Genomic DNA, 1,147,500 nt, shown 5'->3' with positions numbered 1-1,147,500 from the left:
AAGGAAGCGGCCGTGGCCGAAATTAAGGTACAGCCCAAGCATTTGATTGGTGTGAAGATAACCACGGGAAACCACCTTCTGGGCTGCCGACGGTGGTATTCGAACCCACAATCTCCCGAATGCAAGCTCACGGCTACGCGACCCAAACCGCATGGCCAACTCGCTCGGTTAATCTACTTATGATCATTTTTTTAAATTGCGGGATCGAATCGTGACTCAATGAGCATACAAGTGTTGACCTGTGAAAGAAGAATTTTAACGGTCAAATACACTTCTTTTTCATTGTCGCTAGGGTGGAGGGATTGCTCTTCGCCCTGGCGGCCATAAGTGCTATATCAAATGGGGGCCATTTCCAAGGATAGGAATAAAATGGGATTTGTAAGAAGGTAGGCAGAGTTTTAATTTCGGTTCAATTTCACCATTTGCTAGGAACTGAAGTGTGAAACCACGGACAATCACTTCGAGGATGGTTGGAGATTATGACTTGAACCCACCTACATTCAATTGCTCCCAACCGGTTCCAGCCTTCTACATTTTTATTTTCAGATAGATCCTGGAATTAAACTTGGAACCTTAAGGACCGAAGTCTCAGCAGGTACTCTGAGACTACGAAAGAGATCAATTTGTACTAAGTTATGAATTAAGAAATCAAATTTGAGACGTAATTTTGTGTTTGACAACGTACTTGTTTAATCATTTATGCCTCCATGTTTTTCCAACAAGAATAGTTTACTCCAGATCAAAAATAGTTGTTATGTTTGGTTGAGATTTTCCGAATTTTATCGTTGTTTTGTTTAGGGGCTTGACACCTACTAGTCATCCGTCAGAGTATTTACTGTGTTCGCAAATTGTCTGAAGCCTGTTTTATAGAGGTGCCTTGTCTGGTGTATTTGTACATTTTTAACACTGGTTAAGACTGAAATAAAAAGCGACACTGGCCGGCGGTTTAAAAACAAATGCCGTTCCCGTCGCCGCGCCCAGCTGTTGTTGAAATTAGAATATCAGCCATTAAAAGGGGGAACCATTTAGCTAAGCCACTGAACCGTCGCGTTGTGCAGTTGTTGGCACAATTTAGCCTTATCTCGCCATGGGACGGGCAGCAGACTTCATATTAGACAATGTATAATGCACTCCGAACTGAGCAGCACAGAAGGTGCAGCTCTGGCCTTCTGAGCTCAAGTAGATGGGTTCGAACCCAACTGAGTTCGGTAGTATTTGAAGGTGCTGAAGTAGGCTAGCCAGACTCGTGTCGGTAGATTTACTGACAGGCAAATTAACTCCTGTGAGACAAAATTCCGGCACCTTGCCGTTTCCGAAAGCCATAAAAGTAAGCTTTCTTTTTTTTTTATATAATTTGTTTTACGTCGCACCGACACAGATACGTCTTACTGCAACGATGGGATAGTAACGGTCTAGGAGTGGGAAGAAAGCGGCCGTGGCCTTAATTTAGGTGCAGCCCCAACATGTGCCTTGTGTGAACATGGGAAACCACGGAAAATCATCTTCAGGGCTGCCGACAGTGGGGTTCGAACCCACTATCTCCCGGATGCAAGCTCACAGCTGCGAGCCCACTAAAAGTATTTAATGGGACGTAAAACTAATTATTATTATTATTCCCACTGTAATATACGAGTTACACGTCAAGTTTCGTACACGTAAGTCTTAGTAATAGTGATCAAGTTACACCGCGCAGCAAAGTAAAGCAACATCACTAACAAGCTGTCGGTTGATCTCCTGCACTAGCTTTTTGCCTAAGTTGGCCAAGCCTCTCAGTGTCTTATATATTTCCTTTGATATCTACTGTTCTCTAAAACCTCCGTGGTTCAGGAGACAACGCGCCGGCCTCTCATATTTGGGTTCTGTGGTTCAAATCCCGGTCAGTCCATGTGAGATTTGTGTTGGACCAAAGCGCAGGTGGGTACTCCGGTTTTCCCTGTCATCTTTCATTCCAGCGACACTCTAAAATATCATTTAATTTCATACGTCATTCATTAATCATTGTTCCGAAGGAGTGCGACAGGTTTCGGCAGCCGCACGATTCCTATCCTCGTTGCTAGATTGGGGCGTCATTCGTTTCATACCTGACCTGGTTGTAACTGGAAAAAGGTTGTGGATTTTCTTCTACTGTTCTTTGGAAAGAAAGGTAGTAGTTGTTGTTTTTCTTCGCTGCTGTATACTTGAGTGTAGAAACCACATTTATAGCCGAGTTATCTGAGCTTAACCGCTGTTCGATTTTGGATAAACGCTCCAAACGTTAAACTAAGTTACTATCCTATCATTTTTTTAGTTAATGCAGTTATAAGAATCTGAAGGAGAGACACCCTCAAGGTACCTATGAAAGTTGCCGTGGAAAGGACTGGCTCAGCTCAAAATTCCCAGTCCTCGCGTGTCTATAAATCACCTGCTGATATGGTGCCTTTTCTGTTATCCGTAGTGACTCCTAATTGCCCATTTAGTATATGTAAGTTACTAATTTTTTGCTTCATCCAGACAATGCAGTCGTCATCCTGTAGCCTTGTTGCAGCCTTGATGTGGGTTGATACTGAATTCTGACGCGCTCTGGTGCATTTCCAGGTAAACATTACATGCTCAATTGCTATTATTTGTTGTAGGAGAAATAACACAAAGTGAATTTCTCGGATTTCAAATAATGTTATCTTTAGTTAGGGTAGAATAAGAATAAGAAGAAGGCATTGGTCTCGCCATTCGATTTCCAACCGAGTGCGCTGGTTTTTAATCCTGGTGACTGACTCTTCGTGATATATTCAGTAGACCTGCGGCCAGCACGGAGTGATGGAAAGAATCCCCCTCAAACCCTCGGTCAGGACCTAAATTGAACCACTGAGGTCAAGTTGGTGGGTTCGGTCCTGGCTCAACCCGGTTGTATTTGAAATTTTTCAAATACGCAAACTGGAACATAAGAGAACTCCTAGGAGACAGAATTTTGACACTTCGACGTCTCTGAAAAACCGCAAAACTAGTCAATGGAATGTAAAATCAGTATAATAATATCTGCGTACAGTTTATGAAAGTATCTAGAAGTGTAAGATCTGATCTCTAAACGAATGTCTACTTCACCAGAAGACGGCAGTTGGTGTAGATGTTAAAGAGAAATTCTGAAGGTGAACAGTCACTATGCTCGCCAATGGTATCCTCGACTGTAGCAGTGATTACGGGGTTGACCCTCCTCGCTGCAGATTAGGATGTGGATGTTTTCGTGACGACTATCTGCACCCATCGCAAAAGACAGTCATTAATGTCATTATGGTTGGTAATAATTTTAGACCTCACTCCAGCTGCTTTAGGTCAGCCCACTAACAATTCGAGACAGGTTCTGGGACTCGTGCCATAAACCGAAAGTTTGTTTTTTGGTAACAAATAAAAGAAAGTTGTTATTATATATGTTTCCATTGTGATCGGGCGTAGTCGCTAGTGTGACTTGTGATTCAACGCTCACTGACCATAAAATATTTAAGGTTCAAGTGTATGGTTTTTACGATCATCGTTTATGCCCAATCATTTTTCTTTAGTTCGTAAAACAAAAACCCACGATTGTAATGAATAATTATTTTGGTTGCAATTAATAATGATTTGAATAATTGTTGATAATTTATCCTCGAACAGGAAACGTGGTTCACAGGTCTCTCCACAAGCACCGTGTATGTTAACTCGAGTAAAAAGGATGATGTTTTCTTTTGCTGAGTCACTGTCGTCCAACTCTGAAAGTTCCCTTTGCTGGGTGGTTGGCTTCTAACAGAAAAGCTTCGGCGGCATTTGCCTGGTGTGAAAATGGGAATCCACGCAAAAACATCTTCAGGGCTGTCAGCCTAAAAAGCTGTACCTTAATTAAGGCCACGGCCACTTCCTTCTCACTGCTGGTCCTTTCCTTTCCCATCATCGCCATAAGACCTATCTGTGTCGGTGCGACGTAAAGCAATATGTAAACATTATTATTATTATTATTATTATTATTATTATTATTATTATTATTATTATTATTATTATTATTATTATTATTATTATTGGCCAGCCTCGTAGTGTTGGAGTAGTTTGCCTGCCGCTTACGTGGAGGACTCGGGGTCGATTCTTGAACAGTCCAAGGATTTTAGTTCTGGACTGAGGACTGTGAGACCAATTGAAGAGGTTTCCGATACGGGAGGCAGCGGACCCAGTAAGGAATTCCAAGCAATAGGTTGAGGATGTCGTCACACTGACTGCAAGGCTCTTTAGTATCTGCCGGAAATCTCGCTGAACAACAGCATTCTTGGCAGACCAATGCCCTAATGGGCTGATGACCTAGATGTTAGACCCATTTAAACAATAAACATCATCTTTCTTTCTTTCTTTCTTTCTTTCTTTCTTTCTTTCTTTCTTTCCTTTTTTATTTCTTTCTTAATCTGCTTACCCTCCGGGTTTGGTTTTCCCTCTAACTCAGCAGCGAAGGATCCCACCTCTACAGCCTCAAGGGCAGTGTCCTGGAGGGTGGCACTTCGAGTCGGAGGGATACAACTGGGTAGGAGGACCAGTACCTCGTCCAGGCTGCCTCATCTGCTGTGCTGAACACGGACCTTGTGGGACGGGGGCGGGATATTGGAAGGGATAGACAAGGAATAGGGAAGGAAGCGGCCGTGGCCTTAAGTTAGATACCATCCCGGCATTTGCCTGGAGGAGAAGTGGCAAACCACGGAAAAACCACTTCGAGAATGGCTGAGGTGGGAATCGAGCCCCTCTCCTCTACTCAGTTGACCTCCCGAGGCTGAGTGGACCACGTCCAGCCTTCGTACCACTTTTCAAATTTCGTGGCAGAGCCGGGAATCGAACCCGGGCCTCCGAGTTTGGCACTAATCACATTAATCACTAGACCACAGAGGCGAACTATTATTATTACTTTCGAAATTCGTCGAAGTTTGCTTGGAACTGAAGTTTCTTGAAAGGCTCATAGGTATCAAAACGAGATAGTGATCAGTTGTAGCTCATTAAGGACTAGTTTCTATGATACTACATAACTATCCGATTGTGCAACTGGAAACACATTTTCCAGCAAGTAAAGACATTAAGTTACGAGGTTGCTCCTCTGCTTGTGTTATTCAGACCACGCTGTTGCGGATGACTCAACCTGCCTCGAAATTACCTCCTTCGAAGGAAGGTAATGATGGATTACCTTGCAATATGGAAGATAAATCGCATTCTTTAGAATGACTGGTGGCTCGTGAGCTGCATGTTCACTACAACTCATATATTCTGCCAGAGAGGGCTAAAAATTTACTTCAACGTGCATGTGAAACCTCAGGGTTAATTCAGGATTTACCTTTAACTTCTTACAAGCACCACCACGTACGTTAATAGCCTATAACCATGTACAAAATGAAGCTGACTCTCATTATGTAATCATTTCCACATTCCTTTCTAGTTGCTTTACGTCGCACCGACACAAATAGGTCTTATGGTGACGATGGAACAGGGAAGGCCTGGGAATGGGAAGGAAGTTTCCGTGGCCTTAATTAAGGTACAGCCCCAGCATTTGCCTGGTGTGAAAATGGGAAACCACGGAAGACAATCTTCAGGGCTGCCGAGAGTTGGGTTCGAACCCATATCTCCCGGATGTGAGCTAACAGCTGCGCGCTCCTAACCGCACGGCCAACTCGCCCGGTCCACACTTCTTATTCTGAAGTTCTGTCAAACACACTACAGAGAATATGTAGGCAGCCCTGAAGATGGTTTTCCGTGGTTTCCCATTTTCACACCACGTAAATGCTGGGGCTGTACATTAATTAAGGCCACGGCCGCTTCCTTCCCATTCCTAGGCCTTTCCTGTCCCACCGTCGCCATAAGACCTATCTGTGTCGGTGCGACATCAAAATAGCAAAAACAAAAAGAAAAGGGGAAATGATTTAATTCCTGCATTGATTGTGGGTCAATAAGATTGTTATAGTGAAAATAAAGGTTAATCAGTATAACAAGAGACGTTACTCACGAAACAATTTACTCCTTATAGGTTTTTGCAACAATGATACTCGTGGCAAAAATGCTGAGAGCACACAGCGGTCATACACCTGCCTCTTCCAACGCACAAATAACTTTGCCTATGTTGATTACCATTATACAAACAACTACTAGTCCCATAAAAGGACTATAAGCATACTGTATGTCAGCTTGGCTTCAAATCAGGTGTTGGAGAGTGCGAGTTCCGGTTATGGTATGGAGTAGCAGCCTGCGTAGCCGAGCGTGCTAATTCGAACCTACGAATTTTATCAGTTTCTGTAGGTTGCACGAATTAATTTCCGAAATAACTATTTTGGGCATTGTGTTATTCTTGGCTCATTTAACGTGTGTGCAAAATTTACGTAAGATTGGCGATTCCCCGGTACGCACCCTTCCCTTGTAAAATTTCGGTGGATGCTACATATTCCCTGGACTGTCAGAAGACAGGTGTATAAATACTGCACCTGTAAAGAAACAGTTACATGCAATCTTATCCACTATTACTTCAATATGTGTCAGGCACTTCGTGATCGTTCCTTGTAAGAGTTAGAGAAAGCTAACATATGAACTTGCCATGAGACCTTGAGATTTCTACACACCTCTTAGCCCACAACGGGAAGGGTTTCATTCCGTGGACGTAATATCGCAATAGTGTAATCACGCCTGGGTGAGATCCTTCAAACTGATCTCTATCCAATATTCTATCAATTATTCCGGCAAAGATAGGATAAACACTGGTGCTACATGCAATAAGAGAGTGGATATATGTGAAGTGGGCCAGTGTATCGTGGCCTTGTGTAGATGATCTCAATTTGTAACTACATCTTACAACTGCAGCAAGTGAACCTGACATCATCCGCATGTTGCGGGGTGAAATCCTATTTCCTTAGAACAATGAGAGCAGAAAACTGTATCGTAATCTTAGTTCCTGGTGGTAGACTTATATACTGTGTTTTTCGTGCAAATTGCATTCTAGCCAATCCACTTGCGTTTTTTAAATGCCTTTAAGTCTCGTGGTTTTCCTTTTTTCCAGTTATCCAGGTTTGGCACTAGAAGCGGATTAAGCCCAGTTTAACGGCCGGATGCCCTTCCTACCGTGAAGGGATGTACCCTTTTCATTATTACGTGCATTAGCTGAACTGTCAGCGTTGAGGCCTTCAGTTCAGAGGATCCCGGGTTCGATTCCCGGCCGGGTTGGGGATTTTAATTGCCTCTGATTAATTCTTCTGGCCCGGGTACTGGGTGTTTGTATTTGTTCCAAAACTTTCCTCTTCATATTCACACAACACACTACACTACCAACCACCGCAGAAACACGCAATAATGATTACATCCCTCCAAATAGGGTTGGCGCCAGGAAGGGCATCCGGCCGTAAAACGTGGCCAAGTACACATGTTCGGCACAGTTCGCACCCGCGACCCCACGGGTGTGCGAAAAGCGGTTGAAGAAAAAGAAGCTGGAGAAGAAGATGATCACACTTCGCTGGTCTGTACTGTGTAGAAACAGAGCAGGGTTACTCCACTAGGAAATTCCTCCCATAACACACAGCTCATTGCGATGTTATAGCCCCCAAATCGTATTAAGTCCCATGTGCTCTTAGAGCCAGAAGTTCCCTCCAGATTTTTTCGGACATTTCCGTTTACTGAAGATAAATTGTCTGCTCTGCCACAAGAAGTACTCAAACTCAGCCTCAGGCAACACAGTTAGAAAGAGGAGTGAATAGAAATACCACTCGCAGACACTTTAGGATATCACTTCTGCGGAAATGACCTTTGACATCAGGTTGCTTATTATGACCTTGGTTCGAACCCCACTGTCGTGGTTTCCTATTTTCACACCAGGTTGTACCTTAATTAAGGCCACGGCCGCTTCCTTTCAACTCCTAGCCGTTTCATATCTCATCGTCGTCATAAGACCTATCTGTGTTGGTGCGAAGTAAAGTAGATAATAATAATAACAATTTGAATTTTTAACACGCTAGCATCTCCCCTCAATGTTAACAGCAAGCGGACTCTCAATTTTACGTGTCCGCCCTCTTGGCTCAATGGTCAGTGTAGGAGGCTTCGGTTCAGAGGACCCTAGGTTCAACTCCCGGCCGGGTTGAGGATTTTAGCCATGTCCGGTTAATTCTTCTGGCTCAGTGACAGGATGTTTCTGTCTTGATACACACCTCTTCGTTTACAGACACCACACTACCAACCACCAGAGAAACACGTAGCCTAATGAGAAGGGTACATCCCTCCACGGTAGGAAAGGCATCCGGCCGTTAAACTGGGCTTCGCCTCTAGTCCCAAACTTGGATAACTGGGAAAAGGAAAAACACGAGACTAGAGCCATTTTAAAAAAGCTCAAGACCGGGCGAGTTGGCCGTGCGGTTAGGAGCGCGCGGCTGTGAGCTTGCATCTGGGAGATAGTGGGTTCGAATCCCACTGTCGGCATCCCTGAAGATGGTTTTCCGTGGTTTTCCATTTTTACACCAGGCAAATGCTGGGGCTGTACCTTAATTAAGGCCACGGCCGCTTCCTTCCAACTCCTAGCCCCTTACCTATCCCATCATCGTCATAATACCTCTCTGTGTCGGTGCGACGTAAAGCTACTACCAAAAAAAAAATCTCAAGTGCATTGGCTAGATTTCGAACCGCGACTGCCTTGGTGAGAATCCAGTAACGATGTCTTTCAGCGATCACGCCGCGTGCTAAAAATTTCTTAGCTCCGCGCCGCGCCATAGTACTGGGTGTGGTGATGTAAGTACACCCCCGCGCCTGTAGTAGTTGCTCCACACAGAGTAAGTCAAGGCCGCCAGACGCCGCACTCTAAATGTGGGGCACTAACAACATAATTGTTTTCTTACGGAGGTATTCACGTTTTCATTACAACAACTGACCTTATTTGGGGAACTTGAAACTTTCAGGGGCATTAGGCAATATGCAGATGAAATTGGGCTCCAGGCTATTTCTTCAGCAGAGCTATCAGCTATGAACCTGGTCCATCACTTCATTACACACGCTCGCACTTTTAACGAGAGTTGCATGTACGAAAAAGAAAGCAGAAATGTTTTATTCTTGAGATCCATCGTCGTAGTCTAGAGGTCAGCATACTAGTTTCACGCCTCGTTGACCCAGGTTCGATTCCTGACTCTGCCACGCATTGAAGGATGGATTTAGGGACTGGATCAGGGTGGACTTCATCTGAAATAACACATATGACAAGGGTGTAGGGCTGAGTGGTTCATATGGTAGAGTGCTGGCTTTCTGAGCTCAATACTCTGGGCTCGATCCCGTCTGAGTAAAATGGTATTTGATGGCGCTCACATACATCAGCTTTTTATGCGTTAATTTACAAAATTCCATCGCTTCGGCGTCTCCGGAAACCGTAAAAGTAGCCAGCGGGACGTAAATCCTTCACTATTAATATTAATAATAATAATAATAATAATAATAATAATAATAATAATAATAATGTTATTTTCATTACGTCCCACTAACTACTGTTGGGAGATCAGAAGAATGCACACGCCCGTTGAGGCACGGGGCGAAGGGTTTTTCACCAGCAGAGCCAGTGACGCAATGGTTACCATAGCAACTCCGCTTCTATCCAGGCGAATTTATATTATCTTCTACTGGCAGCTCTTCTCTCTTGTCAGTTGTAATCCAGCGAACTGCAAAGTGTGAGTCAATGTTTTCGTGTAGCAGATACGAGCAGATAAGGGCCGATCTGTCTGAGCAGAACAGGAAGTTCGTGCTTGCAGGCCACATTCCTCATTCTTGCATTCTTCTCATCTCTACACAGTACTTTTACGGTTTTCGGAGAGGCCGAGAAGCCGGAATTTAGTCCCGCAGGAGTTCTTCTACGTGCCAGTAAATCTACCGCCACGAGGCTGACGTATTTGAGCACCTTCAAATACCACCGGGCTAAGCCAGGACCGAACCTGCCAAGTTGGGATCAGAAGGCCAGCGCCTCAACCGTCTGAGCCACTCAGTCCGGCATTGTTGTTATTATTATTAATTTTAGTAGAACCGAAGGATATCGCCGAAAAGATAGATCGTTCTAAACCTTCAGTCGGAACGTGTAGATGCCTAGCCCATTTTCGCAGCTCGTGTCTTGTTGCCAGGCTGAGTGGCTCAGACGGTTGAGGCACTACCCTTCTGACCCCAACTTGGCAGATTCGATCCTGGCTCAGTCCGGTGGTATTTCAAGCCTCGTGTCGGTAGATTTACTGGCACGTAAAAGGACTCCTGCGGGACTAAATTCCGGCACCTCGGCGTCTCCGAAAACCGTAAAAGTAGTTAGTGGGACGTAAAGCAAATAACATTATTATTTATTACTAATCTTTGTTACTTTCTGTAAACGATCAACTAGCTTGTGAAATATTAGCCGGTATTGATGTAGCATCTCAGCATCTGGCTGATGTGAGTAGGGAGAAGAAGCTATTCAGGATCAAGGTCAATATACACAGGTCAGGACACCAATGGCACTTATGGAGCCGCCATTTTGGGACTATGTCTGGGCGTTCCCCCGTAGCATTTCCATGTTGCATATAGGCGAGTTTCGGATTTAAAAAATGGATTTAAGTACACAAATGCTGTTAAAATTAGTTTTTTTATTTATTTGATTGCATGTAATTAATAGTTTTCCTATAAACCGCGAATTGTGAAATGTTAAGATATATATTGTATTTCTGTAATAAATCGGTTTTCATGTATTGTGAACAGTTGCAGTGGCATTGAGAACAGGCTATATGACAAAATTATCATAATATCTTTTGCAGTCAATTTATGGTATATGAACAAAGTAATATAATGATCAAAGAAGTGTTTACAGTTAAAATCTAATAATTACATACAGCTTAAGGCCTAACACAACATTATTATAACAAATATTAGTGAGAAATTTAGGCTACATTCCTAGTAAAAGGAATACATTCGTGTATTAGAAAACTGCCTTCGTAGTGTAATGGTTAGTGTTATTAGCTGCCGTCCTCGGGGCATTGGTTCGATTCCCGGTACTGGGGGAAATTTAGAAATTGCAGGAAGGTTGATATGTGGTCGAAATGGTGCATGCAGCTCACATCCAATGCGTGTGTGCCTGAAGAAAGAGCCACAACACCTCGGGATAAGGACACGACCTTACTATTATAATAGAGTGATAAACATTTTATTACAAATCGATTTACGTCGCATCGACACAAATACGTCTTATGATGAGGATGAGATAGGAACGGGCTAGGAGTGGGAAGGAAGCGACCGAGGCCTTACTTGTAAAGCCTCAGATTTTGCCTGGTTTGAAAATGGGAAACCACGGAAGACCAGGGCTGCCGACAGCGAGGTTCGAATCCAGTATCTTCAGAATGCTAACTCATAGCTACGTGACCCAAGCCCCGCAGCCACTTGTTCGGTGATGTACAGTACATTTCATGTAATAATAATTGAATGGGCCTAAGTTATGCAAATTTTACATTAATAATCATATTATTATTATTATTATTATTATTATTAACAACGAAAACCGTGTTCAAAGGTTCGAGAATCTGAGAGGCTATAGATTTATATAAATTTACTAAATTATTAAAATTATTACAATAAACTACCATTACATTTTACTTACAAACACAATTTTTATATATAACCAGGCGAGCTGTCCGTGCAGTTAGGGCCGCGCAGCTGTGAGCTTGCATCCGGGAGACAGTGGGTTCGAACCCCACTGTCGGCAGCCCTGAATATGGTTTTACGTGTTATGCCATTTTCACACCAGGCAAATGCTGGGGTTGTACCTTAATTAAGGCCACGGCCTCTTCCTTCCCGCTCCTAGGCCTTTCCTATCCCATCGTCGCCATAAAACCTATCTGTGTCGGCGCGACGTAAAGCAACTTGTAAAAAAAAATAGGAATGTCGAAAAGTATAGGGATGGCATTCCATTTTAGCACGGGCCGATGACCTTAGATGTTAGGCCCCTTTAAACAACAGGCAACTATTTTAGCAGCTCCCTTCCATCTGATCTCTTTACTGTAAACTGTTATTCCTCAAAATGAAGCTCCAGGAATAGATTAAAATCAAGATATGGTCAGTAATTAATTAATGATTGTTTGAAAGACAAGCTTTCTGCAAAATCTAATATAATAAACTTGGTGAATATTTATTTTAATCTATGAAAAGTTATACTAACCACACACAGCTGCGAATGCTCTGGGGGCTGCCACTTATCATATCAGTAATTCTGTACCCATTTTGCCCTCCTATTCTTATATTTCGGGAATCTAAATAACCAAATCCCTTTACATGAGTAGCTTTCTAATTTGGAGTGATATAATAATCCATGACAACTTAATCTCACTGCACTGGATAACACGCAGTGGAGACCTTTGGTCCCCAAATGAGCGCTGCCGCATAGAATTCTGGGAGCGTGACCAGACCTGTGTAGACCTTCTTCAGCATGGCCGTCGAAGACGCCAACATTTTTTCTATGAACCACTACTAAGTAACTTAGCTTGGTTTCCTACTCCACTTATTGTGTTTTCCTTAGTATGCACTGCTATATAGCTAGGTAAGAAGTCGAACTGGACATTTTAGGCGTACAGTAAGAGATTCCAATGCTCGGCCCCATACTGCCTGGTCAGCAGTTGCAGCCATCCAAGACATACATTTTGAGTGTCTTCAACATACACCATGTTCACCAGACCTCGTCCGTAGTGATTGCCACATGCCTGGGCAACTCAAGGAGGTACTGCGAGCCAAAAACGTCCCTTTTGAATGAAAATGAGTTATAGTGGCGGTGCCAAACGATTTTTATCCCAGAGGAATCCATGCACTTCTTAAGCGCTGAAGCACCTTCATTGAAAGTGACTGAGACTACGTAGGAAAATGAAATATATTTGTGTACTATTTTCGTTCAATAAAATCAATTGAAAAAATATTCAAGTTTTTCATATGACACGCCCCTCGTATTATTCAAATGTAGGCCTAAATGACGCAATGGATCTTTCCATTCTCTGTACGTGACATTGTCACTGAACACTGTACCAAGTTCGCCGCAGTTCGAATCCCGGATTAATGCACGTGTCATTCTTGATATGAAAGGTTACGTCCCCGTGGTACAGATTATACGTAAAACTTAATTCGCGTGGCTCTGGTCATGATATCAACAGTCACGTATAACTTCAAGCTTGCTTTTTAATTCATTCTTCAAAAAGTGAGGTAACAAATGTTTTTGGATCTTCTATACAGGTGTCGCTACTTTAACATCGTTTTGTTTTATATTGGTTTAGTCCTTTATGTATGTTCATCAAATTTTGGAAATTAAAAAATAAATAATGTATTTGTGACCCAATGAAACTTCTACAATCGGTGATTAAGAGACAAAAGACAGAGGATACTCCTCGGATCATAGGCCTACAGCCTATGATATTCATCAGAAATTTCAAAAGTTGAAGACTCTAGACAATCAAATAGAATGCTAATTTTTGAAGCGTTCATTTTTTCTGCTTTTCATTTACTCCTTTTAAAAACAATTTTCCTATTGATATAATTCTGCCAATGTTGATAAAAAATTCCGAATTTATATAAAAGGTAATTGCTCAAAATATCTTCAGAAATTAACTCATTACGGTAACCTTTCGTGAATCACTTCGTGTAACGAAGAATTTATAGAATACTGTCTTAAGAGACTTGCTTGATTTTTTTTACCGCGCACACTCAAGATAAACTTCTGGAAAAGGAAGTGGACAGTGAATAATAATAATAATAATAATAATAATAATAATAATAATAATAATAATGTTATTAGCTTTGCGTACCACTAACTACTTTTACGGGCGCCAGTAAGAAAAAAAAGCCGACCCCGTGGTGTAGGGGTAGCGTGCCTGCCTCGTACCCGGAGGCCTCGGGTTCGATTCCCGGCCAGGTCAGGGAATTTTACCTGGACCTGAGGGCTGGTTCGAGGTCCACTCAGCCTACGTGATTAGAATTGAGGAGCTATCTGACGGTGAGATGGCGGCCCCGGTCTAGAAAGCCAAGAATAACGGCCGAGAGGAATCGTCGTGCTGACCACACGACACCTCGTAATCTGCAGCCTTCGGGCTGAGCAGCGGTCGCTTGGTAGGCCGAGGCCCTTCAAGGGCTGTAGTGCCACGAGATTTGGTTTGGTTTGGTAAGAACACAAATAAAGACTTTCCGTGTTTATATGTTCGAGGTTTCCGCGAGGCGCTGTAAGGAATAAAAGAAGTCTGTTCCCCGAAAGAACTGTTCGATGCTTTCCGCTCCAGCACATTCATACTTCGACAATGGTGGATATTATCATGCAGTTCATGAACGAGCAGCCTGCATGGCATTCATTGAATCATGCTATTGTTTACAAAATGGACAGATGAAGCAGATATCATGCCTCAAGCCCATATTTTCTGAAATTTCTTTTTTTGGCATTCTGGTTTGCTATGAAACTGAAAGTTTTGTTTTTAAATGCTTCTTGGCGCATCTGGAGCAAGACTAGCGGACTTGATTTTTTTCATGGCATTGAGAGCAGAAATGGGAAGTTTAGAAAGGTCCATATTTAGATTTCTCATTCAACGTTCCTCAGTATGTACTGTAAATTAATCACTGACTTCAGCAAACAGAATAACATGCGAAGAGAGGAAATGTTTCACCTGACGCTGATCACCCTCGCAAAATGAAACATGAGCTCTTCTTAGATGAGTCTAGTTTTAGCTTAGAGAAGGAATTTTGATGAAGGAAATCTTAACAGGGAACAACTACTACTACTGCTACTAATAAACCGTATGGCCTCGACTACTGAGTTACAGACCTTCTAAAGTGGTGCCATCTAGGCTGCCTGCCTACCAATTTCGACATTCCGATTGTGCTACTGTCTAACGATGAAAGCGAAATTATACTGGACGGTTCGTACGGCTGAATTAGTTTGATTTTGTCAAGAGATAGTACATCACTAGAAATCTTAAAGATCATGACAACAACAATGGCAAAATGTGCCAAAATTTCTGACTGCCCTTCAAAAATCGACAACCCGCGAACTTGGAGGCATGAGTTGGACACAGCTACTGATCCACTGAGACAGTGAATGAAACTGTCTACCCAAATCTTTAATGGCTTGAGTTTGTCTTCGTACCGTAAAGGTTAGCGCTATTAGCTACCGTCCTCAGAGACCCTGGCTCAATTCCCGGTATGCCGAAAATTTAAGAATAACAGGAGTGTTGGTATGTGGTTAAAATGGTACATCTGCATTCTTATTTTCCCTACATGTCCCAACTCTCAAACTCAGGATAAATCCACCCCTTTATATTCCGCATTCCCACCTCTCTCCCGTTCAAAGAACTGTATTTATCCGCATTCCAGCCCTCCTTAATTATTTATCTTCTGACAGGAATTTTGATATATTTTCTTCGTATGCCTCCTTTAATCGGTTCTTCGTTAACTTAACCTAGCTCATGTCCTTCGTACTCCTTTTTTCTCTTTTCATTGTTGTCCTCTCTATTGTACGTAATGTATTTTTTTAATTTTTTATACTACTATACAGTTACTTATGTGTCATATCTGTATTTATCTTACTGCGCCTAGCTGTAAGTTCTTCTCTTCGTTTTACTTTCAATATTTAATTTTCCTCCTTTTCTTTTTCCTTTATGCTTTATTGTTAACTGTTGTGTCTTTACAGTTATTTTGTTAGTTGTAATGGTCTTCTGCCGCCTTTGTCATTAGATAATTTTTCATCATTGCTCTTTCATTTATTTTTTATGTTTGCAATGTGCTACTCCATTGTAAATATATTTTTCATTGCGGAACTCTGTAATTCGGTTTCTTGCTGTTTTGGTTTCATAAATAAATAAATAAATAAATAAATAAATTCATTCATTCATTTCATTCATTCATTCATTCATTCATTCATTCATTCCATTTATGAACATACAGCTCATCTCTATTGAGGGTGAGCTTGAAAATAGCTGCACCACCTCTGGACTAGAACGAGGACACGAATGGCTGGAAACTAGGTATTGCTTTTACTGTAGATTGAATATGTGTCTTAAAATTATTGTGAAATAATATTCTTTTTTATTATTTATTTTATTGGCTTCCTAAAAATTATCAAAGCGGTCATAGGGACAAAGCATAACAAAGACACAATATAATTATGGTTATACAATTCCTGATTAAAGATAAACAATTAGTATAAGAGATTAAGGACAACAACACATTATTATGTAGCGTATAAGTCAGGGCCTTTCAGGGTGCATGCGCCTGTTGCATGCACTGTGCACGGTGCAAAAGACGACTTCGCTTGGTTGACCAGAGTGCAGACCCCCACTCCTCGATTTAGAGCAATAGCGCTGTCTATCTCTTTCCCCACGCCTGTCTTGCTCGCTCCCCCTGTCTCCCTCTTCCTTACTTGCTCCGTAGCGCTCCAAATCCTAGAAGTTGAGTCGAGCTTAGCCGAGCTTAGCCGAGTAGCCCAGAGACGAAGTGTTGGTCCGAGCCGAGCCGAGCACGGTGCACAGTAACTCTGCGCCGCTGTTAGCACGCGTGAGATTTTGGGATTTTGAGAGGCCCTGGTATAAGTGATAGGTAACTGAACCAATTCGTGTGGTGTTATCGTGAGGTTATGGACCTATTTTGATAATCTTATCTTGTTTTGAAGTCGTTTATCAGAGAGACATCTCAACATGTGAAGGAGAACAACTTGTTACAATACCACGGTCATTGTGAAGTGGAATGAGATTGGAATATTCTCCTGGAATAATAAATCAATATAATTCAATTTGTCTTGAATATTGTAACTGTGCCAGCCCTTTAATGTACTGTCTCAATACGAGCATTAGCTCGTAGGATCTTTGAAACAATAGCCTAAATAAACAAATTAAATAAATAGACTAGTGTCACGTTCATTCGTCGCAGAGAACTACGCATCTGGCTTCGTGGTACCATTAAAGCCGAGACACAGAGCCAGGAACATTACTTGGAGCCTCAGGTATGCAGTCGATCTATAATGGACAATAACACATCCACATATATGATTTCCTACAAGGGAAAATATCCATTATATGGGACATTGAATACAAATTCGATGGAACATCCTGGGAACTTATATTACGAACTGGCCATTTTCATAACACTGCTATAGGCTGGTCATATTGGTAAGGAAGCCCTTTTCAGAACGAAATTTCGGCACTGTGGCCTCTCTTGAAATAAGTTGAAATGTTTCTGAAAATTACTTCTTCTTCTATTACTACTACTAATTATTATTCCTCGGCCACGTTGTGAAGAATAGTAAATGTGATGCCATTTGGGCTGCCTGTGACTCAATTTCAACGTTCTCTTTTCCATTAACAAATGATGGAGAAACTGGAACTCGGCTGGACGATGTATGGCTAAATTTTAATTAATTTTTTCTGGTAAACACCAAATGTGTCACCAGTAACCCTTTATATGCAGATATCGGACGACATGAAATGTCGAATGGACTTTCCTTTCTACCCTTCAAAAATCCCGCGATACTGGGATCCGAGGCCGATACACGTGCACAGATACTTAGTGATCTGCCTACAACTGGAGCACTATTTATTTTACAGCAGAATGAAATAGGACACAAAGACCTCCCAAATCCTACTCTGAGTGTGGCTGATGCTGAAGTATAGCACACGTGCTGTGGTTCTCGGCGAGACGTGTTCATCACAAAGCTTCTTCTTTTGAATAAGGTAATCATCTTCGATAAAAATCTAGAGAGCTCCTGACATCATTCCACTACACCACTCATCGCCGATCAATCACTCCTCGTGCGAGATATTTCAAGTATTCTGCTCTCTTCACTTCGAATGTGTAAGGAGGTAAATAAATTGAGTGAATACTGTGTCGAAAACCGCATAATCATCAAGAAAAATAGAACATAGTTTTGAAGATATTCTCGTGTAATCCATTAAGGCTTTTATTCCCAAACTGTGGTCCGCGGACCCCTTGAGGAAGAGAGCACTGAATACATCAATACCTTTTGCAATCTCTGCGGTGTGGGTTTTCAGATGCGGCTCCCATAAAAACCAAGTACAGGTCAAGAATCTGTGTAAAGAAGGTAATGAGAGTACAGTAGCTTATCTCAGTGCCATGTTTTGAAGCTGCGTAACACCAACCAAGCGCAAGTTCCACACTGTTAAGTGTTTGAGGTGTATACTTTATTCATAATATCTTTAAAACAATTTGCCTTTCATTTTTTAATTTTAAAAAATATTAGATAGAACAGAACATTTTCTGTTCTGTTTTTCATAACTTAGTAAAGGTATTTTGACTGCATTTTGTGTGTATTAGATCTTTTCTTGTACGTTGGTTAGTATATTTTCTCACAGATTCTTAAAGTAAATGTCAAAATATCGACCATTTTTACTGGGTATCCCACAGGGGAGACGCTGAAAGAACGTTGTTCGTCAGAGGAGTCATGGGTTCAGAAAGGTTGAAAGCCACTGTAATTAAGGTGATATTTCAAAACTAAACACCGAGCCAACTGGAAATGCTGTACGGGCCGCTTAGCTGTAAGCTTGCATTCAGAAGATAGTGGGTTCGAATCCCACTGTCGGCAGCCCTTAAGATGATTTTCCGTGATTTCCCACTTTCACACCAGGCAAATGCTGGGGCTGTATCATAATCAAGGCCTCGGTCGCTTCCTTCCCAGTCCTAGCCTTTTTCTATACCATCGTTGCCATAAGACCTGTCTGTGCCGGTACGACATAGCACAAATAGCAGAAACAGAAGAAGAGGAAGAAGAAAGAAAGAAAGAAAGAAAGAAAGAAAGAAAGAAAGAAAGAAAGAAAGAAAGAAAGAAAGAAACTATTTTATAACTCCTTGACTGGTTATAAAGTCCTCGATTAACATAGTTGTACTCCAGTTCCCATAAACGCTGACAAATTTTCCATCACATACTATAGTGATTGGCTAGTGTGTATCAACTAAAAATGCTAATTTAATTAGTTGTTGCTTTATTTCCGGGGCAAGTAATATTGTAATTATCACGCTGATGAACTTGGTGTGAGCTAATAATGGGCGAGCATTTGTGTTATCATCGTGCTCATGCCCGTTGTAATAAATAATGTTCGGTGAACGCCCTTTCCTCTACACTTCCAGTCTTAAACGCCAGAGTGCCAGAATTTTGTCCTGAAAAAGGGTTATTTATCGTGCCAGTAAATCTACTTACACAGTTGTCCACTTGTAAAATGCGTTCCGTTTCACTCTGTGAGGAACTGATTCCTGTAAGTTCATGATTGTTGTTACAAACAATAATGAAGTAAAGTGACGATTAGGTACACAGTTCAATGCATTTGGGAAACATATTACATTCTTTAGTGAAATGGACATAATGAGCCCAGTGTTTGGTAGGCAGTAAAATACTTTCTGTTTAGAAATTTAGTGGAGAAAGTCTTCGTAAATTACACTACTTTTATAAATGAGAGTACCTTGATTGGGAAATGGGGCGTATTTCTCCATGGTTATTGTGCATTTTATGACGTATTACTTTGCTTAGTAACGAATTTTCCTTCCTTCACGATATGTAAATGTATCCTTAGAAAACATCTAATATTGTAATAATGATGTAAGAAAATGCTGTAAACATCCAGTTTTTTATACATTGTAGTAATAACTTCCGGGAGATAATTGTATTGTACATTCCAAAGTTCCAGACTGTGAGTGCACTTTCATGAATATCACGAGCGCTCCTGAGTGGTAGGCAACCCCGTGCAACATTCACAGGCTTTCCTGACTGAGCGCGAGTCTCCCTCCATCAGCCGATTTGTTGCCAGCGCCGATAGAGATGTAGCCATTGCGCCAAGTTTCCTGTACATCTTACCAATTAATAAAAAGATTTGGATGGGCATCCACACTTCCTCCTCTACATACAAGTATCGGCGTCTCTTGCTGCGCTCAAGCGTTGGCGCACGTTTCCAATACTTCATTGCCGTTTGCTTTCTGCATGTTTGTAATTTGATTGTTGCGCTTTAATGTTGAGAATATTTCTTAACAGACAAAGTAGGGTCCCCATATATGAAAAACTTAAAATTAAGCAATATCCTAAATTGTGCCGAAAATTGAAGGGCTAAAAGGCCCGGAAAGTTTTCAAATTGCGAGTCTTGGACAGTTCTATCAATCAAAAAAAAAATTCGAAAATCACTTCCGACCTAAATGCAGTTCCGAAAAAACACCCTAAAATTGCTAGTTTTCTTTTTTATTCAAATCCTAGCCAAATTAACTTATTTACATAATTCTTCCTGTAATGTGTTCCGCGGTTCAATACCTTCAGGTGTTTTTTTTAGTTTCGGAAAATTCCCACACTGAATGTATTTATAAGAGCTCAATTGAAACTCTGCACTGTCTCACATTAGCGCTTGTAGTGGTAGAAAAAGCAAACTGCTAATCTAATCGACCGGATAACGACGATGAAGAAAAGGATTGTCAATTTTATTAATAAATATAGAATATATGTTCATATTTTATCATATTTTATTTACCTAAAAATCGTAGTCATATCCCTAGGATGTTTTCAACATTGAGTTGTTTGAATAAAGGACTAGAACTGTTGATTCTTTCCTTTACCTATTTATCGTGCATTGAGGCAAAGAAATGTACTATCCAAATATTGTTATTCGGTTCTCTTCAGCGTCTCATGAAAATAAAAAATAGCTGGTGTGGCTTAGACCTTTGACAAGCTATAAGTGGGAAGGAGAAGTGTGACCTTCCGCGAGTACAGCATTCTTCTTCTCCTCATAAAGTATTTTCCTAGCCAGGCAAATGCTGGGTTTGGGTATGAGGCATGACCGCTACCTTCCCAATTCTAGCTCCCTTCCCATACTTGGTTCGCTGAAATCATGTGTGTTCTTAGTGCGCGATTTGCAACATGTGCAAGCAACTAGTGAGATCACATTCGATCGATATTTGCAGATCTTGTACTTTGCTTATATCTATTTTTATCTCTCCTTGTGCAGAGAGAGACGACCTGGTCAGGCAGTCTGTAAATTACGATTCTAAGACACACGATTCAAAAATTCAAAGTAAAGCAGCTCGATTTGTTCTGGGTGATTTCCGTCGATGTTTAACGTTACGAAAATATTGCAAAGTTTGGGCTGGGAAGACTTGGGAGAAAGGAGACGAGCTGCTCAACTAACAGGTATGTTCTGAGCTGTCAGTGGAGAGATGGCGTGCGAGGACATTAGTAGACGAATACGTCTGAGTGGTGTTTTTAAAAGTAGGAAAGATCACAGTATGAAGACAAAGTTGGAATTTGAGAGCACGAACTGGGGCAAATAGTCGTTTATAGGAAGAGGAGTTAAGGAGTGGATTAATTTACCAATAACTAAAAAATAAAAAATTCCAAATTCTTCGCAATTATTTAAGAAAAGACCAGGTAAACAACAGATAGAGAATCTGCCACCTGGGTGACTGTCTTAAGTGCAGATCAGTAGTGACTGATTCCTGTAAAAACCCTTACAAGAAGTGTTCAGTGGAATAATGTTTCCGTACATGAAAGAAAATTCTGTATTTAAATACCACTGTATTGTGTATTTATAAATTGCATTATAGATACGAAGCTAATGTTATCTGATTCGTGTCAAACATAACTTCTCGTAATGCCAAGCACTCCATACTACCTTGCGTTAAATACTTAACTTGGAAATGCAGAGTAACTGACTGCGCCTGCAACTGTCGTGAATCAACATTCTTGATATATTATATTATATTATATTATATTATATTATATTATATTATATTATATTATATTATATTATATTATATTATATTATATTATATTATATTATATTATATTATATTATATTATATTATATTATATTATATTATATTATATTATATTATATTATATTGTATAGGGTCGCCCACTTAAACGTTTCACCGCAGATATATCTGGAACAACAAGAGATATTGAAAAATGACTTTCACAGGCATGAAGGCAGGGAAGGGGCTAATTAAAGTAAATACTATGAGCCAGTCTAAAACGTAGGAAAATAGTATTTTCAACATCAACATACGTTTTTTTAAATGGATACCCTGTATTATTTCGTGCGCAATCGTTAACATGAAAAATCATATAAATAATGGCGTTTGTTTAATCGCAATAGGTCAATTACATCCCGAGATATTGCAACGTTAAGTTGACGCTTGAGATAAACGAAACGCGCAGCAGTTGCACATCCTGAGATTCCAGCACGAATCTCATGGTCCTCTTATTCGCGATATGATTGCCGTACTACAATACGACAGGCGCTATACTTAATGCTATTTGCACTGCTATCAAGAGGGATGAAAATAAGAGAATTTCGTTACAGTAACTTTGCTGTACGAATTATGTACATTCTGAAGTAGTAGAAACAGAGTACTGCAATGCACTGTGTAGATAAATAAAACACGCAAGAGAGAAACCGTTATTTACATATCCTTTTGCTGTGGCAGGAAACCCTTCTCTTGTTTTCATCCCTCTTGACAACAGTGCAAACAGCATAAGTACAGCGCTTGTCGCATCGTAGTACGGCAATCATATCAGAGTATCGACGTGGTATACCAGCTAGTCCTAAAAAGTGTTGAGGAAAGAATGTTAAGTTTACTCCTACAAATATAGTTGTAAATTGAATTTTTAATCACTTAGGGTTTAGGGTTAAACCTGTAAATAATGGATATCATTGAATAAATCCAGCCATAATTGCAAATACTGCTCCTATAGATAAAACATAGTGGAAGTGAGCAACGACATAGTATGTGTCGTGTAAAATGATGTCAATTGAGGAGTTGGCTAATACAACTCCTGTTAGTCCTCCAATAGTGAAGAGGAAGACAAAACCTAATACTCAAAGTAAGGCTGGGCTATAAGTTAATTGGGTTCCGTGAAGTGTAGCTAATCAACTAAAAATTTTAATTCCTGTAGGAACAGCAATAATTATAGTGGCGGATGTGAAATAAGCCCGTGTGTCTACATCTATTCCTACAGTAAATATATGGTGTGCTCATACGACGAACCCGAGGAGTCCAATTGCTATTATTGCGTAGATTATTCCTAAAGTACCAAATGCTTCCTTTTTCCCTCTTTCTTGACTAATAATATGATAGACCATACCAAATCCTGGAAGAATTAAAATATAGACTTCAGGGTGACCAAAAAATCAAAATAGGTGTTGATAGAGAATGGGATCTCCCCCACCCGCAGGATCGAAGAAAGAGGTATTAAGATTTCGGTCAGTAAGTAATATAGTAATAGCACCTGCTAAAACAGGTAAGGATAGGAGGAGAAGAAGAGCGGTAATTGCTACTGCTCATACAAATAAAGGTGTTTGGTCTAGTGATATCCCAGGGGCTCGTATATTAATAGTTGTGGTAATAAAATTAACGGCTCCGAGAATTGATGATACCCCTGCAAAGTGAAGAGAGAAAATTGCTAAGTCAACAGAAGCACCAGCGTGTGCAATTCCTGAAGAAAGGGGAGGGTAGACTGTTCAACCAGTACCTGCACCGCTTTCCACTAAACTACTTCTAAGTAATAGGACAAGTGAAGGAGGAAGTAATCAGAAACTTATATTGTTTATTCGAGGGAAGGCTATATCAGGGGCCCCAAGTATAAGAGGAACTAATCAATTTCCAAATCCCCCAATTATGATGGGCATTACCATGAAGAAAATTATTACAAATGCGTGAGCAGTGACGATTACATTATAAATTTGATCATCACCAATTAAATAACCTGGTTGTCCTAATTCTGCACGGATTAATAAGCTGAGAGATGTACCTACCATTCCTGCTCAGGCACCAAAAATGAAGTATAATGTTCCAATGTCCTTATGATTAGTTGAAAAAAGTCATTGCTGCGGTAGGGTGGCTGAGGTTATAGGCGGTAAACTGTAAATTTATTTAGGAGAATTATTCTCCCCTTCCAGGCTTTATAGTCAATGATGATATTAGACTGCAATTATAAAGGAGTAGGTAAAACCTATTAAGGCTTAAAGATACTGTCTTTATTTATAGCTTTGAAGGCTATTAGTTTTATTAACTTAAAGCCTTAAAGCATAAAATAGATAACAGAACAGAAAGGTAATCCCAATGTTGAAATTCCGGTAAAGGTTAATAGAAGGGGTAAAAAAGTGCGATTGTAGGAGCTTATTAAAGTTAATTTTAATTCAGTGTAGGAGAATAGGAATGCAAGAAATGTTAGTCGAAGATAATAAAATAGTGTTACTAAAGTTATAATTACTATGATGATACCGATGAATTGATAATTTAGATCAACTAGGGTTTGGATAATCAATCATTTAGGTAGAAATCCTAAGAAAGGAGGTAAACCACCAAGGGAAAGAAGAAGGAGGAATAAACAAGACTTTGTAATTTGGTTGTTAGTTATTGTTAAGAAGTTTTGGTTGATATGGTAAATGCGATGAACATTAAACATTAGAATAATAGATAGGGTAAGAAATGTGTAGATAATAAAATATAGTTCCCATAGGTTTTCTCCTACTACTATGGCGGCAATTATTCAACCAATATGATTAATAGAGGAATAAGCTATTAGCTTTCGTAGAGAACTTTGATTTAATCCTCCTAAAGATCCAATTAGTACTGAGGATAAAATAATTGTTCTAATGAAAATGTTTATTTCAATAATGTATGCTAACAATATTAGAGGGGCGATTTTTTGTCAGGTTATTAAAATAAAACAGTTTTTTCATCTTAATCCTTCTATTGTTGCTGGAAACCAAAAATGGAAGGGGGCGGCTCCCATTTTTAGTAGCAATGCTGAACATATCAGGGTTGAAAAGGTTTCGGTATTTATATAAAAAGGATTATTGGAGAATGCAAATATTAAAATAATAGAGAAAAGTAGTGCAGCAGACGCTAAGGCTTGCACTAAAAAATATTTTAGGGAAGCTTCTGTTGATATTAGGTTTTTGTATCAGTTATTAGAGGGATAAAAGATAGGAGGTTAATTTCTAATCCCATCCAAACTCCTAACCAGGAAGTTGATGTTGTGGCAATGAGTGTACCTAAGATTAAAGTTGTAGTAAATAAAGTTTTAGCAGGAGTAGTGAAGATTAAAAAGGAGGACAATCCTATTTACGGGGTATGAACCCATTAGCTTATATTTAGCTTACCTTTTTGTTAAAGTTTATGAATATATCTAGGTGTATGAAGCACGAAAGTTTTTGATACTTTAGGAAATAGTTTAAATCTATTAGATATAATGAAGGTAAATAATTACATGATTTACTCTATCACAGTAATCCTTTTTATCAGGCACTTCATTACTAAAACTTTAACGTATGGATAATAAGAGTTGGTGCAAAGTGTTTATTAGTGTTAAAATAGCTATTTAAGGAGGGAATAAATTCCTTTTTGAATTTTTTTTTGGAAAGTGCGCAAATTTTGCATTTTTGGTAATCAAGAATTTTTGGAAATTTTGAGGTTAGTGAAAAAGTAATTAAAATAGATTTAGTCGATAAAGATTAGTAACAATTTTGAAATTTTAGAAATTTTCAAAATTTTAAAATAAAGGCCTTATTTGAGATTAATTTTGAGATAGTTAATAGTTTTTAGTAAGAAAAATTGGTCAGTTACAATAGTTATATATATATATACATTTATATAATATTAATTACATATAGAAAAGGTACATTAATTAATAATAACTTATTAATATATAACCCCCCGATAATGTTAATAACAAATATACTTGAGAGAGAAAAAGAGGATATTATAGATATTTCTAGCATTGTAGGGGGTATATATCTACATATATATTATATATATATTTATATATTAATAAATGTTTATATAATATATACTCAAATATTGGTATAAATATATAACAACCTATATTCATTATCTATTTAATTTTTAGTAATAAATTAAAGTATTTATTTTAAATATACATTTATATTAATATATATACCTATTTAAGTATATATTTCAAGAAATATACACAAAAAAAATACTATGATTAATAATCTAATTAAATATTTATTACCCGTTGCTGAAGGCGGTTTCAAAAGTATAAATAAGTTTATAAGGTGAAATGATTAGTGTTGTAGAATAGGTTCCATATGTTATTTTTTAGATAAGTGAATATTTTCATTGTATAGGGGCGAAAAATGCGATGAAAATTCAACGCCAGGAAATACTCAAAATGAGTTCATTATATTATATTTTAATATTTATGTGATATTATTTTATATTTGTAATATTAAATTCTTGACCCGTATTTTAATAATGAATTTAGAAAGTTTTATTCTTGCTTAATTGTTTACCGTGAGTTTCGCGCTTGACTCTCGGGATGTCTGCTGCGCGTTTCGTTTATCTCAAGCGTCAACTTCACGTTGCAATATCTCGGGATGTAATTGACTTATTGCGATTAAACAAACGCCATTACTTATGTGATTTTTCATGTTAACGATTGCGCACGAAATAATACAGGGTATCCATTTTAAAAAACGTAAGTTGATGTTGAAAATACTATTTTCCTACGTTATTGACTGGCTCATAGTATTTACTTTAATTAGCCCCTTCCCTGCCTTCATGCCTGTGAAAGTCATTTTTCAATATATCTTGTTGTTCCAGATATATCTGCGGTGAAACGTTTAAGTGGGCCACCCTATATTATATTATATTATATTATATTATATTATATTATATTATATTATATTATATTATATTATATTATATTATATTATATTATATTATATTATATTGTATTGTATTATATTATATTATATTATATTATATTATATTATATTATATTATATTATATTATATTATATTATATTATATTATATTATATTATATTATATTATATTATATTATATTATATTATATTATATTATATTATATTATATTATATTATATTATCCAGCTCCGTGATGTGAGGGGAATATGTCTCTTACCCGGAGGCCTTGATTCGATTCATGGCTCGTCCAAGGATTTTAATTCTGGACTGAGGGCGAGATCAGTATTCACTCAGCCTCGTGAGTCCAACTGAGGAGATGTCACATATGACAAAGAGTAGGCGTGGTCAAGAAAGCCTACCAATACGCCTGAGGGTGTGTCACAATGACCACGTGGTACTTAAATATCTGAAGACCAGCCGTTGAAAACAAGACCTGTAATAGTTGGTTATCGCCACTAACGGGGAGAAAACCATATACTGTAGTCTACTCCTAGAAGACCACTGCGTTTCTCAACTCCTTCGGAAACCTCATGCCCAGATAGCTGTGTAGTCCAGCTAAATACATTGGATGATTCAAAATACAAGATGTAGCATAGATATTTACTCCGTTTCTTCAGAATCTCTGACGAATCTCATAACAAGTGACTCCAGAACTTATGGGAGAAATAACTACTAAGAAAGAAAGAAAGAAAGAAAGAAAGAAAGAAAGAAATAAGGAAACCACACACTGTAAGAACTCTCTCTTGTAAGCGTCCTTTATCTAATCGTCCCTAGGATCTAGTTGAACCAGTAATGCAAGTGGGCGCCATCAAATATAATAATAGCTTTGAAATAAGGTATTAGGGCGCCAGGTGAGCCTGTAGGCTACACTCTGTTTTGTAGAACAGGTATACCACATTTTTGGAGATCTTGATATGCCATTTTCATAATACTGTTAATAATATCTATGGAATAAATCGTTCTTTATAGTCCACGACTGCTTAACGGCGAAGTTAGTGATCATAGAGCACTACGGTACTACGGTACTGTGGACTGTATGCATTGTTCTATTGCTACATTCTTTCATATCATTATCTCTATTATAAAATGATAGCTTATCGATAAGTACGGCATATTTGAATGAAAGCTTGTACATAGACTACATTCTGTAGAGTATTCTTATAAGATCGTGACTTAACTCTCATAATGTCAACAACTCCTCGATATTAAAATTCAGAACAAATATTTGAGATACAGATGTGTATCGCAGAAGCGAAGAATGGGAGCTAACCACTTCAGATTGAAAAGAAAAGTTGTACAAATTGCTTAATAGGTTTGCCGTGAACACCTACAGACTGTTCGGTTTCACAGTTCCCTCTAAAGCTAGATATGTTCATGGTAACATTCTAGAGTGACTCTCGGAAGTCGGGAATCTACAAACCATCTGTTTTGTTATGAGCTCAATAAAGATGACTATATCGACGACTCCAAGTATTGACATCGTAAGTCTAAGGATAGCCAAAATGAGTTACGATCATCACCAAAACCATTACTTCAGTATTGTTCACCTGTATAAAAATCGTATCTCCTGCGCCCCAAAACTTAGCAGCAATAATAGATCATAACGTCGTCTACTAGAAGAATGAAAGCACAGGAAAAATTGTAACTCTAGTTACGATGTTTGAACAAGGGAACAGTTACGATGTTATAATACTTGGAGCCTTCGATATAGTAATTACTTCAATTTAAGTGGTCCTGTACGAAGTATCCTTGATACATTTCCTGGTGTTCAAGAGTTTTAAATGATATTGTTTACTCCGGAACATGGTCTACTCAAAAAGTTACATGCATAGTATACCTTCAGTCACAGTCGATCTTAAGAGACGCTAGAATTCCTATTCGAAACTGATTCCTTAACATGTCAGTAAATGTACACTTAGCACTTATTAAAGGACAGCCAACTTTGTAGGGATTCGATCCGGTAACATTGAGTATCGGAGAAAAGTGCCTAGCAAATTACGTTATGTGAACGGTCTCCTTTAAGCATCGTATCGAATGCAGCCATATTCTACTACAATGGGGCGTTAGAATTAAGGCTATACGTAAGGATATCTTCTGATATTATTTACCTATGAAATGAAATGTCGTATGGCTTTTAGTGCCGGGATATCCCAGGACGGGTTCGGTTCGCCAGGTGTAGGTCTTTCTATTTGACGCCCGTAGGCGAACTGCGCGTCGTGATGACAAAGAAGACAAGACATACAACCAGCCCTCGTGCCAAGGAAATTAACCATTGATGGTTAAAATTCCCGACCCTGCCGGGAATCGAACCCGGGACTCCTGTGACCAAAGACCAGCACGCAAACCATTTAGCCATGGAGCGGGACATTTACCTATGCTATCACTAAATTTTGAGACATGAAATCTGAGAAGTAAAAGGCTAAGTTCAGTCATATACAGAGTCTAACAATAAGATACGGCCAAATTTTGAGGCCATATTCCGCTCACGAAGAAGGAGAAAATATCTTAAATTGACATGGGTCCGGAAATGCTTTATTTCCGTGTTAGAACTCATATTTTACATCTCTATATAGTACAATAATCCTGGGAAAGAAACTCTTTGTTACATGATATGTTCAAAATGCCCTCCGTTAGCATTGATACATGGATCAACTCACCGTTACATTGAATCCCGGATGATCTGTAGTTAAAACATCGTATTTCTTTCTTTCTTTCTTTCTTTCTTTCTTTCTTTCTTTCTTTCTTTCTTTCTTTCTTTCTTTCTTTCTTAATCTGTTTACCCTCGAGGGTTGGTTTTTCCCTCGGACTCGGCGAGGGATCTCACCTCTACCGCCTCAAGGGTAGTGTCCTGCAGCGGCAGACGTCGGGTCGGGGATACAACTGGGGAAGAGCACCCATACCTCGCACAGACGGCCTCACCTGCTATGCGGAACAGGGACCTTGTGGGAGGATGGGAAGTTTGGAAGGGACAGACAAGGAAGAGGGAATGAAGCGGTCGTGGCCTTAAGTTGGTACCATCCCTGCATTTGCCTGGAGGAGAAACGGAAAACCACTTCAAGGATTTCTGAGGTGGGAATCGAACCCATCTCTACTCGGTTGACCTCCCGAGGCTGAGTGCACCCCGTTACAGCCCTCGTACCACTTTTCAAATTTCGTGGCAGAATCGGAAATCGAACCCGGGCCTCCGGGGGTGGCAGCTAATCACGCTAACCACTACACCACAGAGACGGACATATTTTGTTCTAATTTAATAAAATTAATGTACTAAATCTTAACAGCTTAAATTCCTTAATATTAGATTCGCAATTTGTGATATTTGTGATGTCTGCCGTCTAAATACCAATTCAGACACTTCGTTTTATTTTAAATAACCTCTGATTGCTTATATCTCTAATGCAATAAGTTTACGCCCCACAGCAGTAACTATTTTATGGTTCTTTTATGCACTAGTATATATATATCGACACCTTCAAATACTGTACTGCCGGATTGATTCTGGATCGAAACACCGTCTAGAACCCAGGAAGCCAACCCTCTACCGTCTGACAGCTAATTCCGCCTAAGAATGAACAATGTGCCTCTTAAGCTTTCTCCCCCTTTTGTGTGTTCATTTTTCTATGAACATTTATCATTGTTTATCATCAGGATATCTTCCAACGTATCATCAGAGGAGAGTAACCCAAGTATATATTAGACATTGGCCGACATCTTATTATTTTTCCTGTAACATGTTTCGTGATATTTCATTACGTTTTTTCTACAAGTTCCTTTACGTCGCACCGACACAGATACGTCTTATGGCGAGGATGGGATAGAAAAGGGCTAGGAGTGGGAAGGAACGGACCGTGGCCTCAATTAAGGTACAGCCCCGGCATCTGCCTGGTGTGAAAAAGGGAAACCACGGAAAATCATCTTCAGGGCTGCCGACAGTGGAGTTCGAACCCACTATCTCCCGATTACACGTTCGTTTTTAATTGTGCATATTTTTGACAAGTGAGGTTGGAACTTGATGATATTCGTGAAGACATATTCACAAAACTGAACAACCTCGTATACAGTACATAGCATGAATGTGTAGTCAGTCCTGGTAGTGAGTCTCGTACTTTTGCCAGCTCAAACAACACGACTGTGTGTGTACAACTTAGTCCCGTTTCTTGATGCGGGGTCGGGAATAAGGTGAGATGAAATATTATATGGCGTGTTTTCACGACCGGATGTCCTTCCTGTAGCATGGGAAGCCAACCTCTGTTTAGGAGCTAATGAAGATGAAATGAACGACGGTGAATGAAATTGGGTAAGGAGGTGGAAGGAATATTTGGTTTTTAATTAGTATTTGGTTTACGTCGCACCGACACAGATGGGTCTCATGGTGACGATGGGATAGGAAAAGCCTAGGAGTGGGAAGGAAGCAACCGTGGCATAAATTAAGGTTCAGTCTCAGTATTTGCCTGGTGTGAAAATGGGAAACGACGGAAAACAATATTCAGGGCTGTCGACAGTGGGGTTCGAACCCACTAACTCCCGGATGCAAGCTCACAGCTGCCCGCCCCTAACCGCACAGCCAACTCGCCCGGTGTGGAAGGAATCGTCTGTGGCCTACGAATAGGAACTGTCCCGACATTTGCCTGGAAGTGAAAATGGGAAACAGAAAACCATTCTCAGGACAGCCGACGATGGGGTTCGAGCTCACTCGTCTCCCGAACGAAGAGCTTGGCTCCATAGTCGTAGCACGTTAACACGCGCGGCCACTCCGCTCGTTGACTCAAATAACATGAATGGCACCATGAAATTCTTCGTTACCTTTCTGAAGTTGCACTGACGTCTTATTGTTTTCAAAGATGGATGGAAAGTTCCTTGTTTTGGATAGGAACATTATCATGCTGATGCAGAAAAGATCCGATTCCAGTGTTGCCACAGTGCGGGAAGCGTGCTATTGTCTAAAATGTTCTCATCAACTCCTCCGTTCATTGTACCTCCGACCAGAACCAATGATCTGAGCCCAAACTAGGAAAAACTGCCCCAGAAAATCCACCACCTCCAACGAATTTCACTGTCTCCACACCACACTCGTGTAAATACTGTTCGCCAGGCATCCGTCAAATCCGCACACGCCCATCTTAGTGCCACAACGTAATTCGTAACTCCCCTGCACAAAACCTTCTTCCACTGTTCCACAGACCAATAACGGCGTTATTTGCCACGTGGCGCGTTTCTTCGTGTGATCAGTGGCTTCCAGGCAGCAGCACGACCCTGAAAGCCGAGTCCTATTGGCTTTCCCCGATCGTTCTGTCACTGACCTCTCTGTCCTTGACCCGCAACGTAAGGCCCTTGCAATAGCTGACAAGGATGCCTAGCGATTAGCTCGTACAGTTCGCTTTGGAGTTCGGTGGTCCCTATCAGTTAATTTCTTAGGCCACCAGAGCGACAATTGGGTTCAGTGTTCCCCTGACGTTTCCAATTTACAGTAACATCGCCAACATTGGACTTGTGTGCATTTAACTCCCGTGAAGTCTCTCTGTCAAATAACTGATCGCTGCTCAACACATTGAAGTAGTTTTAGAAGTGTCGGTTAGTCGTTTTCTTCCTGTTCCCAAGATAACGGGTTCGAACCCTTCTGAACCTGGTGGCAATTTTACTAGGTTTAAATGCAACAACTCCTCGCCGATGGCGTCCGGCACGTTATGGAATTCCTGTGGGGAGAAATTCCAGTTAATTTTAAAATCTGTAACAACTACAGAATATCGTGTACAGTGTGTCCCACGTAATGAACTACAGCAGTTCAAAATCTCCAAATCTATGGACTTTGTGTATTCTTCAGACTGCATTAGAGCAGTTAAGACCCAACTCATTTACTGATAGTATCATTGTCCATAACGATCACAGGGTGTAACGATCTTCCGTCCGAAGTGACATATGGCCTCCCTGATATTATGTCTTAATAAAGAAACAACGTAGATGACCTCAAAAATTCAAGATCAAATTCCATTCAGAACTCTCTGAGTAGCCAAGTTGGAAATTTCTGGACGAGAGTGAAATTTTTACAGTTTGTTCAATTATATTGATGGTCCGGCTCTTTGGGTCAATGTCCAGAATTTCATCCCTCGGTTCAGAGGTTCTCTGGTTTGATTCCCTGCCTGGTCTTGTTAATTCCCCCTGACTCCGGGATAGGTGTTCGCCTAAGTACACAGCCCTTCACTCGCACGGCACACAACCAACTCTCACAAGAACAATATATACCCCAATATAATCTCATTACACACCTCTAGATATTCACACGAAACGCATCACACAACAAACCATCACAGACATACGCAATAGTGAATACATCCCTCCACATAGGATTGGCGTCAAGACAAGCATCACCGGGCGAGTTGGCCGTGCGCGTAGAGGCGCGCGGCTGTGAGCTTGCATCCGGGAGATAGTAGGTTCGAATCCCACTATCGGCAGCCCTGAAAATGGTTTTCCGTGCTGGGGCTGTACCTTAATTAAGGCCACAGCCGCTTCCTTCCAACTCCTAGCCCTGCCCTATCCCATCGTCGCCAGAAGACCTATCTGTGTCGGTGTGACGTAAAGCAAATTGTAAAAAAAAGGAATTTCCATTATGCTGAGGAACATTTTCTTAGAGACGATCGACAAGGAATAGTACATTCCGATCGGAATTATACGACATACTTACTGGGAATATATCAACACTTCAAAGAAAGTAATATAGAACGCAGAGAATGTGTTATATTTACATTACTAGAAAATAATTTTCAGGCGTGATGTAATCGTAAAATCCCACTCGTCCAATTCTTTGAAAAGAAAGAAAAAGGGACATGGAGTGAGTTATTTCATTGTAATGCTGGAAAAGGGGCCACAGAACTCCTCCTATAAAGAAATATATTTGATGGTGTATATAACCATGTGTTCTGTTTGTACCTATTTATAGTCTTCTTTCTTTTTCTCAAAGTTTACTATTTAGAATATGGCTTGTTTCTGAAGTGACGGATTTACTTGCTTAAAATTACCCGGCCGTGAAGAGAACTATACAGCTATGTAACTGGAGCGTGAAGGAAAATATTGATGTACTGTAGTTTGTGTTTGGTTGATCTAAACGGCTTTGCGTTCCAAGATGTTGCCTTGAACTGCAACTGAGAGTTCAAATTCAAGGACATTTAAAAAGATATGCCCCTTGGCTCAGTGGGAGTTGACTGGAAATTCAACTCGTTCCCCTCCCACTTCACTGAAGAGCAATTTACTATTTGGAAGAGAGATTTGTGAGGTACATGATCCGATACAGTAATAATACAACAATGTCCATACTTTAGTTTCGAATGTTACCACGTCTTTACTTCAAAACTTTGAAAATATTAATGCCACAGTCTGCTGATGAGCCTAGGGAGGGAGAGGGACAGAAGGACAAGTCACCTCCCCACATGAGAATAATTATCATCATCTTGTATTAGACCAAAACTCCACCTCCGTAGTGTAACGGTTAGCGCTATTAACTGTTGTCCTCGGAGGCCCTGGTGAGATTTCTGGTACTGTCAGAGATTTAAGATATGTATGAAGGCTGGTATGAGGTTAAAAATATATTTGCAACTCATGTCCGTTTGTAATGTTCCTGAAAAGAGCTGCATATCTTCGAGCATAACGAGGACAAGAGATTTTTATTTGACAAAAATTGCTCGGAACATTATTATTATTATTATTATTATTATTATTATTATTATTATTATTATTATTATTATTATTTATTGGTGGCTTTCATATGACAAACATGCCTAAGGGACGATGTCTACAACCTGAAGTGATACGGCAAAAATACGAATAATGTGGATTTTTACAACCACTGTTCAAAGTCGTAATGCATTAGGTAAAGCAGGTTTATTTTCATTTTGAGAACAAAGAGCTGAAACTGAGGATTCGAACTCGAATCCTCTGCTCTTCAGACGGGTACCTTAACCTATTCGTTTAAGTCAGTCAACACACGAGAGACACTCACTTCTTCGATGTTGAATTGACGTCCTCGGAGACATCTACCGGGCAACGTCAGGACTATTCTAAAACCACTTGACGACACACGGAGTGTTCTCTATTAGCAATGCCAGAAGCTATATTGCAAAGCCTTCTTCTTCTTCTTCTTCTTCTTCTTCTCTTTTTACCGGGTGAGTTGGCCGTGCGATTGGGGGCGTGCAGCTATGAGCTTGCATCTGGGAGATAGTGGATTTGAACCCTACAGACGGCAGCCCTCAAGGTGGTTTTCCGTGGTTTCCCATTTTCACACCAGGCAAATGCTGGGGCTGTACCTTAATTAAGGCCACGGCCGCTTCCTTCCCACTCCTATCCCATCGTCGCCATAAGACCTATCTGTGTCGGTGCGACGTAAAGCCAATTGTAAAAAAAATCCTCCTTCCACTCCTTTTCCCACTTCCTGGTGGGGTTACTAGTGTGAACTGTCACTGGCCATGTTTTACAGTCCAATGCCCTTCCTGACGCCTAACCTATGCGATTCTCTTTTCACTGATGGTGTGATGTGTTGCGTGTATATGAAGAGGTGTATACTGTGCCGAAAACAAACACCCAACCACCGAGTCAGATGAATTAACCAGACATGGATAAAATCCGCGACCCGGCTGGGAATCGAACCCAGGATGCTCTGAACTGAAGTTCACGCCAAGGATCTGGACGGAAGCTATCCGATGAAGTAATTTCTATCTTTCAATATATTTCTTAATCATAGGTTAGTCTATTCAGATCCCTATTTTAACCATAGGGGCGTAGGATCTTATTCTACATGACATACTCAATCTAAGTGGGGGATGTGATAGCCGAGTGGTTTAGACAATGGCTTCTTGTCAAGGTTTGACCCCCGCTAAAGCACGTATGATTTTTAAAATCAAAAGTAACTTCTCTGTGTTTCAAATTCCACGTAAAACAGGAGGTCCTGTAATTATGATCAGGATATCAATAGTCACGTCAAACTCCAAGCTTGTTTGCAAACTCAACCTACAAAATATACCACAAGAAGTTGTGCTATGTACATGCTATGATGTCTATTCGGGCCTGATTGAGTCGGATCAAAAGAAATATGGGCCTGGTTCAATATTTGTATGTCAATATAAGAATAGAATTGATTCCTGAAAGTGTAATTTTTCCTCCTTTATAGCCTGTCTTTCTTTTTATCGTGTATATAAGAATAGTCGTATGGCGTAATGAGAAATAAGCAGTCATCCTGCAATACGTTCAGTACATACTTGAAACAGTGTTACGACGTCTTCTTGCTAAGTTGAAGGAGATAATATGCTGTCCAACTATCATTATAAATTCGTTGTCAACTCTGGTTGTCATGAGAATGCGAACTGTTAGTCAGAAGTAAACTAGCTAACGCGCTATTCTTACCTGCTTTCAGCTTATTTATGATCAATGTCATTCCAACAGTAAACAACGTATATCCGACAATGTATATCCTGTATCCTGTGCTTCGGGTGTTACAATACCACCAGCGCAAATTAACCCAGTTTCTTCTGATTGTTTGTGCTTCGTGATTAATATAGCCTAAACTAACAGTTACGAAAGTACTATGGCAAGAGCATTGTAATGCAATACTTCCAATTTATTGTTCTCCTTAGGGTTTCCTCAGTACCGCGGACGGGGGTGGGGGGGCATTTTGCTCTAAGTTGCTCCATATCGTCTACAGACGTCTTAAAACTGATGTTAGGCCAGACCATATTGAGCGTGATGGCAGCATGAAGTTCAGGATGGTTGAAACCCATCAGGCACATTCCTCAGGCTATTTTATTTTATTTGATTGATTGATTGATTGATTGATTGATTGATTGATTGATTGATTGATTGATTGATTGATTGATTGATTGATTGATTGATTGATTGATTGATTGATTGATGGCAAGGTTTAGGCCAGATGACCATCCTTTTACATCGAATGAGAGTAATATAAGAGTAATCTAATGTTAAACTCGGTGCGTTTAATCGTGTACCAAGTATATTAACTATCAGATAAATATTTTAACGATTATATGTAAATCTTCTTTCTTCTTTTTCTACCTCTTTTCCCACACCTTTGAGGTCTCGGGTGCGAACTGTGTCGCACATGTGGATTTCGCCCTGTTTTACGGCCGGTTGCCCTTCTTTACGCCAACCCTATATGGAGGGATGTAATCATTATTGCTTGTTTCTGTGGTGGTTGGTAGTGTAGTGTATTGTGTGAATATGAAGAGGAGAGTGATGGAACGGACACAAACACCCAGTCTCCGAGCCAGAAGAATTAATCAGAAGCGATTAAAATCCCCGACCCAGCCGGGTAACGATTATATGTAAATAACTGTGAATAATTAAGGAACAAGAATTATAATATAACAGAGACATTGTGCCTGTTGCCATTTCTTGATGGATGCAGTATTTTTGTATCCGTCTCTTGCCACAGGCTAGAGCAAAGTGTAGCTTCCACCGAAGTACCAGTCTCGTCCATGGCTATGACAATATTGAAGCTGCTGGGGTATGGGTGGTGCTGATTAATGACATTTGGAGTACAAATAGTGTCCGAGTGTTATGAAAGGTGTTGCTCATAGGATCAGTCGTGCTGCAATAGCACCTTCTGATCCAGTGAGGAAAGCAATGGCAAACTACCTCACTCTTCATCTTGCCTAGTACGCCTCATTTGGGCTCTACAATTGTTTTTTGTGGTTTTCCTATAACTGCATAGCCTTTGGTGGTGCTATCTGAGGATCCAACCAGCCTCTGGGCCGATGACCTAACAGAGAAATAATTAAAATACCGTATACAGTACGACGCAATAAGATATTTACCATACGAATTTTCAGTCTGTTTGTCCATGTCGTCTGTATCAGAGTAATTTAAAATACACCTCTATATTACTTGCCGTTTAAACCTATCAGCGCCGGGCTGAGTGGCTCAGACGGTTAAGGCGCTGGCCTTCTAACCCCAACTTGGCAGGTTCGATCCTGGCTCAGTCCGGTGGTATTTGAAGGTGCTCAAATACGACAGCCGCGTGTCGGTAGATTTACTGGCACGTAAATGAACTCCTGCGGGACTAAATTCCGGCACCTCGGCGTCTCCGAAGACCTTAAAAAAGTAGTTAGTGGGACGTAAAGCAAATAACATTATTAAAAACGTATGAAATGAAAAATGAAATGGCGTATAGCTTTTAGCGCCGGGAGTGTCCGAGGACAAGTTCGGCTCACCAGATGCAGGTCTTTTGATTTGATTTTTAGAAAAACCTGTCAGCTTACATTATGCACAGCGAGTTCGAACCATTCCTTCGGCAGCCCTGAATATGTTTTTCGGCATGTCCCATTTTCACACCAGGCAAATGCCGGGGTAGAATCTTAATTAAGGACTTTTCCCATTCCAGAGTCGCTGAAAACTTGTGCCACATTAAATGACCAGCAAAATACAAAGAACTTACTGATCCTAATAATAATAATGATGTTATTGTTATGTGGTTATAAGGAAACCACACAAATCTTAGGTGTCGCTAAAATGAGGCGTAGGAGGCAATATGAGAACTGAGGTGATTTACAATTGCTCTCCTCACTGGGCCAGAAAGTGCCATAGCAGCACGACCGTCCCTGTGAGAAGAATCTTTCATAACATGGAGACGCACAAGCGGCAGCATCCCTACCTCAGCAGCTTATATGCTGGCACAGTCTGAAATGAGACTGGGAGTGCGGTGGAAGCTACAGTTTGCTCTGACCTGTGCCAAGAAACAGATTTAAGTCCCACTATATACTTGTACAATTTTCGGAGACGCAGAGGTGCTGGAAATTTTTCTCGCATGAGTTTCTTTAATGTGCCATTAAATCTGCCAACACGGGGCTGATGTAAGTGAACCTACAAATACCACCTGATTGAGCCGCGATCGAACCCGCTAACTGAGCTCAGAAGGCCAGTACGCCGTGAGGCCTGTCAGCGCTCTACCATCTGAGATAACCGGCCCTACTAAGAACCTACTGATACAGTACATCTGAAGATGTATTCTTCTATTTGCTTTACGTCGCACCGACACAGATAGGTCTTTTGGAGAGGAAAGGGCTAGGACTGGGAAGGAAACCGCCGTGGCCTTAATTAAGGTGTGAAAATGGGAAACCACGGAAAACCATCTTCAGTGCTGCCGACAGTGGGACTCGAACGCACTATCTCCCAGATGCAAGCTCACAGCTGCGCGCCCCTAACCGCACGGCCAAATCCCCCAGTCACCTGAAAATTTAAACAGAGTTAAGTTTACTTATTTTTCTTTTTAATATCTGTAATATCAGTTTCGCCGCAGTTAATGTATAATTGTTAGTTTCTTCAACCCACCGAAACTATTTTTTAGCAATCATTGTATAAACTACCTGAAAAAGAAAACATATTAGTAATAGTATTATACCTGACAAAGATGGAATCGTGTGCCAGTAATAGAGCAACGTTTTTCTTAACACCTCGCATTTTATACTGGAGTGGAGAGAAAACAGGACTTCGTTAAGGTAAATTTCAGATTTTCTAGTTCATAAGTATTTAAACAGAGTTAAACATAAATGTTTGCTCTTTCTAAACAGAAATAAACAAATGTTTATAACTTACTTTTATGAATAAATGAGTGTGATTTGATAGAATCTGATGATGTTCTTTCAAAAACGAAACATGCCCTGAAAATGGTTTTCCGTGGTTTCCCATTTTCACACCAGGTAAATGCTGGGGCTGTACCTTAATTAATGCCACGGCCGCTTCCTTCCAACTCCTAGCCCTTTCCCGTCCCATCGTCGCCATAAGACCTATCTGTGTCGATGCGACGTAAAGCAACTAGCAAAGAAAAATAACGAAACATGTCATTCTGAAAATGAAAAATGAAAACCTACAACCTGTTTTCCAGTCATTGACCGGGTCAGGGATGGAATGAATGAAACAGATATAGGCTGTTATTACAATGGGGTCGCCACTCCCAAGGTGATTTATTAATGAGTGATAAATGCTATGAAATGATAATGGAGAGTGTTGCTGGAATGAAATATGACAGGGAAAACCGGAGTACCCGGAGAAAAACCTGGCCCGCCTCCGCTTTGTCCAGCACAAATCTCACATGGAGTCACCGGGATTTGAACCACGGTATCCAGCGGTGAGAGGCCGACGCGCTGCCGTCTGAGCCACGGAGGCTCCCCAAACATGTCATTCTATTTTAGTTAATTTGTTTCTTTCTCCGGTGTAATATTGTTACCATATGTTTCGTTACAGGTAGTTTATTAATCTATAACTCAAAATTAGATGCAGAAGACTGAAGAACCTAACAGTTATAAACAGTGTTTTAATACAAGCTTTATTTCTACATATATCTAGATCCCTGCGCGGATATACAAAATAATATCCGCATCCGCTCCGCATCCGCACTTCCTTCATCCGCACCCGCATCCGCGAATGGTTATCCGCATCCGGAAGATGGTTATCCGTGGATAATTTAAATATTCAACTACAATATATTACACCCAAGGTATTGAAACAGATCTGTTAACATAATACAACAGGCCTTGTACCTGGCACCAGAACCCCTACTGTCTCAAGTTTATGAGCCATTTTCTCTTGCAACAAGTACCGACGTATTTACCTTTGTTCCTTCCTTCCATTAATTGTGGGCAGAGGCCACTTAAGATTGGTCTCAAGGCTCTTTATATATCACTATTCTCCCATACCAATGTGAAGGGTCGCCTAACCTCAAGAAAAACAAGAGTATACCTAAGTGAAAGTAACTAAACGTCGTTATTTAGAAATTATGAACAAAATTATCCGCACTGCCATACAGTTTATATCCGCCAAGACACTAACTTCGCGGATATCCGCATCCGTGCAGGGCTCTACCTATATCCTCTGGATAGGCTTTCATGTCCATTTGTATATATGTAGGATTTTAGGAAAGTCAATTACAATTGTCTTTACGTCGCACCGACACAGATAAGTCTTATGGTGACGGTGGGATAGGAAAGCCCTAGGAGTGGGAAGGAAGTGTTCGCGGCCTTGATTAAGGTACAGACCGAGCATTTTCCTGATGTGAAAATGGGAAACCACGGAAAACTAACTTCCGGGCTGCCGACAGTGGGGTTCGAACCCACAATCTCCCGGATGCAAGTTCACAGCTGCGCGCCAATAACCCCTCGGCCAATTCTTTCGGTACGGTCTTAATCAACCAACCCATCCCTTGAATAATATATTCAAAATGTATTGCGGCTACTGTCGATAGTAAGCAGCCGACCACAAGCAGCAAACCACCTGTGCGATATCTTGTATACTGCAACCGAGATTTTTCCACTTGATCTAGATTTACTGTACTTCTTCCACGTCCACTATTACACGAGGTCGTGGACCATGAAAGAGTTGATGATCATGGTTTCCACTATTCGTAATCTTAACACTAAACTGCATAAAGTAGATAGCTTCCTGCCTGATAACTTTTACCCCAGGAATTAACCTTGTACTCATTTCTCTAGTATGGATATCCAGATGTGGATTCGAATTCCCTTCCCTATGGATGAAAGGGTATCTTTCCCACCTATTTAATTATTAAACAGCCGTACAATCATACTTTTATGAGAAAGGTAAACTAATAGTTCAGCTTTAAAATTATGAATGGACAATTATTTCAACACCTGCACTGGCTGTTCAGTGACCCATCATGGTTATAAGTTACATGCTTTGTAGCTGATTCATTTTACGACTACTGGCATATCATGCCCGTAAAATCGTATGATTACCATTATGGTATTCATAGAAGTACGCATAACTGTAATGACAAGGTAAGACCAATTGTTTGCCTCTTCCCCAACCATTGCAGCATCGCGTAAGCTCATGACTTGTCTTCACAAGTTGAGGAGTTCTCTATTAGATTACACGATTTTAAACTGTCTGAACCAGGAAGTGAATCTGAGGTCTTCTGACCACTAGAACTACTGTTTCACAGAGGAGTTTCGTGAAAGTGCTCTATTTCACTTCAGTTCACGCATCTAAAGAAGATTATTCCTTCTTGTTATGCGAATGTGTTACTAAATGATCATTTAAAATGCCTCACTTTCGTCGAGTGAAACATGTTTCATTACAAGGAAATGTAAAGATCATTCCGCTGATAAGAGTGAAAGAATTTAGGGAAAGTACAGCTTACAGAAAGGAGGTTTAGTTTCCCAGTCCTTCTGGAGAAACCAGATAATTAAAAATTAGCGTCGTGGCTCGCATGGGATTCATCCAGATTCAGTTGGACCCTGTGCTCATTGAAATGTACTGTGGGAAGGAATTTTTTTTTACATAATAAAGTGTTTCTTCCAAGTAGTCCTTTCAAGTCGAGTAACTTCAAAATATGCAGTAGGCTCCTACAACGGTGACTAGCTGAATCTGGAGACAGGTAATTCCAGATCTTTGAAATTCATTACCTCCACTGACGGTGACTGTCTTTAGAGGAGAGTTTCCAAAGACTCACTCCACATAGATCTGGAGATTAAATTAATTTACAAAGTGGTCAGGGAGGGCTCGTAACCGGCTTGCCGGCGGACTTGAGGGAAATAAAATACCTCTCACGGACCAAGCACACAATTCCCTGTGGCTGGGGGACGCAGATGAGGAATACACCCACGGTATCCCCTGCCTGTCGTATGAAGCGACTAAAAGGGGCGACCAAGGGATGATCAAATTAGAACCATGATACTACTTGCAATTAGTATCACCACGCAGGGAACACCATGGGTCGCTTTTACTTGCGCGTAGTGCCACTACTGTATGTAAGGTACACAATAGGTTTGTGATTAGTAGCGACAGTGTGTGGCTCAGGATGCATTTTACAGTATCTGTGATTCGTACCACTATATGAGCGACTCCATAGTTCTGCCTTGCCTATATGAGGAACACCACGGGATAGTGCGAGTCCCTGTGGTTAGTCCACTTACGTGAAGAACACAATAGGTTTGCGCTGCCCGTATAGGTTTGCGTTGCCTGTACATAGCGACACAATGTGCGAAACACCATAGGTCTGTGTTACATGTGCGCATTACATTGCCTGCGAGTAGTACCATAATGTTTGGGATACCGCGAGTCTACGCTACATTTGATTAGGACCGCAACATGACAAGTACCATGGTTCTACTTTCCTAGCGATAAGTACCATTATGAGGGGCCGATGACCTGGATTTTGGACCCGTTTAGATACAAGCATCATCGATTCAGTATTGTGCTTTAGAAGCAGTCCCTTGGTCAGTAATACTATTGTTTAACACTAGTTTCTGGAAATGTGGGGCATTGCGGGTCGGACCCACTGATTGTTCTAAATTCATATCCATCCATTCATTCTTCGTATTCACGTTTTGAATTCTGGTTAGTGGAGGATTTTGGACTTTTGTCATTACATTTCGTCTCATTTCATTCCATTAGGGGCCGATGACCTAGATGTTAGGCCCCTTTAAACAACAACCATCATCAGCAGCATCAATTTACAAGGCACCTGGCTTAAGGCCTATCTTAGTAGCTGAATGCGATAAGCGTGAGGGGAATTTACACCACTTGAAGATCCGAGGTGTGATTTCTACCGCGGGCTCAGGCTAAGCACGAATTGTGAAGTGAAGTGAAGTGAAGTGAAGTGAAGTGAAGTGAAGAAATATTTTTCCGTCTGTGTAGCAACGACCGACGAGTGATCAAAGAATATCGTAAGGGTAGAAGTCGATCTGATTTTATGCCTATGGAAGGGGGAGACAAAGCAAGCATTACATTGATTTAAAAGTAAACGATGTTATATAACGAAATAATTAGAATACTACTTGCATTAGCTGTGCGACCCACGTAATTTCTAGTATTAAACCAATCCTCACAATTCAAATGCATACAGCAAGAGAACAAATGATATGCTGAGTTGAATGTTTAGAATTAGGCAATGATTAAATTGTGATCCAATAACTGTAGTAATCGGACTCCATCCAAAAAATTTACCCTCTCTTTACTTCCACAGCCTATTTCGTGGAGTAAGGGTAGCGTGTCTGCTTCTTACCTGGAGGTTCTGGGTCGATTCTCGGCTTTTCTAATGGTTTATAAACTAGACTAAGTGCTGCAACGCGATGCATTCAGCCTCGTGAGAACAACCAAGGAGCTCTGCGATATGAGAGAAAACGGACCCGGTTATGAGGGCCAAGCTCTATGCCAAGAATTTGTCATGTCAACAATATCTGCGGGCTATGTGGCTGGGTAACAGTAGTCTTTAAAGATCAAGGTCCTTATTAGATTGTATACCCCACAGTTTTATTCACCGTTATTAACTGGCAAGAGACACTACGATAAAATGTAAGACATGATTCAAATCTCAGCAGAATCATCATTTCATCTCCACAATTCCAGCCATACACAATAAAGAGTATTGGATTCCTAGTCAACAAATTGTGCACAGTTTCACGTCTGCGTACATTTCACATGATTTACGTCATAGAGGAATATACATGTTAGTGTTCTCTTGGGTGGTAATTGGGCTTCACGCTCCATCCATTCCTAAGTTGGTCTGTGTTTTTCACTTCATTTAACCCAATACTGGGATTGAACTTACTGGTTTATCAAAGGAATACACTAGAGCAGACCATTTGATAGTCCATATTCGATTTCACTGTGTTCGAAATTCAATTTATTTCATTTGCCAAGAATTCTGACAAAGGAATCTTCAGGTAGACAAAGACAAGACAAAGTCACCTCCGTACAGGCCATGAAGGCCCTTGGAGGAGTGCAAGGTAAAGGCTTCCACCATTGTTAACCGCGGCACGTGATGGGGTAGAGTGGTTAGCTCTACGCCCGGCCGCCTTTGCGGTACTAATTTTTGTGTAGGCTGAGTGAACCTCAGGGCCATATGCACCTCCGGAAGTGGAAATCTCTTTTCTTAAATTTTATGACTTCCTGGCGGGGATTCGAACCCACATCCTTCCGGGCGAACCGAGCACGCCTTTACCGCCACGGTCAGGCAGCTCCTCTTCAGGTAGACAGGTCACGGATATTTTTCGTACTTACAGTTAAGTTGACCCCTCGAATATGAAAGTCTCTAAGTTGTTAGACTAGATTTCCAGATAGTGTCAAGAAAATTTACTTTGACGAATTCCCAGTGCCTTATATCAACTAAACATTTAACACAGGAACAAGCGAGCGCGTGACTCAGTGCGTAGCACCTGATTCCGGTATTTTAAAATGATTTTAACAATTGTCTTTACGTCGCACCGACACAGATAGGTCTTATGGCGACGAGGGGATAGGAAAGGGCTAAGACTGGGAAGAAACCGACCGTGGCCTTAATTAAGGTACTGCCCCAGTATTTGCCTGGTGTGAAAATTGGAAACAACGGAAAACCATCTGCAGGGCTGCCGACAGTGTGGTTCGAACCCACTATCTCCCGAATGCAAGCTCACAGCTGCGCGCCCCTAACCGCACGGTCAAATCGCTCGGTGATCCCAGTAATCCAGGGATCGCTGGTTCAAGTCACGCTGCGTGCATTGTTCTCTTTTCTTCCTTTTTAAGTTCTTACTTGTTTTAAGTCCCACCGTTACAGCCGGGTGCTATGGTGACGATGGGATGAGATAGGATAAGACTAGGGTTGAGAAGGAAGCGACCGTGGACTTAATTAAGGTACAGAATTTGCTTGGTGTGGAAATAGGAAACCATGGAAAACAATCTTCAAGATTGTCGACAGGGGGGATCGAACCCACTATCTCCCGAATGCAAGCTGACGGCTACGAGAACCAAATCGCGCAGCTAACTCGCTTCGTTGTCGTAAGTTTCATTCTAAGTATATTCTAGGTAAGAATATTTGTAATGGGTTCAAAATAAGGGTACAAAACTTATAAATGTTGGGAAGGAAACTATAGTTTTGTATTTTTTCATACCGGGCGAGTTGGCCGTGCGGTTAGGGGGGAGGCGCGGCTGTGAGCTTGCATCCGGGAGATAGTGGGTTCGAATCCCACTGTCAGCAGCCCTAAAGATGGTTTTCCGTAGTTTCCCATTTTCACACCAGGCGAATGCTGGGGCTGTACCTTAATTAAGGCCACGGCCGCTTCCTTCCAACTCCTAGGCCTCTCCTCTCCCATCGTCGCCATAAGACTTATCTGTGTCGGTGCGACGTTAAGCCACTAAAAAAAAGTGTTTTTTACATATCAAATCAAGAATTAAATGCCAGCGTGTTAAAACTTTAATGTTGTGAAATTATCATAAGAAGGAAAATAAAGTAAACCATGCACGCAGCAGTATTTGAACAACGGATCCCTCCATCACTAAATTTAGGTGCTACACACAGTGTCATGTGCTCGGTTCGCTCTTCGTTAACATTTTTTTACTCGACATAACGAACTTCGAAAACCCTCCGTTGCTCAGGCGGCAGCACGCCGACTTATCACCGCTGAGCTCTCCGGTTCAAATCCCGGTCACTCCATGTGAGATTTGTGCTGGACAAAGCGGAGGCGAGGCAGGTATTTTTCCGGGTACTCCGGTTTTTCCTATTATCATTAATTCCAGCAACACTCTCCATTATCATCCGTCAGTCATTAATCACGTCCCTAGTGGAGTGTAACAGTCTTCGGCAGGAGGCACAATTCCTATCTTCGCCGCTAGATGCGGGCTTCATTCATTCCTATCCTGACCCAGTCGAATGACTGGAAACTGGCTGTGGATATTCATATTCAACGAACTTGGAATTTGTCAAAGTCGGTTTTCTCGATAATGTCCGGTTACATGGTTAGTGTGCTGGCCTTTTGTCACAGGGGTCGATTCCCGGCAGGGTAGGGAATTTTAACCACTACTGGTTAATTCCACTGGCACGGGGGCTGGGTGTATGTGTCGTCTTCATCATTTCATCCTCATCACGACGAGCAGGTCGCCTACGGACGTCAGATCAAAAGACCAGCACCTGGCGAGCCGAACATTTCCTCGGACACTCCCGGCACTAAAAGCCATACGCCATTTCATTTCATTTCATTTCATTTCATTTCATTTCATTTCATTTCATTTCATTTCATTTCTCGAAAACGCCAGGTTATCTGCTCCAACGGCATTCGAAAATTCATATTCGAGCTGTCACTTTAACGTACCATAAGTATGAAAAAAAATCATTTCCCGTCTATCTGAAGATCACCTTGTGAGTATTCTAAAAATACAACTCACTATTGTTAAATTCTTTTTTAAAAATACAATACATTAAGAATACCGTCGAACTATCACAGGCTATGATAAAGAAAACTAGGACACTTCATGTGCGTATGAACCGGCTTCGGAGGTGGAGACACGTGGTATCAATGGAGGAGGACAGATTACTTAAGAGAATACTAGACTTGACTATAGAAAGTAAGATAATTCAAGGAAGACAAAAATGACGGTGGTTAGATTGGGTTTTTAATTACTTAAACATAAGGGAACCACACGTGGCTTCAGAACAAGTTGAAAATGGAGAATTAAGGAAGCGCTTAGTAAATGTACGTAGGCTTGCAGCTACACGCTGAATGGCATAAAGGTACATAAAGGAGATGTATGTACATATATAATAATAATAATAATAATAATAATAATAATAATAATAATAATAATAATAATAATAATAATCAAACTCCGTGGTGCTAGAGCCCTGATATAACTTGACTTTCCAAGCGACCGCAGCTCGGCTCGACGGACTGCACATTACGTGGTGACGTGTGGTCAGCGCGACGAATCTTTTCGGCCGTTATTCTTGACTTTTTAAACCAAGGCCGCTAGTCAATTGTTCGCATGTACGTGGGCTGAGTGGACCTCAAACCAGGCGTCAAATCAAGGTAAAAAGCCGTATCGGGTTTCAATCCTGGGGTCTCCAGTTAAGAAGCGGGCTCGCTATCTCTATATCACGGGGTTGGAATAATAATAATAATAATAATAATAATAATAATAATAATAATAATAATAATAATAATAATAATAATGGTTTTATGTCCTGCTAATTTCTTGTATGGCTTTCGCAGACGCCGAAGAACCGGAATGTTTTCCTCATTGGTTATTTTACGTGTTTATGAGTTTACTGACACGAGGCTGGTGTATTTGAGCATCTTCAAATTCCACCTGTCTGAGCCAGAATCGAAACTACCACCTTGGACTAAAAACAGAGCAGCACTCTACCATCTGAGCTACTCAGCCTGGCTATGATGATGATGATGATGATTATTATTATTATTATTATTATTATTATTATTATTATTATTATTATTATTATTATTATCATCGACTTGCAACAATGAGACATGTTGCGACCACATTGTACACCGGTAGTAAGTTGCGGTCTCCGCTGATCTTTCATCTGGTAATTTAAATTACTGTTGTTTATTTCAAAACCTTCTTTCAGTGTACTTGTTTATTCAGGAGGATTGTGCGCTTTTTCCTATCAAAATTTATTTCAATACTCGCATTGCTGTTAGAGCTGCAACATTATGAGATTTATTTCTTTTTTGTGGAAATTATCCTCTGCGGTTGAGTAGTTTATTGGTAGCTGTAACCTAAAACGTCGTTATACCTCCAAGTTACCTTTTTTGTGCCGGAGAGTAACATTCTGCGATTATGATACTGATAGTTTCTGGTACTTAATTGTACCCTCAATATAGAAGCGATTACAACACAGCATACTATCAACCACCACAGAAACACACGTATCCTCCCTCCACATTAGACTGGCGTCAGCAAGGGAATCCGGCCGTAAATCTGGTTGACATAGAGGAGATTATAGTGTTAGCATAAACGCCTATAGGTTTAGTTTAAACTTTAATTTTAGGATTTTTTTATTTATTTAAGGTGTATTTTTTGTACATAATGTTTAATTGAATCATCTATAATTGGGTAAGTAACCTGTTGATTATAAATATCTATCTATCTATCTATCTATCTATGAAAATGGAAATCCACAGCCTGTTTCCAGTCTATTGAACGGGTCAGGAATGGAATGGAATGAATGAATGAAGCCCCATCTAGCGGCGAGGATTGGAGTTGTGCCGGCTGCCGAAGCCTGTCGCACTCCTCTGGGGCAATGATTAATGCTTGATAGATGAAATGAAATGACAGTGGAGTGTGTTGCTGGAATGAAAGATGACAGAGAAAACCGGAGTATCCGGAGAAAAACCTGTCCCACCTCCACTTTGTCCAGCACAAATCTCACATGGAGTGACCGGGATTTGAACCACGGAACCCAGAGGTGAGAGGCCGGCGCGCTGCCGCCTGAGCCACGGAGGCTTCTTATCTATCTATCTATCTATCTATCTATCTATCTATCGATCGATCGATCTACATCCTTTATTAAACATTTCTGACAGTTTCTTGTAGCAACCACTTTTCCTCCTATCGATGGGGGTAGGAGAATACATCCTCTGCCTTTCGCAAGAGGCAACTATACGGGGTATCCCACAGGGGCTCTCGACTTGGGAGTGTGAGTTGCTTCCTCTTACTTTGTCCGACTCCTGGCTTTTATCTTCTTTTCTTCTGACCATGATGATGTTATGTTTGAGAGGCCTGAGAACTCTTTAGTTGTTGACGCCCCTCATGCCCCTTCCCTTTCTTTTGCGGTTACCCTTGTTCTTCAAAAGGTCGGACCTCTGCTACTTTTCATTCTGACGGAGCGAGTTGGGTGCGCGGTTGAGGTCGTGTAGCTGGTAGCTTGCATTCGGGCAAATGAAGGTCACGGTCACTTTCTTCTGACTCCTAGCCCTGTCCTATCCCGTCGTCACCATAGGACCTGTCTGAGCTGATACAAATAGCAAACAAAGAAAATGCTTCTATTCACTGTTAAGAGAGGCCGATTCACCAGTTGTATACTTGGTACAAAAAAAAAAAAAAAAAAAAAAAAAAATGAGTGCCTGGTATCGCATGTTCTTCACATTTAATATTTATCAGGCTTACTAGGAACGGAAGCGAAATTTGGTGAGATTTTTTCCCAAACCCATGAAATAAATGAAGGAAATCATCTTTATTGTACAGTTTCAGATTCAATTAGTTAAGTAAAGCATTCTGTATTTATTTTCATAAGAATTTTTATAGCTTTGCGATATTTTAGTTACAAACATAGGGTATTCTACCTTGGTTCATCAGTGTCACGAACATCTCTTTCACGTGTGACTCTTTTAGGCATTTGTGCCAATTTAAGATGGGTATAATACACAGTTTTTTATAATGTCTTCAGGGAAAATAAATGCCACGCTTCCATTGCCGAATTTATATTTTTTGCATGTCCTCTGGCACCTGGTAGATGCCTCACGGGATTCCTATGCCTAATTTTGTGTGTCGTGTTTCTGTAGTGTAGGCTACATCCCACGTGGTAACTCCATCTTGCCCTGTGTATATCGAATTTGCAACAACAGGTTCCGTTTCAATTCCAGAAAACTCACTTTCGCTATTTTGTTCAATTCATTAAACATTAATCACTGCAACTGGCATTTATCTCACCTAAATATTCACCTGCTTCTTCCTTCCTATTCATCTCTTTTCCCACTTTATCTATCCATTGTAACAGTTTCTGTGCATTATTTTCACCCATACTTCAATATATTCAAATATAGCCAATAATGCCAGAAATACTACCGTAACAAGGCGCAAGGTGAGGAAAAATCTCACTGAACTACAAGAATTACAACAGTGCACCGAAAACGAAATTAACGAACCTTCACCAACATGCTACACTTGCAGACTGTTGCGGAAAATAATGAATCTGTAATACCTAGAAGGATAGACACGTGTGCGAAACCATTGCTCAGTGGGACATGACGAAATCAAGGAATGAGGGATTCCCTCACCACGCGCCCTGTGCCGGGTTAATTTAAATTATTATCAATATATAATTCACCTCGAATGTAGACACAAACCCTACGGATACCTACAATTGTTTCTGATAAAAAGGTAACTGTGAAGAACTTACACAATACCATGTGCTCGGTTTTGTTTTGAGCGACTGTACTTCATTACATAGTATACACTTCATGATCCGTATTGACAGTGCTCTATTAACTTTGAAGAAATTTTCTCCTTTTTACTGAGGCTTTTAACCTTCAGAAGAAGTATCAAGAATTGTCTGCACGCACTCAAAAAACAATGTTTGTCAATACAATCAAATATACACGCAAGATAAGAGAATACATTTTCCCAAACTACCGTTTTGAATAAACTGAATCTACTTTCAGAACAGAATAATTTATAATATAAATTTTGGCATAATGCACGAAAAATGATCATATGATTCTAATCTGTTTTAATGAGACTGCAAACTCACTTCTATAAGACTCAATTTAGAATTAGAGTTTGGCAAGATTTGACTATTGTTATCCAAACGCAAGATTTGTACAAACACTTTTAATTCCACCATTTGTGAATTTTAATATGTAGGGTATCATCATTGTGAATTTGTATACTGTGTCCAGATTGTCTTCATTTCAGTACACCACATGCTGTACCTTAAAAATGTTCACTTAAGATTGCCCCAAGAGCCGAAACATGTATGATTTTTCAAGTAAATTTGACATGAACTTGTAACCCCCTCAGGGAGGTTGAATAAGGTACTGAATAGGAGGAAAAAATAAAGGCTTATACTTCGAATAATTCGACTGTAGCCTACGTCTTCTTAAATCAATGACCTCCATCATCACCATAGCAACCACTTAATCTCATCGGTGTGGATGGTAATGTTATCGTAAAGTGGCTCGATTCCCTGCCAGTTTAGATGAGAATGACAAATCATATCCCTTGGTTCGGATTCCACGAAAACGTTTGGTCGCATGGTTATGATCAACGATATCAACAATCACGTATAAAACTATAAACTAGGTTAGTATTTCCACTTCATCTCCAATTACAAGAGTGAGATAGCTCACTGTAGGTCGTACTAACGTAGTAAATTTGTCTCTGGGTTCTCAACGGAATGCCATGGTTTTAATCAAAGGTAATACGTGTGGTATTTCTGAAATGAAAAGTCACGTCACGTCCCTGTGGTTCGTATTCCGCGTAAAACTGGAGATCCCTTGGTAATGATTGCGATATCAACAAATCATGTAAAACGTGAAGCTTGCTTGATAGTTCAGTGACGTGGCCGCTATCTTCTCAACACGGTCGCTGCATTCTAATCCAGACCAATGCATGTAGTATTTTAGAAATGAAAAATCCACTTGTATGGGCTGGGATTCGAAACGAGGCCTGCTCGGCGATAAGACAGAGATGATATCGCTTGTCTATCATGCTCCCTCAAGATTAGAGGCATAACACACTAGATTGTGTAGTACTCACCACGTAAGATCAGTGAATGAGAATTGATGCCAATATGGCTAACTGGTAGGTCCCTTAAAACTACGATGATAATAATAATAATAATAATAATAATAATAATAATAATAATAATAATAATAATAATAATAATGTGGAGTGATTAATACTGCGCCAAATTTTGAGGTGAGTACTTATCATATACAAAGTATTTTACAGTGATATATACTCTTATAATTAAAACCGATGAGTTTTATTATTATTATTATTATTATTATTATTATTATTATTATTATTATTATTATTATTATTATTATTATTATTGAACTAAAATTACGAATGCATTGTAAACCATTTAAAAATAAACAAGACATGGATTCGATGCAGTTAGAAATTTACTACAACTATAGACCACCATTTCTCAGAAAAAGTTCGAAGTCGTCCATGGTCAGTTACCTAACATTAGTGGGGAAGGGAGAGGAAACAAAATATTACGACCTGAGCTGGGCTCCCCGCATTACATTTTAGTTACGGGTCAACACCTTTTATGAACGATATAGTTTCGGTACCTTCGGTACCGTGACATTATAAAGTCGTTAAAATATCCACTTTTTATTCCGCATTGAAAGGCACTCGGGAATGGGTCATTCATTTTACTTTTAGAAGAAACGCGCCTTATTGTCAGTTAATATGGTTCTCTGTTCGGTATATGGAATGTGGAGTAATTAATACTGCACCAAATGTGGAGGTGGGTAAGTACTTAGCCTGCGTAACGTTATCTGACAGAGATACCTGCTAATCTACTTAAAATCGATCAAATTTTACGATACAGTTGAATAAGGTTATAATTAAGTAAATGGGTTCGTTTATTGGTGTCTGCTATTATTATTATTATTATTATTATTATTATTATTATTATTATTATTATTATTATTATTATTATTATTATTATTATTATTATTAGCTGTCACCAGTTGCTTCACTCTCATGGATTTCATGATTTGATAAAAGTACGACTCTTGGCTCGTCCATATTAATCTAGAACTGAGGGTTGGAACAGGGTTCACTCAGAGGTTCATATAATGAGGAACTGGCTGTTAGGAGAGGCGGTGGACCTGGTCATGTAAGTCAGGTTAGTCCTACACGAATGCCACTGATGATGATGATCATCATCATCATCATCGAGGGGTGCCTAGCTAGGGTGGTAAAGGCGTGTTCGGTTAACGTGGAAGGATATGGGTTCGATTCTCCATCAGAAAGTTGAAACATTTAAGAACCGACATTACTGAGCAAGAGCGATTGGGGTAGTGCAGCTGTGAGTTTGTATTTGAGAGACAGTGGGTTTGAATCCCACTGTCGGCAGCCCTGAAGATTGATTTCTGTGGCTTCCATTTTCACACATTAATTAAGGCCACGGCTTTATCCAGTAGTATTTGAAGGTGCTCAAACAAACCAATTCGAGTTGGTTTACCGGTACGTTGAACAACTATTCGGGGCAACATTTCCGGCACCTCAAAGTTTCCGAAAACAGTAAAAGCACTTGATAGGACGTAAAAGCCAACGTTATTAGAACAGCCCAAGTAGAGGAAATGGTAAGATGTTAAGCTATGGACTTAATCATTGGTCAAGCTTACTAGCTTTCCAAATTACTTCAAAAATGTGATTTATGAATGCGATCATGTCTTTAGTTTTTAACATTCTGCAGGCATTCGTTTATGTCGAAAGATAGAATGGTTGATGCAAGGATTTTATACGAGACCAGGGCTTATTAAATTGTTCGGAACATTTATTACGGCGGGAAAGCTCTTGTTGCTGTAGTGGTTATTATATAACGCGACGCGGAGAACATATTGTACATACTTACTGCACTCATTTCACTTTCTTCCAGTCACTCATGTAGTAACTGGAAGCCATTCACCACGCTGGGAATGCGTTCCCAGGTCAAGATACACACGTACCGCCAATTCTAGTCGCTGAATAGACAGAATGCTTATGTTAAAACAACGATGGTTTGGAGATAAAATACTTTGTCGGCCTTGTTCTTTGTTTGCGAGAAGCTTTATGAATGAAGATGGGTTTTGTCTTCAATCGCAGCAGCGCATACGATAATGTAAATCATCTCCTGATTTATATGTTGGGTATTCAGTCCAAAGGCTGATTTGATCCTCCACAGCCCCATCAACAGCTGTCATAATTTTTTTTGCTATTTTTCTTAACGTCGCACCGACACAGATAGGTCTTATGGCGACGATGGGACAGGAAAGGCCTAGGAATGGGAAGGAAGTGGCCGTGGCCATAACTAATATATAGCCCCAGCATTTACCTGGTGTGAAAATGGGAAGCCACGGAAACCCATCTTACGGGCTGCCGACAGTGGGGTTTGAACCCACTGTCTCCCGGATGCAAGCTCACACCTGTGCGCCCCTGACCGCACGGCCAACTCGCCCGGTAGCTGTCATAAATAGCCTAGGCGTCACTGAAGAGGCGTACCAGGGAAACGAGGCGTGATGTAGTTTCCCGGTGCTTTCGTCACCGAGCCAGAAGTTGCTATTGCATGTCAGTCTGCCAAGCCCACTGAAATGCATGTACCAACCGACCCTATGAGAGATATTTTCACACCATTCATAACAGGGACGGGCTGCATAAAGAATGGTATTACTAGCATCACTCATACCTCAGTGACTTTCATGTTGTCAAAGCCAAGGATGAGACTGAGACAGGTCAATGAAAGTAACAATTTTATTCTAGCCCATACCAGAAGACACTACATCTCCCCAGCAAAGACATACTCCTGAGTTATTTCTGTTAATTGAGATTCCTTGGACGTCCCCGCGGTCAAGCATGCCTTCTACCTGGAAGCCCCGAGTTGGATTTCCGGCCTGGTCATAGATTTTTACTTGCTTCTGAGGGCTGGTTTGAGGTCCACTTAGCCTGCAATATATTGAAGAGCTTTCTGACGGTGAGGTAGCGGCCCCGGTTCTCGAAGCGAAGAATAACGGCCGAGAAGAGTCGTGTTGATGACGTGTCACTACGGAATCAGCAGGTCTTCGGGCTAAGCAGTGGTCGCTTCGTAGATGTAGGTCCATCGGGTTTCTCACCGCCTCCGTACGTCCTCAGAGGCCCGGGTTTGATTCCCGGTACTTTCAGATATTTAAGAATGGCAGGAGGGCAGGTATGAGGTTAAAATGGTACATGCTGAGGGTATGTCTGAAAAGAGCTGCACCACCTCGGGACGAGAATGCGAGGTTACTTTACATTTTTTTTATTTTTTTTATTTTTTTTACAATTTGCTTTATGCCACACCGACGCAGATAGGTCTCACGGCGATGAAGGAATAGGAAAGGACTAGGAGTAGGAGGGAAGTTTTTATTTTATTTTTTGCTAGTGGCTTTACGTTGCACCGACACAGATAGGTCTTATGGCGACGATGGGATAGGAAAGGTCCAGGAGTTGAAAGGAAGCGGCCGTGGCCTTAATTAAGGTACAGCCCCAGCATTTGCCTGGTGTGAAAATGGGAAACCACGGAAAACCATCCTCAGGGTTGCCGACAGTGGGATTCGAACCCACTATCTCCCGGATGCAAGATTATAGCCGCGCGCCTCTAACCGCACGGCCAACTCGCCCGGTTAGGAGGGAAGTGGTCGTGACCTTAATTAAGGCGCATTCCTAACATTTGCCTTGCAACCTCCAGGGCTGCCGACATTGGGGTTCGAAACCACTATCTCCCGAATGCAAGCTGACAACTACGTGTTCCTAACAGCACAGCCACTCGCTCGGTACTTTCCTTTATCAGGATACTACCGCCATTATGGGAAAGGGGGTTTTCTCGCCTAGAATTCACGTAATAAGACACATCGGAGGTTTTATTTATTATTCAAACGTCTTCTACCAGAAAGTATAGTTTTTACAAATTGTCACTTCCATTTTAGGGTCCTAGAATATCTTGGTCAATACTTGTATATTTTGTAAAACAACCCCTGTTACTTGTGATCTCTGTTCTCTGTACTTGCAATCGAGTCGGGCAACCCTTGACCCCGAAAAAGGTTCCATCTCAGCCCTAAACTGGAAATGAGATGAAGGAGCCTCAAGATTAGGGATTCAAACCCAGTAGTTCACCTGTACCCGCTACAGTGATCTGTGATACTTTTACTATTGGCTTTACGTCGCACCGACACACATAGGTCTTATGGAGACGATGGGATAGGCAAGGGCTGGGAGTGGGAAGGAAGCGGCCGTGGCCTTGACTAAGGTACAGCCCAAGCATTTGCCTGGTGTGAAAATGGGAAACCACGGAAAAGCGTATTCAGGGCTGCCGACAGTGGGGTTCAAACCTATTATATCCCTAGTGGCAAGTTCACAGCCTAATGATCTGTGAATCAAAGGACTGAACTTACGTGAACAACAATTAGTTATCGTTTTTAAATCTAGTCGGTACGTAAGTCAAACGTCGGTAGATGCAGAATGGGTCTTGGCCCACAAGTGGCCACGGCTAGTCCGTCGCCTCTTGATTTCGGAGGTAGTGGGTTTGATCCCAGTTGAGTTCGGTGGCACTGGAAGGTGTTCAAACGGGTCAACTCCGTTTCGTTTGCTTCCAGCTTGTTAAGGACTTTCTGCAGTTCAAAATTCCGACTCGAGGACGTCTCTCAAAATCTATAGCATAATTAAAGGGACGTTAAATTTCTTCTTCTTGTTGTTCTTCTTCTTTCATGGCCTTTTCCCAGTTGTGTTGGGTCGACACTTAATGTGAATTAAGCCAAGTTTTACGACAGGATACCCTTCCTGACGCGGACGTATTCACTATTGCGTGCCTCTGTTTTGGTTTGCAGTTTGATGTGCTGTATGCAATGTAGATGTGTTTTAAGACGATCACTCCGAGGTGAAGGTCACTACGCTGTCCATTCAGCCAACGAGCCGGACATTGAAGAGACGTTAAATAAATAATATTAATATTATTTTTGCACGTTACTATGAGTATTTCACCATTTCATATCGAAATATGTTCACTCGTGCTGCTTTATGACAGAGCTGCAGATCGAATCCCGGGCAATAAAAGTGAAATTTTCGAAATAAAACTTTGTATCCCTGGCTATGATTACGGTATCAACACTAATATAAAACCATAAACTTTCTAGCTGTATTCTGCAAATGCCGATCTCCGGATTCCTTTGTTGCAAAATCATTATGAAGAAGAATTAAATCGCTGACCCATACTTACACTCTATATTTTCTGGGTGTATTCTCCCAGTATGCTTTTTGAAATTAGTGAGATCAATCGGGTTGTGATAGTTAACCCTCGTAGTGATGGTTACACAATCTAGGGGTAGCGAGCCTGCCTATTTGTCGGAGGCCCCGGGTTCGAATCCATGGCAGAACAGGAATTTTAGCCGGGATCTGTGGGTTGGCTTCAGGTCCACTCAGCCTACGTGATTATAACTGAAGGGGTACCTGACTGTGAGATAGTTGTCCTGGTCTAGACAGTTAAGAATAACGGCAGAGATGATTCGTCGCGGTGACAATGCGTCATTTGGTAAACTTCAGCCTGCAACCAAATTGATTTCCTAACGGCTGAATTGATTCCTGGCTTCTAACGAAGGGCATATCCGAATTGATTCCCAGGTTTTAAGGAAGGCCACGTCCGAATTGATTCCATATTGTGGAGTTAATTTTCGTCAGTCTTAAGACTATACCTACGTTGTTGGAGTAGTTAAAATTGCATGGCTCTCCAGTGATTATCACCATTAAAAATATAAAATTGTAACTGTCAGATGACAGAAACTTCTAGCAGTTTCTATTATTGTGTTCTCCTATAGCGTGTAGTTTAGCAATTTCTCGCAATTCATTGCTATGTGAAGTTATGTTTATCATGCATATTTTTCAGCATTATTTTCTTGTTACCCTTGTTTCCCAGTCGCTTTTTATACACTAATTTCTGAAAATAAATGATATTGATGATTTTGATATTATACGACATCCAGATAGAGATCGGAATGGCGGGAATAAACCCGACCAACGTTTGAACACAATGCGGGGATTCAATTCGGATACCACTAATCCACGAGGGACGCAACTTGGAAACAGCGGAACTTCACGCCTTCGGGCGGAACAGCGATCGCTTGGCTGTTGCGCTGTGGTGTTTGGTTTTAGTTTTAGCGATGAGAAAGAAACACTTGCTTGCTTGCTTGCTTCCTTGTTGTTTAAAGGGGCTCAACATCGAGGTCATCGGCCCGAAAGAAACACTAAAATCCCATAATATATTATTAAAGGCTAGTTATGTAAATTGTTGATAGTGGACTGACAGCTGGATCAAGGAGTCCCTTCATTGACCTCCAGAATATTGCTTACAGAGTGGGACCAAGTAAAAGGTACCGGACACGGCGCATTAACGACCCGACAAGTTTCACGGTTGGTACGTAATTCAATAATCAATGGTCATGAGAGGGTTGAAGAAACGTTTCACTTTCCATTTAGCAATAACTATATGCTGTTTTCTGCATGGTCATATTAGGCCTCCGTGCATTTCGTGTGCAAGACAGTTTTTCGTCAATTAAATAAGGCTAGAGCTCATTCATGCCATGAGAATGTTCCCGCATCACGAGATGTAGCCCTGTTGTAACTTGTAACTAAAGTCCTTAGGTCTCCGGAAAAAAATATTTTCCACCGAGTGAGTTGGCTAAGCGGCACGTATAATGTAGCTGTAAGCTCGCAATCACAAAGTGGCGGTTTGGACCCCATTGCTGGCTGCACAGCAGGCGAATGCCGGGGCTGTACATCAATAATAATAATAATAATAATAATAATAATAATAATAATAATAATAATAATAATAATAATAATAATAATAATAATAATAAAAATAACAATATTTTCACGTTTCACTAACTACTTTTTGACGGTTTCCGGGGATGCCGAGGGTGCCGGAATTTGGTCCCGCAGTAGTTCTTCTACTGCTTTTACAGTGCTCGAAAACGCCGAGATGCCATAATTTTGTCTGTAGTTCTGCTAAATCCTACAACCTTTTTTCCAGTCAGTGACCGGGTCAGGGATGGAATGAATGAAGCCCCCATCTTGCGGCGAGGATAGGAAATGTGCCGGATGCCGAAGCCTGTCGCACCCCTCTGGGGCCATAATTAATGACTGACAGATGAAATGAAATTATAGTGGAGAGTTGCTGGAATGAAAGATGACAGGGAAAACCGGAGAACCCGGAGAAAAACTTGTCCCGCCTTCGCTTTGTCCAGCACAAATTTCACATGGAGTGACTGGGATTTGAACCACAGAACCCAGCGGTGAGAGGCCGACGCGCTGCCGTCGGAGCCACGGAGGCTACTGTCCGTAGTTCTATTACGTGCTGGTAAATCTAGTGACACGAGACTGGCGTATTTGAACATCTTCAGATATGACCGAACTGAGCCGAGTAAACCCGCCAACTTGGGCTCAGAAAACCAGCGCTCTACCGTCTGAGCCACTCAGTCCGATGCACTGTAGTTCAGTCCTTGGTAAAAGTATTACATCATTATTTTCGTGAGTGGAAAGTATTTACCTTATATTTTCCTTTTCAATAACATTTGATTTTCTCCTATTTTGTCTGTATCCAGCGGTTCTCAAATCTCCTTCCTGATAATAAAAATACCGTAAACCCCCTCCTACATCTCAAGCCTAATTTCATTATCAAAATTTAAGTCACAATTTCAATTATTTTTAGATTAAGTTAGTATTTTTCTTCATAATATTTAGCAGCCTAATGTTGACCATTACACTATAAATTCATTACAACGAAACAATATTTAAGGAACATGTAACTGAAAAAGAGAATACTTAAATGTCAAAATTCAATGGTATTCATCAAATGCTCGATTGTTTATGAATTTTTATCTCTTATATATTTCTAATCTAATTTATTTATGGCAGGTTTAATTTTAATAACTGGGAAAGTATGCTCCCCCACCCCCCATTCCAGTAGTTCGCATCCTCCTTTGGTTGTAATGTCCCTTAATTTGAGAACCACTGGGGTGCATTATAATAGCAGTTTGTTTATGTCAATTGGACTCCTTAGCGCTACTATTAGGAAAACCTACAAAATATACCGCATAACTTCTCTTCTCGCCGGGCTGAGTGGCTCAGACGGTTAAGGCACTGGCCTTCTGACCCCAACATGGCAGGTTCGATCCTGGCTCAGTCCGGTGGTATTTGAAGGTGCTCAAATACGTCAGCCTCGTGTCGGTAGATTTACTGGCACGTAAAAGAACTCCGGCGGGACTAAATTCCGGCACCTCGGCGTCTCCGAAAACCGTAAAAGAGTAGTTAGTGGGACGTAAAACAAATAACATTATTATTACTTCTCTTCTCTCTATCAACCTGAGTGGGACAGTCCTTGACCTCATACTCCTGAGATAGCGGGTTCGATTCTGGTAGTCTTTGATGGTGTTCAAACGCGACAACTACGTGCCGTTGGGCTGAGAAATGTTAAGTAACTCTTGTGGAACAAATTACCAAACTCGAGAGTCTCTTAAAACGTATAGTTCACCTTGAGGATCAGCGCCTTAGTGTCAGGTTCCAGGTCCCAAGATCACATGTTGAAATCCCTACTGAAGTCGATGGCATTTGAGGGTTATCAAATGTCGCAACTCCGAGTGGTTGACTTCCGGTACCTTTAAGAGCTCGTGTGGGACAAAATTCTGACAGGCAGATGTCTTCTAAAAATTACAGCAATTGAAAGGATGTTAAACAAACTTCCTCCTCGTCAGTGAGCGTGAACTTCCATTGCAAACAAGTAAACCTATTTGATGTTTTTTGTTATTTGATTTACGTCGCATCGACACAGATAGGTCTTATGGCGACGATGGGAGAGGAAAGGGCTAGGAGTGGGAAGGAAGCGGCCGTGGCTTTAATGAAGGTACAACCCCAGCATTTGCCTGGTGTGAAAATGGGAAACCACGGAAAACCATCTTCAGGGATGTCGACAGTGGGGTTCGAACCCACGATCTCCCGAATACTGGATATTGGCCGCACATAAGCGACTGCAGCTGTCGAGCTCGGTAGTAAACCTATCTGAAACTACGATACAGGCTGATTGGCTCAGACGTTAGAATGCTGTGTATTTGATTCCTGTTCGGTCCGGTGGTATTTCAAGGTGCTCAAATACACCAATCTCGTGTCGATAGATTTATCGGCTAGTAAAAGAAATCCTGCGGGACAAAATTCAGTCACTTCGGCATCTCCGAGAACAGTAAAAGTAGTTAGTGGGACGTAAAACTATTAAAGTGATCAATGGATACCCGAGTTCATTTCGATCATTGTAATATTTGAGTTTAAGCAGGTATTATTTCCTATAGTGACGATGGGACAGGAAGCGTTCGTAGCTTCAATGAAGGTACAGCCCCAGAATATGCCTGGTGTGAAAATGCGAAACCACGGAAAACCATCTTCAGGGATACCGACAGTGGGGTTCGAACCCACTATCTCCCGAATGCACCTCAGAATATAAAGATAATATATTTATTTTCAGATATCCTATATGATGTTTTATTGAATATTTATTTAATTTCAGCTTGTTTTTCAAATTATTGCATATTTTCGTTCAATGTGTACGCCACACAAACTGTCGCATTAGCCTCAATGGCAAACTGTAATTAAGAAATTCAAATTTAAATCTCTCTCTCTTTTTCTCTCTCGCCGGTCTGAGTGGCTCAGACGGTTGAGCAGCTAGCCTTCTGACCCCAACTTGGCAGGTTCAATCCTGGCTCAGTCTGGTGGTGTTTGATGGTGCTCAAATAAGTCAGACTTGTGTCGGTAAATTTAGTGGCACGAAAAAGAACTCCTGCGGGGCTAAATTCCGGCACCTTGCCGTCTCCGAAAACCGTTAAAGTAGTTCGTGGGACGTAAGACAAATAATATTATTATTTCTCTCTCTCTCTCTCTCTCTCTCTCTCTCTCTCTCTCTCTCTCTCTCTCTCGCTCTCTCACACACACACACACACACAGCCATGCGTTCAGTGTGAGAAGGGTGTGTGCGTTGGTCTCGAATGGTTGTGAAAGTATTATGGTAAAAGACTTGACAAGTCATGACTGTGGTTGTACGAAAGCAGCAGGTGGCGTGCTGGACCAGACTGGACCACTGAGGTCCTTGTTAGATATCGTATCAGTGAAGTGTAAAATGTGTTCATTTTTAATGAATGGAAAGGCTCGAGCAGGCACGCACGTTAATGGGTAGGGCAGGGCGGATCTGGAGCAGTAGCTGACCTACAAGTTGGCATACCACAGGCTGTAGTAGCAATAAAACATTCTTAACGAGTAAGCGATAGTGTTAGGGCAGCTCTCACATAGGGCGCCATGTAGGCATGACGTCATCTTAAGCTGTTAATCCATTCGCTTGGCTGATGGATGAGGGTCCCCCGTTTCTTAAATAAACTCGAAATTGGACGACAGATCACAGCCCCCTCCTCCCCCCCCCCCGAGGACGAGGAGTTACCCCTCCCTAGTAGTTTGGTTACCCCTGCAAGTACAGGGTGATAGTGTAAATCTTTACAATTTTAAAGATAGATTTATTTATTTATTTATTTATTTATTTATTTATTTATTTATTTATTTATTTATTTATTTATTTGTTTATTTATTTATTTATATATTTATTTATTTATTTATTTGGGAAACAAAAAAACTGCGAGATGTTGAATTACAGAGTTCCGCAATGGAAAACATTTTTACAACAGAGTAGCACAGTGCAAACATGAAAGTAAATGAAAGAACAACAAAAAATATTATCCAATGACAAAAGTAGCGAATGAAAATTATAAAATAAAAAGATAAATGTAGGGAAACAACAATTAACAATAAACCATAAAGGCAGATGAAAAGAACGAGGAAAATTAAAAATTGAAAGTAAAACAAAGAGAAATTATAGCTAGGCACAGTAAGATAAATACAGATCTGACACATAAGTAACGGTATAGTACAGTAAAAAGAATTCAACAAATATTACATTATGTACAATAGAGGGGACAGCAATGAGAAGAGGAAAAAATGGAATATGTAGGAAAAGAGCTAGGAGGAAACTTGCGCAATCTCTTCTGAACAACAGAGTATGTGGGAGATAACTCAGAACTACTGTTTCCGCGTCTAGTTCTTTCAATTCAATTCCTGCACTGCATGCACTTTGTATGCTTGTAAACCCGATTCATGTTCAGCTCTTTGAGATGTGACGTACGAGTAGCCTGCGTCCTGGCTCAATCGGCACAGTGATTTCTTTGGTGAGTTCATTAAGCGTCCTCGAACATCACCAACCTAGATTCATTCCAAGTCTGTTGTTTTCCACTCTCACTGAGAAGCGGACCAGTTGTCTCCAGCTTTCTTACCATCGACAAAATTGTTGACCTGGTTGGAACATCGCGCACATAAACTTCTCTTCGAAATGCCCGTTGTGTTTCAATCAAGGTATTTGTCTTCCAATACGTTTTCGCAGTAAAATACGCTGACAAAGAGAGTAATTGCGTGTTCGTGTTATGATTGCAAAGAGACAACGAACTGTTGTATAATAATGAATAATAATTATAGGGGTAGCGTGTCTGTCTCTTACCCGGACGACCCGGGTTCGATTCCCAGCAAGGTTAGGGATTTGTGTCTGGATCTGAGGGCTAGTTCGAGGTCTACTCAGCCTACGTGATTACAATTGAGAGGCTATCTGACGGTGAGATAGCGGACCCGGTCTGGGAAGCCAAGAATAACGGCCATAAGGATTCGTCGTGCTGACCACATGACACCTCATAATCTGCAGGCTTTCGGACTGAGCAGCGTTCGCCTTGTAGACCATGACCCTTCGGGGCTGCTGCGCCATGGGTTAAAAAAGAAACAACACTCATAATAGACAGCAACTGATGATAGGGGTACAAATATAGATTCTTTCAGAGCCACCGAGATCTTTAAACTCAATTTCAAGTTTTCGCTAGCTTCCATAGGGAAACTCATCAAAACTGTAAAGGTTTGTATGGATCACCCTGTACCTTCGATGTCTTCTAATATCTAGGACTGTGATTTTTCTTCCTCCATTTTATCCCTTCAATCTTTCTGTTTGTTTTCTTTCCCTTTCCTTTTTTTTTTTCGTTAGGAATCATAGTAATACTTCGCAAGTTCATCTTTGTTTCAATATGAACGGCTTGTAAAAAAAAGTGTTTAGCCAGTGAATAATAAGTAACTGATAGTGATGATCGAGGTAGTGCATGTAATACTGGATATTTAGTTACCAGTGACAGCAGTACAATCGTGCTGGACTTTTAAAAACCACGGAAGAACGTGTAGGAAAATGTAAAAATAACAGAGTATGATAGCAGAGTAAGCAATCCAGTTAATTAATTTGCTTTATAGAAATTACCTCGGTTTAGCATGTTGGATATGCTTAAAATAGGTATTGTGGCAATCCGCCTCAAATATTTCAGTATTTTTAGGCCATATGGGCCATCTGTTTATAGTTGTTGGACGAGAAACAAGACTTGTGCGTCTGGAGACGAAAATCCGATTTCTGAGTAAACACCATTAGTATTGAATCATGAGACGAATTGAAGCTGGCAATACACGCGGCTGTTGGATTGCCCAGCGATGTGATCGACGGACGATCAGATTACCAGTCTAAAGGGGTTTTCTTTTCCCAGCAATCAAGTAGGCAATCTCTGGGTAATCTGTACTCACTCAGTTGTGAACTACCGTTTGCGGTGACACTATGGCTGACTGGGAGGAGGTAGCTGTCACCGTTATATTTTTAATTAACTGTAGTGAAGTTAAAAGAAGAAAGAAGAGATTCAAGAGATTTTGGCGAAAGAAAGATGGTTCGGAAAGAGGAATCAATTCAGTCATGTTGCACTTTCAAGGACGCTAAGATACGAGAACCTCGAGAACTTTATAAATGATCTGAGTGTGTCCCATAGCAATTTTCGCAACCTTCTCAGCTTAGTGGAACCCCTCATAAGGAAACAAGACACCCGTATGTGGCAATCAATATACTGTATGCTGCGTTTTTCTCATTCGCGATAAAATACCATAAATTGAAAAACCAACATTTTTACCGACACTGCAACATACAGTGAACACAAACACAACCCGTACTGAAACACACACGTTTAACAATGGCATCTGTTGCCGAGTACATGTGAATGGGGGAGGGGGGCTGCAGTGCACGTGCGCAGACACTCGGTGGACCCCCGATATAATCGCTTGGCACCACACACGGCATTTATTTTGGCTATCCCACCGTCCGGAGACCCCTAGGTCTCTCGGCAATCCGATGGAGTGACAAATTTGATGACAATCAAACCATCGCCAGGCGATCACGAGATTGCCGGCAATCTGATCGAAACAAGGCGATATTCGTGCAATCTGATCGCCGTCGACAAGATTGCCAGTCGATGGGCAATCAAATCGACGCATGTATGGTTGCCTTTTAGGCCATGGTGTACCGTGTATTTCTAGTGTATGATAGTCGTTGCTGATGTAATTCGTGAAGTTATTTTAGTTATAAGCTAAGCATGGGGAAGGATGCCCGGAAATTTTAAATAACGTAGTGCAGGGAAGTCTACCTCTCTGGTAGGAGCGCTGGTGTCTGGACGGCCAAATGCGGGTCCGTGTACAGCCGCTCGCAAAATTATTCGTCCGCGCTCTTCATGTGAGGACAATAGCCAGTACCACCATTATAATAAAGAAGTTAATTGCAAACAAGTAATCGTATGTTTTATTTGCCATCTGAACATCTGAGGACATAATTTATAGCACCCTAAGGACTGGCATTTGGAACAAATAAAACACAATCACACTGCTTGCAGAAAAGTCACGTTGTAAAAGTATTCGTCCACAATAAGAGGTCAAGGAATGTTCAGTCATTTTCTAAATATCAGTAGTGTGTCGAACGTCCTTTGGAACCAATCACGTCTTGTTGGCGTTTCAGCATGGATGTCACCAGTTTTTCTGTCATTTCCGGGCCTATATCGTGCCATTCTTCCATGAAGTATTGCTTCAGAGCTTTTTTATTTTGGAATACGCTGCTTGCTCAGTGTACATTTTAATTCCGCCCATAAATGATGTATGGGGTTCAAGTCTGGGGAACAGGGTGATGTATTGTAGAGTAGCCATTCCCTAACAACATGAGCAGTGTGCTTAGGGTCATTATCTTGCTGGAAGAAGTACCCACAACTAAGACCTAATTTTGCCACGCTGGGTGTTAAGTGTTACTTTAATATACTCAAATATACCTTCTTATCTATCCGTTCAGATATTATATGGCAGTTGGCTACCCCAGCCGCCAACATACACCCGCATACCATTATGGAACCTCCTCCATATTTTGCGGTTGGTTGCAGATTTTTACTTTGGAGCTCGGCGTTCTTCTTCCTCCATACACGTCGCTTTACAGAGCAAATGAATAAACAGAATTTGCTCTCGTCCGTAAACAACACGCGTTTCCATAATGCTGGTGGCTTCATAACGTACCCTCTTCTTAGGGTTCACCTCACTTATCCAGGGCTTCTTCCGGCTTGCACGCCCCTGAAAACCAGCTCTGTGTAACACACGTCGTACGGTGTCGCTGCTGATGTTCTTCCCAGTGGAGGTTTGTACTTCTGTTCGAAGCACAGGTCCAGACACATGGGGGATTTTTCTGGACGGTGCGTATTATGCTTCGCTCTTCGCGTGTTGTCAGCTTCCTCCACCGCCCAGTTCTTGCTCTATTGATTAAGTTGCACTGGTCTTGTGTCGTTGAATGATACTTGCGATTGTAGTTCGCGGTATTCCTGTTTTTCAGCAATTACTCTTCACGAATTACCAAGTATGTGGAGTTGGATAATTCGTTAGCGTTCAACAACAGTTCGTTTCCTTATCTTTCCCATCGTCCTCGGGGCATACACTAGATGTTGTCTCACCGACACTGCCCGTATCACTGATGGACTGAGCTTGGTGATGTGTCCCCCTTCCTCAATGCTGCGTTCGTTACAAAAGATAATGCACAAGGCGGACGAATACTTTTGCGTTGCCATTTCCTAGCCCAACCACACTCATTCTTTATTATTGAAGAGTACTGACGTGCAAGAGGTATATTCTGCCTGTATTATAGTACATATTTATTGCATAGTCACTGCGTATTTGTTTCTGAACGTATCCGAAGCCTTGTAATACAGTTTTGGTGTTCAGTATATGAAAAGGACACATGGACGAATACTTATGCGAGCGACTGTATTTCTCAAGGTCCCGTAGTCCGGCTACATGGTTGAGTAGTCAGCGTTTAGGCCTTTTAGTCCTCGGGGCTTCGATTCCCGGTCGGTAAACTTTAATTCCCTTTGCTCGGGGTTGGTTGTTTATGCTGCAACTTTCCTGCAACCTGCACACCACACATCACAGTATACTCCACCACACTAACACGCAACTTCTACACATGGCATATGCTACACACACCCGTGTCAGAGTCTCCCTTCCAAGGGCTGCAACCAGGCTAACTATAGCCTCACGTGATGATGATGATGATTATTATTATTATTATTATTATTATTATTATTATTATTATTATTATTATTGTAGAATAATTTATTGGTTCTAAGTAGTTACAGGGGTTACGTAAGGCTGTAATATTTTCACCTTTATTTTCATAGTTCAGATGGATCATTTACTGAAAGGTATAAAGTGGCAGGGATGTATCGAGCTGGGTGGGAATTCTAGTAAACAGCTTGGTCTACACCGACTACTTTGTTCTGATGGTAGGCTGTACTGAAAGCCTGTAGTCTGACATCTTGGAGCTTGAAAAGGAATATACGGAGCTTGGATTTTCAAGATTAAAGTAATTTCAGTTGGGATAAAACCTAGAATGGATTGAATATGAGACAGAAAATATTTGACTGAAATAGGTGGATGATTCATTTCAATCACTTAGGACGTGTGTTCACCCGGGATAATAGTTTTCTAAGTGGAACTGAATCAAGATGCAGCAAAGCTAATGCAGAGAGCTCGCAGTTGCGATGAATGGCATTCTGTACGAAAGAAGTATTCTTGCATGAAATTTTCTTTACATCGGTCTGTTTTCAATCAACTTTACTGTACGGGAGGAAATGCTGGGTGGACTGAGGTATCTTATTTACAAATTTGAAGTAATGCTCTCAGCCAGAATTATTGCTGGGGTAAGCAGGTGGGAATAATGACAGAAAATGACCCGGAATGAAGAGACAAAGGCAAATTTAGGAATGAACTCCATAATGGACTCGACCATGGAGGGTAAGAGGAGCAGATGAAGACAAAGACAATGATGTTTATACCCGGTAATTAATTATTTAATGAACTAAAGGAGGGTGAAAGCTAGTTTCATGTAGGGAATTGTAGAGACGCATAGCTAATTCAGAGGCTGGCAGACTGAATGGTGAAAGGAGTAAGAGACCATAATGACGATATATATACGTATGAATTATTCATAAATAAATTATCAGAAAACACATTTTTGCATCTTTTTAATGATTCTCTTGGCTTCTCCGTCTGACGATTTTAATACTCCTGTCGGTTGAGTTAGATAACTTGAATAATTTTCATTGTGAATTCTCAACTTTACAGAAATTGTTTCGAGCTTCTTCTCGTAAGAAAACTTGAGAGTTACTTCACTTTTATATTATTTTAATCTTTCTGATCTTAAATTGACTCACTGCATTATGGTCGGTTTTGGCGAGATTTAGTTCTATTATAGGGAAATTTATCAATAAATCTCATCATTTGCTTGGCTATCGGAATCTACTTATCTTAGGAAACTTCATACGCAAAAACGCCAAGTTGGCAATGATAAGGGAGTGTGATAGGATCATAAAGCACCAACTAAAATGGAAATCATCTCATAATGCCTATATTTCAGTAAGTTCTTACACCATTCTGCTCAGACGTCGAAAAAACTATAGATACAGTAGCGGTCAAAAGTTTAGGACCACTTCAAGAAATCATGAGATGTCATCTAGAACCTACAATTTTTCCACCAGACACCTGTAATTTTGTTTCTGAGCTCTTACATGTAATAGCATTCACGTCGCCTGATTTAATTGAGTTAGGACAAGTATTGTACAAATTATTCATTTTTAACTGTTGGAAGGTCACACAAAAACATCAGCATTATTGGAAATAAAATTTACTGTATACCCTAATTGGTTGCAAGTATTACGACCAAGATATTTTTGTAGACTTAGCAATAGGTGGAGGTCATTTTTGTGCAAATATAAAAATGCGTAAAAGATGCGACACCATTATTTTTTTTCTTTTGCGTGATTTTGTGTTTCTCAAAGTAATGCCAAGATGGTCGATTCTTTCCTTGTTCTTGTGATATACAACCCAAAGTCTCAGGGCGAGCTGTCGGCGTCAGACTTATCTGCCCTGATATTGTCACTTGCATTCGACAGATTTCATCCAAGAACACATTTCTGACGCTGATAGCTCGCCCCGAGACGGATGACAAGTACAAGGAAAAGTCTACCATCTTGGCGCTGATTTGAAACAAATAAACACTCAAAGAAACGGAGCCGATTTTTTTCAGAATTTTTATATTTGTACAAAGTGACCGTTACCTATTGCTAAGGCTACCAAATAATCTTGGTGGTAATACTTTCAACCAATTAGAGTATACATATTTCCAAAAATGTATATTTTTGTGGCTTTCCAACGATTAAAAATGCATAACTTTCACAATACTTGGCCTAACTCAGTGAAATTAAGCCACGTATATCCTATAAGATGTCAGAGCTCAGAAGAAAATGAGAGAGGTATATTGGCAAAATGTTAGGTTCTAGATGACATCTCATGATTTCTTTATGAGGTCCTAAACTTCTGACCGGTACTATAGTCTATAACAGTAAGAGACTAGGGCGAAATATTCGATACTGTGACACAGTAAATCCACTCCCTTATTTTTAATTTTCCATTGTCAGTTCCGGTAATTTATTTTGCATAGTGCTTAAAGAAGTAACGGCGTTTATTGTTGCCTTCGGGGAGAAATCGCTTCAAGGTCTAGCTGAAAAGAGAAATGGTGATCTGGCTTCCTGATCTAACTCTTGCATCGGAACCTTGAAATTTTAGTGTTTATGAGCAGAGCAGTTTGTATTGTTACCATAACTATTGACCGAGAGAAAACCTTGGTCAAGTGGCCCTTAATGTACGCCGCCTTACTTCCGTCAAAGAAGTGTTGAAATCAATTAAATTATTTCGGGGGGCAGTGAGCTCACAGTTGCGGTCAACAGTATTCCGTGAGAAACAAGCCGGTTCCGAGACGAAACTACTGTATCTTTACACCGGTCTGTTGACAAACCAAATTTGCTATACGGGAGTGAAACCTGGGTGTACTCAGGATATTTTATTTATAAGTTAGAAGTAATAGACATCAAAGTAGCGAGAATGATCTCTGGTACAAACAAGAGGGAACAAGGCTGGAAGGTACTCATATTGGCTAGATAAAGGTTAAGTTAGGTATGAACTCGATTGATGAAGCTGCACGCATAAAACGGCTTTGGTGGTAGTGTCATGTAAGGCTAGAAACCAAAACATGAATAAAATTACTTTTATGTTAAAAGGATTGAAAATAATAATCTTAAAATTTCTAATTGAAACATGAGTTTACATGCTCTCAGAAATACCTGTGTAGAGTTTTCGCTTGCGTATTCCACCGGGAAGAAGTATATTAAGGACTGTTTTAGTAGGTTTCAGTTTGCAGTATTGGTAAAACTATGTCGCTAAAAACAATTTTATAGATGCACGATGGCATGCAAAGAAATTAAATTTACTGGTACGGTGATTGGCAAATATTCGTTGTGAACCAAATTTATTTGTTGTGAACTGAATCCATTCGTTCAAATAAATATATTTTCAAATTAGAACTGGGTCTCATTTTCATAATTCGTGTGTAGTAACGGCTATTAAGAACTTCACGAACGTCGAAGTGTCAGCCATTGAAACTGTACGTACTGTTGTAGAGGTTGTGTGTTCATCATGTCGGATGTTCGCATCCATTTTGTGCCCTCTGTAATTAGATATTTAAAGTTTTGGATAAATCATTATAGTATTATACACAATTGAAACATAATCTACGACCGGATTGGGTAGGAGAGAGAAAGTCACCCTTTTGTTATGATATGACTAAGTTCATATACATAGGAGGATTCCGGGTGAGGTGAAATTGGCAAAAATTACTCATTCGACTTATTTCGGACGTCGCTACTATTTACATAAAAAAGACGGCACCATACACTGTCTTCGCCTGCGTCTAGGAGTGTGCAAAACTCGTGTTGGGATGACACTGCACTGAACATATCTGTCATAAGTATGCATGTAGGAATCAACATCAAAAGTTAGTAATCTGTAGGCTTGCTTTAGTAATTTACACTGTATACACATTTTATTAACTTATTGTCCGACTCGTTGGCTGAACGGTCAGCGTACTGGCCTTCGGTTCAGAGGGTCCCGGGTTCGATTCCCGGCCGGATCGGGGATTTTAACCTTAATTGGTTAATTCCAGTGGCACGGGGGCTGGGTGTATGTGTTGTCTTCATCATCATTTCATTCTCATCATGACACGCAGGTCGCCTACGGGAGTCAAATAGAAAGACCTGCACCTCGCGAGCCGAACCCGTTCTGGGATATCCCGGCACTAAAAGCCATACGACATTCCATTAACTTATTACTAAGACAATGAAGGAGAATACTATTCGTGACAATGAGGTACTCATAGTGTTTTGGGGGCTGTAGATCACTAACATTGATTATTATGGGCAGGCTTATTTATATTGCCGGCCCCTTGGTGTAGGGGTAGAGTGCTGCCTCTTACCCGAAGGCCCCGGATTCGATTCCCGGCCAGGTCAGGGATTTTTACCTGGGCCTCTGAGGGTTGTTTCGAGGTCCACTCAGCCTACGTGATTACAATTGAGGAGCTGTCTGACGGTGAGATGGAGGCTCTGGTATAGAAAGACAAGAATAACGGCCGAGAGGATTCGTCGTGTTGACCACACGACACCTCGTAATCTGCAGGCCTTCAGGCTTGGTAGGCCAGGGTCCTTCGGGGCTGTTGTGCCACGGTGGTGGGGGGTGCTATCTATATTAGGACGATTGTCGTCCATGCAAGAAGTCATAGCTCACATAAGACAGTCGTCTGTTATACGTATACGCGCATTGTTTTGACCTGTTTCAGTTTTGAAAAGTAAAGTTCACAGATATAATACAGGCAAAAATAACCATAATCATTGCTGTGAAATCGCGTAACATAACAAGTATTCATGAAATAATGATTCGTACAGTTTCCTGCCAGTTTTACCTCACATTTTAACAGCGAGTTCCATTCTGTGTATAAATGAGCTGTTATTGCAAATCGGGCTCTAAAATAATAATGGCGTGTGGCCTCCGGAGAAGCCTGGTGCAGGTCTCTCAAAGGAAACCTGCGCATCTGTGAGGATGGGGCGCTACCTGAAGTGAATTCTAATGTTGGAGACAGCACAAAAACACATCCCTCGAGCCAGAGGAATGAACTAATGAAAGTTAAAATACCCGACCCTGTTGGGAGTCGAACCCGGGAGCTCCTTGAACCAAACGACTGTAGGGCGCTGACTGATAGGGAATAAGTAAACAAACTGTATTCAAAATCCACTGTTATTGTATATAGAAAACTACTCTGCGATTCTTTGAGAATATTCTTAATAACACACTGTATGCATATCTTTCATAAGTGTATACCTTCCCGTGTTTTCTTTCTTTCTTTCTTTCTTTCCTTCTTTCTTAATACGTTTACTCTTCAAGGTTGGCTTTTCCCACGGGCTCAGCGACGGATTCCACCTCTACCCTCTCAAGGTCAGTGTCCTGGAGCGTGAAATTTTGGGTCGAGGATATACAACTAGACTGGAGGACCAGTACCTCACCGAGGCTGCCTTATCTGCTATGCTGAACAGGGACCTTGTGGAGGGATGCGAAGATTGGAAGGGTTAGACAAGGAAGAGGAAATGAAGCGGCCATGGCCTTAGGTTAGGTACCATCCCGGAGTAGAAGTGGGAAACCACAGAAAACCACTTCAAGGATGGTTGAGGTGGGATTCGAACCCCGCTCTATTCAGTTGACCTCCCAAGGCTGAGTGGACCCCGTTCCAGCCCTCGTACCACTTTCAAATGTCGTGGCAGAGCCGGGAAACGAACCCGGGCCTCTGGTGTTGAAAGCTAATGACACTAACCTCTACACCACAGAGGGGGCTTCCCGTCCTATAATGAACGAAATGGTGTGTAATTATGTTCTCTAATAGTGTATTCTATAACTCCGATGGTGCAATAAATTATGGATGATCAATGGAAATTGCATCGCTTTTTTTTTTTTTTTTTTTTTTTTTTTTTTTTTTTTTTTTTTTTTACGTTTTCGACTAATTTTTGTACACCTTAAACAATCAGCTACGAGGTCCACTCTTTACTGTACCTGCACAAGTCACAACAGGATACTTGATGTGAGGAAGTAGGGGACATCGCCCTAACAAGGGAACATACAGCCTATGCCTGATGCAGGTCGTCTCAAAGAGGTAATTGACATGGAGTTTTACTTTTGTTCTCAAGACTGGACTCGAACCGACGACAGACACAACAGATAGTCCTAGAAATGTTCCTGTTGTGCCTAACTTGTGCCCTTAGGCCAGGCATGTTTCAGTAAGGTTACTTACTAAGGCACTCCGCAGAAGACCAGTAATGTTTCTGTCCTAGACAACCATTGTACATTCCAGAGATGAGCGTGACACCCATGGCAAGAAGTTTCTTCTAGAAGGATAAGAATGCAGCGTAAGTTCGGTAAGAGTTCACCACCTCAACAATAAGCCAACCTTGACGTGGTATTCGACACGTACCTACTAGGAAGCTCCGTGCGTTGAAACTCTAGTCAGAGAGGCGAATACCCTTGTATTGGGCACACACCTAAAATGGAGGAAAATACCTTTGTCAAGACCACAATGCATATCTTGCCACATAGTAGCATCAATTAATCACATATGTGCACACCAAAATAAGCACTGCGCCAAATAAAACCATACCGACAGAATGCATAAACGCCCTACGCAGTAAAATTGTTGAACTGTTAGCTACGAAAATCCCAGTCCCGCAATGAAACACCACAATCTACAACGATAACGGTATTGGCGGATAAATGATGTTAATTTGAATGTTTGTTTTAGTGATATGGGACGTACAGTAGTAGTCAACATCCCCTTGAACTTCTTTCTCACGACGCTTTATACTGTGGTGTTTGCTTTTTTTAATATTTGCTTGTGATTAATTGGACAAGGATCGAGAAGGAAGGAAGGAAGGAAGGAAGGAAGGAAGGAAGTGAACGGCTGTGGCATTCAATTGCCCTTGAGTTTAAATGGTAAACCATGGAGAACCATTTATAGCATGGCCAAACGGTGAACATTATAACAGATTCAAAATAGGTTTGAGTTGTCTGCGTTCCCAGAAATATTTCTCTACGTGCATTTTCCAAGCACATCCAGAGTTCTTTTGTTTTGGTTTCATTTGATTATTTAACATCTTTTCTTTCTTTCTTTCTTTCTTTCTTTGCCAACGGCCGTAGCCGTGTTGAAACACCGGATCCCGTGAGATCTTCGAAGTTAAGCAACATTGGGCGTGGTCAGAAGTTGGGTGGGTTGCCACGCGCTGTTGGTGCGGGGGGGGGGGGTAAGGGAATGGACGAGCGGAAAGGAACTGGCCACCCTACCGCACGTAAACTCCGGCTCAGGAACACCTCTGCGGAGGTTCGGACCTGCCTTCGGGCAGAATAACCCTTACCTTACCTTTCTTTCTTTCTTTCTTAATCTGTTTACCCTCCAGGGTTGATTTTCCCTCGGACTCAGCAAGGGATCCCACCTCTACCACCTCAAGGGCAGTGTCCCGGAGCGTGAGATTTTGGGTCGGGGAGAGAACCAGTACCTCACAAGGCGGCCTCAACTGCTATGCTGAACAGGGGCCTTGTGGGGGGTGGGAAGATCGGAAGGGAGAAACAAAGAAGAGGGAATGAAGTGGCCGTGGCCTTAAGTTAGATACCACCCCGGCATTTGCCTGGAGGGTAAGTGGGGAAACTACGGAAAATCACTTCCAGGATGGCTCAGGTGGGAAATAGAACACCTCCCCCCCCCCCCACTTCTACTCTTTTGACCTCCCGGGGCTGAGTAGATTCCGTTCAAGCCCTCGTACAACTTTTCAAATTTCGTGGCAGAGCCGGGAATCGAACCCGGGCCTCTGGGGGTGGCAGCTAATCATGCTAACCACTACACCACAGCGGTGGACTTATTTATCATCAACAAAGTTATTAATTCTCCAGTTACAGATGATATCATAAATTCAAATAATAAGAATATTAACAGCACTTACTACTACAGTCCGCTCGAAGTGGTTTTCCGTGGTTTCCCACATCTCCTCCAGGTAAATGCCGGGATGGTACCTAACTTAAGGCCATGGCCACTTCATTCCCTCTTCTTTGTTTTTCCCTTCCGATCTTCCCATCCCCCACAAGGCCCCTTTTCAGCATAGCAGTTGAGGCCGCCTTGCGAGGTACTGGTTCTCTCCCCGAGTTTCATCTCCCCGACCCAAAATCTCACGCTCCGGGACACTGCCCTTGAGGTGGTAGACCCCGAGGGAAAATCAACCCTGGAGGGTAAACAGATTAAGAAAGGAAGGAAGGAAGGAAGGAAGGAAGGAAGTTACTGCTACTACTACTACTACTACTACTACTTACTACTACTACTACTTACTACTACTAATAATAATAATAATAATAATAATAATAATAATAATAATAATAATAATAACTAAACAATATACACTATATACATATTTACAGAACACATACGGAAGAAAAGGACATAAAACAGAAAGGTGTTTATACTGTATATTTGAAGTGACCGGTAGATAAAAGAAGGAAGTATAACTTTCAGTTACCAAATACGCAGAACAGGATACAATGAACTCTCTGAGGCGTCCATAAGATGCCTGTGAATTTCACTAGCTGACGAGTGGAGTATACCGACCATCCCACTCATTTAATTACCGAGCTCGATAGCTGCAGTCGCTCAAGTGCGGCCAGTATCCAGTATTCGGGAGATAGTAGGTTCGAACCCCACTGTCGGCAGCCCTGAAGATGGTTTTCCGTGGTTTCCCATTTCCACACCGGGCAAGTGCTGGGGCTGTGCCTTAATCAAGGCCACGGCCGCTTCGTTCCCACTCCTAGCCCTTCCCTGTCCCATCGTCGCCATAAGACCTATCTTTGTCGGTGCGACGTAAAGCAACTAGCAAAAAAAAAAAAAAAAAAAAAAAAAAAATCATTCAGGGATCTTAGGGCCTGCACAAACGTAGAGTTACTGTATGATTCAGTTCTGCATCTGCGGAAGTTCTTGAAAGAACCGAATGAGTTGACTGCGTAGTACGGACCTCGTAGTCGTAAGCTTCCATTCGGGAGATGGTGGGTTCGAACTGTGAAAATGGCTTTTCGTGGTTTCCCAATTTCACACTTGGTGAATGCTGGGGCTTTATATTAATTAAGGCCACGACTGCATCCTTCCCAATCCTAGTTCTTTCCCATCCCATCGTCAACAACGTATCTGAGTTACGGCGACGTTAAACCGCTAGCAAAAAAGGAAGTTCTTGAAAGAAACGGATGTCGTATTTTCACTCCAGCTAGTAATAGCCTACATTTTAAATGATCAGGCATTGTACTGTAGATTTAGGCACCAGTGAAAAGTTCTTACAATAAAATATTGGTGGTTTTAGGTCCCACTAACTAGTTGTATATAGCCGTTCCCGCGATGTAGGGGTGGTGTGCCTGCCTCTTAAACGGAGGACCCGGGTTCGATTCCCAGCCAGATCAGGGATTTTTATCTGCATCTGAGGGCTGGTTCGAGGTCCACTCAGCCTACGTAATTACAGTTTAGTAGCTATCTGACGGTGAGATGGCGGCCCTGGTTTAGAAAGCCAAGAATAACGGCCGAGAGGACCCGTCGTTCTGACCACACGACACCTCGTAATCTGCAGGCCTTCGGGCTTGGTAGGCTATGACACTTCAGGGCTGTTGTGCCATGGGGTTTGGTTCTGTTTAACTAATTGTATATGCCGGGCTGAGTGGCTCAGACGGTTGAGGCGCTGGCCTTCTGACCCCAACTTGTCAGGTTCGATCCTGACTCAGTTCGGTGGTATTTGAAGGTGCTCAAATACGTCGGACTGGTGTCGGCAGATTTACTAGCACGTAAAAGAACTCCTGCGGGACTAAATTCAGGCACATCGGCGTCAGTGGGACGAAAAGCAAATAGCATTATTATTACTACTTGTATGGTTTTTGGAGAGACCGTGGTGCCGAAAATTCGTCCGGCAGGAGTTCTTTTACATGCCAGAAAATCTACCTACCAACACGAGGCTAACAAATTTGAACACCTTCAAATACCATCGGACTGAGCCAGGATCGAACCCACCAAGTTGGGTTCAGAAGGCCAGCGCTCTAGCGTCTGTGTTATTCATCCCGGGAAAGTTCTTACAAACAGAGAACAGTCAAGTTTTATTATTCTGGCTAACTGTAAAATTGTCTAATGGAAGTCCAGCATGATTTATCACTTGATGTATTATCTTCTGGATCTAACTCACGTGGATTTCCTTTCTTACTTCTGTCTAGCTGGGTTGAGTAGCTCCGACTGTAGAGCGCTGGTCTTGTACTCCAAGTTATATGTTTTTAGTGTACATGTTGGCATTCGGTCCGTAATACCATGCAGCCAGCTCCGCATATTATTAAAGAAGGAAGGAGAAGGAGCAACATCACGCAATGGGTCCTGTCATGTCATTGTGACTATTTGGTGATGGAAGGACACGGTATAGTAACTTGGGCTGGGTGATGATAGATAAAGACTTTTTATATTTTTACTGATATTTTCTTATTTTTCTCATTCTGTCCTTGTTTTCGTTTCATTTTTTTTGCTTAAGGACAACACACACACACACACACACACACACCCAGTTCCCGAGCCAGCGGAAATAACCAATTAAGGTTAAAATCCCCGACCCGGCCGGGAATCGAACCCGGGGCTCCTTGAATAGATTAAACAGAGACTATAGAAATTAAATATATTACATTGTTGAGTTGGCTTCACTGAAAAGTTTGGCTATTGCTTGATATATATGGATGTCATAATTGCTTAACAACGACTAAACAGACATGAGAAGTGGAACTTTCTGTTTTACAAGAGATTGATATAAATGGGTCACTTGTGATTTATATTTAGTGTATTTTGAAATTGTATGGTTGTGGTCTAGTTCTTGATTGTGATTAGTGGGACAATTTGGGGAGGCTACAGCATTGATTCTGAGCAGACGGCTGAGGTAAGATGCATGTCCAAGTCTCACTGTGATAATTGAGGTGGTATGTCGGCGAGTAAGAGATAGTATGACTTCATGTTTGCAATCAATTCGTCTAAGAGGATATTAATGTCGTAGATTTTATGGTATTCTTAAACTATGACTCGTAGAAAGGGTTGAGCTATATCTCACTTCCTGAAATTGTATTTTTATTACTGGTTGTACACCTGTACCTACTAATCAAGTGCTGTAACAGGTAATATATAAACTGATGCTGAATTTAATAGCTACCTGCCAACTTAAAATTGAACAAGAAAATTATACTCTTTAGGTACTTGATAAATGGAAGTGAGCTGCATCTGTGTCTGCACAAAATACTTTAGTACCTGCCGGGCTGAGTGGCTCAGCCGGTTGAGGCACTGACCTTCTGACCCCAACGTGACAGGTTCGATCCTGTCTCAGTCCGGTGGTATTTGAAGGTACTCAAATACGTCAGCCTCGTGTCGGTAGATTTGCAGGCAAGTAAAAGAACTCCTGTGGGGCAAAATTCCGGCACCTCGGCTTCTTCGAAAACCGTAAAAGTTGTTAGTGGAACGTAAAGCCAATAACTTTATTATTATTATTATCATTATTATTATTATTATTATTATTATTATTATTATTATTATTATTATTACTTTAGTACCTCAATTCCCACCTTATTCGAACTTCCCATGTATGAATGTTCTGAAAGATTTTTTCGATACGCACATCCACACACATGCAAATTCCACTAACACGTAGGAGGGATAAAGTGCATTGAGATGTGTAAAGAGAAGTCCAATGCTTTTCCACTCTTACAGCGTTTAGTAAGAATGATATTCTGTCCGCCTCTGTGGTGTAGTGGTTAGTGTGCTTAGCTGCCACCTCCGGAGGCCCGGGTTCGATTCCCGGCTCTGCCACGATATTTGAAAAGTGGTACGAGAGCTGGAACAGGGTCCACTCAGCCTCGGGAGGTCAATTGAGTAGAGGTGGGTTCGATTACCACCTCAGCCATCCTGAGAGTGATTTTCCGTGGTTTTCCACCTCTCCTCCAAGCAAATGCCGGGATGGTACCTAACTTAAGGCCACGGCCGGTTCCTTGTCTACCCCTTCCAATCTTTCCCCCCTCCCACAAGGCTCCTGTTCAGCATAGCAGGTGAGGCCGCCTGTGCGAGGTACTGGTCCTCCTCCCCAGTTGTATCCTCCGACCCATTGCCCCACGTTCCAGGACACTGCCCTTGAGACGGTAGAGGTTGGATCCCTCGCTGAGTCCGAGGGAAAACCCAACCCCGGAGGGTTGGAATGATATTCTTTCACTCATAATGCGACCTTTCTTGTTCGTTTTCATGGATAAAGAATCAGTTTTGTAAGATCATAGACATATCAACTCAAACTTATAAAACACCTATTGATAAAATACTGTATACTATTTAAATAGGTAATACACAAAGGAACCAACCCCATGATGCTAGAGCCCTACCAAACCCCACTGCCGGCAGTCCTACTGATGGTTTTCCTAGATTTCCCTTTTTCACACCAGACAAATCCGACTCGTTGGCTGAATGGTCAGCGTACTGGCCTTCGGTTCAGAGGGTCCCGGGTTCGATTCCCGGCCGGGTCGGGGATTTTAACCTTAATTGGTTAATTCCAATGGCCCGGGGGCTGGGTGTTCGTGCTGTCCCCAACATCCCTGCAACTCACACACCACACATAACACTATCCTCCACCACAATAACACGCAGTTACCTACACATGGCAGATGCCGCCCACCCTCATCGGAGGGTCTGCCTTACAAGGGCTGCACTCGGCTACAAATAGCCACACGAAATTATTATTGCCAGACAAATGCTGGCGCTGTATCTTAACTATGGCCACGGTCAAGTGCACGGAGCTATTTGCCACGATGTCCCTTGCATTAAAGTGGAGCCAACATCAAATGATCTTGTTTCTCTTTTCCTTCCAACTTCAACCCCTTCCCTACCCCCAGTTAATCATAAACATAAAAAAATATTATTATTATTATTATTATTATTATTATTATTATTATTATTATTATTATTATTATTATTATTAAGTTCCAGTAATTCCATTGGTGGATATGAAGGCGATATTGAAACCATAAAAAAACACAACTCACTCCTTTCCACCCACATGCGAAACTATTATTATCAAGTATTATAAAATATTGTCCGACTCGTTGGCTGAACGGTCAGCGTACTGGCCTTCGGTTCAGAGGGTCCCGGGTTCGATTCCCGGCCGGGTCGGGGATTTTAAGCGTAATTGGTTAATTCCAATGGCACGGGGGCTGGGTGTATGTGTTGTCTTCGTCATCATTTCATCCTCATCATGACGCGCAGGTCGCCTACGGGTATCAAATAGAAAGACCTACACCTGGCGAGCCGAACCCGTCCTGGGATATCCCGGCACTAAAAGCCATACGACATTTCATAAAATATTGATGTGGCAAAACCATCCGGATATCAACATTAAGTAAACAGAGCTCGATAGCTGCTCGGCCAGTATCCAGTATTTGGGAAATAGTGGGTTTGAACCCCACTGTCGGCAGTCCTATAGATGGTTTTCCCTCAGTTCCCATTTTCACACCATGCAAATGCTGGGGCTGTAACTTAATTAAGGCCACTGGCGCTTTCTTCCTACTCCTAGCCCTTTCCTATCCCATGGTCTTCATAAGACCTATCTGTGTCGGTGCGACGTAAGGCAACTTATAAAATTATAATAATAATAATTATAATAATAATAATAATAATAATAATTGATTAAAATATCATTTTACCGGGCGAGTTGGCCGTGCGTGTAGAGGCGCGCGGCTGTGAGCTTGCATCCGGGAGATAGTAGGTTCGAATCCCACTATCGGCAGCCTTGAAGATGGTTTTCCGTGGTTTCCCATTTTCACACCAGGCAAATGCTGGGGCTGTACCTTAATTAAGGCCACGGCCGCTTCCTTCCAACTCCTAGGCCTTTCCTATCCCATCGTCGCCATAAGACCTATCTGTGTCGGTGCGACGTAAAGCCGCTAGCAAAAAAAATATATATATATCATTTTAAACTTGCATTTGTACTCGTTCTTTGCACGGGAATTTGCAGTGGATTGCACGTTTCCTTCAGCAATTTGTGTTATGTTAGAATGACATTGGGGCCGATGACGTAGCCGTTATTCCCCTTTAAACAACAAAAATCATCATTATCATCATACAGAATGATATTTTCCTACGACTTCGCGGGGCAGTAACGAAAATATGATGAAGCTAAGCCATTCGAGAGAGAATGAGGACGATTTCTGAATTTATTGTACGGTTTCTGGTCCGAAATTTTGCGAAATTCTCCGCAGTTCTCATGTTGCATATTGTATCTCTAACCATTTGCGTGGCGCTCTGACGTTGGTGATACCTCCCTTAATATCTGCGCTACCTAAAAGAGTAAAATGCCTCTTTAGTTTTTCCTGTTACCCACCTTAAAGTGACTTGCACGACACGCCCCACGGACCTTGGACTAAGAATCCAATTTTTCGTAATCATCTGCGTTATTAACCGTCGTACGATAAATACGTACACAGCATAAAGGAATGGGAAAAAACATATTCTTCAACGTTTGTTATATACAGTCTTATGACAGACCTAATGTCAACGAAAATATTTGAGAAAAATCTTCCTATAAATACCAACTCCATGTGATTACCATGACATCATATGCACCTGATAGCAGAATCCGGAGTGAATAGATTTGGTTGAAATAAGTCCACTAGTTTTCCACTTTTATGAATATATAAACGGATAAACAGACAGACAGACACCAAAAGGAAAAAGTTCTACCTCATGTTTCCTCGGTGTTCAGTTACATTAGGTGGTGTTAATTTTCAAGCCGAGAGAAATATTATGCATCCCCTGATTTTTTCCTGTTATGGATACTTCAAATAACAGTAGTTGTGCGAAAGTGTCTGTCACTGGCTGCAGAGCATGAAGCCCGTTAAAAATAGTATCCTTCTCCGTCATTTTGAAGAGTGGCGAAATTACGTACATAACAAAAATATTTAAAATAAAGGGGCGTTTCGCACATAGTCCACAGATTTTATATATAATCAATAGTGTAAGAGAAATTTTAAAAAAATACTTTTCTAACTCCCAGTCTGTTCAATGATTTTTAAATGATATGCATATCAAAACTTACTCCTGGACGATTAGACTCTAAGTATGAAGTTTGGCTGAGATATATTCAATAGTGTAAAAAAATTGAAAAATTCTTCTTTTATACCTACGAAAACCCCGTCTATTCAGTGATTTTTAAATGAAATGCATATCGAAACCTGCTCCTGGATGATTAGACTCTAAATATCAAGTTCGGTAGGGATATAGTCAATAGTGTGACAGAAAATTGAAAAAATATCCTCTTCTGGTCTTCATATAAACCCCAGGTTTTTAGGTGATTTCTAAACGATATGCATATTAAAACATGCTCCTGAATGAGTAGACTTTAAATACGAAATTTGGTCTAGATGTAATCAATAGTGTAAAAGAAAATTGAAAAATCTCTTCTGGTCTTCGTATAACCCCCCGGTCTATTAGGTGATTTTTTAAATAAATGCGTATTGAAATATGTTCCTGAATGAGTAGACTCTAAATATGAAGTTTGGTCGACATATAATCGATAGTGTAAGAGAAAACTGAAAGAAACTCTTCTAGTCTTCCTATAAACCCCCAGTTTATTCAGTGATTTTTAAATGATATGCATATCGAAAACTGCTCCTGGATGAGTAGATTCTAAATATGAATTTTGGTTGAGATCTACTCAGCCATTAACCTGTGATGATGGAATAAACAGACAAACAAATAAACAGATACTAAAGCTAAACACTAATGATATGATCTTCGGTTGAGCTAAAACTGATAAATATATAAAAATTTGGCGAAATAAATGACACTACAGACAACGGATCCCCTAGAATGTTATTTGTAAGAAGATGATCATTGAAGAGTTGGTTTCGCTTTTTATGTAAAACTTCGTTCAAATTGGGGTCTGTGGTGTCCGGCGAAAAATCGACGTTTCACGTAAATAAATCTGTACCCAGCACAGCCTACCAGATCCTTTAAAATTTTGTTTATAATATGAACATTGTGTTATACTTCATTTCCCTTCCTTTTTTTTTACAATCTGCTTTACGTCGAACGGACACAGATAGGTCTTATGGCGACGGTGGGATAGGAAAGGGCTTGGAGTGTGAAGGAAGCGGCCGTGGCCTTAATGAAGGTACAACCCCGACATTTGCCTGGTGTAAAAATGGGGTGTTATACTTTAACCTGCACTGGTCTAATAACGATTTTTTTAAGTTTCTTTATTTTTAAAGATAAGGTAACTTGGTGGGGGGAGGGACTCAAGAGATATGGGGTCACCGTCACCTTAAAAACAACCCCAGATAGTATATTAAGTTCAAGGAGCTGCTGATCACGATGACCCAGGCTCCTAAATTAGAACCTTATCGTCAATCAGATCCTACTTTGATAGACTATATTCTGTTGAGGATCAGAGCACAAAGCAAGGACAATATTTGTTACCGAGCCACAAATAACTCTTTAGAGTGAGAGTGTTCGGATGACTTTAAGTAATTTGCAGTCTAATCTATGCCTGGCCGTGTCGGACACCAGCCGCCTCGGGCTCACGGAAAGACAGCGGATATGCTCTACGCGCGCTTTCACTGACATTCTGGTTTGTTACAAAGACTGTAATATTTCTTATTACCGTACTGGTTCTTATCAAGTACAGTACAGACAGTTAACTTGGCGTCACATGGAAAAATGTCACACCAAGAAACACAAAGCAGCTAATGCACATGGGGCTTACCCTTTTTTCACTATACAATCCACAAAATTGTATAATATGTGCTAAATAAATAATACATAAATAACAACAACAATAATAATTATTATTATTATAACAATGCCAATAAACGATGAACCTCGCAGGTTTTCACTGTTGTCATATAGTTACATATGCGTTGCATTCGGCAGGGGAAAACAAAGTATACATACAGACATGATGTAGGCTTTGGGCTTATGCCGTATCAAGAAAATAAGGACCGGGCGAGTTGGCCGTGCGGTCAGGGGCACGCGGCTGTAAGCTTGCATCCGGGAGATAGTAGGTTCGAATCCCACTGTCGGCAGCCCTGAAGATGCTTTTCCGTGGTTTCCCATTCTCACACTAGGCAAATGCTGGGGCTGTACCTTAATTAAGGCCACGGCCGCTTCCTTCCAACTCCTAGGCCTTTCCAATCCCGTCCTCGCCATAAGATCTATCTGTGTCGGTGCGACGTAAAGCCAATAGCAAAAAGAAAATGTGACATTCGTTACGATTCGCAGAGCTGTGTTCCGCGTCTTCGGAAGAAAATCTCGACTGTTCACGAGGAAGATTTTTCCTCTTCTCCAATAATGACGATTTGAATTTAAGAATGCTTTTTACCGTTGGTCATAGTAAGTGGTACGCTTATTCGTCACCAGATGGCTCACTGTATGCTGAACATTGTTATACTACAAACTGAACATGTCTGCCTAAAAATGTTAAGCTGCTATGGATTAATAACGACAGGAGACACCCAAAGTAAGTTTGGAAATGCAATGCAAACGAAGGGAATGCATAGAATTTTATGAATCCAGCTGATTATTTGGGAAGATCTGTCTGCCTGGTATTTTTCAGCCTGGAGGATGGTTGGATCCTCAAATAGCACTAGTAAAGATTAAGCAGTTATAGCCGGGTTGAGTGTTCAGATGGTAGGAAGCTGACCTTCCAAACCCAAATTGGTGGGTTCAATCCCATTTCATTTCGATAATATTTCAAAATTATCAAATGCGCCACACACGAGTCGGTAAATATTGGCACGTAAAAGAATTCCTACGGGACAAAATCTGGCACCTCAGCGTCTCCGAAAACCATAAATGTAATTAGAGGGACGTAAAAGCAACGTAATGTATTATATTATTTATTTAGCGTATATTTTAACAAAAGTTTTCTTCCTCTTCTTCTTCCGCTTTTCCCCACATCTCTGGGGTCGCGGGTGCGAGCTGTGTCACACTTGTAGTTTTGTTTTTGTTTTACGCCAGATGCCCATCCTGACGCCAGCCCTATGTGGAGGGATATATCCACTATTGCGTGCTTCTGTGGTGCTTTATAGTGTGGTGTGTTGTCTGAATATGGAGAGGAGAGAGTCCCCAGGCCAGAAGAATTAATCATACGCGATTAGATTCCCCGACCCAGCCGGGAGTCGAACCCGGGATCCTCTGAACCGAAGGTCTCAACGCTGACTATTCCGCCAAATTGTCGGACAAGGAAATATACTTAAATTGTGTAGAATAAAATACACATATAGCACGAAAAATACTCCTTTTAGAGTTCGTTGACTATTCAAAAGGCCACGACCGCTTCCTTCCCATTCCTAGGCCTTTCCCATCCCATCGTCGCCATAAGACATATCTATGTCGGTGCGACGTAAAGCAAATAGAAAAGAAAGACTATTCAAAGATCTTAAGTCGTGTCGAGCTATCGAGTCAGCTGTTCCACTAGAAGTGTTGTGTAGGCCTTCCAATTTGCCCTCGCAAGCTTATGTTTTGTTAGGTTATGTTGTTCATTGTCTGCTACTGTTCATCACATCACAGCAAGGAGCGATCTTTCATCCCCACTCATGTGCTGTTGCTCAGCATCTTCCCTGGTTGGTAATGATCCGGGACATCTCTTGTCACGCACGCCTCCTGGATGGTACTAAATGAGTGACAGTGCTACGATGAAAACGAACTCCGAAACGAGCTCAAGAAAGAAAACAAACTCAGAGGTCTTTTCCAGGAACCTCAAGTTCGCATTATTGGACCATCTATTTAGATGATGATGATGATGATGATGATGATGATGATTATGCGTTTATAGGGAAAGCATAAAAGCCAATGCTACCACCATAATGAGGCGTATTCAGCACGATTAGTGAGATAGATTGCCATTGTTTTCCTCACTGAGCCAGAAAATATTACATCACCCTATATCACGAGGAAACCTCCTGCATTTGAACAGCCCTGCAGAATTTGGTCTGCCTTAAATAGGGGCGCAGATGCTCTCCATAAGTGGGATAAATTACAATTCCCAAAATGTGACCGCGGAACTGACAGCAGACCATCTGCCACATTATACAGGACTGCAAGGCCAGGTCCTATAATGGGGACTTCCTGGTTGCAACTGATGATGTATGATGATGAATTTGTATATGATGATGCTGGATTTAAAATGTTAAACTAGTAGTATTTCTTGCAATATTTTCTTTCCATGGAATTGCTAGCTGTACTCTTATTTAATTGTTTTCGTTGTTGTTGGGTAATTATGCTTTAACTTAGTTTATTATCACACTACTGTAAATTATTATTATTATTATTATTATTATTATTATTATTATTATTATTATTATTATTATTATTATTATTATTATTAACAAATACATCGCAACTGGGAAATATTCCGGTGGCAGTGGGCAGTATTTATAATATAAAGAAAGTATTGTTAATTTTACATGCCTAATTTAATGTGTGCCGGCCCCGTGGTGAACGGGTAACTTGTGTGCCTCTTACCCGGAGTACCCGGGTTCGATTCCCGTCCAGGTCAGGGATTTTTACCTGGATCTGAGGGCTGATCCGAGGTCCACTCAGCCTACGTGATTACAATTGAGGAGCTATCGGACGGTGAGATAGCGACCCCGGTCTAGAAAGCCAAGAATAAGGGCCGAGAGGACTCGTCATGCTTACCACACGACACCTGGTAATCTGCAGGCCTTCGGGCAGAACAGCGGTCGCTTGGTAGGCTACGGCCCTTCAAGGCTGTAGTGCCATGGAATTAGATTAGGTTAATTGTAATGTGTAGTCATACGATAAACAAACAATAATCAGCACCCTATGTGCAACACTTCATGACATCCAGATCCATCAGTCGTGATCCAAATGTCATTACTCAGCACCACTCATACCTCTGCAGCCTTGCCACATCCATAACGGAGACTTCATTGGAAGTTGCATTTTGCTCTTGCCTGTGCCAAGAGACAGATGCATGAAGTTTGGGAAAGATAATCCGTAAAAGACATGGCAAGAAAGCAAAATCACCTTGGTGCAGGCTATCAAGGCCCTTGGAGGAATGAAAGGTAAAAAGCCTTTCACAATTCGCACCTCTGCATCAAGTGGGATGGATGGTTAACTCTATACCCGCCCCCTGGAACCACAAGGAATTAATGTGGTATTCATTTCTGCCGAAGATTGTGGCCTCTCCAGAAGTGCAAGTTACCTCTCTATTTTTTTGGCTTCCTGACTGGGAAATTTTTGTTAGAATGGAAGCCATGCTTTTCAATGTTGACTTAGTAAAAATAACCTTAATTATGTTCAGGCTATGGAACACACGATACAAATTCATAAAACACTAATAAATTCCCAGAAAATACTATTGACCATTATTAAAAACTGCATTTTTACATGTATGAATGGGTGTTACGTCCTGAAACGCAAATAAACTTGCGTCGTTTAAATATCAGTGTCAACTACCGGGAATCTTTCTCTTTTTTTTTTTTTTTTTTTTTTTTTGCTATTGGCTTAACGTCGCACCGACACAGATATGTCTTATGGCGACGATGGGACAGGAAAGGGCTAGGACTGGGAAGGAAGCGGCCGTGGCCTTAATTAAGGTACAGCCCCAGCATTTGCCTGGTGTGAAAATGGGAAACCACGGAAAACCATTTTCAGGGCTGCCGACAGTGGGGTTCGAACCTACTATCTCCCGAATACTGGATACCGGCCGCAGTTAAGCGACTGCAGCTATAGGAATCTTTCTTTGTGAGAGTATTAGGTCATGTTCTAACATCTAACATATACTTCGAAATTTATATGCAGCTTGAGCAGATTAAATGTGGATCAAATGTACAATGGAAAAATGTGGAATAACATGAGTTCATTTTGTAAGAGGGTTCTACAGCTGCTGGTTGATTGTATGTTAACTAGCCCGAGGGTCTCACGACCTCCATGTAGCCCTGGCCCCTCCTTACATCCTTTCTCCTTGGAGCAAAATGTAATCGCAGGAAATGTATTGCTTTCAAAATTTGGACACTCACTTACATAAGAAACACACAAGGGTCCATTTACCTACACTAGAGGATTCTATTCGTGTCTTTGCTCTTCACTTTACGCCGCTAGTCTCAGTTATCGGTTATTTCTCAACCTACCACTGTAGTCTAGGGGTTACTGTATTAGCAAATCACCGTCTTTGTTGTTTTGATTCGATTCCCATCTCTTTCAAGGAATATGCAATTTATGGTAGGTACAGTAGTTTGGGACGGGGTCCTCACAGCCTCGTGAGGATGGAGGTGGAATATAAATCCACCGAATTAGTTGGCTACGCGCTACGGGTTGTGTAATTGTAAGCTTGCATGTGGGAGATGATGGGGGCTTCGTGTCTCAGCGTCAGTAGCCCAAAAGAAGGCTGTCTCTAGCTTACCATTTTCATACCAGATAAACGCTGAGGCAATACTTTCATTTCTCACTCCTATCACATTCCCATCCCATAGTAGCCGAAAACGTATCAGAGTTTGTGCGACGTTGAACTGCTGTGAAGAAAAAAATAACCTAGGGGATGTTTGCAACGCTTTGTCACTTCAGGTACCAAGTGAACGATTAGAAGGTATATAACACACGGGCTATAATGACGATTTCCTTCCACTCCCAACTCTAAAATGTCTTAAAAGTACACCAGTACAGTCGCTACAAAAACGCAGGCCATGAGAAAGGCTTAACATAGTACTGTTAATCACAATACCCCGTGCCTCGAAAATGAAGTAACACTAAGTTATTTTTGTGGAAACCATTCCTGTTCATTCGAGTACTGACGAGGGATTCAGAAACAATGTAGATAGTGTTTCTGTTATTAATTGAATAATCAGGCGAAAATCTCTTATTACAATTCTGACGTCGACCATCAAACAACAACAGCAGAAGCAACAGCAACAAGAAGAAGTTAGAAATGAGTTATCTCATTCTGCTCTTTAATTAGTAAACAAATTAATACTGTAGTTATATAATTGTCCGCCTCTGTGGTGCAGTGTTTAGCGTGATTAGCTACCATTCCCGGAGGCCTCTATTAGATTCCCGGCTCTGTCACAAAATTTGAAAATTGGTACGAGGGCTGGAACTTGGTCCACTCAGCCTCGGGGGTCAACTGAGTAGAGGGGAGTTCGATTCCCTCGTCAGCCATCCTCGAAGTGATTTTCCGTGGTTTCTCACTTTTCCTCCAGGCAAATGCCGGGATGGTACCCTACCTAAGGCCACAACCGCTTCCTTCCCTCTTCTTTGTCTATCCCTTCCGATCTTCCCATCCCCCACAAGGCTCCTGTTGAGCATAGCAGGTGAGGCTGCCTGGGCGAGGTACTGGTCCTCCTCTCCAGTTTCACAAAGTCTGGCGCTCCAGGACACCGCCAATAATAATGATGCCAATGTTGATGACAGCATTCTATTTTCTATGAAAATTAAATTAATATGAAACCACCAGTATTCTTTATCCCGAAGCCAAGTGTTATCATTAAGCAGGTCGAATGAAACTACTAATGAAAATGTCGATTTAAAAAAAAAAGATTTTGTTTATCGCCGGGTACACAAATGCAGTACTGTATTTGTAGAATATATTCTTACTGGAAGAGAATGACGTAAATGTATAGTACACAGCACTCTCATTTAATCCACTATGACGATGAAGAAAGTCTGATAATAATAATAATAATAATAATAATAATAATAATAATAATAATAATAATAATATCATTTTTAAGTCTCACTAACTACATTTCGACGGTTTTCGGAGACTCCGTCCGAGCAACTCAGCCAATAGAAAATGTTTGTAGTAGAGCAGAAAAGAAATCTAATGAACATAACTTTAACTACACAAAATACAAGAACATTCTTGAAAGATGTGCTGGTGCAATGTTTCGCACAGGGAACTAAAATGATTAAAAACTACAGATAATTGTACATTTTTCCGTTTCTTTGTAACATATGTTAATTTGAAATCGAAAATTAGTACAACATCCACTACAAATCAATTTAGGCGGAACTGTTTGTGTACAAGAGGAATCCTTTCCTGGAATGTATATAAATGTTTAGCGATAATCACGTGTTGCATGTTATCCGTGTGAGATTTGATGCACTGATATATTATTGGAAAATCGTATCATATGCCATTTCAAATACTGGGTTGAAATAGGATAATACTATATTAGTTCTCATGTCTAGCACTGGCTGCTATTTCTTCTGGTGTTCATCTTCAATGTTTTAACACAGTGAAAAGAGGTAAAGTCTTGTAAGTACGTAACCGGATATAGGAAGGTTATGGCCGGCTTCCCATTATAAGCGCCTTTAATGTGCTTATCTGCACTGATTATAAAGCCATTTTACACCTAGTTTTCCGTAAATTTATCAAATAAATTTCTATCAGTACCGCAGTTACGTTCCCCGCTTTGTAATTTCCAAAAGATAGATTGCTTTGTTGTCAAATCTTAGGATTAAGAGCAGTAATCTTACTAGGACAGTTGTAAACGGAAGTGTGTCTTTCTCCTGTTCTCCCGTTAAATACGTACAGTAGTGGGAAGACCGAACTGAGTAGTTGCTAGTTTTCATGCCACTGAGTGTCCGCCTCCATAGCGTAACGGTTAGCACTACTGTATTAGCTGCCGTCCTCGAGGGCCAGAAATTTATGAATGGCAGGAGGGCTGGTATGTGGTTGAAATGGTACATGCAGCTCACCTCCAATGGAGGTGTGCCTGGAAAGAGCTACACCACCTCAGGATGAGGTCACAAGTTTACTTTACTTTCATGCCACTGAGTAACTTCTATGCGTGTCATATTCTCTAGGATGATTTAGCTTTTTTCTGCATGTACCCTTTCAACTACATATCAGCCCCTCTGCTAATCTTAAATCGCAACAGGGCCGAAAATTTATCCCGGGCATCTGAGGACGGCAGTTAGTAGTAATAACGTTACACCGTGCAGGTTACTACTACTACTACTACTACTACTACTACTACTACTACTACTACTGGTGGTGGTGATGGTGGTGAAGTCTATCTGATACCCGTGGAGGAGGAGAAGAACAAGCGTGTGGCTATGAATGTAAAGTCGTTTCAACTACCATTGAACTTTAATTGACGCCAGATTACTGGAACATCATTCTCAAAAGGGAATGCTTACCGCCGTGATGAATCTACATACACGAGTGTCTCACATCTAGTCACTCTTAAATGAAACCGACTGTATCAGGATTCGATCCAGAAACTTAATGCGTCTAACCACGTTTCGCATCTGGTCACTAGTGTGTTTTTGTCAGGATCCATAACCTGAACTTGACGTTATTTCTTATCTAGGTGAGAGGCACTGGACTACTTTCACCCTGAGAAATACAACGTAATAAACACGTAAATCTAAACTACTAACCTGTAATTATGGAGAATGATCAAATGACAAGAAGCTGTTTTACTGTGCAAATTGCTTTTTCCTCTCCGTAATCGGTAGTTAAATGATCAAAAGTTTCTGCTTTAAGAAATCATCTTAAGTTTCTTTGTGTGTGAATGGAGCAATCGTTGTAACTTGAAGTGACAGTCTCTCCTTTACTTCACAGGGAGAATATATTTTCTACTTCTCATCTTACCTGTCACTGAAGGTTGAAATGATTAAATCGTGAACATTTGCTTCAATAAATTGTCTATTGGAGACGATCATAGGTAATTTCTCTGAGAAATTCAAGACGAAGTCAGTCATTCGCGGAGAGAAGTTCGTCCACACTGGTCTCAAGAAATAATGTGATTCAGTACAGTTCTGCAATCGAATCATGAAACTTGAAACAGCCTGATTAGAAAAATAGTATTCGGGAGATAGTGGGTTCGAACCCCACTGTCGGCAGCCCTGAAGATGGTTTTCCGTGGTTTCCCATTTTCACACCAGGCAAATGCCGGGGCTGTACCTTAATTAAGGCCACGGCCGCTTCCTTCCCAGTCCTAGCCCTTTCCTGCCCCGTCGTCGCCATAAGACCTATCTGTGTCGGTGCGACGTAAAACAAATAGCAAAAAAAAAAAAAGAAACATAGTAAAGTGACTCCTTGATAGCAGCGCTCTGCATCCGTAACTCTCCTTCACCACATTTCTAGTGACAAGCGAGACCAACGTCTACGCCTAACTCATAAGGATACCTTGCCATCGTATCACCACCGATCCGATCTGTTTTCAATATACATTCAGGCCATGGCGAGAATTTCATCCGTTCAAATTTCAAGACGCAGCTCCCAACAATTTCCGAGAAAATAGAATTTGAATATTTCGAGCGTGCTTCGCAAGACCAGTACGTGGCACATTCCCACAATGAGCAAGCTCTCCACGACACAAATTCGTGACCCACGGATCGATTCTCGCCTTCGTAATGTTTTCGTGGATTTGTTTTAATGTTAAGTTTGTACGTTCTTTTACAAGCACATTAAAGATCCGCTTAATAATAATAATAATAATAATAATAATAATAATAATAATAATAATAATAATAATAATAATAATAATAATATAGGTTTTACGTCCCACTAAACCAAGCGAGCTAGTCGTGCGGTTATGGTCGCACAGCTGTGAGATTGCATTCGGGAGGTAGTGGGTTCAAGCCCCATTGTCGGCAGCCCTGAACGTGGTTTTCCGTAGTTTCCCACTTTCACACCAGGCACATGCTGGTGCTGCACCTTAAATAAGGCCGTAGCTACCCCCTTCCCGGGGCTAACCTTTTCCCATTCTTTCGTGTGTTAGTGCGACGTTAAACCACTAGCAAAAAGGGGAAAATTAAAGAAATCCCGATATTTGTATCTACTATACAGTATACATGTAAATGAATTAATTTCGTGTCCCATATCGATGATGGAAGCTATGGTTGACAAATGTATTAAAATTATTACTAAAAAAAACCCATGGCACTACAGCCCTTGAAGGGCCTTGGCCTACCAAGCGACCGCTGCTCAGCCCGAAGGCCTGCAGATTACGAGGTGTCGTGTGGTCAACACGACGAATCCTCTCGGCCGTTATTCTTGGCTTTCTAGACCGGGGCCGCTATCTCACCGTCAGATAGTTCCTCAATTCTAATCACGCAGGCTGAGTGGACCTCGAACCAGCCCTCAGGTCCAGGTAAAAGTCCCTGACCTGGCCGGGAATCGAACCCGGGGCCTCCGGGTAAGAGGCAGGCACGCTACCCCTACACCACGGGGGCCGGCAAAATTATTACTGTTCACTGTTTATAACTGTGAGGGATGATATAATGAAGGGCTACCTACACAAGAAACTTGCAATAATACGACAATGTACGCAGTACTGTCTACTGATAAAATCGTGATTTGTGCACAGTATGGGAGATGAGGCAATGAACAGCCAGATATATTAAGACAAGTTTTAAGAATGGAGAATGAGAAACAATTTGGAGAAAACCAAGACTTATGTGATGGTAAGAAGACAGGGATAAGTGAAATGAGCAATAGAAATTGAAAATAAGGATACTGAAGTTGTGGAACGTATCAAGTTCTTTGAATCAAAGGAATATTAATATTTGATTTTTGAAGATATCATCATCATCATCATCATCATCATCTGTTTACCCTCCAGGTTCGGTTTTTCCCTCGGACTTTGCGAGGGATCCCACCTCTACCGCCTGAAGGGCAGTGTCCTGGAGCTTCAGACTCTTGGTCGGGGGATACAACTGGGGAGTATGACCAGTACCTCGCCCAGGCGGCCTCACCTGCTATGCTGAACAGGGGCCTTGTGGAGGGATGGGAAGATTGGAAGGGATAGGCAAGGAAGCGGGAAGGAAGCGGCCGTGGCCTTAAGTTAGGTACCATCCCGGCATTCGCCTGGAGGAGAAGTGGGAAACCACGGAAAACCACTTCGAGGATGGCTGAGGTGGGAATCGAAACCACCTCTACTCAGTTGACCTCCCGAGGCTGAGTGGACCCCGTTCCAGCCCTCGTACCACTTTTCAAATTTCGTGGCAGAGCCGGGAATCGAACCCGGGCCTCCGGGGGTGGCAGCTAATCACGCTAACCACTACACCACAGAGGCGGCCTTTTGAAGATATAAGGGATGTATTGTACCACACAGTGTGCAATTACTAAGAAACAATGATAAGAAGGTTAAAACACAACATACACATCTACAATGACATAAAGAACTGTAGCCGTGATCATTTTTTTCACGTTGTTTACGTCGCACTGATACAGAAAGGTCTTATGGCGACGATGGAATAGGAAAGGCTTAGAAGTAGGAAATAGGAAGGAAGCGGTCGTGGCTTTAATTAAGGTACAACCTCAGCATTTACCCTCCGTGGCTCAGACGGCAGCGCGTCGGCCTCTCACCGCTGGATACCGTGGTTCAAATCCCGGTCACTCCATGTGAGATTTGTGCTGGACAAAGCGGAGGGGGAACAGGTTTTTCTCCGGGTACTCCGGTTTTCCCTGTCATCTTTCATTCCAGCAACACTCTCCATTCTCATTTCATAGCATCTATCAGTCATTAATATATCACTTTGGGAGTGGCGACCCCATCGTACTAATAGCCTATAGAGTATATGCTTCATTTATTACATCCCTGACCCGGTCAATGACTGGAAAACAGGTTGTAGGTTTTCATTTTCTCAGCATTTACCTGGTGTGAAAATGGAGAAAGGGATTCGAATCCACTGTCTTCCGGATACAAGCTCACAGCTGAGTGCCCCCTAACCGCATGGCCAACTCGCCCGGTATAACCGTGATGAATGAAGAGATTGAACATTGCGTACAAGCAACATACCAGTAAGTTAACTGAATTTTATTTTTTTTGCTAGAGGCTTTACGTCGCACCGACACAGATAGGTCTTATGGCGACGATAGGATAGGAAAAGCCTAGGAGTTGGAAGGAAGCGGCCGTGGCCTTAATTAAGGTACAGCCCCAGCATTTGCCTGGTGTGAAAATGGGAAACCACGGAAAACCATTTTCAGGGCTGCCGATAGTGGGATTCGAACCTACTATCTCCCGGATGCAAGCTCACAGCCACGCGCTTCTGCGCGCACGGCCAACTCGCCCGGTAACTGAAATTTTAGAATATGTGGAAATACATAGCGAAAATGAAGACATATGATAAAGAAATAGTTGAATAAAGTTGAAAGAGAAAAAAACTATTTGAAATCGTTTAAAATTTTAAGAGGACAAAGAAAGATTGAAGCCATGTACATCGTTGAAAACAATTATTTTGAACGCTGGATCACTGGGAGGAGATTATCTGGACTGCTGCCTCCGAATGAGAGAGAGTCCATGAGGATACAAGATAGTAAGACAGCAAGGCGATAGACGTGGTCTGATAGCTGCAGCAGCATTCTTCTTGCAAACGCACTTCAACATGTTTCGCATACCTAAACATCGATTCGTGGCAGAAGTCCTCTGTGATACGTGTGGCATCTGTTAACAGTGCTAAGCACATGGTTTAGCGTGGTGTTAAGGAACGCGATGTCAACTTTAAAAAAAAAAAAGGCTTTACATCGTCACCAAATTCTATGAAATCATAACCTGCACTGGCTGTTGGACCCGTCGTTGGCGCGACGATCTACATTTTTGTCGACCATTTACCGAGCATTCTACACGGAATGCAATTAAATCTTTTTTTTTTTTTTTTTTGCTATTTGCTTTACGTCGCACCGACGCAGATAGGTCTTATGGCAACGATGGGACAGGAAAGGGCTAGGAGTGGGAAGGAAGCGGCCGTGGCCTTAATTAAGGTACAGCCCCGGCATTTGCCTGGTGTGAAAATGGGAAACCACGGAAAACCATTTTCAGTGCTGCCGACAGTGGGATTCGAACCTACTATCTCCCGAATACTGGATACTGGCCGCACTTAAGCGACTGCAGCTATTGAGGTCGGTGCAATTAAATCAGATTACAGGAAAAATAGTCTATGCGATACATATTTATTTACCTTACTGATCTTATCTGCCTTTGCTGGCGATTCCTAGTATTTGCAATGCAGTGTGTCTTCTGGTATGAGCTGGATCAAATTTTTACACTCATTGGCCTGTCTGTCTCATCCTTGGCTTTGACAATATGAAAGTGACTGAGGTATGAGTGATGCTAGTAACGCCATTCCTTATGCAGCCAGTCCCTGGTATGAATGGTGTGAAAATGTCGGACATAAGATCGATTGGTGCGTGCATTTCAGTGGGCTTGGCAGACTTATATCTAATAAATTCTGGCTTGGTGAGGGAAGCAACGGGAAACAACCTCACTCCTCATTTATCTTGCATGACCCTTCAGCGACGCTCAGGCCATCTGACAGCTGATAGTGGAGCCTAGTAATATGTCCATCTGACTACCACAAAACGTTTCTATACATTACATCCTTTGTACATGTTGAAAGGCTTTCAGAAATTATATTTCTCAGTTTCCGTTCATTCGGCACCAAATATAATGTAGTGATATTATAAACGGTCCGCCTCTGTGGTGTACTGGTTAGTGTGATTAGCCGCCACCCGCGGAGGGCCAGGTTCATTTCCCGGCTCTGCCAAGAAATTTGAAATGTGGTACGAGGGCTGGAACTGGGTCGGCTCAGCCTCGGGAGGTCAACTGAGTAGAAGGGGGAGGGGGGGTTAGATTCCCACCTCAGCCATCCTTGAAGTGGTTTTCCGTGTTTTCCCACTTCTCCTCCAGGTAAATGACGGGATGGTGACTAACTTAAGGCCACGGCCGCTTCATTCCCTCTTTCTTGTCTATCTCTTCTGATCTTCCCATCCCCCCCACAAGGCCCCTGTTCAGCATAGCGGGTGTGGTACTGGTCCTACTCAGCAGTTGTATCTCCTGACACAAAGTCTCACGCCCCAGAACACTGCTCTTGAGGCGGTAGAGGTGTGATCCCTGGCTGAATCCGAGGGAGAAACCAACCTTGGGTGATAAAGAGATTGAGAAAGAAAGATATAATCGGAGATATTACCGTATTTGGTTCTACTTATGTTCGCGCCTTCATCTCTACCCTGTCCGACTCCGTGGCTAAATGGTTAGCGTGCTAGCCTTTGGTCTAAGTGGTCCCGGTTTCATTTCCCGGCCAGGTCGGGAATTTTAACCTCAATTGGTTCATTCTAATGATTCGGGGGCTGTGTGAGTGTGTGCGCGTGTGTGCCGTCTTCAGCATTAGAATTCGTCATAGACGCGCAGGTCGCCTATCAGGCGTCAACTCGAAAGACCTGCACTAGGCTTCTCCGGAGGCCACACGACATTATTTTATCTCTACCCTCCTTCCCTTTTACACGGATCAAAAAATTCCAGTATAAGAACCAAGTGTGTTGTATGTTGAGTATTCAGCCCGAAGGCTGGTTTGATACTCCACAGCTCCGCCAAAAGCTGTCATAAATAGCTTAGGCGTCACTGAAGAGGCGTGCTAGTGAAATTAGGAGTGAGGTAGTTTCCCGTTGCTTTCCTCGCCGAGCCAGAAGTTGCTATTACATATGAGTCTGCCAAGCCCACTGAAATGCATGCACCAACTGACCCTATGAGCGACATTTTCACACCATTCATAAGCGGGACTGGCTGCATAAGGAATGGTATTACTGACATCACTCATACCTCAGTCACTTTCATATTGTCAAAGTATCAGGTCAATATTCAACAGGCAGATGTATAAAGCCTGCAAAACATTGCCAGGATTACCTCCGTGGCAACTCTCCATACAGCTAGTTAACGGTCCTTGGACTGGAATTTTTACTAGGCCGCCACTAATAATTGTCTTATTTCACTGTATGAGAAAAAAGGTATAGAATGAAGTTTGTAAATAAGATTCTAAATATTTCTTTTTTCATGAGCAGTTTTGCTGTAAACCTAGCTATAAGAGAGATTAATAGAGTTTTACGTTTTAGGCCAGCCTTGAAACCGCCTCCTGATATTTCCCATATTGTTCATTGTATCGGAAAATGGTACGCAACAAAAAATGTTGTAAAAAAATTCTGAATTCCTTTTTCATGAGCATTTTTTCCTATGAAAGCAACCGTTAGGGAGATACATCGAATTCTATTCTTTAGGCCCCCTCTGAAGCCGCCTCCTGCTAATTATTTTGAACTTCGTATTGCTAAGATCCTACTCACCCTTTTTATAAATAATTTAGATACCAAATTTCATTAAAATCCACCCATCCGTTTTCTCCTTATACCGAAACAGGCGGACTCAAAAAAATAAGCTGAACGCGGCACAGTTTATCCATTATTTGTCCTGCCCGGTATAAAAACAAATAGCCTATCCGATTAATATACAGTATATCTGACCAAAACGTTCGCTTACAACGTTCATCAGCCTTGCAACGTACGTCGAGGACATTACAGCATAGTCACTGGCTTCTCACCGAGGTGGCCACGGTTCGATTCCCGACAATACGTGTCGTTTTTGAAATAGAAATCCACAGTTCTAGCCCTTCAGGCAAAACATCCTTGGGGCATGAGCTACGAACTTTAAAAAAAAGGCAAAGTCACCTCCGTACAGGCCATGAAGGCCCTTGGAGGAGTGGAAGGTAAAGGTTTCCACCATTGTTAACCTCGGCACGTAATGGGGTAGAGTGGTTAGCTCTACGCCCGGCCGCCTTTGCCCCCAGGAATTAACCTGGTACTCATTTTTGGTGTAGGCTGAGTGAACCTCAGGGCCATATCACCTCCGGAAGTGGAAATCTCGTTTCTTAAATTATACGACTTCCTGGCGGGGATTCGAACCCACGTCCTTCCGGGCGAACCAAGCACGCCTTTACCGCTTCGGCCAGGCAGCCCCTCTACGAACTTTAGGTAAATAAAATATAATAAACTATGAGAATATATCCTTCATGTATTCCTAAAAATTGCAGTCCTTTTCTTAACCATCGTTATCCGGTCGATTAGATTAGCAGTTTGCCTTTTTCTACTACTACGAGCGCTAATGTGAGTCAATACAGAGTTTCACTTAAAATCCTTATAACTACATTCGGTTGGACATTAAAAAAAATTAAAACGCCTGAGTATATTGAACCAAGCAGCACATTACAGAAAGAATGACGTAAATAAGTTAATATGGCTAGGACTTGAATAAAAAATAAAGCGAATAAAAAAGCGATTTTAGGCTGTTTTTCCGGAACTGCATTTAGTCCGGAAGTGATTTTTGAGATTTGTTTTTTAGTTTGATAGAGCAATCTAGTACTCACAATTTGAAACATCTCCGGGACCCTTAGCCCTTCAACTTTCGGCACAATTGGGGAAATTGCTTAATTTTACGTTTTTCGTAGTATGGGGACCATTTCTTTGCCTGCTAAGAAATGTCTTCAAAATTAAAAGTTACGTCCCTGAGGTTCGGTTTTAAAGTAATTCCGGAGCCCTGCGCCTATGATCACATTAACAGTGCGTAAAACTACAGGCCTGCTTGCCCACAACGTAACGTACATAGGTTCACAATGACACATGTATTGTTCTGGTACTAGACTTCCTGCTCCAAACGTTGGGCTGGGAAAACTTGGGAACAAGGAGACGAGCTGCACGACTAAGCGGTATGTTCCTAGTTGTCAGTGAAGAGATGGCTTTTACAAGTAGGGACTATCATAATACGAAGATAAAATCGAAATTCAAGGGGAGAAATTGGGACAAATGTTAGTTTATAGGAGTTAGGAATTGTAATAGGTTTTTTTTTTTTTTTTTGCTAGGGTCTTTACGTCGCACCGACACAGATAGGTCTTATGGCGACGATGGGATAGGAAAGGCCTAGGAGTTGGAAGGAAGCGGCCGTGGCCTTAATTAAGGTACAGCCCCAGCATTTGCCTGGTGTGAAAATGGGAAACCACGGAAAACCATCTTCAGGCCTGCCGATAGTGGGATTCGAACCTACTATCTCCCGGATGCAAGCTCACAGCCGCGCGCCTCTACGCGCACGGCCAACTCGCCCGGTTTGTAATAGTTTACCACGGGAGATGTTGGACAAATTTCCAAATTCTTTGAAAGCATTTTAAAAAACTAGGCTATCTATTTATAGGGAATCTATCACCTGGGTGACAGCCCTAATACAGATCAGCGGTGACTGAGTTTGGTTTCGATTTTATTAATGTCAGTTTGGCTCTACATGTAAGTTAAGCATTTACAGCGATTAAAGAATGTCACAATGTTTTCGCTCGCCAGAAGATGTTGAGATAAGTCTTGAGTATTCATACGTTTTCACGCCCAGTAAAAATAATCACTGCCATAAGTTCAAGTACTAGCTAGTTCAGGAAGATTTCTTTATAGTACAGTTAAGTAAAAACAGTTTGAAAGAAATCACAAGCATGTTCTTCGTATAAAATATGGTCATGAAACCCCCAACTTAGGTTCGAAAGTCCAGCACTATACAGTCTGAGCCTCTCAGCCCGATTCCTTTAAACACAGAGAACTGTCGGTGGAGATGTCCGAAAGAAGAAGGATAAGAACCAACAATTCAGCACCGCTGAATTCGGTCAAGGGTCCATCATCCATGACAGCGCAGACCGTTGTAGTTAGATATTATGTCATCGCTGTAAACAAAATTTGCGTTGTCACTTTCAGTTACGGAAACAAGACGTAGGCTAAGACTACTGATGCTGGAGACTCAAGAAAGCAAAATGGTCCCGTACAAATCCCACGTTAACTGATTCATGTGTTCGTGTCGAAATATTTTGTCCTCGGAAACGCAACGTAAGTGGGATCTGCACGTTAATAGTAACTCGGAACCAAGGAAAGTGAAATAGCATGTGGTGGAGCACACACTTTGAAGATAATTTATTAAGATGGAGCGGTAGATCCGAGTGCGTGAAGGTCGCTATTCAGAAGTTGAGGTAGCTGTAGCAATACTGGCAGACAAGCAGCTTTCTCCGGCTGGCGCGCACCCGCTGAGCTCACTCGCCTCTCGACCATCATGAAGCCAAGACCAGCAACAGCAGCACTCGTGGCTGCAACTGTTACGGTACTCGCCGCCGTCTCAGCAGCCCATCTCTTCCCTGCGTCCGACTCTCCTGGGGGAATACCCGTGTTGGCGTCCGCAGCCATTCCGGGGCCTGGGGCGTCAGTCCCTCCGGTCACCACCAGCAAGCCCGCCGCCGCGCACCCAGGTATGTTAGTGCTTGGGAACGGATGAGTTCTGTTTTAAATGCCGATATTACTGAAAATAACACTTCCAGTTGAATTGGACTAAGGTATGGGAGTACTTTCACTAGAAGGGCCTGCGGCAATAACGTGTTATGTACCAGAGTAATTATTGTTACAGCTCGTTCTGCAAATTAATAAAATTAGGAAAGCTTCTTAATCTTTGTTTGTGTAGGCCTCTATTACAATTATCTTGATTTCGAGATTAGTATATGTATTTTTCAGAGATGGATCCGCCAGTGTCATCGTGGTTTTTTTCTTTTTTATGGTTATGTCACATAGCACGTTATTGTCTTCAACATTCTATTTATAGTACCATCTTCATGAAGAGGACAACTCTTTCTTAATAACTTGGAAACTTACTATTCATTAAACCAGTTATTTATTTGCCATATATTCAGAATTGTTGAGAAAATAATTGCATAGATTAATCTTTCTGTATGCAGCAGTTACCAGCAACTTTTGCTTTAATACCAAGCTGATTACAAGCGAATGTTATTGTTTCATTTGGAGGTTAGGGATGTTCTAATTATCTCCTCTGTTACACTGTGTATTTATGTGAAAACCTGTTTTGTTTTGGCATCTGTAATTGTGTATGTGGAGTTATTTGTGACTTATGAAAGACCCCTGGCTGAATCGACTGGGGATATTTCTTATCAACTCTGGACGAAGTTATTCCCTCAGCTCGACTTAACACTCACTATTTGAGCTGTCAATGGGAGATATTAGACATTCAAGAGAAAAGTTGTCAATCGAAAATGGTATTCGTGTTACACTAACTTTAAATGAGTTAACATTTCTGGTTGTTTTATAACACTGCGCTTTACTTGTCATTGACTCATATGAGGAGCTAGGGATATTGTGGTAAAGAGCACTGGCTACTTAGTGGGTACTAATTTTGTCTAATAACGTCAGTGCCTGCGGTGGCTATATTGGACAAAGGACTGTGAAGGGGTCGGCCTTGGCCTACGGGTTACGCATCCGCCTCGAGTGTTTGTATGGAACCACGGAGTGCCACTTCTTGGATGGCCGAAAGTGGAATTTCAACACACTTCTCTCCTGATTGTGTGTTGCCGAAGCTGAGTGCGACCCGTTTCAGACCCTCAAAGCAATCTTTGTACAGACCATGAAGGTCCCTGGAGGAGTGGATCGCAAAGGCATCAACAAATCGTAACCTCGGGTAGTGTGCATATATTCAGTATTATTCAGTATCCGCCTCCATAGAGTAACGGTTATCGCTGTTAACTGTCGTCCTCGGGGGCCCGGTTTCGATTCCTAGCCTTGTCAAGGGGGGGGGGCAGGTATGTGGATGTAATAATAATATAATAATAATAATAATACCGGGTGAGTTGACCGCGCGGTTAGAGGCACGCAGCTGTGAGTTTGCATCCTGGAGATAGTGGGTTCGTACCCCACTGTCGGCAGCCCTAAAATGGTTTTCCGTGTTTTTCTGTTGTCACACCAGGCAAATGCTGGGGCTGTACCTTAATTAACGCCACGGCCGCTTCCTTCCCACTCCTAGGCCTTTCTTATATCCCATGGTCGCCATAAGACCTATCTGTGTCGGTGCGACGCCAAGCCAATAATAATAATAATATGATTTCGTGTGGCTTACTGCAGCCTTGTGCTTTCCTGTGTGTGGGGAAACTGTGCGTTATCGTGGTGTAGGATAGTGTTGGGTGGTGTATGAGTTGCAGGGATGTTTGGCACAGCCCAATTGCCTAGTCGCCAAGCCACGGGTATGAAACATCTAAGATTTAAACCCCACCCTGCTAGGAATCGAAACCGGGATCCTTTGAACCAAAGGCCACTACGCTGACCATTCAGCCATGAAGCAGTACAGTATGCGGATGGCAAGGAACATGTAGCTCACTTTTCTTGGAAGTGTACCTTAAAAGCGCTGGACAACATCGCAATTTCTCATTTTGACATCAATCAAATATTAGGGCTATACCTTGAATAAAGTCATGAATACTTCTTCAAAATCCGATCCCTTTCTCACAGTGTCGTAGCGAAAACCTATATTTACTTGAATTTACTTTTTACTGATACCACTGAATACGTACGTGGAAACCTGTGACAGGCATATTGTGACTATGGTAAAATATTTTCAAATTATATATTTATATTTGTCTTGGGTGGTGGGCTGGCGCCTCGTCTCTGAGTCCGATGTTCGAATTCCAGTGACCGTTCACCAGGATCTTTTCGTGGTAGCAGGAAGAGCATTCGATCTTAAACCACCTAGCTAGAGGCTACGTGGTTAGGTTCACGTAGCTGTGGAGCTTGCATGCGGGAGATGGTGGGTTCGAACCGTGCTGTTAGCAGCCCTGAAAATGGTTTTCCGTGGATTCCCATTTTCACACCAGGCAAATGCCGAGGCTGTACCTTAATTAAACCACGTTCGCTTCCTCCGCATTCCTGGCTCTTTAATATCTCATCATCGCCGTAAGACATGTGTAGTGGGTGCGACGTACAACAAACAGTAGAAAGGAAACTATCTTAAACCTATGATCAAAACCTAAATTACCGAGCTCGACAGCTGCAGTCGCTTAAGTGCGGCCAGTATCCAGTAATCGGGAGATAGTGGGTTCGAGCCCCATTGTCGGCAGCCCTGAAGCTGGTTTTCCGTGGTTTCCCATTTTCACACCAGGCAAATGCCGGGGCTGTACCGTAATTAAGGCCACGGCCGCTTCCTTCAAATTCCTAGGCCATTCTTATCCCATCGTCGCCGTAAGACATATCTCTGTCGGTGCGACGTAAAGCAAATAGAAAAAAAACAACCTAAATGTAGCCTGAGTTCACTTAAGAAAAGTGTTAATATTTGACTTGACTCAGTCTACTGATACTATCTTATAAAAATCCGTTTTGCTAGCTGCTAAACGTCGCATTAGCAGAACCAGGTTTTCAGAAACTGTGGAATTGGAAAATGCTAATATTGAGAAGGTAGCGGCTGTAATCTTAGTAAGGTACATCATAGACATTTACCTGTTGCGAAACTGAGAAGCAACGGAAGACCATCTTTCGGGCTTTCGACAGTACGATTCCATTTGTTAATCTTCAGAATGCAAGATCACAACAATACCGCTATACTACGTACCGAAGTGTCTCAGTTGTCTTAAAACTCTTAAAAGGTTGTCGAGTTGTAATATCATTGGACTGAATCATCAATATAATGACAATGATGGGCAGTGGCTTAAGTATGGCCAGTATCCAGTATTCGGGAGACAGTAAGTTCGAACCCCACTGTCGGCAGCCCTGAAGATGGTTTTCCGTGGTTTCCCATTTTCACACCAGGCAAATTCTGGGGCTGTACCTTAATTAAGGCCACGGCCGCTTCCCTCCCACTCCTAGCCCTTCCCATCCCATCGTCGCCATAAGACCTATCTGTGTCGGTGCGACGTAAAGCAAATAGCAAAAGAAAAAGAAGACAATGATGGGGTTGAAAAGGGATTGTCTAAGTCGGTTTACCGAACAAGTTGGCTACGTGGAAGGGGTCTTGCTTGTATTTCGGTAGACAAAAGGTTCGAACCCCACCGTCAGCAGTCCTGAAGATTGTTTTTCCGCAATTTCTCGTTTTGACAACAGTCAAATATTAGGGCTGTACCTTGAATAAAGTCACGACCACTTCTTCAAAATCTGACCCCTTTCTCACACTGTGGTAGCGGAAAACCTATATTAACGCGACGTTATGTACAAAAGGAACTGAGTTAGTGACGCTGTATTCAGCTATACGAGGATACCGATTCTCAGTGTACTCCTCTCGAAGTTCTCCGAATTAACTCAGTACCACGTTCGCTATTCCGGAATCACCGTCCAAAAACTAAGTCCTAATAATAAGTTATACACATTATCTCAAGTACACAAAGATAACGATCCAAGATTCTCATAGTCCCTGAGATGAATGGTCAGCAACAAAACTACCACTACCATTTTCAGCCTACGCCTGAGCTTTGCATTATATGTCCTCTGCCTTGACTACAATTGAGGACAACACTGGGAGTCGACGTATGTGGATCTTGCCATTTTAGTCCCACCTTGGTTAAGAGCTATCACGTCAGCCCCCAATCAGGCTGGTACCGATTCGATTCCCCTCTATGACTGATTTGTGTATCTGGAGCAGGGTCTACTCGCCCTATTTAGTAGAGGCGAGAAGATAATTGGGTTAAATCTCACCCCTGGCGTCGTAGAAGTGTTAGTTGAACAGCTGTCCGACTCGTTGGCTGAACGGTCAGCGTACTGGCTTTCGGTTCAGAGGGCCCCGGGTTCGATTCCCGGCCGGGCCGGGGATTTTAACCTTAATTGGTTAGTTCCAATGGCACGGGGGCTGGGTGTATGTGTTGTCTCCATCATCATTTCATCCTCATCACGACGCGCAGGTCGCCTGCAGGAGTCAAATAGAAAGACCTGCACCTGGCGAGCCGAACCCGTCCTGGGATATCCCGGCACTAAAAGCCATACGACATTTCATTTCATTTCAGTTGAACAGCTATCGAAGAAATAATTGCACGCACAACCACAGAGGTAGGTCTGAGATATTGTAATTTCGCCTCAACCTACTTCAATACGACACGACAACTTTCGGCGGTGCTTTGCTCCCTTTCCCTCTAGACTAATGCTACAGTGATACCTTTTTTCAAGCTCCATGGTAACTCTCCCAGCGCGAGTCCAATCTGATAACTGTCGCACACATTAAATTGGCGCTAAACCACAAAAGTAATCAGAGGTTGGCAGTTCGATTTCTTTGGTACCGACCTTTGTAAATTGGGTCCAAGTAAAACTCCTACATCCTGAATATATCCATTAGCAGTTAATGGCAGGGAGCACATCTCAGGATTATTACAAGTATTAACGTAGGATTCAGACACACTCTCAGAGAATGAGTGACTGTTGGCAACTACGTTTTAAGCTCCTAAACGAAGCAGGAAGAAGAGAGATATTCTCCAGAAGTCTTCATAAGCTGGGCGTTTTGAAAACGAAAATAGCGGATGGGCCAAGTAGGTCAGACGGTAGACCTGAAGTTCGGGTTCGAAACCTGCTTGGTTCAGTGGTATTTGAAGGTGCTTAAAGACTCCAGCCTCGTGTCAGTAGAGTTACTAGCACGAAAAGGAACTCCTGTAGAACTAAATTCCAGCACTCTGGAATGCTCGAAAGCCTTTGGTAGCTAGTGGGATGTAAAACCAATAACAACAGCTTTAATTATTAACCCTCGCAATGTACAACCGAGGTTTCACACATCCTACATATATTTTAATTATTTAAGGGCATAGAATATGCAGTATCCATATTATCTCCTGTCTGTAGTAACTCAAAGAGTTCAAACTTCAGGGGCTCTCAATTTGGAGGTTTCTCTTCAGACATATTCCGTTTACGAGGTCTTCAGTATGTTTTATTTCTCACACTTTGTGGCCCTACGCTTTCTCTTGCTGGAACTATCATTCTTTGGAGGATCAGACGTGTATCTTATTCTCTTTCGAATAATGTTAAAAGTGGATGGCTATCTAGATGCACTTCCAAACCATAATCACTCCCACTAGCCAGCAAGAAACAATCGGTGTAAGATACTTTATAAATAAATCAGTAAATAAACAAAAGGCCCCGGTGTGCAGTCCGTATCAGATCAAAATATGAGTGCTTAAGTAGGGGGAGGGGGTAAGAATATTACATAAATTTTCCAGGCTTGTAGTCCGTGGTCTCCTACTATACAGACCACTATTGACGTTCGGAGAGAACAGTTTTCAAAATGCCGGGAGCAGTTTTCGACGAAACGTTGGGGGTTAGGAACCCATTTGAACTGTTATCTTGTGCTGGGTGTTTCGATAACTACGTAAACTGATGTTGCCAACGTCTTCAAATCAAATACCACTATCCAGATTTTTTTTTTTTTTTGCTAGGGGCTTTACGTCGCACCGACACAGATAGGTCTTATGGCGACGATGGGATAGGAAAGGACTAGGAGTTGGAAGGAAGCGGCCGTGGCCTTAATTAAGGTACAGCCCCAGCATTTGCCTGGTGTGAAAATGGGAAACCACGGAAAACCATTTTCAGGGCTGCCGATAGTGGGATTCGAACCTACTATCTCCCGGATGCAAGCTCACAGCCGCGCACCTCTACGCGCACGGCCAACTCGCCCGGTCAAGAATTGTTTAGAAATCGCCGTAGAGATGGTACATGCAAATCTTCCGTTCACTTACTGGAAGACAGGAAATTCCTCTCGGCAACAGGGGTTCATTACTTAACATTGTTAAAGCCTAGTGTTACAGAAGCTTGTTTATTTTGTAAGCAATTACTGTAACCGAAAACAACATGGAACGAAAGTGGAAAGATATTTATCTGGTGTTCTCTGAAGGATGTGTGGAGTAGATCGAGATTCTGATACCTTATCGTGATCGAAAGCGCAACGCTTTCCGCTTTCCACAGCTATCTTCGAAGACTTTCTGTTCCACCACACGCACTCAACATTGTTGAAGTAGGTTTTCATCTCGCTGTCTGCGTGATTGAAATTAGTTAGTAGACAGACAGATCATGATGTTCACCTGATGTTGGTATAAACATATCAGCAGCACGTCCCTATGCAATTAGTGGTGAAATAAATCGAATACTGTATCATAATTGGAATCTGGAACATATGATTAACTTCGTTATTATGAACGAGCTTGCGACTAATTTATTTAGGTTTCTTGATTCTTAACCTACCTTCGCAGCCGAGCATTTAACTCTCACTCCGCAATAGGACTGGGATGCTACGACAGTCGATACACTTAGCACAGATTTTTCCCAAACATTTGTCACACTTTCTCCAATACAGGACACAGTCTGAAGATGAACAGATAGTTTTACCTACGGCATGGGGCATTCCGTGTGAAATCGGACAGCAAAAACTGAGGTTTTTTTTACATTTTGAAGTAATATCGTAGAAAAATGAAATGGTTGGAGATATTCATTTCCGAGCATTATCACCTTCCTCTGTACACAAGTTTTCGTTATTAATTGAATGGTAAATATAGTATTTTTTTCAGACACTCATCTGCGTACAGAAATATTGTGAACAACTATTAACTGTAGGAGGTTGATTTCGTTTTTTCGATTTCGTGAGTTTTTCAGAAAATAGTTTTTCATTTCAGAATTTTTCCCATTCCTGTTGAGAATGGCACCTACGTCCTCCCAGGTATGTTAAGCGCGCTCTTACCGTCTCAAAATCCTTTGTTTTATTTTTATTTTAGGGCAGGTTACAATCATAACAATTTCTCCAAGGAAATATGCCGCTATTGTCCTGCCCCTCTTTAACAGCTGACGTAAAACTACTGTATCTGGTTTGAAGAAAGGAAAGGTGCCGTGTGTTTTGCAGTTAGCACCTATTCATTTTTTAAAAATGGTGCCAACTCAGGCGAGATTATTGCACATTCGTTATTGGTACGTTTCTATTACCTTGGCCTACGTAGTGTAATAGTGGCAGTGAGTGATTGGGGACTTCGCGTTCAACTTGCGATAACCAAAGAATGACCCTACTGTATGTCTTACATATTCGTTACACCTAGTTATACGCCTAAAATAGTCCATGGCTTGAAAGTCTGACTTGTCAGTCAGATACACCTGTAATAACTAGAGTTAAGTTTCTTGAGTGTAATGACACGGATTGATTATCGATAGCAGCGAAGGCATTTTAACATTCCCTATCTTCCAAATGACATTACATCAACGTAACATGCTATAATTTAACGAGCATGATGACCGCTATGCCTGAAGCGCTTAAACTGAATCAGCAACAATCTACTTTCGTAACATTTTGGTGTTTATGACATAACTACGTAGATGAAAGTTTAATGATGGTCACTTTTGAACTAGTACGTCTACAGTAAGAGAAACACGAGAGCCATCCAGAAATTAAAATCCCTATTTTTAAATAAAGACAACATAGTTACATGAAAATATTTATCGGCACCCGATACAGCGATGTTGGAACTATTTTGTGGCATAATCGCCATCAGAATTGAAACACTTGTCATGTCATGGGATCAACTTTTGTATGCTAGTGTCGTACAAGTCAGCCGCCTGGGAATGGAACCAGCGTGTGACATTAGTCTTCAGCTCTTCGTCCGTGTGAAAATGCTGCCAGGAGGATAGGAATTCCTTGAGGTGCAAGAAAAGATGAAATACTGGGAGCAAGATCAGGACTATACGGTGGATGATCAAATACCTCCCAGACGAATTCCTGCAGAACAATTATTACTGAGCGCCAAGCCGTATGTGGGCGAGCATTGTCATGGATCAGCACAACTGCTGCACTGAGCATTCCACGCCTCTTGTTTCGAATGGCCCGTCGCAATTTACGTAGAAACTTTATCACAGGCTGAACCTCGCAGTCGCTGGGAGAAATAATACGTGCCGCCATTTCTAGCTACTGCTGCTGCGCTGCTGACACCAGGCGAGACTTGTTCGGCCGGTATATCATTGCTACTTCCTACATCTGTCGCGCATGTTCGTATTTTCCGGCTAAATGCGTTTATTTTACAAGAAAAGATATAGGGAAACTTAATTTCTGTAGGGCCTACGTATTATGTTATGCTAGGGGGCTCCGCTTTCCAACCCCCGGAAGGAGGCGGCCCATTTTCGCCAATAGTCGATGTAGCACTGTTATCTAAAGCCTCAAATGTTCTCAAACACATAATATAAATCCGTGAAGACGCAATCAGTTCGAATGTCCACTATCTCTTATTCTCCTTCACAAAATTGAAATATTCAGCTTTTAAGGTGGAAGCCCAAAATAAATGGACTGTAAGTTTTCCAGTCAAAGGCAATATGGAATATAATCTCGAGCCAAATTACTGTCAGAAAAGCCTCGTATGCATAAATAGATTGGGTCAAAGTCCTAAATATACAGTTAACTTCTCCAGTTATACTTACCGGGTGAGTTGGCCGTGCCGTTAGGGTCCCCCAGCTGTGAGCTTGCATCCGGGAGATAGTGGGTTTGAATCCCACTGTCGGCAGCCCTGGAGGTGGTTTTCCGTGGTTTTCCATTTTTACGCCGCTTCCTTCCCACTCCTAGGCCTTCCCTATCCCATCGTAGCCATAAGACCTATCTGTGTCGGTGTGACGTAAAGCAAATAAGTTATATTTACTGCAGCAAAGTTCAAATTTGAACAGTGTTCTTATTTTCAGAGAAGTGTTTCAATATGACCTTATCCTGCACACAATACTGGAGGTCGACGACTACAACGCTAAAGTTTCAGCGGATTACTGGTCCATGCAAGCCGGGACTCGGGAGGTTACTGAGTGTGCTAGCGTTGGGATGCGCGCAAAAATCTACAGACGGGCATAGGGTTGTTGTGAACAAAACTCCGGCTAAAATCACTTCCGTGAGTGTCTCAGACGGTTGAGGCGCTGGCCTTCTGACTTCAACTTGGCAGGCTCGATCCTGGCTCAGTCCGGTGGTATTTGAAGGTGCTCAAATACGTCAGCCTCGTGTCGGTAGATTTACTGGCACGTAAAAGAACTCATGCGGTACTAAATTCCGGCACCTCGGCGTCTCCCAAAACCGTAAAAGTAGTTAGTGGGACGTAAAGCAAATAACATTATCATTATTATTAAAATTATTTCCTTATCATTACTGGTTTAAAATGATAAAATATCTAGTTATTTTTAAAAGAAATTGTACGTGTTTGATGTGATATTTAGATATAATCATACCAAGCGGAATAGTCGGGCGTGTTAACTCGCTACGGCCATGAAGCCAACCTCTGAATTTGAGAGGCGAGTTGGTTCGATACCTACCGTCGGTTGTCCTGAGAACAGTTTTCTGTGGTTTCCCATTTTCACTCCCATATAAATGCCGGGACAGTTTCCATTCATGGACCACAGCCGATTCTTTCCACCTCCTTACCTAATTTCATTCATAATTCATTTCACGTTTATGTCACGCAATAATGGTCCAATATTAGCTTCAATTGGTGAAGTTTTCATCTAATATATATATACCTGGTTCTTCCAAATCCATTACAAGTTATTCCACGTTATAACTCTCAAAAACACTCCACAGCAAACAAAGTAGATCTTTACAGGTAAGCGCCAAGAACAGACACTTGCAGTGCATTCAGTAGCGCACTTCAGACTGCTGCTACAATGAGCATAACAATCTGAGGCAAAACAGATGACTGCTGTATGACTTCATACCCATTTGACTTTAAGAAAACTATATTCGATTTGTCGGTAGTAAACATGTTTATTTCGACTCCTGACCAGCAATTTGTACTCAATACCCCTACGTGAGACGTGACGAAGAGCGTGAGAGATGAATGGAGAGGAGGTTCAAGCGAAGTGCTCAAGGCCAGGCTAGTGGAGGTGTGCATGTTTTCTTTTATATGTTCTAATGCGCTACATAGAATCATTTTGACAGCTCCCGTATAAAACCTAAGTAAATAAGTGATTAAAAGTATCACGAGCTCCCATGTAAGTACGGTAACCAAGAAAGAACTCGCACACGCAGGCCCCGATTTCAAGTGGTTAGCGCCCTGGTCAAACAATATTTAGCCGCCGCTCTCCTTCCTCTCCCCCCCCCCCTCCCCCCGACAACTCGTTTTCCTATTCCTCCAAAAGATAATTGTTTACAAATTAAATATTACAGTTTTCAAGATTATGAGTTTTAAAACAGCACATTATGCAAATACAGTCAATTCTCATAATTAAACTTATCAATACAAATAAAGGTAACAGCCAAATGAGATTCAGGCTGTTATTATTTTTATTTAAAAAGCCGTTGGTTCAGTTCGATAGTTTGTATGTTAGTAAATCATTTTAGATATAAGACATTTTTTCTTCATAAAATTCAAATATATATAGATTAAATTCAGGTTTTAAAGTTAGAATAGTTTAAAATGTTTTATATAGGCTAATAAAATATTTGGAATAATTTGTGGAATGTAAAAGTAATTTGAGTGTAATGAATTTAAGACGTAATTCACGCAGGCCATAATTACTCGATCCGCCGGCCGCCGGCCCACAAAAACTGGCGCCCTGGGCAAATGCCCAGTCCGCCTATTTGTAAATCGGGGCCTGCGCACACGAGGGTATATCAGCGCATGGAAGTGCTGGTCAGGGTAGTACATCATAAGAAAGGTAAATTAGAATCTCCTCTCTTTTCCTCTAGTGGCAGTTATTGATACAGCACATTCTTCAAGACGATGAAAGTTTCTTTCCAGTGTTAGCACCGGTTACATACATGTACACTGCACAAAACACAAGTTACAAGACAGTATTTACATATCCATTAACTTCTTAGGGTTCTTGCAACGATGTCCAAAGGTGCTAAAGACTAAAGAAAGAAATTACATAATTTTAGAAACGCACTTCTATTCCCAAGAGCTAACTTTCTACTCAAGATGAAACATGCCACAGCAGTGTGTTTTACACAGACTGCTTGAGTCCTCTTCACATGTAACTCACGTGGCTTGACACACGGATTTTCATTCATTTATTTCTCCTGTATTTTCTTTCTAATGACATCATTCAAATATTATTTTGTATCCCAGTTACAAAAAAAAATGAGTTTACGTTTTTCCAACGTTCGGTTATAATATGAATACAATATTCTACACCACAATGCAATTCGCCTAGTGCTTGTTAATTTAATTCCAGCATTGATTTTGATGATGATGATGATGATGATGATGATGATGATAATACGTGTTTAAGGTCACGTAACTATTGTTATTTAAACGGCTCAGGACTTCTGGAATATTTCACTAAACGGGGTTCCTTTACTCGTATTGAAACGTACCTTTACTTCTCTGCTGTCTTTTTAACACAGGTGGGTTTTCGACGATGCTGGGGATAGGATGGTAGGGTTTCGGCCGTATCAGTAAAGTGGAGCTCCGGTATTTACCCGATACGAAAAACCATCTTCAGATATGCCGATAGTGGAGTTCTAACCCATAACTCTGGAATGTAAGCTGACAGCTACGCGACCCATACCACGCAGACAAATCACTGGATACTGTCTCTTGCATTTAGGCAATCTCACATTCCTAATGAGTAGGGTTCTGAAGTGTATGACCTAAAGGAGTACAAAATATACAAGCAAATACCTAAAACCTAGCTAAATATGACCTTAAAGTTAAAATATGACTTAATTTTTAGGGATGGGTAGCGATAATACAGCGACGCCTCAACTTAAACAAAGATATTCAAAAATTACCAAATATATGACCTTATAAGTTGGTCATTGCAGGCGGTACCTAGTGTTGACAATGCACTGAGTCTTCTGGTATAGGCTAGAGCAATTTTGTTACTTTCATTGATCTGTCTCTGTCTTATCCTTGGCTTTGACAATATGAAAGTGACCGAGGTATAAGGGATACTAGGTATGCCATTCCTTATGCAGCCAGTCCTTGTTATAAATGGTGTCAAAATGTTGCTCATAGGGTCGGTTGGTGCATTCATTTCAGTGGGATCGGCAGACTGATATGTATTAGCAACTTCTGGCTCCTTGAGGAAAGCAACGGGAAACTACCTCATTCCTCATTTCCCTAGTACGCCTCTTCAGTGATGCCTAGGTCATCTATGACAGTTGATGGCGGAGCTGTTGGGGATCCAACCAGCCTTCGGGCTGAGGACTGAACATACACATCACTAAAATAAGCAGAATATGACCAAAACAATAAAAATGGCCGAAATATGCATTTATATGCAGCATAAAATTTCTTTAAACGGGGTCAAGGACCCATCATTCGCCTATTTTTTCATATTTCGTGTAAAATGAGCTTAGGAAAAAAATGACGTTTCCTTAACATCCGAACCTTACTAATGACTGTACTGGGATACAATCTCCAAACCTTCAGCTTCCACAGGCAAGCGCGTCGGTCGTAGCCTCTCTTATATTTCTCTCCTGCGTACTGTATAGTCATAACGAGTAAAATGAGTGACACTCGGTGTCTTGTAACTGAGAACCAGTATTGTACTGGTTCATGTGGATGGTAGTGTGGTAAATTTGTTCAATAGAGCCATAAATGACAGACGATGATGAGTGGAGTGGTGGACATGATGTAGTCACAGTCGAGTATCTCTCTACCGCACGCGCTATAATACCAGAGAATCATCAGATCGTTGTAATTTTCCATAACTTTACACATTGTTCATCATTCTGAGTTCATGACCCACTGGTATGGCTCAGACCATAGAGATGCCACACCTCAGGAAATGTACAAGAGCGGATCTCAGATAACGTTATATTTGTGCACTTTCATAATTTTACTCTAGTGCTCTTGATTGCTTTCAAAACCATGTCACCATGACAATTTTGCGTTGAGTCTGACGCATTATTTATGATTTCTATTTTGTATTTCACATGGCCTGAAAACTGAGAGGATCTGGTGATCCTACATCACGTAATCTCTGGATCAGGATGAGTTGTCGGCTATTCCTTGGGCGAATTTGTAGGCGATAATATGAGTCAAGTCATCATCGTCCTAGGACTAACGAGGCAACACATACATGTGTTACACTCGGATTCGGTTGAAATTTGGTAGGAATATTCGCGGGAGGCAGTAGAATGCTAAGGTGAAAACTGTATGTGCCCAGCGCAAGTTTAAACGCCAAAATTGAATAAATAAGTAGTAAAATTGAAAGTGCCGCGGGAGTATCGGGGTGTGGCGGAGAGGAAGGGAAGAACGAAGCAACGGACGTGAACCAACCGGGCTGCGTCGAGCTGCGCCAGCAGCCAGGTAGCGTATAGTTAGCGCGTTCCCCTAACTTCCCGATCGGATGTGCAAAACGTAAAAATGAAAACAGCACATGAAACAAGTATACAAATGACGATGTATGAACAACGATGCCAATAATATTTGAAAAATTACGAGTAACAAGAACTCGGGCGTGAATTTTTCAAATGTTATTGGCATCGTTGTTCAAATATCGTCCTTTGTATACTTGTTTCATGTGCTGTTTTCATATTTACGTTTTGCACATCTGATCGGGAAGTTAAGGGGAACGCGCTAACCATACGCTGCCTGGCTGCTGGCGCAGCTCGTTACAGCCTGGTTGCTTCACGTCCGCAGCTTCACCTCCCTACCTTTCCGCCACACCCCGATACTCCCGTGGCACTTCTAATTTTACGACTATTTATTTGTTCAACTTTGGCGTTTAAACTTGCGCTAGGCACATGTAGTTTTCACCTTAGCATTCTACTGCCTCCCACGAATATTCCTACCAAATTTCAACCGAATCAGAGTGTAACACCTGTATGTGTTCCCTCGTAAGTATTATATGATACTAAAGAGGAATATTAATTAGTAGTAGTAGTAGTAGTGGTGGTAGTAGTAGTAGTAGTATGATGATTTCTACAACTACCCTTCTCATGTTAAACCACCAGGGGCTATAAAGAATTTGTTATGGCAGTAGATATGTATGGTTCATCCGCACCGATGGTTAAACGAGATAATTTTAAGTTAACACGTTGAAGGTGAATTTCATTCGTTGAACGGCCATATTCGTCCGGGACATCATATTTAGTCCTTGGATGGCAGTATTGTCCTAATAAAAATTTCGTGTGGCTACTTCTAGCCGGGTGCAGCCCTTGTAAGGCAGACCCTCCGATGAGGGTGGGCGGCGTCATTCATGTGTAAGTAAATGCGTGTTATTGTGTTGGAGGATACTGTTATGTGTGGTGTGCGAGTTCAGGGATGTTGGGTACAGTACAAACACCCAGCCCTTAGGCAAGGAAATTAACCATTTAAAGGTAAAATCTCCGACCCGACCGAGAATCGAACCCGGGACCCTCTGGACCAAGGGCCAGCACGCTAACCATTTAGCCATGGAGCCGGGCAGTATATGTCCTACTGTTAGTGTATAAAACATAAACAGTGTGATGTTGTCAAGCTGAAGCTAATGTACTGTATATTAAGTGACATCATATATAGTCCTTCGATGACACTGTTTGTCCGCATTTAGAGTTCGCCCTCGGAGCTTTTCAATTATTGCAACTGAGGTCTGTGCTTTGTTTGGCCTCTTAATGGGATATCGATCTCGCGGATTCAAAGGAACTCATTAGGGGGGCGCAGCAGAGTTCAATAGACGTGGTTGGGGAATATGCTCAGGAACAGACTCCGTGGTTTGATTCCAAACCGACTTCTTAAATTTACTTGCATAATCCATGCTTGTAATACAAAAGTAAGCAAGCTTGTAGTTTTATGTATGTGACTGTCGATATCATGAGTATAGCCATGGGACCTACAGTTTTATATGGGACCGAGCTCGTTAGCTGCAGTCGCTTAAGTGCGGCCAGTATCCAGTATTCGGGAGATAATAGGTTCGAACCCCACTGTCGGCAGCCCTGAAAATGGTTTTCCGTGGTTTCCCATTTTCACACCAGGCAAATGCTGGGGCTGTACCTTAATTAAAGCCACGGCCGCTTCCTTCCCAGTCCTAGCCCTTTCCTGTCCCATCGTCGCCATAAGACCTATCTGTGTCGGTACGACGTAAAGCAACTAGCAAAAAAAAAAAAAAATAGTTGTATGTGGAACTCGAGGCAAATGGGCGTGAATTTTTATTTCCAATATCCATATACATTAACTATGATTCGAACCACTGTCACCTTGGTTGTGCTGAACATTATTTTAATTGCTTATATTTTAAGAGCGATCATGCATATGTCTGCTCACAGTTCCATCTTGGGGACATTTGAATTACCAACCTTAATTTTTACAGTGTTTGCTTGCATTAGGGCAAATTACATTTTTGATTTACTTTGATACTCAGGAAGTTGTCGAAAAAGCAAACTACAGTATTCTTTCTCGACACTTCAATGCATTAAAGTAATAATAATAATAATAATAATAATAATAATAATAATAATAGATCCGATTGTGCTCCTGTCTCGCAACGAAAGCGGAATTCGTTTCTATAGCTGCGTTAATTTAATTTCGTTAAGTGACACGCAGCACACCACCGGAGATCTTAAACATGCTAACAACTTTGTCATGGAGTTACAACATATTTGACTACCCTTCAAAAATGGAACTACCCGCAAATTTCGGATCATGATTCACATGCTGTACACACAGTACTGAACGAGGCAGCGTAAATCCACACAAAGGAAGATACTTGTACATTCTATATGATTTTTTAGTTTAAAGCGAAGGATTTTAACAAGTCTAGTGTCAATTTCATCAACACGTGCAAACATAGTGTTAACCACGAGATGTTCCATTTTGCTATCCCAGATGTACGAAACCTATCGTTTTTGTTTGTAAACAGTGTTTTTTAAATTAAGCATTTAAAAGAACATAATCTTATAGACATTAAAGGAATTGTAAGTATAACAGCATTCTGGGCACTTTCTCTGTTCAAACCCCATTTCTGTGGCAGCCTTTATACTCAAAGTGGATGAAAAGCTTTAAAAACATATATTTAATAACAGAGCATGTACAGTATTTACATATCGACGTTGCGCGAGCGATATTTCCTATTCCACAAAGCTCTTCCTGTCCACGATTCTCCTTAAGACTGATCACGCCTCCCAGCCACACAAGGATATACAGTCCATCAGAACAATGTTCGTTCCGTTCATTTTCCTATGTACCGTACCGTACTGTAAGGAATATATATTTACATGAAGTATTTACGCACTCCGACAGTATAATACACTTAAGGTTCACTTTCGTTTATACTTTAGCACAGGAAAATGAGGACAATGAACATTGTTCTGATGGACTGCATATCTATGTGTGTCGGGGAGGCGTGACCAGTCTTAAGAACAGTGTAGGATACTAGATATTGCTCGCGCACCGTCGATATGATGAAAATCACCACCAATAAAATCTTAGTCACATATTACTTAAAGGATGCCTTTGCTAGTGAGACGTAGTGTTAATAGTGCACTGTCTTCTGGTATGGGCTAGAGAATTGTCGTTACGTTCGTTACCTTGGCTTTGACAATATGAAAGTGACTGAGGTATGAGCAATGCTAGTAATACCATTCCTTATGCAGCCAGTCCCTGTTATGAATGGTGTGAAAATTTTGCTCATAGGATCGGTTGGTGCGTGCATTTCAGTGTGCTTGGGAGGCTGATATGTGATAGCAACTTCTGGTTCAATGGGGAATGCAACGGGAAACTACCTCACTCCTCATTTCCCTAGTACGCCTCTTCAGTTATGCCTAGGCCATCTATAACAGCTAAGGGTGGATCTGTTGAGTATCCAATCAGCGTTCGGGCAGAGGACTGGACATAACATAAAATCCCTTAAAGGACACTGGCCTGAAGTTTCCTTTCCATGAGGTCAACTGAAGAATTTAACATTGCTTAATGGCTTTCTATGCCTTTGCTGGCAGGACCTAGTGTTTACAGTGCACTGTGTCTTCTGGTATAGGCTAGAGGAATTTTGTTACTTTCATAGATCTGTCTCTGCCTTATCCTTGGCTTTGACAATATGAAAGTAACTGAGGTATGAGCGATGCTAGTAATGTCAATCCTTATGCAGCTAGTCCCTGTTATGAATGGTGTGAAAATGTTGATCATAGGGTCGGTTGGTGTATGCATTTCAGTGGGCTTGGTAGACTGATATGTAATAGCAACTCTGGCTCGGTGAGGAAAGCAACGGGAAACTACCTCACTCCTCATTTCCCTAGTACGCCTCTTCAGTGATGCCTAGGCTGTCTGTGACAGCTGATGGCAGAGCTGTTGAGGATCCCACCAGCGGCATCGCTGACGGACTGAACATACATACATAATGGCTTTCTGGAAATTGATAAAATTGTGTAATAAAGTGGCACGTGCTTTTTGTTGAAAAGTGGCTTTATGTCGCACCGACACAGATAGGTCTTTGGCGACGATGGAATAGGAAAGGCCTAGGAGTGGGAAGGAAGCGGCCGTGGCCTTAATTAAGGTATAGCCCCAGCATTTGCCTGGTGTGGAAATGGGGAAGCATGTGTTCTTGTGAGAATTTCGTTCAGATGAAATTCTATGTCGCATACTCTATAGTCTGAAAGTTATGTTTGGCTAAACACAAGTTATTCCTCGTGAAATATTGATAAGATAACATAATGACAGATGTTAATGTAATGAAAAGGAATTCAGATATAGGCTACGATAAAAAGTACACCTTTAAAAGCAATAACTTTTAAACTGCGAAAAATTTGAAGGGTCTAGTGTAGAAAGTGAACATACCAAATGCAGTTCTTCACAATGTGAGTTAAGAGCTGTTTCGTAAACATGGAAATACACCTAGCAAATAATGCAGCTGTGATTTTTATACTGGAACTGTTTTAACTGCATCTATTATTAATGTATAGACATGAGACGTTGTTTCAATGTGCACCACATGCAAAGCAAATCACTGCTGTTACGAGAAATCTAAAATTCTTATATGCACAGCGCAACGTTCACTCCATTCAAGTTATTCCTCTGCGGGAGGGAAGAACACCATAAGTCTCAGTCATTGCAAAATGATGTGAAATTTTAACATAAATGAGAAATACCGAGTAGAAATAAATAATGCCTGGTTTTAAAAATGTTCTTCTCAATAAAAGTACAGTACCGGTACTGTATTATTTTCCAGGTATATACAAGTGTACCTTGTGTTCGAGAGGCTGAAAAAGTTTAACTAAGTCAGCACTGAAAAGTATGGCTTTTATCTTAACAAATGTTCTTTAAACCTTATACTGTTATTCATAGATTTACTTTCATATCTAATATTTTGTTCCAAAAATTAAATTAGTTTTAATTTTAAGTATTTCAATGTTTTGAATCATGACATAAGAAATATAAAATTGAAGTAATTTTTTGGGCACTACCGAAACCATTTTTACAAACACCGAAGTTTCATTCATATTAATAAAATAAAATGATATACAGAAAAGTAAATAGAAAATTTCCAAACGTAGATTAGTAGGATATTGTTGAGTCTTTAAAAAAATCGCCATTTTACATGTGTTACGTTCTGTTTCTAAACACCTGAAAAAAAACCACTTCATTGACTGCATCTTGTGCCACTGGATCTAATATCATGCTGGTCTTTCGATTTTTTACTGTTTTAATGAACAAGACTAGATCTTATGAAAGCTAATCGTATGAATTTCTCTTTTTGTTTCAGGTAAGAGCCATTCAATATTCTCACCGTTGTTGAAGTCATGGTATGTGATTAGCTTAAAACTACTTGCAAACAGATTTATTCTAATTACATTGCTTAGTTAACAGTTACAATCATAATTTCAAACTTGTTACCCAGTAATCATCTAGTTTCTTTTTGTGAAAATAATATTAGATTTAAACTATTAGTTATTGTGTGGGTGTTCTGGATGGACTTACCATTAGCTTAATGATGAAATGAAATTAAATGTCGTATGGCTTTTAGTACCGGGATATCCGAGGACGGGTTCGGCTCGCCAGGTGGAGGTCTTTCTATTTGACTCCCTTAGGCGACCTGCGCGTCGTGATGAGGATGAATGACCTACACTAACACTAAGCTTATATCTGCTGGTCCTTCCTGTATGATATGACTTTGGAATAGCAAGGAATTTCAGCGAGTACGAGCTGGATCCTTCTGTATTTCGTGTTGTTGGAATGGCAAGGAAATCCGGCTGTTTTAAAGTAACTACAACATAATAACAAGTTATTGATAGCATTTAAAGATATAAGCGGAGTGAAGGATAAGAAAAATTGCTTAAATTATTTTGGATGAAGTATCAGTAAACTGTCACATGTGCCTTGAAGACAAAAATGATGGCATCTATAGAACGGCCATGTCTTACTTTTCCCACATCTTTTAAATTTCATAGGTCTAGAGTTTCCATTCCTACTGGAGAATAATACTTCTCTGACTTGTGTGAATAATGAGACTATATTAAGAGCACGGCTACCGGGCGAGTTGGCCGTGTGGTTAAGGGCGCGCAGCTGTGAGCTTGCATCCGGGAGATAGTAGGTTCGTCAGTTCCCATTTTCACACCAGGAAAATGCTAGGAGTGTACCTTATTTAAGGCCATGACCGCTTCCTTTCCACTCCTAGGCCTTTCCTATCCCATCGTCGTCATAAGACCTATCTGTGTTAGTGCGACGCAAAGCCAATTCCAAGATAAAACACGGCTACTGCCTCCAAGTACTTGGAGCATGCTGTCTCAAGGAACTGGATTAGAAATGTGTACAGGCACACCTGGCACCGGATCACTACGCCCAATTTCTGGAACCAAGCACTTTCCTGACCTTCGGCCTTGATTTATGTAGCAGTTTGGTAGAGTCATAGGCATGCCTATGGGGCGCGTTCAGTATCGCAGAGGTCACATAATCGAGGATTTTAACAAGGATAATGATTCTGTTATAATCAGAGTGGAGGCACGCCTGCCATTACTGGCAGTGATTAAGCTAAATTCTAAGGTCGGGGTTGGAAGTAACGCTTTGAAAATGAATAAAGTATGTCGAAGAAGTCACGCACTTTTCAGAAATGTACCTCTGTTTTCAAACCAAAAATTATAGGACCCTGGAAATGATATATTATCTGAGAAACATTTAACTAATGGTATTTTCCGTCACTCACAGCTTGTTGAAGCCCGCATGAACATTAACACGAAGAATTTCCAATGGACCATTGGGTATGTTTCGTGCTATTCTGTAAGTTGTTAGATAATGTAGGACCACACTCTTATGAATACACGAACAGTTTTGGATTAATTCTCTTGTTTAGAATAATAGTCTACTGTTTACAAACTGTCCACAGCTTTTCGACTCCATTTCGGTAAAGTTGAGAGCATTTCTGTCTTTTTGATGAATTCAGTGTTAAATGTTCATTTTGAAAATTTAATTCCTGCCTGGTGTGGCAATGTGTCATTCTGTCAAAATTCTGTCTTCCTACGTGTCATGCGGTGCTCATGGATAGGAACCGAATATAGGTTGTTGTATGTTGAGTTTTCAGTCCCAAGGCTAATTGAATCCCCAATAGTCCCACCCTCAGCTCTCACAGACAGCCTTAACATCATTTAAGAGGTGTCCTCGGAAAATGAGGGAGGCAGTTTCCCGTTGTTTTCTGCACAGAGCCAACTGTTGCTATTGCATTATCAGCAGGGATGTTGGGGACAGCACAAACACCCAGCCCCTGGACCACTGGAATTAACCAATGAAGGTTAAAATCCCCCGAACCCGGGACCCTCTGAACCGAAGGCCAGTACGCTGACCATTCAGCCGACGAGTCGGACAATTGAGGAGCTATCTAACGGTGAGATGGCGGCCCCGGGCTAGAAATCCAAGAATAAGGATTCGTCGTCCTGACTACAGGGCACCTCATAATCTGCAGGCCTTCGGACTGAGCAGCGGTCGCTTGGTAGGCCATGGCCCTGCGGGGATGTTGCGTCATAGTCACCGATTATGAATAGCCTTTCATTTTCAATTTTGTGTGAATTCAATGTCACTTGCTTGTTAGTAGTACGTCGTAAAACAGAACAATATCAATTTTATGGCCTACTGTAGTCAGCAGAGAAGACGTTGAGTGGGCTGTATTAAATGAGTGTGAGACAGCTTAAGAAACATTTGTATTCTATGATCAAGTGAAATGATCCATATAGGTGTGTTGTGTGTGGGTCCTCTTGGAGGAAGTGAAGGGGACTGTCAAGAACAACACTGGACCGGAACTTCATGTTGCTATCACAGTTACTTCACTAAATATCCTAACGGGTTCATTTAGTGATCCGGAATTCATTTGAGGAGCCTTAGCATGAAGACAACAAGCTGTCCATCCATTCACTGAACTTTGGGGTGCGTGTTGGTCCAGGAGAAGCAGATGGAAGTGAAGTAAGTCGATTTTAAAAGCTGATATGCGAAATTATTACACATAAGCTCTTTTGTGAAAGTAACATACATACATACATACATTTAGAGAAGTTACGTCACTAAAACAAACCGAAACAGCTATAAAATTAAAAGTTTCTTAGTTTCCTAGAGCGTTCCTAAAACGTTTTGTACATTTTTTCAGTATTCTTTGTTAATAATATTCTTTCTCCGATAGTTACTTAATTGGTTTACAACAGTTCTCAATAAATATACCTTTTCTCTTACAGTTTCTGAGAGTAGTTGTTGTTTTTGTTGTTTTTTCTGTAGCAGACAGAATGTTTACAGAAGTATTACTTAACTTCCAGGCGAATGTCTTCTGGTAAGCATCATACAAGACATAATCAAAAAAAGCAAGGAAGGTACCACTTTTACGTCATTCTTGATTTATTGACGTCTTTTCTTTTTTGTTGCTACTTGTTTAACGTCGCACTAACACATCGAAATTTTTCGGCGACGGAGGGATGGAAAAGGGCTAGGATTGGCCATGGCCTTAACTGAGGTACAGCCCCAGCATTTGCCTGGTGTGAAAACGGGAAACCACAGAAAACCATCTTCAGGGCTGCCGACGGTTGTATTCGAACCATGCAAGATCACCGCTGCGCAACCCTAACCCCACGGCCAACTCACTCGGTATATTGGTCATATTCACGAGACCTCCAATTTTACACGGAATCCGAATCACAGGAACAAACAAGGCCACTTTCTGAGTTAATGCTCATTGTATTTACCTTATCAGTAGGTCTGTTATCGCTTCATATTCGAATTTCTTTACCCCGTATTTGGCATTTATTTATTTGTTTATTGTTTACTCTTCTAAAGTAACTGGTGATCATAAATAGTGGATTAACGACCGATAAGAGCAAGTTATTTACAACTATAGCCAGAAAAATAAAGGCAGTTTGCCTTCCAAACAACTGTTGTCTCATATTCCACTTTCTCCATCCATCCTCTCTTTTGTACCATAAAACAAGTTCTTCAGAAGTCAAAGAACAATGTTTGACAACTGTATAATTTCGAAACCATAAACTCAGTTTCTAATTACAACAAACCTGCTACTTGTTCCCTTTTCATTATATGACAGGCTTGTGTTTGAGGGAGTAAAGATGACAACGTGCCTTTGCATACAACTTGAGCTCGGTAAGATTCTGGGCCCAAGTCTTTTAGTAACAGGGACGGCATCTTTTTCCTCCAAATGTCTCGACAGGTCACACATCATAATTTCTTGTTGCATAACCTGACATCCATGGGATGGGGAAGGTGCTACTGTGCCCTACTGATGAGGAGGTTTGCTAGTGACCTTTGCGGTGTACTCAAATTCCTTGAGCAAGTTTCCAATTAGCATTGCTCATGATATTGGTTAAAAGTCATGCAGTGCTGATCATCAATTCACGACGGTTAGACGCTTGTTCTGAAGCAATAACCGGAAGGACATCGCTGCGAAGTGTCGACACTTAAATAGGTCGAGGTCTTTAAGATGATTAATGGATCTAAAATTTTACTGATGCAACGATGCAGAGCATGTCTACCTGAGATATATGCTATTCGAAATTGTATTCTGGCATTTCAGGAAAACGTAACTTTCTAACGAATGAGCTTGCCCAGATTCATCTCTAGTGAGGTCAATGTACACTACCGGTCAAAAGTTTCCGATCACTTATCACAACTATGGATTTGTGGTTAAAACAGAGATGTAGTTTTAAAAAATCTATCATAGCCCTGTTCTGATAATAAAACAAGCATAAACATGTAAAGACGGAACGACTCTGTTGTGTATTTGACAGGTTCTCCGCATGGAGGGTCGCTGATGAGTAACCACAACAACACTGACGTGTCTTTACCCAAAACGTGTCCACTCGAATACTTATCCCTTCAGCTGTCTGTGTAGCAAGCAGTTCACATTAGTTTTCAGTACACTGTGTGCAGCTAGCAGTGTGTTTGTGTATCTGATCAGGTGCTTACCATATTACCTCCAAATGGGACGGAATCAGGAGACTGGAACTGAAAAACGTGCTGTAATTCTAGCTCTTCATCACGAAGTGCATTGTAGTAGGACAATAGCAACAAAAGTTGGCGTAGCCCAATCTACAGTGGTGTATACATTGCAGCGGTTCAAGCAAACCGGTGTTTCGCGATCTCGAAGACACCGTGTAACATCATACAGGGAAGATCAGTTCATTATGTGTACAGAGTAAACGTCATAGGACTCGTACGGCACCTGAAATTCGCGAGGAAGTCAATAATATGCGAGCTGCTCCAATCTCTAGTCTCAACAGGGCAACGCCGTCCTCGTGAACGAGGTTTAAAGGGGTGCATAGCGGCCAAAAAACTTTATTACGGACACAAAATAAGGTAAAAAAAAGAATGCAATGGGCACAGCAACATAAAACCTGGAGCATGCAGCAATGGTCCAAGGTGTTATTCACGAATGAATCGAAGTTTGAAGTATTTGGGAGCCATCGTCGAGTGTTTGTTCGTCGACTTCGTGGAGATCGTATGAAGCGTCAGGGTGTGACATCTACGGTGAAGCATGGTGGAGGGTCGGTTATGGTGTGGGGATGTTTTGCGGGTGATAATGTCGGTGATCTAGTGCGAATTAACGGAACATTAAAGAAGGAAGGATATCATAGGATACTGATCAACAATGCAGTACCATCTGGCAAGAGGTTTATTGGTCGTGGGTTTGTTCTGCAGCAGGACAATGACCCCAAACATTCTTCTAAATTGTGTAGAGGGTATGTCAATAGAAAAGAGAAATAAGGGGAACTGAAAAATATGATTTGGCCAAGTCAGTCACCAGACTTAAATCCCATTGAACTGTTATGGGATGAACTTGACAGGGAGGTCCGAAAACTGAGGTCAACTAATGTTGAAGAGCTATGGAATAATTTACAGAGCTGCTGGACTGCAATATCTACACAAACACTACAAAATCTCATTTCCAGAATGCCAAGAGTTTGTGCAGCTGTTCGGAGTGCAAAGGGTGGATGCTTTGAAGAGGCTAAAATATAATCCATATTGTATTCTACTTAATGATAGAGAGAGAAAATATATATTTTGTTGGTCTATTTAGTTTTTACGATGTGTTTGTACATTGAAATAAAGTATCTAGTGTTGTGCATAGGTGATCGAAAACTTTTGACCGGTAGTGTATACACAATGTACTGTGTCTTCTGGTGTGGGCTAGAAAAAGCTTTCTACTTTTCATTTATCTATCACAGTCTCATCCGTGGCTTGACAATATGAGAGTGACTAAAATATGAGCAATGTCAGTAATACCATTCACAACACTACCAATCACTGTCATAGGGTTGGTTGGTGTAGCACTTCAGAACTCTTCACTTCCCTAGTACATCTCCTCATTGACACCTGGTCTACATCGGGTGGTCTACCAGCCCCTTGCGATCTAGGTTTATGGAACCCATCACGTGCGTACTAAACGCGGCGGGATGCATAAAACTAGATCGCTAAAGGTGGGTCCGATATATCGACGGTTCAGGGCAATACTATCGTAAACAGTATTTTCCATATCTTACGTTGAAGCAAATTAAAAATTCCCATGTATGCCAGAAATCACCATGGATACTTATAGCTGTTAGCGTTCTGGACAATACTGACAGCCATAATTCTCCATGGTGATTTTTGGTGTCCACGGGAACTTCGATTTTGCTACTGTAAGATGTGAAAATGCTAGTTACGAGTGCATTGTTCTGAGCCGTCGATATGGTATCTGTGGAGAATACAACCAACCTCCGTACTGGGAATTTATCATGCACAATTATAATTTCTTGTGGCTATTTCTAGCCGAGTGCAGCCCTTGTAAGGCAGACCCTCCGATGAGGGTGGGCGGCATCTGCCATGTGTAGGTAACTGTGTTTTATTGTGGTGGAGGATAGTGTTACGTGTGGTGTGTGAGTTGCAGGGATGTTGGGGACAGCACAAACACCCAGCCCCCGGGCCATTGGAATTAACCAATGAAGGTTAAAATCCCCGACCCGGCCGGGAATCGAACCCAGGACCCTCTGAACCGAAGGCCAGTACGCTGACCATTCAGCCAACAAGTTGGACATCATGCATAATGAATGTCTAAGTATTAGGAGAGTGTATTGAGACGAACATACATGCTCGGTCTCGAAGTCAGAGGAATTAACGAGACGTAGTTTAAATCCCCGACCCAGCCGAGAATCTAACCCTGGACCCTTTGATCCAAAGATCTCGACACTGACCATTCATCCAAGGAGGTACACATATATTTATCTCCTGAAAACTTGACATTTTTGACGTGCACGGTTCGTACACTCACCCCTTCATTTCGTCTTCATTTATGGGCTGCGGATATTGTGGTTGGATATTGTGGTTATCATTTCTGCATGATTAAACACGAGTTTAATAAACTGTAGGAAGGCGTTTATAATATATGTAATGATATATTTCTAACTTATTAGACCTAATGTCGGCAAGGAAACAGCCATGAACCTTTAAAAGGAAACTATTCTAATATTTGTGAGGAAATGAAATGGTTGTGATCCAGTCCACCTGTTCATAAGTTGAGCCTGTCGTAGCCCACGCCTCACTGCATTGAGCGTCCGGCTCCATGGCTAAATGGGGAGCGTGCTGGCCTTTGGTCACAGCGGTCCCGGGTCCGATTCCCGGCAGGGTCAGAAATTTTAACCATAATTGGTTAATTTCGCTGGCATGGGGGCTGGGTGTACGTGTCGTCTTCATCATCATTTCATCCTCATCACGACGCGCATGTCGCCTACGGGTGTCAAGTCAAAAGACCTGCATCTGGCGAACCGAACTTGTCCTTGGACACTCCCGGCACTAAAAGCCATACGCCATTTCATTTCATACTGCATTGAGCAATCCTTCATTGACAGTACAGAATGTTTGTAGTTTGCGACTTGTAGAACAACGACCGGCTGGACACGTAAGGTAAGCTCAGGCATTCACATGATTGAGAGGAATGGAACGTGGTAAAAGTAGTGTAATTGTGCTACCACTTGACGAGAATTGAAACACATACATTCACGTTGGAGTTCAACGTAGAAAGTAATAAGTTAACCTGCTTTAAGAAAGAAGTTATTCCCCGTGCGCAGGGTCGTAATGATAGGGCCTTCAGGGTCTGCAACGCAGGCGGGCCAGGGCCATCAAGGGGCCCCGCTGATTAGTTGCAAACATTAAAAATAATAATAACAGTATATATCTAGCATAATGTCAGACTGCACGGAAATGGTCAGAAAATCAGATCACGACGAAATTGTTTTTACAATTTGTACGTGCAGGAATTGCCATGTGCTTGCATTTAGCAGCTGTTATTGTAATTGTGTTGAGTGCAACACAGCAAGGCTGTAAACAATGCTTGCCCTTTCTGTCTCTCGCAATATCGCGATAAGCTCCTCACAAACGACCTGCACTAAATTATTCAAGACCGGGCGAGTTGGCCGTGCGCGTAGAGGCGCGCGGCTGTGAGCTTGCATCCGGGAGATAGTAGGTTCGAATCCCACTATCGGCAGCCCTGAAGATGGTTTTCCGTGGTTTCCCATTTTCGCACCAGGCAAATGCTGGGGCTGTACCTTAATTAAGGCCACGGCCGCTTCCTTCCAACTCCTAGGCCTTTCCCATCCCATCGTCGCCATAAGACCTATCTGTGTCGGTGCGACGTAAAGCAAGTAGCAAAAAAAAAAAAAAAGATGGTTTTCCGTGGTTTCCCATTTTCACACCAGGTAAATGCTGGGGCTGTACCTTAATTAAGGCCACGGCCGCTTCCTTCCAACTCCTAGGCCTTTCCTATCCCATCGTCGCCATAAGACCTATCTGTGTCGGTGCGACGTAAAGCCGCTAGCACAAAAAAACAAAAAAAATTATTCAAGAATAATTACGGTAATGAAAATTGATATCAAAATATATTTTTGTTAGAAAATGATTCATTCTTGATGTGTAGTGTACCTGAGATCGTATTGTGCACAACGTGTGTTTATCATTAAACATTTTTCACACATTTATTCAATGACAATGTATAATTCCAACAAAAACTTGGTGTAGTGGCAATCAGTCAACTTGGTTTCGAACAAGCTCTCTTTCCACGAGGGTAATAACAGGGTCTACTTACTCTTATCAGTTGTGCGGTTTGATATTTTTCAAACTTTATTTGAACAGTTTTTGATTTAATTTTGTTCGGATACTTTTCCGGGTTGTAATGGAATAAATTATTATAACTGTGACTTCAGGATCGGTTTGCATTACGTCCCACTAAAGACTTTTGCGCTTTTCGCAGACATCGAAGTGCCGGAATTTAGTCCCGCAGGAGTTCTTTTACATGCTAGTAAATCTACCTACACGAGGATGGTGTATTTGAGCACTTTCAAATACCACCAGACTGAGCCAGAATCGAACCTGCCAAGTTGGGGTAGTATCGGTTACAGAGTGTAGTTGTGTAGTTACTGAAAAAAATAAACCACTTTTAAGTACGAATTTCTAAGTGGTGTATGGTTGGCAGTTCAGCAGTTTAGCTGTTAAACCACGGAGGCAGACTAATAAAAAACTTACTAAATCATTTTTAATCATCTTACAATAATGAATAACCCCTTTGTTAATATAATTTGACAATATATTGCATTAGGTCTTCCGGTGTAGAAAGCCAAGAATAACGGCCGAGAGGAACCGTCGTGCTGACCACACGACACCTCGTAATCTGTAAGCCTTCGGGCTGAGCAGCGGTCGCTTGGTAGGAAATGGTCCTTTCGGAGCTGTTGCGCCATGGGATTTTGCATTAGTTCTATATGGTGTAATTACATTTACATTTGTTATTAATAGGTTTTTTTACATTTTATTTGAGCGGGCCCGAATTTTTATTTTGGCTGGCGGGCCCGTATTACATTCGTTACGGAGTTCTCCAGCAAAACAACTGGTTTGATCAGTGGTATACGTCGACGATGGCTGGCGTGCAAGACTGTTGGCCTATCCAAAGCCCCTGCGTGATTGTGTTACAAGTATCAGGCCTGTTGGGTCCAGTAGACAGCCATTGATGTGTGCTGAGAGTACCAGGGTCCTATTGAAGCTTTTTCGTCTCCCACGGAGGCCACTAGGATGTGAGAAAGTTAGCCTCGGGACTGTAAACAAGGTACCATTGCGACGATTTCTCCGCAGTTAGCAAGAACACACTCAAGTCACGAGGAGACCCTGAGTGTATTAGTAGAAGAAACTGTGCATCACTATTTTAAAATTTAAAATGAACCTCTCAAACATTCGTGAGAAAATAGCGATTCAAATTCAAATAATACATGGAACGTTATCTAGCTTGAAATTTATTAGTAATCCCCTCGGAGACTGAGTGCTAGCTTACCTAACGATTAGCATTTATGCCTACGAATCCTGGGGTGGCTGGTTCGAATCGTAGTATCAGGTGCTTTTTACATTTGTACTTGATTAATGTTAAGTTTCTGTAGATGATATCAACAGCTTGCTTCTTTTCTGTGCCTAAAGAATGTAGAATACCTTGACGACCTGCGAGAATGCTATTAATATCCGAATATTTATATGAGGATGGGACGCCTAAGTCCTGTTCAACCGGTATGTTATTCGTACTTACGGTGCATAGAGTGAAAGTCGTATTTGCTGGTGCAGTGTACGGAGTTGCTGAACACTGGACGAGACGTCCGCAGGTGCAAGTGGCATTAAGTGAGGGAGCACAAGTTACCAAGCTACTCGTAATTGTTGAACCTTCACCTATAATTTTGACGTACGACCGGTGAACATGAGCTTCGCTACTCTCCCTCACCTCTAAATGCCCGTTGTAACCTTTGCAAGTTCCTGTACTATCCATGTATCCTCTTGGGAGACGAGTGAGTCTTACTTAACTGGCATTGATTTAATCGTTCGTCTATTAAGCTAAGCATATTTTCAGACTCACCCTCATCGGACGGTCTGCCTCACAAGGGCTGCACCCGGCTAGAAATAGCCACACGAAATTATTATTTTCAGACTTTCTGTTTCACGTCTTTTAAACTTACTCAAAATATTCACCACAGAATGTATACAATCGCTTAGTAAGTCTAGTTAACAATTTCACATAGCTAAGATGAAATTCTAAAAGAATTTAATTATATTAGGACCACCTATTCAATACACTTTTTTTTTGTAATTTGCTTTACGTCGCACCGACACAGAGAGGTCTTATGACGACGATTGGATAGGGAAGGAAGCGGCCGTGGTTTTAATTAACATACAGCCCCAGCATTTTCCTGGCGTGAAAATGGGAAACCACGGAAAACCATCTTCAGGGCTGCCGACAGTGGGGTTCGAACCCACTATCTCGCGGACGCAAGCTCACAGCTGCGCTGCCGTAACCGCACGGCCAACTCGCCCGGTCAATACACTTTTACCATTTAATAAAGGATCTGTTTAAAAAGTTACATAATTGTTTAAAAATACCTAGGACTTGTTTTGACCTAGCTTAGAGATCATCAGCAAATAACATAAAGAAGAAAGACATATAACAAAAACAGTGATACATAAAAAATCCGAGATAAAATGCAGTCAACAAATGCAATGGGAGTTTATGTTAAAATGTACATTCTTTCAATATAAAATATATTCAGCAAGTACGATGGAAATCTGTTAAAAATGTACATGGATTCGAACGTGGACGAAAAAAGTTGTAAGTGTGGGTCCAACCGTATTTAATACATTTTTGGTTGGCTGGAGGAAATGCTTAAAGAATTGTGAGGACAGATGTTGTTCTAATTTGTCATGTTTCTGGAAACGGAGTGAAGCTTTTGAAAGATCCATTATATTGCATCACGGAAAATATAAGTATAGCCAGGATATCCTCTTTCCTCCAGCCCTATGCTTGTGTAGATCAGTACGTCGTAGCGACAAAGATAGGTTTTATCGCGACGATGGGATAGGAAAGGGCTAGAAGTGGGAAGGAAGCGGCCGTGACCGCAATTTTTTTCTACAAATCTACTTGAGTACGTTAATCATGGAAAGTGAACAGGAACAGAACGTACGTGTCACAGGGCATACAACTTCTGTTTCGCAAGGTGTTGGACATTCGTTTTGCAATTCTTGACGCATTCAGCACCCCTGACTATGATGATAGGGCCGTCATTATTTGCTCGTGGTGTGAGATGCAACTTTGTTTGCAGGACTACCTTCTCACACCACATTATCTCAGTCTACAGTATGAGTCCTTGTTATGAATGGCGTGAAAACGTCGCTTTCATAGGGTCGGTTGTTGCACGCATTTCTAATAGCAACTTCTGTTTCAGCGAGGAAAGCAACGGGAAACTACATCACCCTTCATTATACTAGAATGTATTTCAGTGACGCCTAAGCTGACAGATGATGGCGGAACTGGTAAGGATCAAACCAACTTTCGGGCAGAATAACAAACATGCAATGCAATATAAATGACATTTGATAATTCAAGGTGGGGTACGTAATCTCAGCATTTACATGTCATATTTCATGGCTACAGTGTGTTTGACAAGTTTTCACTGCAAGCATTACATTCGTACGCCCTACTAATATAAGCTTTGTTGCAAGGGTTGCAGGCGATTGCGAAATGGCACGCTTCATAACAGTTGCTTTGGTCTCTTGCTTGTTCACCCCAGAAAGTATCGTGATTATTGTCAACGGGAAGTCCGACAGCTTCCCTGAATCAAGGCGCAGCACAGCCAAAATAGGGAGCTCCCAGTTGCGGTCATCGATACTCTGTAAGAAACGTGAGCTCTCGGACGAAATTATCTTTACATCGACTTTGTTGTACGGGAATGAAAGCCTGGTGAGCTCCGGATATTATTATTATTATTATTATTATTATTATTATTATTATTATTATTATTATTATTATTATTATTACTGCTGTTGCTCCAGGATAATTCCACCGTTTCTCACATGACCCTAACCGATTATTCTGCATGCAAACATTGCGATGGTAAAAGTAAGACGGAATGTGCGAACAAAAAATTTCAAGGGTAAGAGAGAAAGTCGTCGTAATTGACGTGTTCCACGAGCCTCCGCAGGGTTTCCGCGTGTTCACATGAGACAGGTCATTGCTACCCTCACACGAGCATAGTCATAGCTCGCTAAACCGAAGTTTCACAAAATTATGTTAGTAATTCTTATTGAGTTGCTCATTCTCTGTATAATGGTTGACCAGTTGCTTCAAAATGAGTTCGTTTGCAAAATATAATAGATGACATCTAGTGAGTAATTTCTCAATTTCTTCTTTGTTGGGAAACACGGTTAACCATATTCGATTTATTATGAAGAATGACGTAGTTTCTCTTATTGGTCGAAAGCAGGATCTTTCTTTCTCTCAATAACGAGTTTTATTATAATTATTATTATTATTTTGCTATTTGCTTTACGTCGCACCGACACAGATAGGTTTTATGGCGACGATGGGACAGGAAAGGCCAAGGAATGGGTAGGATGCGTTCGTGGCCGTAGTTAAGGTACAGACCTAGCATTTGCCGGGTGTGAAAATGGGAAACCACGGAAAACCATCTTCAGGGCTGCTGACAGTGGGGTTCGAACTCACTATCTCTCGGATGCGAGCTCACAGCTGCGCACTCCTAACCGCACGGCCAACCCGCCCGGTGGTGATGTTTCTTAGGAAACCAATGGTGATGATGAGATAGAGGGGCCTGAGTTGTTTAATATATGTATTTTTCAATATTTTCACGTTTATATTCAAGACTTATGGGTCATTCTGTGTGGCTCAGATCGTAGAACGATCGCTTTCTAATCCCAAGTTGGTTGGTTCGATCCTTAATAACTTCGGTGTCTGAAAGGTACTCAAATACGCCAGCTTCGGTAGATTTACCAGCATGTAAAATAACTCTCTTTTTTTTTCTTTTTTTTTTTGCTAGTTGCTTTACGTCGCACCGACACAGATAGGTCTTATGGCGACGATGGGATAGGAAAGGCCTAGGAATGGGAAGAAAGCGGCCGTGGCCTTAATTAAGGTACAGCCCCAGCATTTACCTGGTGTGAAAATGGGAAACCACGGAAAACCATTTTCAGGGCTGCCGACAGTGGGGTTCGAACCCACTATCTCCCGCATGCGAACTCACAGCTGCGCGCTCCTAACCGCACGGCCAACTCGCCCGGTAAATAACTCTATTAGAACAAAATTCCGGTACCTCGGCGTGTCCGAAGATCGTAAAAGTAGTTACTGGGATCGTAACACAAATGAAATTATTATTATTATTATTATTATTATTATTATTATTATTATTATTATTATTATTATTATTACTGCCTATACGAGGTGATGAAGGCGTGTTTGGTTCACCTGGAAGGATGGGTTCGATTCCCCGTCAGGGAGTCGAAAAGTTTTAAAAACGAGACCGTAACTTCCGGAGGTGTACTTGGTCCTACTCCAAAATGAGTACCAGGTTAATTCCTGAAGGCATAGGTGGCCAGGCATAGAGCCGACCGTTCTGTTCCACTTAATGACGAGCTTACGGATAGTGGAAGCCCTTACCTTCCAGTCCTCTGAAAGCTATCCTGGCCTGTATTGAGATGATTTTGCTTTATTATTATTATTATTATTATTATTATTATTATTATTATTATTATTATTATTATTATTATTATTATTATTATTATTATTTCATGTTTTGAATCGGCATCAACATTGCAACTGAAGTTTTGTTGTTCAGCTACCAATAAATAGTTTCTCATTCCCCCCTCACAATGTTTAAAACAATGCTTACGGCTTTCCCACACTTCCGCCCTCGGCATGACTTTTGTTTACCTCGAAGTCTATCCTTCTCCACCCTCAGTGCCCCAACTCTCACAATCACTTGTTAATTTCATTGGTACATTTAGTGGCTGTCTCCGTTACAAGGACCCTGGATGAATGGAAGGAAAAGTTGTCCGTTATTAAACTTCGGCGTTAGAGTAGTTGTCTATGCTCCCAGGAATTAACCAGGTTTTAATTTTAGTTGTAAATTGAGTGAACCTCAGCCTATCTAGAACTTGGAGTCATGTTTTGTACGAGAGTTTAAAATCTTTGAAAACATCATGATAACTTGATGACAACTTTAGTTTCCAGTGCTTGTCATAATTGATACACTGGAATGTTAATTCTTGAGTCCCAACCCAGTACGTGAAAGTTACCATAATAATTGGCACTCTGAATATCGTGCTGTAATCACGTCACGTTTTATTTCTTTGTTTTAAATCTGAAGTTTAATTATAAAGTTATTGAAGGGTTTACTACCACTTAATTCTATTCTTGAACTCAAAAAGTAGGTTAATGATTGCTTGATACATTTCGACGTATAATTAAAATAAGAACACCGATGAAAGAACTACGGGAAGCTAAGGAATAAATTATATACCGCATACTTCGGCACCTATTCCTTACTGAAAAGTAGAACTCGCTTCCGCGACTTGTATTTCGATTAAATTTTACAGCATTTTACTAGGTTATATTTCTGCTAAGGGTTTAACGTCACTCTAGAACATTGAAGGGCTGGGACTGAGAAGAAAGCGGCCGTGGCCTTAATTAAGACACAGCCCGTGTATTTTCCTGGTGTGAAAACTTAAAACCATCTTCAAGGCTGCCGACGGTGGAATTCAAACCCACCATCTTCCAAATTCAAGCTCACAGTTACGCGAACCGAACCCCGCAGCCAACTCGTTTGGTGCATTTTACTTTAGTCTGACGTGTCTTACAGTATGAATGATTGACTTACCAAAACAAATGCTTCACTAAATGTATTTCATTGGTCGGTAGGTCCCCCAGAGAGGTGCGTTAGTGTAATCGGAACAACCACGTATCCTGTGACAACCTAAGACGTTCTGAGTCTAAAATTTGTACAGAATACGATTCCAGACTTAAGAATCGGATTAGGGGTAAAATGATAAATGAACATCAATTCAGTAACAGATTAGGAAAACAAATACGTTATTCTTGCAGATGAAGTACTGTACCATGTTGATCTTCTGAAAATTCGCTAATATGTGTCTCAGCGTAATGGTTTGTAGTAATACGTTCAATTAAATGACTAGACGACTGAACGCTGACTACGTGGGATATCTGCAAACCATATGCTGGGCAGCATTACCTTGGCAGGCCAAGGCTCTTTATGACTTGTATATGCTACAGGGTTTGCATTCTAGACAATTGAATAGGAGTAATTAGGTTTTTCTTTTCGAAAAGACGTATAATATTGATCCTTTGAAGAATGCGAAATTACTTTTACTTTGTGCGTCACCGGGCGAGTTGGCCGTGCGGTTAGGGGCTTGCATCCGGCAGATAGTGCGTTCGAACTCCACTGTCGGCAGCCCTGAAAATGGTTTCCGTGGTTTCCCATTTTCACACCAGGCAACTGCTGGGGCTGTGCCTTAACTAAGGCCATGGCCGTTTCCTTCTAACTCCTAGGCACGATACTGAGCCATTTAATGACCCAATTTACAAATGTATTCGCTGCTGTTATGGATTTCATTCCCTTCATTCCCTTCATTCCGTGAGCTTTTAACTTCCACGTAACTCTTACAGCCAAATATAGCTTAATTAGCTTGTTTGTCTGGGAGTTTTAAATATCTTTCTCTGCTCCATTTTTTTTTCAAATTGTGCTCTGTTCTTGAACTTAAAATACAGTAATGTCTTTTCATTTGTGACCCAGTTAAGCCATATCACCGTCAGTAAGGTTCTGTAAAATCACGGGCGGATTTGAATGAATGTTTTCCAATTTTGTCTGCATCATGTTTCTTCAACACGTTTCCACGCCTCTATCAGAATACTTTCAGAAACAAGTTTCTGTGGCAAAAATGTATTTTTCAAGTAAGCATATCTCCCTTCATGAAAACGTCACTTGCTCGGGTTGGGGTTGGCCTGCTTTTTAAGGTCTGTCTGCTTCTGCCGGCACAGGTGTTGCACACTCAAGGAATAATATTCACCTATTTCCTTTATTATTCAATTTTCTAATCTGTTAGTACCTTCAGTACCTGACTGTCTACGACTATGACCTCGACTATGACTCCATCAAACTACAACTATTTCCACAGTTATGTATTTCATTGCTTTTGATGTCCACTGTTTATGTTCACCTTATACTGCGGTCATGATATTTAACAGGAAGTTATTCGTATTGAGGGGATAAAGGACCCCCTAATGATGGATGAAGCTGTGTTTACGATTCGAAAGAGCCGGGATTAGTGGCTCAGACGGTTGAGGCTCTGGCCTTCTGACCCCTACTTGGCAGGTTCGATCCTGGCTCAATCCGGTGGTACTTGAAGGTGCTCAAATACGTCAGCCTCGTGTCGGTAGATTTACTGTCACGTAAAAGAACTCATGCAGGACTAAATATCGGCACCTCGACGTCTCCGAAAACCGCACAAGTAGTTAGTGGGATGTAAATCAAATAACATTATTATTATTATTATTATTATTATTATTATTATTATTATTATTATTATTATTATTATTATTATTATTATTATTATTATTACGATTCGAAAGACAGTGTGGTCCATGCAATTAGAAGACTTGTTCCTACAAGACATGCGAAGAGGAAGACCAAGGAGAGAGAGGTAACGTTCGGTACTTAATAACTTCAAGGGAAGGAGTATGAAATCAAAAGAAGGTAGGTGCTAATAATGGATGGAGTGTCGTGGAGATGCTTGGGTCCATAGACTAAACTTGTAGGCAGAACATTGGAAAGAAGGCGTAACAGTATTCAACAGTATGTAGGTATTGAAAAAAATATTATTATTATTATTATTATTATTATTATTATTATTATTATTATTATTATTGGTAGCCCGGTGCAGACCATTCGACAAGAGTGAGTGGCGTCTATCGGGTGTGGGATACAGCGGGTTAGTGTTTTGTGTAGTGCGGACCTTGCAGGAATGTTGGGGACAGCATAATCGCCTAATCCCCGAGCCAGGGAATTACATGTTAATATTATAATACCTGGACCTAGCCAGGAATTGAACCTAGGGCCAAAGACTAAAGGCCATGGCGCTAACCATTCAGCTATGGATCAGATATCAAGCTTTTCTACCCTATGATATTGCAGAGATGCCCACGGCCCTAAACAAAGCTCAAAGATTGTTTGTTTGTTTGTTTGTTTGTTTGTTTGTTTGTTTGTTTGTTTGTTTGTTTGTTTAAAGAGACCTAACATCTAGGTCATCGGCCCCAAATATTGTTTTCCTTGCACCTAGCTTTTGAAATGTTGGCCGTAAGTAATTCGGTCGTACTTCCGTGTTTATCTGTGACTCCGCAACATATTGGTTACTCAAGGAGTTGGATGAGAGGGAAAGTACGAGGCATTCTTTTTTCTTTGCCTTGTGGACACTTCGTCAGCTGATCATCAGGTCCGTCACTGGAGAAAGTCGTACAGGTACAGCAGGTGTTCAGTCAACTGGTATCCCAATAAGGGTCACCCCATAACCACCGCAGTGGTGGGTATCACACATTTGACCAAATTCTCTCCGCTGACGCTGGTACAGTTTAGAATACAGCTGAAAAGATATTCAGGTAGGATGGCTGTACACATCCCCTGGTTGTAGTGAGCTATAAAATCCATAAAACTAGGAGTGAGCTCTCCTCTGCACAGGAGGATATGGCGGGGAAGAACACTGTACCAGGGCACCATTGCTACTACTTCTACTACTACACGTTTTCATACTCCCCTGAAGGGGGAAGCGTGTCTCTTAGGCGGCGCCGACTCTCAGGCCAGGAGATTTGTTACGGTGAAGGAGATGCTCGGAGAAGGTGAGAAGGTTGGCAACCGTGGCCTATACTAGGTTCTGTCTCGGCATTCGCCTTAGTGCAGGAGAATGGAAAACCACAGAAAACCATTCTCAGGACACCTGCCCCTCTCTGTTTCCCGAATACAGAGGTGTAGAGCCACGCCTCCTCTTCTCGGTTGGTCGATCGGAATGCAGAACTGTGGCCATTTGTAGACCGAAGCCTACTCTGGAACCACCTACCCCAGGGCAATGACAGTCGCACTGTGGGGATGTCTGTAAGGAAGACGAGCGACGACGCACACTACGCATTACTCGGGTCGCTAATGACGTACTCACATTTAAATTACCAACAGGTACGCTGCCCGTTAAATTTGAAGGACCATTTACTTGTTAAATCTAGCGTAGTTGCAATCTGTAGGTGAGGGAGTTCGAGACCCATGGCTGGCTGTCCTAAGAATGGTTTTCTGTGATCTCCCATTTTCGCGTCGAAGCAAATGCCGGGAGAGTCACTATGCATAAGCCACAGGCGATTCCTTCCACGCACTTACCCAATTTCATTCACCATCGTTAACTCCTCAACTGAGGTTGGCATCCGGAAAGGCACCAGGCCGTAAAAAAGAAACAAGAATTTCATATCACCTTGTCACCGACCCCGTATCAGGAAAAGAGACTACGGGGTAGACATTAGTATATTTTTTCGTTAAATGAGGGCCAATGACACAAACTGTTGGACACACATATGTATATTTCCGACGTAGATCAACCTAAGTTTGCTACGTCATATAAGTTGGTATGACTTCAAGCAATAAGCTGTTTTAATTTTTATTTATTAACTTGTTTTCATCAACTCATTATCTTTGTTAATCAAGTTAATTTGAAGTTTATTGTAACGAAATAGGCTATAAACGCGCATTTTAAATATCCCGTAGTAGGGGGGAGGGGTGGCTCCTGGACTAGTGGGTACTCTACCCATAACGGCTTGCCTTTCTAATGTTCCTTAAATTAGAACAGGCTCTGGCCTCCGCATATGCCTGGCGTGAAAAGGGAAACCACTGGAAACCATCTGCAGGGATGCTGACTGTGCGATTCGAACACACAATCTCCTGGATACGAGCTAACAGCTACACGGCTCGCTCGGTTAGCTCCCTATCAAATTAAACGCTAAGCGCTCGGAGTCGACTCCTCTCATGCATAAAGACTCTCCCTCTAGAGTCGAGCAAGTCCGGAAGATCCCTAGTTACCGCTCTACGTCGGGCCCACCGGTAAGCTGTATCAGAGCGTGCGAGCGTTCAGTTTCGTTACCAAACCCCATGGCACAACAGCCCAAGCGACCGGTGCTCAGCCCGAAGGCCCGTAGATTACGAGGTGTCGTGTGGTCGGCACGACGAATCCTCTCGGCCGTTATTCTTTGCTTTCTAGACCGGGGCCGCCATCTCATCGACATAGCTAGCTACTCAATTGTAACCATGTAGGCTGAGTGGACCTCGAACCAGGCCTCAGATCCAGACAAAAATCCCTTTCCTGGCCGGGAATCGAACCCGGGGCCTCCGGGTAAGAGACAGATATGCTACCCCGGCTCATTTTCTTTCCGGTAGACCTAAATTTTTATTTAATGGTGAACAATTAATGTAGATCTTTTCATCAAAGCAGCTGTTGAGAACGATGCCAATCGTTGCTTCGGCGTACAAAAATTCTTCAACACTCGTTGCATTTCCGCCTCTGAAATGTCACATATCAGTCGTCTTATTTCATACTGCAGGGCTTCAAGAGTACCTGGATATTTCGTGTATACTTTGTTGTGTTATAAAGTTGCCCACAAGTAAAAACCTCACACACTTAAATCGGGGAATCGAAGGTGACAAATTCAGTGACAAATTATTCGTTGTCCAATACTATAGTCACCATACTGACAGCTAACACAAATAACGTTCAATTATAAGCGTAAAAATGCAGCACAAATAACTCCAATAACGTGCACTCAACAAGAACTTCACTCGCGAACTAAATATTCTTTCCGTATGCTTAGCTGTGCTGCCTGACCGTACACTCTATCCCCGCCACTCGGGAACAAAGGAGGCATTTTCCTAGTCCACCTGTGCAGCAAAACGCCGGCTAAAGTGTCGGTAACTTTCTGCTGCCTCTCCCTGTAAAACAGAGCGAGCGGCGAATTGGTGATAATGCAGGCACCTAGTTTATTCACAGAAAATTGTATATATATACTCGTTGGTTAGTGATACACCTCTATCACCGAAAAAGTGACTTTCGGAAATAACCTAGCTATATTAACCCTAACTCAACGGAGTAGCTATGCTGGAGCTACGAATCCCGTTAGATCCTCGAAGTTAAGCAACATTGGGCGTAGTCAGCACTTGGACGAGTAGCTCCTGCTTTTGTGTGGTGCGAAAAGGAAATGGCACCCTAACGTAAGTTAACTCCCCTTCTCGGCACGCTGACGTAGGTGACTAGGCCATCAGTGTCTAAACTTGAATCTTCTTTTTCTTTTTCTTCTTTTTCTACCGCCCTTCCCAAATCTGTGGGGTCGCGGGTGCGAACTGTGTTGCACATTTGGATTTGGCCCTGTTTTACGGCAAGATGCCCTTCCTGACGCCAGCCCTATATGGAGGGATGTAGTCACTATTGCGTGTTTCTGTGGTGGTTGGTAGTGTAGTGTGTTGTCTGAACAAACACAAACACCCAGTCCCCGGGTCAGAAGAATTAATCAGACGCGATTAAAATCCCCGACCTGGCCGGGAATCGAACTTGGGACCCTCTGGACCGAAGGCTTCAACGCTGACCATTCAGCCAATGAGTCGGACAGTGCTAAGTTTGAATAACCTTCTCTTTACTGTACACATACACCTGGGTTAGGTGCAAATCTTACATAGGGTGCTGTCTATTAATCGAGATGTGTGTTAAATTACTGCCTGCACACCCACTTAACACGTAGCTCCTTTCATTCACACACCGTTACCTTCTAGAAGGTCAAACAATCGAATTAATTTGAACAATTCTCCCAGCCATCACACTCATTTAAATTGCCCTCCCATCTCTTCGACTCCTTATCATCTAGACGAATATATAGACCCACCTGTTACTGTAAAAACAGTTGGGCACCAATGATATTGAAGTTTTTAATATACTGTTTTCACTACCCCCTTACGAATTTAATTCATATATACTTCCTTACAACGAAATACCTACCAACAGGTTCCGTCTTCTAGATGTTGGCACTATCCACTCTATAAATCCACCAGTCCGGATACTAGTGACTGCTGCTAATGTTCTCCATTTGTGAACAGTTCCAGCTCTAGGGGTAAAGTTTGACGCTACTCCTGGCCGACTTAACCAAACAAGCTTCTTCATAAATCGGCCAGGACTATTTTATGGTCAGTGTTCAGAAATATGTGGAGTTAATCACAGACGTATACCTATTGCAATTAGAAAGAATCAAAATCAACCCATTTATCAAGTGAATTAATAAGTCTATAAATTATGATCAGATGACTGAAAGTAAGTACTGGTCTCTTAAACCATTTTATAGTGATTAACACCTACTTCTGATCAAGAAATTAGTTGATAAATAACGTTTGTGTGTCATACTAAAATAAATAAAAGCTTAATATTTCTTCGTTCCTCAAATAATACGTATAAAATGATTATCCTTATTCTATATATTTTATCCTGCTCTCATCCTAATTGCAATTATAAATTATTACATTTTCAATTATAATAACCCTACACCAAGTGACAAGCCCTTATTTCCTGGAACACTTCAGCGTATTGTGCTTACTGTATGAATGAAGTATTTATAAGTACAAGAGGCAAATACAGTCTTCTTTTTTAGATGAACTGCATCGTACACGGGAATAAGCCAGGTCGTATCGGGGCCACTTGGTGTAAGAAGTTTAGCTGCTGACACTTGCCTGCAGGCGAACGAGAAAGCGGAGAACAAAACCTAACGTGGTCATTCGTGCCTTCCTCTTCACTTTTCTTTTCCTTGAAATCTCAGAAAAACTAAGAAAGCTTCAGTTCTCCTTTAGTAGCGGTTCTGCTCGACGTTACGAGACTCATCAATAAATAAGCAGTAAATTGTTATTTTTCCGAATTCAATGAAATTATTTGTAGCTTGTCAATTAACTTGATCAGTGAAGGTACTGCTCACGATAATTAACTAAAATCCAAACTACAGCCCAGACGGGCCTTGACCTAAAAAGTGACCGCTTCACAGCCCGAAGGCCTGCAGATTACGAGGTGACGCATGGTCAGTGCGACAAATCGTTTCGGCCGTTTTTCTTGGTTTGCTACAGTGGGGTAACCATCGCATCGTCAGATAGCTCCTTAATTGTAATCACGTACGCTGAGTGGACCTCGAACCAACCCTCACGTCCAGGTGTAAATCCCTGACCTGTCCATGAACTGAAACCGGGGTCTCTGGGTGAAAGGCAGGTACGCTACTCCTGGACCGAGGAACTGGTTATACTTTACTTCTTCCTTCCTTCCTTCCTTCCTTCCTTCCTTCCTTTCTTTCTTTCTTTCTTTCTTTCTTTCTTTCTTTCTTTCTTTCTTTCTTAATCCGTTGACAGTCCAGGGTTGGTTTTCCCTCGGACTCAGCGAGAGATCCCACCTCTACCGCCTCAAGGGCAGTGTCCTGGAGCGTGAGACGTTGGGTCAGGGATACAACTGAGGAGGAGTATCTCACTCAGGCGGCCTAACCTGCTATGTTGAACAGGGACCTTGTGAGGGATGGGAAGATCCGAATGGATGGACAAGAAGGAGAGAAGGAAGCGGCCCTGGCCTTAAGCTAGGTACCATCCCGGCATTTGCCTGGAGGAGAAGTGCGAAACCACGGTAAACCACTTCGAGGATGGCTGAGGTGGGAACTGAACCCTCCTCTACTCAGTTGACCTCCCGAGTCTGAGTGGATCCCGTTTCCAGTCCTCGTAGCACTTTTCAGATTTCGTGGCAGAGGCGGGAATCGAACCCGGGCCTCCGGGGGTGGCAGCTAATCATACTAACCACTACACCACAGAGGCCAACCTTAGACCTACTAGTTTTAAATAAATTAATAGGAAACCGATCTCTAATGTCTACAAGGTTTACAACGTACAAAGCGAATGTGTGGAAGTCATAGGTGAGTGGTTTGAATCCGGGCCACGGAAATACTGACGGCCATTCTTTGTCATTTTTGCTAGTGTCTTAACGTCGCACCACGAAAGACAGGCATTTGGCGAGGATGGGATAAGAAGGCACAGTGCTGGGAAGGAAACGCACGTGGCCTTAATTAAGTTACCGCCACAGCACATGCTTGTTGTAAAATGGGAAACCGCGGGAATCCGTCTTCAGGGCTGACGATGACGGGGTGTGCAAGAATTCCATCTCTAAATCTTGAGCACGAGAGACCCTGTTCTAAATATAACTTAAATGTTTCAGTGAAGAAGCTTTTTAGGGCTCAATTTTGTTGATATCGATGTGACGAACGGCTCAATGTCTAAAGGTCAGCGTCCTGGCCTTTGCTCCAAGGGGTCTTGGCCTCGATTCTCGGTATGGTCGGGAATTTTAACCTTCATTGGTTAATAACTCTAGCTCAGAAAATGGGTGTGTGTGCCGTCTTCAGCATTAGATATCTTGCTATGCTAAGGCCCACGAGAGTTTTAGTTTGACGTTTAGTGCCACCGGCGAGAAAAAGTTGAGTAACCGTGCTCGAAAATGGTCTGTTGCTATGGCAACGATAACAGCGATGCCACATTTAAGGAAGCTATCGCCACATGGGTGCGCTTGCTCTCAGTCGCTTTCGTGATATTTTGAGTGGTACTGTGTTAACTGTGTTAGTTGTTTTATTGAAGGGTTTTTGTTTGTGTAAGGTAATCAGTGGCTAGTCGTACCGTTCTACTTTGTATTCAACATTTGTTGAGGTTATTGTCAGAAAATCCGGGCGAGTTGATCGTGCGGTTAGGAGCGCGCAGCTGTGTGCTTGCATCCGGGAGAGAGTGGGTTCGAACCCCACTGTCGACAGCCCTGAAGACGGTTTTCCGTGGTTTCCCATTTTCACACCAGGAAAATACTGGAACTGTACCTTAATTAAGACCACGGTCGCTTCATTCCCATTCCTAGCCCTTTCCTACCCCATCGCTACCATAAGATCTGTGTGTGTCAGTGCGACGCAAAGCACCGAGCTCGATAGCTGCAGTCGCTTAAGTGCGGCCAGTATCCAGTATTCGGGAGATAGTAGGTTCGAACCCCACTGTCGGCAGCCCTGAAGATGGTTTTCCGTGGTTTCCCATTTTCACACCGGGCAAATGCTGGGGCTGTACCTTAATTAAGGCCACGGCCGCTTCCTTCCCACTCCTAGCCCTTCCCTGTCCCATAGTCGCCATAAGACCTATCTGTGTCGGTGCGACGTAAAGCAACTAGCAAAAAAAAAGTGACGCAAAGCAACTTGTAAAGAGATGAAGTTGCTCGAATCAACTGAAATTCATGAGTAGGCCTATACGGAAGTGGAGAAAGAATTCTCAAGATAGTGGTATCTAGATGGGCGTTTTAAAAGAGGCTTGGAGGAATGAAGAAGAAGAAGAAGAAAACTTTTATGACACATGTAAGAGGTCTTTTTACTGCACTTATTGCACCTCCTATGTTTATGTCATTGATATTCATCCCATTGCAGCCGCTGTTGAAGCCCATATGTTGGTTTCCAACACTGCCGGAGAAAAGATTCCTAATGCTGGGAATAAATACACAAGTGTGTTTCTCTACACGTCAATTGTCGCTCTGTATCCAGTTTATCCAGCCCAGTGGAGAGGAAACGAAAGGCAGTGAAAGCTCAATTAGCTTTACGTAATTAATTAAAGTGGAATTATATTTCTCTGTTAATGACTGATCTGGACTATCCCCCGAATCAAGACTGATCACAGAAAGTAGGGCACAAAATACTTCACTCGTATGCATTACCTCTGGAAGGGTTAAAGTGATGGGGCGAGACAGTACCAAGTGGCATTTTTTTACCAAGGAGACCACAGTTCGAATCCCGACCAATGCATGTGATATTTTTTGAAATGAAAAGTCACATTCGTGCGGTTCGGATTCCACGTAAATATGGAGGTCTCATGACTATGATGACGATATCATTTAAATAAAACTACAGTCTTGCTGTGTTTCTTTCTTTCTTTCTTTCTTTCTTTCTTTCTTTCTTTCTTTCTTTCTTTCTTAGACGATGTGAAGATAAGACAAAAGCTGAAGATGAACGAGCATAGGTCTAGTTATTTTTTACGCTCTCGTGGTTCGTTTCACAAGGCACATCAGAGCCTGAACGCTTCATTAATAATCTAAACATGGGCTTAACTTCCTTCGGCGTTTTCCAATAGGATTCTAATAAAGAGACAAGCTGAGTAATTATAGCGTTCTGACTTCTGAATGAAAATAATTTCTAGTTTATATTTTTAAAAAAGAAAGTTCGCTTCGTACTAAGTCATCGTAAAGTAATTGTATTCACCCTCTTGTGAAAAAAAAAATGTTTTTGCTACTTTTTTAACGTCGCACAAACACATCGAAGGTTTTCAGCGAAGGAAGAACATTTTCAAGCAAAATTATCCCATCTATTCTTGGCGAAAATGTGAAGCAAACGATGAAATACTTTTCATAGGTTTACAGGGCTAAATATCTACAGAGATATCAGAAAGACGCAAACTGCTCTGATATTACAAGATATACCGAGCAAGTGGTCTTGCGGTTAGGGTTGCGCAGCTGTGAACTTGCATTCTGGAGATAGTGGGTTCGAACCCGATTGTCGGCAGCCCTGAAGGTTTTCCGTGGTTTCCCATTTTCACACCAAGCTGTACTTTAATTAAGGCCTCATTCGCTTCCTTCCGCTCCTAACCCTTTATTATCCCATCGTCGCCATAAGACCTGTGTCGGTGCGACGTAAAGCCAATTGTAAAAAAATAAATACAAGATACTGTACATTTGTTTTTGGCTATAAAAGAAGAAATGTCGCCAATAAATGAACAGTTATAGCCGTCAACGCCAATAACAATAATAATAAAAATAACTATAATATTGGTGTTAAGTCCCACTAACTATTTATGCGGTTTTCGCAGACTAAATCTACCGACTCAAAGCTGGAGCATTTGGGCACCTTCAAATATCACAGGGATCGAACCCACCAACTTGAGCTCTAAATACCAGCGCTCTACCGTCTGAGTCAGTCAGCTCGGTTCAGTGACTATAATTGGTCACTTTATTTGCTTCTTAATTCTGTTTGAATTTGAATTGCCTCCTTAGTAATGTAGTTTAACCACATGTCCGAAGAATTTGAATTAATGAACTGGAGTGGTGAGCAGTCTCCTGCTAGTTAGCAACACAGATGCTGTACTGCATCTGGAGCTACCACCCTCTCAGTGAAGAGTGCGAAATCCGTTCAATCCTAGAACCATCTAGGCCTTTAATGCCTCCTTTTCATGTCGCATTTTTCGTTCGTTCCTTTCGCTCGCTAGAGAAAATGTTCTGATTGTACAGTGTCTTATTCCAAATCCAGAGCCTTGCTGAGTAGCTCAATTTGGCGGTGATCGTGGCTCATTTCGGAGGTATTTGAAGGTTCTCAAATACGTCAGCCTGATGTCGGTAGGGGCACGTTAAAAATTCCGGCATCTCTGCGTCTCCGAAAACCATAAAAGTAATTCGTGCGCCGAAAAGCCAGGAGCATCCATATTATTGTTATGATTCCAGTGGTAGGCCATCACCATCATCATCATATTCTAAAGGTTAAACCTTGTCCCCGTAGCCATCGATGTCTATCTTGAGCCAGTCTTTTCAACTCGGCGTAGGTCTTACAGTTCATTCTCTGAAGCAGGTTCTTGAAATAAGACACTCTGGGTCGTCCATTTCATTTTTCTATATGATTCTTCCTTCAGTGATGTTAACAAAGGAACTCTTCATGCCGCAGAATGTGACCAACAAATGTTATTTTCCGTTTTTCAATTTCAGTTACCAGACTCCGTTTTTCTCCTATCTCACCAAGGACTTCGGTATTGCTCTTCATTTCAGTCCAACTTATCCTCTGCATTCACATCTAGATCCACATTTCAATTGCCTGTAGTAATTTCTCTACCTGCTGTCCTGAAGTCCAGCTTTCGCAACCACACAGAAGCCCGCTCTATACAAAAGTTTTTGCAAAGATTTACGAGTTTGAATATCTATATGTTTGTTGGCCAGCAGATGCTTTTTATCTTGGAACGCTCTATTTTGGTAGGTCCTAACGTTCGAAATTCCAGGTACAGAAATAATTATAGGTATGAACATTAAGATACAAATATATTATTATTATTATTATTATTATTATTATTATTATTATTATTATTATTATTATTATTATTATTATTATTATTATTATTATTATTATTATTATACTCTTTGTACGAGCAATACTGTTTACAATATACTTCCAACAACGATTTATGGGATATAAATTCTAGTAAATTATTATTTAATCACACTTTTGATTTCGTTTGGATACCGCCTTAGTTTTGAATTAAAATTAACAAGCTGCCTGTATCAGTAAAGAATACAACCGAGCGTATTGGCTGTGTGGTACGAGCCATATGGCTTGTATTCGGGAGGTAGTGGGTTCGAACTACACCTCCGTCAGATGATTTTCCATGGTCTTGCATTTTCACACCTGACAAATGCTGGCCACGGCCGCTTATTTTCTAGTCCTAGATCTTCCCTGTCCCATCGTCATCCAAAACTTACGTGAGTTAATACGTCGTTAAACCATTGGCAACAAACTACGATTTTTTTTACCTCTACGTCTCCAATCGCGGATCAGTGAGTACCGATCCTAACCTTATCTGAAACGTCTATTTGTATTTGCCTCACCCCTCGCCTCTTGAAACTGATTGATAATATTTTATGCGAGAATACTTATATCCGAACTGGCATGCGCACCTGTAATTTAAATTGAGGGTTGGTGTTAGCGATGCCGTGGCGTAGGAAGAAGACCCGCAGCATTTATGTGGATTTGGAGCGGGGCCCACCGAAACCATTTAAATGACGACCGATAGTTTGGATACGAATCTCTGTAAATAGGAACGTAAGATTGTGCATGGGTGTGTTTGTTTATATTTTAACGACCACTGCGTTGCTACCGGGTCGAATCTAATCTCGCTCATGAGTATGAGGAGGCGTGTTAAACTTTAAGATCATTACAACATCATTCATAATGCATTACATCGGAAAGGTATGCCGTGGTAAATTAAACTGACCTCATTCTGACTGATATTCAGAATAACCAGAGATTAGCTGTACACAAGAAGAGATAGTCACATTTATTTATCGTATTATGCATGTAAAGAAATCTTGAGCGATTGTTAGGGGCAATCATTTGGTTGCTCCTGTGAAATTACGTGACATTAAAACAGTAATGACTTCATATTCCGTGGTCGGCGACCTCAATTAGCGTGCCCTCTAGCGAGGAGGTATCCACCATTAGGAAATGCCATGTGACCTATTGAACACACAGTAGGCCTACTTCGTGTCGACGACAATCTAACACAATTTGATGTTACAGTATAATATTAGGTGGTCCGACTCCTTGGCTGAATGGTCAGCGTTTGGGCCTTCGGTTCAGAGGGTCAAGGGTTCGATTCCCGATAGGTTCGGGGGGTTTTAATGGTGTCTGGTTAATTCTTTTGACCCGGGGACTGGATGTTTGTGTATGTCTTAGTACTCTCCTTTGCATACACTCGCAACACCACCAACGCAATACTACCAATCACCATGGAAACACGTAATAATGAATACATCCTTCCACATAGGGTTTGCGTCAGGAAGGGCATCCGGTCATAAAACAGGGACAAATCTACATGTGATACACAGTTCGCAGCCGTGAACCCACCAGTGCGTGGTAGAAGCGGTAGAAGAAAAAGAAGAAAGAAAGAATATAATATTAGGTCATTGGTGAGGTTATCATAATGTATAACTTTCATTTCCGTGTTGACGTTGACTTATAATAGGAATCAATCGGGGGATGTTCCACTATTTAACGCTTTATATAAAATATAACACTGTTATATTTAAAATGGTCGGAGAACGGGAGGAAAGCTTCCATGTTTATCAGTCCATAAGTGACTGTAGGTTGTAAGAGGAACACTAACAGAACAGTCATACGCAGGGACACCTTGTGTGCCACGTCTGGAAAGGGTCATTTTTGAACGATGAAACTTTTTACCTCGAACAACATCATCAACACTGACATTTTCAACATACAGCAGCTGTTACAAAACAACGAAGGATGTTCCCCCAGCTCCTCGGCAAACTGCCTTATCTGCAAAATTGTCTTAAAATCGGAACTTCCAGAAGATTGTCAATTTTGATACATGTATTTTTAATTGTTGATCGACGATTTGCCTACGAATATATGAATATTTTTAACAAATGCTATAATATCTACAGCAACGACATCACTCTTGTGTCCATGACAGGTCATTGTAAACTATGTTCGCCATATTCTGGACTCATTTGTCTATTACCTGTTGCTTCGGACCTTTGGGCTTGAAGCAAGTCAAGTCAATCATCAATTATCTTTCCACTATCTCAAAAACAGGTTATCCTTTTGCAAACCTCACCAACACAATATGTAATATATAACATTTATTAAGTGAATACCGATTTCAGTTCCCTTGGAATCATAACCAGTTCAAAGCAAATAATTAAATCAAGAGGGTATTAACACACATTCAACATGAAATCTAGGTTTAAACACGCTTAAAATGGTTGACCTGAATTATGTGTCATAAAAACACGTTAAAATGTAAAGAGGGGTAAAGGAACATCCACCTTTTACGACTACTGTGCCATACAACCAAGGCCGTACCGCCATTTAACTTTTTGCCTTCAACAACAACAACATCAACAGTGACATTTTCAACATAAAGCAGGTGTTACAAAACAACGAAGGATGTTGCCCCAACTCCTCGGCAAACCGCCTTAACTGCAAATTGTCTTAACATCGGCACTTTCAGAAGATCGTCAATTTGATTCACGTTATTTTTATATTTGATCGACGATTCGACTACGAATATATGAACATTTTTAACATATATTGATATATCTACAGCAACAACATAAGAACTTCATAACATTCCTCAACTTCGAGTTATTCATATATTATTTTAAAACTCTGCTTTCGTCGCCATAAGACCTATCTGTGTCGGTGCGACGTAAAGCCCCTAGCAAAAAAAAAAAAAAAAAAAAAAAAAAAAAAGAAAACTCTGCTCAACGTTGTACAAGCGCACTCCAATTATTTCTGACCTGGATTTTAGGACGTTCTTTAAATTTCAACGTCTTTTTATAACATACAACTCATGTCAACCATTCCAAGTGTGTTTAAAGGCAGATTTCATGTTGAATGTGTGTTAATACCCTCTTGATTTAATTGTTTGCTTTGAACTGATGATGATTCCAAGGGAATCGAGACCGGCATTCATTTAATAAAATTATGTGTTCCGTATTGACCGCTTGTCACTCAACAACGATGTCTGGATTAAAGCGATTTTCATCTAAAACCATTCTTCATCATTTCAATGTAATCTACCAATGATAGGCAGTTACTGGTAGTCATTTTGAAGGAAAATGAGAATGTAATAGTTCTTCTGTGTGTCTGCACTCAATGGTACGTGAAGATGATTGTTGAGGAAGAAGAGCTGCTGGAGATATTGGAAGGATCCTGAGAGCAGTGGCGGCTGGTAGTATCTCAAGCTCAGTGTCACATTTTATATCTTACAGAGATAACAAGAGACTCTATTATCGTTACGTAATGAACTACATTCCTACTAAAAGTGAAATATATCTGGCAATTTCAAGCCAGGAAATCAGAGGCTAATTAAACACTATCAATCATCAATCAATCACTACTAATATTATTTAGGGCAGTCGTCCAGGTGGTAGATTCCCTATCTGTTGTTCTCCTAGCCTTTTCTTGAATGATTGCAAAGAAATTGGAAATTTATTGAACATCTACCTTGGTAACTTATTCCAATCCCTAACTCCCCTTCCTATAAACGAATATTTGCCCCAATTTGTCCTCTTGAAATCCAACTTTATCTTCATATTGTGATCTTTCCTACTTTTAAAGACACTTTATTCGTCTACTGATGTCATTCCACGCCATCTCTCCACTGACAGCTCGGAACATACCACTTAGTCAAGCATCTCGTCTCCTTACTCCCAAGTCCTCGCAGCCCAAATTTTGAAACATTTTTGTAATGCTACTCTTTTGTCGGAAATCACCCAGAACAAATCGAGCTGCTTTTATTTGGATTTATTCCAGTTCTTGAATCAAGTAATCCTGCTAAGGGTCCCATACACTGGAACCATAATCTAGTTGGGGTCTTACCAGAGACTTATATGCCCTCTCCTTTACATCCTTACTACAACCCCTAAATAACCTCAAAACCATGTGCAGAGATCTGTACCCTTTATTTGCAATCATATTTATGTGATTACCCCAATGAAGATATTTCCTTATATTAACACCTAGGTACTTACAATGATCCCCAAAGGGAACTTTCACCCCATCAACGCAGTAATTAAAACTTAGAGGACTTTTCCTATTTTTGAAACTCACAACCTGACTTTTAACCCCGTTTATCATCATACAATTGCCTACTGTCCATCTCACAACATTATCGAGGTCATTTTGCAGTTACAATATTGTAACTTATTTATTACTCTGTACAGAATATCATCATCTGCCAAAAGCCTTATCTCTGATTCCACTTCTTTACACATATCACTGATATCAAGAAAACATAAACGTCCAATAATACTGCCTTGAGGAATTCCCCTCTTAATTTTTACAGGGACGGATAAAGCTTCGCCTACTCTAATTCTCGGAGTTCTATTTTCTCAAAACTTAGCCACCCATTCAGTCACTCTTTTATCAAGTCCAATTGCATTCATTTTTACCAGTAGTCTCCCATGACCTACCCTATCAAATGCCTTAGATAGGTCAATCGCGATACAGTCAATTTGACCTCCTGAATCCAGGATATCTGCTATATTTTGCTGGAATCCTACAAGTTGAGTTTCAGTGGAATAACATTTCCTAAACCCAAACTGCCTTCTATCAAACCAGTTATTAATTTCGCAAACATGTCTAATATAATCAGAAAGAATGCTTTCCCAAAGCTTACATGCAATGCATGTCGAACTGACTGGCCTGTAATTTCAGCTTTATGTCTGTCACCCTTTCCTTTATACACAGGGGCTACTATAGCAACTCTCATTCATTTGGTATAGCTCCTTCATGCAAACAACAATCAAATAAGTACTTCAGATATGGTACTATATCCCAACCCATTGTCTTTAATATATCCCCGAAATCTTATCAATTCCAGCTGCTTTTCTAGTTTTCAACTTTTGTATCTTACTCTAAATGTCATTGTTGTCATAGGTAAATTTTAATACTTCTTTAGCATTAGTCACCTCCTCTATCTCGACATTATCCTTGTAACCAGCTATACTATAACTACAGTTATTCTCAATATTAATGTTCTTGGCTTTACGTCCCAGTAACGACATTTTTACGGTTTTCGGAGACCCCGAGGTGCCGGAATATAGTCCCGCAGAAGTTCTTTTACATGCTAGTAAATCTACTGACACGAGGCTGACGTACCACCTTCAAAAACCACCGGACTGGGCCAGGATCGAACCTGCCACGTTCGTGTCAGAAGGCCAGCTCCTCAACCATCTGAGCCACTTAGCAGTTACTTTTGCCTAACTTGAATTGAAAATTTGCCCTCCTGTTTTTCATTGAAGCGAAATGTTGGTAATATTGTGGGTGGTCTGGTATGGCGTGGAAAAGTAATTACCCAACAAGTTGGTCGCGCGTTTAGCGTCGCGTAGCTATGAGCTTGCATTCATGGGATAGTAGGTTCGAACACCACCGTCGGAAGCCCTAAAGATGGTTTTCCGCGGTTTCCCATTTTCACACAAGGCAATGCTGTGGCTGTGCCTTAATTAAAGCCACGGTCTCTTCCTTCCAACTCCTAGCCCTTTTCTATCCCATCGTCGCTGTGAGACCTATCTGCGTCGGTGTAACGTAAAGCAGAAATTGTAAGTTGAAAAGCGGAAATGAAATTACCTTTGCGAGAGGAGAGAAAGTAGGAATGAAGTAGGCCTAATCTCCGCAGAGTGGCGCAATCTAACGGGGACATTTGGAACTGTTTCTCGGTAGGGGACTTGCTAGTCTCGTGCAACTCCCTGAGACCGATACTGGCGAGCATGATACCTGATGCTATACAGGCTCAGGGTCGTCCCTGCTGAGGTACATTGCGCCGCGCTGTCCGCTAGGCAGTTGCCGTAGGAAAGCAAACCCCCTGAGTTTGAATCGAAGCCAGCAGCGTTTTTTGGTCCGTTATTATGCCTTTGCTGGCAGGACCTAGTGTTTACAGTGCCCTATGTCTTCTAGTATGGGCTAGAGCAATTTTGTTACTTTCATTGGTCTGTCTCTGTCTATCCTTGGCTTTGACAATATTAAAGTGAGTGAGGTATGAGCGATGCTACTAATGCCATTCTTAGTGCAGCCAGTCCCTGCAATGAATGGTGTGAAAATATTGCCCATAGGGTCGGTTGATGCATGCATTTCATTTGGCTTGGCAAACTGATATATAATAGCAACTTCTGGCACGGTGAGGAAAGCAACGGGAAACTACCTCACTCCTCACTTCCCTAGTACGCCTATTCAGTGATGCCTAGGCCATCTATGACAGCTGATGACAGAGCTGTTGAGGATCCAACCAGTCTTAGGGCTGAAGACTGAACATACAACATACATAGGGCCTACACGAAGCATTAGTACAGCGAGAAACCAAAGATGGTTGATTTCAACATGTTTTCGGTTATATGTTAGGTTTATTAAACTAAAACAATAGAAGAAAAGACGATAAATGAAGTGTAAAATTATTGGGAGTTGTGCAACCCTGCAACAATACCACGCACCGCCCCTGCCTGAGAATAGAGTTTGGAACTGCTCGGGCTTGGCTCCTAATCAAGGGAGATTGATCTATTGGGTCTCTCATATAAACTAAGACCGAACGCATGGTGTTTGTACTCTGCGCTACGGCAGCTGCCTCAGCCGAACTTATGTCGCGCGCGGCCGCCCTGCTTTAAGCGTGTATACAGTCTTATATGGGGATCTTACCTTATAGAAGATGCTGGAAGTGTAGTCTTTCCTGGGTAATAGAGGCACTGTATCTGGCAACCACATTCTGGCTGACGCGAGGGAGTTCTGCCATTGTAATGTTTCTGATATCATTCGTAATGATTTCTTCGAGTTCCTCCAATGTGTGAGGATTTGTTCGATATACGTTTTCTTTCAGTTTACTCCATAAGTAAAAATCACACACTGTTAGATCTGGACAACGAGGGGGAAGTAGACTAGCACTGATCATTCTGTCTCCAAACACGTCCGAGGTTTTAAGAAGGGAATCTTCTGTTGTATGAGCACGGGCTGAATCTTGTTGAAACCCCCACGCAATTTTTCTACTTCCGTTAACTGATGAAAGATCGGCGTGAAAATGCCATCTTGGTACCTCTCAGCATTTACTGTCGTCTCGAAGAAAAAAAAGGCCCAATTATTAGTCTTGCACTCACAGCACAACAAACACCGAACTTCCTATCATAATGAGGGCCTTCATAAACAGAATTGCGATTTTCTGTACACCAGTAGCAAGCGTTATAATTATTCACAATGCCATTAAGATGAAACCAGAACTTTTACATAAGAAAATACGGTGTTGCAATGATAACTGCCTCACCGTATTAACAGCTGAGATTTAGACTGGCGACTGATGCTCGCCAGATCGAACACGTGCAGGTTGCTTGCAAGATCAAGAACTACGCGCGCACCCCCCATATTGCAGCTTACATATCGGAGATTAAAAACGCCGCTTTGACAGTCTGAGTTGATATGAGAGACCCTGTACAATGAACAGAGCGTTTCCACTGTGTATGCGTATGTACTCTCGTGCTTCCATTATCTCCATTATTGTCTCACAAGCAAGTAAAGTTGTAACGATGGTGGCTAGCTTGACGAAATGGGCTCCTAATTCCTTGTGTCCAAATATACTAATCCTTTCAAACCAGCTCATTTATTTACAGTATCTCCGGCGATATAATGAGGCATTCCCAGTAACATCTTCAACGAAACATGTACACTGAACAAAATTTGTAGTAAGAATAACCGGAAATGGTGTATGAAGAATGTCTTTCAGGCCGTGATGAAGTAGATCACGACAATTAAACATAGGACAGGAACCAATCCTCAGGCTCGCAGGTTTCATCCACAGTCAACCAGGGAAAAGGAACATAATGTAACTTTGAAACAATAATTTATCAAGTGGTAGTCTCCTCAGACGTTCTGCTTGGTCTCAGTTTTCAGTTTTAACATTGAAAGACGACAGAAGAGAAGGAAATATTGTATTCGTGCAAAAATTCAACCTCGGAGTTTTGACAGATCTTGACGTTTCGTAAGCCATTGACATAGTGAAGGTGGTATCGTAACATAGATGCGATTTAAGACGTCGTGCTGGCTCCATTTGGGGTATTGAAAAGGATATTTCAGCCGCAGATTTAGTTTAAAATGACATTACTTTACTTAACCTACAGTAGTTAAATATGGATGAAAATTGCCAGTTGAAGAGTTGGTTCCTATCCTCATTTTAATTGTCCTGATCCTATTTACCACGACCTGTGATTATCGGATAGCAGTTTTTGTACATCCATTCTAGATAACATGTTAGCGATTGCAAACTCCTCCGTAAGGATCAATTTGGGTAAATTTGCAGTAAAAATATTACAACTGGCACAATTTAACTGTACACGACATTATGAAAGTGTCCAAAAATTTTATCATAATACAGTTTATTTTGTTTTCTTTCTAAGCTTATCCTTCAACTGGAAGGGAAGATATTTTGTGGTCTAGGGTGCTCTCGGCTACCAAATACCAAATACAATATGTAAACTTTTTGAGATGCTTACAAGAAATCTCATAACGAGAAAAGTAGGCCTACAGTTATTGGAAATTTTAACGAACAATAAGACTGCCTATGTTGAGGGACTCTGTAGTGGGTGGGTGAGAGTTATCTCGACAACCACGTACAATAATAGCAACCATTTTCTTCTGACGCAACATTTCGTCATAAAGGCTCTATGCTCCTAAACAGCCACGCCCTCTATGAAGTGATTGTCACACCTTATGCACATTTGGTAACGTAGCACGGATCACGGTATTACTGTACCTCTCCCACATCCGACTACTGTAAGGCGACTGGGTCAAGGCACGCCATATTTATGGGACAACTAAATTATAAAGGTCACCTCTTTGTGCTCTCCAGAACAATAGTAAAGCTATCGCAGAAAATTTTCTTCTGTATAGGATAGTTTCTCTCGGTTAGGAATAAAAATTTTCGACGGAGGTTTCCTAGAAAGTAAATAGAGTTAATATAAGACAAGATGATAATTATTAAAGTAATGAATGTAGTTATAATTAAAATCAACAGAATAGGTACTGATATTCAAGAAAACTATTTTTGTGAAGTGTAATATAATAGACCCAATCTTAGTTAATTCAGATGCTCGTCCTCTATGCACCGGGCGAGTTGGCCGTGCGCGTAGAGGCGCGTGGCTGTGAGCTTGCATCCGGGAGATAGTAGGTTCGAATCCCACTATCGGCAGCCCTGAAGATGGTTTTCCGTGGTTTCCCATTTTCACACCAGGCAAATGCTGGGGCTGTACCTTAATTAAGGCCACGGCCGCTTCCTTCCAACTCCTAGGCCTTTCCTATCCCATCGTCGCCGTAAGACCTATCTGTGTCGGTGCGACGTAAAGCCCCTAGCGTCCTCTATGCTGAATGCGGCTGATTCGACGCCCGGTTGAATTAGTTGGCATTTCAGAGTATTTAAATGCGACAGATCTGTGTCAGGAGATTTAGGCTGCTGTTACGTTATTGGCATTCTCTTACAATCCCTACGATCTGAAGGGATCCCCGTGGCGTTGGGAGTAACGTACTTGTCTCTTGCCCGGAAGGATCTTAATAATTATTCTAGACTGAGGGCTGGAACTAGGTTGACTCAGTCTCGTGAGAGATCGATTGTGGAGCTGTATGATATGAGAAGCAGCGGACCCAGTCACGAAACCTAAGTAGTATTGCTGAGAATCTCATCACGTTGACCACGTGGAACTCCAGTACCTGCAGATTTTCTGCCTGGACAGCTTGTCGTCTTGGCAAGCCAAGTATCCGAAATGAGCTGTATGCGCCACGGTTTTACACGCATTATTATTATTATTATTATTATTATTATTATTATTATTATTATTATTATTATTATTATTATTATTATTATTATTATTATTATTTATTACGGGAATATCGTGGTCTACAGAGATGTAGGAAGGTGCCAGGGTGAATGGTGGACCAAGAAAAGGTCAAAGCATAATTTAAAACACTAAATTCTGAAATTTTATTTCTTTCCTTTTTTCTGACATCAAACTTTGATAGATGATCTGAATCAACAACATCAAATAACATTTAAAGAGCTAGTCACCTCGGATAACAAGAGTGGACTATAAGTCCAAAAATCGGGAACAGTAGAGAAAATTTTTGACACAATAAGTTACAAGAAACGAGCTTTGTAGCTCTAAATTTACACTACTTCAAGAGCACCTTTACTCCACTCACTTACATTCCGAAATTTTACTAGAGTCCAACCTCTCAGAGGCACAAGTTTTCTGTCAAATTTTACACTAGTTAAACTTCAAAACAGTGTTTACGGACATTTTAAACAGAGGCAATAAGTGCCCATTCTAAATGGCCTTAGCGTACAAAAGAAAAGGTTTAAGAGATCGGCCATAAACAAAATGCTAGGAGGTGAAATACTTGCACTCCTTTTGGAATACACTTAAAATCCTACATGGGCTAATCCTATACTACAGAAGGGTGACTTGATGCGAAACATTAAGTTCCAAAATGGTTTTGAAGAAATTATTGTGCTTAGAAAATCATAATCACCCCTATTTCAAGTTGAATGGGAACGCTCTTTATTCCCTAAGTTACGTATTTCCCAGCAGGGATTTGAATAGAGTCTTTAGACATGCATGAAAATATACATTTAACAGGTGATATTAGACTTGAGAATTTTACATTAAGAAAGAAGTTTGAAACCTTACCCTCAAGTTCACTGTCTGGAGCTATTAAATATTTAACAGATGTCTGCCATTACCTTGAGCTGTTGGGCCTTCCGACGACGGGCAAGGCTGCCCCTGCCCCCTACTATGCCGATGCACACATTTAGACCAGTGCGATGAAGATGACAAAATGGCCCAAAAGCGCCCAGCTAATACAGCGTGATTCAGCCGCCCCATCCAATTTAGTTTTATGCAACCCGCAATATTCATTCCGTCCCGAAAACATCTGCCCTGCAGGTATGCTCCGACAACCTTGGTATTTACCGCATCACCATGATAGGACGCCGCAATGTTATACTCGTATTAAACACTGGAAGACATGCGTAAACCTTCTACATCATATGAACCTGACACGCAGCAGTAAACCTAATACTTGCTATAAGTTGCCCAGTGTGACGCACGGAACCGTAATGTAGTTGGTAAAGACGTGGCAAAGCGGGCTTGCGTGTCAGGTGGGAGGTTCGAGTCCGGTGTGAGGATTACAGATGTTTGAAATGTTTGTTTAATACGTACCGCACGCAATGTAAGTTCAATACCCGCTTTCGTGCAAGTTATGTGTGAATGAATGTGTTTGTGGCCCTAACAAAGGCCGATTGGTTACCAGGTCGGTCACATACAGATCGGAAATAATAGGAACACAACTGCCCTGACAATGTTTTATCGCAGCAAATGCTCGATGTGACCGTTTTGGTTTATGCACATTCAGGCCTGGTGTCCAATAGATCGTCTTGAGCTCTGAAGCATTCCAGGTGTAATTGCTCGGCAGGCGTTCGTGATGAGTTTCCCGAGCTGGTTGGAGTTTGCCGGCGCTTGAGTGTAAACGACGTTCTTCAAGTGTCCCCACAGGAAGAAGTAGTATAACGGCGTTAAATACGGTGATCTGGCGGGCCAAGGAACAGGACCTCCAACCACATCGTCAAACGATCGTACAAGGACACATTCTCCAGCAGCAGTGGGAGTTCCTGATGCAGAAAGTGCAGGTAGCGTGGGCCCGTTCACTGGCCCCCCAAAAGAAATAAGGTCCAATCAGGCGATCCTCCAAGATACCACACCAAACATTCACTCCCCATCGTACCTGATGGGCCGCCTGTCGCACCCAGTGAGGATTGTCCGGACTCCAATAGTGCATGTTGTGGCGATTGGCCTTCCCATTATTCCGGTAGCGCGATTCGTCCGAGAACAATATATGCGATCCGAATGCTGCATCATTGTCCAGCCTGCCTAATAGCCACCGACAGAACTCCATTCGAGCTTTGAAATCCCGCCCATGGAGCTCTTGGTATAGCTCAAGATGGTATGGATGAAATTTATGTTCATGTAGTATTCGCCCGACGGCGAGCTGGCTGGCTGGTGTTCTCCTGTTGTGCAATGCCCTTGTGCTGATGTGTGGATTATTACGAGCTGCCTCCAGAACGGCCTCTTCTGTTTCACCCGACGTAACGGGCCTATCGCGGACTGGTGGATGGTTGGAAATCACGCCTGTTGTCCTTAGGCATCTTTCAACACGGCAAAATGTCGTTGCAGCCGGGTATCGCCTGTTGGGATACCGTTCCTGGTACAGACGTAGTGCCTCGCACGCGTTTTGTCTTGCTTCTCTATAAATGAGGAGCATGCCAGCGTATTCCTCTGTGGAAAACGTGCCGAATGACAGCAGAGATGACAGTACATTCAAGCCCTAACCAGCGGAGTATGCGCAGGGCACAAGATGATTAACAGCGTCATTCAGCTGTTTGAATGTGGCAAATGTGGGCCTGTGTTTACGTATTCAAATATCATACCGATGCAAAAATATTTGAACGACGCAGGATTCAAACCGCCGCTGGCACATTCCGTCGATTGCTACGCGAACGCCTTACCACATTCGCTACGCTACACTGCTGGGAATATGCTGGTAGTACGACGAGAGCAGAGTACATACGCCATCCGGTTCGATGTTTAAGACATTAATTACTGCACTGTTACCTAGTTTTATGCATTGATTCCCCTCTTCGTTACACCCGGTCACGCGGCAGGACACATTAACATAGTTACATGGTAAAAGGACGTTACTACATGATTTCAAGGCCCCATGTTTTGCGAACGGATGATATAACATTTCTCTAGGGTTCAGAATCGTGTGAAAAATGTGCTCACTGAACATTAGTACCAAACAGTACACCTGCACGGGAATAGCACCCCTATAACCATGTGCATGTTAGTTGCGCTGCAACAAACGATATTGGAAGGGGCTGCTGAATCACACTGTATAGCAACTCAGGGGAAAGGTTCCCGAACTCTCTTGACCTAGGCAGAATGCCTGTACACACCCCAACTTTAATTGCCTACAAAAATATATACAAAAATTTCTTATTGGTCCATAACATAAGGAAGAAGGAAACATTAGAAGTGCTGACAACCTCAGCACACAAAAAACCAATTTACAAACGCTTCAGGTTTACAAACATATAGAATATAAATTTCCCTTGAAATTTCCTCCCGCCAGAGGGGGCACATATACCGATAGTAGAGATATCTAAAAATTAAAGTTCCAAACATCTTCATGGACACAGTTTCAGATTCATAACACAGATGGCCTGCTAGAAGGCGCGCAGTTCAAACGGACGGAGAAGGTGTACCTCTGGTACAATTATAATAATTATTATTATTAAAATAAAGATAATACTGCCATTCACGAAAATTATTTTTTGTAAAGTTTAATATGTTAGACCCTACCCTAGACATTAATTACCGATCAAGTAGCAGTGCAGTTTGGGTCACGTAGCTATCAGCTTGCATTCGGAAGATAGTGGATTCGAACCCCACTGTCGGCAGCTCTGAAGATGGTTTTACATGGTTTCCCATTTTACACCAGGTAAATGATAGAGCTGTACCTTAAGTAAGGCCACGGTCGCTCCCTTCTCACCCCAAGCCCTTTCTTACCCCACGTCGCCATAAGACCTAAGACCTACCTGTGTCGGTGCGACGTAAAGCAAATTGTAAAAAAAAAAAAAAAAACTGACGTACGGTTGAGTTGTCTGACCTGGGAGACAGCGGTTCCGACCACGAAAGCCAAGCGGTATGACTTAGGATGTCATCACACAAATCACGTGCCAATCCAATATCTGCAGGTTCTCTGGCCGGGCAGCAGTCGTCTTGGAAGGCCAAGGCCAAACTTGAGCTCTCTGTGTCTCGAAATGGGTTGAGGGCTGAGTGGCTCAGAAGGTAGAGTGCTGGCGCTGTTAGCCAAAGATGATTAGTTCGATCGCAGCTCATTCCGGTGAAAATTGAAGGTGCTCAGGTAAAAATAATATATGTGATGGCTTAGTTAAAAAAGGAAGCAGATTGTATTCAGAAACGACGAACACTGAACATCAGTACGAAGCAAAATACTCCAGTAAACACGGAGGTAAATAAGTGCAATCGGAGTCTGAAACAAGTCAGGAGATGGTTGAAGTGTGATTATACTGTCGTTTCCACAGCCCTAGAAATAACACACTGTAGTCCATTGGATTAATGTTGTGTTACACGAAATAAATTGCCTGTCATTTTTGTAGTTGCTTGAAGATCGAATCCAAAATGTCTGAATCCAGTTCACTGAATAAATTGGCCGATGACCTTAGATGTTAGGCCCCTTTAAACAACAAGCAACAAGAACAACTGAATTAATGGAATTCCCAATCACATTTTTAAAATGACAACTAAAGATGCCAATGCAGGCGACACAGAAATTTATTCTACTGAGCGACACACACACACACACACACACACGCACGCGCACGCACGCACGCACGCACGCACACGCACATATGGGAAATAATCCGGTGGGGATAGTACACCACAAAAAATACAAAAAGTAGGCCCACTTATGAACATATGCCCTATGTTCGCTTGTTCACGAGCTATGCCTGTTTTAGTCTTTAGCAGAAATGGGGTGTTAGTTTGCATTTAGAATTAAGTTTGGAGTCAGGCATGTTATGGACATTGTGGTACTTTGCCAGCGTGTGGAAAAGGTTGCCATCGAAGAGGTGCAATGCGTGGAGTATTCAAGTGTCCGACAATCAAAGATGCAATGCGTGGAGTATTCAAGTGTCCGACAATCAAAGATGCAATGCGTGGAGTATTCAAGTGTCCGACAATCAAAGATGCAATGCGTGGAGTATTCAAGTGTCCGACAATCAAAGATGCAATGCGTTGAGTATTCAAGTGTCCGACAATCAATGTAGTAGCTGGATCAGGCGTGCATTCAGGCTCATGTTAGACTTGTATTAGACTGCAGTATCCCTGCTGATACACCAGCATAGCGACAGCTACTTCCCATGGGATGTGCCAGGTAACGCTATAACTAATACTTTCCGTACAAAGTTGGAAAGCCTGTAAATCGTAAACGATCGACCGGGGGCGTGTTTTCATAGGGACTTCGTGTTGTTTTGAGATGGACTATCCACCCCCAGTTTCTTCCCACATGTTTGGAAACATCGTGTATTTAATTTATTTATTTTGCAATTGGCTTTACCGTCGCACCTGCTATTCTGAACAGGGCCCTTGTGGGGGGGGGGGATGAGGAGATTGGAAGGGATAGAGGAAGAGGGAAGGAAGCGGTCGTGGCCTTAAGTTAAGTACCATCACGGCATTTGCTTGAAGGAAACGAGGGAAACCACGGAAAACCACATCGAGTATAGTTGAGGCAGGAATCGAATCTCCCCCCCCCCCACCTCTGCTTAGTTGACCTCCCGAGACTTACAGCCCCCGTACCACTTTTCAAATTTCATGGTTGAGCCGGGAATCGAATCCGGGCCTCCGGGTAAGGCAGATAATCACACTAATCACTACACAACAGAGGCGGATTATCATTATTATTATTATTATTATTATTATTATTATTATTATTATTATTATTATTATTAAAATCGGTCAATATCGTCTCATCCTGCACGAAGAAAAAGCACTATAGCTCTTTTCCAACCTGTTGTAACAGTTCTCTCTAATTCTCACTCGGTGCCTACCGTTCAATCAGATAACAAACTTTCTTATTACAATGACGATAGAGAGTTGCTGGATTTCTTATTCCCTCGCAGCGCCATCGCATATGAGGCCGTACGGTGAATGTGTGAAATTCTCCAGTCCTCTCCAATGCTGTCTGCTGCCATCTGGACGTAACCTAATGCACTACAAGCTCGCACTGTGAAACACTGCGCTGTTGGAGGCAATATTATTGTTACTGGTTTAAAATACGTTCGAAATGCTAATGGCCCTTAAAGGTGCACGGTCTGTTGGAATTTTATACCACACGAATTGTTTTTTTTTTGTTTTTTTTTTTGCTAGGGGCTTTACGTCGCACCGACACAGATAGGTCTTTTGGCGACGATGGGATAGGAAAGGCCTAGGAGTTGGAAGGAAGCGGCCGTGGCCTTAATTAAGGTACAGCCCCAGCATTTGCCTGGTGTGAAAATGGGAAACCACGGAAAACCATCTTCAGGGCTGCCGATAGTGGGATTCGAACCTACTATCTCCCGGATGCCACGAATTGTTTGACGTAGCGGAAACTAGTGACACGGAGTTTCGGTATTTAAATGTCACTTACTTTATCCGGGGTTTAGCAATGCAATATTAACTGAATCGGTTATTTGAGAAAGCACACATGTCCACTGCTAGTCGGTGGATGCAGAGTGGGTCTCGGCCCATAATTGGCCACGACTGGTGCGTGGTCAAACAGCTCTGTCATCCTACCGACCAACCGAGCAGAGGAAGGGTGGCCACGGCTCTAACTTGGTTCTACGCCTCTCTATTCGGGAGACGGGAAAGGGCTGGACCTCACGGCTGGCCCCAACGATCCGCTGTCCTGAGAATGGTTTCCCCGTGGTTTTCCATTCTCCTGCACAAAGGCGAATGCCGGGACAGCTCCTAGTATAGGCCACGGCCGCCAACCCCATCACCTTCTCCGAGCATCACCTTTACCGTTACGAATCTCCTGGCCTGAGAGACGGCGTCACAGTCTAAGAGACCCGCCTCCCCCTTCAGGGGATGAATGAAAACATTTTAGTAGTAGTAGTAGTAGTAGTAGTAGTAGTAGTAGTAGTAGTAGTAGTAGTAGTAGTAGTAGTACACTGCTACTGGTTTTGAGAAAAGTGGAAACAACTGCCTACAGCTTCTAATGTTGGAATGTGTGTCTGGTTTTTATACCAATTATTTATCAGATATTTTGTAATAATTCTGATTATTTAAATACGTTTTCAAAAAAAGAGTGATATGGGGACTGAAAGTTACTGGGCATGCGTGATTTCTCAAATAAATAATCTCATGATAGTTAAAAACATAAAAAATGAGGTTATTTAATGCTCACCAACATTTAAGCACACTATATTTCACACTTAAACCAAACCCCACGGCAGTTAAACGTCCTTGAAAGGGCTTTGGCCTGCACAGCGACCGCTGCTCAGCCCGAAGGCCTGCAGATTACGAGGGGCCGTGTGGTCAGCACGACGCATCCTCTCGGTCGTTATTCTGGGCTTTCGAGACTGGGGCCGCCATCTCACAGTCAGATAGCTCCTCAATTCTAATCACGTAGGCTGAATGGACCTCGAGCCAGCCCTCCGGTCGAGAGAAAAAGCCCTGACCTGGCCGGGAATGGAACCCGGGGCCTCGGGGGGAGAGGCAGGCACGCTACCCCTACACCACGGGGCCGGCATCACACTTAAATTATGTAATTTTTTTTTTTTTTTACAATTTGCTTTACTTCGCACCGACACAGATAGGTCTTATGACGACGATGGAATAGGAAAGGGCTAGGAGTGGGAAGGAAGCGACCGTGGGAAAGCACGGAGAAACATATTCAGGACTGTCGACAGTGGGGTTCGAACTCACTATTTCCCGAATGCAAGCTCACAGCTGCGCGCCCCCAACCACACGGCCAACTCGCCTGGTAATTAATTAAGTTTCGTCCTTAAATTTCTCTTCATAAAACAACATTAAAGTCAAAATTCAGATCATTTTTCGTGTTAACAATATCACTTATTACAGTTACTCACGGACATCCTCCCTGTTAACCGTAACGCCAAAAGGATTTCTTACCATGCCTGTTACTCAAGTTCCTCAGAGATGTCCTGCTTATTAACAGTAGGCCAGGAGAAAATTTCCAAGGTCCCGTAAAAGCCTTATAATAAGGCGGACATGTATGCTTTCTCTCTGAAAGATGAGAATACATATATTTTTAACAAATATGTATTACATCTATTTTTCCCGAAAAGGGACATGTATGGTTTCTGGAATAACCGATTCAATTGTCTTTTATCCCACTGACTACTTCTACGGTTTTCGGAGACATTGAAGTGCCAGACTATTGTCCCACATGTGTTCTTTTTTTCGTGTCGGTAAATGTACCGACACGAGGCTGACGTATTTGAGCAGGTTCAATCACATTTAGGCTCAGCTGGCATCGAACCCGCCAACTTCTGAGTCATTTAACCCGGTGGTCGGGATTTAACGTGCTATTTTGTGAACATACAGCCAACGACTTACCAAAATCAAAGGCCTCAAATTCATTCGAAACTTTTGTTCATAATTATGTATTAACTGTAATGAAATGGCGTATGGCGTTTGTGCCGGGAGTGTCCTAGGACAATTTTGGCTCGCCAGGTGCAGGTCGTCTGATTCAACACCTGTAGGTGACCTGCGCGTCGTGATGAGGATGAAATTATTATGAAGACGACACATAAACCTAGCCCCCATGCCAGTGAAATGATGGTTAAAATTCCCGATCCTGCCCAGAATTGAACCCGAGTCCCCTGTGACCAAAGGCCAGCACGCTAACCATTTATCCATGGAGCCGGGCATTAACTGTAACGACTCAGCGTTTATGTACTGAATTTATCAAAATGTATAGCTGCTATGGACTATGACAGCAATTGAGCTGTGTGGTTAGGATGGTAGAGCGCTGGCTTTCTGAGCCTAAGGGGTGGCGGGTTCGATTTCCGGTGCTCAAATACGCCAGCCTTGTGACAGTAGATTTAACTGCACAGAGAAGAAGTCCTGTAAGACGGAATTTCCTGCAACTCGGTATCTCCGAAAACCAGTCCGGCTCCATGGCTAAATGGTTAGCGTACTGGCCTTTGGTCACAGGGGTCCCGGGTTCGATTCCCGGCAGGGTCGGAAATTTTAACCATCATTAGTTAATTTCGCTGGCGCGGGGACTGGGTGTATATGTCGTCTTCATCATCATTTCATCCTCATCACGACGCACAGGTCGCCTACGAGAGTCAAATCAATGTTTTCGGACACTCCCGGCACTAAAAGCCATACGCCATTTCATTTTTTCCGAAAACCATAAAAAGGTAGTCAGTGCGACGTAAAACCAATAACATTGATATATCTTTCAAAGTTAAAGTAGAAACTTGAATACAAATAATTATATGAAACCAGGGGATTATTTCGCCAGCCGCGTGGTGTAGGGGTAGCGTGCCTGACTCTCACCCGGAGGCCCCGGCTTCGATTCCCGGCCAGGTCAGGGATTTTTACCTGAACCTGAGGGCTGGTTCAAGGTCCACTCAGCCTACGTGATTAGAATTGAGGAGCTATCTGACGGTCAGATAGCGGCCCCGGTCTAGAAAGCCAAGAATAACGGCCGAGAGGATTCGTCGTGCTGACCGCACGACGCCTCGTAATCTGCAGGCCTTCGGGCTGAGCAGCGGTCTCTTGGTAGGCCAAGGCCCTTCAAGGGCTGTAGTGCCATGGGGTTTGGTTTGGTTTTAGGGGATTATTTCGGAAGGCTAATCCTTAACATCATTATAGCGCTAAATAATTTTAATGCCATGCATATTGGAGTTCAGGATCTTATTATTATTTTCGTAATTACTTGGTGTCATCACTTCGTATGCTTTAAGCCAGTTTTACGGCCAGTGTCTTCCCTGACACCAACTCTGAGTGCGCGTGTTTCTATGAAGGCTGGTGGTGTGGTGTATTGTATGTAAATGAAGAGATGTGTATTATGACCATTACCAACACTCAGTCCCTAATAAGGTAAAAATTTTGTGTGGCTATTGCTAGCCTGGTGCAGCCCTTGTACGACAGACCCTCCGACGAGGGTGGGCGGTAACTACCGTGCATGGGAAACTGCGTGTTATTGCAGTGGAGGTAAGTGTTGGTATGCAAGTTGCAATGATGCTGGGGATAGTACCGGGTGGGCAAAATAAATCTGGCACAGAAAATATTTATCTGACATGGAATTGACCCTTGTTAAGGAACAGAAGAACTGGCCATCACAGGAAATGCTGGAAAGCGTGATTTCGATGCACTAATGGGTTGCTGTCACATGTCTGCATCTCCCGAGCGTGTCATTACGTGTGAGTTAGTGATTGAGAGGAGCAGACGTTTATAGTGACCAGTTGAATGCAATACAAAATGGTGCTCACGATAAAACAGCGTGTGTTCATTGCCGAATGTTATGCGAAGCACTATTCGTGTAAAATCTGTGCTGAACTGATTGCGCAAGAGGTTTTTCTTCAATTTGCTTTACGTCGCACCGACATAGATAGCTCTTATGGCGAGGATGGGATAGGAAAGGCCTAGGAGTGGGAAGGAAGCGGCCGTGGCCTGGCGTGAAAGTAGGGAAACAACCGAAAACCATCTTCAGGGCTGCCGATAGTTCGGTTCGAACCTACTCTCTACCGAATGCAAGTTCACAGCTGCGTGCCCTGAACACCACGGCCAACTCGCCCGGTTTAAGACTAGAAGTATTTTGGCAAAACCTCCAACAAAGTCTCCTATGCAAAACTTACAGTACTGTGCAAATGGCGTGAAACGGGCTCTGTAGCAAATAAAAAACCGTAAGTATCCGAAAAGCGTTAGAACATCAGAGAGCACTGCACGAGTGAAGAGAAGCCTGAAACGAAGTCCGACAAACTCTCAACGCAATTTAACCGTGGAAGTGGGAATTAAAGAGATCGTCGTATCGAAACATCATCAAAAAGGACCTGCATCTGTATCCTTGAACGTTTACTGGTGTGTATGCGTTAAAGCGTCCAGACGAACCTTCGCGTGTTGAGCTCTGCCGGTGGTTGCTGAGTGAGGTGGAGTCAGGACTTTTTCAGTTCTTCAGATGAGGCCTGGTTCAGCCTGTCAGGCTATGTGAACTCACAGAACACGTGTCATTAAGCATAAGAAAATTCCCATCAGTACGTCGAAAAGCCGTTGCATAATCTGAAGATTTGTATGTGGTGCACTGCATCGACGTCAACGGTGGCCATTTCCAGCATCTTCTGTGATGTTCATTAACGAGGCTCAATTCCGCGTTAGTCCTATTGTAAATATTTTCCGGGTCAGTTTTATTTTGCCCAGTCTGTATAAACACCCAGTCCCCGATCCAGGGGAATTGACCATTTAAGGTTAAATACGCCGACCGAGGCAGGGAATCGAACTCGGGGCCCTCTGGTGACTATGATGACCATTTAAGCAAGGAGCCGGAACCTCATTTAACCAGAAGTGGCTAAAATCCTCAGTCCGTCCAAGAATCGAAGCCGGGGCTACCTGGAACATTTTTTCCTAGTGGTTTAACGTCGCACTAACACATCGAAGGTTTTCAGCAACGGAGGATGGGGAAGGTCTAGGAGTGGGAAGATAGCAACCGTGGTCTTAGTTAAGGTACAGCCCCAGGCATTTGCCTGGTGCGAAAATGGGAAAACCACGGGAAACCATCTTCAAGGTTGCCGACGGCGGGATTCGAAGCTACCATCTCTCAAGTACAAGCACACAGCTACGCGACTATAACCGCACAGCCAACTCGCTCCGTCCCTGAACCGTAGGGCTACGCTTAGCGGCCAGCCGAAAAGCTTGACTTGCTGGACTTCATGAATACTTGCAGAAAATATTCAATCCTGCAATCAGTGCATGGTTCTTGCACATACACGTCTCGCAGCGCGCACATATGACAAAAGCAGATTGGTTAGTAATCTTCTCGGTAATACTCTTCGGTTAAACCGCCTTCTAATGAATATCCTGGAAGTGTTCAAATTGCACCACAATTATATCTTCATGGCGTGTTTTTTTTCGATTAGTTGGAGTCGATACTATAATTATATGGACTAAGTGCATTTTTATGGCCGGATTCCTTCTCCAATGCCAGCTCCATGTGGAGGGATGTACGGTGTCTCTCAAATAAACCCAGACCGAACGCACGGTGTTTGTACTCTGCGCTACGGCAGCTGCAGAACGGGAGGCGCACGCATAGTTCTTAACCTTGCAAGCAGCCTGCACGTGTTTGATCTGGCGAGCATCAGTCGCCAGTGTGAATCTCAGCTGTTAACATGGTGAGACAGTTATCATTGCAACAACGTATTTTCGTATGTAAAAGTTCTGCTTTCATCTTAATGGTCGTGTGAACAGTCATAACTCGCGCTAGTGGTGTGCAGAAAATCCTAATTGTGTCCCTCACTATGACAGGAAGATTGGTGTTTGGTGTGCTCTTAGTGCAAGACGAATAATTGGGCCTGTTTTTTCGAGACGACAGTAAATGCAGGGAGATACCAAGATGACATTTTGACACCGTTCTTCCATCGGTTAACCGAGGAAGAAAAATCGCGTTTGGTGGTTTCAGCAAGATTCAGCCCCTGCTCATACAGCAGAAGATACCCTTCTTACAATCTCGGAAGTGTTTGCAGACAGAGTGATCAGTGCTGGTCTATTTCCCCCTCGTTCTCCAGATCTAACAGTGTGTGAATTTTACTTGTGGGGTAAACTGAAAGAAAACGTGTATCCAACGAATCCTCACACATTGGAGGAACAGAAAGAAAACATTACGAATGAAATCAGAAACATTACAGTGGCAGAACTCACTCGCGTCAGCAAGAATATGGTTACCAGATACATTGCCTGTGTAACCCAGGAAGGACGGCCCTTCCACCATCTTTTATAAGGTAAGATTTCATACACTCTTAAAGCAGGGCGGCGACGCGCGACGAAGTTCGGCTGAGGCAGGGTGTCGTAGTGCAGCGTACAAACACCGTGTGTTCGATCTGAGTTTATACGAGATAGCCTGTATATCACTTAGAACGAAAATTTGTTGATAGAGTTCTTGCAGTATTGAACCTTGGATGACAGAATCTTTCTGGTCAGAGTTCTAAGCTGAAATACGCTTTTTCTGGGCGCAACGACGATATGAGACACATAAAGCCTTTCTCCTGATCTTATTTTAATACCTGTGCAGCCGGAACATACTTCAGTAGCTCTGTCGGTTAATCGGTACCCTTCTGTTCCATACGATCGCAAGTTCGATTCTTTTTTTTTTTTGCTAGTTGTTTTACGTCACACCGACACAGATAGGTCTTACGGCGACGATGGGACAGGAAAGGGCTAGGAGTGGGAAGGAAGCGGCCGTGGCCTTAATTAAGGTACAGCCCCAGCATTTGCCTGGTGTGAAAATGGGAAACCACGGAAAACCATTTTCAGGGCTGCCGACAGTGGGGTTCGAACCTACTATCTCCCGAATACTGGATACTGGCCGCACTTAAGCGACTTCAGCTATCGAGCTCGGTAAGTTCGATTCTAGTGGAGGTCAGTGCCATTTAAGTATGTGTAATATATTACCGTGAAAGCGCATCCAATTGTGGATCTTTATTTGAGAGGTAAATTTAGTCGGTGATTGTGATGTTTAACATTACTAAAATGATCTCATTCTACCTTCTAAGCCAACTACTGGGATCCACGGAAGGTTATCTGACGACAACCGCACCCATCTTCTTCTTTGGCAATCTTAGCAGATGGAAATTGGCCAGAAGTTTTAGTTTACATATTGAAACAGAAAATTTCGTCTCATTCATGCAATAACTATTCTTAGGATGTGTTGCATTGGTATCTACTTGTGACAGATGATGGTAGAAATAATGCAGAAAACTATAGTAAGAGAAGAGATTGAACTCCTTTAATGAAAGAAGGCTGGTATAATTACACTTGCTGCAACATTGGTGTATGTTGAGATTTAATGTATTCCCGTATCGGAACGGCTGTTTTCTATTGTTACATGCATAATGTGCACTATTAGAAAAGAGCTTTGAACATTTCTTTCTTTCTTTATTTCTTTCTTTCTTTCTTTCTTTCTGCAAAATTCGGCTTCACTCCTAATCGATGCAAGTTATAAATCCTCTACCGCCTTGAATGTCCTGTTTTGAAACTAGACACTTTCATTTTAGGATGAAACAAGGGAAGATTATATGTCGATTACTTAGGTGAATTCGGTAGCTGTGATAGAATGCAGGTATTGCGGAGAAAAGTATTAGGGTAGAATGCTCTGGATGTTGGTAAGTTAACTTAATTAAGTTGGGTCCTGGAGAATTATGATGGAGGAAGGCTGATAGTTGGTAATCGATCTCGATCAGTCTTCCGATTCCATGGATAGAGATCAGGTCTACTAGGTTATAAACTTTGTGAACTACCTTGATTGCATTTTAGGGGGGAAATTCACTTTCAAATTGAAACTAGAGCAAGATTTTAACAGCACAAATATATGCTGAAGGACGATGAAGGAATTCGGAAGAATTGTTTTAGACACTGGATCAGTTGTGAGAAATTGTACGTACTTACTCTAAACACTGTGCACTATTTCACAGAACGAAAATAAGAAGACCACTTATTTAAAGAATATAACCACATAAGGAAAATCTCAGGAGCGGACATGCGATAGCAGTCAAGTGCGAACCATGACGCCAGGGGCTGGTGCGCGGAGCTGGATCGATTAGCTCAGCTGATTGTCACATGGAACCTGATTTTATATCGGAATATCTAGTGTCCAGCTTCCTTCGCCTATAAATATATCCTTGATGATGATGACGATGATGATACAAACATAGGCATCTAAATATTCCCTTACAAACCAAGCATGTTATTATTGTAGACTTGAAGCAGATTTAATCCAAAATATTCTCTAATATTTCTGGGTTTCTAAGTTATATGTCTGAGGATGAAGGATTTCAGGCTTATCTTTCATACTTCATAGATGATATTTTAACACCAATTTACTTCATATAGGCCTATATCTGGTAGTTTTTAACAGAACCTATTTTAATCTAATACGCTAGTAGATCTAGTAGCGTATTTCCTGCTTGTGATTAACCAAGAGTTGGCTGATAAATTACACATACTTTGCCATAAAGCGAGTTAAAAGCTAAAAGTGATGAAACGCATTTTCTTGTGTACTAATTTGAAAGGAATCTTTATCTTAAGAAAAATGTATGATTCCGCTTAAACTAAGAAGATATATAAAGTTTTATCATTGAAACACGACTTTTCATCTTGAAACTGCCCGTGACTTGGTTTAAAAGATTGGGAACGCAAATGTAAGCGTATAATTGTGCTGATGTTATAACCTCTGCAGCCGTCCTTTTTACTGCTCCTCTTTTTTTTGTTAGTTGTTTTACGTCGCACCGACACAGATAGGTCTTATGGCGACGATGGGACAGGGAAGGGCTAGGAGTGGGAAGGAAGCGGCCGTGGCCTTAATTAAGGTACAGCCCCAGCATTTGCCTGGTGTGAAAATGGGAAACCACGGAAAACCATCTTCAGGGCTGCCGATAGTGGGGTTCGAACCTACTATCTCCCGAATACTGGATACTGGCCGCACTTAAGCGACTGCAGCTACCGAGCTCGGTTACTGCTCCTCAAATCTCCGTTTATTCGACTGTAAGAAACAAATTAACTAATATTAATTATTGGATGTATTCATAGAAATGTTCGAGCATATCCTGTAGATGGGATATAATTGTCTGTGTTAGACTTAGCACTTAAATGTATTACCATTCTTGTAGTTGTCGATGTACTTCTTTCCTGGCCTTTATATCTGGAGTTGGTACAACGGCCTTTCCTGACGACAACCCTACGTGGAGGGATATATTCACTATTGCAAGTTTCTGTGGTGCTTGGTAGTGTGAAGATGATCACAAACACCTAGCACCGAAGATAGAGGAATTAACCAAATGCCGATAACATCCTTGAACCGGTCGGGAACTGAACCCGGGAACCTAAGAATTGAAGGCCACTACGTTGACCATTCAATCAAGGATCCAGACATTCACCCTGTTGTACCATTTACCAATATTTCGGTAACATTTCTTTATCGTTATACATCGCCGTTGCGCCTAGACAAATTGTTATAGGCCTACGAAATATTTCAGCTTAGAACTGTGCCTGTCATGTAAGGTTCGATATTGCGCGAGGTGAACGAAAAAAATGCTTGTTCTTAATTATGTGTGTGCTGCAGGTCGGTATTTGTCCCACAACATCGTCATATACTGTAGAGATATTTTCAGGCACAACGATATACTCCGGAAAATATTCACAATAGAACTGATCCGGGATTGACCCTTGTTAATGAACATCATTGAAGATGCTAGAAATGGCCTGATTTGAAGAAATGAAAAACAAAGGGTTCAAAAGTCCTGATTCTACTTCACTCAAAAACCACCAGCAGAACTCAACACGCAAAGGTTCGTCTGCACGTCTTAACGCATGTACAACAGTAAATGTTTACGGATACAGATGCAGGTTCTTTTAGATCAGGGCCTCTCAAACGCCCAAAATCTCACGCGTGCAAACTGAGGTGCAGAGTTCCTGTGCACAGTGCATCGGTCCCACACGGCTCGCCTCGGACCAACGCTTCGTCTCTGGGCTACTAGGCTAAGCTCGGCTCAACTCGGCTCGGATTTGGAGCGCTACGGAGCAAGTGAGGAAGAGGGAGATAGGCGGAGCGAGCGAGACAGGCGTGAGGAAAGAGATAGATAGCGCTATTGCTCCAAATCGAGGAGTGGGGGCCTGCACTCTGGTCAACCAAGCGAAGTCGTCTTTTGCACCATGTACAGTGCACCCTGAGAGGCCCCGTTTTAGATGATGTTTCTGCACGACAATCTTTTAATTCCCCCTTGCGCAAATAAACGGCGTTGAGATTTCGTCGGATATCGTTCCAGGATTTCCTTCACTCGTGCAATGTTTTCTGGTTTTCGAACTCTTTTCTGTAGTTACGGTTTTTATTCGCTACAGAGTCCGCTTCACGCCATTTGCCACTAAGTTTTGCATTGGAGACTTTGATGGAGGTTTTGCCAAAACACTTCCAGGCTTAAACTCTTGCGCAAACCGTTCTGCACAGGTTTTCCACGAATTGTGCTTCGCATAACAATGGGCAATGAACATGCGCTGTTTAATATGAGCACCATTTTCTGTTACATTCAACTGGTCACCAAACACGTCTGTTCCTCTCACTCACTCGCACGTAATGAAAAACCGTGGTGTTCGGGACAGAGCATGCAGGAGATATGCACGCGCAGGCATGTGGCAGCAACCGATTGGTGCATCGAAATCACGGCTTTCCAGCATTTCCGGTGATGGGCAGTTCTCCTGCTCATTAACAGGGGTCAACTCCGCGTCAGTCTAAATAATTTCCGGTCCAGTTTCATGTTCCCCACCCGGTATTTGGCAATTCCTCATGCATGTTTATTAAAGTGTGATTTACTCACTTGTCTGTTTCCATTTTCGTTAAATGTAAAGCAGGGCCTCTAAAAGTGCATGCACCTGGTGCATGCACTGTGCACGGTGCAAAAAACTACTTCGCTTGGTTGACGAGAGTGCAGACCCCCATTCCTAGATTTGGAGCAATAGCGCTGTCTCTCTCTTTCCCCACGTCTATCTCGCTCGTTCCGCCTGTCTCCCTCTTCCTCACTTGCTATGTAGCGCTCCAAATCCGAGCCGAGTTGAGCCGAGCTTAGCCGAGCTTAGCCAAGTAGCCCTGAGACGAAGAGTTGGTCCGAGCTGAGCCGAGCCGAATAGGACCGATGCACTGTGCACAGGAACACTGCGCCTCAATTTGCACGCGTGAGACTTTGGGCGTTTCGGTCTTGGCCTGCTGTGGACAACGTAAATTAACTTCAAGATTTTCTTCCTCTCCTTGCCTTCCCTGACTATTCAGTATTTCTTCATCCTTTCACTATATTTCTTCGTTCCTTCCCCCGTCTAGACAGATTTTCTTTTGCCATCGACCTTCTTATGTTAATGAGATCAATTGTCATTCTGTCAATCAATCACTTGACTTTTTCATTTTGATTGTACGTACTTCCTTCTTGATATGACAACAAAAATTTAATTTTAAGCACATACCAACCAATGACCTGAAAAATAAACTGAATCCGAAATAACGTGAGCTTTTACTTTATATATGTCTTCCTTTCCTCTTAAGTTGCCATATACCTGGCGAGTTGGCAGTGCGCGTAGAGGCGCGCGGCTGTGAGCTTGCATCCGGGAGATAGTAGGTTCGAATCCCACTATCGGCAGTCCTGAAAATGGTTTTCCGTGGTTTCCCATTTTCACACCAGGCAAATGCTGGGGCTGTACCTTAATTAAGGCCACGGCCGCTTCCTTCCACCTCCTAGGCCTTTCCTTCCCATCGTCGCCATAAGACCTATCTGTGTCGGTGCGACGTAAAGCCCATAGCAAAAAAAAAAAAGTTGCCATATAGTATACCTATGAACCGTCTGCTTTTCATAGAATGGCGAAGATCTCACGTTTAAATCCGTATGAGTTACGTAAATAATATTCATACAGTCTCCTGAAATTCCAGAATTTGCGGTAGTAACCTACGTGAATGAGAGTTGCCATGGAGTATATTAGGATGATGAAAGTAAAATTAACTCCCACACATTGTAACGGCAGATCATGTAGTCAGTGAAGCAATAACTGTGAACACCTCACCAGATTGCACATCAATGTCCATCTTAAGGCCACAAGTCGTCCTTCGATCTCACCCACTCCTCTTTAAACATGTATTTTTCTTGTTAAAAATTCGCAGTCTCAGTATGACGACTACTAACTGTACAAAAATGTGTACCGGGCGAGTTGGCCGTGCGGTTAGAGTCGCGCAGCTGTGAACTTGCATCCGGGGGATAGTGGGCTCGAATCCCATTGTCGACAGCCCTGAAGATGTTTTTCCGTGGTTTCCCATTTTCACACCAGGCAAATGCTAGGGTTGTACCTTAAGACCACGGCCGCTTCCTTCCCACTCCTAGGCCTTCCCTATCCCATAGTCGCCATAAGACCTATCTGTGTCGGTGCGACGTAAAGCACATAGAAAAAAAGAAAAATTGGGTATATTATAATGTTAATATAAGAAAAATCGTAACACTGCGTCAGTACGGTCAAGCATTTAATGTTATTCCAGGATCAAAACACTTGATATTAGTCATAGGCTGAAAATTCTATATTAGTTAAAATCGCAGGAGCCAGTGTTCACGTTGATGGAACACCACTACGTTATTTCAAAAACCTTGTTGGTACGTCAAGATTCGATTAATAATAATAATAATAATAATAATATAATAATAATAATAATAATAATAATAATAATAATTTAATCCTCCATTTTCCGATATTTCCTGAAAGCTTTTCAATTTTGAAATAAAGTCTTTTATTGCTCCATTTTCTCCATTTTCATTTTGACCAAGAACTTTTCTGAGTACTTTCCCTTCCTTCTTTTCTAATTCATTAGTTTCTCTTTTGTTAATACATTTATAAATAATAAAAATTATTATTAGTATTATTATTATTATTATTATTATTGCGGTTGTCGTAGATACCGTGATGCCGACATTTTCTCCCTACACAAGACTGGCGTATGGCGTAGACCTATTTGAGCATTTCAATTATCACCATATTGGGTATAGATCAAACACGCCCCCCTGCGGCCCGTTCAGGACTCGTTTAAGGATATGTGTAGGGAAAAGCAAATAAACAAAAGAGTAAGGAAACTTAGTTCTATCCTATTGTTTAAAATGATGATGGTCTTAAGTTGTGCTACATACAGATTTACATATAATCTGAATCTCAGGGACGTGAACTTCCAGGTCAAAACTATGAGATATAGTCCATACTCCTCTGTTAATATGTTAACACTTTGCTCTCCAGACATTTTTGCATCTTAACCGTTAGCCCACTCCAGTCACGTTTTACAATTTCTTACAGAATATGGTCATTGATCATGGAACTTCTTGTTTCTTTTCTCTTTTTTTCATTCTTGGCCTGCTGTGGACAACGTAAATTAACTTCAAGATTTTCTTCCTCTCCTTGCCTTCCCTGAATATTCAGTATTTCTTCATTCTTTCACTATGTTTCTTCCTTCTTTCCTCCATCCAGACAGATTTTCTTTTTCCTCTAACCTCCCCAAACTCCTGAATCCTTTGTATGAAAATAGCTCTATCTAATATCTCATTTCTTGTGGTACCCAGCTCAGCCATATCCCGTTTCACTTCGATGAACCATCGACTTCGTGTTTTGGGATTTTCATCGACATGATCAAATATTATCTTCGTTAGTCTCTCTGAGTACTTTCCTTTCCTTCTTTTCTAATTAATCAGTTTCTCCTTTGTTAATAATGATGTTATTGGCTTTACGACGCACTAATTACTTTCGCGGTTTTTGGAGACACCGAGGTACCGGAATTTAGTCCCGCAGGAGTTCTTTAACGTACCAGTAAATCTACCGACACGAGGTTGTCTTATTTGAGCTCCTTCAAACACTATTGGACCGAACCAGGATCGAACCTGCCAAGTTGAGGTCAGAAGGCCACTCATCCCGGCTTTCTCCTTTGTTTTGGAGTCCATACATTCAGCTGCAGACAAGTACTCCAGTTTTATGTCCCTGTTGTAATGATAAAGTTGATCTTTTATTGACATTGATTTGTGTTGTAAATATATTTAGTTAATTGATAAGCTACTTCTTGTGATCATTGTTTGCTTTCTTTAATCAAAATCATTAGGTTAAAGGCAAATTATTTCTCTGACGTTCTTAAATTTGTTTGCTTTCTTCAATTTTCCATATTTCATATTAAGATATTTGGGAGCATCTTTAATGTTTGTTATAAATTCCGTCCTGTCAACATCAAAATAAAAAGTAACAATAATTAACATTAAATGAAAAGTTTCCAGGCAGTATCTGAAAAAGGAGTATTACCTTTTATAGCTATTTGGCCCGGGTAGGTAACGAAGAGAATATCTGATCATTTCCATAAAATTTGGAACTTATGCTGCAATTTTAAATGTTTGCAATAAACTTTGAGTCTTGCAAGGGCTCTATAGCTCACATTCCAAATGTCTTCTTGTTTATCACTTGAAAGGAATATCACTGCGATATGCAGAACACATATACGCTTCAGTTCAGGTTCACTTATAAGTATAATTCTCTCGGGTTTTGCAGCCCAATATATAAATAACCCACTTCCACTATTTCATGATCACGGTTATCAGATTGTTATCAGATAACATTTCTGATTGCCATGATATGCCCCTACTAACATCGTACCGTAATGACTGTCGTCCGCTGTTTTCAGTTCTTTAAACTTCTTGTAATTTCGAACTCATCAGCATATGAATCAATATTGTTTTCATTCAGTACTTTTGTATCCATCTCTTGGCACAGGCCAGAGTAAAGTGTAGCTTTCACCGAAGTCCCAGTCTCATCCATGGCTGTGACAATATGGAAGCTGCTGGGGTGTGGGTGGTGCTGAGTAATGACATTCAGAGCACGACCAGTGCATCTGAGTGTTATTAAAGGTGTTGCTCATAGGGTCAGTCGTGCTGCAATAGCACTTTCTGACCCAGTGAGGAAAGCAATGGCAAACTACCTCACTCCTCGTCTTGCCTAGTACGCCTCATTTTGGTGCTGCCATTGGTTTTTGCGGTTTCCTTATAACCGCATAACCTTTGGTGGTGCTATTTGAGGATCCAACCAGCCTCTGGGCTGATGACCTAACAGACAGATATAGAACTTATATCATTAGAATGTAAATGTATATTTCTTCTTTTGTTCATTCTGAAACGTAGAAAATATAAACAAAGCAATAAGACTCGTTAAAAGTTTAAAAAATTATCGAGAGAATTCGGTAGTAGGCCTACGTCCATATTGTGTTACGCGCCAGTGTTTATATTCACTACTTCGTCATTGCTGACGAGTGTTGAATTAGTTTTCATGAAACACATTAAGACAAAAATGCTTCAAAACCGGTGCAGAGAAATTTACTTTGATGGTGGGTGGGGGAGAAGTTATAGCTGATTGGCATCGATACTCACTTCTCCCAAACCCCGCCAGTGCATGTGGGATTTTTGAAATGAAAAGTCATCTTTTCGTTCAAACTTTACGTGAAACTGGAGGTCCTGTGGCTATGATTAGTATTATAAACAGGCACGAAAAACTACAGGCTATCTTTAATGCTTGCTTCGGATTCCACCAAGAACAGCAAGTTCCACAAGTTTGAGATAAAGAGCAAAGTGCTTAACCAGCTGAGCTTCTCAGACAAAGCGACTTTTTTTTTCCTGGGAAAAGTTTTCAGATATATGTGGACTGAAAATTGTTTTTATCAAGGAATGCTATTAACTGTGTCACCAAAAATCTATCTCTGTGGGTGTGTCGCTAAGCAACTACGAAATACTATAAGAAAAAATAGTTTTCTTCATCTTAATATTTCCTGGACTGATCCATCCTTCAGAGGTATTCTTGATGACCCTGAGTACAATCCCGTTATCTGTCACCCGAAGCTGGTCACCTTGCCCTCTTGCCAACTTGCGGTAGTACGTGTTGGGAACTTGAGACGCTATGATGAGCTAAGTGACTAAATTATGTTCCTTCTTGCGCGTTCCTGACGATGTGAGAACACATTAACTAGTCTGTCGATCAGATATGATGACAAATGTTGCTAGATTCACATCAATCGATTGGATCAATCTCGGTGCTGAGAGCGCAGAGAATCTGAAAGAATTGGACGGCGCGGAAACGCCTGACAGTTATACTACTTGACGCGCACTTTTTGAAGCCCGGCTTCAAGATAATCTTGTTACACAGCCTGTTGTAGCTTCAATGTAAAATTTTCTGGAAGAAGGGTACATACGCAAATACGATCAGTTGAGATAGGTTAAATTAATTATATTCATTCTTCACGTGCCGACGTTTTAATAACCATTGATTTGCATTTAGTGCTGTTGCCCAGGTGGCAGATTACCTATCAGTTGTTTACCTAACCTTTCTTTAATGATTTCAAAGCAGTTGAAAATTTTCTAAGTAGTTCGAGTGTTTTTACGATGGCAAGTCCGGTGGTAATTGAAGGTGCTCAAATACGTCAGCCTCGTGTCGGTAGATTTACTGGCACGTAAAAGAACGCATGCGGGACTAAATTCCGGCACCTCGGCGTCTCCGAAAACCGTAAATGTAGTTGGTGGGATGTAAAGTAATTATTATTATTATTATTATTAATATTATTATTATTATTATTATTATTATTATTATTATTATTATTATTATACATCGTTATGCCCTACTCAAGAGCACGGTTAAACTTGCTTAGCTGATGTGTTGGCGTTCTTTTCCTCCCAAAAATCTCTTCATCCTCTCGCTGATCTCCTTCCTTCGTTCTTCTGTCCAAGTTATAGCAGCTCTGGTGTTCGGTTTGTCTTCAAAGTGGTGATTGTCGATTTTGGTTCTGAATTTACATCTGTCCTGTACAATGTCTTCTGAGATGTTGATTTCCTGGAGATCTCTTTCAATTTCACGAAGCCAGCTTTTCTTGGTTTTTAATGAAAGGGTCAGGTTGAGAATTATTTTAGTTAGCCTGATAATGTGTCCATAAAATTTCAATCGTCTTTTCCGATAAGTGTGAGAATTTTTTCAGAATGACAATATATCTCCTGGGATGATTTTTTCCTCCATATTACATCTATACAAACTGGGCCAAAAAATTTTCGTAAAATTTTCCTTTCTTGTTTCTCAATGTCTTTGGTTAAAGATCTGCCACCATTAATTATTATTATTATTATTATTATTATTATTATTAGTAGTAGTAGTAGTTTATGTCGAGAAAGGAGATCTTGGACAACGTAAGTGCTCTATTTATATGAAGCATGTCGACTGTACAGTAGAAACTGTAGAAGCTTGATGGTGATAGAGGTGGTAGGTTTTATACGAGCTACAGATATCGTTGTCAACGATCTTCTGTGCTTACTATACCTATGCTGACTGAACGACTCGGTACCACAACTGGTTTACGTTAGTTTACTGGACTCCGTCAGAAAGTACAGTCTGTTTCCGCTTAATAACTTAATTCTAAAATGCAAGAACCGTGACAGTACATATACTGGTCCATTGAAGAACCACTTCTTCTACCGTTTTTCCCATACATATTGGGTCGCGGGTACGACTGCATCGCACATCTGGATTTGGCTCTATTTTACATCAGGATGACCTTCCCGACACAACCCTATATTGAGGGATTAAAATCACTATTGCGTGTCATGTGGTAGTTTGGTATGTTGTCTTAATACGAAGGGGAGAGTGTTGGGACAAACACAAACACCCAGTTCCTGAGCCAGAAAAATTAATCAGATGCGAATAAACTCCCTGACCCAGAAGGGAATCAAACCCGCGATCCTCTGAACCGAAAGCCTCAGCACTGGCCTTTCAGCCAAGGAGTCGGACATTAAAGAACCAACCACTTGTTAGGCCAAAATACAGTACTCCGAGAATTCTCAAGGATGATGGTAATGAATTGAATGACTTTAAAACCATTCTTCGACAATGTTCTTTGAGAGCGTGTTCTATGTTTTGTTGCTATTGTTTGAGCTTCTTTAATGAATTGAGGGGGGTGTGATGGCCGAATGTTATAGTAGTGGGCTTCCCATCAAAGCGACTGCGGTTCGAATTCTGGCCAATGGCATATGGGGATATTTGAACTGAAAAGTCACAACGCCCTGGTTCGGATTCCACTTAAAACTGGAAGTTTTAAGGCTATGATCACGACATCAACATTCACGTAACGCTACAAACTGTTGTTTCTAATAAATGGAGAATAAGATCGTACATTATCTGGAGACTTAACATAAGGCATCCATTATAACAGAATCTTTAGGAGTGTGTGTGAAAAGTAATAGCTGAAAGCACAACAACGGTTGCTATTGAAATATTATCGTGAGCCAAGAACACAACATTCAAATGCGACATTCTCATCCCTCACAGTATAGTCCTAAGACTACCTGGCTCTGAAAGTAAACACTCATGATCAAAGTGATGGCCACGTTGAGTTCTTCTGATGGTAGTGCTGACTTTCGGAGCCCAAGGTGTATTGGATTCCGGCTTCATATACACCCGTTTCTTGTCGGTACATTTACTGGCATGTAAAAGAACTCATAGAACTCCTGTGGGATAATATTTCCGGCACCTCGGCGTCACTGCAGGCCGTAAAAGAGATTAATGGGATGTTTTTCGATTTGCTTTACGTCGCAACCACACAGATAGGTCTTACGGCGACGATAGGATAGGAAAAGGCTAGGAGTGGGAGGAAGTGGCCGTGGCCTTAGGTACAGCCCCAGCATTTGTCTGGTGTGAAAATAGGAAACTACGGAAAACCAACTTCAGGGCTGCCTACAATGGGGTTCGAACCCACTATCTCCCGAATGCAAGCTCACAGCTGTGCGATCATAACCACACGGCCAAATCACCCGGTTTGATGGGACATTATTATTATTATTATTATTAGACTATTATTATTATTATTATTATTATTATTATTATTATTATTATTATTATTATTATTATTATTATTATTAAAGCGATGGAGATAAAGATGTGAATTATTACTAAGCTCAAACTCACTTTAACATTTGTCTTTGAACTTCCACCAATTCGCATCGATATGCAGATTTCATGACCGGCATTGTAAGCATGAATTTACATACACCGTATTTTTATCAAGTAATTCCATATTTCGTTCCCATACTTTGAAAGATTTGCGCTCTGTCCGAGTTATTCACGTAGTGTGCACGTTCCCTCGACAGGTGGCAGGCACGGTGGTAGTTCGATTGCTGTCCTCGGCTCGCTCTCATTGTACATTGAGCCTTCTGTACACAGTACTTACCGGCCAGACCATGGTGAATGAACATAACTCCAAAATATGTTCTATCAAGATTTCGAATACTGTAATTCACAGAGGTTAGATTATAGGGTTCAGATATGATCTTGAAATGCGTGATCAGTTCCCTTACCTGTCATCTTTTATTTACAATTTTCATACCAGGCAAATGATGGGGCTGTACCGAAATGAAGGCCACGGACGCTATCGTCAAACTCCTAGGTCTTCCCCATCATTGCATCGCCAATCATATTCGATGTGTTAGTGCGACGTTAAACCACTAGCATATGTTATTTTCTTTTAATGTCGTAATGAATTAGGGTCTAAGTTACAGAACTTTTTTTTGATAACGTACTGTATGAATATGGGTAGCAGTTGTGTAAATGTTAAAGAATAATTCTTCCAACAAAATGGACTGTTGTTCGATCCATCGTGGCAAACACGTTAACTTAGTCCTGTGTATAGATATTCAAGGATAAATTCTTCGGAGAGACGCGGTACAAACCAATTAAAATATAATAGTGTTCGAATTGCCCGCTTTGTTACCACCGAAAATCAGAATATAGTGTTGTATAACACTCTTCCTTATGCTTTTCAGCCTCTTCTGTCAGCTACACCGGAAAAGAGTATTTCGTCATTGCGGCAATATTGAGGGGAGGAATACTGACCCGCAGCACATATTTCACAGAACTGACAGAACATTTCTGTCAGAGTTCTAAGCTGAAATATTGTCACATAGCGGTTTTCCTGGGCACAACGACGACAGTAAATCGTCGGCAGGACTGAAGATGGTTTTCCGTGGTTTCCCATTTTCACACCAGGCCACGGACGCTATCGTGTTAAGCTATTTCTGATGCAATATTGAGTTACCCATAAATGGCGAGAATGCAATAAGTAACCAAGTCAAGGGGATGGAGAGGGTAGAAACATACACAAGTTAATTCATATTTAAAGGGACTGGTATTTGAGGCTGACTGTAAAGGGCAGTTGGTCTGGCTCTCGCCTATTGACCTTAAGTTTGCGAATTCGATTTCCAGTATGAGCAACTGGCATTTGAAAGTATCTTATTTAAATGCAAGAAGCCCATATGAGTACGTAGATAGACTGACAAGTATATCTGCAAGGTAAAATTCCAGCAGTCTGGCATATCTTAAGGCTAATACCGTAGTCGTTTTAAGGGACCTTAAACACATACATTATTATTATTATTATTATTATTATTATTATTATTATTATTATTATTATTATTATTATGCAATTTGCTTCACGTGGCACCGGCACAGTTAGGTCTTATAGCGACGATGGGTTAGGAAAGGCCTAGGAGTGAAGAGGAAGCAGCCGTGACCTTAATTAAGGTACAGCCCCAGAATTTACCTGGTGTGAAAATGGGAAACCACGGAAAACCATCTTCAGTCCTGCCGGCAGTGGGGTTCGAACCCACTATCACACGGATACAAGCTCACGGCTGGGCGCCCCTAACCGTACGGCCAACTCGTCCAGTAGATTATTATTATTATTATTATTATTATTATTATTATTATTATTTTGCTAGGGGCTTTACGTCGCACCGACACAGATAGGTCTTATAGTGACGATGGGATAGGAAAGGCCTAGGAGTTGGAAGGAAGCGGCCGTGGCCTTAATTAAGGTACAGCCCCAGCATTTGCCTGGTGTGAAAATGGGAAACCACGGAAAACTATCTTCAGGGCTGCTGACAGTGGGATTCGAACCTACTATCTCCCGGATGCAAGCTCACAGCCGTGCGCCTCTACGCGCATGGCCAAATTATTATTATTATTATTATTATTTATTATTATTATTATTATTATTATTATTATTATTATTATTATTATCTCATAGATGACTATACTCTATAAGTATTTAGTAGCATGCATATGGCAAATATGGTAGTCCGACTCCTTCGATTTCGTTTCAGAGAGCTTCAGGTTCAGTTCCCGGAGGGGATTTTAACCGCGTAGGATTAATCGATCTGATTCAGAGGCTGGATGTTTGTGTTTGTTCCAACACATGTCTCCATGTGCACACAACACACCACTCTACAAATCACCACAAAAATACGCAATAGTGAATACATCTCTCCACATAATGAACATAATAAGTTAACTTTCTAGGTAAAGTAGAAGACGCAATCTGATGCAAGATTACCGTAGTTTTTTTTTTTTTTTTTTTTTTTTTTTTTTTTTTTTTTTTTTTTTTGCTAGCGGGCTTTACGTCGCACCGACACAGATAGTTCTTATGGCGACGATGGGATAGGAAAGGCCTAGGAGTTGGAAGGAAGCGGCCGTGGCGTTAATTAAGGTACAGCCCCAGCATTTGCCTGGTGTGAAAATGGGAAACCACGGAAAACCATTTTCAGGGCTGCCGATAGTGGGATTCGAACCTACTCTCTCCCGGATGCAAGCTCACAGCCGAGCGCCTGTACGCGCACGGCCAACTCGCCCGGTAGATTACCGTAGTTAGAATCGTGAAATAATGACTCTACGGGATGGTAAATGATCTTTGATCTTAAATGATACAACTCCTTTAAAACAGTGGTTTCAAAACTGAAGGGTGCGCAGTTGGGCGAGTGAGATTTACAAGGGGGTACAGACAAATTACTCACAACAAAAACGAAACACGTAACTAGATAAATAGAGAAATTATTGTACATATGGCATTAAACACTTACGGTCTCAGTCCATCTCTTCATTGGATGCTCAATAGATATTTTGTCGGTATCCTTCGTCTGTCCATTCTCCCAACATGTCTATTCTAGTCTTGTCTCTAAATGTCTATCTACTGATGCACAGGTTCAATTCTTAAAGGCAAATTGCTATATTAAAAACATTGCGAGTTGGGTACGCTGTTTGGGTTACGCAGCTGTGAACTTGCATTCGGGAGATAGTGGGTTCGAACGCCACAGTCAGCAGCGCTGAAGATTGTTTTCCATGGTTTCCCCTTTTTAATACCAGGCAAGTAATGGGGTTGTACCTTAATTAAGACCATGGTTGCTTCCTTCCCAGTCCTAGCCCTGTACTATACCATCGTCGCCATAAAACTTATCTATGTCGGTGTGGCGTAAAATAAACAGAAAAAGGCTGTATTTAACAAAAAGCATGTAAATTATTATTGAATGGAAGTAACTGATTTAGTTAGATATTTATTTCAGCTTCTCATTTTAGATTCGAAGCGGCAGCTTCATATTGACACTTTGTTGACGTGTACTTAAATTATAATCTCGTTTCAGTCAGACATCCCAGTTTTTATTAAAATTAGTTAATGTGCTGTTGTGAATATTGAAATCCTCTCATTCAGTCTACATTATTTAATATATAAATATTTATGAGAAAGAGTATTTGTATAAACGCCAGTGGGGGGCGAGGGGCATGGGATTTGCAAAACTTTCTGTGGAGCCCCAGCTGGGAAATTTGGGAACCACAGCTTTAGAAATTATGGCATTGTTTCTCGATTTGAGAGATCGTTTACATGTCTTACATTTGAAGCTTTATAGTACAGAAAAAGGGATTATGAAATGAGAACAATGAAACTACTTGTGATTTGTACCATTACGTGTGGAACACCGTGGTCCGACGTTACTTGCGACTAGTACCACCATGGAAAACCATGGATGTACGTTACATAGGAGCAGAACCATTATGCAAGAAACACTACGGGTCTGGGCGTTGCTTGTGATAATGGTAATCGTGTGTATTACACTGTGTTCAGAATGGGTCTGCTTACCTATGAGTAGTGCCACTAAGTGAGAAACACCACGGGTTTGGCGGTGCCCGTGATAAGTACCACTATGTGAGTAAAACCATGGCCTGCATTGCCTGAGAGTAGTAGTACCATTATGTGAGGAATACGATGGGTTTGTGTTGCCTCTGGGTGGTGCCATAATGTGTGATACACCGTCGTTCTACATTTCCTATGTTTCGTACCACTATGTGAGCAATGCCATGAGTATACGTGGCCTGTGATTAGTTCCACTAATTGAGGAGCACCACAGGAATATAGGCGCTCGTGATTAGTCCCACTATGTGAGGAACAGCACTGATCTGCGTTGCTTGTGAGTAGCACCCTTATGTGCGAAACACCATAGGTTTGTGTTATCTGTGAGTGGTGCCATTGTGTATGTCATATCATTGGTCTATATTACCTGTGTTTAGTACCACCATGCGAGAAACACCATGAGTCTACGTTACCTGTGATTAGTAGCACTACAGGAGAAACACCATGGTTCTGCTTTACCAGCGATTAATACCATTATGAGGGACCGGTGACCTGGATTTTTGGACACCTTTAGATAATAAGCAACACCCCAGTAATGAAGGATCCGGGAGATAGTAGGTTCGAATCCCACTATCGGCAGCCCTGAAAATGGTTTTCCGTGGTTTCCCATTTTCACACCAGGCAAATGCTGGGGCTGTACCTTAATTAAGGCCACGGCCGCTTCCTTCCAACTCCTAGGCCTTTCCTATCCCATCGTCGCCATAAGACCTATCTGTGTCGGTGCGACGTAAAGCCCCTAGCAGTAATGAAGGTATTATGAATTGGATCCACTGATTGTTTTGTTATTTCATCATCATTCGTTTTATATTCGGTGTTAGGCCCCTTTAAACAACAAGTATCATCATCATCATCATCATCATCATCATCATCATTTATACTTCGGAAATGCTCCGCCCAAATGCATATTTATTTAAAGAAATACACAGACTTTACATGTGATTATTTTATTAGCTATTTAGAGTCCGTGATGAAGCAAATAGATTTTAAGGAGCCAAGCAAAAAGTGTGTGACATACTGTATACTTCCAATTAAGGACCTCCATCTTTCAATATGACTGCTACCCAGCCAGATGGCGTACAGATTGGAGTGCCACGTGATGATATCCCCAGCTGTATTTATTGGCTTTCTTGGCTGAGTACAGTGACTCATTTAAAATATATCTCATCTGTTGGCCTTTCGAGTCTCAGTGAAGCACGTTCACCCCTTCGTTCCTAGATTAAAATCTATGGACGAAGTGGGATTCGAACTCGGAGCCCGTCACGACATAAAGAGTAGCGTTACATCTACACAACGAGGTTGGCCCTGAATGAAGTAGGTCTACATCTTAAATAGCTCATCCGGCAGCATTTCGTAGTTCACGTTTTATCAAAATGTCCGTATGATCATTTTTCTGTTATCTATTTAAATCTTTACTGTAAGAGAGAAGTGTAACATTGAGCCAACCGTTTCCGCAATACTGTGGTAGGATTCAAATGTAAGACAAACTTTTACTGCTCAAATCGTGAAATATTCCTATGCATTGTAGAGAGAATAGAATCACCAGTTTCCTTCTAAAAGGTCGAAAAGTCTTTTAAATTCATTCCGCATAAGGCAGAGTTTAGACGGCATAATCAGACATTCGTTTGAGTGCCGAAAAGAAAACAAGACCATCTCCATACAGACCATGAATGCTCTTGCAAGAAGAAGGTTTCCACTACCCGTAACCCCGGCACTAAGTTGCATAGAGTACTTAGATCTATGCCAGTCCAACTTTGCCCCCAGGAATTAACCTGGTACATATGTGAGGAACGCAAGGGCAATTTCCTCTCCAGTCTAATTTCTAAGTGTTTCGACCCCATGCCGTTCCGGGTGAAACCATGACGGCCTTAACGTCTCGGCTAGGTGATATATAGCTTAGTAGTCAAGACAGCTAGACTATATCTCACATCTTCTGATCATTTTGCCATTTAATTTCCTGTCATATGTACACGAGAGAAATTATTATTTTATATTTCACTGGCTCACTGAACATATGCTAGCATTCTTTATGCAGCCCTTGGCCAGCCCACTGACGGATTTAAATCAATCTGGCATGCAGGTGAAAAATATAAATACTGCATGAACTGGGTAAAAGAAGAGTTTTCCTTCCCTTCTCTTCATTTTAATTTGTTAAGCGCATCATTGGCCATGGTTACCATATATTTGACAATATCATGTGTAGGAAATGTCGGGTGACTGGACTCGAACTTCGGATTTCCGGACAGCACGGTTACTAATACTACAATAACACCGACTTAACTACCCGGATAAGAAGATGGGTAAACAAGAATGTTGACGTGATAACTTCCATTCAGTTGAGTGCTAAAAGTTTAACATTTGTTACTATATTGCCTCCTGCTGCTAGCTACTGTATGCTATCTTACGAACTGAGTATGTCTCAGATACAGACTCTTCACCATTAGTACGAATAAATTGTCGTTGACCTGTTACGGGGATCATGATCAATACTTCTTTCTCCGGAAGAGGGTAGAGGTCACAGGCCACCTTCCGCCTACTGACGACTCCGTGAGTCATTATTTCTTTGTTAGCCATCGGGATTATAGTTTATATATTTATTAAATAGGAAGATCTCTCTTACTAGGAACAAGAAATAATACTTCAAATCTCCATGGACTGTCAAAACCGCGAGGGGAAATTCAAACAAATTTATCGGAGCTTTGTGACTTCTATTGATGTACGGTATCACCATAAGAATATCTCTTTTAGCTCCACCTACGTGAGTCAGGAGTGAATAATACAATATGACGATTTATGTCATAATTAAATATGAAAGGCGTTTCGAATTACACGGTGAAACACGCTTGAATGCCCAGTTAGTAGAGAAAACACTGGACTGAGTACAGCGTGATTCAAATAGTCCGGCAGCGACTATTTTTCACACCAAGTCATCCAGGCCAGCAAGTCTACGACTTTCGCCCTCCTTTCCGAATGGTGTAAAGGCACTCGGAGTGATAAGTGAGCAGGAAGGGGAGCGTGGAACAACCCATTTCCATCAAATTACTTATAATGACAATAATAAGAAGAAGAAAAGAATAAATAATGTTTTACTTCCCATTAACTACTACGGATTTCGGAGACGCCGAGGTGCCAGAATTATGTCCCTAAGGAGTTATTTTAGATGCCAGGAAATCTACCGACACGAAACTGACGTATTTGAGCACCTTCAAATACAACCGGACTGAGACAGGATCGAACCTGCCAAGATGAGCTGGAAGGCCAGCGCTCTACCGTCTGAGCTACCCAGCCCGGCCCAAATTTATTGTTAGAAAAGGCGTTAACCCATCGGAAATTTTAATAAGGTTATTGGTTTTACGTCCCACTGACGTTTTTGATGGTTTTAGGATCCTTCGAGGTGCCGAGATTTTGCCCTTCAAGAGTTCTTTTACGTGTCAGTAAATCTGTCGACACGAGGCTGATGTATTTTTGAGCACATTCAAATACCGCCGGACTGGGCAACGAATTCCATGTTCGAATTGTACCGACAACGAAAGAATTATTGTAGAGGGTGGATCTGTGATTTGGTATTTTGAGGGTTACGTTAGCTTCAGCTCTGTTCGGGATGTTATGAATGTTTGTTTGAGAGCAACTGGAAATAATCTGTTAGATAAGAGGGTATCTGCATGCACAGTATATTATTTTGTGCAGGAGTTCTGCTTCTTGTAGTAACCTACCAATAGTGCAAGATTTTGCAGGATTCTTTAGGAAGTTCTCGCGTTCCGTCGAATTCCCGATAGAGATGTGGTGGATACTAAACGATATTGCCTCTTAATGTACCGATCCTCCTCAAGGCCGACGATATCCTATCTGACCATCGAGACTCTCACATACTATACTCGTAATATTGAAAGATGCGTTCTGACAGTTCTTAGAGGGAGGTCCATTTACCCCCTGCCTGGGTGGGGAGAAGGGAGTAGGGGTTATGGTTGCCTTGGAAACGTGGGTGGAGCCAGCGCGGTTGCTATGGAGATAAGACTGCCGGCCGGCCCTTGGTGCTTCGAGTTACCAAACCTCTGTTACGTACAATAGAACACAGCGATCGAACAATTGAGCAGGAAGCGAAGGGAGGGAGAAAGGAATATTATAACACTGTGCAATGCTCCTTCCTCCAGCCCCATCTATCAAAACACTTCTTTTAATATTATTTATTTATTTATTTATTTATTTATTTATTTATTTATTTATTTATTTATTTATTTATTTATTTCCATGGCGTAACTCAGGATATGAAACCTGCTATTCAGCCAGACCATGTCTCATAATGTAGCCTACATACAGTTCACAATATATACATATATTAAACACACAAACACACACACTATAACACTATGTACACATGGTTATATAAACACGTTAAAGGAAAGAAAAAGAAATATATCTTAAATAATACAGAATAAATAAAATTGTGCTAGTGCATCAATAAAAACAAATTTAGTAAAACTTAGTGACACTCGGAATGAAATAATAATTTTGTGTGGATTTTGTGTGGCTATTTCAAGTCGGGTGCAGCCCTTGCAAGGTAGACCCTCCGATGAGGGTGGTCGGCATCTGTCATGTATAGGTAACTGCGGGTTATTGTGGTGGAGGATAGTGTTATGTAAGGTGTGTGAGTTGCAGGGATGTTGGGGACAGAACAAACACCCAGTCCCCGAGCCATTGGAATTATTCAATGAATGTTAAAATCTCCGACCCGGCCGAGAATCAAACTCGGGACCCTGTGAACCGAAGGCCAGTACGCTGACCATTCAGCCAACGAGTCGAACACGTAATGAAATAACAAAACAGGAAAGTTGAATTCATGTATTACACTCAACTTGATCAATCAAAGTACCGCTGCCAACATTTCTTTTGATGATGGTGATGATGATGATGATGATGATGATGTTTGTTGCTTAAAGGGGCCTAACAGCTAGGTCATCGGCTCCCAACATTTCTTTTTAAATACCGGTTCAGATAGGGTGTCCCTTTAGTCACTGGGCAACGAATTCCATGTTCGAGTTGTACTGACAATGCAAGGATTATTGTAGAGGGTGGATCTGTGATTTGGTATTTTGAGGGTTACATTAGCTGCAGCTTCTGGTCGGGATGTTATGAATCCTTGAGAGCAACTGGAAAGAATCTGTTAGATAAGAGGGTATCTGCCTGTACAGTATATTATTTTGTGGAGTAGAAGCAACGGATGATAGCTACTAGGCTGGCTTAGTTTAAGCCAATTTAACTCATGGAATGCAGGAGTTATATGATGAAATTTTGGACTGTTCATTATAAAGCGGACACAAGCATTCTGAGTTCTCTGAAGTCTATTAGAAAGAGCGCCACTTAGATTGCCGTACATGACATCATAGTAGTCAAGCAAAGGTATTATTAGCCGTTGAACCAACAGCTTTTTGACCTTGAAAGGATGTAAATATTTAATCATTTTAAGCGAGCGATGGGAGAAAAGTACTCATTGGCATATAGCGGTTACGTGTTCTGTCCAGTCAAGGTTTTTGTCCAGTGTATGTTGTATGTTGGGTATTCAGACCGAAGGCTGGTTTGATCCTCTGCAGCTCCGCCAACAGCTGTCATAAATAGCTTAGGCGTCACTGAAGAGGCGTACTAGGGAAATGAGGAGTGAGGTAGTTTCCCGTTGCTTTCCTCACCGAGCCAGCCGTTGCTATTACATATCAGTCTGCCAAGCCCACTGAAATGCATGCACCAACCGACCCTATGAGCGATATTTTCACACCATTCATAACAGGGACTGGCTGCATAAGCAATGGTATTACTAGCATCACTCATACCTCAGTCACTTTCATATTGTCAAAGCCAAGGATGAGACTGAGACAGGTCAATGAAAGTAACAAATTTGATATATCCCATACCAGAAGACATAGTGAACTGTAAACACTACATCTCGCTAGCAAAGGCATTTTGTCCAGTATTAATCCTAAATCTTTAACTTTGTTTTCAAAAGGGATAATGATTCAGTTTAATGTTCTTGGGGGGGGGGGGAGGAGTATATATGTTCGTTAAGTGATAATGGGTCTTCGATGTACCTATCATTATAGCTTGAGATATCACGGGGCTCATTCTGATTCCGTTTAGTCTAGTCCACAATTCGACACGCGCCCGGTCTTAATTAATTTTACATATAGCTTACGGGTATAACATCGCACCATGGTCATGTCTGCATGTCTCACATGCTGGTAATCTGCACTAGGTGTTCAGCCACCTTCACACACACACACACACACACACACACACACACACACACACACACACACACACACAACTTCCGTAAGTTTTTGTTTTTTCTTTCTTTCTTAATCTGTTTACCCTCCAGGATTGGCTGTTTACCCTCCAGGATTGGCTTTTCCCTCGCACTCAGCGAGGGATCCCACCTCTACCGCCTCAAGGGCAGTGCCCTGGAGCGTGAAACATTGGGTCGGGGATACAACTGGGGAGGATGACCAGTACCTCGCCCAGGCGGCCTCACCTGCTATGCTGAACAGGGGCCTTAGTGGGGGATGGGAAGATTGGAAGGAATAGATACCATTACACCCCCCGGCCGACTTCGCTCTGGCTCTACTTATCACTCCCCGGATTTCCTCTCTTGTGATTTCTTTATCCAAGTCATAAATTGCCACTCCCCTATTACTCCAAATTACTTCTTCTCCCGAACCTCTCCATCTATCACCCCCCTTTTTTCCTAGTAATTCCTCGAAGTGCCTGACCCATTGCACTTCCTCAATACTCGTTCTCTCCATATTCCTTCCACCCTTAATAATTCTATTAATCTTATCCCAGACTCTCTCAAAATTGTTAGTCTTGCAGTCATTATTTATGGCTTCCATTTGTTCCTCTAACTACGTCTTTTTTGTCTCAGAAATTTTCTTTTTATACTCCTTCCTCAATCTACAGAAAAACTCCCTTTCTTGGCTTCCACCTTTCCTTCTATATTCTCCTAAAGCGTCCATCACCCTCCTCCGCAATCCTTCACACTCCCTATTAAACCATTCTTCTCCCTCTTTCTTATTTCCTTTTCTAGCTTTCACCTTCTGCGCTATCATCTTTATTGGATGTAGCAACAATTCCAAGGCTTTATCAGTATCATTTTCTTCTAACGCCCCTTCCCACCCATATTTCAGAAGATGTAACTCCTCCTTTACTACCCTATTCCAATCCCGGCCTACCTTCTCTGTCCATTTGTACTTATTATAACCCCTCCCTCGTTTATCCTTTGTCTCATTTTCCTTCATTGTACGCTTCTCTACCTCTCTTTTCAGCATAACCCTCACCGGGAAATGGTGTGACTCAATCCAATCTCCTATTTCCATACTTACAACTTCCTCAATCATCCCTTCCGAGCTCAGAACCATATCTATCACACTACCCCCCTTTCTCCGTAACATATGTCAATTTCCCCGTCCTGTCACCCTCTATCCACCCATTCAGAATATACAAGTTTCCCACAGCACACATCTCTAGGAGCTTCTCTCCATAACTATTTGTAATTTTGTCCTCACTCCTTCTGCTTTCTAACAAACACATTCCATCCTCCCTACTATAAATTGGGCTCTGTTCTCCTATTCTCGCGTTCCAATCCCCAAATAACAACATATCCTCCTCCCCTGGATACATTCCCCTTATCCTACCAATATCCACCAATAACTCTTCAAAAAAATATTTATTTGCATATTCTGAATTACTAGGATGACAGTAAACAAAAGCTAGATTTATTTTCTTCCTCCGTCCCTCTCTCTCTCCCAAATTCAATCTCAGCCATATGGTTTCCATCATATCGGTCTCTATATCCTCTACTCTTTCACTAATTTCTTCCCTAATTAGAACTATCATCCCTCCTGGTGCTCGTCCCTTATTCCTCTCTTTTCTTCTATATTTATATTTTATCTCAAACCCCTTCCATGTAATCTCCCTCCCTGTTTCCAACCACGTCTCTAAGAGTGCCACAACATCGAAACTTTCAATTACTTCCCTAACTTTCTTGTTTCCTAATTTGCTCCTTACTCCTTCAATATTCACACATCCTATCTTCCAAAATTGTTATAACTTTCCCTCCCTCCCTTCTAGGTCTCCCACTCTATTCTTACTTCTAGTATTTATCGACCTCTCTCCCTCTGTATCCTCCATCCCTTTACGTACTTTTCCCCATATGTCTTTTAAGCTCTTACTCCTGACTTTACTCATAAGTTTTTTACCTTCTTGTCGATCTGTCTCCTCTTGACCTTTCTTTTTCGCTACACCACTGCACCCTGCACTCACCTCTTCTTGCTGCTCACCCCCACTCTCCCCCTCACTATTTTGGACTTCTGAATCCATCTCCCTTTGTCCTTTCTTACTCACTGCACCACTACACTCTCCTCTCCCAGTTTCTTGCGGTCCACTCTCACCGTCCACTTCACTATCTTGGTCTTCTGTCTCCCGGCTGCACTGCCCATTCTCTTCCGAGATGCCTTGCTCTCCTGCCACGTCCCTCCTCCTCTTCTTTTCTTCTTTCTTCTTCCCATCTTGCCTTGACCTCTCACCACTCTCAACCCTCTCGTTTTCGTCCATTTCCTTTAGCTTAGAAACTGAATGAACTCTGACCCATCGCCCGTTCGTCACCTCCAACCTCAGACCTCTTATTCGGGCCTTTAGCCCCTGGTTCCTCGCTCTCCAAAGGTGCCTATTCAAGATCTTCGCGTTTTCACTTCCTTCTCTTCCCATGTCTCCTTTCACCCCTATTTTCCGCCCTTGTAAATTCTTGCTGTTTCTTAACACAGAATCTGCCATTAGGGTTGAGAACAATGTAACCCTAATTGGCCTCCGACCTTTGATTCTACCAACTCTCTCTACATCATCAATGTCTACCTCACTAAAGTTTACCTTCATAACATCACGTATAGCTTCCACCACCTTAAATATCAGCTCAATCTTGCTCTCTCTCGCCCCTTCCTCAATTCCATATAAAAATATGGCTTTTTTCAATCTCTCCTGCCTGTACCCCTCCGCTTCTTTCTTCATCTTCATCACCTCGTCTTTCAGATGCTTCACTTCCCCTCTCAATAACTCGATTTCTTTCTCGTTATTGACCACTCTCCTGCTCGATTCCTCTGTCTTCGTTTCAAGCCATTTCTTCATGTTCCCTATCTCCCTTCTCTGCTCCTCCATCATGTCCTTTATTTCCTGCACCTTATCCCATTGACACTTTTCCTGCATCACTTCACTTACAACCACCCTGAGTGCGGCCAAATCCTCTGCGCTAAATTTTCCACTGGTATTTGGGCCTGGGTTCACTTCCACCCCCCCAATAACCAGTAACACTGCTATCACTGTCACCACCAGCACCGCTTCACTCATTTTCAATCCGTCCGTCACCAATCCATTCCTGACCTCCTTCTTCTGCCTTGCCTGCCATTTCCCAATAGCGGCCCGGTACTGTTCAATGCCAACCATGTTTACAGCACGCACTTCGCTACGCAACCTCTCTCCTCGACTGCTCGAGCTAGACTGTGGAAGGAATAGATAATAAAGAGGGAAGGAAGCGGCCGTGGCCTTAAGTTAGGTATTATCCCGGCATTTGCCTGGAGGAGAAGTGGGGAAACAACGGAAAACCACTTCTAGGATGGCTGAGGTGGGAATCGAACCCACCTCTACTCAGTTGACCTCCCGAGGCTGAGTGCACCCCGTTCCAGCCCTCGTACCACTTTTCAAATTTCGTGGCAGAACCAGAAATCGAACCCGGGCCTCCGGGGTTGGCAGCTAATCACACTAACCACTACTCCACAGAGGCGGAATTTGTTTTTGTTTTACTGGTGGTTTAACGCCGCACTGAGACATCGAAGGTCTTCACTGACGCAAGGATTGGAGAAGACTAGTTCTAGAAAGGTAGCAGTTGTGGCCTGAATTGGAGTTCATCCCTGAATTTCCCTGGTGCGAAATTGGGGAATCAACGGAAAACAATCTTCACGGCTGCCGACGGTGGGGTTCAAACCCGCGAGCTCACGAATGCAAGCTGATATATATGCGATTGGAACCGCGCAGGCAACTCACTCGGTTCTGTGACTTGCTGGGCAAATTATTCTTGTAGGCGATGTCTGCATCCACAGATCTTCGCTTATTCCAGGCATACAGTGTACTGTGAAAGCCTTGACCTCTACAACTTTGGTAGTGAAACTAAGCAGTGACACTCGGACACTTCGTTCCGAGTGCTTGAATTTTCAGTGTATTTTTTCTTATCAGTAAAGTTAATATCGAATATTGTGTGCCTTTGATTTACTCCTGAGGAAAAAAGACCTGGCCAAACGGCCAGTGTTCCTCCCTGTATACAAACAAACCAGCAATCACGTGATATTGTGACCACAGCCATAGGACCTCGAGTTTTACTTGCAATCCGATCCACCAGGGTGTGATTTTTCATTACAAAAATCCCACACGAATTGATAGGGAATTGAACCACGGCTACCTTGATGAGAAGCAATTTCTAATGTCGTTCGAGTTGTGTGTGGAGCCAACTGAGTAAATTGTTATTGTTGTTTTTGCAGCAGTAAATATAATTATTATAATTTTGCCGTCGAGACTCGGAATAAGGTTCTATCACGACGTTTTCTTGGACTGAGAGTGAAAAATCCTTAGAAAATATCAAATTACTCTACAACTTCTGCCGAAACTCACCCTAGTTTGAAAGTAGTATCTCTTAATTTTAGCTGCCCAGTTCTGTGTGGAGTACGTCTTAGCGTGCTAGGCTTAGGTGGTGTATTTAATGATCTCATTCTTTACAGTGTTTAAGGCATAAACATGACTTGCCTAATTATAGGAAAATGTATTACTGATGATTTTTATCTCGTTATTACACTACTTCTTAGGTTCCCAGATTATTATTATTATTATTATTATTATTATTATTATTATTATTATTATTATTATTATTATTATTATTATTTCCGGCTCCATACCTAAATGGTTAGCGTGCTGGCCTTTGTCCACAGGGGTTCCGGGTTCGATTCCCGGCAGGGTCGAGAATTTTAACCATAATTGGTTAATCCCGCTGGCACGGGGACAAGGTGTATGTGTCGTATTCATCATCATTTCATCCTCATCCTGATGCGCAGGTTGCCTGCAGGAGTCAAATCAAAAGACCTGCATCTGGCGAGCCGAACTTATCCTCGGACACTCCCGGGACTAAAAGCCATACGCCATTTCATTTTTTCATTTTTTCATTATTATTATTATTATTATTATTATTATTATTATTACACTTTATTTTACCTCGCACCGACACTGAGAGGTCTTACGGCGACGATGGAATGAAAAAGGGCTAGGAGTGGGAAGTGAACGTGGCCTTCCTGGTGTGAAAATGGAAAACCACGGTAAACCATCCTCAGGGCTGCCAACAGTTGGGTTTGGAACTACTATGTCCCGAATGCAAGCTTACAGTTACGTGACGCAAACCGCGTAGCCAACTTGCGCGGTTCAAAGATTATTATTATTATTATTATTATTATTATTATTATTATTATTATTATTATTATTATTATTATTATTAATATTATTATTATTATTTTAAGAGATGTGAAGTTAATACTTAAGACACCTGACCTTCTTGAATTAACTGGAAGTAGAACATGACCGCAATGGCACTAACAAGGCTGATGAGATCAATATCACGTCCCAGCCTAGCCCTAACTCAACTAAGTTCAACCTCCAGGTAACCAGAGAGGGCTACTCCATCCATGGTAATCACAGATTAATTGTGCGTGTAATCCTGTGGCATCATCCAACCCGGAATTTGGCTATGTGTGTATATGTACACCATCGTAAGATCTTATAAGTGGAAAATTACCATTCGAATATTTATATTTTATTTTATATTTTACAACCGCCTATGTGGTGTAGTGGTTAGTGTGATTAGCTGCCAACCCCGAAGGCTCGGGTTCGATTCCCGGGTCTGCCACGAATTTTGAAAAGTAGTACGAGGGCTGGAACGGGGTCCACTCATCTTCGGGTAGGTCAACTGTGTAGAGGGGGTTCGATTCCCACCTCAGCCATCCTCGAAGTGGTTTTCCGTGGTTTCCCACTTTTCCTCCAGGCAAATGCCTGGATGGTACCTAACTTAAGGCCACGGCCGCTTCCTTCCCTCTTCCTTGTCTATCCCTTACAATCTTCCCATCTCAACACAAGGCCCTCTTCAGTATAGCAGGTAAGGTTGCTTGGGCGAGGTCCCACTTCCCAGTTTTATCCACCCCCCCCCCCCCATAGGTAGGATCCCTCGCTGAGTCCGAGGGAAAACCAATACTGGAGGGTAAATGGATTAAGAAAGAAGAAATAATTTTACAACTGATCTGCATTTAGGACTCAATCGTTCCAGAATGGAGTAAATTTAGAATAGAAATGAAGAAAGTAAGTTATTACTGTGGAATAATAAAAAATATAGCTGGAAAAGTTAGTGAAACGTAACATTAACGAGGAATCATGGTGTGAGTGGGTGTTCAGAAAGTGACACTGCATTATCGCATTCTATATGTACGGTATTGGATAATGTTCATCTTAAAATAATTTTCACCTACTGTAGTTTCTGTGATTTTAACACACTGGTCGTAAAGGAGTATTTGATTGTTGGGCGTGGCTGTTTTTGTTTATTGTCTTCATTCAAATGTTTTTGGTGAATCTAATAATGTTCTGATAATCAGAATAGTTTTCTTTGCCCTTTTATGAAATAAAAATTGGGAGGTGTGATTAATAATCAAACCAGTTGTTTGGTAGTCTGACGCTGACCTCGCCCTGCTATAGCATGAAAACACAAAAACATTAATAACTCTAATGTTATTAAATTTGGAACCCGTATTAAATTTTTAAGAAACATGTTTTTATACAATCTTGCGATATACAGCATTGAAAAGACGATTTTCCGGCATCAACTTTGACCTCGACTTTTTTCAAAAACTAGGGAGTGTCTAGCAAAACGCCGAAACCCGTGTCTTTTTATTTTCATTATAGAACGTCCCTGCAAAATTTTATCAAGATCGGTGAGGCACATGTCACACACCCTCCCCTTGTTAGTGGGATAGAGAAAGCCTTTACCTTCGATTCCTCAAAGGCATCATGACTAGCACGGAGTTGAATTTGCTTTTGCTTTCAAACTTCGCTCACTTTATCTCACAGAAATGAAATGAAATAACATTTTCTAGATTAATTTTTCGTCATCCTAACATACACCGTGTCTCTCTGATATTCCTTATTTATTAGTCCATGTTGATGTCCAAATGTCGGACTCTTTGACCGAATGGTTAGCGTACTAGATTTCGGTTCAGATGGACCCGGGTTCGATTCCTGGCCGGACTGGGGTTTGCACAGCGTACGGTTAATTCCTCTGGCGTGAGGACTGGGTGTTTATGCTCATCTTAATACACACATCATCATCCACATGTTCCGGCTCCTTGGCTGAAAGGTCAGCGTAGTTGCCTTCCGTTCAGGGAGATCCGGGTTCAATTCCTGGCTGGGTCAGAGATTTTAACCTTAAATGGTTAATTACCTTGGCCCCCCAGACTGTGCGTTTGTGCTGCCGCCAAAATCCTCGCAACACATATTCCGTACACAACACTACCCGCCACTACAATAACACGCAGTTTCCAATACACGGCAGATGCTGCCCACCCTCGTCGGAGGGTCTGCCTTACAAGGCCTGCACCAGGCTAGCAATAACCACAGAAGCACGCAATACTGAATACATCCCTCCACATAGGTTTGGTGTCAGGGAGAGCAATGCTTTGTGAGCTGGTATTCATGGGATGATCGGTTCGAATCCCACTTTCGGTAACCCTGATATGGATTTGCGTGGTTTTCCTTTTTCACACCAGACAAATGCGGGAGCTGTACCATAGTTGAGTCCATGGCCGCTACCTTTCCAGTTCTGCCCTTTCCCATCCTTACGTCGCTGAAAACCTTCGATGTGTTAGTGCAACGTTAAAGCACTAGTAAATGAAAGAAAAGGCATCAGCTGGTAAAACTGTTTCCAATCCACCTCAAGTTCTGAATTTAATAAGTTGGAGAAAAGGCCAGGAAGAAGGAGATTGTTATCCAAACAATATTAATGGAAGTTTCGGATTTTCCGAAATTGTTCCCTGGAAAAAGGAAATGATTGTTAGCTTTCCACTGTTACTAAGAAATGCGTTACAGTAGGGAGATATCCCGGCTGCTATGTCTGCTTACAGTAGTTTAGCAACGAAACTAAATGAAAATGAATTACATATAACCAAAATATTACAAGAAATGTTATCAAAGCAATTAAATGCATGACAACGAAAATATAATAGCAATATATGAAAATAAAAATGAACCAGTTAATTACACGTAATGTAGCATTGGTGTATTTACAAGCCATCACACTCACGGGAAAATAGAGATATAGTAACACTTCCATAACCCTGTAACCGTGTGCATTTCAGTTTAAGACCGAGCACTGCTGCAGAATATCTTCTGAAGAACCTCAAAGCCTAGGCGATTCTTGTAGGTCAGCCAGATAGAAGCTATTCTCCTCCAGACACTATCTAGTATGGATACTGGGTCCCTTACAGTAGAAGACAGCTACAACAGAACTACTAAGGTCATGATTTATTTTTCCCGTGGAAAATTTCGAAACATCTCCTGTAACTCATGGTGAGACGTAAGTCCTCTTCATAACTCCTACCAGCTTAGACAGCTACTCACTTCGCACCGCGACTGTACTTGGAGGGGAATCAAGGCAATACAGCCACTGCCGATGTTGGTATAGAGGGTTCCACCCAATAGATTTTAATCCTCTCGCTGACATATATGAAGTTCTGTTTTCGTGAGATAGCTCTATAAAAGGCGCGATTGATAGCTTGCTGTAACTGGCACTTTTAGTCATAAAAATCCTTTCTCCCCTTCTGCTTCATAAAATGAAATCCCCAACCACATTTTGTGGAGCAGAGAAGTGTTTCTTTCAGAAAATCAATTGCAAACTTCGAAATCAGTTAAGTTATTCAGTGTTCACTGTCCACCAGCCCAAGAATGTTCCTTCATTTTTTTCAAATTCCTTGGCGTTTCATGCTTGGCGTACTGATGCCTCGTACATTACAGGGAGAATGAACCGCACGACATGATTGATCACTAGAGATGCGCTACACTTTATCCAGTCACGTAGTCGTACAATCTTACCAGGATAACGTGTCCAGCTGATCTACAACAAACATGCTCATTTGTTACCGCAAACGGGCACAGACTCCAACTGCTCACTGGAATTGACCACCCCGAATTTGTGCGTCGGAATTGATCGAGTTTTGCACATCGAAAAACCAATGGATAAATGTACAAGTTAGAGGTGTTCAACGAACAGGGCGCCAATTTCTTTCGTCAAGGAAAGGAGACAATCATTTTACGATTCTTTACAAATACTTGAATAACTTCGGTATAATGGAACGATGCCGAAATAAAGCAGTCATGTTTAGCCTGACCTGTCTTTACGTATTCATCACCACACTAGCGTAACGGTTTGCACTACTAGCTGCGGGTTCGATTTCCAGCACTACCAGAGATTTAAGATTGACAGGAGGTTTGGTACGTGGTTACGTCGGTACATGTAGTCACCTTTATTAGAGATTTACCTGAAGAGATGCAGCACCTTGGGGCGAGGACACACATTTATTGTCCGGCTCGATGTCTAAATGGTTAGTATGCTGACCTTTGGTACAAGGGGTCCCAGAGTTCGATTCCTGGTTGGGTCGGGGATTTTAACGCTTTTTAATCAGTTTACCCTCCACGTTTGTTTTTTCCGCGGACTCAGCGAGGGATATCTCCTCTACAGCTTCAAGGGCAGTATCCTGAAGCGTGAGATTTTCGGTCAGGGGAGGAGGACCAGTACCTCATCCAGGTGGCCTCACCTGCTATGCTGAAAAGGGTCCTTGTCGGGAGGATGGGAAGATCGCAAGGGATAGACAAGGAAGAGGGAAGGAAGCAGCCGTGGCCTTAAGTTAGGTACCAGGCATTTGCCTGGAGAGGAAATGGGAAACCACGGAAAACCACTTCGAGGATGGCTGACGTGGGAATCGAATCCCCTCTACCCAGTTGACCTCCCGAGGCTGAGTGGATCCCGTTCCAGACTTCGGACCACTTTCCAAATTTCGTGGCAGATCCGAGAATCGAACCCGGGCCTTCGGGATTGGCAGCTAATCACACTAACTACTACACAGCAGAGGTGGATTATTATTATTATTATTATTATTATTATTATTATTATTATTATTATTATTATTATTATTATTAATATAGCCTTCTTCTCTCAAACTTTCAGGTGAATGTACCAACTGCGTGGACGACAGTGTAGGACTGGCAGGCAACCGCTGGACTATGCCACTTCTCAAGCTTGGCGAGAAACGCTACTATCTTGGAATCTTCTTCAAGGTAAATTCATGAACATCTTGGCCTGTATTAACTTCACTCCATCATTACATCATTAGGGATTCTAATATTGTTGTTCATATCAATAGCCTATTGGGAAAGAATTATGGCTGGGGACGAGTGAACTTACTCGTTAAGGGAGTATTTTGGAGGCAATAGGTACGATTAAAGTAGCAAACATTGAGCGTTATCTTATTGATACAGAGATAAATTGAGTACAAGTGAATTAATCAGTTATTTAATAGTCATGTTGTAAAAATAGGGTATGTAGCAAACAAGATGATAGGTTTACAATAAGATAACGTACGCCATGAATTTGAAATAATCATCGACTTGTTCACAAGTTTATTAAGAGGAAAGTTAAATTACCTATCCGCAATTTGGGGCCCATTATTATGGAAGAAAATGTTAAAAATGGTTTAAATCTTTTCATGTATGTACTGTAACTACAAAATACATAGAAACTAACAAATGTTACATTAAATACATAGGGTAGAAGATGTACGTAGATCCTTAACAAATATTATTGCACGTCCATTAATATAAAATTATTCATTATAACTTATCACTGGAATTCAAAATTATAGAAAGCACCTTCATGTACAGTACAATGTTGAATTATTGTCTGGCCCAAGAACACATTTAATCGGAAACGTATATGTATATGTACAGTAAATTAAACAGTAATGTAAGTATGTTAATATTAGATGAGTCAAGAAGATACCGGTATTAATTAAATCTATGTTTTTAAATTAACCAGTTCTTTAATTTATTCTTGCATAAAATAATTCGCAATTCTACATCATTGTTAACTTTTGAAATATTCCTACCGAGCTCGATAGCTGCAGTCGCTTAAGTGCGGGCAGTATCCAGTATTCGGGAGATAGTAGGTTCGAATCCCACTGTCGGCAGCCCTGAAAATGGTTTTCCGTGGTTTCCCATTTTCACACCAGGCAAATGCTGGGGCTGTACCTTAATTAAGGCCACGGTCGCTTCCTTCCCACTCCTAGCCCTTTCCTGTCCCATCGTCGCCATAAGACCTATCTGTGTCGGTGCGACGTAAAGCAACTAGCAAAAAAAAAAAAAGAAATATTCCTGATGCATCATTAAATGTAAATTAGTATAATAAAATGATTAGCACAAAAGAGGTGTATTATGTCCTTGGGATGAGTGAAGACCGTTTTTTGAGAAGACCTAAGCGAACGATCTCGTGAAGAACCCACCGTAGGCCTACTTGACGTCGGGGAAGCACAATGTTGTTATCAACTGAGAGGACCAAAAAACAAATGTCTAGCTCACATGCTCTGTATTCGTCGCTAATACCCGGCTTCTTGGCGGAATGATCAGCGTAGTGCTCTTCGGTTCAGAGGTCCCCGGGTTCGATACCCGGCCTGGTCGTAGATTTTAACGTTAAATGGTTAATCCCATTGGGCTGGGGACTGGGTGTTTGTGCTTTCCCCAATATCCGTGCAACCCTCACACACCACATACAACACCACTACATTAACATGTCGGAAGGCCTGCCTTACAAGGGTTGCACCAGGCTAGAAATAGCCAAACGGAATTATTATACCTGCTATAAGAAAATCTTGTCCACGGGAGAAATATGGAAAGTTTACCTTTGTGTGGTGCGAAAATTATCAGCCCTGAATAGGAAGATGATCTTTTGGGTATGGGAGTTACAAGCCACAACGTGGGCATCTTCGTAGTTCACAAAATGATCAATGAAGACTGTTAACTTGCACCTAAGCTGTGAATAACGAATAAGTCACTGCATTGATCTCGAAAGCTCACTCCATCTAACGTGATAGCCGAGTTACTTCGACGGTGGATTCTCATTGCGGCGGGCGTGGTTCTAATCCTGGCACCGAGCGAATTGGCAGTGCGGATAGTGTCGCGTAGATGTAACTTTGCATTAGAGAAAGAGTGGGTTCGAATCCCATCGTCGGCAGTCCTGAAGATGGTCTTCCGTTAATTCCCATTTTCACACGAGACAAATGTTGGGGCTGTACCTCAATTACGGCCACAGGTGCTACCTTCCCAATCCTAGCTATCTCGCATCCTTGAGTTGCCGACAACTTTGATGTATTAGTGTGACGTTCACTAGAAAATATATATAATCCTGGCCAATGCGTGTGGGTTTTTTTAAATAAAGTTCACTTTCCAGTGGTTCGGATTCCGCATAAGAACAGAAGTCCCTTGTCCGTGTTCACCATATCAACAGCCACACAAAACTACAAGTTTTCTTGCTCGCATTCCATCTATATGGAAAGCGAAAAAGTTACTACTTTTTTGTTTTGCGATTTCTTTCGTGGCGCACCTACACGCATTGCGAAGGAAACAACTGCGACCTTAATTTACCGGGTATTAAAATTGAAGTCCCGCCTCTGGCTGTACTGATTAGTGTGATTAGTTGCCATCCCCAGAGGCCCAGGTTCCATTCCCGGCTCTGCCACGAAATTTGAAGCGTGGTACGAGGACTGGAACGGGGTCCACTCAGCCTCGGGAGGTCAACTGAGTAGAGGAGTTGTTCGATTCCCACCTCAGCCATCCTCGAAGTGGTTTTCCGTGGTTTCCCACTTCTCCTCCAGGCAAATTCCAGGATGGTACCTAATTTAATGCCACGGCCACTTCCTTCACTCCTCCTTGTATATTCCTTCCAATCTTCCCATCCCCCCACGCGACCCCTGCTCAGCATAGCAGGTGAGGCCGCGTGGGCGAGGTACTGAACCTCCTCCCCAGTTGTAAACCCAATCGAAAGTCTCGCGCTCCAGGACACTGCCCTTGAGGCGGTAGAGGTGGGATCCCTCGTTGAGTCCGAGGGAAAAGCCAACCGTGGACGGTAAAAGGGTTAAAAAAAGAAAGAAACAAAGAGACAAAGAAAGATTAAAATGGAAAAACCACGGGAAACAATCCTCACGGTTTGATAATCAAACTACTCCGATGTGGTAAACCATTCAGGACGACCCTATTACTGTATAGCGTGGCGATTCAATGAGCGTTATTCAAGGGCCGTTACATATCTGATCATCCTGAATTGTTTACTAGAAGGAAGGAGTTCGCTTTTAATTTAGATGGAGTGGGTCTTTGTTACCTGTACAGTAAACTCATTCTTCATTCACTCCTCATGGTGCAAGTTAAAAGTCTACCAATGAACTTTGACGACGATCACTTTGATGGATGTAACTCCTCTCCTAGAGAGCATCTACCTAATAACAGGCAAACACTTTTCACACCACTCAAGGGTAAATTTTCTAACGTTCTCCTATAAAGACGGGCCTCTGTTAGCAGCTAATGTTGCACATACGAACTAGATGTTGCGTGGCACTTTCATCGGTATCAGCAGCATTGTGCTTCCCCGACCTTCAAATTGGATGGGTTCCTCGAGAATACCACCAGTAAAAGTCGATTTAAAATACAGGAGAGGTTAACTAAGAATCATCCCCGTTCCTGAGTAGGAGGATTATCTTATTACACTCATTTAAAAAGGGGTGGATATCTGGCATGATGTTTACTGTTCCTAGTGCAGTTTTTCATGCTGATTTCATGTCCGAAAACCCTCTTACTCTATCACGTCAGATTTTGAAGATGCTGACAAAGTTTTATTTTTCATGGAACAGCGTTCATCGAAAATTGAGGTGCTGAGATCAAAAACGGGACATGTCACTGAATAGTAGTTTCGAGATATATACATTTTTGTATATAATTCTGTATAATAATATTCCTACACTTTATAGTTAAACCTACATGCTCATTAGGAAGATTAAAGTCATATACCAAAATACGTAACCATATAATAAACAGACATAATAGGAAATTGATATAGAATATGACCGACAAACCCGTTTTTTATTTAAACACTCGCTTTACAAAAATAAAGTTTAACTAAAAAAGTCGTACAGTTTTATAGCAAAATGTATTTTTAATCACTTAAGCATATTAATACGCATTCCAAATGCCTGTATAAATATGAGTCATATAACAAAACATGCATATCAAAATCGACGCTCTCATGGAAGTACAAGCCAATAACCTATCAAATATTTTGGCTTGTAACATGGGAGGGATAATATAAAAGGATTTTCTTACGAAACAACCCACATTATTTAGTCAGATAACTACGTTCATATTTGGCTTAAACGCCAGAGTTCACTCCTGATCACATCCCGAACTTCACTTTCGCACGACACAAAATTTCAACACTGGTTTGGACAGGGAAAGAGCTATGAACAAGTCCCCTGTTAGCGTCAACAGATGCCGAATCATATAAAGATAACAACCACAGTAATAACTCATATACCACCAAAATGATGACGGGTCCTGTTTTTTTATTTCAGCGCCTCAATTGTTATCATAGTTTTTCGTTAATTTTCATGCAAAGCCAAATATTTTCATTTGCTTCTTCTTTATTGTCGGTAGCAGTGGACAGTATGAGGCTAGAGGTTGCATAAATTCACCAGATCTGTTTTGCTATGTAACAAACAAATCCAATATGTGCCGTGTGGTGCATTTGCACTAATCTTAGCTGAAGCCGCGTTCATTAGTACTCCATGTAGCAATCAACGCTCTAGTGAAACTTCTGTCTGCGAGTTGTTTTCCTTGATACAATGTTAAACATATGTAAAGGGTTGATGTCACATATCTCAAAAACAGTGGGTGATTGAGAAAAATGGTTTGCATATTTTGAATCAACATATGTATCTGTCTTAGAACGCATGTTTGATACCAAGATATCTGCCGAAAAGTCATTTTTGTTGATCAGTGCTATTATCCGTAACTTATTAAAAATAAATAGTGAAACCAGAAAGGGTGAGGTGAACAGAGACAGTAGCTGATTTAGTATTTAATGTAAATATGCTAATATACACTTCTGTTCCTGTTTTAACTGTTGAATGTAAATCTGTTTCAGGCTAACTGGTACCGCGCGGCGCAGTACTGTCGCTATCACGGCATGCATCTTGCCAGCATAAACAGCCAGGAAGAGAACGACAAGTTGGAGAAACATATCCGAGATTTCGGTGAGTATGGACGTCGCGCTAATACTTAAGAGCAGGTGAAATGGTTAGCCTCACACGAAGTCTCGTAATGATGGTTGTGGTATTACTGGATATCATAACTCAGAATGCAACGACCCATTACAACTTTGATATTTATTGAGAATTTCATTTCCGTTTACCTATTTAACTGATGCTGATGGATTGTCGATGAACAAATCTTATGATATTTTTCTCTCTGTCTACTATGTAGGGTAAATGAAATGGCGTATGGCTTTTAGTGCCGGGAGTGTCGGAGGACATGTTCGGCTCGCCAGACGCAGGTCTTTGATTTGACGCCAGTAGACTATGTAGGGTGAGGAAGTTAGAGTGCACGTATACTACTCAAAACATAAATTGCAACGTCAAAAGTAATAGATCGTTTGTGTTGATTGTGGAGGTATAGAATGGTGCAATATACGTACATAAACAATACGGGTTCCGAACATTTGGTTCGTTTACAAGACAATCTTCACGTGGTTGGTCGTAGACGATCCACCTCCAGTATGCGGAAGACAGTGCAGCTCCGTTGAGTTGCAGTCTATGAAGTAGAATGATCCCTGGCCAGATAGAGGGCTTCGACCCCCAGGAGACCCACCCCACCCCATTAGGGTAGGGAATGAAATATTTTAATATATATGGAGTGATCCCTTATCGATTAATCGATTATTCTCGGTGACAGAGAAGAATACATCATCAAAAATACAGTTTAACGAAGTTAGCATAATTGGTCGTTTTGAGATTTACTGTCCGCGCTCGTACTCTCCACGAAATCACAACTTTGCAATGGCCCACCAGATCACTGGCCTAGGATCTACTGAGTATGTGTGGGACAAGGTATGTAGACAATTCAGAAATTCTCCTGAACTATGGAGCAACACTGGTCCTCGCGATGTTCGGTATTTTGTTGCAGCATGTTGTGATCACACCCTGTACTAGTGGTCCACCAACAGTGAACACACAGGAACCGGAAAGTAACGTAAACGCGTGTCCTCATCCCGAGGTGGTGCAGCTCTTTTCAGGCGCACCCCCAATGAAGCTGAGTGTACAATTTTTAACCACATACCAGCCCTTCTGCCATTCTTAAATTTATGGCAGTACCGGGAATCGAACCCGGGCCCCCCAAGGACGGCAGCTATTAACACTAACCTTTACGATACGGAGGTGGACAACCGGAAAGTGTTATTGCATCGCTTCCCTGTTACATTCCCACCCCTTCATGACTTTGTAATTTACAGTTTCTATAGTGTAGCAGGAAATTATCGAAGTGAAATTATATCTTGGATCATCAAGGATAACGAACAGTTATTTCTCAATTGTGAGTCCAGTTCTGGAATACGAGAGCAGCCGTATTTGGACCAATAAGAAACATGGCTTATAACAGAAAAGGTATATAGTACAGAGAAGAACAGCAAGGTTCGTTTAGCATGTTCAATATACAATCCCACACAGTCCACTTAACAAATAAAACATATCGTCGTCGCGGCTAAAAAAATCCTTCTATGCGATAACATTTCAGCTTAGAATTCTGAACAGAAGGGTTCTGTCATCTAAGGTTCAGTACTGCATGGACTATATCAAAGAATTTTCGTTCTAAGTGATAAACGTGCTGCGGATCAGTATTTCTCCCCTCAACATTGACACATAATGGTATTTTATAATAATAATGTTATTTGTATTACGTCCCACTAACTACTCTTTTACGGTTTTCGGAGACGCCAAGGTGCCGGAATTTAGTCCCGCAGGAGTTCCTTTACGTGCCAGTAAATCTACCGACACGAGGCTGACGTATTTGAGCACCTTCAAATACCACCGGACTGAGCCAGGATCGAACCTGCCAAATGAGCCACTCAGCCCGGCGAATGGTATTTTGAGGCGCATTGACGATATAGGTAATGTCCAGGCGCACACAATCGATTTAGCGAATGTAACATACACGTGAAGTTCAGTCACACACATTCCAACTAACAAATAAAACACGATTCACAATTGTGAGTCCAGTTCTGGAATACGAGAGCAGCCGTATTTGGACCAATAAGAAACATGGCTTATAACAGAAAAGGTATATAGTACAGAGAAGAACAGCACACACAGTACAACATACAGGTGATATTCAGTTGAACACAATTCACCTAAAGAATACAACATACACGTGAAGTTCAGTCACACACAGTCCACCCAACAAATAAAACATACAGGTGATGCTCTGTCGACACGATTCACTTAATAAGTACAACATACAGGTGATATTCAGTTGAACACAATTCACCCAAAGAATACAACATACACGTGAAGTTCAGTCACACACAGTCCACCCAACAAATAAAACATACATGGGATGTTCAGTCGCACACAGTCCACCTGACAATTAAAACATACATGGGATGTTCAGTCGCACACAGTCCACATAACAATTAAAACATACAGGGGATTTTCTGTCCACACGATCCTCTTAATAAGTACAACATACAGGTGATATCCAGTTGAACATAATCCACCTAAAGAGTACAACATATAGGTAATACGGAGTTGAACAGAATCCACTTAATAAATACGACATACAGGTGACGTTCAGTTTAACACAATCCACTTAACACATACAACATACAGTTAGTTGATTTTCAGTTCTGTTAAAAAATAAAATGAATGGGTTATGGTCAGTCGCACACAATACACTTAACAAATACAACATATGTTCAGTTGAACACAATCCACTTAACAAGTACAACATTAGGTGATGTTCAGTTGAACACAGTCCACTTTATAAATGCGACATACAGGTGTTGTTCAGTTGAACACAATCCACTTAACAACATACTTAACAAATACAACATGCAGGTGATGTTCCGTTGAAAATAATCCACTTTACAAGTACAACATATAGGTAATGTTCAGTCACCACAGTCCGCCTAAAGAATACAAATACAAGTGATGAACACAATCTACTTAGCAACTTACAACATTTGGACATAAATAATCTCACATTGGCATCTTAATACGCAAGGCGAATGATTTATAAGATCAATTAATTAACTGCTGATGTTTGAAGATGTTAAAACTAAGTTAGAACCTCAAAACGTGTATCACGCGAACAGAATGACCGGCAACGACTTGAAATATGTATGTTACTTCAAAGAGGTGCGTTTGAGTGTCGACTTAAGAAATATATATTTTACGAGCGAAGAAAGTCTCCCCATATACCTTACTGGCAGCCGTCGCTGCATATTACGGAGCCGTGAGCGACGTAGTCATATTTTATACAAAATGTATGGCGTTTTTATTATCTTCTTTTACTTGACTGCAACATCTTGAAGAAATATTCTACGATACCTCATAATGGATACCCCCTTCGTAGATGAGTTTATCTGTTACGATATAATTGATGATCTGTACCCTTTACCCTAGCTCGAATCCCGGTTCTCCTTAATGATTTTCCCTCGGATTTTCCCGTAATCATTCCAGGGATAATTCTAATAATTACGACTAGTTGTCGCTTTCGTCACTGTTGAGTTAAATTTGTGATGTGGAGGTCATTTTTGTTAATAAACTACTTCACACAGAGATGATCATGTAGAGTACAGTATCCCTCACTAATTGAAAAATATTAATCATTCTCTGAAAATGACAGTGTTTGGCTGATTAATACACGGAGATTTACGCACTCGTTGCCAGTGAAATGGTGTACTTAAATAACGTAATAATCCTGGTCAGACGATTAGCCAAGCCATTTCAGTCTTAAGAACATTGAGCAGTCCTTGACACCCAAATAAAAGTAAAATTGATAACGGTGAGCGTTCAGCATACGTAAAGTATGAGCTCTTGCTCAGCGTCGGGCGCCGAGGAGGTTAATTATGAGGAATGGGAGGTTGGGAGGAAGCAGGCCTGCCGTAACCCGCACTTCGACTCCAACGCGCTCTCGCCGACACATCCCAAAGTCAGTCCGGCGTTCAGGACGTATTATATACGCCTTTCTCAACACTTGAATACGTATCTTTATACTTCTTATTCATTCATAACATCGAGAATCAAAATATTGATAAAAATAACTAAAATTTGTAAAATCGTAAATATCACCTCTTTATCATTCATCGTGAAAATAACAGTGACAAACAAAACCCGTGGTACTAGACTTCATTAAAGATCTTGACCATAAAAACAACTGATGCCCTGCCAATAGGCCAGCAGATTTTGGAGGGTAACGTGGTTAACGTGACATCATCAATCATATTGCTCGGTTTTCGTGACCAGGTCACTGCTTCTCATATCAACAGCTACCTCATTTGGTCTCATGAAGCTGAGTGAACCCCGCTCCAGCCCTCAGTCCAAAATTAAAGTCCTTGGATAGGCTTGGAATCGAATTAGGGTCGTCCAGGTGAGAGGAAGCCACGCTATCCGTATAGCAAGAAACTAGCAAAAAATAATTGTATAAAACATAAAAGATTGTATTTTCTTTTTCTATTGTTTCGTACAGCTTTTCAATAGCACTAATATTAACTGAGATACTCTATAATTCGTGGTGGCTAATGGGGATATATATAAAACAAGAGGATGACAGAGAAACATAATGAAAATCATTGTTTACTATGTAGAGAAATACTGGAAGAGGCTGATCTACTGAGAGTATGTAGGGGAACTGATGCACTTACAATTAAATATTTTGGTGGTGAATATAAATAAAAAACAGAAAAACAGAAAGAATTCCATACAATTGCTAAATTGTTAAACAAATAATGGATTACACCAGGACGAAGAGCAAAGTTTTTTGTATATTTTCTTAGTATTTTGAGAAGTAGTCGCCTCTGTGGTGTAGTGGTTAGCGTGATTAGCTGCCACCCCCGGAGGTTCGGGTTCGATTCCCGGCTCTGCCACGAAATTTGAAAAGTGGTACGAGGGCTGGAACGGGGTCCACTCAGCCTCGGGAGGTCAACTGAGTAGAGGTGGGTTCGATTCCCACCTCAGCCATCCTGGAAGTGGTTTTCCGTGGTTTCCCACTTCTCCTCCAGGCAAATGACGGGATGGTACCTCACTTAAGGCCACGGCCGCTTCCTTCCCTCTTCCTTGCCTGTCCCATCCAATCTCCCCATTCCTCTACAAGGCCCCTGTTCAGCATAGCAGGTGAGGCCGCCTGGGCGAGGTACTGGTCATTCTCCCCAGTTGTATCCCCGACCCAAAGTCTGAAGCTCCAGGACACTGCCCTTGAGGCGGTAGAGGTGGGATCCCTCGCTGAGTCCGAGGGAAAAGCCAAACCTGGAGGGTAAACAGATTAAGATAAGAAGAAGATAAGATTTTGAGAAGTATGTGGCAAAAAGAAATGTAAATAGATTAGCACTTACTAAAAGTATGGAAAAAAACGAAGTCAACGTTTAGAATCATGGCTGTATTGTTGTTGTCACTGTTAATACGTTAAATTGCAAGTGAATCTGCTTAGCTTACAAGAGATGAACAGTTCTTCCTCAGCTGCTGGAATTCCGTAGCTGTAGGTCGAGAACTCACGGTGTCTATTGTAAGCTAAGGAGAAATCTGGTCGGACTCATAACAAACAAATACTCGCGACTATTAATAATAAGGGTGAGATACATATTGTGGTAGACAATAAATCACTCTTAATGCCTAGGACAAAAATAAATATTATTTTTTTAAACTACAATTTAGAGATTGAGTGGAAATAGTTATTAGGTGTATGTGTAATGTTTAAGGTAGTAGTAGATAAATTTAAATGTAATAACAAAGCATTCATATATCAGAATAATATGAATTGCAATAAATGATTACTCTCTCTGCCCAGTTGAACCGGAACTATTCTACTCGAGAATTCGCTTTTTATACCTTTATCTTAATATCCACTCCATCCGACACTAATAAAATAAATTATATGGCGTGATAGCTGAGTTGTATCCAAAGGCAGCCGCGTTTCGAATCCCAGGAAATGCATGTGAGAATTTTTCAAATGTATTGTTTCTGCGGTTTGTAATCCACGTAATACTGGAAGGCCCTAGGCTATAATCACGACATGGAGAGTCACGTAAAACTACAAGTTTCCTTTTGCTTTCAAAAACTGTATGACATAATCAAAACCATCTTATTAACAGTGCTGATGTTAGTACTTATTGTTATAATTAATCATTTAACAGTCGTATTAGCACACTGATTTTTTTTATTTACAGAACCTGTTTTCGGACTCATCATCAGTGTCAAAATTATTTTACTTAAAACTCGATGTGACAACACACTCATATAAAATCATATGTTTTAAAATAAATTTGGCACTTAGTATTGTTATCTGAAATTCCAACCTCTGCAAACTGCTGAACGGGTGATGTGTACTTTACAACGAACTTTAACTGAACTATGTAACAGAGTGAACGAGTGTAAAACAACTCAGAATTATTATTATTATTATTATTATTATTATTATTATTATTATTATTAATATTATTATTATTAAAGACCTCCTCATTGTTCCAGGGTTGGGTCACGAGCACTTCTGGACTTCTGGCACGGACCAAGCTGAGGAAGGCACTTTCTTCTGGATGGCCACTGGCCGTCCTATTACTTTCACCAACTGGAACACGGGAGAACCCAACAACTTCCGTTACGAGAATGGGGAGGAAGAACATTGTCTGGAGCTGTGGAACAGGGACGGCAAGGGACTCAAGTGGAATGACACTCCGTGTTCTTTCGAGACATTTTTTGTATGTGAGGTGCCATGAAGTATTCACGTGAAATCGCTTACAAACTCTCAGCGCCAGAAGGGACACGACACGAGGCCATCGTTGCCCTTTTCTCGCTTCAACTTTCCATCCACTCTTCAATGAACAGTATTGTGTACCAACAACTGAACTACTGTGATAGCACCCTGATTCAGTGAACGCTGAAGTGGGGGTGAAATACTGAGGAAGATGACTTTTTCTACGTCTTCTTGAAAACCTAGTTTCTGAGTGATGAATTTAATTTGAAAAGACTCAAAACAAAAATGCACATAAGAAGTTTTAAAACTAGAAATTTTAATCAAAATATGATAACAATGTGAGAAGTTTCGTAAAATTTCGTAGCTGAACTTGTTTTCGAATTTTTATTAAAATATATTAATAATAACAAATAATGAAATGTTTGAAATAATATGAATCTAGAGGCCTTTGCGGCATTTGCGAGCCAACGGAACAGTAATGGAGGTCCATAAAAAGCGCCTGGCCTCATTTATTGTTTCGAACTGTACCAGCCCTAAGTATCATGTTAGCTTACCATTCTTCACATTAGAGACTCCTCGCCTATTCATTATTACTTCATTACCTTCAGTTCATTTCGCTTTAGACTATATTAAAATTATTAAATATATTTCACACTTATTCATGTACGCATTTTGTTTCATAAATCATAGATGTATCTGTCATTATACCATGACCAAATGCAATAAACTAGATGTGTTTTATATAACTAGGCCTGACGTTTTGGGCCGATATGAAATATGAGATAACAGCTGGCCATCAGTATGATTAAATCTAGTTCATAACGTATAGCTACAAATCGTCACGCATAGATATGTTCCTTCCACACTATTCAAAGAATGTACTGTCCCGCTGTACCGTTGCGACGCCTGAATCGTGCACCTTTAAGCAAACTACTCCTCTCTTGTAATATTCATACGCACACTTCTTTCTTTTTGCACTGTCTCCGTAGAACACACATCATTTGCTGAAAGACATCTATGCTAGCAAACAAGGTATTTCTGTATTTTACTTAACTCTTTTTAATGTACAGAAATAGTAAACGTGTACATTTGTGGTAACTTCTCATAAGAACTTAAAACTCAAATCGAATTAAAAATTAATAATTTATTTTAGAAAATGACAAATTACTGATAACATTGAACTAGATTTTCTGATTTATGAACAATTGTCTTGTAAAGTATTGATAACATGTCGAAAGTAAATTACTATGTATATGAATTACAAGACTAGGCAAGAAGATAGAAGTTCAAGTTACATACCGGTGGAAAAAATGTACGTTTCTCCCTTTTTCTGAAACAGATCTCCATAACGATGCCGCAAAACTACTGGATATTTCCTGTGCAACCATCAGTGTTTTCTAATGAATGTTTGCTGGATACTCGTTTCATTTCCATAACGGCAAGTTTCTATAAGGATGTTTCAAATTAATTTTATTCAAGATTCCCTTTTCACTTCTTACAATACAGTACACCAAATGTGAATCAATGTGGTGACTTCGTATAACCACAATAGCAGATAAAAAATGCTGAAATACAGTGAGCAAAGGAGTGCACTGTGTTTCTTACGGTCTTCTGCACGGACAACCTGCAAGTTATCTGGAAAGACTGTCTATGTCACTACTGTTGTTCGGACACAAGGGATTACTCACTAATTCATTTTCTCGCTTACTCGCATTGAACTAACATCGCTCGTGTTTCTTGTCCAATCATCTGCACATGCCATCACTGCTGATATATAGCTGATCTTTACGGAAATGACTTCCTAGTGCTGCTATAGTCTAGATCAAGCGCGTCCATAACAGTACTCGCTTCTACAACGTGAATAGTGATTACATCCCTGTAATCTACAGGTGTTGTAATCTTATTTTTAGTTATAGGAACAGCTTTTATAGGATATGTTCTCTACCCCTATCGGCCCTCCCCTACGTACGAAACCGTGGAGTGTACCTGTATTTCTTGCCTGTATAAGGCGTAAGTGGTGAACTACAACGAACAACATTACTATCGTACTACCCAAGTTTTTTCTATTACTGTTTTACGCCCCACCCGAACAGACCGGTCTTATGGCGACTATGGGATAAGATACGGCTAGGACCGGCAAGAAAGAGACCGCTGACTTAATTAAGGTAGAGCTGTAACATTTGCCTGGTGTGGAAATGATAAATCACTGAAAATAAACTTTAGTGTTGCCGACAGTAGGTTTCAAACCCACTATCGCCCGAATGTAAGCTCACAGATGCGTAACACAAACTGCATAGCCAACTCTCTCGGTGGTAAAATCCTTCAAGCTCTAAAATGAGGAGTTTCCAAAGTGAAATAGAAGAACTATGTTTTCTGTTACGTATGTAAGGAAAATATGACATGTATTATGTTCCAAGATCATTCATGGCGTATTACGAAGTATTATACAGCAGCACTGTTTTGCATGCCATGGTGAATATGCAGAACTGAAAGATATTTTCATAACACTGCAAACAATATGTGAGGAGGACGAATATTGGAACATGCATTTTTTGTTGTACACTGACAGTGGTACTTTAAAATTGTGAAATAAAGAGTTGTTCTTATCACTTTAGTGTGTATGTCGAAAGTTACGCATAATATGATTGTTTTTATTTATTTATTATTCACAGATGTTTCTTTGCAATTACTTTCAAATCATTCTTATAATTCAGAAACAATATTTCAGTTCTGAAAATGAGTATATTAATTTGTATCAAGTTAGACACGTCCACTCAAAACTCGTTGCACATCTTGCTGTCTGTGCCATGCGTGAATAGTATAGCTGTGTTGGCTGGTTTGAGGATTGTATTTCCCATAGGACTCGGGGCTCAAGGCAGGTTTGCTAGCCCTCGGTCTACATGATATTTGCGTATTGAATCTAGATCGGAATATTGACATTTAGTAGACTGTGGAAAGGAAAACAAAATTACTTTTTACTCGCATAACCCATGATGTGTCTGCGCCGTTTTGTCATGGCCGATTAAGATATTATTGCTGAAACCTTGTGAATTGTCATCGACATGCTTTAGTCTGTCCCAATACACAGCACACAGTGAAGTTACAATTGCGTGAATCTGTGCTCATAAAGGTGACACTTCACCAGAAACTTGCTGAACAAATGCATCGCGTCCCCGTCGAGCCGACTCGTACATAAAATAATTTTTACATGCGAAAATACGGTGTTGCAATGATAACTGTCTCACCATGTTAACAGCTGAGATTGACTGGCTTTTGATGCTAGGTCGGACATGTGCAGGCTCCTTGCAAGATCAAGAACGATGCGCGCGCCTCCCATAAAACTGCTTAGGTCTCGGAGAGTAGAAACGCCGCTGGACGGTCTTGGTTAGTAAGAGAGACCCTTTATTTGCTAGTTTTACGTCACGCCAAATTAGACTGGTCTTATGGCGACGACGATGGGACAGGGCTAGGACGGGGAAGGAGGCGACCGTGGCCTTGATTAAGGTAAAGTCCCAGCATTAGCCTGTGAAGGTAAGGGAAGCCGGGGCAAACCATTTTCATGGCTGCTGACAGTGGGATTCGAATGCACCATCTCCCGAAGGCAAGCTGACATCTACGTGGCCCAAACTGCGAAGCCAGCTCGCTCGGTGGTGGTGGGATGTAAAGCCAATAAAAGTATTGTTATGAAATTCGGGTGTAGGCTTAATGTCTCTCCAGAAGCGGAAGCCACATTTCTAAATTTGTCTACTTTATTACAAGGAAAATGAACCTCAGACCTTCCAGGTGGATGGAGAACACCTGTTCTGCTTCGGCTAGACAGCCTATTACTTCGAATAAACATTGAAATGAAATACTGCAATAATTAATTTCTCAAAATGTAACTTTATCATCGTACGCGAAATTATGCAGTTCCATAGTTGAAAGTTGTTAATTTAGGACCGAAAGAATTTCAATAGAAATTTAGAGCCACGGTCCACTAAAGCAGAGTTTATAATAATGCAGCATAACAATACAGAGCATTTTATGACTCAAGTGATTGAAGACATTGTACTAGGAAAGTGTTGTCGTTCTATACAACCACTGCGAAATTTCAGTTGATTTTTGTACATTGCAGCGGTTTGTCATGAAATGGCGTATGGCTTTTATTGCCGGAAGTGTCCGAGGACAACTTCGGCATGTCAGGTGCAAGGTGACGCCCGTAGGAAACCTGCGCGTAGTGACGAGGATGAAATTATGACTAAGACGACACAAACACCCAGCAACCTTGCCAGCGGAATTAACCAATTATGGTTAAAATTCCCGACCCTGCCGGGAATGGAACACGAGACCCCTGTGACCAAAGGCCAGCACGCTAACCATTTAGCCATGGAGCCAGACAGCGTTTTGTGACACACCAGTATAAATGATATCACAATGTATCTATATTCTTTAGTTAGATTCCATAACAATCATGTGTCTGAATTCCTTTGACAGAAAAACTAGGAGAAATGGAGCAAGACGGGCAAACAAAGGAAATAACTGTCTTTTAGGAGAAAATACACAGCTAAAAGTAAAATATTTTGTATGATTTCCATTTTTGATATATCGATAATAATTCCGAATAGTCAAAATTGCGGAAATAATACAACAATAGCGAAATACATGTTCTTGAAAAATATAGAAAGTGACGAATTTGTCCCACGCATAAAGGCAATATCAGCAGCAAAATAATATTTACTTCAAATCCGGACTAGTCTACTCATGAAAATGGGTATGAAACATGAAAATAAATAACTGAGATATTAAAATATATTACAACGTATATTACTTAAAATACAATTATGTTTTGTATTTTAACTTAGTTCTTGGAGTCCCCCAAATCGTAACCTCTGCACAAATCACCTGTACAATTTTCCATTTGATTTTCAACGCCTCTGCATAATGCGTTCGCTCACCATTTGCTCTCCTTCCATTCATCTGGTGTAAGCCCGTATTTTCCATTACAATATTTGTAATGTAGAAAGCTCGATCATCATTTGTTTTCGTTTTCAAATGTTTTATCCTGATTTTCACATCGGGACTAGTTTTCAGAAGTATGAGGCTTCTTCAAATTGAGTTTACGTGTGGTGGACCTACGAATTTTTTTACTTTACTTCAAGCGCACTTTGTTTTCCCAAACTAATTTTTAGAAAGTGGAAGTGATTTCTTCCGAACCTTGCTGATTTCGATCACTTGTGGAAGCACATTCTGCCGTCGGATTAGGAAGAGATATATCAGTGTCATTCATTTCTTTCTGGCAGCAGACATTTACTTTTGTCTGTTGAAGGGATATTATAAATTATTGGCTTCAGCAAATACGAAAGGTAGTCTTCCGAATGCGATGCCTGATATTCACTGCATGTTCTCTTAGCTTTTTTTCTACGTGTTTGGGATGAAAACTCGCTGAAAGTATCCTTTGATGTGGACAACTGGCTATCCAAATCTTCTGTCCATGCAGTTGTTCTAGGTGCCACATATCGTCGCTGCTCTGCCAAAAACCGCGAATGTGACAATCATCTTCCTATCCATTATTTTCCTTAAACGACAGGTCACGCCTCCCAGCCTCATACTGATATGCAGTCCATCAGAACAATTTTGGTTGAGTTCTATTTCATATGCGCGTATATAAATTAAAATGAACCTTACTGCACCGTACTGCAGGAATGTATATTTACATTAAATATACCTGCTCCTACAGTATGATGTATTTAACGTTCATTTTTATTTACACTATCTATCATTCATTAATATATAACTCTGGGAGTGGCGACCCCATCGTAATAATAGCCTATATATGATTCATTCATTACATCCCTGACCCGGTCAATGACTGGAAAAACAGGTTGTGGGTTTTCATTTTTTCTTTTACACACATGCATAGGGGAATGAACTCCAAAAAAAATTGTTCTGAGGGACTGCATACCAATATGTGGCTGGGAGCTGTGATGAGTCTTCAGGGAAATAATGGATAGGGCCCGGTTGTATAAAGACATCTGACTGGAGATCACTTAAGAACTTAGTTCCGAAAATGAACTGAGATTACGACTTCATCGCGTTGTATAAAACTGAATTCGGTTTACACATGTGTAGTTCAAATGTAATCGGAGTTCAAAAAATTGGACGTGGCAACACCGCAAAACAAATGAAATACGAAATAGCTCGGCCCGTTGGATAATACTTAAATAGTGGGATTGACCTGGCCGTGACTGTCAACAAATGAAATACGAAATTGCCGTGACTGTCGAAGAAGGAGAAGAAGATAATATTGGTGGATTCTGTACTATCAAGGTACAAACATATAATAGAAAATAAAAGAACCTATATGGTGGCATCAAAGTTGAAAGAGAAAGCCGTTGACTTGTCATTGTTAAAGAGCTCTCCAACAACCATTTGAAAACTTACTGTAGCATAAAACCTAAGAGTTGTTAGGAACATACACATGGGTGACAGGGGATAATTTATTTGACTAGGTTTTTGTAGTGTGTCCCTTAAATTTAGTTCCAGTCGTTCCACAAAATCTTTTGATAAACGAAATCTCATTTTGAACATTTCACACAATTCAATAATCGGATTCCGTCTGTGCCGAAAGACGCGAGGAGTTCGTTGTAAAATCAACTCTTCTTCATCAGACGAAAAGTCGGAATAATCTGACATCCCTGCTTTGTTTTGTAAACTTGAAACATAATAGAAAACTAAGTAACAACATATTGGTATAGCAGTAGGCTATTGTTTATATTATATTCACATAACCTCACTTCTGAAAAAATAGAGCGATCTTTAGCAATATTATTTAACTACTAGCATTCAATATATTCATAACACACCTCGATATTATTAAGGTACGGTATTCTTACGCAGATACAATACAAGGAAACACTTCTCAAGTCTTCAGGTCTACTTCAATGTTTAATATGAATGATAATGATCTAAGTTCAAGGAGATTAACCGACGAATATTCGGCAGTCAAATCTGAACTTAGATCAAGACGAGATGATCTTAGATTAGCGTTTATACAACGGAAAATCGAAGTTCAACTTGACTGGCAGCCATTTTTCCTCTTTAAACTCAGATCAAATTTTTATACAACCGGGCCTAGGAGGAACATTGTCACATTCGCGATTTTGCCACAGCAGCAACGATGTAGGCTACCTCAGACTCAGAACGAAGGCATTTCTTTTCTTCCCTATTGCTCAAGCGGCATTCTTCAGTCTATCCTGATTGTACATGTGTCCTCGGATTTCCTTGTGTTCACCCAGAGCGTTTCTATAATTAAAAATGTGTACCATGAGTGACATTTTTATATACTAAGCAGGTGGTACATTTAGATTGTCAAATAGTTAGCTTAAGATGCAACACTTCGCTCGAAAGGTATATTTTTCGAATTGAAACAGTCGTGACTGTGCTGAGGGGAAGTTCGGCACCGAGTGACGACCATGCTCCGAGCAGGATTGAGAATACTAAAAATAAGTGTTGTCCTAGAGGAGAGGAGAAACCACATAATGAAGTACATGGATATGTAGGTTATAAATCCCTCTTTGCGATGACACAAAAAGCAGAAAAAAAATATTTGCTTTCGATAACGTGAATCCTACACAAATTATTATAAGAGATTCAGTGAAAAGTGAAATTCGGTGGTTAATTCCCCTAGCACGGGGACTGGATCTTTATGCTGACCCCCCCCCCCCAACATCCATGTAACTTTTGCACCACACACGCTACTATCCTCCACCATAATAATATGCAGTTTCCGATACGTGGTATAGACTATGCTACCCACTCTCTTAAGAGGGTCTGCCATACAAGGGCTGCACCAGGCTAGCAGTAGCCACACGATATCATACACTGTCATTGAAGTGCATTAAAATTGTTCCATTCAGCGTGAAGACTTCGAGTATTTTTTGAGATTTCGTACAGTTCATCAGAAAGCAACACGCGAGACAGACGACTATGTTGCAATCGATGGGACTCTCTTCTCAATTCACTATGCTGACAGTTGAGTCGAAACTGTTTTCATTAACTTGATATTATTGATAAGGCATGTATCAGATTTGAAAGAAAGTATACATATTAGTGATTACAACCTTAAAAGGTACTTTATATTTCTAGCAGACCCGAGATTCGGCAACATTACTTTCATCCCCTTGAGCAAACAGAGACATTTTCTTTTTCTTTGGCATGACCGCAGTACATATAGCGTATTCAAAAATGTTATATTTACATCTACATGAAGAAAAAGTGTTCTGTCTAAGGAAGCTTTCTGCGTTTTCTTAGTAAGAGTACTTCTAGTTATAACTAAATTATCAACAGTGCGTAATCTTCAACGAGCTTCAAAGAATCATATAGAAGCCGTATAAGCACATAATTAAGTATCAATCCCGATTATTAGGCCCTAACCCTTAAAATATAATTCTCGTTAGATTTACTTCACTCTCAATCCTTATACAGTATATTCACTGCAAGTGAAAATTCCCTTAATACTGATACGCAAGTTCCAATGATTTACTAATCATGTCCTCTGGAAACTTTCGAGAGAAGTTTGTAGTGAAGTAAAATTTTGGAAGAATCCTTTCCTTAATAAAAAACATTTGTGACTGCATTATTTTAGATTCATTTACTATAAAACACTGAAGATAAATCCTACACCCATGAAATTCTTCTTAGCATTGAAGTTTAACGAGTGAGCATAACGATACCTGATGCTGAATTCAGATGCTTCAAAGTACGTATTGAACACACTCCGCAAATTCCCTGTCACATATTGCTGGTTGGCTGTAGTTAACCATTACACCGTACTTTCATTATTATCCTTCTGATATTATCAGGGTGGAAATCAGTCTCATTTATTATAACAGTGTACAGCCTCTGGAGAGGCCTGGTAAAGATCATTCGAGCTGACTCCCATAGGTGACCTGCGCGTCTGTGAGGATGCAGCCCTACCTACGATGAATTCTACTGTTGAAGATGGCACACAAATCCAGCCCCCGAACCAGAGAAATTAAGCAATGAAGGTTAAAATCCCCGATCCGGCCGAAAATCGAACCCGGGACCTCTTGGATTAAAGGCCAGCACGCTAACCATTTAGCCACGGAGCTGGAAGTCTCATTTGTTTATTATGTGATTGACTTTCTGCATTTCTCGAGTGACCAAGAATGAGAATCATATTGAATGTTTCATATCCTCATAGCAGATTTAAGAAACAAAAATTCACCATCTTCACAATTAAGTACTTTCTCTGTGGTAGTTGGTGTAGTTGCTATGGCAGCTGAAATCTCAATGAAAGAGCTCGTAATTGAGCAGGTTATTGAGTGAAGTCTGTTGCATTTGGATTACATCTCAGGTCCAACTATAGTTATTGTTACTTACCGTAATCTACATCAAATTTAGCGGGATGTAGAGAAATACTAACTCAGGCATAAAACTGATGTTAAATGGGGAAAACGGCAGTTTATTGTGTTGAACATGAAACTTCCATCAACCTGAAACTGTCTAGCAAATAATTTTTAAATATATTAGTTTTATTATATACATAATTCACTTTTAATGGAAGAACAAGTTCGGTTATGAAGAGCTTGATGGAAATTCAGCAGTGATTGTCATTCGATCAATTAAGATACGTTTAATAGGATCGTAATGACATAAACATGTCTGTTGATTTATACTATGTCATTACGTTACATAATATATCAAATTGTGTATTACACTTCCTGAGGAAAGAGTGCCTTATGTATTACTGTATTTTCTCCATTAAAACAAAATAATTGTATAAAGATCACAGGTATCTTTCATATATTCCTTAAAAATGTTTGTAACGGTCTTTGTGGTATCCTAAGTACGGCATACAATAAAGAAATGTACTTTTTGCCTCTACAGTACATCAGCATAATATGAAGCAGTGTTTGCGAAACTTCACAAATTTTGAGAAGGAAAACGACCAGAACCTGCACTTTCATAAAGTGTTATAATGAACAGCTTCTCATTTGTTATTACTACTACTGCTGTATATGTCTATTAAAGAAGAAAAGTGTTCACCTGTCAATAAGGCAGCAGTAATTTAACGATCTATCAACCGTAGTTCTACCATGGTTCAAACGTGCATTACGTGCAGAATGTCGACAATAGGTTACCCTAACAGACATTTCACTATACGGTAATGGAATAGCAGTCTGCTAGAATGTAAAAGTGATTATTTCTAAAACTACATCGTAGAATCTATTCTTGGTCATTTTACCTTGCAATTTCGACTTCGGTTTCTAACTACGCAATGGATCAATTCTCAACCGTCCTGTATAGTCCCATCTTGGAGCTATCACAAATACAATTGTTGACATTAATCAGTGTACCGTATCGCTTAAGCAGTTTCTCTCGATATGATGTAACTGATAGTTTCCTTGAATACGAATCAGTATCGGTTACACAAAAATGCGGAAGTAAACACCCGTGACCTATGAGAAATACATTAGATCAGAGTGAAGCAATGGAAACAAACTCTATTCTAGATATGCTGTTGGTGGAACTTGAACCTACCCTTCTCCAACGCTTAAGTTTACTAAGACATTCTGTTCGGTGTTGTCTTTTCCTAATTTAAAAACTTTTTCTCAAATAATATTTGTAATCAACTCTCAGAGGAGTAATGTCTCCAAAAATTCTTGTTATATCACGATACATTTATCAGTAGTTTTAGTAAAAGGAAAAAAATCATAAAACGGCATTGCTTCTCTTCTGGCAGTACAGAACGGTGACATTTTTAAAGATTTACAATATGTTGACGGAGAATAAAGCGTATTACAAATATGCCGATGCATAATACTCCGTTGGATAAATTGAGACGATATGCTAAAAGTTTAAGAGAGTTAGTATAACGACAATTTTACGATAGCAATCAAGAACGCAAGAATGAAGAAAGTATTAAAGTCATAGTGGATTGGGCGCCAGCCTACTCATTGTTTTCGAAAGTGTAAGGCTTTCTTCATTACCTTGATCTCCTTCATACAAAAACTAATCTGGTAAGTACCTATATACTATGCTATTCCAAGGTGAAGACTGGTGTTGACCACAAGATTTACTCGCTGTTGAAAGAAGTCACGAACCTTAGGCTACAATTCGTCGCTATTTCTCCATGTGGTTAAGCCTTCTCTGGAGCTTCGCGGGCAGATGATTGCGTGTACTTTGTTCCTGTAATGACGGCCCTGGAGTATTGAAAAGCATATGGATAATGACCAAACTTGCAAGAATCAGTTAAAAGAATGAAATAGACTTTCGCTCTTCACATTATACAAATTATCATCATAGGATCCCTCGATTTAGAATATCAGTAAAAGCTAATAATAAACGGTAGAGCATAAAATATTCCTCTCGGGTCGTGTTCATAGAGCTGAAAAAGTATCATTCTGCTGATTGGGCCTTACCTAACCCCATGAAAACGAATAAGCGGGTAGAAACTGCACCTAGGTTCTCCATTAACTTCTCCACTAATTGAAAATAAACCATATATATTCAGATCTAACCATTATCTGTGCATAAGCACTTCCTTATTACACAATACATATAAGATAGCAACACACTCAATAAATATTTACAACTGCCGGAAGACTCCCTATATACATTCGACAATCTCAGAATATAAGGAAAACCAGTGGGGAAACGGCAGCGAGGACTACCATTTGAAGTGAGCCCGATGACCAATAGTTACAAAACATGCATTAATATATCTTCTTCAACGTTCTACTCTGGAGGATCACCCGTTATTTAAGAGCTTACACCTTCTGCATAACCAGTATGGAACACATCCACCCCTAATTCTAGAATGTTTCAAAGAACTGAAGTTCTGTATACCCTTGACTTTGAAGCCCCACACAATTCCGGCATTCCAGTTTAATTACGCCTGCTCGATATCTCCATCTTCCACATATTATGCCCCGAGGTACCTACCAGAAAAACCTGCTCCAAATAAACAAGTAATTGATTTTATTGAATCTACCTGGTCAGACTACAACCACATTTATACTGACTGTGCAAACTTTACAGATTCAGTTGGTTTTGCATATTTTTGTGTGCAAACACAGGAATATGTTCATTTTTCTATTCCCGTTTAAGCATCCATCTACACTGCTGAACTTGTCACCATCCGGGAGGCACTGTATTACCCACAATCAAGAACTTCTTTTCAGAGACTTAGAAAACTTTTGACAAGCCGTGACCTTTCCATTTCACTACGGACACGACTACTCCGGTGCTACGTTTTCAGTATTCTGTTATACGGCGTTGAGGCATGGACACTAACTGAGACCATGTGCAAGAGATTGCAAGCATTTGAAATGTGGACGTACCGAAGGATGCTGAAGATACCTTGGACAGCTAAAATGACCAATATAGACGTTTTGCACCGTATGAACAAAGAACCAGAAATTCTCACTACCATCAAGAGAAGGAAGCTAGAATTCTTTGGTCATATGATGCGGAACTCTAAATACCACCTTCTGCAAGTAATACTCCAAGGGAAAATTAATGGAAAACGTGGTCCGGGGAGAAGGAGGCAACTTGAGTCGGTGGTTTGGGGTGACAAAGCTTACTCTGTTCAGAACAGCTATGAACAAACAACAGATCATGCTACTGATCGCCAACGTTCTGCGAGGACATGGCGCATGAAGAAGAAGAAGAAGAAGAAGAAGAAATGTTCATAAGATACTTATCATTTCAGATTCTCAGAGTGCTATTATGAAATTGGGACATCCTCGAAGAAACATACGAACACACTCCTACATTTATGAAGTATTAGAATTATCGTCTGTCATGAAATCGCGCGGAAAATGTGTGTCACTTTTATGGGTGAAAGGGCACTCAGGACTTCCATACAATGATCTGGTTGACAGCCTGCCCAAACAAGGCGCATGAACCGGCTTATTTCTTTCATTACGCCTCCCCTGTACTGATTTTCACGTAACTAACAGAAGGAAAACGTATGTTGAATGGACAGCTATGTGCAACAGGACTACTAAATACAAAGGACGATACTATGCCTATATTCAGCCACCTATCCCACACAAACCATGGTATTGCACCCTTCGCACTTCTTCCTCTGCGATGATTTCTTCTTTCTGGATTCGCCACGGCTGCCCTGTAATAAAGTATACTTACCGCAGACGTCTCTTCTCTCCAGGGGCGGTCACGTTCACTAGACCGTCACTGTGCGATGCGATAAGAGGATATGAGGCTATTAGGCTATTAGGCTATAGGCTAATTTATTTTACTGAAATAAAAGAAATACTGGCCCAGACTGAGGTTTAAATGTGTTTATTTATAAAATAAAATGACTAATAAAATGAATGAACATCAAAAGAATTGAATTAAAATAAAATATAAATCTGATTCAAGCATGTGTGTACCAAGTGTAATCGTCATCAACTCAAAGTAAACATACAAAAGGACAACTGTTCATCCTCCAAATCAACTAACTGACTTAATAATGGAGGTTCAAAATTAGGTGTCATCAGTAATTAATTTACCGAATGTAATTAAACAAATTTTACACTAGTTAAATACATCGTTTCTAGACACTCATGACACTCTACAATATTCTTTGCTTGAGCAAGTAGTGGTCCGCTCTCTTTCCACAAAGTCGCTTAACATTTGTTTACGTTTGAAGGTCGGTCACCCTGCTATTCTCTGAATTTGAACTGGCCTGAGCGAGCTGCTTGGTAATTACACGCATTCTTCGTCTGGCAGCTACCTGTCCCTTGACTAAAAAAACGATGACCAAGCGTCCATTTCGTTAACCACTGCCCGTCTGCTTTCCTCGTACACTAACTGTCTTATATTTACATCAGGCGTAGCCTACTGAAAATAAGTTGCTATAAGCTTATCATCTTATTCACTAACATGAACCTTGAATATGAATTAATTACTGAAACTGGGTAACTAAAAATTAGCATTATTAATTACCAATTGCCAATTAATGGTGTTCACACATACAATTATATAACTCAGAACATTCAATAGTCTTTGGGATTCACTGCTCCCCTTTACTCATTTCATCTAAATTAAATTGCAGTGATTTTTACATAGATTTGGTGGCCTCTCTGTGGTAAATGTCTCCATCTGACACTTCAAAAATGTATTCATAAAGTTAATTGTCAATGATTGATTTTTCTTTATCATAAGTACAGATTTAATGGTGGCATCACTGTTAAAACCATCAAGATAGGAGGTCAATCACCTGAAGTTTGAGTTTCTAGTCAACTGAACAGCTATTGTTTCCATTTATAAGAAAAGCGTTGATCATATTTGGTCTCATAGGGACACAAACTACCTGAACAAATCAAAAATACATAACACACGTTTATCATTTCTAGATCAATCTTGTCTGCATTTACACATGAGAAATTATAATGATGGTGTACGCTTTTCAGTGATGTTTATAATTATGTTTGCTGTTATTATTTAAAAATAAGTTAATATAGGATGCTGTCTAGTTAAACTGACGCGAGCTATCATGGACCTAACATTATACAAAAAACAGCAGAAAATCTCCCATCTTAATAAAATAAAATCTGTGCACATTTTTAACCACAGTCAGTCACCACCTGTGCTAAATAAAATAATCAAAGGGAAAGCACTTTTGAAATAAAAAGACACCTATGCTAATATCATACACTAATTTGTACACACGCAGATTCACGCACATGGTTATTCACAACACAAAAATGCTGAACGGTTAATTTACTGATTTCTACGATGCGTGTTGATTTCAACGTCTACGGATGTTATCATTGAAATCAGCGTCGACCATTACCTTGATGTGGATTATTCATGGCTGTCTCCTGGCATACAACAACTTAATGATCTCTCATAACAGCATGAAGTATAATTATCAATTCAAAACATGGCGCAAGGAAATCTCATGGATAACGTTGACATAAAATCCGAAATATATTTATACCTGCTACATCCTATTCTGTACAAAATTTCCAGATGAAAACCATTCGATATTATTTTCGTTAAAAATTATCTTAGCTCAACTGCAAGGGTCAGCGAGCCTTCTATAACCGTTGCATAAGTAGATGTCCGATAATTGGTTGCACGGTTCACCTTTCTTAACTAGGTCCTTTTTATCACTGTAGCGAGCACTTTCTTACTTCCTTATTTCTCCATTTATCTTATATCATCATAGACCTCAAATTGCCTTCATGTTCCTTATTATACAAATGATTGTCCTTTTCTTTCGTAAGCAGAGCTTCGCGCATTTCTTGTACTTTTTGATATTTATATCATTTACCTCTCAGTTTATCCGCTGGCATATAAATCATCTCCTCCTTTACTCTCAGGATAAATTTACAATAAATGCACGTCATTCTCCATCACGACGGACCAATCAATGTTCAACAACCTTCCACAACTAACTCATCGCTTTCAATATAGCAACAATGGCTCCTTTACTTTAATTCAAAAGAACGAAAATATCTCAACTGGCTTCCAGGACTTACACTATTTTTAACAATCCCGTAAAATATGTACACATCAACATAAAAATCACAACTTGTGGGATAGCTTAACATGAAGACTATCAAAACGTCATAAACATCTCTCTGCACCAAATATTATTATCACTATTATTCCGTGAGAGTGAAAATTCACTGAACTTAACGTAATTGAAGATATTATCTAAAAATATGTTTTCTCCATGATATATACGTTTAATTCTGTACCGTACTGAAATTTGAGTCATCGTTGGCAACTCGTCAATCTCAAATTAAATAACATAACTGATATCATAGTGCTCGAATGGCGAACTATTTACAAAGTGACGACTGCGATATTATCACTCCATGACTAACATTGAGTGCAAATTATGCTACTGACATTTACCTTTGACAAACTCGCATCTTAAACAAAAGTATTATTTACATTATTACAATAAGCAACATCTTACATTTCAGTTCACTTCTCACTTGAATATTTCCGGGCGTGTCATCTGAAGTCCGTCCGGCTGTCCTGTTTCATTTAGCCCATGGCGACTGAGACATGTTACGTCGTTGTAAAACTGCCGTATCCAGACATGATTGGTGTCTTCAAGTACACTTCGTCACACACACACACACACACACACACACACACACGCACACGCACGCACGCACGCACGCACGCACGAAACTTGATCTTGACGAACTTACTAGTTACACAACTTATCTTAACTAACACTTTTGATTATGGATAATTGCATCTGCACAAGGGTATAATATTGCTCCTATGATGAAACTACTGTGGGAACACTCCTTCATTACCTCCTGGTCGGCTGAGCATTGAGATATTAACCCCGAAGTAGTGGTCTGTCATATCTGATTAGTTCCTCTCCTTTCCCACAAAGTCGCTTAACATTTGTTTACGTTTGAAGGTCGGTCACCCTGCTATTCTCTGAATTTGAACTGGCCTGAGCGAGCTGCTCGGTAATTGCACGCATTCTTCTTCTGGCAGCTACCTGTCCCTCGACTAAAAAAACTATGACCAAGCGTCTATTTCGTTAACCACTGCCCGTCTGCTTTCCTCGTAAACTAACTGTCTTATATTTACATCAGGCGTACTGAAAATAAGTTGCTATTGCGTTTCCCAATGACATAGTTTGAGTAAAGGCGTGGAATTACTAATATGTTAAAGTTAGGCTTAGGATGTTTATTTTTCCACTGGAAACTAATATTCTAAATGAATTATTTAACTCATTGAGCACTGAGACTCTGATGGCCTAAAGTTAGTTTTAGGCATATTGATTTAAAGTTAATGTTGCTAATCATTGTTTATAGTTTGACACAGAAAAACTCAAAGTTCTGAAGTAACGTACTCACTCGAGGCGATTACAGGTGACACGTAACACGAACGAACTGACATTGAGAACTGATTACACACTTAGAATAGACTGAGATTATACTGCACACTGAGGATACGCACTGAGAATTTCAATCTACAACTAGTCTTAAATCTTAAAAATGTTCTTATTACTCCAGGAATTGTAACTTACATAAGAACTATTAAAATAGTCTTATGTCAGTGGTCTACTTGTTGTGAGTGGATTTCTTAATGTTTGACAAAACGGACCATTTGTTACTTGAAGGAAATGAACAAATTCCGTATATTATTGTTACGTCCAAATCTGGAAAAAGGAGAAAATGAAGATGAAAGTATGTGAATGTAAAAGGACAGATTATCGTTTGTAGGCGTAAATCACCTAATATCACTTACCTCAGCAGACTCACTTGGTTATATATACAATCTTTGATTCGTTGTCGATCGATATGACCACACTCATGCCCGAAGGTGTCCCAGGAGAACAATCATATTGCATTGCTGATATCTAAACAACACATAGTATTATGGTCTGAGGGTATTAATGAGCCAGCCCCGCGGTAGCGTGACTGCTTCTCACCCGGAGACCCCGTGTGCGATTGAGGAGCTATCTGACAGTGCGATGGTCACCCCGATCTAGAAAACAAAGAATATCGGTCGAGAGGATTCATCGCACTGACCACGTCTCGCTTTGTAATCTCTAGGCTTTCCGGCTGACCAGCGGTCGCTTGGTAGGCAAAGCCCAGCCAGGACTGTATTGCCACTGGTGGCGAGGAGGGCGTAATAATGGCTATTATGTTCAGCTTTTTGTTGTGAGTTCATGGCTGCTCGATGTCAGCAGTCTCTCCCTCTCATATTCAACATTGAAAGGAGGACAACGCTTACTCTCACACGGCACTCGTCTCAGCGTACCCCCTTTTCTTATGTTTCAAGTCGTAAACGGTCAAAAGGTCATCAGATAATAGTTCCATCGAGCACGTGCAGGACATTACGGAAGACGGAATGAAATGTTGTCCTTAACCTGTCCTCAGTGGTCAACTATAGTCTAGGTTTGACAGCACGGTAATTTCGAAGACGAAAAAAGCAAGCTGATAGGGCGATCATAGACACGCAATTTCCAGGTTTACGTGGCAAACCACTTAGATGTGATTTTTCGTTTCGATTCAAAAATATCACATGCTCTGGCTGGGATTGAGACGTCTGCTGCCTGGATAATAATAATAATAATAATAATAATAATAATAATAATAATAATAATAATAGTGATAAAATACTGACTTGTCACTATGTTTATCCTATTATATGTCCCTATTCATGTTTCTCTCTCACTCTATTTATATACAGCTTGATTTGTAATTTGTTTCTTTATTTCCATTAGACTACTTAAATTGGCCCGTAAATTTCCTTTCCTCCTTTTGTGTTCGTCCTGTGTTTCTAGTCCTTCATCATCCGAATTCACCTTTATATTACTGTTTTAAGTTGTTTTTCCAGCTTTCTTTTTATTCCATTCCCGGACTGAAAATCAGTCAAGATGGCCCCTGAAAGAGTGTGGAGTGTCCGCCAAGTAGATGAAGCTGGAAAGCAGAAAAGAGCTCGTCAGAGCCTGAGGAGAATTGGATGTAAGGAATTGGGAATGATGAGGAGAGAGCCCAACTATTTTTTTTTAAGTATGCAGTGTATGAATATGGGGAAATTGTCCTTGTCACCTTTCCTATTGTTCCTTCTTCCGATGCTGACCTGCCGTTGTGCTTAACCTATAATGTATTCCTGTTATCTTCCTATCTTATACAGGAGGTTAAATATTTTGAGGACATATTCTTAAAAACAAAACCTTAAAGAACTTTCATATGAATATGGCCCTGAAAATACTTGGTTTCTGAGTTAACACGAAATTTATCCACGTTTTATCCTTTGATGAGCAATCAAAATATCATATTGCTTTCGTGGCTGGTTTTACACGTGACAGTATCTATAGCTGTCGTAACAATCACTTCTGGGAATATGAAAACCACATGGAATACGACTGGACAAGGATCAACAGAGGTTCAGTATAAATGCATCGTTCATGATCACTATTTTCTTACATCAACGTCTGACGGGACAGATATCGGCAGTTTCTCCGAAAGGAATAACGCTAATGGATGATGTACCTTTGAATGTGGTTCCTGTACGACTGCGCTCTTGCTCACTTTAGTCAGAACCTCATTCAAGATTTGTATTGCCATTATCCACACAGAGAGTTTGGTCGAAAGGTGTCCATTTAATGACCAGTCTTATCCTCATATTTAAATCCAATGGATTTTTATCTGTGGTAACGTTTGATGTCCTTACTATATACAACTCCTGTACCCAATGCTGACGTTATGAGGCAGCGTATTCTGAGCAGATTTCAACAAAATCAGTTGTTATCAACAGAGTACGCCAAAGCGTGGAACACAGGCTCAGCGGATGTATCGACAGAGGAGAGGGCCACGATGAACATGTTTATAACAAACTAGCAAGATACCCGTGCTTCGCCACGGTATTGTACTGAAATTTAAAAATGAATGCTTATTGATTTAGATATATAATCCGCCGAAATTCGCGATCTGACTCGTTTTCTGCGAGAATCCGCCGAAATTCGCGATCTGACTTGTTTTCTAATAGATGACGGCAAGTTTCCTCCAATTTTTCAATCTTTCTTTCCAGCAATCGATTTCGTACTTCCCGGGCTAGGTCCAGGTATTCCACCCGGTCAGCTGGGTCCCTAAATCTTTGCCATCTTTTCCTATAAGCATTTTTAATATGGATCAAATCTTTCAGGAGATCCAGCGTGGTATCGTCTTGGGTACGTTGGCGGTACTGAACCCGCGGCCGGACTCCATTCTTAGTCATTACCCGTCCAGGACCCATTTCCAGCGCAGTCCACACATTTGACGACGGTCCAGAACATTATTATTATTATTATTATTATTATTATTATTATTAGATTTTCTGGACCCCACAGCAAGATGCAAAACCGTTACTTGGCGGTAAATTACATCTGCTGCCATTGTCATTGTTGACAATGTGACCAGCACCATTGTCGCGCGTAGGCAAGTGTGCGGGATTTCTGGAGATACGAATGACATACTTCCGTGCATTATTGACCTTATTATAGAGGCGAACAATTTTACGGTCAATCGCATTCCTGTCGTTTATTTCAAATGTGTTTAAATTTTTATTTATATGCCAGGAGAATCTACTGCAATCTAAGAACGTTCTCCCAAGGAAAAGATGGCTGTTGAAAACGAACCCAGGAAAGATTAAAAATGATCGGTTTATGATCAGAATTAGTACATCGAAAATCTACAGCCTGTTTCCAGGCATTAGACAGGGTCAGGAATGGAATTAATAAAGCCCCATCTAGCGGCGACAATAATAAGTGTGCCGGCTGCCGAAGCACTCCTCTGGGGCAATGATCGATGAATGACAAATGAAATGAAATATTGAACAGTGTTGCTGGAATGAATGATGACAGGGAAAACCGGAGTATCCGGAGAAAAACCTGTCCCACCACCGTTTTGTCCAGCAAGAATATCACCTGGAGTGACCAGGATTTGAATCACAGAATCCAGTTGTGAGAGGCCGGCGCGCTGCCGCCTGAGCAACGGAGGCTCCTTATAAGTACATTATGAACAGTAAAATCAATTGGTCTCACCTCCTTTTACACCCCACCGAAGTTAATTTTATTTAACCCCCTCCCAAAAAAAATTACAAGAAGGAGTGTTTCTTTATGTTTAAAGGAGATTCCAAACACCAATGTTCACGTCTATTACCTTCAGTTTTGAGATATAAGTACCCCCATAAAAATAATTAACTTTTTTTACTTCCTTTCACACTCCTTCCCTCCCCCCCCCCCACCCACCCAATTGAATTTTCCGGCGAAAACCTTGTTTCTTTAATAGTAAAGGATCTTCTAAATACCAATTATCACGACTCTAACTTCTTCAGTTTTTGATTTATGTGTCCTCATGAAAGGAATTCAACTCCTTTTCACTCCCGCCCCCAAGATGGTTTCACCCCCCCAAAACGCTTTTTTCTTTGTTTTTAAAGGAGATCAAAATACCAATTTTCACGTCTGTAACATGTTAAGTTTTTTGAGATATACTGGAGAAATTCTCATTTTAAAATTTTACCCCTCTTTAGTTTCCCTTAAGTGGAGTTTCCAAAAACAAATCAGCTGTGTTTCTTTACATTTACAGGAGATTCCAAATACCCCCTTTTAAGTCTGTAACATTTTACGTTTCTCAGATATTCTGTAGATATAGTCTTTCAAAAAATTCACCCCAATTTGTCACACCTGTTTAACCGCCATTAATTGGATTTTCCGAAAGAAAAAGTACGTGTTTCTTTATTCTTAAGGGAGATCCCATATAAAAATTTTATGTTCTGTAATATCTTCAGTTTCTGAGATATATGTATCCTCATTAAGGGCATTGAACCCGTTATTCACCCTTTTACACCACTCGTATTGGGATTTACAGAAAACAAAAAATAAGTCTTCCTTTATTTTTAAGTGAGATTCTAAATTCCGATTTTTACATCTGTAAACTTTTAAAGTTAAAAATTAACCCCCCTTCTCACCCCCCATTATTTGGTTTTTCCAAAAACGAAAAAATACTTTTTCTTATTTTTAAAGTAGATCACAAATACCAATTTCCAGGTCTGTAATATCTTCTGGTTCTGAAATATAAGTAGCCTCATTAAAGGCATTCAACCTCTATTTCACCCTTTTCCACCCTTCCTATTGGGATTTTCCGAAAACAAAAAATACGTGTGTTTCTTTATTTTTAAAGGAGATTCTAAATACCAATTTTTACATCTATAAACTTTAAAAGTTTTGAGATATAGGTACACTCATTTTAAAAATTCACCCCCTTTTTCACCCCCCCCCCGCATTAATTGGATTTTCCAAAAACAAAAAAATACGTGTTTCTTTATTTTTAAAGGAGATCCCAAACACCAATTTTCAGGTCTGTAATATCTTCAGGTTCTGAAATATAAGTAGCCTCATTAAAGGCATTCAACCCATTTTTCACCCTTTTCCATCCTTCCTATTGGGATTTTCCGAAAACAAAAAAATACGTGTTTCTTTATTTTTACAGGAGATTCTAAATACTAAATTTTACATCTATAAACTTTAAAATCTTTCAGGTATACATACACTCATTTTTAAAACTTCACCCCTTTTTCACCCCCCATTAATTGGATTTTCCAAAAACAAAAAATACGTATTTCTTTATTTTTAAAGGAGATTCCAAACACCAATTTTCAGGTCTGTAATATCTTCAGTTATTGAGATATAAGTATCCTCATTAAAGGCATTCAACCCCCTTTTCATTCCTTTTCACCCCTCCTATTGGGATTTTCCGAAAACAAAAAATACGTGTTTCTTTATTTTTAATGAAGATTCTAAATACCAATTTTTACATCTGTAAACTTTTAAAGTTTTGAGATATAGATACACTCCTTTTAAAATTTCAACCCGCTTTTCACCCCCTTAGCGACGGAATATCCAAAAACCCTCTCTTAGCGAGCACCTACATCTTAATATGAATGTAACCCCAAAATTTCATTTCTTTATGTCCAGTAGTTTTGGCTCGGCGATGATGAATCAGTCAGTCAGTCAGTCAGTCAGTCAGGACAAGCTATTTTATATATATAGATTACTCAATAGTACCCCTCGTACTCGTACTATCATTTTCTTTAATAGTAATAAATTTGTATAGCCAGAAAACTAAGCATCTTCAGGACCATGTTCATAAGAAAGTCCTCCAATGTTTCACTTGTGCATTTTCAAATACTGCCAGACTGAGTTGTAATCGAAATCACGACCTTGGGCTCAGAAAGCCAGGGCTCTACCCTTGACTATGTCAGTAGGCCATCACGCCTCTTCTCCACGGCAATTTTAGAAACCTGTTGAAGTTGATGGTGGCCGTCCAGTACATAATATTGATTTTTTATTCTGAGGAGTAGTGTATGTTACTGGAAGCTTGATCCCTTGAAGAGAAGGGTACCAGGGTGAATATTCATTTGTTCAATCTACAATTGTGAACAATATGCATTTCTTACTCCTTTAACTGTCCGACTCGTTGGCTGAATGGTCAGCGTACTGGCCTTCGGTTCAGAGGGTCCCGGGTTCGATTCCCGGCCGGGTCGGGGATTTTAACCTTCATTGGTTAATTCCAATGGCCCGGAGGCTGGGTGTTTGTGCTGTTCCCAACATCCCTGCAACTCACACACCACACATAACACTATCCTCCACCACAATAACACGCAGTTACCTACACATGTCAGATGCCGCCCACCCTCATCGGAGGGTCTGCCTTACAAGGGCTGCACTCGGCTAGAAATAGCCACACGAAATTATTATTACTCCTTTAACTGCCGACGCTATTTAGGGACTGTGGCTAATATATGGTATATAGTGTGGAACTACTACACTTTTACACCCTACCGAGCTCGATAGCTGCAGTCGCTTAAGTGCGGCCAGTATCCAGTAATCGGGAGATAGTGGGTTCGAGCCCCACTGTCGGCAGCCCTGAAGATGTTTTTCCGTGGTTTCCCATTTTCACACCAGGCAAATGCCGGGGCTGTACCTTAATTAAGGCCACGGCCGCTTCCTTCCACTTCCTGGGCATTTCCTATCCCATCGTCGCCATAAGACATATCTGTATCGGTGCGACGTAAAGCAAATAGCAAAAAAATACTTTTACACCCACTACATGTTTTTACAGTTGGCTTTACGTCGCACCGATACATATAGGTCATATGGCGACGATGGAATAGGAAAGGGCTAGGAGTGGGAAGAAAGCGGCCGTGGCCTTAATTAAGGTATAGTCCCAGCATTTGCCTGGTATGAAAATGGGAAACCATGGAAAACCATCTTCTGGGCTGCCGACAGTAGGGTTCGAACCCACTAACTCCCGAACACTGGATACTGGCCGCACTTAAGCGACAGCAGCTATCGAGCTCGATATACCCACTACAAATGATACCTTGACACTTTTGCCAAAACGTTAATGTGCACTGTTGGCTATTACAATTGCAACACCATGAAGGCGGCATACAACAAACGTCAAATTTTCATGAAAGGTACAACATGCTGGGATAAGCAAATGATCAGCATGTCAGCGCATGTGCACAAAGCAGGTACCGTAAGAGTAATGACATCTACTCTCTGTATGAAGGAGAAGATTTCACAGCGGGTTTCTCTGTTGGAAGTCGCATTCAAACGTTGGTTTTGTTTGTTTGAAAGTCGTGTTATGACTCGTGTAAGGAGGGGGAACGCCTACCAGCAGGTGTCGGAATTTGGCCGTGGAAGGATCGCGGTGTACTGGGTCTGAGGTTTATCGTTCCATAATATTGCTGCTCGCGTCTGTCGGGATCCGATGACTATCATGAGAGAAAGGTATCGATGGGGCTATGAGAACTATACAGAACTTTATGAAGTATCTCAGCGGCCCCCGGCCACTAACGCCCGAGAGGGCAGACATGTTGTCAGCGTGGCCTTGCGGAATCATAGAGCGACGTCACATACTCTGACTCGGGCACTTAGCTCGTTTGCTAGACAAGTGTACGTACTGACAGTGCGACGACGTCTGTGGCTCCATGGACTGTCAGCATGGCGACCATCCTTGTGGCTTCCGTTGATGCTGCAGCAGAGGCAGGCAAGCCTACCGTGGTGCGTTTAACCAAATACAGTAGAGATAATACGCGACACTGAGCGAGATATCGAGGGACAGCTACTGGAGCTCACTCTAGCGGATAGACCTGAACAGTACTGATTCTCTCATAAGAGCACGTGCATTTTTGTGTAAAGTTTTTGGTGTTATTTATGCGTTTTCAGTGAGTTGACATAAATAAATAGTAGTGTGGGTCTTTCCTTGATATCTCCTCTCAACATGAGGGGAAAGGTATGTGCTGTGTTTGGCTGCAGTAATTACGAAGTAGAAAAAAATGCGCGGTCGTTCTTCAGGTTCCCTCGTGACAAGAACATGTAAGTATAAGTAATATTGTGTTTGCATATATATTCTTCCAGTGACAGATTTTTATAGTACTTCATAATCTTCTGACCTGCTCGACCCATATTTTAACTGGCATAAAATGTAATACGCATATTTTATTCTATAGTGCAGCAGTTAACCTTCAATACCGATGTGTTGTTGTAGGTGTGATCTGTGGGTTTTGAAATGTCACAGAAGCAATTTGGATAAGGTGTACAAGAAAGAAGGGACATTACGCTTATATAAGAATTATAAGATCTGTTCAGATCATTTCCAGGCCAGCGACTTTAGAAATCCTCGACAATACAGCCAAGGGTATGTTACATTTTTGCTCTAATTGTACGTAAATATTCCTTACAGCATCACTATCGACAACATTTTGATACTTTTCTTTCTTTATCCCTCTTCTCAGATTAAAGCCGGGATTTTATAGATTATCTTTCTGTTAGTAGGCTTCATGTTAGGAGGAAAATTGTCCAGCTATTAAATGTTAATTCGCCGGGCTGAGTGGCTCAGACGGTTAAGGCGCTGGCCTTCTGACCCCAACTTAGCAGGTTCGATCCTGGCTCAGTCCGGTGGTATTTGAAGGTGCTCGAATACGTCAGCCTCGTGTCGGTAAATTTATTGGCACGTAAAAGAACTACTGCGGGACTAAATTCCGGCACCTCGGCGTCTCCGAAAACCGTAAAAGAGTAGTTAGTGGAACGTAAAACAAAAAACATTATTATTATTATTATTATTATTATTATTATTATTATTATTATTATTATTATTATTATTATTATTATTATTATTATTAAATGTTAATTCATTGCATCATATGTGTAAGGAATATCTTTCTGTTAGTAGGCTTCATGTTAAGAGGAAAATTGTCCAGCTATTAAATGTTAATTCATTGCATTATATGTGTAAGGAATGTGCCAATATTTTTCTTGACAAGTGTCTTAATGTGATGATACAATGTTTTTAAATGAGAAAAAAGACAAATCCAACCGTAAGAGTTCAGGCAGGAATGCTAAAGCTAAAAAAGTAATGCATAAATGAAAGATCAAGATCATTTCACACCAGTCCATTTCACTTCTTGTTTATATGTCTAATTTCAGTCTTTGAATAATAACCTTTTAAATAATTCTTCATTCATTTATCCAGAATTGCTTTAGCAACTTCGAAGTTAATATCTCAATAACACTTTCTTTCTAGACGTAATTTATTTATCCATTTCCGTATATACATTTCCATTTATATTTGAATTTAGCGCGATTTGTTCAGGTCAAGTCACTAGGAGCGCCACCGTCGAATTGTCTCCCATTTCAGCAAGGCGAAATCCGTAAGTGTCGCATATTATCTCTACTGTATTTGATTTAACGACGACCATGGACATAGGAATGGCGTCACATTGTCCTTTCAGACGAATCTCAGTTCCGCGTACAGCGTCACGATGGACGTATCGATGTGTGGAGGTACCGAGGAGGACGAGCATTGCCGGCTTGTATACGTCATCGTCATACGGACCCAACATTGGAGTGATGGTATGGGGTGCCATCGGGTACACATCCCCATAATTTTGACAGCCGCTGTTACAGTTCTGACGTGTTAAGGCCCGTGGCTGTGCCCTATTTTCGAGACCTCCATGACGCTGCCTTTCAACAGGACAATGCACCACCGCATGTTGCCCGTGCTGTCCTGACGTTCCTCGGTACACAGGATGCTCGAATGTTGCCCTGGCCAGCACGTTCCCTAGATCTGCTACCAATTGAGAACATCTGGTCATGGGTTGCCAAGAGACTGGCACGCCACTACTCGCTAATCACTACGGGGGATGAACTCTGGCATAGAGATGAAGCCGCATGGAATGATGTACCGGTACCTGTCACAGCGTCCGACTCGTTGGCTGCATGGTCAGCGTACTGGCCTTCGGTACATAGGGTCCCGGGTTCGATTCCCGGCCGGGTCGGAGATTTTAACCTTCATTGGTTAATTCCAATGGCCCGTGGGCTGGGTGTTTGTGCTGTCCCCAACATTCCTGCAACTCACACACCACACATAACACTATCCTCCACCGCAATAACACGCAGTTACCTACACATGGCAGATGCCGCCCACCCTCATCGGAGGGTCTGCCTTACAAGGGCTGCACTCGGCTAGAAATAGCCACACGAAATTAATCTGTCACAGCTGTCACAACTGATATTGCTTGCAACTATGAAAATAACAGTAGGACAACATTCAAGGTGGATTCGATGCCAGGTTAGTCCGATCGTATTTGAAGATGCTTAAATACGACAGCCTGGTGCCTGTAGTCTTACTGCAAAGGAACTATGGGACGAAATCGTAGATAGTGGTACGTTAAAACCTTATTATTATTATTATTATTATTATTATTATTATTATTATTATTATTATTATTATTATTATTATTATTGACCATCTACGATGTTCCTAGCTCCTAAATTGGAGCAACAATAAACAACTTTGTATTGTAAACGCGGGACAGAAAGAAATGGATACATCCGGCAGTGAGGTTTCGTAGACCTAAGAAACGAATCGCGTCACCGGTGAGCGTCCTAATTTCTTAAAAGCATGCTCTCTTTGCTGATAAGGGGAAAACCGAGCTCGATAGCTGCAGTTGCTTAAGTGCGGCCAGTATCCAGTAATCGGGAGATATTGGGTTCGAACCCCACTGTCGGCAGCCCTGAAGATGGTTTCCCGTGGTTCCCATTTTCACCAGGCAAATGCTGGGACTGTAACTTAATTAAGGCCACGGCCACTTCCTTCCCATTCCTAGGCCTTTTCTCTATCCCATCGTCGCCATAAGACATATCTGTGTCGGTGCGACGTAAAGCAAATATAAATATATATATATGGGGAAAGACTTACAGCAGGACGGAGCAAGAATAACACAATTTTATGTTTTAAAATCAGGTTTCATGAGTGCAATCAGAGAATATATTTCTGATATGTATACTTTCTGGTCAAAAAAATTTCATGGATCGTAAGCCGGTCAATCATACCTGTACTTTTTTTTTTTTTTTTTAAGGAATTTGATGAGACGTTAATTTGAACATTGTGATAAGGAGCATTATCAACCACTGAGACGGATGCAGGGTAAGGTTGGGTATTCATTTAGTTTTTAACCACTTTACGTAATACATGCAGTTCATACTGCACCCTTGCAGATCTCCTTCGGTGTTGGCTGGATTCCACTGTTGCCTCGGCTGCCCTAAAAAAAAATACTTACCGAAGGTGGTGAGATCCTCTTCTCAGGCGCGATCAGTCCCCGTCGTCGAATCAGGATGCATAGGGATATTGCGTTTGGTAAACTATTCACTACAATGATTTATGACTCAGACTGATTTAAATTTAAATATGTATATGAAATTTTATTGATAAAATTCAAAAGAAAGAAAAGTGTAGATAAATATTATAAAATGTAAAATAAGATTTTGTTAATGTTACATTATTACCTTATGAGACTGTACAACAAGAATTCTCATCATGACACACATGACCACCTCGTTTATCCATAAAGAAAATATTTATAAACTTTTTTTTTTTTTTTTTACACTTTTATATCAAATGATACTTCCCATATTTGTTCATCCAATTACATGATACCTGTGTAACTGTACACATTTACTAGAATAATATTGTTTATATACCAGGTGGATCAATTGAATAACAATGATAATCATGAGAATATTTAGTAATAATAATAATAATAATAATAATAATAATAGTAATAATAATAATAATATTGATGTGAATAAATTTTGTATGTGGTCAACTCAAGTTATTTATCGAAATACTACTTGCCATCAGTCAAAATAATTATAATAGATATTTTAAGATATTTAAAAAAATAAATAAAATGTTGATATTAATAAATTAATAAAATTATTTTTGATATCTTTGAATTGCATTGGGAACTATTTAAAAGGAATCGGAAATGTTTCCACAATGTATCCTAAATGCGTATATAAAGTTTGGAAAACCAACCTGAAAATGTAATGCAATAATAATAATAGTAATAATAATAATGATGATAATAATAATAATAATAATAATAATAATAATAATAATAATTGAAATAATACGACGATTTTGCGTAAATCAAAATCTAGAAATATCATTAATAACCTCTCAAATATGTAAATAAGTTTACACATAAACATACCATAAGTTACCATAATAAAATAATTAATTAATTTTTACTAATTTAATTACATAATTAATTGCCTAACTGACTACTGGAAACCATTATCTTGTGACTCAAATCTTCCAATATAGTGATATCAATGAATTTGCAATGCATTGATATGATAATAATAATATTGCAATAATAATAATAATAATAATAATAATAATAATAATAATAATAATAATAATAATAATAATAATAATAATAATGATTGAAATAATAATAATAATATCACCTAATGAATATTATTTCTATATTGGACATCATTAATAAATCCATAAGAATTACTATCCGCCTGCCAAAATCCAATACTGTTGATAACCAAATCGTAGATAAATTGGATATATAAAAAAATATAAATGTTAATATTTAATTAATTAATAAATCCACAATTGACTGACACAAGTGATTAATATTGTATTCGTCAGGACTCCATAATAGCCTGTGAATTGCATTGGTAAAATGTTAAATAATAAGATCCAATAATAATAATAATAATAATAATAATAATAATAATAATAATATTTTAACCTGACCTGTAAGTACGGTACTATTGATCCACCGTCCTGATGAACTATAACGTGTTTGTGTCTATTATCTTAGAACATTCATTTACCATAAATAACACCTTGGGAATAGAATCTTTCTTAACAGTGCTTATTGAGTTTTCTTTATCTATAAAACCATATTTGCCAGGATAAATTATAATTTGATGAAATACCAGACTCACTGTGTAAAGGCGTAACCATAAAATTCTCATAATGGATTTTACCGTTATTAATAATAATAACATTTCTCTGACCAAAACTGTTACTGAGTTCCTATAATTTCAATATCCTCCTTCCAGGTGCAATAAACAATAATTTTTAACCTGAGAATTCAGTAACTTTTAACTCACATAATGGACCTTGGTTGTTGTTATATACGAATCTAAAGCTTTGCTTTCATATATATGCGAGTGACCCTTACTTAGATACTGTAAATCAATCTGGAGAAGACAAACTCTCCTACTTAAAATAAGACTCACTATAACTTATTCTAATATGTACACCAAGCGAGATAACGCAGCCAGAAATCCTAACCTAATGCCTAAATTTTTCACCAATATATACATAGATGAACCTTGTCAAATGCTCATGCCACATTTTTGGCCTATTTCAGCGTCCCAATATATTATAATTCGCTGAAACATAACCATGACCCAGTGCAAATGTTACTGTGGTTTCCTCCCAATAAAATACACAGACAATGCATAGACAATAAAATAATGTACCTAAATGATGGCTAATACGAGGCAAAAAAATATGAATATATATATATTTAATAATAATAATAATAATAGTCATCTGTTAAAACCAACAAAGTAGTTGCTACTGGCAAGCATCCACACCAGCTCAGTTGGGTGACCCATGTTACCAACCTAACTTTATAATGTCACTCAAATGCGTACTATAACTTTTCTCTGAATAAAACGATGTTGTGTCACGGCTAAACCATTATACGTATCATTTGGTCCTTCTAACTCGTGCACCATCTTCGACTGGCCTATATTCTTTCTTACATTATTCATTTTACGACGTCATTATCATTTTTATTCTGCATAATTCTATCACCTCTCAGCCATCACGCTGAATACCAACATTTCCAGTCTTTATTGAGAATATGTTCACCATACTCTTTGTTCTACATACTTTTCTTCAGGTAAATAACATCATATATTACCATATACTCTTAACTACGGACCTTCAAACATCTCAAACAAAATACCGTCACTCAATATCGTTCTTACTTTGACAACACTTTGATTTTACCTGCCAAAAATCCCTTTATTTAGCACTGTTCACCCAACTGTCTGACCACGTTACTTGCCATAGCAGCAAAAATATATGGATGTATCAGTGTTACTGTCGTCCAAACAGAATTCTCGACAGTAACTACTGAATAAATATATATATATATGTTTATTATCGTTAATTGACTTCATCAATCATCCACCACGGTGCCTATGCTTGCGTCAAACAAATAAAATTCTGCCTAAATGAAATACTGACAATGCTACTAATAATAATAATAATAGTGCAGGTATACGCAAACTGTTCATTATAATTGCCTCAAAAAATATAATTTGTTCGATACTGACAGATCAAGTTAGTACACACACGACTAATAATAATAATAATATTTACACTACTCATAAGCAGAATTATCCTAATTTTCTGGCTGTGTACTCGGGTTTTATAATTATACAATCGTCACTCGCATACCTACTTACATCAAGATACCATTATCAAAGGAAAGCTTTAGATTCTAATTTAAACATGAGGTTTTGTACTCACATTGATGGCATTTCGGGATCACCAGGACTAAAGGCAGCCATGTTGTCTTACAGATTCATGACAAACATGTTAATATCATCGATCATTCTTGCTGTATCCGGCATTGGCTTATATTACTAATTTCCACTCTTGCTTGACACTTTACACACGATTATTTCCTACTCATAATATTAAACACGACAACTTGTTTTAACGCTTGACATTATACTATAATATATATATATACAACACACGCAGTACTCAGCTATCTTGGAACTTAGGCCTGATTTCACGTACCATGCTCTAACACACAGCTGCTTCTAATGTAGCGAAGTCTTTCGTGAGCTCAGCCGCTCCCTTTGTATACACCACGCTGCTGGAGAAAGCGTCCACCCTCACTTGACCTAAATATCTTATAGAGAGTAAAAGTATTTTGCTCCGCTCAACGTTTCAAACAGAACTAACAGCTCATCTGTTGCAAGCAAATATTTTCCACTCTTGCGGCTTACCAATATATTAAACTGTCTGCGTTGCTCTGTGGGCTACATATTGAAATTGCGTCACATAAGATGCAACTACTGCATAAGTCAAAGTTTCATTTTTACCCTGCGTGGATTGGACACTTGTAAATCTGTTAATTAGTTAATCCACTCACTAACGTGGTTTCAAACACTTTACCAACTCAATTCCTGTTCATAAAGCTTATTTCCATCTCCAATGCAGCAATAAATACACTCAATTCTGTACATTTATACTTGAATACGGAGCAAAGTTAAGACACGTCTGACCGCCACAAGACTCTGGATGATGACTGACTCGTGAGAAGCTACTGCTCGGGGATGTTGGCGCACTAATCGGCGTAGGTACACTAATTCTTGCCACCAAAAATCCCAGTTAAAGTAGTGCTGGGTAGCTCCAAAACAAAGTTACTAAAAACATGAAATGCCTTGTACACACAGATTGCATAAATTCTTGTTACTGCCATGATGCACCGTGACTCTTGAATTGTTCGTAATTACTCTTACAATACAGTAGGCGTTAGTTGGACTATATCTTCTGCCGCTCTGGTGAACCACTCTCCAAGCTGGCAAGGGGTTCCCACTGCTGTTGATATCAAACACCTGGGTACACAATATTCCAATCCATTACCCACAAACCATTAAGTTAGTCAAGAATTATTACAATAATTACTGACATCTCCTCTTGATACAATCTTCCTTAAATATTGACAGGGACTAATTACAAGCCACATATCATTTGGTCGCGCTAATTTTGAAACTATTTAAATGCAGTGAGCTGATTGGAGCGCATACTCCGATGTTCATCTATATGGACGGGTCCATTTCAAAATAAGGGGATTCGTGTATCCAGGACCACGATTCTCCATCTCAGTCACTCCTGCCAGTACTTTTCCACTCCTATTACGCAGTTTCAAAATATGATGCAATAACAGGTGTCCCAGAGACATTAATTTATTTTTAGCAGAGAAAGAAGCGTGGGTTCCTAGCAAGGCTTCTTTCTCACGCGCTAGCTACCAGCATTTTCTACTGCTGTCCTATGCTTTAACCCGCCGGACTATTACTATTTATTTATCAAATACAATTATTAAAATTTTGCCAATCAGACTCATCTGATGGGTGCAATACCGCTATGGTTATCTCCAGATTGCATGCCCAATTTTAGTATGAGGAGAGCATTTGGGATGAACAAGAATAGCTCGCTGGATCTCAGAACCTGGAGCTAGAAGGCCCATATGTTCTTATTATTACTCGAAGCGAGCTCCTGAATGCGATGCACTAACATATGTCATATCCATATAAATTATCGGCTGCCCTTCGTTTCTGAAAAGTAGCGTTGATTGGGAATTTAAAGTGATGAGGGGGGGGGGCAAAATTATGCACAGACAACAAAAATTAACCGGGTTTGTGAGATGTAGGATGTAGCCGGGGGGGGGGAGGATATACATAAAAACTGAAAGAAAAAGCTACACAATAGTAAGTTTTTTGAAGCTCTCTGAGCAAATTTCGACACGGAGGTAAAGGTTGACATTTTACCAACTTAAGTGCGGTAATAATAGTTTTTTTAAGACTTTGATTCAATAGTATACAATAAATTCATCAAAGGAACAATATTATACATATATTACCATTAAATAGAAGTCCGGCGTGATTATACGGTACAATTAAAAATCTTCTTCTTCTTCTTCTTCTTCTTCTTCTGTTTACCCTCCAGGGTCGGTTTTTTCCTCGGACTCTGCGTGGGATCCCACCTCTACCGCCTCAAGGGCAGTATCCTGGAGCTTCAGACACTGGGTCGGGGATACAACTGGGGAGGATGACCAGTACCTCGCCCAGGCGACCTCACCTGCTATGCTGAACAGGGGCCTTGCGCGGGAGATGGTAAGATTGGAAGGGATAGACAAGGAAGAGGGAAGGAAGCGGCTGTGGCCTTAAGTTAGGTACCATCCCGGCATTTGCCTGGAGGAGAAGTTGGAAACCACGTAAAACCACTTCCAGGATGGCTGAGGTGGGAATTGAACCCACCTCTACTCAGTTGACCTCCCGAGGCTGAGTGGACCCCGTTCCAGCCCTCGTACCACTTTTCCAATTTCGAGGCAGAGCCTGGAATCGAACCCGGGCTTTCGGTGGTGCAGCTAATCACACTAACCACTACACCACAGAGGGGGACTTTCTGGGTTGTAATCGAACAAATTATTACAACCATGACTTCAGTATCTCGAATGTAGAGCCGCAAGGCTAGCGAGAGTTATACTCCCTGGCACGCAAGCCTATACACTAATGGTACACCCTTACTCTTTCTCTCCTCTTAAGGAAGCGATTTATAATTAGGTATTTTGTAACCGTTGGGTTCGATTCAGTGTCGCTAACAATGCAGTTTAGTGACCCCACTTGCCGATTCGACGTCTCACAGTTAGTGTTAATCTGGCACGTTGGCACTATACAGTCACGGTTTATTTCATGACTTGCGAGCATTGCGTATTGCCTTATTATTAAAATCACTAGTGTTACATTTGCGGGTATATGAATGATGAAAACCTACAACCTGTTTTCCAGTCTCTCACACACGCACATCAATTTTATGTCACATCAATTTTTGATCGGCTGGGGTGACGCCACACCTGTAACTTCGCACCTCGCCGAGCTAATAAGCATATCGGCTGGCACCAAGTTGGAGGCTGGCCTTCCCCAGCCATGTTTACTTGTATAATCCATGACGTTGACCCAGAGATCTCGGACGAGGACATTTACAGTGCCCCTCGCACACACGGTGTCTCTGGTGTCACCAGACTTGACGACGGCCCCGATCTCGCACCATAGGTGCTTCTCTCTTGCTACACTTGGATGCCTGCAACCACGTCCAGACTAATGGAGTGTTTCTTCATCGCCGTCTCCACCGAGTGACATCTACACCTTCACACGCCATCGCCCAGATCTTGGATGTTGAAGACCCTGCTACGCCTGCTGCAAGTAGGCCTCCTCCGTATTTCTCACCCCCACCCCCTCCATCATCCTGCCCCCACAACTACCACCATCACCTCCGTATCTGCTTACCCATCCCTCAATATTCTTCTTACCATACCTGTCCCCACTACCACTACTACCACCACCATCACTACTTCAGCTCACTCCTCTCCCATCCTTCCTATTAGTAATACCACTACCTCCCATCCTTTTCCCCTATGGATAACATCTCTCCCCACCCCTCCCACACCTGATCCCCTAAATCGCCAGCCAAAATCTATTCAGCCGTCTGCCGAGGGACCTTCCACCGCTCCTCCTACGAACGTGGTACGTTCACCGCCTCCTGAACATTCTTCCACCTACACCTGTGTTATTCGCGGTGTGGATCCAAGCATAGCCCCTGCAGCCATTGTTCAACACCTTCGCCAGGCAGGCCTTCCTGTACGACGAGCCTCTCGCATCTACAATGCCGACGGTCCAACGTTCCTGGAGCACCTCCAACTTCAGACTCCCGACGACATCCAGCGCCTCTTCGCTCGTCATCATCAGGTCGAACCCTCTTATTCACCTCCACAACGCTTACACCGTCCCCCCCCCCCGCAGTCGTCCGGGCCTGTCCCTCCTCCTCACTCACCACGTCTACGACCTTCTACAGTCCCACCCCCGCCAAACTACTTCCCCCAACCACCATCTTACCTTGCCCTCCTCCACTCCTTCACCTTCTCCTAGATTCCCTAGTTAACTTCTCTTCTTTCTACCACATCCTAGCTTCCCATCTTTTCCCCAGCACCTCCGTCTAATTCCACTCATCTCTGTTTTTGAATGTACTAGACATTGTATCTCTTTCAATAAAGTTTAATCTGTACTGTACTCCTTAGCCCAGAAGCCATTTCTTCACATCTCCTTTTCCTTTATCTCTATTTACCCATCTCCTTCATCCCACACCTCTCCACTTCCCCGTCACCTCTCCTGGCCAGATGGCCCGCCCCACCCCTTCAGGGTGGGGAATGAAAACATTAATAGATATATAGATAGATGTCCAGTCTTTTGGCCGGGTCAGGGATGTAATGAATGAATCATATATAGACTATTTGTACAATGGGGTTGCCACTCCGAAAGTGATTTATTAATGACTGATAGATGCTATGAAATGATAATGGAAGTGTTGCTGGAATGAAAGATGACAGGGAAAACCTGAGTACCCGCAAAAAATCTTGTCCCGCCTCCGCCTTGTCCAGCACAAATCTCACATGGAGTGACCGGGATTTGAACCACGGTATCCAGCCGTGAGAGGCCGACGCGCTGCGTCTGAGCCGCGAAGGCCTATTTTCATTCTCTGTGGCATTCTAAATCTGTTTGGCCAATACCAGGTAAGCAGAATTGTGGCATGTTTGAATAATGCATATTTTAATAATGTAGTTGGTGTGAAATGACGAACGCAGCATTTTATTAATTACGATCTTATTTCGTCCAATACTTACGTATAAAATTCGATTAGGATGTCTATGAAACAAGACAAATCTGCAAGAACTCCTCCGAAAAGAAAGCAGCATTATATCCTTATAAAGACCAGTTCAGTTCAGTTGAAATGGAAGGAAATTTCGCTATTAACCTAACTTAACTTAACCTAACCTTGTCTTTTTTTTTAATTTACTTGGCTTTTGGTCCATCGACCATACAGCCAGCAAAAAACATTACAAATTCACAAGTCACACAGTAATATATATACATATGACAGACACAGGAATGAAATGACATAAATGGCAGACAGAAAAATCGCCTGAAAGTCTCTTTCACTTCACAAACTCCTGGATGTTCTGAAATTTACATTTTTTTAAAAACATGACTAAAATCAATATAAATGTCAGGTAAAATAAGAGCGGTCAAAAAGATACAAATTATATATTTAAAACGCTATATTTGAGAAATTGTGCTGAAGTCACTTACATTCTCTGTTTGATAGGAGAAAGAAAAACTGGCACGCTGGTTAGAGACAGTCTCCTTCACACACATATGCCTTGGATATTCTGACACTCACAATTCATGATTTGCACTTTTTTTTCTGAACATGACGAAAACCATTACAAATTTTTGATTAAGAGAGGTAAAAATAAAAATAAAAAGGACACTAATTAGATATTTAGATCACTATTTTTGAGAAATTCGGCTAAAATCGCATATACTCTCTGGTTGGCAGAAGCAAGAAGAGCTGGCACACTGGTTGGAAATGGAGTTCCAATTTTAATCAATTTTGAGAGCATTACTGATCGTGCAGTACTGTACTTTGAACAAACAAATACAACGTGATTCAAATCTGCGGCACACGGAGGGTCATACTCACACGTGGGAGAGTCCAACACTTTTATACGGTAGAGATGGTCGGCGTAACATCCGTGTCCGAGTCGCATGCGTATGAGGGATGTGATGTGACGCCTGGCCAGTTTGATGCTGTCGAACCATGGTTTGTTAGGGATATTAGCTTGAAGTGCGGCATAATATCGTCCTTTGTGCAGATCCTGTGTATTCCATTCCGTTGACCATTTTCTTTGAGCTTTCATACGGATAATGGGGAGAAAGTCTGTATAAGGGAGTTGGATGGCTCGTAAGTTGGTTGCAGTTGTACTTTGTTTAGCGAGGAGGTCTACTGTTTCATTGTGTTCGATACCAGCATGACCCTTGATCCATAGAAAGTGAACTGTTATTCCTCGGAGTTCTGCGTTTCTCACTAATTGCAGAATGTCAAGGATGTACTTATTAGTCTTTGTGGTCCAGTCAGGTTGTTTTAAACGTTGTAATACGCTGAAGCAGTCTGTTAGGATGAGAATTTTCTGGAATTGTTGTGAGGTACCATAAATTACAGCTGCTTGAACTGCTAGCATTTCCGCTGTGTAGATGGAAGTTGGCTCTGGTAGGGACCGTTGTTCAGTAACTGCTGTTAATGGGCAATAGTAAGCATATCCTACTCCTTCTGAAGTTTTGGAGCCGTCTGTGTAGATGCATGTGAACTCTGACCAAGCTGTTTGTAAGAGTACCTTGACTGAAGTGTTCATATTCGTCCCTGCAATCACTGTATCAGATATAGAGAAAGTGTTCGGTGGTGAGGATATGAGCTCATAGTCGTAGCAAAAGGCAGGTACTGAGGCGCCCTTGAGCACAAGGGGGGAAATATACCGTAGTTCATGGTAGCTCGTCACCAGCAGTGGAGTGCGACAATTTCGTAAGTGCTGATATGAATTTATTAATCTACTGAGGGTAAGTACTTTAGTAGAAAGTGGATGGTTGATCTGGGTAGCTCGGCGTAGGAAGAATATATCTGATAGCATCTGTCGTCTGATTGAAAGTGGCATTTCGATGGCTTCGACTAAGAGAGCGTTCGTGGGTGAAGAGTTCATAGCTCCTAAACAGAGCCTGATCGCCCGATACTGAAGGACATCAAGTTTGCGAACAACGTATTTTGGTGCGTTGCCGAAGAAAATGCTTCCGTAATCCAGGACCGGTCGAAGAAGGGCACGATAGAGTGTTAACATAGTGGACGGGTCTGCTCCCCACCACGTGCTAGTAACAGCTCGAAGAACATTGAGCACACGTCCGAATTTTGTTGTTACGTGGTTCATATGTCTACTCCAAGTCAGACGCCTGTCTAGATACAGACCCAATAATTTTGCTGTTGTCTGAAGAGGAAATGAATATGGACCGAGTCGAATGAAAGGTGATGCAATTGACTGTTGTTTCCTGGTAAATATTACCACTGAAGATTTAGCTTCCGAGAGACTGAATCCATTTTGAAATGTCCATGTGGAGGGAGCCTTTGTTGCATCGTCAAGCCATAATCGTGTGACCCAGAAGCAGGATGAGGACGCGTAGAGGCAGATATCGTCTGTATGCTGGAGGATCTTAATGTTTGGTTGGAATATGGTGTCTAGGTCGGCCGTATACAGAGCGTATAGTAACGGACTAAGGATGGCACCTTGTGGTAAGCCTTTCGTTACTATTCGTGGTCCGTAGAGTGAGTTGTCACGTCGACGGATATATATCGTACGTCGTTGAAATAAGGCATGAATCCCACGAAGATAAACTTCGGGCAGACCCAGTCTGTGCATTTTGCGAACAAGAATTGGTATAATGACGCTATCGTAGGCTCCTGATATGTCTAAGAATAAAGCTGTAAGGAATCCTTGTTTAAGAAAGGTCATCTCGATATCTGTTGTGAGGAGACTTAAATTATCTAGTGTGCTTCTTGATTTACGAAATCCATATTGAGAGGTAGATAAGATGTTGTTGTGTTCTAACCACCACTCTAATCTAAATTTTAATAGCCTTTCAAAGGTCTTACAGACGCAAGATGACAAAGCTATCGCTCGATAGGAAGCAGCTTCCTCTGGATCCTTCTCTGGTTTCAAGATCGGTACAATGATCTGTGTAGTCCAGTCATTAGGGAAAATACTTTGCGACCAGAACTCCATAAAAAGTTGCAATAGAATAATCTTAGCATTTAATGGTAGGTGGGCTATCATGGCGTATTGGATTTGGTCAATTCCTGGAGCAGTATTGGATGTATTTTTAAGGGCTGCTGTAAGTTCTCGAAAGGTGAAAGGCTGCAGGAGAATACGGTGTGGCATTTGTGAAGAGCTTGTAGGTGGGAATTCCGGGTCATCAAATGATGTTGTAGGTGGGGCTATGGAATCGGCGAAGTCATCGATCCAGCAGCGCAATGGTTTTGAGAAGGTTCGTTTCCTCTTAAATATGTTTATCATGGACCATACCTCGGGGAGCGGTGTTTCTTTATTCATCTTTTCACAATATCCCTTCCAACTACTTCTTTTTTGTCGTTTTAAGAAACGCTTCACTTCGGCGTCCATTTTCCTGTATGCAATATAGTTCTCCCACGTTGGGTAGCGTTTATAAGTACTAAATGACCGTCGACGTCTGGCAATCATTTTTGAGCATTCTGCAGTCCACCACGGGGCCGGTACGCGCTTAGAAGGGTCAATTGGCCGTCGTTGTGGGATGGCTAGCGATGCTGCGATGTTGATGATGCGTATAAATGCTTCATATTTTTCTAATGGATTTGGAATGTTATGTACTGTATCTAAATTAGCTTCTACACTATTTCTGTATTTAATCCAATCTGCTCTTTGAACATTCCACTTTGAAGTAGGTTGATGTAAGGCCGGTGTGTGTGGCTGTATAGTGGAAATTTCTATTGGGTAATGGTTGGATCCCATAGTAAATGGTAGAGTTTTCCATTGATAATCTGTAGCTATTGATGAGGAGCAAAATGTAAGATCTATTGCAGATTTTCTTTGGCCTAGGACTGGTACTAGGGTTGGCGATCCGTCGTTGAGGATAAATAAATTGTTATCTTCAATTAGATCTAAAAGAGTGTTCCCATAGACGTCATTTATTTCGCAACCCCAGACAGTATTGTGTGCGTTGCAATCGCCGCAAATTAGGTATGGAGCTTCTAGGTGACTAATTAAGTAGTTTCATTCTCTTACACTAATTATTGTCCTTGGGGGGCAGTAGATTGAAACGACCGTGAGATGTCTCTGAAGCACTTCCACTCGGGCTGCAACTACTTGAAAACTTTTTATGTTTGCATGATCTATTGGGATGTAATTAAATGGTAATGCAGATTGGATAAATATTGCTACGCCTCCTTTTCCATCTTCTCTGTCGTTGCGTAAAATGTGATATCCTCTGTATGTCACTACTACTCCGGGCCGAAACCAGGTCTCACTGATGAGAGCAATCTGGATGTTTCGGGTATATAACTCTCGTTGTAAGGACTCTCGATTTGCATTAGCAGATCTCGCATTCCATTGTAAAAATTTAAAGGCCATCTTCACACTTGAAAACGTTAGTGATCATTTGACGTATTGCATCTGGATGTAAAGTATTTGATGGTGAGGACTGTATGTGGGATAGTATCGTTATGATTATGGTAAATATTTGTTCAATTAGTTGGGAGTGCTTTTGGTTGGGCGGAATATGCTTGAGGTGCGGTGCTGGAGGGTAGGGATTGTGAGAGATAGGCGTTACTGGTAGGTGTTGGGGTATAAAAGTGCGTTCGGATATTGAAGGAAATATTGGATGGCGCACGGGAGTAGGCGGGGCACGAACAGGTCGCCGTGGTTGTTCGATGGGGTTATGCAGGGTAAGTTGACGAGTTGTAGCCTGTGCTGTGGAGGTCACTTGGCCTGGTATATGAACAGTTGGCGCTGATGCTGTATGACCCGTGCTATGTAAATGCTGTTCTTGGGTAGGGGAAACATCATGAAAAATTCCAGTCTGTTGTAATACATTTGAGTTAGATGTAGGTAAAGAAGGGAATTCTTCTTTCTGCTACCCCATTGTGTGAACAACAGCAACAGCCCCAGCAGCAGGAATTCCCACAGCAGCACCTCCAAGGCAACTTGACATACGGACCAGGTGTGAGTATGTCAACTACTCTACCACTACAGTCTCCTAACAACACAGGTATTGAGAACAATCGATCTTATTTTAATACTGAATTAGATCCTCAAACTAAGCGTTTCTGCTCAAATGACCGTCATGAGATCGAAAGTAACTTAATGTTACTTGATTCGAATTCTAGCTCTGAAACTACAGAAACCTCGGAGAGTATAGTAACCTTGTCTTGTCACAACTTTGGAACGGTTTGCTTAGCCTTTGTGTATTCTTATTTACTTACGCATACTCTCCATGGTTGGCTTTTCCCTCGGACTCAGCGAGGAATCCCACCTCTACCGCCTCAAGGCCAGGGGAGGATGACCAGTACCTCGCCCAGGCGGCCTAACCTGCTATGCTAAACAGGGACCTTGTCGGGGTATGGGAAGATTGGAAGGGATAGACAAGGAAGAGGGAAGGAACCCACATCTACTCAGTTGACCTCCCGAGGCTGAGTGGACTCCGTTCCAGCCCTCGTACCACTTTTCAAATTTCGTGGCAGAGCCGGGAATCGAACCCGGGCCTCCGGGGTGGCAGCTAATCACACTAACCACTACACCACAGAGTAGCCCTTGAGGCGCTAAACGGATTTAGAAAGAAAGAGGGTGAGAGAGAGTGTGTATTTCCTTAGTTCCACATTAAGCATGAAAACCAACCTAATTATGAATATCTTGACTGAGCATTTATTTATCATTCACAGTACATTGATACTTACATTAGGTTAGTTTATTGATGTCGGGCTGAGTGGCTCAGACGGTTGAGGCGCTGGCCTTCTGACCCCAGCTTGGCAGGTTCGATCCTGGCTTAGTCCGGTGGTATTTGAAGGTACTCAAATACGTCAGCCTCGTGTCGGTAGATTTATTGGGATGTAAAAGAACTCCTGCGGGACAAAATCCCTATAGCCGCCGTACTACTCGGTCTACCGCGTTAAGGCCACTCCTGTTTTATGTACGGCGAGTGCGTAGTTCGCACTGAGCTGAAATGAAATGGCGTATGGCTTTTAGTGCCGGGAGATCCCAGGACGGGTTCGGCTCGCCAGGTGCAGGTCTTTTGATTTGACTCCCGTAGGCGACCTGCTCGTCGTGATGAGGATGAAATGATGATGAAGACAACACATACACCCAGTCCCCGTGCCAGGGAAATTAACCAATGATGGTTAAAATTTCCGACCCTGCCGGGAATCGAACCCGGGACCCCTGTGATCAAAGGCCAGCACGCTAACTATTTAGTCATGGAGCCGGACCGCATTGAGCTGACATATACAGACGAATAGTTAAATGAACAGACGTTCTCTCTCTCTCTCTCTCTCTCTCTCTCTCTCTCTCTCTCTCATAAATACGGCATTCAGCTTGGTTGAGTTACGGTTGGTCTTACTTCCCTTTTCACTTTAGTTGCTTATTTATATCATTCAGGAACTTTCCTAAAGCTAAAATGAATTTTTCAGGGATTTTATGAGGACGTGTTGCAAGAAACACTCACGACACACATAAACAATCACAGGACAGCACATTACGCAAAAGAACATACGAATTTCCTTAAAGCAAAATATAATGTACGGTATATTAAGTACTATATATTTTACGAGTGCCGTCGCTAATATCAATCCATTTCTTCCATTCCACTGTCACTTTGCTGACAGCGGGAAGTTCGTCCCTAAGAAAGAAGCTATAGACTTTTCTACAAATACCACTTAGAATAAGATCAGATTACTGTGACACACGAACTCTCTTCCGTTTGTACACGGGTAGGCCTTGTACTTGAGACCTGTATTTTCCGCGGAGTTTAAATTTTGTGCCAGCCGTGTAAACACTACGTAGAAACGCCGGTCAGGTGCACGATCTTTTTCACCACTTCTTCCACCGTCCACACGGATTCTCATTCAGTAAACTACTGTACACGTTCAAAACAATTTGCTTCGACTTGTTACTAAATGCATACCTACTTTTTTTTCCTTTAAAGTATTTTACAGGTTACTCAAGCGTTAGAGCAGCCTAACCCACATCCTGCTCACAGCCAGCAGCCACTGTGAATATTCTGAATAGGTTACAGCCAGTGTTTCCAACAGTTCTTTCCGATCCACCTTCAACTTCAAAAAATTATGTGAACTTATCCGTAAATTCTAACTATGGAATTAACTTTTAAAAAACTTACGAAGTACACAATGCAATTATATATCAAGCTTATGTCAAATAACTTTATTTTTTGTTACAAATACCACTGAGAACAATAATCATGCACAGCCATTTACGTACTAAAAATAAGAGTTGGTAACGAACCCGATTAACATGCAACTTGTGCAATATTTTCCACATTATAACAGGGCAAACTGTTTTTAATTGGTCAAGTCAATTCACCAGAATATCTAACCAAACTGAAGGAAGCTCCAACTTAAAATAAAGCAACGAACTTAGGAACTATTTACCGCTGCGGAAGTCTCTTCACTGACCAGCAGCCCGGCTAACAAAACAAAGGGACCGTTTAAAACTTAAACTACCGAGCTCGATAGCTGCAGTCGCTTAAGTGTGACCAGTATCCAGTATTCAGGAGATAGTAGGTTCGAACCCCACTGTCGGCAGCCCTGAAAATGGTTTCCCATTTTCACACCAGGCAAATGCTGAGGCTGTACCTTAATTAAGGCCACGGCCGCTTCCTTCCCACTCCCAGCCCTTCCCTGTCCCATCGTCGCCATAAGACCTATCTGTGTCGGTGCGACGTAAAGCAAATTATAAAAAAACGCCCAAAATCTCACGCGTGCAAACAGCGGCGCAGAGTTCCTGTGCACAGTGCATCGGTCACGCTCGGCTCGGCTCGGACCAACGCTTCGTCTCTGGGCTCCTCGGCTAAGCTTGGCTCAACTCGGCTCAACTCAGCTCGGATTTGGAGCCCTACGGAGCAAGTGAGGAAGAGGGAGACAGGGGGATTGAGCGAGACAGGCGCGGAGAAAGAGAGAGACAGCGCTATTGCTCTAAATCGAGGAGTGGGGGTCTGCACTCTGGTCAGGCAAGTGAAGTCGTCTTTTGCACCGTGCACAGTGCATGCACCAGGCGCATGCACCCCGAGAGGCCCTGGGCCTTTACGAGATAGAACCTCAAATTATCTTCTTCTCTACCGTCGCCGTTCATCGAAAACAATTTCTTTGCCGTTGTTCGGCTCTCTGGTGTTCCCTTGCACAATACATCTCTGCCGATATAAGGTTCTTGTAATAGGCCGTTCACTCGATATTTTGGCAAACGAAGTCATACCCTGTAAAAATTGACAATAATAATGAACTTAATAAAGGAACCAAAAATAACATAACTACTATGAAACATGAATATTTCGAATACACGGAGTTGACGCTGAAAAAAGTCATTTTTCAAATACTGAAACGATAAGACAGGGATTTCAAAACTTCTAACCGCCCTTTACGCTCATCCAGTTATTAACTTAAAACGAGTAATAACCCTGTATAAATTAGTAATTCAGACTATATACAGCGTGCTTCACTAGTCTTAGTTTAGGACTTCAAGGCTTAGTCTATTCATAGTGTACATGTCCTTATAAGTACGCGATATAATTAAAATTTTTACACCGAGCGAGTTGGCCATGCTCTTCGAGTGGCGTAGCTGTGATCTTGCATTTGGGAGATGATGAATTCGAATCGCACAGTACCGAGCGAGTGGCTGTGTGGTTTGGAGCAGGTAGCTGTCAATTTGCATTCGGGAAATAGTGGTTTCAAACCCCACTGCCGGCAGCCCTGAAGATGGTTTTCCATGGTTTCCCAGTTCTACACCAGGCAAATGCTGGCGCTGTACCTTAATTAAGGCCACGGCTGCCACGTTCCTGGCCCTAGTGTGTCCCCATCCTTGCGTCGCCGAAAACCTTCTATGTATTTTACTGTGACGTTAAAAGTCCAACAGAAGAAGTTCAATTTAACAATTTCTTGATGAGTTTTACAAAAGGTTATGTAATAGTCTACTTCATTTTTCTACCAGATCTGCTATTACATTTCATTAGTTGTTGGCGTTCTGCTGTCCGAATCGTTGGCTGAATGGTCAGCGTACTTCCCTTCGGTTCAGAGAGTCCCGGGCTCGATTCCCGGATTTTAATCTTTTCTGAGTAATTCTTCTGGCTCGCAGACTGGGCGTTTGTGTGCGTCCGAACACTCTCCCTCTTCATATTCAGACAACACATCACACTACCAGCCACCACAGAAACACGCAATAGTGATTACATCCCTCCATATAGGGTTGGCATCAGAATGGGCATCAGGCCGTAGAACAAAGCCAAATCCACATGTGCGATGCAATTCGCACTCGCGACTCCACAGATGTGAGTAAAGCGGTAGGAAAAGAAGAAAAAATGTTGTTGGCGTTCTGCTTCCAAAATAATGGATTCAGACCCAACTGAAGACAGTCTCAGGCTTTTAAGAATGTTTCAAGTGTTGTTGGATTCCGGTACTTTAAAGAAGGATAAAATTTTGACACCCTGGCGTCTGCTAAGTCTGTTAGCAATTGGGATCTATGTTTAAAACAAGAACATTATTTACTACTACTATGACATTAACATCTTCGATATGTTTTATATTCCAGATAACATATGCTAAGTTAAATAAGAAGTAATAAATAATATCCTGCTATTGGCCAGCCATGTATTTTTGGCATTAATGTATGAGGTGATCAGTTTCAAAACTGCTCTTGTCCCCCTGAGGTCAAAATTCTCCGTGCTAATGTGTACGTAGAACAGTCGCAATTTTTTCTTCAAACGTTCCTAGAAAGACCATAAATGAACTTCTGGTTAAGACATTAATAATAATAATAATAATAATAATAATAATATTAATAATAATGCTACGAGTAAACACCGTCTGATTTATCGCTTTAATTTATTTCAGGATGACCCAATAAATGCATACACACATATACACACACAAATCTATTCAGCCATGAATGGCCACACTTAACTAATTGCTGTCTATTTACAAGTCTCCGTTCTTTTCACACAGCGGGCGGGCTAGCTCGGTGGTGTTACCTGATCGACAGGCTTTTCACTTGCGTTCACAAATCCAGTCACCCCACACAGCAGCTGCGAGTAGACCGCTAGGTTGGAACACAACTCTACTGGCCACACAACACACGATGACTCTTCCTTGGCTCGACTCCAGAGACAGTCCAGTAATGCACACGGTCGAACACAGTGAACAACTCAACAGTGTTAAACTGCAGGAGAATACTCCTCACAACAACGACCATTAACATTGTTCAAATTACACTCACGATAGCTGATCCAGTCACTGACTCTACGACGATCCTCAGTCCACAGAACACACACACACACACACACAGTATTCCGTTCCGTACCGACGATACGCTGACTCCAGTGGGACAATAATAATGGCGTATGGCCTCCGGAGAGGCCTGGTACGGGTCTTTTTCTCGTAGACTGCCTACTAGGAGACCTGCATGACTGTGAAGATGAGGGCCCTACCGAGAATGATTTCTGATGCTGAATACGCCACACACACCCAGCACCCGACCCATTGGAATTAACCAGTTAAGTTTAAAATACCTGACCGCGAGTTGGCCGTGCGCGTAGAGGCGCGCGGCTGTGAGCTTGCATCCGGGAGATAGTAGGTTCGAATCCCACTATCGGCAGCCCTGAAGATGGTTTTCCGTGGTTTCTCATTTTCACACCAGGCAAATGCTGGGGCTGTACCTTAATTAAGGCCACGGCCGCTTCCTTCCAACTCCTAAGCCTTTCCCATCCCATCGTCGCCATAAGACCCATCTGTGTCGGTGCGACATAAAGCCCCTAGCAAAAAAATCCCTGACCCGGCCGTGAATCGAACCCGGGACCCTCTGAACCGAAGGCCAGTACGCTGACCGTTCTGCCAACTTGTCGTTCAATAGGACAATGATGGCAGCCAACTCACTCGACACTCCGACGCAAAAACAACCACTCCTCGTTCAGACTTCGATGGGACACTTATAGCGACAGCCGACTCCGCTGACACCCTCATCCCAGCCACTGAACCTGTCGTGTACCGACCTCCCACGGACTCGAACCGGCGGACTGCCTGGTGGAAGGCAGCCGGGGTTCGCAGCCGAGTCTAGAGCTCAAGGTGTCAGAGGAGATTAATTAGTGTTAGAATGATGATCAAAGACAGGAGACACCTTGTAGCATTAAGGTAATTGAATAATAATTATAGTCAGATTTAGTTACTGTAAGAAAAGGGAAATATTTCAAGAAGTTACATGTAGTGGAGAGCAGTTTGTGAAACGCGCTCGCTTACACAAGTGTTGACTAAGAGCGGAGACTTGTTGATCACAACAAGATATTTACTGTGTATCGACAAACAGAGCTAGTATGCCAGCGGGCCAGGCGGCCCGCCCGATAACCGACAAAGGAACAAAGCCGAGTGCAAAGCCAGTCAGGGTCAGTACAGATGCACTTTAGGAAACAAGGAAAGATGAGGACAAAGTAAGACAGAAGACAGTAGTGCCTAGGTAGCAGCACTTACTGTGACAACTTTTGAGAATAGCTGTTTGAAGGTGCCACGGACTGGATGAACAGTTTGGTAATGCCTGTAAGACCCAACCCCTTGGTAGGAGGTAGGGATAGAACTTTGAGTTCAGAAGCGGAGATATAATCCCTGGCCAAGATGGCGCGGGGCCTTCTTCCAGCCAGTAGTTCGTACTTGTCAGGACGAGATTCTGTTCGGGCATAGCCCAAGTGCCGTAGGGCAAGATTCAGATAGACGCGTAGTAGAACAGTAGGCGCGTAGAACAAGCTCGCTCTCTCTATAGATCATCACTTTCAAACTTGTAAATATACTGTACATAGTAGTTTTAGTTGTCCTCAGTAATAAAGGACAGGGAAATAACATCATCTTTTATTTCGTGAGTTGCGGGACGAGTCATACCTACAAATTACCTCCCTACAATCCGCTCGGCAGGTCAGGTAATACTTCAACATCCAAGTGCCTGGTGACCAACCTACGAGATCGTCTCACTGGACAGGTAGGTCACGACAGGCACGTATAAAAATTTGGTGTCAGGTAGTGCAGGGTCCCGAGTTCGATCCTCGAACAGTGTCAACTCACCGAAATAACTTGAGAGAACCGCGACTTCGTAGAAGATTGTCCGTAAGAGAACCGCGACTTCGCAGAAGATTTCCGTGTGAGAAAATCGCGACTTCGCAGAAGATTGTCCGTACGGCGCTACCGCGTAGTTTCGTTCGTGTGCCGCGCATCGCAGAAGAGGAGCATCACTACCGCAGCCTACTAAGCCAGCCCAGCAGAGGGGCAGCAGTCCAGTAGCAGACAACGCCATCCGGTGGAGACGCAGCAATACAGCCGACTACTCATCCAGCCCAGCAGTGAAGCAGCATTGCAGATTAAGGTAAGCTGAATATTTATTTCAAATGGCACGACAGAATAGTTCAGTACCAGCAGACCAAGGCACTGAGATGCTTGACGAGGTGGAATCAGTAAGTATGATTGGGCCTTTTGTTACAGTAGTAGAAGGACATCGTCTCATTGGACGAGAGTTTGATGGCAGTCAACCAGATAGATTGCATGAGTTCATAGCTAACGTAGATGCTGCTGTTCGTATGATTAAGGATGAGGATCAAGAGTTGTTTCTCAAGTACATTTTAACTAAGGTTACGGGCAGAGCCCGAGATAAGTTGTTGTACAGACGTGATATACATAATTGGGAGAAAGCCAAGCGGGCGTTGATAGAATATTATGGCCAGCAAGGCACGTTAGATTTGTACATTTGTCAAATGTTCCAAACAGCGCAGGACCCGCGAAAATCAGTCGCACTTTGGGCGCACAAAATAGAAACATTGTCAGCTTCTTTTAGAGAGGCAATACTTGAAGGCGAATTAGAGGAAGATCGCGATGCACAATTGCAAATAACAAGAAAAATATGTGTTGCTAGTTTCATACAAGGGTTAGCCAACCCTCGAAACAAGCTAGGGTACAGTCAGAAAAGGGCATTACTTTTGAGAGGGCAGTTGCACTTGCTCAACAGGAAGAAACCGTAATAATGTCAAAGAAGGCACGAGAGGGCATACAACACAAACATAGTTCAGGGTTTAGCAAGCGCAGACCAGAACAGGAGCGCAGTGCAGTACCAAAGTGGCATACTAAGCCAATACATGCTAGGGAGCGCAGTGCAGCACCACAGTGGCATACTAAGCCAACACATGCTAGTGTTAAGGTGGTCTGCTACAATTGTAGCAAGGAAGGCCACATAGCAAGGAACTGTAAGAACACAGGAACGCAGGGGGCTCACACCACACAGACCGCTAGTTCCAATACAGCTACAGGGGGCACCTTCAGTAAATTAAAATGCCGCTATTGTGGGAAGACAGGGCACATTGAACGTGACTGTAGAAAGAAACAGAGGGACAAGGAAACAGAGGTACGAGAAAAGGTGCGCATAGTACGCACACAACCAAACACAGTGACAGGTGAAAACAGAACTTGTTATCGTTACGGCCGAAAAGGTCACATACAGGTGAATTGTCGACAAGGTGCACGCACACAAAGTGCACACACTCAAGGTGCACACACACAAGGTGCACGCACTCAAAGTGCACACACTCCGGTGATGCGTACGGATAACCGTAGGTGCTATTCGTGTGACCAACAGGGCCACATTCAGAGGAATTGTCGAAAAGCCCAAGGCAAGTCCACGGGCAACAGGGCCATGAAAGGCCAAACTCAGAGTGATCGCATAGGGGGCAAGGCCGTAGGATACCGAGCCCATTGCGAACATTGTGATAGGTGGTCACATCGAACCCAAGACTGTTGGTTCAAAAGAAGGGCGGCAGTACGCAAGCCACGAAAGCCTCCGCGGCTCAGGCGGCAAACTAGAACGGGCCCGTAGCAAGGGGACAGTTACGGAGGCCCGCAGACCAGAAGGTCCCAAGAATTCTGACGTAGAAGGCACGGTGCTAATCCAGGTCACAAACCAAAGAAGACCGTTGAGATTTTTGATAGATACTGGGTCCGATGTCAGCCTAGTAAAGAGGCAATCAGTACCCAAGGAATGCCTGATTGACGGGAGCAAATCAATTGAATCAGCGGGTGTAAGTAAAGGAATAATTTACACCCAGGGTACTGTACGTTTTGCCATAGGAAACACAAGTCACACATTTCATGTGGTAGGGAGTGATTTCCAATTAACACAGGATGGTATAGTTGGGCGAGACATCCTGACAGATAGCGTGATCGACTACAAGGAAGGTCATGTCACCATAAGAGGGCGACAATACCCTATGGGGGCGCGAGATACGAAGGTGATCCGTCTCGAACCAAGGACCCAGAAGGTCGTTGTTATAGAAGTAGATCGGAATCTACCATTAGGAATTATTGAGAAGGAAGAGGTGATACCAGGGGTGTACCTCGCAGGGTGCCTGACTAAATCAGCGCACCACGAAGCAGTGGTTAGCATGATGAATACCACTGAAAAGGCGGTGACTTTACACGGTCCACGAGTGCACATACAAGAGGTAGATAAAACCTGCCTAGCACAAGTGCGAAAGGTAGAGCAGAACAGTAGAGTGGCAAACGGAGAACCGGCCACCCAGAAGCCCCGATCACAGCGGGTGATAGACTCTTTGCGAGTTGATCACCTCACGCAGGTAGATAAGGAAGGGATATACGCCATCTGTGCTGAGTACAATGATATCTTCCATCTTGAGGGAGACAAACTAACTCACACTGATGTACTACAGCATGAGATCCCTACACCCCAAGATCATCCTCCAATTAATGTACGACCATATAGACTTCCCGAAGCACAGAAGGGGAGATACAAGCTCAGATAGATAAGATGCTGAATGATGAAATTATCACACCTAGCACATCAGCCAGGAATGTGCCATTACTTTTAATTCCCAAGAAATTAGACGCCTCAGGGAAACAAAAATGGCGGGTCGTGATCGACTTTAGAAAATTGAACGAGATAACGATAGGAACCAGTTATCCCCTGCCATTAATTTCAGAACTGTTAGACGCCCTTGGCAAGGCGAGATACTTTTCAACTTTAGATCTCGCGAGTGGCTATCACCAGGTGTTGTTGAAGCCTGAAGACAGGCCAAAGACAGCATTCTCTGCGCTAGGACGCAAGTACGAATTCAGGAAAATGTCCATGGGTTTGATGGACGCGCCAGCCACGTTTACGAGGCTGATGAACAATGTGCTCACAGGGCTAACGGGTATAAAATGTCTGTGTTATTTGGATGATGTCATTGTGTACGAGAGTTCAATCCAGGAGCACAACGCGAAGCTAAGGGACGCATTTCAAAGGCTGAGAGAGAACACACTGAAACTCCAGCCAGATAAGTGTGAATTCCTAAGAACCGAAGTAGCATTCCTAGGGCATGTAATCACTGACGAAGGTGTCTTACCAGACCCGCGTAAAGTACAGGCCGTTAAGGACTTTCCGAGGCCGACCACTAGCCGCCAGATCAAGCAGTTCTGCGGACTGAGTGGGTGCTATAGGAAGTTCATACCTAACTACAGCAAAATCGCGAAACCGCTGTATCAGTTAGTGAAGAAGGACGTTCCCTTTGTATGGGGAGACGATCAGGAACAAGCGTTCCAGATACTAAAGCAAAAGCTAATTGAGGAACCTATATTGCAGTATCCGGATTTTGAAAAACCATTCGTTGTTACCACTAATGCGAGCAACGAAGCGGTTGGGGCAGTATTGTCACAAGGACCTATCGGAAAAGACCTTCCAATTGCCTATGCAAGTAGAACGCTTAACAAAGCAGAAATGAATTACAGCGTAACTGAGAAAGAATTGTTGGCAATAGTGTGGGCAGTAAAGTATTGCAGACCATATTTGTTTGGTAGAAAATTCACTGTTGTGACAGACCATAAGCCGTTGAAGTGGGTCTTCAACGTGCAAGATCCGTCTTCACGCCTGCTAAAGTTCAGGCTGAAGCTGGCGGAATACGACTTCGACGTCGTATATAAGCAGAGCAAACAGAACTGCAATGCAGATGCCCTGAGTAGGAATCCCACTGAACCCAAGTGCCAAGCGCGAGTGGTTAACTCGGCTCAGCACAGGTCTCACTCAGAGACAACAGTAGAAACTCAGGCCTCAGACGAGAATAGAGAGGAGGTACTGTCTTCAAAACCCGAGGACGCTACGGCAGAGGGAATTGAAGCGGACGGTAGCGAGGTTTCCGAGGACGCTAACGCAGAGGAGATTTCGCTCGAAGGTAGCTCATCTGAGGAAGAGGACGAATTAGGCGAAGCTGAAAAGCTAGCCATTTTGAAAGAATGTCATGATTCTTTGGTGGGAGGCCACCAAGGAATAGCGCGCACGTACGCCAGGGTACGTGAACGAATTCAGTGGAAGGGCATGAAAGGGGACATTGAGCGCTATGTACGCACATGGCCCTCCTGCCAAAAGAATAAAGGGACCAGACCAGACGTCAGGGCTCCCATGAGAATTACGGATACCCCGAACACAGTCTTTGAGAAAATATCTCTAGACGTAGTTGGACCTCTTCCGTTGACAGAGGCAGGAAACAGGTACATTCTGACATGCCAAGACCAGCTGTCAAAGTACCTAGTAGCGAGTGCCATGCCTAATCAGGAGGCAGAGACTGTGGCACGGACGCTAATCAATAACGTAATAAGTATCTACGGGATACCAGAGCAGATTCTCACTGACCAGGGTAGTAATTTCATGAGTGATGTGTTTAAGACGCTGTGTAAAACGTTGCGCATTCGGAAAACACACACTACGGCCTTCAGGCCACAATCGAACGGTAGCATAGAAAGATCCCATAAGGTGCTCACGGAGTACCTAAGGCATTATGTCTGCTCAGGGGAGCAGAATGACTGGGACAAGTATTTGCCTACAGCTAGTTTTGTGTATAACACCACGAAGAGCACAAGTACAGGGTTCACACCCTACGAATTAATTTTTGGAAGGAAGGCAAATATCCCAGGTGTGCTGCAAAAGCCACCTGAGATGAATTACAACGAACACCAGAACGTGGTGGAGGAACTGACGGCACAGCTTAGGCGAAATCACGAGGCCGCCAGAAAAAATTTAATAGAGCGAAAAGAATTAGAGAAAGAACACTACGACAAAAAGCAAAATGAGGTCACCTTTCAGGTAGGTGATAAGGTTCTCTTACGCAATGACGCATTGCGAAGAGGAAAATCCAGAAAGCTAAGCCCACCATTCGAAGGTCCGTACGAGATACTAGATGTTTCAGGGGTGAACTGCACCCTACAGATGAACAAGAAAGGAAAAAGGGTTAAGGTACATAAGAACCGTTTGAAATTGTACTTGTAGATGAGTGAAATGAGAACTGGGAAGCGAATGTATCCATAGATAGAAGGGTAACACATATCCTGTCTTTACCTTGCAGGTAGACAGCAGATATGGCGCGAATGCTAGGATTGTTGTCCATCGTAGTAGCAGTGATAGTCGTGACGTCAGATCGCTACAGAATAGCCGGAGAAGTACTGGATGTCAAGGTGACACCATATGAGAGTACTCCAGGGGCATACTTCGACAATCAGGGTGAGATACAGTTATACCATACGGAATGGACACTAGTTACCTATGTAAACCTGAATAAATTAAGCGATGTATTTTCAAATGTCAAGAGACACATACACTGGACTCAATTAATATGTACACAGTTAGAAAGAAGTACTAATCTAACATGTCAACATGATGTTAGAATGCTAAGTGCACAATTAGAGAGAATTAAGGAATCGAAGGAATTAATTACGAGGCCAATAGGGGAAACGGATAACACTAGGCAAAAACGAGGCCTAATTAACGCAGTAGGTTCCATCGCAAAGGCGTTATTTGGAACATTAAGTCAAGATGATGCCGATAAATATGAGTCAAAAATTAGTGAGTTAGAGCAGGAACAGCTTTCAATTATGAAAATTGCAAAAGACCAGATGATAGTAGTAAAATCAACATTGCAATCTATGAACAGCACCATTTACGATGTCACAGCCAATGAGCAGAGATTAACTCAAAATATTGCCGAAATTAGATCCTATCTTGCCAATAGCACGCTTCAGATTACAGAAGCAATTAAGCAAGTAGAATTAGAAAACTCAGTGAATAGGCATTTAATTGAGATTGAAGGCCTTCTCATACAACTGTATGAGCATTACAGTGTTGTATTATCAGGTATAATGAATGCTCAGGTAGGAGTCATTCAGGTGCAAATAATTTAACCAGATGATATTATTAAAGGTTATAAGAAAGCTGAGGGAGATTTCCCTAAAGGATTGTCCTTGCCATTTGATTTAAAATCAGCTTACGGCTACTTGATTTACAAAGTAGCCACAGTGGAAGTGTTCGCCAACAAAAATTATCTAGTGTACGTCGTCAAGACACCCCTTACAGATAGGGTAACTTATACATTGTATCACATGATTCCATTCCCCACATATATGAAGAGTAATCCACACCATTTTGTTTATCTTCAAGAGACCAAGGACAATATCCTTATGGACAAGGAGAAACAAACTTATGTTCAATTAGACAAAAATCAGGTAAATCAATGTAAGGTAGTAACACCCAGTTGGAAACTATGTCATGTTAAATTCCCTATTAATACAGTGTACACTCAAAAGACTTGCGCGATCCAGTTAATTATTGGAGTTAGTCAAATCCCAGATAATTGTGATAAAAGAGTGCTTCCCGTTCAACAGCTCATGTGGATACCTATCAGAGCTAACAGATATATATACGTATCCCCAGAAGAAGTTAAAGTAACATGTATGTGTAAGGATACCACCAGTGATATCAGGTTAACAGGCACTGGTATTCTTGTTTTAAGTGCAGGTTGCACAGTATATGGGCCACATAGTAAAATACAAGGTGTAGGTGAAGTGAACACTACACAAAGTAAAGACTTTGTACCTGAAGTCACACTTGATTATGACTGTTGTGAACAGATAGGTAGTGAACTCAAGTTAGAACAGATATCCGAAATGAATACGTTGTCATTAAATAATTTGCTAAATCACATTAATGATTTACAGTGGGCTACCCATAAGACACAAGAAGTGGAAGATATGGTGAGACAAAAAGAAGAAGAACCGCAAAGACAAATGGTCTATCAGCATCTTAATGTGTACAAATATATTGTGTGGATAGTTGTTGGTATCATAAGTTTAATTTTAATATGTTATTGTTGTAATTGTTGCTGTCCGAAACTAGGGTTTCCAGCAAAGAGATGGTTTGACGACGCACGGGCTCACTGCCCTAATATATGTATAAAAAAACGGTAGTTACGAAGGGTGATAAGGTTAAGACTTCAGATGAGGATTTAACTATATTCCAACGTCCCAGGCGGATCCGGGGACGCCCGGAGATGTCTGAGGAGATCATGGAATTACACTCTAGGCCTGCTGGGGGACGCCTTAGTACGCCTGTGAGATCTATGGAAGCAATAGAAATGGATACAAGTGTTAATCAGAGTAGAGAAAAACCTTCCCCTTCACCACAGGGTCGCCGATCCTTACGTACCGGCAACATCAGAGTATAAATAGTGTAGGACATAAATGGACGCAACGTATGGTTGCATCGATTTCTTCCCTAAGGGGGGAGATGTCGTGTACCGACCTCCCACGGACTCGAACCGGCGGACTGCCAGGTGGAAGGCAGCCGGGGTTCGCAGCCGAGTCTAGAGCTCAAGGTGTCAGAGGAGATTAATTAGTGTTAGAATGATGATCAAAGACAGGAGACACCTTGTAGCATTAAGGTAATTGAATAATAATTATAGTCAGATTTAGTTACTGTAAGAAAAGGGAAATATTTCAAGAAGTTACATGTAGTGGAGAGCAGTTTGTGAAACGCGCTCGCTTACACAAGTGTTGACTAAGAGCGGAGACTTGTTGATCACAACAAGATATTTACTGTGTATCGACAAACAGAGCTAGTATGCCAGCGGGCCAGGCGGCCCGCCCGATAACCGACAAAGGAACAAAGCCGAGTGCAAAGCCAGTCAGGGTCAGTACAGATGCACTTTAGGAAACAAGGAAAGATGAGGACAAAGTAAGACAGAAGACAGTAGTGCCTAGGTAGCAGCACTTACTGTGACAACTTTTGAGAATAGCGGCTTGAAGGCGCCACGGACTGGATGAACAGTTTGGTAATGCCTGTAAGACCCAACCCCTTGGTAGGAGGTAGGGATAGAACTTTGAGTTCAGAAGCGGAGATATAATCCCTGGCCAAGATGGCGCGGGGCCTTCTTCCAGCCAGTAGTTCGTACTTGTCAGGACGAGATTCTGTTCGGGCATAGCCCAAGTGCCGTAGGGCAAGATTCAGATAGACGCGTAGTAGAACAGTAGGCGCATGGAACAAGCTCGCTCTCTCTATAGATCATCACTTTCAGACTTGTAAATATACTGTACATAGTTTTAGTTGTCCTCAGTAATAAAGGACAGGGAAATAACATCATCTTTTAATCTTTAATCTTTAATCTTTTAATTCGTGAGTTGCGGGACGAGTCATACCTACAAATTACCTCCCTACAATCCGCTCGGCAGGTCAGGTAATACTTCAACATCCAAATGCCTGGTGACCAACCTACGAGATCGTCTCACTGGACAGGTAGGTCACGACAAACCCCATCACGCCAAGTCCCTCTCCAGCTTCAACACTGAATCCAACACTGACCGACTATTTGCAACTAGCCTCTCTTTTTGTAGCTCGGGTGATGTATACCGGCATATTCGCGATGTGGCTAGAGACAGAACATTCTCGCTGCCCCTCGCAGAAACGCAGGGGAAAACCAGACGAAGAGAACAATACACGGAAAAGCCAGCCATGCCCTCCAGGCCGGCTGGGAGCTCTCCGGTCGACTGAATCTCTAGTCCCTTCCATGAAGTACCGAAAGGGGCCATGGCAGGGTTGGCACGTAATAATAATAATAATAATTGTTACCGTGTTTTTGCGGTAGTTAGAGGTGAAAGAAGGTGCGGGTGTGAACGGGTCTCAAGCTACGAAATTAGAGTTCATGTAAAATTAACAAGGTTATATTTTCTTTTCAAAATAAAGAAATAACAAGCATGGCAGGTACAGAGTAGCAAGGCAACAAAATGTAGTTACAAGATTTACCGGATTCGGGCTTCGCGCCCCGACTTCACAATTCTTGGGCAATCAGCCCAACCTTACTCCAAAATAAGTTTTAACAGAGGGGCAGAAAACCCCATTCATGCTCAGGAGCACTTGCTCCAAATTACACAGAAAAGCCTCCCCGAGGCATACAACACTCAATTTTCGAGAAAGAGCCACTCGCTCTCAACATTAAGCCTATTAAAGGCCATACCAAACTCCACCTTCAAGTTGTCCTCTAAGGACATATATACAGGGGTAAAATACCCAACCTACTGAGGTCTATTAAGTGAGAAAAAGATTAATTACATGACCTCTAAAATAACAATTTGAGAGGAGGCGACCTTGCGCTCCTAATACACTTTGTTTAAAACCTACTTGGCACTAGGCCGTTAATACAAGGGCTAATCCCATACTAAAGAGGTGACTTAAGAAAGAAACAATTTACATTACGTTAAAGAAGAATAGGTTGAGAAAAAAAATAAGTTCACCTCAAAACAATATGAGTGGGAGCTCGAGAGGGTTAAGCACTCTCTATCCCGATATGCAGTTTAAAGATAGAATAGATACCAAGGGTCTTTACATTTTAAGGAAGGTTACATTATGGAAACTTCGGACCCGCCCCGAGAGTTAAACTGCTGAGCTAGCAAAGAAAGAAGTTATTAATCGGCCATTACCTTGTTGTTGACCGCTGCCGAAGAAAGAGGCGCTTCCCGCCCCCTGCTATGTACTTTACACACTAAAAGATGGAACAGAAGTGGCGCAGAGACCCAAAAATCAGCAGTTTATATACTCTCGCGGAAAGTTCGAGGCGTTTTTGGAATGAGAACACCCTCCCACCACAACTTTATTGGTTAGGGATAAGCAGCATATTCAAGTTGGGGGAAGATACATCAGATTGGTCAGAAATTAATTAAAGAAATTCGGGATTGGCTAAATACAAAACAAGGGGAAAGAGAGGGGTATACAGCCAACTTAAACAATAACAGAAAAAAATTTAACAAGAAACAAACTTTTGAAATAAAAATTTCTCCAAAGAACAGTTCTTTCACATCGCACTAGGGTGCACCATTGTAGTTTTTCAGTAGTGTCCTCTAGAAGAGAAAGTTCACACTTCTTACTACCGGTAAAACAAAAATACATCAAAAGTGGCACAGTTCAAAAACTCCAAACTTTCCAAGTAGTGACATCTTCTGAGAAACTTGAAAATTAATACCGTCGATAAAGTTCAGACTTCCTCCAGCAGAGGAGTTTCAACTGGCGCACATTTTAAATTAGCGGCGTGGAGGTGTACCGCCCGGTAGAATAATAATAATAATAATAATAATAATAATAATAATAATAATAATAATAATAATAATAATAATAATAATAATAATAATAATGACTTACCTTATGGTTTTCAGGGACGCCGAGGTAACGCGATTTTGTCCCGCAGGAATTCCATTACGTGTCGGCAAACCTACCAACACGAGGCTGGCGTATTTGAGCACCTTCAAATATCACCGAACTGAGTCGAGAACGAACTAGCCAACATGGGCTCAGAAGACCAATGCTGTACCGTCTGAGCTACTTAGACCGGCGATTAGGAACCGAAATGGCTCATGTTCCCATTCACCAATTCAACCATTCAACATGATGATGATGATGATGATTATGATGTTGACACTTGTTTTTTTTACTATTGGCTTTACGTCGCACCGACACACATAGGTCTTATGGCGACGATGGGACAGGAAAGGGCTAGGACTGGGAAGGAAGCGGCCATGGCCTTAATTAAGGTACAGCCCCTGCATTTGCCTGGTGTGAAAATGGGAAACGACGGAAAACCATCATCAGGGCTGCCAACAGTGGGGTTCGAACCCACTGTCTCCCGAATACTGGACACTGGCCGCACTTAAGCGACTGCAGCTATCGAACTCGGTCACTTGTTGTTTAAAAGGGCCTAATACATAGGTCATCGGCCCCTACTATTCAACAGTATAGGTCACAAAATGTATCTTGTCCGTCTAGTAGGTAACCCAGTAAACATACAATTTAGGCCTCAAACATTATTCGTGATTTCTCACAAATTTAACAAAATGAATAAGAACCATTTTAAAAATAACCCGAGCCAGCCACCTTCGTACAGGTCATGAGAGCTTTAAGAAAAGTGGAAGGTAAGGGCTTCCACTATCCGTAACCTCGATATTATGTGGGATAGATGGTTTAGCGTTGTGCTAGGCCGTCTTTGCCCGCAGGATTGAACCGCGTTCTCATTTTTGTTGTAGGCTGAGTGAACCTCAGTGTCATGTACCTATCTAGAAGTGGAAATCTTGTTTCTAAATTGTGTGACTTCTTGAAGGGGGATTGAACCTACCTGCATTGAGATAAACGGCTATACTGCCTGGGCTAGGCAGAACCTATTTTTAAAATGAGCACCTATTATTTTCTTTTCCGAAGTGAGCCATAGAATGGTGTAAAATGGCCCTTTATATCTAAAACTAGCTGTTACCCACGGCTTTGCTCGCGAGGATTTCGTAAGTTGATAAAAATTAATTTTTCCTCGGTACTGTACTAAGACATAATCTGAAAATCCCTAAAGTAAAAAAATAAAAAATAAACTCGCCGGAAAATTGCATTTCATTTACCCCACAATCTCTTCGTAAACCACGTTTGTGGCATTGCCTTTTGGGGCTAAGATGACCAAGCTACTGGCAGAGCTAAATCTGGAACATGCGACATGGAACTCTACATGTGAAAAACAGTTCTTTTCTAAGTCGAAAAAAAGAGAGGGTTTTTTGTTATTTCTAAAGGAGATTCCAAATACCAATTTTCACGTCTGTAACATCTTAGTTTTTGAGATATAAGTATCATCACAAAGAGAAGTCAACCCCTTCTTCACTTATTTTCGAGCTCCAGCTTAAGTTGATTTTCCGAAAACAGAAAGTATGTGTTTCTTTATTTTTAAAGGAAATTACAAATACCAATTTTCACGTCTGTAACATCTTAAGTTTATGAGATATACTGTAGATATACTCATTTTAAAAACTGCCACACTCCTTGGCTGAGTGGTCAGCGTTGAGGCCATCGGTTTACAGGGTTCCGGGTTCGATTCCGGGCTGAGTTGGGGAATTAAATCGCGTGTGATTAATTCTTCTGGCTTGGGGATAGGTTGTTTGTGTTTGTCCCAACACTCTCTTTTTTTTTTTGCTAGGGGCTTTACGTCGCGCCGACACAGATAGGTCTTATGGCGACGGTGGGATAGGAAAAGCCTAGGAGTTGGAAGGAAGCGGCCGTGGCCTTAATTAAGGTACAGCCCCAGCATTTGCCTGGTGTGAAAATGGGAAACCACGGAAAACCATTTTCAAGGCTGCCGATAGTGGGATTCGAACCTACTATCCCCAACACTCTCCTCTTCATATTCACTCAACACACTACTTTACCAACCACAACAGGAACACGCAATAGTAATTACGTCCCTACATATAGGGTTGGTGTCAGGAAGGGCATCCAGCTGTAAAACAGGGTAAAATCCACATTCGCGACACAGTTCGCACCGGTGACCCCACAGCTGTGCGAAAAGCGGTAGATGAAGAAGATATTTTAAAAATGCACCCCCTTTTTTCTTATTTCACACCCTTAAGTGGATTTTCGAAAAAAAGTGTGTTCATTTATTTTTAAAGGAGATTCCACGTACCAATTTTAACGTCTGTAACATCCTTGGTTTCTGAGATACTGTAGGTTTATATGTATCCTCATATAAAGAATTCAACTACTTCTTCACTTGGGCCAATGACCTTCGATGTTAGGCCCCTTTAAACAACAAGCATCATCATCACTTCCTCACTTCTTTTCACCCCCCCCCCTCCCCCCACAAGCCCTTAAGTGGACGGGGTTGGAACACTTGCACGGAGTGACACTTGCACGGAGCTTTCACTCTACCTAATGATTCAGAAGTAGAATGGTCATACTAACATAAATTTTGGATACCTAATCTAATTTCATAGCTACTTCGACGAAAATGCACATAAATACTGGCCTCTCCTGGAAATCCAATACCACACGCGTAAATGCTTCAACATGTAAGAAAATTTAAAAGTATAAAATAGTCTTCGGGTCGCCAGGTGCAGGTCTTTTTGGTTTGACTCCCGTAGGCGACCTGCGGGTCGTACACCCAGCCCCCGTGCCAGCGGAACGAACCCAGAACCCATTATGGTTAAACTTCCCGATTCTGCCGGGAATCGAACCCGGGACCCCTGTAACCAGAGGCCAGCACGCTAACCATTTAGCCATGGAACCGGACAATAAATTCCATAAAATGACCGCATAATGAATTACAACTTTATAAAATGACATAATACAAAATGGCAAAAATGACCTAATAAATTAGCATCTTTTTGCTATTTGTTTAAGGTCGCACTAAGACATCGAAGGTTTTCGGCGACGGAAGGGTGGGAGATTGGGAAGGTAGCCGCCGTGGCCTTCATTTGCCTAGTGTGAAAATGAGAAACAACGGAAAAACATCTTCAGGGCTGCCGACAGTGGGGTTCGAACCCACTATCTCCCGAATGCAAGCTCACAGCTGCGCGACTAACCGCACGGCCACTTTCTCGGTAATTAGCGTTTTTACAATGTGGGAACTATGATAAGGATTTCTATACAAGTTACCAATGTCTATTTAGAACCAATTAAAAATGACATGTCACCAAAAATCCTAACTCTGGTAATCACGGTAGTGAATTTAGATGCAATTTATAAGTAAACGTTAATTTTATAAATACCGGCCCCACGGTGTAGGAGTAGCGTGCCAGCCTCTTACCCGGAAGCCCCGGATTCGATTCCCGGCCAGGTCAGGAATTTTTACCTGAATCTGAGGGCTGGTTCGAGGTGATTAGATTAGAATTGAGGAGCTATCTGATGGCGAGATAGTGGCGCTGGTGTAGAGAGCCAAGAATAACTACCGTGAGGATTCGTCGTGCTGATCACACCTCACCTCGTAATCTGCAGGCCTTCGCGCTGAGCATCGGTCACTTGGTAGACCAAGGCCCTTCAAGGGCTGTTGCACCATGGGGTTTGTTTTTCTGGTTAATTTTATACATTGTAAGATGCATTTAGCTGACTTAGCGCCGTTTCCAGGGAACACCACGGGGAGGTAGTCTCTTTGCGTTCCTCATACATAATTTTTTTCACTTTATGCAAGTTCGTCAAGTTTTTTTTTATTTTTTATGTGCTGATTCAAGATATTTGCATGGTTATGCAGTGATATTTCATTGTCACGTTTTCTCTTTATTAATTATGATTCAGAATATTTCTATATTTACAATATTTGCATGATTTACAAATCCTGTAATATTCCAGGCTAGTTTCACTGCAGTTTCTGAGCGTAAGCAACACAAACTAGGAATGATCTTAGTTTGCCATCAACTTCAAGTATTTTTAAGACCTTTGAAATACTCTCATCGATCTTCACTGCTGATTTCTTCCTTCTCTTCCCATCGATATTCAAAACTATCCTGACAAATTGGTGACCGTAGTACTCTGCGTCATCTCGAAGAGTCTTGATCAGCGAATATACATTCGGGTGCGCTCTCGAAATTAAACTGTTTATTCTTTGGTTCCAGCCTTCAGAAACGTTATTGGTCCAATGCCGCCTTCCACAACAGTTCCACATATTCCTTGGCATGTGCTCGTTATCCAGCCATTGACCAACGACATAGTCGTAAAACACCTGTAGATTCTGATTTTCAGGCGAGCTCTCCTGAATACATAGCCAACCATTATCAATCATTTCTGGGGAAATGAGCGCTAGTGCTGAACACATTCGAACATGAAGTCTAATTCCTTCATTTTCCCTGTACGCAGTAACAAGGCCACAATCTTGTACTTTCCATACATTGATTAAAATGACAGTTGCAACCAAAAATCTCAGCTTGAGGAAACAGCGTTTTAGCTGATTGGACGATGGCGATTTCGAAGTCCATAATACCTGTCACAGGATTCCATCCTAGTACGTTATTTTTAACCACTTCGAAGAAACGAGCATAAGGTTTCCCGTTTCTTGTTTGGTAACAGCGCGTAGACAGCTGGTATCGTGTTGGTTTCTTCCCAAGAACTTCCAAGATCGGCGTGGATTTTAAGTAACAGCACAAACTGCTTGCTTGAACTTTTGAAGGTCCCGTCGACAAAGAATGAAGAGCAACTTGATAAAGCAGATTTTCCTTTCTCGCTAGCAAACACTAATATCCTGACTTTAAGCCCCCTGTTGTCGTCTTCAAGTAAGAATTTTCCACCGTCGTTCATTGCTATGTGTCTTTCCTGTATTATTACACCTCCAGAATCGATCGGGTCTTTTGTAGGCCCCATTCTTTTCTGTCGGATACGATGTAATGATTGTTTGGCACTTCTATGTGATGGCAGCGATGTCACAAGGTCATAGCCTCTATTGAAGAGCTGGCCTACTTCTTCGGTGTAAACTGTTGAAATCATACTGTCTGTTTCCCTTGCACGTTTTTTTTTTTGCATTTACTACACTTTTTTTTCCACTTCATTCGCCGCGTCGTCCGGAATGCAAACATGACTTGTCTCGCCTAAAAATGTATTATCTTTCGTTGTTATTCTTCCTTTACATTTACTTTTCTTGAAATATACGCACCGCCAATAAGTCATTCGATCATAATTGGTATAGTCCACAATATACTGATGTCCGTCGTAAATCAACAAAGGCGGTCTCAGTGAACTCCATAGCTGCAGAGCAATTATCACCAGTTCAACACGGAACACTAGTTGTCACACAGATATCAACTGTAGCAATGAATTCCACTTACCGGGTGGGCCTTCCTCTCCCCTGTTTCTGATTTTCCAACCCTCCTTGGGCCTCCGTGCAAGTGTCACTGTTTGAAATAGCCATGCTTAGTAATTTTCTGGAATTTTTGGCTTTCCGTGCAAGTGTCAACACATTCCATCTCCGTGCAAGTGTCACTCCGTGCAAATGTCACAACTTCTAAGTGGACTTTCTGAAAGAAAAAAAAAAAAAAAAAAAAAAAAAAGTGTGTTATTTAATTTTAAAGGAGATACTAAATACCAGTTTTCATGTCTGTAATATGTTAGGTTTTTGTGATATATTGTAGATAATCCCGCTGCTCTAGAATCTTGCAGCTGATGTTGCCATGGTTACGGCAGTTCATTTATTTATCCCACTCCTAGAGCAGGGGTAGTGTAGTGCCAATATCTCCATAACGGTGGTTTTAGGGCCTTAAAACATGGTTTTCGGGCCCGTAGGGCTTACCGAGTTTTGTTCTTTGAGTCAAGGGGCTTAAATTGAGCTTTGTCTCGTCCTTATATGACAAACTCGATATTTCGCCTATATTAGCCTAGTATTTTTATATCTATCCCCGTACCCCTCCTCCCCTCGAATTGTTTTGAAAATAAAATACAGCCCATGTCCCTCAGGGATAATGAATATTTACATTAGTACGAAGTAAAACCATTTTTAGAATCGGTCCAGTAGTTCCTGAGATTAGCCATAACATACAAAGAAACGTTACCTCTTTATATATTAAGTATAGAAAAGTCCGCCTCTCTGGCGTAGTGGTTAGTGTGATTAGCTGCCACTGCAGGAGGCCCGGGTTCGATTTCCGGCTCTGCCACGAAATTTGAAAAGTGGTACGAGGGTTCGAACGGTGATTCGATTCCCACTTCAGCCAACCTCGAAGTGTTTTTCCGTGGTTTCCCACTTCTCCTCCATGAAAATGCCAGGATGGTACCTAAATTAAAGGCCACGGCCGCTTCCTCCGTCTTCCTTTTCTACCCCTTCCAAACTTCCCATCCCCCTACAAGGCCCCTGTGAGGCCACCTGGGCCAGGACCCAAAGTCTCGCGCTCCAGGACACTGCCCTTGAGGCAGTAGTGGTGGCATCCCTCGCTGAGTCCGAGGGAAAACCAATCCTGTAGGGTAAACGGATTAAGAAAGAAGAATGATTCCTAAAAAAGTCATCCTCTTGATTTATTTCGCATGTTTCACAGAAAGAAATATCCTTCGGAAATAAATAAATAAATAAATAAATAAATAAATAAATAAATAAATAAATAAATAAATAAATAAATAAATAAACAGTCCGTCTCTGTGGTGTAGTGGTTAGTTTGATTAGCTGCCACCTCCGGAGGCCAGGTTCGATTCCCGGCTCTGAAAAGTGGTATGAGAGCCTGAACGGCGTCCACTCAGCCTTGAGAGGCCAACTGTGTAGAGAGGGGTTTGCTTCCCATCTCAGCCATCCTCGAAATGGTTTTCCGTGGTTTCCCACTTCTCCTCCAGGCACATGACGGGATGGTACACAACTTAAGACCATGGCCGTTTCCTTCCCTCTTCCTTGTATATCTCTTCCCATCCCGCCACAAGACCCCTCTTTAGCATAGCAGGTTAGGCCGCCTGGGTGAGGTATTGGTCCTCCTACGCAGTTGTATCCCCGACTCAAAATCTCAAGCTCCAGGACACTGCCCATGAGGCGGTAGAGGTGGAATCCCTCGCAGAGTCAGAGAGAAAAACCAACCCTGGAAGGTAAATGGATTAAGAAAGAAAGAAGGATGAGTGCTTAATGTTGGTTAATGTAACTATATGAGGGAAATGGTTACAATATACACTTAGCCGCGTCTCAGGCCAAGGAGATATGTCTCGATGATGTGATTTGCCGAGAAAGTAAGGTGGATGCGGTCGTGTCCTTGATAGGAACTGTCCCGGCATTCGCCTTGGTGTAGGAGAATGGAAAACCACAGAAAACCATTCTCAGTACAGCCGCTGTTTAGCCGAAGCCTACTCTACTCGGTCTATATTGCTTATTTAGTGGCTATATTCTTACCATAACGAATGTCTTTTCGTTTAAAAGTTTGGAATAACTACGTCGAGAATGAATTAGTCGGATATTCCAGTGTGGTAAACTCGCACAACCTCTGGAGTAACCCCTGTTCGCTTGTCACGTAAGGGTTAGCTGTCTTAATGCGCTTTTAAATCGACCTCCAAAACCTTCCGGCAAAAAGCACTAACAGTTACTAACAGCGAGCATATCCAGGGCGACGTATCCCGGTGGCTGTGACCCACGGCAGGCTGGATCCCTCACTGCGCTGAGCTAGCTGGAGCGAGGCATCAAGTCGGCCGTGCCTTGGCCACATAAGTTTAACCGAGTGTCTACTAGATAGCAGCACGCACTCTATTACAGGGTAGACACTACGCCTGAGCATGTGCAAATGATACAATATAATTTTACGAATGAAAGTACCAGTCTAGATTAATGTCGTGGGAAAATAATATGTCTTAAATTTCTGGTATAAGAATTCTGAGCCTTTATTCAGTGTCACATAGAAATAATATTATTAATGTTACACTACTTCATTCCGTGATGTTGGTATAACTAGATTGGACAAAACAAGGTTGTAGTATGGCGTCAACCCCGGTTTTGACAGTTTGGGATTGATGTGAATTTTTTCTATGGAAATGGATGTTTTAGAGATTCATTTCAATTATTTGTGTACGCATGCATTCCTCAGTTGAATGAGGTGCCATTTACATGAGGTTTAATTCAAAAAGTGCGTATAATTCAAAAATCAATAGTGTCGTGTTCTTCCGTTGGGAGATCATTCAAGAGAAGCTGTGCCCGGGGCTGTGACACCAAGATTATGTCATGGATACACTGACTTTTACTGTCAACATTATAGTGTTTCTGTCCGATACTTGATGTTTAAGTGAATGTTAAGTCCTTAATCAATGTAGGGGAAGAGTGATATCGCTTATATTATAAGTAATAGACTAGAATTATTGTAAACTTTGTCGTGTATCGTCGCAAGAATGCTGTCAGAAGCTTGATACCGTGGCAAGGTTAGTTTGATTTTCTCTCTCTCTTAATATTTTTTAAATCTATGATCTTCTGCGTAAGGAACATCTCCCTAATCCCGGCGAGCGCGCTTACACTGTGTTACTTACGTGACTGTGTTTAAGTGTTCAGTGAAGTGGTATGTGATCGTGGTTGTTTTGCCCCTTCCCATCTTTAAGTAAATACTGTTCATAGTTTACTATAATTCGTTACCGTTGTAGACGATAATATCCAGCATGATATATTCATTTCCAAATGAATCACTTCATTGCATGCAGTGCATGTTCAGGTACCAGTAGTGAAGAATGGTTTCCTAATTTTTGTAAGTATGAAAGATTATGAGTTAGGAAGTGAGTGATAAAGTGGAAAACTGGAGGCAGCCTAATTTTATCTCTATCTCTAGGCCTACATTTGATTCAGTGTCTTCTTGTAAATGTTTTCCATTTCTTGTAGTTATGTTAGATGAAGAAATGGTTAGACTCCAGTGTACCGTATATATTTGTCATGTTCAGTGCTCAGCCCTAAGCCTGGTTGGATCCTCAACAGCTCTGCCATCAGCTGTCATAGATGTCCTAGGCATCACTGAAGAGGCATACTAGGGAAATGAGGAGTGAGGTAGTTTCCTGTTGCTTTCCGCACTGAGCCAGAAGTTATTACATATCAGTCTGCCAAGCCCACTGAAATGCATGCATCAACCGATCCTATGAGCAAAATTTTCTCACCATTCATAGCAGGGACTGGCTGCATAAGGAATGGCATTACTAGCATTGCTCATACCTCAGTCACTTTTGCATTGTCAAAGCCAAGAATAAGACTGAGACGGGTCAGTTAAAGTAACAGAATTGCTCTAGCTTATATCAGAAGGCATAGTGTACTGTAAACACTACGTCCCACCAGCAAAGACATACACATAATAAATTTCAGTTGAATATGTGTTGCATTTTCTTATGATTTTTAAATATATTAGATTTTGACAGTTCCATGAATACCAGTATTTGCAATTGTGGATGGTGTTTGTAATGCTTCTGAGCACCTTGATTATGTGATTCCATTCTTATAATAATGCATTATTTAAATTATTCAATTTAATAGGACTTCAGATCTTATTTATTATTCAGTGTTTGGAAGTAGAAGTGAATGTAGGGACCTAACTGCACATCAGTCCTTCCAGTGAAGGCATGGGCAACATTTACGTCCATTTAAAAGAAATTGGCTTAAAATTTCAGAATACACATATAGCATTGGAGGAAAAAAGGACCAATTCCTGTACATAGTGATTATCATGTTGTACCTGATTGGTAATTATAGTATGAATTACGGTAGTTTGAACTGAAAAGGTGGTGGCATTCTTCATAGGGTGGTGAAGCGGTATCTTCTGCATAACTGTGTGAAAGGAAAGTTATTGCAGACTGCAACCATGCATAAGATATAACTTAAGTATGCATCATGCTCATGGTGTATAAATAAACTGGTCTGGTCACACAGTCAGTCTGATGCAAACCTAAGATGATCCTCATCTCTTTCTCCTTGTATTAGATGAAACTGCTAGTTTAGATTTTCCATCCAATGTTATTAAATAAAAGAAGGTAGAACAGTGAATCTAATTAAATGTTAATTTTTTGAATAATTTGCATGTTTGGGAAAATTTTTAAGTTGGCAGACTGGTAATACAGGTCTGTTTGTAACTGGGCACCACGCCCTGTGACTGTATGTGTTAACTGATGATTTTTGAGAGGACTGTCCATTTGAATATTTGTATGAATCTTAGTTGGAGGTTTGATTAACCTTATAACTTAGCAGGAAATCTTACTGTACATTTTCTGAGAGATGCACAAAACACAAGCTATATCACTCTCTAAGTTTCACTACAATATTTGGTGAGAGAATTAAAATAATTTGATTTCTCATCCCAAGAGTCTTTTTTTTTTTTTTTTTTTTTTAAGTGTACAGATGTGCCAGTTCTTCTTGTCCGATTGGGAGACTTGATTTTCGAGCTGATCTCTCCTGATTAAAATTAGAATCTACTGAATCATTTCATCTTTGTCACACTACTGATACTGCAGGGCATATTTGTTAAAAATTCTTGCAGTCTAGTACCGTATATGACAAGCCCTGTTACTGCATAGCATATGTAATATTGTGTGTTCCTCGTAGTAATAGTGATTCCAAGAAAAGATATAGATAGAAAACTAGATGCTAATTAAGGTCCAAAGCACCTGTGTATCTTTCCGATGTCAAAGAAATTCCTCTGAGTTATTCTTTCCAAACATTGTTTGGTTTAGAGGTCTGGATACATTTTTAATAATATTGGATCATGAGAAATATTTTGACTAGCTGCTGTTGTATAGAGAGTGTACAGTAGTAAATTACTTAAGTTGTATCACATGATAGGCTCATAAACTTGTAGATAGATGCAAGTCCAGAATACGTTGGCACAGATACGATTTCTTAGTAATAGGAACAGTCTGGAGGGAATCTGTTTTTGTTGGGAATTTTTTTTTTTTTTTTCGCCTCTGAGTGTAGTGGTTAGTGTGATTAGCTGCTACCTCCAGAGGCCCAGGTTCAATTCCCAGCTCTGCCACAAAATTTGGAAAGTGGTACTAGGGCTGGAACTGGGTCCACTCAGCCTCGGGAGGTCAACTGAGTAGAGGGGGTTTCAATCCCACCTCAGCCATCCTCAAAGTGGTTTTCTGTGGTTTTCCACTTCTCTTCCAGGCAAATGCCTTCTTCCTTGTCTGTCCCTTCTGATCTTCCCATCCCCTCACAGGGCCCCTGTTCAGCATATCAGGTGAGGCCACCTGCGCAAGTTACTGGTCCTCCTTTCCAATTGTATCATCCTGATCCAAAGTTTCACGCTCCAGGACACTGCTGTTGAGGTGGTAGATGTGGGATCCCTCTTTGAGTCCTAGGGAAAAACCAACGCTGGAGGGTAAACAGATTAAGAAGAAGAAGATTGATTTCTTTTTTTTTACTAATTTTATACCATACTACTTATACATAGCCAATAGTACATACCTGTAAATCTTGACTAGAGTTGGATTGGAACCGGCAGTGTTAAAATGGACCACAGTCCATTGCCTTCATCACTGTGCTTAACCTGTCAGTTGGAAATGACATTATACATCATAAAAAAGAAAGATGTACTAGATGAATGTATGCATAAAAATAGTTGGCACTACAATATTATATAATTATCAGTAAAAATTCTGTGAACCGTCAATACGTCAGTTTCAAATGTACTGGCCTGTAGTCCAGCACAGACTGGGCTTTTTCTAATATGTTCTGCAAGTAATCGGACATGAACGTTTTGAAATGGGAAGGAAGTCTGGTGAGTTGGCTGCTTGGTATGGGACTTGTAGCTATAAGCTTACATTCAGGAGATGGCGGGTTCAAATCCCACCATTGGCAGACCTGAATATGGTTTTCCATTGTCACACCAGCCAAATTCTGGCACTGTACCTTAATTAAGGCCATGGGGGCTTCTTTCACAGTCATAGCATTTTCGTATCCTATTGTTGTTGAAAACTTGTGCGAGTGTGTGATGGTAACCAGCTACTAACGAAAAACAAAAAACAAAAAAAGATGAAATGAAATGGGAAGTCAAGTACTTATACAGTAGTTCACACTCCATTTAAACCTGTAGATTCCATGGGTTATATTCACAAATTTTAACAATGAATGGAACTACAAACTTGCTTACGTTCATGTAAGGCAACTGCATTTTTTACATATATGGATAGCCTAACAACACTATTAATATGAGAAAAACAGCTTACAGAATTTCATGGAATTTGCAAGAGATTTTACAGTCTAATTGAGATTGCATTATGAGTGTAAACCTTTAGCATGAATATAACACTCACTGACATTACCACTGATGTCTGAAGAATTTTGTCATGATGAAAAGTGAAAATAGTTCTCTCTAAAACTTAATTCCCTTAATTTATAGTATTGTTAATTATACTTGATTCTTATAGAGAATTGCTGGGATGGGATTAACTTGGATGGTAGAAATTTTGGGTTGAGAAAGTTATACAATTATATGGGTGAAAAATAAAACTTGAAATATTGCAAAAATTAGGATAATTCAATGAAATGGGTGCTGCTGCATCCCACTCATTCTTGCATTACTGCCACTTTTTGTGGTGTCAAGTGGCTGCAACTATGTATTAATACATTTTCGGACATCTTGCAGCTTTGAGTGGCAATGGCATCTTGGCTTTGCACGGCACGTCACTAATGGCGTAACACTGTCAATCCATGGACGCCATTTAAATCTGTGCTGACATATTGTGGACATATAACTTTAAATAATAAAATGCACATATATGATGTACTGATTAAATATGAAACAGTAATATAATAGAGGAAGACTGCTTATTTTGATTTCATGAATGATAATATTTGATAGTAATTTCCACTTTTCATTTATAGCAAGCATTGTTCCACATTTGCACATTATTAATTAAGACTCCGGTTTACATTTCCTTTCATTGCCATATATTTTAAGAGGTTATAAATTAGTATGATGAGAGAAAGTTGAATCAAAGAGTCAGCAATGGATGACTGTTTTTTAAACCTTAATGTAGCCTGTTTTGAACAATAGTTTTATAATTATTTCTTTCATGATTTATTTGCATTAACAATAGTAGAACTGTTACCCCAGATACTCTCTTAACAAAAATTTCTCCTTGTGTTTTTTTTTTTTTCATTTTTTAAAAAACTGTAGGAAGCTGATAATGTGACCTATAATGTTTGTCCATTGAACATTTCATATTTTGACATCAAACCTGTGTGCATTTCTAAGTCCTTATAGCCACTCATTCATAGCAGCACACAGGATCCACAGCATTACAGAATTTTCTGTGGCCAATGACTTCAATTTTTGCCCCTTAAATTACAGCAGTCGTAATTGCCTACAGTTTTAATACTGGAATAACTTAAGTCTTTTTTGTAAGTCATATTATGATGTTCGTGAAGAATTCCTATAGAATTCTGGAGAAATCATGACTAGGAACCCAAAGTGACACTGCATGGTAGGCACCATCCATTTCTGGAACAGGTGAGAAGTTTTGATCCACATGTAGATTTGTTAATAAGTCAGGATATACTTCATCATCGTAATGTATGTTGAGGGACTTAAAACCATTATTATTATTATTATTATTATTATTATTATTATTATTATTATTATTATTAGCCTAAATGAATAACAATGATTTAATTGCATTTGTACAGCAACAGATCCCTCCCAGTGTGCCTAACAGGAAATTAGCCAGTTTGAATTTAATTCAACATTACCATAAATAGTTTTTTCCTAGTTTTCTCTTTTCATAGGGTGTTCTAATTATCATTATTATTTGATAAGGACTATGTCTTAATTGACACTGAAAGCAAACTCATCTTAATCTTATATAGTATGTTTAATGATGTTCAAAGCAGATCTGTGACTACTGCTTGAGTATCAAATGGTAGAAAATTATACAATGGGTATTTTGAGAACTACCTCTCAAATTACTTGCTGGTACCACAGTCTAGGGGTAGCAAGGTTGCCTCTTAAGCAGAGGTCCCAGGTTTGATTTCTGGCCAGGTTATGGATTTTTACCTGGATCTGAGGGCTGGTTTGAGGCCCACTCAATAACTTACACATGAGAATAGCTGAGGAGTTATCTGATGGTGAGATAATGTCCACAATCCAGATAGCCAAGAATAACAGCTGAAAGGATTCGTTGTGCTGACCATCATTCACCTCATATCTACTGCCTTTAGCCAGAAGAGCGGTTGCTTGATAGGCAAAGGTGTTCAGTTTTTGTCAAATTATTATTATCAAATTAAACTGTCTTCACTACACTTCCCATAGCTAAACAAATTTATCTTTCTGGAGTACTCCGTACTGTGAATGTATTCATCCTCAGGAAGGCACAACATTTTTTACTGGGCTGTTATTTCAGAGTATTTCTTTTATTAAAGTAATGAAGTTAATTATGCAGTATCCCAGGAAAATTAGTATTTTTAGGCCTTTAAACTATTCTGTTTAAATTTATATTACTTGATAAATTGATGGTGAGTCAGACTTCCGATTAATGTTTTCCCCTTGTGCCATAATCTGAAATGGTTATTACCAGTGAATTGGAAGAATAGCCCAGCTGAATGATAACCATATACCAAAGGCCAATTATTTTTAAATTACAACTTGAAAGATGTTTAATCTTCAGCCATCAGTCAATCAATCAGTCATCAATGATTTGCATTTAGAGCTGTCACCCAGGTGGCAGATTCCACATGATTTGTTTACCTGGTCTTTTCCTAAATGATTTCAAGAAACTTGGAAATTTATCGAACATTTCCCTTGATAAATAATTCCAATCCCTAATTTCTTGTCCTATAAAGTAATATTTGCCCCAATTTGTCCTCTTGAATTCCAACTTTATCTTCATATTATGATAATTCATACCTTTAAGATCTTTAAAAACTTATTTGTCTACTAATGTCATTTCAAGCCATCTCCCCACTGTCAGCTTGAATCATCCCACTTAGTTGAGCAGCTCATCTCCTTTATCCCAAATCTTCTCAGCCCAAAGTTTGCAACATTTTTGTAAAGATTTTCTTTTGTTATAAATCACCCGTAACAAATCTGTGCTGCTTTCCTTTGGATCTTTTCCAGTTTTTGTGTCCTGGTGTGGCTCCCATACACTGGACCCATACTCTGATTAGGACCTAACCAGAGACTTATATACCCTCTCCTTTACATCCTTACTACAACCTCTAAATACCCTCATAACCATATGAAGAGATCTACAACCTTTATTTACAACCTTGTTAATGTGATTACCCCAATCAAGATCTTTCCTTATATTTACGCCTAAATACTTAGTGATCCTCATGAGGTATTAATTAATTTTTTCCCCTTGTGTCATAATCTGAAGTGGTTATTACCAGTGAATTGGAAGAATAGCCAGCTGAATGATAACCATATACCAAAGGCCAATTATTTTTAAATTACAACTTGAAAGATGTTTAATCTTCAGCCATCAGTCAATCAATAAGTCATCATTGATCTGCGTTTTTTTTTTTTTTTGCTAGGGGCTTTATGTCGCACCGACACAGATAGGTCTTATGGCGACGATGGGATAGGAAAGGCCTAGGAGTTGGAAGGAAGTGGCCTTAATTAAGGTACAGCCCCAGCATTTGCCTGGTGCGAAAATGGGAAACCACGGAAAACCATCTTCAGGGCTGCGGATAGTGGGATTCGAACCTACTATCTCCCGGATGCAAGCTCACAGCCGCGCGCCTCTACGCGCACGGCCAACTCGCCCGGTGATCTGCGTTTATAGCTGTCACCCAGGTGGCAGATTCCCTATAATTTGTTTACTTTAATTTGCCCCAATTAAAATTAATTAAAATTGAGAGTACATTTTCTCTTGGTGAAAGAACCTCGTACCGTTGTCTGCTGTCCAACTCAACATTGTCAAGATCTTGTTGTAGACGCTCACATTATTTATTACCTATACGTAGAGGCATGATTTTTTCGCATTAATTTATGTTCGATTTCGCGAAAAGGAAACATTTTTTCGCGTTATTTCGCGAAATAGAGTTGACCCCATCGCTTTAATTTCGCTTTAATCATTTTGTAAAATTATTCATAAATTCGTGAGATTTATGAGTTATTTGTGTGAAAGATAGATAAATAAAGAGAAACAAAATTGATTATCATTAATTATGCCTTATATAATCTTGATTAGAACTATAATATACTGTAGGTCTAATCAAGATTAATAAATTGCCCTTTCACTATATATGGCCACAGCTGTCACTCTGTATGGCCATACCATTAAGGAATTTTACAATTTTAATTAATACGAAGAGTTACTTCTGTCGAATTGAGAAATCGTTATTCTGTCATCTGTTTCTCTTCACACACGTGATATTGGAATACAGTTTCAAGATCGTTATTTCCAACGAATTTCGCTGCATTTTCGCACTTATCGCAAACTAAGTGCATTTCGCTTTAACCTGGCCTTGTCGCTTTAATTCGCTTTAATTCGCGAAAACAAAATCACTGATTTCGTAACCTGAATCATATCTCAAAATCGCTTCAAAATATTTCTTGTGTTTATCGTTAAAGCGAAAATATCATGCCTCTACCTATACAGTATAACATCATCTGCAAAATGCCTTACCTGTAATTCTAGTTATTTACTCACATCTTTTATATGCATAAGAAAATATAAAGGTCCATCATTCAGTTGTAATTTAAAAACAATATTATGATGCACCAACTGGACTTTGGCATATGGTTATCATTCAGCTGGGGTGTTCTTCCAATTCACTGGTAATAACCATTTCAGATTATGGCACAAGGCAAATATCATTAATCTGAAATTTTGCTCACCATTAATTTATCAACGAATATAAACATAAATAGAATAGTTTAAATGCCTAAAAATTATAATTTTTTGGGATACTGCATAATTAACATCATTACTTTAATTAAAGACATCCTCTCAAATAACGCCCACCGAGATCGATAGCTGCAGTCGCTTAAGTGCGGCCAGTATTCGGGAGATAGCGGGTTCGGATCCTACTGTCTGCAGCCCTGAAGATGGTTTTCCGTGGTTTCCCATTTTCACGCGAGGCAAATGCTGGGGCTGTACCTTAATTAAGGCCAGGGCCGATTCCTTCCCACTCCTAGACCTTTCCTGTCCCATCGTCGCCATAAGACCTATCTGTGTCGGTGCGACGTAGAGCAACTTGTAAAAAAAAAAAAAAATACAGCCCAGCAAAAAATATTAGCCTTGCTGAGGATGATCATATTCATGGTAGGGAGTACTCCAGAAAGATAAATTTGTTTACCTGTGGAAAGTGTTGTGAAGACAATTGAATAATAATAATAATAACAACAATGGCAATGAGCCTGTCAAGTTACTGCTCCTCAGACTTGAAGGCCAGTAGATTATGAGGTGATTGATGGTCAGCCTTGTGAGATTCCCCCTCTTAACCCGCGAGTGGTTGCTAGCCGAAATGTAACGTGAGTGGTCGCGCGTAAGGCTTTTTATCACATTAAAATAAATATGGCATTTTTCACAGTTTTTTGGAGCGTAAGGCTGAAATTTACTACTGAAATGAAACGCAAGTTCTACCTTATATATTTTAGATAAAAATGAAATGATTAGCTGTTTATTAAAGACACAAATTACTACTTATCATAACATATGCGATGTACATAAAAATAACTTCCGCCCTGAAGTTGTAAAAAAATAAAATCTCACACATGCATTATATCTAGTATAATAATAATTTCGTGTGGCTATTTCTAGCCGAGTGCAGCTCTTGAAAGGCAGACCCTCCGATGAGGGTGGGCGGCATCTGCCATGTGTAGGTAACTGCGTGTTATTGTGGTGGAGGATAGTGTTATGTGCGGTGTGTGAGTTGCAGGGATGTTGGGGACAGCACAAACACCCAGCCCCCGAACCAATGAAGGTTAAAATCCCCGACCCGGCCGGGAATCGAACCCCGGTCCCTGTGAACCGAAGGCCAGTACGCTGACCATTCAGCCAACGAGTCGGACATTATATCTAGTAATATTTACGTACAAAGCAAGGTTTCTGAACACAATAACATTTTCAAAAACAAGAAGTGCTCATAATACAAATACTAACGCGTACAACAGGAGTAAGTTTCCCGCTCCACTTCAACATAACACCAACACGGGCACTTAGGAACCTTTGTTTTGACTAGGGGAGGGGGTGCTTATCCTTCAAATGTGAATCTCTCTACTGACGACAGTTACAAACTCAGCTAGAAGAGGGAACAGTCACCTGCCTTTCATCACTGTGAAGTAATATCACAATAAAAGAAAATGTGATTTTTTGAGTTGTGCCACTGTTACAGTCCATGAGCAATATATTCATTAAGGAGCAAGGATCGAGGTAAGGTGCGAAAGTACTGTGCTCTTGTACTACACTGACTGACAGAGCAAATGCAACACCAAGAAGGAGTGGTCAGAACTTTATGCCAATTGCAGGGTAGACTGACGTCACTGAGGTATGCTCATGATGTGAAATGCGCCGCTGTGCTGCGCACGTAGCGAACGATAAATGGGACACGGCGTTGGCGAATGGCCCACTTCGTACCGTGATTTCTCAGCCGACAGTCATTGTAGAACGTGTTGTCGTGTGCCACAGGACACGTGTATAGCTAAGAATGCCAGGCCGCCGTCAACGGAGGCATTTCCAGCAGACAGACGACTTTACGAGGGGTATGGTGATCGGCCTGAGAAGGGCAGGTTGGTCGCTTCGTCAAATCGCAGCCGATATCCATAGCGATGTGTCCACGGTGCAGCGCCTGTGGCGAAGATGGTTGGCGCAGGGACATGTGGCACGTGCGAGGGGTCCAGGCGCAGCCCGAGTGACGTCAGCACGCGAGGATCGGCGCATCCGCCGCCAAGCGGTGGCAGCCCCGCACGCCACGTCAACCGCCATTCTTCAGCATGTGCAAGACACCCTGGCTGTTCCAATATCGACCAGAACAATTTCCCGTCGATTGGTTGAAGGAGGCCTGCACTCCCGGCGTCCGCTCAGAAGACTACCATTGACTCCACAGCATAGACGTGCACGCCTGGCATGGTGCCGGGCTAGAGCGACTTGGATGAGGGAATGGCGGAACATCGTGTTCTCCGCTGAGTCACGCTTCTGTTCTGTCAGTGATAGTCACCGCAGACGAGTGTGGCGTCGGCGTGGAGAAAGGTCAAATCCGGCAGTAACTGTGGAGCGCCCTACCGCTAGACAACGCGGCATCATGGTTTGGGGCGCTATTGCGTATGATTCCACGTCACCTCTAGTGCGTATTCAAGGCACGTTAAATGCCCACCGCTACGTGCAGCATGTGCTGCGGCCGGTGGCACTCCCGTACCTTCAGGGGCTGCCCAATGCTCTGTTTCAGCAGGATAATGCCCGCCCACACACTGCTCGCATCTCCCAACAGGCTCTACGAGGTGTACAGATGCTTCCGTGGCCAGCGTACTCTCCGGATCTCTCACCAATCGAACACGTGTGGGATCTCATTGGACGCCGTTTGCAAACTCTGCCCCAGCCTCGTACGGACGACCAACTGTGGCAAATGGTTGACAGAGAATGGAGAACCATCCCTCAGGACACCATCCGCACTCTTATTGACTCTGTACCTCGACGTGTTTCTGCGTGCATCGCCGCTCGCGGTGGTCCTACATCCTACTGAGTCGATGCCGTGCGCATTGTGTAACCTGCATATCGGTTTGAAATAAACATCAATTATTCGTCCGTGCCGACTCTGTTTTTTCCCCAACTTTCATCCCTTTCGAACCACTCATTCTTGGTGTTGCATTTGCTCTGTCAGTCAGTGTATTACTCAAGATATAAAGCATTGAATAGTACACTATATATAATTGCAAGAGTACATGTCAACCATGTTTTTAGGGCATTTGAGGAGTGAAATTTTTCCATGCGGTTAGGAACGCGCAGTTGTTAGCTTGCATTCGGGAGATGGTGGGTTCGAATCCCACCGTCGGCAGCCCTGATGCTTGTTCTCCGTGTACCGGCTGTACCATAATTAAGACCACGGTCTCTACCTTAGCGATTCGTTAAGCCACTAGCAAAACCAAAAATATTTTGAGGAGTGATAACGTCATAGAGTGTTAAGAGGGTGACGGGGAATTAATATTCAGAAACTAAGTCAGAATTTTCGCTATTGCTCATATACGGCGAATGTTATTAATCAGCAGTTCACTGGGAACAATAGTTTTTAAACTCAGCAGTTGGGAATGAATATTTATTTGCCTCATAAACAACGAGACTAAATTCCGGCACCTCGGAGTCTCCGAAAACCGTAAAAGTAGTTAGTGGGACGTAAAAACCAATAACATAATTATTATCAAGATGTTGGTTGGCCCATCTCCTCTAGAGGAACACATCGAATCGGTCGAAATTACCTTAACTGGGCATTATGCAGCTCAGTACGTAGCCTACAGTTTATGCAGATACACGGACTCGGACCCCCTTTGCCCTAAAGAAGTCATCTCTGGTAATTTTAGCAGTCTAAGCTTGTCTCCTCTGTACTGTTACGCGGACATTCCGGTCTTGACGTGACGTCACTGTCAAGTCACCACGTTTTTTACTATGTACTTTGCGTAAGGCTTCGATCACATTGGAGGCACGCTTGTGCAAGTAATTTGGTGGCGCGCGCGTGCGCAAGCGTGCACATATAAACAAAATCTGCAGGGGAGCGACAGAAACAAGTGGTGACTTGTCCATCGTCGCACACACTGCCCGCCACAAGCAAGTGCATGCTTGCGCAAGCTTGATCTGACCCAACTTCGAAACAAAAATATTTGTTTTGTAGTTGCAAGCGTGCGTGATCTCAATTGATTTCTAACCATCGAAGCAGTGACAGTGTAGTGTTTTGGAGCTCTTCAGGTGATACACACTTTCGGAAATCAGATTGCCTCCTTATTTTAGGTGTGATTTTGTCCAGTATATAGTAGAAAGTGTCTGTTAACATTCTGAAGTTTTCAAAAAACTTATCAGGCTGTCTAAGCAAATCGTTGAATATTCGTGCATACTCTTCATCTTCCTCTCTGTCCAAAAAATACTCGTTCACCCACTTTTCCCTGATTTCCTGCTCATCCAAAAAAAAAAAACACTGTAAAACACCATTTTCCAAAACAATGTCCTCATCGCCTGACATCTCCATTTCGACTGACCTGTTCATAACAATTAACTTGCACCTCCTTGCATTTAGTATGAGCACTTTGCTGTTCACGCCAGCTTGCGCACGCGCGCGCCACCACATTACTTGCACGAGCGTGCCTCCAATGTGATCGAAGCCTAACCCCACGATTTCTGTGTATGTCCACCTTGAATCATTGCCATAGGGTACGTCCAAGATGCACGCTGGTTTTCTGAGTCAGACAGTCGGCGCCGAGTCGACATAAGTATGTCCTGTGTTTTTAAGCGCGACTGGCCATAATGCACCTGCGCGCGGGAAGCCTGCGCACTGGTAGTCTGACTCAGATATTTACCGGAATGATTTGTTCATTCTGGTTTCAGACAACCTGCCGCACAGGCTGTTGATTTTCGTGTTGAGTGTGGTAATTCGTCCAGTTCTTCGTAAGCCTGTGTTCAAATGTTAACAAAATAAAACAAAACGTATCCGAACTCATTCTGAAATATTCAAAAATCTGTTTTCGTCGACAAGTAACTGTGGAAAAAGGTGTTTGTACTCCCCGTAAATATATCTTAATTCATTTATTGGATGTATATCACTTCTCATTAGTTTTAACTTGGTTGTAACATTGTCACTTAGCAGCAATAGAGCTGCAGCCTGTTCTCTTGTTAGTTCCATGCTACACTGATCAGTTGCATTTCATATCTTTTCTTTTGTGGCAGCTATGTCTGCGCTAACAACCAGCTTTCATAATGGCCACATCTCACCTGCCACTCGGAGTCAGACATTCAGCGCCGACTGTCTGACTCAGAAAACCAGCGTGCATCTTGGACGTACCCATAGACTGGAAATGCGCGTTGCACATGAAACTCAAACACTAGCTGAAGCTCGTACTGTACTGTACATGGTACTACCACCAGTCTTCACCTTAAATGGCATAGTTCACCCCAGGCTCAACACAGACCGTGGGCAGCAACGTCTGCTGTACTGTAAACAAGCAACTGAATTACTTGTGTGCATACGGTGCTCTTTACCTTGTAGAAAAGGACTACACACGCCCTACCACATAACGTGCTCAATCCCACAATATTTCAAACTTTATTAAAATTTAGGTATAGGGCCTATGGAATATTTTATAACTGTGACATACTTCATTCTGTTGAAACTAATTCAAAATAACATAAATTTTAAAAATGCCTGAAAAAGAAAACATTTGTTAACAGATTATACCCGAAAAGATGCCATTAATTATACCGATTTTAATTAATGGTATATTTTTCAGGTGTAATCTGTTAATAAATAATTTATAATTAATTAGTCCATTAGACCAGCTTACTCTTAGTTATGTGCATCTATTTTTATTCTGTATTTCCATAAAATGAAATGCATGTTTTTGTGCAGCCTGAAATTATGAGGAATTCAGAAATTATATACGTAGGTCGAGTCATAAGTCATGGCAACTATTTTTTTTTCTCGCGAACAGGAGACAACACGGAAAATCTAAGATATGCATTTGGAAACGTACGGTATGTACTTGCGTATAATGCCACTAGATGGTGTATGTAAACAACAGTGTGGGTCTAAGCATGCCCCCAAGTTCAGTGTGTGAGAGCGTCACAAAATGGAAGTCAGCAAGCAGGCGCAACGATCGTATGTTAAAATAGCAGTTCTTCGCGGCAGAAAACTTTAAAACACCGCAGAGCTGCGGGAAGCATTAGGTGTGCATGCCATGCTCTGTAGAACAGTGGCGAGGTGGGTGGAGACGTTCAAACGGGGTATAAAGTATCAACTGCCAATTTGTCTCGCCCAGGCCGTCCAGCGTCAATGGGCAAAGATGTACGGATAATGGTGATCAATCAGTGTTTTCATGAGGACAGGCGCTGGACTCTAGCGGAATTGCAAGAACATACATTAATACCAGCGGCAACAATACGGCGCATTTTACACAAGGACCTACAGATGCGTAAACTTTGTGCAAAGTGGGTGCCACGTCACTTAACTGAGGTACAGAAGTGGACTCGTTACGAAACATGTCGCATCAATCTGGAGACGTTTCAGCAAGAAGGATAAGCCATGTTGAATCGCATTATTGCAGTCGATGAAACATGGGCATGTGCTTATGAACCTGAACTGAAGAGACAGTCAAGTGAATGGCGTCGTCAGGGGTCACCACGGAGACACAAGGTTCGACAAAATCAGTCGCCCAGTAAGGTTATGGTAATCCTGGCATACGATGGTCAAGGTGATCTTGTGTGTCATCCAGTGCATGAAGGGCACACTGTCAATGCAGTTTATTGCGATTCCTTTTTGTTGTACCAATTCCGCCCTGCAGTGCGAACCAAACGTCCAGATCTTTTGGACAACGCCATAATCCTACACGATAACGCTACGGCTCACACAGCAGCCATCGTTCAACGTCGCTTACAACGGTGGGGATGGGAGGTTCTTCTACACCCGCCTTATTAGCCTGATCTGAGCCCATGTGACGATTATCTAATTCCTAAAGTCAAGAAGCCATTACGTGGACAACAGTTTGCTAACAAAGAGGACATCGTAACAGCATTTGGGAGAGAGCTGTCACACGTTAGCGATACACATGCAGCGAATGGTATTCAGCGCCTGCCCCACCGCTGGCAACGCACAGTGGAAACCTTGGGTGATTATTTCGAAGGTCTATAACCAGTGGAGACCTGTCCTTTGTACGGAGTCTTGTGTATTTGCTGTCTATACCATAATAAAACAATGTTTACCAATGGCCTGTGCTCTGTCACTTTCCTACGAGAATCTCCTGAAGTCAGAATTTGTCTTCAGGCACTGTGCATAAGTACATGCCCTATATTTCCAAATGCATATCTTAGATTTTCCGTGTTATCTCCTGTTCGCGAGGAAAAAAAATAGTTGCCATGACTTATGACTCGACCCTCGTATATACTGTATAAAGTTCACAGTCGTATATGACTGATGAGTGTGGTCATCACTAAAACTGGTGGGGAAACTCACATTGCAACAAGAAAATTACGAATGGTGTATGGTTCCCTCATTAACTCCTTCATAAAAAATATATATTTTAGTCTATTTATTTGGTTACTTTAAATACAGCTACTAAACTAGGTTACCGTATGTCCAATTCTATAATGATTTAACTGCACATCATTTCTATATGACTTGGATAATTCACACTAGTTCTAATATTGCTTCAGCTTATATCCTAGGTGACTTCAGTTTGAATACCAGTCGATGAACATGAGATTTTCAAAATCAAATTTAGAAATCGTGCAAGCTGAAAATATGCTTATTTGAAAAAAAAGAAAAAAAGGAATACACCAAATAGCGGAAACCTTTCATTAGTCCTGTGATTCTGTTTGGCTTGTTCTTGCAAAAGTAGTAAAAACTGTTTAAACATTTCGAAAATAATTGCATAGGAATATATTTCCTTTACGCTTGTTAACTAATTATTTGAAAATCTTTTCTAATTTGAGACCTAATTGATGTGATTTTCCAGCTCAATGGACTTATGACTAATATTTTTCTTCGGTTTCAGGATCTGAACTCATTTAACCTCGTCTTGATAATTATGGTTAATAGTTATCCCTGTAACAAGCAAAATAGAGGCAAATATCCTACTTTACACATTGTAAATTCTGCCTGAGCATGTCTCCACGGAAGGATTGACACAACCTGCTCCGTAATAATAGTGCATGTGGTTTTGGCTCTTGAATTCTTAAACTTCGCTTTCGTATTCTGTAGTTCTTTATTGCTGTTATAATCCAGGACAAAACCAGATTGATACAAATTAGGTAATACCATATCAAACACCACCGGCAAGCGGTGCTGGATTGCTTTACGTCGCATCGACTCTAGTGTCTTAACGGCGACGATGGGATAGGAAAGGGTTAGCAGTGGGAAGGGAACAGCCGTATCCTTAATCAAGGTACTGTGATATATTTCATTCTGTTGAAGTTAATTCAGTATAACTTAAATGTTGAAAATACCCGAAAAAGAAAATATTTGTTAACATATTGTACCTGATAAAGATGCCATTGATTAAATTATTCTGATTAATTATTCTGCCTGGTGTGAAAATGGGAAATCACGGACAACCATGTTCAGGGCAGCCGACAGTGGGATTCGAACCCCACTATCTCCCGAATGCAAGGTGACAGGTACGCGCTCCAAACCACGTGGCCACTCGCTCGGTAAGCAGATATTTAACAATATATATTTGCTTGCTTTTGGTGCGTTTCTGGTTTCTGCTGATAGTTTGTGAAGAAGATATTTTTTATGGCTTTATATTTCTGTATGTGCCGGGCAGAGCGACTCAGATGGTAGAGCGCTAGCTTTCCAAGTCCAGGCTGCCGGGTTCAGTCTTTGCTGAGTCCGGTTGTATCTGAATGTGCACAGAAGCGTGTCAGTAGATTTACCAGCAGCGACCGCTGCTAATGCTATACAAAATTGCATTTCTAAGTGCTAATCATGCACTTCTGTTGCTATTGTGAGAATAGTACGTATGGTAGAACATCTGGATTGTGTTATGAAAGTTTATATCGCCGCGTGGTGACTTACGTTGCTCTCTTTAAGTCGTAAATGATCGACATGAAGCATTGGTTGATACCAGGAATCGTCCTGCGTCTGTGACGCTGATAAAGATTTGTGAAAGAAGTTGGATCAGGGATGGGGTAAGTCAGTATTGTACAAGACAACGCTACTTGAGCTGCAGAGTAAGGAAGACCTTTTAATGCTACAAAAGAAACTTGTATATGTTGGTCCGTAAAACGATTATTAAAGTAATAGTAGGATCCTAAGGGAGCGATATTTACCTACAATCTTCTTAATGGAGAACAACATTTTGGGAAGTATTGATCTGCGGACAGACCGCTGCCTCGTATGTTCGAAGTTATACCATCGAATATCTACACCGTTGATTGGTATTCAAGGCTGCTTGTCTTGAAATAGTATCCATCTCTGTTTGGAGACATGGTTTTCAGTGGACTTTGTATTCTGGTATAGATTAGAACAAGTTTGTTACTTTATCGGCCTCAGTCTAATCTTTGACAATATGCAAGTGACTGCCTTGTGTATGAGGGATTCTAGATACACCATCCCTTATGCAACCAGTCCTTATGATGAATGGTGAGAAAGTATGGCTTGTACGGTTGGTTGGTGTGCACTTTTTTGTGGGCTTCGCAGATCGGTATGTAATGGCAGCTTCCGTACCTTGAATAAAGCAACAGGAAACTCACTCGTTTCATTAGTACGCCTACGGTGAAGCCCGGGCTCGCTATGACACACATACATACTGTACCCGCCCCATGTGGCCGTAATTACTAAGGCATTATCATTAATATATTGGCGAGCTCAGTGAACTTGACATACATTTGAATGACCCGATCAGACATCTGCCGGCCCCGCGGTGTAGAGGTAGCGTGCCTGCCTCTTACCCGGAGGCCCCGGGTTCGATTCCTGGCCAGGTCAGTGATTTTTACCTGGATCTGAGGGCTGGTTCGAGGTCTGCCTCAGTCTAATCTTTGACAATATGCAAGTGACTGCCTTGTATATGAGGGATTCTAGATACACCATCCCTTATGCAACCAGTCCTTATGATGAATGGTGAGAAAGTATGCGTGATTACAGTTGAGGAGCCATCTGACGGTGAGATGGCGGCTCCGGTCTAGAAAGCCAAGAATAACGGCCGATAGGATTCGTCGTGCTGACCACACGGCACCTCGTAATCTGCAGGCCTTTGGGCTGAGCGGCGGTCGCTTGGTAGGCCATGGCCCTTCGGGGTTGTTGTGCCATGGGTTTTGGGAATTGGTTTGTTTTTCTTTTTTCAGAAACCTGGTGCAAGAACTTGAACTCACGCGCCGACAAGCAGAGAAGCGTTTCTCTCTCACACACAGACATGCCTTGCTCTCTCCCTCATATCAACCAGTACGATCTTCGACTGAAAGTCATGTGATCTGAAGACTAGTGATGGGTCGCGTGATGCAAAGCTCTCGATGCAGTCTGAGCAGCCGATGCAGTACGTGCCTCATATAGCTATCTCGATGTTGTATAATGACGTCAAGCGCATGCGGTATTTGTCTTGAGGCAGTGCTGGGAAGCGTATCGAGAGCTCTCGATGCATTCTGAGCAACTGCTTCAGTCCGTGCCTCGTAATCCTATCTCGAAGTTTGAATAGGAATATCATACGCATGTAGTGCTTTATCCCTCGACTATACTTCGTCTGCTGATCAACTAACGACGTTACTCCCACTTATTTACAATCTACTCGCAGTCAACTTGCGTACGTACAATACAGGCAACCTTCTTACAAAAGGAACCAGGATCAAAAACCGTTCGCAGGAATATTTCACTGAGTTGCTAAATGAACAATTCCGAAGGGACATAGCGGTTCCTCAATGTCTTGTGCAGGGCCCTATGCCTTTGTTCACCCCAGCTGAATTTCAGACAGCTGTGTCAAAAATGAAGAATGGCAAATCGGTAGGACCTGATAAAATTCCATCTGAGGTGTGGAAGGTTCTGGGTATTGAAGGAATTGATTGGTTTACTAGGATATTTAATAAGATCCTCGCCGGTGCACCCATGCCGGAACAATTTTGCCAAAGCTACTTTGTGCCTGTCTTCAAGCAGAAGGGAGATGTTAGAGAATGCGGGAGCTATAGAGACATTAATCTCAACTGACACGCACTAAACATTTGGGGACGTGTCATTGACAATCACATCAAGAAAATAATAAACATCCATAGTAACCAGTGCGGCTTCACAAGTGGAGTCTCAACTAGTGAATGCGATTCAAACTCTTTGAATATTGATGTAGAAACATTGTGCATTTCACAAGGATCTCCATATGGTTTTCATTGATTTATAGAAAGCGTTTGACCGCGTTCCCAGGGAAATCGTTTGGACTGCACTTCGACACCAAAATGTTCCGGAGGAATATGTGAGGCTTATCCAGGATATGTACGTTCGTCCTTCTACAAAGATGAAATCTAGTTCTGTTATCTCTGGGAGTTTCCCTGTTGAGGTTGGTGTTCATCAAGGTTCAGCTTTGAGCCTAATCTTATTCAATATAGTTATTGACTTCCTCACGGAACAACTAGTGACACAACTACCATGGGCCCTTCTATACGCATACGATATCGTCTTTGTTGGTGAAACACGTGAAGAGGTCGAGGCAGCCTTCGAACTTTGGAGATGAATTGACTCAGAATAAGCCGTAAGAAGAAGGAGTATATGTTCTCTAACTTCGCCAAGCCAGAAGTTCAAGGTCCATTGAATACAATTTTCTTAGCGGATGAACCGCTGGCAATGTCGAATAAATACAAGTACCTAGGCTCAGTTATTACCACCGATACAACGATTGATGATGACGTGAAGCATCAATGTTGGATGGACCAAATGGCGTTTGCTGACAGGCGGATGCCTATCAAGTTCAAAGGTAACATATACGAGACTGTTGTTAGGCCTGCCCTCACATACGGCTCCGAGTGTTGGACAAGGCAAAGAAGCATGATCAGCAAATGCATGTAACGGAAATGCGGATGCTGCGATGGTCAGCGGGTTTCACCCTCTTGGACCGAATGCGTATTGAGCATATACGAGGATCGTTTAATACGGTCCCTATCAGTGAGAAATTGGAGGAGCAGCAGTTGCGATTGTATGGACACGTACAACGTCGAGATGAAGATCATCCCGTTAAGAGAGCTCTTGCAATTGAGGAACTAAGGAGAGGGCGCAGACGTCCGAGAGCAACATGGTGGCGTACACCCGAAAAGGCCTTGAATAGAATCGGCATGCCAGTGGTGGGAACATCAACCGCAGGGAGGATCAGGAAAGCCGACCCTGAGTGATACTTGGAAGTGTCCATTATGGGCACACATACGGCAAGGAAAGTAGTAGTAGTCAGCTTACATACTTCCTGCATTTTACTTGGGGACTGTCCGCTTCCATGGCTAAAGGTTAGCGTGCTGGCCTGTCTCCGGGTTCGATTCCCGGCTGGGTCAGGTATTTTAACGTTCATTGGTTAGTTCATATTGTTCGGGGACTGTGTATGTGAAATAGTAATGAAGAGTGTGACGTATTTTTAAGATTTAATTGAAACTATTTTTTATTTTAAGACACATTGAATAGTGCAATAATTTGAACAGAATGGAAAATATAATGGCATAAAATACTGTGCATGTGTCTGAAAAGAGACTCCTCGGGCTAACTCCCCTTCTGGACTATGGATACTTCAACTGTATATACCGTAAGTATGGTAACAAATAGATCGCTTCCATGACAAGGGTTATTCAAGACCAACTGCAACATTATCAGACCTGGAGGCATGTATACAAGGTGAAGCCGAACTCCACCGACGAACTTTCGGGAATTGTTCAGGGATACCTTTTGTATTGGATCGTAACAGAGTAATAACGTAATTATGATTTATTCGGTTTCATTACTCGAATCGGCCTTATTTCTTTGAAAATACCCTCATGACAGAGAAAACGCCTGCAGTATTCAATAACCAAAACGTACTACACAAAACCCAGAGTAATGCAAAGCCTGAAATATGTAATAACTAGGGTTCGGAAGTTGAGGAAATGTCCTTCCTTTTCCTCGAGTGTCCGAAGACGGGGCCCGACATATTTCTTCATTCTGGGTCATTGTGGGCCAGAAAGTGGTGGGTTTTGTCCTTTTTTTTTTCTTTTTCGGCATGTTTTGGCTTATACATCCTTCACGGCTTTTTTTCTTGCAACCTCACCTTCTTTAGACTACATTTGCACTGCCAATTCTCATTTCGATTCATCATTATTTCATCCATCACATCTTAGCATCTTTTCTGTAGTAAGAGAGAAAATGAATTGAAATGGAAATACGAACTGCCGGGCTGAGTGGCTCAGATGGTCGAGGCGCTGGCCTTCTGACCCCAACTTGGCAGGTTCGAGCCTGGCTCAGTCCGGTTGTATTTGAAGGTGCTCAGGTACGTCAGCCTTGTGTCGGTAGATTTACTGGCACGTAAAAGAACTCTGAGGGACTAAATTACGGCACCTTGGCGTCTCGGAAAACCGTAAAAGTAGTTAATGGGACGTAAAGCCAATAACATTATTATTATTATTATTATTATTATTATTATTATTGTTATTATTATTATTATTATTATTATTATTATTATTATTATTATTATGAAATGAAATGGTGTATGGCTTTTAGTGCCGGGGTGTGTCGTGATGAGGATGAAATGATGAAGACAACACCTGTTGAACGTTTACTAATCGTTTCTGTTTCTACCGTATTCGTCCTGGCTGAGGTCCACCTGAAGCGTGCCTCTACCACTACTAAAATGTTACACCGAGCTCGATAGCTGCAGTCGCTTAAGTGCGGCCAGTATCCAGTATTCGGGAGATCGTGGGTTCGAGCCCCACTGTCGGCAGCCCTGAAGATGGTTTTCCGTGGTTTCCCATTTTCACACTAGGCAAATGCCGGGGTTGTACCTTAATTAAGGCCATGGCCGCTTCCTTCCCATTCCTAGGCCTCTCCTATCCCATCGTCTCCATAAGACCTATCTGTGTCGGTGCGACGTAAAGCAAAATAGCAAAAAAATGTTTTAATTCCTCCCCTGAAGAGGGAGGTGGGCCTCTTAGACGGTGACGCCGTCTCTCAGGCCTGGAGATTTGTTACGGTGAAGGAGATGCGCGGAGAAGTTGAGTGGGTTGGCGGCCGTGACCTATACTAGGAACTGTCCCGGCATTCACCTTAGTGCAGGAGAATGGGAAACCATTCTCAGGACAGCCGACGGTTGGGGCCAGTCGTGAGGTCCAGCCCTGTCCCGTCTCCCGAATGCAGAGGCGTAGAGCCACGGTAGAGGGGTGGCCACCCACCCCCCCCCCCCCCCCTCTGCTCGGTTGGTCGATCAGAGTGCAAAGCTATTGGACCACGGACCAGCCGTGATCACTTATGGGGCGAGCGAGACCCACTCTGCATCTACCGACCAGGCGTGCCTCGAAATGCATCGAGAGTAGTGCCGTCAGTCTCGAGTATCTCAAACGAGAGTTATGCTCATCACTATGTGCACCTCGAGATGCATCAAGCGTAATTAGATCAGTCTCGAGTATCTCGAACGAGAGTTGTGTCCGTCACTACTGAAGACAGGGGTAATATTGCGCAGAGCTACGTTTTCAAATAGAAAGATTCTGGAATATTCCAAGATGAAATAAATTTAATCAATAAACAGTTACATAGGGTATATTAACCAACTAGGAGTTGTAATTTATGGACACACCTCCCACGTGAAGGTTTTATAAGCAATGCAAGGAGCTGTACGAGCTCTCTGATTGGAAATTATCTTTCTTATCGAGCTATTGGTAAATGTTTACTGAGGCAACTTTTGGTGACGGTGAAACTGTTCCAGTAAGAACCCTCTTGTGGTCAATTTCTAGTAATTTGGAAATGGAAATCTGTATAATTGTATCGAGAACAGTTGTATGCATGCAACGACTACAATTCAGTGGAGCGTCGTATGAAGAAAGCCGAGTTGAACTCATGAGAACAGCGAGGGCAGCCTAGGTGGAGAACTTTGCAGAGACCGAACTCAGCTCCATTTATCAGCTAAAGGTTTACCGGGCGAGTTGGTCGTACGGTTAGGGGCGCGCGACTGTGAGCTTGCATCCAAGAGATAGTGGGTTTGAATCCCACTATCGGCAGCCCTGAAGATGGTTTTCCGTGGTTTCCCATTTTTCACACTAGGCAAATTCTAGGGCTGTACCTTAATTAAGGCCACGGCCGTTTCCTTCCAACTCCTAGGCCTTTCCTATCCCATCGTCGCCATAAGACCTATCTGTGTCAGGGGGACGTAAAGTCACTCGCGAAAAGGAGCTAAAGGTTTCCTAATCTACGTAATTAGTAACCTTGAAGTCTGTGTTGTGAGAAGTGTAAGGCGTAAATGCAGTGCAACGTAATATCTTTCTGGGAATTAATGTTAAGTATTTCGTTAACCAGAAATTGCACTATGAAGTACCACTTTGTAATTTATTTCCTTTCGATGGAGACTTTTCTGTTAACGTAGTAATAGTAGTATTGATTCATTTCTTACTCTATTTTGGTGTTGGTTAAATAGTGTACAGTAGATCTATCTTTGATTTGAGTGCCAATTCTGTCTTCAAGAAAAGAAGTTCTAGAACATCAGTGATTAATTATCATTCCATTTAAAAAAAAAATGCAAGTCATATAACTAATTCTGAAATTTAATGAAATGTTTCAGTATTGAAATGTGACCGCTTGTTATAAGATAGCTACATTATTCATTAGAGGAATTCCTACGTCAGTGTTCTTCTAATCTAATCCCATTGTGGGAAATAAATGCGACTAGTAATAATCGTAAGGTAAGGTTGAAGTCAAATCGGTAAGTTTAAAATAGTTTTGTTGAGCCAATAAAACGTGTCGTATTTTTATAAAATTGCTGTAAACGTAAATGCTAATTTCTCTGTTGGAAGATAACAGAATGGTAGTTATTCATTTTTAAGAACTGAAGGCAAAATATAGGCAGCAGTGGGAATGATTTGACTACGTACTGCCATGTGCCCAAGCGTTAGTTGTTAGGTTTAATAATAATTCAAGTAGGGGCTCAACAATTTTATTATTATTATTATTATTATTATTATTATTATTATTTTGCTATTTGCTTTACGTCGCACCGACACAGATAGGTCTTATGGCGACGATGGGATGGGAAATGCCTAGGAAGTGGAAGGATGCGGCCGTGGCCTTAATTAAGGTACAGCCCCGGCATTTGCCTGGTGTGAAAAGGGAAACCACGGAAAACCATCTTCATGGCTGCCGACAGTGGGGCTCGAACCCACGATCTCCCGATTACTGGATACTGGCCGCACTTAAGCGACTGCAGCTATCGAACTCGGTCAACAATTTTTATTGCATTGTTAGCTGCCTCTGTGGATCAGCGGTAGAGTGTCGGCCTCCGGATCCCAAGATAGCGGGTTCAAACCCGGCAGAGGTAGTCGGATTTTTGAAGGGCGGAAAAAAGTCCATTCGACACTCCATGTCGTACGATGTCGGCATGTAAAAGATCTCTGGTGACACATTTGGTGTTTACCCGACAAAATTCATTAAATCTCAGCCATAGACGCCCAAGAGAGTTTCGGTTTACTCGATCTGCCATCTAGTGGGGGCCTAGAGTAAAACGGAACGTCGAAATTGACGAGCAGACAGCCAGATGGCGTCAAATTGAAATGTCTGCACACGGTAGCTGAGGCCATACGATTATTATTATTATTATATTGCATTGTTTAAATGTTAATCTTGGTTAAAAGAAATATTGACAGCATTGTGGAATTATAATTCTTCCTAATAATTCATGAAGGAGTTTATTGAAATAGGTGAAGGATCTCAGCCAAGTGATTTTTTATTTCATTTAATCATAACGTTCACTTCTAAAATGTGAGCAGAGGAAAACCAACTAGAATCATGCTGTAATTAACGGCAATTAAGACGTATCAACAGATAAGTAACGTAAAGGAATGCACTTAAAAGTCGCGTAGTTCGTGCATGTGTAGTGTAGTTTGATGATGTGTGGTATTTTTGTCATTTCATGATGTTTTGCGCCGGGCTGAGTGGCTCAGATGGTTGAGGCGCTGGCTTTCTGACCTCAACTTGGCAGGCTGGATCCTGGCTCAGTCGATGGTATTTGAATGTGTTCAAATAAGTCAGCTTTGTGTCGGTAGATTTGCTGGCACGTAAAAGAACTCCTGAAGGACAAAATTTCGGTACTTCGGCGTCTCCGAAAACTGTCAGTAGTAGTTAGTGGGACGTAAAGCAAATAACTTGATGATGACGTTTGTGCATATGGGTTGTCTGAACTCCGTGCGTTTACCGCAGTAAGAGTTTCGGATCCATTGAACAGAGGATCATTTTGGTAGAAAACCTAGGAATTTTGTGCCCTATATGACCAAAATAATGTGATAAATTTATTAATTATTTTCCAATGAGTTAAAATTTACATGGCCAAATAAATCATACTTTGATCTAGGGAAACTAAAGAACGGCCAAAGAAATATCGAACCATGTGACAAATAATGTAATAATTTATACTGTGGTAGAATGAGAAGGTTCTAAAGTAGACTGATAATCTAGATTAATAATCATGCATTAGGGTTGATTCTTCTTAATAACACTAATAAATACTTGTAAGACATTTAAGGATTACACCCTAAAAACCAGGATGAGAAATAAAGTGCCGATTACACATCCATTAAATTGATTAAACTGAATTAAAATAAGAATTTATTTTTTAATTCTCGTGTATCGAACAGAAAGATGAGCTCATAAAATGGAAATAACAGTGAAATAATAATCATGGGAATGATAATTTAAATAATTAGTGGATTAATCAATCAATTAATTTTAAATTAATTAAACCACTACGATGTAAATAGTTAGAAGTAAAGTGTCCGATTGACACCTAAATTATTCCTTAGTGTACATAGTGTATAGGAAAGCATTGTAGTTATCTTAAAAATAATGGTGTTAAAATTTGACAACTATGTCAACCGATATTGACTTAAGCCAAGGCAGTTAAATACTACACATGGCTGAAAAGGTCATTAATTTAGATTTAATGTAATAGAGAATGTAATTTGCCGACATCGTGGCGTTATTTTTGTCAAGGTTAGACATTTTAATTAGTTATTCCAAGCATGGAGTATTTCACGTAATGAAAGCTATTTCTGGTTGAATTTCAGTTTTCTTCATCCAATACGGGGACAATTATGATGATGCCTCCAATTCTGCACAGTCAATTTTGTATTTTTATAACATCTACAGAAAATGAAGATTTCAAATTTTGTTAATTTCTTGATCAACTATTACCAAGAGATGAATATTGTTGATTTTGTATTTATTGTAATAAAGTCCACCAGTGTATTTATGTTTTTCTTTCATTTATGCCATGAGCCTCCCTTGCCACATATCCCCATGGTAGTATAATTTTTATTAAATGTCCTATAATAGCAACATCGGCCTCACGAATGTACCACCCCAGGGTGCCTCGTGCTCGCCTGATTAAGCATACCTAGAAAATGGACAATACATACATACATACATACATACATACATACATACATACTGTGATAGTACATATATCACACCCCCGAATTATATGTACAAGTTAGAGATATTATTGTCAGTATTCGATTTATTATTATTATTATTATTATTATTATTATTATTATTATTATTATCAGTATTTCATTTGTATATTTTGCCGTTAGAGATATTATTGTCAGTATTCGATTTATTATTATTATTATTATTATTATCAGTATTTCATTTGTATATTTTGCCATTTATATTGGTAAGCTGGAAGATATCCACATATGTAGGTATGAGTAATTTGTTTTGCACGAGTGGGAAAACATTGCTTTAATAACTCTGGTAATTTGGTTGAGTCATGTGGCTACCCCAGTGTTTGTTGTGATGTACTTGTGTCGGGATATTCCATGAGTCATGTAAATATCCCAGTGTCTGATGAGATGTGTTTGTTGATGTTGTTTTACTAGGGAAGTTCGGTGAGTCATTTAATAAACCAGAGTGTTTGTTATTGTCTAGTATGAGTTCAGGGCATGGTATTGACCAGTAGAGATCACTCATGATTGGCGGGCAAGCACCAATCAAGACGTATCATCTGAGAGGAGGGGGATGTTGATGTCTATAAAGGTTGATCATACGACGGCAACCGAAGACATTGTAATGTAACTACTACAACTACAAGCAGTAGCACTGTATGAACGAACGACAACTGACACCGTACGGGAAGGAAGTGGTGCTGATACACGGTACTGGAGTGGCACGGCTACAATGGACTGGACTTCAAACGTTCGTGGAGCGTAGTCTTGTTATGTTCGTGGAAAGTGGCTGATTGTGGAGAGTGCTTGCGCATTAAGTATTGTAGCACTTGTGGCGGCCTAGCATTATATGTTGGTGAAAGCTATCTCAGACTTTCCATAATTTATGTTGAGGATCGACAGACGTGTGTATATATCTTTACAACAAGTGTTAAAATATGTGAACACAGTAGTACAAGGTACAGTATCTGTGTGATGTGATAACTGCCGATTATGAGAATCGGTAAGTGTAATTGATATAGAGACAGTGAAGGGTATTTATCTTCATACATGTACATTGTTTATCGGACTATCTACAAATGGTAGCTTAGTTCTCGCTTTCGTTTTCCCACTGTTTTCATTATTGTTGTTATTGTAAATATGGAGTCTTCCAGGAATCTTTATATGTATAATTGTGTGTGTTGATGAGGTGCTCATGCACGGATTTTGTTAAGAATATAGTTAGCTATTTTAGAATCGGTGGAGTTATTGATGAACCTAGGTGCAGTTCCTACCTATTTAGTCGTTTTCAGGAGGTTAGGTAAGGCCTGCAGCAGGTGTACCAGTACGCAGCATTATGTACACGCCCTGGGATATAAAGTTTATCATGCTCTATCAAAATTCGAGGGATCCATTCTGGTGAACTCTGGCGCCCATACTACGGACATTTTGGTTAATTATGCTTATTAATTTTATTAAGTTTTTGAGTAATTTTATTTATATATTTTTATTCATGATTTTATTTATTATTATCATCAAAAATGTTACCATACATACATACATACATACATACATACATACATCTTCATTAGACTGATATGCCTTTCAGCTTCAGTCTGCAAGCCTCTGTTAATTTACTAACCGTCGCCACAATCCTCTATTTGTGACTAGTTCTGTGGCCTCTTATCTTTAAGTCGTTAGAAACTTAGTCTAACCATCGTGGTCTTGGTCTCCCTCTATTCTCTTACCCTCCATAACAAGGTCCATTCTCCTAGGTAATAAATCCTCCTCCATTCGCCTTACTTGACCCCACACCGAAGCCGGTTTATGCGTACAGCTTCATCCAACGAGTTAATTCCTAATTTAGCCTGTATGTCCTCATTCCGAGTACCCTCTTGCCATTGTTCCCACCTGTTTGTACCAACAACATTCTACCTACTTTCATATATGTTATTTCTAACTTATAATATATCCTGAGTCCACCCAGCTTTCACTCCCGTAAAGAAAAATTGGTCTGAGAACAGACAGGTGTAAAGTTTCGTCCGGGAGCTGACTTTTTTTAGAGAATACTATTGGTCGCAACTATCAGACTTCTTGGCTGAATGGTCAGTGTTGATGCCTTCGGTTCAGAGGGTTCCGGGTTCGATTCCCGGCCGGGCCAGGGATTTAAATCGCGTTTAATTCTTCTAGCTCGGGTACTGGATGTTTGTGTTTGTTTCAACACTTTCCTCTTCTTATTCAGATAACTTACTACCGGTACACAACCAACCACTAGAGAAACACACAAAAGTGATTTCTGATTACATTCTCCACGTAGGGTTGGTGCCAGGAAGGGCATCCGCCCGTAAAACAGGGCCAATCCACATTTGCGGCACAGTTCGCACTCGCGACCCCACAGGTGTGGGGAAAAGCTGTAGAAGAACAAAAAGACTGTTGATCGCAACTGTGAATACACTGCATTAGCTTTGCTGCACCTTGATTCAATCGCACTTACAATACTACCATCCTGGACGAACGTACATCCTAAATGCTTAAAACTATCTACCAGTTCCAAATTTATAATCCCAACCTCGCATTCAATTCTCTTATGTTTCTTGCCTACTGACATCACTTCAGTCTTCGAAAGGCTAATTTTCATATCAGTATCATTGCACCTATTTTCACGTTCCAAGATATTAGACCGCAGGCTTTTAGCACAGACTGCCATTAGGACCAAGTCGTCGGCATAGGCCAAACTGCTTACTACATTTTCCTCTAACTGAATCCTTCCCTCTTACTTAATACCTTCCAGTAGATGGTCCATGTAAACTATGAACAGCAAAGGTGATAGAATACAGTCTTGTCTAACCACTAGAAGTACCTTGAACCAAGAATTCATTTTACCATCAATTCTCACTGCAGCCTCAATAGTCAACTTAAATGCCTTCGACTGATTTTAATAATCTACCCTTAATCCCATGATCCCCCAGTACGGCTAACATCTGTCATATGCTTTCTATAAATCTACAAAACATAAAAACTGTCTATTCCTATCGTAGTGTTTTTCAGTTATCTGGCGCATACTGAAAATCTGATCCTGACACCCAGTCTGTGGTCTGAAACGACACTCGTTTTCATCCTACTTACTCTCAACCACTGATTTGAAGATGCTCAAATATGTCAGCTTCGTGTCCGTAGATTTACTGGCACGTTAGGGAATTCCTGTGGGACAAAACTCCGCACGTCGGCGTCTCCGAAAAACGAAAAAATTGTGGTTAGTGGGACGTAAAATGTTATTATTATTATTATTATTATTATTATTATTATTATTATTATTATTATTATTATTATTATTATCAACCACTGAGCGCACCCTCCGTTCCAAGGTGCCAGTGAACACCTTGGCTAGTATACTGATCAATGAAATATCTCGATAGTTGTTGCTATCCTTCCTGTTCCATTTCGTATAGATTGGTGCAGTTAGTGTTTTCATCCAGTTAGAAGGTACTTTACTAATAATCTATGCTAATCTTATTACTCTATGAAGCCATTTCATCCCTGCCTTCCCACTATATTTCACCTTTTCATGTCTGAGTTCATATTTTCCTGCGCCTTAAGACACACGAGCTTATTTGCCATCCTTCCCACTTCCCCAATCGTAATTTCACCGTCATTGTCCTCTCCATGAGCACGGTTGTTCGCGACGTTACCAGGAAGATTTCTCTTTACGCTGAGAAGGTTTTCAAAATACTCCTTCCACCTGTCTAGCGATTCCCTGGTATCTATAACGAGTTCACCTAATTTACACAAAACACTATTTGTTTTTCTTTTCCCCTCCCTTTCTAAGATTCTTTGTTACTGTCCAGAAAGGTTTCCCTGCTGCTTGACCTCACATTTCCAGATTATGACCTAAATCGTCCCACGACTTATTCTTGGATTCAACAACTATTCTTTTCGCTCTGTTTGTTTCATCTACATTCAATTGCCTGTCTGCTTCAGTCCTTGCATGGAGCAATTTCTGATACGCCTTTTTACGTTTACAAGCTGCCCTCACTTCATTATTCCGCCAAGTTGCTCGTTTTTTCCCATCTTTACACACAGTTGGCCCTAGGCATTCCCTTCTTGTTTCTAGTACAGCATCCCTGTATGCCACTCATTCTCTATCCTGAACATTCTTACTGTTCATTGTTTGGAACTTTTCACTAATCGTATCCATGTACTTCTGCCTAATTTCTTCGTCCTGTAGATTTACTACCCTTATTCATCCGCAGACAGATTTCAATTTCTCTGTAATTAAGGGTCCTATGATTGGGAAGAAAGTGACTATAGAGTTGAAAGAGTACAGTGCATCCCCAGCATTTTCTCAAATGGGGGATCCATATTGAAGATGGTCAGTGCTGTAATTAGAATTACATTTCGACTGGCTGCCATTTGAGGTGCTGGCTTCTGACTCCAACTTGACAGGTTCGATCCTGGCTCAGTCCGGCAGTATTTGAAGGTGCTCATATATGTCAGTCTCGTGTCGGTAGATTTACTGGCACGTAAAATAACTCTTGCGGTTCAAGTCTCCGGCACCTCGGCGTCTACGAAAACCGTCAAAAGTAGTTAGTGGGGCATACAAACAATATTTTTAAAAAGATTTAAATGTTTAAGTAATATATTATTATTATTATTATTATTATTATTATTATTATTATTATTATAAATTTTCTGCATCTACTGTTAAAAGGGGCTTGCTATCTCAACTTTACTCCAAGCTGCAAGATACCTTATTGGGTACAAGAAACAACTGTTGAAAATATTTTTACTCATAACAAAAATACTTGAAAAAGTGCATTGTTCCTTTCATTTCAATGCAAGGCAGCTATTGTGCTGGAATTGAAAGACTTCAGGTATGGCTGAGAGATAGCCTGTATAGATAAAGGAGCTATTTGTGTGTTTGAACTCACCATCACCTTTAACCCTTCCTGCCACTAGGGATTATGTTTTATACTTTTCTTTTTCGGCCTTGAGGTCAGAGTGAATAATTACATTGTCGGAACTGGGGAGAAGAGAGGATGTGTATATATACGCACACACAACAGACACTTCAAGGATATCGGTGAGTGTGGGACAGCATGATCTTTGTAATAATAGTGTGACTTCTAGCCATTTCTCTTCTCATTGCATTTGATATTAGCAAACCACGAGAATATCCACCAGGTAAGTAAATTAATACTGATCATCCAACATTGTGAACTGAAATTAGTAACAATACAATTTCCAAGGAGGCGGCCATACTGCCCCTGTTGTACGACAAGGTTCAGGCCAGTGATATTCGTTCTCAGCTGAGACATTTGGTAACGGGAGCTGGAGTGGCAGGCCACTCCTTTTTCGGATAAGCAGAGAACGATTAAAGGAACTACGATGATATGGGAGACTTCCCTTCGGGTTTCTCGGAGAGAAGTAGTGGTATTATGTCGTCATCGGATCGGCCATGATACAGCAACGCACTCCTACTTTTTGAAGGGAGAAGCCCCCGGTGTGTATTTGCGGCGGTCGTCTGATCGTAGTACACATTCTTAAGGAGTGCACGGACCTGGCCGATCTGCGCCGTAGTCTAAAGCTTCTGAGTTCCGTGTCCCTCATTCTACGAGAACCGAGCAGTCAGTAGGCCTCGTCATCCGTTTTAGGAGAGATAGTGGCCTGTTTTATGGTGTTTAGTTTTCTTTTTGTTTTTAATTTTTATTATATGGTTAAGTGCGTTTTTATTCTATTAGCTCTGTTTTAGTCTGTCTTTGTGTATTTTAACGTGTTTTTAAACTTTTAATTTGAATAAAATGTGTCATTTTATTGTATTTTAATCTATTTTAAAATCATTTTATAAAAATTAGGCAATGCGAATTAGATCCACTGATTATTTTACATTCATAATAATTATTTCACCGTATTTTTTAAAATTCTAGTCACTCGATATATTTTTAAGATTTTTATTATCATTACATTTCGTATCATCTCGTACCATTTGGGGCCGATGACCCTGATGTTAGGCCCCTTTACTGAACAAGCGTCATCAAAATACAGTAGGGATGTAGATAACTCACTGCAGAGTTGGACAAATACCATTATTTTTTATCCGGTTTTTCATTTTTTCCTATGATTGCTAATGGTAAATCTTCGACCTGACGGCTCAGCTTACATTACGCCAACGAGGCGTGTGTCAGCAGATATGCTGCCGTGTTAAGGAACCACTTTCCAATACAAAATTCCGGCACTCCGGCGTCTATTTTATCAATGAGATGTTAAAATGCACATCTTTTCTTCTTATACATCTTCATATTATTATTATTATTATTATTATTATTATTATTATTATTATTATTATTATTATTATTATTACTCATCAGTATAGTTCCTAGAGTGTGAACCTGAACATATCCGTCGAAGTGAGTTAAATGTTGTACTTCACGTGGAATTTGATATTTAACCCTACCACCAGTCTTGTTTCTAATATGTACCTGCAAAACTCTACAGATACTCACCACTCCGTCTGTTGTTCTCAAATGTAGGTACACTAAACTCTCATTAAATACTCTCGCTTTTTTTTAAACATTCATAGGTCGTCATATGCATATTTTGTTTGAAAATATTTTCGCTCAGACTGGTTCAGATGGCATGGTCATTTATAAGTTGATGACTTTATACAATTCTTGTTTAGATCGAAGGTATTTTGTGCCCTTATATTCAAGAGTGAATGTACATACACTGAAAAATTGTCTAAAACATTCCAATAACTTAGCGTCTCTGAAGATCTTAAGTGGCTGTTGAGATGTTTCCCCTGCCATTGCAGGGCCATGTTACTGATACCCCGTGCAATCCATGCCACTGTATATGGTACATGTTAGTGCACTGTATTACATTTCTCCACTCAGCTTGTACTTAATGCACCTACTTCAACATAAATCAGTTCGAATTCCGAAATAGTTAGTTCTTGAGGAGGGTTTTCTATTTCATGTCGAAGAAAATGCTGATATGGTACTTTTCTCAATGTAACCTGCACATTGTCTTTAAATATCACACAGGCTGATTATCAGGCACTTTCCACTCGTCGAAAGGAACCGGGCTGAGTGGATCGGACGGTAGAGCGCTGGATTTCTGAGCCTATTGTTTGCTCAGTTTGGTGGTATTTGAAAGTGCCCACATGCGCCACCCTCGTGCTGGTAGATTCTTCGGCATGCAGAAGTTAAGTTGTGGTCTGTTTCCTTGGCTGAATGGTCAGCATAATGGCCTTCGGTTCATTGTGTCGTGAGTTGTATTCCCGGCCGAACCGGGGATTTTTGCCACGTCTGGTTAATTCCTATGGCTCGGGGATTGGGTGTTTGTGTTCGTCAACATTTACATTTCGTCATTTACAAACAACACGACGTTCCCAACCACAACAGAAACGCTCAATAGTGAATACATCCCTGCTCATGGAATTGGCGTCAGGAAAGGCACCCAGCTGTAACACTGGGCTTAATCAATGTAGGCCTGTAGCAGTTTATTAGTGGAGATTGTGAGTGAATGACCTTAAGATACTTCCGTAGCTAACGGAAGTACAACAAATGCCTGCGGTGCCTGCCCTGCGTCCTGGACTTTCCTAATTCCTTTTTGCTAAACTGCGTTGACATGGCCTACGCAACCTAGCAGCATTCGAGCCCACGCTTGCCAAATTGTGGAATTACGGGTTTCTGTCCCCGTCTACCTACCTGTCACGCAACAGCCATTTGAAAAGAAGAGCGGAAAGCGTCTCTTCTAACCACACACACACACACACATCCATAAATCCGTAGCATTATTATTGTTATTCGTCGAAAGTATTTTGGTTTGGTGACCTTAACGTTATTCTCAAAATCAGTGGTATTCAAACTTTTTCGGTTGGCGTATCCCCAAAATCCAATTGTTTTACCTTCGTACCCCAGAAGTACGAGTATATTGCAATTATACCAGAAATAACGAATGATCGTCGCCGGTTGCCAAATAATACTAACTATAATAATAATAATAATAATAATAATAATAATAATAATCATCATCATCATCATCATCCAAAGTTTACCCTCTAGCTCAGCATCCCTGCATGCACTGAAAGAGTTGTGGCCGGAGATATAAGGTTACATGCCCTTCCTGACACCAAGGGATTTTAAACAGCAAAATCAGGAATCAAAACACGCTTCCCGGGATGACACAGGCAGTCAGCTAAGCCGCTACACCATCCTGTTACCCAATAACAACAATAATGTGTTTGTATATCGTGATTGGGCAAAGGAAATCTCGTAACTCCTCCGGAGTAAAGTTTTACAGAAGTCCAAAATTGAGTAGTCAGCAATGGCATGTTCCTGGCATTTTCAGTGCTTAATGATAGCCCAGTTAGTCGACCATTGGAGTCTTCTGCTCCCTTTTCAGGTAGTGTGGCAAGCCTTCACAAGGCAGATGGAGAAACGTAGTTTTTCTCGTGAGTGGAATTACGAGGTTTTCATTGCCTAGCAACGATATGCATACACGAGTATAATTATTAATGCAACAATTAGTATTGTACTATATACACTGCTACTGAAGAAAAATTGAAATGAATGAATGGATATCGAAACGAAAAAATTAAAACAGCAATGCAGCATAAGTAAGCATCTTACATACCTAGTCAATGGGAGGTACAAACGGACACATATGTTAGAATGAAGAGTTCGGAAAGGGGACTCTGTGTAGTAGTAGACAACAACACTAAACCAAAACAAGATTTTATTGAAAATGAGCAAGCTCAATTCTTTTCTGAACCGCTCCCCGAAAACAGAAGCTACGATAAACTTGCGTACCTCTTAAAACGACTCCGCGTACCACACTTTGAATACCACTGCTCTAAATGAAATTGTTTCAATAGGAATCACACTTCGTGATTTTTAACGTTTTCATACTAAGGTGGCCACAATTCATATTGCGACACATTTGCTCTCGTTTGATCTGCATTGAATCTATATACTCATAGTTAATAATTATTTAGTGATTCAAAGGACCCTTAGAAGACCCTTACTTTGCCGCCTCAGCTGGCAACTCGCATGTCAGCGGTGTGACGTGGGTGAACATGCTTGTCGAACCGAGACCCCGAGGACCGCAGTCTCACTGAACATGCGCAGCACATTAGTGCGCGCCCAAGCTGTGGGGTCGAATGCGAATGGAGAAAGTGATAGTGCAGATGAAACTTTTAGTAGTTCGTTAGTTCGAGCTCGCCGGTGGACGATATTCCCACGTGCTGTGAAATTTGCCCTAGATAAATACATATCGTTAAAACTATCCATCGTTTGACGTATTCTTGTACAATGGTTTCTTGTGTGTTTTTGTACTGAATGACAGTATAACAAAGTTAAACTTCTACAGCTTACCCCAGTTATTTCTGGGGTCGCTGGAGCCGTCCATGTTCATTTTGCTTTTGGCTGTGGGTTCAAGGCTGGATATCCTTCCTGACGCCACGTCAATTCTAAAGTGAAAATCTTAACCCAGGATCGACCGGGAATCGAACCTCAGTCTTCCGACTAGTAGGTCTGCAGCTAAGCCCCTGAGCTAATCACGCCCTCCTCCCCCACCTCAAATAATGTTCTATGATTTAAATATACTTTCACCGGGCTGAGTAGCTAAGACGATAGTGCGCTGACCTTCAAGCTTCACGTTGGTGGGTTCGATCCTGACTCAGTCCGGTGGTGTTTCAAGGTGCTCAAATACGCCAGCGTCGTGTCGGTATATTTACTGGCACCTAAAAACTCACGCGGAACGAATTTTTGGCCCCTCGGCGTCGCTGAAAACCGTAAAAATATAGTGCGGTATACAGCTAAGAAAACATTGTAATAATAAATATCACTTCAACATCTGTCTGTGTTAGGAAATGCTGGTGTGTTATAATTTATCCCAGAAGCTCAAATGCACCTAGCGGCATGGCTCGATCGCGTTTAATTACCGATACATATCAGTTGACTGTGCCGGGATTCGATCCCTCTACCTTCAGTGGAAATTGCTTTCACGAATCCAACTGCGTTAATGGCTGACTGAGGAAGGTAATAAATTGTATTCTGAATGAATACAATTATTGATCAAAAGAAGCTTATCAGAACTAATATTAGGGGCAATCCAGGGGAACTGGCCACAATTTGTCACAGTTATAGTTCGGCACAGAATTACAGTTCATAGCAACTACATTTTATCATACAAATACAATTCGTAACAGTTACGATCCGTTACACAATTAAAATTAAAATTTGTCGGGTTCGCCGGAATACGTCAAAATTTCGCCGTAAGTTACATAATTATCAGCGTATTTATCTTTCATAGTGTATTTTAAACTTTTCCTTTCCAAAACAATGTACAGAAAACAACAACACGGTTCAACCCGGAAGAAGAACTAAATAACTTTCACATATCGTGGAAGCTTCACATCTAAATTACAATGTGTTGCGTTTCTATAGTTTCTACAAATATTGACAGCTTTCCAGATCCGAAGTATTTTCACTTCTTTTTCCACTCTAAGTTCGCAGTATTTTCACAGTTATGATTGTTGATACTTAATGAACTGAAAGAGGGAGAGAGAGAGAGAAACTTTCTGGACTATCTTCGAACATGGGCCGCAACACAGTGCTCTAAAAATTGTTATGCATATTCTGGTTTAGTGCACTTTTTATTTTACAGTGTGTATGTACGTATATTATACATTACGAAAGTTACAAGATAAACAACAAATAACTAGCTGTGCAAAAGCTACAGAAACTCAACAAAAGCATAAAGTTGGTGGTGTGGAATTTTGAACACAAAATTATCGTTCATAGTATGGCAGATCAGTATCGTGCATAGCCACCTCGGGCACTGAGGCATACTTGAACACAAGGCATACTCCGCACTAAATAATACAACTTGTTTTGGGGCAGATTATCCCACTCTTAGATAGCAGCTTCATTCAGTTGCTGAATGTTAGCAGGAGGATTACGACGGTTCTCTTAAGTTTACGCCATGCATGTTCAACGCAGTTCATGCCCGCAAAAGATACCATTTTACCAAGGAAGTTGGCCGTACGGTTAGGGTCGCGCAGCTGTTAGCTAAGATAGTGGGTTTGAGTCCCATCTTCAGCAGCCCTGAAGATAGTTTTTCGTGGTTTCCCATTTTCACACCAGGCAAATGCTTGGGCTGTACCTTAAGGCCACGGCCGCTACCTTCACACCCCTAGCCCTTCCCCACCTCTCTGTTCCCGCAAACCTTCGATGTGTTAGTGCGACGTTAAACAAGTATCAATATGTACATATATACCATTCACTGCATTCCATGCGCCTCAAGGGTCTGACTAACCACTTTGCCTCAATTGACACGGGTATCGTGATCCACTAGTGTAAAAGTTCTCGCGCAGAGTGGCATTAAATCGTGTACTTGCTGGAGGATGTTCTCTCTACCCGGTCATTCAGTGTTACCCCGAATAGGAATTAGAGGCGTACGCCGATTGAACATGATTCCACCACAAAACGTGGGGAACCCTCATACTGCTAATGACGCTCCAGAATGAAATGCTCGTTCCATCTCTCATCGGATCATCTCCAGACTCTAATTGTCCTGTTGAATGAATGCAAGCTCAGTAAATACCGTACGCTTCCACTGTTCCTGATGCCATGGACTATGAGCTTTTGCCGATCTGACACGAACTGCTCTACGGTGTGTTTAAGAGGAGTTTTTCGCACAGGCCTTCGTAGTGTAGCACATTTCGCACTCATTCACTCTGATGCTGTGGCGGAACAAGGTGGCAATAGCACTGGCCTACGACGTGTTGAATGCAACAAATACCGATCCTCCCTGCGATTTGTTTTGCGTGGGCGTCCCGTCTGTGTCCTTTGTAGATCACCAACAGATTGTCTCTCCCTGAACTTTTTCCAAACTGGAGACACCCTGACTCGCTCCAACAGGAGCGGAGACATCCATTTGCCACCATCCTTCTTGCAGCAATGTGGGGTTGATTAGCTCAGTGGCTTAGCTGCTGGCTTTCCACACGGAAAGCTGAGGATCGAATCCCGGTCGGTACTGGGTCGAGATTTGCATTTCAAAAATCACGTGGTGTCAGGAAGGGCATCCGTCCTCAAACCCCCCGCTTAAACCAAAACGAGCCTGGGTGGCTCCAGCGACTCTAGAAATAATTGGGATAAGCTGAAGTAAGTTTGTCTTTGGAACAGTGTCACAATTCGAATGCGGTCAGTAGCAGAAATGAGTATTGCAATGTTTACCTCAATCCTACATGTGCTGTCTCTACACCACCAACCTTACATGTGATGTTAAACACACGGACGCGACAAATGCCTCCTATCGGACAAGTGTCAAACCCGATATGGGTTTAGCGTCATTATGTCTCGCAGACGTTGGCATACAGTGCATAGTGCGAACATGTTTGAAGTCATTCACTGTGTGAAATTGTAATACGCCGAACTTCTTTTCGAACATTGTATATCAGAAAACTTATGGTAAATAACAAATTTACTATTCGACTAACTAAATATTGTTAATTCTGGTAGGAATTCAGTGTGACCAATTCTAATTGTGACCAGTAAATCACCTGTGTCAAGTCTAGCCTACACCTGCAGCGAATATGATCCTTTTATTAATGAAGTGTGAACAGCTGTAACGATGACGAAATGGTTGTGATGAATTCCCCTAAACCCAAATTAGGCAGCGTGTTGAGTAGGAAGTGAAAACGAGCTTTTCTCTGAAATTCTTTCATTGAATTTACGGTATTTTTATCTTATTTAACAATTCTGTCGATAGATCTCACGAGCTCACTGCGTTAACCTGTTGAAGACAGTGATGTTATTCGAAATAACCTGCAGATCACGAAGTCTAAAAGTCCAACTACTTAAAACTGCATACATTCTCTTCTTGTTCAATCAGTAACTACTGATCTGCACTTAGGGCAGTCGCCCAGCTGGCAAATTCCCTATCTGTTGTGTTCCTAGCCTTTTCTTAAATGATTGCAAAGAAATAGGAAATTTATTGAACATCTCCCTTGGTAAGTTATTCCATTATCCTTATATTGTGATCTTTCTTACGTTTAAAGACACCACTCGAACTTATTCGTCTACTGATGTCATTACACGCCATCTTTCCACTGACAGCTCGGCACATACTATTTAGTCGAGCAGCTCGTCTCCTTTCTCCCAAGTCTTCGCAGCCCAAATTTTGCAACATTTTTGTAACGCTACTCTTTTGTCGCAAATCACCCAGAACAAATTAGCTGCTTTTCTTTGGATTTTTTCCAGTTCTCGAATCAAGTAATCCTGGCGAGGATCCCATACACTGGAACCATACTCTAGTTGGGGTCTTACCACAGACTTATATGCCCTCTCCTTTACATTGTTACTACAACCCCTAAATACCCTCATAGCCATGTGTAGAGATCTGTACACCTTATTTACAATCATATTTATGTGATTACCCCAATGTAGATTTTCCTTATATTAAACACCTAGGTACTTCCAATGATACCCAGAAGGAACTTTCACCCCATGAACGCAGTAATTAAAACTGAGAGGACTTTTCCTATTTGTAAAAATCACAACCTGACTTTTAACCCCGTTTATCATCATACCATTGCCTACTGTCCATCTCACAACATTATCGAGGTCATGTTGCAGTTGCTCACAATATTGTAACTTATTTATTACTCTGTGCAGAATAACATTATATGCAAAAAGCCTTATCTCTGATTCCACTTCTTTACACATATCATTGTTATATAAAAGAAAACATAAAGGTCTAATAATACTGCTTTGAGGAATTCCCCTCTTAATTATTACAGGGACAGATAAAGCTTCGCGTACTCTAATTCCCTGAGTTCTATTTTCTAGAAACATAGCCACCTATTCAGCCACTCTTTTATCAAGTCCAATTGCATTCATTTTTGCCAGTAGTCTCCCATGATCTACCCTATCAAATGCCTTAGGTAGGTCAATCGCGATACAATCCATTTGACCTCCTGAAACCAGGATATCTGCCATATCTTACTGGAATCCTACAAGTTGAGCTTCAGTGGAATAACCTTTGCTAAACACAAACTGCCTTCTATTAAACAAGTTATTGATTTCGGAAACATGTCTAATGTAATCAGAAAGAATGCTTTCCCAAAGCTTACATACAATGCATGTCAAACTGACTGGTCTGTAATTTTCAGCTTTACGTCTATCACCCTTTCCTTTATACATAGGGGCTACAATAGCAACTCTCCATTTATTTGGTGTAGCTCCTTCATGCAAACAATAATTAAATAAGTACTTCAGATATGGTACTATATCTCGACCCAATGTCTTTAGTATATCCCCCGAAACCTTATCAATTCCAGCTGCTTTTCTAGTTTTCAACGTTTGTATCTTACTGTAAACGACATTGTTGTCATATGTAAATTTTAATACTTTAGTATTAGTAACCTCCTCTATCTGGACATTATCTTTGTAACCAACAATCTTTACGTACTGCTGACTGAACAATTCTGCCTTTTGGAAATCCTCGCATACACACTCCCCTTGTTCATTAATGATTCCTGGAATGCCCTTATTGGAACCTGTTTCTGCCTTAAAGTACGTACAGATACTCTTCCATTTTTCACTAATATTTGAATGACCGCCAATTATGCGGCTCCAGTGGCGGCTCGTGGCTGTAAAGTATGGTGGAGAGCTAATACCCGTTCGGTTTCGAGCGACAGATTTAGGAACTTCTTTATTTCTTTCTTCCTTAATCTGCTTACCCTCCAGGGTTGGTTTTTCCCTCGGACTCAGCGAGGGATTCCACCTCTACCGCCTCAAGGACAGTGTCCTGGAGCTTCAGACTCTGGGTCGGGGGATACAACTGGGGAGGATGACCAGTATCTCGCCCAGGCGAACAGGGGCCTTGGTGGGGGATGGGAAGATTGGAAGGGATAGACAAGGAAGCGGCCGTGGCGTTAAGTTAGGTACAATCCCGGCATTTGCCTGGAGGAGAAGTGGGAAACCACGGAAAACCACTTCCAGGATGGCTGAGGTGGGAATCGAGCCCACCTCTACTCAGTTGATCTCCCGAGGCTGAATGGACCTCGTTCCAGCCCTCGTACCACTTTTCAAATTTCGTGGCAGAGCCGGAAATCGAACCCGGGCCTCCGGGGTGGCAGCTAATCACACTAACCACTACACCACAGAGGAACTACCGGTTGTTTTGTACTCGTACCTGTGACTGGCGGAGGGTCCAGCACTCGACCACGATTTATTGAATTAATGTTTCGTCATGACCACGGAAAGCTAGTTCTTGCTTACTTAAATAGAGCACTGCATCAATTACCAACTGAAGGAAAAGCCTATTTAAATGTACATTTTCACTGAACTGTACAATTACAATATACAGTAGAGATGGGCAAAAAATAACACAACAGTTATTTTGGAACTGTTCCGTACTCGGAACTGGTCTCTAAGTGAACAGTACGCCGGAACATCCTGTTCCGAAAGAACAGTGCTCCGTATTGCCTGCACTCGGCGTCTACCAACACCCTGTTCGGAAGGAACAGTGTTCTGTATCGCCCTGTATCATAAAACTTAACTGATATTATTAGAACTCATAAAAATATTTATTGGTTAACCAAATTCTGTTTCATAAAGGTGTATACATGACTAATAAAATGTCTTCACTCATAATATTAGTTAATTAGTCAGCTGATCCAATTGGAGGTTAGAATCGGTTTGTTGCATATGTTCTTGATTTGTGTTTGTTCCCAGCAGTAGGCTATTGCTTGACTACAACTGGATATTAATCCATATGTTCAATAGGGTCACTTGATATTTTCGTTGTTCTGACTTTCGGTACCGGTACATAGGAGAATGGGTACCGGTAAAAAGATTTAGAGTAATGTGAGAGAAGAAATGTTCTTTCTGGAAAGTTTTTGGGTTGTAGCCTATTGCACACTCTATAACCCTCCTTTCTTTTTCTTTCTTATGTGCTCTTAAAAATCTCTGTTGAGATGGACTAGCAACATCTTGGTTTACCGGTGGTATAAGCGGAGCATAAAAGGATAGACTGAGTCTCCGAGCAGAACTGCACCAGAAGAAAGTCTCCAACCATCAGTCATCTTATTGTTCAAGTCACTTAGCCTTAGAGCCCTAGCATCGTTGACACTACCAGGCTAATTCTCACAACATAATAAGAATTCTAAGTGGTGGTGGTGGTGATGATTATTGTTTTAAGAGGAAGTACAACTAGGCAACCATCCTCTATATGATACTAATCAGAGATAAAAAATGGAAGGGATACGATTGTTCGAAAAATGATGGTATCGTCCAACGGAAGACAAGGGCCACGAAGGGCGTGAAAAAGAAAGACTCCCTAGGCCTCGCAACCTAATACCATCGGGGTCAGAAAAGAACATTTTTTTTTTTTTTGCTAGGGGCTTTACGTCGCACCGACACAGATAGGTCTTATGGCGACGAAGAAAAGAACAAGAGTTGACCAAGGGAGGTCGGATAGGATAGATGGAAGTGGCACAAGTAAGTGGGAGCAATGCCAGGACTCAGCTATGAGCCCCGTGGTCGCCAAACCAAGCTATCAACTGTATAATTCTAAATGTGGCCCACATATGAGCATTCGATTCAAGGAATGTTTCCCATAACAATCAACAAATGCTGGTTCATACGCACTTGGTGCATCAATTTCTGGCGTTCCACCAAGTACTCCACAAACTAAAGGAATACCGCCAAGTTCAGTGAATATGACTAATGCAGCATTTCGCCATAGTCAGCTAACCAACATGCGACATCATGAGGAAGGGTGTCATCTGGCGCTGACATAACTCTGCAGACTGTCGTTTTTGAAATACCATGTATATCAGAAACAGAATGCTACTGTGTACCACTACCTAACCAGTTCAGTGCAATCTGAAGCTTCTGTTTTGAGGTTAGTGCTTCATTCCTTGCATTCTCCTATCAAGCATATATTCAGATGTTCTGTAATCCGACGTAAATCTCTCATTGTATTCATATGTTTGTTCCCCAACAGTACATTCGCTCCTCATCACTATTTGAATCAGAGTCAACCCGTTCACTGATCTTCACAATTTTATGCCAAAATATTAAAATACCACTCACTTTGCTTTTTTTTTTTTTTGGCTATTGGCTTTACGTCGCACCGACACACATAGGTCTTATGGCGACGATGGGACAGGATAGGGCTAGGAGTGGGAAGGAAGCGGCCTTGGCCTTAATTAAGATACAGCCCCAGCATTTGCCTGGTGTGAAAATGGGAAACCACGGAAAACCATCTTCAGGGCTGCCGACAGTGGGGTTCGAACCCATTATCTCCCGAATACTGGATACTGGCCGCACTTAAGCGACTGCAGCTATCGAGCTCGGTCCACTCGCTTTGGTTTCACTAATAATATAGATTATGAGTCGAAATACACTCATGGAAATAATCCCAATAATATGAGTAACTTTTATAAGTCATATTGTCCTTGAAACTGTTTACAAATATTATTAGGAATTTCTACTAATATTATTACCTAATAAATCTATGAAACGTAATACTCATAATATTAGATAATATTATTGGTTTCTTACTAATAATATTAGTGAAAAATGTTTAATGAAAGGGGGCTCTACTGTACACTCGGCGGGATTGGTCTAGCAAGACCCTGTTCCGAAAGAAGTGTTCCGTATCGCCTGTACTCAGCTGAATTGGTCTAGCAACACCCTGTTCCGAAAGAACAGTGTTCAGTATCGCCTGCACTCGGCGGGACTGGTCTAGCAACACCCTGTTCCGAAAGAACAGTGTTCCGTATCGCCTGCACTCGGCGGGACTGGTCTAGCAACACCCTGTTCCGAAAGAACAGTGTTCCGTATCGCCTGCACTCGGCGGGACTGGTCTAGCAACACTCTGTCCCGAAAGAACAGTGTTCCGTATCCTGGTTGGCTGATTGTTCCGACTCTGGGCGAACGTGAGTGCTATTTCTCTGCACTGGCTTCGAAGTTCTTTGAAACTTGACTGCACTGGAGCATCAATGGAAGGGGAAGGAACCCACAAAATATGAAACTGTAAGACGTAGAGGCGCCCATCTCAGTCAGCATTTTGACAGACAGCGAAAGTGTGCATGGCACTGATTTTTAATCTTTATTCGTATGAATTCTTGCAGCGTGAAACCACGTGCATCGTCAAAGTATTCTTTTAGCGCGATTTACGGCTGTCTGTGTTCTGCTATCCACTCTAATTTGTTCATAAGAAGTGTTAGACTATTATACATAACGATATATAAAACATGGCGATATCAATATACCAAATGTTATTGAACAAGGCCTAAATATTTCATATTTTACTGGTACCTGTCTTCTTAGTCCGCCTCTGTGGTGTAGTGGTTAGCGTGATTAGCTGCCACCCCCGGAGGTCCGGGTTCGATTCCCGGCTCTGCCACGAAATTTGAAAAGTGGTACGAGGGCTGGAACGGGGTCCACTCAGCCTCGGGAGGTCAACTGAGTAGAGGTGGGTCCGATTCCTACCTCAACCATCCTGGAAGTGGTTTTCCGTGGTTTTGCACTTCTCCTCCAGGCAAATGCCGGGATGGTACCTAACTTAAGGCCACGGCCACTTCCTTCCCTCTTCCATGCCAACTCTTCCAATCTTCCCATCCCCCACCAAGGCCCATGTTCAGCATAGCAGGTGAGGCCGGCTGGGCGAGGTACTGGTCATTCTCCCCAGTTGTATCCCCCGACCCAAAGTCTGAAGCTCCAGGACACTGCCCTTGAGGCGGTAGAGGTGGGATCCCTCGCTGAGTCCGAGGGAAAAACCGACCCTGGAGGGTAAACAGATTACGAACGAACCTGTCTTCTTAGTCAATATGTCTGTCGAAACTAATTTATTTATTAGGCTGTAAGATACCTGAAATATGAAACAGTTAACAACAGATCACACCTGAAAATTAAATTCAATTTAATTAAGGTGTTTCTTTCTCAGGTTTCATTATTACCCACTTTTTGTGATAAAAACTATATTTCAGCGTTCTTTACAGACATTAAGAGTAAAGCATGAAACTAACAGTGAGGAACCAATTTTAGAATTAGCATTTATGAGGTTCGTTTCGTTAATGTTTTCTAATTCCCCACTGCCTAAACCGTTTACTGTTATTTTGGAACTGTTATTCGGAACATAGTATTTTTTCGGAACCGGAACAACCGGAACTGTTCCGGAAAAAGAACAACTTCGCCCATCTCTAATATACAGTCTGGCATTTTCCTTCAGGACATCAGAGATCGTATTTTGGTTGGTTTCCAATGTCTTGAAATCTAGCTGCCGTATCTTATGTTCTGCAGAGTCTGAGTGCTTATGTAAAGAACGTGTTCTGTTCAAAAGGGCTGACAATCCTTCTTTATTCCAAACGTTATTTTTACTGATAAAATGCAAGCAGGCCCAACAAAACAACTTCTGTAGAGCTGGAGAGGAGCACAACCATGGAAAGTCCTTAAACCAGGATCGTTTGAAACAAAGATTGTAAGATTTACCGGAATGTTTCACTTCTTTTGTAGCACAAATTTGCAGTGATTCAGTAGGGCGATCAAAACGTAGAACTTCATTCTGATCTTCGTTTCTCCAACGTGAAAATGGTGTTTATAATGAAATGCACACTATGTCATAAATAGGATACATATTTAAATAAAACAGCACAACACTGCGAATGAAGCACGATGCGTAAGTACTCGTACTTTACACAGGATGACGCAGGGAAGACGAAACATTCTGCTCTTCCGACAACTTCACTAGCACATTCCGCTATGTGGAAAGTATGCGGGTGACGTCACTGTTGTCATGGCAACCGCCAAGGCCAAGCGCTAGGAGGGAGCACTTGGGAGGTAGAGGCAGCTGCGGAATCTCTCGCCTTCACTCAGTCTCACGCGCCGTACTGTGGCCGACAGCCGGCGCTTTCGTGAGTTCCCCTGGTTCTCATCAGGTGATGAGGTGCTCCAAACGCCGTACAATAAAATATTTTCTTTCCGTAAAACCAACAAATGTCGTAAGAAAAAAGTTTAAGTAATTAATTATGGTAAAAATAAGTGGTGAAGTGGCACTTCACCTGAAAAGCCGCCCCTGTTGCGATCATGATAACATCCTTAGCTGACTTCTTTGCTAGATTCAATTGCCTATAGGTTCCTTCAATTTCTCCTTACTTCTACAGCCATTTCTAACTCTTATTTCTTTCCAACCTCCCCTTCTTAGTTTCTTTACTTCTCTGTTATAATATAGTGGACCTTTACCACTCCTTACCACCTTTAAAGGTACACACCTCTTTTCATATGCCTGAACAATTGCTTTAAACCCGTCCCAGAGTCTGTTTGCATTTTTATTTTTCATTTTAATGTTTCCATTGATGCTTTCTCGGCCCGTACTTATTTAGGCGTTATAATAGAAGCGGAAGTCACATAATATAACAGGAGTACCACAACATGACTCCCTCCAGACTGATTCTGATGGTTCCATCAGCTTCCGCTTCGAACGCTAGCGCTTTACCGCGTCCGGTGAACCATCTGATGACGAATGGACGTACCACTTCCACTTCTATCCCCCCATGACACTACAGCCCTTGAAGGGCCTTGGCCTACCAAGCGACCGCTGCTCAGCCCGAAGGCCTTCAGATTACGAAGTGTCGTGTGGTCAGCACGACCAATCCTCTCGGCCGTTATTCTTGGGTTTGTAGACCGGGGTCGCTATCTCACTGTCAGATACGTCCTCAATTCTAATCACGTAGGCAGAGTGGACCTCGAACCAGCCCTCAGGTCGAGGTAAAAATCCCTGATCTGGCCGGGAATCGAACCCGGGGCCTCCGGGTAAGAGCAGGCACGCTACCCCTACACCAAAGGGCCGGCTCTACTTCTATTATAACGTCGAAATTCAAATCTCAATTCCTTGAGATTTTGAGAAGCCTTTCTCGTGAACAGTCGAGATATTCTTCTGAAGATTCAGAGCAAATTTCTCTGAGAAACGTAAAGAATTTCACCTTATTTTCTTGACAGGGCATAAGCTCAAAAGCCTATGTCATGTCTACATTATCTTCTTACTTGGAAGCCATTAAGTATAGAGGGTAACTACGAGCTCAAATGTCTGTCTGTTTCTGTTTCTCACACCCTATACAGCAGAGTTACCTCCCCTCATCCAGTTCGGTCGTTTCTAATCTAGCCTCTTTCCATTACGAACATCCTTCCATGTTTCCATCTCTGGTTCGGCAACCAATTTCACTGTTTTCACGCCTGCCTCCACCAACTTACATCCGGAAGCTACCAAACTTTCGTTCCCATCCTGCAGATTGGATATAAAAATAGAAGCAAGGATAACTTATTCTGAGTGCTGGCATCCTCATAAGATACAGTCGATCACTGTTTTGAACAAATTGCAGTAGACATAATAACAGTCAAGAACACCTGCCACAATGGTGCGTTGTCCAGAAAGTAATAGCTAACCTCATAAATCTAAACTAAAAATCAACTTCTTTAAAAGGCGTACAACTAAAGTTCAGTTGCGACAGCCCAGTCGCCAGAAATAGTTTACCATTTACGACTCGTTAGAAGGAAAAACATAAAACACAGAAAGGTGTGAAGTTAAATCTCGAGAAAGGTTTCGTAATGTCTAACACACTCGACAACGCCTTAAAGGACTTACCGTGGATTTAGGAATAGCTGCAAGTGGTATCTGATATCAAAACATGGACAGTATCAGGCATCAGTGCTTGAATTACAAAGTAGAACAATGAAACGGTAGGCAGAGTTAACATTGAGGTAAAGGTAAGTTTGGACACTGACGTATCTCAATGCCTAAAGAAAGACCGCTGATTTTTGTAATAAAACATCACTAGGGTGGAATATGTATAAACTTTATGTCGTAGAAGAAGAATCGGTCTATGAAAGAAAACCAGCTCTTGGCTTGAATAGATTTAATCACGCCTTATTAGTGCATTTGCTATATCCGCTGTTTAAATTACGGAACGTAAAGTAATTGTTCGATAAGGGACTCGCAATTAAAATATTCATAACTACAAGATTATCATCCGCTTCATCGACCATGCTGTTTATCACTCCTACTACTGAAACGCAATTGTAGATATGAAAGGATTATGTTGAGCATATTATTCAATAGGGCAATGATTATAGTAGATTGTCGCCACCATTTACTTCAAGTACCATAGTGTTTTCTAGGTTGGCTATGTGCAGTTTAGTGCAGTTGAGTACAGATGTATGTTGTTTGGACCCAGTAGGACATACTCAGATAAACAACTATAAATCTTAGAAGTCAGCTATCACTGGCGTCCGTTGCGGTATTAGATTTTTTTTAATATGCAGGTTGCGAATGCAGTGTTAGAAAATATAATTGAACTGATCCAATTTTATGTTTATATAAATTTGTCCTTGGCTCGGACATGTCAGCTGCAGTATGTTTGGTGATTCTATTCAAAGAATGTCAGGCACATTATACTTAGCCAATAATAATAATAATAATAATAATAATAATAATAATAATAATAATAATAATAATAATAATAATCTCGAGTGGCTTATGCAGCGCTTGTAAGGCAGACCCTCTGACGAGGAGGGTGGGCAGCATCTGCCGTGAATATGGAACTGCGTGTTATTTTGGTGGAGGATCGTGTTGTATGGGTATCAGGGATACTGGGGACAACATAAACACCCAATCCTTGGACCGAGAAAATTAAGCATTTAAGATTATAATCTCTGAGCCAGCCGGGTATCGAACTCGGGGCCCTCCGAGCTGAAGGTAATCACGCTGACCATTCAGCAAAGAAACCGGACTAATTGGCCGTTGATGACGCCCTTGTACTCCCATAATCAATGCATTCTGCACATTTCGGGTTGATCGGACTCATCGTTCCTCATATTGCAGTTTATTGGCTGGCCGAGTATTCTTCGTTGCCAAGCGATATAGTGACCGCTATAAGAAACAACAAAATATTGCCTTGCGGTTTGCTGATCCATATAAACTCGCTCAAGTAGCGTTATATGTTACTCATATTTATTTAATAATTATAATTGAATCAGTAGATTGTAATGTCCCAGATACATTTTTAGACTTATGCGACAGTTCCATCAGAAGCCTTTCAGTAATTTGAAGTTTACTATTGTAGTTTATTTGATCATAATTAACAAAGGTGTCCTAAATCACCAATTAGATAATACATGTTGTATCTGGATATGTTGAGCCAGTCCGAAGGCTTTTTGGTTCCCAATAGATCCATCTTCAGCTATCATAGATATCTTAGGCGTCAGGGAAGATGCGTATTAGGGAAATTAATGAGGTAGTTTCCGTTGCTTTTCTCACCGAACCTGAGGTACTGTTACGTATCCATATGTCAAGCCACACTGAAATTCGTACACCAACCATCCCTATGGGCGAACTTCCGCACCATTCATTTCAAGGACTCTTTGGAGAAGGATAGTGTTACCAGCATCGCTCAAACCCTTGCTACGTTCATATCATCAAAGCCAAGGATGAGACAGACAGGTGGATGAAAATTACAAACTTGATCTAGCCCGTAGCAGAACACCTTACGCACCTATCTGTTGCTCTGAACTGTAAATCATTGAATCTCCCAAGATGTTTTACGATTTAGTAATCAATACATTTACACAATGACTAACATCAGTAGAAGGAAATAAAAACTGATATTTTCTTCTCCCTGTTCATCACGTTAATAATCAGTTCACACACTCCGTTTATCGCAAATTGAGTGATGCTGTTAGAAACTCAAACAAGAGGTAAAAAACGTATATTTCCGCAAAGATTCGCCTAGAGATGGAAGCAGTGTTGCATCAGTAACGCTCCTTTCACACTGCACGGTTTCGACCATACGGCTCTTCGCCGCGGAGATGTTGCTTTCACACTGTAACGGTTTTTTCTGCCGTGTGAAGCTCAGTGCATGCCTTGATGCTAGTCATACAGGAGAGTCATTTTAATAATAGGGTGATTTCCTGATACTGTGTTGGTATTTTTTGGCTAAAAATGAAATTGTGAAATTTTATCATATTTTTGTGAGTCTGTGTATCGATGGCCTAGATTGAATACCTCGTATCTCAAAAAGTTCTTCCTATCCAATATTTCCCCTAAGACTGGTCACGCCTCCCAGCCACATTTGGATATGCAGTCCATCAGAACAATGATCGTTGGGTTTATATTCCTATGCTAACGCGTAAAGGAAAATGAACCTTATAAAAATTATACTCTAGGAGTTAGTAAATACTTCACGCTTGCATCCGGGAGATAGTAGGTTCGAATCCCACTATCGGCAGCCCTGAAGATGGTTTTCCGTGGTTTCCCATTTTCACACCAGACAAATGCTGGGGCTGTACCTTAATTAAGGCCACGGCCGCTTCCTTCCAACTCCTAGGCCTTTCCTATCCCATCGTCGCCATAAGACCCATCTGTGTCGGAGCGACGTAAAGCCCCTAGCAAAAAAAAATACTTCACGCAAACATACTTCCCTATAGCACGGTACGGTAAGGTTCATTTTCCTTCACACGTCGGCATAGGAATAAAGAACACAACGAACATTGTTCTGATGGACTGCATATCCATGTGTGGCTGGGAGGCGTAACCAGTCTTAAGGGTAATAATGGATAGGAAGAACTTTGTGAGATACGAGGTATTCATTCTAGGCCATCGATATGTAATAATATTGTATAACTGAAAATACACTTACCAAACGCATTTTTCTTTGTCTTCAATTACGTCGAAATTTGGTTTCAATTCTAAGTAAATTTCACACCAGGCATTTCTTGTCGCATTTAAAAAGATCCACTTGGTGGAGGAAACATTACATTTTTATTCCATTTTAACCGGCTGAAACTAGGAATTATTTAAAAAAGCAATTAGTACAAGCCCTGTTGTCTTATCAGCTAATACTTCATTTTATTTTCTTTAATTATCAACAAAACTATTAGCGGAAATAGGCAAAAAAAGTCGTTCGGCGTGGCTAACCGATTTGTATAGCGCCACAGCAAGTAGTGGAGACATTCCATGTGCTGTGAGGAAAGGTAGCAGGGGTAAAATATTTATTATTTTACCATTTGTTTACGCCGCACCGACACAGAGAGGTTTTCTGGCGACGATCGGATAGAATAGGCCTAGGAATGGGAAGAACGAGGCCGTGGCCTCAACTAAGGTACAGCTTGGTGTGGAAATGGGAAACCGCGGAAAACCATCTTCAGGGCTGCCGACAGTGGGGTTCGAACCCACTATCTCCCGGACGCAAACTCACAGTTGCGCGCCCCTAACTGCACGGCCAACTCGCCGGGTGGTTTTTTTTGTGCCAAGGTCATGGAGACTGAGGTATGATTCACCCGCCTGCCGCGCGCATTCGTCAGTCTGGCAGTCTCTTTAGTGTCTGTTAGTTTCTTAGTATGTAGTGAAATACTAAAGGACTTTTAATTGTGTTATCACACAGTACTTGTATTTATTTTTAGTACATGTGTAAAATTGCTCCTTTGATGAAAGTTTTATTGTATAGTATTGAATCAAAATCTAAACTAAAAAATAATAAAAATAACTGTTATTACCGCACTTAAGTTGGTGTTCTGTCAACCTTTACCTCTCAGACGAACTTATCACTTTGTAGCCTTTCTAAAAGTTTAGATGTATATACTGTACCCGGATGAGATAGCCCATAGGTATCATGATTTGATATTATAAAATATGTTAAGGCATATGATAGTATTGGAATATACACATTGTCATTCTGGCAGAGACCAAGAGATTTCAACATAGTCAGACGTGCTCCCGACAATCTGTCGCCAAGAGTTAAGCCTGTCATAATGGGTAGTATTATTTTCTTGTCAAAAAGCTAAGAGGATTAAATCTAGAACTCAGAACAACAGTCCTAATTGCAACAAGGAAGTGAGAGAGCTTTTATTCTTGAACAAGAACCTTTCCTTGTGTCACAAATACGGAGAATATTTCGCAATATAGTTTCCCACGCCTCAAGGCATCTTGTTGTTAAGTTGTCAGAGGGAGATATTTAAACGAACCGCTGCAGTGTTAGCCAATGACAAAATTAGTAAAGGACTCGCAGATGCGTCAACATAACCGAAGTCAAAATGAACTCCAGTTATTTCCAGTAATAATAATAATAAAAATATTCCAACCACCGAATTGAACAGATGGGATTTTTGTGATATCATCCCCATGTTGATTAATTGTAATCTTGATGAATTACAATATAGAATTCTAGGAAAAGGCCCACGCGGTACTCCTATTGGATAGAGATATCGCACCAGCTTGGACGCCGACTTAGCGCGCGAAAAATGTAGAACAGAAATCAAGTAATATCTCCGTGATCGCCGAACGATATGAGATCAGAATACGACACGTGAATGTGTATAGCCAGTTTATTAAGTGGGATAAATTAAGAGATCCAAATCCACCTGCAAGTGCCGATTTAGGATAACCAACCCCCTCCCGCTGGTATGACCGCGGATGACCCCGGTGGGAAACCATATCGTCCATAAATAACCAGCAGATGCACCCTCACATCACCAGTTGTTACCAGTCACCAGTCGCACCAGTCGTATGAAGTAGTTGAGACTCTGACAAGTTGACTCTGTAAGTCAGTACCTCGGGACGTATTCGAAGTCAGTCAGAGCTGAAAGTACGTGAGTTGTTATGAGAATGAAGACGAACAGTGAGATTATTCATAGTACCGAGTGTAAATAATCAGTACAACTGTATGTTGAATTTAATATATTTCTAAAAGGTTTCTTGTGATTGAATATAAATAATCAACGGAACGCCGATAGTACTTTTTGAAGGCAGTGTGCGGAGCCTGAAGTCAATAGTTCAAGATGGACGGTGAATAACTATCCGAGCAAGGAACTGTAGGAGCGAAGCGATCACGAGACGGCCTAGAATACCTCGGGAAGTGCCGGTTGACTAACGTGATACGCGCCGGGTCGAATAAACCGACACATCGTCGTAAGTGTCACGACTTGTGGGACGGTCTCAAAGAATATAATAGTGAAACTGTAATGGGTCTTTAGGCACCTATATGTGTTGTTATTTTGTATAAATCATTGTAAATTCTTTAGTAAGGTGTTAATCATGGGTAATCGCCCAAAAGTGTTTTGTTGTGTTAATATTATAAAGTGCGACATGATGCACGAGTAAACCAATATGGGGCCATGAGGCTTCTCCATCGCCACGAGACAATGGAATTCTACACAGGCATGAGTACACAAATTTGATATATTTGGGGATGTTATCGCGATAAAACGGGACTCAGGGTAAATTAAGCATGGTTACTTCACGTACCACATGGATTGCTTCTCGAATCCATTATTTATTTAAGATAGACGGACGAACTAATTCACATTAACGTAATTATGGGTTAGACTAATTAATTAAACATTTGTTTGTTGTATATAATGTAAATATGGGATATTTCTTTGAATTAATGCATGCTGTTTGTGAATACTTTGATTTAAGTTCATTTCAAGTGTTAGATTTTTCTTTTATGCGAACCCAGTTTATTTTAATTTTTCAATCGCCACGGTGATTATTTGTACCTTAGTTAGGCATATTTGTTACCATACAACCAGATTATGAAAGTGCCAGTGTGTGTTAAATTTGTGTTTGCGTACGGAAGGCCATGTGAAATAATAATAATGCTTTGTGAGTGTGCAAGTTAAAATGAAGGAAATAATAATAATAATAATAATAATAATAATAATGCTTTATAAGTTCGCTAGTTAAAATAAAACAACAATAATAATAATAATAATGCTGTGAGAGTTCGCGGGTGAAAGTAATAATCAATGTAGAGATAACATGTGGCGTAAAAGACTTTAATTCGAGCAGTAAATTTGATTTCACGTTTTTGGACTTTATCATAACCATAAATATTTGTTTAGAAGTGATAGAGGCACGTGTATAGGATAGTCACGTTATGTTGAAAGCCCAGGGTGGTTTGAGCCCATTTTTAAGGTCGGAAGCCGTGCGGGCCGAAAATCCGGCATGAGGTGAGAATTGAGCTGTACTGTTTTTGATGATGAAATAGATAAATCTCGATGCCTAAGACGATGTAAGGTCGATCCCGGTGTTATGAGTGGCAGAATCCACGCACCGAGGATTAATTATTAAATTACATGTTTGAAGAGTTCCAGTGGGATAAAAGGGACTTCAAATGAAAAGGAAGGAATAAGTTAGCAATCGCAGGCATTGGATGTAGTTGCCCAGCCGCGATGTGCCATGGTATTTGAGATGTGTCTTGGGAGGACATGGTGTCCCCATAAAATTAACGTTAGTACGAGAATGAAGGTTGCGGTTTCGAATACCGTGGTGTCCCGATCGATGTAATTCGGATCTTGGTGGGTCATAATGGGACTCAACTTATGTGACTAAATTCTAAAAGGTGGAAATTAAAATATAAAACTTTCCATTTTAATAATAATAATCAATGTGAATCTTGTCTTAAATCAATTACTTAGTGCCAAAGTAGACCGAAATTGTAAAAGCTTATGCATTAACCATAAATATCGCTAACAGTAGTGTAACACGTGAAATTAAGTTACCATAATAATAATAAATAATAATAATAATAATAATAAATAAAGTTGAAGAAACAGAAGAAGAAGAACTTGCAATAGAATTTTGAGAATAATAATTATGATGAAAGGAAATTAAGATATTTAATGGACGATGATTCAGTGTTACGAATATGAGAATCTATAATAATAATAATAATAATAATAATAATAATTGGCCGATGACCTTCGATGTTAGGCCCCTTAAAACAACAAGCAACAAACAATAATAATAATTTATTATGAAACTGATAATTAATTTGTGCGGATTAATTACGAGGAAAAACGACCCTTCGTTTGAAACGTCGGCAAAGGATAGCATAAAATCATCCCGGATGATAAATGGTAATAATCATTATTATTATTATTATTATTATTATTATTATTATTATTATTATTATTATATTTGCCTTTAATTGTAGTGGATGATAACTTAAATTAATGATAATAATAAAATAATTGATGGTAACCACAGAATATGCTAATGATCAGATAAAGAATGATAATGATGATTATTTAATAATCATAGGAAGATATGATAGGGACAGTCGTCATGTATCGAATTGGTCGGAACCAGATGTTGGTTGTCCGCGTGGGAGATTGTTGGCGGTATGTGCGGAATAATCCACGGACGGCACATGTCTTCATTGTGCGAGCATAGTAATGAACCTTTCCGTGCGTCTTGTCGTATTGACAAATGTAAATATTGAGATAAGCTTTGAGTTAACGAGCTATACCTGGCATGTTTGTGAATCTGGAAATATAGGCTAGAGTTCGTCCGTACAATAAATTCCCGTTTTAGGTACGATAACATTTTCATGGTGGGGGTCCGGCCTACTAGAATGTACATACCGGAAGTGACTCATGTCCAACGGAACGTGGAGATGACAGTAAATAGTTACTCTCATGCCCTCGTCTCCGAAAGAAGATCTCCAGCGGTGAAACGTCCACTCATACGGATGTGGATTCGATCCCCAGTAACCAATGGGGCGAATTCACCAAATATTTCACACTACCAGAGTAGTGAGGTGAATTCAAATGTACCTATGTATTCTTTTTCAGGATGGAAATTTCTAAGTGTAATAATTGTAATCACTTGCTGTGTGCAGTTTAAGTAAATAAATTGCTCCTTATTGCAATTTCAATAGGAAACAGTTTTCATATATTTTTATTGTAGTTAGTCCAGGATGCCCATGGAATTTAAGTTGTCACTTCCCAGTCCTATTGTGGAGTCTATAATTTGTATCTATGAATGAGCCGTCCCCCTTTACCTTAATTTTCATGCCCCGTTCATCGCTGTGTTCATTTGGTGCGCCTATATAATTTGTATTGTTTTTGATTATACATTTTAAACATATTTTACGAACTGATCATCCCTGAGATTAAGGCTAGTCTGGGACTCAGGAGGTGAGTGGGTGCAATACCTCGCTGCCGCCGATATGTCTCACAAACCCGGGTACGTTTTGTTGTCTGTTCATGTTTGCCTGCAAACCCCCCCCCCAGTTTTAATTTCCAATCGCCGCTACTGCGTAAATGTCTGGAGTTTTGTTTATATGTGCTGGTTCATTCATAATATAAAGGATTCTCAAGATATTCCCCACAGCGCAGGTCTGGCCTGGACCAGAGTAATCAGAATCTACGTCAGCCATTTCAAAAAACCAACCATAAATCCTACAAAGCAATGCCCTGAACATTTTAACAACAAAGTGAAAAATAAAACACTACGGTACTAATGCGTGTAACTTGTGTCTAGATACCCTCGCGTTATCTCCTCTACAGCTGCTCGAGAGCTGCCGTACCATTAAAAAACCGTACAGTGTGAAAGCATGCATTTAGCTGCGTGCGCCACTGAGTCAACGGCAGCCGTCCATTCCAGTGGCAAGACACGTGCCGTGTAATGTGAAAGGTGTAATGCTCTTCTTCACGCCACTAACGGAATGTGGCCGTACGGTCGAAACCGTGTAGTGTGGAAGGAGCCTAAAGCTTTGGTTCCTGTGTGGTTTAACTAGCAAAATACCACCATTCTGGCGCAGGTATATGGATTCATATCAAGAGATTTTGTAGGACAATTGAGAAGCAAATTGTCTGGGTACAATGAGAATTGTAACTCACGAAAAATATGGACCGGCTAAGGAACTAGTTGGACTTCCTAATGATTGTCCTGATGGAATGTTATACGCTCAAAAAGAAAAAAAAAACAGTATCGAGGCCTAGCGCTGCTGAGGGCCACGTGGGAAGCCTCAGTTCAGCACATTAACATATACAATTCCTTACTACACGTCACTGATTCTCATTTGCATTTCCTTGGAGATCTTTCAGTAGATTTCTAAACTACACAAGTTGCAAACCGAAGCTGTTGACGGGACTGGTAGACGAACACGGAAAGAATTTCGAGATGATTCCTTTAAGACCTGGACAAGGCATACCTGGAGAGGCAAGAGGGTTGTTCTTTACTCAGATTTCCCTCAGACTAATTCATGGGTGAGAAATTGAAAGGGTTTTCGTTCTCCGAATGGACCAGTGCTCTGAAGATGTCATGCAACATTACAGCGGTTCGCACAATACCGGATCGATGTTCCAGCATAACCCGCTGCCGTATTCCAGACAGAAGCTCTTGGACAAATGCTGGGCTCATGCCCCGAAAGTGAATTGCTGGTGAATGCAAGACATCACAAAGTGAGAAGTGCTTTAGCCTCATCCTTGAGATCGTTTGGATGGGAAACCCATGAAGAAGTACACTCCGAGAGCTGATATTGCAGTAAACCGGCGCACCGGAAAAGCTGCTGTATTATATCCAACAGTTTGCTTTGAAAGGCATCATCATGCCTCTGAAGTCAACTTGATAAGAAGTCCGTCTATGAACCCTGTCTACCGTACTTCTCCTATCAGTGCCGTTTTCCACTGGAAAACTGGTGTGTTCTAGGACTGCTGTTTGGAAGTAGGAGCGCGATGCCACTGTTGGAAACACATGGAACATATGAAAAGCCTAGGAGTGTCTTTAACTTATTGACATCACTTTAAACATTATTAACTATTCACTAAAATTTCTCCATCACCATTTGTATTTCACAGGACAGGGAGTCAGTCCTCTACTAAACCATGCATAATTATCAATCAATCAATCAGTCAATACTGATCTGCATTTAGGGCAGTCGCCCAATGGCAGATACCCTATCTGTTGTTTTCACAGCCTTTTCTTAAATGATTGCAAAGAAATTGGAAATTTATTGAACATCTCCCTTGGTAAGTTATTCCAACCCCTAACTCCCCTTCCTATAAATGAATATCTGCCCCAATTTGTCCTCTTGAATTCCAACTTTATCTTCATATTGTGATATTTCCTACTTTTAAAGACGCCACTCAGACTTATTCGCCTACTAATATCATTCCACGCCATCTCTCCGCTGATAGCTCGGAACATACCACTTAGTCGAGAAGCTCGTCTTCTTTCTCCCAGTTCTTTCCAGCCCAAACTTTGCAACATTATTGTAACGCTACTCTTTTGTCGGAAATCACCCAGAACAAATCGAGCTGATTTTCTTTGGATTTTTTCCAGTTCTTGAATCAAGTAATCACCGGGCAAGTTGGCCGTGCGGTTATGGGCGCGCACCTGTGAGCTTGCATTCGGGAGATAGTGGGTTCGAACCCTACTGCGTCAACACCAAGCGGGTTCGCTGCGAGGTACGGACCCACATTGCTGGAAGCGTGCGTTCGGAAGACGGGGTCCAAATCTACAATCAACAACTTGGAGAGAGTTTTCCGCGGCTTCTCTCCACACCAGGCAAATTATGGGGATGTATACTCAACCACACAAAAATTTGCCATCGTAGATGATGACTTTTTGTCAAAATCCCTTTGTTGAACTATGAACATACTGTGCAGATTGTAGGATTCCAAGTATAATGTTTTCGGCCACCAGCTATTCTCAATTTACCAATATCCTGGCGTTTCAAGAATGTATCAAATATTTCTTTGTCGGCCAATTATTGTGTGGTTGAGAGTACCTTCATTAGGGTCTCGATCGCTTCCCTCCTAATGTCAGCCCTATCCTATCCCACCCCCGCTGTTCTTGGCTCGGTGAACGATGATGAAAGCAGTCGGGCACCGGGCGAGTTGGCCGTGCGGTTAGGGGTGCGCAGCTCTAAGCTTGCATCCGGGAGATCGTGGGTTCGAACCCCATTGCCGGCAGCTCTGAAGATGGTTTTCCGTGGTTCCGATTTTCACACCAGGCAAATGCTGGGGCTGTACCTTAATTAATTAAGGCCATGGCCGCTTCCTTCCCACTCCTAGCCCTTTCCTACCCCATCGTCGCCATAAGACCTATCTGTGTCGGTGTGACGTAAAGCAAATCGTAAAAAAATAAAGGAGTCGGAAACTCTCACTCCTTGTTTTGCCTGCCTCGGTACAGCGTTGTCTTGGGATAGTCCTTTAGTAGGAATAAGATTTGTTTATCCCTGGCGGAAAAACACGATATACTGGATGTTCCCGAACATGGGGGAAGTACAGTAATCGATGGTGGGTAGGTGGATAATAAACCCCACAATAACACAAAACGTTCCTATGAAAATTTGCCCCCCGGTATATCGTTTACGAGTTATACCCAGACCTTCTAACTTTGTACTGAAAGTATTGGTAATAGCCTTACATGGCACGTCTCATGTGGAGTAGCTGTCGCCATGTTGGTGTACCTGCTGGGATACCGCATTATAATACAAGTCCTCACAAAGTGTACATGCGAGCACAGAAATGGTGTCCCGGTATAAACAAAGCATGGTATACCCCCACCTCCACGCTTAACGCATTGCTGCAGGTAGACAGCCCGCTACAAGACTGTTGTGATTGAAATGGGCACAGTGGTGGATATATACCAATACACACACCGTGCCTTCAGCACTACCCGTTCACTCCCTCTCCTCTTTTTCGGTACTGGAGTGGCCTTCGACACTACCCCTTCACTCCCTCGCCTCCTTTCAGTACTGGAGTGGGGTAGTGTTGATTGTTTACGTCGGGACACCATTTCTGTGCTTGCATGTACTATGTGCCTGGATGTACTCCAGAACACGCCACTTCATTGAATGTCGAAACGTTCGAACTCTTCAGGCATTGCACCTTTTCGATGGCAGTCTTGTTCCACACGCTGGCAAAATACTGCAAAGTCCGTAACGGCATACCTGACTTCAAACTTAATTCTAAATACAAACTGTTCCACCATTCCAGCTAATAGCGTAAACAGGCGTGGCTGGTGAATTATCGACCGTAGGGCATAAATTCATACGGAGGTTTGAGGTTTACCTATCAATCCCCCGATTACTTCCCACATGTTTGGGAACATCTGCATACCGGGAAGTTAGTCACTGCCTCAACCGTTCATTGGTGTGAGCCCAGGCGACTGGACACGTACCTGTTCTCCAGTTTCTTTCTTAAGCTTTCTTACACTGGTGGAACATGAAATTCCAACACCGAGCGAGTTGGTCGTGCGGTTAGAGGCGTGCAGCCGTGAGCTTGCATTCGGGAGATAGTAGGTTCGACCCAACTGTCGGCAGCCCTGAAGACGGTTTTCCGTAATATCCCATTTTAATTAAGGCCACGCCGCTTCCTTCCCACTCCTAGCATCTCCTATCCCATTGTCGGCATAAGCCCAATCTGTGTCGGTGCGACGTAAAGCAAATTTTTTAAAAACTCTTTAGTATAGAGAAATGCAATTAAGGATAAGCAGTTGCCTAAGTAACGTATTTATTTGACTAAAGCTTCCATGTCACAGGTTCAAGTATGCGCGAGGAGACACGTGACATGGTGGTACATTAATAACCGCTGTAGTCGCCACGATTTTGAATACAAGCATGCAAACGTGCATGCATTGTGTAGTACAGGTGCCTTATTTTACTTTGACCAAGCGAGTTGTCCGTGTGGATAGGGTCGCGCAGCTTTGAGCTTGCATTCGGGAAATAGTGGGTTCGAACCCCACTGTTGGCAGCCCTGAAGATGGTTTTCCGTGGTTTCGCATTTTTACACCTGGCAAATACTGGGGCTGTCAATTAAGGCCACGGCCGCTTCCTTACCACTCCTAGCCCTTTCCTATCCCATTGTCGGCATAAGCCCAATCTGTGTCGGTGCAACGTAAAGCAAATTTCATGTCACTTTTTGGGATGCAATTCCACGCCTGTTGCACTTGGTCAGTCAAATCAGCAACGGTTAAAACTGCCATTGGATGACGCTGGATGTGTAGTACAGTGATGTCCCGTACGTGCTCAGTGGGCGAAAGGTGTGATGATCCCGCTGGTCAAGGCAACTGGTCGACACTGTAGAGCACGTTGCGTGACAGCAGCGGTACGAGGACGAGCGTTATTCTGTTGGATAACAGCCCCATGAATACTGCAAATGAATGGCAGCACAACCGGTTCAGTCACCAGTTTGACGTACAAATCCGCTATCACGAAGTCTTGTGCTGTCAAGGGAAATCGCTCCCCAGACCATATCTCATGGTGTAAGTCCAGTGGGTCGAAGCCAAAGACAGCTTGGTTCCAAGCGCTCACCTGGCCTTCTCCTTACCAACCTACGGCCATCGCTGTCTCCAAGACAAAAATGGCTCTCATCTACTACAACAGATCTCCTCTCCGCCCTTCAATGAGCAGCTCTAGGTTGACACCACTGAAGTCTTAGATTACAGTGATTAGGAGTTAGTGGCATGAACGCTACAGGACGTCGGGCTCGGAGCTGTCCCTCAAGTAATCGGTTTGTTACAGTTCGCTGTGTCACTCTGGTGCCAACCGAAAATCTAATGGCTACTGCAGATGCAGTACGATCCACCACAGTCATGCAGCGAAAGCAGCGGTCTTCCCTCTCGTAGTGGGCCGTATGTGGCCGGATCCCGGTCTTCTTGAGACATTGCCTTCCTGTTGCCATTGTTACCAATACCGATGCACTGTGGATAAATCCCTGCCAAGTCTTTTGGCAATATCGCGGAAAGAATATCCACCTTCTCTTAGCCCTATTACACGGCCTCGTTCAAACTCGGTAAGCTGCGTATACTGCCTTCTTCGTCTCCTTAAAGGCGTGTTTGACTTATACCTACCTCATAACGTCAACACTGAATGTGAGCTTGCATTCGGGAGATAGTGGGTTGGAACCCCACTGTCGGCAGCCCTGAAGATGGTTTTCCGTTGTTTCCCATTTCCACACCAGGAAAATGCTGGGGCTGTACCTTAATTAAGGCTGCAGCTGCTTCCTTCCGACTCCTAGCACTTTCCCATCTCATCGTCGCCGTAAGACCTATCTGTGTCGGACAATGCTGGACAATTGCTAACGCTCACGAAGTGTAGATTGCGTATTGAAAGCAATCTTGCCTTGCAAGGTCATAATGACGCTACTAGCACCACTCTTCGTCGACTAGCGCGCAAACTTGAATAGGTGTCATATTTCAGATGTGCAAACACGCCTCCCGAATTTCGTTGATCTAGCAAAACTCCTTTGGATTGGTATTTCATTTTCCGCTAGTGTATGTGGGATGTATAAAGTAGGCCTGTTAAGTAAATAAATGCATTTTTTAATTACTGGAGAGAAGGAAATGTAACTATCTGGGCTATAACACACTAGGAGAATAGAAATTGCAATACAATGAATGGGTGTTCCTATAACGCTGAGTGTAAAGCATTGATGCGTTGATGATACGATCAGCTTTGTCTGTGCGCACATGTGGACACAGTTCAGTACAAAGTGTGCCCATTCTCTTCTTGCTCTGTAAGTCCGTGTCATGGTGCCTTAATATGCAGCTCATAATTCCAGGTGGATTGAAGGTGTATATTACTCTTTGTACGGTCTTGTGTGCAAGCACTGATCTAGTGAAGTGAAAAAGTGACCTGTGAATGTGTTACGGCAGTGTATCTCGTTGTAGAAATATAGCATTTATTTCTTTTAAATCCGTAAGAAATTTGGAAGGTAGGTTAGGTATGGCCGGAAATAAGAAAAAACAGAAGAAACGTGGCGCGATCTTTAGCTCTCCAGGGGCAGGGTGCAGGTATGACTCCCACATCACGCTTGTCAACTGTTTTTAAACAGCGTTCAAAAACACGGTCAACCCTCTACCCTTCTGCTACTGTACCTTTGGCTGATCCCAAGCGCTCTCCCTCGGAGACGTACAGCATCACAACCACCTCGCATGACGCAGCGCCCTCTCTTCCATTTGGCTTGATGGGATCGACCCGTGCCTCACGATCGTCAGCTGTTAGCGAGCAGCTCTCCCTCATACCACCAACTAGCGGCAACACCAACATGCTGAACACAGCGCCCTACTACACCACAGGTAATACTAATTTAACTGAGGACAAGATTGTGACCTTGGTGCAAGGTATAGTGGGGAACATATTACAAAATAGGGACTTCCTTTCCTTCAACCATTGGTAACAGTTCTTGCACAAAAAGTTTATGAAGAACTTAAAGAAACAACAGATTTCAACTCTAAAGTTATCAGCGATTTAAGAAATGAGTTAAAAGCTCGTGAAAATGAAACTCTCTGGTTTTCCGTGGTTTTCCATTCTGCACTAAAGCGAATTCCGGGACAGTTCCTAGTATAGGCCACGGCCGCCAACCCCCTCACCTTCTCCGAGCATCTCCTTCACCGCCACAAATCTCCCGGCCTGAGAGACGGCGTCACTGTCTAAGAGTCCCGCCTCCCCTTCAGGGGAGGAATGAAAACCTTCTAGTAGTAGTAGTAGTAGTAGTAATAGTATGAAATTTATTAATTCATTCATTTATTTATTAAATCATAAAATGGACGAAATTGAATAATACCGAAGGCGAAGTAGTATTCGAATTTTTAAGTTGCCCCAAGAATCTGGTGAAGATACAACTCACTCAGTGCTGAATGTGGCCCAAGAATTGAAGGCTCCCTTAAGCGCGGAAAATATTGACCGCTCACATAGAGTTGGAGCCCCTGGGTCTGGGAAGTCGAGGGCTGTTATATGTAAATTTGTCTCCTACACCAAGAGATCAGCAGTTTTTCGTGCGAAGAGGCTGTTACGTGGATTCAAGGTGACTATTCGTGAAGATCGTACGTCCACCAGACATTACCTTTTGAAACAGGCAATCCCATCTTCGGCGAAAAGCAGGGGCCTGTTCCACGAACGAACTTTGCAACTTTCCAACTTTTCACTTTTCAATTCTTGCAAAGTGCAAAGTCTTTCTGTTCCACCATGATCTAGGTTGTACTTTTCAATTTCTTCGCAAAGTGAAAAGTCTTTGCGAATGAGTGATCCGATCGAGTTTATTCCATAAGCAAACTCTATAGGCCTAATACTCTATGGTTTTAATGCTTTACTTTCCGCGGCGAACTTGGCGGTATAATTGTCGTACCGTTAAAATTTTTATCTTGGGAAAGAAATGTTATTACAAGAAGCTGGCTGTGCTGGAAGTTGTCAAGGAGAAACGTGACATCCTTTTTTCACAACTTTAAAGATAACCTCTCAAATGATGACACACATCAATGTTAACGAGAATAGGCTACCGTGAACACATCCACACATAGAAGGAAATTCACCTTTTATTAGAAATCCCGTCGCTATATTAAGTGGATTATCAGGCCAACGTACTGTTAGGAAATGTTACATGTACTATAACATCTACGACTTTGATAACAGTTCTGCAAATCATTGATTTTGATGTCCCATGCATTGCTGCTACACCGTGCAGCTAGGCACCATTTACTAACCAATGTATATAAGCATATAAGAATTTGTTCTTTTTCGGAAAGGAATTGACTTCTTTTTGTTGCATGCTTCAATAAATGACCGATCATTTCAAGAATATAGTCAAGCTTGTGTTGGGGTAATACGAAATCACTCGCGAAATTGCGTCGAAGTGAGGTTATGAAAATAAATCCTGTCTTTGTACGTGCTCTTATAGGATTCTTCATCACTGTCCTCACTTGATGCTAACAAAAGCTCACGTCGTAACGTGTTTATATCACTAAACCAAATTCTACGCCGAGAAACTAGTGTACATACTTGTTAATTAACATATGAAAAGGGAATCATCTCTTAGCAAGATTTATGGAAACTTTTCACTTCATTTCTTTGCACTTTGCATTTCTGTACCAATGGAGGAACGTAACAGGCCTGGAAAGGTGAAAAGATTCCAAACTTTTCACTTTTCACTTTGCAAGCTAAATCTGAAAAGTGATGGTGGAACAAAATCTGAACTGAAAAGTGCAAAGTGAAAAGTTGCAAAGGTCGTTCGTGGAACAGGCCCCATGTGTGAACTTCAGATGGCACAGTTATCGTACTACAGTGGGGTGGGGTGTTAAACACCGCGTGAAAAATACTGCTGAACTTAAAATGATCTCTCCTTGTTGAAGTTAAATTAGTACTATTCAATATTCTCTTCTCTACTTTCGCTTCGCGTAATGTAAAACTCTATGTAATGTTATTAGGACCTGTAATTGAATATTCATTTTCTGAAATTTTTGTAACCATTCAATTTCATGCATGTCTTCTAAACTTAAGTCTTCTGAAATTCACAAAATCATTGAAGATCTCTCAGAAATCTATCCATCTGATTTGAAAATAATTCACTTAAATGCACAGTCATTAGTTGATAAGGTACATTTCGATGAGTTTTTTGACTGCTTTGTTAATTCAAATTGTTCCGAGGTATCTGTGGAACAGCAGAGGTGAAAGAATGTGCGGGGGTGAACAGGTCTCAAAATACGAAATTAAAGTTAAGATAAAATTTAACAAGGTTATATTTTCTTTTCAAGATTAAGAAATAACAAATAGAAAAGGTACTCAGTAGCCGAAACACAATTCGAAAATGTACAATTACAATGATTACAGGATTTGGGCTCCGAGAGCCAGACACACAATTCTTGAGCTATAAGCCCAACCTTACGATATACAGAATTCAACAAAGGGGCAGAAGACCCCGATCATGCCTAGGAGCACTTACTCCTCTTTACACGGTAAAGCCTCCTCGAGGCATACAACAACTCAATTTTCAAGAAAGAGCAACTCGCTCTCAAAATTTAAGCCTATCAAAGGCCACACCAAACTCCACATTCAAGTTGTCCTCCAAGGACATGAAAACAGGGGTAAAAATACCCAACCTACTGAGGCCTATCAAGTAAAGAAACAGAAATATTACATGGCCTCGACAATACCAATTTGAAAGGAGGCGAAGCTGCACTCCTAATACATTTTGTTTAAAACCTACTTGGCACTAGGCCGTTAATGCAAGGGCTAATCCCATACTAAAGAGGTGACTTATATGAGAAGACAATTTACATTACGCTAGACAGGAAGAAACAGTTGAGAAAATAAGTTCACCTCAAAGCAATATGAGTGGGAGCTCGAGAGGGTTAAGCACTCTCTATCCCAATTTATAATTTAAACAGATAGAATTGATACCGAGTGTCTTTACATTTTAAGGGAAAGTTACAGGGAAAAAGGCTTCGGACCTGCCCCGAGAGTTAAACTGCTGAGCTAGCAAGAAAAGAAGTTATTAAACGGCCATTACCTTGTGGATGAACTGCAGCCTGAAGAAAGAGGCGCTTCCCGCCCCCTGCTACGTACTTTACACACTGAAAGATGTTACTGAAGTGGCGCGGAGACCCGAAAATCAGCAGTTTATATACTCTCGCGGAAAGTTCGAGGCGTTTCAGGAATGAGAACACCCTCCCACAATAATTTTATTGGTTAGGGTTAAGCAACATATCCAAGTTGAAGAAGATACACCTGATTGGTCATAAATTAATTAAAGAAATTCGGGATTGGCTAAATTCGAACCTGGCGGAAGGAAGGAGTTAATATTGCCAACATAAACAATAACTGAAAGAAATTTAACAAAGAACAAACTTATAAACACAAAATTTCTTCAAAAACATAGTTCTTTCACTTCGCACTAGGGTGCACAATTGTAGTTCTTCAGTAGTGCCATCTGGAAGAGAATGTCCACACTTCTTACTACAGGCAAAACAAAAATACATCGAAAACGACCCAGTTCAGAAACTTCAAAATTTACAAGTAGTGACATCTTCTGAGAAACTAGAAAATTAACACAGTAGATAAAGTTCAGACTTCCTCCAGTAGAGGAGTTTCAACTGGCGCAAAGTTTGAATTAGCGGCGTGGAGGTGTACCACCCGGTACAGACCTCCCCCCGCCCCCAAAAGTTCCTCCAAGGGGAAACACAGAAGAGAATAAGGTCCACGTTATGATGTTGATATAGAAGTTAATTGCAGAAGTATTTACCAACAAATTTTCTTAAAATGATTGGATCCAGTTTTAAAATTCTTTGATTACTATTGATGTAATGTCTTTGTGCTTGTAGAGGTTGAAATCAGAAGGGAACTTTTAGTTTTTAAAGTTGAGGAAATATTTTCTAAGTCCACCAGATATTGCAGTTGGATTCAAAACTGTAGTAATTGTTGATGTTAAATGTCCATGTAGCTGATTACATATATCCAAGGTTGATTAAGTTAGACGGCCAGACCGGCCGCTGCTGCTTGTGTCCAGAGGAGGCCGCTCGGACCCCTCAAGTACCCTGAGATACCGCTCGCCCGCACTATGAGAGGAGTAGTGGAGTTGAAGCACGCCGCGCCCGCGGCGAACATGCGGGTCGCGGGCCAGTTACAGGTTGTGCGCCGCATATCAGCCTTGGCCGGGAGGAGGACTCCGGCTCGCCGTACACTGGTTGGCCTCACTGGAGAAGGGCGGGCCCTTATCCTGCCTCAGTAGCGGTACGGCGCCGCGCTGCTGCGGGGGCACTGAAACATTAAAGCTCGGCGGCAGAATTTTGTTGGAGCAGAATGATTTTAGGGTACATTCATGGTGGTGGAACTGAGGGGCCAGCGGCGTGGAGATATTTAATTCCCATAAGCCACAGTTTGTAGTTGAGCAGGAGACGGGAGCGTGGTAATGGCCGTGGTAAGGACAGGATGGCAGTTTAACTGGTCGGGGAAGGCGTACAATAAATACTTCAATATAAGGGACATTATAGAAAGGGCAGAAGGCCTTAAAAGTGAAACCCCTCAAAAAAAATATAACCGTCCTATTTCTTTCAAGATTATATGAAGCAAGTTAGCACAGAAATTACACCGGTTTCACCTGTGACAGTTGAACCCTAAATATCCTCTCGGTGGCTGGATTGCTTAGCAATAAGGTAACGGGAGTAAGGAAATCGAGAATAGTACACGGCCCATGAAATCTGGGGGCAAGTTTGCCCGCGGGAACAAAATTCTTGACCATCACCTGGTCGCCTACCTTCAAATTGGTGGGTCTCCGTCCACGATCATATCTTTCCCTAACCTTTTCATATGAGACACTTTAAGATTGGCTTTAGCCTTCTTCCAAAGAACACCAAGGTTAAAATTCTTAGTATTTCAAAAGACCTGAACTTTCTGAAGAAATGTATTAAAAGTGACGTTATACCTAAACATTTGAATTCCGTACAAAAGAGAGGTAGATTGCTGCGTCATGAAATGAGAACACAGCGGAAAGTAAATCACTTGTGGATTAAAGATGAAATTAGGTTCTTACACCTTAAAAAAACGAAGCTGAACAACACGCTTTATGAATTACACCTACTCATCACTAGTCAAATTTCGACTCTGGAATGGGAGGAGGCGCAATTTAACATTGACCTCTCATTATTTACAATATTAAAGAAAAAACAAGATATTTTAGATAGAAAATACCAGAGGCTCATTGAAGACAAATGCATCACCAAAGATGAAATACGAAATAACAACACATACACGACAACACACACATTTTATCCGCCACTCAAAAACCTGACCAACGTTGATTTCAACGATGACGAAGTCGAAATCTTAAGTAAGGGTCCCAAACATAACTGGCCACACACGAGTAAGACTGTCCAAAATAGAGAACTAGTGAAACTGATAGCGGAATCTGAAGTAGCAATTGCAGAGGTACCCATAGACGAACAAGCGAACATGAGGTTCGAGGCTAAAAATAAAATTTGTAAAATAATGGAACATAAAACCATCGCAGATACCCACACTAATAACAATCTCGGAAAGATTAATAAGAAGATTAAAGATAATAACATAATTGTCACGAAAGCTGACAAGGGTAACACTATAGTTTTAATGAATAAAGATGATTACATCAGTAAAACGAATGATTTCCTGAAGGGAGACAACTTTCGTCAGATAAAGAAGGACCCCACTAATAACATGCAAAAGACTTTCAAACAAATTCTAGCTAACACTAATTTTTTGATGAATTCGAATGAAACAAAACGCTTGGTAAATATGAACCCAGGATTACCGAAATTGAGGGCTATGCCTAAGGTACACAAAGAAGGCATACCTATTAGACCGATTGTTAACTTCAGAAACAGTCCTACATATAAAACGGCCAAATTTGTACACACGTTTTTAAAGAAACATTACAGATTTAATGTAGATACAAGTCTCCGCAATACCATAGATTTTTGTGATAGGACAAAAAATTTAATTTTATCGCAATATAATACTATTCATAGCTTTGATGTGAAAGATATGTACTCGAATATTCCGATCACGGAGACTATCAACATTGTTAGGAACAACTTAAACACACATAGTTCGTTGAGTAAAGTAGAAATTGATGAATTCATCAACTTATTAAAGTTTATATTAGAAAACAACTTTTTTACTTTCAACAACAACGTGTACAAACAAGTTAATGGGTTGGCCATGGGATCACCAGCGTCTGGTATCCTTGCAGATATATTTATGGACCATATGGAATCTAATAAAATAATCGGTATAATAAAAGGATTAGACTTATGGTTAAGGTTTGTTGATGACGCGTTCGCTATCATTAACGAACAAGAACTCAAGCCAAACGAACTGTTAGACCAATTAAACAACCTTGATAAACATATAATGTTTACAATCGAGTCGGAAGATAATAAAAGTCTAAACTACTTAGACGTAACATTAACTAGAGACAATAAAAACCTGATTTACCAAGTATTTAGAAAACCTACACACACAGATGTTGTTATTAGGAAAGACTCGAACCACCCAGGAGAACATAAGAAAGCGGCATTTTACAGCTTCATCAATAGAGCAGTAAGAATACCCTTAAACAGAAATGATTTTAATAAAGAGATAAACATTATACAAGATATTGCCAAAAGAAACGGTTACCCCAAAAGCTATGTCAATAGGATAAAGAGTAAGGTCGTGAATAGACCTAACACCCTACTTGTAAATAAGGAAGAAAAAAAGAAATTCGCTACATTCACTTACATTAATAAACAATCATACAGTTTGGCTAAACTATTTAGAAAACACAATATCCATGTATCCTTTAGGACAGACAATAATAATAATAATAATTTATTGTTCAATTCGAACAGCGTAAACACCAACAGTAGGTTCAGTAAATCAGGAGTATACAAACTATCGTGCCAAGATTGCGGAAAAAAATATGTCGGACAGTCAGGTAGAAGTGTGGTGGTACGGTATAAAGAGCATGTCAATGCACGAAAATATTCTAGATACTCTGCAATGTGTGAACACATGCATGAAAGCAACCATCATTTCACAAATATTGAACGTGATATGACTTTATTACATTCATTAAGTAAAGGCAAACAAATGAATGCCTTAGAGAAATTAGAAATATACAAATTGCAAAAATTTGATAATGAGAACAACCTAAATGAACACATTGCAGAAGACAATCAGTTGTTTAAATTGGTAACCCAATACCCTAGTAAGAGGCCAAATGATGTCAAGCGTGTAAGGGGGGAAGTATGACTGTAGTATCAGGGGCGGTTCCTTCCACCCCTCCTTCCATCCAACACGCAACCCAATGTAATTCTGTAACCAGTTGCCATACAACATCAGGTGCCTCAACATCTATCTAACACATGCATGCCACACGTAATATTTACATCATCACACTGGTAAGGTTTAATATTTTTACCCCGCTGTATTCTCATTTGTTCATGTCGGAGCCTTTTGTTAATTTTTAATTCATTTCCTTTTTATAGACCATTTTAACGTATTTTCAACCTGGCTGCATAATACATCTATCAACCAAAGATAATGGCAGGACTCCAAGTTTTAACGCAACTTCATTTATTCTTGTACAAATCCAATTGAACTACGCAAGATAGTATTATAATTCCTAGGACACCGTAATTTCACATCATTATACGACGCTGTGTCCAATATTTTAATTTAAATAGACATCATTTTAACACCCATTAACGGTGGATATCGGCAGGACTTCAAGTTTTTATGCAATTTCATTCATCCTTAACTCAACATTTTTGAACTACGCAAGGCAACTTCAAGGACACTGTGAATTCATATCATCACAAGACGTTGTATTTAATTAGACATTAATTAGACCATATTGTGTTTTTAATTTGTACTTGACAAAATGGGATTTTAATTCTATGTTTGTACTATCCAAAATTTTTAAGTGTCACATTGTCATACTCATTGTTTTGAATTTTAATGGGGGCCCCCGTATTTTAGTCAGGTCTTACTGTATACTGGATTTTAATCCACTAGCTGAGGAAGAGAATGCATAATATTCTCGAAACATGTACTAGATGTTAAGGTGAAAGGTAAATAAATGAATTGTATTGACTAGGCGGACTATCTTCCAACATATTTACTGTTCTTCCAAAGATCTTTAATGTTATCGGGATATATTGTCTCAGGTAGAATGTCACTCAGAGACCAGAGGTTAGAGAGCGGCGTGTTGGGAACAAACTTGAACATTAAAGAAGCTGGAGTAAACTTATGAGATTCATGAACAGCCGAGTTCAAAGCAAAAGCTAACCAATGCAAGGACGTGTCCCACCTAGAATGATCTTCGTGATGATAGGCAATAAGCGCGGACCTGAGATTACGATTAACCCGTTCAGCCAGAGATGGTTGAGGGTAATAAGCAGAAGTTGTCACATGAGAGATGGACAGGTCAAAGCAGAATTTACGAAATAAATTAGATGTGAAAGCCTTAGCATTGTCAGACACAATATATTGACACGGACCAAAAGAAGCAAAGATTGTATTTAGACAAGTAATGGTGGACTGAGCGGTAGCCAGCTTAGTCGGGAATAACCAGGAAAATCTTGTAAAACCATCTACACATCCAAAGATGAACTTATTGGCATTTCCCTTTGACTGGGGGAAGGGTCCTACATAAGCAATATACAGGCGTTCCATAGGGCGCGAAGCCTGATGAGAAGACAAAAGGCCTACCTTGGTGGACATGGTTGGTTTACTAAGCAAACAAGATTTACAAGCCTTTACTAGTTCACGGATTTCACCGTCCATACCTTTCCAGATGAACCTTTCACGGATTTTTTCACGAGTTTTAAAGATGCCTAGAAGCCCCCCTAATGGGGTCTCATGATAGTACTTAAAGATCATAGGTACAAGAACAGCTGGAACGACAACTTTCATCATCTTATCATGCCTCGAAGGGCAACATAAAACACCATTCCTCAGTACATAAGGGACGACGTGTTCCCCAGAAGACAAGGTTTCCATTATCGGAGCCAGCGTCGGATCTTCACGTTGGCATTTCTCGATATCCCTAAAGAGCATGGGAGCATCTGTTAAGATGGCATTAACCTCAGATAGTATGAACTCGGGAGGTGATGAACTATCGACCGGTTCTTGGGTCTCGACGTCGTTGGAAAACATACGGCTGAGTCCGTCAGCGACAACATTTTCAGTACCTCTGATATGCCTAACATCGAATTGGAAGGCAGAAATTCGGATGGCCCAACGGGCTATACGACCAGTACGACGCGGCCTACCTAAGACCCAGCTTAAGGCTTGGTTATCCGTCTCCAGGTCGAATTTGACATGTTCCAGATAGAGAAGGAACTTTTCTAAGGCAAATAAGACTGCCAAACCCTCGAGCTCATAGATGGAATACTTGGCTTCTTGAGCCGATAGAGTCCTAGATGCATAGGCGATGGGTCGCCTCCCCAGTTCAGTCTCTTGAAGAAGGACTGCAGCTACCGCCGACGACGACGCGTCGGTTTGGACGATGAATTTCTTCGAGAAATCGGGCATAGCAAGGACAGGTGCCTTACAGAGAGCTAATTTAAGATCTTCAAAAGCGGCTTGTTGAGAAGGTCCCCACTCGAATTTGACGCCTTTCCTACGGAGTAAGTTCAAGGGCGCCGCTCTTTTAGCGAAATTTGGAATAAATTTCCTGAAGAAATTCACCATACCAATGAACCTGGCGATACCTTTGATGTCCTTAGGAGGTTTAAAATCACGGATGGCCTGTGTTCTAGAATGATCGACTGCAACACCATCGGGCGACACAATATGCCCTAGGAATGACATGGAGGGCTTAGCGAAGGCAACCTTGGACAACTTCACAGTTAACCCAGCCTTACGAAGGCGATTGAGAACTTCTCGCAGATGATCTAGGTGTTCTTCAAAAGTCTCCGAAAATACGACGACATCATCAAGATAGTGATACAAGTACTCGAATTTGATGTCGAGAAGACCCTATCTAGCAGTCTAGTGAGTACAGCTGCTCCCGTGGGGAGCCCGAAAGGCACGCGGTTGTATTCATACAAATTCCAATCCGTGGCAAACGCTGTAAGGTGTTTAGACTCTTCGGCTAGGGGAATTTGATTATAAGCCTGATTCAAATCCAAGATGGTGAAGAACTTGGCCTTACGAAACCATGAAAAACAAGAATGAAGGTCAGGAAGGGGCACAGATTGTAACACCACCTTCCGATTGAGAGCCCTATAATCAATGACAGGCCTGAAGCCCCCTTGGGGTTTCGGGACTAGAAAAATAGGTGAAGAATACGCCGACTTAGAGGGCCTAATAATACCAACCTTCAACATTTGATCAATGATTTCCTTCAGAGCCTTCATTTTAGGTGGAGATAGCCTATAAGGTGGAAAACGGACAGGAATCGAATCCGTGACCTCAATTTTGTATTCGATCAGGTCAGTAACACAAAGAGTATCAGAGAACACCTCTGGAAACGACTGACACAACTTGCGAATACTATCAGCCTGCTCCTCAGGTAGATGTCTAAGGTCTAACAACATCTCATCCTGGGTAGGCGAAATAGATGAACATGATGCAGAATTACATTTCAATAATGGGATTTTACAATTAGACGCAAATTTGGAAGTGCACGACCTACTCTGAAGATCGAGCACAAGACACGTGTGAGAAATGAAGTCAGCTCCCAATATTATGGGGCAAGACAAGTGCTTGGCCACGAACAATTTAATTTTCCATGTAAATTTAAAAATACGAATTTTGACATTTAAAGAGCCTAAAATTTCTAATGGAGAAGAATTAGCCGAAACATATTGAACAGGAGATGAGCCATAATCAGGTAGTTTACAAATAGATTTCAATTTTGAATACCATTGAGCCGAAATAATTGAACAAACACTGCCTGAATCTAAAAGAGCTGTTACAGGTTCATTATTTAATTCAATCTTAAGAAAAGGAACAGGTGCGGGGGTATCCGCCGCAATCCTAAGACATTCTTTGGGGCATTCAAAAGATAAATCTGAAGATTGAGTTTTCCTTGAATTTTCGACCTGTTTACCAGAGGCTGAGCCTTGGGAAGCTGAATTAGTCGACTCAGCCGAAGCCGCTAGTCACTTATTATTAGTGACATTGGTGGAAGTTGCACCAGTAGTTGAGCAGGAGGGCGTGCTATTTGAATTTGGGCAATTCTTGGCGATATGTGAGAAAGCCCCACATTTAAAACAACCTTGTGATGAACCAGCTCCATTATTTGCCCTACTAGATTTGATCAATGGACACTTATTGCGAAGATGGTCAGGTGACCCGCAAGCATAACATTTACGGGGTGTGACTGGTCGGCGAGGTGGAGGCCGAGGATTACTAAAAGAAGGAGGGGGTTCTTTCGCGACACGCAAGGAATCGGCGTATCTAACTCCTTCCGCTGAGACAGCCAATGCTTCAAGTTCAGAGAAGGTTTGCGGGCACGCCGCGAAACACAAATATGACCTATATGATGGTGAAATACCTTCCACAATAGCCTGTACAATCTGATCTTCAGGGAAGTGAAGAGCAAACACCCTAGTATAGAACTTAATATCTTGGATGAAATCTGCCAAGTTTTCATCCAACCGTTGTACACGATAATAGTACTTCTGAATGAGGGATGACCTCGCACGAGCAGGAATGAAATTTGCAAGAAGGTGTGCATGAAAATCTTCAATAGATGACTGTTCCGCTATTGCCCTAACAATTTTGTCCGAGAGAACACCAATTGCATAGGGATAAATTATCTGCAAAATTTGACACGGAGAAAGAGAAAAAACAAGAGCATGGTCCTGAAACTCAACTAAAAACCTTAAGAAGGAAATTACTTCACAGGTGGTATTAACAGAAAACTTAGAGATACCTCTGAGCAACATTGCTAATGGATGAGGCAAGCTGCTGAACCCAGGTGACATAGTAGGTAAAGGTTTAAGTGGCAAAGAAGTTAATTCAGAACGTACATTATTCAACGAGGTACGGCGTTCAGACTCGTTGTCCAATGGGGCAGAGGTTGTTTGAGCTCCAACGGTTTTCCTATTGACTTCTCACTTAGGAGGCTCTTCCTCGCTACCTACATTCACCGTGGTGGGTTGATCAGTTTTGGGAGGAACTTCCCCAGTTAACAATTGGGTAACCTTACTGGACAATTCAGAAAGATTTTCAAGAACCACACTAGCTTCCTTCCTCTGAACGTCATTCAACTTCAGAGACAACAGATCGTTAACTCTATTAGAAAAATGAAATAACCTGGCTTGCACACGTTTAATTTGATTAGGAGAAGGATCATTTTCTTCAAAAAAACTAACTACAGATGCTAGCTCAGTAGTATTGTCAGTGATCGTGGAAAGAGAGTCGTCAATTTCTTTCTCTCCCAAAGTGGGGATGGAAATGGGCAAATCATGGGACTCTCTAAGCTTATTTGTGTCTACCGCAACCGTGCCTCCAGATTGCACATTTCTAATAGTTAATTCATAGATCAACTCCTCCTTGCGCAAATAGTTAAGATGGAGAACATCCCGAGGGCGGGGCATGATGACGGAACAATTTTGAAAAAGGAAAACTCAAAAAATTCCAGCAACTGAGAAAATTGTTAGAGTTCGAAAACAAGGCAATGTTTAGCCGTCAAAAGGGGCTAAATTGAGACCCATTCAACTACGCTCTGCTACCACTTGTTCCGAGGTATCTATGGAACAGCAGAGGTGAAAGAAGGTGCGAGGGTGAACAGGTCTCAAAATGCGAAATTAAAGTTAAAATTTAACAAGGTTATATTTTCTTTTCAAGATTAAGAAATAACAAATAGAACAGGTACTCAGTAGCCGAAACACAATTCGAAAATGTACAATTACAATGATTACAGGATTTGGGCTCCGAGAGCCAGACACACAATTCTTGAGCTATAAGCCCAACCTTACGATATACAGAATTCAACAAAGGGGCAGAAGACCCCGATCATGCCTAGGAGCACTTACTCCTCTTTACACGGTAAAGCCTCCTCGAGGCATACAACAACTCAATTTTCAAGAAAGAGCAACTCGCTCTCAAAATTTAAGCCTATCAAAGGCCACACCAAACTCCACATTCAAGTTGTCCTCCAAGGACATGAAAACAGGGGTAAAAATACCCAACCTACTGAGGCCTATCAAGTAAAGAAACAGAAATATTACATGGCCTCGACAATACCAATTTGAAAGGAGGCGAAGCTGCACTCCTAATACATTTTGTTTAAAACCTACTTGGCACTAGGCCGTTAATGCAAGGGCTAATCCCATACTAAAGAGGTGACTTATATGAGAAGACAATTTACATTACGCTAGACAGGAAGAAACAGTTGAGAAAATAAGTTCACCTCAAAGCAATATGAGTGGGAGCTCGGGAGGGTTAAGCACTCTCTATCCCAATTTATAGTTTAAACAGATAGAATCGATACCGAGTGTCTTTACATTTTAAGGGAAAGTTACAGGGAAAAAGGCTTCGGACCTGCCCCGAGAGTTAAACTGCTGAGCTAGCAAGAAAAGAAGTTATTAAACGGCCATTACCTTGTGGATGAACTGCAGCCCGAAGAAAGAGGCGCTTCCCGCCCCCTGCTACGTACTTTACACACTGAAAGATGTTACTGAAGTGGCGCGGAGACCCGAAAATCAGCAGTTTTTATACTCTCGCGGAAAGTTCGAGGCGTGTCAGGAATGAGAACACCCTCCCACAATAATTTTATTGGTTAGGGTTAAGCAACATATCCATGTTGAAGAAGATACACCTGATTGTTCATAAATTAATTAAAGAAATTCGGGATTGGCTAAATTCAAACCTGGCGGAAGGAAGGGGTTAATATTGCCAACATAAACAATAACTGAAAGAAATTTAACAAAGAACAAACTTATAAACACAAAATTTCTTCAAAAACATAGTTCTTTCACTTCGCACTAGGGTGCACAATTGTAGTTCTTCAGTAGTGCCATCTGGAAGAGAATGTCCACACTTCTTACTACAGGCAAAACAAAAATACATCGAAAACGACCCAGTTCAGAAACTTCAAAATTTACAAGTAGTGACATCTTCTGAGAAACTAGAAAATTAACACAGTAGATAAAGTTCAGACTTCCTCCAGTAGAGGAGTTTCAACTGGCGCAAAGTTTGAATTAGCGGCGTGGAGGTGTACCACCCGGTACACAAATATTAATGTTATTGCTGTAAGTGAGACATTTTTCAAGGAGTCCATCCCGGACTCAGAGATTAACATTCCTGGCTTTAATTTATATAGAAACGATAGATTGGGCAAGAGTGGAGGAGGAGTAGCTGTGTACGTGAAGAGCAACATAAAATGTAAAATAGTTCACATCTCCCCTGCAAAATATTGTCGTAAGCCAGAGTATATTTTTCTCGATCTTGAATTAGCTGTGGGTAAAGTATTAGTTTCATGCGTCTACCGTCCTCCCAAAATTGGTTTCGTGGAATCGTTTGTAGAGGCGATGTATAATTACGTTTTTCATTATAAATATGTTATACTTGCAGGTGATATGAATGGCATTTTGGATCAGGGACCTCGGAAACTGTAGTAATTGATGATGCACTTGACTCATGCAATCTGACTAGAATACCATTTGATGACACATACCACACTGCTTATTGTCATTCTAATCTCGATACCATAGCTTCATATAGTAATGATACCCTCGTGAAATTTGGGCAGACCCCAGCGAGTGGATGTACTGGACATGATATGTAGAGCCCTGCACGTTTGCGGATATCCGCGAAGTTAGTATCTTGGAGGATACAAACTGAATGACAGTGCGGATAATTTTGCTGATAATTTCTAAATAATGACGTTTATTGATTTTCACTCAGTTATACTCTTATTTTTACTTGTGGTTAGGCGACCCTTGACATTGGTATGGTAGAATAGTGATATATAAAGAGCCTTGAGACCATAAAGCCGTAAATCTGACCCAAGCCTAACTGTCTCCTGTCCGCAATTAATGGAAGGAAGGCACAAAGGTCAATACGTTGGTAGTTGTCGCAAGAGGAAAGCCCTAATAATCCTGCGACTGTAGGGGTTCTGCTGCCAAGTGTCAGGCCTATTGTATTATATTAACAGATCTATCCGTTTGAATACCTTGGGTGTGATATGCTGTACTTAAATATTTAAATTATCCGCAGATAACCATTCGCGGATGTCGATGAAGGAAGTGCGGATGCGGATTCTTTTTTTATATCCGCGCAGGGCTCTAACGATATGCTATATGCTGTCTTCTCGATATTAACACCCAAATATGAAAGGAAATGGATCACATTTAGAGATTTCCGCAGTTTTAATCCTGAAGATTTTCGGAAAGATGCCATTTCAGCTCCCTGGTATGAAGTATTTTGTCAGTGTAATATCGATGATAAAGTCACCAAATTTGATAATAGAATGTTTGCGTTGTACGACAAACATGTCCCATTGAAAGTAATTCGAGCCAAACACCCAACTAAACCGTGGATAACGTCTACAATTAAATTAATCTCTGCGCGAAACAAGGCAAAAAGAAAGCACATCAAAACCAGGAAACCTGAAGACTGAAACCTTTCGCATCTTACGTAATAAAACCAAACTCGCGATCCGAGATGCCAAAATTAAACACATGCATTCTTTGTTCAGTAAGGGATCAACTCCGTCTACTCTATGGGGAACTATAAAATCACTAGGTATTGCCAAGAAAAATTCACAACTTGCATCCTCATTCATACCTACAGAATTACAAAACGATTATTTCTTAATTTCACCAGTGAACAATTCTAACAGAATATCCGAAATTATTCATAGTTATATGAACACAAATGCATTTGAACATGATCTCTTTCCCTTTTCGTACATTTACCCAGAGGATGTAGTTAAAGTATTTAAGAGCATGAATACATGGGCTGCTTGACCAGATGGTATCTCACATTCCCTCAGGCCGATGACCTTAGATGTTAGGCCCCTTTAAACGACACGCATCATCATCATCACATTCCCTCCTAATGAAATGTTTGTATATAATCACTCAGGTCATAGCTCACCCGTATAATTTCTGTTTAGAGTCAGGGATCTTTCCAGCTGTTTGGAAAATGGTCAATATCATACCTGGTCCTAAAGTTCTTTCTCCACAAAAAAATGATTTCAGACCAATCAGTATTTTGACAATATTAGGTAAAGGATTAGGAAGGGATTGTTTACCAATTACTCACTTCGTATTTAAATACTAATTCTATTCTTAATACGTTTCAGTTTGGTTTTCAAACAGGCCATAGCACTACGATGGCACTTCTTAAGGACACCGATGATATCAAGTTTAAAACGGACAGAAAGGAACTAACTCACCGAGCTCGATAGCTGCAGTCGCTTAAGTGCGGCCAGTATCCAGTATTTGGGAGATAGTAGGTTCGTACCCGACTGTCGGCAGCCCTGAAAATGGTTTTCTGTGGTTTCCCATTTTTACACCAGGCAAATGCTGGGGCTGCACCTTAATTTGAGGCCACGGCCGCTTCCTTTCCACTCCTAGCCCTTCCCTGTCCCATCGTCGCCATAAGACCTATCTGTGTCAGTGCGACGTAAAGCAACTAGCAAAACAAAAAAACCTAACACTTCTGATACTATTGTATTTAAGCAAGGCATTTGATAGAGTTCATCATGACCTTTGGACTAAATTACATACAATGGGCATATCTCTATCAGTTCTTTCTTGGTTTGAAGCGTTCTTGAAAGGGAGACCTCAGCGTGTAGTGTTTGACAAACAAAAGTACTCTAAACGGTCTCGTATACATTCTGGCGTCCCTCAGGGTTCCGTGTTGGGTCCCCTTTTGTTTTCACTGTACTGTACATACAAGATCTGGCTGGAGTTTTACGCCACACGAGACATTATATGTATGCCGATGATTTGCTGATCTATTACAATTTTCCTGTGTGAATCGCGTTGACTGAAGTATTAGTAAAATAAATCTAGATACAGAAAGACTACATCAATATACACTAAGTCACAGTTTACTATTAATTGAAAACAAAACCTTAGCTATTTTCCTACGATATCGAAGAAATTTATCAAATATTTTCAACAGGGACATCCATCCAGTAATTGTAAGCACTTCTATAGTCAAGTAAGTAAGTAATGATTTATTTTCTCCAGAGTTTACAGTTTTTCAACCTAATTAATCTTTACGGAGAAAATAGAAAAGACAACCAAATACAAATACAAAAAGCAAATGCAATCAAGACAAGAAAAAACTGAACAAAATACAAAAGCACTATAAAGATACAAATAATAGACAACCCTATTAAATAAAACCAGACGGCAAAAAGGCACACAAAACAAAAACAAATCAAAACCAGTGGCCTATCTACGAGGGTTGGGGCAAAAGTCATGGCAACTATTTTTTCTTGAAGATACCAGTCTGGTTGGAAAATATGACATATATAGGCGAAAGGACAAGGTGTTAACTACATGTGTGGACAATTAATAGCACTCAAATATCGTAACACACTAATTTATTACGGTAGTATACAGAGCAATATGGCCTTCCCGGTGCAAAAGAATGACAGCACAATACACAAAAAGTTGACATGACAAACCTGGGTCTAAAGACCCTCAAAGTAGTCCCCTGCTACCGACACCTCAGGCTGCCAACGATGTGGGAGGCGCTGAATACCATCTGCCTCAGCATTTGCCACACCATGTGTGAATCGGGTCACCTGATGGCGCACAGCATTAGCAATGTCCTCTCGTGTTGTGAACCGCCTACCATGTAGTGGTTCCTTAACCTTTCGAATGAGATCAAAGTCACAGGCCGAAATGTCGGGAGAGTACGGTGGGTGCTCCAATTCTTCCCATCCCCAACGTCGCAGCAGCTGCCCTACACACTTTGCTTTTTGTGGTTTTGCATTGTTGTGCAGGATTATAGCACTGTCCACAAGATCCGGACGTTTCTCCCGAACGCCGCGTCGTACCTGTCGCACCAGGAAGCCGCTGTAGTACTGTGCGGTTACTGTTCTTCCATGTGGAAGAAAGTGGCAAACAATGACACCCCTGACGTCATACGCGACGTTTATCATCAATTTGACTGGTGAAGTATTCTGACCGACCTTCTGCCTCCTTGGTGATCCAGTATGTAGCCACTCCGCGGACTGACGTTTCGGTTCTGGTTCGTATGCCCTGGCCCAAAATTCATCGTTGGCGATTATTCGTGACAAGAATTGATCGCCGTTCTGTCGCCAGCGTGCAAGGTGGTCGGAGCACATTGCATAGCGCACCCACCTTTGAACTTCCGTCAGTGCATGCGGAACCCACCGCGATGCGATTTTGCGCAGTTTCCGCTCATTTCGCAATATCCTGTGGACGGTGCGTTTCTCGATGCCACTTGCCCTCTCTAACTCCAGTAGTGTCCGTTGTCTGTCTTCATCCAGGAGCTGCTCGATGACGGCACGTGCCACGTCGGTCCGCACACTGACAGGTCACCTCGAACGTTGTTCATCACTGGTTGACACACGTCCTTGCTGAAACTTTCCTACCCACCGTGCTACTGTACGGTATGGTAGGGCATTATCCCAAGTGGTTCCACTATTTCACTGTGACATTCCATCGCATTTCTCCCTCGGAGAACTTCTGTTTTGATGTTAGCGCGCTGCTCAACACGGGTTACTTCCATCTCGCACGACACTCACCAACTGACTGATTTCACAGTCCTCGCTGCGTTACTACCAGCTATCACAGAGCCATCTATTGTTCTTCATACACACTATGCCTGCAGAAATCACACGACATGCATACGTTTGTGATCCGTTCACACATCTACAAGAAAAAATAGTTGCCATGACTTTTGCCCCAATCCTCGTATAACAGTCTTCTTACAATGGGCGTGCGTCAGAGTGTGTGTATCCGCAGCCAACTGCCCGACTCATCCTCAGCAGAGTCAGACAGCTGAGACCTGACCTAGGACACCCTCGGACACACCCGCTTCGTCCCCCACTCTGCTAACCGGCATTGAGAGGAGACCTTCATTCTCTGCTGCTTATCTACATATCACTCCCTGCTCTCCTATAACAACAGCAAAAGAACAATAACTACGACAGGAGAAACCATACATACTGTATATCTACCACACTACTATCGTCTAACTTCTGCTTCCTTTAACCTCTTTATACAGTGTTTTCTGACAACCTCTAAAAACTTGCTTATGTTCCCAGGTTCTTTCTACTCTCTCGCCATCCAGTTAACGATCTTCTGTTGGTTGGCCGACTGCTTCATGGCTTCCAAATGTCCCTCACTCATGAATTTCTCTCCACACTAGTTCCCTTGCATGCTATTAACAAGCGGAATTCATCCCCTGTCTCCCCGCACAATAAACATATCGAGTTGTCATTCATTCTTGTCCAACCTTTATTTCTATGCATTCCCATCATCCAACAAATTATTCCTCTTCTCTCTAATCTGTTCACATTATCTATTTTTATACTTACTACTTGTTTGATTCTAATAAACATGTTTAGGGACGACTTTCTCCTATATTTAGCCTCCAGCTCCTGTGATTTAATGTATTTTATCCTTTTTAACGTATTCCTCCAACAGACTACATTCCTTCTTTCCCAATCCCTCCCCCAATTAATTTCCTAAACCCAATCTCTCAGTAATACTGTTCAGCTTATCAATCCAGTAATCTCCAAAAGAACTCTTCATTTGGTGCTGGAAAACCGTTTGTAGGAGCAAGCCGCCCCCACCCATTATCAACCTTCTCCAGTACCCCAACACTCTCTCCATGTTATCAACCTCTATATACTCATTACACATAACTCTAGCCGCTGCATTAGCCGTACAATTTGGGAGGCCCAATACAATTTTGCCAAATCTACTAACAACCTGATTTAATATAGTGCGATCCTTTTCAGCCCCCCATACTTCTGCTCTGTATAACACCCTACTTAAAACCACTCTGTATTTTAAAATCAATTCCTGGGAATTTATTTTCCAGTATTCTTATAACTGAAAGTGCTGGTAACCCCCTCCACTTAGCTTGATTAATTTGGTCGGACCATTTACCATTCCTACTTATACAAACACCCAAATACTCCAGCTTATCTGTCTCCTCTATTACCTCCCCATTTGTCACCCAATGCTTCTTAGTCTTCCGTTTCCTACTTTTCCTACATACCACCACTTTTTTCTTCGTACTATTTACTCTCAGCGATCATTTCCTAGCGTACTCCGAAACCTCATTTAAACTTTTCTGTAAGCCCCCTCCCGTCAGCGTCATCAATAATACATCGTCTGCAAATACCAGACCTGGGATTTCTATTTCTCCTAACACAGAACTCGCCCACTCCTTCCCATGCCATTGATTAAAATCAAAAATAGAATTGGAGATATTTTGCAACCCTGTTTTAAACCTATATTTGATTCGATTAAACCACTTACAACCCCTTCCTCTAATCTAATACTACAATACACTTCCTCATATATAGCCTCAATCGCACGTCTCATCTTTTTGTAAATTCCCACCCTACCCAATCTCTCAAGCAGCTCCTTCCTACTCTGTGTCGAAAGCCTTTTCAAAATCGACCGCTGCTATGTACACCTTCCTTCCCTCCTTCCTTCCTTCCTTCCTTCCTTCCTTCCTTCCTTCCATACTTATCAATTATTGTCTTCACTATCACCACATAAACCATCGTTCTACGTCCTTTCCTGAACCCGGTCTGATAGATCGATAATATAGAAAACTCTTCCGCCCATTTTTTCAACTAATTCGCTAATATGCCCGTGTACACCTTATTCAATGCTTCTGAAAGAGTTATGCCCTTTTAGTTACTAGGGTTGCTCCTGGCTCCTTTCTTTTTGTAAATAGTGTATATAATAGCTTTTTGCCACTCCCTGGGGAAATTGGTACCTTCCAACACCTTATTTAATAACTTCATTATACACTCCCTCATCGTACAATTCTTTGTCGCTTCTTTCCAAAATACATTTGTTATTCCGTTCCCACCTCCTGCTGTCCTATTTTTTGTTTTACCTAACACTTCCGATACCTCTTCCCGTGATATTTCTTTATGCAGTCACTGTCAACTCCCTCCCAATTACCTGCACCCCTCTATCTCCCTTCCACCTATCCTTCAATACTAACAGTTTTCGGAAATATTCCATCCATGTTTCATAATCAATTTTAGGTTTACTGTAACTCCTCTCTCCCCTATTAATTTTATTCATTCTCTCCCATACCTTTTCACGATCCTTGCTTTGCATTCCCTATTAATCGCCTCAACTTGTTCCTTCTTCCATAACTTTTTCCTTTCTATTATCTTTTCCTTGTATTCCCTCCTCAGTCTACAAACCCTTTCCCTCTCTTCTCCTCCTCCATGCTTCCTAAAGTCTTTTAGCGCCCTTAAGACTACTCTCCTCAATCCCTTACACTCACTATTGTACCACCCCTCTGTCTCTTCAACCCTTTTCCCTCTGTGCCCTGTAACCTCTGCTATCCTCTTTATGGGGTATTCTACTAGCTCTAAGGCCCTATCCACATTATTACAGCTCTATGCTACTTCACACCCTACATTAACAATTTGGAACTAATTTTGTAAATACTTATAAAGTCTTACTTTAGTCTCTGTCCATTTGTATGTAATGTGTCTCATACCCTTTTCTCTATCCCTCGTTCCTTTTCCCAACCTATCTCCGTGCTACAATCTCAAGTTTATAGATATCGGGGCATGATGAGATTTAGCCCAGTTAACAACCGCCATATTATTTATTCTCGCCAACATCTCCTCCGAGCTGATTACCAAGTCGATAACACTCCCTCCTTGCTTTGTAATATACGTCAACTCCCCCTCGCTATCCCCAGTCCACCATCCATTCAGAATATATTGATTACCTGCCGAACACAATTCCAGCAGTTTCTGCCCATAACCATTTATTCCAATATCTTTACTCCTTCTTTCGCTGCTCCTTATTCCTTTCCCCTCTTTATTGTACTGTATGTGGGACTTAAGTTCGCTATTGTACCATTGCAGTCACCCATCAATATCATCCTCGCTTCTTCATATTTCTCATTGATCCCACTAATTTCCTCTATCAACTCCTCGAAGAAACTATCATTTGCATATACTGAGCCACTAGAGTGGTTATATAAAAAGTCCAGGAATACCTCTTTAGGCTCGCCCCCACCTAGCTTAACCCTAACCCAAATCACCTGTAATACTTAAATTATATCGTATATTTCTTCCTTTATTAGCAATGCTATTCTGCCTGAGTTTCTTCCCTTCCTCCCCAGTTTTTCTTCGTTATGTTGCTTACCACAAACCCTTTCCACGTCAGACTGTTTCCTTCCCCTAACCGTGTCTCCAAAAGGGCCACAATATCAAAACTCTCCTACTTTTATCACCCCCACCCCCGTTACCCGATTTACGTAGTACCCCTTCAATATTTACAAATCCTATTTTCCAATATTGGTAATTATTTTCTCTCTCCATTCTCTTCCCTCCCTCCCTGATATTTATTTCCTTCTGTTGTGTTGATCGCTGTACTTCTCGTTACCCTCGCTCCTTCTCTATCAGCTCCCCCTTCCTTACTGTTTATTTTGGCACTCTCTTTACTAGCCTTATCGTCCTGCCCTTTGTTTTTCTTACCCCACAAGTCTTTTAAACTTAGGTTCTTTCCCCTACCCGGACCTTCTTGGCGCCTTTCTTCTCCTTCCACTACTCCGCTTGCTTGTGACAGCACCAATCCCTCCTCGCTCGGTAATCTTCCCGTTGCTCCTTCCTCCTATGGACACTGCACTTCGGTCACTTCGTCACGGTTATTCACTACTACGTCAACACACTCAGCACTTACCTCGACCTTCCTTTCACCTTCACCCGCCGATCGTTTGCCTACCTGCTGATGTTAGTCATTCATTTCCTGAAGCTTGTTCACTGCCCACACACGTGACCACCTACCGTTTCCAACTACCAACTGCCGACCTCTAATATGTGCTCTCAGGCCTTGTTTCCTAGCTACCCAAAGATGTTTCCTTAAAATTATCAGGTCTTTACCTGCTTCACTACAGTGTCACTCTTCAACCACACTTCCTTCCCTTTTAAATTTCCTGCATTCCTTAACACAGTATCCGCCATCAGGGTGGATAATAGCGACACTTTAATGGGCCTGTTGCCCTTCCTTCTCCCCACTCTGTACACATCATCAATGTTCACCTCGCTAAAGTTGATCTTCATTTTATTTTGCACCACATCCGCCACCTTATACTCCAAGTCTACTTTATTTTCTCTGGCTCCTTCTTGAATTATATATAAATAAAGATGTTTTTCCTTCTTTCCTGATCACCATTAGCTCTTTCCATCTTCACCTTTATCAGCTCCTCTTCCAGGATTTTGATCTTCTTCCGCATTATTTCTACCTCTTCTCTGTTGTTTTCCACCTTCCCCTTTAGTTCTTTCCTCTCCTCCTCGATGAATTGCTTAATATCCTCAACCTGGTTCGTTACCATTTCCCTTACGCGGTCCCCCTGACAAGCATCTTTCACCAGCTCCTTTATTGCGTCAATTTCTTCCCATCCAAGAGCGCCCACAGGGCCTGGACTTGGTCCTGGGTTCGTCTCCACTCCCCTATCATTAGCAACACTGCCACCACCACTGCGATAAGCAGCGCTGCCATTAACCCCTCTTTCGTATCCTTCGTCTTCTTATCATTTACCTCTTTACACTTCCATCTGCTCTGCCAACTAACTATCGCAGCTCTATATTGTTGCAAGGTGTTCCCCATTCCGCAGCACTCACTCAGCACATCCGTTCACTCTGCTTGCTCAATCAAGACTGTGTAGTCAAGTATCAGAACGTGTTAGGAATTCAGGTATTCTAACGGATAACACACTCTCCTGGACCTTCCATGTCAAGCACTTGGTCAAGAAAGTGTCTGGTATATTGCATCAGTTTCGACGAAACTTGCCGTATCTTTTTCTCGGCGAGAAATATGTTGATCCTAACTATGGTATTTCCTATTTTAGATTATAGCGCTGTTGTTTACAGCGATATCTCAGAGAAATTTAACACCAAACTCCAGCGAGTCCAGAATGCATGTGTGCGATTCGTCTTCAATATTCGTAAAGACTGTCATGTAACATCTTACTACAAAGCCGTAGAGTGGTTGAAACTCAGCGATCATACTCAGCTGCTTGCTTACTGCTGAGAATTTTAAAATCTAATGCTCCCTCCTATTTGACCAAGTCCTTTGTTCAGGTGAGTCAAGTTCATGACCGGGACAATAGGTTTACAGCTAACAACCTTTAGGTTCGACAGCATCGTACAGTAAAGTGCAGTAAGTCTGTCATTGTCATTGCCTCTCAATTATACAATTACCTTAAACCATATGAAATACAACAAGGTAGTGTCGGAACTCAGAAAACATGTCTTAAATACCGCGCTACCTTTGCACTTATTAAGCCATGTAAGTTAATTTTCACCTAATTAATTAAATAGTACGAAATATCATAATCCCCTAGATATATTTTTATTCAGTTTTATTCTTAATTCGTCCTCGGCATTAAAATTATTAGGTTTCTCTTATGTCTTCTCTTCCTTGTTAGTATAGTCTATGCTCATGAAATGGTAAAAAGTAATATTGTAATCTCGTAGATGTTTTGTTTAGTTTTTAGTCTTATTTTTTATGTCTCATAACTCTTCTATTATTATAATTTCTAGAATCTTTCCAACTCTAATATGTTCAGCGTTGTTACTTAAATGGGAGCCGCTTTTTATGTATTATTTTTATTAGATTTTGTATATTAATTGATACATTTAAGTAATAATAATTTCGTGTGACTATTTCTAGCCGAGTGCAGCCCTTGTAAGGCACCCTCCGATGAGGGTGTGCGGCATCTGCCATGTGTAGGTAACTACGTATTTTTGTGGTGGAGGATGGTGTTATGCGTTGTGTGTGAGTGCAGTGATATTGGGGACAGCACAAATACTCAGCCCCCGGGCCATTGGAATTAACCAATAAAGGTTAAAATCCCCGACCCGGGCGGGAATCGAACCCGGGACCCTCTGAACCGAAGGCCAGTACGCTGACCATTCAGCCAACGAGTCGGACGTACATTTAAGTTAATGTGGCAGTTAGTTACAGTCAAAGGGACCAGATAATTTCAGTTTAAAATCAAACACGGGTATGGACATAAACAATATCGTCTTTAATACATGTTATTATATTATTATTATTATTATTATTATTATTATTATTATTATTATTATTATTATTATTATTGTGCGTCCTATTATTATTGTTTAATTAATATTATTATCCTTTGTAATATATTGCCGAGATGAAAACTTGTGTTCGGCATTACATCTGACTTGTATGGATCTCTGGAGGTTGGTGACTTGCTTCTGTAGACGCTCCTTAAGTTTTAGTTCGAAGTCAAAAGTTTGAATGGACACACAAGTAGATTTGAAAAATCTTACCAGAAAATCAATTCAGTTCTCCATATAAATGATGAAATTCTCCATGCTTGTCACGTTATTTATTTACTGGACGATCACGATATTATCTCATAGTCCTACGACGAATTCTTCAGTTTAGATAAAACATTTCTAAAAGCCGAGACAAATGGGAAGGCTTTGAAAGTGCCATTATCTAATCACTACATGCAGGGAAGACACCGCGCCGCTTACTGACTCGCTAGAATGATGTCCACACAGACGCTCTCTCCTCCCCACTCTTCAAATTTTCGATGGCGGCAAAACTCCGCCGAAGCCTTAGGGCACGTTTATGCTGCGGCTTCGCTGCTGGCACATGGATGCTCGCCCTAACACCTCGCTGCTGGCTATAGCCAGGCTGCTCAACCATGGAGCTTTTACCCTGCAGGAGTCCCGTGCGCACGCTGCTTGCAGCTCTCAGGTGTAGTCGAAAATTCAAACAGCGGAACTGATAGTTAATGATGTTTGTATTTTGCATAATTTGATTATAGATAGGGTCTGAACACTTGGACTACGAAGACGTACTTCCAAGAGCTACTCCGTCGAGCAGAAACAACGCAGCTCCAGCTCAAGCTTTTGTAGTGGGGAATAAACTCAAAGGTTTTTTTTTTAACGAGCGAGTCGCAGTTTTGTTGGCGAGTGTATCTTACAATAATTTGGTGTACTGAATGTGTAATAAAAGGTGTAAAATGCTTCGCTTGTATTTTTCAGTGTATTTCTACTGCGGGAGTTGATTGGAGAATGAAGTTACAAATGCTTAATTTTGTAATTTAATAGTGTACATATCAATAATGTGCAATAAAGGGTTATGGAATATCTCATTTTGAATTTAGTTAGGTCTCCTAAACAAAATTTATTTGTAGTTTGAAAAAATAACTGTTGAACTTTCCATGAAAAACGAGGTACTTCATATAAATCACCTGCTTGTAATGATAGAGGTCCCCTAAATAGCAAGAATAAAAAAACAAAGTTAACGTAATCGTTACGCATTCTTTTGCACTTCATTCCATAGTTTTATGATGACGATGTTTGTTGTTTAAAGTGGGCTAACATCTAGGTCATCGGTCCCCTGATGATACGAGATGAGAGGAAATTGATTAAAAGCTGCAATTAACCCACTGACTATGATTAGAAAAATGATGATACGGAAATTATTACGAATTTATAATAAGCAGTGGATCTAATTCGCAATTCCTATAAAATTAAAAAAAAAGAAATGTAATAAAATTTAATAAGTCTCTGACAGAGAAGTAAAATAATGTATTTAATTCAAATTAAAAATACACAAAGATAGATAAACACATAGTCAGTGGAATAAAATAGTAGTTAAAAAATAAAAATTAAAAACAAATGGAAACTCCACTTTTAAACACGATAAAACAGGCCACCCTCCCTCATAAAACGGAGAACGAGGTCTACTGGCCTCTCGTTACTCCTTTTATCCCATATGAACCCCTTATGATGATCCGCATGCCGCTGGTTTCAAATCGCATTGCGTTCGAAGACTGGTTCAGATAGCAAGTGAACCAAGTGATCACTAGAGCTGTGAGCGGAGCGAGTAATACCAATAAGTAATTCGGTTGTAGCGGTAGAGCGCACCACCGATCCCCTCCGCTTACAACTGCAGGTACTCGTGGAGGACCAGCCCACAGTGTAGCGCACGACACATGCTTAACAAGGGGAGACCGCGACGTTCAGATCACGGATTATCTTCAAACTTTGTACACTTTTAGTAGTCCATTAGTAAGGCGTAGTACTCAGGCGTTTTCGAGAAAATCGCAAGATAATTTTCGCGCCGAATATGTACCGGTGCGTTGCGGTCACGAGCACGAGATGGTGACGGTCGAGTGATTAGCGTTCAAGCTCCGTAATCGCTGGATCACTGGATCGAGTCCCGATCATTGCTTTTGTTTTTGTTTTTCAGCACTGGTCATGGCCGCCTCTGTGGTGTAGTAGTTAGTGTGATTAGCTGCCACCCCTGGAGGCCCGGGTTCGATTCCCGGCTCTGTCACGAAATTTTAAAAGTGGTACGAAAGCTGGAACAAGGTCCACTCAGCCTCGGGAAGTCAACTAGGTGGGTTCAATTCCCACCTCAGACATCCTGGAAGTGGTTTTCCGTGGTTTCCCCACTTCTCCTCCAGGCAAATGCTGGGATGGTACCGCACTTGAAGTCCACGGCCGCTTCCTTCCCTCCTCCTTGTCTATCCCTTCCAGTCTTCCCAACCCCACCAAAGCTCCTGTTCAGCATAGTAGGTGAGACCTCCTGGGCCCCGACCCAATGTCTCACGCTCCAAGACACTGCCCTTGATGCGGTAGAGGTAGGATCCCTCGGTGAGTCCGAGTGAAAAACCGACCCTGGAGCGTAAACAGATTAAGAAAGAAGAAAGAGAGATAAACATTAGTAAAGAGCCAAATAACATTGGAAATCCAATAAAAGTTCATGCAAATACACCTTTTTAAATTATGTTACCGGCGAATTGTAATAATATGAAATTATATGACCAGTGTTGACAAACAAAACGACAAGCGGGACACCGATCCAGCGAATCAGCTTGAACGCTAACTACTCGACCACCGCCGTTTCGTGCTCATGATCGCAGCGCACCGGTATATATTCGACGTGAAAACTACTCTGCGATTTTCTCGAGAACGCCTCAGTAGTACACCTTAGTACTTGCACATTATCTTGTCCTAATGGACTACTAAATGTGTACAAAGTTTGAAGATGCTCCGTGATCCTAACGTAGTGGCCTCCTCTTGTAAGTGTATTGTACCTGTATTCAGTGCTTCTTAATTTGCGTCTATATTTCCTCCGCTTGTTGTGTTTTGTAGATAATCCAAAGTATATTAGATAATAATTGTGGTATTAGTTTGATATTTTAATCCCATCTTTACATGGTATTCATGTTTTAGAATATTTAAGGAATTGAATAAATTTTTACAGAAATTTGTACCACAAATGCCACGAAAGCCGTCTAATGCATGGCAGTTCTTTGAAATTACTGGTAATAAAAATCAGCAAAATGCAAATTTTGCGGCCGCATTTACGCGACAGGTGGTGGTGTATCAAATTCGTGAGATCATATCAAGAGGCATCACAAGGATGAAATGAGCAGGTCGGCTTCTGCAGCAGAAAACAATATTGCTGTATTCAGCAAAACAGTTATGTTGTGAAGAAAGGGCATTGAACTTACGTTGCAATACCAATAACGTAATTAAACGTGCCGCCACAGTACATTCACTCGGTACAACCGGGTGACGACGTCACAACAACTGCTCCGCTCCGCTCCGTCCCGACCACTAGTGATCACTGAACATGTGTATAGAGTGCGAAGAGAGGAAGAGTGGGAGAGCGGACGACCTTGAAAGGACCAATCACAGTGCATCTTACAGGATAGCCGGCGATGTGCCAGGCTCGAAAATCAAACTTGTTTGAGACCATGGATGTGGCGAGGATAGCAGCCAGCAGCGCAGCTATAAGCCGGGCTACAGGGTAAAAGCACCGGTTGAGATTCATTGATTTCTTTCATCATCGCCTAACATAGAGCAGCGAGGCTTGGTGATGTGCCAGCAGCGAAGCTGCAGCATAAACGTACCCTTAGGAGTGGCTAAGGGAAGTTGTACAGTCTTCTACCCATCATGTCTTACATATGTTCAACAGGGATTATGCCTGGGGCTCTGGCGGGCCACTGTGTAAGCGGAATGTCCTGGAGTGCTTTTTTGGAGGCGCCTGCAGTGTGAGGGTGGACACTGTCCTGCTAAAACATTCCATTTGCAACGATCGCCATCTGAAGGACAACTGGATTGGCAACTCTGTCCACATACTGTCGAACAGTCATTGTGCCGTCAACAATCACTAATGGCGAATTCGCATGAAAAATGCTAGCTCCCTAAACGCTGTGTTTGCCCCGTGTGCCTGTCTACAGGAGGATCCGATGTGAGCCCTCTCCCGAGTACGCCATCCGATACGATTGCGATGATCATTGTGACCAAAACAAAAGCGCAATTCATCACTGACGAAGACACTATGCCATTCGTCGGCCTAACGTGACCGTTTCCAATAAGAGGACATCCTCATTCGCGATGTGTGGGTGCTTTAGATTACTTGTTGCAGGGACAGGAGATCGTAAGCCACCTGCTCGCAAACGATTACCAATTGATAGTAGCGTAAAGCGTGGTGCCATGGCTGCTCGGAATTCCACTGCTGTTGCTCGGGGTTCTGTCCGGGACATGCGAATCATGTGGCCGTTATCCCGTGGTGGTGTCCGTTGGGTTGGTCCTACCCCAGGTTCCCGAGCATTTTTTCCTTCATTTGACCTCTGCAGTCGTACACATTGTGCCGTAGATGCATTTCGGACAACACGTGCAGCTACAACCCGCACAGAATATTCGGTTGCACGCAGGTCAGTCATCCGGGCTCTTTCAGCCTGCGAGAGTTAATATCCTGTTCATATCCGTCGGCGATACAGGTTTCATAAGCGAACACTTCACGTCACTGAACATCACAGATTACTCGTCATGTAAGCATGGTGGTTCGTCCGTGAGCAGTCAGATGGGGAGGGCCGTATGAACAATCCGTATGCCCTGAAACCGATATGGCTTACGTACTCAGCTGCCATCATTCTATAACTCCAATACTAATACGAATAACTCATTCCTGCTTGGTGCTGAAATTTCCATTTCACTACTGTATACTAACGAATCTTACAGGTTAAATACCATTCTACTTGCTTAAAATATATACCGGGCGAGTTGGCCGTGCGGTCAGGGGCGCGCAGCTGTGAACTCGCATCAGGGAGATAATGGATTCGAACCCCACTGTCGGCAGCCCTGAAGGTGGTTTTTCGTGTTTTCCCATTTTCACACCAGCCAAATGCTGGGGCTGTACCTTAATTAAGGCCACGGCCGCTTCCTTCCCATTCCTAGGCCTTTCCTGTCCCATCGTCGCCATAAGACCTATCTGTGTCGGTGCGACGTAAAGCAAAATAGCAAAAACAGCTTAAAATATGGCTTTCTCCCAAAATGGTATAGCTCTTTGCTTATGACTCTTAACTGCACTAATGTTACTGAATTGGTTTCAAGGCGTTTCCGTTACAGAACCACCTCAGTGCTGTGATTCTATAAGTTTTGATTACAAAAACGTTTCCTCCTAGCTAAATCAAACGAAAATATAAAAGATCCCGTAAATTTTAAAACTTTACATCTCTTCCTTTTTAGGTTTGTTTGTAGACTAGAAGAGTGAGCTGCGCTTACTTTTGATATACATAAATAACTCAAAATATGTAATAACTATTGCATGCATAAAAATATTAGATATTTGATTGCCTTCCAAAAATGTGGTATCGCAGTGCACATGACCAGCCACGATTTGTCTTGTTCTGAAACCTTGGTATGATTTTATCCTTCTTAATAATGCATATTTACAGTCATTTGGTTGAATAGTTCGTTGTACAAGAAACCAGATAAATCGCAATTTTAATTACTTTCCAGTGTACCGAGCTAGTTGGCAGTGCAGTTACGGGCGCGCAGCTGTGATTTTGCATTCGGCGGAGAGTGGGGTTGAACCCACTGTCGGCAGCCCTGATGATGGTTTACCGTGGCTACCCTTATTTACACCTGGCCGCTTCCTTTCCACTCTTAGCCCTTTCCTGTGCCATCGTCGCCTTAAGGCCTATCTGTTTCAATGCGACGTAAAGTCAATTGTAAAAAAGGAACTTTCCAGTGTACCAGTGGAAGTTTATGAATCTTATCAATTGTATGATTCACATGTTGGTTTATTACCTTCTACTTGTACGCCTGGCAACTTGTGGCTGATTAGCAGTCAAAATATATCCCAACTGCGGCTTACCATGGCGGGCAATCACTTGTCTCGTCAGCTGATCGATGATGCACGCCTCATATCGCGACCATCTACTTTATAATGAACCATTGTCGCATCTCTCCTCGTCGTGGAGAGTATAACTGGCCTGGTTACAAAGGTCAATATGGCTTCGTGTCTGATAAATATTAACTCTAACCACAAATCATGTAGTCCCATCAAAGACTGAACTTCTTGTGATTCTTATGACGACAGCAAAGCATAACATAATAATAGCAACAGTAGGCCTAGTACCGATCTACGAAATCTAGATAGACCGAGCTCGATAGCTGCAGTCGTTTAAGTGCGGCCAGTATCCAGTATTCGGGAGATAGTGGGTTCGAACCCCACTGTCGGCAGCCCTGAAGATGGTTTTCCGTGGTTTCCCATTTTCACACCAGGCAAATGCTGGGGCTGTATCTTAATTAAGGCCACGGCTGATCCCTTCCCACTCCTAGCCCTTTCCTGTCCCATCGTCGCCATAAGACCTATCTGTGTCGGTGCGACGTAAAGCAACTTGCAAAAAAATAATCTAGATAGCAGAAATTACGTTTTTTTCTTTGGGTGCGGAGGGGATGGGATTTATGACCGACGAAATACTTTAAAGGAGAAATAGGCTAGCACGATGAAATCTTGTAGACCTCTTTCTGTTAAAAGAAAAGATATGCCGGGTGAATCTCGTGCGCCTATATTTGTTGAAAATTTCTGCAACATGCTACGAATTGAATGCACGTAGGTGAATCCAAAGGTTGGTTGCACTAACGCGCCGCAGCAGCGCGCTGTGTGTTGCAAACGTGAGCACAGCGGAGAAAGGGACAGACACTGCCCACACGTCTGTTAGGCAGGTCGCTGTGGTGTCTCGTCTAGTATTGTGTGAATAGCGGCCAAATGCAATGACGTGTCAACTTGACGTTCACTCCAAATATGAGGTGCGTGTGACAATCCGATTGCTATGGGCCAAAAGGAAGAATTGCACGGACATTCATCGTGAAATTATTGCTGTGTATGGGGAGCGGGCCATTCCCCGGCAAGGTGTCGTAAAGTGGTGTCAACAAATCGAAGCCGGACGCACGGATATCACGGACAACCATAGCGAAGGCAGGCCCGCAACGTCCAGGACCCGTGCAAAGGTCAACGGTGTGAATGCGATCATTAGACAGAACCGGCGCATTAAACTGAGAGAAATCGCGACGCAGCCGAACATGTCGTATGGCAGTGAGTTCGCCATTTTTTACGAGGACCTTGGATGTCGTAAGCTGTGACAAAGATGGGTCCCACGTCTTCTCACCGATGAGCACAAGGGACAACGTTTCCAATCCTCCCTGGCATTTTTGCAACGCTATGCCGCAGACGGCAACGGGTTTCTGCGGCGAATCGTCACAGGCGACGAAACGTGGGTCCACCACTTCACCTCTGAAATGAAGTGAACATCAGTGGAATGGGTGCACCCCTGATCACCACAAAGAAAAGAAGGCCAAGTTTCAACCTTCAGCCGGTAAGGTTATGGCGACAGTGTTCTTTGACATGGAGGGTTTGCTGCACGTTGAATTCATGCCGAAAGGAACGACGATCAACGCGGCGTCGTATTGTCAGACGTTGCACCGGTTGCGTAAAGCGATTAAAGAGAAGCACCGGGGAAAATTGAGCGCCAGTGTGATTTTGTTGCACGATAACGCAACACCTCACATGGCCTGCCAAACGAGAGAACTGCTGCAGCGTTTCAAGTGGGATGTCTTGCAACATCCACCCTACAGTCCCGACCTAGCGCCATGTGACTTTCATCCGTTCGGTAAGCTCAAAACGGAGCTCGGTGGTCGGCGTTTGCAGACCGATGAGGAGGTGAAGGCCGCTTTCTCCGAGTGGTTGCAGAACGCTGGAGGAAATTTCTATGCATCCGGCATCGACAAGTTGGTTGTGTGTTCGCAGAAATGTTTGTAGTCTCTTGGAAACAATGTGGAAAAGTGACATTACAGTGTATGTCGTTATAGTCGTGTTGTTGTTGTATAGGTGGTGTAATAAATGGCCATAACTGGGAAGTGAAACTTATTTTCTGATCTGCCCTCGTACCTTTCTCGTCTCTTCCGCTACATGTGCCTGCAGTTGAATGTTCAAATATTCCGATACAGGCTCCCCGTAGACGAGGCAGTAAGTGATGTCCATCTGGAAAAAACAAGTACCCTTTTATGTAGAGCGGAGTCCACTTCTGTAATCATATTTATGAAGTTCAGCAAAAGGGGTGTGCTTCAGAAGGGGCCTAAAGCATAAAACTCATGCATCTCTCTCGCAGTTTTTTCACGAAAATAGCCCGAGACGAATTTTTGTTTTGATATTCAAAATATACCCACCCCAGTAGCTGTCACTGGAGATCTGCGCGTATGATTGGTCGGACAGCCATTTCTTTTTGATAGAAAATGGTGAAACGGTATCACAGAAGACGTGATAGGTTGCGATCAACTACATATATGCCTCTTTACTACCAGATTAGACAGTCTCATCTTATCGCAATTTATAGGGAGTAAACTCAAATTATAGTAAAACTACGGCACATAAATGGTACACATCGGGCGTGACAGCTTACGCCAAGCATTTACTCCTGTCAGAGGGTTCAATAGAGTCTAATTACAGGGCCATAATGCTGTAACACATATGCATTCGAAGTGAGAACTTCGGTCTTCTAATGAATGCACAGTCATCATGGTAAACTTCCACGCTCCGCTGTAAGTAACTGTGTGAAATTATGCATGGCAGATATACCGGGGGTCTCAGAACAGTTCCCTCATGATTTTTTCATTTTTTACTCGGGTAGGCATCCTTTCTGAAGATTTGATATTCCTGAAGTCTCAGGTCCCCTTATATAAAATAGAGTTTTATCTGTACATTGCTCAGAATTTTAAAAGATTTTAAAAGAAGGAAATGCAGTTTTTAATATTCCGTCATGTATGTATATCACGAGAAAATGACTGAACATAATTAATGAAAATCGGTGTGTGAAGTCGGGGAGTAAGGAACTGCAGTCTAAGGCCTACACTGTAGGCTATAAATAATATGATTCACGCTGGGAGGACCGGTAGTTCAGGGAAGGCCTAGAATGTAATTATCAAACATCTATTTCATTAGCAGTCCTATCGATAAATACTACATAACAAATGTTATAGAGTATACAATTTTCGATCATTTGTATCTTATATTGTTTTACCATACTGGGTATGATAACTGAGATATGCATGGATTTTGAATTTCGTTGCTTAGTCCATATCAACGCCGAGCATCGCTAACATGGAAATGTTGTTCGTCATGGTACCTGGCGATGGTGGCTCATTTTTGTCGTGATTGTCTTAAGGTGAAAACCCGCGTGGTCAACAGCCCATATCGACAAGGAAAATTGTGAATGAGAAAATAAATAGTGTAGCAACGATCACTTTAATAAAAAGAGGGAGTCATAAAAGGAAGGAGGACTCCTCTGCATTCGATGCCCTAATATCACAGAGTCGCAAACAAGCTAAATGCGAAAGCCTACAATATCGAAAACCCATAAAATTGGTCAATAAAAACACTACATTAACTTCTTTTTTTGCGATATGCTTGTTTTCTTCTTCTTCCACTCATCTCCGATGAATGATGCATGCCATCCCTCTGGTTCTAACGTCACTAATACGTTACACACTGGTTTATAATATTATTCCTATTATTCGATCCCTACTATGAGGCGCTGATTGACAGGAATGGGGAATGTACACACTTAATGGGTAATGGCAGAGAAGTGTACACCTCTGTCTGTGGCCGACTCATTCCAGCTCTGGAACTTGTCATTGTTACATCGCCAGCGTAGTATTGTTCGTGAAAAGTGAAAAACTGTGCCGATTTTCATTTGATCGTGAATTTCATATGGTAGCATTGGTTTTAACCACGGCATTCTGACAGGAATACTGACGTCATTGTAACGGTACAGTTTAATACTTGTCTATGTATGTTATAGCAGCACGGGACAATGGATGGGTGGATTTTAATCAAACTTGTTATTTCTTTTTTTCTTTGCTATTTTGCTTTACGTCGCACCGACACAGATATGTCTTATGGCGACGATGGGGTAGGAAAGGCCTAGGAATGGGAAGGAAGAGGCCGTGGCCTTAATTAAGGTACAGCCCCAGCATTTGCCTGGTGTGAAAATGGGAAACCACGGAAAACCATCTTCAGGGCTGCCGACAGTGGGGTTCGAACCCACTATCTCCCGATTACTGGATACTGGCCGCACTTAAGCGACTGCAGCTATCGAGCTCGGTACTTGTCATTTCAGTCTGAAATAATGTCGAATAGGCTCTTAGCAATAAATTAAAAAAAACAGCTTGAAGGGTGCTTCAGAAGGGGCCTAAAACATAAAACTCGATGCATCTCTCTTGCGGTTGGTTTTACACGAAAATAGCTCAAGGCGAATTTTTGTTTTGTACCTTTTTTTCCGATACAGTGAAAAACAAGGGAATTATCGGTGGCAGTCGTATGGAAGTTGTTTCCTTGGCTGAATGGTCAGCGTTGAGGCTTTCGGTTCAGAGGGTCGCGCGTTCGATTCCCGGCCTTGTCGGGGATTTTAATCGCTTCTGCTTAATTCTTTCGACTCTGGGACTGGGTGTTTGTCCGAACAGTTTCCTCGTCATATCCAGACAACGCATTCCAACCACCTCAAAAACATGCAATAGTGATTACACCCACCCATATAGGGTTGTGTCAGGAAGGGCATCCGGGCATACAACAGGACCAAATCCACTTGTGTGACCCAGTTCGCACCCGCGATCCCACAGGTGTGGGAAAAGCAGTAGAAGGAGAATAAGAGACGTGTCGAAGGAAAGTTGCTCAAAAGCCGGTAACAACTCTAAGGCCTGTAAAGAGAGTTGCTATAGAGATCGCCAGCATTACGCTGGACCTCAATTAAATTATAAGTACATACTTGAACACCACTACTATAGCAAAGCAGTATACAATATATTCATACGAGGATTGGGGCAAAAGTCATGGCAACTATTTTTTTCTTCTTGTAGATATGTGAACGGATCACAAACGTATATGTGTCGTGTGGAAGTTCCACGGGTATAGTGTGTATGCAGAACAACAGATGGTTCTGTGATAGCTAGTAGAAGCGCAGCGAGGGCTGTGAAATCAGTCAGTTGGTGAGTGTCGCGAGGGATGGAAGTAACCCGTGTTGAGCAGCGCGCTTACATCAAAATAGCCGTTCTCCGAGGGAGAAATGCGATGGAATGTCACAGTGAATTACTGGAAGCCCTTGGGAATAATGCCCTACCATACCGTAGAGTAGCACGGTGGGTAGGAAAGTTTCAGCAAGGACATGTGTCATCCAGTGATGAGCAACGTTCGGGACGACCTGTCAGTGTGCGGCCCGACGTGGCACGTGCCGTCATCGAGCAGCTCCTGGATGAAGACAGATGATGGAGCTACTGGAGTTAAGCAGACCCAACACGATCAATAAAACTGTCAGTACCGAAAAATATTGACAGTAATACTGATCGCGTGTGGACTGGAATGATGGAATGAAGGCCAGTACTGAAGCAGATCCGGATTTCCTGATCTGCAAGCGTCAGTACTGTAGAGTGGTGGGGATACTGACAGTTATACTGACCGGGTGAGTGCGCTTGTCATTATTTCTGTCAGTATCAACGGAGCAGCGCTGGACGACAAATGCGTTTCTCATCAAGGCCATGTAGAGGTGCTTGTGGAACCGTCAAGTAGGCCTACTGCAAAAGTTTATCGAGCTATATGAAACGCTGCCAGAATAAACGTACTTAACACAATACTTTACATGTTTCCACAACTGCTGTACTGATGGAAACTGGTGACATTATAGCGGAAAACTTTAAATCTTCAACATTTATACCAGTTGTAAGATACCTCACTGTCACCGATAAACAGCACCACATGTTTGTATTTTGCCTTATTACAAAAGACTCTACCATTCGTAGTAATTTCGCAAAAGTACCCTCTCGCATTCGGAGATATCGTAGTTCTAATAATCTTCTGCTTCGGTATATTGTGTTTCCCTCAACACTTCATATGAGAATACTCTTCTCTTTTCCTAAGCCAATCTTTAACCCATCGTTTACGTTTAAAACTGCGTTTCATGCAGTACTAATATGATAGCTACAAAATGCCCGTCTTTTACGATCCATTTTGATAGAATACCGCAATTGCATGTTATAAATCTCATTCCGTAGTGACGGTTATTGACTTTATTTGTAAAGTGAGAATGCCGCAATGGTAAGCTAGTGCACTGGTACTGACCAAAATATTGACAGTAATAATGATCGTGTAAGGTCGCTACAATATTGATGCGTACTGTCAGTATTATTGACTCAGTATTACTGATCAGTATTACTGACCGTGTAGGGTCTGCCTTAGAGAAGGCAAGTGCATCGAGAAACGCACCGTCCACAGGATATTGCGCAATGAGCTGCAACTGCGCAAAATCGCATCGCGGTGGGTACCGCATGCACTGACGGAAGTTCAAAGGTGGGTGCGCTGTGCAATATGCTCCGACCACCTTGTACGCTGTCGACAGAACGGCGATCAATTCTTGTCACGAATAATCGCCATCGATGAATTTTGAGCCATGGCATGCGAACCAGTACTGAAACGTCAGTCGGCGGAGTGGCGACATGCTGGATCACCAAGGAGGCAGAAGGTCCGTCAGAATCCTTCACCAGTCAAATCTGTGATCGTCGCGTATGACGTCAGGGGTGTCATTGTTTGCCACTTTGTTCCACGTGGCAGAACAGTGACCGCACAGTACTACAGGGACTTCCTGGTGCGACAGGTACGACTTGGTGTTCGGAAGAAACGTCCGGATCTTGTGGACAGTGCAATAATCCTGCACGACAATGCAAAACCACATAAAGCAGAGTGTGTAGGGCAGCAACTGCGACGTTGGGGATGGGAAGAATTGGAGCATCCAACGTACTCTCCCGACATTTCGCCCTGTGACTTTGGTCTCATTCGAAAGGTTAAGGAACCACTACGTGGTAGGCGGTTCACAACACGAGAGGACATTGCTAATGCTGTGCGCCATCAGGTGACCCAATTCACACATGGTGCGGCAAATGCTGAGGCAGATGGTATTCAGCGCCTCCCACATCGTTGGCAGCGTGTAGTGTCAGTAGCAGGGGACTACTTTCAGGGTCTTTAGGCCCAGGTTTGTCATGTCAACTTTATACGTACTGTGTTATTCTTTTGGACCGGGAAGGCCATATTGCCCTGTATACTGCCGTAATAAACTAGTGTGTTACGATATTTCGGTGCTATTCATTGTCTACACATGTACTTAACACCTTGCCCTTTTGTCTGTATATGTCACATTTTCCAACCGGACTGGTATCTTTAAAAAAATAGTTGTCATGACTTTTGCCCCAACCCTCGTATTTACAAATACATAAGGACAGAGCGAGTTGGCCGTGCGATTAGGGTCGCACAGCTGTGACCTTGCATCCTGGAGATAGTGGGTTCGAACCCTACTGTCGGCAGCCCTGAATATGGTTTTCCGTGGTTTCCCATTTTCACACCAGGCAAATGCTAGGCGTGTGCCTTAATTAAGGCCACGGCCGCTTCCATCCCACTCTTAGGCCTTTCCTGTCCCATCGTCGCCATAAGACCTATCTGTGTCGGTGCGACGTAAAGCAAGTAGCAATAAAAAAGGAAAAAAATGGAAGAAAAAAGCACGGAAACAGAAAACTTTATGTACATTTGAAATTATTGATAGATAAAAGGGCAGTTAACATTCATTTACTCTGCAGAACAGGACACCCGGAATTCTCTGTTTATGAGGCGTCCATAAGATGGCTACGAATTTCACTAGCTGACGGGTGACATACATCCACCATCCCACTATTTTTATTCACAGATCTTAGGGTCTGCATAACCAAGAGTTCCTGTGTGATTCACTTTCTACAGTATTTTCTAGTGAAGTATATTGTACCGCACTTTGAAATATGTAGAATTAAATTCCACTCTTCGCACCAACTGCTGTTATTATCTACAGTGACTCACATAATTATTCGGACACGTTAGTAATAATAGTCTTTGCTACACACTGGCCCTATATTTCAGAGAAAATATCGTACACGCAAACTAGTTTCTGACAGAGCCCAGTTTGACAGATTCAACACGACGTTCAAATGTGTACTTTTAGAAAACAGGAGAGAACCAGCGACCACGGAACCTCAGAACGCAGTTAACGTGCTTCAACAAAATTATTCGGACAAAAGTCAGTTGCCGTGCAGGGGTCGTATGTAAAAGAGCCACGGACAGTGTGAACGTAAACATTCAGTGTGTTAGAGAGCTGTGTACAACGTAGGTGAAAATGGGCCGCAGAGGAAGGGAGAGCACAATCGAACAGCGGCAGCTAGTAGTTTTTCACCATGCTAAAGGTAAAAGTTGTCGTAAAATTGCTGAAATGTTACAAATGAAGAAAAGTACAGTCTCTGATATTATCACAAGATTCCGGGAGGAAGATAGGATTGACATCTATCGCATACGGGACGTCCAAGAACTTTTTTCTGTGAGGGAAGAGTGTTATATCATCAGAGAAATGAAAAAGGCACCCAAGTTAAGTACTCCAAAACTCGCTACGGAGATTGCCGCAGATACCGGAAAGAAAGTTCATCCCTAAACAATACGGAGAGTGCTCAGAAGAGGTAACTTTCACGGCCATATTGCAAGAAGGAAGCCCTTCATTAATCAAGTAAATCGAAGAAAGAGAATGCTGATTGCCAAAGAGCATGTTAAAGAAGACAATGAGTGGTGGAATGACGTTATATTTGCTGATGAGAGTAAATTTAACATATTTCAATCTGATGGGAGGATAACAGTTTGGCGGCGTCCTAATACTGAGCTTCAAGAGAAATATCTGAAAGCAATTGTGAAGCATGGTGGTGGACATGTAATGGTGTGGGGGTGTATGTCGGCGAATGGAGTTGGTGAATTGGTTTTTATTGAGGGTAACATGGACCACTTTCAATACCTTAAAATACTGAGGGACAATATGAAAAAGAGTGCCGAAAAGATGGGGATTGGTGAACATATTAAGTTTTATCAAGATAACGACCCAAAGCATATGGCCTGGAATGTAAGGATGTGGTTATTGTTTAATTGCGCAAAGGTGCTTCATCCTCCCCCTCAATCACCAGACTTGAATGGGATTGAGAATCTTTGGGACAAACTGGATAAAGAAATAAGGAAAACAACAATCACATCTAGAGAATAACTGAAAAATTGACTTGAAGAAGATCGGCAGAAGATATCTCCCGATTACATCCGGAAATTAGTGGAGAGCATGCCAAGTCGACTCAGGGAAGTAATTATAATGAAAGGAAAGCCCACCAGATACTGAACCTTTAGGACCATAAGTAAAACGACAAGTGTCTGAATAATTTTGTGCAATAATGGTTTTGATTTTGATTTTGTTTTTAATGATTGTATTTTCATTGAAAGTGTTCATTAGAATAATGATGGATGTTCAGTTTTATATTCCATACAGAAACTTGCACCTAATTTATATGAGTGCTTTATTATTACTGAAACCACTAATACAAAGGAAACTATAATAAATCATGTCTGTCCGAATAATTATGCGAGTCACTGTATATCTGATTTAGCAATTCGCAGTCACTCTTTTTTCAGTTACGCTGTAAATTTTTAGGTCATCAGCATATAGCAGGTAGTTGCTCAAATCAATTTGTGATGGCAGATTAACAAATAGGAGGAAACACAAAGGTCCCAGTAATGAAATTTGTGGAACTCCGATATAGGCTGGTAAGGACGAGAAATGACACACTCGAATTTTACTTACAGTACTTAATACCTCCTGTCATAAATATAGCACTTCAATCATTCGAGCAAGCTTCTATGAATGACGTATGCTTACAACTTAGAAGAGCATTATGCTGCACCGAGTCAAACGCTTTGGAAAAGTCCGTGCAAACAGCATCAATCGGCTTGCGTTTGTCCATTACGCTAGATATGAAGTGGGAGTAAACAGAAAGACTGGTGGGTGTTTAGCGTTTCTGGACGAAATCATGCTGTTTAACATTAATTAAACCACTGACTTCACTGTACAATGCGTTGTACACCACGCTTTCAGCTACTTTGGAAATGAGTGGTAGAACTACTGGTCTGTAATTGACAAATACGACCTGCCACCTTTCCTTGAACTCTGGAGGAACACATCCTTACTTCTAGTCGGACGGAAATTGCCTGTATAGAGAGACCAGTTGATATCGTGTTTACTGTCCGGCTCGATGGCTAAATGGTTAGCGTGCTGGCCTTTGGTCACAGGAGTCCGGGTTCGATTCCCGGCAGGGTCAGGAATGTTAACCATCATTGGTTAATTTTGCTGGCACGGGGGCATTTCATCCTACGCCTACGGGAGTCAAATTGAAAGACCTGCACCTGGCAAGCCGAACATGTCTTCGGACACTCCCGGCACAAAAAGCCATGCGCCATTTTATTTCATTTCACCGTGTTTACTAGGATTGCAAGCTTCTCAGCACACTCACGTAACAAAATTTCTGGAATGTGGTCTGGACTACATGACTCCTTCATATCCATCGACTTCAAGATTTTTGCCGAAGTTATCACTGATAAGTTAATTTCTCCGAACTGTTCGGTGTGAGAAAATTACGGGGAACACTCGATGAATGAAATTTTCTGATATTGTCAGCGAAACTATCCAGAATTTCTTTCAGTGAACTATTTTCCTTGCCATCACTAATCATAGAGGATAACCGCGTAGATTTTTTATTTGTAATTAATATATTTATGGAATCTTCGTGCATGTCCGCTACCGTAATTTCTTCCTCAACAGATACGGCATATTCCCTGTACTTTCTTGTCTACGTTTGTTTGTATTGCTTTCTTAGAGCCGCGAATTCGATGTAATCCGAGGGAAAGTGAAAGACCTCGTGGCTCGTTTCCTTAATCATGCCAGCAGGGAATATTAGGCATTCGTTATACGCTGAAGTGCGGTGTCTTAGAGCACTGGTCAACTGCGGCACCAAGGGATGAACAGGATTCCAGCAAGTTCCACGGACAGATGGTTAAGTTATTTCGTAGGCGAGGATAGTCTGCTTTTCTCCTTGTATTTACAGATTTAATATTCTGTGCAAAACGAGGAACACGGGGAAGATTAACTCTGAGTTCAAGGGCAGAATGATCTGATGTACTGCTTCCAAATTTTTTTCCTTGAAACGTAGGGCAAGAGCGTCAAAAATTCAGGGCAACACATTTTGTTTTAAAAATTACAAAGCCGCAATAAAAATGCAGACAATAGATCCATATATTACTTATGAAGTTTTTTTTTACAATTTGTCGCAACGACACAGATAGGTCTTATGGCGACGAAGGGATAGAAAAGGCCTAAGATTAGGAAGGAAGTGACCGTAACCTGAATAAGGTACACTGTGAAAATGGGAAACCGCGGAAAACCATCCTTGCGGTTGTCCACAGTGGGGTTCGAGCCCACCACCTTCCGGACGCAAGCTAACAGCTACACGGCCCCATCCGCGCAGTCAGCCCACTCGGTCGGTTTCCTTTTTATATCACATTTACCCTTGACTTATTTATTGCTTCACCGGGCGAGTTGGCCGTGCGCGTAGAGGCGCGCGGCTGTGAGCTTGCATCCGGGAGATAGTAGGTTCGAATCCCACTATCGGCAGCCCTGAAAATGGTTTTCCGTGGTTTCCCATTTTCACACCAGGCAAATGCTGGGGCTGTACCTTAATTAAGGCCACGGCCGCTTCCTTCCAACTCCTAGGCCTTTCCTATCCCATCGTCGCCATAAGACCTATCTGTGTCGGCGCGACGTAAAGCCCCTAGCAAAAAAAAAAAAATTATTTATTGCTTCACTGCAAAACTCGAGTGAACGAATTCAAATATGTTATACCTTATATACAGTGTTCTTTTTTTTTACTTTCGTGACAGTAATGACTTTCCTTGCCGTTTTTACTTTATATATCTGTGACAGTCCCATTTATAGCAATCAGTATTCACATCGATGCTTTTATAATGCTAGGGTTCAAATCTGAATCCCAAAACACACTGCACGATAGTCAGTGGTGAACTGGAGTGTTACACTTCTTAGTTCAACGCGAGTTGTTGTTCTTGTTGTTATTAGAAGTTGCTTTATGTCGCACCGTCACAGATCTTAGACATCGATGGGATAGGAAAGAGCTAGGGATGGGAAGTGGCTGTGGCCTTAACTGAGTCACAGCCCCAGGATTTGCGGGTGTGAAAATGGGAAACCACGTAAAAACCATTGTCAGGGCTGCCGAATGTAAGCTCAAAGCTGCGCAACCGTAACCGCACGGCCAACTCACTTGGTAACGCGAGTTATACATATCGTTGTATTCACGCAGACCATATTGAACTACCGTTACGTTATGGTCTCAGAAGACTGAATAAAGTGTAAGCCGAAAATCGTTATGTTGTCTGGGGCTGTCGGTACTGCTGTATTTATGATATAAACATTCCAAATACATGAGCTATCGTCAGAGTGGGTTTTCAGGCGGACGTACGACTTCAAACGTCAAATCGGAGAACAAATTTACACGCTATCACCAGCCTGAATCGACATCACGAGATCGTTCTCTCGTCACTTTTTTGTTCACAGTGGGCTACTCGTGTGTACATTGTCAACGTTCTATACCGTGTGATAGCCCGTGAGTCCGAAAATTCGTTAAACATAACAATAATAATAATAATAATAATATGATTTATTTATGTATTGTCTTTTATTTATTCTGGCATATTTAGGGATGTACTCCCTTTCTTACACTTAACTAGTCTTAACCTGGAGCACTGTTGTAACTATTGAAAACTATTGAATACAGTAAGATGAAAACAATGTTAGCAGTATTAACAGCAACAGTTTTAATTAAACCGAGCTCGATAGCTGCAGTCGCTTAAGTGCGGCCAGTATCCAGTATTCGGGAGATAGTAGGTTCGAACCCCACTGTCGGCAGCCCTGAAAATGGTTTTCCGTGGTTTCCCATTTTCACACCAGGCAAATGCTGGGGCTGTACCTTAATTAAGGCCACGGCCGCTTCCTTCCCACTCCTAGCCCTTCCCTGTCCCATCGTCGCCATAAGACCTATCTGTGTCGGTGCGACGTAAAGCAACTAGCAAAAAGTTTTAATTAAATAACAAAACATAGTGATATTAAGGAAGAACCGTATCATACATGAGAAACAAATCATAGGCCTATCTATATAATACACATCGTACGTAGAGTGCATTAAAATATATGAATAATGAGTACTAGATCTATTACTTAAAAGAAAGTTTCAAATACATATAAATTTCAAGAAGATACCGAGATATCACCTTCAGTTGAGAGGTGAAGAGAAGGATTAGGCATAATAATAATAATAATAATAATAATAATAATAATAATAATAATAATAAAATTATGTGTGAAAAGAAGAGTGAAATATTGATGAAGAGGAAGTAGGAGGAGGTGTTTTCTGGTCAAAAGTAGTGTTTCGACACAGGCATGTTTAAAAGCTGAGTGGCTGGACATGCTTCTGTCGTCCACTGGTGATTCTATTGTCGGACTGCGGTAACGGTGGATGATTTCGTGTAGATTGTTGTTCTGTGTACAAGAAATGATAAACACATGGTGCTGCAGAATCGGGTATTTTTGTTATGGTCTGGGCAGAGGAGTTTGATGTGAACCTCGAGATAGCCTGGTTGAGAAATTTTAAGAATATTATGCAAAAAGCAAATAGTATGAAGTGTGCGTCGTTCTTGCAGGCGATGCCACCCGAGGTGCGTGTACGACGATGTGACATGGTCAGTGTTGTTTCCAAAAGTTGCTGGCGTACTGTATACACAACTGATTGGGCGAGAGACTCGTGTGGCACCTGTGTGAAGCATGACAGACGCGATGGTACTGGAATTATGAGAAATACTTCTCCGTTTACAAGAAGAGGACATAGGCTCAGATTTACTTAGAAGAGTGTGTACTATTTCTTCAGTGTGTTAGTGTGGTGGACGATTTTATTGTGCATGGTGTGTTAGTTGTAGAAATGTTGGGAGAAGGGGATCGAGAAGAACACCCAGTACCCAGGCATGTTCTTAAATAAATAATTTAAATTGCATCCGGGAGATAGTAGGTTCGAATCCCACTATCGGCAGCCCTGAAGATGGTTTTGCGTGGTTTCCCATTTTCACACCAGGCAAATGCTGGGGCTGTACCTTAATTAAGGCCACGGCCGCTTCCTTCCAACTCCTAGGCCTTTCCTATCCCATCGTCGCCATAAGACCTATCTGTGTCGGTGCGACGTAAAGCCCCTAGCAAAAAAAAATTAAAGATGGAACAAGTGTGCCAACGCATCTTAATTTTCGGTAACCTTTCGTGCAAATTTTGGGCTGAGAGAAAGATATGTGAGCATGACCGTTTACGATTGGAGCCCCCCGATCCTGTCTGGAATCGAACCCAGGGACCGAAGACCGAGCCCCTGACCGCTCAGCCTTGGAGATGGACTGCCCTGAACATGATTTTCCGTGGTTTCTCATTTTCGTACCAGGCAAATTATGCTTGATGTAAAAATGAATAAAGATTACTGTCTTTACCTTCCCAGTCAAAACCCTCTACTTTCCTACCATCGCCGAAAAGCTGTTAGCCATTAGTGCGACGTTTAAACGGGTAATACGAACCATACGTATTTAATATAGAGTTTGTGCATAACTTACTTTATTCATTTTTGTGTGTTTAGAGGCGTTTATGAAGTGTTCTTTTCAAATTTTATGCCATTGTCATGATTTTTTAGAAAATAGGGCCTATGAATTCATAATGCTGAACATTTGGACATAGTGTAGTGTCTTGGAGCATGGGATTATGAATAATTTTCTAAATCTAAGGGAATACTGTTGTGGACGAATTTTGATATCGTGATATGAGTTCCAGAATGTTATTAGCATAATTCCATGCAGTTTAACTCGTATATTTGCAAGAATTACATGTGTGAAATTTTCGGTTCATGCGCTCTTTATCATGGTGTAATGCTACAGATTTGATGTCCATGTCGTCATACGCAGTTCGAATTTCACTACTCAAATAGAGCGTTTGATGTACAGAATTCAGAACCATGTACAATATCCAGAAAGTCATTATTAGTGTTATAAGACCGTCGTTCACAAGTCCATGCGGCTTACACTCGCCAGTTGGGACTGTAAGTTTCGTCATATCACCCTCGCTTCCGGAACTTGCCGCCATCTACTTATCATTCTGTAATTTTCCTAGTTGCGTCGCAGTAACATTTCACGACTAAGGATATTCTTAATGGACTGAGGTAAGTTGCATTTCTATACAAGTGGATTCAAAATTCTGGGAGATATAATACGTCAGTGGTATGGTTATGTGGAAATATAGTTTGTTCTCACGGGGTTCTTCGTGCCTCTGTTCCTAAATCATTTAAAGGACGCCAACGCATCTTAATTTTCCGTAACCATTCGTGCAAATTTTGGGCTGATAGCAAGATGTTAGGTGTCATTGATTATCATCTCGTACTAATTGACTGGAACTGAGGTAAAAAGGTAATCTTTATTGAAGGAGATTGTATTTCGACTGAATTGCTTGCTGTAAATAATAATAATAATAATAATAATAATAATAATAATAATAATTCGTCGCCATAAGACCTATCTGTGTCGGTGCGACGTAAAGCTCCTAGCAAAAATAATAATAATAATAATAATAATAATCTGTTTATTATTATTCTGTTGTTTCCTGTTATTATTCTCTTGTTTCCTACTAGCAGCCTTCGACATGTGTGCAATAACCCCATTATTATTATTATTATTATTATTATTATTATTATTATTATTATTATTATTTCATTTGCTTTACGTCGCACTAACTACGTTTACGGATTTTTGGAGACGCCGAGGTGTCGGCATTTAGTCCCGCAGGAGTTCATATACGTGCCAGTAAATCTACCGACTCGAGGCTGACGTATCTGAGCACCTTCAAATACCACCGGACTAAGCCATGATGGAATCTGCCATGTTGTGGTCAGAAGGCCAGCGTCTCAACCGTCTGAGCCACTCAGCCCGGCGCTGTAAAAAAATAAAAAGGATTTGTGACCAACTATTGTTTATATGATCAGAGAGGTCCATTAAGTTCAGATTTCCTTGGGGTGTTATTAGTATATTAATATTTGTTTCTGTTGTTTCCTACTAGCAGCCTTCGATATGTGTGCAATAACCCCATTCTGTATACTCATGACTCATGACTAGGGCCCGGATGTTTATGACCTAAAAATGTTAGAAATATGCAAGCATTTATGAAGTAAAAAAGTATTAAAATATGACAATAAATGAAAATCCACAGCCTGTTTCCAGTCATTCGACCGGGCCAGGAATGGAATGAATGAATGAATGAATGAATGAATGAATGAATGAATGAATGCCCACATCTAGTGGCGAGGATAGGAATTGTGCCGGCTGCCGAAGCTTGTCGCACTCCTCTGGGGCAATGATTAATGAATGCCAGATTAAATGAAATGATATTGGAGATTGTTGCTCAGAATGGAATAAAAAAGATAAAAAATATGACAATAATACGAAAATTCACGGGGAAATATGACCATAAAATGAAAAATTATCGGAAAATGACAAAAACGTTAAAAGACCAAAACATGACTTTATATGACCCGTGAAAACTGCATAATTTTAGTCACCATAGATAAAATCATGATTAACTTGTATCTATATGGAAATAATACGAGTATAAAGAAAAAACATGACATGCCATAAACTTCCGGGCCATGCTCATGATATGACTAAGCTGATGACACTTAGGCATTAAAACCCTGTTTCTGGCAGCCTTAAATAGCCTCTTGAAATGTGTATAAACTTATATAGACGACTACTACTACTACTACTACTACTACTAGCAGCAACACAACCTGGCTGGGTCGGGCGTGCGAACTGTGATTCACATGTGGATTTCGCCCTGTTGTTTGTTCGCTTATCCGCCCTGACGCCAACCTCATGTGAAGAGATGTATTCATGTTTGTGTGGTGGTTGGTCAGTGTGGTGTGTTGTGTATATATGGAGAGGGGTGTGTAGGGACAAACTCGAACATCCAATTCCCGAATTGGAGGAATTAACCTGTCACGATTTGTTTTGTTTACAAGTTGCTTTACGTCGCACCGACACACACAGGTCTTATGGCGACGATGGGACCGGGAAAGGCTAGGAGTGGGAAGGAAGCGGCCGTGGCCTTAATTAGGGTACAGTCCCAGCATTTGCCTGGTGAAAATGGGAAACCACGGAAAACGATCTTCAGGGCTGCCGACAGTAGGGTTCGAACCCACTATCTCCCGAATACTGGATACTGGTCGCACTTAAACGACTGCAGCTATCTAGCTCTGTGTCATGCTTAAAATCCCCACCCGGCCCCGAATCGAACCCGGGATCTTCTGAACCGATGGCCTTGACGCTGACCATTCTGCGAAGGAGACTGACATTGTATTAACTTTGTAACAATTTTAAATTTAGATTATCTCCCGATCAATGTCAAATAGGGGTGTTACTATATCTGGAAGTGGTCCAGTTCCTTGGCTGAAATGTCAGTGCTGTAGCCTTCGGTTCATAGAGTTGGGGTTTGATTCCCCGTCCGGCTGGGGATATTAGCCGCATTTGATGAATTACTTTAGTTCTGGGGTTGGATGTTTATGATCGTCTTAATATAAATCTTCATCTGTATACAACACACCACGCTACCGATCACCACATAAACGCGCGTAGAGTTGCCGTCAGGAAGGACATCCGAACGTAAAACTAGGCTTAATTAACATTAATGCTAACCCCGGCTGATTGGGAAAAGGCCAGGAAAGAACTACAGTATATTTGGAAGTGCTAATTTTGTCATTGATTTCAATTCTGTGAAGACTGTATCAAACTGTACTGAAACTACTTATTCTCCAGCTAAATTACAGTTGACAATTGTGTATTTTTCAAGGTTTGCTTGTGTAAATTTATGCCACATTTCTAAATGGAGAGAACGTCCTTTCAGTCTCAAAGAATTTGTCGAGCTGTACACTTTGCCGACCAACGAGGTACATTGAAACAGTTTAATATATAAAGTACGATTTGGGAGCTTAAATGGGCATTTATCGCAAAATAGGTGCTAACGGTCGAAATAGGAGTTTATAGTCACTAACAAACGCATTTTATACGTCGTAATTTGACCCAAAATGAATTTTTAACTTTACTCGCACGTTTAGCAGTTACAGGAGCAAATAGATTTTTGAGGAAATATCTTCAGTTTACTCGTGTAGGACTCTGATAATTGTGTTTTTTTTTTCAGAAACGTGTATTCATTTATGTGCATAAAAAGTGGAACATAACTTATGTGATTACGTTTCCAAAATATGTTGTTAAATTTGTGTTCTAACAATACCCCACAGTTACTTGGAAATATAGTTGAAACTTCTAGCTGCTTGAATAAACATCCTACAGTACAAATTTTCCGTCAGACGTTAACAGGCTGGCGCTTGTCGCAGTTCCGTATTCTATTATTAATCCTATGATGATGATTATTATTATTATCATTATCATTATCATTATTATTATTATTATTATTATTATTATTATTATTATTATTAAAAATACATCGCAATTGGGAAATATCCCGGTGGTAATAGTCACTAACAGTAGTGTAATAATAAGGTAAAATTAAAACATAATTACCCAACAACAACAAAAGTACAACAAGCAGTTCCATGGAAATAAAATATTACAAGAAGTATTACTAGTTTAACCTTCTAAAGTATATCCAGTGCTTAACATTACGGCTTACAATACCATAGGTTGAGCTTACTACTAGCTTATTTAACATCAGAAGTGATAATGAAGTAAAGTTTAAACATAAATACACAATAACAACAACAACAACAATAACAAGAGTACAACACGCAATTCAATGGAAAGAAAATATTACAAGAAATCATCATACTTACTCCGCATGCGCGATACGAAAGCATGTACGTGCTGTTTTCGAATTTTATCCTAAAGAGTGGAAGAAAAGTCTACTTCATAACCGTTCATTGCACTCATTGTTTTATCTGATGCTTCTATTCCTGTACCTAAATATGCTCGATTGACGTAACTTCAATTTCGCCCCCGGCTCGCGTACATAAACACGCACTGTTAGCGCAGTCGATACTTTTAATAAAGTATCAATTGAAAGGAATTAATACATTGAGAAACTAATATGAATAATTACTTTAATCCACATGCATTTTCTTTAAATTCCAGTTTTAAGAAATACTGGTTAATGCCCGCACTTAAGCGACTGCAGCTATCGAGCTCGGTGAATTAATTCTGGCTATTGGTGTTTTTGAAATTGGATACGAAGAATGTTGTTATTCCATTTCAGGACTGTGATCATCGTGATTATACGTACAGTACATACACTCTTCACTGTGTATGTTTGCTGCTGATCTTTGTCGTACTGGCGTACCGGTATGTTCATTAATTAGTACGTTATGAAAACCGCCTCGAAAATTTACTGTACATACTGTTTTTAAATAAAGTCTTGCACCGTGGTCTAGGAATTAACACCGAGTGAGTTTGCCGTGCGGTTAGGGTCACGCAGCTGTGAGCTTGCATTCGGGAGATAGTGGGTTCGAACCCCACTGTTGGCAGCCCTGAAGATGGTTTTCCGTGGTTGCCGATTTTCACACTAGGCAAGTGCTGGGGCTGTACCGTAATTAAGGCCATGGTCGCTTCCTTCCTACTCCTAGCCTTTTCCTATCCCATCGTCGCCATAAGATCTGTGTCGGTGCGATGTAAAGCAAATTGTAAAAATAAAAAAATAAAGAGGAATTAACGTAGTTGTTTCTCGTCAGATGAACCGTGTTCGACTCCCGACTTTGCTGTTAATTTACGACTGTATGGAAGGACCGGAACAGGGCACACTCAGTCTCAGCGAACACAAGTGAGAGACGTGGTATAAAATCCCGCTCTCGGCTATCTATGCGTTTCCATTTCAATTCCAAGCAGTGGCGGCTGGTGATTGTAAGCAAATCCTTCGAAGTTGCAAGTATTATCCGCACACTTTATCTTGATGCATTTACACCATAGTGCTGAATTGGTCGACCTCGGCGATCTTCGAGATTCGTACTGGCAACCTTTGAAACACAAACTATGAATCGCTTACGCATCGTTGTGCGACATCTGGCGTACACTTTACGTACTAGTACTGTTGTTGTTTACACAACAAAGCCAAAGTACAGAATTCATGCTAGGAACAAGATTCGCATCGAGAAATATTTTATAATGTTATATAATGTGTATGTGACATAGTTGTTGGCTTAAGATGATAACGGTTTAGAAATTTCAATTCAATCGATCATATTCTCGATTCAATTCAGATTTCATTTTCATTCAGTTGGCAGCACCAGGCAGCACTATCGATACCGGGACAGCTCCCTCCTTACTCCTCACCGCCGTACACAAATGCGCCAAGATAAAGTGTGCGGATAATACAGAGAGTGCGTAATTTACCTATACTATAAGTAAAGTAAACTCGTGTCCTCATCCCGAGGTGGTGCAGCTCTTTTCAGGCACACCCCCATTGGAGGTGAGCTGCGTGTACCATTTGAACCACATACCAGCCCTCCTGCCATTCTTAAATTTCTGGCAGTACCGGTAATCGAACCCGGGCCCCCGAGGACGGCAGTTAATAACACTAACCGTTACGCTACGGAGGCGGACATACTATAAGTTACATGAAATAACATTATTCATCTGTGCTGCTGTACAAGATCGTTCTTTTAATAAAGTATCAATTGAAAGGAATTAATAAATTGAGAAACTAGTATAAATAATTACTTTAATCCACATGCGTTTTCTTTAAATTCCAGTTTTAAGAAAATTATTGAACAAATTAATAACCCCTCAGAGAGAAAAAAATATGAAGGGAATTATGTAGGGTGTACTCACCAGAAGTATTTGTTCCAAAACCTCGAACGACATCTTCAAGTGAACTAGTTGGAACAGTACTGACAGTAACACATGCTTGCGTCGCATAGGAATAAATAACCATGGCTATTGCTTTCCTTGAGAGCATAGCTTCAACGTTGCGAATTTCTTTCGGCAAAATTAAATTTCCACCCAGCCTCTCTAGGTATGTGTCATAGTGCCTGTGGCATTTTGTCCATCGCAGGAAAACTTTCCCCGAAAACACCCCAACTCTTTCTTTAAGTGTCTGCTACAAATCATCTGAAATACCTTGTGTTCTTAAATAATGTACTATGTATCTGAAAAAAAAATCATCTTTCCTTGACTTCGCACTGCTCCGGTACCATACTTCAAAACAAAGTGTCGCCTGGATAGCCTATGCCAGTGGTCCTCAAAGTGGGTGGGGGTGGGGGCTGTGATTGAAGTATTTATATTTCATGTTCAGTAACAGACTTCGTGAACAAATATTGCTGTCTTCATATTCTGATGTCCATAGACCTAGGCAGGAAGCTCTCTCACCTCCATTGAAGACTAATAAACTCGTACTTTTGGTGTCTTACTTCACAAGAACTGGCCAGTAGTTCTTGCCAGCAGGAATTCTGAGGAAAGGTTCAAGTAACATTTCCCACAAAGCAACCTCTTACCGTCCACCCGCAGCGGTAGCTCCTTACCAAACACGTTAACTACCATTAATGACAATAAGCCGCTTGGCAATGTGACCGCCACTTCTTTGCAACACTACAAGAACAGATTCTTCTGTTTCCACCATTGTCGAATCGACAACAACCAAGCCTTGGAGTCAGTTTAAGGACTGTTTTCCTAGAGGCAGGTATATCGCGTTGCGCCGGACGTAATGCGTTCGGTAAACGTACTGCGCCCAGCCCAACGTAAAACGTTCAAGTAGAGTGTTTTCCTAAAAGCGCAATAGGTTTTCAATCCGGTTGCTATCTGTGTAGTATTATGTTCTCCAGTGTCATGGATCACTTTCAACTAAAGAAAAGTACTAGCAACGTTGCTATTACTTGATCAGGAGATGGAGGATGAAGAGGAGGAGTCGATGCTTCGTGGGTAGTCGAAAATAAGAGATTGGAAGATGGGACGTACAAGAAAAGAGCCGGCGAAGGAGCATTTGAATTGCTGATTACAAAGAATTTGATGGACGAAGAGGAAAAAAATTAAAGCTTATTTCAGAATCTCCCGTAAGAAATTCGTCTCCATTTTGCACCTCATCGCAGAAGATCTTTCAGTGCAAATTTCCAGTCTAATCAAGTCGCCAATAACACCCGCTGAGAAACTGGGCCTTACACTGAAGTACTGTAAATTGCAAATGGGCATAAACCAAATTTCAACTATCAACTGAGCAGAGCAAGAAGAGTATCTGAGAACGCCTTCGGAATCATGTGCACAGCTTTCCAAAGTTTTTACACGCCTATCAATTTGAAACCTTTTTTTTAAAATGCTATTTGTTCGGGGCGTCGATGTATAGAGATCTTTTGCCCCTAATTTGAAATATTAAACTGAAGTTGTGTTAGTTACCGTGTGCCATTGTTTGCATAATATGCTCTGAGGGATGAATACTTATCAGCTCACCGTGCCGTGAAGGTGTCGCACAATTCCCAACAAATAACACACAGTTCAAAAAATTAGGGGAACATGTTTTTAAACGTATGCCATGTTCCACAAAACAATATCTCATACCCAGGTATATTACCAACTAAACCATTATTCTTTACCGTTGAAGTATACAAAAGAACATCAATTGCTACCACGTCTTCATGATAACCCAAAATTCGCCCTGCGACTTCATGACAATATTGATATCGTAAATAGTGCCCAGCTTCTTGTTTTTGTACGCTGTTGTCATAAAAATGAAATGCACGAGGACTTTCTATTTTGTAGAGCTTTGGAAGGGAGGTCTACAGGCGAAGACATTTCCTCTCTTGTGAATGATTTTTTTAATGACAGTCTGTCATGGACAAATTGTGTTGATATATGTACCGATGGGGGCGGCGGTGCTTACTGGAACTGTAAAGGGATTCAGAGCAACAGTGGGCGCTGTAACTTATGTAAAATTCACGCATTGCATGATACACATTGAAGCATTAGCTTCACAGTATTACAACCAGAAGTCAATCAAGTGTTGAACGATGCACCCATTGTTGTAAATTTTGTGAAAGCAAGAGCTTTAAACAGTAGGCTATTTTCCATTTTTGCGAGGAGATGGATCCACACATGATACGCTTCTATTGCACACGGAAGTACGTTGGTTGTCTCGTGGTCGAGCCCTTCGTCGCTTTACGGAATTGAAGAATGAACTTAAGTCTTTTCCTATTGGACAGCATTCCTGCATTCGAAGTTCTCTTTCTGGATGAAAAATTGCTTCTAATTCTGTGGTTCTTGGCTGATGTGTTTGAGAAATGGAATGATCCAACGAGCTAGAATAACATAGAGAGGCGGAAGCGCTGCCTGGGTGAAGCTAATAGAACGAAAGTCCGCCATGTTTCCTGTTGTCACACAAGCAAGGGGGCATGGCCTTTAAATGACGAAAAGTGTAGAAAATACGCATTTTAGAATCACTGGGGGAGAATTAAAGACCGTTGCCGATAGCTTGAAGCATTAAAGCGAATACCGCCACTTCATCATATTGCGGCCTTGTGGGGAGGAGAAAGAAGCGGCCGTGGCCTTAAGTTAGGTACCATCCCGGCATTTGCCTGGATGAGAAGTGGGAAACCACGGAAAATCACTTCGAGGATGGCTGAGGTGGGAGTCGAACCCACTTCTACTCAGTTGACCTCCCCAGGCTGATAGAATCCCGTTCCAGCCCTCGTGCCCCTTTTCAAATTTCGTGGCGGAGCCGGGAATCGAACCCGGGCTTCCAGGAGTGGCAGCTGCTCACGCTAACCAGTACACCATAGAGGCGGCCCATGAATACTTTACCACAATAATCGTTTAGTGTAATTATTTATTATGATATAGGGGGGGATATCATGTTTCTCCCATTACCATATCATACTGGGATTACTAGCTGAAAGGTAAGCTTGAAAGTTGTCCATTATGAAGTGTGGCATAGTTTTAAAAACCAAGGCAACAGACATCTACAATAAAGGCTGTATACATTTCAAAAATAGCAGTGAAATACTGTATTTACCATACTTAGTGTACGTTTGAACGAAATAAGTGGTTTTTTTTTGTAGTTACGTTTTCTTGGTTGTGGGCGCTCCATTTCCTTTATTTGTAAATGTGAATGAAAATTAAATAGGGCTGGAAATGTACAGAGCATAAGCAACTGAATTGAGTGGGATACCATTGATCTCTTTTCGCCCTCACAACGCATTGTTCCGTTAATTCCTTGTTCTTTAAACGAAATCTGAAACATAATTCGACAAATAATAACCGTGGCTATCCGTACTTTCGCTAAGTAAATAATAAAATCGATTTAATTACAAACAGAAATTACAAAAAGGAATCTCGGCTATAATTCAGTAATACTTACTTAAAGTACGATATATCCTTGGTTTTATTACTCCGATTAGAACAACCATACGCTGAGCTTACGGCTGGCATTCTTGAAAGCGAGAATGTATGTTTTCACTTCTTAAAACTTAGGGAATTAAATTGGCATGCACGATGTCCCTGTCACCTCAACATATGCTCTCGCGCCAATTCGTTTTGTTTTGACAACCGATAACATGGCTGTCCCTTACCAACTCGCTTCAAGCAGGGAGCGCTGATGACAGGCTTACAGCCCCTCTATGTTATTCTAGCTCGTTGGAATGATCTTATCGTGTCACTTCAAGGACGAAATAGTAATATTATATTTCTAAGCGAGAAAGTGCTTGCGTTTAAGAGAAAACTTGAACTTTGGAAAACCCGGATGGATAAAGGTAACTGTGAGACGTTTTCTTGTCTGAATGAATTCCTGGAGAAAAATGAGTTAGATTTTGGTAAAATTAGTGAAATTGCCGTAGAATATCTCGAAAAACTTCAAAAATTTGAGGATGAATTTCCAGAACCTCTAGCTGAGTATGACTGTATTCGCAGTCCGTTCGATACGAACGTAACAACCCACTTCTCAGCAGAATAACAAGATGAGCTAATAGAACTCTCAGTTAACAGAACACTTCGAAATGAACTTGAATGGAAGTCTCTTGAAAATATTTGGTTGCATATTCGGAATTAATATCCCAACGTATTAAGAAAGGCAACGGACGTGTTATTACCCTTTGCTTCAACTTACTTGTGTGAGGCAACATTTTCCGCAATGGCATCCATCAAAACGAAGCATCGGTCTCGATTGCTACTGAAAGGGACCTGCGGGTTGCTGTTTCAAAGATCTACCAAGACTGGATCTGCTTTCATCACAAATTGAAGCGCACCAAAAACACTAAATCCGTAAGTGTCAGATTTATCGAATTCTAAACTGTGTACATTTTTATGCTTCTGTTTTACTCATTTTGGGGGGGGGGGAGGGAAGGGGTGAAGTGTTTAAGTATAACGTTTTTCAAATTCACATTTAAATTAATACAATTTTATATATTATTTCTATTGTAATTTATAAGTCACGAGCATTTAAATATTTAAAGCAAAATCTAAATTAACTAAAAGCAGCACAGGTGCCACAGCCGAAAAACGAATTTGTGAAAAAATGTGTAATGAAATAAACAAATTTGTTCAATTCCAATAACTGCACATGCAGCCGTTGTTTCTTATGAGCAGTTTGTAATAGTTAACTTTCAACACGTTCACGAATGCATAAAATTATTTTTACAAGAGATGTTTGAACTCTGATGTGCTGTAAGAGTATTAAATATCGTCGCCATAAGACCTATCTGTGTCGGTGCAACATAAAGCCACTAGAAAAAAAAAGAATATTAAATGTTGTTGTTGTTGTTGTTGTTCCAAGTAGCCTATGAGAAGTGCTACGAAAGGAAAGAAGAATAGGGGGCGCTGGATATTTCATATTTCATAAGGGGGACGCAACAGAAAATGTTTAAAAACTTCTGGCCTATGCGTTGCCACTGAAATAAATTTATTTCTCTTATAAGCGCAAATAAGCTCAAAAAATGAATGCATATTCCAAACGTTTGGAAGCTCATGGATACATTCATATGTGATGTTAATAGGGTCATATGGAGTACTTTTTTATAACTCTATTTGGAGTTAGCTTTGCGAAAAGAATAATCATATGTTTACATTTTGAAATATAATATTTTATACGGGGGTCATTGAATTTTACATCATGCAAAACTACACACCTGCATTATTTATTTCCGTGCCTTCCACATTCAGAGTATCACTTGCAGGTCCGTAAACACAGGTTCATAAACAAGGCCAACTTGCGACTGAAGAGCGACATAGAGCGAGTGAAGCAATTGGGGCTTGTTTATTCTATCTAGCTATGACAAATAACTGGCGAAGACTTTAAAGTCACGCATCCCAACATTCCTTGTACAGGCAAGAGCATAAGTCAGTACACTCTTTGGCCTAAGTCAAGAAACCGAAAAATGATATGTGTCCAGTTAGATCGGGAACATTGTACACTGTGCGTCTGTGGAATGGAGAGACATCATCCCCGATGCGGAAAAAATTCAAAGTTGCGCCATCAGCAAGGAAGGTGCAGTTGCGTCCTATTTCGTGAACTATGGGCAACGGCCGAGTGGCCTAGTAAATGGTCCTGAGTGTCGGGATACCAGTTGCTAATGGAACAGGAATACATGTCATTCGCCACCAGCTTAAAATTGGTGAAAATCGCTACCCACTGTCCCTGGCTACTTCCCCGGAGGTAATGACCGCTGGAATAATAGCGGCAAATTCTGCACGACCATCCCCTCCGCCCGCTAGCCACGCTTTCTCTCATTATTGCTCCGAGTATCATAGTGTTCCGGTCATAGTTATTTAGTGCATTCTAGTAGTACTTGATATGGCATTTTCAACGAACAGTCAAGGGAAGCAATGAGCCCACGACCAAGGTTACACGTACAACGTTAAAAGTAGTGGTGGGAAAAACTCTCGTTCGAGATACTCGAGACTGACGTCACCACTCTCGATGCATCTTCGAGTTCTACGTAGGGATGGGCATAACTCTCGTTTGAGATACTCGAGCCTGACGTCACTATCTCGATGCATCTCGAGGCACGCTCCAATTGGACCTCAGCCAGGACGAATGTGGTAGAAACAGAAGCGATTAGCAAACATTGAACTCGAGCTGTTAGTATGGCTCAGTTGGCAAGTAGCATCGTTGGGTATTATCCTCCGCTACGTTTTTTGGTGGTTCGAATCTTCTTCTCTTCAAATATTTTTGTTTGTTTTTGTTTTGCAATCGGAGTTTCGGCTACCAAACGCACGCCTGTTCGTGCAAAAACAACCAAATCGCTAATAGAAGTCATTGTAACGTTACTGAACATACAAAATAACCAATCTATATATATAAAATAGCTTGTCCTGACTGACTGACTGATTCATCATCGCCGAGCCAAAACTACTGGACATAAAGAAATGAAATTTTGGGGTTACATTCATATTAAGATGTAGGTGCTCGCTAAGAGAGGATTTTTGGATATTCCGTCGCTAAGGGGGTGAAAAGCGGGTTGAAATTTTAAAAGGAGTGTATCTATATCTCAAAACTTTAAAAGTTTACAGATGTAAAAATTGGTATTTAGAAACTTCTTCAAAAAATAAGGAAACACGTATTTTTTTGTTTTCAGAAAATCCCAATAGGAGGGGTGAAAAGGGTGAGAAGGGGTTGAATGCCTTTAATCAGGATAACGGTACTTATATCTCAGAAACTGAAGATATTACAGACTTGAAAATTGGTACTTTTGATCTCTTTTAAAAATAAAGAAACACGCATTTTTTTTGTTTTTGGAAAATCCAATTAATGGGAGGGTGAAAAGGGGGGTGAATTTTTAAAATGAGTGCATATATATCTTAAAACTTTAAAAGTTTACAGATGTAAAAAATGGTATTTAGAATCTTCATTAAAAATAAAGAAACACGTATTTTTTGTTTTCGGAAAATCCCAATAGGAGGGGTGAAAAGGAATGAAGAGGGGGTTGAATGCCTTTAATGAGGATACTTATATTTCAATAACTGAAGATATTACAGACCTGAAAATCGGTGTTTGGAATCTCCTTTAAAAATAAAGAAACACGTATTTTTTGTTTTTGGAAAATCCCAATAGGAAGGGTGGAAAAGGGTGAAATAGAGGTTGAATGCCTTTAATGAGGCTACTTATATTTCAGACCAGAAGATATTACAGACCTGGAAATTGGTATTTGTGATCTACTTTAAAAATAAGAAAAAGTATTTTTTCTTTTTTGGAAAAACCAAATAATGGGGGGTGAAAAGGGGGGTTAACTTTTAACTTTAAAAGTTTACAGATGTAAAAATTGGTATTTAGAATCTCACTTAAAAATAAAGGAAGACTTATTTTTTGTTTTCTGTAAATCCCAATACGAGTGGTGTAAAAGGGTGAATAACGGGTTCAATGCCCTTAATGAGGATACATATATCTCAGAAACTGAAGATATTACAGAACATAAAATTTTTATATGGGATCTCCCTTAAGAATAAAGAAACACGTACTTTTTCTTTCGGAAAATCCAATTAATAGCGGTTAAACAGGAGTGACAAATTGGGGTGAATTTTTTGAAAGACTATATCTACAGAATATCTGATAAACGTAAAATGTTACAGACTTAAAAAGGGGGTATTTGGAATCTCCTGTAAATGTAAAGAAACACAGCTGATTTGTTTTTGGAAACTCCACTTAAGGGAAACTAAAGAGGGGTAAAATTTTAAAATGAGAATTTCTACAGTATATCTCAAAAAACTTAACATGTTACAGACGTGAAAATTGGTATTTTGATCTCCTTTAAAAACAAAGAAAAAAGCGTTTTGGGGGGGAAACCATCTTGGGGGCGGGAGTGAAAAGGAGCTGAATTCCTTTCATGAGGACACATAAATCAAAAACTGAAGAAGTTAGAGTCGTGATAATTGGTATTTAGAAGATCCTTTACTATTAAAGAAACAAGGTACCGGGCGAGTTGGCCGTGCGCGTAGAGGCGCGCGGCTGTGAGCTTGCATCCGGGAGATAGTAGGTTCGAATCCCACTATCGGCAGCCCTGAAAATGGTTTTCCGTGGTTTCCCATTTTCTCACCAGGCAAATGCTGGGGCTGTACCTTAATTAAGGCCACGGCCGCTTCCTTCCAACTCCTAGGCCTTTCCTATCAAATCGTCGCTATAAGACCTATCTGTGTCGGCGCGACGTACAGCCCCTAGCAAAAAAAAAGAAACAAGGTTTTCGCCGGAAAATTCAATTGGGTGGGTGGGGGGGGGAGGAGGGAAGGAGTGTGAAAGGAAGTGAAAAACGTTAATTATTTTTGTGAGGGTACTTATATCTCAAAACTGAAGGTAATAGACGTGAATATTGGTGTTTGGAATCTCCTTTAAACATAAAGAAACACTCCTTCTTTTAATTTTTTTTGGGAGGGGGTTAAATAAATTTAACTTCGGTGGGGTGTAAAAGGAGCTGAGGCCAATTGATTTTACCGTTCATAATGTACTTACACTGACTGACAGAGCAAATGCAACACCAAGAAGGAGTGGTCAGAACTTTATGCCAATTGCAGGGTAGACTGACGTCACTGAGGTATGCTCATGATGTGAAATGCGCCGCTGTGCTGCGCACGTAGCGAACGATAAATGGGACACGGTGTTGGCGAATGGCCCACTTCGTACCGTGATATCTCAGCCGACAGTCATTGTAGAACGTGTTGTCGTGTGCCACAGGACACGTGTATAGCTAAGAATGCCAGGCCGCCGTCAACGGAGGCATTTCCAGCAGACAGACGACTTTACGAGGGGTATGGTGATCGGGCTGAGAAGGGCAGGTTGGTCGCTTCGTCAAATCGCAGCCGATACCCATAGGGATGTGTCCACGGTGCAGCGCATGTGGCGAAGATGGTTGGCGGCAGGGACATGTGGCACGTGCGAGGAGTCCAGGCGCAGCCCGAGTGACGTCAGCACGCGAGGATCGGCGCATCCGCCGCCAAGCGGTGGCAGTCCCGCACGCCACGTCAACCGCCATTCTTCAGCATGTGCAAGACACCCTGGCTGTTCCAATATCGACCAGAACAATTTCCCGTCGATTGGTTGAAGGAGGCCTGCACTCCCGGCGTCCGCTCAGAAGACTACCATTGACTCCACAGCTTAGACGTGCACGCCTGGCATGGTGCCGGGCTAGAGCGACTTGGATGAGGGAATGGCGGAACGTCGTGTTCTCCGATGAGTTACGCTTCTGTTCTGTCAGTGATAGTCACCACAGACGAGTGTGGCGTCGGCGTGGAGAAAGGTCAAATCCGGCAGTAACTGTGGAGCGCCCTACCGCTAGACAACGCGGCATCATGGTTTGGGGCGCTATTGCGTATGATTCCACGTCACCTCTAGTGCGTATTCAAGGCACGTTAAATGCCCACCGCTACGTGCAGCATGTGCTGCGGCCGGTGGCACTCCCGTACCTTCAGGGGCTGCCCAATGCTCTGTTTCAGCAGGATAATGCCCGCCCACACACTGCTCGCATCTCCCAACAGGCTCTACGAGGTGTACAGATGCTTCCGTGGCCAGCGTACTCTCCGGATCTCTCACCAATCGAACACGTGTGGGATCTCATTGGACGCCGTTTGCAAACTCTGCCCCAGCCTCGTACGGACGACCAACTGTGGCAAATGGTTGACAGAGAATGTAGAACCATCCCTCAGGACACCATCCGCACTCTTATTGACTCTGTACCTCGACGTGTTTCTGCGTGCATCGCCGCTCGCGGTGGTCCTACATCCTATTGAGTCGATGCCGTGCGCATTGTGTAACCTGAATATCGGTTTGAAATAAACATCAATTATTCGTCCGTGCCGTCTCTGTTTTTTCCCCAACTTTCATCCCTTTCGAACCACTCCTTCTTGGTGTTGCATTTGCTCTGTCAGTCAGTGTATAAGGAGCCTCCGTTGCTCAGGCGGCAGCGCGCCGGCCTCTCACAACTGGATTCTGTGGTTCAAATCCTGGTCACTCCAGGTGATATTTTTGCTGGACAAAACGGTGGCGGGACAGGTTTTTCTCCGGATACTCCGGTTTTCCCTGTCATCATTCATTCCAGCAACACTGTCCAATATTTCATTTCATTTGTCATTCATCGATCATTGCCCCAGAGGAGTGCTTCGGCAGCCGGCACACTTATTATTGTCGCCGCTAGATGGGGCTTTATTCATTCCATTCCTGACCCTGTCGAATGCCTGGAAACAGGCTGTAGATTTTCGATGTACTTATTCTGATCATAAACCGATCATTTTAAATCTTTCCTGGGTTCGTTTTCAACAGCCATCTTTTCCTTGGGAGAACGTTCTTAGATTGCAGTAGATTCTCCTGGCATATAAATAAAAATTTAAACACATTTGAAATAAACGACAGGAATGCGATTGACCGTAAAATTGTTCGCCTCTATAATAAGGCCAATAATGCACTGAAGTATGTCGTTCGTATCTCCAGAAATCCCGCACACTTGCCTACGCGCGACAATGGTGCTGGTCACATTGTCAACAATGACAGTGGCAGCAGATATAATTTACCGCCAAGTAACGGTTTGGCATCTTGCTGTGGGGTCCAGAAAATATAATAATAATAATAATAATAATAATAATAATAATAATAATAATAATAATAATAATAATCTGGACCGTCGTCAAATGTGTGGACTGCGCTGGAAATGGGTCCTGGACGGGTAATGACTAAGAATGCAGTCCGGCCGCGGGTTCAGTACCGCCAACGTACCCAAGACGATACCACGCTGGATCTCCTGAAAGATTTGATCCATATTTAAAATGCTTATAGGAAAAAGATGGCAAAGATTTAGGGACCCAGCTGACCGGGTGGAATACCTGGACCTAGCCCGAGAAGTACGAAATCGATTGCTGGAAAGAAAGATTAAAAAATGTCGGGAAACTAGCCGTAATCTATTAGAAAACAAGTCAGATCGCGAATTTCGGCGGATTATATATCTAAATCAATAAGCATTCATTTTTAAATTTCAGTACAATACCGTGGCGAAGCACGGGTATCTTGCTAGTATATATATATATAAAATATCTTGTGCTGACTGACTGACTGACTGATTCATCATCGCCGAGCCAAAACTACTGGACATTATGAAATGAAATTTTGGGGATACTTTCATATTAAGATGTAGGTGCTCGCTAAGAGAGGATTTTTGGATATTCCGTCGCTAAGGGGGTGAAAAGGGGGGTGTATCTATATCTCAAAACTTTGGAAGTTTACAGATGTAAAAATTGGTATTTAGAATCTTCATTAAAAATAAAGAAACACATATTTTTTTGTTTTCGGAAAATCCCAATAGGAGGTGTGGAAAGGGGTAAAAAATGGGTTGAATGCATTTAATTTAATGAGGATACTTATAAAGAAACAGGTATTTTGTCGTTTTTGGAAAATCCAATTATTAGCGGTTAAACAGGAGTGACAAATTGGGGTGAATTTTTTGAAAGACTATATCTACAGAATATTTGAGAAACGTAGCATGTTACAGACGTAAAAAAGTGGTATATGGAATCTCCTGTAAATGTAAAGAAACTTAGGTGATTTGTTTTTGGAAATTCCTGTTAAGGGGAACTGTGGCCCGGTAATTTACAGCGATAGCAGATTATGGGAGGACGAACACTAAGGGGGGGTACTGCAGACAAAGAAGGACGTATGGGAGGAGCAGTAATAGGTGGAGGAGAGACGGAAGCATAATAGGAACGATCCCCTAAAGAATTTATAGTATGTTGTTGAGCGAGATTGTAGAGTTGAAAGAGGGAAACAGGGGGAGCAAGAACATTAAAAAGCATGCGGAATGATGGGGCGGCATAAAACTGAATAATAGAGATCAGTTCGGAAGTATTATATGAAATATTTAAAACATCACTATAAGTGATAATAGAGTCCAAATAGTCGTGCGCAGGTTCGTTGGGTAGCTGGTGGCGTCTGATGAACTCGGTACTTAGTTTGTGACGGACTTCTAGGGGTAAGAAATAATTGTGTATCGTATGTCTCAGTTCATACCAATTTGTAAAGTTTGACATATTATCCATCCAAAAGGTGGAAAAAAAACCGTAGTTTTGGTGGAAAGGAGGCCAATTAATTGGGGAAAAGAGGCAACTTTTATGTTTAAGAACTTCCGAACCGAAAACAGCCAAATGCTAAGATTTCGGGGATCTGTCGCTAATAGTTGGGGAACTTGTAATAACGACTGCTTAATAATTTGTACATTAAGTGCACAATCAACAGAGGGGGTAGTAGGTACTGGTGGTTGAGAAGAAAGGGGAGGGGGTGGGGCTATGTGATGTAGTAAAACGGAAGGTTTAGTATCATCAGATTGAAAATCAGGTGTGTGGTTGGATGAAGACGGGTATAGGGAGGGAGAAGACGAAGCAGAAGAAAAGGAAATTAAATTCGGTACAGGAGGGTTGGGCAATGATAAATTTGGTGGTAGCGGAGAAGATAATAATGAAGAGTCTTCCCCTAAAGGGAATTATCGGAAAAGCAAGCCATAAATACGACCAGGAAGAAGAAAGAAAAATAAAAGGAAGAATAAAGATAATCAAAATAGAGGGTAATCTGCTACCATATGTTAGGTACACTTTTGTTGTAAAAATGTCATGAATTTTCACACTTGTGGCCAGAGCTTACCGATCCCCTTTTAGAAGAGATCAAAAATGAAAGGTAGATTCCACTATATCGCCGAGCGTTAATAGAAACGGCTTTCGCAAGTATCAAACTCAAGATCAATGCGTAAGAGGCAGGATACTCCAGTATACAAGTTCTAACTCACAAGGTAATAAACTCAGCAGAGCGGAGCGCAGAGGAAGGCATAATACACAAAGCCGTACTTCGGAACATTAAAAAAAACCAAGAGGAGTTATCGTGGTAAGTGCATGTTAAATCATAGGAAAGGAATACCAGAAAAGAGAACTCCCAAAGCACAGAATTCTTTTTTTTTTTAAGATAACATATATATTGAATGAAGTTTTCAAAAATACAAAATATAGATCCACCAAAAAGATATAAAACAGATCACGAGGGACTATTTCAATGGTCAATAATCTAGTTTAGATAGACACACACAATTACAACGAAGGGTAAAATGACCCGTAAAAAATCAACATTATCTTTGGTTAGAACAAGGGATAAAAACCCCGAGAATTACACTGTCTTTGAGGTACAACCAAGGGGTAAATGCCCCGTGTATTACACATATCTTGACTCGTACAAATTCGAGTGAAAAGGTTAAACCTGAGCAAATCAATGTTCTTGTTTACATACACGCTCCCATAGGAGGACCATTTGATGAACCGGAATAAGATAGTTAAAAGACAATTGGCAGTAATTTTAATTGAAGAGAGGTTTACAATACCAAAAAGGGAGTACTTTACAAGATACTACCACAATCCGCCAGATTCGTGTTTCAGCTTAGACCATATAGGAAAACATATGAACATCGAAGCTACCTAGTGTAGATAGATCATAAAAGGGTTATCAGACCGCGATACACCATCTTAAATAACAAAGTTAAACAAAAGGACAAAAATAATAAAGGAAGGGAAAGGCAAAAGGAGGGCAATGAGGCGAAGAAAGAAGAAAAATCAGGAGGGATAAGGAGACAGAGTACTGATCAGGCCGCGAAGCTCCCACATCACATGAATGGAAGGCAAAGTTCATACATCACACATCGCGAGTCCAGTCCACATTCTCGATTCACTTTTCTATCTCAAGTTCGGAGTTAGAATTTTACCAGAGTGACAATTTCGTAATGCCCTTAAAAAAGGACTAAAGTTCGGATTCCAATTAACAAGCCGAAGAAAAGGGAAAAATAGAATGAATGTTCATATGAGAAGAAATATGAAGTCTGCTCACCCAGTACGTTGAACGGAGAAATTTTAAAACCAGTATGTACACGGGCCAGCCGCGCACACTTCCAGAGCTTCCACTGCCTATCACAACATTTGATCCACACCTGAACATCGAACAAGCACACGCAGCCCGTATATATACGGAACCAAGGTCGCCGTAGAACTTGCGAGAAGCGATGACGTCACAGGGCCTCGCGTGGAGCGATGAAACAGTCCAGACAGTCAAGTGGCAGGCATGAAGGCAGACAGTTCCTGTCGCGAAACGATGCGTTGGGTTTGAGCATAGAAGAAAAATAAGGTAAGCGATTTGAACACGTTACAAAGGGCAGTTTCCTGGAGCATCAGACTCTGGGTCGGGTGACACAACTGGGGAGGATGAACAGTACCTCGCTCAGGCGGCCTCACCTGCTATGCTGAACAGGGGCCTTGCAGGAGGGGGGGGATGGGAAGTGTTACCGAGTTTTGGTGGTAGGTAGAGGTGTAAGAAGGTGCGGGCGTGAATGGGTCCCAAACTACGGAATCAAAGTTAATGTAAAAGTTAACAAGGTTATATTTCCTTTTCAATATTAAGTAATAACAAAGAACAGGTACTTAGTAGCCGAAACACAATTTGAAATGTACAATTACAGGGATTACAGAGTTTGGGCTTCGAGCCCTGAATTCACAATTTTTGAGCAACTAGCCCAACTTTCCGATATACAAATTTTAACAAAGGGGCAGAAGACCCCAATCAAACCCTGGAGCACTTGCTCCAAATTACACAGTAAAGCCTCCTCGAGGCATACAACACTCCGTTTCCAAAAGAGCCACACGCTCTTTAATTTAAGCCTCTCCTAGGCCACACCAAACTCCACCTTCAAGTTGTCCTCAACGGACATAAACCCAGGGGTAAAATACCCAATCTACTGAGGTCTATTAAATGAAAAGCAGGTTAATTGAATGACCTCTAAAACAATTTGAGAGGAGGCGAACTTGCACTCCTAATACACTTTGATTTTAAAACCTACTTTGGCACTAGGCCGTTATTACAAGGGCTAATCCCATGCTACAGAGGTGACTTAATAGCAATTTACATTACATTACGGAAGAATTGGTTGAGAGAATAAGTTCACCTCAAGACAATGTGAGTGGGAGCTCGAGAGGGTTAAGCACTCTCTATCCCGATATGTCGTTTTAAAATAGAATAGATACCAGTTGTTTTTACATTTTAGGAAAAGGTTACATGGTTGAACGCTTAGAACCCGCCCCGAAAGTTAAACTGCTGAGCAAGAAAAGAAAGAATTTATTAATCGGCCATTACCTTATTGTTGACCGCCGCCGAGGAAAGAGGCGCTTCCCGCCTCCTGCTATGTACTTAATACACTGAAAGATGGAACAGAAGTGGCCCGGAGACCCTAAAATCAGCAGTTTATATACTCTCGCGGAAGTTTCTAGGCGTTAGGGAAATGAAAACACCCGCCCACAATGTGTTTATTGGATAGGACCCCGCAACAGATACAAGTTGGGGGAAGATACACCAGATTGGTCAGAAATTACTAAAAGAAATTCGGGATTGGATAAATCTAAAACAAGGGGAAAAAGAGGGGTATACAGCCAACTTAAACAAATAACAGAAAGAAATTTAACAAGAAACAAACTTTTGAAATAAAAATTTCTCCAACAAAATAGTTCTTTGACTCCGCACTAGGGTGCGCTATTGTTGATCTTCAGTAGTGTCCTCTAGAAGAGAAAGTTCACACTTCTTACTTCAAGCGAAACAAAAACACATCAAAAGTGACACAGTTCAAAAACTCAAAATTTTCCACGTGGTGACATCTTCTGAGAAAGTAGAGAATTAATAGAATAGATAAAGTTCAACCTTCCTCCAGAAGAGGAGTTTCAACTGGCGCAACTTTTAAATAAACGGTGTAGAGGTGTACCGCCCGGTACAGACCTCCCCCCCCCAAAAGTTCCTCCAGGGGTGACACATGAAATCAGTTTGAAACGAAGTCCAAGTAATGATGTTGATACGAAGATAGATAGCAGAAGCATTTACAAGATTTCTTAATTCAGTTTCAAAATGTTGTTGTTGCAGGTTAATGAAAGTCTTTAAGTTTGTAGAATTTGAATTTCTGAAGATAAACTTTTAATACTTAGAAGTGAAGAAAAATTTTTTGCACGGTCCACCAAATATTGCTGTTGAATTCCCAAATGTAGTTATCTCTTATAGTAACTGTCCATGTAGTTGATGTTGATGAAGTTGGATGGCCGGACCGGCCGTTGCAGCTTGCGTCCAAAAGGAGGCCGCTCGGACCCCTCAAGTACCCTGAGATACCGCTCGCCCGCACTATGAGGGGAGCAGAGGTGTTGAAGCACGCCGCGCCCGCGGTGAACATATACAGGCTGCGGGCAAGTAGCAGGTCGTGCGCCGCACGTCAGCCTTGGCCGGGAGGAGAGCTCCGGCTCGCCGTGCACATGTCGTCCTCGCTGGAGAGGAGGGGGCCCATCCCCCTCCCCAGTCGCTGCACGGCGCTGCGCGGCTGCGGGGGCGCTGAAACATTAAAGCTAGGCGGCAGAATTGTGTTGGACTATCATCTTCTTTGAGGGTACAGGCTTGTGGAGAGGTTGAGGGGCCAGCGGCGTGTAGATCTCCATGGCATTTACTATTATGAAGCCACAGTGTAAGGTGGAGCAGGAGACGGGAGCGTGGTAATGGCCGTGGCAAGAACAGGATGGCAATTTAACGGATCGGGGTGGGTTTTACAAAAGGCTTACATCTAAAACCAAAATATTATAGAAGGGGCAGAATGCCTTAAAAGTGAAACTCAAAAAAATATAACCTTCATATCCTTTCAAATTATATGAAGCAAGTTGAAACTAAATTTACACCGGTTTCACCTGTGACAGGTGAACCCTAAATATCCTCTCGGTGGCTGGATTGCTTAGTAACAATGTAACCGGTGTGAGAAAATCGAGAATGATGCATGGCCCATGGAATCTGGGGGCAAGCTTGCCCGCGGGAACAAAATTCTTGACCATAACCTGGTCACCTACCTTCAAAGGGGTGGGTCTCCGTCCACGATCATACCTTTCCCTAACCTTTTCATGAGACACTTTAAGATTGGCTTTAGCCTTCTTCCAAAGATCTTTAATATTGTCCGGATCTATTGTCTCGGGTAGAATGTCACTCAGAGACCAGAGGTTAGAGAGCGGCGTGTTGGGAACAAACTTGAACATCAATGAAGCTGGAGTGAACTTATGAGATTCATGAATCGCCGAATTCAAAGCAAAAGCTAACCAATGCAGGGACGTGTCCCACCTGGAAGGATCTTCATGATGATAGGCGATAAGTGCGGACCTGAGATTACGATTAACCCGTTCAGCCAGAGATGGTTGAGGGTAATAAGCAGAAGTGGTTACATGAGAGATGGACAAGTCAAAACAGAATTTAAGAAAAAGATTTGATGTGAACGCCTTAGCATTATCAGATACAATATATTGGCACGGACCAAAAGAAGCAAAAATAGAATTTAGACAGGTAATGGTGGACTGAGCGGTAGCCAGCTTAGTCGGAAATAACCAGGAAAATCTTGTAAAACCATCTACACACACAAAGATGAACTTGTTGGCATTACCCTTTGACTGGGGGAAGGGTCCCACATAATCAATATACAGGCGTTCCATGGGGCGCGACGCTTGATGAGAAGACAAAAGGCCTACTTTAGTGGACATGGTGGGTTTACTAATCAAACAAGATTTACAAGCTTTTACAAGTTCCCGAATTTCACCGTCCATACCTTTCCATATGAACATTTCACGAATCTTTTCACGAGTTTTAAAAATTCCAAGATGCCCCCCCAATGGGGTCTCATGATAGTATTTGAAGATCATAGGTACAAGAACCGCTGGAACAACAACATTCATCAACTTATCATGCCTCGAAGGGCAACATAGAACACCATTCCTCAGAACATAAGGGACAGCATGTTCCCCAGAAGAAAGGGTTTCCATTATCGGAGCCAGCGTCGGATCTTCACGTTGGTATTTCTCAATATCCCTAAAAAGCATGGGAGCATCTGTTAAGATGGCATCAACACCAGATAGTATGGACTCGGAAGGTGATGAACTGTCGACCGGTTCGTGGGTCTCTACGTCGTTATGAAACATACGGCTGAGTCCATCAGCAACAACATTTTCGGTACCTCTGATATGTCTAACATCAAACTGGAAGGCGGAAATACGAATAGCCCAGCGGGCTATACGACCAGTACGACGCGGCCTACCTAAGACCCAGCTTAAGGCTTGATTATCTGTCTCCAGGTCAAATTTAACGTGTTCCAGATAGAGACGGAACTTTTCTAAGGCAAATAAGACTGCCAAACCTTCGAGCTCATAGATGGAATACTTGGCTTCTTGAGCCGACAATGTCCTAGACGCATAGGCGATGGGTCGCCTCCCTAGTTCAGTCTCTTGAAGAAGGACTGCAGCTACTGCTGACGACGACGCGTCGGTTTGGACGATGAATTTCTTCGAGAAATCAGGCATAGCAAGTACAGGGGCATTACAAAGAGCTAATTTAAGGTCTTCAAAAGCGGCTTGTTGAGAAGGTCCCCACTCGAATTTGATGCCTTTCCTACGAAGAAGGTTTAAGGGCGCCGCTCTATTAGCAAAGTTAGGAATGAACTTTCTGAAGAAATTCACCATACCAATGAACCTGGCGATACCTTTAATGTCCTTGGGAGGTTTAAAATCACGGATGGCCTGTGTTCTAGAATGATCAACTGCTACACCATCGGGTGACACAATATGCCCTAGGAAAGACATAGAGGGCTTAGCGAAGGCAACCTTGGACAACTTAACAGTTAACCCAGCCTTACGAAGGCGATCGAGAACTTCTCGCAGATGATCTAGGTGTTCTTCAAAAGTCTCTGAAAATACTACGACATCATCTAAGTAGTGATATAAGTACTCGAATTTGATGTCGGAGAAGACCCTATCTAGTAGCCTAGTGAGCACAGCTGCCCCCGTGGGGAGCCCGAAAGGCACGCGGTTGTATTCGTATAAATTCCAGTCCGTGGCAAACGCTGTAAGGTGTTTAGACTCTTCGGCAAGGGGAATTTGATTATAGGCCTGATTTAAGTCCAAGATGGTGAAGAACTTGGCCTTACGAAACCATGAAAAACAAGAATGAAGGTCGGGAAGGGGCACAGATTGTAACACCACCTTCCGATTGAGAGCCCTGTAATCAATGACAGGCCTGAAACCTCCTTGGGGTTTCGGTACTAGAAAAATAGGCGAAGAATACGCTGACTTAGAGGGCCTAATAATACCGTCCTTCAACATCTGATCGATGATTTCCTTCAGAGCCTTCATTTTAGGTGGAGATAGCCTATACGGTGGAAAACGGACAGGAATCGAATCCGTAACCTCAATTTTGTATTCAATAAGGTCAGTAACACCAAGAGTATCAGAGAACACCTCGGGAAACGACTGACACAGTTTGCGAATACTATCAGCCTGCTTCTCAGGTAGATGTCTAAGGTCTAACAACATCTCATCCTGGATAGGCGAAATAGAAGAACATGACACAGAATTACACTTTAATAGTGGGATTTTACAACTAGAAGCAAATTTGAATGTGCACGACCTAGACTGCAGATCGAACACAAGACCAGTGTGAGAAATAAAGTCAGCTCCCAATATAATGGGGCAAGACAATTGCTTGGCCACAAACAATTTAACTTTCCATGTAAACTTAAAAACACGAATTTTGACCAGTAAGGAACCTAGAATTTCTAATGGAGATGAATTAGCCGAAACGTATTGAACAGGAGAAGAGACATAGTCAGGAAGTTTACAAACCGTTTTCAATTTAGAATACCATTCAGCCGCAATAATCGAACAAACACTACCTGAATCTAAGAGAGCTGTTATAGGCTCGTTATTTACCTCAATCTTAAGAAAAGGAACAGGTGCGGGGGTATCCGCCGCAATCCTAAGACATTCTTTAGGGCATTCAAAAGATGAACTTGAAGGCTGATCGTTCTCTGCATTTACAATCTGTTTACTAGGGGCTAAGTCTCGGGAAGATGGATTAGTCGACTCAGCCGAAGCCACTAGTCACTTTTTATTATCGGCATAGGTGGAATTTGCACCAGAAGTTGAGCAGGAGGGGGTGCTATTTGAGTTTGGGCAATTCTTGGCGATATGTGAGAAGGCCCCACATTTAAAACAGCCTTGTGCTGAACCAGCTCCATTATTTGCCCTACTACTTTTGACTAATGGACATTTATTGCGAAGATGGTCAGGCGACCCGCAAGCATAACATTTACGGGGCGTGACTGGTCGGCGAGGTGGAGGCCGAGTGTTACTAAAGGAAGGCGGGGGTTCTTTCGCTACACGCAAAGAATCGGCGTATCTAACTCCTTCCGCTGAGACGGCCAACGCTTCAAGTTCAGAGAAAGTTTGCGGGCACGCCGCAAAACACAAGTATGACCTATAAGATGGTGAAATGCCTTCCACAATAGCTTGTACAATTTGATCCTCAGGGAAGTGAAGAGCAAACACCCTGGTATAAAACTTAATATCTTGTATGAAATCAGCCAAGTTTTCATCCAACCTCTGTACTCGATAATAGTACTTTTGAATCAGAGATGACCTCGCGCGGGCGGGAATAAAGTTTGCAAGCAAGTGTGCATGAAAATCTTCAATAGATGACTGTTCAGCTATGGCTCTTACTATTTTGTCGGAGAGAATACCAATAGCATACGGATAGATAATTTGCAAGATTTGACATGGAGACAGAGAAAAAACAAGGGCATGATCCTGAAATTCCACTAGAAATCTTAAAAATGAAATTACGTCACTGGTGGTATTAACAGAAAACTTGGATATACCTCTGAGCAACATTGCCAATGGATGAGGCAAGCTACTAAATCCGGGTGACATAGTAGGTAAAGGTTTCAATGGCAAGGAAGTCAATTCAGAACGGATGTTACTCAATGATGCACGACGTTCAGATTCGTTGTCCAATGGGGCAGGGATAGTTTGAGCAGCAACGGTTATCCTATTAACTTCTCCCTTGGGAGGCGCTTCCTCACTACCTGGATTCACTATGGTGGGTTGATCAGATTTGGGAGGAACTTCCCCAGTTAACAATTGAGTGACCTTACTAGATAACTCGGAAATATTTTCCAGGAGCGTACTAGCTTCCTTCCTCTGAACGTCATTCAGTTTTAGAGACAACAGATCGTTAACCCTATTCGAAAAATGATATAGCCTGCCTTGCACACGCTTAATTTGATTTGGAGACGGATCATTTTCATCAAAAAAACTAACTACAGAAGCTAGCCCAGTAATATTCTCCGTGATCGTGGAAAGAGAGTCGTCAATTTCTTTCTCTCCCAAATTGGGGATGGAAATGGGCAAATCAAGGGACTCTCTAAGCTTGTTAGTGTCTACTGCAACCGTGCCTCCAGATTGTACATTTCTAATAGTCAATTCATAGATCAACTCCTCCTTGCGCAAATAGTTAAGAAGGAGAACATCGCGAGGGCCGGGCATGATGACAGAACAACTTGGAAAAAATCAAAAAATTCCAGCAACTGAGAAAATGGTTAGAGTTCGGAACAAACAATGTTTAGCCGTCAAAAGGGGCTAAATTGAGACTCATTCAACCACGCTCTGCTACCACTTGTTACCGAGTTTTGGTGGTAGGTAGAGGTGTAAGAAGGTGCGGGCGTGAATGGGTCCCAAACTACGGAATCAAAGTTAATGTAAAAGTTAACAAGGTTATATTTCCTTTTCAATATTAAGTAATAACAAAGAACAGGTACTTAGTAGCCGAAACACAATTTGAAATGTACAATTACAGGGATTACAGAGTTTGGGCTTCGAGACCTGAATTCACAATTTTTGAGCAACTAGCCCAACTTTCCGATATACAAATTTTAACAAAGGGGCAGAAGACCCCAATCAAACCCTGGAGCACTTGCTCCAAATTACACAGTAAAGCCTCCTCGAGGCATACAACACTCCGTTTCCAAAAGAGCCACACGCTCTTTAATTTAAGCCTCTCCTAGGCCACACCAAACTCCACCTTCAAGTTGTCCTCAACGGACATAAACCCAGGGGTAAAATACCCAATCTACTGAGGTCTATTAAATGAAAAGCAGGTTAATTGAATGACCTCTAAAACAATTTGAGAGGAGGCGAACTTGCACTCCTAATACACTTTGATTTTAAAACCTACTTTGGCACTAGGCCGTTATTACAAGGGCTAATCCCATGCTACAGAGGTGACTTAATAGCAATTTACATTACATTACGGAAGAATTGGTTGAGAGAATAAGTTCACCTCAAGACAATGTGAGTGGGAGCTCGAGAGGGTTAAGCACTCTCTATCCCGATATGTCGTTTTAAAATAGAATAGATACCAGTTGTTTTTACATTTTAGGAAAAGGTTACATGGTTGAACGCTTAGAACCCGCCCCGAAAGTTAAACTGCTGAGCAAGAAAAGAAAGAATTTATTAATCGGCCATTACCTTATTGTTGACCGCCGCCGAGGAAAGAGGCGCTTCCCGCCTCCTGCTATGTACTTAATACACTGAAAGATGGAACAGAAGTGGCCCGGAGACCCTAAAATCAGCAGTTTATATACTCTCGCGGAAGTTTCTAGGCATTAGGGAAATGAAAACACCCGCCCACAATGTTTTTATTGGATAGGACCCCGCAACAGATACAAGTTGGGGGAAGATACACCAGATTGGTCAGAAATTACTAAAAGAAATTCGGGATTGGATAAATCTAAAACAAGGGGAAAAAGAGGGGTATACAGCCAACTTAAACAAATAACAGAAAGAAATTTAACAAGAAACAAACTTTTGAAATAAAAATTTCTCCAACAAAATAGTTCTTTGACTCCGCACTAGGGTGCGCTATTGTTGATCTTCAGTAGTGTCCTCTAGAAGAGAAAGTTCACACTTCTTACTTCAAGCGAAACAAAAACACATCAAAAGTGACACAGTTCAAAAACTCAAAATTTTCCACGTGGTGACATCTTCTGAGAAAGTAGAGAATTAATAGAATAGATAAAGTTCAACCTTCCTCCAGAAGAGGAGTTTCAACTGGCGCAACTTTTAAATAAACGGTGTAGAGGTGTACCGCCCGGTACAGGAAGATTGGAAGGGATAGACAAGGAAGTGGTAAGGAAGCGGCCGTGGCCTTAAGTTAGGTACCATCCCGACATTTGCCTGAAGAAGTGCGAAATCACGGAAAACCACTTCCAGGATGGCTGAGGTGGGAATCGAACCCATCTCTACTCAGTTGACCTCCCGAGGCTGAGTGGACCCTGTTCCAGCCCTCGTACCACTTTTCAAATTTCGTGGCAGAGCCGGGAATCAAACCCGGGCCTCCGGGGGTGGCAGTTAATCACACTAACCACTACACCACAGAGGCGGCTTTGCTACCCCGGGTTTTGTGTTGTACGTTTTGGTTATTGAATATTGCAGGCTTTTTCTCTGTTGTGAAGATATTTCCACAGAAAAAAAGTTGTTTGCGGTAATAAAACCGAATAAATCATAATTTAATTACCGGTTCTACTCTGTGACGAGCCACCGGAGACCACGGGTACCTTCTACCAATATACACAGAAGGTTTCCCTCAACAATTTCCGAAAGTTTGTCGACGGAGTTCGGCTTCATCCTGTATATGTGCCTTCAGGTCTGATAATATTGTGGCTGGTCTTGAATGATCCTTGCCGACGTATTAGATATTGCATACAGCCAGACCAAAGCCTGTGAAAAGTGTGCTAGGATTCAGTAAAATTCACATCACTGTTCAGGCCGCCTGCAAAGCACAAGCTTTACATATTTACGAGAGGTGGTGGGGAAGGCCAAGCTTTAAATATTACGGAGAAGTCGTGTGAAAGCCCCTCGGCAATACTGTTTACTGGGAACGGTCCCGGCTGGTGGCGATTTACAGGACACCATGGAACAGCAGTGGGCGTCTCGGAGGAGTCATAGTCCTCGGTGTGGTCAGGCAGCTAGGACTATACAATCCGCCGGTGGTCCCTAACCCGTTAGAGATGAGAGACTCACTCGAACTTTTTTTTGCTAGTTGCTTTACGTCGCACCGACACAGATAGGTCTTATGGCGTCGATGGGACAGGAAAGGGCTAGGAGTGGGAAGGAAGCGGTCGTGGCCTTAATTAAGGTACAGCCCCAGCATTTGTCTGGTGTGAAAATGGGACTCGGTACTCACTCGGACTATGTGTAAGTAAGGGTAGCACCCTGATTCACAGAATTTACCGAGTTCACAAAGTTTTAAGCAAGCCTCGGACATATGATAATAACGGAGTCCCACTTCAATTTGCCGCCGGGCTGAGGAGCTCAGGCGGTTGAGTCGCTGGTCTTCTGACCGCAACTTGGCAGGATCGATCCTGACTTAGTCCGTCAGTCTCATGTCGGTAGATTTACTGGCACGTAAAAGAACTCCTGCGGGACTAAATTCCGGCACCTTGGCGTCTCCGAAAACCGTAAAAGTGTAGTTAGTGGGACGCGAAGAAAATAACAGTATTAATATTATTATCTTCAATTTGACAGGCGAGGGACGCTTTGGAAACAATTTCACAAACGAAATGGAATTCGATGGTGAGCTATCAGTATTAATCGGGCTTGTGGAAGAAAAGAATTAGAACTGGCTGATACAGCAAAAAGTATGCATCTGGATGTGTTCGGAGTTAATGATATTCGGGTAAAGAGAGATTGGAGAGCATAAAGTGTTTATAGGTGTTAAAAAGGGAAGGGCAGAGTGTGGGGTAGGACTATTAACAAGGAATACAATTGCGCGCAATTCACTTGACATTTCCGTCTAGGAACGTAAATGAGCAAATGATATCGGTAGATTAAGAAGTTGTAGGACTTAGGACAAGAATTGTCTCAGGCTATTCACCATGTGAAGGTGCAGATGACGATTAAGTTGTCAAGTTTTATGAAACACGAGTGGCGTAGTAGTTAGGGTCAACAGCAACTATAGGATAGTGCTAATAGGCTATTTCAGTGCAAGAGTTGGAAATAGACCTGAAGGTTATGAGATGGTCTTGGTTAAATGTGAGGAAGATAGTGGAAGCTAACAGGAATGGGAAGCGTTCACTGGACTTTTGTGCTGGTATGGGATTAGCAGTTACGAACAAATTCTTCCAAACATAAGGCTATTCACCGCTAGAGAGATGTACTTTTATCTAATTTCTTCATCCTGGACCTTTTCCACCAGTATTCGTTAGTTCACTACAGATTAAATAGTGGCTTGTATCATCGAACATCTCTGGAATACCCTCACATTCCTAACAAATTTCCTGAATTCAAAGTCTGTTTTGATGTAGTCTGTTATGGATCTCGTGCCCCTACCGTCCCATGTGTAGAACAAACGCGATCGATGAAGCTGTACGCATAAACCGGCTTCTGTAGTGGAATCGTGCGAGGCAAATGGAGGAGGATAACTTACCTACGAAAATAATGGGTTCTGTCGTGGAGGGTAAGAAACGTAGAAGGAGACCAAGATGACGATGGTTAGACTGAGTTTGTAATGATCTAAGAATAAGAGGTATGGAACTAAACGAGGCCACAGGGCTAGGTACAAATAGTGTATAGTGGAGGCGTTGAGTAAATTCATAGAGGTTTGCAGACTGAACACTGTAGGGCATAACAGTGTAGTGGGTTATTGGCGTACGTAGTACAATAATGACGTAGTAAAAAAATACGCATAGAGAAGGTGATGGGCCCCGGAAGATAAAAAAACAGTTATAATAGAGAGAACCAGAATTATTAACAAAGCAAATAAACATATATTTAATGATCAACAAGATATATAAGTTTGTTAAGATTAGAACACCAACGTAATAAAGCGAGCACTGAAAATAGTAGGAACAGCTCCGAAATCAGTTGTCGCGAAGCAAGAATATGCCACATTTACAATGTCACATACGTAGTAGAAATACGTCCGAAATATATATAAATTTAGTCGTGACGCAGATATAATTACAGAATTGATACAAAATAGTGAAGGAACTCAAAAAAAAGAAGGAGCGAAATGATGTATGTAGGAGAGGGGGGGGGAGGGGAGAAAGAATGCATACCAGGAGGAAGAGATTCTTCGACGAGTAGCTATATTTGTTTGAGAAATACGAGTATTGAACAACCATTAGGTATCACAATCACGTGAATAGGTAAAAAAAAAAAATGAAATGGCGTATGGCTTTTAGTGCCGGGAGTGTCCAAGGACAAGTTCGGCTCGCCAGATGCAGGTCTTTTGATTTGACACCCGTAGGCGACCTGCGCGTCGTGATGAGGATGAAATGATGATGAAGACGACACATACATCCAGCCCCCGTGTCAGGGAAATTAACCAATTATGGTTAAAATTCCCGACCCTGCCGGAAATCGAACCCGGGACCCCTGTGACCAAAGGCCAGCACGCTAACCATTTAGCCATGGAGCCGGACACGTGAATAGGTGATTCCAATTAATGTTCCCCTGTCCAGAGTACAGTTCCAGCTGTACTCATAAGTAGAAAAAGATAAATATTGCATCTGGAATGTTAACACTGACACTAGTTCGCTGAATGAAAAAGTTCATAAGACTCCAGGTCTGGGAAAAAGAAATAAGAAGGGCCAAGTGAAAGTCAAAATAGCATTATGATTTTCTTGCTCACCAATTTGCACGATGTAAAAAGGCTAAGATGGTACCGGCCAAATACTAAGACGGCACACAGATCCTCGGTGCTCCACCACTACGCACAGTGGCGGTGCGTGACTTTCGTCATTGGGGGTTCAACAGAAGGAAAAATCCCCCCTCAATATCTCCCCTCCCCCCCCCCTGTCACCTGTGCCATGACTAAGTTCAGAGAATGGGCATAACGGTGCACATAATGTGCATGCCTAAACTCTTCCCTGATGAGAACTTGCATCCTGAGTGGTGACCACTCATTATATTTGCTCCATCGTAACTTTGTGGAATCAACTTCCCTATTATCCACAACTTCCCTCAAAAAAAAATTTTAAACACTCTGCTATTGTCTTAGCATCATGACTAGAGGGTAGAGGAAACCCCAGAATCTTTCAACTGGCTTACCGTTGGGAAGAATGATAACAAATTGTTCTGTGGTTGATATATCGGTGGTCTCATCTGCGATTACCGAAATGCAGTGCGCTGTGGTGATTTCTTTTTTTTCCCTCACGACAGATTTCATACATGCACGAAAGCAAATCATTCTGAATGTCTTTCGAGGTGCCTTTGAAAACAGTAGCTTTGGACAGATGGTCTCTCAATGCAACGTCAATTTCAGAACTAAAATTGACGAGGCCTCGAAATATGCCAGGATTCGATGATTCACTTGTTTTGTCATGCCCACGCAATGCCATCTCCAACGCGCCACAGAACTTTACACAGCACATAACGAATTTTCCGTACTTGATCGTTGTCTCTTTCCACAGACTGCCTAAAAGGCACAGTCAAATTACTGACGGTTATCGTGTCTTCCCAGGAGATCGAATTGTAACTGGGCAAGCATATGAGAAACTTCTGTGTTTCTTTATTATTTTTTTTTTCTGACAAATATCCTATACCTACCACTCCGACTTTGGTCCAAGTCCCTTCGCTTTCATCACTCATGAATCATAAAAAAGGAAAACAAATCAACATGTTAGCAATTTCGCACCCACAGATCCACTCGATTCTTTTATACGGTATAAATCCATTCTGAATTTACGCACGATTTCATTACTTTTACTTTTAGGATGCCTCGTTATATCAAGATCATGCATTGGGCGTCCGGCGTCCTTAATCTCAATCTTAAGTTTACGCTCAAGAGAGAGAGAGAGAGAGAGAGAGAGAGAGAGAGAGAGAGAGAGAGAGAGAGAGAGAGAGAAGATTGTCTTCTTAAGTATCATATCACTGTTCAAACTCATTATGTAGCTCCTTACCTTTCCCGGGAACAAGAATTATGGACGCAACTACAGTGCACAAAAATACACACACGGAGAAAATATTGTAACTTCTTTATGTCCTAAAAATTAAGTTTCTGAACGGCACATCAGTGCAGAAAAACACTCACACGCTTGCACAGCGTACAATAATATTACGAATTATGATAACTATTGCAAACTGTTGTAAACACTAGCATCACACTTGAAAAACAGAGTAAACTTTAGGGATATATGTTCGCAATGTTGGTAACTTAATTTTAAGATCTCCTGTGGCTAGGCAATTAGCGTTTTCTTTGGTATTACATTCCCGCTACTCTTTGCCTCAGTGATTTTTAAGTCAAAAAAGTAATTATTCCAAAGAAGGCAAATGAACAGATGTTTAATAAATATTGATGTATTTGGGAAAATACATCAATTGGAATTTGGCAGTTTAATGTGACTGCTGGCAGTAATGATGCCCTTCAACACTAGCGCTAATTATGTGCACTATTTTCTGCTATGTAGTTGAATTCCTGTAAGGGCAACAGATGGCAGGCACATACTTACCCCAACACAAGGTCAGTCTAGACCAACGAGCTAGAATAACATAGAGTGGCGGAAGCGCTGCCTGGGTGAAGCTAATAGAACGAACGTCCGCCATGTTTCCTGTTGTCACACAAGCAAGGGGGCATGGCCTTTAAATGACGAAAAGTGTAGAAAATACGCATTTTAGAATCACTGGGGGAGAATTAAAGACCGTTGCCGAAAGCTTGAAGCATTAAAGCGAATACCGCCACTTCATCATATTGCGGCACGAGGCCAACATCACGATCAGTTGATTGTAGGGTAGTTCGAAATCATCGCACTGTGACATACGAATAGGCCTCGAAATCGGAACAAGAGCGTTATCCTGCTTGGCTGTTGTGGTTAAGCGTAAATTAGAATAAAAACGATGAACATAAATATTTATGACAGGAAGCCTTAAAATCATAGGGACCTACAATAGGTTACAACCTCATTCTGGTCATATTTTTAAAATTATTGCATCCTCATGAGTACTGTGTTCCTTTCTTAATCTGTTTACCCTGTTTATCCTTGGTTTTTCCTACGGACTCAGCGACGGAACCCACCTCTACCACCTCAAGGACAGTGTTCCGGAGCGTGAGACATTGGGTCGGGGGATACAACTCTGAGGGAGGGCTACACCTGCTATGCTGAACAGGGACCTTGTGGGGGGGGGGGGGGGAAGGAAGCGGCCGTGGCCTTAAGTTAGGTACCATCCCGGCATTTGCCTGGAGGAGAAGTGGGAAACCACGGAAAATCACTTCGAGGATGGCTGAGGTGGGAGTCGAACCCACTTCTACTCAGTTGACCTCCTCAGGCTGATAGAATCCCGTTCCAGCCCTCGTGCCCCTTTTCAAATTTCGTGGCGGAGCCGGGAATCGAACCCGGGCTTCCAGGGGTGGCAGCTGCTCACGCTAACCAGTACACCACAGAGGCGGCCCATGAATACTTTACCACAATAATCGTTTAGTGTAATTATTTATTATAATATAGGGGGGATATCATGTTTTTCCCATTACCATATCATATTGGGATTACTAGCTGAAAGGTAAGCTTGAAAGTTGTCCATTATGAAGTGTGGCATAGTTTTAAAAACCAAGGCAACAGGCATCTACAATAAAGGCTGTATACATTTCAAAAATAGCAGTAAAATACTGTATTTACCATACTTGGTGTACGTTTGAACGAAATAAGTGGGGTTTTTTTTTGTGGTTACGTTTTCTTGGTGGTGGGCGCTCCATTTCCTTTATTTGTAAATGTGAATGAAAATTAAATAGGGCTGGAAATGTACAGAGCATAAGCAACTGAATTGAGTGGGATACCATTTATCTCTTTTCGCTCTCACAACGCATTGTTCCGTTAATTCCTTGTTCTTTAAACGAAATCTGAAACAAAATTCGATAAACAATTACCGTGGCTATCCGTACTTTCGCTAAGTAAACAATAAAATGGATTTAATTACAAACAGAAATTACAAAAAGGAATCTCGGCTATAATTCAGTAATACTTACTTAAAGTACGATATACCCTTGGTTCTATTACTCCGATTAGTACAACCATACGCTGGGCTTACGGCTGGCATTCTTGAAAGCGAGAATCTATGTTTTTACTTCTTAAAACTTAGGGAATTAAATTGGCATGCACGATCTCCCTGTCACCTCAACATATGCTCTCGCGCCAATTCACTTTGTTTTGACAACCGTTAACATGGCTGCCCCTTATCAACTTGCTTCAAGCAGGGAGCACTGATGACAGACATACAGCCCCTCTATGTTATTCTAGCTCGTTGGTCTAGACAGACCTTGCCCGAATACCCCCCGACATCACGACTAGAGAGAGTGGCATATTGCGAATGCGTAAACCAAGGATATCTGTTTCTGCGATATCCTGGTCTTGTCTACGTGCCGGCCGATGTCCCCCCGCACCTCGCCACTCCCTTCTCCCAGGTACGGACGGAGAGATTTTCTTCCAAGGGGGTTCATTCCAGACAAGTATCCAGCCACGGAACGTGCGCAGTTGACATGAATTGAAAGCCAGTACGAGTATATTACGGATAGATGGGCTAAGCAAGAGCTTCGAGATTGACAAGGGAGTTATGAATATTAAGTAGTTGAATAAAATTTGATATAAACTGGAGGTTCATTGCTCCATTGCGCTATACCAGAAACCGCCATTGACTCCCTCCGCAACGATGCGAGACTAACTTGTGAGGTGTGGAGCCCGGGTTATATGGCACAATTGATAAATCTCGAAGCATAGGTGAGAGAGAGCCAGCATTTTCCAGAACAATGACGTCACAGTCACATGTAGTGTCGATGGGTGGCATTTGCAGCAGGCAAGCAAGGCAGTACGTAGCGAAGGCACTGGGCACAGCAGTCCAAATGAGAAGCGGCAGCAGAAGGTGCGAATGTAGAATTACGCTGAAACGTGCATAGTAGTAGAGAGTAGAGCTCTGCATTTGGAAGAAAACAACCGCTCGAGCATTGCCCACTTCGTGCCACTGCTCGATGGCTGGGAAAAGCCCACGCTGCGATAAGGCTGTGGCCGTCTAATGGACCATGTGGTCGGCCGTCCTTCACCTCTCGGTGATCAGTGGAACGGTCCAGCACTGCCGGGCTCTCGAGCGTAATCATAATCCCGGTCGGTGACAGTAAAACCACCGCGCGCTCAACAGTGCGGATTCGCATTAGAAATCGTGTGTAAAACCAGTTGGTGACTGGACTTTGAGCAGTGCAGACAGCGTTATAGATCAACCAAGTATAAGTCGTAAACGCTGCATTCAAGAAACGAAGAGAAGTATTCTGGAGAGAATTAGGAGCGGCTCGTTAGTCCTGAAGAAGAAAGATATGTCGGAAGAGGAGGCGAAGAGTGAAGCTTGGAAATCGTTTGCACTTATAGTGGATCCTGTCACGCAGGCTTCTTCTGGGTTCGTGCAGTGTGCCACATGTGATACTGTACTTTCTTACCAGCCAAGCACAACAGGTATAATTTGGCGCTGCAAAAGTAACTGAGGATCAGAATTCCACCCAACACGTGCTGTACCAAGCAGCATAAAGAAAGTTGGTGTTGATAAGTTGGTCGATATGAGTGGAATAGATTTGCTACCGTTAAATACTTGTAGTAAGATTGGCTTCAAGAATTATTCGCAGGAGCTCATCAATGTCGGCGCTACTTATGGCAAAGTCAATAATAGAAGATGTTCTTCCGCACCCTACCACTGTATCACGGCATATTAAAGAAAAGGTCGAAAAAATACGAGCGACAATGGTGCCCAAATATTTGGGAAGGGTTTCGCAGCCTAAATATTCCGCAATGCGTTTTGATGTAATTTTTGCGATATATATAAGAATTCACTGGAAATATGGCTTTTTAGTAATCAGTAATCCTAAGTTTTATACATATTTAAAGGTAAAATTAATTTCGTGTGGCTATTTCTAGCCGAGTGCAGCCCTTGTAAGACAGACCCTCCGATGAGGGTGGGCGGCATCTGCCATGTGTAGGTAACTGCGTGTTATTGTGGTGGAGGATAGTGTTATGTGTGGTGTGTGAGTTGCAGGGATGTTGGGAACAACACAAACACCCAGCCCCCGGGCCATTGGAATTAACCAATGAAGGTTAAAATCCCCGACCCGGCCGGGAATCGAACCCAGGACCCTCTGAACCGAAGGCCAGTACGCTGACCATTCAGCCAACGAGTCGGACATATTTAAAGGTGACAGGAATGCATTACGGATGTTTTGTTCATTTTTAGAGCCCATTCAAGTAGTGACCAAGTTCTTCCCATGAAAAAGTCCAAGGTGGACTGGAGTTCGGATGAGGACGACGAAGATGGACACACAAATACTACTCTCCAAATCCGACTGTAGCTGTGCCGAATGACACATTTTGAAGTGGTGGAAAACGCATGCGGAGTTATTTCCAAGGCTGTCGGTAGTAGCCAGAAGAGTTCTCTGCATTTCTGCCACTAGTGCTGCCAGCGAGAGAAATTTTAGCCAGGCCGGTCACCTGCTCTCCACCAAAAGATCGTGCTTGGAATCAGACAAGGTGGATGATCTCTTATTGATTCGTAAGTATTCTGAACATACCACGTAATCACAAGAAAGGAAACATTCCTCAAACGCTATGAATGTATGATTCTACTTTCATTTACTTCACGGGAAGAAGTGCAAACCGCCAGCTGTAGTAGTAGCTCCAGGAACACAAATGAATCCTGTGCATCAGACAGCACCAATGACGAAAAACGAATTGTATAGTTATGATTCACATATAACTTTATTTACAGGTTATAATTTGTTTATAAATTAACGCTTGTAAAAAGAAAATTGATGTGTATTTGTTTAAAAACAATCGTGCATTTCTTCTTGATCTTGCATTTGATATTAGTACAGTGTATATGTGGCCAAGTTTGTAGATAGGCTACACATAGCCCACTATTACTGTGTCCCCGTTTATCTAGCGAACGGAACAAAATACTATATGAAGACATTACAGTTCATACCGTTACAATTATTGGAATACATGATCACCTCAAAGACGAAAATCCAATAGTCTGCAACATATTAACACACTTCAGATGTAACATATACAATTGTAATATTTAGGTTATAGAACTGATAGTAAAAAACGAAAGACATTTGTAAAAGAAATAGGTGAGGATTGATGTAAAGTAGTGGCCTATGATCTCAAGTCCGGCGAAGCGCAGCTCGCTGGCTGGCTAGCACTGAGTCCGCCGGTTACTGGCGACCGACCGAGCGTTTGGCGCGCTCGGCCAGTCGCTGATGGTCGGTAGTCCGCAACCGGCTGCACAGGACGCTCGGCCGCATACTCCCGAGAGCCAGAGAGGCGAGCGGTACTCCCCGGTAAAAATCAGAGATAATGCAGACCTCTAGTAGAGAGAATATTCCAACAGTCTGTAATGAATAGGTACATATAGTAATACTCTTCTGTACGTTAATCGACCGTACACTTTTGTTTAATGAAATTTATGTTAGTGAGGTATAGGGTTGGCAAAATTCCCCCATTAAATATGACTTGCCTTTACCACCTCAAACTTGGTTTTTACTTCCAAAAACTGGAATAAGTTATTCGTCGAGAGGCAGTTTATTTTATACTTGTAATAATAATAATAATAATAATAATAATAATAATAATAATAATAATAATAATAATAATAATAATAGTTTAATATATACTGTACGCGCACTAGATTTTTGTACTCGGTGAGGAGTAAGAAGGGAACACTGCCGGTTCCGGTAAATACTGCCAACTGAATGGAAATGAAATCTGAATTGAATGGCTAATATGATCGATCGATATGAATTTTCTAAACCTTTATTATCTTAATGCCAACAACTGTGTCACACACACTATATAATACTATATAATATTTCCCGATGCGAAACGTGTTCCTAGTATGAATTCTATAGTTTGGCTTTGCTGTGTAAAAAACAACAGTGCGAGTACGTAAAGTGTACGCCAGATGTCGCACAGCGATGATAAGCGATTCTTAGTTTGTGTTTCATAGGTTGCCAGTACGAATCTCGAAGATAACCGAAGTCGACCAATTCAGCACTAGTGTGTAAATCTAACGCTAAAAAGTGCTCATATAGTAGCTCTAGCAGACCGTGTGGAATGGCAGCGCGTGTTAACGCGCTACGTATATGGAGCCAAGCTCTGCAGTCGGGAGACGCGTGTTTTCGAACCCCACCGTCGGCTGTCGTGAACACGGTTTTCTCCGGCTTCCCATTTTCACTTCCAGGCACATACCGGGACACTTCCAATTTATAGGCGATCTCCTTATCCACTTTCCTTTACCGTCATTAACTTGATCTTCATCAGCTCCTCAACTGTGGTTGGTGTTCGGAAGGTCATTCGGCCGTAAAAACATGCCATATAAATTAATCTCACCTCATTTTGTACCCCGTATCAAGAAAGGGAACTGAGCCGATGACCTAGATGTTAGGCTCCTTTAAACACCAAACATCAGAAACGGGACTAAGGGATAGACATATAGCAGATTTAAAGCACTAGCATTGAATACGCATGCAGGGTAAGTTAGGGGCCCAATATTTCGTCCCCTTTGCATGTTTGGACTTGTAGAAATTCAGGAATATTATGGACAAAGCTAAAAATTGGTATTGTCCCCTTTCCTGGGGTCGCTCAGCCGGCTGCACGAGAGTCCCACGGGTGGAACGTTCGCAGAGCCGAAGTCGCTATATCGGGACATTATCTTTTAATAATGTATATTCGCAGGGCACTGGGTACAAGATAGGTGACAGCTGGCATAATAAAATACACCAACAAAACAACAATGAACATTTATTAACAACACAGAAAATTCTGGACATCATTTTCAAATAAAACCTTAGAGTTCACTTCTCTGAATGTAAAGAAAAAAGTTGTTTACAAGTAGATGTTTCTTGAACTTTCCTCGGATTTTACATTTTAAATCAAAATTTTTATTTTATTTTTATTATCATCGGTTACTCCACTTCAAATATCGATGGTGAATCGAAATAACTTCAAAGTCAAAATTTCAACATTAGTGAAAGTTCGTGATATTCAGTTAACAATATTGCATTCAAATTAAATCATTTGTTCCAATGACACATTACTCCTGAGAAATTGAGCATCCTGCCTTCAGAGTAGTCATTTGACCATGTAGAGCTCCATCTCAATCTCCTCATTATTATTTATTTTGATTTATATTCTTTTAGAAATTAGAATTTTATTTAATTCATGTCCTAAATCATGCCTATACTATTGTACATTTATACAAAGTTTTGATTTAAGATCTGTAATAATTTAAACGATTTAGGCTTTATAAATGTTTTAATTATGTTTCTCTCTCAGATAGTTACATTTCAGATTCTTACAATTCTCAGATTCTTTGGTTTATTCCCTCTTTCCTGAGATCTCGCTCGATTGTATTCAATTATTTAACCATCAATACATTTACAATATTAAACCCTTAGTTGGAAATATGGAGACCGGGCTAGTTAGCTCGCATCCGGGAGATAGTGGGTTCGAACCCCACTGTCGGCAGCCCTGAAGATGGTTTTCCGTGGTTTCCCATTTTCACCAGGCAAATGCTGGGGCTGTATCTGAATTAAGGCCACGGCCGCTTCCATCCCATTCCTAGGCCTTCCCTATCCCATCGTCGCCATAAGACCTATCTGTGTCGGTGCGACGTAAAACAACTAGGGAAAAAAAAGGAATCATGGAGCATAACCATCAGAAAACAAAGGTCCTGAGTTGAACAATGATCAGAATCTCTCGCTAACGTGAATACGCACAGAGATATGAAAATCCACATGAGTAAATACAAAATTAAACTACACAGATTCATAAATACATCACAACCATACAGTCACTTCAGAATTATGGAATTAATTTATTGCCGTATGGGTTTTATTAGTATAGCACCAAGGTACGTAGAATACACTACCTTGGTATAGCACGAGCCCTCATATTTTGTAGATGACCCTACCATGACGACACACGCGACTCATAGCAATGAATAAACACAGAATGAGACGACATATGATCAACCACAGCCACGTACAATCAAGAATAAATTCATATAACACATGTTCAGTCGCATGAAATCCTAAATCATAGGAAGCACATCTTTAATTTGTTGTTGAGTTTATTTAATCATATTGTTACTTTTCAATAGTGACCAACGTGTACCCTAGTAGTCACTACATACCGAGCTGGATAGGTGCAATCGCTGAAGTGCGGCCAGTATCCAGTATTCGGGAGATAGTGGGTTCGAACCCCACTGTCGGCAGCCCTGAAAAGGGTTTTCCGTGGTTTCCCATTTTCACACCAAGCAAATGCTGGGGCTCTACCTTAATTAAGTCCACGGACACTTCCTTCCCACTCCTAGCTCTTTCCTGTCCCATCGTCGCCATAAGACCTATCTGCGTCGGTGCGACGTAAAGCAGCTTGCAAAAAAAAAAAAAGTAGTCACCACGTGGTTATAATTCACTCCTTATTTCAATTAGCTCATCATGCACCACCTTCGCCGTATGGATTCAGTTCCACATCATTACAGTCGAATTAGGCATTTTCGGCATTTCAACAGTCACTTACAAAATTTATATCTCAACAGCGTTCCAGGAATACTTTGGGTTTTCCGATTCGTGCAACCTTACGCACAACACATTATAATAGTTACATCATCAACTTAATATTAGTATCTCTTTTACGTTTTGTTGTGTCGTACAGTGTTTACGTCCGAAAATTTCTGCAGTTACAATTTGCGTTCACCGTATTCACTTCAATGAGCTGTGATGGGTTTAACTGTCGAAAAACAACATCAGTTCTAGCGCCTATGTACGACCACGCCCCCTATGTAGAGCACTGTCACTGGACTTCACTCTGAGTTCCAAGGCATCTCCCTGTGTTATTTACTCCCTGCTTTACTTCTACGGACTTTGCCGAGTTTAAAGCCTCTTCTCGCACCCTTCGTCTCTCCGCAATCGTCCACAGGCGTGCTTCCCCCCCCCCCTCCTCAACGTCACTATATCCTGGGACGGAGGATCGAGAGTCCTTGCCATATCTTCAACCTGAAAACATTTACTAGCGAACTGCGCGCTTAAAGTCACTCACCTAAGTTTGATATTTCCTAGCAGTCTTCCTTACTGATGAGAATTTATAGTTTTACGATTAAATGTAATTTTCTTAGCGTAATTCGAGTCCAGTTTTTTACTTCAAATATCGAGAGAAAATAAAAACCCCTTTTCGTTCTCTAGGGAGGACACCTTTCGGGAGTCCTTACGGGCCGGCCGCTACTGATGAAAGGAGTACCGGTATTGTCTTCGTCCAAAAATTCATTGTCATATTTTTGACGGGTCTTGACTTTTCTCATGAACCCTAGACGCCGAAAAAGCAAGTCTCGCATCGTAACTGCGATTTAAGACGTGTTCGAGGCATTTGGATCGCAGATCTCGTCTTAAACGACGTTACGTTACTTGTTCCACTTGAATCTGGAAGTTCAAGGGTTGTGCCTATCCTCATTTTAGTTGCCTTCTGCCTTCTATCATGGCCTGATGTAATCGAGCAACATTTTTTCGTACACCCTGTATATTCTCTGCTTGAATTATTTCACAATTTCGATTATAAAACACATATGTTTGGAATTCTGAGTCTACTGGTGAGAAAACTGAACGATATTTGCTGTTAGAAATAAATACATTACTTTATTACAATTTTTTTAAGTTTCCATCGAATATTTGACAGAGAGGAAGGTAATATCATTGTTAATTTAAGTCGAAAGTGTCTGTTATTACTTAGGATAACTAAGACTTCGAACTTATAACATAAATTCCAAACTTTACTACAATTGAGCAGAGGTATCGGTAGCAAGTTACGTGCGCTATTTGTTTGTCAAACAGGAATAATAGATTTTTCTGAGTTTTCTTATTTACTTCAGCATAGTAAATGAAAGCGCCGTGAAAATGAGGAGATGAAGGAAAAAAGGATTACTGTTACCTGGTTCAATCCATGGGCTGAAACTTCCTAAATTGAAAGTCTATTGGGAAATGGACTCGCAGATAAGTGTTGGTTAAAAATGTGCTTCTAGAAATAATGAGCAAAACCCGTGAGGACCATAGTAAGTTTACAGGGCACATTTCTGCTATGCACAACATTAATTTTGCATAACACAATAAATGCCGTGTGTCATGTTTATTACATTTTTAATTTTTTTTTACTACGATTGAGGCAGATGTCAAAGAGTGAGCCAAGTTTTCTGATATCTTCTGCCGCCTGCGTAATGGTCGGTGTCCTCCTCAGTGTTGTACCGCTCTCAAGACGTCATCGTTACTTTGATACATACAGCCGTCGAGATGTACCTCCATAGCAGGAGTTGTGTTCTGTGGTGCATATTGTTCGCGCTCGTCCACTCTTCGAACTCGTGACTCATCGACTCGATATAATCCGATTGTTAGCACATTTTTACGTCAGTCTTATTATCCCCACAGACTTTTACAAGACGAAAGCGAATTTCTGGAACCTGCTCGTTCTTTGTCCCCAGAAATCCAACAAAGTGATAGATCTGTTTAGAGTTGCCCACTCCCTAGACCTGCTATCTTGAACTGGCGATTGCCACTAAAGCGATTATGAAAGGTGTTATCGGCCGTTACCGAAGTACTGAGACAAAAGCAATATTCCACAATCGTTCCGAACAGACCAGTCACTATTGTACATATATTTCATTCCTTGTAAACTAAGTTGAGGTAACCTATACTTGTGTATCTTCCTTGCCGGGCTGAGTGGCTTAGACGGAAGAAAGCTGGCCTTCTGACCCCAAGTTAGTGGGTTCGATCCCGGATCAGTCCGATGACACTGAGGGAGTTCTAATACGCCAGCATTGTGTTCGTAGATTTACTGACACGTAGAAGAACTAGTGCGGGACAAAATTCTGGCACCTCATTGTCTCCGCATACCTTCAAAGTAGTAGTTAGTGGGACTTTTAAATTATTATTATTATTATTATTATTATTATTAAAAACAGATATTTGCTGCATCACATGACGTATCATTTATAAAATGTATTGTAGTAATCTAAGTTGCTTTTAAGCCTTACACAGTGTCCCTTTTTCGTGCTCATTAGAAGAAAAAGGAGGCCGGGTGTGAGGTGGAAGAAATTAAACAGGACTAAAATATTCATTTAAAATCTACCCTCTTTCATGGCTGAATTGTACGAGACTCTCATGTTGAACATCCAGAGGGAAGTTTTCTAGAACTCTTACTGGTTCCAGTCAACTGTTAACTGCCAGCGAAGTAAGGTCGTTCCTTATAACAATTACCTTTGTCGGTTTGTTTGGCAGCTAAGTATGTCTCTCAAATCAATCACTTTTGTGGTATATTCCCGTTAGTAAATATGAGTACACTCTCGGGATTAAAATAAATATCTCTATAATATACTGTAGATATAAGTATTAATACTGTCATCGGTTCGAATATCTAGTTAGTCTAGGATGGTTTAAGCCTGATTTCCCGCCCCTTGTTTCCCGTGGTTTCACTTTTCCAGACCAGGCAAATGCTGGGGCTGTACCTTAATTTTGGCCACGTTCCTACTTCTGGCGTTTTCCTAACGCGTCGTTGCCATAAGGCCTATCTGTGTCGAATCGACGTAAAGGAAATTGAAGAAAAGAAAAGAAATTTACCTGAAATGTTCACTTGAAAGAAACATGCCTTCCTTCATGAGAATTGAAAGAAGATGGTCACTTTGATGCCCGATTATCGAGAATACTGACTTCTCTGTTAGGTATATCATTATAAACATAGTTAACGCCAGTCAGACTTGTGGCCGTTGAGAATTACTGAACTTCAGGGAAGATCTTAATATTCTGCTCCACCCATTTATACGATGGAGGTGGTAGTACTGCCGTTTCACGTGAGGGATTGTCGTCATCGTGGTCAACATCCTCGTCGCATACTTGTGGGTAGTATGTTTGTCAACCTGTGTCGATATGTCTTTCTGTACCTTAATAATTCAAATACACGGTCAGCAAATCTTGACTCAACGTATCAAACGACAGCTTATTAGACATCGAGAAACCTTTAGTGATTTTCACATGTAAACATGAGATCTCAGACAGATTTTAATGAAATACGCACGAGTCATGAGAATGTTGTTCCGAGTAGTGACGTGAGACGTAAGAACACGCTCCCATCACACGAGCGCAAGGCAGTCTCGTTCCAGCCGGCAACAGGACAGTGTTCTGACATCAGCGCGGCAGCAGAAGACAAGGACACCGGACCTCACGTCTCGCGCAGGTACATTTAATATAATGTTTCATTATTCGCAAGACTTTCCCATTTATTAACAGTGTATTTCTAGTCCTTTCTTTCCCAGAATTCTTCTGACATTCTAACAATATTATAACGGATGTTGTCAATTTTTCTCTACATTATTTTGACTTCAGTCAGAATTGTTATGTAACAACACTTAATATTTTCGGTATTTTGATCTTTATGACCACTACTTGTCCTTTACCATTTATTGTATTGAAAAGTTGTACGAGTATAACCAACAAACAAACAAACAAACATTCGTGATAAACTTAGGGACCGAGAGGATAAAAGAGTCCTCGGTTCACCCGGAAAGACGTGGATTCGATTCCCCGCCAGGAAGTCGAAACATTTTAAAACGAGATTTCCACTTCCGGAGAGGTACATGGCCCTGTGGTTCACTCATCCTACTCCAAAAATGAGTGCCAGGTTAAGCCCTGGGGGCTTCCGGCTCTATGGCTAAATGATCAGCATGTTTTGGTTCGAGGGGTCCCGGGTTCGATTCCCGGTCGGGTCGGGGATTTTAACTCTCATTAGTTAATTCGTATGGCTCGGGGGTTGGATGTTTGTGACGTCTTCAACATTAGATTTCATCTTGATGGGGCCCCATCCTCACAGACGCGCAGGTCGCCTATATGGCGTCAGATCGAGAGACCTGCATCAGGCCTTTCCAGAGGCCACACGCCATAATAATTATTATTATTATTATTATTATTCCTGGAGGCAAAGGCGGCCGGACATAGTGTTAACCACCCTATCCCACTTGGCGCTGAGGTTACGGATAGTGGAAGCCTTTGGATATGGCTTTGATTTCTTGCTTTCTTCGTGTTGAACAGTACAATAGTGCAGCACTTGGAAATCAATATAAACGGTATACTCTTGCCTCCATGCGTTAGGATCTGTAACGCCACTATGTTTCCAAAGCATGCATTAGGTTTCCGTCCTTATCTATTGCTGCTCGTAGTTCACATGGATCGTTGACTTCAGGCATAAACTGATAGTGTGTCCGCTGCTATAGCATAACGGTTAGCGCTATTATCCACAACCCTCGGAGGCCCGGGTTCAATTCCAGGTACTGCCAGATATTTCTTAATGGCAGGAGGGCTGATATGTTGTTAAAATGGTACATGTAGCTCACTTCCATTTGTAGTGTGCCTGAAAAGAGCCGCACCACCTCAGGATGAGCACACAAATTTACTTACTAACTGATAGTGTGGTATGGAGTTAGATGGAAATTGTATTCGGTTTTGTAATTTTGTCTGGTGACGACTGTATAGAATATTTTCTGGTAGCTTGAAACTTCAGTATGAAGATAACTTTACAAATAAATGAAATAGTCTCAATTTATAAGATACCTATCGATCGCCGAACTTAGAGTAAAAAATGTATATTAATAGTTCCTCTTCACACTAGAGGGCATAACGTAAGTATTTTTTTGGTAGAGACATCTGTAAAGAAAAGTCCCAACTTTTTGCACTAGTTGTTGCAACCTTGATATATCAGATGGCATTCTTCAAGGCGCTTCATTTGAATCAACGGGGTAGGTGTACCTCTTGGTACAATTATTATTATTATTATTATTATTATTGTTATTATTATTATTATTATTATTATTATTATTATTATTATTATTATTATTATTATTATTATTATTACCATGGTTGGTGGATCAGTAGAGGTGAAAGAAGGTGCCGGGATGAATGGGTCTAACTACAGAGTCAAAGTTAATTTAAAATTTTAACAAAGGTTATATTTTTTCTTTTGTAAACATTACAACAAGAAACAAAATCGCAGGTACTAGTAGCAAAAGACAAGTCTAGTAAAGACAAGATTGTTGGTATAAACAGAACTTGTGCTTTAAGTCCTCACTTAACAATTCCTGAGCCTCGCACTTATTTTTACAAAGATCACCATATTATGCAAGGGCAGAACACCCCTCAATACATAGAGCACTAGCTCCGTAATTTACAATGCCAAGCCTCCTAGAGGCACTTTTACAATACATGAAAAGAGCAGACACGCTCTCAGTTTTTCAAGCCTAGTCAAGGCAACACCAAAAATGTCTTACACTTTCTGGCCTTCCATGGCCCAGCTTACAAATTGAAACAGGGGTATCTCGTACCCAACCTACAGGGCCTTCGAGTAAAAGAAATAACCGTTAAATAAATGGCCTAAACAAAAAAGGAAGGAGGCGGATACTTGCACTCCTCTATGTAGCTTCCTAAAACCTAACGGGCACAAGGCCGATGAAACAGGGGCTATTCCCAAACTATGGAGGTGACCCGTATAAGAAAGAAATTTTAAAACATTAAGGAAGGGAAGAAAATCAGTTACCAAAACGTAGTCACCTCAAACCTAAATGAAGGGGAGCTCGAGAGGGTAAATCACTCTCTATCCCCGAATTACAGTTACAGATTTCATGAAGTTTTTACATAAACCGGCAGAGAATTACATGTTTAGAAAAGTGGGTTACATTGTAAAGGTTTCGGACCTTTCCCTTGGGTTAAACTGCTGAGCTAGCAAGAAATAAAGATGTTAAACGGCCATTACCTTGCTGAAGGCCTGCTACCTGATGAAAGAGGCGCCTTCCGCCTCCTGCTTTACATTCACACACTTAGTTAGATGTTGATCAAGTGGCCAAGAGACGTGAAAATCAGCAGTTTATAAACCCTCGGGGAAAGTTCGATACCTTTCATGAATGATCAAGACACACCCACGGTGTTTATTGGTTAACTTCAAAAGTTACACTCAAAATCGAAGAAGAAATACATGATTGGTCGGAAATTAATTACATAAATTCTGGATTGGCTAAATTCAAAAGCTGGCAGAAAGAAAAGATCAATATTGCCAACCTACAAATGAACGAACATAATTTAGTAAGGAAAAAACTTACGAGTACAAAATTTCTTCAAAAATGTTTCTTCACTTCGCACCAGGGTGCATGATCATAGTTTTTTTTGTAGAGACATCTATGAGAGAATGTCTACACTTTTTGAAGAACGGAAAACAAAACAAGTTGAAATTCACACAGTAGTGGCAACTTCATAATCACAAAATTAAGGTAGTGACATCTGAGCAAAAGTTTAAGGAGGTCTAGTTTCAAGTTCAGTGTTTCTCCTATAGAAGAGGTCTTATTGGCGCAAGATTTAAATGTGCGGCGTAGAGGTGTACCTCCCGGTACACTTATTATTATTATTATTATTATTATTTGTGAGCCCATTGAAGCAGGGCTAAACTGACGGTTACATACAAAATAATTGTATTGCATTATTTATACATACAACTCCAATTGCTCCAAGAGACGGTCATCAGAAGCTTAAATCAAGCAATAGGAAAACTGCAGACCTGTTTCTGAAGCACCTTGTACTTCTCCACAACAGTAATACAAATGGCATTGTTAACGGAATGAACTCAATTTTATATGATTTTATATGATTATTGGTGGTTAAACTAATTTTATATTACAATAAACAGTGAAAAGTTGCGTAGTGTCTTCAATAGAATTATAGAAAAATCAAAGCATTTTCTTCTTGCAAAACTTCCCAGTCATTTCAGTCATGTTTCTCAGTAACCCGATTCTGTTAAAAACTAGACATTCACTACATAAAGGGGTTTTGTGTTTTTTTTTATTACGCCATAACATTCGAAATTGAATTTGGCTGTAGCGTTTTAACCCGTTTTCCTCTAGTGGAATTTACGTATGATTTTCCGAATTCTATCTGCTTCTGTTGATCGAACGTTGCAGATTACGATCCAACCTGGCAACAGTTAACAAGTAAACCCAAGTAACTGTCACTCCGATTTAGTGAAACTTTGCATATCAGTAGAGCTATGAAAAATAATCGAAACATATTCTATTTCGTCATTGGCGCAATAATAAGTGTGGAAACTACACCTTCTTTGTACGGTCGCTCAAAAAGAAATGAGTGCATTGTATTACTCGCATGTACAATTTTCTCAGAAACATTTGAACTTACAGATATAATGTTTGTTGTGCATATTCACAGGGTTTTTACCTACATAGGAAGTGAATTATATTCAGATAATGATTAAAATTAAGTCTGATAAAATATTAAATCGGAGGAACATACAGATGCAATACCATGCTCTCATTTTTTGAGCGACTATACGTGGTATCTGTCGATCCTAACAGGCATCAATGGGGCAATTTACAATATAATACGCTCGTCGGTTTTTACAGTCACCGAAGCCAAATCCGAGTTCAGGAGGTCATACTTCAAAATGGCGGACTCTGTATGGTGATCCAATGTGGAGTGCTTAATTCAAATGCGTACCAGTGCCTTTCACTTCGCGAGGAACGTCTAAAATGTGAAAACAGTGAAAATATGTTCATTCAGCTGTTAGTCTCAAGTCCAGTCTATACATATAATAAGAGTTTTGTCTGTACAATGCTCAGAATTAAACAAAAATGGTGTTTCTGTATCAGTCGTGTCCACAGTAAGAAGGAAATGCAATTTTTAATTTTCCGTTATGTACGTATGCATGCAGATCATGAGAGAATTGGTGAACAGAATTTAATGGAAAATATGCATGCAACATCGGGGAATAAGGCACTATAATCTAGGCTATAAATACTTTTATTCAGGCTGGGTGTAATGGTAGTTAGGGGAAGGCCTAAAATTTAATTCTCAAATATCTGTTATTATTGTTCCTATCGATAAACACTACATAACAAAAGTTACAGATAATACAATTTACGATCACTTAGGTCTTACACAGTTGTTTCCTTTTTTCACAATCTGCTGTACGTCGCACCGAACCAGATGGGTCTTGTGACGATGGGGTAGGAAAGGGCTGGGAGTGGGAAGGAAGCGACCGTGGCTTTAATTGAGGTACAGCCAGACTTTTCCTGATGTGAAAATGGGAAACCATGGAAAACGAACAGTGCCAACAGTGGGGTTCGAATCCACTATCTCCTGAGTGCTACGAGAAAATGTGAGCTTGCACCCGGGAGATATGGATTCGAATCCTACTGTCGGCAGCCCTGAAGATGGTTTCCCTGATTTCCCATTTTCACACCAGGGGCTGTACCTTAATTAAGGTCACGGCCGCTTCCTTCCCACTCCTAGGCTTTTCCTATCCCATCGTCCGCATAAGACCTATCTGTATCGGTGCGACGTAAAGCCACTAGCAGAAAAAAAATACTACGTAGCTAAAGTTGTAGAGAATATAATATCCCGATCATTTGTGTCTCATACAGTTTTACCGTACCACTTATAACAGAGATATTCATAATTTAGATGTTTGTTGCTTACTCCATATCAGCGCCGTGCATCGCTAACATGCAAATATTGTTCAGTCGTGTTAAATGGCGATGGTGTTGCTTTTACCATGATTATCTTAAGGTGGAAAGGCGCATGCTCATCAGCGCATATCGGCAAGAAAAATTATAAAGATGACTATCGAAATGAGAAAAATTCATGAAGGAACGTAATGAAAGGAGGAAGGAGATCTCCTTTTACATTGGATGCCCTAATTTCACAGTCAAAAGAAAACTAGAAGTGAAGGCCTACAATATGTGAACCTGATGCTTGGCTTTTTATACCGGAAAGAATAAATCAAATCAAGATCAGCAATAATACAAAACAATATGAAACTGCAAAGGGCCTCAGAGAACAAGGAAGCGAGTACGTCACGACAAGCCGCTTACGGGAAGAGGCATGTCCACTTACGCGCCTCAGAATCTGGGGAAGAACATGAGGGGTGGACATAAAATATAATCATGCACATGCTAAGTAATTTTTCCGTAAACGTGGGGGTACTTCAGCTAGTTGTATGTATGCGTCATTTATTGGGAATACGTTTTGAAGTAATGGCATTCTCCGAAGAACTGTGTCATGCACTAAGACGATCTGCTCCATTCCCATCTCACTACGGCTGTACCACCGAGCAAGTCACAAATCGCCGCACAATTTTTGAAACAATAATCTACTTGTTTTTCAATCGCAGGTGATTTTTCTTGTAAATGACTGGTTTCGTACCACGCGTATTTAATATTTAAAATGAAATGGTTATGAATCACTGTTTGAAACATTGTAATATTAATGCGAAGATGTGAATTGAAATCTTGACTGTACAGCACATCTTTACCAGAGAAATATCGTACAAAATATTTCCTAGTCGGAAGAACTCATCAAAGAGGTTCAGCCCGATCTGTCGTTCCTGTGAGTGTCGTTTCTATTGCATTATTCGTGTATACCTTCCTGTTGTGTTTGATTTCATTGTTTTGGAATTCTGCGTACTTATCATCCAATTTATCCCTGTTATATTGCAGAGACAGGTACGCACGAAGGGTGGTTTCTGCCCTTAACATTGCGCCGTTGCAGAAATAATCAAATACGTGTCGGAATATTTTTGTCATAGCTCTACCGTTATGCAAAGTTCCATTAAAATCGAATAGTGACAGTTACGTAGGTTTGCTGATAATTACGAACCCATTGAATATCAGAGAAACTTACATGTTCAGATGCTGTTACCTACGTTACATCAATCGAAGGAAAACATTACGAGAATCTGCAGGAGGAATCTTACCTTTGGAGCAAGGGCGCACATGCCCCGGGGGCAAGGCCCCCCCCCCCAGCTCTCAGTGAAAGGAAAATATCTAATATAGTGAGGTGTTTTTCTTTCAAGAAAATGATTTAAAAGTCGGTATTACGTAGAAGTGGTAGTACTGCCCTCCACGAACAGGCAGGGGATATCGTGGGTGTTATTCTACCGCGGAATACAAGTCGCCATTCTTCTTCCAAAATATTAAAAATACTACATACACCCAGGTCTAGCCCCCCTGCCCACGCCCTACAAACTGTCATATGGGCGCCCATGCTTTGGAGTAGGTAAGTCTTTTTTGAATGAATGAACCCGCCAACCTGTATTCTTACTCATGCCAATTGAAATATGTTTCGCCTTTTTATTCGTGTTTTAGGCCTTGAAATACTACAGGCATATGTCTTTTGGGTTTATATCGTGTGAAATTAGGTAGACTACTGCGAAAACTTGACGTTTCACTAAAGCATTGTTTCGCTTCCTCAAAAGTGAACCATAAACTGTTCAAATAATGGTGAAAGGCTGAATGAAATTTCATGGTGAAATACAAAGAAAAGTGATGAACTAGGAATTTTTCAAATAAATCAGGGTTGGCTCTCGTACGAAAAACAACTTGGTTGTTCAACACGCGTAAATAACAGCTATTTTGTTATTTGTTTTACGTCGCACAGACTCAAGACAGTTCGTATGGAGACAGTGGAACAGGACAGTGCTAGTAATGGCAAGAATCACAGCCACAGCATTTTCCTGGTGTGGAAATAGGAAACCATGGAAAACCATGTTCTGGGCTGGTTGATGGTGGGATTCGAACCGACAATTTCTCGAATGCAAGCTAACTGCTACACAGCCCGAACCGTGCAACCAATCTCACTTGGTGACCGCTCTTCATAAACTTGTTGTGGTGTGTGGTTTTTAGATTCTGTAGTGTTAGCTATGTATGTTGTGATATTGGCACATGGGTTGGTCTGAAATGCCTTTCTACAGGTCCTGAGGTTATGAATTAAGGCAGAAAAATTCTGGCAGCCGGTATCAAAAACTCTTGACGAATATTGTATTGCACTCACTCTACAGAACTCTAAATGCTTCGATAGAGTGGTGGTTGGAGTGGGTGTCATCAGCAGCCTATCATGGTGTCAAATATTGACCTGCAATACGTGCTCTTTGTTTTATATAAGCAACCGCTCCCTTTCTTGGAATATCTCTGTCAGTTGACCTCTGCTCTAAAGTTAGATTTATTCCACCTTTTCTTATTAAATCACTGCTTCTATCCCAGATCGATACTTTATTTTATGACAAATGTATACATTTATTTAAATGTCTGAAGTTGTATTGTTATTATTATTATTATTATTATTATTATTATTATTATTATTATTATTATTATTATTATTATAAATAGGATTTACTCGACTTCATCTGTCGGAAAGTTCGATGTGCTCCTAAAGAAACTGACTCACCTAGTCGAAATAGTGCATTCTCACGCTCTGAACCATAATATCCTGATAAATTCGCGACTATTGGTAGCGTTGAGATCGCCATCGATGTAGTGAAACATCCCAGAAGTACGGCCAACACCCAAGCTTTGGTTGGATTTATATCAGGCTACCCGAGGCCTACAAGTGTCGGCCCTTCAATTCTTTAATTCAAGCCGGTAAAGCATATGATAATCGGAGAGAAACTCTTTATAACAGCCTTTTGGCAACCGAGGTTGGAATCTTGCTATCAGTTGCGGACAGTCGGAGAATATCCCGCGAAATCAGTAACTGTCTTAAATTGGTCTGCTTTTGAGGAAGTAACCCGTAAGTTATCCTCTTCGGGATTAGAAGCCTTTCTTAAATTCGCCCCTGATGGCGACTGATCTCCCATCAGTTTTCATCCTCTTATCCATATGTGGCCTCTGGGAGGTGGAGCTCAACATCTGCTCGCTTCTTCACGATCAGTCACGCCTCCCTGCTAAATCAGAGCTATTTTCCTCTTGGATGGCAGTCCTAAATGCATATCAGCTATGATCGGTTGATTCTGAACCTGATGTGTCCACCTAACCTGTGCTGTTTGGCTCATTCGCTCGTTAGGCTAACAACGTAGCAACAAAACCTATCTGGTAAAATATTTTTATTCCGGGGGGGACTCGAACTTCTGACATTTCACACTACTTACTCAGTAATTCAGTGCGACAGCACCATATTTCCACCGCGGACGTTGCTAGTGCACACGTCTTTGTGAATTCTGTATTAGACTTGGTCAGGTGCATGACACTTGGCAGAAATGTAGCAGTACCGATATTAGCAACTGTACGCAGTAGAAGGCACATGAAATACTCAGGACATGCTAAATTGTTTGTTTAATTAGTTCGTTCATTATTTCATTAGTTGAAAATGTAACGTAAAATGGTAGTAATAAGGGACACCCTTGACCTCTGTGACGACTCGTTAAATATAGGTATTGGGACTCAATCACAATTCTGTGAAAGCAACATAAACTTCCCAAGGTATAGAGACGGGTCGGTGTAACGATTTGCTAAGGCGAAGCGATACATGCACACTATCTCCGGTGTGCTGAGCTACGCAAAGAATTGCCGTGGATGTGCATGTACACGAAGAAGATAAGATATTTAAAAGTTTTAAAAGACATAGCAGAATTAGGAAAGACGCAGTGGGAAACGGAGGACAATCAAAGGTTTCAATAATCTCCCTTTGCGTAACAAATATACCGCGTGGTACAGCTGCCCCCATTCACTCAGTTTTATGCAACCCGCAAATTATAGTCTAACCTAAGAATATTGACCTTGGCTACTCACACCAATGTCTGATCTTACTACGCTTTCTTTAATTTGTTTATTCGTGTCAACCAAATCAGCTTTAACGATAAAATACCGAATGACGCTAAAGAAACACGAAAATTCTTTAGCAAAGCAACGTCATATACAGAGAATAGGATAACTGAATGATTAGAAGTAGTATGGACATAACAGCGGTCAGTGATAACTCGTGATAGCCGAGCATGCTGAAAATTACAAAAGGAAACTGGTGATCGTTAGTCGGAGGTTCGAGTCCGATGTAGGACGAATATTTTTATTTCGTTGCTAATGTTCGTGTGAATCGCGTTGTTGAAGACAAATCTAAATCATGATCAGTTCTCATATTGCAGGTACTCTGTTGTGTTTGTTTTTAAGTAGCTCTTAAAGGAGCTATTGCAGTAAAGTAAGCTATTAACGACAGAGGTGCAATGGGCTTGTTTATGGTCATTCGACTAATGAAGCAAATGTTCAAAACGACCACCTCCTTCGCGAATACAAATCTGAGCATGGTAGAGGAGAGACATTCTTGCTTGCTGCAACAGTTCCTTTCTCTTATTCACCGTATTAAGGAGTTCTTAGACATGGCACAAATAACATTTTTGCATGAAGCATTTCTTCTTAACAGTTTGGAAGTTAAACGAGCCCATACAGTATTAGACCTTGATAGAGAGATTTGAAAAAACGAAAATCTCTCGACCTTGTTTTCTTGACACGGCATAAGCCCAAAAGCCTATAGCATGTCTACAAGTACGGACCGTGAAAGCATCAATGTTAACAATAGGCCTAAATACCTAAATACCTACCGAAAAAGACACACATCGTGAAATGCTTTAGAGGTGAAGATGCTTGCATTATCCGCTACTAAGCGTTAAGGTATACCAACAAGAGGAAAACTTTGAAATATCCAGAGGTTAATGATGATGATGATGATGATGATACCGGGCGAGTTGGCCGTGCGGTTAGGTGCGCGCAGCTGTTCGCTTGCATCCGGGAGATATTGGGTTCGAACCCCACTGTCGACAGCCCTGAAAAGGGTTTTCCGTGGTTTCCCATTTTCACACCAGGCAAATGCTGGAGCTGTACCTTAATTAAGGCCACGGCCGCTTCCTTCCCATTCCTAGACCTTTCCTATCCCATCGTCGCCATAAGACGTATCTGTGTTGGTGCGACGTAAAACAAATTGTAAAAAATATTATTGTTTACTACGTATTATTAAATTGACTCTGTTTTAGGTTTTGTTTGAATATTTTAATGTGTTTTTAAAATAGTAATTTGCGTGATATATTATTGCATTTGAAGGCAATGTCTTATTCTGCCATAATCTATCATCTATCATTTTACCGAAAATAAGGGATTGCGAATTAGATCCACTGATTATTTTAAACTCACAGTCATTGTTCATCATCGTTTGTTTTAAATTCTAGTCAGCGGATACATTTTACAATTTTAATTATATCATGTCGTCCATTTCGTACCATAAGGGGCCGATGACATTGGATGTTAGGCCCCTTTAAACAACAAGCATCATTATCCAATCATTAATAGTCAGGATAATCATTTGAAGGTATCCATGCGAAGCACCCTCAGTAGTTAAAGTGTGTTCATTATTTCACATTCTGACTGAAAGACGTAAAGGGAAATGGAGAGGAACTACTGAACTCCGAAATGAGAATGGTAACACAAAATTGGATATGAAGGACGCACTCCAAATTGGTACAGACTACTTCACAACACTTTTCAAATACGACTCACAAATTAATCAGCACTCGTACGACATCCGGCAGCAAGGTCTACCAACATTGAACAAATATGGTGGACCAAATTTGATTGCAGATATCACCTCTAAATTATATCGGAAGACTTGCTGAAAGTGTATCAAGAGATACTAGAGGCCACAAATTCTAACGGAAGATTTTACGTCTGGAATTATTGTTTTAATTTCCAAAACCACAAGGCCTCTAGGAATGGAAGACTTCAAGCGCTCACCTTGCTAAATGCAGATTACAAGATATTTACTGAAATAATTACAGCAAGAATAAAATTGCAGTTGCAACAGATCGGACGATGTCAGTCGTGTGTGACATCATGTAAACAAATTATTCCCAAACTGTTGGTGCCGTGAGATATAATTATGTTACACGACAGAGCCTCATTGGACCTTCCTCCAACGACACTCATAAGTTTGGACTTCCGTAAGGCTTTCGACAGAATAAAACATCCGTACCTATGGTTCACAGTGCCTCAACTTTCGTTTTTCTATATACGTTGATAGAGTGCATTAAAGGACTGTAAAGAACAGCCACCTAATGAATAATTATAAATGGACATCTAACTACGACATTACCTATACGGAAATCACTTTGTCAAGAATGTCCCCTCTGTATGATTCTATTATCGTAACTCTGGAGCAATTTCTTCACCGAATAAACGAGTGTATAACCGGCCTGATACTGAGTGAACAAAAAGTGACAGGGTGTATGCTGACGACGTATGTCTTATCCTAACAGACCATCCGATGAAGAACGAACTCTAAAAATAATCCTCGATCTTGAGCAAGATTCAGGATCGACAGTAAATAAGAAAATGTTCGCAATGCTGCTTCTTGGCCGATATCAATGAATTGGACCTAAAAGATCATTGCCCATTCTAACTACATTGAAGATCTTGGGAGTTGTTTTCCAACAAAACTTTAAATATATGGTAACCGAGAACTGGACTTCGATAACTAATAAAGTTAGAAACACATTAATGCAGCACCATACTAGGTCTCTGAATTTCATCCAAAAAAGTGTGGTATATTAATTAATGTCTTCGCTTTTTTTCGAAAATATTGTACCTTACTGAAGTTCTACCTGCAACAAAACAAATGCCGCAGCGTATAGAACACTGTACAGGCCATTGTCTTTGCAGAAGTTCTCTGTATAGGGTGAGACGTGATCAACTGTACTTACCGATTACACATGGCGGACTCAACCTAATTTGTGTAGACGTGAAGTGTAAGGCTCTGCTAGGACGGATAATACTTAAATCACAATCAGGGTTGCTCACTCGATCAGAACTGACGTTTCTTCAACCACCTGAGCCTGATGTATGAGGTATTCGACATAGGCACATACATCCCGCTTTTCGTACCATTGTTGGTATACTTGCAAGTATTCCGCAGGACTGAAACGAGGGAGAAGAATTTCATTCGACGAAAAATTTCTACACTTGCTGAAAGCATTATAAGAGATCAATACCGATTGAACAAAAATTCCCTCAAAGACAATGAAAAGTAGTGTGGTTAGATGCAAAAACAAACTAGTACCAACACAGTGGAGATCATCACTCTACTCAGTAATTAACGACATCGTTCCAACAGCAACAAAGCGCTATCGTTACAACTTGCCTGCATACACTGCGGTGAGCTCGATACCACAGTGCACCGAATAATATCTCGTAGGCAAGCGAGACCTGTCTGGACACGGACTGTTGATACACTGCTGAACATACCAGGAGATCTATCTTCGTTATCGAATAAGAAGTTAATGATTGGTGGATTTCGACTGGTAGAAAAATCAAAGCAAAGTGGCGACAATGCATTGGAATTTAACATTATATGATATGAATTGATGGAGTGAACTGTATGAGCTAAACCAAGACTGCTCTCTAGGAAATGGCGAAGAACCGCAATATTGAGAAATTTGAGAAACACTTAATTTCATTTTTTAAATTATGACTTACTTTCTTTTACGTTCAAACGATGTAATGAGAAGTGACAACACTGAGATAGTTTTGTATGGATTTTTCATTTATATTTATGTTCCTTTCTTTAAATTATAAATAGCGATATGTGTGTTATAACAGTCTAAACAATGTTGAATATACAGTTATACAGGTGGGCTTGTAATTTCAGCCAACTGCTGATTTCTTTAAACTGTCATGTTTTTTATTGATTTGTAATTTTTGGAATCTAAGAACAAGACAGCTGTTCGCGAAAAGAACACACTCATGTATCTCGCTCCCCGGCTTTCTGAGGTGATATTGCCTGTTTGGCTTTTTTGATGCAGTTCTCCACATTTTCCCTATCATGGACCTATCTCTTCACCGCTATAATTAGTACATACTACAGCCAACCTAATCTGTATGTCGTACTGATCCCTTGGTCCCCCTCGGCCATTTTTATCCCATACGGCCCCATCCGAACGTGAATGAACAAATCCTGCATTTCTCAGAACATGACCAACCAACCTAGAGTATCTCTTCTTCGAGTCAATTATCGCCAAATCATTCCCATTACACTTACTCGGTTAAATACCTCTTTATTTGTTGTAACCGTACAACAGGGTTACAGATTCCATTCGGTATTTATTATTATTATTATTATTATTATTATTATTATTATTATTATTATTATTATTATCATTATTAACCCGATTCATTAGATTTTATATATTCTGTTTCTCATCATTTAGACTGTAATAATTAGGTATCGCGTATATTATTGTATTTAATCATAGGTTAAGTGAATATGTTTGTAATTATTCTGTATTGTAGTAAGTGAGATTTGTTGGTTTCATATTGTCATGCTGTGGCTTGTAACTTTGGCTAGATGAGCTGGCATAGTATTTTGCAATCGAGGCTATGTTTAACTGGGAATGTTGTGTACAAGGAGATTTCCCGGTGACGCATTCGGTATAGTCATTCTTGGACCGCTTGGGTACGCTTAGACGACACATGACTGATGACATCAGTGCGTGGACACGTGATTGCGACCAAGTGTCAGTATTCGCCAGCTACTGTATGTGGAAGTGGAAGGGATGAACAGTGAGTGGGGAGATGAGTCGTCATCGCGAGGGCATATAAGGTGATGCTACGGTAGGGAGAGGTATTCTGTTCTTACTCAGGAGATGATTTCATTCAGTAGATGGTACTCAGTTCATAAGCAGTTCATATCGTGCAGATCATATGTAACCGTCAGATGTATCAAATGGAAGAAGTGGTCTTAGTGTGATGGTAAGAGCTACGAGTTGTGTTTTCAAGAGGTCCGGTAATAATCGAGGAGGTCTACAAGTGGTGCTTGTATCCGAGCAGAGACGGGTACTATGCTGATAAAGAAACATCATTTTCTTGTGAGGATGGACTTCACAAGATGTTCCAATAATATTTTCCAATTATTTAAAAGATATTGAGTGGACGTAATTACATTGGAGCTCCCTACACGCGTACATGGTATGTAGGCCAACTCCTTGTTATATAAGAAGATTACAACAGACGGCTCCCGACTTCAGCTCACAGGTTTTCCCAAGAATTTCAAGTTCAACAGCGGTGTATGCAGACAACAGGTAATTAAAGCATCAGACATGTTATGCATTCATAACATGAAGAAGAGTGTAATCAGCGGCGATATCACATCGCACTTCAAGTTCATGCCAATAGCTTTTTTTGTTTAGATTAAATTTTCCTTTTCTTTGTACCGCAAATCTCACAATATATTTCTTTTGTTAAATTAAAAGACGTAAATGATTGTTCATTGTGACGTAAATTTAGTCATAAACTCAGTTTTATTTTAATTATAATAAGTGATTCCAGTTCCATGTACAATCCTCAATTGTGGAAATGCAACAGTAATTTAATATTGTCCTGATCCATATCCCTGTATATTGCCAGATATGTGAGTTTATCACCTCACGCCTTGAGATAATTGATATAAGAGGTATGCTCTACCGAATTTTGTTGTTTTTCTTAAAAAAGCAACTGGCGCTCAAACAAATGTTATGTATATTGTGTGAAGGAGATGTAAGTATAAGAGTAGTGGTTGGAGTAGCCACATTGTGACGCATCTCACTCTACCCATTCTTCTGCTGCACCATATTACAAAGGATTCTATTCTCTCTTTCTGTAGTAGTCATCGTCCCTGTTTCACTCCCATATTATGGCACGTACCAGAAAATACTTTCAAAACATCCGCGTGCTTACTTTCGCGAGTGTATTTTTTTACAAGTTGCTTTTACGTCGCACCGACACAGATAGGACTTATGGTGACGACGGGCCAGGAAAGGGTTAGAAGTGGAAAGAAGCGGCCATGGCCTTAATTAAGGTACAGCCCCAGCATTTTCCTGGTGTGAAAATGGGAAACCTCGGAAAACCATCTTCAGGGCTGCCGACAGTGGGGTTTGAACCCACTATCTCCCGAATACTGGATACTGGCCGCACTTAAGCGACTCAGCTATCGTGTTCGGTCGAGTGTGTTTTAGAAGACTGCTGAAGTAAAAGAGAATGTCATTATGAATACAAAAGTTATGAAGTACAGTAAACCCTCGATTTTTAAGGGGTGACTTTTAAATCAAAAGTCCATTAAATTGCGAACTTTTAAAGTAAAATAATGTGCGACATTTTCAATCGTTTCTTTACTGTAGTAGTAGTATTGTAACAAGAAAAGTTTTACACACGCTTTTAGTTATACACTGTATTGTTAGTTTTTTGTTTAAGTTTACAAATCGGTAACAATAACAACTTTCGCGATAGCTTAAGGCTACGTTGAACATGTTGGCGGAAAGAATGTACCCATCTTCAGTTTTTTCCCACTCACAAGTTTATTCTTAGTTGTTGAACGAAACTGCCTGAAATGTTCAGTATATGCACATACTGGTGGGTCTAGCTACGTTCTTATGTACGTAATGACATCGTCCATATGGCACCAGTTTTCAGTTTAATGTCGTAACTATTATGAAAATGGCTATGGGATCCATTTCGAATTTTGAGCTCCATACCATCGTCAGCCGCGAAAATTTTATGCAACCAAGCATACAATGAATACAAAAAAACTGGCATATCCATTGGTGTAGCAGGCGGTTTCATTTTCCCTCTTGTTGACAGTACTGACTGGTACACAGTTTTGCACTCTCGAAGAAATTTTCAGGGAAGTACTCCTGGGAAGTACATTGCTGTGATTTTACACTCTTGTAGCTGAACATCAATGTTCCCTCCACACAGAAGATTTTTGGATTTGGACCAGAAAAGGAAAGGGATCACTTTTTTTAAACTGCTATCCAGCGAAAAATACCCTAACTTGAAATAATTTGGACCAAATATGACATCAGTGCTTGGGCACATACATATGTGGAAGTGTTTTCTCGTCTAAGAAATTTATTAAAAATCAGTACGGAAGTGGACTTGCAGATTCTTCCTTGCTGTATCTTATGAAATTAGCAACAACGGAGCTGGAGATGGACATTTGTTCATTGGTAGATGCAGTTGAACCACAGCAGTACTCCCATTAAATTCGTCTTCAAGTTTTCTTTCGACTACAGTATTAAATTCAGATTTTATTTAGGTTATTTTTTTCCTTAGTGTTCTTCTTCAAAACTCAATTATTCTGGGTTTAAAAGTTTGCTTATTTTAAATTTCACTCGTTTATGGAATTGTAAAATGGTGTTTTAAGCAATTAAAATTATATTTTATTTATTTACTGGAGTCAAAGCAGTAACATACAATGCTACAACTGTAAATTGAAAAATGAACAAAATGTCTCAGATTAGATTATCTTTGCCCAGAAATGGTCCAGTTTCATAGCACTATCACAGCCTACCATTAAGTGCATGAGTATGGGCACAGTTCGCAGGTATGCAGTTGTAGCATTGTCTGTCTTCCGCCACACTCGCGGAGATCTGAAACCTGTAGGTATCCCCATTTACGCAAATTCACTCTACATCTCCCCACACCACTCCGAAATATGGTGAGTGATCGCCAGATTCCCATTGGGGTCGTGACCTGCAGGAAGGCTTTCTTTGGCCTTCGCCTATTGTGGGTATAATGGATTGCCATAGCTGTGTTCTGACTACCTCAGGTTTTGTAATGTGAAAGATTGCTGAAATCGGTGAAGTGGTTCCCGAGGTTATCCTGAGCCCTCGACTCACTAACCTCATCCTCTTTATAATATTAGTACAGGATATATGCTACGTCCATTGGTGGTGTATTGCTATTCTCGCCGGCAGAACCTTAAATTTCATACCTCTTTGAAACCGCTGCAACAGGAACGGTACTTTAGCTTCAATATATTTAATAAAAGCATGAAAAGATGCATGAAATCACTGTAATAATAATAATAATAATAATAATAATAATAATAATAATAATAATAATAATGGCGTATGATCTCCGGAGAGGCCTGGTGCAGGTCTTCTTCGAGTAGATTTCCTATAGGCGACCTGCATGTTTGTGAGGATAGGGCCCTACTTAAGATGATAAAGACGACACCCACACCTAGCCCCCGAACCAGACGAATTAACCAATTAAGGTTAAAATCCCCGATCTCCTGAACCGAAGGCCATAACGGTAACCGTTTAGACACAAGGCCGGACAAATCACAAGTGAAAACTCAACAATCAATACATGAAATAAGATACCGTATCGTATGATTTGTCAATTGTTTATGTGGCTGTTTAAGTACCTACAAGAGAAAAGTAAAACTTTCGTGCAAAAATTGTTACGTTACGTGGCTTTATGTGTTAATCTTAGCAGAATGAAATAGAATACGACAGTCTTTTACGGCATAGTGCCAGCAAAATTTGCTATAAATTTTAAGCAAGCAAACATACTTCCTTTCACTTGAATGGCTGAGAACCACAGTGGGCCAAATCTACCAACTGTCGAAATTGAGATAATGTCATCTATCGGTTCGTTTTTGACTTAAGTATTATCTCTTCAACTGGACTGTCTCCACGTCCTCCCATTCATGTGCTACAGGGTCATAAAGTATCAAGTGGACGAAGAAGAGAAGCGGTGGTGAAGCATGTATTAGTGTTAGTAGTAGGCCTGTAGTCGCAAAGTGTTACTAAGGAAAAGATTGTGCATGTGGGTTGCGATGTTACGAGCGCCTGGGAACTGCATATGAACAAAAACAAGTCCACGATGCTTTTTTGGAGGATTGGCAATTTGGATTAGCAAAACGCTCATCTAGCAGCATTTATTTCAAATTTCTGATGTGAAACGATGACGTGGAAAGTGTACATTCGAGGAAAGCCACAAGCATATTACCACATTATAAATGATGGTAGTCTTAAGTTATTTGCATATTCATCCTACTATGTACTGATTTTGTTATAGACTGTAAAATATAGGCTGCAAACACAACGTAATTTATCATAAGCGTCTGAGTAATGTTCATGAGAGGCACAGTGGCTGCCAATTAATGATGATTATCATAGACGAAAGCCGGACTAGTGCAAGTAGGCATTTCGTAATAGCACTCCGTCATACTGTAACTGGGTTTGGCACCGTGTTTTGCTACGAAGTTTAAGACTGCCGACACATTTTGTGGGAGATGTTAATAATAAGCGTTAGACCTAAAATGTGAAATATGACAATAATATTGGAGTTCAATATAGTTTAGATTAATAGTATTCAGTGTAATGAAGCAGCATGATCGTGTGTGTGTTGAATAAAGCGTTACCACTTTATGTAAAACTAGCTGCAATACCTGTCGTTGACGGGAAAATTACTTAGCATGTGCGTCATTATATTTCTGTCCACCCCTAATACTGTTCCCCAGATTCTGAGGCACATAAAAGTGGCCATGCCTCTTCCTCTCAGCGTCTTGTCGTGACATACTCGCTTCCTTGCTCTATGTGGCCCTGTGGCTGTTTCATATTGTTATGTATTATTGCTGACCTTGATTTGATCTCTTCTTCCCGGTATAAAGAAAAACCAAGCATCGTGTTCCGATAATGTAGGTCTTCACATCTAGTTTTCTTTTGACTGCGATATTTGTATTAAGGCATCCAGTGTAAAGGGAGTCCTTCCTCCTCTCATTACGCCCCTCCTCGAATTTTTCTCATTTCGATAGACATGTATACAATTTTCCTTGCCGATATGCGCTGATAAGCACGCGCTTTTTCACCTGAAGATAATCATGGCAAAAGCATCACCGTCTGTGAGATTCCGTTGTAAATGCAACCATCTTCATAACACAATAGAACTTGGCAAGTTCGATCCTGGCTCAGTCCGGTTGTATTTGAAGGTGCTCAAGTACGTACGCCTAGTGTCGGTAGATTTACTGGCTCGTAAAAGAACTCCTGCGGGACTAAATTCAGACACCTCGGCGTCTCCGAAGATAGAAAAGTAGTTAGTGGGTCGTAAAGCCAATCACATTATTATTATTATTATTATTATTATTATTATTATTATTATTATTATTATTATTATTATTATTATTATTATTATTATTAGAACTAGGCAAGTTTATCTGCAACGTGAATATTGGACAAATGTTTGAAGAGTAAGACAGGAAATATTTTATTACGAACGACCATAGTACGGGACGAAGTATTCAAAATTTGACGCTGATTCTTCCGTGAAATATTCCTCTCAGTTTTTGTATCAGAAAGTGTCCACTCATTACTTTAATAAAGTGTGCATTTGATACAATATATATTTTTTTGCTAGTGGCTTTACGTCGCACCGACACAGGTCTTATGGCGACGATGGGATAGGAAAGGGCTAGGAGTTAGAAGGAAGTGGCCGTAGCCTTAATTAAGATACAGCCTCAGTGTTTGCCTGGTATGAAAATGGGAAAACACGGAAAACCATTTTCAGGGCTGCCGACAGTGGGGTTCGAACGCACTATTCCCCGAATGCAATCTCACAGCTGCGCGCCGCTAAGCGCACGACCAATCGCTCGGTTTATTCTTATTTTTGAAGTTCCCAGGCCACAGGTTCAAGTATGCGCGAGCAGACACGTGACATGTTGGTACATTAATAACCGCTGTAGCCGCCATGATTTTGAATGCAAGCATGCAAACGTGCCTGCGTTGTATCGTACAGGTGCCGTATGCCATTTTGTGGGATGGAATTCCACGTCTGTTACACTTGGTCAGTCAAATCAGCAACGGTTAATGCTGATACTCGATGATGCTGGATTTGTCGTCCCATAATATCCCAAACGTGCTCAATGGGCGAAAGGTGTGATGATCTCGCAGGCCGAGGCAACTGGTCGACACTCTGTAGAACACATTGGGTGACACCAGCGGGGAAAACACCCCCTTGAATACTGCGAATGAATGGCAGCACAACCGGTTCACTCACCAGTCTGACCACAGACATAGGCTATAGATTTAGACCACAGACATTTAGACTGGCGATGAGCAGCAGGATTCTGAAGCCGGAAGCTTGCGGCTGCCGCCATCTTATGTCACTACAACCCGGATGCATTAATGTAATATAGCCGAAACGGAAATACTGGACTGGAGATAATTAAAATAATTAAAAGCACATCGAAATAATAACAATAACATTGATTAATTCTATCTGTTAGGTCCTTTATTTTACTGTTAAAAAAGAAAGATGGGTATATCAATTTAGCAATGCTTAAAATATAACCAACCTCTTTTAGACCGATCTTTGGTCAAATCTGTTTCCATTCAGCTCTCTTCCAGCATGATTCACACGTATTTTCAGGTTTGTTTGTCCAATCCTTGTCCCGTTTCTCAACGCGGTCGGGTATAAGGAAACATGAATTTGCAGTGGCGAGTTTTTATGGCCGGATGCCCTTCTTGACGTCAGAGGTGTTAATGAGATGAAATGAATCACGTGATACATGCTACTAGGAAGGGAGAGGGTGAAATTCGACGCCGGCACATAGCCTTCTCCTGATGAATAGCACAAATGGGTCTGCTCAAGGCTCAACGTCTCCATCTGACGGACGAATCACCATCAAGAGCGTCATATGCCTTCACTCCATGTGAGTGTTGAGGAGAAGTTGGAATTTAATCCAGGCTCTTGTCACGCAATTTAGTTGTTAGAAATATTGTATACCACCACCTTTCCTGCCCTGCCGGCCAACACTCTGATAGTGAACATTTTCTCGACCAGCGGGACTCGAACCGGCTAACCACGGTGTCAGACCGTTTAGACTTCAACGCCTTAAAGATCATGGCCACCAGGCGGGCTCTCCCACGTATTTTCAAGTACAGTGATGACGTTACACTAATAAGGCGATAAACGTGCCTGTTCTTTGAGTTTAGGTCTAAAGTATGTGAACTTTTAACTTTAAAAAAAAAGTTACAACTGAGCTGTGACTTAATTTGGTATGTTCCCTTTCATGACTGAGCTTAAATCATTACATGTATTCTCTCTGAAATACATCTCAGTAAGTTTGCACCAAACCAAACCAAACCAAACCAAACCAAACCCCATGGCGCAACAGCCCCGAAGGGCCATGGTCTATCAAGCGACCGCTGCTCAGCCCGAAGGCCTACAAAGTACGAGGTGTCGTGTGGTCATCACGACGGATCCTCTCGGCCGTTATCCTTGGCTTTCTAGACCGGTGCAGCTATCTCACCGTCAGATAGCTCCTCAATTGTAAACATGTAGGCTAAGTGGACCTCGAACGAGCCCTCAGAAGCAGGTAAAAATCCCTGACTTGGCCGGGAATCGTACCCGGGGCCTTCGGGTAAGAGGCAGGCACGCTACTCCTACACCGCGGGGCCGGCAGTAAGTTTGCACACATGAATATATTTCCTAGGAATATACGAATAATCTCTGTTCTGGAAAGAAATGAATGGATAAGAATTTTCTAATAATACTGTTTAATATTATTTATTTTACGTCCCACTAACTACTTTTAGGGGCTGCCTGGCCGAGGCGGTAAAGGCGCGCTCGGTTCGCCCGGAAGGACGTGGGTTCGAATCCCCATCAGGAAGTCGTAAAATTTAAGAAACGCGATTTCCACTTCCGGAGGTGCATATGGCCCTGATGTTCACTAAGCTTACACCAAAAATGAGTACCAGGTTAATTCCTGGGGGCAAAGGCGGCCGGGCGTAGAGCTAAACACTCTACCCCATCACGTGCCGAGGTTAACAATGGTGGAAGCCTTTACCTTCCAGTCCTCCAAGGGCCTTCATGGCCTGTACGGAGGTGACTTTGCTTTGCTTTGCTTTTACTAACTACTTTTACGGTTTTCGGAGACGCCGAGATGCCGGAATTTTGTTCCGCAGTAGATTTACGTGTCAGGAAATGTACCGAGACGAGGCTGACCTATTTGAATACCGGTAGCTTTAAATACCACGGGATCGAACCAGGATTGAACCTGCCAAGATAAGCCACTCAGCCCGGCTAAGGATTTTCTTTTTGTACATCAGCTTCCTTACAAGTATCACGTTGTAGAGAATTGGCTAACGTCTTTACCACAAATCCTGAGATACCATTCAATAATATTCTGTGATAATAAACCTAACACCCTATTTCGATTGATGCAAGCTGACCAATCCTTCCACTCTAATTTTAACAGTAATTTTGTCATCCTTATAATCTATCTTTAAGACCGAGGCCACTGTTATTCAATTACCAACACCAGCAAAACAAAAACTTAAGTTATAACCAAATGTTGTATTATTATTAGGCCCAATGCCGCACTCTCAAGGGGGCTAACGTCAATAAATATACACCGGAAGGAAGTGAATCAGGCATCTTTAATCGTAAATTTAATTGCATTAATACAGGCCTTTCCAACTCGAGCACGTAGTGCTGGGGCGCACCAGCGCTGCACTCAGTAGTAGAGGTATGCATTATCTCTGATTTTTACCGGCGAGTACCGCTCGCCTCTCTGGCTCTCGGGAGTATACGGCCGAGCGTCCTGTGCAGCCGGTTGCGGACTACCGACCATCAGCGACTGGCCGAGCGCGCCAAACGCTCGATCGGTCGCCAGTAACCGGCGGACTCAGTGCTAGCCAGCCAGCGAGCTGCGCTTCGCCGGACTTGAGATCATAGGCCACTACTTTACATCAATCCTCACCTATTTCTTTTACAAATGTCTTTCGTTTTTTACTATCAGTTCTATAACCTAAATATTACAATTGTATATGTTACATCTGAAGTGTGTTAATATGTTGCAGACTATTGGATTTTCGTCTTTGAGGTGATCATGTATTCCAATAATTGTAACGGTATGAACTGTAATGTCTTCATATAGTATTTTGTTCCGTTCGCTAGATAAACGGGGACACAGTAATAGTGGGCTATGTGTAGCCTATCTACAAACTTGACCACATATACACTGTACTAATATCAAATGCAAGATCAAGAAGAAATGCACGATTGTTTTTAAACAAATACACATCAATTTTCTTTTTACAAGCGTTAATTTATAAACAAATTATGACCTGTAAATAAAGTTATATGTGAATCATAACTATACAATTCGTTTTTCGTCATTGGTGCTGTCTGATGCACAGGATTCATTTGTGTTCCTGGAGCTACTACTACAGCTGGCGGTTTGCACTTCTTCCTGTGAAGTAAATGAAAGTAGAATCATACATTCATAGCGTTTGAGGAATGTTTCCTTTCTTGTGATTACGTGGTATGTTCAGAATACTTACGAATCAATAAGAGATCATCCACCTTGTCTGATTCCAAGCACGATCTTTTGGTGGAGAGCAGGTGACCGGCCTGGCTAAAATTTCTCTCGCTGGCAGCACTAGTGGCAGAAATGCAGAGAACTCTTCTGGCTACTACCGACAGCCTTGGAAATAACTCCGCATGCGTTTTCCACCACTTCAAAATGTGTCATTCGGCACAGCTACAGTCGGATTTGGAGAGTAGTATTTGTGTGTCCATCTTCGTCGTCCTCATCTGAACTCCAGTCCACCTTGGACTTTTTCATGGGAAGAACTTGGTCACTGCTTGAATGGGCTCTAAAAATGAACAAAACACCCGCAATGCATTCCTGTCACCTTTAAATATGTCCGACTCGTTGGCTGAATGGTCAGCGTACTGGCCTTCGGTTCAGAGGGTCCCAGGTTCGATTCCCGGCCGGGTCGGGGATTTTAACCTTCATTGGTTAATTCCATTGGCCCGGGGGCTGGGTGTTTGTGTTGTTCCCAACATCCCTGCAACTCACACACCACACATAACACTATCCTCCACCACAATAACACGCAGTTACCTACACATGGCAGATGCCGCCCACCCTCATCGGAGGGTCTGCCTTACAAGGGCTGCACTCGGCTAGAAATAGCCACACGAAATTAATTTAACCTTTAAATATGTATAAAACTTAGGATTACTGATTACTAAAAAGCCATATTTCCAGTGAATTCCTATATATATCGCAAAAATTACATCAAAACGCATTGCGGAATATTTAGGCTGCGAAACCCTTCCCAAATATTTGGGCACCATTGTCGCTCGTATTTTTTCGGCCTTTTCTTTAATATGCCGTGATACAGTGGTAGGGTGCGGAAGAACATCTTCTATTATTGACTTTGCCATAAGTAGCGCCGACATTGATGAGCTCCTGCGAATAATTCTTGAAGCCAATCTTACTACAAGTATTTAACGGTAGCAAATCTATTCCACTCATATCGACCAACTTATCAACAACTTTCTTTATGCTGCTTGGTACAGCACGTGTTGGGTGGAATTCTGATCCTCATTTACATTTGCAGCGCCAAATTATGCCTGTTGTGCTTGGCTGGTAAGAAAGTACAGTATCACATGTGGCACACTGCACGAACCCAGAAGAAGCCTGCGTGACAGGATCCACTATAAGTGCAAACGATTTCCAAGCTTCACTCTTCGCCTCCTCTTCCGACATATCTTTCTTCTTCAGGACTAACGAGCCGCTCCTAATTCTCTCCAGAATACTTCTCTTCGTTTCTTGAAAGCAGCGTTTACGACTTATACTTGGTTGATCTATAACGCTGTCTGCACTGCTCAAAGTCCAGTCACCAACTGGTTTGACACACGATTTCTAATGCGAATCCGCACTGTTGAGCGCGCGGTGGTTTTACTGACACCGACCGGGATTATGATTACGCTCGAGAGCCCGGCAGTGCTCGACCGTTCCACTGATCACCGAGAGGTGAAGGACGGCCGGCCACATGGTCCATTAGACGGCCACAGCCTTATCGCAGCGTGGGCTTTTCCCAGCCATCGAGCAGTGGCGCGAAGTGGGCAATGCTCGAGCGGTTGTTTTCTTCCAAATGCAGAGCTCTACTCAGCAGCACCGTTCCCCTCCTTCCCCAACTAGCCCGCGCAGTGGTCGGTGCATGTGTGCCTAAGAGACAGTACATTCATTCTCATTCTCCCTCCGAATCTATTCGATAGAACAAACAGTGGAGCAGTTGGTTTCACCTTCGTTAAAAATGTCGTTTAATCCTTCATGGGTGGATTCATATTTTGTTCTCAACACCGAAGGGAAAGCTCACTGTTTAATTTGCCATATCATTTTAAGCATAAAGTCTTCAACCGTGCGACGACACTACCACAATAAATATGTTTCCACCTATGATGACATTGTTGGCGCAGCAAGAACCGAACAAATTGCTAAGTTAAAATCGGAATTGCTAAGTTTTTCGGAGATACGTAATACCATACTCATTAGGAATTGTTTTACATGCAATTTTGGAGATTTTTTTGTTTTTGGTTTTGTATTATTAAGAACTGTTTAGAATTAGACTTTGATGTGCTACTAAGAAAAAACACCGGGCGAGTTGGCGGCGCGGGTTGGGGCGCTCAGCAGTAAGCTTGCATCCGGGAGATGTTGGGATCGAACCCCACTGTCGGCAGCGCTGAAGATGGTTTTCCGTGGTTTCCCATTTTCAAACTAAGAAAATGCTGGGGCTGTTCCTTAATTAAGGCCACGGCCGCTTCCTTCCCATTCATAGCCTTTTCCCATCCCATCATCGCCATAAGACCTACTGCAAAAAAGAACCCACAAAGATAATTATTTTAATTATTTTATCTCCCTGTCCCACAGATACTTCAACCCAATACTTTAGAAGGCGCAGTTCGAGCACGTTATGGGCTATTGTTGCTCTGAAAATTGCAGAAAAACCTAATGGGGAACTAGGACTTCTCTGTCTGATGCGCACTTAGAGGCTGTACTTACAATTTCTACTGCCAAATCGATTGTACCCATTATTGGTAAATTAGTTGCCACAAAACGATGTCAGCAATCGACTTCAACGCTAAATGTAGATTAAGGCAAACGCAAAATATGTACAGAATAAATTGTGTGTTTATGTGTTCACAGAACTGTCATAAATAATATTGTTTTCATAAGCTGCGCGCTGACTTGGCGACCTGTGGTTCTGCCTCTGTCACTTCCCCTTCTTCCCCCACCACCTCAGCCGTGCTATACCACAGCACCGGGGCTGCTGACGGGGCCGGCCGGGGCCGGCCGGGGCCGTGGGAGCACCTCAGTTGGAATCGCTTGCATTAATAAGTGGGCAACAAGTGTACATGAGCACAAGTACACCACTTACCGGTGTATTGAAACTCCTATTCCTTCCTTATTCTTTCTTCGTGAATAGGAAAAACCACGCCCAAACACTATTATTATTATTAGGTAGCCACCTGCGATTGAGTGGTTCGATTTTGAGCTACAACAACATTCAGTGGCTTCTGTAAATGCAAATTTACTCGTCCTGCTACCCACATTCATCCCAAGTAAATGCGTGGATTGTGTCTTACTTCCGATTATGTGACAATTTATTCCAATGTTAAACTCAAAATATCGCCAAGAACGAATATAAGCGGTGTTAAGAGGCAGAGTGGGCTAACCCTCGAATCCCAAGATTTCAGTTTTTGTAAAGCAGTCCATATTATGAAAGGTAAATGGACTAAGCTCGATCACTTTCCATTTGGCATAAACATGCATTCATTTTCACAGAACTCGAAAGTAAGTTGTTAACCATGGGCAAAATGGAGCAACTTAAGCACGCTATTATCGAAATAGACTATGCAAACCTCCAGCAGACTTTACTAATTTGAACTTAAGTATGAAATTGGAAAAAATCATAAAGAGGCAGAGTGGATTATCCTACTCGAAAGTTTGGCCTTTTTCAAGTATGTGGTGGACTAAGCTACTTCCTTGTTTTATGATGGTACACGTGTTTACTAAGTCAGTTGTCATTGTCAAAGTTGGTTACGGTTCGAGTCGCGTAGCTGTGGCTTTGCATTCTGAAGTAGCCCTGAGGATGGTTTTCAATGTTTTCCCATTTTCACACTAGGCAAATGCTGGGGCTCTACCAGCATTATGGTTACGGCTGCTACCCTTCCAGTCCTAGCCCTATCCCATCCTTCCTTCTCCGAAAACCTTCGATGTGTTACTGAGAGTTTCAACGACTATTAAAAGGAAACACCGGTTACTGATAAAAGGTGCAATTATTTCAGCCTTCGTGAACCAAATCAACTTGTCATATTTAGTGATGGACTAACCTGGAAACTAAAAGAGCCGAATGCACCTTTAATTTACGGGCGAGTTGGCCGTGCGGTTAGAGGCGCGCGGCTGTGAGCTTGCATCCGGGAGACAGTGGGTTCGAATCCTACTTTCGGCAGCCCTGAAGATGGTTTTCCGTGGTTTCCCATTTTCACACCAGGCAAATGCTGGGGCTGTGCCTTAAGGCCATGGCCGCTTCCTTCCAACTCCTAGGCCTTTCCTATCCCATTGTCGCCATAAGACCTATCTGTGTCGGCGTGACGTAAAGCCACTAGCAAAAAGTATATTAATTTAACGAGGCGGACCAAACTACTTTAAGGAATCAAAATTTCAGGATGGTTCTACCATCATTATCGTTATGGCTGCTACCCTTCCAGTCCTAGCCCTTTCCCATACTTCCTTCTCCGAAAACCTTCGATGTGTTTTCCCTGTATGGAATTAAATGCAGTGAAAATTTATCTCCAAATCCGAAAAAATATGAGCGTGATATAAGTATGTAACCCAGATTTTTGTAGAAGTGTTTCAATTTAAAGCACAATGTTATGATTTTTTTTTTAGACTTAGACCCCTCTACCACTCAACACCTCATATCAGATCCAGGTTTTGAACTGCTGTGATATCTTCTGTTTCAGGATGGCGAGTGTCCATGCGCCGCCATGAGTGAGCTCCAGGCCACGGTGGAGTTCTCTGTGGAGCTCTACAAGTTCTATAACGTCGATCTCTTCCAGAGAGGGTGAGTACAGCAATCTTTGAACAGTACATTACAGTACATAAATCATGTACAACAAATAGTCGCAAAATTTCAGCTAAACTCAGTTATCGCCAGAACATCTAGGGATTGACACATGACGTCGAAGTAAACGGCTGTGACTCTAAAACCTCTTACAATCTATGGTTTGTGTAGTTCATGTCAGCTCGCTATTATACAGCTAATGATGGCTACAAAGAAATTTGATAAGGCCTATCACCATGATTTAAGTGTTGCAAATTTTTAGTTTCAGTCGCAGTTAGAGTTGCCATACGTCCTGAAAAAGCGGGATTGTCCTGAATTTGAGCATGTGTCCCGACGTCCTGACTGAATTTTTAAAAATCCCTAAATGTTGTGAATTCTGAAAATCAGAGCAATTTATTTAAAATTTTGCTCAAATGCTTTTGAAAGGGAATGTCTCATCTATGCAAATAACATTGAATATTTTATAATTTTGGAGTGGTCTGTAAAGTAGGTATTTTACTTAAAGTATGATTTCTTATTCGTTCTCTATTTGAATTTTAACATTAACGTCATATAACAAGTGTGTCTTTTGGTAATGGATGAGCGATTCACATGTAATTATCCAAACACATTCGTTGGAGTCATAGGCGCCAACTTGGGGTCTTGAGCGCGGGGGCAAGGATTAATATATAAAATATTTTTACGGGAGCAAAATCACGATTGCGTCCCCGTACCGCTATATGCATGGGGGGCAAGTGCTCCCGTGGAGTCGGCGCCTATGTTTGGAACTTGTCGATGTTGGTGTCCTGATTTTCATCCTGAACCTTACGGCAACTCTAGTCGCTGTGTCTCTTAGACACGGATGAAATATAATTTTTCGAAATAAGTACTGAAATCTATGGAGGAAGAATTCCTAAAATGGCTTGTCAACCACCTCAAGTAAACAACGTACTTACAAGGTATGATGCTACATTATAATGATTTCATGTATCATATACGGTAGTATAATAGTACAGTGTCCTTTGCATCCTCCTCTGCTAACCGTAGCCATATTCCAGGATTAGGTCCTTACTGTTTTAATATTCAGGGGTAATTCATAGGTACATTTCAGAGTTACTCACTACTGAAAATTGCCGAGCATTATTATAACCTATGGCCAGCTTTATGTGATAGATTCAGTCGTGAGAACAGAATTCGTTGTGAAAATTCTATAAATTCCTCTCTTAATCCAGAGACAATTGAAATACTCTCCAACAATTTCCTAAATCACCCATACGCTACATCATATCATAATGCTGACAAATCAATGAGATAAAAAATAAGATCGCAGCTATTGCTGCGACAAGCCACTAGTAAGGTAGAGAAGATAAAGTGTAAGCTCTCCACGAGTTAACCGTGGACCGCCACACACATGGCATTGGCAACACCTGTGCTGCACCGTGCAGTTAATACAGGCATATACAGTACTATTGCTTCTCTCTACGTAATAAACCGCTACATGCAACTCACGATTAAAGCAGCTGGACACTTTTATCATCGAGATGTAGTAGCCAGCTCTCTTTGTGTTTCCTTTTTCGAGGAAGAGTCGACACTTCACTAAACTACAAGTATAGTTACGTAGCATACAAAACCCATGATTCTCACAGCATCCCAGTTGCGACATCACTTTAATAAAATCTAAACTATCCAAACACTCGAATAATATCCCTTCCCCCATACACACACACAAACTATTAGCACACGATAGCTTTTCTACAGCGAACTTTTCCACTCGCAACAGTTCCTTATAAATACTTTCCGGTGCATACATAAGATATGTACCTCTCTGTGCAGATTCGTAATCTTTAATTAGTGTTAGCGAAACAGGTATCGGCACGTTATCAGTTGGATTACCGTGGAGTAAAGGTGGGCATAATTTTCACTGCGTCACTTTCGAAACAGTTCGCACTATGTAGGTATCCGGCTAAATGATTACTCTAAGCATGCCTTGCCATAACTCGGCTCACTTAAGTCACGTAAGCATTGTATTACCGAGCTCGATAGCTGCAGTCGCTTAAGTGCGGCCAGTATCCAGTATTCGGGAGATAGTAGGTTCGAACCCCACTGTCGGCAGCCCTGAAGATGGTTTTCCGCAGTTTCCTATTTTCACACCAGGCAAATGCTGGGGCTGTACCTTAATTAAGGCCACGGCCGCTTCCTTCCTACTCCTAGCCCTTTACTGTCCGATCGTCGTCATAAGACCTATCTGTGTCAGTGCGACGTAAAGCAACTAGCAAAAAAAACATTGAATTTCATCTTAAGATTCACAATGTCTTTCCCCGACTTCGTCTTCAGCTTGTTTTCATTGCACGATTTTTGCACTCGACTGCTCTTGCAAGAATACGCATATCATTAACGAGAGACGTTAAGGAGGATTCAGCTCGGTACTCACAGTTTCCGTCAGAGAATAAGCAAGTTTAGTTTGAACATGTATGAACTGCAACATATGTAAATGGAAAAAGTCAGTAGTGGACGGATGATCGTCAGAACTTAGTGATCCCAGGATATTAAACTGACGTTCTACGGGATCTTGATTAAATGCTCCTGTCAAAACATAGCTCTAATTGTTTCCACACAAATATTCGGACACTTCTAAAATGCTCTCTTTGGTAACTCTCAAGAACTCCAGTGATCCTTGCGAAGTGAATGTATTTTGAGTATCTCTGAGGATATTTTGCCACTTCACTAAAGTGCAATGTGCTTGTGATCCTTTATAGAGCATTTGAGTAGGGATTGATGAATTTAATGCGTCAGTCAGGCAGTTTAAATCACTTGTTAAATTTTCTGTTGCGTCTTTGTCTTCTAAACTCACTGAATTAATACCCCCATAGAATTCTATACCATTAGCGATCGATCCACTGAATAGTTGAAATGCCAGCCTTACATTCATTCGTTGAAACGAATTAGGATCCAAATGGGCAGAGGTGATTTATAGCAAACTTTCAAACCGGAAAATTCGGGACATCTGTCACATTCATAAACTTTCCTGTAAAATGAATAATCAACAATAATCAACACTGCATTTAACCTGTACTTTGTCATGGAACCTATTTCTAAAATACTTCCTTAAATATGTGTGGTCCGTCTGAAAATGCCCGTAGTTTTCTGCTAGAATCAGTTGGATTGGAAAAAAAATTACATTTCTTATGTTGCCAGATATTTCTAAGCATTTCTGTAACTTTTTATTCGACTGGCTACCATCTGACGAGAATCCAGTGATTCTTACACTCGCTTGCTGTAATTTTATGATGGCCTGAATGAGAATCTTCGCAATTATGTCACTTGGGGTGCCATTCCGGATAGTATATATTGCCATGTGTTGGATCCAGTTGTACGGGAAGGGAACAAACATGAAAACTAGAGCATGATTTGCCAACTGATCCTTGCTTTCCTCTAAAGTACCAAATTTAATGTGCCAGCGACATTTAGTTTATTCTGTGTTCCATTGAAATTAAGTTTCTGATTCTTCAATCTTCTCTTTAACAAAGCATTTTCGGCATCAGATATACCTTCAACTGCTAAGCATACGAGCTGATTACTGACATTTATTTTCTGATTAGGGCTCTTAATAGATATATCTGTTCGCGTGGATAGCCTCTTCGCGGGAGATTTACGTTTCTTAACTGTCGTAGAGAGATGTTTGAGCAGGTTAGGACATTAAAAAACTAAACCAAATCCCATGGCGCAACAGCCCCGAAGGGCCTTGGCCTCCCAAGCGACCGCTGCTCAACCCGAAGGTTTGCAGATTACGAGGTGTCATGTGGTCAGCACGACGGATTCCCCTCGTCCATTATTCTTGACTTTCTAGATCGGGGTCGCTTTCTCACCGTCAGATAGCTCCGCAATTGTAATCACGTAGGCTGAGTGGACCTCGAATCAGCCCTCAGGTCCAGATAAAAAAAAATCCCTGGCTTCCGGGTAAGAGGTAGGTACGCTACCGTTACATCTCGGGGCCTGTCTGATTAGGACATATATGGGGGAATACTTCTGGTTTTAATTTCACCGCTGTATTGGTATCTCTACTTTTTCATCATTCATCGTAAATGAGTCTACTTTTATTACTAAGTTATTGCAAAATTGAATTTCACACACGTATGATTATGAGTTAGTTTTCAGTCTTTTCTTCGAACAGCCTTCTCCCATTTCAGGAAAACACTACTTTCTTTAGGGTCCTAAAGAAATGTGTACCTGAAGACGATCTACAGCTGGGTACGAAACACGTCAGCACGTCCCCAGCTGAAACATGCTGTCTTCATGCGCAATAGCGACATAAACTACTGTTTCTAAAATATAAAACAACTCGCACTATTCACCAATGAATGCACCAGTAATAGCTGCCTAAACCTCTTAGCAGTAAAATTGGAGAGCAATATGAATTACAGTAAAATTGGAGAGCAAAACTAAAATAATAATGTTATTGGTTTTACGTTCCACTAACTACTCTTACTGTTTTCGAGAAGCCACGGTGCCGGACAAAAGTGTATAAGAAATCACTTGTCTGCAAATGTATCTGCATGTCTAACCTCGGAAAATGTACTTCCTCTTCTACACTCTGCCAGCGGTGTACGATATACCAGTAACAATAGCACTCAATACATACGCGTATGTTGTCTTTCAGAAGTGAACTTAGTACACAAGTGTATCATTATTTTAGAGAATAGAACAGGATTCATTTCAACATTAAACACTACTCCCATAAAGCGTCGTGGGTCATACTCGTCAATGAGAATAAGAGCTTTGGTTTTAAAGTGTTTTTCTAAATATTCAGACACCACCTTCAGAGCAACTTGAATATTTTCCTCATTCTTATACTTGTCATGCTTCATACGGCATCATTCTTTGCACACCTTTTTTTCATCTTGCAGTGGTTCACTCTGACACAAATATTCATGCTGTCGATAAACTTCTTATATGACACTACGACGAACGCGTAATGCATCACTGTATTCGCTAATATTTCTGTCACAGAGAAAATTCACCTAATGGCTGAATGTTTACGAAAGTGCTGTTTTACGAAACCTCTGAAGTCATTTTTAAGTCCTTAAATAAGTAGTAATTCTTTCATTGCTCTGCATTATGCATGTTGAGTACCTGCCCAACTGCTGCTGTTGACTTCTCGAAGAAAAGACGTATCCGCAAATGTATCTGCATGTCTAATCTCGGAAAATGTTCTTGCGTAACTGAGGACTTCGTGTTCCTGAAACATGTAAGTTAAACAGGTTATAACTTTCGATACTCAGTATACTGACCTAACAATGCAATTTTCTACCCATGATTCTATTTACAGTTTGGAATACGTTTCTACTTAAAACACAAGAATCGTATAATTGACATAATCTCTACCGAAATTAGAAATTAAATATAACTCGGTCAGCAGTTTGTATCACTGACGAATGTGCGGTATACCAGTGAGCATAAGCAATATTGTACTTTTCTTGCGGATAAATATTATTTTGTATTAAATAAATTAATAAAAATGAAAATCCGCAGCCTGTTTCCTGTCATTCGACCGGGTCAGGAATGGAATGAATGGAGTCCCCAACTAGTGGCGAGGATATGAATTGTGCCGGCTGCCGAAACGAAAGTACTGGGGAAATGATTAATGACTGGCAGATGAAATGATATTGGAGAGTACTGCTGGAATGAAAGATGACAGAAAAATCTGGAGTACCCGGAGAAGAACCTGTCCCGCCTCCGCTTTGTGCAGCACAAATCTCACATGGAGTGGCGGGGAATTTGAACCACGGAGCCCAACGGTGAGAGGCCAGCGCACTGCCGCCTGAGCCACGGAAGCTATATTAAATAAATTATATAATAGATATATTGAGTGTGCATAACTTAAAGCTGGTAACCGCACACTTTCAATGACGTACTTTTGATAGAGAACCAAGTTTGGTGCTGTTACAGCGTATAATTTCTGAGATACAAAATCAAGGGTCCGAACAGGCGTATTAAATAACTTGGGGCGTGTGGATCAGTTCTTGCCTTTGGGCTAAGTGGCTCTGAGTATGGAAGTGGTAGCCTCCTGAGCCCAAGTTGACGGGTTCGATCCTGGCTCAGCCCGGCGGTATTGGAAGCTGATCAGATACTACAGCCTCGTATCGGTAGATTTGCGGGCACGAAGAGACCTCGTGTGGGACAAAATTCCGGCACCGTGGCTTCTCGAAAACAGTAAGAGTAGTTAGTGGAACGTAAAACCAATAACATTATTATTTTAGTTTTCTAAATAGCTTTCAGTGATTTCCTTTTCAATCACTCTAAGGCATATGTTGGACTATCCCCTTTCACGCAGAAACGGCTGCTGCTTCTTCATCATCATTATAAAAATAAACTCACATAAAAAGCAAACTCCACTAACGAGCTCGATAGCTGCAGTCGCTTAAGTGCGGCCAGTATCCAGTATTCGGTTCGAACCCCACTATCGGCAGCCCTGAAAGTGGTTTTCCGTGGTTTCCCTTTTTCACACCAGGCAAATGCTGGGGCTGTACCTTAATTAAAGCCACGGCCGCTTCCTTCCCACTCCTAGCCCTTCCTTGTCCCATCGTCGCCATAAAACCTATCTGTGTCGGTGCGACGTAAAGCAACTAGCTAGCAAACTCCACGAGGAAGGGAAATTACGCGATGTTGTGATTACCATTTTCATAGTAAGTTTATAATGTAAAAGCAACAATGATATGATTTCTGTAAAAAACATAATTTTATCGTCTTATTCACTGTTGTCACTTCAAAGAAAATATCTGTGCATTGCAAGGATTTTGGCAGCCTTTTCCTTCGTGAAAAGCATGTAGTTGGCAAGATTTCTCATTTTGTTGGCATACGTACGAGCATACTGCTTTATTTTTGTTTCTTTGGTTTTTTCTCCCCGCGGTGAAAGACGAGTTCTTAAGAGATCGATGTCAATATGTCCGCCTTTCTACCTGCCACACCCACTGTATACAGCGAGCCAGATTACCGGACAAGACGTAGGCAGCGTCGGTAAGACTTGTGTAATAATGAGTCACTTAAATGTAAAGTCAGCCAATATTCTTGTAGTGCAATAACGGCTAGTACGAGGTGGAAATGGATCAGGGCAGCGTTGGCTTGAGTATACGTTCGAGGAGACGGGAATACTCCGGAGAACTCAGTCTGCATCCACAATTTCTAATTACTTGATAGTTACCAGTTCTAGACTCTTCTGACTGAAAGCGTGGATCATCATCACTAACATTATCATCATCAAAAAAAAAACTCACATTAAAAACATACTATTAGAAAAAAGGAACTTCCGCGATGTTATGGTTACCATTTTCGTAGTTCTTATAATGCTAGAACAACATAATTTGATTTTTGTATTTTATCGTCTCATTTATTGCTGTCAGTTGTTGTATGTCCGGCGCTCCCTTCTCGCTCCGACAGCCAGCTGCACGCGCGCCTGTGTATCATTCTGCTAGCTTCGACGCGCAGCCTTCAGTGCGCGTGCCTGACCATCGAGTGTACTATAAATAGGAGCTCCCTGCCTGCTCAATTGCCCACTTGCCCCGGTGTCCAGCTCCAGAATACACCCTACGTCGAGCACGGAGGCTACTCCTCTTGAAAATGTGCTTCGACCAGGTGGACTGAATTTCTGGCAGTACGAGGTTTCACCTCTGGTCACCGCTCCCTTACCTGTTTCCACTGCCTATGTTCCGTAATTCTTTTACAAGCCATTTTCATTCCCTAACTTACGCAAGCTCCCTTAGTTTCGCTAGGTGGAATTTCTTCAATCAATTGAACTTGCATTTTAGGAATTCAGGCACTTCAACAAACAAGGACTCTCAAGACATTTATGTTAGTGTGCCAGATAGTTCTCGACTATCAACGTGTCAATTCACAAAGACTATCTTTTCAAGATAGGAGTGTATATAAAGACTGTAAACCTGTACATATTGTATAAAGACAGACTTTTCTCAAGATTCAATATTCCTTTTTGCTTCAAAATAAATTTCAGTTATTTGTGTAAATATCATAAAGTGAAGCAATAAAAGTTGTGTTGGTAAATTTCAACCTTGGTTACAACATCAGTGAAAAGGAAATATCTCTTCATGCCTGATTGAACTGACAAATGAGAGTAAATGCGATAGCCTATTCGGAAGATGTATAGATAATTTGAGATTTCAGGCACTGTTTGATGATATCGAAGGGCGATTTGCTTTCCATACTTGAAATTCCACTTCGTCTATACATCCCCCGATTAGGCTATCGCATTTACTCTCGCAGTTTCCACAGTTTGTTTCACTCGCACCTGTTCTCGCTCTGCTGGAGTTTCTTGTTACGTGGCGCATGATACTTCGATACACCATTCGATTTTGTTGATTTATTTTTTATTTTTTATTTCATCCGTGTGATTATGGGCAAGTAGCTGTGAGCTTGCATCCGGGATGTAGTGGGTTCGAACCTCACTGTCGGCAGCCCTGAATGTGGTTTTCCATTTTTTTCCCATCTTCCCACCGGGCAAATACTGGGGCTGTACCTTAATTAAGGCCACGGCCGCTTCCTTCCCACTCCTAGGTCTTTCCTATCACATCGTCGCCATAAGACTTACCTCTGTCGGAGCGACGTAAAGCCAATTGTAAAAAAAAAACTTTTTTCATCAATAATTTATCTATGTTTGACCTTTACCAAATATTAGCAATTCATATAGCCTAACATTCACGGATCCGCTTTCTTTAGAGAAACTGAACTGACGACGACTACTTAGCAAGACTAGCACATGTTTCAGTTCAGAAGAGAAAAAGAAAAAGGGAAAGAACCTATTTTGCTAGCATTATTTTAACTTAGGAAGTGTTTAGGTTTAACAGTTAAGGACAAAAAAACAGTAATATGAATCTTATGGAAAGTTAAAAACGATATTTCCATTGTTGCGTCTCTTTCACATGCTTAGTGCAGAAATGCTCATTAGCCTACATGATTTATACTGCAGTGCGGAATCGCAATATGCAGGCGACACGATAGAGAAGAAATGTATGTTTAGTCATTGGGAATTAATTCATCAAATTATTAATTTATAAATCATTGTCGGGAAAAAATATCCAAACTCTATGAATTAAGGAATGTAGAATACGGAAATTTTGGCCATATATATGTCGAGGTAACATATTTAATTGATTTAAGTTACAAGACTACAGGATAATATCCGCACGAGAAAAGCCATCGCAAATGTGCCATGCGGGTCCATTAACAACCGGTGTAATCGCCTGACTGTTGAATGCAGGCATGCAAACGTGCGTGCGTTGTGTCGTGTCGTACAGGTGCTGGATGTCAGCTTGTGTAATGGAGTTCCATGCATGTTGCACTTGGTCGGTTAATACAGGGACGGTTAAGGCCGGTTGTGGATGACGCTGGAGTTGTCTTCCAATGATGTCCCATACGTGTTCAATAGGGGACAGATCGGGAGATCGAACAGGCCAAGGCAACATGTCGACACACTGTAGAGTACGTTGGGCTACAACAGCGTTATGGGGGCGTGCATTATCCTGTTGCAAAACACCCCCGGAATGCTCTTCATGAATGGCAGCACAACAGGTCGAATCACCAGACGGACGTACTCATCTGCCGTCAGGATGCGTGGGATAGCCACGAGAGTGCTCCTGCTGTCATAAGGAAATTGCTCCCCAGACCAGAACTCTCAGTGTAGGTACAGTGTGTGTACGCCGCAGACAGGTGGAATGCAGGCGCTCGCATGGCCTCCTCCTAACCAACACACGGCCATCACTGGCACCAAGGCAGAGGCTGCTTTCGTCGGAAAACACAACGGACCTCCAACCTCCAATGAGCTCTCGCTTGACACCACTGAAGTCGCAGACGGCGGTAGTTTGAGGTAAGTGGAATGCTCGCCGCAGGACGTCTGGCTCGGATCTGTCCTTCAAGTAACCGATTTCGAACAGTTCGTTGCGTCACTGTGGTACCAACTGCTGCTCGAATTGCTGCGATGCCACAGCCATACGCCGAATACGGCGGTCCTTCCTCTCGGTGGTGCCAGGGGGGACGTCTGGAACACGCATGCCCTATTATACGGCCTCGTTCAACCGCAGTGAGCTGTTGATATTGGCTTCTTCGTCGTCGTGAAGGTATTCCTGACCCACTCACAGTAACTCCATCCAATCTCACAGGTAACTAACGCTCTCGCTTTTTTTTTACGGGGGGCCCCCGTAGCCCGCTCCCCCGCCGTGACCATCGACTCAATCTACATGGCCTCCGACATGCCATTAATTTCTAAGAAGAAAAGAGATAGCTGGGTAGAGTGGGAAGTGATACAAGGAGTATCTGCCGGTTTCCGAGTCAGACTCGCTAGCACGGCAAAGTTTGTGTTGGTTGGATAGTGTTAAGGTGTGGTATTGAAGGGTCAGGGAAAAACCACATAGGCAGAAAGAAGAAAGAGCCTACATGTAAAACCTGACATCTTTTGATAGTACATGCAAGGATGTGGGCTGGAAAAAGACCAGAGGTTGTGTTAGTTAGGAATAGGTAACATGCACAAAACATAAACCCATTCCTCGCCATTCCATCGTCTGGGGATCAGTCCGTCTGGGCACTGCTGTGACTTAGCGCGGTCCTTGCCGGCTGCGGAGCCATGCGTCGAGTACCACTAGGGCCTGTCGCACGGCTCCACCTCATTGGGGTACCTCGTACCCAGTCTCCGATCCCGGAGAATGAGGCCAAGCCCGCCGAGGCGGGGGCCTCCTGGAAGGGGGTGGGTCATGGAGCCGGGCCTCCTTCCTCTCTGCCCGCGCCATGGCCCGGAAGATAGGGCAACTGCGATGGGAGGCCGGGTGGCCCCCCGAGCAGTTGGCGCACACATGCGCCTCCCTAAGTGTTGGGCAGGCCGTGTAGTGGTGATCACCACCACAGCGGTTGCACCTCACCTCGAGCCCACAGCTGATCTGACGCTGGCCCCACCTCAGACAGCGGAAACACTGCAAGAGCTGCTGAGGGGGGCGTTTTACTCTCACCTGACTGCCGCTAACCGCTGAGGTCCTCTCCTGGTTGGTTCCTCGGTCGGCTGCTCTCCTGGGAGCAGTCTTGGGTTGCGGCTGAGCGGTCCTCTCCTGATGAGCCAGCGTCGCCTTCTGGTTCCTGGTGCGGCGTCGTCTTCTTCTTCTTCTTCTTCTTCTTCCCTGGGGCTGCTTCTCGGCTGGGGGGAGGCCTCGTCCTGGTGGCCCTCCTCCCGACCTGGTGACCCCGGGGTGACTGGTGGTTCCGCTGCGTTGCCATCTGCTTCTTCCTCCTGGCTGGCGGCGGCGGCGTCGGTCAGTGCTAACACTCGACTGCGTTCCCTGTCCTGTGGGACGCACATCGAGGTCTGCATCTCGAACGACATGTTGACTGGCAGGGCCTGGACGGCGGCCTCAGCACGCCAAGGGGCGTCCTTGTCCACTGCCGTGCTGCCATCCACCATCACGGGCGCCCTCCTGGTTTGCGCCCGGGTTACAGGCCCCTCCTGGTAGGCCTGCGTCTGCGACCACTTCGCCTTGGTAGGTGGTCGACGATCCTGGTTGGCGGCCTTGTTGGTCTGCGTGTACTTCGTAAAGTACCGCTTTCCAACTGGGGTCGCGCCGTTGTGGCGCTCGGGAGCGCCGCCGTCGTCCTCGGTCCTTGGCTCCGTCTGCGTGGCTGCCTCCTGGTAGCCCGAGACGTCCAGGTGCTCCCTGAGTCCTGGTAGCCGGGAAACCTGGAACTGCTGGGACGCTCCTCGTAGACCTTGAAGCTGGCTGCGTCGTTAGGGCGAATGATGATCGCCCAGGTAGCAACCACAATGCCGATGATCGGCAGGAGTGGCTCTCCGATGTACTCCGCAGTCGTATTCAGGTTGTCGAATACGTGGAGCGTCCCCTGGTGCTCGTCCTCCCCCAGCCGGTTGAACACCACCAGCCCCGGGCGTTCATAGCTGGGGGGATCCATCGTGTCGATCGCGTCTAGTAGCTTCTCGACGGCTTCCTCGTAGTCGTAGTCGACCAATCTCACTGGTAGGGTCGGCTTCTCCATCGTGGTCCTCCTGTAAGAAATCCTGAAACAGAAGAAAGAGCGAGCACTGAAAAGTGCTACAGCTCAGACAATGCTTCTTCGAAAATATACTAATAAGTACAAGTGCCTGGCTGATACTTGAAAAGTACAGAGCGCCTGGCAAGGAGAGAGAGAGCGCAGCGAGAGGCACGTATGTCATTTCACTACGACAGTCAGCTCGTCCTTGTCAACGCTCTCGCACAGTTCAGCCCGTATTTAAAGCAAATCTGGTGTGAAACGTCATGGGGCCGCTGCTAGCGCCACGCTAATACGATTTGCGGGAAATTTTAATCAACGCCATCTTTTACATGTATAAACACGTCTACCAACGTTCGTTAATCTAGCATAAACCCTTCTACGTGTTTGGATTTTTTTTCCGCCAGTGAACATAAAAAATCAAATGGGGCAAATATTTTCTCTGACAAGGAAATGATTCTTCATTGCGAACTGAAAAAATTCCTTTGACAAGACTGAGAAATACCTCCATCCCCACCGCTAATTGGAACCCTGCTTTCAACGCTTCTTGGGATAATACGTATAATTACAACTACAGTCATAACCGGTTGTAACGACGCAGAAGGGACCGCTAATTAACAAGCGTTATAGGCGATAGTCGCACAATTCGGCCTTTGTTTAAATTGCTAAATATGTCATATCTGTAAGTTGTAGGCTGCACACTTAAACGGTGTTAAAACTTCAAAAGCATAAGTGAAATATAAGTACTCTATATCCAATACAGTATTTGTGGAGAGGGATTGACAGGACTTTTTCTTCTAATGTTTACACAGTTCGTACAGTAACAGTATGCCAGCAAAGCATAAAATAACAAGTGAGGAAAGAAGTAGCAGTAGTGTAAATTGATCAGTAATGTCGCACACGGTCTTGGCTAATAAATGAGATGTTCTCTCTGCCCTTCCAAATTGTAGAAAACCGAGTTCGATAGCTGCAGTCGCTTAAGTGCGGCCAGTATCCAGTATTCAGGAGATAGTAGGTTCGAACCCCACTGTCGGCAGCCCTGAAGATGGTTTTCCGTAGTTTCCCATTTTCACACCAGTCAAATGCTGGGGCTGTACCTTAATTAAGGCCACGGCCGCTTCCTTCCCACTCCTAGCCCTTCCCTGTCCCATCGCACAGTGCGTAATTTCAGGAATCTAGCCGGCCAAAAATCGTACCTCGGAAACTAATGGACCGATTTACATAAAACTTAGTATGTAACTGCTATTATTGGAGATAAGTAAGTGTGTGGTCAATCAAGTACAAAGAACAAATTACTACGCCGGGAATAGAATTAGTAATCTTTGTAATTTTAATCATTTTTCATTATAGCCTTAAGAAATTAAATAGATGTTAATAGTGGGACATGATGTTTAGAATGTTTAAAAACAGATACAGGAATACATGTACTTGCCAAACAATTTATTCATTAGATGCAGTTACATCAGAATCGCTATCGTCACTTTCATTAACTCCTTCGGCAGAACCAGATACAAGAGGCTCAGACAGTAAGTTGAGCACTTCTCGTGAAAGCGGAATAAACTTCCTCCTTGATTTCCCTAAGCTGGTAATATAAGGGCCCGTTGATATAAGCAGCCTATAGAAAAGGTCAGTATTTGTGTCTTTCTGGAAGGTTTCCTATTATCTTTATTCCTAGTCTCCTGGGCTTCCTCGGAGAGGTGTCCAATATGTATAATACAGTGCCATGACCCAAGAGTTTGTGCAAAGTTACAGGAATGTAGTACGATTTGTATTTTTGTAAGTACAATTGTATAGTTTCCTTTGCGTACATGCCAAATGTTACTTTATCAATGGCATACTCACACGAAAGAGTTTCTACGATGGCACGTAGATGGTTTATTAAATTTATATTTACTCCAGTAATATCCGCAGAAGTGGAAGCCTCTCTGAAGAATCTTCTAGCGGTTTCCATCATTGGTATTGCCAGCACTTTGCTTCGGATATCAACCAATAGATGCGTTTCCTCCCTGAACTTCTGTAGTGAAGTCAGCTACAGTATTTATTTATTGCGTGTGTATTTTAGGCTTTAAATCAGTGCGTAAATGTATTGCGTTGAATGAGAGTTATGCGATAAGTCTACGTGTGTTATTTATTTCTTTAACATTAGTACTGTGATCTTTTGTAGTCATCTGCAGTATTTATTTACTGCGTCTGTTTTCTAGCTTTTATTGTCTGGATAAATTTATTAAATGCAATTAAATACATCGCCCGCCCCTCAAGTCCATAAAAATTATTTGTCTATTTTCTCTCGCAATTTGCCTTATATTTCAGTGCTAAGGTTTCTTATGTGCCGTAGTTTATCTCTGATTCTGTACGAACCGAACCCCACGTCCTCTTCAGTTCATAAAGGTAATTTTTAGCTTAGTTTCTTCAGCCTTTTGTCTTGAACTTGCATACTGAATATCACAAATTTATGTGCCGCCGTTTTCCCGTGATGGCGTTAAGCGGAGCCGTTCGATATGGAAACCCTGTTGTCATAAGAGCAATACTGTTTCCTTAACATGGAATGAACTATAGTAGGCTAATGGCAGGCTCGTCCTGACATTTTTGTGACACACGTCCTTCTGCACCGCTAATTCTCTGCTCGAACCAACTTTTACTGTACTTCAGCAATTCGTCCCTTTTTCTACCATATTTTGTCCAGCGTGATCGAATTTTAGCACACAAAATACTGACAGATTTCCTTATTGACTTGGATATATCCTCGGAACAATCCTCGAGGCCTAAATGTTCAATTACAATATTCGCAATATCATCGTTCAGCTTATATTCCCTGCTGTTCCTCAACAGCTCGAAAACCGACCTCCGGGTTACAGAGTACATAGCTTCTGAAAAAAATTAATTACTCTCATGGTCGCGCCTGGTCGAGCAAAAAGTCACAGTTTTCTATTCATTGAAGTATATATAACTCATCTAAAAGACTTTCATTGCGGAAATCAAAGGCAATCCATTTTGAAAGTCAGCTCAAATATTTGTATAATTAGATAGCGCTTGGACACCGTGTACCTGAAATTTAAGTGCATATTTCGGGCCAGAATATAGTAATTTTCAGAAAATGCTACATACTATATAAAAATGCATACCTTCATCTAATATAATCACATTGCAAGCTAAAGAAATATTTAGTTCTGATGTCTTTACTGAGCCCTCACATAATAATAACTGCGCGCTCGCCTCGCCGGAATATGATGCCCTAACGGAGGAGAACCACTTTAGGCCTTCTGTGAGATTGATAATCAGACAGCGCGACTTTTCAATACTTAATTACTGTATCCAAGAGTCTTATAAACACGACTCACAGAAAATGTGCACCAAAGACAAGGGTTGAAAATATTATTTTTGGCCGGCTGGATGCTAGAAATTACCCACTGTGCATCGTCGCCATAAGACCTATCTGTGTCGGTGCGACGTAAAGCAAAATAGCAGTTAAATTGTAGAAATCGTTGAGTGTGATACACCCAATTTCTGCTTTTGGCAGAGTCTTGAATTCTGTAATTGACGCTTCGTACCTTGGAACTTGACGTTTCAGTTCTGCGCGAGAGCTGCCTGGTTGTCATGAGAGACATCGTTGTAACCCGTCAAACAAGTAGCCTTTCATGTGGACATATAACAAATTGAGTTCTATTACAGATGATCAGTTATCGGTAGCCGAAGACAAGGATCAGACCGAAGTTACGGAGAAATGCAGAGAACTACTACGTTAAATAATTCCACAAAGTCTACATTACGCCTTCCTTCCCGTGACTAGCCGTTCGTAAACTATTGCCGCCAAAGCAGTGCTGATGAATTCCCTTGTAATTCATTCTTTACATCTGAAACATACGGAGTGACGTGTTTATCACTTCTTGTATTTTTACTGAACATTATTTATACTTTAAATTTAATTACAGCAGCTTCGTATTGAATGGTTTCCACTTTAGCAGTGAAAATGTTTATTGCAGATGTTAGAATATATGAGCTACAGAAAACACACGAAATACTTTACTTTATAATGTGGTGGGAACGTTCATTAAGGGAACTCCGGATTTCGAAAAATACATTTTCAAAACCGAATTTGATAATTCATTCTTGTGCGGTATGGAAAATTGGCAACCTTATATCAGACATCGAAACCTGTGAACTCGGGAAATCATTTAATGCTGGTGATTTGTTGTAATCTATTACGTGTTTTACGTTTTTGTATTATACTTGAGAAAATAGGCAAAATGAAACGAACAAAGCCGCACAAATTGACTGATGCGAGTAAAAAAACAGTGTACTCTTTCAGATTTCTTCGTAAGTAGGCTCGTAAATGTAAGACAAAATGATACAGAGGCGAGTGAATATGAGAAAACACTTAATGGAAGTGTCGATTGTAGTGTTCAGGACGACAATGACAAGTGTGTAATTTGATGTTCAAGATAATGATAAGTGAAACATTAAAAATACGTCGAAATTTGAATTACCAGGCAAACGGAAATTTCAGCAGTCGTAGTTTGATTTACTACCGTGGCTGCGCTATGAAGAAGGAATTGCGAAGTGTGAATTGTGCAGTAACTTTCCAGTATTGCCGACCAAAATTCTAAAGTTGTATTCGGATTTTCAGGACCATTTACACTGGAAATTTATGAAAACCACGAACAATCTTATCCTCACTCGAAGTGTCAGGAGGCTGAAAGTTTCAAGAAAAATCCCGAATGTGCACCTTTACCTAAGTGCGTAAAGAAAATGGATGCTAATATGTTACAGCATATGAATGCATTGTTCATGGCGTCTTGTCATATTGCAAAAAATAACAGACAAGGTTTGCTTGCATTGTTAAGCAAGTTGAATGTTACTGATTCAGAGAATTATGAGAGTAATAAACAATGCAAAGAACTTATTTCGTGCATTGTCTCAGATCTTCGTGAAGATTTGATATGTGAAATTAAGGAAAGTTCATATGTCAGTTTCTTACCCGATACATCAACAGATACATCTGATGATGAGCTGATACTTTACATTCGTTTTTTAGAAGAAAATAAGGTGAAGGAGACATTACTTTCTATTGTGTCGTTGGAGGATGCAACAAGTGATGGCTGTATGGAAGCTCTAGAAACAGAATTGCTTCAGTTAGGTCTTGGAGAACTCTTCACGGGTACAAAACTAATAGGTATAGGGACTGATGGAGCACCAAGTATGATTGGTGTCCGTAATGGTTTGGTAACAAAAATATCTGAAAAAATTGAGAAATTGGTAAACGTTCATTGTGTTGCACATCAGCTACAACTCATCGTTCTTCAATCACTGAAAACTGTGAAACTTAAAATCATTGATGAAGTTGATTCTACACTCAGGGAACTATATAAGTTGTATCGACATTCGCCAAAACCACTTCATGACTGAAGAAAATTTCAGAGCTGCTGAAATGTGAAGTATATAAATTACAGTACTTACACCAAGTTAGATGGGTAGCAAGCAAATTAAATGCTTTGCATGCAGTTGTCAAAGACTGAGAATGCCTAGTGGTACATTTAGAGAATATTTCTGAAAGGAAAGGTGAAGAAGGAATCACGGCTAAATGTCTTCGAAAAAAAAGATCAAGGACTTCAAATTTTTCATCAAATTAACTTCTTGTATGACTAGCTGAATATGTTTAAAAGAATTTCTCCTGCATTCAAAAGCTTGATCTGATTTTAGGTCAGATAAGAGAGCATGTAAATAATGATATTAATTCATTGCAGCAACTTCAGAACATAAGGATCCAATGGAAGAAACGTTTGTTTCTGCAACAACACTTTCAGGAGTTTTCAGTGGAATAAAGTTGTCAGGTGTGTCGGATAGGAATTTCACGAGCGACAAGAAACATATTTTGGCAAGTTGGATTAACTTTCTGAAAGACACGTTTCTTCAAAATGAGGATATTCACAGTGCCACTGGTGTTTTTCAAACATATTCCTGGCCACCAGGAAAACAATTGGAAAATATGACAATAGTGGAATACAGCTTCTTGCCACTCGTTTTTCAAAACACCTTCCAATTGAAGAGAACAACTTCGAAGACATACTGAGTGAGTGGTACGAGTTAAAAGTAGTCGGGAAATATCTTCCACTGACTGGTCTACTTGAAAAATCGCGGACTGTGAAAGGACGATTTCAGATTTTAGGAAAACTCCTCAGTATAGTGGCAACAATTCCTATATCGACCTCATCATGTGAGCGAGGGTTCAGCACAATGAATATTATTAAACACAAACTGCGAACTAGGCTTGCTGTGAAGAACTTAAGTGATCTCATGATATTTTTGAATGGAGCATCTATAAAGGACTTTGATGCGACAAAATGTATTGTTCATTGGCATTTTGGTGGGAAATCAAACAGGCACATGCAGTTTAATTTCAAAAGACGCTGAACTTGAAGGGAACTGATGACTATTTGGGTTAGTATCTCTTAAAATATAAATTGTTTCTATTCCATTCTTATATGAATTAATATACTATACTACTTAAGGACACATTTAAAAACAATACGTAGCTTTATCCTAGTCTAATCTGTGATTTTTATAAACATTATTTGTAAAAAAACGTGGTGGCTCCTGATAAAAAGGGGCTGGCTACTGAATTACTTCTAATTTTTTCTATCCCTGGTCATAACTTAATACTACAGTCTGATAAATATTGAAAATTACAGCGCATAATTGTCCAGTTAGGTTTGGTACGAGGACAATTGAGGTTGGCAGTGAGATATTTAACTTCACTAGAGTAGAGTACAGATGTTTCTGCTTTTCGGAGTACCTCTTACATGATAGGAGGCGGTGGTTCAAGTCGGCTGTTCCTCCAGTGTCTTCTGGGCAGTGAGGGCTGTCCAATACCTATCCTGTGGAGATGACTCAGATAACATCCATGACTAAGACGCATTCTTGTTAAAGATGTAAGGTGTCTTCATGTTAACTGTAAATTCTTGAACCGCGTTGCGATGGTGGACTGAATTCTAGCGTACTGCTTTCCTCTCAGCCATATATTGTTCTGCAGTCCATCAGAACAATGTTCGTTATGTTCATTTTCTTATGCAATGTTGTAAAGGAAAATGAACCTTAAATACAGTATGCTTTAAAGTGCGTATATACGTCACGCAAACATACCTTCATTTTCCTTTGTGGTCTGCCATTCCTTTGTAGATTTTCCACGGTTCTGATTCTTCCAAATCGGTCTGTTATGGACTGGATGATTGAACGGGGTCGTCCAACAAGCCTGCTTATCTCTGCTAATGATTTAAGTTGGCTGTGTAGCCGAAAAATTATTTTTCTTTCTTTTGGAGCAGTTTCTTTCGGTGTTCCACCCATTTTTCTTGTAATTATGTTATTCCCTTGTGCTTCTGTCCGTTCAGCGCCAGACTGAGTACTGAGCTCTGGCAGTACTAGGAATAGAGGGTGAGAAGAGCCTAATTTATGTACAGTGAATCACCTTAATATTCGGACACCGTATGGCATGTGGCAAACTGAACATTATATTTGTATATTCTTGAGCATACAGAAAGGAAAGTTTGACAATACAAAACACCAATGTTTCCAATATGATTACATAATAATCCAAGTGTTTCAGAACAAAAATGACTTGTAGATAAAAAATCAGTCGTCACCTTATCACATAACAAAACTACTTTAATATTCGGACAAAGGATCATAATGACCGAAATTGTAGCGTAACATGGAACTCAAATCAATCTAGTACTTGGTGGCATTGCCACGTTGTTTTATGACGGCTTTCAGTCGTTGTGGCATAGAACAAACTAACTTTTCCGCGTCCTTAGGGCTAATATTAGCCCATTCTCGTATGAGTCTTCATTGCAGTTCCTTCTTAGACGTTATTTTTGACTTCCTCGCTGTCTTGTCAAGTTCAGTCCATAAATTCTCAATGGGATTAAGATGCGGGTTCTGGGGTGGAGTTTCAAGCACCTTTGGGCAGTTGAACAATAGCCACATTCGGACATTCCACGCTTTATGCTTGAGATCATTATCTTGATAGAAATTAAATGTGTCCCTGATCCCAAGCTTTGTAGCACTTTCGTGTAAATTCTGCTTCAGGATGGCTAGATACTGTTTATGGTCCATTGTATGATCAATAAACGACATTTCACCTATCGGTACTCCAGCAGACGAAAAGCACGCCCATACCATTGCATTCCCGCCTCCATGTTTGACAGTTGGTTGCAAATATGTCGGTTTTAATTCGTCATTGGTTTGCGCCAAACCATTCTCCTCCCATCCGATCCATAAATATTAAATTTGCTCTCATCACAAAATAACACATGTTTCCACCTTTCTGTGTCCTTGTGTACATACTGCAAGGCAAACTTCAATCTTTTCCTTCGGTTCACTTCACTGATGAATGGCTTTTCCCTCGACACCCTCCCGTTAAATCCGACCTTTCGAAGAGTCCTACGCACAGTTTCAGGGTGCACTGATTTGCCAGCTTCCTCTTCTAACTCCCGTGCAAGTTGTGGCGCACTCAGTTTAGGATCGTTTCCTATTTTTCTTAAGAGAAATCTTTCTTCACGATCAGTTAGCGTTTTCGGTTGACCCGTTTGCGGTATAGACGCAATCCTGTCCTCTTCTTTAAATCGCCGTACAATGTCATTGACAGTACTCTTACTCATACACAACATTCGCGCAATATCTCTGCAACTGCGCCCCTTTGCATTGTGGAAAATAACCATTTGGCGCTGTTCAAACGTTGTGTTTCTGCCTTTGCGGCCCGTTGTACGTACAGACTAATCCTTGTCGTTCTGTACAGCGCTGCTCACTGCAGTGAAGTTCAGGGAAGCGTATCCTACTCCTTACGTTTCTCCCTTGCCGCAATTGGATCAGGTAGTCACGTGCATATGGAGTAACGATGACGTGTCCGAATATTAAAATGATGTGTAGTATCTCATTATTTCCTTTTCTATCACTATCAGAACACTTCACCAATTCGCCTGACATTTAATCTTGTTGTGATACGTGCGCTAAATACTCACGAATTGTTGGACGTATGTTTGTTGTATACACATTTGTTTACGAACGAATTATATCAGGAAACATTCCATTATCTGTGTTGTCCGAATATTAAAGTGACCCACTGTACACAGTACGTTAGGTGTACGAAAACATTTTGTGCTGCATCGAAACCACGTTTGATGAATAATGCAATGTAACATGGACACGAAGTGCGATCAAAGAGAATGACGCCAATGAATATGTGCATTATTATAGCAACTATTTAATGACTCGCCTCAGATGAAATTAAACTAATAAGCAAGCTTATATAATGGCTTTTGACATCGAAAACACATAGTATAAGAACATTTCCTATTCTGTACCGGTATGTATAATACACGTCAAGAACTGGTACATATTACTTTTACACATAGCCTTTCTACATGCCTAAGAATTTATTTTAACGGTATACCAAGGCATCTCCTTCGGCTTAGAAATAATCGAGTTCAAACGTCTGACATAAGGACAAGCCAGCCGTCGGTTAGCTCGGATCGTAAGAGTGGATAGACGCGCATCAATTCATTGTTGGGCAACGACGACGTGTGAGCAGCTGTACCATCCAGAACCATCTCCTCGCCATGGGGGTACAGAAGCAAGCGTCCCACACGGGGAGAGACACAACTGACATGGGTTAAGGAACACCTCCATTGGACGCACGAAGCATGGAAGAAGGTCGCCTGGACAGATGAGTCGAGGTATCAGTTGGTACACTCCAATGGCTGGGTACGAGGGCGTCTTCAACACATGAGGCAATGGATTTCTATTTCCAGCAGGGTAGGGCAGAGTTCAGGTAGGTGGAGGTGGTATCTTCGTAAGAGCTGCCGGTCGCCCGGCCCTGACAGATTGTAATGTAAAGAAAAGAGAGAGGAGGGAACAGTATTGCCAACCTGTGGCGATTTGAAACTATATACAGGGTTATTCACCTAAGGTGTTACACGGGAATAGCGTCTGAACCATTAAAGATATCGGTATTCTGTTTTCATATTCGTAAATGATACCAGGGGCTTTTAAAATAATGTGCTACTTATTCCCATGGGGTGATTAATAACCGAGATATTGATACTAACTGCATATTTTTAAATGGAACGGCACTGATACTCACATCTTATCTAAAAGTACAACCGCGTACAAGTTCAAATGAGTAAGCTTTTTTTTTTAAATCGGGCAGTTACGTTTTGAGATCAATAAAAACCGCATTGTTTTGCTTTTGCATGCCCCATCAGACAGCGTGCAGTCGGCCAAAGACGTATAGGCAAGCAAGCTGTTTCCTGGCATTGATTCCAGCCACAGAGCGGATACCAGGCATGTACTGTAAACTATCGTACACATAATACAGTATGAAATACCATAACATACCCTGGGTGTGCAACGTTATTGTATGACTGGCGAATACACAACGGGGAAGGGTGATTAAATTTTCTTTGGTTTTTTTTAAATAGATTTATTGATCAAGTAAATTACAGATTTTTTAATGTTACATCTTCAAAGAAATACTGTAATTCTGGTACGGACTGGATTGTCTTTTTAAAAATGCTGTTTACGTGTTACATGTTAGACACACCTAAGAAGTGATACAAACTAGTTTAACAGAGTATTCTAGACAAAGACATTACTGTACTGTGTTCAAATTTCTCTCTGTTGAGGTTTTAGAGTCCGTAATGTATCCGAAATTCCTGTGGCACTTTCGTAATTCCTGTAACAAAACCAACAAAGACGTCAACAACAAAGTACTACTTATCACAAATCACTTAGATAATGTCCACACACGTCGTTGACTCGGGGAGCAACAAACTTCCATCTTGTTCGCTTCAGGTATGCACCGTAAAGTTCCTTGTCCAGCTGTCCATCAGTAGTCATTATAAAATGGATAGTGTGTCCAATTATCCATAGTGAAGAATTGTGCTTTGTCCTTGGGGTAAGGAGGTAATCTGGTCTTATGAATTGGTCATCTCTATTGATTGTGAAGTTCAGTTGGTGAAGAAACACTTTGGCTTGCATATACACCGGTCTGACCCTCATACAAGTGGTCAGTCTGTGAAGTATTGAGTCATGTTGAGTACAATATGAGCAGGAGTCCGAATCAGTCATTCGTATTCGATATAGCCGTTCTTTTGTGGATACAATGTCATGGACTACCATATACCATGTAGATCGCACTTTAGCAGGGAGATGAGGGGCACTAATGTTTTTCCAAAGTTGTTTAAAGTCGGTGTTTGAAGGCACTTGTTGAAATAAACGCATAAGTGGTGTAGGTGTTAGACGAAATAAATCAGTATAAACCCGACGTGTTAATTGTACTTCTGATACGAACTTGGCTTCCGTCAAATAGCAGCATTCTTGCAAATAAATTCGGAGATACTTCAGGTTAGACGGGACAATCCGAAGATCAGGTGGATTGCGCAAGTCCGTCACAGTAGACCAGTGTTTCAGCCAAGCAGATGAGAAGCTCCGTTGGTTCATTTCTATTTTTCTTCCACGACTCAAGAAGAGGGCTTGACATTTAATGATGACGTTTACCAACCCAAGTCCACCAGCTGTTGGTGGCAGACACAAGGTAGTTATCGGTACTCGGAAGATATTGCCACGCCATATGTACCAGGAACTAGCACATATTATCTGTCTAGCAAACGTTGCAGGCAGTGGTAGTACTTGTGCAAGATACCAGCATTGTGATAGAAGGTATGTGTGGACAGTCCAGATCCTTTGGATTAGAGAGAGGTCTCGGCAGTAGAGTTCTTTTGCATAGACTTTTATCTGGTTGACAACAGGTCCCCAGTTTTGTTGATTCATGTCACTGGTCTTTCGAGTGTAATGTATTCCAAGTATCTTGTGTGATTCTACCGTTTGTAGCGGTGGGAGTTGAGGTAATGATGCCCAGTCTCCTAGCGGAATCACTTTCGATTTACGATAGTTAATAGACAACCCAGATACTGCACTGAACTGTGCGAGAGCATTTCGCATGTGGAGTATATCGTTATCCGATGATAATATTACACTGACGTCATCCGCGTAAGCAGCTACCGCGAGCTTTGCACTTCCTTGTGTTATTCCTCCTATTTCTTTATGCAGCTTGCAAATGAGAGGATTTATGGCCAAGGTAAACAGCACCATCGAAGCCGGACATCCTTGTTTTACTGACCTCTTAATGGGAATGGTTTTAGTGTGAAAGCCATTAATTTGCAAAATCGCAGATACGTTTGTGTATAGGCACTGAATGTAAGAGATAAATGTGGGACTAAGACCATGCCACTTTAAGCAGTTTAGCAGATACTGATGATTCACACTGTCAAACGCACGCTGGTAGTCTACGGACACTAGTAAGCTCTGTGAATGAGTGCGTTCCGTGGACGCCACGTAATCACGCAGCGAACAGGTAACATCAAAAATTGTTCGTCCAGGCACTCCACAGTGTTGTGCAGGGTGAATGATGGAGGATAATAATGGTCGTAATCTGTTGACGAGAATTCTGGCTAATATTTTGTAGTCGTAAGTAAGGAGGGTAATTGGGCGATAGTCATTGACAGTGATAGCTGTAGAGAACTTCTTTATCAGTACAACAATCCCTCGACGATGTGATTCACAGAGTTGTTTCCTCTGTAACACAGTGTTCAGGACGCAGGTGAGGTCTTCTCCAATTATCGGCCAGCAGGTAGAGTAAAATTCTTGAGGTATTCCATCAATCCCAGGTGTTCTTGAGCTCTTCCCTTGTCGTATCGCTTTTAAAACCTCTTCCTTAGTTATGGGTCCTTCAAGGCTTGAGTTATCCTCTTCTCTGAGCGGTGGAGGCTTACAGTCAGCAAAAAAATTAATTTCATTGTCGTGGGTGGGCTCGGCATCAAACAGTTGTCGATAAAAGGAATCGAAAGCCTTACTTATAGTCGGTTGTGTTATGTACTCTTGTCCTTCTGGGTCCTGAACTTTCAATATGAGAGATGATCTGCGGCGCTTGAAGTCCTTCATTAAATGATAAAGATTGATCCGTTCATTTTCGATTGGTTCGTTGACCCGACTGCGTATTTTGAGTCCCTGCAGTCGTTTGTGATATATAGAAAGTATTTTTGCTTTATAGCGGCTGATTTTACTTCTTCTCTCTGGTGATGGCTGGTAGTTTTCTTGTAAGTCATAAATACACCTAAAATAAAAGTTTATTAGACGTTCTTCGTCTTGATAAAGTTCGTAAGATTTTCGCTTAAAAAAATACTTTATTTGCGGCTTTACATACCGATCCCACCAATCAGCACAATCTTGATATCTAATCTTTCTTTTACTCCATTCTGACCAAAGCAATTTCAGCTCTTCAAGGATACTAGAATTTTGAAGACAGGTTACATTCATCTTCCAGTAAGAGCGTCCTCTAAGTATAAAATTTATATTTAATCTTATACGTAGGATAACAGCTTCATGATCAGAAAATGTGACTGGTACTACTTCTACACGACTTATGTCATTAGCTAAATTTTGAGGAACATAAAATCGATCCAGTCTTGCTGCTGAATTTGAAGAAAAGAAAGTAAATCCTGGGGTATTATGTTTTAGCACCCAAGGATCACACATTTGGAGATTTGTAACTAAAGTCTGTAAGCTGCTGCTCGGCGTAAAGGGACCTGTACAATCTACTGCACGCAGTACACAGTTAAAATCACCCCCCATCACATAATGCGTAGGCAAGGAGCGAAGTAAATATGTTAAGTCCGACTGGAAGAATTCGTTCCTTTCCTGGCGTTTATTACTCCCAGATGGTGCATAAACATTGTAAAACAGGTAATCTTGAAATCTGCCCCTCATTCCACGACCAGAGGGAAGCTTCTCTATGGATTGCAGTTTAATACCTGACTTAGTAAGGATAGCAGTACCTAGATTATCACTACCAGTATTTACATAGGCATTATAGTTTAATACCGAAGAAAAATCATTGATGGAGACCTCCTGTAGCATTACAAGATCTATATCATGACACTGTAGAAATTTCAGCAGAGCATGCATTTTAGTTGGGGATGAATTATTGTTGAAGTTGACTGTCCCCACTGTTAGTGTGAGGGTCATGACACTACAACAGAGAGAAAAATAGAATGCAGTCCACATATTGATATTCTGTCAAACTATTTCTTCGTAGTCGGGGGAGGTAATCCTTGCTTACTCGTTCCTGTCTTATACGGATGGTTTCGTTGTTTACTAGCTAACTTGCTTACTTTTTGCTGACCGGGGTTACATTTTGTTACATCAAGCGATATTTCTGCTACTGGGTCCTCACTCCGCAATACTTCCTCCTCCAGGTCCATCTGACTGTTCCACGATCCGAGAGTGGGAGGATGCTGTTCAGTGATCACAGACCTATCCATATCAGACGAAGATAATGTACTTTCCGGAGGGCGCTGGCTCTCAGTTTCAGACCTTGTCAAAAGTTGAAGAGTGATGGGCATTGTATCAAGTTGTTGGTCTTCCTGTCTCAGCGTGTTTGTGATCGCGTTATTTTCTTCTATGGTTCTTTTATCTGATACGTGTATGTCCCTGATATCTAATGTTTCTTCTACTGATACGGTATCTGAGTCTGTACTGTCATTTGAAGGTAATGGAAATTGGTCCCCTGCAGGTGCGTTAGCTATATCCTGTGAATCGGCTGTTAACACTAGTGTGTTTACTATGTCCATATGTTCTAACTTATTGTCATGACTTGAGCCAGGTGTTGTAGGGTTGACGTTGCTATCTGTGCTACTTTCCACTGCACCGTTCGCTACCCTGCTCAGCACGGACGTTGGTTTGTTTACATCCGTGAGAGCGGGTTCTCTATCTGACCGCGCACTGTCAAATGAGGGAGGTTTGAATAGATCGCTCAATGTGAAGCGTGATCTAGATGCCGTCGATGGTTTGCTGTTAGTAAATCTAGTGGGACAATTAGTCCGAATATGAGAACAACTTCCACATGAAAAACAATGTTGCTCCTGTCCGGGATAGGTTACATATGCCTCATAACCCGCTACATTGAGGGTTGAAGGAATAGGCTTTTCAATTGACATCTGAACTACCCTTATTCCTGTATCGACTTGATAGCGGTATCTGTTTGACCACTTCTCGTTTTCTATCTGTTGTACCTTGCCATAATTCTGCAATACGTACTGTACCCGCTCGTTTGGTACTTCCGGCGGTATATTCATTAAGCGTACAGTGATAAGTTCTATTTCACCGGGCATGATTGTAACTGTTACTGAATCGCCATTCATTAATGTAAGAGAATTTGTACCTCTAAAGGAATGTAAGTACTTCTGGTAGCTTCTGTCATTATTAAATTTGAGATAGGCTGCATTCTGTTTTCCAACTAGTTGAATTGTTTGTAGTTCATCATCACATACCTTTAGAACGTCTTCTATCCACTGGTGAATTTCGTGGGCTGTTGGTCTTTGTTGCTCCTTGCCAAATACAACTTTCAGGGTGTTTTGCCGTGTAATTTTGGATGCCATGTTTCCTAACTGTACTTGTTCAATAACTGCAACTTCAAATGAACAAACACTCACACTACCGTCCTCGTCAAGTTAGCAGGGCCCGGCCAGACAACCTGCTTGGCCGGCTGTACAAGCAAGACTGGGTGTTCTGAAATCCGTGTGTAGTAGGTTGCGCTCAGTGTGGCGTCTTTCCCCACGGATGGGAATCGGAAGGATTTGGAAAGGACGTCAGCCATGGCCTATCTCAAAGGTACCAATCCGGTATTTGCCTGGTGCTGAACATGGGACGCCATGAAAATCACTTTCAGGTCGCCACGAACCTGCTACGCAGGCGTAGCAGGGGGAGAGGTGATAGTCCCACGTGGCGCGTACCAGGTGGCGGATAGGGTGGTCCTAACCGGCTTGTCGGCGGACTGGAGGGATATAAAATACCTCTCGCGGACCAAACACACTACCCCCTGCGGGTGGGGGACGCACATGTAGAATGCACCCGCGGTATCCCCTGCCTGTCGTAAGAGGCGACTACAAGGGACGATCAAGGGATGATTGAATTAGAACCATGAAACTACTCTTGATTCGTACCATCATGCGGGAAACACCATGGGTTGCATGTACTTGCGAGTAGTATCACTAAATTGGTACGAAGTAGGTTTGTGATTAGTTGCAGTAAAAAGCCTGGCCCGTGCGTTGTACCCATGTGAGCAACACCGCGGGTCTGGGCGTAGCCTGTGAGTTGTACCGCTATATGAGCCGCACCGTGGGTCAGCGTTGCCTGTGATTGGTACCCACTATGTGAGGAACACCACGGGAATGCCGGCGCCCGTGACTAGTACACCACCGAACTCGATACCTGCAGTCGCTTAAGTGCGGCCAGTATCCAGTATTCGGGAGATAGTAGGTTCGAACCCCACTGTCGGCAGCCCTGAAAATGGTTTTCCGTGGTTTCCCATTTTCACACCAGGCAAATGCTGGGGCTGTACCTTAATTAAGGCCACGGCCGCTTCCTTCCCACTCCTAGCCCGTCCGTGTCCCATGGTCGCCATAAGACCTATCTGTGTCAGTGCGACGTAAAGCAACTAAGAAAAAAAAGACTAGTACACCTAGGTGAGGAACCTTACCGGTTTGCGTTGGCTGTGTGTGGCTCCATTGTGTGAGAAACACCATAGGTCTGCGTTCCCTGTACGAATTGCAATACTTGTGTGTAGTACCATCTTGTGTGGACCACCGTGAGTCTTCGCTACTTTTGATCAGTACCCCAAAATGACAAATACCATGGTTCTACTTTACTCGCCACATGTACCATTCTCTGGGGCTTTAGACGTGAATTTAGCACCCATTCAGACATCAAGCATCATTGTGCTTTATAAATGGTCCCTTGGTCATTAATACTCTAATTAACTACCTTCTTTCTGAGTCTGATCCACTGTTTTTTTTTGTTGGGTTCATGTCCATCCATTCATTCTTCATGGCATTTTTTATTATTTTATTTTGCGATGTTAGGCCCCTTTAAACAAGCATCATCATCATCATCAGCATTGCGTTTATAATTTCATATTCATCCGTTCATTTTTCGTCCTCTCGCTTTGAATTCTGGTCAGTGGAGAGTTTTGGATTTTTATTTTGCCATTGCATTTCGTCTCATTTCGTACTATTAGGGGCCGATGACCTAGATGTTAGGCCCCTTTAAACAACAAACATCAATCAATCATCAATCACTTTCAGGTCGGACGAGGCAGGACTCGAACCCGAATGCGCTCTACTACATTATTCATTTGCTTTTCTACAGGGAGAATAATTTAAGTGTTCAGAATTCTCCTCGCATGCCGTGTAGGGTTGGGCACTATGTCCCTGTTTCGGCACCTACTTGTCTGGACATAAGTATTCATACCTTACGTGTAAAAATGGGGTTTGAACGAATAAACAGAAACCTTGGTTGTTCCGTAGCATTAGTTGTGTAGTAGATACAGAGAGAGATGGACTGATCAGCTGGTCATAGACGGCACTAGTCCAATGGCGAGGAAAACTAGGGAAACGTCTGTTGAAGAGAGACGACTTATTCTACGCCTTCACCACCAAGGGAAATCGTATTCCGAGATCGGAAACATCATTGGAAGAAGTAAACCAACTGTGCAAAGCATCATCCGTGGGTTAAAAGGACAGAATGTTCTTATAAGCAAGAAAATAAGTGGACGTCCGAAGAAACTGACCGCACCAGAAGAAAGGTTCATAGTAACCACAATTAAAAACAACCACACACTACATCTTCGGCAATAGCATCGCAGCTGGCAGAATATTTCCATTATGCAGTGTCAAACAAAACAGTAAGGAGCTTCCTTCATCGTGCTGGGTATCGATCTAGGGTCCCAGAAAGAAACCGCACATAACGAAAGTGAATCGACAGAAGAGACTACAATTTGCAAAAGAATATGTGATGAAAGATAATGCGTTTTGGTCGACAGTGATGTTTACAGATGATAGTAAATTTAATATTTTCCGAAGTGATGGACGCAATTGAGTGTGGAGACGCCCTAACACAGAGATCGATGAGCAGAACCTCGTTACCACTGTGAAGCACGGCGGGGGTAGGGATATGGCGTTTGGCTCAATGGCCGCATCAGGTGTCGGGGAGTTGCTATTTATGAACAGATTTCAATATTTGAACATCTTGAAAGAAAACGTTCGCAAAAGCGCCGAAGAGCTTGGGATTGCTAATGAGTTTTATTTCCAACACGACAATGACCCCAAACATACGGCGGAAATTGTTCTTTTGTGGGTACTCTACAACACGCCGCACACATTAACAACACCTTCCCAATCGCCGGTTACCAACCCCATCGAACATCTATGGAATGAATTGGAGTCCAGACTAAGAAAACAGGTAAACCACACTTGAAACCGTTATTACAACAAGAATGGGGGAACATTTCATCTGAACTAATACGGAAACTGCTGTTCTCAATGCCCAGCAGGTTAAAAGAAATAATATACAGGAAAGACATACAAACGCGCTACTGATCGAGTTGGTAATATCTGTTTCTTCATTGAGTTGTGAACTCTTCTGGAATACGGTATGAATACTTATGTCCAGAAAAGTAGTGTCATGGAGTACGAATTTGTTGCTTTGTTATGTACTGTTATTTACTTCCAGTTTATTTTGTGCTTTTTAATGTACACTGCTGTACAAGGTATACGTTTGGGTTTGTAATTTTGACCTGTACTCCGTACTGGTCCAGCAATAAAGCATTTTGTTTTGGGTAGGTTGGGGTATGAATACTTCTGTCCATGTCTGTATATAGAATACCGGCTACGTGAATAATTTGAGGAAGAGCGTGATAAGGGTGGGCCACTTCTTCCTGTTACAAAAGTGGTGGATCGAGTTTGTGACGCTTTAAAAGTAGGTAGGACGGCTGTGAAAAGTGTAACAAAAGAAACGCGTCCAATGGATCTTAATACGCCTTCTAAAGTGCTGCGTATTCCTTAAAAACGAAGACCAAGACATTGTCTCGAGACATCACTAGATTCATTTCAAAAGGATGCTAAGACGACATATTTATAGTTATTGCATGAGGAGGTAATATCCCAAGCGTGATACGTAAACTACTTTCCTTTTTGGAAGAATCTCGCTTATTCAGTGGAGCAGAGACCAGTTTAAGTAAAGTACCGAGAGAACTTTGGCTTTCGCGGAAGAAATGTTCAGGGAGAAAAGCTTCGATGGAGAGAATTCAAATTTCAGCATGGCGAGGTAGATTTTTGCGGGAAATTCTGAAGACTAGTCCTGATAAGAGTGGTGTGGTTAGATGAAACGTGGTTAAATGCCGGATATTCTTGTTCTTGCAGTGTGCTTAATTTTGACTGGAATGTGTTGTTGTTGTTGTTGTTGTTGTTGTTGTATTTGCGCTGTTTTTTGAGTGCAGTCAATTTTAATTGGAACGCTTTATTATTATTATTATTATTATTATTATTATTATTATTATTATTATTATTATTATTATTATTATTTCACTATTCTTGGTTTTCAATATATTAGAGATAATTTTCGTGATTTCCGTGCGCATTTCCATCGCATTAACACACAATCTGATCTACGTATGCGTGAAATATTTTAGGAGTTCACGTTTGTTTATATCGCATGGTTCAAAATCAGCAATACACTCTGAGAAATGTCAGAACCGGACAGCCGGCGGCTGGACTATATTTATTAACACGCCTCAAATGAAATGAAACTAATAATAAAACTGAAGTTATGGATTTTTATATCGAAAACAAGAGGAATCCTTGGCACATCTGACGACTTCACTGACTGGTGAATGTCACTGGATCCTGCTGGCAGATCATGTTCACCCCTTTGTTCGACTCCAGCACTCTGCAGGCGACTTGTACCAATAGCAACACAATGCTCCAGCCCATCGCTCCCGAATTGTGGCTGACTGGTTCGATGAGCACTCCACGGATGTGGAGGTGCTTGTATGGACCGCGATGAGCCCCAATCTCAATCCCATTGAGCACGTCTGGGATGGTGTAGCTCATTTTATCAATTGAGGGATGTGTCATGGCACATATTACAACTGTACACGGTAGGTTTTCAATATTTTTTTCAAAATCTGGTGCAATAGGGCTATAACAGTAAATATACGGAATGATACTTATAACTGCCTCGGTTATATGATTTCTGCAAATACGCTGTAGGGCCTATACCAGCCACAGTCTGAACTTAATAATCAGGACATTGATGTACTACAGTTTACGGCCAAATACATCATAATGATAATGGCGTCCTTGTTGCCCATCCTTCAGGCGAGCAGATGTCACATTATTGTACACTCCACTGTAATATCTTACTGTGTGTTTAGATCATTGGCGGGTGGCGCATAAGGTCACAGGGTCACGTGCCCTTCGAATGAATATTAATCTTTAAATTTTTACTTCTCTGTACATTATGAACAGAAGAATACAGGTTTTAAGCTCATAAAGAAGGTGACTATTATTTCTAAACTGTGAAATCTGGCTTCAGTACAGAGCGTAAAATCGTATATATCAGCTCCCGGTCACGAACCCCTTGTGACCCTGGAGCGGACGTTCAAAGTACACGGTCTCCAAACGTTGCCGCTGGCTGTTTGTTGGGGAAGTGGCCTGTTGTAATGAAAGAGCCTCGGTCTCAAGCAAACAGTGACCGCGAAGGGTAGCAGGTAGTTATTTTTTTAAAAAAAGCTACACAATTCATTCACTTGTATTTCCGAACGTCCAATTGTTGACAATAATACTACAACCATACCAATGACATTAGATGGAATAAAGATTTCCTGAGAAGTACAATGCAACTGAGAGGTAAAAATGCGCAGGCTATGATCGAGAGATTTGCTATAGCTAAAGAAAGAAGGGTGGATCTGACATACGAATTAATGATAAGGTAAGGTGTGTTGTGGTATATTGTCTTTTATAGTTTATACTTACATGTGCAAATATGTGTGAGTATTTTAGCCCATAGCGTGTTCCTCCTATACGAAACTTCACGAGCTGCCACTGGTTTAGCTAGATATGTAGATAAGTATAGATATCTTAAACACAGCTGTAAACTGTAGTAGTTAACAATACCAGGGATCCCACTTCATCCCACGTGAACAGTTCTCATACGAGGATTCCGCTACCACCGGCCCACATAAACTACCGGCATGAGGGAACCCATTGTGTCATGTGCTAGGTGACGCACTCGTACCTTGTCATCGTCGTGTGGTCCGACTCTTTGGCTGAATGGTCAGCGTTCTGGCCTTCGGTTCAGAGGATCCCGGATTCGATTCCCAGCCGGGTCGGGGATTTTAACCTTCATTGGTTAATTCCAATGGCCCGGGGGACTGGGTGTTTGTACTGTCCCCAACATCCCTGCAATACACACCGCACATAACACTATCCTCCACCACAATAACACGCAGTTACCTACACATGGCAGTTACCCTCATCGGAGGGTCTGCCTTACAAGGGCTGCACTCGGCTAGAAATAGCCACACGAAATTATTATCGTCGTGTACATACTGGTACCTCGACTCACCTGACAAGGCCATCTTTTCCCATACTTCGAAAGTCCAAATGCTGTGTTCTTTTGTCCATGCCAGCCATTGTGCCTTGTGGGATGGTGATTCCTGCACACTATAGCGAAGAGATAGTTCTGGATGGCAAACGGATCACTAGGGCTCGGAATTGAGGAAAAATCCTTTTTTCTCGAGTGTCCGAAGACGAGGCCCGACATATGTTCATTTTGGGTCATTCTAGGCCAGAAAATGATGGGTTTTATTTGTCCTTTTTCAGCCTTTTTTAAGGTCTTAACGACTTTTTTTGCAACTTCACCTTCTTTCGACTACATTTTTACTGACCGAGCTCGATAGCTGCAGTCACTTAAGTTCTGCCAGTATCCAGTATTTCGGCAGATAGTGGGTTCGAACCGCACTGTTGGCAGCCCTGAAGATGTTATTCCGTGGTTTCCCCATTTTCACATCAGGCAAATGCTGGGGCTCTACCTTAATTAAGGCCACGGCCGCTTCCTTCCCACTCCTAGCCCTTTACTGTCCCATCGTCGCTATAAGACCTATCTGTGTCGGTGCGACGTAAAACAACTTGTAAAAAAAATATTTTATTGCCCATTCTCAATTCGAATCATTATTAGTTCATCCACCACCTCTTAAACGTATTTTCTCTAGTAAATGCCTACATATATTTGAACCATATCTGAAAAGAGAGAAAATGAAATGAAAATAGTGCTTCAAAAAACCAGGGGTATCAAATTGTGTGCAAGATAAGTGAAATCTTGATGAGTGTTTCTGAAGAGGAAGATCTCACTTGCTTCAAGTATAAGCGTATCCTTAACATCCGTTGATCAGGAGAGAAGTTTCTCGATATTTCACAACGCGCTGTCTGAAAGTCGACGATCCTTTACACCTAAGATCCTGGAGATGACTATTGTGATATACTGCAAAACCAATTGAGGTAAGGTTTCCGAATTCCAATTTCTGTAACCCTAGTGTGGTTAAGCCATATATAATTCCAGTTATATTAATATCAATTTCTTTGTTCGCTGCCGGTTCGCTGAATTCATTCTAAATTCTGTAGTACTTTTTTAACAAACACAGAATTCCTTTTTATAAATTATGTTAATCTGAAAATGAAGCCTACCCTACAAGAACGTTGTATATCACTTTTGTGAACTTTTCAGTATTTAAAGAAAACTTCATGTGCCTAGTCTAATGCCAAGATATGTTAAACACAGGTCTATACATTAAAGCTGCAGTCCTTCTTCCAAAACTATGGGACTATATTTCTTCTAAATTTTAACATGTAGGACTCACCATGACTTTAGAGCAGTTTCCCAGCAAGGAAGTTGTGTATGACAACAGACCTAGAACGTTGTATATCACAAGCATTGTTCTGTGGCTACAATATACAGAAACATGATGCTCATATACATTACTTGCAAGTAATACACAAAACAGAAAATAAATGCAGCATATTCTTTCACGGAAACAACTTCTTAACAAAACAAATAGGTGTAAGTTCTTAGAAATTGGATACAACTAAAATTACAACACGTGTACACTAACTGTAAGGTAATTGAAAATGACATTCAGTAATTACACAGCATCGGTATGTTTACATCCTATGCTAACAATACGTACATCATGAGCAAGCAATTTGTAACACCGTAACATCAGCTTATTTCTACTCTCAACTGACGGATGGCAAGTCCTCATGTAACTGTCTGTGCTGTGGCAGCAAATACTGACAAATGTCAAGCAAATCTTTCTTTTTCTCCTCTTTGAGTGGAAGTAACGCTGAATAAAGGGGAGGAAACTGAATTACTGGTAGAGCCAGGTTAATAATTTCCTGATTACGTCTCCTCTTCGTCACAGAATGTCTAATCCATTGCTGCAATACCTTATGGCTTCTCACGAAGACTGCCTGGGGATCATCTGATACAAATATGAGCCACATAGCTTCTGTAATTTTCAATGCAGGATCACATTTCAATGTTGCCTCCATCACAGTAAAGTTCACAAAATCTGACTGATCCATTTCCTGCACAATGTTCGGTCTTTGAACACATGCCTCCAGTCAGATGCCATCATTGCACTTGAAATCAGTTTCCGCTTCTTAATCACAGCAAAGTCACTGTCGCAGGGCAAGAAGCTATGCCCCGAAACAAGGAACTTCTGGTGAATTTCAGTGAAATACCCTCTTCGACTCAGATAACGGTACAGGACAACACACCTTCCAGTTATTGTTCTGGCCGACACAGCGGCCCGACCAGACAATCAGCTTCCGTTCCAGACCAGGTTGTAGAGACTGGTATACACTTATGATATAATTTAACAGACAAGACACTATTTCTGAAGCACCTCGTTTAGCTATACACTCATGCCACAGGTACATGGTGGCCATACCTGTTCCCAGATTTTTATTGCTAAGTTGTATGTGGACAGCTGCCTTTGATAATAAATACTGGAATGCGTCAGTGTAGGACATGATAAAACTTGTTGCAAATCCTTACACAGAACAATGATAAAGCTATACTTCTTGGCTTTATCACTATCCGATTTTAAACACACGTGGGCAGTCTCTGCTTTACGATGATGCAATTCACATTGAGAATGAAGTTTAGATCTTTCTTCCTCAGAATTTGCAGCCACCAGTTGGATGTACATCTTCTCACAGTAACTTGCACGTATCTGGACGGGGAAGTCCGAATTTCAGTTTAAATTCCGACATAAATAAGTCCTGGTAAAGACGTCTGGTAGCAGGGATAAGAGGATAGGCTTATTTGAATAGTCTAAACATCTTACTGAAGTTCAAATCGGAGTTCATAAAGTCATTTTCAGTTTTCTGGCGACATTAGTGGCTTGGCTGTTTTGGAAAACTTTTAATGTGCTCCCGAATTTTGGCTTTGAATATCAACAGCTATCAACTTTTTTCTGTTCGCGTGCTTACCACGCATATGTATAGGTATATGTGTCGCCCCTTTAATCCTATTTTGCATAATCTGGAAACGCCGTGGCATTACTCCAAATATATCGCACACAGTTTTCATGCATACTTCTACTGTTCGATTATACCAATAGGTACGGAATATCTGAAAGTGCACTTTCTTCTGGATGTTTCATCTGTGTTTTCACCGCGTCGACGAATCGCTTCAACAGTTTGCATCAGCTTACTGAGCAACAAGGACTGGCCATTATAGTCACGTGAGTAAAATTCATGGAACATAACCTCTTTTTCTTGGACAGTGATGTTTTTACAGCCTTCCTTAAAGCACCCGTTTTTTGGATTGCAAACCTGGCCCTAAAATAAAATTACTATGATAAGGGAATTCTATTACTAGTAACTTACATACAAATTGTGATAGCATTATAAGGAAAGGACGTTCCTCGAACTACAGTGATGTTATCCCAGCAGATTGATATAGGTCTACATCGTTCTTCTCTTACCTGACGTGGACGTTGCTTTTGTTCGACTAACCGCCCCGAATATTCTTCAGTCGCTTCCGAATATTTTTCTTTCGCTGCTATTGATTTATCTTCCTTTTCCTGCTCTTGTTCAGTGCTAAAGAAGAGCTTGTTGACACATTCAAATTGCCCATATCCGCCATCTTTTTTCATGTACAACATTCTTGCAGGGAAGCCAACTTTCGAACCTTAATTTTTCTGTGTTTTCGGTAGAAATTAACTAATTTTAGATTGGCAACGTATCGGTGTGATTATATTCAACCTTCAAAATCGAAAATCTCAACATGCTCAATTTTTATATACAACGTTCTTGTAGGGCAGGTTTCAAATGTATGTTGTCTGAAAGAAGAGGTATTTAACTCATATACACTGACTGAGCAAATGTCATGGGATAGTCACCTAATAGCGTGTGGGGTCTCCTCTGGCCCTCCGAACTGCAGTGAGACGCCGTGGAAGTGAGTCGACAAGTCCCTGGTAGTCCTCTGGACGCAGCTGACACCAAATCGTTTGCAGAACGGCCGCCAATGCTGGTCTGTTCGTGGGTGCAGGATCCATGGCACAAAGCCTGTGTTCCAGGACATCCCAGATATGCTCGATAGGGTTCATATCGGGGCTCCTGGGTGGCCATGGCAGTCGTTGGACCTCCGCTGCATGTTCCTGGAACCATTCCCGGGCGACATGGGAGCGATGTGGTGACGCGTTATCATCTTGAAACACCGCAGAACCGTCTGGGCGCTGGAAGGCCAAAACTGGGTGGAGATGGTCTCCGAGCACCTCAACATACCGCGTACCATTCAAAGTTTCTTCCAGAACAACTAGGGGGCCCATTCCATACCAGGAAAATGCACCCCGTCCATAACAGAGACACCAGCGCCCTGGACCACACCTTCGAGGCAGGCGGGATCCATCGCTTCATGTGGTCTGCGCCATTCACGGTGCCTCCCATCGGCATGGTGCAGTTGATATCGTGATTCGTCCGACCATATTCCGTTACGCCATTGTTCCAGTGTCCATCCCTGGTGACTGGCGACAAATGCGCGTCGTTGTGCCCGATGACGTTGGGTTAACAGTGGCACCCGTGTGTGGCGCCGGCTCCCATACCCCATATAACCCATGTTCCTACGGATTGTGCACTGGGAGACGTGTATAGCACGGCCTGTGTTGAATTGAGCCGTGATTTATTGCACGGTTGCCCGTCTGTCACTATTGACATTCCGTCTCAGATGTCGCCGGTCACGGTCATCGAGGGTGGCTGGACGGCCGGTCGTTCGTCTGTTGTGGACGGTGACACCCGCATTTAACCATTCACGATACACCCTGGACACGGTTGATCGTGTGAAGCCGAATTCCCACACCACTTCCGAAATCGCACTTTCCATCCGTCGGGCACCGACCACCATACCCCGTTCGAAGGGTGTCAGCTCACGACGACATTCCATGTTACACCTGTCACATGCACAGCCACTGCTCACAAGGTCTCCTGCCCATCAGTGCTCCGCTATCCCATGACATTTGCTCAGTCAGTGTATTTTTGCACTGTATGTTGCTTACCACCAGCATTTTGCATTTCTAAACATTATATTCCTTCATTAAATATGTAATTCAAACTGAAGTTATGAATGAATAGGGATCGCATTTTACGACCTTTTGCCACTTTTAGGTCCTTTTTTGGATATTTTAAGGTCTTTCTGTAGGTCTTTTTAAGGCAATTTGTAGGTCTTCAATTCCCGAGCCGTACTGATCACAGTCCATTGTTGTCCAGCCAGCATTGAATTCATCAGCGATCTGATGCACACTAGCCCGTCTATCACCTCCAACTATCCGAGCTAGCAGACGGTGGCCTTCAGTCAATGAATCAATCAATCAATCAATCAATCAATCAATCAATCAATCAATGAATCAATCAATCAATCAGTCATCATTGATCTGTATTTAGAGCTATTACTCAGGTAGCAGATTCCCATCAGGTAACACTAAGTGCACTTCCGTAAATGTTCACAAGCACGATTTATGTTGTGTGGTGGTGCACAGCACTAACACTGAGATGGCCAGATAGGATCTCTCATACGCTAACCAAATACTAAGCCCACTACTGTCATTTTAAAAAATGCATCCAGTTAATAGTAATCATGCAAAACAGTATCGTAGTGCGTTTTTTTCAGCGCAGTGTTGCACATTCAGTTCTATGCATTCAAATTGAACAAACATGATTTATAATAGTCAAAATACAGATCAACACACAACTCTCCATGTAACCAGACAGCTCAGTGGGTAGGTATTAGATGCCTCAGTAGCAATTGAGCTAAGCTCTCGTCAAACACGATAATGAATGAAAATCTACAGCCTGTTTTCAGTCATTTGACCGGGTCGGGAAAAGAAGAAGTCCCCATCTAGCGGCGAGTATAGGAATTGTGCCGACTGCCGCACTCCTCTGGGGCAGTGATTAACGACTGACGGGCGAAAAATTGGAGTGTGTTGCTGGAATTAAAGATGACAGGGAAAACCGGAGTACCCGGAGAAAAACCTGTCCCGCCTCCATTTTGTCCAAGTGAAATCTCGCCTAGAGTGACCGAGATTTGAACCTCGGAACCCAGTGCTGAGAGGCCGGCGCGCTGCCACCTTAGCCACGGAGGTTTCTCGTCAAACATACAAGTAACTAATGCATTGCCGTGTAACAGACAAATACTGAACGAAGAATTTGTCGCGTTGTTACATAACGAAGACCTTAGCAAATCAGATTTGATATTGCATTAGTTTAATTCGAAAAGGGGTGAAGCAGCAGCAGATCTAAGATGGACCAAACTATAATAAAATTAAAAGCTAACAATGAAGCTCAATACGATTCCTTTTTATTTAAGTCTTCTGTAGTCTAAATAAAATCTGCTGGAGCCTGCAATAAACATCCGCAGAATAAAACTGGTATATTATGGGCAGTTGTAAACAGGAGGGATAATAAACGTGAAGTGCTAGATAGGATACAATTAGGCTAGATCCAAGGGAAATCATGTGGTGTAAACCTTATGATAGTAATGTACAATAAATGTTTCAGTTATGCATAAGATAGAAAACAGAGGTGCATGGAAAGATCTTAGCATAAACATGACTCATTGGTGGGAGAGCACCCTAGAAATTGTCCCATTAATAAAAGTCTCGTTATGCAAGAATGTCACAAAATTTAGGGGAAAGAAAGTAAAATTCATGAATTTTTTAACTATAACATTTTCTGCACATAGGGCATAATATATGCAAAGAAATGTGGTTGGCACATTACAAATTCTACAAATTCAATGCCTTACAAAAAAGCATTGAGAAAATTAGAATAAGATTGAATTTTACCAGTCTTACAACTAATTCGGCCTTCATCAACACGTACTCCACGGCAGTTGACCCTAGTGGTGGTTGGTATTCCCCGAACCTACGTACTTATGGAAACCTCAACACTGGAGCATGGAAAGCGCGGTGCCTGCACGACTTCGGAGATGGAATGACCCATACGTCTGGCGCCGAAAATTTGGCCGCGATCAAATGCGCTGAGGTCTCGTGTCTTACTCATCCTTTAGTCAACTGTTGCTCATACAGCTCGTACGGTACCTGATGTCCTCGCTGTTACACGCCACGCCCTCCTATTACATGTATGGCCCCGATAATCTGGCCGCAATAAAATGCGTAGAGATCTCGTGTCTTCCCTACACCTCTCCTGTAGGTAACTGTTGCTCACACGGCCAGTAGGAGGCCTAACGGTTTCGCAGTCACGTGCTACGCCGTACTATTACACTTCCCGGGTCGACCACAGCGTCAGTTTGCCAAAACGGCAGCTATATCTAATTTAATTGTTTACCAATGTATATCTCTGAATATAAAGTACGTACGGATAAATCAGTACAAAGTAATTTTTAGCATGTATTAACCGCTAAATTCCAAATTTTCGATACAATTCCAATGAAACTTACGAAAAAATGTGTTTGAAATATGCACCTTTTTCATAGACTATTTTAAAGTGTATGTGTGCAGTATTCCCTGAAAATTTTGTGAAAATTCATACATTGAGTAAGAACATCTGTTTATCCGAAGCATTACATGCAACAGCTGACAAGCAAGAATGGTTGTAAAAATATGTAAATGTTTAATGAATATGCTTACAGAAGCATGCTTTACTTGTCCTCAGGATTTCATAATAGCTATAACTTACTGAGTAATCCGTGATTTTAAACTGGTCGTATTGTATAGGACGCAGTGAAAAGACTGTTGCAACGCCTCTCCGTTTCTTCTGTCTTGACCAACGTGTGATTACAAATAATTTGAATATCCCTTTTTATTCTTCCCGTTTGCTTACTTGTTTCTATCAATATTGAAAGTAGTAATTGGAGAGGAGGGTTGTGGAACTGCCAGAGCCTCATACTCGTTCCTCGAAACTAGACTGAGGTTACTTACTAAAGAGCAAGCGAAAAGCTTGTAGTTTTACGTGGAATTCTAACGATAAGGACGTGACATTTCATTTCAAAACTCCCACATACGCTGACTGTGATCGTAGTTGACTTCAGCTGTGAAACCCTTTGTGACTCAGCAGAGCTATCCGATAAGTGATGAACAGTTTACATGATAAGCAGTTGGAAGCTAAATGCCCAGTAAGTGCTAAGTAAATAAGAGTCAGCTTGCGAGCATTCAGAAAGGCAACTGTCCTTACAGCATAACAGCTTGTGCTCTTAGTATATGTGCATGGTACTCTAACCGTTGAAATGAAAGTAGCACATGTGATTTCCTAGAAGAAAGGCTACGATTTATGTAGGGTAATTTTGATCCTACTATTCCGTGCATGTAGGGTTTGTTATTTGGTTATCCTTTTCCTGAAATCATCATTATTATTCTGTGCCCATACAGTATTTTATAGTAATATTTGAGCCAATTTGATTTGTTCGTAATTATAAATGTTGTGAAATTCAGTTTATTCCCTGTTCTTTACAGAAGCGTCCCTCGAACTGCCTCACATAATAATAATAATAATAATAATAATAATAATAATAATAATAATAATAATAATAATGTTTGGGTCATCCGTCCATAGACTGGTTTGATGCAGCACTCTATGCCACTTTATTCTGTGCTAACATTTTCATTTCTACGTAACTGCTACATCCTATAACTACTCTAACCTGTTTGTCGTATTCATACTTAGGTCTATCCCTACCGTTTTTACCGCCCACACTTTCCTCAACTAAACAAGTCCTGGGTGTCCTATCGCTCTATCCCTTCTTCTGGTCAAATTTCGTCAAATCGTTCTCCTCTCACCAATTCGATTCAGTATCTCTTTATTCATGATTCGATCCACCCATCTCACCTTCAACATCCTTTTTTAACACCACATATCAAAAGCTTCTATTCTCTTTATTTCTGAGCTAGTTATCGTCCCTGGGCCGATGACCTTCGATGTTAGGCCCCTTTAAACAAGAAGCATCATCATCATCTCATCATCATCAGTTATCGTCCATGTTTCGCTTCCTTACAATGCCACGCTCCATACGAAAGTCTTCAAAAACGTCTTTCTAATTCCCATATCACTGTTCGAAGTGAGGAATTTCTCGTAAGAAAGGCCTTTCTTGCTTGTGCTGCCATTTTTAGTTATTCTGCTGTCCAAGTAACAATATTCATCTACTTCCTTTAAGACCTCATTTCCTAATCTAACATTTCCTGTATCACCTGACTTCATTGGCTTGCACTCCGTTATTTTGTTTTAGACTTATTTATTTATTTATTTATTTATTTATTTATTTATTTATTTATTTATTTATTTATTTATTTATTTATTCATTTTCATCCTGCTCTCCTTCTCCAAGACTGTGTCCGTATTATTCAGCAATTTCTCCATATCTTCTGCATATTCAGATAAAATAACAATAACATCAGCAAATCTCAGAGTTTTGATTTCCTCCTCTTGGATTGTAATTCATTTTCGAAAATCCCCTTTGATTTCCTTTACCGCCCGTTCTGTATAAACAATGAAAAAGAAAGGCGACAAACTGCAGCCTTGCCTCACCCCATTCTGGGTTGAATGCTGCTTCTTTGCTTGATCTACGAATGCTATGTACGTGGGATTGTCTTTCTTAATTCGATCCCGTAAGATCAGACGTAAAGTCAGGATTGCTCCACGTGTTCCTACATTTCTTCCTGGCCAAGCTGATCTTCTCCCAACGTAGCTTCACCTTGTCTTTCTATTCTTCTGTAAATAATGTTAAAATTTTGCAAGCATGAGATGCTAAACTAGTGGTGCGGTAGTGTTCACATTTACCAGTACCTGATTTCTTGGAGATAGGTATAACAACAATCTGCCTAAAATCGGATGGCACTTCTCCTGTATCATACATTTGACACACTAAGGGCCGGTTCAACAATCTGCTAGTAAACTGCCTGGCAGCTACGCGGGAGGTAAACTACCTGGGGGTGTAAATCAACTGGTACTTTGGCTTGCGCGCTACCAATTCCGCGTAAGTGCCAGGTAGCTACCCGGAGCTAGACTGATTTTCAGCGACTTCGCGCTTTCGACTGAGGTGCTATCTATCGTTAGATTTATGAAGCTCATTTCGATTGCCTTATTTTCCTGTGCTTGCATCTGCTGATTATCACCAACAAGCCTAATAAGGAGAGACTTTGAGTTATGGACAACGATTTATGTCAAGCTTTCGTGAGGTTAATCTATGAGCTTCAAAATCAATATCTAATTGGAATTAAAACCTCGAGATTACATTTTCTTACGCCAGTTATAACCTGTCATGTAAGGCAGCGTTTTGGAAAGTATTCTTGTAGTAGATTGGCTAAGTCGCTCGCTCCGTAATAGAAGGTACGTAGGTTCTCTTTGTCTTTCTAATTTACATTTAAAAATTTATTTTTGTTTCCTGCCGTTGTTCTTAACTCTCTTTTACATGCTTCCATATACGTATATACACACATCTTCCTTATGGTCTTATCGCCTATGAGCATTCTATCTGCAGACTTCTGTGAATTAAGTATCTCCCCGATCCTCTATTTGCAACAAGCTCTGTGACCTCGTTTAGTTCCACATGCTTCCAATTACTGATAATGCATTTCATTCTAATGTTACCGGGCGAGTTGGCCGTGCGGTTAGGGGCGCGCGGCTGTGAGCTTGCATCCGGGAGATACTGGGTTCGAATCCCACTGTCGGTAGCCCTGAAGTTGGTTTTCCTTGGTTTCCCATTTTCACACCATGCAAATGCTGGGGCTGTACGTTAATTAAGGCCACGGTCACTTCTTTCCAACTCCTAAGCCTTTCCTGTTCCATCGTCGCCTTAAGACCTATCTGTGTCGGTGCGACGTAAAGCCACCAGCAAAAAAAAATAGCATTCTAATGTTTAACTTTATGAAGATAAAGTTGGAAGATACTGTAAATGTAAAGAACAAATTGGGGTAAATATCCATTCATAGGAAGAGGAATTCTGGAATGGAATTGTTTCAAATTTCTGTGAAATTATTTACGAGAAGACTAGGTGAACAATTGACAGGGAGTCTGCTACCTGGTTGACAGTCCTATATGCTTCACTACTGTAATGATGATTGGAATTAATCATAACATCACTTTCTATACAATCTTCGAGTAACACTGGCCAACATCACAGCTGATTTAAACCCACAGGATAGTCTTGTAGTTTGCGGAGACTTTAACATCAGGCATTTGGCTCGGAATCCTGGTCTCGTTATTTAAAAAAAAAATGTGCGGAAGTCTTCTTACTTCCTGAAATCGGCAGTGAATTCGGACTCAAGCAAATGTGTCACTTCCCACCAAGAAACGAGAACTTCCTGGACCTTGTTCTAATCTCGGAACAATACCGTGGACACTTGGACTGCTTTGAGACGGAAAAGGTAATTACATCCGACCATCGAGCTGTAGAATTCTCTCTATGTTTACCGCGAGTTATGCGCCCCGTACCGCAGAGGAAATTAATGTTCGCATGGACTAAGGCCGATTTTCCTCAAATGAGAGATCTCCTTATGTTGTGTCCCTGGAATTTAATCGAAGACTCCCCCTCCGTCGATGAGGCATTAACCCTTTTCTACGACCTCCTTCGCGCTGTAATACAAGACACTGTACCGTCCTGGATAGTTATCACGCGGAAGTACCCATGCTGCTACGACTCTGATGTAAGAGATAAATTAAAACAAAAGGAGAGGGCAAGAAGGAAGTTTAAAAAAACGGGCCATAGTAGTGATTATATGCAATTTTCGACCATACATGGTGAATTTAAGCGTCTTCAGCTCAAAAAATACAGAAACTATATAACTTCGATGGAATCGAAATTAGCTGCCAACCCGAAATGTTTCTGGAATTTTGTTAACAACAAACGGAGGTCATCTCGCCTGCCATCTACTATGCTTCAGGACGGGCAAGAATTACAGGACATGAGGATCATCTTAGACAGTTTTGCAGATACCTTTGAAAAGTATCACTCACCTGCCGCAAAGTGTAATCTATCCACTTCCTCCGTGTGTGATATAGGCCTAACTTCAATAGTGACCTCTCCAGCAGGGGCATCTTCAATTCTTACATCTTTGGATACCTCCAAATCATGTGGTCCAAATGAAGTACCCGCAATAGTTTTGAAAGTATGTGCATCTGAGCTAGGTAGGCCACTTAGCATTATAATAAATGTCATTCTCGCCAGGGTATTTTCCGTGTGAGTGGAAGAAAGGTTACGTCATACCAAGTGTTCAAGAAAGGAGACAAAATGGTGTTTCATAATTATAGGCCTGTTGTCCCTGGTTTCAAAGGTGGCAGAGAAGATCGTGTATAAGAGATTGTACAGTTCAGTTTCACAGTATATTAATATTGCGCAGCACGGTTTTGTACAGAAACTCTCTACCGTGTCCAACATGGCGGCGTACATCAATTTCATTTCAGAATCTCTGGATAGGAAGCAACAAGTGGATGTTGTTTACACGGACTTCTCCAAAGCCTTTGATTCAGTAGAACATGATGCTCTACTCATCAAATTGTCAGCATATGGGATAGGAGGAAGTGCTTTGGAGTGGATTAGAAGCTATCTCACTAATAGGGTTTGCGTAGTAAAAGCTGATGGTATTATGCCAAAGCCATACCACCGTACTTCAGGTGTCCCCCAAGGCCCTTTACTGGGCCCTCTTTTCTTTGTCATATTCATAAATGATATAATATCATTTATACAACACAGTAATTGCCTTCTCTTTGCTGACGTCTAGAGATCTTTAAGGTGATCAATAGTGAGTTGGACTATAGGTTGCTACAGTCTGACTTAAACCTCCTAAGTAACTGGTGTAAAAAGTGGCTGCTTGGTTTGAATACTTCAAAATGCAATGCAATTACATTTTCACGTAAGTTGGAACCAGTAAATTTCCCTTGCCATTTATGCAGTTTCCAAATAGCTCGTGTGAATGAAATAAATTATCTTGGTGTGACACTTTCAAACTGTTACGGTCTTTCCTTCGAGAAAAATTTAGACAAGATTTCTAGGAAAGGATTTAAATTACTTGGCTTTTTGAAAAGAAACTGTGCCGAATTTGTTTCTCCTAGAACTTTAATAACTTCGTTTTGCACTCTAATCAGGCCATCGTTAGAATACTGTTGCGAGGTGTGGCTACCTTCTCAGCAGTATTTAATACAAAACTTGGAAAAAATCCAAATAAGGCTCATGAAATGGATCAGCTACAAGGGTTTGGGTATTTCTCTCTCTTCGTCAGATTACGAGTCTTTTTGTGAGACTATGAGCATGAGGAGGACATTGCACTCACGTCGCAGATGTGCCAGTGCCCTCTTTCTTTATAAGTGTGTGACGAATAGAGTGGATTGCTCAACATTATTTGAGCTGATTCCATTACATGTTCCTCGTCGCAATACTAGGTAAAGGTATTTTTTTTCATCTGCCGAAAGTGAGAACTGTTGCTCGGGCTAACTCATGGCTTGTGAGGGCACTAACATCACTGAATGAGGTGGGTGGATCAGTGGACTTTTTTCACTCCCCCCCCCGCGTCTACAATCAGACCTGCCCTAATGACCTCATGAATGTAAGGCCCTATCTGTAAAATATGTACTCGTAAATATGTAAATGTTACTAGATGTAGTTTAATAAAGTCAGTTATTTAAGGAGATTGTCTTATTTATTTATTTATTTATTTATTTATTTATTTATTTATTTATTTATTTATTTATTTATTTACTTATTTATTTATTTATTTATTTATTTATTTATTTATTTATTTAAGGTATTGTAAATATGCATATATAAAGGTCTCTAGATTTAGTTTTAACTTGGTTAATATTTTAGGAAATTTGTGTTATTTATTTAAGGTGTATTTGTTGTATATTACGTTTTATTGAACCACCTTTATTTGGAAGAATAACCTGCTGATGATAAATCTATCTATCTATCTATCTATCTATCTATCTATCTATCTATCTATCTACCTATCTATCTATCTATCTATCTATCTATCTATCTACCTATCTATCTATCTATCTATGTATCTATCTACCTATCTATCTATCTATCTATAAGTAGCAGGTATATAATGCATTTTCCTAGTAGACATAATATTGTGATTCAACATTTCAATGAAATATACTGTATTATTAACAAAAGAACGTATGAAAAGAGGCATACCGATTAATACAACACTAATTATGAAAATAAAAACACTCGGCATAATGGAAACTCGAACGTGGGTACCTCATATTACGAAGAAAGCGCATTAACCATTGCGCTACCAGAATGCTTGGGATAATTAAGATACTTATACTAACTTAGAGTTCGTGTCGGAAAACTGAAAACAAAATGAGAAAATTAAAGCCAATTTGAGATGATTTCCAAATAGGTTATGATTTTTTATCCTTGTAGAGTTTCTTTGCCAAAGCTTGACTTATAAAATGTGTTTCCGACGCTGTCGATGCGGGTCGAACGGAAATTTCTTTTACGCGGAGGGCAAGCTACGCGATACTTTACCCGTAGTTGGTAGAACCGGCCCTAAATGGAATAACCTCCCCATGCTGGTTTCTTCTAAGGCAGTCAGTAATTCTAATGGTATGGTATCTATTCCAGTTGCCTTGTTCGTATTTGCGTCTCTCAAAGCTCTCTCGAATTTTGACCTCAAAATTGGGTTTCCCATTTCATCAGCATCAACAGCCTCTTACTTGTTCCAGAACCTTATCATCTACCTCATTCCCTTGATACTGAACCCTTGAACTTACCGTTCCATCGTTGGTCGTCTGCCTCGGCTGCTTCGGTAGGGCAATGTCGTACTCTCGGATCTTGGTCACTTCATTGACCAGTCGATAGAGATCAGAAGAGAGTATAACTACTTCAAATGAGGAATAAAAATGTGCTTACTAACATTTTATTCGGTGTAATCACGATAATTAGTTTTACTAAATAGTCAAGAAAAATCAGTTAAATTTGTGACATGTTATAACGCAGTCACAATGCATAACGTGAGTGGTAAAAATATATTGTCTTCCAAAGAATGAAAACGCAATGTAAGATTCGTGGACATCAAAACCCAGAGAAAAAATAGAAAACCTGAAAATCGGACAACATTGATCCAAAAGATCACTGAGAGTTAACCCACACGATCCGTGGAAAATCTGAACTTCAACAAGTACAATTCCATATTTACATCTAATTAAGGTTTTCCACCAGACGGCTATCCTATCGGATATCATAACATCCCCGAATGAATCCTTAATCGAACCAAATCGACTATAGGTTGCTACATATTACTTGAAAGCATGGTGTTCATTACAAGTTAACAGCAAATTGTCACAATCAAAAATAAAATTCAGCCATGTATTGTCATCTCGTGATACCCTTAAGTTACACAGGAATCCCGATGCCCCGAACCTACTACGCTGCGTAGCAGGGGGGAAGGTGATACTCCCACTCATACTGCCAGGCGAAATCGAAACTTTAACACAATGTCCGGATATTTAAATCTGATCCTCGTTGAAATTCGAACACATGAATTGAAATTCGCTACAGAAATGAACTTGAATCTGGAAATATTACTGTGTCCATTTCCTACGATAAAGCGTGAAATCGAAATTAAACAACGGGTTCGAATAGTTAAATATATTCCTCATTACAATTTAAACACATGCGGTGAAGTTCGCTAAATAACAATAAACTCAAATCTCGTTTGATATTACGTAATATCACTGAAAACAATAATCACCACCATCACGATATTCACGGCATAACTCAAGTGTGAGGCTCCAACTGACCTGCCAAGTCAACACTCCAAACATGTATCATCGTGAACTATCCAGTGAAGTAACTTCTCATCAATCTACACAGGCTAAACCCGGAATCTAATAAATTCATTTTTCGCACCCGCAATGTTTCCAGTCCGCGATGTTTTCGTCTCGTAAAGATACAGAATAAAATTCAATTTACCATAATTAAGTATTATCTTCACCGTTTGTCGGAATGTATTTTGTTCGTGATGTCGGCTATCACAAAATGCACTTCGCTGGTATCAAATAGAATCGTCACCTAGACATAACAGCGGTTACCTACGGTCTTACATAAAATAATAATCATGAGAGGACATCAACTTGTACTTAAAATAGGCGTTACAAAGCACTCACTTGGATTTGACAACCCTTGCATTCTTCAGTCGTTCTGGATCGCTACAGGACATAGCTCCTCTTATACAGCTTGTCTGAGAAACATTACACATCAACTTATACACCATGTCACAAAAATTCCTCTCCATCGTACTACAGGGCCTCTTATTCTTGGCGACCTGCTTATTCTACATCACTCGTAAAATGCAGGCTTACTCTGCCTTTAACTTCTTCCTAATTATTCTCATATTTCATTTCCATTACAATCAATTTTCTTCTTGCGTGAAACGTTTTAAATACAAGCGATCCCATAACCAAACAACTTTATAATGATCTCAGAATTAACTTCTCGAAATTTTTTCAGACCTCAAGAGCAAAATAGCACGCCGTAAATTTCTGTATCACAAATACACGGTGTCACAAAATTTAAATTTCCCAACATGCCAAACTTTATCATACTTCACTGGATTTCGATATAAACTGCAAATCTCGCTTACCTAACTGCCGAACGCATTATCATTATTATCATCTCAATTTAATCCTAACGTGAATATTATCTTTATTATTATTATTATTATTATTATTATTATTATTGGATACGTTGTTATTTGACTTTATCACACTTATAATGATTATTTTTATCATTGTCATCATTATAACTTTTACCGGCCCGAATAAAATTTCATTGATTTTCATTGTAATATTTAACTTCACTTTTTAAAGAAATTTAAACACAGTTTAACGTCTCGTGCGCTGACATAAATAACGAACAATTCACCTCCACAATGGAATAACTACAAGACACATCATCGTCATCGCACCACACGCCACATATACAACGCGATGTTATGATGCATTAATTAATTTAAAGGGACAAGCACTTAGATGTCTAACTACACAACATGATATTTGAATTAGACAGACCTGTAATTGTGCCGCTTGACGTGGCGTTATCGTGGCTTCATCTTACACGCCAGCCACCTCTGAACTTAGCCCTCATAATGGTAGGAGGCATTCTTCGCTTAAATACTACCCTATCAATACACTGATTCCGCACTCGTCCTGAAACAACACACATGAATTTTCTTGAAATGATTAACTTAAAAATACATTTTATTCTATGCATACACAAAAATTAAACCACACAGTCTCGTTTCGAGTTTTCAACTAACGCAGTTTGTGGAAAATTTACACCAGGTGTTCCACAGATATGAATGACCGTGAGACAAAGGCTTATCTCTGCCGGACTCCAACAGTCCTCCCTCACCGATTATCGAAATAACCTTGTCCGCATTAATTCAAAAGAGCTATCAATAACTCTGCTGTCTCCCTACGCAGACGTTCAGGAATCCTACAAAAATTAATTTACGATATTCCCACTTAAGGATGGATGTCATAAATACAATGTTTCATTACCTAAGTTATCTTCGCTCCCCTTTAACACTTTGTAAAATATTCATCCCTCAAGCCAACTGGCTTTTGAGATTCCCCAAGTCTACTTCACACACTTGAATTTTAGAAGTCCTCTTCTTAATATCACTCGACGTAGGTTCACCCTCTCTATCAACTGAATGATGACTGCCTGTCTCGCTTGTGGAGGGGGCATTTAAGCATTCTCTAGAGACGTGCTGCATTGCATTATCTACTGTTGTGCAATCATTCCATTTGATGACCGCTGGGCCGATTTCTTTGAGACTCCCCCTAGTGATTCCGCCTATTTTCTCAGTCACGATGGTGATATTCGCTAATCCTTCCTGCTTCTTTAACGGGCGTAATTAATTCATTTCGTGTACGATGGCATATGTCCTTGACACGTGTATATCCACTCTGCCTGGATGAACGCTAACTTCTCTCCGAGCATAAATAATTTCCACCCTGTGAAATTAGCTTCATCAAATGTTTCCCAAAATTCTTAATTATTTATTCGTTGCTGACAGTGCCGAAATATCTCACAATTAGGGTTATTAGCTAGAATTTCATTATTAATTACCCGAGGTCTTCCGAAATGTTCCGAACTCGTTCGATGTTTTGGGGGATCGCCTCCCTCAGTGAGTTGACACGCCACGGAACACGAAGTAAGCTGGCAATAAAAATATGGATGCGCGTTTCTTTCTCCATCTCGTAATCGGCATTTCAGCACGGCAGAATTATGCGCTCAATACAGTTGTTGAATAAATATTTCTGCCATCTTTCTGTCATGTCTTCTTTTCCTAGAAGACATTCTATCTGAATCTTAATATTCATACACCTAGTTTTCCTTTCTCCAAAAGTTTCCAGTACGCAGCTTCTACCTTTACATCAACCATAGAATCTTAACATGCTTGCACTTCTCATTCAGCTATTATTCTTTAGGTGACCTGCTCTTTCTATCTACTGCATTCTTTAATCACCTATGTTCCTTTTTGCCCTCGTAATTTTTTTTTCATTCTTGTGTTTTAGCCGTTCGTCAGTTAGGTCTAATATCTTCCGAGTTATCCCCGGAATGTAACTTGATCTTATATTTCTTCTTCAGCAGACCTACTGATCTCATTCTTCACGACTGTCTACACTTCATCTGTTGTGTTTTCGTCAGCCTTTTCATTTAGTCCTTGTGTAGCATGTTCCGTGAAACAATCCATCACACTCTTTTCTTTCAACTTATCTAGATCCTATCTCCTTGCATCCCTTTCTTCAATTTCTTTCAACTTCAGATGACATTTCATTACTACCAGGTTGTGGTCAGAGTCCACGTTTGCTCCTGGGAATGTCTTGCAATCCAACACCTGATTTCTCCCTAAACATAATGAAGTCTATTTGATACCTCCTTGTGTCTCCAGGTTTCGAACCACGTATACAACCGTCGCTTGTGGTGTTTGAACCAAGTATTAGCAAGAACTAAATTATGATCAGTGCAAAACTCAACTAGCCGACTTCCTGTTTCATTCCTTCGTCCCAGTTCGAATTCTCCAGCGGTATTACCTTCTCTTCCTTGGCCTACCACTATTTTCCAGTCTCCCATCACAAATAGATTCTCGTCTCCTTGTACATATTGTATTAAAACTTCTATCTCTTCATATTGTATATTCTTTCGATTTTTTCGTAATCTGCTGAACTAGTAAGCATATAGACCTGCACAATTGTAATGGGCATTGGCTTGGGGTCTATCTTGACAACAATAATTCGTTCACTGTGCTGGTCGTAGTAGCTTACCAGCTGCCCTATTTAATATTCATTATTCAACCAACTCCTGCATTTCCCCTGTACGATTTTGTGTTGATAGTTGTGTATTTGCCTGACCAAAAATCCTGCTCTTCCTATCAGCGTACTTATACAAACTACATCTAATTTTAGTCTATCCATTTCCCTTTTCAGATTTTCTATCCTACCACAAGATTCAATCTTCTAACATTTCATGCACGGACTCGTAGAATGTCGGTATTCATCTTCCTGATGGTAGTCCCCACCCGGAGATCCGAATGGAGGACTATTTTACCTCCGGAATATTTTACCCGAGAGGATGCCATCATCAGTACATCATTCATTCGTTCGTTCATTCATTCATACAGAGAGAGCTGCATGTTAGTTACGGTTGCAGTTTCCCGTTGCTTTCAGCCGTGTAGTAGCATCAACACAGCTTAGCCATGTTGAATATTATTGCAAGGCCATATCAGTAAATCATCCAGACAGCCGCCCTCGCAACTTCCAAAAGGCTGCTGCACCCCTCTCGATGCTGGTTCGTTAGTCTGGGTTCCGGTATGATTGCACGTACGGTTCGGCTATCTGCTTCATGGGTACGCGCAAGCCTCCCCATCGCGACAAGGTTACATGGTTCATACATGAGTATAATAATAATAATAATAATAATAATAATAATAATAATAATAATAATAATAATAAAATGTGCGAGAAGAATATGCTGTCAGCTTAACGTCGCACTAAGAAGTTTTCGCTGACGCTGGTAAGGCAGTGGCAGTGGTTTCATGTAACGTACAGTCCTGGAATTTACCTGCCGTGGAAATTGGAAAATCACGGATAACCATCTGCAGAGCTACATTCGATGGAGTTCCAGCCACGGTCTCTCAAATATAAGCTTACAGTTACACGACTTGAACCATGTAGCCAGCTTGCTCGCGAAGAAAAATAGTAGAGATGAGATCTGACCGGGACTCTAAGAATTATGGAAGCGCGGCACTCTCGGGAAGAGCTGGACATTTTGTCGTGTTTTCGTTTACGTCGCACAGCTGTTTACTGACGCTAGAAACCGGAAAAGTTATATTACCAACTGAAGGAAAAGCCTATTTAAACGCACCTTTTCATTGAACTGTACAATATACAGTCTAGCATTTTCCTTCAGGGCATCAGAGATCGTATTTTGGTTTCTTTCCAAAGTCTTCAAATCTAGCTGGCAATTTATATGTTCTGCAGAGTCTGAGTGCTTATGTAAAGAACGTGTTATGTTCAAAAGGGCTGAAAATACTTCTTTATTCCAAACGTTATTTTTATTGCTAAAAAGCAAGCAGGGCCAACAAAACAACTTCTGTTGAGCTGGAGAGGAGCACAACCATGGAAATTCCTTAAACCACGATTGTAAGATTTACCGGAATGTTTCACTTCTTTTGTAGCACAAATTTGCATTGATTCAGAAGGGCGACCAAAACGTAGAACTTCATTCTGATCTTCGTTTCTCCAACGTGAACATGGTGTTTCTAATAAAATACACACTATATCATAAACAGGATACATGTTTAAATAAAACAGCACAACACTACGAATGAACCACGATGCGTAAGTACTCGTACTTGACACAGGATGACGCAGGGAAGACGAAACATTCCGATATTCCGGCAACTTCACTTGCACATTCCGCTATGAGGAAAGTACGAGGGTGACGTCACGGTTGTCATGGCAACCGCCAAGGCCAAGCGGCACTTGGGAGGTAGATTTAGCTGCGGGATCTCTCGTCTTCACTCAATCTCACGCGCTCTACTGTGGGTGGCCGACAGCTGGCGCTTTCGTGAGTTCCCCTGGTTCTCATCAAGTGATGCGAGCTCTTGGTGCTCCATACGCCGTATAAAAAACATTTTCTTTCTGTAAAACCAACAAATGTCATAAGAAAAATAAATTTTAAAAATTCATTCTGGTAAAAATAAATGGTGAAGGGGCACTTCACCTACTTCACCTGAAAAGCCGCCCCTGGCTGAGATGATGCATTGTAGTCCCAGGTAATTTAGCTTCCATACTCCCAGCCAGCTTGTTCGCCCGCAGGCATGTTCCAGAGAGCATCACGGGAAAACAAAAGGCGCGCTACGTGAGCAATTCCAACTCGTGGCTAATAATGCAATGACAGTTCAACTGTTCAGGGGTTTTTATTGCATCACAAGGCTTTGAATAGGGAACATACACTTGCCGCTAATTTTGTATGTTACTCTGGGCAGTCTCAAATAAAATTGTCACGCCGTGTAAATGAGTGTCTCTACACGTTATCTTAATTTTTCGCCTGCTCAGCGGCTTTTCACTAGTTGAAAAGGAACTCGACTCTCTTTAAGATAACATAGAATGCAGTATATTTCAGAGTTAGTAGAAAATATTTGAGATTACCAATCCCGCTAATTAAGACTGCCACTGCATGTCCGTAATATAGACCCAGTAATGAAATGGTGTCTACTTGAATGTACAAGACTTCATTGTAAAAATACGAACTCTTATCTATCACTTGTTGCACTGATAATACACACACACACACACACACACACATACCATATGAAATGGTTATCGGGAATATGTTAGAATAACATCGTACGTTTACTGTACTAACGTCGCACTTAGATACTGACGGTGTACCAAGAACTGTGTCTCAAACAAAGAGGCGATACGTGACTGTTAACAACAGGAAGGTATTGCAAACCACCCACTTCATGGGCCGTATCGACAAATCAATCAGTAAATCAAACCAACTAACCATTCGATGCACAAACAGGTGTTGCACAAACTTAAGAATTCTTGAAGTAACATTAAATTCCACCGCAAATATAATTAGCCTCAACATACAAGACACAACTAGGAATTTCCAGTTCAAACACGGTGCTATAAGAAGACTGTTCACATTGTACGCTCCGAGTTATGGGAACACAAAAAAGAACCAAGCCATTTTCTGGTCATCAATTATTACACGCTTTTAGAAATATTTACTAGCCGTAAGTTTTAACCAAAATAGACATACCGGTAGCTAAGTTCTTAACCTCCCTCCCCCCCACCACCATCATCCCCTCGACCCTTCCCTCGTTTTTAAGATCTAACCTAAACAAAGTTTTTAATATGTTAGAGATTGTTTTAAGATTCATATAGAATAATATATGTCTCTGCTTTTATGAATTTCTACCTAAACCAAAAAGTGTAGCTGATGATGTTTAGTCATTCTAAACGAAACATGTACTACTTGTAAATTAAATTTGCCAAAGGCAGAATAAAAAGTATCGATTAGGGGAACAATTTATCTGCATGATTTAACAGGAAGGTAGTCAGACAAGACAGTCAAGATAGCACTGGTAGTAATGAAGGTAAAGCAATGAATGAACGCCACTATACGGGCGCTCGCTCTTAAACAATAGCCTTATACACAACGTGACCTTAGACGAAAGTCAGTAGGCTACGAAGCGCACCCTTAGCTATGTACCAGGATATGGCCCAATCATTGCAAGTCCATTTAAATATACAAATATTTCTTAGCTCTTAATGACCAAGCAAAGTGTTGAAACATATACGGGACATCACAGTCTACTGTTCCGCTGATTCTTATAAAACCAAGCTCGATAGCTGCAGTCGCTTAAGTGCGGCCAGTACCCCGTAAACGGGAGATAGTGGGTTCGAGCCCCACTTTCGGCAGCCCTGAAGATGGTTTTCCGTGGTTCCCATTATCACACCAGGCAAATGCCGGGGCTGTACCTTAATTAAGGCCACGGCCGCTTCCTTCCAAATCGTAGGCTTTTCCTATCCCATCGTCGTCATAAGACATATCTGTGTCGGCGCGACGTAATGCAAATAGCAAAAAAAAAAAAAAAAAAAAAAAAGATTGTTATAAATTTTACAAGTATATGTTTGGCCTGTCTCCTGTCATTAAGCAGTAGCCTACGTCGCTAGAGATTCCCTGAAAAAATTGTAACCGACTGACTTGTTTTACGGCAGACTGTCCTTGTTACAACACTGAGAGGTATTTTTATATTGGGTTATTACAAATGGTTGTATTGTACATGCAGACTTAAAATTTTATACTACCGGGCGAGTTGGCCGTGCGGTTAAGGGCGCGTGGGTGTGAGCTTGCATGCGGGAGATAGTGGGTTCGAATCCCACTGTACCGAGCTCGATAGCTGCAGTCGCTTAAGTGCGGCCAGTATCCAGTATTCGGGAGATAGTAGGTTCGAACCCCACTGTCGGCAGCCCTGAAAATGGTTTTCCGTGCTTTCACATGTTCACACTAGGCAAATGCTGTGGCTGTACCTTAATTAAGGCCACGGCCAATTCCTTCCCACTCCTAGCCCTTCCCTATCCCATCGTCGCCATAAGACCTATCTGTGTCGGTACGACGTAAAGCAACTAGCAAAAAAAATCCCACTGTTGGCAGCCCTGAAGATAGTTTTCCGTGCTTTCACATGTTCACACTAGGCAAATGCTGTGGCTGTACCTTAATTAAGGCCACGGCCGCTTCCTTTCAACTATAGGCCTTTCTTCTCCCATCGTCGCCATAAGACCTATCCGTGTCGGTGCGACGTAAAGCTACTAGCAAAAAATTATATATTTATGCTATAAAACAACCATATTATTAATTAGTATTAATTGAATACATGATCATTGTCGTTCTATAATTATTTGCTCCATTCATGATGTATATTTTAATTAAAATATCTAATATGTCCCTTACATTCGGTATTTGATCCCTGCACTGTTACAGTTTTTGTTAATAAAAAGACCTAATGTGGTCATCAGGTTTAAATGTATGTCTAAATAATATATTTTTAATAAAATAACTTATCCGAAAACTTACAAAAATAGTTCATGACTAAAACACAATTATTCCAACTCATTTATAGTGGTGGAGTGTGTGTGTGTGTGGGGGGGGGGGGTTGCACATACCTATTCGCCATAAGGAAATCCTTCCCTTTCAAACTGATGGATATAGCAAAATTTTAACGAACGAGTACCCGGCTAACACGAGAATCAGCTTTTGGGTGAACGGGTAATACGGATACCCGCATGTTGTTTCCCGGATGTAAATACGTTATTTCATGGAAGAAGACATTTGTGTACGTATTTGTCGTGGCAGTTGCACGACAGTGCTTATAATGTTCCAGTACCGAGAATAATTTTAAAAAAGTAATGTAATGAAGGATGGACATTTTGTAGTTTTACGTCACTCTTGATATCGTGACCATAAACACTGAAATGTCACTTTTCATTTCAGAGATCCCATATGGGTTGGCCGGGATTTGAACCACGGCCGCCTTGTTGAGTGGCCAGTGACTTTGCCTCTCGGTTACGAGCTTGTAAGGATGTATATAGTAAATGGTAGAGGGGTCGTTAAGGCAACGTCGCAAACTCTATTGTACATAGCCGACATAACGTGAAGTTGTCGAGTGAAATGTTTCAACACTCTGAGAATAGTCCTGTACGGTAATTACACAAGCTCGGTCTTGAAAGTTTAATTCGTAAATGCGCGACAGCTGTATGTACTGGCTTTACTGTGTAGTCTGTTTTATGCATTTTCAGCGGAAGTATTGTTTCCCGCCCCGACGGTCATTGTAATTTAAGAATTTAATGGGAACTGCAAAACCAAACCAGAAAGAGGGTTTACCTACCACTGCTTTCCCAGCAGCATCTTCGGTCTCTGCCTCAGTCAGCGCCGTGCAGGTATTGAAACTGCAGTTGCGTGTACTTCATCTAATTGTCGTCCGACTCGTTGGCTGAATGGTCAGCATACTGGCCTTCAGTTCAGAGGGTCCCGGGTTCGATTCCCGGCCGCGTCGAGGATTTTAATCGCTTCTAATTAATTCCAGTGGCTCGGGGGCTAGGTGTTTGTACTGTCCCCAACATCCCTACAACTCACGCACCACACATAACACTATCCTCCACCACAATAACTCGCAGTTACCTACACGTGGCAGATGCCGCCCACTCTCATCGGAGGGTCTGCCTTAAAGGGCTGCACCCGGCTAGAAATAGCCACACGAAATTATTATTTATTATCTATTTGGCATATAGATTGTACGCATCTTTAGGTGGAACAGATTTGCTGCCTTTAAGAAATCTTCATTCATCCGAAAGTCCACTCCTTTTTTTCATGCCTTCAGTTTATCGTTTGGACATTCGTAAAATTCTCGCCACGTAGAACTAGCCCTGGGTAAAAGGAGTATAAATAATCGGAAGCGTTTCTGGCTTCATTGTCGTGAGTATTCTACAATAAGAATCCTAGGGTGACTCTTGCACAACTTTCTGTTGGTGATCTGAAAAAAAAAAAAAAAAAAATCTTGTTTGTTGGGGTGGAGCACAACGCTTTCTCTTGGGCAGTCAGTTGAATTTTTGGTGTAAATTTTCCAGCGGACTGTAGTATTCACTCGAATTCCTCGTCCAATTAGAGTATGTAGTTGCCCGTGGGAAAGAAAATGGCTTTGAAATCCCAGTACACGTCAGAGTATAAAGCCGTCTTTGCCTGGATATTTCGCTTTGTTTTGATGGTTATTCTCTACGCTGTGGTTGACAATCCATTCTTCATCTCCAGTTGCAATTCGTTTCAAGAACAGTTCCGTTTCGTTGCGTTCGCATATGGAATACAGGTCTTTGTTGTTCTGCCAGCTTGTGAACAAGCCAAGCATCATAACGAGAAGTGCATTCAAACTTCGCTGAATGCCTATGAGCACTAGTTTTGAGAATTTTCAGTGTGTCTACAAATTCCAGAGTTGTTAATTCCGAGTTGGCGTCTGTATTTAGACTATATGAAAGCGCCGTTCACTGCTGAATATCTGTTCGAGCGACCCACTTTGAATTTCGCAAAACGCCTCCGAACCATAGTTAGTTTGACCAGCAGCACTCTGTCTCCACACACACACGCACACACACACACACACACACACACACACACACACACACACACACACACACACACACACACATTCACATTCTCTCTCTCTCTCTCTCTCTGCACAAATGATTTTACACGTCTCTTCAGTGTTTTCCCACTTGTATAAATGCCGGTATTGCAAATTTTACTCAACCACTGGCGAAGCGCAATAAAATCACGTCTAATATAGATCGCGACTAAACTGACAGACGTAATCAGTAGTAAACTTGTGGATAGTTACGACAGTGTGGTTTTTTTATTTTCAAATATTACGCCTCTAGTTGGACCACTCAAACTTAGTACATCTGTCGAAATCGCTCGGAACATTCAGAACAACCCATTACTTCCGACAGAAAACATCTCACATTAGAAGTACTTATAAAAAAATACAGTTTGCTGTATGCCGCACCGACATAGATAGGTCTTATGGCGAAGATGGGAGTGGAAAGGAATAGGCCGTGGCCTTAATTAAGGTACAGCCCTGGCATTTGCCTGGTGTGAAAATGGGTAACCACGGGAAACCATCTTCAGGACTGCCGAAATTGGGGTTCAAACCCACTATCTCCCGGATGCAAGCTCACAGCTGCGGGGCCCTAACCACTCGGCCAACTCGCCCGGTCACATTAGAAAATAATAATGGATCTGCTATATTCAGTGACTACCACCTTCCTTGGCGACGGGACTGAATGTCGCGTGATCATTTGGTTGCCACTTCTGCAGAACGCTTGCCAAGGTCCTCCAAGGTCTATAAACATTAATCAGCGAGTGTGCCTTCAATTTAAAAAAAAAAAATTATCTTTCATATGGGGTCTACTAGACCCCAGTGTGCTGTCTGCGTGCCGCAAGAGCGTTAACACCGATCTTGGAGACAGAATTATCTGTCATTTGTGGTCTGATAACTCTTCACAAGATAACCGTCTGAAATGCGTAATCGAATTGCCGAATGAGACCCATTACATCGGATCGAGGACGTAAGGATATTTCTAAATGCAAAGTCGAAGATGATGAGCGCATGAAGGATGCCCGGATCCGTGGCTGAATGACCAGCGTTGACTTCTTCGATTCAGAGAGCCCCGGTTTCGATTCCCGATAAGGTTAATTTCTCTGACTCGGGGACGGGGTGTTTGTATTCGTCCTAATACTCTCCTCATCACATACGCACTGTTACCGTGTTTTGGTGGATCGCAGAAAGAGGTGAAGGAAGGTGCGGGTTTTGAATGGGTCTAACTACGATATCAAAATTGAATTAAAACTTTAAGAGGTTATATTTCTTTCAGAATTTCAAACTTAACAAATTTTTCACTAAGTGAAATAATGAGGTTACAGGTACAATGACAATTCCAAAAATTGGAAAATTCAAGATTCATAAACAACTCTGGGCTTCAAACTCCTACGTTACAAATTCTGAGATATCGGATCCAGTTTACAAACTGGCGAAATCTCAATGTTTAGACAAGGACGAAAATATCCCAATTTAAGAGCACTTGCTCCAAAAGTCACAATATTTAGCCTTCCAGAGGTACCCTTCACTATAACAAAAACTTAAAAAAGAGCTTACATGCTCTCAATTTCTTACAGCCTACTCAAGGCAACATTACACAAAATTTCAATACCTCTGGCCTCTCAAGGCACGATTTACAATGGAAATAGTTTTACACAGGGGTATCTAGTACCCAACCTACTGGGCCTTAGTCGAAAAAGAACAGGTTAAATTAATGGCCCGGAACACAAACTGAATGGAGGCGTACACTTGCACTCCTAGATAATGAAGTATTAAGACCCTAACAGGGCTCTCGGCCCGATGATACAGGGGCTAATCCCAAGCTACTGAGGTGACCCGAATGAAAGTTAATTTAATACATTACAGGAAAGAAAAATAGTACTAAATCGTAGTCACCTCAAACCAAATTGAAGGGGAAGTCGAGAGGGTAACGCACTCTATATCCCCGATTTACAGTTTTTAAAATGTATGAAATTTTACATGAAAAGGAAGAAGTTTACATCAAACGGTTTACATAGTCAGAAATTCGGACCTTCCCCTCGGATATGTTTGCGGAGACAGCTAGAAAGATAGAATTTATGTGGCCATTTCCTGGCTGATGTTCTGCCTGCCGAGGAATGAGGCGCCCCGCCTCCTGCCTTAACACACATACTCAGAAAGACGACGATCAATAAGACAAGGTAGCCAGAAAAGCCGCAGTTTATGTACCCTCAGGGAAGGTTCGAGAGGATTCTGGACTAGTCCGGACACACCCTCTCAGTTTTATTGGCAGACACAAAAGTTACACCCAAAGAATCAGAAAGTAGTCTGTGATAGGCGAAAAAATGATTACAGAAAATTCCAATTGGCTAACTTCAAAACTGGCGGACTGAGAAATAAGTGTTACAAACCTTGAAATATATCAGAAAAACAAATGAAAGTTAATTTATTAAAGAAAAACCATGAACACAAAATTTATTTCAATAATAACTTCCTTTACCTTGCACCAGAGTGCATGACCATAGCTTTTTTTGGTAGTGACATCTGTGGGAAAAAATGTCTAAACTTCTTGATGTACAGCAAAAACAAAAACAAAAGAAATCAATCAGTTTAGGAAACTTCACAATAACACAGTTACTTAAAACTTCAGTAGTGACAACTTCTGAATAAAGTTCCAACTTCCTGTAGTAGCAATTTCACGTTTTGGTCGATAGAGGAGTTCATAAGGCGCTTCTTTTGAATATGGGGAGTTGAAGTGTACCTCCCGGTTCACACACAATACATTACACTACCATCCACCACAGAAAAACACTATAGCGAACACATCCCTTCACATTAGGTTGGCCATCCATATGTACTGCACGGTTGGCACCCGCGATCCCACCAGAGTGTGGGAAAAGCGATAGAAGAAAGGGACACAGAATACGGACACACTGCAAGGTAAGTTTTATCTTCGGGTCAGAATGCAACAAGTTTATGACTGAAGCTTACTATTCAAACCAAAGAGTAAAGAAGCAAAAATTCGTGTTACTGGCTATCAGTACTGGGTTAATGGATGTACACCATTTTGCAACCCCCTACTTGTTTTTGGGAGCATATTTATTGAAGTACAGTATATTGGAAATTAATCCGAATATGATTTCTCGGTTGTTGATTTGGATATGAAACAAACATCATTCGGGACAATTTCATACTCGTATGGAATATTGTTTCGGTTCTAACCTGGCTTTCATTTGGATCACTGTGTTAGTCCCAGATTTTTCAAGTGTTGCCACTGTGAACAAGGTTTTCTGTTTCCTTCACTGTTTAGATTTTATCAAAATGTTCAGATTAATTATTGTTATTAACTCATTGGCATGTCATTTCTTTTATGTAGTAGTTTATTTTTAAAGTGTACATTAATTTCATTACAAATTGCAAAGATCACTCCGCAGTTAAATTTATGCAGGGCTTACAGTTCTTCAACTTCTTACAGCTGTTATGGTCCACTTTCTTTTGCTCGACAACTTATATTTTTTTGCACAGGCAAAATTTTATATCGTCCCGGAAACATGATCTTACCCGACAATTCTATTTCTCATTTCAGACGGTTCCGTAGTTACTTTTACTCCTGTGGCTGAGTGAACCTCGTTCCTTAAACCCGTTTTTAAATTTTAACAGTTCTGGAGATCTCGAAACCGAAGTCTCCTCGGCATCATTTTGTTATATTAATTGATTATCCAGGGAGGAGATAATGCATTATTTAATTTATTTATCATGTATTCAGTGCTGTAATATTCAAACTATGTATGTGCCAGTGTACTAAATACATTGTATTGTACACTAATGACCATAAGTTAAGGGATCTTCGAAATCCACGGAAAAACGTGAGGAACGGTGATTATGTGTGCTCTAAAAGGTGCCCTGGCAACAATTTTTACTCATGACACAGTGTTACTGGTATCAGGTATACAGGAAAACCAGACATGGACAGTGGGTGGTACTGACCGTGTGTGGTGTCCCTCCGCCGTTGGCATACAGAACGTCAATACGCAGTGGGATGACCTCGCGTGGCAATATGAGATGCATAACGGCTCCCCAAACACTGCATCAGGCCGTCCAGCGTTGCTCGCGGTAATGCATCCCATTGTCTTTTGGAGGTCAGCGGTGGTCCGTGGTGGCGGTGTTAAGGCTGCAATCCTTCGGCCTAGAGCGTCCCATGCATGTTCATCCGGATTCAAGTCCGTGGAGCGAGCTAGCCACTCTAGATATCCTCATATTGAAGGGTATCGGGCACCAGGCCAGCCCTGTGTAGGCGGACATCATCGTTTATCAGATGGAACCCATGTTCAAATGCACCACGAAAAAGCCGCACATACTGTTTCAGGAAGTCATCCCTGCAGACCGCACCCGTCACAGTAAACCCAGGAAACACATGCAGTGGGGTACGTGCTCCTACTATGATGTCGCCCCAAACGAGAACACTGGCGCCGTCATATCGGTTCTTTTCAGTAATATTGGCAAGGTTGTAACGTGTCCCAGGGGTGCGCCAGATGAGCAAACGGCGAGAGTGACTCTCAGTGCCAAACCGCGACTCATTCGTGAGCATGACACTAACGCACTGTTCCTTGGTCTAATATCGATGAGCAGGACACCACATTCGACGAGCTACGCGGTGCCTTTCTGTGAGGCAGTGGCGGTTCGTGGGGTACAAAGGAGATGGGGCACCATGTTTTTTTTATTTTTTTGTTTTTTTAAATAGCAAAATAGTGAGTTTCAATTGACAACCACACATTCAATCCCACTTTCGTACATGTTTTAAAGTTCCTGTTTTATGTTATATTTTTATCATTAAACAGATGAGTTATACAAAATTCGGGTCGTGGTGGACCTAAGTAATTTGCATGTAATCAATCCTCGTAATTTAGAGTTTTAGTTTGTAAATGTTTCGCCTAATTAATTTCACTTGTTGTAACTGACAAATATCACGTTCAGATAGCTCATGAATATCCACAAGAGTCTTTGCTAAAACTCATCGAATAGCAAATGCACCGTAACGCACATTAGAATAAATACTAGCCATGTGTTTACTTCCCGGTTATAACTTGTGCTTGATTCGGCCTGGCCAACACAACTGCATGGGGGAAATCGACAAGCACGAAACGAAAATCTGCTAAATTCCTTTATCATAAATGAAAATAAATGTTTCTATGCCGCTATAAGGAATTGAAATAACCACAAAATACCTACATGAACATAAATTTTTTAAATTCTCCCTGGTTAAACATCTCCGAACCCGCTAGGTCCAGTGGAAAATTTTCTACACGGGCACCACTGGTTTTGTTCACTTTAAACTAGTGAAAGCCAATACTGCACGAGATTTCTCTTTTCGGTTTATATTTTTCCTCATGTTGTTTGTGTTTCTAGTTTCATTCATTTGCTATCACGAGAAAGGTGTTATTCGTTTAAGAAGGGGGATTGAAGCGGTAGAGGAGTGTTCGGATCACCCAAAAGGACGTCAGTTTGATTTCCCTTCAGGAAGTCGAAAATTTACAAACTTTATTTTCTTTTCCGGAAAGCCACAAGTTGTGAGGGTCACTCAAGTCTACACCAAAAATGAGCACGAAGTTAATTTCTTGGGGCAGAAGTGGCCGGGCATAGAGCTTACACATCTTTCCCACGGATTGTGGTTCCTTTACCTTCCACACCTCCCAGGATATTCGTGGCCTGTACGGAGATAACTTCGCTATGCTATGAGGTACGAAGTCCTGAATCCTGTTAGAAAGCTGACCTTCACGTTCAAGGAGCTGTGTGCAATTCTTCAAGTAACTATGCATTGCGTGAAGTGTCCCCTGCTTAGCACTTACGAGGCTTTGTCTTATGGTGCTCCAGTAAAACTTGCCCTGGCGCTATTCGTCGCTCTCTCAGTGGCAAGACTGAAATGCCTGCATGCCATCCCTGGCGTGGCGACTAGTGTTCTGGGGAATGGTCGCGTTTAGGACGAGAGAATGTGGGCAGGTACTCAAGTATTTGCAACTTCGTGTCGGAGCTTCAGTTAACGATCCCGCTTCAACCTCATGCCAGTTATATCATAGGTCTATCTCTCTCTCTCTCTCTCTCTCTCTCTCTCTCTCTCTCTCTCTCAGAAGGACTGCTGGGTTGAGTAGCTCAGACGGTAGAACGCTGTCCTGAGCTCATATTGGTGGTTTCGATCCCAGCTCCGTCTGATTGTATTTGAAAGCGCTCAAATACACCATCCTCATGTCCCTAGAGTTAATGCCTCGAAAAAGAACTTTACAGGCCACAATAACGACACCTCAGCGGCTCCGAAAACAAGCATTATTAGAACACAGGACTAATAACGGCGATGTCCCTAGCTGTCATAACACCGAGCTCGATAGCTGCAGTCGCTTAAGTGCGGCTAGTATCCAGTATTCGGGAGATAGTAGGTTCGAACCCCACTATCGGCAGCCCTGAAAATGGTTTTCCGTGGTTTCCCATGTTCACACCAGGCAAATGCTGGGGCTGTTACTTAATTAAGGCCACGGCCGCTTCCTTCCCACTCCTAAGCCCTTCCCGGTCCCATCGTCGCCATAAGACATATCTGTGTCGGTGCGACGTAAAGCAACTTGCAAAAAAAAGAAAAGCTGTCATAACGAAACAAAAATAAGTTATAAATTGTGTCAACTACCACCCATTTGTTTGTTTGTTTGTTTGTTTGTTTGTTTGTTTGTTTGTTACACTGAACCGCGTTGAATATTTGAGAGTTCACCAGTATGTTACATATGATGGTAATAAAACTTAAAACTATGAGTCATGAAAGAACGCATCATTTAAAGGGAGAGTTAACGATATTTAAATACAGTGAAGAATGCCTAATTCCCATAATACTTTCACATAATCTACGGTAGTAATGTTACAGTGTCTGGTAACTAAAACTCACCAACTAAAGAATGAGAGGCATAAAGAAATGGAAATAGAATTTGATTTGTGTTTGTTTTCTTTCACACTTAATTGACTTATTTATTTCTATTTTATCTGTTTTGAATTAATTGGTGAGCGTTACAGAGTTATTGTTTAGTTACTGGTTCTCACCCTGGCGACCGAGGTTACAGTACAGGTGAGCAGTAGTTTCATTTAATGTGAAATATAATTTTGCATTAGAAGCTCCGACCAAAGTCAGAATGAAAATCATACATTATTTGAGTATTTTAATATTGAGTGCCGTATTTAATCTTCTTTAAGTCTTTGCTATAGTTGGTAATCTCATACTTATACACTATATTTATTCACGGCGTACATGACAAGCCTTTGAACTTCAATGTAATACAGAATCTCGCCATATTCTGTTGCAAGTTCACTAAGGATAAAGTTAAACAGCGATTGACTTCAAATAAAGTTTATCATTTATGTTACAACTGTTTCATTTTAACGCTTTTGGCACAGACGTTTTTGTGATGTACTAGGCGGTAAACTGGGATAAAAAGCGAGTCATGCCTTTCGAAGGGAGTTATGTTTTCATTACGCTCGAACGGTTTACGTTGCAGATACTCGTTCAGATACAAGTTTCAACCACTGTAAGATGATCCGGTAATTTGATGTTTTTCGAAGCAACTCACTATCATATATATTCAAGACGTTCCATTGTGTGATATTCGTTATTAACGTCCGAAAATTATCATTGCGGCAGACTTAATTTCGCTACTCTGTTTTTTATCTGCTTCCCTGCAATGCGAGAAACCAGATATATGTTCACTACTTTTTAACCTCGAAATTATAATTATGTCTTTTCGTGAAGTTAGAAGTGCACATGCATAAGCCAGTGCAATGCACAGCCCTCTGGGAGCTGGATGGACACTGCTTGTGCACTCGAATATCATTTACAGATCGTTTGATGTACCTTCAGTTTCTTGTCTTGTTAGACGACCAAGTAGTGTACCTTCATGGTTTAATACGACGACCTGAAATAATCCTGACCGGGCGAGTTGGCCGTGTGGTTAGGAGCGCGCAGCTGTGAGCTCGCATCCGGGAGATAGTGGGTTCGAACCCCACTGTCGGCAGGCCTGAAGATGGTTTTCCGTGGTTTCCCATGTTCACACCAGGCAAATGCTGGGGCTGTACCTTAATTAAGGCCACGGCCGCTTCCTTCCCATTCCTAGGCCTCTCCTATCCCATCGTCGCCATAAGACCTATTTGTGTCGGCGCGACGTAAAACCAACTAGTAAAAAGAAAATAATCCTGGACCTGAATACCGGGTATAAGGTGAACATGGACCCCTCCAGTTTTTCATTGGCTCTTCTGTCCGTTGTTGGCCGATGTCCAGATTCAGTAGTTGTTTACACGGATGGTTCGAGAGCAAAATCGAAAGTTGGCTGTGCGTTCGTTGTCCATAATAAGAGGTTTCTTTTTCCCCTATTGGAAACTTGTAGTGTGTTCACAGCAGAACTCTATGCTCTCCTTGAAGCCCTGCGGTACGCGCTGTCCGATGAACGCCGGCACTTTCTGCTGTGCACCGACTCCTTAAGCTCGTTACAGTCTATTGATGCATGTTTCTCTCGGCACCTTCCGGTGTAGTGGATCCAGGACCTGCTGGCCGGGTGTGGGAGTGCTAGCGACAGAAACACATGTTTGTGGCTCACAAGCCCATGGGTGTAGCGGGAAACGAGTTAGCTGATAGGGCTGCCAAAAAGGCTGTCACATTGCCTCCCGTTACTCAAAAAGGTTCCAGCCAGCGATATTCGTTCTCAGCTGAGACAGTTGGTAATGTCCCATTGGGAGATGGAGTGGCATGCCAACCCTCTTTTAAATAAGCTGGGAACGACAAAAGGAACTTCGAAGGCATGGAAGACTTTCCCTTCGGGTTTCTTGGCGAGAAGCAGCAGTATTATCAAAAAAGTATTATGTCGTCTCTGGATTGGCCATGGTGAAGCAAAGCATTCCTACTTACTGAAGGGAGAAGCCCCCTAACCCCCACCCCCACGGTGTGTACTTGAGTCCGCCACCTTACCGTGGTGCACATCCTTACAGAGAGTGTGGACCTGGCCGATCTGCGCCGTAGTCTAAAACTTCCGAGTACCATCACCTACGAGATGACGGAGATATATATGATTTCACTTCAAGGCAATGCCTTGTTCTATTTTAACCTATTTTTTCTATCATTTCATAAGAAAATAAGTCATTGCGAATTAGATCTATTGATTATTTTAAATTCGTAATCATTTGTTTTCAATTCTAGTCAATGGATAGATTTTAAAATTGTAATCACTATCGCATTTCGTTCCACCTCGCACCATTATGGGTTGATGGCCTAGATGTTAGGACACTTCAAAATACAAGCATCATCGTATCATCCAGTGTTCAACCCCAGTTTAAATCATGCTATGGGGGTTATTATAGCATTCATTTTGAGAAGAGAAGAGGTTTGGGTTCCTAACCTGGTTGTTCATAGATAAACTTTCGGTTGTTTCGCACTTCAACTCCAGGCGAACATTGGGATGCTACCAGTGGCGGTGGGCTCTCAGGAGCACATGAGCACGTGAACACCCAGTTCTAATGCATACTCACGCATTCATGGATAATTCAAAATTGTTTCCTTTGTTTCTGCCTGATTTCATCTATCTATCGAAAGTATTCGTCTTATATCGAAGCTCCATTTCACTGACAGCTGTTCGTTTCGATTGACAATGCAGGGAGCACATTGGAGATTTTGCTACGAGCCTGAAGACTATACGCATACGCATGGAGATGACGTCATGGTTTATACACAGATATCTCCATTAGCGCCGAGCACGGTAAGGTACAGTCTACAATTGTCCTCAAACAAGTGATAGTATTACAGTTGACCACAAGGGTGCGCCATCTCCCCTGTTACTGTTGGCCACAGCTCCCAGAAGTTACTATTGCATTACATCGTCGGAAGATTTCACTAGTAGGTAATTCTGAACACACGGGAAGAAGTTTGCTTTACACTGTGTAATTGCACGCACTATTTTTATGCTTGTTATCATACTTAGGTGAACTTCGTGCTATGTAAATCCAAGAATAGTGTTCGCATCTTTTAATATTCGCTACGATACAGCATTGTAGCGAACTTGCTGTGAATTTTACTTATACCAAGCTAAGTATTGAACCTGCCAACTTGGGGTCAGAAATCCGTCTGAGCCACTCATCCCGGCAGAAGTATAATGCTAGTTTTGTTGTGCACTCACTGATTAGTCTCGGACAAATGCATCTTCGGTTATAGGGGTTCTACCAAATTATGTGTTGAGAAGCAACCGTACATGGAACTTTTAGTGAAATTATTTAAGTACGGTAAGTTATTTTGTACTGATTTGCATTCTACTTTGGTGTATTTGAGACGTGAACACACATTTTGTTGTGAACCCCCTGAACATTTTGTCACGAGCCGCCACTGGATGCTACTTATCATAGAGACTAGCATATTAAATTGCAGTAATAATTATATTTCAATATTCGTTGTAGAATATTTCCAGCACTTATATACGTGTGTTAATATACGAAATATGAGGTCTTCTGCATAGTAAGGGTGAATTCTTCTTCTTCTTCTTCTCAGTTTATTGGGATTGGCACTTTATGTAAATTAGGCCCAGTTTTACAGCCGGATACCCTTCCTGACGCTCAGTGGCGTCGCGTGCTTAAAATCCTTGGGCGTACACACAGAGTAGACAGTAGATTAAAAAAAGCTACGTATAAGTTGCCCCTCAGTCGGTTAATACATTAACCGTGTGACGTACCCACTCGGCCCACAGATGTTTGACAAAATATAACGTGGCGGGTCACTTTAATATTAAAATAAATAAATGATATCTCATTGTTTCTCCATAAACAATATCCTATGGGCGCCAGCCTTCAAGCTTATGGCTTGAAAACGAAAGTTGATAATTATTATTAATAATAATAATAATACGTAATGAGACTCAAAAAACTCCCAGGGGTGAGGTGACGGAACACAAATCATTAAGTACACTTACTTGGAATTTACGGATCATTAATAATAGTTTCAGAACATACAAATTAAAACAGCTATTTATTAAGATGAAAAACGTGACGTAACGGCGTATTAACGAAATCTGAACTTACGGAAGCAAAAGAAAAATTGAATGAAATTAACTCTAAGAAAATGAACTGTTGCGCGAAGACTTGCAGTAACTTATGCCATAATCTCACCATATGTAGACTCTGTTGTCTTGAAGCCGATGATCGATGGATCTTTCGTACCGGCTGCCTCATCTGTTGTTGGATTCCAGTCCTACTTATGCTTTTCCTGCCTTTAACACTTCCTACTGTACTCCTTACATAAAGTCGTAATGAGTCCTAATTTTAAATGCAAAACCACCATGGGTTATGTTCATAGAGAGAATACACTTGTATTCTTCCGTATTACAGAACAGTAACGTAGCTAAATTCATAATAAAAGCTCTCCTCCCCTATACTAGTCAAAACGGGTCTCCCGTCATTGAGATAAGTCCCAATGAGAGTAACTTTTGAGTAGTATCCTACGGTACTACTCAGATGCGAAGTGAACTAAGTTAAAATCTTCTCCGATGTGCAGACGTAGAATCGTAGCAAGAGTGTCTTCCAGGAGTGTCTCTGTGTCTAAGAGTGAGAATAAGAATGTCCGAATACGAGTGACAATCTGCTTACGAGTAAGAATAAGAATGTCCTCTCCAGCTCTTGTCTTCGAAGTATATCGGTTCAAAAGTCTCCTTCCATCAGCCATATCACATGGTCCAGTAAGATTCGAGGTCTCATCCCTTCTCCTATGTATTGCTGTGAATCCATCACGTTGCTTCATTACGTTCATTCACTTGGGCTGAACTTTCCCGCTGAAATAAAGCGTCAGGTAGCGAAGTTCGAAAAGTGGGCGTTCATAATGTTTCAACTGTCTCTTCTTACGGTGGAGAGGTTAAGATCTCTCGTAACCTTGATGACGTTCTTTTCCTGGAAATGGGCTGAAATTAGCCTGCTGACTCTGGTCACCTCACAACGGCTATTGGAAAATTTACTGCAAGCTATTAATATGAATGATGTTGAAATACTTTACCCAATATGTGGTTCGTTCAGAATACGTTATAGCCGCGATACAAAGAAATGAAATGATGATTGAAATGGATGATAAAAACCATATATATATATATATATATATAAATTTAAAAATGACCTATCAGTGATTAAATATATACATCTTATCAATTAATTATTATAGTTCAATAATTGAAAACATGGAGTGATGTCCCAAACATCACAACCGGAGCCCAGTTAGTCTATATTGTGTTGTCAGTAATATTACAGAATAAACGGGTATGAATACAAATATAAAGTTAACACCCGAAATTTAAAAATAACTTACATACCGGTAATATTTCTGTGAAACAAACCCTCTCCTCCACTTCAAGAAATGCATACTCGTATCCTACTACAGGGTTTCCAACATACAATTGTAGGAACTGTATTTAATACTTTCAACTGCACACACTGAAAGTACAAATCTATTTTGTTAGCATGCAGTTAGCTAAAAGCCTCTTTGGTTCATTAAGCAATTATTATGCTACATCTGCGACTGACAATTAACCACTCCGTTGTAGCAGCCTGTGTCTTACCTACCGCCACGGACTATGCGATTCATCCTGCCATCTTTGGGATTTGAGAAGAACTGTAGGAGAAGGCATTGGAAGCGGACCACCGGACCGTGTTCACACAGGAAATTGTGATCGTCAGGGTTAGGATTTTTAGGTGCGCACCTTTTTTGTTAGGGTAAAGTAAAGCTATTCGGAAAGATATCACAGTGTGCTGCCTGCTGTTATTTCTTGATGGATACAGTACTTTCGCATCCATCTCTTGGCACAGGCCAGAGTAAAGTGTAGTTTCCACCGAAGTCCCAGTCAACATCCATGTCTGTGACAATATGGAAGTTGCTGGGGTATCGGCAGTGCTGAGTAATGACATTCAGAGCATGACTAGTGCATCTGAGTGTTATGAAAGGTGCTGCTCATAGGGTCAGTCGTGCTGCAATAGTACTTTCTGACCCAGTAAGGAAGGCAAACTACCTCACTTCTCATATTGCCTAGTACGCCTCACTTTGGTGCTGCCATTGGTATTTTGGGTTTCCTTATAACCGCATAACCTTTGGTGGTGCTATTTGAGGATCCAACCAGCCTCTGGGCTGATGACCTAACAGACAGACAGATCACAGTGTGAAATTTTGTTTCTAGCTGCGAAAAGAGGCAGTTTTCATGCACCTTTTCCCCTTTTTTGGGGGGGGGGACCTTTATCCCTTCTTCCCCCAACCATGCTCATAATCCCCTTTTTCCATCTTTTTTCATTTAAGTTTAATTCCAATTTATTATATAAGATTTCTAATCAGTATAAAATATTTAACTTTCAATTAACGTCTCCTCAGCTTGCTGTGTACGTGCGAGTAGTAAGCCTACCTCTTTCAGTAAACACCGCGCGGGAGTTGAAAGCACATCTGCAACAATGGATAATAATTGTGTGTTCGACAAAACCTCTTTCTCTCGCTTTACCGCTATAATGTAGCCCGCAATAATGCAATTGAGAATGAGTGGTTCTAGCCCACCAGAATCAGTAGCCTGCTGTTCGTGAATGTGAGTTTGTTACTGTGAGAGACGTCATCAGTTCACATGGAGGCGGAGGCTGGTGACGCAGAGATGTCAGCAATCGCACCCGCGTAGTTTCGAGAATTGAGACTGGGTTCTGCTCGAAGCTACTAGAAATCGCTGAGACTGCAGTTCCAGCATGAATGAGAACATTCTGGTAACTGTCGCAGTGTTATAAGAGGGTGTGGACAGCAAGTGAGAAAGTGAGCGCAAGAGTGAGTTGTGTGTTAGTCGCATTGAGTTAGCAAGTGAACTGGTGTTAGCACTTCGTTACATTACTAAACGAGTTTACCACTAAATTTTACCATGCCAAAGGTGTCCAGTGCCCGATTTATTGCTCTGGCTCAGGAATTTAAATAAGATTTCTTAGACATTGATGGAACTGTTATGCGATGTACTATTTGTGATTCAAGAATTTTGTTAGATGAAATACACCAGCGAGATCGCATCTGACTACACATTTCCAGGTCTAAGCATCAAATGAATAGGACTCTTCAAGCAAACAAATCGCGGCAACCTCTATTACGAAATGCGTTTCAACAGAGTTCTTCAAAAAGCCAAAATTTGAAAGAATTAAACATTGATTTGTGTGCAGCGCTTACACAAGCAGGAATTCCACTCAGTAAGGTGAACCATCCACCCTTCAAGGGATTTCTTGAAAAATACACAAAGATGTCAATGCCTGATGAGAGTACTTTAAGAAAAAGCGACATGAAGCTCGTTTACCAAGAAACCATACGAAGAATCAAGGAGAAAGTGTCTGATGGCGATGTGGATGAAACCATAGACTCAATGGAACGATATGTTTTGAACATTTTAGTTTTTTCCCTTAGCAGGGGAGAACGTTAAGCTCATGTTATTAAAAATGTATGAGCTTCAGAAGGTCAATGCCGGTGCAGTAATGCAATCAATTATGGACTTCTGCCAAAAACTCTGGCCTACTGGTATCGATTTTGAGAAACTTCTTCTTGTGGTTACGAACCAAGCTCCATATATGGTTTCAGCTGTTAACCGATTGAAACCTTTATTTTCTAAGTTGAAGCATGTGACATGCTTGGTTAATGCACTTCACAGGGTTTGTGAATCCATAAGGAACGAGTACGACATCGCAAATCAATTCATCTCTGCCCTGAAGAAGATTCTACCGAAAGCTCCGAGTCGTGTTGTTGCCTACAGGGTAACCGCTGGCCTGCTCCTTCCAAATTTCCCGGTTATTACTCGCTGGGGATCGTGGATTGTGTGTGCTACTGTGTTGTGTGAGAATTTTGACAAAATTAGAGAGTTTGTGCTTTCTTTGGATCCAGCCGACGCAGGTGCAATTTCCAAGGCACAGCAACTTCTGGTACCGGAGAAAATACATAATTTGAAGAAAAAACTATATTGTGTCCATAGTTACAAGTACCTGTCTGCAGTTACTAAACGATTAGAAGAACAAGGTCTGGAAAAGGAAAAATAATGGGATATTTTTACTTCCGTGAGGGAGCAGTTAGATGGCTTTGCCAAAGACAAACTTGAGTCTAGTCTTCAGAAGAATCCAGACATGAGGAATTCGTCACATCTGTAGAGTTACCATTCCGTGTGAGTACAAGGTGTGCCCGACTGGTTTTGTGAATGTCGAAAGAACCTTGAGCTTCTATAAAGACATTCTATCTCCTAATAGAAACAGAGGGTAAACCATATAGTTATTGGCCACTTAAGGATACTTTGAAGTTTGTTATTCAATAAAATTCATGAATGGCAGCAAATAATTTTTGAAACAGATTTTTGGCATTGTTATTTATTTCTAATACAATGAGGATTAACACACTTGTGATAAAATAATATTACAAATTTGCACATTACATTATTTGTAATTTAGTAAGAATGTATAATTATTGGTCACTTCTGACAGTAATTGTCCACATGTGATACAGTAATTGGCCACTCCATATTTCTACCAGTGACGTTGTATCATGCGGTTACTGAACAATCTATAAACTCCTATATTACAGGGTATCATACTTTTCTTGGAATAAAGTTTTAAATTCTACCTTTTACTAGGTCATATAGTTCACCTACTTCATCATAATCATCATCATCATCATCATCATCATCATCATCATCATCATGCACACTATTGTCACTGAAATATTGAATTTCACTGGCTGATTTCACATTGTAGCAGAAATGGCAAAGGAACCCATCCTCGTCCTCAGCTATGGGAATATGATTTTTGTGGTTGTTAGGTACACATTTTTCTTGAAACGAACTGCGGCAATCCTTACAACGTATTTCCCTCCCAATTTTTAACTTTGCCATGCAGATGCAACACGACAATTCATTTCCACCTTTTCCCAAATAATTTCCTTTTAATTGTGCATCTGTCGCCTGCCCTTCATTCCTTTTCCCCTATCAGTTCTGCACGTTTACTTTTCCGTTGTCCTTTCTCTTCCCCTGTGGCAAGCTTAGCAAGGCGCTTCTTCTCAAACATGTCTTTTTTGATGTCACAGCAAATGGCTGTCTGTCTGTGATCTTCTTTCCTATACGCTTAGGAGTTTCAGACCAAACAAGAAATTCCTCCATATGGTCTAAACGGGCTCTTTTGATTACTGAGGTAGTCGTGCTGGTTGTACACTTTTCCTCCTCTCCTGTGTACATTCGCTTGTTTGAGACATTGCTAGCTTCTGCTCTTATTTAGCTATGCTGTGAGGTATTTTTTGGGGTCACATTGCTACTGATATTTACTGTCCCTTTTCTCTCAGGTGTTCTGCTACTGGATTGGCAATCAATATCCTTCAGATTGGATGAGTGGCTGTTACACTGAATCATGCCACTTGCTGCGTTGTGTGATTCAGCGCCTGACATTCGCCTGAAGTTCTTCTCTTTCTTGAAATATCTCCATATTCGGAACAAAGAGAGAAAATCTTGGCTGCTTTCTCGCAGAATCGTGCCATTGCTATTCTTAAATGTTTCAATTTTTTCAGCTCCTACAGTGATGAAAAATGTGTCATAATTCATAACTACATTTGAGATATTTTCCTCATTGCAAGAAATATGTCCCTGCTCCTTCGGAACCGCTGTCACATTAGATTTCCCAAAACATTCGGTGTAATCCACTGCATCAGGATTTAAAGGACAAATACCACATACTTCAAAACCTTTTGCCGGGGTTTCAGGTTTTGCAGCAGACTCTACTACCTTCTTCAGCAGAGGAGCAAATTACAATTTGTATAGAACCTCACCTGGATGATTAGAATACGAATCATGCACTGCCTTTAACCAGCATACTTTGAGGGGACGAAACACAGCAACATTGGCAGGTTGTAAGATGCGGGTACCATTTGGACACAGTGCTATTATCTCAATCTGTAAATCACGGCAGAAGACACTTAATTGAGAAGTTAGGTGTGATTTATGTCCGTCAACAAACAATACTACTGGCAATGTTATACCTTCAGACACAAGAAAGGGGTGAAACACATTTGCTATGTATTCAAAAGGTACCACGGAAGTCATCCACCCACTGTCGCTTCGAGCGATTTCCATTCCTTGGGAACAGGTTCTGAAATCTTTTCAGGAAATCTTTTATAGGGATAGACAATTAATCATTGGGAAATATGTTTTCCCACTGGCCGAAAATGTGAACATAACAGTTATGTTTTCCTGAGAAGGTCTTTCCTGTACAGAATAGACGTTTTTTGCCCCTTCTTCACTAGCACTCGACCCGTTGAGGGACATATTTGGAAATCTGTTTCGTCTCTGTTGAGGACTCTAGATGGGTCTTTCATAGACTGTTCAAGGTTTTTCTCTTTAACATACTCCTTTACTTCGCAAAACCATTTCCTAACATTACTTTCCGAAACACGTGATCTTGCCGCTGTTACTGACTCACTTGTTCTGTCTGTTATCTGAGGATGACAACGCAGGAAAGCCTATAAACAAAAAAGAGAACTCAGTATTTTCAAAATAATAAATTTACAATTACATAGATACTAATAAACAGTTCTACAAATATCTTATTAACTTCAGCCAGCCTACATCTGGGCGGTTGTTCCTAAAAGGGTTCGGCCGTGGATTTAATGTCAAAAAATTCTGTACGCTGGAAATGTCTTCTCTCTTCCTCTGGAAACCTTTCCTTGCCATTTCGAGAATCCACATAGAAAGATTAAATTTCCCTTTCATTGCTTTTTTTTTTGCTTGCTTTACGTCGCACCGACACAGATAGGTCTTATGGCGACGATAGAACAGGAAAGGGCTAGGAATGGGAAGGAAGCGGCCATGGCCTTAATTAAGGTACAGCTCCAGCATTTGCATGGTGTGAAAATGGGAAACCACGGAAAACCATTTTCAGGGCTGCCGACAGTGGGGTTCGAACATGCTATCTCCCGAATACTGGATACTGGCCGCACTTAAGCGACTGCAGCTATCGAGCTCGGTCCCGTTCTTTGTTAAGAACCATAGCAATAATGAAAACTGTGTATCTCTCTACTTCATGTTACACATTTTCAATCATATTAGGCTTACCTGACTAAAGTATCCTCCTCTTCCTTCGTGAGAACTGGTGATTGACCGAAAGAATCTTTGTGAGCAGGGTTTTTCAATTTAAATTTTAGACCGGTTCGTGGTAGGCCGTATTTTTTCGTCACGGCTCTCAGAGATTTATCAGGATCATTGTGTATTTCTTCTATTGCTGCTTCCATACCACCAGGATCGTATTTTGGAAGTTTAGGCATTTTTAGGATTACCTACAAAGTACCAGTCACAAATTGTTACAGTAATGGACCACCCTAAAAACAGTTATTGGCCGGGTGGCCATTAACTGTATAGGCTGCTTTTATTACATAATCCAAGGAATATTGATATTTTGATCATATACGTATAAGAAGCTTGTCTACCGCATAAAAACCACGATTTTATCGACTTCCGAAATACAGCTATTGGCCGGCGTGGCCAATAGCTATATAATGCAATTTCTTCAGTTACAGTTATTGGCTACCCACGTGTATGGTACACAATACAATGTTTCTTAATAAATTATTACATTAACTCATTGGCTAATAACTTAACTCAGCTCAGTAACCTTCCCTGGTGTGTAGGACAATATCGAAACAGTATCAGCGATATTTCAAATGCGTCCTGAAGTTAAAGAAATTCACAAGAAATATCACAATATTAAACACTGTGTCAATTGAGTGCCACCATTTTGAACTCTCACAGCTAATGGAGGGAAAATGTTCCATGCTCATGGGAAATAAAGGATAGATCTGCCAACTGGTGGCAAAAATCCGACTTTAAATGCTACCACTGCTTTGTAATTGAACTTTGTAAATCAGTATTGGCCAATAACTGTAAGGTGGACAATTACTATACGGTTTACCCAATTTACTTTTTAAAATGTAGATGTGCTTAATGTCTTGAAGTACAATAGCTTCATGCTTTTTCCTTCTTTTGATGAGTGATAATTTGATGAACTTGTTTGTAGTTCAATAAACTAGAATAGAGGGAAGAGAAATTGTTGAATTAGTTAATAAACCAACACCTTTTTGTCCCTTTTTTTACCTTATTTGAGCACGTTTTCCTTTCCTTTTTTCATCTGAAATTTGCACCTAAAAATCGTAATCCTGGTGATCATATTCTATACTCACAGCATTGCCCCTTCAGGCTGTAGCTATGCAATACGCTCAACTTTGTAGCTCGAAACTGGGGCCTGTTCCACGAACGAACTTTGCAACTTTTCAATTCTTGCAAAGTGCAAAGTCTTTCTGTGCCACCATGGTCTAGGTTGTGCTTTTAATTTCCTCGCAAAGTGAAAAGTCTTTGCGAATGAGTGATCCGATCAAGTTTATTCCACGGGCAAACTGTATAGGCATAATCTATATATATAAAATAACTTGTCCTGACTGACTGACTGACTGACTGACTGATTCATCATCGCCGAGCCAAAACTACTGGACATAAAGAAATGAAATTTTGGGGATATATTCATATTAAAATGTAGGTGCTCGCTAAGAGAGGATTTTTGGATATTCCGTCGCTAAGGGGGTGTAAAGGGGGGTGAAATTTTAAAATGAGTGTATCTATATCTCAAAACTTTAAAAGTTTACAGGTGTAAAAATTGGTATTTAGAATCTTCTTTAAAAATAAGGAAACACGTATTTTTTTTGTTTTCAGAAAATCCCAGTAGGAGGGATGAAAAAGGGTGAAAATGGGGGAAAATGGGTTGAATGCCTTTAATCAGGATACCGGTACTTATATCTCAGAAACTGAAGATATTACAGACCTGAAAATTGGTACTTTGGATCTCTTTTAAAAATAAAGAAGCACGTATTTTTTTGTTTTTGTAAAATCCAATTAATGGGAGGGTGAAAAGGGGGTGAATTTTTAAAATGAGTGAATCTATATCTCCAAACTTTTAAAGTTTGCAGATGTAAAAATTGGTATTTAGAATCTTCATCTATATATATAAAATAACTTGTCCTGACTGACTGACTGACTGACTGACTGATTCATCATCGCCGAGCCAAAACTACTGGACATAAAGAAATGAAATTTTGGGGATATATTCATATTAAAATGTAGGTGCTCGCTAAGAGAGGATTTTTGGATATTCCGTCGCTAAGGGGGTGTAAAGGGGGGTGAAATTTTAAAATGAGTGTATCTATATCTCAAAACTTTAAAAGTTTACAGGTGTAAAAATTGGTATTTAGAATCTTCTTTAAAAATAAGGAAACACGTATTTTTTTTGTTTTCAGAAAATCCCAGTAGGAGGGATGAAAAAGGGTGAAAATGGGGGAAAATGGGTTGAATGCCTTTAATCAGGATACCGGTACTTATATCTCAGAAACTGAAGATATTACAGACCTGAAAATTGGTACTTTGGATCTCTTTTAAAAATAAAGAAGCACGTATTTTTTTGTTTTTGTAAAATCCAATTAATGGGAGGGTGAAAAGGGGGTGAATTTTTAAAATGAGTGAATCTATATCTCCAAACTTTTAAAGTTTGCAGATGTAAAAATTGGTATTTAGAATCTTCATTAAAAATAAAGAAACACGTATTTTTTTGTTTTCGGAAAATCGCAATAGGAGGAGTGAAAAGGGGTGAAAAAGGGGTTGAATGCCTTTAATGAGGCTACTTATATCTCAGAAACTGAAGATATTATAGACCTGAAAATTGGTGTTTGGGATCTCCTTTAAAAATAAAGAAACACGTATTTTTTTGTTTCTGGAAAACCCAATTAAGGGGGGTGAAAAGGGGGTAATATTTTAAAATGATTGTATCTATATCTCAAAACTTTTAAAAGTTATAGATGTAAAAATTGGTATTTAGAATCTCCATTAAAAAAAAAAAGAAACACGTATATTTCGCTTTCGGAGAATCGTAATAGGAAGGGTGGTAAAGGTTGAAAAAGGAGTCGAATGCATTTCATGAGTCTACTTATATTTCACAACCTGAAGATATTACAGACCTGAAAATTGGTGTTTGGGATCTCCTTTTAAAATAAAGAAACACGTATTTTTGTCTGTGGAAAATATAATTAATGGGTGGGGGGGTTGAAAAGGGGGTGATTTTTTAAAATGAGTGTATCTATATCTCAAAACTTTTTAAGTTTATACATGTAAAAATTGGTGTTTAGAATCTCCTTTAAAAATAAAAAAAACACACGTATTCTTTTGTTTTCGGAAAATCCCAATAGGAAGGGTTTAAAAGGGTGAATAATGGGTTGAATGCCTTTCATGAGGCTACTTATATTTCAGAACCTGAAGATATTACAGACCTGAAAATTGGTATTTTGGATCTACTTTAAAAGTAAAGAAACACGCATTTTTTCGTTTTTGGAAAATCCAAATATTGGGGGTGAAAAGAGGGGGTGAATTTTTTAAAATGAGTGTGTCTACATCTTAAAACTTTAAAATTTACAGATGTAAAAATTGGTAGTTAGAATCTCCTCTAAAAATAAAGGAACACGTATTTCTTTGTTTCCCGTAAATCCTAATAGGAGGGGTGTAAAAGGGTGAAAAATGGGTTGAATGCCTTTAATGAGGATACACATATCTCATAAACGAAAGCTATTACAGAACTGATAATTTGCATATGGGATCTCCTTTAAAAATAAAGAAACACGTATGTTTTAGTTTTTGGAAAAGCCAATTAATGGCGGTTAAACAGGAGTGACAAATTGGGGTGAATTTTTTGAAAGACTATCTACAGAATATCTTGGAAACGTAAAATGTTACAGACGTAAAGAGTGGGTGTAAATCTCCTGTAAATGTAAAAAAATATAGGTGATTTGTTTTTGGAAACTCCACTTAAAGGGAACTCAAAAGGGGTGAAATTTTAAAATGAGAATTTTTACAGTATATCTAAAAAAACTTAGCATGTTACAGAAGAGAAAAATGGTATTTTTTTATCTCTATTAAAAATAAAGAAACGTGTACTTTTAGTTTTCGGAAATACCACTTGGTTGGAGGGAGGGGGGGTAAAAGTGACTGAAAATGGTGATGAATTATTTTAATTAGGCTACTAATATCTCAAAAATGAAGATGTTACAGACGTGAAATTTGATATTTGCAATCTGCTTTACAAGTAAAGAAACACGTATTCTCGGAAAATCCAAAGAAGGGGGGGGGGGGTGAAAGAATTGAAAAATTAATTGACTTAATTGTATGAGAATACATACATCTAATAAAAACTAAAGTTGTTACAGACGTGAACATTCGTACTTGGACCTCCTTTAAAAACCAAGAAGAACGCGTTTTGGTGGGGAAACCATCTTGGAGGGCGGGAGTGTAAAGGAGTTGAATTCCTTTCATGAGGACACATAAATCAAAAACTGAAGAAGTCAGAGTCGTGATAATTGGTATTTAGAAGATCCTTTACTATTAAAGAAACAAGTACTTTTTGCGGGAAAATTCACTTAGGGGAGGGGGAAGGAGTGTGAAAGGAAGTGAAAGAAATTGAATTATTTTTATGGGGATATTTACATCTCAAAACCGAAGGTAATAGACGTGAACATTGGTGTCTGGAATCTCCCTTAAACATAAAGAAACAAGCATTCTTTTAAATTTGTTTGCGGGGGAGGGGGTGGCGGTAATTAAACTTAACGGCGGTGGGGGGTGGGGTGTAGAAGGAGGTGAGACAAATTGATTTTACTGTTATTAATGTACTTATCAGGATCCTCCGTTTCTCAGGCGGCAGCGCGCCGGCCTCTCACAGCTGGGTTCCGTGGTTCCAATCCCGGTCACTCCATGTGGCATTCGTGCTGGACAAAACGGAGGCGGGACAGGTTTTTCTCCGAATACTCCGGTTTTCCCTGTCATCAGCCATTCCAGAAACACATAATAATAATAATAATAATAATAATAATAATAATAATAATAATAATAATAATAATAATATTCCGGACCGTCGTCAAATGCGCGGACCGCGCTGGAAACGGCTCCTGGACGGGTAATGACTAAGAATGCAGTCCGGACGCGGGTTCAGTGCCACCAAGGCACCCAATATGACACCACGCCGGATCTCCTGAAGGATTTTATCCATATTAAAAATATTATAGGAAAAGATGGCAAAGATTTACGAACCCAACTGACCGGGAGGAATACCTGAGTCTAGCCCGGGAAGTACGAAATCGATTGCTGGAAAGGAAGATTTAAAAATGGGAGGAAACGTGCCGTAAAATCATAGAAAACCAGTCAGATCGGGAAGTTTGGTGGATTCTCGCAGAAAACGAGTCAGATCGCGAATTTCGGCAGATTATATATCTAAAACAATAAGCATTCAATTATAAATTTCAGTATAATACCGTAGCGAAGCACGGGTATCTTGCTAGTTAAAAATAAAGAAACACGTATTTTTTTGTTTTCGGAAAATCGCAATAGGAGGAGTGAAAAGGGGTGAAAAAGGGGTTGAATGCCTTTAATGAGGCTACTTATATCTCAGAAACTGAAGATATTATAGACCTGAAAATTGGTGTTTGGGATCTCCTTTAAAAATAAAGAAACACGTATTTTTTTGTTTCTGGAAAACCCAATTAAGGGGGGTGAAAAGGGGGTAATATTTTAAAATGATTGTATCTATATCTCAAAACTTTTAAAAGTTATAGATGTAAAAATTGGTATTTAGAATCTCCATTAAAAAAAAAAGAAACACGTATATTTCGCTTTCGGAGAATCGTAATAGGAAGGGTGGTAAAGGTTGAAAAAGGGGTCGAATGCATTTCATGAGTCTACTTATATTTCACAACCTGAAGATATTACAGACCTGAAAATTGGTGTTTGGGATCTCCTTTTAAAATAAAGAAACACGTATTTTTGTCTGTGGAAAATATAATTAATGGGTGGGGGGGTTGAAAAGGGGGTGATTTTTTAAAATGAGTGTATCTATATCTCAAAACTTTTTAAGTTTATACATGTAAAAATTGGTGTTTAGAATCTCCTTTAAAAATAAAAAAAACACACGTATTCTTTTGTTTTCGGAAAATCCCAATAGGAAGGGTTTAAAAGGGTGAATAATGGGTTGAATGCCTTTCATGAGGCTACTTATATTTCAGAACCTGAAGATATTACAGACCTGAAAATTGGTATTTTGGATCTACTTTAAAAGTAAAGAAACACGCATTTTTTCGTTTTTGGAAAATCCAAATATTGGGGGTGAAAAGAGGGGGTGAATTTTTTAAAATGAGTGTGTCTACATCTTAAAACTTTAAAATTTACAGATGTAAAAATTGGTAGTTAGAATCTCCTCTAAAAATAAAGGAACACGTATTTCTTTGTTTCCCGTAAATCCTAATAGGAGGGGTGTAAAAGGGTGAAAAATGGGTTGAATGCCTTTAATGAGGATACACATATCTCATAAACGAAAGCTATTACAGAACTGATAATTTGCATATGGGATCTCCTTTAAAAATAAAGAAACACGTATGTTTTAGTTTTTGGAAAAGCCAATTAATGGCGGTTAAACAGGAGTGACAAATTGGGGTGAATTTTTTGAAAGACTATCTACAGAATATCTTGGAAACGTAAAATGTTACAGACGTAAAGAGTGGGTGTAAATCTCCTGTAAATGTAAAAAAATATAGGTGATTTGTTTTTGGAAACTCCACTTAAAGGGAACTCAAAAGGGGTGAAATTTTAAAATGAGAATTTTTACAGTATATCTAAAAAAACTTAGCATGTTACAGAAGAGAAAAATGGTATTTTTTTATCTCTATTAAAAATAAAGAAACGTGTACTTTTAGTTTTCGGAAATACCACTTGGTTGGAGGGAGGGGGGGTAAAAGTGACTGAAAATGGTGATGAATTATTTTAATTAGGCTACTAATATCTCAAAAATGAAGATGTTACAGACGTGAAATTTGATATTTGCAATCTGCTTTACAAGTAAAGAAACACGTATTCTCGGAAAATCCAAAGAAGGGGGGGGGGGGTGAAAGAATTGAAAAATTAATTGACTTAATTGTATGAGAATACATACATCTAATAAAAACTAAAGTTGTTACAGACGTGAACATTCGTACTTGGACCTCCTTTAAAAACCAAGAAGAACGCGTTTTGGTGGGGAAACCATCTTGGAGGGCGGGAGTGTAAAGGAGTTGAATTCCTTTCATGAGGACACATAAATCAAAAACTGAAGAAGTCAGAGTCGTGATAATTGGTATTTAGAAGATCCTTTACTATTAAAGAAACAAGTACTTTTTGCGGGAAAATTCACTTAGGGGAGGGGGAAGGAGTGTGAAAGGAAGTGAAAGAAATTGAATTATTTTTATGGGGATATTTACATCTCAAAACCGAAGGTAATAGACGTGAACATTGGTGTCTGGAATCTCCCTTAAACATAAAGAAACAAGCATTCTTTTAAATTTGTTTGCGGGGGAGGGGGTGGCGGTAATTAAACTTAACGGCGGTGGGGGGTGGGGTGTAGAAGGAGGTGAGACAAATTGATTTTACTGTTATTAATGTACTTATCAGGATCCTCCGTTTCTCAGGCGGCAGCGCGCCGGCCTCTCACAGCTGGGTTCCGTGGTTCCAATCCCGGTCACTCCATGTGGCATTCGTGCTGGACAAAACGGAGGCGGGACAGGTTTTTCTCCGAATACTCCGGTTTTCCCTGTCATCAGCCATTCCAGAAACACATAATAATAATAATAATAATAATAATAATAATAATAATAATAATAATAATAATATTCCGGACCGTCGTCAAATGCGCGGACCGCGCTGGAAACGGCTCCTGGACGGGTAATGACTAAGAATGCAGTCCGGACGCGGGTTCAGTGCCACCAAGGCACCCAATATGACACCACGCCGGATCTCCTGAAGGATTTTATCCATATTAAAAATATTATAGGAAAAGATGGCAAAGATTTACGAACCCAACTGACCGGGAGGAATACCTGAGTCTAGCCCGGGAAGTACGAAATCGATTGCTGGAAAGGAAGATTTAAAAATGGGAGGAAACGTGCCGTAAAATCATAGAAAACCAGTCAGATCGGGAAGTTTGGTGGATTCTCGCAGAAAACGAGTCAGATCGCGAATTTCGGCAGATTATATATCTAAAACAATAAGCATTCAATTATAAATTTCAGTATAATACCGTAGCGAAGCACGGGTATCTTGCTAGTTAAAAATAAAGAAACACGTATTTTTTTGTTTTCGGAAAATCGCAATAGGAGGAGTGAAAAGGGGTGAAAAAGGGGTTGAATGCCTTTAATGAGGCTACTTATATCTCAGAAACTGAAGATATTATAGACCTGAAAATTGGTGTTTGGGATCTCCTTTAAAAATAAAGAAACACGTATTTTTTTGTTTCTGGAAAACCCAATTAAGGGGGGTGAAAAGGGGGTAATATTTTAAAATGATTGTATCTATATCTCAAAACTTTTAAAAGTTATAGATGTAAAAATTGGTATTTAGAATCTCCATTAAAAAAAAAAGAAACACGTATATTTCGCTTTCGGAGAATCGTAATAGGAAGGGTGGTAAAGGTTGAAAAAGGGGTCGAATGCATTTCATGAGTCTACTTATATTTCACAACCTGAAGATATTACAGACCTGAAAATTGGTGTTTGGGATCTCCTTTTAAAATAAAGAAACACGTATTTTTGTCTGTGGAAAATATAATTAATGGGTGGGGGGGTTGAAAAGGGGGTGATTTTTTAAAATGAGTGTATCTATATCTCAAAACTTTTTAAGTTTATACATGTAAAAATTGGTGTTTAGAATCTCCTTTAAAAATAAAAAAAACACACGTATTCTTTTGTTTTCGGAAAATCCCAATAGGAAGGGTTTAAAAGGGTGAATAATGGGTTGAATGCCTTTCATGAGGCTACTTATATTTCAGAACCTGAAGATATTACAGACCTGAAAATTGGTATTTTGGATCTACTTTAAAAGTAAAGAAACACGCATTTTTTCGTTTTTGGAAAATCCAAATATTGGGGGTGAAAAGAGGGGGTGAATTTTTTAAAATGAGTGTGTCTACATCTTAAAACTTTAAAATTTACAGATGTAAAAATTGGTAGTTAGAATCTCCTCTAAAAATAAAGGAACACGTATTTCTTTGTTTCCCGTAAATCCTAATAGGAGGGGTGTAAAAGGGTGAAAAATGGGTTGAATGCCTTTAATGAGGATACACATATCTCATAAACGAAAGCTATTACAGAACTGATAATTTGCATATGGGATCTCCTTTAAAAATAAAGAAACACGTATGTTTTAGTTTTTGGAAAAGCCAATTAATGGCGGTTAAACAGGAGTGACAAATTGGGGTGAATTTTTTGAAAGACTATCTACAGAATATCTTGGAAACGTAAAATGTTACAGACGTAAAGAGTGGGTGTAAATCTCCTGTAAATGTAAAAAAATATAGGTGATTTGTTTTTGGAAACTCCACTTAAAGGGAACTCAAAAGGGGTGAAATTTTAAAATGAGAATTTTTACAGTATATCTAAAAAAACTTAGCATGTTACAGAAGAGAAAAATGGTATTTTTTTATCTCTATTAAAAATAAAGAAACGTGTACTTTTAGTTTTCGGAAATACCACTTGGTTGGAGGGAGGGGGGGTAAAAGTGACTGAAAATGGTGATGAATTATTTTAATTAGGCTACTAATATCTCAAAAATGAAGATGTTACAGACGTGAAATTTGATATTTGCAATCTGCTTTACAAGTAAAGAAACACGTATTCTCGGAAAATCCAAAGAAGGGGGGGGGGGGTGAAAGAATTGAAAAATTAATTGACTTAATTGTATGAGAATACATACATCTAATAAAAACTAAAGTTGTTACAGACGTGAACATTCGTACTTGGACCTCCTTTAAAAACCAAGAAGAACGCGTTTTGGTGGGGAAACCATCTTGGAGGGCGGGAGTGTAAAGGAGTTGAATTCCTTTCATGAGGACACATAAATCAAAAACTGAAGAAGTCAGAGTCGTGATAATTGGTATTTAGAAGATCCTTTACTATTAAAGAAACAAGTACTTTTTGCGGGAAAATTCACTTAGGGGAGGGGGAAGGAGTGTGAAAGGAAGTGAAAGAAATTGAATTATTTTTATGGGGATATTTACATCTCAAAACCGAAGGTAATAGACGTGAACATTGGTGTCTGGAATCTCCCTTAAACATAAAGAAACAAGCATTCTTTTAAATTTGTTTGCGGGGGAGGGGGTGGCGGTAATTAAACTTAACGGCGGTGGGGGGTGGGGTGTAGAAGGAGGTGAGACAAATTGATTTTACTGTTATTAATGTACTTATCAGGATCCTCCGTTTCTCAGGCGGCAGCGCGCCGGCCTCTCACAGCTGGGTTCCGTGGTTCCAATCCCGGTCACTCCATGTGGCATTCGTGCTGGACAAAACGGAGGCGGGACAGGTTTTTCTCCGAATACTCCGGTTTTCCCTGTCATCAGCCATTCCAGAAACACATAATAATAATAATAATAATAATAATAATAATAATAATAATAATAATAATATTCCGGACCGTCGTCAAATGCGCGGACCGCGCTGGAAACGGCTCCTGGACGGGTAATGACTAAGAATGCAGTCCGGACGCGGGTTCAGTGCCACCAAGGCACCCAATATGACACCACGCCGGATCTCCTGAAGGATTTTATCCATATTAAAAATATTATAGGAAAAGATGGCAAAGATTTACGAACCCAACTGACCGGGAGGAATACCTGAGTCTAGCCCGGGAAGTACGAAATCGATTGCTGGAAAGGAAGATTTAAAAATGGGAGGAAACGTGCCGTAAAATCATAGAAAACCAGTCAGATCGGGAAGTTTGGTGGATTCTCGCAGAAAACGAGTCAGATCGCGAATTTCGGCAGATTATATATCTAAAACAATAAGCATTCAATTATAAATTTCAGTATAATACCGTAGCGAAGCACGGGTATCTTGCTAGTTAAAAATAAAGAAACACGTATTTTTTTGTTTTCGGAAAATCGCAATAGGAGGAGTGAAAAGGGGTGAAAAAGGGGTTGAATGCCTTTAATGAGGCTACTTATATCTCAGAAACTGAAGATATTATAGACCTGAAAATTGGTGTTTGGGATCTCCTTTAAAAATAAAGAAACACGTATTTTTTTGTTTCTGGAAAACCCAATTAAGGGGGGTGAAAAGGGGGTAATATTTTAAAATGATTGTATCTATATCTCAAAACTTTTAAAAGTTATAGATGTAAAAATTGGTATTTAGAATCTCCATTAAAAAAAAAAGAAACACGTATATTTCGCTTTCGGAGAATCGTAATAGGAAGGGTGGTAAAGGTTGAAAAAGGGGTCGAATGCATTTCATGAGTCTACTTATATTTCACAACCTGAAGATATTACAGACCTGAAAATTGGTGTTTGGGATCTCCTTTTAAAATAAAGAAACACGTATTTTTGTCTGTGGAAAATATAATTAATGGGTGGGGGGGTTGAAAAGGGGGTGATTTTTTAAAATGAGTGTATCTATATCTCAAAACTTTTTAAGTTTATACATGTAAAAATTGGTGTTTAGAATCTCCTTTAAAAATAAAAAAAACACACGTATTCTTTTGTTTTCGGAAAATCCCAATAGGAAGGGTTTAAAAGGGTGAATAATGGGTTGAATGCCTTTCATGAGGCTACTTATATTTCAGAACCTGAAGATATTACAGACCTGAAAATTGGTATTTTGGATCTACTTTAAAAGTAAAGAAACACGCATTTTTTCGTTTTTGGAAAATCCAAATATTGGGGGTGAAAAGAGGGGGTGAATTTTTTAAAATGAGTGTGTCTACATCTTAAAACTTTAAAATTTACAGATGTAAAAATTGGTAGTTAGAATCTCCTCTAAAAATAAAGGAACACGTATTTCTTTGTTTCCCGTAAATCCTAATAGGAGGGGTGTAAAAGGGTGAAAAATGGGTTGAATGCCTTTAATGAGGATACACATATCTCATAAACGAAAGCTATTACAGAACTGATAATTTGCATATGGGATCTCCTTTAAAAATAAAGAAACACGTATGTTTTAGTTTTTGGAAAAGCCAATTAATGGCGGTTAAACAGGAGTGACAAATTGGGGTGAATTTTTTGAAAGACTATCTACAGAATATCTTGGAAACGTAAAATGTTACAGACGTAAAGAGTGGGTGTAAATCTCCTGTAAATGTAAAAAAATATAGGTGATTTGTTTTTGGAAACTCCACTTAAAGGGAACTCAAAAGGGGTGAAATTTTAAAATGAGAATTTTTACAGTATATCTAAAAAAACTTAGCATGTTACAGAAGAGAAAAATGGTATTTTTTTATCTCTATTAAAAATAAAGAAACGTGTACTTTTAGTTTTCGGAAATACCACTTGGTTGGAGGGAGGGGGGGTAAAAGTGACTGAAAATGGTGATGAATTATTTTAATTAGGCTACTAATATCTCAAAAATGAAGATGTTACAGACGTGAAATTTGATATTTGCAATCTGCTTTACAAGTAAAGAAACACGTATTCTCGGAAAATCCAAAGAAGGGGGGGGGGGTGAAAGAATTGAAAAATTAATTGACTTAATTGTATGAGAATACATACATCTAATAAAAACTAAAGTTGTTACAGACGTGAACATTCGTACTTGGACCTCCTTTAAAAACCAAGAAGAACGCGTTTTGGTGGGGAAACCATCTTGGAGGGCGGGAGTGTAAAGGAGTTGAATTCCTTTCATGAGGACACATAAATCAAAAACTGAAGAAGTCAGAGTCGTGATAATTGGTATTTAGAAGATCCTTTACTATTAAAGAAACAAGTACTTTTTGCGGGAAAATTCACTTAGGGGAGGGGGAAGGAGTGTGAAAGGAAGTGAAAGAAATTGAATTATTTTTATGGGGATATTTACATCTCAAAACCGAAGGTAATAGACGTGAACATTGGTGTCTGGAATCTCCCTTAAACATAAAGAAACAAGCATTCTTTTAAATTTGTTTGCGGGGGAGGGGGTGGCGGTAATTAAACTTAACGGCGGTGGGGGGTGGGGTGTAGAAGGAGGTGAGACAAATTGATTTTACTGTTATTAATGTACTTATCAGGATCCTCCGTTTCTCAGGCGGCAGCGCGCCGGCCTCTCACAGCTGGGTTCCGTGGTTCCAATCCCGGTCACTCCATGTGGCATTCGTGCTGGACAAAACGGAGGCGGGACAGGTTTTTCTCCGAATACTCCGGTTTTCCCTGTCATCAGCCATTCCAGAAACACATAATAATAATAATAATAATAATAATAATAATAATAATAATAATAATAATAATAATAATAATAATATTCCGGACCGTCGTCAAATGCGCGGACCGCGCTGGAAACGGCTCCTGGACGGGTAATGACTAAGAATGCAGTCCGGACGCGGGTTCAGTGCCACCAAGGCACCCAATATGACACCACGCCGGATCTCCTGAAGGATTTTATCCATATTAAAAATATTATAGGAAAAGATGGCAAAGATTTACGAACCCAACTGACCGGGAGGAATACCTGAGTCTAGCCCGGGAAGTACGAAATCGATTGCTGGAAAGGAAGATTTAAAAATGGGAGGAAACGTGCCGTAAAATCATAGAAAACCAGTCAGATCGGGAAGTTTGGTGGATTCTCGCAGAAAACGAGTCAGATCGCGAATTTCGGCAGATTATATATCTAAAACAATAAGCATTCAATTATAAATTTCAGTATAATACCGTAGCGAAGCACGGGTATCTTGCTAGTACTCTATATGATTTTAGCCTAATGCTTTATTTTTCGCGGCAAACTTGACGGTATAATTGTGGTACCGTTAGTTTTAAAGTTTTATCATGGGAAATAAAGGTTATTAGTAGAAGCTGGCCGTGCTGGAAGTTGTCACGGAGAAACGGGACATCATTTTGGCAACTTTAAAAATAACCTCTCAAATGATGACACGCATCAATATTAACGAGAGTACCTGCAACACACACAGACGGAAATTCACCCTTCATTAGACATCTCGTCGCTATATTAAGTGGATTGTCAGGCCAACGTACTATGTTAGGAAATATTACATTTACTATAATATCTACGACTTTGGTAACAGTTCTGCAAATAATTGATTTTGATGTTAAATGCAGTGCTGCTACACCGTGCAGCTGAGCACCATTTACTAACCAATGTAAGCATATAAGAATTTGTTCTTTTTCGGAAAGGGATTGACTTTCTTTTGTTGCATGTTTCAATAAATTGCCGATCATTCCAAGAATGTAGTCAGCCTGTGTTGGGGTAATACGAAATCACTCGCGAAATTCCGTCGAAGTGAGGTTATGAAAATTAAGCCTGTCTTTGTACGTTCTCTTCTTGGATTTTTCATCACTGTCCTCACTTGATGCTAACAAAAGCTCTCGTAACGTATTTATATCACTAAACTAAATTCTACGCCCAGAAACTCGTTTACACACTTAATTAACAGATGAAAAGGGAATCATCTCTTTGCAAGATTTCTAAAAACTCTTCACTTCATTTCTTTGCATTTTGCATTTCTGTACCAATGGAGGAACATAACAGACTTGAAAAGTGAAAAGATTCCTAACTTTTCACTTTGCAAGCTAAATCTGAAAAGAGATGGTGGAACAAAATCTGAACTTAAAAGTGCAAAGTGAAAAGTGAACTGGATTGTGATCCGCTGGCGTGGCGCGTGATTCAAATGGAAACTGACAGTGAATCGGCGCTTACAACTTCGTAAATATGTTCTCAACGGACACAAATCTTGTTCCCATCATACAATATCGTGTAAATTGCAATTATTTGAGACTACCAGGTTGTTCACGTACTCGTGTGATCCTTAACACGAGACGATATATGGAGGGATGTAATCACTATTGTGTTTCTGTTGGGGCTGGTATTAGTTCAGTGTGTTTTATGCACTATAGGTGAAAATATGTGTATCAAGACGAACGCAAACACCCAGTCCCCGAAGCAGATGGATTTACAATACGCAGTTAAAATCCCCTGCCCAACCGGGAATCGAAACCTGGGTCTCTGCAGTAAAGAACATACCTTGGTGTGATTAATTATTCCTAAATGAACCGGTACAGAAACATTATGCTAATGACCTTTTATTGCAAAACTTCATTAAGCACACTAACTTGATTTGTTAATGTGAACGGTAGGCCTGCCTATCCAATCACAGGTTTCTTACATCCGATTCAATGTTTGTTACTCTTAACCGCAAGTCTGAATCAATACTTAATTTATTTCTGTATTTGTTTTTATGAACACAGGTGAACAAAACATACCCTCGCAGATAAGTTGTGCTAAACACAAGTAGACATTTTAGAACTTCCTCAGAGGATATTCCGCCAACCAAAACTACATCAAATTCATCCCCTTGCCGTACTGAGTGGCTCAGACGTCTTAGGCGGAAAATGAGCCCAAGTTGGCAGGTTCGATCGTAGTTCAGTCCGGCGGTATTTGGAGGTGCTCAAATACGTCAGCCCCGTGCCAGTAGATTTACCGACACGTAAAGAACTCCCGCGAGACAAAATTCCGGAATCTCAGCGTCTCCGAAAACCGTAAAATTAGTTAGTGGGAAGTAAAACTAACAACTTTATTATAATTCATCCTCTTCAAACTCTGCTGAAGAATTCCGTCACAGGATAGCCGAATAAGTTCATCTCTTTCATCTGTTGTTAGATATGATGGCAGGGTGTCTTGAACAGAGAAGGGATCTCTGATCCAGAATTCTGACTTTAGATTTTCTGGATCCCTGAAATCTAATATTAGGCCCTCGCAATATTCAATTATATCATTAACCAGTTCAGAATGCACTTCTACTCATGAAACTGTAAAAGAATGGAAACGATGACACTGTTCCAGTTTTTAAATTCCTTCATAGCGAAATAATAAAATTGTTCTTTGTGAAGGCGTTTGTTTTGTCATGGACTGAGAAAGGTGTGGTATGGAGGCCTTGAAAGCTCTTATTAAACCCATTCAAGAAACAAAATATATCTGCCAAATATGACAGGTCCTTTAAGTCTGAAAAACTGTGAGAGAGAAATGTTTGCATTTCTTAACGAAGAAATACGGTCCCATCCTGCGAGGCGTCAAGACGAAATAATCAGCCACTGTTACTATTGGAATGTGCTGAGGCAGTGACTCCATCCCTGTCCCTTCGTTGTGAAGCACTTCCTCGAGACAGTAAGTGCGCGGATTTAGTTCGTATCTTCAAGAGAGGGGATAATAATAATAATAATAATAATAATAATAATAATAATAATAATAATAATAATAATAATAATAATAATAATGTAAAAGTAAACTCGTGTCTTCATCCCGAGGTGGTGCAGCACTTTTCAGGCACACCTCCATTGGAGGCGAGCTGCATGTACCATTTCAACCACATACCAGCCCTCCTGCCAGTTTTAAATTTATGACAGTTACCGGGAATCGAACCCGGGGCCCCGAGGACGGCAGCTGATAACACTGGCTGTTACGCTACGAAAGCTGAAATAATAATAATAATAATAATAATAATAATAATAATAATAATAATAATAATAATAATAATAATAATAATAATAATAATAATAATAATAATAATAATGTGGCTAGTAATGTTGAAGTAACAAAAAATTACAGAAATATATTGTTGTGCAAATATTGCAGATTATACAATATTTTCTACCAGTCGTGAGTACCAGTATCCGAAAACTCGCGTATCAACTTAGGTTTGGAACCCCTGGACTAGACAAAAGAGTGACCGAATGGGTGGCTAAATTTCTAGAAAAGAGAGTTCAGAGAATTACAGAAGCTAAGCATTATCAGATCCTGTAATGATTAAGAGGGGAGTTCCTCAATGCAGTATTATTGGACCTTTGTTTTATAGAAATGAGTAAAGAACTGGAATCAGAAATAAGGCTTTTTGCGGATGATGATATACTGTATAGACATAGAGTAATAAATACGTTGTACAAGATTGTGAGCGACTGCGAAAAGACCTGGACAATGTTGTGAGATGGACAACAGGCAATATTATATGATGGTAAATGGGGTGAAAAGTCAAGTAGTGAGTTTCACAATTTCAATTGTAATTGCTGCGTTGATGTGGTGAAAGTTCCTCATGGGGATCTCTGTAAATACCCAGTTGTTAATATAAGGAAAGATCTGCATTGCGGTAAGCACACAAATGGGACTGTGAATAAAGGTTACAGATCTCTTCGTACTGTTATGAGGGTATTTAGGGGTTATGTAGTGAGGATGTAAAGAAAAGGGCAAGACAACAATTAGTGTATGGTTCCAGTCTCTTGGACTCTAAACAGGATTACTTGATTCGAGAACTGGAAAAAATCCGAAGAAAAGCAGCTCGATTTGTTGTGGGTGATTGCCGACAAAGAGTAGCGTTATGAAAATGTTGCAAAGTTTGGGGCGGTAAGACTTGGGAGCAAGGAGACGAACTGATCGACTCAGCTGTACGTTCAGAGCTTTGAGTGGAGAGATGGCGTGGCAAGACATTAGTAGACGAATACATTTGATTGGTGTTTTTAAATGTAAGAAAGATCACAATAAGAAAACTCGTTTTTAGAAAGATGAATTAGGGATTGGAGTAGTTCATCAAGGGAGATGTTCGATAAATTTTCTTTGAAATTATTTAAGAAAAGACTAGGTAAACAACTGATAAGGAATCTGCTACCTGGGCGACTGCTCTGAATTCAGATTGATCGATTGAATGATTGATTGAACTACCTTGAGTGATTATGGGTGCAAGTAATGCAACCAACCTTGCAGATTTACATAGCTATTGATACCATGATCATAACCACAGGACCTTAAGTTATACGCGGAATCCTAACCACTTGGACCGTGACTTTCCATTTTAAAAGTCACACATGCATTGCCTGGGATTCGAACCGTGGCCGCGTAGGTGACAGGCTAGTGATAATATCACGCAGCTATCACACCCCACAAATAATAGAGGAAGAACAGAGGCGAGGTAGCTGCTGAGGTCTGGGATCGAACGTACTGTATCTTAGGAATGTCGTCTCATGGTTCGTGTATTAGCTCGTATAATTACGAAAGCTTGTAAAATTTGATGGTGGTGTCTAGTTACACATTTCTTACGGGATCGATGAGGCCACTTACTCTTTTTTGGTTTTTGTCGGAGTTCCAGAGTGATATCAAAGGACAGGTGCCTTTCCTGGCGCCTCACGATTTTTGTAATGAAAATGTCACATGAAGACACTCAACATTGGCGTACCAGCCGCTTAAACATTTACGGCTCCCAGTACTATAATACGCATTTGTTAGAGGCTAATGTGTCCATAATCTTGTGATTATTTCTCACCTTGACCCGCCTTCGTCTTTTCGCAGTAGTGTGGAAATTTGGCAGGTCAAACTTTACCACTGATGCTGTGAATCCACTTTCCTGGACGCATTTTGTTACAATACGGTATACATTAGAAATTAGCATAATGTTATATTTCTTGCATCCGGGAGATAGTAGGTTCGAATCCCACTATCGGCAGCCCTGAAGATGGTTTTCCGTGGTTTCCCATTTTCACACCAGGCAAATGCTGGGGCTGTACCTTAATTAAGGCCACGGCCGCTTCCTTCTAACTCCTAGGCCTTCCCTATCCCATCGTCGCCATAAGACCTATCTGTGTCGGTGCGACGTAAAGCCCCTAGCAAAAAAAAAAGTTATATTTTGTGACGTAAATGATACAGTTTTTACTATCGTCGGTTCCTAATGCTGGCGATTTTAGGATCTTATTTTCGAGTGCAACAAGTTTAATAGTTTTCATGGGAGCAATTCTCTGGTTCTTGAGCGACCTTAGCACAGTTTCTGCCGCTCGTATAACTTAATGAGTGAGTGATTTCTGGCACCCTCTCAGGAGAGTTGGCATTGAAACTAGGAAGCCGTGTCGGAATATTTTTATCGCGACTGGACCAGACTTGGCCCCCCCAAGGAACCCAAGTAGTGGTTGTTCCTATATTTAATTGCAAGGGTCATCGCCTTTACATGCATTCCATTTGTCATTTTGTGGAATACAGCTAAATCACTCGAAATCTGCGTTTTCTTGTCCAGCGTGAGCATCTCTGTTCTAGAGAATAACTCAATTTGGGGCCGATGACCTTAGATGTTAGGCCCCTTTAAACAACAATAATCATCATCATCAATAACTAAACTTATTTATCTGACTCCATTCTGTCTGCGAACTGTCCCAGCAGGCAACGGAATATGGCAGTTTTGTTCCGATGGAGTTCTTTCATAGAGTTATCACATTTAAACACCTTTAAATGCCACCAACCTCAGCCGAGAATACTAGAATCTCATATGCTTATCACTAATTGTCTGCATATTTCATTGACAAAAGGGCGTGTTAAGCGCATGGCATTTTCACTGCCTTCTCACCGAGATGACTGCGGTTCGATCCTCTCCAATGTATACGGGATTGCTTACAGTTATTTAAAAGTGCAGGCATACATCTTGAGCTCACTACCGATCTTTTTAATATGACTTTTTAATTGCCATTGTGATCTTGGGGTTAGCATTGAGTTTGAATTGAATTTAAAACTTCATTAAGATTCTTCTAGAACGGATTGTCTCAACCTCGGAAACATCTGATAAGAGAAATGGATCCGAATACCGTCCTAGAAGTGGTTTTGTTTCGGTTCTCACCTCAGCTCTGGTCGAATGCTGGGATGGAGCATAACACAGGCCATAGCCTCTTCCTTTCACGCCGTGGTGAGTGGCTCAGACGGCAGGAGTAGTGGCATGCTGAGCCCAAGTTAGCGGGTTCGATTTCGACTCAGTCTGGTGATACTTTAAGGTGCTCATAATATAGGCTACGCCATTAGTCTTTAGTACATGATCTTCTTGATCACGGTGTTCACACCCCTTATATATATGAAGTAACTACATTCTACTTCTTGTCTGTGCAAGATGAAAGAAAACATAACTTTTCAAATCCTTCGCCCATTTTAGCTTGATAGGTAAAAAAATGTACACCCCAGAAGAGATGAAAGTTGGCCAACAATCTCGAACAATTCACACATAGGTCAGTAACCTTGATTGCCTTCTAGTTTTTTGGCGGCAATGTGCCGCTCTGACCAGCGCTCTGGTATTTATAGTCGCGCCTCGCCCACTCCTGGCAGGAGAGGGAGGCTGGGTAATCGGGGTGTGTATCGATCCCAGCTGTGGAACTCTAGTGTACATTTTATGGACCATTTCGAAACCATTTAAGCGGGTGACCTCTGACATTATAAACGCGGAAATGTTCGTGTGTAATGTGTGCTCAGGTGTGAGCGAGTTAGGTAGGATTCATTATAAGAGATAGATGAATGTATCTTACTGCGGGTACTATGCAGGAGGGACAATACCGGTGTAAATTTTGTAGTTTCTTGCATGTACAGTATAGCTAACAGGTGCGCGCGTCTTATAGGGAGTAAATGAAGAGCGTATTTCTCTAAGGAGAAAGGTAATTTGGTAACTAATTTCCTTTCGTCATAATCATCTTCCAATAGGTACACGCGGAAAATGTTAAGCCTTCTGTAGGATAAATGATCCTGGGGTGTTATCAACTAGTTAACAATACATAAAAAATAAAACCCTTTGGTTTTGTTTAACTTGGATTTTGCTTGGTACTCGCCACAAACCTATCCCACTTCGAGGTCGGGAAGGCACAGTCTTGTTGATATTATTAAAAGTGCCACGCAACGTCTAGTACGCATGTGTGGAGAACACGCTGCCTTTGTTAGATAATCCAGCAATTACGGCGGAAATATTACAGGCACTGAAAGAAGGAAACGGAGGAGGAGGGGGGGGGGGGGATATCAGGTACTATTAGTGAAATAATTTACGAATTTTGGAAAGTGTTAGGTAACAACAGTTATATGCTGGGAAGTATAACAATAAGTGTCCAATTCCTTGGCTGAATCATCAGCGTAGTCGCCTTTGATTCGATTCCTAGCCGGGTCGCAGATTTTAGCCCTAAATGATTATTTCCCCTGGCTCGGGGATTGGCTGTTTCTACTGTACTTACCGGACGAGTTGGCCGTGCGCGTAGAGGCTCGCGGCTGTGAGCTTGCATCCGAGAGATAGTAGGTTCGAATCCCACTATCGGCAGCCCTGAAGATGGTTTTCCGTGGTTTCCCATTTTCACACAGGCAAATGCTGGGGCTGTACCTTAATTAAGGCCATGGCCGCTTTCTTCCAACTCCTAGGCCTTTCCTATCCCATCGTCACCATAAGACCTACTGTATCTGTGTCGGTGCGACGTAAAGCCCCTAGCAAAAAAATTGTACTGTACTTGACTTTCCTTCAAACTGGAAAGAACAAATAAGACGGGCAAAGTGAATGGACTGGTAGCTTTATCTAGCACGAGACGTTCGGAGAGGAAGGTGCCAGATATTGAATATAAACTGCAGAAAAGTGTTCTAAATTCGTTTGTAAATTCCAGAGAATTGTACGGAGCAGAAATATGGGGCATTGAAGAAGGCAGTAAGGAACTAGAGGTAATAGATAATACGTTCTACAAAAATAATAATGGGGCTACCAGAATGTGCAGATAATAGTAGAGTTAAAATTATATGTGATTAATAGCAAGATACCCGTGCTTCGCTACGGCTTTAAATTGAAAATTATTATTCGAAGATTACATTTTGGAGAGAGCACTGTCAGCTAAGCCTGTAAAATACGCCCTCAGCTCGTACGTCAAACGTCTTCGGGGAATGGTTATTTATTTTCTGATCTGACACTCATATGAACACCATACGGAAGAATTTGAATGTTATAAAGCCTATCTTCTTTAAAATCTGGGATGTAAAAGCGACCAACCTGTGAAATTTTTATTTTGTACGTTGAATAGTAATGGAGGAATGAATACTTCTTAAGGGGTGAATGTTTTCAAATATTTGTTAACATCTAGAGTACATAAAAAATAAGTTAGTGCCTGAAAGGGTTTCAGAAGAATACACATTGTGTTTTTGAGGGTCAATCATCATCTAAACCCCTTAGGGGAGAAATATTTTGAAGTATACGATATCTTACACCTAGGACATAAGAGAACGTCCTTCTCGTAAAATTACAACTTTGTACGTCAAACAGTTTTGGAGGGATGAATAATTTCCTTTACGGAGCTAACCTCATTTAATACTTTAGGGTTGGAACGTTAAAAATTATTTCCTATTTCACACCTAGCATTTGGAATTGGAATTTTGTCTTCGTACGTTAAACCGTTTCGGAGGAAGGAATAAATACATTTGTTTTCGGATCTTAACCCCCATTTAACTCTCTGAGCTCTTAAATGTGTTTCAAACCTTCTGTTATTTAACGCCTAGGATATAATTTGAAATTTTAACTTCATACCGTAATTCAAACAGTTTCGTATAAATGCACATTTTTGCCACCATTCCTCACCCCCCCCCCCCCCTCCACAGACAAAACCCCCTTAGGGGTGTATTGTTTTAAGTCCACTTCTTATTCGTATCCTAATACAAATAATTCAACTCATTTTACACCCCTTTTAGTTGATTCCACACCCCTCCCCCGCCAAAAAAAAGTGTGACTTAATTTTTAAAGGAGATTCCAAATACCAATTTTCTCGTTCGTAACATCCTTCGTTTCGAAATATAAGTATCCTCAAACAAAGAAGCCAACCCATTTTTCAATTAATTTATCTGCCCATCCTTAATTGGATTTTCCGAAAACAAAAAATACGTGTTTCTTTGTTTTTAAAGGAGATTCCAAATACTAATTTTTACGCCTGCAATATCTTCAGTTTTGGAGATACCATATCCTAGTAAAAATCATTCAACCCATTTTCAGTTATTTTCCGAAAACAAAATAATATGTGTTACTTTATTTTACAAGAGATTAAAATACCAATTTTCTAGTCTGTAATATGTGGTAAGTCCTATTGATATACTGTAGATATGCTCATTTTAAAAATTCACCCCCCGTGAACACTTCCGCTTAAGTGGATTTTCAAACAAGAAGTTATGCGTGTTCCTTTACTTTTACACGAGATTCAAATACTAACTTTCACGTCTGTAACATCTTCAGTATTTGATATATGTGTCCTCATAAAAATAATTCAACACCTTCTTCAGTTCTTTTCACCCTTTAAATGGAATTTCCGGAAACACAAGAATACGTGGTTCTTTATTTTTAAAGAAGATTACAAATACAAACTTTCATGTCCGTAACATCTTCAGTTTTTGAGATATAAGTATCGTCATAAAAAGAGTTCAAACTCAATTTTCAGTCCTTTTACAGCCCCCTTAAGTGAATTTTCCGAAAATTAAAAATTCGTGTTTCATTATTTTTAAAGGAGATTCAAAATACCAATTTTCACGTCTGTAATATCTTCAGTTAGAATCCATTATCCTAATAAAAATAATTCAACCCCTTTTTTAGTCATTTTAAACCCCCCTTAGGTGTTTTTCCGAAAACAAAAAATACGTGCTTCTTTATTTTTAAAGCATATTCCAAATACCAATTTTCACGTCTTTAATATCTTCAGTTTTAGAGATACCAGCATCTTAATAAAAATAATTCTAGGGGGCTCGATAGCTGCAGTCGCTTAAGTGCGGCAAGTATCCAGTATTGGGGAGATAGTAGGTTCGAACCCCACTGTCGGCAGCCCTGAAAATGGTTTTCCGTGGTTTCCCATTTTCACACCAGGCAAATGCTGGGGCTGTACCTTAATTAAGGCCACGGCCGCTTCCTTCCCACTCCTCGCCCTTTCCTGTCCCATCGTCGCCATAAGACGTATCTATGTCGGTGCGACGTAAAGCAACCAGCAAAAAAAATCTACCCTTTTTCAGTCATTTTACCCCACCCCCCGCACTTAAGTGTTTTTTTCCGAAAACAAAAAAATACATGTTACTTTATTTTTTTTTGCTAGTTGCTTTACGTCGCACCGACACAGATAGGTCTTATGGCGACGATCGGATAGGGAAGGTCTAGGAGTGGGAAGGAAGCGGCCGTGGCCTTAATTAAGGAACAGCCCCAGCATTTGCCTGGTGTGAAAATGGGAAACCACGGAAAACCATTTTCAGGGCTGCCGACAGTGGGGTTCGAACCTACTATCTCCCGAATACTGGATACTAGCCGCACTTAAGCGACTGCAGCTATCGAGCTCGGTTTACTTTATTTTAAAAACATTTATTTTCACTTCTTTAATATGTAAAGTTTTTGAGATATACTACAGATTGCTCATTTTAAAAATTCACCACCTTTAACACTTCCCCTTAAGTGGATTTTCAGAAAACAAATTATGCGTGTCCCTTTACTTTTACAGTAGATTCCAAATACCAACTTTCACGTCTTTAACATGTTACGTTGTTTATATACAGGTGTTAGGGGTTTACGTGCAGATATTTTGCTACTCGGCAAAGAAAAATACATCTAATAATATATATGCTATGTACTTTTTGCCTTGTCCTATTAGTTTTCCCATAACTGAGCCCAATATTTCAGGGCCTAATGTGTTTTGAACGGCCGTAGCATGATACGCCGGTTATGTCATTCTGTCCACGCGTAGTGTTAGTACATTAGCAGAGTATAGGGCTTGTTGAACCTGTTTCTTATCGCAGGCCAACACATGTTGTTGCGTACTTCCCCTAAAGGCTTGGCAAGTAAGGGAGGTTGACTCACGTGCCAGACCACTTGCTGTACTCGGAAACCGGCCTAGAGTACTGTTTGAAAAGTACACAGAATCCTTAGTGACGTCGAAAATCCGTACCAGCACATACATGCGAATCAAGTGTTGTGTAGTTGTGTTTGATTTATAAGACGCCAATGGCATTACTCAGTGATCCAAGCTGACAAAATGAAAGGAAATAGTTAATGAGTACATGAAAAATTGGCGCAACATTTCTGTGCTGTAATTGCGACAATCTACGATGAATTTCTGACAATAGACAATGCGAGTTGTCTATGCTTATTCATAAAATTTTCAGGTCAATGAAAGGACGGGGAACACTGAAAGAAAAGGCTATAAGTATTCAGTGAAATTGTCATTAATGAGACAAATTTCAAAAACCGTAGTTGCATCCATGCATGAACATTGCTCGAAGGAAAAAGAGCTACTGTGGAATTGCTACCGGGTATTTGTAATAGAAGGTTTCTTCTTTTTCTTCTTAATCTGTTCACCTTCCAGGGTTGTTTTCCCTCGGACTCAGCGAGGGATCTCACCTCTACCGCCTCAAGGGCAGTGTCCTGGAGCGTGAGATATATTTCGGGGGATACAACTGGGGAGAATGACCAGTACCTCGCCCAGGCGGCCCCACCTGCTATGCTGAACAGGGGCCTTGCGGGGGATGGGAAGACTGGAAATGATAGACAAGAAAGAGGGAAGGAAGCGGCCGTGGCCTTAAGTTAGGTACCATCCCGGCATTTGCCTGGAGGATAAGTGGGAAACCACGGAAAACCAATTCCAGGATGGCTGAGGTGCGAATCGAACCCACCTCTACTCATTTGACCTCCCGAGGCTGGTTGGACCCCGTTCCAGCCCTCGTACCTCTTTTCGAATTTCGCGGCAGAGCCGGGAATCGAACCTGGACCTCCGGGGGCTGGCAGCTAATCACACTAACCACTACTCCACAGAGGGGGATAGAAGGCTTCTTACTGGACAATAAGTGCCGATAGGTAAAATGGTGACTGTAATTGACCCGCTTAATTAGAACCTCCGTAATAATGATGTTACTACTACTAGTACTACTACCAGCACTACTACTACTACTACTAATACTACTACTACTACTAATAATAATAATAATAATAATAATAATAATAATAATAATAATAATAATAATAATGTCTTTTTGTTCCACTAACTAATTTTCACGGTTTTCGGAGACGCTCAGGTGCCAGAATTTTTTACCGCAGTATTTCTTTAATGCAAGTAAATATACAGACACGAGACTGGCGTATTTGAGCACTTTCAAATACCACCGAACTGAGCCACCATCGAACCTGCCAAGGTGGAATCAGAAGACCAGCGCTTTATCGTCCTAGCCACTCAGACCGGCATTAGAGCTTAGAGTAAGTTGGTCGTACGGTTAGGGGAGCGCAGCTGTGAGCTTGCATTCTGGAGATAGTGGGTTCGAACTCCATTGTCGGCAGCCGGGAATATGGTGTTCCGTGGTTTCCCAGTTTCACTCCAGGGACATCCTGGGACTGTACCTTTATTAAGGCCTCGAACGCTTCCTTCCCACTTATATCCCTTTTCCCTCCCTTCGTCACCGTAAGACCTATTTGTGTCAGTGCGACGTAAAACAATAATTATCGGTAATTTCGGAGACATGTCCGCAATTATAAGATTAATAATAATTAGGAACTGTTGACAGTTCACTACTTTCTTTAGTGTTTTCGGACAGATTAGGAGCTACGAAGTATGAGTGGGGCGATTAACTTTTATTTTCATAATAGTTAGTAATAATAGACTAACACAGTTATAATAATAATAATAATAATAATAATAATAATAATAATAATAATAATAATAATAATATTGCTAGTGGCTTTACGTCGCACCGACACAGATAGGTCTTATGGCGACGATGGGATAAGAAAGGCCTAGGAGTTGGAATGAAGCGGCCGTGGCCTTAATTTAAGCTACAGCCCAAGCATTTGCCAGGTTTGAAAATGGGAAACCAAACAAGGAAAACCATCTTCAGGGCTGCCAACAGTGGGATTCGAACCCACTATCTCCCGGATGCAAGCTCACAGTCGCGCGCTCCTAACCGCACGGCCAACACGCCCGCTAATAATAATAATAATAATAATAATAATAATAATAATAATAATAATAATAATAATAATGTTTACGTCCCAATGAAGACGCGCGATGTCGAAATTTTGCCCACAGGTATTCTTTAACGTGCCTCTAAATCTACCGATCAGAAGCGGACGTATTTGAGCACCTTAAGATACCACAGGACTGAGCCAGGATCGAGCCTGCTAAGTTCATGAAACCAGTGCTTGAACCGTCTGAGCCACTCAGCCTGTCAACGTTTATTTTGATATGTTTAATAGGCACTGCAAAAGCAGCAATAAGCTAGAATGCTTTATTTTACCATTAAACATGTTATTTTCGTTTGGAAGCACGAAAGGAAGGTACGTTTAATTTATTCATTTTCATAACATGTCCCCTATTGGAATGGAGCAAAACGTTCGATGTGCTTTGACAATTCATTTCTGATACTACTCACTTGGAAATCCTATCCCATGCATTCTTTCGTTGACGTAAGGAACTTTATTTACGTACACGTCAACATGCTTTTGCCAAGCAGACTAACCGGACATCCTATAGGTTTTGTTTTTCAGCTATGTTGTGCATTATAACTATTACAAAATGAAGAAATGAAGTCCGGGGTGTTTCTGCATATGGCGAGTTGGTCTCCCAAAAATCCATGATAATGAAATCACACTGTGGGAGAATATTCACCGTAAGCAGTTCGACAAAAGCACTAGACGTGTCGCGTACCGGTTAGATTGTCTGCTGTTCCTAGCGACGAGGATGTGATTGGACAGGTTCCGCCCCCTTCATGAAACCGGACTAGAGGTATGAGCTGCCTGCCTGACCTTCACCTGAATAACAGCTGTCAAGAGGCGAATTATCGTCCGTACTAGTACGCGAGTTACTTTGTAGTTGTTGCTGTAGTAGTAGTAATTGAATAATATCAGTGTATGAAAACCACGAATACCATGATATGCTGCTAGTGTATCGTGCGGCAGAACAGAATACGGGTCGCGCTCCATGAAGCTATCGGGAAAGGCTTCCCAACAGACAGGTGCCAAATCCAGCATCGATAAGTGCTGTAGGCTACTGCAGCGTGTTCGCGTTACAGACGGTGTTACATTACGCTATGAAAAGTCTGGGCCTGAACGGCCACGTGTAATCCTAGACGCGAAAGAAGACATCCTGGCAAATGGTATGTGATGATCCCGGGCGCTGTACGCGTTGTATAACACGTGCCGTTGGTATACCAACTTGGACCATACGTAGAACGCTGCATGAAGAGCGAATGCACCCTGACCACATTGAACGGGTGCAGTGTCTTTCACCAGCTGATTACCATTTCTTTACACGTTGATGTTCGTCGCCACGACACAGATAGGTCTTACGGCGACAGATATATCTAAAGGCTAAGATCGGGAAGGAAGCAACCGTGGTCTTAATTAAGGCACAGCCCCAGCATTTACCTGGTGTGAACATGACAGACCACGGAAAACCATCTTTAGGGCTGCCGACAAAGGGGTTCGAAGCCACTATATCCCGAATACTGGATAATGGCCGAACTTTAGCGACTGCTGCTATCAAGCTCGGTGATTATTTAAGAGTGGATTTCACCGCTGGTTAATTGATCAAGCCCGCAATCCAGAATTTCTGCCAAGTGTATTAGTGACTCATAAGACAATTTTTACACAAAGAGTGTTTAATATTTACATAACTCACTCATGGGCTGTGGAACATCCCCTCTCAGCATACCAAGGCAACTTCTAGCACCGGCTCTCAATTAATATCTGAATGGATGCAGTAGGAGGTCGGTTACTTTGACCAATCGTCTTTTAATTAGCGTTATTTTGCTTTACGTCCCAGTAACTATTTTTACAGTTTTTTGAGACGCTGAGGTGCCGAATTTTAATACCGGAGGAGTTCATTTACGTGCCAGTATTTCTACGAGACGAGGCTGACGTATTTGTGCCCCATCAAATACAATCAGACTGAGCCAAGATTGAACCTGCCAAGTTGGAGGTCGGAAGGTCAGGGCCTCAACCGTCCCAGATACTCAGACCGGTACCAATCACCTTACTTGCATAAATTTGATCAGTGTAGCTTTCCTTATGGCGACGATGGGACAGGAAATGGCTAGTATCGGGAAGGATGCGACCGTGGCCTTCATGAAGTTACAGCCCCAGCATTTGCCTGGTGTGAACACGGCAAACCACGGAAAACCATCTTTAGGGTTGCCGACAGAGGGGTTCGAACCCGCTATATCCCACTCATGAGCTGTGGAACAACCCATTCAGTACCGTTTCTGAAATAATATCCGTATGGGTGTAGTTGGAGATCGGTTAAATGGACTAATCATCTTTTTATTAATGTTATCTTGCTCCTGTAGATACAGTACGTTACTGGAGCATTCAGAGGACGTGTCCCTCGACTGAGCCGAACTACGTGGATTTTACATGATGGTGCAGACATTTCCTCAACGGTGGACAGGACGATGTGGAACTATCAATTGGCCAGCCAGATCTCAAGACCTTATTCAAATGGTTTTTTATGTCTGGGGGACACGGAAAAGTATGTCGAATTCAAACCACTTCGGATGACCTCCGTGAACTTATTTTTAAGCAGCAGAGGATATTCTGAACAACACTGGTGTCTTGGCTCGAATGCTTCGCAACTGGCTTCGGAGAATTGAAGCTTGCAGAGAAGCCCAGGGTGGTCACTGTGAATAATTGCTACAAGTTTCACTTCGGTATGTCAGATGTTACGCCTTTTCTGCAGCGCATTTACTTGGGAGTACAGAACAGAATCGATATAGTATTTTGAGACTCGATAGTTCGATATTCTCATAAATCCCAGCAGGGGAATTGATGTATCTGTAACAAAAGTTATAAATCGAGAGCTTCGGTGCGCGAGTGCCTTGTACGTGGCGAAAGCTGAACACGACAGACGGAAGACGTGCTTGTTAAAATGCTAGACATAGACCTTGAACGCAGTTCCTCATTCCTACCCTTCACGTGATTTGGATTCATTACGTGTGTTCGAGCAGTTTATATGTTAAATTTTATTCACTATGAGTTAAAACAGAAGACACTTTGCGTTTTTAAGGGCCGATGATCGAAAAACAGCAATCATAATCATCATCACCATCACTATTTTCACATTTAAAAATTCAATAAAATGCTTGAATTATATTCATCGCTACTGAAATAAGAACTATAAGCTAACATTTAACTGAAGAACGTTTTTTTAATTTACAAAAGACAATATAAAATTTCTCTTAGTGTAAGGCAATCTGTATGTTTTTGTTTTCTAAAATGTTGTGTTGTAATGTTTAATATAGGCACATTTTTCGTGCACACAGGCGTTTTCGTGTACGTTCGTAAATCCGTGCTTTTCTATTCGAAATAGTCTTGCTACCGTCCGCCAGGAATTACGGAGCCCCGACTGTGCGAATATGTTAGTTCATTCTTTTTTTGCTAGGGGCTTTACGTCGCACCGACACAGATAGGACTTATGGCGACGATGGGATAGGAAAGGTCTAGGAGTTGGAAGGAAGCGGCCGTGGCCTTAATTAAGGTACAGCCCCAGCATTTGCCTGGTGTGAAAATGGGAAACCACGGAAAACCGATAGTGGGATTCGAACCTACTATCCCCCGGATGCAAGCTCACAGCCGCGCGCCTCTACGCGCACGGCCAGCTCGCCCGGTAGTTCATTCTTTTCTACCACAGTGTGTTACTATTACGACTTTAGTTCCTACGACCACGCCACTCATGTCTGTGTCATTAATGTGAGCCTTGTTCGGCTATGTCCTGCTTGATTATGTGGCTCTCGTTATCATCTTATTATTCTTGTCCATCTACTGAAGCCTTATGTCTTAACAGATGTATTCCACTGGCATCATCTTAACACGCAGTACCGTAATCTGCTGCGATCTTTTATTAGCACCGTCATAGTAAAATGTAGGATGTAGTTGTGGCGGAATCCTCTTAGCTACGTTCGACATCTGTGAATTGCGTATAATTTGATAACTCATCTTGTACTCTTGAAAGCGACCGTCGGCCTTGCGTTCAGGTTAATAGCTACATGTTTCTCATGTGTAACCTTGTTTATCAGATTTGTTGATGTGTATGTTTGATGTTTGTACACAACACCTGTTTTGTCACACTTTCTCCTCTCGTGCAAACCACAATACCAGGCTACAGCCTACTCGTCCCCTAGAGCTGTACCTGGTTCTCGTCTTACGCATAGTAATCTGTAGTTAACTACTGCGACCAATATTGCCTCACGTGACGTACATTTCATCTTGTTTCCTCCTAAACCACGCATATTTTACTATTTTCTTCCACGACTTTAAGCTCTTAATGATCTGATAATAATAATCATCATCATCATCTGTTTACCCTCCAGGGTCGGCTTTTCCCTCGGACATAGCGAGGGATCCCACCTCTACCGCCTCAAGGGCAGTGTCCCGGAGCTTCAGACTCTTGGTCGGGGATACAACTGGGGAGAATGACCAGTACCTCGCCCAGGCGGCCTCACCTGCTATGCTGAACAGGGGCCTTGTGGAGGGATGGGAAGATTGGAAGGGATAGGCAGGGAAGAGGGAAGGAAGCGGCCGTGGCCTTATGTTAGGTACCATCCCGGCATTCGCCTGGAGGAGAAGTGGGAAACCACGGAAAACCACTTCGAGGATGGCTGAGGTGGGAATCGAACCCACCTCTACTCAGTTGACCTCCCGAGGCTGAGTGGACCCCGTTCCAGCCCTCATACCACTTTTCAAATTTCGTGGCAGAGCCGGGAATCGAACCCGGGCCTCCGGGGGTGGCAGCCAATCACGCTAACCACTACACCACAGAGGCGGACGATAATAATAATAATAATAATAATAATAATAATAATAATAATAATAATAATAATAATAATAATAATAATAATAATAATTGCTTTACGTCCCACTGACTACTTTTATGGTTTTCGGATACAATGAGGTGCCAGAATTTAGTTCCGTAGGACTTCTTTTTATGTACCAGCAAATCTACCGACACGAGGCTGACATAACTTCCGAGGATTACTAAAAGTTTGATATATAGTGGTTCGTCAGATCGTTCTCTATTGCTACAAGAAATATCTGCACGTATACCCCTAACATTCTGTATATCGTAGATAAACTCATTTCAAAAATTCACCCCATTAGTGACTCCTATTTAACCCCTCTTAAGAAGAATTTCCAAAAACAAAAAATACGTGTGTGTTTATTTTTAAAGAGCATTTCAAATACAAATTTTCAAGACTGAAACATCTTCAGTTTTTGAGATATCAGTATCCTAATTAAAATAATTCAACCTCATCTTCAGTCACTTCTACTCCCCCTCCCACCCAAGTGGTTTTTCCGAAAAAAAAGATGCATGCTTCTTTACTTTTAATAGAGTTAAAAAATACCACTTTCACCTCTGTAACATGTTAAGGTTTTGAAATATACTATATAAATGCTCATTTTAAAATTTCACCCCCTTTTTAGTTCCCTTCCGGTAGAGTTTCCAGACACAAATCACCTATGTTTCTTTACTTTTACAGGAGATTCCAAATACCAGTTTCATGTCTGTAACATTTTACGTTTCTGAGATACAGGGTGTTAGGTGTATACGTGCAGATATTAAGCTAGTCGGCAAAGAAAAAGACATCTCACAATATATGCTAAGTACTTTTTATCTTGTCCTATTAGTTTGTCCATAACTGAGCCAAATATTTCAGGACCAAATGTGTTTTGAACGGCCGTAGCAGGATATGCCGGTTACGTCATTCTGTCCACGCGTAGTGGAAGTACAGTAGCAGAGTCTAGGGCTTGTTGAACCTGTTTCTTATCGCAGGCCAACACATGTTGTTGTGCATTTCCCCTAAAGGCTTGGCAAGTAGGAGAGGATGACTCACGTGCCAGGCCACTTGCTGTACTCGAAAACCGGTCTAGGGTACTCCGTGTGAAATGTACACAGGATCCTTACAGTGACCTCGAAGATACGCACCAGCACATACGTGCGAATAAAGTATTGTGTAGTTGTGTGTGATTTATAAGACGTCAATGGCATTACTCAGTGATCCAAGCAGACAAAATGAAAGGAAATAGTTAATAAGTAAATGAAAAATGAGCGCAACATTTCTGTGCTGTTATTGCGACAGTCTACGATGCATTTCTGACAATAGACAATGCGAGTTGTCTATGCTTATTCATAAACTTTTCAGGTCAATGAAAGGACGGTGGACACTGAAAGAAAAGGCTGTAAGTATTCAGTCATATTGTTATTAATGAGACAGATTTCAGAAACCGTAGTTGCAACCATGCGTGAACATTGCTCGAAGGGAAAATAGCTACTGTGGATTTCTTTTGCTAGATGCTGTACGTCGCACCGACACAAATAGGTCTTATGGCGACGATGGGACAGGAAAGGGCTAGGAGTGGGAAGGAAGCGGCCGTGGCCTTAATTAAGGTACACCGAGCTCGATAGCTGCAGTCGCTTAAGTGCGGCCAGTATCCAGTATTCGGGAGATAGTAGGTTCGAACCCCACTGTCGGCAGCCCTGAAAATGGTTTTCCGTGGTTTCCCATTTTCACACCAGGCAAATGCTGGGGCTGTACCTTAATTAAGGCCACGGCCGCTTCCTTCCCACTCCTAGCCCTTCCCTCTCCCATCGTCGCCGTAAGACCTGTCTGTGTCGGTGCGACGTAAAACAAATAGCAAAAAAATGAAGGTACAGCCCCAGCATTTGCCTGGTGTGAAAATGGGAAACCACGGAAAATCATCTTCAGGGCCGCCGACAGTGGGGTTCGAACCTGCTATCTCCCGAATACTGGATACTGGCCGCAGTTAAGCGACTGCAGCTATCGAGCTCGGACTACTGTGGAATTGCCGCCGGGCATTTCTAATAGAAGGCTTATTCTTCTTTTTCCTAATCTGTTTACCTTCCAGGTTTGGTTTTCCCTCGGACTCAGCGAGGGATCCCACCTCTACCGCCTGAAGGGCAGGGTCCTGGAGCGTGAGACATTGGGTCGGGGGATACGGCTGGGGAGAATGACCAGTACCTCGCCCAGGCGGCCTCACCTTCTATGCTGAACAGGGGTCTTGTGTAGGCCTTGCGGGGGAATGGGGAGATTGGAAGGGATAGACAAGGAAGAGGGAAGGAAGCGGCCGTAGCCTTAAGTTAGGTACCATCCCGGCATTTGCCTGGAGAAGTGCGAAACTACGGGAAACCACTTTCAGGATGGCTGAGGTGGGAATCGAACCACCTCTACCCATTTGACCTCCCGAGGCTTAGTGGACCCCGTTCCAGCCCTCGTACCAATTTTCAAATTTCGTGGCGGAGCTGGGAATGGAACACGGGCCTCCGGGGGTTGGCAGCTAATCACACCAACCACTTTACCACAGAGGAGGACAGAAGGCTAATTACTGGACAGTAAGTGCCGATAGGTAATGTAACGGACCCGTTTAATTAAAACGTCCGTAATAATAATGTTACTACTACTACTAATATCTTTACGTTCCACTAACTAATTTTCACTGTTTTCGAAGACGCTGAAGTGCCAGAATTTTGTAAATCAGTACTTTTTTAAATGCAAGTAAATCCACAGACACTAGACTGGCGTATTTCAGCACCTTGAAATACCATCGAACTGAGCCGCCATCGAACCTGCCAAGGTGGGATCAGAAGACCAGCGCTCCATCGTCCGAGCTACGCAGACCGGCATTGGAGCTTAGAGTAAGTTGATCGTGCGGTTAGGGGCGCGCAGCTGTGAGCTTGTATTCTGGTGATAGTGGGTTCGAACTCCACTGTCGGTAGCCGGGAAGATGGTTTTCCGTAGTTTCCCATTTTCACATCAGGGAAATGCTGGAACTGTACCTTTATTAGACTTCGAACGCTTCGTTCCCACTTGTATCCCTTTTCTCTCCCATCGTCGCCGTAAGACCTATTTGTGTCGGTGCGACGTAAAACAATTTGTAAGTACATGCTTCGGTAATTTCGGAGACATGTCTGCAATTATAATATTAATAATAATTCGGACCTGTTAAAAGTTCACTATTTTCTTTAGTGTTTTCTGACAGATTACGAGCTACGAAGTTTGAGTGGGTCGATTAACTTTTATTTTCATAATAGTCAGTAATAATAGACTAACACAGTTTTTATAATAATATTGTTAGTGGCTTTTCGACGGATGCAAGCTAATCGCACGGCCAACTCGCCCAATAATAATAATAATAATAATAATAATAATAATAATAATAATAATAATAATAAATCTTCACGTGCCAATGGAGACGCGCGGTGTCGGAATTTTGCCCACAGGTATTCTTTAACGTGCCCGTAAATCTACCGATCAGAAGCGGTCGTATTTGAGCACCTTCAAATACCAGCGGACTGAGCCAGGATCGAGCCTGCTAAGTTCATGAAACCAGTGCTTGAACCGTCTGAGCCACTCAGCCTGGCAACGTTTATTTTGATACGTTGAATAGGCACTGCAAAATCAGCAGTAAGCTAGAAGGTTCTCATTTACATTTAAACATGTTCTCTTCGGTTGGAAGCACGAAAGGAACGTACGTTTAATTAATTTATGTTTATAACATGTCCCTTACTGGTATGAAGTAAAACGTTCAATGTGTTTTGACATTTCAATTCCGATACTACTCATTTAGAAATTCTATCCCATGCATTCTTTCGTTGACGTAATAAACTTTATTACGTACACGTCAACACGGGTTGTTTCTGCATACGGCGAGTTGGACTCCCAAAAGACCATGATATTGAAATCGCACTGTGGGAGAATATTCCACGTAAGCAGTTCGACAAAAGCACTAGACCTGTCACATGCCGGTTGTCTGCTGTTCCTAGCGACGGGATGTGGCTGGACGGGTTCCCCACCCCTACATGAAGCCGGTCTGTCTGACCTTGACCTGAATAACAGCTGTCAGAGATGCGAATTATCGTCCGTACTAGTACGCGAGTTACTTCGTAGTAGTAGCATCGGTAGTAGTATTTGAATAATGCCAGTATATGAATACCACGAATACCATTATATGCTGCTAGTGTATCGTGTGGCAGAACAGAACACGGGTCGCCCTTCATGAATCTATCGGGAAAGGCTTCCAGCAATTTATATTTTGTTTCTTATTCCCTACGAGTTAAAACAGAGGACACTTTGCGTTTTTAAGGGCCGATGACATTAAGACAGCAATCATCATCATCATCATCATCGTCGTCGTCGTCGTCGTCGTCGTTGTCACGTATAAATATTCAATAAAATAATCGTTTTATATTCATCATTACTGAAATAGGAGCTATAAGTTAACATTCAACTTAAGAAGATTGCCTAGAGTGTTTTGTTAATTTACAAAAGAAAGTTTAACATTTCTTTTAATGCAATCTGTATGTTTTTGTTTTCTAAACTGTTGTACTGTAATGTTTAACATAGGTACATTATGTTGTTCACGGGCGTTTTTGTGTACGTTCGTAAATCCGTACTTTTCTATTCGAGATAGTCTTGTTGCCGTCCACCTGGAATTACGGAGCCCGTACTGTATGTTAGTTCATTATTTTTCTACAACAGAGTGTTACGAATGCGACTGTAGTGCCCGCGACCACGCCACTCTTATGTCTGTGTCACTAATGTGCACTTTGTTCAGCTGTGTGCTGCTTGACTATGTGGCTCTCTTTACCTTCTTCTTCCTCTTCTTCTACTGCAGCCCTATGTCTTAACAGGTATACTGTATTCTACCGACATCATCTCAACACGCAGTAGCGTAATCTGCTGCGATTTACCGAGCTCGATAGCTGCAGTCGCTTAAGTCCGGCTCCATGGCTAAAGGGTTGGCGTGCTGGCCTTTGGTCACAGGGGTACCGTGTTCGATTCCCGAGAGGATCGGAAATTTAACCTTAATTGGTTAAATTTGCTGGCACGGGAACTGGGTGTATGTGCCATCTTCATCATCATTTCATCCTCATCACGACGCGCAGGTCGCCTACGGGAGTCAAATCAAAAGACCTGCATCTGGCGAGCCGAACTTGTCCTCGGACACTCCCGGCACTAAAAGCCATACGACATTTCATTTCAGTGTGGCCAGTATCCATTATTCGGGAGATAGTGGGTTCGAACCGCACTCTCGGCAGCCCAGAAGATGGTTTTCCGTGGTTTCCCATTCTCACATCAGGCAAATGCTGGTGCTGTACCTTAATTAAGGCCACGGCCGCTTCCTTCCAACTCCTAGGCCTCTATTGCCTATCTGTGTAGGTGCGACGTAAAGCCAATAGCTGCTGCGATTTGTTATTAGCACCATCATAGTAAAATGTAATATAGTTGTGGCGGAATCTTCTTAGATATGTTCGACATCTGTGGATTGTGTATAATTTGATAACTCATCTGTACTCATGAAAGCGACCGTCGGCCTGGCGTTCAGGTTAATAGCTACATGTCTCTAACGTGTAACCTTGTTTATGTTTCTTATATATGTTGATGTGTATGTTTGATGTTTATACACAATACGAGATTACAGCTGACTCATCCCCACGAGCTTGACCTGGTTCTCGTTTTACGCATAGTAATCTGTAGGTAACTACTGCGACCGATGCTAACTCACGTGACAAAAAATACGTGTTTCTTTACTTTTAAAGGAGATTCTAAATACCAATTTTTACATCTGTAAACGTGTAAATTTTGAGATATAGATATACTCGTTTTAAAAATTCCCCCTTTTCACCCCCTTAGCGACGGAATATCCAAAAATCCTCCCTTAGCGAGCACCTACATTGTAATATAAATGTACCCTCAAAATTTCATTTCTTTATGTCCAGTGTACCGGGCGAGTTGGCCGTGCGCGTAGAGGCGTGCGGCTGTGAGCTTGCATCCGGGAGATAGTAGGTTCGAATCCCACTATCGGCAGCCCTGAAAATGGTTTTCCTTGGTTTCCCATTTTCACACCAGGCAAATGCTGGGGCTGTACCTTAATTAAGGCCACGGCCGCTTCCTTCCAACTCCTAGGCCTTTCCTATCCCATCGTCGCCATAAGACCTATCTGTGTCGGTGCGACGTAAAGCCCCTAGCAAAAAAAATAAATTATGTCCAGTAGTTTTGACTCGGCGATGTTGAATCAGTCAGTCAGTCAGTCAGTCAGTCTGTCAGTCAGGACAAGTTCTTTTATATGTATATAGATGTTATAAGTATACGACTTAGCTAAAAAGGTAACTAATTACTGATTAGCATTAAAGGGGGTAAACGGAAGGGAAATATTAAATTTAGCATACCAACATCAGATGAATCATCTACACGATGGTTATTGGATAACCAAGGTGTAAAGTAAACTCGTGTCCTCATCTCGAGATGGTGCAGCTCTTTTCAGGCACACCCCCATTGGAGGTGAGCTGCATGTACCATTGCAACCACATACCAGCACTTCTGCCATTCTTAAATTTCTGGTAGTACTGGGAATCGAACTCGGACCCCCTAGGACGGTAACTAATAACACTAACCGACACTACGCAGGCGGACACCAGGGTGTAAGTGTGCTAGATAGAACAGGAATGGGAGATTACTGGGATAAAGAAATTCAAAACGAAGAAAAGAAATTGAATAAGAAAGTAACTCTAAAGCTGATTCTCCACGAGCAGGTAAAACGCCGCTGTTCGCCCGCCTGAACGCTCAAACTTTTTGCCTATTCTACACGAGCGGTTGAATTGACGCCTGTAAACAGCGCCAAAAACGCCGGCGACACGCGCAACCATTCTCCACCAGCGATAAATCCGTCGTACTATAATGATGGATATCGTACAAATAGGTTGTGTTGTCGGAGCTGTTCAACTACAGTTATTAACAATATTAAAAAAGAAACCTGGTAAGAAAAGACGTTGGTGGACTCGCCCTGCGTTATCGAATCGGCTCACCACTGGACAATTTCATTTAAAATTTTGCGAACACGGGAGTTATCCGAAAATGTTTACCGTACTGGCTATGATAACAAAGACATTCATGAATTTGTATTTTTGTTGCTAAGTCCATATAAAAGCTGACCCAGGAGAAAATGAGTTAACAGAATATAATGTTTTTCGGTACATAGAGTCGGGGAATAAGAAACTACAATCTAAGCTATAAACAATTTTATTCACCCTGGATGAAATTGCAGTTTAGGAAAAGGCACATAAAATGTATTTTTTAAATAGGCTACCTATCGAAAAGTTCTGCATAACTTAAGTTAGAGAGAATACAATTTCCGATCATCTATGTTTTATTTGCCAATGGCCGTAGCCGTGTTGAGACACCGGATCCCGTGAGATCTCCGAAATTAAGCAACATTGGGCGTGGTCAAGATTTGGATGGATTCCCACGCGCTGTTGGTGGGGGTAAGGGAATGGAGGAGCGGAAAATAACTGGCCACCCTACTGCACGTAAACTTCGGCTCAGGCGCACCTCTGCGGAGGTTCGGACCTGCCTTCGAGCAGAATACACCCCTACCTTTATGTTTTATTCAGTTTTACCGCACCGACTATTATAAGATTGGTATTTCAGAGTCGGAAGAATACTAAATGTGAAGGCCTACAATATCAAAAGAGCATAAGATTTATCAACAATAAGATTATATTGACCATTGTTTATTGTGATGTTCTTTGTCTCTTATCCTGCCACTCAACTTCGATAGATGGGATTACTGCTGCGTACAGAGTATAACGGCCTGACTGAATATAGGCGGGACATAGCTGGGGAGTTAGAAAACGTTCTTCTTTAGCACTCCATTCATCTGCTTCATACATTTCTGATACTGCTATTACGTAACACATTGGTTCATCATAGTATTCCAGCTATTCGATCTCTACTCTGACGCGCTATTTTGAATGAGCAGTGTGCACATTTAAGGCAGAGGTTCACTTAATAGTAGTAGTAGTATGACCTGGTCTAGAATTACAGTTTGGGTCTACTCCAAATTATAGCACCACAATTCACTAAATAATTCAAAATTCAAACCTGAAAAGAGCCGTTTCTTAAGAAAAGCTTCTTCCGCTTCACTTTTAATAAATGTATTTTCATTTTACTCCAAATTAGCATTGAAGAGGGGCTTTCTCCTCTGGCTTTGAGGAAGAATTTGCCTCCAAGTCAGATAGTGTCTTCCCCCGCCAGTGTAGCGAATAGAGATTTTCCGATTCATCGAGTATTCCTAGGAAACAGAGTAGTAAAAGGGCATAGTTTTTGCCCTGGGACTCTCTACTATTCGACCCTTCTCCGGCCGAAAAAAAGACGAAGAGTGTTCACGGATCACGATTGTCTGCGGCTTGGTCATTCCAGCTCTGAAAATTTGGATTGTTAGATCGGAAGCGTAGTACTGTTCGTTAAAAGTGAGAAAATGCGTGGTTTTTCATTTGATCGAGTATTTCATATGAAAACATTGCTTTTAATAGTGTCATTCCTACTGACATCATTGTAATGACCTATGTTCATTTCAGTTGGGAAAGTGATTAAGACAGTATTTCTGAGGATGTAAAAAGGCAGGTGGAGATCGAGTGTCTGCCATTATAATGCTCCCCAACTTGATTGTGACTGATGGTAGGCAAGCGAGCCTACCATTACAATGGATATTCCCTGATCCAGTCTTCATATGAGAAAAGACGTTTGGTGACTTGCCCGTCGCGTTTCTAGGGTAACGTTCAGAGCTATAGAATTTAATACAATCTTGCTCACAACGTGTACACTACCAAACCTAGAGTTCTGTATACAATGTAGAATTCCGTAGCGAAGTACAGATACATCAACTAGTAAAGAATATACTACACTTCAGGCAGTTCATATCGTGCGACAGAGGCGGGTGAACTGCTCACTGCCGCCACGTGGAGTATGATTCGCTGTTCTATCGCTAGCGGGAATAACGCATCTGCTGGCGTTAGACCCGCCTGCCCGCTCATGAACGCGTCCACCCGCGGCGTGCAAACCGCCCGTGTAGACAACTCTACAAATGCCCCATAGTTCTGTTCCACAAGCGGGTTTGTAGCGGGCGAACAGCGGCGTTTTACCTGCTCGTGGAGAATCAGCCTTTGAGTGAAAGTAATTGAAAAACAGACGATTGTCAGTGTGTAGGACCAAATGAACATCACGGGAATTCTGTGAAATAGCAAAAAATTGTTAAGAAAGAAAGAAAGAAAGAAAGAAAGAAAGAAAGAAAGAAAGAAAGACTTGACGATTAGAGAAGTAAGAGGTATGGTATGGTGGCTAATGGGTAACCTAAAAAATAAGGGCCTAAGAGAGAGAAATGAAGAGAATTGTTATTTGTTATGAGGAGAATTAATGGAAGAGACACATGTGTTGAGAGTATGTAGGGAAACACACTCACTCGGGATCAAATACCTGAGTGGTGATTGCAAAGCAAAAATAAAAGGACTGAAAGAATTCCATACTTTTTTCAAATTGTTAGACAAAGAGTGCATCGCACTGGGCAGGACAGCACAATTATTTGTTGTCATTAAAAATATATGGCAAAGGAAAATAAAATAAATTATTTCTCCTAGAATATAGAACACTGTTTGACATCTGGGACAAAAATTCTAATATTTAAAATGGATATAAATACTTCCTAGATTTAATTGTAACGCTGAATGTAGTAATAAACAAACTAACAGTAATAAGACTGATTTAAAGGAATTTTAAAAATCCAATTTGGATTTCCATAAGCCGATACTGTCTCGTCAGTTTCAGGTGATCTGGAACTAGCTGGCCTATTCTGTTCTCTTCAGTTTTTATATGTGACAAGAAATCGTTATGCAATTTTACACTGAAACGAGAGAATTCGGTACTGGGTCTTCGCGTTCAGTTAACTTTGTCCACTTTAATTTAATTTATGTTTAATGGGACATTGTGATAGAAATCTCAAAGTGTTTGTAAATTTCCTCAGCGTCTTACTATATTTCTTCGTAGTTAAATGCTGGCAATTGATATTAGAATATTATGATTTCCTTGGAGGGAAAATTGTTGATAATGCTGAAAATTTCGAAGATTATGCGCAAAATAACACTTTAGTGTGCTACTACGAATATTTCACTTAAATACGTCTGAATTTGGGTGAAAGTTTCTACTCGAAGTTAGAGGTAGAATATCTGTTATCGACTCTTAAACGAAGGTACTGAGGAACCATCTGAATGCCTGAATGCTTGGAATTTAATGGAGGGAAAATATTCGTTATATTCGTCGAAATACACTCCCTAATGATGGGTGAAAACCGTACACAAAATCGTTTCTCTTCCGACGTGAGCTTCACGATTCACCGATGACTTTACACTATCCTGAAGTTCATAGAAACTGACACCCATGTGTACCAAATTATAGACCGTTAAGTTTATTTATGAAAAAACAAAAGATGATAGTTTATTTCAATTAATTTCATATAACATATTCATAACCTGCTTTGAATGTCGAATCGTGAATTTTCTGCTGGTGCCGCTCCGTTTTATAAGGGAAAAATTGTCCATGCAACTGCTGAAATTCTACGCACCTCGCAGAACATCAGGGTGTAACCATTGAAAGTTCGAATATTCGGCCGGATCTGCGAATTTGCCGCTCGCTCCCTGACCGGCCGAGCATACACCAGCTATGTGGTCTGGCTTAAAGCTCTCTAGTTCGTACCTCACTGTGGGCAGAGATGGTTTCCACGGATTCCCATTTTCACTCCAGGCACATGCCGGGACTGTACCTTAATGAAAGCCGCGGTCGCTATTTTTCCAGTCCTACGTCTTTCCTCTCCTTTCGGCGCCAAAACTGAACTGTTCTATTGTGACCTTAGGCAAATTGAAAAAATTGTATGATGATGATGATGATGATGGAGCCTCCGTGGCTCAGACGGCAGCGCGTCGGCCTCTCACCGCTGGATACCGTGGTTCAAATCCCGGTCATTCCATGTGAGATTTGTGCTGGACAAAGCGGAGGCGGGACAGGTTTTTCTCCGGGTACTCCGGTTTTCCCTGTCAACTTTCATTCCAGCAACACTCTCCATTCTCATTTCGTAGCATCTATCATTCATTAATATATATATCACTTTGGGAGTGGCGACCCCATCGTAATAATAGCCTATATATGATTCATTCATAACATCCCTGACCCGGTCACTGGCTGGAAAACAGGTTGTAGGTTTTCTCATTTTCATGATGATGATGATGATGATGATGATGATTGTTGCTTTAAGGGACCGAAACGTGACCCCAATATTAACATGTGATATTGGGATATGGCACAAACTCTGCCATACGGAACTACGCTTGGAAGGAGAAATGTTGAGACATAGTAGTGGAGATAGGCTATACCGTGTTAAGTCGCTTGTTTGTGATCATATGTAACATTGATCATTATGAATTACTCATTCCCCTGCCATAAATACATAATTCATTTCACCTATCTTTTTCCATTATCATATAAAGTGTGTATTACTATTGCCCCTCAGTATGTATCTCAAGGTCGAGGAATGGTATTGCATGATAACCTCTATTGCATTTAAGCACGGAGGAGCAGTATTAACCGTGCATTTCATGTCTTAAGCGCATTCTTACTTTTCTCGCTCCAGCAGTATTGATCTGTTGCAAAGATGATGGTCTGCCTTATATGCACTATCTTAAAAAAATATCCGTATACCTACTTGAAACTGTCCTCGGATATACTACCCGGTAGTGGAATTCGTATAGGGTGGATCCTTCCTTAGCCGTTATTACAGTTCGAAATCAGCGACCGAGCAACTTGGCCGTGCGGTTAGGGACGCGCAGCTGTAAGCTTGAATTCGGGAGGTAGTGCTTTCGAACACCGATATCGGCAGCCCTGAAGATGGTTTTCCCTGGTTTCCCATGTTCACACCAGGCAAATGCTGGGGTTGTACCTTAATTAAGGCCACGGCCGCTTTCTTCTCACTCATAGCCCTTTCCTATCCCATCGTCGCCCTAAGATTTATCTGTGTCGGTGCAGCGTAAATCAGATTGTAAAAACGAACTCAGCGGGTGAGACTGTCTACCAGGTGTCTGAACGTCTCCGGAGGAATTGCAGACCATGCTTCCTGCACGGCTGCAAGCATAGTGATGTGGGTCGTTGGGGCATAAAGCGAAGCCGCCATTTTAGCTCGTCCTCCAGGTGTTCGATAGGACTGACATAGGACATAGGACTGACTGATAAAGATCGGAGCTTTGAGCTGACCAGCCCATTTTCAGAACCTTATTGCCTACAAACCGCTCATGAACAGACCCTGCTTTACGGCAGGAAGTATTATCATGCTGAAGCTCACATTGGTCATCTCCTAACTGGTCATCGCACATTTTTTCCTTATCTACCTCGCGGGGATAAGGGGGACGGGGCGAAGTCCACACCTCCCACGTGGTGGTCAACACAAGCTACATCGCCTCCGACATGCTGTTAGTTCTAAGAGAAAGAAACAGCAAAAAGTGTTTGGAAGTAGTGATGCTAAGGCCCATTCTACACGAGCTGTTTGGCTGCCAGCAACAGCCCTTAAAATTTGCAAACTACACGTGACCGTCAAAACGTGGCTGTTAAACAGCGATCAAAACGCTTGGCTATTCTACACGAACGGTTAAAACGCTACTGTGCAGGTCATTTTTAAAATGGACTCTGCGCAGATCGGGTTTATTGCGGGAATTATTTTGGTTGGAGAAATTTGTAAAGAAACATTTCGTGAAAAGAGACTTTGATGGACTCACCCCATGTTATCTAATGGCCTTTCAACAGACAGTTTCATGCCATGTTCGGTAAACATAGAATGTATCGAGGCAAGTTCTTTCAGTTCTACAAAATGTCCAGCTCCATTGCTAAATGGTCAGCATGCTGGCCCATGGTCCCAGGGGCCCCGGGTTCGATTTCTGGCCGGGTCGGGGATTTTAACCTTCATTGGTTAATTTCGATGATTCGAAGGTTGGGTGTGTATGCCGTCTTCATCATTTCATTTCATCATAGGTCTCACAGACGCGCAGGTCGCTTATTAGGCGTCAACTCGAAAGACCTGCACCAGGCCTCTCCGGAGGCCACACGCCACTATTTATTTAGCACTACAGAATGTCACTTCCCTCATTCGATTAATAATTTTATTTTGTAGGTGATAATGATAATATTGCAAAATGTGGTTCCGTCATGAGGAAGAGTGTTACTTCAGCATATGATACATAGCGGACGCTGTTCATTGGCCTATTAAATCCTCATGTAGATCGGTTCGCCCTGCTGTCGCCTGCAGTTGCAACGCCTGTAGCGTCTTTAAACACCAACGAAGTCTGCCGTGAGAACGCTCGCATAGATGCAATGGAAGGTTTCCGTCTTATTAGCCAGGAGATGTTCGCAGGCGCGGTTGCAGGCGGCTAAAACGCGGCGTTTTAACAGCTCGTGTAGAATGGGGCTAAGGAAGTATCGTGCCTGCCCCATGTCAGACATGCTACCAGAGGAATTAAGTATTGGATTGCTTAGTACTGGAGGTTGGTAGTAAGAGCCAGGAGACGACTTTATAGGCAGAATACCACGTGTAGCTGTGAACTTGCATTCGGGAGACGGTGAGTTCGAATACCACCATCGTCAGCCCTGAAGATGGTTTTCCGTGGTTTTCAATTTTCACACGAGGTAATCGCTGGGGCTCTACCTTGATTAAGGCCACGGCTGAGACCCCTCTCTTCCTGTGTGTTAGTTCGATAATAAACCCTTAGCAAAATTTAACAAAAAGGATAGATTACCACGATCCGAAATGTTAGAGATCTTAAAAAAGTTTTAAGTTCACCATGCTCTGTGTGAATTTCTCGACAATTCCAAAATATCATTATAATATTCCAGTACACCGGGCGAGTTGGCCGTGCGCGTAGAGGCGCGCGGTTGTGAGCTTGCATCCGGGAGATAGTAGGTTCGAATGCCACTATCGGCAGCCCTGAAAATGGTTTTCCGTGGTTTCCCATTTTCACACCAGGCAAATGCTGGGGCTGTACCTTAATTAAGGCCACGGCCGCTTCCTTCCAACTCCTAGGCCTTTCCTATCCCATCGTCGCCATAAGACCTATCTGTGTCGGTGCGACGTAAAGCCCCTAGCAAAAAAATATTCCAGTACAGTCAGAAAGACGACTCATTATCAAGTTTCTGAATTTGTATTTCCGCATTCTTCTTAACTGTCGAAGAAACATTCCTCTATCTCAGGCTGTAGATCCCGCTCCTACAAGTAGAGCCCATCGAACGTTTTTGTGAATTGCATACTTACCGCTTGCTCACGGCAGCTTACGGCAAGTCTTTTACACGATAGAGCAGGAGTGATTAACCATCTGTGCCGAGTGTGTTAAGACCTGTTACCAACTTTTACTTCTTGAAATCTTCCGGTATGATTGGAAAAGTGATGAAGTAACGTAGATTCTTCAGTTTGCATTCTCACATTTTTCTGACCCATTGGCTGAAGATAACAAGCAAGTGACAGCATACGGCATGACAGTTAAAAATACACTAACATGTATACATAGTGTAAAAAGTATTTGAACGCTAACCATTTTTTAACAAAAAAGACTATATATCTTCTTGGCAATGTACAATCATAGTAAAAAGTATTCGTACACTTAATACTGAAACAAAAATACTTTATTTAGTATAGATATTTTCATATACATTGTAATAACATACAGTAGATAGGTCAGGTTTCTGTACAGTATGTAAAGATATATACTGTACATCTTAAAACATAAAATTGATAGATGTCTGTCATTAATATATAAATAAATGAAAATACCATGATTTCATACTCATGAAAAGTATTCGTACAGTCCGATTTTTCTTTCATTCCTCACTGATTTTAGTGCACATTTGGTATTTTGTTGGCAATCCTTTTGATTTTACAACGGCCTCAAGTCGCCTAGGCATTGAATGAACTAGCTTAGAGGTGAAGCTGAACTCAATCGTACCCCATTCTTCCAAAAGAGCCATTTTCAAAGCTGGATTTGATGAAATTTTTCTTGTGCTCAGTCTCTCTTTAAGATAAGCCCACACATGTTCAATCGGATTCAGATCGGGCGATTGGGGTGGGGGGTTGTTATCATATATTTGGATGTGTTGTATAAAATCCACAATCGTGTATCAAGGGCCGTATTCTTTGGATTTTTATCCTGCATGAATACATAATTACCTAGAAGTCGCATGTTTTTCGGCACTAGATGCTAGATGTTTCTTCAAAATTTCAGTATAGTATTTACGATTCATCTTTCCATCTATGAATTCTAAGGAACATACTCCAGCTGAGCTCATGCACCCCCAAACCATTAAACAACCTCCACCATGCTCCACTAAAGGAAGCAGATATTTTCTTCGAGTTCTGTGTTCTTTTTCCTCCTCATCTTCTTGCCGTGTTCTTGAAAATTGTGAAATTGCTTTCATCCGTTAACATAACTCGATCCCAGAATACTAGAGAAACATGTATATAGTCTGGAGCATATTGTAGGCTTTTCTTCCTATTTGCTAGGGTAATTAAAGGTTTTCGCCTGGCATTTCTACAATGATACCAATTCGTATATTAAATATTTTAAATTTTGGAAGCACAGATATTAAGTTTTAAATCTTTTCCTAGTTTAGGCCTCAGTTTTGCAGCACTGATTCTAGGATTTTTCTTAACTTTCCTTCTTTTAGTTGGACCATCTAGTTTGCATGGACGTTCACATCTACATGCATTTTAAAAGATTTTCTCTCACCATACCTGTCAATATTTCCCTGATTTATAGATCTTTGCCTCTTCACAAGTTTCGATATTTCCGAGAGCGATTTACAGAAATTATGAGCCCAGATTATAACTATTCTCTCTTCTGTTGTTTCTTTCATTTTGCGGTCCATCTTACTGATTGAGTGTATCACTTGTTGTTTAGAACGACTGAAGCACAACTGACTTGGTACAAGACGTGACCTTTACTGCTTACCTGCATTGCGAGGGATGTCGTCAAGGACTTCGATGTGAAGATAAACCACTTGTACGAATACTTCTCATGCATCCATAATTCGAACTTATTGGATGATACTTTTGTTAAAAGAAACATTTCCAAAGTAATATTGTTATTTCCGGCACGTATTCTTATTCATGCTTCGCGAAATACCGAAATATAGAAAAGTAGCGAAGTAGCGTATTCTTATTCATGCTTCGCGAAACACCGAAATATAGAAAAGTAGCGAAATTTCTAGCGGCCTATGAACAATGCGTCAATTATAAACGACAACATTGCTTAATATTTAAGGTGTACGAATACTTTTTCACATGATTGTATATATTTGTAACAAATACAGAACACAAATATCCCTTCATAAGTAAACGTTATATAAATTAAACTAAATATTTCCATGATAACAAAAAATGCTGGCCTGAGTGGCTCGGACGTTTGTGGCACTGGTATTCTGACCCCAACTTGGCAGGTTCGATCCTGGCTCAGTCCGGTGGTATTTGGAGGTGCTCAAATACGAAAGCCTCGTGTCGGTAGATCAACTGGTACGAAAAAAATCCTGCGGGACTAAATTCTGGCACCTCGGCATCTCCGAAAACCGTACAAGTAGTTAGTGGGACGTAAAACAAATAACATTATTATTGATAACGAAAAATGCCCCATGGCTAAATGGTTAGCGTGCTGGCCTTTGGCCACTGGGGTCCCGGGTTCGATTCCCGGAAGGGTAGGGAATTTAACCTTAATTATTTAATTTCGCTGGCACGGGGGCTGGGTGTATGTGTTGTCTTCATCATCATTTCATCGTCATCACGACGCGCAGGTCGCCTACGGGTGTCAAATAAAAATCCTGCATCTGGCTAGCCGAACTCTTCCTCGAACACTCCCGGCACTAAAAGCCATACGCCATTTCATAACGAAAAATAAAGAGAACTTTGAATGTGCGCTCAAAACACTGGCGCAGTAAGTATTCGAACAGTCTCAGTTCACAAGAAATTTCCGTCTTTTAAATCCATATGGCAATGATAATGTTACACGTTCACTACTTAGTGGGATAACATTTGGACTGGATAATAGCCTGGAGTCTTCTTGGCATAAGATTTGCCAAATTAGACACGGTAGCAGTGGGAATGTTGTTCCATTCTTCTGCGAGCGCTCGTTTCAGATCAGTTTTGGAAATGATGTGTCGAGTACGAATTCTTTTCTCAGGATAATCCCATAGATGTTCAATGGGATTTATATCTGGAGACTGCGGGGGGGGGGGGGGGGAGGGGTGTTTGGAGGTACTTCGGTGGATAATAGAGGCTCCACATTCTTGTATTCCAAGCTGTGTGCTTGGGATCGTTATCCTGCACGAATACAAAATCGTCTTTAAATCCTTTTTATTTTTGCACGAGGGATTATACGAAGCTTTAATACATTAATGTAGTGCTTTTCGTCCACGTTTCCTTCAGTTAAATCCTGGACTACCATATTTGTGGTACTCATAAACCTCCATACTATTACGGAGTCTCCACCGTGTTTTCCTGAAGAAGAGGGGTTCTCCTTCTTCAGTTCTGTGTTTTCTTTCTTCACACCTGCATCTCACATCAGAAGCAAAAGCATTAATGTACTCTCATCAGTAAAAGTAACTCTATTCCACTGGTCCACGGAGGAGTTTACATATGATTTTGTAAAGTGCAACCTCTTCTTTGTGTTTATCTCACTGACATAATATTTTCTACGGGCAATTCTTCCATTGTAATCGCTCTTTCTAACGAAATTGCGAACCTTGCTGTGATATACATTTGTGCTGAAATCTTGTTTCAGTTCCGCTGCGATCGTGGGTGCACTGATCTTCGGATATAGTTTCATTTTTCCTAGAATATCTCGGCCATCAGCGTCACTTAATTTCCTTGGCCTTCCAGTTCGTGCAACTTTTTTTAGCGATTTTCGTTTACCGAAACTGTCAATGACATTATTGATTCCTGTTACAGGCCTGTGTACTATCCTAGAAATATATCGCAATGATTTGCATTGGTTTTGAAATCTAATAATTACCTTTCTGTCTTCCAAAGTCGTTTCTTTCGCCTTCCGACCAATTTTAGAGGGATGTTTTCAATAACACGCTAACAGCTCAGCAACTGAAACATCAGACAGGTAAAAGGACACGTGTGTAATAACACTGCCGCGTTGACAAAACCTGTGGATCTACGGAGAAGGGTGTATACAATTCTACTGTTCGAATACATATTTCGCCTGTGTAATGGTGCAGATATGAATTTGTATCTCTTGTTGCGCAGCCAGGATAATATTCCTACTTAGTTATCCGTGAAATTCCATGTGCACACTTAAAAGAATATTTATATTGCATAGTGGCTAAAACTATGGATAGCCTATGTTACGGGTGATACATTGTCCTTTTAATACAAATCGTTAATATTTGAATAATTCTTACACTCACTGTATACTCTGCCTTGAATGTAACAAAATTATTGTAATTTTCCACAAATGAAAATACATTTTGTAACGACAAAATGTATATATACCGGGTGGTTCACCAGCCCCTTATTTTTTACGGAGGTAGGTGACCCAACTAACGCGTATATCAGAGCCATCCGAAAAACATTAGTACCTGCTTCTTTATGGCCTTAGTACAACCATACCGTTTATATAATGCTCGCGAATATGGAAGAAATCATTAACGACGTGTTATATCAGTCACTTAAACTATAATGAATGTGTAAAACGATCACAACTGCAAATAACACCTTACGTTTGGACAGAAAGTGCCTATAAGGACTACAACGTGCTAAGAAAGCACAGCGGCTCGCAGTAGATGAGGTGGCTAAATCAAGTATTACTGCTGTCGCACCAGGCGAGCTCTGTGGTAGTAGGTTCGATCTGATGTATCCATAAAGACGCACACACGAAATGCTGTCAGTTGTGTACACTATTTTATTTACAAGTTATTTACACAAATTCTGTTTACATCCTCTACACACACGCACTAATGAACTGCCATCACGAAACAAAACTCTGCTACGAAGGATAAGGAGAGATTGCAACATTTGCATGTCAACTACCAACCCAGCAAAACCAATTCACATACTTGACTTCAAACACTCAGCTAGCACGACTTCCACACAAGTCTCATTAAAACAACTCAACTCTACCATCAAGACTGTCTCTTTATATACGTTGCCTGGCCAGGCTTGTAGAAGAATATAACACAACATATTTTCTCGTAAATTCGACAGTTTCCAATAGTCTAGTTACAATGTAAAGAATTTTCTATAACTATCTAGTGCCAAACATACGTTATTCTGGATATTGCGGTGTGTTGCACAATGGTACATTCGATTACACATCATATATACAGGTAATAATAAATTATGTCCTACTACTTACGTGTTCTTACATGAAATAAACTCGTATTAATATATATACAGCAGGTGTTTCATGACATAACCTCACAAACAATACGATCATGATTATACCAAATACGGTTCGTACGAAACTACGTACATAATAATAATACTAATACTAAATGGATGTAAACACCCCATGGCCATACCTCACAAGTCATAATATAATAATAATAATAATAATAATAATCAATATTTGCATTACTTACCCATGGGTTAAAGAATATTGTTTCCAAGTTATATTAGTCTATTGCACGTGCGTCAATATCCCCCCTATAACTTGAAACAATTTCAACAGTCTTTCACACTCATCGACTTTGCCTTGGTCGTAGATTGTATCTTCTTTCTTCCTCGACGTCGCTGGATGTGCTCTAATCCTCTTGACCGGATCGTGCCGTATCGGGGGTCGGTGTTGTCTCGCTGCTAGCCCCTTCCTCGATGATAGTCGATGAGTTCTCCTCCTGATGATCAGATTGTGCTATGTCATTAGTAGCTTCTCCTCCAGGTGGATCCGCGGTAGTACCAGGCTTACTCTGTATGCGCAGTGGTTAGGTGACTCGCCGCAACTCCGATGCGTGGACCTTGACAGGAGGGTTGGTCTTCAGTAAGTAGACCTCATGGCCCAGCTGCTTATCCATCTCGATGGGACCAACCCACTTAGGTGCGAGAGATGCGTGAAATCCTCCAATCTTATTACTGACTGGGTGGTTACATCGCAGTACTTGTTGGCCTGGTAGGAAGATCTGGGTCTCTTCGAAATCTTGAGCCTTGGCCTGGGTAAGGGATCTCTTCTCGGCCAAAGCTTGCTTTCCCTTGATGTCTTGCTGCTGCATATGCTGCCATTCTGCCATGGAAACAGCTGCATCATCTTGACCATAAGTGGGTGGTGGAGGAATCTCCCAATCCCTGGTGCCGTATAGATGCCGACCAAGGAACAGCTCCGCTGGGGAATACCCAGTGACATGGTTGATGCGTCGTCGCAGAGCAAAGAGTGACTGCGGTATCTGACGGTCCCACAGTCGATGTTCTTTATATATTAGGTGGACCCGTAGCATCCTTTTCAGCTCCTGGTTCCGTCGTTCCGTTGGATTGGCCCTTGGGTTGTAGATAGGTGTGGTCTACTGCTCCACACCCCATTCAGTCATCATATGGTGCCACTTCCTTGACGTGAACTGATTCCTGTTGTCTGACGGAATGCACCGTGGATAACCGTAGCGGCTGAATACCTCATCTTGTAGAAGACCAGTGATGCGTCCCGTCGTGGCTTCTGGTATCGGAAAGGCCTCAACCCATCTTGTGAAGTGGTCGGTGATTACTAGGAGTCCTGTTTTACCCCGTGGTGTTCTAGGTTAAGGACCCATCATGTTCAGGGCTAAGACTACCCAAGGGTGTTGCGGCCGTCTTCCTCCCTGGCTGGAATCTGCCTTCCTGTTACTTGCCTTGGTGCAGGCGCAGATGTAGCACCCCTTCACATAGTCCAGGTTGTCTATCCGCATGTTGACCCAGAAGAATCTTCGTCAGATGGACTGATATATCTCTTCACCTCCTGGATGTCCGGCTTCAGTGCTGTCGTGGAACTTCTCGAGAATGTCCGTCGTGTGCTGTCTAGGGATCACCACTACTGCAGGCGTGTCGGAGAGGTGAGATCTGTACATTAAGAGTCCTCCGTCGACACAGAAGTTCGTGTAGCAGATCTTTAATTCCCATGGGACGAGTCGACTGTCGGTATTCTGTCCCCCCGAGTTCCACTGCGTCGAGGTCCTACAGGGCTTGTCTTGTTCTTGCCATTGTTTAATTATTTCCAGACCAACTTTCTTCTTGATGATCATAAGGACAGGTTCATTGAGTTCGCTCTGGTGATTTTGTGGGAACTCCCTCTCGACAGTGGTGCTCCTAACTTCACGTTCCATCGCCGGGTGCTCCTATGTTCTTCGGTCCTGGGACATGACACACGTCAAAGTCGAATTCTGCGATTAACAGAGCCCATCGCATCAATTTAGATTTTGAGCCAAAGACCGAGGTCAACCATTTGAGAGCTGCGTTATCGGTGTAGAGCTGGAACATCTTCCCTCCAAGTAGCCTCTGGATTTGCCCATGGCCCACACCACGGCTAAGGCTTCCTTCTCGGCAGTGCAGTAGCGTTGTTCGGTAGGAGATAGCTTTCTGCTGGCATACTCGATGATGTCCCGCCGTCACTCCTCTCCTGGAATAACACGGCTCCTAGGCCGGAGTCGCTGGTGTCCGTCTGCAGGCACATCTTCCGTTGAGGGTCGGGATGAGCCAGACCGGGAGTGTTGCATATCGTAGCCTTAATGCCTTGGAATGCTGCCTCTTCCTTGCTGGTCCATCGGAACAGGCGGTTATTATGGGTAGATCGGTGAGTGGTATTGCCTTCTCTTCAAAGTGTGGCACGAAGCTGCCATATCATCCACACATGCCAAGGAACTGACGTACTTGTCGCTTGGTCCGCGGGCGTTCTGCTTCTTCGATAGCTCGATTCTTCTCTGGTTGCCTTTCTAAGACTTCAAATGTTAGGACATGGCCAAGATATTTTACGAGGGACTGAGCGAAGTGGCACTTCTCCAGTTGCCAAGTCAGTCCATGAACCTTCAGTCGTTCCAGCACTTTCCTCAGATGTACAAGTGTTCTTTAAAATTCTTGCTGTGAATTAAGATGTCGTCGAGATGCACTTGGCAGAAATATCCAACATATTCTGACAATACCTTATCCATCAGTCGCATGAAGGTTGCAGGAGCATTCTTCATTGTAATAGGCAATACTGTAAACTGGTACAATCCTCTCTTGCGTGATGAAGGCGGTCAGTGGTCTAGAACTTTCCTTGACCTCCACTTACCAGTATCTGGAGTTGAGATCCAGCGTGCTGAAAATCCTAGATACACTTACTTGTTTCAACGAGTCTTTCAGGTCAGGCATGGGGTAGGCGTTACTAACGGTCTTCTCGTTCTACCTGCGGAAGTCCACACACAGTCGATACTCCCCATTCTTCTTTTCCGGTATGACGATAGGTGAAGCCCAACAGAATGTAGAGGGTTCGATGAGACCTTGCCTTCCCATCTTTTGGATCTTCTTAATGACGAAGTTGCGCTTATCCGGGCTGATTGGATATGGGCGTTGCTTGATGGACGAGGAAGTGCTGCATTCAATGGCATGCGTTACAGTGGTAGTGCGTCCTGTTTTCTTGGGGATGACTTCCACAAAGTCCTTTAAGGCGCGTCTCGTCCCCTCTTCTTCACTTGGTTGAAGATACATTAACTGGATATCTCCCAGTTCTGCGTCGACTTCCGCATCCTTGCGAGTTAGGAGATTTCCATCGGAGATTTCCATCGTGCCAGGCAACCCTCTGACGTCTGTCTTTTCCCAAAAAGACTTCATGAGCTGCATAGTCTAGGATCACCTTGTATTCCACCAGGAAGTCATGACCTAATATGATGTCAGGTATTAGGTTCTGAATCACTGCAACGTCAATTACAATAGGCAGGTCCATGCATTTAGCGGTTAGGTTAGTCTGTCCATGGATGGAATAGGTTATCCCGCCCGCTGCTCCATGTACTTGAGTTAGGATTTCATTTGTATTTTTAAACAGTGTCGTCCTTAATAATTCGAATATCTATTTTGTCTTGGTCACTGCCACCGCGATTTTATTCATTCCGACTTTGCATTACTCTCAATTCCTCGATAACGTACGTAATGTATTCATTGTGTCTAACTTCATTACTAGTAATCGCGCCCGTCTTAATTCGATTGAGCTTGATTGCTGGAATAGTGGAATGGCACATTTGCTAGAGGTTTAGTACTTAAGTATGGCCGTTCCATTTCGAAAGTTAATATCCGTGTCAAAGTCTTCAGTGATGGTTTACAGTGTTTATTTAACTTCTTTACATTACAGCGCACTTGGCATAACCTATTAATTCGGTCGTATCACGGGTATCTGTGTTATTTCAAGGCGCAGTAAATCATGTTTGCAGAATGGTCCTTTGTGTTTGGCGCGGAATTGTGCATAGTAGTTTTTCCTTTGCTTGGCCCATGGATCAATTTACAGTGATGGCACACATGTAGGGGAGAGCCTTATTCACCATAAGCGGTAATTTCAAATTACTTGGTGTTCATACAACTAAGTTATAAGGGTCATTAGGTTATACGCGTTATTTGGGTTGCTTACCTCTGATAAAATAAGGGGCCGGTGAACCACTCGGTATATATCATTATCGCAATATGCATCCGTACTTTGTAGTTTAATTTGACCGAGCTAATTGGCCGTGTGGTAAGGGGCGCGCAGGTGTAAGCTAGCATTCGGGAGATAGTGGGTTCGAACCCTACTGTCGGCAGCCCTGACGATGGTTGTCCGTCGTCTCCTATTTTCACACCAGGCAAATGCTGGGGCTCACGGCTGCTTCCTTCCCACTCTTAGTCCTTTCCTATCCCATCGTCTCCATAAGACCTATCTGTGTCGGTGCGACGTAAAGCCCCTAGGAAAAAACATGTTTATATTAGCTCCTCAATTTAGACATTCGTTTCAATTGATAATTGACTAAAAGAACTGCCTTGTAAATTAGCACAGTTAAATAATGTGATTTCATGTAACATTTACCAGATGTGTGCATAAGTCTTTTCCGGTTTCACTAAGAGATGGCGCCAGCGAACAGAACGCAGCGTATGAATTTGACACTTACGTCAGTTTGTTCGTCTGACATTAACCTACCAACACACGCAGATTGATTCCGCCAAACACTAGCACAGGGCCTCTCAAACGCCCAAAATCTCACGCGGGTATATCGAGGCGCAAGAACCCCGTGCACTGTGCATCGGTTCCACTCGGCTCGGCTCGGACCAACGCTTTGTATCTGGGCTACTCGGCTAAGCTCGGCTCAACTCGGCTCGGATTTGGAGCGCAACAGAGCAGGTGAGAAAGGGGGAGCGAGACAGGCGTGGGGAAAGAGAGAGACAGCGCTATTGCTCCAAATCGAGGAGTGGGGGTCTGCATTCTGGGCAACCAAGCGAAGTCGTCTTTTGCACCGCGCACAGTGCATGCACCAGCCGCATGCACCCTGAGAGGCCCTGCACTAGCGTCTGTGTTGTATCATTCAGTGATCATGTCGACGTTTTTGCCTGAACAAGAATAACTGCGGCACGTATTGCTTTTCTTATTTAATCAAAAGAAGAAGTCTGTGAAAATTTGTTGTTTGCTGGTAGAAACATGTGGTGAACACGCTCCATCGATTAGGACATGTGAGACATGATTTCGACAATTTAAACTTGGTGGTTTTAATGTGAACGACAGACATTTACGTGCAATGGGGAAGGTAAGTATACTCGATAAATGGGTCCCACACGATTTGAATGAACGGCAAATGGAAAATCGCAAAGTCACTTGTGTAATGCTACTTCAACGCCACGAAAGAAAATCATTTCTGTACCGAACTGTGACGGGTGACGAAAAATCGTTTTATTTTGAAATCCCGAAGCAGAGAAAATCGTGGCTGTCGCCTGGTGAAGTCGGTCCCTCAACACCAAGGCCAAATCTCTTTATTATGAACGCTTGAAGCCCGGCGAAACCCTGAATTCACAACGTTATCGCCAATAAATGATTAATGTAAATCACGATCGGAATGGCCAGAAGACATGGCAAAGTGATTTCTTAACACGACAATGCGCCGTCTCACACAGCGAAACCGGTGAAAGACGCCTTGAAATCACTTGGATGGGACATCCTTCCGCACCCGCTGTACTGTCCCGACCTGATGCCATCTATCACCTCTTCGCATCAGTGGGGCACGCGCTCGCAGAGCAGCACTTCAGCAATTTCGAGGAAGATGGAAAATGGCTCGCCGAATGGTTTACCGCAAAAGACAAACAGTTTTCCTGGCATGGTATTAATACCTGAGACATGTGCGAAGTGTGTAGAAGCCGATGGCCAGTATTTTGAATAAACAAAAAATGAATTTCCCTTGAAAATGACGTGTTTTCTTAACCACAATAACTGCCAAAAACTTACGCATACATCTGGTAGCATAGGTAAATATGTGCTCTCTGTACTTGCAACCTTGAAAGATTTGTTTACATATTTTGACTTTGCTGGCACCACCAATAGGACAATCGCCAGCCTTCACTGGATGCAACACGCAAGTTTTGATGAACAATATTAGAGGAGGTAAATATGATTAAGTACACTTAAGTAGTTTTACTTAATTTTATTATTGTTTTTGTTACGATGGTGGGAAAAACAGCTTTTGTGAACTTGTGTGGATTTCCCCAAAGAAAATTTAAACGATATTCTTTACTGTGATTGAGAATACGCAGACGAATGAGCTTGATAATATTTACTTGTAGGAAAACCTAAACATTAAGTTCTAGATACTGAGTAAAGATGTATACCGGTACGTTAAGTTATTTACTAGTGGCGAAACAAATTATTGTTATTGCTGACGTCCGCAAGTAATATAAATGGATAGAAAATTTTACTCAATTAAAATGATGCTTTTGTACTACTTGTGCACTCCTGACTTAATATATTCTAAAAGAATTGCACTTGGAGTTACGAAGTTTCACTCAGTGATGGAACAAAGGAAATGCTATTACATGCCATATTAACTGTTCCGGGGTATCTGTGGAACGCAGAGGTGAAAGAAGGTGCCGGGGTGATTGGGTCTAACTACAATGTCAAGAATAGAATTCAAAACTTAAACTAAAGGTTGTACTTTCAGAAATCAAAATTTAACAATTTTTACAAGTAGCAAACGTTAAACAAGATTGGTAAAAAAATCCAAGATTCAGAACCTTAACACCTTGGGCGTTAAGCCCCTAGCTTTACATTTCCTGAGCTACACGCTCAAATTTACAAGGATCACAAATTTACTCAAGAGCAGAAATCCCACTAATTCATGGAGCACTTGCTCCCAAAATCACAACATCTAGCCTTCAAGAGGCATTCAGAAATCTTACTTTGAAAAAGAGCTAACAGGCTCTCCAGTTTCTTCTAGCCTATTCAAGGGAATATCAGAAAATTACAATCACTCGCCATCAAGGCACAACTTACAAATTTGAAACAGGGGTATCTTGTACCCAACCTATTGGGCCTTTGCGGAAAAGAACAGGTTAAGTAAATGGCCCGAAACACAAATTGAATGGAGGCGTGCACTTGCACTCCTGGATATGAACTCTTAAAACCTAAAGGGCACTAGGTCGATAAAACAGGGGCTATTCCCAAACTACTGAGGTGACTCGTATAAGGATAAATTAATGTATTATGGAAAGGAAGAAAAACAGTTACAAACGTAGTCACCTCAAACCAAGATGAAGGAGAGCTCGAGAGGGTACATCACTCTCTATCCCCGATTTTCAGTCGAAGATTTTTGAACCTTTTTTCATTAGCCGGCAGAAGTTACATTTTTGAAAAGAAGATTACATGGTTAACGATTTCGGACCTTTCCCTCGAGTTAAACTGCGGAGCTAGCAAGAAATAAAGATGTTATGTGGCCATTACCTTGTCGAAGTTCTAGCAGCTGAAGAAGAGGCCGCCCGCCTCCTGCTTGACACACACACACACACACACACACACACACGGTAAGATGACGATCAATTGGCCAAGAGACGTGAAAAGCCGCAGTTTATAAAGCCTCGGGGAAGGTTCGAGATCATTCATGAATAATCAAGACACACCCACAGAACTTTATTGGTTGAGTTCGAAAGTGACACTCAGAATCGGAGAAGAACTCTGTGATAGGTGGAAAATTAATTACGGAAATTAGTGATTGGTTGGACTCAAAACTGGCGGAAAGAAAAGGTAAATCTTGCCAACCCAAAGATAAATGAACATCAATCAGTAAAAAAATACAAAACTTCTTTAAATCAAAAGTTCTTTCACTTCGCACCAGGGTGCATGATCATAGTTTTTAGTAATGACACCTGTGGAAAAATGTCCGAACAAGTAGAGATTCACACAGTTCAGGAAACTTCACAATAACAAAATTACATCAGATTCTAGTGGTGACATATTCTGAGTAAATTTCTAAGTAGGTATAATTTCAGTTTCGCTGTTTTGCCAATAGAGGAGTTCTTTTAGGCGCTAATTTTGAATGCGCGGCGTATAGGTGTACCTCCCGGTACATTAACAAAAATGAAACTTGTGCACTTTTACCCCCGAATGCCATAGAAATAAGTGTGTTTCGTTCGAGACCAACTGAGACTATTTCAGAATAAACTTGGAAATAAAATTTTGAATATGCGCACTTTCTATGTTTGATAGATTTAATGCTCCAGTTGTTGAAAGTTTTGTTTCTAGACTTTAAGAGCTAATTTAGTCAATGGAAATGATAGGACTGAAAGAGGGGATTATAATATATAGAGCTACTCGGAACAACATTGCAGTCTTTAAATTAGATTTATTTACGGATCCCAATTACTGTGAGTGTATCCAACTGGAAATTAATCACCTTGCTCGGAAGCAAGGCCCTACAGCCTGTTGAGTATGCGTTAGAAAAGCGAGGATGCATTAAGGAGACGCGTGGCTGTCATTGTGGCGGATATCTGTCGCATAAACTTTTAAATTTCTCACCGCGCTGATCGTTATCCAGTTGTCAGTGACAAATGCAAATCTATTTGAGCACTTATTTTGAAGTCGAAGCTTTACAAGCACTCATTTAGTATATCATCGTCATCGTCGTCGTATTATTATTATTATTATTATTATTATTATTATTATTATTATTATTATTATTATTATTATTATTATTCTAAGAAATTACATTCAGACAGTCGCAAAAGTATTGGTGTCACCAGTGGTGTGACCGCGGAAATAATGGTCAGTAATGGAATGGTAACAAGGAAATCCATGTTGTAATACTTAGTTACCATTTACTTAAGAATGAGAACGTGATAACATACAGCAATCAAATAATAACACATCATGTTTAAAAATAGTGGGTTCTATAGCTGTGTGTTTAGACAAGTAGTGTAGCAAAAGTATTCGTCCACGTGTACTTCACACGTACTTGACTTACAGAACAAATAACTCTTCAGCATCCAGTCGAATTTCCTTTGGCGGCAGTGACAGCTTGAAGCCTCCTCGGTATGGACTAGTCTATATTTTCCGTGACTTTTGGGCCTGTCTTCTGCCACTCTTCAAGAAATGCTATCTTCCAGGTTTCTTCTCTCTCTCTCTCTCTCTCTCTCTCTCTCGCTGCAGTCTCTGTTTTAATTTCTCCCATAAATGCACTATGGGATTTAAATCTGGCGATTGGATTAGTGTATGCAGCACATAAGATGTATTGTTAAGCAACCAGTGCTGAACGATCAAAGCAGAGTGTTTCGGGTTATCTTGTTGGACGTAGTAGTCACCAGCAGACCCTAATTTTTCTACGCCGGACTGAGTGGCTCAGACGGTTGAGACGCTGGTCTTCTGACCCCAACTTGACAGGCTAATAATATTACTGTTTTCCGATGGAAAACCACTTCTAGGGAAAGAAAACAAGGCAGAAAGATGGCAGGAACATATCCGACAGTTGTACCAAGGTAAAGACGTAGATGGTATGGCTCTGGAACAAGAAGAGGCTGTTGATGCTGATGAAACGGGAGACCCAATTTTGAGGTCAGAATTCGACAGAGCTTTAAGAGTCCGAAATAGAAACAAGCCACCTGGAATTGATAACATTCCCTCTGAATTACTGACTGCCTTGGGAGAAACCAGCTTGGCGAGGTTATAGTGTGTAAAATGTACGAGACAGAAGCAGTGCCACCCGATTTTCGGCATAATATCGTCATACCTATTCCCAAGAAAGCCTGTGCTGGCAAGAGTGAAAACTACCGCACCATTAGTTTAGAATCTCATGCCTGCAAAATTTGAACACGTATTATTTACAGAAGAATGGAAAGACAACTTGAAACTGAGTTGGGAGAAGATCAGTTTGGCTTCAGAAGAAATGTAGGAACACGTGAAGCAATTCTGACTTTACGTCTGATCTCAGAGGATCGAATTAAGGAAGACAAGCCCACGAACATGGCGTTCGTACATCTAGAAAAGGCATTTGATAATGTTGATTGGACCAAGCTATTTGAGATTCTGAAGGTGATCGGGATCAGATACCGACAACGAAGAATTATCTCCAATCTGTATAAAAATCACTCTGCAGTGATAAGAATCGAGGGCTTTGAAAAAGAAGCAGCAATCCAGAAACGAGTGAGGCAAAGTTGCAGTTTGTCCCCCTTTCTTTTCAGTGTTTATGTAGAACAGGCAGTAAAGGAAATCAAACGCGAATGTGGGAAGGGAATAACGATCCAAGGAGAGGAAATCAAAACCCTGAGATTTGCTGATTATATTTTATCTGAGACTGCAGAAGATCTGGAGAAATTGCTGAATGGTATGGACGGAGTCTTGGGCAAGGAGAACAAGATGAAAGTAAATAAGTCCAAAACGAAAGTAATGGAGTGCAGTCGAAGTCAGGTGATGCAGGAAATATTAGATTAGGAAATGAAGTTTTAGAGGAAGTAGGTGAGTATTGTTACTTGGTAGTAAAATAACTAACGATGGCAGAAGTAATGAGGACATAAAATGCAAACTAGCACACACAAGGAAGGCCTTTCTTAAAATAAGAAATGTGCTCACTTCGAACAGTGATATAGGAATTGGGAAGATGCTTTTGAAGACTTTCGTCTGGAGTGTGGTATTGCATGGAAGTAAAATATGGACGATAACTAGCTCAGAAAGAAAGAGAATAGAAGCTTTTGAAATGTGGTGTTACAGATGAATGCTGAAGGTGAGATGAATAGATCGAATCACGAATGAAGAGATACTGAATCGAACTGGTGAGAGGAGATCGATTTGGCTAAATTTGACCAGAATAAGAGATAGAATGGTAGGACATATCTGCATACATCCAGGACTTGCGCAGTTGGCTTTTGAGGGGAGTGTAGGCGGTAATAACTGTAGGGGTAGACCAAGGAATGAATATGACAGGCAGATTAGAGGAGATATAGGATGCAGCAGTTACATAGAAATGAAAAGTTGAACACAGGATAGAGTGCCAGGTAGAGCTACATGAAACCAGTCTAAGGACTGATGACGCAAACAACAACAACACTGGGATTCAGATGCTACTATAAAATGACTAAATACACCATCCTATCCATTGTTGCAGGTATTATGTAAAAGTTGCTTACACCGGCCTCCGACATACACCCCTATATTATGATGGACCCCCCCCCCCCATATGTTTAACTGTAGGCTGAAGGTTTTTACTCTGGATTTCCTCCTTCCTTCTCCACACCTGACGCTTTGCGGACGTATCAAACTATTTGAATTTACATCAATCCGCAAATAACACTCGTTTCCAGAATGTAAGTGGCTTGCTAACATATTGTTTTGCAAACTCCACCCTCTCCCGACTGTTTACTTACTTCTGTAGGGTTTCTTTTTTGCTGATACGGCCTTTCATACCAACTCTGTGTAATACTCGTCTTACAGTATCCTTGCTGATACTTGTCCAAATTCACGATTCTACATCTGCTCACGGTACAGGACCAGAAACGGATTTTGAACAACGATGCGTAGGCTGCGTCTCTCTTCACACTGTTTGAGCTTCCTAGCGCGTCCTGTTCTTGATTTATCACAGCCGAAGTGATTTTGAACCTGTAAATAATACCTTCTACTGTTGAATATTGCATTCCTGTCTTCCAGTAGTTTGTCGTTGCAAATGCCCTTTATGGAGTTCAACTATTCGCTCCCGTTCAACGAGTGTTTTCTCTTGTCTTACCCATTCTAGCTCTGAACCTGATGTCTACGTATTGCATTATCAGCATGTACTGCTCTCAAGAGTCTCAAGAACCCTGACTCTTGTATTTCCCCATGTTATGATGCCAGAAGTCACAGAGAACATAGCGGACGTACACTTTTGCGTTACAATTTATTACGCTACGTTCGTACATTACTGGATTATTATTAAAAGAAAAGGAGGTACACATTCCGCCTTAATGTTACCTTGCTAGGTACTATCTTGAGGGCTTCGTGAAGGAATTTGGATGCCCTTTTATCAGAGTGCTTATCACACCTGCAGGTGGACGGATACTTTTGCGACTATCTGTATATTTGGATAGGAGAATATTACAAAAATAACAAATTAGCACTGACAAAATACAGCCACCAAACTCATCATCCAAAGAGTCTATCACTATCTTCTCCTTGTCCATCGTCCTCCCACTTTCTTTAGTTTTCATACTGCCAACACCACATTATTATTATTATTATTATTATTATTATTATTATTATTATTATTATTATTATTATTATTATTATTATTATTATTATTATTCCTTCTTTCCCACAAATATAGCACGTGTGTATCAGGCTAAGTTTTACGACTTCCTGTGTGGAGGGATTTATTCCAGTGGTGGTTAGTCGTATAGTGTGCTGTGGACAAAAGAAAGGTGTGTATTAAAATTAAGGTAAACAAAAACATCCCCCGTTTCCGAAGTAGAGGAATTAACCAGACACAGTTTAAAACCTGGCCCGGCCGGAAAGCTGTTTCCATTGCGGCAGTTTTTATGAAGCATTTGATATAGCGCAAGTGTTATTGAACGCAACAACATTTTGCTCGGAGTACAGCGCATCGAGTGGGTAGTATAAAGGTGCGTCCCACTTGTATCAAATCATTGTACCGGTATCTGTATCAAGAATTGATATGCGATCATGATACAGCCGTCTTTTGACGAGGCTGTCCATCTGTATCACGTATCTGTATCATCTATGCGTATCTGTTAGTTTTCCACACATCGGTCTTGTATCATCTGTTTTTGGTTCTCCAGCGATAGTTGGCTGCTGCCAGCTCTTCTGAGAGCCGCGATCAGATACTTTTTTTTTTTTTTTTTTTTTTTTTGGCACAGTTCAATAAGGCTCCCAATATCTTGTCTTTTCGCGATTTCCTCCCATGCGTCATTCTTTTTCAACCGATAACAATGGTGCGGATTGGATCCCATGAAACGGTCTTTTGTTGAAAATAACTTATCAACTGTTGTACTTTTTCCATGGACAACTTTTTCCATGGACAACTTCGAATTCATTTTTTCTTCAAATCGGAAGATTCCCAAACAAAGGTTCATGCAAAACTGAACGAAGTCTGAAGGACGGTGAATAGAGAAGAGTGACGGGGGCTCTGAGCATGCGCAGCACACGAGGCAATGATACGGAATGGAATGCTGATCGGGGAAACACTCCGTCCACACTGACCGTACCTGTATTGCGGATCTTCCCTTTGATGCGACGGTGAAAGATCGACTATCAGTGGAAACATTCCGTATCCGAACAGTGTGGACGGAGTGTTTCCCCGATCAGCAGTCCGTATCGCCTCGTGTAGTGCGCATTCTCAGAGCCTATGCTATTCTTCCCTTCGCCCGTACCCTGTTCATCGTCCTTCCGCCTTCATTTAGTTTTTCATCAACCTTTGTTTGGGGATCTTCCGATTTGAAGAAAAATGGATGGGGAGTGGTCCGGGGAAGAAGTTAATCAGTTGATGAGTTATTATTATCAAAATACCGTTTCGAGGGGCCCAAAGGATCCGCACCATTGTAAACGGTTGAAGAAGAATGACGCATGGGAAAAAACCGTGAATGACGTTGGGAGCCCTATCGAATAGTGTAAAAAGAAAATGAAGTATCTGCTCGCGGCTTTTGGAAGAGCTGCAGCAACCAACTGTAGCTAAAGAACCATTGTTACCATATCGGAACCACCACTCAACGGATGATATAAGACCGATGGGTGGAAAACTGACAGATAAGCATAGGTGATACAGATACGTATTACAGATTGGACAGCCTTGTCAAAGGACGGCTGTATCATGATCGCGTATAAATTCTTGATACAGATACGCTGATCTGATACAAGTGTGGACGCACCTTAAGACAACTTAGGCGCTTGGATAAGCATTGTAAGTACAGTCTCGATGCCAAAGCACTTCCCATTTGACATAGACTATAGTTGTGCAATGCATATGAGTGATGTTTTCATGTGAGGAAGTTTGGGGGGATCGAATCATGTCATTATTGGCATCACTGTTCCGAAATACAAGAGACCTGTGTCGGTAGATTCACAGGCACTTTAAATAACTGGCATTCAAGGAGTCTCGTCAGACCGACTGTAGTTGAAGGAAGTTAAAAGCATTCACATTTTCACGTTTGTTCCTTAACCACATGAAATGGGTAGGCCTAACGCTGATTAGGTGCGCGCTCGATTTGATATTCAACGTTGCAGAATCGAATTCCGGCTCAATCCATTAGCATTTGAAGTGTGTTTAAAATCAAGTCACTAGTTTCATTAAATTTATGATACATTGAAAATGAAAACCTACAACCTGTTTTCCAGTCAATGACCGGGTCAGGGATGGGATGAGCGAAGCCCCCAACTTGCGGCGAGGATAGGAATTGTGCCGGCTGCCGAGGCCCTTCGCACTTCTCTGGAGCAATGATTAATGGCTGACAGATGAAATGAAATGACAGTGGAGAATGTTGCTGGAATGAAAGATGGCAGGGAAAACCGGAGTACCCGGAGAAAAACCTGTCCCGCCCCCGCTTTTTCCAGCACAAATCTCACATGGAGAGACCGGGATTTGAACCACACTATCCAGCGGTGAGAGGCCGACGCGCTGCCGCCTGAGCCATGGAGGCTACTTATGATACATTAAGTATTATTATTATTATTATTATTATTATTATTATTATTATTATTATTATTATTATTATTATTATTATTACCGGCCTTTTCCAGTTATTTGGGGTCGGCACTGCCTGTGAATTTGGCTCAGTTTTACGGCCGGATGGCTTTCCTGACTCTAACCCTCTGTGGAGGGATGTATTCACTATTGCGTGTTTCTGTTGTGGTTGATAGTGTGGTGAACATAAAGAGGCGTGTATTAAAGTGAAACAAACGCACATTTCCCGAGCCAGGTGAATTAACCATAGGCGGTTAAAATCCCCGTCCCGGTATTGAATGGAACCCGCAACCTTCTGAACCGGAGGCGTCTAAGCCATTGTTCCGCAACTGCTGTGCCGCGAACTTTTCCATACTGTATTTTGTATTACTTTTTCAGTTACAGGTTACTGTGTTTCATATGCTTGTATTTCATTCTCTGTCACAGGAGTGATTAAATATTATGTTTGTTTATTCTTTATTGATGATGATGATGATGATGATGATGATGATGATGATGATGATGATGCTTGTTGTTTAAACGGCTATGTTCTTTATTACATGCCGCAAAGTTTTATATATTCTAAGAAATTAACAGTAAATGATTTTCTTACAGTTTACAGCTTTTGAATTTCGTATTGGTTGCTTACTGACAGTATAATGTACAGATTCAATTCTTACCAAATAATTGTATTAATACTTATCATGTTGATTATTATAAAAGTTCCTTAAAATATCAGGACATGCTTCGGCCTGTTCATATTTGGCCATCTTCAGCTGTGATCAGAATTGATCTATACATTTTAAACCGTGAAATGTCATTGCAAAGATGCATATAAAAACATATTAAAACTACACATTGATTTTGCAATAAAATGAGTGTCCATAAATATCGAGAAGATTATATTAGAAGTTAGCCAAATTTTCAATATGCCATTAAGTTCCGATTTGGCGTGATAATCTTAATACATTGAATCAGAAAATATGTCAAGGTTCTAAAAGTCCAATGATTCCAGTCATACCACGACCGGCATTCGTTATTCTACTTACTTAACGATAGGTGGACAACATTCATGGCTGCCATGCTTACCAAGCGTAACTAACCGCAAGGCGAAACTCAATCAACCACTACTGATCTGCATTTAGGCCAGTCGCCCAGGGGGAAGATTCTCTATCTGTTGTTTTTCTAGCCTTTTTTTAAATGATTGTAAAAAATTTGGAAATTTATTGAACATCTCCCTTGGTAAGTTATTCCAGTCCCTAACTCCCCATCCTATAAACGAATATATGCCCCAATTTGTCCTCTTGAATTCCAACTTTGTCTTCATATAGTGATCTTTCCGACGTTTAATACACCACTCAGACTTATTCGTCTACTAATGTCATTCCACGCCATCTCCCCCCTGACAGATCGGAACGTAGCACTTAGTCGAGCAGCTCGTCTCCTTTCTCTCAAGTCTTCTCAGCCCAAACTTTGCAACATTTTTGTAATCCTACTCTTTTTATCTGAAATCACCCAGAACAAATCGAGCTGTTTTTTTTTTAAATTTGTTCCAGTTCTCGAATCAAGTAATCCTGGTGAGGGTCCCATACGATGGAACCATACACTTTTTGGGGTTGTACCAGAGACTTATATACCCTCTCCTTCACATCCTTACTACAACCCATAAACACACTCATAACCATGTGCAGAGATCTGTACCCGTTATTTACAATCCCATTTATGTGATTACCCCAATGAAGATCATTCCTCTTATTAACACCTAGGTACTTAAATCATTCCCATAAGGAACTTTCACCCCATCAACACAGTAATTAAAACTGAGAGGACTTTTCCTATTTGTGAAACTCACAACCTGACTTTTAACCCCGTTTATCATCATACCATTGCGTACTGTCAATTTCACAACATTGTCGAGGTCATTTTGCAGTTGCTTGTACCTTATTTATTACTCTATACAGAATAACATCATCTGCAAAAAGTCTTATCTCCGATTCCACTTCTTTACTCATATCATTTATATATATAATAATATAAACGTCCAATAATACTGCTTTGAGAAATTCCCCTCTTAATTACAGGGTCAGATAAAGCTTCGTTTACTCTAATTCTCTGAGATCTATTTTCTAGAAATATAGCCACCCATTCGGTTACTCGTTTGTCAAGTCCTATTGCACTCATTTTTGCCAGTAGTCTCCCATGATCCACCCTATCAAATGCCTTAAACAGGTCAATCGCGATACAATATATTAGACCTGAATTTAAGATCTCAATGCAGATCAGTGGTGATTGATTGATTGATTGATTGGTTGATTGATTGATTGATTGATTGATTGATTGATTGATTGATGGATGGATGGATGGATGGTTTGATTGATTGATTGATTGATTGATTGATTGATTGATTGATTGATTGATTGATTGATTGATTGATTGATTGATTGATTGATTGATTGATTGATTGATTGATTGATTGATTGATTGATTGATTGAAGATATCTGCTGTATCTTGCTGGAATTCTACAAGTTGAGCATGAGTGGAATAACCTTTCTAAACCCGAACTGCCTTCTGTCGAACCAGTTATTAATTTCGAAAAACATGTCTAATATAATCAGAAAGAATGCTTTCCCAAAGCTTATATACAATTGCATGGCAAACTGAGTGGCCTGTAATATTCAGCTTTATGTCTATTACCCTTTCCTTTGTACACAGGGGCTACTATAGCAACTCTCCATTCATTTGCGGGCCGATGACCTCGATGTTAGGCCTCTTTAAACAACAAGCATCATCATCATCATCATCATCATCATCATCATCATCATTCATTCATTTGCTAAAGCTCCTTCATGCAAACAATAATCAAATAAGTACTTCAGATATGGTACTATATCGCAACCGATTGTCTTTAGCGTATCCCCCGAAATCTTATCAATTCCAGCCGCTTCTCTAGTTTTCACATTTTGTGTTTTATTGTAAATTTTAATAATTCTTTAGTATTAGTGACCTCTTCTAACTGGACATTATCCCTGTAACCAAGAATCTTTACGTACTGCTGTCTGAATACTTCTGCCTTTTGAAGATCCTCGCATACACATTCCCCTTGTTCATTAATGATTCCTGGAATGTCCTTCTTGGAACCTCTTTCTGCCTTAAAGTACCTATACATACCCTTCCACTTTTCACTAAAATTTGTATGACTGCCAGTTATGTTTGTCATCCTTAGCTGACCTCTTTGCTAGATTCAATTTCCTAGTAAGTTCCCTCAATTTCTCCTTACTTCCACAGTAATTTATTTCTAACTCTATTTCTTCCCAACCTGCACCTCCTTCTTAGTCTCTTTACTTCTCTGTTATATTATAACATAGTGGCTCTTTACTATTCCTTACGACCTTTAAAGGTACAAACCTGTTTTCACATTCCTCAGCAATTGCTTTAAATCCATCCCAGAGTCTGTTTACATTTTTATTTACCGTTTTCCACCGATCATATTTACTTTTTTTAAACTCCCTCATGCCTGTTTTATCAGCCATATGGTACTGCATAATAGGCCCAGTTTTAAGACCTTCCTTTCTATCACATGTATTTTTAACTACAACAAAAACTGCTTCGTGATCGCTGATACCATCTATTACTTCGGTTTCTCTATACAGAATATTTTTCCCTCTAATTGGTTCCATTACTTTCTGAGTCAGTTGTCCTTCCCATATTAATATATTTGCCATTTGTTGGTCATGCTTCCTGTCGTTCGCATTACCTTCCCAATTGTCATTTGGTAAATTGGTAAATTGGCAAATTGAGATCTCCCGCTACAATCGCAGTCCTTTCCATACCGTTTCCACATAGCTGATTATCGTATCAAATAATTCTGAACCAGCGTCAGCGCTACCCTTTCTCGATCTGTGCACTCCAAAGACATCAAATTGCCTATTACCTTTAGAAATGAGCCTTAAACCTAGAATTTCATGTTTGACATCTTTAACTTTTTCGTAGCTTACTAATTCTTCTTTCACCAGAATGTATACTCCCCCTCCTACCATTCCTATCCTATCCGTACGGTACACACTCCAGTTCCGTGAGAAAATTCCTGCATCTTTTACATCATTTCTCAGCCATGATTCAACTCGTGTTACACTATCTGGTAAGTATATATCCGTTAAATTACTTTATTCTATTCCTTTCCTAACGTTACTTCTACAGTTCAACACTAACATGTTTATGCCATCCCTACTTCCTACTTGACTGTACCCTTACCACCACTCCCTAGACCACTCCGTTTTCCTGAATGTACCTCCCTATAACCCTTCAAAACAAATTTCCTAACTCATACGTACTATCGCGGTATAAGTAAAGGCCATCTGAACACTCTGATTTGCAAAGAAGAAAACATCAGTAAAGCAACGTAAAAGTGGACACACATTTTAATGCAGAATCATTATGTTGTTTTAATATGTTTTTAATATGCATCTTTGAAATCACATTTCACTTTTTAAAGTGTGTAGATCGATTTTGATTACAGCTGAAGATGGCCAAATATGATAGGCCGAAACATGTCCTAATGTTTTAAAGAACTTATAAGAAGTGAATCTCTGTACATTGCTCACAGTTGTCATATCGCAGTTTTGCTTATCGGTATATTATTAAAATATCTCGCCTCTACCTCTGCGCTATGCGGTTTTTTTGTTATCTTTGCCACATCTGTGTACGTGTTTTTCCCCCCAAAAACTGCTGGGATTAGCAAAACTTTACCTGTCCATTAATACTTTATTTACATTGTTGTGGTACTTGTCCCTGTTTGTTAGTGCTGCTTCTACTTTCTTCGTATACCGCTCACCGGCCTACTGTTAGACTTCTCCTAGAATAGTATAGGTCCCTCGTCTTGCAATTACGTCAGTTCTGTCACAGCTGTGCTATGAAATAGTCCGAAGATTGTGATTGCTGGCTATTATTATTATTATTATTATTATTATTATTATTATTATTATTATTATTATTATTATTATTATTATTATTATTATGTTTACGGCCATTAGAGACCACAATAAGCTACTATTAAGCATGTTTAGAAGCCTTCTTTACAGCCCAGTATCGTTGCATTCTCTCCCTCTGGCAGCCTGTCTCCTTTCCGCTGTCCACGCGCTGCGCTGCTGTTTTTGTTCACGAAAGCCCCTGAAGGAATTGATCTACTGTCGCTATTTGGTTCTGTTAGCAATGTCTTCACGATTTAGTACTGTACAATTTTTTAAATTTTTTATTTTTTATTTTTTAGATCCTTCCTGGCCTCCCTGAACCACGTATCACATGTTAGGCCTACTATCGATTATAGTAAAAATTTTCTTAGTCAACCGCTTGTCATCCATTCTAAATAGGTGACCATAGGACTTGAGTCGTCGCTTCCTGTTTATTTTCTGTTATTATTAGATTATATTTTTCAAGATGGACAGATTCCTTGTGCGGAGTGTTCCGCTGTCAAGAACAAGTCGTGAAAACATTGCGCCCGAAAAGAAGAAGCATAAAGTAGTTAACTGACAGTATAGTGATTTATCTTGCGGTTTTTGTGTGTGTGTGGTAGTAAAATATGCCCAATTCCCGAGTGTATCGTTTGCGGTGAAAAACTCAGTAATGCTGCTGTGGTTCCCAGTAAACTGAAACGACATTTGTCATCAAAACATTCTTCTCTGTCAAGTAGAGACGTCAATTATTTTCGTCTGTTGTTGGAACGTAACAAAGAACGTTCATGATTTCAACAGTACGTGTTTAAGAAAAAAGTACAGGAGGGGTGGGAGTGAAACGTTATTAATGCCTGCTTGTAAAGAAATCGTGAAAATAGTCTTGGGTTCAAAAGCTGCTAGTAAAATTTCAAGAATTCCTCTCTCTGCTGACACCATCAGTCTTCGAGTTATTGACATGCCCGGTGTTATCGAAGACATTATAAAGGAGAATATCAACAGCAGTCAGAAGTTCACATTTCATATCGACGAGTTCACCGATATTTGCGGCCCCGCACAATTTTTTTCTTATAATCGGTACGTCGATGGAGATGTCATTGCAAAATTTTTATTATTATTTTTCAAAGAACTTCCCGTGCGAGCCATCGGTGAAGAAATTTTTCGTATGACTAATGAGTAGGCCTATGTGCTCTAAAATGAATTCAAATGGATGGGTTGTGTTAGTATTTGTACAGGCGGAGCCGCTTCCATGACAGGCAGAGTAAGTATTTGTAAGCTCAAGTAGCCTATGCGAAGTTAATGCTAACATACTGTACCAGTAAAAGAGCCCGACTCTCAGATTAAATTTGATAGGGGCATGAAATAGAGTTCTCAGGGTGAAAAACTGGGTTAATTGTAGCTAGGGCTCGGTACAGGAGGTAGGGTCCTATCTACAGAAAAACTTTGACTCTGATTGTATAAGAGTTTATTCAAATAAGTCATGAGTTTGCACATCACCTCTAAGTAGAAATGGACTGTCTTCCTCGTATTCCAATAGTATGGCTTGGGTTCTCCAGCTCACCAAGCCAAGCTGGTTGAAGCATGTTCCAGAAGACTCCAGGGATTCCAGGGACTCCAGATACTCCAGACAGAGGCAGCTGGACTGTCTGGATTGACGGCAAGTAGAGATGTCTCGAACTCTGAGGCCCGGGTTGAACCCCGATGATCCAGGCGATGTTGTAGATAGTCACGTACTACCTCAGCCCAATGAGACTGAGAGGATTGATGTTCCCAAGGTCACTAGTAGCACTGAGTCCATGAACACCTTGGATGATCAACTTATAAGCAGAGATCTTGATAATTGTACATCAAGAATTCCAACACTCCTAAAATGATATGAGTGGTATTAATAATTTTAGAGTTCATCACTAGGAAAATCTTCGTCTCGGAATAACGTTTGGCAACGAAAAAATACAAGTCCCTTCTTGCGAAATTATAGTTAAACTCAAAGTTCATTACTGGCGAAGGTGCAAGTCTTTGCCTAAACTCGAACAAAAAAAAAACACAAGTCCATTCACTTGGAAGTCTGAATATATTTAAAGTTATTCACTGGTGAAATTCATAAAGTCTTTGAGTGACCACTGACGAAAACACAAGTCCATTCACATAAATAAATTCACTGACGAAATTTATAAGTCTTTTAAACCAACACTGGCAAATGTACAAGTCCTTGAGTAAATGCAAGTGAAATCCTAACTTTGTTCAAAGCCGTTGGAAAGTTAAAGTTCATCACTGGCAATGTTAATCAATTACTGTCTATTAGAAGAATGAGTTCCTCAACAGTTGTAAATATTCCACGTAAAAAACACAAGTCCATTTTACGAACACTTAGAAAAGTTCCAATCTCGTTTACGTGTAAATAATATAAGTCCGTTCAGTGAACACTTAGAAAAATTCCAACTTCGAAGATATGTAAATAACACAAGTCCATTCAGTGAACACTTAGAAAATTCCAGCTTCGAAGACACATGAAAATAATGCAAGTCCATTCAGTGAACACTTAGAAAATTCCAGCTTCGAAGACGCGTAAATAACACAAGTCCCTACAGTTAACACTTAGAAAAATTCCAACTTCGATGACACGTAAATAATGTTCAGTGAACACTTGTAAATATTCCAAGTTCAATTACGAAGACTTAGAAAAATTTCTACCACACTCGAAGTCTTATGAGTCCAATTTATAAAACTTGGAAGAATCGTCTTCCCACACTTGTATAATGACAGAGTTCCACGATGATAGTAGCAGCAAGAGTGTCCTCGCTGACTACTCAGCTGAGACTGTGTGAATAGGCTACAGTAGGTCCCCTTTTTATTCAATCCGGGATGTCTACGTCATAATACGGTTTGATTGAATATCTCCCGAATCCCTCGATGGATTTGCTTGAAACTCGAGCATTGGGACGTTTAGGTGATCCCAAACAAGATGACATATCGCTCGACTCGCTAGCACAATTATTATAGAAATTTCCAAATTTTCTCCATCGAACTCACTAGAACAAGTGACGTGGAATCCAGAAAATACCAGTCAAGGCTGGCAACAAGTGTTGAGACGAGCGGGCGGCCTAGCTAGCCCCTGTGGCTACGTCACAGCTCACAGTCGTCATACACTTCGCTAGCTGGTCCTCGCTGTTGGTAGACAAACCATCCGCGCTCGGAACATTACGCGTGGTAAATAAACGAAACTTATGCTCAAAAAATACTTATGTACAGGTCGTAACCGGTACAATACGCTGCGAGCATTGCCTTATTCACCGCGAAGCCCATGTTGCTAAATCTTTGCTTTCTCCTCTGAAAATTGTGCGGGACGAAATAGTAAGGGCCATGAACCTCATTAAACCCCTATCCTTAAATTCACGGCTATTTCCCTTTTAGTGTCAGGAAATGGGATCAGAAAACATTACACTCCTGCTACATACAAAGTACCGTTCGGAGGTTATCAAGAAGAAACGTGTTAACGGGAATTTTGGAACTAAAAGACGAGGTGAGGTACGTGCTGTTTTGACTCCTAAGGGGCATGAGCACGCGGATTTATTTGCAGATGATAAATTGGTATGTGAGTTGGCGTATATTTCCGATATTTTCGTACACTTGAATGAGCTGAACAGAGAAATGTTAAGTAGGAACGAGGATTGAAAACAGTTTGTTTGAAATATTCGCGACCGTATAGCCACTTGCTTATGGCAATAAAGTGATGATGAATCTAATTAAAGAACGTTTAAGAATCCTGCAGCAGAGGTTCCAGAAGTATTTTTGAGACGGTGTTCAAGATTTTGACTTGTGTTCGTAGCGATTTCAGAATCACTTCCGATTAATATAGGCCTACAAGAGGAACTCGCAGAATTAAAAGCAGGCACAACATTGAAATTAAAACTCCTCGAAGTATCTCTGAATACATTTTGGTTGGCAATAAGGAGCGAAGACCCGGCTATCTCCGATATAGCAGTTAATACGTTATTGCCATTTCCAACTAAGTATTTGTGATAAGCTGGACTTCTCGACGTTGGTTGAAATTAAAACATCAAAGAGGGAGAGACTTACGTTGTCAACAATTCCACCACGGATCATCTGTCTGTTTGCAGGTAAACCTTCGCAAGTATCATATTGAAAAGTTGTCAGTAGTAAGATTATTTATTTTAATACTAATAGAGAAATGCTGGTGTTTTTTTAAACAATCTGCTTTACGTCGCACCGACACAGACAGGTCTTACGGTGACGATGGGACAGAAAAGGGCTAGGATGGGGAAGGAAGCGACCGTGGCCTTAATGAAAGCCCCAGTATATCCCTGGTATGAAAATGGGGAAACTACGGAAAACCGTCTTCAGGGCTGCCGACAGTGGGGTTCGAAACCACTATCTCCCGAATGCTAGTTCACAGCTATGCTACCTTAACCGCACAGCCACTTTGTAATCACTGAAATAACATCACATACCCTCTCAACACGTGAAGTTTCCTTTTATTTCCTCCTCCCCTTTTGGGTGCTTCAGTTTTTAATTATTTCTTTCAGGCAGTGCATTTAGCCAGTTTATTATGTATAAATCCTAGCCCTGCTTATTAGTGTATTTTCTGACGGTGAACACAAACTTTCTGAAATCGTCATCATCATCATCATCATCATCATCATCATCATCATCATCATCATCATCAATGTCTTAAAGGCAATCAATGCCTTGTGTATACAACCATTGTTCTTTGTCCTCATCTCCCCCTTTCATTTCATAGTAGGAACCATAATGAAAACTCTGTGCCAAGTCATGAAGGAGTTTTCTCCTCGGTAGTCCTTGGCCTTTCTTCTCCGTGATTGTCCCTTTCAGCATATTGGTAAGAAAGTTATTATGCTGCAAAATGTGGCCAGTATATTTAGCTCTTCTTCTCTGTATCATTAGCATCAGTTCTATGTTCCCTTAAATTTCTTGCAGAACGCATTTGTTTGTTCTCTTTTCAATCCATTCAGTCTGTAGCATTCATCTCTAGACCCACATTTCAAATATTTCCGGTTGTTTCCAGTCCTGATATCTGATTGTCTAAGGTTCACAGCCATACAATAGCATACGCCATATGAAAGTCACAAATTTCTTCCTAATTCCAAAATCTGGATTTGCACCGATCAGAAGATTTCTCTTACTGGTATTACTAAATGCCTGTTTGGCAAGCGCTATTCGCGGTCTCTTTGCTGCACCTGTTGTCATTTCTGAAACATGATAAATTATTCAAAGTTGAAAAGTATTGGTCCAGCCAACTTTTGGTTGCTGAAGCATGCATGCTTTTCTGCATTAAAAATGTTCTATTTGAGATGATTGTACATTAAACTAAGACTTCTAAAAAATACTTTCTATTTATTTCAGGTTCTACCAGATCCGTACCGCGTTGCGTGTATCACCAAAGTTGCCTGTCAAGGTGGAGGTAAACCTTCCCAGAAACCAACGTAAGTAAGCTAAGGTGGTCACAATATCAGTAGGTTTGAAGTGAAAAGACCACATCATAAAGCTTTGATTCTCTGCTCATATTATGATATGGTAATCCTGGGAATTGTCAGTGTGTTTTGTAAATGATATTTATGACCTTCACATTATCTAAAGAAAAAAAACTTTTCAGTGTAGATTGAACTCTAGACATGACTATGAGGTCTCATCAGGAACCAGCCAAACTTGTTGTGGAAAGTCTTTTTCAAAGTGACCAACAAGCAGGTGAACTTCTGATATGTTGGTTGCTATATATAAAATGTAGTTTGTCATTATCCATCATTGTTTCTCTAGGTTTGCATGTTTGTTTTGTTTTTTAATGTTTATTACTGGGAGACATTAATATCAGGTAGTGATTGTAAGCAAATGCAAGCTTTGACATGTGCCCTGGGAGTTTTTCTAATGATTTCTAGAGTGTACAAAATAGTTATAGTATCCATCCTTACAGTATATTAACAATTCTTTAAGTTTTTATCTTCTGTTAAAGAAAAATAGTACCGTATCTCTTCTTTAAATGTGCTTTTGCATAATTTGTAACCAAAGAGTTTTCTGTCAAGAAATGTAGTTTTAAAGCACCCTCAGTCTTTCTAGTACTGCAGATATGCAGCATGAGTATGTCTATACCTTTTGACCATGTCCCAAAAGATGCTTGCATGTTGTCATTCAGCTCTGACCTATATTATACAATTGAAGTCATGTTAGCCCTTCTAATTTACATTCTCATTCTGTAACTGGTAGGTTTGGATGTATGTATGTTTAGTCCTCAGCCTGAAGGCTGGTTGAATCCTCAACAGCTCCGCCATCAGCTATCATAGATGGCCTAGGCATCACTGAAGAGCCGTACTAGGGAAATGAGGAATGAGGTAGTTTCCCGTTGCTTTCCTCACTGAGCCATAAGTTGCTATTACATATCAGTCTGCCAAGCCCACTGAAATGCATGCTCCAACTGACCCTATGAGCAATATTTTCACACCATTCATAGCAGGGACTGGCTGCAGAAGGAATGGCATTACTAGCATCACTCATACCTCAGTCACTTTCATTTTGTCAAAGCCAAGGATAAAGCTGAGACAGATCAATGAAAGTAACAAGATTGCTCTAGCCCATACCAGAAGACATAGTGCACTGTAAACATCGCCAGCAAAGGCATTAGGTTTGAATATAAATTAAATTTTATTCCATGCAGTAATTTAGGGCAGACTTCATGTTGACATTAATCTGCTTGCAAGTTTGACTTCATAGTAAAAGATAGGGTTTTCTCATGATTCAGTCTGCTGGTCTCTCTGCCTGTCTAATCATGTAATTGATATTAACTGAATTTTATAGCTATACTATTGTTGATAGGTGTTTAATTCACTCCAGTTTTGTTACTTTTTTGTGTTGTATGCATATGGGGTTTGTGTAATAACGATGGTATGTGGATGATAAGATTGTAGTCACAACCTGTGAATGCTATGTGCTGTTTGTATGTTTTGTCAACTAATGGCTTTTTTTGGTAACTGAAATATTATTTTAGATTTAAGCATGTAAAGACAACTAATTACAAGAAAAAGTTGCCAAAGAATTTGTGACCGGGCGAGTTGGCCGTGCGCGTAGAGGCGCGCGGCTGTGAGCTTGCATCCGGGAGATAGTAGGTTCGAATCCCACTATTGGCAGCCCTGAAGATGGTTTTCCGTGGTTTCCCATTTTCACACCAGGCAAATGCTGGGGCTGTACCTTAATTAAGGCCACGGCCGCTTCCTTCCAACTCCTAGGCCTTTCCTATCCCATCGTCGCCATAAGACCTATCTGTGTCGGTGCGACGTAAAGCCCCTAGCAAAAAAAAAAAAAAATTTGTGATGCCGGGCTGAGTAGCTCAGATGGTTGAGGCGCTGGCCTTCTGACCCCAACTTGGCAGGTTCGATCCTGGCTCAGTCCAGTGGTATTAGAAGGTGCTCAAATACACCAGCCTTGTGTCCCATACTGGCATGTTAAAGAACTCCTGTGGGACTAAATTCTGGCACCTTGGCGTCTCCAAAAACCATAAAAGTAGTTAGTGGGACGTAAAGCCAATAACATTATTATTATTATTATTATTATTATTATTATTATTATTATTATTATTATTATTATTATTATTATTATTATGAGATATTTTATTACTGTTCCTTTCTTTGAAATGACCAAAGCTTTTCTGGAAAAGAGATAGACAATAAAGGCATAGATACCCGATGTTCTGAACAACAGAGTTGAGACTAATCATCCAAGAGTGCAGTCTTCTGAATATAAAGCCAGATTGCTAGATTACATCTGTTCCTGGAAATTAGGCATGTGCTTGTACTTTCTAATTGTCCCAAAGGTATTCTTCTGTCTTTACATAGATTACCTTTCGTTGACACTTGAAGACCCCACCCTCCATTAAATAAGGTGGTGGTGGTTGTTGTTGTTTTGTTGTGCTAGCCTCTTCATTTCTACATAACCACTGCATCCTGCATCTGCTCTTATCTATTTGATATTCATGTTTGGTCTGCCCCTGCTGTTCTTGCCACCTACGCTTCCCCCCAAAACTAACTGAACAAATCCTATCATTCTGTCACTTCTTCTGGTCAGTTTTGTCAAATTGTCCTCCTCTCACCAATTCGATTCAGTATATCTTCATTTTTGATACATTCTACCCATCTCACCTTCAGCATTCTTCTGTAACACCGCATTTCAAAAGCTTTTATTATCTTTCTTTCTGAGCTAGTTATCATCCGTGTTTCACTTCTATACAATGCCATGCTTCAAATGAAAGTCTTGAAGCACATCTTTCTAATTCCTTTATCAGTGTTGGAAGTGAACAAATTTCCTTTCTTAAGAAAGTCCTTCCATGTTTGTACTTATCTGCATGTTATGTATACCTTATTTACTTCTACCAGCAATAGTTATTCTACTACCCAAGTAAAAATATTAATCTATTTCCTTTAAGACATTATTTCCTAATGTACTATATCCTGCATTACCTGATTTCATTCGACTGCACTCCATTGCTTTTGTTTTGGATTTATTTATTTTCATCTTGTACTCCTTTTCCAAGACTCCAAGGTTGTAACCTTTCACATTCAAGATTTTGATGAAGAAAGATTGTAGAGACAGTATGTGCCATCTACATGTTAATTTTTGGATTTTAAACGAGCGAGTTGGCCATGTGGTTGGGTGCACGCAGCAGTGAGCTTGCATTTGGGTGACAGTGGGTTTGAACCCCACTGTCAGCAGCCCTGAAGATGGTTTTCCATGGTTTCCCCATTTTCTTACCAGGCAAATGCTGGGGCTGCACCCAGGCCACGGCCACTCCCTTCCCACTCCTAGCCCTTTCCTGAACCCATCATTGCCATAAGACCTATTTGTGTCAGCGCGACATAAAGCAGCTTGTAAAACAATTTTAAAAATAAAAAAATGATTGTATTGCTGGTTGTGATAACATTTAAGAATAACTGTTCCGTAAAATTAGGGTAGGTTGTAACATACTTCTTTGTCTTAACATTGTGGTTTTTACACTTGACTGTACTACATACATATCCCACGTTGTTCCATCTATACGATGGGTCGGCGAATGAAGCCCCTCCACCAACTTCTGTCTTTGTACTTTTCTCCTTCTTCAGTGTTGTCCTAGTCCCCTCCTCGTTGCTGAATGTTGTTTTTCACCATGTCTGTATGTCGCATTCTTGGCCGCCCTCTTGGTCTTGAATATTTTAACTGCAGATAATACATTTTTCTGGGTATGCAATCAGGATCCATCCTTCTCATGTGACTATACCATTTGAGTCTACGCAGAGTTATGTTATCCTGCATTCTGCCAACCATAGCCATGTCCCTGATGTTCTCATTACGAATTTTATCTTGTCTTGTTTTGTCAACCATCACTCAGACGAATCTCATTTCAGCTGCCTGAATCCTTGCTTCATCCTTTTTCATCATGGTCCAGATCTCACTCCCATATGTCAAAATTGGCAAGTAATAAGTCAGATAAATTGCTCTCTTGCATTTCAATGGTACTTTTGGGTTCCATATTAGGTCTTGGGCAACTCTATAGAATGTTCCTCTAGCTTGAATCGTGCTGGTAAGTTCCTCTTCAATGGAGCCTGTTGCTGATATCATGCTTCCTAGATATATGAATTTGTTGGACATCTTGAGTTGTTTACCCTCTATTTCAATGTATCCTTCAGGTTGACCATTTCTCTGCATAACCAACACTTCACTTTTTTCCTGACTGGATTTTAGGCTGTACCTTTTAGCTGTTACTGTCCATGCATTGATCTGATCCTGAAGTTCCTCCTTGGAATCTCCCCATATACAGATGTCATCAGTAAATAGCATGACTTTCATTTTGTTGTCACCAACGTTTTGGCATACTTGTTGAATCTCATTCATCACAGTAATGAAGAGATGACAGAACTCCACCTTGTCTTAGGCCCGTATTTATTCTAAAGGGTTCCGTCATTCCTGATGGTGTTGTGATGCGACTACTGATGTCTGCATATAAATTCTCAATTCGTTTTATAATGTCATTATTGATTCCACTGTTTCTCAGCACGTCCCAGACTTCGTCCCTGCTTACAGCATCAAAGGCCTTTTTGATATCCAGAAAGGCCAGACAAAGGACCGTATTATGTTCATAATACTTCTTCATTAGCTGACACAGTCCAAATATTATATCAACTGTTGATCTGCCTTTCCGGAATCCGTGTTGTTTCTCTGATAACTTTAATTCTATCAATGGTCTTATTTTCCTTTCTAAAATCTTTTCATACAGCTTTCCCACTTGGGAAGTTAATGTAATTCCTCTGTAATTGGAACATATCTTCCTGTCACCTTTCTTAAAGAGTGGAATGATGATATCTTTTTTCAAATCTACTAGTACCTGCCCATCCTTCCATATCTTGTGAAAAAGTCTATACATCCTCTGGTTTCTTGCATCACCCATAGACTTGATCATTTCACCACACACTTCATCAATGCCTGGAGATTTTCCTGTTTTGATGTATTTCCATGCATATTCTGTTATCATTCCATGTCAGATCTGTTATAGTGTCTTCCATCCTTCCATCATTAACTAATCTGTCTAATGGAATGTTTGTGATATCATTCACATTTAACAGCTTATCAAAATAATCCTTCCATTCTTCTTTGTTCTCTCTGTCATCTGTAATGAGATACCCACTATCACTAGTCAGATAATTAGTCTGTTCTTTGTCCCCCCTCCTGTTCTTCATCATTCCATACAACATTTTTCTGTTACCATCTACATCTTCATTTAGTTTATCACTCCATTCATTCAACCATTTTTCTCTTTCTGCTCTGACAACCTGCTTAGGTTCTTTTTTTGCCAACTTTGTCCTTATCTGTTCGACTTTTGAAATATTTTCCGTAGGCATTGTTTTTTTTAAGGACTGTGTCTCTTGTTTTATCATTCCACCATGGTGTATCTTTCCATTTCCTTTTGCCATTTGTTCTTCCACATGTCTCCTCTGTTGTCTTGACTAAGCATTCCTTGAAATTTTTCCATTCTCCTTCAACTATTCCAGTGTCTGTTTTTGGTATTCGCTGCTGGATTTTTTCTTGATATTCTGTGGCCTCCTCTTTATCCTTCAATTTCCATACCTTTAATTTCTTGTCCTGGATGGTTCTTATTTCCTTCAACTTTTTAAACCTAACAAGGAGCCTATGATCACTGTCAAGAGCCACATTTGGGATCACTTTCACATCCAACAACATTTCTTGTATATGTTTATTTACCATAATATAATCAATGATGGACTCCTGTTGCCCATTCCATCCATATTTGGTGATTTCGTTACTTTTCTGTTTGTGATACCAGGTATTACCAATAACTATGTTATTTCTCAGACAGAAATCTGGGAGTCTGCTTTCCTTAGGGTTCGTTGGTCCCCATCCATGTGTGCCAGTGATGCTCTCATAACCTTGCCTATGAGACACTACTTGGGCATTCATGTCACCAATAACAATGGTTCCTTTGCCTATAACTTGCTCTTCCAAGGATTCTTCAAATAGGTCTTTCTCTGAACTATTACAACCTACTTGCAGGGCACAGCACTGGATGATACTAATGTTCTGGGTAGGGTTTAATTTTAGACTGACTTGGATAATCCTGTCAGATTTGAAGTTTATGTCTATTACATGCTGTTTCATTGAATGGTCCATTATAACACACACTCCATTCTTAGCTGAACTTCCTCCTGACCAATATAGATGGTAACTTTCTCTGAGTTCTTTTAGGGCCCTTGACCCTTCCACTTGGTTTCACTCAGTCCTAGTACATTAATATACCGTACCTCATTTTCATCAAATCAACACACTCTTCTATTTTCCCTGTCAGAGTTGCTGCTCTGATTGTGGTCGTTGTGTTGTAGATTTTAGTTCTCTTGCTGGATCTTGATGGAGCATCGAGCGTTGAGCTGTCATTAATATCAATACCAGGAGAACTTGCGTCCTTATTGGATTTGTTTAACATTCCTAGGCTTCTTTTGGTTTTGAAAGCAATTAAAATTTCTGTCTTCCACTGACTTGCTAGGCCTAACATTTCAGAGGATTTTCTGTCAGGTGTTGTCTCTCTTAGCCTTTGGCAGTCCCCTGCATCACTGCAAGGCAACAGCTGATAAGTTTATGTGTCATTTTCTACACAAAGGTCTCATCTAACCTTCTAAGGGAAAATTCCTCCAACTGTAGCTGTTGGTTTTCCCCTAGTTTGTTGGGTTTGGTATCGGCCACCCAACCCTCGGCCAGACAGTCATACTTGACTTACTAAAGTACACTAGACTGTACTAAAGCAGTAAATTAAGGTGAAGAAATAAAACCTTTATTTTGACCAATAGGAGGTTGCTAAGCTAAGAAAATGAAACTAGCAAAACCAAGTAAATATTCCTTGTTTCATAAATGTCCTTTGTGTTAACATATTCTATTGTTAATAGTTTGGAAACATCCTGTCAGCTACAGTATTTGTATTTAAGTCTGTTATAACATTTACTACTGTGATAATAATTATGTTGTACACCCCATCTAGAAAAATGTACATTCATTGGTATCATTCTTCTAAAAAAATTACCATAATTTATTTTTGTGTGGAACATGATTGTTTGATTTCAGTCGTTCTTATGAGATTAGTTTATGCAAATTCCTTTTCCAGTCACTGGAATGGTCACCCATTTCTTACATTTATCCCACATTGTCGGTGGGTCTTTTACTAGAGCAGTAATCACTATGCTGAAAGAATGTGATCCATTGATATGGCCCACTGTTCATTTGAATCAATAGAAGGCTCTTGGGAAGGAAGAGACTCAAGTTCAAGTAGACTGTATTTTTCAAATTACCATCCATGTGAAGAGAAATGTATCCCAAATAATCACAGTTCTCTCCAACTTGTACTTTTCCTGTATTACTCCCTTCCTTCACCTAATGCCCATGGTGTACATGGGACTGTCTGCATACTACATCAGGAAATGGGATTTAGTAGAAAAGGTGTCCTGTCTATTTGTTTGTATGGGCACTATGAACTCCTTTTGATATCCGAGAGGGATCATAGGTACACTGACATAGCACTTGGGCTACACAGCCCCACGTAGAGTTGTGAACAGTGTGCTACATTTCATTACAGACTACTCCCCTTGATATGAATATTATTTGTGGTACTTGTGTCCTAGTAGTTCTGTTGATTTGTATCTGATGTGTTTGCCTTTATCCTACCATTACATAAATGAGTAGTAGTGATCCAATACCTTGTTATTAATTTATACATTCGAAACCCTGAATATTAGACCCGATAATCTTTTCTGAAAACCTACCTGTGTTAGTGCAGCATTCGAATGATAGTTAACGAGTGAGTTGGCTATTCAGTTGGGTCACGTTGCTGGGTTTAAAGAAGTTTCTTTTAATTTACCATTTGCTTTACGTCGCAGGGACACAGATAGGTCTTATAGTGATGATGGGATAAGAAAGAGCTAGGAGTGGGAAGGAAGTGGCCGTGGCCTTAATTAATGTACAGCCACAGCCTGGTGTGAAAATGTACATTATTTTATTATTTATTAATATTATCTTTATTAATTTTTATTTACTTATGTAACTAGAATTTAAGCTGGAATATGTTTTATAATTACATCAACTAGCAGTAAAAAGCAAATAGCAGCAGCAGTAGCACTGGCAGTAAAAAAAAAAAAAAAAAAAAAAAAAAAAGCTAGAAGGTGGGGTTGTTCCTTCAACCTAACCTTAGTTGGATCTTCAGGGCTGCCGACAGTGGGGTTCCAACCCACTATCTCCTGAATGCAAGTTCAAAGCTGCATGCTCCTAACTGCATGGCCAACTCACTCGATATGTAGCTGTTAGCTTGCATTTGGGGGTAGTGGGTTTGAATGCCACTGTTGGCATCCCTGAGGATTGTTTTCCGTGGTTTCTCATTTTTACACCAGGAGAATGCTGGGGCTATACTTTACTGTAATTAAGGCCAGGTTGCTTCCTTCCCATTCCTACCCCTATCCTATCCCATCATCCCCATAATATCTCTGCACTGGTGCAATGTAAAACAGATTGCAAAATAAAAAACTAAGTAATGAGAAGTCTGCTGGTGAAGGTAATATTTCTCCAAATCTTTGCTGCACTTCATCAGAAGAAACCACAAGCTGTTTAAATTTGAAAAAGTTTTAAATTAAATTTCACTGTTAGCTCTATTAATGAGAAGATACTGTTGTTCTTTACCAGATGGTTCCCAAGCATGGCCATCAAACTAATAAGAAAAAGGGAAAGTTTCATAAAAAATTTAAAAAGTTAGGCAAAGAAAGACAAAGAAGTCATTAAATTAAATCACTTTGTGGGCTGAAAAGACAAGAAAGGACAGGAGAGATTTTAAAAAAAGAAGAAGAAGAAGAAATGAACAATGGGATGTACTGTACTCATATATAGAGCAAGTTTTTCATTGCCCAATTTATGTGGTGTATAGCTTTGTATATCATCTATGTCTGCCTTCAGTACAAGGAGGTCTTCGTTCGATTTCCAGCTAGGCTGTTAGATTTTTATTGTGGAGGCTTAATTCCAGTTGCTCAGGGACTGGTGTTTGTACTGTCTCTAAACTTCTCTGCAGTTCGCACACTACGCATAATATGTTCCACCACTAAAATTACATATATTACTTCACAAAGCTTAAAAAGGGCTGTGGTACTTCCTCTTAAAACAGTAATAACTACCACCATTACCACTAAGAAGAGCTGCAGCCAAGCTAGAACGGCCACATGAAATTATCATTAACACCATCTATCTGCCTAACTGACTGGCAAGGGAACAGACTACTAAGCAATATGGCAATTCTGTGTACAGTATATATAAATATGTGGTTTCTTCTCTTGAAACAGCGCCAATGACCTGCTGTTAGGCCCCTTTAAACAACAAACATCAACATAGTTTCTTGAAGCAAAATGAGGTCTTTACAAAATGCCATGTTTATGGGCAGTTAGTCTTATTTCACATGGAATAAACCCCAAAGCCCATTATGTATCATTACCTATCTACCCTGGTAATGGTTTTAGGTTTCTGCCTCCTATCTGTACATACTCCCCTAAGCTAAGCCACAAAGTTCATATTACATTTCTGTCTATTATCTTTGGCTTGAAGCTGTACCACCCTTATTTACCTGCAGACAAACATCACTTTCTGCACATTGGATCTAACCAAACTAAATTTACAGGCATGTTCATGTCTTTGTTCAAGGGGAAGCTTTTACTGAGTTAAGCATGTAATTAAATTATAACAAGGTTAATAATGAATTTTTTATTTATAGAAAAGGCTTTTCTCAAATACACTTCATAATACGTAACATATTTGATTACAAGTACTGGTATTTTATTGAATGTTCGTAGTTTTGTGTTAAAACAGATGTACTGCTCATGAATGTTGCCAACCACAGGAGCAGTCATTTTAAGTTTTTGAAAGGGTAGGTCAAGGAAAGATTGAAGAATGTTGGTCCTCCCTATCCTTTTTTGCTCTTTGTCCACTGACAGGGGCTAGTATATATTATTCATTTACCATCTCAGTTAATTGCTAATTTAAGTAATATGAATAGTAATAAATCTTAGATGCCGGAATATTTTACACTAGTGCCCGGCTTATCAGATATTGTGGTGTAGATCTTGTCATTAATAATTAGTTTTTAAAGACTGGCTTGTTTACAGACAGAAGTGGTGTTCGAAATTCTCCTCTGGTTGGTTACAATATTGTATTTGGAATGACTCATCTGTGTAGGTTTAGAAATGTTGATCCATTTGTTATGAAGCTTTGTTACTAGTAGTGTAGTTCTTTGTATAATATGAAACTCCTCCCTGAACTACTATGTGTTTACAGTTAAGGTGCAAATAAGTGGGAATTAATTCAAGTAAAACATACTGCTGTTATTTGACAAGAACCTTATTGACTGAAATCTGTTAGGTGTGTTAGCTTTGATTTTTTTAATGTTACATAAATATGTTAAATGAAATGCTCTAATGTTTGAAGATCTTTTACTTATTTTTCTGTGATTTATTTGAGTCATGAGTGTGCCTCACCGAAGTCCTTTTCATCATCCTAAATAATTTACAATTAGACATTGAAAGACTTAAAATGTAATTTATCTAAAATTTTTAAAAAATCTTGCCAGGCTGAGTGGCTCAGACAGTTGAGGTGCTGGCCTTCTGATCCCAACTTGGCAGGTTCAATCTTGGCTCATTCTGGTGGTATTTGAAGGTGCTCGAATACATCAGCCTCATGTCGGTAGATTTACTGGCACGTAAAAGAACTCCTGCGGGACTAAATTCCGGCACCTCAGCGTCCCCCAAAACTGTAAAAGTAGTTAGTGGGATGTAAAGCCAATAACATAATTATTTAAAAAATCGTAGAAGTAAGTTATGTTACCTAACTTCTTAATACACTGTATTTATAAGCTGACAGTTTTGGTTCATGCATCCCACTTGTGTTCAATCCCTCTAAACTTAAAAAACATTTTTGTGGCCATTTAAGTGATTTTATCATCATTTACTGTAAATACGCATCACTGTTGCATCTTCCAAGTCTGTTTGCAATATTCAGACTGACCGACTGACTGATCCCTTGGCACTACAGCCCTGAATGGCCTTGGCCTACCAATCGACCGCTGCTCAGCCTGAAGGCCTGCAGATCATGAGGTGCCGTGTGGTCAGCACGATGAATTCTCTCGGCCGTTATTCTTGGCTTTCTAGACCGGGGCTGCTATCTCACCGTCAGATAGCTCCTCAATTCTAATCACGTACTCTGAGTGGACATCGAACCAGCCCTCAGATCCAGGTAAAAATCCCTGACCTGGCCGGGAATTGACACAGGGCCTCCGTGTAAGAGGCAGGCATGCTACCCCTACACCACGGGGCCGGTGAAAAATTATGTATTTTGCATATAGTAGGTTTTAGAGGACAATACATAATGTTTTTCTGGTTCAGTTTAACAAAATGACAATCAGATATATTTTGGAGATATTGGTGTCTGTGTAATGAGTTATGTTACCTTCGCAATGAAATTTAGAAGAAGGATAGCACTATTATAAAATCTCATTGAAAGTACTTACAGGAGAACTATCAATCAGCTCATACAAAACCTACCTTGAAATTTTGCTAAAATCATCCATGTCCTATAGGAAGCTCACTTACCAAAAATTAGCTGCAAGTTTTAACTTGAAGGTCCCAAAATGAAAACAGGAATCTAAGAAACATGTAAGTGTAACTGTGTAGAATGTTAGAGTTAGTTTTGGGCAGCTCTGGTTACTGGTAGAATACATGCATGCATGCTGAGGTTGAGTGCGCATCCCACCACTTTCTTGAGTGTCTCTAACTGTTCAGGGAGGTACAATGCTTTCATACAACATTTTTCAGGTTCGACTTCAGAACTTCAACTCTCTTAATTTTTGGTAAGTGAGCTTCATGTACGACATAGTTGATTTTAGCAAACAATTCAAAGTAGGTTTCAGTATGAGTTCGTCGATAGTTCCCTTGTTGGTATCAAGTGTCCAAAGTGTATTGCCATGGGCCATTACCACTTAATGTGCATTTATATAAGAGGAACTCTAGGTTTGTCTTTAGTTCAACTCATTATTAGGGAAACTAATTGGCAATGCTGACGTTAACTCTAGAGCATTGTTTCCCAACTTTTTCATACTTCTGTACTCTTTTTAAAGTGATTTATGTAAATTGTACCCCTTGTTTTTAAAATAGTGGCTGTTTTTTAAAATACTGATTTTTATTCAGTTTCTGTCCAAATGTAAAATAGTAGAAATGTGTTAAATCAAAATCAAATCAAATCAAAATCTCTTTATTTGCAAATGAGGTGTCTACCTCGGTGGCAAATGGTACACTAAAATACATTATTGTCAAGCACTAAATTTTAAATTAACAAGAGACAAAGAAAATTTTCCTAGAATACAATATTATACAATTTGCGCTAATAATTTGTTCTATTAAACACATACATCATCCTTAATAAATTTATATTGTTTACAAGATTCTACTTATAATATCTTACAAACATAGTCAACTCATATACAGTATGTGAAATTACTTCTAATAATAATATACAACTGGTATAAGATTAAAATTAACATTGAATTTATTTACATATTTATATTTTACCCATTTTGGAACATAAGTAGCATAACGACCTGCTGCGTCTTAACCAGAGCCCCTTTTGCCACCACTTTTCAGAGTTCCTGAAGGGCCTTCACAGCTACCGTAGCGGTCCCAGGGCCCTCGAAGTCCCCACTGTACTTCACCCCTACAGGCAGTCCCCTACTTGGGCTGTCCAAACTCCATAGACCAGGGGATGGAATTAATTTAATCACACACATTTTTATTTACAATATCCTGCACTGGTCGAATGCCCTCTAACATTTCATTTATTTTCTCTGTTGTTGTTTATTCTCTTCTTGAATATCTGTACAGATTTTGGAAAAGGATCAAACACTACCCCTGGTAAACTGTTCCACTCCTTCACGCCCTTCCCAATGAATGAAAATTTACCCTAATCGCATCTGCTAAAATTCCTTCTAATTTTGTACTTGTGGTCAGTTCTACCAATATAATTATTTTCCAACTGAAGCCTCTCACGGATATCTCTCCATGCTTCTTCTCCTGTATAGGCTCTATATAATCCTACAAGTCTAGTTTTCTCCCTTCTCTTACTTAAAGGTTCCCAACCAAGTTCCTTTAGCATTTCTGATACACTACTCTTTCTCCTGAAATCCCCTGTTACAAACCTTGCTGCTTTCCTCTGCACACCATCTAGTTCTTTTATTAGGTATTCTTGGTGAGGATCCCAAACACTGTTTGCATATTCCAATAATGGACGAACCATACTTAAGTAACTTTTTTCTTTTAATTCTTTGTTGCATCCTTTAAGTAGCCTCATTATGACATGTAACGATCTGTATGCTTTCCCAACAATGTCATCAACATGACCCTTCCAGTGCAAATTACTTTCAAATCTCACACCTAAGTATTTGCACTTGCCATCTTTAGGGATAACTACCTCATCCAAAGTATATTCAAATTCAGTTTTAAAGCTCCTGTTTGTAAATGTTGTAACAGTTGATTTGCCTCCATTAATCTTCATATTATTTTCTTCAACCCATTCTTGGATACTCTCAAGGTCCCTTTGTAATTCTGAGCAATCCTCAATGTTATTTATTTCCCTATAAACAATTATGTCATCTGCATACAATCTTATTTTCGATGTTATATTGTTCCCTAAATCATTTGCATATATTAAGAAAAGTAACGGACCGATTATACTACCCTGTGCAATTCCCTTCCAAACTGTCTCTTCCTGTGATATATAATTTCCTACTTTGACTTTCTGAACCCTTGACTTTAGAAACGTTCTTATCCAACGTATAACCCTTACGTCCAGTCCTATTCCCTCCAATTTCTTTAATAATATTCCATGTTCCACTCTATCAAAGGCTTTGGAAAGATCTATGGCTATGCAATCTAACTGGCCTCCTGAATCCAACTGATCTGATATGTCCTGCTGAAATCCCACCAGTTGTGCCTCGCAAGAAAATTTCTTTCTAAATCCATACTGGCTCCTCATAAACCAATTTTTATCATCACATATCCCTCTGATGTACTTTCCTGTTAAACTCTCCAGTATTTTACAAACTATACTGGTCAGGCTGATTGGTCTGTAGTTCTCTGGTTTCCTTTTATCACCCTTTCCTTTATAAATTGGTATTATTATAGATTCCTTCCATTCCTTTGGTATTACACTATTATTTATGACAAAGTCAAAGAGAAATTTTAAATAAGGCACTATATACCACCCCATCGTCTTTAATACCTCCCCAGTAATTTGATCACTTCCTGCTGCTTTTCCTTGCTGAAGCAGTTGGATTTCTCTGAAAATATCTTCATTTGTGAATGAGAAGCTTCTTGTTTCCCTATGTGTCTCTCCCTCTCTATCTTCTGTTATGGTTTCCAAGTCCTGACAATCTTCTACTGAATCTCTGAATTCCCTACTGAAGAGGTTTGCTTTCTGAGTATCTGTTAAATAGTGTTCACCCCCTTCTCCCACCATTGTAGGAATTTGGATTCCTTTTCCTTTTTGATTCCTGATATATGAATACAGCTTTTTCCATTTCCCTTTGTGGTCATTACCCTCTTGAAGAATGCCATTCATATAATTCTCTTTTGCTTCCTTTTTCACTCTATTCAGTTCCCTCATTAGCTGTTTTCTAGTTTCTCTATTCTCCCTGCCCTCTTTGATTTTCCTGTTTACTATTCTACATTTTCTTTTTAATTTTCTTATTTCCCTTGTATAATAAACAGGGTCTGAGGTCATTTTACCCTTCTTAACAGGTACAAATATCTTCTCTCCTTCCCAAATGATTCCTTTAAATTTAGCCCAAAGTGTATCCACATTACTCCCTTCACTTATCCAACAACTGAATTGTGATTTAAGGTAAGTCCCAAATTCATCAACTTTAGTTTTTCTGTATAATTTCTTGTCTTGTGTGACCCTCTTATTAAGCCTTTTTGGTACCAGTCCTACATCCATTATTACAGCCTTATGGTCACCTATTCCTTCAATTACCTCAGTTTTATCAACAATTTCCCATGGTTTAACCAAGAATACATCTAGTAAGTTATTGAGACGAGTCGGTTCTTGTACTACTTGTGTAAATCCTCCCTCCCAAATTAACTTATTTGCCAGTTTCTGTTCATGGGCTTCACTTGCAGCTCCATTCCATTCAACTTCAGGCAAGTTTAGATCTCCCCCAATTATTACCATATCATTATTATTGTTTTTATGAGTATAATCTATTATTTTCTCAAATATTTCCAAGTCTCTTTCCTCTCTTCCAGGCCTGTATGTTCCTATAATTCCCACCTCCTTCATATTATGTGACAAACTAATTTTATCCCTAATATTTCATCCCTTTCATCGGTAAACCATTCATGTGAACAATAAGTTTCCTTCACCAGAATAAACACCCCCCCTCCCTTTTTATCTCCTCGGTCTCTACGATAGACTGTGTACCCTTCTGGAAATACTTCTCTATTACCCACACCTTCTCTCAACCATGATTCTACTCCTATCACCACATCAGTCTCATAAGATTCCATCAATGTACCGAATTTTAATTGTTTATTTACTACACTCTGACAGTTTACCAAGAGCAATCTCAGACCTCCTTCCTCCCTAAAACTTGACTGTTGCAATTGGGTAACGTTTGTCTCATGAGCTGAGAACATCCCTGGAACCCAGATCCTTGTACATAGATCTTGATTTAAGGGTCTGGGTTTTCTGGCAAGTTTCCCTGTATGTGCCAGTTTAGTGGTATGGGTTTTCTTAAGTACAGATTAGTTTGCAAATCTCTGTTGATAATTGTAGCAATTTGTCTACAGAGATTTGCTTTTCCATTACCATTCAGATGTAACCCATGCCTAGTAAACATTTGCCTGCCAAGACCTAAAGTATCTACTACATAGACATTTCTAAAACTCTTACACAATCTCTCGATTTTTATATTTACATCATGTACAGCTTTGTTCACACATGAGTCCTCTAAAAGGTCATACCTAGGTGGCACATTAACTACAATTACTTTTGAGTCAGGTAGTTTGGAAAGCTTACCTCTGAGAGTCATAATTAGTTCCTCACCTTCATTTGCAGCAATGTCATTTGTACCACTCACAATTACCACATAATTGTCCTTCTCTAACACAGGATCACAACTTGAATGGACGTCTTCAGTTTTGGCACCTGGTTTTATTAGTCCTAAAACCTCAGTTTCTGGATTCTGCAGCTCATCCTTGATGCCTTCTGCCATACCCCGCCCTTGACTGTCTGCGTAGAGATGAATCTTTGGCGATCTTGACTTTCGGTTGGTTTTCTTCTTCTGTAGGTTACCTTTACTGGATTTAAAATTATTTGGAAAACTTGGTATGTCTTCTTCTGGAACTTGTTGAAGTAACTGAAATCTATTTTGGCACTGCAAAGAGTTTTTTCCCGGTTTTAAGTTGTACGTAGTTTCTCCCATATGTTTAACATTAGGCCTAAAATGGCTACGCGTCACTTCCGTCCACGGCGATCTTTCTTCTCCAATGTCTTCTTTATCTTCCAGTTTCTTTATTCTGTCCCTTAAGCTTTCATTTTCATGTTTCAGAGCGCATAAATCTTCTTGTAGCACTCCTAAATTCTTAATTATAGTTTCGTATGTCTCTCTTTCTTGTTGTTCTGCCTCACTATCGGTTTGTTTACACTCGGGACACAACCACTCACTTTCTTCAATATCAGTCCTATTTACAATATTTGCACAACGAAAATGGTACCATTCATCACACTTACGACATAGAATCCCATTTTTAACTACTCTTCTGCATTTGCCACATTTTTCACTGCATCTTACACCATTATCTACTACGGATATCACAGACTCACACACAGTAGTCGCCATCTTACTTCGGTTCTCTAGTTGGTAACAGAAAATTACAATAGAAAAGACAATCCACATATTTATTTTTATAAATTTCATAACACAGAAATAAGTGTAACTTCATATTAAGTATTGATGATCACTTATTTAACTAACTCTCATTTTCATTTTTAATAATAATAATAATAATAATAATAATAATAATAATAATAATAATAATTGTAGTGTTTGTCTGAAAAGTCTATAATTATTGTTACTCAGCCATGGGAAACATTGTTGATGAAATTGCTGAGCTTGCTTTGATGCTCTTAGTTACTTGAAAATGGACTCAAAAGATGCAAGATGCAGTCTTAATTCCAGACTTGCATCAAGCTTGTTGCAATACCTAGCTACTTTAGGCATTAAAATCCTGTCTTAGGCAGCCTAAATAGGTTTTAAAATGTTTAATATAAGTATGGAATATACACTATCAGAATTTGTACAAACTGTTTCTAACTGTTTCTGCTTTTCCTCCATTCAGGTGGAGTCACAGGTGCAAACTGTGATGCACATGTGGACTTGACTGAACCTGAAATTCTCTGAACCGAAGGCCCTGATGCTGACTATTCAGCAAGGAGCCAGAGTTTGTATTAACTACTTAACTATTTAAAATATAAATTAAATTACCTCCTGAACAATGTTAAATCGGGTTTTCACTGTATTTGGAAGTGCCAGTTTGATCTCAATCTTTGAAGACTGAATGAAACTGTACTGGAACTACTGAAACAGTTTCCTCTCCAGCTACATTACAGTTCAGTACAGTGTACTTTTCAAGGTTTTTAGGTATAAATTTGTGCCTTGTTTCAGTCACAATATTTCAAAATTGAGGGAATATAGAAAATCCTCTCAGCATCAGTGGGATTGGACTATACTCTCTGTTGACCAACGAGATATATCGAAGCAAAAAAATAAATTTTTAAAATTAAAAAATATGATTTAGGCACTCAAATTGGCATTTATCATATAGGCACCAATGGTCAAAATAGGCATTAATAGGCATTAACAAATGCCTTTTAGTCATCTTAATTTGACTTAAAATGGATTTTCACTTTACTCTGCATGTTTAGCTGTTGTGGGAACAAATAGGCATTTTAGGAAATATTCTCAGCTAACATGTCTTTTTAATCAAAATTTAAAGAAAAATTGGTTGAAAGATCAATGAAGTACTTCTTTTCCCTTGACGGGTAGACTAGCATCCACACTAAATTCTTCAGGGAAGAGCTCTTCAATCCTGTTGTTTTCTTTTCAATTCATTTAATCAGTTTTCACATAATGTTTGCAGATTTGATTTGTAAACAATTTTTTTTCCGTGATTGCTGATTATTGTCTGTGGTGTAGTGGTTAATATGATTAGCTACCACCCCCGGAGGCCCGAGTTTGAATCCTGGCTCTGTCACGAAATTTGAAAAGTGGTACAAGGGCTGGAATGGGGTCCACTTAGCCTCAGGAGGTCAACTGAGTAGAGAGGGATTTGATTACCTCCTCAGCCATCCTCAAAGTGGTTTTTGTTGGTTTCCCACTTCTACTTAAGGCCACGGCCGCTTCCTGATCTATCCCTTCCAATCTTCACATCCCCTCCACAAGGCCCCTGTACTGAATAGCAGATGAGGCCGCCTGGGCGAGGTACTGGTCCACCTCCCCAGTTTTATCCCCTGACCCAAAGTCTGGCGCTCCAGGACACTGCCCTTAGGTGGTAGAGGTGGGATCCCTCGCTGAGCCCGAGGGAAAAACCAACCCTGGAGGGTAAACGGATTAAGAAAGAAAGAAAGAAAGAAAGAAAGAAAGAAAGAAAGAAAGAAAGATTACTGATTATTTTTCATAGAAGACTGGTTGGGAAAGGCTGCTCAAAAGGAATTATTCCCTACCTGTTGTTTCAAGTTTTGACATTTGTAGATGATATTGATTTAAAGAAGGATAAAATAAGGAGCTATGAAGGAATTACGAGGACGGTTTGAAAAGTTCTCGGAATCACCGCTAGATGTCAGTGCTAGAGCAACGAGGTTCCCGCGCAGTAATCACACATCCTTTGTGAGTGAACACGTGGCGCGTCAGTGCTCTAGCTGCAGGAGTGTGGTAGTGATGACTCTTTGTTGTTGTTCCTGCGTAGTGATTTGTGACAATGGAAAAACTGAGATTCAAGCAGTGATTAAATACTTTGTAAAGGAAGGTATGAAAGCAAAGGAAATTCATGCCGACTTTCAGAACACACTGGGGGACTCTGCTCCTTCATTTTCAACTGTTGCCAAGTGGACCAGCGAGTTTAAATTTGGTCGGGAGAGCTTGGATGATGATCCGCGTAGTGGACGGCCAAAAAGTGTTATGACCCCAGAATTTATCGCAAAAGTGCATAAAATGGTCATGGAGGATCGTCGACTGAAAGTGCGGGAGATTGCTGAAGCTGTAGGGATGTCTTCTGAATGGGTATATTATATTTTAACCAAAGAATTGGGTATGAAAAAATTATGCGCAAGATGGCTCTTGACATTGGACAATAAACGCACCAGATTGGAAATGTCCGAACAAAGTCTGGCCTGTTTTCAGTGCAACCAACAAGATTTTTTGCGCCGGTTTGTGACTACAGATGAAACTTGGGTCCACTACTATACCCCAGATACAAAACAGCAGTCAAAGCAGTGGAAACATGCTGATTCACCACCACCAAAGAAAGCAAAGGCAGTGCGTTCAGCCGGAAAGGTCATGGCCTCAGTTTTCTGGGATGCAAAAGGCATTCTGCTGATAGATTATCTTCCTACTGACCAAATAATTACGGGGCAATACTATGCAAACCTCCTAGACCAACTACAGGAAAAGATGCACGAAACAAGGCCTGGTTTGGCAAGGAAAAGGTCATTTTTCATCAGGACAACGCTCCGCCGCACACAAGTGTTATTGCCATAGCAAAACTTCATGAACTGGGGTACAAATTGTTCCCACATCCACCTTATTCGCCTAATTTGGCACCATCAGACTTTCATCTATTCCCCAAGCTGAAAATTTTCCTCGGTGGACGGAGATTTTCTACAAGGGAAGAACTGACAGCCGAATTGGAGAGGTATTTTGCAGGCCTGGAGGAATCTCATTTTCGAGATGGGATCAAGGCATTGGAACATCGCTGGACCAAATGCATTAGTCTACAGGGAGACTATGTTGAAAAATAAAAGCAGTTCCACCAAGGTAAGATACTTAATTCTAGTACATTCCGAGAACTTTTCAAACCACCTACGTACTCCTCTTGGAAGCCATTCCTTTGGTCGTACGTAGGGTGTACAGAGTAGCTTTCCATCTGATTCGTCGGTGGTAAACTTCATAATCTGCCACAAAATTGACTGATTTAAGGATTTGGAATCTGATATTGATAGGACATCTGAGATGAGAAGAGACTTAAAATCACATTCTTGCACACCTTACAGTGTTCTTTAATATATATACGAGGGTCGAGTCATAAGTCATGGCAACTATTTTTTTTCTCGCGAACAGGAGACAACATGGAAAATCTAAGATTTGCATTTGGAAATATAGGGCATGTACTTATGCATAGTGCCTGTAGACAAATTCTGACTTCAGGAGTTTCTTGCAGGAAAGTGACAGAACACAGGCCATTGGTAAACATTTTTTTATTATGGTATAGACAGCAAATACACAAGACTACATACAAAGGACAGGTCTCCACTGGTTACAGACATTCGAAATAATCACCCAAGGTTTCCACTGTGCGTTCCCAGTGGTGGGGCAGGCGCTGAATACTATTCGCTGCATGTGTATCGCTGATGTATGACACCCCTCTCCGAAATGCTGTTACGATGTCCTCTTTGTTAGCAGACTGTTGTCCACGTAATGGCTTCCTGACTTTGGGGATTAGATCATAGTCACATGGGCTCAGATCAGGCGAATAAGGCGGGTGTGGAAGAACCTCCCATCCCCACCATTGTAAGCGACGCTGAACGATGGCTGCTGTGTGAGCTGTCGCGTTATCGGGTAGGATTATGGCGTTGTCCAAAAGATCTGGATGTTTGGTTTGCACTGCAATTGGTACAACTAAAAGGAATTGTAATAAACTGCATTGACAGTGTGCCCCTCATGCACTGGATCATTCCTCCTGCTCCTGCTTGTTGACTTCCATTTTGTGATGCTCTCACTCACTCACACTGAACTTGGGGGCATGCTTAGACCCACACTGTTGTTTACATACACTAGTAGCATCATACGCAAGTACATACAGTACGATTCCAAATACATATCTTAGATTTTCCGTGTTGTCTCTTGTTGATATAGATGTTGATTCCTATAGGGAATCTGAAATATTTGTCCCGAACGAGTAAATTTATAATACCGATATAAATGGTCTGTTATTGGACATTATAAATTTTCCAGCTAACTCATTCCTGGTTGCCAGCATTTCGTCCCCGTGTGCTAGGTTGGGTTCATCAGTTGGTACCTAGCACACCTACCAAGATGCATGGCTAGTGCATACCATGGAAGCTACTGCGTAGGCTACTTGAAGCCTGCTTACCTGCAGGCATCAATTTTTGGTAGTGAGACAAAGTCTCTCATAGTGCATTGGCACTGCCAGTGGCTTCAAGTAGCCTACGCAATGGCCTCCACAGTATGCACTAGCCATGCGACTTGGTAGGTGTGCTAGGTACCAACTGATGAGCCCAACCTAGCACACGGGGGGGCGAAACCCTGGCAACCAGGAATGAGTTAGCTGGAAAATTTATAATGTCCAATAACGGACCATTTTTATTGTATTGTCTCTTGTTCATGAGGAAAAAAAAAATAGTTGCCATGACTTATGACTCGACCTACGTATGTATAAGTGGAAGCCATTTTCTTTTCAATTTCGACTTAGTTAATACATAACTTTTGAGTTTTCCAGTCTGTTGAAACTAATGCAAGATTAATAAATATAAGAAAATATCTGAAAAAGAAAACATTTAATTAATAACAGAATGGCATCTTTAGTACTTGAAATATCATCATTATATTCTATCAGTCACTCTTTCTTTCTTTCTTTCTTTCTTTCTTTCTTTCTTTCTTTCTTTCTTTCTTTGTGTTCTCTTATGTTTACCCAGCTGAACTCTCTGAAACTGCCAGAATACCACCCAGCATACAGATTTTGAATGCTACGTCAGATATAGTGTTAATTTGGGGGGAAACCTCTAGGAGCATTTGGAAAAACTAAGTTTGATCACCTCTTTAACATCTCATATCTTCTCCTGTTATTTACAGTTTCAGACAATACTTGCCTACAACCAGATTACAGAATAATGAACTGAGTACCTTATCCAATTTTTGAAATAACTACAGCAGACATTGCAGTGTAGTAAGTGAACCCTTGTACATGCTTTGTACAAGGATCTTGCTCAGAAAGGCAAGCAGAAATTAAAATGATAGAATTACCACAGTGAAACCAATTTTAATCCCCAGTACATTTTACTATTAATCAACCATTGTAGTCTATTAATCTATCCATTGTAGGACTTTCAATTTCTCTATAAAAACCAATAATAATAATAATAATAATAATAATAATAATAATAATAATAATAATAATAATAATAATAACCATCATCATGATCACAACATTGTAAGCACTAATAATACACTTAGCTGGGATGAATAAATAGTTCTAAACCCTCATAGCATGATCCCATAGCCTAGAGGAGAATCTACATTTGTAATGTTATTTCATTCACTTTTTCAGTATTCATTGTATTCATGTTTTGTAACCTTTTTAATACACTGAGAATGATAAGTCATGAATGCACAAAAGGAAGGATTTAAACTTTTATCAGTACCGGTAACTTAACCGACATGTCAAAATGTCTTGGGATACAGTATTAAAAATATCTAAACACGTCAGAAAGATTTTCTTGATATAAAAAGTTTCACTATCACAGATGTAAAAAGCAGTTTCCTCTGCATGTAATTTGTTATAGCTATATTCCACAGAAAAGACAATTATTTTTTTTTGTCACACATTGCAATGTGTTTCATAAGTTTTTATTGGCTGGTATATTATATACCGAGCTCGATAGCTGCAGTCGCTTAAGTGCGGCCAGTATCCAGTATTCGGGAGATAGTAGGTTCGAACCCCACTGTCGGTAGCCCTGAAAATGGTTTTCCGTGGTTTCCCATTTTCACACCAGGCAAATGCTGGGGCTGTACCTTAATTAAGGCCACGGCTGCTTCCTTCCCACTCCTAGCCCTTCCCTGTCCCATCATCACCATAAGACATATCTGTGTCGGTGTGACATAAAGCAACTAGCAAAAAAAAAAAAAAAAGGTATGTTATATACTCACCTGTTAAGAAATTATAGAACATTAGCTCTTTAAAAGGAGGATTCTTGAATTGTTCAAATATTTATATGAGAAAATATACTGTACATGATGCAGCAGTGATGATAGGAGAATACTGGAGGCTGTACAAAAACTAAATAACAAACTTTTTCACTGTGGATAAACATAGGAGATTTAGTCATTAGATGTGTTTGTACAGTTTTGTATTATGGCTGATGATGGTCAGCCAAGGCCAAAACTAGTTCCTAGATTAAAAATATAGTGTAAACATTACATAATATAGTATTGAAAAGTTGGACCACTATGACATAAGTTTAGTTATTACTGTGACCATGGATAAAAACAGAATTTATAAGGGGCTCATGAAAGGAAGAAATTGGATGCAGGAGTATGAAGAAACAAGTGATTGTGAGAAAAGACGATTGTCAGGACTGGTTTCTTGTGATCTCAGTGGAATTATTTAATAATATATTAATTAATTAATCAATTAATTACAACATTGAATCTGTACGAGACATTTAGGACGTGTTAGATATTCTTTTTTTTTCCTTGTTCCTTTTGTTCTGTAACGTTGGATGTAAAGTGATGCACATTCTCGACTTTAGAACAATTTTATTTTCCGTAGTTAATTGAAGTATTCCAACCTCTTTTTGTTCTTTTGCAGAAGAATTGGTTTTTGAGTATGTTTCATTTTCATTTCATTTTGAATCAATGAATAGAGAATCTGTTTTGTTTTATGTAGATTTGGGACATCTTCATAAAGATAGCTACATATTAGTGTGAAACAAATTTTGTCTTTTATCATTGTGTAGTTGTGTTGTGAGAGTGATTCCTTCACTGTATGGCTGAAAGTGGATGCCTAGGTCATCATTGTAGAAATAACATTTAGTTGTGTACTTCAGGCACTGACCTGGTGTTTCCAGCGTGCGTGGTGAATGGGACTGGTGTAAGCAAGACATTCCAAATCCTGTACCGCAACGAGGAGGTTCTGTTGGACGACGTTATCATGTTCCGTGCCCATATTCTGGTCGACAGCCACAAGGTAGAATATTTTAATTGCCTGCTATTTTGTACCTTTTTACCTGGTTATATAGACATACAAATTTCTCTCGTACAACTGTTATTTTCTGTACTGTATAATACTCAACCATCTGGCTCCTTGTCTGAATGGGCAATGTAGTGCTCTTCAGTTCAGAGAGCCCTGGGTTCAATTCCCGGCTCTGTTGGAGATTTTAACCGTAAGTGGTTAATTCCCTTGGCTCGGGGACTGGCTGTTTGTACTGTTCCCAACATCCCTGCAGTTCACATACCACAAATAACACTATCCTCCACTACAATAAACAGCAGTTTCCTATACGTGGCAGATGCAACCCACACTCATCGCAGGATCTGCATTACAAGGGCTGCATCAGGCTAGAAATAACCGTATGAAATTATTATTAATACACTACCTTCCCACTCGTAACCCTTTCCTGCACTATCTCTGCATTGCTAAAATACCTACTAGTGTTTGTGCAGTATTAAGCAATTAAAATAAAAAATTAATCAAGTGGCAGGTTTGATCCCAGGTCGGTCTGATAGCATTTGAAGGTGCTCAAATATGTAAACCTTTTGTCGGTAGACTTACCAGTACATTAGAGAACTCCTGCAGGACAAAATTCTGACACCTCGGCATCCCCAAAAACTGTAAAAGTTGTTAGTGGGACATAAAACTAATAACATTGTTATTAAGTCAAAAGTCAAAAGCAGTAGATCTTGAATGTATTGTGTGTAAAATAACTGAATTGCTTATCCTAGGAGAACTAGTTGACATATTCATCCAGCGAGTAAGAGATTTTGGTTGAGCTCATTCATTTTAGAATTTTCTATGTTTATGAATGATGATTTCTTTCCATGTTTAAGTGTTGTTTAACATTCTTTCAAGTACTGTAGATTTAAGACAAGCTTTAGTGTGTAGAGTGATGAAGAGCTTCCAGTATTGTTTCTTTATTGCCGTTTTCTTCCTCTCCAGATCGAGGATACATTGGAGCGGGCTGACTTCTCCCTGTCAGTCGAATTGTGGTTTACTGACCAGACATTTGGGCCTGACCAACATAGTGCTATAGCATGTGTATCGAGTCGTACACTACAGCTTCACTTTTCACCTACACGTGGCCTGCATTACCATCTGCCTGTGCTGTTCGACTATTTTCATCTGGCAGCTGTTACCCTGACCATCCACGCCAGCTTGGTAGCCTTACATCAACCTTATATCAAGTGAGTTGTGTTTCATATGGTTTTATTGGCTGCTATATTATATACTCACTCATTCAGAAATTATAGAACACTAGCTCTTTAAAAGGTGAATTCTTGAATTGTTTGTATGTTATCTTAATATTTACTTCTATATGACCATTCTGTCTTTTAAATGTTCAAATATTTATATGAGAAAATATACATGATGCAGCAGTGATGATGGGAGAATATTGGAGGCTGAATAATGGAAATGCCGACCTTCAGATTACTAATAAATGCTATTTTCTTGTTAACGTTTAGAATAACGTGAAATAATTTTTGTGGAGATGTGATGACGTCCAAATTACTGAATAATTTGGTTCTAGTACAAGAAATTTGAAAGAAGTTGTTTTAAGAGTAATTCCATGCAAAATCTTAACATTCACAACCTAATTCTTTGATTTTAATTGAAGTTGGTGCATGTGTAGACATTGTTGAAGTATGTATTTACATAAAATTTCAACTCACTTAGTCTTATTCATGTACAAAGATAGTGTAACATGTTTGTGGTTTAACAAGAAAAGTAATTTTTCCATTCAACCTGGAAAAAATGAATGTTTATTGTGACATCGCTTTTAACGACCTATTGACTATTAACAGCAAAATCTAATGGTCCCATCTAAATCCTGTATAAACCCTGTATTCAAAATATCACTTAGTACGACATATCATATAAAATATTTCTGTATCACAGTTTTGGAGAAATATATCGACTATAACATCCAGTGTTGATTTTTGTTTGTTACGCGTTTGGGGATTGCTGAGAATAATGTAAATCTTATTTTCAAATTCTTGTTTTCAGTAGATAGTAGATTTTGAATCAGTCTGTCTGTTAAATAGTCATGGCAAACATTGCTGTGAAGATGTCACAAAAGAAAAGGAAAGTGTTTAATATTAAAGAAAAGTCACACATAATATGGTAATTACAAAATGGGGAAACAAACGTCAGTGTCACGAAGGAATTGGGTGTATCACACACAACAATTTTTAAGATTTGGAAGGTCAAAGAGAACATCTCTTTTATTAGCTAAGACTTCGTATGGCATTATTGATCAATTTACATTGTTATAATGTGTGATTAGAATGGGAAAGATTTCTATGACCTAAAAATATTACAAATATGCAAACAGGTATGACTCATAAACCATTCAGATATGACCTTACAAAACAAACCAACCTGATGTTGCTACAACCTGATGGGCCATCCGCTGCTCAGCCGGAAGGCCTGCAGATTATATGGTGATGTGTGTTCAGGATGACCAATCTTCTTGGTCATTATTCTTGACTTTCAAGACTGAGGCTCCTCTCTTGCCTTCGACTAGCTCCTCAATTATTCTCATATATGTTGAGTAAACCTCAAACCAGCCCTCAGATCCTGGCAAAAATCTCTGACCTGGTCAGGAATTTAACCCAGAAATTCCAGGTAAGAGGCTGGCTTGCTACTCCTAGTTAATAAGGCCAGCTTACCTAGTTATTTACTAACTCAAATAAGATGTCCATGTCCCCTATAAATTAAAAATTGAGCGGTCATTCAAGTAAATCTTAAATGGTATGGATATATATATATATATATATATATATATATATATATATATATTTGTAAAATAGAATACCCTACTTTTCTGGACCTTTTCCCAATTATCAGAGATTAACATTATCAATGGATTTAGCTCAGTTTTACAGTCAGATGCCTTTCCTCACGCCAACCCTATGCATTTACTATTGCATGTTTCTCTGGTGGTTTTGTGGTGTGATGTGTTGTATGTATATGAAGACGTGTATTAAAATGAACACAAACACCCAACCCTGAGCTAGAGGAATTAACTGTACGCAGTTAAAATCCATGACCTGGACGTTCATTGAACCTGGAAACCTCTGAACCGAAGCCCACTATGCTGACCATCCAGCCAAAGAGCCAGACTTTTTTTATATGAATTTTTTCTATTTGCTTTACATCGCACTGACACACATAGGTCTTATGGCGACGATGGGATAGGAAAGGCTTACGAATGGGAATGAAGCGGCCTGGCCATAACTAAGGTACAGCCCCAGCATTTGCCTGGTGTGAAAATGGAAAACCACGGAAAACAATCTTCAGGGCTGCCGACAGTGGGGTTCGAACCCACTATCTCCCAGATGCAAGCTCACAGCTGCGCGCCCCTAACTGCACATATATATAAACATGTCCCAACTTGCCGACCAACCAACTACTGAGACAAAACTACTGGACATAAAGAAATTAAATTTTGGGGAAACATTTATATTAGAGTGTAGGTGCTCACTAAGGATGGATCTTTTGAGATTCCATCACTAAGGGGGTGAAAGGGGGGGGGGGGTGAATTGTTTATATGGGTATATCTAAATTCCAAAAACTTAAAAGTTTACAGATGTAAAAGTTAGTATTTGGAATCTACTTTAAAAATAAAGAAACACATATTTTTTTCCTGATAATCCCATTAAGGAGATGGTGAAAGAAGATGCAAAAGGGGTCGAATACCTTTTATGAGGATACTTATATCTTAGAAACTGAAGATGTTACAGGCATGAAAATTGGTATTTGGGATTGCCTTTAAAAATAAAGAAATACTTTTTTTTTTGGAAGATCCAATCAATAGGGGGGGGGGGGGGGGGTGTGAACAGGAGTGACAAAGGGGGCGAATTAAAAAAAATACTGTATCTACGGTGTATCTCACAAATGTAAATCTCACAGATGTAAAAATTGGTATTTTTAATTTTTTTAAACAAAATACATGAAAAAAGAATGCTTAAGGGGGATAAAAAGGACTGAAAATGGGGTTGAATTCTTTTATTAGGATACTGATATCTCAAAAACTGAAGATGTTTTAGACATGGAAACTGGTATTTGGAGTCTCTTTTTAAAATAAAGAAATATGTAATTTTTTGTGTTTGGATAATTCACTTAAGGGGGTTGAAAGAATTGAAAGTTTAATTGAATTATTTGTATGAGGAGAGTTATATTAAAAAACTAAAGATGTTACAGACGTGAAAATTGGCATTTTGAATCTCCTTTAGAAGTAAAGAAACACGCGTTTGTTGGGGAACTCAAATTTTTGGGGGGGTGGGTGAAAAAGGAGTTGAATTATTTTTATGAGGATACATAATTCTCAAAACTGAAGATATTTCAGTCGTGAAAATGGTATTTGGAACCTCCTTTATAAATAAAGTAGTTCTTTTTTTATTTTTTATTCTCTTAAGGGGGGATGGTGAAAGGAAGTGAAAAAATTTAATTATTTTTATGGGGATACTTATAACATAAAAACTGAAAGGTACAGACATGAAAACTGGTATTTGGAATCTCCCTTAAAAATAAAGAAACACGCATTTATTTGGGTGGTGGGAAGCAACTTTAGGGGGTAAGGTAAGGGTGTATTCTGCCCGAAGGCAGGTCCGAACCTCCGCAGAGGCATGCCTGAGCCAGAGTTTACGTACGGTAGGGTGACTAGTTCCTTTCCACTCCTCCATTCCCTTACCCCCTACCAACAGCGCGTGGCAACCCATCCAAATCTTGACCGCGCCCAATGTTGTTTAACTACAGAGATCTCACGGGATCCGGTGTTTCAACACGGCTACAGCCGTTGGCAACTTTAGGAGGGAGGGGGTGAAAAAGGAGTTGAATTCTTTTTATGAGGCTACTTAAATCTAAAAACCTGAACATGTTATAGACATGACAATTTATCTTTGGAATCTTCTTTCAAAGTAAAGAAACATATATTCCTTCGTTTTTGGTAAATCCACGTAAGGGGGTGATGAATGAATAGAAAAATTAGTTGAATTCCTTGTATGAGAATACTTGTATCTCAGATACGAAAGAAATTACCCATGTGAAAACTAATATTTGGAATCTCGTTAAAAAAAAAAAGAAACATGTCTTCTTTTGTTTTCGAAAATTCCAAGATGGGGGGTGGGGGTGGGAGGAATTGAAGAAGAAGTTGAATTATTTTAATGACAGGACTTATGTCTCGAAAACTGAAGATGTTACAGACATGAAAACTGGTATTTGGAATCTCCTTTCAAAATAAAGAAATGCATACTTTTTTGTTTTTGAATTATCCAATTAAGGGGCTGAAAAGAATTGAAAAAGCGGGTGAATTTTTAAAATGAATACCGGTATATCTACAGTATATGTCAAAAACTTAACATGTTACAAACAGGAAACTTGGTATTTGGAAAGTCCTTTAACAATACAGAACATGTATTTTTGTTTTGTTTTTGGAATAAGCCCTTAGTGGGGGTGAAAAAAAGGAGTTGCATTATTTTTTATCAGGATACTTATATCTAAAAAACTGAAGATGTTACAGATGTGGAAATAGGTATTTGGAATCTCCTTTAAAAATAAAGAAACCTGTTTTCTTTTTTTTTTAAATCGATTTGAGAGAAGGCTGTTTCTCACATGTACAGTTCTGTGTCGCATGGTCATTTTAGCCCTAAAAGGCAATACCACAAACGTGGTTTACAAAGTGTTTCTGGGGTAAATGAAACTCAGTTTTTGGTGAATTTTTATACTTTGGGGATTTTCGGATAATGTCTTATACCGAGGAACGATTACTTTTATCCAATTACGAAATCCACGCGTGCAAAGCCATGGGTAACTGCTAGTTTATATACAAAATAACATGTTCTGACTGACCGGCTGACTGACAGACTGACTGATTTATCATCGCCGAGCCAAAACTCCTGGACATAAAGAAATGAAATTTTGGGGATACTTTTATATTAGGCTGTAGGTGCTCACTAAGGGAGGATTTTTGGATATTCCATTGCTAAGGGGGTGAAAAGGGGGGAACATTTTTTAAAAGTGTATATCAAGTGTATAGCTATATCTCAAAACTTAAAAGTTTACAGACATAAAAATTGGTGCTTGAAATCTCCTTTAAAAATAAAGAAATACACTGACTGACAGAGCAAATGCAACACCAAGAAGGAGTGGTTCGAAAGGGATGAAAGTTGGGGAAAAAACAGAGACGGCACGGATGAATAATTGATGTTTATTTAAAACCGATATGCAGGTTACACAATGCGCATGGCATCGACTCAGTAGGATGTAGGACCACCGCGAGCGGCGATGCACGCAGAAACACGTCGAGGTACAGAGTCAATAAGAGTGCGGATGGTGTCCTGAGGGATGGTTCTCCATTCTCTGTCAACCATTTGCCACAGTTGGTCGTCCGTACGAGGCTGGGGCAGAGTTTGCAAACGGCGTCCAATGAGATCTCACACGTGTTCGATTGGTGAGAGATCCGGAGAGTACGCTGGCCACGGAAGCATCTGTACACCTCGTAGAGCCTGTTGGGAGATGCGAGCAGTGTGTGGGCGGGCATTATCCTGCTGAAACAGAGCATTGGGCAGCCCCTGAAGGTACGGGAGTGCCACCGGCCGCAGAACATGCTGCACGTAACGGTGGGCATTTAACGTGCCTTGAATACGCACTAGAGGTGACGTGGATCATACGCAATAGCGCCCCAAACCATGATGCCGCGTTGTCTAGCGGTAGGGCGCTCCACAGTTACTGCCGGATTTGACCTTTCTCCACGCCGACGCCACACTCGTCTGCGGTGACTATCACTGACAGAACAGAAGCGTGACTCATCGGAGAACACGACATTCCGCCATTCCCTCATCCAAGTCGCTCTAGCCCGGCACCATGCCAGGCGTGCACGTCTATGCTGTGGAGTCAATGGTAGTCTTCTGAGCGGACGCCGGGAGTGCAGGCCTCCTTCAACCAATCGACGGGAAATTGTTCTGGTCGATATTGGAACAGCCAGGGTGTCTTGCACATGCTGAAGAATGGCGGTTGACGTGGCGTGCGGGGCTGCCACCGCTTGGCGGCGGATGCGCCGATCCTCGCGTGCTGACGTCACTCGGGCTGCGCCTGGACCCCTCGCACGTGCCACATGTCCCTGCGCCAATCATCTTCGCCACAGGCGCTGCACCGTGGACACATCCCTATGGGTATCGGCTGCGATTTGACGAAGCGACCAACCTGCCCTTCTCAGCCCGATCACCATATCCCTCGTAAAGTCGTCTGTCTGCTGGAAATGCCTCCGTTGACGGCGGCCTGGCATTCTTAGCTATACACGTGTCCTGTGGCACAAGACAACACGTTCTACAATGACTGTCGGCTGAGAAATCACGGTACGAAGTGGGCCATTCGCCAACGCCGTGTCCCATTTATCGTTCGCTACGTGCGCAGCACAGCGGCGCATTTCACATCATGAGCATACCTCAGTGACGTCAGTCTACCCTGCAATTGGCATAAAGTTCTGACCACTCCTTCTTGGTGTTGCATTTGCTCTGTCAGTCAGTGTACATATTTTTTTGTTTTTGGAAAATCCACTTGGGGAACTGAAATAGGGTTGAATTTTTAAAATGAGCATATCTACAGAACATCTCAAAAACTTCACAGTTACAGACATGAAAAATGGTATCTTTAATCTCATTTAGAAACAAAGAAACATGTATTTTTTTGTTTTCAAAAAATTACTTAGTGGGGAGGGGGCAAAAAGGACTGAAAAAAGGGGTTGAATTATTTTCATCTGGATAGTGATATTTCAAAAACTGAAGATGTTACAGACATGAAAATTGGTATTAGGAATCTTCTTTAAAAATAAAGAAACTTTTTTTTAATATAGACTTGAGAGAAGACATGTTTCTCACATGTGCATTTCTGTGTCGCATGGTCATTTTAGCCCCAAAAGGCAATACCACAAAAGTTACTTACAAAGTGTTTCTTGGGTAAATGAAACGCAGTTTTTTGGTCATTTTTTTGTACTTTAGGGATTTTGAATAATGTCTTAGTACAGTACTGAGGAACGATTAATTTTAACAAATTATGAAATCCTCGTGAGGTAAGTCGCAGGTAACTTCTGGCTGTGAAGTAAGACTTACTTCAAGCAAACTTGCTTTTGTTTTCTTAAGTCTATGAAATGATTTTTGTTCTCACCCCTGCCCAACAAGTGATTTTACTAACCCTTCTCTCTATTACAGTGTGGTGACAGTGTTCATTGTATTGATTTAATTGATTTATATATCAATTCATTGACAAGTGTGCTCTTCAAAATGGAAGAAAATATGAACATATCTTAGACATGTCAGACCTATGTAATATATGAATCCTCTTTACTCTTCAGTTGCCAACATTGGAATGGAAATGGTTAATTATTTGAAGAAATTTGTTAACCTGAAAGATAGGGATGGAACAGGAATGTATAGTGCTACATCAAAATAAAGTTTACTGAGGGTCTGATAGGCCCAACATTACACTTAAAGGTCAGAAATGTTAGTTAAATTAACCTTGAATAATTTCACTTTCAAGTCTCTTAAATTGGATGACACCAAAGTTAAACTTATTAATACGAGGGCTATTTTTGTTCAACCTCCAACCGCAATGCTAAGTGACCAAACAAGTGGAAGGGGGTGGATCTGCACACTCTGTTACTGTGCAGCTACCTCACTATAACGTCTGCCATTGCTGAGTTCAACTCATCAGTTAGAGCTAAGCTGTAGGCACTTAAACATCATTGATTCTCCAGCCAAGTGCGAGTTGCACAGCGTCATACAATTTGTACAGGCAGAAGGTAATAGTGTTGCAGAAATTCATCACAGAATGAGCTACGTTTTTAGTGCAAACCACACACTGCTGCAGTAGCCCAACAGGTTTTTGGTCACTTTCGTTGGAAAGTGTTCAGTCACCCGGCGTACAGCCCACACATAGCGCCGAGTGACCTTAATTTTTTTTGACAGCTGAAGAAAGCTCTGGGAGGACAGCGCTTCCACACAAAGGAAGAGGTTCAAGAGGCTGCGCAGACCTATCTCAAGGCACTGGCAGTCTGTGAAGAGGGTATCGGAAAACTCGTGCACTGTTGTAACAAATGTCTCAATACTCATGGTAACCATGTGGAAAAGTATCTTAGATAGTTGTAGACTCATGGTAAGAAAATGATTTGTTAATTCACACTTGTCTTTATTTTATGTCCCATTGGAGATTGAAAACAAAATAACCCTCGTAGAAACATTTTAGTGTGGAAAAAGCATAGGTTTGAAGACAATTTTCCTGTAACTGACAAATCGGATGTCATATAGAGCTGACGGGCTATATAAATACATACTTCTGCTTGGAGTACGCACCTACAAAATTTTAAGAAAACTGAAAGGGAACATTTTCCCATGTTAAATTGACGTGGAATGACTTACATTGGGTATAACAACAACAGTACTGGTATCAACTTATTTACTCACATGGTTTATTCATATTCATTTTTACTGCTGATAATTCAGTGGATGCTGTGAAAAGTTATTGCTGTTTTACTTTCTTTCTTAATTGCCACTTGCTTTGAGGTATCCTGCCTGTTTGAGTAATACATACTGAAATGTATTTTCTGTCTTTTGTGAGAATATTTACTAAACAATTTTTCTTGTGATGACACAAGTTGGATGTTCATGAATAAAAGGAAAAGTATAAAATTAGAAAATCTGTGTAGATGCTGAATACTGGATGAAAACAACATTTTTGAGAATAAAATCTATGCAATGGTATTTACAAGTATTTTCTATAACTCTAAAATATGTATTCTGTATAATTTTCAATATTGACAGTTATTACATAATGACGATATCAGTTTTATGGAATTGAACCAACTTTACTACTGTCTGATAACGGTAAATTTGAAAATGCTGCTACAAGAAAACTCATTTACCTTTACCAAACAATAGTGAAGTTGTTTTAAGTCCATGATATTTAGTAACATTTAATGAGAAAATGTGTATGTGAAGTTGCATTGAAGCATAAAAACTTATTAAGGACATGATAAGAAATACAAAGTTGAGTCATGTTATAACGATCTCCTATATTTGATGTTAGCAGCCCACTGCCATGGAGTTAGTCACATGTCATGAGCTGATGTTGTGGTATATAAGGTATGCAAGAAGCTGTTTGCACACACACACACACACACACACATGACTCGTTGCGTGGGGGTAAAGGGAACAGTTTATCTCGAGTTGCAAAAGGGGATGATTTTTGGCCAACATCACAGTTTGTGAACTGTTCACATCCTGCTTTGGTGAAAGCATGTCAGTATTGGACTAATGGTACCATTTTGAAAGCTGATCTGGAAACTGCGAAGCATCGCATGCCATTGTTGTCACGGATGGATGTTGGCTGTGAAGGTGCATGAGGACCGACCAGCATGATACAGTGGAGCAGCTCAGTATCAAATATGAAACATGGGATTCTAGACATGTCTAAAATGACAGTTCAGTGAACCCTGCTGCAATATGGGTTCTGAAACTTACAGATGGTAACTGCACCTATGCTTTGTCAAATAGATGAATATTTTGTGTGTCAGAAAAGAAACAGCAGAGAACAGATACCTGCAGCCATTGTTGGAAGAATACAATCCAGTGGCAACTGCATAATGATGTGGGGAGTGCCTTCACGGCATTATCTAGGACTATTCGTCTGTATGTAAAGCACTCTGGACGAATTCAGTTATAGATCCATCCTTGCAGATCACATACACTTACTCATGCTGATTGTCTTCCCTGTTGTGGACGGGATTTTTCTGCAGGACAATTTGAAATGTCTGATAGCATTTCCTAGACTTCCACGAACTTCCATGGGCTGGATCTTATGTGGGATTATCAGTTTACTCACACTGTGACTCTCACCTTCCAGAAACTGTGGGATGCTCTGCATGTAGCATGGTTCAAGGTACTTGTGATAACTTACCAACACCTTATTGAGTCTCTCCTAGCTGCTGACCTTGCTCCACACTGTGGTTACTCTGGATATTAAGCTGGTGCTCAAAACAATGCAACTCGACTATGTATCAGGGGCAGTCAAATGAAAACCGAACACCCGCTACAACGTGACCATGGAATAGTTTCATTAAAAAATAATCACTAAAAACGTTAATATAATTTTATCCCACTGGGGGATGAGACGATCAATTCCAATTTTTTAGAAAGAGATAGGTTCTGATGGGATCCACAACCGCACCCACTGTTGCTCTTCCTCGTCCAAATGAACCTGACGACCATGAATGTCTTTCTTCAGGTTGCTAAAAATGTGAAAATCACAAGGTGAAACATCCAGGCTGTAAGGAGGATGTTGAAGTATTTCCCAACCAAATCGCTGAAGTGTAGCCTTTGCCGGATTGGAAGTATGAGGGCAAGCATTACCATGTGACAGGATGACTCCGTCCAGCAGCATTCCAGGGTGTTTTGACTTAATGGCATGTAACAGTTTCTGCAAAGCGTCTACATAGCGCTGCACATTGATTGTGATTCCACACTCGAGAAAGTTGACAAGCAGGGGGCCCCTGCAGTTAAGAAGAAGGTCATCATTACTTTACTGGAACTTGTGTGAAGAGCTTTGGATTTCTTTGGCATTATAATCTGTGGCTACTCATTGCCTGCTCTCAGCTCCAGTTGGCAGCCCTCCTCTGAATCCAGTCTTCCACATCTTTGCTGGCAAGACTCAAACTCTCTTGAGTAGGCTTTTTAACGTAGGAGCCTTGCCTGTTCAGGTGCAGTCTGTCCTGCGCAAAGTCCCAGCCTCCTGTCAGCAATCTGTCTTCACATACACCAAGTCCAACTGCTGACACACCCAGTCCATCCGGTCATTTTAAAGCCTTCACCCACCATAGAGGTACATCCTTCCTTCGCACCGCGCCACTAAGTATGATCTTTCGCGTTTTTTAATTTTTTCTTAGCTGCACTCACCAGTTCATACACCACTCCCATTAGCCATACGTAATTCTTGCCTATCTTGTTCTACAATTTCATTGCTATTCTGTTCAATCTGTTCATTTTTGAATCAACATCGTAACATTTATGTATATTATTCCATGGCAGTTTGTAAGTGATGCACCATAGCACACAGATGGGCCTGAGGCCATCAGGGTCTATCATGCAGTGAATGACGAGACGCTGTTAAAATGACATGAATATCATCAGCTGTTTGTACTACACGAGATAGTCCTCAGGGCAACAGCCATTTTTGGCGTTGCCAGTATGAAGTCGTAACTCGCTCATTTTGTGAGATTCTTTGATCACAGTGCACACTTACGAAACTAGCATCATCACACTGCCAGATTACCCGTTGACAATTTCTGAAGTAGAAGGGTGTCAATAACATCCATGAAGAGGTGCATTTGGGTCTCTAATATTGACATAAATCGAAGAGTAGATGTAATCATTTTTAAGCCTGATTATCCTCATTGGATATACAATGATCCTACTATTAGAAAATTGATGCAGCACGTCTGAGCCAACCATTGATTTCTTTTGAGAAAAATAATCTTGAATAAGTGAGTGTGATCTTGATTATAGAAGCCTGAGGGACATTGCTTAAATATTTTGCTGATTTTCATAAACGGTTTGGTCTCACTAAAGCCTTCGTAATCGCACTTGCCATAATAGTGATCAGTGGTTTAATTTGTGTATTTGGGAACAGTGCTTATGGACCTTAATCCTGGTCATTCCAGCCTGGCTTTACTTAGATCTTTGTAAGTTAGATTTCTATACATAAATATGTAATTTTACATAGTGACTGATTAAATATGTATATATTGCTGTACCGCCTCCGTAGCGTAACGGTTAGTGTTATTAGCTGCCGTCCTCGGGGGCCCGGGTTCGATTCCCGGTACTGCCGGAAATTTAAGAATGGCAGGAGGTCGCAATGATACATGCAACTCACCTCCAATGGGAGTGTGCCTGAAAAGAGCTGCACCACCTCGGGATGAGGACACGAGTTAACTTTTTAATGATGTATTGATGTAAATATTGCCGTAGAGGATTTAGCCGTAAGTCATTCCTAATTTGACAGGTATATAGGTAAACACCATACAATTGAACTACATTAATTACCTCACAGTTTGCAACTTTTAATTCCTGCAAAGACAAGATTTGGGAGCACAAAATACAAAGAATACAGAAAAAATACAACTAGAAAAGCTTTAATGTTAAATCGGCAACAGTGTACTGTACACTGTTATTTACTATGTTAACTTGTTTTTTTTCTTTCTTTTTTTTTTCCTATTTGACCAGACTTGTTTTCACATTATCAACGAACTACAATATTTCCAGCATTATATTAGTGTCAGTACTGCTCAACACTATTGCAAACATCAGAAATTACAGTCCGTTTCATATTCATTAAGGGCAGGGGAAAACGCAAAGATTTTATTACACCAAGAGTCACCAAATTATTCTCTAGAATACAACCAAAACTATAAAGGAAAATTTTGTGATGCTTTACAAGATGCAATGGCTCCTACTGGAATTAAAAATGGTTCATTTAGATTTTTGCTTTTCAAATGATAGTGATATGTTTTCCCGGCTCTTTGTGGTTTGTGTTACTGTAGTAACAGGAGGAAAGCACAAAAGCGGGATCTGAAACAGCAGTCATAATAGAATTATAGTTTTCAAGAATATTATTAAATCCAGATGAATTTTTACATTGAATTAATTAAATTAATACCAGGACCAGAATAATTTATTATCATACCAGTGATTATCATTGCATTAAATGTTTAACAATTAATTTATTGAAAACCACCTATTCAATACTATTAAAGTCTTTAAGACTATAATACAATCATTATATTAAAGTTTAAGCATGTGGTACATGTTTCGCCTGCAGGCATCATCAGCCATAAATTCTAAACTCCAAGTCAGAGCTCTGAGTGGATGCTACACTACAACTATTCTCATGAATTTTTTTTTTTTTTTAATATATAACAATTTTCACTGATGTACAAGAACGTCACGGTTATATTTGGAGTGAACTGGTCGATCATGTCTTACAGTTCTAATGGGACGTACAATTCATGTTCACATCCAATGGAGATAATACAAAGATATCAGTTCTCATAATGCCGATAATGAGACGGCATTTGAAGTCAAGTGAAACAAAACATCTACAGGTTCTTTCAGCTATATAGGAGGTTAACTGTACTAGAACTATTCTTAAAACAATTTTTTACAACAATTTACGCTATGTACAAGAACATATGGTACATTTGGAAATGAACTGGCTGATCTTGTCTTAGAGTTCTAATGGGAACCTACTCGTGTCCACATTCATTGCAGATAATACAGAAAAATCAACACTCATAATGCAATTGAAGTCTGTTGGAATCACAACATTTACACATTTCTTTTTGCATATATAGGAGATCAAACACATTCAGCCCATGTGGTTTTTGGGATAGCCAAAATCTTCTATAGATCAACATCACTTTTAAAAGAAATGAGAATCTCTATTAAAATTTTAAGTGAGGTGCTGGTTAGATGGCAAGATTGCTGGTAGAGAATGCTTGATAGAGTCTCATTTAAATAACAGATTATACCATCTCCCTCCTCCTCTACGAACCATGTGACCTTGCCGCGGTGGGGAGGCTTGCGTGTCCCAATGATGCAGATAGCCGAGCCGCAGGTGCAACCATATCGGATGGGTATCTGTTGAGAGACCAGACTAACGAATGGTTCATCGAAAGGGGGGTAGCAGCCTTTCGGTAGTTGCAAGGGCGGCAGTCTAGATGATTGACTGATACGGCCTTGTAATAATACTCAACATGGCTTAGCTGTGTTGATACTGCTACACGGCTGAAAGCAACGGGAAACTACAGCCGTAACCACCTCCCGAGGACATGCAGCTCTCTCTGTATGAATGATGTACTGATGATGGCTTCCTCCCGGGTAAAATATTCCGGAGGTAAACTAGTCCCCCATTCGGATCTCCGGGTGGGGACTACACGAGAGGGGGCGATCATCAGGAAGATGGATACTGACATTCTGCGAGTCGGAGCGTGGAATGTTAGAAGTTTGAATCGTTGTGGTAGGTTAGAGAATCTGAAAAGGGAGATGGATAGGCTAAAGTTAGATGTAGTTGGTATAAGTGAAGTACGTTGGCAGGAAGAACAGGATTTTTGGTCAGGCGACTACCGAATTATCAACACGAAATCAAACAGGGGTAATGCGGGAGTTGGTTTAATAATGAATAAGAAAATAGGGCAGCGGATAAGCTACTACGATCAGCATAGTGAAAGAATTATTGTCGCCAAGATAGACACCAAACCAATGCCCACCACAATAGTGCAGGTCTATATGCCTACTAGTTCAGCGGATGATGAAGAAATTGAAAGAATATATGAGGAGATAGAAGATTTAATACAATATGTCAAAGGTGACGAGAATCTAATTGTGATGGGAGACTGGAACGCAGTCGTAGGCCAAGGAAGAGAAGGTAGCACAGTAGGAGAATTTGGATTGGGACAAAGGAACGAAAGAGGAAGTCGGCTGGTTGAATTCTGCACTGACCATAATTTAGTCCTCGCCAATACTTGGTTCAAACACCACAAACGACGGCTGTATACGTGGACGAGACCTGGAGACACTGGAAGGTATCAAATAGACTTCATTATGATTAGGCAGAGATTCAGAAACCAGGTGTTGGATTGCAAAACTTTCCCAGGAGCAGACGTGGACTCTGACCACAACTTGTTGGTCATAAAATGCCATCTGAAGTTGAAGAAATTGAAGAAAGGAAAGAATGCAAAAAGATGGGATCTAGACAAGTTGAAAGAAAAGAGTGTGATGGATTGTTTCAAGGAACATGTTGCACAAGGACTAAATGAAAAGGCCGAAGGAAACACAGTAGAGGAAGAGTGGAGAGTCATGAAAAATGAAGTCAGTAGGGCTGCTGAAGAAATGTTAGGAAGGAAGAAAAGATCAACTAAGAATCAGTGGATAACTCAGGAGATACTAGACCTGATTGATGAACGACGAAAATACAAGAATGCTAGAAATGAAGAGGGCAGAAAAGAATACAGGCGATTAAAGAATCAAGTGGATAGAAAGTGCAAGGTAGCTAAGGAAGAATGGCTGAAGGAGAAGTGCAAGGATGTCGAAGGCTGTATGGTCCTGGGAAAGGTAGATGCTGCATACAGGAAAATCAAGGAAAACTTTGGAGAAAGGAAATCTAGGTGTATGAATATTAAGAGCTCAGATGGAAAGCCACTTCTAGGGAAAGAAGACAAAGCAGAAAGATGGCAGGAGCATATCCAACAGTTGTATCAAGGTAACGATGTAGATAATTTCGTTCTGGAACATGAAGGGGCTGTTGATGCTGATGAAATGGGAGACCCAATTTTGAGGTCAGAGTTTGACAGAGCTGTGAGTGACCTAAATAGGAACAAGGCACCTGGAATTGATGATATTCCCTCTGAATTACTGACTGCCTTAGGAGAAGCCAGCATGGTAAGGTTATTTCATTTAGTGTGCAAGATGTATGAGACAGGAGAAGTCCCATCCGATTTTCGGCAGAATGTTGTTATACCTATTCCCAAGAAAGCCGGTGCTGACAGGTGTGAAAACTACCGCACTATTAGTTTAGTATCTCATGCCTGCAAAATTTTAACACGTATTATTTACAGAAGAATGGAAAAACAAGTTGAAGCTGAGTTGGGGGAAGATCAATTTGGCTTCAGAAGAAATGTAGGAACACGTGAAGCAATCCTGACTTTACGTCTGATCTTAGAGGATCGAATCAAGAAGGACAAGCCCACGTACATGGCATTCGTAGATCTAGAAAAGGCATTCGATAATGTTGATTGGACCAGGCTATTTATGATTCTGAAGATGATAGGGATCAGATACCGGGAACGAAGAATTATCTACAGTCTGTATAAAAATCAGTCTGCAGTGATAAGAATCGAGGGCTTTGAAAAAGAAGCAGCAATCCAGAAAGGAGTGAGGCAAGGCTGCAGTTTGTCCCCTCTCCTTTTCAATGTTTACATAGAACAGGCAGTAAAGGAAATCAAAGAGAAATTTGGAAATGGAATCACAGTCCAAGGAGAGGAAATCAAAACCTTGAGATTTGCGGATGATATTGTTATTTTATCTGAGACTGCAGAAGATCTCGAGAAGTTGCTGAATGGTATGGATGAAGTCTTAGGTAAGGAGTACAAGATGAAAATAAATAAGTCCAAAACAAAAGTAATGGAGTGCAGTCGAACGAAGGCAGGTGATGTAGGAAATATTAGATTAGGAAACGAAGTCTTAAAGGAAGTAGATGAATATTGTTACTTGGGTAGTAAAATAACCAACGATGGCAGAAGTAAGGAGGACATAAAATGCAGACTAGCACAAGCAAGGAAGAGCTTTCTTAAGAAAAGAAATTTGCTCACTTCAAACATTGATATCGGAATTAGAAAGATGTTTTTGAAGACTTTTGTGTGGAGCGTGGCATTGTATGGAAGTGAAACATGGACAATAACTAGCTCAGAAAGAAAGAGAATAGAAGCTTTTGAAATGTGGTGTTACAGAAGAATGCTGAAGGTGAGATGGATAGATCGAATCACGAATGAAGAGATACTGAATCGAATTGGTGAGAGGAGATCGATTTGGCTAAATTTGACGAGAAGAAGAGATAGAATGATAGGACACATCTTAAGACACCGAGGACTTGTTCAGTTGGTTTTTGAAGGAAGTGTAGGTGGCAAGAACGGTAGGGGTAGACCAAGGTATGAATATGACAAACAGATTAGAGCAGATGTAGGATGCAATAGTTACGTAGAAATGAAAAGGTTAGCACAGGATAGGGTGGCATGGAGAGCTGCATCAAACCAGTCTATGGACTGATGACTCCAACAACACCATCTCCCTTTAAACATGTTGTATGTTGTCTAGGTTGTGAAGTTTTGAAGTTATTCCAGTGTAGTCTGAAGAGGAGTTAAACTGGATTCTGGCTGTAATTGTAACGGCTTGTGAAGTGTGTTGAAATCTGTGAAATAAACAAAAAAGTGTGTGAGTGTTGTTTTGGGATAGTTCATTAGTGGAATTAATCTTCTTGACACTTACCCTTTAGACTTTAGGAGAGAAATCCGGCTGTGTTGCTTGTGTGAGGTGGTTTGACAGTCGCTTTACCTCTGCTTCTCGTATTGTAGGGGTGTGTCAATGTTGGCGGGGAGTGTGTTGGGAGAGGTGGGGTGGGCAGGCCGTTAAGATCGCTATTGGTGCGAGTGGTGGAAGGGGTGTGGCCAGGCAAAGGGGCATTGGCTGCTGTTGATAAAGGGGTATTAATGCTGGATTTATAGTTGATGATTTAAAAAAATTATTACTGTTTATGTTAAGAGATGACAATAAGTTGACAATAATATAATGATTGTATTATAGTCTTAAAGACTTTAGTAGTATTGAATAGGTGGTTTTCAATAAATTAATTGTTAAACATTTAATAACTGAGCTTGATAGCTGCAGTCGCTTAAGTGCGGCCAGTATCCAGTATTCGGGAGATAGTAGGTTTAAACCCCACTGTCCGCAGCCCTGAAAATGGTTTTCCGTGGTTTCCCATTTTCACACCAGGCAAATACTGGGGCTGTATCTTAATTAAGTCCATGGTCGCTTCCTTCCCATTCCTAGCCCTTCCCTGTCCCATCGTCGCCATAAGACCTATCTGTGTTGGTGCGACGTAAAGCAAATAGCAAAAAAAAAAAATATATATATATATATAATTAGTCCCTTGATTACCATTGCATTGGTAATTATTGTACGGGGATTTCACTGTAGTTTGCTCAAGCATCAGTTTTTCCTCTCATATTAATCGTCATTTTCCATCTCCATGTTCCTGGATGAGGTGATTTTAACACTTTTACATCCAAGGCTTGTTTTGGTTTTGAAAGCAACAACCTCATCATCTCTGTTCAGCTGGCTTGCTAGGCCTAACACTATGGAGGATTTTCTGTCGGGGTAATCTCCCTTTAGCCTTTGGCAGTCTCCTGCCACACCTGCAAGGCAACAGCGTATTGGTGTAATTTGTGTGTCATTTCCTACACCAGGGCTTCACCAAGCCTCCTAAGGGAGAACTCCTCCGCCCTTAGCTGTTGATTCTCCCTTAGTTTGTCTGGTTCAGTACTGGCCACCCAACCCTCAGCCAGACATTCGCAAGTTGTACCATCTACTGTCTTATATGGTAATAGGGTGTTCCTGTGTGTCACTGAAGTCAACTGTAAGTGAATTCTTGAACAAACATATTTTCCCCGCATTCACAGGAAAGTCTTTAAATCTGTTTTCAAACTCATTCTTCAATAAGTCACTCAATTTTATAAACCAATTTCCTTATGGCACTGAACTATTTGAGTCTGCTTCAAGCTCAGTCCACCATGAAAAGTGTGGGGACTCACCCCTCTCTAATTGCTGTCAAAATAACAGTACACTTCATTTTGAAGCCTGCATTCCCTTATTCAAAATATTTAAATGTTGTGTTAGATCTGGGAGCATTGCTAAATCCCACATCCAGCTCTCATCACCCAATTCTGCCACTTCTTTGTATTCCATGTTCATGTTCACGAAGTTGAAAGAAGTGTTCGAAAATATTACCCATGACTTGCCATCATAAATTACATTGCCCTATTCATGATCATTTTGGTCCATAAATGACTGGAACTGCCGATGGTCGAGTCCATGTTATCAAATATAATAAATTGTACTCGTGTGTGTGGATAAATTACTGTTTTCACGGAACTTCTTCTCTTCATAACTGAACTCCATAGAATTTTAGCTGGAGAATGTTGATATAACATAAGTTCAGCAGTCATAGATTAACTCTTCATCTTCTCTCCAATACTTTATCGTGAAGATTTCTGTATTCCGGTATATGCTCTCATTCTCCTCCTCATTAACAATATTATTTTTTAAGTGTCTACATTATTACTTTTATTTCATACTGCTTTGAAAAGGTAACCTGCTGAGTCATTAGATTTTATTCTGTGGTCTTGGGTTTGTGTATGCATAATAAGATAATATGACTATTTCAAAATAACTTGTGAAGCTTTTGTTGAATTACTAATGTATTTTTATATGGTCTTCTTTGTTCTCTGTTCTTCCTTAAACCAAAAAAGAAATTAGCTGGTTACATGTACATCATCCCAGAACTCAACCTCTCTGTATTAAAATGAAAATATTTAGTCTTGTAACAAATGCTGCTTTTGTTGACATTTGTTTCCTTGAAAAACCATTGACAGAAATGTCAGTTAGTTCAGTCCATCTCGCAACAATAAAGATGACCTATGGAGAAAGTAGTGTTTTTTATGGTTCTTGTATGGAGATAGTGGGTTAAGCACCAGCAAAGGGACATTGAAAGAAAGCACAGGCTGTCACTGGTGTTTGATGTAAATTATGGATACTCAGACACACTACAGGGCAATACAAGGTGAAGGATGATGTGGAATGCCCAGCATCTGATGACTTTTATGCTGTATATTTCACAATATAATATCTTTATTTGCACTGAACCTTTTTATCAGAGATTTTCACAGTTAATTAATTCATCACCAAAGTATCTACATTCCTGTTAGAAAATTCCACTTCATATCATCGTGATAAAATAGTTTCGTGAATTTACTACATTTTATGTGCATAGGATCTTAAGCCATTTTGTGTTTTAAATGCTTCCCCACGACGTAGTGTTTGACTGATGCAGCATACTGAGGTCTTAAAAGATAAAGACTATGAATCATTACATACCTTTTACTGGTATGTTTGAGAGATAATATATTTTACTGGTGCTAGTATTCAGATTTGTTATAAAAACATATTTTCTTAAAATAAATTGGAATACAGCCAGAAAAGATTATTTTTAAGATCTCTTCTGTTGTCATCTTGTAGATGGAGATTCAAAAGTTATAATTGTCTGTAAACTGCACTAGTATACAGGGTGGTCGAAAACAACGTGAACCTTGTGTATGCGCATTAGAGGGTTGGACATACTAATAAATAATTTGAAAAAAAATTATTCGCTATCTCGCGTCATCATTTTATCAACTGCTGCAGTTAGTGAATGAGATTGCTTCGTGGGCAAATTCAAATGGGCTTTGCAAGGCAGTGTTGCTAAATCTGCCTGAGAGCATCAATCGAAAAAATATTGGAGAGATTTGAGCACAGACCTCCGAATTGACAGGACCGCGCCTTAGCAGGTATGCTATGATGATATCAACTGGAAACCATGGTGTGTTTGTGTTTGATGCTGATTTCTTGGCATGACTCTCAAGCTGGTACTAAACCACGTGCATATTTGGCAACATCGCCACGCAGAGCCCATTTGAATTCGCTCATGAAGCGATCTGATTGGCCAACTTCAGCAGCTGATAGAATGAAAACAGCATGAGATATCAGATTCTTTTTTTTTTTTCAAATTATTTATCAGCATGACCATCCCTCTGATGCTCATGTACCTGGTTCACGTTGTTTTCGACCACCTCGTAGGTTCTTAATTTTATTTAACTAAAATGTGTTATTTTTAAGGCTCTATCATGCTCTCAGGTCACCAGAAGGGACCTGAAACAGGTTCATTAATGGAACATCTTTCAGAAGTTATTTTGTTCTCCTTGTATTTTTAAGCATAATATAACTTCTGTGATGCAGACATTTTCATATTTGATGTCCTTATTGTAATGATGAGGTAAAGGCAGAAAGTATACATATTTCTTTTTGTGAGGCAAACATTGCACAGGCATTGGATTATTATTTCATACTTAGAGTGACATATCTTTGAAAAGAGGTCTTAAAAGATAAAGGCTATGAACTATTACATACCTTTTACTAGTATGTTTGGGAGAATAATGTGTTTTGCTGGTGCTAGTATTCATATTTATTATAACAGCATATTTTCTTAAGATAAATTGGAATACAGCCAGAAAAGATTGTTTTAAAGAAATTATTTTTTATTTAGGTCACCATCTGTCCCTTCACGCGGCAGTGATCAAGGTGACAATTTATAGTATTGCTCGTCTTCATGATCCTTTCTTGCCAACCTACCAACCTGAACCTCACCCAATTCAAATGCTTTTTGTTTCTCTTCTTGCTGCATGCTCAGGAAAAGCATTCTGCATTATGTGCAGAGCTGGTGAGTTATATAGAAAGACAAGCTTCTTAGTTCAAATATTTTGGATCTGTCTTGTCTGTGTTGATAGTGCCAGTATTAAATAACAGCTCAGTTGGTGTATTTTATTTGCTTGTATGAGATACTCTTGCTAGTGGAATGCTATTTATTTTTATTATATTTCTTCTCTGTTATCACATAAATGCTGGCTATCTGACACTGCTGCATTGATTGTCACTGTCGTGTATTTCAGTACACATCGTGTGGCTAGGTTTCTCACAGATGATCTGGCTTAGTAATATACTGTACTTCCAAAGGGGAAAATTTTATGAAGTGGATCTTGTACACTGTCCTCCTGGAATCAAACAAGTTTTTCTTATTCGTGGTTTAAAACAAAGATTCAGTATAGGTTGTTTTCTGCACCTCATGCTTATATGATATACCACAATATTAGTGTCATACTGATACACTTCTGACATATCCGTTTTGCATAAACTGGTTCTGCCAAAGCCAGTACGGAGTAGCTTGCTGATATGAAGTTATGAAGGAACCATTCTTTTATTTAGGATTTAGCTTTGTTTGACATATATTTTTAACTGCTGGATATTCACCTATGATTTTGGCAAATTTGTTATTATTAAATTATAATTGCTTCCTGAAAACAGTCACTAAAATGAAATGAGAGTAGCAGATACAGACTGTGATGAAAATGCATAGAAGGGTGTCGCAAGTTTGTGCTAGGTATTAAAGAAAAATAGAACTTACGTATATTCCATATTATATAATTAGTACTTTCTATCAACAGTCTAAATCCACCAGATTCCCATAACACATGTCAGAAAAGATATGATTGCCATCTAGTACTGAAGAATTGAACTTGTTCCAGGGATATTGTGGTGGACAGAGGTGAAAGGAGGTGCGGGCATGAATGGGCCAAAATAGGACAATCAGAAGATTAATTTAAAACTTTAAAATTATAGCTATATTTCTTACGCTGCTATTATTATTTTTTTTTTTTTTGTTTCAAAAATAAACTTTACAGTTCAGGTACAAAAGTTCATAAGATTGGGTAACAATTTTAGAAAATCAAACAACAAGTAATTAAGAACTTTGAGCTGGAAGCTCCCTAATTATACATTCTCCAAGAGCGCTGCAGTTCCTTTCAAAAAACAGTGAAGGAGAGTAACCTCCCAATTTCTTTTACTTCACAAGGAGACAGAGTATTCAAAATATACCATGTTTCAAGAGCACCTTTTGATCCACAAAAATTATCTAGGAGACCACTCTCCAAACATTATACCACACCAGCCTTCCAAATGCACCATTTAACCTTTACATAGACCTTTGCTCTATTAAAATTTTACACTTGGAAACATAGTTCCAGAAAGGTCCAGGCCTATCAAAGGCACAACCTACATTTTACAATTCAAACAGTATTCACTCTCTTAGACACTCAACAGTCTAACCTCTTAACATAAAAGAATGAAATTGAATTTTACAGGTGTATCGAATACCCATTCTACCGGGCCTTTGTGGAAAACAACAGGTTTAAGTTACTGGCCCAAAAATCAAAATGATATGGAGGCGGACACTTGCACTCCTTGAAATTTGCAATTAAAAGATTAAAATCCTATATTTGGGCTTCTGGCCCAAAGTTACAGAGGCTAAGCCTATACTACCGAGGTGGCTAGATGGAGAGAATATTTAAATTACAAAAATTTCAAACTTAAAAAAGGTTACAAAATCATAGTCACCTCAAAATAAAGTTGATAGGGAACGCAAGAGGATATCATACTCTCTATTCCCTGATTTCAGCTAAGTTCTATTGACTTGTTTAAAAGTTACATTTTAGAAAATTAAAGTTACATTAGTAAAGATTGGAAACCTTCCCTCAAGCTAGCTTTCAAAGACTATCCCTTAGATAGGACTGCCATTACCTTGAGCTGATGGATTACTCTGCGATGGACGAGGCGCTCTGCCTCCTTTACACACACACACACACACACACACACACACACACACACACACACACACACACACACACACACTAGACTGGAGCGATGAATAAGACAACCTGGTTGAAAAATATGTCAGCTTTTATACCCGAGAGAAAGGATCCATAAAACTCTGGGTAATTAAATAGATACAAGACAGATGTAATTGGCAGAAAAATAAATGTACAAAATTTTCTGTTGGCCAGGATCCGGAGTTGGCGGGAAGAGATAGAAGTGTTGCAGACTTTAACATGCCAAAATCAAAGAATAAACACTTCAGTTTGGTAAACCTTAAAATAACAAATTACTTTGCAATCTTAATAGTCCCTCTTCACACCAGAGGGTATAACATAAGTTTTTTGGTAGAGACATCTGTAGAGAAAAGTTCAAACTTCTTGTGCTAGTAGTTGCGAGTTTTAATTTTAAGATGGCATTTTCCAAGGTGCTTCATTTAAATGAACGGGGCGGGTGTACCTCCTGGTACAGAACTGCTACATAATACACACACAGAATGTCGCTAATGTTTCCAATTCATGCCAAGTGTTGCCTATAGCACTTCAGCGACAAACTTGCCCAGTCTGGGTGTCTGTGTCCTTCAGTGCTTTGTTGAGAGTCTGTCATGGTGGTGTCGTGCATTATTTCCGATTTAGACACAAAGACAAACTTTGTGTTTCTTCTTTCCTCTATACTCACCAAGCATGGCTTCTAGATTGACTGGTGAAGTATTTTCCTATGTTTGCAACTGTGTTAAAGAGAGACTTTTAAATCGTTCCTTAGGATAATGTACATTTAGAGAGAAAAGTAATATTGCCATTGATGCTTTCACGGCCCGTACTTATAGACACGATATAGGCTTTTGGGCTTATGCATGTCAAGAAAATAAGGTGACATTATTTACTTTTTGCAGAGAACTTTGCTCTGCGTCATCAGAAGAAAATCTCAACTGTCCATGAGAAAGGCTTCTTGACACGGCATAAGCCCAAAAGCCTATATCATGTTTAAAGGTAATATTACAGTGAAACCCCTCACTTTGGACACATCTATATCCTGGACACCCCTTTTGATTGGACATATATTGAATGCACCATTCAATTTCCTATACATTTACATGTTAAAAGTTCTCTGTAAATTGGACACCCCTCAACTCTGGACACCTGGACAGCCATTAAATGACAGTTTGGACAGGTTCAAAGCTATTTTGTTTTGCTGTTTTGTAATGGTTTAGTGCAAGCAATTTTAACATTGTCGTTGGAAATGCTGCTTGTTCAAGACAGAGAGTCTTCCTGTGATTTGGCTTATAAGTATAACAATACAATCAAATTTACACCAAGTATGATGGTCCACGACACATTTGCATGATCCATGGTACTTGGATGGATGTGTCTAAAGAAAAATTTGTGAAATGTGTTAACTGAGAAATTGAGATATCTCCGTGAAGTCCTTCGTAGAGAATTGTGAGATGGTGTTTTTAGTGATTTCAGTAATGTGTTTAAAGTCCATGATGGTATTGCAGAAAAAATTATTGGATTGTTACAAAAAGTGATTTTTTTTGAAGAAAGATTGTCTTCAGAATAAGAAGAGAAACAGTTTCTGTCCCCAGGGAGCCACCTACTCATCAAAAAGCTGTGTATTAATTAGTTGAAACATTATGCGTTTGTGCACAACCAACCAAAAATGATTGAAACTCTATTTGGATTACATAGAAATATTTAATTGGAATTAGCACTTACAGAAGTCGAAAAATAAAACAATCCTGTGATTGATTTTTCGCTAAGCAGTAAATTGTGAGTACTGTACAGTATACAAAATAAAACATAAGACAATACTGTAGTGCCTTTTTTTTTAAGTTTTAGAATGCATGAAATTTAGTGTACTGTACTCTACATTAATTGAAAGAACCGCTGTCTTTATTATGTATATACAGTACACACTACGTCAGAGTGTTTCCTTACCTGCACTGTCAGTATACTTTTGAAATACTGTACACCCACCATGTTGATTGGACACCCCACTACATTGAACAGATTTGTAACAAACCGTAGGTGTCCATTTTAGAGGGTTTTCACTGTACTTTGAATGGCAGACCAATTCCTGAATTGAAGATTAAATCACATGGATGTTTTCAAAGACATTTTAATGTATTATTATATACAGAATCACCGTGGCTGTGGCGTATATTTTGGTAAAATCTTCCAAAATCACTAATACACACATTTATTATTACTATTCTTATAATTCTATTATTCTTTGTATAATTCTATACATTGGATATTGTATTTGGTAAAAAAGATATTTTCCCCCGTAAAAAATTAGTCGAACGCTCAAAAGAACTACATCCTCTCCTCGACTGTACCAGTTTCGAACTGACAGCACCAAGATTTTTCCCATGCCACACCACTGGAAAAAGCTTCTAATAATGGGGGGAAAAAATGAAATGGTTTCTCTGCTGTGGCTGTAATATTACATTGAACGTATTGTTTCAAAACCAAGTGTGTTGAAGGAGGGAAGATAGGTAAGGAATAATTGTTTCCATAATGCTTTACATCTTTTCCTAATTTGCTGCCGCAAATACAAAACAATCTTGGTCACCTCTGTTAAGCAGTTCCGTTCTTCCACTGATGAACATTATCATCACACTTTCTGCATCCATTGCAAAATGTCTTTCCATGTCTGTGAATTTATGTTACGTTTACACCTTTTATTATTTTAAAGTTTGCTATATGCTAGCTTGAACATGGCACATGAAGAAACTCATCACTGAAAAGATGGTTATGTTGCTTTATTGATGAATGAAAGTCCTTGCTTAAGTACACTTGTTACAGAACATGTTTTAATATTAAATGATTGCTTGGGGTAACCTTACTAATTCTTGTTAGGTACAGCATTCTAATTTTCACCATCAGCATCATCATTTAAGCTAATACCAGTACTGATTTACTATGTTTTTCTGCATTCTCCTAGAGTGTGTCTAAATTATTGTAATTTCTTAATAGCATTGAATATTGGCCCATTCTAAAATAAACCCTGAATTACTGTAATATCTGATAAAGGCTATGAAGAAACATTTTAATGTGAATGTGATAAAATATATTGTCGGTGCGACGTAAAGCCCTTAGCAAAAAAAAATATTTGAAATTTGCACATTGCCTATCAAGACATTTTTCGTGATACAGTAAGACCCACAATATCAACATGACATTTTTGCATATGATGGTAGCTTCTGTAGTGGTTGGTAGTATAGTGTGTTGTCTGAATATGAAGAGGAAAGTGTTCGTACAAACACAAACACCCAGTCTCTGGGCCAGAAGAATTAATCACACGCGATTAAAATCCCCAACCCGGTCGGGAATCGAATCCAGGACCCTCTTAACCGAAGGCCTCAATGCTGACCAAGATGTCGGATGGTGATTTCAACTAGTTTTGACATACTGAATTGATTGCTGAAGTCGTTTTTCCTGAATCATATACGCTTTTCTTAAAAATCACAAAATGAAATGCTAACAAATACATTTTAATGTAATAAAGAAAGTTACAAAATTAAAAATCTTTGAACTAAAGCTGATCAGTACTCCTATGTATTGTTAAGCAGATTAGTGTGTGAGGGCTGTGTTGATTTACGCTCTTGACCTTGTTGCATGTCTTTTTTCCAAGCATCAACAGTAGTCCACCATCATTGCTGTGTGTTCACTACCCCTGGTATAATTTCTCCACTTCCTTTATTTGTGGATGAAATTGTTCATCCTACTCATCATTCAAGGTTCCTAATTTATAATAACAGAGGTTAAGGTGAGGAAACAAAAAAATGGAGTTTACATCTGAGAACATACAGTCTTATCATATTTCTCCATATTTCTTGTGTTTTAGATTTCAAATAAAATTTCTTACTAAATTCATTGACAACACAAGAAGTCTGAAGTTGTACGTCATTCATAGTGACCAGAAACATAGTGTCCTTCATAACTTGTCTAATTGGAGATCAGTCGAATATTTTCTTTTTCATTTTAGAATCGAACAAAACTGAAATTTTCAACTTAAATTCTTGAAGCAATAACCATCGTTCCCAACACTTTTGTATGTTGTTTCATGATCTTACAGCATATATGCAAAGAAGGTAATAGCAGATTTTTAGGATTCACTAGACTGGCACAAATGACATTTTTCTCCCAGTGTTAAACATTTCCTCTCAGTCCCTTCTTTTATTGTCTGATGTTTATTTCTACTGTCCCATTTGGACATTTTTATAAAGCAAAGAAATGCTACTGGCCTAATTAGATACTGGAGATCTTTAGGTTTCACTGCAATGTCCATTGATGTTCCTTAGTTAATATTTTCTGAAGTTGATTGAAGATTTTTGTATGTTTCCTTCAGGCAAAGGGCACATAAATGCAGTTACAGATAGATACTTATGCAATATAACTACCTTGAGAAGTCATTTTGAAGCATCGGTAAATATACTCCCAAATTATACAAATTGCATCGGGACAATAAACCACATGGTCTTCAGGTCTCTCATATTTAGATACTTTTTATACCAATTTGTGGCAGAAGAATTTGATTTTGCAACCATGAGCATAGAAGATGCGGCCCGTAACTAGTTCTGCTATGCAGAGAGTCAAAATTTTCCTCTTGATTGTAGTAAAATACGATTTCTGTTGCCACCTGGATTTTAGTCTCGATCCCTATATACCATCTGTTCATTGTAAGATGCAAATCTCGTATCAGATCATTCAAATACCTAGTAAGTTGGCTGTGCGGTTAGGCTCATGCAGGTGTGAGCTTGCATTAGGGAGATAGAAGGTTCGAACCCCACTGTTGGCAGCCCTGAAGATGGTTTTCCATGACTTCCCATTTTCACACCAAGCAAATGCTGGGGGCTGTACCTTAATTAAGGCCACAGCTGCTTTCATCCCACTACTGTCCCTTTCCTATCCTATTGTCACCATAAGACCTGTCTGTGTTGGTGTGAGGTAAAGTACAACCTGTGACAGTAAAGTTCGGTGAATGAAGCCAGAACGGTCGATCCGGCCACACTGGCGACACGCAACGCTGCACCTACGTAGCAGCAGGTTTTGACCACCTACTCCCAACGTTGTTCTGTTGAGCATCATGTGTGTGCTGTGTAAGACCTGTTTGACACAGTGCGTGTTTAGTGCGTTGGTTCTGAACTGTGAACAGGAACATGAACGACCAAAAGATCAATGTATAGTTTTGTTATAAGGTTGGCAAGACACCGAAAGAAACGCATGTGATGCTGGTACATGTTTATGAAGATCAAGTACTGTCCTTGAAGTGTGTGTACGAGTGGTTCACCCGTTTTCAAGGAGGCCAGGAAAGTGTTTCTGACAACCCTCCTAGCGGAAGACCAGCGATTGCCATCAGTGACGAAAACATTGATAAGGTGAGGATATTAATCACAAACGGTCAGCGATTAACTGTGCGCATGATAGCGGATGAACTTCAGATTAACTGTGAATCGATGCGACAAATCCGTACCCAGAAGTTAGGGAAGAGGAAAACTTGTTCTTGTCTTGTGCCACATCAGTTGACTGATGATCAGAAGCAGGCACGTTTAGAGGCTTCACAGGATTTTGTCGAAGTAGCGGATGTGACACCAAATTTCTTGAACTGTATTGTCACTGAGGATGAAACCTGGTGTCTCAGGTACGACCCTGAAACGAAACGGCAAAGCATGGAATGGTGTTGTCCGGGATCGCCTTGTCGAAAAAAGATCAGAGCCAAAAAGTCACACATCAAAACGACTCAAACTCGCTTTGAAAGGAATGAGATTTGACGATATTCCTGACATCCAACGACATGTGACGAGGCTTTTGAACACCATCCCAAAGGAAGCTTTCTTGCAAAGTTTCCAGGACATGTATCGCCGATCTCAGCAGTGCATAGTTATGGGAGGGAACTATTTCAAAGGACAGAAAGTTCACTGTCGTGCATTGTTCATCTATGTTGATAGTACAGGACTATTCACTGAACTTTATTGTCACAGGTTGTAAATTGAAAGAAGAAAAAAACCATTCAGATTGATTTAATTAAAAACCTGGAGCTTATCTTCATTCTAGAAGTTATTCATATATTCCTTTAATTGCATCATTATCATTGTTATGATGAGAGTCTTTCCAGTATACAATGTCTTCTGGAATAGGCTTAAAGATTTTTAAAAATCATCCTTTCTCATAATTCAACAGTATGAAAGTGATGATGATATAAGCGATGCTTATGTTATTGGTTTTAAATCCTGCAATCTGCTTTCATGCTTTTGGAGATGTCTCAGCAGAAATGAGATGGGCAGATATGAGCACCTTCAAATACTATTAGACTGAACCTGGATCAAACTCATCAACTTGAGCTCAGAGCTATTCAGCACAACATGAGCAATGCTAATAACACCATTCGTTTTACAGTCGATCCTTCTGATGAATGGAGTGGAAGTATGACGTGTAAGTTTAATTGATGTATGCCTTTCAGTGGGCTGATATACAATAGCACCTCCTGGCTCTATGAGGGAAGTAATTGGTAACCACTCACTCATCCTTTTCCTCATACACATCTTAAGTGACACCCAAACATTATGTGACAGCTGATGGTGAAACTGTTAGGGACCCAACCATCCTTTGTGATGAGGGCTTAACTTAAGTATCAGTAAAATTCATACAACATTGAAGAATATCTAATCTCTACGTGTTACAAGAAGACCAGTGGCATTTTTCAAATTTGGCGCATTGTTTTCCTCATATATCATCTTATCTCGCCAAGACAACAGAATCGCAGGCCATCGTAGTTAAATTGTGCTAAACTTCAAATAAAGTGTGGTATTTACTTTTTTCAGTACCAGTATCTTTCCAATTTTAGTCCTTCTCTTGAAAAATCTGTGGAATATTTCTGAACTTTATGATGAGCCATGCAAGCTTTCTCTCTTAATGAGCTTCATATGTATTTACACCAATTCAGTTCATTAGTAGAACTATTCTAGTATTTTTCCTGAAATAAAACTATCTTTGTATAAGGTTATGTTTCCACTTTGATTGACATTTGGTACTGTAATTTGAAGGGACTCCCCTCATCATTCCATGCTTTTTAAATATATGCCCAGCATGATCACATCAGCAGCATGTTGGATTTTTTCCATTGAATAGTGCTCCATGACATTTTACAAAGCTGTTCACTAGACCATTTATATTAATCAAATTGCACCACCATTCTTTGACTACCTACATAATGAAATTTATATTTATGCACATGCTGCCTTAGGTAAACAGTTCTCACTTCCTCTGTAGATTTCCATGGAAGTCTAAAACATTTTTAACATTCTTGTCATTATTACTGAGAGTGATACTTTTGAATACGTATTCTTACTTATGGTGGGAGACATATTAGTTTTTACAGCTAACCTATGATATTATCCTTACTACTATATGGAATGGATTTGTTAAATGATTACAGTACTGTGCCTATCAGAAATTTTTTATGGTGAGCTTCAACTTCTATGTTTTTTATCACTATTGACATCTCAAGCACATGAAAATTGTGGGATCCCAGTAGCACATAATATTACACAGTTCTAATAAGCATATCGTTTCCTTTCCTTATATCTTAAAAGTTTAATGTACCTAAGAGAAAAATATTTGGTCACTGTGGTATAATATTCGTAAGCTTTACATATTGGCAGACATATTTATACATAACAATAACAAGAACAAGGGATGTATATACATTGTCCCTTTAGTGAGGGCAGCGGTGAGCAAATGATAACTCAGAGGTGCTCAGTAAGGACTGGCAATGATCATAAATTGTAGTAAATCTCAGGAAAAAATTATGAAGAGTTTGGCAAGAAATAAGGGTGAATAATCTTTAAAATATAAGCATGATTTATTTCTAAAAAATGAACTGAAAATTTGCCATCTTGTCTATCTGTGATTATGATCAGTACTGTAAAATTTTAAGTCCATCATGATCTTGAAGTCACATGAAATTAAGGCAAACAAATGTGATGGTACAGTAAAATTTCACCCTAACTATTTTAACAAACTAGATTAAAGCTTTGTTCTTGTGGATTATTCATTTAGTTAATAACTTTAGAATTTAATTGAGAAAAGGTCTGGAGCGTAATTCTCAAACAATCTGGAAAGATTGAATAATCGATGATGATAAACTTTTCAATACAAAATCTATTCGAGAATAATGAACATTGTCTGTCTGTCTGTCTGTCTGTCTGTCTGTCTGTCTGTCTGTCTGTCTGTCTGTCTGTCTGTCTGTCTGTCTGTCTGTCTGTCTGTCTGTCTGTCTGTCTGTCTCTTAGGTCATCAGCCCAGAGGCTGGTTGGATCCTCAAATAGCACCACCAAAGGTTATGCGGTTATAAGGAAACTGCAAAAACCAATGGCAGCACCCAAAATGAGGCGTATTAGGCATTATGGAATTAAATTTTACGCTATTTCAATTATTTACGAACATTACATTACTTTACCTATAAACATCAACAGAACTTGTGCTATTGTATAACTTGTGAACTGAATCGACATGCGAACCATGTATCTGTTCATAATTTATTAATGAATTCCTGTTCCATTAATTAATTAAATAATAAATTGAGTAAAACTTCAAGTTATATGGTCAACTAACTGAACTGAAAAATACCATTAGCTCCCATGACACAGAAACAAAATAAATCCACAACACTAAAATCTGGTAATAACATTGACATTTCTGTACTGTGAAATGCACACAAATTTTTGCCTATGTGGCATTTAAATAACTGGAATCACATAAAATAATCCTGGCAACAAGTTTGAAATAACTCTTAACATCTACACCATTTACCATAGCCACAATTCTACAAATGTCTATCTACAGAAGAAATCTACACATATTGACATAACGTGATAACACTCACCTGAAATGGAGTTCCGCACGTTAGACAACCGGGTGATATTTATCAATTCAACACATGGTCAGAAATGTAAGTGTGAATGACTGTAGAAATCGCTTTTCATACAAATTCAAATTCACAGATTTTATTAATGAAAATCTGCAAAACAATCTCAATAATCCTTAGCAACTATAATTAGGAAATGCTCCGGTACTATATGTTGTCTGTAACTTCCAACAAAGAGAGATCACATATGCAATGACTAATAAAATCATATCTTATCTTTCAACAAACAGGTTTAATAATTCATAAAGACTTCAAAAACATTATCACAATCACCTGACTTGAGAAGAAATAACTATCTTCCAAAATATCACACATCAATGACTGTATTGTCAATACTACATCACTAATTCTCCACATACGGGTTACACATTTCATTATGCGAAGACACTATTCTAACATTTATATTACAGCAATGAATTCCAATCATTACATCAACTGAGACTCAAATATATTTAACTGCAATCCAACACAGTATCTCAAGAAACACGTGGTCAGAAAATTTCCGAAGTATCACAATTACACCCAATTCCGTTTAATTCAATGTCAAAGATTCGACCTCGCACATAATAAAATTATCGTAATAATAAATTGGAAATTCTCAAATGAACCTTATCAGATATCTACTTTAACATTCCAATGAAATTGACTCCATCACCATGAAGCATAAAAGTTCCTAAATTTTACTGAAATATTGCTATTTGAAGACAAAAATATTACAGCAGGAAATTCATCAAAATGTTCTAAATTCACAGATGAATTAAAATTCCTTGAAGGTTTGATGATGACGAAAATATCACATGGATATGACTCTGATGATCTACCACTGTCACTACTGTTTAACCCACGGTATCAGTCTATCATCTGAAATCAGAAAAAATTATGTCCAATAATTGAACACCAGATTTCAATGATGCATATAGATGAATGCATACCAAACAAACTATGAAAAAATATGAGCCAATAAACTACAAGACCACACCAAGAGTAAGGAAAAATAAAGATACTACCCTGTGGAACAGACATATAGTGCAGTTTAATGTCGACTTAGCCTAGACTGGTGGTTTCATTCCGTACGATGGGGTTTCGTCCTCAGATGATTTATTCAGGGTTGGTACCCTGCCATCCTGATATCGTTGACTGCAGTCCTACGATTTTAGCACCACATGATGATTGAGAAGTTGCATATGTTGAGGAGTGCATCCTCATGATGTGATGTAGGCTGATGTCCTCTTCCCCGACGTCCATTCCTTGTAAAAAAAAATTCTGAAACTTGCACAAAATAATTAGTCATAATTCTGGCAAAAATCTTCTCTTCTGCTATTGCAGAATAATATGTACTTTTTCAACATATAAGATGATGTTTGACATCTGTTGGATTACTGAGTTAAGTTTATTCAGTGTTACACCTGGCAAAGCTTCCCTGTATAACAGCTGACAATGACAGACTGTGCTTGGCTCTGATCGGGAGTCAAATGAGTAGTTCTGTTGTAGAGCGTTGAATAGAGAGTGAGTGTACCAGTCGCACTGCATACAGCTTAGGAGGGTACTGTTCCACAACAAGCGGAAGTAGGCGTTCAGTTGACAGACACACATTATAATTCCCATGTAATTAGGACGAATGCACTTGTAAAAATATTCAGAAAATATATTTTTAAAAGTATTCTGTTAATTATTTCCATTAGAAATAATTTCTGGTAATTAGCGTAGCGCTAATTCACAATGACGATTACACAGGTAACTTTGTAAGTGGCACTGATATACGTCTTCCGATATTCTCGTAAATTAAGTTGTATAATTCTTCTGTTTTTGAATTGAGGTACAGCTGTCCTGAAGGTCGTATTTTATTGATTAATATAACTAGGGTTTAATTCTATGTCCCCTAAGCATGTATAAAAATAGGCACAATAAGAACAAGAAAAACATACAAGTGGATCAAGCTAACATCTGACTGGACAATTACAGACAATACTTATAAATCCTCCCAAAGGTTAAACAATGCACCAATGGGAACATTAATCCGACAAGAATGGCACAAAATTCCAGGAAACATTTTATCAGATGAGCACCTGACTAATGAATGATATTAACAATATGTTCCAACATACACGTTTTAACCTATAAAATATTACCATCCAACCATGCTCCTTTCTAAAGGAATATTCCAACCCAGCAAGCCCGGCATTATACCACGGTTCCGGTTTTGTAACTGTGTACTTACGACATAGGTGACCATAACCACCTTTGAACGAACACAACTGTATAAACCTTCAACCTAATGTTTCATCCATATACAGTTGGAGAAGTTCCAATTTACACTGTGGTCAGTTTCTAGTCAGTGTGAACAAAATATTTGCAGAAACTTTCATCCATACAGTAGGAGAAGTTCCAGTTTACACTTCGGACAATTTCTAGTCATTGTAAGGTAATTTTAATTGCTTCCTTGTCACAAATTCTGGGTTTTAATTAATGTACACATTGTAAACTATGTAAATATCACCTAAAGCACAACTTTTTGTCATTTTTTTAGCATAAGACCATTGTATTTAGTTTTAAGTTCTAATGTTTAATAGGTTTAAAGACTTGACCTTAAGATTATTATTAGGCTGAAGATGTCCAAAACTAGGGCGAAACATGTTCCTAATTAGTGTTTATAATTCATGTAGGATTTAATCACTACAGAATATAATTGTATTGAATAGGTGGACACAGTAAATTTTATTCTTGAAAAAATGTTACTTATTTGTAGTGTTTTCCGTAAAATTGATGAGTTTCTTCTCACTACCATGTGAAGTCTGTATGGTGGTGCACTCAGCTGAGTCTGTATATTCTTTCCATCTTTGAATGTCCGCATTGTATTCACTGTCATCAAGGAGGTCATGGATCTCATTGTCAAGGCATATAAGTCGACTCAAAATCTCCTGAAGTCTGTCTTATCTTATGATTATCCTCAAGTGATGTAGTGTCAGTAAATGTCTACTTCCGTGACTGAGCATGTAATATTACTCCTTTTCCTCATACGTTTTTGTTTAAGTTTGTTTTGTTTTGGAGTCACCGCCTTTCATTCTTGCCTCTTGAAAAGACTTAATGATCTGCTGTACTGTACCATGCAAAGCACTGAAAAACTATTTGAGCTGGCTTTAACTGGCTTTGCATGATGGTAGTGTAGGCATATGTATCATCAGTTCAGAAGCTGACGATGTACTGGTTTTGCTTGACAACACTAGATAGCACCACGTGTCAGACACAAGAACGTGGCAGCCGTTAATGGATTCAGGTTAAATAATGTTATTACCTCTCATACTAGTATACACCTATCAGTATAATCAATGTGTGCAATTACTCAAGAATCAAATTTCATGACAGTTGATAGCAGTTAGTGCCGAAGAGTACGGTATACTTATCTTAACAATATGACTTGGGGTGTTGCACTACTATTATCATCAATCGCCTATCGTGCAGTACGATGAGACTGTATCGTGTTGTACTTTAAGAATTTACTGGGTTACTTTACAGTGTGGAACAGCACAAGATTATTTAAAATAATTTTTGGGAATATACAGGCAGTAACTGTGACTTACCTGTTGCCCTTGGAGGAACACAGAAGTTGTACTTGCCGGTCATGCATTGTCTTCTTATCGTGATGCGTTATAACAAGTTATATGTATGAGCAACCACTTGATTCAAACTTTATTTAATTCTTGCAAACATGATTGAAGATCCTTTTTGATGATATAATCCCCAATTTTTTCTGGGGCTTCGGCACCAAAAATTATGTCGTGAATAGGAGAGGAAATAACGTTACTTGTAAGCTTTATGTAACTGTATTGTTAGATATTTATACACAACAATAACAAGAACAAGGAGTATATATTTAGATTTACACATATTGCCCACCAGGTTGCATGGCAAAGTCCAACATACTCAGACTAGTTTCCCGACAACTATATCAGTCTGATGCATTATGCCTATAGTCCATGTTTACTAACAAGAGTTAGCTAGTACTTTTGATTCTAAACTTATCCCACATGGAAGTACAGGCTACTAGCAGAATACAAGATAATAGAGTTGGGTTTTCATGACATGGCAGTGCAGTGAATTCATTTGTGCTTCATAGAATGTCAACTTGCCACATGTCCTATGGGACCAGTTTGAAGAATCCACATATTTGTTCTACTGCAGGTTGGCCATACCAAGCAAGATGTTGCTGCTCAGAGTCCTGTGAACCTATCCTCCTCCATTCATCTCACATGACCCCACCACTGAAGCTGGTTTAAGCATATAGCTTCATCAAGTGGATTTATTCCTACCATAGTTTTATCTCCTCATCCTGGGCTCCATTCTACCATTGTTCCCACATGTTTGTACATGCTATGTAAATTAATTTTCATCCAAGAACTCGCATCTATTTTACAGAATATCCTTGATCACAACTGTGAGATCACTGCTTTAGCTTTGCTACACTTTGATTCAATTTTGCTTACTATACTACCATCCTACCTCTTGAGAAGACTTAATGCTCTGTTGTACTGTACCATGCAAAACGCTGAAAAACTATTTGAGCTGGCTTTAACTGACTTTGCACGATGGTGGTGTAGGCGTATGTATCATCAGTTCAGAAGCGGTAAGAACCAGATAAGTGGAGTTATCTTCTTAATATTCTGAATATCTATATATATAAAATAAGAGTTTTCTCTGTACATTGCTCAGAATTTGAAAAGAATGGTATTTCTGTATCCGTCATGTCCATAGTAACAAGGAAATGCACTTTTTACTTTTCCGTAATTTCTGTCTGTCTGTCTGTATGTATGTATGTATGTATGTATGTATGTATGTATGTATGTATGTATGTATGTACACGCATCACTAGAAAACGGCTAAAGAGAACTTAATGAAAATTGGTATGCAAAGTCGGGCAATAAGTCGCTACATTCTAGGACATAAATAATTGTGTTCACACTGATGGAAATGGTAGTTTAAGGGAAGGCCAGAAAGGTAATTTTCAGTTATTTATGTTATTAGTGGTCCAATCTTAATAACAATTTGTATCCAAAGTTGGGGAATAAGTCACTACAATGTAGACTATAAATAATTTTATTCATGCTGAGTGAAATGGTAGTCTAGGGGAAAACCTAAAACTGTTATTCTTAAATATTTTCATTATTAGTGGTCCTATCTCATTGGAAATTGGTATGCGAAGTCGGAGAATGAGCCACTACAATCTAGACTATAAATCATTTAAATTACTCTGAGTGAAATGGTAGTTTAGTGGAAGGTCTAAAACTTAATTCTCAAATATTTGTATTATTGGTGGTCGTATCGATAAATACTACATAACCAAAGTTTTATAGAATTAAATTTCTGACCACTTATGTCATACAATTTTACCGTACTGGCTGTGGTAAATCAGATATTCATGAAGTTGTATCTTTGTTGCCAAGTCCATATCAACGCCGAGTCACGAGAAAATGGGTTAACAGAATTTAATGAAAATCACTATATAGAGTCGGGGAATAAGAAACTACAGTCTAAGCTATAAACAATTTTATTCACCCCGGATGAAACTGTAGTTTAGGGGAAGACGCCTAAAATATAATTTTTAAATACCTATGTTATTGGTCCTATGGAAAAGTCTTACGTAACAAAAGTTATAGAGAATACAATTTCCGAACATTTATGTTTTATTCAGTTTCAACATACCGACTATGATAAGAGTGGTATTTCAGAGTCGGAAGAAAACTGAATGTGAAGGCTTACAATATTGAAAGGGCATGACATTGATCAACAATAAGATTACATTGACCATTGTTTGTTGTGATGTTCTTTGTCTCTTATGCTGCCTCTCAACTCCGATAGATGGGATTACTGCTGCGTACCGAGTATAATAGCCTGACTGAATATTGGCGGGAAATAGCCGGGGAGTCAGAAAACTTTCCTCTTTAGCATGCCATTCCTTTGGTTCATACATCTATATATATATAAAATAAGAGTTTTGTCTGTACATCGCTCAAAATTTAAAAAGGATGGTATTTCTGTATCAGTCATGTCCATAGTAACAAGGAAATTCATTTTTTTAAATTTTCTGTAATGTCTGTCTGTCTGTCTGTATGTATGTATTTATGTACACGCATCACGAGAAAACGGCTGAAGAGAATTTAATGAAAATCGGTATGTAAAGTCGGGGAAAAGATCTCTACAATCTAGGCCATAAATAATCTTTTTCACGCTGTGAGAAATGGTAGTTTAGGGGAAGGCCTAAAATGTAATTTTCAAATGTTTATGTTATTAGTGGTACTACACTGACTGACAGAGCAAATGCAACACCAAGAAGGAGTGGTCAGAACTTTATGCCAATTGCAGGGTAGACTGACGTCACTGAGGTATGCTCATGATGTGAAATGCGCCGCTGTGCTGTGCACGTAGCGAACGATAAATGGGGCACGGCGTTGGCGAATGGCCCACTTCGTACCGTGATTTCTCAGCCGACAGTCATTGTAGAACATGTTGTCGTGTGCCACAGGACACGTGTATAGCTAAGAATGCTAGGCCGCCGTCAACGGAGGCATTTCCAGCAGACAGACGACTTTACGAGGGGTATGGTGATCGGGCTGAGAAGGGTAGGTTGGTCGCTTCGTCAAATCGCAGCCGATACCCATAGGGATGTGTCCACGGTGCAGCGCCTGTGGCGAAGATGGTTGGGGCAGGGACATGTGGCACGTGCGAGGGGTCCAGGCGCAGCCCGAATGACGTCAGCACGCGAGGATCGGCGCATCCGCCGCCAAGCAGTGGCAGCCCCGCACGCCACGTCAACCGCCATTCTTCAGCATGTGCAAGACACCCTGGCTGTTCCAATATCGACCAGAACAATTTCCTGTCGATTGGTTGAAGGAGGCCTGCACTCCCGGCGTCCGCTCAGAAGACTACCATTGACTCCACAGCATAGACGTGCACGCCTGGCATGGTGCCGGGCTAGAGCGACTTGGATGAGGGAATGGCGGAACGTCGTGTTCTCCGATGAGTCACGCTTCTGTTCTGTCAGTGATAGTCACCGCAGACAAGTGTGGCGTCGGCGTGGAGAAAGGTCAAATCCGGCAGTAACTGTGGAGCGCCCTACCGCTAGACAACGCGGCATCATGGTTTGGGGCGCTATTGCATATGATTCCACGTCACCTCTAGTGCGTATTCAAGGCACGTTAAATGCCCACCGCTACGTGCAGCATGTGCTGCGGCCGGTGGCACTCCCGTACCTTCAGGGGCTGCCTAATGCTCTGTTCAGCAGGATAATGCCCGCCCACACACTGCTCGCATCTCCCAACAGGCTCTACGAGGTGTACAGATGCTTCCGTGGCCAGCGTACTCTCCGGATCTCTCACCAATCGAACACGTGTGGGATCTCATTGGACGCCGTTTGCAAACTCTGCCCCAGCCTCGTACGGACGACCAACTGTAGCAAATGGTTGACAGAGAATGGAGAACCATCCCTCAGGACACCATCCGCACTCTTATTGACTCTGTACCTCGACGTGTTTCTGCGTGCATCGCCGCTCGCGGTGGTCCTACATCCTACTGAGTCGATGCCGTGCGCATTGTGTAACCTGCATATCGGTTTGAAATAAACATCAATTATTCGTCCGTGCCGTCTCTGTTTTTTCCCCAACTTTCATCCCTTTCGAACCACTCCTTCTTGGTGTTGCATTTGCTCTGTCAGTCAGTGTATTTTAATGAAACCTGGTATGTAAAGTTCTAAAATAAGTCCCTACAGTATAAACTATAAATAATCTTATTCACTCTGAACGAAATGGTAGTTTAGGGGAAGGCCTAAAATTTTATTTCGCAATTATGTATGTTATTAGTGATCCCATCTTAATTAAAATAGGTATGCAAAGTCAGCGAATAAGTCGCTACAATCTACACCATAAATAACTTTATTCATGTTGAGCGAAATGGTAGTTTAGGTGAAGACCCAAAATTTAATTCTCAAATATTTGTGTTATAAGTGGTCTTATTGACAATCTATATATATAAAATAAGCGATTTGTCCATACATTGCTCAAAATTTAAAAAGGAATTTTTATTTCTGTATCAGTCATGTCCATAGTAACAAGGAAATGCATTTTTTAATTTTCCGTAATTTCTGTATGTATGTATGTATGTATGTATGTATGTACACGCATCACGAGAAAACGGCTGAAGAGAATTTAATGAAAATCAGTATGTAAAGTCCAGGAATAAGTCACTACAGTCTAGGCCATAAATAATCTTTTTCACGCTGAGAAAAATGGTAGTTTATGGGAAGGCCTAAAATGTAATTCTCAGTTGTTTATGTTATTAGTGGTTCTATCTTAATGAAAACTGGTATGTAAAGTTCTAAAATAAGTCGCTACAATATGAACTATAAATAATCTTATTCACTCTGAAAGAAATTGTAGTTTAGGGGAAGGCCTAAAATTTTATTCACAAATATTTATGTTATTAGTGGTCCCATCTTAATTAAAATAGGTATGCAAAGTTGGCGAATAAGTCGCTACAATCTACGCCATAAGTAATCTTATTCACGCTGAGCGAAATGGTAGTTTAGGGGAAGGCCCAAAATTTAATTCTTGAATATTTGTGTTATTAGTGGTCTTATTAACAATTACTATATAAATAAAGTTACATGGTATTAAATTTCCGATCATTTATGTCTTATACATTTTGACCGTACCGGCTATGATAACGGAGATATTAATGAATATAGATTTTTGTTGTTAAGATCATATCAGCGCCGTCACGATAAGATGGGTAAACAGAATTTAATGAAAATCGGTATGTAAAGTTGGGGAATAAGGAACTACAGTCTACGCTATAATTAATTTTATAAGACGGCCTTATATTACAGAGTCGAAAGAAAACTGAATGTGAAGGCATATAATACAGAAAGCTCATAACATTGATCAACAATAACATTACATTGACCATTGTTTGTTGTGATTTACTTTGTGTGTCTGTTGCCATTCATCTCTGATAGATGAGATTACTGCTGTGTACCAAGTTTTTTAATATTTGCTCTACATCGCTCCGACACAGATAGGACTCATGGCAACGATGGGATACGAAAGAGAAAGGAGTGGGGAGGAAGCAGCTCCTACGTTATAGCCCCAGCATTTTCCTGGTGTGAAAATTGGAGACCACGGAAAACCATTTTCAGGGCTGTTGACAGTGGAGTTCAAACCCACTAACTCCCTGATCCAAGCTCACAGCTATGCACCCCTAACTGCACACCCAACTCTCCCAGTCGTACCGAGTATAACAGCCTGCCTGAAAATTGGTGGGAAGTAGCTGGGGAGTTAGATAAATTTATGATACTACTGAAGTACTGATACGTAACAAACTGGTTCATCATAGCATTCGAGCTATTCAATTCCTATTCTGAGGCACTGATTGGAATGAGCAGTGTACATATTTAACGGAATAATGGCAGAGAACTGTTCACGGCTGTCTGCGGTCTGGTCATTGCAGCACTGGATCTTTGGACTGTTAGATCGGCACCGTAGTACTGTTCGTTAAAAGTGAGAAAATGTGCGGTGTATTAATTTGATCGAGTATTTTATATAACATTGCTTTTAATCACTACATTCCTGACGACTTCAGGTAGAAAACTACAAAGACAGTCTTTCTGAGAATCCCGTAGCGAAGCAGGGTACATCAGCTAGTTGTTAATAAAAGTGGCTTAAACCAGATAAGTTGGTTTGTCTTGTGTGTAGTATATTTCCTGTTTGTATTGTGGACGTGGACATTATTGTCTTGTAAATTAATTATTGGTAGTGAATTTACACAGCTGACTTTCTTAAAGAGAGCTGTTAATTCTTACTAGCTAACAATACAGTGTGACTTACACCACCTTGTTTTTGACTGGTCCACTACAGAAAATAATGCCTGGTCAATATAGGACATGTCTGTCACTTTCATTCAAGATTCAAAGCAAATACTTCATTAATATTTTAAATTAAACAAAATCAAACAAATACCATTATTAAAAAAAAAAAAAAAAAAAAAAAAAAAAAAAAAAAAAAAAACGGTTTCATATAACACAGAATGGTCTGGCAACATTTGATGAATCAGTGATTTCATGTTGTTTAAAAACAAAAAATTTCTTCCAATGAGAACTTTGACTTTTTTTTACTTATCTTATTATTCCCTGGATGAGTGATATTTCCACCAAACTGAATCCCTCCATGCCATTAAATGATCCATGTACTGTATACTATAAACAACTAATGTTAAAGATTACAGCCTTGTTGAACCCCTGTAACTATTTTAAACCAAAAAGTCATTCAGCCATCAGTTCTCACTGCAGCTTGTTTGTCAACATAAATGACTTTGATTGCCTGTAATAACGTACCACTAATCCCTCATTCGTATCTTCCCTTGGTGTTCTATTGTATATATCAGAGAGTAACTGGACATCTGTCCCTCAATGTTTGTTCAGTTGTTGGCATCCTGTTCTATTTTTTAGTCCGGCTCCATGGCTAAATGTTTAGCATGCTGGCCTTTGGCCCAACGGGTCCCAGGTTAGATTCCCGACCAGGTTGGGGATTTTAACCTTCATTGTTTAATTCCAGTGGCTCGGGGACTGGGTGTGTAGGGTGTGTACGCCGTTGTTATTAGAATTCATCATAGGTAGGGTCCCATTCTCACAGACGTGCAGGTCGCCTATACAGCGTCAACTCGTACACCAGGCCTCTCTGGAGGCCACATTATTATTATTATTATTATTATTATTATTATTATTATTATTATTATTATTATTATTATTATTATTATTATTATTATTATTATTATTATTATTATTATTATTATTATTATTATTATTATTATTATTATTATTATTATTATTATTATTATTATTATTATTATTATTATTATTATTATTATTATTATTATTATTATTATTATTATTATTATTATTATTATTATTATTATTATTATTATTATTATTATTATTATTATTATTATTATTATTATTATTATTATTATTATTATTATTATTATTATTATTATTATTATTATTATTATTATTATTATTATTCCCTGTTAGAACCTCTGTAACACCAGCCACCCTGTCTGGCATGCTCTCAACGAGTGTGTGCAGGACATCCAAAGGAACTTATTGCCATTCCTCTTGCAACCATTCCCAGTGTGTGACAGTAGATTTTGGCCACTCCTCCTGAGACCTCGCCTGGTGTTCCAGTTCATCCCAAAGATGTCCTATTGGATTGAGGTCGGAACTCTGGGTGGGCCAGTCCAATCGGTGAACATTGTTGTCAGCATATCACTGCACACATAAGTAGCCCCTGAAACATGGCATCTAGCATTGACACCCTTAAAGTAATAAGGGTCAGTTCCTTGGAAACACCACGATATTGGGAGCATTCCATTATACAAAATGTTACAATATGCCTCTTTGGTCATGCTGCCATGGAGGAACACCAGCAATCCCAAGCTGAAATGCGAGAAAGAACCCCACCCCATCATTCTACCACCACCAAATTTCCTGGGTGGTACTATACACTCCTGCAGAAGCCATTCTCCGAGTAGAAGCCACACCCATACTTGCCCATCAGACCAGATTAATGTGAACCTCCACTCACCACTCCACAGAATTGATTTCCACTGTTCCAGTGTCCAAGTGTGATGGTCCAAACGCCTCCTGAGTCACCTAGCTTTATTGTCTTTTGTGATATTGGGCTTAAGTGCTGCTGTTCTTTTGGAATATCAGAGTTGATGGGCCTCTGTATGCTATGTTCCAATGGAAAGAGATACTCCTTTTGCTGCATGAAACTCCTAATGGATAGTAGCCATTGGTTGTGTTCAATTTTTGACAATTTCACATTTCAGGTTTCTGCGATTTCTGTCTGTCCAAATTTTAAGTCTCCCAGCACATGCACTATTGTCACAATGCCCATCCACTTAATGCAGGACAATTGGTACTGTTGGTAAAGGCCTGTTTAACTTCACTACAATCGTCCTGCTTTACAGTCTACTCAGGTAGTAACCCACAGTCATGCCGTTATCAAAGTCTGATAGCTCTGTACTTCATCTCATGCCATACTTGTCACCTGATTCTCATACATCCTGAAGCATATGTCGGCCACGCAATTTAACTGACGTACTAAATTACAAACCAATGTGGATGCCCAATTGATTTTTGGTAGATAGTGTATAACTGCTTATTCCTTCTCATGGCATTATTTAGTTACTCAATGATAATGAAAATATGATCCTGACAACCCCTTTGACCTTACTGATTTTCATTCAACTTACTCTACCCCATTGATTGCACCCTCCTTTCCAAAATGACTGTGAACACCTCGCCTGGTTTACTGATCAGTGGAATACTTTGTTAGTTGTTGTAGTCTTTCTGTTCCCTTTCTTCCTATCAGAAGGTACCTTACTCGCATTTCGTGCCATTTCAGGTGTAATTTCATCTATCCCAGCTGCTTTATGACAGTGTAGTTTCTTTATCATCCATTCCTCTTCCTCAAGCGTTATTTCACTACCATTGTTGTTCTCCTCCCCATGAAGTCCCTTATTTGGGACTTCAACTGAAGGATTTACGAGGGCAGATCAGAAAATAAGTTGCACTTCCCAGTTATGGCCATTTATTACACCACCTATACAACAGCAACACGACTATAACGACATACACTGTAATGTCACTTAACACATAGTTTCCAAGAGACTCCAAACATTTCTGCAAACGCACAACCAACTTGTCAATGCCGGATGCATAGAAATTTCCTCCAGCGTTCTGCAACCACTCGGAGACAGCGGCCTTCACCTCCTCATCGGTCTGGAAATGTCGACCACCGAGCTCCGTTTTCAGCTCACCGAACAGATGAAAGTCACATGGCGCTAGGTCGGGACTGTAGGGTGGATGTTGCCAGACCTCCCACTTGAAATGCTGAAGCAGTTCTCTTGTTTGGCGGGCCATGTGAGGTGTTGCGTTATCATGCGACAAAATCACACCGGCGCTCAATTTCCCCCGGCGCTTCCCTTTAATCACTTTACGCAACCGGTGCAACGTTACACAATACAACGCCGCATTGATCGTCGTTCCTTTCGGCATGAATTCCACGCGCAGAAAACCCTCCATGTCAAAGAACACTGTCGCCATAACCTTACCGGCTGAAGGTTGAACCTTGGCCTTCTTTCGTTGTGGTGATGAGGGATGCACCCATTCCATTGATGTTCGCTTCGTCTCGGCGGTGAAGTGGTGCACCCACGTTTCGTCGCCTGTGACGATTCGCCGCAGAAACCCGTTGCCGTCTGCGGCATAGCGTTGCAAAAATGCCAGGGAGGATTGGAAACGTGGGACCCATCTTTGACACAGCTTGCGATATCCAAGGTCCTCGTGAACATTGGCGAACACACTGCCATACGACATGTTCAGCTGCATCACGATTTCTCACAGTTTAATGCACCGGTTTTGTCTAATGATCGCATTCACACTGTTGACCTTTGCACGGGTCCTGGATGTTGCGGGCCTGCCTTCGCAATGGTTATCCGTGATATCCGTGCGTCCGGCCTCGAATTGCTGACACCACTTTATGATACCTTGCCGGGAAATGGCCCGCTCCCCATACACAGCACTAATTTCACGATGAATGTCCATGCAATTCTTCCTTTTGGCCCATAGGAATTGGATTGTCGCACGCACCTCATATTTGGAGTGAACATCCAGTTGACACGCCATTGTATTTAGCCGCTATTCACACAACATTAGACGAGACACCACAGCGACCTGCTTAACAGACGTGTGGGCAGTGTCTGTCCCTTTCTCCGCTGTGCCCACGTTTGTGACACACAGCGTGCTACTGTGGCGCGTTAGTTCAACTAACCTTTTGATCCATCTACGTACTTTGAGAAGGGCTTCAGAATATTCCTTCAATCTGTCCAGTGATTCCCTGGGGATCTAGTGTGAGTTCACCTGATCTATCCAATATACTCTTAATTTTCCTTTTCCCTCCCTTTTTAAGATTCTTAATTACAGTACAGACTTAGCCTTTACATGTTGTTACTGAAATCTTCCCATGATTTCTTCTTGCATTCTACAATTATTTGCTTTGCTCTGTTTCTTTCATCTGTGTACAATTTCCTATCTACATCAGTTCTTCATTGCAGCCAATTTTGATTCACTTTCTTTTTGCTTTTACAGGTTGCCCCGACTTCAATATTCTACCAAGATGTTTGCTTTTTGCCATCTTTACACACAGCTGTTCTTTTTACATCATCATCCTTATATGCTACCCATTCTTCTTCTGTATCCTGAACCTACTGACCGTATACTAGTATTCTCTGGAACATTCCACTAATCATATCCATATGCCAGTACTTCTAATTTCCTCAACCTAGAAATTTTCTATACTTACCCAGGTGAAACTGACTTCACTTTCTTTATCCTAGGCCTAGCAATGCTTAAGTCACTGCAGATGAGATACGGGTCTGCATGGTTGAACAATTCCCGGCACACCCATAACATTTCTAATAGATTTCCTGAATTCGAAGTCGATCAGTATATAGTCCGTTATGGATCTAGTGCTCCTATCCCATATGTAATGGTGAACAGCCGTATCTTTGAACAACGAATTCACAACTGTTAATCCCATACTAGCATAAATGTCCAGTAAACGCTTCCCTAAAGGCTTTTCTAAAATACTGTACACTGAAAATATGGTCAATATGTAAATTCTTACAATAAAATAATGCTGGCCCATCGGTGTAGGGGTAGCGTGCCTGCCTCTTACCCAGAGGCCCTGGGTTTGATTCCCAGTCACGTCAGGGTTTTCTACCTGGATCTGAGGGCTGGTTCGAGGTCCAGTTACCCTACTTGATTACACTTGAGGAGCTATTTGGCAGCGAGATAGTGGCCCCTGTCTAGAAAGCCAAGAATAACGGCTGAGAGGATTCATCATGCTGACCACACGGCACCTCATAATCTGCAGGCCTTTGGGCTGAGCAGCGGTTGCTTGGTAGGCCATGGCCCTTCGGGGCTGTTGTGCCATGGGATTTGGTTTACAATAAAATAATAATCATTCACAATAATTATTTTAATTCACAATGGAAAAAAAAATTCACATTTTATTTTACTTTTTTTTTTCGTCTTCAGTCTGTCCTACTGAACATGTAATATCTGTCTCACAACCTGTGTTGTTATGGTACTTGTGTGTGTATTTGTGTTTAGTTCAGGTTAGGTGCGGGAATTGAGCAGCTGCAGCCTCTAGACTCATTATTTTCTTCGGAAGATATTTTGGGGATGGAATATGATAGAATTTGAACCTTGCAGTATCCAAAATCCATGTATGTGTCTGCACCGACAGTGCTTAAATGCACTGATCTATCATGGTCGGTTTCTCTTATTTACCAGATATTTGAGAGAAGCTGTTTGCCTAATTAAATAGTTTATCATCAAAAGCAGTCTCAAAAGTGGCATTTATGGTGTCGTTAAAGGCTCTCTGAGAAATAAATGAACAGAACATATTATACCTCAAAGTGAAATGTCAAAACAATCATATCATATATTATTTTATTTTAATGCATTATTATTTAATGCGTAATCATACTTCCCTTTTGTAGCATTATTGTAGTAGGACTGCATGTCTTTTCTGAGGTGATAAATCTGAATTTCCTCCCTAAAAGAGCCTCTAATCATTCCACTTTTCTCTATGAAAAGTAACCTGTTACTTTAACCATTTCGCGGAACATAGGTGGGGAATAAGTCTACTCTACATACAGTTCACAATTCTTATAATTAACTTGTATGTATGTATGTTGGGTATTCAGCCCGAAGGCTGGTTGGATCCTCAACAGGTTCACCATTAGCTGTCATAGATGGCCTAGGTGTCACTGAAGAGGCGTACTAGGGAAATGAGGAGTGAGGTAGTTTCCCGTTGCTTTCCTCACCGAGCCATAAGTTGCTATTGCACATCAGTCTGCCAAGCCCACTGAAATGCCTGCACCAACCGACCCTATGAGCGACATTTTCACACCATTCATAGCAGGGACTGGCTGCATAAGGAATGGCATTACTAACATTACTCATACCTCAGCCACTTTCATATTGTCAAAGCCAAGGAAGAGACTGAGACAGGTCAATGAAAGTAACAATTTTATTCTAGCCCATACCAGAAGACACAGCGCACTGTAAACACTACATCTTGCCAGCAAAGGCATATAATTAACTTTACATCAAAATATCTGCAGGCCTGAAACAGACATGTTAGTAGGAAATTATATGTTTCAGAATTTTGCAAGGAACCATGGCAGATATCTGCCAACTTAAGTGGGATAATGAGAGCTCTCATCCTCACTGTGTAAGGATATCGAGTACCATTATCTCGCTTTCACTTGAAGATGATTCAAAAGTTACGTAGCTTTGTAGAACTGTGATAAACTGTGATTAAAGTTTCTGTCAAGAGGGTGGACTTATTGGTATCTTTCTTAAAATATACCAGTTGGTTGGGTTATAACCAGGACTGACTATTTTCAGAAAAATATCTAGAAATGTACTTGTTCCTGGACTGGCTGTTTTAATAGAATATTTTACTAGAAACTTACTTGTTCCACATATTGTCATTAAAAATAGTCCCATTAGCTTCTGTATACATTTTTTTTTCGGTATTCCAGCAAACCTTTCCCAAAAACCTTTTGGTTGGTTGTGAACACACTCTGGAACTTACGATCACTGCATTGTTATCCTCAAATCACACATCTTCCATTTTGGTGTCAAATCTCACAAACAGGTGAAGGTCACATGAGACCCTATCTGGACTGTAAGCTGAGTAGGACTGGAGGTTCCACTTCAATTTTCATAGAATTTCTGTCCGTGTGTTGCATTGGAAGAAAAACACCCATTTCCTCCTGTTTTGCTCTCAGACCAAACCTTACTCTTCACTTCTCTGATAAAGTTTTGGAATAATATTCTGTATCCATTGTTTTGGCCTCCTGAAGAAAATCCCTTCCAGTCCAAAAAGAATGTTGCAATTAACTTTCCAGCAGAAATGTTCCTCCTTGGTTTCTTGAATCTTGGAGAACCACTATGGTACTTCCCCCTTGTTGACTGTCGAGACTCAGGAATGACTTAATAGTCTCAGGTTTCATCAGTGATATCTATAATAGACATCAGAAACTTATCTTCTGCTTCAGACCATCTCAGGAGATTATTGACCTCCTGTGTGCATACCATTGTGTTATTACTAAACAAGTTGGCTATACAGTTCAAACATGTAGTTGTTAACTTGCATTCGTAAGATGGTGGGTTCAAACACCACTGTCTCATTCTTCATGTTGGTTTTCCATGGTTTCCCATTTTCACGATAAGCATTGTACATTAATTGAGGCCACAGTCGCTTCCTTTCCAACCTAACCCTGTCCTATCCTATCATTGCCATAAAAGCAATCTGAGCTTGTGCAACGTAAAAATAGGTAAATAAAAGAAGTTTGTTCTGACGGTCAGTGTGTTTGGGACCCAAAGGATCTCCACTTTCCTGTAGTGCAAATGTTTATTTATGATGATAGCTTCTATACTCTCAACAGTTATGCATAATATTGAAGAAAGTTCTTTGACATTGATGTGCCCGTTTCCTGCTATAAACACATGAGAACAGTCAGAGTTGGTTGGAGTGATTGGTATTTGCAGCTGACAGTTATACAGCTCGTCCTTGACTGACCCCTTCCCCCACCCCCACCCCCACCCCCATCTCACTCTCTCTCTCTCTCTCTGAAGCTTTTTCATCAATGAGATAGTCTCTGTAAATTTTCTGATGGTTGGACCTCTTTCCCAATAAGGAATTTGATGACAATATGTTGTTCCCCGCTGCATGGCACTTTCTGTTCACTCGTCTTTCTTATAGATCTCGGACAAGATTAAACTAGTTACTAAGTACCTAAGTACCTGCTTCTTCAAGGGCACCAACGTGTTGGATGCAGTTGCTTGAAAAAAATTAGGCTCAGTTAAGTTTGAACCACCTTTTATTTGAAATCTCTGGTGTCATAGAGCATGTGATCTTCACTGAAGGACAGTTTTCTGTTTCCTTCACTGTTACAAGTTCACAAGGGATAACTACAGGAATTTTTAACCATAGATAAACCTGAGACTGACTTGCAACAGTTCTTTTATGGTGAATCACATATTTCTTTTACCTTTATCTCTCTCTTAATTTCACGTATTTAAAACACATTCTCCCTCTCTCTCTCTCTCTCCCCCCCCCTCTCTCTCTCTCTCTCTCTCTTGTGTGGTACAAGTATTATTTCCATACTATAGTTGTACAAATTTCCTCATACATCCCTTCTTTATTTTATTTTACTTGCTAAGAACATTTCGTACATAATTTTCACTGTTTTATTATTACATAAATATAGTATACTAATTGTTTGTTGCTGTGAGTCAGTAATTTTAAATAAATAATTTCTGCTATCTCTGTATGATTGTTCGTTATTAAGACCTCGGTCTGCCAAGATAATATTTTTTGAGAATGAACTCATAATTTTCAACATTTGTTAATATGCATGTGCAAAGCATGTAAAAGCTTTAAGTTTTTTGTATTCGATATGTAACTTCAAGAAAAAGGCTGAGGCATATAGGTCACACTGGGTGGTAGCACTGTGTTTCATTCCATATATAGAACTGTACAGTACATGTTTAGATGGGTCATCTTTAGCTGGGAGAAATTGACAAGAAAATGTACATTCATAATTCATTGAAGCAATTAATCTTGCTGAAAACTTCAAAATCACTTTTAGAAATGATAAAATGTTCAAGTTGTTAAAAATCATAGATAAAAGTTTTTTTAAACTATAGAAAAATATACTCGTGTTTTCTTGTATTTCCTTCGCAATCTGCTTTACGTCACACCGACACAGATAGGTCTTATGGCGTTGATGGAATAGGAAAGGGCTAGGCATTGAATAGAGGCAGCTGTGGCATTAATTAAGGTACAGCCCCAGCATTTGCTTGGTGTGAAAATGGGAAACCATGGAAAACCATCTTCAGGGCTGCCAATAGCGGGGTTCAAACCCACTATCTCTCGAATGCAAGTTCAGAGCTGCGCGCCTCTAATCACATGACCAACTCGCTCGGTATGTTTTCTTGTAGATTCTTAAATTGTGATAATGTTAAAGAACTTTAAGTTGTAAAAATTAAATAAGTAAAAAATACTGAATAGGTGTTAAAAAATATATTTTTTTTTGCAAGAAATGAAATTCACATCTCAAGTTCCGTATTAACTGTAGTATTTAAATTAAAGTATAAGATTTCCACCTATTCAATACTACACATTATAATCTTATAGATTATTTAATGAAATAAATCTAATTTAATAAATTTAATATATTTTCTCTTCAAGAAAACATTGTAAACATCATCTCATACCTGCATTGAGAATTTCATCACTTTCCAACAAGTCGAGCATTTCTCGGAATGAAATTCCCTTAGAATGACGTATCAACCCATAAATGTGCAAGATGGGGAAAGTTAGGTTGAGCAACTGTGTAAAAGAATACATTTCAACAAGAAAATCGAAATGTAGTGTCAATTTTTATGAGAAAAACTTACTCTATAATTAAAAATGGTAAAATAAAATATGAATTAGGCCGCGTTCACAGTAAGGCGATATAAGATAAGTGATATATCGTAAGTGAAATACGATACGCGACACGCACAGACAGCTACTTGAAATCTAAAGGGAGGCGATAGAAAGGGTTCACAGCTGCGCGATTGCACAACATATCGCAAGTGACATATCTCTCGAAGTGCAGCTTCCTAGTCTCTTCAGCGATTGGTATTGTACGATATTTCAAGCTATGAACATGACGGGAAGAAGAGAAGACAATTCTGTAATACCTTTCATTAATTTAGTGGAACTGATTGGTACAATTTGTAAAAAAAAAAAAAAAAAAAAAGTTAAAAAATATCAAATTAAAACTGCTCAGTTTTCTTAATACTGCTTTTTATATTCGTATCTACTTACCTTATAGTAATCAGAAGTTTTTTATCTGAAGAAATGGCCTTCCTGAAGGGTGTATCTTTTTTTTTCAATGGTTTGTGACACTAGGCTTTTCAGAAAATGAAAGTTTTCAGGATTCACTCGATGAAAATCCCTGAATTTTGATTCATGTTGAGACAGCCTTCGAGAAACAACAGCCAAAGTTTGGTGCAGGTTGGTAAGATTGTAGGGATGTACCCAGTATTTTCGTTTTGTTCTCATCCTACGCCTGAACCAATAAGCCACTAGAACGTTTGAACTCATATTTGTAACTGATGTAGTGAGAATTGTGTTCCCACCAAATTTTTATCGCCCAGTGTCATGAACCTTCCTAGCAATATCTCGTCGCAATATATTCCTTAATATATATCACTTATCTTATATCGCCTTAGTGTGAACAGCACCTTATTTTGCATTGCGAAGTTGATTAAGATAAACACAATGAATGGGAAGGCAGAAAGGAATATCGGAACTAAAGCAATTATGGGCTAAACTGTGCTGCCCAGCATGCCAGATAAGTACTACCAAACTTCGCTTCAAATGAAAGGACACCGGTCATCACAAAGACATGTCTTACCTAATGCTCATATAAATAAGCACCGTAGAGTAAAATATAGCACAACAGGGACCATATAAATAACTATGTAAAAAAATATGAATTAATTGCTTCAAATATGCAGCCATTACTGGCACTTGTGAAAACACAACTTCATTTTATGCAGCTTTACATTACCAGTGAGCACGATATACTAAAACAAACCACATAAGGTGTTAGGCAGAACTTCTCTGAACACGACAGTACCATTAGTATATTGTGGAAATTATGGCAAACTACTGCAAGCTGTGTTTTTCTGGAGTTTGAAGTGATGGTGATGTGGAGGAACATACTAGAAAAAAAAAAAAAAAAACTGTTCTCAAATAAGATAAGGACTTTGCCAACACTGTACAAGAATAATATCCAAGAAACGTAATGTTGGTTTACACGTGCATAGTTTGTATGAATTCAACATAAAAAAAGAAGACTAAAGTATTTTGTAATTGTTGACCCTCTTTCATGCTATTTGTAATGATTTTCTCCTTCCAGTTCACTTAAATGCTGCTATACTTTTAGAAAAGCCAAACTGTCAGAAATCAAATGTGAATCTGTTATAATTCATGGTGTCACCTCAAATGGGCCTAAATATTAAATATCCAAACTTTAATTTTTGTATTGCTTCTGAAGATATCTCCAAGAACACAAACGTACTTGAGACATTGGAAAACTTTGAACTTGGAACCAAAGTTATAATAATAATAATAATAATAATAATAATAATAATAATAATAATAATAATAATAATAATAATAATAATAATAATAATAATAATTTTATGCAGCTGTACATTATTATTATTATTATTATTATTATTATTATTATTATTATTATTATTATTATTATTATTATGCGTGAATGGTCCCTTTCGGAACACACGAAGCTTTATTTATGATTTCGTTTGCGGAGGATCCAGGATGCTTTCATCTGTTGACTAAAGATCCTTTTCCTTTCTTCCGTCCACTTGGTACCTGCTCTTTTTGTAACTTCATTCTCTGGAGTAACTTCCCAATTGTCAATTTTCTTTCTATATATATTTCAATTCAAAATGTCTTCACAGAGAATTTGTGCGTTCTTCATGTCTGCTTTTGTTTGTTGTATCCAAGGAAAATTCTTCAGTTTGTCAACTCTTTCAAGAACTTGGTGGGTTAGTCTAGTTTCTGGAAGCCTCTTAACATGTCCATAAAATTTTAGCCTTTATTTCCTGAGGTCTGCCGCAATATTACATAATTTTTCTGTGGATTTCCGGGTTTGGAGGCGGTACCCTTCTCCCGTGTGTCTTGGTCCTAAAATTTTCCTCATGATTTTTCGCTCTTCTTTTAGGATATTTTCTAGTTCGCCCTTTCTATGAAGTGTTAGAGTTTCCCCTGCATATAAAGCCTCCGGTTTGATTACAGTATTATAATGTTTAATCTTAAAGTGGAGAGACATACATTTTTTGTTGTAGATTTCTCTTGTTCTCCCATAAGCTCTTCTGAGTTTTTGGACACGGTTGTTTTGGGCTATTTTCTCTTGTCCGGTTGGTTCGAGGATTTCGCCCAGGTATTTGAAGTGAGGGACTCTGTTGATTTGTCCGTATTTTGTATTGAGACTATGGATGTCTAGTTTTGCACAGAAAAATTCAGTTTTCTGGAAGGAGATATGAAGTCCGACCATTCTGGCACATTCTTGGAGAATTTCAACTTGCTTTATTGCTGTGACTTTATCGCTGGACAAAAGGGCCAGGTCATCCGTGAAGGCTAAGCATGGAATTTCAAGGTTGTTTTTTCGTGTCCTGATGTTTACTGGGTTCCAGCTATTTTGTGCTTTCAGTTCGTTTTCCCGTTCCCTCATCACCTTATCTAGTACGAGGTTGAAGAGGAGGGGTGATAGTCCATCTCCTTGCCGGACACCAGTTTTTATCAGGAATTCGTCTGAGATTTCTCCCATGAATTTCACTCTTGACTTCGTGTCAGTGAGGGTCTGTTTGGTCAATTTTAGCGTTTTGGAGTCTAATCCCTGTTCTTTCAGGATGCTGAACAGAGATCGACGATCAACTGAATCATAAGCCTTCTTGAAATCTACGAAGGTACAGATGATTGGAAGGTTTCTGAGGGTCCTGAATTTTAGAGCGGTTTTGAGGTTGAAGATCTGTTCAGTGCATGATATTATTATTATTATTATTATTATTATTATTATTATTATTATTATTATTATTATTATTATTATTATTATTATTATTATTATTATTATTATTATTATTATTATTATTTATTAGTTTTTAGTTGCTGAGGCTTCATTAAATGATCTGAAAATTTTCATGAATCAGATTAATCTATGATGAATCTACATTGATGAGCCAGTACATTATGGCCACCTAATATGATTTATGATCACATTTTGCCCGCAGAACCATGGCCACTCGGCAAAGCATCAATTTAGTGAGATGGGATAAGGTATCCTGAGTTATCTGGTACCACAAGAACAACAGCAGGTCCTCCAGTTGGCATACAATGCTGAGCTTTGCCATAATTTCCACAATATGCTTGGACAACTGCTCTTCAAAGCTGACAATATGTGAAATTTTTCCATATTCCAATATTTTCATAATTTGCCCCACATTCAGACAAGCACTGTCAAATAAAATCATGCAGAGGGAACCACCATTTCTTTCTTTCCCAACGACTGTCCACAGTTTGGTTACTGCAATCTACTCCATCCCCAGTTAGCAATGAGATGTTAGATTGAATGTGTGTGGCTTTGTTGCAATGCGTATAGCTTCATGTCAGAAATAGTGTCTGTAAATGTAAGCTTGAAACAATGCACAGGACACAACTCCAGGTCATTCCAGTCTTCAGTAATCTCTTCCTGGTCACTTCTCACTGTTTAATGAGTAAAGACCTCCTCATCATCGTACCATTTCCTCATAACATGTTTCTGTGGCTGAACTTAGTCTTTTCTCTGGTATAACTTAATGAAGTTTTGTTTGTCATTGGCATTGTCTGATAGTGTTTCCTTACTCATATTACTTGTGAAACTTCTGGACTGATGCATTCTGAAACATTTAATACATAGTACTTGAAATATACTCTCACCTTTTACAGTTGTTACAACTCTTACAATGTAGCTAGAAGTAGAACATCCTATATTGCTTGCAGACATGTTTTATTTCCAATTGTCACTAAGAGAATAACACTGCTTTATTGTTCATTTCCTGGTACTAATATCCCATACTTTTGTACAGGGAGTATAATTGAACATTTCATAGAGGAGTACCGAGACATAGGAGCAAAGAGGAGTGGTGACAGCGAGCGCAGTGCCCGCAATGGCGAGCAGACGTAGTTGCCTCAAAGAAGCAGTATGATTGTGCCTATAGAAACCAAACAAAACTGAACTCACTGGCTATATATATGCTCAAGGAAATAAATAAATAAATAAATAAATAAATAAATAAATAAATGAAACTGAACTCACCAGTATTTACAGATGTTGAAAGTTATCTCCATGAGCTGCGATGCAAGCTTCACATCTTACGAGGTTTCGAAACACACTTCGCAGTTTGTAAACATTGATGTTACGCTCAGTGTTCCTAATTTTGATTTTTAATTCTTCTGCAGTTTCAGAATTTTTTCTGTAAACTTTTCCTTTCAGACTTCCCCATAGGTAAAACTCGCATGTGCTTAAATTAGACAAACGAGGGGACCATAGGCTTTTACTGCTGATCTGATCATCATCGGACACTTCCTGCTACCGTTGCATAGAGCTACGCGCTGAATGGGCTGTTGCACATCCTGTTGGAAATAGCCGTACCTCTTTTTTTTTTTTCGTCAGTCAGTTGAGCAAAAAATGGTTCGAGAATACAGTGAATATAGCAGTCGTAAGTAATTGTGCCCAATAATTCGTCGGGTACTAATAGCACGCACCATACACCCACCTGCACATTGTGCAGAGGTCTTGGCTGTTAAATGTGCAGGTTCTCTGTATCCCAGATCCTCCTGTTCTGTGAACTGACATATTCACTCAAATAAAACCATGCTTCGTCACTCATAAAGAGAAATTTCGTATCCATGATACCATCGTGGACACTATTCAATAAACAGAAACCCCATGACACTATAGCCCTGATGGGCCTTGGCCTATCAAGTGGCCGCTGCTCAGCCCAAAGGCCTGCACATTACGAGGTGATGCATGGTTAGTGCGACGAATTCTCTCGATCTTTATTCTTGGTTTTCTAGACTGGGGTCACCATCTCACAGTCAGATAGTTTCTCAATTGTAATCACATGGGTGGAATAGACCTCAAACCAACCTTCAGGACCAGGCAAAAATCCCTGATCTGGCCGGGAATCAGACCGGGACCTCTGGGTAAGAGGCAGGCACACTACATCTAGACCACAGGGACAGACACTATTCATTAGCCAACTGAAAAATCTTATTCTTGCAATGAAATCTGTAGGCTGTATGTTATGGACTGAATGAGTTGGGTAAGATCACAAATGTAATAATTTTTTTTTTTTGCATTACGTGCTGATGTATGTGAAATACCAGTTTTTACCAGGCGAGTTGGCCATGCGGTTAGGGACGCATAGCTGTGAGCATGCATCCAAGAGATAGTGGGTTCGAGCCCCACTGTCGGCAGGCCTGAAGATGGTTTTCCGTGGTTTCCCATTTTCACACTAGGAAAATGCTGGGGCTGTACCTTAATTAAGGCCATGGCCACTTCCTTCCCACTCCCAGGTCTTTCCTGTCCCATCGTTGCCATAAGGCCTATCTGTGTCGGTGCAACATTAAGCCAATTATAAAAAAATACCAGTTTCCTGATCTACTCTCCTAAGTGACTTATGTGGACTGACTTGCAGTCTTTCTTGTATATCTTCTAACCTTTTAAATTAATAAGCTTCATTTTTGTCCATATTGAACTCTAACCTCTCCTGTGTGAGAACTGTTCTTCTGCGGTGTTTTTTCTTATTAGTCACAGAACCAGTACTACACCACTTGTGAAAGAGTTGTTGTACGTAACATTTTGATGGTACTGTACAACCGGGAAATTGTCTACAGAATTTTCGAAGGCACTATTAACTGGTTTCTTCATCTTGTGCAAATAACTCAGCCAAAAAATCTCTGTGCTATAGCATTTTTAGCCATCGTGATAATCTCACAAAACACCTTAAAATTCTAATAGTTACTAGCGAACTGCTATGACAGCCGTCAAGACTTCTTATCATGCCGAGCTTGATACAAGCCATATGATGCTCGCTTGGGGATTCCTGCGGCCTGTGAGCAGAAGTGTGAAGTCTTAATTAATTTTAATGTTATTTGCTTTATGTCCCACTAACTACTTTTACGGTTTTTAGGGACGCTAAGGTGCCGGAATTTAGTCCTACAGGAGTTCTTTTACGTGCCAGTAAATCTACCGACACGAGGCTGACGTATTTGAGCACCTTCAAATACCACCGGACTGAGCCAGGATCGAACCTGCCAAGTTGGGGTCAAAAGGCCAGCGCCTCAACCGTATGAGCCACTCAGCCCTGCTGAAGTCTTAAATTATACTCCCTGTATAAACTCAGACATGCTTACCAACTTAGAATTGAATTACAGTCAACATTGTACTGTATATGCATTTCAGATTGCTGCACCTGTAGATGACACTGGGAACTAAACTATTTAAAACTGTATTAAAAATGAAGTTGATCTGGAAAGCAGGACATTGAGGGAAAAAAAGGTGGACTTTCCTGTGAAAAGCAGGATAAATACAGAATACCTGTCTTGAACACGCAAGTTTATTTCTTCTAGTTGCAAGCAATACACCATGTAGTAGAGTAGTTTAAAAAACATATCTAGAAATTCACAGCATTGTGATAGATTGTGTACAAATGATTGCCTTGATTCTATATAGTCAAAATTATCATTGGGGATCCCTGCTGTAAATGAATATAAACACATAAATTTTAGGTTGTACTGAATTTAATTTATGGATTGAATTCTGATAAGAAGGGTTGCTGAAACGCAGACAATACTGTAATATAGGACATACCAAGGGCACATGAAGCAGATGATAAGTAGCTCAGTTGAAATATTTTTCAGAGTACCGTAAAACGGGATAACTTCGGCCACTTTCTCGTATATTTTTAAAATTAAAATGTGAAATATTCCCTCTAATTTTCTGAAAAATATAAGTTCTGCCATGTTTGTTCTTCATTTTTTAATATGAACATAATTCTAATTGTTATTCAGTAATGAATTATGAATATCGAAAGAGTGGCCGAAGTTACCCCATGTTTTAGGATAACTTCAGCCACCATAAGAATAACTCAAGAAACAAAGTTTTCTTCGATGTAGTGTTACTTCGGCCACAGTGAATGTTTTTTTTTTAAACCTGCAGAACGCCCATTATCAACAATCGCAGACAAATTAAAATGATTCGTGGTGAAACAGATGTATAGTGATCAAATTCACATTTTCCCCAAAGAAGAAACTATTTTGTTTAGCCTAAGCGTACAAGCATTTTATGATATTACAAATTACATGTTGCATTGCATAAATATTTGTAATGGCACAAAAGATAATAAATAAAAAGTACAAAAATCATAAAGCCCAATTGTATGGAGAGAAAAGGAGGTCAGAAAAGAAGCAATCTTACAGACTGTCCTCATAATACCCTGACTCCTAAATTAGAAAATATCTGGGCCGTCAGTCAAGTTCTTAAATGTGTATCGTCCATGTTAACTGATATCCGTCTATTTATCATTGGAAATGGGAACCGTCTTTCCCCTCCCTGTCGGGATAAACATCCCCATTTATTGTTAATGTGCCTTTATTGATCTCTTCTAAAGCGTTCTTGAAGTAAACAGGATTGTAATTACAATACCCGCGGCCGCGTACTGTTTTCCTGTATGTTCTTGGCATGGCCGAGGTTACCCCGACGGGGACAACATTTATCACAAAACTATTCCCTGAAAAACCTATTTGAATAAAATACATCAAATTGCGTTGATCAGTTACCAGACATACTTACATTTTGATCCCATAAACCACTGGAATGGAGAATCGAATGCTGGGGCTAGAGAACAGTTCGGTTCTCTCCTGTTACCAGACAAGAAAATAGTTGGGGCTGCGAAAAAATCGATTAACTCAACAATGAGCCCGCCAATGTTTCTTGGACTACCGAGTGTTGATATGTGCATTTTAGTTGTTGCAAGTGGTTCATCTTTTTCAGTTTAGGAAGCAGCAGAAAATAAGTGTTGCTATTCGTCAGTAGCCGAAGTTACCCCACTTTATGGTATCTAGTAGTGCAAACCAGTTTTTGTAATGATTTCTGACAAATCTATATATATAAAATAACTTGTCCTGACTCTCCGACCGACCGACCGACTCATTATCGCCGAGCCAAAACTATTGGACATAAAGAAATGAAATTTTGGGGATACATTCATATTAAGATGTAGGTGCTAGCTAAGTAGGATTTTTGGATATTCCGTCGCTAAGGGGGTGAAATTTTAAAATTAGTGTATCTATATCTCAAAACGTTAAATGTTTACAGAAGTAAAAATTGGTATTTAGAATCTTCTTTAAAAACACGGAAACACGTATTTTTTTGTTTTAGAAAAATCCCAATAGGAGGGGTGAAAAAGGGGTTGAATGCCTTTAATCAGGATACCGGTACTTATATTTCAGAAACTGAAGATATTACAGACCTGAAAATTGGTACTTTTTATCTCTTTTAAAAATAAAGAATGTAATTTTTTGTTTTTGGAAAATCCAATTAATGGGAGGGTGAAAAGGGGGGTGAATTTTGAAAATGAGTGGATCTACATCTTAAAACTTTAAAAGTTTACAGATGTAAAAATTGGTATTTAGAATCTCTTTTAAAAATAAAGAAACATGTATTTTTTGTTTTTGGAAAATCCCCAATAGGAGCGGTGAAAAAGGGTTTGAATACCTTTAATGAGGCTATTTATATCTCAGAAACTGAAGATATTACAGGCCTGAAAATTGGTATTTGGGATCTTCTTTAAAAATAAAGAAACACGTACTTTTTGTTTTTCGAAAATCCGTAATGGTGGTTAAACAGGAGTGACAAATTGGGGTGAATTTTTTGAAAGACTATATCTACAGAATATCTGAGAAATGTAAAATGTTACAGACGTAAAAAGTGGTATTTGGAATCTCCTGTAAATGTAAAGAAACATAGGTGATTTGTTTTTGGAAACTCCACTTAAGGGGAACTAAGAAGGGGGTGAAATTTTAAAATGAGAATTTCTACAGTATATCTCAAAAAAACTTAACATGTTACAGAAGTGAAAAATTGTATTTTTTATCTCTATTAAAAATAAAGAAATGTGTATTTTTAGTTTTTGGAAATACCACTTGGGTGGAAAGGGGGGGGGGGGGCATAAAAGTGGCTGAAAATGGTGTTGAATTATTTTAATTAGGCTACTGATATTTCAAAAATGAAGATGTTACAGACATGAAATTTGATATTTGGAATCTGCTTTAAAAGTAAAACACGTATTCTTGGAAAATCCAATGAAGGGGGGGGGGGGGGGTGAAAGAATTGAAAAATTAATTGACTTAATTGTATGAGAATACTTACATCTAATAAAAACTAAAGTGGTTACAGACGTGAAAATTGGTATTTGGATCTTCTTTAAAAACAAAGAAAACCGCGTTTGGGGGGGGGGGGGGGGGGAATCATCTTGGGAGGCGGGAGTGAAAAGGAGTTGAATTCCTAAATCTTTTAGGGACCCAACTGACCGGGTGGAATACCTGTACCTAGCCCGGGAAATACAAAATCAATTGCTGGAAAGAAAGATTGAAAAATCTGAGGAAACTTGCTGTAATCTATTAGAAAACGAGTCAGATCGAGAATTTTGGCGGATTCTTGCAGAAAACGAGTCAGATCGCGAATTTCGGCGGATTATGTATAAAACAATAAACATTCAATTATAAATTTCAGTATAATACCGTAGCGAAGCACAGGTATCTTGCTAGTATGTCTATATATTCATTAAATGAGAGATTATAACTGGTGCTGAGGAATGAATTGATTAATCAAACTGATTAGTATATCAATATAAAATTTGACTATCCAATCAAATGCTTTGTAATTCTTTGCTTGAACTGATTAGCTTTAACTGTAGGGTGGAGGAAATGTCATTGGTCTATGAATCCTGGTTATTTCTCATTCATCATTGGGTAAAGATTTGTTTGTCATTAAAGTATGATCTCTTCAAAGCACGGATTTATTAGCACAAATTATATTTACCTAGACTGCACCTTCAAACCCTTTAGTACCACAACAGAGACAAAATGGGACACCAACCAACTTCCAAAAACATGCATTTCAAGAATGCATACAAAACAGGACAAACTTAAAATGACCTCTCCCCATCCCCCTGTCCCTTGAATAACACAGGAGTGGATAGTTTTATCTTCTGAATTTTTCTTTGTTGGTATTTATCTCCACTAAGTAGTAAGGACTCAGGACTGTATCGTCTGTAAAAACAGAAGAGAATAAACATGTGAAGTGGATTGTGTAAAACAGTAGGCCATTCAACATCGTCTCAGATCATGGCCTCAGATTGTTTTTATGAAAAACTGTTGGTTTGAACACTTGAGGTAGTCTGTTCGCAAATTCATCATATCCATAAAATAAAATAAAAATTAAAAAAAAAAAGAAGATGTAGTATTGCTTTCTTGGTTAGGTTTGTGATAATTCTCTCATGTAAGTAGGCATCAAAACTTGCATTTTCCTATGTAATTCCGTCACCAAAGTTAGGCTATTGTTCCATAACTCGCCTTATCCATGGTACTTGTCATTCCAAAATTTGCCTTATGCAATCAACAAATAGAAAAGGACAATTTCAGCACGTGACTTCACGCTACAATTATTCTTGAACTATGTTAGAATATCATGCAGTTTTGTGCTGTGAATACAGTGTATTGGGGTGACTGAGAATAGTACTCCTGTTACAGATGTAAAAGGAGAAGAACGATGAATGGTCCAGATTCCTGCAGAAAGCTGAGGAGAAGAGAGGGGTTTATGGATGTTAGTTGAGAGTTGCCACCTTTAAAATACAGTGAAACCTCATTAATACGTTTCTGCTGGAGACGATTTTATTGTCTTACTTGAAATATTTTAATTTATCTTCATTAGTTAATGATTTAACATTTTTTCATCTACAGTCTCATGTTTCTCATCAGCACTCTGAACACACAAACCGATAGACAAAGAGTTAAGGCTGAGTAGCTCAGGCAGTTGAGCGCTGGACTTCAAAATCAAATCAAAATCTCTTTATTTGCAAATGAGGTGTCTACCTCGGTGGCAAATGGTACACTAAAATACATTATTGTCAAGCACTAAATTTTAGATTAACAAGACAAGAAAATTTCCCTAGAAAACAGTATTATACAATTTACGCTAACATATTTTTTCTATTAAACACACAGCTCATCCTTTATAAATTTATATTGTTTGCAAAATTCTACTTATAATATCTCCTGTATTTACATATAGTCAACTCATGTACAGTATGTGGAATTACTTCAAATAATACTATACAACTGGTATAAGATTAAAATTTACATTGCATTTATTTACTTATTTATTTTTTACCCATTTTGGAACCTAAGTAGCATAACAACCTGCTGCGTCTTAACCAAAGCCCCTTTTGCCACCACTTTTCAGAGTTCCTGAAGGACCTTCACAGCTACTGTAGCGGTCCCAGGGCCCTTGAAGTCCCCACTGCACTTCACCCCTACTTTGGCTGTCCAAACTCCTTAGACCAGGGGATGGAATTAATTTATTCACACACATTTTTTATTTACAATAACCTGCACTGGTCCAATGCCCTCTAATGTTTCATTTATTTTCTCTGTTGCTGTGTATTCTCTTCTTGAATATCTGTACAGATTTTGGGAAAGGATCAAACACTACCCCTGGTAAACTGTTCCACTCCTTGACACCCTTCCCAATGAATGAAAATTTACCCCAATCGCTTATGCTAAAATTCCTTCTAATTTTATACTTTTGATCAGTCCTGCTGATATAATTATTTTCCTATTGAAGCCTCTCACGGATGTCTCCCCATGCTTCTTCTCTTGTATAGGCTCTATATAATCCTATAAGTCTAGTTTTCTCCCATCTCTTACTTAAAGTTTCCCACCCAAGTTCCTTTAACATTTCTGATACACTACTCTTTCTCCTGAAATCCCCTGTTACAAATCTTGTTGCTTTCCTCTGCACACTATCTATTTCTTTTATTAGGTAATCTTGGTGAGGATTCCAATCACTGTTTGCATATTCCAATAATGGACGAACCATACTTAAGTACCTTTTCTCTTTTAATTCTTTGTTGCATCCTTTAAGCAGCCTGATTAAGACATGTAACGATATGTATGCTTTCCCAACAATGTCATCCACATGACCCTTCCAGTGCACATTACTTTCAAATCTCATTCCTAAGTATTTGCACTTGCCATCTTTTAGAATAACTACCTCATCCAAAGTATATTCAAATTCAGTTTTAAAACTCCTGTTTGTAAATGTTGTAACAGTTGATTTGCCTCCATTAACCTTCATATTATTTTCTTCAACCCATTGTTGGATACTCTCAGGGTCCCTTTGTAATTCTGAACAATCCTCAAAGTTATTTATTTCCCTATAAACAATTATGTCATCTGCATACAATCTGATTTTTGATGTTGTATTATTCCCTAAATCATTTGCATATATTAAGAAAAGTAACGGACCGATTTTACTACCCTGTGCACTTCCCTTGCAAACTTTCTCTTCCTGCAATACATTATTTCCTACTTTTGACTTTCTGAACCCTTGAATTTAGAAATGTTTTTATCCAACGTGTAACCCTTACGTCCAATCCTATTCCCTCCAATTTCTTTAATAATATTCCATGTTCCACTCTATCAAAGGCTTTGGAAATATCTATGGCTATGCAATCTAACTGGCCTCCTGAATCCAACTGATCTGATATGTCCTGCTGAAATCCCACCAGTTGTGCCTCACAAGAAAATTTCTTTCTAAATCCATACTGGCTCCTCATGAACCAATTTTTATCATCACATATCTCTCTGATGTACTTTCATATTAAACTCTCCAGTATTTTACAAACTACACTGGTCAGGCTGATTGGTCTGTAGTTCTCTGGTTTCCTTTTATCACCCTTTCCTTTATAAATTGGTATTATTATAGATTTCTTCCATTCCTTTGGTATTACACTATTATTTATGACATAGTCAAAGAGAAATTTTAAATAAGGCACTATGTACCACCCCATTGTCTTTAACACCTCCCCATTAATTTGACCACTTCCTGCCTGCTTTTCCTTGCTGAAGCAGCTGGATTTCTCTGTAAATATCTTCATTTGTGAATGAGAAGCTTCTTGTTTCCCTCTGTGTCTCTCCCTCTCTATCTTCCATTACGGTTTCCAACTCCTGACAATCTTCTACTGAATCTCTGAATTCCCTACTGAATAGGTTTGCTTTCTCAGTATCTGTTAAATAGTGTTCACCCCCTTCTCCCACCATTGTAGAAATTTGGATGCCTCTTCCTTTTTGATTCCTGATATATGAATACAGCTTTTTCCATTTCCCTTTGTGGTTATTACCCTCTTGAAGTATGCCATTCATATAATTCTCTTTTGGTTCCTTCTTCACTCTATTCAGTTCCCTCATTAGCTGTTTTCTAGTTTCTCTACTCTCCCTACCCTCTTTGATTTTCCTATTTACTATTCTACATTTTCTTTTTAATTTTCTTATTTCCCTTGTATAATAAACAGGGTCTGAAGTCATTTTACCCTTCTTAACAGGTACAAATCTCTTCTCTCCTTCCCAAATGATTCCTTTAAATTTAGCCCAAAGTGTATCCACGTTACTCCCTTCACCTATCCAAACAACTGAATTGTGATTTAAGGTAAGTCCCAAATTCATCAACTTTAGTTTTTCTGTACAGTTTCTTGTCTTTTGTGACCCTCTTATTAAGCCTTTTTGGAACCAGTCCTACATCCATTATTACAGCCTTATGGTCACCTATTCCTTCAGTTACGGTACCTCAGTTTTATCAACAATTTCCTATGGTTTAATCAAGAATACATCTAGTAAGTTATTGAGACAAGTCGGTTCTTGTACTACTTGTGTATATCCTCCATTCCAAATTAACTTATTTGCCAGTTTCTGTTCATGGGCTTCACTTGCAGCTCCATTCCATTCAACTTCAGGCAAGTTTAGATCTCCCCCAATTATTACCATATCATTATTATTGTTTTTATGTCAACAATAACTTTCCTTCACCAGAATAAACACCCCTGATCCCATTTTATCTCCTCGGTCTCTACGATAAACTGTATACCCTTCTGGAAATACTTCTCTATTACCCACCCCTTCTCTCAACCACGATTCTATTCCTATCACCACATCAGTCTCATAAGATTCTATCAATGTACTGAATTTTAATTTGTTTATTTACTACACTCTGACAGTTTACCAAGAGCAATCTCAGACCCCCTTCCTCCCTAAAACTTGACTGTTGCACTTGGGTAACTTGAAATTCCTTACTTTCCTGAGTTTCATTTTCTAGTTGACTGAGCCAGCTTGAAGTGCAGCTGGCTCTTTCTACTAGTTTTCCTGGTCAGTATTATAACTCAAGGGATTTGCCTTTTTTTACAGCACATATCTTAAGATTAATCAAATCTAGAACAATATTTGCTATCTTTCGTTTACTTAAATTGTTTAGATGAAGGCCATGCTTTATGTAACAGTGTCTCTCAAAACTGCTGCATTCAATAACCTGTGTATTACGAAAATGTTTACAAATTTTAACCATATCTGTATTAACTTTGTCCACTTCAATGTTCACACATGAGTCTCTAATCAAATCATGCCTGTGGGGCACTTCGGAGCTCAGTTTGGCAGGTTTGGTCACGGGTCAGTCCAGTGGTATTTGATGGTACTCAAATGTGCTTCAGAAGGCAAAGGCAGCAAGTCATAATTTAAACAGTGCCTTGGGAGATTTTATTTTTAAAAGAGGTGAATCGAAGAGAAATTCATCACAGTATCACATTCCTTTTTTACTTTCCACTGGTCATTTCTTCAACATTGCATTGAATATAAGTTTCTCCTTTTTTGCTGAAAGAAGCAAATTGTTGTGATTGTGTGAAACTGCTTTTTGATTTTATATCTGAAACTTTTTTCAAGCAAATGTATTTTAGCTTTAGCAACATTTAGTGTATTCTGTGTTCTAATGAAATTACATTTCTGATTCTTTAATTTGGTGTGGTGGGATTTGCAGTATCAGGTCTATCCTCAACTGCTAAGCTTACGGGCTGATCACGAGCATTTATGTTTTCATTAGGGCTTTTTTATAGAGACATCTGTTCACATGGATTGCCTCTTCACAGGAAAGTTACGTTTCTTAACTATCTTAGGTAGAGAGATATTTGGGCAGATTTAATTTCCATTGCTGTCTTGATATCTCTACTCTTTCACCAGTCACCGTAAATGAGTCTGCTCTTATTAATAAGTTATCACAAAAATTAATATCACACAGGAAACAATTATGAGTCAGTTTTCAGTCTTTTCTTAAGACAGCCTGCTCCATTTTCAGGGAAATGCTCTCTTTAGGGGGTCCACTGATATGCCCACCTGAAGACGACCGACCTTATACAGATCTACAGCCATGTACGAGGTGTGGACATGTTGCAGCAGTACCTTCTGCACTGAAAAATGCTGTCTTGAAGCACAATAGTGATGTAAACTACTGTTTTTAAGACTTAACACAACTTGCACTATTTACTAATGAATACACCAATAATATAAACTGCCTAAATCTCTTAACACCTTGAGTGCCACGTGAGACCAACGTTGACTCACAGAGCTTAATGCCATTCGGGCCGCGTGAGTCCGCTGTGGACTCACGCGCACTCTCCAAGTCTCAGGCCCCGTAGTGCCATACTCTCATCACACTTGACATGTAAACGTCTGTTAAATGAAAGTAGGTGGCCAGTACGTCATGAATCTATTCTTGGCCTGTCCATTTGCGAGTCTGATGTGGCACCACGTAGCCTGTACGTCACTGTAATGTATCATCCACAATAAATAAATCATGATGGCTTTATTTATTGTTTTCATCATGTCATGTGTCCAAATAACAAAAGATTGTACTGTATAGTGTTGTCATTGTTCATTGTCTCATATCAGGGTTTACAGACGAATTTAAAACATAGGATATAAAAATTACATTAACTTTCTAGAAAAATATTTGTAACTTTGTCTCATTCGCAATCACACCACAAATTGGTACACTTTTTGCATATGAATTTAAAGTATAACAAATGAGACTTTCTGAAGGAATATAATTCAAACTGTGTTTCACAATTACAGTCACACTACAAATCTGTGCACTTTGAAGAAACAGTCCAAACAGAAGAAATTTCCACAGGCTGATCCTTTGAACTTAGACTGTAGAGTCTTCCTCATGGCATATTGCCTTCCCGATTCCCGATAGATCTCTTCATAACACTTACTGCATCTCCGTCTTCCCTGCTGGCCTACATCCTCCAGTCGGTGGGGTAATACCTGGTTTTTGGTACTTGTGGGGGAATATGAAGATCTTTGATACCGGTACTGGTACCTGTTAACTGTTCAACAATGTCCTCCTTGAACTGGGTAAGAGATATACTATCATTCCCAAGTTGATTGGAAAAATAAATGGCATTTATTATACTTGTGGCGATCAATATCTCTATAGCTATTTTTCTGTACCATTTTACTCCCCGTCTCAGGGATGTACTATAGATCTTTTTATGATCTGATAAATCAATCTACGGTTTGCATTTTTGTTATACTCTATAACACTCCATGGTTTTTTCACTTCACCGTCCCTCCTCTCAATAGTGACCATCACACCAGCGTGTTTAGTTGTCAAAATTTACAAGTCTCTTTTATCATGCCATTTCTGAACAACCACACCAGTTTTACTTTCATGGGATCTTGTCTCTCCTCTTGCTAACTTCCTTCTAGTAACATCGGTTGGATTATCCTTCCAATTAGATTTCAATGTTCCAAAGATATGTGTTTTATTCTTTAGTAGTTCATGAGCTAATGAGACAGACGTATACCAGTGTGACAGGAAGGTGAGAACTGTGCTAGGATATGTGGTGACACATTGGTCTCACGCGGCCACTGACACTACCTTCCAGCTGTATAGGCCGCGTGAGACCAATGTGTCACCACAATTTCAACACAATGTTATGGCTACAATTTTGGCCCTAGATGACTAAAAGGTACATTTCTGTAATAAGATGCACTATTTTATACTCTATAGTTAAAAAAAGTGAATGGCCTGGATGGAAATTTTTTTTACTGCATATGTGGCACTTAAGGTGTTAACAGTGAGAGTGGAGAGCAATATAAATTCCAATAACTTTACACAAATATAACATTTACTAATGACAAGTCTCACCTGCTGCTGGCTCAGACAATTGTGCTACTGCTGATGGAAGGTCCAGCACTCCCTTCTGTGGGCTTATGGGTGAAAGGAGAAGAGCTTACACTTCGCTACAACTAAGTGTAAATAGAGCTATTAAGGATGCTTCTGTGGATATGTTACTTGCAAAATGTAGAAAAATATGGGGTCATGTTAAACACAGCCCTTATCCAGTAAACCAAACTGACAAGAAACTAAACAAACCAGGTGATAGTAACTTGGTGGAATAGAGCACACATTTTGTGTTTGAAAGTCTCATGAAAGATAAACTTGAGTTACAGATGCATAATCAACCAATTCTTCTGATATTGTACAGCTAACTAAAATTAAATTTGAAATGATGATGGAAAAATTGATTCAGTGTTTTAAGCCATGCTTAGAAATATGTTACCTTCCATAAAAGTTTGTAGCCAGATTTACAAAATTTCTTGTACTCATGGTATGAAATGAAATGAAATGAAATGAAATGAAATGAAATGAAATGAAATGAAATGAAATGAAATGAAATGGCGTATGGCTTTTAGTGCCGGGAGTGTCCGAAGAAGACAAGTTCAGCTTGCCAGGTGCAGGTCTTTTGAGTTGACGCCCGTAGGCGACCTGCGTGTCGTGATGAGGATGAAATGATGATGAAGACGACACATACACGCAGCCCCCGTGCCAGCGAAATTAACCAATGACGGTCAAAATTCGTGACCCTGCTGGGAATTGAACCCGGGACCCCTGTGGCTAAAGGCCAACCCGCTAACCATTTAGCCAAGGAGCCAGACACTCATGGCATATTTGATAGGGATAGTAAATCAATGGAGTTATTCACAAATTTATCAGTGAACTACCATCCTGAAACCTAGATTAAATGCTGTATCTCAGATGCATCCAGAAACAATATAGGGAATCTGTATGGGAAAGGATTTCTTACAGAACTGTGGGCAGTACACAAACTCAAAGGGAACTATACATTAAGTATCTTTTCTGCATTATGTGTATTCAGTTAAAGTTATATTTTGTTGTTTGTGCTCTAGTGTGTAAACATTTTGAAAAACAAATTAAAATTCACCTAACTATTCAATTTAGATTAAATTATTGTGGTTAACCAATTGAAAACTTTATTTGATCGATAGCTGTAATTATAACTGAATAAAGCACTAAGATCAGTAACTTGTGAAACAGGAGTCAGAAGGTTGTTATCTATATTGAACTATTTTTTTAAATACCGTACTTTAGTTTACTTTTCTTTGGCTCTGTGGCTGAATGGTCAGCATACTGGCCTTCAGTTCAAGGGGCCCCAGGTTCTATTCCCAGCCGGGCCGGACATTTTATCTGTGTTTGGTTAATTCCTATGGTTCGGGGACTGGTTGTTTGGGTTTCTCCCAACATGTCGTTGTATATTCACACAATAATTTACACCATGCTACCGACTGTCACAGAAACACACGGTAGTGAATATTTCGCTCCACATAGGGTTGGCATCAGGAAGGGCATCCGGCCATAAAGCTGGGCCAGATCCACATGTGTGACACAGTTTGCACCTGCAGCTGTACCAAGATGGGAAAAGCAATAGGAGAAGGAGGAGAATATTTGGCATTTCTGATGATTAACCTTCAACTGACTTTGTGGCCTATTGTGACTCAAATGATGCTAATTTGACCTCAAGATTATTTTGACAGCCTAGATATAAATAACTAAAACAGACACAAATTTTTCTTCTTCTCCTCCTTCTTTTACAAACTACTGTACATGAGGTTGGCATTAATGTGGATTAAGTTCAGTTTTACTGCTGTATGGCTTTTCTGATGCCAACTGTATGTTAGGAATGTATTAACTGTTGCATGTTTTTGTGGTCATTAGTAGTGTGATCTGTTGTATACAAATGAGGATGTGTATGAAGAACACCCAGCCCCTGAACTGGAGGAATTAACCAAACACATTTAAAATCCATGGCCCGGCTGGGAATTGAACCCACAACCCTCTGAACTGAATGCCAGTATGCTGACCATTCGACCAAGGAGCCAAACAGGTATATTTTTGAGTGTGTTTTTAGATAAATGAAATGTATTGCATATTTCAAACCACTTTCACCACTGTAGGAAAATAAAAACATCATTTCTTGTAAAATATACATATTAGTTTAATTCTCTGTAGATATATGGTATAAAAATTGGCATATCATCTTATAGAGTGACAAATTACAAACAGTATTAAGCTTCCAAAACAGATAAAATAAGCAGAAACAAATTATAGTTTGAAACATCTGCAAAACTGCTAACAATAAAGTTTACAGTACCAGTATAGCAAATATTTTTTGCTGAACCTCTACTTGATCCAGTGGAAATAGCAAAAATTTCACATGCACTAGCAGAGAATTGAATTCAGTAGAATAAATATGACAGTGTATCAGGTACTGCAAAACATTCTGTTGTTTTTCTTCATATATACCACAATTATCTCATCACACAGGAACTCATTTAAGTAGGCTCCATTTTCTACAACTGTAGGTGCTGTAATAGATATTTCTTTTAATTACAGCTTCTTAATGCATTTGTATTGCCACTTTCTCTTTGTTAAACATTGTTGAATTTCCTTTTTGGTATAAAAACCTATCATGATCCATAATTCCTGAGCTAATATCTACTAGAAATGCTGTCTTGACATCTTTTCTATTACTTGATATACTGTAAGTCTTTTGGTTAATGCTGTATGAAAAATTTAAAGAGAAAGTGAACCTGAACTTTGTACTACTGAATAGGGAGTATAACGTGAAACGAACACTTCGCCATTGTTAACAATAGTCAGTTGTTGCATTTTACACTATACTGTTGATTCAGAAGGTTAAGGTTCCTCAGGAAACTCTTTCATTAATACCAAAAACAGTATTTATTATCCTCTTAAATAAATAAATAAATAAATAAATAAATAAATAAATAAATAAATAAATAAATAAATACTGTTTTTGGTATTAATGTAAGAGTTCACCAGTCAATACAGATAAAATGAAGTTTATAGTGTGTAATTCCTCATGAAATCCGGAATCTAAAATGTTTGATATCTAGCATTTTATACTGCCGAAGTTTCAGTCAAAGTATGTCAAAGTAAACATATTTATTGCTCATAATATAAATGTTCATGCTTCATCCCAAGTAATTTAAATGAGAGAAAGCATTGGTTACCTCATGAAGGAAGGAACTTTCCTTTCCTAATAAATTGATTTTTGTTAATGACCCGTACTGCTTTGTAGAAGCCTGAAATTTCCCTTCTTCTTAGACAGTGTCGTGATCTGATTTGGCTTGAAATCCTTACAGAAGAGCACCTCTGCCTTTATGCTCTTCGATGATCCATTGCTATTTTCTCCTTTGCTTATTAAGGAGGGAAGTTCAATGCCTTTCACCCTTTTTAAGTATTTATTTATTATCTGAAGCCGAAGACTCTGTGGTTCAGGCGGCAGCGCACTGGCCACTCACTGCCGGATACCATACTTCAAATCCCAGTCATTCCATGTGAGATTTGTACTGGACAAAGCAGAGGCAGGACAGGTTTTTCTCCGGTTACTCCGGTTTTCCCTGTCATCTTTCATTCCAGCAACACTCTCCATTAACATTTCATTTCATCTGTCATTCAGAGGAGTGCGACAGGTTTTGGCAGCCGGCACATTTCCTATCCTCGCTGCTAGATGGAGGCTTCATTCTTTTCAGTTTCGACTCATTTTATTTGTAACTGTTAGGTTTTTCTGTCTAACCAAACTAAATTTGTGTAATAAATTTATGAACTACCTGAAAAAGAAAAACATACTTGAAAAAGAGACATGTTTTTTTTTCTTGAAAAAATATCATCAGATTCTAGAATACTGTCTACTCCACTGCTGATCACTTGGTATGCTGGAGAGTTCTATTCATGATGCATTTCTCTGAAAACAGCATTTGGTGGCTGTTTTCTTTGATTAGGGAAGGCCTATGACACCACATGGCAATGTGGAAACCTTTCAGTCCCTCATGAATGGAAATTCTGAGATAACTTGCTGGTTTTTATTGCTAATTCTTTGTCACTTTCGTCTATTCCCTGTCCGTGTCGGGAGGGCACATTTAAGAAAATGGAGTCCCACAGCAATTGGTTCTCCATGTCACTCTGTTCGTGATTGCTATAAACGGTATAGTCGATGCTGCTGGTCCAGCAGTTGTACCGTTGATATACGTGGACGATATTGCTCTGCAGTAAAGCTCAGAAAATATGACAGATGCAGAGCAACAATTATAGCAAGCTATTAGGAGAGTGGAAAAGTGAACCTTAGAACATGGCTTTTGGTTTTCAAGTGCAAAGACCTCTGTTGTTCACTTCTGCTGTCACCAGGCAAGTTGGCCGTGCGGTTAGGAGCGCACAGCTGTGAACTCGCATCTGGGAGATAGTGCGTTCGAACCCCACTGTCGGCAGCCCTGAAGATGGCTTTGCATGGTTTCCCATTTTCATACCAGGCAAATGCTAGGGCTGTACCTTAATTAAGGCCACAGCCACTTCCTTCCCATTCCTAGGCCTATCCCATCATCGCCATAAGACCTATCTCTGTCGACGTGACGTAAAGCAACTAGCGAAAACAAAAACAAAAAAAGTTCACTCTTCATCCCCATCCTGAGCTTTTATATTGCTGTGGGGGTCGCTCTTTCAGTAGTTGACATTTGCCAATTTCTTGGGATTCTTTTCGATACTAAATTATGTGGGAGCCACACGTGCGTCAGTTGAAAGTCTATGCTAAAAAAACTAAATATTTGGAAATTTATTAGTGGCATTGCGTGGGGATTGATGGCATGGTGCTCCTATGATTTTATAGGATACATATTTTATCCAGTTTAGGCTACAACAGTGCAGCATATGGATCAGCAAAGCAAAGTGCCCTTGTGAAACTGAATAGCATCCACCAGAGCAGAGTTAGGTTGGCAACGGGAGCATTCCTTACAAGACCCGAATCTGGTGTGCTGCCTCTACACCTGATATGTCAACAAATGCTATTTTCCTGTGCTGCGACCTTGTGACAGATGCCACTTCACCCAAGCTATCCCTGCGTATTCCATAGTGGAAAAAGTCGGTTGTATGCTACTTATCCATGAGCAACGCAGCCAATTGTTATACGCATAGAGAGCAGTTACAGATTATTTGATGTACCTTCAGTTCCTTGTCTTGTTAGACGACCAAGTAAGGTATCTCTGTGATTAATACAATGACCAGAAATTATCCTGGAACTGCACACCAGCCCAAAAGTAAATATGGCCAGTATCCAGGTTCAGTAGATATTTACACAGATGGTTTGAGGCCAGAAGAAAAAGCAGGCTGTGCGTTCGGTGTTCCCTTTTCCTCTCCAGAAACCTATAGTGTGTGCACAGTAGAGCTCTGTGCTATCCTCAAAGCTTTATGATATACACTGTCCAATGAACATCAGCTTTTTCTGCTGTGTACCAGTTCCTTGAGTTTGCTATGAGCTATTGATGCACGTTTCCCACGGCACACTCTGGTGTAGCGGATCCAGGATCAGCTGGCCAGGTGTTGGGAGTGCAGAATCACCATTTTGTGGCTTCAGAGCCACATGGGTATAGCGGGAAAAGATTTAGTTGAAGGGCCGCCAAGAAGGTGGTCACTTTTCCTTCGTTGCCTTACAGGGTTCCACCCAGTGATATTTGTTTTCAGCTGAGACATTTGTGTATGTTCCACTGGGAGATAGAGTGGCAGGCCACTCAACTTCCAGATAAGCTGAGAACGATAAAAGGAACTACAAAGGTATGGAAGACTTCTCTCTGGGTTTCACAGAGAGAAACGGTGATATTTTGTCGTCTTTTGGATCAGCCATGGTATTATCCTACTGGGAGGTGGAGTGGCAGGCCCCTCAACTTCCAGATAAGTTGAGAACGATAAAAGGAACTACAAAGGTATGGAAGACTTTTCTTCGGGTTTCACAGAGGGAAGCAGTGGTATTATGTCGTCTTCGGATCAGCCATGGTATAGCAACGCGCTCCAACGTACTGAACGGAGAAGACCCGCTCTGTACTTGTCGTGATCATTTGACCTGGCTGATTTGTGCCATAGTCTAAAACTTCCGAGTACCACCTCTCTCATTCTGCGAGATGACGAGCAGCCAGCAGACCTCGTCATCCATTTTATAAGAGATTAGTGGCTTATTTTATTGTGTTAAAATGTGAAGTTTCTATTTGTTTTGAATTTTTTAACCATGTTTTTATTCTCTTAACTCTTTTGATCTATTTTTGTGTATTTTTAATGTTTTTTGAAACATTTATTTCGAATGAAAAATATTATTTCATTTCAAAGGCAATGTCTTATTGCATTTTAATATATTTTCATATATTTTTAAAATTATTTTATAAGAAAATAAGTCATTCCGAATTAGATCTACTGATTATTTTAAATTCACAATCATTTCCTTCATCATCATTTAAATTCTAGTCCATGGATAAATTTTAAATTTTAGTTATTTTTACATTTTATTTCATCTGGTACTATTAGGGGCTGATGACCTAGCTCATTTAAAAAAGTTTCTTGTGCTTGTTTTTTAAGTATTAGCTGTGTTAATTTCATAATTATGGAACAATGTTGAATTATGTTGAAAAGAAAATTTGGAAGCTTCAATACATTGTAACGGATTATACTTCTTTGCTGCTAGCAAGATTGTAGATTCTTTTTTATAAAGAGGGTTTGGATTTTAATTACAGTATATTCTTATATGGTAGTAAACTTTGTAACCATAATTAGAGCTCTACACAGATGTGGATATCTGCAGATATCCACAGAGTTAGTGTCCTGGCGGATGCAAACTGTATGGTGGTGCGGGTAATTTTGCTGATAATTTCTAAATAATTATATTTGTTGATTTTTCACTCAGATGTACTCTAGAAATCTCAACAAGTCAGTCTTTCATACATTTCATGCAGTTACTTTTGCTCATGGTGATGGGACCCTTGACATTGGTGTGAGATAAAATGGTGATATATTAAGAGTCTCAAGTCCATAAAGCCGTAAATCTGACCTTAGCCTAAGTTGCTCCTGTCCTCAATTAGTGGAAGGAAGGAAGGAAGGAAGGAAGGAAGGAAGGAAGGAAGGAAGGAAGGAAGGAAGGAAGGAACAAAAGTTCCAAAAGATAACCACTCAATACGTCCGTAGTTGTCGCAAGAGGAAATTCCTCATAAATGTATCACTGAAGAGGTCTGTTGCCAGGTATCAGGCCTATCATACTATGTTAACAGATCTATCCATTTCAATACATTAGGTGTAATGTAGTCAAATAGTTACAATAGCCGCGGATGAAGGAAGTGTGGATGTGGATAATATTTTGTATATCCGCACAGGGCTCTGAACATAATTTAGTCATTTAGTATAAATTTTTCCTTAGTACAGGAACTTGAATTACACTGCTCTTTAACAGGAGTAATATACACATGTGAAAGTTACGCAAATCAAGTAAAAATATTCAAGCAACTCATGTTATACAAATTATTTACATACTCTGAAACTATTGATCAGGTTTTTTTTTACTTAATCTGTAAGATCTGTGAAGAGAACTGTGTCAGATATTTTTTATTAAACAGATCAACAGTCATAAACATGTATTCAGTGAAAACTTGGCATAGGCAGTGCTTTGTTGCTTTGGTTTAGCAACTCACTTGTCAACTCTAGTGTCCTGGGTTCTGTCAACTTGGGGTAAGATTTTTACTGGGATCAGGAAGTACATTCCAAATTGAACCTTGGTGTCCAATCAATTCCATTCAAAAACAAGAAAATTATATTGAAGGAAATGAAACATCTACATGATGTTTTCTTCATAATTTACTGCACTGCTTGGAGGAAGAAATAAGACAAGTCTCTTAACAATCATGTTCTGTCAAACCAATGATTTCTGATGGCTTTACAACATTTTACATAATTCATAGCTAGCTCACTGACCATTATTTTAATAATCTGAGGTACATCATTGTGATGAAATATTAATATACATTTTAAGACTGGTTGAGGGACTCCACACACACTAAGAACACGAGGCTGATGAGCAAGACGTCCCAGGCCACTCTGGAGATGGTGGGTTTGAATCTCGTCATCGGCAGCTATGAAGATGGTTTTCTGTGGCATGTGCTGGGTTTGTACCTTGATTAAGGCCACAGTCTCTTCCTGTCCAAAAAAAAAACTGTATTACCAAGTGTATGGTAAATCTCATTTTTGTAGGAGAAACTTAAACTTCAGCTGGGGAAAATAAACTGTGTTCCATTCTGGCTTTGGCAGCAACATGATCCTTAGGTTGTGTGTCCATTAAATATGATCGCTCTTTTTAGTGTTCAATAATTACCATTCAGGAGCTATTCAGACTTGTAAATTAGGTTGTGAAAACCTTCTTGGACATGAGCTTTATATTTATCCATTGATTAACACAGGTTTTCTGGCTCTATTATTATTATTATTATTATTATTATTATTATTATTATTATTATTATTATTATTATTATTATTATTATTATTATTATTATTATTATTATTATTATTATTATTATTATTATTATTATTATTATTATTATTATTATTATTATTATTATTATTATTATTATTATTATTATTATTATTATTATTATTATTATTATTATTATTATTATTATTATTATTATTATTATTATTATTATTATTATTATTATTATTATTATTATTATTATTATTATTATTATTATTATTATTATTATTATTATTATTATTATTATTATTATTATTATTATTATTATTATTATTATTATTATTATTATTATTATTATTATTATTATTATTCACATTTTACTTTATTCAAAGCTTACTTCCTACTATGCATTTTTTGTTGTTATTGTTGATTACAGTATTGCAGAATGGATGAGATATTCATGGAATGATCGTGAGTGAGTTGTTTGGAGATCTCTCTCTGCACTGTATTGAAATGATAAGTGTTCTGTGAGAAAATATCCGTGGGACTTGCAGTTTTTGTATAATTCGTGATGGAGGTTTTGGCACGTGTTATTGCGCCAATTGAATACAAAATGAAAGTCAAGTGTTAGGTATAGAATTATTCGGTGCATATTGTTTATCAGTTAAACATATTGTATCGGATACAATACATACCGTTTTCTACTCTTTTCATGTATGTAAGTTTCTCATTTCCACCTTTGTTAATGTTATACTTCTTAATTGTATCATTCTTTGTAAGAAATTAATCTGCATGAAAGTTGTGTGCACCTTGTTCATGTTGAGTAGACTGTATTTCTTATTTTTTCTGATAGGTGAATATTGAGTCTGTCATATGTTTCTAATTTATACTTCCATAAAGTACACAAAGAGTTTGCTTTTTTGTTGAGACTTTTTTAGTTTGGTGATCTTTAATATAAAATCTTTACTGCCAGAGATTATCATGAAAAATAGTAGTAAGTTTTTCTTTTTTACCTGAGAAATATATGGTGTCTTTTATGCTTGTCTTGCAACACAAACCTGCAGACCAGGAAACTATTATTTACATATTTTTATATCTGCTTCATACATGGTTAGAATAAGTTAAGGGTTGGAGATGCAGAAGAGCTGTATATTTTGTCAGTGCTCTGTTGTTTTCTGTTCTTTACTTTTATTATATATTTTATTTTCTACTCTTTGCAACTTCAATAATTGTTCTTTTGTACTGCGTATTAGAGTATTTATTGTTCATTAATTACAATCCGTTGTTATCAGAGGTTGAATATTTGCTCAGAATTGAAGAAACTGATAATTAACTTAACACTATATTAATTTCAGGATGTATGTGTGAATTTAATGTGATGCCTTATAGTCTTCGTTTATCTGGCTGATAATATATACTCTAAGTCAAATAAGATTAAAAATATGTAAATTTTTTCAGTGACAGTACAGAACAAGAATTTTCTAGCAGTAATGAGAAATGTGTATTTAAAGAAACATTGTAAAAATAATATTTCTACTTATGTAGTAAATTACTAGAGAAATTCATGACTGTTGTGATTATAAACTAAAGTAAGCATGTAGTTTTATGTGATTGTCGATATCATGATTATAGCCATAAGCCCTCCTATTTTATGTGGAATCCGAACCATAGGGACATAACTTTTCATTTCAAAAAGGAATTGAACTGCAGCTGCCTCAGTGAGAAGCCAGTGATAATCCCACTTGGCTATCGTGCCTCTGATTGTAAAATATCTACCTCATTCCAGTGAAAGAGAAACACTTAATATTATCTTGCATAGTAACAATATGTAATTTTGACCAAAAATATGGATTCTGATTGAGATAGGAAATGATACGATATCCACACGTCAGCAGGGCCTCATTATGACAGTTGCTGTAAAGAATACTACAAATATATGAATTATTTGTGAAATATTTACATAATTATTCATTTACAAATCAAAGGATTGAATAAAACTTTCTACCATCTTTCTGATTTTTTTTTTGCCTATTTTTAGCTTTCTTTAGTACTGTATTTCTTTCATGCATCGTATAGCCTATTAATTACTTATTCTTGTTAGGCATATTGTTATGCGGGCTAATGTTCTGTGTTAGTCATGGGTGAGATATTAATTTGGTGGGAAATGTTCAGTCCATCTTGTTGCATCATTAGGTAACATTTGCTTTCCCGTGTTGCATCTGTGCTGCTTCATGATGACTGTATGGTTTTAAAGCTTAATATACAATTTTGTTCTGGTTGGATCATTTCATAGGTGTTTTTTTGAGTGGTTCCTGGTGTTTTAAATACCATTGCACTATTTAGTATCAAGGCAATTGAAATACTTCTATTTATTCTAAGGTAACTGGACTCCCCTGGCAGCTAAATCCTTACTGTGTTATGATCCAACTTGGACTTTAACAGACCTTGAAATCTTCGATATAAACTTATCAGCTGTTGGATTGTTGATCTCCAGTGAAGGTGGTTGTCTACATGGGAGACGAAGTAGGCTTGATCTATTTTATAAAGTACAGAATGGAGAGATGAAGTGTCTTTGCTTAGACATAAACCTTCTTCAAAATTAAAACAGTAGTATATCTCCGTTGCAACATTCTTTAGTTATCTGATTTCATAGACCCCAAGATGCAAATTCTCATATAATTCACCCAATTATTCCTCTGCACTAATGCACGAGGTTTAATCTGATATGTCTTTTATATTTATTTAAGAAAATATTCCTGCTAAACAAAGGTTATAGCAAATAAAAGGTTATAGCAAATACGGTGTGCCAGGCAAGTTTTTCTGCAATGGCCCTGCACTGGAGAGAGTGCTAGTAACACAAACTTCTGCTTTTAATAAAACAGAACAAAACATAATTTTTATATTCACCATAGTCATAACTAGGGTGCAGAGTTATGGTTTCTAAAATGGTGTTAAATAGGCAGGCAAAAAGGCATTAAAAATTTAAGTAATAAGCAGTTTAGTAGGCAGCAAAATGCAAGAAATACATGTTCGAAAAGGCATTGAAGTTCAAGAAATGGCCACAAACAGATAACAAATATGTTAGGTATACAGCTTTGAAACAAAATGCTATATTTGTCCTTCAGTTTCCAGTCTGCTTATGCTACTCCGTTCAAGAATTTTTGTTACAATGAATTATCCTATATTTCTCAAGATTTTCAAAAGTCTTGTCTATTGCCTTGCTGAATATTTTTACACTGAGGGAAACTCATTTCTACCTCACATGAAACAATAGGGCAGAACTTCAATTCAGCAATTTCATGTGGTTTTAGAATTACTTGTGCCAGAGTTTCAGAATTACCCTCTAAATTACTACCAATCACTGCAGTGGTTTTCCATCCTCAAGATTACCTGAAATCAATGAACAATGAATGGGGAAAAATTAAATATGTTAATAAAGGAAAGTTAAATCACATAAATAGAACATGTTTTAGCCATTGTTGTATCCATAGAGCAATGAGAAGAGGCTATATAGCCACATATGTGAATTAATTTGTTTTAGTGTTCACCTTTTTTTCTCAACTTTGTTCAAAACAGCTGTGATAGTTCTTCTTGTACATGTCACTCGTATTTTATGTGGTAAGCTTTCTTTTAATAATCTGCTTTTCCTTGCATATTGCTCGATATTATCCGCTTGCTATTTTTTGTGATTCCTTTCTTACCATTCTCTTACTGTCTTCCGTGCACGTGCGTGCACTCTCTCTCTCTACAGAAATACACCATGGATTTTGTTTTGTGGATAATGTTTATTTATAACTGTATCTTTTTGCTTTCCCTTCCTTCAGAGAAAATTTCGTCCACCGAAGTTGTATTATCTGAAGATGGAATACACTAGCTACCAAATTTGTACTGTAACCACATTTTCGTTTTTCTTCTCTGCTTCTTTTAAAAAATATGTAGCCCCTTAATGTCTTTTAAACATTTCATGTACACTGTCTTTGACTTAACTATTTTCTTTCTGTCCTTCTAACATCTATCTTCTCATTACATATTCTTGTATATTTTAGAACCGTACTTATGACAACATACCGTACACAAAAAATTATTTTCCTCCTCTATAGTTCTATATGTGTAGCTTTTATAGTTATTTTTAACCATCATTTGATGTTGATTTATAATAGTTTGTTGTTATATCACTTAAAAGCTTGGGATGACTTAGTCATCGACTCTCTGTACCTTTGTGTGATAAATCTGCTTGAAAACTTGTGTTATTGTGGTATTTATAATAGTGCATGTGACTGTAAATATTTGCTTTTAGGATTGAAATAGGAACCCTGGGATTTGAAATAACCCATGGTTCACCAAATGGTCATCCATAATAGTCTGCTATTAGCTTTGAGCAGGAGAGTAGTCCAATAATGATTTTAGGGGTGAAAATCCTAATAGACACTATATCATACAGATCACTAGCCTATCCTATTGGTTCATGAATGCTGTAGTTTGAAGGAGCTGTAATTGCTGCAAATTGTCCCAGTATATTTCTGGATGTTTCTTATAAAAATCTATGACAAGTTTTGCATTTTAGCCCTATAAATATAAAGTAATTGTGCAAGTGCATAAGTAAATTAATACTTAAGTCATATATTGGTTGCAGTTGATGTATTATTCCAGAGATTTTGTGTTTTATAGGATTATTCACCTGAGATGTTGCTCCAAATTAATGTTTTCATATTTTAAAATGCAATTAAGGTTCTCATGAAATCTTGTGCTACATTTCTTTATGGGATTAATTATGGAAATATTGAGACCAACTTAGATTTTTAAATGGAACTATACCGGGCGAGTTGGCCGTGCACGTAGAGGCACGCGGCTGTGAGCTTGCATCCGGGAGATAGTAGGTTCGAATCCCACTATCGGCAGCCCTGAAGATGGTTTTCTGTGGTTTCCCATTTTCACACCAGGAAAATGCTGGGGCTGTCCCTTAATTAAGGCCATGGCCGCTTCCTTCCAACTCCTAGGCCTTTCCTATCACATCATCGCCATAAGACCTATCTGTGTCAGTGCAACGTAAAGCCCCTAGCAAAAAAAATGGAACTATAGTTAATTTCTGACACTAATAAAAAAGTTCAAACTGTTACAAATTCAGATACGTAATTAATACATACATTGGACAGTTACTTTTAGAAATATCACACAGTGTGATGTATCTCTTCAGTTTGCAGTGTTTTTATGTTGGGCAAACTAAAGAAATAAAACAATAGTATTGGTTGGTATCATCGCAGCATGTTCTGCAATACCAGGAGAAACCTTTCAGTCTGTGGCATCAAACCTTGAAAACAGACTGCAGATTTGCATTGCTGTTGATGGTCAACATTTTGAGCATGTAATAAAATGGAAACATCAGTGTGATGATCACTAATTCAAGAGTTTCAAACATTTCCTAATTAATTTTTATCCATTGTTTTAGTGATAATTCTGCTTAGTCAGCCACTGATTGACTGCAAGCAGAAAATTAGAGTGGTGACTTTGTCACATAAAGAAAAAAATCTTGTTGCCTACAACATCTCTAAATGCAAAACTCCCATTAGTGTTACAGCAAACCGATATAGTGTATTATGTTCCTGCGTCCAGTTTACTTGGATCGTTACCAATGAAGTCTTAACTCTGGCATTATTCATTTGCTTTTCCAAACGGAGCTGTTCAGTTTTGATATGTTATTTTCATTTTTCAATTCACATGTACTGTAATCTCAAAACAGAGACAATAAAGCTTTAGCTACATTCCATTTTAACCAGTACTATTATTTTATTTCTTTTAAAAACTTAAACACCCCTATTCCATCATTTGTTAGCCTGTCATAAAAGCATTGCATCACATTGTATTTACAAGATCTGCTTGTACATACTGTACAGTACCAGTTGTATGGCTGAGATTACAACAAGAAGATAGCTTGCATGTCAACACCTCCTTGAGCCAGCAAATACTCTCTGATATGACTAGACCAGCACCTGCTCTCAGCCACTGGAATCACAAGTTTAAAATATTATTGATGTTTCAAAAAAAGTAATTATAAATATATGAGTTAATTACATGTCTTAAGTAATAGTAGTGCAAACTTTTCTGCTAGTATCAAAACATGGTACTGTAGTTTAACATTAAAAAGTTGGTGTTGACATCTGTGTTATTAATAATCCTTCAGAAGAATGAATCACAGCATTTCATGTGTCCTTGAATACCATTTAAAAATATGAAAACAGCATATCAATATCTTCAATGGATTAAAAATGATTTTGGTGAAACACCCTAGGTGAAAAGCCTTTTGTGTGTGTGTGTGTGTGTGTGTGTGTGTGTGTGTGTACGCGTGCGCACGTGTGTGTGCGTGCATGTGCGTGTGTGTTTTTATAAGTATTGCATATGTTTTCATAGTCTAGAAAAGTGAACTGCTTATCAGTATAAAACACACTACAGAACATTCAAACTAATTAAATAGTTGGATGTTTAGCTAGTTCTTGATATGAAATTTAATATTTCTATGTTGTTCCTATACACGTGGAGTTCGTTCTCAACTTGTAGCTAAAGTTTTCTTGTTGTACTGTATATCGTGAAAGTCTTGCCAGAAGCTGATTATGTCTTTTTTTGTTATTCATATGATTATGACTTCATATCTAAAATGTAGTTCCACAGTATATCCAGTACTGAAATATTCTGCTTTCAGCACACCACGAAGTGCCAAGCCCTGGCTGGGAGCTTCACAGAGACTTAACTTTCGACAGCCGCAATCCACCATGGAAACAGTATTTTTTGGAAATTTGGTGAGTCTAAACAAAGCAATGTACTTGTTGGCAAATAATGAAATATTGTTTGGGTTTTTTTTTTTCCCTTGTGAATGGTGCTCCATTACTAATTCAAGAAAGCAGATTGAATTTGATTTGGTACATGATTAAGTAATACTTTTACTGGAATGCATTTAAATTTTTTAAAAATGTTTATAGTCACTTTAACTCAATGGTCATATCGCAACTTACATTAAATGTAAAAACATCAAAATAATTTGCAATTTTACATAAACAAAAGGCTTACATTGAACATACAACCTACAAAATTATAATCTTTATATTTGGTAATATAAAGAAGAATCTTTAAAAAATTTAATAATTTGGAGGCATAATGATGGAGAGTTCAGTGCCTTTTGGATATCATTAGGAATACCATGGTACTTTCCCCCGTTGTTCGTACAGCTGACATTTAGTAATTATATGTTTGATTGTCAATGGTGAGTTACATACATTGCAGATGGTATGCTGTTCTTTTGTTAGAAGCTAACTGTGGGTTAGCTTTGTGTGTGCTGTCCTCAGTTGTGATATTAAAACCTGATCGTGCCTGCTCAGGTTCTTAACTGGGTACTATGTTGTGGAACTAGATGTTATTTCATGGAATTTGCTTTGTGAAGTGGCAAGCCAGTCCACTTCCATTGTTGGCATAACTTTTTAACATGTGTTATTACTTAAATTTAAGAATTTCATTTTCAAGTGTGTATTGAACCGAGAATAATAGATAAGTAAAATTAAAAATTAGTCTTGAAAAGATGGATTTTTAATTTTACTTATCTATGATGTGTTATTATGTCACTATGAGGCATAGGTATGTTTGGGTCACTCACTTGATGTCCTATAGCTTCTTTCGCTGCCTAATCAGGAGACTCATTACCTTGGATTCCACTGTATGAAAGTATCCACGTTATGGTAACATGTTTTCCTACATTCTTGATTTTTTGAAACAGGAACTGAATTTCCTTTGTGATTATGTAGGTCGATGAAGAGTTTCTAATTGCAGGTGGAATTCTTTCTTTCTTTCTTTCTTTCTTTCTTTCTTTCTTTCTTTCTTTCTTTGAAATGCTTGCTAATTATTAAAACACCTTTAAATGCCTATATGAAGACTGCCTTGTTGAATGGTATAGTTGTCAGTCCAGTGATTGAATAGTTCATCACTCTCATCAATAATTGATGACATGGATGAATTTCGGGAATTTAAAAAAGATCATCATCATCATTACCTGTTTCTGTAATAATTTAAATGAGTTACAATAGTAAGCATCATGTGTACATATTACATTGATTCATTCATCCATCTTTGGTATGGACTGTCACACCTTTCAACATTCAGTCTACAAGCCTCTCTGAATTAACTATATGCATCTACAATCCTAGGTTTCTGCAATGGGATTTGAGTCTTATACCTCCTAATGTTGCAAAATGGCCAATTATCTGATGCCCATATGATCCCAGCCAACAGAGCTACCATAGCTCAATGTTAGATCATCAGAGGAAAAATTCAAAGGTTGTGAGTTTGATTCCCACTGGTGTCCAGTTAGCTATTTTCATTCTGTTCCTAACATCTCTTCAGCATGTAATATATATACACAACATGACCTAACAAGCTGAAAGTCTGTTTCATGTACAGTGTGGTCATGCAAGCTAAATATTCAATTTGAATGGGCCACAATATACAATATGTTACTACGCTTCAATGAAAATACTCTTACAGAACAGTTGAAAACATAACAGAACACATTAAGTGATTCGCATGTACCGAAGGCCAGTGGCTGGCCATTGTGCTAGACCTATAACTTAGATCTCAGCCAACAGAACAGAAATGACTTGGCCAACCCAGCATAATGGTAGAGCATTGTGGGTTCGGTTCCTGCTGGTTTCCAGCTGGCCATTTTTGTTTTGTCGCCATGTCCATTGGATCCCTGGCTGGCATCAAAGTGAGGAGAAGGTCTTTCAATCAAGGTTATACCCATCATCCAACTTTGTGTGCCCCGTCTCTAAGTGCTGCAAAACAAGCGTTGTTACCACGTATCTTTATTAGGATTGCGCACTATGTCCCTGTTTTGGCACACTGTGCTGATGCACAGTTTTGTTCTGTTGTTCCAGAATACAGAGTGTCAGTTGTTTTGAAACATTCTCAAGCGAGACCGAGGCAGTGACTCATTGTCCCATCAAAAGTGCCACTATGCACTGCCATTGACCCTTCGCCTACTAGCTGACCGTGTGCCACCACGTGTTGTAGTGTTCTGTTTTCTCTGATATCGTCTTTGTTCTGTGAGTCCTGTTGTCCCGGCCACTGACCTTCGGTACATGCGAATCACTTAATGTGTTCTGTTATGTTTTCAACTGTTCTGTAAAAGTATTTTCATTGAAGCTTGTAACATATTGTATATGGTACAAAAGACTGTACACTTTGCAGAATGTCACACCAGAGTTCTTTTTGTGATGTTTGTAGACACATCTATTGGCAGTGTAATTATGACAGGTGTATTTCAGGATGAATGAATGAAAGCATTCTTATTCCAAAAACCAACATTTAAACCTGATCTTTTTGTGTGCGTACGTAGGTGCTTTGAAAAGTTCCTGGAATGTACTAGAATTAAGTATCTTACCTCTGTGGAACTGCTTTTATTTTTCAACATAGTCTCCCTGTGGACTAATGCATTTGCTCCAGTGATGTTCCAGTGCCTTGATCCCATCTCAAAAATGAGATTCCTCCAGGCCTGCAAAATACCTCTCCAATTCGGCTGTCAGTTCTTCCCTTGTAGGAAATCTCCGTCCACCGAGGAAAATTTTCCGCTTGGGGAATAGATGAAAGTCTGATGGTGCCAAATCAGGTGAATAAGGTGGATGTGGCAACAATTCGTACTCCAGTTCATGAAGTTTTGCCATGACAATATCACTTGTGTGTTGCAGAGCGTTGTCCTGATGAAGGATGACCATTTTCCTTGCCAAACCAGGCCTTGTTTCGCGTATCTTTTCCTGTAGTTGGTCTAGGAGGTTTGCATAGCATTGCCCCGTAATTGTTTGGCCAGTAGGAAGATAATCTATTAGCAGAATGCCTTTTGCATCCCAGAAAACTGAGGCCATGACCTTTCCAGCCGAACGCACTGCCTTTGCTTTCTTTGGTGGTGGTGAATCAGCATGTTTCCACTGCTTTGACTGCTGTTTTGTCTCTGGGGTATAGTAGTGGACCCAGGTTTCATCTGTAGTCACAAACCGGCGCAAAAAATCTTGTTGGTTGCACTGAAAACGGGCCAGACTTTGTTCAGACATTTCCAATCTGGTGTGTTTATTGTCCAATGTCAAGAGCCGCGGCACCCATCTTGCAGATAATTTTTTCATACCCAATACTTCGGTTAAAATATAATATACCCATTCAAAAGACATCCGTACAGCTTCAGCAATCTCCCGCACTTTCAGTCGACGATCCTCCATGACCATTTTATGCACTTTTGCGATAAATTCTGGGGTCGTAACACTTTTTGGCCGTCCACTACGCGGATCATCATCCAAGCTCTCCCGACCAAATTTAAACTCGCTGGTCCACTTGGCAACAGTTGAAAATGAAGGAGCAGAGTCCCCCAGTGTGTTCTGAAAGTCGGCATGAATTTCCTTTGCTTTCATACCTTTCTTTACAAAGTATTTAATCACTGCTCAAATCTCAGTTTTTTCCATTGTCACAAATCACTACATGGGAACAACAACAAAAAGTCGTCACTACCACACTCCTGCAGCTAGAGCACTGATGCGCCACGTGTTCACTCACAAAGGATGTATGATTATTGCGTGGGAACCTCGTTGCTCTAGCACTGACATCTAGCGGTGATTCCGAGAACTTTTCAAACTGTCCTCGTATTTCAGAGTTCTGACTACTTTTCCACATTGCAAGTTATAAATCTCATCGTTGGGTCCCTATTGAGCTCCGTATACCTTTCTAAAAGAATATTTATTTTTTGAGTCCACCTTTTCAATACATTGTTTTATAGATTTACATAAATATTTTTACATTATTGTTATGTCATAAGCAGTACATGTTTCGCCTATTTTTAGGCATAATACACACAAAAATATTTTTAGTTAATTCATATCTGCTTAACCATTTTAAGTATTTTATTATTAAGCAAAAACCAGGATCCTGGCTATTTTGATATTAGGTAGTAGAACAGCGGCTGAAGATGCCAAAAAAAATAGGCGAAACATGTCCTGCTGATGACATAACAATAATGTAAAAATATTTATGTAAATCAATAAAACATAAAGTATTGAAAAGGTGCTTTTCCACATGTCGTGAAGTTTTATCCTGGCCTTAATTGCTCACTATACAGGCTGATACATTTCAGTTGTTGAAAATATCCTAGAATAGTTACATTTAAAAACCTGTACTCTCGCTGTAACTGTGATATGTATATTTCATATTAACTGCAAAATCTTAATCTGAAAGCAACCTCTAAACGTGATTATTGGGCACAAATTTCGGTGTTCGGTCTGTTCCTTCAAGTTCCGTGCAGCTTTACGCTGGCCGTAACTACACCCAGCACATCCAGTACAGGCACTTTCCCGTTGATGCAGAGCATGCCATGTTGCCTCACAATGTTCTCTCTTCCGTGCAGTTACAGTTCCATGTGTCATGTGCCAGGACAGTGCACCTTATATTTTGTAACAGCTGACTGTTCCGGTCTGCCCAACCCTAATCTTTATTCCTCAGCAATAACTTTAGTGTATCTTAGTATCTAAAGCAGTATGCATATTTTGTTCTCTTTAGTGTATTTTTACATTACTGTGTATAAGTCTGTTATGGAGTGTTTTGAAAACAAACATGGAAAGTTAACAGTTAACAGCTGGCCTGGCAGCAGTGTGCTACTTAGAAGCCTAGGCATGCATCCTCTGTGGCTCTTTAGGATGTTAAGGAATGAAAGCAAGCGTTCTGCTATAACTCTAAGGCTGCCGGCTGTGTATCCAATGTGGTGACTATATACTTAACACCTCTTTCGCATCTACTGTATGTATTCTACATGACAAAATAAGTTGAAAATATATTTCCACTCAAAATTGGAATTATTGTTGTTGCTTGTAGTTTCACTTGAGTTCACTTTGGGGGTTGATGAACATCTCAAAGACTGGGCTGAGTTGTTGCAGTGTTTAATTCGGATTTACCCTGCTACATACCACCCTTCTCTCTCACGAATGACAAAGGAATATTACTTGTGTGATGTTCTGAAATTTCTTGCTGCCGATTGTAATAATCTGTAAAAATGAACAGGATCTGAAAATAATGATTCCCCACACTAACGTGTTAGGGTTATACCAATTTTTGCAGGAAGATTTACTGTATGTGAAGTATACGTCTTACCATGTGTATGTCGTGTGTACAAATGACCCTAAATAATATTTGGGTAACATCTACTCCAATTACTGAACATGACAGAATGCCATTTATTCCTGTTGGTAAATCTCTGTGGACCCTATGGGAAGTGTACAATATGATACTCTTGCATTAAAGGAAGTATAGCCTGAGGAAGTTGGCTGCACAGTTCAGTTAGCTGTTAGCTTGCATTTGGGATATTGTGGGTTTGAACCCCACTGTTGGCAGCCCTGAAGATATTTTTATGTGGTTTCCCATTTTCACACCAGGCAAATATTGGAACTGTACCTTAATTACAGCCACAGTTGATTCCTTCCCAATCATGTCCTATCATTGCCGTAAGACCTGTCTGAGTCACTATGAAGTAAAATCAATACCTAAATTTAAAAAATCAAGGAAGTCTGGCCAACATGCTGAGTGGCTCAGATGATAGAAGCACTGACTTTTTGAGCCCAAGTTAGCAGGTTTGATTCTAGCTCAGTCTGGTGGTGTTTGAGGGTGTTCAAACTTGCCATCCTCATCCAACAACTCCTGCAGGGGAAAAATACTGGCATCTTGGCTTCTCAGAAAACTGTAAAATTAGTTAGTGAAATGATGATGATGATGATGATGATGATGATGATGATGATGATGATGATGATGATATGATCATCCTCCTCACCAGAAACATCAATGCCTTTTACCCAGTTGCAATGAAACAGTTGGATATACTATAGTTTACATTTTAACAACTCCTCTGCAGACGTAGATGCTATGCCGTGCAGTTTGTGGTGATCCTCTTAAAGTGTGCTGATCTTTACATTTGTGCATTTCTGCTGCCAAGAACCAAGACAGGGAGTGTGAATATCTCCTGTTGATAATTGCTGCTTACCTCTTACATTTATGCTCATTTCACTTGATGTCTACTATATTCCACAGTGTTGTAAATGTTCATCGTGAGCAGACACCTGTTTCTTTGCTTTGTTTTGTTTTTTCTGTGTAGTTTAACGTTGCATTAACATGTCAAAGGTTTTCAGTGACGTAAGAATAGGAAAGGGATAGGATTGGAAGGTACCGGCCATGATCTTTTAAAGTAAGGTACAGCCCCAATATTTGCCTGGCGTGCAAATAGGAAACCATGGAAAATAATTTTTAGGGCTACCGATTGTGGGATTCGAACCTACCCAGACGCAGGCTCACAGCTACGCAACCATAACCTCATTGCCAACTCCCTTGGTCAGACACTTGTTTGTTCCATTCCCGTATATTTTCCCAAATCAACATTCTCGACACCATTCCTCCCAACATCCGTGTTCCTGACAAACTGTTTTCCCAAAACCGGTTTCATGAAAGTAACTCAACAGCCATTTTCCCGGCACACTTTTCCCCAAATCCAATTTCACAGCAATTTATTTTCTGACAAAAGTCCAAATTTTTGTTTCCAAAATTGTAGTTTCCATAGTACAGTACACAGTTTATTTAGTAAGATGGATAGTTGGCCAAAAATTGTTAGTAAGAAGTTATTGCTTGATAGTTGCATTTACCTAAAGACCAGTGTTGGGAATGTACTGCAAGGGCTGTGACTGTGAGGAATTTTGATGAAATTTTGTCGTGGAGCCGGGACAAGATCAATCTCCATATGCACATTCACCAAACCGCAAACAAGGTGAGGCAAAAAAAATAATAGGAAAGTTGAAATGTACAGCAGAACGTCCTGAGGTGCCACCAGCTCAGATACTGCAAAATGAATTTCGTAGTGTACCTTCTGGAGTTTTGAGCCAACTTCCAGAACAGCAAAAATCTTATGAAATCAATGCGGAGTGTTCGTCGGCAAGAATTATCTCCTAACCCAACATCACTTGAATTACTGGACGACATTACAAAATGGTTTAACAAAACATTAGCTGGTGAAACATACTTAATTTTTGATTCTGCATGTGTTGGTTTTTGCAACAAGGCAAAATCTAGAACTATTATCTATAAGTGACACATGGTTGATAGATGGGACCTTCAAGGTGTCCCCCAACATTTTCACTCAGATCTTCCCTGTAATGGGATTGATGCCTAAAGCTGTACGACATCCTGGAAATGCTCCAGAGTATATTGCTCTGCCATTTGCCTTCACCTTACTGCCTTCATAACAGCAGCACACTACACCTCTGCACTCTGCACTACTGTAACTGTAGCTGATGAACACATGATTCCAAACTTTGCTCCAACTAAAATCTTGTGAGATTTTGAGAAAGCAGTAATGACTGTATGTACTAAGGTTTTCCCGGATGTTCCTTATTCTGGTCGTTTTTTCCATTTCTGCCAGTCAGTTTACTGCCAAGTTTAACAATTTGTGGAACCACCATCGAGCAGCTTAAGATAGCACACCAAAGACCAACAGTGCAAGTGATGGGTGTCATAATCAATTTCATGTACTACTTGGGAAGCACCACCCAGATTTGTACTCAGCTCTTCGTCACTTTCAGAAGGAACAGGCCAACACAGAAATAATGGTAGCTAAGTTAAGCTTGGAGCGATCACTTAAAGCTGCCCCAAAAAAGAAGTGGCTGTATGCTCAGAACCGGTTATGCTCGATAGTACTAGGGGGAAGCCCCTTTCACAACCACCTATGGAAAGATAGCAGAAGTCAGTCGATTCCAGTATCTTGGTGAATGGGTCCACCCTATTGGTAGAGATGGAACCTCCATCTTAGACAGATGTGCCAAACTCAACGCAGCATACCAACTGTCGTAAAACCGTTACAACAAGAAGTGCATTTTGAAGAATGCCAAAATATGCAGTTACAAAAGTGCTGTCAGAACCCAGTTCTTATATTCTGCAGAGACCTTACTGATGAACAGGAAAGGCACCATTGAAGGCCTGCGAAAAATTGAAAGACATATCCTCCAGAAAAATCATGGGTGAAGAGTGCTCCTGGACGGAACCTACTGACTGAAAGCGAACTCTGAACTGTACCAATGGTTGGAAACAGCTGACACTAGCATGTGACATAGGCGGCTGAAGTTTTACAGCTACCTTCTGAGAATGGACAACAGCAAGCTTATGGAGAAGATCATCTCACTCATCAAAAGCTACAAGACTGGAAACGATACTGATGTCTCAGATGGCCCTAAATTTTCTAAATTGGTAAATTCCTGGTCTCCTCTAACCAAAGGTTGTTAAATCTTGCAAACCTCTTTCACAAGAAAGAAAGGAAAAACTAATAGCAGGGCTCCAGAGGTATTGGGACCGAAAGCGAGCATCCGAAAAGAACTAGTCATAAGCGCTTGGTAGTGGGCTTAAATCACTAATAATAATGAATATTATAAAGATGATGACAATATCATTAATTTTTATGTGCAATCATGCACAATATTGTTCTCTAAACAAATGTATTGTATTGCAGTATAGGAGATAAATTTACTGTAATTTAGCAATTAAAGACAATATCATTGGTTATATGTATGATACTACGTGCAAGAGCAATAACGTTCATTTCTGGAAAAGTTCTGTCGGGAAATAATATGTTGGGATTGTAATGGTGTCGGGAAATACAATTATCAGGAAGAGGTATGTCAGGATACTTCCATTCACTCTCCCTCCCCTCACCCGCCATTTCCCCCACCAAAGCAACATCGGAACGGTCACCAGTCAGTGTGGGGGTCAACACCGACCCAACCTGATCTATACAAGCACAGGGCTGGAGGAAAGAGGACGTGAGTAATATTTTGCGACTCTTCATATTGTCTTTTACTTCATTTTTTGTTCTCATACTCGGCTTTTTGTTTCCAATGTTAGATCCTGACTATACAGTAAAACCTCGGAATGCAAGTAACTTGGTCTACGAGTGTTTTGCAAGACGAGCAAGCATTTTAGATAACATGTAACTTGATGAGCGAGTGAGGTTCCGCAATACGAGCGTCATGTGTGCCTATGTTTTCCCCTCCCCTGTTCGTTTGTTGAATGGATGAACGAGATCTTTGGTCCTATAGTGAAGAAATACCTTTCAGAAAATAATCTGCCGCTCAAAGTCTTGCTAGTTATGAACAATGCTCCTGCTCATCCTCCAGGCCTTGAGGCCTTGAGGACGACTTACTGGAGGAATTCAAGTTCTTTAAGGTTAAGTTCCTCCCTCCCAACACTACTCCACTACTCCAGCCTATGGATCAGCAAGTCATTTTGAACTTCAAGAAGCTATATACCAAAGGACTATTTCAGCGATACTTCGAAGTGACTGAAGGAACAAACCTTACCCTCCGAGGGTCTGGGAGAAATCATTTCCCCATCGTGAACTGCCTGAAGATCATCGATAAAGCCTGGGATGGAGTCACCAAGAGAACTTCCACTTCCGCTTGGAAAAAGCTGTTGCCTGACTGTGTTCTTGGACATGACTTTCAGTGGATTGTTGGTGACAATGAGCCGCTGATTGTCGATGAAATTGTGTCCTTAGGGAAGACTATGGGGCTGGAGGTGAATGACGTGGACATTCAAGAGCTGGTGGAAGAACATAGCCAGGATCTGACCACCAACGTACTGATGGACCTGCATTGCGAACAATAGGAGGAGGTTATTGAGATCTCGTCCGGGGAAGAGGAGGAGGAAAAGTCAATGGAATCTCTCACTTCAATTGAGATTCGGGAGAAGTGCAAAATGTGGGAAACGGTGCAAAATTTTGTAGAAAAACACCACACGAATATGGCTGTAGCAGTGCGAGCGATGAATCAATTAAGTGACAATGCAATGTCCCATTTTCGTGAAATCCTCAAAAAGAGGCAAAAGCAACAGTCATTGGACAGGTTCTTCGTTAAAGTTTCATGAAAAGAAAACAAATCCAGTGAGCCAACAGATAGCAGTGATTCCGTTAGTGAAATTCGTGCTACGCAGTAACTCTTATCATGTCATCCCTAGTCTCCCTCACACCAACAATGATTCTGTTGAACGGAAAAGTGCACTTTAATTTTTTTTACGTTATATTTTGCTTTAGAAATGGTAGGAGAATAAATATTTTTGTGTTGTGGACGAATCATCTGCGTTTCAATTGTTTCTTATGGGAAAACTTGCTTTGATATACGAGTGCTTTGGATTACAAGCATGTTGCCAGAACGAATTATGCTCGCAATCCAAGGTTCCACTGTACTTGTATTCTCCATGAAGAAATGTAACGGATTTTTCAAAACTTCACTCCATTTCCACAAGCATGACAAATAAAACATTAACTGTCTTCACAATTTTTAAGTATTTCCTCCAGCCAACCAATATTGTATTAAATATGGTTGGACCCACACTTACAACTAAATTAGTCCAAGTTTGAATCTATGTACATTTTTAACACAGATTTCCATTGTATTTGTTGAGTGTATTTTAATATTGAAACTATGTACATTTTAAAGATAGATGTCTATTGCATTTGTTGAGTGTATTTTATCTCAAATTTTTTTATGTATCACTGTTTTTTGTAATATGTCTTTCTTCTTTGTTATTTTAGCTGATGATGTCCTCTAGGCTAGGTCGAATAATGTCCTATGTAGATTTTTTGACAGACCATTCATCAAATGGCAAATGTGTATTAAACAGGTGGACTTTATACAATTATATTCTTTTAGAATTTCGTCTTAGATATTTAAAGTCAATGCGGAACTGCAGAGTCTGCAGAAAAGACCTGTGGAAGAGTATCAGGAAGGAAGAAAGATCAAGAAATGCCCTGATGGAATGACATGGTAAAAGATTTAGTTGAAAGGAAGCAACAAGCTTGGAAAAGATGGCTGAGAAACAGAATGTCAGAATGCTAAACAGAATACAGACACTGCAAGAAGGAGTGCTCCAAGGTGGTTCAAGAAGAGAAAAAGAAATGCTGGCAGAAATTCACTGAATCTCTGCAAGAAGATACAACTGGAAGCAAAAAGATCTTATTCCAGTGGGTAAAAAAGAAGAAAAACCCAGGTGAAGGTGCTAACTTCATTAAAAATGTACAGGAGGAACTGATGACACAGGAGCAGGATATATTGCAGAGGTGGCAAAAGTACTTTGAACAGCTTTACAATGTGTAGAATACCTCGGTACAAGGGGAAATTGAAGAACCAGATTTAGTGCAGATGGAAGATAAGGAAAATGAGGCATCCATGGCAGAGATTGAGTGGGCCACTAAAAGAATGGAACGAGGCAAGGCAGCTGGAATTGACAAGGTCACCATAGAAATGATAATAGCAGCAGGAGCAGTTGGTCTACCGTGGTTGTATAGACTCTTCACAGTGGTATGGAGAGAAAAGTCTGTTCCAAGAGAGTGGGCGAAAAGGGTCATTAAACCAATTTTCAAGAAAGGGGACAGGAAGCAATGTGAAAATTACAGAATGGTGACACTGATACCCCATACAGCTAAGATCCTTGAAAGAATCTTGGATAAATGAATAAGAGACAGAGTAGAGGGAAAATTGGCAGAACATCAGTATGGATTCAGAAGAGGCAGGTTCACATTTGACCCAATATTTACATTGCGTCAATTGATGGAAAAGTATTGGGAATATGGCAAGGACATGGTATTAATATTTCTAGATATTGAAAAGGGTCCCAAGGAATTTGGTATGGAAAACATTGACAGAGGCACAGATGGGGAATGAAACAATGCAGATGGTAATAGCATTGTGTCAAACTTGCAAAAGTTGTGTTGGAACCAAAGTGGGTCAAACTGAATGGTTCAGAATTGAGACAGGCTTAAGACAGGGAAGTGTATTGTCTCCCTTACTCTTCATTATCATCATGGATAGAATTCTACATAATATCAAGTAGAAGGTGATAGGCGAGTAAGTAAAGTCTATGCTCTTTGCTGATGACGTTGTAGTTTGGAGTGATAATGAAGAGGAAGTACAGAGACAAGTTGATTTATGGAATGAGGAGATAAGAAATTTGGAATGAGGATTAGTACTGTGAAAAGCAAGACTTTGATCATGACGAAAAGTAACAGAAAATCCAGGGGAGTGATAAAAATAGGAAATGAACCTCTTGAAGTAGTGAAAATTTTTATAAACATTTGGGCAGCATGTCACAAGATGGGAATTTGGATGGAGAAATTGATTTAAGAATACAGCAGTCTAAAAGTTTCTACCAGTATGTTAGAGACATTGTATGGAAACAAGATCTGCCAATGAAGTGCAAGAAGACTTTATACTCGTCCTATTATAAACCTATACTCACCTATATCTCAGCAACCTGGACTTTGGCTAAGCGGAACCAAAGTAAGATACAAGCAGCTGAAATGAGGTTCTTGAGGAGCATACAGGGAAAGACAAGATGAGATACAATACAAAATGAGGAAATAAGGAGAAGCATGTGGGAGTGTGTAAACTTCAAGAAGAGATTGATATGGCAAAGCTAAAATGGTTTGGACACATGATGAGAATACCAGGAGAGAGAATTCCATAGAGAACATTCATGGATACAGAGACTGGAAAGAAGCCTAGGGGACGGCCTAGAATGAGATGGAGGAGCTTTGTTGTGGACTGTATTGCAAATAAAGGAGTCGATAGCAGTAAAGTCAAGCTCGATAGCTGCAGTCGCTTAAGAGCGGCCAGTATCCAGTATTCAGGAGATAGTAGGTTCGAACCCCACTGTCGGCAGCCCTGAAAATAGTTTTCCGTGGTTTCCCATTTTCACACCAGGAAAATGCTGGGGCTGTACCTTAATTAAGGCTACGGCCGCCTCCTTCCCACTCCTAGCCCTTTCCTGTCCCATCGTCGCCGTAAGACCTATCTGTGTCGGTGCGACGTAAAACAACTAGCAAAAAAAAAAAACAACAAAAAAAAAAAAAAAAAACAGTAAAGTACTAGAAGAGGAATGGTGGAAAGATCAAGTAAGGTGGAGGGCTTTGGTACACTTCCCTACCCAGAGAGAATCTAGAAAAGGGAATGGATGAAGAGAAGACGGAACCGGAATGAAGTTCATTACTTGTAGGAATAATGTATGTCGGGAAACTCAACTTTCGGGAATTTGGATTCAGGAAAACTGATGGGAATCGTTTGTTCACTTTTCTGTTATAAGAAGCTACTATCCTCGTTTCTCTGGAATGACAAGAGAATTGATCCTGTGATGTATGCACCTGCACCTGCTGATGATTACTGACTCCACTGTTATCTGTAAAATTGAACAGGAACTGAAAATAATGATTCTCCATACTAAGAGTTTCATTATTGTGGAATCCTTGTGTAGTACAGGGTGATTAACTTAAAAGTTCAGAGCGGAGTGCCCGCAATGACAAGCAGGCATAGTCGGCTCAATGAAGCGGCATGATTACGCCTATAGAAACCAAACAAAACTGAACTCACCAGCTACATAGATGCTCTGGACAAATAAGTAAATGAATAAATAAATAAATAAATCAACTAGGAAATTAAACTGAACTCACCAGTATTTACAGACGATGCTGAAAGTGATCTCCTTCAGCTGCAATGCAAGCTTCACATCATGTAATGAGATTTTAATAATAATAACGTTATTTGTTTTACGTCCCACTAACTACTTTTTTAAGGTCTTCGGAGACACCGAGGTGTCGGAATTTAGTCCCGCAGGAGTTCTTTTACGTGCCAGTAAATCTACCGACATGGGGCTGTCGTATTTGAGCACCTTTAAATACCACCGGACTGAGCCAGGATCGAACCTGCCAAGTTGGGGTTAGAAGACCAGCGTCTTAACCGTCTGAGCCACTCAGCCCGGCTAAAATAATAATCATGAGATTTTGAAAGACACTTTGTAGTTCATGGACACCGATAGAACGCACAATGTTCCTAATTTCAGTTTTTTTTAAAAAAAATTCTTCTGCAGTTCGAGTATTATTCCTGTAAACTTTTCCTTTAAGATTTCCCTATAGATAAAAATCACGTGTGCTTAAATCGGGCGAACGAGGGGGCCATAAGCCTTTACTGATGGTCTGATCACCGAGCTCGATAGCTGCAGTCGCTTAAGTGCGGCCAGTATCCAGTATTCGGGGGATAGTAGGTTCGAACCCCACTGTTGGCAGCCCTGAAGATGGTTTTCCATGGTTTCCCATTTTCACACCAGGCAAATGCTGGGGCTGTACCTTAATTAAGGCCACGGCCGCTTCCTTCCCACTCCTAGCCCTTTCCTGTCCCATCATCGCCATAAGACCTATCTGTGTTGGTGCAACGTTAAACAACTAGCAAAAAAAAAAGATGATCTGATCATCATCAAACACTTCCGTAACCGTCGCATAGAGATACGTGCCATTTGGCCCGTTGCACTATCCTGCTGGAAATAGCCGTACCTTTTCTCTTCTTCAGTCAGTTCAGCAAAAAATGGTTCCAGAATGTTGTGAATATAGTGATCAGAAGTAATTGTGTCCTTAAAAAAATATCGGACCGATAATTCGTCGGGCACTGATAGCGCACCACACACACACACCTTCACATCGTGCAGAGGTCTTCTTCTATTTCTTCTTTCCCTTTGTGCTGTTAGGCGTCGGGACATATCAGCCATTTACTAAAGATTCTTCTGTCGTGCGCCATTCTCTGAACCTCACCCAGGGTCTTCCCTCGCTTCCTGATCAGTCCCAAGATGTACTCCTCCCATTCAATCCATGGCCTCCCTCGTGTTCTTCCTGTTGGTCTGGCTCGCCACTCCTGCTTCGCTTCCCTTTCATCTTCCATTGTTTCCAGGTGACCAATTCAGCCCAATCCTCTCCTCTCAATGACATCCATTATTGGCTCCTGCTGAAGCTCATCTCTCACTGTGGTGTTTCTAATATGGTCTCTTCGAATTTTCCCGGCCACTTTCCGCAAATATCTCATTTCAGCAGCAACCAAACAGCTCTCCAGTTTTTTATGCATGGTCCAACTCTCTTCACCATACAGGAGGGTTGGCAGGTACACAGCATAATATACCCACATTTTTGTGTTTCTAATAATTTCTTTCTTCCCTATGATTGTGTTGTTTATACCATAGTAAACTTGATTAGGTTTTCTAATTCTGTTGTTTATTTCTGCCTCTAATTTTCCATCCTCTCTGAAAACAGTGCCCAGATACTCTGTTTGTTCTACTTGCTCAATATCCTCATTGTTCCACTTGATCTGAAGCTGTACCTGTTTTCCTTTGGTGAACTGCATGACCTTGGTTTTGCTCGTATTCACTTCCATCCCACGGTCCTGGAAGGCATAAGCCCATTCTGTAAGAGCTTGTTGGAGATCCTCCTCTTTCCCAGCCAAAATCAGAATGTCGTCTGCATAGACCAAGGATTGGACATATATTGGTCTCATGTTCCAGTTGCCAACCTTAATTCTTTTAGTTCTTCTTTTACACTGCTTAATGACTTGGTTCATGAAGATCACAAAAAGGAGGGGGCTCAAGCTGTCACCCTGCTTTACTCCCTTCGCCATATCAAATTCCCTAGAGCATTCACCAGCTATTCTCACCACTCCTTGGACTCTATTGCACATGCTCCTAATGCGGCATAAGAGAGTCTTGGTTACCTTTTCGTCTTCAAGTGCTGCCCAAAGCTGTTCCCTGGGGACCGAGTCAAATGCGGCCTTCAGGTTGACAAATGCAGCTAGAAGTGCAGAGGTCTCTGCTGTAAAATGTGCGGGTTGTCTGTATCCCAGATTCTATTATTCTGTGAATTGACATATCCACTCAAGTGAAACCGGGCTTCGTCGCTCATGAAAAGAAAGTTCGGATCTACAATACCGTCGTGGACACTATTCATTAGTCAATGGCAAAATCGTATTCTTGCATTGAAATCTGTAGGAAGTATGTTGTGGACTGAACGAGTCCGATAAGATCGTAAATGTAACAATTTTGTTGCATTATATGCTGAGGAAGGTGAAATACCACTTTCCTGAGCTACTCTCCGAAGCGACTTACGTGGACTGACCTCTCCCATGTGAGAGCTGTTCTCCTTCACTTCTTTTGTTATTGATTATGGAACCAGTACTACGCCACTTGTAAACGAGCTGATGCATGTAACGTTTTGATGGTACTGTCACACCAGGAAATTGTCTACGGAATTTTTGAAGGCACCTTTTAACTGGTTTCTTCTTCTTGTGCAAATAACACTCAACCAAAAATATTCTTTGCTCTATAATGTATTTAACCATCGTGATAATAACCTCACAACACACCTTAAAAGTCCAATAGTTTCTAGTGAACTGAGGGACAGAGTGCTAAACAGCTGCGCGCTGGCAGTGAACACTTCTTATCTCGCCAGTGTTGACACAAGCCATATGGCGTTCGCTCAGGAATTCCCACGGCATGCAAGCAGAAGTCTGAACTCTTAAATTATTCTCCCAGTATAAAGTATGTCTTTACTATGATGACGTATATTTATTCGTAGAATATGCTATTTTATTTGTGCTGATATTTTCATTTTATTTCATATTTTTGTGAAGATAAAAGAATTGCAGGTATAGGGATTGTGGGTGCGATGAGGGGTAGCAAGTTTGAGGGAGTAATTAGGCCTTTAACAGAGGACAGGAATGAAGGTAGATCTCTCTCAATCAAGGTACAGGGTACGGTAGCTAGGTAGGCAAGAGGGAGGGGAAGGAAAGGGAGAAGTTGTGGAAGACAGGTGCACGGTAGGCAAGAGGGAGGGGAAGGAAAGGGAAAAGTTGTGGAAGACAGGTGCACTAATGTTTTTAAGGGGAAAGAAAATGAGGTCTAAGAGTTCTCATCTGGGAGTGAGTTCAGGAGAGGTATCGGTGTGGAATTGGGATGAATCACTGTAGGTAGAAAAGCAAAGGGAATAGGGGGAACAGGGAAGTGTTACCGATGAGGAGCGAGCCAAGAGGAAAGGGAACGGTAGGAAAGGGAAACATAGAGTAGAGGATAGGAAGAAAGAGGTGGAGGAGTTGTAAAAGGCAAGAAGGGAGAAAGAAGTAGGTTCTGTAGCCATCAGGGAAGTTAAGGGAGACTAGGAGAGGAGGGGATCTCATGAGGTAGATGGCATTGAATCTCTGGTCATGTGCAACTTTGTTTTTAGACATGTGGGGAAAGTGTTTGAAGAAAAGGTAAGCATTGTAGAATATTATCAAGCTATTAGGTTAAGTCAGATGTTGAGGAAAGTAAAAGGGAAGGTGGAGGGTAAGGAGAAGGTGGTAATTTTCCACGTTGGCACCAACAACGTAAGGTAAGCAGGAATGGATACTAACATAGTTGGGGATGTTATTGGTGGGATGCTGACCGGAGGGTGATCTGGGATTTAAGTGGGTATGGAGTGGGTATACAGTAAATTGCAAGCAAGATTTGTAGACCCAAATGGAAGGGTTCAAGATAGGGTTCTAAGCTCAGGTGGTCTTCACTTGTACTGCAATGGTTTGTTTAGAAGATTTATAGGAGTGTATATTCAGGGACATGGTGTAACTTAACAAATATCTTACTCCAGTATTGGGTGACATTTACAGTAATTCCCTCATACTATTAAATTTTATTAGCCCCACGCTTGGAAGCTATTAAGAATATTACAAAATTGTATTATTATTTATATTGTACAGTAGGGCATAAAAGACTATATCTCGAGTAGTGTACGTGATGAATGAAAAACTGGTATCCTGTTGACTGGGCCTTACCTAATAAAACCCCAGCAAATGATAGAAAATTGTAGGAGCATGCACTCAAGGCTAAAATAAGTGACTGTTTGACTCTATTCTGTATATTACAAACAAACAAACAAACAAACAAACAACCAAACAAACAAACATATTTTTACAAATGAGAATTTATGAAGTTTCTGGCATGAATCAGCTCAGCCCTAATACACTTTTCTCCTTATAATTTTAGATTTACTCCTCACCGAGCAAGTTGGCCATGCGGTTAGGGGCGCGCAGCTGCGAGCTTGCATCCGGGAGATAGTAGGTTCGAAACCCAATGTCGGCAGCCCTGTAGATGGTTTTCCGTGGTTTCCCATTTTCATACCAGGCAAATGCTGGGGCTGTACCTTAATTAAGGCCATGGCCACTTCCTTCCCACTCCTAGGCCTTTCCTATCCCATTGTTTAATTACCATCTTTGAAATTGTCAGTTACTCCAATAGATTGCTGCTTCCTTTACTGACTTAAAGTCTCACATCCTGAAATTCCAGAGCTCTACTTAGTCCGATCTCCTTGCGAAGGCATGTCCCAAACTTGTACTGTGTTATGTTCGTGTGCATATCACCATCTTCTCCTGTGTGGTTGCGGGTTCCACTTTTCCATGCCTGACAGGCATAGTACAGTAATTGCTGAGGTGAAGTGCTGTCTAACCTGGCACACTCGAAGATACTTGTAAAGCTGTGACCATATAGTCCAATAAAGGCCCAGCCCAATGAACTAACAATAGTTCATGTATGCTGATTTCAGTACTCCGGTTGAATTATGACCAAGTCCACAGTCCTTCCTTCAATTATACCATGAATAAATTGACACTGGCAACATGACTGTTAGCAAAATAAAATATAAAAGCACTTGTTCACAAACTTCTCAAATATGACTGAGCGCATGATACACTGACAACAGTCAGGGCAAATGGAATTGTACAGAATCATCATCTGAATAACTAATGAGTAATGAGTCGTCTGAATAACACATCCTAGTTTTATATATTCTAACACACTTCCCGTTTTTCACCTTGTTGACTAGACTTCAGCTTCAATTTATCTCCGGTCCATACCTTTTCCTATTTGGGCAAACCCAGGTTCATGATGTCACTACGCCAGTTTCCCTTCTGTAGTCTCCATCTTTTCCTTACTAGTTTCATATGAGTGCTTTAGCACTCGGGAGTACTTCCCAGAGTATCCTGGCCATGGTTTTACCCAGAGTCACTGCCACTCTTTGGTACACAGATGAGCTGAGTTGCATTGTTCCAGAAAATAACTGTCTGATTCTTACCACATATATACAGTGTTTTGCTGAATTGTTATAACTCAGTAATTTACATTATGGAACCAGAAATTAATTATGACATATAGATGTGGCAGAACCCAATATGACAAAAAAAAAATATTTGGTTTTAACACCAATGTAGAACAGGTAGAGTAGGATGGCAAGGCCTATTATGATTCTGGTGCATGTAGAATATGCTGTTCCCAAAATAAAGATTCCAATATGTTCAATAAATAGATAAACAACCAAGTGATTTACTCCCCGAACTTGATGAACAAATAAGAATAACACTTGTTCCTTCTTTTTATTACATTCACAATGTATGCCACTTCAGTTTAGAGGTAATTGAAATACAGTATGAATTTCAGCGAGCTCACCAACGTTTAAAAGCACCTCCTGCAAAATCTTCTTTTGACATATTGCGTTCTACCTTAGTACCACAGATATATAAAATAAGAGTTTTGATGTACATTGCTCAAAATTTAAAATAATGGTATTTATGTGCCGTTCATATCCACAGTAAGAAGAAAATGCCATTTTTAATTTTCCATTATCACATTATGTATGTATTTATGTATGTATGCACATTACGAGAACATGGCTGAATAGAATTTGATGAAAATTGATAACTATGTTAATTTGGGGAATAATGCACTACATTTTAAGCTATAAATAATTTTATTTACACTGAGTGAAATGGTAGTTTAGGGGAAGTCTTGAAATGAAATCCTCAAATACCTATGTTGTTAGTGGTCCTATTGATAAACACCATATAACAAAGTTATATAGAATACAATTTCTGATCATTTATGTCTTATACAGTTTTACTGTACCGGCTGTAATAACAGAGATATTAAAATAATTATATTCTTGTTGTTTAGTCCATATCAACGCCGAGCCACAAAAAAAAAATTTTAAAAAATGGGTGAACAAAATGAAAATCAGTGTGTAAAGTCAGGGAATAAGGCAACACAGTCTAGGCTATGAATAATTTTATTCACCATGGATTAAATTGTAGTGTAGGAGAAGGCCTAAACCCGCTGTACAAGGGAGACACAGATGAAGAATTCACTGATGGTATCCCCTGTCTGTCGTAAGAGACGACAGAAAGGGGCGACCTGAACATGGACAGGGATTACAGTTTTGGTACTATGTACCCCCTGTGGGTGGGAGGGGCCAAATACATCCACAGGTAATCCCTCCCTGTTGTAGAAAGCGACTAAAAGGGTCATGTGGCTATCGGTCACCTCTTTATTTTACTTGAGGGTCAGTTGTAGATTGAATCAAAACTTTGATGTGTGTGCTGCTTGGGGAGTGGCCTCTTATGTGTGCAGCTATGCTCAAAAGCCTTAACGGTATTCCAAAACTCCAGTCGGGTGGGAGCGCCATGTACACTGCAGTAGTATCCGCCTGACAACGCAGGTGTCTGCGCGGTCGAATGCCAAAAGAACATTAATTGTTTTCTATTTTTTTTTCTTTAATGAATACTTATCACTCTGTACATGCTATGGGGTACACGCTATTAAAGTGTCTACGGTGAACTGGAAGACTTAGAGAAAATGTGCAGTGGTAGTTTGCTTCTCAAGACTTGCACTGCACTTCAGGCTGATCAGTTGCTCAAGTGCGACCACTTCGGCAAAATCTCCATCAAAGTGGAAGAGAACAGAACCTTGAATGTGATTCCTGGATGTATCTTCCATCATGATCTCATCTTGAATACTTGACAGTGAGTTGATGGAAGATACAAAGCACTGTGGCATGACGCACATCTGACACATTATGCGCAAAGTCTATGGTGAAGATGTTGCCATGGTTGCATTCAGTGTCTCCTTCAAATTGTCAGTGTTGCCAGTGAAAGTCAAGGTTACAACCTACATTTGTGATATGATACCATACATCCCGCCTACCATGCAGTGCTATCATTTTCAAAGATTCGGACACATCGTATCTTGTTGTTCGAATCCATCTGTGTTTGGTTCAAGTGAAAGAGAAACTCATGGTACAGAAGAGTGCACACCCCCATACAAGTGCACTAACTGCCCTGATCTTCATTCTCCTCGAGACAGGTACTGTCTTATATCTCAGTGAGAAGAAGATCCAGGAGATCAAGAAATTGTATGGTCTTTCCTACCAGAAAGCACGCTGTAAGTTCAAGACCACCCCGCCGATGACCATAAAGAAACCTGTGCTATCTGAGGTCTGAGAATCCTAAGCTGGCATGGCAACGAAAGAAGACCAAGTCATCTTCCCCCAAGAAGTTGATAAATGCTGCACCCAAGCCGGCGGAGGTGGCATTGTTGACCGGAGCTGGTAATTCACCCCCCACCCTGTCTAAACAAGAAAAGAAGGCGGGGAAGAGGTACGCCCTTACCAGGAGCTCCCCCACTCCTCCTGTGAAAGAGGAATCGTGCCTTCCACCTGGAGGGTATGCATCAGCACCAGCAGGTTCATCTACACCTAAACCTGCATGCTCCCTCGTAAGAGGAAAACCTGCCACCATAAAGCATTGAAGAAGTTCTCTATGTTAATCACCTCGTCCATGCTCAGATTCATGGGTGTTGACATTGATTTTGGTGTTTAGTTTTAAAAGGGTCTTGCAGCTTATAACCTAACACTTTTTTATCAATCCACACTGTGGCACTGTTACAGTGGAATGTAACAGTTATGACAGGCATCTTAATGAGCTGTGCCAGCTAATCAGTCAGTTCGTGGCAAGTGTAGTCTGTATTCAAGAAACCAATCTCAGACCAGATCATCATAAGGTCTTGAGAAATTTTGTACTATACTCGATAGAACGGGATTATGCTAATCAGGCTTCCAGTGGCGTTAGTATTTTTACTCATTCTGATACCTACAGTGAAGAGGTTCCACTAAGAACTCGGCTGCAGGCAGTAGTGGTATATGTTTCCTTGCCTGTCATAACTACAGTTTGTAATGTTTATTTTCCACCAGACCAGCCTCTTAATATAAATTATGTAATTGATTTTACAGAGCAACTCCCACCTCCTTTCCTCTTATTGAGTGATTTAAGGCCCATCACCCATTATGGGGCTCTGAAATTCCTTGTCCCAGAGGAAGGAGTTGGAACAGTTAATAAGAGAGCTGGATTTATGCATTTTGAATACAGGGGAACAAGCACATTTCTGCGTGGCACACGGCACTTTCTCCCACATTGATGGTAGTCTGTGCAGCCGAGCGCTCATTCCTCAGTGCACATGATGACCTCTATAACAGTGATCATTTCCCTATTATTCTTACTTTGTTGAAACAGAATTTCATCAAGGCTCCTCCCCGATGAATTTTTAAATGTGCTGATTGGCCAAAGTTCACGTCAGTAACTGTCTTTAATTATGTGAGTGACTGGAGCGTAAACGATGATATAACTTATATTATACATGTGATTCTTGCTGCTGCTGATGCGTCCATTCCATCATTTTCTGGGACTCCTCAACGAAAACTTGTTCCTTGGTGGAACTAAGATATTGCAGCAGCTATAACAGAATGACAACATGCTCATAAACACTATTGCAGGCAGCCTACTGTGGTCAACTTGGTAACAATTTAAAAACTTTGCTCTAAGATATGAGATCTTATATGACAGAAAGAGAAAGCTTCATGGGAAAGATATGTGTCGCCTGTGATATCACATACACCGTCACCTCAAGTGTGGACTAAACTTCAATGTTTTTCCGCAGTACAAGGACCATCCTCAGTACCTGGCATTTCCACTGAAGGCAGTACTGTCACTGACCCACCCATGGTTGCTAACCATCTAGCAAGTCTTTTTGCAGATGTGTCTGGTTCCGGGAATTACTATCCTCATTTCCTGGCTCTGATGCAGGAGGCAGAACGTCATTATTAAAGCCCAGATTTTTATGCAGTAACAGGTTAGATTGCAAACTAAGTTGGTTAGTAGGAAGTGTCGGCCACCCGCTCTTCCATAATGTAGCAAGAGTAACATAAATTATAGGGGTTCTGATGGGCCGTACCCCTCATATTTATGCAATCCCCATAGCATAATCGTTGTGAAGGTAGACTATACTTGCTACTCGCTTCAGTAAGTTTGCATTCTAACCTATTAATGCATAAAAATCCAGGCTCTAGTCATCATCTTAGTTTTGCCACTCAAGCTTCAGAGGACTATAATGTGCCCTTTACGGAGTGGGGACTCCGCCCCATCTTGGCGCTTTGCAAGGACGCGGCTCCTGCACCAGATAATGTTGAAACACCTCAGTGAGTATAGCCTCATATCTCCTTGGGGTGTTCAACTGAATTGGGATAGAGGGTGAGTTTACATCACATTGACAAGAGGGAATAGTAATCCCTCTCTTTAAGCCTGACAAAGATCTAAGTATGCAGGAAGTTACACATCTGTTTGTCTTGCTAACTGCCTGTGTAAACTATTTGAGAGGATGGTGAATCACTGACTTGTGTAATGTTTGGAGAAAAGAGGACTTTTGTCCCAGTATCAATATGGTTTTCGAGCTGCCCGCTCCACCACTGAATATTTGGTACGCCTGGAGAGTTCTATCCATGATGCATTACTCCAAAAACAGCAATTAGTGCTTGTTTTCTTTGACCTAGAAAAGGCTAATGACAACACATGGTGATACGACATCCTTGCAGTCCTGCATCAATGGAGATTCGGATGTAACGTGCCGGTTTTTACTGTGAATTATTTGTCCATCTGGCTATTCCCTGTCCAATTAGGGAGGGAATATTCGCAATATCATGTACAGGAAAATGGAGTCTCACAGGGATCGGTTCTCAGTGTCTCTCTGTTCGCAATTACCATAAACGTTATTTCATTAGATATAAACTTCGTAGTGAACCGTATTGACAGTTGTTTAATGTGAAATGAGGTAAAATGGGTCCACCTATTCAGTACATGTGTACATAAACTGCTGGTTTAGCAGTAATACCATCTCTATACGTAGATGATTTTGCTCTTCTGTAGTTGACACTTACCGATTTCTTGGGCACCTTTTTGATAGTAAATTATCATGGGAGCCACACGTGCGTCAGTTAAAATCCAAATGAGCTAAGAAACTGAATATTTTGAAGTTCTTAGCTGCACTACTGGGAGGAAGGGGACATCACATGGTGCTCCTACAATTCTATAGGGTACATATTTTATCCAGGTTAACCTATGGCAGTGCAGCATATAGATCAGCAAGGCAAAGCGTCCTTCAGTGGAGTTACGTTTGCAATGGGACCATTCTGTACGGGCCACATTGCTAGCCTGCTTGCTGAATCATATGTGCCACCTTTACACCTGAGGCTCCAACAAATACTGTTGTCCTGTGCTGCAAATTTGTAACAGATGCCTCTTCACCCAAGCTATCCTTGCATATTTCACAGTGGAAACTGTTGGCTGTATGCTGCTTATCTGCGAGCAACACAGCCAGTTGGTATACACTTGGATAGCAGTTACAGATTGTTTGTTGTACCTTCAGTTCCTTGTCTTGCCAGACGACCAGGTAAGGTACCTCTGTGGTTAATACAATGGCCTGAAATAATCTTGGATCTGCACACCACAACAAAAAAGAACACAGGCCCTTCCATTTATCTGAGGCTCTTCCTGTCCGTTGTTGGCCAGTATCCAGATTCTGTAGTTGTTTATATGGATGGTTCGAGGGCAGAAGCGAAAGTAGGCTGTGTGTTTATTGTCAATAATAACAGGTTTCTTTTTCCTCTACTGGAAACCTGTATTATGTACACCTATAGAGTGTACACAGTAGAGATCTATGCTATCCTTGAAGTTCTGTGGTACGCGCTGTCTAATGAACGCCGGCACTTTCTGCTGTATATGGACTCCTTGAGCTCATTACAATCTATTGATGCATGTTTCCCTTGGCATTATCAGGTACAGCGGAAGCCAGGACCTGCTGGCTGGGTGCTGGAGTGCTAGCGCCAGAATCACGTTCTTGGGGCTCCCAAGCCATATGGGTGTAGCGGAAAATGAGTTAGCTGATAGGGCTGCCAAGGAGGCAGTCACATTGCCCCCGTTGCCTTACAAAGTTCCAGCCAGTGATATTCATTCTCAGCTGAGACATTTGGTTATGTCCCTTGGGGGATGGAGTGGCAGGCCACCCCTTTTTTAAATAAGCTGAGAATGATAAAAAGAATTACAAAGGTATGGAAGACATTCCTTTGGGTTTCTTGGAGAGAAGCAGTGGTCTTATGTCGTCCTCAGATCAGCTACGGTATAGCAGTGCAATCCTACTTAGGGAGAAGCCACCCCGGTGTTTGCTTGCGGCGACATCTTACCGTGGTACACATCGTTTTTGTCGTAGTTAAAAATAAATATGATAGAAAGGAAAATCTTAAAAGTAGGACTATTAGGCAGTACCATATGGCTGATAAAACAGGCATGAGGCAGTTTTTAAAACGTAACTATGATCGGTAGAAAACGGTAGATAAAAATGTAAACAGACTCTGGATGGGTGTAAAGCAATTGTTGAGAAATGTGAAAACAGGTTTGTACCTGTACAGATGGTAAGGAATGTTAAAGACCCACCTTATTATAATAGAGAAATAAGGAGACTAAGAAGGAGGTGCAGATTGGAAAGAAATAGAGTTAGAAATGGCTGTGGAAGTAAGAAGAGATGGAAAGAACTTACTAGGAAATTGAATCTAGTAAAGAAGGCAGCTAAGGATAACATGATGACAAGCATAATTGGTAGTCATACAAATTTTAATGAAAAGTGGGAGGGTATGTATAGGTACCTTAAGGCAGAAACAGATTCCAAGAAGGATGTTCCAGGAATAATTAATGAACAAGGGGAGTGTGTATGTGAGGATCTTCAAAAGGCAGAAGTATTCAGTCAGCAGTATGTGAAGATTGTGGGTTACAAGGATAATGTCCAGATACAAAAGGAGACTAATCCTAAAGAAGTATTAAAATTTACATATGATAACAATGACATTTCCAATAAGATACAAAAGTTGAAAACTAGAAAAGCGGCTGGAATTGATAAGATTTCTGGGGATATACTAAAGACAATGCGTTGGGATATAGTACCATATCTGAGGTACTTATTTGATTATTGTTTGGTTGAAGGAGCTATACCAAATGAATGGAGAGTTGCTGTAGTAGCCCCTGTGTATAAAGGAAAGGGTGATAACCATAAAGCTGAAAATCACAGGCCAGTAAGTTTGACATGCGTTGCATGTAAGCTTTGGGAAGTCATTCTTTCTGATTAGATTAGACATGTTTGCAAAATTAGTAACTGGTTCGATAGAAGACAGTTTGGGTTTATGTAAGGTTATTCCACTGAAGCTCAACTTGTAGGATTCCAACAAGATATAGTAGCAGATATCTTGGATTCAGGAGGTCAAATGGACTGTATTGCGATTGACTTGTCTAAAGCATTTGATAGGGTGGATCATGGGAGACTACTGACAAAAATGAGTGCAGTTGGACTAGACTAAAAGAGTGACTGAATGAGTTGCTATATTTATAGAAAATAGAACTCAGAGAATTAGAGTAGGTGAAGCTTTATCTGACCCTGTAATAATTAAGAGGGGAATTCCTCAAGGCAGTATTATTGGACCTTTTATGTTTTCTTATATATATATAAATGATATGAGTAAAGAAGTGGAATCAGAGGTAAGGCTTTTTGCAGATGATGTTATTCTGTATAGAGTAATAAATTAGTTACAAGATTATGAGCAACTGCAGCGTGACCTCGATAATGTTGTGAGATGGACAGCAGACAAACATATGTTGATAAATGGGGTTAAAAGTCAGGTTGTGAGTTTCACAAATAGGAAAAGTCCTCTCAGTTTTAATTACTGCATTGATGGGGTGAAAGTTTCTTTTGGAGATCATTGTAAGTATCTAGGTGTTAATATAAGGAAAGATCTTCATTGGGGTAATCATATAAGTGGGATTGTAAATAAAGGGAACACATTTCTGCACGTGGTTATGAGGGTGTTTAGGGGTTGTAGTAAGGATGTAAAGGAGAGGGCAAATAAATCTCTGGTAAGACCCCAAATAGAGTATGGTTCCAGTGTACGGGACACTCACCAGGATTACTTGATTCAAGAACTGGAAAAAATCCAAAGAAAAGCAGCTCAGTTTGTTCTGACTTGACTCGACAAAGTAGTATGTTCCGAGCTGCCAGCGGAGAAATGGCGTGGAATGACATTAGTAGACGAATAAGTTTTAGTGGCGTCTTTAAAAGTAGGAAAGATCACAATATGAAGATAAAGTTGGAATTCAAGATGTCAAACTGGGGCAAATATTCATTTATAGGAAGAGGAGTTAGGGATTGGAATAACTTACCAAGGGAGATGTTCAATAAATTTCCAATTTCTTTGAAATCATTTAAGAGAAGGCTAGGAAAACAACAGATAGAGAATCTGCCACCTTTGCAACTGCCCTAAATGCAGATCAGTATTGGTCGGTCGGTCATCTAAAAGTTCAGAGTACCATCTCCCTCATCCTACGAGATGTCGATGAGTCAGCAGACCATGTCTCCATTTTATTGGGGATAGTGTACAAAAGTGTTTTATCTGTTTGATTTTGATTTTTATTTTATTGGTGACTATGTTTTTTCTATTGACAATGTTTTATTTTAACTTTATATTTGAATGATATAAATATATGGCATCAAACACAATGACTTATCCTATTTCAATCTATTCTGTTATATAATTTTATAAGAAAAAAAGCATTGGTGCTTGTTGCTGATGATGATGCTTGTTGTTTTAAGGGGCCTAACATCGAAGGTCATCGCCCCCCCCCCCAAAAAGCATTGCAAATTAGATCCAGTGATTATTTGAAATTCACAGTTGTTCGTCTTCATCATTTTAAAAATTTTAGTCGCCGGCAGTGTGTACTTAATAACAACAATGAATATTCAAATTGGTGTACGGTTGACGTAGGAATACAACAAGGATCTGTACTGGGCCCCCTATTTTTCTCTTTGTATATAAATGGCATATCTTCCGGATTAAAACACTGTAAATACCACTTATACACTGATGACTTACAGATATATATACACAGCAAACCCGAAAACCACCACTCAGAAACAAGTCACCTGAATGAAGACTGATGACCATAGACATATAGGCCAGAAATCACGGATTAAAATTAAACCCCACAAAATCCCAGGCAATAATTATTGGTTACCCTATATTACTTTGCAAACTCAATCGAACAGCGTTACCACAGTTGTCCGTAAGTGGTACTCCCATACATTATAGCCTAAATGTAAGAAATCTTGGTTTAATATTTGATGAACATCTGTCCTGTTCTGCCCAAACTATATCTGTGTGTAGAAAAATATATGAAACGCTACGCTGTCTCAGTAAATAAAAATTCACTTTCCCTTTTAAACTAAAGAAAATTCTTGTTGAATCACTCGCATTACCTCATTTTGATTATTGCGATATTAGTTTACAACAACCTAGGAGTAGACTGGGGAAGGAAATTACAGTGTGCTCAGAATGCTTGTGTAAGATTTATCTGTGGACTTTGTTACGCTGACCATGTCACACCGGCTTACACGCAGCTCGGGTGGCTTCGCCTGCAAGAACGACGCACACTTCATACTCTTTGCTTCTTGTATACTATTCTTAAAAGTTCTCAACCAGCCTATCTCCGTGATTGAATGAAGCTTCTCTCCACAGACCATAACAAAAATACCCGATCCTGCAGCACCATGTGTTTATCCCTTCCTGTACACAGAACAGCAATCTACACGAAATCATTCACCGTTACCGCAGCCCGACAATGGATTCTCTTACCAGTGGACGTCAGAAGCATGTCCAGCAGCTTAGCTTTTAAACATGCCTGTGTCGAAATACTAGGTAAACATGCATGAATCATCAAAGTATCGTCACCATAAGACTTCTCTGTGTCGGTGCGACGTAAAGCCACTAGCAAAAAAAAAATCATCAAATTATGACCTGAAAACACCTACTCCTACTGCCTCTTCATCATCATTTCCCTCTTCCTTTCACAGATCTTCTTCTTCTTATTATTATTACTAGTCCTTCTCTTCACCTGTCAATTGAAGGCGATATTTCGGTGTACTCTAGAAATGTATATATTTTCTAAACTTTTTCTTAAGTAGTAGTTATAGTACTCATTATTCATAATTATATTCTTAATGTACTCTACATACGATTTATATTATATAGATGATATGATCTTTTTTTAAGTGTGGTACTTTTGTTAATGCTATTACTGTTATTATTGTTCATATTATCATATTATTGTCATCATTAGTTATTATTAAGTGTTCTAGGTTAAGACTGGTTAAGTGTAAAAAAAAAAAAGGAGTACATCCCTAACTTTGCCAGGATAAATAAAACATATTATTATTATTATTATTATTATTATTATTATTATTATTATTATTATTAGAGGCTGATGGCCTGGTTGTTAGGCCCCTTTAAACAACAGTCATCATTATCATCAGGAGAAGTCCTAAAATGAGAAAAAATCATGAAGGAACTGTCGCTTGAAGACTAAAACAAGAGCGAGCCTTGAAGGTGGTAGGAGGACCCATTTTACATTGGATGCTCTAATATCATAGAGTCGGAAGAAAACTAAAAGTGAAGGCGTACAACGTTGAAATCCCATAAAATTTATCAACAGTAACATTATATTGACTGTTGTTTGTTGTGATATGCTTTGTCTCTTCTGCTGCCACTCATCTCCGATAGATGGTATTTACTACCGTGTACTACATGAGCCCGAGAGTTAACTACCTGAAGAGAACAGCCTGCCTGAATATTGACGTGAACTAGCATACCATTCCTCTGGTTCATACGTGTTCTGATAACTACTGGTACGTGACACAGTGGTACATCTCATATTCATACTTACACACTTGCTACGAATCAGATTTATATTCTCCATTTACCTCAACCACCAAAATGACAGACCTGATTGTATTTTTTGCAGCCTTCTAGATATTTCTGGAAAAATTAATTCTATCTAAACCATGCATATAACAGCAATTATAGAAGATCTAGTTTTTAATATTTTATGCATCTTTTATGTCCCATACATTTTTACCTTATGAGCTATAGTGATTCAGATATTCACGAATTTAAGAATTCTTTTGGGAAGTCCATCAATGGCAAGAATTGGCGATGGGGATAGCCTCTATTGTTCTTTGGTCATAGTAATCAACTAGCCAATAATAATGGTGATTGTTGTGATTGTTTAAATAAGCTGCAAACCCACTCAGTCTTTAGGCACTATTGATCAGGAAGATAATATAGATGGCTACTGAAATGGGAAAGAAAGTGTGTTCACTCGAAAATTGAGGGTAAAGGGAATCATATGGGAGGTTGCTGCTCTAATATCACTGAGCTTGAAGAAAACAACATGTAATGGCCTACAATATCCTAAGTCCATAAAACATATTGACTGTCACATTACATTGACTGACTAATATTAATTGTGTTTTGCCACCTTTTTGTCTCAATTACACAAACAGTGACCTGTCAATGATGGGTATGGCAGCTAGTTAATAATAATAATAATAATAATAATAATAATAATAATAATAATAATAATAATAATAATAATATGATCATTCGAAAAGTGGGTGTGAAGGGAATCATATAGGAGGTAGTTGCCCTAATATCATTGAGCTCATGGAAAACATGTGATATATATATATATATATATATATTGCCTCACATAATACACTATTACCGATGAATAATATGAAATATACATAAATTGCCATGCGTGTAACATGATATATGTTACAACGGGTTGTAATTGTAAGTGGTGATCAGAGTGTAGGGAACTGGAAGTCAAGTAAGGATGACCTAAAGTTGTTCGTGTTCAATTATAGAAGTATTGTAAAGAAAGAAACAGAGTTAAGTAATTTAATAGATATACAATTATCAGATTTGTAATAGTAGCTGAATCATCACTGAGAAGTCATATAATGAATGTGAACCTTTTCTCACAGAACTGGAGTGTTTTTCGTAAAGACAGGATAGGAATGGTAGAAGGGGGAGCATTCATGCTGGTGAAAGAAGTATTTGCAAGCTACGAAAAAGTAAAGGATGTGAAACATGAAAGGCTCATCTCTAAAGATGATAGGCAACTTGATGGTTTTGGGGTGTAGAGAGATGAAAGGGATTATGCTCATACTGATGGAGAATTAATTAGAAAGATAATCAGCTGTGTGGGAAATAACACAGAAAGGAACATTATTGCAGCGGGTGTTCCCGGTTTATGAAATGTTAACTGGAAAGGTGATACAAATGACAAAAATCATGACGAACAAATCGTTAATAAGTTAATCTGGGTAAGGCGTCTGAATCGGAAAGGGATGGAGCCAACTAGAGAGAAAATTATACTAGAAAGGTGTTAATAAAACCAAATGAGCATAGAGAATTTTTTTTTTTTTTTTTTTGCTTTACGTGCACCGACACAGATAGGTCTTATGGCGACGATGGGACAAGAAAGGGCTAGGAGTGGAAAGGAAGCGGCCGTGGCCTTAATTAACGTACAGCCCCAGCATTTGCCTGGTGTGAAAATGGGAAACCACGGAAAACCATTTTCAGGGCTGCCGACAGTGGGGTTCGAACCTAAAAATCTCCCGAATACTGGATACTGGCCGCACTTAAGCGACTGCAGCTATTGAGCTCGGTCATAGAGAAATTGAAGTGGTATAAGTGGCATAAGTGAACACAAAGCTTTTCGTGTCATAGTTAAAAATATGGTGAGAGAAAAGAAGGTTGTAAAAGTAGGACTATTAGACAATGCAGTTTGGTCGATAAGAGGAGCATAGGGGAGAATTTAAATAGTAATCATGATCAATGGTAAATGGTAAATAAAAATGTATGGATGTGGTGCTGGTAAAACCAGATGAGCTCTGTAGAGAAACCGAAGAAATGATGGTATTAGTGATCACGAAGCTGTTTTTGTGGTAGTTAAAATAAATGTGACAGAAAGGAAGGTATTAAAATTAAGATTATTAGGCAGTACCATATGGCTGATAAAATAGGCATGAGGGATTTTAAAAAGTAACTGTGATCGCTGGAAAACTGTAAATAAAAATGTAAACAGACTCTGGGATGGGTTTAAAGCAATTCTTGAGGAATGTGAAAACAGGTTTGTACCATTAAAGGTGGTTAGGTATGGTAAAGATCCACTATATAATAACAGAGAAGTAAAGAGATGAAGAAGGAGGTGCAGGTTGGAAAGAAATAGTTAGAAATGGCTGTGGAAGTAGGGAGGAATTGGAGGAACTTACTAGGAAATTGAATCTAGCCAAGAAGTCAGCTAAGGATAACACGTTTTCACACCAGGCAAATGCTGGGGCTGTACCTTAATTAAGGCCACGGCCGCTTCCTTCCTACTCCTAGGCCTTTTCTATCCCATCGTCGCCATAAGACCTATCTGTGTCGGCGCGACGTAAAGCCCCTAGCAAAAAAAAAAAAAAAAAGGATAACATGATAGCAAGCATAATTGGTGGTCATAAAAATTTTAGTGAAAAATGGAAGAGTATGAATAGGTACTTTAAGGCAGAAACAGGTTCCAAGAAGGACATTCCAGGAATCATTAATGAACAAGAGGTGTGTGTATGCGAGGATCTTCAAAAGCCAGAAGTATTCAGTCAGCAGTATTTAAAGATTGTTGATTACAAGGATAATGTCCAGATAGACGATGTGACTAATACTAAAGGAGTATTAAAATGTACCTATGACAACAATGACATTTGCAGTATGATACAAAAGTTGAAAACTAGAAAAGCAGCTGGAATTGATAAGGTTTTGGGGGATATACTAAAGACAATGGGTTGGGATATAGTACCATATCTGAAGTAGGCTACTTATTTGATTATTGTTTGCATGAATGAGATGTACCAAATGAATGGAGAGTTGCTATAGTAGTGCCTGTGTATAAAGGGAAGGGTGAAAGACATAAAGCTGAAAATTACAGGCCAGTCAGTTTGAAATGCATTGCAATTAAACTTTGAGAAAGCATTCTTTCTGATTGTATTAGATATGTTTGCGAAATTAATAACTGATTCGATAGAATAGGTTTAGGAAAGGTTATTCCACTAATGCTCAACTTATAAAATTCCAGCAAGATATAGCATATATCCTGGATTCAGGAGGTCAAATGGACTGTATCGCGATTGACCTATCTAAGGTATTTGATAGGGTAGATCATGCGAGACTACTGGCAAAAATGAGTGAAACTGGACTTGACAGAAGAGTGGCTGAATGGGTGGCTATATTTATAGAAAATAGATCTCAAAGAATTAGAGTAGGCAAAGCTTTATCTGACCCTGTAATAATTAAGAGGGGAATTCCTCAAGGTAGTATTATTGGACCTTTATGTTTTCTTACATATATATACTAGCAATTACCCCCCAGCTTCGCTCGCGTGGATTTCGTAATTTGAACAGAGTAATAGTTTCTCGGCATTGTACTAAGAGACTATCTGAAAATTCCTAAAGTATAAAAACTCACCCAAAAATTGAGTTTCATTTACCATAGAAATTCTTTGTAAACAATGTTTGTAGTATTACCTTTTGGGGCTAAGACGACCATGCGACATAAAACTGTACATGCGAGAAACAGTCTTCTCTCAAGTCAGTCAAATAAAGACATGTTTCTATATTTTTAAGAGAGATTCAAAATACCTATTCCCACATCTGTAACATATTATACAGTTTTTGAGATATAGATAAGTATCCCCATAAAAAGAATTCAACCTCTTGATCAGTCCTTCCCCTACCCCCACCTAAGTGTATTTTCTGAAAAAAAATACACGTTTCCTTATTTTTAAAGGAGATTCCTAATATTAATTTTCACGTCTCTAACATTTTCAGTTTTTACGATATGAGAATCCTCATAAAAAATTATTAAACTATTTTTCACTACGTTTCACCCACTGTTAAGTGCTCTCTCTGTAAACAAAACGGTACAGGTTCCTGTATTTTTAAAGGACTTTTCAAATACCAAGTTCTTGTCTCTAGCATGTTAAGTTTTTGACATATAATGTAAAATATAATGGCGTATGGCTCTTAGTGCCAGGAGATCCCTGGACGGGTTTGACCCACCAGGTGCAGGTCTTTTCATTTGGCGCCCGTAGGCGACATGCATGTCATGATGAGGATGAAATGATGATGAAGACAACACGTACACCCAGCCCCCGCGCCAGGGAAATGAACCAATGATGGTTAAAATTCCCTACCCTGCCGGGAATCGAACACGGGACCTCTGTGACCAAAGGCCAGCACGCTAACCATTTAGCCCTGGAGCCAGACGACATATAATGTAGATATACCGGTACTCATTTTTTAAAAAATTGCCTGCTTTTCCAATTCTTTTCAGCCCCTCAATTGGATTTTCCGAAAGCAATATAAAATAAAAAATTTGTGTTTCATTCTTTTTAAAGGAGATTCAAATACCAGTTTTCATTATTGTACGTCTGTACACCTTCAGTTTTTGAGATAAACGTATACTCATATGAATTATTCAACTTCTTCTCCTCAAGTGGACTTTCCAGAAACAAAAATACGTGTTTCTTTATTTTGAAAGGAAATTCATAATACCAGCTTTCACGTCTGTAACAGCTTCAGTTTTTAAGATAAAGTATCCTCATAAACGTTTTTCAACTCTTTATTTACTTATTTTCAACCCCGCACCCCTTACGTCGATTTTCCGAAAAAAACAAATGCGTGTTGCTTTATTTTTAAAGGAAATTCCAAATACTAATTTTCACGCCTGTAACATCTTCAGTTTTTGAAATATAATTATACTCGTGAAAGTAATTCAACTCATTTTACAGTCCCCTTCCTACCCGTCAGTTGATTCCCCCTCCCAAAAAGTGCGTGTGTCTTTATTTTTAAATGAGATTCCAAATACCAATGTTCAAGTCTTTAACATTTTTCGTTGCTATGAAATAGCGCATGGCTTTAAGTGCCCGGAGATCCCAGGATGGGTTCGGCTCGCCAGATGCAGGTCTTTTGATTTGACTCCCATAGGCGACCTGAGCGTCGTGATGAGGATGTAGTGATGATGGTTAGAATTCCCGACCCTGCCGAGAAACGAACCCGGGACCCCTGTGACCAAAGGCCAGCACACTAACCATTTAGCCCTGGAGCCGAACAACATTTTTAATTTTTTGAGATATAAGTATCCTCACACAAAGAATTCAACTAATTTTTCAATTCATTCACCCCCTTAAGTAGATTTTCCATAGACAAAAGAACACTTGTTTCTTTACTTTGAAAGAAGATTCCAAATATAAATGTTCATGCCTCTAACATCGTCAGTTTTTGAGATATAAGTATACTCATAAAAGGAATTCAACTCCTTTTTCACCCCAACCCGTTGATTCCACAATGTTCACGTGTGCAACCTTAAGTTTTTGAGATATAAGTTTCTCCATAAAAAGAATTAAATTTTTTCACTTCCTTTCACCCTTCCCCCCTTAGTGAATTTTCCGAAAACCAAAAAAACTTGTTTTTTTGTTTATGAAGGAGCTTCCAAATGTCAATTATCACGACTGTAACATTTTCTGTTTTGAGATATATGTATCCTCATACAAAGTATTCAACTAATTTTTCAATTAATTCACCACTCTTAAGTGGATTTTCCATAGACAAAATATTACGTGTTTCTTTAGTTTGAAAGAAAATTCCATATACACATTTTCATATCTGTAACATCTTCAGGTTTTGAGTTATAAATATCCTGATGAAAATAATTCAACTCCTTTATCACTCCACCCCCGCCCGTTAAGTTGGTTTACCCCAAACCAAAAATGCGTGTTTCTTTATTTTGAAAAGTGATTCCAAATACCTATTTCCACGTCTGTAACCTTCAGTTTTGGTATATAAGTTTCTCCAGAAAAAGTATTTTTTTACTCCCTTTCACACCCCACACTCAAGTGAATTTTCCAAAAACAAACAGTACTCGTTTCTTTAAAAAAGCTTCCAAATACCAATTATCACTTCTGTAACATCATCAGTTTCTGAGATATATGTATCCTCATGAAAGGAAATCATCTCCGTTTTCATCCCCCCTCTACCAACTGATTACCCCCCCCCCCCCACGCAAATGCGTGTTTGCATGTTTTCTTACAAATACCAGCTTTCACGTTTTTAACATCTTTAGATTTTTTGGTATGTATATATACATTCTCATACAAATAATGCAACTAATTTTTCAATCCTCCCCCCTCCCCACCTCCGTTAAGGGTCTTTTCCGAAAACCAGAGAATAGGTGTTTCCTTATTTTTAAAGGAGACTGCAAATACCAATTTTCACGTCTGCAACATGTTAAGTTTTTGAGATATACTGTAGATACGCTAATTTTAAAAATTCACCCCCTTTTTCAGTGGATTTTCTGGAAAAATATTTATGTTTTTGATATTTAGAGGAAATTCCAAATACCAGTTTTCAAATCTGTAATATGTTGCGTGTGTGAGATAATTTACAGATACAGTCTTTTTAATAATTCACCCCGTTTGTCACTCCTGTTCACCCCCTATTCTTCGGATTATTCAAAAACACAAAAATACCTTTTTTTATATTTTAAAATGAGATTCCAAATTTCAATTTTCAAGTGTGTAACGTCTTCAGTTTTTGAGATATAAATCTCCTCATAAAAGGTATTCAACCCCTTTTCTCCCCTTTTTTCACCCCCTTAATGCGATTCTGTGAAAACAAAAAATACGTTTTTCATTGTTTTTAAAGGAGATTCCAAATAGCAATTTTTACGTCTATAAACTTTCAAGTTTTTCAGATACAGATATCCTAATTTTAAAAATTCACCCCCCCTTTTCACCCCCTTAACGATGCAATATCCGAAAATCCTTGCTTAGCGAGCATCTTCATATTAATACGAATGTATCCCCCAAATTTCAATTTCTTTATGTCCAGTAGTTTTGGCTCGGCGATGATCAGTCAGTCAGTCAGTCAGTCAGTCAGTCAGTGAGTCAGTCAGGACAAGTTATTTTATATATATAGATATCAATGATATGTGTAAAGAAGTGGATTCAGAGATAAGGCTTTTTGCAGATGTTGTTATTCTGTACAGAGTAATAAATAAGTTACAAGATTGTGAGCAACTGCAAAATGACCTCCATAATGTTGAGAAATGGACAGTAGGCAGTAGCATGATGATAAATGGGGTTAAAAGTCAGGTTGTGAGTTTCACAAATAGGAAAAGTTCTCTCAGTTTTAATTACTGTGTTGATGGGGTGAAGATTCCTTTTGGGGATCATTGTAAGTGTCTAGGTGTTAAAATAAGGAAAGATCTCTTCATTGGGGTAATCACATAAATAAGATTGTAAATAAAGGGTACAGATCTCTGCACATGGTTATGGGGCTATTTAGGGGTTGTAGTAAGGATGTAAAGGAGAGGGCATATAAGTCTCTGGTAAGACCCCAACAAGAGTATGGTTCCAGTATATGGGACACTTACCAGGATTACTTGATTCAAGAACTGGACAAAATCCAAAGAAAAGCAGCTCGATTTGTTCTGGGTGATTTCCGACAAAGGAGTAGCATTACAAAAATGTTGCAAAGTTTGCACTGGGAAGACTTGGGGGAAAGGAGATGAGCTGCTCGACTAAGTGGTATGTAATACCAATATAAATTTATTGGACATAATAAATTTTCCAGCTTACTCATTCCTGGTTGCTAGGGTTTTGCCCCAGAGTGCTAAGTTTAGCTCATCAGTTGTTAAATAGCACACCCACCAAGACGCATGGCTAGTGCATACCGTGGAGGCCACAGCGTAGGCTAATTGGAGTCACCGGCAGTGCCAATGCACTATGAGAGACTTGTCTCATTACCAAAAATTTATGCCTGCCTGGCCATCAGATGATATAGATGTTGATTCCCATAGGGAACCAGAAATGAGTTAGCTGGAAAATTTATAATGTTGAATAACGGACCATTTATATTGGTATTATAAATTTACTCATTCAGGACGAATATTTCAGCTTCTCTATGGGAATCAACCTATATCATAGGTGGTATGTTCCGAGCTGTCAGTGAAGAGAGGTTGTGGAATGACATCAGTAGATGAATAAGTTTGATTGGTGTCTTTAAAAGTAGGAAAGATCACAATATGAAAATAAAGTTGGAATTCAAGAGGACAAATTGGGGCAAATATTCGTTTATAGGAGGGAAAGTTAGGGATTGGAATAACTTATCAAGGGAGATGTTCAATAAATTTCCAATTTCTTTGCAATCATTTAAGAAAAGGCTAGGAAAACAAGAAATAGGGAATCTGCCACCTGGGTGACTGCCCTAAATGCAGATCAGTAATGATTGATTGATGTAAACAGCCTATGGGATAGGTTTAAAGTAAATGTTGAGGAGTGTGAGAACAGGTATGTACCTTTAAAGGGGATACGGAATGGTAATGATCCACTGTATTATAACAGAGAAATAAAGAGATTAAGAAAGGAGTGCAAGATAGAAGCAAATAAAGTTTTTTACCATTTGTTCTACGTCGCACAGACCCAGTATATGTGTGGTGTGACAATGGGAAATCATGGAAAACTATATTCAAGGCTGCCAAAAGTGGGGTTCGAACCCAATAATCTCCAGAATTCAAGCCAATAGTTTCGTGACCCCCACCGCGCAGCCAATTAATCAGTGAAATAGAATTGGGAATGTTTGTGGAAGTAAGGGGAGATTGAAAGAACTTGCTACGAAATAGCAACAATGTCAGCTAACAATAACATGATAGCAGACATAATTGGCAGTCATATGAATTTTAAGAAAAAATAGAAGGATATATATAGGTATTTTAAAGCTGAAACAGGTTCCAGAAAACGCATTTCAGAGTTGATTTATGAACAGGGAGAGTATGTAGGCGAGGACTTACAGAAGGCAGGTATATTCAATCGCCAGTCTGGAAAGATAATTGGATATGAGGTAAATGTCCAGGTTGTGGAGGTGACTAATACTGGTGAACTACTGAAATTTACTTATGATAACTAAGACCTTTACAAAAAGATAGAAAAGTTGAAAACTAGTAAAGCAGCTGGAAATGATAAGATTTCTGGGGATATACTATATGCAGTGGGTTGGGATATATGTAGTGCCATATCCAAAATATTTGATTCCTGTTTGCATGAAGAAACTATACCAAATGAATGGAGAGTTGCTAGAGTAGCCCCTGTGTACAAAAGAAAGGGTGATGAACATAAAGCAAGTAATTACAGGTCAGTCAGCGTGACGTCTGTTCCTTGTAAGCTGTGAGAAAGTATTTTTTTCTGATTATATGAGACAGGTTTGAAAAATGACTATCTGGTTTATAGAAGACAGTTCAGTTTCTTGAAAGATTATTCCAGCGAGGTTCAACTTGTAGGATTTCAGCAAAATATAGCAGATATTTTAGATTCAGGAGATTAAATGAACTGTATCACTGTTGACCTTTCTAAGGTCTGTAATAGGGCAGATCTTGGGAGGCTAATAATGAATAATAATAATATCTCATCCATAGTACTAGACAAAATGGTGGTTGAATGGGTGGCTAAATTTTTAGAAAATAGAACTCGGAGAACTAGATTAGGTGAAGCATTATCCGATCCTCTAATAATTAAGAGGGGTTTCCCACAAAGCAATATTATTGGACATTTCCATTTTCTTATGTATATCTTATAAATAAAGTAGTAGGCGGTCCGCTGTCTGTATTGTCATGTTGCGCCCTCCGCTCCTTCCGCGTGGCATTGCCCCATAGATTAGCATTGGGAGCACTCTACACCCAGGGTCTTGACGGGTTCTTTTATTGTTGTGGGGCTATTTCATAGGGTCACAGGACTTTGTATATGCCTCAGCTAGCTAATATGTTCCGGCGAATAAAAATCGCATCAGCGGTGGAAAATTGGATTCGGAATCCTATCGGGCGGCTTATTATCAAATTTATTATCAAGGTTTTTAAGCCAATTTATGTTTGCATCACCTATTTTCATAATTTATGACATGTTTGTAACAATCGAGACCTTGTCTTGAATTAAAATTGATTATACCAAATATGATCTTGAAATTTGAATTAATTTCATAAGTAATGCCATGTATATCTATTTTATAATGAAAAGATAGAGATATTCTGGATCGGATTATATTTATTAAATGATCCTACTAGTTAAGACGAAACCAAAGTATAACCCAGATTTTAAATATTACTGAAAGAGACAAATTGGTAATGACATAAAACGGCTGTCGTAATTTAATTAATTTATACCCGATTCAACATAATGCAGTGATTTCAAATTGATCACTCCTCATTTTAAAAAGCTATTTGAAATTCCGAACCTAAATCTATATTTATTCATTAACGTGCCTAAACCTGGAAAATTACCATTATGACCATACTCTTTCTTTTATTCCACAAGTTTTAGGTACTCTTATTCCTTCAGTTTTGATTTGATGTCTGATTTTCAATAGGAGAATCTCGTTCATGTCAAATTCAGCTGATAATAATGTCTTTTTATATGTGATGCCTAACCTAATTGAAATAAATAGTCATCACCACATTAACTAACTCATACGTCCTGATGAGGTTCGCCTTAACACGACAATAATTACACGTCCATCCTCGCGCATACCTTCGAGGATCATGTTACTTTAATGCTACTGCATAAAATAAATAGTCAAAGATAATATACATAAGGACAAGAATATATACACTCAAATGTTAATAAAACCACATACGACATCTCTACAACATCTACTAAACTACCATGTCCATGAAGTAAACATCTAACTTATTAATATCATGTCATATATCCTCGAAGCTGTACGCGTGGTAAGCCTTATGCACGCCCCAAACACGTCACCGTCATACCGACTAAAAACCCTAATGATTGACATAAATTTTGAATATGACATCCGAAACGTAACGATAATCGATAGGACAGTTGTGGCCGACATCTCATCGCAATTAATAATTATCTGCCTTACCATTTTAGCCTACACTTACATATCAACATTACGATCCCAGTATTCAATCATGTAAGAGTATTATAACCTTAACATCATCTTATACTTGGGCATTACAATTTCAGCATTAGCTTATATACGAGTGTTACACCTCCTTTTGCTTTATCTAACTTCACACTGGCATAACGCAATTAAATAATACGTTCTATGTAGTGACATCAAGATAAATCTTCATTGTCACCTCCCATCTTATTAAATAATCCACACAGCACAGCACTCTTCATTATTTCAACCACTAAATTTTATGTAAGCCAACCCACACATCAGTGGCATATCACAATATCATCCCCATGTTTTATTATTCATCATCACAATAACTATTACCATCACAAGCACTTAATACACTTGAATTATTCATCAACACAATGACCACCATCATCGCAGGTACTTAATATATTTGACACTCACACCATCATCATTATCATTATTATTATTATTATCTCACATTGATTCACACTAGTGTCATTACTCACAACATTACTACATTTGTATCACTTACCTGCATTATCAAGGTTAGCTTCGCAATAAATATGTATGTTACATATGGATACGTAGGCTCGTGTCTTCCAGTAATTACAGCACTACAACATAATATAAGCGATGTCGAAGTCATCCACTAACATAACCATTCATTCACTCACATGGTATCGTAGCATTTCGAATGCCGAGTCGCCAAACGCATATGTGAATTCCTATATACCAAATAACATAATGTCACGCCGCTCGATGTGTAATTACTATTACGTTTTGGCGAACTACTTCAGGACATGTACTACATATACAGTACATTACTACTTACATTAAAGAAACGAGTAACTAAAATAAAATACAGATGTATGTTGCATCAAATAAAGTACTCACAATAAAAAGACATCATTATAATGGAAAGCAGTTACTGACTTGAATGGCCAGGGTTATGGGAATCACCAGCCTAGGTTATCCATTCCGGTAACCACTCCATCATCTCAGCTGGACCTGCTCATACATGAATTAGCACTCCATATTCTCCTGTGAATTAGTGCTTCTTGAATACATTTCTGACAACATCATTTTAGACTCATGCAGATCACACCTGAAAAAGGTTAATATTAGTTCATTGACAACACACAGAGCCACTAGTAAATCAATTACGCATACACCTCTGATTATATGAAGTTATGTACGATACGGACAATCTCTATTATATATCGTGCTGCTCCTTCTATAATGGCTTGGCCTTTATACAATTATAAGCATATCACCGTTATTTAGGCTATTCGCATTCGCTTAACTGCATATACATATCCCCTAATAACTTCCTTTTTGCATACAATTTCTAATTTTTACGTATCATTTCCATACTACCATCACATTGACAAATAACAATGAACAAGAATACTTTTAACGTTTTTCACAAGTCATAGAATAACAAAATTAGATACTAGATGTGGAAATCTATCTTAGGTGTTTACTTACATCTACTGACACCTAGATGTCGCTACCGTTCTTATTAACAAATATCGATATTTTATACTCCGTAACATTACCCTATGTGTTCAATCTTTGGTTTCGTCTTGTTTCCATACATTCTACATTTTACATTTGATTTAATTCTAACAATATTTACACATATATACACGTTTTCTCCGCTTAGAGATGAAAGTCCTTTCTTCACAATCACTTCATTGCGTATTCGACATTTATAAACCAGTCCTCGCCTAAACTGCTCCGGCGCCATGTTTCCGGACCTCGTGCTGGTTGGTTTTGTTCGCGCTGTAGCACATGTCACATATGAAAACGGCACAATGTATTTCACAATATTTTGATATATTTATCGTTTTAGGTCAACTCAAGATTGTATCAACAGTTTTTAGCCTTCGTGTCAGTTTGTCTGTTCCACCATGAGGGTAAATGGCTGTATAGATCTCAACCACACTTCATATTTAGAGTCTACTCATATAGGATCAGGTTTTAAATATGCATATCATTTAAAAATCACTGAATAGGGGTTTATAGGAAGACCAGAAGAATTTTTTCAATTTTCTGTTACACTATTGATTTTATCTTGATGAAAATTCATATTTAGGGTTTACTCATCCAGGAGCAGGTTTTGATGTGTATATCAATTAAAACTCACTGAATAGACTGGGTGTTTATAGGAAGACCAGAAGAGTTTTCTTTTACACTTATTGATTATATCTCAACCAAACCTCATATTTAGAGTCTAGGCATCCAGGATCAGGTTTCGATATGCATATCATTTAAAAGTCACTGAACACACTGGAGGTTTATAGGAAGAGCAGAAGAGATTTTTTTTTTTTTCAATTTTATTTTACACTATTAATTACATCTCGACCAAACTTCATATTTAGAGTGTACTCATCCAGGAGCAGGTTTCAATATGCATATTATTTAAAAATTACTGAATAGACTGGGGTTTAATAGGAAGACTAGAAGAGATTATTTTTTTTCAATTTTCTCTTACACTATTGATTATATGCAACCGAAACTTCATATTTAGAGTCTACGCGTTCAGGAGCAGGTTTCAGTATGCATATCATGTAACAATCACTGAATAGACTGAGAGTTTACAGGAAGACCAGAAGAGTTTTTTTTCTATTTTTCTCTCTCACGATTGATTATATGTAAAATCTGTAGACTATATGTGAAACACCCCTTCATTTTAAATAATTTTTTTATGTACCTAATCTTGCTTACTCTTCAAACGACAGAGAAAATGACTATTTTCTGTGGACATAATGCTCTCCGAACAGTGACGGACACCCTCGCAGACCTACAGCTATTTGAAGGATCCATAACAGGAGAAAATCAGAGGATGCATAATATATCGATCATCTAATGTAACTGAACACTGAGGAAACATGAGATAGAACTGTTACCTTTTTGTCAGTCTGTCTGAATATTCATAAAAGTGTAATACTGCTGGACTTATTTCAACCGAACTATTTATTTGGAATCCACTCGGGATTGTGTTACCTGGTGTATGTGATGTCATGGTAATCACATGGACTTGATATATATAGGAAGATTATCCTAAAATATTTTTGTTAGCATTAGGTTTATCAAAACACTGTATATAACAAATTTTTAAGAATATCATACTTCTGTTCCTTTATGCCATGTACGTATTTATCATACGACGCACAGTAACGCAGATGATTACAAAAAATTGGATTTTAGTCCAAGTCCCGTTGGGACATGTCGTGCATGTCACTTCAAGGTGTGTAACGGGAAAAACTAAAGAGCCATTTTACTCTTTTCGATACGACAGATACTAAGGGAGGTATCATCATCATCAGAGCACCAAGCCAGTGGTTAGAGATAGAATATGCAACCTGAGAAGCAGGGAGAAATTCGCACAACTTTGGACCAGGAGCTGTATTGCACAATAAATTAAGGAATCGTCCTCATTGTCTCGACTTCGTTCAGCTTCATCATATTTCACATTACTGCCACGCGCTTTCATAGGAAAATATAATTTTAACATGTTGCATTAAACGTGTGAATAGAACCATGTTACTTTGCATAAATTCCTTAAGGAAACTTTAAATCCACTGCAAATTCCCATGTGAAGAATGGGTGAAAATGCTAGTAAATAGTACGAGTAAAGAACTGGTATCACAGATAAGACTCTTTTGCAGATGTTAAAATGTATAGATCAGTAAACACAAAGTAACTTACAACATTGTGAATGACTACAAAAAAATATCTCAACAGTGTTGTGAGATAATAGTATGACAGGGTGAAAAGTCGGGTTGTATGTTTCACCAAGAAGAAAGAAGTCCTCTCAGCTTTAATTATTTTGTTGATAAGGGGGGAAAGTACCTCATGGGAATCACTGTAACTACCTGGGTGTTAATATAAGAAAAGTTTTTGATTGGGATTATCACATAAAAGGAATTGTAAGTAAAGGTTGCAGATCTCTTCTTATGGTTATGATGGTGTAGTAAAGTTGTACCGGAGAGAGTACCACAATTAGAGCATTGTAGTATGTTCGTTATTCTGTGGAGCAAGGCGGGTGGGAGAGCAGCCCATTATGGCCCCGCTCCGCATGACATCACCACATTGGAGCCTCGCTACCCGCTGCACAGCCAACCTGACTGGGGGAGGGCCAGCACACATTGGTCAGACCCTGTTGCAGTTACCGTCATTGACCACTACATCACTTGAGGCCTCAAGGGGTGCAGAAATGACGAGGCCCATGGGCCAAAAGCCATCCATATCTGGAGGTTTCCATAGAGTTTGAGTAACTGATGTAACTCAAAGGGTCGGTCCCCTTATATAAAGGTGGTGGACAAGGACAAGTGCGAAACTTTACAGTTCAGTTGGTGTGGTGAGCTGAGCCAGAGAGTGAAGTAGAGTGAACAGTGCAGTCAGCCTGAGCTAAATGTACCAGTCTGTTGGAGTGTCCACATGTTGGAGCTGAAGACTTGTTTTGTTTGCCTTTCATCGTGTGTCTCTCTTGGGCCGGCTGCCGTGGAAGGATGTCGCGGGTTCTGATACAGCTTGGAAGAGAACACCGGGTATCAGCCTGGTGCTGTGAACAGAGTTATACCAGAGTATGTGAATGTCAAATACCATCTTAAACTGCAAGACTGATGTGTGTAGGCTGTGAACTGTGGACTGTAACAGTGGGAACGAGGAACTGAGTGACTGAATGAGACTCTAGTGCTAGTGAAAAAAGACTGAGTGAATTTGTATGAATGAACAGTTGGATTTGAGAGAGAGAGAGAGAGAGATTGCATGAACTGTATTATTTTGTAAGATGTACTATGAGTGTAAGTTGTGATCTCGGAATACCTGCGAGTGTTAATGTGTAGAATAAGTAAGTAGTTAATAAATCTTAAAACTAGTACACTACCAGTTTCTGTGCTTATTAATCTACCCTGCCATCTCATTACAGTATGGTTCCATTGGATGGGGCCCACACTAGGATTATTTGATACAAAAACTGGAAAAGATCCAAAGAAAAGCAGCATGATTTTTTTCTGGGTGATTTCCAATAAAAGAGTAGTGTTATAAAAATGTTGCAAACTTTGGGCTGGGAATACTTGGTAGTAAGGGGATGAGCTGCTCAATAAAGTTGTGTATAATAGACGTCACCAGGTAGTAGCTCTAGGGAGCCGGTGTTACTTGCTCCGCTCGGGACGGCTGTCTGTCACGTGACGAGAGCAGCGGATAGGCGGGTTGCATACTGTGGCTGTACTATTCTTGCTGCTTGGAAATGTTCCCATATGAACAACAGCTTTTATAGTAATAATAATAATAATAATAATAATAATAATAATAATAATAATAATAATAATAATAATAATTTGGAGCATGGTTCATGTGAGATGAATAGGACACAGATTACAGAGTATAACAGGACAAGAAAATTATTCATTGACAAAGGAAATATACAGCAGTGTGCAATATTTCCTGAATAAATACGTTTTCACGATTAACTGAAGTTTTGGGACACATACATTTACCGGAAGAAAATACAATTTATATGATTTGTACATATCCTTTGCATTCTCATTGACATACATTTCAATCTGTGTATGTCATTTATGACTATGACAACAAATTAAACATGCGAACTGAAACATATCACTGGTGTAGTCCTCCTTCACGGGACTTTTGGGCTCGTTTAGATAGTATTGTAATGTTTGGTACTAAACTTATCATTTGCTACTGGCAAGTCACAAAACATGAAAAACGAACATAAAATTCAGTCAAACTGTTTATGTTTGCAAACCCATCTTTCATTTGAGTATCGCACTGTATGTCAATCAGTTCTAGCTGCAGTTTACATGTCCACTGAGGAGGACATAGCGAACACCTGCAGATCCTTTCCTAATGTCTGAATATCGTGAAACCTACTCTCAGAATAGTAATTAAAACCTCTTCATATTCTTCTGTTTTTAATGTGATTCAATATTTTATTATATATTAAACACTAGCAAGATACCCGTGCTTCGCTACGGTGTTATACTGAAATTTATAATTGAATACTTTACGTTTTATATATAATCTGCTGAAATTCGCAGTCTGACTCGTTTTCTGAGAGAATCCATTAAAATTCGTGATCTGACTCGTTTTCTGAGAGATTACGGCAAATGTCCTCCCATTTCTCAATCTTTATTTCCAGCAATCGATTTTGTACTTCCTGGGCTAGGTCCAGGTATTCCACCCGGTCAGTTGGGTCCCTAAATCTTTGCTTTTCCTATAAGCATTTTTAATAATGTGGATCAAATTCCTGAGGAGATCCAGCGTGGTGTCGTCTTGGGTACCTTGGTGGTACTGAACCCGCGGCCGGACTGCAATCGTAGTCATTACCCAGTCAGGACCCGTTCCCAGCACGGTCCGCATATTTTGACGATGGTCCAGAACATTATTATTATTAATATCATTATTATTATTATTATTATTATTAGGGTGGGTGATATTAGTTGAATTTAGGTTATTATTATTATTATTATTATTATTATTATTATTATTATTATTATTATTATTATTATTATTATTATTATTATTATTATTATTATTATTATTATTATTATTATTATTGATGGTCTGGAACCCACAGCAAGATGCAAGACCGCTACTTGGTGGTAAATTACATCTACTGCCATTGTCATTGCTGACACTGTTACCAGCACCATCGTCGCACATAGGCAAGTGCGCGAGATTTCTGGCGACACAAATGATATACTTCCGTGAATTATTGACCTTATTATAGAGGTGAACAATTGCACGGTCAGTATCATTCATATCGTTTATTTCAAATGTGTTTAAATTTTTATTTATATGCCAGGAGAATCTACTGTAATCTAACTTTATGTACTCCAAAGGAAAAGATGGTTCTTGAAAACGAACCCAGGAAAAATTACCCATTTGTTCCCAGAATTTTTTTCTCGAAGGATTGCCTTGATTTTCACAAAAGTTACACAATAGGGGTTGTGGAACTGTAAGAAAAAATGGATTTTGAATTAACATAATTTTCAGGGTTATTTTTAGCCTGGCAGGATTTCCTGCCACTGGGATTGATCATTATCTGTTTCAACTTGTCGCTTTTATTTGAAGTTATTGTCAAAGTATTACATAATAATGCTCATCAGGTTAAACATTTACAACAATGTGACAAAATATATCAACAATGATGACTGAGTCCACATTCTTACATAACTATAAAAACGTTTTGAAACAAACTTGTTAGGAAAACTTGCACTGTGTTGTTTCTTTACAGAGGTCTCACATGGTAGTGCTTGTGATATTCAGGATAAAGAGGTGTGTTACATTTTTCACACTTGCACGTTGTTCTACCTTTGCACTGCTTGCATCTCGAATTCGGTTGCTCACTTTTTATTATCCAATGATTTCTTTCATCAAACCGTGTTGCATTATAGGCGGTGCCACTGATTTGAAATCTTGGACCGGAGCACTTCCGTTCACTTCCATACTGCAGGAGCATTAGCAATGTTATATTATTACCAAGACTTCGGAAAAGGCGCCAAGCGTTCACAACAGCTGTTTTCAGCCCCCAAACAAACAATCGCACCACCATTTTTTGGACCAGATATGAATCCTGTATGTAGCCACATATTGATCATGTGAATCAACTCCTCCCATGTATTTATTATAGACTGCTATTAGTTTAGGTTGAGGCACTTCAGTTTGGCAGACCATCTTTTAGCAGATGTAAGTGGATTGGATTTTACAGCATTACTAGCAACTGTTACAACTCTATTGTCAAACCACCTTACTAACATTATTGTATCATCAGCAACTGTTTGGTCCATAGCTCCCCTTCCTTTCTTTTCTAATGATTTCTTGTCAATGAGGGGTGCATCTCCAATCCTATTTCCTCTGATAGTCCCCGTAGCAGCTATTCCTTTTTGTGACAAATCTTCGAGAAGAGGAGTGGAGGTAAAAAGATTGTCAAAAACAATATGTGAACCAGCTTCAATGTTACATTTTTTGCAAGTGTTGTACAATATCATATCCTTGGCCTGATCCTGAAATTGGAATACGAGTGCTGCTTCCGCAATATGGTTCGGCATGAAGCATATAGCCATCTGCTGAACAAATGGTCCAAAGTTTAAAACCAAACCTGATGGGTTTGCCACGAATGAACTGTTCTGTACGGTGTCTTCCATAATAAGGTACTATAGTTTCATCAGTGCTTAGAAACTCTGGATTATCTGTAGCTTTGAACGCTTCATTGAGCATGTCAAACATGGGCCTAACTTTGTAATAACAGTCTCCATCAATAGCTGTGTTATCTGCTAAGTGAATCCGTCTCATTATATCATCAAACGTATTTCTGCGCATGGATTTACTTACAAGTTCTTTATGTGTGTCAGAGGACAAACTCCAGAACATACGTCTGGTAGGCAAAGGTACGTAACCAGAAAGGAGTAAAATTCCTAAGAAAACTAGAATATTTTCTTTAGACAAGCACTCTACTGAAAGATTATTTTGTCCACTGTATATTTTACTTTGTTCTAAAATGTGATCAATGAGTTTATTTGGATAAAGTACCTGAAAGGCGTCCATAGGAGATTTGAAGTGTTCCCTCCAATAATCTGTCAGATTTGGATGGTAAGGCTCTTTGTACGACAGTATGTTTAGTCCAACTATTTTGTCACAAGCACCAAAACTTATTTTCTGATTTTTCTTCCTTTTTGGTGTCATTTGAGCTTCATCTGTTGTAACAGCTGATCCGGCTAATGATGTAACCGAAGTATGGTGTGCAGATCTCTGGTGGATGACACTGGAGGTATCTCTGTATATAGGAGATTTAGGTGACATATTGGGTGCAAGGAAAGCCATTTTCTCTTGTCCGCTTTCTTTGATTGGGTCGATGGGTAACTGCTGAGGTTGATGGTGAGCGTAAAGTGTTAGAATTACTAAATACTGGCTGATCTTCGTCCGTTTCTATAAGTAGTTCAGCAGAACTTTTGAGTCTACGCCTAGGAAAATGATGCAACTGAAAATCCACTTCATCATCACTTTTGTCGGAGTCAGCATCTGTCTCTGCGTCTGCATTTTCACCTGGCGGGAGTACAGAAATACTAGTCACATTGACATCATCCAAGGCATCACATTCTAACAGGCTACATACTTCATTGACGCAAAGCCTAAAATAAAAAGAACACGCATTTTTAGAACTATAAGTATTATGGCTAACAATGATAGTGTTATATCCCAATGGCAGGAAATCCTGCCAGAGGATTTAAATGGTTCATTATTGCCCTTTCAAGAATAATGAGCAAAATTCCAGTAGCAACATAGTCTTCCTGACTGTCTTGAGAACTTAAAATACAGCATACTACTCAAATCCAAGGTGAAGTAAAGGAATACTTACTATGTATGTCTGTTGCTGTATGCCATTTCATTCCACTCGATCTTTTGCTCAAACTAATACACCTGTGATGATTAATAGAACGAAATGATGATATGGATCTTTATAACTGGCTTCTCTGTGAAGGTCAGGGAATATGTTAACACAGTGAATAAACAAATTAACTTAATGCACTGCCATCTAGATAGAGAAAACTACACCGGTAGGAAATCCTGCCAGTGGGATGAAATGGGTTAAAAATGATCAGTTTATGATCAGAATAAGTACATTATGAACAGTTAAATCAATTGGTCTCAACTCCTTTTTCACTCCACTGCCGTTACGTTGATTCCCCCCCCCCCAAAAAAAGAAGGCGTGTTTCCTTATGTTTAAAGAAGATTCCAACAATGTTCACACCTGTTACCTGAGATATAAGTATCCCCATAAAAAGAATTCACTTTTTTTAACTTCCTTTCACACTCCCCCCACCCCCCTTTAAGTGAATTTCCTGTTAAAAATACTTGTCTCTTTAATAGTAAAGGATCTTCTAAATACCAATTATCACGACTCTAACATCTTCAGTTTTTGAGTTATGTGTCCACATACAAGGTAGTCAACTCCTTTTAACCCCCACCCCCCAAAATGATTTTGCCCAAAAACATTTTTTTCTTTGTTTTTAAAGGAGATCCAAACATCAATTTTTATGTCTGTAACAACTTTAGGTCTTATTAGATGTAAGTATCCTCATACAATTAATTCAATTAGTTTTTCAATTTTTCACCCCCCCCCCCTTCATTGGATTTTCCGAGAATACGTGTTTGTTTAATTTTAAAGCAGATTTCAAATACCAATTTTCACGTCTGCAAAATCTTTCTTTTTTGAGATAATAGTATCCTCATACAAATAATTCAACTAATTCTTCAATTTCCTCCCTTTAGCTGGATTTCTGAAAACAAAAAATATGTATTCCTTTATTTTTAAAGGAAATTCCAAATACAAAATTTCATGTCTAAACATCTTCAGCTTTTGAGATATCAGTATCCTAATTAAAAGAATTCAACCCCATTTTCAGTCACTTTTACCCCTCCAACCAAGTGGTTTTTCAGAAAACAAAAATACATGTTTCTTTATTTTCAATAGAGATAAAAAATACTATTTTACTTCAGTAACATGTTACTGTAGAAATGCTCATTTTAAAATTTCACCCCCTTTTTAGTTCCCCTTAAGTGGAGTTTCCAAAAACAAATCACCAATGTTTCTTTACTTTTACAGGAGATTCCAAATACCAATTTTTATGTCTGTAACATTTTATGTTTCTGAGATATACTGTAGATATAGTCTTTCTAGAAATTCACCCGAATTTGTCACTCCTGTTTAACCCCCATTAAGTTAATTAGATTTTCCGAAAACAAAAAAAATACGTGTTTCTTTATTTTTAAAGTAGACTCTAAATGCAAATTTTTACATGTATAAACTTTAAAAGCTTTGAGATATAGATACACTCATTATAAAAATTCACCCCCTCTTCACCCCCCATTAATTGGATTTTCCAAAAACAAAAAAATTTATGTGTCTTTATTTTTAAAGCAGATCCCAAATACCAATTTTCAGGTCTGTAATATCTTCAGTTTCTGAGATATAAGTATCCTCATTAAAGGCATTTAACCCCTTTTCACCCCTCCTATTGGGATTTTCCGAAAACAAATATACGTGTTTCTTTATTTTTAATGAAGATTCTAAATACCAATTTTTACATCTATAAACTTTCAAAGTTTTGAGATATAGATACACTCATTTTAAAATTTCACCCCTTTTTTCACACACCTTAGCGACGGAATATCCAAAAATCCTCTCTTAGCCAGCACCTACATCTTAATATGAATGTATCGCCAAAATTTCATTTCTTTATGTCCAGTAGTTTTAGCTCGGCGATGATGAGTCAGTCAGTCAGTCAGTCAGTCAGTCAGTCAGTCAGTCAGTCAGTCAGTCAGTCAGTCAAAGTTCTTTTATATATATATAGATTTATAAAAATTAAAGTCAGTCAGTCTGGCCATTCTATCTGGTTGATTTCCTTCATTTCTTTTTTAACTGAAAAGGTATTCATGCACAGATTTGTCATCAAGTACTATAAATCACTTAACTTCTGCCTTCCTCAAATTATTTGATTTTTCAATTTTTTGTCTCTTTGAAGCAATCATATATTTGGTTCTAATTGAGGTACGGAGTTCGTTTTGGCCTAAGAACACTCAGTAGATCAAGCTCTTTCATTTCAGCTGTAACTATTCAAATTGGTTGATTCTGTGGAAAGTTATGAGTGCACATTCAATTTGACGTCTCATTTCTTCAACATTTTTTCTCATTGAAGCAATTGTATCTTTCGTTCTAATTAAAGTACACTGTTTGTTTGAGTCTAAAAACCAGTTGATCAACCTCTTTCTTTTGAGGTAATAACTACTTAATTTGGTAGATTCTGAGAAAAGTTATGAGTACATTTGTCTCCATGACAAAGACCTGTGAAGGACTTTTTAACAGTTCGGTGCATAGTGTTGTTCCTAGGAACGTTTAATTCAATTTCCTTGTGTGATGTATTTTCAAGTGTTTTGTTGACATAATATTACATTCTGTTACCACAGCAGATCATGTGGTTTATTTCATTATCTCGAAACTTTGCAAATACATCCGTGAGGATAGTAACGAACAACACCATACTTTGTACATTGCGGGCGGAGCCAGCGGAAAACTGCTAGTATATATGTACTTGGCTGTGTTATTTTCTTGAACTATTAAACACTCTTCTTCCCAGGAAAGTTTGGACCTAGTTGGCCTACACTGTGCTGAATTTTCTTCTATAGTAAATGCAACATTAACTGACTATATTTGAATGTCGTGTGGTGCGAGGATAAAGATGGAAACACACTACTATCACCTTACATGAGTTCACGCGTATCATGTCGCAATCTAACCTGTCCAGAAAGATGTGCTATGCCTTTGCGCCACTGGCCTGCAGTATGTACTACATCATGCACTTCCCCTACTTGCTCGCTAAGCTGCTCTCGTTCCTCGAGAGTGGGGAGCAAACTGGCTCCGAAGGTATTTCGCTCTTGATTGACGATGCCTGGTGTGTAATATACAAAATTCCCTTCAAGAAGGGAAAAAAATCCACCTTAGTCAATACAGTTTGATATAGTCCTTATTAAAACGCACTTAAAAGGTCATGATTAAAAAGCTTTGGTACATGTTTCAACCAATTATTTAGGCCTTCTTCACTCACATATAAAACAATGAGTCTAGCAGACATATTTTTTTATTATTATTATTTTTTTTTACAAGCGAATGACCGCTAAGGATCACGCTACAACTTCATTTCTTTCTCTTCATGCAGAGTTTTCTCTGTGCCCAATACTCCTTCATGCATTCGCTGGCCTGCTTCCGTTGTTCATCTGTCCAGACTCTTCCGGTCTTCTTAGTTCTTCCTGCGGCTTGAACACCTTCCAAATTCTTCACTGTGTTCCTAAACGTATTCCTTTCTAACAGCTGGTCTTCTGAGATGCTTAACCTATCCATATCCTCCTTTGTGTCCTTAATCCATGCTGTAGTGATCTTTTTTCTCCAGAAGTAATCAAATATCTGTTTGGTAAGTCTGTCTGCGTCCATTCTATACAGATGTCCAAGAAACAGCAGCCTCCTTTTCCTCATGGTCTCCAAGATTCTTTCCACCTTCTGGTAAACTTCTTTGTTGCTCCAAAGTTTCCATCTGCTTTCAGTTTGGGCAGCTCCTATAATTTTTCTGAGGATTCTTCTTTACAGGACCTCTAGCTTCTCCAGCTTGTAGTTCATGGACAGACATTCACTGGCATACAAGCATTCTGTTTTGACCACAGTGTTGTAATGTTTTAATTGGGAATTCCAGGATAAGCATTTCTTATTGTAGATGTTTTTTGTCAAGCCATATGCTCTCTCCATTTTTGAGATCCATTCTTCCACTGCAACTTTTTCTAGTCCATTCTCCTGTATCGTCTCACCAAGGTACTTGAACTTCTTGACCCTTTTTATCCGTCCTATCTCTGTTTCCAGGAATTTTGGTCCATCTTTGATGTTCGTCATGAATTTGGTCATTTCTGTGAGATCCTCAGTCCTTTTTGGCTGGCGATTTTTTCCAAGTGGTTAATCTGGATGGTTGTGACCTCTGGACTTTCTGATAGTATAGCAAAGTCGTCAGCAAAAGCCAAACAGTTGACTTTAATCCCTCCTGATTTTCTCCCTAGATGGATCGGGATTATCCCTTGGTGTTCAAGTTCTGAATTCTATATTCACACTATCTTTTCCAGGATACAGTTGAATAGGAGTGGGAATAGTCTATTCCTGTGCCTCACGCCTGTCTTGATTTCAAATGATTGTGAGAGATGCCCGATGAATTTTACCTTGGAGGTTGTGCCTCTCTTTGATTATATTTGCCAGTTTGGATTTGACTCCAAATTCCCTAATTATTTTATCCAAAGTCCACCAAATCACAGGCTTTTTCGAAGTCTATACATGACACCACAATTTTCTTACCACTCAACATTCTGTGGCAGAGTACTGACTTCAGGCTGAATATTTGTTCGATACAGGAGCTGCCTTTCCTAAACCCTGCTTGGTATTCCCCTAGCAGACATTATTATTATTATTTTTAAATTTACATCATACATTTTTCAAATTCTTTTATATGATGGTGAAGAAGGCCTAAATATTTGGCTGAAACATGTACCAAAGTTTTTTAATCATGACCTTTAAGTGTGTTTTAATATAAACTATATTGAACTTTATTGACTCAGGTGAATTTTTAAATCTTTTCCTCTTTCAATCCCTTTTAATCCCTCTTGATTTTCTCCCTAGACAGATTGGAATTATCCCTTGATGTTCAAGTTCTGAATTCCATAGTCTCACTATCTTTTCCAGGACACAGTTTAATAAGAGTGGGAATTGTCCATCCCCTTGCCTCACGCCTGTCTTGATATCAAATGTTATACGTTGTCAGTCCGGACCATTGTGAACATGGAATTCGTAAAATGTAGTGTAAAGTGGTGTGTTTTGAGCAGTTCATGGGAGAAATGGCATTTAATGGGTTTAGTAGACAAATAAGCTTGAGTGGAGCTTTTGAAGCTAGGAAAGAGCATAATAAGAAGATAGAGCTAGAATTCAAGAGGACAAATTGGGGCAAATATTCATTTATAAATTGAGAAAAGGAGGGATTGGGATAATTTACCAAGGAAAATGTTTGATAAATTTCCAAGTTCTTAGAAATCATTTAAGAAAAGATTAGTTATCAATTGTTTACTCAGTTACTACTGGTGTCACTTGAGCCATCTGTCTCATTTTTGGTTTTGGCTGTGGATTCAAGGCCAGATGTCTTGCCTCACTCCATGTGATTTATCAGGTGAAAATTTGAATCTGGGATCGACATCCATCCTGGTGTAAAATCAGCATTTAAGCCTCTCAGTCACCTCCTCCAGAACACCGAAGATTGAGAGAAGAGAAAAATCTGTGAACTGCTAAACCTTACCAAATTATAAACGATTGAAGGACCCCATCCCCAAATTGCATATCCTTATGCAGACTAGGAAGTTGGTGAAGATGTAGTCACTCACAGGAGATGCAGCATAAGGGCTGTTCACTCTGGAGCTCCACTGCTATGCCTTTATGGTGTTCACAAGCTTCAAAAGTCCACATTTTATAAAAACATCACAGTGTCCTCAGAGATTATTGCATGAAGAATTCTGAGCACTAGGTGCAGTTATCCCATTAGATTAATGGCATAGACAACATGTTTAAGTTTAACGTAATGTCATTATTCGCTAGGTGCTACAGTATGATGATATTTCTCATATTGCTGTTGTACTTATGGCTGATATCACAGCTCTGTTCAAACTCTGCATACAAGCAACATATTCCTATAGCTTGGTGCTTACTAGGAACTGACCAATGCAATAATAATTGACAGACCCAGTCATAGGTAACTTCTACATGGAGAAATTTGAACGGTTTGCATTGGAGACAGATGAAGTCAGACCTATGCCATGGCTGCCCTCTGGTTGCATGGAGGAGAAAACGTACTCCTGATGTTCCGATAACCTCTCAATAATGACTACTATAATATTCAGTTTAATGTAGGGAGGGAGAAACATGGTGAACCACCATTCTTGGGTGTTCTGGTTAGAAGAAATGAACACTGTTTATCTCACTCAGTCTGTAGAAAACCCATACACACAGACTGGTACTTAAACAAAACCTCCAACCATCATCCCAAGCAGAAAATTAAAATCCTGCTTGGACCGAGCTCGATAGCTGCAGTCGCTTAAGTGCGGCCAGTATCCAGTATTCAGGAGATAGTAGGTTCGAACCCCACTGTCGGCAGCCCTGAAAATGGTTTTCCGTGGTTTCCCATTTTCACACCAGGCAAATGCTGGGGCTGTACCTCAATTAAGGCAACGGCCGCTTCCTTCCCACTCCTAGCCCTTCCCTGTCCCATCGTCGCCATAAGACCTATCTGTGTCGGAGCGACGTAAAGCAACTAGCAAAAAAAAAAAAGAGAATCCTGCTTGGTACGGCAGGAGATTGCTTGAACTCGACTTCTACTCTAAGTAATCTGAGCATCTTTTTTGCGACACTCCAAGCAATGTTTTTTAATTTTTTAAAATACAATTTGCTTTATGTTGCACCAACACAGATAGGTCTTGTGGCAGCGATGGGATAGGAAAAGGTTAGGAATGGGAAGGAAGCGGCCATGGTCTTAATTGAGGTACAACCCCAGCATGTGCCTGGTGTGAAAGTGGGAAACTACGGAAAGCCATCTTCAGGGCTGCCGACATTGGGGTTCGAACCCACTCTCCGAGGTGCAAGCTTACAGCTGCATGCCCCTAACTGCATGGCCAACTCGCCTGGTCCCAAGCGAATTGCTGCCACAGGGAATATATCTTACAAGCCTCTCAATCGTTATGCTGTTTAAATGATCTCAGTCAGGAATAAAACAGCAAAAATAGTTTCCCTACCATCCACTTCTGCCCTCATGTACAATAGAATCAAAAATTCTTCATCATAACTAGAGCACTTACATTCAGCAAAGACCCATGGGACATCATCTTCAGCTTAGGTTTATCATATTCCTTGTTCTTGCTGGAAGGTGTATGTGAGAACTACAAAGTGCAGCATTATCATCAGAATAAAAAGATGGAACTTTTACTGTCATCTGGACCAACCTGACAAATCTGCCATAGCTGGGAATGCACTACCCCTTATGGACCACTATATGGAGTATAAGGAAATTCTGGTTGACATTTGCCTGTTCTTGCTTATTTATGATTTAGAAGTAATTATTTGAATCTTAGCAATGAACTGACAATTCTATTGCTATATAATATCAGTGGATATTGTGATCTTCCCCACCTGCTCTCTTACTCTCCCCGTTTTTAAAACTATGTCTTCCTTTTATGATTTTTTGCTTTTCTTTTGTTGGAAGAGGGGAAAAATTCTGCATCTTGCAAATCTTATTCTGCATGGCTAAGCAACACTGTAATATTTTTGTGTTCACAGAACAGCACCAAATGTGTGAGCTCAGGTACAAGACTAGCACATGCCCGTCACGTCCATCAGGAAGTTTGCAGCATATTGTTGGCATCCTATGAAACACTCCAAGCACGGTTGCAGGAATACATGAAGTTGTTACCCTCATGGCAACAGATCAAGTTGGAGACGACCGATTGTTTTCAGCGCTTTAGTAATCTCAGCGATCTTGCCAAGGTTAGTTGGTTTTGCCTCAATTTGTAGAAATCTGAAAATCAAGTTACAGCCATTATTTATGCAAGATTTCTTGATTGGGCTATGCTGCTCCTTTGCCTTTCATGCCTTTCATCCTTTCATTCAAATAACGGATAATGCTTATTGTTATAGAAAGTTGTAGAATTTTACATATGTTTTTCTGTCCTGTTCAACATCCTATAATCATAAAGTTTAAAAAAATGTATTTGTTAAGATATTCCGCTCATCAAATCCTACACCCAAAGTCTCACTTATATTGGCAATCAAGGACAAGGCATGAATTTGTGAACTTGCTATTATGTTTAGATATGATTAAGTATTCATGTAATAAAATTAGTTGAATGTATAGAAACTTACTGATAGTAAATTCTGTAATTTATTTTGCTTCATATATCTTCAAACTATAACTTGCTAATCCACATATTTTGCTTAACTTTTCTCAATAAAACTAGACTTTGAATACACTTTACCCTGATTAATTAATTTTGTGTGGCTATTTCTAGCCGAGTGCAGCCCTTGTAAGGCAGACCCTCCGATGAGGGTGGGCGGCATCTGCCGTGAATAGGTAACTGCGTGTTATTGTGGTGGAGGATAGTGTTATGTGTGGTATGTGAGTTGCAGGGATGTTAGGGACAGCACAAACACCCAGCCCCCGGGCCATTGGAATTAACCAATGAAGGTTAAAATCCCCGACACGGCCGGGAATCGAACCCGGGACCCTCTGAACCGAAGGCCAGTACGCTGACCATTCAGCCAACGAGTCGGACTACCGTGATCATATTACAGCATTGATAAAACTGAACTTTTTCTGGAAGTAGCACTAGCACTTCAGTAATGCAATTTACAGAATGAATTATCCCTTCAAATGTAGTTACTTGAAAAAAAAAATAAGTGTTAGGATGTGGTGAAGTAGTAATATGGTTTTTAAATGATATGATTACAGTGCATTTGCGTATAACCTTGTTTAATATTTTTGCTGGAATTTCTACCAAGTAAAGGAAACAAACTTGCAAATCTCAATTTCAGGTTACTTATTATTGTGTTCAAGTCATCTAGATTAAACTGTAACCATTTTAAAGTGTGGTCCTGAAAAGAACCAAATCTGTGGAGGGATTAGCCAGCATCACTTATGCTGTTGTTGAACGCAAAGGAAACACAATGTGAAACTAACAGCAGACACATTGATGCTTGAACCTGCGTTGAGTTCATTAGAGGAATTTGCTAAAGATAGGTTCCGTTAAGGAGCTTGTATTTTGAAAAGAATTTAATCGTAGTTTCCTTGATAAAGTATATCCTATTTTGGAATAATTCTTGATGTTTCTCTCTACAAATTTGTTCTCCGTGGACTGGGGAAACATTTACATGTGTTATTATACAAATAATGTTGATAAATGTACTTTTGAATGATTTAAATTAAGATGTTGTGAAATGAAGGCTGTCATTTGTTTCCAAGAACAATGTAAAAGAGGCGTTTGAAAGTCCGTAGGAAATCATAACACCTGCAAGTAGAAATTACTGAAGATATTCATTATGTTGCTCTTTACATATCAGTCTGAGTGACTCAAAATGGTAGAGCACTTGTTTTATGAGCCAAAGATGGTGGGTTTATTCCTGACTCAGTCCTGTGGTATTTGATTGTGTCAGTAGATTTACTAACATGTAAAAAATCTGCTGTGGAACAAAATATCCACCACTTTGGTGTCTTTGGAAATAGCAGTAGCTAGTTGGACGTAGAACCAATAACATTAATTTTGTCAGTGCCCTGAGAAAGATTTTGGGTCTATGATTTGGTAGTGATGTACAAAGTCCATTGAGATATATAGTATTAACATTGAATAGGGAAAACCATGATGAAATAACCTTCCAAGAATTACCTTCCTATCAGTAAACCCAGCAAGGTACCCACATTAAGAGATTACATGCAACTCTTTGTGAAACATCCAGTTTTTATAAACACTGTTAAAAAAATGGGTAATCCCAAAAGAAAAGGAAAAAAATAGGGACAAGAATTGTTAATAAAGGGAATGGAATAACAAAAGTGCACTTGATATCCAAGAGGAATCTACTGATAGGTGAGTTAAGCATGTCAAAAATAATAATATACAATTTCCTTTTGAAACTGTACCAGAATATTCAAATGAAAGAAGATCCATTGATTAGAAAATATTTTATATTCTCTTCAGTTTCTGTAACTCCCAATATTTTAGTGGCTTGTCTTCTGTGGCTGTGTATTGACAAACTGCTTCAATCTATCTGCTTTATCTTGACATAGTAGTAGTTTTAATCATGTAAATGTTTCAAAAATGTAGTTGGAACCTGTGTTAAATTAGTAGCTGACGAGTTTATTAAGATGAGCATGTAATATTGTTTGCAAACTTTGAAGTTTTATGCATTTAGAGGGCTTCGTATATTTGAAAGTAAGTATATGTTAAATGCTCTGGTAAGAAAGCTAGTAGGAGCAAAATATATAAAATCTAGGAACAGATAGAAAGCAGAGACTTACATGTGAGAATGCTTGGGTAGAGTACACATATGGACCCATGTCGTTCTTTTATGTATATTTTATACAAACGCTCTTACGCGATAAGTTGCTGCTCTCCATCTGTTCCTATACTCGTACACAGGGTGGATAAGAACTGTACTGACAAATTTTTGTAGGTTTTGATGTAAGGAAACCATGGTCTCTGGTGGCTCGGTATCAAGTAAGTAGGCTTTGATGTGTTAGACATCTAATGCCTCTTGGACTGTGACAGATGGATTGGGATATTACAGATAAATTAATCAACTACTCATTACCCTCAGTTCCTTGTCATTATTTCACATCTTGTTAAATGCAGCAACTATTTGTGACAGGTTGTCACAACTGCACTTAACACCTCCTGTTTAAGATTGAGTGTCCCAATATCCCTCACACAGCCGGTATCATGCATACTAACACAGAAGGACCGGGTTACTCGTAGGTGGTAATGTACAGCTGTAAATGTACAGTGATGAGGTTGCCTTCGTTGCAGGAACAGCTCCTGATAGCGTTGTTGTGCCACTCTTCCATTGCATCCCGCATAACCATGTGTGAGGTGAATATCAGCAAACTAAGTGAACCCATCCGTATCGCTCACTACTGTACATACAACTAACACTTCAGGAAACAAAATCCAACGTGAGACTGAGAAGTTGAGTTGAAGCCTAACAGCGAGCACCATGTGTGAGTGGATACATTCTGGTCATAAACAGTAAACACATTTCATGTAAATAGCTACAAAGGTCATTGTAGGTACAAAGGTACAGAATTCACTTATATGATAAAGCATCGCTAGAAACCGTGTGTTCCTTACAGGAGAACACTCAGCAAACATCCTCGAACAACCTCTGAAAGTTTGTCGGTAGAGTTCATATCTACCCTGTTTATGTTAAGATGATGTAAGTCCACACTCTTCTAATTGTGTGGTGATCACCTAATAGAATTGTCTGGTGCATTTACTTCTTGAAAGTTCCAAGAACATACATACTATTTAGTATCTGTAGTCTCTAGATGAAAAACATAGTTACATGCTGTAGACTCTACTGTTGTTGGTATCTGCCCTTCCCATCAATGTACAAAATTGCACGCTGTGTCTGACAGGGTGGTAGAGGAAAACAACAATTAGAAAATGTTCTCAGCCAACCAAAAAATGTATCACGGCCCACTTTATAACTGAGTGCATGGCTGAGTGCCCCAGAATTTGCCTGCTATAAAAATGGGAAACCACAGAAAACCATCTTCAGAGCTGCTGACAGTGGGATTCGAACCCACTATCACCCGAATGCAAGCTCACAGCTTCGCAACCCTAACTTCACTGCCAACTCGCTCATTAAAAATATTTATTACAGACGACTGTAGGGGACTTTTTTTTCCCCCCCTTTTACCATATATCGTACTGGGATTACTGACTGAAATGTAACCTTAAAAATGGTCCATTATGAAGTGTAGCCTAATTTTAAATATTTATGCGACTGAGGTCTACAATAAACTTGTTTTTTCAAGTTGCTTTACGTCACACCACACAGATAGGTCTTATGGCGATGATGGGATAGGAGTAGGAAAGTTGCAGCCGTGGCCTTATTTAAGGTACATCCCCAGCATTTGCCTGGTGCAAAAATGGGAATCCACAGAAAACCACTTTCAGAGCTGCCGATTGTGGGGGTTCGAACCCACTATCTGCCAAATGCAAGCTCACAGCTGCATGCCCCTAACCGCACAGACAACTTGCTCGGTGTATAATAAACACTTCATAAATTTCACAAACACCAGTAAAATACCGTATTTACCATGCCTGGTATACATTTGACTGAAATAGGCCTACATCAAACCAATGCCCAAGCACAAGACAAGTCTTCAGAAAAAAGAAAGAATCTGAATATCAAACTTCAGTGAATCATACATCAACACCAAATGGCAACAAAAATAAACATTCAAGGGCAAAGATAAACAGGTACCAGCTAATCATCACATATTATAAGTCTGAAAAAAAAGTAACATTATCAATCTCCTTACTCCCATTAGTACAGCTGTACGCTGAGCATACGGCTGGCTGGCATTCTTGAAGGTGAGAATCTAACTTTTGACTTCTTAAAACTCATGATGTTCAATCGCTACGCACAGTCTCCATCTCACGTCATCATATGTTCTTGCGCTAACTTGCCTTGTTTTGACAACTCAAACCTGGCTGCCCTTTATGAACTTGCCTCTGCAAGGAGTGCTGATGTCAGGCATACAGCCCCTCTATGTTATTCTAGCTCATTGGTAACAACTGAATGAACATTGGACGGTAAAGTAGAATTTGTGTCCATTGTTGCTTAAATAATATGTGAATACCCCTTCCACCCTCATGCACTATCTTTAAAGCTTTATTGCTTATTGTTGAAAACCTTCACTAATTTTAAATCATAAATAAACCTGTAGCCTTGACAGCGAACAGGAATTCAGAAAGTCTGAAGCTTGGAGCAGAAGGCTTACTTTGCTGCCTGTGGTAGAAGAAGTGGTTCTGAGCCCTGTATACCTGCCCTTGATAGGCACTGTTGTCAGTTTTATAGCATCCTAGGAAATCTCACTGGCCACATATTGTAACATTTACATTGCACACCCTTAATGTATGTTGGCACTAATTGAATATAGGCACAGTAGCGATGTATCTCATGTATTTAGCACACAAGCAGATCTGTTTATTAGTACTTCCTGGTACAATGCAAGGGTGGCACATTGACTGTATATAAGGCCATTGTTACTTATTTGTATATTTCACATGGTTCTCTTCCTGACAGCTTCTACTGTGTAGCCTGACTTTGCAATCTCTACTTCTCCTTGCAGCACATGTCCAAACCATTGTAGTCATCTTTTGAGGATTTTCTCGTGGATTGATGCAATGCCAAATTGTTTTCGTACATCTACATTGGACAAACAATATGATCTATTGTAGGAGACTGACCATCTGAACATCTTTGTCTCAATGACAATGTGTCCACTTAAAGTGTGGAATCATTTCTGCTGAAATTCAGTGAACTGTCTCTTTTTTATTTAGCCAAAGTTTGGTACCATAGAATTCGGTACAACAGACATCAATGTGATAGCTCTTTGATTTGAGGTGATCATTCCTCTGGTGATTGCAGGCGACTTCTGTTGTCGTTCAATACTTCATCTGGGCTGCATTAATTATCTAGTTCACTGATAAGCTGGCCATCAGCAGTAATTATACGCTCAAAGTATTTAAATTTGCTCATAGTAGGGCCCATAATCAACAAGGATTATTCTGATGTCATTTTGTCGTACAACTATCTTTGATATCCTTAAAAAGCTTGGCATTATCAGAATGTTCATTTATTGAACATTCAAACAATTCGATGAGACCAGAAGTATCTCTGACAACCCTCGTTCGAGCCGTCCAAGATCATCTAGGATACCACAGCTCATCAATGCTGTAAAACAAAGAATATGCTGTAATCCTGTGTGAAAACAATCCCCAGACCAAAGGAATTAACATTAACCTCTCATAGTTAAAAATTATATAGCCCAGCAGGTAATCAAACCCAAAAGCTTGTGGTTTAGAGCAAACTATGCCAACCACTGCACTCTGGGGCAGATCCCAAGGAAGGTACACAGCTCATTGAAAAGGTATGCCGATTGAGCACCAGGATAACGTCGTGCCTATTTTCTGAATGATGATGATAAATCTTGGTCTTTCAGAGAAATTCAGTGATAAACTTTCGTGTATTATAATTCTCAGCTTTTAAAGGAGGTAGGATGCAAGTACCGTAACAGATCTATGAACATTGTCTCAGAAAAGAGAGAAGGGATACTAAAATGATTGGGAGGGATTCAGTTGGGTGGAATAAATCCCTTTGTAAGCAGGAACCTCCCTACCGACCCCTCCCCTGTAGACATTTTTCAACACATGTTTCACAACTCTTTCTGGGAAAAATCACTACCAAAACAAACCATTTTTCCAATCAGTTTTTCTCAGAAACTCCTACCTCAACCAGTATGAGCCAATAGTTTCCCACACCATATGAAAGCAAGGGTTGTTTTGATTTATTTATTCTCATGGCTTAAGTAAGAAAACCCACCTTACAATCGTATTGGTCCATCCAAAAGCTGATACTCATTCCCTTTTTCTCCAAAGTCATGCCTCTAAAAAGATTCGTAATCCTTTCTAAATTTCTACATTTCATAAACAATGAAACCCTCATGGAAAATGACAGACTCAGAAAAATTGCACCCATTGTAAACCATTTGCAACAAAATTTCAGAGATGTTTACTATCCAGAGCAGGATATAGCAATAGATGAAAGTCTAGTAAAATTTAAAGGAAGATTGTGCTACATCCAATTAAATCCTCAGAAAAGGGCCCAATTTGGCATAAAAAATCTATAAAATTTGTGGTTCTACCAGTGGATACTGTCTGGGGTTTTCTATGTATACAGGGAAAAAAAAAAACAGCCCAAGCAGAAGCGACGGGAATGTAGTTGAGTGAGGCTATAGTCATGCAATTTGTGGAACCATATCTTGAGAAGGGGCTCACAGTTTATGTTGAGAACTGTATACTTCACTCTCCCTGTTTTTAAATTTGTCTTTAAAAAAAAAAACAGTAGGTACAGTGCGTGTTAATAGGAAATATATGCCACAAGAGTTCAGGTCGGAGAAAATGGAGAAGAGGGACACCATGACATAGTGTATTCACACAAAATGATGGCACTGATATGAATGGACAGGAAAGCTGTTGGCACTGTTCTATCCACTTATGATAAGGAGGAAATGATAGGCACAGCAAAATGAGATAGAAAAATCAATGCTGTAATCTCAAAGCCAAATGTAATAATAGATTACAACAGTTGCATGAATGGTATAGATAAACAGGATCAGCAGCTGTCATCTTTCCCTGTAATGCATAGGTGTGTTAAGGGATATAAGAAAATATTCTTTTATCTAATGGATGTTGCAGTATTCAACAGCTATGCAATTCAGAAAAAGGATCATGAAAAAGAAACAGCAATTCACAGAATTTAGAGTCCTCCTAGCAGAACAAATCCTTGAATGCGTTGTGCTTCCTGACTATCTGAGATGGGGCAGACCACTAAAGGGCATTTCACCTGTTAAGCTCCAGGCAGCTCAGTGAGCACACTTTGCAAAGTTTATACCCAAACCCTAAAAAACGCCATGCTGTGTCTTGTGTTGTATGCAAGGCTGGCAAGCAAAAACGTGCAACGAGATATGAGTGTGAAAAGCGTTTGGTGGCTTTGCATTTCCTGGAGTGTTTTAGGGTATTTCACACCTCTAAAAACTTTTAAAGTGTTCTTCAGGTTGCAGTTCATCATCACAGCAAACACAGGTATGATTAAAATTTTAGTACGATGCAGAGTGCATGTATAAAACTAGTAATGTAAAACTATATGTGTACCGGGCGAGTTGACCGTGCAGTAAGGAGCGCGCAACTGTGAGCTCGCATCCGGAAGATAGTGGGTTCGAACCCCACTGTCGGCAGCCCTGAAGATGGTTTTCCTTGGTTTCCCATTTTCACACCAGACAAATGACAAATGCTGGGACTGTACTTTAATTAAGGCCACGAGTGCTTCCTTCCCATTCCTAGGCCTTTCCTGTCCCATTTGTAAACTACGGAAAAGTTAAGGATGAAAAACATGAAATTCTGGGTGTAAGGCTCATCTCTAAAGATAATAGGCAACTCAATGTCTTTGGAGTGTACAGACCGGGAAAGGGTAGCACTGACGCTGATTCAGAATTATTTGATAAGATAATCAGCTATGTTGGAAATTATATGGAAAGGAATGTGATAGTAGCAGGTGATCTCAATTTACCAAATGTCAATTGGGAAGGTAATTCAAATGACAGGAAGCATGAACAACAAATGGCAAATAAGTTAATATGGGAAGGGCAGCTGATACAGAAAGTGATGGAACCAACTAGAGGGAAGAATATTTTGGATGTGGCGCTGATAAAACCAGATGAGCTCTATAGAGAAACCGAAGTAATAGATGGTATTAATGATCACGAAGCTGTTTTCGTCGTCGTTAAAAATAAATGTTAATGAAAGGAAGGTATTAAAATTAGGACTATTAGGCAGTACCATATGGCTGATAAAACAGGCATGAGGGAGTTTCTAAAAAGTAACTGTGATCGCTGGAAAATGGTATATAAAAACATAAACAGACTCTGGGATGGGTTTAAAGCAATTGTTGAGGAATGTGAAAATAGGTTTGTACCTTTAAAGGTGGTAAGGAATGGTAAAGATCCACTATATTATAACAGAGAAGTAAAGAGACTAAGAAGGAGATGCAGGTTGGAATGAAATAGAGTTAGAAATAGTTATGGAAGTAAGGAGAAATTGAAGGAACTTACTAGGAAATTGAATCTAGCAAAGAAGTCAGCTAAGGATAACATGATGGCAAGCATAATTGGTGGTCATACAAATTTTAGTAAAAAATGGAAGTGTATATATAGGTACTGTAAGGCAGAAACAGGTTCAAAGGAGGAAGTTCCAGGAATCATTAATGAACAAGGGGAGTGTGTATGTGAGGATCTTCAAAAGGCAGAAGTATTCAGTCAGCAGTATGTAAAGATTGTTTGTTACAAGGATAATGTCCAGATAGGGAGTGTGAGTAATACTAAAGAAGTGTTAAAATTTACCTATGATAACAATGACATTTACAGTAAGATACAAAAGTTGAAAACTAGAAAAGCAGCTGGAATTGATAAGATTTCTGGGGATATACTAAAGGCAATGGGTTGGGATATAGTACCATATCTGAAATACTTATTTGATTATTGTTTGGTTGAAAGAGCTATACCAAATGAATGGAGAGTTGCTATAGTAGCCCCTGTGTATAAAGGAAAGGGTGATAGACATACAGCTGAAAATTACAGGCCAGTCAGTTTGACATGCATTGCATGTAAGCTTTGGGAAAACATTCTTTCTGATTTTATTAGACATGTCTGTGAAATTAATAACTGGTTTGACAGAAGGCAGTTTGGGTTTAGGAAAGGTTATTCCACTGAAGCTCAGCTTGTAGGATTTCAGCAAGATATAGCAGATATCCTGGATTCAGGAGGACAAATGGACTGTATTGCGATTGACCTATCTAAGGTATTTGATAGGGTAGATCATGGAAGACTACTGGCAAAAATGAGTGCTATTGGACTAGGAAAAAGAATGACTGAGTGGGTGGCTATATTTCTAGAAAATAGAACTCAGAGAATTTGGGTAGGTTTAATAATTAAGAGGGGAATTCCTCCAGGCAGTATTATTGGACATTTATGTTTTCTTATACATATCAGTGATATGTGTAAAGAAGTAGAATCAGAGACAAGGCTGTTTGCAGATGATGTTATTCTGTACAGAGTAATAAATAAGTTACAAGATTGTGAGCGGCTGCATGGTGACCTCGATAGTGTTGTGAGATGGACGGTGGGCAATGGTATGATGATAAACGGAGTTAAAAGTCAGGTTGTGAGTTTCACAAATAGGAAAAGTCCTCTCAGTTTTAATTACTGTGTTGATGGGGTGAAAGTTCCTTTTGGGGATCAGTTTTTTTTTTTTTTTTCTAGGGGCTTTACGTCGCAGGGATCATTGTAAGTACCTAGGTGTTAATATAAGAAAAGACCTTCATTGGGGTAATCATATAAATATGATTGTTAATAAAGGGTACAGATCTCTGCACATGGTTATGAGGGTACTTAGGGATTGTAGCAAGGATGTAAACGAGTGGCCATGTAAGTCTCTGGTAAGACCCCAACTAGAGTATCGTTCCAGTGTATGGGACCCTCACCAGGATTACATGATTCAAAAACTGCAAAATATCCAAAGTAAAGCAGCTCGATTTGTTCTGGGTGATTTCCGACAAAAGAGTAGCATTACAAAAATGTGGCAAAGTTTGGGCTGGGAAGACTTGGGAGAAAGGAGACGAGCTGCTCGATTAAGTGGTATGATATAGATGTTGATTCCCATAGGGAATCTGAAATATTTGTTCCAAATGAGCCTAGCACACGAGGGCAAAATGCTGGCAACCAGGAATGAGTTAGCTGGAAAATTTATAATGTCCAATCACGGACCATTTATAGTGGTATGTTCTGAGCTGTCAGTGGAGAGATGGCTTGGGAGGACATCAGTAGACGAATAAGTTTGAGCGGTGTCTTTAAAAGTAGGAAAGATTACAATATGAAGATAAAATTGGAATTCAAGAGTACAAATTGGGGCAAATATTTGTTTATAGGAAGGGGTGTTAGGGATTGGAATAACTTACCAAGGGAAATGTTCAATAAATTCCCAATTTCTTTGCGATCATCCACCTGGGCGACTGCCCTAAATGCAGATCAGTAGTGATTGATTGAAAAGTAGTGAGCAATATGGGTTATGCTGACTACTTGATCTTAATGACAGACTGTTATGAGCATGCAATCTAAGGCCCCTTTTATATGAGGCAACTAGTGGCGGCGATCGGTGGCGGCAGCTGATCATCTGTCCTTTCATACGAGGCAACTAGTGGCGGCGATCGGTGGCAGCAGCCGATCGCCTGTACGGAAAACGGGTCTACTCCCCGTTTCTAAAATGGTATCTATGAGTGAGGAACTGCTTCTGCTTGCTTTGCTAATCCAAAAGAAAAAGATAAATAAAAGCAGGGCAAGAGCAATGAAGGTGCATCCTCCACCACAGAGGTCGTACACAGAATTTGATGAGTCAATGCCCTTTGTATTTGTAGCTGATGAGGGATTTGGTCTTTCCCGTCATATACTGCGACCATATGCGGGCACTTTTCTGAGTGTAAAGAAACGCTTCTTTTAATTACAGACTTTCAACGGCACGCAGGTACATTGAATGTACCTTTGGAATACTTGCAAACAAATGGCGTATTTTCCATAGACCAGTGGATGTTGACACCACACTAGCAGAGGACATAGTGAAAGTGTGCTATGTTTTGCATAATTTTGTACGAGAGAGTTATGGTGTTCATATCGAAGATACTTTGACAGTAGATGGATTGTTTGAAATGGGCCCTGCTTCAGGACCTACATCAAGGCTTGCTAGAAATTTACGAGACAAGTTTGCCAACTACTTTATCAGTAAGGCAGGTGCAGTTTCATGCCAAATGGATCGTATTTAGAGACATAAGTATTGTGTCTAGAGTACTATACAGATCATAGAAGGACACTAAAAACACAATTGTACTTTAAATGCGTTTAGTAATTTTCAATTTGCCAATGGGCTCTTTTTAATAACATTAGTTAAGTAGTGATGATCGTTTATCTTTCTTTCTATTGCTATCTTGCTTACCATGTAAATCTCCTTCATGATTGAAACTTTTCTCTACAACAAAAATAATTGAAGCAAATAATGAATGAAATACTCTTTTCTGAATACACTCGGTAATTTACAGAATTGTTTTGCTAAATTGAGTTTTCTTCTAACAAATTAACAAAACATAAGAAAAACGCTTACTTATCTCGTTTCTCTCTGCTGGTGTTTTGTCATCAAACTCGCGAAGAACCTCAATATAATGCCATGCCATGCGTTTCTTCGTTCACTTTTCCATACTCATAGACTGAAGCATTCCAAATCGTGAGATATATTTCAACTCCATATATCAGGTCTTCCGTTTCACTTGTTCATCTGTTAATCTAATTAATTAATGGTGTATGGCCTTCAGAGAGGCCTAGTGCAGGTTTTTTTCTAGTAGACGGTCTATTAGGCGACCTGCATATCTGTGAAGATGAGGGCCCTACCTAGGATGATTTCTAATGTTGAATACGCCACACACACCCAGCCCCCGAGCCATTGGAATTAACCAATTAAGGTTAAAATCCCCGACCCGGTTGGGAATCGAACCCAGGACCCTCTGAACCCTCTGAAGGCCAGTACGCTGACCATTCAGCCAACAAGTCGGACTGTTAATCTAATAAGGCTACTTCTTTCCACGTTTGCATTCATTTCTGACAATGAACGCAGTAGATTTGTTATTCAGGACTTCCTAAATTACACGAACTGGATCAAACTGGAGTGAATAGTGAGAAGTAGCAGCAACTAGTTGCGCCGTGTGAAAGCTCTCATTTAAAATAATGCTTTACCTCGAGTGGCGGCGACTCCAAGTGGCGGCCGCTAGCTGCGCGAGTGAGCGACTGTAGGCGACTGTTTCCAGCTTCCGCAACTGCAGTCGCCACGTATGAAAGCTCTCATTTAAAATAATGCTCCGCTGTAAGTTGCCGCCACTAGTCACCTCGTGTGAAAGGGCCCTATTACCTTGAAGGTTGAAAAAAGGTGCAGTGAATACGATAAGGATGTGAACATTTCCAGATCTAAAGTTGTATCAGCTGAGGAGAAACCTAAAAGTACTGAATGTTGGGTAGGAAATGCAAAATTTGATGAGGTGGATTGTTTCAATTATTTACGATATACAGGGTGTCCCAGGAGGGATGGTCAAATTCAGGGATATGACAGGAATGATCATTTGAAGCAGAATACTTCATATGGGCTTATGCCCTATTGCAAATGTATATTTAATGTACATTTGTTTTTGGGTTCGAGGTGCGCACATGTGTGTCTTACCCACCCAACCTCTTTGACGTTTTATTCGAGCCCAACCTACCTCATTGCTCTCAACCTCTTTGCTCAGGATATCTTTCTGCCATTAAACTAGCCCGTTGAATGCACAGTTGTCCATGGTGTGTTGTGAGTGAAGTAGTGCGAGGGCTTGAGAGTGTATCAGAGGGAAGCATCGGTTAACTGTGTTTGTACACGCACTGGCTAAAATGCCACACATCTACACTAATGAAGAATATCGAGATGTGGTGTATGTTTACGGCTTCTGCGATGGTAGTGCTCCTGTTGCTGTCGAGGAATACCGTCGGCACTTTCCGACACATCGAATTCCTGATCGTAGAGTGTTTACCAGAGTTTTCAGCACATTACGTGAAACAGGTATTCTTCCAAGTTCCCATTTTATTTCTGAATGTGTAGTTCAACAACCTGTGCAGGAACAGAAACATATTGTTGAAATGGTACAGCATAGTCCCACTACCAGCACACAGCGATTTCCTGCACGTATCATTGTCCCACGAACACGTGTATGGCGAACATTACATGCGGAAAACTTGTACCCATTGCAAAACATGAAAGAGGTTGTTGGGTAAGACACATACATGCGCGCCACTAGCCCCCCCCTCCCAAAAAAGTCCATTAAATGTGTTCTATCTCGGAAACCATTGGGAATAGGGCATATGTCCATATGAAGGTTTAGCTTCAAATGATTGTTCCTGTCATATCCCTGAATAAGTTCTGTTCCTCTTGGGGCACTCTGTATAACCCTTTGTTGCCTGATGGTACTTCAAAGTGACATCTCATATTTCATGACTTTGTATTTCATGACTTTGAAATGATTCGATAAGTCCTACCCTTGTATTTTTCTCATGGTACTCTCAAGTACCTCATTCCTGAAACAGAGTTACAGGCCAATGACCTAGATGTTAGGCCCCTTTAAACAAGCACGAAACAGAGATTTTTCAATTTTTAAGTTGGTATTGATACAAAGCCTGGGAGATTGTTTTATTCTTAGGAGTGCATTCATATTATTAGCATTGTAAATGCATGACATCTTGATTAATTATTTCTTTGCTCCTATTGATACATTTGACCTGCAAGAAATCTGAGTAAATCTAAGTGTGCTTCTGTAATTCAATAAAGCACTCAAATTGATGACATTTGGTATGGATTTAAAGCCACTAAATGGTGAGGTATGTAGAAGTACCATCAGGTCCTATGGAGGGTCTCATGTTAGTCATTTACATAACCTAAAATAATGTGTTACTGATGCATAATATTCTGTCTTTATAAAATTTTCTTCAATAATATAAAAATGTTTCTCCAAATATTAAGACATACTGCACCCCGGATAAAAGTACTAGTTTCTGCTACACTACAGGTTTGCAATATTTGTGGCAAAGCAGCCAGATTGACTGATGATGATATCTCTAAAATAATAATAGAAGACTTGCCAGAAGATGATTTGGAAAATACTAATATAGAGGAGGAAGAAGATGGTCCAGGTGAAGTTATGGCCAGTAGTTCAACATTATTTGATACCATGTTTGATAATGAAGTGGATGCAATAACTCGTGAAGCTGAGGACGGAAATGTTGGAAACTTCCTGCGAGAATTGGACGTAGAAGTGGATCCAGTTGCATCTACCTCAAAAGCCTCCCCGGTAATTAATATTGACGGGAAATGGAGAACATTAGATTTGGAAACCAGAAGTCCTCTGTACAGCATGAATGAAGGTTTGAGCAATATTGTTAGTAACCAATGAACAGTAATTTCTTTTTAATTTTTTTTTTTTACAATTTATTTTACGTCGCACCATCGCGGATAGGTCTTATGGCGACACTGGTATAGGAAAGGCTTGGTGTGGTAAGGAATCGGCTGTGGCATTAATGAAGGAACAGCCCCAGCATTTGCCTAGTGTAACTTGGCAGGTTCGATCCTGGCTCAGTCTGGTGGTATTTGAAGGTGCTCAAATACGACAGCCTCGTGTCGCCAGATTTACTGGCACGTAAAAGAACTCCCGCAGGACTAAATTCCGGCACCTCGGCGTCTCTGAAGACAGTAAAAGTAGTTGGTGGGACGTAAAGAAAATAATGGGGCTCAAACCCACTATCTCGCAGATGCAAGCTCACAGCTGCGCACCCCTAACCGCACAGCCAACTCGCCCAGTAACAGTATTGTTACTTACTGTTGATAGTGTGCTATTTTTCTGGGGACTGATTGAGATAGTATTTGTCAATGCCTACATCATATATTTTAAGCAGCATGAAAAAGTACCCTTGCTAGAATTCTGGTATAATATGGCCTTAAGACTGATGAACCAGAAAGAAATTCCTCATGTACATAAACTTTCACGTGCTGTGAAGTCACCAAAGTCACCAGAGCAAACTTTTCTACCCAAAAGGAGGAAAACAGAATACTGTATTCTGTTCCCAGTGATGTCAGGCTAGGTAATAGTGGAAATCATTTTGTTTTTGCAAAAAAAAAAAAAAGTGGTAATAATGTGTGTTCGAGAAAGAAGATGCATTACAAGTAATGAATTTCATTCTCGTCCATGGTGAAATTATTATATATAACAAATTCCAAATTGTAGATTTGAGAAGTTCCACCTTTCCACCACTTTAAAATCTTACAATTTTTCTTAGATTAAAATAACGCTAATTTATTTTAAAATTAATCGGTACATGTTTTGTTTTTCGTAAAAAAAATGTCTTCAGCCGTGATCTTGATTGACATTTAAAATATGCACAAAAATACAGGTTACATCTTAATCGACAGTTAAAATATGCACAGAAACACAGGTTACATAAGTAAAACACAATTAACCACTCATATTAAAAGACAATTTTTCCTTGACAAGATAAAGGTCTAAACGTCTAAAAAGTCTTTGGTTTTATCTTCATTGTCACTACTTGACATCTCTTGATGTAAAGATATGTTGTTTTTAATATACCACTTGAAAAATTATCTCAAGATAAAGGAGTCTTAAAGTTCCTTGATGACTAAATTAAACAGCAGTGTACATCTGCATATTTTAACCATCAGTCAAGATCATGGCTGAAGATGTTTTCTATGGAAAACAAAACCCATATCGATTAATTTTAAAATAAATTAAATTCATTTTAATCTACGAAAAATCATAAGATTTTAAAGTGGTGGAAAGTGCAGCACTTTAGCACGTACACATCATAATAATAAGAAGAAATAATGAAAATAGAAAAATGTGGAATTAAAAACAAAATTAACACCATGTACAAGATACAAAAAACTTTAACTTACAGGTCTACTAAACAACAACTATGAAAGGACGTGGAAGGTGGAAGGAACCCTACTAGGCCATGAGAGCATGTCTCATTGTGGGGAAAGAAGGGTTCTCAGCAATCACCCTCGACTAATCTATTAATTATAAACAAAATTAAAAAGATTCAAAATCAAATAAAACAAAACGAACAAATGACATAGTAAATGACAATTAAGAACACTTAAATCAAATGATATTTAAATAAACTTATAAAACAAAACCATAAACTGATCAAGCTCTTCGGACAATAGAAGATTAAACTTTAACATAGAATTGACACGGAATGACTGCAGGCAACCTCAAAAGAAATCAAAATTTTAATATGACGTACAATATCGCTATTCAAGAAAGAATATTACATTTACATTTAATTACGAAATACCGAGCCTGAAAAAGGAGAATTGCCTCCGAGAACAAAGATGCTATGACTGTCTGTTGAGGCACAGTCTTTCAAAAAACCAAAATTGGTGAATGTGAAAGTCTAGGGGGAAACTCCGATACACAAAACAAAAATTTACATTACCACGAAAGTTACATTAAATGAGATAAGGCCAAAACACAAGAATGAATTTAAATTAAATCAAACACAAGAATGTGGTGCTTACGGTGAGATCGTTGTCCACATTACGGAATGGACCCGAGGTGCATCCGCTCCCTAAGTTGCTCAACCGCCAAAGACACACAAACTCGAGCCACTCTCACAGAGCTGCTGGTTGCCGGAAATGAGCAGTCAGGAGATAACCAATTAGGGCTCGGGAATTACACTTGCGACTCTTACATTCACCAATAAAAATCTTTGTTACTCTAGCCTATCAGGGAGCTCTTCTAGAATAATCTTTCTGCTGAGCCAGCATCTTACAGGATATGAGGAAGAGACTGGAAAAATATTCCTAACATTTACACGTGCCAGTACACCCTGCCGCACAAGTTACCTACCTCCTTAAAACATCCTGTTACACAATGCAACACAGTTTTTTTTAACCAAAATTGCCCATACGTATTTGTTTTCTAAAATAAATCCAGAATAATATAGTAAACATTAAGTCCATTGTCCATCTTAAACGCATAATTTCTTCAGTTTACATAAATAATTTATAGAGTTCACATTCCCAAATCAAATAACACTATCCTTGACATACAGAAAATAAAATAATAATTTTATCTTGCACCAAACCAAATTCTCAAAGTTCTTTTAGTCCTCATCGAAAATGATAATTTTAAATATTACACTCAGTCAATTTTTCAAAATGAAACAAAATAAACAGATTTTGCAAAACCAAATGAAGATGATGACTTTTGTCCTTTGGTAACAGAAAGGTCGAACTTCTCAAATGTACAAGTCGGAATTTGTTATATATAAAGAAGATGCAGGCAAGACCATATTCAAAGTGTACTACATGTAGTGTTTTTCTTTGCTGCTATGAAAAAAGGAACTGCTTTGCAGAATACCATAGTGTGTCAGTTGTGTAGAATGTATGCAAAATGTTCTATCTGTAAACAATAATATTAGGAAACTTCATTCTTATCAGACAGATATTTGCTTCAGTTTTGTGCTTTTATGTGTTTATATATTTTGTAAGAGTTTCAGGTATAAAAAACATGATTTAGTAAGATTTTGAGACAGTAAATATGATATAATTCCAAAATGTGAACATTCTTACCTACCCACATATGAGGCCTCCTACTGTATATGCCTGATGGTATTTAAAAGTACCAAAACCATACCAGTACTAAAAATCTAAATTAAAATTTGAAAGTATTAACATTTGTTATTTGAACACATTCCATTAGAATAAGATGAAAAATCAATTAAATTTATTATTTTTCACTATTCAGACAACAAGGAATTTAGTATACTCAATGACTATGGAAAGAATTTACAACTAACAAATTTTCAATATTTTCAGGTAACAGTCGTATTCTATTGTCATGAAGAATGTTTCTGTATTGTGGGAAGGATCTCTCAACATCATATCATATGAAGTGATACTTTTACTACCAAGCAAGTCGCCGCGCAATTTGTGTCACATAGTTATCAGCTTGCTTTCGGGAGATAGTAGCTTCAAACCCCACTGTCAGCGGCCTTGAAGATGGTTTTCCGTGGTTTCCCATTTTCACACCAGGAAAATGCTGGGCCTGTACCTTAATTAAAGCCACGGTCGCTTCCTTCCCACTCCTAGCCCTTACCTATCCCATTGTCGCCATAAGACCTATCTCTGTTGGAGTGACATAAAGCAAAATAGTAAAATAAAATGAAAACAGGTAATTTTACTATTTCTTTCCATCCTGGATTTTGTTGCAGGACCCTATCAAACTTTTCCGTGATAGCGGCTACCTTCCCAGATGTCTGCTCAAGAATTCCCTGAACTTCTTTCACTGTCCTAATGGACTTCATAAGAGACATGCCACTTCTCTCCAACTCTGTGCTGGCTTCCGGCAGCTTACTGAAGTTGCCTTCAGGAATGCCAAATCTGACAAACCGATGAGCAGGACATGTCTTTCTTGGCTTCACTTATACAGACAGCATCCTGGTTGTCCATGGCCTAAATTATATAGCGTTGCAACAAAGCAACTAGCTACAATACAATAGGCCTATGAATGCTACACCGAAATGCAATCGTAGTCCTCAGTTACAGAAAGATAAAAGGGACCGTCTTACTTCAAGCTTGGCAGAAGACTACACAAATCAGTAGGGAGGCTGGGATTTACATGGATTCACTGTTTCAGCAAGTAGAACTTGGGAGAATTTTCTTTAGGCATTGGCAAGCACACTTCTTCAAAGGGGCCGATGACCTAGGTGTTAGGCCCCTTTAAACAACAATCATCACTTCTTCAGAGTAGATATCAACACGATCACAAGACAAAGCGTCCAGCAATTTGCAGCAAGAGGGAGGGGTAGGGAAGATGAGTCTGCTCAACATAGTTCGACATCGATTGGTTCTTGCATATCATCTTAGAAAGTGGGATGAATGGAAGAGTTTGTGGTCAAATTGTTCCTTGTTCCTTGTTTGTCCTGAAGTTAATTTCCCAAGCACTATTTCTGGGAGAATTCTGAGGACTGTTAGTGGGGTAAACAGATGTTGAGAAACTAGAAAATAATTCTGTCGACCACACCAGCTAGAATATAATGCACTGGAAGGAAATTGGATTTAAAAGACTGTCAAAATGCATTAATAGGCAATTTTACTCCAAATAAGTACAAACCCCTCAAATAGGTATTTATAAGCACAATAAAACCAACAATTTCCTGCTAAAACTGATTTACATTTTAAAAGCCCATGTTTCAGTATAAGGAATAAAATAGGCAAGTAGGCAAAATCTCATCCCTGTTCATAAGTTAGAAGTGACAGACATGAATATAGCTAGAATAATAGCTGGTATGAACGGGTGGGAACAATGGCAGGAAGGTACTTCGAATGAGGATTTTTTTTTTTTTTTTTTTTTTTTTGCTACTTGCTTTACGTCGCACCGACACAGATGGGTCTTATGGCGACGATGGGACAGGGAAGGGCTAGGAGTGGGAGGGAAGCGGCCGTGGCCTTAATTAGGGTACAGCCCCAGCATTTGCCTGGTGTGAAAATGGGAAACCACGGAAAACCATTTTCAGGGCTGCCGACAGTGGGGTTCGAACCTACTATCTCCCGAATACTGGATACCGGCCGCACTTAAGCGACTGCAGCTATCGAGCTCAGTGAATGAGGATATAAAGGCTAAGTTAGGAATAAACTCAATGAATGAATCTGTTCACATAAAATGGCCACATTGTTGGAATCATGTGAGGTGAATGGAGGAGAATAGGTTACCTACCTAAGGAAATTATGAACTCGGCCACGAAGAGTAAGAGAAGCAGGAGACAAAGGCGGGTATCGTAGCTTTAATTTTTATTGATTGGAAACTGTCAGACGAAACACTGAAAGATGTAACTGTCTATAATAAAGATTTATACAAATGTAATGTTTCTCTGAACCCACCTTGGGACTTGTACGAACCGGTATGTGAGTAAAAGCTGTTTGAATACTTTATTCTGTTTTAGTCTGATGAATAATGAAACATTAATACTGTAAGGTATTGGTGGGGTAAAGAAATAAAGCCAGTACCTGGTAGCGTTCTTCACGCTGCACAGGACAGGCAACGTCCTCTTCCAGCAGCTGATTCAGAACACGTGACGTCAAGCACACAGAAACAAGTCCTCAGCTCCAACAGACTGACACCTAAGCCCAGGCTGTCACTAAAACACTGTCTGCACTCTTCGCTAACTCACCGAGTCCACTTATTGAATTCACTACACCAGCTGAACTACACCAAATAACTGTACCCCTCCTCGTAGGTCGCGCCTGACTTAAATACCTGGGCCCACGTCATCTGGATGCTTTCAGAAGGGACACTCCTCCCAGAGTCTTCCCGAAGGCGAATACTCTCCGCAAATGATAAAAATTCTTATAATTTTGTTAAATACCACCTATTCAATACAATAATAACGTAATAAAAACTTACATATTTATTAAGTTGTTAATATGGTACATGTTTTGCTCCTTTTTCGTGAGCATCATCAGTCAATTATCTAACATTTTATTGATAGATTTTAGACAAATATGTTTTGACTTAGACATAATTTTATTGTTATATGACATAAAATATTATAAGAATTGTCAATCAGGTTTACAAGCATAATTTAATCCAATAGAATAGATTCACGATCTTGTATAACATTAAGTAAATGATAATTGGCTGATGATGCTCACGAAAAAGGAGCGAAGCATGTACCACATTAACAACTTAATAAATATGAAAGTTTTTATTATGTTATTATTGTATTTAATAGCTGGTATTTAACAAAATAATAAGAATTTGTATCACAAGTAGATCTTCAATACGGACAAAAAATGAAATTTATAACCTGCAATACTCTCTGCAAGCCGTCCAGGTTCTTCCATAACTCCAGAGGCCTCCAATGAGCGACCAGGACAATCCAGATAGCAGCAGCGGGGGCACTGACCAATCCGCAAGCGGCTCTCGTCCGCCTGGTAACGGGAGTAGGGAGAGGGTGGGCCTTCCTTGGTGATGAGCGTGCAATTGGAGCTGGCTAGCTTGTGCTACTTTCTGTGGTTGTACATTGGCTTGGTGGACGCAGCAGCTCACCATGCCACAATACTATATATTCTGTGCTCTTGCAAGAAGCTCACGTAGTGGCCATAATCGTTAAGACATCAAGTGTTTATGGTCTGACACCATGGTTAGCCGGTTCGAATCCCGTTGGTAAAAAAAATAAAAAATCACCATCAGAATGTAGGAGAGATGGTGGTATATAATTTCTAATTACTACATTACGTGCAAAACGCTTGGATTCAGTTCCAAACCCCTCAACAGTGTTCATATGGAGTGAGGGCATATGACGCTTTTGATGGTAATTTGTCTGTCAGATGGGATGTTCAGCACTCTGGTGATGTTCGACAAGAGTAGGTTATATGCCGGCACTGGGTTTCACCCTCTCCGTTCCTAATATCATGTCATTTATTTCATCTCATTAACTCCTCTGATGAGGTTGACATCAGGAAGGGCATCCAGTCGTAAAAATGCACTACAAAGATTAATCTCACTTCATACCCAATCCCGCAGAGAAACAGGATAAGGGTTAGACATACGTTCTATGTACTTTGAACTACTATAAGTCGTAAAGTGATACCTGAAAATGATTCACATGCAAATATTGCTAATGACATGGTCTCTTGTGTTAGGTTCCCATAAATGCCATACAACTCACTAGGACTTGGCCCTACTATTTTGAACATAGAGGGTGAGAACCTTATCAGCCATATCTGATAGTTGTTGATCTCTAATTTTATGCAGAGGGTTTGAATTCTCAGCAAAATAATCATATTTCTTGTAATCATTAATTTACAAGTATTAGGATATTGCTTGTGGGTGATCATTTTGATCTTCAGTATGAGAAAATATGAGAAAAACTGTAGTTATGTAGAGATCTTAGTGTAGGTTCATTGGATATGCACTTGCTGCAGATAAAGTAAGATGACATCTGAATGCATTATGTACTTGACAAGTACTACTATTATTTTTGACAGTCAGTTATGTTGCAAGGGGGCCATTAGTTTTAATTCTTTCTTATACTGAACTCCAACCTCTTACCTAGTGGAATATCCTTAATTGGTTACTTTAGCTCTTCAAAATAGAAATTTTGCATTAACTTGCAGCTTTCCAAATATTAGACTTGACAGGCCTCTGTACATTGATGCCAGCAGTTCAAGTATCATTTAATCAACCTTGCAATTAATGCCAATGGTGTAAATACTCTATTTAGATGGTATGAGCAACAGACTCCAGAGTGTTTCCCCCGAATTTATGGTTGTTGAAATCTGATATTGTAATACCTGTAACCATTTTCATGATGTCCTTTTGCAAGCTAGTGCATCTGAGCAACTAATTGCAAGGTTCTTTTTTTCCAAGGGTTAATTAAGAAAGTGAGTACAGCTTCGTACAAAAAAATCACCTAATAGAACCATTTTCTTCCTTCCTTCCTTCCTTCCTTCCTTCCTTCCTTCCTTCCTTCCTCTGAAATGAAAAATTGGAAATGTGAAGAGTGACTGGAACATCACAATGAGGCAGCCAGAGTTCAAGCTGTACTGGGAACCTTCTTCTACTCTCCAGTGACAATGAAGTCTGTATGTTCTGTTTAGTATCGGGTTTAGAGAAAGATGGTTTCTAAAGAAGAGCTTCCTCGTACTAAAATTTAATACAAATGAATTTCTGCTGTTGGTTTTTACAAGGTAGGTAAGTTCAACGTTCAGCATATGTGAATCTGCAGAAGTCACAGTAACTATCACTGTAAAGAAGTAAGCCACCAAGATGTTTAAAAAGAAACATTCCAGCTTCCTTTTGTTGTGAATGGCCCATTGAAGAACCTGTGACATCTACCAAAACAACACTTCTTTCATCTTAAGAAAATATGCTACATGAAATGCTGATGTGACCATTTTTTTAACATTGCCTAACATCCCCAATGCAAGCTTTGCTAATCCTTCTACATTAACCTTACTCCTACAACCCTAGCCTCCAATATGAATGATAATGTCCATTGTTGAGACATATAGGTGTTCATTTTAACTCGCTGCCCAATTGGCTCAGGTTTAATTCCTGACTATGTCATGAAAGTATAACAGCTTTGAGGATCTGGAATGGGATACACTCTGCCTCAGATAACAAAACTGAAGGAGAAGTGAATTGAAATTTAACTATTGGTCATTCTAGAAGTGGGTGTTTTTTGTGGTATCCCTGTCCAACTCCAGGTAACATATTGGCCATATCTATTTCCTTCCCAATTCTAATCTCAGTTAATTATTTTTTATTTAAACATTTATGAATGTGGACACTACAGACACTGTCTTTGGTGAGTGTACCATTTCAAAAGTCATCAATAAGTTATCTGCTTATGTATAGTTAACTGCACTCTAAGGTTACACACTAGTTCTTTTCCTAGAAGTCCACGATAGACCCATGCTTGAACATCAGATTTTTAGATTAGAGCCAGGAAGTCGTGGCACACAAATGTGGGAGAGGTGAGGTATTACACGTTATGAATCTCAGGTGAGGTAGATGAGGGGGGGGGGGGAGAGAGAGATATCAAACTCAGCTTTGTACTCCTGTTTCACAAATATGGGGATGGTGTTATTGCTTCACTTGAACATATAGCCGAACTACTTCTTCCTTCTCACACTTACAAATCGAAATTGAAACATGAAATAATCAACTCCACGAAATTCTGTAAATAACAGTATAGCAGAAAATTCAGTATAATAAAAGAAAATTATTTAATAATAATAATTACAAAAGCAGACAGGGTATTTTGAATAAACACAATACATAAACAATCTTAGAAACTTTCATAGGAAATGGAAGAGTCAAAATAAAATTTGACCCAAAAATATATTGCAGACCAAACTCATTAGCATGCTGAAGATCACAGAATTCACACTCAATAAATTTAAAACATAGACAGTTAGACAATGCCATTATGTTAATAGATTTGGTACTAGTATATTAAAACTCTACTCCTCAAAAATGTAAAAATAAAGATTCCTTAACTAGGTATAACAATGTGGAGGACAAGAAGAAACAAGACTAGAGAAACAATGTGTTCTGTTCAGAGGATACAGACACGTAGCGAGTGAAGTTACCAGCTCAGCAGCTTATTACAAACTGAACTGACACCGCTCAAGGGGCTGTGATAGGCGAGTCAATTCTACAGACCCAAAACTAAGTGCCACGACTTATAGGCTTCACTCGGCACATAATTTTACACTCACCTATCTTCTCTCACTTATGCCCTACAGAGAATATACTTTTCTGCTATTTCACTTCTTATGGACACATTATACTCCAGTGAATTCTTTATATCGAAGTATTGGAACCTTTCCCACCGTCCCCCATGACTCATGCGACCATATGACAACAAACCAACCCTTTCGGGTCATGAACACACGGGACCATGCTCCACGGAAGTCGATAGTCAAGGGACCTTTTCGGCCTGTGCCGATTTCCCCTCATTGGGATTGTATAATAAATCCACTCACATGAGAAGTCATCGGCCATGCAGCACAGCAAGGTCAATGCTACTCTCCCATTCCTGAGGTCTGAACACCGGCTACTCAGCGCCAAAGACCGTCCGCGGTGAGTAATGGCTATAAAACTTAAACTATCTTACAGGCTTACAATGAACGGAAGAGGTTTTGGATGCTTGTTTTTCGGTATAGATAGGCACGAAATAGTTTCAAACAATTTACTAATCACTCGGGGAAATATTTACAACAATTACTGACATCCTGGATAACTATAATACAAGTGACATTACAAAACATATATTTTAGCAGCGGAAATGTCCGTGCTACCATTGACATTAGTAGTTGCCTCCACATTCCACAGAAAAAATCTATGTGGATGACAACGATCGCTGGTAATGTTTCTCATACAACAAATTTTCCTTCTGACACATACATTAATGGTTACCTTCCTCTCTATGAAACGAAGAATATCCGAGAGGATGACACTACTTCTCTTTACTTTCACATTTTATCCCATTGGATTACCTGTGTCCTACATTGTTTACATAAATGCCACATTGGTTTAGATGTGTGCTATATTGGTTTGTTTGTGTGCTATCCACCGGTCAAACATAAACTGTCGAGTATGACAACATAATAAAATAACCCTTCAATATTTACAAAACAAGCCATGTCCCTCCCAATGCAAGTATTCCTTGGGACTAAATCCCGTATTACACAATAAAAATTTCTTTACACTGAAAAATTTCCGCGTTAGAATGGTCGGCTAACTTAACTCTACCATAGAAAATATCTTGAAATCAATAAAATAACAAATTGGAAATAATTAATCCAAATGCTCCGACCATATCAAAAATCCATCACTTAAAAGTAGAACAGAAATAGATTGTCTCAAGTCTCCCATATGAAATCAAGCACCGACTTGAAACAAACTTATCACTTGCGATTACTATCAATGGACTCTCACGAAGTCTAAACTCAAATTGACATTGATTAACAATAAACAAGAACACACCCTGAAAAAGAAACATATCAAGTACATGTACATGAGCGAGCGGTCGATCCCTTCTGTGCTCACGTGAGGTTTGAACCTGAGACTCTGGCCGTCTCCATCCAGGGCGCTGTAATAAAAACCCTAACTTAGCTAATCGTATCACGGATAGTCCTCAGTTTCTACATTGTTCTTCGGATCAAGGCTAATGGAGTGTGTGTGGTGGTTACATATAATTTCTGCCTTATTTCTCACAGTAGAATGCAACATTTTAACAGAAAACACTTCCTTGGCAAGGCGAAGTTCTTTTGGCTGTGTCCCTCACGGACCTTCTCCCTTGGGGCAATAAATCAAGACTCAAGTATACTCCCCTCACACCACGGCGAGAGACTATTTAACACGCTCAATAGCGTCATTGACTGGGTCAATAAAATCATTCAGTTGAGCTAATGAAGGGCCCACCTCCTAGAACCAACTCATACAATCATTATGACCAATAATTATTTCTCACATTAAACAGCCATATTATATCAAAAACTCCCTCATTTTGCCAGAAGTTGTAATTTAACCACTCATTTCTTCTCATAACCTAGTTCACACTTTCGATCGCCGTTCACCGAAGGACAATGCCTCCTAATCTCTCCCGTTTGGGCCGAGATTGTGTACCTGGCATCAAACTAACCTGCCATTTAAATAGATCGGCATGAAATCATCGATCAAACATATATTAAAAGAGATGATGATAATAATAATAATAATAATCATTAAAAAAAATTAAATTATTAAAATCCTGCTAAACGCTAAACAGAGCTTCTACACGTAACCTCACTAGTGTAGTGGGGGGCAAGCGTTCAAACCTCAGCACAGCAATTCTCAAACATCTTCAGTTGCAGCCAAAGCTTACACTAACATGCAACAAACTACTGATTCTACATTTACGACTATAGTGCTGACTCTATTCCCAATCTTTCTTTTATGCGGGCACTTGTTAATGACTCTGTCACCTGCTAATCCCTGCTTGACTTAAGCAATCGCTCAGGTGAGGTCTACAACATTAATCTACACGAATTTGTATTCCTTTTTCCCCCTCAATTCCTTCTCAGCACTAAATAAACAAAACTATGACAACATGCAAATATAGCCACTAAAAGGGGTTCCAAATTCTATACACTGACATTGGATCACTCCCTTTCCATCTGTAATTAATTGAAACAAAATGAATAAAGGATCTCCCGACCATTCTAAGCGGGGCTAGCCTATTAGATCATATTATTAATAACCCTATCCTTACATTACTGTTATTTACAAAGGGAAATACTAGCATTGGAGTAGAAACATAACTTGGTACTCAACGGTTTGATGTCTTCGGCCCCATCCGGCGTTCCGGGGGCCTACCCATGTTGACTTATTCCATGGTGCTGGCTCTTGGAGTCCTGGGATCTAGAAGTTCCATATGGTTTCTTGCGTAATCCATTTTGAATAGCACAGGGATCACTGAAAATATATTATAGCTACCACACATTTACAGGCTTCTTATTCACTCGTCATCATTCACTTCCACAAACTCGTTCCTTAACCACCGACGTTTCCGTGTTGATAATGGCTAATTTCAGCTAGTCTACTTCAATTATGACACAGCTAAGACGGACATTCTCAGCATTCGCATGGTTCAGATTTTTCGCCACATAAAGTCGTGACGCTAGTCAACTGTATTTATCCCTATCTTCTATCTAGTTTATTAGTTCGGGAACACTTCTCTCCGCCTGATAATCAGTACAATAATCTCTCCCTAAGCTTTGTTCATAAATTAATGTAGAATTACACAGTTCCTCGTCAGACATCTATCTTTCCTTTTCCGAATAGGTCTTCGAATACCATGATTCTATCCCTACCAATTGTTCTCTTTAACAACTACTGATTATTAGTTTACTAGAGCGTTCTTCGACAGAAGTTCTGCATACTATCGTGTAATCACTTTCTATACAAAACCTACTTCATATTTCATGAACTTACAGTCTACATCGCGGCCAATATATCAGGTACGTCTCATTATCATAATCTTTCGTTGTCTATCACCAAAATAGAAGAGAAAAACACTGAAAATTCACTCCCGCTTTGTTCACTTCATATACAAAGGAGCGGCAAATTCGATAGCGAACCGGCCGTCTTTTCACATCGAAAGCTCCTTCACGACTGCTCTTGTCCCCTGGGAAGTGCAAAAACTTATAGGCAAACCAGGGGTAGGGGTGGCCGGCGAACCTCGCCCCCTCCCTTATTTTCACATCTCCTAGATCAACCAGCCTGTGGAATTCAGCAATACGCCAGATTGTGTGACTCGGTTATTCACAAGTGCACTATGCCGTGCGGAGTTGAATATGATCGGCGGATTTGCAGCAATTAATTAATAAGCTCGGAGGGGAAATGAGGAATTCCCGAAGGCATCTGGCTTCACCAGAAGTGTCAGTACGCCAAGCCTGTTACGTAAGCTGTTTTTAAGCGCATTTACCTTGGAGAATCTCTTCTACCATAGCTCCTGATTTCAAAATTTATCCAATATTCTTTCTACTGCTCTGACAGATGCATTTTGGTTAATCAGGCCTTATTTAAGCCGAAAGTCTATTAAAATTGGCCCGATCACTTTGGCATCGCTGTACGCTGGCATTTGTTTTCAATATGGAGTCACTAAAATAGTGTTCTTCTGCTGCTGCTTCTTCTATGACGTGTGCCTAGTTCGGGGTTTCCTAAGCCACCCACTGGGTGTGTAAGGCACCGCTCTGACGGGCGTTCTGTTGGGCAATCTGATACTGCTCCCAACATCCGCACAAAGAAAGCTTGCTGCCCGCTTCCTTCCCAAGCATATAACTTAAAATAATTATTAATTGTGATGATACGGTCACAGTATATAGGCTAAACATAATATATAACCTCAACTAAAAGCCAACATGGCATAACAGAATAAATAAATTGACGAGAGCACAATTTGTCACCAAGAATACCTACAACAAAAAGGGCCTGTCAGTAGCAACAAATTTAAAACACTACAAAACAGTTACTCAACCAGAAATAACGTACACAAGCGAAACCATCTTCAAAACAACTAACACTGCACAAACAGACAAAATACTCAAGATAAAGGGAAGAATCATTAGAATGTGCATCAAAAAATCATACAAAAAGATGAACACTGGAGAGTAGCTCCGAATGAAACAGTCTATCAAGAAACAGAACCAGTAATGAGTGCAATCAGGGAGAAACGCATTTCATATTTTTAGACATCTAATCAGGACACCAGAGAAGAGGATCATCAGGAGAATAATAGAAAGATTATGGAATAGTAAGTGCAACATTAAGTATATTACAGAAATCAAGGAAGATATGGATGAACTACAAATTACAGTGGAAGACCTAAGAAACAAAACTGACATAATCAGGAAACTCTCAGACAAACAAACCAGACTGCAAATCACAATCAACAAACAATAGGAAGGATGATTTCCGATGAAGAAAAAAAGATAAGATCTGAGAGAATAAAGAGGTACTGGGCTGACAGGAAACTGAAAAATTCTTTGTGTACAGTTGGCTAGAGTGGTCCAATGAAGGCCATAAAATGTATATAATAATAATATAGGCTACACTGCCTGACAAAAAAGTTAAGCACCCAGAAAGAGTGGTTGAAAGTGAATGAAACTGCATATGCTGAAAGACCCTGTACCTTTCCAGACCATGTACCTTTAATGAACTGATTACAGTATGAGATGAAATAGACAAAGCCATTGGCAGTTACAGGTGGAATGTCGGCGCCAGGTCAGTAAGGGGTGGGTGTGCGCGCGCGCGTGCGTGCGTGCTTGTGCATCCTTATGTGGTTCTGAATGGTGTCAAACAATCTTTGGATCCTCTCCTGAGGCAAGTTCATCCACAGTTGTTATAGCTGTCCCTCTAAATCCCGCAGGTTTGTACTGGGACAGAGTCCCCATCCCACACGTGTTCAATGATGGAGAGGTCCGGGGATCTCGCTGGCCATGGGAGAAACTCAACATGCTCTAGACAGTCCATAGATACACATGCTGTGTGTGGACATGTATTATCTTGTTGGAACACTGTCCTAGGGTGCTGTTCCATATGGGGTAGGACGTGCAGACGCAGAATGTCTGTGACATATCGCTGTGCCGTCAAAGTCTGCTGAAGCACTATTAGAGTGATCTGAACGCATATCCACATATCCTATGACTCCCCACACTATGATGCCAGGGATTTGTCTGTGTGTGTTTCCACAATATGGGCAGGATCTGCCCTCTGCCCTTGATGCCTCCAAATCTGCACATGATGGTCATTGGAGGTTATTAAGAAGCAGGCCTCATCACTGAACATTATGCAACGCCAGTCGTCCTCTGTCCATGCCTCGCAGGCGTTGGTGTTCTAGTGTCAAGGGCAACCAACGCATGGGGCAGTAGGACCCCAATCCAACGGATGTGAGTTGTTGAGACATTGTGCGGGAACTCACAGGATGTTGTAGATTCTCCAGTACATGTTCGCAGATGGCGGGTGCCAATCTTATGGGATCCTGCAATGCTTGGCGCACCATACGACGGTCCTCCCTCGGGATGGTGTTTCTTGGTCGACTCGAACCTGCACGACATGATTAGGTGCCCTCACGTACCCATTGAGTCCAGCATCGGGCCACTGTGACATCTGAATGGGCAACATGCCTGGCAATTGCACGATATGACCAACCAGCGTCATGCAGTCCCACAATGTGACCTCTGTCAAATGCTGTCAGTTGGTGGATAGGCTGTCTAACGCGTTCGCAAGGCATCGTGGGTGCTTTGTACTGTACGTAGTCCTCTCTGCACATCTTGCTTAACTGTCTGTCTCACAGCAGTTGACTGGTGACAACTTATCAACAACAGGACGGTGCCATCGCAAATGCACTCTGGTGGGCGTTCTACACATTACAGATCTTTGTAAATCTTATCATTTAATCACAAATCAATGGTATGTATGTATACCAAAATAGGATAATATTGGACCACTCCTAGGTGCTTAACTTTTTTTTTATCAGGCAGTGTGTAAGTACATATACAGTGATGGAAAAAGTGCAAGAAACAAGTAATTGGGCTGAATTACAATTACCTGAGAAATATTTTATCAATTAAATTTACAAATTCAACACTACAATTACAATTACTTCATAAAATGCCAGTCTTATGAAAAGCACTGACTTTATTTCACATGGGGCTGGAGTAATATCAAAATTAGTAACATGTAACTTAAAAGATTTCCAGTCTGCCAAACACACAAGTTAAATATAAATATTACACAAAAACATACCTGTAAAAAGACACATTATTAAACAAGTTATAAAAATACACACCATATAACAAAGAATGATATGTTTCATTCTTTAAAGAACATCATCAGATTCTATCAAGTCACACTCAAATATTTAGAATATTTATGTTTATTTCTGTTTAATATGTAGGAACTTGAAATCCGGAACTTATCTTAATGATGTCCTCCTTTTTTCTCTACTCCAGCATTTACTGTGAGGTTTATGTAAACCATTGCTCTGTCATTGGCGTGGGTAAAAACAAAACAAACAAAAGAAGACCACAGTGACAGAGCAATGGTTTCCAAAAATCTCACAGTGATTGCTGGAGTAGAAACAAAGGAGGACACCATTAAGATAAGTTCCAGATTTGAAGTTCCTAACTATTAAACAGAAATAAACATAAATATTCTTAATATTTGAGTGTGACTTGTTAGAATCTGATGATGTTCTTTAAAGAACGAAACATGTCATTCTTTGTTTAGTGTGTATTCATTGTTTAATAATGTGTTGTTTTTCTTTTACAGGTATGTTATATTGTAATTATATATTTAACTTGTGTGTTGGTAGACTTCAAAGCTTTTAAGTTACATTTAACGGAGTTGACATTGGAAAGTAGGGCTTCCTTCTTAAGAATAAAGTTAGTAAAGAAAAAGATAGTGCAGGTATTTCATTGTGTTCTCCTTATATCATAGACACACTCTAGCTGTCATCACTAGGTGAGACCAAACATGATGATACCTTGGAATTTTCAAAATTATTTTTTACTTTACGTAGTAACTTCTAGAATTTCAAATAATTTGCTGTTTACTGTACAAATAATTGATTCTTAAATTTCCCATCACTAAACCTCAACCTCTTGGGGGGAAAAGATGCTGTATGGGGCACTTAAAGGAATACCTGTGTTTAATTCTTAGAACATCCCCAGCAGTGTAAAAAGTAATGATTACAAGTAAGAATTACTAAAAATTATTATTATTATTATTATTATTATTATTATTATTATTATTATTATTATTATTATTATTATTATTATTATTATTATTATTATTATTATTATTATTATTATTATTATTCATGAAGAGTATTTGGATTACTTTCACCCAATTACTTCCCAACTCTCTTCATACAAAATATAAGTCATCATTATAGACTGTTATGCCTTTTAGCATTCAGTCTACTAGCCTCTGTGAATTAAATATGCACCTCCTCCACAATCCTCCATTTGCATCTAGCTTTGTGGCATCATTTATTTCTACATCTCTCACCTTAAAGGGTACTCATACAACCATGCACAACAAAGGCAGAAAAATAATAGCCAAAGTGGCAGAATGCTGTGACTTTGAAAACAAGAAGCACCATTTGATATTCCTGCTCAGCAATTCTAAAGAACGAGCTACTACTTATACTGGAAAATAGTATTAGTACTATCAGTAAAATCAAATCATTTTATGCATCCCATCCCAATGATTCTCCAAATTGCAGAAAATAACCTACTGTGATAATGTTTGAGCAATGCTAAAATGTTAATTACTTAACATATTTTCCGTACCTGATGAATTAAAGTTGTTTCAACATCCTAGATGTTGAGTAAGAGGTACTAGCAGCATTCTCGTATTTAATTGAGTTTCATAATAATTTGCTTGCCACTGGGGCTGAAAAGCCCCTTTGTATGACATTCACTTTAGATAGGAGATCTAAGCATATTGTACCAGGAAGGCATAGGCCCTGGCACATATAAATTATAAATTTTATTTTCTAGCATACAATTCAGTTCCGCTGCATGAACAGCTGTATGAGAGAATGTTCTCGTACCTACTGCACGACACGAGGCAGAAGGCAAGTCAAGTAAGGTCAAGTGACGTCACCGCCGCCTGAAGCTTACTTCCCCTACTGAAGTTTCTCGATTATATTTTTACGAACTTTTTAACGCCTGGACCGATTAACATGAGACTAACACCAATTTATAGCTAATGTTCTGGAAGTAAAACCCTGCAAATTTGAAGTAAATCCGTCCAGTGGTTTCCGAGATATGACAATTTAAAGTTTGGGAGAAATACTTGCCCCTCATCATCTGATTCCAAGCGCTGCCCACCAGATGTGTATATATAGGCCACTGGGCCAAGGCCATAGTCAGTGCAGTCCCGTGTACAGAGTCATGTGTGCACAGTGTGTGTAGAAAGTATGCTCCATCGCGATTCGCGAGGACATAATAGTGGCCATACTGAAACGCTGTTGTAATAGTAAAAGGACGTCGTACCGTACGTGAAGTTTCTGCTGCGCCGCGACGACTGTAAGATTCTAGACGTTTTTCAAGGTGAATTAGCGTGATATAATCCTTGCAAATTTATTATAAAGATGAAGCTATAACAGGAAGTAACAATTGAAGTGTCTAATATTTCACCGACTAAAACACGACACTGTGAACTGTAGTAATTCCACATAATTCTAAACTGTGCTATTATCATTAATCATTGCGTGTGGTAAACTGAAATCGTAATTTAAAACCACTTCTAAGACATATTTCCCTTACAGTGAACTGTGTGAGACTGTATTTACTCAACATTCGTCCCGTAACAGGGTAAAAATTAACTATTTTCATTGTGCACTGTCTCAATATTTCGATCACTACGGTGAGAAATCCAGTGAACATTAAGGACATTTTTCAATAATATTAAGTAGTACGGACTAGTGTGGTGTGAATACAACCATAAAACTGCCTTAATCTGTTAATAATATTTGTTCAGAGACTGTGATAGAAACTGTGATAGATCACGTTTTCAAGTGCTTATGAACTGTGTATATAAAAACTGTGGTTTCTGCAGCATGGACTGTGAATGTTAATTCAACGCCGTTAAATCAATATAAAAATAGAACTGTGCATTACGACGGTGTGTAATATTAATATCCACAATATTTGTGAATTCAATAGTGCCAATTGAACTTTCCGTGTTCCGACATTACTTCCAAGAACAACGGAAATCTTGGCAAAAGTGCTACGAGATCCTGCTACATTAAATGTCGCTTCCAACGAGGGATTTACATGGTTTCTTCAGTTATGGTACCCATCGAGGGACGTTGATGAGGGAGATTGACGTGGTATCTTCACTGAACTTCGCCGGTGCTGAGTTCGAGTCTTCGTCCGCACTCCGCGGAATGTTCCAGACACCGTACAGCACAACTCCAACATTAGTAAGCAGATCTTCTTGTAATGTGAGTGAGTAATCACAACTGACTGACTTTTTACCAAGCACTTTGTTCAGTACAGTGTTCGTACAAGTGCTGCGTGTGGATATTAATTCATAATTTCATCGTCAGTTAAAAGTTCATATTTTGCTGTAAATTCCTTTCTAAGTCATTAATTAATTGAAGTGCTTTATTCGTTTCATTTTTTCAATTTAAAAAAACTGAAAGACATACTGCAAGAGTTCAAATATTTAATTTATCAAACTTTCCATGGCAAGTGTGTGTTTATTTTGTGTTTCAAAATTTAGAAAGACTGTAGGTCAGCACCATAAATGATGAACCGACAATTTCCAAGGTAGCTAAGTAATATGTGTGTGGTTTAACATTTAGAAAGACTGTAGGCTATTCATGATCTATACAAGAACAATAATTATTTTTGAAATTCTCAAGCAAGCGGACGTCAAGAAAATCATAACATAAATCTTTTCTTTTACATTTTGGCAAATATTAACTACCGAATTGAGTTGCAAGTGCAGGGTGATATATCTGTGGCTATTATTAATAAATTTTATAGAAAAAAGAATTACCATCTATTATTCGCCCTGTGATACTATCTGTCTCTGTACCTGTTCCAAAAAAAAAAAAAAAACACCGGACACTACCTGAGATCCTTCCCATGCTCAAACCCAAAAATCATTTCCCAGTACAATATATTGATATATGATCTATGTTCTAAAAGTTCTATCGCAGAGTGAACTATGAGATTGGATCAAACACTTCATTTTCATAAACCTAGGAACAAAATATGGCCCCCTTGTAGCAGAAGTTTTCCCATGATGACGATGACGACGATGATCATATTTGATTCTGATCAAATGTTGAAGTCACTTCGGTTTGTAGCAGCTACTACAGCCTTGTCACTGACTATATCAAACCCTCTAAACTGAGTTTCCCCAGGGCAAATTGGACAGTGGTACAGATGCTCCAGATCTTTTAAAGGACTGCAGTTACAGGCATAATTTTGTGCATAGCTCTGTTTCTTCAGGGTGGCCCTAATTGTTCCTATACCAGTTCTTATCCTACTAAAAGTCCTTTATACTGGCCATGGTTGTGTGCCAGGAGTGGCTTATTCCAGTCTGGTAGTGTCGACTGTTGCTCCATTACCGGTTCCGAGAGCGTTTGGTTTAACTGTTGCAGGCTTGATGCTGTTCATGAAAACTCTTCCATGATCTGAGATGTTTTCTTACTGCTTGGTGGTCATGCAGAGGATAGTGATTGTCCACTTCTTGTTTCATTTTCTCAGTTTCAGTTGCTACTTGCCGTTGAACAGTTGGTGGTACTATACCACAGCTGTGGTATATCTTATTGACATTAGTTGGTCTGAGGCATCCAGAGACTATATGACATGGTTCATTCAAGGTAGAATCCACTTTCTTGGAATCCACAGAGTTGACCCATGTAGGGCAAGCCTACTCAGCTGTAGAGAACAAGACTGCCAATGCCATATTTCACTCAGTTGCTGGATATACTGCCCAAGAGACCCTGTTAACATCATAATTAAACTGTTCCTCTCACTTTCACGCTGATGGAATGGTAACGTCCTGTAAATGTGAGTGAACAATTAAGTTGTAATCCAAGGTACTTGACGGCTGAGGAGAACTCCAGTTGTCATTCTTCTCAACAGATATTCCATTTATGGTTTACAGCACAATTGCAAAGATGGAACTGTTTCCCCATAATTTGCCTTGTCACTGATTACATGAAACTCTTCACTCTCTTTGGTTGGCAGTACTGCAGAACTAAAGGCTGAAGTGACCCTCTTCTCTGCCCCATTCCCACTTACCCGTAAAACCAGCGCTCAACAAAACTCATGTGCAGATTACACACAGAGTCCAATATCTTGATCTGTTAGTATTTTTTTTGTGACTTTATATTTAATGTGAGAAATAGAACATTTTAGGGAAGACTCAGGATTAGTTACGATTTCCTACTTACATTTTTGTCACGTTATTGCAAAAGGTTCTCGGGACCACAAAATGTCAATTGGGAAGGTAATGAAAATGACAGGAAGCATGACCAACAAATGGCAAATAAGTTAATATGGGAAGGAGAGTTAATTCAGAAAGTGATGTAACCAACTAGAGGGAAGAATATTCTGGACGTGGTGCTGGTAAAACCAGGTGAGCTCTATAGAGAAACCAAAGTAATAGATGGCATTAGTGATCATGAAGCTGTTTTTGTCATAGTTAAAAATAAATGTGATAGAAAGGAAGGTCTTAAAAGTAGGACTTTTGGGAAGTACCATATGGCTGATAAAACAGGCATGAGGGAGTTTTTAAAAAGTGGATAAGTGGAAATTGGTAAATTAAAATGTTTAAAGCAATTGTTAGGGACCTGAAAAAATTGCGTTTGTGATAAATGTGAATTTTTGAATCTTGTACTGAATCCAAGCCTACAGTAATTCTAATGTGGAATAAAATAATTTTTACGCATAAATAGAAGTGCAACAAAATGCAATTTGTGACCCAAAATGCGAAATTAGTATGAATATGTGATTTTGGTGTGAATTCTGTGAAAATGTGCTATTTTACTAGTGAAGACATTTTTTGGCAAAATTGTCAGAAATTCTCAAAATATGATGCACTTTAAATCGTTGTGATCGATGAAGAAAAGTAGCCGATCGATTGCTGCTTGCTGACTTTATTTGATATTTACAATGGGAATAGCAAGGAGAATAAGATCTGTATCGATTCTTATCGAAATGTAAATTGAGTGTCATGGAAATAACGAGATGAGACGCAGCGTTGTTTTCCAGTTGTTCAAAATTGAAATTACTGAAGAGTAGAAAGTCGAGCGATCGTTTAGGTTATGGGGCGTACGGCAAAAACTGCGCACGAAAGGGCTCAGCAATATGCAAAGGATGGTTTATATGCCACAGATTCAGCGACAGTGTTTTGCTAGTATTGTAATTGCCGAGCTGGGTGGAAAAAAAGATAGCATTGTGAAACATGTGGGTAACCGATGCAATAACGAAAGTTCAACCCCTGCTGCTAGTACATCTCAAAGAAAGCAATCTTCTGTGCTTACACAGTTAGCTAGTTGTAAACGACGAAAAATTTCCAGAGATAACTTCTCGAAACGCACGGTTGAAGTATTTGTCAAAGCAAATATATCTCTGGAAAAGCTGTAAAGCAAAGAGCTAAGAGCCTGGATTACTGAGTTTTCAAATGAAGAGCTGCCATATGTGAGAACTCTACATGAAGTATATTGATTGGATAAGTTTTGATTTCATTGATGGGGTACAGTTTAAGTATTACGACACTGAAACCACGCGCAGATTCGAAGGATACCACATTTGAATGCAATTTCCATATAGAACTATCTTACCCATACCTAATTGATTCAGTAATTTTAAATTATTTTGTTATAATTTGAGGTCTTTCTTCCTTTCTAGAAGTTGCATCTGACCACCAGAAAAGAACAGCAGAGGCTCTAGTGGGGAAGAACATAAACATACTCTGTGATGAAACTACAGATAGAATGAGCCATTGTGTTTTTATTATCATATTCCAAGTCCCAGCCGGATCAAAAATTGAGCTGATGTTGTTTCTGTGAACTATCTTGATGCAGGAAATGCTACAAACTGCTCTCGTGCTGTTTTAGAAGCTCTGCACAGTTATAGTGTACCATATGATGCAGTTAAAGTGTTTGTTAGTGACAATGCCCCGTACATGACCCGGTATTATGAAACAATAAATGTGGTCGTAGGGGAGCATTTAATGCATGTACAGTGCTGGGCACATAAGATCAGCTTGGTTGACAATAGTTGGGTCGCAGTGATGACAGATTTAAATCATGTGCTTGCGATGGTACAGTTTGCATTTTTGAACATAAGAAAGTGAAAATATAATTATTTACAATTTTTAACATCAAAGTATGCCTTTGCTGGCAGGACCTAGTGTATACAGTGCACTATGTCTTCTGGTATAGCCTAGAGCAATTTTGTTACTTTCATAGATCTGTCTCTGTCTTATCCTTGGCTTTGACAATATGAAAGTGACTGAGGTATGAGCGATGCTAGTAATGCCAATCCTTATGCAGCCAGTCCCTGCTATGAATGGTGTGAAAATGTTGCTCATAGGGTCGGTTGGTATATGCATTTCAGTGGGCTTGGCAGACTGATATGTAATAGCAACTCTGGCTCGGTGAGGAAAGCAACGGGAAAGTACCTCACTCCTCATTTCCCTAGTACGCCTCTTAAGTGATGCCTAGGCCATCTATGACAGCTGATGGCAGAGGTGTTGAGCATCCCACCAGCGGCATCGCTGACGGACTGAACATACAACATCAAAATATGGTGCTTCAAAGGAAGCAAAGCTTTTTCCTGCACCTGTCATAACCCGATGGAGTAGCTGGTTTCAGGCTGTCTTCTATTTGAGTGCTTACTTTACTGATGTTGTTATATTTTTCAAGATGTCTGACATGAAAGACATCAACAACTGTGGTATTAAGTACCTGACTGACCTGAGTGACTGAGAAGTGAACAGGCTTCACTCCTACATGGTTTTTGTCACATATCATGCATCTGGATTGGTTGACCTTACTGAACTTGAAGGATCTCTGTATCCTAACTCTCATCTCCTTTACCCCAAACTGCACAACCTTGACACCAGTTTTACCTTCATTAGTGAGGGGAATTTTTCTGCGGCAACGAATGATGCTTTGATTAAGCTCGCTCCTCTGCAGCAGGCTGCATGTAGAGACACATTTGTAAAGCTGCTCATTCTTCACAGTGCAAGCTAGCCACATTGAAAGCTAAAGACCCCAACCATAAGAATTTTGTGACAATTTCTCAAGCTTTGTATCCAAAAAATATAATTTTGAATAACACTGATAAATTAGATGAACTTGAGAAATTGTTTGGAGTAACAGATCTCTCATGAAACTATATCTGGTCTGGTTACTTTTCTCTGAAACATGCAATTCAAACCCAGATGAAAGAAAGTGAAAAATGTGATGTCATGCTTGCATTAACTGCAGTTCAAACAGAGTTCAGCATATTTCCTAAATACTGTCTTGAGTTGTTGTGAACCCCAACGAACAATGTAGATAGCGATGCATGTTGTCTCATTACAACGCAGTGGTTACAGACAGACAGTGCAATTTGACAAAAAGCAATGTCGAAGTACTGACATTGCTTTCGTTTGAACAATGAATTTGTATTGTGTGTGAACCAAGGAAAATAATTGCACTTCATAAACTTGGAATTGTTAAAATTAATAATACCATGCGATTATTTTAACTTTGTAAATAGATGCTAATTTTGGAAAAATAGATGCTAATTTTAAAGGTCCCTAGCAATTGTTGAGGAATGTCAAAACAGGTTTGTACCTTGAAAGGTGGTAAGGAATGGTAAAGACCCACTATATTATAACAGAGAAGTGAAGAGATTAAGCAGGAGGTGCAGGTTGGAAAGAAAGAGTTAGAAATGGCTGTGGAAGTAAGGAGAAATTGAAGGAACTTACTAGGAATTTGAATCTAACAAAGAAGTCAGCGAAGGATAACATGACCGGGCAAGTTGGCCATGCGGTTAGGGGCGCGCGGCTGTGAGCTTGCATCCGGGAGATAGTGGGTTTGAATCCCACTGCTGCTGCCCTGAAGATGTTTTTCCATGGTTTCCCATTTTCACACCAGGCAAATGCTGGGGCTGTACCTTAGTTAAGGCCACGGCCGCTTCCTTCCAACTCCGAAGACGGACATTGGAGGAATCATTAATGAACACAGGGAGTGTGTATGCAAGGATCTTCAAAAGGCAGAAGTATTCAGTCGGCAGTATGTAAAGTTTGTTGGTTACAAGTATAATGTCCAGATAACGGAGGTGCCTAATACTAAAGAAGTATTAAACTTTACCTATGATAACAACATTTACAATAAGATACAAAAGTTGAAAACTAGAAAAGCAGCTGTAATTGATAAGATTTCAGGGGATATACTAAAGAAAATGGTTTGGGATATAGTAACATATCTGATGTACTTATTTGATTATCGTTTGCATGAAGGAGCTATACAAAGTGAATGGAGAGTTGCTATAGTAGCCCCTGTGTATAAAGGAAAGGGTGATAGACATAAAGCTGAAAATTAGAGGCCACACAATTTGACATGCATTGTATGTAAGCTTTGAGAAAGCATAATTCTAATTATATTAGACATTGTTGCAAAATTAACTGGTTTGATAGAAGGCAGTTTGTGTTTAGGAAAGGTTATTCCACTGAAGCTTAACATGTAGGATTCCACCAATATATAGCATATATCTTGGATTCAGGAGGTAAAATGGACTGTGTTGCAATTGAGCTATGTAAGGCATTTGGTAGGGTAGATCGTGGGAGACTACTGGCAAACATGAGTGCAATTGGATTAGACAAAAGATTGACTGAATGGGTGGCTATATTTCTAGAAAATAGAACTCAGAGAATTAGAGTAGGTGAAGCCTTATCTGACCCTGTAATAATTAAGAGGGGAATTCCTCAAGGCAGTATTATTGGAACTTTATGTTTTCTTATATATATATAAATATGAATATGATATGAGTAAGGAAGTGGAATCAGAGATAAGGCTTTTTGCAGATGACGTTATTGTGTACAGAGTAATAAATAAGTTACAAGATTGTGAGCAACTGCAAAATGACCTCGATAATGTTGTGAGATGGACAGTAGGAAATGGTATGATTATAAACGGGGTTGAAAGTCGGGTTGTGTGTTGATGGGGTGAAAGTCCCTTTTGGGGGTCATTGTAAGTGCCTAGGTGTTAATATAAGGAAAGATATCCATTGGGGTAATCACATAAATGTGATTGTAAATAAAGATAAATAAGATCTCTGCACATGGTTATGAGGGTATTTAGGTGTTGTAGTAAGGACGTAAAAGAGACGGTATATAAGTCTCTGGTAAGACCCCAGTATGGTTCCACTGTATAGGACGCTCACCAGGATTACTTGATTCAAGAACTGGAAAGAATCCATAGAAAAGCAGCTCGATTTGTTCTGGATGATTTCCGACAAAAGAGTAGCGTATTTACAATTCTTGTATTTATTACCCACACCAATTCAATACATAAGATGTTTATTATCCTAAAGGGACATTACAATACAAGTGTTAATTGGTACATGTTTCACTCGCTATATCAAGCATCTTCAGCCATCTTTTATACGATTGTCTCAAGGTTAAGCCATTCATTAAGTCTTATTTACAATAAAGTTGCACATTAAAAATGTTTTACAATATAAAATGTCATCACACTTAAAGAGTAAACATGAAAAATTGACAATTAAAATGTATCATTAATGGACTAGACGTTAATATCATAATATTGATGTCCAAGTCATAGTAAATATGCCAATTAACTTGGAAGATTTGTCTAATTCTCATTTGATTCTTGATTTTCCAAACACTGTTAGTGTATTTATCGAAGTTTCAATGTTCATACGAAAATAGTAAAAGTTAAAAGGTTACTTGCGATATTTTTCCGTTGTGTTTTCGTTAGTTGAGATCTACGCCATTATTAAGGGATGGTTCACTGGATGTTTATACTCTCTTGTATGCATCATACTTGTAGTCATCACAATCTTCATCTGATTTGAGTTGTTACAACACATCATGTCTATGTAATAATTTTGACGTCCCTTTCAACCAAGCTTAGTAACAAACTGACCAGTAAATTCAGGCTGACTCAAATTAGTTGAAGATTGTGATGACTACAAGTATGATGCATACAACAGAGTATAAACATCCAATGAACTATCCCTTAACTTGCTGATGTACCCGTGCTTCGCTACGGGATTCTCAGAAAGACTGACTTGGTGGTTTTCCTAACTGAATTCAACATAGGTCATTACAAAAACGTCAGTAGGAATGTAGCGATTGAAAGCAATGTTATCATATAAAATACTCGATCAAATGAAAAACCGCACACTTTCTCACTTTCAACGAACAGTACTACGGTGCCGATCTAACAGTCCAAAAATCCAGAGCTGGAATAACCAGGTCGCAGACTGCCGTGAACACTCCTCTGTCATTATTCCGTTAAATATGCACACCACTCATGCCAATCAGTGCCTCAGAGTAGGGATTGAATAGCTCGGATGCTATGATGAACCAGTGTGTTACGTACCAGTAATATCAGAAAATGTATGAACCAGAGGAATGGCATGCTAAAGAAGAAAGTTATCTAACTCCCCAGCTACTTCCCGCCAATATACAGGCAGGCTGTTACACTCGGTACGACCAGGTGAGTTGACCGTGTGGTTAGAGGCGCGCAGCTGTGAGCTTGCATCCGGGAGATAGTGGATTTGAACTCCACTGCCGGCATCCCTGAAGATGGTATTCCGTGGTTTCCCATTCTCACACCAGTCACACCAGGCTGTACCTTAATTGAAGCCTAGGCCACTTCCTTCACACCCCTATTCCTTTCCTATCCCATAGTCGCCATAAGACCTACCTGTGTCGGTGCGACTTAAAGCAAATTTTAAAAAAACCTTGGTACGCTGAAGTAATCCTATCTATCAGGGATGAGTGGAAACAGAAGACAAAAAGCACATCACAACAAACAATGGTCAATGTAATGTTATTGTTGATAAAGTTTATGAGCTTTCTATATTGCAGGCCTTCACATTAGTTTTCTTTCGACTCTGTGATATTAGGGCGTCTTACAAAATTATTTATATCATAGACTGCAGTTCCTTATTCTCAGACTTTACATACCCATTTTCACTAAATTCTGTTTACCCATTTTCTCGTGACTCGGCGCTGATATGGACTTAGTAATAAAAATCCAAATCCATGAATATCTCTGTGATAATATGCGGTACGGTAACAATGTATAAGACATAAGTGATCGGAAATTTAATAACTTCTTACATAACTACTACTAACTTACGACATAACTAAAGTCATGTTAGTTATGTAGTATTTATCGATACGACCACTAATAATACAAATAACTTACTTGAGAATTACATTTCAGGCCTTCCCCTAAACTACCATTTCGCTCAACGTGAATAAAATTATTGATGGCCTAGATTATAGCTACTTATTCCCTGACTTTCATACCAATTTTCGTGAAGATACGACCACTAACATAATAAATATTTGAGAATTAAATTTTAGGCCTTCCCCTAAACTACCATTTTTCTCAGCGTGAATACAATTATGTATAGCCTATATTGCAGCGACTTATTTCCCATCTGTGTCTACCGATTTCCATTAAGATACGACCACTAATAATATAAATATTTGAAAATTAAATTTTAGGCATTCCCCTGAACTGCCATTTCACTCAGCGTGAGTACAATTATTTATGGCCTAGATTACATCGACCTATTACCCCGACTTTGCATACCGATTTTCCTTAAGACACGACCTCTAATAACATAAATATTTGAGAATTAAATTTCAGGTCTTCCCCTAAACTACCATTTCACTCAGCGTGAATAAAATAATTTATAGCCTAGATTGTAGTGGTTCATCACCTGACTTTATATTCCGATTTTCATTAAATTCTCTTCAGCCGTTTTCTCGTGATGCGTGTACATACATACAGACAGACAGACAGACAGACAGACAGACAGACAGAAATTACGGAAAAGTAAAAAATGCATTTCCTTGTTACTGTGGCATGACCGATACAGAAATACTATTCTTTTCAAATTCTGAGCAATGTACAGACAAAACTCTTATTTTATATATATAGATAACGGTGTAGATCTCAACTGATGAAAACACAACGGAAAAATATCGCAAGTTTAACCTTTTAACTTTTACTATTTTCGTACGAACATTGAAACTTCGATAAATACACTAACAGTGTTTGGAAAAATCAAGAATCAAACGAGAATTAGCCAAATCTTCCAATTTAATTGGCATATTTACTATGACTTGGACATCAATAGTATGTTATTAACATCTAGTACATTTTAATTGTCAAATTCTCTTAATTACTTTTAAGTAGTGACGACATTTTATCAATATTATGTAATTAACGTATAGTCCATCAATGAGACATTTTAATTGTCAATTTTTCCTGTTTCCTCTTTAAGTTTAATGACATTTTATTGTGTAAAACATTTTTAATGTGCAACTTTATTGTAAATAGAACTTAATGAATGACTTAACCTTGAGACAATCATATAAAAGATGGCTGAAGATGCTCGATACAGCGAGCGAAACATGTACCAATAAACGTTTGTATTGTAATGTCCTTTTAGGACAATAAACATCTTATGTATTGAATTGGTGTGGATAATAAATACAAGAATTGTAAATACTAATGGTAAGTTCAGTCTGGGTAAAAACATGAAATTGGTCTTACGCAAAAGAGTAGCGTTCCAAAAATGTTGCAAAGTTTGGGTTGGGAAGACTTAGGAGAAAGGAGACGAGCAGCTCTACTAAGTGGTATGTTATAGATGTTGATTCCCATAGGGAACCTGAAATATTTGTTCCGAATGAGTGGTATGTTCCGAGCTGTCAGTGGAGAGATGGTATGGAATGACATTAGTATGATATAGATGTTGATTCCCATAGGGAACTTAAAATATTTGTCCTGAATGAGTAAATTTATAATACCAATGAGTTAGCTGGAAAATTTATAATGTCCAATAACAGACCATTATCTTGGTATTATAAATTTACTCATTCAGGACAAAAATTTTAAGTTCCCTATAGGAATCAACATCTATATCATCTGATGGCCAGGCAGGCATCAATTTTTGGAAATAAGACATAGCTCTCATAGTGCATTGGCACTACTGGTGGCTTCAAGTAGTTTATGCAGTGGCTTCCACGGTATGCACTAGCCTTGCGTCTTGAAGAGGTGTGCTAAGTCGCAACTGACGAGCCCAACTTAGCACATGAGGGCGAAACGCAGGCAACCAAGAATGAGTTAGCTGGAAAATTTATAATGTCCAATAACGGACCATTATATTTTTATTATGACATTAGTAGACGAATAAGTTTCAGTGGTGTCTTTAAAAGAAGGAAAGATCACAATATGAAGTAGTGATGGGCTAGCGACGGAATCGAGTAATGTGCTCTTAGAATCGGTATACTCGACTCCAGACTCGAGTCCAAGCATACTAGTGTCGCTATCTGTGGACATGTCTTAGAACTATAATCTATTGCACTGGATTGCGTGGCATTCAGGGTCACTCATAGAATATTTTTGTAATGTGGATTGCAATATGTTTGCTGCTGATGATTGGTTTTATTGAGTCATAGGTCGTCAATAATTTGATTGTTACGATAATTATTATCTTCATAGGCAAAATATTTATGACTTACTAACAAACCGTCAACTTGAAAGATAGACACGTAGGACCGAAGATGAGCGTGGGATGGGGACAGTTTCCACACTATGGTGGGGACCTTTTCTAATGTCGATAACGGCAGCGTTCTATTATTATTATTATTATTATTATTATTATTATTATTATTGTGCAGCCTGGAAGTAGCCACCAGGGATTTGTTGATAGCTATGAAATATTATTCCCGCGACGTCCTTGTAGGAAAACCTGTACCGGTAATGATATTGTGCGAAATAATGACAATATTACTGCCAGAGAATTTATTGCAAAGATACATGTATAGGGCGTTCAGAAACATACATGTGTTGTAGTATCACTTATTGTTGTTGTCCAACTCGTTGGCTGAGAGGGTCCAGGGTTCGATTCCCAGCCGGTTCGAGGATTTTAATCGCTTCTAATTAATTCTCCTGGCTCGGGGACTAGGTGTTTGTGTCCGTCCCAACACTCTCCTCGTCATATTCACACAACACATTACACTACAAATCACCACAGAAACACGCAGTTCGGTTAGGGGCTCGCGGCTGTGAACTTGCATCCGGGAGATAGTGGATTCGAATCCCACTGTCGGCAGCCCTGAAGATGGCTTTCCGTGTGTTCCCATTTTCACACCAGGCAAATGCCGGGGTTATATCTTAATTAAGGCCAGAACCGCTTCCTTCCACTTCCTAGACCTTTCCTATCTCGTCGTCGCCGTAAGACCTCTCTGTGTTGGTGCGACGTAAAGCAAATAGAAAAAAAAAAAAAAAAAGTAGGCCTACTGCTCACATCCCGCCGCTATTCTTCGACCTTCGCTCAACTTCTAAAGACTACACTCGGTTTTGTTCCTTTGCACAGTCATGTGTTGCAATGATAAACGTCAAAACGGAGGGTGTATTTTGTTCATTGCGTTCATTGTTTAGCTAGAACAGAATCACGTTCTGTCTGATGATTTGCTTCGTGTACGTACATCACATTCCGGACGCCTAAGTATGATGTAAGTATAAAGTATTCACCTGTCATCTCGGACGATTGTAGGCATACCGTGACAGTGAAAAAAATGAAATGGCGTATGGTTTTTAGTGCCGGGAGATCCCAAGACTGGTTCGGCTCGCCAGGTGCAGGTCTTTTGAATTGACTCCCGTAGGTGACCTGCGCGTCGTGATGAGGATGAAATGATGATGAAGCAACACATACACCCAGCCCCCGTGCCAGAGAAATTAACCAATGATGGTTAAAATTCCCGAACCTGCCGGGAATCGAACCCGGGACCCCTGTGACCAAAGGCCAATACTCTAACCATTTAGCCATGGAGCCGGCCACCGTGACAGTGATTTTTAAATAATAATAATAATAATAATAATAATAATAATAATAATAATAATAATAATAATAATAATGTTATGAGTTTGCTCCCTTCCTTTTTTCTCTCTGATTAGTGTTAGGCCTATATAGAGGATGGTTGCCTAGTTGTACTTCCTCTTTAAACAATAATCACCACCACCACTTTTACGTCCAACTGCGTACAGTTTTATGGTTTTCGGAGATGCTGAGGTGCCGGAATTTAGTCACCCAGGAGTTCTTTCATGTGCCAGCAATTCTACCGACACGAGGCTGACGTATCTGAGCACTTTCAAATACCACCGGACTAAACCAGTATCGAACCTGCCAAGTTGGGCTCAAGACCAGAGAAGCTATGCTATCATTATTAGAATATAGGGCATATTCAGTGAAGTGGGTGAGAGACGCCGTGAACGAATATTTTCATACTTTATTATGCGTATATAGTTGTAGTATTATCTTTCGCAAGTCATCATCAAATTCAGATTATTTATTTTGCTCACTCATTAAGAATATTTATATCGTTCCGGTCCATCGGAATCCCATAAAACCTTGGCGACCATTTGTACATATTATGCTCCATCCATCCAAGAGCGGGCGAGAGAGCGAACATGTGACGTCATGCTAAAATCGAGTCTTCGCAAGCGAAACGAGTCCGAGCCTGGACTCAAAAGAGTCGAGTACCGCGATTCCAGGCATCACTCGCGCACATCACTAATATGAAGATAAAGTTGGAGTTCAAAAGAACAAATTGGGGCAAATATTCATTATAGAAGGAGAGTTAGGGATTGGAATAACTTGCCAAGGAGATTTCCAATTTATTTGCAATCATTTAAGAAAAGGCTGGGAAAACAAGAGATAGGATACTGCCACCTGGGCAACTGCCCTAAATGCAGATCAGTATTGATTGATTGATTGATTGATTGATTGATTGATTGATTGATTGATTGATTGATTGATTGATTGATTGATTGATTGATTGATTTAAACATCTACAGCACTGCACACCTTTAAAATTGCCTCTATTTCTTTTAAATGTCTATTTCTTTTTCTCTTCACTTATATGTATCAAGTAAACCTGAACGTATGAAGTAAATGCTGTTCACACTAAGCTTTAGTTACTATTTGCCCCATTTGTTTCACTCTCTTTGGTTGGCAGTACTGCAGAAATAAAAGCTGAAGACCCTCTTCTCTACCCCCTGTTCACACCTCACCTTAAAACCAGGGCTCAACAAAACTCATGCTCACAGTACACATAGAGTTAATTCGTAATGTAGCATTGTCTCTTCATTCTGAACACCCTTCTGCCCTATATACAAGCATACTGTATATATTTATTCTTAGTCTTCCTACCATAGAGCCTGTATTCCTATCATATTTGAGTCTTCGTAAATCACTTATTCTTTCTATTTTGCCCTTTCCTAGCTTCACATTTACTACTGTTGATGTTGTATGTGATTTTGTGTAGAAATGAACATATCTACAAGAATGGCACTGGTTTCTTTCTCTTCTTCTTTAAATTTACTTTAGCATGAATTTTGGAATGAGAATGAAAGCATTTTGAAGCATGCAACTATGGTATACAAATTAGTCTCATATTACTGTATTATGTGTACGTGCATACAAATGCACATGGTTACATCAAATCATGTGACTTTATTTCATTACATGTACAGGAACAACTGAGAGACGTTTCAAGTTGGTTTGTTACAGAGCAACTACTTCTGAGTTGTATTTATTGGTAATAATGAATGAATGAATGAATGAATGAATGAACAAAATCATAAGACTTGAGTAGTGTGACCGTGAACTGAGAAGTGATATGAAAATGATTGCTCAGGAAGATCTAGTGGTAGAACAAAATTTCAGAATAGCAGCATGTGGAAGCAATCGAAAGTTGTTTTAATTTATGCTTCATGGCCCAGAATCATAGTCTTCTGTGTTTATGCTGTGTGAAGCAGGATAAACTGCAGATTTTAACATTTTACAAAGAGAAGTCCATGTTTGGCTTCCTCACAAGCACTCCACAACTGTTTTAATAATGCCCAGAAGTCTAAATTCCATTCTACCATTGCTTTAATGACTAAAAGAACCCTTCCTTATCACCAGATAACATGATGTGCAAATGTATATTGAGAAGTTATTCACATTACTTCATTTGCACGGAAGTCTTATATTCCTTTGGCAGTGAGTCAAGCAAATAGATACGAATACTAACAGAAGAATAAAGAAACCATGCTAAGTGACAGATGGTGGAACTGGCTTTCTGAGCGCAAGTTGGCAGGTCCAATCCCAGCTCATTCCAGTGGTATTTGAATTATCGGCACACCAAAGACATAAAAACCAGGAACAGTATTATTAGAAAATGACAGACATCAGACTAACAAGAAAGTGAAGAGTTTTAATGGAATATAAAAACAAGGGCAAAGAAATGCAGGTGGTGAAGGACATGCAACAGAATGGTTTCTTGGATGTCCTTTACCTGTTTCATTGCTTTTATATTTATTTCTGCTTGACATCTTCCTCCTTTTTTGTTTTTCTGATAATGTTATGTTTTAAAATATTCTTCTCTGTCTGCTTAACTCGTCACCAAGGAAACATCAGACTTCAGTGTAAATATGGGAATATAAACTATTTCTTCATATATATTGGTACTGGATAAACCACTTAGTGATCAATATAGAACAACAGTGAAATTTAATTTGAAACCTTTGGGCATTATTAAATCAGTCAGTATTTACTTCTGAAGAAGTGAAGCAAGGACTTCATGAAAGATCAGGTTTCCCAGCTGTTTGTGTCTCTCACAGCTTATATCCAGGTGACTATCATGTCCATGATTTACTCTTTTAAGGAATTTTCAGATCTCTGGTAAAAAAAAAAAAAATAAGAAAGGAAGAATTAGGCCAGTTTTGTATTGCCAATATTTCCTTGAAATCAACAACTATGGTTATATTCGCGGATTGCATTTTCTGCCTCAAAGAAAGGGCCATATGGTTTCCATTACAACTAATTAGTCATTTAAATCAGGACTCAAGTTTCCTCCTTCAGTAGGTAATGCTGTTGGATCTGCCTGTGCATCCCTGTAACGGTCGGCCAGCGGTATAACCACATACTTGTGTTGTGTTCTGCCCAAGGAGTGCCACAGGAACCTGCTGGCCACCGTCAACCACCGCTCCTCCAACAACCACACCGAGACCCATTGGGACCGGCTCAGGGTAAAGCTGCCCTGATGCATCCTGTTTTGTAGTGATAGAGCAGTCTTCTCCCATAGCATGACTAGGGTTGCCAGGCCAATATTCGGCATTTCCTGTAGCAAGAAATATGAAACTAATTATGTCTTCACCCCATAAGATTAGGTTATGAGTTATTTTTTCTGATTTGTATTATAACTTCATAATCATAGTTAAAAGTATATGTACGTCATAGACTGCAGTTATTGTTCTAACTGTTATCCAAGACTTGCAGATTAACCTAATTCTGCTTCAAGAAAGAGAATAATTGTGCAGTAACATAAATGTTCATATACAGGGTCTTTCTTATAAAACCAGACCATCCAGCGGTGTTTCTATTCTCTGGGACCTAAGCAGCTGTATGGGAGGCGCTCGCATAGTCCTTGACCTTGCAAGGAGCGCACATGTGTTCAACCTATCATCACTATCCAGTCTGAATCTCAGTTGTTAACATGGTGAGACAGTTATCATTGCAACACTGTATTTTTGTTTGTAAAACTTATTTTAAATACGAGATGGCTTGACGTTTACGCAATGCATTTATTCAGCAATTTCCTGGTGTGGTGCCACCTTCATGAGCACAGATTCACATAATTGTAAATAAATTCAAAACTACTGGCTCAGTGCTCAATAAAAAACATGCACGCACACGGAACAGTTTTAACAGAGTAAAAGTTAGATGACATTGTTGCAAATCTTGAACAGACACTGAATAAATCGCTCACAAAATTACCACAAGTAGGGGTTTCGGTTTCTTCTGCACACAGAGTTACAAAGTTGTTGCACTTAAAACCATACAGGTTTACACAGGCCCACTGTTTAAAACCCCCATCATCGCCATAAGACCTATCTGTGTCAGTGCGACGTAAAAAAAAAATTAAACTTGCTGATCTAGCCACAAGAGTGAGACATTGTGAGCGGTATTTTGCATCATTGAATGATTGTTTATTCTCCCACAGCTTGTGTTCTTTTCGGATGAGGCCTGGTTTCATCTTAATGTGCAGAAAATCCTAATGGTTTTCATGAAGTCCCTCATTATGAAGGATGACTCTTCCAGCATCTTTTATAAGGGCGGCCACAAGCGACGTAAGTTGGGCTGAGGCAGCTGCTGTAACGCAGGGTACAAATACCATGCCCTCGGTCTGGGTTTAAAAGAGAGACCCTGTATTATTTCCTTTATTGTTCGTAATTTCTGGTGTTCATTATCATTAAATATTTCAATAACATCTTGTAAAATTTATTCAACTTGTAACTTAAGAAATTATCAGTTAAATGGAGATTAAGTAAAGAGTATTTCTGTTTACTATGATTATACAGAAAGTTCTTCATACTGACAAAAATCCTGAAATGAATACACTCCAGGTCAAACACATTTTATATTTGGTAATTTAATTAATTCAAATTTGTATCAAATCTGTAATTTAAGAACTGTTTAAACATTGATGCATGCTTACGATCTCAGTAAATACTTCCTGATTATTTATACAATAGCTTCAATGATTATTTGATGTTCACCTTTTGGTTTACATTTTGTGTGGTGTATTTCCTTATTGTTTTTGTGTTAAATCTTGTTTATTTCCAATATATATTAAGAGGAGTGGATAAAAGCTAACTTTTTGATATCTATAAAGTTTTCTTACTGAATAAACTGATCAAGAATTTGGTGTCACATGGAAAATCACTGAAAATTCTTTAAATGTTTTGGCAATCCTAGTCTGCTTTGATGTGGGAGTGCTTGCTTGCCAGCTTTATGATGTTGCACAGCTGCAGCATGAGCAAAGTTATCTAGTTAGCAGGGTGTAAGGTTATTTAGCTTTAGGTAGCTTTATCTTGATTTGCTAATTAGGGGGTGTAGTTATTTAATTTTTATTTTTTTAAATTTTATTTTTGTGAGAAATTATTTTTGTAAACTGAGATTTTATAGAAACTGAAATATTGGACTTAATCATTGAGTAGTTGCTAATTTAGTAGCATTTAGAAATAAGACAGGGGAAAAAAAAACAGCAGCATAATAAGATGGTGGTTGTTGTTGTTGTTGTGAGTAGTTCATTGTCTGTCATTGCATGGTACTTCACCACAGGCTGAAACTTGTTTAGGATGTAGGTAGTGAGCAAATATTTTAACAATTAATTCTCTTAACATATCGTGGCTCCTGTACCAAAACCATGAATGTGACAATGCTCTTCCTATCCATTATTTTACTTATGACCAGTCGTGCCTCTTAGCCACATATTGATATGCAGTCTATCAGAACAATTTTCATTGAGTTCATTTGCCTATTCGCATGTGTAAAGGAAAATGAACTTTAAACACATCATACTTTAGCAGTGGGTAAATATTTCATGCAAAATATATTCTTACAGTAAGGTACAGCAAGGTTCATTTTCCTTTACATATGTGCATAGGAAAATGAACCCACTGAAAATATTTCTAATGGACTGCATATCAATATGTGGTTGGGAGGCACAACCATTTTTAAGGAAAATAATGGATAGGAAGAGCATCGTCACATTCATGATTTTGGCACAGCAGCGATGATATACTGTTCTCCCTCTATTGAATTATTTTCCCTGGTTCCACCATGTTGTTTTATCTACATTAGAGCCCTGGTAATTCAAGTTACAGTAAATGGGGCTGACACTACCTCGAATTACATAAACTCAGATTACAGGGAAGCAAGAACAAATCAAAGGCTAATGGATGAATAAATGTTTAATAAGTACAAAAAATGTTAAACAATATAAACCATGCTTGTGGTAGATATGGACTAACATTATCAAATTTAAAAGAAACTAGCTGATGTACCCGTGCTTTGCTACGGGATGCCCAGGAAGACTTGTCTTCATGGTTTTCCTAACTGAAGTCAACTTAGGCCATTACAAAAAATTCAGTAGTTATGTAGTAATTAAAATTAATGTTTTCATACAAAATACTCGATCAAATGAAAAACTGCACTTTATCTCACTTTAACGAACAGTACTACGGTAATAAATGTAAGAAATTTATTTAAACTTCAACCTATTCAATACAGTGCAAGATGTTAACGTGTTAGTTAAACATCATTAAAATAGTTGAGACATGTTTCGCCCCTTATGTGGGGCATCATCAGTCATATCAATACCTCAAAGTTCTACCAGACGTCTGGTTGGAAAATTGTAAAACATGCTGCATGAGTGAATACATTTAAAAACTTTACAATATCCTATTATTAACAAAATATCAAATTGATTAAAAATATGTTGCACTGTTGAACATGCTTGTGAATTTTCACTTAAACAATGGCTGTCATATGTGTAATAAATGACAATGGTGATAGTCTAAAATCTTATGCGATGCCGAAGTTTGAAGACAGTTTGAAATTTATATACAAATATTAAGAATGAATGCAGAATACAATACAATTACAAAATACTGTACACGTATTTTACATGTGAAATGATGTGGAAAAGCATTCCAAATTTGTGCTAATTTCACTTAAATTTGATCTTGATATTACGTTCATGATGTGGTATAATGGAATTAGCATCAAGATGTAGAAAGTTTTTATATGGTTTTTGACCAGCTCTTGTGAAGCACGTTTTTTTACGTTGTAATTCAACCTTGATGTCTAAGTTGCGTAATTATATTTTAGACCCAAACAAGTTAGTTCGCTGACCAGGCCAGTTGGCCGTGCGGTTAGGGGTGTGCAGTCGTCAGCTTGCATCCGGGAGGTAGTGAGTTCGAACCCCACTGTCGACAGGCCTGAAGATGGTTTTCCGCAGTCTCCCATTTTCACATCAGGCAAATGCTGGGGCTGTACCGTAATTAAGGGCAGGGCCGCTTCCTTCCCAGTCCTAGCCCTTTCCTATCATCGTCGCCATAAAACCTATCTTTTGTCTGTGCGACGTAAAGCAAATTTTAAGAAACTCGGTATACAGCAGTAATTCCATCTATCGAAGATGAGTTGCAACAGGGACTCAGAGCACATCCCAACAAACAATGGTCTGTGTAATGTTATTGTTGATCAATGTTATGAACTTTCTGTATTGTAGGCCTTCACATTCAGTTTTGTTTCGACTCTGTGATATTAGGGCGTCTTACAAAATTATTTATAGCATAGATTGTAGTTCCTTATTCCCCGACTTTGCATACCGATTTTCATTAAATTCTGTTTACCCATTTTCTCGTGACTTGGCACTGATGTGGACTTAGCAACAAAATTAAAAATTCATGAATATCTCTGTTATCATAGCCGGTATGGTAAAAATGTATAAAACATAAATGATTGGAAATTTAATACTTTATAACTTTAGTTATGTAGTATTTGTCGATAGGACCACTAATAACACAAATATTGGAGAATTAAATTTTAGGCCTTCCCCTAAACTACCATTTCACTCAGCGTGAATAAAATTATTTATGGCCTAGATTATAGCAACTTACTCCCCAACTTTTTATACTGATATTCATTAAGATAGGGCCACTAATAACATAAATATTTGAGAATTAAATTTTAGGCCTTCACCTAAACTACCATTTCTCTCGGTGTGAATAAGATTATTTATGGCCTAGATGTAGCGACTTACTACCGGACTTTACATACCGATTTTCATTACATTCTCTTCAGCCGTTTTCTCGTGATGCGTGTACATACATACATACAGACAGACAGACAGAAATTACAGAAAATTAAAAAGTACATTTCCTTGTTACTGTGGACACGACCGATACAGAAATACCATCCTTATTAAATTCTGAGCAGTGCACAGATAAAACTCTTATTTTATATATATAGATATGAATTTTAATTTTTAAGAGATAGTCCTTAGTCTCTTGTTCTTAAAATAGAGCCTTGTTTTGAGCAGCATTGTTGCACTACCTTCTAGGAAGCACAGTATCAGTCAGTGTAGCTTCCACTTGCTACTTGACATAATGCAATACCATGTCTAATAGTGTTATTTGCTTTACGTACCTCTACCTAATGTTATGGTTTTTGGAGACACCGAGGTGCCAGAATTTAGTCCTGCAGGAGTTCTTTTACGTGCCAGTAAATCTACCAACACGAGGCTGACGTATTTGAGCACCTTCAAATACCGCCGGACTGAGCCAGGATCGAACCTGACAAGTTGGGGTCAGAAGGCCAGCGCCTCAAACGTCTGAGCCACTCAGCCCAGCAATACCATGTCTAGCAATGTTAAACCCTTGGTGTGGATCATCGATGGTACAATCTCTTGAGACACTTCTTCGTCGCTACTGTCTTCAGCTGTTTCACTCAACATTTCAATGATTTAAACATTGGTCTAGGTTAGGAATAATGTACTGGCGTCCACACTGCTGTTTGCAATAACAGTCAGCATGCCACTGATTTACTTTTAGTGACACATTGTTGCTGCATGGGAGTTATTATTCTGACATGTGACCCAGTCGGACACCATCTCCAAATGCCCACACTGGCAGCATCAACAAAATTAACTTACAAGAAAAAGAAACAAGTGGAAGCCAATGTCACCATTATGGACACATCAAACAAGGAAAACGGAAATTACTTACCTCAAACAGAGCAGGTGACCAAATACTGTGGAAAGAGAAAGAACTCGTCACTGTATGGATTTCAAATTCTTAACAAGAAAGAAAACACTTGTTTTAAAAACAAATATGTAATTTTAATTTAAAATTATTATTTAGATTTTTTTTAAACATAACAGTTTCAGAAAATGAAAGGAACATCCTCAAGGTTGATTAAAATAAAAATAAAATTTCAAATAAACTAACAACTTTGCTTAAAGATTGATGAATTATAAATAACAAATTGGGACCCGATATCTACCATATAACTAGCTCAACCACTAACCTCATTTAGTAACACTTAGAAAATTTACAAAAAATAATAATAATTAACAATCTTGGTGCCTTCGATATAATTTTCACATTTCACCATTTCCAGTCTTTCAGTTTGACAAAATTTTATGCAAATAATAATTCCATGTCCTGATGAAATTCTTTGAACAGGTTTAATACCCTGATAGGGTACTAGGCGAGGAGCTCCCACAAGAAATTTTACGACGCACACACAAATGGAATGAGGCAAAAATAAATTAACAATCCCCCAGATGAATCGTACGTAAATCAGATAAATAATATCCCGAGAATCGAAAGTGATAGGGAGAAATTAACACATTTGCAATCAAATAATCTTCAAGGGAAAAAAATATGCAATAACAGCAATCAACAGTCCTTAACACCACCACCCAAAATAAACAACTGTCACTATGGTAACACCAACAACACACACCCAGCAAAGAAAGGGTTCAACCGATCCCAAGTGGGGACGCAACAATGCAAATTAAGGAACAAAAGAAAAACAGAAAAGCAAGACCCCAACTAAATTTTAAGAAAAGGACCAAGAAAACATAAACAGAAACAATCTAAATGGGGGACAGAAACAACGAACAGAAAAATCTTGTGAACACTGCCTCGCTCAGTATCCTTTGACTATACAACACAGCCCCTTCGAGAAGGGCACTAGGTTTTACTAATTAAAAATAATAATAATAATAATAATAATAATAATAATAATAATAATAATAATAATAATAATAATAATGATTTTTGCAATATTACTTAAACTTTTGGTTTAAAATACCAAATTGAAATGTCCCTAACAGCACAACAGTTTTAGTTTATGGGAACTGGTTCATAATGATTACACTCAATAATAATAATAATAATAATAATAATAATAATAATAATAATAATAATAATAATAATAATAATAATAATAATAATAATAATTCATGAAGTTCTCAAAACAAATTCTTTTACCATACTAAGATTTAGGAAATATGTTCCACACAACACATATTACACTCTTTTTAATCCTTCGCTGAAACCCAAATAGATGTGAAGCAGTTGAATTTTCAAAACTTCAGTCTTGAATTTCCAATCGAAGGTCCAAGATGCTCGCCATACTTACGGCAATGAGGCTAGTAGAAATTATGTAATTCTAAGATATACCAAATCGAAGGTGCTCCTGAAGTAAATTCAAAACAAAGATGAAAGCCTTCAAGGGGGAATTAATCCCCACATATCCTTGAATTTAACCTGGATCCATTGGGTCAGCTGGGTTCACAGGAGGCTTGAGATAAGCGTCCGTTCGGGCTCCATGCTGATAGTCAAATAATAATACTAGATTATAAATTCCACCTTTTCAATACATGAGATTTGTAACATGTAACTCCATGCTGGTAGTCGACACCCAGTTCACTCGCTTCAAAACAACAAGCCGGCTAGTCATGCCTGGAGGTGCGCCAAGCGAGCTGCACAATAATTTAGGGCAAGACAAGGAAATTCAAACTTCCTTCAGTAGAGGGCAGCAGCAGACAGATGCTTACAGCCAAAGCACACTTGGTAGTTGGCACGTACGTAAAATTCAAATTAGCAGAACCACATACTCAAACGTCAAAAATGTGAGTAGTATGTGATATTAAATCACATTAAAAAGAATCTTAGTCCACATCTTGATGAAAGGTATGTGAAAATGAATTTTTATGGGAATAAAATTTAGGTCCAAAATGTTTATAAGGGGAGCTTATTTATGTTAGTACTGTCATACATGTAGTCATAAATCTGACAGATGTATGACTTCAGTGAAGGGACAAACAAAGGAACAGCATGCAGATTCCTGAAAAGTCAGCCTAAAGGTACCTGTTAGTCTCTAGTGGTGTGGGGCAGGATTCTTTGTGTGTGTACTTTAAATGAAAAACCTACTTATGAGAAATGTCTAAGACATGATTTTACTGTGTGTTGTAAAAGTTCCATTCCTGTATTTTTTTTTTTTTTTTTGGTCAAGGTGACTGATCAAAGGTAATTAATCTCCTCAGGCAACTATAATAGACTACAAAGGTGGTCTCTATGCCTTAGCTTATAATGTATGTCCACTTTGAAGATCACACGAGCCCAGAGGACATCCTTACAACATCTGAAATGTATCCATCGTCCAGTGGTCAGATTGCAAACAATAAATTTCATGGAGGTTCTGTATTGACTTACAATTCCTCAAATATTAATTCTTAAAAGAATATGTATTTACAGGTCCACCTTTTCAATACTGCTCCTCTTGTTAAATGTGGTGGATAGATTTTGAAATAGAAAGAACTACTAGAGTAATATAGGCATCAGAGTTCCATGATGACAATTGTATTATTATCAGAAGTAATCTAGTTGACGATCAAAACTTGTCAACCACATTAAGCAAGAGGAGTACCCCCTCCCCCCTCAACTTAGTCCGATAAATATTCAGCTTTATGACAAGAATATTCCTTAACAATATTATGAACTTTTAATTAAGTCTGAAACAAGAAGGTATTTTAAGATAGACACTTCAAGTAACTTTTTAAACATCCATGTTTTCATCAGTCATCATTTTGAATCATATTTTTATATGTGTGTAGTTGTTTTCAAGATGACTTTTTTCAATTGTTTAAAGTAGCTGAAGATAGCCCAATAAAGGTTGAAACATGTTCTCAAAAGGTTTTCATATGACAAAATTCAATACTTAATTTTAGTGTTTAGTCTTAAGTTGTATTGAAAAGGTGGATCTGTAAGTACAAATTCTTTTAAGAATGAATATATGAGAATGGTGGTCAGATGTTACAAAAATGTTGTTGTAACTCTCAGGACACTGTAGGATGAAATATAACATAAGGCGAGACACGGAGACCTTTGAAGTTGATTTTAGTTCATCGGGGAGACCAATTACCTCAGCTCGGGTTATGGTTACATCAGTTGCTTATCTAAAGAATATTGGAATCCCTTCAAAACTACACCAACCTGTGTAAAAGGTACGTAAAACAACAAGGTCCAACCTTGAAAAAGAACTTAATAGTAGGTTAATAGACTGCAGAAGCTTCATCTCTAAGATGTTCTTCCTTTCGTTGCCAGTTACAGATTTCTTAAGTTAATTTGTTTCTTTTTTTTTTTTTCTAATAACTGTTACATTTTTACTTTTCTAATGTATGTGAGTTTATCTGTGGCCATTGGCTGCAATGACTTATTTTTATTAAGCTTGGAAAGCGATACAAGAATACGTAACGTATCAATTTTGTCGATGAAATCATTGACAGTTTTAAGTCTCCTTGGTTTCGATGCCTATAGAACAAAGAACATCAAAGCAAAAGAATATATATAAATATTCCGTGAAGACATTACTATGAGATACTAAACTGTTAGATTCTTCCTGAAACTAATTTTGAATAAATAAATGTATGAACTACCTGAAAAAGAAAACCTATGGTAACAGAATTATACCGGCTGTGAGCTTGCATCCGGGAGATAGTAGGTTCGAATCCCACTATCGGCAGCCCTGAAGATGGTTTTCCGTGGTTTCCCCATTTTCACACCAGGCAAATGCTGGGGCTGTACCTTAATTAAGGCCTCGGCCGTTTCCTTCCAACTCCTAGGCCTTTCCTATCCCATCGTCGCCATAAGACCTATCTGTGTCGGTGCGACGTAAAGCCCCTGGCAAAAAAAAAAAAAAAAAAAAAAGAATTATACCTGAAAATGATACAACTTATTTAAAATAGAATGGCATGTTTTGATTTTGAAAGAACATCATAAGATTTTACCAAATCACATTCAAAAATATTTAGAAATGTATAAATATTTAACTTTAAATTTGGTTTCAGTTCTTATAAACTTATTTGGAACTTATTCCTTCTATGGTAGAGGAGTGAGGACTTCATTAAGAAAAGTTCCAAATTTCAAGTTTTTAAGGACTGAAACAGAATTCAAATGTATGAAGGTTTATACGTTTCTAAATATTTTTGAGTGTGATTTGATAGAATCAGATGATTTTCTTTCAAGAATGAAACATTATTAATTCTATTTCAATTAAGTTGTTTCTTTTTCAGGTATAATTCTGTTCACTTCAAATCTGTATGAAATGTACGTTGAGACACATTCCAGTATGTCACCAGGGAGCAAACATTTAAATACTGTATTTGGATCGCAAACCATGACAGTTTTTATTGACTCTTTGAGCATGATTTATACCAGGTTCTTCCACACTCAGGGATGAAAATTAGTGGATAGTACCTTATTATTAATCCCAGAGCTCCTACTCTGAAAGTAGAAGGGATGGAGGGGAGTAAGGAGAAGGTGGTAGTTTGCACGTTGGTACCAGCAACGTAAGACAAGTAGTTATAGGTACCAACATAGTTGAGGATGTATGGGATCTGGTTAATGCAGCACAGGAGAAGTTAGCGAGTGGAGATTGTTATAACTGGAATACTGTGGAGGAGGAATACTGACTAGAAGGTGATGAGATATTTAAATGGGGCTATGGAGTAGGAATGTGGGAAACTGGGAGCGAGATTTTTAGATCATAGTTGGTGAGTAGGTGATAGAGACCTTCACTTGAACCACAGTGGTACACATAAGTTAAGGGAGGAACATTCAAGGAAACAGGGTGGACTAGAGAGTGATGATAAGAGTACAGGGAGCTTGAAGTCCAGTAAGAATGACATAAAAATGATGGGGTTAAACTGTAGAAGTATTGTAGGGAAAAAAAATGGAATTAAGTATTAATTTAATATATGCATTTATTTATTCACCAGCTATTGTAATAGGAGTTGAATCATGGCTCAGAAGTAATATTATGAATGTTGAAATTTTCTCACGAAACGGAAGTGTTTATTGTAGAAACAGGATAGGAATGGTGGTGGGGAGAGTATTGATATTGGTGAATGAAGAATTGTAAGTTATGAGAAATATGAAATTCTAGGTGTAAAACCCATCTGTGTTGTGTTTTTGGAGTATACAGACCTGGGATGGGTGGCACTGATGCTGAATCGGAATTATGTGGGAAACGACACAGAGAGGAACATGGTTGTAGCAGGCGATCTCAATTTACTAAATGTCAAACATCAATTCGGAATGACAGGTAGCATGACTAATAAGTGGTAAAGAAGTCCATCTGGGAAGGACAGCTGAATCAGAAAGTGATGCAACCAACTAGAGGGAAGAATGTTCTGGATGTGGTGCTGGTAAATCCAATAATGTGCTCTATACAGAAATGGACAAAAAATAAATGCAATTGAAAGAAATGCTGTAAAAGTAGGATTGTTAGGCAGTACCATATGGTTGATAAGACAAGCATGGGGGAGTTTTTGAAGACCAAATATGATTGGTGGAAAATTGTAAATAAACATGTAAACTGTCTATGGAATGGGCTTAAAGCAATAGTTGAGGAATGTAAAAACAGATGTAAGAAAGCAGTAAGAAATGGTAAAGAGCTGCTGTATATTAACAGAGATATAGACCTTAAGGAGGTACAGGTTGAAAGAAACAGTTAGAAATGGTTGTGGATGTAAGGAGAAATTGAAGGAAGTTACTAGAAAATTGAATTTAGTGAAGAAGTCAGCTAAGGATAGCATTGTGACAAGCATAGTGGCAGTCATACAAATTTTAATGAAAAATGAAAGGTTACAGGTACCTTAAGGCACAAATAAGTTCCAAGAAGAACAATCCAGAAATCATTAATGAACAAGATTTACAAAAGCCAGATGTGAAGATTGTTGCTGACAAGGATAATGCCCAGTTAGAGGAGATTACTATAATTGATGAAGTATTAAAATTTACCTTTGATAACAAGTATGTTTACAAAAAGATACAAAAGTTGGAATCTAGAAAAGCAGCTGGAATTTATAAGATTTCTGGGCATATACTAAAGGCAATGAGTTAGGATACAGTACCATATCTGAAGTACTTATTTGACTACTGTTTGCATGAATGGAGAGTTCCTATAGTAACCCCATTGTACAAAGGGAGGGTTGATAAATATAAAGCTGACAATTACAGGCCAGTCAGCTTGACGTGTTGTAAGTTTTGGAAAAACATTCTTTCTGATTATACTAGACAGGTTTGCAAATTTACTGACTGGTTTGTTAAACGGCAGTTCGTGTTTTGGAAAGGTTATTCCAGCGAAGCTCATTGTGTAGGATTCCAGCAAAATCTGGCAGATATTTTAGATTCAGGAGGTCAGTTGGACTGTGTCACTCTTGACCTATCCAAGGCTTTTGATAGGGTAGATCATGGGAGACCACTGACGGAGATCATGGCAATTGGACTAGACAAAAGAGTTGTGGCTACATATCTAGAAAACAGAACTCAGAGAATTAGAGTAGGTGAAGCATTGTCTGATAAGAGTAAAGATCTGGAATCAGAGGTAAGGCTGTTATACTATATAGAGTAATAAATTAGTTACAGTATTGTGAGTGACTGCACCGAGTGACGTGGCCATGTCGTTAGGATCGCACAGCTGTGAACTCAAATCCCACTGTTGGCAACCCTGAAGATGGTATTCCGTGTTTTCCCATTTTTACACCAGGCCAATGCTGGGGCTGTACCTTCAGTAAGACCTTCCCAGTCCTAGCCCTTCCTATCCTTCCATTGCCGAAAACATTCAGTGTATTACTGTGATGTTAAACAAGTAGCAAAAAATGTGAGCAACTGCAAAAAGACCTTGACAGTGTTGTGAGATGAATGGCAGACAATGGTATGTTGGTAAACAGGGTAAAAAGTCAGGTACCGGCTGAGTTGGCCGTGCGGTTAGGAGCGCGCAGCTGTGAGCTCGCATCTGGAAGATAGTGGGTTCGAATTCCACTGTCGGCAGCCCTGAAGATGGTTTTCTGTAGTTTCCCATTTTCACACCAGGCAAATGCTGGGGCTGTACCTTAATTAAGGCCATGGCCGCTTCCTTCCCATTCCTAGGCCTTTCCTGTCCCATCGTCAAGATAAGACCTATCTGTGTCGCTGCGACGTAAAGCAACTAGCAAAAATTAAAAAAATTAGAATTAAAAAGTCAGGTTGGAAGTTTTGCCAAGAGGAAAGTTCTGTCAGTTTTTATTTCTATGTTGATGGGGTGAAAGTACCTCATAAGGATCACTGTAAGTACCTAGGTGTTAGGATAAAGAAAGATCTTCATTGGGTTAGAACATAAATGTGATTTTAAATTAAGGTTATAAATCTCCTTATGTGGTTATGAGGGTATTTAGGGGTTGTAGTAAATCTGTTTAGTAGAGGCTATATAAATCATGGGTAAGACCACAGTTAGAGTATGGTTCCATTGTATGGGACCCTCGCCAGGATTACTTGATTCAAGAACTGGAAAATATCCGAAGAAAAACAGCACGATTTGTTCTGGGTGATTTCCAACAAAATAGTAGTGTTACAAAAATGTTGCAAACTTTGGTCTGGAAAGACTTTGGAGAAAAGAGACAAGCTGTTCGACTTAGCAGTATGTTCTGAGCTGTCAGTGGAGAGATTGCATCGAAGGACATTAGTAGGTGAACAAGGTTGAGTGGTGGTTTTACATTTAGAAAAGATCACAATAAGGAGATAATGTTGGAATTCAAGAGGACGAATTGGAGCAAATATTTATTTATAGGAAGAGGGGTTAGGGATTGGAATAATTTACCCAGGGAGATGTTTGATAAATTTCCAACTTCTTTGAAATTATTTAAGAAAAGTCTAGGTAAACAACTAATAGGATACCTGCCACCTGGGTGACTGCCCTAAATGCATATCAGTGGTGGTCGGTTGGTCGGTCGCCTTCTTCGCACTCAGACCCCAGGTTTGATTACTGGCCAGGTCAGGGATTATTATACCTGACTCTGACTGCTTGTTTGAGCTCCATTCACCCCAAGTGAGAAGAATTTAGGAGCTCTCTGATAGTGAAATAGCATCCTCAGTCTAGAAAGCCAAGAATAACATCCAAGGGGATTCTTCTCACAAGTTCTTATAAATGTGAATGACAACTCCTCTAACATTGAATGGTTGAATTTGTTCCCATCAGAATGAACATAAACACTAATGATGGTATTAGTAATATTTATCATGCTTGTAGATGATGATGATGATGATGATGATGATGATGATGATGATGATGATGATCATGATTGTTTTACAGGGTGTAACATCTAAGTCATTCAGCCCCCTTGGCTCACAGGATTGTCCACATCTTCTCTTTCTGCTGCTCCCTCTTCCAACACTGACCTGTCATGTTTATTCTATTGTGTGTTCCTATTCACATTCCTGTCTTTTTTTTTTAAATGATTTGATTTGTCAGTTGTTTGTTCCTTCTCACCAATTCAATAATATTGTAAGCGGTGATGGGAAAAGTGCAGGGAAAAATAACTGGGCTGAATTACTGTTAACTGAGAAATATTTTACTCAATTACAATGACAAATTACTTTCTCAACACGTAATCATTAAAATTACAATTATGTCACAGAACACCAGACATAAGGAAATCACTCATGTGACTAGAATGATACCAAAATTTGCAAGAAAAAAAAAATTACTTCATTTTGCTTTTTTAGCATAGACATGTTAAATGGCTAACATCACTGAATGAGATTAAACATACCTTGGAACTTTCAAAATTATTTTTCCACATAAATTTTATTTTAGTGACTTTATCACATTTCAAATTATTTGCCATTTACTCTACAAAATAATTGGTTCTTAACATTCTCATTGCTAAGCTTCAACCTACTGGGGGGAAAGTGCATCTTTGTCATCATCATCATCATTTCCCATTATCCAGCTGTAGTCAGGTAGGGGCAAATATGGTTCCTCTCCACTTTCTTCGGTCTTTCCACCACTCCTCCAACACTCCAGGTTTCTTTCTCTAATACTGCATTGGATTGTGTCCTTCCATCTCAATTGTGGTCGTCCATGGCCTCTCCTTCCTTGCATTTGCATTTCTGTCACCTTTTTTTGGCATTCATTCATCACTCAAACCATCTTAGTCGGCTCTTCCCCATTCTATCATTCATTCTTTCCACTCCAATTTCTTCCTGGATTTTCTCATTCCTTATTTTGTCTCTTCTACTCTTCTGTATCGTACTCCTCAAGAACTTCATTTTGGCTGTATGTATTCGACTCTCATCCTTCTTTGTCATTGTCCAAGTTTCTGCTCCGTAAGTTGTTATGGGTATGTAAAACATCTTGTACATAGTTTCCTTTTCTTCCATTGGCACACCTTTGTCCCATAACATGTTTCTTTCATTATGATAGAAACCACTTCCATCTTGAGTCCAGCATCCAGTCAAGCATTCTAAGCAGATACGAAATAGACGATTTTATTAATTTATTGAAATTTGTACTTAACAATAACTATTTCACATTCAATAATAAAATATATCATCAAAAAGGATTAGCAATGGGCGACCCAGTTTCCGGCATTCTTGCCAATATCTTTATGGACGATATGGAAACAAAATTAATAATTAATAAAATTAACGGCGTAAATCTCTGGCTAAGATTTGTGGATGATACATTCGCAATCATAGATAAACAATTTAATAATAGTGACAACGTACTCAGGCTCCTCAACAACCTTAACCATAGTATTCAGTTTACTAAAGAGGACGAGGTCAACAACTCCTTAAACTTTTTAGACTTAACTTTGACTAGAGATAAAGATAAGTTCACTTACCAAATTTACATGAAACCATCTGCCGCTCCTATAACAATAAAAAGCGAATCCTTGCACCCTCACTCCCATAAGCAGGCTACATTTTACAGCTTGATTCACAGGGCCATGAACATTCCTCTTTCTAATGCTAATCGAGTAAAAGAACTACGTTTCATCAAAGAACTAGCCATGATGAATGGTTTTAAACCTGATATGATCACCAGAATCATAGGTAAAATTAGATTAAAGAGTACAACTACATTAGTTCCCGAAAAAAAAACTTCGCTATTTTTACTTTCACCAACCCAGCTATTCACAATGTCGCTAAACCATTAAAAAAGCACAATATTAACATTGCATACCGAACCCGTAACACCAACCGAAATATTTTTTTCAATTCCAACTCTGTCAATACAATTTATGACAGATTCTCAAACTCGGGAATATATAGACTCAGATGCACACAGTGCAATTTTTCTTATATAGGGCAAACTGGCTGTAGCTTTAGAATAAGATATTTAGAACATTATAATGCCTTGAAACACAAAAAGCATTCCGCCATGAGTATTCATATGAGGGACACAGGGCATAATTTCAGTACTATGGATCAAGATATGCAAATACGTAAATAAAAGCAGTTTAATGACCAGGTATGAAAATGTTTACATTTCATTGGACCAGTACTTTAATAAAAATAGTAATTTAAATGACGTCTCAGACATTAACAGCCCCATAATTGAGCAAATCCCCAATCTAATTGCTAAATTTGGAATTAATGCTAATAATTTCATGAAGATTTTCCATTATAAATATGCTTTCAATCCTCCGGTAGTACCAACAGCAACAGTAGCCACTCCTACAATGCCTCCTAGTACTGCATCCCCTCCATTGGCCGACAACTCGCGTAACGCCCCGCCTCCCTTCCCCTTCCCGCTACCTTCCCCGCCTCCACGACCGCATTCGTACAACACACGTAACAGCAAGTCAGTGACCATCAAACCTCAGTAAACAACCAAGGGACTAATCTCCCATCAATCACACATGGGTAAGCGCTTTCTGTTATTATTTCCTTACAGTGGTACAGCCTTTAAATTCCAACAGCTGACACACATACTATTCTCCTTTTTTTTTCTTCTTTTACAGGATACACCTGATTTAAATTTCACCTACGAGATCAGTAGTTCTCCATTAGGAGACCAATATTAACACGTTACTACACAAAATAATGTTTGAAACACAACGCGAGGAAGTCCCAGAAAGGTTAATTTACGCCGATCCAGACGTTCGTTTTTCAACCATTATATGCGATTTTAGTATTCTTCATCATGTTTATTTTTAAAAAACAACATCATAGCTTATGTGAATAACTGTTTTTACCATAAACAGTCTAATGCAATTGAGCGAAGATATAATGGTCAACGATTTATACGAACATGTAATTACTACATACTATAATAACATTTTAAGTCATTCATTCCAGTTTACATTTTAAGGAATTTTAATGATCAATTTGTTTTAATAGATATAATATAATATTGATTATTTTTAAATTGTTAAAATTCATATTTTATCAATGTATATTAGACATTTTTTCGTTATATATACCAGGATCAGGGGCCTGACCCACCATGGTTTTTTATCTATAGCTGTTGATGCTCACTATGATTGAGCGAAACATGTCCTACTTGTAATTAAATGGTTTCATCCTAAATATAAAGGACATTGAGTATTGGAAAGGTGGTTTTTATAAACATAATAATTTCTTGCCCCTTATTTCACGAAATAAACAACAAGTAAATATTCTGTTTTGTAAAGGTAACAGCAGAGGTGCCAACCTTTGAAGTGGATTATCAGTAATCGCTCTCCGCCCCCGAGAAGAATTTCGAGTCAAGTCCAAAGCATGCTCCTTCCTTCTCGATAGTGACACCCATTTTGCCCTTCCCTCTAGCAATCTATTAGAAAGTATATCATATTACACAATAACATTTGCACACAACCTGTTAGTTCTGTGATCAAACATTCTTTGTAGCTTATTTCTCACGCAGCAGCTGCTTTTCAGTGTAGTTTTTCTTGAAGCATCCTTCCCACTGTGATGATATTTTTGTCTTCTGAACCATATAATACCAATTTAATGGTCCGTTATTGGATATTATAAATTTTCCAGCTAACTCATTCTTGGTTGCCTGCGTTTCACCCTCGTGTGCTAAGTTAGGCTAAGTCCCAACTGACAACCCTAACTTAGCACACGAGGGCGAAACGCAGGCAACCAAGAATGAGTTAGCTGGAAAATTTATAATGTCCAATAACAGACCATTATATTGGTATTATAAATTTACTCATTCAGGACAAATATTTTAGGTTCCCTATGGGAATCAACATCTACATCATTCTGAACCATAAGCGATTCCAGTGCAGGTGTGCTTAATGTAGGCCTCACTTCTTTCTCAATCTTTCTGTCAACTGTCAGGTACACTTAATACAACATTACTGAAGAATTTATAGTGGAGAAGAGCAGAGCCTGAACTCCTTCATTCACAATGAATTTTACAACGCTTATGGGTAGCAAAAGGAAGTCACGATTGAATAAGTATCGTTGCCAACTCACAAACATTGAAACAAGATCGATTTAGGAGAAAGGCTCAAAAGGATTAACCATTTTTCCTTCTTTTCTTATTTACTGTACCATTCAAAATTATTTTTTCATGATAATGTCAGCTTTCCCGTAATAATTTCCGCTTTGACTGTAATTCCATAATCGTGAGGTGAAATCTGTAATAATTACAGACAATGCATAATAATTGGCACCTCTCTAACAATAACAATTAAAAATTGCTTAAAATTGTATTTGTTACTAGTAATTCAGTCACTTTTACTCTGTTACTTCCCAACTCTAATTATAAGTGTCATAGGACCATGGAAGACTCAGTACATGTATGGGATTGAAAATCAGGAATAAGTGTGTGTGTTGGCAACCACATGTATTCAGTTAATGTAACTTTAAAGGTTTCCAGTCTGTCAAACACTGTGTAATTAGTGTTCAACAGACTGAAAAGTTTAAAAGTTAAATGTGTTTAGGCAATCAAATTTTTAGGACACTGTAAGAAACACTACCCTGTAGACTTTAGTCCATCATAGTGTTTAATTTTGAATTTATTTACAACCTCTTCCTTTGTGGTAAGATAATTATCCGTATCCAGTTCCTCATACTTTATTATGTTTCTTAACACTAACTAGCATTGTATTTTATGCTTTTCATGAAAGTCTGTCATTATATAGGGTTTGCTTGGTATATAATAGCATGTAGTAAACATTTCTTGAGAGTTTTATCAAAGAACTTATTTGAACTTATGCATGGTAATGTAGCAACTAAATGCTGCACTAGCTAGCAAAATAACTCTTAAAGTCAGGGAATGTTACTTGTTCTATACAAGCAGTTTAAAGGCTGCCATTGATGTTTAAAGGCTGTTCAAGTATTATAGACCTACTCTGAAAATTTGTGCATACTTTGGGCACAAACTACTTTTTTAAAAATTACAAATTAGGCATGTCACCCCCCCCCCCGCGAATTACTATACTTGGGGAAGGGTTTATTGGACAGTCTAAAATTTTCCCTAAATACTTACGGGTTCACTTGCCACTTTAGACAGCTTCAAGGAATTCTCACTGTTCATGCGTAATTCCAGGTTTACTGAAGTGAATTACATAATATTCTTAACGGCCCTGTAGGAGAAGTAGCTAGTTCAGCTTTGTCACTTGCGCATCCAAATGCTTTTCTCCATGAATGTAACTTTTTTAAATATTGCTGCTACTGAATAGGAAATTGAATTCTGTGATTAATTTTTACTTAAATCTTTTGTTTCTATCTTAGATACATTTTAAATACAGTATTTTGATCTGATAAAATCATTCATTCTTTCTTGAGCATGATTCATAGATTTACTTCCTGAAATGTCTGCAACTGTGAAAGTCTGTTTAGTAACTTTTGTGTAATTTTGGTAATGAATTAGAAATACTTCTATAAATAAGCACTATAAAAACTTAAAAAAAAATAAGAACATGACTCAAATATTTGGTTTTAAAGCTGTTTATTAGGGGTATAATTTTGGCAGGAAGTCCACATTATTATTATTATTATTATTATTATTATTATTATTATTATTATTATTATTATTATTATTATTATTATTATTATTATTATTATTATTCATTGTTTGTTTATTTACCATAAATCCAGAGAGTTTAGGATGGTCTATTGAAAAAGGGCAAGTCCCATGTACATTAGATATTTCACAGACCCACATTCGTATTGAACATTTCCCTTGAATATGTGGCGCTCAGGGTAACATTTTACACGTAAAAACAATAAAACAGTAAACAAAGGAAAGGATTAAGAAAATACAGAAATCCAAGGACAACTAAAGGCAATACGAACTGGTGGACAACAGGATGTAGAAAGTGCTGGACAACCCTGCCGGGAAAGTAAACTGGCATTGTTTGCATTCTTGATCAAACCAATTGGGTTCCTTACAATATCGTTTATTAAAGATAAAACATCTATCCTTTGGCATGGGAAATTTTGTCTAATGTTAAAATACATAATATCATTAAATAAAAAATTCTTAAAATGACTATTTCACTCTGGAAGGGCTCACAAGCACTTGGGTTCATTGTCCTGCCCTCAGAGCTCATGTGATGTCCGTGCACCATTTAAACACAATCAGGTTTGAAGGTTTAAAGGTGACATCAAAGGAATTTAAAATTTTAGAAACAAAGGTTAATCAGTAGCAAGTTAGGAAACACTAGTAAGCTAATAGACATCAAGGGGACTCTAAAGACATGATCATGAAATTACTTCCATAACGGATACACACCATGAGGCGGCAGCATATCCAATTTCAAACCTGTTTTGGAATTGAAATTTCCCTCGTGCAGTGGGCTAGTTCCATCCTACAGGAAACAGGCAAACAACGTAAAATACAATGACATTGCAAGTTGTAGAGTGAGGTTGCCTCTCCTAAAACAAATTATATCATAGTGCTGAAAAGAGCTATTCTGACAAAATAAAATAATAGAAGATATGAGACTGCCCCTGAGAATTCCTGCAACAAGTTAATTTAAGACATAATAACGAAAATAAAATTTACCTTATCCCATCAGCCCACACTTCCCCATGAACCAAGAGATTGAATGAACGACATCTGCTCTGACAGAGAACGAAGATCATAATTAGAGACGCTAGCTTCACGTCTTAAGATATAAACTCCCAATTCGTACGTATCACCTTCTGGAACAACGGGACCAATCAACCAATCACATGCATAATTTCAACCACAGCATTCTTGCATCTTCTTGACATGATGGTGAAAATTCTCACACCCTCTGACACTTACCAGAACACCACAAGCAACGGTTCTTTCTGGCGTCCTTCCCACACTCTCTGATACTGTCCAGAACACTTGAAACAAGGGTTCTTTCTGACACCAGAGGGTCGTGAGAATGATGCACTCGCCCTCCTCATAGTGTGTTCAAACAGTCCTCTTCTCCAATTTACTGTGTAGTAACTACTTAATGCTGAACATGCTTATCTAAATATTTTAACTTTTTTTTCTTTTCTTACCGGGCGAGTTGGCCATGCAGTTAGGTGCACGCAGGTGTGAATTTGCATCCGGGAGATAGTGGGTTCAAACCCCACTGTCGGCAGTCCTGAAGATGGTTTTTCCCTGGTTTCCCATTTCCCCACCAGGGGTTCTACCTTAATTAAGGCCACGGCCGCTTCCTTCCCACTCCTAGCCCTTTCCGATCCCATCGTCGCCATAAGACCTAACCGTGTCAGTACGACATAAAGCCAGTTGTAAAAAAAAAAGTTTTCTTGTCATAATAATCCTGCGCACATTATAAATTGGTACAGAATCTATAGAAGGCCATTATTACAGGTAACAACTACTTTTATGCTACTCTCTGCCATGATGCAGCTTCCAAGACTCCCATCAGTCAGTTTTCCAGTATGTAGGAGGGCTAGCTTGAAGAAAGGAAAAAGTCCATGTCCTGGATGCAGATGAATGATCAAACAGCTGCTTCAACATCATCAGTGGTGGTCAGACGGCACCCTTTGTGCATTCTTTTCAATGTAAGAGGAGAAGTAGAAGTCACTGTGCACCTGGTTGGTACTATAGGTGGTGTGGTCCAGGTGCCCCCAGCCAAAGGTGGCAATTTGGATAATCATTGCTGCTGGTGTGTGGGGTGTCGCACTGTCTTGCAGAAGGATGATACCTGTGAGAAGGCAAAGTCTCTTCTGTCAAATGGCATTTTTTTAGTCATATCAGTATCACACAGTAGAGTTCAGCCGATGGATCTCCTCTCCCCTTGTCCCTGTCCTCCTCTCTCCAACTAATCTGACAAAAGAATCCCTTCAGCTTCCCAAAATGTAGTGGAATGCACCTTGCCTCCTGAGGAGATTGTCTTGAACTATTTTCAGATGGGGCAGATGGGGAATATTGCGTGCTTCCATGCCATGGAGGTGGCCTTGGACTCGGGGATGAAGTGTTGGACCCAGCTCTTTTCTCCAGTAATAATTTGGAACAAGAATGCATTTATTTCCCTTTGTCTCATAGTCCAGGAGATGCTGGAGGCTTGTTCCCATTCTTGCCACTTGTGGTCTGGTGTGAGCTGGCGACGCACCCGCCGTGATGACACTTTACGTTATTTTAGGTTGTTATGGATGATTTTGTAGGCTGATTGGTGGCTGAAACAGACTTCAGTGGGAACGTGATCCACTGTCACATGCCTGTCTCGTTTAAATTTCTTATCAACTCGTCCGGTAACGATTTCATCTCCTGTAGCTGTTGCTGGGTGCCCGGGTCTCACATCATCCAACAAACTCATGCACCTGTCCTGGAACTGCTGGCACCATCGTCCACACTATTTGTGTCAACATGGCCATGCATCCCACCTACCCGTACGTACTGAATAACATCCTGCACTTCCTCCTTTGTTCTCTATTGCGTTATACGTCCATTCTTCATCCTTGCTGGGCACACACCATTCCACTGTCCTGTCTCTAACACAGCATTGCTGTAGCACCAGGCACACACTGTTCTGTTGGCCTGTCTTTAACTCTGGCACTGTGCCTGTGCGATGAAGGTCATACGTCCCACGATAAACAAGGAAGGATGCCTATGTAAACACAACACACTGAAAACCCACCAGTTTTACAGGTTCTCCAGAAGCAAAATGGGGAAACATAATTTCCAACTATCCTATGTACATCCTGGGGCAAAGAAAATGATTTATGCCAGTAATGATACGCTAAAAATATTTAAAATATGAAAATTGTACATTTGAATAAAATCACTGTTGTAGCTAGAAATATCTGCCCACCTCTTTCAAATGCACCTGTGACCCAAATTGAAGCAACAAACAGAAACCCATTCCTCATGTGATTTTTTTATTACAAAATGATATCAGTTATAGTTAAATATAAAATATAAACAAAGTAAACACTGTAACATTACTTGTTGATTTTTTTATTGATGGAAGAAGTCACAAACCACCAAAGTCTACTTTGCTCACAAATGCCAGAATATGGGTTACTTCTTCTCAATAGGGCATGCGATCACCTCTGACTGAAATACAGGCCCGACAGCACCGTGGCATGCTGTGAATAATGTCATCAATCTCATTTTATGGTATTAATGCCCGTTCTTAATGTATAACAACTCTCAACTCCTTAAGATTGCCTGCTGGAATTGGACATGAAGCAATTTGTCTCCCACACATGCTGTATTGGGTTTAAGTCAGAAGAGCAAGCAGACCAATCCATGCGAGCAACATCTTCAGTTTGCAGGAAGATATTGACCAGCTGCACTCTATGAGGGCATGCATTATCATCAATCAGTATAAAATCTGGGCCCACAGCACCTCAAAACGATCAAACATGAGGTACCAAAATCTCGTCACGACACCTCACGACCGTCAAACCTTGCTGGTTTATCCGTATAACTTCATGGAGTAGTGTTCTAGTTTATATCATAATGCCCCCACATACCATTATAGATCAGCCTTAATATGGCTCCCTTTCTACAATGTTTGATGACCAAAACTTTGTTCCACCGAGCTTGATAGCTGCAGTCGCTTAAGTGCGGCCAGTATCCAGTATTCGGGACATAGTAGGTTCGAACCCCACTGTCGGCAGCCCTGAATATGGTTTTCTGTGGTTTCCCATTTTCACACCAGGTAAATGCTGGGGCTGTACCTTAATTAAGGCCACGGCTGCTTCCTTCCCACTCCTAGCCCTTTCCTGTCCCATTGTCGCTATAAGACCTATCTGTGTCGGTGTGACGTAAAGCAAGTAGCAAAAAAAAAAACCAACTTTGTTCCAAGTTCTCTCCAGAGGCAAGTCTGTTGTGAATCATTGTGAAGAACAAATGAAGACTCATCTGGAAACAGAACATTGGCCCACTGTTCGGCTGTCCAGGTGGCATGTCATTGGCTCCACTCTAGACGTCGTCTTCTGTGCACATGTACCATGTACACATACAGTCAGTCCCCGACAATAAAGGCCTCTCTGCTTAAGTCTTCTCTTCACCAGCTGTCATGCAGTCCAACAGTTGTACCATCTCGCCCTTGTGGCTAAATAACTGTCCTCTCTTTCAAGTCACTCTTGTTTGTCCTTCTCCTAGTCTTCGGGAAACATTTTCGGACTATGAACACTGGTGCCACATTTGGGAAACAGACTAATGGACATTAAGCCATCTGGCCACTTCAGGTTGTGACTGTCTAGCTTCTATTCATCCAATCATATTCCACTGCAGAGAGATGAGCAGTCGTCTTCTGTGTGCCATAACTGAATGTGTACACAGTGAACAAGTGAACATGGAAGTTGGAAGAATACAGCAGTACAAACAACGTACATTGGCTGATAGGGGGACTGCCGTCATCGCTTTCATGGTTGTACGAAGACAGGCATGCCATCTGCTGGACAGAATTAGGTAGGGGGTACAGTAGTTTCATTTGTTTAGACGTTGCTATCACCTGATCGTATTATGTTTTCAAATGGACATGGGGAAATAATTTCTGTTTGATGTTTTAATTTTGGACGCTAGTGTATATGGTCTCACTTGCTTAACCTTGGCAACAGGTGGGTTTGTGTTTTTTTTTTTTTTTTTTTTTTTTTTACAGTGTTATATTCTAGTGTGTGAGAATTGGAATGATATACCCTGTATTTCTAAGTTCCCCACAAATTATAATCACAAACGGTTAAATCAGAAGAATGAAGGGGTCACAAAGTAACACTTGTAAATGTGGTATTGACCACTCTTCTTGTTGGACTTAATGATTTAGCAGCTGTAGGTACAATGTTGCACACTATTGTTGGAATAATTTATATAAAATTTCCCATTTTGTCAAGTGTTAATGAAATGGCCTCAGAATTAATGTTGCTTAGTGCTCTATGTTATTCATTTCAATAAAAAAAGAAAAAAAATACAGATCACATTACCAGTAGCATAACCAAGATTGGCCAAACTGTTGAGCATTAGTAGAGGCCTCTTTATTATTTCACTATGTTAGATTTTCATGACTGTCAATGATGGCATCAAACATGTCCAAAATTACTGCAATTGAGTCATGGCGCTCCACTCATCTTATTGGAATGTTTTGAACCTCGTTTTGTCACTTTCAGGAGCAGTAGCATTTATCAGTTCTTTTAATGTATTAAGTCTTTTGGGATATTGGAAAGATGAACAAATATTCCCTGCAGTTCACAAACAGTTTCTGATTCTTTGGGTTGAGCATGCATGGGTAATAGCAAGATTGAGAATGTAAGCTGTAGTACAAGTAAAAGGCCAATGGGTAGGTCTCTCTTATTACTGCTTGGACGCCATTAAACTGGCCATTCATAACAATAGCTCCACCCTTGCCCTCTTAAACAATTTATGTTGACTCCTATCTTCAGAAGTGTATAAATTATTTTGGCAGCCAACCCTCTTCCAGTGGCTTCAGTAAGTGGTACAAACAGATGGAAATTCCTCCTTGATTGTCTCATAGTCAGGGTCGACATACCGAATACAAAGTGACATTTGTTCCATTCCAAAAATGTCATTTGCCTCATCGGCCAGTGTAGAAGAAGCACTGTGATCTGGTAACTTGGTGCACAATTTTTTCAGCAGTAAGGTCATTACATACATGAATGATCTCATTTTGAGGTTGTGGGCTTATGTAATGTAGTGTTGCAGCTGCTTGTATTTAACAAGCTTTTAAATCCTCCTCCCCACTTGTTGCTCTAAAACAAAGAAGAGCCCTAAAATTCCAATCATTTTCTGTACGATTTTCATCATTCAATACAATGGGCCCATGGTCTCGGTGGGCTCTAAGGGGTGCACCTTGGCAGCCACAGTTTGGATGATAGGAATAGTCTACGACCTGTTGCCTTTGACTTCCTTTTTCAGGCTCTTGGCAATTTGTATGTCATTTGGGTCTTGCATCTTGTTAGCTACAAGTTTGAATCGTCTTGTCTGAAATACACAATTCTTGTGGTACTCAGCTTTTTCATGCCTATTGAACTCTTCAACAGCAACCTTCCACTTGTTGATTTTAGCTTTAACAAGTTTTGCAAGGACTGATGCCCTACGCCAGCTCTTGAGAAGAAAAGAGCGCACAATTTCTACAATTTGAGAATAGGTTAGCCACTTCCATCTATTTAACCAGTGCGGTTGAAGTTTTAAGTTCCTCTTGCCACTACCTGGAAACCAAAGTTGTAATCTACCTGGAAACCAAAGTTGTAATCTGGCACCCAAACGTCAGTCAGAATATTGTGCTTAGTTTCAACTTCCATCTGAGAAATTTAAGTAAAGTAATGTCAATTTTTTCTATATTATTTTCCATTTTTCAGTATTGAAAAAATACTTATAATAGAATTAATCATCAGCCTGTAACAACAGATTATCAGAATATTTAAATAACCACTTCCGAATGTCCCAAAATTTACCCAGTAAAAGCCGGATATTACATATATTGATGTACACTGACTGACAGAGCAAATGCAACACCAAGAAGGAGTGGTTCGAAAGGGATGAAAGTTGGGGAAAAAACAGAGACGGCACGGACGAATAATTGATGTTTATTTCAAACCGATATGCAGGTTACACAATGCGCACGGCATCGACTCAGTAGGATGTAGGACCACCGCGAGCGGCGATGCACGCAGAAACACGTCGAGGTACAGAGTCAATAAGAGTGCGGATAGTGTCCTGAGGGATGGTTCTCCATTCTCTGTCAACCATTTGCCACAGTTGGTCGTCCGTACGAGGCTGGGGCAGAGTTTGCAAACGGCGTCCAATGAGATCCCACACGTGTTCGATTGGTGAGAGATCCGGAGAGTACGCTGGCCACGGAAGCATCTGTACACCTCGTAGAGCCTGTTGGGAGATGCGAGCAGTGTGTGGGCGGGCATTATCCTGCTGAAACAGAGCATTGGGCAGCCCCTGAAGGTACGGGAGTGCCATCGGCCGCAGCACATGCTTCACGTAGCGGTGGGCATTTAACGTGCCTTGAATACGCACTAGAGGTGACGTGGAATCATACGCAATAGCGCCCCAAACCATGATGCCGCGTTGTCTAGCGGTAGGGCGCTCCACAGTTACTGCCGGATTTGACCTTTCTCCACGCCGACGCCACACTCGTCTGCGGTGACTATCACTGACAGAACAGAAGCGTGACTCATCGGAGAACACGACGTTCCGCCGTTCCCTCATCCAAATCGCTCTAGCCCGGCACCATGCCAGGCGTGCACGTCTATGCTGTGGAGTCAATGATAGTCTTCTGAGCGGACGCCGGGAGTGCAGGCCTCCTTCAACCAATCGACGGGAAATTGTTCTGGTCGATATTGGAACAGCCAGGGTGTCTTGCACATGCTGAAGAATGGCGGTTGACGTGGCGTGTGGGGCTGCCACCGCTTGGCGGCGGATGCGCCGATCCTCGCGTGCTGACGTCACTCGGGCTGCGCCTGGACCCCTCGCACGTGCCACATGTCCCTGCGCCAACCATCTTCGCCACAGGCGCTGCACCGTGGACACATCCCTATGGGTATCGGCTGCGATTTGACGAAGCGACCAGCCTGCCCTTTTCAGCCCGATCACCATACCCCTCGTAAAGTCGTCTGTCTGCTGGAAATGCCTCCGTTGACGGCGGCCTGGCATTCTTAGCTATACACGTGTCCTGTGGCACACGACAACACGTTCTACAATGACTGTCGGCTGAGAAATCACGGTACGAAGTGGGCCATTCGCCAACGCCGTGTCCCATTTATCGTTCGCTACGTGCGCAGCACAGCGGCGCATTTCACATCATGAGCATACCTCAGTGACGTCAGTCTACCCTGCAATTGGCATAAAGTTCTGACCACTCCTTCGTGGTGTTGCATTTGCTCTGTCAGTCAGTGTATTTGATACAAATTTCCAAATACTACTGACAGCGATTTGGTCATGCGATTAGAGCCGCATAGTTGTGACTATGCCCTTGGAAGATTGTAGGTTCAAATCCCACTGTCGGGAGCCCTTAAGATGGTTTTTTGCAGTTTTCCGTTTTCACACCAGGCAAATGCCTGAGCTATACCTTAATCACGGCCATGACTGCTACCTCCCCAATCCTATCACTTTCCCATTCTTGTGTTACCAAAAAACTTCTGTATGTTAGTGCGACATTAAACTGCTAGCAGAAAAGAAAAAGAACTATATACTATAGCTATAGCGTGGCAAATCCCTTGCCCTGCTAGTAGCATTAATACAGGGTGCACTGCTACGAAGGGTGTGACGTCACAAACCAAAAGGACCGTGTTCATTCAGCATTGTCTAATGTTGCATTATTCATTATCAGCTGTCACATGCTGAACTTCATAATGCAAGCACTGTAGCCTGACCGCAGCCACTTTTGTATTAGTAGTGTTATTATAATTGACAGCTTGGCAAAAGGGAACTACATTGTTGCTCCACTTCCTTACATCTCTCCCTGACATCTTTGCACATTTGGAGGATATAATTCCAATATAATTAGTCCTTTATTGGACATTATAGGTGTGCTAGTTACTGATGAGCCAAAATTGGCACACTGGGGCAAAACACTGGCAACCAAGGATGAATTAGCTGGATGGTTTATAATGTCCACTAATGGACCTATTAAAGTGAAATTATGATTTTCATTCAGGACAAATATTTCAGGTTCCCTATGGAATCATTATCTACAGGGTGGTCGAAAACAACGTGAACCGGGTATATGAGTGCTAGAGCGTTGGTCATACTGATAAGTAATTAAAAAACATTACGTCGATATCTTGCGCCATTGTTATTTTATGAGCTGCTGAATTTAGCCAATCAGATCGCTTCACGGGCGACTTTTGGTGTTTCCTTGCGGGGCGCTGTCGCTAAATTTGCATGTGGCTTATGACCCGCAAGAGAACGCCAATAGGAAAATAAACTTCTCCAGGAGAGGGAATTGAACAAGGACCTCCCTGCTGATAGGCTCGGCCCATAGCAAGCACGCTACGGTGGCATTGGCTGAAACTCACGGTGTGTTAGTGTTTGTTGCTCATTCCTTGGCATGGCTCTCAAGCCCGACCAAGCCATGTGCAGATTGAGCAACACCGCCTCGTAAAGTCCATTTGAATTTGCCTGCAAAGTGATCTGATTAAATTCAGCAGCTCATAAAATGACAATGGTATAATGATATCGATGTAATGTTTTCGAATTACTTATCAATATGACCAGTCTTCTAACGCTCATATACTCGATTCACGTTGTTTCCGACCACACTGTATATCATTTGGAGGGTATGCCGCTAAATGTAGGGAATTGAAGATAACAGCGGGGACAAAATTTCACGTTTCCGATTAGGGATTTCTATAAGATGAGAGAGAGAGAGACTATGGCTGAGGTCATATGATGGTGGTGGTGGTTGTCATTATCGTCATCATTTGGGTCATCAATCCATAGACAGCTCTCCTTGCTGCCCTATCCTGTGCTAACCTTTTCATTTCTACTCAACTCCTACATTCTGCATCTACTGTAATCTGTTAGTTACATTCGTACTAGGTCTACCCCTGCCAATTTTACCGCCTGCACTTCCCTCCCAAAAAAAAAAAAAAAAAAAAAAGTAACTGAACAAGTCCTGGGTGTCTTAAGTTGTGTCCTATTATTCTGTCTCTTCTTCTGGTCAAATGTTGCCAATTTCTCACTGATTCGTTACATTACCTCTTCCGGGCTGAGTGGCTCAGACGGTTAAGGCGCTGGCCTTCTGACCCCAACTTGGCAGGTTCGATCCTGGCTCAGTCCGGTGGTATTTGAAGCTGCTCAAATATGTCAGCCTCGTGTCGGTAGATTTACTGGCACATAAAAGAACTCCTGTGGGACTAAGTTCCGGCACCTCGGCGTCTCCGAAAACCGTAAAAGAGTAGTTAGTGGGACGTAAAACAAATAACATTATTATTATTACATTACCTCTTCATTTGTGATTCAGCCTACCAATCTCACCTTCAATATTCTTCTGTAACATCACATTCCAAAAGCTTCTATTCTTTCTTTTTAAGCTACTTATCCTCCATATTTCACTCCCATATAATGCTGTGCTCCAGACAAAAGTCTTCAAAAACATCTTTCTAATTCCCTTGAAAAATAATTAAAATTTCACACACCCCCTTTGAGTTGTGAAATGAAAGAAAGAGTAAATATGTTACAAACTCTTGAATTTTAATTTTAAGTGCATTAAAATCAAAAGGCAAAAAGTCTAATATGAATGACATCAAACACAGTTAAATGTGAACAATGACACTGCTTTTGAACAGTCAGCTCTGGACTAACAGGTTAAATGCCTGATAATTTCAATACAAAGTCAATCTGAACTTCGAGTTTATTTCTTAATTTTGATTTCAAATACGTTGGGTGGGAGAAAGCGATTTCATGAAAATTAGTACCGGTAGTAGAGAATTTAGTTAAGCATTTGAAAGACTCTCCTGAGAGTTTACAATAGTCAATCATGACTAGGGCCTGGATAGTTATGTACTCACATTTTTTTTGTTTGTTAATACTCAGATATATTTGTGATATGTTGGTGTTTCATGCCTAATACTGCCTAAAACATGATTTTTAAAGTACGTACAGTACGCTGTATTTAAATAATTTACTTGTAAGTACTATTCTCACATACTTTGCTTACAAGTACATATTTTTATACATTTGTTAATATTTTCAACATTTTTGGTAATCAACTTTGTGACCAACAGAAAATATTCTTTAATATTGAAAGTTTTTTATTTTTATATGAAGCAGTGTAAACAAGCAGACAATATGCTTTTAAGACCATAGCCACAAAAGTGTACAAGGGTTGTTAAAGATAATAAAATTACAAGGGGAAAAAATGTGGAGACATAATGTCATTGTTTGAATTTAACATAAGCAGGTTATCCATTAAGTGTATTGTTGTTTAAATGATCTCCTGCAGAAAGCTGAGAAATACTGTAGAATTGAGATCATCTTTACTTTAGCAGGTCAGTTGCAGTGTGTAGCAGAACAGCTGCAGTGTCTATGCCGAAGTCAATGGATTACTCTCTCTCATCCCCACTAACCACTGCTAGAATGGTTTGTACAGGCTCAGGTAGTGTTCCCTTTTATTGCTCTTGAGACAAGATAGACTGAACAAATTTTAGTCAATTATTCAGACTGGAGTGAACAGCAAGCTTGTAGAGTGACCTTAGCAATTTGAAAGCATTTTCTACTAAAAGATTACGAAGGCGCAATACATAAAATTAAAGCATTTCACAGAGGAATTTGAACATTTTTCTACAGATGGAAAAGTACTTTCTTGCCTGGTTTACGAGAAAAATATATCCTGTGAAAAACGGTTTAAAGTTGTGCAACACTTAACTCGTGTCACTTCATCAGGCCCGTGCTTTGAAGATTTAATTTTCAAAGCAGTTGCTACTGACTGAATCTCAAGCTGCGAATTATCCGGGACCTCCTATATCTCTATTTGCATGGGAACTGTGCCGTACTATAGATTATGCTGATATCAATCTTTGGAAATTAAAATATTGAGTGCTGTGTTAGTATCTTGAAAAAATATACACATGAAACTCTGCCAGATGAATCTACATCAGAAAGAACTATGTGCCTGTCTTTTATATGGAAACAGTCAACGCAGAACTCAGTGAAAGTCCCATATGGGTGTCTCTGGATGAAACACTGATGTAGAAGGGAGACATATTGGAAATGTGATGGTGAGAGTGTTGAAAGATACTGAAGTAAGCCTGTGTTCTTAACTTGTGAGTTGTTAAAGAAATGCAACCACCAGACTGTTGCAAAGCTCTTTAATAGTGCAGTGAGACCTTAGTGGCCCGTTGGAGTAGAAGAGAGCAATTTCTTCCTTCTTGTGACTGATGCAGCACCATACATGCCATACATGTGCAAAGCTGCAGGATCATTGCAAGTTTTGTATTCTAAACCGTTACACCTCACATGTCTTGTGCATGCATTCTATCATCTAGCAGAATTGATTCAATGTAAATTTCCTGGTATTGACTCATTAATTTTGAATTCGAAGGAAATATTTTTATATCAGAGTTGATAAATTTGAAGAGCTTCTTTCTGAGCTCCCACTTCCTCCTCAGCCATTATTAACAAGGTGGGGGAGCTGGATTGATGCTGTAGGCTACTATGCAATGAATTTTGATTCTGTGAAACAGGTTCTGCAGCAATTTGATTCCCAAGATGCAGTTTCTGTAGAAGCAGCCCTGTGAGCTGGCATCGAGGAGATAGTTGGACCGAACCCCACTGTCAGCAGCCCTGAAGATGGTTTTCCGTGGTTTCCCATTTTCACATGAGGCAAATGCTGGGACTGTACCTTAATTAAGGCCACGACCACTTCCTTCCCACTCCTAGACCTTTCCTATCCCATCGTTGCCATAAGACCTATCTATGTCAGTGCGCTGTAAAACAACTTGAGCTATGTGCAAGTAGGATAGCATCCAGCTTCATGAATTTACCGAGCTCAGAACATTTTTAAGCAAGCCTCAGACCTATGGGAGTAACGGAGTCCCAGTCCCAATTGACAGGCGAGGGACTCCTTCGAAACAACTTGGCAAACGAAATGAAATTTGATTGGGAGCTATCAATATTAATGGGGCATATTGAAGAAAGAAAGCAGAACTGGCTGAGTCAGCAAAGAGGATGCATCTGGATGTGCTAGGAGTAAGTGATATTCGGGTAAGGGGAAATAACGAGGAAGAGATAGGAGATTATAAAGTGTACTTGACGGGTGTTAGAAAGGGAAGGGCAGAGTATGAGGTAGGGCTGTTTATCAGGAATACCATTGCATCTAACATAGTTTCTGTTAGGCACATAAATGAGCGAATGATGTGGGTAGATTTGGCAGTTGGAGGAATTAGGACGAGAATTGTCTCAGTGTATTCACCATGTGAGGGTGCAGATGAGGATGAAGTTCACAAGATTTATGAAGCATTGAGTGACATCATAGTCAGGGTAAACAGCAAGGGGATAGGATAGTGCTAATGGGTGGTTTCAGCTTGAGAGTTGGAAACAGAACTGAAGGATACGAAAGGGTGATTGGTAAAAGTGGGGAAGATACGGAAGCTAATGGGAATGGGAAGCGTTTGCTGGACTTCTGTGCAAGTATGGCTTTAGCCGTTACGAATGCATTCTTCAAGCATAAGGCTATTCAACGCCACGCATGGGAGGCTAGGGGTACCAGATCCATAATAGACTATATCGTAACCGACTTCGAATTCAGGAAATCTGTTAGGAATGTACGTGTTTTCCAGGGATTTTTCGATGATACAAACCACTATCTGATCTGTAGTGAACTAAGTATCTCTAGGCCTAGGGTAGAGAAAGTGAAATCTGTCTGCAAACGAATAAGGGTAGAAAATCTCCAGGATGAGGAAATTAGACAAAAGTACATGGATATGATTAGTGAGAAGTTTCGAACAGTAGACAGTAAGCAGGTTCAGGACATAGAAAGAGAATGGGTGGCATACAGGGATGCTGTAGTAGAAACAGCAAGGGAATGCCTAGGAACAACTCTGTGTAAAGATGGGAAAAGGCAAACATCTTGGTGGAATGATGAAGTGAAAGCTGCTTGTAAATATAAAATGAAGGCCTATCAGAAATGGCTCCAAACAAGGGCTGATATAGACAGAGAATTGTACATAGATGAAAGAAACAGAGCAAAACAAATAGTTGTTGAATCCAAAAACAAGTCATGGGAAGATTTTGGTAATAACCTGCAAAGGCTAGGTCAAGCAGCAGGGAAACCTTTCTGGACAGTAATAAAGAATCTTAAGAAGGGAGAGAAAAAGGAAATGAACAGTGTTTTGGGTAATTCAGGTGAATTCATAATACATCCCAGGAATCACTGGAGAGGTGGAGGGAATATTTTGAACATCTTCTCAATGTAAAACGAAATCTTCCTGGTGGTATTGCGTACAGCCAAAGCTCATGGGGAGGAGGAAAATGATGTTTGTGAAATTACGCTTGAGGAAGTGGAAAGGATGGTAAATAAATTCCATTGTCATAAAGCAGCAGGAACAGATGAAATTAGACCTGAAATGGTGAAGTATAGTGGGAAGGCAGGGATGAAAGGGCTTCATAGAGTAGTAAGATTAGCCTGGAGTGTTGGTAAGATACTTTCAGTTTGGACAAAAGCACCGAGCTCGATAGCTGCAGTCGCTTAAGTGCGGCCAGTATCCAGTATTTGGGAGATAGTAGGTTCGAACCCCACTGTCGGCAGCCCTGAAAATGGTTTTCCGTGGTTTCCCATTTTCACTCCAGGCAAATGCTGGGGCTGTACCTTAATTAAGGCCACGGTCGCTTCCTTCCCACTCCTAGTCCTTTCCTGTCCCATCGTCGCCGTAAGACCTATCTGTGTCGGTGCGACGTAAAACAACTAGCAAAAAAAAAAAAAGTTTGGACAAAAGCAGTAATTACACCTATCTTTAAGCAAGGGAACAAGAAGGATTGTAATAACTATCGATGTTTGTCATTGATTAGTATACCAGGCAAAGTATTCACTGGCATCTTGGAAGGGAGGGTGCGATCAGTGGTTGAGAAAAAGTTGGATGAAAACCAATGTGGTTTCAGACCACAGAGAGGATCAGATTTTCAATATGCGCCAGGTAATTGAAAAATGCTACGAGAGGAATAGACAGCTGTGTTTACGTTTCGTAGATCTAGAGAAAGCATATGACAGGGTACCGAGGGAAAAGATGTTCGCCATACTGGGGGACTATGGAATTGAATGTAGATTATTAAAATCAGTCACAGGCATTTATGCTGACAATTGGGTTTCATTGAGAATTGATGGTAGAATGAGTTCTTGGTTCAGGGTATTTACAGAGGTTAGACAAGGCTGTAATCTTTCACCTTTGCTGTTCGTAGTTTACATGGATAATCTGCTGAAAGGTATAAAGTGGCATGGAGGGATTCAGTTAGGTGGAAATATAATAAGCAGTCTGGCCTATGCTGACGACTTTGCCTTGATGGCATTTGTGCCGAAAGCCTGCAGTCTAATATCTTGGAACTTGAAAATAGGTGCAATGTGTGTGGTATGAAAATTAGCCTTTCGAAAACTAATTTGATGCCAGTAGGAAAGAAATTCCACAGAAATTAATGTCAGATTGGTGATTCAAAGCTGGAACAGGTAGATAATTTTAAGTATTTAGGTTGTGTGTTCTCCCATGAGTGTATATATATGAGATTGAATCAAGGTGTAGTAAAGCTAATGCATTGATCTCGCAGTTGCGATCAACAGTATTCTGTAAGAAGGAAGTCAGCTCCCAGACGAAACTGTCTATACATCGGTCTGTTTTCAAACCAACTTTGCTTTACAGGAGCGAAAGCTGGGTGGACTCAGGATATCTTATTCATAAGTTAGAAGTAACAGACATGATAGTAGTGAAAATGATTGCTGGTACAAATAGGTAGGAACAATGGCAGGAGGGTACTCAGAATGAGGAGATAAAGGCTAAGTTAGGAATGAACTTGATAGATGAAGCTGTGCACAAAAACTGGCTTCGGTGGTGGGGTCACGTGAGGTGAATGAGGAGGATAGGTTACCTACGAGAATAATGGACTCTGTTATGAAGGGTAAGAGAAGTAGAGGGATACCAAGACGACAATGGTTAGACTCAGTTTCTAACGATTTAAAGGTATGAGGTATAGAACTAAATGATGCCACAGCACTAGTTGCAAATAGAGGATTGTGGCGACGTTTAGTAAATTCACAGAGGCTTGCAGACTGAACGCCCGAAGGCATAAGGGTCTATAATGATAAGGTGTGTATGTATTTACTGTATGTATTTTTATCATTAGATGTTTTTTCCTCATTTTTCTTCAACTTATTTTTTTATGTTTGCATTGTGCTACTCCATTGTAAATATATTTTTTATTGCGGAACTCTGTAATTCGGCTTTTCGCGGTTTTGGTTTCCCGGATAAGTAAGTAAATAAAATAATAGTGTGTTCTGTAATGTGTTACTGGATACTGTAACTCTTGAAGTATTTGCTTTGAGGTGAACTACAGGAAAATAGGACAGGAATTGTGTTAGTACTATGTTACATATCATAATTCTCACTTTTTTTTTTTTGTTTGCCATGCTTTCATTACATATTTCAAGATATTAAAATACATACATATGTACATGTTTTGCTGTTTTCTAGTACATAATTATCCAGGCCTTAATTATGAGTCATGACATATAGCCAATAGTCAGCTATTTGTAATTGTGAAAACTGTAATATTAATGAACAGTCAGTTGAAAGTTCTGCCAAAGAATCTTCTTCTTGTAGTGTAAGAGAGAGAGGTTGGTTGAAAGCCCATCAGCAAAGGGATTCCTTAGCCACATGTCACTTCTATCTGTCAGTGGGAAATACTCCTTTAGCTGCAAGTGAAGTTGCTCCAGTTGTGACTTAGTAACAATGAGAATCTCCTTTCGAACATTTTCTCCTGATATCTTGACATAATCTGCCGTAGAAGGGATTTGCTCATAGATTTCAGATTCTGATCTCGGAATTCACATCATCATTTTTTTTAAATCATCCCCTTAGTTTTGTGTCAAACGTAAACAATAAATTGAGAACATGATGGTATATTCCATTGTTTCTAAAAAGTTCCTGTAGACCCCATTTTGGGAACCTCTGCACTATCTAGTTGTTAGACATTGAGACTGTTTGACCTCTGTCAAACTTGTTACGTTTTCTTTCTTGTCGATACTTGGTGCATTCAGTACAGCAAAGTGGAGGAGTTGATGCCAGTTAACTTCTATGCTTACTTATGGTTAGGATAGTTCCTGTTATTACTAAATAATGGATTTTGCTTCTCTTACATAGTGCTGGTCAAAATTTTGGCTCTTTAACACATTTCTCTGTGAGTAACAGTTACTAATATTTCCTGTGAGGAAAAAAAGAAACGAAGACATTAAAAAGCAATGTTAAAATATTCCTTAAAAACAAATATTTTGATGAGAGATTTGTGTTTGAGATCAGTCTTTTAGGTTTGCAGTGCACGTTAGTTTATAATAACAAGAAACTAAAAATGAACTTATAGTGATGAAACCTCTGATGGATAAGTACTGATACACCTTATTATCTGACAGTATATAGGTGACCCAAAAGTCCATTAACATTTGACGTGGCAATACTTCACGGAATTTTGGAGATAGAGGGGTAATAATTGACACACATAATTGGCATGATATTAAGTATACAACATGACCAGCGGATGGCGCTGGAAAGCAACATGTTAGGTACAAATGGCCACACATGCTTGACGTGACATGGGGTTTTATTTACACCGACAGTGAGTGCACAAACAGGCCAACAGAGGCGCTGAACAGCAACACGTTAGTGATGCCGCATGAGACCTGTGTACAATATAAAAGGAGCTGTCGTTAGAGAGGGCGTCAGATGCGCCTGCAATCATGGCATGTTGACGTTACCAGAAAAGGCACTGTTAGTGAAGCTTTTTTATTTCATTTTGGTGTCAATAAAACTCCATGTCATGCCAATCATATGTGTCAATTATTACCTTTCTACCTCCAATATTCCATGAAGTATTGCCTCCTCAAATGTCAATGGCTTCTCGGTCACCCTGTATATTAGTAATGTGTTTGATGTGAAATAACTGTAGCTTCACTGTAATGCATGAGGAAAAAAGGAGGTTCGTTTGTAATCTTGGTGAGGTATTGATATGTTAATAACACAGATTATTGTGGAGAGCTTTTGGAAATATTTAAGTACTATAGGAAATTTCCCTACAACCATTTTGCATGAAGTTCTCTTCCTAAAAGGAATTTGCATGCCGGATATTGCTTAAGAGGTCTTTCCAGCAGACTGACTTTGTGGAACATTCAGGTTCTTCCATTGAAGATAAGAGGATAAGAGATAAGTGTGGTTGGAAGTAATTAATTCTTCTTTTCTATTCAGAACTTATTACATGAACATCCTATTGAAAAATTATAAGAACTGATAGTAGATGGCAAATACAAATTGCAGAATAACTGGAAATGCTTGCTTTCTGGGAACGAAAAGGAAATTAGGGAAACTTCAGACTCGATTTTACTTCTTTCACTATCATAAAACTGGGGTGGACATCGTGTGGTGTTTACACTGGGTTTCTAGGTGACAGAAGCTCATATAAGTTCATACCTGTATGTTTTTCTCCTCAGGGTACACAGGACAGTCCCGTGATCAAGGAGCATGCTGGCCAGAGCAGTTTGTGCACACAGGTGGCAGTGTACATTCCACACATTCATGGGCTTCATTGCCACAGGTACCACAGATACATTTATTTGGATATTGGGAGGAGATTTACTTGAATATATGACAGAACAACTCAAAGCAATTTATATTTAAGGGCCAACATCAGTATAATAACATAGTACCTAAACGCTCTGGTATCAAGTAGGTTATCACAAATCCACTATTGTACACATTCAACCATTTCTACTCTCCTTGACGATTTTATCTCAAGGATCTTATCCTTGCAGTGGAATAATTAGTCATACACTCCGATAGGTGCCTGAGGTGTGACGTTACAATTTTACAACATCTGAAGCATAAATGTCATCCACAGCCACTTATTCTGATTGTTTTTGTCATCTAATGAGATCCAGGCCTCCTCATTAAAGTCCATCAATCATCTTTAAATTTCTCTTCTCTTTAACTTATTTCCCTTTTCATTTTTATGATTTGACCTTTAGTATTTTGGTGAAGAATGCTGATATTTCTGGAGAATTTTATTCATCAAATGCTATTGTATTATCCAGTGAATCTGCAGTCTGATGGGGATTAATGGTAGTTAAGCAAAGTTTTTATATAGTAGTAATGTGGCCTTTCAACATGGTCTGCTGGAGGTGATACATGTCCAGAAGACATCTTGTGCTTCATGTCTGTCGGATGGAAATTTACTTGAAAATGGTAAGTAATGCAATTTGTCTTTCCGTTGACAACCTTCCCTGTGAGCTGGAGCAAAGCAGATATTGAATATGTATTCTAGGAAACTTCAGTACCTAAGTACCTTGAATTTAAATTTTGTAAGTAAAGCAGTGTCCAAGTGTATAAATTAATAAAATTACAGACATTTAAAAAGACTTCCAATCTAAATATTTCACTTATGGGAACCTTCCTCGAAAATTAAGAAGCACAGTTCTGTCCTGAATGGAAAGATGAATGTCAGGATTACAGTATATGAGTTAGGTTTATTTATCGTCATAGTTGTCTAATTTTTTTTATGTCACTTTTCATTAGTAACCATGTTCCACTTGTTCTTATTTGGAATATTTGTGAAAAATATTTAAATCTGTATACAGTATTGGTCACCATTTAACCTTACACTTGGATTTTTTTTTTTTTTTTGTCATATTGAATATTATGCGATATGGCGATGATATATAGTAAGAACTATACCTTAATACAGATAGTTTGAGATATAGTCAAGAGTTATATATTTAGAATTTGAATATAGAAAGTGAATCACGTGTACATTGGTTCAACAGCTGCTGTACTGAAGTGATTAAATTATTATTGATGATTTTAAGGAAAATTTAGGTGTATTCTTCTTTGTTCCTTAAAGTTTTAGAAAAAATAAAAATGAGCAAAAATAAGCTGTACGCAATGCAGAACTTGACAACCTCTTATGGCTTTTTTGTTTTAAAACTTATCTTTTATATTTTTGAAAGTTTAACTAAAGTTTTCTAATGTCTGTAAAATATTGTTCTTTTTTATTTTCTGAATGAAATACATTCATATGGATGTTAAATAGATATAGTCCTATCTTAAACATTTATGTTAACAGTAGGACTACAGGGTGAAATAAGTCATAACACAGAATGGCTCACTTTAGTTTTTCACCTCAAAATATCTTCCAACTCTTCAAAGATATTGATAGACAGTTTTTACTAATTGGAATTGGGCTACCTGTTGGACCAAGGGTTGTATTGGTTATTTCAAACCAGCCCTACATACTGTAGGGGACCCCTATTCGCCACCTGGGGACACACTCTGTAAGGGTCAGGTTCCTCTGGTTACTTATTGGAAGTTAACCCCACCCACAAGGAGTGAGGTTATTAAAAAAAAGTAATAAGCACTGAGGCAGCAATATTAAGTTGCTTCCATTTACGTTTTTGGAACTATACCCATTTCTGTTGCATATTCAGTTGTTTGTAGGAAGCCATATTGTGTAATACTTTAAAAAGGAGTATTGAAATATGACCATTTTCAAATTAGCGCTGTCAGGAGCTGGTAGCCTGAAGGTTACGAAGTCAAGAGTTACTATTACTCATACCTTGTGTTGATGTCACCGGGTAGAGTGAACATAGAAATAACCTCTGAAGCATTGCCCTCCCTGTCTTCTTTGTTGACATTTGGTATGAAGGTCAGAAGTACGTGTACATACCCCTTACCTCATTAATTTTGAAAGACCATTTTGCTGCTACACATTCTGCAAAAGCTCCAGAAACATTGACAGCAGTAAGTAGAGTAGTGACGGTCTGTGCAGGGGCATGTTGGACTACAAATGGTCATCTCTTTGAACACAGTCTCTAAAACACTCATTATGAGCCATGTGACTGCATACCACATGGATATCTGATGTTTCCAGAATAATTTTGATATTTTATTTTGTATTTAGCCATTGACATTTTTAAGAGCACATGAAATAAAAAAAGTAAAAGGAACAAGGAGGGTTATAGTGTGCAAAAGGCTGCGAATAGTTGACGCTTTAACTCAATCACTTTCTGCAAAGAAACTTTCTTCTCTCACATTATTTTCACTTCTTTTATCCATTTACATATGTATCAAAGTCACAACAACGAAAATATCAAGTGAGCCTCTCGAACATGTGGATTAATAGTCGGTTGTAGTCAAGCATTAGCGTACTGCTAGGAACAAACCCAAACAAAGAACATATGCAACAGACCGATTCTAACCTCCATTTGTATCAGCTGACTAATTAACTAATATTATTAGTGAAGATATTTTATTAGTCATGTGTAAATCTTTATGAAACAGAATTTGGTTAACTAATAATTATTTTTGTGAGTTCTAATATTTTTAGATAATATTATTAGTTAGTTTTATGAAACAGGGCCCAGGAGCTTGTGAAGCAGCCTTGAAAACACAGCAGGCTTCTCTGTTGGCTATTAGCTGCAGCTCAAAATGCTGAAGGCTTTGCGTTCACTAAACCAACTATTGAAGAAAAGGGGTAACCTAAGTCTAGTGGTAGCCCACATCTTGATCCCAGCAGGCGCCTCTGCTGTACATTGCAGATGTGGGGAGAGTGATGCGTCAGAGACTGCTTACTTACTTGTTCACTCTCCCCAGAGACATCAACATGAGGTATGAGTCATATATAATCTTGTCTTCTTGACCTTGATGGCAAGAAATTTAAAAACATTCACACCTCAACACCCCTTTTCACCAGTGCTACATGTCTGATTGGAAATAATTGCACCACTGAATATAGCTGCCTACGACCAACTGTATATGTGACAGAAATGGGTGTAGTTCCATTTAAGAAAGACAACTTGGCATCCCTGCCTCGGTACTTTTTTTTTTCTTTTTTTCTTCTACGGAGACCGCATTGATGTGCTCTTTGCCACTTGCGTGGATTTTTAATCTGAATTTGATTTCGCATTTCATCACTAATGTTGATGTCACCGAAGTGACAGTTTTATTTGAGAACAAGTCTCAGGCAGACTGCAAAGCACCGGGCTCCCCAGCTCGGTACTTACTAAAGCACAGGGCATACATCACATGTTCTTGAATATGCCCCTTAATGTTATTCACCTAGGTGAAAACTGCCTGTTGCTATCTTCAACTACACAAAATATATTTTAGGTGAAAAACTTAGTTGCATCACCCTGCATACTTGCATTCATACATAGCACATTAAAAATGTAATTATAGAAGACTGTTCAGGCTTTCAGCATATGATTCACAAGCTTCTGTAAGAGAATTAAACTCATTGCCTATTACTGCTAGCAGTATGGCATCTTCTGTTTGTATGGCTTGATCGTGAAAAAAGAGAGAAAAAAAGAAAATAATAATAATAATAATAATAATAATAATAATAATAATAATAATAATAATAATAATAATAATAATAATAATAATAATAATAATAATAATAATAATAATAATAATAATAATAATGCCATCTCTGAATAGGCTGTGAAGGCCTACTAAAGAGTAAAAATTAAAGGCTAACACTCGCCATAAACTTGGTAGAAGTGTAGTAGAATAGTTATCTCTATGCCCAGCCACCTTTCATTTCTAAATGTTTCAACTTTCTAATGTTTAATCAAATCATTGTCCTCCTGCATTAATTGAGCTCATCTTTACTACCTTGGCTAGGCTCTTAATAATAATAATAATAATAATAATAATAATAATAATAATAATAATTTATATTGCGTAGCTATTGTAATCTGTGTGCAACCCTTCTTAAACGAACCCTCAGTGAAGATTGGATGACATCTGGTATATAGGTAGTGAAGAGGAAATGTGTGCCATGTGTGATTTGCAGATAAGAGTGAAGAATTTACAAACGCCCAGTCACTCAAATACACTAATCAACCATCCTTAGTTACTGTTCTGGGGATTCTGTGAAATGCAGAGGTGAAAGAAGGTGCGGGCATGAATGGGCTGATATATAAAAGGTGGAAGATAAATTTAAAACTTAAAATTTGTGATTATATTACTTCCTTATATCTTTGGTTTCTTTTCAAATTTTAAACATGGTTAAACAATAACAAATAATCAGGTACTAGAGTTAGCTCATAAGCTTGAGTGATAATTTTAGAAAAGTATAGAATAATCAAATAACAACAATTTAACAACGTGAGCTTGAACATCCCTAGTTACGAATTGAACAAGAGCACCATTGCTCCCTTCAATACATACTCGAGGAGACGAAGCTCCAAATTATACACCAGTAGGGCAAGCGTCTTTGCTCTAAACGATATTTTCTAGGAAACTATTCTCCAAGATTTCCAAGTCTATGCCTCTAAAGGCACCTACCTACATTTAACTAAACAAACAGGAGACACTGTATTATCTGCTCAACAGTTGAAATTACATGGGAGTAGTGAACTTCAACTTTAACAGGGGCAAATAAGTGCCCATTCTACGTGGCCTTAGTTGAAAAAAAGAAAATGTTAAGGATACTTGCCGAAAATCAAAAAGTTAGGAGGCAAACACTTGCACTCCTTGAAATTCACATGAAAATACTTAAAACCCTATGTGGGCTTATGGCTCAACTGCTCCCTTCCACAGCAGTATAAAATTTCAATAAAAATCCTTGGACTTGCTTTTATAATCTATGTTTTAATTCTATACAATTTAAACATCCCTAGTATTGCTGAAGTCTTATATTATATTCCAAATTTGTTCTGTGCTGAGGTCACCAACAAATTTGTGCAACACTGTTATCAATAAGATAAATTATACATAATATTTTGAAAATGTCCAAACGCCCCTTTTCTGTGTCTAAACTGTTTATACATTTATCCCTACTATGTCATTTAGTAAAAACATACATACATACATACATACATAATCATTATAGACTGTTATGCCTTTCAGCATTCAGTCTGCAAGCCTCTGTGAATTTACTAAATGTTGCCACAATCCTCGATTTGCAACTAGTGTTGTGGCCTCATTTAGTTCTATACCTCTTATCTTTAAATCATTAGAAACTGAGTCTAACCATCGTCATCTTGGTCTACCTCTACTTCTCTTACCCTCCATAACAGAGTCCATTATTCTCCTAGGTAACCTATCCTCCTCCATTCGCCTCACATGACCCCACCACCGAAGCCGGTTTATGCGTACAGCTTCATCCATCGAGTTCATTCCTAAATTAGCCTTTATCTCCTCATTCTGAGTACCCTCCTGCCATTGTTCCCACCTGTTTGTACCAGCAATCATTCTTGCTACTTTCATGTCTGTTACTTTCAACTTATGAATACGATATCCTGAGTCCACCCAGCTTTCGTTCCCGTAAAGCAAAGTTGGTCTGAAAACAGACCGATATAAAGATAGTTTTGTCTCGGAGCTGACTTCCTTCTTACAGAATACTGTTGATCGCAACTGCGAGCTCACTGCATTAGCTTTACTACACCGTGATTCAATCTCACTTACTATATTATCATCCTGGGAGAACGCACAACCTAAATACACTGACTGACAGAGCAAATGCAACACCAAGAAGGATTGGTCAGAACTTTATGCCAATTGCAGGGTAGACTGACGTCACTGAGGTATGCTCATGATGTGAAATGCGCCGCTGTGCTGCGCACGTAGCGAACGATAAATGGGACACGGCGTTGGCGAATGGCCCACTTCGTACCGTGATTTCTCAGCCGACAGTCATTGTAGAACGTGTTATCATGTGCCACAGGACACGTGTATAGCTAAGAATGCCAGGCCGCCGTCAACGGAGGCATTTCCAGCAGACAGACGACTTTACGAGGGGTATGGTGATCGGGCTGAGAAGGGCAGGTTGGTCGCTTCGTCAAATCGCAGCCGATACCCATAGGGATGTGTCCACGGTGCAGCGCCTGTGGCGAAGATGGTTGGCGCAGGGACATGTGGCATGTGCGAGGGGTCCAGGCGCAGCCCGAGTGACGTCAGCACGCGAGGATCGGCGCATCCGCCGCCAAGCGGTGGCAGCCCCGCACGCCACGTCAACCGCCATTCTTCAGCATGTGCAAGACACCCTGGCTGTTTCAATATCGACCAGAACAATTTCCCGTCGCTTGGTTGAAGGAGGCCTGCACTCCAGGCGTCCGCTCAGAAGACTACCATTGACTCCACAGCATAGACGTGCACGCCTGGCATGGTGCCGGGCTAGAGCGACTTGGATGAGGGAATGGCGGAACGTCGTGTTCTCCGATGAGTCACGCTTCTGTTCTGTCAGTGATAGTCACCGCAGACGAGTGTGGCGTCGGCGTGGAGAAAGGTCAAATCCGGCAGTAACTGTGGAGCGCCCTACCGCTAGACAACGCGGCATCATGGTTTGGGGCGCTATTGCGTATGATTCCACGTCACCTCTAGTGCGTATTCAAGGCACATTAAATGCCCACCGCTACGTGCAGCATGTGCTGCGGCCGGTGGCACTCCCGTACCTTCAGGGACTGCCCAATGCTCTGTTTCAGCAGGATAATGCCCGCCCACACACTGCTCGCATGTCCCAACAGGCTCTACGAGGTGTACAGATGCTTCCGTGGCCAGCGTACTCTCCGGATCTCTCACCAATCGAACACGTGTGGGATCTCATTGGACGCCGTTTGCAAACTCTGCCCCAGCCTCGTACGGACGACCAACTGTGGCAAATGGTTGACAGAGAATGGAGAACCATCCCTCAGGACACCATCCGCACTCTTATTGACTCTGTACCTCGACGTGTTTCTGCGTGCATCGCCGCTCGCGGTGGTCCTACATCCTACTGAGTCGATGCCATGCGCATTGTGTAACCTGCATATCGGTTTGAAATAAACATCAATTATTCGTCCGTGCCATCTCTGTTTTTTCCCCAACTTTCATCCCTTTCAAACCACTCCTTCTTGGTGTTGCATTTGCTCTGTCAGTCAGTGTACTTGAAATTATCGACCTGTTCTAGCTTTGTATCACTAATCAGTTGAATTTCATTCCTACTGACATCAATTTAGTCTTCGAGAGGCTAATTTTCATACCATACTCATTGCACCTATTTTCAAGTTCGAAGATATTAGACTGCAGGTTTTCGGCACAATCTGCCATTAAGACCAAGTCATCAGCATAGGCCAAGCTGCTTACTACATTTCCACCTAACTGAATCTCTCCCTGCCATTTTATATCTTTCAGCAGATGATCCATGTAAACTACGAACAGCAAAGGTGAAAGATTGCAGCCTTGTCTAATCCCTGTAAGTACCCTGAACCAAAAACTCATTCTACCATCAATTCTCACTGAAGCCCAATTGTCAACATAAATGCCTTTGGTTGATTTTAATAATGTACCTTTAATTCCATAGTCCCCCAGTATAGCGAACATCTTTTCCCTCGGTACCCTGTCATATGCTTTCTCTAGATCTACGAAACATAAACACAGCTGCCTATTCCTCTCGTAGCATTTTTCAATTACCTGGCGCATACTGAAAATCTGATCCTGACAGCCTCTCTGTGGTCTGAAACCACACTGGTTTTCATCCAACTTCCTCTCAACGACTGATCGCACCCACCCTTCCAAGATGCCAGCGATTACTTTGCCCGGTATGCTAATCAATGAGATACCTCAATAGCTGTTGCAATCCTTCCTGTTCCCTTGCTTATAGATGGGTGCAATTACTGCTTTTGTCCAATCTGAAGGTACCTTACCAACACTCCATTCTAATTTTACTACTCTATGAAGCCATTTCATCCCTGCCTTCCCAATATACTTCACCATTTCAGGTCTAATTTCATCTATTCCTGCTACTTTATGACAATGGAGTTTATTTACCATCCTTTCCATTTCCTCAAGCATAATTTCACCAACATCATTTTTCCTCCTCCCCATGAGCTTGGCAGTTCGCAACACCACCAGGATGATTTCCTTTTACATTGAGAAGATGTTCAAAATATTCCCTCCACCTCTCCAGTGATTCCCTGGGATCTATTATGAGTTCACCTGAATTGGTCAAAACACTGTTCATTTCCTTTTTCCCACCCTTCCTAAGATTCTTTATTACTGTCCAGAAAGGTTTCCCTGCTGCTTGACCTAGCCTTTCCAGGTTATTACCGAAATCTTCCCATGACTTGTTTTTGGTTTCAACAACTATTTGTTTCACTCTGTTTCTTTCATCTACGCACAAATCCCTGTCTGCCTCGGCCCTTGTTTGGAGCCATTTCTGATAGGCCTTCTTTTTAAGTTTACAAGCTGCTCTCACTTCATCATTCCACCAAGATGTTCGCCTTTTCCCATCTTTACTCACAGTTTTTCCTAGGCATTCCCTTGCTGTTTCTTCTACTGCATCACTGTATGCCACCCATTCACTTTCTATATCCTCAACCTGCCTACTGTCCACTGTTCGAAATTTCTCACTAATCATATCCATGTACTTCTGTCTAATTTCCTCGTCCTGGAGATTTTCTACCCTTATTCGTTTGCAGACAGATTGCACTTTCTCTACCCTAGGCCTAGAGATACTTAGTTCACTACAGATCAGATAGTGGTCTGTATCATCGAAAAATCCCCGGAAAACTCGTACATTCCTAACAGATTTCCTGAATTCGAAGTCGGTTAAGATATAGTCTATTATGGATCTGGTACCTCTAGCCTCCCATGTGTAGCGGTGAATAGCCTTATGCTTGAAGAATGTATTCGTAACAGCTAAACCCATACTAGCACGGAAGTCCAGCAAACGCTTCCCATTCCCATTAGCTTCCATATCTTTCCCACATTTACCAATCACCCTTTCATATCCTTCAGTTCTATTCCCAACTCTCACATTGAAATCGCCCATTAGTACTATTCTGTCCTTGCTGTTGACCCTGACCATGATGTCACTCAATGCTTCATAAAACTTTATCCTCATCTGCACCCTCACATGGTGAATACACGGAGACAATTCTAGTCCTAATTCCTCCAACTGCCAAATCTACCCACATTATTAGCTTATTTACATGCCTAACAGAAACTATGTTGCGTGCAATGGTATTCCTGATAAAGAGCCCTAACTCAGACTCAGGCCTTCCCTTTCTAACACCCGTCAAATACACTTTATAATCTCCTATCTCCTCCTCGTTATCTCCCCTTACCCAAATATCACTTACTCCTAGCACATCCAGATGCATCCTCTTTGCTGACTCAGCCAGTTCTACTTTCTTTCTTCCATAAGCCCCATTAATATTGATAGCTCCCCATCGAATTCCATTTCGTTCACCAAGTTGTTTCCAAGGAGTCCCTCGCCTGTCAAATGGGAGTGGGACTCCGTTACTCCCATACGTCCGAGGCTTGCTTAAAATGTTCTGAGCTCGGTAAATTCATGAAGCAGGATGCTTCCCTACTTGCATATAGTCCAATTGAGGATCTCTCCTCTAACGGGTTATGGACCACCGGTGAATTGTATAGTCCTAGCCGCCTGAGCACTAGGAGGGCCATGACACAGAATATGTCCGAGATGCCCACTCCCATTCCATAGCAACTGGTACCCCGACTCTTAGGACCACTTACTAGGCCACTCAGCCGTTGCCCATTGTTCACGAACTAGGACATGTCTACAGTAACCCACACCATAAACCTTACAAAATTAAAATTCACAAAAAATTAATAAAATCCTATTAAATAATTCACTATATGTTAAAATGTTGAAAGGCTGTCTGCTCTATTCTTGAAAGAACTTCTTCTTTCCTTAAATCCTGTTCCTTATTTTACACCTAAAAAGAAAAACATTAAATTTCTTAATCTGCAATTCAAATGTCTTATTTGTATAACTATTCCAAAATTGTCAGTTGACTTACTGCTAAGGTTGTAAGATCTTTCATGTAAAACTGGAATTTCTCCTATTAATCATGTTCGACCATGCGAGCCATAACTGTCAAGTTCCTTTAAAATAAACAAACATCAAAACAACTTTAGAGACATTTTTATGAAACAATTAAAACAAAATTTTGCTCCTCTAAACCAAAACAAACACGTCCTTGCTCCAGTATTGCTTCTGTTGACATTACAAAGAGAACAGCTTGCTGCTTGAACTGTATGCTGCACCATGAACCATCATGGTTAAAGTAATCAATTCATTGGAAAAGTGCTCAGTGTTAGCTTTACTACAGTGAAATGAAGTGGCGTATGGCTTTTAGTGCCGGGAGTGTCCGAGGACATGTTTGGCTTGGCATGTGCAGGTCTTTTGGTTTGACTCCCGTAGGCAACCTGCGCATCGTGATGAGGATGAAATGATGATGAAGACGACACATACACCCAGCCCCCGTGCCAGTAAAATTAATCAATTATGGTTAAAATTCCCGACCCGGCCAGGAATCGAGCCTGGGACCCCTGTGTCCAAAGGCCAGCACGCTAACCATTTAGCCATGGAGCCGGACTCAATACAAAGTGGACAAACCAAAAACAAACTTGTATCTGGTCATCCAAAAGTGCCGTCAAATCAGTAGTAACAGGAAATAATGGGTTTGGCCTTTGTTTTGAATCTAGGATAATGTCATTGTCCTAAAATTGTTTATTTTGAAGGCAATGAATTTGTTGCAGAGTAATGTAACTTTTCCTATTCATCATGGTCTTCAGTTTATTTTCCTTGGTACTCTAATGTGTGGTTTCTTGGAACTACTAAATATAAACATAACTACTGTGGGTGCATGGCAAGATGGCCAGGCGGGCACTTGGCAGGAAGAGAGAAGCTCCTGCCAGTACACTACTAATCAGTACTAAAAACATTGATCCGCTTACCTTCTGCCGCAAATAAAAGTTTCCAATTGTATCTTTTACCACCTGTCAATCAGTCGTGTATTTCTGCTTTCAAGGACTTGGGTCATGGTGTTAGTCTCCTGGCCTGGACAAGTACTGTCCTCATCACTATCACTATGTTCATTTCTTATAAGCCACATTGTATGCTCTGAAACATTACAGTACTTTGCAGCCCTAAGTGTAGGGTTTGTTGTAGGCATAGAGAGACATTTATTCTGCCTGTAATAGTATGTCACATCCAGATCTCATGAAAATGCAGAACCTATGTACAGCGACATTCCAACATCCATTCTTCCCTAAAGGAAGGAAGGATTACACATTACAAACTAACTACAATACTAATTTCTGAACAATTAAAATTTTTATTATTAAATGTAATTTAATTTGTGCTAGTGTTTTAAGTATGTTACTGTTAAACTAACCTGTGATAGTAATGGTATCAATACTTGAACTGCCATTGTTATTGATTATGTCCCATATTTCAATTTCAGAACTTAATAAACTTCCATTACAATTTATAAGTGTCCTCATTTTAACCTTAAATGCACAGCATTGCATATATGCAAAGGAGAATTTACTTGCTTGTTATATCTGCTTTATGATTTTACAAGTATGCATTTACTTCTACTTAGCAGACGAACTCACTAGGGGTCTATGATGTATTTTTTTTAAACAATTTTTTATTTTATAATGTTTCGTGCTAATCAGGTGGAGTGAAGTATAAACTTTAAACACATAAAACAAATAAAAACAAATAAAATGGTTACCTCAGAGAATTCATGAACAAGGACATCCCTAAGATTGAAGTGTGGTATTAGCTACAGTATTCATACAGCTTCGCATATACTGGTGTGTAAAAGATTCAAAACTCTTAACATTTTGACTGATCCAAGTAAATTAAACCCTATTTATTTTGAAAAAATATTTTAAAAATATTTTTCTGATGATAATTTACTTCTTTTGGTATGAAAAATCATCATATTTAAAAGAAACAACGAATTGTGCATTTATGTGTTAAGACAGAAAAAAACACAGATTATGATGATGATTATTATTATGATAATGATGATATTGCTGCTTCATATAGGAGACTTGAGACATGTTGGTCTACTGCGCCATGTACTTAATATATGTATGAAGCCTGCCTGATAATTTATGTAATTAATGTGTTTGTACTAGAGACTGAGCTGAGCAGCTGCACATGTTAACATGCCACACTGCTATGGAACCAAGCTCTGCATTCAGGAGAATCATTTTCTTATTTTTACTTCCAGGAAAATGCTGGGACAGTTCCTGTTCGTAGGCCACAGCCGATTCCTTCCTACTCCTTACCCAGTTTCATTAACCATCATTCATTTCATCTTCATTAGCACCTAATTGGCATCAGGAAGGGCATCTGGCTGTAAAAACATGTCATATTATTTACCCCATTTCATCTCCAATCTCATTTCAGGATATGGGACTGAGGGGTAGACATACAATTGGGTTTGTACTAGTATGTGTAGTTATAATTGATTGGATTCAGAATTGGGGAAAAAGTCAATTGTGTCTTATATATTAGGTCTTATCATAGCATTTGCATGGAGGATTTACTGGAAAACTTTTTTTTTTTTTGCTAGGGGCTTTACGTCGCACCGACACAGATAGGTCTTATGGCGATGATGGGATAGGAAAGGCCTAGGAGTTGGAAGGAAGCGGCCGTGGCCTTAATTAAGGTACAGCCCCAGCATTTGCCTGGGGTGAAAATGGGAAACCACGGAAAACCATCTTCAGGGCTGCCGATAGTGGGATTCGAACCTACTATCTCCCGGATGCAAGCTCACAGCCACGTGCCTCTACGCGCACGGCCAACTCGCCCGGTACTGGAAAACTATGGGAAAAAAGCTAGCATAGCTGAGTGTAAAATTTTAACCTACTTCTCTACTCCATTATGTTACACTAGTCTGGGAGCACCACATTTCCATCCTTAAAATTAATGCTAAATTTGTGTCTGAGTTAGAAATTAAACCCCAGCCATCTGGATGGGAAGCTACTACAGTATGCTAACCCTCATCAAGACCTCTAATTGCAGATCCAAAGAAAACCAGGGTTAAACTCTGGAACTGTAAATTAGCTGCCCCCTGGCTATGAAGATCCCTTTTTATCATTGAGCTATACTAATTACTGCTGTCAGTTTTTCTTGAATATGGGCCATTTTTCTTTTCCATGCTTCCACATTGGATGTAGGGATGTTTTTTGCAACACATTGTTGCATGCAGTTTTTACATATTCGTAATAAATTGTACATGATCATGCCAACCTTTATTTAACCTCTAAAAATGTTACTTTTAACTACTTGCAGATTTGATGAAATTATTTTTTAACTCTTGGTGTTAAACAAATAACATTTAGAAAACTTAAACATTATTGTGCACATTGAACTACATGTGCCAGGCATATAATGCAGATCATTTTATTGTTCAGAATTGTTAACATCCATGCTGCTTTACCATGGTGTAGTAATACACTGACTGACAGAGCAAATGCAACACCAAGAAGGAGTGGTCAGAACTTTATGCCAATTGCAGGGTAGACTGACGTCACTGAGGTATGCTCATGATGTGAAATGCGCCGCTGTGCTGCGCACGTAGCGAACGATAAATGGGACACGGCGTTGGTGAATGGCCCACTTCGTACCGTGATTTCTCAGCCGACAGTCATTGTAGAACGTGTTGTCGTGTGCCACAGGACACTGTATAGCTAAGAATGCCAGGCCGCCGTCAACGGAGGCATTTCCAGCAGACAGACGACTTTACGAGGGGTATGGTGATCGGGCTGAGAAGGGCAGGTTGGTCGCTTCGTCAAATCGCAGCCGATACCCATAGGGATGTGTCCACGGTGCAGCGCCTGTGGCGAAGATGGTTGGCGCAGGGACATGTGGCACATGCGAGGGGTCCAGGCGCAGCCCGAGTGACGTCAGCACGCGAGGATCGGCGCATCCGCCGCCAAGCGGTGGCAGCCCCGCACGCCATGTCAACCGCCATTCTTCAGCGTGTGCAAGACACCCTGGCTGTTCCAATATCGACCAGAACAATTTCCCATCGATTGGTTGAAGGAGGCCTGCACTCCCGGCGTCCGCTCAGAAGACTACCATTGACTCCACAGCATAGACGTGCACGCCTGGCATGGTGCCGGGCTAGAGCGACTTGGATGAGGGAATGGCGGAACGTCGTGTTCTCCGATGAGTCACGCTTCTGTTCTGTCAGTGATAGTCACCGCAGACGAGTGTGGCGTCGGCGTGGAGAAAGGTCAAATCCGGCAGTAACTGTGGAGCGCCCTACCGCTAGACAACGCGGCATCATGGTTTGGGGCGCTATTGCGTATGATTCCACGTCACCTCTAGTGCGTATTCAAGGCACGTTAAATGCCCACCGCTACGTGCAGCATGTGCTGCGGCTGGTGGCACTCCCGTACCTTCAGGGGCTGCCCAATGCTCTGTTTCAGCAGGATAATGCCCGCCCACACACTGCTCGCATCTCCCAACAGGCTCTACGAGGTGTACAGATGCTTCCGTGGCCAGCGTACTCTCCGGATCTCTCACCAATCGAACACGTGTGGGATCTCATTGGACGCCGTTTGCAAACTCTACCCCAGCCTCGTACGGACGACCAATTGTGGCAAATGGTTGACAGAGAATGGAGAACCATCCCTCAGGACACTATCCGCACTCTTATTGACTCTGTACCTCGACGTGTTTCTGCGTGCATCGCCGCTCGCGGTGGTCCTACATCCTACTGAGTCGATGCCGTGCGCATTGTGTAACCTGCATATCGGTTTGAAATAAACATCAATTATTCGTCCGTGCCGTCTCTGTTTTTTCCCCAACTTTCATCCCTTTCGAACCACTCCTTCTTGGTGTTGCATTTGCTCTGTCAGTCAGTGTATTTCATCTCTTCGTAATAGTTAAAGATAGTGAATATTGATTTTCACTTGGATGAACAACAATTAGGGGTGCATGAAATGAAACAATTTTTGCCCAGTGCTTTAATATTGTAAGATTGTACACCAGATTTTTTTATTTTTTTTCATTGAGCTATACTAATTTCTGCTGCATAACATCTAGGATGTGCACAGTCACATTCAGCATTGTAATTATTTCCAAAGTTAAACTTATGCTATTGGAGAAGAACATTAAAATGTGCAAATTTTCAAATTTAATGCCGTTGGTCAGAAGGTCCCGTGAATAATGCATAGCACATTTGTTTGCCTAATTCCAATCAATTGTTCCATTTGACAAGAGCTGGGATGTGGGTTTACTGCTAATGGTTTGTCATGCTCATACTTTTCATCTGCTTTCATGGGAAGAAGCTTCCAGTCTAGCAATGTTTCTGGACAAGATTAGTGTAGTTGAAACGGGTTGAATGATGTCAATTGTCGGCAGCCCTGAAAATGGTTTTTCATGGTTTCCCATTTTCACATCAGGTAAATGCCTTAATTAAGGCCATGACCACTTCCTTCCCATTTCTAGCTCTTTCCTACCTCCTCACTACCGAAAACCTATCTTCGTTAGTGCGACGTTAAAGCCACTAGTCATAAATATTGTAAAGTATTCCTAGCTTGTATATGATAGTCATGTATAATTTGAGCATTCAAAGACAAGAATTTTATCAGTCTGTGCTAGCTGATCTCACAGACATTTTCAGAATGTGAAATTTGTTCATTCTACTGGGGTGAACGTAAGTTTAATCAAGCCAAAAAAGTTAGTTCTGGAACTGAACTTAAATATCAGCAATTTAATTGCCACATACACATTGGACACTTTTCAGGTTTTGCCAGAGTTCTTTCCTGACACTCTGTTGGTATGTCACATACAGTGCATTTCAACAGTTTCTTTGTCAGTTTGAATTTTATGTAAAGTTAAACATCTGAGTAAAGCACTTTAAAGTAATTTTCCTGGAATCTGTAGGTGATGTTATTTGTAAGAATGACTGTGCCCAATACCCTTCTGCCTCTCAGTGTGCTACTGCCATTAAGCATTTTATGCTTCCGTTTTTGCTTTGTATTGTTGCCATGAGATCCCAACTAGCATTTCTTATGTTTCCTTTGAAATTTTCTTTCTTTTATGCTTGATGATTTTTTATGTTTAGCTGCTGTTAATTTAATTAGTAATGTAACTGCAGAATACTTTGCTCATGCAGTGGAATGCATGTTAGTGTATTTTACAGTAGCATATGTAAATACTCAGTAATATGAAATGGAGGAAATTGGTTGTGCATCCCACCCAGATGGCGATGGTTATAATGTAAAACTGTAATCACGTGTTAACAATTCTAACTAGAGTTTATATTTGTATGTATATCCACATCAAACATTAGCTGCTAGACATAAGAGGTTTGAAGAATATTTCAAAATGAATAATAAATTGTAATAATTACCAGTAGCGTAGCCAGGATCGACCAATGGAGGAGAGTTATAGTTACAAAATTATGATAGAACACAATGAAGGTGCTTGTGTGTGTGTGGTGCACGCATGCATGAGTGTCCTTATAAGAACACTGATACAAGTGGATTATGTTGATATTCAGATTGCAGTACACAACAAAATCTTACATTAAAATACAGAACAAGAACAATACGATCAAGGTCAACAATTTTACAGCGAACGGTGCGTTCAGTTTACAATATAAAATCCAACTTTTGAGGCTTCTGAGAAAATAGATTCAACAGATCTGTTGATTCTACAATTATGTCTCTAAATGTTTTTATTTTATTTTATTGTTTATTGTCAGTTTCTCTTTATTTCTTTTTTTAAAATTTCCATGGGGGTAGGGGGTTCTAACCCCAAGTAACACCCCTTTGGCTACGCCTCTGGTAATTACAACAAACATTTATTAATACAGTAAATTTGTAGATCTTATAAGCTTCCTGACAGTTCTGAGTAACCTATAACAGCAGCAACAACAATAAGGTTAAAATGTTACAGACATTCAGAAATCATTTTTATGAATTATACTTAGACTACTTTTCAGTAATTCATGTTTAGTGGATATCAAGAAAGTGTGTACGGAATAATGATTTGTATAAGATGGGGTAAAAATTGTTGGGCAATGCCAAGGATTACATTTGAAAGTGAGTAAGAGGGGTGCATGGTAGAGAGAAGTCCTGCATCACTTTTGTGAATACATGTTATTACATAGTTAATGCAATACCATCTACCATGATGTATGAATTAGGGCACAGAAGAATTCCAAACAACTTGAACAATTTTAAAAGTCAGTTTAGAAATTTGAAGAATAACTTGACGGTGAATTTGAAACTACTTTACAGACTACATTATTGCCGTAATGTGTACAAAGAAATTATTATTATTGCGAAGTTGAAGCGAAGTCGTCTCCGTACAGGCCATTCAGGCCCTTGGAGGGGTGGAAGGTAAAGACTTCCACTATCCGTAATCTCAGCACTTGATGGGGTAGAGTGGTTAGCTCTACGCCTGGCTGCCTTTGCCCCCAGGAATTAACCTGGTACTCATTTTTGGTGTAGGCTGAGTGAACTGCAGGGCCATGTGCACCTCCGGAAGTGGAAATCTTGTTTCTTAAATTTTACGACTTCCTGATAGGGATTCGAACCCACGTCCTTCTGGGCGAACCAAGCACACCTTTACCGCCTCGGCCAGGCAGCCCCATTATTATTATTATTATTATTATTATTATTATTATTATTATTATTATTATTATTATTATTATTATTATTATTATTATTATTATTTGAATTTACAACAATAAATGTTTGTTTTATAAACTAGTATTAATTTTATTATCTTGTTTGATTTTATTTAAAATAACTTAATTCCAGTAAAATATAATTAAGATTGGAACTGATGGAGCTAATCTTTACTCTTGCTCTCTCCCTCTAAATTATGTACATACATACATACATACATACATACATACATACATACATACATACATACATACATACATACATACATACATACATACATACATACATACATACATACATACATACATACATACATACATACATACATACATACAGATATTTATATAAAGTACATTAACATAATGTTTCATATTTTTGTTGTTTTAGTTGGTGGAGGTGGAGGAGGAGTTTGTGGCCCTGGCAAACAGTGATATAGCCCAGCTGTGTGCTGAGAACATCCTATTGTGGCAGCAGTTCTTGGAGGCTTTCACCTGCAAGGATCCTGTGCATCAGCATCTTGCAAGACATCATCACCACCTGAGGGTTAGTCTTTCAATAAAATATCAATTAATTATGTTCAAGATTTTCAGGAGTGTGTGTATGCTAATGTGTAAAACAGCTGTCTGCATTGGAGGAATGTGTGACCATTCCAGTGTGTGTCAGTATAAATCTGCAAATTGCCTTTCATTTTCCTTGGCTGAGTAGCTTTTGTGATAGAGTCCTGGCTTTCTGAGCCAATATTCAAAGGTTTGATCCTGACTCAGTCCAGTGGTGTTTGAAGTTGCTCAAATATGATAGTTTGTTCTGTGGACTACTTGTAGCACTATAATTATTACTCCAATAAAAGGGAAATGCAGTGGGTCCAATATGTGTATAAATTCCTCCATTTATGACCAGGTTTGTTGAAGGTGCCACTATTGGTATCTGTGAATGATTATCCAACCACCACTCTATGATGGAGACTTGCACATACACTAGTCCTATTGTTCTTTCTGACATTTTTCTAGCAATAAGTATTTAAGTCTCTTGGTGTAAGGATTGGGTAGTTGGGAGCTATACATACATACATACATACATACATACATACATACATACATACATACATACATACATACATACATACATACATACATACATACATACATACATACATACATACATACATACATACATACATACATACATACATACATACATACATACATACATACATACATACATACATACATACATACATACATACATACATACATACATACATACATACATACATACATACATACATACATACATACATACATACATACATACATACATACATACATACATACATACATACATACATACATACATACATACATACATACATACATACATACATACATACATACATACATACATACATACATACATACATACATACATACATACATACATACATACATACATACATACATACATACATACATACATACATACATACATACATACATACATACATACATACATACATACATACATACATACATACATACATACATACATACATACATACATACATACATACATACATACATACATACATACATACATACATACATACATACATACATACATACATACATACATACATACATACATACATACATACATACATACATACATACATACATACATACATACATACATACATACATACATACATACATACATACATACATACATACATACGAGAATGCCATAATACAGTTGCAATAGTAATCTAATTTTCAAAGGGTATGTTTATTATACAGGAGCCTCCGTGGCTCAGACGGCAGCGCGTCGGCCTCTCACTGCTGGATACCGTGGGTCAAATCCCGGTCACTCCATGTGAGATTTGTGCTGGACAAAGCGGAGGTACTCCGGTTTTCCCTGTAATCTTTCATTCCAGCAACACTCTCCATTATCATTTCATAGCATCTATCAGTCATTAATAAATCACTAGGGGAGTGGCGACCCCATCGTACTAATAGCCTATATATGATTCATTCATTACATCCCTGACCCGGTCAAAGACTGGAAAACAGGTTGTAGGTTTTCATTTTCATTTTTATTATACAGTAGTGAAAATATTAACATTGCACTATCACACCTAGAAGAGCCAGCACTGCAGTCTAAGGGAGTGAGCCTACCTTGATGTAAGGTTTTTTTGAGGTCTTCTTAGCCTACATAAGAACAATTGAGGAACTATCTGACGGTGAGATAGAGGCTCTATTTTAGAAACCTGTTAGATAATTATAAATACAAAGGTAGTGATTATTAATCAGATAAAAGGAAAAAATAATTGTTTTGGATTTTAGATTACAACTGTATAAATTCTTTAATTAATTTATGATGCTATTTATTGAAGGTGCCACTAATGCTATCATCATCCTGACTTTCTAATCTGTGGCCTTCTGGCTGAGCAGTAGTCACTTGGTAGGCCAAGGACCAGCATGGCTGTAGCGCTGTAGGGTTTGTATTATTGTTATCATGCATAGAAGAAATGCAGAATAAAACAGTAGAAGGAATGTCCACCTCTGGTTTATAAAGTTCCTGTTCATTTCTGGACATCACATAGGGGGCTCCATCATCAATCCTAATTCTTCTACATCCATTTCTTCTCAAACCTAATGAACTTTTTTCTGCTTTGTGGCTTCCTCAGGAGGGTGGGCGTCAATACCCAATCTGTGACCATCTAGACAGATTCCATAAACGGATGTTGGCAATCACATATTGCAATTCTTCTCTAGCCAGCTCAGTGGCTCAGACGGTTGAGGCGCTGGCCTTCTGAACCCAATTTGGCAGGTTTGATCCTGGCTCAGTCTGGTGGTGTTTGAAGGTGCTCAAATACGTCAGCCTCGTGTTGGTGTATTTACTGGCACGTAAAAGAACTCCTAATGGACAAAATTCCGGCACCTTGGCGTCTCCAAGAACTGTCAGAAGTAGTTGGTGGGACCTAAAATATAAGAAACATTACAATTATTGTTCCCTGAAAATTGTTATCCGTGGTTTCCCATTTTCACACCAGGCTAATGCTGGGGCTGTACCTTAATTAAGGCCACAGCTGCTTCCTTCCCACTCCTAGGCCTTTCTTATCCCATCGTCGCCATAAGACCTATCTGTGTCGGTGCGACGTACAGCAAGTAGCAAAAAAAAATTATTGTTGCAATTCTATGCGATTAGTTGCTGTCTTTCGACATTTAGTTTATGGTGCATACTCACAATATTCTCTTGAACCCTTTACATCTTTTGCCTCTGACCTTCCCTTCTGTGAAAGAACTGTGGATGGTAAAATTGGGAACTGCTCAAGATATGTCCCAGGTTACTCCTTTTAACTGTAACTCTCTGTTCATGATCCTAAATGCATTCATTGAGATTTGAACCACAGCTGCTGTGGAGAGAAGTTATTGATGATATCACTCAGCTACTATGCCTTGCACATATACAGTCCTGAGAATATTACTCAACTGCTCCTTTCTCTGCAAGGGTGTATCAGTCAACACCATCATAGACTCCATTGGGTCAATTGCTATGTACAATAGCTCTTCATTTCCATCGAGATCCTGATGAATTTGCTGCCACTACTGCCCTTGTTTTTCCATATCTTTAATCAAGGTACCTTATTTTTAGTCTACCCTTCCATTTTTGCCTTCGATCACTGTTTCCAGCAATTTTCTGGCAGTTCTGTGTAGTTTCAGCAGTTTTAAATGGCTAAACCACCCATGCCTGACTTTTGACAGGGTTTTACTTGGACTTGTCTTGTTGTTGCATTTTGAATTTGCTCTTTAATTTACTTTTTTAAAATTATTATTATTTTTTATTATTCAGTCCTTCAATATAGTCTTAACTTTGTAGCAGAGTTGGAACAAAAACCTATGCCACATGGATGGGGAAACTATTACAGTACACTAACGCTAATGCACAGTGACAGTTGACAAACAAAAGATTGTATGAATTTAAGACTCTGAATGCTTTAGTTTATAGATAAGCTTTATTTATTGAGTTCCATAAAGTCTCTACTTGTGTCTATGTTAGGGTGCTATTATTGGTCTTGGGAAGTTGTTACAGAGAGATGTTATAACTTCTGACTTCAGTTCTTCATTAATGGTAAATTTGGCCCATGAGCACTCAAAAAGATCTATCCTTCCTGAATCTTAAGTTTTACATGTGATTAAAATTATGTATGGGGTATAGTGATATTGAGTACTTGATTGTTGCCTTTTCTAGGTGAAACGGTTTGCTGAAGCCTTTTTTGTGCTGGACAATCCTCGCCAATCAGCAGCTGGCTGCTACGACGCAAATTATCAGAATTATTTGGCTGTGTCGGAGATGGTACGTCGATCGCGGTACTTAGCCACTCTTCCTCCCCTTCCTGTGCAGTGTACAGAATTGGATGGGGATATTACAACCCTCCCCATCATCTTCGAGGACCAGTATCAGGATATGGCAGAGTTCGCTCGACGACGCAGCGTGGCTGGTCGCAAAGCAGGAAGTGGTATGATTCATTGACATACTGGTAGTAAGAAAATATTTTTACATTTTGTATAGTGAAACCATGGTTCATGGTGTGGGTCACTGTAGTCACGTCCTAGTTCATGAACCATGGGCAATGGCTGAGTGGCCTAGTAAGTGGTCCTGAGAGTCGGAATACCAGTTCCTATGGAATGGGAGTGGGCATCTGAGTCATGGCCATCTTTGTGCTCAGACGGCTAGGATTATACAATCCACTGGTGGTCCCTAACCCACTAGAGGAGTGTGTGTAAGTAGGGTAACATCCTGCTTCATGAATTTACCGAGCTCAGAACATTTTAAACAATCCTCAGACCTATGGGAGTAACAAAGTCCCACTCCTATTTGACAGGTGAGAGACTCCTAGGAAACAACTTGGCGAACTAAATGGAATTCGATTGGGAGCTATCTGTATTAATGGGGCTTATGGAAGAAAGAAAGTAGAACCGGCTGAGTCAGCAAAGAGGTTGCATCTTGATGTGCTAGGAGTAAGTGATATTCGGGTAAGGGGAGATAATGAGGAAGAGATAGGAGATTATAAAGTATACTTGACGAGTGTTAGAAAGGGAAGGGCAGAGTATGGGATAGGGCTATTTATCAGGAATACCATTCCACCCTACATAGTTTCTGTTAGGCACATAAATGAGTGAATGATGTGGGTAAATTTGGCAGTTGGAGGAATTAGGATGAGAATTGTCTCAGTGTATTCACTATGTGAAGGTGCAGATGAGGATGAAGTTGACAAGTTTAGTGAAGCAGTGAGTGACATCATAGTCAGGGTCAACAGCAAGCATAGGATAGTGCTAGTGGGCGATTTCAGTATGAGAGTTGGAAATAGAATTGAAGGATATGAAAGGGTGATTGGTAAATGTGGCGAAGATATGGAAGCTAATGGAAATGGGAAGCGTTTGCTGGACTTCTGTTCTAGTATGCGTTTAGCAGTTACAAATACATTCTTCAAGCATAAGGCTATTCACCATTACACATGGGAGGCTAGGGTTTCCAGATCCATAATAGACTATATCTTAACCGACTTCAAATTCAGGAAGTCTCTTAGGAATGTACAAGATTTCCAGGGATTTTTCGATGATACTTACCACTATATGATCTGTAGTGATCTAGCTCTGGGCCTAGGATAGAGAAAGTGAAATCAGTCTGCAAAGGAATAAGGGTAGAAAATCTCCAGGACAAGGAAATTAGACAGAAGTTCATGGATATGATTAGTGAGAAGTTTCGAACAGTGGACAGTAAGCAGGTTCAGGATATAGAAAGAGAATGGGTGGCATACAAGGATGCTGTATTAGAAACAGCAAGGGAATGCCTAGGAACAACTCTGTGTAAAGATGGGAAAAGGCGAACATCTTGGTGTAATGATGAAGTAAGAGCTGCTTGTAAATGTAAAAAGAAGGCCTATCAGAAATGGCTCCAAACAAGGGCTGATGCAGACAGGGAATTGTACATAGATGAAAGAAACAGAGCGAAACAAATAGTTGTTGAATCCAAAAAACCAGTCGGGGGAAGTTTCTGGTTATAACCTGCAAAAGCTAGGTCAAGCAGCAGGGAAACCTTTCTGGACAGTAATAAAGAATCTTAGGAAGGGAGGGAAAAATGAAATGAACAATGTTTTGAGTAATTCAGGTGAACTGATAATAGATCCCAAGGAATCACTGGAGAGGTGGTGGGAATATTTTGAACATCTTCTCATCGTAAAAGGAAGTCATCCTGGTGATGTTGTGAACAGGCAGACTCATGGGGAGGAGGAAAATGATGTTGGTGAAATTATGCTTGAGGAAGTGGAAAGGATGGTAAATAAACTCCATTGTCATAAAGTAGCAGGAATAGATGAAATTAGATCTGAAATGGTGAAGTATAGTGGGAAGGCAGGGATGAAATGGCTTCATAGTGTAGTAACATTAGCATGGAGTGTTGGTAAGGTACCTTCAGATTGGACAAGAGCAGTAATTGCACCTATCTATAAGCAAGGGAACAAGAAGGATTGCAACAACTATCGAGGTATCTCATTGATTAGTATACCAGGCAAAGTATTCACTGGAATTTTGGAAGGAAGGGTGCGATCAGTCGTTGAGAGGAAATTGGATGAAAACCAGTGTGGTTTCAGACCACAGAGAGGCTGTCAGGATCAGATTTTCAGTATGCGCCAGGTAATTGAAAAATGCTACAAGAGGACTAGACAGCTGTGTTTACGTTTCGTAGATCTAGAGAAAGCATATGACGGGGTACCAAGGGACAAGGTGTTCGCCATACTGGGGACCATGGAATTAAAGGTAGATTATTAAAATCAATCAAAGGCATTTATGTTGACAATTGGGCTTCTGTGAGAATTGATGGTAGAATGAGTTCTTGGTTCAGGGTTAGACAAGGCTCTAATCTTTAACCTTTGCTGTTCGTAGTTTACATGGATCATCTGCTGAAAGGTATAAAAAGGCAGGGAGGGATTCGGTTAGGTGGAAATGTAGTAAGCAGTCTTGGCATATGCTGACGACTTGGTCTTAATGGCAGATTGTGCCGAAAGCCTGCAGTCTAATATCTTGGAACTTGAAAATAGGTGCAATGAGTAGGGTATGAAAATTAGCCTTTTGAAGACTAAATTGATGTCAGTAGGAACGAAATTCAACAGAAATGATTATCAGATTCAGTGGCGACTCGTGACAAAATTTTTAGGGGGTTCATAACAATATTTTTGTTCATGTCTCAAGTCAGCAAAAAAGTAACATAGGTACATAAATCATTTCACTAACAGTTCCTTGTATGGTTCCTTCTGCACAAATAATTTGGTAGAACCCCTGTAACTGAGGATAAATTTTATACAAGACTAATCTGTTAGTGTAGAACAAAAGTAAAATTCATAATAACTTTACGAGGATGGTTTGAAAAGTTCTCGGAATCACAGCTAGATGTCAGTGCTAGAGCAACGAGGTTCCCGCACAATAATCACACATCCTTTGTGAGTGAACACGTGGCGCGTCAGTGCTCTAGCTGCAGGAGTGTGGTAGTGACAACTCTTTGTTGTTGTTCCCGCCTAGTGATTTGTGACAATGGAAAAAACTGAGATTCGAGCAGTGATTAAATACTTTGTAAAGAAAGGTATGAAAGCAAAGGAAATTCATGCCGACTTTCAGAACACACTGGGGGACTCTGCTCCTTCATTTTCAACTCTTGCCAAGTGGACCAGCAAGTTTAAATTTGGTCAGGAGAGCTTGGATGATGATCCGCGTAGTGGACGGCCAAAAAGTGTTACGACCCCAGAATTTATCGCAAAAGTGCATAAAATGTTCATGGAGGATCGTCGACTGAAAGAGCGGCAGATTGCTGAAGCTGTACGGATGTCTTCTGAATGGGTATATTATATTTTAACCGAACAATTGGGTATGAAAAATTATCCGCAAGATGGATGCCGCAGCTCTTGACATTGGACAATAAACGCACCAGATTGGAAATGTCCGAACAAAGTCTGGCCTTTTTTCAGTGCAACCAACAAGATTTTTGGCGCCGTTTTGTGACTACAGATGAAACTTGGGTCCACTACTATACCCCAGAGACAAAACAGCAGTCAAAGCAGTGGAAACATGCTGATTCACCACCACCAAAGAAAGCAAAGGCAGTGCGTTCGGCCGGAAAGGTCATGGTCTCGGTTTTCTGGGATGCAAAAGGCATTCTGCTGATAGATTATCTTCCTACTGGCCAAACAATTATGGGGCAATACTATGTAAACCTCCTAGACCAACTACAGGAAGGGATACACGAAACAAGGCCTGGTTTGGCAACGAAAAAGGTCATCTTTCATCAGGACAACGCTCCGCCGCACACAAGTGTTATTGCCATGGCAAAACTTCATGACCTGGGGTACGAATTGTTGCCACATCCACCTTTAATCACCTGATTTGGCACCATCAGACTTTTATCTATTCCCCAAGCTGAAACTTTTCCTCGGTGTACGGAGATTTTGAACAAGGGAAGAACTGACAGCCGAATTGGAGAGGTATTCTGCAGGCCTGGAGGAATCTCATTTTCGAGATGGAATCAAGGCATTGGAACATCGCTGGACCAAATGCATTAGTCTACAGGGAGACTATGTTGAAAAATAAAAGCAGTTCCACCGAGGTAAGATACTTAATTCTAGTACATTCCAAGAACTTTTCAAACCACCTACGTACTACACTGCAAATATTGGAGGATGTGAGCATTATTCTTGGTTTTTAAACAGCATGAAGTTCACCTGGGTGTTAGTGCAGAACCAAACCAAACTCCATGGCCTACCAAGCGACTGCTGTTCAGCTTGGTGGTCTGCAGGTTACGAGGTGTCGTGTGGTTAGCACGACGTATCCTCTCGGCCATTTTTCTTTACAGATAACACAGATAACTTGACATCCGAATATCAGTGATTCTTGATTAACTCTAAGAACTGTATCCGATTCCAGCCTCAGTAAATGTAATATTTGAAAATAACCCCCTTAACCCCAAAACTGTACCATATGTATATATCTTAACATTAAGTAATTTTAGAATAGTGGTATCATGTTTATTTAATGGCATTCTTGTTTAATTTTAATTTCAGTAGTATTTATTCTGTACAGTCGCTATTAAGTAGGTTCTTTAGCAGCTGAAGATGACCTATTTACGGGTCGAAACCGGTACTGTTTTTATGTAAATAATATTGACACTATGTAAAATAAAGTATTGATTAGGTGGAGAACTCATCCTTCATACTTGTACTTGAACTATCAATACGGACCATGAAACTAATAGATTACAGTTGATTAATCTGGACAGTATATACCTATTTGCATCGATTTGCTGATTATGTTTCTTAATCGATTCACAGTAAGTGGAATCCAGCTGCGTGGTGATATAGACATGGCCTAGCATAGAGAATTCAATACTCGTGTTTTTGTGTACATGATAATTTTTATGTTTATTTATTTTTTCACTCAAATAAGCAAGGTCTGTGCACCCAGCTGAATTCCATACACTTCTTTGTTGAACAATAAACAGGGCAAACAAAAAAGCGCATTCCTAGATCTACATCCACAGAGCCACTTGCGTGTTTGGTACACTTCTCTCTTAAACTTATGCCAATACTCACGTTTGTCAGTTTTGTGACTTTTTCGATAATCATATCTAGTCTGTCCGATCCAAGCCTTTTAATTTCTAACTTATCCTGATAGGTTAGTATTTCACTGGTTAAAATTACCTGAACCGAATTCATTTCCTCGTACACAAAGAATACCATGGTCACAAACCATACAAACACAGAAGCAAAACACAACACACAAATTGATTTCACTTGAAAAGATTTTCCAGTCATACGGTAAAGCAAACTTCTTCCCACGATTACAAACACCTGTTGACAATGAGCTAGAAAATGCCTGTTCAGAATTACTAGCAAAATATGCCGGTAATGTAATGCAGTAGTAGCTCCTGGGAGGCTGTGGCTAACTGTAATAGGGAAGGTTGTGGACCCTTGTGGTCAACTGTAATACTGCCACTGGGTTGAGGGTGGCTCTAGACGGCAAGGCATGTACCTTACCGTGCTCCTCGCTAATGGGAATATCAGTGCGTAAACCATGACGTCATCTGCTTTGCGCATGCGTATAGTCTTCAGCACAATAGCGCATTATCCAGTGTGCTCGCTGCACTGTCAGTCAAAACGAACTACTGTCGGTGTAACGGAGCTGCGATATAAGTCAAATGATTTCGATCAATTGTCGAAATCAGGTCGAAAGAAAGGGAAGTTATAAATTATCCATGAATGTGTGAATATGTATTAACATTGGGTGTTCACGTGCTCCCGTGCTCCTGAGAGCCCACCACCACTGGTCAGATTGGTGATTCAAAGCTGGAACAGGTAGATAATTTCAAGTATTTAGGTTGTGCGTTCTCCCAGGATGGTATATAGTAAGTGAGATTGAATCAAGGTGTAGTAAAGCTGATGCAGTGAGCTCGCAGTTGCGATCAACAGTATTCTGTAAGAAGGAAGTCAGCTCCCAGATGAAACTATCTTTACATCAGTCTGTTTCCAAACCAACTTTGCTTTACGGGAGCGAAAGCTGGGTGGACTCAGGATATCTTATTCATAAGTTAGAAGTAACAGACATGAAAGTAGCGAGAATGATTGCTGATACAAACAGGTGGGAACATTTTTTTTTTTCGCAAGTTGCTTTATGTCACACTGACACAGATAGGTCTTATGGCGACGATGGGACAGGAAGGGGCTAGGAGTGGGAAGGAAGTAACTGTGGCCTTAATTAAGGTACAGCCCCAGCATTTGCCTAGTGTGAAAATGGGAAACCACGGAAAACCATCTTCAGGGTTGCCGACAGTGGGGTTTGAATCCACTATCTCCCGAATACTGGGCACTGGCCGCACTTAAGCAACTGCAGCTGTCGAGCTCGGTTGTGGGAACAATGGCAGGAGGGTACTCGGAATAATAAGATAAAGGCTAAGTTAAGAATGAACTCAATGGATGAAGCTGTAGGCATAAACCAGCTTCGGTTGTGGAATCATGTGAGGCGAATGGAGGAGTATAGGTTACCTAGGAGAATAATGGACTTTGTTATGGAGGGTAAGAGAAGTAGGGGGAGACCAAGATGATGATGGTTAGACTTAGTTTCTAACGATTTAAAGAGGGTATAGAACTAAATGAGGCCACAGCACTAGTCGCAAATAGAGGATTGTGGCAACATGTAGTATATTCACAGAAGCTTGCAGACTGAACACTGAAAGGCATAACAGTCTATAATGATAACATATGTGTGTATGTAATGTATAGTGAAACCCTAGTTCATTTAATGACTTAGAATTTGTTAAATTGCACTGTGGAGTGTATAAAACTTTAAGCACGCTTAGGTAATAATTTGCTTAACCATTTTCTTTTAAACATAAATTGCAGTATATTCATGCTTCTTATATATTCAATGCTATTATCAGTAATTTTGGTGTGTGGGAGTATGTTATGGCTGGCCCGACGGTGTAGGAATAGCATGCCTGCCTCTTAGCTGGAAGTGCTGGGTTTGATTACCAGCCAGGTCAGGGATTTTTACCTGGATTTTAGGGCTGGTTCAAGGTCCACTCAGCCTATGCGATTAGAATTGAGGAGCCATCTGATGGTGAGATAGCGGCCCTGGTCTAGAAAGCCAAGAATAATGGCCAAGAGGATTAGTCGTGCCGACCACGCGATACCTTGTAATCTGCTGGCATTCCGGCTGAGCAGTGGTCTCTTGATAGGCCACACCCATTCGGGGCTGTTGCGCTATGGACGTTGGTTTGGTTTGGAAGTATATTTTGTGTAAAGTGTTTGGGGGTTACTTTGTCTCCCTTGTAAAGGAGATGTTTGCTCTTCTGTTGTGAATTCATTTGATTAAGTTTAAAACAAGTTGTCCTGTGATTGCATAAAATAAGTTTCAGAAAGTGGTATAGATCCAAAGAAATGTATTCCTGTTTATGGCCTTATATGTTATTGCTACAAGCCCTTCATATCTTGCATATTAGAGACAATTAAATTTTTCATCTCATCTGATAGTGACAGTTTATGAGAAATATCAATCAGCTTCAAAAATTGAGTAATTGTAATTTAGCCAGTGAGCTAGTGATGTTAGTTCAGAATGAGCTCAATATCAGTCACTGGAAACCATTTATTAATTTTGAGAACAATTTCAATAATAAACTCTCCACAATCTTCCTACATTCATAAATGGAGAATGAAATCAATGTAAGCATCTCTAATCTGATTTTATTAGTGTTCCTTAAGTACAAGGAAAACATCGAATGAACCCCTGTCTGATTTTATGTATGCAGGTACACCCGCAATTAATAGCCGCAGCAGTGATGTGCCGTATACACATACACACTGCACAGTACTACATGAAAACAGCATTTGTACCTCTATGAAGTATTCTGGGAAATAACATATAACAATGAGCTCAAGAAGCCTTGGTCTTCCTGGCCACCTATATCACAACAAATATGTTATAAGCTTGTCACTTTATGCAGCATTTGCCTGTTGGGACAAAATAGAAACTATCAACTCCTAGACACCTTGATCTTGACTGCCATCTGTGCTAAGAGTTTAAACTCAGGAAAGGGGAAGAGATAAAAATTATTGTAATACAGGTGGTCAGAGGCTGAGAAGAAATAGATGTAGAAGAATTGAGATTGATGACGAGTGAGTCGTTGCAAACTATCATCCTCATGATCTGTATTGATGTGACATACAATTGAGAGAAATAAATCGATGATTCCACCTAATCGATACTATTTCTTTGCCTTTGGCAAACTAAAAACTGTAGTACATGTTTTGCCTAGTTACTGGACATCATCAGCTACGTCTTGTTTAGGTATGTTATTTACAAGAATTAAGGACATATTCATCTCTTCTTAATCTTAAAAAGACATTTGAAAACCTTAAAAATAATTAACTTAGCTCAAACTAAGGGAATGTGTTATGGAAAGAGGTGGGGAGGGGAGGAATGGGTGAAACTATCAAATTATTTAAAATTTGTTTTTAATAGTTAAAATAGCCTATAGCTAAAAGAACTTTTAATGTAATATTCAATGTAGTCTTAAAAATTACGTAGTCTTTATGATAGCGTGAGTCTCAGATATTCTGGGAATGTGATGCGTTATCTTCTTATGACACTGGATCTTGTTTGAAATTTTATTTTTTAATGCAAATGCAGTCTAATGCCAAACAACCCTTAAGATTCTCCTATGGAATGCCAACTCCAATGTGGTTATAAATTTTGTGAACTCACGCATAATACAGTATGCGCCAAAATATACAGTACTAGAAATTATATGAGTCTTATTGTCATTACCTTACTTATCGAGATGATAGTGTAAATGTTCAAAATGTGCTCCATTGTGCTGTAGGCAGTGTCCGTAACGATCACGCAGATTTTCCAACATATTCTGGAACATACGTTGCTGCAGAGTCCCGAAGAACGAGACGATCTTCTGACGTAATGCAGGCACAGTTTTGGGTGGATCTGGACAGTTGAAAATTTGCTCCTTTAACATTCCCCACACGTAAGCATCAGGTGGTGTGAGATTGGGGGAATGTGATGGGTAGGGGAACTCAGCCCTGCAGGAAATTACTCGTCCTGGAAAGGTTTCTTGCAGCATAGCCATAGTCTGTCGAGCGGTGTGGCAGGTCGCCCCGTCTTGTTGGAACCACTGTCTATTCATCTGCTTGTTCCTGGCATGACAAAACCTTCTTAGATCCTGAATAAATGGCCTGATCACCATGTTCCTATATCGTTCCTGTTTAACAGTAAGAGGTGCACCATCATCATTCTCTGTGAAATATGGACCTAGCACACCAATTCCTGACACTCCACACCAAATCGTCACACGCACACTATGTAGCGGTTTCTGGACTATAGTGCCTAGCCTCTTGAAACTAAGAAAGCGAGTTGTTTGGCGATTGATAAACCATCCAAGTGAATGTGACTTTCGTCGGAGAACCACACGTTGAACAATAAATCTGCATCCTCGTACACCAAGGCCAAAATCGTGCACACTATTCCACCCTGACATGCCTATCGTGCTCCGTCAATCGTTGCTCAACCCGTATTCGGTAGGGAAATCCACCTACATCTTTAAACAATCGTCGAAGTGACGTAGGGCTGATGTTTAATTTCAGGGCTGTTCGCCAGAGACTTCGCTTTGGAGACTGCAATACCTGATTGAGAACACGCCCATGTTTTTCATTTGTAGACACAGTTACTGGCCTACCAGACCTTCCCTTGCATTGATACAATACACTACCCGTACAATGAAATTTTTTAACAATAGATAGCATAACTGTGTTGCTAGGTGCTGGATTATTGAAGTGTTCACGACATTGTTCCGCCACTAACTTTAAACTCGGCCCACCTTGATAACCGTTTCCATACAAGCGAAAATAATACTCCACTATAAACACTTTTTCCTCTATCGCGAGACCCATTGTCACTTCTAATCACAGTGCACAACGTTCTTTACACAACTAACAATTTAATTTAAACCTAGGAATTTCATTTTTGTCCGTATTGAACTGAGAAAGGATGATAGGAAAACTTAAAACGGTCCACCTTTTCAATACAAAAATGTTATAGATTATTTATAACATGTATTTGTACTTGGAACTAGTTTCAACGCTGGTTTGCGTCATCATCAGCCAAAATGTGGGAATAGGCAAACATGTAGGCATTTATATTACACAAGGCGTTACATTAAACAATACACATCTTACAAGGAGATAAAAACAGGCACGAGTATAGAAACAAATGAATCGTTGAGAAAACAAAAGTTATACATATTAAAAATAACCTTAACCACACATCTTGCAGTGCGAAAGTGTTCTTCTTGAATGATTCCTGAATATAAAACACACGTGCACACATTTCTGAAGAGCCAGCAGGCAGGACAAAGTAAAGTGAAACCTTAAGAGTTCTCATTTTCTATGTTCTGACTAACTAATGAAGCCTCCCTTGAGTTCCTGATAAACATACAAAACAGGAAATTCTCCTTCACTCTCAACAATAGCTATAAAGACCAACTGTAAAATTTCATTTTAAATATTGTGCAGAGACGTGAAAGCATGATTTTGAACATGATATAACTCCTTCATATAACCCAGTTTTTTACAAGGTGTTACATTAAATAATACACATCTTACGAGGAGATAAAAACAGGGACGAATGTAGGAACACATGCATCGTTGAGAAAGCAAAGTTATGCATATTAAAAATAAGCTTAACCACACAACTTGCAGTGCGAAAATATTTGCCTTGAATGATTCCTGAATACAAAACGCACGCGCACACACTTCTAAAGAGCCAGCAGGCGGGGAAAAAGTAAGGTGAAACCTTAAGAGTTCTTCTGAGAAGAGTTCATCATTCTTTCTATGATCTGACTAACTAATGAAGTCTCCCTTGAGTTCCTGATAAACGTACACAACAGGAAATTAAACAATACACATCTTACAAGGAGATGAAAACAGGGAAAGTTATACATATTAAAAATAACCTTAACCACACATCTTGTAGTGCGAAAATATTCGTCTTGAATGATTCCTGAATACAAAACACACGCGCACACATTTCTGAAGAGCCAGCAGGCAGGAAAAAGTAAAGTGAAACCTTAAGAGTTCTTCTGAGAAGAGTTCATCATTTTTTCTATGTTCCGACTAACTAATGAAGTCTCCCTTGAGTTCCTGATAAACATACACAACAGGAAATTCTCCTTCACTCTCAACAATAGCTATAAAGACCAACGGTAAATTTCATTTTAAATATTGTGCAGGGACGTGAAAGCATGATCTTGAATATAATATAACTCCTTCATTTAACCCAATTTTTTATACAAGGTGTTACATTAAACAATACACATCTTACGAGGAGATAAAAACATGGACGAATGTAGAAACAAATGCATTGTTGAGAAAGCAAAAATTATACATATTAAAAATAAGTTTGACCACACAACTTGCAGTGCGAAAATATTTGCCTTGAGTGATTCCTGAATACAAGACTCACGCGCACACGTTTCTAAAGAGCCAGCAGGCAGGAAAAAGTAAAGTGAAACCTTAAGAGTTCTTCTGAGAAGAGTTCATCATTTTTTCTATGTTCCGACTAACTAATGAAGTCTCCCTTGAGTTCCTGATAAACATACACAACAGGAAATTCTCCTTAACTCTCAACAATAGCTATAAAAGACCAACGGTAAATTGTATTTTAAATACTGTGCAGAGATGTGAAAGCATGATCTTGAACATGATATAACTTCTTCATTTAACCACATTTGAAAGTCTCTCTCTATATTACATAGCTTCATTAACACACCATTCTGTAGATGCACAAAATAATCTTGTAATCTTCACAGGTCCGGTATTCAGCTCGACAAGAATATAAAATAGGTATAAAGGAATACGTTGTTGAGAGTTTGGAGGATGACTGTGCCAGTATTTGTGGTGTATTGTTGCAGCGTTACGTGTAGGGTGGGGGCAGGTTTCTATGATGTTTATTGCGGGACATGAGGTGGTAACGCTATGGCGCGGGATGAAGAGGAACAGAGCGTGTTGGATAGTTTAGGTCTGGGGAGCGGCCGTTGTTGGGTTAGGAGGGGAGAGGGGAGGAGCGGTAGGGGAGGAGGAGTGGAAGGAGGGGAAGTATGGAGGGTGATGTGGTGAAAGTGTGTGGCATGACAAAGTATTATGCATAATCTGAAAGACAGATCTGTTTTTCGGGATATTCATGTTTTTGAAAAATTCAATGAGAAAGTCGAATAGGATCTTTGGTTTCTCTGAGATATCATTTAAGTTTAGGTTGGGATTGAAATATTGGTCTAAATGAATATAGAGGTTTTCAGTGACGTCTAAGAAAGAACCTTTGTTTAGAATATCTAATGCCTCAAGATCTTGATTTATTTCAGTAAAGTTGTGCTTAAATTCTTTTATATGTAGGCCGACCGCGGAAAAACGGTTATGTTTTATGGCATTGACATGTTCTGCATATCTGATTTTAAAGCTGCGTCCTGTTTGCCCTAGGTAAGAACTTTTGCAGTCTTGGCAAGAAAACCTATATACACCTGATTTAGAAAAAGGACTACTTTTATTTATTGATGAAGAGTTGTGTAGGATCTCTGTGCTTCTATTGTTAGTACGAAAGGCTATTTGAACGTTGTGTTTTTTAAAAACGTTGGTGACGTTGTAAATTTCTTTATTGAAGGTAAATGTGGAAAACGTGGCTGTGCTAGTATTGTCTTTTATTAGGGTGGTTTTTGGGCGGTGTCTGAATTTATTGATTATTCTTTCAATAAAGGATTCATTATAACCATTGAATTTTGCTATAGAGCGAATGGTGTTCAATTCTTTATTTAAGTTTTTTCTTGACATCGGAATTTTGAATGCTCGGTCTACTAAGCTATTATATGTAGCCGCTTTGTGTGTTTGGGGGTGTAGTGAGTCATTTCTTATAGTAGTGGCCGTTTGAGTGGGCTTTCTATAGATACTATATGTGAACGAAGAGGGGTGCCTATTGATTGTTAGGTCTAGGAAGTGGATGGAGTTGTTTGTCTCTGATTCTAAGGTAAATTTAATGTCATGATCAATATTATTAAGGTTTTTGAGGGTGGATGGTGCGTCTATGGAGCGTTCATCTAGGATTATAAATGTGTCATCTATGTACCTAGCTCAGAATTGGATATTAGCAAATTTGATGTTATTGTCGATGGCGGTGTGCTCTAGGAAATCAAGGTAGATCTCTGCTAAAATTCCTGAGGCTGGTGAACCCATAGCCAAACCATCTTGTTTGTAAATGATCTTATCGAATGTGAAGTAGTTATTGTTAATTAGTAATCTTAATATGGTCATAAAGTCTTGAACTTCTAGCTTACTTAGTTGATTGTTAGCAAGTAAGTTCTTTTCGATGATCGGGAATAATGAGTTGGTGTTTATACTGGGATACATGTTGACTATATCAAAGGAGTGCATTGAATGATATGGTTGAAGCTTGAAACTGTTTAGTTTGTTCACTAATTCTGCAGTGTTCCTGATGGATTTATTTGATGAGAATTTATAATGTTTATTAAGAAATTGTTGGATAAATTGAGATAATTTATATAAGGGGCTTGGTCTGTAGTTTATTATGGGTCGAATAGGGACACCGGTTTTGTGGATTTTGGGTAGTGCTTTAGCTGTTGGTAGGCCTGGGTTCATAGTAATTAACTTCTGTTTTTCTTGTTCAGTGAGGAGAAAAGAAGTGTTCTTTAGAATTTGTTTCAATTGCCTTTGAATTGATTGTGTTGGGTCCTTCTTAACTATTGAGAAGGAGTCATTATCTAAGAAAGTTTTGGTTTTTTGAATGTAATCTGTTTTATCCATAATGACTGTTGTGTTGCCTTTGTCGGCCTTTGTAATGATGAGGTGGTTGTCTTTGACTTTCTTTTTAAGATTGAGAATTTGTTTTCTTTCAGTAAGGGAGTCTTTGTTGATTTTGGTGATAGGGGTCGCAGTGCGATTTTTTGAGAAAAAACTTTTGTTTAATTGTTTTTTTACGTCCATTCTGAGTTCGTCTTGTAGTTCATATGGCATTTTGCTGATAGCAACTTCTGATTCAACTACGAGTTTGGAGGCTGTAAGGGCCGAGTTGAAACAAGGCCAGTTGTGCTTTGGACCTTTCGAAAGAATTCTTATATCGTCCTCATCTAAGTTGGTGGTGGAAAGATTAATTACTGGTGGGTGGAATTGTTGTAGAGTGTCATTAGCGAGGTTAGGTTTGCTGTTAGGCTTTGGCGGGGAGTTGTTGTGTTTTTCCTTATTTTTAAGTGCTACAAGTTTTTTCTCTAGTGTTATCTGTTTTTTGGACAAAATATTGAACAACTTGATTTGGACTTCGTCTTGAAAAAGATTCCACTGAGCATTTGAGAGTAAGGTGGCTGTCTCTACGTGAGTTTCATATAAGCGATGATTTAAAAACGACTTTTTCTTATAGAGAAATTTTAGTTCATTTTGTAACCAAAGTTTGTTTGTCCTAACCTGAACATCTTGTTGATGGGGAGGAACAACAACAAAAAAAATTGGATTAGATGAAGGAGTTATATTATATTCAAGATCATGCTTTCACGTCCCTGCACAATATTTAAAATGAAATTTACCGTTGGTCTTTATAGCTATTGTTGAGAGTGAAGGAGAATTTCCTGTTGTGTATGTTTATCAGGAACTCAAGGGAGACTTCATTAGTTAGTCGGAACATAGAAAAAATGATGAACTCTTCTCAGAAGAACTCTTAAGGTTTCACTTTACTTTTTCCTGCCTGCTGGCTCTTCAGAAATGTGTGCGCGTGTGTTTTGTATTCAGGAATCATTCAAGACGAATATTTTCGCACTACAAGATGTGTGGTTAAGGTTATTTTTAATATGTATAACTTTCCCTGTTTTCATCTCCTTGTAAGATGTGTATTGTTTAATTTCCTGTTGTGTACGTTTATCAGGAACTCAAGGGAGACTTCATTAGTTAGTCAGATCATAGAAAGAATGATGAACTCTTCTCAGAAGAACTCTTAAGGTTTCACCTTACTTTTTCCCCGCCTGCTGGCTCTTTAGAAGTGTGTGCGCGTGCGTTTTGTATTCAGGAATCATTCAAGGCAAATATTTTCGCACTGCAAGTTGTGTGGTTAAGCTTATTTTTAATATGCATAACTTTGCTTTCTCAATGATGCATGTGTTCCTACATTCGTCCCTGTTTTTATCTCCTCGTAAGATGTGTATGATTTAATGTAACACCTTGTAAAAAACTGGGTTATATGAAGGAGTAATATCATGTTCAAAATCATGCTTTCACGTCTCTGCACAATATTTAAAATGAAATTTTACAGTTGGTCTTTATAGCTATTGTTGAGAGTGAAGGAGAATTTCCTGTTTTGTATGTTTATCAGGAACTCAAGGGAGGCTTCATTAGTTAGTCAGAACATAGAAAATGAGAACTCTTAAGGTTTCACTTTACTTTGTCCTGCCTGCTGGCTCTTCAGAAATGTGTGCACGTGTGTTTTATATTCAGGAATCATTCAAGAAGAACACTTTCGCACTGCAAGATGTGTGGTTAAGGTTATTTTTAATATGTATAACTTTTGTTTTCTCAACGATTCATTTGTTTCTATACTCGTCCCTGTTTTTATCTCCTTGTAAGATGTGTATTGTTTAATGTAACGCCTTGTGTAATATAAATGCCTACATGTTTGCCTATTCCCACATTTTGGCTGATGATGACGCAAACCAGCGTTGAAACTAGTTCCAAGTACAAATACATGTTATAAATAATCTATAACATTTTTGTATTGAAAAGGTGGACCGTTTTAAGTTTTCCTATCATCCACAACTAACAATGGCGACGTAACAACACGCAGACGCTCAGGTGTGCGCATGCACACTGCACGCAAATGAGTACTGAATATTTTGGCACATACCGTATATGAAAATCCACAGCCTGTTTCCAGTCATTCCACCGGGTCAGGAATGGAATGAATGAAACCCCCATCTAGTGGCAAGGATAGGAAATGTGCCAGCTGCCAAAGCCTGTCACACTCCTCCAGAGCAATGATAAATGCCTGATAGATGAAATGAAATGTTAATGGAGAGTGTTGCTGGAATGAAAGATGACGAGGAAAACCGGAGCACCCGGAGAAAAATCTGTTCTGCCTCCGCTTTGTCCAGCACAAACCTCACATGGAGTGACCGTGATTTGAACCACGGTATTCAGCGGTGAGAGGCCGGCGCGCACGCATAATATAACTTTTTTTAAATTTAATTTTTTTCAAACAAGTTCCGGTGTCGTAAGATGATAACATCTCATCACATTCCCATAATATCTAAGACTCATACTATCATAAGGACTACTTAATTTTTAAAACTATGTTGAATATGTCATTGAAAGTATTTTTAACTATAAGCCATTTCAACTGTTGAAAAGAAATTAACCATAATTTGATGGTTTCACCCATCCCTCCCCTGCAGCCCCCCCCCCCCTCTCTCTCCCTCCATGACACATTCCTTTAGTTGGAGCTAAGTTAATTATTCCTCAGGTTTTCAAATGTCTTTTTAGGATTAAGAAGAGATGAATATGTCCTTACTTCTTGTAAATAACAAACCTAAACAAGATGTAGTTGACAATGTCTAGTCACTAGATGAAACATGTCCTACAGTTTTTAGTTTGCCAAAGGCAAATAAGTAGTATCGATTAGGTGGAATCATTGATTGATTTCTCTCAATTGGACAAGAGAGCCTACGTATTTGAAGACGACAGTATATGAAGATGAGAAGATTGTCCTTGTGTGCTTTCATATTTGTCCTTTTCTCCTTTTCTGTTGCTCCCTCTCCTGATGCTGACCTGTCATAGTATCTATCCTATTGTATTTTCCTAATAATTTTCCTATCTTTCTGCAATCTTGATTTGATACAGATGTTGATACCCATAGGGAACCTGAAATATTTGTCCCGAATGAGTAAATTTATAATACCAATATAAATGGTCCGTTATTGGACATTATAAATTTTCCAGCTAACTCATTCCTTTGGGTGGGTTTTGTTTCTTTATTATTATTATTATTCTTTATTATTCCTGGTTGGCCAAGCAGGCATCAATTTTTGGTAATGAGACAAAGTCTTTCATAGTGCATTGGCATTGCCGGTGGCTCCAAGTAGCCTACGCAGTGGCCTCCACGGTATGCACTAGCCGTGCGTCTTGGTGGGTGTGCTAAGTACCAACTGATGAGCCCAACTTAGCACATGGGGGTGAAATGCTGGCAACCAGGAATGAGTTAGCTGGAAAATTTATAATGTCCAATAATGGACCATTTATATTGGTATTAGTATCTTGATTTGTCACTTGTTTGTTCCTTTCTGTTATTTATTTGGTGGGTATTGGTAGCTAATTTGGAGAGAATATTCCATGTTCTTTCTCTTTTGTTAACTTTCTTATTTCAGATCCCTTTCTGAGCAGTACTGGTGATGGAGCTGTTGAAAATCGGCCTGTCCTCCCGACGCAAGAGGACTGTAGTTGTGGGATTGCTGCCATCCTGGAGTCACGGTCACATAAGATTCCTCAGGCTACACGAGCTAGTACACCAGCACAGCCTGTTGTTACACCTCAGGGTACTCAGGGTACTATTCCCATATCTTTGGGTGGGTTTTGTTTCTTTATTATTTTACTTACTTTTTGATAGCAGTCTATAGACTTAATTCTTTACAAGCTCTTGCTTTAATATTGTTAAAAAATTGAAAAACTTTCATATACCAATGTTCTTAAGACTTACCTAATTGAGGTAAACTGAACACAGTATATTGTTGTTGTCATTTCCTTTCTTTTTACATCACACTTCAAATTGAAGACTGCTTAACTGAAATAATAATTATTTTATTTTTATTTTACATTTTATGGCCTACTTTGGACCACCGTAATCAGTTATACAAAGGATTTCTTGATGTCCTATCAGCCCAATAGGTTTTCATTCTGAAAGATGCTGCCTTCCTTTGTTCTGTTGAAAATATCCTCCCATTAGACCTTTTACTGATCCTGGTCTGTAGCCTAGTGTGTGTGTCTTGAAGTGTCTTAATATTTTCTGTTTGGTTTTTGAGATCATCTATTGTTATTTGTAGTTCTTTAATATCCTCCTTACTTTCTGTGATCCATTTAATCTTGGTCTTGCTATTCCATAATTTTTCAATTATTCTTCTGCTAATTTTGGTGTCAGGTGTTCTGATAAGATGTCCAAAGAATGATATATGTTTTTTCCTAATCATGCTCAATACTGGTTCAATTTCCTTATAAACTGTTTTATTTGATGCTATTCTCCTTTGTCCATTAACTCGATACTGTTTTTTTATACATGTTCTAATTATTATTCTTTCTGTCTTAAGTATTTTGTCTGTTTCAGCTGTATTAGTAGTTTTAAAAGTGGTTTCACTACCATAAGTTATTTTTGGCTGTGTAAGTTATGATTTCTCCTAAATACTTCAATTTATCAACAGTTTTGATTTCTTGCCCATCAATTAATTGTTATTTTATTTACCAGTGGGGGAGGATGTGTAAACATGATCTCAGTTATTTCAAAGGATATTTATTGTAAGACCTATTTTTTGTGCTATTTCCTGTTGAGATTTAATTTGGTGTTGAGTTTCCTGAATATTGTTTGACAATAGAACAAGGTCATCAGCAAATCCTAAACAGTTAAATTTTGTTTAGAGCTTCCAACTTTTTATGTTCTTTGGGTTGACCTTGTACTATTCCCTTATTATAAATTCTAATGCACAATTAAATAGTAATGGTGATAAACAGTCTCCTTGTCTTAAACCTGTTTTAATAAAAAATGGTTCAGAAACTACTCCTCTAAACTTTGCTTTTGATATGGTATTAGTTAAAGCAAGTTCTATCAGTTTAATTAATTTAGGATAGAGTCCAAAATTCCATAACATTTTTAATATTGAAGGTCTATGTTTACAATCATATGCCTATTTAAAGTCAACAAATGTTATTTTTAGGCTTGTTTTGTTTTTTGTAGTATGCCATTATTAATTTTAGAGTGATGATCTGTTCAGCACAACTACTTCAGGGTTTAAAGCCTCCTTGGTATTCTCCTAATTATTTTTCTAGTTGATCTTTAATCCTTCCATATAAGATCTTGGAAAAAGTCTTGTATATGCAGTCCAAGATAGACAATCCTCTATAATTATCTGGATTACTCTTATCTCCTTTTTTGACCAGGCGAGTTGGCCGTGCGGTTAGGGGCGCGCGACTGTAAGCTTTCATCCAGGAGATAGTGGGTTTGAATCCCACTGTTGGCGGCCTGGAGGATGGTTTTCCGTGGTTTCCCATTATCACACCAGGTAAATGCTGGGGTGAGGCCACGGCTGCTTCCTTCCAACTCTTAGGCATTTCCTATACCATCGTCGCCATAAGACCTATCTGTGTTGTGATGACGTAAAGCCACTAGCAAAATTGCAAAGCCATGTGTAAGGGAATCTGAACCTGTATTACTTGAATATTTCCACATCTATACAAAAACCTGGTCTTCTCCACATGCCTTATAATTTTTAAGTTCTTCTTTGAAATGGGGGCCGATGACTTTCGATGTTAGGCCCCTTAAAACAACAAGCATCATCGTCAATTCTTGAAATGTTGGAGGGTCTGTGTTATTAAAGTTGGTTTTTATTGGAGTATTTGTATTAATTTGTGATAGTTCCTTAGGTTCTTCACAGTTCAAAAGTTTACTGAATGCTTTTGCCATAATCTCAGCATTTTCACTTCTGCCATGTGCCATTTTTCCATTTTCATATTAATGTAGGAGGAGCATATTTCTGTAGTAGTCTTCCAAAAATTTTATAATAGTCTCTAGAATTGGTGTTATGATAACTTCAATGGAGTTTATTATATCCTTTTGAAATTCTCTCTTAATTTTTCTTATATTTTGCGAGAATTTCTTGCTGATATTTGTTAGGTTGATAACATTTTCTTGTGATTTATGGGCTTGGAACTTTAACCATGCCTGTTATTTCTCTTTATGAATTTCATCACATTCTGTCATCCAGCAGGCATGTTTTTACGAGGGTTCAATGGAGCTAAATTTTCCGCTTGTTTTTTTTGGAACTGGGTACAATTCTTCAAGGTCATCTGTAATAATAATAATAATAATAATAATAATAATAATAATAATAATAATAATAATAATAATAATAATAATAATCTTTTAAACATTGTTGAGTTGAAGTTTGTTGTGTGTGTAAGTTGAGCAAGAGACCTTTTTCTGAATTCTGTACTGGAATTTTAGCAGTTTTTGCTGGGGTAGTTGTTCTTGATTCTACAATATTAATATTTGTTACTTAGTTTCAACAAAAATTGTGACCAATCCTCAGTGTGTTGAATTTACCACATTTGTGTTTTACTCCGTTGTCAAATGCTAACTAGGCAGTTGAGTTTGTTGTACACTGTTGCATCCAGAAGGTGTCTGATCAGTGTTGAAATACACAGAGAGAGATCCACTCTAAGCTTGTACACATTTTTGGTACAGAGATTTTTTAAAAAAATTTACATTGGTAAGATTCACATTGATGTACAGTCTCCTCCTCTTCTTTCTCGTCCTGCTTCCTGTCCTTTCCCCAGATACCTGAGGGTCATTACTTTCGATTGGATTTAGCCTAGTTTTACAGCTGGATGCTTTTCCTGATGCCAACCCTATATGGAGGGATGTAGTATATTCACTATTGTGTGTTTCTGTGGTGGTTTATCGTGTGATGTGTCGCACCTATTTGAAAATGTGTATTAAGATGAGCAGAAACTCCCAGCCCCCAGGCTAAAGGAATTAACCAGACACGAGTAAAATCCTCGACCCAGGTGGGAACCAAAACTGGGCCCCTCTGAATTGAAGTCCATTGTGCTTATCATTCAGCCAAGTCATTATCTGACTCCATGGTATAACAGTGTGCTGGCCTTTGGTCCAAGGGATCCTGAATTTGATTCCTAGCATGGTCAGGGATTTTAACCTTAATTTGTTAATTCTGATGGCTAAGGGAACTGGTGTGTATACCATCTCCAGCATTAGAATTCATCACAGGTAGGATTCCATCCTCACAGATGTGCAGGCCGCCTGTAAAGCGTCACAACTCAAACGACTTGCCTTAAAAAAAGGCTATGGCCACTTCCCAGTCCTATCCCTTTCCTATCTTACTATCCTACAGTCACCAAAAATCTATCAGAGTTAGTGTGACAAAAAAAAAAAAAAAAAAAAAGAAGTATCTTTGGCAACTTGCCTCTGGGATTAACCTTCCTGAAGCAGTGCATCTGCATGAGTGCCCTTATTTGATGATAAATACTTTCCTCGTTCCCTGCCTCAACTTATATGATCAGTCATGCCTTGTAAACACCACATTTCACTCAGATCAAACTTTGTCTACACTGTAGTTAGAGTTATAGGATGGTTTCAATTGACACTAGGAATTAAAAAGCAGTGACTGTGTCACCATCTGTTATGTCAATGAATCACTACTGAACTGCATTTAGGGCAGTTGCCCAGGTGGCAGATTCCCTCTCTGTTGTTTTCCTAGCCTTTTCTTAAATGATTGCAAAGAAATAGGAAATTTATTGAACATCTCCCTTGGTAAGGTATTCCAATCCCTAACTCCCCTTCCTATAAACAAACATTTGCTCCAATTTGTAAACTAGAAATGCTCCTTTAATACTATATCAGTCCCCGTCCCACTAGGTAGCAGTACAATTGCCATTATGAATGAGTACAGACATGACTACATTTATATTTTGAGCAGTATATTTGAGAAGAAATAACATTTTAAAAAGAAACCACTTTTCCCTTTGCAAAAATCAGATGATCATAAATATGTCTAAATATGTCTCTTGGTGATGGCCATTCATCTTTTTTTTTTTTTTTTACGAATTGCTTTACGTCGCGTCGACACAGTTAGGTCTTATGGCGACGATGGGACAGGAAATGGCTAGGAGTGGGAAGAAAGCAGCTGTGGCCTTAAATAAGGTACAGCCCCAGCATTTGCCTGGTGTGAAAATGGGAAACCACGGAAAACCATCTTCAGGGCTGCCGGCAGTGGGGTTCGAACCCACTATCTCCCGAATACTGGATACTGGCCGCACTTAAGCGACTGCAGCTATCGAGTTCGGTTGGCCATTCATCAACAGCTGCTAATTTCAGATGGCAATGAGACATAGCTTGCACGGTTGCTAGGTAACATTGTCTGACTGTCCATCCATACCGTACATCACTGCCTGCACGGTTGCTATGGTTATGCTTCTGTCACAAATTTTGTTGCGTCACGTGACACAAATTTTCAGATGGCCCCCAGGCATGAGACATATTTATGTCAAAAAATATTTCACAAGAAGAAGAGTATAGATATACAATTTGTTATATGGTCCCAGAGTCTATCCAGGTAACAGTAATAGTCCCAGGTCCAATCTTTTAAGCCATGTGATAGCCTCAGGAGAACTTATCACAGCACTTGACACATACAAGAGACAGAACTTTGGGGGTGTTGTAGCCAGGTCCATGATGCAGTATACTTTTATAAAGACAGCTGTGAGTTTGCAATTAGCACCTAGTAAAAGACTGAAATATGTTTGGGATGGACTTCTGTCTAGATTATCTCCTGCTTCTTGTGTCATTTTTGCTGGAATGGGGGCCTTAATGATCAGCAGCATTGGCTGCACGAGAAGGTCTAGCAGTCGCTTTGTTACTGTTTCTCGTATTGTAGGGGTGTGCCTGTGGTGGCGGGGAATGAGTCAGATGAGGAGGGGTGGGCGAAACCTTGAGATCACTAGTGGTCTGTGGAGGGGATGTAGCACGGTGAGGTGGAGGTGAAGTAGCTACTGTTATTGTAGGAGTATTGTGGGCGAGATAATAATTAAATATTTTCATGAAATTATTGGTATTTATATTATAAGAAGTGAGTAATTTCGAAGTTGTTTGATTACCAAACATTTTGTTTCCAATACATCATTTAAATTTTGATTATTATTGAAGTGCTGATCCAAAAAAAAAAAAAAAAAAAAAATTCAAATTCTGTCATCATTTTGCTCTTGCTTACGTATTTTAAGATTTGAAGATTTTTATCAGTCGTGGTAAACTTGAATCCAGTCTCTTTCATATGATTGTTCATTGCAAAAGACTTATTGTGTTTAGAGGCATTGTAATGCTCGAGGTATCTAGTTTGGAAACTACACCCAGTTTCCCCAATGTACAAAAAATTACATTGGGCACACTTGAGCCTATAAATTCCAGAATTCGAAAATTTGTTATAGGTTGAATTTACAGTGTTGGAATTGAAAAATATCTTTTGATTCGTGTTATGAGTTCTGAATGCGATAGTGACGTTGTGCTTCTTCATAGGGTTGGTGATATGATACATAGCCGGGTTTGTACAAGTGAAAGCAACAAGCAACAAAACTTGTTTTTTTAGGTTTTTCTGGAGTTAACTTTGTTGCAGTTTTCAATTTGATCTTATTAATTTTATTAATCAGATCTGGCTTATAGCCATTGAATTTATCTAATTCCTTAATATAATTTAATTCTTTTTTCCTATTATCAATCGAGAGCGGAATCTTTAATGCCCTGTAAACTCAGGTAAAAAAGGTTGCCCGTTTATGAGATTGTGGGTGCAAAGTCTTGTTTTTTATAGTCAGGGGAGCGAAAGGTTTCCTATAGATTTGAAATATGAATTTTTCATTGACTCTTGTTATATTTAAGTCCAAGAAGTTCAAAGAACTATCGATTTCAAATCATGTCACTGTTTTCCAGGCTTATAGGGCTTGGTCCAGGAGCGAGTGAATGTCCCAACATTTGACCGAAGACTGCATTCGGCATTGTCAAGGGTTCCGACTGACTTCGATAGTAGCAGCGAAGCTCTCAGTGGAATTAAGTGCTGTTGTAATTGCATCTCATTATATAGTGTAGGATACAGTACGCTGCCGCCATGGTGGGGGGGCGGTCACTGGGGGCTGTTCTTCGACCAATGGTTGAAGCGTTGGGGAGCCCGATGTACATTGACCTGCCTTGGCGGAAACAGGCAGCTGATCACCTGTTGCTTTCTTCTGGTCTGCCGTGGCTATCATGTCCTTCAGGATTTAAAACTTCCAAGACTGGAAACCCGAGTTTTTTGTCATAATATTCAAAGAATAAGTGTGAGAATTATGCTATTGTAAATATGGTATTTGTAAGTGCTGTTTCCAGGGAAATATTGATAACCCTTCTGTGTAGTCTTATTCACGATATTAAATTTTTATTTGGGACTAGAATTACTATTAATGTTACTTTCCAATTTTGTAGCTGATAAATAATTTTCAGGAAACATCTTGCTCCATTGTTGTAGTAGTAGTTTTTTTTTTTTTTTTTTTTTTTTGGCAGGGGAAAATCTTTGAAAGACACCACTCTGTGTGGGAGTTGGATTTCCACCCCTGCCCTCTTCTCTCAACCCATTCTGGAACTGCTTGGCGGCATGACATCAGAATGGAGTGATGTATATTATTAAGTTCTTCCTTTCTCTTCTTTCACCTTCGTCCCCATAATGCATGTCACCATTGCCTTTACTGTGTTCCAGGCAAGCGGGCTCTCCAACATGATCTGAACCAGATTCCCTGGCATGAGTCGTCGGCCAAGTTGTTGGCAGGCTTTCCTTCGTTCTTCGTTCTAGTTGTAGTGTGACAAGGTGAAAGGACGTGTTTCTGTGCAGTGCTGTGAGAGTTTCATTTTTGAAATGGAAAGTGGCATTATTGAGGTGCAGTTCAGTTACATTGCTTAATACTAAGTGAAGTTCTTTCGATTGACATCATTAACATTTCGATCGAGACCGTATAAGAGCGAGAACTGTGTTTACTTGCTTGTTCAGTTCGTTTAGATTTGGGTCGCCATTTGGTTAACGTGTGACATCGGAGATCCTAGTGGTGAAGTAAGGAATGAGAAACAAAACACGATAGTACTGCCAACTGCTGCATACGTCGTGGAATGCTGCAAAGCTCTGCATATTTGCTTAATTAAGTGGTGTTTTTAAAGGCTGTGTATCGATGTGATTATAAGTGGAAGTGCTGCTCTTCAGTACGTGGTATTATCTCTCTTTGAAGAGCTAAAGAGGCATCCCTTTTCTGTCAGGGTAAATAAGTCATTTATACTCCTTTAAATGATTTAAGGTTATGTCCTCAAAGAGAAAAGAGAGTAGAGGTATTGAGCGTAGCAATGTCAAATTCAGAGAGGTTGAAATAGATGTAGAAAACCAAGGCCTGTCACAAGCGGGAGAGCTTAGCGGTGTGAAGCGGGCGGTGACCATAGGTACTATGTCGGATGAGGAGCTGGACGTAACCATGGAACTACAGAGTACGAAGACTTTAAGCCAAAGAGTAGGATTAGAGGGGAAGCGACTAGAAACTGAGAAGTTAGTCAAAAACAATGAAGACTTACTAGCTTTAGTTAAGATGACTCCTAATACCGAAACAGAGATAAAGAAATGGTACAAATGGCAGAAATCATTCGTAGTCGTTTGTGGGAATGGGAACAATTTGATATGAATGAAGATCCAAAGGTTAGGAGTGATTTGGAACAGGGCTCTACCTTTAGTAAGAAAATAACCCGTGATGTTGGGACACAGGTGCAATTCAGTGACAGAATGCTAGATATAGAGGAGACCCTCTTGGAAGCTATGTGCTTTGAAGATTTTGCAAAGCTTTTGGATAAGGAATGGCCTGACTGTGTTTATAGTAACACGCACGTCATCTCCGGAAATATTGGAAAATTGAAAAAAATGAAATGTCGTATGGCTTTTAGTGCCGGGATATCCCAGGACGGGTTCGGCTCGCCGGGTGCAGGTTATTCTATTTGACTCCCGTAGGCGACCTGCGCGTCGTGATGAGGATGAAATGATGATGAAGACAACACATACACCCAGCCCCCTTGCCGTTGGAATTAACCAATTAAGGTTAAAATCCCCGACCCGGCCGGGAATCGAACCCGGGACCGTGTGAACAGAAGGCCAGTACGCTGACCGTTCAGCCAACGAGTCGGACATTGGGAAATTGACTGATTGGGATATATCAATGGTTGTAAATCCCAAACATCTTACAGAGGAGGATGGAATTATGAGAAGCATGAAGAATATGCATTCAGAAATCTCTGACTTGCTGAACTCTAACCTGGAGGAAGGTAAGACGGAATTCCTGCGCACTGTCACGCAAACCTACACGAGTCGAGGAGGAGAGTGGGAGAAGCTGCGATATGTGTATGTAATACCATATTCATTTAAACAAGATGGAGTGAATGACTTGCAGAGCCTATATTCATGTCTCACCCACTGGAGGGAGATAATTGAGACTCATGCAAGAAAGAAGGTGCTGATAACTATCCCGGATAGTCTTGACCAGAATTATACAAGGAAAGTCTTGGAATGGATGTTTCGTAAGAGTGATATCGAAATAGGGTGCTTGGAGCCGGGTAAAACACAGGTAAAACAAGCTGTTTCTGTGGGGTTAACATCGAAAAACCCTTAAATAATAATACTCAGGAAACAGTTATGTGAAAAGCTGCTGGCAAAACGTACGCCGAAATGCTCAAAACAGTAAAGGAAGGGGTAAACATCGAAAAAATTGGTGTTAAAATAAAATGAATAAGAAAAACAGCAAAGGATGACCTAATACTTACTGTAGAAGGCAAAGGAAAGGCTGACGTATTACAATGTGAGATAATAAAAAATGTCAAGGAAGTAGAGGTTTCAACAAAGAGGAAGAATACAACAATTCTAGTGTACGGTATGGACCCGGATCTAAATGAAAATTATCTTAGAGCAGCACTCTCCTTAGAAGCTGATGTTGAAGAATCACAGATCAATATTACGTTCGTAAGACCGGGGAGGTTTGGAAATCTGAATGCTACCGTAATCTTGCCAACGGAACCATCGAAACTACCGTATTTCACGGCATAATCGTCGCACTTTTTATACCAAAATTTTCGAAAAATATTGTAGGGTGCGACCATTATACGATGAATATTTAATACCAGTATTTGTATTACTCAAAAAATGTATTTATAACTAAATTGTATTTGATACAAATTTAAGATGCACGTAATACTCGCGTTTATACATCAAAATAATTAAAATAGTCTAAAACAAAATTCATAATTTTTCGCAACAATTCGGCGAACGTTTTTCCAACCTGAAAATAAAAATGAACGTATTAAGTTAATTTGTCATTAATTTGAGTATTAAAGTTGAAATATTACACTTGCGAAAAATTATCGCTTTGTTGTGAAATGCGGACTTACCGGTACACAATTTATTCCAAATCTTCCGTGTCGCTATCGCAGGTTTCGCTATCTGATGCGCCGTCCTCGCCTCTGTTAATACCAGTATCAGATTCTTCGTCTCCCTGCCACACTGCGTCATCTTCGGAACCGTTTAGTGCATTCGAAATCCCAGTCCTTTTGAAGCTCTTGGAGACTAGTTCAGGTGGTATAAGATCCCAACTCTTCTTCACCCACGAGCATAACAAGTCCAAGGGTGGATGCCTGATATTTCCGGCGGGCGTCAATTCCTGATCGCCGCTCATCATCCACTCGTTGTAAAATCGACGTAAGTGGTCTTTAAAGGGTTTATTAACACATACGTCTAGTGGCTGCAAAGCAGATGTTAGGCCACCAGGAATGACTATCTGTCGTGTCTTATTTGTAGTGAGAATTTGCTTCACTTCGTTCACGAGGTGACCTCGGAAACTATCTAAAACAAGCAGAGCTGGTTGTTTTAGTAGTGCACCAGGTCTTCTATTCCACACAGTTTTAACCCAGTCCAGCATGAGTTCTACGTCCATCCAACCCTTTGGTTGCACTCGTACATGAATTCCACGGGGAAACTGTATATTCTTAGGCATCGTTTTCCTCTTGAAAATGATGTAAGGCGGCAACTTTCTCCCGTCAGATGCAATGGCTAGCATTGCCGTGCATCGCAACTTCTCACTACCGCTGGTTTTCATTAATACACTCCGTGATACTTTTAGCGCAATAGTGCTGTTGCGAGGCATATCAAAAAAGATTGGAGTCTGATCGGCATTACCGATTTGAGAAAGCAAGTACGAAGTTTCCTTGCGCAAACGTATGACAAATCAGTGAAAATTTACAATCTTGTCCGTGTAATCAGCAGGCAACTTTTGGCTTAGTGTTGTTCTCCTTTGCACTGACAGATTGTGTCGTCGCATGAACCCCTTAATCCACCCACGAGTCACCTTAAACTGAGTTACCGGTATGTTGTGTTTGCGCGCTACCTCCTGTCCCTTAATTTGTAACATTTCATATGATACACTGCAGCCATTGTTACGTATTTCACTGACGTACCTAAACACTTCTTCGTCAATTATAGGAAACTTCCCTGTTTTAGGACCTCTAAACGCGCGTCTAGAAGGGTTTGTGCTTTTTAGCTTGTTTTTTACTTTCCGCCAGTCACGCACCAACTTTTCACTCACAGAAAATTTTCTTTCTGCAGCTCTGTTCCCGTGCTGTTCAGCGAAGGCAATTACGCTTAGCTTGAAGCCCGCAGAATAGTTTCTATATTTACCCATAATCGCTTATAAATGCTTCACACGTTAATGTTTTGCGATATAAATGACTTTCCGTAATTGTTCACTATTAAAACAAATTATTTCTGCAAACACCCAAAATACAAATTAAAAACTTAAATTCTCACGCACACATGTCTACAGTAATCACGTAAATCTGAAACAAATAAATGCATCTGTGATCTGTCCATTCCAGAACAGCCAATACTGTTAGGCAGCAAGGAAGCATGCAACAATTTATCAGTTTAGCTCGTTGGTTGCGACACACTACTGCGCTTGCGCAAAGCTCGCAAACCGGAGCTCTTAGCTAGCGCGGTGTAGATCTACTGTATAGTTGACTGTATTCCGAGACGTCAGTAACAAACATTCATTTTTTTCAATTTATTTTAAACATACGGTAATTAGGTTAATGTTTCTTCCCAGTTATTGATGATTTTACATTACATTACTGACGAGTTTATAAAATAAAACTTTAATAGCATTGGATAATAATTATCTTGACTGCTTGTATAAAAGTTTTCATCCCATGCCCGGACACTTATGACGTAGTAGTAAGATAAGAGTCTAGCGATGACAACTGAGACATCGTAAATAATTCGGCTGAATAATTCCGTGGAAATGTGCGTTATCGTCTTGGATTTCACTTCGTGCGCAATAACACAGGAGCCGGCCCCATGGTGTAGGGGTAGCGTGCTTGCCTCTTACACGGAGGCCTCGGGTTCAATTCACGGCCGGGTCAGGGAATTTTACCTGTATCTGAGGGCTGGTTCGAGGTCCATTCAACCTACCTAGCCGGTATTTCCTGGTGACGTTGCCGATAAGCGATAACTTACAGCCTTACGTATTTCAAATGGGAACTCATAATATGTAGGTAGTGAATAAATAGTACACTGTCTCGCGACTACGTTGTCAAACTGCCGATAGTCTACCGGTAAGCCATGCGTCGTACATATACCGGTATTATTTATTTATACGTTGTGCAACATGTCGCAAACGTGACTGTGTTGCCAAATTGCCCATAAACCATACACGTATTTAAATTGCGCATTCATGTGCAACTTACGTTGCAGTTCCATTTACCTTTTAACCAGATTAGTGAACAAAATTTGGACGTGCGACGATTATGTAATTAAAGGTTTAAAGTCCGATTTTTGTATTGAAAATAAAGGATGCGACGATTACGCGGTGGCGACGATTATGCCGTGAAATACGGTACTATTAAAGAAAAAGAAAATAAATGTAGGCTGGGCAACCTGTCTGGTGAAGGAAAGAGTTACAGTTGCAAGGTGTTTTAAATGTCTTGGATTTGGACATAAAGTGCCACAGTGCGACGTTAAGGATGACTGGTCTCGGAGCTGTCTAAATTGTGGACAAGAAGGCCATTTGGCGAAGGATTGTGGGAACAATTCGTTTTGCACCATGTGCCAAGTAGAAGGCCACCGCTCAGATCAAATGAAATGCCCTACTTACAGGAAGTTGATATTAGAGGCAAGGAAGTTGAATTTAAACGACCAATAATGGACATACTGCAGGCGAATCTCATGAGGAAACCCGACAGTCATGACATTATGTATGCAACAGCTTTGGAAAGGAACGTAGACTTAGTGCTTACTAGCGAGCCAAACAGAAGGTGAGTAGCTGAAGGTGGTTGGTTCATGGACAAAAGATGTGATGTAGCTGCATATTTTTTAAATGATAAGTTGGAGGTGCTAAACATAAGGGCAGAAGAAAGATATTTGTGTATTCAACTTCAGCAATGTCAGATTTATTGTTGTTATATCTCTCCTAACATCCCTTTTGATATTTTCAAAGCTGAGGTAGACGTAATAGTTCAGGGCTGTATGGCGTCAGGTATTGAATCTATCATTCTGGGAGACCTAAATGTCAAGTCGCCTCTGTGGGGGGGCACCAACTGCAGATCGCAGGGGAGAATGTTGGGCAGAATGGATAGCGACCCTAGACTTAGTGGTTCATAATGCTGGAATCTTACCAACTTTTTCCAGAGGGAGCACAGAGTCTTTCATAGACGTCACGTGCTCAACGCAGGGTATAGCATCATGCATTGTCGACTGGGAGGTTATGGAAGATGAATCTCACAGCGACCATCATTTAATTTATTTTCAAGTTAAGGGATCGAAGAAGTTTAATGATATCACGAAAATGGTGTGGAATTATAACAGAGAAATTTTTTTAATTGCAATCGAATGGATGTTACAAACTGTAGATACAGCGCAACATACTCTAAAAGATGTAACTGCTGTTCTTAAAGATGCTTGTAGGACCAGCCGACTGAGGGGATCAGCAAAATATAAAACATGTGTCCCTTACTGTTGGAACAATGAAATAGACATGCAAAGGAAAGACTGCAATCGTAAGAGACGAATCCTTACAAGATCTAGGAAAAGAATCAGCCAGGTCGACTTAATACAGTTAGAAGATGACTATAAGGCATCAAAGAGGCAACTAATGAAGCTAATAAAGGATTCTAAGAGAAATCTCCGGCAAAAGCTATGTGAAGATCTGGACAGTGGTATCTGGGGGGCGGGATATAAGATAGTGACTGGTCGATTAATCAACAGGGTACCAGTTCAGCTCCCAGCTGATAGAAGGAAAGCCATAGCGATGGCGTTGTTTCCTTGTACTAATGACAGACTTGAAATGGAATCAGATTTTATGGTTGCAGAACCGTTTACTGTGGTTGAGCTACAAAAGGTAGCATGCAATATGAAGTCTGGTAAGGCACCAGGTGTAGATGGCATCCCACCAGAAGCCATCAAGTATGCAGTTGAGGTGGCACGTGGTTGGATCTTATCAGTCTTCAATGATTAACTGAAAAAGCGTGAATTCCCCGATGAGTGGAAAGTAGCCAAACTAGTGCTGTTATTGAAGGCAGGGAAACTATCTTTAGATCCATCAGCGTACAGACCACTTCGCTTATCAAACACCTTGAGCAAGCTTTACGAAGGATTGATTAAAACGAGACTAGAGAAAGAATCCGAACAGCAGGGAGGACTTTCTTTGAACCAGTTTGGATTTCGAAAGGGCAGAACCACAACCCAAGCTATTGAGAGGGTGATTCAAATACAGGCAGAAAGCAGTGAGAAATGGGCTGTTTTCATAACGCTAGATTACAAGTTGTCCATTTCATGACCGTATCGATGTTTAATCAAGAAGTAAGTATAAATAACCACCTAATCGATACTTTATTAATGCCTCAGGCATTAACGCTAGATGTCAAAAATGCTTTTAACACTGCTTCTTGGAGTATTATTTTGAGAGAACTTCATAGGAAGAACATTTCTCAGTATCTACAACAAATAATTGCTAAGTACTTCAAAGGACAAAGAAACGACTTGATGATTTAGAAGACCTTGAAATGAGTGCTAGCGTTCCACAGGGATCTGTCATGGGACCCACCTTGTGGAACATTCTATATGATGACGTCCTACGCCTGCAGCTTACAAAAGGGACAACATCTGTCGGTAATGCAGATGACCTTGCAATTGTGGTAGTAGCAGAGAATGTAGAGGAACTGACTTTCCGAGTAAATGAATCACTGTGACGAGTTAACCTTTGGATGGTAAATAATAAATTGAGACTGGCTCCACATAAGACTGAGGCTGTAATTTTGAAAGGTTCCAGGAATGGGAAGAATGTCCGCTTCTTATTAAATGATGCAGTGATTATTCCAGGGAAGTCTGTACGATACCTTGGGGTTCTTATCGACAGGAATGGCACATTTAGTGCACATGTGAAGGCAGTAACTCAAAAGGCAGAGAAGAAGGCATCGGCATTAGCTAGACTTATGCCTAACATCAGGGGACCAAGAAAAGTTAAGAGACAGATTATGTTCTCTGCAGTATATTCCACTGTACTTTATGCTGCACCTATCTGGCACAATGCACTCAGGAAGAAGATTCACCGGAGAGCTATGGAAAGAGTACAGAGGAAAATGCTGCTCAGAGTTACCTGTGCATATCGAACTGTTTCGACAACAGCTTTACAAGTTGTAACTTCCAGTATTCCCATTGACCTCCTCATGGTAGAGAGAAAACTTTGGCACGAAAGGGGTGCGGCTATATCTGCTGAAGAAAAGAAAGCCTTGAGGAACCAGCTCTTACTAGACTAGCAAGGCCGATGGGATAGCACAACCAATGTTGGACAATGGACAAAAAAACTAATACTCGACATAGGAGGCTGGCATAAATGTAGACACCGGCAGGTAGATTACTATCTGTCGCAGATCCTGACAGGACATGGAAGATTTGGCGTATATGCCATGAAGATGGGAAAGACACAGGGAGATGGTTGTTGGTACTGTTCTGAAAGGGATACAGTAGAATACACATTTTTCTGCTGTGTTCGATGGGTAGTAGTAGGAGTAGTAGTAGTAGTAGTAGTAGTAGTAGTAGTAGTAGTACAGAGATATTATAAAATCCATACTTTTCTTTATTCATTCATTGGAAGAGGAACACTTTGCAATATTTTATTTTCCTTTCAAATTACGTGAGATGTCTTGAACTTCTGCTCATGTGTCACACAAGATATTTAGGTGTTTCATTTATGTGTCACAAGGAGGTACAGTTGTTTTGCAACTTGCAACTGTCACTGTTTCCTTTGCCTTGCACCAGTGCATTCTTAGTCATTATCATTCTAATTTGCCATTACTTGGTACCTAATGTGATAACATGTGATACAGCAATGGCTGTCCCATATGAAAAATTACCACTTCTTCTTTCCTAGCATTTAGTCTCACATTGGTGCAAGGTCCGCTTATGTGAAAAATGACTGAATAATAAATTTGATCCAGGCAGCAATTCAATGCTCACATTGATACACAAGTTGAAAACAACTGAACATCATATTAATGAAATGAACCATCTACAATGTCAGTGGCTGATATAGACTTTCAGGTGTGACTGTAGCAGTCTTCCCATAGTCTATTAGGGCAGGAGCCCTGTAGATAGTTTTTCTTGGTTTTCCTTGGTCTATCCCTGTCCTATATCATCATCACCTCTCTGACCTGATGTGACACAAACCAATACAACAACAAAAGAAAGGAAATATTCCTGTATTTTTTTATGGAACAGTGAATACCAATGGATTTTCATGGAATTCATTGTGCAGCTGGATGATATTGACCTGCGTCAAGGGTTCTTTCAACAGATTGATGCCATTTGTCATTCGTCACATCAGTCCATGGTGCCGAACCGAAAATTCTATGGGGACCAAATCATCTCCTAGTACTTTTGACCACTAAAAACACCAAATTTGACCTCACTAGACTCCTTCCTGTGAGGTTGTATGAAGGCAAGAGTCTACGCTTCATGTCTTCAAACTCTGAATGATCTGAAGGTGAAGGATTACATGTAAAATCAATGAAAATGGCAACAAAATGCTCCAGTTAACGGCAAGGAACATGATACAATGTGTTCAGTTGTGCCTTGAGGAAGAAAGAATTTTTCAGCACTTGATGTAAAGTAATCTCCCAGAGATACTGTACATTTAAGATGCAATACATTGTCACTGGCACTATTCTCATTAAAATAAACACACAGTGAAAAGCACTAGTTCGTTTTATATATCATTTGTTGTAGGTTTGATTGTTGTTCATCCTAGTCACAGTTTAGAATTATTCACTATAAATTATTTTTTATGTCGGCTGATTGAGCTGTGAGGTTGAGCAATTAATTGGAAAATTCTTTCACATTTTACTTAAAAGCTGAATAGTTAAGTGATAATCAAATTTATTGTATTATTCATGTGAATTCCTTGCTTCTTTCTTTGTATGAAAATCAACTGAGTTGTTTATATTTGTTTCCAGGACTTTTGGGTGTGAATGAGCAGCGCATTGTGCAAGCCGGAGATGTGCTGAAAGCCACCTTAACTTTAGCTCCACACAGCGGTCGCCATATCAGAGCACCTGCATCTGCTGGTGGTACTCTGGTCCTTCATAGTGCAGAAAGCGATGGCTTGCGGAAATCATCTCTTCCTGCAAGACATAGTAAATCCTTGGACCAGCTGCGTACTACTGGGACTAACAGCGTTAGTAATATGAACACTGGCCCACCTTTTGTAAGCAAACCAACTCTCATACCTGAGTTGTTTCAACCTCGAAGATCTGCACCGCATCCTGTGCCTCCAACGACATCATCGTCTGCTCCAAATCCGTCAGTTGGTATTCCCCATATCCTAAATATGGCCCGATCATCGTCCACGCAGATAAGACGGGAGAAGAGTGTGGATTGCCTCAAGCCTGCTTATATTTCACCAACAACTCTTCTATCAGTTACTGCTACACTACCTCTTGGTCCGCCGTTGCTTCCCAATCCACTCCGTCAGAATCTGAAGGAGAAACTAAAGAATAACTTGAGACTGGAATTAAAGGTGGCTAATGGAAATGGTGCTGGAACATCACCTTCAACTGATTCTGGTGATTCTTTGGCTGTGGGATACCGACGATTGGAGCAGAGTGCAAGTGTACCATTCAATTTAAGTGAAGCAACCAATGGGGATACAACTCCCATCACTATGAAGCACTCCCAAAGCACCATGTCAATGCCTAGCGTGGCTGTGTTGCAGCGAGCGTGCCTTGTAGGTGAATCTGCTGAAGCCTTGTTGAGTGGTGAACATTTCACAACCGCAGCTAATAGCAGTGAATCTATGCCCAATCTCGTGGGTCCCCTTTCCCCTCCTTTGCTATCTTTACCCCTCCCTCCTGCGATTTCAAAGGATGAAATCCCATTGGAGCCACTTTTGGCCAAGCCTTCAGTGGGTAATGCACCAACAGAACTGAGTAAGTTAGAAGTTGGACTTTATAGTTCTGTAGATCCTGCCCTAATTTCTGTGGAGTCCAGCTTGATCGAGCCTTCTACTGTTGCTACAACGGTCACTGTTAAGACGAAATCGCAGTCTCCAGGAAAGTCCCCTGGTGGTGGCCCTTCTTTGTCTTCCCCCCCGTCTTCCTCCCTCTCAGATATTACATCTGAACAAAGTGGTTGGGTTTCAAACTCAAGCCGTCGAACTTCAGGTGACATGTCCAGTGGACAGTTAAGTCCTGATGGTAGTGACTTTGGTATCAAACTTAGGGTTGATCGACATCTTGTGTCTACACCTTCGTCCAAACAACACCAACGTGTGGTGAATGGTGAGCAGCTGCGAGCGAAACTGCAGAAGCTAGTGGATCCACCCGATCCTGATGTGCCTGTCATAGACCATCCATACGAAGAGCTACGTCTTCCCCCACCAAAACAGTTCCGAGATGATCCCCCACCCCCTGAGCCGTTCAGGGATCCTCCTCTCCCACCACCACGTCCAGCACCTACGATAGCTAAACCTAAACCTAAGGCATCACCTCCACTACCGATTGATAACCTCCTTTATCATGTTTATGAAAGCGTGAAAGAGGTGGAACGGAAACCATCTCAACCTCGTGATAAGTCCAGTAAGGAAAAGGAGAATCAGCCGCCTCAGATTCAGTCAATGACCAAACTAGAAGCTGAACCTGTAAAGAAAACTCCATCACCCAAGTGAGTCACATCATTTTTATCTCTGTGTTACACACTATGTATAAAAAGGTTTAATCATAAATCATGCAGGCTAAGACATCCTCTGCAGTAAACCTGAGTTGAGAGATATAATCATGGGCCTTAGTACCTATTCTGTGCCCAGAGTTTCCCCAGATTTTTCCGCACTTACTCCAGACAAATGTTATGTAGTAATGAATTTCAAGTCCCAGGTCATCTGTCCTAATCCTGGGCCCATGTAATTATAACCATATTCTCTCAGAGAATAGCACAAAATTAATGGTTATCTGACAATATTTACACATAAAAAAACATGAAGATGATAATCAATAATGGCTATAGCTCCTAAAATGTAACGTAAATATATAACTTGGTAGTGGTCAACCAAGTACTGTAGTTGGTTAGGCACTTTTCCTTCTTTGTCTGAATGATTTCTAACAAATGAGTAGTGTCAAAGCTATAAATTTCATAGTTGGTTCCATATTGAGTAAAGACTATACGTAAAAATAAATACAAATTTATGATCCACCTTCTCAATACTTTACAATCATGTGATGTTTAAAAAAAACATTACAATGTGATGTTGCAAGGTACTAGTCTCGGTCCCATTGCCCCCATTTTTCCCGAGTTAAGCCCAGCCATCGAGCGAGGAATCCCAAGGTGGACCGTTCGATCGTTGGCTATCACTTTCTAGAGGCATTTAAGGGTTGTTAAGGATTGATGACCAAGCAGGATAAAAAGAAATATTAAAACAACACTCTGACATTTATTCACATAAGCAGACAAACAAATGAAATATTCTTGCTAGTTCCTTTTTAATATAACAGAGAACTTTCATAATATTGGATTTCTTCCTCGATTTAGAGTGACGCGTGTTCATATCTCCAGCCTTACTGTGCTGTAATGACACCAAAGAAGTAATTAGGCCACTTGCCTTTTCAAACCAAACATTTGACTGAAAGAATTAAATAAATTAACATGTGTTCAAAGCTTTACCAATTTAAAGTAGTCTCAACACGTGGTTTTAAGATGTACTCAACTGAATTTGTCATTTACAGTATTTAATATTGGTCAATGACACCAACATGAACTTCAGTAGAAAATGAAAATTGTTTCCAAAATTCTCAAAATTAATTAATTATTATTCTGATTATTATTATTATTATTTTCTTATTATTCAATTAACCTGTTTCATTGTCACACGATCGTGTTCTTATTAATTTTCCACTGCATCATTTACCTAATGATCATCATTAGCATTTTTAATTAATTATTTTTAATTAATTATTAATGACTTATTTTTACAATGTTTCAAAGCAGTCATGCGGCTAATGAATTCCTACCTCTGATCTTTGCATTTCATTTCTATTCAAATTAATCTTAAAGTATTTCAAATCTTAGAAATTTACATTACCAACGTGTGAGCTAGTTAAATAAATTGTATTTACAAATCGAGTGCCTTCATAAAGTAACGAGATGATCTTTCCTTTTAAATCTCGCTAATTAAGAAAATAAATTCCTTCCTAGTCTTCCTTGACTTAACTTAATTAAACTTTCCCTTAAGGGCATAAAATTATTTCTTAAGGCGACACACAACGATGAGTGTGATCTGCGTCACAGCGAGTGCGTGGCCAGATCAAAATTAAATGAAATCAACATGACACAAGAGAAATATACACATTTACACACACACACATTCACACTAGGGAAACACGTTTTTATGTACACTATTTACATCGAATCCTGATTTGGCAAATTTATTCATGATTTTTATTGGTGGTCGGGACGCGCAATGTCTAACAGAAATAATTCGTGTACTGAAATTATCCTTCATTACTGGTGGCTAGTGATCGAAGTCATGGGTATCACTTGGTAGAAATACATTTCGCATATCAATGCAAGTTCATCTAATTCATGACATTATAATGGAAGATTCTAGTAAAATCCATAAGCACTACCATCATGTGGGCTACAGGTTGAATTTACCGCAAGCGTGAGCCTTACTCGTCTTATTTTTACTTCCTACTTGTGAAATTCACTCGCAACACGTGCTCCAATAATTATAATCCATCTTGCGCTCCAAATACACAAGAATAAATCAAATATCACCATTAATTCATCAATTGCTCAATTATACAACAAGTATCCCTCAGGATTGGCCATATTCCAGACCCTTCATGAACAGAGCACATTCCATCTCACATTTAGGAACTCTACAGTAGTTTTATGGCTCACGAGCATTTACTTCTGTTTTACCCGATCTTTAGTCAATATTATTATTATTTAAGTGATTATTACATCTACTGATCCTCATGGAATATCGTAAAATTAGATGACTTCATCATAAAAACAACAAGTGATCTTAAAAGACACTAGGTTCGACCCTATTCACTCAAAATGTACACGCAAATTTTCCATCCGGTAACTTTCAATATTACAAGGAAAGTAGATTTATCGTGTGGTCAGTGATTATTAAACATGAAGCTCCTTAAGCATGGGAAATCATTCAAAGACAACCTACATGTCTACTCTAATAGATTCCAAAATCTCATTCACACGTACCTAGTCTACCACGACACCTTAAGAAGTAGGAAAATGAAATATGTCTAACTACAGCAAACTAATAGATCTAAGACTTATGAAGAAAGACCTCTAGTTGTACAAAAGGTAAGACAGATAAATTAAATTAAAAGGGTACTCAAGTTTTTGTGAAGTTCGATTCCCGTCGACAGTCAGTTATTTCAGCATACTCCGGCCAGTCTCCTTCCAATTACCAGAGACGCCTTACATTTTTACAGCTCCATGGAGGCTCTGCAATATGTGTCTCTCGATGAAATTATGTTGCCGGTGGTTGCGGAATTCTTCATCTTCAGATGTTCAATTCTAAGACGTCTTCCGTAGATTGCTGGTCACAAGCTGTAACTGAGATGACAAAATTAAGTATTTTGCACAAGCACACGCAGAATATAAACAGCTCGTCTACACTGTCACACTTAACTTGGCTCCTAGGCGTTTTTATTCCACAGAATTCACTAATTATCAGACTAAATCTGGTAGAACGGGCGTCGACTTGACTTGAAAATTTTCTTTCCACGTGGTCCGGTAATGTGATGTCTCACACAGCGAAGAATATATTCAGAGAGAGCTTCAGAATAAGCGCATAAAGAGAGCGATTCACTCGAAGCAAGGCCTTTTATCTAATTAGCCAGGGAGGCGTGTTCTTCAGCGAGAACGGCAATTGGCTGATGGTCTCCTTTAATTTGCGCAGACTATTCCAGAAACAAGCTGGGTTGCGCGCGTGCGAAGGCAGTCACGTGGTTTGTTTTGACCTTGGCACAGTCTCGCTGGTGTATGTCACCCCTCTGAACGACAAAAAAAACTCGTTCTCAGCTCGCCACTACTTCCCAAATGACATGCTTCTGCTTCAAGCAGACAATAAAATTTTTGCTTTCCACTTGTTAAAATATTCGTAATATCGCCAATTTTAACGGGGACATCTCTCCCTTGGTTGGAGTATAATTTCGTTTGCAGATGAAATTATTACATAACAGTGTCCATTTCCATTGTTCCGGAAAATTGGCTGATGAATCACTTGGTAGTAACGTAGTTGAGCTTGCGACAGGTGTCCGTCCTCCTCGAGACTCGGAGTTCTTCGTTCCGCTCCTGGCATCCAGTAGCCTAGTCTCTCCATACAGGGTGTTCCATAAATTTTGTTTCCATCTTCAGTAACTTAATTTTCCCTTTAATAGGTGGTTACACGGTGTCAGCTAGTGGTGTAGGTGTTCGGTAGAGTCTTAGATTAGCGGCATTGTGGACAGCTTCGTAAGATTTATCCAGACTTTGTATTTTATAGGAGTTGTTGCCAAAGACTTTAATGATCTTGAAGGGTCCCACAAACAAGGGTGCAAATTTAGCATAAAATTTGCTCGTAGGTTCGGACACAGCAGGTCTCCTCAATAATACGTATTCGTTTAATCGGAGAGGCCGGTGAAATTTTCTCCCTTGAACCCTACGGTTACGTCTCTCAGCGTGGCGTCTCAGTGATTTCGTTGCCTTCTCAATGTTTTCCTGGGGAGTAGGTCTTACGGTACCAGGACACTGAATGATGTGATCCCAAGATCTCACAGGATAATTATTAAAATGAAGCACTGATGGAATTTGGGAGGTAGCTTCATGAACAGTGCCATTAGAACACTCCATAATAATTGGAAGTACATCTACCCATTTCCAATGAGCATTCCCGCAAAATATTCTACAGAACTCGGCCAGCTCTTGCATTACACGTTCCGCTGGATTACTGGACGGATGTCTCACGGAATTTAGTACATGTTTGATGCCCAGTTGAGTCATGGCTTGCTTAAATTCGGCCGAGGTGAATTGTGGTCCGTGGTCTGTTAGAATGGCCTGAGGCTTTCCCATGTGAGGAATTATATTCCGGGTGATTCTCCACAGAACGGCTTTAGTAGTGGCTTTCTGGATTGGATATAACGTCACGTACTTGGAAAACACATCGATGGTCACAACCACATGACGGTTCCCTCGCTTAGAAGTTGGAATTTGACCGAACAAGTCCATTGCGTAGAGTTCTTTCGGAGCAGATGGCAAAATAGGAATGGGACTTTGCTGTAACAAATGAGAGCTTGGTTTGACTCTCTGACAAGTGTCACACGTCCTGATGATATCATTTACAAAAGTTCTCAATCCTTCCCATGTGAATGATTCTAATATCGTGGCAACAGTCTTATCTACTCCACCATGACCTGTAATTCTATGGACGTGCCAAGTAAGAAGTTCCCGTAGCTTCGGTGGTATAACAGCTCGTAGTTTCGTCCTAGCAGAGTCAATGAACTTATACAGGATTCCATTGATATAGCAGAAATTTCTAGCTTGCCTCCTTATTTTCCTAAATCCTGGCTCGTTTGGAGTAAGTTTGTCTTCAAGACAGTCAATGATAGGCCGTAACTTAAGGTCCCGTTTCTGTGCCTGTCGAAGGTAACCAAGTTTGCGTAGGAACTCGTGGTCTTCCTGTATTAACGTTATCTGATGTATCTCTGCGACTTCAGAATTAGGGTTTCGACTTAGGCAGTCGGCTAACAAGTTGTTCTTCCCAGAGCAATGTTCTAACTGGAGGTTAAATTGTTGTACAAAGAGTGTCCATCTGAAAACTCGTTCGGAAGCCATAGTTGTTTTTAACATGAAGGTTAATGCACGATGGTCAGTCCTGACAATGATGGGAAATCCGTAAATTAATTTCTGCCAATATTTAAGAGCGTAGACTATGGATAACATTTCCAGTTCAGTCACGGAGTAATGTTTTTCGTGCTTCCTTATCTTCCTGCTGACGAAAGCCAAGTATGTCCTGTTTTCAGGGTTCTCCTGATCTTCTTGGAAAAGAACAGCTCCTATCCCAATGTTTGAGGCATCTGTTTGTAGAATAAAGGGCCTAGTAAAGTCAGGGTATCCCAGCTTAACGTTGTTTACGAGCATTTCTTTCGTCTTAGCGAAGGCTTTGTCACATTCGGCGCTCCACTTCCATCTATTGCCCTTCTTTAGGAGATCCTGCAACGGAGCAACTGTCTGAGTGTAATTAGGACAGTGGTTCGAAAAGAACTGGGCCATTCCCAAGAATTGTCGGACCTGTTTCACTCTCATAGGCTTTGGAAAATTACTAATGGCTTCGATCTTGACTGGGTTGGGTTTCACGCCATCGCCGTCTATGACATGTCCCAGAAATAGGATCTCGGACTTGCAAAAGTGGGATTTCTTCAGGTTTATGTGGAAGCCAGCGTCGGATAAATTCTTGAGGAGTTTCTCCAGTTTAACGAAGTGTTCCTCTAAGGTCTCACTCGCTAGGAGGAGATCATCAACATACCTCGTTGTAAAGGCTTTAACCTCGTCGGTTAGGCATCTTTCGAGTGCTCGGATAAGCGCGGAGCCAGCGTTACGGATTCCAAATGGTAGCCTGCAGAAAACATAGGTTTGTTGGTCGTATATGAACCCTGTCAATAGCCTGGATTTTTCTTCAAGCAGAATATGGAAGTAGGATGACGTAAAGTCAACAGAAGAGAAGTATCTCATACCCCTGAATTTTCTAATGATGTCTTTGATCGTCGGAGGCTGATCATTCTCCGGAATTAGCTTTTCGTTCACAGAACGAGCATCCAAACACACGCGCAGTGATCCGTCTGGCTTAGACACGACTACTAAAGGGTTAATAAATGGACTGCTAGCTTTCATGACGATTCCATCCCTCTCCATTTCTTCAATAATCTTGCCAACTCTGGAGTAAAATTTTTCCGGTATCGGATACGGCTTCTTCTTGAAGGGTAGCCAGTCTGTCACAAGAAGTGAGTACTGAAAGTTAGGAATAAGACCTGGTTTGGAATCGAACAAGTTCTTATATTTCAGTAGCAAGTTCTGCAGCTGGATCTGTTTTTCTTCCGTACCCATAGCTTGCCTTGACTTCTCAGAAATGAGATCAAAGGGATGTACGTCGTTATCGCCTTCTTCTAATACTTTATCCATGGCCATTATAATTTCCTCAGAGGCCTCATGGTCTTCGGTTTCCCTCGGATATAAGGCGTCTGTTTCCCCGCAATAAGCATATGGATCGTTTACATCTGAAGGGTTTAACATAGCAGTCTCGGAAAAATCCGCCTTCCTGAATTGAATGGAGTTTGACTGCATGTCAATCATGGCTTGGTAAGACATTAGGAAGTCTGCACCCAGAATAATGTTAAATTTAATGTTGGACATGGCTAGGAATACCTGAGGAAATATCGTCCGTCCAATCTCGACATCCAACAATGTCTGTTGTTTACACATGACAGACTTGTCCGGTATTATGCCCTTAATTTTCACGTGAGATACCGGTATGACAGGTATATCATTTCTGTCCCTCAGATCTCTCAAAAATGCCGTCGAAATGACGCTAATCGTCGATCCAGTATCTATGAGACATTTTACGTGAACATTGCAGATCCGCGCTGAAATAATGGGTAAAGTTGATGGTATTCCGCTGTTACGCTGACCAACTTCATCCAATAAATCTTCAGGCTTGGTAGTCCATGAGTCGACCTGTACCACAATCCATTCTTGAAGTTTAGTGACCTTGCCTTCAGGATTCAGGCTATCTCCTCTCACTGGAGATGGAGTTTTTTTTTATCGGCACCTTGGCTGTGCTCCTGACTCGAGTTGTTATGTTGGCTTCCCCGAGCCTTGGCCTCTTGATATTGAAGGCTTTCCGCCCCCACGATATCAGGGTTGGTATCCTGGGTTTGGATTGCTCTTCGCCATCGTTCGTTTTCCTGTGTCGAGTTCTACAGGTCCTTAAGATATTTTTCCTTTTCTTCTTCTCGCCAGTCTCTCCTTCCTCTTGATTGGCGGAAGTCCTGGTTTCGTTTCCAGCTCCTTCGGTAATCTGAGTATGGTCGCTTCCTCTCGTTACGTCTGGAATATTCCCAGTTTCTAATGGGTCTATTTCTGTGTACGGGCGATCGATCACGAGGTGAATCTTGCCCTCCAGGGTTACGTTTCCACGTTCTCCCTTGGTTGACTGGTTTCGATTCCTCCTCCTTATTTGTTGTCACCTGATGGATCTGCGGTTCCGAGTTTCGTCCCTGACGAACTGGTTCCTTGGACGTCATGTCTAATTGTCTTAGTAACGCCTCAGCCTGGATTGCAGATTGTGTATTTGAGGCTATCATGATCCTCTGCACATCTGGTGGTAACTGACGTGTGATCAACTTAACCAACTCAGGTTCTGATGGTGGTGAGTCTAGTTCTCTTAATTTTCTTAATTGACTGGACAGAAAATCCGCATATCTCGTGGGCGTAGATGATGCATATTTTCTAGCATATAACTCCGTCCTAAGGTTGTATTGGACGTCGCTATTCCAGTACTTCTCCAGGAATGCTTTCTTGAAACTTTCGAAGTCGTCAAATGAAAATCGAAATGCGACAAACCAGGTATGAACTGAGTCTTCCAGGAACTTTTCGGTGACTCTTAACTGCCTTTCTGGTGGAATTTTCGCATCGCGAAAATAATCCTGCAGTTCCCGAATGAAGCCTTTCGGAGTCACGTTTCCTCTAACGTTATTGAATTTCTTGGGCTGGTCTTCGTGGAGACGAATTATATTTACTATTTGCGTCTGGCCGGTTGTATTCATTTGAGACGCATTTACTGTCGGCTCTGAAGAAATGTCAATTGTATTCGCAGCGCCTGTTCCTACAGCTGCAAGTGGAGTTGACGTCTGACCCGTGCCAGTTACACGTTGCTCCAGTAACGCCTGCTTTTCTAGCAATGAGTTAGTGACCTTGCTAGTGTTTTCATTCTGGATTTTTAGGAGATGCATTTCATGTACAAGCTCCTTAATTCCATCCGTGTACTCCTTTCGAATCCCTTCGGTTTCAGTTTTTGACTCAGTCGTGACCTTGTGTATGGCATTCATCAAGGTGGTTTTGATTGTTTTTATTTCGCCCCAACTATCCTCAAGTGACTCGTGGATATAATCCATCCGTTCTGAGTTATCGACTTGGGATGTCTCGATTTTGTCGAGAATGCCCTTTTCGACTTGTTGTAGCTTTTCGTTTAAACCAAGGAATTTCTTTGCCCAAGCCGTTTTCGTAACCTTAAGGTCCTCTGAATTTGTGTCAATCTTTTCCTCAATATTCAGGAATGATTGTTCGACTTCGCCCTTATATTTGTCGATTCCAGTTAATATGTCCTGCTGAACGTTCGCTAGTCGTTCACTGAATTCATTGGACATGCCCGCCATAGACTTGGCAATGTTTTCGTTTACTTCCTTTTTCATGGTAGCGAAATCATTTTTAACTATTACGAGCTTGCTCTGCATTGAGGCTAGCTTGCCGTTAAAAAGTTTAATGTCTGAACATATTTTTCCTAAACCTTCTTCAGTTTGGTTTTTAATGTACGTCAACTTTTCTTCAATAGCTTCCCCGAGAGATTTTTCGAGATTTATTTGTGCGTCACTGAGATCACTGAGTCCTTTTTCTAAGTGTACCTGAGTGTCACTAAGTTTTCTCTCTAAATTTTTCTCTAAGTTCACCTGACTATTACTGAGTTCAAAGAGTCCTTTCTCTAAGTTTTTCTCTAAGTTTTCCTCTAAGTGTACCTGATTTTCATTAAGTTCATTAAGTTTTTTCTCTAAGTTCACCTGACTATCACTAAGTTTTTGTTCTAAGTTGGCATTGATCCTCTCCTCCATAGCCAACAACATCTGCCTTAAGTCCTCCATAGTTACAATTATTCATTAAATGGCTATTCTGGTACTGGAAGGATTCTGATCGGAATACTGGAATATTGGGAATCGAACTCCATCAAATTTATGAAGGCAGCGATTTGTCGATATCATGAAAGTTCCGAATTTTCACCAATATCGGTCACCATTGTTAATTTAACTTTAATTATCATCGCAGCAAATTCGAATTTCTAATTACCAGCAAGAATTTTTTTGTAAATAAGATTCATACAAGTTACATTTAACATGTGCTTATGTTAGCCACAAGAATTTGGGCGAATAAATGTGTCAGAATCAGCCTAATTTAATTGGTCATCTGATCTTGTCAATGTCATAAACACTGGACAGCACAAGACCATTTTCGAGCTTGGATAAGGCAATCTCGAGCCCCACGCTTGGATTAAGCCATCTTAAATGCCCCCATTTTTCCCGAGCTAAGCCCAGCCATCGAGCGAGGAATCCCAAGGTGGACCGTTCGATCGTTGGCTATCACTTTCTAGAGGCATTTAAGGGTTGTTAAGGATTGATGACCAAGCAGGATAAAAAGAAATATTAAAACAACACTCTGACATTTATTCACATAAGCAGACAAACAAATGAAATATTCTTGCTAGTTCCTTTTTAATATAACAGAGAACTTTCATAATATTGGATTTCTTCCTCGATTTAGAGTGACGCGTGTTCATATCTCCAGCCTTACTGTGCTGTAATGAAACCAAAGAAGTAATTAGGCCACTTGCCTTTTCAAACCAAACATTTGACTGAAAGAATTAAATAAATTAACATGTGTTCAAAGCTTTACCAATTTAAAGTAGTCTCAAAACGTGGTTTTAAGATGTACTCAACTGAATTTGTCATTTACAGTATTTAATATTGGTCAATGACACCAACATGAACTTCAGTAGAAAATGAAAATTGTTTCCAAAATTCTCAAAATTAATTAATTATTATTCTGATTATTATTATTATTACTTTCTTATTATTCAATTAACCTGTTTCATTGTCACACGATCGTGTTCTTATTAATTTTCCACTGCATCATTTACCTAATGATCATCATTAGCATTTTTAATTAATTATTTTTAATTAATTATTAATGACTTATTTTTACAATGTTTCAAAGCAGTCATGCGGCTAATGAATTCCTACCTCTGATCTTTGCATTTCATTTCTATTCAAATTAATCTTAAAGTATTTCAAATCTTAGAAATTTACATTACCAACGTGTGAGCTAGTTAAATAAATTGTATTTACAAATCGAGTGCCTTCATAAAGTAACGAGATGATCTTTCCTTTTAAATCTCGCTAATTAAGAAAATAAATTCCTTCCTAGTCTTCCTTGACTTAACTTAATTAAACTTTCCCTTAAGGGCATAAAATTATTTCTTAAGGCGACACACAACGATGAGTGTGATCTGCGTCACAGCGAGTGCGTGGCCAGATCAAAATTAAATGAAATCAACATGACACAAGAGAAATATACACATTTACACACACACACATTCACACTAGGGAAACACGTTTTTATGTACACTATTTACATCGAATCCTGATTTGGCAAATTTATTCATGATTTTTATTGGTGGTCGGGACGCGTAATGTCTAACAGAAATAATTCGTGTACTGAAATTATCCTTCATTACTGGTGGCTAGTGATCGAAGTCATGGGTATCACTTGGTAGAAATACATTTCGCATATCAATGCAAGTTCATCTAATTCATGAAATTATAATGGAAGATTCTAGTAAAATCCATAAGCACTACCATCATGTGGGCTACAGGTTGAATTTACCGCAAGCGTGAGCCTTACTCGTCTTATTTTTACTTCCTACTTGTGAAATTCACTCGCAACACGTGCTCCAATAATTATAATCCATCTTGCGCTCCAAATACACAAGAATAAATCAAATATCACCATTAATTCATCAATTGCTCAATTATACAACAAGTATCCCTCAGGATTGGCCATATTCCAGACCCTTCATGAACAGAGCACATTCCATCTCACATTTAGGAACTCTACAGTAGTTTTATGGCTCACGAGCATTTACTTCTGTTTTACCCGATCTTTAGTCAATATTATTATTATTTAAGTGATTATTACATCTACTGATCCTCATGGAATATCGTAAAATTAGATGACTTCATCATAAAAACAACAAGTGATCTTAAAAGACACTAGGTTCGACCCTATTCACTCAAAATGTACACGCAAATTTTCCATCCGGTAACTTTCAATATTACAAGGAAAGTAGATTTATCGTGTGGTCAGTGATTATTAAACATGAAGCTCCTTAAGGGGAGACCCTACTGAGTTTTTCAGTCAAAAATGGTCCAGAAACCGAAAATGAGATTTTTCCATCAGATGATATTTCATTCCTTGCCGCGCATTGTGATATAATTATTTTGCTTGTACGGCCATTTAAAATGCTCTGCGGGGGCGTTAAAATGACACGTGCACTTCAATTTGAATGGACACGCCCACTTCCCTGCAGATAAAGTGGCATAGCTCGAAGATTCTTTTGTGTTTCAACTTGATTCTTGAGCATGATGTTTAGGAATGGCCTAGTGCTGCCATCTGTTATCTTATTTTTGATGATTTGTTGAAGAGGTGTATTAGGGAAAAAACTCAAAATCCAAATGAGAGTTTACACTCTGTTATTTGGCATAAATGCCCTAAACAGACCTTTGTTTCCAAAGCAAGGTTGGACATGGCTGTTGTAAATGCTGTGGGGGAGTTCAATATGGGTTCCGTAGCCTGCCAAAAGGTCAAAATGGCAGTTGATGGCAGACAATTGAGTGAAACCACTTACAAAGTGGGTCATGAACGTGACAGAGACAGGAAGCAGAAAAGTGCCATGAATAGTAAAGAAGACAAAAAAACTGTTAGCAAGAAGCAGAAGCAGTCAAAAGCAGTTGCTGAAGAGAGAAAAAGGACTAAGGAAGGAGAAACATAGGTGCTGGGAAGTTCTGATGAAGGTATTATTACTTGACAGATGTTTATTTATAAAACTATGTTTTTCTCAGAACTAACAATTTCAGATGTTTAAAACATTCCTTGCACAACAGTTTTTGCACGATTACCTTTAAACTGTGTCCTCACACTCTACATTATAAGGTTCATGAAACTTAGTATCCGTTTTAAAATGTAATTATAATTTTCAGAGATACTGGGTGTGAAATCCAAAATTTTCATAGGTTTTAACATGGTTACGAGGTGTAGCGAGAAAAATGGAAATAATTGGATAACCAATGGATTGTTTTTGAAATTAATACCAATTATTATTAAAATATGTGTTTTGACTATTGTAAGAAAGTTTCAAGAAAATATTTTCAAAAATATTGTGCATGGGACATTTTGAAAATGATGTACTGTTTTTCAAAAAAATTGTTATAAATTGAAAAATATCCATTCAAATTCATTCAAATGTTATAATTAGCTTAAACTTACTTATCTCAATGTACTACCAAAATTTGGTGAAAATCAGATAAGAATTGTAGAAAAATTAAAACTCAGTAGGGTCTCCCCTTAAGCATGGGAAATCATTCAAAGACAACCTACATGTCTACTCTAATAGATTCCAAAATCTCATTCACACGTACCTAGTCTACCACGACACCTTAAGAAGTAGGAAAATGAAATATGTCTAACTACAGCAAACTAATAGATCTAAGACTTATGAAGAAAGACCTCTAGTTGTACAAAAGGTAAGACAGATAAATTAAATTAAAAGGGTACTCAAGTTTTTGTGAAGTTCGATTCCCGTCGACAGTCAGTTATTTCAGCATACTCCGGCCAGTCTCCTTCCAATTATCAGAGACGCCTTACATTTTTACAGCTCCATGGAGGCTCTGCAATATGTGTCCCTCGATGAAATTATGTTGCCGGTGGTTGCGGAATTCTTCATCTTCAGATGTTCAATTCTAAGACGTCTTCCGTAGATTGCTGGTCACAAGCTGTAACTGAGATGACAAAATTAAGTATTTTGCACAAGCACACGCAGAATATAAACAGCTCGTCTACACTGTCACACTTAACTTGGCTCCTAGGCGTTTTTATTCCACAGAATTCACTAATTATCAGACTAAATCTGGTAGAACGGGCGTCGACTTGACTTGAAAATTTTCTTTCCACGTGGTCCGGTAATGTGATGTCTCACACAGCGAAGAATATATTCAGAGAGAGCTTCAGAATAAGCGCATAAAGAGAGCGATTCACTCGAAGCAAGGCCTTTTATCTAATTAGCCAGGGAGGCGTGTTCTTCAGCGAGAACGGCAATTGGCTGATGGTCTCCTTTAATTTGCGCAGACTATTCCAGAAACAAGCTGGGTTGCGCGCGTGCGAAGACAGTCACGTGGTTTGTTTTGACCTTGGCACAGTCTCGCTGGTGTATGTCACCCCTCTGAACGACAAAAAAAACTCGTTCTCAGCTCGCCACTACTTCCCAAATGACATGCTTCTGCTTCAAGCAGACAATAAAATTTTTGCTTTCCACTTGTTAAAATATTCGTTATATCGCCAATTTTAACGGGGACACTATAAGGACCATCATCAGCCTAGCCTAGATACAATGTAAAATTCATATTCCTAAAACAGAGTAGTGTGGAAAGATGAAAGACGGAATGAAAGGATGGGAAAGTGGTGGAAAGATATACATACATAAGATATTGTTAAATGAATTGTAGTGAGTATGACAAAGCTATGTTAAAAAGTGACAAATAAAATCTTATGTAAATGTCTCGTTAAAATTAATCATAAGATAAAAAGAAGGCACTGGTTGACAATTATTCTTATGTTGCACATTTAAAAATCGAATAAAGTCTGAAGTAAACAAAGTCCAGTGTTTCTGATAAGTTCTAGAATTCAACATAAGTGCAGAGGGAATAATTAGTCCAATAAGTCCAGAAAAAGGTTAATGTTGACAAAGGTGTTGGACATATCTTGTGGAACAATGAAGTATAAATGAGTAGTGTTACGAACTGTTGTGAACATTAGGCCAGGAAGACATGGAAGTAAGGAGACGAGCTGATCGACTAAGCGGTGTGTTTACAAATGTAGGGTTGGGAGTCTCCACCTAATCAGTACTTGTTATAATTACAAGTTTATGTATTTAATTTTAAAAATACATTACAATCGCAGGACTAGTTTCGATTCCGCTGGGAATCATCTTCAGCTGCTGAACATACAATTAACGTCAGTAGTCAAAATAGCAGATACATTAATTTAAAACATTACTTTTATGAAGATTTATATGCAGTTATAAATCCTAATTAGTAAAATATAACAGTAACAGTTTAAAATAGTGAATTTCATGTCTAAAATTTTTTTGCTTGAGGTTAACTTGCACAGTCCTATATTCTAATAATGATGTTGCACTGGATGTTGTTCAACTTGAAGCTCACATGCATAGTCTTTTTTTTCTAATGCTAATAGTGTTTTATGTCACCATTTGTTGAGAAAGATTATATTTTTAAAATGTTGTTTGTGCCAGTCAAATGTGTACATATTGATCAAATGCTTAGGTCAGAGTTTGTAATAAAATATATACAGCCAAAACTGGTTAGGACGTTTTTGTGAGGACTGAAAAGAATGTCATAAAGAGGGAACGTGCTAAAAAAAAATGAAAAACAATTACGCTGTTAAATTTAAGGTTAGGTTTGATCGTAAAAATAATTATGATGAAAACAAAGAAACATGTGTTTACAGTTATGATTAATGAAATAAATAAATAAATAATACATTCTACAAACACCAACGTAGTAAAACATCAAAGAAAAACTTTCTTAGAGACGCAAACTATACCCGTTGCTTACAATTATGATTAGTCTTCTTATCTCACAAACCACAGGCAGCGTGCTGTCATTAATGAGAATAAATCTCAATGTAGTGTAAGAAAAACTGGAATCCCTCAAGGCAGTGTCCTAGCTCCAATTTCATTCTACTTAGTTTATATTTAAATGACATTGCAAAAGACTTAAATTTTGCAAATATCATCTGTATGCTGACGATCTCCAAATGTACTATCATTCCCCAGTTGAAAACGTTCATTTTGAAATAAAGCAAATTAATGGTGATCTCAATAATTTAACGCAATATGCCAACAAATATTTTCTCATTATTAATTCGAATAAAATGCAAGCAATAATCCTTGGACAATCTAGACTCATAACTAACTCAAAAGCTGCAATATCCCCAACTTAGAGCTAAACGGTGTAAATATTACTTTCACAAATGCAGTGAAAACCCTGGGTATCATGATGACTGAAAATCTAAATTGAAATGAATACATAATGAGCATATGCAGGAGAGTACCTGCTTCTCTTCATCCTCTCAAATATCAACATGCAGTCGCTTAAGTGCGGCCAGTATCCAGTAATCGGGAGATAGTGGGTTCGAGCCCCACTGTCAGCAGCCCTGAAGATGGTTTTCCGTGGTTTCCCATTTTCACACCAGGCAAATGCCAGGGCTGTACCTTAATTAAGGCCACGGCCACTTCCTTCCAATTCCAAGGCCTTCCCTACCCCATCATCGCCATAAGACAAATCTGTGTCGGTGCGACGTAAAGCAAATAGCAAGAATAAAAATTTTTTTTAAAAATATCAACAATCCTATTTCCCACTAAATTTAAAAATTAGATTGGTTCAAACACTCGTACTCCCATTATTTAACTATGTGATGTTGTACTTATTGATGTGACTATTGAACAGACCAGTAAGCTACAAAAAGCATTAAATTCATGTATGAGATTCATATTTTCACTAAATTACTCTGCTCATGTAACACCCAATTTTGAAAGACTAGGCTGGTTAAAATTCAACGAACTACATACTGGTAAGCTACACACTGCAACTCCAGTATATAGACTGTTGAATGAATGACAACAGTACTATCTTTCATCCCTGCATGACAGTAACACACATTCAACATCCCATACCATTGCCATTTTCAACCACTTGTTCCAAGTGTCTGGAACTCTGTTTCAATAAACATCAGAAAAGCTACTAATTTAAAGACCTTTAGATGTGCTTGCCAAAATTATTTCCTCAGCTATAGGACTACTTGTGTGAATGATCTATGATTGTGTGAGTAAATGGCTACAGCTGTACTTAAAATTTTAAATTGTAGTGTATAGATATACTTACAGTATATAAATTAATAATAATAATAATAATAATAATAATAATAATAATAATAATAATAATAATAATAATAATAATAATAATCATAATAATAATAATAATAATAATAATAATAATAATAATAATAATAATAATAATAATAATAATAATAATAATAATGTTATTTGCTTTACGTCCCACTAACTACTTTTTTACGGTTTTCGGAGACGTTGAGGTGCCGGAATTTAGTCCCGCAGGAGTTCTTTTACTTGCCAGTAAGTCTACCGACACGAGGCTGACGTATTTGAGCACCTTCAAATTCCACCGAACTGAGCCAGGATCGAACCTGCCAAGTTGGTGTCAGAAGGCCAGAGCCTCAGATGGTTGAGGCCACTCAGCCCGGCAGTTAAATTAATTGAGCTGCATTTGTTAAATAAGATTATTATTGTAATTCAGTTTAATTTTTGTTTATTTGTAATATAGCACAGTCTTATTTTTATATTATTGTTAAGTGCAAGAGAGGGTCAGGAGCCCTAAATTCGCCATTAATAAAGACATTAATAATAACAATAATAATCACAATATATCTTCAGGGAAGCCTGGGAAGATATGGAAGTTGGATTGTTTTTAAATGGCCAATGGATAAACAACATTCAATATGCTGATGATGCTAATTTTTGCAGATAGTCCAGAAAGTTTACAGTACCGTACCTCATTGGGATAGTAACATTAACTAGCCACGAATATGGTCTTAACATGTATATAAAGAAAGCCAAAGTTATGGTCATAAGCAAACCCTTTATCCCTACTCGTAATTTTATAATCGACCAGAAACCTGTGGAACAAAGTCCAGAAATACACATATCCTGGTACTATCAGTAATGATATATGAGATAGTTTGAATAAAGTGAATGGAAAAACCTGGACTGATTTCAGCGAGTTAAAATTAGCCACAAAAATGAGACATCTTAACTGCTATGTGTTTTCTGTTCATTAGTTTGTTGTTGAAACATGGATTTTGATGAAGTTATTCAATAAAAAATAAGAGGCCTTTGAGACGTGGCTCTACCAAAGAATGCTAAGAAAATCGTGGACAGGTTATGTCACAAATACAGAGATTTTTTTTTTTTTTGCTAGGGGCTGTACGTCGCACCGACACGGATAGGTCTTATGGCAACGATGGGATAGGAAAGGCCTAGGAGTTGGAAGGAAGCGGCCATGGCCTTAATTAAGGTACAGCCCCAGCATTTGCCTGGTGTGAAAATGGGAAACCACGGAAAACCATCTTCAGGGCTGCCGATAGTGGGATTCGAACCTACTATCTCCCGGATGCAAGCTCACAGCTGCGCGCCTCTACGCGCACGGCTAACTCACCCGGTCAGAGATCTTTTAAAGGATGAGAAAGAATAAATGAGAGATCTTCAATTCCTTGGACACATCATGAGAAACAAAAGCAGATAACAAGAAATTCTGCAAATAAACACATCAGCAGAGTCGTTCCTAACAGACCACAATGGAGAAAGCACAGCCAAGATGGTTACCAACATCTGGAATGGATAGGAACTAGAAGAAGAAGAAGAAGAAGAAGAAGAAGAATATAATTCTTGTAGTATTAATTTTAGTAGTTTTCCTTTGAAAACTATTTTACCAATGGTTCAGTTCTGTTTTGGGATACAGCCTATGTAGTAGTTTGGACCAAAACATCGGTATTGAATGTTAGCTGCAATAAACAGTAAAATGTTCAATTGCACTCATTTGTATAACAATTACGAGTGATATTTGGAATACCTGATCTTTCTCTGCTAGAACATTTTCCTCTCTCACCATCATGATTGTTTTGTTTGGAATGCTTTGTGTGTTGTGGGCAGCCTCTAGTTACAGAAAACTGATAGCATTCGCTGTTGAAGAAGAAAAGTACAGCAATATAAAGTATGATTTTTCAGTGACATAGAAATGTCTTTATTAGAGCTAAGATTTTGATGACCTGTATGTTATCAAAAAATGCCCTGTAAATAAACCATTCATCCTTTCTCAGAAAATCTGTGACAGGCAGTGTTGTTCTACACATAACCTCTTTTCAGTCACTTTCAGCTGTCGTGGGTTTAGTCTTCAGATCCCCCTTTCATAATAAAAACAGCAAACCAAAGTGTACTTCACTGTTGTGCTTCTCAGCTGAAATAAACTGAGGTTCATTTTCTACTTTGTTTGTGTTGATGTGTATACAACTACGGTATGTAAATGTCTTTCATGTACATGCAGAACCTTACACAGTAGAATGGTTGCAGTTAAAACAAACGAGGTAAAGGGATATAAACTATAAAAATTAGAAAAATGTTCTTATTTCTCAGGTTGTGGTGTTTCTGACATTATTTATGAATTTCTTGGAATTTCTTATTATCTCACAATGTAAATTGGTCCCAAACAGCACAGAACATGTAAATATGCAAAGATAACATTTAACCCAAAAATATGTTTTGTTTTATTGCTCATTAACAAAAACACCTCTTCTTATAACACATTCCTACTTCATCCTCGTCTGATCTTTCACATGCTGAATATGCTGAGATAGTCCTAATCGTAATTTCTGTAGCCACCAAATTTGGCCATATCGTGACAGTAGTTAATTGTTAGGCTTCATGGCTAAATGATTAGCATGCTGGCCTTTGGTACAAGGGGTCCTGGGTTTGATTCCCAGCCAGATCAGAGATTTTGACTCTCATTAGTTAATTCTGCTGGCTCGGAGGCTGGGTGCTTATGCCATTTTTAGTGTTAGAATTTATCTTAGGTAGGGCCCCATTTTCACAGACTTGCAGGTCACCTATACAGCATCAGCTTAAAAAAACTGCAACAGGCCTCTCCGGAGGCCACACTCCGTTGTTGTTGTTGTTGTTGTTGCAGTAGTTCATTATTTGCAAGCCTAGCAGAGGCATTGCTGTGTGTTATGGTTTTCATGATCAATCCCTCTCCACACACTGCCCTTCCCTTTTAAAGACCATCTTACAATCTCATACATCTTCCTCATTATCTCTCCCCTTCTCCCCTTACCTGAATATCATTCATACCTGACACAGCCAGATTCATTGTCTTTTCTGACTCCGCTAGTTCTTCAGTGAGCCCCATGGTATTCATAATACCATTTCAAATTACATTTTTTTCCTCGTACTTGTTTTCATTGGAAGTGGGGCTCAATCTCTCCCTTAGATCCAAAGCATGCTAGAAACATTCTGAGCATGCTCAATAAATTTCTGTGATACAAGCTGCTGGCCTTAATTACCCAGTCCTAATTACCATTTTTTTTTTTTTTTTTTTTTTTCACTGTTGTGTTTTATGCACCACCAGTGAAATGGCTAGTCCAGTTCTCTGAGTACATGCAGTATGATGTCTCATATTAAAATAAAATTGCTCATTCATATTACATAGTAATTGGTATTCCAACTCTCAAAACCACCTGCTTGGTTACTAAGCCATTACTTATGGTTCTTGGATGAGGACACTGCTATAGGTACCTTCATCATATCGCTCATGGGCTGCAGTAGTGGCACAACTAATGAAATATGAATTTGGAGTTAATACACTCTCCAGCATTGCTGATCAATCTTCCTTCTAGCAACAACAGCAGCATATCTTGTTGTTCAATATTCCACCAACAAATGGTAGAAATGCAGCTGTTGCATTCTCTGCTTTGTTGTTTACCTTGGCTGCAATACTGGTGCTTCACAATTTGCACCTGAAGCTTGGAAGTCATGTAGTGCATTCTGTTCATCAATAGTGACACATTATAAGTTGTACGGTAGCAGTTTTGCAGAAGAATTTATTGTCTGTGGTCCATCAGAAACTTTAAAACCGGGCGAGTTGACAGTGAGGTTAGGGGTGCGCAGCTGGGAGCTTGCATCCGAGAGATAGTGGGTTCAAACCCTACTGTTCACAGTCCTGGAGATGGTTTTCCATTTTCACACCAGGCACAGCCAATTCCTTCCCACTCCTAGGCCTTTCCTATCCCATCGTTGCCATGAGACCTATCTGTGTCGGTGTGACATAAAGCAAGTTGAGAGACTTTAAACTCATTTGTCTCAGAACTTTCTTTTTAAGTTGTGCCACTATTGTAGCCCACAAATTTCAAACAAGAAGGGAAAATAAAACTTAGCAAGTACATCACTTAACAACTGAATGTCGGCATGTCTTCTCATGGATATCTTTTCTTAACTGTCTGAGTGAAAATACTCCAGGATGTATTTTACACTTACATTGACATAAAAATAATTGGATTCTTTAACTATGGAGTTTAGAGTTTCAGACTACTCAATATTTATCAAAATATGATAATACTCTTGCATTTGTTTGGTCTGTTCTCTATTGATACTCATGATCTACTCATGTGTCTACTGAACTCGATAGCTGCAGTCGCTTAAGTGCGGCCAGTATCCAGTATTCGGGAGATAGTAGGTTCGAGCCCCACTGTCTGCAGCCCTGAAGATGGTTTTCCGTGGTTTCCCATTTTCACACCAGGCAAATCCTGGGGCTGTACCTTAATTAAGGCCACGGCCGCTTCCTTCCCACTTCTAGCCCTTTCCTGTCCCATCGTCGCCATAAGACCTATCTGTGTCGGTGCGACGTAAAACAACTTGCAAAAAAAAAAAAATCATGTGTCTAGCAGATCCACCATTAGCCATGAATATTCAACTCACTGCAGTGCAGGCAGGATTTGTAATTAAAAGTCTGAGCACTGAATCTACACTGCCAGAAAAAAAAAGAAAAAGAAAACATGCAACATACTCAAGGACTGTGTTCAGTGGCACCAGGGTATGATATGTGCATACTGAGGGGTTGTTGTGTTAGTGATTCATTTGTCACAGGCATCAGTGATCAGATGGCACTCAGGAGGCCTATCCATGTGCACTCTGTTTTGACTCTGCAAGCAGTAACTGTGTTGAGGTTAGAGGTGAACAGTGTTTGAAACATTCTTTCTAGGGTAGAAACATACCCCGCCGATGAGTACATACTCATGTTAAATAACTGCAACCATTTGAACGCAGTCGCATTGCGGGAAGCTGGATGGACGTATCGACGGATTGCTGCCTGTGCTGGGCACAGTGTATCGGTAGTATGTCGCTGCTTTCAGCAGTGGTCTGTGGAACATTCCCACACCCGTAGACCAGGTTCCAGATGTCCGCGTAGTACAGAGGCACATCAAGACCGACGCATTGTATGAGCAGCAATGGCTGACCGAACATCATCCAGGAAAGAAATCTGGTCACATGTTGCACTTGCTGTGTCACCAAGGACCGTTGGGAACCATCTGCTTGCAGCAGGATTATCTGTGCCTTTGGCCAGGCTACCACTGACACCATGGCACTGCCAAACACGGCTATTCTGCTGTCGTGAAAGAGGCGGCTGGAGAGGGGAATGGCGCTCTGTTGTCTTCAGTGACAAGAATAAGTTCTGTCTGTATGCAAGTGATGGACGTACACTTGTATGGCGTAGACCTGGTGAGTGGCCTATTCCAGAGTGCATTCGTCCACGACACCTAGGTCCCAACTCAGGCTTCATGGTGTGGGGGACCATCAGTTACAACTTGCGGTCACAGTTGGTGTTTCTGCAGGGTAACATAACCAGTGCCTGCTACGTTGCATACGTTGTTGTCCCCATACTACTGCCATTTCTTTGATAGGAAGGTGCTGTGCATTTTCAGCAGGACATTGCACGTCCACATACATCCGCTGTGATGTAACGTGGTGTACATTGTGTACAACAACTGTCCCGGCCAGCAAGATCACCGAATCTTGCCAATTGAACACGTATGGGACATGATGAAGCGAGAACTTAAGCGTTCTCCAGAGCCTGCCAGAACTATTGTTGAATTGTATCAAAAGGTGCAAGATGCTTGGGACAATCTATCACAGGATGCCATTGAGCACCTTTATGATCGTTTGCATGTGTGTATGCACGCCTGCATTTCCACCAGAGGGGGTACTGTGTATTGATGCGACATTTTGGGCACCTTTTACTGTGACATTTGTGTTTCATTTGGTCTGAATTTGTAATCATATACTCCTGCAATGATGAACTACCTCTTACGTCACTTGTGAATAAAATGACCTTGTCCTTGAGGATGTTGCATGTTTTTTGTGCCAGTGTAATTTGAATGATGTACTTACCAAAGTTTGCTAACTAGAAGTATATATGTTACTCATCATCATCATCATCATCATCATCATCATCATCATCATTTCCCTTTATCCAGCTGTAGCCGGGTAGGGGAAAATATGGTTCCTCTCTACTTTCTTCGGTCTTTCCACCACTCCTCCTCCAACACTGTGTCCCAGTCCAGGTTTCTTTCTATAATGCTGCGTTGGTTGGTATCCTTCCATCTCAATCGTGGTCGTCCACGGCCTCTCCTTCCTTGGATTTGCATTTCCATCACCTTTTTTGGCATTCTTTCGTCGCTCATTCGCTTTATGTGCCCAAACCATCTTAGTCGGCTCTTCTCTATTCTATCATTCATTTTTTCCACTCCAATTTCTTCCCGGATTTTCTCATTCCTTATTTTGTCTCTTCTACTCTTCTGTATCATACTCCTCAAGAATTTCATTTCGGCTGCCTGTATTCGACTCTCATCCTTCTTTGTCATTGTCCAAGTTTCTGCTTCGTAAGTAGTTATGGGTACGTAATACATCTTGTACATAGTATCCTTTGCTTCCATTGGCACATCTTTGTCCCATAACATATTTCTTACACTATGATAGAAACAACTTCCAGTTTGAATCCGTTTACTAATCTCAGCATCCAGTCGAACATTCTCCATTAATTCACTCCCCAGGTATTTAAACATTTCCACTACTTCCAGGGGCTTGTCTGTAAGTCTAATCTGACCTTTCCCTTCTTTCTCCCCTCTAGTCATAACAAGAGTTTTACTCTTTTCTACACTTATTTTCAATCCACATTCTTCAATCTTCCCATTCACCACATTCAACTGTTCTTGAACCTTCCTGTCGTCTTCTCCCCAAATCACAATATCATCTGCAAATAACATCATGTTCAGTTCTCTTCTTCCATATGCTGCTTTTGCTGTTCTCATGATGTCATCCATTACTATTGTAAACAGGATTGGTGATAGAACACTTCCCTGTCTCAGCCCACTAGTTATTTTGAACCAACTTGTCCTGCCAACTTGTGTTTGCACGCAACTACAACATTCCTTATACAATGCCATGCTCATTTTTATTAATCCCTGTCCAATTCCTTTTTGCACCAGACTGTCCCAAACTTTCGTCCTAGGCACACTGTCATATGCCTTTTCAGTATCAATGAATGTCATCACCATATCATTCCCGTACTCCCAATGCTTTTCCATTAGTTGTCTCATAATGAAAATGGGCTCTATTGTTGACTATATATGTTACTAAATATTTAAAATTAAATTAACCCTTGCCTTGTACGGATCTCAGAGGACCCTTTTTATGCCTTCAAAGGTGACTGCTGCTCATCCAAATGGCCTCAGTGGTCAGGTGATGACTCCCTCAGTTGTACTCCTTAGCTATCTGCTGTATTAGGCAGCCCTCAGTTATATTCACAAAGCTAAGTTAAGTAGAACATACCAGTAATAAAAACTAGGTCTGTAGGTAGGCAACGACCACACACAACAGTATGACTGTACCTTGGTATGATAATCCCAGTACATGTTAATATTAGAAAGTACATGATTGACGATACACAATTTAGGAAGAGAAGTAGATTCTGACAGAGTTTATAATGAGGTCAAAATTTCTTATAGGGATACAGAAAGGCAATGTATTTGCCCCAACACATCTACAGTAGCTGCCACTACCACCACAGTGACAACTGAACGTGAACTATCATGTGACTGTTACAACAACAAAGATGGGGAGGAACGGCTTAGACAAAAATTGGTATCAGCTATTGGAGATGATACATTGAGCTTTATCAAGTCCAAAGAAGAATTTAAACGCCAAATGAACTTCAGTGGAATGATATACAGGTATGAGAAATGCTTATTAACTGTTGCTCATAAAAATACCTATAATTATTATTTATTCTAAAAATATAGTATTTTTGTGTTTTTGGAACAAACTATTGTTTTCTTGCATACCATTCAAAGTAGAATCTTAGCAGACTCTTGCACAGAAGAATCAGTGTCAAACCTTGTATACTTCGTCCCATGCTATGGTCATTTGTAACAAAATATATCTTGTCATCTGTAATATACATTCGCTTAATGCACATTTAGCCAGTAATCTTGCATAGTCCTATTATGTTAGGAAAGTTTCCAGCAGTGCATAGGACAATTTGCAGTGCATGTGGACCCCTTAGTCCTATTTTCCTGATACGGCATTTTTGGGGATGAGGTGGGATGAAATTATATGGCATGGTTTAACGGCCAGGTGCCCTTTTCGATGCCAACCTCAGTTGAGCTAATGAAGATTTAATGAATGATAGTGAACGAAATTGGGTAAGGAGGTGAACGGAATTGCCTGTGGTCTATGAATAGGAACTGTCCCGGTTTTGCCTGGAAGTGAAAATGGGAAACCGAAGAAAACCATTCTCAGGACTGCCGACGATGGGATTTGAACCCACTTATCTCTCAAATGCAGAGCTTAGCTTCATAGCCGTAGTGCTTTAACGTGCATGGCCACTCTGTTTGGTCTTTTAAGGCAATTTGAGTGAATATTATAAGGAATCAGACGGGGATTAATAAAAATGACCATGGCAATGTACAAGGAATGTTGTAGTTACGTGCAAACACAAGTTGGCAGGGCAAGTTGGTTCAAAATCACTAGTGGGCTGAGACAGGGAAGTGTTCTATCACCAATCCTGTTTACAATGGATGACATCATGAAAACAGCAAAAGCAGCATATGGAAGAAGAGAAATGAACATGTTGTTATTTGCAGATGATATTGTGATTTGGGGAAATGAGGACATGAATGTTCAAGAACAGTTGGACTGGTGAGTGGGAAGATCGAAGAATGTGGATTGAAAATAAGTGTAGAAAAGAAGAAAACTCTTGTTATGACTAGAGGGGAGAAAGAAGGGAATGGTCAGATCAGACTTACAGACAAGCCCTTGGAAGTAGTGGAGACGTTCAAATACATGGGGAGTGAATTAATGGAGAATGTTCGACTGGATGCTGAAATTAGTAAGAGAATTTGAACTGGAAGCTGTTTCTATCATACTGTAAGAAATATGCTATGGGACAAAGATGTGCCAATGGAAGCAAAGGAAACTATGTACAAGATGTATTACGTACCCATAACAACTTACGGAGTAGAAACTTGAACAATGACAAAGAAGGATGAGAGTTGAATACAGGCAGCCAAAATGAAGTTCTTGAGGAGTATGATACAGAAGAGTAGAAGAAACAAAATAAGGAATGAGAAAATCTGGGAAGAAATTGGAGTGGAAAAAATGAATGATAGAATAGTGAAGAGCCGACTAAGATGGTTTGGGCACATAAAGCGAATGAGTGATGAAAGATTGCCAAAAAAAAGTGATGGAAATGTAAATGCAAGGAAGGAGAGGCACCACGATTGAGATGGAAGGATGCAATCCTACGCAGTATTAGAGAAAGAAACCTGGACTGGGACACAGTGTTGGAGGAGGATTGGTGGAAAGACCGAAGAAAGTGGAGAGGAACCATATTTGCCCCCACCTGGCTACAGCTGGATAATGGGAAGTGGTGATGATGATGATCATGATGATGATGATTATTATAATTTTTTAACTTGTTCTAAAAACACAGAAGTTCACCCTTTCATTGTCAGACTGGAAATAAACCTCCAAATGTTAACTATGTCAGTGTGATCCTGCCATATAATCACTACTCTATTTGGTAGGCATAGACATTTTCAACTGATCACTTCTGTGTCAGGATGTGTACATTTAAAGAAAACAACCATAAATTCATCACCTCTTAACGAGTGTACATTATATGCGGCGTGCTAAGCACTAAGGCGGGAAAAGTATGGTCTCCTAGTTGCTATTTTGAAATAAATATTTCACTTGGCTCAGTAAATTGTAAGGGGCTGCCTGGCCGAGGCGGTAAAGGCGTGCTCAGTTTGCCCAGAAAGACGTGGGTTCGAATTCCCGTCAGCAAGTCATAAAATTTAAGAAATGAGATTTCCACTTCCGGAGGTGCATATGGCCCTGAGGTTCACTCAGCCTACACCAAAAATGAGTACCAGGTTAATTCCTGGGGGCAAAGGTGGCCGGGCATAGAGCTAACCACTCTACCCCATCACGTGCCAAGGTTAACAATGGTGGAAACCTTTACCTTCCACTCCTCCTAGGGCCTTCTTGGCCTGTTTGGAGGTGACTTTGCTTTGCAGTAAATTGTAAAATGTTAGTAGTAGCAATTCTGAGTAGTTATTTGATTATTTTTAGCTACTAAGTAGTAAGGATTCAGTTTTTGTTCATTAGAGTTTTTACTACGTTGTGATTATCGTCATGGTCAATCACTTCATTACTATCATTATCTGTATTGGTATTCCATTAAGTTAATTTTTTATGAAATTTGTATTTATGATTATTGTTTTATATGCACTATATATCATAATCTGGTTAGATAGAAGAGAGGGCCAAATGGCCCAAATCTTGCCAGAAAAAATAAATGTAATCTAATCTATTTAGTGTTTTTCTGTATTGAAATATAATATATACTGAGCGAGTTGGCTGTGCAGTTCGGGACACATAGCTGTCTCCTTGCATTCGTGAAATAGTGGTTTTGAACCTCACTGTTGGCAACCTTGGTTTTCTGTTTTCTGTGGTTTTCTGTTTTCACACCAGGCAAATGATGGGACTGTACCTTATATTAAGGCGATGGTCATTTCCTTCCCAGTCCAGTCCTCTCCTCTCCTATTGTTGCCATAAGACCTGTCTGTGTCATTGAAATGAAAAACAAATAGCTTGAAAAAAATTGTAATATATCAATATATTTCTGTTTGTTCCATAAGTGTTAACAATGCACAAATGAGACATACAAGAATTTTCTCAGTATATTATTTTGGTTATCATTCCAGGCTGGTTTGATTCTGCCTTCTCTGCCGTCCTGTTCTGTTTTTGTCATACTTATTTCCTGACCTCCTCCTACCCTTCTTAACCCCTGTACTGCCCTCTAAAACCAACTGAACAAGTCAGGATATGTCTTATCAATCGATTTCTTCTTCTGGTGAAATTTTTGTGAAATTGCTCTCCTCTCATGTACTTTATTCAATATTGTTTCATTAGTGATCCAGTCTACCCATCTCACCTTAAGCATTCTTCTGCAACACAACAATCAAAGGCTTCTATTCTCTTCTTTTCTGTGCCGATGTTTCACTTCTATGGTGTGACCATATCATCATATCCAAATCCTCTTCATACTCTGATAAAGTAACAATATCATTGGCATATGTCATAGTTCTTGTTTCACCGGGCGAGTTGGCCATGCAGTTCAGGGCGCACAGCTGTGAGCTTGCATCCTGGAGATAGTGGGTTTGAATCCCACTGTTGGCAGCCCTGAAGATGGTTTTCCGTGGTTTCCCATTTTCACACCAGGCAAATTCTGGGGCTGTACCTTAATTAAGGCCACAGCCGCGTCCTTCCAACTCCTAGCCCTTTCCTATCCCATCATCGCCATAAGACTTATCTGTGTCAGTGCGACGTAAAGCCACTAGCAGTTTTGGTTTCCTCTCCTTGAACTGTGATTCCTTTTCCAAATTTCTCTTTGATTTCATTTACTTCCTATTCTATAATATAAACATTGGAAATGACAGGGTCAAACTGTACTGTGTACCAATCTCGCTCCTTTCTAGATAGTTGCATCTCTCTCCTTGATCCTTATAACTGCAGTTTGATTTTCATTCAGTTTGTAGATAGCCTGTGTTAATGAAATATTTAATATGTGATTGGACCTATGCTTGCTGGAAGTTGAAGGCTGAAGATTTGAGGAGACTTAATCACTTATTATTAAGTGATCTTTGGTGTTACTAAGTGTATGAGTGTTAACATTTAAGTTTATTTCGCTATCTCTTATTGACTAGTTTGAATTTTTCTCCTTCTTTTATGTGGATATGGAAAAACTTAATAACACCTATCTTTCTTTTAGCGACTTCCCGACTTTAGCATCTACACTGCCGTACTTTCATATAAGTGATGAATATCGTATCTTCTCACCCGAAGGACTACACCTGATAGTGTGTGTGCATGGACTTGATGGAAATTCAGCTGACTTGCGGCTGGTGAAAACATACCTGGAGCTGGGATTACCTGGTGCTAATTTGGAGTTCCTAATGTCGGAGCGCAACCAGGTAGCAGCCCCTTCTCCCACCTGTATTCCTTAATGATTTTATTTCTTTTATGCTGTATCTTTCTACTAGGAATGTAGCATGCAATCACGCCTGGTGGGAACTGACTGACTAATGTAGAATCATTCATTCACTGTTTGCTCATGACTTAAATAATTCTGACATTTTGATGTTGAAGTGATTTTCAACTTTTCTTGTATGTGTATTTGGCATTCTAGACAGTTTATTCGGTGTTAAATATCAGTGTGTGATAGCAAGAGAGAGCAGCATTAGTTCTTGAAAATACATCAATAGGAGAATAATTTCTATCCAAGTTCTCCCTAAGACATTCTTTACACGGCAGGGCTCAGGCTATGAAGCCTGTGATTATGCCAAACCATCTAATTATTCACCTCCTAAACATAATATATTCAGCATTATAACTACTTAAAATTTAAAATAAATGTAATATAATTTAACTTTAACCTAAAATGTAATATAACTGAAATTGCAATTATCATAAAAAACTAAGTTTAAAAGCCAAATACCACCTTCAGGAAATTGAAATAATAGGGATAATGGTCGGAGCACGCGATACCATACCTCGTCACTTCGTCGCCACATGGAAGCGCTACCAACTCCCAATGAAGCTCATCCCGGAAATCGCGACCCTCGTCCTCCGAGCCTCCATCAAGATCATGAGGCACCACCTCTACAGCTAATTTTGAATGTTCTTTTATTAATACATATGTACATAAAATTGATATGTTTTACCTTGTTCTTAGCGGCAGCCTGTAAATACAGGAGGTCTTTCTAAAATAAATGGAAATTATATATATGATTAAGAATGTACAGTATTTACTATAATTAAAAACTAAATCTTAAAAAATTTAAGCTATAATGTTACTAACCTTACATTTACATAATACTGTATTTATTTAATAATCTAACTTATGAGGAGATGCTTCTTAGTGTCATTAATCTCAATGTAGGTACAACTTCCAGCACTATTTTCTGAATAGCTTTAGGTTACTTATGTCTCTAATTTCAGCTGGGATAGAATTCCAGAAATGTATGGCCCTGGTACAAATGAGTTGTTATATGTATTGCTATGTTGAGTGGAGATGGACAGCAAGGATCATATTGACGAATTTAAGGTTGCTCTACCTGAAAGGGAGAGGTAGTTGAAATCTATTCTGAGTTAATCTGGTTTACCTGTCTGCAGTGTTTTATGCAGAAGAGGAAACAGCATGGTACTTAAGTCTGTCACATAATCTTAACCTGGACAGCTGGTGGAGGAATGATGTTGGAATGGAGTGAAACATTTAGAATGAATAAAATGCCACCGTTATGCACCCGTTAAAGTTTATAACCAAGTGAACAACTTATGTTATTGTAGACTTTGTCACCATAATCAAATATTGGTAGTATTAGTCCTTGAACGAGTAATTTCCTGATATTGCCAGGTAGGAATTCTCTCATTTTGTACAGTGAGTGTGATGAACCGAATACACAAAGACAAATTTTTGTTATGTGCTCTGACCAACTTAAATACTTATAAAAAATTTATCCATGGTTCTTAATGGAAGGTTGATGTTGTGGATTTTAATCTTCTAAGAGCTATAAAATCATGGCTCCATGGAATGGAATCTATAAAAAAGAGAAAAATCTATTAGAAGCTGTAGCAAATTTAGGTATTGACTTCAAATTGCAAAAAGAGAGAAGGTTGTCTCACCTTATAGTCCGTAAAGTGATGTGTTGTGATTTACATATAAGAAACACTCAAGAACTTCTCCACAAAAGAAGATCGAAATGAGAGAACATAACTCTTAAAAGAAACTTTTCACACAAATGTTTTTATATTTTACTAGCAAGATACCCGTGCTTCGCTGCGGCTTTAAAGTGAAAGTTTTTATTCAAAGTTTTACATTTTGGAAAGTCCACTGTCAGCTGAGCTTGTAAAATACATCCTCAGTTCGTACGTCAAATGGTTTTGGGGGAATGATCATTTATTTTATAATCTACCACTCACTTGAACCTCATACGGATGAATTTTAATGTTTTAAACCATTTAACATCTACTACGTAAAAGCGACCAACCTGTGAATTTTTATTTTTCACAGCGAACATTAATGGAGGAATGAATACTTTTTAAGGGGTGAATGTTTTGAAATATTTATTTACATTTAGGATATAGAAGACAACACTTCACAAAAAAAAAAAAAAAAAAAAAAAATGTTTGTACCTGAAACAGTTTCGGAAGAATGGATATTGTGTTTTTGAGAATCAACTACCATCTAAACCTCTTAGGGGATAAATGTTTTGAAGTACAGTATAGGTATTTTACACCTAGGACATAAAAGAAGACCTTTCTCGTGAATTTACAGCTTTTTTACGCCAAACGGTTTTGCAGGGATGAATAATTTAGTTTGCACTTTACACTTTAGTGATGGAACATTTAAAAATATGTCCTATTTCACACCTATGATTTAAAATATATACTGCTATTTGGAATTTGTCTTCGTACGTTAAACCATTTTGGAGGAGGGAATTAATATATTTGTTTGTGGATCTTAACCCCCATTTAACTCTCTGAGGGGTTAAATTTGTTTCAAACCTTCTATTATTTAACAACTAGGATATCAATTGACATTTTAACTTTGTTTCATATAAACGTTTCATATAAACGTATATTCCTCATCTGTCAGTCAAAACCTCTTAACGGTGTATTGTTTTAAGTCCATTTCTTATTTGTATCCTCATAAAAAGAATTCATCTCCTTTTACATGCCCATAAGTTGATTCCCTTCCCGCCCCCCCCCCAAAAAAGCGTGTGATTCTTTATTTTTAAAGGAGATTCCAAATACCAATTTTCACGTCCATGACATCCTTCGTTTTTGTGATATAAGTAGCCTCATACAAAGAATTACACTTGCATTTCAATTCATTTACCCACCCTTAATTTGATTTTCTGAAAACAAAAGAATGTGTGTGTCTTTATTTTTAAAGAAGATTCCAAATACAAATTTTCATGTCTGTAACCTCTTCTTCATTTTCTATTTACAACAAGAGCACTGGCATTTTGCAAACACAATGAGAAACACGTTGGACAATTAATTATTAAGAAAACTGGTTTAAAAATGGCTTGAGATGATAGCATCTCTTAAAGCAGACATTATCTAAGGTGAACAAACTGAACGTTTTACTGCCCTTGGGCTTGAAACTGAATCTCATACTCTCAGACAGGTGAGTTTACTGTTTCTGGTAAGATACTCAACATACCAGAAAATCACACTCACCTCTTTGATGCTGAGCCTTTACAACTCATACCTCCTGCTCGCCAAACAGGTTTGACATCAAAGAACTGAATGTGTCGACTGTCCTAACAGAAAAAGGAAATTTATCACTGTAAGAAGCAATTGATTTGGGTTTTGAGTCCAAGGGCAGTCAAGTTTAATTTCCCTAGCTATTGTCCTGTCCTTCAAAGCTATCGCTGAGTTCTAAAAAAATTTTTACAGTTTCTGAAGAGGCTCATTAAACACACTGGTGCATTGTCAGGTGCATTCTAAGTAATCCAGTCCATGCCCAGCAGATATCTCCATAGACAACTAATTTATCCTCAAAAACCTAAATGTGATCGTTGCAATTGTCAATCGCCTTGGTGGGAATAATTAATGTACATATCTGGAGACTAGGGAAATTCGAGTTTGAGTCCTGAAGGAGATCACATTTTTCTGCTCTTTTCACCTTCAGTAAAATAATTCTTATCATTGACTAGAGTGCTGACCAGTTGATTAAAAATCCACTTAGTTCACTGTTGGTACAGATACCTATGGCTTTTTAGTTCTATAATGAAACTAGGTGTTACCCATGGCTTTGCTCATGTGGATTTTGTAATTTGATAAAAGTAACCATACCTCACTACTGCACTGAGACATTTTCCGAAAATTCCTAAGGTATAAAAACTCACCAAAAAAACTGAGTTTCATTTACCCCAGTGCCTCCTTGCAAACCATGTTTGTAGTATTGCCTTTTGGGGCCAAGATGACCAGGCTATTGGCAGAGCTAACTTTGGGTCATGCAACATAGAATTGACCATGTGAGAGACAGCCATCTCTCAAGTGGAAAACAGAAAGAAAAAAAATACATATTTCTTTCCTTTTAGGGAGATTCCAAATACCAATTTCCACTTCTGTAACATCTGCAGTTTTCGAGATATAGGTATCCCCATAAAAATACCCTTTTTGTGGATTTTCCAAAAAAGAAAACAGGTTTCTTTATATTTAAAGGAGATTCCAAATACCAATTTTCACACCTGTAACCTTCAGGTTTTGAGATATAAGTATCCTCGTAAAAAATACAACTTTTTCACTTCCCTTCACACTCTCTGTTAAGTGTTTTTTTGGAAAAAAAAAAATGATTGTCTTTGTTTATAAAGGAGGTTCCAAATACCAATTTTTACAACTTCAACATCTTCAGTTTTTGAGATATAAGTATCCTCATAAAATTAACTCAACTCCTTTTTCACCCCCCACTTAAGTTGATTCTTCTCCTGAACACCAAAAAAAACCATGTGAATCGGTTAGTGTATTTCAGAAACCGCACTTCTCCACTTTTCGGTGGTTTTGAGTTAAGTGTACATATACTGTCTTCTAACATAGAGCTATCATTTTAGACAGAAATGATACATCTCCAACCTCTCAAAGTTCTCTCTATGATGGCACAAGATATAACATTTCATGCAGAAACCGGACCTCTCCGGGAGATGGCCACTTTCTGCCTGTAATGATCGAGTTGATGCGATATATATTGTCTCATTGAAAGCAGAGTGCGAGTGTCACTGTTACTCTGAATTACAATATGGATTCTAGTGATGTTAGTGTTCCTATTGTGTTTGTAGTATTGACCATGTGAGAGACAGCCATCTCTCAAGTGGAAAACAGAAAGAAAAAAAATAAACAAGAAAAAGATGTGGAGAGTGTGGAATACAAGCAGGAAGTAATTAAAAGAAGTAGAATCCAAGGCTTAGGATATGTGCACTATGCGGGAAAACCTGTAAGCCCCAAGACGAATGGAGAAAATTATGGGTGAATATTGACTATTGAGTGTTCTATAGGTTAGGTCTAAGTATGCATTTTCAACATGCAGGTTCCTTAAACATTTCCTCTCGGTTAATAAAGTAGCGGTATCAACAATAAAAATAAATTATGGTTTAATTAAGCAGCCAAAGAAGTATTCTAGGTTTTGAACTTTACATTGTATAATCATTTGCTATGCCTAGTGCTGCAAATGTTACGGAATTTAGAAGGATATCCTTAAATCTTTTCAGGTGCCCTAGAAAATGTTTTCAGCATGTTTCACATGGTGATCAGGAAGAAATTTTTAGGAAGCTTTATGACATGGATTGTAAAAATAGTCAAGATGCCTATTTGCAATCACTCATAGAAATTTGTGCTGTTAAACAAAGGAGGTCTTTAAAGAATCCTGATGATGAAACTAGAAAACCTCTGTGCCAGAACTTCAAGTATCCAGTAAATAGTAGCAATGGACTTAAATAGAAATTTTCAAAAAAGCCTTTTTGAGTATCCACAGTATTTTAAAACACAGAACTGCCAGGCTAGGAGCACTGCTTGCAGCCAGGAAGAGTCCCAAGGACATGCAAGGGAAACAGAGGTCAGGAAATGCTATTTCTGGTGAAATTGTTATCATGGTGGAGGACCACATCAAATCGTACCCAACAAAAAAGGGATGTCGAATTCCTTAGTGCCTTACTCCGTGTACTACTAATGCACAAATACTTCAAAGAGAGATATCCAAATGTTGCAGTTACCTACAGTTTCTTTTTGAAAATATTCCATGAGAGGTTCAACCTTTCATTTGGAATACCACAAGTCGACACATGCTGTAAGTGTGAAAAACTTAGTTTAAAACTCAAATCAAAGTCTCTAAACGATGCAGCAAAATGTGTTGCTGCAACAGAGCTAATAACTCACAAACAAAGAAGCTCCAAGTTTTACAAGGCCATTAAAAGAATTCATGAAAAAGATCTATCAAATAAAGAAGTTCTCAGAATTTCAATGGACTACATGCAAAACCTTGAACTTCCTGAAATCCCTGTGCAACAGATTTTCTACCTGAGGCAGTTGAATGTCATTGCTTTCAACATTCATAATCTAAAAGACAACAGTGCTAAATTTTACATGTGCCATGAGGGAATTGCAAGGAAGGGTGCTAACAAAGACTGTTCCTTTCTTCTTGATTTCTACATTTTTTCTGATGGATGCTGCAGACAAAAGGAGGAGCAATACGTTGTCCGATTTTTAGAATCTTTAGTCTGTCTTCGCAAATTTAAGGTCGCTCATTACTTTCCCATGCGGGGCCATTGTTTCTGACCTAATGATCAAGATTCTGGATTGGTAAAGCGAAATATTAGAAAGGTGGATGGGATATACTGTATTAAAGAGTACGTTGAATGTATTATTAAGTCGAGTAAAACAGGCAAGTTTCAAGTAAAGGTAATAGAAACAGTTTACATTCTTGACTTTGATAGCTGGTGGCCCAAATTTTACAAGAGAAACTGTCTCTCACTGCAGTAGCAAGGTCGCAATATTCCACATGATCAGAAGGTAGCATTTACTGTATCAAGCTTTATGGAGTGAATTACAGTGAAGAGAACAGCTGTCCTGTGGTTGCCAAGAACTACATTGATGGACTCACTCATCACATGTTCAAGTTGGCATCCATACCACCATAAGCTCTAACAGATATGAAAGCTTATCCAAATGGAAAATTCCTATAAATCCAAAGAAACTCAGTGACATAAAGCGGCTCCTTGGTTACATCCCAGAGGAACACAAAGATTTCTACAGTGAACTTTTAAACTGGTCAACTACTGTAGAGGCAGAAGTAATTATTGATGACGAATGAAATTTTTACCAAAATCTCCATTTCAAATGTCATTTTTATGCATAGTTCATGTTAACAGTTCTTTAATTTGCTTCACTGCAGCAGTTTTCTTGAGAAATAAAGTTGGAACTATATAAAATATAAGATTTACTGTACACTCTCATAGAAAAAATCGGGTATATTACAGAAAGTTGACTTCTCCATCAAAGTTATGAGCATATGTCCAGGGAAACAAAGAGCCTAAGGAAAGACTACTGCAATAAAAGAATGCACCATCACCTAATTAAGAATAGGGAAAAGTATGGCCGGCCCCGTGGTGTAGGGGTAGTGTGTCTGCCTCTCGCCCGGAGGCCCCGGGTTTGATTCCCAGCCAGGTCAGGGATTTTTCTCTCGACCTGAGAGCTGGTTCGAGGTCCACTCAGCCTACACGATTAGAATTGAGGAGCTATCTGATGGTGAGATGGCGGCCCCGGTCTTGAAAGCCCAGAATAACGGCTGAGAGGATGCGTCATGCTGACCACACGACCCCTCTTAATCTGCAGGCCTTCGGGCTGAGCAGCGGTCGCTGGAAAGGCCAAGGCCCTTTCTAGGGCGTTAAGTGCCGTGGAGTTTGGTTTGGTTTGGGGAAAGTATGAATCCATTTTATTTCATTTTGAATCATACAAATATATTTTGTTGAATATCTCAAAATTCAGTGCTGAGAAGAAGTCCGGTTTCTGAAATAACTGATTCATGTGTTCCTTTATTTTTGAAGGAGACACCAAATACCAATGTTCATGTCCGTAACACCTTTAATTTTTGAGATATAAGTATCCTCATGCTGTCCCCGTTTCTACCATCAAGGTAATTTGCCCCAGACTAGTCAGCCGATCCCAGGCGTGCTCAGTCCAAACTATGATAAAATAATGCCCTAAAATACATACACCCTGGATCTTGATGGGGAACATATAATTAAATACGGACACAGTGAGGTCAATTAAAACAACAAATAAAGCAAAGCGAAGCATGACATGTGTTTTGGAGGAAAATCTGTTTATTAAAATAAACAAGATAAATATTTAAAAAATAGCAAAAGTATCAAATGATCCAGACTTTACATGACTCAGATTGTTTTTTTTTCTCTCAGCTTCATAAAGTCCATCTTGAGAATCAGAATATATTACAAATTTACAGTGTATGCCGACACACATACTTAACATATCAAATCAAATCAAATCTTGAAGTTTCATTAATTTTAATACATGGGCTTGCGTGCTTGCACCACGCTCCTAGCTTTACTTTTTGTTAACACTTTTAAATGTAGATGAGTACGTTCCCCATTTCTGCACACTTAACATTGCAGTGGGGTCCCTAACCTTAAGAAAAGATGTGATTTAATGAGCAAAAGGGGGAGGGGGGTAGCAAAACTAACCTAACTGTACAATATATATATAACACGCTGAGTGGCAAAACATCCTACGCACAAATATATACACCTCGAGTCATGAGCATAACAAACAATGTGGATCGGAACCACACGAATCAAAATCACATAAATGGCAAAATATATACATTCAAAGAAACAAAACATGATGTCATATTTTCCAGGGTTCACTAAGAAAAGCATGCGACATTCATGCAACTCGCATCCACTCAAAGCCTCAACGGAAATAAAAGGAGACATAATTACACTTTAAGCAACACTTCCTATTCAACGCAGGTTCTTGAAATTAATTACATGACACAAAATCAATCAACTGGTGGACTTTACAATATCACGCACAAATCAACGTGGATTCCTGAAATGAAATTACGTGCCACAAATTCATTAAAAAAATTACAGAGTAGGCTTTACCTTTCAACACATAATTCAACGTTGTATCCTGGAAAAGATTACATGACACAAAATATTCCTCTGCACGGTTATATCATAAAAGAAAATCCCAGACAAACGTCGCTATATAAAACTCTCTTCAACTGCAACAACTGTAGAGACATGGACTGAAACAATAAAATCACGAAGTATAGGGCGCTCAAATAAAACTCCTCTGTAGACAAACATATCACCCTCGCCCCACACGGTGGAATGACTCAAAGTGGAGATCCATGTCTCCCAAAAATAAAGCAGCAAATACCAAAACCACAGGGTCCAACTCTTTACACACGCTGCTCAACAGTCTACCCAAGGCAAGTCACACAATCAAGAAAATGCATGCCTATGCATTTTGAAATGATTAAATGGAACTCTTACTCAAAATCACACAAATAACATCTCATGTCCTAAAGTTGCATAACACTGAAGAAATATGAAGGACGTCGTCTAACATTCGCTTGCATGAAGAGAAACAAGATCGCGCTGGTCACAAATCAAAGCACTCGCACTCAAAGTAAACGTGAATAATAAAGTGGCCAACTCTGTAATAAATATGATAAACTGAAACTAAGAAATTGCCACATTGACAATCGATCATGTCTGAACATCGGAAAGTTACTGAAATATCTCAATCCTTCATCACGAGAAACTCACATTGATGATAATAATAATAATAATAATAATAATAATAATAATAATAATAATAATAATAATAAATGCCGGGCTGAGTGGCTCAGACGGTTAAGGCGCTGGCCTTCTAACCCCAACTTGGCAGGTTCGATCCTGGCTCAGTCCGGTGGTATTTGAAGGTGCTCAAATACGACAGCCCTGTGTCGGTAGATTTACTGGCACGTTAAAGAACTCCTGCGGGACTAAATTCCGGCACCTCGGCGTCTCCGAAGACCTTAAAAAGTAGTTAGTGGGACGTAAAGCAAATAACATTATTATTATTATTATTAATAATAATAATAATAATAAATTAATAATAAAAATAAATTTTACAGTATTTTATTCTAATATTCGGAACTCGAAATACGAAACAGCATTCGTGGAGCTCGTGAATCAATTACTAATTTACAACCTAGATGACGCTATCAAATTCGTGGATCCACACTCCACCGTCTTACACACTCTCATTCACACATCATGCGTTAAATCCCAGAAAATGTGACGGCATGTTTCCGTACACTTTGAGCTCCCCTTAATAATACTTAAATCTAGTCCTTCCTGAGTTAAATTTGAATCCTTATTTACATTTACAATTAAGCCCCAAGACGTACACAGCGTCTCAAACATCCAAGCAAAACAAATCAAAATATATATGAGGCTAAAATAAGAAACGGACTCGTAAAAGAAATGACTCTAACCACTCAGCTAAATAAATCAGAATAAAATTTAAGCAAGCTGCGAACTCATGCAAACGATCCACATTTACGTTACAATTATATTTACATTAACAAGCTTCCTATCATTTACTTTAAATAGGACTGAAATTAAATATCAAAACTAACCTATCCCCTTTTGCAACATTAAACACATTCACACTCACATAATTACATTGAAAACTCTGTACTCATCTGTTTCGTCGACTTATCGCCGCCCGTCTTCAGGAAACAGCCGACCCCATCTTGTTTCTAGCCAGCCGTATCGATGATGATGATGATGATGATGATGATGATGATGATGATGATGATGATGCCTTCAGAAAATACTTGGATCAGTCCTTTTGTCTACATCGAGAGGTAGAAAGGTGATGTCGTATTTTCCGTTGCTGCTTCTGCTTCCGGATGTTGTCTAAAACATACCCTTGTTCACTATGTAGAAACTAGGTCAAGATCATCCTGCCGGTTACTAGAATACTACAGCCGGGGGTAATTTCCACTGACTGTGAAACCAGTTCCCATTCAGTCGCGGAACCGCTTCTCTTATCTACTCCCGTAACTAGGTCAAATATTTCCCATTTATAAAAGGCTGGACTGGAATTGTAAAGTTTATGCCCTCAGAAAACTATTTACACAGGCAGGCTACTATGCATTTTGAAATGATTAAATGGAACTGTTCTCTCCCATTGGTAATCATAAGTTAAATGCCATTCTCCCAGTATTAGAAAACTTGAATAGATTAAATGCAGACTGAGCGTCTTCCAGCAAAATTTTACAAGTCCCCACATGATCACTCGTGTAAATAAAAACTTCTTATGATGTTACCTGCACAGAATCTCGCTGAATAATAGGGTAACTAACTAACGCGGTCGTCGTTTTTATTAACTCGTCCTCGAAGACGCCGTCGTGTCCTCGACTGGGGCCATCTCTTCCCTAGACCATTGCCTAGCTATATCAACGGTGGCTCTATCGTTTCATTGGCTCAACACATCGCGTACCTGCCGCTTACTTCAAACATCTCTCTCTCGTAGGAGTCCCTAACCTCTCGCCGGGCATCCGAAATGTTGTTTCCCTGTTCTGCTTTGTGTACGTGATGTCGAAATTCCACCTTCCAAACTTAGCTGGCGAGCAAACAAACCCAAGCTCCAAGCTCCCTGCAGAAAATGCAACATGTGCTGCTGAATATAACGTTTCCTGCCAGTTACTAGTACTTGATAAAAATGAAATATTCTCTATATATTTGAATAAATGACTGATTAATTAAATGAGCACTTCAATACTAAGAATTCAATTAATTGTTCAAATCTTTCACCCCCTTAAGTGGATTTTCAAAAAACAAAAGAAAATATGCATTTGCTTATTTTTGAAAGAGATTCCAAATACCATTTTTCACATCTGTAACATCTTCAGTTTTTGAGATATCATTATTCTTATAAAAATAATTCAACCCCATTTTCAGTCCTTTTAACCTCTCCCCTCCCCAATTAAGTGGTGTTCTCAAAAACAAAAAAATTGTCTTTATTTTTACAAGTTGAAAACTACCCATTTTCATGTCATTTTCATTAACCCTCTCGTGCGCACAAGCCTCATATGAGGTCCCAAAATTATGTTTCGTTTAGTACGCCGTTGATTTAATATTGTTATGAATTTGTGGAAAATTATGACTCTGTTCTTCACTTTAGACCTCATGTGAGGTGTGATATTAGTTACAACTTTATCTATGAGATGACAGCACTTCCTTGCAGCTGCGAAGTTGTAGGCAGTTGTGGCGCTCTTGTTATTTGTGTGTTTCATATGGAGACTAAATTATTGAAATTGATACGTCCTTTACAAATATATGCAACTGATAAGTAAAAATGTTTATATAGCAGAAAAGCATGCTCTTTCCAATGGTATTAGTATTTTTTTTGTACATGCAATTTATTACCATTATTTTGTGTAATAATATAGGGGCCTCATACGAGGTCTAAATGTACGAGAGGTTATGGTTCACAGTAATAACCTCAATTAGAACTACAGCATTGTAGTGTTTTGGTGGAATTTTTGATGCAAACCAAGACAGACTGCTGATCTTTCATGGCACATTTGTTATATATTCTCATTTCTATGCATTTAGAACAAAATGGATAAAGAACCAGGGCCATCTGTAGAAAATGTAGTCTTCACAACAAATGTCACAATATACTCTGCGCCCTGTCAGTAATACCTGACAATATGACATACAATTGCTTTTGCGAGATACTGAAGTATTTGCACTTCATTGACAATCAGAACATTCCAGCAGACATCAATGATCAGCTTATACGTTTACGTCCTATGATTGACCATTTCAAGCACATCTTTAGATGTTCTTCCCATCCAGAAGAATTTTCATCAGTTGATGAGATGGTCCCTTTCAAAGGCCGATTAAATCTGAAACAATGTATGAAGAGTAAACCCTAAAAATGGGGCTTCAAAATTTGGGTCTTAATCATTTCCTCGGGATACATCCATAACTTTGAGCTCTATCAAGGAAAAGTGCAAAATGGTGAAGGTCATTCTGAATTTGGAGCAGTTGGTGATGATGTTCTTAGGCTGTGTGAACATGTGAAGTTCAAAAGCCATAAGCTTTTGATAACCTGTTTACGTCCATTAATCTTCTCTAGAAACTTCTTGAAGATGGCATTTATGCTTCCAGAACTATCAGAACTAACAGGCTTTGTGGTGCTGATCTCAAGCTGCGGTCTGTGAAAACCATGAGGAAGGAACCAAGAGGGTTGTACTCTGTTGCGTCGCAGTCCAACATCACAATAACCTGCTGGATAATTCATTTTTACACGTAGCATCTACATTTGCTGGAGCAGAACTTGTAGGTGTTGCTAAGAGATGGTGTCGAAAACTGCGCGCAATTATTGAAATTCCACGACCATATTCCATCAGCATTTACAGTTCCCACATGGGAGGCGTACATCCAATGGACTCACTCCTAGGTCTTTACCAGCACACCATAAGGCACAAAAGGGAGTACTTCAGAGTATTCCATTATCTACTGAATGCGACCATTGTAAACTGTTGGATCCTCTGGAGAATGAACCCAGATTGTGAGAAGCTGGATCTGTTAGAATTCAAGTCCTCAGTAACTACTTCTCTCATTTACATGGGAAGCATTAATCAACCCAAGAAAGGAAGACCCGCTTCACAGACGCCACCAGCAACAAAAAAAGTGGTTGAAAGTGAAGGCTACCGTTAAGCTGAGAACGGATAGAAGTGCCACCTTCAAGGTTGTTCAAGGAAAACCAGGTATGTCTGCCTTCGCTGCCAATATGCCCTTTGTCCACAGCGTTTTGAGGAATTCCATAGCAGGAAATAACAACATCCACTCCTTAATGCAAAATTTAGTTTGATAAAACGTGCGTGTGAAACTGACATCCAGCGCACAGTATCTCCCAAGAAAATTATTCCTCAGTTCAGTTGTGTTGTGGTGTGTGTGGACTCCCTTCATGCACATAGGCCTCATATGAGGTCCATGGAATTTTCAAAGAAAATGAACTATTATTTCTTTTTCTTTAACATGATTATATTTTGTAACCTTCCAATGAATAAAAAATCAAGACAATATTTTTTTCTCTTCAAACTGAAAATGTGTGCACGAGAGGGTTAAGTTTTTGAAATATACTGTAATATGCTCATTTTAAAAATTCACCCCCTTCTTCACTTCCCCTTAAGTGGATTTTCCAAAAACAAATTATCTGTGTTTTGTTACTTTTACAGGAGTTTCCAAATACCAATTTTCATGTCTGTAATGTGGTACATTTTTGAGGCATACTGTAGATATACTCATTTTAACAATTCACCCCCTTTGTCACTCCTGTTCATCCCTCTTAAGTGGATTTTCCAAAAACAAAAATTATACGTGTTTCTTTATTTTGAAAGGAGATTCCAAATACCAATTTTCATGTCTACAACATCTTCACTTTTTGAGATATACCAGTAAGTATCCTCATAAAAGGTATTCAACCTCTTTTTCACCCCCCTTGACGGGACGTTCCGAAAAGGGAAAAAAAATGTGTTACTTGATTTTTAAAGGAGATTCCAAATACCAATTTTTATGCCTGTAAACTGTTAAGTTTTTGAAATATAGATATACTCATTTAAACATTTCACAACACTTTTCACAACCCTTTTCACCCCCTTAACGATGGGATATCCAAAAATCCTCCCTTTGTGAGCACCTACACTCTAATATAAATGTATCCCCAAAATCTTTATGTCCAGTAGTTTTAGCTCGGCGGTGATGAATCAGTCAGTCAGGATATTAAAATAATATTCTATACATATTTGAAGAATTAACTTCGATTTACTCTTACAGGGTGACACATTCTCTGATTTCGACACAATGACGGACAAGCTGGTTGCAGAGATACTCTACCACGTGGAAGCATGTGGTTTAAATCCGGCTAAGATAAGTTTTATTGGCCATTCTCTGGGAAACATCATCATCCGTTCTGCCATCACACGGCCTCAGATGAAGCACTTACTGCCTCGCTTGCATACTTTCCTGTCGCTGTCCGGACCACATCTTGGAACCCTCTACAACAACAGCGGACTTGTCAACATGGGTATGATGGCTATTGGAATATTTCATTTTACTTGACCTAGGAATAAGTTATGAGAAAAATTGACTATTGTGCTTATATTTTGTTGATCCAGAGAAAGCATATGACAGTACCATTGGAGAACATGTGGCCATAATGAGGGGTTATGTGATAAAGGATAGATTATTACAGGTAATCAAAGGCATTTATATAGACAATAAAATTGCGGTGAGAATGGACAGTAGAATGAGTTCTTGGTTCCAAGTAATTACAGGGCTTAGACAGGGCTGTAATCTTTCATCCTGATTGTTCATAGTTTACATGTACCAGGGATTTGCTTGGGTCCAAACCACCTCCATCTGTTCTGTTTGTTTGTCATTTAGTTTTTGCACATTTAGCTCTTTTCATGTGTCTTCATTTCTCACTCTATCCCTCCTTTTCTTCTGTACCATACTCCTCAGCAATTTCATTTCAGCTGCCTTATCTCTACTCACATCTCTGGGCCGATGACCTTAGATGTTAGGCCCCTTTAAACAACAAGCATCATCATCATCATCACTCACATCTCTCTGAGCCATTGTCCAGGTTCTCGCTGCATATATCGTTATTGGTAAGTAATATCTCTTGTACATTACTTCTTTAGCTTTCATTGGTACAGCTTCATTTCGTATTAATAACTGTACCTGCTGGTAAAGGCATTCCCAGTTGTATCCAAATTTCCATACCCATTCTTCCATTTTCTGTCAGTTCAGTTCTCAAGTATTTGAAGTATTCTACTCTTTCCAGTTCCTTGTCAGCAATTTTGATAGATGCTTTTCCTTCTTTACTTCCTGTACTCATCACCATTGTCTTGCTCTTCTCCACATTGATCCTCAGTCTCCATTGTTTAATCCTTCTGTTCAGTATATTCAGCTGTTGTACCTCCTCCTCATCTTCTCCCCATATCATAACATCATCCACAAACATCATTACATTCATTCCTTTCCCTCTATATCTTCCCTTGCTGCCTTTATGATATCATCCATCACCATTATGAGCAGCAAAGGTGACAACACACTCCCTTGTTTGAGCCCATTGTCATTTCCAAACCATTCTGTTCTGCCCACTGCTGTCTTCACACAGTTGTAACAGTTATCATATATTGCCTTTATCATCATTATTAGTTCCTTGCCATTGCCCCTATGTGTCAGACTTTCCCAAACTTTTGATCTGGGAATGCTGCCGTATGCCTTTTCTAAGTCTATAAATTTTATTACTATATCCTACCCATACTCCCAGCTCTTTTCCATGATCTGTCTTGGAATGAAAATGGGTTTTGCAGTTGACCTTCCACTTCTGATTCCACATTGTTCCTCTTGTAACTGACTTTCCACCTTTTCTCTAATTCTTTCCAATATCCTGTCCATTATCTTGGCAACATGGGAGAGGATGGTGATTCCTTGGTAGATACTCCATATCTTCCTATCTCCTTTCTTCACACAACACGTCTTTGTTATAGACCAAATATTTAAAACAATATCAAAAACAAGGAGAAATACACTCAAACTCAGCCAACTGCAAAGTCCAAAACAGCTAACCAGAACAGGTCCAAATCATCAATTCATGTACAAGCTTGCTGCGATCAGAAACTAAGTTCAGATACCCTATCCATCTACCACAAACAAGTCCATTGGAAATTCCAAGTTGTCTTGGTACCTATTCAGTCACCAACAAGTTAGGAATCTACGCAAAATCCAAGGGACGAGCCAGACAGAATCAAAATCCAATAGTTGATAGAATACTATAGCAGATGGCTTTCCTCTTACAGCTCCACGCCGGGTCCTCCCTTTTATACTCATCCGGCCTGGCCACACTGACTTCCACGTTGCTGGTGCTGCTACTCTCCTGGTGGCGGTCTCTTTTGCCATGCTGGCACTCAGCACTCAACGTCCAAATAGCACCACCACATTATCACTCATGTTATTCGCATGTGTTTCTTTCTTTCTTCCTTTCTTTCTTTCTTTCTTTCTTTCTTTCTTTCTTAATTTCTCATGCTGTCTCTCCTTCCTTCTACTGCCCTGACTTGCATACACTGTTATAGGTATGTGAATGCTTTTTATGTTATTTCTTTAGCTTACCTCTGTAGAAAGATATATTGTTAAAATTAAATTTGACGTGAGTTCTTTGAATTCATAATATTTCCCTCCATTAAATTTTTGAGTATATCTTTCAAAAAGAATAAAACGATATCCTTGATAGACTACTTATAGATCAGTAATTTACCAGCAAAACAGTAAGCAGATTTTCAGTTTTGCATAACCAATCTTGTGATCATATGTCATGGGGTGTACAATTTTATATGAAATTACTTTCTATTTTACTAACCCCACATCAGTTAGCTGGAAATGAAATCATGACTGTATTGCTGAGCTAGTGACTATGCCACTGAATTATTGCACCTCTGGAGCAACTTATTTCAAGAGGACTTTTATGTATGTGGATGAAATTTGAGACTTCTCAATTTAAATTTTTTTTAATTGTGTGTGTGGGTTTTTTTTTTTTATTTAGAAAGAGCTACGATTGGGAAGGTAGTAGCCATGGTCTTAATTAAGGTGCAGCCCCAGCATTTGTCTGGTGTGAAAATGGGTAACCGCAGAAAATCATCTTCAAGGCTGCGAACAGTGGGATTTCAACCCACTGTCTCTTGAATGCAAACTCACAGCTAAGCAACCCTAACCACACAGCCAACTCATTCAGTACTTCTCAAATATTCTCAATTTATGGTAAAGTTGTTGTTTCTATCATAACATTTCCATGACTCACTTCAATTAATACAACTCTGTGAATTCCAACCTCAACAACAAGTAGCAGTAATCTGAAATGGGATTTTTCTGGTGATTATTTTGACTCATATTAGATAAGTGCTAGGTCTTACCCATTCTCACCCCATAAATCTTCAGAGAGAACTGTGATATCTGAGTATAATTGGCTTCATAACAAGACAGCCGTGAATTAAATCCTGGCAAATTTATTAAGTTTATTATAACTTCTCTCAAGATGTGAAGTTGGGCAGCTGGCCTCTCTTACACTTAACCTTATCAAAGTATCACATTTTACATGTATTATCTACAGATACATTAATCTAAGAGAGTTTGAGTACTCTGTCCATTCATACACTCATGCTCACACTCTCACATGCATATAGAATTTTTGAAAATGAAAATTACTTTCCTGTATTTCAGATACCACATACAACTGGAGGTCCCATGGCTATAGCCACGGTATCATCAGTTACATCCAAATATATATTTCCTTTCTTCCTTCAGATCCACAGACTGTACAGCAAAAAGAGTTTACTTCTTTGTGCATATCGTATCTTCTGCAATGAACTATCTTCTTCTACAAGCCATTTGGCCATAAACCTCACCACTATTCTAACAGGAGTGAAATAGCATAATCGCATGCTACAGTTTCCATTGTTTATTTAGATGTTGATTACTTGTTAAAAATAACTCTTTAAGTTGTTATATTAAAATTTTTATTTGGTTTTCTCACTGAATTTGATGATCTATACAGGAATGTGGTTCATGCAGAAATGGAAGAAGTCTGGATCCTTACTTCAGCTAGCATTACGTGATGCTGCTGATGTACGACAAACGTTTTTATATCGGCTAAGCCAGCGTTCAAATCTGCATCACTTTCGAAACCTCTTGCTTTGCGGCTCATCCCAAGATAGATACGTGCCTCTGCACTCTGCTCGTATTGAACTCTGCAAGGCAGCTGTGAAAGATACATCTGTGCAAGGTATTACTTCAAAAATATTTGCTCTTTTTTATTTTTATTTTGCTCTTTGAGATTTTTCTCTGGATAATGATTATCACTACTTAATCACTGCATTTTTTCTTTAGCACTATGGCTGTGCATTTTTCTTTTCACTTAAGGAAATAAGATATTAACTTACTTTCTAAAACTTAATCAGATAAAAATTATAACAAACAAGTATGTGTTGCTGTCATCCATCCTAGCTTCCTACCTTCATGATTTATATAAAAGAAGCAAGATATTCGTGGAGCATTGTTTCAAATCATATGTCTTTGGAGTGTACGGTCTGGGAAAGGGTAGCACTCACGCTGATTCAGAATTATTTGATAAGATAATTAGCTATGTGGGAAACGACATGGAAAGGACCGTGATTGTAGTGGGTGATCTCAATTTACCAAATGTCAATTGGGAAGGTAATGCGAATGACAGGAAGCATGACCAACAAATGGCAAATAAGTTATTATGGGAAGGACAGCTGATTCAGAAAGCGATGGAACCAACTAGATGGAAAAATATTCTGGTCGTGGTGCTAGTAAAACCAGATGAGCTCTATAGAGAAACCAAAGTAATTAGATGGGTATTAGTAATCACGAAGTTGTTTTTGTCATAGTTAAAAGTAAATGTAATAGAAAGGAAGGTTTTAAAAGTAGGACTATTAGGCAGTATCATATGGCTGATAAAACAGGCATGAGGCGGTTTAAAAAAAAAGTAAATATGATCAATGGAGAACGGTAAATAAAAATGTAAATATACTCTGGAATGGGTTTAAAGCAGTTGCTGAGGAATGTGAAAACAGGTTTGTACCTTTAAAGGTGGTAAGGAATGGAAAAGACCCACTATATTATAACAGAGAAGTAAAGAGACTAAGAAGGAGATGCAGGTAGGAGAGAAATAGAGTTTGAAATGGCTGTGAAAGTAAGGATAAATTGAAGGAACTTACTAGGAAGCTGAATCTAGCAAAGAAGTCGGCTAAGGATAACAAGATGGCAAGCATAATTGGCAGTCATACAAATTTTAGTGAAAAATAGAAGGGTATGTATAGGTACTTCAAGGCAGAAACAGGTTCCAAGAAGGACATTCCAGGAATAATTAATGAACAAGGGAAGTGTGTATGTGAGAATCTTCAAAAGGCAGAAGTATTCAGTCAGCAGTATGTAAAGATTGTTGGTTACAAGGATAATGTCCAGATAGGGAAGGTGACTAATACTAAAAAAGTATTAAAATTTACCTATGATAACAATCACATTTACAATAAGATACAAAAATTGAAAACTAGAAAAGCAGCTGGAATTTGCTATTTGCTTTACGTCGCACTGACACAGTTAGGTCTTATGGCGACGATGGGGCAGGAAAGGCCTAGGAATGGGAAAGAAGTGGCCGTGGCCTTAATTAAGGTACAGCTGCCTGGTGTGAAAATGGGAAAGCACGGAAAACCGTCTTCAGGGCTGCCACAGTGGGATTTGAACCCACTACCTCCTGGATGCAAGCTCACAGCTGCGCGCCCCCAACCCCATGGCCAACTCGCCCATTGCAGCTGGAATTGATAAGATTTCAGGGGATATACTAAAAAAAGCCCAATTCCTGGGGGCTTTAAAATACTGGGACATCCTCTCTCCAGAGGTCATAAATATGGAGGGCCTCTGCCCTGGGTTATGAGTGAAGTCCTCTACGGCATCTACGGCGGAGAAGATGCACTTTGGTACGGTGGAGAGGGCGGAAGGGGCAAAACCGTAGCGTCTGTACTCCAGAGGAGCGGCTACGAATGGCGTCTATCTCCATGTTAGGGGCGGCCTAAGTCTGAACCTGGGAGTAGGTATAAAATTCCTTTCGGGGTGGCAAGCCCATCATAACAATAGCCTATATGGATAAAGCAGATACGGTGCCTCAGAAAATTTAAGGCATCCCCTGCTTAAAGTGACGCGCAGCTCTTTGGGTGGTGGGAGAACTGTGAGAAGTGGGCAACCAGCACCAAACTACATCAAGATTGCTACAGTAAATGTCCTGACACTGATGGGAAAGACAGAACAACTGGTTGACTTCATGAAAGAAAAAGATATTGCCATACTTGGACTGTGTGAGACCAAGAAGAGGGGTACGGGAGAGATTCCTCTGAATGAAGGATACAGGCTGTATTGCAGCGGAGGACCAGAAGCAAAAAATGGAGTGGCCATCATACTTAGAAAAGAAATCCAAGAATATGTGGAGTCTACAAAATTCATCAGCGATAGGATGATGGTGATGAGACTCCAGTTTGAAAATGGCATGAAAGATCTATACCAGTTGTATGCCCCACAAACGGGTTGCATAGATGAACATCTAGAGGACTTCTTAGAGGAAGTGAAGAGACAGATAGAAGATAAGGAAGTGCTATTGATGGGAGATCTAAATGCACAAGTTTAAATGGAAAGACAAGGAAAGGAAGATGTTGTAGGGCCCTTTGGATATGGAAACGTAAATCCAGAAGGCGAGTTGTTGGTGGATTTTTGCATGAGGAACCAAATGATTGTTGGAAACACCTAGTTTAGGAAAAAGAACAGTCAAAAGATTACAAGGATGGTTGGAGAGACAGATGAACAATGACCATGACTGATTATATAATCATCGAGAAATAACACCAGAAGAACCTTTTAGATGTTACAGCCATGCCTGAAGAAGCCCTTTGTGGAGATCATAGAGTTGTGATAGGAAAACTGAAAGTGGGAAAGATTGAAAAACTCCCATTAAGAAGAGAGAAAAAAATTAAAGTATAGAAGTTGAAGGAGAAAAGCATATAAGAAGAATTTCAAAGGGAAATAATACCCTTGGTATCCAGGATGGAGATGGGGAATGTTGAAGATGAATGGAAAAGATTTAAGGAAGCACTGGTTGGATGTGCAGAAAAGGTATGTGGTAGAACATCAGGAAATGTAAAAGACAAAGAGACACACTGGTGGAATAATAGGGTAAAGATTAAAGTGAAGGAAAAGAAAATGGCATGGAAAGCATGGAAAACATGTAAGACTGAAGAAAGTAGAAGAAAATATGTGGAGGCAAAGAATTTGGCCAAGAAAGTAGTGGAGGAAGAAAAGAGGAAAAGCTGGGCCTTATTCATGCAGAAATTGAGGGATGATATGCAGGGCAGCAAGAAATTATTGTATGATATCTTAAGATACAAAAAAAAGAGATCAAGTAAACACCAGATTTGTGAAGGATGAAGGCGGCATAATATTAAGAAGGCCAGAAGAAATTAAAAAATAGATGGATTAGAGTATTTTCGGAAGTTGCTGAATATGAGAACTAATGACAGTCATTCGGTGGACCACCAGGAAAGGCAATTAGTTGATGAAGAAATGGATAAAGAAATTACAATGAATGAAATTTAAATAGCAGTAAGAAAGATGAAGAACGGAAAATATGTTGGAATAGATGAAATTTCAGTGGAGATGATAAAGGCAGCTGGAGCTGTAGGCCTGCAGTGAACATATTGAGTTCTCAGGATTGTCTGGGAGAATAAGGAGGTCCCTGAGGATTGGCAAAAAGGGATAATCATCCCAATTTTTTTAGAATGGTGATAAGAAAGTATTGAAGAACTACTTGGGAATTACTCTGATATCCTATATTGCTAAGATAATGGAGAGGATACTGGAAAGAAAGATAAGGTTGAGGGTTGAAAATCAGACACAGGAAAATCAGTTTGGTTTCAGAAGTGGAGGGTCTACAATAGAGCCCATTTTCATTATGAGACAACTAATGGAAAAGCAATGGGAGTATGGGAATGATATGGTGATGACATTCATTGACATTGAAAAGGCATATGACAGTGTCCCCAGGACTAAAGTTTGGGACAGTCTGGTGCAAAATGGAATTGAACAGGGAGTAATAGAAATGATCATGGCAATGTACAAGGAATGTTATAGTTGCGTGCAAACACAAGTTGGCAGGACAAGTTGGTTCAAAATCACTAGTGGGCTGAGACAGGGAAGTGTTCTATCACCAATCCTGTTTACACTAGTAATGGATAACATCATGAAAACAGCAAAAGCAGCATATAGAGGAAGATAAATGAACATGTTGTTATTTGCAGATGATATTGTGATTTGAGGAAATGAGGACATGAATGTTCAAGAACAGTTGTATGTAGTGAATAGGAAGATCAAAGGATATGGATTGAAAATAAGTGTAGAAAAGAGTAAAAGTGTTGTTGTGACTAGAGGGGAGAAAGAAGGGAAAGGTCAGATTAGACTTGCAGACAAGCCCCTGGAAGTAGTGGAGACGCTCAAATACATGGGGAGTTAATTAATGGAGAATGCTCGACTCGATGCTGAAATTAGTAAGAGGATTCAAGCTGGAAGCTGTTTCTATCATATTGTAAGAAACATCTTTGTGGGTCAAAGATGTGCCAATGGAAGCAAAGGAAACTATGAACAAGATGTATTACATACCCATAACAACTTACGGAGCAGAAACTTGGACAGTGACAAGGAAGGATGAGATTCGAATACAGGCAGCTGAAATGAAGTTCTTGAGGAGTATGATACAGAAGAGTAGAAGAGACAAAATAAGGTCTCCGAAGACCTTAAAAAGTAGTTCATGGTGATATAGATGTTGATTCCCATAGGGAATCTGAAATATTTGTCCTGAATGAGTAAATAATGAGTAACAAATAATTTATAACAAATAACATTACAAAATAAGGATGAGAAAATCCGTGAAGAAATTGAAGTGGAAAAAATGAACGATAGAATAGAGAAGAGCCGATTAAGGTGGTTTGGGTACATAAAGCGAATTAGTGATGAAAGAATGCCAAAAAGGTGATGGAAATGCAAATGCAAGGAAGGAGAGGCCGTGGATGACCACGATTGAAATGGGAGGACACAATCCAATGCAGTATTACAGAAAGAAACCTGGACTGGGACACAGTGTTGAAGGAGGAGTGGTGGAAAGACCAAAGAAAGTGGAGGGGTTCCATATTTGCCTCTACCCGGCTATAGCTGGATAATGGGAAATGATGATGATGATGATGATGATGATGATGATGATGATGATGATGATGATGGTGGTGGTGGTGGTGGTGGTGGTGGTGGTGGTGGTGGTGGTGGTGGTGGTGGTGGTGGTGGTGACTAAGGACAATGGGTTGTGATATAGTACCATATCTGAAGTACTTATTTGTTTATTGTTTGCAGGAAGGAGCTATACCAGATGAATGGAGAGTTGCTTAGTAGCTCCTGTGTATAAAGGAAAGGGTGATAGACATAAAGCTGAAAATTACAGGCCAGTTAGTTGTACATGCATTGCATGTAAGCTTTGGGAAAGCATTCTTTCTGATTATATTAGACATGCTTGCAAAATTAAGAACTGGTTCGATAGAAGGCAGTTCGGGTTTAGGAAAGGTTATTCCACTGAAGCTTAACTTGTAGGACTCCATTAAGATATAGCAAATTCAGGAGGTCAAATGGACTGTATTGCGATTGACCTATCTAAGGCATTTGATAGGGTAGATCATGGGAGACTACTGGCAAAAATGAGTGCAATTAGACTAGGCAAAAGAGTGATGGAATGGGTGGCTATATTTCTAGAAGATAGATCTCAGAGAATTAGAGTAGGTGAAGCTTTATCTGACCCTGTAATAATTAAGAGGGGAATTCCTCAAGGCAGTATTATTGGACCTTTATGTTTTCTTATATATATATATATATACACTAGCAAGATACCCGTGCTTCACTACGGTATTATACTGAAATTTATAATTGAATGCTTATCGTTTTATGTATAACCCGCTGATATTCGCGATCTGACTCGTTTTCTGAGAGATTATGGCAACGTTCCTCCCATTTTTCAATCTTTTTTCCAGCAATCGATTTCGTACTTCCTGGGTGAGGTCCAGGTATTCCACCCGGTCAGTTGGGTTCCAAAATCTTTGCCATCTTTTCCTATAAGCATTTTTAATGTGGATCAAATCCTTGAGGAGATCCGGCATGGTGTCGCCTTGGGTGCCTTGGCGGTACTGAACTGGAGGCCGGGCTGCAGTCGTAGTCATTACCCGTCCAGGACCCGTTTCCAGCACAGTCCGCACATTTTGTCGACGGTCCAGACTATTATTATTATTATTATTATTATTATTATTGATGTTCTGGACCCCATTATTATTATTATTATTATTATTATTATTATTATTATTATTATTATTATTATTATTGATGTTCTGGACCCCACAGCAAGATGCAAGACCCCTACTTGGCGGTAAATTACATCTGCTGCCATTGTCATTGATGACAGTATGACCAGCACCATTGTCGCCTGTAGGCAAGTGCGCAGGACTTCTGGCGATACGAATGACATACTTCCGTGCCTTATTGACGTTATTATAGAGGTGAACAATTGCACGGTCAATCTTATACCTATCGTTTATTTCAAATGTGTTTAAATTTTTATATATATGCCAGAAGAATCTGCTGTAATCTAAGAAGGTTCTCCAAAGGAAAAGATGGCTCATGAAAACGAACCCAGGAGAGATTAAAAATGATCGGTTTATGATCAGAATAAGTACATTGAAAATCCACAGCCTGTTTCCAATCATTCAACTGGGTCAGGAATGGAATGAATAAGCCCCCAGCTAGCGGTGAGGATTGGAATTGTGCCTGCTGCCGAAGCCTGTCGCACTCCTCTGGGGCAATGATTAATGAATGACAAATGAAATGAAATGATATTGGAGAGTGTTGCTGGAATGAATAATGACGGGGAAAACCGGAGTATCCGGAGAAAAACCTGTCCTGCCTCCACTTTGTCCAGCACAAATCTTACATGGAGTGACCAGGATTTGAACCACAAAACCCAGCGGTGAGAGGCCAGCGCGCTGCCACCTGAGCCACGGAGGCTCCTTATAAGTACATTAGGAACAGTAAAATCAATTGGTCTCACCTCCGTTTTCACCCCATCGTGGTGAAGTGATTTACCCCCGCCCCCATAAAAGGCGTGTTTTTTAATGTTTAAAGGAAATTCCAAATACCAATGTTCACGTGTGTTACCTTCAGTTTTGAGATATAAGTATTCCCATAAAATAATTCACTTTTTTCACGTACTTTCACCCCCCCCTCCCCTTAAGTGAATTTTCTGGCAAAAAATATTTGTTTCTTTAATACTAAAGGATCTTCTAAATACCGATTATCTTCAGTTTCTGAGATATGTGCCCTCATGAAACAAATTCAACTCCTTTTCACCCCCCTCCCCCCCAAAAAACCACGTTTTATTTTTAAAGAAGATCCAAATACTAATTTTCACATCTGTAACAACTTTAGTTTTTATTAGATGTAAGTATCCTCATACAATTAATTCAATTAATTTTTTAATTTTTCACCCCCGCTCCCTTCATTGGATTTTCCAAGAATACCTGTTTTTTTTTACTTTAACAGGAGATTCCAAATACCAGTTTTTATGTCTGTAACATTTTACATTTCTGAGATATACTGTAGATATACTCTTTCTAAAATTTCACCCCAGTTTGTCACTCCTGTTTAATCCCCATTAATTAGATTTTCCAAAAACAAAAAAAAAAAATGTTTCTGTATTTTTAAAGGAGATCCCAAATACCTTTTTTCAGATCTGTAATATCTTCAGTTTCTGAGTATCCTCATTAAAGGCATTCAACCCATTTTTCACTCCTTTTCACCCCTCCTATTGGGATTTTCCAAAAACAAAAAAATTCGTGTTTCTTTATTTTGAAAGGAGATTCTAAATACCAATTTCCACGTCTGTAAACTTTTACAGTTTCGAGATATAGTTACAATCATTTTAAAAATTCACCCCCGCCCCCTTTCAACCCCCCGCTATTTGGATTTTCTAAAAACAAAAAATACATGTCTCTTTATTTATAAAGGAGATCCCAAATACCGATTTTCAGGTCTGTAACATCTTCAGTTTCTGAGATATAGGGGTCGTTATTAAAGGCATTCAACCATTTTTCACTCCTTTTCACCCCTCCAATTGGGATTTTCCGAAAACAAAAAAATACGTGTTTCTTTTTTTTTAATGGAGATACCAAATACCAAGCCAATGGCTGTAGCCATGTTGAAACACCGGATCCCATGAGATCTCCGAAGTTAAGCAACATTGGGCGTGGTCAGGAGTTGGATGGGTTGCCACGCACTGTTGGTGGAGGGGGGGTAAGGGAATGGAGGAGTGGAAAGGAACTGGCCACCCTACCGCACGTAAACTCTGGCTCAGGAACACCTCTGCGGAGGTTCGGACCTGCCTTCGGGCAGAATAACCCTTACCTTACCAAATACCAATTTTTATTACTCTAAACCTTTAAGTTTTTGAGATATAGATATTCTCATTTAAAAAATTAACCCCCCTTTTCACCCCCTTAGCGACGGAATATCCAGAAATCCTCCCTTAGCGAGCACCTACATGTTAATATGAATGTATCCCCAAAATTTCATTTCTCTATGTCCAGTAGTTTCGGCTCGGCGATGATGAATCAGTCAGTCAGTCAGTCAGGACAAGTTCTTTTATATATATATAAATTATATGAGTAAAGAAGTGGAATCAGAGATAAGGCTTTTTGCGAATGATGTTACTCTGTATAGAGTAATAAATACGTTACAAGATTGTGGGGAACTGCAAAATAACATCAATAATATTGTGAGATGGACAGTAGACAATGGTATGATGACAAACAGGGTTAAAGGTCAGGTTGTGCGTTGCACAAATAGGAAAAGTCCTCTCAGTTTTAATTGCTGTGTGGGGTGAAAGTTCCTTTTGGGGATCATTGTAAGTACTTAGGTGTTAATATAAGGAAAGATCTTCATTGGGGTAATCACATAAATGGGACTGTAAATAAAGGGTACAGACCTCTGCACATGGTTAGGAAGGTATTTAGGGGTTGTAGTAAGGATATAAAGAGAGTGCATATACTGTAAGTCTCTGGTAAGACCTTAACCAGAGTACAGTTCCAGTGTATGAGACCCTCACCAGGATTACTGTATTCAATAACTTGAAAAAAAAAATCCAAAGAAAAGCAGCTCGATTCATTCTTTGTGATTTCCAACAAAAGAGTAGTGTTATAAAAATGTTGCAAAGTTTAGGCTGGGAAGACTTGGGAGAAAGGAGACAAGCTGTTAGACTGAGTGGTATGTAATATATATTCAAAACTATTTTATGATGTCCACCTGTTCAATACAATTTATTTTTCTTTTCAAGTAGAATCTTTACATTAAAATCGATTCAGATGTTGGGACATGTTTCGCTCTCATTTAGGGCATCATCAGCCAGTTTCTTGACTTAAATTCTTTAATTACAACCAGAATTCTGATTATAATATTCTTTTTAAACATTTAAACTATTTAGTTTATGTTATTTTAAAATTTCTTGTTTAACAATACATAAAAGTAGAGATGATATTAAATGTAAAATCGTATGCACATCTGCCCACTGTCCTGACCTGAGACCTGAGTTCATTTTTGCCGAGATAACTGTGACAACAGTTAAAGCCCTAATAGGAGTTGTTTATCGGCCACCACGGGTAGGTCACCTCTCAGACATTGAAGACATCCTGCAGAGACTATCACCTGCTTATGAACATATTTTAATATTTGGAGACTTCAATACTAATTTACTGGAACAGACTGGAGATACAAAGCAACTCTTAAGTATTTTCCAGACGTGTGACATGACAATACTTCCACTAAAACTGACAAATCATACCTCATCTTCACATACACTAATTGACTTAATGGTCACTAACAACCCACAGAAAATAGTATCACATGGACAAATTCCTACCCCTAGTATATCGACACATGACTTAATATACTTATGTTACTCGCTCAGAGTACCCAAGTATAAGTCCAGATACATCACATTCAGGGACATTAAACATATAAACTTAGATCATCTGAGAGTTGACGCCTTGAATAGTCCTTGGGATGACGTAAAAAATATAAACGGTATCGATAAGAAAGTTGAAACTTTAAATTCACTTATACTTGGTCTCCTTGATAAACATGCACCTAAGCGTACGGCCAAAGTCTCCCGACCTCCTTCTCCATGGCTGACCGATGACATTAAACAAATGATGTCTCACCGTGACGCGTTACACCGGCTCTACAGACGCGCACACTCTTCCAGAGCGCTTGAACAGTATCAACAACTTCGGAATAGAATTAAATTAATAATTCGAAATAAGAAATTTTCTTTTTACAATCACCTGGCTGGAAATTTAAATGTGTCAAACACTTGGAAACAACTTCGTTCCATTGGAATTGGGAAAGCTTTGCCCCAGCCATGTAATCCAGACATCTCTCTGGAGAGATTGAATGCTCATTTTTCTGAAGTAAAAATTAAACCGGAAATACGCACAATATCACAGACTATAAAATCTCTTCTGAACCAGCCACCACCAAATAGGCCATTCTTTGAATTTCGCGAAGTCACAGAGATTGACGTGAAACGCGAGGTATTATCAATTACATCATCTGCTGTAGGACCTGATGAAATACCCATACTCATAATACAACACATCATTGACATTATTCTTCCTACCATTACTCATATATACAACACGTGCCTCACAAGTGGCCTCTTTCCAAAAATGTGGAAAAATGCCATTATAAATCCTGTTCCCAAAACTTCCTCACCTGTACTTATAACAGATTATCGACCTGTTTGCATACTTTCATCTCTCTCCAAGCCTCTTGAACGCATAGTACACGTGCAATTAACCGACTATTTAAATAAATACAAACTACTTGACCCTTTACAATCGGGTTTCAAAAAGGGACACAGTACGGCCACTGCCCTACTGAAAGTTACAGACGACATGAGACGCGCTATGGACGAAAGGCAGGTGACGTTACTTACACTTCATGATTTTAACAGCGCTTTTGACACAGTAAATATAGACGTACTGGTTGCTAAATTGAAATCGCTTCACCTTGGACAGACAGCCCTAGAATTCTTTCTCTCATATCTTACGGAACGAAAACAACGCGTAATTATTCACACTAGGTCATCCGAATGGGTAATGAAATTTTCAGGAGTACCACAAGGCTCTGTACTTGGACCACTTCTCTTTGTTATCTATATTAACGATGTATCGACACGGCTAAGACACTGTAAATACCACTTGTATGCTGACGATCTGCAGATCTATTACCATTCCAAAATTTCAGACATCAATCAAGCAATAGGTTATATGAACTCTGACTTAAATAATATCTGTGCATACGCTCATGAAAACTGTATTTTAATTAATCCATCAAAATCTAAAGCTATTATTGTTGGGCAGACGAAACAAATCAGTGCGGCAAAAAACAAAAACATTCCTCCACTAACTTTATCTGGTAAAATTATTCCGTACGAAAACTCGGTAAGAAATCTTGGTGTAATTATAAACGAGAATCTTAACTGGGGAGAGCACATTACAAATATCTGTAGAAAAGTGTACGCGTCTCTTCACCCACTAAAATATCATCAAAATATGCTGCCACTAAACATGAGAATTAGGCTTATAAATACTCTTATCCTCCCTATATTTTCCTACTGTGATGTAGTACTAATTGATGCCACGAGAGAACAACTAAACCGATTACAACGTGCTATGAATTCGTGTATTAGATTTATCTTTTCCTTACGCTGTGATGTTCATGTCACCCCTTATTATCGACAACTTTCCCTTCTAAAATTTGAACAATATAGAAACTTCCACGTGGCAGTATTAATCTTTCGAGTATTAAAAGAGAATATCCCATACTACTTATCTTCACAACTTAATTTCCTATCCTCTTTCCACCAGCATAACACACGCTCTGGCAGTACACTTGCTATCCCTCTCAGCAGGTCAGCAGCACTCAGCCGTTCCTTTGTTGCAAATGGAGCTAGAATATGGAATTCTCTCCCCCACAACATTAGAGCCATACAATCCTTAAATTCCTTCAAGTTGTCTTGCCGTGAGCATCTCCTCGATGTGTGCCGCCAGGCTGAATGAATCTGGCAGAGTGAATGTGTGTATGAATGTACGTTTACTGTGCTTAGGGTATTTAGTGTCAATCAACTTTTAATTTGTAACGATAGTTTAAGACATGACTAAGAATATTTATAGAGTTTATGTTATTTTGTTTCATATTTTTTTTCTAGTTTGTAATGGTAGTTTTAAGATAAGATTATGAATATTGCTCTCAGATGTACTATGTTAATGAAGTGTGGTTAAGTGTAAGAGAGGACCACGAGTCCTAACTTCGCCACTACAAATAAAGGCAAATATAATATAATATAATAAAAGTGCCCATTTGACTAGAATAACTACTTACGTGAAGTAGTATGTATTGAGACAATGTTAATCGTTAAATAAAATTTCTGGGATACACGAACTGACTATGAATTTAAAACTGTTGAATCACTTTAGCTAGTTATTTAAAATCAGTCTTATAGCGTATTAATATGATGGTTCTTCCTTGAACACATATTCTTCATGATACACTTTAATGTTTATGTTCGAAAACTCTTTTATTAGGGTGTTCTAACTGCTCCACTTCTGTTAACTCCTATTGAGAGAACATAGTTAAAATGGATGTCCTTATATGGACCATCAATTTGAATTTATAAATAGTTGACTAAGTTGACCTATTTGATACTGCATTCTCTGTTTACAAGAGCAGTTTCATAACAGATTTTTAAAAACTTTAAAAATCATTAATTGATTTTAACTGACATGTTGTCGATCTCGTGTCACTTCTTTAACCCTAGAACTGCCAAACGTCGCGCTTGCAACTCAATAGAGTGTCACTAGAACTGAACATGTATTCGCTTAACCAGTCATAACATCATTTATCTTTCACTTACGCTATTTTAATAAGTAAGACATTGAAGAGGAATCTTTAAGACTTTCATCACACGTTCCTTACTAGCCGGAAATGACTCAGTCAAGGTCACGGTAGGTATAAAGTCAGCTACTCTTTTCTCATCCCCCTATCGTCTCAGTTGCTATGCAACTTCGCGCTCGCTCGCCGTTTCGGTTAGTTTCTGTGGATATCTTTAGTTATCTTTCAACAGATTGAGTTTATTCTTAGATTGTTTCTTTTGAAGTGTAAACTTTCATCATGGATGATGAGCTACGTGATTCAAGTGATGTTCACGATGTTCTTGAAGATGATTGGGATGCTTCCTCTTCCAGCGATATATTTTCTTTAGTCTTATGAGAGCGGAGAAGGATATATTCCAGAATCTGATGTTGAAAGCGACTCCGATGAAGAGAGCAGTCCTGCTGACGTTTCATTGGATGATACTGTTTCCGTAACACCTAAGTGGTGCAGGGTTTATCCACCCGAACCGCAATTCGATGTTTCCGGGAAGTTCCGCGTAAGGGATCCTGGCATTTTGATCTGTCCGCCCCGAAACAGTACACCTATCATGTATTTCTACTTGTTCTTTACGGATTTGATTTGGAAGCTCTTGGTAAAAGAAAGTAATGACTATGCGGCGAAAAAAATCCTAAAAGACGTTCTGGAGATATGTAGGCCTTTTCTCGTATGCGAACCTGGTTTGATGTAACTGTCTCCGAAGTGAAAAAGTAAATTGCCATTCTAATAAATATGGGGTGCACCGTGAATGCTATCATAAATTTCAGCATTTCTGGAGGCCTATGAGGCACGGCAGGAAAAGAAAACACTCTGAGAATGACTACCAGTCGTGCTCGGCGGCTGACGAAACTGTGTGCAGCTTGGAAATTTTTAATTCTTTTGCGATTTTATTGTGTTTTTACTTTTGAGAACTTAATATTTTTAAAAACTAGAAGAAAAATCACGTGTTTTGTATATAGTGATTTTTTTAAATGATTGGTCATTTATTACTAATGGTGACCTTGAAAATATGAAAAACACATTTTTTTTTGTTTTCCAAATTTTTGATCGCCTGATACGCACCAGATATTTAAGTAAATGATCTAATACTCATATAAGCATCTTAAATAAAGCTTTCTGAGTAATATTGTGTGCTGCATGCCTAACTTTTGTGCACTAAACATGCTTAAATTTGTTAAAAACGTAAATGTGTAATACGTGCGAAAATGGCCTGGCATTTAGGGAAAAACACTCGGCACTTCTAGGGTTAAATTCAGATTTATACGAGTAAAATGAGTACATAAATTTTTTTGTCATGTTGGTTATAGATGTTTTGCTGTTAAAGTAGTGAGCGGCTTGTTGTTGGAGAGAGTTGAACAGGGGACAAAGATCTACAAATAAAAATAAGAATAATGATGTCATAGTCACTAAAGCTGATAAAGGAGGAGCCACAGTCTTAATGAATAAGAAGGATTATATTGATAAAACAGAAACTTTCTTCTCAGATAAATCTTTTTCCTTAATAAATAAAGACCCCATAGCCCAAGATCAACGCAACCTCAAAATGTTACTTAAAAGTTCAACTTTTTTACTATCCGAACATTGAACACAAAAATTAATTAATATGAATAAGATTATTCCTAAGGCAAGGGCTTTGCCTAAAATTCATAAAGCTGAAATTCCTATAAGACCTATTATCAATAGTAAGAATAGTCCAACATACAAGACATCAAGATAGATACACAGTTTCCTTAAAAAACATTATGAACTTAACAACCCTTCCCCATTAAGAAATTCAGTAGAGTTTTGCAAACAATTACAAAAATTTTAAATACAGCCTAATCATGTCATGTGTTCATTCAACATAACTAACATGTACTCAAATATCCCAACCAAAAAAACCAGTTAACGTTATTAAAGAAAACCTAACTAAGCATAGTCATCTCAGTAACCTTCCGATAAATGACTTTATTAAAATATTAAATTTCATGCTAGACATTAATTTTTTCACATTTAATGGAAAATTATATCAACAGAAGGGATTGTCCATGGGGGAATCGGTTTCAGGTATTTTAGGAGATATTTATATGAATCATCTAGAACACACTAAAATATTATCTACAGTATGAGGCTTAAACTTATGGGTACGATACATGGACGACACATTTACAATAATAGATCAAGAACTTAACAATAATGACAATATTTTAGAATACCTGAACAGCTTAGATCAGAACATAAAGTATACCAAAGAAGATGAGGCCAATCTGTATATATAAAACTAGCAATTACCCGTGGCTTCGCTCGCATGGATTTCGTCATTTGATCAAAGTAATCGTTCTGCGGCATTGTACTAAGACATTATCTGAAAATTCCTAAAGTATAAAAACTCGCCCAAAAATTGAGTTTCATTTACCCCAGAAATTCTTTGCAAACCATGTTTGTGGTATTACCTTTTGGGGCTAAGACGACCATGCAACGTAGAACTGTACATGCGAGAAACAGTCTTCTCTCAAGTCAAAAAGATAAATACAAGTTTCTTTCTTTTTTTTTTTTTTTTTTGCTAGGGGCTTTACGTCGCACCGACACAGATAGGTCTTATGGCGACGATGGGATAGGAAAGGCCTAGGAGTTGGAAGGAAGCGGCCGTGGCCTTAATTAAGGTACAGCCCCAGCATATTTGCCTGGTGTGAAAATGGGAAACCACGGAAAACCATCTTCAGGGCTGCCGATAGTGGGATTCGAACCTACTATCTCCCGGATGCAAGCTTACAGCCGCGCGCCTCTACGTGCACGTCCAACTCGCCTGGTACAAGTTTCTTTATTTTTAAAGGAGATTCCAAATACCTATTGTCACATCTGTAACATCTTCAGTTTTTGAGATATACATAAGTATCCCCATAAAAAGAATTCAACCCCTCAATCAGTCCTTCCCCCACCCCCACCCCCATCTAAGTGTATTTTCCCAAAAAAAATACATGTTTCTTTATTTTTAAAGGATATTCCAAATACCAATTTTCATGTCTGTAACATCTATAGTTTTTAAGAAAAAATGAAATGGTGTACGGCTTTTAGTGCCGGGAGTGTCCGAGAACATGTTCGGCTCACCAGGTGCAGGTCTTTTGATTTGACTCCCGTAGGCTACATGCGCGTTGTGATGAGGATGAAATGATGATGAAGACGACAAATACACCCAGCCCTCTTGCCAGCGAAATTAACCAATGATAGTTAAAATTCCCGACCCTGCCGGGAATCGATCCTGGGACCCCTGTGACCAAAGGCCAGCACGCTAACCATATAGCCATGGAGCCGGACAGTTTTTAAGATATAAGTATCCTCATAAAAAATACAAAAGAATACGTGTTTCTTTACTTTGAAAGAGGATTCCAATTATAGATGTTCATGCCTCTAACATCTTCAGTTTTTGAGATATAAGTATCCTCATAAAAACAATTCAAATCCTTTTTCACGCCAGCCCATTAAGTTGAGTCCTCTCCCCCACCCCAACAAAAATGGCTGTTTCTTCATTTTTAAAAGAGATTCCAAATGCAAATTTTCATTTCTGTAACATCTTCAGTTTTTGAGATGTAAGTATCCACATGAAAAAAATAAAAAATTCAACTCCTTTTTCACTCCACGCCCGCCCGTTAAGTTGGTTTCACCCCACCGAAAAAATGTGTGTTTCTTTATTTTTCAAGGAGATTCCAGATACCAATTTAAATGTCTATAACTTTCAGTTTTGAGATATAAGTTTCTCCAAAAAAGATGTGAACATTGGTAAATAAAATAACACATATTTTTGTTTCAGAAAAACCACTTATGTGGGGGGCGGTAGGACTGAAAAAGCGGGTTGGATTATTTTTATTAGGATATTCATATCTCCAAAAACTGAAGATATTACAGTCGTGAAAATTGGTATTTAGAATCTCCTTTAAAAATAAAGAGTCACGTTTTTTGTTTTTGTTTTTGGAAAATTCACTTAAGGGGGTGAAAAAAGGGTTGAATTATTTTTATGAGGATACTGTATTTATATCTCAAAAACATATATGTTACAGACATGAAAATTTGTATTTGGAATATTCTTTAAAAATAAAGAAATACTTTTTTGTTTTCGGAAATTCCAATTAAGGCGTGGGTGGGGGATAGATGAATTGAAAAAATGAGTTGAATTCCTTGTTTGAGGATACATATATCTCGAAAACAAAGGATGTTACGGATGAGAAAATTGGTATTTGGAAACTCCTTTAAAAATAAAGGCACGCGCATTTTGTTGTGGGGAGGGGGGTGGGGGTGGAATTAATTTACGTGTGGTATAAAAGGAGTTTGTTTCTTTTTATGAGGATACAAACAAGAAGTGGACTTAAAACAGTACACCCCTAAGGGGGTTTTGACTGGGGGGGGGGGGGGTGAGGAATGACGACAAAAAATGCATTTATATGAAACCATTTGAATTATGAAGTTAAAATTCCAAATGATATTGTAGGTGTTGCCTAACAGAAGGTTTGAAACAAACCGCTCAGAGAGTTGAATGGGGGTGAAGATCCGAAAACAAATATATTCGTTTCTTCCTCCAAAACTGTTTTACGTACGAAGACATAATTCCGAATAACGGTATATATTTATTGCTAGGTGTGAAATAGGACATTTTTTTAACGTTCCACCCCCTAAAATGTTAAATGAGGTTAGCTCCGTAAACAAAATTATTCATCTCTCCAAAACTGTCTGACATACAAAGTTGTAATTTTACGAGAAGGGTCTTCTTTTATGTTCTGGGTGTAAAATATCGTGTACCTCAAAATATTTCTCCCCTAAGGGGTTTAGATGGTGGTTGACTCTCAAAACCACGATACCAATATCCATTCTTCCGAAACCGTTTCAGGCACGAAGTTATTTTTTTTAATGAAGGGTGGTCTTTTATATCCTAGAGGTCAATAAATACTTAAAAACATTCACCCTTATTCATTCCTCCATTACTGATCAACATATAAAATCAAAATTTCACAGGTTGGTCACTTTTTCAACCTTGATGTTAAGTAAGATAGGGTTTAAAGCATTCAAATTCTTCTGTATGGGGTTCAATTGAGTGATGGATAGGGACCTGAAAAATTAGCATCTATTTTTTCCAAAATTAGCATCTATTTTTCCAAAATTAGCATCTATTTACAAAGTTAAAATAATCGCATGGCATTATTAATTTTAACAATTCCAAGTTTATGAAGTGCAGTTTTTGTCAGTACTTCGGCATTGCTTGTTTTTTTCAAATTGCACCGTCTGTCTGTAACCACTGTGTTGTAATGAGACAACACGCGCTCGCTATCTACATTGTTCGTTGGGGTCCACAACAACTCAAGACAGTATTTAGCAAATATGCTGAACTCTGTCTGAACTGCATTTAATGCGAGCATGACAACACATTTTTCACTTTCTTTCACCTGGGTTTGAATTGCATATTTCAGAGAACAGTAACCAGACCAGATATTGTTTCGTGAGAGATCTGTTCCACCAAACAATTTCTGAAGTTCATCTAATTTATCAGTGTTATTCAAAATTATATTTTTTGGATACAAAGCTTGAGAAATTGTCACAAAATGCTTATGGTTGGGGTCTTTAACTTTCAATGTGGCTAGCTTGCACTGTGAAGAATGAGCAGCTTTAACAGATGTGTCTCTACATGCAGCCTGCTGTAGAGGTGTGAGCTTAATCAAAGCATCATTAGTTGCCGCAGAAAAATTCCCCTCACAAATGAAGGTAAAACTGGTGTCAAGGTTATGCAGTGTGGGGTAAAGGAGATGAGGGGTAGGATACAGAGACCCTTCAAGTTCAGTAAGGAGGTCAACCAATCCAGCTGCATGATCTGTGACATAAACCATGTGGAAGTGAAGCCTATTCACTTCTCGGTCACTCAGATCAGTCAGGTACTTAATACCACAGTTGTTGATGTCTTTCATGTCAGAAATCTTGAAAACTGTAACATCAGTAAAGTAAGCACTCAAATAGAAGACAGCCGGAAACCAGCTACTCCATCGGGTTATGACAGGTGCAGGAAGAAGCTTTGCTTCCTTTGAAGCACCATATTTTGATGTTAAGAATTGTAAATAATTATATTTTTGCTTTCTTGTGTTCAAAAATGCAGACTTTACCATCACAACCACATGTTTTAAATCTGTCATCACTGCGACCCAACTATTGCCCACCAAGGTGATCTTATATGCCCAGCACTGTACGTGCATTAAATGATCCCCTATGACCACACTTAATGTTTCATAACACCGGGTCATGTACGGGGTACTGGCACTGATACACACTTTAACTGCATCATATGGTACACTATAACTGCGCAGAGCTTCTAAAACAGCACGAGAGCAGTTTGTAGCACTTCCTGCATCAAGATAGTTCACAGAAACAACGTCCAGCTCTCTTTTCGGTACGGCTGGGACTTTGAATATGATGATAAAAATACAACGGCCCATTCTATCTGTAGTTTCATCACAGAGTATGTTGATGTTCTTCCCCACCAGAGCCTCTGCTGTTCTTTTCTGGTGGTTAGATGCAACTTCTAGAAAGGAAGAAAGACCTCAAATTATAACAAAATAATTTTAAATTACTGGATCAATTGGGTATGGGTAAGATAGTTCGATATGGAAATCGCACTCAAATTCGGTATCCTTCAATTTTATGCGTGATTTTGATGTCGTAATACCTAAACCGTACCCTATCAATGAAATCGAAACTTATCCAGTAAATATACTTCACGTAGAGTTCTCACACATGGTAGCTCTTAATTTGAAACCTCAGTAAACCAAGCTCTTAGCTCTTTGCTTTCCAGCTTTACTTCAGCCGTGCGTTTTGAGAAGTTATCTCTGGAAATTTTTTGTCGTTTACAACTATCTAACTGTGTAAGCACAGAAGATTGCTTTCTTTGAGACGTACTAGCAGCAGGGGTTGAACTTTCGTTATCGCGTCGCTTACCCATGTGTTTTTCAGATTTAACAGGTTTCACAGTGCTATCCTTTTTTCCCCATCCAACTCCGCAATTACAATACTTGCAAAACACTGTCGCTGAATCTGTGGCAAATAAACCATCACCGGGCGAGTTGGCCGTGCGCGTAGAGGCGCACGGCTGTGAGCTTGCATCCGGGAGATAGTAGGTTCGAATCCCACTATCGGCAGCCCTGAAGATGGTTTTCCGTGGTTTCCCATTTTCACACCAGGCAAATGCTGGGGCTGTACCTTAATTAAGGCCACGGCCGCTTCCTTCCAACTCCTAGGTTTTTCCTATCCCATCGTCGTCATAAGACCTATCTGTGTCGGAGCGACGTAAAGCCCCTAGCAAAAAAAAAAAAAAAAAAAAAAAAAAAACCATCCTTTGCCTATTGCTGAGCCCTTTCGTTTGCAGTTTTGTCGTGCAGACTGTCTGCTTATAGCAACATGGTCAAGTTGTTTCTCCCCACAGATTAGATTTGGAGATACCCATGTACATAGTTTGTTTCCCAGGAAATTTTTTGAAGAATGTAGATTTTAGGACTATGCCATGATTTATTTATTTATTTATTTATGTATGTATGTATGTATGTATGTATGTATGTATGTATGTATTTATTTATTTATTTATTTATTTATTTATTTATTTATTTATTTATTTATTTATTTATTTATTTATTTAAAAAGATAGGATATTACTTTCCAAAAATGAAAAATGAATCCTTTTCTTCTTTCAGGTGCAGCATATCGTGAAATGGTTCATAATATCTTATATCCAATCATCAGCAAGCCTGAGGTTACTTTTGTGAGGTATGACGTTCATCATGCACTCCCAAACACAGCTAATTCACTCATCGGACGTGCTGCTCACATAGCTGTGCTTGATTCTGAGCTCTTCATTGAGAAGTTCCTTGTAGTCACTGGGCTTAAATACTTCAGATGAGCATGGTATATCTGTTGCTCTATGCCACATAATTGTTGTATGTCACTTGAGGTTGGTGAACAGAAATGTTTCAACAATGTGTTTCAGATGTTCCTTTATATGTGGTCATTTCCTGAAGGTGTATCAGTGCTAATTTAGTTCAGGAACTATATAATTTTACACTACTCAATTATAATAAGGTTTCACTAATTTTAATATGCAATATTGTCCAGAGTTAAAATATGTGTGTGATGAAATAAATTTCAATCGACAGTTCACAATGAAGTCCTGTGGGAGTTATTAAGCTTCAGGTACATTTTTTTCTGACTTCACTGTTGTAAGCAAAAGAAAAGTTGCATTTCATTTCTGCGCATGTAACAAATTATTTCACTAAAATGTATTGTTTTAACCCATATTTATTCTTATAGCAGAGCTCATTGAAGTGAATTGTGGTGGAAATTAAACCATCAGGTAATTCAGAAAGAAAATTCTTCATTAGAGAAGCTTATCATCCACCTTTGCAATAATGTGACATTTTGAAAAATTTATTTAGGCTTGAGGACCACCTTCCTTAGTAAGTGTATTGTAGGGTGTTGGGAAGCTCTGGGTTCAGTTCCATTCTCTGAAAAGAATGTTAAAGTCTTTGTATCGTTGGATATGGAGCTCATCAGCCCAATTGCAGCCAATTGGGAACATGGTTAATACTTTGGTAGATAGAGGAAGAAATTGCCCTCCATACTGAAATAAGATCAGCTCAGGGATCTCATAACTGTAGCTGGATTGCTAAGTAGGTTGACTATATTCAGGGATAGAATGAAGTGGAGGAGGACTGGTTCATATTCACCAGTGTATCTTAAAGTATTCTTTTGCTAGGCAGTTATAATGTATGATGGTCTTCTGTAGTATACCATCATAATTGCTAAACAGGTGTTTTACTTTGCTTCCCCTTAATCTAAATCCAATTACAGTCCAAAATCCCTTAGGATGATGGTCTCCTGCCTAGGCAGGTACTTTGCTCGGTTATACTCGTTAGGTGAGCAGTCCTAAGTAGTACAAAAGCATCTTGTGTTGCACTTATCTTGCCTGTTAGTAATCCCTGTTCTTGTAGTTGTTCTTACAACTGATGATACATAAATTTCTAACCTATTTATCCTCTCTGTTATGTACTCATGTATCTAAGTATTTAAGAAATTGTTTACATTATAACACATGTACACTTTAATTTTGGAGAAGAGTTTTTGCATGATCTTCCTTTTCTGTCTGTACTTGATCTCCTTTTACTCTTATCTATTCCTTGTTTGTTTATTTGTGAATTTATTCAATTATACTGAAGTTCTCATGGTGTATTCTTTGCTCTTTTACTTCTGAATTTACTAAATTGCACTGAAATGTTCACTTCTTATACACCCGCACACTACATTTTAAAAAAGTCCTCTTGTAGGGTCTTTCACTCTTCTGTGTCTCTTGCTCTTCTTGTCCACTGTGATCCAGCCATTTTCTTGAACGAGTCAGCCCATTGGGTCCTCCGTCTTCCTACGTACCTCCTGCCGATTCTGGGGTCCCACAATATTAGTCAGTGCGTCCACCTCTTGTGCTCCATCCTTTGCTATGTGGTCTCCCCATTTCCCCTTTAGTCTGTCTGCTGTGTTGAGTGCATCTTTTATACCAGGTCTTCTTTGTATCTCCTCGTTCCTTATTCTGTCTTTCAGCATGATGTTGAGGATTTTATGTTCCATCCTGTGTTGACCTATCTGCACCATTATTCTCTGCTTTGAAGATAATGACCAGGTTTGGCATCCATAAAGCATCACTGGTAGTGCACACTTCTCCAAGACTGTGGTCTTCATATTTAGCTTTAGGGATTTGCCCCCAAAAATTAATTTTAAGGTCCAGAATTTTGCCATGCTTGTTTGATTTCCCTCATATTGTTGTGGAATGTTATGGTCTGGCCCAGATATATGTAGTCCTTTATGTATTCCATATGACATATATGACAGCTCTGATGGAGTTTTTCATCACCCATAGATTTATTCATGAAGTACTGAGTTGAGCTCAAGAAATGAAGATTTGTGAGCCATTTTTGTCATGGTGAGGAGCTGTCTCAGCCTAGACTTTGCTAATTGTGTTGTTGATATCATTTAGATAATATTGATCCATCTGAAACCAGGCGAGTTGGCCATGCAGTTAGAGGCGCACAGCTGTGAGCTTGCATCCGGGAGATAGTGGGTTCGAATCCCACTGTTGGCAGCCCTGAAGATGGTTTTCTGTTGTTTCCCATTTTCACACCAGCCAAATGCTGGGGCTGTACCTTAATTAAGACCATGGCCGCTTCCTTCCAACTCCTAGACCTTTCCTATCCCATCGTCGCCATAAGACCTGTCTGTGTCAGTGCGACGTTAAACCACTAGCAAAAAAAGATCCATCTGAAGAAAATTGAGGGAGCAGGATATTAACTGTATGTCTCAAAGCACATTGGAACCAGTGGTTCTGGTTAACATATTGAGTGAGAAGACAGGTATGTTTCCAAAGATATCCTGTAATCTTACAATGTTTGGGTGGTCCTCTGTCAGTTTCTCTACTGATGAAGAATTCTGATATTCTGTGATACTTTGAATTGTCAACTGTGTTGTTTCCAGTAGTAAACATCTCCTTTAAAGGACATTGTGTGTTGGACAGTTTTTTCAATTCTGGTGAATGAGGTGAGAATAGTTTTGATTTCATGGTAGGTTGTTTTTATCTCTACATCTCTGCTCACTGGTTTAGAAATAACTGCAGAATAGAATTCATCAGTCAGTCATGTTATCCGATCTCCTGTTTTGGGCAAAAGTCTCTGGAATGTTGCATTCAGTCTGAAGAGAACATCTAGTACCTCCTCATCTGGAAGTTCTTTATATATGTGCCCACATATGTTGCTCTAGGGCCAAAAGTACTTAGAGTACAGACAATGGCCATTACACAATGTAATATAGCATGAGTTTTTTGTGCTCATGAAAATTCAATAACTTGGCTAAAATTATATTATTTACATTCATTATGTTTGTACAAGGATAATAAGCTTTTCTAGTAATGTGGACCTGAAATTTAGTAGTAGTGCTGAATTGAGAGAAGAGTCCCATGATTGACATTGGGGAAGAAAGATATCCATCTGATGGCATGGTTTTTAGTTCATATATTATACCTGAAAGTTGGCCAGAGATGAGCTGTTGTGAAATATGTTGGTAAGATATAAAGATGAACTTTATGGTAACATGATTTAAGGGCTAACTTCAGTTGCTGAAATAAACATGTGGTATACTTTAACTTAAAATTAAAATCATAGAATCTAAGTTAGAAGGATAGAGTTCAAGTAACTTGTATTAAATTACCAAGTAGTGCAATGGCAAGTTCTAGTGAGATTCATGTGAAAACTAAACATCATAGTTAAATTAGATGTTATTGCTGAAATTCTGGAGTTCTGTTGTTATAATGTGCTGGTATCATAAAACCAGGCTATAATAACTCTGATTATGCTCACATATATAAAAAGTACAGATTTTATGTTTGATTTATGCTCTTTGTGTATTCTGTGCTATGTTGTTGGAAAAAAAAGGTTACCTGCTCTTTCAAATTGTACAACTGTGTACTTCATATGACTCTAATATGAAATAGCTATAAGAAAGTACCAATGATTTTGCTGAATGTCATCCCACTTCACCACTGGTACTCTGGATTTATATATTTCTCAACTGGCACACAATAGTTACTTTTCACCTTCTTCAAAAAAAGAACCAAAAAATGAAATGATCACTTTTTACATCTTGAATCATGTGCTTATTTGGGTGTAACTCTGATACATTTCTTTTCCATCATGTAATTGTATTGAATTCAGTCGTATTGATTGGTTGAAACATTTGGTGTTAAAATTTTGTAATCCCATGTCTAAAGTGACATATTTGTGATGTTAAAGAGGAAGTTTTTTTGTGCATTCTCACAATCAAGTGGCTAGAGTATGGCAGCAGTAATTTTTTAAAGCATTAGTTACTTACTCAAGTTTGACTTGAACTATTTTAGATTTCTAGATGAACTGAAAATGAAAAAAAAAAAATGAAAAAATTTCATAAATAAAACATTGTTTATAAAGTAAATATAAAATGGAACATGCACTGTATGAAATGTGGACTTGTCATTTCATTGTGTCATGAACCACCCTGAAACAGTATGAATAATGACTGTTATGGCTCAAAACTTGAACACTCAACGACTACTACGCTTGAAATTCCACAATTAACAATACACTACTGTCTGTTCTTCACTCCGCATCATATCTCCCGATTCTAGCAACACTCATTTTTCACTGTCATAAGGTACTGTCAGGAAGAAGTGGATTGGAATTGTGGATTTCCCGTTCATAGAATTTTTCAGAAGCATTCCACTTAGGTTTATAGTTTTTTATCAGAGAAAGTGAGACATTCTTTTATAGGTATGACTCTTGGTCCCCACGGCCAAGTTTTAATGTGATTTGAGTGCTGTGCTTCATTACTTCCTGCAGCAACTTCCCTTAAGTTTTCATTTGTGCCAGCATTTCCTAATCTGTGGCAGTGTTGCTGTATTGTTATAGAGGTAGTAAAACTGTGTTCATTCTATGACTGGTCGGTTATTCCTGAATGGTAAGTCTTTACTAGATGGAGAAATTATTTGTTGTTTAAGTTTGATAGAATGATATGTTCCACTCCAGGAGATCATGCTATATGGAGTGGAAAAGATGATGACTGGAAAATGTATTGTTTTGCACTCTGGTCATTTTATTGAATGAAGCATGGTCAAACTATCTTCCACTGGTTACTCAAATAATGGTGTCTATGTGTTCTTTATATTTGTGATTCATTTGAGAATTATTGGTGTATTAATGTTTCATACATTTTGTCATCATATTATTTAAATAGTACTGTCATACATGTTTCACCATATTTAGTGATCATATATTGATTCAAAACCAATGCATGGATTGTATACAAATTTATAATGTATTTTTATATTGATATTTGCTTATCTTGAAGTTGCCATATAATTTGTGAAAATATTATAAAGTAGTCATTGGATTGAATAAAATGTGATGGATTAGAACATTAGAAATTTTTTTTGTAAATAAAGATTAAATGTTAATTATGAATTAGGCATTAGCTTCTAGATAGTCCAGAATTTATAATTTTAATAAATGTAAATTTCCCTGATACAACACCACACATTAATTATCACTAATGCTAATCTTATATTATGGGAAGCTGATGCTTTATATCTCTTTCTTTCATATTTAAAGAGACAGAGTGAATGAGTCAGTCAGTGTGATATGGTGAGAATGTGAAAGTACTTTTTATCAGGCCTATATTTGTGTTTTAATTTTATAGATTTCTGTGTATGGTACTGTATATGATGTATGGTAAGTTCCAAGCAACAGATACTATTTTACTGGTTCATGCAGTTCAGGTAATGTCATTTCTAGTACTAGCTTGTAATCAGCTGGAAGTGTTTAACATTTCAAGAAGTGAATGCTATATTATCAGTTTGATAGCTTATACCATACTTTTTAGCTGTCCTTCATGGAATCAGTAATTGTCATATATCAACACACTCTTCTAAATAACTTTCTCTCAAAGAAATTTACATTCTGTAAAACGAGGATACAGTGTGGACTGAATGTGTGACCTTAAAAAACACCTTAAATCTTGGAGATACTGCCTTATTAGTTTACAGCTAAGCCAATACAGGGTAGCAAACAAAAATCAAAAAACTACATTTTACTACAATATACCTGTAGGTTAGGAAATAAGTTGTTCTACTTTGACTGACTATGTATGTAGGTGGAAACCTTTAGCTTTTGTTTTATACTATATGATTATGTATATCATACGTCAGCCTTGTTATAGTGTAACACTGATGCCAGGCTGAGTGGCTCCTACTCTGCAGCACTGGTTTTCTGGGCCCATGTTGGCAGGTTCAATCCATGCTCATTTTGGTGGTACTTGAAAATGCTCAAATACATCATCCTCACAAAAACCATAAAAGAAGTTGTAGGATGTAAAACCAGTAACATTATTATTATTATTATTATTATTATTATTATTATTATTATTATTATTATTATTATTATTATTATTATTATTATTATTATTATTTCTCTCAATAATAATAATAATAATAATAATAATAATAATAATAATAATAATAATAATAATTTTCTGTTACTGTTACAAATTAGTGGAATGATGTGCTATTTAGACATAAAATTGTGAATTTCAGTACATTTATCATTAACACAGTCTGTCTCGGTTGACTTGAATAAAATTCCAACTCCACAGCATCTCGAAAACCGTGAAAATAGTTAGTAGGATGTAAAAACAATTTCATAAAAGATATAGTTAGATTGCAGGATCAAATCCCAACACAGATGATCAAGTCTGAGAGTGCCTATATGTAAAATTAGTTTCACTAGATGTACAAACATTTTACAGAACCTCTTTATTCCAGTCAAACTTCTGCACTTCAATTTTCTCCTTAGTTGATTATCAGTAACTAAAGGGGTATTAACTCACACAGTAGCACTATATTTTACTACATTGAAGTGGAGAAAGTCAACTTCATGCTACCTTTACTAAGAAAATATTGTTAAGTTTGCAGCACTTGCAGAATGTAGGTACAGACCTAATACACTCAATCCATCAAAGTATCATTCCAGTTCTGTCAAAGGCAGGACTGCATTTACCAAAAAAGAACCTGAACTCAGAAAGAAGTATACTGATGTAACACGTCTTGTTGGCATTGAAAGTGTCTCAGCCATTAAAATGCACTGATCTGGGCTTCTTCCTTAATGTTATAAAAACCATAATATCTAGTTTTTCACATTCTGATTCTGCTGCTACCTGAAGTGAATTCATGATAAATTTTTTACTGATACCTTCGTGATGCTTTATACTGATATCTGTAAACTTACAATGAAGTAGGTTTCTCTGATGCACATTTAAAAGATGCTAGTGATTTGTACACAAGGTTGAGGGGTTGAATAGTGGTGAGTCAGTTGGCATTGAAGGGCTTTTAAAGTATATAAAAAGTGATTTCATAGAATCTGATGATATTCATTCAAGAACGAAACATGTAATTCCATTTTTAATTACGTGATACCTTTTTCAGATATAAATTGTTATTAAATGTTTTATTTTTCAGAGATTTTCTAATTTCATTAATCCTGCTTTAGTTTTGACATACTTAAGAACTTCACAGTTATAGATTAACAAAGTCAAAACTGAGAAGATTAATGGCTTTCACTATAACAAAAGAAAGAACCTCATGATTGTCGGACACTTTTGAACACTACAGGCATTGCATGTGTTCAATAACAACCTTGTTCCAGACACTGGGGAAGTACTACAATGTCTGTAATGGCATACCTGACTCCAAACTTAATCGCAAATATGAACTATCCCTCCATTCCAGCTAATAACCAAACTTCATAGCTTGTAAATGATCGACTGTAAGCATATATTCTTAGGGACGTTTTGGTGGTTTTCTTTTTTTTTTTTTGAGTGTATCCTCCTCCTGATTACATCCCACAGGTTTAGGAACACACTTGTGTGTATGTTCATAAATCAGCTTGTTCTGCCTCTATATAAAACTAGCACCAAACATTTGTGTGAATAGTAGACTGGAAAACCTGGAAACAGGAATAAGTCCGGGAATACTCTGCTTGTGATAGTCTACTTGACCTGATTTCAGTCGAGGAGATACCTCAGCTAGTGCCAAGGTGTTGGGAAGTGTTTCCTGTTGCTCACCTCCAGGATGATTATAATGATTGATCGTGAAATGAAATCAATTTATGAAATCATAGGTACTATCTGTGTCTGATGAGAAGTCTCAGCAGCTTGTAGGTACAGCACAAGTAACAGATACTACATTGTTAGCTACAAACAGACAGTGTGAGCTCTCTCAATCAATGCATATTCATTATCAAACTTTTCATTATGCAGTACTTACAGTAAATGTATAACTAAGGCACAGTTACACTACCACTTTGAAACTTCACAACAGCACCTCAGTTCGTAACAGCCACCGCAGACGGAACAGATGTTTATTGTTAGGCCTTGATACTTGAGGTAGGCACATGCGCCGCAGCCATGCTTAACTCTCACGCCTCTTACCGCGCATTCACGCGACTTTTCGTCGAACGACCATAGTAAACTGTTTCGCGTCTGCTTCTTCCAGCATAAATTTTGCATGCGGTCACCAAGACCCGATCCCATGATGCAGGACTGGAAGGATGACAGCTGTCTGAACCTCGTAGAGTCCAGTGGGGATTGATACTCATTGTGGGAAAATTATTGCTTGTATTGTTGAGAGCTATATACCTAATTCTTTGTTTAAAATCATTGATCTAAAACTACTGTTACTTCAAAGTAGGTATGGTATGAAAGCTGCTCTTGATGACTTTTGCCAGTTGACAATCAAGAAATTGTACATTGAGTTGAAAATAATACATAAATGGTATTTAGCACCTAAATGTTAATGTAAGTTAAATCATTGTTGTCTTATGCTAAGCTGTGAGTTTGCATTCAAGAGGTGGTGGGTACGAAACCTACTATCAGCAGCCCTGAAGAGGGTTTCTGTATTTCCTATTTTTACACCAGACAAATGCTGGGGCTGTATTTTAATTAATACGTTGAGTGCCAGACCAAAATTTCTGGGATTTACATCTAGTGCCGTGAGCAAATAACACAAAGTTACTTCCTGGTGCCAAAAAATTCACAGGCTTAACCAAGCAAGTGATAGCTGAAAGGAGGACATATTTATGGTATATTAGATTAAACTAGCAGTTTCCCGCTGGCTCCGCCCGCAGTGTACAAAGTATGGTGTTGTTCGTTACTTTTTTTGCTAGTGGCTTTACGACGCACCAACACAGATAGGTCTTATGGCAACGATGGGAAAGGAAAGGTCTAGGAGTTAGAAGGAAGCGGCCATGGCCTTAATTAAGGTACAGCCCCAGCCAGCATTTGTCTGGTGTGAAAATGGGAAACCACAGGAAACCATATTCAGGGCTGCTGACAGTGGGATTCGAACCCACTATCTCCCGGATGCAAGCTCACAGCCGCGCGCCTCTAACCGCACAGCCAACTCGCCTGGTTTGTTCGTTACTATCCTCACGGATGTATTTGCAAAGTTTCGAGTTAATGAAATAAAGCACATGATCTGCTGTGGTAATAGAATGTAATATTATGTCAACAAAACACTTGAAAATACATCACACAAAGAAATTGAATTAAACCTTCCCTGGAACAACACTACGCGCCGGACTGTTAAAACATCCTTCAAAGATCTTAGTCTTGGAGACAAATGTACTCATAACTTTTCTCAGAATCTGTGAATTTAAGTAGTTATTACCTCAAAAGAAAGCGCTTGATCCACTGAGTGTTTTTAGACCAAAACGAATGGTGTACCTCAATTAGAACGAAAGATATGATTGCTTCAGTGAGAAACAAAAATGTTGAAGAAATGTGATGTCACATTGAATGTGCACTCATAACTTTCCTCACGATCAACTAATATGAATAGTTAAGAGCTGAAATGAAAGACCTTGATCCACTGAGTGTTCTTAGGCCAAAACGAACTCCGTACCTCAATTAGAACCAAGGATATGATTGCTTCAAAGAGACAAAAAATTGCAAAAATCAAAAAATTTGAGGAAGGCAGAAGTTAAGTGATTTATAGTACCTGATGACAAATCTATGCATGAATACCTTTCAGTTAAAAAAGAATGAAGGAAACCGACCAGATAGAATGGCCGGACTGACTGACTTTAGTTTTCATAAATTTTTTAAATATCGTTTCTTATCGTTGGCCGGTCGATTAGTGTGACCCCAAATGGGGTTGTATTGGTGATTACAAATTATACATGTACAAGCGCACTCATATGGGGTCGCACTTATACTGTAGTTAATGTCAAAACTATGATGTCCAGATGTTCGACCATACTTACCTTTTCCTTTGAAGGAACGGGTTAAATATAATTTATAATGACAAGTAAACTCGCAGTTGTCAAAAGGGAAACAAGCATACATGAAGTGGATCTTCTTGGACTCAGTGAAACACACTGGAGGTGATGTTGCAATTTTATTACCCCTGAGGAGTACACTGTGTACTTTTCAGGAAGCGAGAATCAGAGCAGGAATGGTGTTGCCACAGTGGTCCCCAAGAATCTGAACAATGCTGTCCTGGTATATGAACCCAGCAACGACAGAATTGTGTCCATTGAGATGAATGCTTCTCCCTGCAAGGTTAACATTGTTTAGGTGTAGGTCTCTACTGCCGCAGCAGCTGACAAGGAAATCAAAGAGTTTTATGAACAGCTAAAATGTGCCATCGACAAAATACCAAACAGGGAAGTACTAATAATTAAGGGAGACTTTAATGCTAAGATCAGGAATACTACCAAGGATAGGCATTTGAGATCTTTAATTGAGAGAAATGAGTGAGGAGTGTGCTTATTGGAATTCTGTGCTGACAATTATATGACTAACCGCAACACTTTTTCTTTAAGCATCATGCAAGGCAATGTTATACCTGGATTTTGCCTGGTGACAGAGTCAGAAATCAAATTGATTTCTTACTAGTCAGACGACGTTGGAGATCTTCTGTCCTAGATTCAAAGACTTTTCATGGAGCAGATTTTGGTAGGAACCATTATATGTAAGTCATGAAAATGCGTATTAAGCTGCAAACCACCAAAAGGAGCAGGGAGAAGCAGGTAGGACTTACGAATCGCAAATCACTTCAAGAGTTTGGAGAATGAATAAGACCAAAACTCTGGGAATTTCATTCAGATGAGATTAAATCAGTATCCCATTCTTGGGATAGAATGCCATCCGCCATAGTCTGCTGAGATGTTGCCATCTACAAAACAACCTTGATTATTGCACGCCACTCTGCAGCTCATTGAAGAGAGGAAAAAGAAAAATGGCATTGGAACTGCTCTACAAGAACAACAGTACAAGGTCTTGTGTCAAGGAGATACAGTGAAATTCCAGGTCAGTTACATCACAATTCTTAAACAGTGTGGGTGATGATATTGAGAAACATCAAAACTCCAATCAAACAAGTCTCCAGCATCATTTGGAAGTTCAAACCCCGCATTTGGGCTGTAGATGATGAAAATGGTATTCTTATTGGAAAACAGAAAGCAGCCATTGACAGGTGAAAACAATATTGTGAAAAGTTATGTTCAGAAGGTAATAACACTGCCTCGGGTGGAAGAACAATAGAGTACCTTGAAATGGAACTGCAGTTCTGTGCAGTGAAAATGAGAATGCCATTAAACATCTGTAGAGCAGCGAAGGCTCGGGTATTGATGTCACAGGAGAGATGATTAAAGAAATGGAGGAGGATGGCATAGACATATTTCATTCATTATGTAATAGAATATGGGGTCATGGAAAATGGCCGAAAGATTGGACATCAGTTTTCATTCTACTACACAAGAAAGGCTCAGTCAGAAACTGCGTTAACTATCACACTATTGCACTGATAACATACCTGTAAAATTCTCTTATACATCTTAAATCAGTGCCTAAAACCTTGCATACAACCTCAGATGTCCAAGGAACAAGCCAGTTTTGTCTCAGGTAAAGGATCACGTGAGCAGATTCTCTACCTGAGGCAAAGAAAAAGCTCGAGAGTTTTGTGTCCCTCTCTTCATTTGCTTCCTTACTAAAAAAAAGGCTTTCGACTGCCTTGATTGGGAAAAGTTGTGGCATGCGCTAGATGAATTTGGTGTCTTGCCTCATCTTATATCTCTGGTGAAAATTCTGTAAGACCGCAATGCTGCAACTAGAAAGGTACAGTAGATGGTGAGATCTCAGAATACTTCAGTGTGTCCCGTGGTGTCGGACAAGGCTGCATCCTGCCCCTCAACTTTACCAATATAGTTGGTATTATAAATTTACTAATTCGGGACAAATATTTCAGATTCCCTATGGGAATCAGCATCTATTTTACCTCAACTTTACAACATCTGTGGTGAGTATATTATCAGGAAGACACTTGATGATTGTGTTGGAGGCATCTCACTTGGTGGGAGAAAAATTAACTTGCAGTTTTCTGATAACACCATCCTGCTTGCCAGCGATGTGGATGAACTTACAGATATGCTAACTAGAGTGAAGAATTTGAGTCTTGAGTATGGACTGGAGGTCAACCTCAGTAAGTTCAAACTCATAGAGACTGATAGAGCAGCACAGGTCGAGCTTATAGGTCCTTTGAAAGAGGTGGATGTAGTGCTCGACTTCATATACCTTGGGTCAACTATCAGTGATACGAGAAGTTCGGAGAAGGAGATGAGGAGAAGGATTTTTTTTTGTTTTACAATTTGTTTTACGTCGCACCGACACAGATAGGTCTTATGGTGTCGATGGGATGGGAAAGGCCTAGGAGTGTGAAGGAAACAGATGTGGCCTTAATTAAGGTACAGCCCCAGCATTTGCCTGGTGTGAAAATGGGAAACTGCAGAAAACCATCTTCAGGGCTGCCGACAGTTTGGTTCGAACCCACTATCTCCCGGATGCAAGCTCACAGCTGCGCACTCCTACCCACACGGCCATCTCGCCCTGTGAGAAGGATTTTGCTAGGACGGGGCACTATTATGAAATTAATTAAGATATGGAAGAACAGAGGAATTGCTAATAATACAAAGATCTGTCTAGTTGAAACCCTTGTTTTCTCTGTTTCTTCATATGGCTACGAGACCTGGACCATAAAGGCTTTGGACAAAAACCGCATCAATGCCTTTGGTGTAGAATGTTACCTGTGCCTTGGACCGCACAAAGTACCAATGCATCCATTCTTCAGGAGCTGAAGATTTGAAAATGCCTTTCTTCACATATCAGTGAAAGAATACCTCAGTTCTTTGGACACATTGCAAGACGACCTGGAGAAAATACTTTTTTACAAGTTGTTTTACGTTGCACCGATGCAGATAGGTCTTATGGCAGCGATAGGAGAAAATCTAGAGAAGTTAATCGTTGAAGGAAAGATTGAGGGAAGGACTGCAATCAGATGGATACAACACGAGAAGACTATCACCTGTTTATCTTTCCAATGTGCCCTGAGGAAAACCAAAGATCGTTCGGGATGGCGAAGCTATAGCAGAGATGTGACCAACAAAGAAAAAGCCAGTGGGGTCACAGCACTCAGAAATGAGTCAATTGATTAGTGGTGATGATGATGATGTTGATGATGATAGGTATGTTTGTTTTTACGATGAGCTTGCCACACCTGAAGTATCATTCAGATTTGTAGGATAGACAAGAAAGGTAATTTCAGGTAAATGACAAATATGGTCTCAAATTTTATTTATTTAATGCTCTACTTACAGGCTTTTTATGCGAGATACTGTTTGAATGATAATCCCCCTCGCTAGGAACCATAAATTCATCTATGACCATTTTACAACTTGAAGTCTCAATTCCTGAAATCAGTTTACTATCACATTCACACAGGGCTGCATTTTTATGCAGTCTGCCTAAATGTCACTCATCATTGACAAAATGCCAGAATTTCAAAAGGAACTTAAACCTACTTCTTCTCATAACATTAGGAGCAACTTTATAATAGAAAAGTCTTATCATTCCAGTAACATGCAAAGGATAGCAGTTGGACAAAACCATCCAAAAGCATAAACTGAGGAATTTCCTCATTTTGTCTTGTGTTGTGTCCACCCATTTTTTAAGTTGGCTTGCTCTACTTGCATGTTTAGTCATTACAACTTGCTGAGCATTAAGGTTCATTTCCTCAACCATTAAGTTTTTTACTTCATCTATAATAAATAAACAATAAATACCATAATCAGAATCATTAGCCATCCCCGTGTTAAGTGCCTCCACCCTTGAAAAGGAATATTATGGTGAGCGCCACTGCAAGGCCGCAGTTGTTATGTATGCAGGTATTATTCCCAGCTTCTTCCTTTTGTTGAAATACCAAGCTCGTTTTCACATTGAGACTCACTTTCAGCACTTTGTAAATTATCACTACTTTCTACAATCTCATCATCTGTACTTGGTTCAAGATCACTGGAACTATATTCTTTGTCAATATCATCATTTTATGAATAAAAAATGTTTACAAAGGAAACTTTGTTCAACATACATCCACCTATTCAATACTATAGCCAACTATTCAATTAAAATAAACAGTTATTTACATAGTGCATGTTTCAATCCTTGTTTGGATCATCTTCAGCTAACGTTATCATCAAGAATAAAAGTTAAAATTAAATAGGTACAAAGGCATTAAAATAAATATTTAATACACAGTCACATTACAACTTTATTATAAAATCTTGCTTCTTTTTGCACCGTTAACTCTTCATGGTGTTCTCTAAAAAGGTAGTAAATTTGATGATGAGTAAATATAGTGGTTAGATTGTTCTCTTAGTCCATTAAACATAACCGTCATTACAGAATATTGCTTGTTAGGTCATCAATAAGGAACATTAGTGTGAAAAGTGTTATATGAAATTCCCCCCCAAAATATTGAGAACAGTCTGAAAAGAAAAGAAAGAAAGAAAGAAAATAAGGAACAGAAACATGAGGAAAACAAATTTAAAATTAAGAAAAAGAGGTGAAATAGTTCTCACTGATTCTTATGCTGCCTCAAAGCTTGTTTACTCGTGTTGTTGACACCTGTATGAGTGCGAGCATGTGATCACCTTGAGTCAGCCTCATCGCAGGAGAGTAATGAAGAGGGAGAAGGAGTGACAATGGTGGGAATGTTACACTTACAATGTTACAAGCTTATTTGTTTGTAATTGAGAATTGATTATTATTGTCTCATCAGACTTTTCTTTCTGAAATTTTGTTTAGATTGGAAATTGGATTTTTTCTTTGCTCAAAATTCAAATTCATATTTGGTAGTATGTTAAACATTGGTCTATTATCAGCTACCTGAACATTTTCTAGATCTGTCCTATTTCTTCATGAATTTCAAAATAAAATTCACTGTTGTCACTACAATACTCATAATGTTGTTTAGTATTATATTTTTTCACAAACACATTCTCTTGATGTTGAATACAGTGAATAAAAACAAATCTGACACTTAAACGAAGGATTTTCAGTTTTTTATTAAAAAGTTCAACAAGCCCATTCTTGCTACCAGCCATTGTGGTTGCATCATCTGTAGTAACGCTAACAAACAATTCACATTTGAGGCCGGCACTCTTCAATAGAGGTGAGAATATCTGCACCTGTTGTTGTACCTTCCATTGTTACAAGATCCAACAGTTCCTCTGTAATTTGAAGATTTGCATCTACACCACGAATGAACATGGCTAGTCGTGCGTGTTTCAGATGCATCAGTACTTTCCTCCAATGGCAGTGAGTAAGAAGTAAAATTGCTTCAGTTGTACAAGTTGGCTTCATAAATCCTCGCTAAGGTCACGGTCTATCGTGATAGGTTTACTGATTCATACAGTTTTATCAGATTTGGACTAAATTATGCTGCCCCCATTTGAAACAGTCTTTGATCAAATCTCCATCTGAATGAACTTTGTAATCGTTTTGCCAATTGAAGAGATTTTTTGTAAGAGATGCAGACGGCTGGCTCATTGTTTATATCATCATTGAAGAAACCCTCGAATGTCATAATGCTCTTCTTGGCCATTATTTTCCTTACGACTGGTCACGCCTCCCAGCCATATAGGATATGCAGTACATAAGAACAATTTATGTTATGTTAATTTTTGTATACTTATGTGTAAAGGGAAATGAACCTCACTGTACAGTATTGTAGGAATGTATGTTTGTGCGACAAATTTACTCACTCCTACAGTACAATGTACTGTAGTTAAAGTTCAGGAAGGATAGGAAGAACATTGTGATATACAAGGTTTGGTTCTTCACCGATGATATTTACAATTTCATTGTCCTGAAAGTAAACACAATGATGTAAACTTAACTTACTCTTACTTCAAATAATTCTTATATAATGAAATTTCAGGTTTTAGTTTTTTTTATGGCCATATTTACGAACCATCCAGCAATGTGCTAATAATACCTAACAGAATGTGATATCGTAATTAGTGCCTGTTCAGTTTTGAACCATATTTAATACGCTAATATGATTAGGCATAAATTCTGAAATATGTGAATGTAATACGTATCGCTTTTTTGATCATTTCCTCCTTTATTCCCTTTATTAGTGCTAGACGATCTTCATCTTTATGTTGATAATAATCCTTACTATGATAAACGATATAATGTCATTCTGGATTGAATTTCTTGAATTGGTTCAAGGTTTTACGACAAATTAAACATTTTGACAACCCTTGAGCGTCCATAAATAAGTACAATACTTCCCATTCATGTCAACAGAGTCGAACAGATTTTGCTGATGAAAAGATAATTCAATTCACTGGATTTCTTTGAGGTACACACATCAGAATCTCCTCACTCTGTTAACAAGCAATTTCCTGTCCAGCGACTGCAGCTAATGGTAATGTGGAATTGGCCTGGGCATATATGCATTTTCTGTGTAACATTTCATATATAAAGATGTTGGCAGTATTTGGTTCCTAGTTCCATCCTTTTTAATCACTGTTAGTCACACGTCAAGCCTTACAGAACCTCCTATTGTAACAGTACCAATACTGCATGTTGTAATTTGACTTACATTGTGTGAATGGTGATTGTAGAGGTTGCCTTTATAAAGAAGCATGAGTTTATTTTTCTGTAAATAGACAATTTCAGCCATTGATTTTTTCTTGAAATGATGTTGCTATAAAATTTGAAGGAATTTCCAAGTGTTTGACATTACCACATCAAGAAAAACAATACATTCACTAGTTCCACATTCTACTATCATCGTAGAAACATTCCCCATTCCCTATTGAGCGAGTTGGTTGTGCGATTAGGGTCGCATAGCTGTGAGCTTGCATTTAAGAGATGGTGGGTTCGAATCCACTATCAGCAGTCTTGAAGAATGGTTTTCCATGCTTTCCCCATACAAAATATAGTATATCACCCCTCATGGGGTGACACAGTAGTGTGTCCAGGCCTCTCAACTTTAGGCTGTCGCACGAAACTAGCGCTACCATTCGCTGTTGTATTGCATTGCTTGTTCACGTAAGGTGTTCATAAAGTGCAGCGCAGTGCCCATTCCTTTCTCAGCACACTGTGTATTGCGCAACAGACAGTGGAATTTCTCTGACATATGCAACCATCAGAATTCAGTTATTAATGGCAAGGAAAATAATGCGGATTGAAGTTTATTATTGCTTTATTCTTACATACAGGTTGAGATTTAGCACTCAGATGAAATTGTAAACTGGGGCTACGTGTGAATGAAAAATGTTTGTGCAAACCTGAGAATGTTCCCCAGTAATTGTCACTTTCTGGTGATTTGGTTGAATCATTGCCCAATGCAGCACCGGAATCTTTGCTAGTATCCTCACTACACAAACTACTATCGAATTCCGACTCAGAAAATGTGGCATCGCATTGCAAATCCTAAATGTCAACATCTCTTGATTCAACATTCGAACCCTTTTCAAGTTGTTCTTCTATCTCTCTATCGGTAATCATGGCTTACTCAACACAGAAACACACAACATGAATTCAATTCTTGTCACAAAACTGTAAATTACAAGGAACTCGTTGAAAGGCATGTAAATCAACAGCTCACAACATAGAGCACAGTGTTCCACAACAACAAAGGTAAAAAGGCCATCACCCCTGTAAGGGTGACGTGCGCTTTCTCTGTTGCATAGTCAACCTAGTAACCATATGTCACCCCAATGGGGGGGGGCACAAAAATAGTAACTTTGAACATAAATTATGTCTTTGATTATCATCTATGAATGAAATTACGGACATCCGTAGCCCACGACAACCTGAAAAATGTAGATCGCATTTCAGCAGTTTACCACAAAAAAAGCAAATGTACACGTCGACACTAAAGTGTTAATTCAGTGTCATGTGTATTTAATATAATTCATTTTCCATTAAGTCTTATTAAATTTTATAAATAAAAGCGCAGTCTTATATTAGATACAAAATACTCAAAGGGAACAGTTCATAGACGAGTAAGTTTGATACGAATACAAGAATACTTATTAGGTTAAACTTTTAGGTTTCTAGGAAGGGTAATCAGACGCTTAGTGATATTCCTTCCATTATGTTGTAACGTCTTTCATGTTCTGTAAAACTGCATCTTATAACAAAATGGTAGGTTCAATGCAGGTTAGATTGTCATCTAATTGAATGAAGTGAATTTTCAGATCAGTGCGATGGAGTATTTTATTAAATCTATGTAGTTAATTGTAGGTTTCTGTTCTGTTTTCCTTTACATGTTTTATGTTTGTTTCATCAGCTGTAACATATAAAGGAGGATTCTGTTGCCATTAAAGAACCCTCTGCATTTGAAAAAATATCTTGGGTAAAGACCTTAGTGTATGTCCTCTTATTGTTTCTCATAGTCTTCCAGAGCTGGCCTACATACTATTTTACCTCTGAATGCTTTTCTTATTGTTACCTCCGTGAATAGTTGCTAGAAATTGAATTCTCCTTGTAAACAACTCTGTTTAGTCAGTGACATCTTGATTTTTTCGTATTATTTAGTGGACTTTTTCAGGAGATCCACCTTGTCATGATTACTTTCTTCCCTATCTTCCATCCACATTAAATTCAATGAATGAGAGAAACTATTGTCCACCGTTACTGTTAGAACACCAAGCTGGTGGGTGAATGCTCTGTTTGTATACAAGTCTTTGATGATCATAGTCGAAGGTTCTATGATTTTGTGCTTTAGTGGTAAATACAAATTCACTGAGATGAGGTGTATTTGTAATGTATTAAAGTAGATTATCACTACTGTACTATATCCAATGTTGCTGCTGTTACTTGCTTTTAAACTCGAATCAGAGATTACATTCCCAGCTACCCCTTGCATTTCAACTGCACACCTCTGTAATAAGAGAAATATGCTTTGGTAAGATATATATTGGATTACTGTCAGTGTAGGTTGCTTCAATCAAGTTATAAAGCCTCTCATTCACTCGATTTAATACTCTTCTTTCACAACAAGAACAGCTATTATTGCTGCCGCTGCCTCATGATTCTTATTTTATGACTGTGCAGCAGCACTCAAACCACGGAAAGTTGCTGTATTGACTCTTGTCCGTTGACTGGTAACATAACATATGCTCCCTATTTGCCATCAAATAACAGTCATGGGAAGCTATTTATGGTGAAATTGGGTGACTAAAAACTTACCTGGCATTAAACAAAATGGTCAAATTAATGTCCATCAGTTCTCAGACACATTAGGCACCTCCTAAACAGGTTTGCTGCTGGGCTGAGTGGCTCAACCAGTTGAAGTGCTGGTCTTTAGACCTCAACTTGGCACTTTCGATCCTAGCTCAGTCTAGTGGTATTTGAAGGTGCTCAAATACGTCAGCCTCGTGTTGGTAGTTTTACCAGCGCGTAATAAAATAATTCCTGTGAGACTAATTTCTGCCACCTTGGTGTCTCTGAAAACCGTGAAAGTAGTTAGTGGGACATAAAGCAAATAACATTATTATTATTATTATTATTATTATTATTATTATTATTATTATTATTATTATTATTATTATTATTATTATTATTATTATTATTATTATTATTATTATTATTATTATTCGCTAATATTCTGCAAATCTTGTCCTGTGAGATGTTCTGTATAACATGCCGTATGTTCTGTAGTTCTTCTCTTCTTGTTGTAGACTCCTGGAAATTTGTGAATGAGTTGAAACCCACTCTGCTTGATAGAGGAATACTTTGCATAGCTTTCCACCAATATAAATGGTCCGTTATTGACATTATAAATTTTCCAGCTAACTCATTCCTGGTGCCAACGGCCGTAGCCGTGTTGAAACACCGAATCCCGTGAGATCTCCGAAGTTAAGCAACATTGGGCGTGGTCAGGAGTTGGATGGGTTGCCACTCGCTGTTGGTGGGGGGTAAGGGAATGGAGGAGCGGAAAGGAACTGGCCACCCTACCGCACGTAAACTCCGGCTCAGGAACACCTCTGCGGAGGTTCGGACCTGCCTTTGGGCAGAACAACCCTTACCTTACTCATTCCTGGTTGCTAGCGTTTTGCCCCAGTGTGCTAAGATGGGCACATCAGTTGGTAAATAGCACACCCACCAAAACGCATGGCTAGTGCATACCATGGAGGCCACTGTGTAGGCTACTTGGAGCCACCGGCAGTGCCAATGCACTATGAGAGACTTTTTCTCATTACCAAAAATTGATGCTTGCCTGACCATCGGATGATATAGATGTTCATTTCCATAGGAAACCTGTAAACATCGCCTTTTAAGCAACACTGTACTGAAGAACATTCATATAAAAACTATACTGCAAAGTAAACATGTTGATACTGGAGCAATGGCATTGCCACTAAATTCTTGCCGCAGTCAATAAGCTGATTTTATTTATCAGTCTCGCATAATAACATTCCATCAGTCTGCTCAACTATCAGCCTGAAGCTGCAGACAACTCAGCTACTGCAACTTCATGTGGTAAAGTCACTGTTTGGCTAGTATCATGCCTAACTTGCACAACTTTAAAATAAGGACCTTGTACTTGCAGTCTGTAGTTCATGTTCAAAATGTATGTCATGTTTATAATTTGTTTTTGTTTCACAAATAGTAAAGCACGATAGTGGCCATTGTAGTGGAACTTCAGAAGTTGTTGTTGATGATTATAATTGTAAATTCCTTTAATATATTGTGTACTGTAGCTTTAAAAATAGAGGGATACATTTACCAGTAGAAAATTGAAGTCCATTGATAAGGATGCCACACACAGGACCCTGACTATTGACTATATGAGGAACATTGTGACAAAAGAGCTGTTGAAACCAGAAGCAGTATGGCTCTATTCCTTAGCACACAGAACAACTATATCTTACTTTAAACACTTCTCTCAGTACCATCATTCTTGCTAGTAGTTGTTTGATAAAATGTTATTTATTAGAGAACTCTAAACATCATTCACCTTGTACTTAATCAATAATCAGTTGGTCATAATAGCTATATTTCTATATTCTCTGTGTCCACACTGAACTGTTTTTTTTTTATATGTATGTGCATCTCACAAACATAATAACTCATGGTATTGACCATGAAAATGCATAGCATAAACTGCAGCCATAATATTAGGAATACAAAAATATTTTGTTTCATTAGCAATGTCAAGAATGATATTTCTTTCTTATTTCTCATAATATATACACCTTTTCCATGGAACTCCAAATGAGAGCTAGCATAGTACTATATTTCAAGTCCCTGGGCACCTATTTCTTGTCTAGCCTCAGTAAGACTTTATTATAATGGAGGATATTGGCCAACATCCACCCATAATATGTACATAAAATTAACAACCTTACTGTCTGTAGCACTTGTAAGTGAAATAACAGCTGTAAAGTGTGTTTGTTAAGCGCTTTTCTGTGGTGTACAATCTGGGAACGTAAACTAACATAACATTTGAAGTTTAAAGAGTAGAATAAAACAAAAGAACTGCATATAATAGCAGTCCTGAAATTTGTAGCAATAACAAATAGTTAAAATATGTACGTGAACCACATGTAGTGAATAAGTATATAATACAGTGCAAAATAGTTTATAGTCTAATATGTTTTGCCAGCACTTCAACTGCTTTCCTGGTTTCCCTGCAAAGCACTGATCAGCAATCAAATACTGAACAGCTTCAATTAAAGCAATAATTAGACTTTTTTCTAGGCTGAACTTATAAATTTAAAGATTATTTGTCGTTTGACAAGGTCTTCAAGGATGACTAAGAAGGTCAAACTTCATCACATGATCCCAGACCAGTCTGACTTTTGATAGCTAGCTGACTGTAGGGATTGTACTTTATTTCAACAAAAAGAAAGAAAACCCACCAACCAATTTTGTTGCACCTCTGAGGATTTTAGCATAGTTTTTGACAGTCAATCATGATTTTTTGGTAGGTATTTGTTTTACATCGCACCAACGTAGATAGGTCTAATGGCAATGATGGGATAGTGACTGTGTCATTAATTCAGTTACAACCTGGTGTGAAATTGGTAAACCACAGAAAAACTATTTTCAGAGCTGCCAACAGTGGGGTGAGACCCCACCATTTCCCGAATGCAAGTTCACAGTTTCGGGACCCAAACCACATGGCCAACTTGCTCGGTGAAAAGTATCATCCTGTGTCCAGCTCGATTCCTTTATGTAGGCTTCTTTTTTCTATATTCAGAGTTCATGTTCTAAGAAATTTCTCAAAGTATATATATTTTTATAGCAAATTACTATTAACACAGTTAGATATGGTTATTTAGATACTAAGTATGTATCATGGAGGACATGGAACTGTTTACATTTAGGTATTGGTTTTTGACTTGTCTGCTTAGCTGGTTAAGGAAATTTCCTTTATACAGAACTGAACAATTCATGAAATACAGGATTGTTATCTCCACAAAAATAGAAATGTACTGGAGTATGTGTTCTGTGTAAAATTCACATATGAACTCAGAGCAACTAATTTCTATATTGTACAATTTAGTTTTGCCCAACAACAAAAAAGTAGTGTATAATTTGAGTTAACGTTTGTTCTAGACACATTTGTAATGACATTCATGGTCATTTTATGACTACCTTATTGTCAATGTATTCATTGTATTCAGGGTTGTGCATGTAAATGACTATAGTTTTTAAGAGTACAAAGTAGTATACATTAAGTAGTTATCAACAAATCAAGGGAATTAAGTTATTCTGGAAAACAGAATTAGAGTTGTTTAGCCAGGCTGAGTAGCTCAGATGGTAGAGCGATGGCCTTCTGAGCCCAACTTGGCAGGTTCGATCCTGGCTCAGTTCTGTGGTATTTGGAGGTGCTCAAATACATCAGCCTCCTGTCTGTAGATTTACTGGCATGTTAAAGTATTCCTTTGGAACAAAATTCCATCACTTCGGCATCCTCCAAAAACTGTAAAGGTAGTTAGTAGGACATAAAATCAATAACATTAATTACAATTGTTCATAACTCATTCTGTGTGATACTGAATTATCAAGATGAGCTAATATTTGCAAGTGCCAAAACTATACAATGGAGTGAAGTTTTATTTGATCTGTGATGTTGAGAAATTTCTGGTATTTCAATAACTATTGATGTGTTTAGCTTTATTGTTAGTTTTTCATCTGTCATTACTGACAACACTTCACCAAACACTTTTAACAATGATGTAACAGGTTCAAGCACCTTGCATCCCTGGTGACAAAGGCCTTTACTTTGGGACCTCAAGTTTTTTCACCGCAAGTATGAGACTCACTACTGATAAAGGAAATAGCAACCATCTGAATATGAATCATCTGATAAATTGTATCACTCCAATCAGTTATATTTTTTATTTTACATTTGGCTTTACATCGCACCGACACAGATAGGTCCTATGGCTACAATGGATACGAAAGGGCTAGGAATGGGAAGGGATGGGAAGGGAGTGGCTGTGGCTTTAATTAAGGTACAGCCCCAGTATTTGCCCAGTGTAAAAATGGAAAACCACTGTAACGCACTGATCAAGAGAATAAAACTGGACAGCTCACAACATATTAAACTGCATTACCACAGTGGGGGAACAGAAAGCATTTATGTCATGGTTAGATTCCCCATGGTCATTAGCTATGGTGCTCTTTCCAGCTATTGAGCAATTGGTACTGCTGATGGTGGAAGGAAGGAGCAGTTCCGTTAAACTTGGTCTACTCGTACATCATAGAGTTTCCATGTATCTAAAATATAAACTTGTGAACTAGTCAAAATTTGCATGGGTATGTAGTTGTTACCCGTCAACTACAGGACAGATACAATGTGTTAACTTTTTAGTTTGTCCTTGGTTTAACTATCAGACAACAGAAAAATGAGGGAGAAGGAGTATTGTCAGCATTGAATTCACAAATATTTGAAGCTATTAGAAGGTATGTTGCACTAACAACAAGGAGGAATTGGGCCACTAGACTTGATCGGTGCTCTTGTGCATTATCAACAACCTCCTCAAACCTGCAGATTGACCAAACATTGGATCTTTCAAAATTTTGCATACTGTATAAAAAATTGTTGCAAAATAAATTTTAAAATATTTTTGACTAAATATCATTCTTCCAAAAACCCATCTTAAGTGGAATATTTAGATGTCCATATTCCATGCTTTGATATAACTTACTTTTCAAATCTGAATTTTAAAACAAAATATATCCTATTGTGCTATAGAGACTTTCCTTAGCATGGATACAGAGTTTCATTAAAATATAATTGGCAGTTTTCATGTGATGCTCATACATACAATACAGATAGATATGCTGGAATGGAAAAGATGGGAATTTTTATTCTAAAGTTTATACAAAACTCTTATTTGACTTTCCATGTATAGATTTTGTTCCAGAGGAGAAAAAGGTTTCATATCCCTATTTTTACAAGATTGTGGTCTCATCTGTATGGTTACATTTGTACTTAAATTGAACCCAAGTGGGTGAGCTATTCCAGCAAGAAAATGTGCTTGTTTTTCTTTAGGTACATGGTTGTTGTTTAAAGTCTGTATTTCAGTAATAAGGAATTACTGCACAAGGGATTCTACACAGAGATATCAGTGGTTAAAGCTCAAAAAATGTTCTTTTGTTTATAAGGAAAATGGTAACTGCTTAGCCGAGGTGGTAAAGGAATATTCGGTTCACTTGAAAGTTTTCATTCCCGCATCAGGATGTTTAAAAAAAAAAAATAGGAACAAGTCTTCCACTTATGGAAAGACATATGGCCTTGGGTTCCACTGAACCTAGAACAGAAATGAGAACCAGAGTAATTCCTGGGGGCACAGAGCAAACCATATCATCCTACTTGGTGCTGAGATTATGGGTAGTAAATGACTTTACCTTCTACTTCTCTAAGGACTGTCATGGCCTGTATGGAGATGGCTTCTCTTTGCTTTTTTTACATATAGAAAATATTGTTCCTTAAATGTGTCTACATAATTGAATGTTGGTGTATGTAATCCTTATATATATTACAGGTAAAGCAGTAAATAATGAAAATTGGGTAGGCTGTGAAGTTATAACAAGACATCCCAGAAAATCTGTCCCTCGAGTACTTGCCTCAGTAATATCATCCCAAATCAAAGTTGTTATATTGTACATTTTAGCCCCAAGGAAAAGTCATATGTACAATGTAATTCCAATGGACATTTTGTCCCAAATAATAATTGAGTTAATTATTTGCCTGCGGTATGTATTTGTTTGCACAATTAATAATCAGAACATATTTTCCATAATGGCATGTCCCAAGGCATGAATATAGTCCACCTTTTCACCACATTCCTTGCATTCTTAGTAACATTCTTCTCTCTCGTGGAAGAGATTCAAAATCTCTCAACATGCTTTTAAAGAATAATAAATTGTCATCTTCATCCTCACTTAAGTCCCTCTCAAGAAGCTTGACTTTTTTAGCCTCAAGCTCCAACATGGACTGCGGGTACAGATCGGTCCCTCTTCTCTTCAGGATTTGCCTTTGCATATTTTCTTTCGATAAATGACGACTTTGGGTTTTGTGTGATGTCTGATTGGGTCCTGCTCTTGGACTGAATTCCGTAACGGAGTCATTACCTGCGTTTTCTGTAGTTTCTTGCGTTAGCTCCATTGCATCTTCGTTCCTTGTTGACTCAAGGTTCATTGTCCTGGGCCTAATAGACATTGAATCATTCAGAAATGATAACAGAGGGAAAAAGGGGCCAGTTGGAGTTTGAATGGCCATCAAGTCTGTCACCTGAATGCGGTTTCCCCAGTTTCATGAGCTCTTTTCTGTAATAGTCTCGTATTCCATGCCATTTCATCATGAGGTTTTCTGAATTTAAAAACATTCTGAGATATCTCACTAGAGACAGTTCATTTCAGGCCGTGGCATTTTCATTTCGCCTGGGGGAAAGTACTGTCACAGTAAGGAAACTTGTGTACTATGGGACCTGTTAAGTAGTACGTATATTGCAACACCAACAGCTGATACTTGCCTTGTCATAGCAAAGCAATATTGCAATAATTGGAATTAATAAGGGTCCTCCTATTCGGTACAAAGACATTTATTAAAGTGAATTAATCACATGACATTCACATGAGGTACTAGTTTCGGCACTAAAACTTGTGCCATCATCAACCAATGAGTCAAATCAGGCAAACACAATACAACTTTAAAACACACTGTAACACCTGCATAGATGAATATTAAATAAAATATGGTACATGATGATATTACACTGCAGTATAAAATCCTTTTAAAATGACGATGACTCCATTGTTGTATACACATGGTGGTTTGTCCAGCTTGTATATGTCTTTAGTTCTTTGATCTTCTTGAAATTACACTGCAGAGTTTAATGTCATATCAAATTAACACTTTGTTTGATCTATGGTTTGGTTCCGAAAAATAAACGTGCATGTGATGAACTTGGTTAGACCCAAAGAATTAATTCTCACTTCAATAGGGGGTTTTGGAACCTTGAGCAGCCTGTTTGATCAGCGGATCATACTCCAGTAACAAGAGTTCACAACCATTATACCACTTCAGCTAAATTGATAAGGCAGAGTCACACAGTACTTTTATAGTCCTGAGTGAGAAGTTCCATGGCACTACTGTTTGTTGGAGAAATAGAACAATAAACACCTTCAGCTATTACCATGTGCTTGCATTTCATAAAAATACATTCTGCTTCTGCTATAATGAATTAATATTTTAAATATTACTTAATATTAATTAAAGACAATATCAATATTAAATTAAATGCATTTTAATAACATTATTTACATACCTTCGTCTGCTCCTAATTCTCTTGCTAAATCTTGCCAGATACATTGGATTACATTGCGGTCCTTATGATCTTTGTGGGAGAATCCCACAGAGGCAGATACTTGAACACCTGTGAAATAATGTCTTCTTTGGATGGCTCAGTACTCATTTTAGACACTGTGTCTTGTCTTTTCTGCGGCTAGAAACAAAGTGTTTTGAAATAAGACGGATAACGGACTCAATGGGGAAGACCGATAAGCCGCGTACGCATTCTGTGTGGCCACCTCCATTAACATAGGTAGGTTTGTTCAAGACGCACATAGCGCAGCTGCCTGAAAAGACAGATTGCCAGGCAAGACGGATCCTGTCTGGACGTGCCCTAACACACATTCTTACGAACATTTATGAGGAACAAGTTGAACAAGTACAGAAGTTTAAGTACCTTGGCAGATGGATTACTGAGGACTTGGACCTGGATTTAGAGATGCATGTGTGAATAGAAATGTCTAGCTTTCTGAAAATGAAGAATCTACTGTGTGACAGAAGACTCAGCTTGGAGATACATCACAACTTTGTCAGATGCTATGTATATGCTCTGCTTCTGTATGGTGCTGAACCATGGACTCTGAAATGTAACACCATTAGGAGAATTAATGCCTTCGAGATGTGTGTTTTCTAAAGGATGTTACAGATCTCGTGGACTGACTACGTCTCATATGCTGTCGTACTCCGGCGCATCAGGAGGGAACAATTGTTGGTGTGAACAATCAAAAAAAGAAATACAGCCTACTTTGGGCATATTATGAGGAATGATAAGTACAATGTACTAAAATTGATCATACAGGGTAAAATTGATGGATGTAGAGGTCACAGTTGGAAGAAACACTCTTGGCTGAGGAACTTACAGGATTGGACAGGACTAGATTCGAGTAGACTGTTGAGGACAGCCAAACATCATGCAGACTTCGCTGTAATTGAGGCCAACCTCCAGTAATGGAGAAAGCACTGCTAGAAGAACAAAATCTCATGTTAGTCATAACCATGTTGAATAGTTCATAGCACATCTTCTTCTCGCAACTCTTGCTACCGTAAGATAATTATAGTTATTACAATATTTTTGTATAAAACTGAAATGAAATAAAGTCCCTTTTCTTATGGTGCAAATTAGACTACAGATATTGTTATATTTTAGCCAGTTTTGTATATACAGAGTGTCCTTAAGAAAGGTTCCAACATTTACAGAGCAGACAACATGCAACAAACGAAGGAAAAGAAAGGTCCTGTAAACATTTGTCGCAAACCCAATATCTTTGAAGTTATGGTCCACTACCACTACCATCATGTCCTTGATCTATTCTTCACAACATGTGACCGCCATCCTTTGCAATGCAGCCTTCCACCCTACGTCACATGGAATCAGGCATTCTTTGGAACATTCCTGGCTGTTGTCGGATTGAATCACAGGCATTGACCATGCATTTTCGTAGTTTATCCACATCATTTATGGGGACTGCATACACCAAGGACTTTACATGCCCCGAAAGCCAAAAATCTACAGGGTTAAGGTCAGGCCAAAGTATTATCCCTCCTCGACCAATCCATTGCTCTTGGGAGACCCGTGTTAGTTGTCGCCTAACCTTACAATGAAAATGGGCCAATGTCCCATCATAATAAGACCACAGCACAACATGCAAGTAGGTTTTCGACCAATGTTTAGGTAGGAACGTATTTCCGTCTTTTGTTGCATACGACGCTCCATAAATTATTGAAATATTGTGATCATTGACAGTAGTGGTAGTGGACCATAACTCTGAAGATATTGCGTTTGCGACCAATGTTTATAGGACATTTTTTCCTTTGTTTGTTGCGTGCTGCCTCCTCTTTAAATCTTGGAAACTTTTTCAAAGATACCCTGTATATATGTGAAACTTGGTCCTTATATGATAATAGAAATGCTTTGGAGTATTACTATATATCTGAATTAACATGAAATTCTAACTGTGTATAGTAATATACATTAATTTCTCAGAATATTTTCATTGCTCTTACATGATACTCTACCATTCAGTATTAATGTACAGGGAAGCTGTGATTCCAGGGATCATTTTGAGTTTCTGTTGCATTGTTTAAAAAAATCTTAATTATTGTCACAAAACTTTCTTCAGCTTATCCCAGTTATTTCTGAGATTGCTGGAGCCACCAAATCCCATTTTGGTTTTGGCCAGGGGTTTTAGGCTGCATGCCCTTCCTGACTCTGTGTGATTTTTTAGATGAAAATCTCAACCCTAGGACAGCTGGGATTTTGAAGCTCAGCCCTCCATGTGGGAAGACAGCAGCTGAGCCACCGAACTAATTAAATCTCCCTTAATTATTGCCATAATGTTGCCAAAAATTAGGAAAAATGTGCTCAGTTAAAAAATGTCATCCCAATTTATCAATTTCGTGTCTACCTTACATCTATATATATAAAGTAACTTGTCCTGACTGACTGACTGACTGACTGACTGACTGATTTATCATCGCTGAGCCAAAACTACTGGACATAAAGAAATGAAATTCTGGGGGTACATTCATACTAACATGTAGGTGCTCGCTAAGGGAGGATTTTTGGATATTCCGTCGCTAAGGGGGTGAAAAGGGGGATGAATTTTTAAAATGGGGATATCTATATCCAAAAACTTATAAGTTTACAGACGTAAAAATTGGTATTTGGAATCTCCTTTAAAAATAAAGAAACACATATTTTTTGTTTTTGGAAAATCCTATTAAGAGGGTGAAAAAAGGGGGAAAGTTGGTTGAACACCTTTTATGAGTAGACTTATATCTCAAAAACTGAAGATGTTAGAGACATGAAAATTGATATTTGGAATCTCCTTTGAAAATAAAGAAACATATTTTTGTGTTGTTGGATAATCCGATAAATAGGAGGTGAACAGGAGTGACAAACAGGATGAATTTTTAAAAAAGCTATGTCTGCAAATTATCTCAGACACGTAACATATTACAGATCTGAAAACTGGTATTTGGAATTTTCTGTACAAGTAAAGAAACATAAATATTGTTTTTTGGAAAATCCACTTAAGGGAACTGAAAAAGGGGGTGAATTTTTAAAATTAGCGTATCTACAGTATATCTCAAAAACGTAACATGTTGCTGATGTGAAAATTGGTACTTGGACTCTCCTTTAAAAATAAGGAAGACGTATTCTTTCGTTTACGGAAAAACCCTTAAGGGGGGGAGGTGAATGATTTGAAAAATTAGTAGCATAATTTGTATGAATATATATACCAAAAAATTCTAAAGATGTTACAAACGTGAAAACTGGTATTTGGAATCTGCTTTAAAAATAAAGAAACACTCATTTCAGATGGAGTGGAATCAACTTGGTAGGGGGGGGGGGGGGGGGATGAAAACGGAGATGAATTCCTTTTACGAGGATACATATATCTCAAAAACTGAAGATGTTACAGTCGTGATAACTGGTATTTGGAAGCTCTTTCAAAGAAATGGGTACTGTTTGTTTTTGGAAAATTCACTTGAGTGAGAAGTGTGAAAAGAAGTAAAAAATTGAATAATTTTTCTGGAGAAACTTTTATCTCAAAACTGAAGGTTATAGACGTGGAAGTAGGTATTTGGAATCTCCTTTAAAAATAAAGAAACCCCCTTTTTTTGGGTGGGGGGAAACCAACTTAACGGGCGGGGGTGGAGTGATAAAGGAGTTGAATACTTTTAGTGAGGATACTTATATCTAAAAACTGAAGATGTTGCAGACATGAAAATTTGCATTTGGAATTTTCTTTCAAAATAAAAAAACACGTAATCTTTTGTCTTTGGAAAATCCACTTAAAGGGGGTGAATTACTTGAAAAATGAGTTGAATACTTTGTATGAGGATACTTAAATCTCAAAAACTAAAGATGTTACAGACGTGAAAATTAGTATTTGGAATCTCCTTTAAAAATAAAGAAACACGCATTTGGGGGGGGATACTTCGGAATGGGGGTGGTGAAAGAGGAGTTTAATTCATTTTTATGAGGATACATATATCTCAAAACTAAAGATGTTACAGTCAGGATAATTGGCATTTGGAAGCTCCTTTATAAACGAAGAAACAAATTTTTTTGGTTTTTAGAAAATTCACTTAAGGGGGGAGGGTGAAAGAAAATGAAAAAGTGTAATTCTTTTTATGGAGAAACTTATATCTCAAAAACTTTAAGTTGCACAATTGAAAATTTTTACTTGGAATCACTTTAAAAAATAAAGTAACACTCACTTTTGGAGGGGGGGGGGGGGGGGAATCAACTTAACGGGCTGGGGTGAAAAAGGAGTTGAATTCTTTTTTATGAGGATACTCATATCTCAAAAACTGAAGATGTTAGAGTAATGGACATTTATATTTGGAATCTTCTTTCAAAGTAAAGAAACACGTGATCTTTTGTCTATGGAAAATCCACATAAGGGGGTGAATGAATTGAAAAATTAGTTGAATTCTTTGTGTGTGGATACTTATATCTCAAAAAATTAAAAATGTTGTCTGGCTCCATGGCTGAATGGTTAGCGTGCTGGCCTTTGGTCACAGGGGTCCCGGGTTCGATTCCCAGCAGGGTCAGGAATTTTAACCATCATTGGTTAATTTCCCTGGCATGGGGGCTGGGTGTATGTGTTGTCTTCAACATCATTTCATCCCCATCTGGACGTGCAGGTCACCCACGGGAGTTAAATGAAAAGACCTGTACCTGGCGAGCCAAACCCGTCCTGGGATCTCCCGGCACTAAAAGCCACATGCAATTTCATTTCAAATAAAAATGTTAAAGATGTGGACATTGTTATTTGGAATCTTATTTAAAAATAAAGAAACGTGCACTTTTGAGGAGGGGAAATCAACTTAACGGGTGGGAAGGGAGGTGAAAAAGGAGTTGTATTACTTTAATAAGTATAATTATATCTCGAAAACTGAAGATGTTACAGACGTTAAAATTTTTATGTGAAATCTCCTTTAAAAATAAAGAAACACACATCTGTTTATTTTTCGGAAAATGCGACGAAAGGGGTGTGGGGTTGAAAATAAGTAAATAAAGAGTTGAAATATGTTTATGAGGATACTTTATCTTAAAAACTGAAGCTGTTAAAGTTGGTATTTTGAATTTCCTTTTAAAATAAAGTAACGTATTTTTTTCGGAAAATCCACTTAAGGCGGGAGAGGGGTAGAAAGAAGTGAGGAAGAAGAAGTTGAATAATTCTTATGAGTATACATTTATCTCAAAAACTGAAGACGTACAGGCATGAAAACTGGTATTTGAATATCCTTTAAAAGTAATGAAACACGTATTTTTTTTTTTTTGCTTTCGGAAAATCCAATTGAGGGGCTGAAAAGAATTGGAAAAGCGGGTGAATTTTTAAAATGAGTACAGGTATATCCACGTTATGTGTCGTCTGGCTCCATGGATAAATGGTTAGCGTGCTGGCCTTTGGTCACAGGGATCCCGGGTTCGAGACCCGGCAGTGGTGGGAATTTTAACCATCATTGGTAAATTTCCCTGGCACGGTGGGCTGGGTGTATGTGTTGTCTTCATCATCATTTCATCATCATCACGACGCGCAGGTCGTCTACGGCCACCAAATCAAAAGACCTGCACCTGGCAAGCCTAACCCGTCCTGGGATCTCTCAGCACAAAAAGCCATACACCATTTCATTTTACATTATATGTCAAAAACGTAACATGCTAGAGACAAGAAACTTGGTATTTGGGAAGTCCTTTAAAAATACAGGAACCTGTACCTTTTTGTTTTCGAAGAGAGCACTTAACAGGGGGTGAAAATTAGTGAAAGTAGTTGAATTATTTTTATGAGGATACTCATATCTTAAAATCTGAAAATGTTACAGACGTGAAAATTGATATTTGGAATCTCCTTTTAAAATAAGGAAACATGTATTTTTGTTTTCTGAAAATACACTTAGATGGGGGTAGCGGAAGGACTGATCAAGGGGTTAAATCCTTTTTATGGGATACTTATGTATATCTCAAAAACTGAATATGTTACAGATGTGGGAATAGGTATTTGGAATCTCCTTTAAAAATACAGAAACATGTATTTATTTTTTGAGTTGAGAGAAGACTGTTTCTCGCATGTACAGTTCTATGTTGCATGGTCGTCTTAGCCCCAAAAGGTAATACTACAAGCATGGTTTACAAAGAATTTCTGGGGTAAATGAAACTCAATTTTTGGGTGAGTTTTTATACTTTAGGAATTTTCAGATAATCTCTTAGTACAGTGCCGAGGAACGATTACTCTGATCAAATTACGAAATCCACGCGAGCGAAGCTGCGGGTAATTGCTAGTATTTAATATGCCTGTTGCCTATGTTATAAAACACTGGTAATATGCAGTGCTGTGGGTACCTTGCTCCTTTGCTCTATCATATTCATTTTGATTTTTATCTTCTTGACTCTTAAGTTGACACATATGAGACCTGTCTCCATTAATATGTATGTAGCATCATACAGCATATCTCTGATCTTTCAGTATTGAATTAATAATTAAGGAGCTTGTCTTCTTTTCCTTACATTATTATTCTGTTTATAATTGCAAAAGAATAATATTTGTAAAACACATTTTCACCAGGATTCAACTCTTTATTGCCTTTTTAAGGCTATTTAATTAAAAAGCTCTAATGTTGGTATCTGATTTCTTTCTCCTGCTAAAAGACCTTCCATCCTATCATTCTCAGTACTTGTTTTTTTTTCGCTAATCAATGCAGAAAGAAAGCAGAAAGAAAGAAAGAAAGAAAGAAAGAAAGAAAGAAAGAAAGAAAGAAAATGACTGAATGCAATTTATTTTTTATTTTTTTCCAAGTTGCTTTACGTCGCACTGACACAGATAGGTCTTACGGTGACGATGGGAGAGGAAAGGGCTAGGAGTGGGAAGGAATTGGCCTGGTGTGAAAATGGGAAACAACGGAAAACCATCTTCAGGGCTGTCAAGAGTGGGGTTCAAACCCACTATCTCCCAAATACTGGATACTGGCCGCACTTAAGCGACTGCAGCTATCCAGCTCGTTAATGACTGAATGTAGGTGATCAGTATGAGTATACTTAAACACATGATATAAGTGTTTCCTTTATTTTTAATAAATATTGAGTTTTTCTTTTCTTTAATGTAATTTTTCTTTATGCGACTGTGATGAATTGTTTTCAACAGTTGTTAATAGTTGGCTGAATTTTGGTGGAACATACTGATATCCATCTCCTGATGAAGCCTGTAATGTCATGGGACTTCAATATTATCATGGTTTGCTTATTTCTAATATTAATTCATTGGTATTGAAGCAATATATTACATGTAGGAACAGAATGAATGAAAATAGGATTTTGAGCAGTTCATATCACTAATATTCTTAAGTATTGATTAAAGTTTATCAAGTGTTGCACCTTCTTAGAGAAGATGGTTGTGATCAGTCTTTCTTTCAGGTGCTTTTGCATCCATCTTTTGAGAAAACTAAAATGTTGTACCAGGAATACCATTTAACATAAGAAATTTTTTCTTAATTTGTCCGTATTGAACTGAGTTTACAAATACTTATAAAATCTGAAAGGTTCCACCTATTCAATACAAAAACAATGTTGTCTGATTGTATTACAACATAATCACTTTATTAGCAGTACTAGTTTTGATGGTTTTACAACACCATCATCAGCTGCGTTAAAGTAAAGAGAAACCAGTAATTAATATAAAATACATCTCAACATTATTTACACAACTTACTCCTTTAGACATCACATTAAATTATAAATAGATAAAATTGACTTTTATTACTACCAATTAACAAATTTATAGCTCAAGAACAGTTAAAAAACAAATAATATTAACAAGATTTTCCATCTTAGGGTACTGAGTTCGATCATTTTTACAATTAGTATTGCTAAATTACTATTTTTACACCTTGTCTGTCATTTTGCCAACTTCTAAAACTGGATGCCAAAGGCTGAAGTGTTTTCTTATTATGCTTAGCTGTGTTGTAACCTGATATGGTGGAACTGTAACAAGTATGTCATAAAGACAATGCTTCTCAGTTCAATATTGGACACCTCAAATGGCCGTAGACCTAACTCGGCGGCTGTTACACGACGAGTGGGGCCTGTTCTGTGATCGAACTCAGGACCTCAAGATGGAAAATCTTTTTCATGTTGTATGTTTTTTAACTGTTTTTGACCCGTAAATTTGTTAACTTGTAGTAATACAAGTCAATTTTATCTATTTATAATTTAATGTAATATCTAAAGGAGCAAGTTGTGTAAATAATGTTGAGATGTATTTTATATTAATTGCCAGTTTCTCTTTACTTTAACGCAGCTGATGATGGTGTTGTAGAAACATCAAAACGAGTACTGCTAATAAAGTGATTATGTTGTAATACAGTCAGACAACATTGTTTTTGTATTGAATAGGTGGAACCTTTCAGATTTTATAAGCCAGGAATACCACTCAGTTAGCATGATTTAAAAAGCATTTATGAATCCAAACACTTTTTGACCTCAGTCAGATCCTCTTTAATATTTTTGGGTATAACTACCTGTGAAGTTAAGCACAGTGCATATTAAGCTCAAACTGGAGAACCTGGATATTTAGAATTCCAATACTATCAACACATACATCAATACTCTAATATCACTCCTTTAATCAAGTGCATTTCTTTAATTTTTGAGAGATATTTCATAGTTGATTGTACCTTCCACTGTCGTATATACTTCACCCTTTCATTTCCATTCTCTTTTCTACTTTTAGTATGAGACCTCTGTTTCCATGAAGGATGAATTCAAAGGAATATTTCAGCAATGATACAGAGAAAATAATACTTTTGTAGTTCAAGATATATTTCTTGACTCCATAAAAAGATTTAGAGTAAGCATTCACTTTTTCATGAGTATTTTCTCTCATTGGTATTCTTCATGCCTTGTTTACACAGGGAATCCACAACTCAGACATTTCCAAGTGTACTTTCACTGTATTTCTTTTTATAGTTGTCAATATATTAAACAGTGGTAACATTTGCATTATTAAGATTCTCTGCTTCCTAGTGAATATGTGTCATCTATTGTCTGTAGTAATATAGTCATATACTTTGTTACAGCCTGCTCAATCAAACACCAAAAGAACATTTTCCTGACTTGCATATACAGGAATGTAGTGATCAAAGAAATAAATGATAAAACAAGTAAATATATTTTCAATACAGTATAAAAGATATGCATTATAATCAGGAATAAGTAACTTATATAGCACTTCTGTATCTTGCCGCTGTTTAGAGTCATGAGGAGTAAGGGGGATTAAAACATTGTCCCAGGATTTGTCATCTCTCCCGCATTTATTCTGTAATTCATTAATTCTATTTTCCCTCCTTCATTCCAGAAGTCTGTTTTCCTTGCTTTCAATTACAGTATATGTTGCAACACTGTACTGAATAACAAGATCTTCATTTTTGGGATGCTATCTTTTAATGATTCATTTTATTGTCAAATGCAATACTTGTTCCACATCTTGATTGTGTGTGGCATTAACATAATCTTGGCAGGACTCAACATCTCATAGCCAGCACCCTCATGGTAACTAGCAGGAAAAAGACCATATTAACTCATTCAGTCCAAAAAACTGAATTCTGCCAAAAGCTCATAGTTTACATTTCCCTGCATGATAGCTATTTTACAGGAGTTTTGCTACTGTACATTGTACCATATTTTAGGAGTAAGGGGAAAACGAATGGACCATGAGGTTCTGTAATCAGATTCAGGCTAGGCACATAACCTTGGATTGTCAGTGGTCAAGAGCATTAAGATTTTCAATTTTAATTAATCTACTACAGCAATTGTTTAAGAAGAAGAGATTCTTCTTACCGAGATGAAAACAAGTAATGAAATCTACAAGTGTAATTTAATGTGTTATATCTTCCGATAAAGTAAGGAGTAATGTAAATTCACTATATGCATTTGAAGGCTGCTGGAATGCATTTCTCAATTATAGCACCAAATTAGTTCTGGGTACAGGAGCTAATGGCAAGGGTCAATCGAAATATAAGGAAATGGAAATCATTGTCTTGTTATGGACAAACTGAACACAATTATGCATGCATTTTCTGTTGTAAAATTTGGAACACTGTTGACACAAATACCTGTATGTGTAATTCCTGCACAGTCCAGCACCTGACTTCAGTAACACCTCTGTCTGAGTGGACATAGTACATTCACTCTGGAACAGTTCAACAGTTGCATTGCGTCTACATACGAAGGATTCATCCCTTTTATCACTCAATGCTTCTCTTAGCTGTGCATGGCACTTACGTAAATTTCTACCATAGAAAGCTGCAACTGTCACTTATGACCACTCTTCATCTTTACTTATATCCATCTTGGAGCACAGGCAGGAGCTCACTAACTTTCTCATTCGTTGTTCAGTAGCCACCAGTACATATGAACACCATCTGTTGGTGGCATTCAGCAGAATGTGACACAGGTTTTCAAACCTATATATTGGATATACCATGCTGCCACGTGTTTGGAAGATACAACACTGTTGCCATGACTTACGAAGCTGCCTCCATGTAATAAAGCAATCCAAGGGACGTACTAGAAGAATTGATGGTTACATAGGATTTGGGAAAGGCCTGAGCATTAATTTTGCTCATTACATACATAAGTCTTTTTTGTAACCATGCTTTCACTCACAAATATGATATGCAACTGCTTCCTTCCTTCCTTCCTTCCTTCCTTCCTTCCTTCCTTCCTTTCTTCCTTCCTTCCTTCCTTCCTTCCAAAAATGGTTTGGTCAAAATATGTTTTACTTCATTCATATCAACTCTTAATTCTTGATGTTTATGGTAATCATTAGATAAAAAGTGCCAATACTGGTCTGGATATCATCACTAAAGTGGAGAGTGTTGGCCTGAAACATGTATGGCTGTAATATAACTGTGTAGTTCAAATTGATGTGCAAATGCAGCACATTGTCACCTGTGACTTGCAGGGTATACCTCTGAAATTTTGTTACTTTGTAAATTATGTTAACCTTATACTGTTGATAGAGAATGTAGCATTTTATGGATATATTGTTGCAAACTTCAAATTTTAGGTAAAAGTGCAAATTTTCAGTTTTGATACAATTGTACATTTATACGTGCAGTGCTTATGGGAATTGTACCGAAGCTGTACATGAGATACTGTACTTGTACATAAGGATTTAGGAGTATTTTGTCATCCATTGTTGTCATTTAAGTTGTTAATGTTTGAAACACAAATTTTGAACCATTAAATCTCAATAATTGATACCTGTGTTTTCAGGATGTGAATGTTCAAGCATTTGCCAGAATAAAATACAGAAGTCATTAAAGAACTATGTTCCTGAGATCTGTGTCTTATATACCATTATGTTCAGTTCTTTTCACACCATTATTCTATTTTCTTTTTCAAGGAATCTGAATAAATGTTCACGTTTTGTTCAGTGGTTGCTCTTTGAAGGAATTCTTTGTGTGAAATAATGCTTCTACCGTACGAGCATTTGAGCAGAGAACCAGCCGCGCCAAGTTTTTCCTACTGATTACATGATAGCCGTCTGCCAAGTTCTGTGCACGGAAAGTGTATGTGCATCTGTCCCGGCCTTGGATTCCAGGCAAGTTTGTTAATGAGCAAGTGTCAGTCAAAAGTTGCGTGTGCAAATTGTGTGCTGTTCTGTATTAAGTCACAAACTGTATTATGGCTCACACAAGAAGTGTTAGACCCTTCATGCTGAAACCTACCTTGAAATTTTGATGGTATAATTGATGTGCTACAAGAAGTCTACATACGAAAATTACCTCTCTGTTTCCAGTGCAGGGCCCCAAAATCAAATCTGGAATCCTACGTCGCCAGGCATTAACATGGCACAGTAACACATCTAATGAATTCTAAGACTGTTTGTTATCACTGCTACATCCAGCTCTATGGCTAAATGGTTAGCATGCTGGCCTTTGGTCACAGAGGTTCTGAGTTCGATTCCTGGCAGAGTCGGGAATTTTAACCATAATTGGTTAATTTCGCTGGCATGGGGGCTGGGAGTACTTGTCGTCTTCATCATCATTTCATCCCCGTAACGATTCGCAGGTCGCCTTCGGACATCAATTCAAAAGACCTGCACCTGGCAAGCCGAACTTGTCCTCGGACACTCCCGGCACTAAAAGCCATATGCCATTTCATTTTATCACTGCTATTATGCATGCGCGTGACATCATGTCTCTAGGAGAGGCCTGCTTCTGCAAGTTACAGCTTGCATTCTGAGGTCAGCAACCATGCCAGTCAGATGTAGAAGGCAATATGCTCCTGTGTAGGGGAACCGTGCTGTAATTAAAAAGTCAATATTTAATATTGATGCTGGTGCAAATAGTGATGGTTACCATGCAAATACACTTTATAAACCAGAAGAATCAGGTGTCTTGCATGACTGGAAAAATAAATATGACCCAGGTGCTCCATTGCTGGTTATACAATCTAACCTGTAGTGACTAGTATCACTTTCCTAATGCCAATATGTGTAATTCAGGGGGTTTATTTCTGAGCCTTACAGTGGAAACAGGCAGCTAATTTTTTGTTTGCGGTCTTCTCGTACTGTAGCTGTCAGCTTGCATTTGGAAGATAGGCAGTTTAAACTGCTCTGTTGGCGGCCCTGAAGATTGCTTTTCCCATTTTCACACCAGGCAAATGCTGGGGCTGTACCTTAATTAAGGCCACGGCCGCTTCCTTCCCACTCCTAGCCCTTTCCTATCCCATCGTCGCCATAAGACCTATCTGTGTCAGTGCGATGTAAAACCAATAGCATAGAAATAGAAGATGGCTTTCCGTCGTTTCCCCGTTTTCCAAACCTGTACTTTAATTAGGGCCACGGGCACTTCCTCTTAGTCCTGGCCCTTTCTTGCCCTATGGTCGCCATGTCTATGTCGGTGCGATGTAAAACAAAAGGCAACTAGGTCGTCTCATAAAGGCATTGGTTCTGTCACCAAAGTTTCAAGGTGAGTTTCACCATGAAGGGTGCGACACTTCTTTTGTCGGTATACGTTTGTTACTGCACAACATGTGTTTATTTATGATTCATATGTGTTAATTCAGTCAGCCTATCAATTCTGAATACGATTTCAAGAAAGATTTCCTGGTGTAAAAGTTCCAGGTCATACAACAAACTATGTTCTTTATAATAAATTTCAGGCTATGGAAAGTGTTCAGCCTATGAAACAAAACAGACAGTGTAGAGTTCTCACAGAAGGAAAAAATAGTTGATATTGGTCAAAAATAGGTTCCATCACCGCCACTGAACTCTGGTGATGCACAGCAACAACTGTCGAGTTTGCCAAAGAAAAACTCTGCGCAACTGATTCTTAGTTTAAATGCTCTCACTATACATGTCCAGCAGTGTAGACAAGCTGCTCATGAACGTAATAATACATTGTGGAAGTTGAATTTTCTGTATGCATTGAACACTTTCTTCATTTTCACAGCATTTCATATTTTTCTGTTTTCTAAGAATTCCATACCGTCATCTTAGAATGTAACGGGTTCGAACCTCACTATCGGCAGCCCTGAAAATGGTTTTCCGTGGTTTCCCATTTTCATACCAGGCAAATGCTGGGGCTGTACCTTAATGAAAGCCACGGCCGCTTCCTTCCCACTCCTAGCCCTTCCCTGGCCCATCGTCGCCATAAGACCTATCTGTGTTGGTGCAACGTAAAGCAACTAGCAAAAAAAAAAAAGAATGTAACGGTCTACTTTTGGTAATCACATTGTCTGTCTGTCTATATCGGTCCCTCAATCCTGAGGATCGTGATCTCTGAAGATATTTCTTTGGCAACCAGGAATGAGTTAGCTGGAAAATTTATAATGTCCAATAACGGACCATTTATATTGGTATTATTCCTTTATACTCATTTCCATCCTCCACAGTCTTCTGCTATATGGGTACATCATATGAACAATGTCTTTGTTGCATGTTTTATGACATCTGTCCAGCGTATAGGTGCTCACCCATGCTCCCTCTTTCCAGGCACGTTTCCCAAGGTTATATGCTTTTCAAGACTTCCTTCTCCACGACGCATAATATGACCAAAGAATTTGAGAATCCTCTGTTGACATTTTGCCGATAACCTGGTACTGATGTTCAGCTTCTTGAGGATGGATTTGTTGGTTCAAAATGCTGTCCAAGGAATGCAAAGCATTTTTCTCCAGCACCACATCTCAAATGAGTTGATCTTATTCAAATCTTAAGCTCGTAAAGTCCATGTTTCAGCACCACAGAGGAAGATAAAAAATACCAGTGTCTGTACTAGTCTCATCTTTAGCCTTACAGAAATGGAGCAATCCTTCCAAATATGAGATAACTGAGACATGATGTTCTTGGCCATGGCAATCCTTCTCCTGATCTCTATTTCACAGCTGTTTTTGCTAGTTATAATGGCACCCAGGTACAACATTTCTGAAACCATTTCCATTTCGCTGAAGGCAGTAAGTTCGTTCAGCTTGCCAGGCCTATCAGCTACCATAATTTTTTATTTTTGCATGTTGATCTTCAAACCCAAACTGATGCTCTCAGTTCTGACACGGTCTAAAATTTCTGTCATTTCTGCCTCATGCATGGTAATCAATAAAGTGTCATCTGTATATCGGATATTCGATATCTTTCTGCCACCAATAGGAAATCCACCAGTCCATCCAGCCAATGCAGTTCTCATGATGTACTCGCCATAAATATTAAAAAGCTGGGATGACAATACACAGCCTTGGTGAACGCCTCTTTGTATCTTGAAGATTTCAGACCTCTTGCCATTTACCCTGACAACTGCTGTGTTAGACTCATATAGATACTTTATCAACCAGATTAGATGTTTTGAAACTCCCATTTCCAATAACGTTTGCCAAAGTTTCTCCCATTGAACACAATCAAAGGCTTTCCTATAGTCTAGAAAGCAAATGATCAGGGGAAGCTGGAATTCTCTGCTCTTTTCGATTAATTGTCGGATGTTCAACAGCTGTTCTCTTGTGCATTTTCCTTTGGTGAAACCAGCTTGTTCAGGGGGAATTTGTGAACTAATATAATTTTCGAGTCTGTCTTTCGAGATATACAACAATCATGATCTTGCTAGCATGTGAGATTAACAACAAAGTCCTATAGTTATCACATTTCATTGTTGAGCCGTTTTTATGCAAGGGGATGAAGATGGATGTAACCCAGTCAGCTGGTCATTTGCCATTTCTCCGTATTTTATTGCAAATGTCTGTGATAATTTGAGCACCAGTATCGCTCATCTCTTTCAGTAGTTCAGCTGTTATGTTGTCAGAAGCCGGTGCTTTGTGCGGTTGCAACGATGTGATTGCCCTTTTAGTGTCTTGAAGTAAGATGTCTGGTTCTTGTTCAAAATCTCGCCATTCAATTATCGGCTGTACTGTTTCTTCTTTATACAACTCCTCACAGTACTGTTTCCATCTATTCAATACAATTTCAAAATCATGTATCCTATGACCATTAGAATCTTCTTTGGACCTTACACGAGGTTTGTATTTATTTGACAGCTGTTTTACTTTACAGTATATATCTCACGTCTCATTGTGATGGCCATAAGCTTCAATTTCTTCACAGATTCCTGACAGATACTTATGTTTGTCTAAGCAGCAATTACGTTGAATTACAGGGCACAGCTCAAAGTATCTGTCTTGAATGTGCAAGCCTGTTTCTTTCAGTTGTTTCCGCTGTTCTATGAGCTGCCACGTATGATCACTGATCTGACACTTACGATGACTCCGTATTGGAGAAGAATGTTTCATTGCAATGGTCACTATATTTTGTTTGAGGTCTTCCCATGTGGACCCTTCATCAGTAGTGTGTTCCCTTCTAGTGTTCAAAAGAACATTTTGGATTTCCACACCAAAACTCCTTAAGTTTTCACCTTCCACCTTTTGCATTTTACAAGCTACACGGCGCATACCTCTGAGTTTCAACCAGAACACCATAAACAGTAGTTGGTGATCTGTGCCACAATCTGCACCAGGGTATGTTTTTGCATTGATGACAGAGGATTTCCAGCGATCGTTAACCAATATAAAATCAATCTGATTTCTATGAAGACCATCAGGGGAGCACCATGTATACAGTCAACGAATATGATATTGAAAGAATGTGTTGGTTACACATAATTCACGTTCCATACAAAACTGTAGTAGCCTCTCTCCACTGTCATTTCACTTTCCAATGCCATAATGGCCCACGATGTTGTAACTGTTCACTCTCCTCATCAAGACACTTGAGGAGATGAAAGTTATTACCTTGGGACACATGAATATCAAATAAACTATTTTTGGCTTGCCCGCAAATTGCCACGCAAATAGAAACAATTAACATTCCATGGTTTCCCATTTCTCTATGTGATGTTTGGGCGCCAGGGTTACAGTTTTAAACAAAACTGTAAACCAAAATTTATATTTACTAGCATAGAGACTTATACTTAAATCACAGGGGTAGGATTTTAAATAATTAACCATTAAGTATCGCTTAAGAAAGAAAATTAATGCAATATAAAATACAAATGAATTTATTATACAAAAAAATGAGATGAATCGGAAAAGTTCCTTAAAGCGTGGAGGAATTTAGAATTTACTTTACTGAATTTACTAATTGCTTGCTTTATCTAATTGAAGCTCACCAATTGCAGCTTCCGTTAAAGTCATCTGGTTTCCGTGGTTACTCGTTCTCTTCTTCTCGATGTAGAATTTGCTCCATGGACATCCTTCCTTCCTTCTCTGATATGGTACGGGCTATCTGGACTAGCACTCCCTAATTGCCTAGTCTTTAAAATTAGACATTGGCCCTATACTTGTAAAAACTGATCAGCGTTGATCGTATGAGGAGAAAATTCAGAGATATGAATTTTTCCATATTAGTAGAAATCTCAATCCAACTGAGCTATAATATTTATACGGTACAGACTTGTACCAAATTCGGTAGACTTGAACTAAACATAGTTCTTCGTCCAGAAGATTTACTGAATATAACACAAGCCGTAAGCTTGTTTCGTCTCACACAGATCCGATAACATTACCGCAGCTGAGTACTGTATCGAAGCTATAACACATTGTACAAAATAACTATGTCGCGGAGCGACCACACACTGTTTCAAAAATCAATAACGTCGTTCACAGTAGATGTTCTAATAGTAGTTAGGTTCACAGCAGAAGTTGTAGTTACATTCACAGCAGAAGTAGTAGTTAGGTGCCGTTCTCGTGGTGAGAATCTCTATATATCCGGGCTCACCCCCACTCTTGGTAACAGTTCAATCTCAAAACTCATATACAATGAAGTATCTGATTCGTAAATCAAATTATCAACTCCCCTTCTCTTCTTTCTTGACAAGTCCAGTAGGCGTGGCGATGATGTAGCTGACCAGCTTGCAAGCCTTGCTGTTTACTAGCCTTGGCTCATGAGTTAAACCCATGAGTCATGTAATTTTCCACGCTCAAGAATAACCTTTTCCGTATACACAAATATGAGACGAAATGACAACAACTATATTTCAACATATTAACCAAATCCAATACATAATAAATTCCTATCTTTCATAATATAATAATTAATAATAAATAATAAATAATAAATAATAAATGATGTTATAATATATACAATATGATTGCAAAAACCTTATTTACAAATGTTTGACGTAGGATACATATGTTATTACGAATAATTGCCGATGGCAGATAAACTTGATATCAAATGATATCGCGTAAAATGATATTATATTAAATTAGTAGGGCTGGAGAAGCCTGGACGGTTGCAATGTGTCTAAACTCACTGTCAGTGGTTGTTTCTCCAATTTTTGCATTAAAGTCTCCAAGAACCACTGATATTTCCCTACTTGGGTTATCCTTCCTTACATCATCTAATTCTCCATAGAATTTCTTGATTTCTTCATCGCTCAAAACAGATGTAGGCGCATACACTTGAATGATATGGAGTTTACATGGTGCTGCCTTAAGTGTTAAGTGGATGATTCTGTCATTAACACATTAACATCCATCCACTAGTTTTGCCAAATGCGGAAGGACAATTACTGCAACGCCACTGGCGCTTTCATTATCTGGTCCAGAAAAGTACACTGTATTACCCTTTGTGGTGCAGAAGAAACCATTACCTTTCCAGTGTGTTTCAGATAGACCTAGCAAGTCTAGATTGTGATTTTCCATTTCCTTCTCAGTGATCTGAAGTTTCCCAGGTTGCAAGAGTCCCCTTACATTCCAAGTTGCTATTTTATTTTGAGATCAAAGAGATGTTCTCTTTAAGGTGTTACTCCTCCCAGTCACACATTTCCCACACAAGGCCTGGGAGTCTACCTTCGTATTCCCAATCACCAATTTCACACCATTCAGCCTGGACCTGAGATGGCACCGGGTGTCAACCGGATAGCTTGACAAATTCATTTCCAAATTAGCCATATCCATCAGAGATTTTCTTGGGGAGGTAGTGTGGTTGTTTCCCTTTGCTTTACACACCGCAGTATCATGGCCGTTGATGCTGATTCAGCGACGCCCATAATAATCCAGTGATGAGCTGATCCAAAGTCATTCTTTTTACGCCTCATCCTGGTACTGAGAGATACTGCTGCCCTCTATCAGGGATGGATTCCAGTGGCATTTCCTCCACTGAGGGGACCATCACCCCACCTAAAGGAGCTCATCCGCCAAAAGCCGTTGGCACCCTTAGGGAGTCAGGTTATTTACCGCCGCCCAACACTCTCTCTCTCTCTCCCTCTCTCTCTCTCTCTCTCTCTCTCTCTCTCGCACACACACACATATTACTTCCCTAGCCTTGGCAATCACTGGCACTATGCGCGCAGTCTTGCGTACATATATACGTAGTATGTAAACACCGACACACTACCTTGTAAAGAAAACAACAATGATTGCCATACAAAAATATTTTTAAACAGTGGATTAACTTTGCAATAACACATCGAAGGTTTTCTGCGATGCAAGGATAGGAAAGTGTTAGGATTGGGAAAGAAGCGGCCCTGGCCTTAATTAAGGTACGGCCCCAGTATTTGCCTGGTGTCCCATTCACATCATGGAGTGGCAGCGATTGCTGATTTTACGGTAGTAGTGTGTAGAGTGAGTGAGTGAGTGAGTGTGTGTGCATGCATGGGTGTGTGTGACGAGTGTGCATGTGACATATGAACTGACCAGCTGCTCCGCCTCTACCTGCTTCCTGCCGCTCACTCCTGTCTATAAGAGACCAAACCCCATGGCACTAGAGCCCTTGAAGGGCCTTGGCCTGCCAAGCGACTGCTGCTCAGCCCAAAGGCCTGCAGATTACGAGGTGTCGTGTGGTCTGCACAGTGAGTCCTCTCGACTGTTATTCTTGGCTTTCTAGACCGGGGCTGCTATCTCACCGTCAGATAGCTCCTCAATTCTAATCACGTAGGCTGAGTGGACATCGAACCAGCCCTCAGGTCCAGGTAAAAATCCCTGACCTGGCTGGGAATCAAACCCAGGGCCTCCGGGTACACTCCTGTCTATGCAGTGCTTAATGAGCAAACTTAGACAATCCAAAACAGGTACTAAATATATGAATAATTTTGATATGGCTGAATAAAACATTCCTACTGAAGTCGTCATACCAAAACTCAATCAGATCGGAGATTAGCAGATGGAAGGGTTTCCTTGTGAGTTGGACTAATGATGGAAGTTATGTAACTGAATATAAGTATCTGAAATCATAAAATTTTCTGATCATAATTATTGTAAAATTTAGCCGACAAGTTTCTGAACATGAAGCAATAGATAGCATAATTGTATCAGCAGTTTAGCAAATATGATATCATGGTTTCACCTAATTCATTTTATAGCACAAAACAAATTGATTCACTTTTGAATAATCATTTGTTTCATGGAACTAAACCAACTTCACTATTGTTTGGAAATAGGAAATAAATTGACCAGTTGGGATGCTTTCAGCCACTTTCTACATGGCCGTCCTCAGGAATTGACGCCTGTACACAGAAGGAAGAGTGGAGTTCATCAGTAACCTGTTTCTTTTAAATTACTGACAGTTTGTAAGCAAGAGTATGAATTACAACATTTGATGTCTAAAAAGAAGGTGATATCCTTATTTCCAGGAAAATGTGACCTGATGTCAAAACAATGATAACATATTAAACATGTTAAAAAACATATTTTAAAAAAATATTCAAAACAAAAACATTATGAATTGTTTTCACATGCAGAGCACTGTTATTCAGGCTTAATATAAATCCTTATTCTATCAGAATTGTTACATTGCATTCATTCTGCACACTGATCATAATTTAAGCAATTTAATGTGTTCCACTGTAGTACAGTGGAATCCTGTTTATCCCACTCAAAAGAGATTGGTTCTGATTCAGATGACCAGAAATCTGGCTAATATGGAAAATTTGTTAACAACATAAACAACCCAGTTTATTTACATTTTATGCACATTTTCTGTACTTTTACAACACTACTACACTTTTTGTTTACAACAGTACAAAGATGATTATTTATCTGAATTTAACAGTACAAATTCAACTTCAATTAGAGCACAACACATCATTTCTATTTAAAATAAATTCTGGTTCGCATGCCTGCACCTATTTTTCATAGGCAAAATAAATGTAAAAAAAATCAGCATTCTTTAAAAACTATTGTTTTGCATTGACAAAACAAAAATCTAATTCCAAGAAGATTATGTTAATTATAACTGAGAATAATTTCAGAGTATGTCATGATAACCATCTTAGAATTAAAGCATTACCATTTTGTTGATGAAATTGTTTTAAATTTAAAAGATTGTTTATTTTAGATTTAATAAGATTATTTTTAAGAGCGAGTTTAATGTAGAAATATTACAGTATGTACATAATCAGTCTGCATATTTGGATTCATGGGATCCATACAAACAGGGTTCTACTGTAATTCATGTAACATTATCAGTCAGCAGTGAAATTAGTTTAATTCTGTAAAATTGTTATCACTACATGATTATGTTAACACTGAAAACCACAAAATGTTAAATTAACCAAACATAATGCCACAAATATGAATGCTTGAAATCTCTGGCCATGTTGGCTATCTTGCTTGTTTTCTCCATACATGAGGTGGCTGTTTTAGTTTAAGAAGTGAAAATGAAATGGCGTATGGCTTTTAGTGCCGGGAGTGTCCAAGGACAAGTTCGGCTCGCCAGATGCAGGTCTTTTGATTTGACACCCGTAGGTGACCTGCGCGTCCTGATGAGGATGAAATGATGATGAAGACGACACATACACCCAGCCCCCGGACCAGCGGAATTAACCAATTACGGTTAAAATTCCCGACCCTGCCGGGAATCGAACCCGGGACCCCTGTGGCCAAAGGCCAGCACGCTAACCATTTTGCCATGGAGCCGGACAGTTTAAGAAGTATTTAATGCAGATAGAAATGTTCATCATGTTCATCAGTATTAGTCTCATCCAGTGGTAGTGACAGTTACATGTAGAAATAGTAATGATGGTAGTTGTAATAAATATTAATAACTGGAAGAGAGAGCTGGAGGAAAAGAATTGTACAGCTGGTAGGCCATCACTTACTGCAGTTGTGTTGCCAAAGGAGTATAGCAGCAAAAGTACAATCAGTTCAGGAAGGTGAAGAATTTTTTAGAACACTAGTTTTATAGAGAACTGTATAAAATCCAAGGAATGCATTGGAACTCTTATAGAATGGCTTAAATTATGATCAGTGTGAAGAATGAATACAGTACAATCTAACAATTTTTATAGAATAAGGATTTATATCAAGCCTGAATAACAGTGCTCTGCATGTGAAAAAATTCCCAATGTTCTTGTTTTGAATATTGTTTTTTAAAATATGTTTTTAACATGTTTAATATGTTACCAGTGTTTTGCCATCAGGTCACATTTTCCTGGAAATAGGTTATCGCCTTCTTTTTAGACATCAAATGTTGTAATTCATACTCTTGCAGTAATTTAAAAGAAACAGGTTACTGATGAACTCCACTCTTCCTTCTGTGTACAGAAACAAAACAGCATCTTGTTGCAAATTCCTTCAAAAAATGCTAAAATATTTATTAATGAAAAACAGGACATGAATGAAATAAACAGATTGCATTTTTAAATTGTATGTAAAGTGATCATATTAGGAACCATTATTCATTTTTAGACATAGAAATTCATGCAGAACAGTGTAATATCAATAGTAATATAGTAGTAATAATATACATAATATATTATAATATAATATATATTATATAATAATATACAAATAACAATAATTTATTTTTATTATTATTATTATTATTATTATTATTATTATTATTATTATTATTATTATTATTATTATTATTATTATTATTATTATTGATGATGCTTGTTGTTAAAAGGGGCCTAACATCGAGGTCATCAGCCCCTAATGGTACGAAATGAAATAACAAAAAATTCAAATTCATCCACTGACTAAAATAAAATAAAAAATGTCATGAAGAATGAATGGATGGACATGAACCCTACAAAAAAAACAAAAACAAACAAACAAACAAAAACAGTGGATCAGACTTTAAAAAAAGGTAGTTAATTAGAGTATTACTGACCAAGGGACCATTTATAAAGCACAATGACGCTTGATGTCTGAAGGGGTGCTAAATTCACGTCTAAGGCCCCACAGAATGGTACATGTTGCGAGTAAAGTAGAACCATGGTATTTGTCATTTTGGGGTACTGATCAAAAGTAGCGAAGACTCACGGTGGTCCACACAAGATGGTACTACTCACAAGTATTGCAATTCGTATAGGGAACGCAGACCTATGGTGTTTCTCACACAATGGCGCCACTCATAGCCAACACAAACCGGTAAGGTTCCTCACTTACGTGTACTAGTCACGGGCGCCGGTATTCCCGTGGTGTTCCTCACATAGTGGGTACCAATCACAGGCAACGCTGACCCACGGTGCCGCTCATATAGCGGTACAACTCACAGGCTACGCCCAGATCCGCGGTGTTACTCACATGGGTACAACGCACGGGTACTGGAATCCACCAGTCCAGGCTTTTAACTGCAACTAATCACAAACCTATTTCGTACCAATTTAGTGATACTACTCGCAAGTACATGCAACCCATGGTGTTCCCCGCATGATGGTACGAATCAAGAGTAGTTTCATGGTTCTAATTCAATCATCCCTTGGTCGCCCCTTGTAGTCGCCTCTTACGACAGGCAGGGGATACCGCGGGTGTATTCTACATGTGCGTCCCCCACCCGCAGGGGGTAGTGTGTTTGGTCCGCGAGAGGTATTTTATTTCCCTCAAGTCCGCCGGCAAGCCGGTTAGAACCCCCCTATCCGCCACCTGGGGCATGCCATGTGGGAGTATCATCTCTCCCCCTGCTACGCCTGCGTAGCAGGTACGTGGATTATTATTATTATTATTATTATTATTATTATTATTATTATTATTATTATTATTATTATTATTATTATTCCATTTCCTTTTCTGTGCATGGTCACAAAAGCCAGTTTTTCACACTTTAAATGAAATTATGTTAGCCATTATTTTTGAGCACCCACTCAATTTTTTTCTTTTCTTCTTGAACTTTTCAGTACTTAGAAGAATTGTTTGGTGAAAAAAAAAATTGCCCTTTTTGATGTAAAATGTTTGACAACTTTATACACATTAACTTCTTCTTATTTTGTACAATTATTGTTGAAATGCTCAGTAATCTAGTGTACCGTCTTATCATCATACCCAAACCAAACCACATGGCACTACAGCCCTTGAAGGGCCTTGGCCTACCAAGCGACCGCTGCTCAGCCCGAAGGCCTGCAGATTACGAGGTGTCGTGTGGTCAGCACGATGAATCTTCTTGGCCGTTATTCTTGGCTATCTAGACCGGGGCCGCTATCTCACCATCAATAGCTCCTCAGTTCTAATCACGTAGGCTGAGTGGACCTTGAACCAGCCCTCAGGTCCAGGTAAAAATCCCTGATCTGGCCGGGAATCAAACCCGGGGCCTCCGGGTAAGAGGCAGGTACACTACCCCTACACCGCGGGGCCGGCTATCTTATCATCATAGAATTAAATAATCTAATTCTGTTTGAGTTAGTTTAGAATTCTAGATCTAAAATAATATTTGAATACTGGGTGGTCACAAGCAACCAGGCATAAGTGTTAAGAACCTAAGAGGAATTACATAACAAAGTAAGATAAACACAAATACCAATAAAGTGATTAAAATTCCTTTATATCATAGATGTTCAGAACACAGTTCACTGCAGTTATTTATATTTGAATAACGTTTCTGAATAAATGGTAGTCCTATCTCTTTCGCATGGCAGGTGTGGATTATTAATGCATAATATACACTTACACTTTTTTTTAAACTTAATGAACTGTCTAAACATGAATTGGGTATATAATGAAAGAATATTCTTTCATTTATAAGAGGAAATTGAATATTTGGTGTATCTGAGGTATACCAGCCGTTGCAGACCTGTAGGGGAATGCACTGCAGTTTCCAGCATTGTGCTCTGCTCCAAAGTTGTGTTGATCTTACTGACATACCAGTGTAGTGTACACAGGCACCATTCGTGTAATTAGCAGACTTAGAAAAAGGTCATATAATGGATCTCCATGACCCTATCGAAGAATTTCCTGACATGTTCGACAAGAAATGTCTGCTGGTCTTAGTGGCTCAAACAGAAAAGTGCTGACCCTCTGATCCCAAGTTGGTGGATTCAATTGTGACTCAGTCCATTGGTATTTAGAGGTGCCCAGATACACAAGCCTCATGTTGATAGATGTATTGCCATGTAAGATACCGTACTTTTCAGGCCATAAGATGCACTTTTTGTTACTCTTTGTTACAAAAAATATGGCAGCATCTTATAGTCTGAAGGTGTGTCATATTTAGGCATTGAGTATATGTGATTTGCTACACCAATACACAAAAAGTCCCTTTCAGTACTCTCAGCAGTTGACCCCTTTTACTACCACAGTTAGGAAACAGAGGCTATGGTATACCTACATTTGTCTGACACGAATGTGAGTTGCCAGGCAATTCCTAACAGAGACAGCTCGCAACCCTTTCCCCACCCGCTACCTTATCATACCAGGCAAACACAAAGAGCTGCGACCTTGACTACTGTTATAGGTAACCTTCAAGGAAGGGTAGAAAGAAAATCTTTCACTTTGTAATCAATAGCAAATTCCAATAGTGGAAAGTTCCGGTAGTGACAATTTTCTGTACACAACATTAATTGTACAGAAGAGGTTTTCTTACAACATAACATTTAAATTAAAACTCGTGGAATACACAAAATTATGTGGTATTAAATTAGGGCAGCAGAAAGACAATTTGGATCTCCACTAACTGAGAAAATGATACATGAATATCGATAACAGGGAAATCACCTATTGAACATGGGAAAAAATTAACACCCTTTTAGGATACATGCTGAAAAATGGCCTCTTCTATAGTTACAATGAAGGAATGGGTGACAAATCACAGAAATAATGGCACCTCTACGTCCACCAAAATATTCACCTGTGAAACGAGGATATTGTGCATTGTCCGGGAACACCTGCTTGTTGTTACCGGTTTATGAAGAGACGTGGACTATCACTGTGCAATCGCACTAGGATTTCGCAAAAGATGCCAGCAGAATATGAATCCAAAATAGTGAAATTTCAAAAATTTGTGATTGATGCTTGAAAACAAACTCGGTTCCAACATGGTCAAGTTGGTAATATGAACGAAATGTCTCTAACTTTTGATGTTCCATCGAACAGAACTGTTGACAGTAAAGGTGCTAAGATTATCCCAATAAAAGCATCCGGACATGAAAAGTCACATTACACTGTTGTGTTGTCTTCCTGTGCAGATGGTACAAAATTTGTGATCAATTCTTGAAAACAAACTTGGTTCCAACTTGGTCAAGTTGGTAATATGAACAAAATGTCTCTAACCTTTGATGTTCCATCAAACAGAACTGTTGACAGTAAAAGTGCTAAGATTATCAAAATAAAAGCATCCGGCCATGAGAAGTCACATTTCACTGTTGTGTTGTCTTGCTGTGCAGATGGTAAAATATTGGCTCCAATGGTAATTTTTAAATGAAAATTTGTACCCAAACATAGAATTCCACAAGGTACTGCCCTTCATGTTTAAGAGAAGGGATGGATGGCCAAAAGTGGAATGAAGGTGTGGTTGGAGAATGTGTGGGCTAAATGTCCTGGTGTTCGCATGAAAAAAGGAATCCATTCTTTTGTTGGACCAGTTCAAATCCCACATAACTGATATAACAAAGCAGAGAATGAAGGACTTCAACACTCAGTTTCGGTCATTCTAGGCGGCCACAGAAGCAAGTTTCAGCCACTGGATGTCTCAATAAACAACCATTCAAAGTTTCTATGCATGAAGAGTGGACAAAATGGATGGCTGCACCTCCTCACAACCTAACACCAGCAGAACGAATGAAGAGACCATCGGTTGGACTAGTGTGTGAATGGGTGATGACATCATGGGAGTCAGTGAACCGAGTGAGTTGGCTGTGCGGTTAGGGGTGCACAGCTGTGAGCTTCCTTTCGTGTCCCATCGTTGCCATAAGACCTATCTGTGTCGGTGCGACGTAAAGCAACTTTTAAGAAAAGGAGTCAGTGAAAAAGGAAATTGTCATCAAGTCATTTAAGAAATGCAAAATGCAGTATAAATAATGCCCCTGTTCGTACTGAAGATGATATATTGTCTGAAGAATCAGAAAATCAAAATGAAAGTGAAATTTTGGAAGATAGTGTTAGTGAGTAATGAATGAGAGTGGGAATAGTGAATACCTACCTATCTGTGATTTGTAACAGTGACAGTATTGCACTAACTACTGGTCATTTGTTTTTGGATACAAATTGAATTATTTCTGTAAAATGTTCTTTGGAAATACAGTGAAATTATATTTTTCCATAAATTTTCATCAAAATATCAGGTACATCTTATGCTGTAAAAAAATATGGTGACTCCTGGAGAAGAAAGTTCTGGCTCCTCAATGTGTCTGAAAACCTTAAAAGTAGTGAATGGAACATAACACCAATAACATAAATTTATAAATGTCAGCAGAATATTGATATTGCCACCATTGGTTGGGGGAAAGTAGTTGCTCAAATTTTTAAAAAAATGTATGTTCCTCACGTATTATATATTATCAGATTTAATTTTGATTGTTAACAAAATAAAACTTTCCTCCCATGTACATACAAACCCTGTGGATGGCCATAACAAAGATTATGTCTATAGGTTCAAATATCTCTGAAGAAAGTGTACCTGCGAGGAAGTTAGACAGTGCCATGCGCCTATTCTTACATTGAGCGATTGTATAAATGCCAATAAATCTGGTTCCAGACACTTGTGACATACAAATTCATGCCAGCACTGCTATAACATAGGAGCAGTCATGGTGAACCACTCAATGACCACAGAATAGGGTAGAGATGGTGTTGCAAAGGTGATATCAGTTAGGACTATTGATAACTGTTTACTTGAATCTAGGTTGTGAGCAGAGGTGCTGTAAGGCAGATATCTAGTCATGCCTGTCTCTAGTGCTGTTGGGACGTCCAGAGGAATGAATGGTGAGGTAATCTGTTCAGTGACAAGGGGAAATTTTAATGATAGTGCTATTGATAGTTGATTGCAGTGTTAATTAGATTAGTTAGTTCATTTTTGTCTCTAGTATATTTATTCACACATTTATCCATGTTTTTATTTGTGCCAGATAATTTTCCAGCAGTGTATACAGTATCTCAACATACAGTAGAATACAACAATTTGCTTTACGTTGCACAGACACAGATAGGTCTTGTGGCGACGATGGGATAGGAAGGGCCAAGGGAGTGGGAAGGCAGCAGCTGTGGCCTTGATTAAGGTTCAGCCCTGGCATTTGCCTGGTGTGAAAATGGGAAACCATGGAAAACCATCTTCAAGGCTGCCGACAGTGAGGTTTGAACCCACTATCTCCCGGATGCAAGCTCACAGCTGTGAACCCCTAACTCCATGGCCAACTCGCCCTGTACAGTCGAATAGGGGCATGGAAGGCCATAGTATACAAATTCCATTCACCTCTGGTTTTTGTGCAGGAAGCATTGAATTGTGTATGGCGCATTGTCGAACTAGTTCTAATGCTACTTGTGTGTCTTGTCCAGGTCAATGCTCATGCAACCCTATACTTTCCTGAAATCCCCTGGCCATCATGATAAAGAAAACAGTCATATATTTTAAATATAAGTGGCATTGGATTGGATATCATCTGGCTCAGTCTTCAGTACCATCAAGAATCCTAGTCCAACTGCTTCACATGGTGGTGCATGGTTATCTACTCAACAGGGTGATGTTCTTCTTCACCACTAAGATCATTTCCATGCAAGAGTGTGAACTGCATTGCTGCTAGATCAGAGTACAGGCACTGGTTACCAAGACAGCCTGCAGATTCTATACACTCGAATATGGCCTCATAGAGTGAATATGCTTGGTAGACTATTTATATAGAGTGTGCGAATAAAGTTCCCTTGTCTTGGAGCAAGGGCATCGTATCGATCCTTCATCATTTTCTGTTAGTGTATGTGGCGCGCGCGCGCGCTGCGCGCGCGCACGCACACACACACACACACACACACACACACACACACACACACACACACACACACAAGAAATGAATATTCCAATTATATTAACCAAAACATGCTGACTGTCACATTATTAAGAAATAATAACATTCTTAGGACCAAATAATTTACTCCTATTTACAACTCAACCGTCATTGTAGGCCTACTAAGCTACACTGACTGCCGAGAGGCTCGAACCTTCAGTATTTAGAGTTTAGATAAGGAGACTATCTTTGTTATCGCATCCTCGCTGACTACTAGGTTCTCAGAACTGGATGATAACTTCAAAAGCCTTGCTGAAGGTTGTGAGTGGCAGCAAGGGATGGTTATTATTGTATCAGGTTGGGAAACCCACATTCTTTCAGAAATAACTACCGTACTGCTATTGACTACTACGGCCTAAGTTTGGAATAACCCTCATTAATACAAATAATACTGTGACAGTCATGGGCCCCTCACAAGCCATGCGCCTCCCAGCCTGTGGGGTCTGTGGGGTCCTTATCGCCACCACTGCCCTTTACGGCTTTCCTTTCAGTGCACTACCGCGAGACTAGGGACGCATGGTACTATACGACCAGCCGTGTAACAAGGCCAATTGTTGATGGGCATCAAGAAGATGATCTGGCTTTATTTTACGAACACTCCCAGTGAGCATCAGACAAGCCACAGGCATTTTAGGACACGGTAATAAAGACTTCCGTACATCGAATACTGCAAGGACAGAAGTGACACCCGTATAAACGATGATATAGATGTTGATTCCCATAGGGAATCTGAAATATTTGTTCCGAATGAGTAAATTTATAATACCAATATAAATGGTCCGTTATTGGAGATTATTAACAGACCATTTATATTGGTATTATAAATTTACTCATTCGGAACAAATATTTCAGATTCCCTATGGGAATCAACATCTAAATCATCTGATGGCCGAGCAGGCATCAATTTTTGATAATGAAACAAAGTCTCTCATAGTGCATTGGCACTGCCGGGGGCTACAATTAGCCTACGCAGTGGCCTCCATGGTATGCACTATCCAGCGTCTTGGTAGGTGTGCTGGGTACCAACTGATGAACCCAGCCTAGCACATGGGGGCGAAACGCTGGCAACAAGAATGAGTTAGCTGGAAAATCTATAATGTCCAATAACGGACCATTCATATTGGCACCCGTATAAAATTCAGTCGGTTCAAACATTACCAGCAGTAGCAATGATTAAGGGGGGGAGTCATCCCCCACCCCCCATATACTTTATGAGAAACTTTTTAAGTTTCCATTTTAGCCGCATTAATCCATGAAAAATTCTACCCTCAAAGAGACGCGCGGGGTATTGACCACACCCCACGTGCATGTGTTAAGCTACATCTTGATATTGAATTCAATTAGTCTGCTGTAATCTCTTATACTTCTCAAGCATCCGGGAGATCGTGGGTTGGAATCCCACTGTTGGCAGCCCTGAAGATGGTTTTCCGTGGTTTCCCATTTTCACACCAGGCAAATGCTGGGGCTGTACCTTAATTAAGGCCATGGCCGCTTCCTTCCTACTCCTAGGCCTTTCCTATCCCATCATTGCCATAAGACCTATCTGTGTCGGTGCAACATAAAGCCCGTGGCAAAAAAAAAATATATATATATATTGGCACCCGTATAAACTTCAGTCGGTTCAAACATTACCAGCAGTAGCAATATATATACACTTCTCAAAGTTATTTAACCTTGAAGTGTTCAGCGAGTGCTTATAATTAGAATTGCTGTGACAGGCGTTAACGCTCTTTCTTCACATGTGGGGTGTCCTCAAACACCCGTGCGACCACTATTGTAATATTTCTGGCTCAGTGCTCATCTCTCGCTTGAGTGGTGAAAGTTTTATTTTCTTTGAAAATGTGTAGCTATGAAAAAATAGGAGGCTAGAATATGCAAACTTTAGAAGAAGATGTCATTGCCGGAATTAATGCGCAGATTATATTTTCTTCAAATAACGCTAAGAAGAAACTTGTACGCCGAATGTTCCCTGCGTGAAGTTGGGAGTGAATCAGTGAATCCCACAATGCATAAGTCTATGCTGAAAGCCTACTGAAGATCATTCGGGAAGAAGCGGCAAAACTAACTGGTAATAATGACTCCAGTAAGGCATTAAACGTCCAAAAACAGCGGCTCTCAACTTGGGAGCTTGGATTGGCGACCACGGTTCCCTTTGTTGAGTCTGGCATTGCTTCCATTTGTGTCGGCCTCCTTACCTTCACCTTTACTATCGACCTGCCTTGGTCAATTCCGTTAGGTTTATGAGGCCTAGGGAGTCCCATTTTCATGCCCTTCATGGCCCTTCCCTGACCGACTTGTTAGCTGAATGGTCAGCGTACTGGCCTTTGGTTTAGAGCGTCCCAGGTTCAATTCCTGGCCGGGTTGGGGATTTTAACCTTCATTGGTTAATTCCAGTGGCCTGGGGGCTGGGTGATTATGCTGTCCCCAATATCCCTGCAACTCACACACCACACATAACACTATCCTCCACCACAATAACATGCAGTTACCTATACATGGCAGATGCCGCCCACCCTCATCGGAGGGTCTGCCTTACTAGGGCTGCACTCGGCTAGAAATAAACACATGAAATTATTATGGCCCTTTCCTTTCTATTACCTTCATTTTTAGAAATGTCGAACTTCTTCCATTGTTTCCCTCTTATTATCAATATCAATCAGTCAATACTGATCTGCATTTAGGGCAGTCACCCAGGTGGCAGATTCCCCATCTGTTGTTTTCCTGGCCTTTTCTTAAATGATTTCAAAGCAATTGGAAATTTATGGAACATCTCCCTTGGTAAGTTGTTCCAATCCCTAACTCCCCTTCCTATAAATGAATATTTGCCCCAGTTTTGCCCCTTGAATTCCAACTTTATCCTCATATTGTGATCTTTCCTACTTTTAAAGACGCCAATCAAACTTATTTGGCTACTAATGTCATTCCACGCCATCTCTCCGCTGGCAGCTCGGAACATACCACTTAGTCAAGCAGCTCATCTGATTTCTCCGAATTCTTCCCAGCCCAAACTTTGCAACATTTTTGTGACGCTACTCTTTTGTCGGAAATCACCCAGAACAAATCGAGCTGCTTTTCTTTGGATTTTTTCCAGTTCTTGAATCAGGTAATCCTGGAGAGGTTCCCATACACTGGAACCATACTCTAGTTGGGGTCTTACTAAAGGCTTATATGCCCTCTCCTTTACATCCTTACTACAACCCCTAAACACCCTCATAACCATGTGCAGAGATCTGTACAATTTATTTACAATCCCACTTATGCGATTACCCCATTGAAGATCTATCCTTATGTTAACATCTAGATACTTACAATGATCCCCAAAAGGAACTTTCACCCCATCATCGCAGTAATTAAAACTGAGAGGACTTTTCCTATGTTTGAAACTCACAACCTGACTTTTAACCCATTTTATCAACATACCATTGCCTGCTGTCCATCTCACAACATTATCGAGGTCACATTGCAGTTGCTCACAATCTTGTAACTTATTTATCACTCTATAGAGAATAACATCATCCGCAAAAAGCCTTACCTCCGATTCCACTCCTTTACTCATATCATTTATATATATATATATATAAGAAAACATAAAGGTCCAATAATACTGCCTTGAGGAATTCCCCTCTTAATTATTACAGGGTAAGATAAAGCTTCACCTACTCTAATTCTCTGAGATCTATTTTCTAGAAATATAGCAATCCATTCAGCCACTCTTTTGTCTAGTCCAACTGCACTCATTTTTGACAGTAGTATCCCATGATCCATCCTATCAAATGCTTTAGACAGGTCAATCGCGTTACAGTCCATTTGACCACCTGAATCCAAGATATCTGCTATATCTTGCTGGAATCCTATAATTTGAGCTTCAGTGGAATAACCTTTCCTAAAAACGAACTGCCTTCCTCGAACCAATTATTAATTTTGCAAACATGTCTAATATAATGAGAAAGAATGCCTTCCCAAAGCTTACAAAATTACTGGCGTGTAATTTTCAGCTTTATGTCTATCACCCTTTCCTTTATATACAGGGGCTACTATAGCAACTCGCCATTCATTTGGTATAGCTCCTTCGACCAAACAATAATCAAATAAGTACCTCAGATATGGTACTAAATCCCAACCTATTGTCTACAGCAGGGCCATCCAAACAGCGCTCCCCGAGTGCTAGCGCTCTGGCCGCGCTTCAAGCCAGTGCTCCGAGTGCTTTGGGGGCAGGTAGTTTCGGTAATGGTGGGAGGAGCTTGGCTGGCTGAGCGAGCGGGAGCAGCCGATCCATCAGTCGCTAGTCTAATCCAATGCGCTTTGTTAACAGAGTGTAACTAAATCAGTTTCACAGCTGTTATAAAAATGAAATGAAATGGCGTATGGCTTTTAGTGCCGGGAATGTCCGAGGACAAGTTTGGCTCGCCAGATGTAGGTCTTTCGATTTGACGTCCGTCGGCGACCTGCATGTCTGGATAAGGATGAAATGATGATGAAGACGACACATACACCTAGTCGCCCTGCCAGCGAAATCAACCAATTATGGTTAGAATTTCCGACCCTGCCGGGAATCAAACCCGGGACCCCTGTGACCAAAGGTCAGCACGATAACCATTTAGCCATGGAGCCGGACGCAGCTGAACATCATAAAGCAGAATGGGAAATTTCATTTTTCTGTACAGCTTGTAAAGGGCACGAAAAATATTTAGTGCACCACCGAGATTTAGGTGTTTAAAATAAACACAATTTAGAACGGCACTACAGTGCAAACCATAGGGATGATTATGGTTATTTGACAGACGCCAGTCGCCAATTGAAGTTGGAAGAATTGAAAGAAAATATCAATCAGCACTATTATATAAATAATATTTAATTTTAAAATGATTGTTTACAAACGGGAATGAAGAAATATTTGAATTATCTGAAGAACACTAAAATTGTGACTTGCCTTTTTTTTTTTTTTGACAGGAGATTGAGGAGAGTGAGGTTGGTGATCCATTTTACGAGCAAGCAAGCTATAAATGTTCGCTGCGAATTTCCAAAGCTGGGGAACCCTTCACGGAAGGGAATTTAGTCAATGAGTGCCTAATGGACGCGGCAGCATATATTTGTCCTGTGGAGCTAGTTGAGAAATATGACAAAATCTCTCTTTCTCCTCAAACTGTGGCTCGCAAAATAGACAATATGGCCATTGACATGGAACAGCAATTAATGGGGAAGGCAGCAAATTTTGTATCCTTTTCCATCGCCCTCGACGAATCAACCGACAATGCAGACACAGCTCAGCTCATTATTTTCATTCGAGGGGTGGATGACGATCTTCGGGTAACCAAGGATTTCCTAGACTAGGTAGCTCTCAAAGACACTACTACCGGTTTAGAAATTTTCCAAGCTGTGGAGGGTGTTTTTGAGTCAATGGGATTATAATGGGAGCTCCTGCTTTACGTGGTCTACGCACGGGGTTCCTCAGCTATGTAAAAGTAAAAATGGCTGAGAGCGGTAGTACCCTAATGGCGGCGATCCATTGCTTGATACTGCAGGAGGCAATCTGTGCAAATGTCGCCAGGCTTAAAGACGTAATGGGAACAGTTGTGCGAATGGTAAATTTTCTTCGCACCCATGGACTCAAGCACCGTCAATTCAAAGAGTTTTTGGATGACATCGAAGCGGAGTATCCGGATATCCCGTACCATGCAGAAGTAAGATATTTGAGCAAGGCGAAGGTGCTTCATCGTGCTTTTTGCTTGCGGAACGCAATAGATACCTTTTGTGACATGAAAGAGAGGCCCTAAGTTCTTTCGCGTGATTCTAAGTGGGTGGCAAGTGACATTACTGCCCATCTGAATACTTTCAACACTTCGCTTAAGGGCGAAAAGCACAATATCTGCGATTTGGTGGAAAGAATTTAAGCGTTCAAAAGAAAATTGATTTTGTGGGGAAAACCAGATGCGTGCAAGGAACACAGGACATTTTCTATAGCTTGAAACAGTGAAAGAAGGTGTCGACTTTGATGAGTACTTGCAGGTATAATTCGCCAATTACAAGAAGAGTTTGAAAAGAGACTTTCAGAATTATCAGAACTCCAAGCGGTGTTAGATGTATTTGTTCGTCCATTTTCTCTTAGTGCAGACGGTGTTCCACAGCTATTTTAATTAGATGGTGGTGGTGGTGGTGATTAATGTTTTAAGAGGAAGTACAACCGGGCAACCATCCTCTATATAACACTAATCAGAGGGGAAAAAGAGTTGATTGAACTGCAGTGCAATGTTCATCTTGAAGACCGCTTTCTTATGTCACGAAATTTAGAAGAATTTTAAACAGCGGCTTTCCGCAAGAAGAATACCCCCTTTTGTATCAACGTGCATGTAAAGTTCTGTCAGTGTTCGGCTCAACGTACATTTGTGAGCGTTTCTTTTCGGTTCTTAAGTTTACCAAAGGTAACATCGTGCAAGGATGAGCTATAGAAATTTTCGCAATTGTTTAAGAATAGCTGTGCCCAGAAATATTGTACCCAATTTGGAGAAGATTATTTGCTCCAAAACTAAAAGCTCGTAAATACGACTGAGCAAAAGTCACTCAAGTTCTGTACTATCTATTCATATTTGTAAAATTTTGTTGAATTTTCCTCTCAGATATGTTCTAATTTCAGATTGGATAAATCACATTATTCTTTACTTAATACTTGATTTCGTTTACTGCATATTCCATAACTGGAGTACCTTTCAATTTATATATGCGGTAGATGGCAAAACAGCCCTATCAGTATGATGTTAACAAACCTACAAAAGCCGTCGACCGCACGTCTGTACGTACGTATCTAGTCAGCGCGGTCCGAACATCGTCCGTCTGTCCCAGGTCTCCTCGCTGCCACACTGTAGTGGTGGTAGGAGAAGGAGCGCTAGCCTGACTGCCAAGTGCTCCCCGAGCGCGGGCGCGCTCTCGGAGCGCAATGGCTGGATGGCCCTGCGTTAGAGATTCTGTCATATTTAAAAACACCACCAGCTGATTTCATCTCCCTTGCCAATGCCCACTGAATACCAATTCTCTCCAGCTACTTACTGAACGAGGAAATACCTGGCATGTTAAAAAAATACAGGGATACCAAATCTATTCTCTAAATAGGGAGGTAAGTCTCTGCGAATGGAGAGAGGGAGTCTCCCGCTTAAATCGGGGAGTTGTCACGACTGATGTCAGCAAATTCATTTGTATTTTTCGTTGGATCTTCTGTCTCTCGCTCTCCTTTCAAAAGTTACATAATTCTTCTTCTTCTTCTTCTTCTACTACTACTACCGCTTTTCCAAACTTCGTGGGCGCGCGCGCGTGTGTGTGTGTGTGTGTGTGTGTGTATTTGGCCCTGTTTTACGTCCGGGTGCCCTTCCTGACGCCAACTCTATATGGAGGGATGTAATCATTATCGCGGGTTTCTGTGGTAATTGGTAGTGTGGTATGTTGTCTGAATATGAAAAGGGAACTGTTGGGACAAACACAAACACCCAGTCCCCGGGTCAGAAGATTTAATCAGATGCGATTAAAATCCCCGATACGGCCAGGAATCGAACCCAGGACCGTCTAAAATGAAGGCCTCAACGCTGACTATCAGCCAATATGTCGGACTTCAAAAGTTTCATGTTAGTAAATAATGGCGTGCCACTGAAACAAAAGCTTCAATGCTGTCATTCTTTTTCCCTTCGGGTTCGGTTAACCTCATCTCGGAGCGTATCCAGTGGTAGTAAAGACTAGAGTCCTGAATGACCAATTATGAAGAACATAAATTAAATTAAATAGACAGACATCCGGCTATTTCGGCAAACCACCAAACATTTCTATGAAGCAGTATTGTATACTAAAACCGAGTATGGAAAATTCGGCCGAGTGCATTAATGTCCAGGTTTTTATATGACAACCTTTAGGCTGTTCATAGTAATAATTATCGAAGCGCAGATGGAAATGAGATAACAAATTGAACAAAGCACAGGCAACTGCCTTTTTCTGTTTTAATTGTTATTACGCGCGAGAAAATTATTTTGCTTCAATTATTAAACACTAATCATTAATTAATATAATAATTGCCGGGCTGAGTAGCTCAAACGGTTGAGGCGCTGGCCTCCTGAGCGCAACTTGGCTGGTTCGATCCTGGCTCAGTCCAGTGGTATTTGAAGGTGCTCAAATACGTCACCCTCCTGTCAGTAGATTTACTGGCACGTAAAAGAACTCCTGCGGTACGAAATTCCGACACAAATCTCGATACATGCAATTGATGAAGTGCGGCCAGTATCCAGTATTCAGGTTGATAGTGGGTTCAAATTCCACTGTAGGCAGCCCTAAAATAGTTTTCCGTGATTTCCCATTTTCACACCTTCCCACTCCTATCCCGTTCCTGTCCCATCGTCAAGATAAGACATATTTGTGTCGGTGCGACGTAAAGCAATTTGTAAAAATACCGGCATCTCGGCGTCTCTGAAAACCGTAAAAATTGTAATTGGTGGGACGTAAAAACAAATACTATTAATTAATTATTACTGTCAACATTATGAGATGTAGTGATCAATTTTTTACAAGATACTTTCCGTCGCACTGACACAGATAGGTCTTATGACGACAGTGGAAAAGGAAAGGACTGGGAGTGAGAAGGAAGCGGTCGTGGCCTTAATTAAGGTACAGCCCCAGTATTTTCCTGGCGTGAAAATGGGAAGCCACGGAAAAGCATCTTCAGGGCTGCCGACAGTGTGGTTCCAAACCCACTATCTCCTGAATGTAAGCTCACATCTGTGCGACCCTAACCACACAGCCACTTGCTTGGTCCCTGCCGCTATAGGAATGACGATTATGGACTTTCGCAGCTGGTCTGCGACTTTTAATGAAGAGCAGCACAAGGATAGGCGAAAGAAAAGAGAACACTGCTCTGGTTTAAAATTTCAGAGGATTCTGGAAATTGTTCCCTTAGGCCGGTTTATCATGTGGTCAAGTCAAAAATGTAAATGCCGGAACTTTGTGAGAATTATTATGAGAGTGTAAACAGTTTAATTTCGTCACTCTCTCCTTCCTATTAACTCATTCAGCCCAAAGAAAGCAAAATTTTGAAGGCGTTTTACGGGCCTCGTGAGTGCGGTTTCGCGGTTCGCTGAGCCAGTGAAGTTATCTATGACGTTTTTTCGCACGCTCCGAAATTGGAAACATTTATAAATTCTAGCTTAAAGCTTCCCTCTGGTGGTTTTAAATTCGAGGAAAGGATATGTGAAGTAGAGACTTGAGCTTTTCTAACTGTAATTATAATAGCGCTCCTGGAGGGATGTGAATATTTTCCTAAATATGAGCTGGACTCTAATTTTCGCTCTTGAATTTTAATGAGAATTTCGGAAGTTATGGTTTGAAAGTTAAGTACCTTGTGAGTCCGTGTAGTAGTGTGATTAGCTGCCACCCCTGGAGGTACGATTCCCGGCTCTGTCACGAAATTTGAAACTTGGTACGAGGACTGGAACGGCGTCTATTCTGCCTCGTGAGGTCAACTGAGTAGAGGGAGTTCGATTCCCAGCTCAGCCATCCTCGAACTGGTTTTCCGTGGTTACCTACAGTACTTGTCCTCTAGACAAATGCCGCGATGGTACCTAACTTGAGGCCACGGCTGCTTCCTTCCCTATCCCTTCCAATATTCCCATCCCCCAACAAGGCACCTCTTCAGCATAGCAGTTCAGGCCGCCTGGGCGAGCTACTGGTCCTTCTTCCTAGTATTATTATTGACCCAAAGTCTCACGCTCCAGGACACTGCCCTTGAGGTGGTAGAGGTGGAATCCGTCGCTGAGTCCGATGGAAAAAACAACCCTGGGGGAGTAAACGGATTAAGAAAGAAAGGTATCTTGCGATGTTTTTAGTATTATTTTGTAAATTCCCTCCTTCCCCCCCCCCCCCCCCAACATTCTTAGAACTGCAACTTGTAAAAATGAGGGAAGTTTATTCTGTCGTGCCCTGCTCTTTGTGAGATCCATTTAAAATCCATTACATGAGAAATTTCTCCCCAGATTCCCACCGGCGATGAGAGTGAACAAGGTATGGATGTTACTTGATATTTTTTAACTGCTTGCATAATTTGTTATTGTTAATTAATCTGCTTAATACATGTTGTTAAAGTTGACCCCATTGCTTCTTGATGCCTTCATAAACCTAGATGGTTCCCCATCCTTCATATATGTGAGCGTCCCCACCCCTCACCCCCACCCTTTAAAGGGAACGTTACGGTTGTCATTTTCCTCCGTGCTAGCTTAAGTGTCACATTTTTCGTTCTTTATGCCTCGACCGAGCATGTGGCTGCGTGGTATGGGTCACGTAGCTCTCAGCTTGCACTCAGGAGGTAGTGGGTTCGAACCCCACTGTTGGCAGCCCTGAAGATAGTTTACCGTGGTTTCCCATTTGCACACCAGCCAAATGCTTGAGACTGTACCTTAATTTACGCCATGGTCACTTCCTTCCCACTCCTAGCCCTTTCCTACCCCATCGTCGCCATAAGACCCACCTGTGTCGGTGCGACGGAAAGTATCTTGTAAAAAAATGATCATTACATCTCCTAAAAACAATAACATTAAAATCAATTCCGCTGACAGTGTTCCTTTAAAGAGGTCGCTGCTCTGGGCTCGGGTAGTGCTCGGAAAATACCAGCGACGGTACGTAAAGAGGGCAGCCGGCCAGCCCGTCACAGAGAATACACTTGAGAATATAAACTGTGCAATAATTAAATCATTTAGAGCAAGAATAGATTCCGTCCGACTCCTTGCCTGGACAGCGTTGAGGCCTTCGGTTTAGAGCAGGGCCATCCAGCCATTGCGCTCAGAGAGCGCGCCCGCGCTCGGGGAGCACTTGGCAGTCAGGCTAGCGCTCCTTCTCCTACCACCACTACAGTGTGGCAGCGAGGAGACCTGGAACAGACGGACGATGTTCGGACCGCGCTGACTAGATACGTACGTACAGTTGTGCGTCCGACGGCTTTTGTGGGTTTGTTACATCATATTGTTAGGGCTGTTTTGCCATAACAAATATACCGCATATACAAATCGAAAGATACTCCGATGCAGGAAACGAAATCATGTGTTAAGTAAAGAATGCAGTAATGTGATTTTACCAAAACTGATATTTAAACATATCTGAGAGGAAAATTCACCAAAATTATACCAATATGAACAGATAGTACAAACCTTGAGTGCCTTTTGCTCAGTGGTTTTTACGAGCTTTTACTTTTGGAGCAAACAATCTTCTCCATATTGAGTAGGCCTACAATATTTCTGGACACAGCTATTCTTCAACAATTGCGCAAGTTTCTATCGCTCATCGTTGCACGATGTTTACTTTTGGTAAACTTAAGAACCGAAAAGAAACGCTCACAAATGTACGTTGAGCCGAACATTGACAGAACTGTACATGCATGTTTATACAAAAGGGGGTATTCTTCTTGCGGAAAGACACTGTAAAATTCTTCTAAACTTCGTGACATTAGAAAGCGGTCTTTAAGACGAACATTGCACTGCAGTTCAAGCAACTCTAATTGCAATAGCTGTCCGACTCGTTGGCTGAATGGTCAGCGTACTGGCCTTCGGTTCAGTGGGTCCCGGGTTCGATTCCCGGCTGGGTCGAGGATTTTAACCTCAATTGGTTAATTCCAGTGGCCCGGGGGCTGGGTGTTTGTGCTGTCCCCAACATCCCTGCAACTCACACACTACACAAAACACTATCCTCCACCACAATAACACGCAGTTACCTACACATGGCAGATGCCGCCCACCCTCGTTGGAGGGTCTGCCTTACAACGGCTGCACTCGGCTAGAAATAGCCACACGAAATTACATTACATTGCAATAGCTGTGGAGCACTGTCTGCACTAAGAGAAAATGGTCGAACAAATACATCTAACACTGCTTGGAGTACTGATAATTCTGAAAATCTCTCTTCAAACTCCTCTCGTAATTGGCGAATTACTTGCAAGTACTGATCAAAGTCGACACCTTATTTCACTGTTTCAAGCAATGAAAAACGTCCTGTGTTCCTTGCACGCAACTGGTTTTCCCACAAAATCAATTTTCTTTTGAACGCTTTAATTTTTTCCACCAAATCGCAGATGTTTTGCTTTTCGCCTTGAAGCGAAGTGTTCAAAGTATTCAGATGGGCAGTAAAATGACTTTAAAAGGCCAAGTCCGCCACCCACTTAGGATCACGCAAAAGAACTTCGGGCCGCCCTTTCATGTCATAAAAGGTATCTATTGCATTCCGCAAGCAAAAAACTCGATGAAGCACCTTCGCCTTGCTCAGCCATCTTACTTCTGCATGGTACGGGATATCCAGATACTCCGCTTCGATGTCATCCAAGGACTTTTTGAATTTTTTTCTTTTGGTATTTGTTTTACGTCGCGCCGACACAGATAGGTCTTATGGCGACGATGAGACAAGAAAGGCCCAAGAATGGGAAGGAAGCGGCCGTCGCCTTTATTAAGGTATTAATTAAGGTACAGCCCCAGCATTCGCCTGGTATGAAAATGGGAAACCACGGAAAACCATCTTCAGGGATGCCTACAGTGGGGTTCGAACCCACTATCTCCCGATTGCGAGATCACAGCTGCGCGCCCCTAACCGCACGGCCAACTGGCCCGGTACTCTTTGAATTGACGGTGCGTGAGTCCATAGGAGCGAAGAAAATTTACCATTCGCACAACTGTTCCCATTACGTCTTTAAGCTTGGCGACTTTTGCACAGATTGCCTCCTGGTGTATCAAGCACTGGATCGTCGCCACTAGGGTGCTACCGCTCCCAGCCATTTTTAATTTTACATAGCTGAGGAACCCCGTAAAGCAGGAGCTCCATCCGTCGTTACACTCGTCAACCGCTCCCATTATAATCCCATTGACTCAAAAACACCCTCCACTGCTTGGAAAATATCGAAACCGGTAGTGGTGTCTTTGAGGGCTACCAAGTCTAGGAAATCCTCGGTGACTCGAAGATCATCATCCACCCCTCGAATGAAAATAACGAGCTGAACTGTGTCCGCAATGTCGGTTGATTCGTCGAGGGCGATGGAAAAGGATACAACATTTGCTGCCTTCTCCATTAATTGATGTTCGATATCAACGGCCATATCATCTATTCTGCGAGCCACAGCTTGAGGAGGAAGATATATTTTTGTCTAATTTCTCAACTGACTCCATAGGACAAATATATGCCACCGCGTTCATTCGGCACTCCTTGGTTACATTCCCTTCCGTTAAGGGTTTCCCAGCTTTGGCAATTCGCGGTGAACATTTGTAGCTTGCTCGTAAATTGGGTCTACCAACCTCACTCTCCTAAATCTCCTGTCAGACAAAAATACGGCAAGTCACAATTTTAGTGTTCTTCAGATACTAATTCAATAATTTCGTCATTCCCGTTTGTAAATAGGCATTTTAAAATTAAAACAATAATACTTACAGAATAGTGCTGCTTGAAATTTTCTTTCAATTCTTCCAACCGTAATCATCCATGTGGTTGGCACTTTAGTTCCGTTCCAAATTGTGTATTTTTAAACACATTAAACCTCGGTGGCACACTATATATTTGGCGTGCCCTTTATAAGCTGTACAGGAGAATGATATACCCCACTCTGCTTTAATGGCTGCTGCTTCAACACTCCTTTTATTTTTGTATAATGTTCAGTCATGACAACTGCGAAACTGATTTAGTTACACGCTGTCAACAAAGCGCTTCGGCGCGGCGGGCAGACCGCTCGCTCAGCCAGCCAAGCTCCTCCAACCACTACCGAAACTACCTTCCCCAAAGCGCTCGGAGCACTGTCTTAGAGCGCGGCCAGAGCGCTACCGTTCGGGGAGCGCTGTTTTAATGGCCCTGCTCTAACGTAACGCTTTTTATTTTATCATTTACACATAGCAATGCCGACTGTGGGATTATTTTTTAGCATATTTACAAGGACAAGAACTTAATTCAGCTCAAAGCTTCCAGACATTTTTTTGTAAATAATGAAACCCTAATATCCTTTAACAAGTCTTTGAGCATAAATCTAGTTCAGAAATTTGTGAAGAGGCCTAAGGTGATTATAATGAAGAGTCATGTGTTGTAAAGTTCAGATACATGCAGTATTTCAGTATTTATAAATAAATAAATAAATAAATAAATAAATAAATAAATAAATAAATAAATAAATAAATAAATAAATAAATAAATAAATTAATTAATTAATTAATTAATTAATAAGAAAAATTACGTAATTGAGTGGTATAGTGTGCTAAATACCCTTCAAAGTTACGTCATCAATTATATGTAGTAACATGTCGGGATATGCCGCAAACAAATTCCTTTGATTTTTTTATTTTAGGAAGTTGGCACGTCTGCATCATGCATTAGCAGTAGTGCAGTATTAAGGCAAAACAATAGGATGTTTGTTTTCTCAAAACGATAATGAAGTTTCAGTTTACTGTAAACGGGCTTTACGTCGCACCGACACAGATAGGTCTTATGGTTTACTGTAAAACCCCACGTGTAATTATTATCACCTGTAGGGGCATTGCATGGTTTTCACGGGTGGCTCTAGGAGGGGGTAGCTAGTTAATGCTACCTACCGTCAAAAATGTTGCACTCAACATTGCGATCAAACCTATTGAACCCATAATTCTACCTTACTAAATAATATTGCAACTCCAAGATGGAGTGCAAATATATTTTTTATTGAAAGCTCATCTCGCGCTCCGTGGCATGGCAACTCACAGCGGGAGGCGAGGTATCAAACATTCGAACGAGGTCGGAACATTTCGGCAGACCTCGCGTAATTAATAAAGAAATTCTGGATAATAACCCACATTGCGAGAGATTTCGGCACTCTCATTAACAAAGTAATAAGTAATTAAGAATTTTAGGGAATATTTGGTGAAGCTTAAATCCACAGGTTGGAAATGTATTTAATAAGGCCTGGAGAGATTTTGGCATCCATACTGGTATGTATATACCAGGACATACTGTAAAATTGGCAGCAAACCTAATGCACGAAATTAATTAATTACGCCCGTTAAAGTAATGCGAAAATCAACAAACAACACCATCATGACTGGAAAATTAGGTGGAATCTCTGGAGTTAGTCTCGAAGAAATCGGTCCAGTAGTTTTCAATCGGAATGATTGCACCACAGTACATCACGCCAAGCATAGCGTCCCTAGAAAATGCTTAAATACCCCCTCCTAAGGCAGGAGCGTCAGTGGTAATTCTATGTACCGAGAGTGTGAACCTACGTCAGGCGAAATAGACTTGTAGAATCTCTAAAGCCAGTCGGGTTGAGGAATGAATATTTTAGCAAGGGTAAATGGTAAACGAAGACAAAACTAACTACTGAAACGTTGTAGTTACATCTATCACGGTCGGGGAAGAGAATCAAAAGTTTGATAATTATAGGATTCCTGAACTTCTCATAGGGAGACAGCAGATTCATAGATAGCTTTTGTGAATTACTGCGGACAATGTTATGTTTTTGTAAGCGTCAAGGTAGGACGACAGTCTGGCAGAGATAAGCATTGTGTCTCACGGTCAATCACACCTGTGAACATCTGGTTAGAAAGGAGTTGGGACCGGGCGAGTTGGCCGTGCGGTTAGAGTCGCGCAGCTGTGATCTTTCATCCGGGAGATAGTGGGTTCGAATCCCACTGTCGGCAGCCCTGAAGATGGTTTTCCGTGGTTTCCCATTTTCACACCAGGCAAATGCCACGGCCGCTTTCTCACCACTCCTAGGCCTTCCCTATCCCATCGTCGTCATAAGACCTATCTGTGTCGGTGCGACGTAAAGCATATAGCAAAGGAGTTGGGAAGATCCCACAAACTGCATTAGTTGAGTTCTCAATATGAAGCGAGGAGGTTTAGCTGTTATATGTGTATAGAATAATTTATGGTAACGTGTGTTGCTTCAAGCTAAGTGTAAAATCTGTGTATGTATAAAGTAATATTTAATTGAAGAATGTATCCTACAATGATGAAGAGATAAGTTGGAGTTGGCTGGCATAAGATGAAGCCAGGATAATGCTATGCCACACGACTACAATTACAGGTCTGTCTAATTTAAGTATTATGTTTTGTAGTTAGAGATGTAAATGCTTGTCCCTTTAAATTAATTAATTCCTAAATCAGAACATCGCGTTGTATAAGTGGCGTGTGTAATCAAGTATATTGCGTTGACGAGGAAGTGTCTTGTCGTTATTGTAGTATAGAGGCGAATTGTCTACTATTTATGTCAGCGCGTGAGACTTTAAAATGTTTTAAATATCTTTTAAAAATGTAAAAGTGAAGTTAAATATTGCAATGAAAATCAATGAACTAATGTTGGGACCGGTAAAAGTTACAATAATGAACGATAAAATAACCGTTATGAGTGTGATGAAGTCAAATATCAAATTATCAAATAATAATAATAATAATAATAATAATAATAATAATAATAATAATAATAATAATAATAATAATAATAATAATAATAATAATAATAATAATATTCACGTCAGGATAAATTTTGAGATGATAAATTATGCGTTCAACAGTCATAAACGAGATTTGCGGTTTATATCGAAATGCAGTGAAGTATGATAAAGTGTCATTTTTGGGAAACTTAAATTTTGTGACACCGTGTATTTGTGATGCAGAAAATCACGGTATGCTATTTTTTTCTCCTGAGATCAGGAAAAATTTAGAGAAGCAAATTGTGAGATCATTATAAAGTTAGTTGGTCATGGGATCGCTTGTATTTAAAAAGTTTCAAACAAGGAGAAAATGGATTGTAATGGAAATGAAATATTGTGAGAATAGTTAGGAAGATGTTAAAGGCAGAGTGAGCCTGTATTTTATGAGTGATGTAGCATGAGGAGGATGCCGAGTAAAAGGGGTCCTGTATTTCGACGGAGAGGAATTTTTGTGACATGGTGTATAAGTTGAGGTTTAATATTTATGAGACAGGCTGTATAAGATGAACGATATCCTATAGCAATCCAGAACGGTTGATGAATTTAAAGATTGTCAAATCCAAGTGAGCGCGTTGTAACGAAGTACAAGTTGATGTTTCTCCCGTGATTACTATTTTATATAAGACCGTAGGTAACGGCAATTAAGTCTAAGTGACGGTTCTATTTGATACCAGCGAAGTGCATTTTGTAATAGCCGACCTCACGAACGAAATACATTCTGACACACGGTCAGGATAATACTTGATTATTGTAAATTGAATTTTATTCTGTATCTTTACGAGACGAAATTATCGCTGACTAGAAACATTGCGGGTGTGAAAAATGAATGTTATTAGAATGATAGTTTAGCTTGAGTAGATTGATGAAAAGTTACTTCACTGGACAGTTTAATACCGTGAAACCCGTTTGGAATGTTAATATGAAAGGCCAGTTGGAGCCTCACACTTGAGTTATGCCGAGGATATTGCGATGGTAGTGATTATTGTTTTCCGCGATATTATATAACATTATACGAGAGTTGAGTTCTTTTTATTTAGCAAACTTCACTACATGTGTTGAGATTGTATTGAGGAATAGATTAAACTATTCGGACATGTTGCTTAATTTCGATTTCACGCTTTATTGTAGGAATAGAGAGTAATATTTCCAGGTTCGAGTTCATTTCTGTAGCGAATTTCACTTCATGTTTTAGAGTTTCAACAAGTATTAGATTTAAATATCCGGACATTGTGTTAAAAGTTTCGATTTTGCCTGGGAGTATGAATGTTGCCTAGATACAATAACGTTGGCTCAACGATAGATTTAGGATGCCGCGCGCATTATATTAACTTAAGAAAGAGTAGACACAATAACGTTGGCTCAACGACAGGATTAGGGCTTCGTCTGTACATAGTAAAGTCATAGGTTAGGCATTTTTGCGAATCCACTTGAACGATTTTAGTGTTTGCAGTAGTGAATGCGAATGTGAAAGGTATTAGTAGGTAGTATTTAGGGGATGTTTCGACATAATTCTTACTAGCCAGAGGGTGCTTCCATAATAGTGTTCATCAGTAGTGGTATGAACGTTAAGAACTTTCGTTTTTAATTTACTTTTCTTTACTTTAAGATTTATCGTTCGAGTGTTCGGTATATTATGCTAGTGCCGTGTGTTGACACATAGTTGATTTATGCAGGATTTACACTACAAATGCGGTTTCGATTCGTCAGCTGTTGATATATTTTATTTTCATTTGTCTTTATTCACGTTATTTACTGAGACTTTGATCTACCAATCACGTGTAGTTTAGTATAATGGGACAAGCGTACGCAGATTTGTAATGGTAGTCGTAGTCATAGAATATTGGAAAGATTTCCTTTTATTTGTGTTATATTGTGGACTTATAATTTAACAATCTTAACGATGTAATTGTTTCATAAATTGAAATCTGGTTTAGTAAGAACTATTTAAGTGATTTATCGCTTTTCCTTAACTTCAGTGTTTGGCATTTCTTCTAAATGCATAATGAATTAATGTTTTCCTGCATTTCGCAGTTTTATTCCTTCAGGACCACGTAACGTGATCACGTGTTGTGGGTTCCTTCTGAACATCTGTTTGGGGTGATGCGTGTTCAACATCGGGATTGCTCTGTAATTTACGGGTGTCACAAGATGACGATACATGGTGGAATTTTATTTTTGATTGTGATAATTGCTGTGAACTTGTAATGAACACCATGCTTTCTAGTAACATTTCGTAACCTATCCAAAGTAACTGATAGTCGATTTGGTTAGATTAAGGGTCCATTTGGGGGATGTTCCGATATCCGATAGGATAGTAGAATGGTGAATAAACTTAATAAAATGTAAATCTGGAATTCTACTTGTTGAATGTCATATTTTCCACGGATCATGTGGATTGACTTTCGGTTATCGTTTGGATAAATTATGCCAGATTTTCAGGTTTTATATTCGTTTTCTGGGTTTTGCTGTCAACGAATTTTACAATACATTTTCATTCTTTGAAAGACAATAATAAATAATTTCAGTAAAACTTCACCACTCACGTTATGCATTGCGACTGCGTTAAAATATTTTGTGAAAACTAAGTGATTTCCTTGCCAATTTAATTAATGAATTATCGTGATTTACATTGAATAAATATTTTAACAAGCACATTTTTGCTCCTCATTTCAAGTAGTTATGCTCTCCTCTGAACCCTGTCGTTTGGTCGATGTAGTGACAGAGAAAAATTCGTAACGACCCCAAGATCCTTGAGTACGATATTTCTCTACTGAAGCAGCCGAGGCAGACGACCGACGATGGAACGGTAAGTTCAAGGGTTCACTATGAATAACCAAATGTTGTTACCACATCTTCCAAGGTGATTAGTAAATCCCCTTATTCTCTGCAGAGGACTTGCGTGTCCATCTGTGTCAGTTTTGTTAACACTGCTTGTGCTACGGGCATTCAGATTGGTGCAGGGGGAATTTTGGAAGTGCAGTTTTGGTTACACTGAGTTTTATACACCATGACTCCGCCCACAGCCATGCTATGATTAAAAAAATCAATGCCTTCTAGATCAAATTTATTATTCTTAAAACCGGGGGACTGGGTGTTTGTGCTTACCCAATATACTGCTCTTCATATACACACTACACTACCACCACAAAATATGCTATAGTGAATACATCCCTCCAGAACGAATTGGTGTCAGGAAGGGCATCCGTCCGTAAAACAATACTAATTCCTCGTGCTACACAGTTCGCACCCGCGACTCTTCCAGGAATGGGAATAGCGGCGAAGGAAGATGAAAATGTAGAACAGTGGATTTCTTTTACGCCTTACAATCGCGCTACCCGCCCAGCACATGGGCTGTAGTGGTTGCCTAATTGCATAAGGTCTCGTGCACTATCGTTGTTCTTCCTGTTTACTTTGCAATTACAGTACATGGGATCGGCACTATGTGTGGATGAGGCAAAGTTTTACGACCTTTACTGCCGATAACACTACGTGGAGTAATTTATTCACTTTTTCTTACAGTGCCTACAAAAAATTGAAGCACCCAGAAGAAAACGAAATGAAACCACATGTTAAGAGGGTATGTGGTGTTATTTTAGTGATTACATAATCGAGTCAAATTTACAAAGAACTTGGCAGTATCAGCCCATTTATCAGGGTGACGTCCTCGGGCTGCTGTGGATAATTCCGGACGTGGAGGTTCCGTTCCGGCATCTCCTCATCTTCAGTGTCAGGAGCGTGGCGAGATACACCCTGACTTCCAGCAGAGGCCCAATGTTGCATGCACACCAATACCTTGTAAATTCATTTGTACAGTTAGTAAATAAAGCAGTGGATAGGGGTGTTTCCCTCTCGTGGCTCCCTGTGGCTTCAGCTTATAACCCTGCTGACGTTCTCGCTCGGAAAGTGATACTTTCTCTACGCGACACAGATGGGTCTTAAGGCGACGATGGGATCGGAAAGGGCTAGGAGTGGGAAGGAAGTGACCATGACCTCAATTAAGGTACAGTCCCAGCATGTGCCTGCCTGGTGTGAAAATGAGAAACCGCGGAAAACTCTCTTCAGGGATGCCGACAGCGGGTTCGAACCCACTATCTCCCGAATGCACTCCGATAGCTACGCGACCCAAACCGCGCAGCCACTTGCTCAGTTGTAATGAAATTAATTTGTAAGTCATTGAGCTTATACCCGGTAGTTCAAAACATCCACTAGCGTCAACAGATTAACTACTGAAGATGAAAGCCAGCTACTTCAATTTCCTGCAGAATTCTTGAATTCCTTGTAATTAAGTAGCTTGCTTCCACACATTCGTATTCAAAAAATGGAGCCATAGTGATGTTCTTTAGAAATCTGAACGTTTCCAAAGAGCTCCTGAACGGTACCAGATTAATTGTAAGAAATATGTACGAAAATTGTGTAGATTTTGAAACCATAAATGGAGAAAAAGTTAGGCAGAGAGCTCTAATCCCTCGAGTTGATTTAACACCATCTGATAAAACACTTCCATTTTCTTTTAGGAGGTGCCAATTTCTAATTCGCTTGGAATGTCTCTAACGATCAATAAATCATAAGGTGAAACACTGGATTGTATAGGTCCCTATTTTCTCAGGCAGTTTTCAGACTATTCATCCAAAAGGTACTTGTAAAAAGAATGTCGTATGCGTTATAGGGAAATTCTTCATAAAAACTGTATTTACCCCAGTGACCATCATGTTTATACGGATTTAAGATAGTAATAACTAATTCGTCTTCGCTATCACTCAGGATCAATTGTCTTGAAAATACGTTAATGTGAATATCACTTGTCACATTATTTTCAAACAGCTAGCTGATTTCGAAGATTCTGTTCCAATGAGGCGATCAGATAACCGTTGCAGTAAATGTACTCCACTTAAAATATCCTATGAGAACGACCTCTTCGATGAGGCCGATGCGATCTAACGAATGTGAACCTCTATTCTCACATTACACCACATTCAGCCCAGTGGGTACATAAGCTTTCATTCACCATAGAAGACAGTTCAAAACAGCAAAAGGTATTGAAATGTGTGGCTTCTAAACGAGTAAGTATACAAATCAAAAAAATTGGGTTTTAATGAAATAAATATGACAAATGTTCTAAACCTGGGTCTGTAAACGTAATGAAAAATGTATTCAAAAATGTTACATAATGCTACATTTTATCTTTGTCTATGAGTAATTTGCTAGTGCGAGCGGAACAAGTACTGTACTGCCTGCTCCATAGAGCAACGAGTTGTTGTCCAATGGATTTGAGAACCTTTCTCTTATAATGACTCAAACTGCTGTATAATTTTAGAGTATTATTATTATTATTCCCGGTTCCTCCATGAGAGATCTGAGCTGGACAAAGCGGTGGCGGGACAAGTTTTTCTCCGGGTACTCCGGTTATCCCTGTCATCTTTCATTCCAGCAACATACTCCAACACCATTTCATCTGTCAATCATCAATCATTTCCCTAGAGGAGGGCGATAGGCTTTGGCAGCCGGCACAATTCCTATCCTGGCCGCTAGATGGGGCTTCATTTATTCCATTCCTGATCCGGTAGAATGAATGGAAACTGGCTGTGGACTTTCATATTCTGTAGATAACATCCGATTTCCCACAGAGAAGCAGATGACTATACACATAAACGAATGTCTTTCAGTACATGTTACTGGTACATATCTTTAATGTGTTTGTGATGAAAATAACGTACTGCACCCTTTTGTCGGTAGAGCTGCGGTTCCTCTTGATATATGCTGTCTCCGGCTGCTAGAAAAAATATACTTACCGCATCGTAGAGATTCCTTCTCGGGTGTGCTCAGTTCCAGGTCGCCTGTGGGTTGGTGCATAGGGGTTGCCTAACTAAGGATTACCAGTAAATAGTCTAAAATAACCACCATGACACGGACTGATTATGTAATAAATAAACTTTATTGACAAAGCAAGAATTTAGTAAGTATGCACAAGGCTTGAACCAAAGCTCAATCAAGTTTAGTGTCACCGTTGAAGATGCAATATAAGAATACCTGCAATTAATCATGACTAATCTGAATGTGATCAATAAATTAATTGATTAATAGAATAATTAATTAAAAATGATCCAAATAAAATTGTCAACAAATATAAGTGAAGTGAGCCGTTGACCAAAATGCAACCTCAAGTACACCAAAATAGTGCGTTTAACAATAATATCCCAATAAAGTGTCATTTACTGATTCAACTAGATCGATATAATATGGTGTGTTTACGATAGATATCATAGTGTCATAAACAAGAACTCTACTAACGTGTAATCTAGAACATTCCAACATTCCTAGGAGTACAATCTCCAAACTCTATGTCCATTATTTAACATTAAATACACTCATTGAAAACCTGAGGATAGATGTAACACAAATAAACCGCTGTGCAGCGTGACGTAATCATACTTATGAACTCTGCAAATTTAATTTCTAAACCCTGGATCTTACTGAACTTTAAAAAGATAAAACCTCATCTTTTAACACACTCAAAAATATGCAAATTTATGCATCAAGGCCAGTATTACTGTCAGAACCAACTTATGGCAATTAATCATCAAAATCAATTACATCGCTTCCTAATAAAATACAATTTAATTTACGACAAACATTCGTTCAGTAAGTCCTACAAATCTGTTGTGTCGTGTTCCGTGACGTAATAACACGAACCTAACACATCCTGTACTTACGTTACACGAACTGCCGTACTATTTACAAATGAGTGAACAAATCACCTATCACACTAATGGACTTAAAATTACGTAAACTAGTAATATTACCTTGTAGTCACAGAGAATAATCTAACTTACACATCAATAAAATATACTCGTCAGGGTTGAGAGATGATCAACGTACGAGTCCACGTGATATTTACATTTCCTATACCGCTGCTTATTCATGCACGCACTCATAATCGTAAATGAATTTAACATAATATGATGTAGATTGCATCGTCACCGATAAACATGTTATCTTGCCCAGAGTCCTGCAATTTCAACTCTCTGGTTAAGAATATTGATTCACCATGTCCAATTATCAGTTTCATGGCTCCCCTACTCTATTCACTACAAAAAAAAAACAAGGAGTAATTAAAATTAAATCAACTCAAAATCAACTCACAACAACATTACGAAAAATGAGGTTCACAAACTCCTATTTAAAACCAAAGTTCAAAACACTTATTATAATGCGATGTTGGCATATAAAATGGGATTTAACTATCCTCATGAGTACTATTGCAGACTTAACCTGCTATCTTTACCTATACTTATCTAGTACAATATGCTATGCCATGTCGCCACATTTATTAATTCGTCGTGATAATAGATATTACAAATGCATTTTCACTTCACGGGGCATCTGGTCCTCCCGCTCATTTTCATACCTCGGCTTCACATTGCCGGCACATATATGCACATTGTGATATCAAGCTGTCAGAGCTTGCATATCGCTCCGTGTATTAAGCTCAATGGCTTGACTACTAACTCTCAGCTCCTCGGCTGACCATTATATTTATCCGGCTCATCGCCTCATTATCATTCCCTCATTTCTCACATACTGAGATAATTGCCCGTAGTGGCTTATCCATCATCACATAATTATCTTAACACACATATACTGTCGTCTGGGCCTAATGACATAGCATATTTTGACGCGTGGGCCTAGATTCACCACGATTAATCTTCCAATGATCACTTCCCAAATTAATGCCTCTATCAGACTACAATAAAATTCAATTACATTCTCCAAATCAAATCTGAACAGTTAACTAAGCAAATCATATTCCTCCTGTCCATGTAATCAGCATTCAGGAGAAATTTAGAATCAACTAATTAAGATGGTTGCAAAATAACCATAACAAAAAAAATGAGTCTACTTTAATGTCAAAGAAAACTTCCGTCTGGTGACTAGCGAATCAAATATCATACCCTGCCACTGCCAATAAGCATAATATTGACCTCAAATCTAGTTCAAATGTAGGCCTAAGCATTTAAACTAATTCGGTCCAATCCGACAATAACATCGACAAAAAAATTAATAATAATAATAAGAAAAAGATAATTGAAATTAAACACAAACTACGTGCATAAATCAGCATTTTTACCTCTCCTCTGTGCTACACCAAAAATATGAAATTACAATACCTAAACATCTACTTAGCAGCTCGCGTAACGCCTAAGGAAATAGTACAATCAGTGAAAGATTACATGAGATTTTTTGTTACTCACATTCTGCCATTAAGCTTCACCCCACAGGGGCATCCATCTGGTTGAAGTTAGAACATGTTGCAATACATAAGGCACATCTTCACAAAATTGATGTATACCTCCATGGTATCAATTTCCTTGGGCACACGACACTTTTCTTGCAACTTCAGCGGCTTAAATACTAATAATTATATACACTGACTGAAAACACATATAAAAGATTCACTTTTATTTTTTTTTTAACACCACGCCCGCTTCTCTGGACATTCCTGCGAGACGATTGTGTGAGTGTGGCCCTCGCTCCCTCAGTGAAAGTTATTTACACACTGGACTGCGGCCGGCGATAATCCCTCTGCAGCAAGTTTGTTGTCCTACTAGTTGTCAATGACCTGTGGAATAATCCATCCATTGACTCTACCACTACTGTTATTTCTTAATGGCTCCTGCTAGTAACATTTCCCGTACAGCCTATTCTTGTACGAAAGAAGTTCCTTTGTTTACCCATTACTCTCAAAATGTTACAAAGTAATATATGGCAAATAAAATTAGTGACTAATTGGCTTATCACTCAATTAGAATATCTCTATAACTCTGACCGCAATTACTCGTTCTAATACAAGACGGTGTCTTTGAATGCTCGGCTAAGTTGCCTTAAAGTTTACATTTCACAAATGTCGCCCAATGTTCAAAAGAGAGAAATTCGCTGACACGTCTGGTCTGTACGATCCTTGGTGAACAAGTGTCCCTTCCTCTTGGCGGCAGAGACCTGCTTCGATTTCTGGCGGACTGATATTTTCAGAATTTCAAGAGCGTCCTTTAATACACGCAGCTCGATGCGGACCGTCCTTATCATCTAAATTTATACTTAAACTGCTGGTGGTTCCATCACTACCCTGTGATCACCGAATTAATCATACAATTATGCACAGTATAGGTGGCGTGGGTGGGAATATTTCTTTTGTCGCACCGCCGGCTGTCGTACGGTTCCGGCGCGAACTTCAGGTACTCTCGTTCCCAGACATAACTTCTGCTAACTTAATATTTACTGCATATTAACAGGATTTAGCATACACACTCACTATGATCCCCAACCTAAAGTGTCACTCTGATAAACAAGTATACAATTACTGTCCGATTCTATGACGAAAATAAATATGAGGAAGCGCTACATTTGAATAATACAAATTCAGCTCCCTGATTGGTTGACCGGTTTCTAGCGGGTAACATTGGACTGTTCCTAGTTCACTTTCGTGGGGGTGGTTGGAAGCTCTTTCTTGTCTTCAGATGGAAAACTACCACTCCTTGACCTCAATTTCAAAGTACCAACGCGTCCTCTCCCTCTTTGTGTGAAGATAATTGCTTTATTGCACCAAAACAAACCGTGCTCCGAAGTGCTCTGGCCGGCTTAAACATCTATTGTGATTTTTCTGCTTCCTGCCAGAGTGTGAGAACATATTCTCAACTGTGTGGAAAAATTACATTATCAATATCAGTAGCAATATGTTGATATGATGTAATTAGGCTCAATTAATTGGGTGCAACTCCTCCCTTACTAAAAATAGAAATGTTCCGAAAGAATATGAGGAAGATTTCTAGATCTTATGTCATTCAATCTCAACTTGGTTACAAAACTGCAACCATAATTGAGCCTCAACTCTGTACCTCGCTTAGTTAGTAAATTCTCTTCGTAGTCGCAAATTTTCTTCTTCTAGTTGTCTACGTTCCTCCTGTAACTCGGCGATAATTGTCTCCATGATTTCTCTCAGCTCCGTGGCCTCTTGCAGACATTCTGGGCAATCATCACGTCCATCTTCTTCTCGCTTCACTACGGATTTCGTGATTGGTAGGTCTCCGTCATTCGGTGATATTTCTTCCTCATCACAGCTCAGGTTGAATTGGTCATCATCTTCATCTTCTTCTTCTTCTTCCTCCACTGCAGAAATATCGTCATCATCCTCTGCCATGGACCAATCTTCGTCAGCCGTCATCTCCTCTTCCGTAGATGAGTCCTCCTCTTCTTCACTCTGTGAATATTCTACCAGGTTCACTTGTGGAATTCCTCCGGGTGGTGGTCGATACAACTTTAAGCTTCGGGCATTAAAAGTCATCTCCTCTTGACCATCTAGGCTGACTATCCTGTATGCGTTATTGTGAAGTGACTCGGTTATTCTATACGGTCCCACATATAATGGTGCGAATTTAGCATAAAATTTCGCCTCCGGTGCAGATGAGACTGGACGACGTAAAAGAACGTACTCACCTACTCTAAGTGGGCGATGGAATCTCTTCCCTCTTAATCTTCTCTGTCGACGTTGCGCCTGTTGCTGCAAGTGTTCGGCAACCCTCCTTACACATACGTCAGGAGCTGGCCTAGGATCCGCTGGGCAATTAATAATTGCTGTCCACGGTCGAATAGGGTATTCATTTAAATGGGTGACTGAGGGTATAAATCCCGTAGCTTCGTGGATAGTATGGTTTATACAGTCCATGATGACTGGTAGCAATTGAACCCATTTACTGTGTTGATTCGGTATGTAAATTCTACAAAATTTAGAGATGACCTTCATTACTCTTTCCGAAGGATTACTTTGAGGATTACGAATTGAGCTCATGACATGCTTAATTTCGAGCTCCTGTAAAGCATTTCTGAATTGAGCTGATGTGAACTGAGTTCCATGATCAGTTAGCAAACTTTGTGGCTTACCCATGTTCGGTATAATGTTTCTGGTAAGACATCTTAGTACAAGCTTAGTGTTAGCCTTTTGGATCGGATATAGAGTCGTGTATTTCGAAAATACATCCATGGTCACTAAAACAAAACGGTTCCCACGGGTTGACTTCGGAATAGGGCCGAAAATATCCATTGAGAACAGCTTTTTAGGTTCCGTAGGCAATATAGGGATAGGTTCTTGTTTAATGAGATAAGGGTTCGCTTTTACTCGCTGGCATGTGTCACAAGTCACAACAGTGTCCCTCACTGACTCTCTTAAATTTCTCCAAGTAAAACTTTCTTGAATAGTGGCAACTACTTTGTCGATACCGCCATGTCCGGTAATTCGGTGTACATGCCAGATAATTTCGTTTTGAAGTTGAGATGGTATTACCACTCTCAATTTTGTGTGATCTCTATCAACATATTTAACGAGCAAATTATTAATGAATAAATATTCCTCAGCTTGCTTCTGGATGTCCCGGTAGTTTGGATCTCCCTGCTGAATTCTGTTCTGGAAAAAGTCGATCAGCTTGCTCAAAGAGTTTTCTGCCTGTTGAAATTGATGTAATTGACTTAGGTGTCGTAAGACTTCATGATCATCCGGTACTAAATCGACATAATTTACATGTTCAAGTGGCTCGCTGGGGTTCCTACTTAAAATGTCAGCTACAATGTTATCCTTGCCAGGGCAATGTTCAATTGTAAAATTAAATTGCTGTACATACAGCGACCAGCGTGACACTCGTGGACTAGAAATAGCTGTTTTTAGCATAAATGTCAAGGCTTTATGGTCGGTCCGAATCTTTACTGGAAAACCATAAATGACCTTGTGCCAGTGTTGTAAGGCCTGTACTATCGCTAGCATTTCCAGTTCGGTAGTACTGTAGTTAACTTCATGCTTCCTCAGCTTGCGGCTATAAAATGATATGAATTTCTTTAAGTGAGGCGGTTTATCATCCTCTTGGTATAAAATTGCTCCAATTCCAACGTTGGATGCGTCAGTTTGTAGCACAAACGGTTGTTCGAAATCCGGGTATGACAATTTAATACTCCGTGCTAACAATTCTTTCGTCCGCTGAAATGCCATTTCTGTCTCCTTCGTCCACTTCCATTTGTTATTCTTGTGGAGCATATCTTGCAGTGGTGCCACTACCTCAGTATAGTTCATACAATGGTCCGAAAAGAAATTACAGAGACCCAAGAATTGTCGTATGTTCTTAACTCTTCTTGGCCTCGGAAAGTTCTGGATAGCTTCTATCTTTACAGGGTTGGGGCGTATTCCCTGGCCATCAATCACATGTCCTAAAAATAGAATCTCTGATTGGCAGAAATGGGATTTCTTTAAGTTAACCTTAAAGCCTGTGTCCATCAAATTTTTAAGTAACTTCTCCACATATTCTAAATTTTCCTCGAAATTTCTACTAGGAATAATAATATCATCAATAAAACGAGTCGTCACCTCCTTAACTTCGTCCGTAAGATTTCTATCTAGGGCACGGAGAAGAGCTGCCGTACTGTTGCGTATACCAAATGCGAGTCTATTGTAGGTATAAGTGCGCTGGTCAAATAGGAATCCTGTTAACAATCGGGATTTTTCCTCCAGCTGGATATGGTGGAATGAACTAGTAAGATCAACTCCGGTAAACATGCTCATGCCATTGAACTTCCTAATGACGTCCTTGACAGATGGTATCTGATCGTATTCTGGTATCAGTTTCTGATTGAGCATTCTCGCATCAACACAAATGCGGAGCGATCCGTCTGTTTTGACTACAATCACTAAATTATTTAGAAAAGGGGTGACCCTTTTTGATATAATTCCGTTCTCTTCCATTTCCTTAATGACGCGTTTCACCTCCGCGTAATGCTTTTCTGGAATAGGATATGGCTTACATTTATATGGACGCCAATCTGTGACATTTAATGCGTACTTGAAATTAGGGATCAGACCAACCTTCGAGTCAAAAACAGTCTTATACTTCACCAATAGAGCTCGTAGCTTATCCTTTTGCTCTTTGGTTCCGTTAAATTCGGCCACCTTGCTTGATATTAAACTCTCAATTTCCTCGTCCATTTCAGCACTGAAAATATTGGCAAATATGCTCTCATTGTCTAAAATTTGCGCAATATCCTCGTTAATGGGTTCTTCCTGGTTATCCACACTCACATCCGTTTTACAATTTATTTCGGGGTCTAGACAAACATGATCATCCCCTTCCGGTTTTCGGAATTTGACTTGGTTGTTGGCCAGGTCAATCACCGCATTAGTGGCCCTCAAAAAGTCAGCTCCTAGAATTAGGTTGTGGTTAACCTTCGACATAATCACAAATGGGTGCGTAAAAATAGAGTTTCCGATTTGCATTTCCAACAATGTTTGGGATTTGCATACTGTCGTTTTATCCGGAATAATCCCTCTTATTTTGACAGAAGATACAGGAATCTCTGGAAGTTTGTGACGTTCTTTTATATCTTCATACAGTGCTCTGGATATAATACTTATCGACGCTCCTGTGTCTGTGAGAGCTCTAATATTTGTGCCATACAACCTAACGTTTATGACCGGCAATTTCGGTATCTGTTTGGCCTCTCTTATTATAGGATCTTCCAAAAGATCTTGTGGCTGCACGACCCAGGAATCCACCTGCGCTACAACCCAATCACTCGAGTTGTCGGCCATTAGCACAAGCTCGTTCCGGTCGGATGGAGACATTGATATTACATTGGCGTTTTTTTTTTTTTTGCTGCCCGTGGCCATTCTGTGAGTATGGCTGGGCTTCCGGGTTCAAAGACTGCTGCCTGCGGTCAGCTTGGTTGCGCGTTCTCTGATACTCGATACTTTCTGCGCCTACTATGTCCGGATTGAGGTCCGTTTGATTAATGGCCTCTCTCCAACGTTCCCTTTCTTGACGTTCTGAGTTCAAATCTTGGACATACCGTTTATTCTCCCTGTCACGATGATCCGGTTCTCTGTTACGATATCTGTACGATTGTTGCTGTTGATTTCTACCGTACCACCTTCCGCGTTGATTATACCTTTGGTAAGGACGGTCACGGTTCCGATATTCGTACCTATTCCTGTCACGTCTGAGGTCTTGTCTAGGATAACTCCTATTATATTCATAATTATTCCGCACTGGCCTCTCGTTACGGAATTCTGCATTGTTAAGCTGTTCCCTATTATCGGGCTTCCTGCGTGGTATTGCTCCTGTATTCGGGCTAATCCTGTCCTGGTGACTATTGGTTTCCACGTTTTCGACTACAAACACTTTATGCTCGAGGTTCCGTGTTGGCCTAGGTGAATTTACACTGGTTGTGGCGTCTAACTGGCGTAAAATCTCTTCTGCGTCCTCCGGGGTTTGAACTTTCGAGGTAATTAACATCCTCTGAACCTCGACTGGAAGTTGCTTAATGAGCACTTGGACAAGCTCACTCTGAGATGGAGGATTGTCTAGCTCCTGCAATTTAACCAACTGATCTAGGAAGTACCTACTAAATTGCGTAGGCTGAGTGCTCGTATACTTTTTGGAGTAAAGTTCTAACCGTAAACTCTGCTGTGTCCCTAAGTTCCAAAAACGATTGAGAAATGCCCTCTCAAAATCTTCAAATGTACTAAATGAAGTGCGAAAGCCTATGAACCATGTCTTAGGACTTGACTCTAAATATTTCTCAGTTATTCTTAATTTCTTTTCCTCCGGAATCTGCATTTCCTGAAAATAAGCCTTCAGATCTCTAAGGAACATTTTAGGGGTCACGGAATTAGTACCGTTAAACTTCCGTGGTTGCTCGTCGCTCAATTTTAATATATTGACGAGGTTTGAGTGCGCTACAATTGTTTGAACATTCTCTTTACGAACTGGCTGAGTGCTCGGGTCGACACTAATCCTTTCTGTTACCTGAGGTGTAACAACAGGTGCTGGTTGTTGAAATGCTGTCCCGTCCTTCCTCATACCAGCCTTTAGAATAGCCTGCTCTTCTGACATACACTTAACCAATGTTGCCAGATTTTCCGTCTGAGTTTGCAGGTTATTGATTTCACCATTGACAACCTCTCGTTCTTCGTCACGCATTAACTCGTCACCAATTTTAAGCTCCTTATCAATGGTACTGGCCATTTCAGTCTGCCAAGCTGTAATTTCCTCTCTCATTCCTACGAGTTGTTTAGTCACGTCTTCCTTGTTCGCGATCCTAGCCTCCTCCATAACTCTTAATCCTTGGTCGAACTTCTCTAGCCCTTCGTGAACTTCGTTAGCTATTGAGGTCAGACTCTTTTGCGTGTCTGCCTCTAATACATTCATTTGGTCTTGGACCATAAGAATGTGTTCGGCCATTTTTTTACACTGTTCCTCGACCTGTTTCTTAGTGTCATCTATTTTGCTACTTAGTGACAACGTTACATCCCCTAGCTGTTTGATAAGTTGTTTATGTGCATGAGCCAAATTACTAAGCTCCTGCTTGGTTTCTTTCCTATTTTTATCACACTGTTCCAGTAGCTTTTCCTGATTTTCTGACAGTTCCTTACGCAGCTCCTCCTGGTTACGTGAAAACTCTGTCTGAATAACATCTAACTGTTCACTCAAGTTCTGGGTTAAAGTGTTCTGTGTGTCCTCCAATTGTTTATTTAAATTCAGAGTCAAAGTGTTCTGTGTGTCTTCCAATGATTTATTTAAGTTCTCCGTGAGTGTGTTCTGATCCGCCTTCATTTCACTCTGGACCGCGTCCACTTTACCATTTAGCATATTAATGCCCGTGATTAGCTGTTCCCACTGCTCATCAGTTACCACCATCGTAAACAAATATATAAAATACTGGACCCCCCTTTCACTAGGGCGAAACTTAATAGCTATTTACAACACAACACAACATTTCCTTACTTATCCTTACAATGGGATAAACAACGTTACTTTATCACATGACTACCATTATACAGTCACACAACTGCACAGTGTTTATAACTACTTATTTACCCTTGGAATGTTCTAAATTGTCCGTCTGTCACGACCTAACCATTCTTACCATCATAAGGCGATAATCGAGCTCCACTTTGGGACGCCATTTTTAATATGACTCATACATCCCCATGCACCCTTTTGTCGGTAGAGCTGCGGTTCCTCTTGATATATGCTGTCTCCGGCTGCTAGAAAAAATATACTTACCGCATCGTAGAGATTCCTTCTCGGGTGTGCTCAGTTCCAGGTCGCCTGTGGGTTGGTGCATAGGGGTTGCCTAACTAAGGATTACCAGTAAATAGTCTAAAATAACCACCATGACACGGACTGATTATGTAATAAATAAACTTTATTGACAAAGCAAGAATTTAGTAAGTATGCACAAGGCTTGAACCAAAGCTCAATCAAGTTTAGTGTCACCGTTGAAGATGCAATATAAGAATACCTGCAATTAATCATGACTAATCTGAATGTGATCAATAAATTAATTGATTAATAGAATAATTAATTAAAAATGATCCAAATAAAATTGTCAACAAATATAAGTGAAGTGAGCCGTTGACCAAAATGCAACCTCAAGTACACCAAAATAGTGCGTTTAACAATAATATCCCAATAAAGTGTCATTTACTGATTCAACTAGATCGATATAATATGGTGTGTTTACGATAGATATCATAGTGTCATAAACAAGAACTCTACTAACGTGTAATCTAGAACATTCCAACATTCCTAGGAGTACAATCTCCAAACTCTATGTCCATTATTTAACATTAAATACACTCATTGAAAACCTGAGGATAGATGTAACACAAATAAACCGCTGTGCAGCGTGACGTAATCATACTTATGAACTCTGCAAATTTAATTTCTAAACCCTGGATCTTACTGAACTTTAAAAAGATAAAACCTCATCTTTTAACACACTCAAAAATATGCAAATTTATGCATCAAGGCCAGTATTACTGTCAGAACCAACTTATGGCAATTAATCATCAAAATCAATTACATCGCTTCCTAATAAAATACAATTTAATTTACGACAAACATTCGTTCAGTAAGTCCTACAAATCTGTTGTGTCGTGTTCCGTGACGTAATAACACGAACCTAACACATCCTGTACTTACGTTACACGAACTGCCGTACTATTTACAAATGAGTGAACAAATCACCTATCACACTAATGGACTTAAAATTACGTAAACTAATAATATTACCTTGTAGTCACAGAGAATAATCTAACTTACACATCAATAAAATATACTCGTCAGGGTTGAGAGATGATCAACGTACGAGTCCACGTGATATTTACATTTCCTATACCGCTGCTTATTCATGCACGCACTCATAATCGTAAATGAATTTAACATAATATGATGTAGATTGCATCGTCACCGATAAACATGTTATCTTGCCCAGAGTCCTGCAATTTCAACTCTCTGGTTAAGAATATTGATTCACCATGTCCAATTATCAGTTTCATGGCTCCCCTACTCTATTCACTACAAAAAAAAAACAAGGAGTAATTAAAATTAAATCAACTCAAAATCAACTCACAACAACATTACGAAAAATGAGGTTCACAAACTCCTATTTAAAACCAAAGTTCAAAACACTTATTATAATGCGATGTTGGCATATAAAATGGGATTTAACTATCCTCATGAGTACTATTGCAGACTTAACCTGCTATCTTTACCTATACTTATCTAGTACAATATGCTATGCCATGTCGCCACATTTATTAATTCGTCGTGATAATAGATATTACAAATGCATTTTCACTTCACGGGGCATCTGGTCCTCCCGCTCATTTTCATACCTCGGCTTCACATTGCCGGCACATATATGCACATTGTGATATCAAGCTGTCAGAGCTTGCATATCGCTCCGTGTATTAAGCTCAATGGCTTGACTACTAACTCTCAGCTCCTCGGCTGACCATTATATTTATCCGGCTCATCGCCTCATTATCATTCCCTCATTTCTCACATACTGAGATAATTGCCCGTAGTGGCTTATCCATCATCACATAATTATCTTAACACACATATACTGTCGTCTGGGCCTAATGACATAGCATATTTTGACGCGTGGGCCTAGATTCACCACGATTAATCTTCCAATGATCACTTCCCAAATTAATGCCTCTATCAGACTACAATAAAATTCAATTACATTCTCCAAATCAAATCTGAACAGTTAACTAAGCAAATCATATTCCTCCTGTCCATGTAATCAGCATTCAGGAGAAATTTAGAATCAACTAATTAAGATGGTTGCAAAATAACCATAACAAAAAAAATGAGTCTACTTTAATGTCAAAGAAAACTTCCGTCTGGTGACTAGCGAATCAAATATCATACCCTGCCACTGCCAATAAGCATAATATTGACCTCAAATCTAGTTCAAATGTAGGCCTAAGCATTTAAACTAATTCGGTCCAATCCGACAATAACATCGACAAAAAAATTAATAATAATAATAAGAAAAAGATAATTGAAATTAAACACAAACTACGTGCATAAATCAGCATTTTTACCTCTCCTCTGTGCTACACCAAAAATATGAAATTACAATACCTAAACATCTACTTAGCAGCTCGCGTAACGCCTAAGGAAATAGTACAATCAGTGAAAGATTACATGAGATTTTTTGTTACTCACATTCTGCCATTAAGCTTCACCCCACAGGGGCATCCATCTGGTTGAAGTTAGAACATGTTGCAATACATAAGGCACATCTTCACAAAATTGATGTATACCTCCATGGTATCAATTTCCTTGGGCACACGACACTTTTCTTGCAACTTCAGCGGCTTAAATACTAATAATTATATACACTGACTGAAAACACATATAAAAGATTCACTTTTATTTTTTTTTTTAACACCACGCCCGCTTCTCTGGACATTCCTGCGAGACGATTGTGTGAGTGTGGCCCTCGCTCCCTCAGTGAAAGTTATTTACACACTGGACTGCGGCCGGCGATAATCCCTCTGCAGCAAGTTTGTTGTCCTACTAGTTGTCAATGACCTGTGGAATAATCCATCCATTGACTCTACCACTACTGTTATTTCTTAATGGCTCCTGCTAGTAACATTTCCCGTACAGCCTATTCTTGTACGAAAGAAGTTCCTTTGTTTACCCATTACTCTCAAAATGTTACAAAGTAATATATGGCAAATAAAATTAGTGACTAATTGGCTTATCACTCAATTAGAATATCTCTATAACTCTGACCGCAATTACTCGTTCTAATACAAGACGGTGTCTTTGAATGCTCGGCTAAGTTGCCTTAAAGTTTACATTTCACAAATGTCGCCCAATGTTCAAAAGAGAGAAATTCGCTGACACGTCTGGTCTGTACGATCCTTGGTGAACAAGTGTCCCTTCCTCTTGGCGGCAGAGACCTGCTTCGATTTCTGGCGGACTGATATTTTCAGAATTTCAAGAGCGTCCTTTAATACACGCAGCTCGATGCGGACCGTCCTTATCATCTAAATTTATACTTAAACTGCTGGTGGTTCCATCACTACCCTGTGATCACCGAATTAATCATACAATTATGCACAGTATAGGTGGCGTGGGTGGGAATATTTCTTTTGTCGCACCGCCGGCTGTCGTACGGTTCCGGCGCGAACTTCAGGTACTCTCGTTCCCAGACATAACTTCTGCTAACTTAATATTTACTGCATATTAACAGGATTTAGCATACACACTCACTATGATCCCCAACCTAAAGTGTCACTCTGATAAACAAGTATACAATTACTGTCCGATTCTATGACGAAAATAAATATGAGGAAGCGCTACATTTGAATAATACAAATTCAGCTCCCTGATTGGTTGACCGGTTTCTAGCGGGTAACATTGGACTGTTCCTAGTTCACTTTCGTGGGGGTGGTTGGAAGCTCTTTCTTGTCTTCAGATGGAAAACTACCACTCCTTGACCTCAATTTCAAAGTACCAACGCGTCCTCTCCCTCTTTGTGTGAAGATAATTGCTTTATTGCACCAAAACAAACCGTGCTCCGAAGTGCTCTGGCCGGCTTAAACATCTATTGTGATTTTTCTGCTTCCTGCCAGAGTGTGAGAACATATTCTCAACTGTGTGGAAAAATTACATTATCAATATCAGTAGCAATATGTTGATATGATGTAATTAGGCTCAATTAATTGGGTGCAGTACAAACTGAACTTTCAAACAAATTCACGAAAACACCACGGAAGTGATATTCGATCCATGGATCACGAGCGTCTGGAGTAGAGAACTTCCTCGTTGCGCTGCGTTTTCGATGTGAAAACATCTCCTTGCTAGTCTTCTTCGGTACCCTCGAAATACTGACAGATGCTTAGGGTTATTATTATTATTATTATTATTATTATTATTATTATTATTATTATTATTATTATTATTATTATTATTATTATTTAGAGATATCCGACTCATTGGCTGAATGGTCTGCGTTGAGGCCTTCGGTTCAGAGGGGCCCGGGTTCCATTTCCGGCCGGGTTGGAAATTTGAATCGCGTCTGATTAATTGTTCTGGTACGAGGACTGGGTATTTTTGTCCGTTAAACACTTTACTCTTCATATTCAGACAACACACTACACTACCAACCACCACAGAAACATGCAAGAGTGATTACATCCCTCCATATACGGTTGGCGTCAGGAAAGGCGTCGGGCCGTGAAACAGGGCCAAATCACGTGTGCGGCACAGTTCGCACCCGCGACCTCACAGGTGTGGGAAAAGTGGTAAAATAATAAGAATAAGAAGATTATTGTTTAGAGATGAGTCAATGCCAGTTTTTATCTATACTCGAAACAAATATATGATATTTGTTTCGTTACTCCAAATTCCGATACTGTAATTCTTGCAAGAAAATATAAAAGAGAAATTTCTTAATACAATATTATTTACTAAATAGGCATTTTCATGTTAAAACTTCAATATATGTGTACCGTAATTGTAAATTAATTTTATTTTTGCTATTTGCTTTACGTCGCACTGACACAGATAGGTCTTATGGCGACGATGGGATAGGATAGGCCTAGGAAGTGGAAGAAAGCGGCCGTGGCCTTAATTATGGTACAGCCCCGGCATTTGCCTGGTGATAGAAAGGAAGGTCTTAAAAGTAGGACTGTTAGGCAGTACCATATGGCTGATAAAGCAGGCATGAGGCAGTTTCTAAAAAGTAGCTATGATCGGTGGAAAACGGTAAATAAAAATGTAAACAGACTCTGGGATGGGTTTAAAGAAATTGTTGAGGAATGCGAAAACAGGTTTGTACCATTAAGGGTGGTAAGGAATGGTAAAGACCCACCTTATTATAATAGAGAAATAAAGAGACTAAGAAGGAGGTGCAGACTGGAAAGAAATAGAGTTAAAAATGGCTGTGGAAGTAAGGAGAAATTGAAGGAACTTACTAGAAAATTGAATCTAGCAAAGAAGGCAGCTAAGGATAACATGATGGCAAGCATAATTGGCAGTCATACGAATTTTAGTGAAAAATGGAAGGGTATGTATAGGTATTTTAAGGCAGAAACAGGTTCCAAGAAGGACATTCCAGGAATAATTAATGAACAAGGGGAGTGTGTATGTGATGATCTTCAAAAGGCAGAAGTATTCAGTCAGCAGTATGTAAAGATTGTTGGTTACAAGGATGATGTCGAGATAGAGGAGGAGACTAAGGCCAAAGAAGTAATAAAATTTACGTATGATAACAATGACATTTACAATAAGATACAAAAGTTGAAAACTAGAAAAGCGGCTGGAATTGATCAGATTTCTGGGGATATACTAAAGACAATGGGTTGGGATATAGTACCATATCTGAAGTACTTATTTGATTATTGTTTGGTCGGAGGAGCTATACCAGATTAATGGAGAGTTGCTATTGTAGCCCCGGTGTATAAAGGAAAGGATGATAGACATAAAGCTGAAAATTACAGGCCAGTAAGTTTGACATGCATTGTATGTAAGCTTTGGGAAGGCATTCTTTCTGATTATATTAGACATGTTTGTGAAATTAATAACTGGTTCGATAGAAGGCAATTCGGTTTTAGGAAAGGTTATTCCACTGAAGCTCAACTTGTAGGATTCCAGCAAGATATAGCAGATATCTTGGATTCTGGAGGTCAAATGGACTGTATCGCGATTGACATGTCTAAAGCATTTGATAGGGTGGATCATGGGAGACTACTGGCAAAAATGAGTGCAATTGGACTAGACAAAAGAGTAACTGAATGGATTGCTATATTTCTAGAAAATAGATCTCAGAGAATTAGAGTAGGTGAAGCTTTATCTGACCCTGTAATAATTAAGAGGGGAATTCCTCAAGGCAGTATTATCGGACCTTTATGTTTTCTTATATATATATAAATGATATGAGTAAAGGAGTGGAATCGGAGGTAAGGCTTTTTGCGGATGATGTTATTCTCTATAGAGTGATAAATAAGTTACAGTACAAGATTGTGAGCAACTGCAACGTGACCTCGAAAATGCTGTGAGATAGACAGCAGGCAATGGTATGATGATAAACGGGGATAAAAGTCAGGTTGTGAGTTTCACAAATAGGAAAAGTCCTCTTAGTTTTAATTACTGCGTTGATGGGGTGAAAGTTCCTTTTGGGGATCATTGTAAGTATGTAGGTGTTAATATAAGGAAAGATCTTCATTGGGGTAATCACATAAATGAGATTGTAAATAAAGGGTACAGATCTCTGCACATGGTTATGAGGGTGTTTAGGGGTTGTAGTAAAGATGTAAAGGAGAGTGCATATAAGTCTCTGGTAAGACCCCAACTAGAGTATGGTTCCAGTGTATGGGACCCTCACCAGGATTATCTGATTCAAGAACTGGAAAAAATCCAAAGAAAAGCAGCTCGATTTGTTCTGGGTGATTTCCGACAAAAGAGTAGCGTTACAAAAATGTTGCAATGTTTGGGTTGGGAAGAATTGAGAGAAAGAAGAAGAGCTGCTCGACTAAGTGGTATGTTCCGAGCTGTCAGCGGAGAGATGGCGTGGAATGACATTAGTAGACGAATAAGTTTGAATGGCGTTTATAAAGGTAGGAAAGATCACAATATGAAGATAAATTTGGAATTCAAGAGGACAAACTGGGGCAAATATTCATTTATAGGAAGGGGAGTTAGGGATTGGAATAACTTACCAAGGGAGATGTTCAATAAATTTCCAATTTCTTTGAAATCATTTAGGAAAAGGCTAGGAAAGCAACAGATAGGGAATCTGCCACCTGGGAGACTGCCCTAAATGTAGATCAGTATTGATTGATTGATTGATTGATTGATTGATTGATTGGAAACCACGGAAAACCATCTTCAGGGCTGCCGACAGTGGGGCTCGAACCCACTATCTCCCGATTACTGGATACTGGCCGTACTTAAGCGACTGCAGATATCGAGCTCGGTTTAAATTAAATTAAATTAAATTATATTGTGATATGTAGCTATAGTTACGCATCGTTCTACAAACCAAATTCTAAAAATGTCTTCAACACTATTTAAAAAATTAAATTAAAATGAAGTCCGCATCTGTTGGTTAGTGGTTAGTGTAATTAGCTGCCAGCCCCGGAGGCCCAGGTTCGATTCCCGGCTCTGCCACGAAATTTGAAAAGTGGTCCACTCAGCCTCGGGAGGTCAACTGAGTAGAGGTGGGTTCGATTCTCACCTCAGCCATCCTCGAAGTGGTTTTCCGTGGTTTCCCACTTCTCCTCCAGGCAAATGCCGCGATGGTACGTAACTTAAGGCCACGGCTGCTTCGTTCCCTCTTCCTTGTCTACCCCTTCCAACCTACCCACCCCCCAAAAAGGCTCCTGCTCAGCGTAGCAGGTGAGGCCGCCTGGCCGAGGCACTGGTCATCCTCCCCAGTTGTGTCCCCAGCCCCAATATCTCTTGCTCCAGGACACTGCCCTTGAGGCAGTGAAGGTGGGATCCCTCCCTGAGTCCGAGGGAAAAGCCAACCCTCGAGGGTAAACAGATTAAGAAAGAAAGAAAGAAAGAAAGAAAGAAAGAAGGAAAGAAAGAAATTCAAATGAATGATAAAACAGTAACTAAATAGTGCTCTAAGTTTTTGTTCAAGAAAACAAGCGTTTCATTCTATGGGGGTCGAGTTACGTCTATTTCTGTCACATAGTATGATACCTGTTGTGTCATTATTTTCCAGGAATCGTAAACGCTTGGAAGGGAGACAACAGATCTTCTTCCAGGTATGCGGTGATTTCATCGTCTTAAGTATTAACTGGCAATGAACTCGTTTTGTCACTCTCATTGGATTTTGTTGTGTCACTTTATTGTGCAATGCTACCGTAAAAACCTCACAAAACAGACAATTTTGCTGGATGAAAAGAATAGGTCAACTGAAATAAATATTTTAAAATAAAATCTTTATTACCGAGTAAGTAGCTACGCGGTTTTGGGTCAGTTAGCTAACAGCTTGCATTCGGGAGAGAGTGGGATCAAAACACGCTTTCGGCAGCACTGAAGATAGTTTTCCGTGGTTTCCTATTTTTACACCATAATTAAGGCCACGGTCGCTTCCTCCCCACCCCTAGCCCTTTCCCATCCCGTTCGTCGCCATAAGACTTTTCTGTTTTGGTGCGATGTAAAGCAAATTGTAAAAATAAAAAAATAAAACAATCTCTTCCATACTATTTTAGCGAGTATTAAAGTGCAACGTATAATTTAGCCAAAAATTTGAATACATACCGTGTTAAAATGGAATTAAAAGTTCATCTCTGCAGTTGTAGATTCAGGATCCTTCTACTGAATAGCAAGTTGCAGCAATTAGAGCACTCGAACTGCGGAAAACTCCTTTTAAGCGGGGGTTCAATAGCGTTGCGATTGAACATATTTCATTCTCTTTCATGTCCTTGTACTGCATACGAATTTCATCCAGCAATGGCTGTCTTACTTTCACAGTTCCTGATCCAATGTGTGATTGTTACCGAAGATGTTTTTTTTTTTTTTTGCAATCTGATTTACATCGCACCGACACAGGCAGGTCATACGGCGACGATGGGGTAGGAAAGAGCTAAGAGTGGGAAGGAAGCGGCGGTGGCCTTAATTAATGTACAGTCCCCAGCATTTGCCTGGTGTAAAAATAGGGAAACCACGTAAAATCATCTTCAGAGCTGCCGACAGTGGGGTTCGAACCGATTATCCCCCGAATGCAAGCTGATAGCTACGTAACCCGAACTGTACAGCCACTTGCCTGGTCATACTGAAGATGAGATATGAAACTGTCCACAATGGGGATTTTCCGGGACACTGTCACTATAGAATTACTTATGGCGAATGTTGCTTGATCAAAAATGTTTAAGGTATTTATTAATGAAGCAATATGTTCCCATTACGATACTGTAAGGTGTAAGGGTATCTAGATTCAAATTTCTGAATCAACTGCTTAAATCCTTTATTTTCTGCCATGCTGGTTGTCTTTGAAAATCATGTGAGCTATTTCCCTGGTAATTACCTTCAATCGAATATCTACCGATTTAAATTTGATTTTTCTTCTTCTTCTTAATCTGCTTACCCTCCAGGTTCGGTTTTCCCTCGGACTCAGCGAGAGATCCCACCTCCACCGCCTCAAGGGCAGTGTCCTGGAGCTTCAGACTCTGGGTCGGGGGATACAACTGGGGAGGATGACCAGTACCTCGCCCGGGCGGCCTCACCTGCTATGCTGAACAGGCGCCTTGCTGGGTGATGGGAAGATTGGAAGGGATAGACAAGGAAGAGGGAAGGAAGCGGCCGTGGCCTTAAGTTAGGTACCATCCCGGCATTTGCCTGGAGGAGAAGTGGGAAACCACGGAAAACCACTTCCAGGATGGCTAAGGTGGGAAACGAACCCCCCTCGACTCAGTTGACCTCCCGAGGCCGAGTGGACCCCGTTCCAGCCCTCTTACCACTTTTTCTAATTTCGTGGCAGAGCCGGGAATCGAATCCGTACCTCCGGGGGTGGCAGCTAATCACACTAACCACTACACCACAGAGGCGGACTAAATTTGAATTTACCGTCCAGAATAGATGTGTGAGTAGGTTGGCTGGTATTTGAGTACTGTGATGTTGTTGACGATGATGACGAGGACAATGACTTCCGAACACAGTCACTTCCCCTGTCATTTGTTCACCTGTTACACTTTCACGGTTTGAAATGTGCTTTGTTGGAACGTTCATGTTAAGTAAAAACAATTTTACGAACTGAGGTGACATGCTTCTTCAGGTTGCTGGTGTTGTGGGATTTACCTCCTTGCGAAAAATCCTTTTTATTTTTATTTTACAAATGCTGCAAATGTCACGGTTATCAATATCACCCACAGGATCCAATTGGAAATATTTCTGGAGTTGACTCATATTATTCAATATTGGTATATTACAAAATGAGTCCGACTCATTGGTTGAATGGTCAGCGTTGAGACCTTCGGTTCAGAGGGTCTTGGGTTCGATTCCCAACCGGGTCGGGGATTTTAATGAAGTCTGATTCATTCTTCTGTCCCGGGGGCTGGGTGTTTGTGTTCAACACTTTCATCATCATATTCAGACAACACACTACACAACAAACCACCACAGAAACACGCAATAGTGATTAACATCCCTCCATACAGGGTTGGCGTCAGGAAGGGCAGCCGGTCGTAAAATATGGCCAAGTCCACATGTGCGACATAGTTCGCACCTGCGACCCCATAGTTTTGGGAAAAGCGGAAGAAGAAGAAGAAGAAGAAGAAGAAGGTATATTACATAATGCACCGGCCGGCTTCTGTCACTTCAAAATAACAACAGGCTTGAAATTTTAAAATACAGTAATCTAAAATCAATATCAAGTTTCATGCTAAAAGTGTTGACATATCTATAACAAGTTTCTTCCTTACTTGTGATTTGACAGTTTAAGTAGACCACAGGATTTGTTTACTGAAAGTCTCTGTTATTGGTTACATTCATAATTAGGTAATTTTGTAGGTGGAGCGTGGTTTTTCCATAGCCGTTCAAATAGAAATTTAAAAATGCGACAAATTGGTGTAATATTACATTCTACAATAGCTTCCCCTTTCCTGATATAGGGCCAACGGCCGTAGCCGTATTGAAACACCGGATCCCGTGAGATCTGTGAAGTTAAGCAATATTGGGCGTGGTCAAGATTTGGATGGGTTGGTACGCGCTGTTGGTGGGGGATAAGGGAATGGAGGAGCGGAAAGGAACTGGCCACTCTACCGTACGTAAACTCCGGCTCAGGCACACCTCCGCGGAGGCTCGGACCTGTCTTCGGGCACCATAATTTTACGGCTGGGTGCCCTTCCTGATGCCAACCTCAGTTGAGGAGCTAAGGAAGATGAAATGAATGATGGTAGTTGAAACTGGTTAAGGAGTGGAAAGAAACATCTGTGGCCTATGAGTGAGAACTGTGCCAGCATTTGTCTTTAAGTGATAACGGGAAACCATAGAAAACCATTCTCAGGACAACCGAAGGCGGGGTTCGAACCGATCTGTGATTATTATTATTTTTCTTTTTTAACGTCACACCAACACAGGGAGGTTTTTTGGCGGAGTTGTGATAGGAAAGGCGCTAAGTCTAGGAAGGTAACGACTGTGGCCTTAATTAAGGCACAGCCCCAGCATCTCACCGAAAACCATCTTCAGGGCTGCCGATAGGCCTAGTTGAAGTTCAAACCCAGCATCTCCAGAATGCAAGCTAACAGTTATACAGCTCAAACAGCGCAGCCAACTCGCTCTGCAGTAATATAATTGGTTTTACGTTCTACTAAGTGTACTTTTACGTTTTCGGAGACGCCGAGGTGCCCGTGTTTTATTTCGCAGGAGTTCATTTACGTCCAGCCCTGATTATTTTAGCGTCTCTTAATCATTTTTCATACGAGTATATTTTGTACTGTATTATTAACGTTGAGATAGATTATAACACCTGCTTCTCTAGAGTCAAAATTATTGTTAAAATATAATGGTTTTCTGCATTGAGGACGGAGCGGATTTGGGACAGGTTCTCTCCAGGATCTCCGGGATCTACAGTTTCCCCTGCCAGTTTCATTCTAGCAACACTCCATAACCATTTATTTTGTAATTTCCCCGAATATATGACAGGCCTCGACAGTCGGCACGTTCCTATAACTTGGGCACTATTTTGTGAAGGTTAGCCGGACTGAACATGTCAGGCGGTAGAGTGCTGGCCTTCTGAGCTCTAGTGCACGGGTTCGATCCCGGTTCAGTTCGGTGGTAGTTGAAGGTGCTCATATACATCAGCCCCCTGTACGTAGATTTACTGGCAAGTAAAATAACTCCTTTTAAACAAAATTCCGGCACATCAATGTCTCCGAAAACCGCCAAAGTAGTCAATGAGATGTAACATATATAACTGCATTATTATTATTATTATTATTATTATTAGGAAGCAGGACTACTGACGATGGGATTCGTACCCACTATCTCCCGAATACAATCTCACAGTTACGCGACCCTAACCGCACGGCCAACTCGTTCGGCATATATATTATTATTATTATTATTATTATTATTATTATTATTATTATTATTATTATTATTATTATTATTATTATTATTATTATTATTATTATTATTATTATTATTATTATTATTATTATTATTTCAACTTCACAGCAACATGCAGTTATCGAGAGAAGTGATGGAAATTATAATGGTCCCTGTCTTTCCTGTTTCCACACAGGAACATTCTATGACTAGGAATAGTTTCCTCCACTCTTTCTGAAGTCTGATCAACGTGTTAATTGGTTTAGATTGTTAGATATGTTATATAGATATGTCCAATATGCTTTCCGATTACTGCTGGCAACTAATCACAGATGTTTAGGAGCCATCTTATGGGCACAATTCTTCGAGGTTGTTGAGACCAATAGACCGGCTTTTTGTTTGATTACACAGTAGAAGAGTGAATTGCTCTTAGACACAAAATATATCAATTACTATCTTTTCGGACACGTTGATCATGAAACACCTAACATTGTTGTGATATTTGTACCGCACCCTATAGCGGGACTGTTACTTTCTTCGGGAACGGAGGGTGCCATTGTCTCCCTGTCTGGGAGACTTATTATACCTTTTGGTTTAATTACACTAAAGGAATGTTAAATCCCCAGTTGCCTATTCCATTAATATGAAAGACACATATGATAGTATAGAAACAAATTTTAACAATACAGAACACGGGTGGCAGATTTGTGCAGGTCTAACAGGAATGCATCCAGGATTCACAAAAATTCGTTGTTTTCTCTGTGAGAGGGACAGTCGAAATAAGCGTAATCATTATGAAATTAGAGAGTTGTCACCAAGAGAAAGTGTAGTATTAGGACAAAGAGTGTTAAAATCTTGTCACTTGTTGATGTCACCAGAATAAGTTTCCCCCCTTTGCATATAAACCTGGCGTTGATGAACTTTGTTAAGACGATAGACATATCAGGAAGGACATTTCAGTATTTAAGGGGAAAATTTCAAAGGTTGAGTGAGGCAAAACTGAAGGAAGGTATCTTTTTTTTTTTTGCTAGGGGCTTTACGTCGCACCGACACAGATAGGTCTTATGGTGACGATGGGATAGGATAGGCCTAGGAGTTGGAAGGAAGCAGCCGTGGCCTTAATTGGGAACATGCATCATTTTCAAAAATATTTTTTTTGAAAAGTACACCAATGAAATAGTACGTAAACGTATTGCATTGTGGTATGTTGCCTTGTTTTCTACCATTAAAAAAATATTTAATAGTGCCTTTCCGCAAGGCGAGTGAAACGGCCTCTGACGTAAGCGGCGCGCTGTGACGTCACGATCCAGTACCGCATCCAGCTCTACCAGCCGTTGTGCATCAACCGTTGCTGAAAGCCGATTGTTTGTTATTCGTGATCGCGAATAACTTCGAAATGACAAAAGAAACGTTCAAAACAGCACAGTCAGACAATCTACCATGTGTAGATGTCATCATTCTTGAAAAATGTGACTTTTGTGGCCGCAGAAATTCGCGGATAACAAGCAAGTTTGTAAGTGGCGTCTTTTATATACGTGCAATGTACTGTAACCCATAGTATTAGGATAACAACGAACCTGGTTAGACATCACATCACTTTCAACATTTCCTTCTAGACTGATTCCCCTATTAAAGAATAACATTACATTTTCGGGCTTTCAGCATTAGTAAAGTAAGAAATCGGATTTCAGCACTAACATAAACATATAGGTAGCATTATAGTACTAGTCCGCTTCTGTGGTGTAGTGGTTAATGTGTGCCACTACCGGAGGCCCGGTTTCGATTCCCGGCTCTGCCATGAAAGTTGAAAACAAATAGTACGAGGGCTGGAACAGGCTCTACTCAGCCTCGGGAGGTCAACTGAGTAGAACGGTTTCGAATCCCACCTCAGCCATCCTCGAAGTGGTTTTTCGTATTTTCCTACTTCTCCTCCAGGCACCTAAGGCCACGGCCGTTTCCTTCCCTCTTCCTTGTCTATCCCTTCCGATCCTCCCATCCTCCAACAAGGCCCCTGTTGAGCATAACAGGTGAGGCCGCCTGGGCGAGGTAATGGCCCTCCTCATCAGTTGCATCACCATACTCAAAGTCTCGCGTTCCAGGACACTGCCCTTGAAGTGGTAGAGGTGAAATCCCTCGCTGAGTCCGAGAGAAAACCAACCCTGAAGGATAAGCTGATTAAGAAAGAAAGAAAGAAAGAAAGAAAGAAAGAAGGAAGGAAAGAAAGAAAGATCATAGTACTATAGGGCTATAATCTATCATTCCCAAAAAAAAATATTTATGGTTGGGACAACTGGCCTACCCACTTCCGGGGCCCATGAAAGAGAATTAAATATCTTTGTGGAGGGAAAAAATTAAACATGATAAAGATAAATATGACTTCATCTTGTTTTCACAAGTCGGGCTGAGTGGTTCAGACGGTTGAGGTGCTGGCCTTCTGACCCCAACTTGGCAGGTTCGAACCTGGTTCAGTCCGGTGGTAGTTGAAGGTGCTCAAATACGTCAGCCTCGTGTCGGTAGATTTACTGGCACGTAAAAGAACTCCTGCAGGACTAAATTCCTGCACATCGGCGTCTCCCAAAAATCGTAGAATTAGTTAGCGGGGCGTGAAGCCAATAACATTAATTACATTTGGCTTTTAAGAAGCTGAGCATATCAGGAAAGAAAAGTGCTGTGACTTTTACATTTTTTTTTTTTTTTTTTTTGCTGTTTGCTTTACGTCACACCGTCACATATAGGTCTTATGGCGCCGATGGGACAGGAAAGGCCTAGGAATGGGAACAAAGCGGCCGTGGCCTTAGGTACAGCCTCAGCATTTGCCTGGTGTGAAAATGGGAAACCACGGAAAACCATCTTCAAGGCTGCCGGCAGTGGGGTTCAAAACCCACTATCTCCCGGATGCGAGCTCACAGCTGCGTGCTCCTAACCGCACGGCCAACTCGCGCGGTATTTTTACCCTTCGGTTTATTGACTTGGCTTGTATAACCTAAAACTTAGGCTAAGTTGGATAATATTTTAAACACCTACATCACTATTTTCACCTGTGTGCAATTATGTTATTTATTTCATTAATATTATGATAATTATTATAATTGAGCATTGTTAACTTATAAGACCCCAACAGACAAGCATTGGTTTTGTGTAGAGTTATACATTTGTTAAATTCACGTTGTTTCCTTTCATGATGTACACGCCTATTCTTTGTTACATTATAGAGTATTTAGATATAGCCTAAATTTCTTTACCAATTAAGTTCTTCAATAAAGACATACATAACTGTCCCATGCCAAGATATATTGGTAGAATTAGAGCTGTCAAAATGGTTCATAACCCCTTTGATTTATTATCTTGACATGGATCACCCAAAACATAGGTTAGGTTTGGAGAATACTTTAATAATCAGCATTATTTAATGCACTGTTTATTACTTTCATATTCCAAGATGTAATTGAAGCATTTAAATAAAGCATCATACATTAAAATTTAAAGTTTTACCACTAGAACAGCTGACATGGAAAAGTGATTTGAAAATTCAAACAAATTCAACTTACGTTAAAATCTTCAAAAAAATAAACTGTAGACTTTTCCGATATATCACCAGCATTTCTCCGGCTCGCCAAAATCCATTTCTCCCTAGTTTTAGCGTTTTTGGAACATTTATAAACAATTTGTTTGGGATGGTATGCGATGTGCTATTGCACATCGGAACTATACACCATTTATAAGTTTTCAGCCTCACTGTCTGTGCAGGATTCATTTTAAGTCTAAAATATACCACTCAGATTATTATCCAATGTATAGACCTCGAATTTAACCATACCAGACATTAACATAAAGTAGAAATACGCGAAGTGTATCCTGCTTCTCACAGCACACTATGTGTTATTTCGTCTGCTAATTCAGTCAACCTGTACGATGACGTCAGACCAATGAGATCGCGTACTTGCGTGACGTGACATTTTCGTAGATTTTTATCATGTTTGGAGTTATTATTTGTACATTCTGATCACATTTTTGAATTCTGCATGAAATTTTGAATCAGATTAGCATATTTTTAATTAAAACCCCGGATCATGCATGTTCCCTATTAAGGTACAGCCCCAGCATTTGCCTGGTGTGAAAATAGGAAACCACGGAAAACCATCTTCAGGGCTGCCGACAGTGGGATTCGAACCCCCTATCTCCCTGATGCAAGCTCACAGCCGCGCAAGCTATCTTTACATGGCCACAAATATGCGATCTCTTACATAATTCTGTATTCGACGAGACTCTCATTCCTGTTAAAAAAAAGAGCCTATCTTGCTTTTAAATCGGTTTGTGTGAACTTTCTGGGAAACTATAGGGCAGACAATTACAGAGATATGGTGGAAGATTTTTTGAGGGCTTACAAAGACACTGCGATGCAGCATGACCCTTAAGATTCATTTCCTCCATTCGCACTTGAATTTCTTTCCACCGAAGCTTGGTGATGTCAGTGATGAGCACGGGGAAAGGTTCCATCAGGACTTACAAAATGAAAGGCGATACAAAGGGAAATCGGTGTCCAATGTGCTTGCCGATTACTGCTGGCAGCTTATCACAGATGTTTCGGAGCCATCTTATAGGCGCAATTCTTCGAGGGAAACGTCTTTTTTTTTGCTAGTTGTTTTACGTCGCACCGACACAGATAGGTCTTACGGCGACGATGGGACAGGAAAGGGCTAGGAGTGGGAAGGAAGCGGCCGTGGCCTTAATTAAGGTACAGCCCCAGCATTTGCCTGGTGTGAAAATGGGAAACCACGGAAAACCATTTTCAGGGCTGCCGACAGTGGGGTTCGAACCTACTATCTCCCGAATACTGGGAAACGTTTTAAGAAGGTAATAATTTTTACTATACAAAGTTTTAATTGCAACATAAATGCAATTTTAGAATACTTAATGCCGGGCTGAATGGCTCAGACGGTTGAGGCGCTGGCCTTCTGAACTCCAACGTAGCGGGCTCAATCCGGTGGTATTTGAATGTGCTCAAAGACGTTGGCCTCGTGTCGGTAGATTTACTGTCACGTAAAAGAATTCCTGTGGGACAAAATTTAGTCACCTCGGCGTCTCCGAAAAGCGAAAAAGTAGTTAGTGGGACGTAAAGCCAATATAATAATAATAATTATTATTATTAGAATACTTAATATATTTCTGTTGTTGGGACTTCGCATTATGGATGATTTGGTTTGAAATTACATCAAATATAATAATGGAAAACCGCAAATTAACAACAGTGAACTCTGCAGTATGTTGCGGGAAGTTTATCGTGTTCTCTCAAATAACTGTTAGGTGACATAGAAGAATGAGCTTCAGATTCGAAATTAGCATAAGCGAATTAACTAAAACAGCATATTTTCATTTCTGAGAGCGAAAGAAAGTTGTACAATTTGTTGTATTGTGGTACCGCACATTCTTACGGAAAGACACGAAGCAGACCTCGGTTGTGTAACATGCTGCCATCTAGCGGGATAAGGTGTTATCACAATATGACATTTCTTTAAGGCATCGCCTCGAGCTCTTCACGTCAGTGCTGCGTGCGGGTCGAGCGGAGAGTGATAGCTAGCTGAGTGCGGCTGAGACAGTGACAGAACTGAATCCGATTGTTTCCTTGCTTGAAAATAAGTTGTTTATAGCTGTTAACGATGGCTACTTCCCGCTGCAGTAACTGGAGGCCCCACTGTGACATCCCGTCCCAGTTTAAATGGAATTTTGATTTAATGTTTTACAGGTAAGTCAAGTTATCCTATAGCATGTCCGTAAAATTCATTATGTATATATCACAAGTGGAGGCGATAAGGAGCCCGCAGATTTTTTCTCAGGAATGTGCGAGGCATGTACGGTGACATATTTCTGTCAGCCTTTTACCTTCGACAGCTTCAGAATGCGCGAATAAGGGTGATGGAAGGTGTCAATGGCTGCAGATTGCAAGCTTGACTTGAGCGATTTTGCATTCATTTTTCTTGTCTTATAACCAATAGTTCAAGACAATCATTAGACACAGAGGTTTAACTTCCTTCAAACTGTATGTAATTGTAAGGCAAGATTAGAAGGCATTACACTTCATCTTAGAACGATAGAATAGGGAACATGCATGATCCGGGGTTTTAATTAAAAATATGCTAATCTGATACAAAATTGCATGCAGAATTCAAAAATGTGATCAGAATGTACAAATAATAACTCCAAACATGATAAAAATCTAGGAAAATGTCACGTCACGCAAGTACGCGATCTCATTGGCCTGACGTCATCGTACAGGTTGACTGAATTAGCAGACGAAATAACACATAGTGTGCTGTGAGAAGCAGGATACACATCGCGTATTTCTACTTTACGTTAGTGTCTAGTATGGTTAAATTCGAGGTCTGTACATTGGATAATAATCTGAGTGGTATATTTTAGACTTAAAATGAATCCTGCGCAGACAGTGAGGCAGAAAACTTATAAATGGTGTAGAGTTCCGATGTGCAATAGCACATCGCATACCATCCCAAACAAATTGTTTATAAACGTTCCAAAGACTCTAAAACTAGGGAGAAATGGATTTTGGCGAGCTGGAGAAATGCTGGTGATATATCGGAAAAGTCTACAGTTTATTTTTTTGAAGATTTTAACGTAAGATGAATTTGTTTGAATTTTCAAATCACTTCTCCATGTCAGCTGTTCTAGTGGTAAAACTTTAAATTTTAATGTATGATGCTTTATTTAAATGCTTCAATTACATCTTGGAATATGAAAGTAATAAACGGTGCATTAAATAATGCTGATTATTAAAGTATTCTCCAAACCTAACCTATGTTTTGGGTGATCCATGTCAAGATAATAAATCAAAGGGGTTATGAACCATTTTGACAGCTCTAATTCTACCAATATATCTTGGCATGGGACAGTTATGTATGTCTTTATTGAAGAGCTTAATTGGTAAAGAAATTTTGGCTATATCTAAATACCCTATAATGTAGCAAAGAATAGGCGTGTACATCATGAAAGGAAACGACGTGAATTTAACAAATGTATAACTCTACACAAAACCAATGCTTGTCTGTTGGAGTCTTATAAGTTAACAATGCTCAATTATAATAATTATCATAATATTAATGAAATAAATAACATAATTGCACACAGGTGAAAATAGTGATGTAGGTGTTTAAAGTATAATCCAACTTAGCCTAAGTTTTAGGTTATACAAGCCAAGTCAATAAACCGAAGGGTAAAAATACCGCGCGAGTTGGCCGTGCGGTTAGGAGCGCGCAGCTGTGAGCTCGCATCCGGGAGATAGTGGGTTTTGAACCCCACTGCCGGCAGCCCTGAAGATGGTTTTCCGTGGTTTCCCATTTTCACACCAGGCAAATGCTGAGGCTGTACCTAAGGCCACGGCCGCTTTGTTCCCATTCCTAGGCCTATCCTGTCCCATCGTCGCCATTATGTGACGGTGTGACGTAAAGCAAACAGAAAAAAAAATTAAAGTCACAGCACCCAAAGACATTCCTGTATTGAACGACTAAAATGTCACCAGGACACTTTTCTTTCCTGATATGCTCATCTTGTTAAAAGCCAAATGTAATTAATGTTATTGGCTTCACGCCCCGCTAACTACTTCTACGATTTTCGGAGACGCCGATGTGCAGGAATTTAGTCCTGCAGGAGTTATTTTACGTGCCAGTAAATCTACCGACACGAGGCTGACGTATTTGAGCACCTTCAACTACCACCGGACTGAACCAGGATCGAACCTGCCAAGTTGGGGTCAGAAGGCCAGCACCTCAACAGTCTGAACCACTCAGCCCGACTTGTGAAAACTAGATGAAGTCATATTTACCTTTATCATGTTTAACTTTTTCCCTCCACAAAGATATTTAATTCTCTTTCATGGGCCCCGGAAGTGGGTAAGCCAGTTGTCCCAACCATAAATATATATTTTTTTGGGAATGATAGATTATAGCCCTATAGTACTATGATCTTTCTTTCTTTCCTTCTTTCTTTCTTTCTTAATCAGTTTATCCTTCAGGGTTGGTTTTCTCTCGGACTCAGCGAGGGATTTCACCTCTACCACTTCAAGGGCAGTGTCCTGGAACGTGAGACTTTGAGTATGGTGATGCAACTGGTGAGGAGGGCCATTACCTCGCCCAGGAGGCCTCACCTGTTATGCTCAACAGGGGCCTTGTTGGAGGATGGGAGGATCGGAAGGGATAGACAAGGAAGAGGGAAGGAAACGGCCGTGGCCTTAGGTGCCTGGAGGAGAAGTAGGAAAATACGAAAAACCACTTCGAGGATGGCTGAGGTGGGATTCGAAACCCTTCTACTCAGTTGACCTCCCGAGGCTGAGTAGACCCCGTTCCAGCCCTCGTACTATTTGTTTTCAACTTTCATGGCAGAGCCGGGAATCGAAACCGGGCCTCCGGGAATGGCACGCATTAACCACTACACCACAGAAGCGGACTAGTACTATAATGCTACCTATATGTTTATGTTAGTGCTGAAATACGATTTCTTACTTTACTAATGCTGAAAGCCCGAAAATGTAATGTTATTCTTTAATAGGGGAATCAGTCTAGAAGGAAATGTTGAAAGTGATGTGATATCTATCCAGGTTCAGTTGTTATCCTAATACTATGGGTTACAGTACATTGCACGTATATAAAAGATGCCACTTACAAACTTGCTTTTTATCCGCGAAATTCTGCGGCCACAAAAGTCACTATTTTTCAAGAATGATGACATCTACACATGATAGATTGTCTGATTGTGCTGTTTTGAACCTTTCTTCTTTCATTCTGAAGTTATTCGCGATCATGAATAATAAACAATCGGCTTTTAGCAACGGCTGATGCACAACGGCTGGTAGAGCTCCATGCGATACGGGATCGTGACGTCACAGCGCGCCGCTTACGTCAGAGGCCGTTTCAATCGCCTTGCGGAAAGGCACTATTAAATATTTTTTTAATGGTAGAAAACAAGGCAACATACCACAATGTAATACGTTTACGTACTATTTCATTGGTGTACTTTTCAAAAAAAATATTTTTGAAAATGATGCATGTTCCCAATTGTCTCCACACACGTGTGAAGTAGTACTCAGTTTCGAAATTCCAACTCAACCTTGGCTATACAGTAAATAATAATTTGGGAAAAAAATACATAGAAGAAGATATACATAAGGAGAACAGTTGTCCCATCATCAAGAAGATACCGTCTAAGGGCACCCATACCGGCATGCCTTTACTTTACTTTCTTAGTCATAGGTAACTTTTAGCCGGGTTGAGTGGCTCTGAGTGTTGCGCTGGACTTCTGACACCAACTTGGTAGGTTAGATCCTGGCTGAATCCGGTGATAGGCTATTTGAAGGTGCTTAAATAAGTCATCCTCGTGCCGATAGATTTTTTTTTGCTAGTTGTTTTAAGTCGCACCGACACAGGTAGGTCTTACGGCGACGAAGGGACAGGAAAGGGCTAGGAGTGGGAAGGAAGCGGCCGTGGCCTTAATTAAGGTACAGCCCCCAGCATTTTCCTGGCGTGAAAATGGGAAACCACGGAAAACCATTTTCAGGGCTGCCGACAGTGGGGTTCGAACCTACTATCTCTCGAATACTGGATACTGGCCGCACTTAAGCGACTGCAGCTATCGAGCTCGGTCCGATAGATTTACTGGCACGTAAAAGAACTCATGCGGTATAACATTCCGGCACCTCGCCCTCTCCGAAAACTGTCAAATACAGTTAGTGGGAGGTAATGATATTGATTATTGTTACATATTTTTAATTTTCACTTTGTTAATGGCTGTCAAAGCTGCCTGACTCATTATAAACTGTGTCACATGTCGAGTGTGGGATGTATGGGAAAGGTTGTAGTTATTGATGAATAGTTTGTCTTAGTTCCGTCCACTTCGCAACTTTGCATGCACTGACACATTTCGTTCTTAAATTTGTTATCTAATAAATTTATCTTGATGCAGGTTAAATTAAATTCTACGATAGATAAAGGAAGTAACATATCTCGAAGGACCAAGGTTCGAATCCTGGCGCTGACAGTGGCTGTCTCGGGAATTAAAGATTTTCCGTATTCAGCTCAGGAAAGCACTGGAAGAGTAGAACTCTACCTCCAAGTTTTCGGTCGCTTATCCTGAACCATGGCCTAATTTCGAATAACACTAATCCAGTTTATATGATGGGTTTTAAGTTACAGGAAATCTTAGTAAGCAAGCAAGGCGGGTTGTAGTCAAGGTGTGTGTGTGTGTGTGTGGGGGGGGGGTTACTAGGGGTTATTATTTTTTTTGCTAGTTGTTTTACGTCGCACCGACACAGATAGGTCTTACGGCGACTATGGGACAGGAAAGGGCTAGCAGTGGGAAGGAAGCGGCCGTGGCCTTAATTAAGGTACAGCCCCAGCATTTGCCTGGTGTGAAAATGGGAAACCACGGAAAACCATTTTCAGGGCTGCCGACAGTGGGGTTTGAACCTACTATCTCCCGAATACTGGATACTGGCCGCACTTAAGCGACTGCAGCTATCGAGCTCGGTAACTAGGGGTTACAAATGCCCCACCCATGCATAGAGATTTCATAAAAATAAAATGAACACAAACTGACAATCAACAATCAATTAATTAAACATGCAAGGACATGACTGTAAAACTAACAGATCTGTTAAACCTATTTTCTAAGAAGTCTCGAAAGTTGGATTTTAGATTGTAACCAGAACATACCATTCGCTGTAAAACAGTTGACCCTGATCGTATTGTTTTTGTTTTGTATTTTATTGTAAGATTTCGTAGTGTACAATTCACTTATGACGACAAGACTTTAATGCGCGCATCAGCACCTTCATTCTGTTCTATCATCCATTTGTAACTATTCCCCCCCCCCCCCCCAATCGGCCGATCCGGACTGCAAGTTTGCAGTTTTACGTGACTTTTGATATCATGATCATAGCCATGGTATCTTACGGTTCTACGTGGAATTCGAACCAATGCGACGTGACTTTTCGTTTCAAAAATTCCACATGTGTTGGCCGCATTAGTGAATAGCCAGCGATTATACCACTCTGCTATCACGCCCCTACAAAATATTTTTCAGGGCTGTAACTTGATAGATAGTAAGATTTTAAATGCTTTTTGCTCCTTTTCAGTATTTTGGAGTAGAGAAGTATTATTTTCTTTACTATTTTATCCATCTCTGTCAAATTCTGTTCGTTATGATAAACTATAGTGCCGCCTCTGTGGTGTAGTGGTTAGCGTGATTAGCTGCCACCCCCGGAGGTCCGAGTTCGATTCCCGGCTCTGCCACGAAATTTGAAAAGTGGTACGAGGGCTGGAACGGGGTCCACTCAGCCTCGGGAGGTCAACTGAGTAGAGGTGGGTTCGATTCCCACCTCAGCCATCCTGGAAGTGGTTTTCCGTGGTTTCCCACTTCTCCTCCAGGCAAATGCCGGGATGGTACCTAACTTAAGGCCACGGCCACTTCCTTCCCTCTTCCTTGCCTGTCCCATCCGTTCGCCCCATCCCTCCACGAGGCCCCTGTTCAGCATAGCAGGTGAGGCCGCCTGGGCGAGGTACTGGTCATTCTCCTCAGTTGTATCCCCCGACCCAAAGTCTGAAACTCCAGGACACTGCCATTGAGGCGGTAGAGGTGGGATCCATCGCTTAGTCCGAGGGAAAAACCGACCCTGGAGGATAAACAGATTAAGAAGAAGAAGATGATAAACTATTTCATCTTTAAGAACATCTCGAATATACTATTATGTTTGTCATACCCCTAAATAGGACCTGCTTGCCAACGGAAGACAGAATGTCAAAACATATATGACTTGAAACGACACATGTCCCACTGAAAAGCCTGAAGGATGAAATATTCTCTTATTATTGCTTTGTCGACATTCAGAATAAGTATCTTCTCTTATGCAGGCCGCCAGCCTCCGAGTCTTGAGGAGGCTGACCAACAAATTATTATTATTATATTTTTGCTAGTTGCTTTACGTCGCACCGACACAGATAGGTCTTATGGCGACGATGGGACGGGAAAGGGCTAGGAGTGGGAAGGAAGCGGCCGTGGCCTTAATTAAGGTACAGCCCCAGCATTTGCCTGGTGTGAAAATGGGAAACCACGGAAAACCATTTTCAGGGCTGCCAGCAGTGGGGTTCGAACCTACTATCTCCCGAATACTGGATACTGGCCGCACTTTAGCGACTGCAGCTATCGAGCTCGGTGCCAGAAAATTAAAGACGTCCTTGGATGCTTTATCCAAGAATGACAAAGGGACATTTTATAGCGATTATGAGGTGTATTCTGTGCTAGAATATCTGAGCTTACTTGTCTCTATGCTATGAGAGTTCATTTCCTCGTCATAAACTTTGCGATTATGCTTATTGTAACACTGGAATATCTGATATCTCCCTCCCTCAATATCTCTCTCTCTCTCTCTCTCTCATTGACAGATGTGGGCCGTTTTCTCCAAATCGAATTAAACCTGGTATAAATTAAACCCGTTTAACTTTAGTACCTAGTTCAAACTTGCGTCCATTTTCTCCGCCAATTTCTGACACTCGTTTAGTTTAAATGACAGCTCGCCCGTTTAAACAAATGATGTCAAGTCTGCGCTAGCGTTGACTGCACTGAAAGAATAGTCGAAGGCATGGTCGATTGGAATTGGCCAATCAGAGCCAAGTAATTCAATGACCGAAATTTTTGTATTAATATCAGCTGTTTTTGGCGAATTAATGCTATCGTACTTATTCTCTTTGGTACGTAGTGAATAAAGAAGAAATTCGGCAGGATATTAGCTTTACTGTTCAAATCCCGGTCACTCCATGTGAGATTTGTGCTGGACAAAGCGGAAGCGGGACAGGTTTTTCTCCAGGTACTCCGGTTTTCCCTGTCATCTTTCATTCCAGCAACACTCTCCATTCTCATTTCATAGCATCTATCATTCATTAATAAATCACTTTGGGAGTGGCGACCCCATCGTACTAACAGCCTATATCTGCTTCATTCATTACATCCCTGACCCGGTCAGTGACTGGAAAACAGGTTGCAGGATTTTTTCATTAGCTTTACTGTAAATTGTTTACATTTGTGCGAAGTGCTGTGTCGTATATTTTACCCATTGTTGTCTACAATTTCTTGGAACGCACTTTTATTTCTTACTAGCTGATGTACCCGTGCTTCGCTACGGAATTCTACATTGTATGCATAATTCTAGATTAGGTAGTGTACACGTTGTGAGCAAGATTGTATTAAATTGCATAGCTCTTAACGTTACCAAGAAACTCGACGGGGAAGTCACCAATCGTCTTTTCTCATGTGAAGACTGGGTTAGGGAATGTTCATTGTAATGGCAGGCCCGCTTGCCTACCATCAGTCACAATCAGGTTGGGGAGTTTTAATTATAATGGCAGACACTCGCTCTCCACCTGCCTTTTTACATCCTCAGAAAGACTGTCTTAGTAGTTTTCCCAACTGAAATGAACATATGTCATTACAATGACGTCAGTAGGAATGGCGCGATTAAAAGCAGTGATTTCATATGAAATACTCCATCAAATGAAAAACCACACTTTTTCTCACTTTTAACGAACAGTACTACGCTGCCGATCTAACAATCCAAAGTTCCAGAGCTGGAATGACCAAGCCGCAGACAGCCGTAATCCGTGAACACTCTTCGTCTATTTTCGGTGGTGGGGTGTCGAATAGTGGAGAGTCCCAGGGCAAATCTGTTTCCTAGGAGTACCCGATGAGTCGGAAAATATCAATTCATACACTGGTGGCGGAAAAAGCTATCTGACTTGGAGGCAAATTTTTCCTCCAAGCCAGAGGAAAAACCCCTCCTCACTGTTAATTTGGAATAAAATGAGTGTAGAATTTTATAAAAGTGAAGAGGAAGAAGCTTTTCTTAAGAAACGGCTCTTTTCAGGGTTGAATTTTTTATTTACTGAATTGTGGTGCTATAATTTGGAATCGGCCTAAATTGAAATTCTTTCTTGCTAGTGACTTTACGTCGCACCTACACAGATAAGTCTTATGGCGACGATGGGATAGGAAAGGCCTAGGAGTTGGAAGGAAGCGGCCGTGGCCTTAATTAAGGTACAGCCCCAGCATTTGCGTGGTGTGAACATGGGAAACCACAGAAAACCATCTTCAGGGCTGCCGACAATGGGATTCGAACCCACTATCTCCCGGATGCAAGCTCACAGCCGTACGCCCCTAACCGCACGGCCAATTCGTCCGGTAAATTGTGATTCTAGACCAGGGCATACTGCTACTACTATTATCTGCGCACTTTTTAGCGATAGATTTAGGCCTACACCCTAGTGCTGAATCGGTTGACCTCGGCAATCTTCGATGTTCGTACTGGCGACCTTTGAAACACAAACCATGAATCGCTTATGCATCGCTGTGCGACATCTGGCTTACACTTTACGTACTAGTACTGTTGTTATTTACACAGCAAAGCTAAACTATACATTCACTCTAGGAATAAGATTCGCATCGAGAAATGTTATATAATGTGTGTGACGCAGTTGTTGGCTTAAGATAACGAAGGTTTAGAAAATTCATATCGATCGATCATATTATCGATTCAATTCAGATTTTATGTCCACTGAGTTGGCAGTACTAACGGAACCGGGAGAGCTCCCTCCTTACTCCTCAAACCTGTACACAAATCTATCGCTAAAAAGTGCGCAGATAGTAAGTGAGTCTCTGCCGTAAATGTACACACTGCTCATTCAAAACAGCGCGTCAGAGTAGGGATCGAATAGCTAAAATACTATGATGAACCAGTGTGTTACATACCAGCAGTATCAGGAAATGTATGCACCAGAGGAATGACAGGTTAAAGAAGAAAGTTTTCCAACTCCCCATCTACTGTTTTTCCGGCCAATATTCAGTCAGGCTGTTATACTCGGTACGCAGCAGTAATCCCATCTATTGGAGTTGAATGGCACCATAAGAGACAAAGAATATCTCAACAAACAATGGTCAATGTAATGTTATTGTTGATCAGTGTCGTTGTAGGCTTTCACATTTAGTTTTCTTTCTACTCTGAAATACTACTCTTCATGGGCGCCCATACCCGGGGGCAAGGTGGGGACGCGGCCCCGCCCCCTAGCTCTCAGGGAAAGGAAAAAATATAATATAGTCGGGTGTTTTTCTTTCAAGAAAATGATTTTAAAAATCGGTATTACGTAGAAGTGGTAGGGGATACCGTGTGTGGTACTCTACCGTGGAATACAAGTCGCCATTCATCTTCCAAAATATTAAAAATACGACATCCCCCAAGTCTAGGTCCCCCCTACAAACTATCCTATGGGCGCCCATGCTACTCTTATCATAATGAGTACGGTAAAACTGAATAAAACATAAATGGTCGGAAATTGTATTATCTATAACTTTTGTTATGTAGTACTTTTCGATAGGACCAATAACATTGGTGTTTAAAAATTAAATTTTAGGTGCCTTCCCTTATACTACAATTTCATCCCAGGTGAATTAAATTGTTTATAGCTTAGACTGTAGTTTCTTATTCTTCGACTCTATATACCGATTTTCAATTAAATTCTATTAACCTGTTTTCTCGTGGCTCGGCATTGATATGGACTTAGCAACAAAAATACAAATTCATGAATATCTGTTTTATCATAGCCGGTACGGTAAAAATGTATAGGACATAAATGATCGGAAATATAATTCTACATAACTTTAGTTATGTAGTATTTATCGATAGGACCACTAATAATATAAATATTGGAGAATTACATTTTAGGCCTTCCCCTAAAGTACCGTTTCACGCGGCGTGAATAAAATTATTTATAGCCTAGATTGTAGTGGCTCATCCCCCGACTTCACATACCGATTTTCATTAAATTCTCTTCAGCCGTTTTTTCGCGATGCGTGTACAGACAGACAGACAGACAGACAGACAGACAGACAGACAGAAATTACGGAGAAGTAAAACGTGAATTTCCTTGTTACTGTGGACATGGCCGATACAGAAATACATTTTCAAATTCTGAGCAGTGTACAGACAAAACTCCTATTTTATATTTTTTTTTCTCTAACATGCTTTACCATAAACAAGTACGTGGACCTAATACGTGTTTCTTGATGTCTATATTTTCTTAAGGAACACACGGGAACGTTGAAATATTAAAATCCTGGTCTTTTAGCGATATTCCTTTCCTCAGAAAATCAACATTTATGTGAATTTCAAGGAAACAAATTCCAAGCATGCTCGGGATCTATCTCGTATTAAAATCCATCGCCCTCAACCGGGATCAATATTACAAACCTCGGATCCAGCAGACAGACCACTGAAGATGTATTATTTGGAGATGCATGGGCGCCCATATGACAGTTTGTAGGGAAGGGGGGTTTGTAGTATTTTTAATATCTTGGAAGATGAATAGCGCTCATCTGGCCTCCCTCTAACCAACACACGGCCATCACTGGCAACAAGGCAGAACCGATTTTCATCGGAAAACACAACGGACCTCCACTCCACCGTCCAATGAGCTCTCGCTTAACACCACTGAAGTCGCAGACGGCGGTGGTTTGGGGTAAGTGGAATGCACGCCGCAGGGCATCCGGCTCGGAGATGTCCTTCACGTAAATGATTTCGAACAGTTCGTTGCATCACTGTGGTGCCAACTGCCGCTCGAATTCCTGCTGCAGATGCAGTCCGCGGCGCCACAGCCATACGCCGAATACGGCGGTCCTCCCTCTCGGTGGAGCCACGGGAACGTCCGGAGTCCGGTCTTCTTGCGAGCGTACCTTCTCGTGACTAGTGTTGGCTAATGAATGCATGATTCGAAGCAGTGTATCGATTCATTCAAGTGTCCGAGTGAATCGATTCACAGGAACGGCGAGCTCACGGTACACGATTCAGCTTACTTCCAGCGGACAGTGCTGAGTGGCGCACTCACTGGACGTTGACGGGGAGCCGAGCTTCCGCTGCAGCGAGACATACAGTGAGCCATGGCACACCGAAAGAATCGTGAACGAGCACCGCTCAGTGAGACAAGATACACACGGATCCTTATCGGCTCACTGGATACTGGCGGAGAGCGGAGTTTCCGCTGCAGCGAGACATACGGTGAGCCATGGTATACTGAAAGAATCGTATGCTATAATGGACTCTCGAGCTCAGCTCATTTGAAAATAATACCCATTTGCATTCACTGTCCTCTTCTTACAGGGAGGTTTAAATAATAGATGGATTTATTTGCAGTGTTAAAAAGGTAGTCAAAACATAATTCTGAAGTAGCTAGTAAGTAGGTAGGCTATTAGGTTATACTATTTCTTAGTTTAATGAAACTTCGTATTGTAACTTAGTTGACATTTGACAACTAAACTCGACTCTAGCCTGCCGTATGACTATGAGTCATGCACATGACCACTCAAAAGTACCTGTTTTATATTGGGAAGAACGGCTCAGTATTCTCTCAGTTCATATGTCACATCGTTGCAAAAGACTTCAATCATATGTGGACAGACGCAATAACTTAACCAACAGTATAATGAATCAGAAAACCAGCGGGCTACTGTACATCTCGGGTAGCCTATACAAAATATGACGATTTAAAAAAATCCTCAGCTGATAGAAAAATACACATTTTCAAAAATGACTGAGCGATTTATCGTGCGGTTAGTATCGCGTAGCTATGCGCTTGCATTCGGGGGGATGGTGGGTTCGAATCCCACCGTCGGCAGCCGTTAAGATGGTTTTCCGTTGTTTCCCCATTTTCACACCAGGAAATGCTGGGACTGTACCTTAATTCAGGCCATGGCTGCTACCTTCCTAATCTTAACCATTCCCACCCTGCGTCGCCGGAAACCTTCGATGTATTAGAGTGACTAGCATTTTTTTCTAAGAAAGGCGTTCATAGTATAAAGACCAGATGGCAGCTGCGAGCACTGAATGCTGTTGCTGCTGTCTTACCAGCACATACTACACAGATGCAGTTGGAGCGGTGACTAATGTGCCGTGAATCGGATCACTGTATCGATTCAGTAACGTGAACGGAATCAAATGAATCGAATGTCCCGTCACTACTCGTGACCAATGCTGCCAGCACGCATGTACAGTGGAGACATTCCTGCCAAGTCGTTCTGCAAGAGGTCGGAATGAAAATCCACCTTCACGTAGCCCTATTATACGGCCCCCTTCAACCGCAGTGATCTGTTGATTACTGGCCTCTTCGTCGTCGTAAAGGCATTCTTGACCCACTCACAGTCACTGCGTCCAATCTCACAGGTAACTAACGCTCTCGCACAGTACAGCCCGTATTTAAAGCAAATCTGATGTGCAACGTCAGAGGGCCGCTACTGGCACCACGCTAAAGCGATTTGCGAGAAATTTGAATCAACGTCATCTTTCAGATGTATAAACACGTCTACCAATGTTCGTTAATCTAGCACAACCCCTTCTTGGTGTTTGGATATTTCTTTCCGCCAGTGTATATTTATTACTGAAAAACACTCATCCAGAAATTTCTTGCATCCGAGCTCTCTAACCGCATTCCTTGTGACATGGTGTTTACATCTTCGAAATTGTCGTTCGTCATTTTTAAGTGCGATATATTACTTGCCTTTATCACAGTAAGCTCCACTGAAATGCACAAAGTAACATAGGCATCTGAATTTGCACGTTCACGCATAGTTTTGCCATAAACCACGAACCTACTACGCTGGCGTAGCAAGGGGAGAGGTGATACTCCCACGTGGCGCGTCCCAGGTGGCGGATAGGGGGGTCCTAACCGGCTTGCCGGCGGACTTGAGGGAAATAAAATACTGTACCTCTCGCGGACCAAACACACAACCTCCTGTGGGTGGGGGACGCAGACGAAGAATACACCCACTCTATCACCTGCCTGTCATGAGAGACGACTAAAAGGGGCGACCAAGGGATGTTCAAATTAGAACCATGAGACTACTTGTAATTAGTACCATCACGCAGGGAACACCATGGGTCGGTTTTACTTGCACGTAGTACCAATATGTTAGGTACACAATAGGTTTGTGATTAGTATCGACAGTGTGTGGCTCAGGATGCATTTTACAGTACCTGTGATTCGCACCGCTATATGAGCGACACCATGGTTCTGCCTTGAATATGATTAGTACCCACTATGTGAGGAACACCACGGGGTAGTGCAAGTTCCTGTGGTTAGTCCACTTATGTGAGGAACGCCATAGGTTTGCGTTGACTGTAAATAGCGCCGCAATGTGCGAAACACCATAGCTCTGTGTTACATGTGCGAATTCCATTACCTGTGAGTAGTACCATAATGTATGGAATACCGCGAGTCTACGCTACTTTTGATTAGTACCGCAACATGACAAATAGCATGGTTCTATTTTCCTAGCGATAAGTACCATTACGAGGGGCCGATGACCTAGATTTTGGATCCGTTTCGACTACAAGCATCATCGATTCAGTATTGTGCTTTAGAAGCAGTCCCTTGGTCAGTAATACTATTGTTTAACGCTAGTTCCTGGAAATGTGGGGCATTGCGGGTCGCATCCACTGATTGTTTTAACTTCATATCCATCCATTCATTCTTCGTCCTCACGTTTTCAAATTCTGGTCAGTTTAGGATTATGGATTTTCAAATTGTCATAACATTTCGTCTTATTTCGTACCATTAGGGGCCGATGACCTCGATGTTAGGCCCCTTTAAACAACAAGCATCATCATCATCATCATCATCATCATCATCATCATCACTTTTGCCATAAATACCACCGGATCAAGATGCTTTCCTTGGCACTTCGACAATCAGCAGCTAGCAACAACAATGACATTACTAACAGTGGCGGCGATAAGGACCCTGCAGACCTCGCGGGTCGGGGGGCCCATCACTGTTTCTTACTTCAGTAGCTGAAGAGTGATTTTATATATTGATAAAGCTACAGCACACAACACAGTATTATTTGTATTACAGAGAGTGATTCCAAACTTTGCCTGTCGTAGTGATGAAATGCTGAACTTCTTCCGTCAATAGGAGTACGGTAGTTACGAGTATTTCTGAAAGAATGTGGATTTCCCAGACCGTTCCAATAATAACCATTCCTTGCTGCCACTCACGACAATTAACATGGCTTTTGAAGTAATTAGTCATTTCTGAGAACCCAGAAGTCAGCGAAGATCTGCACTTCATCACTACGACAGCCAATGTTTGGAATAACTCTCTGTAATACAAATAATGCTGTGTTGTGTGCTGTAGCTTTATCAATATATAAAATCACACTTCAGCTACTGAAGTAAGAAACAGTAACATCCTCCTTATTTAAACTCTAAATATTGAAGTATCGATCCTGTTTATAATTCTCATCAGTCAGTGTAGTTACGTAGGCCTACGATAGACGGTTGAGTTGTAAATTGTTTGGTCCTAGGAACGAGATTATTTCTTAATATTGTGACGGTCAGCGTGTTTTGGTTACTATAATTCGAATATGCATCCCTTGTGTGCGTGTGTGTGTGTGTGTGTGTGTGTTCGTGCCATATAAGTGTATTGTTTCAATTCCTTCGGATTTGGAAACTAAATTGTGGAACTTAGTAGTAGTAGTAGTAGTAGTAGTAGTAGCGTCTTTGCTGTTCATTGTAATAATATACAACCTTGTACTGCGAAATAAACTTGTAACGTTCCTATCGGTAAAGGAAGGGGCTCATTTTCAATTATTGCGGGAGGGGGGGGGGAGGCGAGCTTCGTAGCGCCGCTACTGATTGTAGAGTCCGGATTATTAGGTACTGATAGGTTAGAATGCAACTCACTTAAGCCAGTAACAAGTGTACGCTACACTGAACAACGGTTATGCTATGAGATTTGCATAGATATTAGGGATACAGCCTACGGAACTCCTTGAATTTATGCTACTCTTCCTACATCATGGTACAACGGATTGCATGACACTTCCTACAAACCAAATTACTTTGCATTCTAACCTATTACCACCTAAAAATCCGAGGTATACGATTACCAATGTTCAACAAAGCAAACATGTAGCTGCTGCTTGCCTTCAGCTGAAATAAAGCTGTATCTGTTGAGTAGAATCACTAACAGAACCTCCTTTCTACTGAAATCAAATGGATAAAGATAGGTCATGTATTGATACAACTACCTAGTGGCTCCTTGGTTTTGTATATAAAAGTGTCCATAGTTTATAGAGCTGAAATTGACGACTACCTGGTTCCTTTCTCTTGAAAAAGAAATGCTACATTTCATATCGAAATTTTTATCCAAAAAGAATATTGTTATACTAAGGATGAATTTAGGACTAGTTCGTTTTTTGTCAAAATAAGCAGTGATATGGCACACTCAAAAATGCCATCAACTCGTTGTTTCTATACTTTTGAAGGTTGGTTTCTTTCTGCGTTATGCCGTCCGCTTAAGCAGGGAAGGTCAAGAAATTTGCACAGAGAAATATACAATGTGGCAGGAATTTAAAAGCCGAAAAGCAGTGTATTCAGCTCACGTTCTTGATTTCGGACGTAAATACATAAACATTCGAACACGAGAGATTTGTGGGGGCGTACTGTGTGAAACGACTGATTGCCGCAACTCCTGACGTTTCATCGTTGCTTGCTCAATTACATCATGGCTATTCTAATATTATAACTGTTCAAGGCAAGACAGGAAGACTACAGTACAATGTAGGTGTTATTATTATTATTATTATTATTATTATTATTATTATTATTATTATTATTATTATTATTATTATTATTATTATCGTAACCACTTTGAGGCGAAATCCTCACTGGGACTATGTGTAAGTATTGTAGCATCCTGCTTCACAGAACATTTTAAGCAAGTCTCGGACCTATGGGAGTAACCGAGTCCCACTTCCATTTGACGGGCGAGGGACTCCTCGTTAACATCTTGGAGAACAAAATTTAATTCTATGGGGAAGCTATCGATATTAATGGGGCTTATGGAAGAAAGAAAGTAGAACTGGCTGAGTCAGTAGAGAGGATGCGCCTGGATGTGTTAGGATTTAATGATACTCGGGCAAAGGGAGATAACGAGGAAGAGATAGGAAATTATAAAAAATTTCATGACGGGTGTTAAAAAGGGAAGGGCGGTGTATGGTGTAGGACATTTCCATCAGAAATACTATTGCACGGAAGACAGTTTCTGTTAGGCACGTAAATGAGCGAATGATGTGGGTAGATTTAGGGGTTGAAGGAATTAAGACGAGAATTATCTCAGTCTGTTCACCATGTGGGAGTGCAGATGAGGAGGAAGTTGAGAAGTATTATGAAGCATTGAGTGACATCATAGTCACGGTCAACAGCAAGGATAGGATCGTGCTAATGGGCGATTCAATGCGAGAGTTGAAAACAGAAATGAAGAATATGATAAGGTGATGGGTAAGGTGATGGGTAAACGTAAGGAAGATATGGAAGCTTATAGGAATGGGAAGCGACCATTGGACTTATGTGCTGGTATGGGATTAGCAGTTACGAATATATTCTTCAAGCATACGGCTATTCATCGCTACACATGGGAGGGTAGGGGCACCAGATTCACAATTCACTATATCATAACTGATTTTGAATTCAAAAAATTTGTTAGGAATTTGCAGATATTCTGGGGATTTTTGGATGACAAAGACTACTATCTAATCTGTAATGCACTAAGTATCTCTAGGCCTAGGATAGAAAAAGTGAAATCTGTCTGCAGGCGAATAAGGGCGAGTATATTAGACAGAAGTTCATGGATATGATTAGTGAAAAGTTCCAAAGTTCCAAACAATAGACGGTAAGCAAGTGCAGCATAACGTAGAATATGTGGGATACTGGGATGCTGTATTAGAAACAGTAAGGGAATGTCTAGTATTAACTGTGTGTAAAGATGGGCCGAAAAGCGAACATCCTGGTGGAATGATGAAGTGAGAGCAGCTTGTAAATGTTAAAAGAAGACATATCAGAAATGGCTCCAAACACGGACTTATTCAGACAGGAATTGTACGTAAATGAAAGAAAGAGTGAAGCAAATTATTGTTGGATCCGAGAAGTCTTGGGAAAATTTCGGTAATAACCTGCAAAGGATAGGTCCAGCGGCAGGGGAACCTTTCTGGACAGAATAAAGTATTTTAGGAAGTAGGAAAAAAGGAAATGAATAGTGTTCTGGGTAAATCAGGTGAACTCATAATAGAACCTGGGCGATGACTGGACTGTGGAAGGAATACTTTGAAAATCTTCTCAATGTAAAAGGAAATCTTTTTGTTGACGTGACGATAAACCGAGCTCATGGGGAGGATGGACAATGATGTTGGTGAAATTATGCTTGAGGAAGTGGAAAGTATGGTAAATGAACTCCATTGTCATAAAGCAGCAGGAATAGATGAATTTAGACCTGAAATGGCGAAATAGTGGGAAGGATGTCCGGCTCCATGGCTAAATGGTTAGCGTACTGGCCTTTGGTCACAGAGGTACCGGGTTCGATTTCCGGCAGGGTCGGAAATTTTAACCATCATTCGTTAATTCCGCTGGCACGGGGGCCGGGTGTATGTGTCGTCTTCATCATAATTCCATCCTCATCATGACGCGCAGGTCGCCTACGGGTGTCAGATCAAGAGACCTGCATCTGGCGAGCCGAACTTGTCCTTGGACACTCCCGACACTAAAACCCATACCCCATTTCTTTTCAGTGGGAAAGATGATATGGCTTCACAGAGTAATAGATTTTTTTTTTGTTGCTATTTGCTTTACGTCGCACCGACACAGATAGATCTTATGGCGACGATGGGACAGAAACGGCCTAGGGATGGGAATTAAGCGGCCGTAGCCTTAATTAAGGTACAGTCCCAGCAATTTCCTGGTGAGAAAATGGGAAACCACAGAAAACCACCTTCAGGGCTGCCGACAGTGGGATTCGAACCGACTGTCTCCCGAATGCGAACTCACAGCTGCGCACCCCTAACCCCACGGCCAACTCGCCCGGTAGTAATAAGATTACCATGGAGTGTTTTTACTAGTTGCTTTACGTCGCACCGACACAGCAGGTCTTATGGAGACGATGGGATAGGAAAAGGCTAAGAGTGAGAAGGAAGTGGCCGTGGCCTTAATTAAGGTACAGACCCAGTATGTGCGTGGTGTGAAAAACTCACTATCTCCCGAATACTGGATACTGGCCCCGCTTAAGCGATTACAGCTATCGAGCTCGGTAAGGGAGTGTTAGTAAGGTACCTTCTGATTGGAGAAGACAGTAATTGCATCTATTTATAAGCGGGGGAACAGCAAGGATTGCAACAGCTATCGAGATATTTCACTGATCGGTGTACCAGGCAATGCCTTCACTGGCACTTGGTAGGGAGGGTGCGATCAATGGTTGAGTGTGTGTTGGATGAAAACCTATGTGTTACGAGACCACAGAGGGGCAGTCAGGATCGGATATTCAGTATGCGCCAAGTCATTTTAAAGTGCTACGAGAGGAATAGACAGTTATTCTTATGTTTCGTAGGTCTAGAGAAGGCAAATGGTAGAGTACCGTGGGTAAAAATGTTCTCCATACGGGGACACTGCGATTAATCGCAGATTATTAAAAGCAATCTTTTTTGTTGTTGGTCTTATGGCGACGAAGAGATAGGAAAGGCCTAGGAATGGGAAGGAAGCGGCCATGGCCTTAATTAAGGTACAGTCCCAGCATTTGCCTGGTATGAAAATGGGAAACCACGGAAAACCATCTTCGGGGCTGCCGACAGTGGGATTCGAACCCACTATCTCCGGTTGCAAGCTCACAGCTGCGCGCTCCTAACCGCACGGCCAACTCGCCCGGTTAAAAGCAATCTAAGGAATTTATGTTTACAGTTGGTCTGCGGTGAGAATTGATGGTAGAATAAGTTCTTGGTTCAAGATACTTACAAGAGGTTAGACAAGGCTGTAATCGTTCAACTTTGTTGTACGTGGCGATCAGTGGTTTAGAGTGTGTTGGATGAAAACCTATGTGTTATGAGACCACAGAGGGGCAGTCATCTGCTGAAAGGTATAACGTGGCATAGAGTGATTCAGTTAGGTGGAAGTGCAGTAAGCAGATTGGCCTGTGTCGACGACTTGGTCTTAATGGCAGATTGTGCTGAAAGCCTGCAGTCTAAACTTTTGGAACTTGAAAATAGGTTAAATGCGCATGATATGAAAAATAGCCTTTCCGAGACTCAAGTGATGTCAGTAAGTAAGAAACCTAAGAGAATTGAATTTCGGGTTGGGAATACAAAGCTGGAACAGGTAGATCATTTCAAGCATTAAGAATGTGTGTTCTCTAAGGATGGTAGTATAGTGAATGAGATTGAATCAAGGAGCAGCAAAGCTAAGGCAGTGAGTTCGCAGCTGCGATCAACAGTATTCTGTAAGAAAGAAGTTAGCTCCCTAACGAAACTGTATTTATACTGATCTTTGCTTTACGGGAGTGAAAGCTGGATGGACTCAGGATATTTTGTTCGCAGGTTAGAAGTAACAGACCTGAAAGTAGCGAGAATGATCCCCAGTACAAACAGGCAGGAGGAATAGCAGGAGGATATTCTGAATGTCCAAGTTAGGAATGAACTCTATTGATGAAGCTGTTCAAATAAACCGGTTCTTTGGCATGGTCATGTGAGGCGAATGGAGGAGTATAGGTTACCTAAGAGAATAATGGACTCGGTCATGGAGTGTAAGAGAATTAGAGGGAGACCGAGACTACGATGATTGGACTCAATTTCTAATTATTTAAAAATAACAGGTACACAACTAATTGAGGCCACAGAACTAGTTACAAGTAGAGGATTATGGCAACATTTAGTAAATTTACAGAGGCTTGCAGACTGAACGCTGAGTGGCATAGGAGTCTATAACGAAGATGTATGTATTGTTATTGTTATTATTATTATTATTATTTTTATTATTATTATTATTATTATTATTATTATTATTATTATTATTATTATTATTATTATTATTATTATTATTACGGGAATAGGGTAGGTTGCAGAGGTGTGAGATGGTGCGGGCTTGAATGGGTGGACAGAGAAAAGATGATAGAATAATTTAAAGCATTAATATTTGAAATTTTATTTCTTTCCTTTTTCTGACTTTAAACTTGATAAACAAATAGCAGTTGAATAGAATAATGGTGAGCTCGTAAGCTCTTGCGACAATAATGATTTGAAATCCTAAAACAATCAGATACTATAAAGAAAATTGTTGACATAAAGATTTCGACGAGATGAGTTTTGTAGCTCAAAAGTTACACTATTTCAATGGGCAATTTTGCTCCACCCACTTACACTCCAGAAGACTGAGCTCCAAAATTGACAAAATTCCAGCCTCTGAACAACACAAGTTTCTAATCCAAATTTTACATTAGATACCTTTGACAACAATGCCCACTGTCATTTTAGTTCGACAGTCAGATCCACAGTAGACTGAGTAATTCGAAATTAAACAGAGGCAATAAGTGCCCATTCTAAATGGCCTTAGTGGAAAAAGGAAAAGGTTTAAGAAATCGCCCATAAACATCATGTTAGGAAGCGAAACAATTGCACTCCTTTTGAAATACACTTGAAAACACCTAAGATCCTATGTGGGCTTATGGCCCGAAGTTACAGAGGCTAAGCCTACACTACCGAGGGAGACTAAATGGTGAAGATATTAAGTTCCAAAGTATGGTTAAGATTTAAATGTTTAGAAAATCATAGTCACCCTCATACCAAGTTGAATGGGAATTAAAACAGGGTAAACACTCCTTATTCCTTAAGTTACATATTTCCCAGCAGGGATTAGAATAGAGTCCTTAGACTTGCTTGAAAATTAACATTTAAACGGTGATGCTATACTTTAGAAATTTACACTAAGAAAGAATTTTGAAACCTTCCCTTCAAGTCAGCTTTCTGAAGCTGTCACATATGTATAAAGATGTCTGCCATTACCTTGAGCTGGTGGGCCTCCCGTCGGCGGGCAAGGCTTGTCCCTGACTCTACTACATATGCACTCTAGACTGGAGCGAAGAAGACAAAATGGCCAAAACGCTCCCAGCTTTTATAGGGGAGGGGAAAGTTCCAGAACTCTTTAGGCCGATGGCTTGTACACAAAATAAATACCAACATTTCTGATTGGCTAATAATTTCAGGAAGAAGGAGGCTATGTAGTGCTGACAAATTAAGCACATAAAAACAATTTACAAACACTTCAGGTTAACAAACATCGAATGTGCAACATTCCTTTGAAATTAATTGCCCGTCTTCCCACTAGAGGGGGCACATAAGTCGTCAGTAGAGACATCTGAAGATTAATGTCCAAAACTTCCTCCAATACACAGTTCAGGGTTTACATCACAGATGGCCTTCTAAAGGGCGCTCAGTTCAAATGCACGGAGAAGGTGTACCTCAGGTATTATTATTATTATTATTATTATTATTATTATTATTATTATTATTATTATTATTATTATTATTATTATTATGTTGTCCGACTCGTTGGCTTAAAGGTCAGCGTACTGGCCTTCGGTTTAGAGGATCTGGGGTTCGATTCCCGGCCGGGTTGGGGATTCTCATCTTCATTGGTCAATTCCGTTGGTTTCGGGGTTGGGTGTTTGTGCTGTCCCCAACATTCCTGCCACTCACACACCACACATAACACTATCCTCCACCACAATAAACCGCATTCACCTACACATGGCAGATACCGCCCACACTCATCGTAGGGCCTGCCATACATGGGCTGCACTCGGCTAGAAATAGCCACACGAAATCATTATTTTCATTATTATTATTATTATTATTATTATTATTATTATTATTATTATTATTATTATTATTATTATTATTATTATTATTATTATTATTATATTGAACTGTTGCCCTCAGGGAGACGTGGAATCAATACCCCCTAGTCCAGGCAGTGTGTATGTCTGTATTTATTATTATTATTATTATTATTATTATTATTATTATTATTGTTACCGTGTTTTAGCGGTAGGTAGAGGTGAAAGAAGGTGCGGGTGTGAATGGATCTCAAGCTACGAAATTATAGTGCCCGTAAAGTAAATTTAAAATTTAATACGGTTATATTTTCTTTTCAAAATAAATAAGTAACAAGCATGGCAGGTACAGAATAGCAAGTCAAAATAAGGTAGTTACAATATTTACAGAATTTGGGCTTCGCGCCCCGAGTTCACAATGCTTGGGCAATCAGCTCAGTTTTACCCCAAACACAAGTTTTAACAGAGGGGCAGAAAACCCCATTCATACCTAGGAGCCCTTGCTCCAAATTACACTGAAAAGCCTCCTCGAGGCATACAACATACAATTTTCAAAAGAGCCACTCGCTCTCAAATTTAAGCCTCTCCCAGGCCACACCAAACTCCACCTTCAAGCTGTCCTCAACGGACATAAACACAGGGGTAAAATACCCAATCTACTGAGGTCTATTAAACGAAAAGAATGTTAATTAAATGACCTCTACAATAACAATTTGAGAGGAGGCGAACTTGCACTCCTAATACACTAGATTAAGACCTACTTGGCGCTAGGCCGTTAATACAAGGGCTAATCCCATACTAAAGAGGTGCCTTAAGAAGAGAACAATTTGTTTTACATTAACGAAGAATAGGTTGAGAAAAATAAGTTCACCTCAAAACAATATGAGTGGGAGCCCGAGAGGGTTAGCACTCTCTATCCCAGAATGTAGCTTTCCAAGAGAATAGATGAAAAGAGTAGTTACATTTACATTTTAGGAAAAGGTTACATGGTGGAACGCTTCGCACCCGCCCCGAGAGTTAAACTGCTGAGCTAGCAAAGAAAGAATATATTAATCGGCCATTACCTTATAGTTGACCGCTGCCGGAGAAAGAGGCGCTTCCCGCCTCCTGCTATGTACTTAATACACTGAAAGATGGAACAGAAGTGGCCCGGAGACCCAAAAATCAGCAGTTTATATCCTCTCGCGGAAGGTTCTAGGTGTTAGGGGAAAGAAAACACCCTCCCACAAACTTTTTATTGGCTCGGGTACAGAAACATATCCAAGTTGGCGGAAGATACCAATGATTGGTCAGAAATTAATAACAGAAATTCGGGATTGGTCAAATGCAAAACAAGGGGAAAGAGAGGGGTATACAGCCAACTTAAACAATAACAGAAAGAAATTTAACAAAGAACAAACTTTTGAAATAAAATTTTCTCCAAAGAACAGTTCTTTTTCTTCCCACTAGGGTGCACTATTGTAGTTTTTCAGTGGTGTCCTCTAGAAGAGAAAGTTCACACTTCTTACTTCAAGCAAAACAAAAGTACGTCGAAAATGACACAGTTCACAAACTCAAAAATTTCCAGGTGGTGACATCTTCTGAGAAACTAGAAAATTAATAGGGTAAATAAAGTTCAGACTTCCTCCAGCAGAGGAGTTTCCACAGGCGCACATTTTAAATTAGCGGAGTGGAGGTGTACCGCCCGGTACAATTATTATTATTATTATTATTATTATTATTATTATTATTATTATTATTATTATTATTATTATTATTATTGTACCGGGAGGTACACCTCTACGTCGCACATTTAAATCTTGCGCCTAAAAGAACTCCTCTACAGGAGAAACAGTGAACTTGAAAGCTAGACCTACTTAAACCTTTACTCAAAAGATGTCACTACAGTAATTGGACGTAATTTTGTTATTGTGAAGTTTCCAGAACTGTGTGAATTTCTACTTGTTTTTGTTTTCCATTCATCAAGAAGTTTGGACATTCTTTCACAGATGTCACCGCTAAAAAACTATGATCATGCACCCTGGTGCGAAGTGAAGGAACCTTTTTTGAAGAAGTTTTGTATTCATAAGTTTTTTTTACTAAATGATGCTCATTTATTTTTGGGTTGGCAATATTTATCTTTTCTTTCCGCCAGTTTTGAATCCAGCCAATCCGTAATTTTTGTAATTAATTTCCAACCAATGCCGTATTTCTTCTTCGACATTGAGTGTAACTTTTGAATGTAACCAATAAAATTCTGTGGGTGTGTCTTGATTATTCATGAAAGGTCTCGAACCTTCCCCGAGGGTTTATAAACTGCGGATTTTCACGTCTCTTTATCCATTTGATCAACCTCTCACTAAGTGTGTGTGTCAAGCAGGAGGCGGGAGGTGCCTCTTTCATCAGGCAGCAGTACTCCGACAAGGTATGGCCACTTAACATCTCACTTTTTGCTAGCTCCGCAGTTTAACCCGAGGGAAAGGATCAAAATTTTAACTATGTTACCAATTTCTTTAAAATGTAAATCTCCTTTCGGCTCTTGTAAAAATTTCATAAATCTTTAACTGTAAATCGGGGATAGAGAGTGATGCACCTTCTCGAGCTCCCCTTCATGTTGGTTTGAGGTGACTGCGTTTTGTAACTGGTTTTCTTCCTTCCGTAAAGTCTTATTTTTTTCCTATACGAGTCACCTCAGTAGTTTGGGAATTGCCCCTGTGTCATCGGCCTAGTGCCCCTTAGGTTTTAAGAAATCAGTTCTAGGAGTGGAAGTACTCGCCTCCATTCCATTTGGTGTTCGGGCCATTTATTTAACTGTTATTTCTTTTTACACGAAGGCCCTATAGGTTGGGTACGAGATACCCCTGTTTCAATGTGTAAGTTGAGCCTTGGAAGGCCAAAAAAATGTAGGATATTGTTGGTGTTGCCTTAAATAGGCTTGAGAACTGAGTGCGCGTGAGCTCTTTTTCAAGTGTTGTAAAAGTGCCTCTGGGAGGCCTGGTATTGCAATTTTTGGGAGCAAGTGCTCCAGGTATTAAGGGATTTCTGCCCTTTTTTAAATTTGTACTCTCGGTAAAAATTGAGCTGGGAACTCAAAATTGTAATACTAGGGGCTTGTAACCCAAGAATATTAAAGTTCTGGAATCTTGGATCTTTGTAAGTCTTGTTTCTAAATTGTTATGTCATTGTCCTCACTAAGTGAAAAGTTGTTAAAGTTTTGTTGTTTTTCAGAAATATAACCTTTGTTAAAATTGTAAATTAACCTTGACTTTGTAGTTAGACCCATTCATCCCGGCACCTTCTTTCACCTCTGCTGGTCCACGGGTAGCCCCGTAACAAGTGGTAGCAGAGCGTGGTTGAATAGTTCTCAATTAGGCCACTTTTGACGGCTAAACATTGCATTTGGATCGAACTCTAAGTATTTTCCCAGTCGCTGGTATTTTTTTCTCTTTTCCAAATTTATTAATTTCTGTCATCATGTCCGGCCCTCGCGAAGTCCTCCATCCCGGCTACTTGCGAAGGAGGAATTGATTTATGAATTAGCTATTAGAAATGTTCAATCTGGAGGCAGGGTTGCGGCTGATACCACCAAGCTGAAAGAGTCATTAGAGTTACCAATTTGTATCCCAACCTTGGGAGAGAAGGACATTCATGAGGCTCTCTCCACTATCACTGACAACACTACTGAGCTATCATCTGTAGTTAGTTTATTTGAAGTAAGTGATCCATCTCCCAATCAACTTAAACGGGTACAAGCTAGACTGTTTCACTTTTACAACAGAGTAAGGGATCTACTATCTCTTAAACTAAAAGAGGACCATGCTAAGGAGGCTAGCAACCTTGTTGATAATCTCTCTGAAATGTCAAATAAAGTTCTTCAATTGTTGACTGGGTCGGCTACTCCCAATACCGACCAAGCCACTACTGTAAACATAGATAATGAGAAGGATTCTTCCAAATGTCAAGAAAGTAGAAAATCTGTGGCTACTCAACAGACGTCTGCCCCATTAGGAAATGAATCTGATCGTCGTACCTCAATTCCACATTTTTTAAATAACGCTGTCTCTGAAGCTTCTTCCCCCCCTAGGCCGTTACCTGTTATGTCACCTGGCTTTAGTAGTTTGCCTCATCCTTTAGCTATGTTGCTTGGGGGAATTTCTAAATTTTCTATTAATTCCACTAACGAGGTTGTTTCATTTTTAAGGTTTTTAGTTGAGTTTCAAGATCACGCTCTAGCGTTTTCGCTTTCCCCTTCTCAAATTCTTCAGATTATTTACCCTTACTCCATTGGTGTCTTCTCGGACAAGATATTCAGAGCTATTGCTGAACAATCTTCTATAGAAGACTTCCATGCACACATTTTGGCGAATTTCATTCCGGCTCGAGCAATGTCATCATTAATTCAAAGGTACTACTCTATTACTTAGTACAGCGACTGGATGAAAACCTTACCGACTTCATCCGGGACATTAACTTCTACACTAGGGTATTTGCTCTACATTTACCAGAAGATCAAATTGTGCAGGCCATCGTTGAAGGCATTTCCCCTCCCTACAGGTCATATCTGTGTTTTGTGTCGCGTCCTCAAACCTTCGCTGAATTGGAGGCTATGGCTGTCTCAGCCGAAGGAGTTAGGTATGCCGACACCTTACGAGTCGCTAAAGAACCTCCTCCGTCTTCGACTAATCTTCGGCCTCCTCCGCGCCGAACTTTCACAACCCGCAAATGTTATGCTTGTGGGTCGGCAGATCATCTCCGGAACAAGTGTCCATTGATTAAATCCAGTGGGACAAAGTATGGAGTAAGTTCATCGCAAGGATGTTTCAAGTGTGGCTCATTTAATCACCTTGCCAAGAACTGTCCTAATGCCAACAGCACCCCCTCCTGTTCAACTTCTGGTGCAACCTCCTCCAACTCAAATGATAGAAAATGACTAGTATCCTCGGCTGAGTCCGCCAATTCATCTTCACATGGCTCAGCCCCGGTTAAAACCACCGAAAGCTCAGAACAGGGTAGCAGTTCTTCTAACCCAGCGTTCGAATGCCCCAAAGAATGTCTTAGGATTGCGGCGGAGACCCCCGCAATTGTACCTTTTCTTAAAATTGAGTTTAATAATGAACCTGTTACCGCTCTATTAGACTCAGGTAGTGTTTGTTTCATTATTTCGGCTGAGTGGTATTCCCAATTAAAGTCCGTTTGTAAATTTTCCGATTATTGTTCGTCTTTGGTTCAATGCGTTTCAGGTAATTCTTCTCCATAATAACTTTTAGGTTTACTATATGCGAAAATTCTTATTTCTAAATTCACTTGGTAAGTAAAACTGTTTGTGGCTAAGCACTTGTCTTGACCCATTATATTAGGAGCGGATTTCATGTCTCACACCGGTGTAGTGGTCGACATCCAGAGCAAGTCGTGCACTTTCAAATTTGCTAATAATTGTAAAATTCCCTTGCTAAAATGTAATTCTGTGTCAAGTTCATCTGTTTCGCCTACCCAGGATGAGATGTTGTTAGACCTTAGACATCTACCTGAGGTGAATGCTGAGAGTATTCGTAAGTTATGTCAGTCGTTTCCAGATGTTTTCTCCGATACTCTTGGTGTTACTGACCTTATTGAATACAAGATTGAGGTTACGGATACGATCCCCGTTAGGTTTCCACCTTATACTTTATCTCCTCCTAAAATGAAGGCTCTCAAGGAAATCATAGATCAGATGCTAAAAGATTGTACAATTCGACCCTCTGAGTCGGCGTATTCATCGCCTACTTTCCTGGTTCCGAAACCCCAAGGTGGATTCAGGCCTGTGATTGACAATAGGGCTTTAAATCGGAAGGTGGTGTTACAGTCTGTGCCTCTTCCCGACCTACACTATTGTTTCTCATGGTTTCGGAAAGCTAAGTTCTTCGCCATCTTAGACCTCAATCAGGCTTATAATCAGATCCCTCTAGCCGACGAATCAAAACATCTAACAGCTTTTGCCACGGATTGGAACTTGTATGAGTACAACTGTGTGCTTTTCGTGCTCCCCACGGGAGCAGCTGTGCTTACCAGACTACTAGATAGGGTCTTCTCCGACACCAAGTTTGAATACTTATACAATTATCTGGATGATGTCGTCGTATTTTCGGAGACCTTTGAAGAACATCTAGATCATCTGAAAGAGGTCCTTAATCGCCTACGTAAGGCAGGGTTAACTATGAAGTTATCGAAGGTAGCCTTTGCTAAGCCTTCCATGTCATTTCTAGGGCATATTGTGTCGCCCGATGGTGTTTCCATTGATCATTCTAGAACACAGGCCATCCGTGATTTCAAACCTCCTAAGGACATCAAAGGTATTGCCAGATTCATAGGCATGGTGAATTTCTTCAGGAAATTTATTCCTAACTTCGCTAACAGAGCGGCGCCATTGAACTTACTCCGTAGGAAAGGCGTCAAATTTGAGTGGGGACCTTCTCAACAAGCCGCTTTCGATGACCTGAAATTAGCTCTTTGTAATGCCCCTGTTCTTGCTATGCCTGATTTCTCGAAGAAATTCGTCGTTCAAGCCGACGCGTCGTCGTCGGCGGTGGCTGCTGTGCTTCTTCAAGAGACTGAACTCGGAAGGCGACCCATCGCCTATGCATCCAGGACAGTATCGGCTCAAGAAGCCAAGTATTCCATCTATGAACTGGAGGGTTTGGCAGTCTTATTTGCACTAGAGAATTTCCGCCTCTATCTGGAAGATGTCAAGTTCGACTTGGAAACAGATAACCAAGCCTTTAGTTGAGTCTTAGCTAGTCCGCGTCGTACCGGTCGTATAGCCCGATGGGCCATCAGGATTTCGGCCTTCCAGTTTGATGTTAGGCATATTAGAGGATCTGAAAATGTTGTTGCGGATGGCCTAAGCCGCATGTTCGCTCATGATGTAGAGACATCTGAATTGGAAGATAGTTCTTCTCTTCCCACGCCCATACCTTTGGGCATTAATGCCATTCTAACTGATGCCCCCATGTTGTTTAGGGGCATTGAATAATATCAACGAGAAGATCCAGTGCTGGCTCCTATTATGGAAATCCTTTCCTCTGGGGAACATGTCGTCCCTTATGTGTTGAGGAATGGGGTTTTATGTTGCCCGTTGAGGCGTGATCAACAGATGAAATTTGTGGTTCCAGCTGTTCTTGTACCTATGATCTTCATGTACTACCATGAGACCCCATTAGGGGGGCATTTAGGCATCTTAAAAACTCGAGAAAAGATCCGAGAGATGTTCATCTGGAAAGGTATGGACGGTGAAATTCGAGAATTAGTAAAAGCTTGTAAATCTTGTTTGCTTAGTAAGCCCACATTGTCCACTAAGCTAGGGCTACTATCTTCTCATCAAGCGTCGCGCCCCATGGAACGCCTATATACCGACTACGTAGGACCCTTCCCCCAATCAAAGGGGAATGTCAACAAATTCATTCTCGTATGTGTAGATGGTTTCACTAGGTTTTCCTGGTTATTTCCGACTAAGCTGGCTACCGCTCAGTCCACCATTGCTTGTTTAAATATCATCTTTGCTTCTTTTGGTCCGTGTCAATATTTAGTTTCTGATAATGCTAAGGCATTTACCTCCAATCTCTTCCGTAATTTCTGTTTTGATCTGTCCATCTCTCGTGTAACTACTTCGCCGTACTATCCTCAACCATCTCTGGCTGAGCGGGTCAATCGTAACCTGAGATCGGCGCTCATTGCATTTCATCATGATGATCATTCCAGGTGGGATACATCCCTGCATTGGTTGGCCTTCGCTTTGAATTCGGTGGTTCATGAATCTCATAAGATCACTCCTGCTTTTTTGATGTTTAAATTTGTGCCTGGCACGCCGCTCTCTAACCTTTGGTCACTCAATGATATTCTACCAGAGACAATAGATCCCGATAATATTAGAGATCTATGGAAGAAGGCTAAGGCCAATCTTAAAATTTCTCATGAAAAGGTTAGGGAAAGATATGATCGTGGACGGAGGCCCACGAATTTAAAAGTAGGAGATAAAGTCATGGTAAAAACTTTGTTTCCGCGGGCAAGCTTGCCCCCAGATTTCATGGGCCGTGTATCATTTTAGATTTCTTGAGTCCGGTTACGTTATTGCTGAGCAATCCAGCCACCGAGAGGATCTTTAGGGTCCACGTCTCCCAGGTGAAACCTGTGTAATGTCATTGTTAAGTTTGCCATCAACGTTTAGCAGCTGGTTGAAGTTTATATTTTTGAGAGGCATTCTGCCGCAAAATTCTGTATTGTGTTAGCTATATATATTGCATGTACGATCTTCCCCTCTGGTTTTCCTGCTGTCCATTCCTGAGTGGCCATTACCAAGCCCCCGCCTCCTGCATATCCACACCGTGGCATGAAAAGCCTTCCACGCCACCCGGTCCTCAGCATCACCAATGAAGATCGTCTCCTATTTTATCAATTCACCAACAACACGTTTGTCGCAGAGATCTTACTGTTTCAGTGCCCCCGCAGCCGTTCGTCGCCGAACCACCACTGAGGTGGGGTACGGGCCCACTCCATTCCCGTGATGTCTTCCTGTGTACGGCGTGCCGGAGTCCATCTCCCGGCAAAGGCTGAAGTGCTGCGCCCCTACCGCCAGTTCATCTGGGGACTGGAGATATAGTTCTGATCTGCGGTGTCCATCACCACGACTACCCCTCTCATAATAGCGAGAGAGGTGTATCTGAGGGTACTTGGCGGGTCCGGGCGACCTCAACTGGACATAGGCAGCGGCGGCAGGTCTTGCACATGTATTTTACCTTTTATGACTACAAGGACACTCTAAAGCTCTAATAAGTTTCTACCCATTAACTGGAAAACTTAGAATTTGTTTTCTTTTCCTTTCTTCAAAATGAACTAATAGTTTCTTGAAAATTCCTCTGTGTCACCCCTTGGAAGGACATTTGGGGGGGGGGCGTCTGTACCGGGAGGTACATCTCTACGCCGCACAATTAAATCTTGCACCTAAAAGAACTCCTCTACAGAAGAAACAGTGAACTTGAAAGCTAGACCTACTTAAACCTTTACTCAGAAGATGTCACTACAGTAATTTGACGTAATTTTGTTATTGTGAAGTTTCCAGAACTGTGTGAATTTCTACTTGTTTTTGTTTTCCATTCATCAAGAAGTTTGGACATTCTCTCATAGACGTCACCGCTAAAAAACTATGATCATGCACCCTGGTGCGAAGTGAAGGAACCTTTTTTGAAGAAGTTTTGTATTCAGAAGGTTTTTTTACTAAATGATGCTCATTTATTTTTGGGTTTGCAATATTTATCTTTTCTTTCCGCCAGTTTCGAATCCAGCCAATCCGTAATTTTTGTAATTAATTTCCAACCAATGCCGTATTTTTTTCTTCGACTTTGAGTGTAACTTTTGAATGTAACCAATAAAATTCTGTGGGTGTGTCTTGATTATTCATGAAAGGTCTCGAACCTTCCCCGAGGGTTTATAAACTGCGGATTTTCACGCCTCTTGTCCATTTGATCAACCTCTAACTAAGTGTGTGTGTCAAGCAGGAGGCGGGATGTGCCTCTTTCATCAGGCAGCAGTACTCCGACAAGGTATGGCCACTTAACATCTTCACTTTTGCTAGCTCCGCAGTTTAACTCGAAGGAAAGGTTCGAAACTTTAACTATGTAACCAACTTCTTTAAAATGTAAATCTCCTTTCGGCTCATATAAAAATTTAATAAATCTTTAACTGTAAATCGGGGATAGAGAGTGATGCACCCTCTCGAGCTCCCCTTCATGTTGGTTTGAGGTGACTGCATTTTGTAACTGGTTTTCTTCCTTCCGTAAAGTCTTAATTCTTTTCTTATACGAGTCACCTCAGTAGTTTGCGAATTGCCCCTGTGTCATCGGCCTAGTGCCCCTTAGGTTTTAATAAATCTATTCCAGGAGTGGAAGTACTCGCCGCCATTCCATTTGGTGTTCGGGCCATTTATTTAACTGTTATTGCTTTTTACACGAAGGCCCTATATGTTGGGTACGAGATACCCCTGTTTCAATGTGTAAGTTGAGCCTTGGAAGGCAAAAAGATGTAGGATATTGTTGGTGTTGCCTTAAATAGGCTTGAGAACTGAGAGCGCGTGAGCTCTTTTTCAAGTGTTGTAAAAGTGCCTCTGGGAGGCCTGGTATTACAATTTTTGGGAGCAAGTGCTCCCGGTATTAGGGTATTTCTGCCCTTTTGTAAATTTGTACTCTTGGTAAAAATTGAGCTGGGAACTCAAAATTTTAATAATAGGGGCTTGTAACCCAAGAATGTTAAAGTTCTGGAATCTTGGATCTTTCTAAGTCCTGTTTCTAAATTGCTATGTCATTGTTATTTCACTAAGTGAAAAGTTGTTAAAGTTTGTTGTTTTTCGAAAATATAACCTTTGTTAAAATTTTAAATTAACTTTGTCTTTGTAGTTAGACCCATTCATCCCGGCACCTTCTTTTACTTCAGCTGGTCCACGGGTAGCCCCGTAATAATAATAATAATAATTATTATTATGTTATTATTATTATTATTATTATTATTATTATTATTATTATTATTATTATTATTATTATTATTATTCACCGCTGGATACCGTGGTTCAAATCCCGGTCCCTCCATGTGAGATTTGTGCTGGACAAAGCGGAGGTGGGACAGGTTTTTCTCCGGGTACTCCGGTTTTCCCTGTCATCTTTCATTCCAATGGCATAGCATCTATCAGTCATTAATTAATCACTTTGGGAGTAGCGACCCCATCGTACTAAGAGCCTATATATGATTCATTCATTACATCCCTGACCCGGTCAAAGGCTGGAAAACAGGTTGTAAGTTTTCATTATTATTATTATTATTATTATTATTATTATTATTATTATTATTATTATTATTATTATTATTATTATTATTATTATTATTGTACCGGGCGGTACACCTCCGCGCCGCTAATTCAAACTTTGCGCCAGTTGAAACTCCTCTGCTGGAGGAAGTCTGAACTTTATCTACGGTATTAATTTTCAAGTTTCTCAGAAGATGTCACTACTTGGAAATTTTGAAGTTTCTGAACTGGGTCGTTTTCGACGTATTTTTGTTTTTCCTGTAGTAAGAAGTGTGAACATTCTCTTCTAGAGGACACTACTGAAGAACTACAATGGTGCACCCTAGTGCGAAGTGAAAGAACTATGTTTTTGGAGAAATTTTGAATTCATAAGTTTGTTCTTTGTTAAATTACTTTCAGTCATTGTTTAAGTTGGCAATATTAACCCTTTCTTTCCCCTTGTTTTGAATTTAGCCAATCCCGAATTTCTTGAGTTAATTTTCCACCAATTATGTGTTTCTTCTTCATATTGTGTAGGGGTTTTCTTGGTTATCCAATCAAATGATTGTGGGCGGGTGTTTTCATTCCTGAAACGCCTCGAACTTTCCACGAGAGTATATAAACTGCTGATTTTCGGGTCTCTGCGCCACTTCAGTACCAACTTTCAAGGTGTAAAGTACATAGCAGGGGGCGGGAAGCGCCTCTTTCTTCGGGCAGCAGTTCAACAACAAGGTAATGGCCGTTTAATAACTTCTTTTCTTGCTAGCTCAGCAGTTTAACTCTCGGGGCGGGTCTGAAGCGTTTCCACCATGTAACTTTTCCCTAAAATGTAAAGACTCTTAGCATCTATTCTCTTTTAAAGCTACATATTGGGATAGAGAGTGCTTAACCCTCTCGAGCTCCCACTCATATTGTTTTGAGGTGAACTTATTTTTCACAACCGATTCTTCCTTAACGTAATGTAAATTTTTTCTTTCTAAAGTCACCTCTTTAGTATGGGATTAGCCCTTGCATTAGCGGCCTAGAGCCAGATTAGGTTTTAAACAAAATGTATTAGGAGTGCAGCTTCGCCTCCTTTCAAATTGGTATTTTCGAGGCCATGTAATATTTCTGTTTCTCCACTTGATAGGCCTCAGTAGGTTGGGTATTTTTACCCCTGTTTTCATGTCCTTGGAGGACAACTAGAATGTGGAGTTTGGTGTGGCCTTTGATAGGCTTAAATTTTGAGAGCGAGTTGCTCTTTCTTGAAAATTGAGTTGTTGTATGCCTCGAGGAGGCTTTACTGTGTAATTTGGAGCAAGTGCTCCTGGGCATGAATGGGGTTTTCTGCCCCTCTGTTAAAACTTATTTTGGAGTAAAGTTGGGCTAATTGCCCAAGAATTGTGAGTTCGGGGCTCGAAGCCCAAATCCTGTAAATACTGTAATTGTACTTTTGTTGCCTTGCTACTCTGTACCTGCCATGCTTGTTATTTCTTGATTTTGAAAAGAAAATATAACCTTGTTAAATTTTTAATTAATTTTAATTTCGTAGCCTGAGACCTGTTCACCCCCGCACCTTCTTTCACCTCTGCTGTTCCACAGATACCTCGGAACAATTATTATTATTATTATTATTATTATTATTATTATTATTATTATTATTATTATTATTATTATTATTATTATTATTATATTGAACTGTTGCTCTCTGGGAGATGTGAAATTAATACTATATATTGTGGTAATTAGAAATACTACCCCTGTTCTATCAGTATATATATTACTAATAATTTTAAAAACTTGTATAATTATCGTTCGGTTGTTTGCAATTTCGGTTATAATAGATATCTTAGGATCGATTGGTGTACCAGTGAACTGTCAGCTTCATTATTTTTGCGCTACTAACGATCGCTTGCTGTAATAGTTGGCGAATGATAATGGAGCTATCCCGACCAGAATTTTACAATGCATTTTTAAGCAGTTATATGTGGCCATTATATATTTTTTTAAAGCTGACCCCTTTGTTTCTAATGGCGACCTAATGAGCCTTATCTCGGCTGCAATATCAGAGACCATCCTCAGTGGATTTGTTCCTGGCGTTAGTCTTACGTATTTTGGACCACTAAAATTCCTTCGTTACCTTACATTTCGGATGAGTAGTGTGGACATTTTTTGAATGTGATTGATATTGTAAGATACTTTAATGTATGAACTGTTCTACTGTGTTGAACTGTAACTGTATTTTATTTTTTTTGATTATAAGTCGAAATACCTTCGGACATAGTCCAGATGGCATAATGACCTGGCATTGCTCCAGTGTCTAAACCTACGAGCCCACGAGGAATTATTATTATTATTATTATTATTATTATTATTATTATGATTATTATTATTACCGTGTTTTTGTGGATCGCAGAGAGAGGTGAAAGAAGGTGCTGGTGGGAATGGGTCTATCTACTACAGTATATCAAAGATTAAGTTAAAACTTTGGTGCTGGTGGGAATGGGTCTATCTACTACAGTATATCAAAGATTAAGTTAAAACTTTAACATAGGTTATATTTCTCTTTAAATCACAAACTCAACAAACTTTTCACTTGGTGAAATAATAAAGTGACAGGCACAAATAGCAATCTTGAAAGAACAATAGGAAAACCCAAGATTAGATAATTTAGCATGTTTGTGCTTCAAGCTCCTAATTTCCACTTTACAATATCGCCAATTTGTGTTTACATAGACTAGGAGAAATCTCCCAAAACAAGAGCACTTTGCTCCAACAAATTTACAGCTTTCTAAAGGCACCCCTCAATATTACAGTTGAATTTAGAAATCACAGAAAAGAGCTTACATGCTCTCCCACTTTAACCAATATCTTACAGCCCGCTTAAGGAAACATTACACAAAACCTTACAATCTCTGCCCTCTCTAGGCACAATTTACAATTTAAAAATTTTTACACAGGGGTATCGATTACCCAAACTACTGGGCCTTCGTGGAAAGAAGAACAGGTTACATTACTGGCCCGAACACAAAATGAATGGAGGCGTACACATGCACTCCTAGAAAATTAAAACCCTAATTGGGCTCTCGGCCCGATGAAGCAGAGGCTAATCCCAAGCTACTGAGGTGGCTAGAATGGAGATTAATCTAACACTTTATAGAGAAGAAAAAGGTTGCAGAATCATAGTCACCTCAAATTAAATTGAAGGGGAACTCAAAATGGTAACGCACTCTCTATCCCCGATTTACAGTTTAAAGAATTTATGAAAAATTACATTAGCCGAATGAAGGTTTACATTTTAGAAAACAGGAGGTTACAAAATTAGAAATTTGAACCTTTCCCTCGTGTAAGTCTGCGGTGGTAGCTACCGAAAAATAAGACTGGTGGACATTACCTTGGCTGATGGACTGCCTGGCGAAGAATGAGGCGCCCCGCCTCCTGTCTTAACACACACACACTCAGAAATACGGCGATCAAAAGACAAGGAAGTCAGAAAATCCGCA

The 1,147,500-nt window shown here is 40.0% G+C and overlaps 2 protein-coding genes across 2 annotated transcripts in view; both read left to right on the top strand.

Moving 5' to 3' along the window:
* tfc (triforce) overlaps positions 1-218,256 on the top strand; it is a 581,513-nt gene extending 363,257 nt beyond the window's left edge. Inside the window, exons 3-5 of the mRNA XM_067139696.2 lie at positions 204,200-204,309; positions 209,216-209,324; positions 215,805-218,256. Coding sequence (XP_066995797.1) covers positions 204,200-204,309; positions 209,216-209,324; positions 215,805-216,049 — 464 coding nt within the window. The 3' untranslated portion in view covers positions 216,050-218,256. The remainder of the gene's footprint in view (positions 1-204,199; positions 204,310-209,215; positions 209,325-215,804) is intronic.
* A 221,484-nt stretch (positions 218,257-439,740) lies between these two features.
* Positions 439,741-1,010,133, top strand: LOC136864721 (protein FAM135A). The gene is made up of 19 exons (XM_068226397.1): positions 439,741-439,802; positions 468,010-468,110; positions 621,878-621,957; positions 646,184-646,323; positions 647,293-647,537; positions 668,452-668,481; positions 731,603-731,699; positions 789,776-789,982; positions 840,255-840,335; positions 896,889-897,044; positions 900,750-901,017; positions 918,510-918,707; positions 935,456-937,160; positions 942,358-942,375; positions 961,320-961,532; positions 965,636-965,840; positions 980,301-980,550; positions 984,082-984,309; positions 1,004,858-1,010,133. Exons 2-19 carry the CDS (start codon positions 468,034-468,036, stop codon positions 1,005,061-1,005,063), a joined length of 4,404 nt encoding a protein of 1,467 aa, XP_068082498.1. The 5' UTR covers positions 439,741-439,802; positions 468,010-468,033; the 3' UTR covers positions 1,005,064-1,010,133.
* The last annotated feature ends 137,367 nt before the right edge of the window (positions 1,010,134-1,147,500 follow it).

Source organism: Anabrus simplex, chromosome 2 (assembly GCF_040414725.1).
Source record: "Anabrus simplex isolate iqAnaSimp1 chromosome 2, ASM4041472v1, whole genome shotgun sequence".
Lineage (NCBI taxonomy): Eukaryota > Metazoa > Arthropoda > Insecta > Orthoptera > Tettigoniidae > Anabrus > Anabrus simplex.
Note: the sequence above shows the minus strand (reverse complement) of the source record. Positions and strands in the feature narration are given on the sequence as shown.

Coding starts and splice junctions, on each gene's coding strand:
- LOC136864721 (XM_068226397.1), top strand. CDS start 468,034: ATGAGTGAGCTCCAGGCCACGGTGGAGTTCTCTGTGGAGCTCTACAAG. Junction 789,983..840,254: donor ATCTCAGCGATCTTGCCAAG/GTTAGTTGGTTT, acceptor GTTCTGCCCAAG/GAGTGCCACAGGAACCTGCT. Junction 901,018..918,509: donor TGGTCGCAAAGCAGGAAGTG/GTATGATTCATT, acceptor TTCTTATTTCAG/ATCCCTTTCTGAGCAGTACT.